Genomic DNA, 1,153,433 nt, shown 5'->3' with positions numbered 1-1,153,433 from the left:
GAGACGCCCAAGGGCAACTGTTCGCGCTCAATCAAATGTCATAAATAAATAAATGTGGCCCAAAGAAACACAGGCCAATATGGTGACACAGTGTCAATATTTTTTGTTTGTGTTTAATGACATGCTAATGCATAATACGTATAATCAAGGCTTACATATATCCACATGGAATTTCATACTTAGATTGATTGTAATGTGTGATTTTTACATTAACAAATAAACATAGTTAGAGTGTGTTGATGTTAAGTTAGCCATAGCCACTCTAAGCCTCTATTTGAAAGGCTCAATTTTAAATGGAATGTTGTGTTTTTGCTTGCTGTGCATAATATTTCTCTCATTTAAGGAGCCAAGTATCACCCGCAAACTTGTTAACCTATATTGTTATTGTTAAGGTCTTTGTGAAGGCATCTATAGTATCTTTTTATTAACTGGACAGTAAATCTCAGGCCCTGCACATGAGAGTTGCCAGTGGAGAAGAAATCCACCTTTAGGCAGTATCTGTGACTATATCTATGATGGCCATGGTACTGAAACCTCATTGTATGAGTCATGATAAGAGGGATTATATCAAGCATTTTGTAAATGTTTCATTTTGATTGGTTCCTTCTATATGAGGACCGTAGAAGTGGATATTCTGTTTTTTAAATGTATATCACTGATTTTAGTTGTTTACTGTTTTCTGGCTACCCTTTGGAGGTGAACTTCCCTTTCTCGCTCTTGAGACCCAATGCTTATTTTATTACTGCTCTAAAAGTTAATCTCCCAAGGAAGCAAATTTATTCTTTGCCTGTTTGGAACCTTTATTTTGTTCTGTCTTAGTGCTTAATTTGAGCCGGTGCTCTCTGGTGCTCAGCACCAACATTTAATTGGCTTCCGGTGCTTGCCACCGGCACCTAATTATCAACACCATACTAAGAACAGTCTACCACATGGTGGCGCTGCTCATCTAATTTAGAGATAAGCAGATTAATAGTTGTTTAGGAATACAATATACATAAAAACATTGCTAACACCTACCTCCCCAGCCATTCCTTTAGCTTTGGGGACCTGGGATCATCTGAACTGTCGCATTTACATGAGAGAGAAATGATTAGTAGTTGTTTTGGCAGCAATGACAAGGGCAATAGGTGGTGCAAGCTAAAGTGGCCTCCTGGTCAGAGCCCTGGCCCTTAATATTTTACATATTAAGCACTGGTCTTAGAGGATTTTTTTGCTGACACCTCATACCTATTACTATTTGCTGACTTTACCCTAAACTTTAGTTCGGCATTAGAGAGTTTAGTTTAGCATTAAGGAGTTTTCCTTCTGGGAAACCAGATCCTTTTACAATTTGCCTACTCAGTTTTTAAATAACTTAGCTTCACATTTGCTCTTTGACCTGTTTGTATTTTATTTCTTTATGCAGTCATCAGGTGATATGCTGTAATCAGGTGATGTTTGAAAATCCGATTGATTTGAGTTTGTAACTTTACCAATTTGGTAACAAAATTTTCATGGTTTGTAAATCTACTTCTTTCCGTCATTATTGTGGGGCAAAATTTGCTTCACTGTCTTGGATATGTGATTAAATTGTTGATGTTAAGCCTCAGTCTGAGACAATGATGCTATAAAGTAATTACTTTATTAGAGTTTCATCCTGCTACTGTAGTGCAGTGCTACTGTGTGTTGTTTTTGATCAAATAGAATAAGCTGTGTGTTTTCAACAGGCGTTGACCTTAGGTCTGCATGTATTACAATAAACGACCGCTCAGATATATGGTCGCTGCAGTGAGTATGGGTCCACCGTTGATATGGGTTGGGTTTCACTATATCAAGAGCAACTATATCAACCTACAAAAATATTGCTACGTCTATGTTGCCCATCACTATAATGTCAAGAGAAATCGATATTTATTTTTCTTAACTCCACATCTACATAAGTAGTGGATGACAAATGTTTGTCATACCATATCGTGACCCTCCCTCCTTTATTACAGCAGGTCGTAGAACTTGTTTGTTTAAACACTTTTGTGCCTTTCAAGTGCAAGTCAATTTAATTCTTACAAATGCATATATTAGAAATATCTATTGTTAATGATCGTGCATTACACAGTTTGAAGAATGCAGTGCATCCACTTTGAATACAAATTTGGAGAGATGTCCTCCTTTACCAGACGACTTTGAGGACTGTCCATATCATATATAATGCTCAGATATGTATTTGTGAGCCAAGTGGAAACACAATGTAGGGACCCCTGCTGGGTCAGAGGATATCAAACCCACCTGAGGCCATCTGCCTTGGCCTAACCCTAGCAGGCCACCATCCCCATGATTATAGCGATTCCTAGGGGGTCTCAAATTGCGATCTACCTCATTAATATTAATGAGGTAGGTTGATTTGCGAACCCCTAGGACTCCTGTTGTAAACTTATCTAGGACCCTAATTAAATATTCCCGATTCATGCCCTTATGTGGTTATAACAAATAATATCCTTATAAAGGCAAAATAATCATACCCATATTTAGTCATAGCCAATGCAGTCCAAATACGGCAAGGCTACTCCCATAGACTCCTAGAAAGTACAACACGTTCTTTAAACAAACCAAGCCTCCAGCATCCCGGGAAATCCCCCTGCATTTGTTTTGATTTGAACAAGAACTCCTGGAGTCCAGAAAGAACTGTAAGTTCTTAGTGACGTCTTATGTCCAACCTTACGTCAAACTCTGCACCTTCCAGGTATAAATATACCAACGTTGCCTTAAGCAAACACACGGTGGTTTGGAGCAGAGTGGCTATCTACTTGCCCGAAGGCCAGCTGATGCGAGAGCCGAAGGAAGCCGACCCTCCCATTGACGCACTGAGAGAGACGCTGTCTTTTCTCCTGCCGAGAAATCCAGCTCCAGTGTTTCCAGTCACCCTCATGAATGCTGGGAAATCGAGTCCTGAGAACGAGATACAAGACCTCCTTCATTCTATAACCAAGGTACGGAGCTGATTAAATCCTTAAGAGAATTATTGATTCAGATTCTTGGCAAAAACTAACTTAACTTAAACTGCGGTTCACTTACTCCTTCCCACGTACTAGGCTTAGGTTAGGTACACCGGGGTAGCCGTATCTTCGAAGCACCAGTTGAGTACGTTTAGTCAATGATTTTATGTATGTATATATTTTATCCATTTTAAGTATCATATGGCTCAGAAACCATATAAATGCTTTTACAGTATTATTTCATAATACTCCTTTTACTGTACACACTTTACTTTATAACAAGTATTGCAATTGTGGCAATTCACTTCTCTTGCACGAGAAAGAGGACTGCTCAATAAATAACAACTTTTATTGAAAACGCCCGTCTCTCTATTTCTCTGCACTCTGGTGAAACTAAGCATGCACGATTGACTGACGAAATAGCTGTCTATTGTTTTCACACGACTCTGGAGATATACTCCTTATTCTGGGGGGAGCAAAGTTGTCATGTTAATGCGGTTGTCAGAAGCCAATCCCTTCTTGTCTATTCAGGGAAGTTAACTCATCCCTGTTTACTCGAGAAAGTTTCTAGGGACCTCTGAGCTAGCTGGCATTCATAATTAAGTTTAACATATTCAGTAGAGACCTAGTCGACCTCAGTCCTACGTCTAAACTATCGTTTATGTTATTCCAATGCGCAGAGCCTATTGGGAATATAGTAACTACACTACATGGCACCCAACGTTTGGTAAGGCGATAATCTAAAGCAAGATACTAGAGTAACTCAGTCGTGCTTTTCACACAGACCCCTTTTTCCGGTAAAAACTCCAATAGACGTCTGGAGTGGGTAAAAGGTTAATATCCGCCGGAACTTAGTAGGATGAGAATCCTATGTATTAGTTTTTGGTTTAGTCAACGTTGAAGGATACAGTGTTCCAAAATATTGTGCACCTAATCTTTGTTTCCTTGAAACTTGCTCTGCAAACAAAAAACTTTCTGTCAGAAACATGGGGGAAAGTGAGGATGAAAGAGAGAAAGCTAGAATAGAAGCTCAACTTTTAGCAGATGACACAAGTCTCCAAAATGATGACCCGAATGTTATTATCATTCCGGTAAATGTAACAAGAACTATAACTCTTAAACTTATAGAAAATGGACTATCACCAAGAGGTGGTACAGTCATATTTGTGGTAGAGGCCCATGAATATCGGCAGACAGAGGTATTCTATTCATGGATACATTTTCCAGCAGCACACGCTGTGACACAAGATTTCCACTATTACAAAATAGAGGAACCTCCAACGGAATACGCTCCTTTCGAGGACGTTGAAATTCCACTAACATACCAAGAGCACCTGCTCTGGTTTAATGGCGCCCTAAAACATCAAAATCACATCACCAGGCTCGGTCCACTAGGTAGACCAGGAGCCACATGGCCGGTTCTAGCAAGCTATACACCACATCCTGACATTTGAAAAATGTCCTGCGAAGAACTTTTTGTTAGGCTAAAAGAATTAACAAAAGCATATGGAGAATTAGTTCAATTAACACTTGACGGTATTGCGATCCGCCAGAAATTGAAAGAAACCTTTTGAACTTGCCAGAATCATAGAAAAATCCTATGAAGAATTAGGTAGAGATAGTTTGGGTGGGAAACCACTAAAACCACAACTAATTGAAAATCCTGAAAAAACCTTTATTAAAAATAATCTCAATACTTCAAAAAAGAAGTGGGAGGGTAACAAACAAACCACTCCCAGAGAAAAACAATTTCAGTCCAGAGGAAGGTCTCCTCAACGGAGAGATAGATCTCCAGAACGAGGAAGCAACGAGGAAGCAAGTCTCCCCACAGGGAGCACTCTGAAAAAAGATACAACCTTAGAGATAGGGATAAATTAAGAAAACCTGACAGATATCAAGATAATGATACTCGTCCCTCTCGATCTTTTCAGACTTCCTCACAGAAATCGGAAAAAAGAGGACGGTCAGAACACAAAGAAGAGCACGTCAAGTCCAAAGACAAGGAACCTGCTCATCAAAGTAAAAAATTACAATTTCCAAAAAAGAAGGTAGCTAGTATTAAAATAAAACATGTCGAGGATTCTGAGGACACAACTGAAAAACGGAGAATGGGCCCAGACAATGCTAGACAGCGCAGCAGAAGCGACCATAGCTCGCAAGATCCTGATGAATCTTCTGGAGACAGTGGACACAAATGAATACATTCAAGTGGAAACTGCAGACACCAGAGTTAACATACCCCATAAATTATATGAAATAACATTACGTATAGAGGGGGACAAAACTAGAAAAATAAGAGGTCTTTTTTGGGAGAACCTATCAAAAGGCTATGAGATCCTTCTAGCAGAGAAAGACTGGCCACCAGAGTTTGTCAGGGAGTGCCCACATGGCGAAGAAATGATTATGTCTGCCTTCTCAAATCACATTCCAATTCATAAGAAACTACACATATGCTAGAAAATGGGCAGTGGCCCAAGCACCTGCATTATATAAAAATCATGTAGGATGGGATGAGGATTCTCCTCACCATAAAATTCAGTTAAAAAATCAACCTACTGCACAAAGGCAGTATCCTGTTAAGCAAGAAGCTAAAAAACAATTCAGGGAGATCCTAGATCAACTTGAATATCAGGGGGTGATTGAAACATGCACCTCACAAATGAACAATCCTTTGTTTCCTGTCTCCAAGCCAGATGATACATATCGTCTAGTTTTGGACTAAAGACACTTAAACTCTTGTTGCAAAACTTTTGCAGTACAAAGCTCAAACAGTGCAGCACTAATGAACAACATAGTGCGCAAAAAATATAAAACGACATTAGATATTTCAAATGGCTTCTTTTGTCAAAACATTGCGCCAGATAGCAGGTATTTGACTGCTTTCTCCTGTATGGGGGCACAACAACAATTCTGTCGACTCCCACAGGGATTCAAGAATAGCCCAGGATCATTCTCAGCCAGGGTAACAGAGTTACTACAAATGTATGATGATGAGGCATTATCCTATGTCGATGACATCTATCTTACAGACGACGACCTGGAGACACACTTGAAAAGAGTGAACACCATCATACTTGGGTTCGCATCTGAAGGGTATAAATTCAACTTTAAAAAGTCACGAATTGCCCACCTTACAGTCCTATTTTTGGGATATGAATTATCAAGTGAAGGCAAAAGCCTAGCAGACAACTTCTTAGAGAAGTGTGCAGTACTCCAAGCTCCAAAAACGCTGAAGAACTTACAATCAATTCTAGGTTTCCTGAATTTCGGAAGAACATACATTCTAAATTATGCACAGAGGGTTAAACCTCTCTATGAATTAATAAAACCTGATTTCAAACCAATTAATTGGACTCAGAAACACACAGAAATTTTAAGAACATTACAAACAGACATGTTAACTAAAACAAAACTGCAAACACGCGCAAATGAACGCAACCTTGTAATCCGAGTCATCCCAGGAAGATGCAGATTCACATACCTGACCTCTAATGAGGGAGAAACGGTACCAATAGCTTATAAATCACACTTGTACACACAAGCTGAAATGAAATTCAGTTCTACTGAAAAAATTCTGACTGCGGTTCAAACTGCTGTAGCAAAAGAAAGAGCCCTCGCACAAGGAAAACGTATAATAATCGTTACACCGATACCTGCCCTAGAAGCGGTAACAAGAGCAAGCATTCCGAATGCTAAAGCTTTGCATCCGAGGTGGATACAGTGGGTTAATTCCCGTGCTGCATCAAACGTAGTATACGAATTCGATCCTAACTTAAAAACACAGGAATTTCTCCAATATGAATATGAATGTAATCTGCCGACCGAAATCCTGCCTCTCGAACATTACGGCTGTATAATATATACAGACGGTTCAGCACAACCCGCAGTTGGGGGTAAACAAGCATACAGTGCTGTGTGCGCGATTGTTAAAGGTCGCTGGCGCTTAGGTAAATTCAGACCGATGGTCACCAAAACTGAATCAATCAGAAACTGTACAGCTCAGCGAGCTGAAATAAGATCTTTAAAGATGGCGCTTGAAAATGCCGATCACGAATTCCCCACACTAATAGTGTGTGATTCGCATTTCTGCGTCCAGTCTTACAATAATGACATGCAGACATGGATCAAAAACGGTTACAAAGATGAGACTGGTGCGACAATAAAAAATAAAAAAACTTTTGGAACAAGTAGTTCTTTTACAGAAAGAACTACAAAAGACTCACGTGATACATACACTGAGTCATCAACATGATGGCGTTCACGTTGCAGGGAATTCATTGGTTAACAGAGCCACAACGGCAGCTGTCAAACCGGCTTCCATAGCTACAAAAAAGCGTACTAAAAAACATATAGACGGTGAAACGCTACTAGCAGTAAAAGCCTCAATGGAAGGCAACTATGCGGCGTTACCTCTAAATTATCCACTCGGAAATAAATACATAATTGATGCAAACTCCGTTCCTTTTGCTCAAATCCCTGGAGTGGGGGACAGAGTAATTCCAAACACGAACCGGAGAGCTTACTTGATTCAAGAAGCACACATCGGAATGGGTCTGAGGCACCAAGAGATCTTGAAATCTCTAATAGAATTACAATCACAATACTGGTGGCCGGGGATGAACTTGCAAATTTACAACTTTGCAACGAATTGTCAGGACTGCAATAGAGATTGCAGTGGTGAACCGGACGAGACACCAGCCCAGATACCTTTATTAGAAAGCATTAGGCAATCTATACGCAAAAATCCAGATGGAAAAAGGAGATCCCATAATTATTAAGACGAGATTCATTTAGATGAGGCCCCAGCGCTCAGCTGACGCCAGAACTGTTATAAAAGATTTGCGAGTCTTTATCGGCACATACGCAATTGGCATGCTACCTTCTGACCAGGGTCCTGCGTTGAGCTCTCGAGCTTACAAGGAGGCCATGACCAGCATGGGCATTGCATTGCGGTACTCTAGTCCATTCCATCCCGAGGGAAATGCGGTAGTGGAGAGAAAAAACCGGGACATAAAGCAATCTATAACGGCGAGGGTATTAGGTTCGGGTGATGGGTGGGTCAAACATCTAACAAGTGTCCAACGTAGTCTTAATAATCTGCCAAGAAATTCTCTAAGAGGTATCACTCCATACGAACTTTTTTTCGGTACTAGAATGATAATCCAGGACTTAGATTGTCAGACTTCAGTGGTGAAAGAAAAATCCTTTGACATCAAAGATCGTTTGGCTGTTTTACAGGACTTAAATGAAACAAGAAGAAGTCTAAGTAACACAAAGCTAAAGCCAACGACCACTGAAGAAAAACCACCTGTCCCAGCAAGACCTGTTTGGATTCCAAAGATTGGGGATCTGGTCAGAGAAAAGATTGCGGTGAAGAAGGAATTTGGGCCTTCTTACAGAAAAGCAGTACCAGTCTTAGCTGTCAGCGGAACAAGATCAGTAGTACTACCGCCCCTTGCTGGTAAAAAGGAGAACAGACTTGTATCAATCGACCTGGTAAAACCACAATCATGTGGCCAATAATAAGTAGTAGGCCCAGTGGACTCCCAAGAAGTAGCAGAAGACCAAACCTTGCTACAATCCAAGAGGTTCAAACTGAGAGACTAATCACATTTGATAAACCTACAGTGAATAAAAAAGGACTATGCAACAAAGCCATGGAACTTGTGCCTCTTGAAACCCAAATTGTAACAGTTCGTCAAGAAACACCAGTCTACAATGATGTAGCCTCTGAACATACATCTCCAAAGATAAATGAAAATCCGGAAGCAATTCCAACAATTGACAGAACTGCATCTGGCTACTTCATCGTTTTCGATTACCTTTCTGATGATCCTTGTGAACATGAAGAAATGCCAGCAACGAAAACTATCAAAGTAAAAATTATAGAACTTTTTCATCAACTCAAAGAAACATATCTGATTTCACCATGGATTGAATTATGCATTGTGTTAGGTGTACTTTTCCTCCTACTCTGGCTCATTTTGATGTTAAGCTTGGGAAAATGTATTGATGGAAAATATAGTACAATGGAAACAGCAAGTCAGAACATCAACTTGGCCCTAAAGCCTCAGAGATCTTCTCACATTGAAAAAAGAGAACTATCATCAGTGAACATCACAGCCAATCCTATACCTGGGGGTGTAGCATGGGACAAAACGGATTACGAAATCTATGGCCCGGTTGAACTCGTGAAATATCCACATCAGTTCAAGGTTTCATTAATTGACTTTGTAACACCAAGTACTTTCTCTGATGATTGGGACTTTGAAAATATTAATAATATGATGTCAGATTTAGAAATGTCAGCAAAATTCACAGAACATGACTATTTGCAGGGTTCATCTAACTATGAAGAAATGTACTGTTTTAACCACTATGGTCATCACTATTTGCATAAATCTGCTAATCCTAGAAATGTTTTTACTTATAATCAATGGGAACATTGCCCAACACCGCCAAAAGGCAGCTCGAAAACATTTTATGAGAAATTTCCATACTTCTCAGGGTTTAACAACACAAATCCAGAAACGTTTTATTACAAAATGTGAAATAAGACAGGAATGAAAAACATGTTGACAAATACTAAATTGATTTATTCTGAAAAATTTTATGAAAAAATGTCTACATTTGGTTTTGAATTTTGGAAAAACAACGTTGAGACAAAAACCATCTGGGGTACAAAAGACTGGCAGGTACAAGGTCTAGAATCATTATTTAGAGCCTGCATGATCCCATAACAGATAATATTCCTAAATGACACCATTCAACAAACAACCTGTCTTGGTTTAGCCAAGATAAAAGACTTTAACAAACCGTCTATTCCAAAGCCCATACCTGATAGTAATAGCACTACAGATGTGGAGATAGACGTTTCCCATATTTTACACCAAAACAGAACAAATCCTGATTGGAAAAAATGGATGATCTGGCCCACAGACACTAATAACTGTCAAGATAGATTCCTGAACAAAACACAGGGGTTCAACCAGACCAGGCCAGACCCAAGATATTCCCAGAGACAACATCCAGGGATAGTTAAAACATACAGTGTAGGGAAACTATGCCTCCAATGGCTACAAAGATCCACACTGCAGGAAATTAAGTAACACTTGACTTTACTTAAAGAAGGTGCTGACTTGCGAGATTTCATATTGGGACCTCGCAAACAGCGTCAAAAACGTTTCATATACGCCGCTATATACGTAGCTTACAACGAGGCTTGGAAAGTAATGCAAATTGAAACTGCTGAAAAAATACGAGAAATTGATCGTATTCATTTGGAAAAATCACTGTCTGTAGTGGACAATGGGTTAACAACTCTGTCCTCCAGAAGTTATTCACTGGACAGCATTGTATCATCTGCTATTGACATAATAGAACAGGATATGCTAATGTTACAACATGGCCAGTCCCAATTACGTTCTATTATACAGCTAGGCTGGACGTTACAAAATCTGCATTCAGGTCACGTGCCATGGCGTCTAATCAACAAAATGTCATTATTTTCTATCTTTAACCTTACTGATAAACAAATCAGTTTGGCACAAAAAGGAGCAGACTATACGATTCTGAGCATTGAAAAATGTGAGAGATTACCATTGACAATGTCAGAGAGACCTGTCATTGAATGGATAATACATGGTACAATTACAATTCCGATAACAACCTTCCAGTTTCAATATTGCCAAAAGTATATACCAGCAGGCCTGTATGAAAGGTTGGGTAAAGGATGCATCAAGTCAACCTGGAAATTACCTTATACACATAAATGTTATAGTGAAGGGAAAAAAGAGGTATTTCTTAGTGGTAATAACTGTAAAAATGCACTAAGCTGTACACTTCTGTGTCAAGGTATTAAATTGCATGGAGCCTGCGAAGGTTCATCAAATAACCTTTCATGTCACCTGCATGGCACTCCTGCAACACAGATAGAGCCTTTTTTCAGAAAGCTTTCCAACGGCAGCTACGTTGTAATAAATGACCGCAGCTGTTGTGGCATGGTGCCAGGATTAGCCTATCTCATGAGCGTTACTTCCAGGGTCATTTGCTGTATGCAAGTATTGTATCCAAACAGCAATCCAGACAAGGAGGCAACATTATGGCCTTCTGTGAATATCTCTTCTATTCGAATTGATACTTTAAGCAGGATGAAGTCTATTCTTTTACAAAAAACTGTGCCATTAACCTCGTCCAAAGAGACGTATGATCTGCAACTTGCAAGGACAGCGGCAGAGATACATACCCTTTTATCGACAAATTGCCCCGTGCATTTTGTAGAAATGTTAAGCCAAATCTTAAACATGTCTGATACCAGTGGCATCACACATGTATTTAAGACCATTTTTTCGGAGCTGTTAGCACCCTTTGAAACAGTTCTGGGCATCTTCCCGAATTTTGTGCATTCTGTATTCGGCGGACTGCCTCTTCTTTTGGGACTCGTAGCAGGAATTTTATTTTTGTTCCTTCTGCTCCGATATGGCAAGTCAAGCCCCAAACAAAACTCAGGCTACAATGGAGGAGACAATCGTGGCTATACGATACCGAGAACGGATCACTAAAGTCCTTGGCTTTGCCCGGCTAAGAGATCTGAGTACTACCTGGTTTCTTTCATTCAGACCAATCTGGCAAGATTGCATCTTACCTGTGCTTCGATGTCTGCTATGCGGAGGAGAATGCATGTTGGACGTCTGTCTTACACTACCATCAGCAGTACCTATGGATATCGATACTTTGCTTGGTTCGGTAACGGATCATGCAACGTGTTGTCCCCAGCGGCTACCTATTCTGATGACGGCATTCGTTGAGACTTCACCATTACAATTAGGTGGCGGTGAAGTACGAGATGAAAGCAGCACCACACAGGTACAACCTTCTGTGAGCATTGCTGATCCAGACATCGATGATAGCAATGACTCTCACATATGCACTATTTCAGCTTTTTCGAACTTTGTCGAACTTTCACCTACTGTTGTAGACGAATTCTTCGCAAGCCTGTCTGATTTGATGTTCTCTCCTAACAACGAGAATAACTTTTAAAAACAACGAGCACACAGCGTCCCTGAACTCTGAATTCGGCCTTCAGTTTTTATAAACAAGAATACTGAAAACAATTGGAACTATTTCTTCCCCTGAAAGCGAAATTATTTTTCCATTTCCAAAATATTTACCTTTTTTCTGGCACACGGTACTCTGCTTAAAGTAAAACTATTTTTAGAGAACAGAACTTCTATATTGAAACTCTAGAGACAATATTTTGCTTCAGCCTCTAGCACATGTACAGTATTGTATAAATATGTGATGAAATGGTCTCAACCTTTTTTTCTGTATTAAGAGCCATTTCATAAATGTAATTTTCGCAATTCATTCAGCAAATATTTATGTATGCATTATCTAAAGGATACCACTGCTTGAAAACCGTACAGTACAAATACTAATTTTTCGGGTATATACCATATATCATTTCAAATGCAATTTATGTATTTTGGGGTGGGTTGGAAAACACATGCATCGTTATATGTTTAGTATTGCTTAGTATTTTAGTAATGATTGACATAATACGTGGAGTGGGTGTTGTAAACGTATTTAGGACCCTAATTAAATATTCCCGATTCATGCCCTTATGTGGTTATAACAAATAATATCCTTATAAAGAAATAAGAATCATACCCATATTTAGTCATAGCCAATGCAGTCCAAAGACTCGGAAAGTACAACGCGTTCTTTAAACAAACCAAGCCTCCAGCAGCCCGGGAAATCCCCCTGCTTTTGTTTTGATTTGAACAAGATATCCTGGAGTCCAGAAAGAACTGTAAGTTCTTAATGACGTCTTATGTCCAACCTTACGTCAAACTCGGCACCTTCCAGGTATAAATATACCAACGTTGCCTTAAGCAAACACACAGTGGTTTGGAGCAGAGCAGCTATCTACTTGCCCGAAGCCCAGCTGATGCGAGAGCCGAAGGAAGCCCACCCTCCCATTGACGCACTGAGAGAGACGCTGTCTTTTCTCCTGCCGAGAAATCCAGCTCCAGTGTTTCCAGTCACCCTCTGGGGTTGCTGGGAAATCGAGTCCTGAGAACGAGATACAAGACCTCCTTCATTATATAACCAAGGTACAGAGCTGATTAAATCCTTAAGAGAATTCTTGATTCAGATTCTTGGCAAAAACTAACTTAACTTAAACTGCAGCTCACTTACTCCTTCCCACGTACTAGGCTTAGGTTAGGTACACCGGGGTAGGCGTATCTTAGAAGTACCAGTTGAGTATGTTTAGTCAATGATTTTATGATATGTATTATATGGCTCAGAAACCATATAAATGATTTTACAGTATTATTTCATAATACTCCTTTTACTGTACGCAATTTACTTTATAACAAGTATTGCAATTGTGACAATTCACTTCTCTTGCTCGAGAAAGAGGACTGCTCAATAAATAACAACTTTTATTGAAAACGCCCGTCTCTCTATTTCTCTGCACTCTGGTGAAACTAAGCATGTACGATTGACTGAGTGAAATAGCTGTCTATTGTTTTCACACGACTCTGGAGATATACTCCTTATTCTGGGGGGAGCAAAGTTGTCATGTTAATGCGGTTGTCAGAAGCTAATCCCTTCTTGTCTATTCAGGCAAGTTAACTCGAGAAAGTTTCTAGTGACCTCTGAGCTAGCTGGCATTCATAATTAAGTTTAACATATTCAGTAGAGACCTAGTCGACCTCAGTCCTACGTCTAAACTATCGTTTATGTTATTCCAATACGCAGAGCCTATTGGGAATATAGGAACTACACTACACTCCAGTTCATTATTATGTCTGTTAATTTAAGATATGTCTTTTTCAGATGGAGGCTTTACTTCAGAGAATGGTGGAATGTGTAAAGAGTTAAGATAGGAAGTCACAATGAGAGATGGAACGTGAACCATAAAGTTAGAAAGATGCAATGCCTAAGGTACTTAAAAAAGGCACTTTGACTCTTCGGCCTGCAGACAGATCTAGAAATACCGAAACTAAGCTTGGTTAATTGGCTTTTCTTATGCAGCCATATTTGTTTGACTTACCTCAATCAGAATAACAAATAAGTTGGTCTATCCAAAAATGATAGGTTGATGACGTGTCGGTTGAGATCCTAAGGGATAACTCGTTTTGTTACTAGCTAAGGCACAGACTGTCTCATTGTTCTACATCAGTAGTTCTTTTAAGATCAGTGTTGCAGCTGTTATTTGACAAATCTGAGGTTCTGTCAGAGGAAGACAATCTGAACAGCTTGATAACAATGAGATATTTTTTAAAATAAATGAATTTTGGAAGAGATTTTCTAGAATGAATAAGAAGCAGTTAAGACCTTCCTGATCATGCTTACCTATTACCGTAGATGTTTATAGAGATGACATAGTTTAAATACCACCAATAAAGCAAACTAATTGTATTCAACTGTCTAAATTATGGATGTTTATCCCAGAGCATCCCTGAGCTCCTTCCACTGCCAAGGGGGAGTATGCAATGCTATCCTGTCCCAGAACAAGTCTTCTCCTTCCCTTTCCTTCCTTCTATTAGCCCCTCACTCCAGCCGCACCCCACACAGAATCCTCTGCTCCCATTCACCACCTGGGCATTCTGTGCTGGTTTTCACCCAGTAAAAGAGGGTCCACACATTTATTCCCCATTGCATAGAGCTTAACTCGTCATTGCACTCTATAGGGAGGTATTTCTGCAGGTTACTAATAATTACAGCTGCAGAGTTTGCTCCCAGACAGCACTGCGCATCTTGTAGCTGGGGCTTTAGGGACATATTTATGAAAAAATCATGCAACGTAGCAAGTCACCTTGCTGAGCTGTTTGATAGGGAAAGGGACGAAATGTGCTGTATCTAACACAATATGGCGCATTCCTGTCCTTTCCTTGCGCTGGCAACCTTTTGGCTGCCTAGCGCCAACGCAGACCCCCTCGAGACGAGGTGCAAGGGTGCATGCATTGCAATCAGGGTTGTCTTTGGGCAGGAAGGGGCACCTTCTTGCACAAAAACAATCCACCGAGGCATTTTCTTCTTTCTATGTGTGCTGCAAAAATAGGAAAAACGAGGAGAAATAAATATATTTCTCCTCGTTACACCTCACCTGGGGAGGCGTAGCATTTTGATGCATTCTCAGGTCTACCTATAATGGTAAATCGGGGAATGTTCCAAAATTCATGGGTGAATGCATGGGAACACCCCCCTCCACCCATAGAACACCCCCATGGGGCAGAGTAACGCATATTTAGTTGTTGCATCACCCTTACTCCCCTTTGCCTGGTGCAAGGGCAATGCAACTACTTGATGAATATGCCCCTCAGTCTCTAGCTCTGTTTTGGGCTTACACTATGGCTTACACTATGATTAGTCACCTACACCTGTCAATCACAGGACTTTTCAATTCCCTCAGTACTGGAATTGAAATAAGCATTGACAAAATCAGTAGTAGTCCGGCCAAAATGTGCTGAATCATTCAAACACAGACGTGCAAAGTGTTTTTTGCGTGTGTTAACACACTACAGCAGACTTCATGGTTTTTCCAATGCTTGTTAGAGCAAGAAGGCCCAATATTAATCCGATTCTTCTGGGAGCATACACTTGTTTTGAAACTGTACTGCACGATTGAAAACAGAGAACATGTTATTTTGCAAGAGAACCAGTCATCATCTTTCTTTTATAGAAATATTGTATTTGTAAATGCATCCCAAAGAGATATATGAAACTACACGGTGAGCCAGAGAACATGCGAACACATGTGCCCAGGAAGATCGTATGCCAGGACTGTCACGAATAACAGCCCCCCGCCTTCTGATGGGCAAGCCAGTGTTTTGCGAAACCAGAGCAAGGCTGAACAATAATACAGTTTTACTAAGCTGTAACTTAGACTACACAGAAAAAAATCTTAGCAGGAAAATGAAACAGATATGAATAGATTTGGGAGTTTAGTATTATTGTGTTGACGATGAGAGGCTCAGAATCAACCTGCCCCTGCCAGAATACAGGTGCAAGAACGCACAATGCATGAAAAGGTTCCCGTGAAGATCAGAGACGAAAAAGGGGTAAATTGAGACCTAAATAAAGCAGTAGAGACGCAAAGGGTGCAGGTGGAAACAACAATACAAGTGAAACTTTAAACTAACATAGAGTTAAAGGTGACACCATGCTAAGAAACCTAATGTATATAAACAAAAAGTACGAAATACAAACAGCAAATAATAAAGAAAACTTCCTGGACTAGTAGAAAGTGAGGGCGGGTCTCATTCAAGTAGATAGAACTGCTGGAAAAATAAAGGACTAAAGGCCATATGTATCAACAAACTCTTTTGCGATTCCTAAATAGCGATTTTTAAGGAATCACTATTTAGGAATCGCAAAATGGTATGTATGAAGAAAATTGTTATCTTCTAGCGATTCCTTAATCTTCCTTATTTGCGAATTCGCATTTTGCGAATTCGCAATTAAGGAATAATTTCCAATGCATTCCTATGGGCCAGGAGGCCCATAGGAATGATTGCGAAATAATTCTCAAATTGCGAATTCGCAATTTGCTAATCGCAATTTGAGAATTATTTCAAGGGTGCAGAGGTGTCTCAAAGACACCTTGCTGCACCCCTGAAATGTACATGTGTGTGCATATGGCGCACATACATGCCCTTTGGGCATGTGTGTGCATCACATGCCACTTTCAAAAATGCCAAATTGTGCATTTTTTGAAGAATTCGCAAGTTACCATCAACTACAAGTTGGTGGTAATTTGCGAATTCTTAACCAAAATTCGCTAGCCAAAAATGCTACATACATAGCATTTAAAGAATCGCAAAATTGCGATTCCCTAAATGCTATGGCAAAATAAGGAATCGCACAACTTTGCAATTCCTTATTTTGGGAATATATCATACATCCCAAAACATGCAAAAAGGCCGTTTGCGATTCGCAAAAGGCTTGATACATATGGCCCTTGGTGATACTACTAGGATAACATCTCCACCAGGTATTATTCTGCAAAGCTAGACAAGTTTAGCGACCAAACAGCCCCATTAATCATTGTACACAAACCAATAGCGAGCAAAAATAAGAGAATAAGAGAACATAACTAACAATAACATATATTAGATAAAGAGCAATCAGGCTTCCATGGGTACCTCAGACTGAAGTCTGCACAAACCAGCACTTGATCAAGCATGGCACGACTGCAAGCTGAGAAGCCAACATGAGTGGTTGGAGAGGTGTGTGGTCACAGTTCTATGGCTGCTGTATGCCTTTTTTTGAGAAGATCTGGGTTTGGTATCTGAGGTCCTTTGAAAGTTCCATCGTTTTGAGAGGACATGTCGCCGCGCCTACATGTATGTGTTAGAAAGGTAACTAATGCCTTATCCACGAACAGCTTATAACCTTTCATATTATATCACTTATAGCATGTTAAATTAAAGCATTCAGAACAAAACTCTTTACATCTCAAATGAGTTCATTTATGAGAACACTGTGCATGGTAGCAGGCCGAATTATAGTTAATATAGTGTGGCTAGTGAGTTGACATCACTGTGTACGGAGGTGCACAAATTATATTACATTTTGAGTGGGCTGAAACTATAACTGTTATTTATGACTTTCACTTTAGAATTTCTAGGGTTTGTGTACAAATAATTAATTAACTTTGCGTAACTTACTTATCCTCAACCTTTGTTTTTTCATTGGATTTCAATGTTTGTTTTTTAAATTAAAATGTGTTTCAAATCTAAGAGTGGAGTTTTGTCAAGGTGTGTGTCATATAGTAGAGTGGAGGAGTGTGTCACAGAGTGGAGTATTGTAGAGTGCTGTGTCATAGAGTGGAGTAGAGTGGAGTGGCATAGAGTGGAGAGGATTATTGTAGAGTTAAGTCGAGTGTGGTAGAGTGGAGTGGCATACAGTAGAGTGGCATAGAGTGGTATACAGTGGAGTGGTGTAGAGTGGAGTAGTGTGCCATAGAGTAGACTGGAGTAAAGTGGCATGGCGTGGCATAGAAGTAGTTGAGTAGAGTGGAGTAGAGAGGAGTGGAGTAGAGTAGAGTGCCATAGAGTAGAGTGTTGTAGAGTGTTGATGAATGAAGTGGCGTGCAGTGCAGTACAATGTGGTAGAATAGAGGGGCGTAGAGTGTCCTTGAATGGACTAGAGTGTCATACAGTGGAGTAAAGTGTAATGGCATAGAGCAGAGTGAGAAAGAGTGAGGTTGCTTAGAGTCTCCTGTGGTAGAGTGTTGTGGCATAGAGTGTTGTGCCGTAAAATGTTGTGGCATTGAGTGTTGTGGCATAAAGTGGAGTAGCGTAGAGTGGAGTGGCATGTCTTAGAGTAGACTGGAGTAGTATAAGGTGAAGTGGCCTGTTGTAGGGCAGAGTAGAGGTGAAGTGACATGTTGTAGAGCAGAGTGGAGGGGTGTGTCAGAGAGTGGCGTTTCATGGGGTCTCTTACAGTGGAGGGGCATAGAATACAGTGGCATGTCGTAGAGTTGAGTCGCATGACGTACAGTGGAGTGTGTGTGCCATAGAGTGGAGTTGCGTGGAGTGTTGTGGAGCGGAGTCTCGTAGATTGGAGTGGCATGTCGTAGAGTGAAGTGGCTTATCATAGAGTGGCGTATGTGTCGTAGAGTAGAGTGGCAGGCTGTAGATTAGAGTGGAGAGGAGTACAGTAGAAGGGCATACATTGGAATAGCAATTGCAGTTTTGTGGTGTAGAGATTTTATTGTACACACATCCAAAAGTTTAAGCAGTTAACAATCATGCAGTGAATGCAAGGCACAAGGTCCCACACATTTTTCTCAAAGGACTGTTTATTCCATTATACTTTCATATAGGATTTTGAACCCATTAAACTACAGATGTGGGAAGAGCGGAATGTTGTTGAGTGGAGTGTCTTTGAGTGGAATGACGTCTAGTGGAGTATTGTGTAGTAGGGTATCATAGGGTATCATAGAGTGGAGTAGAATGTTGTAGAGTGGAGTGGCATGGAGTGTAGTAGAGTGTCATAGAGTAAAGTGTCATACACTGGAGTGTTGTAAGGTGGAAGAGAGTATCATATAGTGCAGTGTCTTAGGTTGGGGTGTCAGAGAGAGGAGTGTCGTGGAATGGTGTAGAGTGGAGTGGAGTAGAGTAGAGTGGAGTAGCAACGAATGGAGTAGAGTGCTGCAGAGTGGAGTAGAGTGTGGTAGAGTGGAGTGGCATAGAGTGTCATAGAGTGGAGTGGTATTGAGTAGTGTAAATTTGGGTGGCGTAGAGTGGAGTAGCGGAGTAAAGTGGATTGATGTGTTATAGAGTAGAGTTGAGTAAAGTGGCTTGTAGTGGCATAGAAGGAGTTGCGTAGAGTGTCCAAGAGTGCCATAGTGTGGAGTAAAGTATTATAGAGTGGAGTGACATGCAGTGCAGTAGAGTGTCATAATGTGGAGTAGAGCAGAGTGGTGCAGAGTGTTGTACAGTGGAGGTAAGCGGAATGCATATAGTTGAGTGGCGTGGAGGGTCATAGAGTGTTGTGACGTAGAGTTTCATGACATAGCGAGTGCAGACAGAGTTTCATGGCTTAGAGAGCCATGACGTAGGCTGTCGTGCCGTAGAGTGGAGTGGCATAGAGTGGAGTGGACATACGTAGAGTGGAGTGAAAAAGAGTGGAGTGGCATAGAGTGCAGTGACATAGAATGTCGTGGTGTGTTGTAGAGTACACTGGAGTGGCAAAGAGTGGAGTTGCATGTTGTAAAGTAAAGTGGAGTAGCCTGTCATATCGTGGAAGAGAGTGTCATGGAGTGTGGTAGAGTGGAGTGGCATAGAGTGTCATAGAGTGGAGTGACATAGGGTGGCATAGAGTAGAGTTTCATAGAGGGGAGACTAGTGTGGAGTAGTGTATCATAGAGTAGAATGGAGTAAAGTGTCATAGAGTAGCACAGATGGAGTTTTATAGAATGGAGTAGAGTGTTGTAGAGTAGAAGTGTGTAGATTATCACATATATCGTATCATACAGTTCCGTGTCATAGAGTGTTGTGGCATAGAGTGTTGTGGCATAAAGAGTGTTCTAGAGTTTTCCTGCCAAATTTCATAAAAATCCATTCAGCTGTTGGGCCGCTGCGCCTTTCTAAAAAGCCTATAGAAAATCCATTGTCTGAAAAACATGTTTGGGATAACCCTTTCTTCTTTACACCCCTTAACTAACCACTACAAAACTTTGATTAACAGCAAGTGTTGAAAAAGAAATAGGAATAGGACAGGTGGGAACGGGACACCCAGAATTTGTTTTTAAAAATGGACAACCGTTCATTTCTTATTCATTGCTCCTTCAAAGAGCACCCCATAAGGCCATGAGAGGGCTATTTACATTCTTTTTTGGGTGATGCCCCTATAAGTGACAGTTACACCACCAATGTCTTTATATTGTGGGGGGCTGCAGAATGTTCTGCAGCCCCCTACCAGCAATAGAAAACGAGTAAGTCTCCTGGGTCATTAAAACTATGCAGGGTCTGATTCACAAAGGTAAACATACACTTTTGTGTACATTTACACTTGCTGTAGTAACTTTACTACTGTTTTTGTATTCACAAACTACACGTGCAATTTTAATACTAGTACAATTACTAGTAGTAAAATTACACTCATTTGTGAAAACCAAAGCTGTAATAAAATTAATACGAAGTGTAAGCTTACTTTTATGAATCAGGCCCGATATGTTGAAAGTACGTTGTTTTGCGCATGATTTTTATTTGTAGTAGCAATGCAAGTAACACTATTATTAAGTAGGAATGGCTTGGGGTGGGTAAATCTGACATTTCTGTAAATATTGACTACAATATATACAACTATCATATTCAACAGTCAGCTAGATTGAGATGCAAATTGAGAAACAAGTTAGTTAGCATAGAATGCAATATACAATACAATGAAATCGTACTTTTAAGTGTCTGCTAACAAAGTGATGAAACTGGAAAAGTAAATACTCACACTTCGAGGTGTAATCAAAAACTAAAAATGATAGCACATGAGAAAAGAGTAGTGCCAGAAGCAAAAATAGATAACAGAATAATGCAAAACATTAATTATCTTAGCAATTGCTAGGCCTTTTGGCCTACAGGAGTTAATAATCACATAAAGCCTAGTTGCAGGTTTTAAAAGTAACCCACTCAATAATTTAAAGATGTTATTATCTGCACAACAAAAGGCACAAAACAGAGGACAGTCCTCCTGTTGGCAATGGGTTCTCCTTTTCAAGGAACTGCGCGAGCATTGTTTTGAATTCTGTGCTTCCCTTTCCGGTTGTTTACAGCAGATTGTTAGGTTTTAGAGTGGCACTAATGATAGTTTAGTTGTCTGTGGTATGGGGTCTGTCATTTTCTGTATTCATCGCACGTCATAGCAGTCTGTCAACTCGTTTTGTCACACGACTTAAAGCAGCGAACTACAGCCATTTAAACGAGAACTACTCTGGCATAGGTGTTTCCTAAATTAAGTGCTTGCAGACAATAGGGCATTTGCCTTGTTTAAAAACATGGTCCACGCAGTCTGGAAGCGTACGTACCTACTTGTTACCTGGCGTGTGGTTTTTGGATAGACTGCAGTATTTTATTTATTTATTTATTTATGAATTTTTATAAAGAGTGGACTTTACCCGAAGGTGTCAGAGCGCTGTACAGTAGAACCAGTTACGTTAAATGAGAGAAATGTTACAAAATAGAACGTACAAAAATAGCAAGACACAGAATCGGACACAGCAGGCAGGAGGAACACAATATCCAACACAGCAAGCAAGGAATGTACAAAAATAAATAAATATTACAAATTCGCAATGGCTAGCGGACTCCCTGGCGGGGTCTGAGAATGAAGGACTTACAGCCAGATTCATCAAGCGAAATGCGCTCGCAAAAGGGCCAGATTCTGAGAATCTGGCCCTTTGCGAGTGCAATTTTTGCATTTGGGATTCATCATACCAAATGCAAAAATCGGTAATAAAGAATTCGCAAATTTGCGAGGATTAGCATTTAAGGAATCTCTATTAGAGAATCCTTAAATGCTATTCATGAAACATTTAAAAATTGCGAATTCACAATTTAGGACCGCTATTTACCACGAGGTCAAACCTCGTGGTAAATAGCGAATACTTTGAAAAATGCATTTAAATGCATTTTTCTAAGTTGCATGTTACACACACACATGTCCTTTGGACATGTGTGTGCACAACATCAGTGTAAGTTCACATTTCAGGGGTGCTACAGGGTGTCCTTTGGACACCCCTGCACCCTTGAAATCGCATCCTTATTTGCGATTAGCAAACTGCTAATCGCAAATAAGGCATAACTCCCCTTGCATTCCTATGGGCCTGTAGGCCCATAGGAATGCATGGGGAGTTATTCCTTATTTGCGATTAGCAATTTGCTAATCGCAAATAAGGAACATGTAGGAATCGCAATTTGTTTTGCAATTCCTACATGAATCCCGTTTTGCAAGTCCTTAATAGCGATTCCTTATGAATCGCTATTAAAGACTCGCAAAACGGGTCTTTGATGAATCTGGCAGTTTGTTCTGAAAATGTCTTTGGTATAGAAGAGATTTGAGGTCCGCTTTGAAGATCCGGATGGAGGTGGTAATACGGAGCGATGGAGGAAGCGAGTTCCAGATTCTCACCGTATTACCTCAATGTTTCCCTTTTGAAGGAGGGGGGCTCAAGCAGAAACTTTTCAGGATTCTGAGAAGGCCTCATGCCTCCAGACAATTTCATTTTATTAGCCAGATAGCGAGGGGAGGAAGAGTGCAAGGCTTTGTGGGTGATGCAAGCCGTTTTGTAAATAGCTCTCGCCTCGATGGGAAGCCATCGGAGAGAAGACAGGATAGGAGTGATTTGGTCACTTTGTTTGGACCCTGAAATGAAGCGAGCTGCTGAATGGAGGACGGATTTGAGGGGTGAGTGGTGAGATTTGGGAAGGCCAGTCAGAAGAGATTTACAATAATCCAGTCTAGAGAGAACTAGCAATTGGAACAAGGTTTTTAGGTCTTTCTCCGGGAAGAACCGACGAATCACCCACAGAAGGCGCAGCTGATAACGTGCGCTCTTGGCAATGGAGTTGATGTGGGACATTAGGTTGAGTCTTATGTCAAGTATGACACCTAGGGATTGAGCGCAGTCGGCAATGATGGGTTTACTGTTGAGTAGATTCAGCTGATCGATCCAGGACTGAACAGGAGGCGGGGAGAGAGAGGTAGATAGGAGGAGGAATTTAGTTTTGGAGGGATTGAGAATTTGTTGGTGAACTAACATCCACTTATGAATAGAGTTGAGAGTAGAGTTGAGTAGTGAGAGATCTTGTGAGGAAGACACCTTGAGGTAGATTTGGGTGTCATCCGCATAGAGATGGTAGTGGATTCCAGATTTGCTTAGGAGGTTCCCTAATGGTTCCAGATAGAGATTAAATAGAGTGGGTGCAAGAATAGAACCTTAAGGGACGCCTTGATCAACCACCAGAGGAGACGAGAGACTGTTCACAATTTTGATTATTTGAGATCTGTACAAGAGGAATGAAGTAAACCATTTAAGCACTGTGCCTTCCACGCCCATTCTCTGTTGAAGAGTGTTGAGGAGGGTGTTGTGATTAACAGTGTCAAACGCTGCAGAGAGGTCAAGAAGAATCAGCAGGCAGGATTCCGCCGAATCGAGTATATGCAGTGCATCATCGATCACTTGAAGCAGGGCGGTTTCAGTGCTGCAATTTTGAATAAAGCAAGATTGGAACACGTCAAGGAGATTATTGTCCTTAATGTGTTGTGAAAGTTGTTTTGCAACACATTTTTCTGTTATTGGAAACAAGCATTAGGAATGCATTAGGGCTCGGGTTTGTTTTAAGTTAGAGATAATGGCATTGTAAATGGCAATGTGTTTTAGGCACTCTGCACTACCACTCTGCACTCTGCACTACCAATCTGCACTCTGCACTCTCAATCTGCACTCTGCACTCTGCACTACCAATCTGCACTCTGCACTACCAATCTGCACTCTGCACTACCAATCTGCACTACCAATCTGCACTCTGCACTACCACTCTGCACTCTGCACTACCACTCTGCACTCTGCACTACCACTCTGCACTACCACTCTGCACTCTGCACTACCACTCTGCACTCTGCACTCTGCACTACCACTCTGCACTACCACTCTGCACTCTGCACTACCAATCTGCACTCTGCACTACCACTCTGCACTCTGCACTACCACTCTGCACTACCACTCTGCACTACGCACTACCACTCTGCACTACGCACTACCACTCTGCACTATGCACTACCACTCTGCACTACCACTCTGCACTACATACTACCACTCTGCACTACGCACTACCACTCTGCACTACCACTCTGCACTACGCACTACCACTCTGCACTACGCACTACCACTCTGCACTACGCACTACCACTCTGCACTCTGCACTACGCACTACCACTCTGCACTACGCACTACCACTCTGCACTCTGCACTACGCACTACCACTCTGCACTACGCACTACCACTCTGCACTACGCACTACCACTCTGCACTATGCACTACCACTCTGCACTACGCACTACCACTCTGCACTACGCACTACCACTCTGCACTACGCACTACCACTCTGCACTACCACTCTGTACTCTGCACTACCACTCTGCACTATGCACTACCACTCTGCACTACGCACTACCACTCTGCACTACGCACTACCACTCTGCATTACGCACTACCACTCTGCACTACGCACTACCACTCTGCACTCTGCACTACCCCTCTGCACTCTGCACTCTGCACTACCACTCTGCACTACGCACTACCACTCTGCACTACGCACTACCACTCTGCACTACGCACTACCACTCTGCACTATGCACTACCACTCTGCACTACGCACTACCACTCTGCACTACGCACTACCACTCTGCACTATGCACTACCACTCTGCACTCTGCACTACCACTCTGCACTACGCACTACCACTCTGCACTACGCACTACCAGTCTGCACTCTGCACTACCACTCTGCACTCTGCACTACCACTCTGCACTACGCACTACCACTCTGCAGTACGCACTACCACTCTGCACTACGCACTACCACTCTGCACTCTGCACTACGCACTACCACTCTGCACTCTGCACTACCACTCTGCACTACGCACTACCACTCTGCACTACGCACTACCACTCTGCACTATGCACTACCCCTCTGCACTACACACTACCACTCTTCACTATGCACTACCACTCTGCACTACGCACTACCACTCTGCACTACGCACTACCACTCTGCACTCTGCACTACCACTCTGCACTACGCACTACCACTCTGCACTACGCACTACCACTCTGCACTCTGCACTACGCACTACCACTCTGCACTACGCACTACCACTCTGCACTACGCACTACCACTCTGCACTATGCACTACCACTCTGCACTACCACTCTGCACTACGCACTACCACTCTGCACTACGCACTACCACTCTGCACTACGCACTACCACTCTGCACTCTGCACTACCACTCTGCACTACGCACTACCACTCTGCACTACGCACTACCACTCTGCACTCTGCACTACGCACTACCACTCTGCACTACGCACTACCACTCTGCACTACGCACTACCACTCTGCACTATGCACTACCACTCTGCACTACCACTCTGCACTACGCACTACCACTCTGCACTACGCACTACCACTCTGCACTACGCACTACCACTCTGCACTCTGCACTATGCACTACCACTCTGCACTACGCACTACCACTCTGCACTACGCACTACCACTCTGCACTCTGCACTACCACTCTGCACTCTGCACTACCACTCTGCACTACGCACTACCACTCTGCACTACGCACTACCACTCTGCACTACGCACTACCACTCTGCACTACCACTCTGCACTACGCACTACCACTCTGCACTCTGCACTATGCACTACCACTCTGCACTACGCACTACCACTCTGCACTACGCACTACCACTCTGCACTACGCATTACCACTCTGCACTCTGCACTACCACTCTGCACTCTGCACTACCACTCTGCACTCTGCACTACCACTCTGCACTACGCACTACCACTCTGCACTACGCACTACCACTCTGCACTACGCACTACCACTCTGCACTACCACTCTGCACTACGCACTACCACTCTGCACTACGCACTACCACTCTGCACTACGCACTACCACTCTGCACTCTGCACTACCACTCTGCACTACCACTCTGCACTCTGCACTACGCACTACCACTCTGCACTATGCACTACCACTCTGCACTCTGCACTACCACTCTGCACTCTGCACTACCACTCTGCACTCTGCACTACGCACTACCACTCTGCACTACGCACTACCACTCTGCACTACGCACTACCACTCTGCACTACGCACTACCACTCTGCACTACGCACTACCACTCTGCAGTACCACTCTGCACTACGCACTACCACTCTGCACTACGCACTACCACTCTGCACTACACACTACCACTCTGCACTACGCACTACCACTCTGCACTACGCACTACCACTCTGCACTCTGCACTACCACTCTGCACTACGCACTACCACTCTGCACTCTGCACTACCACTCTGCACTACCACTCTGCACTACGCACTACCACTCTGCACTCTGCACTACCACTCTGCACTACGCACTACCACTCTGCACTACGCACTACCACTCTGCACTACGCACTACCACTCTGCACTACGCACTACCACTCTGCACTACGCACTACCACTCTGCACTCTGCACTACGCACTACCACTCTGCACTACGCACTACCACTCTGCACTACGCACTACCACTCTGCACTACGCACTACCACTCTGCACTATGCACTACCACTCTGCACTACCACTCTGCACTACGCACTACCACTCTGCACTACGCACTACCACTCTGCACTCTGCACTATGCACTACCACTCTGCACTACGCACTACCACTCTGCACTACGCACTACCACTCTGCACTCTGCACTACCACTCTGCACTCTGCACTACCACTCTGCACTACGTACTACCACTCTGCACTACGCACTACCACTCTGCACTACGCACTACCACTCTGCACTACCACTCTGCACTACGCACTACCACTCTGCACTCTGCACTATGCACTATGCACTACCACTCTGCACTACGCACTACCACTCTGCACTACGCACTACCACTCTGCACTACGCACTACCACTCTGCACTCTGCACTACCACTCTGCACTCTGCACTACCACTCTGCACTCTGCACTACCACTCTGCACTCTGCACTACCACTCTGCACTACGCACTACCACACTGCACTACGCACTACCACTCTGCACTACGCACTACCACTCTGCACTACCACTCTGCACTACGCACTACCACTCTGCACTACGCACTACCACTCTGCACTACGCACTACCACTCTGCACTCTGCACTACCACTCTGCACTACCACTCTGCACTACGCACTACGCACTACCACTCTGCACTGCGCACTACCACTCTGCACTCTGCACTACCACTCTCCACTCTGCACTACCACTCTGCACTCTGCACTACGCACTACCACCCTGCACTACGCACTACCACTCTGCACTACGCACTACCACTCTGCACTACGCACTACCACTCTGCACTACCACTCTGCACTACGCTCTACCACTCTGCACTACGCACTACCACTCTGCACTACACCCTACCACTCTGCACTACGCACTACCACTCTGCACTACGCACTACCACTCTGCACTCTGCACTACGCACTACCACTCTGCACTCTGCACTACCACTCTGCACTACACACTACCACTCTGCACTACGCACTACCACTCTGCACTACCACTCTGCACTACGCACTACCACTCTGCACTACGCACTACCACTCTGCACTACACACTACCACTCTGCACTACGCACTACCACTCTGCACTACGCACTACCACTCTGCACTCTGCACTACCACTCTGCACTACGCACTACCACTCTGCACTCTGCACTACCACTCTGCACTACCACTCTGCACTACGCACTACCACTCTGCACTCTGCACTACCACTCTGCACTACGCACTACCACTCTGCACTACGCACTACCACTCTGCACTACGCACTACCACTCTGCACTACGCACTACCACTCTGCACTACGCACTACCACTCTGCACTACGCACTACCACTCTGCACTATGCACTACCACTCTGCACTCTGCACTACGCACTACCACTCTGCACTCTGCACTATGCACTACCACTCTGCACTACGCACTACCACTCTGCACTCTGCACTACGCACTACCACTCTGCACTCTGCACTACCACTCTGCACTACCACTCTGCACTCTGCACTACCACTCTGCACTCTGCACTACCACTCTGCACTACGCACTACCACTCTGCACTCTGCACTACGCACTACCACTCTGCACTACGCACTACCACTCTGCACTCTGCACTACCACTCTGCACTACGCACTACCACTCTGCACTCTGCACTACCACTCTGCACTACCACTCTGCACTACGCACTACCACTCTGCACTCTGCACTACCACTCTGCACTCTGCACTACCACTCTGCACTATGCACTACCACTCTGCACTATGCACTACCACTCTGCACTACCACTCTGCACTACGCACTACCACTCTGCACTACGCACTACCACTCTGCACTACACACTACCACTCTGCACTACCACTCTGCACTATGCACTACCACTCTGCACTCTGCACTACGCACTACCACTCTGCACTCTGCACTACGCACTACCACTCTGCACTACGCACTACCACTCTGCACTACGCACTACCACTCTGCACTACGCACTACCACTCTGCACTCTGCACTACGCACTACCACTCTGCACTACGCACTACCACTCTGCACTCTGCACTACGCACTACCACTCTGCACTACGCACTACCACTCTGCACTCTGCACTACCACTCTGCACTACGCACTACCACTCTGCACTATGCACTACGCACTACCACTCTGCACTCTGCATTCTGCACTACCACTCTGCACTCTGCACTACGCACTACCACTCTGCACTCTGCACTACGCACTACCACTCTGCACTCTGCACTACCACTCTGCACTACGCACTACCACTCTGCACTACGCACTACCACTCTGCACTCTGCACTATGCACTACCACTCTGCACTACGCACTACCACTCTGCACTCTGCACTACGCACTACCACTCTGCACTACGCACTACCACTCTGCACTCTGCACTACGCACTACCACTCTGCACTCTGCACTACGCACTACTACTCTGCACTACGCACTACCACTCTGCACTACGCACTACCACTCTGCACTCTGCACTACGCACTACCACTCTGCACTACGCACTACCACTCTGCACTCTGCACTACGCACTACCACTCTGCACTACGCACTACCACTCTGCACTACGCACTACCACTCTGCACTACGCACTACGCACTACCACTCTGCACTCTGCACTCTGCACTACCACTCTGCACTCTGCACTACGCACTACCACTCTGCACTCTGCACTACGCACTACCACTCTGCACTCTGCACTACGCACTACCAGTCTGCACTACGCACTACCACTCTGCACTACGCACTACCACTCTGCACTCTGCACACTGCACTACGCACTACCACTCTGCACTACGCACTACCACTCTGCACTACGCACTACCACTCTGCACTCTGCACTACGCACTACCACTCTGCACTCTGCACTACGCACTACCACTCTGCACTCTGCACTCTGCACTACCACTCTGCACTACTCACTACTCTGCACTCACTTTTTAAGATACCTCGCATACAAGCACCCTTGCCTCGCCAATCCGCGTGTCTTCTAAAATAAAAGTGCGCAGTCTTTCAAGATTTCTGAAAAGATATGCGCATGATACATGCAATGCAATGGTGAACGCGCTCGCACCATCTGGATTGCATTACACGGGCACTCTGACAGCTCCTAATTAAGATTAATAAGTCTGCCGTGCGCGAAACCGCCGAAAATATGCCAAATCGGGCACGCGTACATTACATATAGCCTATCACGTCAACGCTACTAAATAGACAGCACAGCGAAGACGAATCACTAGGCAGATGCCATAAAAAACTAAGGAATGTGCCAGCCGCACCCCTTTCTGAATTCTTTTTTTTTTTTAACGCATAAGAGCTCGGAAGCTCCGCCCCCCACTTCGTGGTGGCGTAGGCCCGAGCCCTAAAAAGGGAGATTGGTGATGGGGCCGAAATTATTGAGGATGTTAGCATCTGCGGAGGGTGTTTTTAGAAGGGGGGTAACCTGTCCCGTTTTGAGGACAGCTGGGAGGGATCCTTGACTGAGGAAGAGATTGACTAGCCTGGTCCAATAAGAGAGAGTATTGGTATAGAAATCAATGGCGATGCCACTAGGTATGGGGTCAGAGGAATGGTTGGAGAGTTTGGTTTTGAGGGTGCGTTTGAGGAGGTCATCTTCCGAGATGGAGGCATAGTTCTGCCAAGTGACAAAGGATTTTCGCTCCTCAATGGGTGTGGGGTGGGTGACCTGATCCACCAGTGATTTGATCTTTTCATCAAAGAATATAGCAAATTCAGTTGCTTTCTTTGAAGCATCCTCTAGATTGATGGTTTGGGGAGAACAATTTGGGGTTTTGATGAGGTTGAAAAGTTTTTGGGGTCTGTTTTTAGCTGAATCGAGGAGGGATCTGAAATTAGATGCTTTTGTTTGGAAGATGTAGTTGTGGTAATTGGATCTTGCTGAACGTAAAAGAGAGAGATTGGAGGTAGATGGAGATTGTCTCCAATGCTTCTCCAAGATTCTAAGGTTTTTCCTTTTGTCATAGAGAGCTTTATTGAACCAAAGTGCTGAGGGGGTGGGTGTTTTCCTTTTGCTTTGGAGTTGAGAGACCTTGTCGATTTCGACTGCAGGGATTGAGAGGCAATGGGGGATGGGGGGTGAGATCGTTGACATCGGTGTTAGGGTCTAGACTAGGGAGTGTACGCATATCAGAATCACACAGAGTCTCAAGGTCAATGTTTTTAGTCTTGCAGAACCAGGTAGAAGCCCTTTTAGGTTGGCCGAGAGTTATAATGTGCGAGAGGTGAAAACGGAAGGGAATGAGGAAATGGTCTGACCAGTCTACAGGAATAGGGGGAGCAATGATAAGCTGGTCTGATTTAAAAATAACAAGGTCCAGAATTGAGCCCTTGGTGTGTGTAATTTCAGAAGAGTGTTGGACAAGATCATTAGCTGAGAGAAAGGTTGCAAGTTTGTTCGCAGCCGAGTCTTCCATGGAGCCCAAGTGTAGATTGAAGTCACCTAGGAAGATCTGCCTGTCGCTTTGTGAATATTGGTCACTAATGAAGTCAGTGAGTTCCTCCATGAAGGAAGAGCAGTTACCAGGCAGGTGGTAGATGGCATGGAACCTGAAGGGCGAGCCGTGATGTACTTGAAGTTCTAGGGATAAGCATTCGAAAGTGCGGAAGAGGATGGTGGGAAAGGCTTTAATTTGAAGGGAGTTTCTGAAGATAATCGCAGCGCCTCCCCCTATCTTGTCTGTTCTGTCATTTCTGAGGATAGAGAAGTCGGTAGGTATCAGAATATCAAACAAAGGTTGAGAGGAGTCATTAAACCAGGTCTCAGTGACTAAGAGCATGTCGAGATTGTGTTGGGTGATAGTGTCAGAGATTTCTAGTTTGTGTTTGGTTGCAGATCTGCAGTTGTGGAGCATACACTGTAGTTCTGATGCAACTGTTTTGGTGATGGGAGTGTTTGGGTTGTTAAGGGGGATAGGGATTAGATTCTTGAATGAGGGTGCCCCTTGAGAGGGAGGCTGGTAAGTACTGTTGGAAGAGATAGTCTGAATAGTGAATTGAGCAGAGTTCTTAAGAGAGTTGAGGGGGATTGACTTTGGTAGTCTTGTAGCTAGTCAGTAAGTTGGTGATGTCTGTGCAGGACAGACTGTGGTTGGCTTTATTGGGGCGCGGGAGCAAAGAACTCCTTGGGAGATAATTAGGGGAGGGGGATATCTTAGCATTTAATAGTGAAACGGATGCTTCAAGCTGGGAAATGGAAGAGATGAGAGAATCAAGTTTAGTTTCCAGGGAGTGGTGGGCTGAGCACGGAATGTTGGGTGGCTCAATGATTAAGGGAGGGAGTGGAGAAGGCGAAGGAGGACAGGGGGATGTGGGGGACCGGGTGGAGTGTAGGGGTGTAAGGGTCGAAGGTGGGGAAGTATAAGTAGCGGCTCGTGGAGGGAGTGCTGCGGGGCGGTGAGGCGGGGGAGTGGCAGGGTAGGGGCTAGTAAATTATGGCATGCGGCCGAACAGAGTTAAGTAACTAAATAAATAAACAAATTTTGTTGCGATCGTTGCATCGCATTTGGCAATGCAGCGAACGCAATGTAATTTGTTTTATTTATTTATTTAGTTACTTAACTCTGTTCGAACATATGCCGTAGTTTACTATCCCACACACTGCCCCTCCCCCGCCCCACCGCCCGCAGCACTCGATCCACAAGCCGCTACTGGGATAGAGCGAACCGGGCGGATAGGCAGAGGAGTGCTGCTCAGGGCCAAAGGCCAAGAATGATTGACTCGAGGGGTACCCAGGGCTTTAAGTGGGCCGGGTCAGGCCGTTGTTCAGCAACGGCATCGAACACCCGCAGTTCTTTTTTTTTTTTAAAACCTTTATTGTGCAGTATCATCAAACAATGACGGGCCTACAACCATCCGGCCGGCCTCGACGTCGGTCTAAGCACATTACACAAGTTATACGGTGACTCAGCAGTATATCAATACAAATTAGCAAGCATTCAGAGTTACACTGGAGATCGTCAGACTGCCGAGAAACAGGAGAAATTAAGGTTTATTTTAAAATTTTTAAAGGCGTATTTTAAAGTATAGAAACTAAGAAGGATCAGAAAACCATACAGGCCACCGAGGGCAAGAGTGGGCAATGCCTACCGAAGGATATCTAACGAACAATGAAACATAATCAGATTATCGGCACAAGAACACAAACGGAAGGATAAACAACCACTAAATATATGTCGTGCCGGTCCTTACCCACCCCATACCAAGTCACCACACTGACCCAAAGAAAGAAACAAGAAGATAGAAGAATTAAGAAAAGGAGAAATAAAAAATAAGGCCCATAGAACCTAAAACGGACAAAATAAATCCCCCCCTCCTCACCCCCCACCCTACACACATGCAGAGGCTACGGCCTACCCCCCCCCCCTAACAGTGTGCCTGTCGCCCAAAAAAGAGTACCCGAAATATAGACACAGAAATAGGAAAGAAAGAAAGGAAAAGGAATCATATAACCCGGAGGAGGGCCATACATATGTGCTCCCGGTCTCCCCAGCCACAAGTTTATTCTCCACTCCAAGAGTAAAAGGCAATAACAGCAAGCAACAGTTATAGTAATGAATGGGGAGAGTTATCACATAGTGCGCAGCTGAGGATGTCATAGGGACGTGTCAATCCGAGTCTCCGCCAGCCAAGCAGCCATCAACTGTGAAAGGGAACCATTCAGCCCTGGCCTATTCGTGCGAAGCCCCCTAAACATGGCCCCTGAGGAACGCCCACCCCATCCAACACAAAGGAACAAAATGGCCACGCACGGCAGAGGAGAGGTCTATGAATACAAAATGGACGTTGCCAGTTACCAATGAGTCCATCTTCCCCGACGAACATCACCCCCAGGTTCTCCCGATGACACTCATTCCACAGCAAGGAAAGTGGGGCTCGAAAGGAGGAAGAAGTCACGGGGGTTAACAGCTGCCAAAACATTGTCCGAGCCAACAATGGCGATACCATGAACAAAATCTCAGTCCTCGGCTGAGAGAGATACCCTGCAGCGCCACAGGAACTAGTGGACGGCTGTCCGCAGGCACCAACATAGTTAGGGATAATCCGCTCCCCTCCGCACTCGTGTGAAAACATAGCCGCCCCCTCAAGAACAGGAAAAAGCAAATCGTCGCACCCCTGGGAGCAGTCCAGCCGTAAGCGCCCCAGATTGAACACAATGTCGTCAAGCTTCTCTCCCAGTGCTCGGGAACTATCCCTCCATGCAGATCGTAGGTCCCCAAGAGCAGCAAGAACGGCGCCACAGGATAGCTCAGGCTGTAGTCTCCACATCTCAGCCGTACGAGATAACTCGCACGCCCCATCACACAGCGCATCGATAGGCAGGGTAATGCAATCTGTCCCGCTCAGGGAGCCAGCAAGCGCTTCCACCATTGAGGGAAATTGATGATAAAATGGGGGCGAAGTCGGCACCGGCAAACAGCGATCCAAGTTGTCGATGCCAACAAGGCACTCTTCCAGGGAGCGATCCTCGGTAATAGCCATCTATTCGTTAAAGCAAGGCCGGGGCAAATTCGGGAGTAGTCCGCAAAAACCGGGCGAATTCGAAAATGGGGTCGATACCGCTCACCTCCAGCGTTTCACAAATAAGTGTATTCCCAGTGAGCCCCCAGCCTGTAGATGCACTCCAGTCGCGTGTTGCGAGGAGCCTCACTCCGGCAGAGAAAGTCCGGTTCTTGTCCCCTCCGGCAGTCAAAGAGTCCCAAAGGACCGGCTCCGCCCCGGCCCAGCTGGCCGCTGTTGATCAATTAGCACCCGGCGGTGTTCAGCGGCATAGGTCCCGGCGCCAGGGCTGTGGAGGCCACCAAACAATTTCCCGTATATCTCCGGCTACCAGGCAGGCAGAGACACCGGGAGAACACGAGCGATGACAGCGCGCATTCACCGGCAACCCGCTGCAGCGCAACCTCAGGATGACGATCAGGATTTCAGTGCGGGGCTCGAGGACTAGCGGAGCCTGCCTTCTGCTCCGGTCGCCATCTTGGCTCCTCCCCCCCCGCAGTTCTTAAAAGCAGGTGCTGAGACAGGTCCCTATTGGGCTCTCCATTTTGGCCTCACCCTCAGGATAAAAAAACATCTTAAATCTGCAGCAGTGCAACCCTTCACTGCCTTTGGGGGTAACGTCGAAGAGACTTGTTTTAGTTCTTTCACAGTCTCGTCATTTCAGAACTGAAGCATTTTCAATATTATATACAACAAAGCCATAGTTTTTGCCTATTTATTTTATGCAACTATTGACAAAGCCAATAGTCCTGGATTGTTGTAGGTATAATGCTACTTGTATTATATATCTGGATACAATGACAGACCCAGCAAAATGCCAGTCAGGCGGCACACTATGCCAAGCACAGATTTTTAGCTTAGGTGTTTTTAAGCCATAATTACATCAGCCACGCCCACTATGCGAGACCCCCCCCCCAGTTTTTCAACCCATTTAAAGCCCTTGGGGTAGCTGCTTTGCGAATTCTCCTCATAATGTTCATATGTAGTGTTTACTAAAGGTTAAATAGGCTTATTCCCGTCATTAAGTCATGGAGGCAGTTCCTTGTGTAGTTGTTAATTGCAAGGCTTCTGTGGAAACATAATATCTCTGATCACACGCACCGAGTGATGAAAAAAAATAAGTTGCAACACATTGTACATTGTCATACCTGGCTCCCGCGCGCTCGCCTAGGTCAGGCAGGGCGAGATGCTGGGGGGAGGAGGGAGAGTGGAGGAAGCAGAAAGGGTGGAGTGCCAAGCTTGGCGCAGGCAGTACAAGTGGGAAGAGAATAAAGAAAAAGTTGTGCTCAAATTTTGCTTACGGCAACACAACAACAGGTGATGAAAGAGGAATCCAGAATCCGCCGACCCCAATCTGGAGATGCAGCCCTTACCGCTCACTCTGCAGCGGTGAGTCAGCGGCGTGCGAGCTGATTTTGTTTCTGAACGTGCTTCCAAGCGTACAAATACCGGCTGCACACAGAACTGTACCCGCGTCAACCTTTCATCTGCCCAAAGCCTGATATTGCTGCCTCATCGTGCCCAGGGTAAGCCCCTGCTCATTGCCTGCACACAATATCATTGCTTACTCTGCTCAAAGCCTCGTGCACGTTTGTCCGCCTCGGCGGCCATCGTTAAGTCAGGTCATACAGTCACAGACCCTGCAAATATCACGGCGTCAACCTGGAAACCGGGTAAAAAAGAAAATTCTTGCAACCTGATCACCCACGGATCCTGACACCATTAAGGCACTCTACACACTTGCACCTCTGGCCGCCCACCCCAGAGCACCTTCTGACCCCCAGAGAGAATCAACAAACCACATCTACATGTCAGCATGTCAGTGCCCCCGGAAACCTCTCAGAATGCACAACCAAGCTCATCACAAAATGCACAGCCAGGTCCAACAATGCTAGGCATGTCCTTCCTAAGCCCCAGAACCTCTGGTTCGCACATCCGGCAGTGGCATGGGTCTAAGATGGCAAATCTGGCTAGAAGACTTCGATGACTTCATGAAGGGCTCGCTGGTTACCGACCCTAACCAGCAACTCTTCGCTCTGCGCAATTTGATTGGCAAAGACGTCGGACAGGTTATCAAAAAACTGCCGTCTGCCGCTGACACCTCATATCAAGACATGAGAGAAGTAATGAGCAGGAAACTTGTTGTATATGGAATGAGGACTACACGTAGAGGTAAGCTTATTGTAAAGCTTTATTGCAGCACAGAGAAATAGATCAGCTCCCTGTCTGACCAGAGCTCCAACTGCCAACAGGGCAGAGAAGAGTTCCAGAACTTAGAACACATGGTGAGATCTAGAGCGCTAGCTCAGAAGGGAAGCCAAGCACTGTACAACATATCTCCCCTCCTTGCAAGAGAAGAAAACACATGAACAATGATATGGGAAGCATTAATGAACATAGTCATTCAAATATGCAGGAGGGTGATGGGAGCGAGAGCTCCTTGAACGGACAATAGGTAGGGAAGAGGAAGAAAGAGTAGGAGTACGAGATACAGATGAGGAAGCAGGAGAAGTAGAACCGGCATCCATCAGGGAACTACTATGATGAGTACACAAGGAAGTGGAGGCATCACCACCACCCACCTCCTCCCGACCGGTCGACAAGGGAATGGGAGATGAAGAACAACCAGAAGACAATAAATAACCATTACAACCGTCCCCTTTAGCAGGAGAGGGGTCAACAGAAGAGGAGTCTTTACATTTCTGGTAGAGAGCTACTCTCCGGTAATTCCAACTCTCACCATTGGCCAGTAAGATAAAGTGGGGAAAGACTTTCTTGACTTTGTAGGGACCTCTAAATTTGCCAAGGCCCTTGGTAAATCTACCAGGTTTAACCTTGACTAAGTCACCCACAGAGATGGGCAAGGAAGCACTGTCATGAATAGAGGGAACGTCACTACCAGAATTCAGCCAAGAAGGGGTCAATTTACTCACTGGTGTGCGACCACGCATAAGCTCAAAGGGGGATTTCTCACCAGACTTGTGGGGTGTGGAGCGATAAGCCCAGACCAGATCCTGGACACGCTCGTCAGAGAAACAGCCAGACTCCACAAACATTTGAATCACGCCCTTAACAAGGCGATTCACCCTCTCGCAGAGTCCATTGCCTTGAGGATTATAAAGACTCGTCTTCTGATGTTTAATACCACAATCATTAATAAAGGAAACCATCTTTGAAGAGGTGAGCTGAGTACCATTGTCTGAAATGAGAACAGAGGGGTACCCTTCATTAATAAAAATGCCCTTCAAAAACTTAATGGTAGCATCAGTGGTAATCTCCCTTACAAACTGTACACACAACCACTTTGAAAAACAGTCAACAAGAACAATTGCGAAGCGGTGATCATTGGGAAGTTCGTTCATGGGGCCTATGAAATCAATGCAGACACTATGCCAGGGAGTGTTCTCAAAGAGGATCTTGTGAGTGGACTGGGAGCCCAAAATCTTGAGCCGCTTCTCACCTTCCTTGCAGAAGCTGCACTTTAACACGCAATCTACAGCCTCATTATCGATAGAGGGCCACCAGAAGTTCTGTTTGACACGGCGTTGTGTAAGACTTTGACCTAGATGGCCCTCGTGTGCCAAGTCCAGTATTCTCTTTCTTAACGAACTAGGGGGAACAAAACGATCGCCCCGCATTAGGACATCCTTTCCCTCTAAGGAAAGTTCATCCAATATTTTCAGGAAGGGCCTAACAGAAGGACTGACAGTACTTTCCCTCCTAGAACCACTTGATACCAGACTGATAACAGTCTTCAGTGTCAGATCCTCCTCCATGCCCTTGGACCATTCATCACGGGAAAAAGTACAACCACTAACTGACAAGACATCTTCCATAACAGCAACTGCGAGGTCATCTGACTTGATGTCAAGACTGCGATCAGTGCAAGGCATGGGTAGCCTAGATAGACAATCTGCTTGGATGTTTTTCCACCCATGAATAAATTCGATCTCGCACTGAAAGTCTTGCAAACGAGAAGCTAGTCTCGCTAACCTCGGAGAACCCTTACCAGCACCACCAGGGGCTAGAACGTTTACGAGGGGTTTGTGATCGGTACGTAAAACAAACTTGTAGCCCCACAAATAGGTCCGGAAGTAGCTCGTACCCCAGACCGCGGCGAGAGCCTCACGTTCTATCACTGAGTAGTTTGATTCAGAAGAGGACAAGGGTCTAGATGCGAATGCAATTGTCTTTTCAACACCACCATGCTTCTGTAAAAGAACTGCACCCAGACCAATGGCACTGGCGTCCACCATCAAGATAGAGGACCGAGTAGTGTCAAAAGGAGTGAGAACATTTGCGGATTTGAGCTCTTTTTTGATCAGTTGGAAACAGGACTCATGTTCTGTGGTCCAGCTGAACTTGACACCTTTTTTAAGTAGAGATCTAAGGGAAGCCGTCTTGGACGAGAAATCCCTTACAAATTTCGAGTAGAATTCGATCAAGCCCATAAAGGATCGAAGTTGATCCTTATCGACCGGGGAGGGCGCTAGTTCAATGGCTTCAATAAGATTCTTTTTGGGTTTAATGCCCTCTTCAGACAAACAAAAACCTAAATATTCTATCTCTTTCAATAGGAAGGCACACTTCTCTTTTCTTAAGGTCAAACCAGCCTCGTCTACCCTGAATAATACATCGTGTAAAATTTTGTTGTGTTCCTGTAATGAACTACCATAAATCAAGATATCGTCTTGAAAAAACAATACTTTGTCAAGACCCTTAAAAACTTCAGAAACAAGCCTTTGGAACACACTAGCGGCTGAGACTAATCCAAACGGTAGTCTGGTGAATTGGAATGTGCCTTCGCTGGTAATAAAAGCGGTTAGGTGTTTTGAGCTATCATCAAGACATATTTGATGGTAGGCGTGTTTAAGGTCCAACTTACTAAAAAACTTTGCTCCTCTAAGAGTTGACACTAGTTCGCCTATGTTAGGGAGGGGAAACACATCAGCCACAACGCACTTGTTAAGGGAGCGAAGATCCACACAGAACCTGATCTTGTTGTCTGGTTTCTGCGAGATCACAACAGGCGAAATCCACGGAGACGCCTCTATGGGCTCGATGATGCCTCCTTGGAGCATCTCCTCAAGAGTAGCCTTAACTTCGTTGCGTAGGGCAAAGGGCACTCTTCTTACTTTGTGTTGTACAGGTGAGCTGCCTTCTTTAAGAATTATGCGATGTGAGTATCCAATGAGCTCACCCAGTTGGTCCCTAAACACATTTTTAAATCTGACCAAAATATCCTCCACAGATGAGTTCTCGACAATTGAAACAGGGTTATTGGATCTGGGATCAACTACTATGTGCAGATCATATTGGTGATGACGGCCTAGGATAGCAGGACCATCTGTTGAAATATATATCTTCCCATAAGCTGATCTGCCTTTGAAAGCAATTTCTGTTTCAAAGAAACCCAGCATGTTGATTCTCTCACCTTGATAGCCTGACGGGAAAATATCACACGCTTTCAGAGACCTTTTTCCCCATACCTTTTCCATCAAAGAAGTGGGTATTATGGTCCACTTTGAACCGGTATCAACCATGAGTGTGACTATTTCTCCGTCAATAACAAAATCGTCTTTAAAAGGATTACCTCTCTGGTTGTCACATGCACACACTGTGTCAGTTAAGATTAAGATTTTGTTAATATCACGTCTCAAATCACACTCATCAACAACCGTAACTTTAGAGTTATTCTTATTCCTACACATTTTTGCAAAATGTCCTGTTTTGCCACACCGTAGGCACTCTTTGTTGTTAGCAAAACAAAATTTCCCATCTGAAGAATGAGAAAAGCTACCACATCTTGAACATGTTTTTTGATTGTTCTTGATAAATGGTGTCTGTGGCATATTCTTTTTCTGAAGAATGTAGCCTTTCTTCCTGACAATTGCAATGGCAGTAGCTTCATCATCGCTATTATCGCTAATAGGATTCTTGTGAGAGATTTCAGCCACCTTGGATTCCAATCCACTTTTCTGCAGTTCTCTCATACATTTTTCGCTCTCTTCTACTACTTTGGCCAACTCTATAGCGTCTTTCAATGACGGGTTCTTAGCTGCCCACAAACGTTCTTGTACCTTTCTATTGTTGGCTTGAACTACCAATTGATCTCTTATTAGTTCGTCTGCCATCTGGCCAAAGTTGCACTTAATCGACAATTCTCGTAGTCTTGCCACAAATTCGTCTATACTCTCTTCAGCTAACTGTTTGTTCTTATAAAACTTAAATCTCTGCAATATAAGATTCTCTTCTTTACCAAAGCGAGTTTCAAGTCTTGATATCGCCTCTTTAAATTCATCAAAGTCAGCTTGAGACCCTGCAGGTAGAACTTGTGGAAGGTATCTGAATAAACGTTGCCCCTCTTTACCCAATGTGGTCATTAATAGTGCTTTCTTTCGCTTGGGTGAATAGTCTTCCCCATCCAGGGCTTCGATATAGTTATGGAACATAACTACCCAATCCTCCCAAGGTATGGAGGGGTTTCCTGGCTCTGACAGAAATTGAGGAGGGAGAGCAATATTGATAGATTGTGCCATCTCTTTAAAGAGTTATCAATATATTTACCAAACAAGTAAACCACACAGCAGGGCAAAATCAGGTATATAGTTATTGTTTTTATAATATTGAAGCAATATTGAAGCTTACTAGTTCATCACAGGCGTATCCAACGATGTCAACACAAAGATCTGTGTAGCGATGAACTTCCAGGCTGAAATGTGTGTTGCTACGCAAGCTCTGCACTCCGGCTGCTGGCGAGTGCGCTGCGCTTCAGCATTTGTTGTTGTGTAACTGTGGTTACAAGATCAAGATGGCCGACAGTACGTCAGACGTTTCACGTCGATTGCAGTGTGAGACTGTGCGCAAGGACAGACGCGCTCAGTGTTCTGTGACACAGCGTCGCTAGGAGACTCACCGGCTATGAATGCTGGTTCTGGTGACGCTGTTGAAGTTCCAGGACGTAGGCTGATGACGTGGTTGTCAGTGGCACGTTGCTAGGAAACGTTGATTTCGACGTTAGATGTACGACGTCATTCACTGTGCCACGACTATGAAATCAGCCCAAAAGTCCGCAAATTCTCACCAAATATTCGCCGTCGCTGAGTAGACGATACTTCATGTACACGCTGCAAATCCCATGGGGTTCTTTAGGGAGTTGATGTGCTGTGCTTCTATTTCTCTGGAAACTGATTCAGGCTGCATCATCTAGGAGTGAACAGTGGTCAGACGCTTCTCCAGTCCATCGTCGCCAATTGTTGTATATGGAATGAGGACTACACGTAGAGGTAAGCTTATTGTAAAGCTTTATTGCAGCACAGAGAAATAGATCAGCTCCCTGTCTGACCAGAGCTCCAACTGCCAACAGGGCAGAGAAGAGTTCCAGAACTTAGAACACATGGTGAGATCTAGAGCGCTAGCTCAGAAGGGAAGCCAAGCACTGTACAACAAAACTCCTCCACAAACAAAACCTAGATTACGAACGATACACCTTCAACTTGGCGTCACAAGAAAAGGACGAGCCGACGAGTAACTTCATCAAACGTCTCAAATGGCTAGCTCGATACTACAAATTTGACAACTTCAATTACGGAAGATGCACTTCACTTATGAATTATAGAGGGATGCCAGTCAGAGTCACTATGTTGTCACTTGCTAAAGAAACACTACTCACTCGACGACATCGAAGAGCTGATGTGAATAAATGACCAAGCTGAAGACCATGCAAAAAAGATGGAAGCTGGAAAAACAGAGAAACGCAAACAAGCCTTCCGACTCCACTCTCAAGCAGACTCATGGCGCCAGTCAGACTACAAAAACCCCCTGAAGTCTGCAAGCCAAATCCGCTGTGGGAACAAGAGCGGCAGCATCAGGAAACAACAACTACACTGCTACCACTGTGGTCAAGACTACCCTCGCACGGGCCCATGTCCTGCCATGGGATAACATTGCCACCGCCGTGGAAAAGAAAATCACTTCGAACTGGTGTGCCAAGCGTCCCACAGGGAATCTGCTCCAACGAGACGCACCCCTGGACCTCACCACCATGCGAGAGCAGTATGTGAGAGACGAGACAGGCCGACCAGCTCATCAAGATCCAGTATACGGTCGCAACACACACACTGGTCCTGACACTCGTCATCGAGGGAACCCTCAGCCCTCACTCCCATATCTCAAGACAGCGACGAATACGTATGCATATTAGCAGACCCCGACAGACTAACGAAATACCAAGGCTTTAAATCCAAATGGGAAATCACCCAGCAAAATTCATCCTAGACACCGGAGCATCGCTCAACTACATATGCGTAATAAAATACAAGAAAATGAATCCAAAACCCAAATTACAGAATGCCACTGTACGCGTCTTCACATGGATGTCCAAAAAGACCCTACTCTGTCTGCGAAAGTTTCGCACGTCTCTAGCATACGAGGATAGATGTCCCTGCACAGATTCCCGTCATTGAAGGACCCGAAGTAGCTGACTGTCTCCTCAGCTTGCCCACAGCTGAACACCTAAAACTAGTCGAGATCCTATACAAAGTAGACAACACGCCATACACCATCAGTTAATTCCCGAAGCTATTCGCCAGATTCGGCAAACTAGCCCACTTCAAAGTCGGACTTGGAAATTATTAGGTCTGGGTTCTAACAACTCAGCTGTCAAACAGACCATTTGCTAACTATATACATAGCAGGGGCATTGGGGCTGCCCTTTTCGGTAATCATCTTTCTTTGGCTAGCCTCTTTGAGCCATTGGTGTGAGACTTTGACGAACACATCTTCACTTAATCTAGTGGAGTATCCATCTCTCACTTAATCCTATTGTTTTGGATGTGTCCTTATGCCTCAACCTGAGTAAATTGCATGGAACTACATGATGGGTATTTTAGAAGTATAGCCCTCTCTACTTTCCGATGCTGGCTCCCATCTATGTGAGGCATTATAATGTGCTAGTGCTGCTTTTATTAGTACATTAAACACAGACCTATTGACTTTGCCAATGCTTGCTCATGCTGTGTCCACATAGTTAGATATCATGCTCTGACAAGCTAATCAAACAGTTATGCAGCACTCGTACATAAAGCTTCCTGGTGTTATCACAGTAACGTGGCAGCCATTGTTGAATTAAAATATTAAGCAATAAAGAAAAAAAAATGTAATAAGAATATGTACAATAGAAGATTGCTATAGTTGAAAATAAATGTTACTATGAACATAGAAAGATATGGTCGAGATGAGGAAATACCAGTACTGGTAGTATGTTAGAACATCTGAATGAGCAAATGGCCATAGGAAAAAATCTCCCAAAACTTGAATCATGGCAAAAAATAAACTCAGAATTCAATAATAATTTAATTATTATATAATTATTATATATATATATATGTGTGTATATAAGAATAAGAAAGGTGTGTATGCACCGCAAATTCTTCGTCAATGACACCTTGAAGCAGGCGGTCAGACCGCCTTGGTCTGCTCGTGGATCAGGCAACTTGTAAAACAGACAGCAGTGCAGCTCCCGTGTACCACCCTATGGCGGCTGACTTTCCCCGACCTGGAACCCAGTGGTCGGTGGTCTCAGTGGTCCAGCAAAGCCGATCTAGCCATCTCATAATACGTCAGTCGGACCGCCGAGCTTACCTTGCTCGGACCACAACCGCCGATACAGTGTTCCACAGGACTGCCAAACTCGTAACAAGGCTGTGAGTATTATAAGCACCTTTGAGTTATTAGACAGAATCGTCTGAGCATGACAATTTCTACATAACATAGAAAACTGTGTGCATTAGCTACTAACTTATGTATATTTGGTACTTTTGCTTCAGAAGATGGGTAATCTATAAAGTTTTCACAGCAGTAAGAAGGCTGCAGGTAGTATAATCTTTAGCACCTTCAGACCTTGGTTATTTTAAGCGAATATGATCTTTTCTGACAAGTGTTGCATAGAGTTTACACTGTTCTTACTAGATAATTTGTAATACTCTGTGGTGTATGTTTCATGAGAGTTTCACTGTCTGAAAACAGTGTGGTACAGAGTAACATCTCTCCATAGAGTAAACACTGTTTACAGTACCTACTTTTCTGCTCATATCCTTTATTTCTCTATGTAGGTTCAGTGACTGAGAGGGGTTTGATATAGATAAAAGCTGTCCAGAGTAGAGCATTAATTTTGGAACAGACGTTGAGTATCTTGAGGAACTTAGTATCCTCTGAACAGTTCTATACAGATTGAACATCATGTGCAGTGGGGGTTACCCATCTATCAGCGGTTGATTGTTAATGAGAACTCTACCCATATATCAGCTTGAATGATGTCATCAGTGTTATCATTAATGATGTCATTAGAGCACGTCATGATTGATGTAATATGTGAGCTCATAAGCAGCAAATAGTGGGGCACAAGCTATAGTTTGCTCTGCTAATTATAACTGATGAATATATGTGGTTTTGTTTTAGTTCAAAACATTAATGTTGTCACTGACATATTCATCTAACTATAACATTACTTTCGTTTTTTTCAGTAAAGATAGATATATAGATAGATAGATAGATAAATAGATAGATAGATAGACAACCCTATATACCAAAATATATATCAAATTAATTTTAATAAATTCATACAAATCCAACAAAAATAAAACATTAGAGTAGTATTTGTTTTTACAAATAATTTAAAAATTAAAAGAAAAGAAAAAAGTAAAAATATATTAACAATACAAACTAAGCAATATGAAGTGAATGTGTTGGACTTTGAAGGAATCAGATTTACTATTGTTGCTCCAACATGAGTTACAGTAGCGAAAGTGTTATACTTTGGAGGGGTCACATTTACTATTCTTATTCCAACACAAGGCAAGAGAAACCTTTGGACTTTGAATAGGCTAGATTTGCTATTCCCACTCCAATCTGAACAATGGTGAAATTGTTAGTAAATGGAGTTGTTTCATTTACTATTTCCACTCCACCTTAAGCAAAAGCAGGGAAAACCTTTAAACTTCGGAGGGATTAGGTTTACTATTCCTTTTCCAATTTTACCAACAGTAGGGAAAGTGTTGGGTTTTGGAGGGATTAGATTTAGTATTCCCACGTCAACATAAGCAAAAGCGCGGAAACTGTTTCATTTTGGAGGAGTCCGAATTTTATTCCCACTTCAAAATGAGCAACAGTGGGGAAAATGTTGGACTTTGCAGGAGTCAAATTTACTGTGCCCACTCCAATCTTATAACAGGAGAGAAAGTGTTGGATTTTAGAGGAATTATGTGTACTATTCCAAATCCTAAACCTTTTAAAACAATATATAAACATAAAATATTTAAGCATATAATATATATATATATAACATGTTTACTTTTATTTATCTATAATGAATATATATATATATATATATATATATATACATTCATTATAATAAAAGTACATTTTAATAAAAAATACAAATTTCCTTTTACAAAATAAATAAAAATATATATGTGTGTGTGTGTATTTAATATTAATGCACTTCTCTCCCTACTATCAAAAAACAACAAACAATTAGAATTAATTACAAAAAATTATAAATGAAGCATTAAATTACATTATGCAGTAAAACAATTAGAATTAAGATAAATAATAACATTATTTTTCAGAATGTAATCATTAAATTACAAAAAAATGTAAAACAAGTATTTAACTTACATATTTAGCTATCGGTTAATAATTTAATTAATATAATAAAATGTAAACATAAAAAACATTAATTTATATTCTAAAACTTCCATCCCTAACTACCTATAGGTCCAACAACCCACTACTAAATTAAAGAAATATTATTTAAATAGTGCGAATAAAATTTTGCATCCAAAATTACAGACTATACTTTAATAATTAAAATATGTATTCATAAATCAAATAATGTACATAATTAATTATCAATTAATAATGTAATGTAATTAATATAAAAAAGATTTAAAAATAAATACTAATTATTTATATTTGAAATAACTACACACCCAAGTACCATACACACCCAATCAACTGTTACTACATTTAAAATGACTTATTTCACTTATAACATTTTTAATTTCATATTGAAAATTAAAAACTATACAAAAATATATTTATATATTCACATAATACTAATACCTTATAATAATACATTTACTAATATATTAAACTAATTAAACATAATTGTATACTATATTAACAAAATCAATATTATATATAACAATATTTTAAAAAACAGTATTATTTACCTAAAAACGTATTCTCATCTTCTATAATTTGTCCCAGATTATTTTAAGTTGACAATATTTTTGGCACAATATTCTTGTATCACAATATTTTTACTTCAATATTTTGGTGAAGTAGCCTGCCAGATAGAAGGCTGTTATAAGAGGTGGGCTGGTGGCCCTCACATGAAATTCACAAAGTCAGGTTCAAATGTAGATACAGATGTAGAAAGCTAAAGAGAGTTTAGCCTTACCTGCTGAACCTTTTTCATTTAGCCGAATGGGCGGCTAGTAGTTTGGGGGGCAGACCTTGTGCAAGTGGTCAGCTTGAAGGGCTTTGAGGATGTTAGGGGGCACAGCTCTGCGGTGGTTTGTGCAATGTATCTTGAATTAATTTTTCTAAGGGGTTGGAAGCCCATTCAGAATGTTTAGAGCAGGTGAGGTAGTCAGAGAGCCACAGGTCCTGGAGGAGACAACCTGCATGTTTATTACAACCATGAGGACTAATAACATTTTGTGGGCTAGGAGAGGCAGGGGACGGATCTGCACGGCGAATGGAGGTGGTGAATAGTGTTTATTTGAGACAACTCTATCTTGTCACTGTTAAATAGATGACACATTGTTGACTTCTTGAGATGGTTTGAGTAGTAGCCAGTCGGACAAGAGTTTGATCGGCTTTCTATTGGAATGGAAACTGACCGACGGCGGTTCCATCCGAGGAATTTGGCTTCGACCGCCCATTAGGTGATCGTAAACATCCATTTTTCTAATGCGGCTTGTGCAGCGAAAAGGGCCTCCGCACAACCTGCATTAAGAAAATGGATGTTTACAAACATCCATGCACCGTGAGCAAGGCCTGATGTGGTGCCTGGTATGCGGGATATCGAAGTTTGGGGGCACCTGTTAGCAGATTCCGCAGAGGTATGGGGGCCCACCTAGGGGCCCCCAAAGTACGTTTCCGACAGCCTTTCAATGGCTGTCAGATCATCATTGAAAGTCTGCCTGAAATGTGCATTGTAATCCCTACGCGGTGACTGAGCAAGCACCGCCCCATTGTAGGAGATTTCTTTCCACCCACTGCCACGAAGGGTTCCTTGAGGACATGGAATAGGCAGCGGTCGGTCCCTCCACCCCCTGCCTCAGTCCGCCGCATTGTCGGACTGCATGTACAGATGTTGGTCGGATCGTAACTGACAGGCCGTCGGTTGCGATCGGACTGACATCGTAATCGTCCCCAATATGATAGACAAATCAGATTAAACCGTTTCCTGTATGGGTGGTAACTGGTGATGTTCTGTACAAACAAAACATGTTGCACACTAACCAATACATGTGGGGAAACAATCTTTAATATATATTGTTCAGTCTGTTTCTGCTTGTCCATGTCTTTAAAAAGACCATTCTAAAAATATCAAGCTAAATGAAAAAAGAAACATAGTTATTCAGACTTGGATCATTATAAGTCAATAAAAGCATATTAGAATCAACTTTGGTGTGGTCAGGCCTGAACTGATTTTGGAAAAGGGGGGTGGTGATGGACAGAGTTTCTGAATGATGCAGAATACCCTTACCAAGTCAAGAGATCATGGTTTTAATCCATCACCGTTTTTTAGCTCACTGCACCATCCCAGCTCAGAACCTGGCTATATGCAAATTAATCTGTTCCTGTCCCAGTGCATGATGGGAACAGGGCAAACCAAACTACCAAGCCAATTCTTATACTGGGAAGGAAACAAGCTTCCGGGGACCGGTTTCTGGCATCACAGCCTTCTTCGGCCCGGCTTGCTTGAATCCTGATGGTGCAATGAGCAAGGGACTCACGTCTGAGTATACCCTCCCACACATAGTGTGGATAAAACCAATTTTGGAAAAGGGGGGTGGTGATGGACAGAGTTTCTGAATGATGCAGAATACTCTTACCAAGTCAAGAGATCATGGTTTTAATCCATCACCGTTTTTTAGCTCACTGCACCATCCCAGCTCAGAACCTGGCTATATGCAAATTAGTCTGTTCCTGTCCCAGTGCATGATGGGAACAGGGCAAACCAAACTACCAAGCCAATTCTTATACTGGGAAGGAAACAAGCTTCCGGGGACCGGTTTCTGGCATCACAGCCTTCTTCGGCCCGGCTTGCTTGAATCCTGATGGTGCAATGAGCAAGGGACTCACGTCTGAGTATACCCTCCCACACATAGTGTGGATAAAACCAATTTTGGACTGAACTGATGACTCCCTCCTCATGCCATCTGTCAGGTTTTCCACCACTACCTCACGAGATAGTAAATAAACTGGTCCCCGATGGATCCCTGCCCCCCCACCATACTTCATATGGCCTCAGACAGGGTGAACACCTACTTGGCCCCTCTCCAACACGTTTGTATGTCAGGCACTTTCCCCTCCGTGTGGAAGAAAGCCTGTATCCGACCTATTTTGAAAAAACCTCCAATTGGACCCTGCCGAAGTAAAAAACTACTGACCTATATCCTGTTTTCCACTGGCTGACAAAATTCTGGAAAAATCATTAATCAGGAGTTAACTGGATATCTAGAATCCAATGACCGCCTAGATTCCACACAACATGGTTTCTGACCACGTCACTCAACAGAGTCAGCTTTAGCCATGACCACCGAGGAGATTCGCAAACAGTTGGACAGTGGGAGGAGAGCCATCCTCATACTATTGGACCTTTCAGCAGCATTTGATACTGTGAATCACCAAGTATTAATACAGAGACTGAAGGACATTGGAATCAAGGGGATGTCTCTAAACTTACTCACCTCGTTTCTGACTTCTAGGGAACAGAGGCTGTGCTGGGGTAACCTGACATTTGAGGCATTCTCTCTACCCTGTGGAGTACCGCAAGGATCAGCTTTATCACCGACCCTGTTCAGCATTTACGACACTGTGCTGGCTAGACTGATCAAAGCACACGGTTTCTCAGTGATTTTGTATATCGACGACACTCAGATAGTAATATCTATATCCTCGAGTGTAGAAACAGTGGCAGTGAGGTTTCACAAATGTCCAAAACACATTATTGAGTGGATGCATTTGAATTTTCTCAAACTAAACACTGATAAAACAGAGGTTGTGAAGTTCGGAAAGGGTCCATCAATCTGGAATGAGTCGTGGTGGCCAGCAGAGGCTGGGCAGTGTTCTGAACCTACTGAGCAGACTAGGAACCTAGGAGCCGTGTTTGGCAATCAGTTGAACTTTGCAGGCAAGTGCAATCTCTTCACTTCCTCGTGTTTCTTCCTCCTAAAGGTCCTCCGCAAAATTCTCCCATTCATTCCCCAATATCTTCACTAAGCTGTGCTAATTACACTGATTCTTTCGAGAATCAACTACTGCATTGTGCTCTTTCTAGGAATTAACAAATGCCAATTATTAAAACTCCAATCTCTGCAGAATGCTGCTGCTCGGGTGCTACTCAACATCCCAAAATACCATTCCATTTTCAACAGTATAAGGGAGCTCCATTGGCAGTCCAAAAACGCAGCAAATTTAAAGCTCTTTGTCTGGTGCACAAGGCACTATACGGAGGTGGCGTATTGGACCTACAGCAACATTTTTGCTGGCACATCCCGCGCCAAGACCTCAGATCAGCCGATAAAGGAATAGTCCAGGTCCCAAAAATCCCAAGAGCCAGATGGGGGGGAAGACCCTCTCTTATAGAGCAGCCAAACTCTGGAATTCATTGCCGGTCGAAATTAGGCTACAAGCAAACAGACTCCTGTTCAGTAGAATTTTCAAAACCTGGTTGTTTCCAACTAAGCGAATTTAATCAAGTACACTCTGCAAAGTTACCATGACTCATTACAGCTCCGCGCCACGACGCCTCAGCATTCGTAGCACTTTATAAATGCTTTACTTACTAACTTACTTCAAAGGGTTTACTGAGCTATGAGGGCTATCAGGTATTTTTTGTGTTAAGACGATTCTCATTAAACGTGGGACTGCCAAGTTAAGCAGAAGGTGGATCTCAGGTTGTGAGGCTAAGGTCTGTCTAGGAACAGTATTCTCATTCTGTAAGGTTTCCAGGTGAGTATTCAGCTTAACCTGTCGGCAACAATCCTTTAAGCTAAAATATGCAAAGGTAACAAAAATTCTAGGGCGTCAGTATGTGTTGGTAGGTGGATGAAAAAGTTGGTTCCTCACCTTTTTCTAGTAAGTTTCGAATCTCCGGTGACCCCTTCAGAAGCCGGACCTCTTACCACAGGGATGATGCATCAATTTTAGTTTTGTAGCAAAATTGTCTGTCCCTATAATTAATTCTTCTAGGTGCAATGTTGTGTGATATTGGCGCTACAGACTGGTGCCTGTTATTGTGCAGATGTGTCTTGACGCTGCCTGATTCAGAAGGTGGATAGGTTACAGAAAGATGTCCTCGTGAAGGCAGTGCCAAAGGTTCTAGAAGGAAATGGTCCAATTGCATAAAGAATTATCATCATGAAGTTTCCATATTGCATAAGCTATACACATAGCTGGGCCTTCAGGACCGGAGTTGCCAAGATAGAGTTACAGAAATTCAATTTGTGAAACTTTAGCATTTAGGTTATAGCATATATAACTCGAGCCAACATAAGTGGAGCTTGTGGATTTGAAACATCAAACTGGATTTTGTGGGACTGAAGCATGGATGATTGGAAGAGTGGCACTCAAGCTTGTAGGATGGACTCAGGAGCAAAGAATACAACAGCTCACAGCAGCAGGATGGAACAGTTCCAGATTTCGTTATACACCAGAGGAGCATAAAGACTTGACCAAAAGAGGCAAGTCTAATTCTAGCCTTTTGGGTTTTTACAAATCGTAAAGTAGAGCATAGGCCCTGATCATGAGTTTAGCGGTGTGAGAGCGGACGGCCACGCCGGCGGCCCGCTCCTGCATCACCAAACCCATGTGCCCACTGCCCACCAGATTACGAGTTTCCTCGTGTCTGGCGGGCTTTTTTTGCAGTCCCATGTCAGTGTCCCTGAAAATGGGTACCGCAATCGAAATGCCACAAATAAGTTCCTGCTTTGCAGGAAGTGGGGTGCATGAACACAGACGGGCACAGGCTGGCGTTTCTCGAGTGAATCCGCGACTATGGACGGACGTGTTAGCAGATAAGGAAAACTATAAATAAAGGGGAAATCTTTCCTTCCTTCACCAAGACTTTGTGATGAAGATAGATAGGAAAACGAAGGCATATCGTTTTACAAGTTAAAGATTTTAGAAAGAGAAGTGTTTGAAGATACACACTAAGAAACTGGTATATTGGAAGTCCCCTCGAGAATAGCCCGTACTATATGACTACGTGCATGTTAATTTGGAGCGGAGTGAGAAATTTGGTACTCCGGGAAAAACAACGTGATTCTTTTACCACACTAATTATGGAATATCCTGTTTCCACCTAAAAACAGAAAGGGATTCTGTGGAGGTCCTGAGGAAGGTGGTACAAGCCCACCGAAACGCGCGTCGACCTGGCGTGTGATCCCATATAATACTCTGTGGTTACTCAGTCAGAGTTTGTTTTCTCTGTCAGCCTTCCAGTGAAATGGGAATAGCTGGTTGTTTGAATGTTTGGATGTGAGGGTATGAATGTATGAGTGATGCATGTGATTTAGGTGTGGATATCTTAGGTTCTCATGATTTTGGAAAAATAGTGGTATTGGATAAAATAATACAACTGTATTTTGATGATGAAATAACTGTTTTTATATGTATATAAATTGTTTGAAATAATATAATGACTTAAAGAAATAAGAAATCATGATGTATAAAAAAGAAGAAAAAAGTTTATTAAACCAACAAAAAAAAGTCTTTTGTGATATAACTATGAAAAAATAAATAATATTTGATAAATGCACAGTATACTTGTTGTTAATACATGGTGCAGGACAGGTCATTCCTAGTATGAACCTAGGTTTTTGGTAAAATTGAGATAGCCACAGGGGAAATCTTTATTCAACATGTTGTGCCCTCCTGCAATCATCCCCATGCACATGGGCAACAGGAGGCCCTGTAGGGCCCCCTTGCTTCTGGGCCGCCAGTCTTTACATGGAGGAAAGACCTCTATGACACTGCTAGCAGTCCTGAAACTCATAATATGCATGGCGTTGCACAGCCGCACCACCATCATATTACTGAGGCCCTGGCCGCAGCACCGCCACCAGGAAGCGGTGGTTCCCTGGTGGTGGTTCGACCGCCCAACTTGTAATGGGGATGTCGGATTGCAGGTGCAGCGATGGGGAACATCCTTTTCAACGCAACTTTTACCACACAGTGCCTTTACGACGCAACTATTACAACGCATGTCATTACAACGCATAGCGCTGGGGGGCGCTTTAGGATAGGGAATAGATTTAATTTACTATCCAACACCTTCCCTACTATCCACGGGGACTGGAGTTGGAATAGTAAATTAAACTATTCACTATCCAGCACCCCTTAACGCTATGCGTTGTAACAGCATGCGTTGTAAAAACTGCGATGTAAAGGCATGCGTGGTAAAAGCATGCGTTGTAATGCCATACATCCGCAGCGATGACTGGACTTCAGCGGCCCCACGAGTCTGGCGGGCTGCGGACCGCGGGCCGCAGCCCGTAAGACTCTTAATTAGGCCCATAAGCTGGTAGTCATCATCGATGGGTGAATAGCAGTGCTTCCCAGCACGCAAACCTGCTAGTACAGTGCAACTGACATATTCTGTGATCACATGCAGACCACCAACAATGCCCCAAGAACCACCACACAAGTATTCATTGTATAAAGTGTTCTTTGCTTGACTGCAAAACCTCTGGTCTGAAGCATGAGTGTTCTGTGCAGAAGCTTAAGTGCTCCGGCCAAGACGTGACATCATTCAGCCGGGAACATCTTCACATAACCCATCAGAGACAGCTCCTCTCTCCTTGACATTTGCAAGAAGCTGGAGACCTGTCTTTTCGAGTAATCCCCCAGAGATGGCCTCACACACCTGCTACAAAGCGCCTGGATATGCTAATGGGTGCGGGTGATTAGCACGCTATACATATCATAACATATCCTTATCTTCCACCGTCTGATTCTTTTATAAACTACCCATGCTGCCTTGTCGGTTGTTATGCTATGTATTGCGCAATGCTACCCCTCACAATTAGGCCTGTGCTATATGAATACATAAAATAAATAGACAATTCCAAGGCTCCAGGCTGTTGGACCAGTGGTTTGTGCAGAACGACGAGTGCTCCAGTCTGAAACCCAAGTAAATTGCGAATCATAGTGGGTCTTGTAAGACTTGGAACATGAAAAGAACAAACCCAGACACCAGGGAAAAAAACATAAATTGCAACACGTGTTTACAGACGGCTTATATTTGTATAGTGACGGATTCCAGTGAGATGAGATGAGCATGATAACCATTAAGAATGTTTATGGCTAAGGACTTCTTCAGCACGGTTATCTGAAAAACATGATTTTGAACTCTTTCTCAGATTGCAAGGATACACCGGCCTTCGTCAAATGTGCCATGGTGAATAACGTTTGGGTATGCCTGCTTGTATATTTGCAATGATTCAATATTCAAAAGGTATACAGGTTAAAAAAAGGGACAAAATAGGTAAAACAAACAACCATCTTTTAATTTCTTTAGCAGTATTGCTGAGTTACATTTCACAAATATGCTTATTAATAAATAGGTAAAAGAAACTACCATCTTTTATTTTCTTTAGCAGTATTGCTGATTTACATTTCACAAATATGCTTATTAATGTTTTATTTTATCTAGCACTGTTTAATTTTGCCGTTTTGGGGTTTTTCAGTTTTTTCTTTGCGGTTATTAAATATTAATTAGCGTGCTGGCTTCTACTTGGTACATATCGAAACCATAAACGTTGTGAGTCAGATTCTCTGACATTTGCTGTGGGTGACATTGTCTTCTGTTTACTCATGCCTGGAATTTCTTCCAGTGTGATATTGGGCGTGTACCAGATATGCAATGTGTTGCCCATTATCTCTATTCATGTCTGCTTGAAATCTGTGGGAAAGTCTTCACTTACCCCAAGGACATGTCTATGGGAGGAGGGGAATGTCTGGGAATGGATGTAGACCAGTGGTCTTTAACCTTCTTAATGTTGCCGCCCCCTCTAAATAAAAAAAAAAAATAGAAAACCCTCCGACCCCCCTCAATTATTTCACAATTATTCTGCTAAATTGGCAATGTTTGAATATGTCTAAACATATGTAAACATGGCAGTTAAGCTCTGTTACCCCTTTTTACACATTCTCCCAGTCAGGATATAAATGACAATAGCTGTTAGTGATAGTCCATTACAAGGTGGCTTACTGCGCTCTTGTTTTTAACACTTAAAACAAAGCATGATGTTTCTCTTGATCAGAGACTGGCGCCCCCCTGAGATCACTTAAGAGCCCCCCCGGGGGGCCCACCCCCCTGTTTCAAGACCTCTGATGTAGACTGTTGCACATCTACATGCATGAGATGTGCACGAGTGTTCAATGCACAGTGTTCGAATAACCTTTGCTTGCAAAAATGCAAGAGGGTTGTAACTCAGGTAAACATTCAGGTTGGTAGCAAGTAACAGCATGACACAGAGTACATGCCAATTATTGCCAGGTCCCCTGCTACATTAAGGTGATATTAAGAAGGCGCCTTATGGACTGCCAAAAAGGGGAACAACATTACATATAAAGGACTCAAATATAAAAAAATTCCTAGCGGATGAGGAGCACCACAACAGCAAAATGTAATTTTACCTGTGGTTCAAAATATACTGACTTCAGAGTTGATTAAGGCATATATAGAGCTGCAAAAGAATTGAGTTAATATTATCACTCAAAACTAAGCCAACAGTAGAACAGAAAATAACTCCACCTCAAACCACAGCCAGTGTACACAGATCAGCGAATGTTGCATCTGAGAGAAAGTCCAGTAATATTATTCAGACACAGGATATGTATCAGCACCCTTTACTACGGGCAACTGAGCAACACATTCATTCAAAGTGTGAAAAAAATAGAAAGAAGAAAGGAAAGACAGAAAGGACTTACAGAAAGAAAGAAAATGACATCTTATGTTAAAAAAAATAGTAGAGGTTATCAATACTGTAGCGTAAGTCGGAATGCCACCCAATGACTACTCAAATGCAGGTCCGGTATATGAAGACAACATAAATATCTCATCTATAAATCATGAGCAGAAGAGGAAAAACCATAATCGCAGACCACCAATCGAAGGGGCCTATTAGGATGGCGGCCTAGCGGTGCTGGGACTGGCCGCCAGTGGTGCGGCAGTCCCGCACCAGCAATTAGGATGGCAGCACCATGGTGGCGTTGGCATCCCCCATCCACAACATCGTGGTGGGCGGTGCACACAGCCCTGCCCGCCACAATGCTGTGGCTGCACTGTGTGCATTTGCATGCACAGCGTGGCAGGCACCACGCGGTGCATGCCACATCGTCCATGTAAATGCAGGGGGTATGGTACCCCCCTTGTGCCCTGCCCCACCCCCCCAACATCCAGGGGGCCCGCAACGGGCCCACAACCCAGGAATCCGCATGCCTTTTCGTGGCAGAAAGGCTGCTACCCTTCCTACTACCCATCCTAATGTGGCTGGCAGTTTCTAGCAGACACCGCCACCATATACAACCCCGACCGTGCGTGGAAAGCGGCAGACGGTCTTCTCGTCCGCCGCGGTCCCCCGCCATCAAAATATGGCACCGGGATATGGGAGGCTGGCGGGGGATGAAATAGCGCGGATCGCCACCACCATGCGGGTGGTGGCGATCCGCCCTACATCATAATAGACCCACAAGTGCTTAATTTGTTAAAAAATAAGTGCCAGGGTTCTCATCAGGAGTACATTGCAGCTTGCACACACATTGTCCCTGCCACGCAGTCAATAATAGTAATAGCACAACTACTAACCATTACACTGCTGCAAGTGTGAGACTCCTGACTATTTCAGGCCTCCTAAGCTATGAGAATGTCTTGCGTAGTAGTAATTTTTTATGTATATTGAAGTAATAATTACCTGTTGTTGTGGTCATCTCTAAATTAGCCAGACAGCACCATCCTGTGGCAGACTGTCACAAGCACCGGTGTAGGACACCAGAAACCACCGGCTCAAATTAAGCACTGACCAGACTAGACCTTGTCGGAAATCAAGCAACAGTGATCACTGAGAAATCAAGCAACAGGGATAGCTTCTCTGACAGTGAACACTTGATTGAGATAGGAGTGAAGAGTGACATTCTAAGCTTATGTGGTAGCCAGAGTGGCTCCCTTTGTCCAAATGGGAATGAATACCTCTGCTATATACAACAACATTTTATGTAAACTGTGATATGATGAGGCTTAGACACTGGCACTGAACAAAGGTATGTAGTGTGCCTATCATGGCAGTGTGGTTCTTAGCCATGTATTACAAGTGGATCTGTAATTCCAATATAATAAATAGGGTCTACAATCCCTGTATAAAAGCCAGCCTCTGATAACTTATATTCTGAGGTGGTGGTGGATGTGGTGGTGGTGATGTGGTGGTGGATGTGGTGGTGGTGGATGTGGTGGTTGGTGGTGGTGGACGTGGTGGTGGACGTGGTGGTGGACGTGGTGGTGGACGTGGTGGTGGATGTGGGGGTGGATGTGGTGGTGGATGTGGTGACAACAGGAGACGGTCCCAAAATGCGGGGTGCACACGTGTTTCCCCAACTCAAAAGCCATCAACCTGGATTCGACACGCTAATAAACTAAAGTTTACGTGGTTACAGTATAGCCATTCACTGAACAAATATGCTACAGATTAACACTTCTTCTGAATATAGTTAAAGACGTACATGTCAGTTTGTTGAATACCTCGCTAAGTGAACTGAAACATGTTTTAGAAAAGCACTTTAAAATGCAATGGCACATCCAATTTGAATAAACTCTAATGGACGGGTTGTTTTGTTGGCAGCAAGTTTCTTCAGCTTGAAGAAGGGATGGGGATTAGCACATTTATTTACTACAGCAGTTTTACTTAAAGTATCGGAGAGAGCAACAATACATTGAAGAAATGCGAAACTGAATCCGACAGACTATCGAATTAAGTTCAATGCATGGAAATGCATATTATTATTACACTATGGTGGCCTCTGAACATCAGTATTTAATACTCTATTGCCTGACCACGAGGACAGAACATTTAAATATCCAAAGGGAAGTCTGGCCCTAGCGTTGGGAAGGCAGTTGTTGCCGAGCAGCCCGAAGCTGCAGGAGAAACATTCCAAAAGAGCAGCGCCATCTTAGGAGCAGTTACCAAAGCAGGGGGAGGGGCGCACAGCCGCCCTTGACGGTTTCCATGGCCCTCCTTACAGCGGCTCGGCGAATTGCGATGTGAGGTCACTGCTGTTATGCAAACAGCGCAATTGTACCCGATATTTAACGGAGAAATATTCATATTGACCAGAACTTATTTATTTTGTACAGTAGGTATCGAACTCCACGTTCTATTCTCGCAGGGCAAGTAATTCAGTGGTATTTATCACTACCAATAAATTCTGACTCGGATGTTGCTGCCATTGGTCTCTAAGCCCCGTCCTTTTGCGATTGGGGGGCGTGCTTTGGACTGAGGATGTCACAGAGAAAGAAACGCAAAAAACACGCCCCCCAATCCGAAAAAGACGGGGCTTAGATCGTCATTGGGACCGCTTCTCCAATGGCTGGCCAGCATTTAGGAGGCCAGGCAATGGAGAAGAGGAGCGGGGGTAACCTCGCTACTAAGAGACATTAAGTCTCCCTGGTGAAACTGCGCATGCGCAGCCTACGCCAGTCTCGACCTAAAAACGATTTGGCTCAGATAGTGGTTTATTATGTGTGGCCCAGCCACCAGCCAGGTCAGAGCATACTGCCTGCTGTATTTGGAGATCTTGAGGATCTGTGAACATTCAGAGTCCCCATTGAAGGGGTTGCCCCTTTGCCAAGTGGGTGTCATGTTTGCTGTGCCCGCTCAGCAAAGGTTTTGTTTTCTAAAATCAAATTTCCAAAGAGTGAGTTTGTTTCCAGGAATAATTTCCCTGATGCGTATGGAGTTTTCTCATTGCACATGTAGGCCATTGATTGCTTTCCCTATCCGGGACTGCCATACCGCTCATTCTGGTCCAGCATAGGGAAAAAAGTTACCTCAAAGTGCTGTGAGCCCTGTCCTGCTTAGGGAGTGGTAAACATCACTGTGACCTGAAATACACATTAAAACATATTGTAGAAAAATGTTTGATGACCAAAATAACAACAAGGCAAGTATATTTAACCCCATATATATGTATCTTGATTATATATGTATTGTCCAACTAAGTAGCTGTGGAGTTAACAAAATCTATACTTACCAATGTTAACTGACCTCAACCAAATTGTGGTTCTCAATATTTTCCCTCAATATTCATGTAGCACAATATTCCTGTAGTCGATGTTCTAGTTGATATTCTAATATGCAGCTATAAATGGAGAGCGAACTGCAAGCTTGTGGATTTATGCTGGTGCTCTCGCTCCATAAACTCTGAATGACTCACAAGTTTCTAGCACATTCAGGAACATTGCCTCTTGATTGTCGTATGGCAGCATCAACTGTGGATGCAAAGATTCAGATCAAATTGAAACACTTTTGCTTACATTCCCATGTGCAGTTTAAAATACGATTATCAAAAAGGAGGGAGAAGGAGACTACAGCAAGGTTCGGCCTCCTGAACTGTAAAGTATAACACTAAAATCCATACACGATGGATCCTGTGAACCTAGCAAAAGGAAAGAGAATTTATTAGGTCAACCCAAATTTGGGTGCGCCTTCTTGGAAAAGACAATTCTTTTCTTGAGTCCCCTCACTCACCCAAGGTTGCGCTTAAGTGACATGCTTCATCATTGGGGCCATCCCAAGCATCTACTGCTTGGGGCGTGCTGCGACTTGCGAGGGATACATAGGAGCACTTGATAGTTAAAGACGTACATGTCAGCCTTTTGGGATGTATCATCCCAAAAGTGTATCGCAAATTAGAGAGTCGCAAAATTTGTGATTCTCTATTTTGCGATTCCATTTAAGGAATCGCAAATTGCGATTCCTTAAATGAAATGTATGCAGCGCCTAAGTTGTGAGATTTCTCCTTAACAAATCGCAATTTACCACCAACTTGAAGTTGGTGGTAATTTGCGATTTCTTTGAAAAGTGCACTTTTTGGCATTTTTCAAAGTGCCATGTGGCGCACATGCATGCCCTTAGGACATGTATGTGCGCCACATGCGCCCAAATGCTCTTTTCAAGTTTGTATCAGGGTGTCCTTTGGACACCCTGGCACCCTTGAAATTGCATTCTCAATTTGTGATTCTCAAATTGCGAATCGCAAATTGAGAATGTCTTCCCATTCATTCCTATGGGCCTCCTGGCCCATAGGAATGAATGGGAAGGTATTCCTTAATTGCGATTCGCAATTTACTAATTGCAATTAAGGAATGCCAAGAAATCGCTATTTGCGAATTTTTAAATACATCTCATTTGCAATTCTCAAATAGCGATTCTCAAAAAATCGCTATTTGAGACTCGCAAATGGAGTATTTGATACATATGCCCCCCAGTTCCCAAACATGAGACACAATGGGCCCCAACGGGCCCCAAAGTGCCAGTGGACCCCACCAGCAACCACCAGCTCATATTCAGCTCAGATTGAAACACAGATTTCCAGAAACAAGAAATGATTTGGAAACCATTGTTGGTGACTGTGACATCTGGTAATCCATATAAACAGATTATATCTCGTAATAAGACGTTGGCCAATACAGTAGCAGTAGATAGCATAGATAATGTTATGAAGGGGGGCATCTGACTTCTCAACCATTGCCAGAAATACTGTCGAGGGGTCAGAAAGTGGTCTATGGATAATCTAGACCAAGGACGAGAGGTTGTACGAAATGAGAGAGTAACCCCAAGGATTTTATATAACTAGTTGTGGACTTTTTACCAGTAACACATGGAGTACATTTTTTACGTAATTTTGTAATGTGAAAAATCAAAAATGTCTATTGACTACATCAAACATCCTTTTAACTCCTGGGTGTCCTTCAGCAGGAATATCATGACACCATTTCATCACTATTTCTTGCTGTTGGTTTAGTGAAATCAATAAACACTCATTTCTATGTAAAAGTCTATCTTTTTGTCATCTGAATGCAGGCTCTTTACTCACTCTTTCCTGATGATTGTCACGTTGCTGCAACATTAGCCCTTCCTCAAAAAAGAATGCTTTATTTCTGAGTAGTTGACATGTAAGAGACTACCACTTCTTGAGCTATTGGTTCATCAAGACAAGATAGAGCGTCTGCTATTCCGTGTCTGTTCCAGGACAATAGGTTAACTTAAAGTGAGCAAAAGCAACATCCACCAAGCATGACGGTTGTTGGAACACGTCACACTGGATGAAAAAGCCACAGGTAGTCTGTTTGGCTCCTTATAGGGATGCCTTCAAAGCATGTAAGCATCTTTAATGGCTGGCAGCTCTCCTTTGCAATCATGGGGGTGTTTGTCAAATCCTGAGATGCAGAGAAATCATGTTGCTAACCAGACCCCAGTGGCAGTGCTCTTACCCCCAATTTCCCCTGTAACTACAGCCGAGGCATAGTTTGACTATCAAAGACAGCTATTGACTGGTATGCCTAAGTATTGGAGCAGATGTGAACCTTTTTTTCATGTTCATATTTGTTTTGATCCCGATATGAAGATAACATATTTCTTGGTTACCAAAGCTATAGGAGCAATGTTGGAAGAAAATGAACACAAATTGATGTTACAAATTGGCAAAGGCAAGGGAGTGTTGAACTTCTTTAAGAGACTTTTAAATTAGCCATTGTAATCCAGAGTTGTCCATCTTCAAAACAATGCTGTTAGTGGTGATGGTAATTCCTAATAAGGTGACAGATGAATCTTTGAATACAGATTTTTTATTTGGTGAACAAATGATGTAGGCATAACTAGTTTAAAACCTAAGCTTTAAGTTCCCTCTGTCTACCAAAGTGGGGGGAAAACGGAATGACATAGATTTCTAGCAGCAGCGGCCCATGCAGGTAAGAGCGGTGGGGGGGGGGGGGATTTCGACGGACGATGATGAGGAAAAAATTAAATAAATAATGAATTTTCCCTTGTCGTCTTCCGTCGAAATCCCCCCACCCGGCCCCATCACTCCACTGCCTTACCTGCACTGGCAGTGGCAGATGTCTAGACTTTCTCTAAAAATCTCATTAATGATATGCTGGAAGGCAGCAGGGCCTTTATACAGGTGAAATGGTATTATTATGAATTCATAGCAGCTGAATTTGGAGTTCAAAGCCATCTTTAATTCAGCTCCCTCTTTCATCCTCCCTAAAGCTCCCCATCTTTAATTCAGCTCCCTCTTTCATCCTCCCGAAAGCTCCCCTACGACCCAACGTCTTGAAAAACTTGGCAGTCAGTAGTTGGACCAAGAGAACAGAAATTAGGGGTAGTGGATATCTATTTTTTTCATTCATCCCAATTAATTCACAATAATGCACACAAAAGTGTAAATATCCATTTGGCATGGGGACAAAAAAGATGAGAGATTAAGTGGCATATGACATCTTTGACAAGATTCTCCTGAATGTGTTAGTTATGTTCTATTTCTCCTCGTATCGTGACAGCATATATTCTTCTAGGAGAGATATTATCTCTGGGAACTAGTTCAATGAAAGAATCAAAGTCACTATAAGGAGATAATTCATCAGTTGTTTTCTCATTAAACTTGTCTATGAAGAACTGGTAATGTAGAAGTAGAGTAAAAGGAGAATTGGCGCCTGAAAATTGCAGATTAACCTTAGAAACACATGCAAAAACTGAACTGTCAGCGTGTTTGGGTAGAATGATTCTATGCAATACATAGGTGAAAATATGATAGTATTCTAAGCCCACTCGATGAACTGCTTATGTTTCCATACCCATGTGGTGCATAGTGAAAGAAAGTGCCCTTTTTGGATGGCTCCTCCCCTACTTTTTGCTCTGGATGCTGTGGCTTTAGAACTGAAAGTGCACTGGAACCTGCTAACCAGGCCCCAGTGGCAGTGCTCTTTCCCTCAAAAGATAATGTGAATTGGTACCCCCAATTGGCAAGATACGTTAACCACCCTTGTAAGTACCCAGTAAAAGGTACCAGTGGTACCAAGGGTAAGGGTGTTAAAGGGGTGACCAGGCTGCAGCTCTATTTGTGCCACCCTGAGTAACCTGAGTAAAAGTGAAGCCTGCAGGGCTGCTACTGCAGCCTGCACAAGCAGCTTCTCTGCTTGAAGTACAACTCCGCACACACAATGTGTGACAGTCACCTCACTGCCTTTAGGTATGTAAGTCACCCCTAAGGTAGGACTCCTAAAGCCCAGGAGGTAGAGTGCATTATCTTAATGGTGAAGGCATATATGTACAGACATATATACCTCTACAGTAACCTTGCCATTCACGTTTACAGTAATTGAATGGCAGTCCATAGGTTAACGTGGAGATAGCCAGTTCCACAATGGTACCACCGAATTTAGTAATATTTGGTATCAAACACCATGCTTTTTCACCCCTGACACGGTTCTCAGTCGAGGGTGAGCTGACATGCACCCAGGTGGCATCATTAGAGGTTGCCCACCGAGATACAGAGTTCCCTTGCACCTTGGCTGGCTTACTCAGCCATTTGCTGCCAAGACAGAACTCTGACCTTCTGCTGGTGAGTGCTATCACACCCAGAGTACCTGAGAGCAAGGGCCTGGGCAGGAAGGAGGTCACACCTCCACCCTCCCAGGATGGCTAGTAAATGACCCACAGGGTGGGTGAGACTCAAAGGCTTCATCGCCTCTGATATGTAATTGACTTGTCTCCCAGTGGAGACAAAGCCCCCCACTTCCCCAGACACTCATGTTTGTGAGCAGGTAGGAAATTAGCAATTTATGAGGCGTACATCCCCCAAAGGGTTCTGAAAAGTTTGTTGGCCTACACTCCCTGATGTGGTCATCTCAGGGGTGGATTAACTGCAGGACCAGTAACCTTTCGGCTACTAGTCCTCACACCCCTAAACACCCCCTTCATCTAGGATTATAGGGGCACCCCTGACACCAGAGCTCAAGATCCGCTCTCAAGTAGAAAAGGACAAAGAAAAGGACAAAGAGGCCATGTCTGCACAAGGCAGGGCTCCACGAAGAAGAGGCGTGAAGTACTGCACTGGCTTGGCTACGACTTGTCCAGGGCAAGAGACCAGTTCTAAAAGGAAGGTGAACTTCTCTGAGACCCAAAGACCTCACCGGGACTAGAGGGACTTGTCCCCTACAGTCAGCAGGCGCAAACCGCACTTACCTGATCCAAAGAAGAACTGACCCGGGGCTCCATCGTGGACTGGCCTCAAAGTTACTGGTCAGGTGCCTTTTGGGTAGAGTAGTCCTGAGCCTCAGGGAGTCTCAGCCCTCTGCAGCATTCCCAAAACCTCTGGAAGAAGAGTGACCCAGTCATGAGCAATGTTCCCTCTATTTTCTTTTTCTCTATGAGTCGCAATAAAAGTGCTTTGTGCACTGCAGCTAAGGCTGTGTGCGTTGAAGATAAGCAACAACTTAATATACAAGTATGTGCGGTGTGCAAGCTACCAAAATCAGTGGCATAGTAAGGATACCATGGGCCTTAATGCAAACCAGTAAAAAAAAAAAACACACTCACATACACCTCTGAGTCGATATTAAAAGACACCCATTACTGGGGCGCACAGGACTCCTTGCATCCCGGGGCATCAGCACCACTGCATCTTGTGTCCAAATAATTCTACCTATAATTGCTCTCTATTTGCTATCTCCATGCCACTATTAACTACTGCTCTCACCTTTTTTTTATCTCTGGCCCCTTCCACTTGATCTCCTAGCTTGTCCTTACCACCTTCCTCCCCTTTTTAGCTTTTATTCCCTCCTTGCTCTTCCTTACAATCCCAATGTCCTTTCTCTATTTCTGCTCTGCTCTACTTTGCCCTCATTCTGTCTCCTCTCTTCAATCTATGTCCTACTATTCTTTCTCCCACAAAGTCTCTCTGATCTCCCTGTTATCTCTCATTCCACTGTTACTCTGTCAAATCTATATCTTGACTATGCTTCTCTGTCATCTTGTTCCTCTCCTTGGCTCCGACCTCCTTGTATGCCACTTCTTGGTCTACCTATCCTTTTTAGGTTGTGTTATCATCCTTTCCTTCTTTCTTTCCTTATCTTTTTCCTTTACTTTCTATGTTTCACTCCCCTTTCTTTCTTTTCCTCTCCTTTTCTTGCTTGCTATCTCACTTCCATGTCTCAACCTCTCCATACACGTTTCATTTTCTCTCTACACTCAAATCTCCCCTCTACCTCACACTCTCAAATCGTCCATCTCTCTATTATTTCTGTTCATCCTATTTTTCTACTTTCCTCTCCAGTACCTTTTCTTACTTTCCAATCCCCGTTCTCTTCTAATCCAGAACCTGTCTATAGAGATTTGACATGCTCAATGCCAGACGCAAACCATTTGTATCTCGTGCTTCAGTGGCCCCTTCTCTGTGGCATCTTCATTGCCTTCTGGTTTTGTACAGAAAAGCCATATTTGCTCTGCATTGAGTACCTGTTTAGAGATTTCGATACAGATTTATTAACTCTTTGCGCTGAATTTGCATCACAAAAGTGTCACAAACCCAATACCTAGTGTTGTGGTTAGATTTACTTTCCAATGCAAATCATGATTTGTGTAGTAAAAATGCCCACAGAATTGCAAAGTAGCACTATGCTCTAAATTGTGCTACTTTGCATTGGGGAGGCATACCATAGGTGGTACATGGGCATTCCCATGCAACCACCCATGGGTTTTGAGGCAAATCCTTATCTAATACAATTTATAGACTGCGAATTAGCTAAACAATTATGTCCACTCAAGGCTGGCGTAACAGTGGAGTAACTTTTAAAAGTCTCCATATTTTTTAAAAACTTTGCAAGTATGATGAATTTTACAGCACTCATATAGTGAGAGATGTCTTAATGGATATTTTTTTGTAATGGAAGGATCCCAATCCAGTACAAAAACTATGATTGATAGAATGCTCACATGTTGTTCTAAGGTCAGGCACTGGAATTATAAGATTTTGCATCCGTTGCATTTTCTGAATAAGTATGGAGTTGCCACATGTGTTACATAATCCATCATCTGTTGTATAATTTGCAGATTTAATCTCCAAAAAGTGCTTCTAGTTTGAATAGATACGAGTTACTAAAAAAGGGACTACCCATTTTTCTGTGAAGTGGAAGACCCTTCGCAGAGGTTGACTGGGCACCTTTCTGTTGCTTATCGTTGTATTTGGGTGTTAAATTGGTACTAATGAGGTGAAACATTTGCCCAGTTAGGGCTAGAATGTGTGAAATGTAAAAATAATAAAATAATACTATCACAAAATGTGCAGCATTACGCTGCATAACTTGCCTTTTCTTATCCGCATAATTCAACCCTGCTGCATAATTTGGTCCTCTCTTGACACATAATTCCAGTGGCCCAGACTATGGCAGACAAGCCAACAACTTTACAGGGACATCTGAACCAGGGGTCTGCTCTAGCTCTTAAGAACCCATACACAAGCCTTGAAAATATGTGGCATGTCAATCAGGCAGCACAGATTATGTTAGACTATAGTAGGTTTTCGGAAGCACCTCATCTTGGTACATCAGATTATGTGCAAAGTATTTATTGAAAATGAACTGAGATTCGTTCCTGCTCCCCTACCACCTTCCCCCAGAAGACAATGCTATTAGTGAACTAATAGGCAAGTTATGGGTCATATGTACCCATATGTGGCCGACTTTAAAATTATAGATGGAGCAACTTTGTTTTGTGCAATGCAAAGCCTGAATTCATGTATTTGAAGGTGCCTTCTTTGTGATGATGAATAAAAAGGAGAATCGGTTTAAAAGTATTTGCCTATTAAGATGAAAGTTTAATGTTGTTTAACAGTTCTTTGAGCAACCTCGACTGGAAAGTATTGGAGTTCTTTACTTGAGCATCAAGACTGGAACCTGTTTCCAGGGCCGGCTTTACCGCTGGTGGTGTCATGTGACACTGTTTGTTGGCACCCCCCTATGACCAACTCCGCCACAGATTCCCACACTACCACCCTTTAACAGTGCCCTCAAGTCTCCATAACCACCCTCTCTCTGATGCTTTAAATAGATTTACAGTGCCACTCATGCCAGTGATGGGTGTCAGAGCACTTTACATCACTCACACATTACACAGAGGCAATCAGTCATATGTGTGTAAATAAGTGTATAGGAAATGTTACATAAGACAGATGATTACAAAGTGTACTAGCTACATGTCATCCATACTGGAAAGGCAGCATAATTTAAGAGTGCTTGGTGTGGAGAAGTGCAAACTCAGGATTTAAAATGTGACACCTTGGCTGGGGGTTCCGTTTAACAATAACAATTGTTTTCTACCCAAATAAATCCTTTTTGTAACATTAGGATAATGAAAGACTGTGGCAAAAATCATCACGCTCTAATATATACCTTGCAGTTTGCATGCAGCTCTTTGATAAGTTAATAGCTCGCTGTTCTATTTTAGGATTTGAACTTATAAACAGCAAGTAACTAAAGGATCTCTCTAACAAAAGCAGTAACCTACTAAGCTATCATCATAAATATAGTTCTGTGATTTGCATGGTGAACGACCTTTGCATTAGGCATAGTAACCCTCTGCACTACCTTATGATGAATCAAAATATCCACTAGACAAAACTCCGATCTCACTCCGGGAAAAACATTAATCACTGGAGATATCTTAACATTTATATTGTTGCCTGAAAATTGCTGGTGACCAGAAACGAGACAGCTGGTGCTTTTTAAACTTTAATATACTTTAATATACTTGCCCCTAGGGCTGGCCCTGCAATGTTCCCCCAGTTTTAATATCAGCAGTACTGGCCGTAATGCCGCATCCACACCCTCTGATTGCAGTGTGTCACATATTCACATATGTTTTGTTTCACAATGCCATCTAAGGGCATCTTGTAACATTGTCATTTAATTGATTTACTGGGCCTCCTGGTGCCCCGCTGCCTTGAAAAGGGACGTTTTCATGCTTCCCATTTGTTATGCATTTTCCTCCTCGAGGGAAGAGCACTCTCCAACTGAGTGTCTGGGCGCTGTAAGAAGCATGTCTCCGCGAACACGCGCATAGCCTAGAGGGAACCTAGGTCATGACCTTTTCCGGGACCAAGCCTTGTTGGTGGTCAAGCTGACTACTAGCTTCTTTGCTGAACGCCCCACGTGGAGCAGTTATTGAGGTCTTGCTTCTCAAAGAGATCTTTGTTGTCATGCCTGGTAAAGTCAGCACCCACAGTCCCGTTCAACACCACGGATAGACAGGCACACCTCTAAACCAGAGACACCCAACTAGGTAGCGCTGTTCTACCTGGTGAAAAATGGTCAAGCGGCCCCTCTGGGATTTTCCTTCAAGGGGCTCCTCTGAACTCATCCAGCAAGCACTGTTTTGTCAAGTATTGTTTTTGACGGCTTCTGTTCAGCACCAAGGACAACCAAGTCACCTCTGCACCTGGACTCCCTGGGCAAGGTAAAATTGCTCTGACTGGTGAAGCATGAGTTGTTGACCCGTACAACCTTAACTCTAAGTGGGATCCATTGAATTCACCTTGCAAATGACTGAGTGTCACCTGAGATTTTCCCCATCGACCACAATGGTAAAGTTTGACAGCTCTGCAAAGTGTTGATTTCTTGAACACCATCAAATTGATAATTCCGGTTACCCGCCTTGTATTGACATCGTTTTGGTCTCTAAATGTATATTTGTGAAAAAACGTTATTTTTATAAATTGGTGTCACATTTGTTTTGAGTCGTGTCAATTGCTTATCGTCAATGTAGGTACTGTAAAAGGCTTTACAAATGTTCCGTCTAAGAAGCCTGCCTGCTCTTTGCCACTCTATCAGGTCTGAGAGAAGGACTGCTAGTGTGAATTTGAGGTCCACTTTTGAGTATCATGTCAATATTAAATTGTAAGGCCTCCCAGCCATGCCACATATTATGACCACATTGCTACTCCCAGGATGAGAGAACACCTCTAGTAGACAATAATGTCAAAGCTTAGGGCCTGATTTAGAGGTCGGCAGAAGGGTTACACTGTTACAAATGTGATGGATATCCTGTTCACCGTATTATAAGGGGAATTTTTACCAAGGGCATTTGTAAGACAGCAGACAAGAAAATCAGTCATGTGTGTGCCAGAGTAACCCGTCCATTGAATTCCAAATTAGAATTAGGTGTATTTAGATGCCACAACTAGTAAACATCACCAGATCTTCCATAGCTTGTGTTACATCTCCAGATGTTAGGGGTTTACCATCCAAAGCCGATGGGTTCAGCCTGAGACTTGTCTTTAAGTCCTATAGATTTTTCAGTTGTAAACGTCTTATCCATAAAAGCCCCAGAGGCCCCACACCCAGCAGAGCTGTGGTGTATAGTGGTCTGTCTGGCAAAAATATCAGAAGGGCAAGAAGAAAATGTGCTGCATTGTCAGCAGCAAGGGGTGTTTGACAAAGCTTAAGGTCTGTCTGCTGTTCAGAACCAAGCTATGGAGTTTCCTGCTATCTGTGGACATTGCTTTAAAAAAGCCCCCGGAGAAACACAATATAAACAGAGATTATCTCTGCGGTGTTGGTCCCGTTCTTCAGGAGATAACTTGCTTCACACACTGTCTAACTGCATTGCTTCTTTAGATGGAACAGAAGTGGGAACTGTCTCCTTCACAGAATGTGCTAGCAGATATGTATGATGCAACTCCTTATGTCTTTCTTTGCACTGCACTGACTGCTGCCGGTCAATGTGTAGTATAGATTCTAAAAAGAGTCCCCTCAAGGATAGCAGCAGCTGCTACTTCATAGGTCAAAGTTTCTTTAGCCTGCAACTGTTGGAGTGGGTAATGTAAGTAACCAGGGCTTGTGACCCTTGACCTAAAGCGAGAGGACCAATGGAAGCTGCTTGAGCGGTATGCTGTATTTCAGACATAAAGAGAGACTGTTGCAGAAATCTATTGTAATGACTTAGGAAAGGGCTTTATTTAAAAGGAACAGGTGCTGCCAAAGCTGGAGAGCCTTAGTTCAGAAGGAGTACCTCAGAATGCCACTTTAGATGGGTCTGTCATGAATTGTTGAGTCTGATTCAGAATTCAGAAAAAATAATTTGGGGTCTACAGTCTACTTGTACACTTTTCGGGTGGATGGGTGGGATCAAACCCTTGCCTATGTTTGTCTCAGACGATGTAGCAGGCGGAGTGACTGGAATAGACATCCATCCATCAGAGGAAGGATACAAAGATTGTTATATCCTAAGGGAATGCCTGGGTGCCTGTGTGGATGAGTGGTGACAGTTGGAGATGGGCTGAGCAGCTAGGCAGGCTGCTCCTGGTGGGGCTGGCATAGGAGATATGGGAGCTGGGTTAAGAGCTGTTACATGGCTGATCCTTGTTTGATACCACTTGACATGCATTAACCCCTTCGATGCTCATGACGGAACGGTTCCGTCATGAGCGTCGGTTGAGCTGTGCTCATGACGGAACCGTTCCGTCATGAGCCCATAGGCTCATTAGAACGTTCAGCACAGCGCAGGAATCTGCGCCGCGCTGAAGGTGTTAATAAAGAAGACTTTAAGAACTTACAACCTGGCTACCAGTGTCTTCCTATACAAAGTACAACAAAGATCACAAGGGAAAGCTACAAAGAAACTTGGAAGGTGGGAGATGCTACTTTCCAGGAAATTGACCTTGTCAGGTTGGTGTGCTCTTTCTCAACGAGATAGTGGACGTGCCTTGGTAATAGCACTGATACCCTGTCCTACAAAGGGAAGGGTATCCGTTGACAGGTCCGTATCTGCACACCAGTAGGACCGGCATACTCTCAGAACTATGCAAACATTCATTCATGTGCACAAGCAGGATTCGCTTCATAATCTACAGCCTCCATGATCCTTCAGTGACCAAGGCGAAGGGTGCAGCACTGAAACACTGAGAACTGGGCAAACAGGAAAAAATAAGGAAAGGAATGGGGAAGGTTCCCGGTGATGTAAGAACGTAGGTGTCCATGGATGGTGCTACAGTAAAAGATGTTGGTTTAGATTACATTTTCCTCTCACAGGCTCAGATGATGAGAGGTAAATAAACTCCCTTGTAGCAGTCCAATGGATAATTCTGAGCCTGCAAGGACTAGGGACTATCAAGGAATAGTCCTGGTGAAATAATGGAGGAAGAAAGGACAATCTTACAAAACTATAGGGGTCCTATATGAATGATGAAACAACAAAGGGTAATCGGATGCGAACTAAGCCACAGCAGGCGAAAAACCAGCAACTCGCAATGTTACCATGCAAGGGACTGCAAGGTACATGGCCATCAATACTGTTCTGCCTTCATTGTCCTGGATGTAAAAACAAAGACACAAAGAATAGTAGGTTATGGAATGTTTGTGTTATGTGCTGCATTGGGGTCTTGTAGTGTGTAGGGCGTTGGGAACTCTGTGCTATGATGCTGTTTACGCGGGATTTCTGGTCTATTGTTGTTAATCCAGATCCCAATTCAGGTCGACTAAATCGTTGGTACCTGTCATTGAGTAAAAGGAAATCCACTACTAGGTTAATCAAGAAAGAACTTACGCCACTCTAAAGAACCACTTACCACTGGAAAAGGTTTAAAAGTTTATTATAAAACCAAAGCTATCTGAAGATACAAACATCTCAGAATGAGGTTCAAAAGATATACGGGTATCAAGATAAACATAAATTCCCTAAATGCTCGTAGTCGACAGAATAGAATTACCAAGACCAGCTCAAAGGTCATTAAAGTTGCAAGAATAGCTACGAGTTGCAACTTGAGAGTCATTTACAGAAAGGAAAATACAGGTTAGACTGTCCCTACACTAGACTAAGTGGCATCCCTACTTAACAAGATCTTTACCTAAAAAGGTGTCAGCCGTGGTGACTTCCAAAGAAGATCACACACTTCTCTTAGTCTTCGTTGTAAAATCGATCTCTCCAGTAAAACTATCTGCCTACCCCTCCGCTCTCTTAGGCTCCTCAGACCATCTGCTCTGCCTCCACCCCGGGGTGCTGTCCCTAATACAAAATCACATTTCCAATAGGAACGCCCATAGAGACGCCTCTCACGTGGTGTTGGTTCTGGCGGCAAATTCCATGCTGGTACTCCTCTGGACCCTTCGTTAAAGTTGACCTTGCTTCCCAGGCTCCTCTCGGCTGGTCGATACCCCCCAAGAAATTCCTGAAGCCTCCTCCAGGCCGATGCCAGGCGTCTCTGAACAAAGCCCATTCATCACTTTCCTGATTAAACCCCCTCGCACCTGCAAACAGAAACTTTCTCTGTAGGCCCCAAATTCCGGCCTCCACCATATCTTTAAGTCGTAAACCATGTAACAGGCTCTTCGTTCGTGCTCTGTGCGACCTCTCCTTAACGAGCACATGCAGATCAAAGAAGCGACTTTATCTATTCAGGCCTACTGAAATTACATGAAACGGGCCTCTGCACTCTGCACATTAAATTTCTTTGTTTAAACAGTATTCTAACTAACACACATTACTATAATGTAACACATCTATATAAAACATATATTTCAATTCTATGATTAATAATACTTTGCAGTAGAATGACATTAGAATTCAAGTCACTTAAAAGTGTAGCAGCATCTTTCGTTTCTTGTGAAATGCCATGTGGCCTACACATTTCCATGGTTTGCAGAGTTACATTTCTTTTTCACACAGCCACATAACGTGAGACTCCAACATCATTCTAACATTTCTACAAATCTCTACATTAGTTTTTCACACTGAAATATGTATCCCTATTCTAATTAAACACTCTTATATATTTTCACTCTATAAGTTTGACACTCTTGTGTATTCTATACTAAACTAATACTACGTGCTTGTAAATATGGTGCACTTCTACATTTTTCAGATTTGTGCTCTCTCAATCCCCCCTTTGATGACTTCCAGTAGTCATCATCATCACAACACCCTCTCTGAGGTATTGATTATCAAACTGAAGTCGTTGCAATATTCCCTCGTTTCATCTCCTCTAGAGCCCTCAGACTCCTGTACTGATTCTCCTGCATCGCAGCTAATCTCCTCCCCTGCTCTCGCATGGATCTCTGCAACCTGTTTGCTCTATACCATTTGTACAGTCTCACCAATCCCCACAAAGTGATTACACAAATCACTATTATGATGATAGGTTTCAGTATGTACCAAATGAAACCCTTTCCCAGGTTGGCAAACCAACCTCCAACTTTACCCATTCCTTGACCTACCTTTTCCCACACATTTACCTGCGTCAAATCCTCTGTTTCATGGTGAATTTCAGTAATGTTCCGTATGTACTTCTCTAGAGGTTTTGAATTGTCTGGAATGTAAGTGCAACATTCCTGGACCTTCAAAGCCTTACAGACTCCGCCCTCTTTGGCTAACAGAACGTCTAGAGCAAGTCGATTCTGAAGAACCATTGCCCTTATCGATTGCATCTCTCCCTCCACCAGAATTAAAGATCTAGCAGTACTGGCAGATAATCTATCTACGACTGTTGCCAATCTTCTAATCTTGATGTCATTCAGTATGATTCCCAAAAGAGGAAATGCAGCACCAAATACATCTCCAACTACCTCCTCAGTGCTAACATCTCTTCTTCCTCTAGCTTGAGTTCCTCCCTCTATGATTTCTAAGTCCTTTGCATGGTATATCTTGGGAAAGACAATCGCTAAATAGCATGATCCATACCAATTATCTGGTAGTTTCACATATGCATTTCTTCCACAGACAAAATATACATTTGGGATCACCTGCATTTCCTTCAAGAAGTCTTTGGAATAATACTCTAACTGAAAAGCATGTTCACAACTTACTTCTCCCACAAACACATTTTCGTAATAGGTTTGACCCCTATGTATACACAATTTCCCTTTCTTCTCTCGATCTAAAGCTATTGGACCACTACTACCCTTTCTTTGGTGTGACCTTTCTTCCTCGGTCCAATCTGTTTTCCATTGACCTGAAGATTTCAAAATCTTCTGCCTCCTATATCGAGTATCCACCTGTCCTATAAACTTTTTCTCAATTTCTGACACGGTACAAGTCAAATTATTTCTTCGAGCATGTGAAGTATCTAAAGTTCTCCATGGAAGAAAAAATTTCTGTAACCTGTCTTCACTCTTGTAATAATCCCATTTATTGAGGTGCTTATAATTTGGCACCTCTGGCAACACGGAGTCAAAGTTCGAGAAGTAATACTCGAAACCATCACGTTCATAAAATATGCTCAGCAACAAACTACATGTGATTCCATAAGTTAATGGAAGATGGTGGTACCTAATACCCTCATCTACCGATGCTGGCAATTTCATACAAACGTAGCAATCCTTAGCCTCCATGGCATCCACATATTCATAAAGCAATTTAGCATATGCATTTGATTTAAAACTTCCCTGTGATTCATCTACGTGTAACCTTCGAGTCTCAGCGGCTAGCAAAGCTTTCTCTTTCTCTGTATTGTCCCCCCTTGGACCAACAATGACATGTGTCTGTGTTGGTACTCTCTTTTCTTCTTTTGCCGACTTTGCTTCATTCTCATGTCCCACTACATATGATACAGTAACCACTATCACTATAAGAGAAATCACTACCACTAAAAGTGTGCCTACTATGCATTTTGCCCTGCGGTTCGGGTTGCCAGCCTCCATGATCTCAAGACAGTGTAGTTCTGGTTTTCTTTCACAGTACAAAGTCTCTTTTCTTTGCTTCTCCAGTCTCTCGAACCACACCTGGAAGCTGAGAATCCCCTCCGCAAAACAGTCTCTGAGTTCTGTAGCAATAGACAACCTTAGCCCTTCTCCATCCTCTAAAATGGAAATCCCTAATTTCTTCTTCTTGGCACTAGGTTATCTTCTCAATCTGTATTTACAAAGTTCTTTGCAAGGTCTTTAGCAATCCGGAATTATGCGTGTTCCAACAACTCCCATCACTTGCTCTAATATTTCCAAACGAAGAAGGAATCCCTCAAGTATTGGACACCTTGAACAGCAAACCGGAAATTCAACTGTGTTTAGGATCAAGTCTCTTATTCCGCTCAGGAGAGGAGGATAGACGATGTTGAGTGTCAGCAGCCCTTCGACCTCCACTCCTGGTATCAGCAACTCTACTTCCACAGTTATGATGGGGTCAGTTCTGGTCAGGGTCACTTTCCTCACCCTCCCAGTTCTGCGTGCTTCGGACATCTGCAGCGAGGTAGGTCCACTCAGGAGTAGCGTATCTTCTGCAAGGCACTCGCACCCTCCTTGATCTTCTCGGACCTTCCTGTTCTTGTCCTTGTGCACTTTCTTCTGGATCTGAGTCTTCGGATATAGGAGCAAGAGTTCTCTCTGGAGTTGGCTTTAAGTTCGGCCTCTGTTTTCTTTCGGGCCAACTAACTTCTCCACGTCTTGTTCTCCTATTTCTTGTCCTCACACTCTGTTCTTGATCACTCTGGTACTGGTCTGTGTCTGAGTCGTCGTCACAACAACTTTCCCCTTCTGTGGCAACTTCAGTTTCACTGCCGTCCTGCCTTTCTTCTTCTGGATCTGTGACACTCCCAACTTCTTCAGACACCCCCACAGCTTGACTGATCCCCTCTTGTGATTCTTCTTCCACAACTGGATTTTCGTCTGTGAGAGGAGCTGTTTCTTCAAGGGGTGCTGGAACTCTTCGAGTATAGGAAGCGTGGATCCAATTTGGCAGCCCTCCGCACTTCACGGCAGTGTTCGTCGTTAAGATGATTTGATAGGGTCCTTTCCAGCGCACGTCTAATCAGTTCTTCCGGACGTGCTTCTTCACCACAATCCAGTCACCTGGACACAGGTCGTGGCATTAATCTCTTGAAGGTGGAACTTCTGCGGCCTGTACCTGAGGAGACACAGAATGAATGGCGTCAGACAACCCCTTGCAATAATCCAGGATCAGGTCATCTGTAATGTTCAACAATGCGGTTGTTGGGACAGTTGGAAGTCTCATTGCCCTCCCCATCAACACCTCGTGTGGAGAGAGACCTGTCCTCCTGTCGGGTGTGCTACGCATACTCATAAGGACCAAAGGAAGAGCATCAGGCCAACTTAAGGAAGTTGATGAACATACTTTAGCAATTCGACATTTCAGCGTCCCATATATCTGCTCCACGATACCTGAAGCCTCTGGTCGATAGCTACAATGCAATTTCTGATCAATGTTCAATGCAGAGCAAAGCATCTTCACAACTTCGCTGTTAAAATGTGTTCCTCTGTCCGATTCCAGAGAGGCAGGCACCCCGAAGCGCGGTATCAACTCTCTAAGCAACAACTTTGCTACTGTGAGTGTATCGCACCTGCGTGTAGGGTATGCTTCAACCCATCTGGAAAATATGCATACAACCATCAGAACATACCTAAGGCGGTTGACTTTTGGCATCTCAATAAAATCCAATTGAATTCTGTTGAAAGGCCCCCCAGACCTCCCAATGTGACTCAGTGTAACTGGCGTTCTTTTCCCTATGTTCAACTGCTGACAAGTAACGCATCGCTTACACACTGCTTCTGCTGCAATCCTAAATTTTGGGCAATACCAAGTCTGCCTAAATACCCTTAGCATGGCATCCCTTCCTAAGTGTACTGGACCATGTATCTGTCTTGCCATTGGACTCACTAATTCCTCAGGCAATACTGCCCTTCCATCTGCTGAAACCCAGAAATCCATGTCACTTTTCACACAACCTGCTGTTTCCCATGCCTTTCTCTCAGATTCAGGTACATTTGCTTGCATTACCCTTAAATCCTCCCAGGTGTCAACGGTTTCTAGCATCATGTTCAGTTCTGTCTTTTCCTGAGCCCCATCTATTTCCACCTCCGTGAAAGAATATCCATGCTCCGCACAATAGCGGGCAACTTCGTCTGCATATCTATTTCCTTGTGACACAAAATCTGTATTTTTTGTATGGGCTACACATTTCACAATTGCAATTGCGGCTGGACCCTGTAATGCTTCCAACAACAGCTGCACAAATTCTCCATTTCGAATAGGCGAACCAGAGGAGGTCATGTAACCTCTCTGAGACCACAATTGCCCGAAATCATGAACCACACCGAAACCATATTGGCTATCAGTATATATGGTGACTCTAATTTTATTACCTGCTATACAGGCACGTGTCAATGCAATGATTTCTGCTACCTGTGCGGAGTGTACTCCTTCCAGGCAAGTGGCTTCCACAACTCCAGTAATGGTGCAAACAGCATAAGCTGCTCTCAACCGACCAGTATCGTCTCTTAAACATGAGCCATCAACAAAGAAAATTTCATCGGGGTCAATCAATGGCTCATCCACAATATCTGGTCTGGCTTCGTGCATAGTTCAGTCACATCAAGGCAATCGTGATCTTCACAGTCTTCGCCTTCTATATCATTAGGAAGTGGCATCAGTGTAGCAGGATTCAAAACAGAGCACCTCCTAAGGGTCACGTTTTCCGCAGCAAGAATAACTTGCTCGTAACGCGTGAGCCTACTGTTAGTCAAGTGCTGTGTCTTGGTCCTGGTCATTAACAGTTCCACAGAATGAGGTACATACACCACTAACTGGTGTCCCATCACAATGCTTTCACAACGATCAATGCTGACACCTGTTGCAGCAACGGATTTGAGACATCCGGGCAACGCTGCGGCTACAGGATCTAGAGTAGCCGAAAAGTATGCAACTGGTCTACGGGCATTTCCATGGACTTGCACTAAAACTGACAAAGCACAGCCCTCTCTTTCGCAGCAGTAGAGTGAAAAGGGTTTCTCATAGTCTGGCATCCCCAGAGCCAGAGCACGACACAAGTCATCTCTCAGCTGTAGGAACGCCATCAAGCACTCATTGTCCCATGGTACCGGATCACTCACCTCCTTGTGCGTCAGTTTCTGTAAGGGTTTTGCTTTCAGTGAAAAGTTAGCTATCCACTGTCGGCAATAACCAACCATTCCTAGGAACATCCTGACTTCTCTCTGTGTTGTAGGCGCATTCATTTTCATTATCGCCTCTATCCTGTCTGGTGACACTTTGCGCTTTCCTTTTTCTATCCGATGACCCAAGTACTGTACTTCTGTCAGACAGTACTGTAATTTGTTCGGAGATACCTTGTGTCCGTTTGCAGCTAAATGGTTCAACAAGGCGATGGTGTCTTCCTTGCAAGCTTCTTCTGTTCCTGACGCAACAAGTAGGTCGTCTATATACTGGACCAGAACCGAGTTCTGTGGCAGCACTAGACTTTCAAGGTTCTTTTTCAACAGCTGGTTGAAAATTGATGGGCTATCTGTGAACCCCTGTGGGATTCTACACCATGTTAAGACGCGATTTTCCATTTTAAAAGCGAAAAGATACTGGCTTTCTTCATCTAATGGGATTGAAAAGAAAGCCTGACAAAGATCTATCACTGTGAACCACTCAGCTTGGAATGGTATCTGAAACAGTATCACTGATGGATTCGGTACCACTGGACAACATGAAACAACTATATCATTAATTTTTCGAAGATCCTGAACTATTCTGAACTTCCCACTAGGTTTCTGCAAACCCATAATCGGGGAGTTGCATGGACTACCCACGATTTCCTTCAGAATTCCCTGTTGAATCATAGAATCGATCACAGGTTTTATTCCTGCAATCGTCTCTTGGGACAGTTTGTATTGAGGCGTTCTTGGATAATCGACATTTGGTTTCACCATGATCTTCACTGGCTCTACCCCTTTGACCAATCCTATCTCTTCTCCTGTAAAATCCCATACTTCTGATGATACTGCCTCGCGTAAGTCCCAAGGAAGGTCCTCCACAGTCAGAGTAGGATACAGTTCTATGCATGTTCTTGAATTAGCAACTTTAAAAGTCGCATCATCGTCTGTAGTCTGTACCTCCACTCCCTGAGGTGTGCAGTATATGGTGCAGTTCAATTTGCACAATACGTCCCTTCCTAACAGACACACAGGACTTGAATCACATACTACAAACTGATGTTCATTCATGTAGTTTCCGATTTTCACTGACACTGGGTCCGTCAAAGGGCTAGTCATTCTCTTGTTTGCGACTCCTACCACCTGAATTGTTTCCCCCGACATTGGTAGATCCGGAACCACTGCTGATCTCAAGGTTGATCGAGTAGCTCCGGTATCCACTAAGAATGTTGTGGGACACCCTGCCACTTCAGCCTCAACAAATGGTCCTCTTTGATCCACTTCCAGAACTGCCCCGAGGGTACATTCCTCTTCTTTGCTTACACATTGTCCAGTCAATGGATCAATGTAGTAACATTTTTCCTCATCTATGAAAAGTGGCATTTGTCTAAAGACCTTTCCCCCTGTCGAAATCTTTGGTGGCTGCGGAAACTGATCTCGTGGAGCCGAAGTCCCCCCTTTAGCCACCTTGATTCTTGGCACTGTCACCCCTTGAACTGGAACCTCTTGAACTTCCTCCTCTACCTCTAGTTCTCCGTTTTCAGGGTTATAGGGACACTCGCGTCTCCAATGTCCCACCTGATGACACTGGTGGCACTTTGTCGTTTTCTTCAACGTAGCAATGTCAATTCTAGGTCTCGAGTTTTCCTCACTGTCCTTATTCTGATTACTCGATTTCCGTCCCATTGTCCCCGTCCCCTGCTGCTGCTGTCCGCTCTTTCCAGCTGACTGCATCTGCACCACCATAAGCTTCTCTTTTAGCTTCTTTGCTTTGGAATCTATTTCATCACTGCAGTACCTTGCGTACCTCAAAATCTCATCTAATGGTCTGTTTTGCCAACAAATTAAATGTTGCTGAATCATCAAACAAATATCAGGTCTCAACCCCAAAACGAACTTTGACACAAACTGACCTATATCCTTGGGGTCCATTACATCGAGTCCACTGTATTGGTTGAATGTTTTCAGCAATCTCTCATAAAACTCATGAACTGTCTCCTTGGGTTCCTGTCTTGTTCGATCTATTTTTACCCAATCTATATCTTGTGGTGGGACCTTATCCTTCAGCCAAGTTATTACCCTTTCATATTTCAACATTACAATTTCAGACGGTCCATTTGTAGCAGCATTCCTTTCTGGTTCTACATTTGGCCACTCGACACTAGTCTTGCATGCTGTCCACAAATCTCCTGGGACCACAATGTCAAACAAGGTGTTCAAATCAATCCACAATACCTTTGAGATTTTCACAAACCTTTCTACCTGCTTGTACCACTCAACAGGATTATCCCTCAACTTCGGAAATGAGTTGGTAAATGCAGCCAAATCTCCTCTACTCCAGGGCACATGTACATAGTTCCCATTCGATATTTCTCTCAAAGGAAATGCCTCCATCTGCATTACCCTTCCTTCCGGAGACATCACACTCGTGCTCCGTCTGACAGTACCCCTTTTGGACCACCTCTCTTCCCATTTGTCCAGATCTCTCCACGCTCTTATTCCTGTTATCAGTTCCCTTATGTGTGTTTTTAATCCTGTAGTTCTCTTCTCGTCTAGGTCTTGGTCTGAATACTGCAACCTATGGCTACTCTGTAATGTCTTTGTTCTGGACAAGTCTACCATATACTTGTCTGCCAGTTCAGACAGTTTCTCATGAATTGCTCTTGCCTTTCGGGTAATATCCTTTGCTATAAACAGTAACTCATCTTGTTCGTACAAGTCAATTCTTTCTAAGGCCAACGTCCCATCTATTATCTCGTCCAGATCAGATTTTAAGCTAGTGACATCGAGTCTTTTGGCCTTTACCGCAGCTTTCAGTATGCTAGCTCTAGGGGGTCCATTCACATCTCTCCCATCCCAGCTCCGAGTCCTACGTCTAGGCTCAGGCGAGTTACGGGGAGTCCTCCCATGCTCCCACCCCTCCAGGTCCCATGCAGTTTCGTCTTCTCTGGGTGGATCATGAAACACTCCATTGTGCCTCATAGTCCCTCATTCCCCATCCTGGCTGGTTTCTCTGGGTGCATGGTAAGACATTCCATTACTCCCCCTTTCCTCACAATTTGTCTGTGATCTCTGATCACCCGATGTATGGCGAGATCTTTCACTGTTCCCCCTATTCCAGTGTTGCACGTTCTCCCCAGGTGCGTGATGAGTGCACCTAAACCTATCTCTGTACTCTAGTACCATTTGGTCTCCACCCCTTTCAAAGAGGCGAGACATCTCTCCACACTCCGTGCTTCTAGCATTTCGTTCCTGCAGATCCCTACCATCAATAGGACGTATAACTCCCCTATTCTCTTGACTTTGAACTTCGCGCTCCTGACTGCTTTCGCTAGCCCCACAATGAGATACTGTCCCGTTGCCTCGACTTCCCCACTCAGCCCCTGCTCTTGACCTGTTGGCTGGTGCTTCTGTGGACCCATCCCATTCTCTCAAGTCAGCTCTCAGCTCCTTAAAGGATTTCGGCCGTGGTCCCCTCATGTCCATCAGTCCTCTCTGACCCCCCTGTTCTGCTGTGGGACCCACTGCTGAATCAAATGGGGTGTTCCACGTCACTGGTCCTGGCAATTGCCTCCAGGCATTTGTCGTGTTTTTTCTCCTTTCCATTTCAACTCTCTCTCTGTCTAACCGAATCTGTTCTTCCTCTCTGTCTCTCTCGGGGTTGTAAATCGATACTATAGGACCTATGGTAACGGGTACTTGTAGAGCGTCTGGCAACCCATAAGACTCAACCTTCTCAGTGGTTGGCGTCTTCTGTACCACAAACCTTCCGACTACACTCTGTACTGTACTAGGTTGAGGTGTCTCCTCACCTTTGGTAGGTGTCCAATCCGATACAGGAAGTGGTATATACCCCTCTATGGCAGCCCCACCTTCCCTTGAGAGTCCCCTACTTTCTGTCCCCCCAACGTTCGGAGGCGGTCTATCTATCAGCAATCTATTTATCAAGTTGTCCTCCGACTCGCTCTCCTCATCCTCTTCCATGAGGCTCTTTTCTCCTGCCACCTCTCTCACTGTGTACAACTTATCCACCTCAATAGCCTGTACCCTCCATCTCTTGGCGTCCGCATCCCATTGGGCATCTCGCACTGCCCTTACTGATCGCTTCAACCTTTCTTGGCGCCTGTTCAGATTTCTGTCATGTGCCGCCCTAATCCACGCGTTAAGGGCCTCAAACTGTGTTGGTCTAGGCGAAGGATTCAATGAGGACATAATCGCTTTCAGCCGATGTAACGCCTCTAACCTAAACGTTCCATACTTAGGAAACGTCAGTTCCTCATTCCCTTCCGAAATCTTGCTCCATTCACTAATCCATAGTATAGTATGCAAGCCAACATTCGTTGCCATATAGTAAGCTGGTGTACCCTCTGGCGGTGCCTCTTCCCCGTAATAAGAGTCACTTCTTTTTCTCTTAAAAATCCCTCTCAAACATTTAAAGCACTTCATGTTCAACCTACAGAATTTCTATTTTTCTCCGCGTTTGTTTACTTCCTGATGACAATCCACCAATCTCAGCGCGGTTCTCGCTAACTGGCCTATCAGAGCGCGTCTTCTCGCCAACGTCACACCAACCGCCCTATCACAGCGCGGCTCTAGCCAACGTCACACCAACCGCCCTATCACAGCGCGGCTCTAGTCGACGTCACTCGTCCCCCTTTGCAGCAGTTCCCCTCCTTTCTCAGCTCGTCTCCGCGGTCATGCATGCGTCCCATTCATACTCTGAAAAATGATTACTTCCGTCCAAGCGATCACTTTTCTTGACTGTACGCCCACAGTCTACCTGTAGTTGTCACCTTAACTGACGAAATGTCTTTCCGTTTACGTCCAGACAATCGCCTTCTCTGATAGGTTACTTACACACAGTAACTTTCGACCAGCGTCCGTTACTCACACACTCACTCTTACACTCCCCCTATCACGGTTCTGCGGGGGTCAATGGTACCTCATGACCTCCTTACTCTGGTCGACAACTACTCTGGATGTTCGATACACCCGGACCACTTAAGCTCTATCCCGAACTTAAGATTTTCCACCAGTTCACCGGTTTACCAGTTTACCAGTACCAGGTTGCGCGCGCTCACAACCCTCTCTCAATCACACTACAGGCATTCAACTCCGCAAGACATTACAATACAGATACAACACAAAACACCGCAATCTGTCCACGCATGACCCTTGTTATACTCACTCTCTTCCGACACTGCTGCTTCTCTCGCACTGTCAGCACCTTCTTCGGCACTCGATTCTTCCGCTGCTCATCTCTCGATCTCTAGGGGCCTTGGGATAATCTAACCTAGTCTAGATTACCTTCCTCAAGAAGATAACCATCCTCACTCTGCTACCACCATGTTAAAGCGGGATTTCTGGTCTATTGTTGTTAATCCAGATCCCAATTCAGGTCGACTAAATCGTTGGTACCTGTCATTGAGTAAAAGGCAATCCACTACTAGGTTAATCAAGAAAGAACTTACGCCACTCTAAAGAACCACTTACCACTGGAAAAGGTTTAAAAGTTTATTATAAAACCAAAGCTATCTGAAGATACAAACATCTCAGAATGAGGTTCAAAAGATATACGGGTATCAAGATAAACATAAATTCCCTAAATGCTCGTAGTCGACAGAATAGAATTACCAAGACCAGCTCAAAGGTCATTAAAGTTGCAAGAATAGCTACGAGTTGCAACTTGAGAGTCATTTACAGAAAGGAAAATACAGGTTAGACTGTCCCTACACTAGACTAAGTGGCATCCCTACTTAACAAGATCTTTACCTAAAAAGGTGTCAGCCGTGGTGACTTCCAAAGAAGATCACACACTTCTCTTAGTCTTCGTTGTAAAATCGATCTCTCCAGTAAAACTATCTGCCTACCCCTCCGCTCTCTTAGGCTCCTCAGACCATCTGCTCTGCCTCCACCCCGGGGTGCTGTCCCTAATACAAAATCACATTTCCAATAGGAACGCCCCTAGAGACGCCTCTCACGTGGTGTTGGTTCTGGCGGCAAATTCCATGCTGGTACTCCTCTGGACCCTTCGTTAAAGTTGACCTTGCTTCCCAGGCTCCTCACGGCTGGTCCATACCCCCCAAGAAATTCCTGAAGCCTCCTACAGGCCGGTGCCAGGCGTCTCTGAACAAAGCCCATTCATCACTTTCCTGATTAAACCCCCTCGCACCTGCAAACAGAAACTTTCTCTGTAGGCCCCAAATACCGGCCTCCACCATATCTTTAAGTCGTAAACCATGTAACAGGCTCTTCATTCGTGCTCTGTGCGACCTCTCCTTAACGAGCACATGCAGATCAAAGAAGCGACTTTATCTATTCAGGCCTACTGAAATTACATGAAACGGGCCTCTGCACTCTGCACATTAAATTTCTTTGTTTAAACAGTATTCTAACTAACACACATTACTATAATGTAACACATCTATATAAAACATATATTTCAATTCTATGATTAATAATACTTTGCAGTAGAATGACATTAGAATTCAAGTCACTTAAAAGTGTAGCAGCATCTTTCGTTTCTTGTGAAATGCCATGTGGCCTACACATTTCCATGGTTTGCAGAGTTACATTTCTTTTTCACACAGCCACATAACGTGAGACTCCAACATCATTCTAACATTTCTACAAATCTCTACATTAGTTTTTCACACTGAAATATGTATCCCTATTCTAATTAAACACTCTTATATATTTTCACTCTATAAGTTTGACACTCTTGTGTATTCTATACTAAACTAATACTACGTGCTTGTAAATATGGTGCACTTCTACATTTTTCAGATTTGTGCTCTCTCAATGCCAACTCAATTGCCTGGTAGATTGTTGGGTCATTTCGTTTTATGCGCACTGTTCATCAAATGTTGTATTGAGTATTGAGTTCAATTACGTGAACCCCAATCCAAGATGTCCCTTACTCACATGCGATCACAAGCGATCCTTTCTTCCTGTGCACGTGAGTGAAACGCCAACATGAGATACCCTGCGCCTTAAGATATCCAACGCCATTATAATGCAGGTCCCCAGAGAAACCGGTACCCCAACCCTTGCAGACCGCAGTGACGTTCAAAAGACCATGCAGGTCAACCCGGCCCCTGGTGATGAGTTTGGTCTGTGTGCACACGAGTCACCAACACCAGGGGCGTAACACAGGCCCCCGCAGCCCACGAGGTGCGGGGGGGCCCTAGCTCCAAGGGGCCCCCTCAGCACTGAACTCTGGCCGGGAGAGCTCCTGATTGAGCCCGGAGGGGGCCCCCCTAAGTACCGTGCAGGGAGGCCCCCTCACTTTTCGTTACGCCAGTGACCAACACCATGACAATTTGAGTGGAACTGAAAGTACTGGATTACTGAGATACACGAGGAAGCTGACACCGTCAGCAGCACTGGATGAATTGTACTCCCACTTATCATTCCCCATTTTGTAGGTTACGCATAAATAGCCATACCTATGGCTCAAAAACTAGTGTAAACATCAGGGGGAGGGCAAGGATCATCCTTGGAGTGTCCCTCTCTCTGTTTCTTATTCTTCTCGTTTTTCCTTGCCAGTTTTCACTGGTTTAGTGTACAGGGGCCAAATCATTTTAATGGACCTGGTGCGTATATCCAAGTGTACCAGGCAGTGCCAGGAACAAATATGACGCTTTTTTTTTCTTTAGCCACTGCGTACGCAGTAAACAGCAAAACACGGGATTACAACTGGTCCCCGGAGAGCTCCTAATCCTTCCAGCTCATCACGTTTCAAATAGCAACGGCCACATTAAATATGCAAAGGTTTTTCCACCTGTTCAATTGGAAAGTGGATAAAGTTCATCACAGGACAGCTGTTGCGTTGAAAGTATAACAGGAGATTATGCATCCACTGACATTCAGCTCGTGCTCTAGATAGGCAGGTCAGTGTTACGAGGGGCCAGTGAGGAAAGAAATTAAGCAATTATGTATGAAATTGGCAGTTTGACATCTGTACGCCACGTGACGTAGAGGTCATATCAAAATAGTGCACTTCTGCCAGTGCTTTCCCTTGTTTATACATTACTGTTACACGATGAGATACTGCACTAATGCGTTGATGATCCGAACATATCTGGAGGTTTGTGCTGAATTATGATGTTGTGAGTAGGCCTCTTGGGAGACCTGTAGCCCAACAACATGTCAGGTTTAGGACGATGTCAAAAACTCGGGGGTAAACCAGTGGCTTTAAACTGCATTGCAAAGAGTAATATTGTCAGTATATGTCAAATGAATAGCTGTGATGAGTTCCAGATAGTATAGAAGTCGGCTGTGGTTGTTGGATGTCATTGAGAGTTGTCTGTTATTGTCTAACAAAACTACATGTGAACTTCCAGTGCTGGAAGGAAGTGCAGGCAAGACTCTACTACTGTTTTGTTGTAGAATAACAGCAGGCGCTTCCTTTTCAATAAGGCACACACGAGACATTACAGTGCCGTCCAAAGCTACCCTGGTCCACGCCAAAGGGTCTAGAGGGGGAGGGGTGATGGGTTCACAGTCATCACTGTCTTCAGAAGCATTAAGGAGAGCAAAATAGTCTATAGAGAAGATTCAATACGTGTGATATCAAACATGAAGGAAGTAAAGTACATATCTCTCCTCATTCTCGGCAGGGTAACCCAGCTGCACACGCTTGAAGGGAAAGTTTCAGGAAGACGTTATTGATTCTGAATACTCAGCTTTTGATAGGGCAGTGGAACAGACTTACTGTGGTGTGTTTGGGGAAGACAAACGAGTTCTCGAGTGGAAGCCGCTCATATTAAAGCTGAGTTAAATGAGGATGGTGTGGGTAGGTGAATTTCAAAGTATTTTCATATTTACGGGTTGCACACCTTTCTTTTTCACAAATCTTCCAAATTTCACACGACGCATCATCCTTATAGCGTGCTTATCACTGGTGACGTGCCTAGCCCAAACTGCACGTTTCAAACTAAACAACATCACTTTTGGGGCGACCTTTCACCCCAATTCCAATGGCACTGCCGAAAACTGCATTTGCACTTCTTATTCCAATATTTTCTGTTTTGTCCGGAATAAACGGACAAAACAGAAAATATTGGAATAAGAAGTGCAAATGCAGTTTTCGGCAGTGCCATTGGAATTGGGGTGAAAGGTCGCCCCAAGAGTGAAGGTGAATTTCAAAACCATAATAATTTTCATCAAGCTCTCTCCAATATTGCTGGGATGGAAGTTGCTAAGAAGTTACCTCTTTACCCTTTTATAGATTCTTTATTGTTGGCCCATACACCTTATATTATCCTGTGAACTCTCGGGCTGGTCCTTTTATTGTTACATATATAAAGACAAACACAAAAGTGATAGCCACATCTCGACAGATAAGCATTAATGACAATAATCACAACGAACACAAAAATAAATAATATGCACAATTATTTAAGATCTAATGTAAGAGTATATACCGTTGTCATTTTACAGAATCCAATTGTTTAGCCCCTTCCTCGTTTTACATAGCCCATCAACACTCACTGTAGTCTCATACACCCTTATTTAAATAGTTGTATTGTTATGTATGTGAATATAATAAGAAAATCAATAACCACATCTCATAAACAAATAAACATTATTGATATGGGTCATAGGTAACACACAATGAACAATATGTCTCTCCCAGTTGCAGAATGTATGTTGTATATTGGGACAAAAGTGTTATCAATGGCAATTACAACCATCATTTGACAGAAATGAAGGTAACAAACAAATTTACTCAAGTGTAAAAAAAGGATATGGGGGTGCAGTACAGAGAAGGCAGCATTAAATAACGTATTGAAATAGTGTGTTCTCCAAATAGAAATGAACAACATTGAGGAGATATCTATACATTTAAGTAAAAGAAACTGAAAAAATTATGAACAAACATAAGAACTAAAGGGAGAAAAAAACAGAACAAAGGAAGTGTCCACTGAAAAAAAAATCAAATATATAATCAACTAATATCTGAGAGTGTTCAAGTGTGGTTGATCTCACAAGAACTGTTTTGGAGCATTCTATGCTTAAACCCTACTTTCCCACCTTCTCTGAGTTAAGAAAAATGTGCAGTTATTCCCTCCCACCGCCACCCGAAATGACACACATTCACTATTTTGTGACACTGAACAGGTAAAATATAGAACATTGCAGAATAAGCGAAAACGTAGAGACTATGGGGACATTTCCCGTTAAAAATTACAGACACAAACAGATATTCAATAACATCACATTAAATATAAACAATGTAAAGTACTGCAAGTGGACAAAACATATCAATATCGGTGTGGAAACCACAGTTTACAAAAAAAAGTTTGTTGTTACCTTTTATTGTCTTAGGGGCCCATTAAGATGGCGGGCGGATTGCCCCCGCCAGCCTGGCGGGGGCAAACCACCCGCCATCCTCTCCCGAATCCCCCCTGCCATATTAGTATGGCGAGGGGGACCGCGGCGGACGGAAAGACCGTCCGCCGCTTTTCCGCCCAGGTCGCCTTGCGGCCGGGGCTGAAAAGGAATAATATGGTGGCGGTGTCTATTAGACACCGCCAGGCATATTACGATGGGCCTGGGCAGGTGCCTTTCCGATGTGGCGACGCCGCCACGGAAAGGCATGCGGTCTTCACTTTGGGGAAGGAGGGGTGGGGGGTGCACACGGGGGGTACCCCTGCATTTGCATATACAAATGCAAATGCATACTTAAATTTATGGCATTGTGGCGGGCGGTGCAGAGAGCACCGCCCGCCACAATGTTATAAATGCAGGATGCGGCCGCCTCTGTGGCGGCCGCATCCCAATACCACCCACGGGACCCCCGCCCTTATGGCGGGCGGTCCCTAGTCCCGATAGTGGAATGATCCACTTAGTATTTCAAATATTGCGATGACAATCAAAAGTCTCTTTTAAAACATGTTATGCATAGTGCATTGTCAAACACTACTGACTTCCAGTGAGAATTGTGGTGTGGTTGAGGGGGTCTCTGTCTTCTGCTTGTCAGGGCCTCACCCTTTCCTAGAAATCTGTGCCCACTAGTTGGGTACCTGCCTCAGTTTGAAGAACCCTGTCTTAAAGTGACTTTCAAAATGAGGTCTTATAACAAAAGAGATGCTCACTTAATTCACAAAATTCTGCCTAATGGTAGATTTGAAACGAACTAAGGCAAAACTGTCAGTAGGCGTGGATGCCATTTCGAGTTTTTGCTTGAAATTCTGGAAGCTAAAGCATGAAACAGAATGAGTCAACATGATCATACTCATTTTAATATCCTGCTGATGTAGGACGGAGGTATAATGGCCTAATTACTTACCAGTCTTCTTCATTATACGGAATCCTACCCTTCCTCATGCGATTCCTAACCAATGAGGATGATCCATCCCATAGCGAGGCCCCAAATAGTTGTTAATAACGTTTAATTAACTCATCTCAATTCCCACTGCCCTGTGTGTTGTCAAGCTGGTGTGATGGCTGATGTATTTATTGGGAGTGTAGGAAAATGTCTCTTTTTTGCATGGTCATACCAATTTTATTTTAGCTGTTGCTGCTGGTGTTTTGACTTTGTGCAATAGGTCTCTGCTAACAGGCCCCAGTGCATGTGCTCTGACCCCTAAGACATCTTGAAATTGGCTGTACCCCTAATTGGCATATTTAAATGATCTATAAGTCCATAGCATATGATACAAAAGGTCAACCCTAAATAGGCCATATTGCCCATAAGGATGGGTGCATGGTACTTAAAAGTAGGACATTACCTAAAGCCTCTGTATGCCCATTTGCATGAGTTCCAACAGTCATCTTGCAGCTGAATAGTTCCCTTGATGAGGTTTGAAAACTGCTCCCAGAGCAGGACAAAGGTCTTGGGTGTGTGGGGGAGTGGGGGGTGTCTGTTCCTTTGGCTGGATGATCATCTGAGCTGTGTCCAGGAACCTTATTACCTTTAAAGAGTCCTACCTTGATACTGACAGATGTTAACTTATACCTGGGCAGGGCCCTCCTTTGTTTTCCCAGTTAGCCAGGCACCACTCCCAGAGGGAGAGGAGCTGCCCCAAAACTGGTTTCGAGTGACAACTGAGGAAGGGTTGCTAATTTCCACAGCCACACCCCTGGGGTGGACACACAAACTCTGCACAAGGGTAGAAAGGTTCTGCCATCTTGGTTTTAGGTAGCAAGGGGCACTGTGGAACTGTGTACACTAGGGCATTCAGGAAATATTACAAAAGTGGGCACTTCTTCCCAACAGTTTAGAGAATGACCAGGGAACGTCTACTCAACAGTTTAGAGAGGGCCCAAGAGTCCTCCCCACACACACAAACAGGTACATACATGTGGCACCCACAGTACCCTCCTCAAACACTTTCTGGACATGTGGAAGAACAAAAGAGGACTGGCCCTGCTGTCATTGACATGAATAGTGCCTAGAAGAATTGATCTGTTCTCCATCTTGTAACCAAGATTGCAAGGGTCATAATGCTGACCTTGTGTTAAAGCTACAAAGAGGCAACAAGCTACAAGAGGCCTTTTATGCAACTGCCCAGATGACCAATTTCAACTGGACCTACCCTGGATCCCAGTGCTGGCCTCTGTGCTGGAGTGAGCTGTGACCCTTCAAGTGCTGTCCCAAGGTCCTCAACCCTTGGTTGTTGTCAAAATGTACGCCTCTTATCATCTTTAGAAACCTGGGACTTAAAAACTGTTAGGTTTCAAGAACCTTTGGAAAACAGGGACCAACCTGCCATGCCGATCCAACAAAGGTGCTTTGCCACTGGGCCAAGGATTCAGGTTGTCAGAGCTTTTCCACAGCAGAAAATCCGATTCAGCTACACACAGTAGCCCTGCCCCGTTGGAAGAATCCGAGCTGCAAAAAAGTGATTGAGTCCGAAGGTAAACATCTTCACCCAGCGAAGCTGCCAAAAGTATTCAGTCGGCGAGGGTCGTTCCTTGGGGTGCAAAATTCTAATTTCTCCCATTTGGAGCCTTACCGCCAAATGACAGTGGCTTCACTGGGACCTTATCCAGCAGATATCCAATATCATGGACCCTCTTTGTCCCAGGCTGCTGTTTTTCCCTCTGAGGATTTTTGAATTCCATTTCAGAGGCTAAATCTGAAGGTAAAACTTCCTAATGGATCATACTTGGTGTTCTGTATATGACCCAAGCTCCATCATAGTCAAACATGTGCCTAGATACTAGGCAAACACAACCAGGTAACCGTGGTTGATGCTTAACGCTTTTTGCCAATATTTTTACATTTAAACTTTCAAAATTCATAACTCTGGTGTCCCTTATTGGATATTTGTTGTGTTGCTATTGTTTTGTTTATTAAAAGTTACTCTATTTTTCTAAATTGGTTTGGGATTTTTCTTGTGATGTGTATGAACCGTAGTACTGTAGTGGTACTTTACACACTGTCTTTAGGTTAAGCCTGTCTGCGCTGTGCCATAATTACGAAGGGTTAGTTTATATTATTTAATGGCTTTAGTGGTTCACCCTGACAAGGTTTGTGGTTATTACTTGAGTTGAGTACTCACCCTCTCAACTAATACCCCAAAATCTGAAACGCATCATCACCTGAAGAATCTCACAGGCCTCCATCCTGTCATCCCTGGTTTTTAACCTCTATATGGACTCCTTGGAAGCTATCTTTGCAGACCAAAACAACAAGATCTGCAATAGGCTGAGAACATGCATCGCCCCCTCCTCCTCAAAGTTTCCTCAATCCACAGCATATAGAGACTTAATGCCTGCCGCAAATGCATCCCAACCTGGATGTCAGCACATTACTGGAAGGTAAACTCCTCAAAGACCAAGTTCTTCCTTTTTGTCAATAACGCCAAACATTCCCTCATTCAGACATGGCTATCCAACCTAAACCAAAAAGGATTCACATCCAGTCTCAACTCAAATCTTTCACTCAAAGAACACATTGCCAGGAAGACCAAACAATCTGGTTCAACCTCACTCTTCTAAGTAAGTGACACCTTTGCTCCTAGGTGAAAACATGAAAACGACAATTCAAGCCCTAATACTCTCCACCCCAGGCAGGGGTAATTCCCTGCTCAACAGCGTCCTAGACACCAACCTCTCCCCCTGAAAGGAATCCTCCTTGCAGCAGCACCTTTCACAAGGAACTGGAGAAATCTAATCAGATGACCATTTCACTAAAGCAACTACACTAACTCCCCCTGAAAACTCAGATCATCTTCAAGATCAGCTACTTTACTTATAAAGCCCTGTCCACCAAGACCCTTATCTACCTAGCTAACAATTTCTGCAGTTTTGTGCCGGACAAGTCGCTCCTGCAATGCCAAATTAGAGTCTAAACACTACAGAATAGATAAAACAAGAAAACATGCCTTCTCAGCATATGCACCTAGGATCTGGACCAACATACCCTTGGACATCAGAATGGCACCAACTCTCCTACAATTCAGAACAAAATTGAAAACTCACGACTTCAAGGAAAAGTACTTCAGATAGGCTGACTTCTCATTCTATATAAGAGGGCAAACCTACTTATATTCTTTAGAAAAGTCACTCTGAGTTGTCTAGTGGGGCATCCCTATTTAGTTAAAAGGACCTTCATATACCAGGGTTAAGTGGCAAGCTTCATCATGAGGTCATCACCGAGGATAACTTGTGTACCTGACCTGGGTGGGCTCACCGTTAGAACATACCAGAGTACTTGGTGTGTTTCTTTGGCTGGGCTCTAGGATTAAAATTGAGGCACTCCAGATGAACTTCCATGGTGGCAGGTGATTTTTTAAAGTGGTTGAGCGTAATACCGATCTAGGGCCATATTATGAATACTGCATACTTTCCCTGTTTGTGCCATGGCGCACCTTTCAAAAAGTGCGACAATGCGCCATGTTACAAAATGTGCGCTGCCCTCAGGGCAGCTGCGAACCTACGCTATCCTGGAGGCAGCACATTCGAATGAAATACAGAGCAGCTATTTAAAAGCTGGTCTGTGTTTCACAGAGCAGTTGGCAACCCGCCTGTGCTTTCAAGAGGGAAGAGAGATCCCCTGCAAGCAAGTGCAGTAAGTGACTGCACTCTCCTTCAGAAGGATGTCTGGGGGGGTCCATGGGACCCTCTTTCTCTCCTTAAGAGGGCTGCCTTTAGTAAGTGCACAAAAAGAGCGCTAGCTTTTTGTGGTTCACTTTTAGTGCCCTGTAGGAGAGTGGGGTCTGCAATCCTATGGTCACCCCAAATTTTTGCTTTTTGCTTCACTGGTTTACGACTTTCCCTGGCTGTGGGCCTGCTAATCAGACCCACAGCCTAGCTGTTCTCTCTCTAAATTGACAACAATGTACTTTAGGTGCATGTACCAATTGGTACTGGGCCACCTTATCAGTCCCTGTACAGTATACCTTAGGTATCCAGGGCATAGGTGTACCCAGGGCCTACCAGGGGCTGAAGCATGTATTATGCCACCCCTGGTTGGCCATCTAAAACTGACACAACTGGCTGCACGACAGCTAGGGCAAGGTGGTGTAATCACCCTTTGCTATAGATATAGTATACCTATATCTAACCCTAAAATGGACACATATCCTCCTATCAGTCACTCCCATGGCAGGCCTTAACAATCCTGAAGGCAGAGTGCTTGGAATTATGTGAGATGGTGCTCTGGCATGAGCTGAGCCCGTTTGCAGCTTGCAGAACCAAGTCCTAATAGCTGTTCCATGATAACGCTATACCATATACTCTTAAGTGCATTATCAACCTCGCGGTTGAATGCTAACTCTGGTATAACATTATCAAAACATGTCGAGTAAGGTGTCATACGATTTGGAATACTACCCCCTCGCCAATTCTGGCGACGGGGGTAGCATTCCACCCTTCTAGAGGGACACGACATGTATGTAACTGTGAACCCCGGTTAAAGTTAACTCGAGCCTCAGCATCACAAAATGGATGCTGCCACCACAGACACAAGTCTGACCTCCTGCTGCTGGGAGTCCTTCCAGCGAGGACGGCTTGGACAAAGGGTTTCCTGCTTTGGGAGGTGCTAGCACCACCCCAGACAGGATTTTGTGTATTGGGGAGGATAGGCCTGAAAGGAATGAGACATGCCTGGGGCACACAAGGTGCCCTGTGCATACACCGGTTCAAACCAGTTGCTGGGGCATCCCTGCCCCAGCTCTGGCGGGAAACCGGACAAAGGATAGGGGGTGTAGCCACCCCCCTTCCTGGTCCCACCCAGGGGAGGGACCTAGTCAGTAGTGCAGCCCCCTTTAGGAGAATAAAGGTAGGAGCTGGTCCCATTCCAAATTAGATTATCCTGAACTATTCAACAAGAAGAAACTCTGGCCTTCGACGTTCTGCTCCACAGAAGACTGAAGAATCTCCCTTGTGGACAAGATGTGTCCACCCTGCAACTGCAGGCACCATCAAGCGTCCAGCGGCTTCATTTTGTCGTCTTCCCTCGAGGATCCAGACTTCAGAGCCCGACGAGACCCAGATTCTCAGACCTCTCCGACCTCAACTCACATCTGCAGCAAAGCTGAGACCCGTGGGTGCGACGAGACACGTGGGACCGGCCATCTTGAACGAACCTGCACTTCGCTTCCAGCACAACTCCCGAGGTAAACTCGACCAATTGATTTGGGGACTGAGAAGCCCCAGCCTCGAGTAGCCCCTGCACCGAAGATCAGCCCTCCAGCATCCACGAGATCTGCGTGGGGCCCTTCTGCTTGTTTGCTGCTCGACGTGTTGTCTGGTCACTTGCCGGCTGGCTAGTGGCCTCCTAGACGACGAACCTTTGAATCTTTGCTGCTGGTCTGGTTGCCCCAGACTGGCCCTTGCTCCCTTCCAAAAGAGGGGCACCCCGGACTCTCCTAGTCCGCACCAGACGCTTTCTCCACTCACCGCGTGGGTTGCCTTTGCCAAGGTCTGTTGACACCGATTCCGGATCCAACACCGCCGACAGCGAGAGCCTGCGTGGGACAGCTCGTGCCTCCATCCTGGTCATCGAAGACACCTCCTGGTCCACGTGGCTGCAGAGTCAAGCGTCCACTCTTCACCTGATCGCGACGTTGACATCTGGTTCCTTCCTGGTTCCACTCCAGTCACTGGCTAGTGACTGTGAACATTGTCCCCTCTGCTTTCAGGTCTTCTTCTTCACCGATCCACCCTTGGATCGCACCGGACATCTTCCTCCTGGTCGCCTGCAGCATCTTTTCTTTCAGGCTCCATTGACTTCAACGCGAGAACCCGACACACTTTGGCACCTATGCACCCGCAGCCCGTGGGTGAGGTAACGAGAGCATTTCGGTGCTCAAGGGTAGTCTAACTGTCCTAGTGTTCAATTCCACAGTCTTTGTTGTCCTAACTAGTCAGGATTGTCCGTACTTACCTTTTACTTGAACTGTACTGTCCATAGACGTTGTTACGCATCTCGCGTGTGAGTTCACACTCTGCACACGCGTTCCGTGGGCCTCCTATTACTTACCTGAAGTTAGTGTAGCGTGGTCCCATCGATCCTACAGCCTCTGGACAGCTCCGTTCCTTTTATCGACTCTCACATTCCACTTACTTAGTATATGGTTTGTCGTGCCCCTAGGGCACCATTGTAATTTTGTGCAACTTGTAGTGTTTTTCGTAAGAGATTGTCATGTGCTTAGCCCTCTGACCTCATAAAGAGTTCAGAGGTGTTGTTATTAATAAATATACTGTTTATTTTCATAACAACCTGTGTGGTGTCCTTTCATCTGGTATTTAAGGGGTTATATTGTGGTAAAACAGCTGGCTTCACATGCCAAAAGAGTTTAGCTTAAGACTGCTTTGTCCATGCTACCATTAGGATAGCTGGTCTATAAGGTTGACTTACAACCAATCACCATAAGGGTTGTTTGGACTGATACAAGGTGATCACTAGAACTAGTGAGCATCATATATCAGGCCAACTTCTCACATTGGTGTGCAGCGGTTGAGATTTGAGCTTGCTGTTGTTTTTACCACATATAATCTTGAAATATCATTTGAAAGATCACATAAGGTACCTAGGTACATATAACAAGCTTAGAAATACTCTGAGTTCTACTGAACCAGCTGTTGTAGTAGAAAGGGCCTAGGACACCCTGACTACAACTCTTAGCAAGGGATCAGTAGGAAAACCCATAGTGTAGGTAGGTGCATCACTTACACCTCACTAGAAAGCATGTCTAACCATGGACAGTCCTCAGAGACTCCCCTAGTGGTTAGTGACCCTCCACAGGTCCTTTCCAGATATGCAGCTCTCAGTTTCCAGGAGATGAGACAATTGTGTACCTCCAGGAAATTGAAACAGGGTTCTAACCCTACCACTCCTTTTCTGTTAGGTCTCTTAGAGACATAAGATGCTAGAAGGGCTTCTAACACAGATGGGAGCATGCCAGCCTTAGAAGGTACCCTTGGTGATCCAGATCTCCCTGAAACAGAGAATGTAGAGGAGGAGGAGAAGGAAGAAGGGGACACCTCTGGGGATGAGGCAGACAAAGGTCCTGTGGTAGTCAGCAGACTAACCAGGGCCAACTTAGACCTACATAGGGAAGGATCTGGGGGACCCCCAGTACTGACCCTGAGCAGGCCTAACCATGGAGTTAGAAGAGATAGGTCTCATTCTAGGGACTCCATTGGATCTGTGCACTCTCGTGCCTCTCATGCATCTGCTCGGAGGAGGATGACTTCCCCTCAGAGGAGAGAGCATGAGGCAAAGATGAGGGAAGCTAATCTGAGGATCCAAAGGGAAGAACTTGCCCTTGCCAAAGAGAAGCTTGCCTTTGCTAGGGAGCAACAGCTGAGTGGGGTAGTCCCCACTGGTGGCAGCAATATCCCTAGGGATAGAGACAGGAGTTTTGATAATAGACACCTGAGTAAAATAGTGCCCTCCTATAAGACAGGAGATGATATCCACAAGTGGATAACTGCTTTGGAGAGAGCCTGCAAAGTACAGCAGGTACCTCCAAGTCAGTGGGCAGCTATATTGTGGCTCTCATTTGCAGGTAAAGGTAGAGACAAGCTCCTCACTGTTAGAGATGAGGATGCTTATGATTACCAAGTCTTGAAAACTGCTCTGATTGATGGGTTTGGCTTAACCACTGAACAGTACAGGTTAATGTTCAGGGATACCCAGAAAACTCAGGCTCAAGATTGGACTGACTTTGTTGATTGTGCCACTAAGGCTCTGGAGGGCTGGTTACTGGGAAGTAAAGTTACTGATTACACAGGATTGTATAATCTAATTATGAGAGAGCAAATCTTAAATAATTGTCAGAACTAGTTGTTGCATCAGCACTTGATTGACTCAGATCTGACCTCTCCCCAAGAATTGGGAAAGAAGGCAGACAGATGGGTCAGGACAAGGGTCAAGCAGCAGACCCAGAACCAGGGTGGTGGCCAGAAGAAAGCAGACCAGAAGGGTAATGAGAATAAGCAAAATGACCAGAAGTCTTCAACAGGGCCCCAACAACCTAAGGAGGGTGGGTCCCAAACTTCCCAAAAGAAGAAGAATGATGGTCCTAAGAAACCATGGTGCCAATACTGTAAAAATAAGACTCACTGGTTTAGTGAGTGCACCAAGAAAGGCCAAACTCCTACCACTACTGTCCCTAATACACCTGCACCCCCTAGTACAGTTAGTAGTGGTAGTGTACCTCCCAAGGCTATAGTTGGGTTAACCCTGGGAACTGAGGTGGGTTCTGACTTAGTTAGAATTCCTACTCAGGCAGTTCTTGTTTGTACTGGGGACATGGATATGACCCCTACTGTAAGTCCTAGTACTCTGGGCAAATACAGACAAACGCCTTTAATTAATGGAAAAATGGCTCAGGCCTACAGGGACACATGTGCCAGTGTCACCATGGTGACACCAACATTTGTGGACCCTGACCAGATCATGCTAGGTTCAGATTACCTAGTGACCAATGCTAGCAATGTCACTACCAATCACAGTATGGCAGTTCTTAATTTCTCCTGGGGAGGGGTAACTGGCCTCAAAAGGGTTGTAGTTAGTTCAGACCTCCCAGTAGATTGTCTTTTGGGCCATGATTTGGAATCCTCACTGTGGTCAGATGTGGAGTACAGGACTCATGTAGAAATGCTAGGTCTCTCCTCACATGTCCTTGCTGTGACTAAGTCACAGGCCAAGAAATGCCCAGCTGAACAAGTGCTGGATCCTGGAAGAATGGACCAGACACTACCCAAGAGAAGGAATGGTAGGGTTAAGGCAGAGCCTTCCCCCTGCCTCAGGTTGAGGATCAGCCCTCTCAGGAGGCTGACCCAGAGACCCCAGAAGGAACTGTCCTGGAAGAGCTTGAACCTGATCAGGTTGAGTTTCTTGGGACACGGGGACCTCCAGGGCAGACTTGAGGCAGGCCCAATTAGACTGCTCCTCTCTTGAACCCCTCAGACAGCAGGCTGCTGCTGAGGCTGCAGGGAATGCTACAGGTGCCCATAAGGTATATTGGGAAGATGGACTCCTATACTCTGAGGCAAGAGACCCCAAGCCTGGTGCTACCAGGAGGCTGGTCATCCCCTTGTCTCTTAGAGGTTTCCTTCTCACCTTAGCCCATGAGATTCCCCTTGCAGGTCACTTAGGCCAGAACAAGACTTGGGACAGGCTTGCCCCACACTTTCACTGGCCTCATATGTCTGAAGACACTAAAGAGTTTTGTCGCTCATGTGTCACCTGCCAAGCCAGTGGCAAATCAGGTGGCACAACAAAGGCCCTCCTTATACCACTATCTGTGGTGGGGGTACCCTTTGAAAGAGTGGGGATTGACATTGTTGGACAAATGGACCCCCCAACAAGATTCTGGGCACAGATTTATACTGGTGGTAGTGGATCATGCCACCAGGTATCCAGAAGCTATTCCCCTTAGGACCACTACAGCTCCTGTTGTGGCCAGGGCCCTGCTTGGAGTTTTCTCCAGAGTGGGGTTTCCTAAGGAGGTTGTCTCTGACAGAGGTGCAAACTTCATGTCAGGATACTTGACTGCAATGTGGAACGAATGTGGTGTAAATTATAAATTCACCACACCCTATCACCCACAATGCAATGGGCTTGTTGAGAGATTCAACAAGACCCTCAAAGGGATGATAAAAGGGTTACCTGAAAAGCTTAGGCGAAGATGGGACATCCTTTTACCCTGCTTCCTGTTTGCTTACAGAGAGGTCCCACAGAAGGGGGTTGGTTACAGCCCTTTTGAGCTTCTGTTTGGGCATCCTGTAAGAGGACCCCTATGTCTGGTGAAGGAAGAATGAGAGTTACCTCTCAAAAAGCCTAAACTTGATATAGTGGACTATGTACTTGGTCTCTGCTCCAGGATGGCAGAGTACATGGAGAAGGCATCTAAAAACCTTGAGGCCAGCCAGGAACTTCAAAAAGCTTGGCATGAGCCAAAAGGCTGTCCTAACTGTGTATCATGCAGGACAGAAGGTGTGGGTGTTGGAGCCAGTGGCCCCAGCATCTCCCCAAGACAAATGGTCTGGACCCCATACCATCATTGAGCAAAAGGGAGAGGTCACTTACTTGGTGGACATGGGAACTCCCAGGAGCCCCCACGGGGTGCTTCATGTAAACAGGCTCAAAGCATTTGTCAACAGGGAGGACATGGGCTTGCTCATGGCCACAGATGAGGGGCAGGAGGAAGAGAGGGACCCTCTCCCAGACCTGCTCACTCAGATCCCTGATGATGGGTCAGTAGATGGTGTAGTCTTTTCTGACAGCCTCTCTGAACATCAACAAGAGGATTGTAAACAGGTTCTTCAATCCTTCAGGCAAATGTTTTCACTGACCCCCAGTCAGACAAACTGGTGCACCCATGAGGTGGACACTGGTGACAGTCTGCCTGTCAAGAGTAAAATCTACAGGCAACCTGACCACGTCAGGGACTGCATAAAGAAAGAAGTCCAAAAGATGTTGGAATTGGAGTCATTGAACCCTCAGAGAGCCCTTGGGCTAGTCCTGTAGTTCTAGTGCCTAAACGGCACACCCAAGATGGTAAGAGAGAGGTGAGGTTTTGTGTAGACTACAGGGGTCTCAATGCTGTCACTAAGACAGATGCCCATCCAATACCTAGGGCAGATGAACTGATAGATAAGTTGGCTTCTGCAACTTTCTTAAGTACATTTGACCTAACAGCTGGTTATTGGCAGATCAGGTTAGCTGAGGATGCCAAGGCCAAAACAGCATTTTCTACCCCAGGAGGTCATTACCAATTTGTGGTGATGCCCTTTGGTTTGAAAAATGCACCTGCCACTTTTCAAAGGTTGGTGAGCCAAGTTCTCACCGGGTTGGATGACTTCTGTGCAGCATATCTAGATGATATTGCTGTCTTTAGCTCCACCTGGGAGGATCACCTGATCCACCTGAGGAAAGTTTTGGAGGCCCTGCAAAAGGCAGGCCTCACTATCAAGGCCACCAAGTGCCAGATAGGGCAGAGTCAGGTTGTGTACCTGGGCCACCTTGTGGGTGGAGGCCAGGTTCAACCATTGGAGAGCAAGATACAGGCCATAAAGGACTGGGCTCCTCCAACCACCCAGACACAGGTCAGAGCTTTCTTGGGCCTGTCTGGTTACTATAGGAAGTTTGTCAAAAATTATGGGTCCATTTTGACACCACTTAATGACTTGACAAGCAAGAAAATGCTAAAGAAAGTTCAGTGGACAGTTAGCTGTCAGAAGGCATTTGATGACCTAAAGCAGGCCATGTGTACTGCACCTATTCTCAAGAGTCCTGACTACTCCAAAACCTTCATTGTCCAAACAGATGCATCTGAGTTGGGTGTGGGAGCTGTTCTTTCTCAACGGAATATTGATGGTCATGACCAGCCCATTGCTTTTATAAGCAGAAGGCTGACCCCTAGAGAGAAACGTTGGTCAGCTATTGAGAGGGAGGCCTTTGCTGTGGTTTGGGCCCTGAAGAAGTTGAGGCCATACTTGTTTGGAACTCATTTCAAGATTCAGACCGACCATAAGCCCCTCTTATGGCTAAATCAGATGAAGGGTGAAAACCCCAAACTTCTTAGGTGGTCCATTTCCCTACAGGGGATGGACTTTACAGTGGAGCACAGACCAGGGACTGACCATGGCAATGCAGATGGTCTCTCCAGGTATTTCCACTTAGAACAGGAAGACTCACCTGGTCAAGGTTAGTTTAATGTCCCTAAGTTTGGGGGGGGGGTTATGTAGGAGAGTGGGGTCTGCAATCCTATGGTCACCCCAGATTTTTGCTTTTTGCTTCACTGGTTTACGACTTTCCCTGGCTGTGGGCCTGCTAATCAGACCCACAGCCTAGCTGTTCTCTCTCTAAATTGACAACCATGTACTTTAGGTGCATGTACCAATTGGTACTGGGCCACCTTATCAGTCCATGTACAGTATACCTTAGGTATCCAGGGCATAGGTGTACACAGGGCCTACCAGGGGCTGAAGCATGTATTATGCCACCCCTGGCCGGCCATCTAAAACTGACACAACTGGCTGCACAACAGCTGGGGCAAGGTGGTGTAATCACCCTTTGCTATAGATATAGTATACCTATATCTAACCCTAAAATGGACACATATCCTCCTATCAGTCACTCCTATGGCAGGCCTTAACAATCCTGAAGGCAGAGTGCTTGGAATTATGTGAGATGGTGCTCTGGCATGAGCTGAGCCCGTTTGCAGCTTGCGGAACCAAGCCCTAATAGCTGTTCCATGATAACGCTATACCATATACTCTTAAGTGCATTATCAACCTCGCGGTTGAATGCTAACTCTGGTATAACATTATCAAAACATGTCGAGTAATCTGGAAGAACCATTGCCCGAAATAGAATTGGATATTCAGAGGGTACACCGGGACCCATTTCGCCTTAAATCCGGCAGAGCTAGACCAAGAAAGATCCTGGTGAACTTTCTAACGTATTCATTTAAAGAGAAGATCCTCAATCTAGCCCTGAAAGCTAAGACCCTGAAAGCCTTAGACTTCTCTTTTGATGTTAGGTCTGACCTCTCCAAAACTACGCTAGATAGGCAATGGGAACTAGGCCAACGGATGGAGAAGTTTAGAAGTCTAGGAGCCACCGTCCAAATGCGATTCCCTGCCTTTTTAAGGGTAATGTACAATAATAAAATGTACAACGTTAAGTCCCCTTGTGAAGCTGATGAGCTAGCAGCCACTATTAGCCAACACGCAAACCCTCCAGATCACGTATAAAAAAGAGGAAGAAAAAATGAGTATTTGGGTGGAGATAAAAAAAAAAAATAAAAAAAAAAAAGGGAGACGCAAAATATAGATGAGTGAATAAAATAAAAACTTAAAAAGGAAAAAACTTAAGTAAATAAAAAAAAAAAAATGTTAAAAAAAAACACACAAAAAAAAAACATTAAACTCATCATTACTTATCATTAAAAGAAGTAAAAAAAAAACAAAAAATTAAGAAAAAAAAAAAAAAAAAAAAAAAAAACATTTTGGGGGGCAAATAAACAAGCACATGGATATTAGCACAGGTAAGACCCTCACCCCCGGTAATAATCTAATAGTTAGAAGCCTTGAGCTATTATAAGATTTATTAAGCCTATCTCTAACTCCTAAGATCCCTGCCCAAAAAAAAAAAAAAAAAAAAAAAAAAAAGGGGATGAGAAAGTTGGAAAGGGGGGGAAAAATAAATAAATAATTAACCCTCTTGGTGATCTAAGGGCTATCAGAAGCAATAATAATTAAAAATACATACCAGTACTGATACTAGATAAGAGAATAAAATTAAACTTTTCGCTAAATCGCCACTGCATACATAAGATATAAGACACTAAGCATAGTGACCGATAAAAGCGATAATATGGGCATGAAACAGGAGTTCGTCAGAGACGACAAGCTGGCAACACATCCTGCCAGTGTAAGTTGGGGGGTGTTTTCCAGGGGTGGGAAAGGGGTGGCAAAATATAAAAGTCCTCATAAACTGAACCTTATAACCATGAAGAGTGTCGATCCAATGATGCTTCATAGCTATTGTATGGCCAAGACAGAAAGTGACACAGGAAATGAAAGACAGCTAACCGGCAAAAAGGTATTAGAGTCGAGGGTTGGGAAAATCATGATAAAGAGGCTATTAATTGATGTCAGAAATGAAATTTTTATCCTGGAACGTTAATGGTCTGCGAGTTAGGGCGAGGAGAAATAAAATCTTACAGTATCTTCGAGACTCACCCGCGCAGATCATGGCGATCCAGGAAACGCATCTAAACAAACAAGAGATTACAGACATATTTAAAAAACTCAAATGGGTTGATAAATTTGTGAGTACGGACCATAATGCTAGTATTCGCGGAACTGCCATTATCTTCAAAAAAGCAGCAGGGGCCCAGATTACGGACTGGAAAACAGATGTGAGCGGCAGATGGCTGATAGTTAACGCTCAACTATATTCGAGGGGTTTTACTATTACTAGCTATTATGGACCTAATCAGGACGATCCCTCTTATTTAAATACTTTGCAGAACCACCTCATTTCTTGTGCCGACCCCATAATATGGATGGGCGATTTTAATCTTGTCTTAAATCCAAAACTGGACAAATCTCCCACTTCCAGAGCCATAGCTCACAGCAATATGAGGGATACACTCCTTAGATGCATGTCTAACCTTGGCTTAAATGATCTTTGGAGACAAAGAGCTGGCAAAGCCATGGGAGTCTCTTTTCACAATTATAAATACGGTCATAAATCTAGAATCGACTGTGCCCTTTTTAGCCTTTCTCTCAAAGACCAGATCCAAAATATAACATACTTACCTCTGCATCTTTCAGACCATTCCGCTATCTTTTTCTCGTTAAAACTAAAGCAGAAATCCATTCATTCATCTTGGTCTTTCGATAGAACAATACTATTGGAGGAGGAGGAGAAAGACCATTTGATACAGGAAACTGTCTCCTTCTTAGAGCGGAACATAGGCTCTGCCTCACTGGTCACGGTATGGGAGGCCTGGAAAGCTTTTATAAGGGGCTGCATTACCAGTAGGGCCTCTTACAGGAAAAAGAAATACAGGGAGGAGATCTTACATATAGAGCAAGAACTGACCCGTTTGGAGGCATCAGATCAAGCCCCCTCTGATAACCAAGAGGAGAAAACAGAACTAAAAGTCAAGTTAGATACCCTATTGCAAGGAAGGTTAAACAAAAGATGGCAGGCCAGCAAACTCGCGCATTTTGAATATGGCGAATCAGCTGGTAAATTGCTGGCCTGGAAAATAAAAGCTGACCGGACCAGAAATTTCATCAAAGAAGTGAGGGTGGTTGGGGGAACTATCAGCAGGACAACAGACACAGAAATTGGGGAAGCCTTTAGCGAGTTCTTCCGGAATATCTATACAGAAGAACTCACTGCCAGTCCAGACGATAGGGATGAATGGCTAGATAGTATAACTCTCTCAGAATTGAACAGCTCCCAAAGTGAAAACTTAGATGAAGAAATAACGGAAATAGAAGTTAATAATACTATTAAACAACTAACACAGGGCAAGGCCGCGGGACCAGATGGTCTCCCAGGAGAATTATATAGGGCTCTTAAATCCTCCCTTACTCCAGTCCTTACGACCCTCTTTAACAACATACTAATCAGAGGGGAGACACCACCGAGCTCTTGGGGCGAAGCAAATATAGCTTTAATATTAAAAACAGGTAAAGACCCAACCGAATGTGGATCATATCGTCCAATCTCGCTTCTCAATAATGATTATAAAATCTTTGCGTCAATACTGGCAGCACGACTGGGAGGCGAGATTGGATCGATTATCCACCCCGACCAAAAGGGGTTTATCAGAGGCCGGCAATTAGCCGACTTAACCTATGATTTGGTAGGAGCCGCGGATATTGCCTCAACTTTTGGATTACCCCTGGCAATCATGACACTAGACGCTACCAAAGCGTTTGATAGGGTAAACTGGGAATATCTAAACATAATAATGGGGAAATTCCATCTTGGTCCCAAATTCTGCAGAGCTATTGGACTACTATACAACAACCCTAGAGCATCCCTACTAATAAACGGCACGCAAACAACTCCTTTTAAAATTAGCAGAGGAACAAGGCAGGGGTGTCCCCTATCCCCCCTCCTTTTTAATTTATACGTAGAACCGTTTGCACAGTCCATTAGGGAGGACACCAATATTCCACATTTCATCTTTTCAGGCTGGGAAAAGAAGGTCAGCTTATATGCCGATGATATACTCATCTATACTACCGACCCTGCATTGGCTTTCCCTGCAGTTATAAAGAAGGCGGAGGATTTTGGGAAATTTTCGGGATACGAAATAAATGCCGGGAAAACGGAAATTATGGCTTGGAACATTTCCAATCTCCAACTCCCGATAAAATCCTCAATGAGATATCTGGGAGTTACAATAACTAGAGACCTGGATCATTTGGCTCAAAACAATTTAGCTCGGATCTCCCGCGAATCACAATCTTTGATGAAAGCTTGGTCTTTTCTCCCGATTACCATCTACGGGAGAACCAGCCTAATAAAAATGAGCATTCTCCCGAAATATACTTTTATTTTCAATACTATTCCGTTAAATTTTGACCCCAAACAACTTGCAAAATGCCAACAAAACATTAACTCATTTATTTGGGGATATAAATCCAGCAGACTGGCTTGGAAAAAGCTGAGAAGGAGGAGAGAAAAAGGGGGGCTTGCATTACCAGACCTGGAAAGCTACGCTTGGGCATTCCATCTGACTCATTCCAGGATGTTACTTAAGATCCCCAGGGAAAATGCAAATGGCCTCATGTATAAGGCAATGCTATTGGGTTCGGACCTTCCATTGAATGGCTTCATGTTTAAGTTTGGCCATCAGAAGTTTTTCAAGAAAGTCAGACTAAAGTCATTATTGGGCACTATAAAAGAATGGTCTCAAATTAAGTCCAAGGCCGGGATAGGATACTTATCTAAATATGCACCGATCTGGGATTTACCTGGGCTGTCACCACAAGACTCTACTACAGTTAAAAGGGTCCTTGTCGATGCAGGCATAACACAATGGGGGGATTTGCTGGAGGAAAGATCCTTCATGGACTGGGCTTCATTCAAACTCAGGGTAACATCACCACTAGCGTGGATAGTACATTTACAACTGGCCAGCTGGCTTCGATCTCAAACAAAGAAAAAAGCAATGATGGGTGACTATAGCCCCTTAGAAAATATCTTAGTGGAGAGACCCGCGGGAAGAAAGGAAGTCGCCCTTTTCTACTGGCATATCATAGAGGATGGAGAGAGCGACTCCAATCTCCCGGTAAAACTTTGGGGTGTAGAGGGAGACCCACATATGGAAGACATATGGGAGGAATCTTTTACCCTCCTTTATAAAATCATCAAGCCAGCATGGCTGAGGCGTAATCACCTCTTCACGCTACATCGGGCATATTATTCCCCTAAGCGGCTCTCGAAATTTCAACCCGGGAAATGTTGCAGTAAATGCTCCTACCCAGCAGCCTCAGATCTCCATATGTTCTGGGAATGCCCGAACATTGCCATCTTTTGGCAAGAAATCAGGATAACACTCGAATCCATTCTCAGAACACCTATCCCGTGGTCTTGGCCTTTAATCATTTTTGGCCTAAACAACAGCATCAGGGGATTAGAAAGAAAGTTCTTATTCTATGCTATACTATTAGCAAGAAGAGAAATCTGTAAAAACTGGGCTAATATAAACCCCCCGACACATGCAGAGTGGCTGTCTTCACTATATGTAACATCGAAGATCGACCTAACTAGAACATGTAGCCCCCAATCACTGAGTTTTTGGGACATTCTGATTGAATGGAGAAGGACCAGTTAGACAACCCGGGGTTTTTTTTTTTTTTTTTTTTTTTTCCCCCGGGTCCGATGATTAGGCCTTAAAATCTCCTTGTCCAAAGGGAGGCACCCCAAGCCACACAGTCGTTGGACTATACGCCAAATTGGCACGAAGGGAGAGTGTCCGTCCAAGCTTTGACCGGAGGCATCCAGTTTTGACTCCCTGGGTACTGGGAGCTAATCAATAGGCTCCTCGGTGCTACAGGGGGGGTCGAGTCTTGTGTCTTGTGGCCAGGAGCACATTTGGATCGACTATATGGCTAATGAGGACAAAAGAAAAAAAAAAAAACATGTCGAGTAAGGTGTCATACGATTTGGAATACTACCCCCTCGCCAATTCTGTCGACGGGGGTAGCATTCCACCCTTCTAGAGGGACACGACATGTATGTAACTGTGAACCCCGGTTAAAGTTAACTCGAGCCTCAGCATCACAAAATGGATGCTGCCACCACAGACACAAGTCTGACCTCCTGCTGCTGGGAGTCCTTCCAGCGAGGACGGCTTGGACAAAGGGTTTCCTGCTTTGGGAGGTGCTAGCACCACCCCAGACAGGATTTTGTGTATTGGGGAGGATAGGCCTGAAAGGAATGAGACATGCCTGGGGCACACAAGGTGCCCTGTGCATACACCGGTTCAAACCAGTTGCTGGGGCATCCCTGCCCCAGCTCTGGCGGGAAACCGGACAAAGGATAGGGGGTGTAGCCACCCCCTTTCCTGGTCCCACCCAGGGGCGGGACCTAGTCAGCAGTGCAGCCCCCTTTAGGAGAATAAAGGTAGGAGCTGGTCCCATTAGAAATTAGATTATCCTGAACTATTCAACAAGAAGAAACTCTGGTCTTCGACGTTCTGCTCCACAGAAGACTGAAGAATCTCCCTTGTGGACAAGGAGTGTCCACCCTGCAACTGCAGGCACCATCAAGCGTCCAGCGGCTTCACTTTGTCATCTTCCCTCGAGGATCCAGACTTCAGAGCCCGACGAGACCCGGATTCCCAGACCTCTCCGACCTCAACTCACATCTGCAGCAAAGCTGAGACCCGTGGGTGCGACGAGACACGTAGGACCGGCCATCTTGAACGAACCTGCACTTCGCTTCCAGCACGACTCCTGAGGTAAACTCGGCCAAGTGCTTTGGGGACTGAGAAGCCCCAGCCCCGAGTAGCCCCTGCACTGAAGATCAGCCCTCCAGCATCCACGAGATCTGCGTGGGGCCCTTCTGCTTGTTTGCTGCTCGACGCGTTGTCTGGTCACTTGCCGGCTGGCTAGTGGCCTCCTAGACGACGAACCTTTGAATCTTTGCTGCTGGTCTGGTTGCCCCAGACTGGCCCTTGCTCCCTTCCAAAAGAGGGGCAGCCCGAACTCTCCTAGTCCGCACCAGACGCTTTCTCCACTCACCGCGTGGGTTGCCTTTGCCAAGGCCTGTTGACGCCGATTCCGGATCCAACACCGCCGACAGCGAGAGCCTGCATGGGACAGCTCGTGCCTCCATCCTGGTCGTCGAAGACACCTCCTGGTCCACGTGGCTGCAGAGTCAAGCGTCCACTCTTCACCTGATCGCGACGTCGACATCAGGTTCCTTCCTGGTTCCACTCCAGTCACTGGCTAGTGACTGTGAACATTGTCCCCTCTGCTTTCAGGTCTTCTTCTTCACCGATCCACCCTTGGATCGCACCGGACATCTTCCTCCTGGTCGCCTGCAGCATCTTTTCTTTCAGGCTCCATTGACTTAAACGCGAGAACCCGACACACTTTGGCACCTATGCACCCGCAGCCCGTGGGTGAGGTAACGAGAGCATTTTGGTGCTCAAGGGTAGTCTAACTGTCCTAGTGTCCAATTCCACAGTCGTTGTTGTCCTAACTAGTCAGGATTGTCCGTACTTACCTTTTACTTGAACTGTACTGTCCATAGACGTTGTTACGCATCTCGCGTGTGAGTTCACACTCTGCACACGCGTTCCGTGGGCCTCCTATTACTTACCTGAAGTTAGTGTAGCGTGGTCCCATCGATCCTACAGCCTCTGGACAGCTCCATTCCTTTTATCGACTCTCACATTCCACTTACTTAGTATATGGTTTGTCGTGCCCCTAGGGCACCATTGTAATTTTGTGCAACTTGTAGTGTTTTTCGTAAGAGATTGTCATGTGCTTAGCCCTCTGACCTCATAAAGAGTTCAGAGGTGTTGTTATTAATAAATATACTGTTTATTTTCATAACAACCTGTGTGGTGTCCTTTCATCTGGTATTTAATGGGTTATATTGTGGTAAAACAGCTGGCTTCACATGCCAAAAGAGTTTAGCCTAAGACTGCTTTGTCCATGCTACCATTAGGATAGCTGGTCTATAAGGTTGACTTACAACCAATCACCATAAGGGTTGTTTGGACTGATACAAGGTGATCACTAGAACCAGTGAGCATCATATATCAGGCCAACTTCTCACATGCCCCACCTAAAGGCATGTATGCCTCTGCACCCACGTCCATAAAATGGCACAGGCACAGAGGCAAAGTGATTCACTCATTTGCATGGGGCCACGCCCCCATGCACATAAGGGGACACCTTCTTATGATAGCGCTGGCGCTACATGTGTGCCAGCGCTATCAGTATTACAGAAGGGGTGCACAAGCATTTGCAGCTCCTTCTGTAATATCATTGTGTCCCGGGGACATACAAAGCAGAGGAAAACACCTGTCAAGCCCCTGGGGGCAATGTTTAATACTGTCCTAGGGATTTGCCCCATTTTTTTCATAATTTGCCTCACTCACGCTCACTCCCTCTCAATTTTACTCTCTTCCACCTCATTCACTCTAACTCACATTCTTCCACTTATTCAATCTCACTCACACTCATTTCCACTCACTGTTATACACAAACGTACTCATACTTCCTGGTTTTTATTCTCACTTACTAACACACTTACACACACACACACTCGCTCACTCTGGGTCCTGGTATAATTGCACTTGCTGCACTATTGATATCTACATCCCTAACTCACAACCACTCCCTCTCACAAACTCCAATCACTCATTCAAACACACTCACACTCCTTCACTCACTCCCTAATACTCACTTTCACCTATTCAAAACACACTCACAACTCACTTTCAATCTCATTAAGACTCTCAAACACACACAAACGCATTACTTTCACGGAGTCCCATTCACTCCTAATCACTCACAAAAACATACACATATGCATAGAGAAATATTTTTTTTTTTACTTATATTGCTTACTTATCTGACAACTCGGAGGCAGCAGCAAAGCAGGAATCTGGTGCTGGACATAGCAGCCAGCAAACCATAATTCAACGAGGAACCAGGCAGAACACCAAGAGCAGGTTTGAAAAGGGAAAGGCCCATCTCAGTCCCTCTCCCAATTCTTGACAGGACAGAAACCACAGCCCTATAAGATGCTGGGACAGAGCTGGGGGTCCTGCCCTTTCTGATCTGTGTGGCTTCTCATTGGCCTCAGGGATGAACTGATGTCCGCCCTGACAGCCATATTTTAGCAGATATATTGTGCTGCTTGAGGCACGCGCAGTAACTCTGCAGTTGAACTACACCCCTCAGACTTCAGCAATCCATACATCCAGCCACAGAGTGCTATGTTTTAATAGCACTGTATAGCTAGATCATGCCTCAGACCCCTCGGCCCCCTCCTCCTGTCAAAGGGAATCTGGAGGCATGGCAGAGAGGTCTGACATGCAACCTGTAAGCCCCTTTAGTGTAACAACAATCCACACAATATGTCTGTGTCTGCATTGCCCCTTGGCAGGACTCTTCTCCCCACTAAACAAAAGGTGAATCCCTGGGTACCAACATCTCCCCTGCAATCCTCAGCTGGAGCTCGATGCCCAAACACAGCCTATAATGCTCCACGGTGGTCCTAATGTGATCGAAAGTCCTTGTTTGACCTCTTGTCTTGCCCATGTTGGTACCAAAGGTTGGGTGTTCACTCAGACCACAGTGACAAAAGTATAATGCTATCTTTTGAGTTTCGCAATTGAGTTCAGCAGGAGTAACAAACACCTCTATATATATATATTCCTTAGTGGTGATATTTTGCATGGAACAAAAAACACATGGCGCCAAAATAAATGTGTTAAATACTGTCCTCAAATCTTGTGCGAGAAATCCTGCTCAATCGGCAGACCTCAGCGACATCAATGATACGCCATGACCACCCACACAGCTATTTCTATACTGTATAACACGTGTTCACTATAGAGGGATAGTAAACATACAGGCTAGTCAAAACACGAGTCAGTACAATGTGCTGAGGATATGTTATTAATATAAATTAATATAAAGCTCAAATGTCGAAAATCAACAAAATAGGTAAAAAAATAAAAAAGAGGACTATTCCAAGTCACATAGTGCGGCATAAGTCGAAGATAACCAGTGGTTGATTAAACCACATAGGCCTTAACAGCTGTTTTCACTTTTTCTCGCATATGCTCTATGTATAACAAAACAGCATGACTTCTCAAAATGAATATGCCTGGATCGCCTCCAGGAATCTGCACATGGGACGGAGAAAGCTGCTGGAATTTGGGAGTGTAGTAGAACCGGTCTCTTGTTGCACAGTTTACTCTGGTCGCACTTCCTGATCTGCCCTCTTCCTCCGCTTTTAATATCTGTTGCCTCCTCCCACGCCACATGTGAGGACCGTACACCGTAGGGAGGCCTGGCTGAGTTCAAAGGGAGCTGCGCCTCCTGGAAACATCTACCACAGCTAATGAGTGCACGACAAGGAGAGAAACCATTGAGTTCAGGTCATGCTGGTAGCTGCGGTTATCGCCTTGCGGGGACGCCTGGCAGTGCTAGGGCCAGGAATTGCAGTGCCTGGCATTTTCTGAGATTTCATGTTGAAGCAATTTGGGAAGACTTTAAAACGCCAGATACAACAAAATTTTACAGAAATTAAGCATTTACATTTTTCATATTAATATGCTTTATTTTCAGAAGTATTCTTGCTGCTAACTTTCAGTACCTCCTCCGTGACAATGAAGGTAGTAAACAGACTTCAGCTGTATTGTATTCTGAAATTCTGAGTGCCGTGCCCTTTTAGGTCTTAATCCTTGCACGTGAGTCATTGAGACTTGTAATTTGCTTAGCCATTCTTCTTTTTTTTTTTTTTGTTTTTTTTTTTGGGTTCAACCTGCTTTATTGGAGTAAACAGAGTATGGTACACAGCTTGGTCCGCCTACAACCCGGAGGCTGGCAGCAAAAGTTATGAACAGTACACAGCCCAGTAGCCGGCATCCCGGGGGCCCGGCGGCGTATAGAAAAGACATATATGATGCTGGTTCTGCAGCCCGGGGAGTAGGACAAGCAAGGATAAGCAGCAGTTGAACAGGGTTTTGTAGTCGAGAGATGAAATTCCTCTCCTTTATTTTTGTTTTCAAAACAGGAACCCAAAACTTCCAAACTCAGGTTATAACTACGAGGCCGTATGTGACTGTACTAAAGTGCAAATGATGAGTGGTGCAGCAAGGTGGGTCAGGCAGGCCGCAGCCCATGGCGGAAATGATGTCTGGGACTGCTATCCCAGTGTGGCAGAAGCCTGCAAAGGTGTGTCCTATAGATGCAGAATATAAAACGGGGTGTCATCTAGCAAGAGCGTGAAACGGGCTGTGGATGCAGAAAAAAGAGAACAGTCATGCCCAAAGAGGAGGGGGGGTGTGGGTCAGGCCACGCCTGGGCGGCCTAGTTCATACAGGACGTTGCAGGGGCATGAGAGCGTGTGGGGACGAGGAGAGTCAGATGTCGCAGGAGGTATCAAGGGGCTGCGATCCGGGAGGGATGTCAGCGCGCTGAGGAGGGGGAGGCAGGTCGCCCGAGCGTGCATCGTCGTCCGGGCGCGTGAGCAGATAGTGCATTAGTGGTTCCCAAATATCTCTGGGCCTGCAAGAGAGGGGTACCAATTCGGCAAAAGTGGTGTGTTGATCTTGGCAATATGTCAAATCTGTAAGCCAGTCCTTAAATTTAGGCGCTCTTCCTCTGCCCCAGCGGCAAGCAACGCGTCGCTTGGCTAAGAGCAAGGCGGTGTCAACAAATTTCCGGCACCCTTTAGGCATTTGCATCGTGTATCCGAGTATGGCGACCAAGGGGTCTGCGGGCACCGCCTCACCCACCATCTCCGCAATAGCCTCCACAACCAACTGCCAGTAATGAGCAACCTGAGGACAGTCCCATGCCAGGTGCAGGAAATCAGCATGGTCAGCACGGCAGCGTTCACAGCGGTCGCTGTCAGCCAAACCGAACCTATATTTCCGAGCCGGAGTATAGTATATCCTCTGAAGGAATTTGTAGTGAATAATTTTCAATCTGCTGCTAGCAGATACGCGAGAGGTGAGCGTGCAGCAATATTTCCACTGCTCATCGGTAATGTCGATGGCGAGTTCAGCAGACCAGCGCAACCGAGCACTAGAGTCCGGCTCCGGGGCAGCAATGCGGATTTGGCGGTAAAGACCGGAGACCAAGTGGGTCCCGTCTTGTGACCCCAGCAGGAAGTGCAGTGGCGCTAGGGTCTCAGGTTCATTGGGATAATCAGGTAAGATGTCCCGCATCCCCGCACGTAGCCGAATGTAGTAAAAGAGTTCAAGGGAGGTGTGCGCTTGTGCCTTGAAGAACAGTTCCTTAGTCTTGAAACTACTCTCATGGAACAGGTCGCCCCAACAGGCGATGAGTAATTTGTCACATAGTTGACGGAAACCACGTTCCGACAAGAGAGATAGTTGTGGGTGGTAAGAAAGTGGCAATTTAGGAGAGTAGGGTAACGGGCATGACAGGTGTCTAGCAATGCGGCGCCATGCATCTAATGTGCAGGAAACTGAGGTGTTCGCAGTGGTGACGGACGTCTCAGGACAGTGCAGCAGACCGTTGAGTGGTATAGGGTGTACGATCCAGTCCTCTACCGCTATGTGCGGCATGAAAGGAGTTGGAGCCATCCAATGGTAGGCAAAGTGCGCTTGTGCACATTGGTAGTAAGTTTCAAAATCAGGGACGTCAAAGCCACCTCTATCGTAGGGGAGGGTCAGCGTCGACCATTTTAAGCGGGGGGATTTGCCACCCCAGAAAAGCCTGCGCAGTTCCGTGCGGAGCGTTCTGAAGAAAAAAGCGCCAGGGTAATAGGGGATGTTAAGGAATAGATACAGGAAGCGAGGTAAGATCACCATTTTAATGAGTGAGGCTCTACCCGCCATGGAGAGCGGCAGAGTGATCCATCTGTCCACTGAAGCAGTTAACTTGGTCATGGCTACTCCATAGTTGGCACGTAACGTCTCATCTCTATCGCGAGAGATACGAATCCCCAAATATTTAAGATCATCGCTACACCACTCTAGTGGGTAATCGAGAGGGAAGACATGTACTGCATCAGTGAGGGGAAAAAACTGCGACTTTGCCCAATTGATGTGGACACCCGATACCCCTCCGAACATTATGAATTCTCGAAGCAGGGGATTGAGATGCGTCTCGGGATGTTTAACGTATAATGTGATATCATCAGCATATAGGGACACATCTATTTGCCGTTGCAGACATAGCACTGCTCCCTCTCGGTGTAGCTGCCGTAAACGACAGGCGAGCGGTTCGACCGCGATGGCAAACAGTAGGGGAGAGAGCGGGCATCCCTGCCGGGTGCCTCTAGTAAGTGCAATAGGTAGTGACAGGCGGCCATTGATTAGCACTCTCGCAGTGGGGTCCGTATACAAAAGTCGAACCCAAGAGATAAATAATTTGGGGAAACCCATGCTGGCTAGAACCGAAAACAGGTAAGGCCATTCGATCGAGTCGAATGCCTTAGTGGCATCTAGGAACACGGCTGCGACAGGGATGTCGGGGTGAACCGTGCAAAGCAAGGCAAAGAGGGTGCGAAGATTATGGGACGTAGATCTTCCCGCCACAAAGCCAGACTGATCAGGTAGGACCAGCCTGGTCATGAGCAGCGACAGTCGGGTGGCTAAGACCTTGGCTAGGATCTTGACATCGCAGTTTAGGAGGGATAGTGGTCGGTATGAATCACAGGTGGTGGGGTTTTTATCCGGTTTCAGAAGGGAGGTGATTACCACCTCACGCATAGAGCGGGGAAGTATCCCATCAGCTAGGGATTCCGTGAAGACCTCGCGGAGCACCGGCGCCATTATGTCGACGTAGGTTTTATAAAATTCGGCCGGTAAGCCATCGAGCCCCGGCGCCTTGCCATTCCGAAGGGACATGATGGCCTCTCGGACCTCGTCTAGCTCGATAGGAGCCGCAAGAAACTCCCTGTTCCCATCGCTGAGCCAGCATAATGCCACCTCGTTAAGGTATTCAGCGTATGAGGTGTGTTCCACTGCCGTAGAAGTATATAGTGAAGAGTAGTGTGTTGTGAAGGTGGACAGTATTACTGCCGGGTCCCTGACTATAGTGCCGGTGTCGTCAGTAAGCTCAAGTATAGTGTTGTGCACCCGAGATGGTCGTGTGATTGCAGCGAGCACTTTTCCAGGCCTATCACCCTCACAATATTTCCGAGCCACCCAGTGTTTGCCCCGATATTTCGCCTCCCTGGCTGCCTCCTCTTCAAACTTTGATAGTGTCTCCCTAAAGGTGGCGTGTAAGTGTGGGTCAGAATTTGTGATCATGCGGTGTTCCAGAGCTCGCAGGTTGCGCTCCAGTGCAGCTATGGACTGTAGGATATCACGCAGCACCCCGTGACTCTTGGAGATGCAGAAGCCCCTAATGGTGACCTTAAAAGCCTCCCAGATGTGTTCAACTGATGCTACCGAGCCTTTATTCCTTGGGAAAAAATCTGCTATCTCCTCACCCAACTCAGTGCAGAAGACATTGTCCAAAAGCACATCAGGACGCAGTCGCCACTGAGGACGTGGATCGTCCCACCCAGGAATGCTGAATTGCATAGACACAGGGCTGTGATCGGAAAAGGTTCTAGGCAGGTGTTCTACTCTTATCAACTCTGCAGTAACCTCTCTGTCAACTAGAAAATAGTCGAGACGCGCCCATGTCCCGGTGTATGAGGTAAAGTGTGTCCCTTCCCGCCCCTGGGTATGCAGGTGTCTCCAGGCATCCAAGAGTCCACCCTCCTCCATGATTCCCTCCAATGTCTCCCTAGACTTGGGCTTGTAGGAGCTGACACCATCCGCCCTATCCATGGGGGGCACTAGTGCGAGGTTGAAATCTCCACCCCATACAACATGTCTTGCCCCAACAGCTACAATCCTCCCCCACAACGTAGAATAAAAGGCAGGAGTATCAACGTTCGGTGCGTACATAGATACAAATACATAGACATCACGGCCAACTCTTCCCCACAGTAAAGCATAACGCCCTTCTCTGTCCACCGCCTCTCCGAGACGATGAAAAGGCACTCCGCGGGCAATGAGCACCGCAACCCCCCTTGCATATGTCGAGTATGAGGAAAAAACACGGGCACTAGCCCATTTTGTCGCAAAAGTGGCATCGCCCTGAGCAGGCAGATGCGTCTCCTGCAACATAACAACTTGCACATGATGTCTGTTCAGATAGGCAATTATATTTCTGCATTTCTTAGCATTATTTAGACCCCTGACATTCCACGATACGCATGTCAATCTCGCACTTGCACTCGATACCGCCATAGATACAGCAAGTCTATATGTGAAAACGCCCGAAGGGCCCTAGTGACATAGCCACAGCCATCCCGCCCAAACCCAAGGAAACACCATATCAGCAGATAAAGATACAGTCTGAGCAACAAAAGCCTCGTAAAATCCAACCTCCCCCCACCCACCCCAGCACCCCAAACATGCCAGTAGCCGTGAATCCCACCCTCGTAGTCCCGCCCCAACCTCCCTTCCAACCGCAACAGCAGCAACAAAAAACACAACCATGTAATGGGGAGCACCCAGTAGGGGTAAAGCATAGAGTGCGTACTGCCACCACCTGGTCCTTAGCTCCAGTACTGTACTACCCTCGGTGGAGACTAAGGCCAAGGGAGTGGTCCTTGGCGTACATTACCACTGGGGTGCAGTGTCCATGCATGTCCATCATTCTCTCATCACTCCAGCTACCAAAGTTCCATACGCTGTTGGAGAGACAGCAGGCGTGGCCGGCGTTGTGCACACATCCTGCAAGTACAGTTAGTCATCTTGTTGTTCAGGGGGTACATCAGCATTCTCCAGGTCCTCTGCAGGCACATTCCCGCCCCTGCGCGCTGCACGCACAGATTTCAAAAAATCTTCTGCTTTCTGCGGGTTAGTAAAGAAACGTTGCTTACCCTGATGGGTAACTCGCAGTTTCGCCGGATAGAGGAGGGCATAGTCAATTTGGGCCTCCCGCAGCTTTTTCTTTACGGGCAGAAACGTGCGCCTTTCGTCCTGGACCATCGGTGTAAAATCAGGATATATTGAAAAAGTGACCCCATTATACTGCAGCGATTTCTGAGTGCGGGCCGCCCGGAGGGCCGTGTCGCGATCCCGATAGTTCAATAGCCGTGCTATTATAGGCCTAGGAGGTAAGCCAGGCTGGGGGATTGGCGCCAGTGATCGGTGGGCCCTCTCCACTATGAACTGAGGAGAAAAAACGTCCTCTCCGATGGAACCCCTAAGCAACTTTTCCACGTACAGCTCCATTCTGCCTGTGGCTGTGGATTCCGGCACATTCGTTATGCGTATGTTGTTGCGGCGACTGCGCGCCTCCAAATCTTCGTTCTTCGCCGCTATGACGCGTAGCAAATTGTCCATCCTGGCCAATTGCGACGTATGAGTCGCGGTGGTGTCCGAGTTGTCGGATATCCGCTGCTCCGCAGTCGTAATGCGTTCCTCATGGCGGTCACCCTTGTGCACAAGGGCATCCAACCGAGCCGTTACCCCATCCACTTTTTCCACGACAGTGGCAAAGCCCTGTCGCATCTCTTGGATCAGACTCGTGAGATCCGCCGCAGGGGCCGGGGGTGGGGGGGGGGGGGGGGGGTTGGGTTGTGGAGAAGATGTGCTAGGCCCTGGGTTCATCGGCGTCGATTTAGCGCTTCTGCGAGCATTGTCGAAGCTCAGTTTAGGCTGGCGGTGTTCAGGGCGCCCCATGGTAGCTCCCAGCGACAGTCCACAAACCCGGATGGGCAGTAGCAGGGCAATTCAATGGTCTTGAGAAGGAGTGGTCAGTCGGAAGGGGGCAGGATGGCCCCACCGCAGTGTACTTTAGTAGGGTAGAACAGGAGAGACGTCGGTGAGCTCCGCCGGTCTGCGCCCCCCCAGGCTCCAGAGAAGCGACAGTGGATGTATGAGCAAAGATGCGCAGAGCACTTAGAGGACACTAGTGGCGTAGGGTTGATCGAGGCAAAGCCCAGGCTTCAGGGCCCGTGGCAGTTCCAGTTCAATAGGATCCAGGCCAGCAGGACAGACAGCATCGGCTAGCAGCGAGGAAGAGAGCCCCCCGGGGATCGCCACACAGGGGGGCAATCCAGGGCCCCCACGCATGAGGGAGACACAGCAAGCCCCCGACCCGACAGTATCTCCTGGTGTGGCCACGGTGTAGGGGCCCGCCGGCAGGGAGCACGGTGCAGGGGTAAGTCCCAGCGCGGTGGGGTCAGGCCTCAGACCCTGCAGGTCCGTCAAGATTCGTTGTGCCGGCCAGTTATAGTAGCGAGGCGGGAATCAGTCCGGGCAGGCCGCAGCCCCGTCCAGCATGGGAGGAGCAGCCCCCCCCCAGCACCAACAACAAGGGTCCACCAGCGATGGGGAGGGGGGGGGACGCAGCTCTGGGCAGGGCGGCCAGACGTCTCCTACCTTCGCGGCGATCGCCGCACGTCCTCCCAGTAGGGTCGCAGGTTGTGGCGGCGAGGTGCGGTCTGTAATCTCGTGGCGATCCCCAGGGTCGCGTGGATACAGCAGCCGGTCCGGCGCCTGCCCGAGCTCCAGTGGCAGGGTCGGTCAAACTGCTACCGTCCGTATCTCCGGTTCCGGAGCACGTAGAGCCGCCAAACTTGGAGCGAGCGTGGGGAACGATGCAGGACTTAGGATCCGACCCTTTTGGGGTGATTTAGCACCCTGTGGCGCAGGATCGGTGAAGGATTATGTGCCAAGGAACGGGAGCTGCGCGTCTAGGCAGCCATTCCGTAAGCGCGCCCTCTAGCCATATCTGCTTAGCCATTCTTCTTCATTATCATCATCAAATTATTTTTGGTCGATTAAGATTAACCATACAAAAGTCAACGAAATCAACAATACAATACAAAATTTAGTTGCGGAAAGTTTGGATCTGTAACACCTCCATAGCAACTCCGTTGACCACATTCTGAATATTGCCTCCAGTGGTACAAAAGTGCAATTATACAATTTGGTGCAAATTGCAAACAGTTCAATAAAAGATTCAAATAAAATTATGGTGGGTAAAACATCCATTAAAGCTCAGTTAAAACCATCTTAAGGTTACCCCCAAAAGTACAAAAATACAATACACAGTTTAGTACAAACGGCACAGTTCATAAAAATGCAGACAAATTCTATAGCATCAATTTCAGGGGGTTTTCATCAAGTTGATTGCACACTGTATGAACTTAACCACCACCAGACAGACACATAGGAACAGAGGAGAAAGACTTAATGAATAACAAAGCGGGCCTACACTGTTTAAAGTTAGCTTGCTTAAGTCGAGGTATCAAATTGTGCTTCCTAGAAGAGATATAACATTTACAAAAGATCATAAATTGCAGGGTCGTCTGGGATGAGTGAGAGTTACAGCGGCACGGGGCAAAGTGGGGAATATTGGCCTGGTTAAGTTAAGGCAACCAAATAATATATAGTTTTGAGCCTGAGGCAGGTGATGGCTTGTCAGCATTTTTCGTTTTGTACATGCACTTGCATTAATCTACACTATCAATCAATACACTTGAGGGCTTGAGGAGATGTAAGGACCTGCGTGAGCTAACTCCCCACCAAGTAATGTAACACACAAAACAAGCCACAGATCCAGGTTAGGAGAAGGTTAGTGTGTCATGCAGGGGGGAATTCCCTTTTCAGGATGATTCTCCTCACACACCAGAGGTGTCATGCTTCATCATTGGGGTGCCTCCTCACACGAAAGACTTACAGCCTGATTCATGTAGGCAATAGCGCTCGCAAAAGGGCCAGATTCTGAGAATCTGGCCCTTTGCGAGTGCGATTTTTGCATTTGGTATTCATGATACCAAATGCAAAAATCGCTATTTAAGAATTCGCATATTTGCGTGGAATGGCATTTAAGGAATCTCTAATAGAGATTCCTCAAATGCTATTCATGACACAAAACAAAATAGCGATTTTGGACTTTTGGGGCCGCTATTTACCGAGAGGTCAGACCTGTCGGTAAATAGCAGAAACTCAGAAAAATGCTTTTAAAAGCATTTTTCTAAGTTGCATGTTGCACACACACATGTCCTTTGGACATGTGTGTGCGCAACACCTGTCCAAATGTGCATTTTAGGGGTGCTACAGGGCGTCCTTTGGACACCCCTGGCACCCTTTCAATCGCTATCTTATTTGCGAGTAGCAAATTGCTACTCGCAAATAAGGGATACTCCCCATTCATTCCTATGGGCCTCTTGGCCCATAGGAATGAATGGGGAGTATTTGCGAGTAGCAAATTGCTACTCGCAAATAAAGAACATGTAGGAATCGCTATTTTATTAGCAATTCCTACATGAATGCCGTTTTGCGTGTCCTCAATAGCGAGTCGCTATGATTCGCTATTAGGGACACGCAAAACGGATTGTACATGAATCAGGCTGTTAGTCTTCGTGTGGGTTATAACCCCCTCTCTACGAAGGAGGAGCTCAGGGATGTTTTTATTTGATTAGGCAGGGTGTACTTAACCCCTATGTGAGCCGGTGTGAGTTTGTGGAACAAAAGAGTGCAGTGCTGGGATGTGAAAGTTTAAAACTGGCTACAGGGTTAGCTATATTGTGACTTTATTCAGCTACCCTGTGTCAGGATTAAAATCAGTGAGGAGCTGATGACACAAGTGCCGACATTAGAGACACATGTGTAGCTAGACCAACATGTTTCGGCCAGGAAGACCTAGGTAGTGTTGCGGCCTTCTTCAGGGTCAATTTGTTGAGCTACTGCAGCTATAAAAGTGTGTGTTCGTGAAAAAACTTGAAAAAACACATGAATAAAGCAAACGTTTGATACTGAACCAGTAGTCTGACTATTCAGTATGGACTGCATACAACCTATATTGAAGACATAAAGGCATGTATGTTAGCAGAATGCATAACCAATGTATATATAGCCAAAGTCTCGTATACAATTACTAACCCCCTACATATTACAATTCAGCATTTTTTGAAGCACATATACATTTCAGATCAATGTGTCAAAAAACAACAAAGACGTGTGACTCACCGCAGTGGGTTGTACAGTTCATCCGTCCAGGCATATTAGCCATGTGGTACGTACACCAGAGCCTGCAAAAAGAGGTATATGATGTTTCTTTAAAAAGAAGAAGCCCCAAGCGAGGGTTTAAAAATAGAGCTAAAAAAGCGACTTAAGATCTGTCAGATGACGTTACACTGTCGTTGGGCGTCATAGGTATGGCTGAAGGCGCGAATTGAAGTGCAGGTCAATCAAGAACCAGGCATCTGTCAACCTTAGACATCATGCATAGACCGGTGAGATGGATGTATCAGAGAAAGGAGCACAGTTCAGGGAGCTCATTGATGCGTGGGATTATGGCATAAGGATAATGGTTGCCAAACCTCAGTTGGGTGATGGCCAGCGGGCGCGATATAACACTTGCCAGAATAAGGCAGTGCAGTTGCGTGGAGCACGCTGGGTGAGGTAGCGTGCATGATGAACTCTAGTCGCAGCCTCGCACAAGTGGGTGGGGCGGGCTAATGATCGAATTAAGGAGCCACGTGGTGTGGCGGTCAGCCTTGGTGACATGGTGTGTCACACTGGGCGTGTTCGGTGAGACCAACCTGGCGTAGGTTGTGGGGAAAACTGAGGCAAGAAAGAGCCTACCGGGCAGCCCGCAAAGTGCGGTGCAGTGCCTGGCATGCGGAAAAATTAGAGGAGTGAGTGAGGAGATGCAGTGAGGAATGCGGTGTCTTCTGGGAGACAAATGGCTATGGACACTGGGTGCGGAGTGAAGGCGAGCAGGCATGGAGATGGTCTCCTCAGTAGAGGAGTGTAGCCGGCAAGCAGCAATATGCAAAAGATGCGGGGGTACCGAGGGTGCGGAGACATGGTGCGATATCCGGTGTCTCAGTGGTGAGGCATGCAGTGCTAAAGTACCAGGACCAGCGTGACAGTAGACTAACGGAATCGCATAATCCTCAGTAGAGGAGTGCTAGATGTGGCCCAGCATGGAAAGTACTTACCACAGGGTGTGTGGGTCCTATTCAGTCGAGCACATCCGGGACAGGAAAAAAGTCTTAAGTAGTTTGGTTGCAAGATCTGGTGTATTAGCATTCAAATTTGGTTTGTCTATGACTGTCCAGCTCAGGGAGTCCTGGCCATGTTTCATATCAAAAAAGTGTTTGGTCAACTTGGTCATTTGTTTTGCACATCTAATCGTGCTTTTGTGTTCTAAAATCCTAGTGCATACCTTCCTGGTGGTCATACCAACATACCTCAACCCGTAAGGGCAAATGATAAGGTAGACCACCCGCTCACTGTTGCAGTTAGTGTGTTTCTGTAAGACCCAAGGTCTCGATGTGCCTATGTCAATGCTTTTAGTCATGCTGGTTTGAGCACAGACTGTACAAAACCCACACGGATAATGGCCTTGGTTAGGGGGTAAGTTCCAAAGTGTGTTTTGTCTTGTTGTTTCAGGCACCACCGGTCTTGTGTGGATCAAAGTCTCTTTTAAATTGCGACCTCTTCTGAATGCAAAAAGAGGTTTCTCTAGAGTCAATTGTCCTTTGTTCAAAAATTTCCAATTGCGTGGTATAGATTTATTCACTACATTAGACAAAGAACTGTAGGTGTTGACGCAGACAAGTTTAGATTGTGTTGGTCTAGCAGAGGGTTTTCTAGGAGCCCCTCCCGGTTAGTGTTCAATGCCCGTTTTGCTGATTGTTATGTTATTATGTTATTAAATCTTTTGTATCGCGCTCTGTTACTACAGAGTATCCTGGCGCGGTGAGTTTTAGACAAGGAGAGTGTCAGAACATAGCATAACCAACCCAACTAGAGAGAGGCATTAAACAGATGGGTTTTTAACCCCTTCTTAAAAACAGAGATGGTCGGAGAGGCTCTAAGGTACAGAGGAAGTGCATTCCAGGCTCTGGCGGCTTTAACTGCAATGGACTGGCCTCCCAGTCTGGCATATTTGTATCTAGGCAGGTTGTTTAACCAATTATCGCAGGGTAGTGCCTGTCCAAGAGGTTACATCTGAGTTTCGTTGCATGTATGTTAATCTACACTACACACACACACACACACACACACACACATATATATATATATAGTGATTTTTACGTTATAGTTGACCATAGTTACTGTAGGCCTCAGTTTACATGACTCACGCTAAGCTGAAATGTTCCCTTGTCTGTTCTGCACTTTTTTTCCTTTCATTTCAGTAGCCAATCTTCAACAATACACATTAATTAAAATGTATTGCAATGTTTTAGTTTCTGTGTGAATATTTATGTGTATGTATTCTGTGGATAGTTGAGTAATGAACCTGTGCACCTGCAAGAAGAAGACGCCGAAAGTTCTGTATCATCCTACAACAAGATATCCGTTGATGGTCATGTAGCAGAGACTTTCATTGTGTGCTGGCCTGGAAGAGGGTCGACACTGAGCTATCAAGGAATGTTCTATCCTGATTGGTTCTCTTCATGAGAACTGGAGGGAGTTGCTTTCACTGTAAAGAATTGTATATTTTAATAGTGAACTGCTGAGTTAGTTAGATTGCGATGCCCCTTTACACTCGTTTGAGATTATATGCTCTTCTTTGCTCCTGCCCAAAGAGCTAGACACTTGATTGAATCTTTATTTGAGTCTACCTTTAGAGCTCTACTTGCTGACACCTTCTGCGTGACTTCTCCCCAATGTATCTGACTTCGTAGCTTAGCATTTTAGGGAAATTCCCTTCAGGGGGACATGAAATCACTTGATTTGTTTTATGACCACTTTAAGATTTTTGTCTTTGAAATTGCTATTTTGAATTTAATTATACCAACTGATATATTCATGTATTGACTACTGATTTTCGATGACATCAAATGATTTGAGTTTGCAACTTTACTAATCTGCTAATAAACCTTAATTGTTTCCAAATCTACTATTCTGTGATCATTGTAGGGCTTTATTTGCTTCACTGTCATCGATGTACTTTGATCTGTTTAGTCACGCGTCAGTCAGGGATTAAAAGCCTATCTGCTCGAGTACACCTTATACTTGGGTTTGCACCAAAGATCTGCACGGTGCAAATCTCACTGCAAAATGCCTGAGCTTATATCTATGCTGCATGTTTGTTACCAACATTACCCAGATTAAATAAGGTTCAATACCTGAAGTGGTCTTAGTCAACAGATGCTCACTCACAGTGTATTTCAGAGTTTCCTTCTCTGGTGTTTCTAACCAGTGCATAAAAAAGCCTTAGCAATGTCCTTACAAGAGGAAATGAGAGCCCATGGTTTGCTCTACACCTCAGGCATACTCAGAGTGGAGCAGACCCTTTGTATATAACAAAGCCAGGTGGTCCTACCTCATTTAATATAGTCAGCCAAAACGAATTGATTAAAAGTAGTGCCCTGCTTGACCCAAACTGATATCCATAGCATGAGGGGGCGCAACTTGATGTAGTCAGAGATATAGTCAAGCCCCACGCCTGCATGCCACACATACATCAAGGTGCTGCACGGTGCTGCAAAAGCCTCCTCGGGAACCCACTGTCAATTTTCTGCAGACTTGGATAGTCTTGTATCCCCTACAGCGCTGATCGGTAGGTGGTCATTGAAAAGCTTTTCAAATTGTATACTGTCACCACGTACTTGGATGGGTTGAGCCATAATTTGGAGGCAAAGTTGAATAATGCCTCAACAGTACTAGCAAACTCAGAGGACCTTGCACGTCCAACGGTCTCCAACTTGTCGCAGTATTTAATAAAACCCGCAGATAAGGGAAGGTGGGGAATAGTTCGTACCTAGAATCATTCACAGTTTTACCTTGTTTGAGCCAGATGCCAAAATGTGGGGTTTCAACTGGTTTTTGACAGACCTAATAGCCCATAAACTACAAAAACTGGTCCAACAGTCATGGAGGCCAAGTGGAGGTCTGGCTACAAGCAACACCTCGTCAGCGTAAAGTAGCACTGGTATCGGGCACTTGCCAACTTGAGACAGATCTAAGTTCAGACTAATCAGATATTTTCAAGCCTTTTAATATATAACGAAAACAGAAACAAAGCCATTACGCAGCCCTGCCTCAATCCCTTCGCTATTTTGAATGAGTCTGTGGTTTCACCTCTCGGGCTATATCTCACTCTGGCTGTCACCTCGCTTTGTAGCTGCCTTAAAAAGTGATATTATCATCCTTGGCGACCATATTGGATATAATGTTCCACAATTTTGAGTAGTTCACAAACTCAAAAGCGGAACTTAATTCCATAATTGCCAAGTATATATTGCCCTGCTTGGCCACAGTGTGCTTATTTATCAGAAGGTAGAGGGTAAGGCATTGGTCTAAGGTTACAAGACCTGCTTGAAATCCAAACTGAAGATCTGAAAAAATGAGATTATCCTGAAAACTCACACCTCCAAACGATCAGCCCATTATTTTTGCTGTGGAATGAATACGTGGTAATGGATGCTAACATTTTGGGGCGACTTCTGGCACTATACGGCGTGGGACCAGAACTGAGGTGGTCCACACTTGACTACGCCCTCCAACGCACTGGTCAATAGAGGAGCCCATAGGGATATATTATCTATGAATAATTCTATTGGCACCCCGTCAGACATTCAATAATTCAGAGATAACACCAACTGGAAAATTTTGACATCCAATGTCAACTGTCAGGTGATCCGTCGATAAATGTTGTTTTTCTAGCTTCTCAAAGGTTATTAAAACTTCACCTCTGATGCTCACATCACACACAAGTACACAGGCATGCAGAACGTGGGACCACCATGGCTTGGATTGTTCTGTTACTACACAGTCTACCTTTTCTATTCGCCCGATAAGACTGCTGTTTTCAATCTCAAGTGTTTGGACCACTAGCTTCTGTGTTCTGTTGCTGCGCCTAGGTGCCTCTTATTTTCAAGCTGCAAAAGCATAGATGCTTCGCCACTTAAATGATTTGCCTCTACAGTTTTTTTCTTCATTTGCTTTGCCAAGTTCTTAATTCAAATATTTACAGGCTCACGAATAATATACTCAGCACAAGTATTCGTATTTCAAAAACGTGTCCGTGTACAATAGGTAAAAACAATAACTACGATTTCCTCAGCTCCTGCTGCCTTTCCTGATAGATGAAAGAAAGTTAGCCAACACATGGTCCAACACTGTATGCATCACCTCTAAGCAGCTAACTACACACCTACAAAACCAAGAACATGTATTACTAGTTCCATGAGATGTCATAACATTGTATACATCAGATATTTAACCTCCAACTCATTATAAGCACAAATCCTCTCACGACAAGATGACTTATTTTACTTCACTTATTTTATTTTACCCTTGCCTTAAATGTAGCCTGTCTTATATTACAAATGTTCTATACTGGGTATGTACCACATCATATTTATGGCATATGCAAGCACTAGCTTCAGAGTGATTATTTCACCTCTTTTGTAGATATCTCACAATTTCTAAGAATATTGCCAGATTCTCCTATTCACTTGCTCTCCAAGTTGAATATAATTACAGTCAGCTGCACCTCTTGACAAATGCTCATATTGAGCGCCTCAAAAACACGTTTGGGTTTTTGTGAACCAGGTGTGCTTGAAGTCTAAGACGTTTTAATAATTTATTTCAAGATGTAATTTATTTACAAACTTCATAACATGAGCAAAACAGTTTTGTTATGTGGCCTTGGAATACAATCTGGCCATCACCAAGTTCACTCTTGAAAAAACTCATAAGTGTAGATCAAATCACACAATAACATATATAAATATCCAGAATAATCTCTCTGGCCTGTGCGCAAATGGAGCGATATCATTCTTGGGCAAATCACTGGTCACTCTTAGATGCTTGGAGGAACAGACAACCAAATACCAAACTCTACTCTTCCAATCCATCCCCTACAATCTACAGGTACGTCTTGGCTGTTTTCTGTGCTCGCCAGCAGTAATCCCCATGACCCAGCATGTAGACTACCCGGGCCAGGTCCTATCCAATCATGATGCACATCTCTTAATCCTCAGGAGGCGACTCCCCTTGCCCCTGATCCCCACCTGGAGACTACCGCAAGATTTCCTCGAAGACCCAGTGTTTCTCCATGACCAAGAAAACAGTATCCATGGTTATTTCTCAGCGAACACCCATACAGCATCCTCCAGGATGCTAGAATGGGATACCTTCAAGGTGGTCATCAGAGGGACATGTATCAGACAGATAGCAGGGGTCTGCGTGATGCTAGATCGCAGCCTACTAAAGACAGAGAGCAGGTGGTGTCCCTAAGGCCGCAGACACCAGAGTGGCATCTCCTGCTCAGGTCGCAGAGGCAAAGACGGCATATGATGAAGCATAAGCAGATTTATGAAGATATAACTTCAAAGCGTGCGCGGCAAGAATACACCGGGAGGGGACTTATCTGGTGCACTTTTAGCAAGGCTTGTCCACCAGGACACAGACGTGCGGCCAATCACAGAAATAATCAGCCCCACAGGGATCACGGCCAATCACAAGCAGACATCCTGCAGCCCTTCTGTGACTATTACGCTAAGATATATAGGAGTCCTGGCAGAATTGTCCAGAGCTTGTAGACAGATTCCTTGTTCCCTTAGCCATACCCCCAAATGTTGTCACTGGACAGATCCTCCCTCAACACAGCGATCACATCAAATGATGTGAAACACACAATCCAAGCCCTGGCGCGTCACAAGGCCCCAGGCCTGGACGGCCTGCCCCTAGAATATTATAGCATGTTTTCCACTCTACTGGCGCCTCGCTTGGAAGACATGTGCAGGGCAGCACTGAAGGGGGGGACTCCCGGGTTCGTACATAAATCCCTTCTGGTATCATTCTTAAAGCCAGAACATGGCCCGACACTACAGACCTCCAATCGACCACACTGCTATCAGCAGACTGTAAGATCCTCTGAATGAGATTCTGCCAGACCGATTTACCCAGGTCCTTCCAGCACTGATACACCCAGACCAGTGCAGGTTTGTTCCGGGCAGGAACACCTCCCAAAATAACCGCCGACTGTTCAACGTTCAGGATCAGGTACAGGGCCACTTACCCGTGCTGCTTGCTTGGTCCTGGGCTTGGAGAAAGCCTTTGATACCCTGACATGGCCATACCTTTTCGCAGTACTCCAGCAGACGGGAGAAGGCCCCTCACTGTTAGCATACACGAGGCTACTGTATACGAAGCTCCTATCCCGAATACGCCTGGGCCGTTATATCTCGGCCCCCTCCTAGGTCGAGCGAGGCACACAACAGGGATGCCTGATCTCCCCCCAACTTTTTGCCTTACCAATGGAACCCCTGGCGGTTCGCCTCTGCGGGAGGATGAGGCCTGGGCACTACCCACAGCATGTCCTTGTACACAGATGACCTGTTGCTCTATGTGCGGGACATCACAATGAACCTTCACCCTCTCTGGGCCACACTCACAGATTTCGCAGCCAGGTTAACATTTAACTGGGCGAAATCCACTATTTATCCCTTGAGCCCGGACCTCCCCCAGCGAGAGGTACACAATGGAGACGCCAGGCTCACCTGGAGCTCTCAGGCCCCTCGCTACTTGCGAGTCAGACTCTATCACTCCACTAATGACCTATATGAGGACAACCACCGCAAAGCACTGGCAGGCATACGGGCCATGGTGGGTTTCTAGAAGACCCTACCATTGGCTCCAGTATTCTCAGTAGAATAGCCATAGCGAAGATGATTATAGTGCCCCTGCTTCTATTCCACTTTGCCAACTTACTGGTCATTCCTCTCCGTTCCTTTTTTCAGGGACTAGATTCCCTGCTTAGCTCCCTCATATGGGTTAACGGTCAACAAAGAGTGGCCCTAACCAAAATGATACTGCCGATCGACCGGGGAGGACTGGGGGCTCCCTCCTTTGAGGCGTATTACCTGGCGGCACAGCTCCAGTGGCTACCGCGCTGTACTGTGGGGCGCTATCTAGGGGAAACCAGCTCAGAAGCCGGACCTCTGCAGATGCCGGCACTTCACCAACTACTTCTGCCAGGAGCTCGACTCCACTCGACACACCCAATCCAGGTAACAGTAGCTCGTGCCTGTATGCTTTGGAGTCATCGCATTTCCCACGGAACTCTACTCTACACCCCCTTGCTTCCATTAGTCGGCCTACCCCGGGGCAAAGGATATTACACTGCTCAAGTCATGCAGACCTGGCCGGACCACTCGCTCCTTGAGATGGAGTCCCTGTCTGTGGATGGTCAACTTCTCTCATTCGATCAATTAGCGGAGGAAAGTGGGCTCCCACGAGGACAATTCCTCCTTCACAGACAAATCATCTCAGACTGCACCAACTCTGGGGCCTGTTCGAAGGGGAACCAGCGACACACCCTGTACTTCACACGGCACTACACATGGGCCCTGGACGCCACTTAATTACCTGCTTATACAAAGCCATATGAGAACTCCTGGGGTCATCGTATTCACCCCCCACCCAGTGACCATGAGAACAGAAGTGTGGTGCTGCTGTGGTCTCATCATGAGAGTAGGCGCGAGGGGGATGAGCAGGAGCTCCACAAGATGGAGTGATAATCGGAGGAATAGCGACGTCCACGTAAAGACCAAGAAAGAGCCAGGAATTAAATGTTTGCATTTGTCACCCCGAGTGGCACGGGTATGCTCAGACGTGAGTCCTGTGCTCTTCATGCCACTGGAATCAAGCTATACAGGCTGATGAGGGCTTAAAGCCCGAAACCGGTCCTTGGATGCTTGTTTCCAGTCCAGGGAGGACCTGGCTTGGCAGTTCGGGCTGGACTGTTCCCATGGGGCACAGGGTCAAGACTGATTTGCATATGGCTGGGTTAAAACTGGAATGGCATGGTGAGCAAAAAAACGATGGATTTAGGCCCAGATCTCTGTATTGATGTGAATGTATGACATTGTTCTGCATTCAGTCCATCAACTGTTGTTTTTGCAACTGTCACCCCGAGTGGGACGGGTATGCTCAGACGTGAGTCCTGTGCTCTCCATGCCACTGGAATCAAGCTATCCTGGCTGATGAGGGCTGAAAGCCCGAAATCGGTCCTTGGATGCTTGTTTCCAGTCCAGGGAGGACCTGGCTTGGCAGTTCGGGCTGGACTGTTCCCATGGGGCACAGGGTCAAGACTGATTTGCATATGGCTGGGTTCAAACTGGAATGGCATGGTGAGCAAAAAAACGATGGATTTAGGCCCAGATCTCTGTACTGGTGTGAAGGTATGACATTGTTCTGCATTCAGTCCATCAACTGTTATTTTTGCAGGAATCACATTAAGGTGCACTTGGAACCAACAGGCTGAGAAAAACGTCGATACAAGCTGCCACGAGAGCTCAACACAGCTGGCTGCCTTTCCTGACTCCGTGGTCGGGGATGCCACGATCCCGGGACGAGCACTGGAACTAGACCGTTGAGAGGGGGGGCGGGGCACAACAATTGAAGACTCTAAAGAACCAACTCCACATAATAACTATATAATACTGGAAACAAGGGGGGCGGTTGTGAGGCACTGATCTACAATACATGTCATTACGTTTTTCACAATGCCTGAGCCAAAGATGGTGGCCGCCCCGAAGAGGCCCCTGTGAGTCATTGATGTTACCATGCCTAACCTTAACATGGCGCCCGCCCCTGAAGAGGCTTTGAGTCTGTGATTTCTGGCATTAAAGGGAGCCACACCACGGAGTGGTGCCTGAGAACAGCAAAATGCAACCTTAATCAACTTGAATGAACATCAATTAACTCCTAGATGGCTTCCTATTCCGAGCGCTGGGGCTCAATGATTTGTAGATCGGTCTCAGCTCCCACTATTCATCTCACACTCCAACCCAGCAGTCAGGAACACCGGATGCTTTCGATGGAACTATGATGATGCCCCATGGGTGGATCCAAAAACTGTTTTTACCTACCATGGAGCCCAAGCAACCTTGGCCGATGCCCGGTGGAGCTGTCCTATACAGCTACAGAGGAGTCTGGCCCCTTGGCCGTCACCTGCCCAACTGGTCATCTGACATTCTTTGCATCGTCTCCCCGTTTGTGTCTCCTTCCCTCCCCCTCCTCCTCCCTCTGTTGATCCTTTGATTCAAACTGATGTAACTATGTAACCCATAACTCGCTGATTCAACTGATGTAAATAACAAAACTGTTTGTACCTACCACGGTACCTGAGCAACCTTGGCTGATGCCCGGTGGAGCTGTCCTATGCAGCAAAAGAGGAGTCAACCCCCTTGGCCGTCACCTACCCAGCCAGTCATCTGATATTGTTTTTCCTCGTCTCCTCGTTATGTGTCTCCTTCTCTCCCTCTTCGATGGAACAATGACGACGCCCCTTGGGCGGATACCAAAACTGTTTGTACCCACCGTGGAGACCAAGCAACCTTGGCCGATGCCTGGTGGAACTGTCCTATGCAGCTATAGATGAGTCTGGCCCCTTGGCCGTCACCTACCCAGCTGGTCATCTGCCATTGTTTTTCTCCTGGTCTCCCCATCTATGTCTCTTTCCCTCCCCCTTTGATGGAACTATGACGATGCCCCTTGGTCGGATACCAAAACTGTTCTTACCTACCCCGGAGCCCGAGCTGTCCTACACAGCAATAGAGGAGTCTGGCCCCTTGGCCGTCGCCTACCCAGCCGGTCATCTGACATTGTATTCCTCTTCTCCCCGTTCGTGTCTCCTTCACTCCCCCTCCCTCTGTGATTCTTCGCTTCAAACTGTTGTAACTATGTAACCTGTAACTCGCTGATTCAAATGATATAACTATGTATCCTGTAACTTGCTGATCCTCATGTTATGTTATGTTATGTTACAAATTATTTATACAGCGCACGTACACCCAGGGGTTTCATGGCGCTACTGGAAGCATACCACAATCAGAGGGAGGCTAAGCGAACGCATTTGTAAACAACTGAGTTTTAAGTCGTTTCCTGAACCTGAGTAGGTCTAAACAAGAACGAATCTCCAGAGGAAAAGAATTCTAAAGTCTGGGAGCTAAGTACGCAAACCGTCGTCCACGTTGGCGCTTCCGTTTGCAAGCAGGCGTGTTCAGTAACTGAAGGTGCATTGAACGCAAAGCGCGAGGGGGAGTGTACCTGTTTAAAAGAGTATTGATAAGAATAGGACTCTTACTGTGCAATGACTTGAAAACTAGACAACCCACCTTAAATTCTGTCCTTTGGGATATCAGGAGCCAGTGGAGTTTTTTTAATAATGGTCTGGCCGATTGCCATCTGGGCTGATGAAAGATTAGTCTGGCCGCCTGATTCTGGACCATCTGCAGCCTCTTGATGAGAACATGGGGCAACCCTAAGTAGATTGAATTTGCGTAATCCAGGTGCGATAGTACCAGGGCCAATGTCACCTGAACTAACGCCTCATGGGTAAGCATGCGGATGATTTTCCTTATCTTTCGAAGTTGCAGGAAGCACTTGGATACCACAGAACCTACTTGATTTTTTAGTGATAAGTCATTATCTATGATGACCCCAAGGCTCTTTACTGACATAGAGGGTTCCGGTGAGGGACCAATGTCCGTCGGCCAGTACTGTGGGCCCCAGAGAATCTTGATTTTACCTGTCAAAAGTAGCTCCGTCTTGCTAGGGTTAAGCTTTAAATGATTTCGATCCATTCATTGACGGATGAATAGCATGATGGTCTGGAAAACAGACACTTACCTAGGTGAATTGTCAATCGTTAAAGTGAGCTGAAGGTCATCTGCGTAATTGAAGGTTGTTACATTCATATCCTTCAATTTACTAATCAAGGGAAGGAGATATAAATTGAATAGATGGGGTGAAAGCGATGAGCCTTGTGGGACCCCACATGATACAGATAATTTAGGGGCCGTGTACGGGGCCAGACGTACAGATTGAGTACGGTCTTTGAGAAAAGAACTGATCCATTTTAAGGCCAGTCCCTGAAAACCAGCCTGTCTGACACGGTCCACCAGAATAGTGTGGTCGACCGTGTCAAACGTGGCTGATAGATCTAATAGTACCAGGGCCTGGGGTGTGTCTTCATCAGCCTTCTTATGTAAGTCATCCAATACTGCCAGTATCACAGATTTCGTTGAATGAGCAGGGAGGAAACCCACCTGGTGAGCATCTAAATAACCAGACTGTTCCATAAAATTAGACAAGCATTTTGCCATGTGTGCCTCCAGCACTTTTGCCAGGTAGGGGAGCAAGGATATAGGGCGGTAATTGGATAGGTTGTGAGGATCGGCTCCAGGCTTTTTTAAAAGGGGAACCACAATCCCGTTTTTAAACACCTTAGGAACATATCCCTGAAGTAGAGACTCATGGAGAAGAGTTACAGCAGCAGTTGGTAATGCAGTAAATATGTCCTTCAGTACATAGGACGGACAGCAATCCAGGGGGGAGCCAGATTTCAATTTAGATAATAAGTCCAGGAATCACTAATGGCCTTGTGTAGCGCTCTGATACCTCCGGGTCTAGCCAGTGCTATATAAAACTTTGCAACTAAATAAAAATGAATACTCCACTGAGACACACGTGGGAGGAGAAGTTTGAGCGACCATTACATGACAAAGAATAGGAACATGCCCTCGAGTTCCAAAGAAAGTGTCCTGCAACTCACGGTTCAAAAACATACAATTCTTCATTCTACACTGCGCATACCTAACACAAGCACATCTTCAGCGTTTTTATCCCAGAACACAGTTTCCATGCCCACATTGTCAGGCCCCCAATGCACCATTTCAGCATATGTTCTGGAACTGCCCCACCTTACAACCCTACTGGGGATCAGTCCATAGCACACTATAGGAGGTCACAGGGCTTACTGGCATCAACACATGGGAAGCCTGTGCACTGGGGGCGTTCCGACGCCAGAAACAATGCAAGGTCAAGACACGATTTGCATCGCTGGCCATCCTACTAGCAAAGTGTGGGATCACTTTGCACTGGATCACTTTGCACTGGTGAGCTCCAGCAGGGCCTTCATTGGCGGCCTTGGGTGAAGTGATCGGCAAGTGGGGTGTGGCGGAGGAGACGATCAGGCACGAAGAGGTGTGGAGAGTGCGCCGGTGCCGCATTTCCACAGAATCGGCCACACTTCTTCAGCTCTTCTGACAACAAACGATAGAAGCCCAACCGCCTCTGATGTTGCTGGCCCCCACGGGAGAGCCCAGTGGGGAGCTTTCTGCCAAGGTGCCCAGGCGGCACCCGGAGTTGCAGAGCCCCCCACACACTATGCATGCATGTGCGCCCCCATCGGGCCCCGCAGGGACACATCCGCCACACACGATGCCTGACCCCATAAGTCCCACAGCATAGCCATCAGTACCAAGAACATGCCCGCCCACCCACATGCTTACTCCCATCCACCTAGCCCCAGTTCGATTCCAAGATAGTAAGTAGTTAACCACACTGGCTGTTCCACAAACCGGACATACTACAGGAAGGATAACCTTTTCTGGGGCGAACCAAGTCACACAGCAGCACCCCCAGAGCCTATCTTACTTTCAGTTTACATTCTTGCTGGCATGTAACTATACCTCCAATTCCGTGTCAAGTTCTTTAGCAACATACATGTAATTCTGATGTATAACATTATGTGATGACCCTGTAACATGAAAAATCCAATAAAATGGTTTTAAATAAATAAATATCCTGAATAATTTGATTATTATAAATATAGGGCATTATGAGGGGCACTCCCCCTACAACAATGCTTTGCATAGAAGCCGCCTCTTAATATTTCAACATGTTTTCATGCCATGATAATTGCATTCTACCCATAAAGACTGCATTTTAGACTGTTTTATTGGAGCTTCAAGAAGCACAGACATGGTATTACACCATCCACAATCAATCGTAACATATAGAGAGGCTCTTTCTTTCATCCATTTGTATGAAAGGCCTTTTTTTGCATGATCACCCCAGCATTTTGGACTGATGCTTCCAGTTTTTTCGACGCTGGGCGTGCACTGAGGTCTGCTAACCAGTGTGAGTGTTCTAATCCCTTACAAAGTGAATGTTGAATTTGCTACCCCAATTGTCATACGCTAACTCACTTATAAGTCCCTAGTATGCTACCAGGGGCACCTAGGGCTAGTAATTCAAAGGATCCACGCAGGGCTACAGTACCAATGATGCCACCCTGAGTGTGACAATCTACAAAATGGTGAAGAGACTGAATTCCTGGGTCATAGATGCTCATTTCAACATGGAGTCCTTACAGTAGGTTACCTGGATGGTGGGGACTCAGGTTTGTCTTGCATGAGCAAATTTACAGGGTGCCTACCACCATGTGTCAATTTGGAGACCTCACTAAACGTTTCTCCGGTTCACCTTGTATGGACTTCATTTCCAGTTCACCATCTTGAGGTGGTCTCTTGCTGAGATCTGAAGGTTGTCCAACTGTATGGAGTTACAGGAAATCATGAGGGGTCTGTTGGCATTTATTTATTACCTAATCAAAAAGCATGTGCTGATCTGAACAGACAATATGATGGCCAAAACTTACCAGGAAGGGATAGAGGATTAAGCTATTGCAGCGATTAGTGTATGAGATCTTTCAGTAGGCAGAAAAGTTGGTTTAATCCCTGCTGGTGGTTCATCTATGGAGTCTGGACAATCAGAAGGCCAATCAGCCCAGTTGAGTTCTTCTGATTTCCCTGCACTATTATCGGTCACTGGAGATGTTGCAGACAATTTGTACTCATTAGAGTCCTACAAGACTGGATCTATTGTCCACCAGGGGTAACAGGATGGTGCCCCTTTTCTATGTCAGATTTTGTTTTGTTTCACAATTCTTTATTGGAAGATTACAACTAAACAGTGTATAGGGGAAATGAAGGAAGGGGAACATAAGGTACCACATATGAAACAGCAATACTGTATGACAAAACACAGTGCAAGATGAAACAGAACACTATGTACAGAGTATGTGGTGTTCCCACAAGCAGGAGCCCTTGAAGGACAAGGAAGTGCAATATCAAAGAGGACACGCAGATCCACATCTGTACACAGAATGGTAAGCGGAATAAGGTGAGGGGGCAGAAAAATGTAACATGACAAAAAGTAACGAATACAGGAAAAGTAAACAGGGAGTCCATACCCACATCCACTCGTCCAAGGGAAGCAGGGTGAGGAAAGAGGAGAGAAGGGGGAAAAGAGGAAAAAGATGAGAGAGATGTGTAAAAGGTGGGAGAGGAAAGGAGGGGAAGTAGGCTTGCACCCTTAAGGATCATGACCAGATGGGATCTCAAGGGCAGTGTCAGTGTGATATAAGATCTGGGAACAGGAGCAGTCTCAACTAATAGCTAGTGGGCTTCACCCTGGAATAAGGCGCCCAGGTGAGGAGGAAGGTATCTGTCTTATCTTACAAGTTATAGATGACCAGCTAATAGGAGCCTGTCTGATACATCGTCGAGAGCCATTCATCATAGGGGGAAGGGGGCCAGTGGTGGACAATACAGATCTTAGCCTTGGCGAGAGCCGTATGCAGTAGACGGCCCTGAAGGTGGGATAGGTCCGGGGAGGTCACAAGATCATGTAGAAGGATCAGGGGTAGAGGCATGAGTCACCTGATTGGTAGAGTCTCGTTCAGTGTGGTGCTGACTACCTCCCAAAATGATTGTACCTAGGGGCAATCACAGAGTACGTGAATCAGGTCACAGTGGGCATAGGAGCAGCTGCAGCTGCAGCAATTTGAATGAGGTAACAGGACTGCTGACCACAGTTTTACGGGAGTCCAGTGCCAGTCATGCAGTGACGTAAAGAGACAGATCTTTAATCGTACCTCTTGGGCCCCACGATCCAATGCCTCCAGAAGCTCTGCCCAGTCCACAGGTTCATACTTTGTTTAAAGTCCTCAGACACTGACACACCCATTCACACACCCAGTGAGACTCTCATTCACACACTCACGCACCCACTGACACACTCATGCACTCACTTACACATTCACTCTCAAAGGTTACAGGTTACAATTAGGAAATAAAATGTAAAACCTTATCAATTCACTTTAAAAAACAAAGGTTAAATTGTCATTATAGTTAGGAAATAGAATTTAAAAAAAACTTAGAAATTCACTGAAAAAAAACAAAGGCTACAGGGCCATTATAGTTAGGCTCAAAGTTCATCGTACCAAGCCAGCAGTTACAGTCACCTGAGCTAACTATAACTTACATTCCCCCCCCCCCCATGCACTGCTTATGACCTCACATAATACATCACTCATGACATGGCCAGTGACATTCCATAGGCAAAGAGGTTTTTGTTTTGCTAATAAGTTTGGCGCCGTTTGATAAATCTTCACAAATTTTACAAAACTAGTATGCCCGTCACTTCATTTGCTGTCCGGGAAGTTTCGGGGAGATTCGTCAAGTAGGGGCTGCGAAAAAGGGGGGAGGGTCCCAAATTGTGTTTTCCCCATGCAATATCCAATAGGGACTTTAGACACAATTACACCCTGAACCGCTGAACGTAATTACACCAAATTTGGCCATAAGCTAACTCTTTGTCCAGAAAGAGACCATCTTGTAATTTAGTGTAAATCTGTTCAATATTTTTGGAGTTATTAAGGAAAAAAGACGTATGTATATTTAGGGATGCAGACCCTCCGCGGATCTGACAGATCTCATGGTGAGATCTGATTGGTTGCTACCACATCAACCAAGAAGTGGTGACAGCCATTTGGGATTAGTGGTGGTGGAGTTCCACAGGGACCCTGCCGAGGGCCAAAAACCTTTTTAAACATTTTACTGCAAATTCGCAAAGGATCCACAGGCACATTTTAAAAAAATCTAATGTGGTTACATGCACTTGCTTTATTTGCCCTCTCAGTGGGCCAGGTCTCGGGGGCAATTTCGTTTATATATTAGGGAATGGAGTGCACGTGGCCCCCCTCCCCAGGCAAGTTATGGCGTCGGAGACCCCATCCCCAGGTTTCGGCTCAATTTGAAAATGGGGCCTGGCCATACACAAAAGTGAAGGGGGCTGCACGGGCCCCTCCCGGAGTTATTAATGGTACTGGGGACCCAATCCCCCAGGGTCCACTCCAGCTATTTTCCGGGGTGCCCACCCCAGGACATAGCGGTATCCCTGCTTGCAGTGGTCTAGCAGGAAAACCTGTATTTTCTCTCGCTTGGCGGGAGCAATTTCAAAACTCCCTCCAAGTGAGAGCAAACACTAAGTCCGCTCCAAGCGGGCGGAAGCTGTGAGCAAGCTTTTCATCTGTTTCGGGAGGTGGAAACACATGAAAAATTGTGCCCCTGCCCGGAAGGAGCTGCATTTTTAGCTGCTCTCTGCAGACGGGAGCAATACCGCCTCCCACTGGAGTCAGGGAATTGGCTGCGGGGACATTGGTGCTTCCCCCACAGCCTCCAACAAACATGCAGTGGGTGCCCTGGGTGAGCTTCATGGCACCCAAGAATTACTGCCTAGGACCCAGTGAATGGGGTCCCCGGAACCAATATTGGCCAGGGGAGGGTGCTGCATGCCCCCCCCTTCCCCCTTTATAATAAGACCAGGGCCTTAGAAATGGGGCCCCCGGGGCAGAAATCGGCCCTGGGACAGGGGCTGTGCGGCCCCTCTCCCCAGTTATTATTTAAATAGGCCCTGGGAGATGAAGTCCCCGGGGCCAATATTGTCCCAGGTTGGGGGGCTGTGCACCCCCTTTTAATATGCAGTGGTTGCCCTGGGTTGGCTCCAGGACACCCACCATATACTGGGTGGGCCTCAGGGGATGCGCTCCCAGGGGCCAAAATCGGCCCAGGGAAGGGGACTGCATGTCCCCTTCATCATAAGGCCGGGCCCCGGAGGCGGGGATATCCAGGGCCGAAATCAGTCTGGGGAGGGGCTCCCCATCCCAATTAATCATCAAATAGGTCCAAGGGATGGGGTCCCTGGGGCAGATATTGACCAGAGGAGGGGGGCTGCATGCTTTAATATGCAGTGGGTGCCCTGGGTTGGCTCCATGGCACCCACCATTTACTTGGTGAGCCCCAGGGGATGGGGTCTCCAGGGCCAATATTGGTCCGGGGGACTGTATGCCCCCTTCCCCTTTATATTATGCCCTGGGTGGGCTCCAGGGCACCCACCATTTACTGGGCGGGCCCTGGGGGATGGGTCTCCGGGTCCAAGATAGGCCTGGGGAGGGGTGTTGCGTGCCCCTCCCTTCATAACAAGGCCAGACCCTGGAAGATGGGGTCCCCAGCATGGGGATGAGGCCATGTGGTCCCCCTCCTCAATTATTAACTGACTAGGGCCCAGGGCCAGACAGCTCATCATATCACCTTCTGCCACGGAGTCCGATAAGCTACGTTCATTCTTCTTTACCACACTGTTTGTACCCTGATACCTTAATTTCCTTGATACTCATGCTTTTTGATGCTTGTTGAGTTCCAAGCCTCCTCCAACCCGTTGCGCCTGGCAACTCCATATTGAAGCAGAAGCTGATTAATACTGTGTCTCTCTGTCTCTTGCCCCTCTCCTCCTTTTCCCTTCTGGCTTGCTGCTTGATCTGTGTATCCTCGTTTTGATCGACCGACAAGAAGTAAGAGGAGTGGGATTCTCACAGGAACCACAGCTTTTCCTACAAAGCTTGACCATCTGTGATCTTTTCACTTCTATGTGTTAAAATTGGTGCACATTAAGTTTATATTGCTTATAATAATCAACATGTCTCAATATTTATCATGTTTCATACTGCATTAGCACCTCATAATCAAATGTAGCAGCGATCGACATTGACAATCAACGTTGTTCGATGATATAATTATTTTATGTGAGTCTCTCATCGATCAAATAAAGTGCCAGTTTTAGGAGTTGGTAAGTCTTTTGATATAAGGTAAGGCTTTTAAATCGATTTGTTTCCTCTGAATGATGTTACCAACTGTACCTGTCTCTGTACTGTAAAATAAAAAAGGGTGCCAGGAACAGCAAGTCTCAACAACATTCAATCACCATGAGCCTTACCTTATTGGGTAACACATAGCGACTCTGCAACGGTTTGTAGCCAATGTAGACTAGCTGTACTAGATTTAGAATACACTGTAAAACACCACGAAGATTAAAGAGAGTGAGTGTCATGTGCCGGAAATGGGATAAATGCTTCAGCTTGAACCACCAGCAAAAGTCTTTCCATGAGTCAGAGCAACGCACACCTTGCACCCCAGGAACATCTGGATGAATCAAGGGCTCTATAACAGGCCACGTAGACGTGCTCACAATACCTATTTGCAGGTAATAACATCTGCAGACATAGCAGTGGGTCTGACTTTTTATTTACGGTGAAATTGGATGTGTGTTTACTGATTGATGTGTTGTTTGTGAGTGTATGATTGGGGTGGGTTAATGGGTGTAATTTAAAGAACACTGGGTTTGATGCACTTCCCTCCAATGCACTAAACTTCAGTACATTACAATTAAGTTTGAACTACCCTGCTTTTTAGGCCTCAACTACAGATAGGCGAGAGCTCATGTCATCACACACCATATACATGGAAATACAGAAAATGACTTTTAGACAATCCCTTTCACACTTTGGCTATTGTGGTACAGCTGGCTTTTAGCACTGGCTAACATTGGTGCCCATCAGCGAGGGTATCAGCTCACAGCATTTTGCAAATGTTAACACCCTAAAAAGTAGCCATATACGAATTAGCATTCTTTAATACTGTTATTTTTTTCTTTTTAGGTTGAGCCTAGCTGCAGCGCGCACGCGTTGCTCGCTCTGCGAGGCATGTTGTGATAGAGTAGGCAGTGGAAGCCCCGCCCACTTTCCACCCATATTTTATAATTGGCAGGTGTCATTGTCCTTCGCAAAAGCTGAATTTCGATTCATTAAGAGACTTGTTAGTCCCTCCTGGGTACCGCCCTGTCTCCATTTGTTACCTCCCATAATGACTGGACCGTTTACTTGGCTCGTTACACGGTCTCTGATATTTAGTGGGTGAGCACTATTTTCGTTAGTGGTCTTTCCTTATTTCAGTGCTGCGCTGCTTTATTTAATTAATTTGCAGAGACCTACTGCGTTGCAAATGCTTGTTATATTCTGGTGTTGTGACCCTTAGACAAACTCAGTAAGTCTGCCTTACTTAAAACATCGCCCTTTATATTGTAACATCACATAGTCAGCATGCTGCGCAAGGCAATTGACATCTTACTTTACATAAAACAGACATGGAATTAATTGAAAAAAACAAAGGTTAAAGTGATGTTATAGTTAGCAAGTGTAATAATATATTACTTTACATTTTTTTAAAACCTTAGACATTCCCTGAAAAAATCTAAAGCTTAAAGGGACGTTATAGTTAGCTGAAAATGTCAGTTAAAATGTACCGTTTTAAATTAACAAAGCCACTGAAATCCTCCAGTTATGGTTATCTCAAGCAATCATATCTCATGACCTACCGTAACTAAAACTTGCGCCCTCAACAAGCACTGCTGACAACCTCACATATTAGATCACTCATGGCATGTTTTATGACCTAATTGATAACATGACTGAAACATCTGAAATGACATCATTGATGACAACACTGTGCAAGGTGGAGGTGCACCTTATAGTTACTTTAGGTCACAAGGTACTAAATTAGGGAACATGAAAGACATCACACTATATTCTGATGAAGGCGGGTCAAATTTAAAGGATAATAAAGAACCACAGCAGCAGGGAAGGGACGAACACAAAGAAAACTGTAGTAAAGCTTGTCACAACTTCAGGATCTGATCAAATGATTTTAAAAGAACATTGAGGAAAGCTGCACGGGTAGAAATGAGCCTTGCAGCTAGGCCAGACATCCTCTGGCAGATATCATAATGAAGTACCTGTCACTTCCACCAGCCAGGAGGATCCCTCATCTAGAGGCACAGCAGAGAGAGCCCTCTCGAGTTCTATCAGGTGTTAAGAGACCTGTGTCCTCCTAAGACATTGTACACAAATAAATTGAAAGATGGGCTCTGGGATTGTGTGTCAATCTGTGGCTACCTAATTACAGGTACTTATACTGCAAATTGTTCAATACTTTCATTTTCAGTCTGAAAATATTTGAACACAACAACCAAAATACAAGCTGCCTTTCATAGAACCCTTTACCATTACAAATGTTGCACACATTTTCATGGTGGACTTCATCTTTTCTCCCCACGTATCTCTCTTGTGCTATATGGTAACAGAAAACAGGATAAGGATCTATGCTCTGAAGAGGAGAGACCCTCCCAGGTTCTTTAGAGATGTTGTACAGTGCACTCTTGAGAAATTGAAAATCAGGGGTGGGATCCCTCACAATATATCTGACAATATGACCAGCTTCTGCCTTCTTTTCAGTTCAAAAGGAACATGAGCCCCTCAATAAGGGAAAACATCCATTACAACGCAGGCATTACAACGCAATGCATTTACAACGTGGTCAATAAAACAATGCAGGAACCTTTACAATGCATGCCATTACAACGCATATCCCTCACTGACCAGCACCGTCCCTGAGGTAATCACCCAGCGATGTTCGAATAGTAATTTTCATTTTAATCGAATTTGCGTTGCAATGGCTTACATTGCAATGGCATGCGTTGTAATTGAGGCTGTGTTGTATTGACCCGTTGTAAAGGTATGCGTTGTAAGAGTTTGTATTGTATTGTCATACATTCCTCAATAAGAATCACACAGATAACACCCAAGTGCAGACTATAAGTGAAGGTAATGCCACTGGCTAGATTGTGAATTAGTGAAATGTAGCCTTATGGCTAGAGCGGTCGACTTCAAAGCTGGGGAACCAGGTTCGAGTCTCAGCAACAACGCTCAACATGTTGTGATTCTGGGCAAATCACTTAATCTCCCAGTGCCTAACAAAAATGAATGTGTCCGTCTGTAACGAAACTGGTGCTCATGTAAAGCGCTCTGATACCCGATGTCTGGGGTCTAGTTTGCACTATATAAAACTCTTTAAAAAAATGTAAATCAGTCCTGAACTGGCTGCTCAGCAGGCTAGTTTTACGCCACCATTACCTTGGAGAACATAAAGGGTATACTCCACCCTTCGGTCTAACTGTTGAGACAAGAACTACCCAGACATGGTGAAAATCTCAATTCTTAGCCCTCTCAGATTGTGAGACTCAGTAAAAAACAAGAAAGGTACAGAAGATGCAACCCAACCGTTTCTAAAGTAGTGACAAACAAGCAATCAAGAAGCTGGCTGTGATCACATATGTATTCACAACTATCTGCGGCATGCCCTGAATTCTGCACTGAGTATCACAGAAGAACATCTTCATCAACCATGGGTCTGCCTCATGCCTACACATTTACATCTGGTAATCCTAAAAGTCCCTCTTGACCAACCAAGAACCAATAATGACCTTGAAATAAATTATTCAGTTTGGTCTTGGTAAAATCTGGTTAAGATTATGAGGGTACTAGATATTAACGTTTGTAAAGAGAGTCTCGAATCATCACCACAAAAAAAGCATGGCAGTAGACATCCATGAAACTTATGGACAGCTTTCACCCAGTAGATAAGTGCATAGATCTGAGCTTAGTGCTAACATTCTATCGGACTTAGTATTACAATTCTATGTGTGATTCAGATACTGATCCTCTATTTCTTGAGATATCTTTGCAGTTGGCACACATCTTTAAGTGGATGTACGTCGTTACAACGCATGCTTTTACAACGCATGCCTTTACAATGCAAGTTTTACAACGCAATTCGTTACAACGACTTGCGTTGGGGGGCGCTGGATAGTGAATAGTTTAATTTACTATTCCAACTCCAGTCCCCGTGGATAGTAGGGAAGGTGTTGGATAGTAAATTAAAACTATTCTCTATCCTAGAGCGCCCCCCAGCGCCAGTCGTTGTAAAAGTTGCGTTGTAATGGTTGCGTCATAAAGGTACTTCGTTGTAAAAGTTGCATTGTAAACGCTGTTCCCCCTTTAAGTGCCTGCTGCAGGGTTTTGACCTAATTCAGCTGATGGCACCCAGTGCTTAAGTTGAAAAAACAAATACAATAACTATAACTGCAGAGGCCTAATGTTTTCCTTAGGAGCAAGTATCCATGCTACTGAATAGAGAGGTTGCCTAATAATAAGGCTGCTTTATTTTGATCCCTCTCCATCATCTGCCAACCTAACTTAGTTACATCTTCATTAGAAACCTAGTGCTAGCTGTACTACTGCTTTATTACAAACCGACCGCTGTATGCTCTACTTTTGGGGGACCAAAATAAAGGCTGCTTCCAAATATAACCAGAGACACAATTATTACTTGCAAGAGAGCAACTCACATCAACCCCAGAGGACTTGTGAAATGCTGCATTGGCCATTCGGATAAAAAGCGAACTTTAATTACAAGACAGGCCTAATAAATGGAGCAACTTGGTTCTTTTCAGCTCAGATTCATTTCCTTAAGACATAGGAGGTGTAGAATCAAGGGGGTTGTAGGTGTGCCAGGGTGCAAGGGAGGAGAAGAAATCCAGATTAGCAGGCACATAAATGACAAAGGGAGCCTGAACCAGATATGATTAAGAGGCAGGTCTAGCCTGTGCTCAGATAAAGCTCAGGACAAAACTCAATTTGGAGTTGTACCTTTCCCCTCATAAGACTTTGACCCAAGAGCGTGAAAAGCACAACATGGGGAAAGAAAGAGGAATAGAAAGACAGGATAACAGTGACAAATGGAGAAAGCAGTCTAGAAAAAGAACCTGCAAGAGTGAGATAAAGGGGCAAGTACTATATGGTGGTGAATGGACGGGTGTGAGGTTGAATCGAGACCACCCCGGCTTGGTATTTGGCAAACCTGTATTTCAGGAACACCAGCCCATGGGCTTCCGATAAATATTTAGGTACAGACATTTATTATTTTTACAATAAAGCCCTTCTGCTGACCCCGCTGTAATGAGGAGCCCACTGAACCAGCTGCTTCACTTGAAACTTGTAACTGCCAACTGACCATGATGATGGACGTCTTCTACTAGCCTACTGGGAAAAGGTGGGGACCCATTTGGATGGCTTCCACCAAGGTCACAACTTCCTTCCTACATGAATGCTTTTGGACGTCACTCCTACAGGATAATGCACTGGATCTTGTAGCTGTGCAGCGGGCAGTAGTGGCACAGGCTGCTCAGAAACACAAAAGGCCAAGCCATACGTAAACATTAAAGAGGAGGAGGGTGTGATATGTTCCTGTGGTGGCTGAGTCCATGGAACAGGAAGGCTCCATGTCACGAAGAGATTTAGGTGAACAGCATGTCATAGATACTCGATATCGCTGCGCAACATGATGATTTTCATGGATGTACTGAACACAACTAGAAAAGCTCCTTTCTCAGTAGTGGCTGCTCTCAAGGCAGAGTGGTGGAGTGTGGGGGTTTGAGGTGGGAGGAACGGACGACAAAAATAAAGAAACAAAAGAATGTCCTTATCATCGCCAATCGCCACTCTTCTCCTTTCTGCTGAGGCTCCGAGACTATCCTGCGGCTAATCCCAGTGTTGCTCTCATACATGAGAGAAGAGCTGGGATTGACCTGAGCTGGCTTGTTTTCCGCTTCAAAGGGGTGTGGAAGAGGTGTGGCGCCGCGGCCAGGGCGACTGACGCTGGAATCTGGGGACCACGGTTCGATCCCCGGCTCCGGCGGCAGGTTAGCCCAGCACCATGTGACTCTGGGCAATAGCTTGCTTAATCTTCCCGACGGCCCCCTGCTATTCCCTCCACCCGGCAATGCGTCTTGGGTTGGAGAGATGTCAGTGCGCATGACGGTTTGGCCGTCCTGAGACAGCCGGCCAAACTGTCATGTTAGGCCACTGTCGGAGAGGGCAACGTTCTTCCGCCATACCGAAGGATCCACCACTGTCCTTTCTGTCACATGCAATGTACTATGAGATGGTGGGAGGCACACGAAACAAGAAACTGTACCCCCAAAAGTATATATCTGGAAGTTCAACGTCTGTTAGAAATAATTATATAGCACAGATTCAGTCATTAGTATGGCTTCACAGACCCTTTATGGTTGAATACCTTATTGCCCTGATTTTGAGGATTGTGACATAGACCTCGCAGGTGATATGATCTGTAACTAGTGATTGTAGTGATCGCTGCAACATCAATAGTCAATTTGTGGTTGTGTTGTTATTTACAATACGTATCAACAATGTAATCTTGCTGTCACATGAGCAAGGCCTAGCAAAGGACATACCAGCCATATGGTACACTTCTTCCACTGTGTAGAAATACAACGCTACACTTTCTAAACAAACATTGGGAAGTCTCCAAACTACATTTAACTGCAAAAGAACCCTACTATATTTTGGTGGCTGTTTCTTCTCTTTGTCGAGCATGGTCATTTTCCTTCATTTAGTTTCTAATGTCTCTTAGCATAATCTTAGATCAATACAGGGAACTGCTAATAAAATACATTGGATAGTAATATTATTCACCGAAGACGCATGTGGCACCAGGAAGATGGCGTGCATTTAATAATTGGATAAATATCACATGCTGAGAAACAATTGGATAAACTCGGAATGGCACTGCTTAATCTTCACTTGGACGTGTTAGATTACTCCTACTGGGGTTTTAAAAATAATTGCTCGAGACAGTTCAGACTAGTGTCTGGGGTTCAACTTATATTTAACTCCGAATTATTTTAGATAATATTTAAATCTTTCGGGTAAAAAAAAAACACTTGTCTTATAAAGTTCTTGAAACAGTGACAATATCACAAGCTGAAACCTCCTTTGGTGCTTCCAGGCACCCCGAAATTAACCCAGTTTTTGAATTTCATGTGTAAAATGAGGTACAGGGAACTATAATGTAATGATTGGCCCAGGATCACACAGCGTTGATTACGTGCGGAAGCTGGGATAGAACCATCGCCTTCTCCTTCCACAGTCAGCAATTTTATCACAGACACTCCATACCCTCTCTTGAGAGGGCTGAAGGATTGCAAATGGGCTGGCTAATGTACTCTCTAAATTCATTAAATCATATTACGATTTTTTTGTATTCAAAACACGATAATTGTATTCAATATTAATTACATGCAAAGAGGATGATCTTATTAACTGCCCATGAGTTTACAATTACCAAATGTGACTTCAAGCGACCTAAAGGGACATATTTTGGAAACATTGTTCATACGTGTACAGTGAAAATAATATGTTCAAGACTGAATAGCCTGCTGTAAATAAACAATTAATAAATCATTTCCGATTCTATATGGATTACTTTTGAAGCAATTATTGACTTTTGGAATAAAGGCAGAGTTTTTCAAGAAGTATGTTAATGCACGTGCACTTATTTCATGTTGCATTTTCATTGGAAATTAGATCGTCACAAATGTAAGTCGCACCATTCATTTAAAGTTGGTTGTTCAAGAGTGATTATGTTTTATGTATGCTACTTATCCACTAGAGACTATCTCAATGGATGGCACATCAGAAGCATATTGTCAAGCTTTTCCCCGATCCTTACAACTGGCAAGACAACCAGCAATATTAAAGATGAGATTACCAGTGCATCACCACTAAACTTTGCATTTGTTGACCTAAGTGGGAAGGGTATGCCCAGACGTGGGTCCCTTGCATGCTACATCATCAGATTCAAGCTAGCCTGGTTGATGAGGGGTAAAACCCTGAAAGCAGCCCCAGGATGCTTGTTTCTGGTCCAGGGAGGACCTGGCCTATCAGTTCGGGCTGGACTGTTCCCATGGGGAACAGGGTTAAGACTGATTTGCATATGGCTGGGTCTAAACTGGAATGGAGAGGCGTGCAGAAAAAAATGATGCATTTAACCCAGAACTGGGGGGGGGGGAATGTTTGATTGGTTCGGCATTCCTTCCATCATCTATTCTTTTTGCATTCCCTACTAACCTGGACACTAAGTACTCAGTCTGTCTCCTTGACTCTCCAAGATAGCGTGGGTAAAGCAGTGAAGCCTAGCTCAAAACAGGTGGTGTGATGGCGAGGGACTTTTAACACATAGTTGCAATAAAAATAGAATATTCAACACGAGTCCTTATTATACAAAGTGTCATGGGGGCTCAACTTTAGAGTTCCTGCTGTTTGTGACCCCAGTCACTCTGGTATTGCAAAAGGGACCACAGGCTCATGCGCAGCCCCTTCAGTAATACTGATTGCGCCAGTGCTAAATGTGTGCCAGTGCAACTCCAGGGGCGGCATGACCTCATGTACATGAGGGTGTGGTCCCATGCAAATGAAAAATCTTGTGCTTTTCGTGACAGCACTCGGTTACAGGTGTGAGTGCAGCGGAATAAAGGCCATTAGCAGGTGCACTGAGTGCACCGCTTAGAAGTGGAACAGAATAAGTGTCCGTCCTCGTGGGCGGGGGCTTGGGAGGGGTCAGGAGGACCCCAGGGACCGCAGGTACCCTGATTGCAAGTGGCAGAAGTCACTCAATGCACCTGTCCGCTGGAGAATCTCTGCCCCTCTTTGAAACAGCATGGTTTCTGCTTGCATTGAAATGCAGGCCAGCAGCTTCCATCAGCATGCTCACTTTCCACTAATACGTCCTTTCACTAATGCGCAGTTCAAAGTGCAGGCGCAAGTTTGCAACTGCATTTTAACAACACATTCACTAAAAAAGGGATCAATCTCTCTCGCTCAGTCTTCACCCATGGTTCCATAAGAATTGACAATGTAACTTTGTAAAAGCACAAAACCACTGAAATTCAGCAGTTATAGTTATGCAGCAGTGTTTTATTTGATCCTTGTGGCTAGGAGGGAGATTAGTAAGTTATGGCGCGAGGCGGCTCCTCCAATTTGGAGAACCTGGTGGAACTCTGTGAGATACTTTAGAGACTTAGACCAGAAGGTTAATGTTTATAGAGAAAGAACTGAATTGGGGTTATTCTGGAACCTGTTAGACTCTTTAGGCTCTGATTAGTCTGCTACACAGCATCCAATGATTATACCTCTTGGTCAGCTCATGGTGTGTTTTGCGGGTGGTTCTCACAAGAACATCAACTGAGACTGACCCCCAGCAAAGAGCAGCAGGGGTGGATCAGATTGAGAGGTTGCTCAAGCTACAGAGGTCATATGTAGGGACTGGGTAAAAAGGACACCGGGGAGCCTGAGCATAATAACACATAATAACACATGTCAATGTCTTCCCACGCGCCCACGCCGTGCCATCCTAACAGTACCCCTCCTCAAAGACTTATTGACCGGACCTGGTTTAGTGGGGTGTAAAGTGTGAAACCTTCTGACTAATCTAGCAGCATGGACATTCTCTGCTGGTTCCCAAGATCGGTCCTCAGGTGGGTAGCCCACCCAATCAACGAGAGTTTACCCCTGTGTCTCCGGGAATCCAAGATTGTATGCACCTCATATTCTTCTTCTCCATTAATTTGTAAAGGTGGGGGTTGGACCTCTGGTAATACAGGGGGTATGTATTTCTTAATTAAGGAGCAATGGAAAACAGGGTGTATCTTCATTTGAGGGGGTAATTGTAATTTCAAGGTGACAGGGGTTATTACCTTTTCTATAGGAAAAGGTCCTATGAATCGAGGTTGGAACTTCCTAGACCCTTCCATTCTAAGATTTCTGGTGGATAGCCACACTTTTTCTCCTGTGGTATATGTGGGTTCTATCCTTCTGTGTTTGTCTGCCTGTGCTTTCATGGCTTCTTTTGCTTTACTCAATTCCCCTTTAGCAACCTCCCATACCTCTTTGATCTTTACATGGTGTTCTTCTAGTGCAGGGATGTCCTTCTTGTATTTGTGTAGTACTATGGGTAACATTCTCGGGTGTTGAGCAAAGATAAAAAAGAAGGGAGAGGTGCCAGTAGCGGAGTGTTGCGAATTGTTGTAAGCGAATTCTGCTAATGGAAGAGCCTGAACCCACGTGGATGATAGAGAGGTCAATAAACAACGTAAATATTGTTCAAGGGTCTGATTGGTTCTCTCAGACTGACCGTCTGTTTGCGGATGGTACGCAGTCGAGAGCCTATGATCGGTGTCTAGAATGGAACACATACCTTGCCGAAACTTTGATACAAATTGGGGGTCTCTATCTGATATTATGACGGAGGGCAACCCATGTAGATGTACTTCGTGATCTAGAAAGATGTGAGCCAGTTCTTTGGAGGTAGGTATCTTTTTTAACAGAACAAAATTAGCCATTTTTGATAGCATATCCACCACTACATAGATAGTGTTGTACCCTTGACAATAGGGAAGGTCAGTAATAAAATCCATAGTTATGGAATGCCACGGTGAGGGGGTACGGCTATAGTCTTTAATAACCCTGTAGGTGCACAATGTGAGGCTTTTTGTCTTGCACAAATCGAACAGGACTAAACAAACGTGGCGATATCTTTGGTCATATTTTCCCACCAAAACCAACGTTGACACAAGTTAATGGTTTTACTACTTCCCTAAAGAACTGGTATGACACCACTCCATGATTTGCTGTTGTAGAGCCGGAGTGGGTACATACACTTTATTGTCATGGTAATACAACCCTTCTCTGATAGTGTTTAGAGAGTCCTTTCCCACTCCACCTGAGGGATTGTACTAACTTGGTCTTTTAGTTCATCAATGAACTTCTTATCCTTATCTCCTACACCCAGGATTTTATTTTTGGGAATTATAGGGAGGGGATTCTCTCTCTCCATATCAGTAGGATGTCCTAACCTTGATAATGCATCCGCTTTCCCATGTTGAGGGCCTGGGCGATAGGTGATAAGGAAGTCGTATTCACTGAAGAAAGAAAGCCAGCGCATCTGTCTGGGAGTGAGTGCTCGTGCAGATTTAAAAAACTGTAGATTCTTGTGATCCGAATAAATGGTGATTACGTGCGGAGATCCTAGTAAATGATTTCTCCATTCTTGGAAAGCTAACTTGATAGCTAACAATTCCCTTTCCCAATGGTGTAATTTTGTTCGGCAGGTAACAGGGTCTTGGAAAAATAGGCTATGGGATGCATATGACCGGATTCTGTATCTCTTTGTGACAGTATACCTCCGACAGCATATTGTGAAGCGTCAGCTTCTACAAAGAAAGGTTGCGTATTGTCAGTGTGGTGGATTATGGGCGCTGTGGTAAATTTGTTTTTTAACAAGCAAAAGGCTTGTTCAGCTTCTGCGGACCATACGAAGGGAACTCCTTTCTTTAATAGTTTTGTGATAGGAGTCACCGAATCAGAAAAGTGGTCTATGAAACGTAGATAAAAATTGGCGAAACCTAAGAATGACTGGACTTCTTTAATAGAAGTAGGACTAGGCCATTGGAGCAATGCTTTTACCTTTAGAGGGTCCATTTGAATGCCATTAGGTTTGATGATGAAACCCAGAAAATCTATTTCCTGGGTGTGGAAGGTAATCTTATCCAACTTCGCAAACAACTGGTTTTCTTGGAGTTTCTTCAATATCTTTCTGACATGAATAATATGGTCTTGTTCATTTTGGGAAAAAATAAGATTATCATCAATGTATACAATGACAAAGATGTCTATGTATTCTCTCAGTATGTCATTAATAAAATATTGGAATGCAGCAGGTGCATTGCACAATCCGAAAGGCATGACACAATACTCGTAGAGGCCAAATTTAGTTCTAAATGCCGTCTTCCACTCATCTCCCTGCTTGATTCGGATGAGGTGTTATGCACCTCGGAGATCTATTTTGGTGAATATCTTGGCGCCTTTAATCTGATCAAGAAGAACAGGAATGAGCGGAAGCGGGTTTTTATTTTTTATAGTTACCTTATTTAAGGCTCTATAATCCAAGCACGCTCGGAGACCCCCTTCTCTTTTGTCTATAAAAAACAAAGGAGATGACACTGGGGAGGTAGAGTGTCTGATAAAACCTTTTTGAATCATGTCTTCTAAATAGTTTTTCAAATATTCAGTCTCAGAAGGGGTCAAGGCATAAATACGACTACACGGCAGCTTGGCACCTGGAATTAGATCAATGTGGCAATCGTAACTACGATGGGGTGGTAGTTTTGTTGCTTCTTTTTCACTGAAAACATCATAAAACTCGGCGTATACTTCGGGGACACATGAAGCAGCGGCTGCTGTTTGGACGGCACAATATAAAAGATTGTTTTGTTCACTGGCTTCATGATAGCAATGAAGCATGCAGTACTGGGATTTCAGAGTCACAGTCCTACGGGTCCAGTCTATTTGAGGGTTATGTACCTGCAACCAGGGAACACCCAGTATTGCCCCGAAATTAGGGGCATCAATCAAATCAAATGTGATGTTCTCAGAATGCCCATTACTAAATACAACAACCAAAGGGGGAGTTTGATATGTTATCAAGCTAGAAGACAATTCTGAACCATCCACCGCACGTATAGGTTCTGGATGTTTTTTAGGGATAAAGGAGATTCCTATTCTTTTGGCAAGCTGCATATCAAAAAAATTACCAGTGGCCCCTGAATCCAACAAAATAGACATATTATGTCTACGTTGTTCTAAATAAATTAACGTGATGTTTAAGGTGAAATGTTTTACCATTTTTTTCCTCATGAATTTGTTTATGGAGATTGGTTGGTTGTACATGCCTCAAGAATCGATCTCTCTGTTCTTCAAGCCATCTAGTTTTCCGAGACCAAGGTACCACTAGCTACTGTTTTAGGATTTTTGGGACGTACTGGACACTCTCTAGCGTAATGTCCCCCTTTTCCACAATACAAACAGAGATTGTTTTTTCTTCTTTTATCTTTTTCGTCAGCTGACAAGGGCCCTCTTAATCCCCCAATTTGTATAGGTTCTGAATTGTCTTTTGGTTCTTTTTTCTCGGTGCGTAGCATGACGTATTTGGGTACCCCTATGCGGGCCTTCTCTCCTTTTCTCTCATGTAGTCTATGATCTAGTTTCACAGTTAGTTCTATGAAAGCTGGACAATCTTCTGGGGGATCTACAATTTGCGACAGTAAATCCTTCAATTCATCGCACAATCCCCTGTAAAACAGAGAGGTTCTTTTGTCCTCAGGCCAATGTGTTTCTGCAACTAGTCTGTTAAAACTAGTTATGTATGACAGAAGATCTTTGGATCCTTGTTTGAGATTTAAAAGGGCATTATCGCTGGCTTGCATATATGTATGTTTTGCAAACAAGCTTCTAATTTTTTCTTGGAACAACGGGAAATTATATAATAAAGGGTCATTGTTTTGTACCAGGGAAACTGCCCATTCAGCTGCGTTCCCTACCAAATAGGAAATGATGAAGGCGACTTTAGCCGAATCGCCAGGAAATGCTGTGGCCTTACATAAGAATTGAAGCTGACATTGGTTCATGAAAATGTTGTATTTTGCGCTATCACCTGAGAATCTTTCAGGCATAGCCAACGGAACAGGACTGGGGGTATGAACGGTAACTTGCACAGGAGGTATATTAGCATCCCCTCTAGTCCCCGCGTCTGTAGACGAGGATGGTATGGAAAAACGCACTGGTTGGATATACGTTTTTCTGACATTAGGGATAGTTCCTGTGTCTCTGTATTCTACTGTTTCTGCCGTTTTGAGCTGTACAACTTCGGCTTGTAGTCTCTGGATCCTGTAACCTCCCCACTTCTGTTTGTAGGTTTACTACAGCTGCCGCTAACTCCTCTACGGTGTGGGTTTGTAGTGTGTTATGTAAACCCTAATCTAAGGATACTACATTATCGTCAGGATTCATCTTCGCTCAGGTGAAATGAATATTCGTGGGCTTGGCTTTCTGTCAGGGTTTCAAATGATACAAGCCAGCTTCCACGGGAACGAAGAGGAATCCCCTTAACCTCCAGAAAACAGTACCAAGAATGCAATATTAAACACACTCCTGACAGCTGTTCCCTAAAAGTATGGGGGAAAAACCCAAGGAGTGTCCACCACTCTCCCCATACGAGGGGTTGAATCAATAGGGCGGATGCAGGTATGGCAGGTGTACTCAGTGCTGTAAGAAAACAGGACATGCAATAAAGACCTACACAATATTCAAAGGGCACCCTCTAAATACATTGACATGTGCTTTATACAAAGGTCACTTACCCCAATAAACAGACCCTCCAGGATATCGCGATTTCGCGATTTGCCGCAAAATCTGCACTTTTGTAAAAATGCCGCGATTTTTACAAAAGTGCCTGCGAAATCGGCACTTTTGTAGAAATCGCGGTATTTTTACAAAAGCTAATCCATGCCACTATATCCTGGGGGTCTGACTGAAAGTGGGGTCGGATGATGTCCCCCCAGATCCTCGGAGGTGGGAGGCATGCAGGTGAGGGCCCAGCGCTGCTCGGCTTTTAATCCTGCTCGGAGCTCCGGCCTCGGCTGTGCCTTTGATCTGTGTGTGGAAAAGTAAATTTTGCCATGTTATATGTGCCTACGTGTTCCCCATGTTATGTCATATGTGCATGATCGATATGCATGTATTCCCCTATGATCGATTAAAGACGCAATTACAGTTGTGTCCATCTCTAGTATGCCAGTTCCCAGTTTTCGTGAATACAACGAATATCAGGCCTATGTAAAGCTACGTTGCCACGTTTCACAGTGTGCACGTTAATTCATTGAAAAGTCCCCGTTTCTAGGCCTCAAAAGGGCCCGGACTCAGATTCAGCTCCTGTTTCCTGAACCCTCTCCGAGGAGCGATACAGCCCCCACCTGTATCCCTGACCCTTAGCTTACTTTCATGCCTCACAGTGCCCGGCTCGGCCTGGCTCTGCCTCCTAGTCTGCCAAGAGTATGTTATGTTTCTAGTTATCAGTCCAGCCCTCCTTCTCTGCATTCCTAAGTTACTGAACCGCATCAATAGTTTCCGTCATGGTCTAGCCTTTATGTCTCCATGTAAGAGAAATACTGTATTAATATTCATAGAATATTCCCCGCACACGCACTACATATAGGATTATGTATGCACCAGTCTTAATGTCTGTTAGCCTTTGCTCTGCTAACTTTTGGATTCTATCAACATGTTCTCTAAACACTAGATACTAGATAGGCTTTAGGTACATGTCGCTCTGACTCTCCAGACTTTAGTCTCCTCTTCTAGCGCAGAAGTCATAGCCCCCAGTTCTCCCTAGTAACACGTCATTGTCAGTTTGCGCGCACCACTAGGTTAGAGGTCCCAGCTGCTCAGGTAGCCCCCTCCATGTTTCCGCCCCGTTTATGACATATTCTGTTACGTTTACATCACATGTCTATGTATTCGCCCTGTACACGCCTTCTTGTTGCATCAGTTCTGCCTTATCTTTCGCGACTGCTACAAACTCCGCCTACTGCTACGCCTACTGTATTGAACTCAATGTATTTTGTTTAACTATATATACTAATGTTCTGTTATTAAAAGTTATCCAGTCCTTCCTTCCTGCCCCCGGCAGCTGCCATCCCATTCCCGTACAGGCTGTCCTGTTCTTGTCCTTTATGCTTAATTAAAGCCTGTATACTCTAGCTACCTCGTATCCTGACTCTTATTTATTGAGCTAAACCGTTTATTACTTATAGTCAAAAATAGATCAGGTAATAATTTATTTATTTACCACATAATGGCGCCCGAATAGGGACTTGCCCTTTCCCCACGCGCCGGAGAAGCCACGCAGGCCCCCTGATCCTCTGCAGCCGTGACGGAACCATACCGTGCACGTGCAGATATTTCTGCTTCAAGTATCCCTCAGGCCCACGGAGGAGACGGAGGTTGCGGTCCAGCGTCCAGACGAGGCGGTGGAGGAACGCGGCGAGTCCCGACCAGAGCCCAAGCCGAGAGTCCAAGGTCTGAGGTATCCGGAGGCCCACCTGTAACTGAAGTTCGAAGTTCGGCCGTCCGTCGTCGTAGCAGTCCAGTCCAGTCCGAGGCCTTCCGTTCTTGCTGCCCGGTGAGTACCGTTGCTGGGGTAGTATCTAGACAGGGTCAATTGAATTGTCTCTGGTCCGTGGGTTTGGGTACACAGATCCAACACGAAGTGTCCACTTAGGTGGATGCGGGTCCTGATGTGTCTCTTTACGAGACCGGTAAGTTTCGTACTGTTTTAGCAGTACATCTAGTCATTCTAGTCAGTTCTGTTCTCGAGAAATTCATGTGTTCTGTTTTCAGTATTTCAGGTAGTATTCTGTCCGAACTGTTATTCTAAATGTTATTTTCATGTGTTTTCAATGTCGTGGTATGAATGATTCGTATTACAGTTATTATTGTGTTTATTGTGTATTGTATTGTGTCTAGACTCCAGTTTAGTCATGCCTCTGTTCTCCAAGTTACGTCAGTTAAAAACTAGAAAAGGTCTGCTCGAAGAAGCAGTTCCTGTCCCGCCTAGGGACAGTCCAGGTCATTTCATGTATCAAAAGCATGGCATAAGTGCCATATTATATCTAGATTTATGGGTGGAGTACACCAAACAATTAGAGGAAAAGTATAGATGGCCCGTATCAGGTACGTGGGATGCCGAGTGCATCATGCGAGTAGAAGAGGCATTATGGAAAAAGAAAGCCAGACAGTCCCAGAAAGATGCCATCGAGTTATGGCGCAAAGAATCTCATAGAAGAACAGAGAAAGAAATCAGAAAGTCAGAATTAAGTAGAGAATCCTTAGAAAGAGCCCAAGAAAGGGAATTAATCGAAGTAGGTGAACGAGTTAAAACCGAACAGTCAGACAGACAGAGAAATGCCCTCATAAAGGGTATGTATCCTCTTCTTGCTGAGGGCTTGCCAAAAGCAACCCCGGAAGCACCATGTAATTTTCCGCCGCCATTAGTTCCGATTAAGCTACGTCACAAACCGACCGCAGCTGATATTTTTCTCTCGTCCTATCTGGACGACACAGTCCCAGAATATGCGAATCCTGCTCCGCCAGCTCCCGTAAATAATATAATTCCTGTTCCTCCAGTCACCGGGGCACCTGTTACAGCACCTGTTACGGTACCCCCGGTCCAGCCCGTAATACATGTTCCCGCTACATCGGTCACTCTACCAGCACGAAGAGTATCAGTCGACGATTCCAGTTTAGGGGCCGCGGGAGGAGGTCCTCCTGGTACCCTGCCGCCAAACAAACGTGTAACGTTAGTCGAGTTACATGAACGTGCGTTACAGCGTACGCCCAAACATCAGTCCGTTGCAGATATCAGACGAGCTCTTACCGAATGCTGTTATGATCCAGTCCCAGGCGATGATAGTATGGTTTTATATTCATTGCGTGTAAGACGGGTGACCGAGTATTTGTACACCCTACCGAATATGAAAGAAGATCTAGACAGAATGTATCGCTTCATCCGTACAGGAGAAGATCCAGAAAGTATTGGCGAAATCATGTCTCTCAGGAAAGCTGAGACCCAGCTCATGTTATTAAAGTTTCTAATCAATTGTTTAATAAGGGAACAAGATTATCCGACTAAAGATCTGACCGAAATGAAAGTTCTGACAAGGTGGAGTGATAATATAGCCGAGGGTAGACACAAGACACTCAGTAGTATAGAGAGTATGTACAAGAAAATCCGCAAAGAAATAATAAGGTTACACGACAATCGTAAAGCACAAGTAAACGAGAAAGAAAGTAATTCTGATACTGAAGAAGTAGAAGACGAGAATACCGCCAGAATAGCGTATGTAGCTAAATCTAGATTTCCAGACCGACATTCACGTCCAGAACACCAGAAAGTCTTTCATCTTCCAGCACCAGAACAAGGTTCTCTAGAACAAGTATTTCAAGCTACCGATCACATTCTGAAATCACGAATCGGTTATAGTGAACTCAGTACCATGCATGAACAAGAACTAGCCCGATCAGCAGTCCGATGGATTACTGATACTACCACTTTTCCAGACGAAATAGTGGCACAAATGTTTCTGAAACTGCCCCCAGCCGAGCAGCGACTGGTGGGTATGTATATGATCCAGCACCTCATTACATTATATGAGGGTCAGCATTCTGATCCAGGTCCGTTACATGATATCCTGAACGAGTTACTCCAGTATAAATGGAAAGGTTTAGGTACTGATTTAATTAGTGTCATTCTAGAACAGCGCCACAAATATAGAACGTTTCTGAACCCGCATTTTGTTCACGTCTCGCCTCCAGAAAGTAAACCATTTTACATAGATAGACAGCATCCGTTACGAGAAGTACACCCAGTCAGGACAGCGGATGGTGAAATGCAACGAGTATTTGTTTACACCCCTATCACAAAGATGGAACTCTTAGAGATGAAGAAATTAATTCCCTGTCACGACAAAGATCCAGCAGGGTTCCATCGAGAATTAAAAGACATGCTCCGTATGGGAGAATACACGTATCCAGATATTATTAAAATGTTAAAGGTCCTGTTGCCCGCAGGGGTATATGAAAAACTCAAGGAAAAAGAATGGGAGGTGGGAGAGAAAAAGATCGATTGGGCAGTTCTAGAAGCTGAAGATAAGATACGAGTACCAGGTACCGGTCTTGGAGAGAAATGTAAAGAATTACCAGAGTTATTGATTCAGGTTTTGCCAAGGTTATTAGCCACGAAAAAGGAAGATTGGGATGCAATCTCAGCATGCAAACAGAAACAGGATGAAGATACTAGTGATTTTTATTCTAGATTCGAGAAATGTTTTATCATTAACAGTGGTTTAAAGACAGGTAGCGAGTCATACCCTCATCTTTTTGTTACTAAACTAGTCGAGAACTCAAGTCCACAAGTTAAAAATCGAGTTTTGAAAGTCGAAAGTACTTGGCAAGCTAGTACCCCGTCCCAGATGCTCCAAATGCTCCAGTATCACCAGAATAGAATCAGGGAAGAGCAAGAACACGAAAGAAGACGTATGAAAGACACGAAAATGAAAGTACTAGTTGCACAATCTGTTCCACAAGACAGTCAGAAGAGGGGTCCGAATCAAGCCAGTCATCCTGCAGCTCCCGTTAAAGGGACATGCAATTATTGTAAACAGCCAGGTCATTTTATAAACGAGTGTGCAGTTCTGAAACACAATATAGCTACTGGTAAGACTAAAGAAAGACCACGTCCGCCTAGACAAGAGCAAGTTTCACAGACTTCTCAGCCACAGAATGCACAACAGACAGTTCCAGCACCGCAGCCTATTGCTGCAACACAGCATGTTACACAGCAGATGTACCAGTATGCTCAGTCAGAGTATCCAGAGTATCAACCGTATTCATGAAACAGCCTAGAGAGGGAGGTAGGCTTGCCTCTCATCGAGATACCTGTAGATCAAGAGGGTTCTTATGTACATAGTCAAGTATTGGGGAAAGACAGAAAGTTTTTGATTGATACAGGGGCAAGTAGGACTACTATCAGTCATGACGAGGTTCCAGGGGCTCCGCTCTCAGGCTCTAGAAATGTTTCCCTTGGATTTTCAGGAAAGCCTATTGTAAACGAGATATCAAAGCCAGTTACTCTAGAAGTTGGTCCATTATCCCGAACTACTGATTTGTTACTTACGAAGTCATGTCCAGAAAATTTGTTAGGTATTAAAACATTGAAAGAATTAGGTGCAGTTATTTGCTGTTCCCCAGAGGGAATACGCTTGTTTTTGAGGGATTTTAAAGGTCATTATGTATTACGAGATTTTGATCCAAGATTGTCTAATGTACCACAGCATTTATGGGCGCAAGGTCCAACTGATGTAGGTTTTATGCGAATCACACCCCATCGTGTGACCCTCAAGCAAGGTATAGTCCTGCCACGAATCAGACAGTACAGATTGCCACCCGAGGCTGTAGCAGCCTTATCCAAAATTATTGACGAGCTCATTGCTCAAGGAGTGGTTGTAGAGACTGACTCCAATATATGTAATTCACCTATCATTCCAGTCATGAAACGTACTGATCCAAATGCACCTCCAGTATATCGATTAGTGATTGACCTTCGAGAACTTAATAAATGTATCATACCTCAGTATCCAGTAGTCCCAGATATTTCATCTCTGTTGACAGCTATTGATTCTGAAGCTATATTTTTTACAGTAATAGACCTCAAGAATGCATTTTTCAGTGTTCCGATTCATCCAGATAGCCAGTACCTTTTCGGTTTTTGTTTAAATGGAAGGAGCTATAAATTCACACAAGCTCCTCAAGGTTTCACAGAAAGTCCTAGTATTTACAGTCAAGCACTTAAACGACAACTAGACAATATTCACATGCCAACTGACACTGCCCTGCTCCAGTATGTCGATGATCTACTGATCACAGCCCGTTCTGAGCGTGCTTGCGAGCGAGCGTCACTTACAGTCCTGTATTTCCTAGCCGAGATGGGGCACAAGGTGTCCCCTTCGAAGCTCCAGTTCTGTGTCCAGCAAGTGATCTACTTAGGCCACTTACTGTCCAAGTGGGGTAGGCAGTTGACACCGGACCGTGTCCAGTTGATAGCGAGTCTTCCACAGCCCAAGACACAGAAGGAGGTACGTGCTTTTATTGGCCTTACTTCTTACTGCAGACAATGGATTCCTCAGTATGCATTTCTAGCCAAGCCACTGATACAGTTAACGACACAGGAGGCAGCCGTATCGACTGTTCTCCCTTGGACATCTGAACATACACTTAGTTTTAATGAGTTAAAGAAAGCTTTATGCCAAGCACCTGTTCTAGCTACACCGAACTACAGTAAGCCTTTTACACTTTTTGTCACAGAACGTGATGGTACTGCATTATCTGTTCTCACACAAGATCAAGCCGGACAGTACAAGCCTTGTGCTTATTTTTCGAGCACATTAGATCCAGTAGCCCAGGCTTTGCCTGCGTGCCTCAAGTCAGTTGCAGCCACAGCTCTAGCAATCAGACAAAGTGATTCCATTGTATTAGGACACTCCCTGACAGTACAAGTTCCACACTCCGTGGAAGTTCTTTTAAACCGAACCCAGACTCAGCACTTGACAATTGCACGTTTAACAGGTTATGAACTGACATTGTTCCAGCCACACATAGAAATCAGACGCTGCAACGTTCTGAACCCTGCTACTCTGTTACCGACAGTTACTTCTAATCCTGTCACACATGACTGTGTGGAAGTCATTAACACTATGACTAAGCCAAGACAAGACCTGACAGACATTGCATTACCTGATCCCGACCTGACACTTTATGTGGATGGTTCATGTATGAGAACACGTACAGGAGAACTAGTAGCCGCGTATGCAGTGACTACTGACACCGAGGTTATTGAAACACACCGTATTGACACCCTGTCTGCTCAAGCAGCAGAGCTAGTTGCTCTGACCCAAGCCTGCATACGTGCCAAGAACCTGAAAGTAAACATATATACAGATTCACGTTACGCATTCGGAGTTGTACACGACTTCGGAGTGCTCTGGCAGGAGAGAGGTTTCATGACTTCTCATGGAACCAAGATTCAGCATGGTCTCCTTATTCAAGCTCTGTTAGATGCAATACATTTACCGACAGCTATCGCTATCATGAAGTGCAAAGCACATACGAAAGTTACTGACATTATTTCCCAAGGTAATGATCTAGCAAATCGAACAGCCAAGCTTACAGCTCAGACACCAGACATTCCAGTTAACAAGACACAGACATCCACTCCAGATCCGACTACATGTATGACAGTTAAGGACCCTACACAAGATGTCATAGACATACAGTTACATGCTACTCCTGAGGAAATCAAGAAATGGTCCGAACAAGGAGGGGTCCAGACAGATCAGCGATGGTTGACGAAGGGAAAAGCCACATGGTTTCTCCCCGACTCTATGGTTCAAGTCATTATCAATACCGCACATAGTCCAGCACACCTAGGAGAAAAAGCCATGTTAGACAGTATTCAGAACCTTTGGTTTAACAAGCATTTACGAGCTGCAGCCAAGCAGAAAGTCCGTACTTGTATGATATGTTGTCAATTCAATCCAGGTAAAAGTGTCCCGGTGGAACAAGGTGGATTCCAGCCCCCTGACCACCCTTTTGAAGTCCTCCAGATGGATTATATTCAGATGGAGCGATGTCGAGGTTTCAAATATGTCCTCGTAGTTGTATGCGCTTTGTCCAGGTGGACAGAAGCATATCCAGTTCCAGATTACACAGCCGCGACCACTGCCAAGCAGTTGGTTCGTGAATTCTTCCCCCGTTATGGACTCCCCAGGGTCGTGTATTCTGATAACGGCCAGCCATTCTCATCTGAGCTAATGAAGCATGTTTCCCTCTTGTTAGGGTACCAGTGGAAGTTCCATTGTGTACGCCATCCAGAAGCAGCCGGTCTCGTAGAGAGACATAATCAAACCCTGAAAATCCGTATTGCTAAGATATGTCAAGAGAAAGGTGTAGACTGGCTAGTTGCCCTGCCAGTTGCTTTATTCTTTATGCGCATGGTCGCACACTCCAGATCAGGTCTGTCTCCTTATGAGGTCGTATTCGGCCGCCCCCCAAATATGTGGGGTACACCTAGACCCCGCAGTATTACAGATGTTTCCAGTAATATGTTGACAGATTACCTAGCTTCCTTGATGTCTGCCCTACACTCTTGTCGTTCACAGGTTGCCGCTGCATTTCCAGACAATACTGAAGTGAAACCGCACGAGGTCATTCCCGGTGATCTAGTTCTCGTACGGAATTTTGATCGTTCAAGTCCGCTGGAGCCTCGCTGGAAAGAGCCGAAACTAGTCCTTCTGACCACCCGTACGGCCGTGAAGTTGGAGGGCCGCAAGGGTTGGGTCCATCTGTCGCATGTCAAGAAATTTCATGGACTCCGAAACAAGACTTTTAATGACATTTCTACAGACATTTCCTTTTCCAAAGACTGCCTGAAACAAGACTCTAAATCAGACACTAATTCAAATCCAGAACTGAAAGTTCCTCTGTTAGAGAAAACTCCGCAGCAGGAGTATAAATTAAAACTCCGGTCTAGTAAAATAAGTCAGCCAGTTTAATTGTCTAAGTCCCCCTCGGGTGAAACGGTTAGACAGGTATCTGACATGTATGAGACAGACCCCCATAGTGAGAGAGTTAGTCAAAACTCTATCCGATGTATCGTTTTTCTAAGTTTTCTATTGTTTCTAAGTTTGATGGTTACCTGCACAAGTTATGCATTTCATTTATGTTTTCCGATTTCTCATATAAATACGTTTTCTAATGCTAATGCTAAAGCACACATTTAGTGATCTGCCTCCTCACGAGTTATCCTATCGTCTTGCTATGCGTAATAACACAGTCATTAGGATGTTACACTATTCACACCAGACCAGCAATGCTACCAATTGTTGGGTGTGTGGTCGACTCCCCCCTTTCCAGACACCGAAGGGAGTTCTGCCACTCTTTCCTTATCCGTTTTCACATAATGGTTCGTGTGGAGCATGGTCCATGTTAACGTCATCTTCAAATGATATGTCCCTTCTGAATAGAACATGTTTTCCAGACAAGCAAGGTCTTTCCCATAGAACAGGGTTAGATCTAGAAAATGAAGTTTATAATTTAGGAAATTATTCTTCAAATTTTATGGTTCTGAATGTTCAGTCTGATACTACTCCAGACTTACCTGCTATTTCAGTACTACCAGTCAAAGGCGAATTATGTGTCCGAAATAATGGTTCCGCACATGTAGGACATAGTGATTGTACTACTACTGTCGAGTATAGTGACAGTGGGAAATCTATTTTTAAAGCTTCACGTCATTCTTATTTTGTTTGTGGTCAGACCGCATATGTTCGTCTGCCCCTCGATTGGGATGGAACATGTTACATTGCCTTCCTACTGCCACCAGTTTTTCTAGCCCCATCTGATTATCACAGAAACACACATCTAGTACACGTCAGACATAGAAGGGCGATTGAGTCCCCAATAGTCGATCAAACTGAAACTGCTCTAGAACAGTATACAGATTTCAATAGAGGTTTCTTTTTCTTTATAGGGCCTGTCCAGAATAGTAAGTCAATCCGTAGATTAACCAGAACCCTTGAAGCAGTAGTGAATGAGACTGCTTCTGCTCTAGGTAACTTGACCGAAGAGCAATCTGCTATGAGATTTGTCGTGCTCCAAAATCGTCTCGTTCTTGACGTCATATTGGCCGATAGAGGAGGAGCATGTAGAGTCATCGGATCTAGTTGCTGCATTTTCATTCCTAATAACGCGCCGTCTGTTTATTCAGCTATAACCAGACTTCACAAAATTGCCCATCAGTTACACCAGAATCCAGGCACCTGGACATGGTCCGGTTGGCTCTGGAGTATCTTATCTGCCTGGGGATGGAAAGTATTGTCATTCCTAGGTATTGCAGTAGCGATCATATTCAGTTGCTGCCTCTGTATACAATGTGGCCCAGCGATTTGCGGCATTTGTGCTACCTCTTGTATTCCTAGTCCTAAGTCCCGTTCCAAGACAATTAGAGACGAACAAATGATACTGTATGAAATGATAGATGGTATCATGAATATAGATGTTTCCTGATGGAAACGTAGGGCACAAGGAGGGAATGTGGAAAAGTAAATTTTGCCATGTTATATGTGCCTACGTGTTCCCCATGTTATGTCATATGTGCATGATCGATATGCATGTATTCCCCTATGATCGATTAAAGACGCAATTACAGTTGTGTCCATCTCTAGTATGCCAGTTCCCAGTTTTCGTGAATACAACGAATATCAGGCCTATGTAAAGCTACGTTGCCACGTTTCACAGTGTGCACGTTAATTCATTGAAAAGTCCCCGTTTCTAGGCCTCAAAAGGGCCCGGACTCAGATTCAGCTCCTGTTTCCTGAACCCTCTCCGAGGAGCGATACAGCCCCCACCTGTATCCCTGACCCTTAGCTTACTTTCATGCCTCACAGTGCCCGGCTCGGCCTGGCTCTGCCTCCTAGTCTGCCAAGAGTATGTTATGTTTCTAGTTATCAGTCCAGCCCTCCTTCTCTGCATTCCTAAGTTACTGAACCGCATCAATAGTTTCCGTCATGGTCTAGCCTTTATGTCTCCATGTAAGAGAAATACTGTATTAATATTCATAGAATATTCCCCGCACACGCACTACATATAGGATTATGTATGCACCAGTCTTAATGTCTGTTAGCCTTTGCTCTGCTAACTTTTGGATTCTATCAACATGTTCTCTAAACACTAGATACTAGATAGGCTTTAGGTACATGTCGCTCTGACTCTCCAGACTTTAGTCTCCTCTTCTAGCGCAGAAGTCATAGCCCCCAGTTCTCCCTAGTAACACGTCATTGTCAGTTTGCGCGCACCACTAGGTTAGAGGTCCCAGCTGCTCAGGTAGCCCCCTCCATGTTTCCGCCCCGTTTATGACATATTCTGTTACGTTTACATCACATGTCTATGTATACGCCCTGTACACGCCTTCTTGTTGCATCAGTTCTGCCTTATCTTTCGCGACTGCTACAAACTCCGCCTACTGCTACGCCTACTGTATTGAACTCAATGTATTTTGTTTAACTATATATACTAATGTTCTGTTATTAAAAGTTATCCAGTCCTTCCTTCCTGCCCCCGGCAGCTGCCATCCCATTCCCGTACAGGCTGTCCTGTTCTTGTCCTTTATGCTTAATTAAAGCCTGTATACTCTAGCTACCTCGTATCCTGACTCTTATTTATTGAGCTAAACCGTTTATTACTTATAGTCAAAAATAGATCAGGTAATAATTTATTTATTTACCACATGTGTGTCACGCTGCAGCCCATGCTGGCTCCTGTGGAAGCAACACTTTGTATCTTGTAATTTGATATATTTTTGCAAGGGGCAGCCCGAGCCCCCGGGCATGTGCAGTGTAGTCGTCCCTGTCAGCCGTCCCTTTGGAGATGGGTGGGCATTCATTGTTCTCACCTGGTGTCCTAAGAGCGGTGTTGGGTAAAGCGGTGGCTCGAGTGTTGTGATGTGCGGCAGCACTTCTTTCAAGAGCAGAGCATGCATGCATGCATGACCACTGCATGTGAACATACGTGCTCCTCACTACAAGCTTTCCAGCTTGGAGCTGATCTGTTGAACATTGATTTTGCTCTAACTGGTAAAATACCATCTAGTGAGTCCTATGTAGGCATTTTATTTGCTTTATATTGTGAGTGAGTCAATGATGTTGTTGCTCTCGTTCAGATTTATGACCAACTTTCTACGCACCGGGCTGCCCGCACCGTGTCCCACAACTGTATGTCCACATGTTTAATACCTTTGGACGTTGGGCTCTCAAGCAAAGTGCTTTGGAGAAACACAAATGTCTGTGGGCAACGCAGGACAGCTGAACCACAAGGCTTTTGTTTATGTGCACCCCCTTACACGGCACTCCAGGTGGGCATGCTTAGAAACCTAAAGCCCCACCGAGGGACAGAAAGGCAGGGGGCAGAGCTACCAATACTGCAACAGGTGCAGTGGCACCGACACCCTGGAGTATGAAGGGTGCACTTCAACTACTAGCCCTGCTGGCCCTTTTCCCTTCAAAACCGGCGGAGGTGTGCCAAACGGCCCTTCTTGCATGCACCTCCTATAGGAGGATGAATGGAGACATCCGCCCCTCACGTGAGGCGGGGGTAGTGCCACACCCTGGCAGAATGAATCGTTGGGGACAGCAGACCCCTTCTGGCACAGGAAGGGTAACTGGTGCTCCCAGCAGGGTTCAGCTGGGCTGCAGATGAATTTGTGTGTAAATCATCCTATTCACAGTTTGAATCTTGGCAACTCAGACATCCATCATTCCGAGGTCGGTAAACTGACTCCTATTAAATCAGGCGATATTAACACTCGTTATTTTCAGTGTTTCCCAATGGCTGACGTGTGTTATGAAGCACATATTATATGGAAAGTGGGGACACTTCATAATCAATGCAGGCAATGCAGCGGTTGTGCAATTGGTTAATTCCATTGCCCCTGTCTGTACAAAGTTATGATTTGTAGGAGGGTCCTGGTGGCACTGAATGAAGAGGGTACACACGAAAGCGCAGGAAGAAATGGCACCACAGCGGCCTAGTCCAGGCACATTGAGCTGGCCTAGGCCCTGTGGCAATCATGTTTCCTGTTTATATTTATCTGCGTATATTACGTAGCGCCAAAATGTCCCTGCCCGAGACGCAGGAAGTATATTAAAATACCAAAAAACAGGAGAGGCATTCACAGTACACATATAGCTGCAGAGAACCGAAAGTGCACCGTGCATCACGATGAGGCATAAGTAGGGCCGTGAGCCACAGGGTGTGCATCACAGTGGACTCGGGTGAACTCTGCATTTGACATCTCGCTCGGTCACGCCATCACCTACTCCAGGTCTGGTTCGACAACAAGCAGAGCACGCACTTCAAGAGACCAATGGTGCGGACTGTCCAATGACGTCACGCCCCTGGAATACTTCACCACTTCATTTCCCCACGACCAGCACCAGGATTTGACACGTTGAGAATTCCCAAACCATATCCAGAGATACACTTGAATATCTGTACATGCTTTTCGAGGGAAACAAAGTATCTACATTGTAATTAAACCAAATATACATTGCTTCATGTTGTTAAATAACTAAAAAAGCTAAGATATCTGTGTTTGTTGTAGGAAAAATGGCCAAATAAAATGCCGCAAAATTGCCGCTAAATTTCCATATTTGTGCCGCTAAATTTGCGAATCCATGCAGCTATATCCTGGGGGGTCTGAGTCCAGGTGTTGTCTTAAGAAGAGTCCTTGTTGAAAAGCGTGGTCTGGGAACATATGATGCCAGATCTAATGGAGAAGGACTCAGGAAAGGACACACACACTCACCAAACTTACACAAAAGTAAAGGGAGAGGATTTGAGGTGCACTGGCCGGCTATTCTGGGGGGGGGGCAGAAAGCGGAGTAGCTGCACACTCAAGAGGAGAGTCACCCGGCCCGGGAACTAACTCCAGGCGGAGCGCTCTCTCTCATCAGCGAAGAAACGAACTAAAGAGGAACTCGAATATGCCCGTCAGCAGCAGGGCTTCTAAAACAAGGGAGTAGTTCCTAAATGACCATCCGGTCGAGCGAAATCGCCAGTATGCACAAAACTAGAGTAGCCTTGGTCACAGCAAGAGGAGCTATTCAGCCGAAGAACTCCGAGCACCAAAGGCGGGGCGAAAAAGGTTCCCGGCGAGAGCAAGACGCCACTCTCCGGGCTGGAGGGTTGAAGGGAGAAGAGGGAAACTCCCCGGGGTCAGACAACCCAAGGAGCCTGGTAAATAACTCAGAAAATGAGAGGCGACAGAATCGAAGCAGCGAACTCCATGGACAAAGGCCTCTCGGAATCAGGAAGCAAGGAAGGGGGCGTGGTACCGGAACAGTAAGCCAAGCAATGGCTACGTTCCGACGTGTCCCTTTACGTGGATAAGGGAGCGTCTACAAAGTCTCAGCAGGCGTGAGTATTCAAGCTGTAGGGACTGGGTAAAAAGGACACCGGGGAGCCTGAGCATAATAACACATGTCTATGTCTTCCCACGCGCCCACGCCGTGCCATCCTAACACTCACAACGCACATTTTAAAGTGCTGATGATACAGAATGTGACAGTTCCATAATTGAATAAAATACTTGGCGATTTATGCAATACATTGCAGACTGGACTCTGAACAGTGAAGACTAGAGAAATAGGGAAGAGGCACAGGGTCCAGCTGGTACATGTAAAGTTGAGAGAGGGTGCTGGTTTAGCAAAAATTCCCAAGTGCAAACTGTAACAGGCAACAGAGCAGTGCTTAATTTGAGCCAGAGGATTTTGGTGCTTGGTACCACTGTCTAATTTTGGAATGAACACAACAACAGTTGTTTCATAATTCTATTTACATTAAAAATGACTAATGCATGCCACCCAAGCCATTCTCATTGTTTTGAGGGCCTAAATTATTCCGAATTGTTTTATATATATATATATATATATATATATATATATATATATATATGGATCACTGACTAAATATCGAGGGACAAAATATAGACTACCCAAAATATAGATTCCAAAATATCGACAGACAAAATATCGAATTCCTATCTACAAACAGGTAAGTACCAAAATATCGACCCCAAAATATCGTTTACATATATATATATTATAAAAATATCGAATTTCTTAAAATTAATGTAAAATTAAAAAAATATTAAAAATAAATAACTAAAATATACTTAAAAATACTTAAATTACCATAAAATTATTAAATAACTAATTTAACTTAAAAAAAATAAATATACAATCATATCTGTTAAAAACATATAAATATATATTAACATAATATTAATAAAAAATACACAATATTATTACCGTAGGATGGCGGAGGTGTAAAAATTACTATTCCTACTCCTGGAAGTGCAACAGTAGGGAAAGCGTTGGATAGCGTAGGGGTAAAAATTACTATTCCCATTCCAGAGAGTGCAACAGTAGGGAAAGCGTTGGATAGCGCAGGGGTAAAAATTACTATTCCCACTCCAGAGAGTGCAACAGTAGGGAAAACGTTGGATAGCGTAGGGGTAAAAATTACTATTCCCACTCCAGAGAGTGCAACAGTAGGGAAACCGTTGGATAGCGTAGGGGTAAAAATTACTATTCCCACTCCAGAGAGTGCAACAGTAGGGAAAGCGTTGGATAGCGCAGGGGTAAAAATTACTATTCCCACTCCAGAGAGTGCAACAGTAGGGAAAACGTTGGATAGCGTAGGGGTAAAAATTACTATTCCCACTCCAGAGAGTGCAACAGTAGGGAAAGCGTTGGATAGCGCAGGGGTAAAAATTAGTATTCCCACTCCAGAGAGTGCAACAGTAGGGAAAGCGTTGGATAGCGCAGGGGTAAAAATTACTATTCCCACTCCAGAGAGTGCAACAGTAGGGAAAGCGTTGGATAGCGTAGGGGTAAAAATTACTATTCCCACTCCAGAGAGTGCAACAGTAGGGAAGCGTTGGATAGCGCAGGGGTAAAAATTACTATTCCCACTCCAGAGAGTGCAACAGTAGGGAAAGCGTTGGATAGCGTAGGGGTAAAAATTACTATTCCCACTCCAGAGAGTGCAACAGTAGGGAAAGCGTTGGATAGCGTAGGGGTAAAAATTACTATTCCCACTCCAGAGAGTGCAACAGTAGGGAAAGCGTTGGATAGTGTAGGGGTAAAAATGACTATTCCCACTCCAGAGAGTGCAACAGTAGGGAAAACGTTGGATAGCGTAGGGGTAAAAATTACTATTCCTACTCCAGAGAGTGCAACAGTAGGGAAAGCGTTGGATAGCATAGGGGTACATTTTACTATTCCCACTCTAGTGAAAATAAATTAATATAATTCACATAATTATCAATTAATCAATTAATAAAAATTAATGATCAATTAAGAATTAATTAATTATCAATTAAAACTTAATTAACAATGTGTTCAAAATAAATACCAATCAATTAATTAACATATTTAATTAAATTCCTTCCCACCCTATTCCCCTATAAACCTACAACCCGCTACAGAAAATAAATTAATATTATTCACATAATTATCAATTAATCAATTAATACAAAATAATAATTTAAGAATTAACTAATTACCAATTAAAATTAATTAACAATTCAATCAAAATAAATACCAATTAATTAATTAACATATTTAATTAATTATAATTAAATTACTTCCCACCCTATTCCCCTATAAACCCACAACCCGCTACAGAATTAAATTACACAATAATTAAATAACATAAAATTAATTACTTAAAATAAATTAAATTACACAATAATTAAATAACATAAAATTAATTACTTAAAATAAATTACAAAAATATATACACTTTTCACACATATACTAACATAAAAAACACTTTAAAAAATTCGATATTATTAAAAATTCGATATTTTTAATAAACTATATTATGTACTTCGATATTTTGACTGTCTATATTTTTAAAATCGATATTACATTACTTACCTTCAAAACGATATTTTTGATGTCTATATTCTGTCCATTCGATATTTTGTCCATTCTATATTTTGGACTCGATATTTTGGTTTGTCTATATTTTGAAATCGATATTTTGACCATTTACCATATATATATATATTCCAAAATCTCCGTCCGACGCCATCGCTTCTTCAACTCGTCTCGGTTGAATAAACAAAGGACGAAAAAGCCGAACCCGTTGTGGTGCAAATTTCAGTGCTTTATTTCATTTAAAAAATTAACACCCAGCAAGCCCGCATGCCGCGTTTCGCTTCTGGGCAGAGGCTTGATCACATGATGTGCTGCTGAAACTGATGAGGATACTTATAGAGCATAAAACAAAGGGTGGAGTTAAATAATTAACTTCCTGGCATATAACCCTTCGAAACTGTAAACATATTGCGTCACAACCCTTATCTTTGTTCAGAAGTAAAAATAAAAGGCATAGGGCCAGATGTAGGTAATCCCAGATTACCGATTCGGTATTTAAGAACTGGCAATTGGGATTTAGGTAATTTTTCCGATTTCATTTCCGAATCGGTATGAATCGGTAATTACCGAATCGGTATTGACCGATTCGGTAATTGCCATTCATTCCTATGGGCCTGCAGGCCTATAGGAATGAATGTCAATTACCGAATCGGTCAATACCGATTCGGTAATTAGGGGAAACATTGAAGGGTGGCAGGGTGTCACTTTGACACCCTGTTGCACCCCTCGATTGTGCATGGGTGCACATGTTGCAGACATACATACCCTTAGGGCATGTATGTCTGCAACATGGCACTGTTTAAAAAGCAAAAAAAATGTTTTTTAAAGGATTTTCATTATTTACCACCAACTTCTAGTTGGTGGTAAATAACGAATTCTTAGACCCCGGTAGCACTGATTGCAGTGCTACCTACATGTCAAAATACAGAATCGTACAGAATTTTACCAATTCGGTATTTTACATAATCTGTAAAATTACCGATTCGGTAAAATTACCGGTTCTGTATTTTTACATGCCCCTACATCTCCATCTTCAAATACCGGTCGTTTCCGACCGGTATTTGCCTACCTACATCGGGCCCATAGTGTGTAAAATTCATATAACTTCATTATAGCATTTAAGCATAGCAGCAAAAAATGTGCAAATTACGCAATATAGACGATTAAATAGACTATCATATACAAGTTTAAAATCATCTATATACAAAACAGTTTCTGGGTAAAAATGCCCATGCAACCCAAGTGGGTCTTATATCCTGTTGTTGACTAACATTGTTTATATTGTATATGCACATTATATATTGTCTCTATCAGTAAAAAGACCCCAAAGTGCAAGTGCTGTGCACAATTCTGCTATAAAGTGATTTGTGCAAATATTAAAATCATGGGGAAGGAGGAGGCGGAGGTCAATCCTTTGTCATTGATTATTCAGAGATCATTAATTCTTGCAGCTAAATAAATGGAGAATCCAGTGTCCCTTGCCCTTATGTCAGAAGATAAAATGCCAAGTGACAGTATTGGAAACCTCGACCATGCTGTAGCTTAAAAAAATAAATATGTATATAGATCTTCACTCGCGTTAAGTGGGGTCTTACTGTCCAATTCTAATATATATCTGGTTTCCAGAAGGCGGAATGATGCTTCTTTATTGCCTCCTCTCTTTAAAGGCATGATACAATCTATGACATAGTATTGTAAATGTACAGGATCACTATTGTGTACATTTTCAAAGTGACGGTCTACCGGATATGTTTGGTCTGTTCCCACGATGGCCCTTATGTGTTGCAGTATCCGTTTGTGGGCGGGCAGTCGAATACTCCCCACATACCGCAACCCACACGGACACTGCAACACATAAACTGCATAGTCAGTTTTGCAGGTCAGACGTTTTTTAATGGGTACTGGAGTATCTTTGAATGGGACTGTGTAGTGTGTCTTGCTGCATCCATATTTGCAAGCTTTGCAAATGTTGCATTTCTTAAATCCACTACTCAGAGCCATCCATGTGTTGGAAACAGGTGCCTCAAGACTGTTACTCACTAGTCTATTAGGGATTGAAATCGATTTTAAGGTAAAGGTAATGTCTGGTTTCTTTGTTATATACCAACTTAAGACAGGATTCCCTGTCACCAGGTTCCAATTTTTATAGAAAATCTTTCTAATTTCCTTGTGTTATTTGTCAAATGTTGTAATTACTCTAGGGGAGATTATTGATTTGTTTTCTGTTGTTATTGTGGGTTTGGTTTTAACAATCAGTGCCTCTTCCCTGATTACTGCAGTGGATCGGTTAATTGCCCTCTGGATAATCCTATCCGAACATCCTCGGGACAAGAACCTTTTCTTGCTCTCTTCCTGAGCCACATGACATTCCTGGTCTGTACTGCAAATTCTTCTAATACTTAGCATTTCCCCGAAAGGGATGCTACCTATTAGATGATGGGGGTGTTGACTAGTTGCGTGCAAAACAGTGTTGACCGCAGTTGGCTTTCTGTGTAGCCTAGTAGCCAGACCTGCATTCGTAAAGTATACCTCTGTATCCCAAAACACAACTGATTTTGCATCTATTGTGGATGTGAATTTTAAATTCAAATTGTTATTGTTTAACTGTTCCACAAATCGCTGGGCCTCCTCTCTGGATCCCTGCCATATCAAAAACTGATCATCTATGTATCTGAGATAAATAGGTACATGATTTTGCATACTAGTGAGAAGGTGTCCCCTGAGGACCTGCTCCTCCCAAAGTCCCATGTGCAAACATGCTAGACTTGGGGAAAAGCAGGTCCCCATGGCGACCCCCCTGATCTGCTGATATATCTGGTTGTTAAACAAAAAATTATTTTGTTCCAAGCAGATCTGGATCATAGACAGCAGCATTTTGTTGTGCGATGAGCAATTCATTGTTCGTTTATTTAACTAATGCTGTACTGGTTTTATCCCGTCCCTGTGTTTAATGGATGTATACAACAAGCATACGTCAAGTGTCATGAGCAAACAATTGGATTTCCAAACAACATTGTCCAATTTCCTGATAAAATCTGAGGTATCCTGTACATATGACCACACATTTTTAACCCAATCCTGCAAATAATAATCTATGTATTTTGAAATGTTTTCTGTGGAACTATTGATGGCAGAAATAATAGGACGCCCAGGAGGCATGTCCACACTCTTATGAATCTTTGGGATCAGGTAAAAAGTTGGTATCACTGGATGCTCTTTCCTTAAAAAGCCGAATTCTTCGTTGGATATGAGGTTACCATTTCTCCATGCCCTTAATTTAGAATTTTGATCTTGCCATGCTGTTTTTTTTTTTCACAACAGGTTTATTGATAAAGATGAGCATATGAATTAAGGTGGCATCCCACATTCAGGACGATACCACCAGGCAATGTAATTACAATCACAATATAAATCTGAGCGTTGAAACAATGAATCAATGGAATCAAGGATACACGAAAAGATTAACCCCACCTTCATCTTTTCAATAATCTACCCACCCAACTCCCCGAGCCCTCCCTCAACCCTCCCTAACCCCATACATGTGTGTGTGAACCATGATGACGGAAGCTTTTGACGTGTCAAGTGTGTGTGCGGGAATGGGTTTCGCAGGAGCATATAGGGCTATAGGTCCTCCACTGGTTCCGCCGGGGGGTCCAGTGTCAACCCTCTGTAGTCCGCCCACCTCTTCCATATTTTGAAATGTTTACGAGGGCAACCTCGTGCCTCAAAGATTGGCCTCTCCAGGCCCATACAAAAGTCTAATCCTGCCTTCCATGCATTCAGGGGGGGGGGCTCACGTCCTTCCATGCTCGGGCCATGTCTCTTTTAGCTACCACCAGCCCCAGTAGGAGCAGATGCCGCTTAATGATATTACCACCTACCCCTTCCAGGATGTGTAATAGACCCAGGCGGTGGGTACGGGGGAGGGTCCAGCCCAGCACCTCCGACAGACAGCCCCAAACACCCCTCCAGAAGCCAACTAGTTTGGAGCACGACCACACTGTGTGGAGCAACGTACCCACCTCCGCCCCACATCTCAGACATTCCGGGGACCCAATCAGGCCCGCCCTCCACAGACGCTCTCGGGTATAGTAGGCCCTGTGTAGCACCTTGAACTGTATGAGGCGAAACCGTATCGCTATAGCCGCCCCCCTCGGGGATTCTAATGCCTCCCGCCAATCATCCTCATCTAATGGTCCTACATCGGCCTCCCAGTGCGCCTTCAGCGGAAGAAGAGTGGATGAGCAATGCGTGACCATGGTCTGATAAATGCGTGATACTTTTTTGTCCTCAAGATCGCCCATGAAGACCTTCGCTTCGATCGGGCTGAATTCCGGGAGCGAGTCAAGATTGGCTATACTGGGCATCAGCGCATGTCGGAATTGTAAATATCGAAAGAATTGAGATTGGTGCATATCAAATTCGGTACGAAGGGCCTGAAAGGACTTAAGAGTCGTCCCGGACATCACATGGCCGAGCTGCGAAATGCCTATAGAGTCCCAGCCATCAAAGCCTGATAGCTTAGACAGTTCCGGTAGTAACCCGTTGCGCCATAACGGCGTTTCCGCGGTCAGTCGACCCCACCAGCCCACGCGACGCAGTGCCTGCCGCCATATCGCAAATACAAGTTTAGTGACTCTCGGCAGTGGCCGACGTAGCCGGGATGAGTACAGAATGGTGTGGAGCGAGTGATCACCCATCAGCGCACGTTCCAGGGCATAGGCCGGATCTCCACCGTCACCATACCACCATTCATTTAAAACAAGGAGATGAGCGGCTTGGTAGTACGACTGTATATCCGAGGCGGCTAGGCCCCCACAATATGTGGACAGAAAACAAGTGCGCAGCGCTACCCTGGCAGCACCGCCAGCCCAGAGGAAGCGGCCCAGCACCGAGTTCACCCGCCGAAACCATTGGGGTGGGATAGGATACGGATGGTTCTGTAGTTGGTAGAGTAGGCGCGGTAGTGCAACCATCTTAAAGATAGCTGACCGGCCAAAGATCGATAGGGGCATCCGGGACCAAGTCTTGACATCCGTCTGGACCCGCTCCCAGACGGGCAGTAGGTTACGTTCCCAGGCCGTATCCGCCGAGTTTGATAGAAACACCCCGAGGTATTTCATACCAACTGTGGCCACTTGCAGTTCCGAAGCCCAGGGCTCCGTCACCGTGTCCCCATGTAGTACCCATAAGGTGGATTTACGTAAGTTCAGGTATAAACCTGAAACTTCCCCAAACAATTGCATGACCTCTAGGACACGTGGGCCGGAGCGCTGTAGATCGGTGAGGAAGAAGAGGACATCGTCCGCGTACAATGCAATTCTATCCGATAGGGTGGCATTCCATTCGAAGCCCCGAATCAGCGCATCACTACGGACCCTGGCAGCTAGGGGTTCCATGGCTAAGGCAAATAGATAGGGGGAAAGAGGGCACCCCTGCCTAGTCCCCCGGCCAATGTGGAACGTCTCCGACACCGCCCCAGCGACTCGCACCGAGGCCGTGATGTCCGTATAAAGTAGTTTGACATAGGACCGGAAAATTGGGCCTAGGTTGAGCCACGATAGCAATGTAAATATGTACGACCAGCTGACCGAGTCGAAAGCCTTGTTGATATCGGCCAATAGCAACGCCGCCCGGTCCCCAAAGGCTCCAACAGCGTCTATCGCCGCCTGTGCCCGTCGGATATTATGTCACGTCGCCCTGCGGGGCATGAATCCTGCCTGATCCGAGTGGACCAGACCCGTAATATACGGAGCCAGACGGTTTGCCAGGGCCTTGGCCAATATTTTGGCCTCGATATTGATGAGGGAAATAGGTCTATATGAGTCATGGCTACCCGGGGGTCTACCAGGCTTCTGAAATACCACTATTTCGGCATGGCGCCAATCTGGGGGCAACGCGCCCCGCGCTCTCGCCGCCTCAAGAACTCTGCGATAGTGGGGCCCCAGCTGTACGTGGAATTTCTTAAAAAATTCACACGGGTAGCCATTAGGGCCAGGAGCCTTGCCCGCATTGAGTTGCCCCAGAGCGTCTCCCAGCTCCTCCGCTGTGAGGGGTGCGTCCAAGGCCTTCCTGGCCTCGTCTGACACCTGGGTGGGCGGGAGGTCCGCGAAAAACCGGGCTAAATCGCCCTCAGGCAATCGGTCACATGAGGCGTATTGGGCTTCGAAGTACGTGTCGAAGCTCGCTGCCAACTCGTTAGGGTCAGTCAGTACCTCCCCATTGTCATCTGTGATGCCCGGCAGCACGAGGGGTTGAAAGTTGTGCTGGCATAATCTATGGAGCATGGAGCACGACTTGTCCCCCCATTGATACACCCTACTTCTTGTGGCCAGCCACGCCTGTCTGGCTTCATCCATCAAGAGGGACGCGTACGATTGCTGTGCTTGTAGAAGCAGCCTCAGTCCGACCTCATCGCCACCCTCGCGGCGTTCCCGTTCAAGGGTCTCCACTCGCTCAGCCGCCACCGTGGTCTGTTCCCGGCGCCGCCTACGGGCCTCCGAGCACCATGCAATATCCACCCCACGTACTGTAGGCTTCATCGCTTCCCACACCACTTCTACGTCAGCCCCCTCTATCAGGTTTTCCCGCCAGTAGTGATCTATGGTTTCCCGCAAGTGTTTAGTATAGGCTGGCTGTAGCAGATGCCACGAGGACATCCGCCACCTGAACGGCTGCCGTTTTCGCAGGAGGTCCACGCTATCTGAAACTGGGGAGTGGTCGGATAATCCTCTCGGCAAGATGTCTGCGCTCTTCACCCTACTCAGGCATTCACGAGGTAAAAACACATAATCTAAGCGCGAGAACGACCCATGCACCGCCGAGACATAGGTATATTCACGAGTCGCCGGGTGCATATGTCGCCAAGCATCCACCCATCCCAGCCCCTCACTCATGGCATGCAGTCTGGTGGGTGGAAGGGAAGGGGGAGGAGTTTCAGTCGTCTCTTGGCGCCTCCGGCGATCCACACACCCATCCATTACGTCATTCCAATCTCCCCCAATCACTGCCACCGACCCGGATATATCTTCCCATACAGAAAACAGTCTCTCAGCCAGGGCCCACTGTAGGGGGGGGGGGCGTACACACTCCCAAACACTATAGGTTCCGTGCCCACCATGCCTTTCACAAACAGGTAGCGACCCTGGGGATCCACCCATTGTTTCTCGTGGACGTATGGTATTCTACGGTGTATCAAGATGGCTACTCCCCTGGATCCCCTCGAAAACCCGGCATGGAAAACCTGCTGATACCCAAACCTCTGCAGGCCCAGCGCCTTTGTGCCCATCATATGAGTTTCTTGGAGCAATAACACATCTGCCGCTGCACTCTTACCCCATCGCAACACTGCCCCACGCTTGATTCTGTCCAGTAATCCCCTGACATTCCACGTAATCACCCGCATAGAGTCTTCCGGAAGCCGACGAGTCGAGTCAGCCATAGTCCTTTGGAGTCCACCACACGAGCCCCCCACTCCAGCGCCACCCACCCCACGTCACATGAATCATTAGAACGACACACACATGCAGTGCACCATCCACCCCAGAGAACAGCTCCAACCCCCTAGCCCCACAATCCCCAACATTCCCCAACCCCAACTCAGCAGCCACAACCCTGACCGCCCATCCCCAGCCTCCCCCCACCCTATACCCCAATGAACTATGAGGTACCTGTCGCGGCATGGGTAGTCCCGAGTCCAAAACAGAGGGCTCAGGCCCATCCATACCAATGGATCCCAACATCCCAAAGAGGAACAGTGAACTCACCCCCTCCCCTCAGTGTCCCTCTCACAAACGGGAGAGTGGCAGCCACTATTATGGAGTCCCCGAACCCCACCCCACAACCTCGTCCACGCTCAGTAGACATTAGATGTACTGTCACAAGGCCGCGATACGGCTGAAGACACAGTGGGTCTCAGGCGACCAGGTGCGTCCAGCTAGGATTGGCAGCAGTAATAGCAGAAGAGGGAGCCGAGGCCCCGGAGACTTCAGTGATCCGTGCTAGATTGTTCGGAGTCCTCGGTTCTAACAGTGTTTCGTGCGCCATCGGCCGAGGCTGCGCGCTTGCGTGATTTGGAGCGTTTGGTTCGTCCGTGTCTAGACGTCTGATCTCGCTGTGGCCGAGGCGAGTCCTCAGGGGAGCCTGGATTGAGCCCTGGTTGAGAATGTGGTCTGACCTGCACCGTTTCATCGGTCCATCTAAAAAGGTCCTCCGGCGTATCAAAGAACAGTGTCCGTGACTGGAAGATCACTCTCAGGCGCGCCGGGTACAGCAGGGAATATTGTAGCTTAAGGCCTCTCAACTTTGCCTTTGCTGCCATGAAAGAGTGGCGTTGCTGTTGGACGAGTTTGGTGTAGTCAGGGAAGATCAAGATCTTTTGATTTTCACATAAGAGGGTTTCTTTATTTCTAGCTTCCCTCAGTATGGCGTCCCTGTCGTGGTAGTTCAACAGCCGTGCGATTACCGCCCTAGGCCGCTCGCCCTCAGGTGGTTTCTGCGTCAGGGCGCGGTGCGCCCTTTCAATAACGAAGCATGCAGACAGCGTCCCCGGGGGCATCCATGATTCTAGCCACTGTGTAAGGAACTGTTCCATGCCACCCTTCCCACAGCTCTCTGGAAATCCAAGGAAGCGGAGGTTATTTCGGCGCGCCCGCCCTTCTGCATCCTCCACCCGGAGCGCCGTAACCCGCTGCGCAGTTTCCATCGCCGCCATCCTCTTTTTAAGGTTACTCACGTCGTCCTCCACCACTGACACCCTGGATTCTGCTTCCGTGATCCGTGCCACGGCGTTCCTTAGGTCCTGGCGCAATAGGGTCACATCTGCGCCAACAGCCCCTATCTTGGCATCCAGCATGTCCCGTGACTGGGTTATGGCCGCCATAAGGGCCGCGTTGTCCGGCCCCCACCAGGCCCGGTGAATTTATCGATGGTTACTTGTTTAGCGGTGCTGCTACCCCCCCTGGTCATGATCGCAGAGTTATCAGGGCCACTGGACTGCTGCTGGCCCCTGGGAGGGGGGGAGTCTCAGACAAGTCACTTCGGGTCGGCGTAGTGTTGGGTATAGCACCGGGTGGACCTCAGACACTGCCCCCACGTATGCTGTCCCCCCCAGCCGCCGATGATTGTGGCTCTCAGTGACCGGTAACGCTCCTCCAGTCGGTGCGTGGACCCACAGCGTCTTGCGCCACAGCGTCGATGTCCCTTCTGGTCTGTGGGCCCGGGGGGGGGGGGGGGGGGCCACTACTCACTGTTGCCGTCGGTAGGCCGAATAGTTGCCTCGGCACATTCACCGCCGATCGGGCTCTCCAGGGCGTCCGTCCCTCCTCTATGCTGCCGGCCCCTGACACCGGGCCGCGAAAATCGAGGTCCCGGCTGTGCCCGGGCCACCAGGCCACCTCTGCCGCTCCGGTCCGCCTGTCACGTCTACACTGCCCCAGGGCTCAGCCTGGCCCTGGGAGGATGGGTGCCAGCAGTCTCTCGGCCCCAGGGCAAGCGGGGCGCCGCAGCCGTCTCCTGGCCGCAACCCACTCCTCGGCTGCTCCAAAATCGAGGCCCCGGCTGCTCCGCAGTCCACCAGGCCGCACCTCGCACCCCGCTGCCCAGCTCCGCTCGGGAGCGCGGGATCGCCACCGAACACACCGGATGGTCACTGGCGCCTCTGGTAACTTTAGCCCCGTTTTGGTTGCGGGTCAGTGGCTCGGGGACCAGGATAAGTCGTCGGATCAATGGCGGGCCGGCGGGAGCTCTAGCAGGCTACAACCGCCATCGCCGCTTGCGTAGCCACGCCCCCCTTGCCATGCTGTTTTAATGGCAGAAAGATTGCTTTTTCTATAGCACAGGGGGTCCATCAGTTGATTCTCGGCTTCAGTAATATACATTTGTCTTGGCCACAAAACAATGTTACCGTCTTTGTCGGCTTGCCTAACAATTATATTTTTGTCCGATTCTTTTTTTTAATCAGCTTATTGTAACATTGGTTCCTTTTATTTATGACAGTATGTTTCTTATTAGTGGCAATATAGAGCTTTTTCAAATCCTTTGTGATAAGTTCCTGATACACATCTAGATTATCGTGGGTCATGATTGGTTGAAATGTAGATTTGGGTTTAAATGGAGTTCTACAAGTTACTTTATCTTCCCTTGATAATAACATTGGTACTCCAGTTATTATTTCAGGTTCATTCTGTAGATCCCAAATTTCTTCAAACATAGTTCGATCTCCTGCTTCCAATAAAGATGGACTGTTTGGTGTCTCCATTTGTTTTTTTCTATTTTGTTGTAGGAGAAAGAATTTATTTAGTTTGAGCTTCCTCACCAATCTGTAAGTGTCCATCCTGGTGTCTGCATAATTAAAATTACATGGGGGACAATAGGACAATCCTAAGTCTAGGATTGTTTCATCATTGGTGGTCAGTTGGACATCAGTGAGGTGTATTACTGAGCTGGGGTAGATGTTGGTGCTGGCTTGCGATTCTGTTTGTTCCAGCGTCCCTTTTGCAGCTTTTTCTCGCTGTTTGGCTTTGTTCTTGCGGCATTTCCGCCTTGCATTGCGTTTGTGGTTTGCCCATTGTTGCCTACTCGTCCACCCGCTGGAATTCTTGGTCTTAAAGTATCTCGAAGATCCTGGCATAGGCAACTCACTTCTTGTGCTAGCGAGAGTTTTGTAAACCCCACATTTGATGTATATATATATATATATATATATATATATATTTATATTACCTACTGGTAGTCGTCAGTAGGTAGTTATAGTTACAACCTAGTTTCAATAGGAAAAGCATTTTTTGATTTGCGAATAACTTTGCGTCTTTTGATGAATCTTCGCAAAATTCTACCAAAAAAAGTCTATCCAGGTCAGCTCCTATCCTGAAAGTTTGGGGGTGATTCGTCAAGCGGGGGCTAAGAAAAAAAGGGGGTCCCAAATGCATTTTCCCTTAGTAAATTTCCATAGGAAATTTTGGGACGAGCTACAGCCTGAACTGCTGAATGGAATTACCTCACATTTGTTAGAAAGGTAGTGCTTGGTTCAAAAAGCGACCTTTTTTTTAAAATGGTGTAAATTCATTCAGTAGTTGCTGAGAAATTAGAAAAATAAAGGTTTTGATACCTGGGCGGAGCCTAAGTCCCGTGCACGAGCTTCACTGTGATTGGCTGCCAACACTCCAAACCAGGAAGTGTTGGCAGCCATCTTGTGGCTTGGTAGAAGTGAGTTGCTAGAAAACAGTGAAACAAAGTTAGAAAACAAGAGAAGGGGGCAGGGTAGGAACACCCTGATCCCCTAGGCCTGCTCAGGGGGTCCCAGAAGGATCCCCAGGGCCCAAAAAAGCATTTTTTTTTAATCGGCGCAATTCGCGCTGGGGTCGCGGGTTCCCGTGTTTTATTTTAATGAGACCCCGAGGTGGGCTAGGACCCGGGGGCATTTCTTAAAAAATAATAGCGGGGGCCCGCTGGGGACCCCGCAGTCCCGAGGCTTCACTCATGTTGGAAGGGGGGTTGCGCGGCCCCCCTCCTGGAGCACTCCATGTGCTTATAACTTTGGCATCATTTGATGAATCTTTACGAAATTTTCCAAAAAGTTTCTCTTTTTTGAGCTACTATCTTGAAAGTTATGGGGTGATTGGTAAAGGGGGGGCTAAGAAAAAAAGATTGGTCCGAAAAAGTGTTTTCTCAATGCATTTTCCATAGGAAACTTTAGAGAAGGCTACAGGTCAAACTGCTGAACTGAATTACGCTACATTTGGCAGGGAGAATGGTCTTTGTCCAGAAAGCGCACTTTTATTGAAATGGTGAAAATCCGTTCAGTAATTTTTGAGATATTAAAGAAAAACAGATATATATATCTGGACGGTGCCTAACTCCCGAGTACGAGCTTGCCTCTGATTGGCTGCTAATACTTCAAACTAGAAAGTGTCCTCTGATTGGCTGCTAACACTTCAAATCAGGAAGTGTTAGCAGCCATCTTGTGCCTCGCATCGAGTGAAAATACAAAAGAAAGGTCCCAGAGCTCTGTCTGTGCGAGATACCCCTTTCACACTGCGTCTCCCCACATCAGCAGGTAACGCACCCTCTTCCCCCATCAACAGCATACCTCCAACAACCTTCTTGGGCACGCAAGTCTCCCTCTGCGAACCATTTGTCGGCTCACAGCTCTTCGGGTGCGAGTTCTCGGGCCCGCAGTTGTATGTGTGAAGCCTAGACTGGAAATATACCGCAGGTCTCTCTCTGCGAGATACGCTCTTCACGCTACCTTTCCCTACATTACTGTTCTGCAGATATCCCTTTGGAAGCCGACGGCCTGCACCTTTCCCTATACCATTCGGCCCGCAGGTGTCACTCTGCGAGCTGACCCGCATCTCTCCCTCTGCGAACTGACAGGCCGCGGTTCTCCCTCTATGAGCCAGCCAGTCAGCTCGCAGCTCTTCATCTACGAGCCAGCCCGCCAACTCGCAAGTCTGTGAGAACAGATGCAATGGAGGCAATGATCATGCAGGTCGGACACCCAACACTGCTCCAATATCCCACAGCAGGAGCTCCTTGTGCGCTACCCCCCACCCCCTCACCTCCACCCCCCACAAACAAATGTGACAGTCATGTTAGGGAATCTGGAAAGTAAAAAATTGGGTAATGTTGTACAATTGATGATAAGAAGATGCTTGTGAGGTTGAATAAATAGAATCTTAGTCATGTATGGATTTACATATAAAACATTGTATTAAAACAAAAATACAACAATTAAAACTATGTACATCCATGTCGTATCATCGCTGGACCATTTGTGAATCACAGCCTGCAAGACAAAAAGAAAGATAAGATTGTGCGTCATGCGTCCAGCAAAGGAGAAAGAAAGAAAGAGTGAGAGGGAGGAAGAGAGAGAGAAAGAAAGAGTGTGTGAGAGAGAGGGAGAAAGACAGAGAAAGAGAGAAACAGTGAGAGAGTTAAAGAGAGAAAGTGAGATACAAGGAAATGAGAAAGAGAGAAACAGTGTGAGAGAGAGGAAGAGAGAGAGAGAGGAAGAGAGAGAGAAAGAGTGAGAGGAAGAAAAAGAGTGAGAGAGGAAGAGAGAGAAAGAAGGAATAAGAGAGAGAGAAAGATAGAAAGAGAGAAAGTGTGAGAGAGAAAGGAAGAGGGGAGAGGGAGTGTTGAAACTGGAGAAAATCTTTGCAGCTCACCTTTGTGCCACCGGTGTGTCTCCAACCAGGTGCCGGGATATAGTGCACCCTCAAGTTTAGTCATCTGAAAGATAGTATAGAATTATTAATTGCCGAGTACATACAACTGCATACGCCTACTCCTCTGTTTCTGCAACGCGCACTCAGGCTGCTGCACCCTATCCACTCCCACTGCTCAGAGGTGTCTGTGCGCTCTCGTGCGCCCAGGCTGCTGCTCACTATCCACTCCAACCACCCAGAGGTGACTGCCCCCTGCTGCGGAAAGAAGCCTCTCTGCTCACCTTCCGCCACCGGCGTGTGTGTAAGAGGGTGCACCAAGTGCCGATGCAACCTTCTCAGGCATTGTCAGGGTGGCCACGCATCATCGCAGGTTCTACATGCATTCAGCTGTGGTGGTGTTGGGGGGACGTCGATTCGCGAATCACAGCCTTTTAGATAAAAAGCAATATAAGATTGCGCGTCATGCGTCCATCAAAGGAGAGAGAATGAAAGAATGAGAGGAAGACAGAGAGAAAAGGAAAGAAAGAGTGGGAAGAAGACAGAGAGAAAGAGAGCAACAGTGGGAGTGAGAGGAAGAGAGAGAGAAAAAGAAAGAAAGAGAGGAAGAGAGAGAGAGAAAGAATGAGAGAGAGGAATAGAGAGAGAAAGAGTGAGAGAGAGGGAGAGAGAGAAAGAGTAAGAGAAAGGAAAAGAGAGAGAGAGAGAGAAAGAGTGAGAGTGAGGAAGAGAGAAAGAGTGAGAGAGAGGAAGACAGAGAAAGAGAGAGATACAAGGAAGAGGGAAACAGTGTGATAGAGGAAGCGAGAGAGAAAAAGAGTGAGAGAGAGGAAGAGAGAGAAAGAAAGAATGAGAGAGAGAGGAAGAGACAGAAAGAGAAAAAGTGTGAGAGAGAGAAAGGAAGAGATGGAGAGGGAGTGTTGATACTGGAGAAAATCTTTGCATCTCACCTTTCTGCCACCGGTGTGTCTACAACCACGTACCGTGACACCGTACACCCAGTTTAGTCATCTAAAATATAGTATAGAATTAGTAATTGCAGAGTACATACAACTGCACATGCGTAATTCTCTGTTTCGCCACTGGGCACCCTGGCTGCTACGCCCCATAAACTCCCACTGCCCGGAGGTGACTGCCCGCTGCTGCCAAACAAGCCTCTTTGCTCACCTTACGCCACCGGCGTGTGTCGAAGAGGGTCCACCACGTGCCGAAGCAACCTCCTCACCCATTGTGTACTCGTGGTGAAGCAGAGCTCACAATTCAAGATGAGTGTTGATTGCAGGATGGCCACGCATCATCGCAGACCTGCTATAGAAAAAGCAAGATAAGATTGTGCATCATGCGTCCATCAAAGGAGAGAGAAAGAGAGAGAGAGAGAGAGAGAGAGAGAGAGAAAGAAAGAGTGAGAGGAAGACAGAGAGAAAAAGAAAGAAAGAGTGAGAGGAAGACAGACAGAAAGAGAGAAACAGTGAGAGTGAGAGGAAGAGGAAGAGAGAGAGAAGAAAGAAAGAGTGAGAGGAAGACAGAGAGAAAGAGTGAGAGAGATGAAGAGAGAGAGAAACAGTGAGAGAGAGAGAGAGAGTGTGAGAAAGAGGAAGAGAGAGAAATAGAGAAACAGTGTGAAAGGAAGAGAGAGTGAAAGAGTGTGAAGGAGAGAAAGGAAGAGATGAAGAGGGACAGTGAGTGCCTATGCTGTGGACAAAACTCTCACAGCTCACATTTACACCACCGCTGTGTCTCCAACCACGTGCCGGGACCTAGTGGAGCCCTCAAGCTCCCACATCTGAAACATAGTACAGAATTAGTAATGGTAGAGTATATACGACTGTGCACGCTTAAATCGCTGTGCATCCAGGCTGCTGTACCCCATCCACTCCCGCCACCCAGACGTATTTGCCCGCCGCTGCACACCCAGGCCTCACTGCTCACCTTTTCACGGACAAGGCACCCTCCACATCATGCAGCCGCGCTCCGCAAGCCAACAAGTCTTGCATTTGATGCGGTGTCTTGATTTTTCCATGGCAGAGGACATAATAGTGCACCTATCATCATCAGTCCTTGTAGTGCCACTAACTCAGTGACCAGTGAGGCCACGCAAGTGGTGGTAGGCCCCCCTGTTCCATGGCTCAGGCCTACATGAGGTGTCCGGACCACCGGGACCGGCCATCACAGTGCATGCGGTGGGATTAACTCTAAAATGGCGTAGAGCACGTGCGCCCGGTCTTTTTATTGGTAGGGTCACGTGTCCTGTGACACCTGTGCTGGATGGGTGGGGTGTGGGTGTATACCAGCCATGAGGGATTGGCTGTGGCATACTGACAACTAGACCTGTGACCAGCAGATCACTTCAATGAAAATCTGGACCATGTAGCGTTGTTGTCCTTCCCTGTAAGCGTAAGCAGTGTGGGCTGGCCTGGCGTATGTCAGTCCTGCGTGAGGCTGTGAAGAATGACTCCGGAACTATGGGCGTGGCTCCATCATGAGCAATATGAGGAATCAACTGATGCAGCACTATTGCCAGATTGGGCTAGATTACCAAAATTGGGCTAATTTTTTCCTGGTTGTGTGGTAACATTTTGGTGCGTGCTAGTTGCCAGATTATAAATATATATACAGTACTCCAGCAAAGTAGTATGTCAAAGCGCTTTATTAGACAAATATTTCCTTGGCAGCCTGCTGCAACATCAATTCCAATGCATTGACCGCCTGCTTGACAATGTCCCCGCCCCTCCTTCCTTAAAGTAGCAATATTGGGCTATTTTGGGGTCGTTTTTGTGGGGCTTTGGGCTAGAGAATGCTTTTAAAAAATCAGGTGCTTCCGTCAACCGGGTTGCAAGCGTCAATGTGTCACTCTGTGAGCCAAGTCCCTCAACATGGCCAACATGGAAGGTACGGGGAATCAATGACCCTACATTTATCCATATTTCCACAGATGAAAGATGGTGGAGATGACACATCTCTGTGGATGTGAATGTTTATTCCACATTCAGTGGAGTATTGCAGCTGTAGCAATACAGGGCAATGCAAAGCCCAAATTTCAGTTTTTGGCACATGGAGGGGAGCCAATTAGAGACAAGCTCGTTGTCGGAGTTAGGCTGCACCAACATATGTACTTATACAACCACTCCGCCAATCCGCATGCACTCATAAATTCACTATACACTCTCCTTGCAGTACTCTAATCATCCAGTCTCTAGGTACGTACTTGTACAATGACCGAGACAAAGTTTTCTAACACTGTCAAAGGTAAGTTGGTTGCATACGCTGTCCAGAACACAATGTAATGTGGTAGGGCCCAAGAGCAGCATGTTGCATATATAATGAACACACAGACACAGATAGATAGTGGAACTGGGTACGGGCATGTGCGCTCGATTCCTTTTTATTACCAGGGTCACATGTCCAGTGACGTCTGTGCTGGTTGTGTGTGGGGTGAGTGTAAGCCAGCCCTCCGGGAATGGTTGGTGTTGGCAACAAGTACAACAGTAATCATTGGATGAGACATAGAGATTCAATCATAAAGGGTCAATGATATGTGCTGCACTAAGGTAGGGGCACCAGATGTGAAATAATACACAAAAGATTCTATCGTAAAGGGTCCAAGACTTGTGATACACTGAGGTAGGGGCACCAGATGTGAAATTATACACAAACTATTGTATCATAAAGGGTCCATGAGTTGTGCTGCAATGAGATAGGGGCATTAGAAGCATTGAGCGTGTGTGCAGCCAGCAATGATGCGTGGTCCGGGCGGGCCGCACTGGGAGCAATGTCTCTTGCCTATTGGACTGTGTCATCTGCAATTGCGACTCAATGTGAATTGTGAGCCCTGCTATCCGCAGTGTAGATCGAAGGCAGTAGTCAGCACAGGCATCGAGGAATGATTTTAGTTATAGTTACAAATTATCATTTAAAAAAGCTTTGAAATTCACTGAAAAAAACATAGGTTTCAGGGACATTATAGTTACAAATTGACATTTAAAAAACCTTTGTTATTTCCGCGCAGTCGAGGGTCTTTAAAGGAAGTTGATTTGGGATGGTAGACCTCGTATCGCACTTGCTAAACTGACGCTCCCATGGTATGACGGGGGGATCGCTCTCCCTGATATAAAACGTTACTATTGGGCGTCTCAATTGGGAGCCATCAATCATGCTACGTATGGTCCCGAATTGAACTCCGCCTTTGCAATGGATAGATGGCTGTTACCTGGGGGTAACTACTACAGGGCACTATATTCTAGATCGGTGATCAGGGACTTGTCGGGACCTACCAAGACGGCGGTGCGTCTGTGGCGGGATGCAACTAGTTCGATGGGGTGGAAAGACCTCTTGACTCGGGCGACCCCGCTCTTTGGCTCTAATAAACTGGGTAAACTGTGGAAGACCAAGGGATTTGATAAGTGGGATCTCATCGGTATCAGTAAGGTGGGAGCCCTCTGGGTGAAGGGCCAGATTAAATCGTTTGAATCGCTACAGAAGGAGTATGAACTAGCTGATTCAGAGTACTTCCGTTACGTTCAAGTTCGACATGCTTCGAGGTCGGTTTTTCCAGTGGGGGAGGTAATTCCGGAGTCGTCCCCGCTCGAAGATAGATTGTTAGACGGTCATGTGCCCGATAGTACTATTTCCTTAGTCTATAAAAAACTAATAAATGACAGGTCGGATCTCCTTTTGCATCTTCGTGACTTGTGGACCCGTGATGGCCTTCAACTGGATGACGAGGACTGGCAATCTGCGATCTCCTCTCCCAAGGAGGTTGCGATACCAGCTCGACTCAGACTGGTTCAACTTAAGATTTTTCACAGGGTATATGTCACAGGCCCCCGATTGGTGCACATGGGCTTTTCTGAGGAGGGTTTGTGCAAGCGAGGATGCGGCCAGATGGGGACATTTCTTCATATTATCTGGGAATGTCGTGAGGTTGCCGCCTACTGGAGAGGGGTACATGATGTATTGAAGGAAGTACCGGGGGTTGCCCTCTTACCAGAAGCTAGGCGATGTCTACTGAATGTTTGGGAACCCACGGACTATAACGTAGCCCAGACACAATGGGCGACCCTGGGGGCCATGATCGCCAAGCACGATATAGCTCAATTGTGGGGATCCCAAAAGCCACCTACAGTTGCATTATGGAAGGAAAATATGGACTGGTGCATGTTCCGAGAAAAAACAGTGTATTTGGCCCGGGGTCGGCCCCGGAAATGGTGTAGAATATGGGGACCCTGGAATACCTACCGTGGAGATATTTGTGCACCGCCTATTGCAAATAATACTGATGTTCCACCTTCCCCGTGACCATGCATGCTGACTGCCTATTTGTATGTGTATTGATTTTCCCTGTGTCCTCCCCCCTTCCCCTTCCGTATATGGATTGCTGATTTCATTTGTATTGACTTCTCCTTCCCCGGTTGAATTGACACTGTGTAATATATTCTTTACCTTGCTGTTTTTATATCTTCAATAAAAAGAAATATAAAAAAAAAAAACTTTGAAATTCACTGAAAAAAACATAGGTTTCAGGGACGTCATAGTTAGTTGCACATTTCACTTGAACAAAACCATAGAAATTCCCCCGTTATAGTTAGTTGAGCTAACTATAACTCACGCCCCTGCAATGCACTGCTGATGATGTCACATATTACATCATTCATGACATGGTCAGTGACATCACTAATGACATCTCAAATTACATCACTGATGACATCATCCACTTGAAAATCTGATGCACCTCCTCATACCTTAATAAAACCTTTGATACACCCACTCTAAAATACAGACTACCATTTTCAAAACAATAGAGACACCAATACCAGTTACTACGTATGCACACACTGATTCCTAGGTCTACACACACATCCACTCATTCGCCCACACAGTCACTCATACATGCAGTGACTCATCAATACAACACTATTATAGGCACTCATATACCTATACAAACACACACACCGCCACTCATCCAGATTTACTCACACATCTAGTCAGTCATGCAAAGAATCAACCACACTTTTTTTTTATGTTTGAAAAGCTTTATTCACTCTCTCAACTTTACTGTTCCGGCAACGGAGAGTTTCCCTTCGTTGGAATTATGTCAGACTTAGCACTCCTGCATCCTTTACCATAATCAATAATTCTTTGTAACAGGGGGGAGAGCTAGCCTTCCTGGCCACTCGGCGGGAATGATTCCCATCTGAATTATTGTCACCGCTTTAATCATAGGATTTGTTTATGTTTACTCGAGTACCTTCATTACCTTACATATTGAGTGCATGGTAATTTTCCCAGATTTCCCAGAAGTTATATTTTTAGAAGGCATTCCTTTCCTATCCATTTCATGTGTTTTTATTATCGAGTTTAGCCAATCCCTGTGAATTGGTGGTATTGGTTTGACCCAGTTTAGGCATATCTCCCTTCTTGCTAGTAATATTTTATTTTTATTTTTTTTTTATTGAAGAAAGGCAGAAGGAAACAGTACACAAATCAGGTGCCATATTCAGAATACGATACATAAGGCAGGTGTATGAGGAAATGCAGAGAAATCAGTACATTATCGCAAGACCAACAGGTTACTTTGTAGAACAGGAGAGACAATACTGGCAGTTAGCGCAATAAGACACATTCTGCAAAACCCTTCCACCCCCGAGTAGGATAGAGAAAACCAAAGAAGACACCAAGATAAGCGAGTAAGCACGGGTCAGGATATACGAAACACCTTCTGCAAAAAGGGAAGGAAAAGAAAAAGAAAAAGAAAGGCCATAGAACTAAACTAAGAGAAAATAACAAACCCTCCCCAAACCCCCCACCCTGCACCCCTGCAATGGCTACAGCCTTAACCCACTAGCAGCGTGCCTGTCGCCCCAGAACTTGCCCTAATAGAAGGGAAAAAGAAAGTGGAGGAGGAGAGAACATACAGACCCCCGGTCCCCCTTACCCCCGGCCGGAATCAAACCCCCCCCGATATAAACAGCACAATTTCAAGCAACGATTATCAACCATCGGGGGTATTCGAAAGAAGCACCAGCCTCCCACAACATGATAGTCCAGAAATCCCGCAGCAAATGAAACCCTGCCATAGAACTCAGTCAGTCAAATCAACCTTGGCCACGCCGACATTTTGTACGAACCTTCTCCAAGCGGACCGCCATTTCAAGAAGAAGAGCGAAACGTTCAATAAAGTCAATGTCAATGTAGTCGAAAAGAAGTCAAGGCATCCGCACCCGGAGACCACTAGTCACACTGAGACAACCGTACATCCCAGAATAGTCCCAGGAAAGAGATCGCACCAGCCGAAAGGAAAGGGACGATGAAACACTCCGATGGTCCCCGAGAGACGGAGCTCGACAGAAAGGAACTTCTCTCTCCCCCTCGGGCGGTACCGGCATCGGCCGCGGAGAGCTCACGGGAATCACTGGTACAGTAGCCACTGTGGGGGAACGATCAAGAAACACCAATTCAGGCTGGAGCTCGGGGCACTCAACCACAGGCAAAACCTGCACTGCAGGCAACAAAACTGGTGGAAGACATGTCGACGGGCCGACGTCCGGAATCGAACTACTTGAGACCGTCGTTGCAGTCGGTTTATGGATGATGGCGGCGATCCGCAATTGGAGCGCTTCAATGGCGGCCATGACGGTCGGCCGCGACGGTTCAGTCTCCATTCGTTCCATCCTTCTGGCAAAACACTTAAACAAGTCGTAAACCCCGGAGGACGCCTACTCCGTGGTAACAGACACAAGTGGGGCCGATGGAGACAGTGGGCGCTCACAATCTCACAAGACCAACACCGTCGCCTCCTGCGAGGGCCCGCGCCCGTCGACCCGGAGGGCGCGGAGTCTCCGGGCAACGGACCCCCGACCACGGCAACCGGTGCAACACGCCGTCGTATCGTCGGATACGACCGACCATCAAACCGCCATCCAATCCAAACAGGATATACTCCCCGTCAAGGGGGACCGGACTCGGCCCTTCTCTCACAGCCGATGTTGTTCACTCCCAACCCGGATGAGTCCAAAATCGAGGCCCCGGCTTTCACGCTGGGTGAGGCCGAGAATAGAACACGGCGTATCTTCGTTATTCGGAAAGCTGGAAATCCCGGGATTGCGTCCACGGACTCAGGAGAGCTTCAGCCACACGGGAGTCTGGTGCAGATTCAGGATAGTTAACAGGATTGATGAGCTGCCGGCGGAGGTCGGCGGAGCCGGGAGCTTATGCGGCCATCTTGGTTGCTAGCTAGGCTCCTCCTCCCTTGCTAGTAATATTAATACAAACAACAAATTTTCCTGTTTTCTTGTTAACTTCTCTTTACTAAAATCAGCCTTGGTTTCAATCCCAAAAATAATTAAAGATGTACTTACTTCTAGGTGTTTTCCCAGTACCCGACATATTGTCTTACCAACTTCTTGCCAAAAGGGATCAAGGTGAGGGCAGCCTTGGAACATGTGTAGGTCGTTCGCCTTTTCGAGCCCGCATTTAGGGCAGGACTTTACGCTGGCTCCTTTGAAATTTGACAGTCTTTTTGGGGTCCAATATGCCCGGTGTATTGTGAGTAAGTGGTTTCTTTTCAAGCGGGCTGGTTTGATGGTTGACCAGCATTTTCCTAGTGACCTTTGCCATAAGTTTTGAAGGTCCGGCTGAGATATGTCTTTCTTCCAGACTAATTCTGGGATCAAGAAGTTCTCTTCTCCTTATACATTTCATACGCAAAGTGAGGATAAAAAAAAAAAAGAAAAGCTTTATTGAGAAAATTGTTAACAAGCACAGACATCAACAAGAAAGAACAAAAAATATGTTCAAATAAATATGAAATACAAGCAACGCTGATATCAATAAAAGACACAAACAGCATTTTTGGGAGTTTTTAAAGATGAAGGAAAAAGGGGAAGGGGTGAAGAAAAAGGGGAGGAGAGGAGGGGGAAGGGATTAAAAAATTTATCTAGCAATATATAAATATTGAATAGTAAAACTATGAATAGTGGCATATATACAAATTAAATAAAAATTCAGTACCTAAAGTTCAATGTAAAACATTCTATAACAAAAGAAGCCTGTAAAAGATGACAAGAAGGTAGAGAGTCGAATTCTTCAAGGGGGTTTAAAATTTTCTGAATTGATATGCAGAGATTTAAGGCCAAACGATCCAAATAGGAGGTAAAAGGTAACCAGAAGAGATCAGTGTTACGAATTGGTTTACAGGAGGAGGTAAAGGCAACATCTAGTCTATGGAAATGACATAGAGCAGTGTTTCCCAAACTGTGGTCCGCGGACCCCTAGTGGTCCGTGACACATTCCCATGAGGGCCTCAGGCAGCAGTTTTAAAAGCACTGCAAAGTTCCAAGTATAATTAGAGGTTTTCGAGCAACAATAAAAGTGTCAAGATAACACCAGTGATTAATGTTCTTGCTGGAGAGAGATGAGTTTTGCCCAGTGGCAGCTTGACTTATTTATTGTAGCACAGAGGGTTAATATGTCTCTTGCAAATAAAGTGTACCTGCATTTTTAAAAAACAACTGTGTCTTATCTGCATAGGTCAGTGGGTTACTGCTTTTGTCACAGAGATTCTTTAGTTACTGTGCAGTTTAAAAGTGACAATCGTGATCTAGCACTGTGACGTATAAACTGGTATCCAAAAGATGTTCGCAAACTGCGTGGTACAAGATAGTAACTTATATATTTTTTCCAAGTCTTTCATTATCCTGATGCTGCTAAAAAGGTTTATTTGAATGGAAATAAAGTTTCATTGTTAAAGTCAATGCTAAACACTGTATTATGTCTACCAGTAGGAATGACATGTGAATACTACAACTTGTAGTCGCCTTTGCCTTATGTAACATTTTCTATACACTGGTTTACATGCATGATTCATTATCTCTAAGGGGCACATTTACAAGGAAAGTGACTCAATGAGTGCTGCAAGCCATTTGGCTGCGCCGTACTTAGTCACTTTCAAAGCACAGGGATGCAACATATTTACCACAGTATGTTGCATCTCAGTGCTCTCCCTGCGCTGGTGCACACGCTGCTGTCATGCGCCGGCACAGACACCCGTGCACCATAGTGCAAGGATGTCTGCGTTGTGGGGAGATTGTTTATGTGCAGGTAGGATTCTCTTTCTGTACATAAACAATCACTAGAGGGGATTTCATCTTCCTAAACGAGGAGAAATGAATACATTTCTTCTTGTTGCGCCTCCCTACGCCTCCCTTGAGGAGGTGTAGCATTCAGACGCATTTCCAGATTTACGATTTCTCGTAAATCTGGAAATGTGTCTGGTTTCATGGGTGTTGCGTGGAAACACTCACAGCAAAACCCACGGAACGCACCGTTCACGCAAAGTGCGGCGTGCAAAGGGGCCATATTTACAAGAACAGGAAAAATCACGCAGGGTGGCTTTTCCTGACCTTGTAAATGTGGGGGACTAAAATGCGCAAGCCGAGCGTCACTTTTTGTGATGCACCGGTTGTGCAAAGGGCTTATAAATCTGCCCTATATGTGTGTGTGTTGTGAGGTGCTCTGACATTCTACAATGGTATGAGAGGTGCTATAAAACAAATTAAATACATGTGACAGAGGGACTATGGAGAGATTAGCGGCACTGTTGGAGGGTGAAAATAAGGGAATCATTGAAGAACCCCAACAAAGATTGTTGTATCCCGGTGCATAGTAACGTCATCATTTACTATTCTTTAAAAGCTAATACAAATCAATATATAATGATAAATGTGTTGTAGGATTCACTATTATTTCCTAAACTGTCTTGGGGGGAGAACCTCCCAAAGCCCCCTTTGTAGTGGTTAGACTCACTCACTGCACTTGGTGTGCAGCGAATGGGGACTGGTCTGAAAACATTTGCCAGGGCTGCTTTGGGTTTCCAGTCTGGCCGTGGCAGGAGAAGGAGCCTCGTACTGTGAAATAAAACCCACCATTTAAATAAACCAACCATTTAAAAGTTAGTCACGGAGATGCAGAATCAACCTTCCCAATAAAGTTTTTTGCAGATTCTTTCAATATAAAATACTAAAATCCTTAGTAATTCGACGTTTTGTTTTGTGTGCACACCTGTGGGTTTTTTTTCAAATTAGTGTTTTAATGTTTTTTAATTTAAATCATACAGATTGCTTGGGGGTCCACAGCTTCCAGTGCTGACTCAATGGGGGTCCTCAGGAGCCAAAAGTTTGGGAACCACTGACATAGAGTGTTCCACCAACCTTGTATGGAAATGTTTGTGAGGGACTTCCAATTAGATGAAATATGTTAAAATGCTAGAGCAAGCATGAGGTCAAAAAGGTCATGTGAATGTGTAGGAAGGTCCAAAGAGTCAGAAAGACTACCCAAGAAGAGAAGAGTCATAGAATAAGGAACAGTAAGCGTAAAGATTTGTGTGAGATATGACCAAATTTTGTCCCAGAATCTAGATACAACAGGACAGAGAAAGAAGAGATGAAGAAGGTCAGCATTAGGGGAACCACATGTCCAACAGTTAGAGTCAGAAGAGGGTGAAAAACGTGACAAAGAAAGGGGAGAAAAATAAAGTCGATGATATAGGAAAACAAAGATTGAGTAAGAGAGGCAGAACGAGAAATTTTTAAGGATCTGGACCATAGCTTATCCCAGAGAGCAACAGACCAAGTACAACCGAAGTCCACTTCCCAGGAAAGTTCCAATTTAGTTTTAATACGTTCCGGATTAGGAGAGATGAACCATTTAAAAACAAGAGACGCTTTAGGAAGGGTATTGAGAATTTTAAGGAGAGGAGAACTAGATATAGGTTACGAGGAGGATGGAAGAGAATAGTAAAGGTCAAGAATGACTGCCATGAGAGTGGTGAATTTCTGTAAAAAGGATCGTGGACAATGAAATAAGAGTTGGAATTGGGGAAAGGAACAAGGCAAAGCTCCATCAAAAAGTTGGTTAACCCACATGACGCCTCTTATTCTCCATGCGTTCCAAAAAATGGGTCTGTTATTTAAAAGAATCAATGAGTTATACCAAATGGGGGAATTTAAAAAAGATTCACGTGTATCAGTGTTAGGAGAAACTAGGGGTTTTAAAATAGAAGAAGTGTGTTTGAATAAAGGAAAGGAGGTATGAGGAGATTTGGCAGAGAAGCGTATAACTTCATCAAAGGAAAAGGGCAGCAATAGTGTTCGTTCAATAAGAAGCCAAAGAGGGGCAAAAGGGGAAGGTTCTGATGAAAGCCATCTCGAAGCTTGGCGTAGTGAAAAAGAATTATGATAAAGACGGAAATCCGGAAAATTAACTCCACCATTAGGTTTGGGTTTACGAAGAGCTGCAAGAGAAATTCTAGATTTTTTGTTCTTCCAAAGAAACTTCGAAAGAGATGAGTCAATTTGCTTGAAGTGGATTGTAGGAATATGAACAGGTAACATAGAAAAGATATATATTAGAATAGGAGCTATCATCATCTTAATTGAGTCTAGTCGACCCCACCAGGAAAGAAAAAGAGGATATCAGACAGAGAACGATTTATCAATACGGGACAGAACTGCGGACATATTTAAGTTATTGGAAGAGGGAATATAGTTGGAAATCCCAATACCAAGGTATTTGATCTTTGAGCTGTTCCAAGCAAAGCCAGTAGAAGAAAAAAGATGGGGAAGACAAGTTTTGGTTAAAGGAAGAATTTCGGTCTTATCAGTATTAATCTTATATCCGGAGACCTGTGAAAATAAATCAAATTCAGATAATAAAGGAGGAACAGATACTTCTGAATCAGAAATAAATAAGAGAATATCATCTTCGTATGCAGAAAGTTTCAGTTGATTATCCCCATATGGAAAACCAAGATAGAATGATTGTTACGGATGGAGGACAAAAAGGGTTCAAGCGCTAAAACAAAAAGAAGTGGGGATAAGGGACAACCTTGATGTACACGTCGTTGAAGAGTAAAAGAAAAAGAAACCTGACCATTCACAAGCACCGAAGCTTTGGGTGCTGAGTATAAAATGGAAATAAGGGATATGAATTTGGGACCAATGCCTTGCCATCGTAATGAGGCAAACAAGAAAGACCAATCAACTCGGTCAAAGGCTTTTTCTACATCAACCGAGATAGCGGCTAGTGGAATTGAAAGAGATGAGGCCTTATTCAACACATTAAGAAAAAGGCGAGAATTGTCAGAGGTGAGTCTGCCTTTAACAAAGCCACATTGTTCCTTACCAATGAGGTGTGGTATGAAAGGGTCTAAGCGTAAAGCAAGTAATTTAGCGAATATTTTATTGTCCACATTGACTAAAGAAATCGAACGATGATTTTTACAGAATTGGGGATCACGACCATCTTTAGGAATAAGACAGAGGGTAGCATCTTGAAAGGTACCCTCCGTCTTACCAGATGAGCAAAATTATTGAAAAAGCGTTTAGAGTCTAGGAAGTAAGAGATCAGAAAAGTGTAAATACAACTCAACTGGGAATCCATCAGGACCAGGTGTTTTACCTTTAGTGAGGGATGATAAAGCTATAGAAAGTTCACGTAATGAGATATCAAGATCAAGGTCTGGAAAAGTAAGTTGAGAAGAAGAGGGTGTAGGCAGTCTCTCAAAGTAGGACTGAATAAGAGAAGGAGTAGGAGGAGATTCTGGAGTGTAAAGCTGTTGGTAAAATAATTGAAATTGATCTTGTCCTTGTCTTTATGAAGGAGGGTATTGTCAGAAGAATAAATAGATTCTATAAGAGTATGTTCTTTACGTGACTTGAGATAATTAGCCAAAAGATGCCCCGATTTATTACGACCACCATAATAATGAGCACTACTACGAAGAAGTATCGAAGGCGCATTATCCGTAGTAGATTTATTGAACTCTAATTTTGCTAGTAACAGTTCTGGGGATACAGATTTATCTGAAGAAGTGTAAAATGTATGTTCCAAAGATTTTATATGAGCCATGAGTCTTCCCGCTTCTGGAGATATTGTTTCTTCTTCTTAGATACGAAAATCTATAATGAAGCCTCCCACAGTGGCCCTAAAGGAGTCCCAGAGGGTATGAGGAGGAGTAGTAGGGTCACTATTAAGCAAGAAGACCTCGTTGGTAAAAGAACGAAAAGAGGAAGAGAAATTAGGATCAGTAAGAAGGGAACTATTGAAGCGCCAGCGAGAAGACTTGGGATGTGGCGAGAGTAAGTCAAGGTCTGTTATAATGGGAGCATGGTATGAGATTACTATGGTGTAGCGTGGGGTTAGTGACAGACTGGAGACCTTTCTTGGGTAAACCAGGCTTTATTTTTAACAAAGCTCTTCTACTGCGGGATGTTAGTCTTTCTCTGGCGAAGTGTGCAGGATCCGTGGTGGCAACCCTGTAAGACGCTTTAGGTGCGGGGATTCCTCTTCATCTGTCGGTGGTACGTCCTGTGGTTCCTCCCTCGGGTTCCTCCCTTGGACTCTCGGTGTCATCCAGCCCCAAAAGGGAACCACAAAGGGAACGCCGTCAGTGTACAGTCAGAGTAATATACGCCCTTGGGGAAGCCCGGAGTATAGTGGACACCGCTGAGTAGTGCTTTACAAAGGGGTCTAGTGACGTGTTGTGAGGAAAAGGGTGAACGGAACACGGGGACGGAAGACAGGGGAAGGGAGTCGGGCACAGGATAATGGTAGTAATACAGTTTAGACCGGGTAGGTATACAGGGGGTGGGAAGGTTTGAGGAAAGGCCAGGGATTTGTACACGGGTTATTTACACGGGAGGTTCTTCTTCCCTTCTCCCCACCCAGGTCGCCAAACGTCTCCGTACCTGTGAAAGCCACACTCCTCCCTCGGGAGTGTGGCACGGCGCTTCGCAGGGACGTTGGCCTCCTGGTTTCACTTCTCCGCTTTCCTCGCTCCTCCGCTCTCCACTCGCTTCGCCTCTTCTCGCAACCGCCTCTCGCTGACCACCTCTCTCTTTGCCTTCTTCCTCCGGGGTGACGTTGCACACGGTGTATAGCACTTCCTGCTTTTTGTCCATTCCCGATTCATGGACGTCACACGGGGGTGTGGTTTCGCTATCCTCCTAGTACGCCCAATTAAAGGCGCCCTCTCCCTTTTCAAAGTCGTCGTGGAGTAGTGGCTCGGTGTCCCAGGGTTTCTGAAGGGAAGGAGGGAAGGCAGAGTCAGCGGGGGCAGATTCAGCGACCCACCAGTCCGTCTGGGTATGCTCCCTCCCCATCTCGCTACACTCCTCCCCCCTTGGATTCTCCCGCTCGGGGAGAACAGGTGCCCTGGACAAATAGTCCGCGTTACCGTTCTCTGTCCCTTTCCTATGTCTCACTACGAAGGCAAAAGGTTGTAGAAACAGAAACCATCGTAAGACCCTAGGATTGTGGGATTTGTTTCTTTGCATCCATTGGAGGGGTGCATGATCCGAGTATAGCACAAAGGATCGACCTTCCAGATAATATTGTAGTTTATCAATGGCCCATCTCACGGCCAAACATTCCTTTTCCACAGTGGGGTAGTTCCTCTCTCTGGGATGCAACTTCCTACTTATGAAGAGTATTGGGTGTTCGTTCCCATCCTCCCCTTCTTGTGACAGAACAGCACCTATGCCCACATTGGAAGCGTCCGTAGCCATAGTGAAGGGTTTGCGAAATTCAGGGGGTATCAGAACCGGACTGGAGGTTATTGCTTCTTTTAATCTTTCGAAGGCCATTTTTGCCCCTTCCGGTGGGGGCGACATCAGAGTGTTCTTTACGTTCTTTTTCAGGAGATCTGTAAACGGAGCTGCTGTCTCCGCGAAGTTTACCAGGAATCGCCTATGATACCCGATGAGCCCCAAAAACGCTCTTAATTCCTTTTTGGTGGTGGGGAAGGTGGTGTGGGTTATGGCGTTAACCTTTTCCTCTTGGGGAGCTATGACTCCCTTTACCAGCATAAATCGGAGATACTTAACTTTGGAAAAGGCCGCACGGGATTTTTGGGAGTTTATGTGTAACCCCGCAGTCTGAAGGGCGGTTAGGACTCTGGCTATGTGGTCTAGGTGTTCTTTCCACGTGGTGCTAAATATAACGATATCATCCAAGTACACGGACGAGTATCGCGTGTGTGGAGCTAGGAGTTTGTTCATGAGTCTTTGGAACGTCGCCGGGGCTCCGTGGAGGCCGAAGGGCAGAACAGTAAACTCGAACAGCCCATCATCTGTGGCGAAGGCGGTTTTGCGTCTGTCCTCTTCTCTTAAGGGCACTTACCAGTACCCCTTAGTGAGGTCCAGCATGGTGATATAGCGGGCTTCACCGATTCTCTCTATCAGTTTGTCTACACGAGGTATCGGGAAGGCATCAAAGGACGAATGGCGTTGAGAGCCCTGAAGTCCATACAGAATCTGGTCGACCCATCTGGTTTGGGGACCATAACTATAGGCGACGACCAGTTACTCCTTGATGGCCGTATTACCCCAAGCCTGAGCATATCCCTTACTTCCCTTTTTATGTCTTCCCTTCGGGCTGCCGGTATTCTATATGCCCTCTGCTTCACCATCTTTCCCTCCTCAGTCTCTATGCGATGTTCTGCCATATGTGTTCTACCTGGGGTGTCAGAAAAGAGACCGGAAAAGAGACGTAAAGTACCTAGTAGCTCTTTTCTTTCGGCCTCCGATAGTTCTGGGTTAATGGGCAAGTATTCCAATGTTGAACCCTCTTCTTGTGACGGCAGGCTGAAATGCGTGTCCTTGGGTAAAGGACCGATCCATTTCTTTAGGATGTTGATATGGAAACACTGCTGTCGTGCTGAGGAGATCTGTAGTCTGTATGTGGTTTTACCCAGAGTGTCTATAACCTGATATGGCCCCATCCATTCGCTCTTAAATTTCTGGGCTGATGAGGGGAGTAACACTAGGGCCCAATCACAATTTTCCAGGGTTCTCCACCTTTTTCCCTTGTCAAAATGATATTTTTGTTTTTGCTGGGACCTCTCCAGGTTGGAGTACGCTAGATCTCTTTCATTATCTCCCGGAGAGAACGGGGTTGACGACCGTAAAGAAGCTCAAAGGCGGAATACCCTAGGCTACTCTGTACCTGGGCCCTCAGGACGCACAGGGCCAATGGCAACAATCTATCCCATTCTTTATTCTCTAGGGTTAAAAAAAATTTCAGGGTAGCTTTGAGCGACCTGTTGTAGCGCTCGACAAGCCCGTCTGTCTGCGGGTGATAGGCCGAAGTGCGAATGTGACGGAGGTCAAGCATGTTACAAACCTCTTTCATCATTTTTGATACAAAGGGCGTACCCTGATCCGTCAGGATCTCCCGGGGGAATCCCACCCGCGAAAACAGCTCTACTAGTTTCTCGGCTACATTTTTAGGGTATACAACCTTTACAACGCAACTTTTACAACGCACTACCATTACAACGAAACTTTTACAACGCAAAACCTATTAAAACGCATGCATTTACAACGCAGTCATTACAACGCATGACACTACAACGCACACTACTACAACGCATACCATTACAACGCAGTCATTACAACGCATACCATTACAATGCAAAACTTACCATCCAATACTTACCCTACTGTTGCACCCCCTGGAGTTAGAATAGTAATTTTAACCCCTACACTATCCAACACTTTCCCTACTGGTGCACCCCCTGGAGTTAGAATAGTAATTTTAACCCCTACACTATCCAACACTTACCTTTTATGCAATGTAATGTAATGCGTTGTAATGGTATGCGTTGTAAATGTAGTATGCGTTGTAGCGGAATGCGTTGTAAAGGTAGTTTCTAAGAATTTGTTGTAATGGTATGCGTTGTAATGGTGTGCGTTGTAATGGATGTTGCGGTGTAAAAAATGCGTTGTAAAGGTATGCGTTGTAAAAGTGTGCGTTGTAACGTCATACATCCCATTTTTAGTGGTTGGGGAACTTAGGGCGAAGGCTTCTGGGAACCTGGTGTTGTAGTCTACCACTACCAGAGCGTAAGTGTGTCCCCGTGCTGTACGTGGAAGAGGACCTATCAGGTCCATCCCCACCCTTTCGAAGGGATTCCCAATCACGGGTAGGGGCTGGAGGGGTACCGCAGGAGGTTTGTACATGTTCTTCTTTTGGCACACCTCACATTGTTTGCAATATACCTCTGCCTCTTTATAGATACCCGGCCAAAAGAAGTGCTTCAGAATATTTTGGGTGGTCTTCTCATACCCTGAGTGTCCTGCCGTTAAGTGGGTATGGGCGTAGAAGAGTATTTGCTCTCTGAAAGGTACCAGCACCACTAGCTGTGGGGATTTCTTGGGTTTCCCTTCCCGGTATAGGAGGTCATGTGTGATCAGAAAACGGGGGTACGTAACAGAGGTGGAGGTTTGAGCTACGTGAGCCGATTCCCATGCATTAAGGAGGGTTGGGTCATTGGCTTGTGCAAATTTGAAACTACGATCTAAGACCCAGGGTTCAGACGTTAGATAGGAGTTTTATGGCTTCTTGTCCTTTTCCTGGATTTCTGTTCGGAACATGGAGAGGAAGTCAGGATTGTCTACCCCAATGATTAGGTCCTCCGGGAGGGAGTCCACCACCCCTACTTTAACAGAACAAGGGGTTCTTTCTATTGGGTGGAGGGTTATGTGGGCCACTGGGTACGGCTTCACGTCACCGTGCACACACCGAATATGGACCAGGACCCTGGAATTGGTTTGTGAGGGAAGGACTAGCTCCTTTCGTATGACAGACTGTCTACACCCTGAGTCCAACAGTGCTTTTATGTGTTTCTGATTTACCAATACCCGGACATAGAAGGAAGGCCCCATCTCTGCTGTGTACATCATTGCCTTGGGGATGTATCCGACTTCCATCGGTTCTTCCGTTCCCTTTTTCTTGGGGCACTGTCGAGCAATGTGCCCCCACTCTCCACAATCGAAGCATTGGGGTCCTCTTACAGGTGCTATATCCATCCGTACGATCCTTGGCTTTAGATACTCAGGGCCAGGTTTGCTCTTTCTCTCTGGTTTTGTGGAGGGTGTTGCTTTGGGTCCTTTATCCATGTCCCATGGCAAAGGGCGAGGTTGCGCTCTTGCGTAATTGGAGGCCATTTCTATGGCTTGTGTTACCGTGAGTCCTGAGTGTTGCCTCAGCCACCGTTGTGTCCCAAAAGGTAAGGCCTCCATGAACTGTTCGAGATATATACTCGCCATGATATCGTCTTTGCTGCGGCTTTCGAGCTTCAGCCACTTATCAGCCGCCATCTTAAGGCGTAGAAAGAGAGTCTTGGGATTCTCTCCTGTTAGTCCCTTCTCCTTTCTAAACCTTATTCTGTATCCTTCTGCATCCAGCCCTAAATGATCTAAGATCACATCCTTTATATCTGCATACGGGGTGGCCCCAGCATGGTTGGCCACCTGGTAAGCTGCTTGTGCTTCCCCAGTTAGGAGAGGAGCCAGAAAGAAAGGCCACTTATCCTCCGGCCATCCGCAGGCGCGTGCTGCCCTTTCAAAGTTTGTGAGGAACGCGTCAGGGTCTTCCCCTGGTATGTATTTTTGTAGAGACACCCCTGCCGGATGGGGCGCCATACTTCTTCTCTCCAGAGGTGTAGGGGCGGAGGGATTCTGGACGACTTTCTGTAGCCCTTCTAAGTGGGCGCTAATTGTATTTTTAAACAGAGTCCTATCAGTGTCCGCCGTTGTTATCTGCTGGTTCACAGCCCACTCCAGCTTTTGTTGCCCCTCAATCAGGTGTTGAATTACCTGCTCTATCTCGGTCGACTGGATAGAGGGGCCAGATCCCACTTCTGACACCACTTGTAGCGTGGGGTTAGTGACAGACTGAAGACCTTTCATGGGTAAACCAGGTTTTATTTTTAACAAAGCTCTTCTACTGCGGGATGTTAGTCTTTCTCTGGCGAAGTGTGCAGGATCCGTGGTGGCAACCCTGTAAGACGCTTTAGGTGCGGGGATTCCTCTTCATGTGTCGGTGGTACGTCCTGTGGTTCCTCCCTCGGGTTCCTCCCGTGGACTCTCGGCGTCGTCCAGCCCCAAAAGAGAACCAACAAAGGGAACGCCGTCAGTGTACAGTCAGAGTAATATACGCCCTTGGGGAAGCCCGGAGTGCAGTGGACACCGCTGAGTAGTGCTTTACAAAGGGGTCTAGTGACGTGTTGTGAGGAATAGGGTGAACGGAACACGGGGACGGAAAACAGGGGAAGGGAGTCGGGCACAGGATAATGGTAGTAATACAGTTTAGACCGGGTAGGTATACAGGGGGTGGGAAGGTTTGAGGAAAGGCCAGGGATTTGTACACTGGTTATTTACACGGGAGGTTCTTCTCCCCTTCTCCCCACCCAGGTCGCCAAACGTCTCCGTACCTGTGAAAGCCACACTCCTCCCTCGGGAGTGTGGCACGGCGCTTCGCAGGGACGTAGGCCTTCTGGCTTCACTTTTCCGCTTTCCTCGCTCCTCCGCTCTCCACTCGCTTCGCCTCTTCTCGCAACCGCCTCTCGCTGACCACCTCTCTCTTCGCCTTCTTCCTCCGGGGTGACGTTGCACACGGTGTATAGCACTTCCTGCTTTTTGTCCATTCCCGATTCATGGACGTCACACGGGGGTGTGGTTTCGCTATCCTCCTCGTACGCCCAATTAAAGGCACCCTCTCCCTTTTCAAAGTCGTCGTGGAGTAGCGGCTCGGTGTCCCAGGGTTTCTGAAGGTAAGGAGGGAAGGCAGAGTCAGCGGGGGCCGATTCAGCGACCCACCAGTCCGTCTGGGTATGCTCCCTCCCCACCTCGCTACATATGGGTTCAGTAGAGGAAGACAATAAGTGTTGAGATAGAGAATGAGAGAGAAAAATGTAGTCTAGACGAGAAAAGGATACGTGGGGAGGAGTGAAAAAGGAGTAATCCAAAATATCAGGATGAGAGAGTCACCAAGTGTCAATGAGACATGATTGCAAGATAGTGTCAAGAAATTGTTTGTGAGTTTTGTGAGGTATAAAGCGGACTGTGGATTTACGATCAAGGAACGGATCAGCAATCTGGTTATAATCTCCACCTAAAATAAACAAGTCATCTTTATGCTCGATATATTTTTTCATGATTAAAGGCCAGAAAGAGCAATCAGGTTGTGTGGGGCCATAAACATTAAAAACAGTTAAAGGTATAGAATTAATTAAAAACGTAGCTAATATCCATCTACCATCAGAATCATTTTCTTGCGATAAAACTTTACATTTTAGTTTTTTGTGACATAAAATGACAACACCATTCTTTTTATTAGTAGAAGGTGAAAACAAAACCGTACCCACCCAACTTTTTTTTAATTTAAGGGATTCAGCCTCTGTAAGATGGGTCTCTTGTAAAATGGGTATATCAGGGTTGTAAGAGGCTAGATGGGAAAGGACTCTCTGCAGCTTAATAGGGCTAATAAAACCTTTTACATTCCAGGAGATAACTTTGAATTTTCAAACAGTATAAATATAATAGAAGAAAAAACCACAATATCACATAAAAGTGAAACATTGCCAAAAACTAGGAGAGGAGTAAAGAACATCAAAGAATATAGCAGAATGAGGTAAAGCATAGGAAAAAGATTTTATACCAATATAGGCGTAAGAGAAAAGCAAAAGCAGAGGAAAAGAGAACTTGATCATTGAATAGAAAAATAAAAGAAAGGAAAAAAGGGAAGGAAGAAAGTACAAGAAGAGACAGTGCATATCCAAAAAGGATGACTGAAACCAACATACCTAAGGGGAACATAAAGGACAGTGGGGCAATGGCAACACTCAACAAGACAAGCCTACCAAAGTTGGGAGTCCGAACCGCACCAGGACAAGGGAATGTAGAAAAGGAGCCTTGAGGGAGAAGGGAATATGGACCAACCAAGCTATATGAATAAAACAAAAAGAAACGATTAATACCAGTAAAAAGAAAAATGGGGGAATATGCAACAATACAACATTACAACACAAAAAGATGTCTTATAAACGTATAACGTCTAAGAAAAGCTTAATAGAACTAGATAAGAACAACCAAAGGACCTAAAACTGCAAAACTGATGACTGAGAAGAACATACCTGAAGGGGACAAAACAGGAAGAGTCGGGGAAGTGGTGACATTCAACAAGACAAACCTCCCGAAATCGAGAGTCCGGACCGCATCAGGACAGAAGAATGTCAGATGGGACCCATATAGAATGGGGAATACAAACCAATCTATGTGAGTGAGGAAAAAAGACAATCAACATCAGAGTAGAATATAAGGAGAAGAAGAAGAACACCAGCTCAACATACAGAAGGAAAAAAGAAAAAAGAAAAAAGGGAACATCAATGGAACAATGTGAACTCTACTTGAGTAACATCAAAATGTAAGATTATTTAGTAACAGGAACAAAGAAATGTAGGGACTTTAACATGAATCCTGTAAGGAAAAAAGAAACATTAAATGTTCAGCCATTAGGAGAATTAGTAGTGTCCATGCCATTAGTAGTAAGAATATGGATAAAGTTTCTAAGTTACGCTGGGTCGTGAAAGGTCCATGTTTGGTTTTGGAAGGTAACTTTGAAAAGACATGGGTGAAATAAACCATAACTAGCTCCAAGAGTTCGAAGAGGAGCGCAAATATTCAGGAACTCTCTCTTTCTAGATGCAGTAGCATTGGAAACATCTTGGGACAGAAACACCTTCTAACCCGACCAGGAGATCTGACGTTTAGACCTGGCAGCAGAAAGGACTGAAAGAAGATCTGTAAATCTCAAAAAGAGAAGGATGACACCACAAGGTTTAGCTGGAGCTGTTGATTAGACTGGGACCAAGTCTGTGAGCCCTTTGAATGTTGAGAGAAGTGGTTGATGGCATATCAAGACGTTTTGGAAGAAAGGAAGAGAAGAATGACACTGGGTCATCACCTTCCAAGGATTCTGGCAAACCATAAGGTTATTCTTCCTGTTTCTATTTTTCAAGTCCTCCGCGTGTTGCTGAAGGGTGAGAATGGACTTTTCCAATGAAGAAATTCGCTGAGAATTAACCTGTACCTGTGAAACTTGCTGCTCCACCGAAGTTACTCTACTTTCCATGGTAGACGATTTCTCCTCCAGATATTGCATTTTCTGTTGGTCTCATCCACAAAAGGGCGTAGTGCACGTATTTCCTCTAAAAGTAACTCCATAAAGATGGGAGATGAAGTTTTCTCCGGAGACTGAGGATCATATTTTAAACGCTTAGATGTTGTAGTGGGCGGAGAGGATTTGCTTGAAGTAGATTGTATCGCGGACGGGCGATTAGAAGTAATCCCAGCCATTTGATCTATGTTAGAAGGGGATTCTGAAGTTGGGAAAGATGAAGGAGTCGATGGAACAAAAACAAACTTTGGTTTGCACAGCTTTCCCATAAAACACAGATCCTGAAAAACGTAGAGTAAGCGAAGCACAGTGGTAATGCAGGTAGGTAAAGCGATAACTCTCTGCTTGATAATTAATATGAAGTTATATATGACCATGCAAAGAGGACTGTGGAAAGGGTAATCCTTTAGACGAGCATGTTTGGAAAAACAATAAAATCAATTGTATGCACTCATGTAGCTACTCATCAACCAATACAGCAGCTTACACAGCAACTCATGATTTCAGTAAGACACATTTAATCACTCACTTTTACAGTCAGTATACACCTACTAAATCCTCCATCCACACACTTATACACCCACTAATTCTTCAATACACATTGGCCAATATATTTATAAAACATATTTAAACTTTACAGAAACACACAGTCACTGGATGATGTCATCAGTGATGTCATTTGAGATGTCATCAGTGATGTCACTGACAATGTCATGAATGATGTAATATGTGACGTCATCAGCAGTGCATTGCAGGGGCGTGAGTTATAGTTAGCTCAACTAACTATACCGGACGAATTTCTATGGTTTTGTACAAGTGAAATGTGCAACTAACTATAACATCCCTGAAACCTATGTTTTTTTCAGTGGATTTCAAAGGTTTTTTTAAATGCTAATTTGTAACTATGACGTCCCTGAAACCTATGTTTTTTTCAGTGAATATATATATATATATAGAGTTAATCAAAAATGGGAATGGACACTAGTGTCTACTTAACCATTGGATAAGCTTTGACAACCCTCATAGACAGCCTGGTTCATTCGATGCGGTATATCTTTTTTCCGCCCCGCCAGGTGTCATGGCATAGTCATAGGGTTGTCAAATAACGTCTTCACTCCTGCTGACGCCTTCAAGAAAACCTATTAAGGTGACTAAATAAGAAATGCTATATTAGCCAAATAGGACCCAACACAAGTTGTGTGAGTACCTTATGTATGTTGTTTGTTCTTATTGTCCTGACGAAAGCTCTTCAGACCCGGCTGGGCCAAAAGAGCTGAAACATGTTGACGCATCCATATATACATAGATATAAGGTAATCTAGTTACTCGATTACATTCATATATCGAATTTTTTTAATACAGTGTCAACCCTTTTTTATTAAAATCTTTTCGGTGACACACTGTTTTTAATTGAAACCCTCTTTTCTTTACCCTATCATTTCTGGACACTTCTACCTGAACCAGAGGTAGCCTCGGGTGAGGCAGGCATACCGCACGTTATTTGACAACCCTATGACTATGCCATGACACCTGGCGGGGCGGAAACAAGATATACCGCATCGAATGAACCAGGCTGTCTATGAGGGTTGTCAAAGCTTATCCAATGGTTAAGTAGACACTAGTGTCCATTCCCATTTTTGATTAACTCAGTATTGAACTAGGGGAACCGAATGGACCTTGAATCCTCTTCCCTCCCTTTTGATATAAATATATATATATATATATATATACACACACACACACACACACATACATACACCTTAAATACACTTACCATACAAGTTAAAGATGAGCGAGGGAAAAGGAAACCATAGAAAAGGCACCCGTGGTAAAGGCATATGTTGTAATGCCATACATCAGAGTATCCACTGCATAACCCCATGAGATCCTTATCAGGAAGCCCATAAGGATTACTGGCATGCCCAAAACTGCATTGTTGTCCATAACTGATGATTTGATCATCAAATATTGCAAAAGACTGCTTAATGTGGTGCTGTGTGTCTCACCAGGTCCAGCAAGCGGCGCCAATATCTTCAACATGCTACCTGTCATGGTCTAGAACCTGCAGACTGGGTCCTAGTGGACAATCATGTCTGGATAAATTGCATCCAGCCCTCCTGGAAGGGGCCCTACAAGCTCCTGCTGGTAATGAAACCTGCTGTATATTGTGAAAAAGTGCCCTCTTGGTTCACAAATGACATACTAAGAAAGCAAGAACACTAGAGGAAGGTGGCAAAGACTCCAAGATCCCGAATGTGAGTTTCTCCAGTCAGTGTTCACTGAAAGAAAGGACAAGCCAGGCAGGTGGCCCGATCAAAAGAAAACCAACAAAAGAGGCATGTTAAAACATGTCAATGAAGAAAGCAATGAGGTTTCAGGGGCAGAAGATTGTTCTGATCATCATAGGGGGCGCGTTCTTACTAGCACAATTGGATTGATCCTATTATTGCTGATGCAAATGATCCATCTGTTAACAAACAAAAAGGTCCTCCACCCAAGCAATGCATCAAAAGATAAATGAAAATGATGAAAAAGAAATGCGTTCTCATCGTCAAAATAAGTATTAAGACAACACCTATGTCCAGTTGATCCAAACTTACTACTTGATTATGATTGTGTCAGATGTTGGGCGTGCACTCGAATGGCAGCCTGCTAGGCTGAAGTAGTTAATTATGCACAAATTTAATGTAGAACCAAGAATGAGAAACCAAATAAAAATGAATTTTGCAATGCTTAAAGATGTACAAAGCATGTTGAGTGAAGGGGAGAAATAATTTTTATCTGCATATGAAAATTATACAAGACATATTCTGAATATATGCGAAAAAAGATGTTACGGTTCCATATTGAACCCATTTCGAGGGAAAATGCTTTGCTAAAAATGCATCCAGCTTTGAATTTATGGCATGAAAGGGAAGGAACGCTTTACATAGCCCATAAGGGAAATCTAAAAGTGAAGGTAACAGCCTGCATACTTTTAACATGTCAGCGCAACTTACGTTTTACAATTAGATAAAGAGTTACCAAAAGGTACATCATGTTTGTGGAAAGAATACTTACTTTTCCTTATCAACTGAGTGGGATGGTGCAAGCTATCTAGCTTTAGTATCCTCGTGTATATATCACACTAAATAATTGAGGGGCATTCAAGTTTACCACCAAAGGGTGGTAGCAGGGGAAGAATCTTCAGACATTTGTTTGCAATATTTCCTCCACTAGGTGTTATCTTTAAATGCGGTATAAATAAGGAAGGAAGCTAAATTAACAGAAAGGCTGGCTAATGACATAGCTGCTACTTTATTACTGAAGAAATTATTGCAATGCGTAGCATGATTTTGCAAAACAGCATGGCTTTAGATTTGATTTTAGCAAAGAATGGTGGAGTCTGCGAGATAACAAACATGCAGTGTTGCACTTCAATCTGTGACAATACACAGAACATACAAGACCCTATATTTAATATCTCAAATGTTTCACTGAAAGAGCATGGAATGGGCAAACCAGGATTTTGGGAAAAGATTGGAGACCAGCTAGGGAGTTGCGGGTAGTGAATACTGGGTTGTCTGGGATTGATGGTCATTGTTTCTTACTTCTATTTCTACAAACATGAATAGTACCTAGCTTATGTTTACTGTACTTAAATGTGGGAAGGAACTGTGGCGTTTTCAAAGGTTACAAGAAGGGAACATGCTTTAGGGACGTAGATATAGAGAGGGGATACGAATCCAGAAGGAGGCAGGGCATTTAAATGATATTGAGTAGTAAAAATGTTGGCAAGTACTGCCCAAAGGAGGGGATTGTGTGAGCCTAGACTGCAAATGCAAAAACTAAATCGACTCCATCTTGCCTGCGCCACTTGAATGTCATTGCAACAGCACTAACACACGCTTGAGTTTCAGCTATTCATAATTTAGTTTTTTTTTCCAGAGATCAGGTCTGGAATACCTAGGAAGACAAGGAGGTGAATTGTTGTATTTTCATTTATCATTGATACTACATGTAGCAAACTGACCACTGATGCTCTGTATTGACATGCTATTCTGGTAAAATTACAGAGGAAGCCTTTTTGCAACTTTCAAAGGCTTTTCCTGCTTGTGTCGTTTACAAGTCTTCCAGTTTTTTTTTTGTTTTTTTTTTGTTTTGTAAACCTTTATTGGTATAGACAGGATATACAAATCTGGGCCTACAACCAAACTGGCCGGCCATAATACGTGAAAGCAGTCAAGAAGTCCAGAATGAAGTTACAGAATCAATCATAGAGGAACGTAAGCAATACAATCTTAAAAAGGGGGGAGGAGAGAGGATCCAAACGGCCAGCAAACAGGAGCAAAGAAGGTTATTTTTTATAATAGGGCGATAAGGAGCATGACAGGCTCGGCGACAATATAGAAGAATCCGGATTCCCAAATCAAACCATTGGTAACAGAAAGGCTAAAGGGCAGCCATGCAGGAATGTCAGCACTGTACATATCGGTATAAAAACAGGGCCGTGAACACAAGTCAGTATATAATTAAGAACAACTTTGCATCCCCACCACCCAGTAGCACATCGGAAACAGAACAAAGGGGCCGGAATAACGACAACACCAAGACTAACCCGTCATACTGACCTTGGGAGAGAAGGAAAAAGGGAGGATGGGGGGGGGGGGGGGGGAAGAGGAAAGAAGAGAGGCAAAGGAAAACACAGACTGAAAGAGAAGAATGCCGCGCCTAAACAGGCGCCCGTAGCAAGGAACACATAAAAGAGCGGTAATATCAGCAACGAGGAGGGCATGGGAGTCGCAATGGAAAGCAGCAGAACTACAAAAAGAAGAACAGCGACATTACAGACCCCACCCCAATCATACCACGGAAGGCAAGGACAGACGCGGCACTCCAATAAAGAGATACAAAAGGGCCATAGAACTGAGGAAAATAAAACATCAAATAGGACCCAACCCACCCATCCCACCCAGCACCCCTGCAGTAGGCTACGGCCTACCCTCCAAACAGCGCGCCTGTCGCCCTAAACCAGAACCCGAAATGTAGTAGAGAAAAGAGAGAAGAAGAATATAGAGACAAAAAAGGACATAAAAACAAAAGGAATAAATGGGAGGGAGGAGCAAAAGGGCAGAAACAAATACGGTCAGCCACAGCCCTCCACCCAACCATACGATCATATTACATGTGAACCAGAACGACACAATCTCGAGCGCCAAAAAAACGTACAGGGGGGTCTCCCACAGCACTAGAAACATGAGCAACTTCGCCACAGATCTGTACACCAATAAACCACCGGGAGCCGTGCATCTCACCCCAGTCCCTTCCTAACCACAATTACCACCCACCACAGGACAGTGTGAAGTAAGCAACACAATGCGAGGCAAGCACACAATTGAAAGAGAGTACGAGCAAAACGTAGGCCAGGGAGGGCAATCAATAAGCAAGTGGGCAAAAGTTCAAATAGGCAGTTCAAATGTCTCAGCAATAGCAACAAGGGCAATAATAGACAGGAGTTCAGTCTCGCCGTTAGGAAAAGCGGGGGTTTCCCTGCAAAATAGAAACACAACCTCATCAAGGCAAAAACAGGCAGCGGTCCACCATTGTTCTCAGGCACCCGGGGAGGATCGGATCCCCGCACGACATCCAAGTCCCCAAACTCCAAACATCGGAGAGCAGGATGTTCCAAATCCACCGGCCAGCAAACCCGTCGATGGATAGCGACAGTAACCCTCGTAGCGACCGAGGGAGGCGAGGCAGTGGCATCACTGAGACAGGAGGGGACCATGAAGGAGGGTTCACCCAAGATGGCGGTGGAACGAATCGAGTCTCCCGGAGCACCGGGGGCCAGGGCCGTGCGTAAGGATCGTAAGGCATCAAGAACGTCTCCAATCGTAGGCTCACGCACACACGTCCAGGCCCCCGTGCAGTCCAGCAACCCAAGTCCGTCATCACGAGGAGACCCACAGCACAGATCGTCTGCAGCCATTTTGTGAATTCAGCCTCCTCACCACCCTCCGCGATTCTCGGAACAGTTCGCAAATGTGGGCCTTTACAGATTTCCGGGGGGTCCCAGCAATGGCAGCCTCTGTGAAAAAAGGAGATTCGCCCAAGGCGGGGGGCCGTCTGCAGTATCGCTGGCGCTCCTCTCAAACAGAGTCCGAGGACGAGGGTCCAGGGTCGATGGACGGAGCAGCGGCGGGGGGACCCCTTCACACGATCAGTCCACGGAGCACCGCGCCCCGCACCAGCCTCACGGCCGTCAAGGCGGGCCCGGATCAGGGTCACCGGGATATTCTCACAACGGCTCTCACCAGTGGCGCAGTCTCTCGGCCGGGGCCGACGGTCACCACAACGCCAGGCCAGATCCGATAGGCGAGGCCCCGGTCTCAACACCACGAAGGCCCAGGTCCCTTCGGGGGGCACAACTTCGGAACCGCAGCACGCCGGAGTCTCCAGGCCAAACGGTGAGTAAGAGCGAAACGTTGCGTTGCTATTTCTTCGGAATTGTATTGTCTCTGGGCAGGTTATGCAACAGGATATGCGAGTCAGGCCAGAGGGCTGACGGAGCCGAGCTACAAGGCGACCATTACGCTCGCGAGCTTGGCTCCTCCCCCTTCCATTGTTTATGTAACTAGGGGCCCGATGTAGGTCGGTCGGTAACGGCCGAAAATCGGTATTTTCGGCCGTTACCGATCGGAATAGAGACAACGGGATGTAGGAGGCCGAAATCCGGAGAAATCGGCGATTTTACCGAATCGGAAATTCACCGAGTCGGTAGAATCCCGAATCGGAAAAAAGTAGGAATCGGAAAATTCTCCGATTCGGTAGAATACCTAATCGGAGAATTTTCCGATTCCTACTTTTTTCCGATTCGGGATTCTACCGACTCGGTGAATTTCCGAATCGGTAAAATCGCCGATTCGGTATAAATACCGAATCGGTGATAATCCGATTCGATGCGAAAAGCTGAAGAATGAGATGTAGGTAAGCACTGAAATACCGAATTTGCTTCAAATTCGGTATTTCAGAGTCGGAAATTACCATGGATTGGAATCAGGTGGTAACCAGGTGCAACCTATAAAAAAGGACCCAAAATGCAGTTCTACTTGCAACATGGCAGCTTTCTATGTCATAGCAAGACGGCTACGGCTACAGCAGGAAGGAGAGAGAGAATGGCTGAGACAGGAGCAGGTGTATAGACAGCGTATCACCCTGTGCATGCTGACAGATCCAGAGATCCTACAGAGGTACAGGCTGGAGGCAGAGACCATCAGAGACCTCATTAGGGACCTCCAACCCCTGTTGCAGCACCCCACCCCAAGGGCACACGCAATCCCTGTGCAGGTGCAGGTGCTATGCTGCCTACACCTGCTGGCGTCTGGCAGCTATCAAAGTGTAGTTGCTGTGGCAGGAGGGGTGACCCAGAGCAGCCTGTCAAGGTTCTTCCACAAGTTCCTTGATGCCATGATTCAGAGGATGGACCACTACATTTCCTTCCCTTCCACCCATGCAGAACTGGCACAGACAAAAGCTGAATTCTATCAGATGGCAAGATTCCCCCACATCATTGGCTGCATAGATGGCACACACATTCCGATTTGCCCTCCTGCTGACACGGAATACGTATACCGCAATCGGAAGTCACGGCACACCATAAATGTGCAGGTGATATGCAATGCTAAGTGTGTCATCACTGACCTGGTTGCAAAGTTTCCGGGGAGTACCGACGACTCCTATATCTTCCAGAGTAGCGGAATTTATGCACGGCTGATGGCAGGGGATTTTGGTGAAGGATACCTCCTAGGTAAGACACAGTGTTTGACCCCCATAACCAAAATTGCAGTGTGAAGTACATGTATGCATGTGAGTAATGTTACCCCTTTTCCTTGTATTCTCACCCCCTACCTCAACCCCTCAACACCCAGCCAAAGGAGGTACAACCGTGCCCACAAAAGCACGAGGAATGTAGTGGAAAGGACCTTTGGCATCTGGAAGAGCAGGTTCAGATGTCTGCACAAGAGCGGAGGTGCAAGGCAATATACCCCCATCACCTGCTGCAAGATTATTGCTGTCTGTGCAATGTTGCACAACCTTGTAGTCAGGAAAGGCACTGAGGTTGAGTTATCCGACTACGAGGACCCTGATGATGACAATGCTGTGCCACTACCACAACCTGCTGGACTCCCTGCACCAACTGACGGCAGATACAGGCGTCAGGAGATAACAGACAACTATTTCTGAGTGAGTACAGATGCACAAACAGGTCAATGTATGTTTTAAGAAATGAAATTTAATAATGTTGCATCAACGTTACTGCACTGATGTGCAACAAAAGAAAAGGTAAACAAGAAGTGGTGAACTGTCCATTGTCCGGGTTGCCTCACCCTCACTGCCAGTCTTATTTTTTGCTGCGCTTAGCAGCCCCACTAGGATGAGCCTCACCCCCTTCTGTATGCCCAGCAGCCTCAGCTGAGCGCCTGCTGCTCCGGCGCGGCTCTGACACTGTGCTGGCCGGGCTGCTGCGGCTGCTGCTGTCCCCAGCCTCGCCCAGGACGGGATTCACAACAGTGTTGGAGATCAGTAGTGTCTCCATGGCGGTGGTAATACGGCCCATGCCCCTAGTGACCTCTGACATGTTCTGTGTGAGGCTGGCCTCCATGTTTGCCCCACGTTGGCATAGCTGGGCGGTCGCAGCTGCAAGGCGGTCGAGTGACCTGTTCTGTATACGTGCATCCCTGCGACAACATTGCTCATGGTCATCCATCCTGTTGCAGAGCTGGGTGATGGCAGTGGTCATTCGGCCAATAGATGTTGCAATCTCCTTGTTGCTGTCTACAAAAGTCTTGAAGCCCTGTGCCATTTCCCCCATTTGCAGGTTGTGCAGGCGCAACTGGCGATGGCAGGCCAGGATGGATTTTGCCTGCATTCGCTGAATCTTCACCATACTGCTCTCCAGCCCTGCAAAGACGCTGCCTCCCTGTGCTTGTATTGGACTGCTGGTTGCACGTGGCCTCCGTGGATTTCTGCTGCCCTGCTGTGCGTGCTGGGGTGACGCTGGTGTCACTGGGTCTTGTGCAGGAGCCTGACCCGCCGCTCCCTCCATGATGATTAATGGAGCTACAATTCTCCTCCTGGCAGGGGATGTTGCAGGTGCAGGGTGGCTGTGTGGTGGTGTGATCTCCGGGGAGAATTGCAATGTGGGTGACTGAGACAGTGACAGTCGGGGGGAGTGTGGATGTGTGAGGGAATGTCCAGAGTCCTCCTCATTGCCCAGGGCACTGGTGTTGTCCTCCTCCTGTGCTGCTACACTGGTGCTTGCCACCGCACTGGCTGTTGGTGCTGGAGCTGGTGCTGGAGCTGGTGCTGCTCCCCCGCCTGATGGTGCCCCTAGGTATAAAGAAGCATTTGTCAACTGAGTGCTAATGTGTTCCAGTCACTACTATTAAAGCATTGCACATCTCATTACAAAAACGTCGGTGCAGTATTACTGTTATTTTTCTTATGCTTCTGCAGTGGCATTATTGAGTACTTTTGCTGACTACATTTACCAAGATGCATTGCTCATGTCTGTTGCTAGCAGTACTGGCCTGGGGTTTGGCTGCGCATTGGGTCTATAGGGGAGGTGTCTGGTATGGTGTGTCAAGTTGCGCATGCTTCTTACCTGTAGCTGTAGCTCGGGATGAGCTATCCAGGTCCCCAATTCCCACGACACTCGCCCTCTCAATAGTGGTCGCCACTAGTTCCTCCAGCTGAGTGAGGGGTGGCGCCCGGTTTGTGCCTCCTCCAGTAAGTCCAGCCTGCTTGTGCAGGTCAGCCAGTTTTCGCTTTGTCACGCCACGGATATCGTAAAACCTCTTCTTGAGGTCGTCTTGGCTCCTGTGGGTGACACCAACAGCGTTGACTTTTTCCCCGATGTCTATCCAGAGCTTCCTCTTGGTGCTCTCCGGAACAGTGAGGGACAGCCTTCCATAAAGCTGCCTGTGCACCCTCACCACCTCCTCCACCAAGGTTTGCAGCTCCATGGTGCTAAATTTTGTCTTCCTCTTGCGCTCTGCCTTCTGGCTCTCAGTGCTGGTTGCCATGTCTCACAGGGATCCTGCTAACACTGCTGCTCACTGTGTTTGCTCAGCTCAGGCAGCTTTCCAGAAAGTTCTGATGAGTTGCACCTGCCTGGGTTGCCACTCCCTGTGGGGGAGGGTGCTTCCAGCTCATTGGCTGATGTCTTCAGTGTCAGTTAACCTGCTCGACGAATCGGCATTCTCCGATTCGGTATTTTCCGATTCGGAATATACCGAATATGTTCGGTAAATACCGAATCGGTATGTATTATGCGCTCCTATTGGCCTTTCGGCCCATGGGGCGTATTTCTATTTCCGATTCGGCGTTTACCGAATCGGTAGGATCCGCATTTTTATTTACCGAATCGGACGTGTCCGATCCGGGCTATACCGATTCGGTACTTGGCGAATCGGTACGTATCGACTCACGATACCGATTGCTACCGATTCGGTATTTTTCCGATGAATTTTTTCTACATATCATTTTCCGATTTTGAAATACCGATTCGGTACGGATCGGTATTTTAAAATCGGTAAATGCGTTTTACCTACATCGGGGCCTAGATTTGTCCTTCCGGTAGTGAGACAAAATATCGAAATTAAAATATCGATATACAATAATATCGATGTTTTAATTTCGATGGTATAGAATATCGATGTCCAAAATATCGACAGACAGAATATCGTTTTTTTTAAGGTATGTATGTTACTAATATCGAAAATATCGAAATTTTTACCCCTACGCTATCCAACGCTTTCCCTACTGTTGCACCCTCTGGAGTGGGAATAGTAATTTTTACCCCTACGCTATCCAACGCTTTCCCTACTGTTGCACCCTCTGGAGTGGGAATAGTAATTTTTACCCCTACGCTATCCAACGCTTTCCCTACTGTTGCACCCTCTGGAGTTGGAATAGTATTTTTTACCCCTACGCTATCCAACGCTTTCCCTACTGTTGCACCCTCTGGAGTGGGAATAGTAATTTTTACCCCTTCGCTATCCAACGCTTTCCCTAGTTTTTAATTTATTTTAAATGTATATGTATTAGTTATAATTTTCTAAATATGTTTTAATGTTTTTATTTAATATTTGTAAAATTATATGTATTTTTAAACTATTTTTACAGTATTATTAATACATTTAAAAAAACGATATTTTTACTTTCGATATTTTTGTACTACGATATTAAAATTTCGATATTTTTGTACTTACCTCTATGAAGATATAACTCCGATATTTTTTACTTCGATATTTTTGTATCGATATTTTTGTAGGTAGATATTCTGTCTGTCGATATTATGTCATAGATTCGTACTTCCACCTCTGATGACAATAAGTTACAATAAGACACATTCATATTCATTTAGGGATTAGTGCTAGAATGTTGGCATTAGGTAAAGTTGTATAAGTCTGTATTGTGATTTGTCAGTTCATTGCTACATTTGCTCACCCTATGCTAACTGTGCGATTTTTGTTGACTTCTATTATAGATTTCCCTATAAAAAATATGCATTTTAAAGAACAGCCAGCCTTCTAGTTCCCCGACATCGGAGACTGAACACTTGTTGGTTTGTCTCACGATATGGACTTAGAATAGTGATTGTTCACCCGGATCACAGCGATGAATAGGAAAAAGGTCAAGACTGTGAATGGAAAACCACTGGTGCCTCAGGTAAGGAGACAGTAGGGCAACGTCCGGACGGGTACATCCAAGACGAGGAGTTTTATAATCGCTTCACGTATACCGGATCATCGCTGTGATCCGGGTGAACAATCACCGGTGCACGCGATTGTTCATGTTCTGTCGGTAAGTAGAAAATGTTCATATTCTACTTACCGACAGCCCTGAAGAGTCACTTCCTTACACGGTGTGACGAAACACGTGTCGGCTGGTTTGTCTTCTTGTACTGAACACATTTTGAAATATAAACACATTCCACAAGGAAAGATGATGTTGACATACGTCTCTTATTTATGGACATACTTATGAATATTTGGTTATGACTCCTGAACCTCAATTTACCTAAGACTTGTGCACAGGACTCTGTTTCATTCAATTTGAAATTAGCAGGCCATTGTATGTATCAAATAACAATATATCTCCCTATAATCAGGTTCTTTTCAGTAGAGAATTTTTCAGACCAAAGAGTACTTCATGTCTTTCAAAATATTTTCTCAACACAAGGTCTGTATGGTTGTCGACATATTTTCCGTTCTAGCAGAGTCCCGAGCATCCAACAGCATTGGCTCCTAACGGAATTAATGAAGTTCTAAAAAATAAAAACTCTATAAATTTATCTCATGTGAAGAACTGCTTGCTTATGGGGAAAATGTCTGTTTTGTGAGTTCTTACCATAGTTGAAATAACAATAGGTCAGATAAGACGTTTTGCTTATTGATTGTTCTCTTCCCCTCCTATTGGACCTTAAAGTAAATTGGGGGATACCTTCTCTCACTGAGTCAAAGAGCAAATATAAACACTTCAAATTGTGTTCTGGAGCTGTGTTAATCATCCCTGACTAATAATTAATGTAAATAACGACAGAAAAGACATGTTACAAATGAAAACTGACAATTTTCTATAAAGTCCTAATTAAGTATCACGTAGGTGCTTTTGCAGACTCTTAAAATAATAACAAATGGCATGCATTTTGCTCTTTAAAAGGTGGCAATCCTAAAGGGAGAGAATGCGGTGTTATAGCCAAAACTGCCAACTTTGGACTGCATGAACCAAGTGTGAGACTTGGCGTTGCTCAACATCCTTTGACTCTGGGTAAATCACTTATTCCATTGTGAAAAAAAATATATAAATAAATAAAGGGCCTTGTGTAATGTAACTAGTGCTACAATACTTTTGGGAAGGGCTTTAAGTGGGATGAAAAAACTGGGGGGTCTCTCAAAGAAGCGTGGCTAATGTCATTAAGGGCGTGGCTTACAAACAAATAAGCAAAAATCTGTCCTTAGCATAGTGTGCCGCCTGCCTTGTATTTTGCTGTTTCAGTCATTGCATCCAGATATATGATACAACAAGTTACATCATACCTACAACAAGCCAGGACTATTGGCTTTGTCAATGTCTGTTAGTTGCATAAGATAAATAAGCAGCAACTATGGCTTGTATATAATATTGGAAAAGCTTCCATTTAAAGCCCTGGTGACACCACAACAATGTTGCTGCTCCTGAGTTTCGAAAAGAGAAAGGAAATCCAGAGAGAAAATGACTCTCTTTAAAGGATTTCCCTTTCCCTACAACGCTCACCTGGCTGCGTCATGCTGTAACTACTCCTCTAGTGAGAAGGGAGCAGGGTGAGTATACCCACATTGACGTGCCTGCTGTCACTGCAGTCCGGACAAAAACGGATCGCTTGTGTAAGGGCACAAGGGGTCTTGGGGGGGCGGCCGACCACCGGGAGGCTCCCCCCCCCCGGGCTGTTTGGGAGGGGCGGGGAGTGGGGCTTAGGGACCACTGCGGCAATTTTAGGCTTTGGGCTTTATCTCAGTATAGCCCAAAAGTAGCCCAAAGGCAGCCCAGCGCTTAAATGCGCTGGGTGCCCGCTCCCAGCCACCATTTTGTCATTGGTGACCTGGTGGCTGGGAGTGTAGCGGAGATTGTTTTTGTCAGGTAGTTGGGGCTGTTTGTCAGATAGTCAGTACTTTAGTCGTGTCAGCGTAGGTGTTTGACGTGGGTACACAGGCAGGGTTGTGCAGGTTTTTCCGGGTTTTACAGCGGCGTGTGAGGTGCGTGGGGATAATGTCGGTGGACGACGTGAGGGTCCTTGAAGCGATTCGCCTGCTCAGCGAAGCGCGCAGGCTGGACCTAGTGCTAGGGGACTTGCCCGGGCAATCGCGCCCGGCTCGACAAGCATCGGCCGGAGTATCCGCTGCAGTGGCGGCTTGTCTGTCGCCGAAGCGACCGAAGCTGGTGTCGGCTGTGAAGCGGGGCCGCCCGCTGGGCGGAAGACGGCCCCTCTGCGGCGTGGTGCGGCGAGTCGCGGTGTGGCGTTTACAACGCTGACTTTTGCTGAGGTGAGCCGGGGGGAAAGGGGTGGTGGGCGTTGGAGGGGGGGAGGGCGGGTGGTTGGTGGAAGCGGCGGACTTTGCGCCTGGTGAGCGGCGAGCCGTTTCAGAGCCGGTGGTGGGGGGGAAGGCGGGCGGGGCCCGGGGAGGGAAGCGATCGGCTCCCGCGGCGCTGTCATCGGCTTCGGTAAGTCAGGGCGGGGAGAGGCGGGGAGGGCCGGGGCTGCTGCGGCCCCGGAGTGTGAGAAGGATGGTTGGCAGGAGCGGCAGGGGGAGGAGAGGCTTTGCACATCGGCGGAGGGTGTGCGGAGCGATGCGCAGGGGGGGGTCCCGTTTTGATGGCAGAGGCCCCAGCTTTGGAGGGCGTGGGCTGGCAGGGGGGGGAGGGGCGGGGGGTTGTAATTACGGAGGAGGACCTGGAGGCGATTGGGCAAGTGGGCAGGGGGGCGAGTGGGGCCCTACTGGTGTCCGGGGCCGCCCTGGTTGGGCTGGAGGCACAAGGGGGGGACTTGGTGGGGGGGGCAGAAGAGTGGGTGGGGGATGACGGGGCTTTCCTGGAGGGGGGGGTGGTTGGTGGACCAGGCGGAGGGGGCGAGAGCAGACAGGCTGAGTGAGGAGGCCATGGGGGGGGGGGGGCGGTTAGCCCCCTTTTGTTTTCTTCGCCATCCCCGCACAGGCGGGGGGGATGGGGGTGTGCCTGGTCGCGGGAGGGGGGGTCTGGAGAGGGGCGGTGCGGGGGAGGCGGGGGAGGTGGGAGGGGGGCGGTTTGCTGTCCTCTTAGGGCAGGTCGGGTAGGAGGGCGGTGAGGATGAGCAGGGAGGCCCCCCCCCTCCCTCCATTCCCAGCGCAGGGGCGTATGGTGCGCTTTGGGGGGGCAGATGAGGGCTGGGGGGGCGGGGATAGGGTGGTTTGCGGGGCGATAGGGGCAGCAGGTCAGCTAGTGGTGGTCGTACTCCCAGCACTCCAGTCCAATGTTTTTCCTTTCAGGATAGGGTCCGTGGTACATCGGCAGACTCGGTAGGGCGGTGTACGGCCCAGCGGCGCCACGGAGAAGGGAGGGCGGAGCCTTGCGCGGCACGACCCGTACCGGCGGGGGATCCCGACGCGGCCAGTGCACGAAAGTCCGACTTCCCTGGCCCCAACAACCGGCACGGCCCGACGGGTGGCTGGCACTGTGGATGTTTCTCTTCCCTTCAGGCAGCGCGAGGGGGAGTATCAGCCTTTCAGCTGACGAGCTGAGGTAACGCCCTACGCGCCTGGAGAGGTACCATACCTGAGAACACTTTGGCAGCCTGCACAGCAACCCCTGAAAACCGCCCTACACTCTGCTGATGAAGGACAATAATCCTGAAACACCGGTGTCCAGAGTTGGCCTGCAACCTTGCAATTACACTTCGATTCTTTTGAAAAGCGCACCCGCTTTCAAGAAAACTGCATTATCCATGATGCTCTTGGGGTATACACGCTGGAATGGTGGAGTAGCATGCGACCTACGGACCCTTTATTTAACACGGCTCCCTTGAGCCTTTCAGCTGACGAGCTGAGGTAACGCCCTACGCGCCTGGAGAGGTACCATACCTGAGAACACTTTGGCAGCCTGCACAGCAACCCCTGAAAACCGCCCTACACTCTGCTGATGAAGGACAATAATCCTGAAACACCGGTGTCCAGAGTTGGCCTGCAACCTTGCAATTACACTTCGATTCTTTTGAAAAGCGCACCCGCTTTCAAGAAAACTGCATTATCCATGATGCTCTTGGGGTATACACGCTGGAATGGTGGAGTAGCGTGCGACCTACGGACCCTTTATTTAACACGGCTCCCTTGAGCCTTTCAGCTGACGAGCTGAGGTAACGCCCTACGCGCCTGGAGAGGTACCATACCTGAGAACACTTTGGCAGCCTGCACAGCAACCCCTGAAAACCGCCCTACACTCTGCTGATGAAGGACAATAATCCTGAAACACCGGTGTCCAGAGTTGGCCTGCAACCTTGCAATTACACTTCGATTCTTTTGAAAAGCGCACCCGCTTTCAAGAAAACTGCATTATCCATGATGCTCTTGGGGTATACACGCTGGAATGGTGGAGTAGCGTGCGACCTACGGACCCTTTATTTAACACGGCTCCCTTGAGCCTTTCAGCTGACGAGCTGAGGTAACGCCCTACGCGCCTGGAGAGGTACCATACCTGAGAACACTTTGGCAGCCTGCACAGCAACCCCTGAAAACCGCCCTACACTCTGCTGATGAAGGACAATAATCCTGAAACACCGGTGTCCAGAGTTGGCCTGCAACCTTGCAATTACACTTCGATTCTTTTGAAAAGCGCACCCGCTTTCAAGAAAACTGCATTATCCATGATGCTCTTGGGGTATACACGCTGGAATGGTGGAGTAGCGTGCGACCTACGGACCCTTTATTTAACACGGCTCCCTTGAGCCTTTCAGCTGACGAGCTGAGGTAACGCCCTACGCGCCTGGAGAGGTACCATACCTGAGAACACTTTGGCAGCCTGCACAGCAACCCCTGAAAACCGCCCTACACTCTGCTGATGAAGGACAATAATCCTGAAACACCGGTGTCCAGAGTTGGCCTGCAACCTTGCAATTACACTTCGATTCTTTTGAAAAGCGCACCCGCTTTCAAGAAAACTGCATTATCCATGATGCTCTTGGGGTATACACGCTGGAATGGTGGAGTAGCGTGCGACCTACGGACCCTTTATGGGAGTATCAGCGGGCACAGCTGGCTCCCCCAGGGTCAGTGTTTTCTGCTGGTTGTAGCAATATTGGGTTGAATAAGGCCCGGAATGTCGATTATGTGCAGGAGCCTCTAGAGTTGGAGGAAGTGGTAGTTTTGGATTACGATGAAGACAGCCCAGAGGAAGGGGAATGGAGGGAGGATGAGGAGGGGGGGGACTCCTCATCTGTCTTCTAGTGTGTTACAGGCTATGCAGGTTGGTCAGCCGGCGGCGGCGTTGGGCTCCAGGAGAGAATACGGCCCCGCAGCAAGGGCTCCCCGAACGGCGGACCCACCCGGACGGTTGGCTTGGAGAATGGCGCCAGGGCGAGCATCTGTACTTGATCCAGGTGAGCGTGCTGCTACAAAGGCCAGGCCAAAGATGGTGTCAGTGGGGTCTGGAGGGGACTGTGTTGGGTAGGAGGTGGGTGGTAGGCTCCACAGGGGACAAGGGGTGCGCAAGACAGGTGAGTAGGCTACCCCCGGGCCAGACCAATGATGGTGTCGGTGGGAATTGGAGGTGACTGTGTTGTTGGGGATGAGCTGGGTGGTAAGCTCCAAAGGGGGAAGTATGTCAAGGACCAGGCAGTGGGGACGGGGGGTCAGGCATTGCTGGAATCTAAAGTGGAAACGGGGGTGAATACGGATCCTGAGGTGGCAGGTAAAGAGCCGGTGCCGAGTAAGGAGCTGAAGTTTAAAAGGCTTCCGTATATGGGGGTGACCAAACCGCTGGGGGGTCACCTGATGCTGGCCACGAAGGAGAGGATCGGGAAGGGGGAGTATGTGGAGATCTTAAAGCTGTTGCACAGGGAGGTAAGGTCCAAGGAGGGGTCAAAGGAGGAAGAGTACGAACTGGCAAAAAGACCAAAAGTGCCGCTTACTATTGAAAACTGGACGGCGGCATTTTTAATATATGCTAGTGTATACTGCGAGAAGTTTCCCGAGCGTAGTGTGTCCATATTTAAATATATGGACGTAATCAGGAAAGCGCAGATCACTGGGGGGGGTATGCCTGGGCCCAGTATAACGAGGAGTTTAGAGCCAGGATGGCTTGGGACGAAGAAGCGAAGTGGGGTGAGCTGGGTGCGGATTTGTGGCAGCATACCATGGGGGCGTCTGCTGGGGGTAAGACGTTATTCACAGACAGTGGCTTGCCCTTAGTCTATCGGCCCTTTCCAGGGAAGCCCACCCGGGAAGGGGTGGGGTCTGCAGCTGCCACGCCGGGGGGGATCAGGTCCTTACTGGGAGTTCAATAAGGGAGTGTGCACGCGAGAGTATTGTAGATTCAGGCACGAATGCTCGCAGTGCGGGAGGAAGCACCCTCTGGTCAGATGTTGGGGACTCAGGCCGCAGGGAGGCCAGCAGTGGCCCCAGGCGGGTGGTAATGCAGCAGATCCCCCTCAGCAGGCGCAGGGAAATAGGGGGGGTAAGGGACCTCAAGGGGCTGGGCCAAAAGTCTCCTACGCTGGTTAATCTGGCATCCTTGAGGGGTGCTTTGCGGGACTATGACGATCTGGAAGCAAAGCAGGTACTGTTGGAGGGTTTTGCAGAAGGTTTCCATTTGGGGTATGAGGGGCCTAGGGAGAGGCGATGGGCCAAAAATTTGAAATCGGCATTTGAGCACAAGACAGTGGTACAGGACAAGTTGGATAAGGAAGTTCGTGAAGGCAGGATGGCGGGCCCCTTCCAGGATTGGCCGTTGCAGGACTTGATTGTCTCGCCAATTGGGGTGGTGCCCAAGAAGGAGGTCGGACAGTACAGGCTCATTCAGCACCTATCGTGGCATGAGGGGTTTTCTGTCAATGATTTTATTGATGGGGAAGCAGCCTCAGTGTCTTATTCCTCAGTTGACGTTGCAATGTCACTAGTAATGACCGCGGGCGCAACTGCGGAGATGGTGAAATGCGACGTTAAATCCGCATTTCGCTTGCTTCCCGTACATCTGGACGACTGGAGTCTGTTGGGCATACAGTTTGATGGTCAATGGTACGTGGATAAGGCTTTACCGATGGGCTGTTCAATGTCTTGTGCTTTGTTTGAGTGTTTCAGTACCTTTTTACAGTGGCATTTTACACATCAGACTGGTTTGGGGCTGATTACACACTACTTGGACGACTTCTTTTTTTGTGGGTTCACCGGGCACGGTAGAATGTCAGTGGGCCTTGGACAAATTTCAGGCATTGATGAAGGAGTCGGGGGTGCCTTTAGCTCCGGAGAAGACGATGGAGCCTTTTACTACAATGTCATTCCTGGGCATTGAGCTTGATTCTGTCAGGATGCAGGCGCGCTTGCCGCCGGAAAAGAAAGAGGCCATGCTGAGGTTGCTGGGGGACACGCTGTCTAAGGACAAGGTGACGTTGAGGGACATACAGGTCTTGCTAGGACATCTCAATTTTGCATGCCGGGTGGTTAGAGCAGGGAGGACTTTCTGCAGACGTCTGGGGAGGGCGCTGTCAGGTCACCATTTGCCTCAACATCATGTGCGTTTGTCGGTGGGTGTGAAGGAAGACATGCAAATGTGGAGCGCATTTTTGCGCTCGTTCAATGGTATTCCACTGGTCAGGGATGAGGATTTTCCATGGGATGTTCAGATTTTCTCGGATGCGGCAGGCAGCGATGGTTTTGGAGTCTATTGGCAGGGGAAGTGGTGTGCGCAGAGCTGGCCGGAGTAATGGAAGAATGGTGGTCTGAGCATCGCTTTTTTGGAGTTGTTTCCAGTTTTGGTGGCTTTGACTTTGTGGGGCAAGGAACTGGCACATAAGAGAGTGTTGTTTCGGATTGATAACATGGCGGTGGTGCAGATTATCAACAGCAGTCGGCCAGGGACGAACAGGTGTTGAAGCTGCTGCGGGTGTTTGTGCTTGGTTGTTTGCGGCATGACGTTGCTTTTAAGGCCCTGCATATTCCTGGTGTGGACAATGACATTGTGGATGCTTTGTCTCGTTCACAGTGGGAGAGATTCCGTGGGCTGGCCGAGGAGGCGGACAAGGCACCAACACCAATGCCGGAACATCTGTGGTATGTAGGCAACGTAGGGTTGTACAACTGGTGGTAGGTTTGTTGTCTGTTTCTACTCGCGCGGCGTATGCTTTGGCTTGGGAGCACTTCTTGGCGTCAGGTGCGCGTGCGTAGGAGAGTGGAGGAGTGGAGACGCTCGGAGGATGTGGTACAGTTTTTGCTGGCATTGATGGACAAGGGCCTTTCGAAAGTGACGATTGCTGGGAAGCTAGCCGGTATTGCCTTCATGGGTAAGTTGTTGTGGGGTTATGCCCCATTGGCGTGAGAACTGGGAAGAAGGATGTTGGAAGGTTGGGACAGGGAACGGGGCAGGTCGGCTTTGGTTCGCAGGCCGGTTTCGTGGCAGTTGTTGGCACGGTTGCTGGCGGTTCTTCCTGCGGTGGGCAGGGACAGTTTCGAGGTTTGCCTGTTTTCCACGCTCATGGTTTGGATGTTTTTTGGGGCGTTTAGGGTGTCGGAGTTGTTGGTTTCCAGAGCCAAGGTGGGTTTGTTGTGGCAGGATGTTTTTTTAGCGGAGCAGGGGGTTCACATTTGGCTGACAAGTGCCAAAAACGATCAGAGGTGTTGAGGCAAAGGGATTTGGTTGGAGGCAGTTTCAGCGGGATTCATGTGCCCTTTATGGTGGGCGAGGCGTTGGAAGAGTGTATCTGGTGGTATGGGGAGTGCGCGGGTGTTTCTGCACGCGGATGGGAGCAGTGTGTCGGATTACCAGCTTCGGATGGTGATGCGAAAGGCATTAAAGGAGTTGGGCCTGGATGGGGATCAGTTTGGGACTCATTCTTTCAGGATTGGGGCGGCGACGGAAGCCAGTAACCGAGGGTGGTCCAGGGGGGAGATTATGCGGCTGGGGCGCTGGTCTTCTAACTGTTTCCAGCGCTACGTTCGGAGCAATGCAGATGACGCGCTTGCGACTTCCTCCTCTCCATGATGCTCATATTGTTTTTCTGGTTTCAGGTTCGGTTGCGGGCCCCCATGCCCCGGCTTTGAACATTTGGATCGTTGGGCATTCCTTTGTAAAGTGGGCCCAGGTGCAAGCTCAGGAGTGCTATTTCGGACAGATGCTGAGTTTTAATGCTCGCTTTTTTAACATTGTATGGAGAGGAAAAGGGGGCATGTTGTGGAGGGATTTGGTTCAGTCCTTGAATTCCTGGTTGGTTGGGGGGCAATGTCCGGATGTCTTGCTATTACACCTGGGCAAGAATGACCTGTGTGGGGTGAAGGGGGTGGTGCTGCTGAGAGCTATTAAGAGGGACCTAGCTATGTTGAAGGAGCAGTGGGCGGGTTGCCATGTCTTATGGACGAAATTGGTGCCTCAGAGAGTTTGGAGGGGGCGCGCAATCCTAGAGCGATTGATTGTGCGCGCAAGAAGGTCAACCTGGAGGTTTCTCGTTGTTGCAGGGAGCTGGGTTTTGGTAGGGTTTGTCACAGGGACATCAAGTTTGAGGCGGTGGGATTTTTCAGGGGCGATGGGGTTCATCTGTCCCGGTTGGGGATGGAGCTTTACTTGCTCGAGTTGAGAGAGGTTCTGTCACGGTGCTTGGTGGTACGGGATCACCGCAGGGTGGCCTGAGGTGTTGGGGACAGTTCCGGGTTGCCTTCTTTTAAGACGTTTAAGGTTGTTTCCGGTTTTGGGGGTCAGAAAATGTGGGGTAGTTACCCCCCCCCCCTCTGTCTTTCTGGGTGGCGGGGTTTGGCGGAAGTTTGGCCAGGTTTGGCAGAGTTTTTGGTGGGATGGTTATCAGGGGGTCTTTGACAGGGATTGTTGAGCGGTTTTATGGTTGGGGCATTTACAGTGTTTGGGGGTTAGGAAATGATGAAAAGGCAGGCAGGGGTGTTTGCGTTAATAAAGATGTTGGTTTTATAAGCATATGTATTGTGTTGAAATATGTTATTGTATGTTATTAATGTTGTAATGCTGGGGCGGGGTTCAAAAGACCAGTTAGGGGCGGGGTTAGTACGTTAAAGTTAGTGAGGTTTAGTTTTGTAAGGCATTGCCGAGGTTTATTTATTGTAATGTGCACCTGTTCCAAATAAAGCGGCCTTTTTCACACCTAGAAGTCGTCTGTGGTCTTCTTCCCCCCCACCCCTCCCTCCCAAGGGGGGCTTGGGGGGGGGGGCGGCCGACCACCGGGAGGCTCCCCCCCCCGGGCTGTTTGGGAGGGGGGGGTGGGACTTAGGGACCACTGCGGCCATTGTAGGCTTTGGGCTTTATCTCAGTATAGCCCAAAAGTAGCCCAAAGGCAGCCCAGTGCTTAAATGCGCTGGGCGCCCGCTCCCGGACACCATTTTGTCATTGGTGACCTGGTGGCTGGGAGTGTAGCGGAGAATGTTTTTGTCCCCTCCCTCCCTCCCTCTTTTTCCTTTTTGGGATTGTTTCCCCTTCCTGTGGGGTGGGATTTTCTCTTGGGTTTCTGGGGAGGGGGGGGGGGGGGGGTTGTATTCTTCAGGGATTTTCTGGCCCCTTGCCTTCAGGGGCCGTTTTTGTTGGTTCTGGTGCGCAGGGGGGTTTCTGTATTGTCGCTTGGAGCAGGTGCCTCGTGGTTGGGTTTGCGGGGTTTGGTGGAAGTTTGGCCAGGTTTGGCAGAGTTTTTGGTGGGATGGTTATCAGGGGGTCTTTGACAGGGATTGTTGAGCGGTTTTATGGTTGGGGCATTTACAGTGTTTGGGGGTTAGGAAATGATGAAAAGGCAGGCAGGGGTGTTTGCGTTAATAAAGATGTTGGTTTTATAAGCATATGTATTGTGTTGAATTATGTTATTGTATGTTATTAATGTTGTAATGCTGGGTGCGGGGTTCAAAAGACCAGTTAGGGGCGGGGGAGGGGGGGCCGGGTTAGTACGTTAAAGTTAGTGAGGTTTAGTTTTGTAAGGCATTGCCGAGGTTTATTTATTGTAATGTGCACCTGTTCCAAATAAAGCGGCCTTTTTCACACCTAGAAGTCGTCTGTGGTCTCCCCCCCCCCCCCCACCCCTCCCTCCCAAAACAGAGCCCGATGCACTGGCGTAACGAAAAGTGAGGGGGCCTCCCTGCATGGTACTTAGGTCCCCTCCGGGCTCAATCAGGAGCTCTCCCGGCCACAGTTCAGTGCCGAGGGGGCCCCTTGGAGCTAGGGCCCCCCCCGTACCCTGTGGGCTGCGGGGGCCTGTGTTACGCCCCTGGCCCGATGGAGACCCCTTGCGTGGCCTCCTTTAAAAAACTGCCGGTGCTCAGCAGCGGTGAGACCCTGCCCACTTAAAGCCCTGCTTTTGGGTTAAGCTTGCGCTGTATATTAAAAAAAGTGTGAAACACTTGAGCATTAGCCTAAGGTAAATCATGACCCCTCCCCAGCAAAACACATCAATGGTAAAACATAGCACATAACCAATACCAACATGGCATTAGATTTTGGAACATTAGTCTACTAAGTACTTGTGCTCCATCAGCTCAGCTACCTGCTTTGTCTTGTGAAGAACCGAAGGATGAAAAGAAACCTGCGAGAAACACAAGTCGTTTTAGTGCGATTATATGTCATTTTTCAGTAAATGGGGAGGAACAAAGAGCGCAGAACCTTGGACACCCAGATTGCTTGCAACTATTTTAGGCGTGGCAAGTACTTTTACAAATAATAAACGCATACATTTTAGAACCTCTACGAATATAATGTACATAGGATAATTAATTAAATTAAACACGAGAGATGGTTTGCTATGAACGAGCCCGTATTTCCATTGGCGTTGAACCGGAAGGATTATTCCCCATTCCAGCATGGCCGTCCTATTCAACAAACGTACCATCGATACTGTGGCTGCTTTAAGGCATAAAAAACAGGAATGCCTCACGTAAAGCGTCCTGGAATGAGCTCTCATCCTGAACAGGGAGTCCTCCCGTTCCCAAAATGGCCTCCTCGATTCATGGCGCTGGGATCATAGAGAGTCCTTTCTCTGTGTCCATGCTACAGTAGTAGCATCGGCCCGTAGCGCACTCTCGGGCTCCTCTGCCGGTGGCCTGCGGTATCACCGGAGGCTGCTGGCTGCATTGTGTGTGGCTCCCCGTGCAGCAGCAGGAGCGGCAGCATTGTGCTGAGAGCGCCCAGCCAGCTTTGTGCGCCGGGCGCTGCTCGCGCATCGTTATTCCAGGAGCAGCGTTATCATCATCCGAGGGATTATGGAGTGAGGAGGGACCAGGGCTGAGCCATGCACACGCGGCTCACCATCCCCATCATCATCATCCCAGGGAGGTGCTGCCAGAAGCAACGCGGGGATTGTGCAACATGCAGAGGATGAGATCCCGGTTTCCTGCCACCGAGATTGTGCTCGGAGGACGGGGCGGCAGCATGCGGCTGGCACAGTCTGTGTCCCGGAGAGCCCGCTGCTGACTGCCGCGGGGGATAACGGACGGGGACACTCTCTGGAATACCTTTATTTTTTTTGCATTTTTGGGTGTGTGTGACACGGGAAGGTGGAGCGAATCCTCGCCCTGCTCTGCACGGGGCCCTCCGGCACTATGGGGAATGCAGGGAGCATGGACTCCACCCAGACGGACTTCAGAGCCCACAGCATGCCCCTGAAGCTGCCCATGCCTGACCCCGCCGAGCTGGAGGAGCGGTTCGCCGTAGTGCTGGTGAGTCTCTCGGAGCCGGGCCGCATATGCCCCACAGACCACTGGCACTCACTGGGCGCTGGGCATGGCCTGCGGGTGGGGAAAGGTGGGTCTGGAAAGAGCCTGGGGCTGTGGGGTGAAACATCCTCCTCACCTACAGACTATACTGCTTCTTTCAATTAGGAGACTTTACCACTACTACCCACAGCTAGAGGACTGTACTACTCACCACAGCCGCTACTAATCACAGCTGGGGATCTGTACTACAGCTCACAACCACTACTGCCCACAGCTAAGGGACTGTATTACTCACCACAACTCCTACTGCCCACAGCTAGAGGACTGTACTACTCACCACAGCCGCTATTACTCACAGCTGGGGATCTGTACTACAGCTCACAACCACTACTACTCACAGCTATGGGACTGTACTAATAGCCGGGGGGTTGTACTACTACAGCTCACAACCACTACTAACAGCTGGGGGACTGTACTACTCGCAGCTAGGTAACTTCTACAGCTTACAACCACTGCTACTCCTAGATGCGGGAATGTACTGCTCACATGCAGGGAACTGTATTACTGTCACACAACCAAAGGGATGTAGTATATATAGCTCACTACCACTCTGCTATGGAACTGTACTGCTACTATCCAGGGGACTGTACTACAGCTCACAGCCATTACTACTAAAACCCAGGAGGCTGTACTGCTAATCACGGCCAAAGGACTGTACTCTGACTCAAAGACAAGGGGATGTACACTACTACCCACAGACAGTAGGTTGTGCTGTCACTCCCCACCAGAGAACTGTACTGTTACTTTCAAGCAGCAGTATATACTATTACTCAAAGCCAGGATTTATCATAGCCATAAGACTATACTGTTACCACAAGGGGAGTGTACTCTACTACTCCTCCCACTCACATCCTCTTTTATGAGAGCCGGGAGCTGCAACATTTCACACACTCGTGTGACTGTACTTGTATTCAGAGCCCTGGAGCACTGGCAGAAGCCGCCAGGCTAGTGTACTTCTAGTCACGCCCATAGTTCTTGCAGCCAACTCTTCCCACAACTGGAGCACATCTTCTCACAGCCAGAGCACTTGTTGCAGTTAGAATACAACAGAGCTCTCCCTGCGCCACTTCCCCTAGCAGAAATAAGGAACTGGAAGATGACCAGTTAACCTTTGGGAAGGGCCTTCCCCCCTGCGTGAACACTTGATGCCGAGTCTTTAGTAACTTTTGATCCATTTGAGCTATAATTTTTTTTGGGGGGGGGGGGTTAAAACCTGATATTATGCAGCAGGTGATGGAGTGTGTGTCAAATCCATAATTATGCAGGAAAAGTCGCAGCCGCAAAATTGTATAGTTCCAGTGGCACTGGCTATACTCTTGCTCACATACAGATATTGCTACTGACGACCATTCTACTCACACCAGATACTGTGATCCTGCTCACAGCCAGGGTACTCTACTATTGGTTTATACTATTTCTCACAGCCATGGAACTGTTTGTTTTTACTCTGGTTGTATCCATGGATATTTTACTCACAGCCATGTTATTGTACATTTAAAGCAGCGGGAATTCTGTAGTTATTCTCAACGCAGGAAGGGTACTCTGTTCAAAACCATAAACATTAACCCCTGTATTCAGTAAGGGAGATGCACTTCTTGTCACAGCCGGGACATGAAACGAAGCCTGTTCACACCGAGATCGTATTTTCACTGCCTAAAGGCATTTGAATTTACAGTCGCCGTTTTCCTGCTCGCAGCCATAACGCTTCTTTTTCTTAACCACTGCATTCCCGACAGTCAGAGTACTTCACCTCACACCCGCAGGTTATCTGCCATCTTTTCCCCCCAGGTGCACGCCCCCTTTCACACAAGGTGGATCTCAAACATGGAAGTAGATAGCCATCTGCTGTCTGTCCAGGGCAGGGTTGGTTGCTTTGGGACGGGTTATGGAGCAAAACTCTTGCTAGAACAGATTTTCGATTTTCGGCCAAGAAGGGAGAAAGCAGGGGACCCCCCGCCCCAACCTGGTGTGCAATATGAACATGTGGTCTTGTTCCCTATGTTGATTGGGCACGAGGATGCCTAGGTCCCTCCAAGGCAAGGGTTTCACGAGCCGAGCACATCTTCACATTTCAATCCTATAAAGAACTGTAACCGAGCAATCTGCATCTCATTTGCAGCTCAAAAGGACCATTGTCATTTTAGAACCCCAGTCCGAGCTGCTGGGAAGCATTTGACCCCACACCAGGCAGCGGGGTGGTTTCCAGCCGCCGTGGGCAGAAGGCTTCGAGTTACCTTTCGCGGGGACTGTGTTGGGTTTTGTGTCCGTCTGTGTAGAGCTGCTCGGAGTATTGGTTGCAGGTGTTGCCCCCTTGCTGAGTCCCCATTACCACCAGGGTGGTCTCATAAGCGATGCATTGGAAGCAGTGATTCCAGGGAGAATGCTTACCCAGCCCCTCTTTCTCTGTGTGCAGTAGAGTGTGGGCGAGCTGGGATGGGTGTGGCTGTCTCGAGTTCTACTCCAGTGAAATGTCAGTCACTAACACACTGTTTTGATACTGAATCTGAAAGCATTTTTTTTGGTCACATGTTCTGTTTTCTCAGCTTAACCTCTCTGTTTCTGTTTTTTCTTCTTCTTGGAAACCAGGAGTAGATGATTTTTATCTTGGATGTGTCATTGCCATTCTGAAAGTTGTTGTGTAGTTTCTGTAAGAATAACAGATGTATGTCTAAGAAGTGAAACCGTGACTCGGACAGCTCAGAGGTCCTTTCCCCTGGCCATTCCATTTGTCACCTCATTCCCTGTTAAGTCATTTGTTATCCTTGACAGCAGGCATGACTGTAATTACCTTTTGTACAACAGGAAGAAATGTCTCATCTTGCAGTTTGTTTCCGCGCATGTGGAATAAATGCATGACATCTTTAACAAGTCAAGAAGGTGGCACCCTGTTTACCCAGTAGCCCCATCATCAAAACGTTTATTTTGTAGATATCAAAACGTTGAACTCTGAAACGTGAGTTTTGTTTTTGTTTGTGTGCCTACAAATTCTTACAAGCAAAAACTTTTAATTTATAGAGAAATTGCTGGTTTAAGGAGTCCATACTGGTCGGGCAAAGCGCTTAAGTTTCATAGGGTGAGACTTAAACCTCTTTCTACCCCATGAATTTGAAAAATATGTTCCTTTATTTGTGGGGGCTTCACTTCAGAGATGGTCTCTGTAGAGTTAGTTGCCCCTCCCCCTCCCAAAGTTCCTACACACTTTACTGCTCGCCGTCCCACGGTATTCCGAAAAGCTCTCAAGTTTCCCAAGTCCATGCGTTAAGTATCCCATCCACTCCAGATTTTTGCTCGGTATTCCCGATCTAATGAGATAAACAGGACTGCAAGACTCAGAATGCAATGGACAAATCTATGATTGGACTATCTACCGAGGCATCAACCTGGGAAACTTGAGAACTCTTTTCAGTGGGGTAGTTTCAGTATAGGGGGCTCAGACTTTAGCCTCAGTCACGTCGGTAGGTTTGTGTGCCACTGCTGCAGACATTAATGATTGCTAATAGAGTGACTATGGGGGAGAGGCTTGGACTAGAGAGATATGGGCCACCATGAAGTTCTTTTCTTGACAATAGTGACCAGTATATCTAGACAAGGGGTGTGCGAAATTTGCTTTCGTTTCACGTATATTCTCGCAATTACGGTAATTTGTTTTACTGCGAATGGCGCGTAATTACGCACAGTGGGGTAGTAGCGTAATTTCAGAAGTTTCACATAACAAGCTTATCGGGAAAGTACCAAAATTCACTCACTAATCTAGGCAAATTTGTTTATTTATTTTTTCACTTAGTGGAGGAAGACATCCATACCAGGCTGCTTAGACATCAAAATATGCGGTGTTAAGTCCTTCTTGCTCACACCTTTGGATCACAGTGGTCTGAGGAGGAAAGGTGCTGGGCTGACTTGTGCATTGTTACACAAATAACAACTCTGGCTGTTTCTGTTCGTGTACATTAGTGAAAGCTTGCTGACAGGAGGCTGCTGTCATGGATAAAAGAATGGGAATGCCACCTCTCTGAGTAGCAATACTGCAAAATACATGTGTGTCGGAGGTATAGAATGGTGGCTAAATTGTTTGCTGTGAATGAGGGGAAGGTGGGGTTATAACCAGGGCCACTGGAATTATGCGAAATTTGGCAATTTTGGCATACTTATAGGTTTGCCGCATTTACTACATAATCTAACTTCTGCTGCATAATCTGCAGATTTTTTTTTACAAAGAACGTGTTTCTGCTTCAAACTGTTCAAAAGTTACTAAAAAAGCCACGTGTTGCTGTGCAGTGGAAGCTTGATTGGTCACCTGTCTGTCGCTTATTGCTATACTTGGGTGTTAAACTTGTACTAATATGGTGCAATCAAATGCCCAGACAGTGTTAACAAGTGTACAGTGCACACAAATAATATAACGAAATAATGAAGTAATACTGTCACACAATGTGCTGCATTACGCCGCATAACTTGGCATTTCTTGCCACATTATTTACTCGACCCTGCCGCATAATTAGGCCCCCCCCCCCTTGCTGTCGAATTCCAATGACCCTGGTTATGACCAGGACTTTGCCTTCAACCGAATCGTGTGATCCTGGACAAATTAAATCATCTTTCTCTTCCCCAGTATCTCTAGCTGATAAAACTGGAGAAGTGCATAGAAACAGACTCATTGCTGTTATTTAGGAACTATAAAGAACCGTAAATAGACATGCTGCACTTGTTTCCAACTAGTCCGAATTGTTGCATATATGCTCACAGGAAGATGGCCTGACTAGTCCAAATTACAGTGTGTCGCCCGGGTAGGAGTAAAACTCTGGTCTCTTAATCCACAGTCTACATTTAAATTACATGCGTTTCTAAAGTGGATGAACAGTTTTACAAGAGTGTCATGCATTTGAGATAATTGGTCAGAAAGCAGTTGGTGCCCAGGATAATTCATCCTTTATAAAGAACGCCATACAACTGCGAGTGAAAATAAGCAAACTTGGGTCAGTACATTGATCAATCCTTAATTTATTCTTACTTGTTTACTTGTTGGCCATGTTATGCTTTTGCCCGCAGCGGTTTCCATTCCTTTCTTTAATCATGCGCTTCTGATGTTTTCAAACGGTGGTTGTTGGAGACGGTGCCAGCTCGGATTTCTGTTTGAAAATGTCCCAGAAGCCTCTGGGCTCAACAGATCTGCAAAGGCTGCAGTGGCAGATCTCTAGAAACATGGTGTGCGTGTTCTTCAAAGAAACGCAGGGTACATGTGCCAAGCTGTGGTGGTATTTGGTTGATGGATGCCAAGCTACCGGGTTCACAATTTGCTTTTATGCTCCATTGTTGCTCCTTTAATACAACTTAATTTCTCAGCCACTCTACAGCTGTGCCTCGGCGCTCCCCTGGTCCTCACACACGTGCATTTCCTGGAAATTACACCATCAGGGATGCCTGGGCGGAAGTGGTGTTTCCTGCAAATTGGTTAGTTTATGATGGGGGCAGGGATGGTGTTGTGTGTGCCATTTCCTACTCTGCCGCCTTCGGTTGTTGAGTAATTCAGACAATTCACACATAAAGCTAATGGATCAAGTTCAGAGGAGCTGTCGAGTAATTAAAGTGATCCTGGTGATGGCTGCTCCATAAGCTTCTTGTAGAGCGATTAATTCTGCTTTGAATTTACAAGGCACTCTGTCTACAGTTCTCCTTTGCCTTACAGTTTACTTTTATGGGCATCAGATTGGATATCTATTGATGTAACTACTGAATATTTTTAGTTTGTAATTCCGTGCATCACCAAGGGCATATCTTTTTATTGGAGTGGGGGGGGGGGGGGGGGGGGAGTTAGGGGTAGGGGCTGAGTGTGTAACTTTAACTCTCACGAAAGACTACTTCAGTTGTACTAAAAAATCTATCTATGGGGCAAGCGTTTAGGAATAGCTTAGGAAAGGGCCCCACTTTGAGAACGGTGAAGGGCACACTGAAAGGAAGAACTTATTTTAAGAGTCCTTTATTGCAAATGTGACAGAAAAAACAAGGCTTGAATGCATGGCATTGAATGCTTTATCTCTGCCGTCACGTCAGACGAGGTCATGTACAAAGGAAAAGCAATGCCACAATCGCACCTGGAGGACTTGAGCAATGGCTGGGTGAGGCCAGTTGTAAATTATGTCTGCCTCAGAGGTCCTAACTGGAAGCGTGGGGCGCTGTCCTATTCATAATAGGCTGCAGTATCAGATGTTGACTCCCTACTTCAAGTATATTCAAGTGTCACGGTATCACCTTTGGTATATTGAACTGCGTGAAGCTGTTTCACGCCGTTCCCAGTGGTGAGTAATGGGGTTATCAGTTAAGGCACAATCAGAAGGGCTTGTAGCCTCAGTCTAGGATCCGCAGACCAGAACTGTGTTCCGGTGGAATCAACATTGCTGCCTGTGCTGTGAGTCTTTTCTAGAACAGGAGTTGTACTTGTGGAGTGTGTCACCTCAGGTCACTGCACTGTAATGTAGCAGTGGCTATTAAAATGGTCTACTTTTCTACAGCAGTGCCAACTACCTTTTTCCTGTCACTCCTTACACTAGAAACCCAGAAAATCCCAGAGCGATGTCGGGTATCCCCACTTTGACGAATCTGATTCGCGTGAGCTATGCAGGAGTAAGTTCAGATTGATCTGTCATTTCAGACCGATCATTAGATTACCTGGTTTCTCTGTTCAAGTTGTTAACATTTCTAAGTGTACACGAGTGTATGTATGGCTGCTGTTTTGTCCTTAACACTAAATCATGGGCATTGTGTTTGCAACAACAGGCAAAAGAGATGCCCTTCACTTTTTTGTTAGTGTTTCGGGCTAATAATTAGTTACCAGCACTGGAGTTGCAAGTTCCTAATGCACGGGGCCCAAGCAGTGAACATGTGTGTGATTGAGACTGTTCTTCTTGCCATGCCAAGTAACTCTGTACTCGTGGACTGACTGCTTACACCTATTCAAAGTAGAGGCGTGGTTCGTATCTTATTGTGGAGATCATGCTGTAGACATGTATGGTGGCCAACATGGTTGTTCATGCATGTCCCAAGATGCCCTTCAGAATGTGAAAAGGTGCTTGCACCAACCTCACTGCCTACTTGCACTGAGTAGTGACTTCTCATTGGCTTCGAACATGAAGCTCATCCACACGCAAACAGTTTGTATAATAATCCTTTAGTTACATTTTTAGTGAGAAGGGCCACCGAATTTGTTAGCTTAATATTTCTGCTTAATGATTTAGTCCATTTTTTTGGCAGTGCTGCCATTTTTCATGTCGGGTGTGCACCTTTTGTAATTTAGCTCTGTGGAGAAAGGTATGAACTCATTCTGTCAAACCGCATGTGTCACTCGCGCCAACACCGGCGAGCTGCAAATCGCTTGAATGAGAGCGGTAAGCTTGCTCTAAAAAGACCCTGGCGAGGAGGCTTATTGCCTTGTTCCTGTAGTGTCAGCACTGCTCAGCACACAGCACTACAGTCATTCTTTTTGGATTGGCCAGTTTGACAATATACCGGAATTAAACGACACCATTGAGCATTTGTTGTTTCAGCAGCATGCCTGACTTCACTCTAATTCACTTGATAATTCCTTCATAATGGCGGTGCGGAGCAAAAATGCAAACTGTAGTGGAACTGTGGGATCACGCTGGATGCTTGTTAATTGCCATTATTTGTCATATTCTCACTTAAATCCCAAATGTGCTGGGTCATATTAAGAAAAAAGTGATTTGGCACTTACTGTATACATGACTTCATTATTTGTATTTATTTACATCTCTGCCCCACATACAAAGTGGTTTAGTCCAGCACTCAACAGGATACAGCTAAAACTCCCTGTGCTTTGAATTTAATCGAATTTTTTATTTTTTGTATCAAAAATAGACCCTAAATCCAGATGTTCATATATTGTTCAGTACATTTCGATGCAGACATCTTGACATGGGTTTATCTGACAAGTTGACTGGTTGAATGAAGATATGATACAAAAAATGAGCTCCAGTTAACGAGGAACCTTTGAATATCTATTTTATCATTTTCTGTGGCATCTCTCATTGGTTTTTAACATCATCTTCAACACTGTCCCACCTCACTCCCCTTCCTTGCATCTGCCAACGTCCATGACTACCTGACTCCCCTCCGTTTCATTGACCCGTTTATACTAGTTGTCACTGTAAGCTCAGCTGTCCTTTAGTGCCCATGCCTAGTTGCTCATCCATCACACTTTACTCCTCTTCGCGGTCCCTGCCCTGCACGAGTGCTGTACCATTGTGTGTCCTTCAGTATCTCAAACTGACTCTCGGCATGTAATATGCTCTGTTCCGTCAAGTAGTCTCATGTTGCACCTAGGGTTTGCTTTTTTCCCCACTCTTGTGCTCTGTTCCACCACCTTCATTGTCCAGTCCACACATTTGCACTGTCCTAGCTTCAGTGCTCCTAATAATCCTAGCCCTACTGTCTTACTGTGTTCCCGTATATATTGATGCCACACAGTTCTTCCCTCTCCTACTCCCCATTAAGTGACCTACCCATTAACACTCCTGCGTGTGCTCCACTGTTGTCCAGACAGATCAGTTTCCCTTCAGGGTCCCCTCTCTTCATGCATTGTTTCATCCTTTGTTTACCCATCCCATTCTCCTGTGCTGTTTGCTGTGCTCCCATTCTCACCCACCAGCCTGCCCTGCCCTTGTTCTGTTGGGCAGTGCTGAGAACGCACCCACAGTTCTTCCTTCCAGTATCCTGCTCCCAGAGCTGACTTTCCCCAGTCCCATTCACTGTCTATGATCCTCAGCCCCACCCCATCCACTTACGTTTTTAATCCTGTTTCTCAGCCCGGTCTTTCCCAGCTCCGCTTTCGTGTCCTGTACTACCCAACATCACTGTCCTGTCTCGCGCCATGTCCAAACCTTCACGATCCATCCCTGTCCTCAGCACTGTCCTATCCTGGAACGCTTCGGTGTCCTGTCCACTGCTCAGCACCCTTGCCCCTCCCCCCTTTCTGTAAGTGCAGGAGGTTCATCACTGCTTACATTGCACAGGGTAACCAATAGGGAACAAGGGAGTTGTGACACAAAGACAGCCATCTTGAAAACTAAGCGACTTGGTGGAGTCGTAACGACCCTCTGTCCATTTCACTGTCATGCTTTTAGCTACTTGTGATGAAAGATTGTAGTCTACAATAACCGAGGAATCACTCTGTAGATGTTATTCCAAATATCTTGAGAGTCGCCAGGGATGATATATCATAAAAATTCGATATGATGAGTCATAGTATCTCATATTTGTTGGGTCGCTTACTAGCAAATAGTCAATGGAGGAATAATTCCATTCATACGAAACTCCCAGAGGCGGACCTCTGCTCCAGTGAAAGGTGAACGAGTTGCTCTTTGTTACACCAGCCAGAACACATTGTTAGTGCCTCCAGTGGCTACAGGTTCAAATGGATACAATTGTTTTTCCCTACTACCGGAAACTTTGCAATCAGACTCCGTCCCTTCTTCGCTGCGTGCAGACTGGAAATTTGTATCCATAGAGAAAGTCCGTCTTTTTCTGGAGAGGAGCCTGCTCAGCTAGCATTTCTCTCTATGCCCTTGCATTGCATAATGCTCCTCCCTCATCGAACCTTTTAGCTCTGAATGAAAGGCAAGATTCGACCCTCTGTCTTCTCATTGTCACTTTCAGTCCACACCTAACCTGAATCTGTTATGTTTCTTAAAATTGGGGGAGTTAGATGGGGGGGGGACTAATGCAGAAAGACAGTAGCATCAGCATGTGATCCTCTTAGCTGGTTGATACATTTTGGAGTTTCTGCAGCACCAAAAGGAAGAAGGTGCCACAAACTGTCCCCCCCCCTCTACAAGACTACACGTGGCTTGATCCAAAGAAGGCAAGGACACTTTTGGGGTCAAAAGGCACGATTAGGAGCTATCCCGACCCAGTGTGTGTTGTCGCACAAGGCAGGATAGCACTGGAATGCACATGAGTATTACTTAGAAAGGGACCTGAAGTTGCTGCTGTTGCCTCCAAAATTAGACACGTTGATGATTCTATTCTCATAGGCAAGCCAATGAGTTATGTCTCTGATCTAGACTGCACGCATGCGCTTTCTCAAACAGAGACATGCTGTATTTACATTGTGGGTTTCTGCCCACCCATAGGCTTGCCGTTGACTGGCACCATCTTCGCTCCATTTTGCGTGCTCCCCATTTGTCAAGGGCATGCATACGTCATGCCTCTTCCGTTGTTTAGCCCTCCCATGAGCAAAGGCCAACCACCTCTAAACATACGCAGCAGCCATTATACTGCTTGGTTTCCGGACTACTTGTTCCTCCTCTCCTGAAACCCCCATGAACAATATGTCGCTATGTCTAGCTGGCAGTACAGTCCACCATACCCTCGGCTAAGCAGTATCATAATCTGACTGACTGCTTGTCTCGCACCAGCTCCTAAATTCCCTCAGCGACGGCAACCTAAACATTGTTTCCGTTTCTAAATTGTTTTATGAACATGTCTCAGCGCGTGAAGCTGCATTTGAAACCTATGTTGAGATGCACCATATTTTCCCTTCTGCAGACCACAGAGCCCCACTCCCTAGCCCCCGCCCAAAGCCCTGGCTAGATAATATTATTTTATCTGCACAACGTAAACAGAAGGCTAGATAGCAGAGAGTCAGTGGTGCCAGGGTTGCTGTGCCCCAGCGGCCCCTGAGCAGTGATGCCAGAAGACTCGCCATCCGAGGCTGCTGGGTCTGTGCCACAAGGGAGAACTTTGCTCAGAAACCTGCCGACAACACAGCAAATGTTTCACTTTCTCTTCTGTGGAAGTTAATGTTTGTAATAACCAGTTAGGTGGCATTCTAATAGCCAGACAGCGCACCAGTACCAGTAAGGTGATATTCTGACAACCCAGTGATGTACTGCACGTAACTACTCTCAAGCAGCTGCATATTTTTGTATGGCCGGTCTATTTCATTCAATCACCCAGTGTAACCGTGCAACGCGCGATGTGAAGGTAGGCTTACAAATAGTGTGCAGCGTGGAGTGAGGTTGAGTTATGCCAATAAAGCTGCAGTTAAAACGCAAAAGCAGGTTGGTTTTTTACTAAGAAATCTTTTACAGCCTCAAACTAGACTAAAGCCATCTTTTTTTCAGTGAAAGATAAACTCAGAACTGTAACTCCGCTCAGAATCTCATGGTTTCTAAGGAGAAGTGCAATGCCGTTGCAGATTTTTCAATTGACACCAATTCGGCCATTTCACTGGCTGTCAAGCATTGTATGAGGTTGCCTCCATGGCACGTTTTTTCTTGTTTTATTATAGTGTGTTACAAGTGCCTCAATTTTCTGAAGTGATAGGCTCTGTCAACCGTGTCATTCCAGTTGGGCAAGTTGGTTTCCAGTGGAATGCCCCATGTTTCACCCTTCTGCCTGGACCGGCATTGCCATGCCCGGCAGACTGGCACAAGTAAGACAATTACATTTGCTTCTCTTTTCCCTGCTCGCTCACATAATAAAATCGCACATCTGAAAACTCAGGCAACATAATTATGGAATCCATTACATTCACTAATATCGAGAAACCAAGGCCCAGTCTTATCATCAAGCACAACTCCTTCAAGATGGCTCAGCGAGGTAATGTTTTCTGCAGACAAATGATGGGATCTCCTGGTCAGGAACCCTCACAGCACTAGCTCACTCTTCCGATGTTGGTAAATTGTGGGTAATCAGATTGGGTTACAGTAACACATGTTATATAAAGCGCTTAGAAAAGACGCACACGTGGTATATGGAGCGTTGTGTAAAAATGCTGTTATTCACACGTGGAATTCCCCAAAACGTCCAAAGAATGTGTCCTAACACTGCTTCCTCTTTCTTGGCTTTCTTATTGAAAAATATTTCACCTTGTTTTCTGTTCTGTTCTGTTCTGTTCTGTTATGAGCTGTGCTCCTCTCTCTGACCAGGCATGTAGCCTGTGAGCCAGGTCTGGATTGCTCCGAGGTGGGGGCAGACGGACGGCAGCCAGGCCAGGTCCTGGGTTCCAGGTGCGCTCTGCTTCGCGGGCTGCTTCCCTCTTGCCGCCTCACTGATAATACGGGGTGGCTCCCTAGCAGCATGGCACAATCAACTAAGATAATGGGAGTTTCAAAATTTATTAACGGTGAGGCGTTTTGAAAGACAACGGCGTGTCACAGGCCAATAATTGCTGTACGACATACCCACAACTTTTTGCCCATTAGCTCTTCGGTGTGCGACTTTTAAAATGTTTTAAAATAATTTTGCATTCTCTTTGCTGTAATGGGTGTAATAGAGGGAACGCAGCGAATCCCCAAACCACACCCTCTCTCTTTCCCGCACTCTCCACGTTGTTCAGCGATCCTTCAACAACCCTGAGCAGAAAGCGTACACTGTCATCTTTGCTCCAGATGCCCACTCTTCCCGCCCACACTTTTTAGTTAGACCGCTAAGATTTTGCCGTTACAACTTTGTACAGCTTGGCTGAATTTCTCATCCTCACTGATTAGGTTTTGTCAACCACATCATGTAGGACACTAAGCTTTTTAGAGCTTGGACAAGTGGACCTGTCTGACATGGGCAAAGCTTTGCGGAGTTCTATATTTTTATTGGCCCTGAACTATGCAATGTTTTTCTGTACATTAGGGTACATTGTTCAATGCAGTTGAAGATAGTTTTCGCACTAATCAAACAAAACTAAGATGGAACCGACATTTGCAATGCAATAGGTCTCTAATTTAAGAGAGTTTGAACTGTTGGAATTGTAAATTACAATGCATTTTATTTGTGATTTAATAAAAGACATTGTCATTTACAATGCCAATAGCATAAACGCCTGCAAATGTGAGACCTATTGCATTGAAAATGCTTGTTTTAATTCTAGTCTGCTTTCCCTTTTCTTGGCTGTGTACTTCTTTTACCCGCTCTATTTTGCGCAATTCATCTAATTTCAGCTCCTTCCACCCACTCCTGTTTTCACCATGTCTCATTATGCCATTTATCTCTTGTGGTTGGAGGCTAGTTTCTAGCATTTCTGAATCACCCGTGGTCCCTCTCTCGTTTTGTCAGACGTACTTTGGAAAATAAACCCAAATAACAAGCATTAAGCACTTGCAGATAGGAAGAGTTTATACTTTCATTCAGTGAGGTAAGCAAAGGGCCTTGTGTGGCCCTATGAGCTATGGCACTTGCTTCATACACACAGTCTTAGCAGCTGCACTGTTAAGCCACCAAGGTAATGGGCAACATCGATTAAATAACAAGTATTGGCAAAGCCAACAGGTCGTGGCAATCCCAGAACTATAGGCGTTGGCAATATAAATGCAGTTGTCTACGGCTCTGAGGCTGTTTCTATTAATATAAACAAATGCATTAACATTGCCAACACCTGTAGCTCTCAGATTGCTGAGAAAACCAGTTTGATTTGCCAATGCTTGTTTTTAAAGATATCTCAAGGACAAGCAACCCTGCAAACGAAACTCCTTTACCTCAGAGCCCATATTTTGCACTATTTCATCTCTTCAAAGTAGCTAATCTGGAAATGTTGCTAGAATATGACTTTATATTAAAGAAATGAAAAGACAAGATGCATTTGGCAAAACAGGAACAAGTTGATTTAATTAAATTAAATGCAGCTGCTGGGAGAGAATCGACAGAATGCTTCTGAGGAAAGTCTCTCGGTGTACAAAGTTTGGCTGCATTATATACATTTCGTGAGGTACAATAAAGTATTTTATGCATTCCTAAAAAGCATCTCAGTCATAAGTTAACAAGTGCGGGCATCTGGTGAGGGCACAGATGGCTCTCGATCTCGGAGAGCTAGTGTTGACGAGTGTGTGTGTGTCCAGATGTTCGGCATGAGGAGTGCATGATCACTATGGGTGGTGTGCATGTCGTATCCTGATTGGCTGAGTGTTCCTATCTACATGTGGTTTCTAGCTTTGTGTTATTTTTGGGGAACACAAGCCTTTGGCCAAACTTGTTTTATTGGGGCTAATTTTCTCAGACCTGTTTGTGGTGCAGCTACTTATCTGTGTGATCCATCAGGGTTTTCTCTATGTGCGCATTTGTCTTTCGGTTAAGAGAGACCCCACCTGTGACCTGTCCATCAATAGGCATGGGTCGCATTACCTGCCTGGCCATGTATCTCTGACTTGGGGTTGATGGGCCGGTCACCTAGGGTGAGTCGGACAGCAATGATATGAGTTCATTGGAACTCCTGAAAATAATATGGCAATCACTGGTATTTTTATCGACCTTCTCAACATTGTGCGTACAGCTGTCATAGCGCACATCGACATTGTCTTTACTGATATTGAAGTAGCTCTGCTTGCATAGGTCGTAGCATACTTCCACATTGTTTCTACTGGTAACATTGTCATTCATGCATGGATAATCGCATACATTGATACTGTTACTGCTGGTATCAACACTGTTTTGAGAGCACAGTTTATGACATACTTTGACATTGTATTTGTTGGTATTGCCGTTGTCGGGCCTGCACATATCGTGGTATTCATTGATATATTTACCCATTCTAACAGAATTATAACCACCTTCCCAGGCTGCTTCCCTACTTGCAGTCACCACTAAGTTTTCGCTTGGCCTTTGAAATCTACCTATTCCATTTATGGATAAACCTTGCTAGCCTTCTCTGAAGGACTTTCAAAGCACTTCAAACAGGAGATAACCTATTTTACTCATAACCTCGATTTGTTCTATTTTACTTTACAAGGTGTGTGCTTAGACTTCCTAATTCTTGGGGTGATGTTCTGAATCTTTGGGGCAATCAAATCTAAAGTGGGGGGAATCGCTAGCTTTTCTTAATATGTTACAAATTGATTTGAAGCAGATCATTCATTTCAATGTAAATTACCATAAAAATAGATAACTAGCGCCTTTCCATCCAAGAGACGACAAATTAAATGCATGCAGTTGCAGAGCTGAGCCTTTATTTTTTACTGCCAATGTGGCCTGTGTGGTTAGCCATTGTGTGCACATGCACTGGAGATTCGGTTGCTTTCAGACTTTGCTCACTTGCTGTGACTGCTGCTTAAATACTAAAAAGACCGAACAAAAGCATTTGGCAAGTAGGCCTCCGTCTTCTGCCAGCAGTATCCCAGCTCCGGAAACTCTTGGCTGCCATTTCTGGACCATCATTTCCTTTTGTTTCAAATGATGACGTGAATATGTCTGAAATGGTTTGGAACAGAAGATTAACACACCATCTCTAGTGGCAGCAGCACCCCTTGCATGTCTTTTGCAACAGCGTCCGAGAATCCCACAACTGGGGACATGCGGGCACTTCAGGGGCGTAGCTTGGTCAATAAGATTGTGGAGCGGGGGGGAGGGGGCTTCAGATTTCTCACCAATCACGCTAGGACATCTTGTAGAACACATTATATGAGAAGCAGTGCATGAGGGGGGCTTGAGGAGCAAATTTCTAAGTAAGCTAACAATGCGCTCGAGTTTAAAAATGAGAAGTGGGAACAAATCCTTTGCTAAATGTTCAGCAAGGAGCTGGAATAACATGACTGTCAGGTCTGCATGGCCCAGAGCGGTGTTTCGATTATTCCAGGAAATGTGTGTAAGATAGGCCTTCTTCCGCCCAAAAATCCCATTGACAAGAAACATTGTGTCAAAATGACAGTCGTGAGCAAATATCAACAATGACCATATTAGCAAGTTTGCTGTCCTCTGCATATTCGTTTTCTTACTTTATTTTTGAATCTAGAGGTATCTTGGCAAGATTGGTCTACAGCTCTCTTGTTTTCAGTGAACTCCTAACTCTTTCTGCGAAGTATCTCAGGATATTATCTTAGCAGGCACCAATGGCACACTCCACCACCGGAGCAAGCGGGTGCTTTGCCAGGATGTGGGGAGATGTTTAGTAGTTAGGATGCTCATTTTGGTCAAGGAGCTCTAAACTCTATCCGCGTTCCTCACCTAACCACATTTGTTTTGATCCTGGACAAGTTGCTTCTTCTCCCTTCTTCTCCCAAATCAGCATATCTATAGAAACATTCTAGGTACCTTTATCACCTTTTTAGGTTGAGGCTACCGTCGCACTGCTGTAAGCAGTGGGCGGAGCCGAAATCTTTTGTCTGTAGTATGGGGCCTGAACACGCCCCTCTTCTCCATTGGCTGGCCTTGTAAATGCTGGCCAGCCATTGGAGGAGAGGAGCGTCACTCACTTCAGGGCCCGCCTTGACGCGATTCGGGGGCGTTCCCGTGTGTTTTTTTAAGTCCCGCCCCCCACACCCTATCTTTCGCCGAGGTCCGAGTCTATTCCTCCGGTAATATACCTTTTGCTACCTCTTGTTTTATACTGGCTCTTAGGTAAAGCCCTCCGATGCCCTTGCGTCGAGGTCGTGCTATTTAAAACTGAAAAATATACATTGTTAAAAAATTAACCGTTATACATTACTTGAGATTAACTTTTATCTTTCCAGCGAAAAACAAAGTAACACTATTGCAAGAATGCGATAGCTTCGTTCTGATAAAGGTTTGAGTTTAGCGGGTCTTCTCTCTCTCCGACGTAGAATCTGAAGCAGGCTGTGCAGGCAGTCGCGGGATAGTGATGTCACTTCTGGCGGCGACTGTTAGGTTGCGGAGAGAGGCTTATGAGGAAAACCCATACCTGGCGGGGGGGCTACTTTTTGGGCTATATTTAGACCAGTGTGCGCAATTTACTGGCTGTGGGCTGCGCCGACCACGTTGAGTCCGTGGTGTGCGCCTATCCCATTGGCGCAGAAGGTTCAGGGGCAAATGAGTGCACAGCGCATGCTAACAGTGCTACTCATTGGATTAGGGCCGATCCGACGCCTGCCTGTGAGTACTGTATCACCACCTAACCAGGTAGTATGTGTGCGGGCCGATGGGGGGTCCCCCAGGGCCGTCAATCTTGCAGCGCGGGAAAGCGCTACAAATGACGGCCCTAGGCATCATTTTTTTACCACCGCGCGGTTCCATATAATGCTGGGGGTGATGACGTGACCCGCTCATTTCAGCGCGGTGGACTCAACTCTCTGTCTGACTGCCCTAGGTCATGTCATCTCGTCTCTGCCCTCGTTGACAGTTATGGGCACCTAGACCACCAAGGAGGACGTGTAACTGGCTGCTGCCGCCCACTGGTCACCCGCTGTGACTTAGTCAGCAGGCGGCAGACTTGGTGAGTCCGGACGGTACCCCCTCGACCTCAGGTGAGTCTGGTAACTTTGCGCCACATCCTCCTCCCTCCGCTGCCAGCCTGGCCTGCCTCAGTCGGGAGACGACTCGAGACCGACCGTCAGTGAGTCAGTCACTCACTCGTCGTTGTCGGTCACTCAGACTCAGGCGGCGCCAGCTATAAATACTTTAATTACTGGCTGCCTGCAAGCAGACAAACGTGTAATTCACTACATTGTAAGAATACTCGGTTTTTCTTTTAACGTCCCCCTATCCTAGCTTGTCAACATGGCCAGTGGCCACTGCTCGGGTGTACACATTGTGACCACTTTTTAGGACCTACAACCAAGCAAAGTAATCATAATAAAGCAGCACCAACAAAGGGAACTTTCGTTTGTTTTAATTATATTTTTTTATATTCGAGTTGTAAGAATTGTCTCTCTTGTAAACTATGATAATAAAAAATAGATGCACGTTTACACATAGGTGCGAGCCCGTTCGATCAAGGAAACAAAATGAATGAATCTAAAATTCAAATATGGGACCTTCCATCAAATCTCGTATTTCTTAAGCGGAGCCGAGAAGCAATAAAATTCGAAAACACCAATTAAAGCACCTAGCTGCGCGTCTAAATCACGCATGCTCTTTGCAGTGTTACACAAAAGAATAACTCAATATGAACATAGTGTGCGGAATTTCACTGATGTAAATAACCTGTTTTCAAAAAAGTCTATTCAGTATAGGTTCGAATGACGGCGTAGTTCACTCCAATTAGCTGCAAAACGTATTCTGATCTTGGATGCCTTTTAAGCACTAAACCACGCTAGGGGTCGTGTTCTATTACGTGATCTCGATAATACCCCTTACAGTTAGATGCTAACAGCACAAAACGCTGGTAGTAGAACAATTAGTTGTTTCCGTGGTGTTTATCGCCAAAATAATACATTCGGACCTCTGATCTTCCCAACCTATACGACGAGGCTTTAAAATCTCGGCGGTTTTCCAGCTTACATTGGTTGCAACAGAGCTGCCATTCCTGACCGTAGCCAACACTATGCAACATTAAAGATATCAGCCATGATGTAGTTTCGAATGTAGTTAAAGGCAAAGCAAAATGTACATTTATCAAGAACAGTCTGCTTTCTGTATTTAGTATAGAGTACTGTGCGGAGTGATCCATAGTTGTTGCTGGCTGGGAACAGGAAGGCAGTGCAAGGGAAATACAGAAGGAGGGTGATTAGTAATATTATAGTATAGATGCAGATGTGCAGAGCGTAATATATTTATTTACACCATTGAGTGTGGGGCAGGACCATGTCTCATGAGAATGGAAGCCTCCAGTGAGTTGTAATGGAACTCCCCACACTAAACAATGAAAACAAATAGCGTAGATGGTTTGTGCCGTGCTATGTTTGTCATGTGCATTTGTTTGAACTCATGTATTTACCCAGAAGCAGGACACAAAGGGTGACAACTCCAGACCTATTGTGACAATTGGGAGAGCTGTTTCCTTGTGTAAAGTATTTGTTACGTGCTTTCATCAGGACCACCTTGAAAAGAATAGATACTAGGCACAACACTACCTCTGTATATCATTCTGAAGGAAAAGGTTGTGTAGAACGATTTAATAGAGTTGCAAAGGATTTTTCTCAACTTTTTTTCTTTCAGTCTAAATTGTTTATTGTTTCTGTTTACTGCTCCCTCTAAATTGTACTTTAATAAAGTGATTTCCCTGGGAGTCCGTTTATAAGACCAGCCCTTTTTTTTTATTTCCTTCTTCCAGTCTAGATTGTTAACATCGGTAAATTGCACATAACACTATTTCCGCCTTTCTTAATCTTTGTTTTCTACTATTGTAATCTGAGCAGTGCCTGTTTCACATGACAAAACCACAGTGAGAACTGCTCCTTACAATGAGTAGCATTTCCCAGTTAACTCCCTCCCACGATCTGTATATTGATTAGAATGTATATTTGTCCTTAAAATTGTTTCTGATGACTATTTGTGCATAATTTGCGACTTTCTACTTTGGGCTGGAACTGGTCTGCGTTGGGCTGGATTTGGGCTTATACTTGAGCAACTTTGGGCTTGGGGTGGGTCTCAAAATCTGGCAACACTGGCTGTGATCTGTGGAGCGAAACCCAGGATTTCAGGAGAACCGAAGCCATGCCCAAGTAAGAGATGGAAATCAGGAGAAGGGAGGGTAGGGCAGCCTGGCTGTGCTTAAGGGAAATCCTGATAGTGGGCTTGTTTCATAAGGCGTTTCGTTTGCTAACCGGGCTAGGGGAAACCCACAGGTTACTGTGTACAAGGATTGACACCACCCCAGACAACCACTCCCCATAGCCCCACTCCTGTAACCTTCCGTCACCTCCTTCGGTATGTTCCGAAGGGAGCCCTTAACACCTCACCAAGGTCCCGCCGACTCGCCCAGACTGATGATTTCAGGGACTGACGACTGACTGGGATAGAAGGACACCTATATGATTAAACCTACCAAAGGGGGACTGTCAACCGGTTTTATGTAGCATCAAATACCGTACTTGTCGTTCTACGCGTTAAAAATAGCATATGTTAAAATCGGCTAATTTACATGCTTTACAAACAGCTGAAAGGATAAATGAGCATTTACTATGTGCATATGGACCCCGGCGGCATTCCTGTATATTCAACCAGCACGCACATTTAGGATGAAAGCAGATAAGATTTGAGCAATGAGGAATATATGGTGTGCATCCTGCTACCCTTACAGTGCATTCCTGTATATTCGCCAGGCCCTTGCATGCAGTCCAGCATGGGCTCAAATGCCCCCCCCCCCCCCGGCTCAAGATGGAAGTTGCCGAGCAAACCCAGTCACCCGCTGCCACCCACCCAGGAATGCTACAAACTGGCAATCAAGCTGAAGGCCTGCTAGACAATCAATGTCTCTGCTCAAAAGTACCCATAAAACACGGCTGTGACGAATAGTCTTCCGAGAAGGCATGCCGGTTTCTCAACAATGCGCCGGAGCAGTCACTAACTGGCCAAGAGAGGACTACAGCCTAAAATCGCGGAGCAGGCCTCTGGGATTATACATGTGTGTTTTTGTGCTTCTAAACGTGGTTCGTTTTTTCTTACCACCATTGTTTTCAGTGTATATGTGTTGATTTTTGTGGATGTCAGTAAATGCATGCAGATAAATATTATAGTTGTGTGTGCGTGTAGATATATATATATGATTATTTATATATAATTTATAGCATGGATGGAAGAATGTTAGATATATATGCAGCTTATGTGTAACTTATATTCATGTATACATCTTGTTTATATATATATATATATATATATATATATATATATAGAGACATGAGGGGGGCCTGCATCTTACTTTTAAGCCGGGTCTCAAGGGGGTTAGTGCAGTTTTGATTCCACTAGTTTCTCTCTCTTTCTGCTTGGACAGGCTTTGCTTCAGCCATGGCTAAGGGAATTTGAGAGGATTGATCTAAAAAACTTGATACAGGAAGGGCAGAAATGTTAAAAAAAAAAAAGTAAGGGCCTTTGAGTTATAGTAACATCTGTAAAAAAAAGTTTCAAGTCTTCTGTGTGTCATGCAACTTAATCTCCCCATGTCTAATATAATGAATGTGTCCGTCTGTAACGCAACTGGTGCTCATGTAAAGCGCTCTGATACCTCCGGGTCGAGTTGGCGTTATATAAAACTGCAACAAAACTAATACAAATACGTAAGAAATAGATGTATCGTCCATACTTATGAACAACTCATGCAGTCCTCCACGGCAGTTACAAGTGCCTACTTGCTGCTTTGAATTCCAATTTACTGCAGACTCCTGAAGCTACCGCCCTCTGCTGGAGCTCATCAGACAAGAACACAACATTGCTTGTTTTCATGAAGTAGCAGAGTGCTCCGAGTCAGCCTAATAACAGGCTTTAACAATGGCACTAATTATTGCCTTCCTACAGCGAAAACATGTTGTACTATTCAGCAGAGTACAGAACAGGTGCCACGTATGGATGAGCAGTGCACGCGCCTCCCCTCCACGGGACAGGTGCAGCATAGCGCCACGGGACAGGTGCAGCATAGCGCCACGGGACAGGTGAAGCATAGCGCCACGGGACAGGTGAAGCATAGCGCCACGGGACAGGTGCTGCATAGCGCCACGGGACAGGTGCTGCATAACACCACTGGATAGGTGCAAGATAGCGGCATGGGACAGGTGCAGCATAGCTCCACGGGACAGGTGCAGCATAGCTCCACGGGACAGGTGCAGCATAGCTCCACGGGACAGGTGCAGCATAGCTCCACGGGACAGGTGCAGCATAGCTCCACGGGACAGGTGCAGCATAGCACCACGGGACAGGTGCTGCATAACGCCACTGGATAGGTGCAGCATAGCGGCATGGGACGGGTCCAGCATAGCGCCACGGGACAGGTGCAGCATAGCGCTACGGGACAGGTGCAGCATAGCGCCACAGGAAGGTGCAGCATAGCTCCACGGGACAGGTGCAGTATAGCTCCACGGGACAGGTACAGCATAGCTCCACGGGACAGGTACAGCATAGCTCCACGGGACAGGTACAGCATAGCTCCACGGGACAGGTACAGCATAGCTCCACGGGACAGGTACAGCATAGCTCCACGGGACAGGTGCAGCATAGCACCACGGGACAGGTGCTGCATAACGCCACTGGATAGGTGCAGCATAGCGGCACGGGACGGGTCCAGCATAGCGCCACGGGAAGGTGCAGCATAGCTTCACGGGACAGGTGCAGCATAGCTCCACGGGAGAGGTACAGCATAGCTCCACGGGAGAGGTACAGCATAGCTGCACGGGACAGGTACAGCATAGCTCCACGGGACAGGTGCAGCATAGCTCCATTAGCAGTGAAGATGTGCAGCCCTGGACCAGCAGCGCGAGCATCCCTCCCTCCCAAATACCTATAGCACGGCCTCGGGGGTGGAAAGTTCCATCACACAGCACAAGTCCAGGGCAGGTGGTGGCAGCCAGAGTGCACGTTACCCTCACACGCGCCTAGTGCAGCACAGGATGTAGCAGTGCGACTTCCATACCCGCTCTCTGCCCTGGGGAGAGTGGACAGCCATCTCAGCTTTTTTCTCTCTCTCTGCCTGTCTGTCTATATATTCCACGTTCTTTCACCTTCCCTCCCGCAGTGTGAGAGACCTTTTTATTATGTTTTGGTTTTGGCATTGTTATTTGCAATGTCAATAGCTCAAACTCGCATAAATACACGACCTATTGCATTGCAAATGCAATAGGTCTTGCATTTGCGAGAGATTGAGCTATTGGCATTGTAAATGACAATGCCATTTATTTATCTGTTTTCGAAACCAACACATAATTAAAAAGTTTGTCATTTACAATGCCAATAGCTCTAACTTTTGCAAAGCCGAGACCGTTGCATTGTAAATGCTTGTTATACTCGTCCCTAATCTGATTTGAAATAGCTCGTGCACCCCTACATTTTTTCTGGATTTCAGTAATGTAACCTTATTTTTTTAAGTAGCCAATTTAACAGTGTTCCTTACATTGCTAATATTTTTGTTGTTGTTGCTCTCTCGTGTCAGCTTTTAATTGCGTTTTTGTGGGGACCGGGAAAGCCTGCATATATTTATTTTCTTACTTGCGTTAGAAAATCCATGTTCTATCCAGCTTGCTTCCACTGCCTAATAAACCGTTGAAACGGCATTCCCTCGCGGAAGATGACGTGCAGGCAGGAAGTGGGCGTGCACTCTGCAGCCAGTCAGCATGCCAGAAGCGTTGGGCTACTCTGGCCACTCTGTGTCTTGAAGCACGCTTTTAGCATTGATTCTGCTCGTGCTGTTGAGTATTGGATAATGATGCAATTTACGCAACAGATTCACCGCGAGGTGCTTTTAACGGTTAGCTGGACCACTTAGTGTTACTTACAGTCGTTTACACTTTGACAGTTGTCAGCAATGCCTAGTGGCAGTTTGAGTGTTAATTGTGTAGGAAAGTGTGCTGCGGCCTGGCCCGATGAACTGACTTGTAATCGTAGTGATGGCTTTAAAGATTAAAGTGGCATGTACAGTGCTGAAGTCAGTGAGGTGTTTTTTTTAATCTGTGCGCTCTAGTTTATGTATTAACTACTGCTTCCAAAAGAGGGCTTAGCCTGCATTCGGTTTTGTGTAATTGTGTTAAAAAAGAAATAGACACACGTTTGTGTGCAAAAATGATGCATTCTATATCTGCATGTAATAAAAAGATGAATTTGTTAATTCTCATTATCACACTATTGAGGTAGGGTTAGGCTAATGTGCAATCTATCTACCTAAAAATTCTGTGGATATGTGGTTCCTGTAAAAAGCAAGACCGCCACCCATGTATTGTGTTATGCTTCATCATCAAGTTTTCCATACCCGGATCACCATGTGTGTCCAAGTAGGCTCAACTATTTAATGTGGAGGCAGATTTTTTTTCTTTTGTTATAAATTCGTGTTTCTCGGCTGTTTTAAGTCACTTTGTAATGTATTAAAAACATGAACCTCCCTCGTCATGGTTAACAGGGAACCCCAGGCAAGGTTGTTAGTTTATTTGTTGTTTATTTTTGAAGATGTCACATCCCTTTCCCCTTTTGTATCTGTCTTAGGTGATTTAATTTCTTATTTTTAGTTTGGGGAATAGTTGAAAATGCTCACCGAATAGAGGGAAGCCGCCATTGTTATTTGGCAAACGCTTCCTTCCCTGAGGCTCAAGTCCTTAACATAGCACATCTGTGCAGATGTGCATTTAGTCTGCTTTACCTATCATACTCAATCACATTGAAACCAGTTAAAGAGGCCGGCTGGTGCAGAGCAACCCCACAAGAGTGATTCAGTGGCCGTCCGTTCTCTAATGGTATGCTCTTCCAATGGCGGCCCATATGCCAACCACGTTATTTAGTATTTACTTTGTTCCTTCTTTTTCAGCCCTTTAATATAGGTTCTTATGAAGCACAAATCTAGCTAGGGTGTAGCGGAGTACTGTGCGTAATAGTGTTCGCTTTGGAGTATTTAAAAATGGCTCGCAGAAACCCCTTGATATTAGGTCCGGGAGACTGCGGGGCCAGAGAGATTTCTCATTTTGGTCAGGGTGTTCTTTAAAGTGATGTGTTTTCATTTCCTTTAGACGCGGAGGCTAACAGGATAAGCCTGATGTTTGAAGGCAACTTTGTTCCACATGAGTGGTGCATAGCTTGATGTACCTTATTATCAGCCTTTTGCTTTTTGCATTTTAAGTTTCAGGTCTTGTGATCTGTGACTTCTATTGTTGACTTCTCCTACTGATAGGATTAGCTTTTAGCCAGTTTACGGCTGTGTGCTTGTCGTTTCTGTCTGTTAGCTGTTCTGCAAAGTCTTGATTATTAAGCAAGCCTAGAGGAGTAGGCTCTGCAGTTTTTAGGCTTGTGGCAATAGGGTCATCTTTAGCGCCTAAATATGGTGCATGTTGCGATGAGGAAGAATTTGACCTTCTTTAGGCTCACCTTAAGGTATACCCTATATTCCTTGATGACAATGAGGCACGTTTTCAGTTGGATGACAAACCTTTCACCTATAATTCTGTAACAGTGTACACTTAAATATTCAACTAATTTGTTGGCAACGCTTTGACTTCATAGATACCAGTAATAGGACTGATCCTTGAGCGACACCATGAGTAACTTGAGGTTGTTGGGATATCGTCGATCGACGGGTCCACTTGACAAGATTTCTGTCAAGAAGGCAGGGGAAGTACCGGTGTAGGGTAGTTGTTAAAGCTAATGTGCTCTGCCTGTGTTATGACTTCTAGATTTTGAAGAACAGCATTGAATCAGAAATCACGCAGAATGACATTAATTTTTTTGCATCGGTTAGTGATTTGGAGGGTGTCTTCCACTAGTTTAATATGCTCCTTGTCAGAACATTATTGTGGGGTAAAGGCATACTGGTAGTCATTTTTAGAATGTGCCTTTATTGAATTGATCATCTTGTGCATGACAAGTGGATTTTTGTGGTGATCTTCATGAGGAATCGAAGGTGAGGTGTGGCTGCACAGAAGTGAGATTGTTGGCTGGGAACTTGGTCCTGCCTTCAATAGCAGAAGGATTTGTCCTGTTTTCAGTAAGGTGGAGAATATTTCTTAAATGAATTAGTTGTTGAGTATTTTAATGAAGGATGTGGCTGCTTGTTAGCACTAGGATATCAGTGTGATGGATGGAAGCTTGTCATCTTTATATTTGATGACCATGTGCCTGACTAGGGTGTCAATAAGCTCTGCATTTAAGAGTATCTTGAAGGCTAAGTAGCTTGAGCATGTTGCACGCCGGGGTGCGAGCACATTTTGTGGCCATGTTGTGGCAATATTTTAAAAGAAGAATGTGTCAACTGCATTGTACTTGAATGCTGAGTGAGCAGGGGGGATCGTCTGAAAGTAGACTGAAGCAATGCTTCATGGCTCTGAAGAGGATTCTACTGATATTGGAGTCTGTTTCAGTGGGTTTACTTGTAGTATACCGCTTTTGCTTTGGTGGTGAGGTTTCTGAATCTGGAGTGGGACTTTTCATTCATTTTTTTAAAGATTTTCTAGCAGCTTTGTTTTGCTCCACTTCTTTTCTCATTTGGTAGGTGATTTCTTTGGGGCACACCAGGAGCGAAGGACTTCGATTTAAGTAGATTGTAGCATCGGTGTGGGGGGAGGAGGTGGAGGGTGATGTCCTAAATATTAATCTTGGCTTATAGGGTGAGGTGGAATTGGTGCAGGAGGGTTGTTCCTTTTCTGTGGATTGAGCTGTTAGCAGAGTGATAAGGAGTGTTCCAATTGGAAAGTGGTCGGTGGGTGGGAATTTCGAGATCTGGTACTCATTGTATATCATAGGTGCACAAATCTAGTGTTAATATCTGTGATCCTACTCGGTCGTACTCAATGGCTAGAAAAAGCAAAGTCAGTAACATGAGGAGAGATTCACACTCATTGGGATAGGAAGGACCTACTTAAATGATGTTGGTGAAAACTTAGCAAATCTAAGCAGATAAATGTTTGGGGGCAAGCACACAGAGAACAAGAGTTAGAAACCGCTTTCTAAAGAAGATGCAGGCAAGGGGAGGAAGGAAGCTCAAGGTTGCAGGGCTTGAGTAAAAACAACTATGAGACAAGGCTAAGAACAAATCGGCGTGTGTTGCAGTAGACAGTCACGATACTAGTCCACTATTGGAACTACCAGCAGTGGTGGAAAAACCCATCAATAGGCAAAGAGACATTGTGTGGAACCCAAGAATAGAGCTGCATGTTATGTTGTGCACTAGCCTGGACCCTAACATCTGCAAGGGTGGGCTCTTTGGCATTTCTTGAAAGGTCCATAGATGCAATTGACCGAAAGCTTCTTCATATGAATTTTAATTCAGCATTCTTATGTTAACACATTCAGATGGAGGCCAGTTATATTGTTGGGCATGTTGTTGTGAATCCCAGGGTGTTGCTTTCAGTATAGGTTTATACTGTAGAATAGAGCCTACACAGTGACTTTCGTGGATTTCTGATATAATTGTGTCTCAAATGCAAACATTTCTAAAGGGCTGCATATTAATTTACGGCCTAGTATGTCTGGAGTGCATGACATATAGTGTTGTGTTGCACATGTATCTAACTTTTCCAAATATATATGTTCTGCATTATGTCTTAAATGCAGTTAAAGGTGGTTGAGGATTTTGGGAGTTGTTACAGAATTCTGTTTTACATTTGCTGATGAAAATCTGTGAATGGAATTTTAAGATTGTGTTGTACTTTAAAGTTTTCTTTGGGTCAGCACTTTGCTGTTATTTTGGCAAGAGCGTGATGCAATCTATAAGTAACAAGTTATGATGCCTGATGTGTTAGTGGCTCGTTTAAGGGTTGTCTTGGAACATTTATTATTTAGAAAATAGATTCAACCAAATTATTACACAGCATGTATAGCACAAACAAAAGTGCCCTTCTCCACTTTAATTGCTAGTATTTTCAAATCCAGTACAGCCTTAATAAACACACCAGGCTTGTCGAGGAACCTCAATCGCCAACATTTGTTTTGTAACTTTTTATTATTGAGTTTACATCTGTGGATACACGTATCCCCTCAATTACAAGCAGTGTGAAAAACAGCGAAATGCTCTCCTTATGGCTATTTAATAAAAAGAATGAAACAATTCTATGAAAGAATGAAATCAGAATGACAAAACATGCATTACACCCCTCACTTATTCTCAAACACACTAACTGAAATAGTCATCCAATCCTCTGGCAGAGTGACAGCGATGCTTCAAAGAGGTATAGGTCCTATGAAGCTATGTGTCATTATATGTCATTACATGTGTTTGAGAAGCTGTCTTGAGAAAGTAGTTCCAATTGAGGCTTCATTTGCTTTTATTCAGTTTCCGTATTCCCACTCGTCACTTGGGCCTTGCCTCTGGTTACAGTATTGTGATGGTTATCCATGTCATTGTGTTAAGGTTGTATCTATCGGCCCTAGGGCTATCAGAAATCTGCGTGGAAAAATGTTAGTGCCCATTCTGTGCCATGCAGGGTATATTCAGAGAACAACAAAGGGCAGTGTACTTTTGTGGACTTGGCTCTTTGAATAAGCCTGTGCCTTTGGCCACATAATCCAGAGCTGCCATGATATCTGTTCCACCACCCCGGTTTGGATCTTCGTCAGCTCACAGAAACACTTTAATTTCTTTGTGTAGGCCAACCTCCTTCTCACAAAAAATATTTTAGCACAGTGGCTCTATTCTTCCACTCTTCCACGGCATGCAAATTCTTCCCATTAGAAACGTTACAGTTGTTCTCTTTAAGTTTATATAGCAATTGCCACTTTTGACCTATATTTGAGTTCAATGCAAACATGATCATTTTCGCCTTTCTCTATTATTCAATTTATATCTTCGCTTAAAATATCAAAAGATTACACTGGCCCGCATTCCACTATTGTGTTTCTTGACCCACCTCTCCAAAATGTAGAGGCAGCTTCACATTCCTGTAAGTAGTCTCACTCAGTTTTGTGCTTACTGTTCTTTCCTTTCTAACCCCATTACCTGAAAGTGCACATTTAATAACTAGTGGCTTTAAAGAATTTAACTCCCTATGCTGCTGTGCAGTTTTTGTGCTGTTAGTTTAGTTTTTAGCATACGAACCTCTTTTCAAGATCGTTTTTGCTTCCTATCTTGACCTAAGAAAAATTCTCATAATACCTGTTACACAGGTTTCAAATTCTTTTTTTTTTTTATCAAAGTGCATGGAATACAAAAAAAATCAATACAAAATCTACAGAAACCTAGACAGTACATACTTGGAGCTTTTGATGACGGAGTACAGTTTAACCCTGACCACTTCATAATTCTCCTTACATTTTTCTATGTTGAATGTCCTAATCTTTCTCAAATTTGTAATGATGTCTACTCCCAAATAAGCTATCCCTTAATGTGATGATTAAATTCCCCAACTTAAAGATGTCCGTTGTAACACCGTCACAATAGTAGGCATCTGTGATGTTTGTGTTGAGTTTAGGTGAAAGTGTGAGACTTTACAGTATTGATAAGGTATAATGAGAGCAAACCCAATTGAAATATAGAATTCTCCGTGTAACAATGGTATATTATCGGCAGACCACAACGATTTGCACCCTCCCCCCATCTAGTCCCCTTTCTTAAATGTGTTTTCACAATATATTGTGAATGGGCTCAAGCACCATATTTATAGCAGAGAAAGTGGACATTCTTGTTTTCTGTCTCTTAGCAAATCTCCTTATATACCACTGCATTATTAGCTGAGGGTAGGGCTTTAGAATCCGCATATAAGCAGGCAATGTTGTTTTTCTAAATCTTTTGGCAAATCAAGGGCTTTGGAGCGAAAAACAAAAATATTAGCTCTGGGAATTTCTATGCTAATTATTCTGTTTTCAATATTTCCAGTGTACAAAATCTATTTGGAACTAGTGACTATGTTTTGGTATCATTTGTGTGAGATCAAGGCTGAAAAGCACTATCCACATATAAAGGGTTTTGTTTTAACCCGATTTAGGCAAAAGAGTAATCTGAACCAACTCCCACGTTTAATCCCCACATTTTGAAACAAACTGATTAGATGTGTTGACCCTTTACATCTACAAATTATAGTTTCTGTGAAAGTAGTGCTCAATACCGTCCTAATGAAATTCAACTCAATCCCTTTGATACTCGGACCTACTCAAACTCAGTCAAATCTCTTTTCTGACTTTATTAAACTATCCTAACCCCCACAACATACCCTTTGTTTGTAAAGGCAAGAGACTTTGGTCAGAGCTGAATATTTTCACTAATTTTAAACATTGTAGGTTTGGAACAGCGTTTTACAGTTTTTTTCTAACATATTATTCTAAAATTGTACAGGGGATCCTGTTGTTCTAATGGACCACATGTTCCATATGGGTACAGAGATGTTATTAAAGCATCTGTCAGACAACCCCAGTCTAGTGGTATTTCTGACATTAACACAATATAACTTACAACTGGAATGTTTTGAAAGTAGAAATATGTTTCCAGTAATAGCTATCAGTTTTTGAGGATGGGGTGAGGACTGGGATGCTAATAAGGATGTAACAATGATTTTAATTTTCAGGTTCAAAGGCCATTGGTGAAATTATTCCAGTTCTTTCACACCAAGGGAGAATTAAGTATATTGAGCAGTACACAGGTTCTCATTTTTAGGTCTCGCTCCTAGCGTTGCAGTGTGCAGCAGTGCTCGCGTAGTGAGAGACCTCATGTAGGGTCTTCTGAAAGCTGACCACACGCTTGTGCGTGTGCTTTTGTTTATTTATTTATTTATTTATAACGTTTTATATGGTCATCAGCTGCTATTGGCTTTGGAGTGCGTCTTTGTAAAAAAGACAACACGCCATTGGTGAAAAACGTGTGCATGTCCCAGCTTCTTTAGACCGGTAATCGCCCATGTCCCATTGGTGTCTGTTACGCGCAGCAGCGGCATCTGAGACCTAATAATAAACATGTGATTCTAATTAGCGTGCATTCGCTTTGCTGCCGCGCTCCCTCGCCCCGCTCCTCTGTGGACAGCATTGGTTTCTATTCCCGCCCTGCTCCTCTAAGGTGTGCGCGCACTACGAGTTTCGATTGCGTGCTTGTTTAATCAGTAGACATTTAAAACCGGAGTAATGCCAAAATGCTTTTCGCTGAGGATGGCGTTACACAATCAACAGACAAAGTTATTTCATAGATATACAGCATTTATTCAAACTAACCTATAAAACAAGCCTCCAGACACAATCGCATGTTTCTCACTGTTTGCCAACCTTATTTCTGCAGCACTCACCTGAAGGGATTCCACAACCCCTCAATTGTGTTAGACCTGCCTGTTTACCAGCAGTGCCGTCAGGGGTGCATGGAAAGACACGCAGCGTTGTTATCTGCAGCCAGCGTTGGTGGATGTCTCAGCAAAAGAATGCGTGGAATTCTGCATGTGCACGCGCTCAAGTGAAGGGCGCTTTACTCAGTACAGCCATGTTAGCATCAATTTCCATCCGAGCAGTTAGCAGACGAACACGGCGAACTCTGTAGCTCCGATTATGAGTTGTACAGTGCTGCGAGGTGTAAAATGCACAACCCACCCCATGCACTTACAAGGCAAACTCCTTTGCAAACATGTGAGGAAATAGAAATACAATGTATAGTACCACACAGAATTACCTGTTCTGAAGGTTTTTACACACAAAGATATGTACCTACAACTTAGAAGGTGATAAGCTTGTGCAAGGGACCTGATATGAGGCAGGGCGGGTGGAAAGAGGGCTGTCAGCGCCTGCAGAATATAGCTGCGGCCTCCGTGATAGCCGCACTCTGGAGCACTGCTACTAGGGCGCGTGCAGCGGTGGGAGGGGAGTAGGACCCTCGAAGATTGGCACACTCCCAGGTGACGTACTGGAGTATGGCGCCCAGTCGGCACCCTGTGCTGACCTCTCGTATCAGTGTGGCATGCTGTGACTGGCACTGCCCACGCCACTGTTCCATTCTATGCCATTGCAATCTCTGGCGTTTCTGTACCACTCCCTCCCACCACAGTTCTTTATGGCTTTTTACTTAACAAGAGCCCGCGTGAAGTGATGGGGCCTTCTCTGGGAGAGAACCGGGGATGGCCACCGTGGCCCTACGACATTTCCAACCACAAACGTAGCCTATGTCTGTGCAATGGCCATTCTCCAGTACCCCAAATTCCTGATCCGCTCTGCTTATTTTGTCATTACCGCTTCCTTTCCATAGCCATATTTTATGGCCTTGTTTCCTGTTGGCAGCTGTATGTGACCACAAACAGCAATTATCTGCCATAGGAAGCATGCACGGCGTAGAAAACGGCTGCATTTGATCCAAGGCACAAGTCCTAAATGAGCATTTGCAATGCAATAGGTCTCGCATTTGTTAAAGTTAGAGCTGTTGGCGTTGAAAATTAAAATGTTTCTTACTTGTGTTTTTTTTTGTTGCAGTGGAGTATTTACATATGCATAGCTTTATTGCCATTGGTATAAAATAGTGAAAGTTAAAAGCATTGTAATTTTTAACGCCAACAGCTCTAGCTTTAACAAATGCAAGACCTATTGCATTGCAAATGCTTGTTACACATGTCAAGGGCACCCTTAAGGTAAGACAACTTTGGGTGAGGACATAGCATCCACAGAGGGTGCCCATGGCTTATAAATATTCTTCAACATTGATAGAATGTGTGTGCAAACATTTAGGGGCTATGAGGATGGTAGACATGTTATCCTAGAACTGTCTCGCCGCACAATATTGCTGAAGTGTGTTTTGTATCTGACTGTAAAATCATTGGAAGAATATTGTGTCTGTATCGGCCACCGAAAACCTACAACATCCCCACTGCTGGGCTCTAGGTGTAGGGACTTTTACAAGGAATAGCTTTCATTGTTATTTTTCTTAACTTTCCCTGTTTGTCTTTTTTTCTGTTGTATGACATCATTATGATCTTACTATTGTCAGTATTGGTACATCATGTACTGCTGCATACACCATTCACAATTAAAATAAGAAATTCACACTCCTTAAATTTCTATCCATTTAATTTAAAGCGCCCCTTTTCAAAACAAAAATGCCTAAAAGATTAACAAGGCAATATAAGGGAGTTCTGAAGTTCACAATTCTTCTTTCACTGGGACGTTTATAAGCTGTTAGCCTAAATTTTCTGCATGACTGTACAAGGCACTTCAGCGAGTCTCCATTTTTTTCTTTTTACATCAATTAAAGGATTAAAAGGCTGTGAAATTAGGTAAACCTAAGTACCAGGAAACAAATGCATTGGCAAATCCAGTAGGTCTGGTTTGCTCTCTGAGTCCTGGCTAAAACGTTTAGAAACAGCCTGCTGCAATGAAATGGCAAAACAATATTTTCTGTACACAGTGCATCTGAGAGATGCAGCAAGTGTGATGTTATAGTGCCCTTTCGGGATATCAAGTAGTCCATCATCCACTGTAATTCATGCACTCCATAGAAGGAAGAATGATGCATCAAACTGCCAATAGCGTGAGGTGATAGAGAAATACTCCTGAGGTATCAGTCAAACCATATCCTGTATTTTAAAGAGGTAGGTCATGTATAAAGCGGAACTGTCAAGCCTGTCTTAAATTATGCCCTTGAGTTGATGCCAGCAGATTATGCAGCATACCCCAACCAAAATCACCAGACAATGCGTCAACGAATTAACACAGCTTCCGTGTTAACTTATTTCTACAAACTAAGGCCCTTGGGGAGACTTTTATATTTTCATAGTTCCTTTGGTTGTGCGGATCTACGGCTAAAATGGCTGCCCTGACAGAGCGAGCTGTTGTTTTACTTTCCCATACAAAGCAAACATCTAGTGACGAGGATTACAGTTAATATTTGCAGCACAATGTTGATTTGGTCGGTAATTTAAAGCATCAGTTACAGCTTGTGATGCTGTTTTCGAGAGGAGCATTTGTTTTCCCAGGTCGGCCATCTTTGTTCTGGCCCTAGGCCATTGTAATGCCAAGAAGGAGCCTTGTGCTTCATAAATTCGCACCTTTTCTGAAGGTCTCTGATGACTGTTGCCTCGAGGGGAGTGTGTGTGGGGGGGATGGGGTCCTACATCCTAAAGCTGTACTCTGATTTGTGAAATATCCCTGCGACACCAGCCCACACCGTTGGTCGTCTCCCCGACGAACGTGACAGCGATAAATAGATTAAGAAAAAACTGACGCGCATCCATCGCCCGGAGCCCCGAAGCCCTTACACATCCTTGCTCTGCTAATAATGACCTGCTACGTCGCTCATTACCACTGCAGCCGGAATTCCTTTTCACCCGACGTCGAAGTCATTACCGGGCTGCGGAGAGCCTCATAGGAACTGACATGTTGTTAGAAAAAAATGAGCAGCAATCTCCAGGCCCATTATTCTAGGGTTTTGTTGGAAACGGGAGACTTCCCTTTTATCGCCTGCGAAGAGTTGTGGTCTGTGAATAGACGCAGGTAATCCAAGCTGCAGGGAGCCGAAGAGAATGAAAAGCTTGATCCTACTTTGTGAAAAATAACCAGCCTGCAAGCTTATAATTTTTTTCTTTTGCGTTCTGCTTTATAGTCACGCGGTAGCTGTTTCCCCCCTGAGGGGTGGTTTCCTGATATGATGCTGACGTCAGATGCATTCAAGGGAAATGTCGTCATTAAAGGAAGTATCAGCCCGGTTTGAATGAGGTATAAACATACACAAAAATCATGCTTGTTATTGTATACATGGGAAAACGCAAGCCCACCTTGAACACTAATAGTGCACCAAAAATTCAGAAACTGCAGAATGAACTACGGACTCATGTGTTTATGATAAATATTTCTGCCATTTGATGACGTGTGCATTGAAATGTCAGTGTGAGATTTTTGTAAGCTTCTTCAGATGGTTAAATATTTTGATAAAAAAAAAAGGTATGGGCTCATCGCGTGTATGTGTCCTCATGGGCCCTAACACCAAACGCTATGCCAGACATACTCTATATTCCATGGTGGCCGCAGCCATGTAAAATGTAACATGAAAGGTGCATTTATAGAGTGCAAGTTCACTCCTGAGGGGTAGCTTGGTGCTATTGGAAGATTCTGGTCATTTATGGTCACCCAACTCAGTGCTCAGACTTTCATCATCATCATCATCTTCTGCCTCCATTCTTGCATACCCTAAGTATTGTAACAACAGAAATACCATTATCTAATTTAATGGTGCTCGATTCAAACTTGTGACTTTCACATCACAACCGGCGTGAACCGTGACCATTTAGAATACTCAACCCTCTCTCTGGCATAGGCAACAAACACATTTACCTCTTTTAAGCTAATTTTCGGCCTAGCAGCTAGGGAAGATTGGTACTATTAGATGCTGATTTAGGGGGTGATTATGACAGAACTTTATTACATTTTAGCTCTGAGAACCTCAGGTGAAAGCTGCCTACGCCGTAAGCATTGTGCAATGAATTCTTGCTAATCTCCGTCTGTCTTTGTTTCCAGTGAACTCCTACCTCTCATATCCGATTTCCTTGAGTCATCACTCATTTTAAAGCACTTGAATGGTAAAGGTGCAATTTGCGAAATAATTATGTCCTGTGGAGGCGGGGACCCAAAGGAAAAGATTACCTCTGCGCCAGGAGTGAAGAGTAGATTGAAAGCAATCTCATGATATGATGTGGCGCTAAAGCTCATAGGTGCCCGATATGTGATAATTCATCACCTGGCCTCAGAGTACCAGGGACACGGAGAGACGCATGTGCTTGCGACACCTAGGAACATCTATGGTGCATGCTCATATTTGTCAGGGGCCATTCACTGAATTCATCATAATGGTTTTCATCAATAACACATAAAAATCCAGGCCAGCCAGGGCCCTATATCAACCCGGTAGTCTCTTAAAGCACACAAAAAGTCTTACATTAAGAATACTTTGTGCTCCGAGGATCTGGGACAGCAACCCTATCGACATCAGCCCCAACAGTCCTACAATTAAGAAAAAAACCTGACGGCACACCTCTTCCAAAAGTATACCATTGACCTTCTGCCACTGATTTTGTTCCCCAGGGGGCATGCTCCCTGTTCAGTGCCACCTTGCTCTTGAGCTAGGTTCCTGCTCTTGAGATATCAACACGTGTGTATATATACATACAACTATATTTATCAAAAAGGAAGTTTCCATGAAAATCCGACAAATCTCATAAGAAGATGATTACATTGAAAAACAATATTAACATTTTTTTCTGCCTTTCTAATGTGGTACGAACAACTCCTATTGCATCTTCGAGTTTCTGAGCTACATTTGTCATGCTGAATGAAATGGTAGTGTGACTTGTGCCATATGCCAATAAAGAGAATTCCTCAGGTGCCTTACGGGCATATGGCAGAAGGCTACGGCTCCCACTTGTAGTCCCTTGTGGTTGCTTTGGCTATGAATTCTCCTGAGAGCCTCACAGTCCACATTTGCTATGCCATTCGTATTGCCCGTAGCCTTCCTGGAAATGGACAATATTCTGATATGTAAAAGTGACCATTTACTCCAGGAAATGGACAATATTCTGATATGTGAAAGTGTCCGTCTACTCCAGGGCCCTTATAATGCCCAATGCTTTAGCCTGCAGACCTAGGGTTCATCTCAGGTCTTGCAGCTGTTTCGACCTCTCATTACTCTTTCATATTTTGCTTGTGCATCAAAAATGTGGCGGTGAGAGGATGATCTGAAAGTTTTTCACATGACCGTGTCATTGATGATGTTGCCTTTTTACTGGTACGCCAGTTGTGCTGCACACTGCCTTTTAATGTATTTGTGATCTACTCTTGTTGGTGCAGGTTAATAAACACTATCACAATTTAATCAGATCAAACATTTAAAACAGTCTGTTAAGATCCTCTAATAGGAGACGTATTCCATAATTCTGCTAGGTAGGGTAACCTGATATTACAAAAGGAAAATAAAATTGTGTTAATCAAGCCTTTCCCAGAATTGGATTGTTTTGATGCAAATTAAAACGCATCAAATCGATAAAACTCTGTGCTTCAAAATTCCAAAAATCAATCTCTACTGTGGACTCCACTAATGATAAACCACTTTGCATACCTGTCCCATTCATAATTTAATTATAACTTTATTCTTCAAAAGTATGATCTATCCCAATACTTGATGCCTCAATTTGTGTCTGTCCATCCATTGCCACCCGCTCTGCAACTACAGCCTTGTGCATTCTCGGCACCTTCTTCAGACAACCAAATTGGCCATTTGTTCTCATGTCCTGCTTTGTACAGCATAGCTCCTCTACGTAATATCGTCACCTCACAGTACAAAGGTTTGTTGCCATGTTAGTACACTCTAAAAGTTTCTGTCATTTGGACGTCTGCATTATGTCTTGTCATGCTATTTTCAGTTTATCCAGTCATCCGTGTCAAGATATGGCACGCATGAATCTTATTGACGTAAAGTGTTGCGCGACCGGTGTCACACACAAAAGGATCTTTATCTGCTAGGCCATGGGTATCCATCTTCCCAGTCAGCTAGATACCGCCATAGTAATGTGCTGCCTGCTCACATTATGGAGAAGAATAAAAGTGGCCCAAATAATCTGATTTTGCAATAATATTCATCTGGCCTGTTTTCAGAGGTCTCCATAATTAGCACAGATTTGATAAATAATGCATGAAGGTTGGTTGCTGTTTGAGGACATTAGTATTTCAACAAATACTTAAGTAATGTTACTCTTTTGAAGTTTGTTAAACCAACTGTATTGGGCTGGGTTATCTAGGAAGGTTGAGGAACATGATTGTTCCAAAATTGTAAACAACGTTTATCAAGAGCCGCATATTCTAAAGTATAAGAATATTTAAAAGCAGTGGTTTTGTTTTTTGTTGGGCAATGTAACACCCGAACAGTTGGTTAACTCCCATCACCCATTTGGGATAAGCCATAATCTGAGCTGCACTTGCCCTAGTTACTGCTAGATACGTACATAACCGCGGCCTACCAGCTTCTCAGAGTGTTGTGCTATAGGCTACTAGTAAAGCCGTTATGCCTCCTACAGTAAGTTTCATAGCGCTGAGTCTTGGTTGGACCAGCCAGGTGACATCTTGAGATATCTACGGTGTGTTTTTACACTATGTCTGCTCTTACCTCTGTGGCTTGATCCCAAAGTGCATTCCGAGCGATTAGAGACCATGTAAGACATGGCTGTTTAACAGCTATTTTCGGAGGAGTTGTGGACATTTGGGTTTACCAGTAGTATCCTGTTCTCAAAATTTCCTTTTGGCGCTTGGGTATTATTGCTTGTTGAAGACAGAGGCTTAAGTGTGCTAGGCAGGGCTAGCCTGGTGAATAAAGACAAACCTAGAAAATGTCTTAATACTAGCTCCCATGTTGTACCAAGCGGACAAACATGGTGAGTAAACCTAAACCATTATAAGAGAGTTTAGTGAGGTTGTCACGCCAATTATATATTTTTTAAATTGGACCAACTAATTAATTTTATTGAACAGTGTTTTAGATATATCGGCTAAGAAGCAGTAGATTTTGTCTGAAGAGAAATAAGTAATCCTAATGCTTCACAATATGGCACTGTATTCCGGAGCTATGATTCTCTGCAGCAGCAAATCATGGAGACTTGCTTGGATTTTACTATTGACACTGTATAACAGCAGTCTCCATCCTTTTAGCTACTGATATTATTAGTCTTGTGAAAGTGATCACATGAAACCAGATGACATTAGTGGCCACCATATGCAAGATTACTTACAGTGATCACCTCAGTGCATCAGGCAGGCTTGCCGTCAGCGATGTAGAAAAAGGCTTTATCAATGTGAAATGTCTCTAACTGGGTAATGCATAACAGGCACAGCTGCACTTCCCCTGGCACCAAAGAAGTAATAAGAGTAATGAGTCTCTCGATGCCACATAATTTATTATTTAAATTAATGTTTAAAGTATTTTTGTAATTCAGCTATTTTCCTTCAGACATCGGCTTATGATTTCTGAAAATACACACATTTTTGTTTCGAGTAAATGCTTTTCCATTTTGGTATTGATATATTAATTAAAATTTTGGAGACTTGGCTGCACTTGGCGAGACTTACAGATAACTGGAGAACTACTGGTAGCTCATAAGCTACTCGTTCGAGAAGCCTGCTGTAGAACCGTATGCTGGGATTTGTTGAAAGCTGTTGACTGTAGACATAATACTACTCGTACATTACTTTTGAGGTTTTCACCTTCTTGTGTCTCTTGATAGTGCTCGTCTTAGACATACTAAGCTTGAATGATCTCTATGATTTTTGCAGTGGATAAAAGATAGATCCCACGCTCACTCATGCAGCAAACATTGATTGCTCAAATTGTGCATCTGAGTCTACGACTTCAACCAAAAACATAAAGATTGTGACAGTCAGTAAGAAAATACAGCGTGTACTATTCCACTAAAAAAGAAACAGTACCCATGATCAGATTTTCATATTTTGTGGTAGACCACCGGACAAGTAACAAGAATACCTAGTGAGTCCCTAAATCAAAAGAAGCCCCTCCTTAATTCAATCACCACAATTGATTGCCGGGTACCAAATCCTCCCTGTTTTAGTTTTAGATCTAAATCCTCTACTTATATTTTATTATGAATGGTACATATTATTTCCCATAACGCAATAGTGTTACTGACAAATGCGATACTTAGCTGCCACCCATATGCATTTCTATTTTCTTGGTATGACCCTCGAGAAACTATTATTTTGAGGTAGGTATGTAACTCTAAGAAGACTGCTAAAGAAGGCTATGTCAGTTTTTTGCTCGATTTGATGAGTTTCACTGATACCAGGGAGCACCGCTATATCCTCTTGTGGGTTGAAGTTTAGTGTTGAATGTGGAGAGCTTACTGATGCCCTCAGGTGTTACAGATACTAGCACAAAAATAATGAGGACACATGCGCTGCTTAGATACCGATTGCAACACAGACTGGTATCTAATAGGAAACATGGCAGCCATTTTGAAATGGAGCTGTCTGCTAAGGTAGGAAATCCGCAGAGCGTTCTTATTTTCCATTCAAAGATTAGACTATGAAGCACCCCAGCTCAGCTTTTTATTGAATCCTGCAGAAAAAGACATGCAGAACATGGCTTTGTGCCTTGACAACTTGCCTAGAAAACAAGCGGGAACCCCGGCCAGCAGCCACATTGTTACCCATGTGAACGCGAAGGCTGCTACTTGATAGAGAGATATATGGACCATGCTTTGTAAATGGTTCCTCTCTTTCTGTGTCAGTGGGGGAAAGCTAGAATAAATGGGGCTTGCTGACCTTTCCGGGTTCTAGCTGTGGTATTGTACTTTCTCATAAAAGTCAATAAAAAGACTGTCCGCATTGAGAAAAACTGCTGTTGAGAATGAATGTTTTTGTTTTATGTACAGTATTCCTAAGTGCAAAATACTGTTGGACAGCAGTGCATCTTTCAAAGATACTATTCTACAGAGTGGTAAAACCTTCAAGGGTGGAAATAATATATTTATTAAATCATTTTCTGTAGTTTTTGTGGCCTGTGCCCCCGATACCCGATCATGTCGGAGACTTTGCATTTCTGTCGAGAACCAACCTTTTTATGAATCATGCTACTTCTGCTTAGTGTTCGCGCTAAAGTGTGATTTTTTTTTTTTTTTTTTTTTATATATATTTTTATTTTTTTTAACAGTAAGACAAGAGTAGGCATTACAAACTTCAGGCGTCCAACAATACAATGCGGGAAAGAGACAGGCGGGGGATTATGCATACAGGAATCATCATAAGGAACCCACGTTGAATCACGACTATACACAACAATTAGGAGAAATAAACAGTCTAAGATACGATCGAAAACAACCCCGCCACATCCTTCCCCATACGCAACGATACAGGATAATTAAGGCTAGTATAGACACCCGGGCAAGAAAGGATCCGTGAAGAATAAACAGCCCACTTCTCGTAAAAGGAGAAAAGGAAAGACAAAAGGGCCATAGAACAAAACAAAGGAAAAACAAAAAACGCCTCCCCTAACCCCCCACCCTACACCCCTGCAATGGCTACGGCCTAACCCACTAGCAGCGTGTCTGTCGCCCAAGAGCTACCCTAAAAGAAGGGAAAGAGAGAAAAAGTGGAGGAGGAGAAACCAAACACACTCCCGGTCTCCCGTGCCCCCCGCCAACAGCGACCACCCCAGACGCAATAAAGCCAACATTTCAGCAAAATATTCAAACCAGTCGGGGGAGTATAGTCAATGGCCACCCAACTCCCGTTACACTATAGGCACAACCCCGGCACTGCTGAAAACTATAATATCGGATCGAAGCAGTAAAATTCAGCCCTGGCCAGTACGATCTTCCTTAAGAGTCTCCTTCCCTCGAGCCGCCATCTTGAGAAAAAAGGCAAAGCGTCCATGAGAGTTCTCAGCAATGCAGTAGAGTCGAGTACAGGATAAATGTTCACGAATAAGACAATGAAATGCCTCCAGGAACAGCACATGTCCCAAAAAGTCACTGAGGAACTTGTTATCACACTGGAGAGCGTCCATAGATGTAGCATGAGGAAACAGAATCGAACAGGAGACGCTGGCATTAAACACAGGCTTGAGGGTCGGTGATTCGGAACCGCCAGGGCTCAGGAAAGCCGGTATCGGCACAGGGACCTCGAGTCCAGACATTCGATGCCCCGCTGGCACTACAGCCCGCGGAGAACTCAGCAGAGGGTCGACCTCCGGTTCCAGGATACCGTCCACTTTCACGATCAGTGTCCGGAACACAGCGCTAGTACGTAAATGGAGCGCCTCAATGGCGGCCATGACGGCCCGCAGCGATGGCGTGCCTTCCAGCCGCTCCGTCCCCTCTCAGTAGGCGGCAGAGCCGGATTTGAACCCCGGAGGCCGGCTACTCCGGGGTAACAGGCCACGCAAGTCAAATGTCAAACAGTGGGCGCTCCTCGTATAGCAGAACACACCTTTGCCGTCAGCGAGGGCCCCGTCCCGTCGGCCCCGGGAGGTCAGCAAGGTCTTCGGGCACCAGACCCACACCACGGCATCCGGTGGAACACGTTGGTGTGTCCTCGGTGTAGATCGATCATAGGACCGTCACCAAAAAGCAGCAATTCACGGCACACTTCGGGAGACCGGGCTCAGTCCACGTCATCACGGCCGTTGTTGATCACTTCCAGACCGGATAGGTTAGAAATCGAGGTCCCGGCTTCCACACGATGTTAGGCCGAAAATGGAGACACGGCATATCTTCGTCGACCGATGAGGTAGAAAACTCGGGATTGCACCGGTAGAAGCAGCAAAACTTCATAAACAAGGGGATCAGGTGTGAAGTCAGGATTGAAGGCAGGATATTCGAGCTGCTGGCGGAGGTCGGCAGAGCCGGGAGCTTACGCAGCCATCTTGGTTGCTAGCGTAGCTCCTCCTAAAGTGTGATTTTTGATAGATGCTGGACAAAAATAAAGTTTGGGTTTAGTGAACACCATTTTTATGTGTAATGTATTTTTACTTGGCCATCACTTGTAATCATTTTATTTCACAATGCAGTAGCACATGGCCTCTCTGATAAAAGCTTTGAGACCTATATTAAATAGAATATCTCAATCAGGCCCCCCTTAAGATGCTGGTATCTGGTTTGACCATAATGAATCCTTCACCTACGAGAGCGTTTTATTACATTCTTATCCTGGTAGGCACCACCTTGTGTTTAACTGACTTTCCAAGTCAGTGAGTCAGTGCTGCCCAATATTTGACATTTGGCTTGCTGAAGGCCATTTATATAATGGAAGGTAACCCATCCCACAGTAAGCAATGTTCTCACACCCCATTGCCACTCACTCTCAAGACCCTTTGTAGGTCGTGCCTCGAGGCAGCATAAACGCGCTGCGAGGTATGCTTTCTTGAGTTAGCAATTTGAAGCTCTGCCCACTCTCTGCCAATATTGTTCATTGGCATGTGTTGTTGCCCTTCATAAATAAATGCTGGCTTCTGATTCCTTAATGGGCTTGTTAGTAACTCCATAGTACCGCCTTGTCTTCATTTGAAACCTTCCATGACGACTGGCCCTTTTACTTCTGTTGCGACACAGTATGTTTTATTTAATCTATAAGCACTATTTTGTTTAATGGGTCCTTACATTCAGTGCACCATGCACGTTTTCACTTTCCAAGCTACCGGGACAATGGCGGCCGCTTGTTTGCAATGAAATAGGTCTCGCATTCAGGAAAGTTTGAGCTTAAACTCTTATAAATGCGAGACCTATTACATTGCAAATGCTTCTTTGAATCAACCTTGGCCCTGAAAGGTGAGTGAATGGTAAGGAAAAAATGCAAAACTGAATTTGGCAGTGATGTGATGGAGATCACCATCGCAAAGTGGTTGTTCTTTGTGCATTCAGCAGCTTCTGCAAGGAATGGTCTCCCAGACAACATTGATTGTGCTATCTCAAGCCGATGACAGCCAATTTGACTTTCTTCATCTATGGACAAAAGTTGTTTTGTACAAAGTTATATTAAAACCGGTTAAACGTCATGGCGAGTGGAGGGACACGAGGCAAAGGACCAGTAAAGCAGATTTATCGTGGGTGTGTTCTTTTAAATATTTTGTGCGTTTAAAAAAAAAACAAAAAAACTTTCTGTTACGATTTCACACGGTAATCTTTTCACAGTTGGAGACCTTTCTAGGTATGACATGACAATTCAGCTGTCTGCAAGATCTCTTGTTGCTAATCCTTTAAAATACATATTGAATGTACTTTGGCCTCGCCCATAAGAGTGTTACTGTCTGAACTCATGCTATTGGTGGTTTGGTGCATCATTTACCTCCTACAAAGCTATTGCATTGCAACGTACAATGGTCAATTTAAGGCTAAAAAAACACTGAACATCACACATTCTTTATTTCTTACGTGCAATGCATATAGAAAGCAATAGCTTTTTTCCTTATTTTTTTTCACTGCAGCAGGCTTTTATTTGGCGTTTCAGTTAGAGCACCACATGTAAAGCTGACCTATTGGCTTTGCCAATGCTTATTACAAAGATATTATTTTACCTCTTCTCCCACACGTTGCCCAATCTCCCCGAAGGTAGGAGTGCATCTCTGCTGACTGATGTGAGGGGCGTAGGGAGTACAGATGTCGCTGTTTGTCATGACATTAACGTCCTTGTTGGAGAGGCAGATTGTGGAGATGCCACACTATTCGTAAGGGTGGCGGCCACAAGGGTACGTGATTATAGTCTTATCATGAAGAGCCAGCCAAAAAACTCTCCTCTGGTATTGACTGCTTAGAGAAGGGAAAAGGCAAACCTAAAATCTAATGGACTAAAAAAGAATCTTCATTTGTGAGATGCAGATGAAGGTAGTAGGGGCTGTATTTAGCCATCAGAAAAATAGACATCATAGGCAATGCATGAGAGGGAGAAACCACCAAGAGAACAGCAGGATGTAGAGGTTGGTGGAAAAACCCTCCACTTCATGATAGGAAAGTGGAAAAAAACCGAAACTGACAGAAGTGGCTTCTGTTAGGAGGGGATTTCCTGTTGTGCCTACAAGGAAGCCTTCTTATTGGTTTCTCTTACCTTTTATTCGGTTTTATTTACAGAAAAGGACTAACACAGCATTTCTGTATAAGCGACTGTTATTTTTTTGCTAAAACAAATAGCATTTGTGGACAGGGCCAATATAAAATCCAAAACTACGTTTTGAAAATGTAACAAATTAATTTACAATGAAATGTTTTTGAGAAGTAATTACTTTGAAAATGCTGTTGACTGTATTTTTGTTTAATTTGATGCAAGTTAATGTAACCGGGAAAATATATATCCTTTAAAACATTCCGCTCTGCTGTTATGCAGCGATCTCTTGAGTTGTAGGCTGCCCCTGGGGAAAGCACCAGGAACCCACACCCTTCACTCCCTTGATCTAGCTCAAAGGGCGTACTTTCCATTTCATTTGTCAGACATATGAAGTGTAGTTTGTGACATTGTGCTTGATGGTGTCAGAGTGGCTCATCTCACTAGTTCCTACAACCAGTATAGAGAGGACGGTGGCAGCACACGTGTTCCATTAGCTGCAATCTACGTCACATGAGAACATTTCAAAAGCGGGAGTACTACTAGCCTCTTCTTTTTCAGTCGAGAATCCTGCCCTGGTGGAAGGATGCATTTGTTAATGGGAGTGCCCATGTGACTAGTAGTAGCTCTGAAGGCCAAAACCCATATCTCACCTCGAGCTCAGGGACAATGGAAGGTGCATATCATTGGAAAAGGATACCTCTCCACTCCAACATTGCCTCAACTATCTTATTCATGTCATTCAATTTGAATTATGTTATGTCTTGTTGGGGCCCACTAGGAATACTATTGTATTCACTCTATTGCAGGACCATAGCTCACATCCATAACACACCCAGTTATTCCCTAAATCTTGCAGTCCTACTGGAGTGTGATTGTCAAGGATTTGTTTTTGACTCTGTGGATATCAAAGCTCTAAACAAGGGACCTATCTCAGCCATCTAAGCCTGTTCCTGAGATACCCCCCTTCACAACTTCCCTTCATTAAAGGATTCCTGCCACAGTTTGTGAGCCGGGTGCAATGGCGTGCCACAACCCACAAGATACCGAAAAATAGGTGGGAATATTTTAAAGGGTGTACCCGCATAGGATGGTTTTCCTTCATCCTGAAACACACAAACTTTTTTTAGGTTATGCTAGTTCTCCAGGGATATATTACATTATGCACATTGAATACTATATTACATTATGCACATTGTGTATTTTGCCTTTCATCTGTATGAGGATGTTGCAAAGAGGGCTACCAACCACAGTTCTACTCTCACAACCCCCACTAAGGAGGATTGTTAAATATTTTGTGACTCGCATAGTTCCCCACTCCCTTCACAATCGCAAAGCTAGATACAACAAACACCTACAGATATCCCATTGAAAAATGGGATTTACAAATGTTTTTTGCTTCCGTTAGCACCAAAACAACATCGTGGAGGGTGCTGTGTACCTACTTTGTGTGTGGATCCCACAATGTAATGCAGTAATACAGGCACATATGTGTAATAGAAAATTGAATCAATAAAGACAAGCACTTGCTGTCAAACCAAAATAAGAAGTGTTGGATTTTTTCAGCATTTCGGAAATTATAACAAAAAATATTTACGTCCGACACAACTGCGGTCTACAATGGATCCTAATTTCTCCTTTAGCAAATCTATCCTTTCTCATAAATGCCATTGTGTGTCCGTTTTATTGCGTTGTATTCGGGAATACACAATGTGGTGATGTTTTGAATTCTACATTTTTGCTTGTTCAGGCGCTATTTTTGGTAAGAAGCAAAGCTGATTTGTTTTTTTTTTTGCCACAGATTTAATCTAATGCACGTTCAGGGAGTTGGCGCATCATCGGTCAACAGTAGTTATTTTTGTAATGTTTTCCTAGGAGTAGAAAAGCACAGGATAAGCAGTGCCTACCATCCCTAGCATTCCATTGTCTAATCATTCTAGTACTTTCTGGCAGTTCTGTAGGAGTCTAGCTTGGAAGTGATTTAAACACTGCAGATGTCAAGGTGCCACTAATCTTTCTCCAAGGGCGCAGTGGAGGCCGCTGTGACACATGTGGCCCCCAGCTCTCCAAGGGGCCCCAACCTCTTTAAGGGAGCCCCTTTCAGCCCAGAACCATGAGTGTCTGTGAGCTATAGGGGACTCTGTGGCCTCTCATCACATTTTGCAGAAGGGCCTAATAATTTTGCGTTATTCCATTGCCCTGCCCCACAGATGTTTGGATGGCATTCTGCGTTCTATCCTAGTTTTTGTAGCCAGGGTTGGCTTTTGCGTGTGTGGTTGGTTGACCTCCATCAGGCTCCACTACCGCCCGCAGCTGGTCTGTTCACATGGTCTTGACCCAGTGCCTGAGTGACAGGTTATGGAGAGATGACCTCATTGAGCAAGGTGAGGCTCTGCTTTTTTTTATTTTTACAACTTCCTCTAGCAAAGGCTGCGTCCAAAAAAGTTTCCTAGATATTTATTACCAAGTTGAGACTTATTTTGAAATTTTCGGATTCAAAGCAGGCACATTTTCACCATTATTGTTTCTAATGTACAGAAAAAATGTGCATCGTCTTCTGATTTTCTTGGCTGGGGGTTAGTTGGATGTTGGTCCGAGGAGCAAGGTTTTTTTTTTTTACTGCCTGTGAGGTGGTGTGGTTGGGTGACTGCCATGGATCCTGCTGACGAATGCCGCCAACAGCTGGCCGGGTCACCTGGTCCTGCGCCAGTGCTGGCACGACCAGTTTTGGAGGCATGAGCGCATGTTCCACACTGCTTTCTGTTTTGCTGCTGCCTCTAAAAAAGGGTGCTTGTTTTTTTCAATTCTTTTCAATTTAAGACTTTGACAGTCTCGATTAAAAGTATGCGCATTTTCCTCATTATAGCCTTTTCTGGTACAAAAATAATTCTGACAGTGAAATTGAATCAATAGACGTTTTGTTAACTTGTTTTGAAATGATCGCACAAAAGTAATAAATATACAGCGATCAGAGAAAGAAAGGGCTATCATATGGCACTCATGAACGAGTTTCGAAATTGAGGTACAATGAATCGTGCTTGAGTATGCTACAGGGTTTGCCTTTATTGACCTGAATTAAATCCCATCGGTGAACTTCAGAGAAATTTGGAGATTTCCTGAGGAGGTGTTGCCTCTGAATAACATGTAAAACTGTGTGATAAGGACTTCTTTTGATTGCTGCTCATAGTTCTAGTTTACAAAGACCCGGGGCGAAGTCAGCTGGTGATCACTGGGGATAATTGAAAGCTACTCGGATTGTCTCAAATTTCCTTTGTGTTCATCTTTCGTGATATGACTTCATAGGCCATATTGGTCTGGCTGATCGGAGAAGCAGAGTATGTGTGATGTAGTCTAAGCATTGGTAAAGCCAATTCGTCTCCATTAGGCATGATCTACTGGCTTTTTCAGTAGTTTTTTTGCCATGTGTAGCAGCTTGGTGCCTGTGCAGCATGGTTGCAAGGGAAAAAAGGCCAATGACTTGGCAAGGGTTGGTGACGTCATAGCACTTAATTTACAGCCATGCTGCACAGCAGCCTCGCTGCTGTACAAAATGGCATATAAAAACATTGACAAAGCCCATAGATCCTGCATAGGTGCGACCTCTTGGCGTTGCCAGTGCTTGTTTAGTTCTTGCACTAGTAGCATTTGGTCTCCTGTTGCCCTTAAAATTTCAGCAGGTCTGATTTTCCCCTGAATTTTCTTTATTTGCATAAATCTCTCCCTAAAAAGATGATTGCAGATTTCACTAACATTTAACATTAGGAGAATAGTTGCAACTATTGAACAGTAGACACAATTATCTTTCTTACAACGTTGATAGTTCCCTTTTTTTCCTCATGTTATCTTATTCCAAACCTCCATATGATTCAGGTTTTTTTTGTCTCCATGTTTCTTCAGTCTTTTGCAATGTGCTTGAACCTGCTAGTACACGATTTTAGAATGAGTCAGGTTACTTCTGCAGCTAAAGCTATTTGCCAATTCCTGGCTGGTTTTGATTTTTTTTTAAAATAGGAAAAAAACCATAGCAAAGATGTTGCATATTGTGATTTGTATGCATAGGTGGTTGAATGTTAACTACCATTTCATAGTGCGCAGCTACCAGTACTGTGGCATTGTGGTACCCTAACTGTCTGGAGAGATTGCAGGCATATTTGCATGGTTGGCCAGAGAACTAATTGATTGTAGTCTGAAGAGTTGGGTGTGGTGCTGAGCTCCTGACATGCCATCAGATCGTGTTGCAGTAATATTGATGTTGTTGGTATGTGTATAAATGTTTATATACGTATGTTAGAGAAAATAGGGCATGTTTCATGCAGTTTTAATTCAAAGTGTCTGATGGCATAATCCTAGCACTGTCGGAGATGTCGGTCATCCTCATTAAAGGAATGATCCAGTGAATGAAGTCACAGTACAAGGGGCGATCCGATGAATGACGTCTCAGTACAAGGGGTGATCCGATGAATGACGTCACAGTACGTCTCATAATCCAAGTAGAATTCATCAAACAAAGCAACATCTAGACGTTATTGTTGATAGTAAGGGATGCAAGACTGGGTAAACAACTGCTTTTCTCTTCACTTGATGGCCCCTTTAAGATGACGGTGCAGTCGTAGGGAGTAGATAATGCCACCGTATGTAGGTCTGTGGATTGCCACAGATGAGGGGAAAGCACGACTCGAGAAGAATCCACAGAGTCATCAGAGCCATCACTAGATGCATCTGTGTGGTCCTCCCAGAAGAAGTGAAAGGCTCCCCTCTGTAGGAGCCTTTTGTCAAAAGGTTAAGGGTTGTGAGCAGAAGCAATGGACCTTCCTCTTGGGAAACTGCTATCAGATGTAAAACACAAGAAAGGCATTGGCTTCTGTGCTCCTACATTGTCAGTTAAAGGATGTATTTTATCAGAATTTGCTTAACATAACCAAACAAGAGTGACGGAATGGGTGACTGTGGGAGGGCGGCATTCTGAACTGTAACATTAAGTAATGAGGTCTGCCTGAAAGGTGTGTTCCCTGCCAAGCTGTCCTTCTTTCCTGCTTATGTTTATAAAAGGTTTCCAAAATTGAACACCAAATGACACCAGTGAGTAAGGGAGTGCATCTTGTGGGCTTGCCTCCCTCAAAGCCTCTCCGCCGACCACTCAACGAACAATTAAGAGCAGTTAGTTGGAAACTGAGAGAAGAGAGGATGTAGCCTTACGGCTAGAGGGGTGGACCTTGAAGCTGGGGAACCGGGTTCGAGTCTCGGCATCGATGCTCAACATCCTGTGATTCTGGGAAAATCACTTAATCTCCCCGTGCTTAACAAAAATGAATGTGTTCGTCTGCAACGAAACTGGTATTCATGTAATGCACTCTGATACCTGATATCTTTGGGTCTAGTTCCCGCTATATAAAACTCTAAATACATAAATAGACTAAAGGGCTGTGGCTTTAGGATGTTTCTAATGGATTTTTTTCTCAGTTTTTGTGAGAAATAACCCAGAAAGCTGAGCCCTTCACACTAGAGGGTGGTAGAGTTTGAAGTCTATATTTAGGTTGGTTTTTAGAAGAAATAGTCTTTAAGATGACACTTGACCGCCCAGTGCAGACAGTTTTAATCTGTCCGACCCCTTTTCCTGTGTTGCCATTAAATCTAAACATGGTATTATTAAAATAGTTCCCTAAATCATGGATATCCATTATTTGCTGGCTTTTCCTTGCCAGAGAGATGTTTTCACTTTACTGTAACCTGGTAGTATTGGTGTAGTTCTGAATGAAGCAAACCACAACACATGGAGTTCACCTATTTCATCCATTCGGAAAAATAACTATGGGAACATTAAGGATTTGAGAACTGTGGCAGGTGTAGGATTGTTTTCCTGAAGATGAATGTGGAAATCCTAGATCTTGTGGTGACTACAAAGTTAGAGTTGCGTCCATATTAAGATGTCACATGTTTCCTTTACTGGTCACAATAAGTTGTGACTGTGCACTGAGACATAGAGATCTGTCTGCAGAAATTCACACTTCTGCTGAATAAACATGGTGTTCTTCTACCTGTGCCCATATAGGTCATAAGCTATGCTGATCCCAGTTAATTGTGTTTGAAGATTCAAGTAGTGGGTGTGCCTACATCTTCCTTTGTGATTGGCTTGGGTGTGAATAAGGCCTTCATAAGGTGCTTAGTATATAAGAGACTTAAAGAGCTAAGGCCTTAGTTAGAGTTGAGTGGTAATGGAGAATCTTTTGGAGTTGAGAAGGAAGAGTCGAATCATAGTTCTGTACTCTGAAACCTAGAGGATTGGCCTCCCATTTTGATACTGTAATGAAGCTCAGTCAAGCCAGATGACTACTGTATGTGCAACTGCAGTGGAGAAGTGTGGCTCACTGGTTAGAGGAGGCAGACCCGGGCTGAGATCAGACCCGGGACCAGGGTTCAATTCCCGACGCGGCAGGGTCTTGAGCCCAAAATGTCCACAAACTCGGTAATTCTCGCTTCGGTGCCTACTCGAATCACAGGTTCACACTCTGCAACTCTGGGTAATAGCTTGCTTAATCTCCACTACGGCCCCCCGCGGCGGGATGCCTGGCTTTCACCTTGGGGATACCCAGTAGGGGCTATCTCACAGGGAAAAACCAGGACGGGTTCCCAATGCAAAGCGCTTTGAGACCTGGCGGTGATATTGCGCTATATAAAAACCCATCCATCCAACTGATACCTGGTCATGGGACGTGCAAGGCAGGAGAGAGACGTATGTGATTCCTGACAGCATGAGTGAATCACAGGGGTCTGTAGGGCCCTGGCAGTTTAATAAAAATACTTAAGTGAAATGGTGTCAATGAAGTGATAGTGAATGGTGGTACAAAGCATGGTACAGCAGGATGCTTGTCAGGGTTAGACGGCTGTTGTTCGAAAATATGAAGTTGTGAAGAAAACCATGTCATAAAGGATACAATGATTAGGGGGTGATGTTGTTGTCTAAAGATTTAAGAATCTGAATGAGATAAACCGAATACTGCAGAGACGCACAACTTTGCAACTTTGAAGATGGTGAGACATCTGAATGACACCCATTTGCTTGCCATCTCTCCTATCACCTTTATTCCTGACTTGATATTTCTCCTAAGATATGTTCGATACATTCATGTTCGTTAAGGGCAGATACCAATTATTGGGTTGAGAACTCCTTTGACTGGCTTGGTGGAGTTAGCTCTTTCTGTACGCGGAGTGCATGAAAAGACACATTTCCATGCTCAGACAGGACATCCTGCCTATCTCAAGCTGAAATAAGTGTAAAAACAAAGTCTGGTCTTATCAGTTCATGAAGCCAGTACAGTAATGCAATACGTCAGTCGTACCCGAAGCAATACAAAATGTCAAACCACATTTTGAATAGGATTCATCCAAAATGAATCTTGTTACTTAAAACAAAAACACAGCATCAAATTGAAGAACTAAACGAGATGTACCTCCATCATGAATTGAAGAGACAGAAAAGTCAATATTTTCCTTCATCACTTTATTTATAGCAAAGGTAATGTTTATTTTATTGTAGTGCATATGCAGGTCTAGTCACTGATAAATTCTGAGCTAGTGTAGATACAGATTTAGATTATAAGAGCTTGAATACTTGGAACAATACATTTACGAAATCTAGATGTGCTTCGTAAGTGCCTCCTCCAGGCTGGACGCTGTGTTTCAGAGTGTTTAGATTTCAACAGCATTGCCTTTGTGCATGTCCATCGAATATTTTCACTCCCCATATATGAACTTTTCATTGGTTGTTGTTAATGTTGGCATTGGGAAACTTTCTGATAATTTGTGACTCCTTGCTTGAGACAAAGGGGGTAAACCAGCTTCTACAAGATCTGAGGGTAGCACTGTGTTGAACTATCTAGTCCTTACGATACAGATCATGTATGCTGCTGGATAATAAGTGACACTATTTCTTATGCCCCAGGGGGTACAGGATCATGTGTGTACTAGCATATTAAAGAACACTAGCCTCAGGCAGTAGGGCTTATGAGATCCTGTGTGTACCTGCCTATTAAATAACACTGTCGTCAAGCCACAGGTGTTTAAGATCACATGTGTTATCAGATATTTACTGACCTTGTTGTCTTCATGTCACAGAGTGTATAAGATCATGTATGTAGCAGGACATTATGCTGGGGTATCAAACCATACTGACTGGATCCCAAGATTGGCACACTTGTCCTGCCCAAACATAGGGAGAGCTGTTTACTGGATGAAATATGTTGGCATTGTGTGAGTGTATATTAGCGTGGTGACACAAAAATCAAGCATTTGGCCTATGCTGTACATCACTGCAGTACATGGAGCAGGGCACTGGATAACTAGCATCTCCTATCTGTTCGACTCCCTGTGCGGCAACTCCCTGTGCGGCAACAAGACTAGCTTCAACTTCTAACATGTTCAAGGTAACCTCTTCTGTATCCATGGTCTTCAAAATCATATGTGCAACAAAGTCCCGACTTAACAGAAAAGGCTGTGGTAATAAGAGAATACACTTTATTCACTAAGAAAATTCTCAAACTAAGACTGATTAATATCCAAGATTAGTAAAAATCATTTAACTTTAGAATTCCAATCACACTGAACATAATGTTAAAACTAGACCGTTGCATCACCTTACCCTAGTCCCTCCCTGCATGGATAGTGTCTAGCTAAAATTTCAAAACTGACACAAGGCATCTCTGGCCCCGTAATCCATGACCTTATTAATATATTTCCCTCAAAGCAGGGTTGTTAGCATTGTCATTAAAAATAGAGTGTCCTCTACATCTTGAAGACAATTCTAACTGGACGTATTGATCAAACTGGTATCAAACGCACCCCTTGTAGCAACATGCTTGGAAATAAAGAACAGCTAAGAAATGTTCTTGAAATCCAGTCATAGTATATGATAGGTAGTCCATCAGAGGAAATACCGTATGGAATTAGTTCAAGCCTGCAACAGAGAATACAAGACATCCAAGGAATAAGGCGAGAGAAAACTCTCAACCTCTGTAATCTTTCAGCAGTCTTTAGATCAGTGGTTGCAGCACAATTTTAAGATGCATTAAAAAGTGGAGATAGAAGTGACACCCCGCCTCCCCACGTCAATGTTTTCTTTATTTCTTCTCGAAATAATCACTTCAGCTACGTACCATGATCTCAGTTTACTCGGTAACCACTTCATTTCCGCTATGTTCAAGCTCTGTCTCAGACCTGTAACCTCGATCATAAATACATTTATAACTATCACAGAAGATGTGCAAATCTGTTATGCAGTAAAGCTGTAAAACAGCAAATTTCCCAAAAGCATGCAGGGTGTTTGCAAGAATCATCAGATTGGATACATTAAATGTCTGTTCAATAATATGAATTAAACCAGATTGGCAGATTGTCGGTGAATAGGTACTATAGCTTTAACAGCGTTGCCCACATTTGCTGTCAAGAAATCAACCCAAATCCAAACCTAGTCAACAAATTTCTGGATTTCGGCATCATCTTTGACCATCTACTCCTTCTGGGTGCGCTGTTGCAGGCTATGAACAGGTGTAAACTGTGGGAAGCTGTGTCGGACTGTTTTGGTTGGTACTCTGGCAGACACAGAGGGAGCTGGGGTGGGCACATACGTGGTGGCAGTAGGGTGAGTAACTGCAGTGTGTGGTGGGACAGGACCTTTGCTTCCTGGAGCTGCACCGCGGTGCACATGCATGTGTAGGGCACAAGGAGAGTTGCAAACTGGTTCTGGTTACCTGAAGTAAATTAAAACCACTAATTTCCAGATTGTGTCAAGGCCTTTGGATAGAAAAAACATAAATCTAATGACCGGTAGTAACCAGAAGCATGCCATTGGGGCTCATATAGTTGATTAGAAGCACAGTAGCGTTCTTGATTTTCAGATCTCTAACTATTTGCAAAGTGTTATGTGACTGAATCCGCTAAGAATGCCACTCGGAGGGAAAACCTTCAATACCTCTAATTAGTCATTTCTCACAAACTTGTGTTTCATGTGTTTTGAGATTGCTAACTTTAACATTTAATACCTTAGTGCTTTTATAACCGTATTTGTAATTATTGATGGGCAATAGTGTCGTTGTTGAGGTCTGCAGTGTTTTTTTTGTTTGTTTTTTATAGGTTTGCTGTTTTACAAGGGGTAAGGGTGTGAAGAAAAGAACACCCTACACAAGCCCTAAACAATTGACCGACAGATTACAAATTAAACTGAACCAAGGCAATGTCTAACCCTAACGGGACTGTTTTCGCCTTCATTGTTCCCTTTGGTTAAACTCGCATGCAAGATATTATTTAGATATCGGAATCTGTGGCCACGAGAGCTTCCATTGCCAAAATATGAACGTTGCAACAGTAACGCGGTCTCAAACAGGCTCTGGCTTCCGATAGTATGATTTCAACACTGGACTTGCCTAAACACATTCGAAATCAAAGCTGCGTTTGGTTTCCGTGATGAGAGAGCAGCGCCTCCGCGGCCTGTCGGCGGAGGCCTGCTGGTGCCGAATGCTGAGCAGCGGCTGCCTGTGTCTGCACGCAGCGCGAGCCCCTGAGACCCGGGCATGCCGGCGCGCGTGGACCCCGTTGCCATGGAGCTCCGTCACGAGCTGGCAGAAGCCACAGACGCCGAGGCAAAGGCCCGCGCGCCCAGTGGAAGCCGAGACCGGTTTCTGCCAGGATGTATGTCTCAATTAAAAAGGCTGCCGCCTTGGATTCTTCAGCCGGATTTAAGCATTACTCGGCTTTGCAAGCATATTACTTCACCGGCGGTAGAAACTCTATACGTGACGCTTCTCGAACTTGAAGCCCCCGGCGAGATTTCACTTATTATGAAGTGATAATAAAGTATTAATGATGAAAATAAAATGTGATGGCATCGAGTGACTGGAGACTTGAGACTCGTGTTTATATTTTGCCTGGATTTCAGCTTGTACAGTAACACGAGAGTTGGACTCCTTGCTACTGACCCTCAAGCACATAATGAGAGAAAATACATCCTGTAGGGATTTTTGGCTTAAGTCTGTCGGGGCAGGGTGGTCATTTTATACCCGCACACCTGCACTTAAAGACTTTCTCAAAAACGTTTGTGCAGGTGGGAGCGAGCTTGCTTTCTTGCAGAATAGATTTATGAAAGCGACAGATGAGTAGCGCCATTTTCCCCTCCAGTTCCCTCTCCCCACCTCACTTCCGTCTCCCTCTGTCTGCACATTGGCTCAGCAAAGGGCGCCTTGAGCCCTGATGCAAGCCAAGAAATTGGGCCCCCTATTCCCTTGGCCAAAATGGCTCGCCCCTCAGTTACCAAGGCCCGGTGCCACTGCACCTGCTGCACTGTTGATAGCTACGCCTATGACAACGTCTCTACTTCTCTCTTTTACTGTATACTAAGCCGTAATCGTGTTCTTGGGTTTTACTAATCGTTTCGGTTTGACTTTTCTCTGTCCAGCCTAAGCTATCTGCTTCCACACAATCTTTTGTGTTCTTCTGTAATGTCAGAGTCAAGGGGTCTGGTGGGGATTATTCCCTTTTGTGGGGATATGAACCGGGAGACCTGTCTTTGGTTCATCCCTTCACTGTATTTTTTTAGGGGCACCTGAGAACCCTTGATAATTAAACATGGCAGTGCTGACCCTTCTACTGAGGTGGCGACGGCAGAGTAAGTTTGCTCCATTTATGACATGGTGTTTAGCCATGGGGGCACTTTGTCTATGGATAGACTATTGTCTTGTCCCAATTTTCCCCATCTCACCTCAGGGCAAAGTTGCATAAGGCTAAGATTATCGTAATTCTTGACATACCCATGGGCTGTTCCGCCTTGTAGTGAAATAGCATTTCAATGCTGGTGAGAATTGGGCAATACATTCATATGATAAGAGACTTTGAGGCCAGGGTGATATAATTTGAATACACATATTTGCCTTTGGTGATTAATAAACGGATGTGAACAGCTCACAACAGTAATGCCCTTTTAGTAATGTTCTCCTAGTGTATTTGCACTAGATATAAACCTTACTCCTTTTGTTTCTATGCAATGTGAGTTATAGCTTAAAAGCAGTTTCCTCACAGGCGAATGTTTACATTGGGACTATTAACAGATCCAATGTTAAGTATTTCCACATTGAGTCTGGAAAGCTTTTCAAGTACATGTGTCATTACGTGGTATGCGTCAACGCGCTTCTCCGCCAGAGTGCACGTACAGAGCGCCAGGCTGTGTGCGGCTTGCCAGACTGACAGGAGGAGCTAGACAGCAGTAGATGCCAAGCAAACGAAACCAAACCATAACAACCTTACAGTAAGATTGTGTGAAGAAATAGAGATGCCTTTAATTCGTGCCAGACCGAAGTACTTGAACCGCCATGTTCGCCTACCAATGTAGACCGGTGGATTTAGTATCCCAGAGACCACAAAATGTGTAAGATGCACTGGCATCAGCAAGTATCGTGAAGGCAATGCCCACTTACCCGGCTTATGGATGCTAGGAGCATCCATGCTGCCACAATAGTTAAGGTTAGGCAAGCGTCTACACCAAACTCTTACTAAATCTCAAATCATTATAGAACTAGCTTGCTTGTACACAGTGCTTAATATTAAAATTCACAATTTTTTAGCAATGTGAATAACGTTGCTCAATTTGCCAATCTCGGAAGAATGGAAGTCTGAGTTGTCCTTGCAGGATCCAAGGGCATGACCAGCAGAAATGCATGGTGAGCATCCAATCATTCCATTCTCCTGTCAGCTTAACCTCCTCTTCGCACACGCACCCTTCCAAGCATCAACCCAGGCCCACCGTGAAGGTAAACACCTTCCTGCAACACCTCGCTCCCACTCGCCCAAGTGGGAGGGAGGCGCGAGGCACAGAAAACGGACAACTTGCTGTGTGAAAAGGGGCACTTTAATGAAAAGGTGTAGATCACAAAGTTTCCTGGCAATCCGCATTACAAAACTAAAACCTCGCTATACATCCAGTGAACTAGCCGCAGGCCCCACCCCTATGGCACCCTCCCCAATAAACCCACCTTGCAGCTAACTCATTTAACTGTATTACATTACATTCCAACATTTCCAACTTTCTATTCTCCCTATGTCCTATGACTGTATGTATGAACCTGTAAGTAACCAAATGTCTTAAACTGAACCTTGAACTACCTGCCCACCCTATTCTTGCACATGCTTCCCCAGCTGGCAATGCCAAACAACTTCTGCCAACTCCTGGCAAGCTTTTAATGCACTCAAAGCACCTGTTTCAAGCGACAACATACACAACTATGCACCTGTGCACCTGTCTCAACAACAGAGCTCCTATCTTAAAAGACCATCAAATAAAGGGATGGGCTGTCGTGGATGAGAGCCGCAGATAAGCTCCCTGCCACCAGGTCACCTGAACCTAAAATGGTGGCAGGAAGCCCTACGTAGCCCTTTAAATATAGTTTGGTCTATAATTGGGCTACATATGTAGCCCAAAATGAAATGGCAGTCACTGGACTGCACCACTCTCCCAATCTGCCGGGGGGGGGGGGGCGGGCAGGAGGGGGGGGCAGACTTCCCACTGGTCAGCTGCACCCCAAACCCCCCTTGGAAGGGAGGGTCGCAGCACAGAAAACTGACCACTTGCTGTGTGAAAAAGGCTGCTTTATTGAAACATGTGCACATCACGAATTTTCTTGTCAAAGCACCTTACAGAACTAAAACCTCACTATATATCCAGTGAACAAGTCCCTGGCCCCACACCACAGTCCCCCCTCCCAACATACCCACCCTGCAGATTACTCACATACCTGTATTGCATTTTAACATTTCCAACTTTCGATTCCCACTATGTCCTAAGACTGTATGTATGAACCTGTAAGTAACCAAGTGTTTTGAACTGAACCTTGAACTATCTGCCTACCATCCCCTTGCACATGGTTCTCAAACTGGCACCGCCAACTAACTTCTGCCAACTCCTGGCAAAGTTTTCATGACCCTGCCACCCAGAACAAGGGAGGTTGGGAACCAACCCCTCTTTTCTCTTCCCCGCCTCTTTTCTGTGTGGTGGCTGACCCAATCGCCTAACGTCTAATATTCAAAGCCTTAGTCAACACTTCTCTAATCTCCAATAAGTAGAAGTCAATGCCCATCCGAGACAAATGTACCCCATCTTTCCTGAAAGAACTCTGGTATCTCAAATTTAATGTCCGAATTACTAATCTGACCGAAACTGATCTCCCTACAAAAACGTGACCTCTCCATATTGAACTCCCTACAAGCCCTATCTGTCGCAGCCGGCTAGGACGTCCCTCTCCAAGACCACTGTGACACAAACTCTGTCCATAAAACATAACGCCCTTCCCAATGTTTTTAATTTCCAACAAGTACCTTTTCATTTTCCTCAACAACACAACCCCTTTCTCTTTTGACTAAATCATTCTCCCAGAGGTGAAGAAGCAACGCACCTGGGCACCTTTCCCCCACCATTATGCCATTCAATGTAGGTCCCTCCAAAGCTTTCCCCCCCTTTCCCCTCTACGTTGCAATAAAAAGATGGTAATAGAAATGTAAATTAGACCCCAAACCCTTCTGGTGAGCCTGAATAGCTGCCCAATTGATGAATGAATAGACGACCACCCAAATATCCACTTCCTCAGCCACTGGGTCTGCTACCGTACCTAGAAAGAAAGAAGTTAGCAGTAATCAATTCACCATTCTGCACCCGCCGGGCAGCCTTCATCCTTCTAGAATCCGCACATAGCGGCTGTAGCACTCAGACGACCAGTGACCCAGGTGCTTGATATCTTCGCGTGCCAACCTCTATTTCTTGCTTCCAACGCTGCCCCAATATGAAGAGAGTGCGTGCCGTAATCTGCCGCCTGCCCTCCCAGCCGAACCAATGTCTTTCGTAACAACACTAGCAGTTGATAGGCTGTTATTTCTCTGCCGTTGTTGTGCTGAAAAACCAGACCAAAATCTGCTTTACAACAAGACGCCCAGCACTCACCCCATGCTACTTGCCATGGGCCTGGTGAACCCACTATGCGTAAGATGACCCTCTTCCCCTCCGCTCTTTGGTCAGTTTAGGAGTGGCTAAGCCCGTCCTCTTACCAACGTCCTCCCACCTAATTCCACCGTACCCATAGCCCCAACAATTACAACACTCTGAAAGCCCCAAAAGAGATCCACACCACAAGTATTGAAAATAGGAAAGTCTCTGCCGCGTCATACCTCAGGCAATTGCGGCAACATTTTGTCATGGAAGTGCAAAGACAAGGGCTTTCTAGCCCCCCCAATCTGGCCCTGCCCCCAGCACAGCCTTCCAGTATTATGCGTCCCAACTTGCCTGGTGATGGAGGGTATCCCACTAACTGCTTTCCCATAAAGGCCTGTCCGGCCAATTTTCCAGCAATGGTAACCCGTGATAAACCATTGTCTATTAGGTCCAATATATATTGGATCACATTATCCACCCGTAAACTGCCTTCCTCCTGGCGCTGCATCCCAGATGCTAGGAATTCCTTCCATGTCTGAACATATGCACGCTGCGTGGATTCTGCAAGGGACCTTGCCACCAGTTGTACCATCTTGCAGACCACAACTTCTTTTGCATGTGCACCTGGCCTCTGTCTGCTTCATAGGCTAACCCACGGAATCTCCCCCCACTGTGAACAAGACAAAGCATCCACAATGTTATTGTCCACCCGGGCAGGTGCTGCAGCCTGAAAGAGATGTCATACTGCAAGCCGCCACACCACAAAAACCTGCCGGAGCTTCAGGACCTGCGTGTCCATAGCGGACTATTTGTTCTCCGCCTCAACTACAGACATGTTGTTGACTTGAAAGAGGGCTTTCCTGTGTGCTAGTTCTGCGCTCCATAATGTCACTGCTATGACCAAAGGGAGCAATTCCAAGAAGGCTATACAACTGCCCCGTTGCTCCACTGTGCTGGCCATGGCTATGCAGACCATCTACTCTGCCAGTAGAGTCCATAACCCAGCACACCTGGTGCATTCGAAAACGTTTACCCGTTCCAGTCCACATCCTCCCTCCTTCCCAAAGGAATGCTGTTGAAACAGTCCTAAAAAACACACCACACTCGAAGGTCCTTTTTGCCTCCTGCTGAAAGCCTGAAATGCTGATGGGGCAGTGAAAACCCAGATAACGCCCGCCCCAACCTCCTGCAGAACGTCCTTCCTGCCTGAACCACTCTGCGCACGAAGTTGAGGTGACCCACCAGGACCTGAATCTCCCTCACTTTCACCTTTTCCCTTTCCAGGATGCCATTTAACACTGTCAGCATTTTCTTTTTTCTCCTGTCCTCCATCTGTTTGGAATTAATCTCAATGCCCAAGAACGAAAACACTCTTTGCGGACCCACTTTTATTTCTGCACCAATGGCGCCCCTAGTTCACCCTTGAGTTTTTGCAACCTTGCCAGGAGAGTCCGACAGTCGCCAAACTGGTGCCCCCACAGTAAAGAAATCATGCAAATAGTAGGTTACCAGCTGATGGTCCGTATGCCATGTAAACAGCCTTAGCAAAAATGAGCTGAAACACTCATGAAATGGAGCATCCCATTGGTAAAACTTTATCCACATACCACTTTCATTCGAATTGTAAACCCAATAGCTGGAAATCAGGGTGCACTGGAAGCAACCAAAAAGCTGACTTCACATCGCATTTGGCCATCAACTCTCCCAGGCCTGCCGTCACCACCAGTGACATGGCCACATCTACCGGAGAGTAGGATACAGAAGTCACTTCTACCTCAATTAAATTGTTCACTGACCCTCCTTCCGGCCAGGACAAATGCTGCATCAAACTAAATTGGCTCCTTTATTTCTTTGGTACCACTCCAATTGGTGACACTATTAGGTCTGCCATTGGCCAAACATGAAAGGGTCCTGCCATCCTCCCCTCCGAGACCTCTTTTGGCAATTTTTCTCGCACCGCTTGTCTGAGCTTCATTGCTGATCTCAAATTGTCCACCTGCCTCCACATCTGTTGACCCCCGTACTCCAAGCAAAAACTCCATGAAACGCCTTCCATAACAACTTTGCCTCTTCTGATCACCCGTAAATCCCTAGCCAATACTTCACCCTCTCAAGGTTAACCAGAGTACGAGTTTTTGCACCAGATCCCTGGGCCCGCCCCGGGACCTGAGAATTGTTGCTGATGCCCTCTTTGGCTACCCCCATACTGCTGCCACTGTCCGGCACCTTAGCCTTGGTACCCACTCTCTGCAACATAACAATTACCGAGGGGGTGTCGTTCTGCACATTTTGAGCACTCGTGGCGGTACCTGCTAAACTCTCAAGTGCCCATTCCATTGTTAAAATCCCAGCAGGTGCCCCCATCCCAGGTTGTGCCTTTGGTGCCCCCTATCCCTCCTGGGTTGGGACGTCCCTGCAAGGGGCGATACACTATAGGCAGGCCACTCGCTGTGAAGAAGGTCTTTCGGAGTCCCCCCCACCCCCCACCCCCTGGTTTGCTACCATGGATCAGAATCCAGTTCACCCACATTTGTTCTTGTGGACCCTAGCCAGACGCGCCCTAAATTCTTCATCATACTGGGCCCAGGCATATCTCCCACCCGTGAGTTGGGCTTTACATACTACATCAATGTACTGAAAGATGGCTACATATCGCTACGGGTATTTACCGCAGTATACACTGGCATAAATCAGAAATGCTGCGGTCCAATTCTCTATTTTGAGGGGTACTTTCAACCGCTTTGCCAACTCGTATTCCTCCTCTTTAAAAACCCTTTTTAGAGCGCACCTCTCTGTGGAGGAGTTTAAGCATCTCCATGTACTCCTCCCAAACAAAAGTGCTCTTTTCTAGCTATTATAAGGTGATCCCCCCCCAGTGGTTTAGTCACGCCCATATAGGGTAACTTTTTTTAATGTAAGCTCCTTGCTTTCGGTCCCCACCTTCTTATCACTTGCCTCTTCCTACTGCCTGCTCCCGTGCCCGCTCCCACCTCTTTTTGCTTGTGCCGCTGCACTGCCCCTGGGCTCTGTCCTGCTTCTCAGTGACCACACCCACATCTGTCACAATCCTTTCCTTACACAGCCTTTCCTCCTCCCCTCACGGCAAGCCGATTGTGCCCATGCCTGTGGATACGATCTTTGGTGTCCCTAATGCGTCCTTGCTCTTACCTGGCGCCAAGGTCGGTGCCTGTGCTGTTGCAGTACTCATCAGTGGCTCTCCTCCTCCGAGCTCCTATGTGGGTGTTCTTTGTGCACCTGCAACACACTGGACACTTGGTTAGTGGACCCCATCCCCTACCACCTTCTGGCTACTCATCCTGAACCTTCCCTTTCTCCCGGCTATCCTCCTCCTAGTCCAATATTGTGACCCCTATTGGGTCCTTCACATTGCCCCATCTAGGGCCAGCCCCATCTCCCGCTGAAAAGCCGATCCAATGGTCATAGCCTTAGAATGACATGCGGTACCGGAGGGGGGTGGCTGAATTAACCTGTCCCTGCCACTCGGCTAATACTACTTGCCAGTCTGCCATCTCACGTGCACCAGAGGCTGTCCGAGACTTACCAGCTGCGGGGTCCCTCTAAATTACGCAAGAACTTAAGCACAATTTTCTAACAATCACGCATTTACATGGATTTCCCATCTAGGCCCACATTTAGGAAGCCTGTTGCTATTATGGAGCTTTGTACCACAGCAGCATGGTTGCACTATAAGCATCACATAAGGTCATCTGTACGGTATTCTGCTGTATGTTGTTATTCTTGTGCATCTCACTTCATGTGTTCTTAGCACAAGCAGGGCAAAACCACTATGTCTGAATCAAAACTTTGCTCGAATACACTGTGATCCTGACACTAGTGCAGTATACGCCTCTTTTTAGGGTGCTCTAATTCAGTATATCAGAGAGGGTAAGGGCCAGTATTTTGGCTATGTTTTAGAGTACTTTCAGGGAGTAGTCATGACTTAGCAGGTTTTCACTTAAGGTAATGTAATCAATCAACATCTCCCCCTTCTTAAGTGTCATTTTTGATTGGCTAATGTTCTTCTAAAGTTTTAGTGACTTTCTGAAGTTCAGCGGGTGCATTTTGTTACAGCCTAATCGTGTATAATTTGCACATTACCACGTTTCCACATTTCGCTCATTAGGAATCCTATTAACCAATCATTGATGGGTTATGTCTCACTTATGCTACAAAGAGACTCCTTGTCCCGGAAGAGATGAGTGCCTTCATTTTTGACAGCCGAGGACCTCCAGGAAGCAAGAGGTGATTTAGTATCAGTCAGTGTACCACCAAACAAATGACAAGCCTGCTGGTGAGATGGCTTACCGAATTAAAAGCTCACTGCTGGCATCTGTAATGTGCTGATCACTAGTCTGAAACCTGGAAATGCAGACGTCGCCTTTCATCCTTCTGAGATTAATAAATGTAGTACCATTATACTGGGTAATACCAATACATGTTATTGACAACAATCTGGGCAGAAGTATGAGATGAAGAGCTATTTAAAAAAGCCAACATGGAATGACACCCATGCTTGAACATTGACAATATCAACAAAGAATATGCCTGCTGCAGGGAAAACCAATTAAAAGGATTGCCTTGTGTATACAGTGGATAAGATAAAGCATTAAATCTGCAATGGCAGAGTGTACTTTTCAGATGTAAAACAGTCACTTTCATTTCCCCGAAGGTGGAAGGAAGGATACTACAAACAGCCAAAACAAGGAAGACAAGACTGGAATACTGCTGGTGACCATTGCCAATATATTGACAAAGTGTGAAAACTTTGGCTGGAGGTTCCGAAGACAAAGAAGCTCATGGCTGAAGGAATTTGAAGCAAAGTCCCATGAAGTGTCTCTAACATACAAAATGGCGAAAGTGGCATTACATAGCAACCCTACTCACCATGAATTACGTATATGTAAATACACATGCAACTTAGCACATTATAGTCTGTATCATCCACTCACACACAAAATGTATGAGTCGTAACTATTGAGGTGGTCCGTAAATTGATTGTGGACAATTGGCATGTTAAACCATTCGAACCTTCAGGTTAAAATACAGATAAACTGAATTTCTGTTTTTAGAACACAGGGTTTGTGTTTTTTGGCTTGGAAATTGGCCCATCTACTTCAGGGCCACAAGTTCTAGCTGCAGTAGATAACATTGTCCAGTCCCTGTTAAGTTCAGGTTTGCATGTTTGATTATTTTTCCAGGTCGAACTATTGCATGCATAGGTGCTGCTTATGTAAAAGGCTGAACAATGCCAATGTAGAATAAGCTTTGGCAAAGCTTTTGGCAGTTTAGGACCTATTGGCTTTAGCAACATTTTTGGCAGTTTAGGACCTATTGGCTTTAGCAATGCATTTTGGAAAATGCTGTACAACATCGTCAAGATTCCGTGCAGCATGCCAAAACAGAATTTGAGGTGAAGCTGCACATTTTGTGAGAAAGGTTGGGTTTATTGTATTTCAAAGCATTTGTCCCCAAATTAGTCTCCAGGTAAGGACAGCTATGGGGATGATATTTTAATTGTAGTGCTTCAAAATCAAGCAAATCCCTTGTTCTATTGTAAGTCTAACTGTACAACTGCTATGGCACTTGTGAAAGTGAGGATTGGTTCCAGATGTCTGGAATGTTGACTGACTCCAAACATTATCCCAGTGTTCAAATGAGGTGAGACGTGAGTTTAGTTGCAGGATGGTAACAGACAGATTTATTTTCCAGATGCAATGTGCTTTTTATTTTTTTGCTATGAGTCGCAGAGCCTGTGATCTTTGCCTTCTGTTTTTTGCAGCGATTGCAGTATTCTAAAATGTATTCCCAATTGGCAATTAAGTTCAGACTGAGCTTGTGCCTGGGTTTGCAATTTTCTTGCAAACTTTTGTAACTTAAACTTAGAAAAAGGGAATGTGTTGTCCATCTTCATTTTTCTAAACCACTGCCTCGGGTTAATTGGACTTAGTCCAATAAACTGTATGTACCAGTAGCCTTTCATCATTTCATTTTTTTTCATTTTGTGGTAATGTATATCGTGGTGTTTTTTTTTTGTTTTTTTTTTAAGCAAAGTCTCCCTTTTTAGGTCGAGCTGGCGTTGGAGCGCGAAGCGCTCCCGCCAGCGAGACTATAGTCACCTTCCTCCCTGTCAAGGGAGTAACAGCTGTGAACGAGCCCGATACAGACCTGGGCACGAGCCGACCCAGGTCTGTGAACGCGCTTCAAGGTTGAGCAGCTTGTGCACGTTTGTTGGACGTCAGGCGCTGCAAGCCCACCAGACCAATTATCCCAGCAGGAGTCTCCACTTCCTCAGGCGCCGCAACAATTATCACAGCATGAGACCCACTTATCACAGCATGTCAACAGGCGCCCCAGGCTGCTGGAGCACTCAACTATAATTAATGTGCAGTTGAGTGCTCCAGCAGCGTGGGGCGGCTCTCTGCATGCTGTGATAATTATATCTTTGGTGCCTCATGCTGTGATAATTAGGGCGGCATGCTCTATTTGCAGCACTGAACATTTTCAAAGAAGGCCAAGCAGTGACATTCATTGGAGACACTCACCCTCACGCCCTCACCCCTCACCCCTCACACACCTCCTCACCCTCACACCCTCACCCTCACCTTCACACCCCCTCACACACACCCTCACATACCCTTACCAGCACAGCAAAACACAACACAACACAACACAGCAAAACACAACACAACACAACACAGCACAGCAAAACACAACACAGTACAGCACAGCAAAACACAGCACAACACAGCACAGCAAAACACAGCACAACACAACACAGCACAGCACAGCAAAACACAACACAGCACAGCAAAACACAGCACAGCACAACACAACACAGCAAAGCACAGCACAGGACAGCACAGCACAGCAAAACACAGCAAAACACAGCAAAGCACAGCACAGGACAGCACAGCAAAACACAGCAAAACACAGCAAAGCACAGCACAGCAAAACACAACACAGCAAAACACAACACAGCAAAACACAGCACAGCACAACACAGCACAGCACAACACAGCACAGCAAAACACAGCACAGCAAAGCACAGCACAACACAACACAGCACAGCACAGCAAAACACAGCACAGCACAACACAGCACAGCACAACACAGCACAGCACAACACAGCACAGCACAACACAGCACAGCACAGCACAGCAAAACACAGCAAAACACAGCAAAACACAGCAAAGCACAGCACAGCAAAACACAGCACAGCACAGCACAGCACAGCACAGCAAAACACAGCACAGCACAGCAAAACACAGCACAGCAAAACACAGCACAGCAAAACACAGCACAGCAAAACACAGCACAGCAAAACACAGCACAGCAAAACACAGCACAGCACAGCAAAACACAGCACAGCAAAACACAGCAAAGCACAGCAAAGCACAGCACAGCAAAACACAGCACAGCACACCACAGCACAGCAAAACACAGCACAGCACAGCAAAACACAGCACAGCAAAACACAGCACAGCAAAACACAGCACAGCAAAGCACAGCACAGCACAGCACAGCACAGCAAAGCACAGCAAAACACAGCACAGCAAAACACAGCACAGCAAAACACAGCACAGCAAAGCACAGCAAAGCACAGCACAGCAAAACACAGCACAGCAAAACAGCACAGCAAAACACAGCACAGCACAACCAAGCACAGCCAAGCACAGCACAGCCAAGCACAGCACAGCCAAGCACAGCACAGCCAAGCACAGCACAACCAAGCACAGCACAACCAAGCACAGCACAACCAAGCACAGCACAACCAAGCACAGCATAACCAAGCACAGCATAACCAAGCACAGCATAACCAAGCACAGCATAACCAAGCATAGCAAAACATAGCATAACAAAACACAACAAAACATAGCATAACAAAACATAGCATAGCATAACAAAACACAGCATAGCATAACAAAACACAACATAGCATTGCATAACAAAACAGAACATAGCATAACAAAACACAACATAGCATAGCATAACAAAACACAACATATCATAGGATAGCAAAACTAAACGGAGCATAGCATAACAAAACAAAGCATAGGATAGCCTAACAAAACATAGCCTAACAAAACATGGCATAACAAAACATGGCATAACAAAACATATAATAGCATAGCAAAACATAGCCTAACAAAACATGGCACAGCACAACACAGCACAGCACAACACAGCACAGCACAACACAGCACAGCACAGCACAGCAAAACACAGCAAAACACAGCAAAACACAGCAAAGCACAGCACAGCAAAACACAGCATAGCACAGCACAGCACAGCACAGCAAAACACAGCACAGCACAGCAAAACACAGCACAGCAAAACACAGCACAGCAAAACACAGCACAGCAAAACACAGCACAGCAAAACACAGCACAGCAAAACACAGCACAGCAAAACACAGCACAGCACAGCAAAACACAGCACAGCACAGCAAAACACAGCAAAGCACAGCAAAACACAGCAAAGCACAGCAAAGCACAGCACAGCAAAACACAGCACAGCACACCACAGCACAGCAAAACACAGCACAGCACAGCAAAACACAGCACAGCAAAACACAGCACAGCAAAACACAGCACAGCAAAGCACAGCACAGCAAAGCACAGCACAGCAAAGCACAGCAAAACACAGCACAGCAAAACACAGCACAGCAAAACACAGCACAGCAAAACAGCACAGCACAGCCAAGCACAGCACAGCCAAGCACAGCACAGCCAAGCACAGCACAGCCAAGCACAGCACAGCCAAGCACAGCACAACCAAGCACAGCACAACCAAGCACAGCACAACCAAGCACAGCACAACCAAGCACAGCATAACCAAGCACAGCATAACCAAGCACAGCATAACCAAGCATAGCAAAACATAGCATAACAAAAAATAGCATAACAAAACACAACAAAACATAGCATAACAAAACATAGCATAGCATAACAAAACACAGCATAGCATAACAAAACACAACATAGCATTGCATAACAAAACACAACATAGCATAACAAAACACAACATAGCATAGCATAACAAAACACAACATATCATAGGATAGCAAAACTAAACGGAGCATAGCATAACAAAACAAAGCATAGGATAGCCTAACAAAACATAGCCTAACAAAACATGGCATAACAAAACATGGCATAACAAAACATATAATAGCATAGCAAAACATAGCATATCAAACACAACAAAACATAGCATAGCAAAACAAAGCATAGCATAGCAAAACATAGCATAGCATAACAAAGCATAACAAAGCATAGCATAACAAAACATAGTATAGCATAACAAAACATAGCCTAACAAAACATAGCCTAACAAAACATGGCATAACAAAACATATAATAGCATAGCAAAACATAGCATATCAAACACAACAAAACATAGCATAGCAAAACAAAGCATAGCATAGCAAAACATAGCATAGCATAACAAAGCATAACAAAGCATAGCATAACAAAACATAGTATAGCATAACAAAACATAGCATAACAAAACATAGCATAACAAAACATAGCATAGCATAACAAAACACAACATAGCATAGCATAACAAAACACAACATAGCATAGGATAGCAAAACTAAACAGAGCATAGCATAACAAAACAAAGCATAGGATAGCCTAACAAAACATAGCCTAACAAAACATGGCATAACAAAACATGGCATAACAAAACATGGCATAACAAAACATGGCATAACAAAACATGGCATAACAAAACATGGCATAACAAAACATAGCATAGCAAAACATATAATAGCATAGCAAAACATAGCATATCAAACACAACAAAACATAGCATAGCAAAACAAAGCATAGCATAGCAAAACATAGCATAGCATAACAAAGCATAGCATAACAAAACATAGCATAGCATAACAAAACATAGCATAACAAAACATAGCATAACAAAACATAGCATAACAAAACATAGCATAGCAAAACAAAGCATAGCATAGCAAAACACAACACAACACAACATAGCATAGCATAACAAAGCATAGCATAACAAACACAACAAAGCATTGCATAGCATAACAAAACAAAGCATAGAATAGCAAAACAATACATTGCATAGCATAACAAAACATAGCATAACATAACAAAACATAGCATAGCATAACAAAACAAAACATATCATAGCCTAGCAAAACATAACATACCAAACACAACAAAACATAGCATAACATAACATAGAAAAACAAAGCATAACACACACAACCACACACAACCACACACACACAACCACGCACACATAACCACAACCACACACACAACCACGACCACACACAACCACACACACAACTATCTATCTATCGCCCTCACTCTGTCTATCTATCGCCCTCACTCTATCTATCTATCGGCCTCACTCTATCTAATCGCCCTCACTCTATCTATCTCTCGGCCTCACTCTATCTAATCGCCCTCACTCTATCTATCTATCGCCCTCACTCTATCTAATCGCCCTCACTCTATCTATCTCTCGGCCTCACTCTATCTAATCGCCCTCACTCTATCTATCTATCGCCCTCACTCTATCTATCGCCCTCACTCTATCTATCGCCCTCACTCTATCTATCGCCCTCACTCTATCTATCGCCCTCACTCTATCTATCGCCCTCACTCTATCTATCGCCCTCACTCTATCTATCTATCGCCCTCACTCTATCTATCTATCTATCGCCCTCACTCTATCTATCTATCTATCTATCTATCGCCCTCACGCTATCTATCTATCGCCCTCACTCTATCTATCTATCGCCCTCACTCTATCTATCTATCGCCCTCACTCTATCTATCTATCGCCCTCACTCTATCTATCTATCGCCCTCACTCTATCTATCTATCGCCCTAACTCTATCTATCTATCTATCGCCCTCACTCTATCTATCTATCTATCGCCCTCACTCTATCTAATCGCCCTCACTCTATCTATCTAATCGCCCTCACTCTATCTATCGCCCTCATTCTATCTATTTATTTAGATACTGATCGCCATCACTCTATCTATCTGTCTAGCTGTCGTGTATTTCTATAGGTTCTGAATCGATCCCCCTATTCCTGACCCTATTCTGGTTAAACTACCTAGCTAGTTAACTAACAGTCAGCCCATGAGGCAAGAAATCCCCCATGATGCAGATACCGTTATCTGACGCAGTCACACTACGGCACAGGAACGTGTTATCTGATTAGGTCATAACGCTTGAGATCTAATTAGACAAGCGACATTCCTCCAGCCCCTGATAAGGCATACGACGTTCTCATAACAAATCAAACCTATGACAACCTGGATAATCCGTGCGGCCATTGTTTTGATTTCACAGAGAACTTTAGTAAAGAATGTGCTAACGAGCAAGTCGTATGACATCTTTATTGACGTACCTATGTCCATCCTTACGTCAATCCCGGCACCTTTAAGGTATAAATATTGCCGACCTTGCCCTATGCAAACACACGCGTGGTGACAAGACGGAGCAGCCATACTTGCCGAAGCCGAGAGCAGAAGCAGACCCCGCAGGCAGCAGCCCCGCCTTCCTGACGCGCTGAGAGACGCGCTGCTATCTCAAGCCGAGAGACCCAGCACCGGCGTTTCTGGGCAGCCCTCGCAGGCAGCCTGGAATATCGAGAGCAGAGAAAGAGATACCATTCCTCATTCATCCTAAATTCCAGGTACAGAACTGAATAACCCCTCCTAGAGAATTCTTTAGTTATTCACTTGGCAAAAACAAACTTAACTTAAACTGTAACTTTCTATTCCCGCCCACGCATTAGACTTAGGTCAGGTACACGGGGTAGGCGTATTTAGAAACACCAGTTGAGTACGTTTAGTCAAATGTATATGTGTATGTAAATATATTTTAATTATTTTAAAGCATCATATGGCTCAGAAACCATATCAATGTTTTTACAGTATTATTTTATACTATTGCTTTTAATGTATGCACTTTACTTAACTATAAGTATTGCAATAATATCGATCCATTTCTCTTGTACGAGAAAAGAGACTGATCAATAAATAACATCTTTTATTGAACACGCCCGTCTCTTCCTTTTCTCTACATTCTGATGAGACTAAGAATGCACGTACTGACTGAGTAAAATAATTGCCTTGTGCTCACACGACTCTTGAGATTGACTCTTGATTAGGGGAGAGCAAAGTTGTCATGTTCTATGGTTGTCAGAAACTAAATCCCTTCTTGTCTAATCAGGGGAGTTAATCCTTCCTTGAACATTCGAGAAAGTTTCTAGCGAACTCTGAGCTTAGCTGGCAAACCCAAAAATTAAGTCTAGTATCGACAGTAGTAGACCTAGTTAACGTCTGGTCTAGGCCTTTACTATCGTAGGTACTATTCCAATGCGCAGAGCCTATTGGGAAAATAGGAGCTACACTACATAGCTATCTATCGCCCTCACTCCTATCTATCTATCTATCTATCTATCTCGCTCACTCAATCTCTCTATCGCCCTCTATCTATCGCCCTCCCTCTATCTATCTATCGCCCTCACTCTATCTATCTATCCCACTCACTCTATCTATCGCATCACCACAGCATCACTCAGCACCACCACAGCATCACTAAGGGGCACAACAACATCACTATGCGCTACCACAGGATCATTGAATGCCACAGCATCACTAGTCGCCACCACAACATCTCTCAGCCCCACCACAGCATCAATCTGTGCAACCATTTACCAACAACTGGGTCAAATATGATCTCTCAATGTTTCAAGCTTTATTACAAATGTCACAAAAAGAGGTTAGTATTTCACTTCTGTTCTTGGATTTTTGTCACAATAAAATACACTGAACATATTCTTCACAAGTTATTTACAAAAGTTTAAGCTATTGCCATTATAAATTACAATAACTTTTATTTAAGTATTAATTATTCAAAAAATTCAAAGCCATTGTTATTTGTAATATCAATACATCTAAGTCACGTGAATACAACACATATTGCATTACAAATGCTATAGGTGTCACAAGTTATAACTATTGGCATTGTAAATGACAAAGCTATTATTTTTGCTATTTTCAAAACCAACACATATATAAAAAATGTGTCATTTACAATACCAATAGCTCAAACTTTCCTAATGCGAGACCTTATGCATTGCAAATGCTTGTTATATTACTTTCCTTTTGGCCCCTAACAATAAGATAGAGCAGCTTTCTTAGAAAATAAAAAAAATGATGGGTGGAATGTTTTAATTAATAACAATCACTGGTAATTGCTTGAGCCACATTCCAGTCTCTTGTTTTTTGCCTTCTATGCCTCTCTAAGCCGAGACCAGCTATATGAATTAAGACTTGGTCTCGCTCCATTAAGAACAGTTGGTTGTGAACTACTAGGCCAGGTCCACTCCAGACAAGAACACAAGCAACTCTATATAGATTTCGGTGTATTTGGGGCTCCTAATGGATTTACAGCCTGAGTCCAGTGGCACAGTGAGCACAGGACAAGCATTCCACCCATCCCGTTCTTAGGTCGAGCTTGGCCAGCCCAGTGCATGCACTGTCCAGAGAGGCATGCTGTATTAGAGTACGCACTTGTAGCTCCCGCCCATACTTTTCATTGGTTTGTCTTTTTGTCCTTTGTAAATACTGGCTTCTAAGTGGGTAATCGACTTGTTAGTCCCTCCTTAGTAACGCCTTGCCTTCATTTGTAACCTCCCATGGCGACTGGCCCTTTTACTTCTGTTGCGATACAGTATGATTTATTTAGTCTGTAAGCACTATTTTCTTTAATGGGTTTTTCCCTACTGCAGGCATAATGTGCTTTCCTTACATTCCGGGCACCATGCGCACTTTAACTTTCCAAGCAGCTGGTTCAATGGTGGCTGCTTCTTTGCAATGCCATAGGTCTCGCATTCAGGAGAGTTTGAGCCATTGGCATTGTAAATGACAATAGCTTAAACTCTCGCAAATGCGAGACCTATTGCTGACAAATATTTTTTTGGGTTGTTTCCAAGTGCCACATGCCACGCTTGCACTTAATAGAGGCCACACCCCTTTCTTTATATGCTGCTCTTCTAAAGAATGGGGCGTGGCCTCTATCAAGTGCAATTGCGACATTGGACGCTTGGAAACCAACTATATTTGAAATTCAATAGGTCTCGCATTTGCGAGAATTTAAGCTACTGACATTTCTAGTGCCAATAGCTCTAAGTCTCGTAATTGCGGACCTATTGCATTTCAAATGCTTGTTCATATTCATATATATTACTAAGTGAGATGCCTTTGGGTGCAACTGATATGCCCAGTCATGGGTCCTGTGCTCACTGTGCCATTGGACTCTTACTTGCATTTCACTTATGAAGCCCAATTAGGACCAAACCCGTGTGACGTGGCTTGTGTTCCCTTCTGGGGGGGGGGGGTGTTGACCATGCTTTTGGATCTAGACTATTCCTGTTGGAGCAGGACCCAGTTGGAATGGTTGAGGCTGGTCTCTGTCTACAGTGGCATAGTCAAAAAATAGAAGTGTAATACAGCCTAATTACCAGTTATTGAAGTATATTTAAGCATAAAACCTATCACTTATTTTGTTTCCACGCATGACGCTGCCAACCACATGCTTTTATGGTGACTGCTACATTGTTTACATTCATATTTTTTTAAGGTTGAGATTATGCTTGTGTGCACCTTTTGTGCATTTAATTTACGGCTGTGTCAGATTTATTGGTAGCCCCCTCTCCTCACACACCACATGAGAGCAGCAGATTGCTCGATTTTATTTGCCACGGTTTGGTTGGTCGTGCACCTTTTCGCCATCGTGGTCTTCATTTCTGAAAGTCGTCTAGCGTGGCGATAGAGCATTGTTCATTTGTCTCAACGACGAACCGTGCCCAAGTTGCTCTCAATGCGGCCAGCTGTTCTGCCGCACATGCCTCACGTTGCGTCATGCGACACGGCCTTCTGCTGGCGGAGGGTTCTTGCCACCACTGGGCCTGGTTCACGTAATCTTTTTTTCCTTGATTAGCTCGACTGCCAGCCTGTGATCCTGAGCGGACCCGCAGGACAGGGGCTCGCTGCGGGTTCTCCCTCTGGCCATGGGCCAGGCGCCCTCATTTGATATTAGCCTGATTCTGTTCCTGACATCAGGCTAATCCTTTTATTTTCTCCTCACTGAGAAGATCGGCCATCCCAGGATTCATTGCGACGCCTATAGAAAACGAAATCCCTATGGCTTCTAAATATTCAAAGGTGAAGTGACAGCGTTTCACAGCCCTCGCGTCCTTTTGTAAGAACAGTAAGGAACTGGCAGTGTTTCAAATGCAGAATGTTGTTCAGTGTTTCACGCTGAAAAGAAATGTTTTTGTGTGTGTTTTTTTTTATAGTAAGAACCAAGCGTTGCTTTTATTTTTCTCATGGTAATGTGATGTCAACAAAAAGTTCAAGATACAGAGCCACTCTTGTTTTGTGAATAATGCAGATTTAATTCTATCCCTTTCACTTCCCATCCTTGTAAACCAGGCGACCTCTGACCCAGAAACGTGTAATAACGATTCTATGGTATAACTAAACTGTGAATTTACTCATCGAAATATAATGATCTTTCACGGCTCTCCGTCACGCGGGAGAGTCGTGTATTTTAGAGTGGGTGGCCATGTCAGTGCAGCTTAAATCCGTGGGAAGTTAGAGTGTGATTTGTTTGGCCCAGAAGGAAATCATTAAATTGCTGGATAGTTCACTGCCACAAAGGCCATTAGGACTAGGTCAGGTCCATCTGACATGACACTGACTCTGTGACAGAGCTATTATAATCGCCCTATGTCTATACTGTGCTCCAGGCTCACACCAGTACCTGAAAATTCCCTTCATTGGCATAATTGTGTTGTTCTTTGGTCTAGTGTCTAGCGCTAAGAAGCCCACCAGTGAAAATTGTGCTGTATAAAATCATCATATATCATATTTCATGCAACAATGTGGTCAATTACTCATTATTCTTGATATGCAAGCTCACCTTTGAATTAGGAAAATGATTATGAAGGGATTGTCAGGCAAACTCAAGGCTATCAAAAAGAGTTTGAACTGACTTCAGGAGCATTATTGGATATCGATTTGTCCCTGACCTTCACAGATTAACCAATCACAAGGATTTGGAGTCGATTCAAAGATGGTACCTTATATATTGTGGCAGACATTTTCCATTCGTTCAACCCTTTTGACTTATCACCTCTCACATGATACGAGTTACGGCTATTGAAAGGCATACTGAGGGAGGCTCCTTATGTCTTGATCAAAGCCCCATGACCAACAGGCTAGAAAAGGATGGGCAGAAACATTTCGACCAATTTAAAGTGATGAGGATGGTTCCATAATTCCCCACATTTCCCAACATGTTAGTTTTTTTTATCCTATACTAGTGAACTCCTAAATCTATAAAGTAATCAAATGTCATCAGATAGAATTGCAATAAGTAATAGACGAGGATAGGCTATACACAACCAAATTCATTCAAAACGTACGTCAAAGAGCTGTGGATGAGCCAACCAATCAACTGGTTTGCTGGCAAGAAGTGCCCCCTATAAGGAGGCATGTCACCTAGTGAAGGCCTGCGTGCCTTTTAATTAATTCCCGAGTTAAGAATTCATAAAGTTCCAGCTCATATCGTAAGATAATATTCCTCTGTAGGAACAGAACAGTTATAAGACTAGGTTGGGTATTTTGGGAGGAAGAACTGTACAGTCCTTGTTAATAAAACCTTCTCCCATTTTTTGTTTTAGTTGCAGGTGAATCACAGCAATATTTGTAAGAGCTAGGAAATATGATTTATCATTCAAGTGCCTAGAGATAGGTCCGTTTATGGTGTGTGCTATACAAGTAGTAATAATGTACAAGATGGTGATTTGATGCAGCTGCTGAAAGAGAAAAGTATGTAATCTTCAGATCTCAGTTTGACCTCTTGTCTGGGCCAACTCTCTCTATCATCCTTCTGGGGTTGATAAAAGAGAATGCTTTACCTTGGTATCAATTGTGCCTTTTATTAGCACTCTCAGATAATTTCTTATGTAATGTGCACTGTATAATCTCGATTAATATTATGAGTATTATATGCATACAGAGGATGCAAAGTTGGCGACTGATATTGAGTTTTTCTGCTGCGACAAGAAATTGAGACCCACGGTTGGACGTATTTCTTGTAGATGTCACTGGAATTCAGCTATTGTAATATTGCTATATTATGCAAGCTTACTCGTAATCTAAATTGTATTTGGTGTATATGTAATAATGTGATGTTCTGATCAGCTCTCGCATTGTTCGGTGGTCCGAGGGAGGGACATTATATCAAAAACTCTTACAGTCTGAGATGAATACTTATATATATAAGAAGATACTTATATAAGCACCACTGTTAACATGTCGCCTACTACCTCATATATGTTTGTTGTTACAATGGCTATTATAATGTCAATCGGTAATTTTGTAATCTTGTCTATGTTAAGCGCTCTGATACCCACGGGTCTTGTCCGCGCTATATAAAACTCTAAATAAATAAATAAATAAATGAATAAAACCTGCATCTGGCCTTGTAATAAAGTTGTTTTTCTACACTAACAGGAGCCAACTGTATATTCATAAGTACATTTGTTAACTTTATAAATAAAGTGCCGAAGAGACTTAAATCTGCAAGCAGGTTATTTTATTTATTAATGACATTTACCGGAATCAGGTGGCTAACACCTTTATAGATCCTTTAACATAGAACCGGATATTTAATTTTGTTATTGTACATTTTTAGTTATTAACCCCTTCCGTGCGGCCGCGATTCCCCCCCCGTGTGCGGCCGCGGAACGAACAGGGCGGGGCCGTGACAAACCCCAGCCGTCATCCGCACACGAGCACCGTGGAGCGTGACGGCTGGGGTTCGTCACCAGCATGGAAGGGGTTAAGAAATTCTTGTCACATAGTGTGTGATCTTAATTATTTAATTAAATAATTGTACCCACAAAAAGTGACTGGGAATAAACATATACGCACCCTTTGGGTTAGACCACTTCTGACAGTAGTCTGCATGAGAATCATTTAGACTCTGGTCCCATCTATTACAGCACGGGCAGTGGGTCAGCCCAGGTTAGCCGTTGGCTCCATTGTCCTGACAGTGACTGCATTTTTACCTGATCACATGTACATGTGATTCCGTTCCAGGACTGGGTTTTCTTTAGCACTTTACAGTTCCCAAGACGCTGCTAGCAGGCTGCTGGTTTCATCTACAGTGTGTTGTCACATGCACCCACTGCCTATTAACCAGGTGCCCATCATAGGATGGAACTGTCCACAGTGTATCATTGTTTGCCATTCCAAGGTTGCCACGATTTTGGTTCTAAACATTGCGACCATGCTGCAACTTCACACAATGTATGTACAATACAACTGCAAGTCAGCCATCACCTGGTTGGCTGAATTGCAGTTATTTCAAGCATTTACCTGTTGTTGTTTTTTCAAGCATATGCCTGCTGTGTTTAGCTTCATCATTCATCCTTTTCTACTTGTATTCCTTTAATTTAGCCTGCACATGTTGGGTCTGTGCCTGGGTGTAAGTGTCAATTCAGGAATGCATCTGTGGGTGGATGAATGGATGGATGCATGCATGAGGTCAAGGATGAGTGATAGTAAATTATCATAAATGCACTCCGCGTGCCCAAACCCATCAATGACTGAATAGACCCTTTCATTTATAAACTATATCTGTTGGAATTGGCAATGTGCGTTTTCATTTTTGGAATATACCCATACCATTAATTGGAGTTTATTTTTGGATTAAATCGATTTTTATTAGTCTTTCTAGCAGAAAACAATAACATTTAACACAACTGCTTGCCTACATCACAAGGCCAGCGAGGTAATTGGAGTTTTTAAAAGGATTTTTTATGATTGTAGTAATGTTAACAAAAAACATTCGCCAGTGCTTTTTCGAGGTCTGTGATTATATAGTTTAAAATTACTTGGAAGGCGCCTGTACTGTGGCCTTCATTGCATAGGATGTGGCCTTGAAGCCTGCAATGCACCCACCCTTCTGACCCCAGATTTGGGAGACCTCTGGCAATGCATTTTTGGCAGAGGCTTAGGTGCTAAAATCTGCAAGGCACAGTGTTTGGCAGTGCCCAGTTGGCTCTGGGAGCAGGAATTGGCCTCCGAAATTGCCAGTCACCCTCCCACAGAGCCGACAGGTTACAGACAGAGTCTGTGCCAGGCAGACTCGGGTGGCACGATTGTACACCCATGCCCCAGAACCTCCTGCGTGTAGCCTTTGGAGTGCTCAGCAGGCTTTGTGCTTGAGCGTGACTTTCGGTCTCGCCCTTCAAGACTTGCACCCACTCTCTGCAAAGCCTTCTGGTCACAGTTCTCAAAGTGAAGATTTTTTATATAACTACATTTTAAATGTGGTGAAGTTTGTATATAGAAGAAATCAGATATGTAAAAGTATCATAAGATGGTTGAAAATGGTTTGTTGTCAAAATGATCCATGCATAGGAAGTCCTGTTTTGGAACTGCTGTTAAAGGAAAAAAAGATAGCTGGCAAGTGACGGATTGTTTTGGGGGTTAGCAAGCATTTCATTTGAGCCCTGTTGCATTACTGACCCTTGTTAATCCCACTGCAGTAGGCCCAGCTTCCTTGATTATTACTTTCAGATGATTTAAAATGGATCTGATAGAATTGGTTGTACAAGTAAGCCGCCTTAGCTCCAGATTAGCGTGGAGCGTGTCTGCAGGCTGCTACCAATTAAACCTCCTAACACGTCTTACACCCATTAGAGGGATATAAATGGAAATAACAGGTACCTCGGATGCTGTGATAACCTAGCAACAGGGAATCCTGTTGGTGTGTGTGTGTTTTCGCTCACACCTCAGTACTACGGAAAGTTCAAATGGGTGGATATCTCACACAGACAAGAATAGTTCCAAACTGGTTCCTAAATCATCTTCATACTCTGCAGTTGCACCCTCGAACTGTACATTCCTAGAGTATTGTACATTTATAGAGGCGGCAGGGTCTGCGTAGAGGTATGAGGCCGTAGGCCATGTACTTTTACAGGCCCACAGTACTCCAAGATGATTTGCAGTATCTTCTTAATTTACAGTTTGGGGATATTTCATGACTTATAATATATGGGCATGTTGCTACCCATGTAGACTTTTCTTTCACATTTGCTGGCTAGTGTGTGAGCTGAGTTAAGTGATTGGCTATAAACCCTGTTTTGAGTGAAGATGGTTCTCAAGTGCTGAAACACCGTTTTTGGCTCGGGAATTGGGAAGAGTTTTTTTTTTTTTCTTTTCTCCATGTTTGTGGTGCAGAAAAACTGTGTTTAGATCGTTTTGCACCATTTTTCCTTGCAGCTTTGGAAGGAAGGAAGACAACCATCCCCAGTCATTGTCCGACACAGAAATATTGTGACATAATTTCTTATAATAAATAGTTATCTTGGAGTAATGTAATTTTCATGCTATAGATCGCTCAGGCATTGCAAAGTGTTGGGTCATAAGAAAAAAAACGTGCACTGTTTTAGAGGGAAATGCGTAGGTCCCACATATTATAATTGTAATGTTCTTGGCGTGAATATGTCTTTGTGTAAATTCACACCAAAGCGCAGTCTTACAATCTGTATGCAATGGGTTCTCTTATCATATCTTTTTAAAAGTGCGCAGGGAATCCCTACCCCATTCCTGCCCGGTATATGTGTTTGAGGCAAAATCATTGAAGAGAGGCTAGACCATTTAATGCCACTAAAAAAGTGACAGCTAGTGGGTCCTGCAGGGGGCAGGGTTTAGATCCAATAGGGTATATGGATCTTTTAAAAAGTGAATAACATGAAGTTATTTGTCCCCGATTCCCAATCCCCTAATAGTGGCCAGTAAAAAACCATAAATGAAGAGAGTAGCCCTTTAACTAGAAGTGTGGATGGAGCACCGGAAGGACAGGAGTTCTGTTTCAATTAGCCAGATATCCACATCTTTGGAAACTCTGTAATAAAAATATATTTTTTTAATGAGATCAAGGTTTGTTCTTGCAGAATGCAAATTCCTCATGATGAAAATTAAGAGCTTCCATTTTTAGTCTGGGCTGGGAGATATCCAGATGTGACGAGAAGCTTTCAAGAAAAAGAAACCTGGAAATGCAGAACCCTCGTCATGGATCTGAGCATGACAGAAAGTTGTCATTGGAACCCTGGAGTGTGATTCGGGTTTATATTTAACAAGTCTATGGTATGCTGAGCATTTAGATCTGTATTGGATAAAGGGGAGGTCGCTATGCCTGGGGATTGGGGAACGTTACTGCCTCTCTGATTAATTCCCAGATGTAACCAGCGGGACCTCCTGCCTGTGGAATATTCTTGCAAGTGAGAGTCCCTGACATTCAATTAAAGTTTATTAGCATCGAGTCCCCACCCTCCCCTCCCTACAGTGCCGTAACTTACACTGCGTCAATATTAATGTGCTGGTGGCATGAGGGCAACTCTCGACATTGCCCACACATTGACCCACTTTGGTGGGTTTAAATGTAAGAGGGTGTTTTCAGGGTTACCAGCGTGCCTCCCCAATACCTCTGTCTATTTATGGGGTCATGGGGAGTCTTGCATATTTTTGAGACTGGAGATGAAAGAGAACACTACTCCCGCCCACCCTGATATTTGCAACTAGCGCCTCGGAGTTCTGGCCGCAAATAGCCAGAGAGATTAAAGACACCTCTGTGCTCATTTCTTTTCATTGTTTCCGTAACGGCGTGAGATTAGGGCATTACAGCAGCTGACCTTATATCTACTGTAATTTAACTCATATGAATAGTGTTTAAATATGCAGATGCGTGCACAAGGCGCTATTTGTAAAGTGGTCAAGTGTAATCTCAGCCATGGTACCAAAGTATCCAGGTGGTCTGATTAATGGGGAGCATGTTGTTTGGTGGGGTCTATAAAGCGCACTGCATATATTTGCAAGGGCTCTTGTTGTTTCTCTTTTTAATGTGTAGATTTTGGTTACCAATTTGGCTACTGTTTTTTTAGGTCTGGGTTTTGACAGCACATTTGTAAACCTGTTGCTAACAGTATACATTAAGTGGCTTTTGGACCCGCCCCTTTCTGGTATTGACTTTCTCTGAGCAGCCTCTTTCAGTCGTCGTCATCACATCTTGTCTGAGTCCAGTGGAGGAGTATTCATCTCCTATCTAATGCTAGAGACTATCTTTGTTCCTCCTTCCAGTGCTTGCATTGAACTACATGCAGGACTTCTTGAAGAGTATTCTGTCCACTTTTGCCGGCTCTAGAGCGTCCTATGTTGCACTTATATTGGCCTTGCCAATCCTTGTTTAAGTTTGTGTTTCGTTTGGTGTCCTTTTACACGTTTACAATTGAAAAGATGTGAGTGGTGTGTTAATGCTTTTATTCCCTGGAGAGTAGACATCGGTGTCCGCTGGTATTTAACGGCAGTAGTGGACGAGGCGGGGGGGGGGGGGGGGGGAGGTAAATGAATAAAGAAAAAAAAAACCTTACCGGTCTGCCGCAGCCGCCTCCTCTCCCTCTTCGCCCGCTTCCAGGGCAGGAAGCACCCGGCTCCCAGCCTCCCGATAGCCAATCATAACGCTGCAATGCAGTGTTGTGGTTGGTCTGAGCGCTGTGGATAGGTGCTCAGCCAAAGAATGGGAGGCTGGGCACGTTCTCCATGCAGGCTATAATGCAGCCTGCATGGAGAACATGCTAAGTGCGCATGACGGTTTGACCGGCCCAAGAACGCTGGCCAAAGTACCCTGTGCCCTTGGAGCGGGCAAACCACTCCTCCCCTGCCCTGCTCTGTGAGCAGAACAGCCCCATCCCTAACCAGCTGAGCAAGGGCAAAAATAAAATAACCATGAGTTATCATTTTATGTTTTCCTCTTTGACCTGCTCATTGGTGCGACACTCCACCGCCTTAGCGGAGGAGCTGCCACTGGTAGATATGGAAGTTGAGCATTTCCCAAGGAACTGTAAAAATGTAAAGTTATCGAGCTGGGTTCAGAGGTTGCGGGCCCTCAAGTCTTCAAATCAGCACTTTTGTTAAAATGAGAATCCAAATGATTTCCAAATCAGAAGTGCTTCCTCTGTGCACTGGTGTCTGGAAGTCATTCTTTCTATTGGAGAAGTCAGTTAGCGTTTTGTCTAGCTAGCCCTATGAAACTTATACCTAACGACTTCAGAGAGCACACAATTTTATCCAGTATTCTATTTGAAAAGTGTTACAATTTGTTTCCAATGATTGATGCCAAGACTTGGCGCCAGATTATAGCTTTTCTCCATGAAGCGACCTGCTGATGCTTCCAGAGCCCGCTGCTGTTATTCAAACAATGTATTTTTCGGTCCTGTGCTGAGGGAGCCCGGCACGTAGGTCACGCTTGTCCGTATCAAGAACAAGCCTCCCAAGTAAATGCTGAAGTGCATTTCTGGTCTCACTGTGGACTTTGGTGCCGGAATTTCTGAAGTTAACACGTGGAGCAACCAGTGGTGGTCCCTCAACTAAGGCAAAGGCGCATCGCCCCATTGCACTCGGAGCAGTGTAAAACGAAAAAAAACATAATAGGATTTATTATTTTATTTTTACTATTTTGCTGCTAGGTTAGGGTGGGGTTGGACTCCGGTAACATCGCGGGAGGAGAAGTGGTTGCTGCACTTTAAGTGCAAATGACAGTTTGGCCGGCCATCTTGGGCCGGCCAAACAGTCATGCATACTTGGCATGTTCTCGAAAAGAATGTAACGCACAACCTGGATGGAGAAATTGCACAGGCTGTCAATCCCCGTTTGAGAGCTGATTCACGGCGTTCAAACCAATCATGACGCCGCTGTCATTGTGACGGCAGTGTCGGGATTGGCTTTGGGGAGCCTGGGTGCCTCCGGTAGGGAGGAGAACAGCAAAGACAAAGAAGAGGCTGGTGATTGGCGATGAGCAGATACGTTTATTTTTATTTTTAATTTTTTCCCTACCAGCCACTGCTGGGAACAACACTCCAATTCACTGTAATTCAGATTAACAAACGTTTTATACTGGGATTGCATCATCCTGCGCAAAATCTTTTTTCATTTTTTTATTTACTTAGCGTAAAACTTGGTCTGCGCTGAAAAGTTGCCTAAAAGTAACTCAAAGCAGCATCAAGCACTACAAGATCTGCTAACTTAAAAAAAAATTGCTCTGTGAGGAGGGGGCGGGCATTGTGCTGAGAAGTATCTAAGGTGCACTTTTCCCCTACCCCCAAACCCTATCCTCCAAAAAAATTTAAAAAAAGGTTGCCGAGCCTGGTGCTGATGGACTGGGATGGTTTCAACCCTTTAATAGACGTTGGAAGTTCAAAGCCTCCGAACATAAGCTTGAAATCTACTGTGGTTTTCAGCTTGGTTTCCCTGCCACCATGTGATAGTGGCTTCTCACCGTGAGAAGGGAGCCGATATTGTGCGTCACATGGTGGCACCGTGTGAGTTGGCAGGTCTCGAGTTCCCTGGGTGGGGATATGGGCATATCCATGGTTTTTGATGAAAAACCTAGTCAGCAGTAGCAGATGGGTTTTGCACCAACAAATACCCTCATTCGAAAGTAGGGGTTAAAAAGGGGAAACATCCTAACTTTTCCCATTTTGCATGTTTGTTGCACAGTACAGCACACATTGCAAGTGGGGAACGTTTTAGAGTTTGTATAGGTATAGTACTTTGTACTGGAAGGGCGCCCTTTCAGGGCAAAACCGATGCTAGACTCACGCGGACACACTTATCCTATACCACAAAGGTGTGTGCCTTGCACTTGCCAGCTTAATTATGCACCAGCATTAGGGAGAGAGCAGGATTGTGCCATATCTTTGTAGTGTTTTTGTGCTCTCTCTCACACAGCACAGCAGATATGGGTCCTTCACTGTGTTGTGTTAAAGTTATGTTAATTTGGACCTCCCTCCCTGTATTATTCAGGGTCCCTGGGAAGCCAATGCTGTTTTCAGAGTGAATACTCAAGTTTTTTCTTTGTGGCCCTTGAATGTCCTTCCGTTTTTCCCTATGCACAGATTGAATACAGGGCTTGCGAAAGATATTACTGTTGGCTGCCTATCATATTTTCACCCCATGCATTTGTTTCTTTTTTTTGTCATACCAGTCTTCCTTATTTTAGGACACTTAGCGTGAGGCCCGACATTTGTTTCAATATTTAAATAGCAGAGCAGTACTTCGATCACCCTCTGGTGTTTTTTATTTTCTCGATTGACAGTCGAAGGCCTCAATTCATCTCCTTTATTAATACATGATTCAGTAGTGGAACAGCCCCGTACCCTTTGGCCAAACTCAAACTTGCCTTGGGTTAACACTATATTGTTTTAGAAAAAAAACATTTTAGGGGTCCCCTGCAAATGTGGATATTGTTGCCTCCCAATAGGGTACGACTGGACGGGGCATTTTGAGACTTAATTTTCCCAGGCTAGGGCTCTGCTTTTAGAGCTGGAAGGCTGCTACTCCTCAACCACTCTCCATTGGTCCTTTCTATCGCTGGCTCCTGCAGTGGGCGACCGGTTCGAACATTTTTGCCAAGCCGGATTTTTTTTTCCCCCAAGTCCAGCAGGAGGATGACAAGTGAGTACCAAAACATGGGCGGTGGTAACTGTGCGGACTCCTTTCCTGCTTTAAACTGTGAATGCAGCTGTTGTATTCATGACCAATTATACGGTCTATGAATGAATGCTATGACAAAGTCTATGCCTTCTCAATGAAAGGTTTGCATATTTTTGGAGAGTGCATCTTTCGCTGACTCTATTTCTCTCGCTTGCTCATTTCATTCTTGCCCTCGTTGTTTGTGATTACAATTGGGATATCATTGTTTTAACCTCTTTTGTCATTTTATTACAACAATGGAAACATAAGCATCCACGTTTATGCACTGTTACAGGTTCATTAATTGTGCAGATGCATCCGTGTGTAACAAGCCTTTTCTACGACGCCCCATCATGTGTGCCCCCTCTGCCATTGGCCCCTCGGCAATATCTCTGTCCTCCATAATCTCTGAGGGGGACTGAGCCAATAGGTGTGCGTTGTTTCCCTAGCCCCTGACCCCTCTATATAGACTTGTGTTTCTGAGGCTGTTGAAGGACCCTTAGTAAACATTGTTTGGGCGATGCCTCCTTCTGGATTTCTTTAACCCCCTTCAGTAATTGCGATATCATTGAAAGAATCAACAGCAAGAGGCGTCTGCCTTTTAAAAATCGAGATCTCTTGCCTATACTCTTTTTAGTTTTTCAAGATGTTTGCTACCGGAGTTTGAAAAGTCTCTGAAAGCAGTGCCAATTTAATTTGCTTTTTACGAGGGCATATGTTTGAAGCCAGCAGTGACGAGACGAGACTTACTTGAGTGTGCCCCCCCCCCTCCCCCCCCGAAGGGCACAGCCTGGGACATGATGTGGATCCAGTCTCCAGGGAAGAGATTGCAAGCTGTTTCTTCTGCCAAGTAAAAGTGCCAGCAAGGTCATCATTATTTTCTGAGACGAGGACAAAACCTTGAAGCTGGTAAATACGTTTCAGCTGGCTACATCGGCCTTCTTCACAGCCCTGACGCACAGGATACGTGGGAGTTAAGGTTGTATCTTGAGAACAGATTTTAGACTCCGTAAAAGGTCACGAGGAGACGGATTCACAGGCCACTTAAAAAAACTATTGACAACTAGAACTCTACTTGTCGATTTTTCACTCGTGTGGAGGTGATTTACAACTTTAATGCAATCAGCAAAATCTTGTGTACAGTATTGTTGAGTACTCTTTCAGCACCACAGTTAGTGAGGCAGGTTGTCCAATACATAGATTATTCACTTGAGTGAGTTTAGGTCGAAAGAGAACGTGCACATTTCGTTTACCTCCTCTCTATACGTGAAAATATGTCCCCCCTGGTTCTCCTCCCTGAGCATGGGTCTTCACTTTTGTCTTTCCCACACTGAGAATCTCACCTTAAGTGGCAGATTGCAGTTTGCTCCCATCTGCTACTTCTTCAGGCTGATTTGCGGTCGATAAAGTTCCTCAGAATAGGTGAAAAAATGCCTCTGTCTCTTATGCCTAGTGACAATCTCTGGGGTCTAAAGTTCCTTTCGAGAGATACATTGCATCAGAATCCAGCTCATCACATGAAACCATAACGGGAAACATCATTAACAACGAAGGCAGTACTACGCGTAACGTTTACAACGAGGCACTTACCACGTAAACGTCTTTCCAACGCGTATGCCTTCAACGATCGTATTTACCACGAAAAAAAAAACCGAAGGATTAAAAAGGGGGGTTGGGGGGGGTCTCCCCCCCCATAAAAAAACGATCCCGCCGTGCCGAAAAAAACAGTGTCATAAGAGAGGAAGCGGAATAAACTTCCGCTTCCTCTTTATGACGTAAGAACGACGTGGCAAAGAAGATGAGGGGAAAACGAATTCCGTGGTAACGCATGCGTGGAAAAGGCATGCGTTGCAACGGAATTCGTGGTAACAACATATAACCAACCATAACACCCTTTTCTACGGTGGGGAGCTGGAAACACATCACACGAAGTAGCCCATTTTTGGATTTTAGGTATCTGTAGATTTGGTGAGAGGAATGTTAGTGATGTAATAGTGACTGCCCCACCCAAAATTGTCAGCACTGACCACATCTGTGCACTAGACTGGGTTGCCAGCAGTAAAGTGAAAAAACACTATCAATTTGTAATGGAACTACGTTCATAATACATTACAGGCATAGCTTCAATTCCTGTGGCACGAAGTTAATAATAGGAGTAATACATTTATTCAACTCAAATAGCTTTACATTTATTAAAACCTTTTTAACAATTTTTCTTCAAACATCAGCTAATGAGTTCTGACAATACACGTTTTTTTCTCAAAAACATGCTTTTTAGGTCGAGCATAGACCGCGCATGCGCTGTCTCCCGAGAAATGGTATATCTGCCCTTTCCGCTTGCCCATCACTTTTCATTGGTTCTTCTGTGTGCCCTTCTAAATCCCTTACTTTTGAGTGGTTAATCGTGGCCATTGTCCCTCTTTTGCTGTGTCGTCTCCTGCCATGGCAACTGGCTCTGTTAGATGTCTCATTTCACTCTGTCCATTTCAATTCATTTTGTGCACAATTGGTTTATTTTTGATTGCCTCGGCCTGTGTTCTCGGGATGTTGTTCGTTGGCTTTCCGAAGCAAACTTGCACAGCTCCTGTTTACAACCAGTGTTACTGCTTTCCCCACCCACCAACCGTTGGTCCATGTGCTGCCACCTTCGCACCACCCCATATCCCGTCCTTGTTAATAAATAATTGTTGTCATTTTTTTCCGTTGTTGGGCTTCTTTTAGGAGGATTTGACTTTTTCGGCTTGTTTTTGAAGGGAGTTATGCATGTTTTTTTTTTTATTTATTTGAATTCAAGGTGGTCGGGGCAAAGCCGGACAACGATACAGCGCCTGGGCCTGAGAACTGCAAGGCCTTTGTTCTGCGATGCTACTGTCTCGGGCTGGTAGGAAGATTCTTTCACAGCTTTAGTGTAACAGGACTCCAGCTCTTCGCTGGCATGTGTGCGGCTATCCACCGCTGAGAGCCACGCCGCCTTTAGGCGCATCATTTGCTCATCACCTCTTGCGTCCTCCTCAGTCTCTGCCTTCCGAGAACCTCTGCTCCAGGCTAGGTTCCACCCACCGCCGTTGCTGCAGAGTTCCACTTCTGTGTCTAGGCCGGTTGATCTTCTACAACCCCGTCGTGCTGGTGTCGCCTTCAAGCACAAGGCATCCTGATGCAGGCCCAGATGTGCTATCCAGATGCTAAGAGGTAAGGAGAGAGCTTGTGATTCAGAGGATCCGCTTCAAACACCATGATGGAAATATGCACGGTGCTGGCAGCATCTAGAAGGACCCCCTTATTTTGTTGTGTCTGGCGTAAAACATATAAAAACAACACTCAGTTCTAATATTCGGTCACTTAGTTGTACACAGTGATGTACTACAAGCAGGCACCACTATAAAACATCAATTGCGAGGTGCTGCTTTTTCCACATAAGTAGACAATTTGCATATTTGCCATATCATCCATCAACAGATGCACAATTTGCAGAGTTTAACCAAAACCTTTATTTGTAGCTGAAACGGTTCAATAACTGTTGATGCTAATGGGGTGCAGTGCTGCACAAGACATTGGTCATCTTTAAATATCGATTGCTTTGGTCTGACATTGGAGCAGATGACAGGGTTGTCCTCGTAGGGTAAACGCCCCCCTTTAATGGACTGGAGGAAGGCCTTTTTTCTTAAGCAGGAACCAAAAACCTTTCTTATTTAAATGTAGGTCAAAGAGGGCAGTTAGAATGATTCCCCTCTTGTCACAATTTTTCTTGTGTTACTATTAATCCGCTCTAGAGCAGATACATCGTAATAAGATGTTTTTTTGCAGTTTCGAGAAACAACTAATGAGGCCACATCCCTTGGCATTTCTCTGAACAAGTGGGAGAAAGACTATAAGCCCCTTTTGTTTTCCATGCACTTGGAGAATTGTGGTAATGATTTATCCATAAGCCATCGGTGTGGTCGCCCTCTGTTGCTTCCAGCTACCCTTTCTCTAGGAACATCAATCCTATTTTCTGGCTGACTAGACACATTTGATGTGTGAACTTCTAGTGCGCTTACTGCCCACCCATTGCTTACTGTTGGTTGGCTGTGTCACTCTCATTTGCTTGCTTATTATTTGATGGCATGCCTTCCTTTTTCTGTCTGTCCCTCCCCTGGAGCTAGCCCCTTTATTATCATTGACTGACTTGTATCCTACTTCTGCTCATATTTAGGAAAGTAGTTTTTACGTTTTCATGCTGCAGTCCATGAGAGTGTCTGTGTTTTCAAGCTCTCTCCCTTGTGTGCTGCATACCATTCTCAAATACCTACGCTCTTCCGGGGTGTGTTGCTCCCCAACCTTCCCAGCTGGTCTCTAAAATCCCTGCAACTGGAATGTTTCCTGCGATATGGCTGAAGAGCAGACTTTAAGGGTTGCTTTTGTTTTATTTCCTGTGTTGCTCAGGCTATAGCACACAAAGGTTAATATGGCTCTGGGGAAGGGCCAAATGCTACACTCAATCAGCTGGCTTCAAAGGCAAAAGGTGTACTTACAATGACTCGTCTCCTGGAGGCCCCTGTCATTCTGGGCTACTCCACAAGACCAATGACTGAATCCTGTGGAATGAAAAATGAGGTCTTAACAAACTTTTGCTTTTTCAATCAGACAGTTCTTTATTCCTTTAAAATTCTCTTCAGATTTACCCAAGTAAAAAGTATTTGAAACAACAAACTAAGCCATTTATAAAGATTGAAAACATTGAATTGAATGCACACTTTTGAGGCATCATAAGTTAATGTTTGCTATTCCTCAAGTATTTTGAAATATTTTTTTCTTTTACTCTATTTTAAACAATACTTTACAGACAAACATTGATAAAGCCAACAGCTTGGCACTCACATAATAAAAGTGAGACCTATTGGCTTTACTAGTGCTTATTATTTCCACTGTAGACGCTTCTCTTAAGTCAAAGTTATTTCTTTCACTAGTGTCTGCTATCTGAGCTTTCTCCATCTAGAGCAGAATTTCATTGTTTGGTTTGCAACGTTGTTCAACTTAATTTCTCTTGTCTGCAACTCCACATTTAAGGCCAATTGTTTGTGTATGGACTCGGGTTTTGCACTTTATGGTCTCAAGCCCTTTAGCTAGTTATTTTGCATTTCTTTCCAAGACCTACACTGATTGTTGGTTTTTAGCAAGTTTCTGTTTACACGGTCTCTCCTTCACCCTGCAGACATACCTTTATTGTAAGTTATTTTGGATGGAATGAAATTATATGTTTTCAGCCACCTGTAAGGAACAAACATAAGGTTACTAGATGACTCCGTTACCGTGGTTAAAATGCTCCTGTGCTTATCTTTTACAAATGCTTGCTTTCTAGTGTATTAGTTCAGGTGGGCAAACCACAGTGAATCAGCAGCAGTACAACTCCCAGAATGCATTAGGCTGTTAAATGAAAACCAAGTACTGGGGCACCTCATGCTTTTTGTCATGGAGTCATAAGGATAGCTTTAAATGACAAGTTCCACATCCAATAAAAATATATATTACTGACACAGAAAGACATCAACCTCCATCACCTCTTGTCGCAATATTACTGGACCTTACTTCGACATCAGCACTGCTCCATAGGAATTGCTCTCTCTACTCCATCTTTGCTGTTGACAGATTATCGCTCATCTCCTTTCCTCTTAGCCAATCACAAGTCTTCGGCCACCCTCCTCTTCCTCACTGTCCGTCCTGACCATGTGCCTGACACTTTCATGTGTCTGGGTCACCTTCTTCTCTGGTTAGCACTGCAAGTAAAATCACACACAGCAGTGGTCATCTGGTGTCAAGGTAATGTGCACACCTCCGCGTGCCAAATAGCCAGGTTGTTAGTTGGCGTGTGTCAATAATGGATAGATAAGTTATTGTGCAACCTAGAAATCCAAAGAGTGAGTCAGCAGTCATGGGTGAGTCACAGAGGTTAATGTGTAAAGTTAGAGGTCACACTCCCAGGCAGTCAGTCAGGCAGTCACAGCCCCAGTCAGTTAAGGCAGAAAGTAAAATCGATCTGAAAGGTGGAGCCGACAATGATATGTTTCTACAGAAGCCCTCACAAGTAACACAGACTACAAACAAACGAGAATACTATCGCCAGCCTTTAAACTCTGTTCCTTTCCTAAATGACAACACACGAGAGGGAGAAAAAAAATTGTGAATGCAAAAAACGTAGGCAGTTGACTGATGCGTCAGACACCCCAGTGAATACATAATTGCCTTCCTTAACGTTTGCCAGAAAAATCGAATTTCAGATCTTAAACGTTCACTGCTCCTAATCGAATAGGTTGTTGTGAAACACAAATAAACTTAAAGAGCCAAGGGAGTTCGATCAGACTACTTCTACTATTTCATATGTTGCTCAAAAATGTGTTGTGTCCTGGCCATGCCCCTCCCCCCCTCCCCCTGTACTCTGCCATGTTTTCCTAACCGTTTCACAATGGCTCTTTTCTGCCGTTTTTATGCTCCTGGCTACCAAATGATGTTATCACTTGTTTAAAAAAAATTGCCTTTACCAACAGACTCTTGTCTTTCCGTCTTTTCCTTGTATTCATACCATGGATCAATGTGTGCCCCTTCTGCTGTTTGACCCCACCACCCCCCTCCTACCTCCCCCACAAGAACGTCAAGTTTCATATAAGCCCAGAACGACCATTTCTAAAAGTGCAATCTTTTTTCTGGCCCTTAGCTAGTGGCATACATCTACCTAGATATTATCCTTTCAAAGTTAATCAGAAAATAAGTTTTGCCCACTTTTCTCCTACTAACATTATTTGCACTGTTCTTTATTTTTTTTACACTTTGTTTTATAACTTTATTTTCATTCAGACATTACTTTGTAACTACTACGTGAATAGATGTGCTGCCACCTTCTCGAGTGTTACACATGTTCACTTCCCGCTCGGTGAGATGTGATCACACATAGCTCGAGCCCACCTCAGGTGCTACATGATCTCCTAGTGAAGTGCCAAAATAGCATAACAAGTCTGGGTTCATGCTTGCGAGACATAAAATGAATAAGTACATATATTGATTCACTGTTTCTCTTCAATTGTAGGACACGTGCGGTCTCAATTGAATTAACCTTTTAAATTCCGCACTTTACTGACTAACGGTGACATGACAATTACTATGTTGCACAAAGCATCTTGATTAGTTTTAATGAGCTTAGTTTGCGAGACAAATAATTTAGTGATAGATTCCAATTACTGTGAAAAATTATTAAACATGTCAATCAAGTTTCAGCGGTTCTCGCATTCAAACCGATGATACTGAATTATTTTAGCCTCCTCCCCCGAGCTTCAAGAGGTTAGTGAAGGTTTTCCTCGATGTACGTGACGAAGGGAAGTGGGAAACGAGCGATTTAATTTCAGATGTAAGTAAAATTGAACATTTCATTTCAGTCACCGGATTCCAGACAAGTTATGAGAGCTTGTTTTGGCTTTTCTTGATCGACTGACACTTGCAGAACTTAAATGAGGGCATCTCAACTTTTCGGGCGAGCTCAAGAAGGCAGAAAAAGCTGCTTTAAGTCCAGTCGTCAAACACTTGCACCAAGTTAAGTCAATGGCTCTTATACTGTGTGGTGAATGCTGTGTATGACCTAGTACAGTGGTTCTTAACCTTTTCACTTCTGTGGACCACCACTTAATCTTTACTGGAATCCGGAAACCCCCGTGAATCAATCTTGAAATCCAAGAATCCCCCGGAGTCATTTTTAGAATCTGGGGACTGGGGCCTAAACAATTTTAATGATTTCAAATGCAAAACAATACACCAAATTACAGAAACAAGCATTCATCAAACAAATACACAATGATTAAATATCTTATTTAATTCACAAAAGTAAAAAATCAAATTTTAATGGGAAGGTTGGATCTTGTTCGGTTACAATGCATTTGCAAAGGACATTTGTGCTGTGGGAAAGGCCTGGTAGGCAGTGTCACCTGGCACTGTGGTTTCATGCATTCTTGGATCTAGTTGAATCGTGTGGTGTGGTTTTGACTTAAACAGCTCAGTTTTTGATGCTGCTGGTGATGTTGCTTGAGTGTGACCTGCCTATTATGTAGAATGCAAAACTCTCCAAATAGGATAGGCAGCAACCAGCTTAAGCTTGCTGGGTTGAGCAGTGATCATGTGCTCTTGTTCTACTGTCTGCTCCATCAATTCATTTATTTAGTGAGGCCTGTAACCCTAAGGAGTTTAGAGAGTGCTATTACAACATTGTTGGACTAAGCAAGCCTGTGTCCCCTGATATCCAGGTTTCTAATGCCCAATAGCTTGCATCCCATGACTTGCAAAAGGTGTTTATTGAGATGCCATTTCTAATGCTGCATGGGTTACTGCAAGTCAGGCTGCAGGTTCTGGCCAGGGTTCACAACATCCACCTTCTGATTTACTGCTGAAATAGATGCCTTCCAGGTTTTACTTGACAACCCTGCTGAGTCTGATAATCTGGGCGTTCATGCTCTTTGATACACAATGGATGCTCTTGGTTAAAAGAGTTGGATCTCTCTCACTTTGATCATTGACAGGCAGTTGTTTATTTATATATTTGAGAGTTGTGTGGAGAGACGCTGGCCAACTTGTGTAGCATTCAGAGGAAATACAAGGAACAACGAGTAGCCTCTTCATCTCCTTGAACCTTTTCATCCTGCTCCTGTGGAACGTCCTGCTCTTATCCATTTTATCAGTTGGTTGATAAAGGTCACCCAAGTCTTATCAGACCAGAGCAGGTGTATTTTATCTATATTTGTTTAAAACAAATGTAGGAGAGGTAAGAATGATTTCTTCTTTGGTTTATTTGAAGTAAATATATCAATTCAGAAAAACATTCACAACTTTTTGGTTAGTAACTTAGAAGTTTTTTTTTTCACATAAGATAAAAGAATTTGGAAGTGAGATATGCAAGTACATCTTTAATGTTAACACTCGTACAGTTATATCTTGCTCAAAATGTACAACCTCTAGAAATGTTTATGCATGGTAAAAGTGGAGTAGCAAGTGGCCTTTTTCTCCTGCAAGGTCTCCTTCTCTAACACTTTAGCAAACTCTTCTTCTCTAACACTTTAGCAAACTCTTCTGCCTGCCAGAGTTTAGTAGACCGTTTCTACCTCTAGGCCCCAAAACGTTCACTAAAGTTAGCTGTTACCAATACTAGGAAGAGTATTCGCCTTTTGACCAGGAACTCCATTGGACAAAGTACAAGTTTATGCCGTTCCAACATAAAGTCTGTCTGAAATACAGATGTTTGTCTTGAAATATGTTTTCAATAGCTTTTTGAAAACCAAAATGTCAGTACAGTTACTAAAAAGAACCAACCATTGAGCAAAGCTGAGTTGTGCCTTGTTTCGGATGCGTATGGTTCAGATGTCTCCCCTCATCACATGCGATTTCCCTTCTGGTGCATGGGCAGTTGGGAATAAACTGTTTAGATCCAGTTGACTGCATCTGTCTCCGTAGCGTACCGGGCTGGTGAATTCAGGCACTCGCGTTCCAATCCAAGAGAAGGTATACACGCACAGTCTATTCACTTTCCATAATGCGTTGTGACAGATTTAGGCTCTTGGCACATGGTGTCTGTTAGTCTGGAGAGTTTTTCATCGGCTTAATCGAATTGACGCTGTAGTGTATAAACATTGAGCCCGACAATATTTTGGTGTAGCGCTAATGGAGTCTCTGCATGATTCATCTCAAAAGCAAAAGGGCCTTCCGCTACAAGCTTCGGATAAGGAAGGCAAGATTTAATTTAATGTCTACGATTAGTGCAGAGAAATGGACCAACATTGGACGTGAGTGCCCTTAGCCTGCAATAATAGTTTCTGATCAAGAGACCTGATATTTCTTAGCACTGTAAGTAACCCACTCTAATGTACTCATTTAATAACTACAAAAGGATAAAGGGCCCAGCCTTCCCTGCTCACGTGCCAACCTGTGGCCTTCCGGTACCAACCGATGCATCAAGTCCTTGATACGTCCTACCAGCTGGCAGGAAACCTGGGTTAGACCTCAGATTGCACCGTGCTAGATACCCACATGGGTACACAAATAAGGGAGTGCTGAAAGCAGATGTGCTGCACAGCTGTTTTCCTTCTCACCCTCTGCTTGGCGAACATACAGGTGTTCATACAGATGAAGTAAAACCTGGAAGGGAACTAATAGCAGACGATTTTCAAATGCAGAACCCAATGTATAAGGACAATATTTTTCCTGAAACCGGTTGGCTACTGCTTTGAATCTAGCAAGCGGAATTCATCTATTTGATATTTTATTTTAAATATATGTAGGCTGTGGTTTAGAAGACCGGACCCTGATTACAATCAGTGGCGGCTGCTGCTTAACAGGGTTGGTGGGATGAAAGGGGGAGATAAAAAAAAGAATCCCCTTACCTGCAGGCCGTCCGCCCCCCTTGGTCCTCTTCGATCGTGGACACGCAGGAAGCACACAGACTGCCTTAAGGGATTGGTCTGAGTGCTGTGGTTTGGGCGCTCCTGTGCATGTTCTTCATCCAAGCTGTGCAATACAGCCGGTGGAGAACATGCAAAATGCGCATGACTGTTTGGCCAGCCAAACCATCAAGTGCACTTAGAGAGTGCTCACCACTTCTCCCCCAGCCCCTGCTCTGGCCAGCTCAGCCCCACGCCTAAGCCAGAAAAATAAAATGGTTATAACATTGCATTATCATTTTATTTTTCCTTTTCAACTGCTCACAGAACAGTGGGGCGACACTCCTCTGCCTTAGCGAAGGAGCAGCCGCTGATTGCAATTGTACCTAAATAGTCGCCATCAAGATGCTACATGCTAGAATAAATACAGCAAAGGAATTGTTAGCTTAAATATTACTGCTTGTTGACAGGAGTCTTGCATCGCAATGGAAGTATGTTAAGTGCCCTTAAGTGATCAGCAAAAAAAGTGATTTTGCACTGTACAGTGGTGCAGATATTTTACGAACTGGTAAATGTTAACTGCAAATTGTATTCCACCATTACGTAGAAAAACATTTAGAGCGGCAAAGTGATGTTGCTAGTATGATTAGAGTTAAGGTTAAAATATAGACTCGTTGTCGGTTGCTTACACTGTAAACAAATGGACTAATCATAGTGAAGTTCTGAACATAGGTTATTTGTGCCTTTGCCTTTCTATGTCAAAATGTTAAAGGGGGAACTCCCAAACTCAGGAAACATAGAATTGCTACCTCATCAGGATCTATTTTTACATTTCTCAAGTCCATGGAATAGAAATGTGCAGCAGAATGTAGCTGCTCAGTAGCCAAGTCCCCAGCTCATATATATTTTCTTCACTATAGAGGAAGATGCCTTCATACAGGAGGACTAGAACACTTCACAACAATTAAATCAAATTATGACAGGAGTCTAGTCGGGGCTGGGGCTACTGCAAGGCAATTCCAGGTGCCTGCTAGGGCGCCACCACCTAGGAGTGCACCTTGAAACATCAATTGCCGCCCCATGGCCATCCATGTGAGTGGGAAGAAAAATGCCACCAGGGCATCAAGAATCCACTTGTCCTGAATTTTCATTAGGATTTTGGTTTCATGTAAAAGCTGGTAGTTCTGTGCATTACAAAGACGTGTAGAGTTTGACACGAAATCTATATAAATTCGTTCTGTCACAAAAAAGGGGAAACGTTGTAGGTTCCTTTTGACATCTGACCCTTGTTGGGAGGAAATCAGGACAGTTGGGGAGATGAAGGTAAAGATGGGTGGAACATTAGCTATGGATGCAAAAATCCACAAAGGCTACTGGGAAGTCAAGCTTCAAGACAGCCGCAATCCCTCTGATACTTTTAGCAGGAATCACTTCCATAATCTTGCGCAGGTGGATTAGAATCTAGGAGAGTAGATGGAGGAGGATGCCTTCCAGGGTACAAGACTGAGTAATGGTCTAGAAGAGTGGACGAGGAAGTCGGAACTTGCTTCACAGGTTGGTACTCATGAAAACTGTGGCCGCTACTCTGCGTTGTGTAGACGTCATTTTTGATATGTTATGAGATTTTGTTAAGTACGTGGTTGCCGAGGCTTCATGGCACAACAGAATACTAACACAACCTGAAGCCGATCTTAAATAAAGAAAACTATTGATTAAAATGGAACTTTTCAATTTTTTTCCTGAACGAAGTGAAAGAGAGAAACACATTGAAACAGAGACGAATTACAAGGTAGATTTTACTGGAACAGAAAGTGTTTGTGCCTTTAAAGACCTAAAGATGGGCAGCACTGAGGAAGGAACATATTGAAAGTCCATTTTCTAAATTTAATAAATGTTCATGGAACTCTGTTATTTTCCAATAATCGGTATCGGCAAAATGTTTACTTCTGAGGAAAGGCTACATCCGACTAGGCCATCTCCAGTAGCTCATCGAAGCCTTGAACAGGCATTGCTACCAACAGTGGTTTGCTGATCCTGTGTACATCTTGTTCCAATGGTGGCTTGTCACATTCTGCTTCTGGAGAAGTGTGGCTCACTGGTTAGAGGAGGCAGACCTGGAAGCAGAGGTCAGCCCGGGACCAGGGTTCAATTCCCGGCTCGGCGGGGTCTTGAGTCCTCGAAAATTCTCGCTCCGGTGCCTACTCGATTCACGGGTTCACACTCTGCGACTCTGGGCAATAGCTTGCTTAATCTCCACAACGGCCCCACGCGGCGGGATGCCTGGCTTTCACCTTGCGGATACCCTGCCGGGGTTATCTCACAGGGGAATACCAGGACGGGTTCCCTAAGCAAGCGCTTAGAAACCGCTTGGTGATTTGCGCTATATAAATTCCTGTACATTTACATTTACATTTGTGTAGAACTGAGTAACTAGAATATGACCGGGAGTTTAGAGTCACTTACAACTGATGGAAGTTAAAGATCCTTCAATAACTGGACTTAGATACCACTATACATATCTGTATGTTGACTACAGCAAATCACAGTGCACTCAATCACGTGACTGAGCACATTTGCACGTCAGTGGATGGCGGGACAGGGGTAGTGGGATACTTATGTTTTCACAGTATACAGTGGTGGTGCATTAAATTACCGATCATTTATGTAGTAGGTGACTATTAATTTTTTTTTTTTTTTTTTTCACAACAGATTTTATTGAATAGTCAAGCAAGGCAATTAATGTGGCACCCACAGTCAGGAGAAACCACTAAGCATTTGGATACATTATATATAGCAGGATCCGAATCCGAACTAGACTCATTTCAAAACACATTAATTTGGAACTACCCCCCACCCCGTCCCTACCCCAACTTCCCACCACCCTCAACCAATCCCACCCCGCAGTCCCTCCCTAACCCCGTGCACATGCGAAAAGGTAACAGCGTTAAGTGAGTATAGAGTAGTCGGTATGGCGCAAGACACTGGCCCACACAATGGGGGAGGCCTAGGGTTCTTCCTCGGGTTCAACTGGAGGGTCCAGTGGCAAGTCCCTATAATCAGCCCATCTTTTCCATATCTTAAAGTGCTTGCGGGGGCATCCACGCGCTTCAAAGATCGGGCGCTCCAGACCCATACAAAAATCTAAGCCTGCTTTCCATACACACAGAGGAGGGGCCCGTTCGTTCTTCCAAGCCTGTGCCAGGTCTCTCTTGGCTAGTACCAGCCCCAATAGCAGTAGGTGGCGCTTATAACTATTCCCCCCCACTCCCTCAAGAATATGAAGCAAACCTAATCGATGGGTGCGGGGCAGGTCCCAACGTAGCACTTCAGACAAGCAACTCCACACACCGCTCCAAAAGCCAGCAATTCTAGGACACAACCACACCGTATGAAGCAGTGAGCCCACTTCCATCCCACAACGCAGGCATTCCGGCGATTCAATTAGTCCAGCTTTCCAGAGGCGCTCACGGGTAAAATAAGCCCTGTGGAGAATTTTAAATTGGATAAACCTGAGCCTCATCGCGATGGCAGTCCCTCGTGGGGACTCCAGGGCCTCTCGCCAATCGTCTTCGTCCATGGGACCAACATCCGCCTCCCAGGCCGTCCGCAGGGGAAGAAGGTCGGAGGCGCAGTGAGTGACCATCGTTTGGTATATTCGGGACACTTTTTTGTCTCCGAGATCCCCCATGAACAACTTCGCTTCAATAGGGCTAAATTCAGGGAGCGATTCTAAGTCGGCAATGTATGGTGCGAGCGCGTGCCGAAGCTGCAGATAACGGAAAAACGGAGTCCGCGGTAAGTGGAATTCCGCACTAAGGTCCTGGAACGACTTAAAAACAGCTCCAGACATCACATCGCCCAGTGACGAGATCCCGATCACGTCCCAGCCACCGAAGCCCGACAAGGAGGCCAGCGCAGGCAGTCTACCGTTACGCCACAGCGGTGTTTCCGCAGTCAGCTTACCCCACCAGCCCATGCGTCGCAACGCCTGACGCCAAACAAGGAAAACAGTCTTCGTGACACTGGGCAATTCCCGCCGCAGCCGGGCAGAGTAAAGGAGCATGTGGAGAGTGTTGTCGCCCATCAGTGCGCGTTCTAAAGCATATGCCGGGTCACCCCTATCACCGTACCACCAGTCATTAAGGATGAGCAGGTGAGCTGCTTGATAGTAAGACATGAGGTCCGAGGTGGCAAGTCCTCCACAGTACGTAGATAGGAAACACGTACGCAACGCCACCCTGGCAGAACCCCCAGCCCATAGGAACCGCCCCAAGACCGAATTCACCTGCCGAAACCACGAGGCCGGGACCGAATGGGGATAGTTTTGCAGCTGGTACAGAATGCGCGGAAGCGCCACCATCTTGAAGATGGCGGACCGGCCAAAGATATTAAGAGGCATCCGGGACCAAGTTTTCACGTCGGCCCGCACCCGCTCCCAAACCGGCAGTACAGAGCGTTCCCACGTGAGGGTCGCCGACTCGGACAGGAACACCCCCAGGTAGTGCATGCCATCGGTCGCCACCCGTAGGTCCAGCGTCCAGGGGTCCGATACTGCACCACCGCCCAGGACCCACAGGGTGGATTTACCTAGGTTCAGGTATAGGCCCGAGACTTCGCCAAAGACCCGCATTATTTCCAATACTCGCGGCCCGGAGCGACGCAGGTCTGTAAGGAAGAAAAGGACGTCATCAGCGTACAACGCAATTCTATCGGAGAGGCCCTGGGGCCACACAAATCCTCGCATCTGCGCATCTATACGTACCCAGGCGGCCAACGGCTCCATAGCAAGGGCAAAGAGATACGGGGACAGAGGGCATCCCTGTCGGGTTCCCCGGCCAATATGGAAGGTCTCTGACACCGCCCCGGCAACACGCACAGCGGCCGTGATATCCGTATAAAGCAGCCTAACATAGGATAGAAAAATAGGGCCCAGGTTGAGACGGGGCAGGAGTGCGAACAGATATGTCCAGCCTACCGAGTCGAACGCTTTATTAATATCAGCAAGCAACAAAGCAGCCCGCTCGCCCGTGGCCCCCATAGCCTCCATCGCGGCCCACGCACGCCGAATATTGTGGCGTGTAGCCCTGCCAGGCATAAAGCCCGATTGATCGGGGTGTACTAGTTCCGATATATACGGAAGCAACCGATTCGCCAGGGCCTTGGCCAGTATTTTGGCTTCTATGTTAAGTAATGAGATGGGGCGATATGAGTCATGCCTAGGCTGTCCTGTTTTCAGTTTCTATTTTTGGTAAATTCTGGTGGGGTTTTTTCAGTGTTTTCAATATCTTAAAAAACAGTTGTTATCAGTGGTTACACATTTTTACGCCACTAAAAACAACAGAAAAAGTGTTTTTCCGGTGTTTATGGAACATTTTGCTTTTATCATTGCTTGTTTCTGCACTGAAAGAACATGTTATGTAGACAGTGTACGTATAGTGTAGATGAGGTCCAAAGAGATTTTTGCAAAGTAATCTTATTGTAGTACACCATACAATACTTCTTCAGTGAGTCTTTGGTCATGTGCGCTCGCGCTTTCCTTCCCATGTAAACTTCTGTGAAAAGGCCCTCTTAGCATTCATAGCCCCTTGGGTGAGAACCGTCAGCTAAGGGGCACAGTTTGGATGACTCTTTCTTTGATGCCACATAAAGCACAAAATTATAAATATTTGCGTTTTAGTTCCTGGGCATAAGAGAACAGTGCACCAGAATGGACTAAAAAGTCAATAGCATCCCTCATTAACTCTGAAGATTGTAAAGAAGCTTTCAGCATACCATCTAACAAGTGGCTAGGATCTCCGACAGGGAATCCCTTCAGCTCGGGTATCAATTTTGACAGGTCATCACACAATTTGTTTTATATACGGAGCTGAATCACTACAAATACAAACCATATATCAGGTGGTCGGCGGTTCTCCATCAATGCAGCAACCTTGTGGAATTCCCTACCGCTTAAGCTCCGAGCGGAACCTAGCCTTCTTCGTTTTCGAAAGCTCCTAAAAACATTTCTGTTCCCTCAGGGCCTTTAACTCTTTTTCTTTTCCTCATTAGTATGGGTGTTTGCAGCGCTGGGACGCTCCCGGGTAACCACGCGCTTTATAAATCTGCATCCAATCCAATATCACTCCAATCTTTGTTGAACTTGGAAAGAACCTTTTTTGCAGAGCATAACAAGTGACACTGCGTTCCATGTTTTCCAAAAGTCTGGTGCCACATTTTCACCACTATCCCATATGCTTGGTGATATATATACTTGTCACTATACCTTAGCTTTAATGTTTAAAGCCTGAGGTGTTGGCAATTCCCCTACTATCAATACTGACCCACTAGAAACTATGGTCTCATGTATTAAGGGTTTTTACCCATTCTCTGTGGGCAAATGTGATGACACATATTAGGAAAGATTTTTATGAAACTAGCCATTTTACCTATCAGTGAAAGAATCAAATTCAGCCAAAATATCAAATGTGAGTTTGATATGTCCTGATTCTCTACAGTTTATAAAATAGTTAAACTAAACCTAAAACATGAAACTAAACCCTGCATCTTTAGACCAAAGGCCATAAAACTGAAAAAAGTAAAAGGAAGAAGAAACAATATTTTAGTGGCATCCCTAAAGAACAAAACTCAAGCAGAATAATGTTAGCCAGTCTTTCTTACTGCTAGCTTGTATAACAAAGTTACGTTTTATTGACCCCTTCAGTAAGAACAAAATGACTCTTTCACTTTCTTTTTCCTTTCTTTGAATGACATTTAGTTTGTGGTTGTGCAGGTGTTTTTTCAGTGTTTATATGTTTTCACCAGTGAGGGCTATTTTTCTTTCAGTGGGGTTTTATCAGTTATTATAGGTTTAAACCTAAAACCCCACAGCCTAGTCATGCCTATCAGGGGGCCTACCCGGTTTCGGGAAAACCACTATCTCAGCATGACGCCAATCAGGCGGCAACCTGCCCTGAGTACGCGCCGCTTCAAGCGCACGCCGAAAGTGGGGCCCTAATTGCGTATGAAATTATTTATAAAATTCACAGGGGTAACCGCTCGGCCCGGGGGCCTTACCTGCGATAAGCTGTCCCAGGGCTTCCCCAAGTTCCTCCGCCGTGAGAGGAGCATCCAGGGATTTCCTGGCCTCATCAGACACCGCTTTAGGGGGTAGGTCATCAATGAATTTAGCCACTTCCTCTCCCGATAAGCTATCACACGGAGCATATTGCGTTTCAAAGTAGGTGGCAAAGCTCGCTGCCAGGCCGACAGGGTCCGTAATAACCGCTCCATCCTCAGCAAGAAGGCCGGGCAGTGTGTCGGGTTTAATGCTATACTGGCACAGTCTATAGAGCATAGAGCCCGACTTGTCACCCCACTGATAAATCCGGCTCCGCGTGGCCAGCCACGCCTGTTTGGCCTCGTCCAGTAGGACTGACGCGTAGGATCGCTGTGCCTGGAGAAGTAGCCGTACACCAATCTCATCTCCTCCGCCCCGACTCTGCCGCTCCAGCGTCTCCACCAGTGCCGCAGCCGCCACGATCGCCTCACGACGCCCACGGCGAGCCGCAGTGGTCTAAGCAATATCCACCCCTCGCACCGTGGGCTTCAAAGCCTCCCACACCACTACTGCGTCAATGTCCTCAACAAGGTTCTCCCGCCAGTAATGATAAATGACCTCCCGGAGGTGCTTAACATAACTAGGTTGCTGAAGATGCCACAAGGACATTCTCCATCTAAAGGGCTGGCGTTTCCTAACGAGTTCTACGTCAATCGATACTGGGGAATGATCAGACAGTCCCCTCGGCAAAATCTCCACCGCACGCACCCTACACATGCACACCCGGGGAACAAACACGTAGTCCAGGCGGGAAAAGGAACCATGCACAGCAGACACAAACGTATATTCGCGCGCAGCAGGGTGCATATGTCGCCAAGCATCAATCCAGCCCATTCCATCACACATCGCTCGCAGCCTAGTAGAGGGAGGGGAGGGGGGGCAAGGGGGGTTCAGCCCGCCCAGCTCCCGGCACCCCCTGCGGTCCATACATACGTCCATCACCTCGTTCCAGTCACCCCCGACCACCGCCAGGGACTCCGGGATATCCCCCCACACCTGGAACAGTCTCTCAGCTAGGGCCCACTGCAGGGGGGGGGGCATAGACACTCCCAAGGACCACGGGCTCCGTACCCACCCTGCCTTTGACAAACAAATAACGACCCTGCGGGTCAGCCCACATCTTTTCGTGTACATACGCCACCCTACGATGGATTAGAACAGCCACCCCTCTGGACCCCCTGGTAAAGCCAGCATGGTATACCTGCTGATAGCCCAATCGCTGCAGGCTGAGCGCCTTCGACCCCATCATATGAGTCTCCTGAAGCAGAAGCACATCTGCAGCGGCTCTTTTCCCCCAGCGCAAGACAGCCCCACGTTTCACTTTGTCTAACATCCCCCTTACATTCCACGTAACCACTCGTAGAGACTCCACTGGAAGTCCGTGTACAGTATCAGCCATAGTCAGATGGAGTCCACCAGGAAGGCCCCCCGTGTCCACACCACCCACCACTCAAAAACATCCGCATCCTCCTAGAAAGCATGTGCATCTCCCCCCTACCACCCCAGAACTTAGAAACTTCAGGGACAGCAACTGCCGTTCCTTCCTTTACTGTCCATTCCCCCAACCCCCCCCTACACCTCACAGAGCTATGAAGCATCTGTCGCGGCATGGGCAGTTCCAAGCCCAAAACAGAGGGCCCAAGACCTACCATGCCAATGGATCCCAACACCCTTAAACCCATTGTCGCAAACCCCCCCCCCCCCAAAAACCAACTCCTACAAGGGTAGGAGAGGGACAGCCCCCAATCGGCTGTACCCGAGCCTGTTTCCACCACCCCACTCAACTCATCGAACACAGTCTTGAGAATACTCTGAGGCATCAGGGAGGCGTCCAGTTCGCCGGGCCGCCGCCCTTACTTCTCCCCTCCCCGGGAGCCACACCATCAAACCAGGAGCACAGAGTACCTGAAAGTAGCAATGTCACTTCCCAGAAAGGTCCGAATCTTTGGTTCTGCTGCCTCCCTGTGCACCAGAGGCAGAGGCCGACCGCTTTCGTGATCTAGATCTCCGGTGCCTCTTACCCTTGGACGGTTGATCACTGCATTCCGGCGAGGAACCCCTCGAGGACCCCGGATTCAGTCCCGGCTGGGCATGTGGCCTGAGCGCCACCGTTTCATCCGTCCAGCGAAACAAATCTTCCGGAGAATCAAAAAACAACGTTTTGGACTGGAAAATTACTCTCAGACGAGCAGGGTACAGCAGGGAGTATTGGAGACCCAGACCACGGAGCTTCGCCTTGGCATTCATGAAGGACTGTCGCCTCTGCTGCACGAGTTTGGTATAGTCAGGGAATACCATGATCTTGTGGTTTTCATATAGGATGGCATCCTTGGACCTTGCCTCTCTCAGGATAACGTCGCGGTCATGGTAGTTCAACAGTCTAGCAATCACTGCCCTGGGCCACTCCCCCTCCGGCGGCCTCTGGGTCAAGGCGCGATGTGCGCATTCAATGACGAAGCATGTGGACAGGATCCCCGGAGGAAGCCAGCTCAGCAGCCACTGAGTAAGGAACTGTTCCATGTTCCCCTTCTCACAGCGCTCCGGAAAACCAACAAATCGGAGGTTGTTGCGGCGGGCGCGACCTTCTGCATCCTCAGCCCTAAGCGCCAGATTCTTCTGCACCGATTCCACCACCGCCAGTCGTTTCTTCAAGGACCCAACATCGTCCTCCACCACAGAGATTCTGGATTCCGCCTCGGTGATCCGAGCCACAGCGTTCCGTAGGTCTTGGCGTATCAGGGTAACATCCGCGCCCACCGCGCCGATTTTGGCGTCAAGCATATCCCTGGACTGGGTGATGGCGGCCATGAGCGCGGTATTGTCTGGTGGGGGTGGTTGTTGTTGACCCCCACCCGACGGGCCCGGACCTCCAGTCGGTCCCGTGAATTTGTCGATGGTCGGCTGCTTGGCTTGGCCGCCGACCCCTCCTCGGGTCATGATCGCAACCTGCCCGCGGGCCACCAACAGTCAACACATGCGTGGCAGTATGGGGTCTCCCACGTCCTCCGTATAGCCCAATGGGGACCCCTCCAGCCGATCACGTCCCACCACCAGATGCGTGCACCCGGACACCCCTCTATGGTCGCAGTTCAGGAGATGCAGAGCAGGCCTCGGGAGTCACCCCCACTCCACCTGTGGCCCGTAAGTCTGTTAGCGCAGTGAATGGGCTCGTTTCGCCCTCTTTGCACCTGTAGGCCTGCCACCACTACCAGCAATGTCTGGGGGTCCAGATGGGGGTACTCACGATGTGCCGCCCGCCACAGGGTCCGCCAACCGCTGCACCGCTGTGAAATGGTCCTCGAATGCAGAGAAGCCGTGGTGGGGCGTCCTCCAGTCCCGGGATCGGCAACCGCCCACTGCAAGCCCCGGGCGGGAGCCGCGAAACTCAAGGCCCCCGGCTCCGCCGGTCCCGCTAGGCCCCAGCAGCCAGTGGAGCGAGCCTCGCTCCTCCGATGTTATGGCGCCGTGGCCGGGCAGACTGTATCTGCCCTCTCCTGTCCCGCCGGGTCAATTCAGCGCTGGAGAAGCGGCAAGGCGGCCGCGCCACTCAGGTGCCTCCCGGACGGGGAGCGCCAAAATCCAGGTCCCGGCTTCCGACTGCGCACTAGGCCGCACTCTGCTCCCTGCCTCCCCGCCGTGACCAAAGCGCCAGAATCGCCGACGACCGCACCGGAAGATGTCCGGTGCTCTCAGCGGTAATCGCCTCACTTGGGGAGCGTCGTAGAGGCTCGGGGACAGGATAACTGGACGGATATGTCACGGGCAAGCGGGAGCTCTAAGAAGCTGCGACCGCCATTGCCGCTCTCGTAGCCACGCCCCATTAATTTCTGTTTTAATGCTGCATTTGTTTGACTCTAGCTGCAAATAGTGTAATTTTCAGCTGTGCGATGTGTAGCAGTGTATTGTAAAGTACAGTACAGCAGGCCTAGAGTCCCAGTGGGTAGAATGACAATGATGCTGTGTTTGATGTCCTGCGCTTTACACACAAGACTGATTGTATATGCATGCCACTGGTCTGAGGGTGACGATACACTTCCAGGCACCCTACATGCTTCTCTCCTTTCATCTAAGTATTTCTCATTGGTAACGTCCTTTTTTCAAATGCAATATATGTAAGGCCCAGAGTTAGAATAGCAGTAAACCATAAACATTATCATTGCATTCTCGAGTGAATGTAGATGTGTAAATCTTTATTTTAACTTTTCTCAAACTGCAAGAGTCTGCTGTACACCTTGCATAGTAATTTGAGATGGTCTTTACCAAGACTTTTTCTTGAATGAAAGACTTGTGTATTTCCGTAGGAAACTATTCATCGTACTGCCTTGCACATAGTACATTCTTCCTTCTTTTAGGTTATTTTTTTTTTTTAGAATTCTTTTTATTCTTTTAGGTTCTTATTCACAAAAGGTCATCCATTTGCTCCCATAGGTTTCTGACCACGTGTGGACTAAATTTCTAGTTTTTTGAGAATTTACAAAAGTAGAAAGGTCTGATATTCACAAGTTCTAAGCATTCATTTTTATGACCATGTGTGAGCGTTTCTACTTCCGTAAAATTACATAGCATAGAATTTTGGAGGTGTTGCCTTTTCATTCACCTCTGGAAATGTATTTAATGTTGCTCTGGGCAGAAGTACACATTCAACCATTTTCATGGTGGGGTTAAGCTGTGGAAAACTTTAAGGATGCACACAACCAGGTATGCTTGTGGTATTCCCTAACTTTCTAGGGTGTTCCTTCCCTGGGACGCCCATTCTGTGCCCTGGGGAGTACATTTACTTTCACAAAAAATATTTGCAAGTAAACCAGTGTACAAGTACAGCTTCATGTTGCTGAAATTACACGCACAAATAGCTTTGTCACTCGGGTTGTTCCTTTCTACTACAAAGAATGGTTGCAGAAAAAGCATTCATTGCTTGGATCCGACACCTCACCAGCGTTATTGACAGCAATGCAGTTCTATTATATTGAAAATAACTTGATTTTGTGATTACCTCCAAAAAAGTATCTTCCATGCAGGAAATATTCAAAAGATGAGAAACCCTGTGCAGGGTCAGGTAGAACGTGTGGAATGTTAGGCGAATGTTTGGATTTTGTTTTGCATTTTGCACCATAATATCCAGTTGCCAAAAATGTTCTCCGTTTTAGAAAAATAAATACAGACCCTCTAACAGGGCCGAATAGGATTGTCTTTCACAAAGGAACATTCATGTGTTAAGAGGAAAAACATGGCTGTAGGGCGAGTACAGAACACTTAAACATTCTGCTCTTGGTGGTGAACTTGTGACCCCGGCTGGCTACACAGCGCTCAGGGTACCGCTGCTTGGAAGGGATCATGCGATGAAGACAGCCTCGAGTTTGAATCACTTCTCTTCTCTTCAAGCCCAATTACCTATCACAGACCTGTTGATATTAAAAGCAGCAGGGCGGGTCCTAATGGTGTGTGGAGGAAAGAAGTTCTAAAAAAAAAAATGTGAATTCATCTCCAAGGCAAAAATGTGGTCTTCGTTTGAACTGCTTTTTGTTCCACTCTACACCACTTACATCTCTCCCAAGAATACTCTTGCAGCCAAGACGAAAATTATTTTTTGAAACCAGCTGTAGTCCGTTTTGGCCCGAAAGGGTTAAATTAACCAGGGTCGAGAAACAAACGTAAAGGTCAGTCACGCCAGGAACCAGCTCCCAATGAATGCCTTCTGTGCCGAGCACAGGCCTCCCCTCTGAATCGAGCATTGTGTCCGCCTGGGCGAGGACACTGGTGGAGATCACACGGCCTTTGTTCCCTGGCAAGAATAAGATCATCCGACAGATGCATTTGTGGAATTTTCATGCCCATATTTGGGGAGCTGCATTTTCACCCGCATTGTTTCCAGCGCCGCCTTGGTGACCACATAGGTTGTTGCCTTCAGCTTTCCTATATTCTTTGCGAATAAGCAGCTATTCTCTTACAATGAGCTAGTATGTTTGTTCCTGCTTGTTGGGTGGACAATGATACTTGTGTGGTTTACTATTTTCTAGGTTTTCTTTCTATCATACACAACTGACTTTTTTGTCAAAAAATGTGGTGCGCCTAGAAGCTAGACCCTTGCCTTTGCTGCGCATTTAAAATGTTAATAATAAAAGAAATAACAGAAGACAGTTTGCAAGCGCATCTGTTCTCTTCAAGGCTCCATTGCATTATATGTGAGTGAAAAATTCCAGTTTATTGGTAGCAAGGTGATCCAACATAAGCTTTTAGCGTTGATCCATGAAGGCATGCACAGTACAGCTCCATAGCTCGTCCAATGGGAAATTCTGACACTATCTTACTACAAGGACACAATGGTTTGCTATTATTTACAAGTTAGTAGATACAATGTTCTGCGAAAGTGGGGTTTGTGATGTCAAGGGATATGGATATGTTTACTTGACATAGCCAAAGCACATAGCAACCTGGATTTTTAAATCGAGCCAGATTACCTGAACAAATGCACACATGACAACCAGAGTAAGGATACATATACAAAGCTGTACGTCGGTATATCCGCTCCCAAGGCTTTTAACGCCTCACCTCCAGTCTTTGGAGGTGAGGTCAATATCGTGGAAAATCAATCAATACTTACTATCTCGCATTGGATGAATGGTAATTACTGTGCATAGACAAAACCACATTTGAAATCCTTATTCTGGGTGAAGCACCCCCATGCGACTGTCCTGTTGGCTTATCGTAATTGCTTATTGTTTCTCAAAGTGAAAAAAAAACACATGCCTCATTTTATTAACCGATTTCTCCTTTGCTTACCAGGTCAATGAAATGGTTACAGATATCTAGTTTCGTTTTGTTTTTACAGACGTAGAACAACCCTCCACTTCTTTAGTAATAACATCTAGTGGAACTAATCAGATCCCTGGTAATAGTGCCCATTAATGATGTCAACATCATCTTCAAAGGTTCTTCCCAATAAACTCATTGGCATGATGCAAAGAGTGAATAATCAGGCAACCAGGCTTTACCTCAGTCACTGGATACAGAACCCCCATACTAAATGTTTGCTTATCCCTATAGCACAAAGTGGCTGGATGATACATCTAAGAATGTAGATGCTGTTTTGGTTGTAGGAAAGGCTGGTTTCCAAAGCTGTACACAAACCAGACCCAAATAAAGTACTGATGCAGTCACATACTATGTAAACACTCTGTTGACTTAAGTCTTGTGTTCAAACTTTGCAGTTGCGTGCCTCCAAAAACGGATCCAGGAGGTAAGCAGAAGCTTGTGTTGGCATGTTACCTGTAGATCCTGTCCCTTCCCGGACAGCATGTAGGAGAAACATGGCCTGACCAGGGTATTGAACAGGTGCTGTGTCATGCAATGTGGGAGCTTCCTCTTCGAAGCATAATAAATAGAGCCCACCCTTGGAGAATATGCTGTTTTTAGCACTTCTGTTCTCTTTACCACATTACAGCTCACATGTTTAATAGACGTAAAACGTGCTTTGCATAACTAAATTCAGGAATAGTTTATAAATGTTATTGTATTTTATATTGAGCTTGTTCAATAAAAAGAAATTAAAAAAAAATCCAACCCGTATCACTCTGGTTTCCACAGACATTGTTATTAATAATTTTCCCCAAGCCGAACATTCGCCCTGGTCTGGTGGCATCAGGCTTATTGCATTATTAATGTGAACTGGTGTCAGTTGTATAGGTGAGAAGAGAACTAGTGAGTAGCATTGGTATTGAATCACATTTGTGAGTTCAGGATATAGATGAGGGTAGTCTGCAGTCGGTGTCAAAGACAGCTGAGCGGTCCAGCATTATCAGAAGGCAAGGGCCATCTTCATCTGTGGTCAGAAGAGCGTCATCGGATACGTTTACCAGATTCCTCTAAGTGCTGATTACTAAAACAATAAGTGCAAGAGCCAAAGTTTCAGTATTTCCCATCACTCTGCCTTCAGTGTTGCCAAATCCCAATATTTTCAAATACCAAGGCTGCAGGGCCTTGATTCAACCGCAAGACTCTTTCTTCCACCAGCCAACAATTCCTGCCTCTTTATCTCACTCTTTCAGTTCCATTTTTGACGCTGCTTTCTCCATTTGTTGTTGTTTTCCAATCTTTCCAGTGTTTCTGACTTTCTCTTGCGCTTGGAAAAGGTTTGATGAAAAATACGTCCTGGCCCCCCGAAAGGAGAGCTGTTGCCTACCACTTCTACCCAGTGGCATAAACAAGACACTTCTGTTCCTTATGACCTGTTGACTATGTATGATCCATTGACCTAGAGCCCTGCCTCCATTACTTGCTTCTTGTGGGCCTTGATCCCTTTTCAAGTATTTGACATCTGTTTGATACGTTCCCACCCAAAGTCTTTAATGGTGTGTACACATAGGGCTTTAATTCTACCATCATGCTATCCTCTAGCCTGGATCCATCAACTGTCATTTGCAAATATTAATGTTGGTTAAGTTATTTTGTGCAGTTGGTAATTTGGAGCTTCTTGCGGTGATCTGTGAGCTTAATTTTTATGCACCGGACTGTGCTTCAGACTAAAAATATTATTGAATGTTTGATTGTCTTCAGTTCGTAGAGTGCTTTATATGCACCGAATTTAACTGCAAAATGTTGCAAATAAATTGCACCCTCTACCTTTCAATAACCGTTTAAATGATAATCCTCTTTACCTTGCAGATTTAACAGCATATTAGCACCGAATTGAGCTGCTTTCTGTGGGGAATTAAGTTTCGCATCTCATTAAATGATGAGTCGATTAAATTGAAGAAATGCTGATTGCCGTAAAAGTCCTTCGCTTGCCCTTTCTTGGTCCATGCATGCACTGTCCTCCATGGATCATGCACTTGGTGCAGAGGTTGGTGTTTTGTTTCCTCATCAGAAAGTGGAAGGAAACCGTAAATCTGTCTCATCAGCAAACCAGTTGTGATTTCTTTTAACTTCAGTCGATATCCCATGTGCATTCCGGTGGCGTATGCGTGGCTTTGCAGTACCAGGAGTTCTTTCCTTGTACTCCACTGAGGCCTCCTTTGGTAATGATAATATATTAAAGCCTGGGTGCCCCAGCGTAGGTCCACCTGGGCTAAACTCGTGGCATGTTTTCAGAATGTCCACATCGAACAGCTTTACATAAAATTATTCTTGTTGGGTACATGAGTATCTGTATCGGGTATCTGAAGTTGGGCACGGCTGTTTTGGTCCCACATTGAACAAGGATGATGTAACAGAAATTTCTGGACCGTTATGGTTGATGCAGCATGATGTTTTAAAGCGTTGGACTGATAATGGAATTTCTGGTGCCTACTGTAGTGTTGGGCTGGAGACGTTCTAGTGTCTCAGCAGGCACATGTTGTACCAGCCAGTCCCTCCTGGGCTGGCCACACTCGCACCCATCCAACACAGGAGTGACGTGGGCCTGCTAATAAAAGGGCCCAAGTGCGCGTGGCCAGTTAACAAACCATACCCACGCTGTCTGTGTGAATCATTTTAGTAGCATGTGGGCCTGGCCCACAACTCTACACCCACTTAGCATAGTGGCTTTGTGACACACTCCTCCCACGGATAAATAAGTTATAACTAATGTGCCTAGAGGCAGTCTAGCACCAGGGTGGTCGGCGTCCCCCCACTTATTTTACCGGGGGGACACCGTCCCCCCTGCCAAACAGCTGGACTTCACTCTTTGGCCTCTCTGGGAGGAGGAGCTCGGAGCTCACAGCACGCTGCTCACGCGCTGACTTCTCAGATGCAATCGCGTCTAAGGGGTGAGCGAGGGGAGGCAATGAGCCTGATGGTGCAAGCCACCTTTCGCGACGTCACTTCCTGTCATGACGTCACTTCCGGTGACAGCGTCCCCCCATTTCTTTTTTTAGGACTTGTGCCCTGTCTAGCACCACTTGCTATTGTGATCTCGCCAGTTGACCAGCCCCGGCATGTTTTAGAGAGAATGAGACCGAAAAGTATCCGACCTATCTATCTATACAGGTTAGGTTGCATTATCCTATGCATCAATGGTTTCTTTGGCCTGTGAACGAGCAGATCTGCCATCGACAGTGCGGACTGCGCAGTCTCTTGTTTCCATAGGTCCTTACCCTCTGCTCGCCCTATTGCCTTCTCTTGGCTTCCAGGCGCTCCCTCTCTGCAGACCGCCTGGCTGCCTTCCCGCTTCATAAGATCATCCTCCTGCCTTTGATTTATTGGGAATGTTTCCGTTTTCTTAGCAAGAAGCGCAGGAAGGAAGTGCAGCTCTAAAATAACAATGTGTTCATACTCGGAGACAAGGGAAAGCTTCTGTCCTGTTGTCGACGTCGAAGAGGACGGTGTTTGAATTCGGAAGACCGGGGCAACGCTGAAAGGAGCCAGCTGTCTGTTTCCGCAGGCAGCGAGATGGGATGGTTGCCTTGGAGCCTTGGAAACCTCTGGGACCACACTGCCTTCCTTGTATTGGGAAGTGCTTCAGATCTCCGTGAAACGTACCCATAGTTTAGTTAAGTGTTACACTGCCGTCATACGTCATACGTAGACAGCGCATGGGCTGTGGCGATGAAAGAGCAGGTGCATCATGGGAATAAGATGTGTCTGTGTCATGGGAATAAGATGTGTCGCGGTAAGAGGTTCCTTCTCTATGGGCCCACGCCAAGAACAATTGTAATGTGTTTAAATGAGCAAGGAAGAAGTACAGAAATAAATGAGAATTTGTATTCCCTGAGGTTAAGCACTGAATTCTGTCACGGCGTGGCGGGGGAACCAAAAGCAGCCCCGGCAGAAACGCCCAAACCAGCCCTGCCCTGGCAGTCTCCATGCACAATCTGCCTTTCCATCCATTCTCCCTCCCCTCTCTCTTTTTCTTCCCCTCTCTCTCTCCCTCTACCTGTCTCTCTTCCCATCCCCCTCTCTCACTTCCCCTCCCCCTCTTTCACTTCTCCTCCCTCTCTCCCACTTCCCCTCCCCCTCTCTCCCACTCTCTCGATGTCTCCTCGCCTCGGGGAACTGGGAACAGTGACGGAGGCACCAGTGGCTGCCCTGGGTGCTTAAAAGTGGGTTCCAAGGGCTCCAGCCCTTGGCCTGTGGAAGAAACGGCCTATCCGGACCTGCATTTCAGCCACTCGGCCCCACAGCAGGATGGTCTTGTCTATCCCCCTGCTGCATGGAAATGACCTCGATTTGTAGTGCCTGGCACGTGCATGAGAGCGACTAAACAGCATGCATGCTTCACTACTACCAACTGGTTATTTGAGTTCAGGGATTGATGCGAGATCTGATTTCGCCATCTGTGATGGTTTGCCTCAGGTTATTTCTCTTTTGCGGGCTGGCTTCAGACAGCTGTCGCTAGCTACTTGAAAGGCGTCTTGTCATTAGTTCATCGAAAAAATGCAATAAGAAGCAGTACAGAAAGAGAGTGGGCTTTGGGCCAACCCATTTCAGCCACGTTTGTTTTCATGGTTTGTCATTTCTTGGATGAGCTAGCTATCAAGGTCATGGCAATTCGTGGATGGTTTTATTGTCCAATGGTGTTCCCATAATGTTAGACTTGATACTTGGATGCCCAGACCTCTCATAGAGATGCCATGTTATTCATCAGTTGCACTTGCACATTTGTTTCCTGTCATTATAACATGTTCGCTCTATATCTTTTGCAATCTTCATCTTTTGGCACCCTTTCATTTCATATTTCTTTGAAATAAAGAAGAGTACAGCTTCCATACTGTTGTAGCTCATGATATAGCATCATTGTGGGATTTTATTTCTGGGACACCTGGGAGTGACACACAGTCACCCAACTCTTCCCAAGCACTCCCACTGACTAAAAAACAGACCCATTGGCTTTGCCAGTGCTTGTTCTCTTTGCATTGCCTTACACAGCACATAGACCTTGCTTGACAGTCTTTTTTCCCAGTCCAATTCTTCTGACCAGCACAATGTTATCTTTGTTTACCTTACTAGTAGAGTCTTGCTTTCGTTCCCCACCTAGAGAAGCACAACTTGTCTCTTGTCTGCACTTTTCCGCCCTCAGGGAGACCCTAGTCTCCCACCTGCTGTCCCAAGGATGTACTAGGTCTTGAGTCCTTGGGGAAGACCAGATATCTCCCCCACCTTCCACAGCAATGAAAACCATCATAAAGTTTCTGCAGGCACCATTGATGCCGCTTCAATCAATCAAGTGTCTTGTTGAGCACGACTACTCACCCGTAAGGGTCTCAAGGTGCTGCGGGAGGGGCACTGCTGATCCATCAATTATACAGCTCAGTGTAAAGCCAGCAGCGTGGTCAGTCGATGTTTGACTGGATTGAAACGACTGTCGCACTCATTCCAACCCCGTAGATGGTACCTCAGGCCCATCCTGCACCTGAAGCCTGAGCAGGACGGGGAACATTGAAACTGATTGGAGGTCCATTTTGTGGCTTGCAAATATTCCCTTTATGATGCTATAGTCTCAGATACTTACCACTGACCTGAGAACAGTTGCACTTTCTCCCTAGAGTTTTGATTTTACTAGCCTGGTGGTGAAACGTTTTACGACATTTTAGTCATATGTAAGCAAAGCTAGCCACAGAAATCTAACAGATCTTTCATTGCTCCAAAAGCAGGACATGAGTGTAGTGCATAAAAAAGTACACTACTTGGAACCAAAGGTTTCTTCACGTGAATGAACTTGGGTGTCCCTTCCTTTTAGGATTATATTGAATATTCCTTGTGCTATTGCAGAATGAGCAAGCCGGTGCTGCATGCTCGCACTTTTAGCAGGCACGTGAAAGACCAAGTAGCATGCCTGCACAAGTGCACCACTGTTACTCGTTTGTGCAGAACTTGATTGGGGCATACAAAGTCTAGCAGTTCTGTGGCCTGTTTGGTAAGGCAACAGGCAAGAATATGCGATTGATTCTGCCCAGCACAGCCGGTGCTAGGCAGCTAGGAGCTCTTGTGCAAGGAAATCTCGAGATTTCCCTCAGTCGCTGAACAAGAGTTGATGTGGGTGGAGGAAGGTATGGTCTAGTAACGAAGTTGGTGAAACCAGTCCAACCAAGCGTATTTTTTACCATGTCTCTCCCGTTCTATCACATGTGTGATCATGCACCTAGAATCCTCCTGTGACAGATTTAGGCGTGCTTAAATATAAACTAAAGGCCTCAATATAAATACATGAAAATGAAGTGAAAAACTAACTTTATTCGACACTGTTAGTTTTGCTGTACGATTGAGAGATGCATTTTATTTTAGTTAAAGGAATATTATGTATTTGACAACATACCGCAGTGTCCTATTTGATAAAAGTCTCTATGGCTATTAGGAAGCGTTACGAGTAAAATATGCTGATAATGACTGGTATCATGTTGTTTAAATTGATTACTGTATTCAAAACTCTATATTGCTCGAATCTTATGACATTTTTACTCTTTTATTGTGACTGTTTTTTTATAAATTGTTATACATTTTATTGTTAAACCTTTAGGGTTCGGTGAACCGAAATCAAGTTCCTCTTGATCTTACTCTTGACAATACATCACAAATACATTAGCTAAAAATACAAACAACAATGTGACTGTGTATTTAATACAATTAGGTCAATGGAGAAACTGTGAATGAGATAACGAGGCTCCAATACAATAGAAATACAGTACAGCTCACAGTGCAATTTTAATATATACCTCAATGGGTGACATTGCAATAAATGAATATAGCACGTCCTCTCCGCAGCAGGTTCCCGTGAAGCAAACTGGTATTGAAACTCAAGTGTGTGTGTTCGTTCACAAGTGTTCAACGGCCCCTCTGGTAGGCAGAAGCTGAATGTAGGCTGGTAGGGCTGGGACATCTCAGTTTGACATAAAGAACAGTGGGTGCCAAAGATTCACGTAAAGACAAACTAACTTTTCTATAGTAGATCTGCCGCCACGTACAGAAAGCAATAAGAGCAAGCACTCATATATTTGACTGCAATTCAATTACTGTAGACATTGAGTGTCCGATGTGGAGAACTCTCCGCCACTGGTATGAGCATATATTTAACTTAAGAAAAAAATTACTAAGAGTGTTTATTTTTGTGCGTGTGTGTATGTATGTATGTATGTATGTATGTATGTATGTATATATATATATATATATATATATATATATATATATATATATATATATATATTCAAAATTATCTGCTTCCGTAAAAGAGATGAGGGAACACAGCGGGGCTTGTGAACAGCATTTATTCAGTATGGCATGACGCGTTTCGGCGATTTGCCTCTTCAGATGCCTCAGGTACAGGAAGTCCGTAAGTTGCTCATTTAAAGGTTGGCCCAACCCCCTGAAGTAGTGTAGGCCACGCCCCACCCGCATCACACTCAGAAACACTCGTGCTATTCAGTGTTCGCCATTAGGAAGACTGCAACATCCAGCATGCAGTTTGTTCGTTTATGTGGTGAGTGTCTCTGTCAGCTCTTGTTTTCAATGGCTTCTAGTAAGTGGCTGATTGGCAATGCGATGGGGTTAAACTCCTGTACTGTGCTGGACCACAAACGCCGTCCAAAGCCCACACTTCCAACCACTTAGTCCCCATATGCAGCGCGTCTGGAGACGCCGGTATTCGTGACCACGTCTGTCCATATGTAATGGATTGTCAGTCGACAACAGAGACGCCGCTTCTGGGGATTCAGTGGCGATCCAGGCTTCTGCCACTACACCTTGGAACGTGAAGGAAGGGTCCCCAGTGCGTGGTTGTGGCTCCACGCTAAACATTCAAAATTATCTGCTTCCGTATATATATATATATATATATTATATATATTTACTCCGAATCACCTCTCATACAAAGAAGTTCACCTGGACACTCAGTGCTTGCTAATAATCCTTTTTTCGACAAGAGAAAAGTCACTACGCGTTTCACCATTACGGCTTGATCAAGCCGTAATGGTGAAACGCGTAGTGACTTTTCTCTTGTCGAAATAAAGGATTATTAGCAAGCGCTGAGTGTCCAGGTGAACTTCTTTGTATGAGAGGTGATTCGGAGTAAATATTGAGGTCTGCCGGTGACCTGACCTGGACCGCTCGTGACAGCTGCAACGCTCGTACTGGCATCGGTGGAGTGTTTTATATTTATTTATATATATATATATATATATATATATATATATATATATATATATATATATATATACATGTGTATATATATATATACATGTGTGTATATATATATATATATATATATTCACTGAAAAAAACATAGGTTTTAGGTGTGATCAAGAGCACTTGAGGCTTGAAACGCGTCTTCGTTGAGAGGTTGTAGGAAATAAAACTTTGCCTAACCTGAAGCCGTGGGGTCCGTCTCTTCATTTCGCCGTCCAGGAGGTTGTGAAGATTGAGATATATATATATATATATATATATATATATATATATATATATATATATATATATATATATATTCGGTACTCCGCAGTTTCGCCCCGCTCCAGAATAACTTGCCAAGGCACACCAGAAAAACCCACGGACACGGACCACAGAAGCCTTTTCTTCAATTTATTTCAGTGCGGTATGTCAAAGACGTTTCGGCTCCACGAGCCTTGTTCACCTATATATAAATATATTCACTCAAAAAACATAGTAATGTCATCAGTGATGTCATTTGAGATGTCAACAGTGATGCCATCAGTGATGTCACTGACCATGTCATGAATGATGTAATATGTGACATCATCAGCAGTGGATTGCGTGCGCGCGAGTTATAGTTAGTACAACTAACTATAACGGAGGAATTTCAGTGGTTTTGTACGAGTGAAATGTCCAACTAACTATAACACCCCCAAAACCTTTTTTTTCAGTGAATTTGTAAAGTTTTTTAAATGCTAATTCCTAACTATAGCATGTCTGAAACCTATGTTTTTTTCAGTGCATTTTAAAGGTTTTGTAAATGACAATTTTTAAATGTATTAATTCAATTATTTTTTTATACTGATTTACTATTTTTTTTAACTATTTATTTTTAGATATTTTATTTTCTAAATTCCATTATAATTACATTATACATTACGTTACAAAATCTTTCTCAGAATGAATTACTATAGTTTAAATACTTTGCAAATAGGCAATAGACTTTTAAGTAGAGTAGTTACAGTTGTTGCAATGGGCAAGACAATTTCAAACACAATGCAACATTGAGCTGAATGGGAATTTCTAGTTAAATGCAATTAGTTACTTTATGGGTTACTTTTCTAACCACAGGACTGGATCCTAGAATCAGTCCTGGGACATCTCCTGTAAACAGTCGAGTAGAAGTGTTTTGGTTACAGTAGTGATTTTTAAGGAATATTATTCTATTATAAAAGTTGAAACTTAGAAACTTTTTCACATAGAATCACCAATGTTATCCTATGGGAGGAAATTCACTTAGCAAGTAAGTAGTCTTATCGTTGCTTTTTCTTACTCAGTGGTGGATCCTGGATCCAGCACTGGTGCATCTCCTGTAAACAGTTGAAAGAATGCGTTTAAGTCATGCAGGCGATTTTTTAGAAATATTTGTAGTTTGTGAAAATAGACACGTAGAAACTTTTCTGGTGAAAACCAGACAATGGATTCCTATGGAAGGAAATACAAGTTACTGGTAAGTATGGTTAGAATTACTTTTCAGGGTCAGTGCTGGGCTAACGGATGCAGCATTGGGTTCTCTCCTGATAACAGGTGAGTAAATCACACAGGGCGTGTTTGCAGACATGTCACCTAAGGACCGCCCCCTTTCTTCACCATTGTGCGAACGCGCCCTGTGGTGAGTTTTAAGTTGAGGAATTAATTCCTCTTCAATCTTGAGAGTCCCTAGGGGCCAACTAGCCCACCAGGTACCTCCAGTGAGCGCCACAGAGCTGCGTTGCAGAGAGGTGTAAAAAGGGGCGTGGCCTCTGAACACCTCACTGCAACGCAGCTCCCTGGCCCCCGCTTGACGAATCACCGTGAAACTTTCAGGATAGGAGCGGACCGTAGCTGGCCAAAAGTTTTGAACATTTCGCGAACATTCGTCAACCGGCGCCAAAGTTATTCTAAATGGGTGCATGCCAAATCTAAGGCACCTATGCTAAAAATAAAAAAGTCACTTATCTTGCTCTTGCTTGCTGCATGACACGTCCGTCTCGCTCCGGTGTTCTCCTCTCCAGCCTCCAGCGTGGGCCCCAGCCAATTCCCTTAACCAATCCTGGTGCTGCTCTCATGCTGTTGACGAGCATGATAGAGACACCAGTATTGGAGGGAGCAGCCACCCTCAGCACTCTCAAGGGCACTGGAAGACTTTGCTTGCTCTCAACCTAACTGTCTAACATACCTGGATTAGAGAAGTTTAAAGTGTGCATGTCTGGCTGGCCGTTGCAAGCCAGTCGGTCAAAGTGACAGGCGCACTTTAAACTTGTGTGCAGGCAGCCCACCAACACTCCTCCCTGCTGCTGCCCCTCAGCAGCCCTGCCTTGTCCTGCCACTCAGTTCAGGACGGATGAAAAATACAATGGTAATAAGTTAACTTTATTACCATTTTATTTATCATCTCTGGGGCCTTTCTGGGGCATTTTAGTTGTGGGGCGATGCTCCTCCGCTCTAATGAAGCAGCCTCTCTTGTCAATTAGTCCAAGAGGACCCAGTCTGTTTGCTGCAGTGTTTCAACTTCGTAGATTGCTCTGCAAGGTCATCATCAGGACAGAAAATGATGTAGGACATTGACTTGTAACCTGATGCATGAATTCACGTTTTCTACAACAGGGTGGTGTTTTAGTGCTACTTGTGCGCTCTGAGGAACTAGCTGACAAGTGCACGACTGGACTTTTCCTACTGTGCCTAAAATCGCTCCTATTCTTTAGCATTACATTGCCACTGTGTGACACACGGGGCAGTTGACTTGGCACAGTTAAGAGGCATTTTCTACTAGTCACTGTTTGTTCTGGGACAGTTTACTTATTTGCACATGTTGCCCTCAGTTACCGGGTTAAACGCATTCTCTGAGAGTCGGTGCTTAAAGAGTGAAGCTTATATGCGAAATTCCCTGGCTATCTGTCCATGTCTTACTGCATAGCTTTGAAGAACCCCTCATTGTGACTTGGGTCGGGCTCTCTCTGGACCGCCGAACATTCCTCTTGTCTCGTGCGTTTCAGTGTAGGGATGGCTCTGGACCCACCTGTCCATGCAGGTGGAGGAGAGTGGCACTTCTGGTAAAAGCAGGACTTTGTGATTGGTGGACATTCAAAAACCAGCACCAATGAGCACTGAGCTACTACGGTGAGACACAGGCACATGGTGTAAAGGATACAGGCGGCGGCTGGTCACTGCCCATTGAATTGAATGACCAGTCACAGAAAGGACCCTGTTGTGCTTTCCTGGCCTGCTGAGACCCAGCTACACATTATGCAATCTGCAGCTGGAGGCTATTTTACGGTTGTATGTTCTTACAACGCATTCCGTTGCAACGCATGCCTTTACCACCCATGCGTTACAACGGAATGTTTTTTTTACGCATAACCTTTTCTTCGTTTTCTTCCGTGGTGACGTCGGACGTCGTTAAGAGGAAGCGGAAGTTCCTTTCCGTTTCCTCTTAAACAACGCTGTTTTCTTGCACATCTCGACGTTTCTTCTGGTGAGGTTTTTTTATCCCCCCTTTTTTTTATTAACCCTTTACCACACATGCCCTTACTACGTACCTCGTAGTAAAGGTATGCGTGGTAAAGGCTTTCGTAGTAACCACGCATGCGTTGTAATGCATGCGTGGTTAAGGTATTCGTGGAAACGGCCGCGTTGTAGTGGCCGTTTCCCCTATTTTACTTGTCCATGTTTAAATGGTTTTTATAGCAGATTAGCAACATGATGTTTGGGAGAATTTTACAAACAGTTCCACACGTTGGGAACACACCACAGTGGTGATGGTTCTATCCAGTTTATATACACATTCTTCACTCGGTCAGCTAGCCGCAAATTTTGCACCTAGTGCGTTCTGTGGCGGAATCATGGCCAGGAATGAAAATACCTTTTAATTGATTCGAGGACTGTGTAGTGAAGTTCTGTTCGCTTCCACTGCTTTTTAGACGTGTACTTACTGTAAGCCTTAATAAATGGTTTGAGAGCATGTACCGTAGTCACGAGAGCCTCCCATGAAGCCAGGTACAGTACAGAGCACTCCATCTGCCTGGACAGACCTCCACGTGTCTTGTTTACAACGTTCTTCATAGCGGGTGACTGGGCCTGCCAAGACCCTATCCTGTTTCTGGCTCGGGTCACCTCGAGGCCTCTGCATTGTTTGTTTGGTTTATAGGCCTTTAAAGGGGAAGTCCATGCCTTAGTCGAAAGTATTGGCCAGAAGATTGGAAACTTTTTTTTATTTTTTATACCTAATCACTTTTTATTTCTTATACAGGGGTAGCAGAAAAGAGGTAGAAACATATTTGAACTACGTTAGGCAAGGACCTTTTTGTGGTGGAGATAAATGGTATTTTACAGCCAGTGCTACTTAATTACATCAATGTTTTTTTTGCACGAAAAAGGAAGTCATTTTCGTTGGAGCCTGGAAATGAAAAAAAAAAGTTAATTGCAGATCATTTATTATACACTTTAAATGATTTTGCAGCAGTGGACTGTGCATCCCATCCTGAAATGGCTGCTGCAAGAACTTTTCCTCTTGAAGTAATTAATCACATCTCTTGGATTCTCGGTAGAAACTCTAGAATTGCAGAGCTGAAAGGGATACTGAAAGAAAAGGGTCCCTTGTCCAATTGGATTCCATTATTTAATTAATTTCTTGGTTCATGAAGTTTTTGCAAATCCCAAATGGCAACAGATACAAATGTGTTTACGTTTAAAACCAGTTTACAAGATTTTTTACAATGCTTATATCTTAAAATTAACTGAACCTATTTACACTATACTAACAAAAGCCCATTTTCTGAGTAAAATTCTACTGTTATGCCAAGTTTGGTGCATCTCCGTCAGTGGTTTGGGCTGCAAGCTTGAGGAAATTTCCCTGTGGAGACTAAAGTGGAAAAACGCATCCTGCTTTCACCCTCCCAATCTAACTTTCTCTCCCTGGAAGGATTTGCCCAAAAACATGCTCGCTGAACCATAGCTGACTTTGCCAAGTGATTGTCAAATTTCCTGTAAATCCCTCCTCTGGGTTGAAAGGTATAAGCAAATTTAAAAAAATGCCTTTTCTGTGGAAAGCTTAGTGGCACCGTAACCATACAGTGGCTCTTAATATATGTGATGAGCGCGACCTGACCGCCGTAACAAAATTGGAATTGGAATGGGATTTGTATAGCGCGTGGCTAGCCGGGGGCGTCCCAGCGCTGAGCCTCCAGAGGTTAGGTAGAAAACATGTGTGACCTAGGGGAAGAGCCAAGTTTTCAGGAGCTTACGGAATTTTAATAGGTTGGATTCGCTACGGATATCGATGGGGAGGGAGTTCCAGAGCTTGGAAGCATTGTAAGAGAAGAGGCCTCCCCCTGACCGCGCCTTCTTGATTCTGGGAGTATTTGCTAAATAGAGGTGGTCAGACTGTAGCTTTCAGTTGGGTTTATATGGTGTAACCAGGGCTCTTAGAATTGCCGGACCCTTAACCTGGAGAATTTTGTGTGTCATTCAGAGGGACTCCAAATGTATTATCTCCCTAATTGGGAGCCAGTGGAGGGAGCTTAAGGCGGGTTTGGCTAAGCACCGATTTTTTTTGTGCCTGTGAGCAGTCTGGCTGCCGAATTCTGAACAACTTGAAGTTTGTGTGTTTTAGGAGCTCCAAGATAGAGGGCGTTGCTGTAATCCAATCTGGAGAGGGTGAGACCCTGAATGAGGAGTTTTCTGAAATGAGGAGGAAGTAGGGTGAGGATTTTCCGCGTGGTACGTAGCAGGCCAAAGCAGACTCCTGCAGTTTTCCTTGCGTGGGTTTGGAAAGTAAGGTCCTGGTCGAGCCAGATACCCAATCTTTTTATTTCTTTTTTTGGAGAGGGAGATGGACCCATACAGGTCGGCCACATGGAATTAGGGGTGAATTTTGATTGCCCAACACCAGAAGCTCCGTTTTATCGCCGTCATGTTTAAGGAGAGATCTGTTCATCCAGCCGAAGATTTCTTTCAGACAGGAGCATACATTTTCGGGGGAGTGTTCGGTCTGATTTAGTGAGACGACAAGTTGGGTGTTGTTTGCGTACGTGACCAATTTAATTCCGAAAGGGGCTACAATTTCCTCCAGTGTAAGTGTAAGAATTTTAATTACACATATGAGAAATTTACAAATAGAAGACAACCTTATCTAGACTTGAAACTTGGATCCGTGGTCAAAAAATGCCTTTGTACGTGTTAGGCATTCATACATGCGGCTTCTGCAGTTTGAGGGGGTCACATATTAATACTGTTGATAAGAATAGACAGTGTCACTTTTGTAATTCTTCTTCTGAAACTATAGACCATATACTTTGTCTGTGTCCTCCTCTGCAGGATTTGATGAGCAAGTACTTGAAATCACTCTTTTGAGAAAGGAGTATAAAAACACTCAAAGATGCAACAACATATTGGTTTGATGGAAGCTCAAACAAGATAATTGGGTGTACAACCAAATTTCTTTCATTGGTGTGGTTGCGCCTAAAGGACTGGCAGAAAGAAATGTGTCCGACTATGGCAAATGTAAACATTTTAATTAATGATATTCGTCTTTCACTTAAGAGTTTTCTTTTATTTGATGAAAGATAATGATAATTCCGTTTAATTTCCTCGTTATTTATTTGGTGGTTTCTTTTCACTTTTTATTGCATTGTATTGATTTTTTTAATTGAAATTAGGCAATAAACATTCACTTATATATTTATGTCTAAATATAAATACATTGAGGAACAAAAGAACAGCAGTATTTATTAAGTTGTTGTATTTGAAAGAGTTACAAAAATATGATAACAGAGCAGCAGAGACAAGGGCGAAACAGGAGTTCCTCTACTACTGTTAATCTGCGAGGATTTTGTGTTGATGTATCATGAATTTCTTTTGACATGCTAAGTTCTGACAGCAACTCCTTTGCAGGCAAAAGTGTTTAAAAAATGTGAAACTCCTCAACTCAGCAATAATTTGGAGAACCATGACTGTCTGAGAGACAGATAGGCTACAGTCTGGCCTGTGCACAGGGACAGTCGTGATGGATGTCTTTGAACAGCTGCTGCCAGCTCTATACAGGATATGGCAGTGATTGTGGTGATGCTGAACTGTTTGTGGATTTTGACGTGAATGAGCAGAGCATTCTAGTCATGGGATGGAAGGAGTAAGCTGGATTGATACTTTTTTCAGATTTAACTGCAAAATCTACTTGAGTAGGCCAGGGCAAGTTTAAGGCTCATTTGACAAAGGTCATCCATCTGTGTGTCCGGTGGGGGTCACTATTGTCACTTCTCTAAGCCCTACCTAATTGACTTTGACACAGCATTTCATAAAATCTCTTTGCAGATCAAGTATCTGACTTTTGAGCTAGCTGAGTTGTGGAATGCATTGCTTGGATTTAGTAGACAAGGCCCATGATGGGTACAGTCAGAAAGCGGTTACAGTCGCTTTTGCTCATCCATTAAGTGAATTGAATAGGATGCCAGTTGGTTTGAGTACTTTGCCAATAACATGACTGAATACGAGAGAAATTCAGCTTTGTTAATAAACCGTTTCATAAATTAATACTACTTTTATTCCCAATGTTCCTATTTGTGATAATTGGAAAAAGTGAAGACTGGCACAAGTTCAAATATTTGGGCATTAGGGCTCGGCTAATAGGCCTACTGAATAGTATAAATCCACTGCAGTTTTCAGAACGACTAGCACATTTTCCACTGAAGCTCACTACACGTGAATTCACCTTGCAGATTTTGATTAAGGATATCCTGAAAGTCTTTGACGAGAGCCTAGCATTCATTGAGTCGACGACCATAGCCCTATTCTAGATGTGAAACAAAGCCTGAGATCCACAGCCTGGCAGATCTAAACTTGGAGAGACCCATTATAGCCAAATGGGTGCTGTGGCATAGTATCTAGAATTATGTGGCACAGAGCACTTATTTCGGTGATGGGGGTTGAAACGTTATGCTACATAACAATTTAAGCTAGCATGTCTTTGCCATGAAAATCCACGTTATTTAAATATTTATAAAGCTTATTTGTAATGACGAGAGTGGTAAGATATGCACTTTTTAAGGGGTAAAAAGATGCATTCGAGGACGTTAAAATAAGTAGGTATACCTTCATCGTCTTCCTAAATATTACAATACTATCCCTTTATCCAGTCATCCAGAAGGCACTTGCAGTTTGAGCGCTATTCTTCAATCGCCCATATTTTTACTATATTACCCTCTTTAATGTTTATTGTTATTTTAATTACCATTAAATCATAGACTGTTAAGAATTGGTGTGTTTACTTTGGTCTTTTCTGCAAAAAGTCACAATTTGAAAGGTGAATCGTTTAAAAGTACCCTCCATAAGTCTTTGATATTATGCTTCAGGTGGTTTGAAACTTTTAATATCAGTCATTAAATAATTGTTTTGGTGAAAATATCCAAATATGTAACAAATGCTGGATTATGGGAATATCCCTTAAACCCTGTATTAGCCATGCCCACAGAACTGCATAGTTCAAGTGAATGTATACCAAAGGCTTCAAGTTCTGAATTGTTTTTATAAAGTGGAACTTTAAAAAAATGTATTTTAAATAAAAGAAAAAGTTGAGTCAGCGGTGGGTATGCTAGTTAGTAACACATGGACACAACAAGTGTTAATTTTGACAATTGATCTTTACAGACTATTGAAATGTTTTCAAGACTATTGACATATTCATTTAAGCGAATTCTGTGTATGAAAAATGATAGGCGTAACTGAAGTTCTACTTTTTCATTTTTCTTTGAGGCTTTGCTGCCAAGTGACATTTTGGTGCCTTGCATGACAAAGTGAAAATGCCCACTAGATTGCAAGAGCGTCGGATGCAAGTGGAACAGTTTTACATATTTTGGCCCTTAGTCTGGCCTTAGGATAAGACCACCCTTAGTCTAGCCCAAGACCATCCTTGAAAGCTAGTGGCTCAGGTCAGTTGCCATGTGTTAAGTCACTAGGCCCAGGTAATCAAGTGTTCTGTATACAACCCCCATCTGCTGCATTTATATCTGGTTATTGTTGGTTGTAAATTAGAACTTGGGCAATGCAGTTTATTGGGCTCTGTTATTTCCTGCTGCAGGTATCCTTGCTGTAGTGTCCATAGATGGATGCAGAAGGGCATGTGGGCTTCACCATTTATGACCTAGATTTAGGGTGTCCTTTATAGTGACAGACAGACGAGGATGTGGACTCGGATGAAATATGCTCATATTTACCAGCAATGGACTATCTTTCAATATGAAATCATCAATATTAAATGAGTGCTCAGCGGAGAATAATTGAATTTTTAGGTAGCTCTCTGAAGTTCGATGGTTTCGTTTTGGCCTCTGATATTTAGAGGAATTGTTAAATAAAACTAAAGATCTTAAAACCAAACAATCTTTTTTTTTTTTTTTCAATTAAAAGGAAGGGGATGCGAGGATTTCCAAGAGTTACTAACCGCATTGCGACTGGCATGCACCTAAAAAAATTTTTTGTAATAAAATAGTATATCCAGTAAGAAGAATACTTTATTTCCACAAGAAGAGGTGTAATGACATGTAGAACTCATTCCACGTTTGCGTATTCGCAAATAGTTCTAGATAATAAAGTGAAGGTCAGCATATGCGAGTATCTGCTTTTGGAAGAGACACCAAGTTTGTCAATGTTCTAAAGTAGAGTGATGGAGATGTGTGTTAGCCAACATGTGAGGGAGACCACCACCCACAACCAGACATGCCTTGCGCCTCCCTGCGCTTGCTAATGCTTCGCATTGTGATCTAGTTGCACTCCGTATGCTCCTAATTTAAAGTATCATTCATGGATGAACAGCGGATCCAACCAGTGCAGAGGAGAAGAGACCCGCCAGGTTCGGTGGATGTTACTGCTTGCGAGCTGTATTAAAAAAATAAAGTTTAGTAAGTACAACCATAGGAGGGATTTGGCAGCCTTCAGAGCTTCCTGTGTTGTTGATTGTTTCCCGGAAACTCTGGCAGAAGGCTAAATGTAGACCCTCTGTGACCTTCACCACTGCGGAAGGTAAATCAATTCTGGCAGCTTGTTTTCCAAATTATATCCGGAGGATCCTCTGTGCAACCGATTTAACAGAACTAATTAAAGATGCATCTTCCCATGGATTTCTCTTTTAACAATGAGAGGATTGTGGTGCATGCATGTGGTTTAAACCAGAGTCTTAATCTTGACTGAGAAAGAGTGAAGGCAAACAGTAAAGTGAACAAGCATTTGCAATGCAATTGGTCTCGCCTTGGGGACATTATATGTATTTAGCTATGCAGCACATTAGCCTGGGTGCTGAAACATCTACTGTTCTTTAACATGGATGGAAAATAAGCACCAAACTGCGTGACACGCCAGGTGTGGGAACACATGGAGATACATATTGCCTTTCAGTAGGAAATGGTATAGTCCAAAGCTCTGTTTGTAATATAAATTCAGGGCCTTCAGTGTTCATATCACTGAAAATACAAGATTTGAAAAAAAATATTATTGTCTACGAGTGCTTGTGGAGGCAATTTCTATGGACTGGAATCTAGAGAATGCTAAAGTGATTATGGTATTTTACTGACCTCCGCTGGTCATTTTCTATCAAAGTTAAATGGAGGCAGTTGCCAGAAACATTACAAAAAGGAAAGTCCCTCAGCAGAAGGCAATTGTGGTATTTTACTGACCTCTGCTGGTCGTTTTTCATCCAGACAGTTATATATAGGCAGTTGAACAGAAAAAAAAGTCCCTACGCGGAAGCAGACAAGTCCTAGGGCTGATCTCCAGAGCCCACAAAGTACATATACATAAGTATATACTAAAGTATATACTAAAGTATATACAAGAGGTCTAGAATGCTCGACCTAAAAAGGGGCATTTGACCGTGGAAACTTAAATGGAACATCATTTCAAAAAATTATTGTTTTGCAGTTGGTGTAGCAGTAAATATACATTCACCATGATAATCTATATAGACACCTTCCCTGCAGCTTTTTTAAAAACTTTTTTACTTTTTTAGCTGTTTTGATATCCTCATGCAATAATAAAATAAATAGATAAATAAAAATACATACATAAGTAGAGTGGCTTCTTGTTAGCCCTCTTTATTCATTGGTCTTTACAATTGTAATTCATATTTTGCTCCCGCTCACTGCAGCATTAGGGTAATGGGTCAATGGTATTTCAAGCCATTGGCTCTATAGCACAGTGAGTGGTGACATTATTGCCTGATTACATTTGCACATCCACCTAAAACAAGTGCATTTAAGTAACCAGGCTTGGTGGACCAATACTTTAATTTGCCTATTGTGTTTTTTGTTTCCAATCATCATCATCATTATCCTTTTTATTTTTTTGTCAACCGTTTGAATTGATATAACCCGATCGTACAGCTCAAATACAAAGTCTTCAGTAACTTTCCTTTGTGCCAATACAACAAAAAGTCTGTTCATATACCTGTTTTAAATTACACCTCCCTGCTATGGAGCACCTGAACTCTTCTGTCGAAATCATATATATTTTTTTTAATTTAACACTTTTATTTCAAGCACATAGCTAACATATTTAAGCAGCGGCATGTTTTCTTTTTTTCTTTTTCTTTTTATTTGTGTGGCAATAAAAAATAAAAAAGAGCCAATTGCACATTCTTGCAAACACCAGACCTATTGCCCGTTTTCAAGGGATTTTGCCATGGATTCAAAGAATAAACAAAGTATTTGTCAGATGGAATTGCTACGCCGATGTAATATACTTTATTGAATTAAACCTTTTTGTCGCGTATGCAAATTGTCAACAAGAACCCCAATGGATAAAGATGATAAAATAAATACTTAGGAAGATCGCCTGCAAAGAAGCTCAGACAATTCGCACAATGCAAACTAGAAGCTCTTTTATCATATTGGAATTCCTGTCATGCCAACCTCAAATCTGAGCTCTTGAGGCAAAGATCCCCACTTTCACTGGCTTAATGCAGAAAGAAGGGCACATTTATTCTGAAGTCAACCAGCCCTGGAAACCGCAGTAATGCTTTTGTATTCCGAGTTTTACATGCAATTAAAAAAATGGGCGAATGTTCTGAATGGCTTTCTAATTAATTAATTAAAGTGACAAAATACAAAGAATTTTTAAAGCCGGTTGGGTAAGCTGGGGTTGTTATCGCTAGAGCTGAGTGTGTTCTGCATGACTGCTGCAAAATGCATGCTTAATTGTTGTTTAGGGATTAATTGTTCCTTCCATATGCTAGTCCTTATCTTTTGATTGGGCAATAGACTACTCTTTTGCCATATTACGTACTACTAACTGCCTTTTCAGAAATACAGTCGATGGCAGCTAAAACACACATTTAATTGTGTTCCTGCGGCACAGATGGCTGGTCTGAGATCTTGTTCATTGAAATACAACTTTGTAATTGGAAGCACCTACTTGGTATAAATTAGACTGGGGTTGATTGTTTAGAATTTCTTTCATGAAAATGTATCCAAAGTGCCCAAAAAATCATGCAAAATTACACGAAACAACTGCTTCAACATTTTGCATTCTGTTTTGGCACAAAATGTGTCCTTGTGCCCATTTGTGATATGACAACACAATTGAGACCACAAACATAGCTCAAAATTGCTCGTGGCGGGAACAAGAGTTGCTTGGCTTCAGTTTGTTGGAATTCTGGCAATGCCCCTGTGTTATGTTTTTTACTTGAAGTCTCAGTTGTGAGATGTGACATAGTGGTCTAGTCTCCGGCATTTGGCGTAACAATTGAAATGCAAAATGCTGGAAACTATTTGAGATTACAACGGCATAAACTGAGTTTCTCCCGGGCCTACTGTAGATGCTCCAGACAGCCAAGCACACGTTGGGCTTAGCGTTGGAAGTCAATGTGTCTAGTCTTGACATCATGCACTGAGGTTTCTGAGATGACTTGATCTTCCAAGGTCATCACCCTTCATTCATGGTATGGGTACCCTTTGAAGTCCTTATAGCTTGCAAAAAACACATCTCTTCATATGATTTTCTTGAATTGCGTGAATGAGAGCAGCCCTACTGAACTAATCCATGACAACCATGCAAGATTATGCTAATTCGTCTTCAGTGCCAATAGAACACGTGTCCATTTTAATTCAGCTCAATATTTATTAAAAAACTTTCAAAAGTTGATTCTATCTCAACTCCTCTTACCGCATACGAAAAGACAACGAGCACTCAGAGAGGTGTCCTTCGTCCCATAACCGTTTACTATGTCATTTCTGTGTAACTGGGACACAGGAAATATTCTTCTGCTAATGTTTATTGGACTTTCTCAATCATAATAATTGTCCCACTGGAGGTTAATGTCTGTTTGTTCACGACTTTCGCCTTCATGGTGATGATTTACAAATTTGGTGATATGGGCTTGTGAACTTCATTACCATAAAATTCTACAAATGTACGATTCTTCCTATATGTTCTTAATTCAGTGCCTTTAGTATTATTTTTGGGGCAGGTTTCTTTAGCACAAAATAACAACACCAAACGAGTCACTTTAAAATGTTGTGGGAGGAACACAACACTGTAGGAATAGAAGTTTGGATGGATGTGCCCAGCGAGTGGTTTGAAAGCTTGGATTGAAAGTAAGGTCTGGGACAGAAAATAGACTGGACTCACCAATAAGCAAAAATGAAGTACATCCAGTAAAACTGCAATAACAAGCATACATACACAATTCTGGACACAAATTCGAGCAACAAGTGGGTTCCTTTTTTACAGAAGTCAAGGACACAGATAAACAATGCCAGTGTGCATGCTCTCTGATGTCATTGTAAGGAATTAAAACTAATATTCTAACTAGCGAAATTAGCAGCTCAACAGAAAAGATCTGTGTTGGATTACAGAGCAATGTGCAGTTTATTACAGGCAATCGTTCCTCCAGTTAAAGTTTGGCTGGCTCAGATACAGTAAGTGCGCTGTGACAGGCTGTGCGGATGTGGTCTGCATGCAGCAGGCTGCTAGGAACTCTGTAACAAGGGCTGTACGGATCTCAGTTATTGAGTGATATGCCTTGATGCGAGATTCAGGAAATGAACGCTGTGGTCTTAATTATTTCCTTGAAAAGCGTCCTCTGCCTATGTGGATGGAATGCAGAGCAGCCTTCCGCAGAGATGCCTTAATCTGCATATTGACCGAAAATAAGTTAGGTAGGAAATTCTGTGTGCAGGCAGCTACATTAAGAGATCTGTACGTGTGGATCGATGGTGGTGTGTTGTGCTTGTGAGCGAGAGCAGCTCTTGCTAGGCTTGAAGGCCCGCAGGAGGCGTTGGATGCCGTCGGAGTGGGGCATGGTCTGATGGCTGGTGGAGAGCAGGCCTTTGAACTGGATGGGCCCGGATTACACTTCCTGCCACTGCCTATAGCTAGCTTTTAATGAGATGTCTTCTAGGCTGAGGTACCAGCTCGTCTGTACTCCACATGCCTTCAGGAAAGGCTGCTGACATGTATCATAAATACCAAAAGTAGGCGAAGGATTTCGTGATAAAATACTTGTACGGTTTCACTTATTCATATCGTTTTGATGGAGGCGAGATAAGGTCAGGACGAGCACCTCCACTCATTTTTCAATAATCTGCTCTTTAGTTTACGGCAAGCAAGCTTTGGAGTTAGCCAGTGTGCTTTGGTGCAACGTGGTTTGGGGGACATTTGTGGTTGAGGAGCATTGACAAGGCTTCACATCCTGGAGTCAAGTAAATTGGAAAGTCTGTGAATAGATTATAGAGAGCAGCTTTTTGTTAGTACCCTTCAGTTGAAGTTTTCCTTACACACTAAAAATTATTATTTTTTTAAACCGTTTTCAGGTGCACTCCTCTCCGTTGCAGTTTTCTGTACTACGCACTCCACTGAGCTCGCAGAAAACTCCGCTCCTCGTAGTTTAAATATAACAAAAATTGAGAAATCAATGCACCATATTAAAAGAAAAAACGGTATAATTTTAATGTATGTAATGCACTGATTCTTATAAATACACACAAAATCCTTTTAGGCCCTGTTGAAGTTCCTTTAAGGGATGAAACGCATTGGCCGGGTCTGTCAAGAAATTATGTTTGGGATTGAATAAAGGACTTGTATGTGTACTTCAACGTTCTATGATTAATTTTTAAAGAAAAGGAAAACAAGACTACATTTATAAAGACTCCCTCCATTTTTAAAAACATTTGCTTACAGTTTCTATTGGCATGACAGCTCCCAGATATCTCTCGCCATGAAATCTAGTACAGGTTGCTGTTTGGGCAAAAGTGTGTAATTTGTGCCATTGTCAAAAATATCTAAAATGTTCTCAAGTAAGTTTCAGGGCAGTTTACTTTTTCACTAACTTGGCCCGCTTCATTTCAAAGTGGTTGCCAGGTGAATAAATACATTTTTATTTCGCTTGTTGGCGTACTTTTGAAGGAGCTATTTCCGTAATGCAGTTTAGTTTGTCGCCGTGCACAGATGCCACGCCTAATGCAGTTGGGTATCTGATGAATTGTTACAAATCACTCTCAGATTTTACCTATGGTGCACATAGGCAAGGTGAGGTGAAAGGGTCACCTGGCCTGCTTCACGTAGAAGAGTAGCCCACCATTGTGGAGTGCAAAGGGAAGCGAGAGAGTCGCGTCAAAGGTTGGTTTTGGGGTCACTATCCTGTAGTCGTTCCCATAACCAATAGACTTGTGAAGAGTGTGATGCCATATTTAGGAGAGGCTACCTTTACATTAAAATTCTGAGAGTTGGGCATTGGATATCTTAGTGTTTAACGGTCACCCACTATAGAACAATGTGTGTGTGTGTGTTTGTTTGTTTTTCCTTCTGTTGTCGACCTGCGTAATTCCTCCATGTTTACGACTGTTGAAAGCTCACTTTGTCTCTATGTGCCGCATTTTAATCTGTTGTAATCAGTTGGTTCTTAGCAATTGTTTCTATCAGCACGAGACAATTTACTAATTACTCTGAGTGACTGCCTAATTGATTGACACGCTTAGACCTGAGCAGCAGCATGGGCAGGACTGTTAATAGAATCTTATTCGGGACGCCTGTGGCCTTGAAGAAACTATAGTGCATTAAAGTCCGGTCTGCTTTTTGTGACACTACTTGTAAAGGAAGCAGGTGTGAAAACAAAGGCAGTGCTATTCTGGTGCCCGCCATTACATTGGTTCTGCACATGTCCCGTTTTCAGACCAAACAGGTGTCAAAGTGGAGCTGGCGCTTGTTTTAGCTCTCACAATTTATTACAGCTTTGCTTAAAACTTATTTTTACACCGAGTAGGTAGGTTTCTTGACTGTGGCAGTTTCCTGAGCCTTGGCATATCTCGATGGTATCTCTCCCAACACACTTTCAGGAACATTCACATCTCACTCGGATTTCTTTCTTTGGCTGCCAGATGTTCTCCACCACTGTTCCTAGACCATGGAATTAATATCCACAAAAAGCTTTATGCACAGTAAAACAAAGTAAAATGTCCATGTGCCATCTTGCTATACCTTGCCCCCTGTTTGTTTCTCTTCCATGTTTCCATTACTATGGTCACTTTTTAAATAACAGTAAACCCTGCAGCATCTTAAGCAGATGTGGTGTTTCTGTTCTCGGGGCATGTAGGGACATTTTCCATTGTTTTGAAGCCAAAACCCTACGTTTTGGGGGCAGCAGATACCAGTGGCAGCTCCTCGGCTATTGCAGAGGAGCGTCGCAACCCCCCCCCATGCCAACATCCTCAAAAACTTGGAAACACCCCCCATTAAATCGGGGTTTTAATTTTCTTCTAAGTGTGCTGAGTTTTGGGGCGAGGCCAGGGAATGACAAACACTGAGTGGGTGTGGTATGCACTGCCCTCAGTGCGCATGTGGGTCTGGCCGGTCATCTCAGGATGGCCAAACTGACATGTGCACTGAAGCGCTCTCCAACCTGAACTGCATTGCCGGGTTGGAGAGAGCAGGCACGGGCTTCTAGTCTCACTGGGAGCGCAAATTGTGGGCGCTCAGGCCAGTCCTGGCGCTGCTCTCATACTACATGAAAGCAGTTTCAGGTTTGGCCGCAGCGGATTCTGTAAGCCTGTCTGCAGAATGGCGTGATGCGGCTGGCTGAAGGTAAGTTCTTATTTTTTTTTTATTCCTTGTAGTCTGTCCAAATCCAACCCCACCCGCCCGGCCCCACTCTACCCTGGCACCAGCCACCGCTGTCAGAAGCTTGGTTAGCAGGCCTTCCTGTAGAATGAGATAGCTAGGAATGCTACTCAGGAGTTTAATGCAGAGATCCACAGAGGATAATTATCACTTTGTATATCCCTTTATCGTCCGGACCCTTCTGCTCCTATTATAATATTTTTATTGTTTTATGTTGGTGAGGTATTTGTTAATAACTTCTTCTCTCTTCTGTGGGAGCATCTGTCCTTTTAAGGCGGTACTTCATATATGGCGTTTCAGAGACACAGAAATGTTAGTGGCAGATTGATAGCTAGGAAGCTGTTTATCGATTTCATGATTTCTGTCGCAGATACGTAGTAGAAATGGTTCAGTCTGCAGTGTTCAGTCTACAAGCTTCTCAGTGACTTACTCACTCCATACTCCCTAGTGTCTAGCCGCCCCCGAGGCTGATCTAGGAACCCTGAATTTGATGTGTGGCTGGTAATGGAGCAACACCTTGCAGATATGAGCGGGTGCCTGCTACTGTCTCTATTTAAATCTTTGTGGGTGGCATCAGAGGTTTTCCTTGTACAGATGATTTGACATCAAGATGTAATCCATTGAACAAATAATTCAATGGCGGAGTTAAGTGAATTTAAGTAAATAATTGATAATTGAGTGTTATATCCTGTCCCAATTTTTTTTTTCACAGCAGCTAATATAGAAGCAGGTTATATTTTGAACCGTCAAATAAAAGCACTGCTTGTGTACAGTCTACTTATGCCAGCTCATTCGTTTTCGTATTTAGGTATTGTATATTTATAGAATGCTGAATGCACAGAACTTAGTAAAATTTTTTTAAATAGCACCATTTACACACGGGCATGAAAGAGGCCATCAGAACGTGTTTAATTGGAGACCCGATTTCCCAGGTATACTTGGAAACAGGTTGTGTGTGGCGTAGCCCTTCTCAAGCGCAATGGTGTGGTGCAGAGTAGAGTGCATTGGCATAGAGTGCAGTGTTGCAGAGTAGGGTGGCATAGAGTGGAGTGGTGAAGAGTACAGCGGTACATAGTAGAGTAGTGTGGGGTAGAGTGCATTGGCATAGATTAGAGTGGTGTAGAGTGGAGTGGTGCAGATAAGAATGCAGTGATGCACTGTGGAGTGGAGTGGCTTAGTGTGGAGTACAGTGGAGTGGTGTAGAGTGGAGTAGGGTAACGTGGAGTATGCTTGGTATGGTAGTGTACTGCCATTACAGACAACACATCTTCAATTGAAATGACCATTTCCACATAAATCCTCTCACTTTGAGGTTAGAGTTATAAAAATAAACACAAGCTCATTGGAAGACAAAGCCTGACATTTGATCTGTCTTTCAATGCAAAGCAAATGTGACAGGATAAGAACAAGCTTTAAAGGCCTGTTTACCGCATTCTTCCACAAAACCACTATCTGTAAACACAGTTGTGCAAAGGTAGGGACTAACTAGAGCTGGACAGCCGAAAACAAGTAAAGCCAGCAAATAGAGAGCCAGAAAATGTGAGTTACAAACCACAAAGCCAATGGTAAGGAGTGGGCAGAATGCCTTCCTAGGTCAACTTGTCTTATTGTCCCCAAGATGTCTTTAGGAAACAGGCTGTGACCCTAAAAACTGCATGTCCTCTGATGTTTCATTCCATTTGTATTTCTGTGAATTGGCCACATCCTATTCCATTGCCCATAATACCTCCTTTATTTAGAAAATGATAATTAATTGCAATCTATCAATAGTCTAATCCTTCTCTACATTGCCCATTTACCCTACCAATCATTCACACTAACATACCCCTGAATCTCCAGCTAGATATCACATCTAACTGGTAATTCCACCACAAAATACATAGAAGGATGTACTTTGAAAACACAAATCTTACCAAAATAAACAAAATCCTAAATTAATTACTAACCTTGCCTTCCTGAGTAGCATGCTACTTGGAATAAAATGCTTTTATGCCTTCACAGGGGTAGAAAGGGCTATAAAATACTATTACAATATGCCACTAAAATGTTTTAAAATACGAAATATAGGTGAAGTAACATCAAAACGTCATTAACTCCATAGGAGCTTCGTAAATATACCTCCCCAGTGCTGCGCTGTCCATTATCCAGTGCTGAAATGGACGTCCAACGGTCGCACGCAGCACTGGGGAGGTAGTGCCCGTGACGACCGTTGGCCGACGGCAGCACTTAAAGGGTTAAACCCATATGGCAATAGCACTGAATAGATGATAATCACAGGTAAATAGCAAAAGTGACTAAGCTGTTCCTAAAGGGAAAACAGAGAGGAGAAAACGGTCACGGGGGTGATAGGGATAGTGCTCGATGGAGGACTACCCTGGGTATCCAATTTGTTGGATATAATGGCCTCACACACCCTTGCGAGTGTCATGCTTCATCATCGGCAATGCTCCTCGTTGGGCAGGCGGTGCAATGTCCAACGGGCTCATCTCAAAGAGGGGCTCTTTAGCGGAGATCTTTTATCCAACTGCCTATGGGTGAAGTGTGGGTGAGGGGCCAGGTGGAAGTGGATAGTGTGAGTGAGGATAAAATGTGGCACAAGGTACCAGAGATCAATTTATTCTGGTGGTCCTCTGCCACAAGTAAAAACTAGAGGTAGTCTGTAATCGCTAGTACTTAGGTTTCCAAGTCACGATACAAGACTAGCGTGCAATTAGTGTGGTCAACATGTTTCTCGCCTTGGCACGTTGGCCGCGATTCTTCAGGACCTAATCAAAAACTTACTACCGGACCGGTAGCAACGGGTAGGCACAACGGGCGCTGTCCAAGGCAGATTGAACCATAACTCTATATGGTTCCCCCTTGATGTCAAACCTACCGGGTACTGTTGACATCTGCACACTTTAAACATTAGGCAGAAGCAGTGCCGTTCCGGTAGTACAACTAATGAGTTTTAATAATAACTGATACTTTGATAGGTCATGTCTTTGTGATAGAAGTTTTTGATTAGGTCCTGAAGAATCGCGGTCAACGCGCCACTTCCTCCTGGCCCCTCACCCACACTTCACCCATAGGCAGTTGGATAAAAGATCTCCGCTAAAGAGCCCCTCTTTGAGGTGAGCCCGTTGGACATTGCACCGCCTACCCAACGAGGAGCATTGCCGATGATGAAGCATGACACTCGCAAGGGTGTGTGAGGCCATTATATCCAACAAATTGGATACCCAGGGTAGTCCTTCATCGAGCACTATCCCTATCACCCCCGTGACCGTTTTCTCCTCTCTGTTTTCCCTTTAGGAACAGCTCAGTCACTTTTGCTATTTATTGTCTTTGGGGCTCTGACTGTGGCTGGACCTCCCATTCTCACGTTTCAGTGAATGGCAATTTGAGCCCTAGTGGATCAGAACCTGACCCACCACCTTCCCTTACTTTTGATACACAATAATCACAGGTACCCAGATAAAATATGGAAAATATGGAACACGTGTCGGCTGCATTTTTGGGCAGAGAATGCTGAAGTTTCCAAGACCGTACCTTAGTTGCTTGTCCAGGTTTTTTTTAATTGTTTGGCTTTCTGGGATTTGGGTACGACAAACCCCAGAATGGAAAGAAAAAACTTGTACTGGGTATACTAATTCTGTATGGAGCTAGAAAACTTCATGGGATATGCAGCAGGTGGGCTGGGCTCTGTGAGCCTATGATGAAATAACTTCATGCGGCCTCTTCAGTGGTCAAAAAACAGCTCAGTAGAAAGTAGAGGTCTAAGCAACAGCACGCTTGAAGTTGTGGCACTTTCCCTTCTCATCAGGCCTGCGTTCTAGCCTGGTTTGAGCAAGCACTCACCATGATCTTAAAGTTGCAACCTGGCCGTTCTATGTTTTTTTAACTGGCCTGGACTAGGATTTTTTTGAACATGCCAGTAAAGAAATAAAATGGAAAAGCAGTGAAATATAGTAGTTTTCCATTTTGAAATGCAAACCTAATAAAGCAATCTCATGAATGACTAGGGAGCTTCCTAAAAAAATGTATAAATGATTACAGCAGACATCAGGGATAAGTCATTTTACAAAAGAATACTGAGAAATGATCCATCTACCAGCCCGTGGCCCTTCCAAAAGGAGCAAAACACAAATCGAGATGCATTTTGTTCCTAAGAAAGATGGCAAACCTAGCTTACCTCTTAAGTCCGTGCATCTCCTTCGTGAAGCGTGTGACTTGAGGACCCAAACGCAAAAGGCTAGAAGCAGGGGAGATCAAACAGACACAAACACAAGACAAAAGCAAGCGAGAGGATATGTGAAAGTGGATGAGGGAGAAGCGAACCAGTGAATGAAAATGAGAGAAGCATGCCATGAGAAGAAAGAGCGAGAGAAAAGTAATCCATAGAGCGACAGAGAGAAGAAGCAAGTGAGGGGTGAGGTAGACGAGCCAGTCAAGGCTCGAGGCCGGTGTCTGGCTGTGATCAGTCCGAGGTCCACTGAGAGTCCCGAGCCTAGTCTAGTAGATCCCAGGACCAAAATGCACACGAGTCACTTCTCTCTCCATGCCTAAAAAAACAAGAAAAAAGCGCAAGTGCTTTAAGGAGAGCGCAGCAGGCTAAGGGAGTAGGAGGGTGGAAAAACAGTACCTCAATCAAGTCAGGAGCAGTGGACGGGCATGGATTAGTATTAACTAATCAGTGCTTGGCCCCTGCTCCACAGAAATGACTGGAAATGTACGTTTCGCCTGCAATGCCCATTTAAGGAGCCTGCACAGAAGAGTGACGCTCAAGCGCACAAATGGTGAGCATGGGCGAGCTTCAAGCTCTTTACTGTGTACAACAGTGTCTCGCAAGCGAGAAGCTAGCACATGCACTCGCAACCCTAAAGCTAAAGGCAGAAAGAGCTGGACCTCAGTGGAAAGGCACTCAGTCCTCAAACGAGGTAAGTGAGGTGGCCAGCTCCGTGCTGACATCCTGCCGATCGGAGTAATCCCATGGGGCAGATTTCTGGAGTTCAATCTCAAGGCTTTGTTAAATGGCTTTTCTGTTTGGGTTGCCTTCAAACAGTTCCACATTATATTGCCAGAATCGTTGGCTTGTCACGGATGAGAGATTATAGTGTTAATCGACCCCACTGTCTTGTATCAGCTCAATATTATGTGACGCAGTACTTTTTAATGCTCATTGAAGTAAATCACTGCAGTTTCATTGCTTCATCGGGAACTGGAGTTTACGGGCCGACGTGATGAATGGTAGCCTGCAAGAGGGCATGTTTAATCCATTTTCTAGAATTCTGTTAGTGTAATTAGGTCGAAGTTATTATTTTTAAAAGAGACACAAATAAATAACATGCTATAAATGAGGCTTTGTGTTAGTTATTGCTTGTGTTCAGAATTGTCTCATGCTAAAGTTCTGCTCGCTCCAGTATTCCAGTCTCCGTGGGGATGCCTGTGTTCAGGCAGTTAGAGACTGAGGGCTGGAGAGCTGGCAGCATCTGTTGGTGGTGCTACTTGGAATAAACTTACCTGCAAACCTACACAGTGTTTGTCTCATTTAAGACTTAGCACAAGCCTGACTTCATGTAAACTACTCCTTCGCATAGCAAAGATATTAAACCTGTCCGATCCGTATTTTTATGTTAAGTAATTTCTTTTTTGCAATATGTGTATTTAGGGGCATTCCAATTTGGATTTCGTTCACGTGCAGCATGTGTTTACCTCAAGAATCGCCATAAAAACTATGATTGCCTGTCTATAGGTAAAAACTATCCCGACACAACAGACTCCGTACCGATCGCTCTGAGATTTCTTTAGTGCGCATGCGTGTGTTTTACACTTGGCCTCTGACAGCTGGGCCTTCGTAATGGAGATGAGATCCTGGCTGCTGAGGTCGTAAAATGTACAATCGGGCCATACCATTTATATAAATGGATGTAGCTTTAGCCCTTGCCCTTTAGTCACGGCCGCATCGAGATGAATTCCTCATTAAATAGGATGTGACTGAGCCGGTCAACCATGCAGTACTTATTGCACGTTTGTGGCTGTGGAAATGTCTCCTGACTGCATTTCCATACGTTTTTCTTTTTGCCTCACCAACAATAAAGGACAAAGGCCTATATGTTCTATTGTATTTTCCAATAGAAAGAGAATGGGTAGAGGTGAGCCAGCCAAAAAATTAACAGGGAGAGCTAAGCCAGAGCCGAGCCAAGGGGCTGGCTCCAATCTTAGAGCCATTAACCCCTTCCACGCTCATGACGAGCTCGTCATGAGTTACGCCTGTCGTACGCTCATGACGAGCTCAGCTCGTCATGAACCGCGGCTTTTCGCAAAAGTCAGCGCACAGCGGGAAAACCCGCAGCGCGCATGGGGTTAAAGAGCCGAGCCCTGAACATATTTTCTTTGTAAATCATAAAATAAACTACGTACAATATGGTAAGGCTCTTCCAATGTTTTAAAGTGTATTTACTTAGCAATATACAAACTACAAATCTGGCGCTCCGATAGGGTAATGGCGCTCCTAGGCAATGCGCAGAAATTATTTGCTTATATCGTAGTATGAGTGCAGTGCAAAGGGGTAGGGAGACCACCCCTCTCCCCAAACCGTGGTAAACCACTGACACAACAGCCCCCTGCACACACTAGAAGTATGCAAAACAAGTTAATGACAGTGTAAGAACAATCTTGATCCACTGCTTGATTGTGTATCTTGATTTATTGTTCCTCTTGTGAGCCATCTCAATCAAAGCCTTAGCCAACGTGTTTCGTCGTGTTCCACTGCTGTAAACAGTGACTTCTTCAGGGCTACACTCATATTTCAGATCCTTAGTTTCGGTTGTACTTTCGTCCCGAAGGAGATCCAAAAATGGTAGTTTTAAGACACGTAGATCATGCACTTACACCGGAACAGAGAGAGGCATATATCAGGCACTAGGAATATTACAAATGGTCTATTACAAATTGTCTACATGTCGTAAACTTGCGATTTTTTTTCTGTGCACTGCCCCTATGGACTACCTACTGTCGAAGTGAATCAATGGTTAGTGTGTAACAAAAAAAAAATGAAGGCCGCTACTTAGCAAAATAGAAAATGAAATTGCCCTTTACTGAGCTAGAAAAGTAGGGTCCATGAATGAGCATTTGCACCACCATCTGACGGAACCCTTCCCTAGGGGGTGTGTCTCTTTCATGGGGATTGGGACAGCACTGCCAGATTATAATGTGCAAGAGTTTATGCTGACCTTTGCTGTGCTCCTACATGTCACCGCCAACAAACCCAAAGTAACTTAGGATCTAAAATTGTATAGTCTAACACCATTTACTGTCCAAGAGTACCTTCTGTTTATATAGTGTTAGGTGGATCTACTCCTTGGTATCCTGCCCCTATTTCAGTGAGATATGGCTGATATATGTGACCTTGATATAGTGACTTGAAACTGTGATAGAATAAAAAATGGTACAAAACACAGTGTTAGTAAGCCTTGGAGTGGCAAAAGCAGGTGAGCGCAACTTGTCAGAAACATTCATAAACATGGATGACTATGGGTTCATTTTAAAGAGTTGTTACCCGCTGGGCCCGACACAGCCAGGAGTACACACAGTAGTTTAAGGTATGGACTGCCTTTTGGACAGTCAAATTCAGTAACTTTCAATGAGCAGTGGTGATTGCCCGTCTGAATTTGTAGTAGAGGGCTGAAAGTTGCATGTGTTTTCGGGCTTCAGATGCATGAGTGGAACCTCAACTTGTTGCTTGAGGAGGTGAGGTTGAGGGGGTGAGATCAGATGATAGCAGGACACATGGAAAATAGCAGTGCCGTGTAAATCATCCTTTGCGGTGCATCTATGGTCTCCTGCACTTAGCTAAATCACTTTTCCGTTACTCATCTGCTTACTCAACTCTGCACCCTCAATCTACCCTTGATCCACCGGAATAGGAGTAGAAACAAAATGATTGAGTGGCAGAAGACATTACAAAGATGTCATCATCTGCCTGGCCATGTGCAGTACGTGGTGAGCTGCATCTTGAGGTAGGTTTAAGAAGAATGATGTTGGTTTGGGGCAGATCTTAAATATGTGGTGGAGAGCTAATTAAATGTATACACTAGCATTAAGCTGCCTCCACTGGGCACAGAGAAAGTGATATCCTTCCTGTGCACAACACTTGTGGGGATCCCTCGCTTCCAAAGCTCCTTCTCTGTGTGCAGGTTTCCCACAGATGTCTCTAGCACCGACATCTGTATTTGGGAATGGGGTTTTAGGTTAGGCCTAGGCTACCACCTGTAGCACTGACTGGCAACCCAGCTGGTTTCAGTTTGCTCTGTTTGTCCTGGAGCTTTGCAGTTAGTGATGCAGATGGAGATATACTCATTTGCTGAAGCTAGCTGTGGGTGAGAGACAGTTCCTTCCACACTCTGGGTGGCTGGCTCAGCACCCTCTCTCCTCTGAGTGAGCTGAATTTGCTACAAATATTATGTTGCACTGTGTTATATTGTGTTGTGTTATGTAAATTTGAGGAGTGTGCTATCACCCGGGACGGTATCGTAGCACTGAGCAAGAGTGAGTTGAATCACACCTAGGGCCTACTGGGACTACTTAAAAAGTCAGGTCTCCAGCTTCTTGTGGAATTCAGGAAGTGAGGAGAAGGCTCTTATGTGTAGTGGCAGGCCATTCTATGCTGAAGGATCGACGTTGGAGAAGGCTCAACTGCTGGATCTGGTTTTCCGTATGTGTGGGATTTGTGCAAGGAAGAGCTCTGACAAGCCGAGGTATCTGGAAGGGGAAAGCAGATGCGATTGTTGGGGCATGCTGGGCCAGTGGTATGTAGTGCCTTGAAAGTGTGAATGAGGAGTTTCAATTGTGCTAGTTTGGGAATGGCGAACCAGTGGAGCTCCTTCAGGTGTGGTGTGCTGCGAGTGCGGCGTGGGAGGTTAAGAGTGATTCTTGCCTCTGTGTTCTGAATGCTCTTCAGCCTTCTGGTGATTTTTTTTTTTGTTGATTCTGGAATACATGGTGTTCCTGTAGTCCAGCTTGCTTGTCACCAGGGTGTATGTAACAGTTTTCAGGGTACTGATATGGAGCCAACTGAAAATCTTCCTCAGCCTCTTCAGTGTATGGAAGCATGAGGTGGTGATAGCATTGACTTCTGAGGTTTGCTGTTGATTATAAGCCCGAGGTTCTTGGAGTGATTTGATTTGATTTGATTTGGACTTATAGAGCGCATGGCTGCCCTGGAGCGTCCCAGTGGTGTGTCAGTCCAAGCTCCGTTGGCTACCAGATGGAGTCCCATAGTGAAGTGTGTTCTTCCCAAAGATCAGAATTTTGTTCTTGTTGGTGTTTAGCTTTACATAGTTGGTCTTCACCTAGAGGGCGATTTCAATCTACAGGCATTGAACTTGATCTGTGTACTTGGTGTCTCGTTTGTGTTGGAGGGAATGAGTTGTGTCTAGGCGAGGAGGTTGATGTTGTGAGAGCAGATGGCGCATGCTAGAGGGATCATGTCTGCGTTGAAGAGGGCCGGGTTAGGGAGGAGCCTTGCAGAACTCTGCAGATGAAGTCATGAGTGCCTGGGGGGGTACGGTGCCAGGCTGAAAGACTGGATCCTTCCAGTCAGGAAGGAGCAGGTCCATCGGAGTGTGTGTCCTTGGATTCCAATGTCATGCAGGCGTTGGATGAGGATAGGGTGGGAGACTCTTTCAAATGCTGCGGAGAGGTCCAGGAGGATGAAGACTGCTGTGTTTCCTATGTTCAGAGTCATGCAGATGTCATCCATGGCAGTGAGAAGGGTAGTTTCCATACTCTGGTTGGGTCTGAAACCAGATTGAGTGGTGCCGAGGAGTTGGTGATCATTGAGGTATTCAGTGAGGTGTCTGGAAAAGATTTTCTCAAAGACTTTGGCAGGCAGTGGTATCAGGGAGATAGGCCTGAAGTTGTCAAACATTGAAGGGACGGCGGAAGTTTTGTTCAGGATTAGTAGGGCAGTTGATTTTTCCAAGCATCTGAAAAGGTTGTCGAAGAGGTGAAGGCATTCAGAATGGGTGTGAGCATGGTGCTGATGGGTGGCAGTCCTCGAGTAGGTACGGTGGGGACAGGGGTTCGATGAGGCCCTGAATAAATGGACTTTGTGGCAATGGCAGTTTCTTCTCGGTGATGACAGGCCATGTGGTTCGCATTGGTTCTTTGGATAAGATCCGATGGTGTTTGGTGAGGTCTGTCGGACCCGGATGTGGGCTGAAGTTGCTGTAGATGACTGTTATTTTTTTGCGGAAGAATTGAAAGTATTGCAGAAGTCTTGTGAGGGGTGATCGAGTTGGAGGCGGCCAATTGTGAGATGAAATCTATCACTACGGCAAAGATCTTTTTGCTACTGGTACTGCTGGCATATATGCGGACTGCTAGAGTGGCACATTTGGTGGTAGCATCTTAGGATGGATTTGAACGTGCTTTTATCTACATTGTCTGGCTCATTCTCCATTTGAGTCTAATTGTGTCCAGTAGCGTTTCATCAGTCTGAGTTCCTCTGTGTGCCAACTGGTCTGGGTTCTGGATCTTGTTGTATTGCTGTGTTTGAGGGGGGCATCTTGGGAAGGCCCTTGCCAGAAAATAGCTTTTTTGAATCTCCCATTTTGAGGAAGCACTGGTGGAAGGAAGTTCAATGGCTGTGATTGGTATACTATTTACATATTGCTATTCCTTTCCCTTCCAGGATCCTAGCCTTTCCCTGAAACCGGACTCGGGCAATATTGTGCATTTTCCTGTGTATACTGGCAAGGCTGAAGCAGAGCGGGTAAAAATAATTTCCTGCAATCTCTGGACTCCTAGATTTCGCTCTGACCCGTGAGTCACAGGAGTACTGCCGCTCGTGTGTGGATTCTGAGTCAGGGTGGAATTATTGTACAAACTCTGAAAATGTGCCACTGCCCTCCATGATGTTTCCTTATGAATGAATCAAGCTGTACGGCTGAGGAGGTATGATGAGGAGAGGCTGCTGCGTGTTCCTGTTTGATGCTTTGTGAGTCACAAAGCAGATGGGCTTCAGCTTAAATTAAGGTAGTTTCCATGAAATCTAAAGTGAGTGTGTCGCTCGTGGTTTTTTCCATGTATGATATTTTCTTAAGCTACTGCTGACCCTCCGCCCTTCAGCCTCATGCTGTGCCTTCTATATCTATAATCCCTCTCAATAAAGGTCTTCTTTTTTGTTCCACGCTCCCCTCAGCCCTTCTATATGCTCTTTTAAAAAGTCACAGCACTCACTGCTGAAGGTACACGGAGAGCCTAAAGTGCCTTTCCGCTTCACAGTGTGCACTTTGCAACCCTTAACGAATCTCAAAGGAAGGGGCGGGTTGTAGAGGAGACCTCCCAACCCTTTGCGACTCGAGCTGCTAATTACTCAATGAAAGGGGTGGCATTTATTCGCGGAGAGGAAGCTGCCCCCCAGCAGCCACTTGGTTCATCTGGGCTTTGACCTTAGGAGAGCAGACGGCGGGCCACAGGACTGCTCACTGCACCCCTCGCTGTCTGTCACAGAATACCAGCTTTCATCTTTCGAAGGCCGGCCCAGGCCCTCGAAGGAAACAATGTTGGTATTCCATGAATGAGTGCACGGGAGGAGGCCAGAGGTCCCTGTCAGGCCCTCAGCCCTGCATTGGCAGGTATTTCCAAAGAAGCCTCAAAACACATCCTTCCTTCTGAATATTAAGGAGATTGACGTTTTTGCAACTCCTCGTGAATGGTAATTCTGCGATGTGATTGATTGATTTGTACACGAGTCGCAGCGTAAAACTCGGGTATGCTGGCAAAGCAGGCCCTATGCAAAAAATACCAATTGCTTTGCGACCCCTCTTAGTGCATCAGGCCTTGGGTCCCTGTCTTCAACTTAAGTAGAAGGAGAGGAATTGGGTGTGTGTTACATCCTGCCATGCACCCGCCTGGGGGAGACTGCTTTGGAGTAACTTAGGAAAGGAGCACATACTTTGTGGTTGGAAGAGCGATGCCAGCCCTGAAGCATACAAAATCTGTAAAGAGCCCCTCAGAAATCCCTCAACTGGAACCCAGAGAAACCGCCCGCTAAATAAAATAAAATTGAAAAAATAAACCCTGCCTTTAATCTCTATCCCTCCACTGGTGCAGGGTCTCCTAGACCATATGTACCTAGAGGTTTCATGGATTAGATACTAACCTGTAAAGTTTTCCAGCGAGCAAAACAACATGGCCGCTGGGAGTGTGTGTTCACCATGCAGCGTTGGAGGTTACTTTCTCCTCAGCAAATCAAAAGAAATAAAAAACCCTATGAGAACGAACTGTTTTTATAGTGCGTCACCTCGTGCTGCTCCCTCTTAATCCCTCTGGCCACTTAAGTGCTCTTGCCTACTTCCGACATGCCTTCCTCCCCCCACTCTGAAAATCATGGCCTCTCGCTTACTTCCCTGCCATGTCCTCGAACCCCCCCGTAACCCCCCCACCTTTGCAACATACAGCCTGGCACCTTCGACCCTCTTTCACCTCCCTCTCCCCTTCTCTTCTCTTGACACATTGGGAAAAAAAAGTTTTAAAAAGGCCACATTACAGTAGCAAGGATGTTCAAAGGTACATATGTCTTGATATTGAAACAAACTGCATCACGACCATTCCTCTGTGTGCCATCACACTTACTAGTGATGTCCCACATGAGCAATGGAGTGTACCAAACGGGCAGCCCTGTACTGGCGTATAGTGCATAGGTTTGGATGTGTGCCCACAGTCTTCATATTGTGAGGGACAGTCAGACCCCCCAGAATATTGCGGCATGGATCAGCAAATTTAGCCACAAAGATATGGAAATTTAGCGGCACAAATATGGAAATTAAGTGGCATTTTTGCGGCACTTTATTTTACTCATAATCATTCATTTACAGCTTTAAAACAATGGAATCTGTTTTAGCAGAGGATTGTACTTTGAAATAGGCCCTAATGTGATGTCATTTCCTGTGATGTCCAATCCACTACCCTTAGCATTCTAGTGAATTGATGCCCCTGCTCTAGTTGGCCATGTTACCCCCTCACCTTCCATGTCAAATGTGCCTGTATTTAAAATATATCTTGATGCGTTGAGACACCCCATACTCTCATTTATTAAAGCAACTTCTGAATTGGAAAGGTTTATTAAAAAGGGCTTTCTATTTTAGCTTTTACTTATATTGTTAGCAAGAAATACATATACTTTTGAAAGAAAATATTAGTAGCCTTTTCCTGACAATGTCTGACATACTCTCTAATATATTTTAAGGAGTGCTTTTTAAATGTAGAATACAATTCAATAAACTATGAATAACATATTTTATAATTGTATTTATATAGCGTTTACTACCCCTAATGAGGCGTTTAAGGAGCCTTTAATAGAAGTTAGCTCTTTTCTACTGCGTCATTTTGTATACCTTCATGAGTAGTATTCAGACCTACAAAACGACGAACAGCCATGTCAAAAGCTTTTATTTTTAGTCTTTAGTCCCGTGTCACAGGTTCAGGAGATGTTGTGGCAAATAACTAAAACCATTAGTTAAGTCAATAGATGCCAAATGTGAGAATTATTGCCTTTGCCAATGCTTTTTGGATGTGCCTGCCATGCACTTTTGTGACTGAGGCTCTTACTCTTCATACAAGTTGAAAAAGGCTCAATTACAACAGTTTTGAATCTAAAATAAAAATCTATTTATTTGCAGATTAAAAACAGGTCTGTAAGCTGATAAAAGCTAGAACCAGTCAGAACAAATATGGGGTTTGGATGCACAGTACATTGTAATTAAACAAGGAAAGCCAGCATTAAAATTTTTTATTTTACTTTTATTTTTATTTTTTTTAGCTAATTTAGCAGGTTTTTTGCGATGTTTTGAACTGGCGCATGTGATGGGGCAAATATTTACCTCATATTTTGTGCTATATGTAAAAAACTAATAAACAAACTGGTGTATCAAGATTTACTTGACACGTTTAAAGCTTTCAATAGACGAAAGTGAAGTGAACTCCTTTTAGTATTTTCTTGCTTACCTAGGAAGTATAGTTGCAGACTGTGTCTGCAGCACATGAAACCCAAAAGATGTTTGGGGTAGCAACTAGTTATTATCCTCCTTGTATAAACCACACCAATAATACAGAATTAATTCGTTGCATGTTTGCCAAAGTTCAACACACAATGTAATATGCCACAAAGCAAAACTTTTCTTAAATCTCTTTAAGATTCAGGCAGCAAATATGGTACGAGTTGTATTCCACTACTGTGCACTTTATTGCCGTAGAGGTATTGGAATGATCATTTTGATGGACTTCTTGGCTTTTGTAATCCTCTAGGATCAGTTTAGTGTAATCTTGGTAAAGTCTTCTGTGTTGAAAACATTAATGGAAATATTTCATGTCTCACTGATCCACCCTCTTGTATGAGTAACTCAGTTGCAGGGACGGATATAGATTTTTGCTGAATCACCAGATGAGTGAGGAACACCTCTGCTTCCACATGCGGATTAAGAACTCAACGCTTTTCCTTAAAATCTGAGCAACATTACCTTCTTCAGGACAAGGTAAATATGTGTTGCTGGTGAAGGTAACTTTTAGTATCTAATGCATTTTCACTTTAGATACTGGACTTTGCTAAATGTGCGCTTAATTGCGGCATTTTTACAAAAGTGCCGATTTCGCGGCAACCCGCGAAATCCTAGAGGGTCTGTAAAGTGTATATACTGTGCTAGGTGCTGCTGTGTTTAAGCATGAGGGTGAAACGATGTATCCACTGTAGTGTTGTTGTTCATACAGGCTGTAGTCCTTTCTCACTGCAGTCTGAGGGCCTTCCCCATGGTTGCGTGCTGCATAACCTTTAAATATTCCTGCTAAAGCATGTGTGTAACCTGGAAATGTTCATGCTACCTTGTCGTGGATTAAGGAGACTCCTCTATGCACTGAATCTAGGTCATTGTCCTTTTTTTAGTGTGCATAAGCAGAACACTCCAACCAAGTCAACACAATGTTCTAAATTACAAGGTCGGAACAGTGGGCACTGTTTATTGCCAGCCCAGATGACACAGACAGCAGGGTCACTTATATGCACTAACAATGTTTGTGCATGACATTCATGGTGGATATTATCATTTGAATGGCGTTGCAATGTAAATGCATTTTTGTATTTTCGCAAAAACTTTACCTAAATACAAAAAGATCCTGTTCGGCTATCCAGTTGCATAGAGCGGAATCAGAGGGCCTGTTTTTCACGGTTTCCTCACCCGTGCTGCAGTATATAAAACGTAAAGATTTAATTCTCCATCAAGACTGCAAAATTGAGTCAATTCTCTGTCCCAGGCCCCAGCATCACCACTGTAAAGAGAACTTTTAAAGTTTGTCGCGAGAGTGGAGAATTGGAATGTCGCAATTAAGCTCCACATTCAGGAGATACCTTGGCTTGAAAGTGATGTCCAGTGGAGCCTACCTAGTGGGAACCTGAAAGTAAACAGTACCGAGTTTGAGTGTCCGCGCTGTCCCTACCCCGCTCTCCATTGTAGTTCAGTCTGCCTGTAAACTTTGACCAGGAACCGACCTCGCGCTGGGTTTCTTCCTTTAACCTTGTGCTTCCTTACACAGCAGATGTGCCATTGCTGTGCCACATGACATGCAAACAGAAAAGAGATCCGGCCTTCAGTTTGAATCAAACTTTGCCGCTCCTCACCTAGGTTTAAATAGTTTGCGTTCTTTGGCAATTGGTAAGTTGTTCCTGGCAATATTGGGTCTACAACAAATGGAGGTTTAGTACAGCCAGATTGAAGCTTGTAAAATGCTGAAATACCTGGCGATCCCCCTTATGTTCCTTAAATAATCGAACAATCTCTGACGAGAGCTGCAGGGCTAAAATACAAATTCTCTTCAGACTGATTACTGTGCATAATGTCTGAATAAGTGTTTCACTTGTATCACTGCACAAGACCAAATTACAATCACTGCAAACATAGCAATGTTATCTTCTATTTTGCCTTTGGGTCTTAGATTCCTTTTCATTGACTCGTGTCCAGTGCAGTGATGCTGCTCAAAGGTTTCACATGGCACTTCAAAGTCCTGCTTCCCCGTACCTAGTTTACCTGACCTCCCCTCATCCCATCAAAGCTATCTCTCCATCCGCTTGGTCAGAAGAGGGTGATCCTTACCAGCCCCTTCCTAGGCACCTGGTTGGTAAGACGATGGTAGTGCAGTCTATCCTATGCCTGGCCATCACTGCTGGTCCTCCTGCAGAATTGTGCAACTCTGCCATCCTGCAATGAATAACTGGTGTGTTATATTTTGATTTTGTTCAGTGGACAGTGTTCGACTCTCTCAGGAAAACGACAGTAAAAGAGAAAATCTGAGCAGAATTCTGGCCAGTAGAGAGTTTGATCCACAGCAATGTCCTGGCATCAGATCTGAAAGTGATGAAATGTTTTTATTTTCAGTCCGGTGTGCCCTAGCAGCAAAGAGCGTAGAAGCTTAGAACCGATTCACAGACTTTAAGACTGAAAGGAGGTTAAAAGCTGGCATAGGATGGCCAGGAAACAGTGCATAGTCGAGAACGTTGGCCTCTGGAATTTATAGGCAAACTGTTAAGGGAAACAACTAAAAATCGAAAGGAGTTTTTTTTTTGTGGAGCTGACTGTCTCTTTTTTCTAAAGCTTCACAATGTCTGGGTTAGTTTGGGCCCAGTCCTTTCATGGAGAGGTGTAAGGCAAAGGTTGAAGCTTCATCTTGGCAAAGAGGGGTGATCACTCTGATTATTGTACTTTCATAAAACAAAGTTGAGAACGTCCCCTGTGTATGCATCCATCAGCAGGGCTGCTGCACTGCTTGAGTTTTCTGGGGCTGCACGGTCAAGGCTTGCTTTGGCACAGCAGAGAACTGTAACACAACGTGAATTGTTGCTATGTTCTTGTGTGCCTCACTTCCACTGTCGCGTGTTACAGGTTTGACCATGCAAAATGATAGAACTTTGTGAGATCTTTGAATAGTATGTTGCAGATTTTAATCTTTCATGCGTGTGACACCTTATCGAAGAACTCTGTGACACGGTGTGGTTGAACGCCAGGAAGAGAGCTCAACTTGCAATCCTCTTTGAAAAGAAATCATCAGGCTCAAAAGAGGAGTAAGGCACAAGTGACCTGTAATTTCGGTCCGGCCCCAGGAATCCTGCTCAAATAAGGGCACAGCAGCTGGCATTCCAACCCCCAGTCTCCTCCCCCCGTAGATAATGCTAGATAATGCTAGATGATGCTAGATAATTCCCAGCTGACAAAAGCAACATCCTAAGGCAGGTTAGACCTCAGACACCAGCCCAAATCACCCTTTGAAAATATTACACTGGCACTTTTTCCTTCAGCAATGCCTTGGATGGCAGACAGTGAGACAGGTGCATAAAATAATGAGCTGGCGTTGACTACCAATGAGCTGGCTACTTGCTGGCTACTCCTGTTCGCTCCCTCTGGCAGTCAGGAAGGCAGCGACAGAGAAAGAGAGACGGACACTAGAGAGAGGTGAGAAGGACCAGAAGGTTCCCACACAAACTGATTAAGAAGATATAAAATGCAAAAGGACCTTCTTGAGCACTAGTTCTCGTGCCGCTTTCAAGGGAGCAATAGTGTGCGGGGTCCACTGTAAGAATTAGGGAGCAGCCAGGGGGTGTCGTGAAAAGAAGAGGTACAGCAGAATGGAGCCTTACTGGACAGACTATAAGAAACTTTACAATGGCTTGAATTGGGATGTCTAGGTTCTAGTGCTTTTTTCGGGAATTCCTTACTGTCTCGTCTGTCCCTCTTAGCTTCACAAGCTGACGTGACAAGCAGCGTAAAGTCTTTAGGTATATATATTTAATATATTTGCATCGGCACATGTTGTCCTACTGTGTCTATTCTGAAGATTTTTATTGCGGGCAAACACCCATTGACCAAGCTCCCGCGAAATAACAAGAGTTGACATTTAGCTGGGCAAAATGACCGCGTTCTCGCATAATAAGACCAGTTAATAAATATTGGAGCCGGCAACGGAAGCTCCTAGTCCTAATTGCCCATCAGCCCCGAGAACGACCATCCTCCACACAGGGACGTTGTTTATCTGAACACTATTCACAAGAGAGCAGGGCCGGGCGAGGGAAGCTTGTGCTGTCAGCTCGCGTCTCTACCTCATATCGTGCAATTGGTCCGCACTCTTGAAAGGCGGGCGCCCCTGCCTCAGTCAATGTTTGATGAGTCGGCACTCTTGAAAGTTGGGCGTCTCTATCTCACTGAATGTGCGATGAATCGGCAGTCTTGAAAGTTGGGCGTCTCTACCTCACTGAGCGTGCAATGAATCGGCAATCTTGAAAGTTGGGCCTCTCTACGTCACTGAATGTGCGATGAATCGGCAGTCTTGAAAGTTGGGCGTCTCTACCTCACTGAATTTGTGATGAATCGGCAGTGTTGAAAGTTGGGCGTCTCTACCTCACTGAATGTGCGATGAATCGGCAGTCTTGAAAGGCGGACTGCAGGTATTCCACTGAATACTGTGTGGCTGTGTACTGCAGACATCAGTCCTCTCTCCTTGGCTGCTGCTGATTTAAGTCTAAGTAGTCCATGTTTATTTGCTCAGGGTTCCCTCCAGCAAGCATGTCTCCATGTTCATGGGGAGGGAGTGTCTGCCTCCTACCTCCGGAGATTTTCTGTTTTTCATGCTCTAACACAGGGATCTCCAACCTTTTCTGTAATCCGTTACTTATGTTCAATGAAAATCATCCCTAGCTACTAATACTAGTGATGTAAAAGTGAACACCCTGTCCAAGAGGGTCAGCAGTGATCACATCAGTGCATTAGACAGGGTTTGCAGCAGTAATGTAAACTAGCATCTGCAATGCAATAGGTCTCGCATTTGCACAAGTTTGAGCTATTGGCAATGTAAATGACAATGCCTTTTATTTATGTTTTGGTTTTTAAAACTTAAATAAAAGGCATTGTCATTTAAATGTAAATGTAAATGTGCTGGACTTGTAAAGCGCACAGCTGCCCGTGAGCGTCCCGGCGCTTGCTTAGGGAACCCGTCCTGGTATTCCTCTGTGAGAAACCCCAGCAGGGTGTCCACAAGGTGAAAGCCAGGCATCCCGCCGCGAGGGGCCGTACAATCCCATAGCTTAAACTCTTGCAAATGCGAGACCTAGTGCAACTTAAATGCTTGTTTAAAAGTGGGGGGGGGGGGTTGCAAACAGAAGGTAGCAGAAGGATCACAGACTGGGAGGGTGTGGGGAAGGAAATCTGAGGGTGTGGGGAAACCAAAATTATGACGCGCTGGGGAAGTGGCACGGAGGGCATAGGGAAGCAAACAGTAGACCGAGCAATGTGGCGGGCAGTGGGAGAAAAGCAAATTAGCGAGAACAATGTTAAGCTGCGGGTGAAAGCACACCCATTACATGTTATCAAAGCCGAGGAGCAAAGCGCAGTGAGCTGCCACTTTGGAACTGGAGAACTGCTCAGTAAAGCGCTCCAATACCTTCTGGTCAGGTTTGCACTTTCAGTTGTGGGAGAGTGTGTCCAACGAGACATTTGCAGCCAAAGAGTTTCTTTCTTTTTTGGATCCATTTCACAAAGGAACAAATTGAGAATAGAGGGTAAGAGCCCTTTGTTAATGTCATGGTTTTTAGCAAGTGAAAGGAGGAGCAAACCTAAAGCATATTCATGTTTAACATAGATGTTTGTTCAGAAACTAAATACACCAGAGCTAGTGGAATTTACATCACGTACCTTTTAACTCCCTAAAGGAATTTCTGAGTTGCCCCCTTCTGTCTCCCATAGCCACTGAAGAGCTCCCCATTTGCTACGAGTTCAAAAAGCCGGTGGTCACAACTGCGCATGTGAGACCCTCCTGCTCAAAGAGAAACTCATTAAAGAAAATAGTTCTTACAGACTAAAGAAGACGTACCATGTAACAACCAAAGTAAAAGGGCGAGCCTTCATGGAAGGTTACAAATAAAGAAAAGGCGGTACTAAGGAGGGACTAACAAGCCTAATAACAAATCAGAAGCGAGCATTTACGTGGGACAATGACACAAGCCACTGACCAATATGGGTGGAGAGTGGGCAAGGCGTCAAGTACATACTCCAATACAGCATGTCTTGCAGAGCAGCGCATGTGCTGCCCAGTCTCGAACTTAAACGGCTCTGAGAATCGGAACTGAAATGTTACATGGGTAGTGCATACAAAATATAGCTGCAATCCCCCTGGCACCAAGGTGTACATCTCCCGAACTCAAATAATCACTTTAAGCACATTTTGAAAATGCAGCTGTTTTTCTACAGGCATCAGCTTATGAGTTATAAAAATACACACATTTTTGTCTTGAATACATTCTTTTTAATTTTGGTATACATATAGTAATTCAACTAAGCTAAAGCTTGGATAGTCGTAGGATGGGCTGCACACAAGAAAGCTACTCACATGTATCTGGAGAGTTACTCGTTGGAAACACCTGCTCGGACACATTTTGCGCAATGAAAAGAAGAATTCGCTTTTGAAATTCAAAATAATGATTTTCTGTAACACTTAGATTTTTCTTGACTGAGAAACCAGGTTCCACGTTTTCGACATTTAGGGTAATTTTAATTTTTCTCGTATGTGAGAACGAAAGGTTGCCCCAGTACCGAGGGTTTGCAGGACTTCGTCATCACCCACCACAGTGTTGTGGACATCTAGAAGCCCACCATAATTTGAGATTGCTGTTTGCATAGTATATTCAATTTATGATTGGCTTCCACACGCTGTTTCTGTTTCCTTCAAATATGTGGTGTGTACTTAAAGCCTTCAGTGCATCTGTAGGTGAGTTTCGGCTACTCTGGAGGAGAGGTTAGTTGTTGCTGCAAATGTATATCCACTGTAAGTTAAAGAATATATATTTGTCAGGAGTAGTGCAAGGTTCATCAGGGCTACTGTCAAAAATGCATTTTATGGCCATGGGTTCTCTTCCAGCACCCTCCAGCAAGAAAGTCCTATTCAGAATTCTCATCTCCGGTGCTCTGCTCTTTGTTGGGGTCCAGGTGGGGGCACTGTATGGCCTTACCTCACCTTATTGATACACTGCCCTTGAGTTTGCCTACACACTGCTTTAAAAAGGCGGTCCGATACATGTTTCACGATCCTAATTGGGGGATTCGCAAGAGGATGCACCAGAAGTGACAGGGGTAATGTAGAAAGTTAGGAAGGCATCTGCCTGTTTCATGAGACTTCAGCATTTTGAGCCTGAGGTCATTATCAAGAGTGTGATTTTATTATTTTAATTTTTTTATTTTTTTAGTTCGGATGATTGAAAATGTTTTTTTTCCTTGTTCATCCATTGGTGTGAAAAAGTGCACCAATCCGTTTTACAGACAGTGTGAAGAAATACTTGCCTTGTGTATTAAAAAGAAATCAAAGTGCCATGCACAGTTCATTGCATGCTACAAAATACTTCACCCCTTTCTATCCCTTTCTATATTTCAGCATCTTTTTCTACGACCTCTATTACTGCTTTCACTACTTTACTCCCTCTCGTGCTTTCCGTCTCATGTACGTCCCCTCTCTCTACCACTGTAGCAGCTGCCTCTCCCTGTCCGCCATTTTCCATCTCTGTCTTTCCTCTACCCACTGTCTGATTCCTCTACTCCCGCCTTCTCTCCCTCAGTAAAGCTGAATGTCTCTTCCCAAGATGCCCTGTTTCAGGGGTATGTCGGAGGTGGTGGGGGGGGGGGGGGGTTCAAAGGTAAGGTAAATAAGGATAAAATGATAAAATTGAAATGCGGACAATACCCAGAACGCTATTTTTGATTTTCAGTTGCAGCCAGAGCGCCGTTTGGGAACCGGGATTTAGGTGCGATTGCAAACATCTGGCAATGGCACCCACAATACCAAGCCCTGTGTGCAAATGTGTGATTTTATCATGTTTACCTGTCTTCATTCAGAGGGTCAGCCTTATTTTACCTTCACTTGGTATGCGAGGTTATTGAGGTAGCGGATGGCTGGCTAGCCTGTGGGTTTTACGTAAAGTATCGTTGCAAGGCAGGCAGCGTTTCTAAACCCAGATGACAGAACGACTGGCTTACTACTGGTTATTTACTTTTGGCAGCAGCTCCTCCCTTCAGCAGCTGCTCCCTATATCTAAAAACCTCTGCCATTTAATTTCAAGAGCCAGCCACTGCTCTTCTAGAGTGAGGGGGTGCGATGTTTACTTCCTGTCTCTGCACTGACATGACTGTAATTAGGGTGTATCCCCGGTAGTGATAGATTTTAATGACCGTACAGTCGTTGGAGGCGGAATTATGTGCCTGTTGGCATTGTACGATTTCTGAACTGAAACGTCACTTCATTATTTAGGCTCATGATTCTTTTATGTAGCTGATGTTTTTGAGGTGTTTGTTATTACATTCTTACTTTCTATATTGACCTTTGTTGATTAATACAAACGGATTAAAACATATATGTACAGAGAGCCTTTGAATAATGAGTTTTTTTCATTGGCAACGTAAAAGCAAATTCTTCTATTGTTTGTTTATTACGCAATTATGTCTGTACAGTGTTGTATAATGTGGTTGTCTGTAGTCTTAGTCCTTTCTTAGTGTTCTCTCATTCTCTGTCTACCACAATGCCTATGTATGTTCTTACTTCCTCCTAAGAATTCTACTAGTGTCAGTTGATGGTCTGGTCAGCTGGCGAGGTTGTGTGCTCAGCTGTATCCTACAATAAACCTACCTGAAATCAACTAGAAGTATCCTGTCATCCCTTACCAAGATATTTACAACATACAGTCAGAACTGTATCATTTGGTACACATTTCTAAGAAAGTCGTAGTGTTGTGGTCAGTCACAGCTGACCTCTACACCCCCAATGTGCCCCCTGCCCCATCCCATTCTTAGGGCCATCTTCCCATTGGACTTCTCTTGACATGGCAGTGTATACATTTCCAGAGTTTAGTTCAAAAGCAAACAGTTGAGCACAAAAAAGGTTAATGCCACCAGTTAATGATAAATGATAGCCTTTGTATGAATCATATGATGCAGGACACCCACTGTATTAAACAAACAAAATATTGTTATCATTGAAACTTAACCCCTCTTTTTGAACTTTGCATTTTATGTCTACCAGAAAAAAAGCCATGCGTGTTATACCGTTTTTCCTCTTTTTATGTTCCACTACTGCAAAAATAAGGAGTGACATTGCTTAATCAACTTTTTTCACCAGCCTGGCAGTGACCATGGCTTCTTGCTTAGCAGATGTGTAAGTTATTGTCAAACCCCTCTAGACTCGAACTTTAAGTACCAATCATACACCCGCTGCTCAATGAACAAAAATAGCCCACTCACAGACAGATACCTTAACACAATACGAGCTCCATTTGAACATATGTTGACTCAAGCTCCAGGAAGACTAACTGCTTTACCCAGCAGATTCTTAAAATCTTCCTTTTTACTCCCATGGTTATGTCAAGTCCACAGGCCTCAAAAAACCTGTAGGATATCAGAAACATCTTGCAATCTTCAAGCCATGTTGTGTGGTCGTCGCATAGCGAGCTTTTGTACTGCAAGTTGGTGTCAACCACTGTTTACAGACCTTCACAAAACAACAGCTACAGACCAGACTAGACTAACTCTGATCACAAATGAATTTCTTTGAACTGTGTACATGTGACTGGATGTATTAGATCTCTGTAAAGTGTCTCTAAGAGTGTGTGTGCCACTGAGAACTGTTGCAGGCTCAAATAATTATTCGATGTGGGTAAACAGCCGCTACTGGGACTGGGGTTGGTTTTAGGTCGAGCTTGGGCAGCGCACGTGCTGCTTTGCGAGGCATGATGTATTCGAGTTTGGACTTGAAGCTCCGCCCACTCCCCGCCCATATTTTTCATGGGCTTGTGTCATTGTCCTTTGTAAATTATAGCCTCCCATTTATTAATAGGCTTGTTAGACCCTCCTTAGTACCTCCTTGTTTTCATTTGTAACCTCCCATGTTGACTGGTCCTTTTACTTCTGTTGTTGCATGGTATGTCTCATTTAGTCTGTAAGCACTATTTTCTTCAATGCGTTTCTCCTAATGCAGGCATGACGTACTTTCCTGCAATTTTCAGGGCGCCATGCACGCTTTCACTTTCCAATTAGCCCGGGACAATGGTGACCGAGGGTTCGCATTTACAAGAGTTTGAGCTATTGGCATTGTAAATGACAATGCCTTTTATTTATGTGTTAATTATCACAACAGATAAATAAAAGGCATTGTCATGTACAATGCCAATTGCTTAAAGTCTTGCAAATGCGAGACCGATTGCATTGCAAATGCTTGTTGAAATAAGCAATTAAGAAAAGAGCAGCTTTAGAGAACTAAAACCGTAACAATGTGATACTTCTGTTCTCCTCTAATTCTAAGAAGGTTATAGAAGTTCCTGTAAAATTACATAATACACCCTAAAATAACCTTTGTGGGGGGACCTAAGCTGGATTCACACGCTGTGCATTAATGTGCCATCTGGTGCTTTGATCCGCAAAACATTTATTTTAGGTATCAATCATAGACTGGGTCAATGTGGCCACATTTTTCAGATACCTCTTTCTAACATAAGTGCAGAAGAGCCCAATACTTTGAATTGTTAAGCAACTGATGTTTGTCATTATTGCCTTAAAGTCGCGTGTTGTGTTGCCTCATTAAGTTTCCCATAATAATATTGTTCGTGTTATTCTTCTAGGTGGTATGCAAACCAACATCAAATGAAAATACTTAGTTTGTATTACTTCTCTTTCAAACTTTTCAAATAGTTTTTAATAGTTTTTTTTTTGTTTGGTCCGAGATCGTCAAATGTGTTTTATTTTGGTTGCACTTTATCAACTCATTTTTTGAGTATAAGGTGTTACAGTAAATTATTTTCCTTGTCTTGTGTTGCCTCTTTGCCATCCCTCACTATGCGCTTCTGTCAGCTGGAAGGTTAAACTTATTTACTTGGAATTTCAAATAATTTGCCTTTTTAGACTCCACTTTGTAGGTTCCCTGTGGTTAATAATTACAGGTCACTAACCCGAATCTGAACCTCTATGAATAGGACCCGTTGTCTTAGGAAATTGCCATGGTGCCCATGAAAAATTACCAATGTTTCCTTTGGGTTTCCCAAGCCTCAGACTCCAGGCAGTCATGTTTGTATAGCCTGCCAAATGTATACAGAAAGCGAAGTGGGTTTGAGAAAAGCAGCAGTATGAGATGTTTACCGGGGAATATCATGTTGGCTTTTCTTGGCTTTGCTTTCTCTGTAGCTTGTGGGACTTATGGCCCTTTTCTGCTTTTATCCTTAACTGACTTTGTTTCGTACATTTAATTTTTAAAGAAAGTATGGAATTGAACATTACTTTTTACACCTGCATTTTATGAACTCTCTTGTCAATCCTCATTCAGAGCCTTTTCAGGGCATTCCATCAGTTTCAAACGATAACTCTCCCCAGGGCCGGCTTTAGCGATGGTGGCGCCCGGTGCGACAGTCACCTTTGGCGCCCACATGTCCCATGACCGCCTCCTCGGATTCTCTCCCTACCACCTGCAAAAGTGCTGCTCCTCGCTCCTATCATAAGATATAGCTAAACAAAGCGCCTCCCTTGGGTAACAGCGCCCCATTCCACAGGTCAGCACCCAGTGCGGCCGCACCAGTCGCACTGCCCTAAAGCCGGCCCTGGCTCTCCCCACATCTTTGGTGCACCCTCACCCCCATATTGTGGATGCGAGATTGGAGGCCACACTTCAGCTGTTGGTAGGCTGGTGGCCTTTCGACGAGGCTTTGTCCTCCAACCCATCCTGCTCAGATGGTGCCTGAAATTGAGGATTTGTTTATCATGCTTTTAGTGATATTTACTTGTATTAATCTTGTGTTATACTCTGGTATTGGTATTTGTGTAGAGCACTTCTAATGTTGGAATGTGGTGGCGTGTATTGGTAGGTGGGTCTCAATACATCTGTTAGAAATCTATTCATCTTGAAGCAAAGGCTGTAGAGTGGGATATTGGAATATTGATGCCAAGCGGTCTAAATCCATTTTTGTAGCCAACTGCCGCTCCATTGTTTTCAGTGGAGCTGTCTTAACGGCAGTGCTAATACTTTTTAGGTCGAGCTTGGGCAGCGCATGTGTTGCTCTGCATAGCATGCTGTATTGGAGTATGGACTTAAAGCCCTGCCCACTCTCCGCCCATATTTGTTATAGGCTTGTGTCAATGTCCTTCGTAAATGCTGGGTTCTGATTTGTTAATAGACTTATTAGTCCCTCCTTAGTACCGCCTTGTCTTCATTTGTAACCTATCAAAACCAAAAGGATACTGTTCCTAGGGCGCACAGAGTCGCCCAAAAAGAATTAAATAGAGTGAAAAAAATAATATCCCAGGTTGAGAAAATCCCACTGATAAGGGAAAAGCCCATACTTGTATCATGTTGCCCTCACACACCCCGAAGGATGTCATGCTTCATCATTGGGCGTTTTGCTCCTCGTAGGGCCGGCGCTGCTATTTAGTTCTTTTTGGGCTAGTCTTTGCGCCCTAGGAACAGTGTCCTTTTAGTTTTGATCGATTGTAATAAGGAGCATGGACACTGGACCATAATTGGCTCATTGGTCCGTCCCATCCCCCCTCTCTTTTTGTTGACATATTCATTTGTAACCTCCCATGTGGACTAGCCCTTTTACTTCGGTTGTTTCATGGTGCCTCATATTTAATCTGTAAGCACTATTTAATTTGATGCATTTCTCCTTATGTAGCCACTGCATGCTTTCCTGCAACATTCAGCGTGCCATGTGCGCTTTCACGGAGTGCTTTTACCAAAAAAAAGCATTTGTTTGTCAACTTGGCAAACAAATGCTTTTTTCTGGTAAAAGCACCCCATACCATGCTTTCACTTTAATAGCAGCCACGGACATTCCTTTAGACACAGCTCGTCTAAAGAAAGGGGTGTGGCCTCTATTAACATGAAAGCACAGCATGGGCGCTTGTAAACAACAAGCATTTGCAATGCAATAGGTCTCGTATTTTAGAAACTTTGACCTATTTGTATTGTAAATGACAATGCCTTTCATTACTGCAGGTTTTTTAACCCCTTCGCTGCGGCCGGCGGCTATTCCGCCGCAGTGCTAGGGGGAGGGGGGCCGCGCGGCGCTCTCATGCTCGTGACTGAACCGCTCCGTCACGAGCCTCGGGCGCGCTGTGCTTGTGACGGAGCGGTTCCGTCACGGCCCCGCCCGCTCAATGGAACGTCCAGCGCAGGCGTGAAATCAGCGCCGAGCGGGTCAGCATGGGGGGGGTTAAACACATAAATAAAAGGCATTGTCATTTACAATGCCAAGAGCTCAAAATTTTGCAATTGCGAAAACTATTGCTTGCAAATGCTGGCTAAAAATGGGCCTGTGGCAGTATGAGACAAAGAAGACACTTTAGTCGCCAACTGACTAGCCAAAAGTAGAATGCATTTATTTCCATGCCTTCTGTTATTTTCATTAAATGATGGAGCGGTGACTCACTGAGACTGCGCCACTTCCTAACAGTGGACTCCACAGCTGTTATCATTTTTCTGGATGATGCAATATAAAAGTTGAATGTGTTCGTTTTTACGTGAACAGCATCCTTGGTTACTGCAAAGTCGCAGAACGCGGTGTACTGCAGGTGTCTGCCTTTCCTGAGGCTGCACATGTTTTAGTGTTGGTAACTCGAGCCTCCTTGGAGGCTGCTAAGGAATGTGAGTGGAATCTATGCTCACTTATTTCAGTATGAACTTGGATTGTGGTTACGTTCATGGCACCATATCAGGAACCTTTGTGATACCGCAGTGGGATTATTTGTGATCAGAAGAAGCCATGCTTGAAAATTGAGTTCAGGAACCCTTTTCTTTCGTTTGATTGGACCAGCCCACTCTACGCCACTCAACTGATCCGTTTGGTAGATCTGTTCTTCTAGAAGCAATCTAAGAAGGCTCTCCAAAGGTGCCTGCGAGGCATGGGGTGTGTTTGATGCCACATGTTTGTACCTGTCCCAAAAACTGAGAATTCACCATTTCTCTCTCTCTCATTGACGGTAATCTACTGTTCTGCTGGACTCCGCCTCAGTTGCCTGGCACTGGGGACCTCCGTCTAGCTTCATGCCTCCAGACAGTAGTTCTATTTCACTCCTTCCCCTGAAGAGTGGGGGTGAGGCTTGGAAATGCACCCACTAGTGCAAAGTTAACATAATCAATTCTCAATTGCCATCTCGAGTCTTATTTCTTTTTTAGAGCTGTGTTGCAGATACAAGGCCTCAAAACTTGAGGATGTCCCTGTTCAGATATGAGTTCTGGTGAAGTTATTGTGGATTAACCCCAGACAGATCAGGTTTCTGTATTAACTATTGCAAAGGTCACCAGTCCATCTTGTGCTTCCTCTGCCTTCAGGATCTCTTTCCTAATCCGCTCTAGTCCATGCGCTGGATTACTTTATAGGCGTTCTGCTGGTGTCCAGACTAACCAGCGTTCTTTTTCAGCTGCATGAATATTTTTCTTTGAATTCTCATTAAACCAAGTATTGCATGCAAAACATCCTTATACTCTGTTTAGAACAGTGGAAGGCGACTATAGCGGATCCCTACCAGGTTTTCTGAATAAAGTATACAAAAATACGCGCTGGATGGATTAGTTGAATTAACCTCAGCCACTGTTAATTACTCAGGCCACATCCTAGCCCATCATTATTTTTCCCACCGTGTCACCTCAGTTTGAACCCAGCTATATCCAAATCAGTCTTGACCCTGCTGCAAACGGAGCAGTCCAGCTCGAATTGCCAAGCCAGGCCCTCCCTGAACAGTAACACAAGCAACTCCGGGCCTTGTTATGGGCTCATCAGCTGGGTACAACTTGCTTCCAGTGACAGTGTGCACGGTACCCACATCTGGGTATACCCGTCCCACTTAGGGCGACATACTGCAGTTTACAAAAAGTGATGGATGGAATGCTTGAATTAATCTTAGCCACTGGTAATCATTCTGGGCCGCATTCCACTCCATCTTTATTTTGCACGTTTTCAGCATAGCAGATTATGTAAATGAGTTCCATACAGATTCATTGTAAACAAAAAAGGAGTGTATCTGAGGAGTCTAAAAATCTGGCCTGGATTCGGCACTGCTGGATCTACATTAACCATCTCTGGCAGTCTATTGGAAGAGTGTGATCTGTTTTGCTGTTCAGTACAAATTCCCAGGATTCATGAAGCTATGCTCATCTCTTTATTGGACTGTCAACAAATGTTTAGCTCATGACAATTGAGAACGTCGAATGTGCTGCATTCGTGCTTCTGATGCTGCCTCCGTTTGGTTTCTTAAATTTGCTTGCGAGCAGTTCTGTGAACTCTCATTTCTGAAGGAGCCTGATGAACTGTTCCATCGAATTACCATCACGAGGGATTTATGTAATTCATCAAATCAGAAAAGCTGACGGTTCATTTAACAGAGAGCTTCATTTCAGCACTTCTCAAGAAATCTAATATTATTGTCATTTTTTTTTTAATGGTTCCTACCGAAATGATCAATTTCCCCTCTGGTATGCTGCGACGCATTTTGACTCAAGAGTTATGGTATACTTTATCACGGCTCAAACATTTGCCCAAGGCCCATATCCACCTTATCATTTTGTGGTGGTACCGGTATCCGCGCCCCTATATCTTTCATGTGATTTAGTGAACCTCGATCTTTACATTCATTTTCTGGTATTATAAGCCCTACCCAGTCATCCATGCCTATTTTTTATCCATCCTTTTTTTGTCTTCTACCTCGCCATCATCTTACCAGCTAGCCGCGATAGCCCTTTCTGTAATTCCTTTACTTTATTCTCTGATGTTCTCACTTCCGCCTTTCCTTACAGCTTCCTGTTTTATAGTTTGGGCCTTTAATACCCCTTCTACATTTCCTGATATATTCTTTTGTCCCTCACTGATGCCCTCTTTAAGCAGATGCCTGTTCTCCTGTCTCTGTGATTGGTCCAGTACTTCCATCTCATTAGTCACACCACCTCAGTGTCAAAATATTACCTGTATCACAGCTGTACTAATGTAAAATCAATGTTTAAGTCCATTCTTTTAGGGCACACCACAAACTAGTAGTGCATAAAATGCTCGGTCTTATTGTACCAAACTCTGGCATTCATTTTCGTTATTCTTGTAAAATAAACATCTGAGTCAGGTCTGTCTAGAACTGAGGGTATACATGGCGGAAGGGCACATCCTAAAAAAGAAGTGGGGGGACCAACCGGGTTAGGCAGTATGTTATGTTATTGGTTTTTATTGTGCGCACAGCTACTCCAGCTAAGGAGCGTCCTGGCGCATTTGACAAGGAAGTGCATAAAAAACATAACACAGCTAAAAGAGAGAACCAGGGAGGACCACTCTAAAGTACATAACACAGGCTAGGGGTTAGAGACTAAAACAGGAATGTTTTCAAGGCTTTCCTAAAAGCCATAAGATCCTCGAACAGGCGCAATTCCACCGGGAGAGAGTTCCAGGCTGATGCCGCCTTTACACCAAAGGAGCGGCCGCCCATGCGGCAAAGCCTGTATCTGGGGACTACAACCAGGGCCTGGCCCTGGGAGCGAAGAGTGCGAGTAGGGACATAAAGGGAAAGAGAGACAGACAAGATTTCAGGGCCTATGCCTCTCAAGATCTTAAAAGCCAGGCAGAGTACCTTGAAAAGAATACGCTTCCTTATTAGGAGCCAGTGTAGGGAGCGAAGAACATTCGCCACCGAGCAGAATTTAGGGAGGCCGACAATCGCCCTGGCTGCGGCGTTTTGTACCCGTTGTAATCGAGTAAGCTCAGCCTGATTGGCCCCGGCGAGAAGAGAACTCGCGTAATCCAGGCGAGAGATGACAGTGGCCTGGATTACTAACTGTCTGGTTGGGGCATCAAAGTACTTAAGAACAGGTCTTAAGCCTCTCAACAGACCAAAGCAACAAGCCGCTGTTCTTTTAGTATGTCCTACGAAAGTCAGACCCGAGTCTATCCACACTCCCAGATTTTTCAGCTCCAAAACCGGCGCCGGGGATGGTCCCAGCTCAGATGGGCACCATTGGTCACCCCAGAGTTCCGCTCCCCTACCGACAACCATAACTTCTGTTTTAGTGGCATTCAGCTGGAGACAGTACCCTGTCAACCAGCTAGCCACCGCCTTCAATCTATCCTGAAACCTGGGGGCATCTACTTCCGCATCCCCGCTGAGAGTAACCGCCAGCTGTGTGTCGTCGGCATATGAGACCAATGTTAGGCCCCACTGCCTAGCGACATCAGCTAGCGGTCTCAGTATGCAAGTGAAATCATGACAGGTGCCATCACAGCACACGATTTCATGATGCTTGACATTACATGTGACACCACAGGAAGTAACCTCACTGAAAGTGACATCAGATATTAAGACCTCATACATATGTTTATCAGGTATATCATGAGTACATTTTAAGCGCATTATGAGATTTAACAAATGAGATTTTGGGTTGTGCCTAAAAAGTGGCGCTATCCCGATGCAAAATCGGAGCCTCAACTAATGCATGTATTTTTTTAAACATTGCCACAAAGAAATTGGCAACTTTATTATTATTTTTTTATTATTATTAGAGTTTTATATAGCGCTGGCTAGACCCGGAGGTATCAGAGCGCTTTACATAAGGTTCCACAAAGTTAGAAAATTACATATGTTACAAGTTGCATCAGTTACTAGAAAAACATTTAACGAACGTAGAAGACGAGACCAGTGGAGCTTAGGAGGGAAAGGGTGTAGGGTAAAGGGGTAGGAGGGAAATAGGATGAAGAGACGAAGGAGAGTCTGCCCAAAGTCCGGCTGGGTAGGTGACGGCCAAGGGGGAAGTCCACTGCCCATCTCCTCTGTAGCTATCAGGTAGCTCTGCCGTGGTTATTAGATGTACACACTGGCCAGGGCTTGCAGTGTTTACCCAGGGCCATGTGCCCCCACTTGCATTTCACAACACTCCTTGGAGGGGAAAGGGGGGTTCTCTTGTTCCTGCCTGGGTTGCAACAAGGAGAATCATGGCAGTAGATCTGTTCTGCTTAATTGGTTGCAAAGTCTACATTTTGAAATATTTGATTGGGTTAAGGCATCTGCTGTGAAGGTGCCCAGTAAATCTCAGGGAACAGTAATAATGGTGAGATAACTCTGGTGGTTAATGCACTTGTTGGAGAGATCAGTGTTTTGTACAGTCCCTGAGTTGAATCAAAGTAGTACAGAAGGTAAATGTGTCTCCTGCAAAGCACATCATCTAACACGCAGATAAGATTTTAATTTTATGTAGATAGTAAAGTGGGTTACTGCTTTTAACACAAGGATCCTTTTGTTACCTGCAGTTAATAAATTGTAATCCTTCTAAAAGACCACAGTGAGGTATGAAGGACATGTGACACATTGTAACCCTCATTGATGTAACTCATCTTGTACATTGATTTACACATGTACATGATTTATTGTCGATGTATGTTTATGTTGCGTAACGAGCTCTGACACCCTACATTGGGTTGCATAGTGCTATAAAAGAAATAAAATAGGGCTTTTGAAATCGTTATTTGTGTAAATACTGGAACAGACCAACACACCTGACATTCTTACAGTGCTTGCATCTATTATATACATACAGGGACTGAACAAAGGCAAAAGCTGCCTCTCCTACTTACTTGTGAAGAGATAAAAAGCTGTGTGCCTTTATTTCCCCTCCATGACATTTACATTTAAGTGTGAGGTTCCAGGCCGCCTCCAGTCAGGGTATTCAAACAAAAGGAGGCCTGATGGCCCCTTAACTTCAGCCCAGCTGGACGTGAAAAAAGCTCCCTCGTTGCCTGTACATTGCTGCTGGGAATCCAAAGCAGACAACGTGCAGGCGCTGCTGAACGTGTCCCGGTGTCTGAAAATTACACCGGGACAAGTTCAACATATGTCTGTGGGGCCCAACTTCTTGGCAGGGGGACGGTGTCCACCCTGTGAAAAGAGTGGGTAGACGCAGTGTACCTCGTGTACCCCCGACTTGTGCCCTGCATGGCAGGCTATACTCTGAGCCCAACCCACCAAGCTGCTGTGCCCTCTATTGTGACCTGATTACTTTTAAGCCAAACAGTTTAACAATCCAATCTAACCTACTCTGATTTTTACCCAGAATTTATTAGTTCTCTTTTTTAAGGACCAATATTGCTCATTTACAACTACCTAGACGCGACAAAAGGCTGCGACAGACAAGGCAAGGCTTGGCGCTATCTATCTACCAGATTCACAAAAATTCAACAGTAGGTGCACTGTTTGTGTCTTCCGTGGAACCAGCATTCTATCAGGCCAACCAGTGCTTCCTTAGTCTTTGAACCAGGACGAGCAGTAGTGCTCTACATTAGTCTAGATGGCCTGGATTCATTTTGATTGTATTTATAGTAGATACATTTACATGCAATTAATCCAAGGGGTCTCGTTTACATAGGTGTTAACAATAAAATGTGGCATTGATCAGTCCTTCCTGGGACCACGCTGGACATCTCTGGGCAAGGAGCTGTCTCAAAAGCAAGTTCTTATCTATAGCGGTCCATACTAGCAGTCTGGATACAGTAAAATGCTCCAGAAACACATTGTGCAAGGCAGCATTCTCTTAAAAGTTCATTCACTACAAAATGCCTCACGGTTGTTGCCCAGAATATGTGTGGGGAAGTACATTTGAGAAGGAAACACGTCTAAATATAAATTGATGTAAACAACCATGGGGCCTAACAGGCTGCAGGCAAAGGATGAAAATGTAATGTGAAGAGGCCTAATCTAGACCTGAAAAAAGACCAAGTGAGAGCCAACATCTTAGGGACAATAATTGATTTTAAAAGGATAATGGAAAATACAACACATTACACAATCCACCTTTGTATGAGTACATGAAAAGGCTGGCTTATTTAGTGACCTCCGCTCAGGAGCGTAACTTCCATTGGTGCAGCAGGCGCAGTAGCACCAGGCACCGAGACCCTGATAATTGCTGTATTTTATTTTTCAAACCGCAGTCAGGGAGGAGCCCGGGGAAGGCATGTCCTTTTTTTCACTAGGGGCCCATGACACACTGGCTTCAGTGCTATCCCATGAAGTGTGTGCTAAATGTGGCATAAGGGAGAGGGCATGGTCATCTGACACTTGCTCAAATGATCGTCTTTACACAATTATGTTGTGTTTTTTTGTTTTTATATAGCGTTGCCAATCGTCGTTACATAAGCGCTTTGTCCTCTTGATGGAGTTTCCAGGGAGCCCTGTTGACTGCATGGATCATAGTTGCTGAATAGGAAATTCTGGAAGGTGCCTCTGAAGGAGTCTCTGAGGCAAGCTTCTGGGGGGAGCTCATGGATGGTACCTCAGAAGATGAGGAATTAAAGAGTCTTCCAGAAGATGTTTTATGCAGGGACAAAATTCCAAAACAGCAGCTCCTGGCGCGTTTTGCTGGAGGGTTCTTCCTTTTGAATGGCCGAGGTTCCCGAATACGATTGTCTGAAGTTTTTCTTGACTTTGTATGGCATCCATGGGTCTAAGGATAGGAGTATCTGGTGATGTCTTGTGTGCTTGAAAGGATTTCCTGAGCTAAAGTGTCTTGAGATTCTTCATGCAGAACAGGAGCATCCAACGGTATTTTCTGATGGTTTAGTCCCTGTGCAGGAATAGTTTTCTAGAAAAAGCGTCAAACGTCTCCTAGAAAGGATTTTCTATGCCTAGAGATGGAGGTCTGGAGCATGGAAGAGTTTTCCTTCAAGATATCTTCTATGTACAGGAATAGGCCTCCAGAATAAGAGTGGCACAGGGTCTTCTAAAGATTTCTTCTAAATGCTGGGATGGGTCTCCAGCATAAGACTCCTGAAGGAGTCGTTTGTGCCCATTGACGAGTTTCTGCTATGGAAGTGTCCAGAGGTTCTGTCTGATGATGTCTTCTGTGCCTTGGGTTAGGATCCAGTATAGGTGCATCTAGAGATGATTCCTGAAGGTATCACCTGTCCGCAGGAATAGGTTTTTGGAATAAAAAGTTGTGTCCTGTGTAGGGTGGATTTACTGAACGTGCGTCTTTGGATATTCCTCCTGAAGGGGGATGGTTTAATACTGTTCGCGTAGTTGAAGCCTTGTGTTTAGATAGCATAGTAAAATAGGCTCCTGCAGCTGAGATCAACATGCATTTCTCAATCAAAAGCGGGGTTCCCTCTGCCTTTTATCTTTGAGGTCTTTGACTGGTTATTATTAGCACCTGTTTGGAAAACTTTGTAGGGCAGAATCTTCTGAGTTTGAGAAAATATATTTTGTTTTAAACTAAATGTCTATCCAAGTGGTACCCTAGCTTATGGCAGCAATGTAAGACATATTGACATTCATGCATCCTGCAGGTCAGTTGATGTAACAGTTTGCTTTCAACCAGCCCTCTTCATCCATTGGCCTGTTGTGTCATCCACATTTTTCTCCCTCGCACTCCAGCATACAGTAAGGGACAGTGGGTCAGCCCACTTCAGTCGCTGGCTGACTTCACTGTGAGTGAAGGAATTCTGCCCTTTCACAAGAAACATATCCGCATGTCCAGTATTTCCCTTAAGTGCCAGGAGCTACTGTGCCAATGTATGCTTTTTGTGGCCCAAAAATAATTTTTGTGCTGTTTTGATTTCAATGTTTTTTTAATGCTAACAAGGGCTTTGCAGCACCCACGACAATAACTTTTTATAAAAACCATGGCAAAACAAGCACTGATGAAGCCGAAAGGCTGGCAGCTAACACCACAACAATTGGCTTTGCCAAGGCTTGTTTTACTAAAGGATTTTAAACTGGTTACATAGTTGGTGCAAGCATTGAGAAGGTGATAACCCCGTCATACTCAGTTTTTACTGGATCAGTGTTGTAGCATGTGAGTTGAACTTTGTTTTTCCAGGGCTCGTAACTCTTTGCAAAGTGGTTTTTTTTATTGTTTTATTTTTTTATTAATTACCTGCACACTTTCAACTGCAGTTTTAGATACATGACTCTTCAGCTCTGTTTTCACTGTTAGTTGCTAGGGAAACAAAGGTTTACCAAAAAAAGTGGAATGTGATGTTAGTGAAGCCTGGCATCATTCCTTGATGTAGGAATTTAGGTACACATTTCCTTCTCATAATCTTGTTAAACTACTGATTGTTGGGTAAGTTGGCATGGCTTTGAGACCAAAATATGATATTATTTTGTCCAGTTAAGAATACAATTGCCTGAAGGAATGTAGCTGGTCTGAAAACCGTAGTGTCCTCAAGCAGTTGTTGTATGGTTGAAGTTGCGTGAATGGTAGCGCTACCACATGACTCCAGGTCTCGTGGTACCACACGTTCCACTTCTGGTCATTCATTTCAGGTAGACGGAGGAGGGTAGGTTGAGGGAGAATGTCCTGCGCTGATCACTTGTCCCATACATACGCCTGGACCCTCTGTCTAACCTAAGTGGCAATTCATTCTCAATCTTCGGGTGGAATTTGCTCCCTGCATCAAATCAGGTGCCGTATCGTAATTTACAAGTGGCCACCCTTCCATTTAGCGGGTGACTCACTGACTAATATAGGGTATGAGTGTATCATCTTCGGTCCTGATAAAATGCCATTTGACCCGCCTGGCAGACTAAGGCATGAAACATGTTGACCCCACCTTATCACCTTAATTGATAGCTATTATGGTACATTGTTACTAGAAGATAGCTCCTTTGTTTTAATTTAGGCAAGGTACCTGTACCCCATAAAACTCTCCTTAGTTTACCTTAGGCTATTTTATCCACACCCTTATCACCACCCTATCTTGTACACGAGTCCCTCTCATGCACTCAACTAACGGCTATGACTGATCAAAAGATCTCTGATAAAGAGCCCCCAGGCCTGTCAGGCATTGCAGCGACGGCTTGACGAGGAGCGCCCAATGATGACGCATGACACTCTACCAGGTGTGTAAGGGCATTAAGATCTGATCTTCCGGATCCCCTGGGATTCCAGTGGTCAGCCTTTCAATTCCACCTGTCTGCGGACTTTCCCACTTATGAGGATCTAATCCCCCTGATAATTTTGATACAGCATTTATTTCATCGACCATTCTAGTGTTGTATTTTATTCTACATTCTTCGATTGAAGTGAACCTTGACTACAACTTCCAAGACTGCATCTTTTAAATTAAAACCCAGTGTTGGTAAATGTAGCTCCCAGTGACACGTGGCTGTCCGATAATCCTAATCACAACTCATGGTCACACTGGTCACACTGCTGACAAGTATGGGCACTTCGTTCTCTTCATGTGGGTTGAACTGACCTTTTTCTGTCCTTGTCCTACTTACAACCCAATAAAAAGAATCTTGCTTTCCGCTACAGTGACACTTGCTGGCCAACATTCTAGGCAGACACCTAAAGGTATTGGCGGCTATGCTTTCATAATAAAAACATACACATCTGTGCATGCAGTAGGACTTTGGGTCAGCCCTCTTCATCCATTGGTCGGTGTCATTCACATGTTGCTTTCGTCTACCACACCATACACAATAGGGTAGTAATTCAGCCCACTTCATCTGTCATGCAGTCAGAGTGAAGGCATCTTGCCTGCTTACACTTGTACAGCTACTAAAAAACAGAAGTATACCAGCACTGGCTGGTGTCTGGACTGCTCGGGCCACAGCTTTTCTTATATATGTATATATTTTTTTAATGTTTGCCAACCTTTTAGCACAGTACATATTTTACAAAGGACCTTTTGCCAATGCTTGTTGTATGTCTGCCAATTAGAATGCCATTCTTACTATGTTTCCTCTTACGGATGACATATTATCTTATTGCTGTTTTTGCAAATTACACTGGCAGCTTCACTGCTGTCGTTAGTGTGTGTGTGGGCATACAGTGTGTACAGGTGGGTTGGTGGTGACACATGATCAGCAGAAACCTTTTGTCAATGAATACATCTTTCCATGCTTTTTGATTCTTTGATTTGCAGTGGCATGTCACAATAAAGGGGTCTGCCACGACATGCGCAAGAGGTAAGCATGAGGTAACTGCACGCTGATGGTGTGGGTGTTCTGCCTCACTAGAACTTTGTTTGGAATATGAAACCCCTGTCCTTGCAAGAGGGATGCTAAACCAGCATTTTAGAAAATTGGTCTGCCGCGTGTGATGCTATCCATCCACCGTCCATTTCTTGGCTTTCAGCGTCTCTTCATCCATATTTAATGTTGCATCGTCTGCAGAATGTGTTTGTTTTGTGAAGGGTTGACATCTGCACTGCGTTGAAAATTCCATCTTGTGTTGCGTGGTATAAAAGCAGAAGTAAGATCTGCAAGTTAGAGGTGCCAGCTCAAATGTCAGGGCAGCAGTAGAGCCACCGAGGATATTAAAAGGTGCAGTCCTGACCACAGCTAATGCCATCGCTTTAAAAGGCACCGCTGTGCATATCTACTCCATAGGGACGCTTGCAGTTAGCTGCCTACTATACTGAACCGTTTCTCTGTCAAAACACTGGTGTTTGGCCAACTGCCAAGTTCTTGAGAGTGTGGAAATGATCCAAAGGTGGGAGGGGAGCGGGGGTGGGGGAGCTTGCATTTGTTAACACTTAACACACCAGCCTTAAGCTGGCTACTCAGTGGGGTGCAGCTGTATTATGTCCGTTTTTGTGTGGGAACGATTATGGCTCTACAAATTGAAATGTGGAAGTCCTATTAGTCTAATGGACGAGCTGCTTATAGTAACCAGAATGGCGTCATAGAGCATGTGCATCTCTAAAATGTGTTAGTGTTGATGCTCTAGTAGAAAAACTTGTGAAAAGCTGACAAAAGGAAGCGGTGTTAAATGACCACTGCGAAGTGATGCGCAAATCTTGTGTGTGCATCATTTTCTGTTATCTATGTAATCTTTAGGTCGAATATTGTTTGTCTGTAATTAACTCTGTTTTAGGGTTTTTGGTGGTTCTCCCTGTGTAGGAATTCCTCCTGTAGTTAGTTATACGTCCAGTGAGTTAAGTGGCCTGCTGCTCTCAGTGCCCAATTGTGTAAGAGGCGGCTCAGACTTTCATTTTTCCAAGGCGGATAAATGGAGTCTTTGAATTGGATTATACTAACTCCTGGTATATACAGCGCTTTGAGGCAGGAAAACGGAGGTGGTACGCACTATATAATATACAGGTCTTCTTATCTTACCTTCCCAGTTCTTACTGATACCTCTTAGCTAATATCTATTTTTGGTAGCTTTTTAGGTAGTCAAGAGTGACTTTAAGATACAGATCTGGCACCGCCAACAAATCCTGGTGGCATTGCCTTCGCCAAATATGAACATCTGCTATGAAAGAAGTGTATTTTACTAGAATGCAAACATTTAGAAATAACTTTCAACAGAACCGCTTAATGTGAATGAACACCGTTGGTCCGACTGCATAAGTAGATTTATTCCGCATAGCGGCATGCTCCCTACAGGCCTCCTTTTTGCATTTCAATAAAACGTCTAGATTGCTGGACTTTACCACAAATCCTGGAATACGCCTCAGAAGTCCGAGTAAATGGGTGCAGCAGGAATGCAGTCCGTTTCTGGCAGCCTGGATTTTCCATGTGGATCGCCTTCACCGGAAGCAGATGTGTGCAGTGAAAGAGCAGCGCGCCTCAAGCAGGCACGCAGCAGGCCTGGCTTTTCAGGGAGACCACTGTAGGGACAGTGAATAGAGCACTAGTGTTCAAGCCCCCCCCCCCTCACCCCCCTGATGACTCATTCCTGGACCCCATGGAGAGGCAGCTGTGGGTCACCATATTCAGAAAGGATTTTTAGAGCTGTGCATGTGTGGATGTGGAACACTTGCACAGTGCGCTTGTTACGCAATAAATGTAATGTAAAGCGAAGTAACTGCCAAAGAATACGTTTTAGGGCCCCAATGTTTGCTTTGATATGGTCCTATTTGCTGCAGAGTTGCTTTCTGGCAGCTTAGTCCATCGTATCCAGATGAAGGCCCCTAACCTTGTTGGAGATACAACTTAGCTTGTGTTGCTGGTGAAACAAGATAATCCTGCGTACAAACAGTCTCATCACATGTACCCACGAAATGCAGATGCAGCTGATTTTGATAAGGAGAGGGGGTCAGATATGTTTATCTGGCACTGACGTTTCGGCACGTGGAGTTTCTTTTCTTTGTCTGGCCTGCTGCTTGCTGCGAGTGGGTGTACTGATGACTGGACAGCTTTGTAGAGCCCTTGATGACAGACATTGGGTGAGGTCCACAAATAGCGCTTCAAGAGAACAGCGCTTCAGGAGTACTCACTCCTACCTGACCTGCATTTGAGCCGTCTGACGTAGTTGACACACTTGGCATTAGCCCCGCAGCTGTGCGCCTAATTCCATGTTGTAGACTTGAAAATCCATGTAAACCACCTGCATCCCTACAAGGAACCTCCGTGTTTACACTGGTGACCTCATTCGCACCTCATTCTCTACAATGCTGGTATGCAGGCTGGAGTGATCTCCAGTGCCAGATTATTCTAACTAGAGAGGGTCTCTCAAAATGTTTATAAATCTGGAATTAATCCAGCGCTTTGAAGAGTGCCAGCCAACCATTTAGAGACTCAAATTAATATTTTGTGCATAGTAGACCCACTCGTTTATTTGAAGGTGCTCGGCTGGTGTATTTCAGCATAAGTGAACATTATTCAAGGTTTAGTCTCACTAAATGGTCTGAAATGATGGGTTTAAGAAATGTCTTGTTATGTCTAGTCCAAATTAATTGTACTCACTAAAGCAAGTGAGTGAGGAGTTTTTTTTACTCGTCTTGTGTGTGCTCCACACTGTGAATTGTGTAAAAGCATACTCTGCTGCCGGGTAAAGTCTACTGATGCACACTATTTTGTCTCTGTCTTTGAAATATTTAACATCAGTCGTTTTGAGATTTAGCTGCTCTCTGTTTTGGAAGTATTCAGGTAATCTAAGTGCCAGTGCACACCAGAAATGAACAGTGTCTTCTAATGGTCTCTTATAGCTAAGCATAACCTTCAGGGCGTGATCCCATTAACCTCGAAATATTTATAAATCCATCCTCATCAGTAAAGCTGAGGAGTATATGCGAACATTCAAGTTTGTATAAAATAATATCATGGTGAAGCAAACCAATTAGTGGTGGTAGTGGAAGGCATGGGACCCAGTACTCAGGAATTTTTATATATTGCTTTTTTTTTAGGTCTTGCCAACTGATTGCTCTAATGGTTCACTAGACTCATGTTTTATACAGGCATAATATTAAAAATACATATCTACTTGACATCCAGGGGCTTTTGGTGAGTCCTCTTCATCATTGGTCTGTTCAGGTGTCATTCACATTTTGTTTTTGGCCTGTTACAGTATGGGGCACTTGATCAGCCCAAGTCAGCCAGTGGTTCTCATTACTGTGAGTGCTCACACGTTGCTTGTGCACATCGGTCTAAAATTTAGGTCACTTCAGTGCCAGGGTTGGTAGGTAAATCTCTTCTTCCATTTCATGTTTTTGTACATTTATTTTTGCCATTGCACATTTTTTTATTTATTTGTTTTGCAAATATGTATATGCATGTCAGTCACATTTAGATGGCAGTGTTGTTACTTCTTTATTACTTTTGCACTTTTTATTACTTTTACGCTTTCAAGGTCTGTTGCATATATTTGCACACACTTCAACCAAATAGGCTTGTCAAGGCCTGTCATATTGGCTTGACAGTTTATTTGGGTATGGCATAGTGTAACCTCTCTGTTCTCTGCCTTTGGCAACTTGTTAATTAGACGAGACGTTCTGCAGGTCCTTAAATGGCTACTGTTTGGTTATCTGGTGAGGGGTAACAGGTATGCTTTGTATACAATGCTTTGTTACGGTTGACGAGATGGGTGAGTTTTAAAAAAAAATCAAAGATGGCTGGCAAAGTATCTCTCACTTTGCATAATTTTTAGGCCGTCCTGGGCAGTGCAGGCGCTGCTCTGCAAGGCATGCTGAATTAAGGTTGGGACTTGAAGCTCCGCCCACTCTCCGTTCATATTTTTCATTGGCTTGTGCCATTGTTCACTGTAAACTGTGGCTGTTCATTGGTCAATAGGCCTCCTTAGCACCGCTTTGCCTCATTTTCTAACCTCCTATGGCGACATCCCCTGTTACCTATGTTGTTACTCAGTAGTCTTTAATTACATCCTCTGAGCACTATTTTCTCAAATAGCTTTGTCCTGCCTGCAGCACACTCTCTCTGAACATTTTTAAAAAAAAATGTATAGCACATGCACTAAACGCATTTGCAATACAATAGATCTCGCATTTTAGAGAGTTTAAGCTATTGGCATTGTAAATGACAATACCTTTTATTTATCTGTTTTAAAAAATACACATAGATAAAGGGCATTGTCATTTACAATGCCAATAGCTCAAACTCTCGTAAATGTGATACCTAATGCATTGCAAATGCTTGTTTTGAAACTGCAGCCAGTGGCCATTGTTCCTTGTTCTCCAATTCTAAAATGGCTGCCTGCTAGATACTTGCAACCTCCACAGTATCTCCAGCTGCTCCATTGCAATCTCCTCCATTCCACATTCAAATGCCGCTCTTATTTTCAATCTCTATTTCTATTGGATAGGGACGCTTAATTGACTGGATGAGGGTGGGGCACCTATGAAGGAGTGATATCATTGAACACAACCATCAGTGCTTTCTATCATTTTCAAAAATAAACAGAACAAAAACTTGTTTGTAGTTATTATTTATGAGAATCCATGAAATCGGTAAAAACTGTTGATTTTAACTGTAGTTTAATAAGGTGCTTTGTTTTTAACGATTTTTTATAGGCATAATGTTTGGATATCATTTTCACCAATAAAAAAAACCGACTTAAAGTCTCCAGTGAAAAAGGCTTGCTGCACACAGATGCTGATCAAGTAACTGACTGGTGGCCGTTATTATTGAGAGGGGCTCATGGCCTGTAATTTGTTTATTGAATGCAGGGCACTTATGCGCACGTACTTCATGCCGCTGGTACACAGTGGTGTAATGATCCCAGCCCGAGGCTGATGAAAGGCCGCCATTTTTCATTGGATTTTTATGGACGGGGCCTGAGTTTAATTCAAATGCCATTGTAAGTGTGATAGAAAGGAGCTGTGCAAATAAAAAATTATTTATGATCTTAGGGAACATAAGAACTGCTTTCTCGTTTAGTTCAAGACTCCACGTTTTACCTGTTAAACCTTTCACCTCATCCAATGGGCATCTTCGATAAACAGTTCATAATATGGGTCTGGCTAGTGATTTTGTTGAGCGCGTTTCAAGCTGGAACACTGTCGTCTGTGATATGGGAACAAGTGTGTTATTGTGGAAAAACGGTATACTCGGTAGGTGATAGTGATATCCTGGTTCCATATCCGTGTATGACCTGTTTTACAAATACAAGTGTGATATTTGGGTTATATATGCTTTAATACCAGGCAGGCGCAGCAAGGATGCCGGAGCCCAGGCCTTAAGGCCATCCTTTACTGCCATGGGACCTGATAGTCCCAAGAACTAGCAGCCTTTTCTTTGCTGTTTGTTATTTTTTTCTATTAATTTGATGCACAAGTTGGGAGCAGGGATTCAGGTTTTTGTCTGAGGCAGAATACTTTAATTTCTTACCAGTTTGAATGTTGCTACCTACTTCCAATCTTGCAGATAAGGGATATGAGGTTCAGAAAAACGTCGATTTTCCCAGAATCCGGTTTTATCAGCTGCCGTTTAATCAATAAATCAAGTCTTCATGGAGATTAAATAACTGGTAGCCTAAAAGGTGTTTCACCTACTACCAGTACATCAAGTAACTTTTGGCCTCTGTACCCGCTAGTTTTCAAGAAGGACCGACCGGTATGATTTTCATCTTGAAATGCCAAGGGGTGGTTATGGACAGCAAGATTTCGAATAGACTCCCAACAGACACAAAATATGATAGTTGTACAGTCTTAATGAATAAATGTAGGTATGTAGGTTCCTTGCATACCAAACAAGACCCATGCAATAGATTACTTTGAAGTAATCCTCGCATTTCAGCAAACAACTTGAAATGTGGAGACTTTGGGAGAGGAGTTGGCCTAACGGCTAGGGCGGTCACCCACGAATCTGGTGAACTGGGTTCGAGTCTCGGGAACGACGCTGAACATCCTGTGATTCTGGGCAAATCGCGTAATCTCCCCATGCCTAACAAAAAACAAGCATTGGAAATGCAATAGGTCTCGCAGCATTAGAGTTAGTGCATTTAGAATTGTTTATGGGTTTTTTGTTGTAAATCTTTTGCATTTTTATTTTTTGTAGCCAATGCTAAAGAATTACAAATCAAAAAAGCAATAAACATTTGTAAAAGCTTTAACTAAAAATCCTGTGAGACCTATTGCACTGTGTGAGGGTGAGGTGTTGAGGGTGAGTGAGGGTGGGGGTGAGTGAGGAGTTGAGTGTGAGTGAGGTGTTGAGGGTGAGTGAGGTGTTGAGGGTGAGTGAGAGTGAGTGAGGGTGAGGGTGAGGGAGGGTTATTGTGAGTTAGGGTGAGGGGTTGAGGGTGGGTGAGGGTGAGGTGTTGAGGGTGAGTGAGGATGAGTGAGGGTGAGTGAGGGGTTGAGGGTGAGTGAGGGTGAGTGAGGGTGAGTGAGGGTGAGTGAGGGTGAGTGAGAGTGAGTGAGAGTGAGTGAGTGTGAGTGAGGGTGTGTGAGGGTGAGGGTGTGTGAGGGTGAGGGGGTGTGAGGGTGAGGGGGTGTGAGGGTGAGGGGGTGTGAGGGTGTGTGAGGGTGAGGGGGTGTGAGGGTGTGAGGGTGAGGGGGTGTGAGGGTGAGGGGGTGTGAGGGTGAGGGGGTGTGAGGTTGTGTGAGGGTGAGGTGAGGGGGTGTGTGAGGGTGAGGGTGTGTGTGAGGGTGAGGGGGTGTGAAGGTCAGGGGGAGTGAGGGTGAGGGGGTGTGAGGGTTAGGGTGTGAGGCTGAGGGTGTGAAGGTGGGTGAGGGTGAGGGGGTGTGAGCACCTGCTATCATCTCGTATTAAAATTGCATGCTAGAGCATAGTGCACATTCAAAAATCACACAAGCTACTGAAAATACCTCGACAAAATACATCTCAGTGTAAAGGTTGAGGGTGTTTTCTATGCGGATAATGGTAACTCACAAAGTAAAGTTCCACTATGGACCTGACAAAGTGGCTGTCACACTTCCAACACTTAGAATGGAAAATGTTCACCCAACTTAATTCGCCCCCTCCAACGCTAATAAGCCGCGCAACTTATCAGATGTTATTTGGCAAGTAAGAATTCATCCCAATTCATATGTTGCCCTTCAAAATTATTACCAGTGACTTACCAGTTAGTTAAACGTCGCAAATCAAAGGGGAGCTGCAATATTTACTGAATGGTTGAGCAGCAGAAGACTGTCAAAATCTTGGCACAGTTCTACTACAACCCCTCTATAAAGATGCAAATAAGTCAGCGCCTACGTTTTACCACCTTTTTTCCCGCTGAAACACAATAGGTAAACTTTGCTCGCGGCTTTGCTAGGTAGATTGCAAACAGAGATAGAGCATCGGAATGCGGCGCTCCATTTTAGGCAGGTTTTTACACAACACTTACCCGGTGCGAGAGCAAATGTTTAGGCAGTGAGAGTGTGTGGGGGTCGAAATCTCCCAGGATGCCAAGGGACCTCTGATTGACATGCCTCATAAGTTTGTGTAATTACCGGCGTGACTAAGATGGCTTCAGCACAGCTTGTTTAGCATTATGGGAAATATCTCAAATGGTGGATTCTGTATGAAGCAGTTAACAGCCGTAGAACTCTAGCAGACAGAGGAACAATGGAGCAGAGCTGTGAAAGAAACCAGTCAAGCGGAAGGAGCTAGTAAGGCCCCGCGCCATGTGTGTGGCCACTGGTCGTTTCTCACAGGATGTGCCTCTGTGACGAGGAACGTGTGGGGTCCGAGTGGACAAATCAAAGCTGCCCCCACCAGCGAGGGGTTATGAGAGGACCTCATAAGACTCGAGATTAAAGTCCTAACTGAAGGAACGGCGACCTTCCGGGAAGAGTGAAGAGGCGGGAGATGTGCCCGCGAGCCAGCACTGATCCCAAACAGGCCCCCGGACCTCGCGAGCCGCTGCAGGGCCCGGGAACAGGAGACCCAAACAAAGGAAAGCCAAGTAGAGCCGAGAGGAACACAACGTCTCAGCGTGGGGAGCGCAACTGCGAAGAGCAACCTGAAGGGTGTAGCGGGAGGAGAGTAGGAGGAGGAGAGTAGGGGAGGCACGGCCTAGCGGCCGTGCAATCAAGAAGTGAGGGGGCGGGAGAGTAGGCAAGGCAGGCGGCTGGGGGGAGGGGGGAGGAGAAATGCGACGCGACATGGCAGGCAGAGGAGGGGGCGGAGCGGGGGTGTGGGAGGAGTGCGGGAACAGACAGAGTAGGAGGAGGAGAGTAGGGGAGGCACGGCCTAGCGGCCGTGCAATCAAGAAGTGAGGGGGCGGGAGAGTAGGCAAGGCAGGCGGCTGGGGGCATGTGCACGCGCTTTTAAGCTCAATGCGCATGCGCATTGAGCTTAAAAGTCACGGGCACTGCAAGGAATCGCCACGATTCCTTGCAAGTTGGATAAAGAGTGGATGAGCCCCTATAGTCTCGCTTGCTCGATGCGCATGCGCATCGACAGGCGAGACCTAATGAGTGTGTCCTCATGTAACGCAACTGGTTCTATGTAAAGCTCTCTGATACCTTCGGGTCAAGTTTGAGCTATATAAAACTCTGTAAAATTATAATGGGGAAAAAATAAACTGCAAATCCCCACATGCTAAATGTTACTGGCTTAAAAAAAAAAGACTAACTGAAAGACACCCTCATGGGAAACCGATAAAAAGCTTTGGGTGGGGATATTTTAGCCACATGGAGTGTGTGGGGGACTAGAATTTGAGAGTGGAGGCGGGACAATGAGGAGAGAGCAAGAAAGCATACACCCAAGGAATGTGGAACATGAAAAGCAAAACAAGAAAGTAGTTCTCTGACTGTATGTAATGGAAGGATGCAAGTCTTCCAGTCAAAAGGGTGGTAAAGAAGCTATGCTCCATTGGGTGGGGCAAAACAAGACGAGAAAGTAAAGTCTTTGCATAAGAAGCAAGCAAATGTGATTACGCAACGGCTTGACCCAAAGCCCATTGTAAGTGTTGTTATTGTGCACATTCCATCCATGGACAAAAGACAGCCAGCTGTCTGTAGGTGAGACATAAAAATGTGGCATCTGTATATGTTTACTGACGTTATGTTGTCACATACCGGTGCTATTGCGTTACAAAGTGCAGCCCAGCCCCAAGTTTTAATTTTTGCGTGTCAAGTATCTGTTTAGATGATTCTGAAAACTAGTAGTTGTGATGAATGGATTCTGTGTTGTCTGTGGTTGGATTGAAAGTGGTGTCCTCTTACGCTAGAGAATTTCTCGCTTCCATTTGGTGTTCATATGTTCTTTGTTCTTACTGCCACTGCTGGACAATTATAACGGTTTTCTTAATATCTTTGACCACAAAGTACGTAGAATCACTACATTATACCCTATGTGCAGTGGAGCTAATGGCCTCCGTCAATGCACTCCAGTTAGTCATAGAATAAAAATGAAATATTTTAGGAAGGATCTGGAGAGTGTGATTGCTTCAGCTAGTTTCAAGCATGAATGTTTAATTTATCTGGTGTTAGGCTCTGGTTTATGTCAATAACAAGACGTTGAACCAGAAAAGAGATAACCCCCTTGACCAGACAATATGTTGTCAATACGCAATAATTAACAATACATCAAATTATTAAATTCCCTATTCAATTCGTACAATCAAATAGTATTTTATTAAAAAATTAGATTAAAACTTAAAAAACATGACATCACAATTATGACAAATAAACACTTTAAAATACAATTCATATAATACAGAGGGACATTGATCAGCTCAAATTACAAATACCGTTATGACCTGCATAACACAAACAACAACATATGTAAGACACAACGCCTTGTCATTTACTATTGCACACCGTGTGGAACTAACACTTTAAAACACAGCTAGTGATACATTGCTCTTATCTGTATCTACACGTCTATGTTGGTCCTTAGATTGTGCCTGCAGAAGAGTTGACGCGTTTCAATGTTTTAGACTTATATTCCCATCTTTATCAAGACACAATGATTATGTTCTCTCAAATGCCAATCCTGGTTTCACTCCCCTCAAATGTTGGGTTTTATGCGTTTGCCTATTCTTCACTTTCAGTCACTCTTCTTTATATATACGTGGCAGTTCCTCAAACGTTAATGGATTCAAAACGTCCTCCTGCCCATCGTTTGTTTTTGAACACCGATTTTTTTTTTTTGTGGTCCGTAGATCCAACGTGTATTTTATTCAAACACTGCGCTCCCCTCGGGTCTTAATCCCGTTGTAGTGATGGCCCCCGTGTTATACTTTAAAAGTTGTTTAACCGCATCAGCGCTAGCGGTTTTCCCACTGTGCGCTGACTTTTTAAAAATACCGCGTTACATGACGAGCTGAGCTCGTCATGAGCGTGCGAGCGGTGCAACTCATGACGAGCTCAGCTCGCCATGAGCGTGGAAGGGGTTAAACTATGGTGGACCGTCGAGGCTTTCAATCCTCTTATTTGATGTGCAGCCTCTAATTTCCCGCGCGTTCTACCGTGGATTCATTCGAGTGTCGTCTTTTGCAGTATCCAAAACAGACACACAGCTTAATTAGATAACTCCATAAATTAGGTTTCTACCCTTCTTCCCTCTCATGCAAAACTTGAACATATAGCCCTTTTAACAAGAGACTAGGTTGGAGAGAGGAGAATCTAATTTTCTTTGTCCCTGATGCTTCATAAACTATAAATTACTTTGAGGTTGAGCTCCTTCTGTTCTGGTGCAACATGCCAGGCCTCTGGGCATTCTCATGTTTAGAATACAGCTGCCGAACAGGAGCCGGGAGCAAGTAGCGGCATAAGTTAATATAATTGCAACAAATTCTATAGAAAAATACATTATCACTTCCCTATAATACGTTGCAGTGTTTAGGACCATTACAAACTAATGGGGTAACCCAAAATCAGGGGCGTAGAATGGGGGGTGCGGTGGGTGCGGGCCGCCCCGGGTGTCATCACTGAGGAGTGTGACAAAATGGCAAAAATATGTGTTTTAAACACATACTTTTGCCATTTTGTCAAGTCGGGGGTGACCAGATATTTTCCGCACCGGATACCACCTGGCCTTGCTACGCCACTGCCCAAAACACGTCAAAGGACCATGGGTACAGTGTAGTAAGAACAAGAAGACTTCCTGACGTCCCCCTTTGGGGTAGCCAAAGAGGTTGTGACTCTAGACATTAATTGGCTAAGTCACTGAAAAATTAATTCACATAATTGTTACACATGAAAGAACCAAACTTTCATCAAGGCACACCAGTGAAAAAGACACATTAGCTGTATTCTGTAGACACAAAAGAAGGGAAAATTCAAAGAGAAACATTTGGAGAACATAGTAACATCATTCTACCCAATGGACAAGAGAAACAGTTGGAGAACATAGGATCATCATTTTACAAATGGACATTATGTAAAATGATGATACTGTATTTTCCATCTGTTTCTCTTTGAATTGTCCCTTCTCCTACTCACTTCACATATGAGCACTTTTTCTTCTCACTCTTTTCTAGAGCAACCGCATATTTATATATCTTCAAATGTCTTATTGACTATGCTATTTTCATAATAAGAGAATATAAATAAGATTGTGTCTATAGTATACAGCTATTATGCATTTTCTCTGGTGTGCCTTGATGAACGTTTGGTTCTTTCCTGTGTAACAATTATGTGAATTAATTTTTCAGTGACCCAGCTAATTAATTTCTAGAGTCACAACCTGTTTAGGACAGCAGCTAATATTTGGAAATACATGTAAGGAAAGGTGGAATGTGTTTCCTCAGAGGACGTGTGCATCTTATCTTTCCCAATAAATAAAAGTATGTTACACTTGCATCGTCTCCACTCTCCATCGACTGGCACATTCACATGATCTTCTTTCAACAAGTAGTGTTGCTTTTTACAACATGTAATCCTTTTTCTCATAATCAACAATCTCCTGGAAAATAGGCCTTATTGAATGTCGCCATAATGGCACTGCCTGGAAATCCTGCCAGTGCACTGAAAAACACAAGCACTGCCCAAGCCGGTAGGCTGCACCTATGGGTCCTATTGCCTTTGCCAATCGTTTTGAGCCGTGCTGTCCAGTATTTCTGATGCTGTGCAGCATGGTGAAATAAGAAAAATAAGCCCATTACAAGTCGGCGGGTGCCTTCAAAATGACACCAGTAATTTGATTGTTTTAATGAATTGAATTGGATTGGTAAATATATATGTTTGGGCTTTAAAGTAGCGAGGGAGGGAGCAACATGGAGAGCACTAGGTGCGGGAGAAGCAAGGCGGGGGGGGGGTGGACACAAGACTGAGAGCTGGGTTGGGGAGAAGAATCAATGGACTAGAGAGGGAGGGCGTGAAAGAGAAGTGACAGGTGAGAAAGCAATGTAGACCAGGCAGGGGAGAAGTACATGGGCGAACATGCAAAGAAGAAGGACAAGATGGCGAGCGCAAAATAGAGGGTGAGGTGAGAGGCACACAAGCGATAGGCAACACAGTGCGGGGTAATTGAAGTGCACAAGAAAGAAATAGATGGAAAACACATGTACACTCAGGAAGTTCTTAACCTAAAAGAAAAATATTTGAAAAGCAGGTAGACGAAGCATAGAAACCAGCCAATCGAGATGTTAAAGAGGCTATTCTTCTTGGGAGGGGACAAACACAAGATTGACAAGCTGGGCTATGAATAGAAAATAGGCAAATGAGTGACAGGAAAGCCAAGCAATGGTAACTAATGGGTGGGCTCCAAGCCCGTATATGTTCTTGGTAAGCTCACAGTATGTCTCACAACTGAAAGTGGAAGTTATGTCCAGTAGGCTTGATCTCATGACTAATATTCCCCAGACCAGTCTAATCTAATCCGAGGACAATTGGTAGCACTGTGTGTGCCTACCTAGGACTTCATGATTCTGTTTTTACCCCAGATACTCTTCAGGTCATGGCTTGCCGTAAACTGTGCTAAAAGTAAAATTAGTTTGGGTTTGCTTGTCTGCTTCACTATTTCTCAAGCGTACATCTTGCGCTGTGAGTTGAGGTTCTTCAGTTTTACTTCTGAACTGGACTTAAAAAATTATAATGTATTGGATACGGCATAGAAAAATCACAGTTGTGTGTTTGCGATTCCTGGGTCTGCATTGTAAATTGTGGCTGGTATAAAACCTTTTACTGAGCTAAATTTGGGGTGTCTGCCTCACACAACTAGGAATATTTTTAACAAAAACATTTTAATTACTTTCCTTTAACAAGTTACACTTGCATTTAACATGTTTTATCTCCATTCTTCTTTAAGTTGCTTTTAAAGTCTTACAAGAGCCATAATCTTTTTCACTTTACTTTAAAAGTATACATATATAGTCACATTATTTTAAACCTATATGCAAGTTATTTTTTTCTATATAGTTTGCTTTCCTCCTTTGAGTCCTATCCAGGGACCACCACTATATATTTACAGATGTCGCTAATGCCTTCTTTTGCAATAATATTTTTTTTGTTCACGAAAGTGGCAGCTGGTGAACTGTAAAACAAGTCTGGTGCTAATAGCCTCCAAAAACAGACTAAAAGGTCATAGATATTAAAGGTATTGTAAATAGCCATGGCACACCATTTCACACAGCCTGATATTTTTCAGAATGTTTTTAGCACTTTTTCCCACTTTTTCATTTTATTTCCTTTCAGTTTTCCATTTTGGTCCTTATAAGCAGATTCTCAGTCCCGTATTATGCATGAGAATCTATTTGAGAGAGCCAGGATGATAAACGCAAGTGATACACACATCTTTCTTTGACTGCAGAGCTTGACAATTCTCACAGACTCCTACAACAGCACTGACACTTTGGTTGCACGGGCCTTACCGTTTCAGACAATAGAGAGGTTACATAATCTTATGGACTCCTACATCAAACAGCTGTAGTAATATTATTGTAAAAAAATGTCTGGATAAAATGATGATGTGCCTCCACATGAGTCATGAAATAACAATCATAGCAGCAAGTACTCATGGCTCCAAGCAAACCACATCAGCAGTATGTTTTCTAACACCAATATGAGTTAGCACTGAACTATCCACTCAGTTATATTTGGAACTGCAATCATTTTGCCCCACACATCAGCTTGCCAGTTTCTGAACATGCACACGTGTACGACCTTTTCATGCTGGATAAATAAACCCAATTCCCTTCAATAAAATATTGTAATGAGCATAAAAAATACCAATTAGATTCCAAAATGCCAGATTTCATTTACATAAATGCACATTTGGTTCCAAAATATTAGCTATCTATTCATATTAATCAAATACTCATATTGTACATGGGTATTCTGCTTTACATACACACTTATCAACTTCACGTGCAAGGGAAGCTTATCAGTTTGCGATGAATTTCCACCATTATGAATGAGACGGACATATTTATGTCGGTAATGATCACAGTATACTAAAGATGCACACCATTGTGCTAGAGTCAGTATTATTCCAATGATATCCACAATAAGAAAGGGATCCCTAGCTTTATGTGAGGGTTGGACAGCATTGTGCACAGGATGCCTAGAGTATGCGAAGAATGGCTACTGTGATGCCACGGCAACAATGTGCCATGGATGGCCTCTAACTGCCAATGGTACTCCGCTATGATGGGGAGGGTCGGCATTTTGCAAGGAGTGGACATTATAATTCAGAGGATGACCACCCTGTGACCACTGTTTGGTAGAATTGGCATTCATGCCAGGGATGGGCACTGTTATCCTAAGGATGATGAAGATAGGTTAGGACTGGCCTCTGTTAAGTTATGGCGGCCCATAATGCCACAAATACGCTTCCTTATGACTGAGGTCTCCGCTTGTCATGATAGGCCCTAGATGCTAAGCGGGGGGTGCTCTTGAAAGCAGAATGGACACCACACCAGGCGCATTCGCTCGCACCCAGACACACTTAAGTACCACTTTCTATACAATAGGGACCTTATTTTTCTTACACATACATGCCCCATCCGCCAGACCCAGTAAGTGCCAGCGTGGGGCTTACAAAGCGGGCACCACTGGCCCATCGCACATGCTTGGCTTGAATTTCCTCTTGTATGTCTGAAGATGTTGGGCTGCCTCCAGGAGGCTGGCCACATAAGTCCAGAGTGCTGGCTATTATTTCTGGTATCTTGTGATGACTGTCTGCCGTTCTCGCATTGGCCTTAGTCATTTGAATGTGCACATTTTAGCTACATGTCTTCCCATCCGAAGTACTGTTTATCCCCGTTGTCGGTGCCTTGTATCCAAACAGACCTTCTCATGAAATAGTGCTTCAAAACGCCCTGCCTCATGCCCACTCTTGGTACATTTTGCCAGTTTTCCCTCCAGTCTCCTCCAGACGTGCTGAATACCCTGGCATGCTCACTTAGTGAGGCTCAGATCACTTTTGGTTTTCACCTGCAGCACCTCATGTTATCTTCATATCCCATTCTTTGCCTACGATGTATTTTCACATTAATGATTTGTGGATATGAATCAGGCTTTTATTATTTTAATCTTGGAGGATCCTAGTGTCTCCGCCCTCTTCCTGTGCTATTTGTCCAGCAAGATCGGTAACAGGATGTAGCCTTACGGCTAGAGCGTCGACCTGGAAGCTGGGGAACGGGGTTCAAGTCTCGGCAACGACACTCCACATCCTGTGATTCTGGGCAAATCACTTTATCTCCCCGTGCCTAACAAAAATGAATGTGTCCATCTGTAACGAAACCAAACTGGTGCTCTGTAGAGCGCTCTGATACCCGATGTCTCGCTATATAAAACTCTTTATAGAGGTAGACTTAAAGCTGTATTCAAAACCTCCAAACGTCTGGTAAGTCGACATAAGACTGCAGAAAAACGCTGCGCTATCTTAGTGATGAAAGAATGTAAATGTATAGGCATTTATATAGCGCACTACTTACCCGTAGGGTCCCAAGGCGCTTCGACCGCTGCGAAACCCTTCCTGGCTTCCCTGAGAGATGGTCCCTTAATGGGTATCTCCAGGGTGAGACCAGGCATCCCCGGCGGTCTGGTGGGGCCGTTAGTGAAGATGAGGCAAGCTAATGCCCAGAGTTGCCGAGTGTGAACGCTGATCAGAGTGGGCACCGAGGCGAGAGAATTATCGAAAGGTCCAGAAACCTGCCGCGCCGGGAATCGAACCCTGGTCCCGGGCCGTCCTCTGCTCTCGGGTCTGCCGCCTCTAACCAGTGAGCCACACTACTTCACATGTGTGCTATAGAAATAAGTGACTGTATACTGTACCTTGTAAATACCTCAATAAAAGTACTGGGAAAAAAAGAAATAACATAGCATATTCTATTCACCGCCAGAGGGGTCTCCATGCATGGCTTCTACAAGGGATGGGGTCTGTTAAATCACTCTGCCCCCTTTAGCCACCTCCCTCCTCCCCTAAGCCGCGAGGACAATTTAGCTACGAAGTCAGGAAAGCAAACAGAGCTGTGAACAAGCAGATGCCGTGAAAAGCCTATAAAACTGCAGTTGTGGAGAAAAAAACGAAAGTGCCTCATCTGCCGAGGGTTACCCGAACCTCTCATGAGCTAAGTGATAAAAGGTTTCCTGTTTCAGAGACGCACTGTACCTGTCTGACTCGCAAGGTCATTTGGGAACGTTTATATGCCAATTGGCTGCATCAGATAACACTGCGCAAAAAAACAAACAAAAAAAAGAACACAGGTTGAAATCCGCTATGGAAACCTTTTCTTAGCCCTGCTAACCATCTGGAGGTGACCGATTTTGGTATGCGCGTTTTCCAAGGCTAGTTGCCACGAGTGGTACCTGGCACCATCATGGTATATATCAAAATGGCGGGTTCACACCTGCTTTTCTCTTGCATTCAGCCTTTGCCAGCTTTTTACCTTCTTATATGGTGACACGTCTCATTTCCAGTATTTTAACGCCGGGATGCAAACATCTTTGGGTATTAAAGCAGAGCAGATAAAAAACATAAAATGAACATATTAAAAGTTAGTCTTCACAGTCCTTGTACTGTGGAGATTGCTGTTGATAACGTCGGATGCACAAATGAACGGGGCAGCAATTGTGAAGGATTCGTGTTAGCAGAAAGGTCAAACAAGCATTTGCATAGCCAATAGATCCGGCTTGCATTTTGAGCCCTGGCTAAGCTAAATTAAAAAAGCATACTGCAATGGAAAACATGGCAAAAAATGCTTGGTTTCTGTATTCAGTGCATCAATTAATTAATAATTCGATGGTGTGTACTTTTTAGATGTAAAATACGTATTGATACATTGTAATGCAAGCACTACATAGGAAGTGGGATAGAACACAAAACGATCAATAGCATGAAGGGGGCTCACTCTGTGAATACGTAAAAAAAATGGTTACAATAGGTCAAGCTAACAATGTAGCTGAGTGAAGGGAGAACTGTAAGAGGAAAAAAAGCAAGAGGAAATGAGAGAAAATCAAGTAGTGAGCAGATCAGATATACTGCAACATGGATACCAATCAAGTGACAGTTTAGAGTCCGCAGAAGAGAAGGGAATATGAAAACAGTGAATTAAGATAAAGACATAAACAGTGCATGTAATCCATATAAACAGTGACGAAACGGGCAGTGTGTAGGAGTTAGTAACAATGTAAACCAATAATTGGAAAACCAGCAACTCTCTCTAGTGTATCCCGGCCATTTCTTCAATTATTACCTTCTATGACAAGTGATCCAAAGTTGTAGAACTCTGGGACTAATTGTGTGGCAGTAATCCACAGACGGAAGGGGACAGATTTAGGTCCACCATGGTGTATGTTGTAACCAACATGCCCTGAAACCAAGTAGACCTGTGCACACTTTATCCCTTTCCTTTTTAGTCCTCGGCCCTCTATTGTTAGAAACCCCGCAGCTTTTGAACGCGTTCTTCCTTCTGTGTTACTTGTCCGTGGTGGGTGATGGGAGTACTTGCCAAGGGAAGGAATATAAGATGGAAAAGACAAGGGACATGGTCATCTTTAGGTCGAGCAGACGTACTCTCAATGCGTGAGCATTGAGAGTGTCTGTCTCGACAACTATTGTTGCCGCTTTTTGGGAATGTGGACACCTATCTGGCACGAGCGTTTCCCTTGCAGTTTTCACCGCGGGAGCGCGCGCGTCTGCCCCGCGCATGCGCAGAGTAACTCACAGCCATTTTTTTTTTTTTTTTTTTTTTTTTCAGCCCCGAACCGAATCAGGTATCAGAGCGCTTTACATATAGGCAGCCCCCACCCCTCTGCATGCACGCACACACAGGCGAGCGCATGCACACACATACAGGCACACGGCACACAGACACTCGCTCACACACACACCCCCCTCCCCCACAGTCACACACACGCACGCACACACACACACACACACACAGCCCGCCACTCGCGCGCGCGCACACATGCTCCCCCTCGCCCCGCTCAGCAACCCACTCACCGGCTTCCTTCGTGCGGCGGCTCTCCTCAGCTGCAGGGCCCGGCAGCAGGACTCTTCTTCCCTCCTTCGGCACCGGGGCGCAGGGTAGGCTCCTGCCTGCTCCGGTGCTCCCCTCCAAACACGGCTCCAATCGCGGCTCTTCCGGTTGTCGCGCCAGCCTGCCTGACTTCCTGGTCGCAGGCCGGCAGAGTGACGGCGGTGATTTGCGGTACTTATTTATTTAGTTATTTATGCATTTTTATTAGCGCGGACTTTACCCGAAGGCGGTATTAATTTATTTATGTATTTATGCATTTTTTTTGTACTAATCAGTATGTATGGATCGTGACTTTAATTTTGTAAGATTCACCAGATAACAATGATGTGTCAGAGCGTTTGACTTTGACAATGCTTGTTTGTTTACTCACTGCCTCCTTCAGCAGCGCCTTGGTTTTGTCTGGGCTGATTCCTCGCCAGCTGTTCAGCATCCAGGCAGACATTTGGGGCAGACAGTCTCTAGCCAGCGAGGCCGGAGAAGCCATTAAGCGTAATTCTCTTAATTGGGTTTGTGCATGACACACAATGTGCACCTTTGCAACGGGTCCATTGAAACTGAATACATTCTAAAGCAATCACGAGAAGACACAAAGTAACCCGCCATTATGAAGCAACCCCAAACCGGCTTAGAACTGTAAGGAGCCTTTCCATGCCCCCAGAGCGCTTAAACAATAATACATTGAATAATAAAAAAAATAACGCTGTATTCTTTGTCGGAACCAACAGTTCAGCCTAACAAAATTCCTACAAGATTGCAGACAGGCAGAAATACAGCTGTAGGTGGTTGGACAATTGCACTAACTCCCTAGGGGGTACTTTGCATGCAACTTTATCTTGAAAACAAAACAGCAGCCACAGAGCTCCCAAGATTCCGAGTTTGTGATTTTATAATGGGATACACCAAACTACAGGTCCCAGAATGCAAAGCAATAACCTGGACTGCATGGGAATTCGAGAGTTCTGCATACATTCTCTGCCCCCCCCCCCCCGCTCCCCATGTGCACCATATTGTTTGTGCATATTTAGAGCCAACAATCTTGACACAGCCTTGATTTTAGTTTTTCTCCAAGACCAGAACAGTATAGCTCACCACATGCAGTGAGTCATGTGTGACTGAGCAGAATCAGGTTTTTCGGCCAACAGCAGTGAGCACGGTGGGACTTTTGGGCCTATGGTTGTAAAGGGTATGTTAAACATGTGTAATACTGTTGACCGAAACATAACAGTTCTGATATGACGCGTGTTTGTTTCTTATAATACCCCTAACTACAAGAAACACCAAGAATTGCCACGCAAACATCCAACAACATAGTTGCCAAGTTTCCTAGGTGTGACTAGTTACTTAAATACCAAGACACAAACCTCACATGAACAATGTGTTTCCAAAACGTTTCAGCAGTAATCCTGTTTTTATTTGGACAATGTCAGTCTGTGCCATTTAAATTTGAATGCTGTTTACTTTTTTAAGAATCAACAAACCTCACGTGAACGGTGCGGTCTCAAAACGCATTGGCGCTAATCGAGTTTCAGAAATTGTGAGGAACTTTATAGTTAATGCTGTGTCTGTTGATATATTTTGCTTTCTACATTTTAATTAGGTTCCCTGTTTTTTATATCCAGTATATAAGTATATTGCTCTCTCATTACACTGCCCCCTCACACACTGTGCCCCCTCACACACTGCCCCCCTCACACACTGTGCCCCCTCACACACTGTGCCCCCTCACACACTGTGCCCCCTCACACACTGTTCCTCCTCACACACTGTGCCCCCTCACACACTGCCCACTCACACACTGCCCACTTACACACTGCCCACTTACACACTGCCCACTCACACACTGCCCACTCACTGCGCACTCACACATTGTGCACTCACACTAGTTTAGGCCACACACACACACTGTACCCTCACACACCCCGCACCCTCACACACTGCCCCCACGCACTGCCCCCACACACACTGCCCCCACACACACTGCCCCCTCAGACACTGCCCCCTCAGACACTGCCCCCTCAGACACTGCCCCCACACACACTGCCCCCTCAGACAGACTACTCACATACTGCCCCCTCACGCACTGCCCCCTCACACAGACACAACCCCCCTACACACACAAACTGTAAATAAATGTAAATGTATGAAACTTATATAGCGCAGGACTTACCCTGGGGCATCTCCGCGCTTGCTTAGGGAACCCGTCCTGGTATTCCCCTGTGAGAAACCCCGGCAGGGTATCCACAAGGTGAAAGCCAGGCATCCCGCCACGAGGGGCCGATGTGGAGATTAAGCAAGCTATTGCCCAGAGTCGCAGAGTGTGACCCCGTGAGTCGAGTAGGCACCGGAGCGAGAATTGTCGAGACCGTGGAATTTATGAGCCCGAGACCCGCCGAGGCGGGGAATCGAACCCTGGTCCAGGGTCGATCTCAGATGCCGGGTCTGCCGCCTCTAACCACTGAGCCACACTTCTCCACAACAACAAACACACAACCACGCACGCAAAACCCCACACACACGCAAACCCCGCCCACACACACGCAAAACCCCCACACACGCAAACCCCCCACACACACACGCAAAACCCCCCACACACATGCACACACACACACAACCCCACACACACACAACCCCACACACACACAACCCCACACACACAACCCCACACACACAACCCCACACACACAACCCCACACACACAACCCCACACACACAACCCCACACACACAACCCCACACGCGCACAACCCCACACGCGCACACAACCCCACACGCGCACACAACCCCACACGCGCACACAACGCCACACACGCACACAACCCCACACACAACCCCACACACGCACACAACCCCACACACGCACACAACCCCACACACGCACACAACCCCACACACGCACACAACCCCACACACGCACACAACCCCACACACGCACACAACCCCACACACGCACACAACCCCACACACGCACACAACCCCACACACGCACACAACCCCACACGCACACAACCCCACACGCACACAACCCCACACGCACACAACCGCACACGAACCACACACGCACACAACCACACACGCACACAACCACACACGCACACAACCACACACGCACACACGCACACATGCACACAACCACACACGCACACAACCACACATGCACACAACCACACACGCACACAACCACACACACACACAACCACACACGCACACACACACACACGCACACGCACACACCCACACACAAACACACACACACAACCACAACCAGACACAATCACACACCAGGATAGCAAAACATAGCATAGCAAAACAAAACATAGCATGGCATAACAAACATAGCATTGCATAACAAAACAAAACCTAGCATAACAAAGCATAGTTTAACAAAACACAACAAAACATAGAATAACAAAACATAGCATAGAATAACAAAGCATAGCATAGCAAAACATAATAAAACAGCACCACTCAGCACCACTCAGCACCACCACAGCATCACTCCGCACCACCACAGCATCACTCCGCACCACCACAGCATCACTCCGCACCACTCAGCACCACCACAGCATCACTCAGCACCACACTCGGCGCCACCCCTGCATCACTCGGCGCCACCCCAGCATCGCTCAGGGCCACCCCAGCATCACCCAGCGCCACCCCAGCATCACCCAGCGCCACCCCAGCGCCACTCAGCGCCACTCCAGCATCACCACATCATCACTCAGCGCTACCCCAGCATCACTCAGCACCTACACATTATCAATCAGCACCACCACAGCAGCACCCCCACACACCACCACACACCACCACAGCATCACTCAGCACCACTCGGCACCACCACATTATCACTCAGCACCATCACAGCACCACTCAGCACCACCACAGCACCACCACATTATCACTCAGCACCACTCTGCAGCACCACAGCACCACTCTGCAGCACCACAGCACCACTCTGCAGCACCACAGCACCACTCTGCAGCACCACAGCAACACTCTGCAGCACAACAGCATCACTCTGCAGCACCACAGCATCACTCTGCAGCACCACAGCATCACTCTGCAGCACCACAGCATCACTCTGCAGCACCACAGCATCACTCTTCAGCACCACAGCATCACTCTGCAGCACCACAGCAGCATCACTCTGCAGCACCACAGCATCACTCTGCAGCACCACAGCATCACTCTGCAGCACCACAGCATCACTCTGCAGCACCACAGCATCACTCTGCAGCACCACAGCATCACTCTGCAGCACCACAGCATCACTCTGCAGCACCACAGCATCACTCTGCAGCACCACAGCATCACTCTGCAGCACCACAGCATCACTCTGCAGCACCACAGCATCACTCTGCAGCACCACAGCATCACTCTGCAGCACCACAGCATCACTCTTCAGCACCACAGCAGCATCACTCTGCAGCACCACAGCATCACCCTGCAGCACCACAGCATCACTCAGCATCACTCAGCGCCACTCCAGCACCACCACATTATCACTCAGCACCACCACAGCGCCACTCCAGCACCACTCGGCACCACCGAATTATCACTCAGCACCACCACAGCGCCACCACAGCGCCACCACAGCGCCACCACAGCGCCACCCAGCACCACCACATTATCACTCAGCACCACCACATTATCACTCCGCACCACCACATTCTCACTCAGCACCACCACATTCTCACTCAGCACCACCACATTCTCACTCAGCACCACCACAGCATTACTCTGCAGCACCACAGCATTACTCTGCAGCACCACAGCATTACTCTGCAGCACCACAGCATCACTCAGCGCCACTCCAGCACCACCACATTATCACTCAGCACCACCACATTATCACTCAGCACCACCACATTATCACTCAGCACCACCACATTATCACTCCGCACCACCACATTATCACTCCGCACCACCACATTATCACTCGGCACCACCACATTCTCACTCAGCACCACCACATTCTCACTCAGCACCACCACATTATCACTCTGCAGCACCACAGCATTACTCTGCAGCACCACAGCATCACTCAGCGCCACTCCAGCACCACTCAGCACCACCACATTATCACTCCGCACCACCACAGCACCACCACAGCGCCACTCGGCACCACTCAGCACCACTCAGCCCCACCACAGCACCACCACATTATCACTCCGCACCACCACATTATCACTCCGCACCACCACAGCATCGCTCTGCAGCACCACAGCATCGCTCTGCAGTACCACAGCATCGCTCTGCAGCACCACAGCATCGCTCTGCAGCACCACAGCATCACTCAGCGCAACCCCAGCATCACTTAGCGCCACCACATCACCATCCGCGCCATCACAGCATCAATCTGTGCAACCATTTAACAACAACTGGTTCAAATATGTTCTCTCAATGTTTCACGCTTTAATACAAATGTCACAAAAAGATGGTAATATTTCACCTCTGTTCTTGGATTTTCATCACAATAAAATACACTGAACATAATCTTCACAAAAGTTATTTACAAAGTTTAAGCTATTTCCATTATAAATTACAATCACTTTTATTTAAGTATTAATTATTTAAAAAAATTAAAAGCCATTGTTATTTGTAATATCAATACATCTAAGTCACGTAAATACAAAACATGTTGCATTACAAATGCTATAGGTGTCACATTTGTGAAAGTTATAACTATTGGCATTGTAAATGACAAAGCTATTAATTTAGCTATTTTGAAAACCAACACATAAATAAAAGAATTGTCATTTACAAGACCAATAGCTCAAACTTTCATAATGCGAGACCTATTGCATTGCAAATGCTTGTTTTTTTCTGCTGCTTTACCTGTGAGATATACCCCCAACTCGCAGCCATTCCTCCCGACTAGTCGAGGTCTGGGTCATAGCTGTTCTCTGTGCTTGGATATATCCGCTCTGCATGTTGATTGTTTAGAATAATCATGCGGCATCGAGGAACATGTAAATTACTGTCCCAGTGACACCTTCACAAGAAGAGTAGGACACTACTGTTTCATTATTGCTAATGTAGAGACTTCTCCTCCTCCCCTCACAATCTTAGTTTCTGGTAGCGCACAATGAATATATCCCTTTATCATGTTTCTTGTTTGTTTTGAATAGAGGTCCTGGGAGACTAGCTTGTGCACCTCCTGAAGCACACGTGCAGGCCCCAGTGGCCTAAATTCATAAAAATAAATGATTTCAACCCAGAAGCCCTAACAGGCCAGTCCGCTGGACAGAAATCCTTGTGCTCTTTCACAGCCGCCTATGGCTTACATTTAAGCATGAGTGAAGAATAAACTTGTTTGAGAAGGAGATCAGTTTACACTCGGAGCAGGCTGATGCGTCACCTGAATACTATTCAGGTGCTGCTCCTTAGTGAGACCCCAGTATATTTTGGGGCTTGTAGTCTTTCAAAATGCATCCCGTTAATTTTCGTATCGAGGTGTTGATCCTCAAGAGACTCAGTATATTTTGGTACTCTCAGACTTGCTCATATCATCAGTTTTAATATTGAGGTTGTCCCCTGTGAGACTGTAGTAAATTCTGGTACATGCAGGTTTTTACATCAATCCTTAGTATTTTTCTAAATTTTCAAGTCCATGCTAGATTGCATCTAAGAAATGTTTTTGTGAATTTTTCAAAGTGGGGAATCCTGGAAAATCTACTAAAGGGAATAATAATTCTATACTCAGGTCACCGGATTCGGGTTAAGCAGGGAGACAATATAAGAGTGACAAAAAAGTCTGTATAAATAAAGGATTATAACTGGTTCTGTATTAGCATCACTTCTATTTAATGTATATGTGATGGACTTCGAAAAAATATCAAATTAAATGGCTGTGCATTATGCTCCATCCCGTATGTTGAAGCACAGCACTCCTAGAATTTAGCAGAATTGGGTTCCAGTATCCCTTAAATAATTTAAGCTCACATTGCATAGCCAACAAACTAGAGATTAATCATATCAAAACGAAAGTAGTACCATTTTGGAGGAAATCAGAGCTGTGGAATTTATTGTAATCTAGGAGGAGAAGTGTTTCATCAACTCTGAAATATATGGTGTTTGGAAGTAGAATTTATTGGTTAAGGGTTTCTCAGGTCACAGTTGCAAGCTATCAAAAACGCAACTATAAAATGTGCCTTTCTAACATTATCCAGGAATCTTGATTGGTCCACATCAACACCACTTTTGACAGTAATTCAGGCAAAATATTTACCATCACTAAGCCATGAGGCAGGAGCTTTGTCCGGTAAAATGAACACCCGGCTAAACGAAGGGCAGAGCCAGCTATTCAGAACCATATTTTGTTTTCCACAATCGACCAGCCATGCCGAAGATCACTTAAAGTTCACATTACAGACCAATATCTTGCCACAAGCGGAGCTCTACTAAGGTATTGGTTTCAAGTGAATCGACCAGATGGCATTCCATAAAAAATATCCCCAGTAAAGAATTAAACATCTTGCATAGCAACACACCCTGACATTATTTAATAAATTCCATCCTGCGAGATCTAAAAATGGCATCACACTAGGAGTTGGAATTTTCATGTATTTCCTTCAAGTGTCTATTAAGAAAGCGTATAACTAGCAAATCTTGCGAAAAGGACCATGGATCGTTTAACAAAAGACCTCATTCATTTTGGTGCAGAAATGTTATGGCAATACAAAGGCCTGACCCCATAACGACCTTGTCCTATCTTGGTCTCTTGTCAACAATATCAAAGATTGTCTGATTTCCCTCAAAGTAAATCTTGAAAATATGAAATGCAGATCACAATATGTTTCTATAACTGTTTAAAAGAGAATCTAGTGCATGCCCTTTGTTGTTGCCTCTTTTTCATTACACAACGCAAATTGTTACTCGCTCCAACGCGATGATTCTTGGGCGTAAGGAACTGTAATGAAGTAGTAGTAGCTTGTTTTAATAATACAGAGCGCACTTTTATTAATAACTTTGTGCAGTATTTTATTTAGTCCAAAAAGTTTGGTGTTAGAACGCGAACTTTTGTGATCCTTTAATGGTAAATGAATTATTAGAGTGATATATCATTGTATAGAAAATAGATGTTTTGAAAGGAATCCTATCCGAGAGAAAGACCAAATCACACTGAAACACAAATTTATTATGGGGGAAGTAATGTCTAATGTTTTTTTCTGTGCAACAGTCTTATTTTAAACAGTATTGTTTTATTTTGTTTCTACTATTACATTGTATGTATACTTTTAGTTAACAATAAAATCATTCATTCTACAGTCCGCTATCTTCAGAGGAGTTCAGCCTTTGAGCAGGCTCTCTCTTTTGAATGCTTTACAGGATAAAGGTCATATATCTTATTTCAAAAGCATTTGAAAACCACGTTAATCGAAAACAATTCTCGAAATGATCTCTCCTAAAGAAGCATTGCGAGTTCCTATTATCTTCTTCTTCCCTGTGCTAATGGAACATTCCAGTGCACCATGCTCTGAGTTTGTCACGGTTCACGTGCTCTCAATTAAGAGAACATACGAGAGTTTTGTAGACCTTCTGGGCAAAGGGCCCTTTATTCTGTGCTCATCCGTGAGCTGTCTTAAGCCTTACAGGGTGTTCTATGGTCACGCTTCAAGATTCTTGCTTCTTGCAGAAATTTGCTGAAATTGCAGTCACAAGATCATTTCTTAATGGGGCAATCTGCTAAAACGTCATCCCTCCCTTTCACCTGCTGCCAAACCATTGTTTTTAAAAATACTTTGGCATTCTACTTCATTAACTTTTCCTCTTCAGTCTGCAGCTTGATCTGTTCTTTGAAAATTCGTTTTCATAACTCTCCAGGGCATGGCCTGCAACTTGCAGGTGCCACGTAAGGAATCCTACAATATCATGGAATAAGTCCTTATATATCCTGTATTAAAAACAGATGCCTGCTAATCTATCTGCCATGAACTATGTCTCAGTTAATGCATTCTACTGAATAACATGATCCCTTTGTCAAGTAAGAAAAGAACCCAAAATTGTCAAGTTCAGGGTGAATATGGTATTGCCTGCTAAATTTATATAAAGAATTATGAGTTTTGAAGGTGAGCGTCATGTCGGTTTCTAGCTGTATATGTATGTGGTTAAGTGAAACTTGCTAAAGTTCCCAGGTTGCAAGGTGATGCAGGATGTGAATCTGTGCCAAGCCTATCTTTTTTTTAAAAATACAAATGTTTTTAAAGTGTACACCACAGTGAAAACAACAGTGGTGACTTAGATTGAATGTAAGTATAGATGTCTATGGAGGTGGTATTTGTACAGCACAAACCTAGTCCATTTAGGACCAGCTTCACCATCCCAGGCATGAGGGAACATCATGAGCTAGTGAGCAGTATAAGAAGCTCTGCTAAAGTTTAAAGATATATTGCCGAATATACATGTACAGCCTTCCATGGCTTCCTTCCTCCATGTCCATATCACTTCATTGTACCCTGGATGTTCTCAGACCAATTGAAAGTTTCATCAGTTGTGTTTATTTACAATAGGAACCACGTGCTGGGAAATTTTCAACGGGCAATTGCATTATCTGTTGTTGGATGTTTTCGTATGTTTAAATGATTCATACATTCAAATGTCAATCTTATTGTATCACTAAAGACACACACACACACACACACCCAAAAGGTAAAGGGACGTTATAGTTAGTTGAAAATGTCAGTTAAAACATACAGTTTTAAACAAACAAAAACACTGAATTTCCGGTTGTTTTTCCCAGTCCGGCCCTGAACAACTAGTAGTAAAAAACAAAATTTATTTAGACAATAGTCTATAAACCATACACAAGACCATGGATCCACTTTAGCAATGGAAATTTTACATCATAATTCATTTTAATATTCTATATACATTTAAAACCATAAAAACACTAAATTGACATTCTCCGTATTTTAAAATCTTAATGTTTTAAAATTTCCCAACTTCTTTGGATGCCTCCGTTACAGCTTCTCTTGTTGGTTTCAAAAATTTCCCCAACGCAATTGTTATATCTAAAAACGACATTTCTGTAAGGAGAGCAACCGCCTCCGATCGTGAGTTCACCTTGTATTTTAAAAATATTGGACGTAAAAACATTTTTCGCACTGTTAAAATCAATGTACAGTCCAATAGTATATGTAAAATGTCATTATTTACACCTAGGCCACATTTACTAATACCATCAGGTTGGATCAGGGCTACTTTTAATTTACTATCGATCATCCATGGGTTTAAGCCTACCCGAACCTTCATAATTTCGTACCTTAACCATTTACTGGGTAGCACATCCAAGTATGGAAACCGGACCTCCTTTTCCCAGTCATTCCTTACCCAGTTCACTGATTTTTTTAGCTTCAGGTACTCCAGGTCTTGTGATCTAGAATGTTCGTGCCCTCGGTCCCTAATCATTTTCTTAGTAAAAACTAAATCCAATGATGGTTGTTCGAGGGTCAACTTTAATTGCGCAGTTACTAGCTGAAGCGTTTTCCTCACTTCCCGTGCCCAATATAAGCTACTTGCTTGTATTTCCTTTCTGCACCAAATTGACACCTTCTGTTCATCACCGGGCATCTGGCGGTTCCAAAATCTTAGCAATGACATTTGTGGCTTTACCTCCCATGCTGAACAACTATATATATATCTTAAATAACTATAACTCCTGCCCTAAAGTAACTATTGCTTGTGCCCCTACCATGCACTGTGTTAGCAATGATGTCGTAGAATATTTCATGAGTGATGTAATTTGAGAGGTAATTAACAGTGCATGGCCAGGACAGGAGTTCTAGTTACATGAAATAACTATAACTTGTGAATTTCAGTGGTTTTGGTCATTTGAAACAGTATGTTTTAACTAACATTTTCACCTGACTTTATTTTCCCTTTACCTTTTTTTGTTGTTGTAAATTTTTAAGGTTTTTTGTAATGTGAAGTAAGATATTATTACAATTCCTAACTATAACGTCGCTTTAACCTTTGGGTTTTTAGTGAATGTCTATATATTTTTAAACACAAAGGAAAATGTTCATTGCTGCATGGGGTTGGGTGCAGGGCCTGGCCTGCGGCCCAACTTTGCACCCAACTCCCGTTGGCAGGCCAGGCCAGGCCCTACACCCAACCCCTGTGGGTGCCGGAAAGCAGCACGCGGGTTTGGGTGCAGGGCCTGGCTGTAGCCAAGCCCTGCGCCCAACCCCCGTGAGCTACCGCCACCCCACGCCGGGCACAGCTGACTATGTCCTGTAACAATATAACAGGCGTCCCATCTCTCCGTGCCTCATTGGGTGCTGGGGACCCCATCCCCGAGGGCCCTATATATTTTAAGGGGGGCACATGGTCCCCCTCCCTGAGCCTTTTTAGGCCCTGTGGACTCCATTCTCCAGGGCTGTTTTTTTTAATTTTCAAACCAAACCTTCCATATATCTATATATTTTTCTATCTCAATTTCTCAAAAAATACTGAACAGGATTTACACCAAAAGTCACAATCTGCGCACCGAGATCTAGCTTCCTGCCAAATTTGGTGTCATTCCGATGAGCAGTTTTTGCTATAGCCCTGCCTGAAGAAGTCTATGAAAAATGTGTGGATGTTTGGCGTTTTCAGACCCCCCTTTTTTTCACAGCCCCTGCTTGACAGATCACCAATAAACGTTCCATGCACAAACTAGTCAAAAAGTAGCACCAAAGTAATGCCAAAGTTATTAGCAACTCAAAAAGCGCTTTTCCTATGGAACAGCTGCCCTAAATATACCTACCCAGTGACGACCGTCATTAGGTAATTATTTATATATATATCAGTTGATCAGTTAAAACAAATATTGGCAAAGGCATTAGGCCTAGCTAGCCTTTTCAGTTATAAGTTAGACTTAATTTGCCAATGCTTGCTTTTTTACTGATCCCATATTACAATGCTGGTGGTGGTAATAGTGGAGGTGGTGATAATTCCAGTGTACAGTAATTAGTACTAAGTGTCATAGTTGTTATAGTGATATGTATTGAATGCATGTATGACATAAAGATTTGAATGTGTGATGCCTGAGGGGTCCTTTCTAGGTGTGCAGTAGTCCTGCATGAATTCCAATGCATGCACTCTATAGGAGTCTGCATGATAAATCAGACCATCAGAAGCATTCAGTAGAAGAGAAACACCACCCTGGAGTGAAGTCAAACCCCACTCACTCCATATATAGTTTAAAGGATTGGCAACATTGCTTAATTTGGGCCGGTGGGGGGCACCACCGCTTACTTTGGGGACACGCACCTATTTATTTTAATTATTAAACTTATACCGAGATCAAGAGAGGAAAAATAAAAGAAATAGAAAGACGGAGGAAGAGAAAGACCTAAACACTGTCACAAAGGTAGGAAGCAAGAACCTGCAGAAGTGAGATCAAGGCGATGGTTAGTCTGTTAGCTAATTAATTAATTAAAGATGAATGAGTTGGATTTAGGAATACACAGCCTTGGAATTCCGTGTGCACACATTTAATTGCACCAGCCACTGTTTCAGAGCATAGCTTTAAGCACCGGCAGCATTTCATTTACAAATTAAGCACTTTAGCAGGACCTAGAAAAGGTGTAAATAACTGATTTTGTGTTTTGTGTCTGGATCCTTCCTATTTCTGGGCCTGGCTGGCATCCTTTTAGCTGCAGGCAGCCAAACGGTTCAGCCACTCACAGAAATCGTGTTTAGTGCAACGTGCCCTGCGGTAGGAACCCCGCTGGACGGGATTTCAAAGGGAGCCTCGGCCAAGGTGACGCTCATTACTTCTGTGTTAGAAGGCGGCTGTTGCATCATCATAAACACTGACAGGCTGGATGTGTTAGAGCTTTGATTTATGTGGAAAGAGCACACTCTGTGGTTTAGTTTTAAGTTGCAGTACTCCGCTCAATTATTTCTTAACAGACCCTTCTTTTTAAAAACCAATTAAAATGGCAAACTCACTTATGTTTATGTTTTCAGTTGGTCAGTTGGATCTGTTGTGTGTCTATTAGTGTGTTTGCACATCTGCTAATTCGGTTTTCTGCGGTGATGTTTCCAAGTAGGCTTTTGATGGCAAAGGGCATTCTTTTTACACAGAGTGAACCTGCCCAGTACTGCCACCAGGGCTCGAGTCAGGGTACCACGCGGGTGGACGCCGTCCCCCCTGCCAAACAGCTGGACTTCACTCTTTGGCCTCTCTGGGACGAGGAGCTCGGCACCTTTTGTGACGTCACTTCCTGTCTTGAAGTCACTTCCGGTGACAGCTTCCCCCACTTCTTTTTTTAGGACTTGTGCCCTGACTACCACTGGTTGCTCTACTGGTGTGCACGGTCTACTTCTACCACCATCGGCCGAGACTGACTTTTTCAGATCATGCCATGCCAATGGTGTGATCCTCTAATAAAACCATCATCCCAGTGGTGGTTGACAGTTGATGGATATTTTGTTCTCTTTCAATAACAATATTAATGCTTGTATCGGCTTTCCATCATTCGACGTATTTGGCAATGCCTTTTGTCTGTTTAGCCTTGCGAGAGAGGTTGGGGGCGTAGAAGCTGTGGTATATATGATAACACAACCTACCACCTTACTCCAACCCTATTGTTGATTTTACAGGTGCAAGCTTATTTAGTACCGGCTGTTACGTGGCAGAAGTGGTGGGGATGTGTTTAAAGAAAAAACTGTGAAAAAAACAAACATTTTACTTAGCTTTCCGGCGGCCGCCTCTCCTCCATCCTTCTGTCCACTACGCAGGAAACAGGAAGCACCCAGGCTCCCAGACTCCCCTAGCCAATCACTATGCTGCTCGCACCAACTTGACAGCAGCATTGTGATTGGTCTGAGCAATGTGGTTCAGCGCTCAGACAGGTGTGTTGGAAGACTGTGTTCTCTACCCAGGCTGTGCAATACAGCCCGGTGGAAAACCTGGTAAGCTAAGGCTGGCCAAACCGTCGTGCACTTAGAAAGTGCCTACCACTCCTCCCCCTGCTGTGTGGGTAGAACTGCACCTACAGAGTCACTAGGGGGAAATAAAATTATATTAACATGATTTTATTATCATTTTATTTTCTTGTAGGGCGACGCTCCTCTGCCTCAGTGGAGGAGCTGCCCGTGGGCTTCTCTGTAAGTATCCCCATCTCCTTAAAAGCCAGTCTGTCTATGTTGTTAATGGTTCCCCTCCTCTGCTACCCTATCACAGCAGACCAGTTAGGCAGGAGCCCATGTTGAGCTTCCGGCGCCTGGAATGACTTGTTCCTGGCTGATCTCTCAGCGACGAATTCAACCTTTCACGACATGGACCCCCTCGAAATAATTGTGTGGTCACGGATTACTACTGCCTGGAATTCTGTACGGTATTTCCTATCATAAGGGGTTAACCCTCTCCTTTACCGCATGCTCTGAGGCTTACCCGTGGGAGAGTGAGGCCTGGGAGGGAGGCCTACGGGACTTTACTAGCAGTAAAATCGGGTCTGGTGTTAATGGATGTAGGAAAACCTGGTGCGGATCAGGAGGAGCGGTAGCCCACCAGGGCACACAGCTCCGTCAGACTCTTCATCACACCTTCTCGGGCACACAGCTGGACTGCGCCTATGCTTAACGTTGAGGGACAAAAGCCGCAGCCAGGGCACAAGTCCTAAAAAAAGAAGTGGGGGGACGCTGTCACCGGAAGTGACGTCACGACAGGACGTGATGTCACGAAAGGTGGCTTACACCATGGGGCTCATTGCCTCCTCTTGCTCACCCCTTAGATGCGATTGTATCTGAGAAGCCAGCGCGTGAGCAGCGTTCTGCGAGCTCCGATCTCGTCCCAGAGAGAGGCCAAAGAGTGAAGTCCAGCTGTTTGGCAGGGGGGACGGCGCCACCTGGTAAAATAAGTGGGGGGACGCCGTCCACCCGCGTTGTACCCCGACTCGAGCCCTGGGCCCGCAGCGCGTCTTAGTGTGAGGGTGTGAGGTCTGCCCAACCCACTTAATTCTCTACCGCAGGCCTGAACCCATTTTGGATCCGGCTTGAAAAACCTGGGACCCGAGAGCTGTGAGCACTGGACTTTAAGTAAAGACGCACACTTGACATATTACCCCCAGGCCAAGTCCGGGGCCTCTGGTGCACGAGGGCGCGGCGCTTGGCCTCTCCCCTGGCCTGATAATGTCCAGCCCGCCCGGCGCTCGGGGGCTGTTGGTGTTTTTAATGCTGTTGCAATGTTGTGAAGGAACAGTGGGTGTGAAGAGCTGGCTGGGAGTTGGTGAGATCATGCGCACTAATGAAAGCGGCCTGTTGTTTCCCTGTGACCTCTTCTGTGCAGCTTTGAGTAACTGCACTACGCGGCCTCCTCCTCCTCCAGCTGCTCTGGAGAGGTTTCAGTGCTGTCATGTTTTGTTGTGACAGAATGTTTTTCTCGGCCCGGGACTCCCTTGGATTTGTTAGTCACGTCATGACTTCCAAGCTATATATTCTTAGGGTTTACCCGTGTCATGCAAGAGGAACAAAATTGGAAGGTCACACGGCCGCAAAATCATGTAACACACAAACAAATAAGTCGAAGAAGTAAACCCCTTCCCCCTGTCAATAAAGTTTGAATTACTTTTTAGGCTAGTCATGGTGGGAGATGCCTGGGGCTAATGGTCACAACCCCCTTTAACAAAAAAACCAACAACAAAAAAGTTTTCGAGCTGTGGCTTTTTAACCTCAAAAAACTTACAGATTGTAAAAACAACTCGATGTCTTCCCTCTGGGAATAATGACACGGACTCCCTTTTACGGGATTAGTCGGAGAAGTGACACTTCCTACCTCCCACACCTTTGTAATATTTGTAAAAATAGCGCGGTGTCTGCCAAACCAGACGTTTGCCTCTGCATTTTATTTTTAAACTAAAGTTCGTAAAAACATTGTTTCAAATGCCAAGAATATGCTTTTTAATCTGCACATGGAATAACGGTTTCCCTAGGGGTCAATTTTTTATCTTACACTTCTCTATTGCATTTGCCTGAACAGATCAGATACATAGCAGTTATTGAATTGTAGTAGTGTTTTTTCTTATTTCCCGTACTTATTGCCTTTACCACTGATAGGTGAGTCGGTGCACATTGGTGTGTTTCTAATTCCACCTTTTGCTCCTGATGATTTGATGTGGTTGTGTCTTTGTAAAATGTATTGAGAAATGTATTGTGTTCTCCAATCAGTGGTTTTGTGTCACTAGTCATGTAACCAGTGAGACCCCTGAATGTTAAGTCGTGTGCGCACCTCTTGACTTTTAATCGGACACTAACAATCCGTGCAGTTTTTTTTTTCACAAGTCTGGCTTTAGCTAAGATGCCATGGTTTTAATAGAAATATTTGTATGTATGTTTAATATGCTTACTTATGCGGCTTTCAGCCAGCCCTCTTCATCAATTGGTCTGTTATTGTGTCATTCACACTTTTCTTCTACCCACTACACCATACAGCTTGTGGAAGTCAGTGAGCACCCTTCAGCCATTGGCTGGCTTCACTTTGAGTTACGGCATTCTGAATTTACACATTAAGCACATCCTTGCTAAAGTAGTTGTTTTTGGACTGCTATGGTATTGTGTGTTTTTTGAGACAAAAACATTTCTGCGTTTTAGCAATGATAGATAGATAGATATGTATTTATTTATTTATTTTAGACTGATGGTAGTCCAGCAGCTTCCCCAACAATAAAGTTATGTAAAAACAGACCGGTAATGACAAAGTCAAAAGACTGGCAGTTATTCCAGACTTTTGACTTTGGCAGTCCTTGTTTCAAATAAGATTTGACTCCCACGAGTAATGACTGTGAGGAAACTCAGGTGTGCACGCTGTAGCTGCTCTAATCACAGTAGTAACATCCGACTCCTCAAAAATAATTATACTAACTAAGAATATTTGGGTTTGGCCCATTTTGAGGTTTGATGGTGATTGAGTGCTTCGAATGAGTGACCATATTCTTCATTGACAGATGGAGGAGTGACTTCACCTGCACTAAAAATGTACCCACCCAAAACATGTGCAGTTTTATACAAAATATTTGACATGTTTCTAATTTTTGCAAAACCCCTTCTGGCTGGTGTAAAAAATGCAAACGTTGATGCAGGAACACTCATTCGGAGAGATTGGGGGGAAAAGAAACGTTATTGTCAGAAAGAGACATCTGATCCGGAGTTTTGACAAAAGCGTTGTGAGGTTTCAGATATGGAAATTCTTCAAGTGACTTGTAATTGCAGTTGGAAAATTCAGGATGATGCAAAGGGCGTTTTTCCCTCTATGGAAACTGCTCACACTCAAAAATGTCCGTTTAAGTATGTAGTAGAAGGAAGAGGCTAGATAAAAGTATTGAAATTGCTGTTTCTCCTCTGGACTGCAGCACAAAGCTAGAAGAATAGAGTTAGGTCACGTTTTGTGTAGCTGTTACTCCAAGTTGTGTTTGTAATATTTTGTTGTTGTTTCATTTTCATATCTTTGAAATGGTTCCCATCTCATTGCTTTGTTAATAATTTATTTTGGTATTTTGTAACATGCTGAGTGACACAGTAAATTTGGATCATTAGTTTATACAGAATAGTAAACAGAAATAAGAAAGCAGATCAGGAGAGAACTGCTGTTGACACTCTGTGACCATGATAGCCTAAATTGATCCGTTTTGAGTAGTTCGCTGAAACAAGGGTTAGCTTGATCCTGATTTGAAGCCAGGAGATTCATGAAGAGGTTTTTTTTTGTGGATTTTGAGTGAAGTGATTTAAGAGGGATGTTGGAGGGAATTGGGGTGCACCGGATGACCGGTCACAAAATGTACTCTTTCTGCTGCTGATGAGTAAGAGGGTGGCCAGTCAAAACGAGTATTTTTGTATGGGATAGCAATCGGGAGGCAAATGAAACCAAATGGAAAAGCCAAGTATGATATAAAGGCAAGGACGTCATAAGGGGTTGGCATAGAGGGCATATTTACTCCGTCCCTCACTTTATCAGGCTCCACACTCCAGCTGCAAAATGTATTTATAGACTTCCAATTAAGCCAACCTGTGTTATTTTTTTAATGAAGAGTCCACTAAAACAGTGATACCAGTAGATGATTTTAGGTGGTATAACTGTTGTATTTACCCTTTGCACTGAAAAGTTGCCTTTTTTATGCTTAAAAGCAAGTTGATGTGGGCCCCACAAAAACGTGCCACACATGTGTAAGCATGTTTAATTCCTTTTCTTCTCATCTGATCCATGACTGACTGGTCAACAGTCACCCATTTAGGTAGGCGGAATGGAGACACTGGATCAATCGTGACCTTCATCATCTTCAACCTGGTGCCAAACACCCATGTTGGGCATGATGAACCATTGACACTTCTCTATGGCGTGCTAATGCTGTGCTTCCTTTTCTCTAACAAACAAATGTTCAATGATAGAAGAAACAGCAAACAATAACTGAGCAATGGCAAAGCGGGTGGAGAAGCACATGAGAGATTATAAAGCAACATGAAGCTAGTAGGAGAGACTCACACGGGTAAGAGAGAGCAACAGAGAGCGCTGTGGGAGAGGAGCACATAGATGACCGGGAGCAACATGGAACTTGGGGGGGGAGAAGCACATGGCCAAGAGAGAGCAGCACGCTGGAGACAGCTGAAGAACACTTGCACGCTAATGTAGAGCTTAAGTAAAAAGAAAAAAGTAGTTCCCTAAAAGTAGCTATGCTCCAGGGGAGGGACGAACACAAGATGGACAACACAAGCCTTCAAATAAGAAGCAAGCAAAAGGAAGTAACTGAAAAGCCAAGCAGTTGCAAGCAATAGCGGGTTTTAAGTCCACTCTAAGTTCAGGTTAAGATGACAGCAGATATTTTTTAGGTCGACACTACCAGATAGTGCTGGCTGTCCAGTTGCAAAAGAAGAGACGATGAGTTGCTGCGCTCAAAGCCCACTAAGATGCCTGGGCACTTTATTCCCGCACTAAGAGGTTTTCTCACGTTGGAAAGCGCAGAATGTTCATTTATAGGACAATGCTTGCTGTTGGAATGTATCTGGGGAGTCAATGTATTTTTATCTCGACTGCATCTTCATTTGTTCGAAAACAGCTCAGATTGGGGCCAGAGCGCGCGCAGCTTGTCCTCGTGAGTGGAGGACGTGGGGCCGGCGGGTCAGGCACTGGTATTTGGAGGCAGCAGGCTGCTGTTGCTTTCATTTCCTCCTCACTGTGCTGAGGCTCGCGCTGGTACACGTCGTTGACCTCTCTGGCCATGCGTTTCACGCGTCTGTCCAACTGAGGTGCTGACCTGATGTAAAAAGATGTCATGTTAACATACATTGTTATTTTAATGGACCCTTTAGTCTGCTACCACGACATAAATCTGTGCCAGGAAAATAGGTTTAGATAAGTATAAAATAGTATCTCACTGTAGCAGCCTGAAGGAATCATGTTTGCACAACGCTAGATACCTCTAGACAAGATGAAAGGCATGGACTTGTGCTTGCATTATTTATATGACTTATATATTTGTTAAATACTTAAGAAATCAGTGTGACCAGCCTCAGTCAGTGGGTCATTTCCCAGTGTTCTAGGATGGAAGGAGGGCAAACCATTTTGTACCGCTGAGCTTAGGTAAGCTTCATGGGCCTCCAACAAAATGAGGTACAACAAGTGGCAGTGCGCGCTCGCCAACAGGTGCTGCCCTTTGATTTCCCCCACATAGCCTCATCGTTCAGGTGATGCAGTTCTCGTTCAGTTCAGGCATGACCATGTTGGCTTCAGATTCCTGTGGTTCTTGTGCAGGATGTCTTCCTTGTGTCGTCCTTTGCGCAATCCTCTCATCCTCCAGGTCAAGCCTGCTGCCCTCAAGTTGTGCAGCAACAGTGGTTCTCTAGGAAACAACAACACGTGATCCTGATATCTTTTCCAGCTGGGGATGATGCAGAGCGTCTTCAGAAATCAGAAGAACAAAATGCAGCCTGCTGGCTGTATAGCATCAGCATTTATCTGAAAGTGGGGACACTGACTGGAAGTCTGGGTTAGCAGGATCACATACCACGTTCAACAAGCCAAAGAGTGCTTCTAGACAGTGGAGAGGAGGCAGCTGCGCAAAATGTGCACTGGAGAGACACAATGCAGGCACCCCGAGCTTGGACTCACTCTTCTGTCACTCAGAGGCTCTCGGCATAAACCAGAGGTGCAGGCACATATGGCAACAGGGTTGCATATTGGTGCAGGCAGCGATCAGGCATGCCGAGCAAGGGTAAAGTATCACGATTTAGAAAGAATTAAAGACTCACTTCTTTAAAGAACACTACATCACAATGCATTAACTGTGCCGAACCCAGCTACCCCTCCTATCTCTCATTGAATTTCTTTGACCCTGTGCAGCACTTCACTGCCTTTTGATTAGGTTTACTTTATAGAAATACCATGTACATAAATCTTAGGACACTGGGGCCCAGAGAGACACGCAGGTTCCACATACATGATGCCACTAACCGACATCGTCTGCACCCACGGACTCAACATCATCTTGTAGGCCGACGACACTCAGCTCATCCTCTCCTTCACAGAAGACCCCACCACCACAAGATCTAACTTCTGGAACACCATGTTCAATGTTGCCAATTGGATGAGGTCCAGCTGCTTGCAGCTGAACCTAGACAAAACAGAGGTGCTCATCTTCGGAAACACAACCTCACCATGGGATGACACCTGACATCTTGCATGACGACGACACTCAGCTCATCTTCTCCTTCGCAGAAGACCCCACCACCACCAGATCCAACTTCTGGAACACCATGTTCAACGTCGCCAATTGGATGAGGTCCAACTGCTTGCAGCTGAACTCAGACAAAACAGAGGTGCTCATCTTCGGAAACAAAACCTCACCATGGGACGACAACGGATGGCCCGACGCTCTACACCCGACGCCAACCCCCTCACACCACGCATGTAGCTTCGGCATAGTCCTGGACAGCCAACTCACCATGAAGCAACAGGTCAACGCTGTATCCCCCTGCTTTCACACCCTCTGCATGCTCCGCAAGATTTGTCTCCACTAGAAAAACTGTCACCCAAGCCCTCGTCTCCAGTTGTCTTGACTACAGCAATGCACTCCACGCTGGAACCGCCAAACAGCTCCTTAAATGCCTCCAGATCATTCAGAATATCGCAGTCACTCATCCTCAACCTCCTCAAAAGAACCAGCACCACCCCACATCTCAGAACCCTCCAATGGCTTCCAGTCCACAAGAGATGTCTCTTCAAGCTTCTGACTCGCAGCTACAAAGCCCTCCGCAACATTGGACCTGCCTTTATCAACCACCGCCTGACGTTCCACCAACCCACAAGGGAGCTTCGCTACGCCTGCCTCGCCCTGCTAAACACCCCCTGCATCCTTTGGAGCCGCAGCAGAGGTCGTTCCTTTTTCTACATCTTTGCCAAGTTCTGTAACGACCTCCACCAGTGAACCTCCCTTTCATTCGCTGACTTCAGGAAGGGGCTCAAGACATGGCTGTTCGACTAAAGCATTCTGAACCTCCGCGCTTGGATACCCCCGGGGTGATAAGCCGTGCTTGACAAGTACATCCTGATTGATTGAGAGGTTAGTTCTTTGTTACAAGTCGTTGTTTGCACTGCATGTAGATTGCAATCCAGAATCCTGATATGGATGAAACCTTTCCATTGTTTTTAAGGCACATGAATCCAGGACTGTTCCAGGGACTCCCAAGAAGGAATGACCATCTCCTTCGGGTAGAGAAACATTCTTATGTGCTCTGTTCCACATGCAGTCTCTATACAGAGCACACACAAGTGCAGCGAGAGAACACCCTTAAGAGGGGAAGTGAATGCTCTTATATTTTACGTGTGGACTAAAGCTCTCCCAACGGTCAGTAAGTAGGTGGAAGGAGAATGCTGAAGGAGTAATGAATACAAATACATATATATTTTTTTTTACCTCACTATATATTTCACAATTATGTAGAAAAACTGTGCAATACTACGAGAGATCCGAATGCCTGTCACTTGTTTGCTAATCAGGGAATTGATTGTAGATGTTTTTAATAGAAGACTTGAAGCGGCAAAAACAGGCAGTGGGTGGATACGACGTGCCAATATGGGTAATTGGTGGTTGGCACAGCACGACCTTTGTCTAAGTTTACATTATTATATCACTGCCTATTACAGTACCACAGTACACTTTAAGATCTCAGCTGTGACAAAGAGCCCGGATGTTACATCACAGAAGAGGGGAGAGTGCACGAACTTCCTGAGCCTCAGGGAGAGTTGTGCAGGTAAAGTACATTAAGGACGGTTGCACAGCACTGCGCGCTTGCTGAACAGACCGCACTTGTTTGAATGTAGAAAGTTTAATGGAAGATGTTGTTTGTACCCAGATTAACACTCGCAGATGAGAAATTGTAAGCTGTTGTTCCCACAGATATCACAATAAAAAAACACACATAATTAAGTCTAAATATGAGGGTGTTTACCTGAGTTCAAGGGTGAGTCTCTGCCTATGCAACAAACTACTGCAAGCTGGTTTTAGTACAGCTCCTTGAAATTGATAGATTTACATCTCATTTGATCTTAATTGACTGGGGAAAAAAAATAATTATCTTGAATTTTCCTTTTTATGGTAAGTAAAAAAGGCTAAAAACATCCATCCAACTTTGAAGGAATGGAAGGTGCACCAGGAAAAGTGTCCAAACACTAATAAGGAAGTCCTTTGAGTTTCTTTTATTCTTTATAGTAAAACATGCAGTCAAACATCAGCCAACGCGTTTAGTTATTTACAAAAATACTTCTTCAGGGCAGTAGTGGTAATTAGCAGCGGTCCTGTCGAGATTTAATCAACGAGGTATAATAACCTAGTCATTACTGGAAACCCCTCAGTAAGAGTTCCAGAGCATAAATGGCAGTTACAGCGGTCAGTATTGATAGTTAACAGTGGTCCTGTCGAAATCAAATTGCAGAGGTATAATAATCGAATCACAACTGGAAACCCTTCAGTAAAAGTTCCAAACTCTCTTCTGAGGGGTGATGAATGGCAAAGGTGAGTCAGTAGGGGACTGGCCTAACTCATCACACATGCACCTGGGAAACCTATCCTCTATACTTTCAGTTCCTGCCCCAGACCACAACTGACTCACCTTTGCCATTCATCACCCCTCAGAAGATAGTTTGGGCTGGAATCGATCTACTGGAACCATGACTGTGGGGCCTCCAGATGGGATTCCCTGTGATACCACCAATATAGACCATTGTAACTGCCACTTATTCTCTGGAACTTTTACTGAAGGGTTTCCAGTTGTGACAATCTATTGTCAGGATTCCAGTGGAGGCTAACTGCGGCGGACTTCGGAAGTGTTATGCACAGGACATTTACATTTATTGAACGGGGTTTGAGGTGCTGAACTAAGGGTCAGCCGCAGTTTTTTTGAGTTTGTAATGAACATCCATCTGATTGGTGGCCCTTCAAACTTGGTCTTGCTCCTACTCCCAAACTGGTTGTAAAAATATGTAGGTGTCCACCTTGATCAAGCACCCACTGTGAAAGAACAGTTACTACTACTACCGGTACATGCTTTCATACGTTGCAGCTACTACAGAAAGTTTCCCCACTTCCACATTCGGTGAGGAGAACGCTAGTCGAAGTACTGGTCATTGACCGCTTGGATTACTGCAGCGCTCTCTTGGCTTCCATTAATGAGAGCGTCTTAAAGAAATTGCAAGTTGTCCAGAACACTGCAGCACGTCTCGTTCACAATCTTTCATCTAGGATGCCTCTGCCCCCCTTTTGCATGTACTTCGTAGGCTGCCTGTGCGCAGGACGACCATCTTTAAGGTTTGCGGCCTGACTCACAAGTCCTTGCATGGCAAAGCGCCAAGTTACCTTTCTTCAAAGCTTGTTCACTATCACCCTTCCAGGACCTTAAGATCCAGTGATAAAGCTTTGGTTTCAGTACATTGTATCACTAAATACCGCGCAGGTGGTAGATCCTTTTTCTACTTGGCCCCGCCACTCTGGAACAAGCTCCCATTTCACATATGGCACTGGGCAGACCATTACAAATTCAGAAAACGTTTCAAAACATCATTATTTCTGACTTAATTAATCTGCTCCTCTGCCTACAAGCTAGTTGCGCCAAGATGCATCACTTGTGGTGATTCGTGCGCATTATAAATTATATTAACATAACATATAAACATTTTAACAACATTTATGATTGATTTCTGATTGATCGCCTAGGATAACTCAACCTTGGTGAAATCGGAAAGTCAGGACATTCGTGAGCTTATCACAGGTCATACGTATCCTGTGGTGCTTTGTGCAAGCCCTGACGAAGTTCCCGTGGCACTAGGGGAACGAAAAGCGTTGGCTGTGCCGGTTTTATGAAAAAAATCTACATGAATAAAGAGAAGAACTTTTGAAAAAATACTCTCCATCCAATTGACTCTTATTAGAGTGCACCTTCCATTTTTGCGGACATATATTTAGAAGTGTAGTCCTGTGGGGGATTGGAACTTAAAGGACTAAAGTCAAAAGGTATAATATTTGGCCAGGACAAACCTGTTTGGTGCATACGACCCACTTTTTTTGCGCTCAGCATCAAATGGTGCCTCGGTCTTGGTCTATCATAACCATTGACTATCATTGACAATTTATTCTTCTTGGCGCTGTTCCTATTTAAAACTTTAATTATTTATATCTACAGTTCCCCTTATTGGATTTTTGTCATTTGGGTGTTAGTTTGTTCATTAATGTTTACTCTATTTTTATAATTCAGTTTAAGATTTTCACTTTATTATTGTTTTGATACTGCATTTATATGTTACACCTTGCACTAAGTTAAGGCTGTTTGTTCTGTCGATAACTAACGGGGATTTGAGTGCCGGTTAATTTAGTGACTTTGAGGATTCAGCCGTGACAAGGTATGTGATTATTTCTTGAGATGTGTATTCTCTCACCCAAAATAATCTAGTGTCTTAGACACTACCTTTAATCTCTCATCTCCGAAACCCTCATATGGAGAATACATGAAACTTGGCATGACAAAATAAGCCAGCCTTGTTTTTTTCAGATCATTTTGTGAAGGTTGGTTGTATTGCGCCAAAGTTGCACACAAACCAAAAATTGCCTTTTCAGGGGAAACTCTGACCTAACCATAACTACAGATTATCTGTCGCTGACTCTGTTTTATATTGCTCCCAACAGTCCAAACTGGAGATCTGGATACACAAAACTATCCAAGCCGACACTACCCTACTAAAATGTCAAGAAAGCTGGCAAAATCATTGACTTGTCACAAGAAAGTGCTCGATTACTAATACAGACTCACCTGAATACGTATGGTTTAAGGTGAACTATGCTATTTTCAGGTGCATTCATATTTAGTTACAGAGAACTCAGTGATTCGAATTATAAATACTCATAGATTATAAAGTGAGACCTTCAGGTATTTACTCTCTTTAAAAATAATTAAATCGGGAATTACTTTTTTTCTGCATAACCAAATCAATTTGTTCCAAACCTCAAATAGCAGGAAGCAAAATATTCTCTGTTGGAAACCTCATCTGGGGCTCTGTACTTCCATATTAAAACTTTGAGTGAGGGAAATTATTTTTCACGTTCGATTTTCAGGCTTCTACGCTTTACCATAATACGAAAAATAACCCTATTGTAGGATATTAATTCGTGTACTTCCGATGGCGACAGCTTGCATTTAATTTGGGCGCAAATGTGCTCCCAGGAGCCAACACAATGCGCAGGCTTTATATATGTATATATAAATAACCCACTGAAAGCCCAGCCACTGAAAATGCTGCTTTGCAGAAGGAATGTTTGTTAAATGGACTCGTTTAAATTTAAAAAGCATTGAGTGTTTCTAGGGAATACATGGAAAGGAAGGCCTGTTTGGGTTTGTTTTGTCAAGTTTGGAGCGGGTCACGGGTAGAACTTTAACTTGAGAACAAGTGCGTTGTGTTGGCCTTCCTCCAATTACGTACTTTTTTCTTGGAGTGAAATCTCTCGTTTTTGTGGCGAGCAGAGAGGGTTCACATGCGGAACAGCTTGAGTGGGAGGGCAGAGTTCAGCCAGCTGGGGGCAGGGGTCACGTCCCACGTGCAGACCGCCCTGCCTCACCCCACGGCCGAGCGGTCGCTGGATGCGCAAGGAAACCCTCCACAAGCGCGGAGGAATTCGGAGAATAGTTGACTCCCACGAAGGAGCGCGCGGGCCCTCTGGCCTGGAAGTTGGAAATCTGCGGTCACAAGTAAAGACTGCTGCACGTGGTCTCACATCAGGAGGGTTGTTCTCGGCTTGTTTACTTCAGCAGAAGCGCTCCTGACTGCAGCGCTCTCAAGTATGCGAAGTCCATGGGTGGGTAGCTCATCCAGTCCAGGTTTTGTTTTGCGTTCAGGGCTTTGTAGTCCTGATAGTATAGGAAATACGGGGCTAGATCTCCCAGAATGCAATTCAAACGACTGGACGAGCTACTCACGCATGGACCTGGACAATTTGAGGTCTTGAGTGGTGTGGCATGTTTTTTTATTTTAAACAACAGTTTTTATGATGTCAATTGTCATATACAATGCAGAGCTCTGTAACCAAGAGACAGACTGCCACATGTTACACATAACATATAGCGTTGACTTTTAATATATACATTATGCAAAAACTGAAATAATAAAGAAACAAACCTCCGCCTCCCCCCTAGCTTTGCATCACACAGATAATAGCACAGATTCTCCTGCACATAAAGAAACATTATCCGCAGGACCTAAGAGGTCCAGAACCACAACTCCTGCCACACTTAACCCTCAGCTGCCACGTCCCTCACAGCAGGGAACTCTAGGTCCAAACCCCGATACATCGCCCACCTCTTCCAGATCTTAAAATGCTTCAACGGGCACCCTCGTGCCTTAAAGATAGGAACCTCCGTGGTGTGGCATGTTTGAAGGGTACATATCTTCTGTTATGATTGCTTCATAGTGAATGCATTTAAATTTTTTACCAAGTATTTATAACACTTTTACCATTACAATATTTTGAAGTATAATTATGAACAAAGCAAGCACAGCATTCTGTATGTTAGGCTACCTGTGGCAATAACTTGGATGATGCAATTTCGTATAATTCTCATCTAAACAGAGTATGCCTCAACTCCATCAAGGCGGTAAGAAAAATCCCACACTAAATAAGCAACTGTGGATTACGATTCATGGGCCTAGTTTTGAGGTCCCTAAATTTTGCCTTGTTGACTTTTGTCCCACAGCACTGAAGTTACTAGTACCAGGGGAATAGTTAATGGGGATTACAGCTGGAACTGTCAGGTGCGCCTGAGAAATTAAGAAGCACCCGGGAATCATTCATTCGTGGTTTTATTTCCTTTCCCTTTGGCGCTCTACCTGGAGATTTTGGCTACTTTACACATCCAAGGGTCCCTGCATGCAACTTACCTGGACTGCTGTTACAGGCCGCAGCAGACATTAAAAAGGATATTGGAGTCAACGCCTTTACAATAATTCTGTGAAGGTTACATACATGACAACTCCTCAAAAGGCCTTCCTTGCATTTGTAGATATACTGTACTGCATAACCCCGGGTTACTAATCTGCAAACTCTCCATTCAGAGGGACACCACATGTTGTCAAACAACCAGATCATCTCCATCTCTTTCCTCATCTTCTTGGACTGGTGTGAACATGCACTGTGATTTTTTTATTTTCCCCCATCAAAACCGTCTTCATTTGGCCCCAACTCTTCTGCATGTATAGAAGGACCAACATATCTTAGCATCTAGAGCCAAAGTCATAACGTTGAAAGCTTTTTTTATTTAAATCACTGTATCCTCCTTTTTAGGTCTCGCCTGAGCTAGCGCATGCGCTGCCCTGGCGAGACATTTAGTGAGTCGGCTTTAAAAAGCCGACCACAGCTTTTTGTGTGACCTAGAGCGTGCGCTTACGTTCACAGTTATGAGCAGAGGCGCCATCTGGTTTTCCTCTCTCGTCATGGCTCATTAAATGCATTGCTCGCGGGCACCCTTCCAGCCCGCGATCACTTTCACTTTGACGGCCCGCGCTCGCCTTGCTCCACCTCTCCGTCTTGCTCGCGCTTCTTGTTTTCTATTGCCAGCACTCTAGCTCTCAGACTCTCCCTTTCTCTGGCACCTCTTTCTCCCTCTATGTCGCTCCGCCCTTGGTGTCTGTCCCTCTCTGCCCCTTCCCCATCTCTTTCTCCCCTTTTCTCTCTCTGCATGTGTCGTATGCCATCAGAGCGCTGCATGTGTCAACTGTGTCTGAGTACCACATGTCTCACCATCCGAGCGCTGCATGCATCTACCAGCACTGCATGTCTCGCCATCAGAGCGCTGCATGCATCTACCAGCACTGCATGTCTCCCCATCAGAGCGCTGCATGCATCTACTAGCACTGCATGTCTCCCCTTCAGAGATCTGCATGCATCTATCTGCGCTACATGGCTTCTGCCTTCAGAGGGCTACCCGAGTCTCTCGCTGTCAGAGCTGTGCATGCGTGTCTCACTAAACTGCTGCATGTGTTGTGTGCATGCTGCATGTGTCGTGTGCCATCAGAGCACTGCATGTTTTTCGCCCTCAGAGCCCTGCTAGTGTCTTGCTGTCAGAGCTATGCTGTCTGTCAGGGTACTGTTCGTCTCTCAGAGTCGGAGCTGTGCTGTTTATTGTAACATCAGAGCGCTGCATTTGTCCCGCTCATCAGAACGCAGCCTGGATCTTGTGGCATGCAAGCGCTGCCTGAGTTGCGTTCCATACAAGTGCTACATGCGGCTCTGGCAGTCTGCGCTTTACATGTGGGTCACGTGCTACATGAGTCTGCTCGCGCTTCTTGTTTTCTCTTGCCAGCTCTCTAGCTCTCAGACTCTCCCTTTCTCTGGCGCCTCTTTCTCCCTCTGTCGCTCCCCCCTTGGTGTCTGTCCCTCTCTGCCTCTTCCCCATCTCTTTCTCCCCTTTTCTCTCTCTGCATGTGTCCTATGCCATCAGAGCGCTGCATGTGTCAACCGTGTCTGAGCACTACATGTCTCACCATCTGAGCGATGCATGCATCTACCAGCACGGCATGTCTCACCATCAGAGCCCTGCATGCATCTAACAGCACTGCATGTCTCCCTATCAGAGCGCTGCATGCATCTACCAGTACTGCATGTCTCACCAACAGAGCGCTGCATGCATGTACCAGCACTGTATGTCTCCCCATCAGAGCGCTGCATGCATCCATCAGCGCTGCATGTCTCACCATCAGATGTAATGTAATGTAAAAAGAACTTATAAAGCGCAACTAACACCTAGCGGTTTCTTGGCGCTAAAGCATAAAGAAAACAAACAATCCGTGGGGCAGGAGGCGTTAATTGTAGGCATTACGGAACAGGTGAGTTTTTAGAAGGGACCTAAAGTGGGTGTGGGGGGAGGCTCGTTTTAGGCCTAAAGGGAGGGCGTTCCAAAAGGACGGGGCGAGGACAGAGAACCTCAGTCCTCCCTGTTTTTTGCGTTTGAAGGTCGGGGTCTGGAGTAAAGCCAGATGGGAGGAACGAAGATTGCGAGAAGGGATGTATGGATGCAGTAGTGAAGAAATAAACGAAGGACCTGTGCCAGCAAGGGACTTGAAAATAATGCAGCCCAGTTTGAACTTGCACCGCTCAGAAACAGGGAGCCAGTGGAGGGTTTTTAAAAAAGGGCGTACGTGTTGGTGTTTGGGCTGATGATGAATGAGCTGTGCGGCCTGGTTCTGGACAAGTTGTAGCCTCTTTAGTTGGTATGCCGGTATGCCAACATAAAGGGAGTTGGCATAGTCTATCCTAGAGATGACTAAAGCCAGTAGAACCAGGGTGAGGGCCTCGGTGGTCAGAAAGCGGGCAAACTTTCGAATTTTTCTCAGCTGAAAGAAGCTGGAGGAAACTACCGCGTTAATCTGGGATTTCATCGTGAGGTCATTACTAATAATGACCCCAAGGCTTTTTACTGAACTGACAGAGTTTGGGGGGGGCAGCCTTGTGGGCCAAAAGGTGGATTTCCAGGGGTTGGCTGCACCCCCAACAAGCACCAGCTCTGTCTTGTCGGGGTTGAGCTTCAGATGATTCGCCCCCATCCAGTCGCTGATATGACAGAGGGTGGTTTGAAAGTTATCGATGGATTGGTCCGTAGAGTTGATGTCGAAGACCAGCTGGATGTCATCCGCGTAGTTAAACGCGGTGACACAGCTACCTCGTAGGGACCGAATAAGGGGGGTGAGTTATAAATTAAAAAGAAGAGGGGATAAAGAGGAGCCCTGCGGGACGCCGCAGGTTAGCTCGACCTCCTCCGCAGAAAACTGGGAGAGCAGAACCGCCTGACGGCGGTTGCTCAGGAAGGAGCGGACCCAGTCCAGGGCAGTGCCCTGGATGGCGGCCTCCCTGACACGGCCGACCAGAATGTCATGGTCGACTGTATCAAAGGCGGCCGACAGATCCAGGAGCACCAGGACCTGGCTGATGTTGGAGTCCGCTCCTCTCTGCAGTTCCTCCATAACTTTAAGTATAACAGATTCAGTAGAATGATTGGGTCTAAAGCCGGCCTGTTGGGAGTCGAGGAAGTGAGAGTCTTCAATAAAGGTACTCAGGATGTTAGTCACGTGGGACTCAAGGACTTTGCTGAGGTATGGGAGGAGGGAGATGGGACGGTAGTTGCTCATAATCGTAGGGTCTGCTGTAGGTTTTTTGAGAATGGGCATAACCTCGGCGCTTTTGAATGATCCGGGGACAGTGCCAGAAGAGAGAGAATTGTTCAACAGTGCCAGAGGGGGGGGAGGGCAGGCTATAAAAGCCTCACGGAGGATCAAAGGAGGGCAACAGTCAGTAGGGGATCCGGAGGCAACCTTCTTAAGGAGGGTAGGAAGCTCTGTCTCCGAAATTGGAGGAATCTGGGTCAGCTGCATGGGGTTGGGAGAAGGCGAGGAGAAGTCGGACCCAAGGGGGTGAGGCGGGACTGAGGATAGAATACTGTTTTTGATATTGACTATCTTCTCGACGAAGAAAAGATTTAGGGAGTCACAGAGTGCGCGAGAGGGGAGAGGTTTAGCGGTAACCCTGTCTGGGTTTGACAGCTCCTCTACGATAGAGAAAATGTCTTTGGTTTTGGTGGCAGAGTCAGCAATCTTGTTTGAAAAATAGGTGGTCTTAGCTTGTAGGACCGCTGTTTTATAATCTTTGAGCAGGGTAGTGAAGCGTAGTTGCATGTCTGGGGCGTAGCTACGTCGCCACTGGCGCTCGGCTTGCCTAAGGCCCAGCTTCAGGGCTTTGAGGTCTTCTGTGAACCACTTTTGGGCGTCGTGCAGGCGTTTAAGTTTAATCTGTCTGAGTGGGGCCACGATGTCGCTGGCTGACTCCAGCCAGTGTGTGAGGGCAGAAGCTTGGGTATCGATGGAGCCCAGATTAGAGGGGGTGGAGGTTCTAAGTACGGTAACAAATTTGCTGAGATCGGCCTAGTTCCAGTTCCGGGACGAGAGGTTGCCTTCCAGAGGTCTACCAACACTGCATGTCTCACCATCAGAGTGCTGCATGCGTCTATCAGCGCTGCATGGCTTCTGCCTTCTGAGGGCTACCCCAGTCTCTCGCTGTCAGAGCAGTGCATGCGTGTCTCACTAAACTGCTGCATGTGTCGTGTGCACGCTGCATGTGTCGTGTGCCATCAGAGCACTGCATGTTTTTCACCCCCAAAGCCCTGCTAGTTTCTTGCTGTCAGAGCTATGCTTTGACTTTCAGGGTGCTGTTTGTCTCTCGGAGTCGGAGCAGTGCTGTTTATTGTGACATCAGAGCCCTGCATTTGTCCCGCTCCATCAGAACGCTGACTGGATCTTGTGGCAAGCAAGAACTGCCTGAGTTGCGTTCCATACAAGCGCTACATGTGTTTCTGGCAGTCTGCGCTTTGCATGTGTGTCACGGGATACATGAGTCACCTGCGTCAATTGTCTGCTTAACTCAATAAGCTGTGATACTGCGTTAAGGGGATGGGTCTTACACGTCTGTTGCATTTCTAATTCTGGCAATTTACCTACCTAGTTTTCGTAGCACTAGTGTCTCTCATGCAAGAGTTATGTTGAAAACCAGCATTGGCAAAGTCATTTGGGACCAAATGACTTTGGCAATGGATTTTATTGATGCTGCACAGCATGGCTAAAGAGTAAACAAAACCAGCATTTGCATAAACGATAGGTCTCGCTTTTGGGACATAATAAGTGTTTAGTTATGCAGCACAATGTCCTTGGTGCTACAACATCAACTGTTGCATGGCTAAACATTTATAAGGTCCCAAAGGCGAGACCTATTGGCTATGCCAGTGCTTGTTAGCTTAGCAAAACAGTCTTTTATTATACCCAAATGATATCAATTGAGAGCCACTTGACTCATGAATGCCTAAAAATCAGCAGTGACAATGATGGCTACAGCAAAAGTCTTTATAACAGGAAACCATTCCAACATAACAGCACTTACAGGCCAAATCAGACTGCTTGACTAAAATGACCTATTCCTCCCTTATTTCTATTTCAGAATTTCTAAATTTGAATCTAGCCTCCAAGTTCAAGGTCATTTTGCCACCAGTCGAACGTACACTGTTATTAAGACCCCACATTCTATCTAGTTGTGTTCCTCTGTTTCTCCTGATGACATTATTAAGGTGAATCAAACATTCTCTAGACGTGACCTATCCCTATTGGCACTAAATGAACCTTTGGCACCTTATCCCAATTAAGGTTCCTAAAGCATATGGGTGCAGTCCTAGAATCGATCCACTCTTTAGATACTGAGCACTCGTAGTGAATCTTTGCAGGTGAACTGCAATTTTTTCTCTTCTCTGGAGCTCCAGATGGTTTAATATGTAGGGCATCACTAACTGCCTGTCAGTTATCTCCAGCTGGATATCCCTTGATAAACTTTATTGATTTACTTTTTTCCAAGCAGCACTTCTCAGATTCCACTCTCTGGGAAATCCATTATCATACCTCAATCGGCTCCTATGCCATTCTATTCCGATTCACGTGAACAACTCTTCAAAAACTGTCTCGTTCCTTCTAAAAGTCTTCATTCGACTTTTTTCCCCCAGATTAAGCCCCTCCTATTTTTAATTACCTAACCAATTCCCAGAGAGAACCATATCACGCCCACTCTCCACAGATGCTGACATAAACTACAACTCTCACCCTTGACCTATGGAAACATGTCGGATTTGTTTTTCAGCTCTTAAATTTTCTTCCTGCACAACTGTGGTCTTCTTACATAGGCCTATGTGCAGCCAAGGATACTGTACATGAAACAACACTCCTCCCCAATAGTCCTCTACCTGATTGGGGCATGAAACGTTTTCCAAAATTGCATGATCTAATCAAGGGTGGAATTTATTTCTTAAGAAAATCACATAGATCTGTGGAAAACAATGACCTTCACTTAACCACCGTCTCTGGTGCAGTGGCCGATGGGCAGCGTGTTTCAGGGACGGGCTCATACCTTGGTGCAGTGCCATGGAGCTGGTGGCCTGCAGAGACGGGCTCAAGGTGTGCATCTGTTTCTGAAGCCTGATGCCTGCGGTTCCAGAGATGGGCAAAGTGGGATGGACAGTGGCTGGCTGTGCTCCTCACCACATGGAAGTGGGCCTGGAGGTGAGGAAGCAGGAGCTGTCGCTGCTTCCACCTTCCGAGTTAATTTGCTTTGTAAGGGAAGCTTGCACTGCTGCTGCTCGTGCTTTGCATCTGTTCTGTTAACCCCTTGGCCGTGGCGGTAATTCCGCCGCGGCGCTGGGGGGGAGGGGGGAGGCGGGCGCCGCCGCCATGCTGGTGGCGGAACCACTCCGTCACCAGCCACGGGTGGGCTGTGCTAATGATGAAGTGGTTCCGTTACGGCCCCGCCTGCCTCATAAAACGCAGCGCGCAGGTGCGAAATCAACACCGCGCAGGCGCGGCGGCCGGGCCGTGATGGAACCACTCCGTCATTAGCACAGCCCACCCGTGGCTGGTGACTGAGTGGTTCAGTCACCAGCATGGAAGGGGGACTATACTTTAGCTGTACAAGGACCAAAGCAACTGGCATTGTCAGTGTTTGTTTTAATTCCTTTTAGCCTTTAGGAGCAGAACAGATGATGTATTCCGTAGAAACCTGAACTTGATTTTTGTCAAATATTCACCGTACTTCACGCTGACCTGCGCTTTATTTCCCCCAAATCAATGATTTGCTTTATTTACAAACCCACCGAGGCTTTTTGCCTAGCCCTGCATTAATCACCGGTATGGGTCCAAGGCTGTTTGAAGTGGAACAGATGCTCCCCCAGCTGGTTACCGTGGCGGCCACCGTGCCTTTGTGTGTTTTGTGAATCATTACGTTTTATACCATGGATGAAAAGTCGGGCCGAGGGCGGTTAGTTTTAAACAACCTAAATACAACCGAAGGTAGTAAATACATGAGTGCCGCTGTAAACTCTCCCTTTCTCCCTGTTTGACTCTCATAGCGAGAGAGGGGTGTCGTCACTTTGCGATTTTAAAATATTTTATATTATTCCATCTTTATCTATGAAAAGGGAGGGGCTGCATTTTGCGGTAGAGCAAAACGTGTGCAAAGAAATACCCTTGGAAACAAGCGCCCTCTGCTGTGAATTAGTGCACATGGTTTATGCCAGTGCTGTTTAGGTCTGGTTAGAAGCAATAAAGTCTTGTCTATATTTATTAGTTTTTTCAGATATACTCAGAGAAGGCTTTGGCTCCACCCATATGGAGAAGTACTCTCTCATTCCTGTCAATCGGCTGTTTGTTGCATCATTTATTTTTTCAGCAAGAGCTTCTATTGGAAAGCACGAAGGACTATTTTACATCTGCAAAGTACGAGCAGTCAGTCATCACACTGATTCTTACATTCAACTATGTATCTTTTATATGCATTCTATATAATAAGCCATCGTTTCTTGGTGCTTTGTTTCCAGCACTGGCAAAGCCAACAGGGAAGGCCTTAAAATGATAAACAGCATTTGTGCACGCAACACCTACAAACAGCATTTGTGAATGGCTGTTTGTACATGTGTTCGCACATTAAAGCTAGACCTATTGGGTTTGCCAGTGCTTCTTTATTTTGGGGATCCCTCTTTACTCTGCATTTTGCAGTTCTCAGCAGGTTGGGGCCTTGCAGGGTTGTAGAGAAAGGTTCATACTACCCTAAGATTATATGTGGTATGTTCTCTATTCCTGCGAGCGGCAGTCTGCTTCAAAGCTCTTGCATAGCTGTGGGGCTGTTATCAATAAAAGTCCTTGGTGTGTTTTTCTTGCTACCGTTTTATTAACCGTAGGCTACTGTTCCTTTTCAATAATATATATATATATATGTATCTCGTAGAGTGTAAATTTAGCTGGCGACAACAGAGCACTATACAGTTGGATATTAAGGAACTGTACACAATTAACCACAATAGTGTGAAGGTGGGAGGACCCAACCAGCGCTTGCTTGGTGCTCTTGAAACAAGTATTATTCTTATTGTTGAGGTTGATATTATTTCACATTATATTCACAAAGAAAAAGAGTGAGTGTCCATTTTTATGTCTGAGTTTTGAAATCACAGATGTCAAACAGACCCATAGCTAACAAAATACATAGAGTGGACTTTGGGTCCACCCTTTTCAACCATTGGCTTTGGGGCACACCAGTAGGTGAGGGGGGGGAAGCAGAGACACTGACAACCAGAAGTGTGTGAAAAAGGCCGCTTTATTGGAATCAGGTGCACATATAACACATCCCCCTTGGCCTGTGCCGAACAAAACTACTGCTCACTAAATACAAACTGCCTAACAGCCCCCCACCCCCACCCCTAAATGTAAACCCGAACATTGCAACAGTAATACAACAACATACGCTCATCAACCTGCCCCTCTACTAAATGCCCCTAATAACCTCCATGACCCCAACCCCCGCTACCATACAGTCCCAGGCCTCCAGCAACACCACCCTATCTCCTTAGGACAGCGCCACTCGAAAGTCGTTTACGACTTTCGACCCCCCCCCTAGGACTCCTGTCTCCTGGGATACCTGACCACCCCCAGGGCCCCATCTAAAGCCTCCTTCAGCTGCACTACATACAGCTCCATGCCATACCTGGACAGGTGAACCCCATCCTCCCGGAAAAAATAGTTTGCCCCATAGCACAACTCCGGGTGCTCCATCCTCCCCACCCCCTCCCTGGCGCAGAATGCACGCATCTCGCGATTGATCTTCCTACGTGCCCTATCTATGGCCCCTGGGCGCTCAGCTCCCCTCCACACCCGCCTGGGAATAAGCTCCGACCATATGACATGGCAGCCCGCCCATTGCCTCCTGATTTCCTGCAGGTCCTGCTTCATTTGTTTGAGTAGCGCCAACCCCTTGCACTGCACCAAATCGTTCTCGCCCAGGTGAATTACCACCACATCCGGGCACACCCCCCCTCTCACCAGTGTGTTCAACAACGGCAATAACTCATGCCAACGCCTACCCCCTTTCCCCCTCCAATGACATCTGTACAACCCCGCATCCAATCCCAAATTGAGCGCCTGATGCCTGTCCCACTCCGCTCGTTCTGCCCTCTTGACGAACGAATGTCCCACAATATACAAATTCAGGACAGCCACTTCCGGCCCCGCCACAGCACCTGCAAAGACACATATATGAAAATCGGGAATCATTGCGACAACGAACCATCCGCCTCCCTCAACCGCACATACGTCCTGTAACAGTCCGACTTCCACCGACCCAGCCTCTGTATCTCTTCCTTACCCCAACCCCTCCGTGCTGCCTCCGTCGCCGCCCCGATCCGAAAAGAATGCGTCCCGAACGCCAGGGGATCCTCCCCCATGAACCGCAGGGCACGCCGCAGAACCCACAACGCTTGCGACGCCGTCACTCCGCCCCCCCCACCCCGACCAAAAACCTCCCCCTCCTTCTCGCCACCTTCAGCCATCAACCTCCTGCCCCACACCGCCGGGCACACCCCCTCCCTGTCGCCCGGCCCCAGCACCACCCAAGTACCAACCCCCCGCTGGTCCGTCTTCGAGCGTCTCAAACACACCGCCACCTCCTGGGCCCGAACCTCCACATCCCCCCACAACACCCCCCGCCTCCCCTTCGCGCCCAGCAATTCCGACACTCGAAAAGCCCCAAAGAAAAGCCATGACATCAAGGTAGAGAAACGCACCGTCTCGCCCACATCCCTGCACACCTCTGGGAGCGCGCCAATCACTCCTGCCAACAAGACTACCGTGATGGGACGGCGCAGCCGCACCTTCGCCCCCCGTTCCCTCGCCCACCCCTCCAGCAGCCTGGTTCCCAGCTCCCCTGCCGACGGAGGGTAACCCCACCACATCTTCCCCATGAACGCCACCGCCGACAACTTGCCCGCAATCGACACCTGCGACAAGCCTCTGTCCATGAGCGCCAGCATGAATCTTACCACCTGTTCCTCGCGCTGCCACCTGTCCCCGCGCCGCACTGCACCTGACTGCAGGAATTCCTCCCATGCCAGCTCGTACGCCTTCCACGTAGACACTGCTACCGACGTCTTCACCAACTGAAAGACCCGGCCTCGCCCACCGACCACAGTTCCTCCGGCACCGGCGTCCTGACTTCCTCCGCCGCCGTGGCTAGCCCATGGAACCTCTCCCACTGTGAACGAGACAAGGCATCAGCAATGTCATTGTCCGCTCCGGGAACGTGGCGCGCCTGAAACAGTATGTCATTCTCCAAGCAACGCAAGACAAACACCCGCATCAATTTCAGCACCTGCGGATCCCGAGCCGACTGCCTGTTTACTACCTGCACGACGGCCATGTTGTCCACTCGAAAAAGCACCCTCTTGTGCGCCAACGCCCCTGCCCACACCGTGACCGCCACCACCAAAGGGAACAACTCCAGGAACGCAATGCTCCTCCCGCCCGCCTGCCAATGGTCGGGCCACTGCTCCGCACACCATTTTCCCTCCCAGTACAGCCCGAAACCTCCGACGCCCGCCGCATCCGAGTACATGGTGACCTCCCACTCCCAGTCCTCCGCCGGCGCCATCGGCACACCATTGAAACGCTCCAAGAAAGCCCGCCACATGCGCAGGTCCTCCTTCATCCCCGCCGAGAGGCGCACATGGTGATGTGGCAACGGCAAACCCGACAACGCCAAACCCAGACGCCGGCAAAACGTTCGGCCCGCCCGCACCACGCGGCACGCAAAATTCAAATGTCCCAACAACACCTGCACGTCCCGCACCGTCACCTTCCTCCTTGCCAACATGCCATCAACCAAAGCCAACATTGCCACCCTTTTGTCTTCCGGCAGGCGTGCTTCCATGGCGACCGAGTCGAGCTCGATACCGAGAAAGGACAACACCGTACTGGGACCGCACGTCTTCTCTGGCGCCAAGGGAACCCCAAATTCCCCCATCAACCCGGCCAAACCATCCAGCAGCCGCTGACAGTCCGCCGCACCGGGTCGCCCCACCAGGAAGAAATCATCCAGATAGTGCGTCACTGACTCCGAGCCTGTGCGCCTGGAAAAAACCCACTGAATGAATGAGCTGAACCGCTCAAACAGTGCGCATGAAATGGAACACCCCATCGGCAGCGCCTTATCCACAAAGATGAGACCTTGAAACTGGATCCCCAGCAACTGGTAATCCGCCGGGTGCACCGGAAGGAGTCGGAAGGCCGACTTGATGTCGCATTTCGCCAACAGCGCGCCCCGTCCCGCCACCACAACCAGACGCGCCACGTCCACCGACGAGTAAGTCACAGACGCCAACTCCGCCGAAATGTACGCATTGACCGACTCCCCCTCCGGCCAGGACAAGTGCTGTATCAGTCGGAACTGCCCTTCCTCCTTCTTAGGCACCACCCCGATGGGGGAAATGATCAAGCCTGGCAGCGGCGGCGCCGTGAAGGGGCCCGCCATCCGCCCCTCCCTGACCTCCCTGAACAGTTTCTCTCTCACCATGCCCTTGTGCGCGTTCACCGATTTTAGATTGTCCGCCCAGCGAGCAATCCGGGGGCCTTTGTACCCCAGCCGAAAACCCTCCCGGAAACCCCGGCGCAGCACTGCAGCATCCTCCGCCCGCGGATACGCCGCCAACCAGGGCTCCATCCGCTCGATCCTAACCGGCGTACAAGCCTTTTCCCAGAGCCCCGGCTCCCCCCCCTCTACCCCCTCCCCTCCCCCCGCCTGGTCCCCCTCTGGCAAAACCACCTCCCTGCGCGGGCAGCTGCCCTGGTGGGCCCCCGGGGCCCCAACACCGCAGCACCGGATGGTTCCGTCCGCATGAAGAGCACTCATGCCGGAAACGGCATGCCGCCCGCCCGCAGGCACCCCTATTAAAATCCCAGCAGGCCCCGACCGCGGCCTGGCTGCCAGAGGCACCCTGTCCCACCCCCCCCACGGGTGGGGCGCGCCGCAAAGGGGGGGACGCCAGCGGCAAACCGCTGGCCGTGTAAATGGTGCGGCCAAACTTGGCCCCTCCCATCGTCTGCTGGTATAGATCCGAATCTAGCTCCCCCCACTGTGCCTCCGGGTCCCCCGCCATGCGCGCCCGAAACTCCTCATCGTAGTGCGACCAAGCGTACCCGCCGTAAGTCACCTGCGCCCTCCGCACCACGTCCATGTATTTAAACAGCGCAACGCACCTGTCCGGGAATTTCTCGCAATACACGCTCGCGTAAATGAGGAACGCTGCTGACCAATTGTCCAGCGTCAGGGGGACCTTTGGGCGCCTTGCCAACTCCTGCTCCTCCTCCTTTGACCCCTCCTTTGATGTCAATTCTCTGTGTAGCAGCTTCAAAATATCAATGTACTCCCCCTTCCAAATCTTTTCCTTCGTTGCTGCGGAAAGGTGGGCCCCTAGCGGCTTGGTCAACCCCATGTACGGCATCTTCCGCACCGGAATCACACAACTCTCCTTGCTTCCCCCCGCCGCCTCCTTTCCGCCCGACGCCTTGTCACCCGCCGCCTCGGCCCCGCCACCCGCGCTCGGCGCAGCCCCGCCCGGCACCGCGCCGTCCGTACCGACTCCCGCGTCCTGTACATACCGTCCCCGCACCAGCCGCCACCCATCCTCCCCATCGCCCCCAGACCCCACTGACACCTGCACACAACGCCTCTTAGCGCTCCCCGCGCCGTCACCTGTCTTACCTGGCGTCAAGGTCGGCGTCCTTGCTGGATCCCGCCGCCTAACCAGTTGAGCCGAGGGGGCCGTCACTCTGGGTGCTTCCTGCCTTGCTGGCACCTGAAATACACTTCCAACACCGTTACCAGCCCCCCATCCTCCCGAATCTCCCCCTCTTCCTCAGACTCACCATCCGCCGGCTCCACACCACCCCGGCCCCCCACCTGAGGTTCCAGCCGGCTCAGACCCGCTCTCTCACGACACACCCGCATCAAATCCATCAAGTCCACACTCTCCCTCCTATGCACCACACTCGCAGGCAACTCAGAGATAGTCGTGTCCATCCTTACTCCCCCACCCCCGGCGGCCGTAGAGACCCATCGGGGAGGGGCCTGCGGAGACGCGTCTCGCCTCCATTCACCAAGTCCCTGAGCCAGGTCCCTCGCTGGAGCTCGGCCGTCCGCACCAAACAGAGCCGGCCCATCCACTCGGTGGGTGGGAGCCGCATGCTGCTCCCCCGAGCGCCTTACCAACAGCTCCTGCCAAGGAAAAAAGGTGGAGTCCAGCATGCCAGGGTAAAAACAACCACCCTCGCCCCCCCATGCGCTGCCCCCTCCGCCAAACCCCCACCCCATCGCCGCACCCCTCCCCCACCCCGCCGAATGACCACCGCGCCGCGACGGTACCCCCCCTCCTCCCAGCTCCCAACCTCCCTCCCCCGCCCATCCCCCTGGACCGCCCCACCCCCCGGAACCCCAACCAGGCCCCGCCCCCCCTCCTCGCCCCACTCCCCCTGCCTCCCCCCAGACCGCGCCACTGCCCCCTGCCCCCCCCCCAAAACTCGCCTCAAGCCCGCCCGGACCCCCCGCCCTTCTCCTACCCCCGACTCGCCCCCGCCTCTCCCACCTGCCCACCCCGACCCACCCCGCTCGCCAGTCGAGCCGCCGCCTCCGCGCACGCCCCCCAGCGCCTCCGACCCACCCTGCCCCCCCATCCGGCCCGTCTCCCCCCCCCCCCGGCCCCGCTGCCCAGGCGATGCCCGCCCCCTCGCCCCTGCCCCCCCTTACTCCGCCGAGGACCCACTCCAGTCCAGCTCCGTGTCTCCCCCCCCCACCCCGCACCCCTTCATCCTCCAAATCCGTCTCGTCTATGAGCAGCGGCGAAACCGCCCCCCCCAGCCCTCCCGCCACCAGCCCCCCCTGCTCCCCGCTGCCACTGGGACCCACCCCCCCCCCCCGAGGGCCCCGCCGCACTCTCATCCCCCCGCCCCCCCACCATTGCCCCCACCCTCCCCAGGCAGAACTACCCGGTCCCCTCCCCCCTCCCCCACACCCCCCAGGCCACCCGGCCCTGCCTCAACCACTGCCACTACCTCTTCGCGGCCCCCCCCCACCTCTCCCTCTCCCCCTGCCACAAATACCAAGGGCCTCTTCCGCCCCGTTTGCCGGGCCTTCCGAGCCCCTCCCTTCGCCTTGCGCGGAGCCTTTTCCGCCGCCCGGCCGCCCCCCTTCGCACCCCCGCCCCCCCTCCCGCCCCGCTGAGCCGCCCGTGATCTCGGCGGGTCGCACGCCGCCACAGCTGCTGCGGCGCCGATGGCAGCGCGCCGCCGCGGCCTTACCTTGAGGTCGGGCCGCACTATGTCCATGCGGCCCGCCTCCGTCAAAAGCCTCAGCGCCTTCAGCACACGCGGGTCCGTGTAGTCCGCCATCGCGACACAGCAACGCCCCCTACCGCTGACACAGCGCACCGACCAGCTCACTGCCTGCACACCCTACACGTCAGGCCACGCTCGACAAACGGCTTGGAAACACCGCGCACCGCCGCCACAAAGCACCGCTAGGCCTCAAACCCTGCCACAAAAATGCCTAGGACCTGGCTGCTGTGTCACCGCACCACAAACAGTGTGCGGTGACACAAAATGGCCGGTTTTGTAATCCCCCAGCCCAAAAGAAGCCCAAAACCGCCCAACCAGCCCAAAGACGCCGCTACGGCGAGCCCCTTGTGTCAAGCTTCCCCCCCCCCCTCCCCCGGTGCCCCAAACTTCCCCGGGGGGGCGAGCCTCCCGTTGGTCGGCCACCCCCCCGTTGGTCGGCCACCCCCCAAATCCCCATTCTTCAGCCAGCCTCACTCCGCTATTGGCTTGAGACTACGCCAATCATGTCTTGGCTCATTTCTCACCAAATGCTGCTATTGCCTGTTTGAGTGTATCTATACACTTTCTTTTAAGTGCTTCATTAAATTCCATGAGGGAGTACTTTACAGCTTAAGCCCTCTCTTTCGGTTTCTTCGAGTTCTTCTCATGTGTCTCCGATGTGCAATGCTGCAAGTGGCAGCACATGAATGCCAGACCTGTTGCCATTGCAAATGCATATTTTCCTACTTGTCATTTCTTAAACAAGATCCTGTAAGTGTCATGACACCTTATTTTCTTCACTTAACCAAATTTACTGGAGCAGAGATTCTTCCCACATTGTGCCTAACCAAGCAGGTGTTAAGGGATCATTCTGACTTGAAGTGGGAACCAGTGCGGATCACTCGTGGTGGAAGTGGTGTGGTTCTTCATTCTTTCCCAAGTCTGGCTGCACATGTAGAAGACACTTTAGAGGGGACAGGAAAGCAAACTGCGTAAGGCGAGCAGCCCCGTGCCTCTGGATCCCTTTACTTTTGGATCCACTGTTCAGGGGCCTCCTATATACCACTACCATGCCGCATTAGCAAGGACTGGCTGCAGAAGGCTGCAGCCCAGAAACTGGCGGGAAGATCTGTTGCACAAAATGTTTGACACTTGTAAGTGTTACACTTTATGGTGCACAATGGAATTAGCCATGGCTAACAGATTTTTCTCCTCTATGCACAAAATACCTCTGACACCCTGTCACCTAGCATGACCCGCAACTAAATGACCAGGACTTAAAGTTAATTTCCATATTTCTTATCTCTTGTACTGACAAAAACATCTCTTTGCTGGGGATCCCTGGGACTGTCGATTCAGAAGTCTTGAAAATTGTTTGGTGGTAGTCAGATCGAGTTGGTCATCTTTCTTTTCGCTCTTTCCACAGTCTAGACTGACTCCAAATGTGGGCTGTTTGGTTATTGCCTGGTAACCTGCTGTGTTAAGGTGCTGAATGTTAATGTGTGTTGTGGCAGTCTGTCGAACGGTTCTCCAACATCATATGCTGTTTCTTTATAATAGTAATCTTCAACTCCTCCCCATTAGTAGTTGTCATCTTGTTGTCACAAATAATCTAACAGCAGGCAAGGCATCACCCAGTAGGTAAGAAGAGACGAAAGATTTGGATTCAGGAGGTAATGCTTGTTGATTCTAATGTAGTAAAGAGAAAAGGACAACCCAATAAACACTTGTGAACTTCTGTCCCAATATAAACTGAGGTACATGGCATACACGGGGATCAGTTTAAATCTTTGTAAGAGTTATTTTTATTTTTTATAGTTTTCACGTGTCTAAATAGTTAGACATATTGAATGAATTAGTTGATCAATAAATGTTTGAACAAAGGGATTTACAACAATAGGCATACATATACAAGAACATTTAACCAATTAGCTGTAAACAAAAGCAAAATAAATCAAAATGTGGTAGATTCACTCGAAGTGATCATACTCTAGTTATGCATGGAGGATAGACGTATCCATCAGTTCGAATTGCATACAACATGCGACTGATCATCCGCTCTTGTTGAAAAGTAGTTTATGGAATCAAGCTAATGAAATTAAAATTCTTTCACAGTTGTTTTAATTGGAACAAGAAGCAGATACACCATTGACGTTTCGGTCGAAAATAACGAATAAACGAGCCCATTCATTGTGGAGAGTATAGATGGTTGACCCCTAAATGAAGCCAAATGACTATGGAACATGTGGATCACTCTGTTGACTGTATGGGGTAGATTAATTTAAGCGAAAGCGAACACTGACCTGTGACTTTAATTAATAAGAAAAATTACTCTTGTGCATGCTTTGGAACAACAACTGTGTTGCTGTAACAACAGCAACATCTGAATGCCTGAGCTGTTGCTGCAGCAGTTTATCAATTTGATTGTTACACAAAACAAAATAGTAATGCTCCAAACCAGCACCACACCTAACGAGGTGCTGGGGTAAACGGTCTTCCACCTGCGTTGCTGTCAAAGTTTGCTCCCTCTTTTGAGTCAAATAGCTTTTCAAATGTTCCATTTCTGCCACTTTGCATAAGTTCTTCCCAACATTTGCAAAGGTCTTTTGACTCCTTACAACACTGTAAGATGGCTTCCACAGCCGCCATGTAGTTTGCAGTTACAACCGATCACTATTGTGTGAAGCCCTTTATGCCGGTCTTCTGTAATTAGTTGGTTTGCTGTACTGTGGAATATAGCTAATTTCCCAACAATGCCAAGTCTATGTATCAAGGAACAGACACAAGTTTTTGCTTATCTTGTCACAATCTTCATGTAAATGAATAGGCCACACTGGGCGAGTGTCACAGTGGTTCTGAAAAACACCCTTTAAAGGTAAAGGAAAGAAAGTGAGCAAGATTTAGATTCACTAAAGAACGAACATTGAAAGTCTGGGGTTAGTGTGGATGCAAAAGCCACAGTATAAAAAGTGGTTCCAAGTGAGAAAGATTCTGTACAAGTTGAACACATTTTCTCCAGATTGCTGTTCCGTTCTTTATTACTGTCACACAATATTGCCATCACACGAAAACCACTATTATGTCTGCCAAAAAGCTAAATACACTTTTTTAATGGCATTTTACAAGGGCACTTCACCCACTTGGGATTGTTGAGATAACATGAAGTTAGTATTTTGTTAAAGTATTTGAAAAGGAAAAGTTTTTTTTAATCTTGTTCTTTTTCTTGGCACTGTTTGTTGAAAAGTGAAACCGTGGTCTGAGTGTGCGTTTTATTATACCAATGGTGATCAAACCTTTTAATGCAGCGCCCTCCCCATATAAAAATAAGCATCTGCAATGCAGTAGGTCTCACATTTACGCGAGTTTGAGCTATTGGCATTGTAAATGGCAATGCTTTTTAGGTGTCTTTGAATAGCGTTAATGGCCTCAGTGAAATGTTATATCAATTAAATAGCGATATTTAGCCCTTGTGCACTCCCAGGGTATGTTCATATAAATATTTTACTTTATTCTCAATCTGTATATGTCCTACGGGATTAAAATGAAAATATGTGCAAGCACAACCCTTAATATACTTGTGCTTTTTTATTGAAGATTATTAGAGGATGAATTGAAGAATTAAAAAAACAACCCTCAAATATGGTGTTCTTTTACTGCTTGGGGCCCAGAGTACGTTGGTTTTTGTCTTGTGAATAATGGGTCATTTAGAATAGAGTGGAATCGTCAAATCTGTTAAAAAGTGATATAAGTGACGGAATTGATAGTAGGTTTGCGATACTTTCCTTGCAGACTTGTACACATACGAGAGTGATAGTGAGGTGGGGCCAAATTGCACTTATCAAGTCTCCAGGGAGCTGAAGCCACATTAATCTCTGGCTTGTTTATTTTGCTTCACAAGTCACCTGCAATTTGGAAAACACTATTTTGTGTACAGTTTATTTTTATTTTCTCAATAAGTGGATACAATTTGGGCTTGATGTAGCCTAACACATATTCAGAAATTAAGCTATAATTGAACTACCGAGGGTAATGTCTGCACGGCTAAACACTTATAAGGTCAAAAAGGCAAGACCTATTAGCTATGCCAATGTTTGGTGTTTATGTTTTAATTTTTAAAACATAAATAAAAGGCATTGCCATTTACAATGCCAATAGCTCCAACTCTTGCAATTGTGAGACCTATTGCACTCCAAATGCTTGAAGGCATCGCTGAGTTGCCTCCTTCCATCTCTCATGGCCCCTGAAGAGCTCCTTGTTTGCTACGTGTTAAATAAACAAGCCAGTGGTCACAACTGCACACGAGAGACCCTCCTGCTGTAAGAGAAACTCATTATAGAAAATAGTTCTTACAGACTAAAGAAGATGTACCATGTAACAACCGAAGTAAAAGGGCCAGTCTTCATGGGAGGTTACAAATGAAGACAAGGCGGTACTAAGGACGGACTAACAAGCCTAATAACAAATCAGATACCAGCCTTTACGAAGGACAAGGACACAAGCCAGTGACAAATACGGGTGGAGAGTGGGTGGGGCTTCAAGTACATATTCCAATACAGCATGGCTCGCAGCGCATGCGCTGCCCCGGCTCGACCTAATAAATCATTAGGACCCCTCCAGGATAACAAACATGATTTCTCATAATTGTTCTAAAAAATGGCATCTCTAAACATATTTGGCAATTTAACCCCTTCCATGCGTCGGACAGCCGGTGGCCGTCCGACGTCACGGTGGGCGTGTGCGGAGGACGGCCGGGGGCCGTCCGAACCACGCCCACGTCGTAAATCACCCGCACCGCTGCGGAATTTTCGCCGCGGTCAAGGGGTTAAACATTACATTTGTGATTATAAATGCAATCTAATACTTGATTGCCAACATGTTTGTGGCAGCCTGGACACCCTAAAAGTGTAAAAGTACCCGCAAGGCGAACCTTTAATATAAATAGGGGTAGAAACTTTCAAGGTTAATTTGTGCCCCTGACGTCTTACACCTAATTCCAACTAGTATAGGAGGGCAAACGTTATTATTGAAGACCCAGAGAGGCTCACTTGCATTTTACCTTTTCACTAAAACTATGCTGTGTTTATGCCCTGTGTTTGTTTCCTAGGCACATCATAAATGCTCCTCTTAGCTAGAGTTTGGTGCCCCCTTGAGATCAAAACAGACCCTACGTTTGAATACCTCTGTATTAAACCCTGGTGGGCTTTGGATATAGTGCTTTTGAGTTACTAATGGTCGGTGTTTACCAGATTACTCTGTATCACTAAGGGGCAACCTTTCCAATCTTGAACTTTTATTTCACAAATCATTTTTTCAGGTGTGATGGTTCATATAGCTCAATTGAACTGAATAAAGACTGAAAACTCCTCAGACGTGTTAAAACAAAGATGAGTTCTGAAAGTAAAGTGTCCCAGTGACATGCAGTTAACTAGTAACTCTAGTGGTGGGTCACATGTATAGTCCCTTATTGAGCGAGCTGGTAAGGTCATACTTAACTCTTAGGGTGTCCACATCGCCTGAGTTGTGCCAGCACACCAGCCTTTGGAGCCTTAAGCTTCCAGACCCCTACGACCTGTGATGTGCCACCACTCCAGCCTAAATAGTGTAACCTTGCCCCGGCCCACCAAAAGGATTGTGTCACAACACAATCCTAAGGAACAATCCTAAGGAATGTGAAGTTTGGCACGACTCAACCTGAGCCTCACCAACACACAATCCATGGGAACCTCAAGCACACAGAGGCCAGCTACCAAGACTGGGTCCAGCACACCAGCCATGGGCGTCTAAAGCTCCCCACAACGCACAGCTGAGCAGTACCACCACCACATCAGACTTCCCTGCCTGAGCAGGGCCACCACACCAGCCGAAGGAATGCCAAGCTTACCGCATCCCCCCACCTTAGTTGAGCCACCAATCGGGCATAGGAAGTCTGAAGTTCACAGGCACACCTGGGAGGGGCCACCCCATCATCCTAATGAGTTCAAAGCATGCTACATCCCATCAGCAGAGAGGTACCACCACACCAGCCTGAGTGTCAAGCTTGCCATGGACCACTACCTCAGCTGTGCCACTGTTCCAGCCCAAGGAGGTTAAACTTGCCATGTCCCACTACCAAGCTTTTCCAACACACTTGTGATGGTCGTCTCTACCCCTTCACCTTAAGAACATACCACTCTTGGGTGACAAGAAGAGCCCTGTGGTAACATTGTCAAGGCATTTCATGCCAGCTCTCACAATTGATATTAATGTGACTCTTTTGCACAAACCCCATCACTCTTTTTTTGGACCAAGGGTCTATTTTGGGCCTGGCTTTTCTAGACTTGTACATGGTGGAGAATTCAACCCAGCCTCTCCTGATGGCCCCTAGAAGAGCGTGGGCCTCGAGAAAACCATCCTTCCAGTCCTCCCACCTATCAGAAGAAAGTATGTCTTCCATAGCAGGTTTTCGTGCCTGGAGGTTTGGGGTGGGGCAAGAACCCCTCCTTGTGCCATTAAAGTCTATAACCCAGTTGGTTCCTGGGGAGGCCAAAGTAGTTCACAGTGGTTATGTGACGCCCGGACCTTAATCCACTTTTCTGTCATTGCCTGGATAGCGCATATTTCTGCGGCACATTCTCGGTTTTATTTTTAACTCTCCAGCACAGTAATCTTTGGACCATCTCCCAACTCTTCTTAGTTTTCCATCTGCTACTGTAATTAAATTAGGTTCTGGCTCTTAGCGTCAGGGATGTAAATCATACGAAGCGGAAACCTCACCTATATTACTTGGCGGCTTGAAGTGGGCGCCAGTCCGTTTCCACGGCCGTACTTTTGAGAACCAGCACTTCAGTGCCAGGTCAGGGCCTATAAATCCACTGGAGAGCCTCGTAAACGGGTGGCCGAGTGCCAGGGTACAAGAAGCGTTAAGTGCCTTAATGCACATGCAAACACACTTTGGTCGCTAGTTACTTGTTTGCTTTAAGCAGGAAACGTTATGTGCCCTAGTACTACTCGGTGTTTGTGTAGTTAATCACTAAAACCACTGCAAATGTTATCCTTTCAACTTTTGCTATGCTTAGTGGGGCTTTCATTTGACATGTGTTTTTTTTTTTACATACCCAGCATAGGTCCCATTTCCTAAAATGCAACAGCCAAACATCCGGATATCTGAGGATGGTGCAACTTTGGTCCTTCCAATCTAAACTCGTTTATCTGCTGGTACTGCTTCATGCTGCCTCGTGCTTTTCATGTGCCTTCAGCAGATGCCCAGTAGGTTTTAAAAGCCTATTGGCTACTTGTTCATTCGTCTTGAGAATGTATCCTCTGCTTTCTATTACTTGCAGTGGCGTCACAAGTCTGCCATGGGCCCTATTAGTGCAATCCATGGAGATGGGCCCTCTGACAGTTGGTTGGGCAGTAGAATATAAAAACTATTAGGGTTCAGTGGGAACCGGTGCCACTGCACATGCTACAAAGTTGGTCGCTATCTCCATGTTTACTGGGGGTATTTTCACCTTTTCTACCGTTTAAACTCGTGATCCATGGATGTTTGAACTACCCACCCAGCCACCTTCTGTCCTCCACCCTAGAACACGCTGCAGCTGAGAAAGAGGTGAGTGCCCCAGTCCTGAGGAAAATCACAACAAAATGCACCACTCACTTCTTCGCAATACTCTGTGCACCTGCACCCCTTCTTTCAGCCTCAAAGCACATGAAGGTAGTTGGGCTTGCTGAGCTACAGCCGCATTAGTCTTTATTCATATTATCATCGGTGGCTTCACATTATTTCACTCACCGTGGGGTGTCTTTTGGTACACAGGTATAACAGTGAGCATCATCTGCAAGGTGTTTTGATGTGCATGTTTTTCAAGAGCAGGTTCCAGCTTATCTATTTCCATTATGGCAGAGTTCTTCTTCTTCCAACAACCCCTGCATTCTGCAGGAGTTGGTGGTTGAGCACAGCTCTTGTAGCATGCTTCTACTTTCCTTCAGTTCGGTATGTGGAGCATATATGAACAGCCAAATAACTTATTAGCTGATAACGCTGAAACAAGATGCTAGTATGGAATTGCTTGCCAGCCTTCTTGAGAGACGAGACCTCTTTTCTCTCTTTCGGTAAGGTCTTAAAGACCTGCCTGTTTTAATCTAGCTCTCTGTGTTTTCCCTCTTTCTCTCCCTACCCTTGCCCAACACCGGGAAATCCCTTGGGGTAGCTGTGCGCCCTACAAATTCTGGAAATGAAATAAATAGTAGCACAAGCTTAGACAAAGCCAATAGGCCGCATGCATGAGACAAATTGGCATTGCCAATGTTTTTAGCTATGGTGTACAAGGGGTCTCCAAACTGGTCCTGGAGGGTCAGATCCATGCCAGATTTTTAAAATAACTACATGTATCTCAATGGGGATATTCAAAAAATCTGGCGTGGATCCGGCCATGAAGTTCATGGCAACTGTGCAGCACGATTACATAAAAAAAGGACGTGATGACTCAACAATTGTGTAATTTTGTAGGCCTGTGTATGTATACAAAACGCATGCACTTGCCTACAGATGAACAAAGGCAATATTTTTCTTTTTATCAGCCAATCCAAGATAGATGGTAACTAAACAGAGAAAAGAAGGGCAAAAGATTTATTTTTTAGTTCAATAGAGCTTTTGCAAAAAAAAATTAAGACTGATAAGTACTTTGGGGAGGAAATAGTTGGGGAGCAACACAGCAGGTTGGAGTGGCAATATTAGAGAAAGTACATGGGGCATACTGTGAAACAAGGGCAAAAGAGAGCAATGTGGATAGATGAGGCAAGCACGTAGGTGAAAGAGAGCAAAATGAGTCTGGGGGGGGCGAAGCACATGAGCAAGAGGAGCAATATGGAAGGGTGAAGAAAAGCACATTAGGGAGACAACTGAGAAACACATGCAGTCTCATGGAGTGCTCAACCATAAAGAAAACAAGTATTGGCATAGCCATTAGGCTCGCTTTTGGGACCTTATAAGTGTTTAGCCATGCAACAGTTTGTTGTTGCACCAAGGATATTATGCTGCATAACTAAATACTTATAAGTCCCAAAAGCGAGACCAATTGGCTATGCCAATGCTTGTTTGAATAAGGTGGGAATTGTGATGGGCCGCGATTGTATGTGGAAATTATGTAAATTAATGTCCCTAATCTATTGACAGACTATGGGCCCAATTCAGGAAAAAAATAGACTGGCATTTTACGAATTTGCATGGGTACGGATCCCCAAACTCTTCCAAAGGCATGCCTGCTTTTACGGTTTTCTGTGATTTCCAACATTGTGGAGGCATTTCTGCGCCATGATTGTAAGTAGTGTACATATATGCCCATGGGGCAATCTCTACACGTGTGCGCTAGCACTTTTTCTTATAAATGCCCCTGCTGCCCTGAGTGCTAGGATTTTTAAGTTCCTTTTCATCCCTGGCTGGAATATTATTTATTCCCACCATTCACAGGAGTAAATCTTAGACCATTTTCACAATAATAATGGGACTGAAATCTGTTTGTGACTACCCACTAACTCAGCATTTTGTGGGTGTGCACTTTACACCCCTAGTGGAGTATTTACTCATTTCTCATAACTGTTTATTTGCCATTAAGGGGTGGGTCATGATCATGTTTTGTGTGCACTCTTCTAATCCAACACCTGTTGTACGTCACTTGGTGTCTGCTGATTGTCTGATGGTGCCAGAGGCAAAGACTGAATGAATTAATGAACCATCACTCTTAGTGGCTGTTGCTTGTCTAAGCGACTGCTGCTTTCGATTGTGTCAGAAGCAAAGACTGAATGAATTAATGAAGGCACCTGTAATGTACTGCAGCACAGACTGAATTGCTTCTGGGCGCTTCCACGTCGAGGAGGCGGCAGGTTATTAAGGTGCATTTTCATTGTCCTTCTGAAGCCAGTTAACTGGCTTGGTGCAGAGACCGTGTATGCGGCACGTGACACACTCGGGGATCCCTGCCTGCGAGGTGTATATTGGAGCATCGACTAGACCTCATCTGGCGCAAGGAATGTTTGTAGAAAGGCTGTTACACAACAAATATAAACAACAGCAACGAGGTGTGGAGTAATGGATGAGCTGTACTACAATCTGAGCGAGGATCAGAAGGCGGTGAAGGCGAAGTACTCACCCATGGCGAAGAAACACGAGTGTGAGAAGGCGGTTGTTGTGGGGGAGAAGAGCTTATGGAGGAAACAGATAGGCGTGAAGGGGTTTCAGTTTAGTTGGGAAATGAGTGGAGGATCTGAGCGACCAGTCACGGGACGGAAAAAGTGAAAGCACGGGTGCACGCACGCGCGATGGCAAGCACATGAGTGGTGCAGCAAAAGTAATCGCGCTCCAGATGGCGCCTCGGGCACTGAAAGCTGGCGGCTATGCGTGTGCGTGAACGCAAGCGCTAGGCCAGCCAAAGCAGCTTGTGGCAGCACTTTTTAAAGCCCCCACAAAAGGGCCCATTATGATGTCGGGCGGATTGCCTCCGCCGGCCTGGCGGAGGCAATCCGCCCGACACCAATGCCTGGATCCCCCCCGCCATATTAGGATGGCGGGGGGACAGCGGCGTACGGAAAGACCGTCCGCCGCTTTACCGCCGCGGTCGCCTTGCGACCGCGGCGGTGATGGAATAATATGGTGGCGGTGTCCAATGGACACCGCCAGCCATATTACGATGGCTAAAATCAGGGGCCTTTCCGCGGCGGCAATGCCGCCACGGAAAGGCAGGCGGTGATTGATGCGGGGGCCCCCTGTGGGCCCCCAGAGTGACGGCCAAAGGGGGGTGGCACACGGGGGGGGTACCTGTAATACACCCCTGCATTTACATAATCGCAGCGGCAGGCACCGCGCAGTGCCTGCCGCTTCGATTATGCAAATGCGTGCATTTGTTTTTGACATTGTGGCGGGCGGTGCAGTGAGCACCGCCCGCCACAATGTTAACTTGAGGAATGCGCCCGCCACTGTGGCGGGCGCATCCTAATGCCAATGTCGGGACCCCCGCCCTTTAGGCGGCCGGTCCCGATCTCCGTTAGGGTGGCGGGCGGATCCTAATGGACCCCTAAATGTGTCTCCGAGCAGCGCAGGCGCTCGCTCAGGCGAGACCTAAAAATTAGTTCCCCGAAATAGCAGGGGAAGCATAGAAGCCAGCCAATCAAAAAAAATGTAAATAGTCTGTGTTCCATGGAAAGGACAAACACAAGATGGGCAGGCTTACCAAGGAAAACCATCCTATAGAATGAAAAATATTAATAGTGACGCCACCCAATGGTAATCAATGGGTGGGCTGCAAGCCGCTGTATATTCTTGGTAAGCCGGCAATGGGTCTTTCACAACTGGACAGTATACTTTGTCTGGTAGGCTTGAGGTAAACAACCCATTTACAATGCCAATAGCTTATACTCTTGAAAATGCGAGACCTATTGCATTGCAAATATTTTTTGTGTCAAAGAAAGTTGACAAAAAGTAAACAAAAAAATTAAATAAATAAGCGCGCTCGTTATACTTAAAGCGGACCGCGCTCCTAAATAAAGAAAGAAAGAAACGCAGCCGCTATAGTTAAAGCGGACCGCCGTTAGTAATTAAAATAAAGGAGGGCGGCGGGCTGCAACGGAGTGGGTGGAATAGGGGCAAATCATTGAACAAAATAGTGCTCACAGCTATAAAGCAGACCATATAATAAGACAAGTAAAAGGTCCAGTCATTATGGGAGGTTAAAAATGCAGACAAGGGGATACCAATAAGGGGCCTATTCAGGAATGAAAAGCAACAATTTCGCAAGTATGGTAAAAGGAGCCAATTGAAAAGATGGGTGGGACATGCGCGGAGCTTCAAGTCCCTACCTCAATACAGTATGCCTCGCAGAAAATTTCATCCTTCCGGGACACTGGAATTACGCAGCAGGGGAAGGCCAAATTAAGTGTCAGGTTTGAATGAATTGTGACAAGAAAAGGCTAATTATGTGGCTTAATGCAACTTATTTTGTCATACTATTACTTAATTATTTTGTTATTTTTACACTTGTTAGCACTATCTGGGCATTGGTTGCATCTCATTAGTACCAGTTGAACACCCAAATATAGCAATAAGCAACAGAAAGGTGACCAGTCAACCTTTGCAAACGGCCTTCCCCAACACGGCGACACGTGTCGATGCATTTTTAGTAACTTTTGAACTGTTTGAGCTAGAAAAAAAACTTTATTTGTTAAAATCTGGAGGTTATGCAGCAAATGAAGGGTAATATTGTAAAGCTATAATTATGCATGAAATGCCTCAGTTTCATAATTCCAGTGGCCCATGTATTTGATTATGACATTAAAGGATGTGGGGGCTGTAGTTGTTGATGCGCCACTACACAACCCACCAAGCACAGATTTACCCTTTTCATTCTTTGGCCACATCATGTGGTAACCTTCTGCTATAACGAATTATTTGCGAACTGTGTGTAGATCAAGCTGTGAATGTGATTTTGAGAAGGCATGGCCCTTTCAAACTGTGTGGGTATTATGTGATTTTTTTTCTTTTTTGGGGTAACGTTTAGTCACTTCTGTGGAGTGAGAGTGTATTTGAACTTACTGTGAGACTGGCCAGTTTGTGTCATTTTGCTGCAAAGTGTACAGTAAGGATTGGATGAGGCATCTCCCGTCTTGTGTTCCTCTCGTCTTTGTGCTACGTTACACTTTGTATCAGGTCTCAAAGAGCTCATCATTGTCCGTCTAGGCCTCTTCTACTGTGCTGCCCACCTCTATTTTTTATTATCCTTGGCTTACGCATTCCCTTTCCTATCGCTGTCTGATTCCCTATCCCTCCCACGCCATATTCTGTATTATTCCCCCTTTTCCTTTCACCCCTGCCCTGCCGCAAGTAGTGCACTGGAACATCTCCGTTAGACTGACATACTTGTCAACTTGAAGAACAATCTCCCCATGTGAGGACGGGCAGGGCCTTGTACCGAGAAGTACCTACCAGGCACTTTTGAACCCCACCCACCCCAAAGTCCCCTCCCCTTCCCACCCCAAAACAAAACCAGTTTGGTGAGGCTGGTACCGATGTCCCGGGGTGTTTTCACATCCCTTAATAGTCTTCGGCAGTTCATAACCTCGGAAAACGAGCTGGAAAACCACTATTTACCGTGTGATATAGGCTCCTCGCTGGGAGACCGTGTGATGGGAGCCGATATTGTGTGTCACATGGTTGCACCCTGTGAGTTTGTAGGTATGGAAAGGAGTCATACGCACTTCACCCAGTACTGTTTGGTAAGATCAGCGTTCTAATGAGTTTCGCAGTGACCTATTGTACTTACAAATTAGACATGATAGTGCATTTCTGTGTAATGTTTCCTATATAACGAAGTGCGACCAGCCATAATATAGTGGATTGGTGTGGGGGGGATTACGCTGGGGTTGTTTGTACTGTCTGGATTTCGAGACCCTGACCTAAACAGTTTGCCTATGTTTAGAAACACGCCAGCGCCTAAAACCATTCACCACAGCACAGTTTTCAGCTTCTGTCTGCATTCTTCTACTTGTGACAAGTCAAGTTGGCTCCCAATCATGGAACTGTGTGCCAGGCTGAAAAAAATACGGTACCAGTTCATCTGGTACAGCAATTGTAGAATGAATAAAAAAAGACAGCGGCAGATTTAGTCTGCTTTAAAAATAGGTGTTTGGGTCAAACATGCGATTTCTGTCCAGGGACAATTCATAAATCATCAAATGGAATTTTCAGATGATGTGAAACAGGAAAGTTGGACTTGTCACAAAACCCGAGACATGACGCATCTACTATAGGAAATGCAGGATGGAAAGGGGCCTGTGGATTTATGGCACATTGTTGCGCCATCTGGCCCTAGACTGTATTTGCAGCAACCTGGTTAGTTGGCTGTTTCTTTGTGAATGCCAGGTCTGTGTTGCATCATCTTTCAAGCTAAGCCATTACATCATTTTATACAGCACTCCTGGCTCACAATATTACATTATATTATAAGGCACAGTCCACATTGTTGATTAAAATATATCTGCACACCGTTTATCCTGTATTTAGGATCTAAACACACTTCGACTCTTTATGTAGGCTTGCTACTTACAACAGTTTAATTGCCCTAACTGTTCTTGTCAGATAATTATTTTTCCAGTCAAGAAAACAGCGATCAGACTGGTCCCTCTTATAAACAGGACACGTTTCAAAGATATACTAGGCACAGTAACTTACCTTATGCAGTTTCTGACCATACGTTGGTGGTCCCTGTCGTGCCTTAAACCAGTTGACAGCCAAGTATTAACACATCTTGCTCTTTTCACCTAAAGTTATGATTAACCTCCTCCTGTTCAGGAAATCCTTCAAACCCCTTCTATGTGACTAAAACACAATCACACAGCTTTGGTTCGTTGTTTAGTCCCTTTAATTATTCGGCACCAGGACACCTTTTAGGTAAGTTGCATTTACGAAAGCTGATAACCTAAAATAAAATGTTACCTTAACATTGTCCAGGATAGAGAAATCAGTACTGGCTGCCTTCATTGTAACAGCCCTGCATTATAGAAGGTGTGTGTTATTTCAGTTTGTGGTTAACAGATGTTGCACCCCGTCAGCAGTGAAGAGGTGGGTTTCTGTCTTAATTAGAATGGAGCTTTGCTGCATCCATGTAGCAGCTCTCGTGACGCACTACTTCTAATAGGTATTTTAATTCATTCCTCACCCACATTGATTGGTAACATCAGATGCACCTTGACCAGGACACATTGGCTCATCCTATCGTGAGTAGCAGCTCCCAGGAAGCACTGCTTGTACATCCGCTACCTCTAAATGGCCCTTTTGCTTTACCTGGTGTCTACTCGAGAAGGACTATCATTACTTTTGATACTTCGTGGCATTCTGTTGTCATTATTAACACATGTCCTGTCTATTTTGGTCATTCCAGTTTTGAAGTCACGGGAGGCCATGTTGCCTGGTTGCATTAGGTTAGACCCTTCCATTTTAGATCCAAGTCTCAACATTCAAGGGTTCTATGTCACTAAATTGACAGAAAATACATGCTGCCCTTATTGGATAAGGAGGAACAGAGGATTGCTTAGGATACTTGTAGGCCAGATACCTCTATGACGAAGCAGGAAGAAAGAGTTTCGTTTCAATACTGTTATGTTATGTGAAAGCTCTTGCATAGCACACATACACCAATTTGGTTTCTTGGCGCTGATCTAGGATACGCTGGAGCCCTATTGATTTATCATATGCAGTCATAAGCTTAGGAGAATAACCATGTCTTGAGGAGCCTTCTGAATATTCTAAACTTCTTGGCAGGTTCTGTGTGACACTGAGACTTCACCCATCATGGGAACGTCATCATGTCACTTTAATGAATTTGGATCAGCTGTTTTATTTTTTAGTAGTGTACATAAAATGGATAGGGCTCTGAAATTTAAGATTCCAAAATTTGATTCACATGGTGTTGTTTTTCAAGATTGGTAAATTTGGAAGGGAGGGGGGGGGGAATCATGAATACAGTCTAAAATAAGAGCTCGATTTTAGGATTGCTGAAGCCCTTTTCTGGTGGTCCCACAGCACTGTGAACCAAGTGGATGTAAAACTTGAGCTCTTATTGTTGGTGTATACATGCAAATCCACTTCACATTGTTTAGGTCAAAAGGTGGCTTTAACTTTCTGGTTTGAACATTCAGGAGCTTTGAGAATACATCTTTTTTTCCAGAATCTTCTTGATCAGCCTGCTTAAAAGCAGTTTCTCAGTGCTAGAAGCAAGTTAGATTCATTACCACACGCTAATTTCGAAAGAAGCATTTAATCAGTTGAGTCTTGCAAAACAAAGCAAGTCTAAATTTGTTTTAAGGAAAAAAAATCTGCATCTGTGGCCAAAAAACCCTGAAAGAATTTTAGGTATTATACAAAGAATATAAATTTAGAGAGACATTAAAAAAAGGTCTGGATTGTAATCACGTGTCCTACTGTAAAACCCACGAGGTTTGTTTATATTAAAAGAAAATGATAGGATTGCTTCTAGCGTTTTTTGCTGAAGCAACTAGTTCAAAAATCAGATAAACTCATCTAATTCTAGTCTAGTCATTCTATGCCTTCAGCCGACCAGAAAGTTGCACGGAATCATTTTGTGACAGCTCTTGGCTACACAATCGAATTATGTCCTCGCTAAGTTTACAGTTTCAGGTTTGTTGTTGTTTGTGGTGAAGGAGTCGTATATGGAAAAGAAACACGAGCAACCACGATTGGAAACCGCAGTCTGCTATGTCAGTTGTGGCATTAAGGCTCACAGACTACAAATCTTCCTTATGGGAATATTCAGTTTCGTGTCCATTGGAAATCAATATTTTATCATAAGCCTCCTCTATACGTGGAAACCATCAATAACTTTAAGTTATGGTGAAAACCTACTTGGCTAGATTTAATGACACCCAAAATTCCAGTAGCACAGCAGTTTTCTGTGTGAGTGGATCTGATTATAGGGCAAGTGATTGGCGTTTAGGGTGAAGTTTCCTGCTAAAGAAGGTGAACATCACAAACTCGCTAACTTGTGGCGGACACTGTCCTACACTGCATATCAATAGATAGTAACTCCTGTCAGTGGCAGGAATAAGTAACTCCTGTCAGTGGCAGGAATAAGGCCACATCAGAGTAGGAATGTGGAGGAAACAGCCAAGGTACAGGTAGGGGTTTCTCCAAGGGGATTTTGTTTTTCCCCTGCAAAGAATCCCAAAAAAGTGAAAGGTGCAAATTTACAACTGCGACATTTCCACGTGCGCACGTGAAGCCTTCTGGAGATCTACGCCGATCACGTTCTCGTCTTTAGTGGGATGCAAGATTAGTGGTACGGTTTGAGAGAGTCCATGACTTTAATGATGCATGCATTCACACAGTCACATACCTGCCAGAGCAGCTGGTGTGTAACGTGTTGAATTGTAACAAGGGAGGACCAAAGAATGTGGCAGGATAGCCTTAATCATGTGCCAAGAAAAAGTCAAGTATGCAGGCGTAATACGGTATATTTTATAGCCGACTTATTTTACCATGTTATCGCTATTACCTATTTTAACACTGCATGGGCAAAGTTTTTATATCCGTAATATCAATTTAGCACTTAAACACAGCAGTTACAAAATTGAAGACGACCAGTTATTCTTCGAAAAGAGCCCGACACTGGGTAGCAATATATGTGGCAGCGTTTTTAGTAACTTTTGATCCGTTTAGCCTAGGAATATTTTATTGTTAACATCTGCAGATTATGCTGCAGGTGATAGATGATGTCGCAAATCTCTCATCGTGCAGAAAATGCAGTGGGCACAGAATCGCATATTTCCTGTAGTCCTGAATATTGGCAGAGAACATTGAAACGTTAGCTATGCAATCTGCTGAACAGCCTATGATGTGATGGTGCAGTCTAACTGCTTCTTTACCTTCGTTATTCGACATAACAACACTGGATACACAACAAACTCCTGGGTATTTTCAAAAGCGGTTCTGCTGAAATGTTAACATGCAGTATCCCAGAATTTCTTTTCTGCTGGAATCATTCAATAGTAAAAATGCTTGACTTTAAAGGACTACAAAGACCTGCTCTTAAATCACTCAGCCCATGTCAACGTAATCTTGTAAAGAAGGTCCAGAATAAATGCATGTTCTTTTTAGTTCCTGGGTTTTTAATAATCACACCTTAAAAAAAAACACAGGGTACTGGGAAGCAGTAGAGAAACCTCCAGACAAACTGCGAGCTATGCAGAATCATTGAGCATTTAATAGCTTAGGTCACTTAATGATGAAACAAGTAGTTGGAAAGAGGTTCAGAGCTTCCCGTGCAGGCCAGTACCTCTAAATTGAGGCCAGTAGGGTTTTAAAGAGTCAGTTGCATGTTACAACCTACTGGTATAGAAACAAGGCGGCGGGGCCTGTGAGCACTTCTGAAACTTCTCACGCTGCAGGGGTATCAAACCTTGTATTTACAACCATCACTAGATACCTGGCCCTCGAACTGTTGATGGAGCAAAGGAGGACGGTACTAGGCCTAGCCCTGAAGGCAGTTCCAGAAGCCAGCAGCTAAGGGTGACCATTTCACATGTAATTATGAGCAGTGTCTACATTCCTGAAATTTTCACCAACAAATCTTTGCTATCAGATGTAGCAATCTAAGTAGTTCAATTCAAGCAATCCAAGACTACTACACCCAGCATCCATTAGGCGGACAAACAGATGCCAAGACTGGAAACTGAATCCATCAACAACAACAACTTTATTCCGCAATTTTCTCCAGCAAAGGTCATAAAAGCAAACACTGATTTAAAAATATAGGATTAACGTTAAATAACACGTTGTGTGTAAACAAAAGCTATTACATGCAATGAACATTATGATTTTTAACATCTCATGCATCTAAAAGAATAAAACCAAATGTAACCCACGAGGTAACGGACAGGTGGAGTACATTGCAACATTATTTAAAGTGCTTTTTGGCTGGTCCTCCACATAGCATGCAGGAAGCACGAGACCACACATTGCCTGGTATCAGACCTTATAATTATCAGTTTCTCTGAATTCTGTAACTCCAATGTTTCGACAGAGCGGTGCAACCCATTTATTTTTTATACATGATAAGTAAGGCCAAAAAAAAAACTTGTTCTATTGTTTCAATCCATGTGAAACAGAATGGCCAATGACCATTTCTAGGGTTGGTTGCGTGCCCCAAGCTGGCTGTTAACGAGGCAAGCGGCAGGGCTCCATATCTAAATTGCAGGTGGGGGTTCCTGGCATTATTGGGCTCTATTTCATTCAGGAACTACTCTATCTCAAACCTGTCTTTTAGCACAAGAACGGACACCGTCAGGGGGGCCATGTTTGACTGGAGTTGCAGTGAGCCCATTTGGGGTAGCCAATACACAATCTTTATCCGAGCTTTAGGAATCACACTTGCCTCTTCTGGAGCGGCCCACAGGCTCTTGAGCCCAATATTTACGAGGGTTGGCCTGACATGCCTAACCCACGGGAGAGCATCAGCTCCTGACAGGCGTAGGACCTCGGTCAACCCCTATTGATAAGGACTCAAGTCCTGGGTTGCCCAAATACTCCAACAGGACAAAAGAGGACGTAATCTAGCTAGAAACATTTTTATTGGCAAGCCTGTCAGTTGCCGCATAAAGAGGTTTTCTGCGGCAACCAAAGAAGGTGCCTTTCTGTGTCTCCAAAGATCAACGCTTACAAAGCAGATCCTATTGCCTGATAGTTGTAAATCTGTAGGGCTCTCAAAATGGGATGATCATGGGAGGCCTTAGATATCCATTATAATAATCCCCCTGAGGTTTGCTCTAATTTTAATCGACACCTTGCAATGTCGGTCTACCAGATAAAATGCTCATTCAAAATGTATTTATTTATTGAGTTTTGTAAAGCCCGCGCTCAACCCGAAAGTATAAGAGCGCTTTACAGAGTTAGCATAGCAGCCGTTACATGAGTTACATATGGAGAAAGTAAAAATACATAGTAACAGTATATAAAAAAAGGTATACAATAGACCGCAGTATATGGGGATAATGGCGTGAACCAGACCTGGAGGTATCGGAGAGCTTTATAGAGTTAACATAGCAGCAATTACACAAGACACATATGGAGTAAATAAAAATACATAGCAGTATGTACGAGAGGTATGTGCTTGATAGTAGGCTGTGTGGATGATATAGTTCTGAGGTAATTATGGTAGGGCGTTCCAAAGATGGAGACGGGAGAGGCACAGTTTTTCCCAGAGTTAGTGCTGCTCTGACTTATTTAGAGACTGTGGGGTAAGGGTGCCCAAATATTCAAAAGTGTGGACTCCCTCTATGGGGGGCCCTCTCAGCATGGGATTTTGGCAGGTGGACTAGAAAGGGATGAAAACCATATATTTTGTTACTTCAATATTAATATCTAAACCCTTTACCTTGCAGAAACTATCAAACCTGTCAAGAACGTTTTGCAATCCCATAGGTGAATTTGAGAGAAGCACATTGTCATCAGCAAACACCGGGGCAGGAACCCTGATGTTTGCCAGACAGGGCGTGTCAGACTCGGTATGATCCCGGTACGCTACCAGATCGTTTATAAGTAGTGAAAATAAAATGGGTGCGAGGACGCACCCCTGCCTAACTCCCCTATTGACTGGGAATCAATTTATTTCCCCATCTGCCCACATCTATAACTTGGTCGAAATTACTATCTTGGAATATTATAATCCGGTTCAATAAGTAGAGCGGAACCCCCCTATCAGCTAATATTTGCCATAACTTAGGCCGGGGAATGAGGGTAAATGCTGACCTAAGTTCAACCAACACCACATACAAACGACTGTCTCCTAGCTGTACAATCTACCAGTACAATAACTGGAGGCGGAGGACCTGATCAAGTGTGCTTATACGCTCTGTAAAGCCTACTTGCAGAAAGGTCAGTATATCTGAGGCAGTCATCCAATCTTGCACTCTACTCAAGATGACCATCGCAAAGAGCTTTTGGGCACTATCAATTCAGTTTTAAGGCCTGTACTTACAGAGAAGATCTCTGGATCCCTTTTTAAAGATAGGGACATTCTCTGCATCAGCATAGGTAAAAGAAATGGGAGCCCCTTTCTGTATGGCCTTAAAGAGTGTGGCAAAATAAACAGTCTAGCCAGCAATCTCATCCAGGTAAAGGTCCCCAGGGACCGTATCTAACATTGGAGCTTTATGTCGCATGAATTTATTGATGGCTTGCCTAATTTCCCCTAATCCAAAGCCTATGTCTTCTTGCAGGCCACTTAGCAAGGGTGCTGAGGAGATTTCTGGTCCATCAGGGCTAGCCGAATTTTCATCACTGGCGGCCTGCTCAAGATCTTCACTCCGCCCCTCAGGGAAGTATAAATTAGAAAAAGCCCATTCTGTCATCGTGATGTGATTTCAACGAGGATGAACCCTTCACAGGAGCCAGTGGAGATAATATTCCAAAAAAGGTGTGAGTCTCCTTTTTTGGCTGCTACCAGCCTACCCTCTCATTTCTCAATTTCCAACTCTCTCTTTGCTGCCCGTATGGCATTTATGGAGGCTGCTCTAGCTGCTTGAATTAATAATCTATCGTTTAATTTAATAGCACCCATTAGTGCCTCTCGGGCCTCATTACACGCTGTATTCTACCAAGAGGAAGCACTGCGTCTCCTAGCTAATCGACTAACCTCTACAAACAAGTGATGTCTCCATTTCTGGAACATTTGAATGTGAATTTAACTAAAGTCGGCAAGGCAGCACCATACTCCATACGAAAGTTTAATAATTGGCATTTGCTCCACTATCCAATCAGCAATCACTTTATAGACTTCAGCAACAGATTCCCTGGAGTGCGCTAACGCACTCCATTTGACACTCTGTCTATTGGAGGACAGGGTTAACCTTCTGTCGAAGGGCTCATTATAGTTTGGCTGCACTACAGAAATGAAACTCCTCAATTCTAAAGCTAGCACATTGTAATCGCTATACTGATCGGGTAGGACCACCAGATCTATTTATTTGGGCCATAGTCGGACATAGAGTAGAAAATAGTCAATAAGACGTGTGCTCTGTGGTCTATTGAATGTATGTTTGCCATCTTTCTCCGACCTTGACCTGCCATTTCAGGCTCTTAGTACCTGGTTCAGCACAAGGGAATTGAGTTGTATAGCCAGAGGAGAACTTTTTTATAGGGTAGATAGCTAATGCAGGTATAAGCCATAATTGATCATCCTCATTAGATTGGAGCTTAATGTGAGCATCAAGGCACTTGAACTGACAGTTTGGCACCCCATAATCTTAAAGGCCTCTGCCGAGAGTTTATCCAGATGGGCGGAGACATGTGAATTACTCCAGACTCATGTTGTTAAAGTTTATTGTAGGCCCTCTGCAAATAAATGTAACATGTAGCTGTGCCCGGTGAAGTCAGATTAATACACAACAGATCAGGAGAATCCAACTTGATTTCCTTAATGCTACACATGGTAGTTGTTTTGACCCAAATTGAAATATCTCCACTGACCTACTTCTCCCCAATGAAATAGCCTCCTAGCTGAATGACCTGAATCCTGAATGATGTTAAGGGCTAATGGACAAGGTTTCTTTGAATAAACATATGTCATATTTTTCTATGACGGGGCACCACTCGGGGCAAGACAACTTGGACAGTAGCCCTGCTACATTCAAGAAGACCAATTTGATGGTCGGAATAGAATGAGCCTTATCCGCACGGGTACTCTCACCATCAGCGATGGTAAGTAGAACTAGCCCTTCCATGCACACATTCTCCTTATTAATATCATTGGATAGGACAATCCCTACTCCAGTCTGAGACACACTTTCACTATCAACATCACGGATGGGACAAGCTCAACTCAGTCTAGACACCTACTCGTACAGTTGGCTGCTTGAGATGGACCAGGCCCTACCCCATCATGTCAATCAATGTCTGCCAGTACTTCAATGTGATTATAGGTCGAACTCCCGCTTTTTAAAACATTATTCGATCTCAGGGCTATGGTCTCGATAGCCCTATGGTGCACCCACATACTTTCCCGAATGGCTCGAATACTAGGCTTAAAAAAGTAGCCCAGGGACAAAAAATATTGCTGTTATCCAGGTGATCTAAAATTAACTATGATATAATCCCCTTACCTTTCCTTGGGTCCCACAACTAGCCAGCCCATCCTCCTTTTCAGCAAGATGTTACTTGCCACGGCCAGTGGAAAATTTCAATGGTGACCCAACCAGTTCAGAGTCTTATTGAACAAATCAGCCTGGGACTCTCTTTGATCCAGGGTCATTGGGGTTCACCAGAAAGAATTGCCACATAAGGGCACAACGCTGGGGGTAGATTAATGACTGGCTTTAGTGACAATTTTGTGGGACCTCTCCAGCCATCACCATGCAATTCCTGGGATTAATATGGTGGCTTTATCCTCTGTTTGTAAATGACTGTTAGACTTGGAAGTACAGCAATCTCTATTTTGCTTGGGGTCCATAGTATTAGAGTCCAGCCTTGGCAAATCAGGCGAGGTCTGGGAATTAAAGACACCAATGGGCCGGGGTGGTACCTTGCTGAATTGATTCGGTGTGCTACATGACCCTCCTTCTCACCTGTGCTTGTAACAGAGTACCTGCTAAGGACCTGGGCCCATGATTCCCACGTATGTTTCAAATCTACAGTGTGCACTCAATGGCATACAACCTAAGTAGTTTTGGTGATAGTTCCACCTGCAAAAGTATCCAAGCAGCCCTCAATCAAACTCCTTACTCCCAAAGATTCAAACAAATAATGCAACAGCGGCGGAGTTGCTGTTTCCACTGGCCGCGCCTTGGTAAGTTGCTTCGAGTGCTTTCCCGATGCAGGTTGGAGCGGGCTATCGGGTGGGTGAGGCGTAGCAGTTAAGTCAGATGGACCTAGGCCCTGTGCCGTTAAAAGTGATGATGTACAGCCTTAGCGTGCTTATGGGAAGAACAGATGAGGAAGAGGGGACCGGAGAAATGCTTGTAGGATCCGTCCCAGTGGAGGAACAAAGGGAAAGTCTGCATTCTGCTAGGTCAGTTTCATTACTTATCCTCAGCCTATCTATTGAAGTGGCGTTAGCTAGTGGCGTAGTTTTCTCTTCACCAGTTTAGGTATAATTCTCTCAGGCCAAGCGTAAACTAAACCACTTGTAGAAGTGGGCAAGTGAAGGAGAAGGGCTGCGAAAATAAAAGCCAAAGAGAGGTAGCTCGGCCCAGCCTCCTCTGGGCTCCAGTGGGTGTGGACGGGCCCGCCTTTGGTCTGGGCTTTACCTGGGCACGGCACATGCAGCGGGATAAGGGCATGCACTGTATAGCGCTTCCAGCAGGTGCTGGTAATATCAGTGGGCCGCCTTCTGGGGCCGTGAGCACTCTGGTGCTTGAAGTCCATCTGCCCCTTAAGCAGGGATGAGAGTCCTGCGGTGTATGTATAATGACATGGAGTGAGGTGGCCACCCTGCCGCAGCTATTTCCTAGAGAACTGTTATGGGGCTGCACCAAACCAGCCTTTTCCTGCATAAACATTACCGTTTTTTTTACATTGCGCTGTGGGATCCATGATCATAGTTTTAGAAAGTTCTTATTGATGTGCCATTGTCTCTTAAATCGGATTTCATTGCAGTGTATACCAAGCAGGGGCTTGCCCTCGCTGTTTACCACCTCTGGGTGGTTGCAGAAGCTGTTTTCATTAAGATCACGTTACTATTTATATGAAACCATTTGCTGGCGGTGGTTTGTGTTTTGCAGCCAAAGGGGATGCCGGCTACTTAGCAGACTGTTGGTGCCGTTTTTATTATTATTTTGATCCTGTTGGCTCTGTCTCCATTGTGATTAATTTACATTTAAAGCGTCATTGACTGCTCTTTGCCAATGTGTGAAGACAGGCTGTGATTATTCAAGCATTCTTCACTTCGTTGTGTTTTTTAGGTCTGGCTTGATAATGCCGCTGTCTTTATCACTATAGTTAACTAATTCTTTCAAATATACTAAGAGTGGACATTGACTCCACCCATATGCGTAAATCTCTTATCACCCCAAGCGATTCCTTGTGCATCATTCCACCTTCTAGGAAGTGCCTCCATTGGAATACCCAGAATATTTTACATCTAAAAAGTACACTTCAGTATCACAGTTTCACTTTCAATTCTTTACCTCCTTTATACATTAAAGACAGAAAGTAATCATATGTTCTACTCCCTCCCAACACTCCCCCAGCACTGGCAAAGCCAATGTGTCTGGCCTTAACATTGTAAACCGTATTTATGCATGTAACGCATGCAAACAAGTTTGTGAGTGCCTTTGTTGGCTTGCATTAGCATATTAAATCCAGACCTGCTGATTTTGCCAATACTTATAATTTAATTCATGAAAACATTTAACTTGCAAACATTTTAACTTGCATTTACAGCCCTATAGAGGACTGTAAATGCAAGTTAAAATTGTGTCTCAGTGTTCACACATTAAAATAGATTTCTCTGTAAGGAAACAAAGGTGTCCGGGTGGAGATTCTAGCTAGTGCTTTAGGCCCCTATATTTTAGCAAATAATCCGCTTTGATTCTTTGGAGGAACACAATCTTGCATCTCCAAAATAATGAATGACCCTAACATGAACTGTAATGGTTTTCCTTTTGCACCTTATGTTGTAGGCTGCTTTGCACATTGCACTATGTGAGCCTCATTAGCTAATTTAAACATGTCCATAGTTTTGTGCTTTATTGTGAAGCTTAGATTGATTATGAAACATTAAATACAATTCACTCCCCAGCACACATCATCTTTCAATACGGTTCCCTATTGTAACCAAACCAAACAGATAATAATTTTATCACACAGTGTGAATTGTAAACGTTTCGTCTTTTCTTTTTCAAGTTTTTTTCTTGTAGGCTTTCACATCAGCTCTCAACAGCCAACATGTGTTTCGTTGCGTTTGTGGTGTTGTCCCGCGACTTCATCAAGGCTAGATCATCCAGATAGTCAATCTTTGAAATGTGGTGATAATTTCGTATCCCTTAAAATGCAGTATCGAGGTCTCTCCGTTTTACGTTTCGACGACTCACGCCGTCCACCGAGTACGGCAACTCTTGAAAAAGAAAAGACGAAACGTTTACAATTCACACTGTGTGATAAAATTATTATCTGTTTGGTTTGGTTACAATAGGGAAACCATATTAAAAGTTGACGTGTGCTGGGGACTGAATTGTATTTTGTGTGAAGCTGAGGCTTTGATTTGTGGAGTTTGGTGGTTCTCCATACCCTGCAGTACCATCTGAATAAATCGTCAGATCCTAAACTAGCTGTGTGACTCTACCCAGTGGCGCCATACACCTATACTTAATACCACGTTTCGGAGCATTGATTATGATGAAACATTGTAGTTTTTTGTTGGCTACTTTGCACATTGCACTTTACATGATGTTTATTAGCTAATCTAAATATGCGTATAGTTTGTGCCTTATCATGATATTTAGAAATGGGATCAAACCTCATGGTCTCTTAAGGTGAATTTAATTGTTTTCAGCAGTTGAAGTTTGCACACTGACCGATGATTGAAGCGTGAAGAAGGTAGATGAGAAGCAATACTCAAGATCATCAAATTTCAGAGCCTAGAAAGTAACATTCATTCAACAGTCGATTTGCAGGTTTCGTAGTATGTCTTTATTTAACACAAGCTCTGTGTGCAGTTGTTTCTACATTGAGGCAATGTTCCCAGAAGATGAGGGTCCAGAAAGAATCCAAAGAGCATAAGCAAGCACAAGGCATGGTCAACTCTCTCAGTCCTGTATGGTACAGGGAGTTGCATAGAAGGATATGACCGGTGCATGCATTGTTATGTTATGTTAAAAATTGATAACGTGTGAAACTACCCCGAAGGCCGCCCTGCTGCTAACATGGAATGGGGGTTTGGGGGTTAGGGAATGCAGGATTAAGAAGGGCGCAGTGAAAGCTATATGAATATTTACACGGCAGAGAGGTCCGCATTTTTTTGCAGAGGTGCGCTTGTTGATGAAGATTTCTTGGTTAGCTCACTAAGCAGCATCGGTGCGATATTTTGTTGAGGGTGGTAATGCATAAAAACCGCTGTCCCTTTGCATCAGTGCCATCAGAAGCAATAACAGAACCCAAGAGCCTTACATAGGCAGACAGACCGGGGAGAGTCTTTGTACTGTGAAAGAATTCGCAAAGTTCATGACCAAGTAAAATCCGCAACCTTATAGTCGACATGAAAATGCACGGGCTAGATGATATGGTGTTTATTGCAAATATACTTACTTTTTTGAAGGGATCTATGGGGCGTGTTGCATATCTCACTTGTACGCGAATTCTGCAAAATGCTACCTTTCGGGCAAAGTCTGTAGTTAAACTTGGTTTGGAAGGAATTTCTACTGCAAAAATTGCTAATTTACATAATAATTCTATGAAGATACCTGGAAAATGTACATAGTGTGCTGCAAATTCAATAAACCATGATTAAAAATGTCCACACATGAGTCACCTACAAAAACACTCAGATACACAAACGGTACCTGCATTACTAAACTGGCTGAATCGAATTAAATTAAATTTACGCTTTTTTTTCTTTTAGCAACTGAATATTTTATTTAAATAAACATATCCTGCAATCACACATAACATTTCCTTCATATAAAAAAATTAATAGTGTAGTACAATAGGAGGTTACATGGATCTATCTTTCAGATAAAAGCAGATAAACCATGACTTTAACAGCATTCTAAAAGGGCGGCTTATGAAAAGGAAAAGCTTTCACCAAGTTATTCCTGATGAATATAAAGAGGGCAAGTGAGCGCACAGACTGATTCTAGCCGAGCACAAATCCAAGTAGTCTGTGTTAATCTAATCCCCTCGTTTGGTTTCCTCACCATGGCCTCAGAATGACCTCTGTCCCCTTGAGTGACAGGAGAGGAGCGGGGTCAAGAGCGTGGCACTGGCAGTTTTCTGAGGCTGTCTTGGAACCTTTTGCCACTGAAAAATTGGCGTTGCAGAAGCTTACCTCTTTATCAAAGGCAAGCAAGGAGGGCCTGTAAAGGCATGGGCACTTCCCCGTCCTCGCCATTTTAAAGTGCCATGTAGGCTTTTCTTCTGTTTTTAAGGTTTGCATATGAACTTGTCACACGTCGTGAACATTTGGATTCGGTTCTGTACTTTTGTATATATTTTCTTTATGCCGAAAGACAGCAGGCAAAGCTTGCCCCCAATACTGTAGTATTGTATTGTATTTTAATTGCATTTATATAGCGCTTACTACCCCTGACGAGGTATCGAAGCGCTTTCTCGGCGAGTAGAATGCTACACCGGAACCCATAAAGGATTAGTGCTGAGTTAGTATAGTGAAATATGAAAGTAATTTGAGTGGTTAATAGGTTAGTCAGTTATTTGGATTCAAAAGGATAGCAGAGGGAAAAAGTGTTGCATTTATATAGCGCTTGTTACCCCTGATGGGGTGTTAAAGCGCTTTTTCGGCGAGTAGTACTCTACTCCGGAACCCATAAAGGATGTAGGGGCATATCCGGCCTCAAAAAATCATAACATTGTTACTAGGCCTGCAGGTCTAGTGACTTAAATAATCTGTGCGACCTAGTTGGAATGCTCTTGATCCATACACAGTTTTCAAAGGATGTTTTTTGTGGGCAAATATTTTGATTCACTGAGCCGCCATTTTCTTCATTATCACATATCTGAGCACCTTCAAATATGGGAAATAAGCATGACTGCTCTACGAAAAAACGATTTTGTTTGACTTAATAGACCAAACTTTTGCTCCTTCTATAATTCAAATCTAGCCACATATAGGATTCACATGACCCCTGACTTGCCTCTTACCCCCAGATTCTTCAAAGTCCTGTTTTGCGAGTCCTTAATAGCGAATTTTAAGGATTCGCTATTAAAGACTCGCAAAACGGGATGCATGTAGGAATCGCAATATTTTTTGCGATTTCTACTGATTCCTTATTTGCGATTCGCTAATTGCTAATCGCAAATAAGGTATGGCTTTCCCATTCATTCCTATGGGCCTCAAGGCCCATAGGAATGAATGGGGAGTCATTCTTTATTTGCGATTAGCAATTAGCGAATCGCAAATAAGGAAGCAATTTCAAGGGTGCCAGGGTGTCCAAAGGACACCCTGTTGCACCCCTGAAATGGTAATGTTGACTGGTGTTGCGCACACACATGTCCCAAGGACATGTGTGTGTGTAACATACAACTTAGAAAAATGCACTAAAGTGCATTTTTCTAAGTTTTTGCTATTTACCACGTAGTTCGATTTCGCGGTAAATAACAGCCCCAGATTGCGAATTCGCAATATAGGAATGGGTCATGCATTGCATTTAAGGAATCGCAAATTGCGATTCCTTAAATGCAAATAATCGCAATTTAGCGATTTCTACAATTGCGATTTTTGCATTTGGGATGATGCCTCCCAAATGCAAAAATACCGCTCGCAAAGGGCCAGATTCTCAGAATCTGGCCCTTTGCGAGCGGATTTTTGTTTGATGAATCTGGCCCTTAGTTCTTTAACAGCATTGTCATCAGGGCGGGGGTTTAATGTTCCTCAATTCATGTTTAAAAACTATCACAGATTTTACATTGAATTGGCCACAAAATTTCCTCCTACTGACGTGCTTTTACTGATAAAATTATATAGTGTACATACAATGTTGGGAAATCCAATTTCTGCAAATATGTGTCATGTGCACATCACCAAGTAAAGTGTTCTGAATTGTTTTGCTCCAATTTAAGTCTTTATTTGCATCACACTTTTTATTTACAAAAAAAATGTGCTTTCATAATTCTTGATATATTTTGAAATAAGTGTACTATCCACATACAGGCTTACTTTAAATGTTATGTGTTTGAAAAAAACTGACATCTCCAGACAGCTCATTTGACAAAAACCCCTAGCTGTAGTAAGGCAAAGAAAAATAAACTCCATTTTCCGAGCAGCAATTAGTAAAAAGACAAACTGACATTTGACCTCTTCCTTGAACAGACTGCAAATGTATCAAGATAAAAACAATTTTTAATGGCATCTTTATTGCTCATTCACTTTTGAATGAACAGAACACCTGTTCCTTCCCAGCTTACCTTCAGTGGCCAGATTGGACAAGTAAGTTCTTAAAATAGCTCAACCATATAAAATCTGACTTGACATTGCGAGTGTGCATGTAGATTTTTCGAGGCCTGCATATTGCTCATGAAGGTATGCCCTCACTTGTGGCAAAGTGCACCCTGCCTTAGGGCTGTGAGACCTGCTAGAGAGGTGACTTGCCTATGCCACAGGCAGTGGTTTGTCAGCATGGCACACCAGGATGTGTGCAATGTCAACTCTTTAGTTTTAGCATCACCAAAACAAACAGGCAGCAATGGCAGTGAGTATGTGTTTGGTAGGGGGTCTCTGAGAGTGTCACAATACATGCTGCAGAATTTAGAGACTCTCTCAGGTCATTTCCAGAAGCAAGTATGTATGTACTTTAAAGAGGCACTGAGGGCGAGACAATGTTTCTTCACACAAGCAGTAATTACCATGCAGCAACAAGTCAAGCCTTGGAGTTATTAGTACTGTAATGATCGCGGTTATAAATGCGTGTTGCTTTAATTAATACTGGTGTGTCACTTGTTTCCAAAGAGAGTATATGCCAAGCCTTTTAGCGTGAAATGTTTGCAGCAAACGGTGTACACGTTATGTCTCAGGTTCAAATGTACCTTTTGACTGCTTTATCTAAAAGCTGGCATAACTCACTGATGGAAGAACAGTGTGTGAGTTAGTTATTAGTGCAGTCTATGGGTGAAAGCTGAGTCAGGTTTCCAAAGCGTCTGTGAATGAATACACATAGGTGGAGGAGTTAATGTTTCGGCTTAGAGAATCCGTGAGAAAGGAAGTCCTTCAGCACGCTGAAGTTCCCAACTCAAAAATTGTGCCCTATGATCTGTTCTTCTGTGTACCAAAGCATAGCTACCTAGAAATAGCTGCTCTTTTGTCTTCTGAAGCATAGACACCTATTTATCTGTGATTTGGAATGCGCAATTACTGACCATTGGTCTTAGCTTTTGAGTCGCAAATATCAGTCTGTTGTTTTTGATAACAATGTCCTATTCTACTATTTTTGCATAAACCAACAAATTCTTTTGTTTTTCATTTTGGAGTTCAAATTATAGGAAAGCCCTATTGTTGATTATATATTAAAGTGTGAACAGAATCATAAGTATGTGCATTTTATATATATGTTCTACAGGGACCCAGAATTGTTTTCAGGAGCCTGCCAAATGCTAGGGTCGCCCAGTATTGATTCCACTTCGAGCCTCTTGCAAGTTACTTTTTCATCCCTACCTTTCCCCTAACTATGGGGCCTATTAGGATGGCAGATGGACCAGCGTCCGTCCGCCACCCCCGAGGTGGAGGGACCGTCCGCAGGGGCAGCGGCGGTCCCTCTGGTGCAATTAGGATGTGACCGCCACCCTGGCGGTCACATCCCGTATCTTTAACCTTGCGGCGGGTGCTGCTTGAAGCAGCACCCGCCGCAACGTTAAAAATGCATGTTTTACATTTACATGCACAAAGCGGCAGGCACCGTTTTGTGCCTGCCGCTTTGTGCACGTAAATGCTGGGGGGTACCATAGGTACCCCTCATGTGCACCCCCCCACCCCCCCCCGACACCCTGGGTGCCCGCAACGGGCCCCCAAAGACCACATGCTTTTCCGCTGTGGAAATGCATGTTTCAATGCACATCGTAATTTGGCTGACGGTGTCTTGCAAACACCGCCACCAAATAGCCCTCCACACCCCGCGGATCAGCGGCGGACGGACCTGCTGTCCGCCGCTGGTCCCACTGCAATCCCACCGCCATCCTAATCTGGCGGTGGGTGTTTTCTGTGGCCGCGGCGGTGAATCCGCATCCTCCAGGCCGGCGGTGGCTTCTGCCGGCCCGGAGGATGCGGATTCACCGCCATCCTAATCGGCCCCTAAATGTTCTCCTATTCAACCTCCTTTGAGCCGTTTATCTATTAATCCCGTTTTCTCTGGGTCAAAGACTGCTAATGAACAATAAGTCCCGAACCCCAAAAATGAGAGCTTGTGCTGACCAAATTAAACCATGGCCCAAATGAATCACTGCACTGAATACCTCTCCTGAGATGTACAGGTGATAAGTGTAGAACATTTTAGGGCTGACACACGCTTTAAATGTTTGCCTGAATACATACGGTTTAGTGGGGTGATGCTCAAGCTCCTAACTGTAAATCTGGTTAGTGTACTACAAATGTATATATTCGGGCGCTTAACTGTAAATTAGGGTAATGTGCTGCAAAAATAGTTGATACTGAAAGTGTTGGTTATATTTTAAATGCCGCCATTGCACAAGGGCTGTCTGCAGTGTGGGCTTAGTCATGACTAGTTTCTTAAGTTGTTTGACCTACTTATCCAATCAACGTGTTTGGACGAACGCTCACAAGTGGAAAAGCACTTTTCTTCCCCTTTACAGTGATTCAGACACTTGTGCCTATGAAAATCCTTGCAACGCAAGGACCGCTGGAGCATGAGGAACTGTGCAACTCATTGTAGAAATGCCTGAATATTGCAATGTGGAAGAAGTCAATGCATTGTAAGTCGAACATTGGGCGCAGGGCATTACATTGAACCAGATATTGTTATGTTTGGTGATATCTGTTCGCAGTTCGCTAGATCCCATTACCTATGGGTAGGTTGTTCTTTACTCTGGTGGGTCATGGAGAAGAGGCAAAAGCTTAATAGGCAGTTTTGGTTACTCTGTAGAATTTTAAAATACTACTGTTGTTGATTCAGTAAATTTAGGAACAAAAACACGTTTCTAAGATTTTGAGCGAATCATTAAGCAAAGCAATGTAGAATTTGTGTTGTCTACATTGTGTGCCGCTTTAATTTGAACAGGAGATTCATGTTTTGCTCTTGTTACGTAGACAAGTGTTTGTCAAAGGTAATTGGACATCAGATACTATTTTCTATATCTTGTTTCTCGCCTGCTTCTTCGTGGACACATCTCAGGCATTGTAGGTTGGGGTGATCTGTATACTGCACCAGAAATACTTGATTTTATAGCTTTTGACATCTTAAATGTTGTCCTAAACTGAAAATAATTGCACTCTGGTCAACATTTGATGGTGATCGAAGTGCCTGAGTTAAATTTGGGTGGTAATTTTCACCTTTCCCAACATTTTGGGGGAAATTCTAAATATAAAGGATATGTCACAAATGGTTTCCTACAATTTGGTAATATTTTGGTTGTGTAAATTTGTCTGCTGTCTGCTCTTCAAATTTATAATTTCTCCCTGAAAATCAAAGGATTTACTTTACCACCCAACTCTAAATCTCACCCATATTCTTGACATTTTCTTTTGCTTGCTGTGTTTTTTTACTCTGTCTTTTGTTGTTAAATTTAATTAGAAGAAGTCAATGTTGCTTCTGTTTCATGTTTTGTGATTTTGTGATTTTAAAAAATGTGTGTGAACTTGAAGAATCTACAAGTATGTTTTGCTAAATAATATAAAACATATTTTTTTCTTATAGAATGCTATGAATCTGCCACCCGACAAAGCAAGATTACTACGCCAATACGACAATGAAAAGAAATGGGAACTTATCTGTGATCAGGTAATCTAGAATGTCTGTAAAAGAACTAGGTCAAAGTCTGTGGTGTTGTTTGTTAGCCACATACACTTCTAATGAGATTAAAAAGTACTAGAACTACTAATTTTAGATCCACTGCTATTCTCTATGTTAAGATAATTTCCCTCACTGTGCTAACATGTGCATCACAACATGTTAAAATGTGCATGCCAAGCTTTTGAAGTTACACACTTTGATATTTCAAGATATTAAAACAAATCCTACTCTATCATTTGCTGGACATCATCCTGACCGCAAAATAAGTGCCACATTGAAAAACCTTGATCAGGTGTTGTTTTCCAAAAGTACCTGTTCCCTGATGTGCCATTCCACAAAGATCCCTTTACCTCCGAAGATCCACCTCTGAGATGATCTTGACCTATGTTGATTATCAGTATATTTGCTAATAGGCTATGCAAGTCCTCCGAAGCCACCAATTTTCAAAATGTTGATCTTCTTGCAGTTGTTCTCTATTTCCCTAGCTGGGTGTGCTTTTGCTAAAAAGCTGAAATGTAGGATTTTGTGACGAGGACTCTGGACTCCAGAGATGTTCTTGAATTGTATAGAGGACTAGAACACGTTTACACCTGTGTTGGGGCCTCATCAGTTTGGGTCTAGTCAATTTACAGTGACAGTTTAGACTCTTGTGTTTAGAGATCTTTACAGCATAACTTTGTCTTCTGCCCAAATTTTCAGTAAGCGTCAAATTTATGACATCAGCCGTATATGTATATGAAGCTCATTTGGCCATCTTGTTTTGCACTGTTGCTTTGTCTTGAGTAGATTTCAACTTTCTCACATTCTGTTGGGCACTTCTTCACATACTTTTCATAGAATGTTGTTTTGGTTTCAAGTTTTTAATGTGAGTGAAGAAAAAAGTTACTTGCCGATTAGCAATGCTTATGTGATTACTACACTGTAAGAATCCATCCGACTCAAAAATACCACATGTTTAGATTCTAGGCCAAAGTGTTGGTGCTATTGGAGACATGGCATTCGTCGTCAACATGTTATAATATGGTGGCGGGAAGGCGTGGCCATATACAGTGCTGCTTTTTTTTTGCACAAATGTTTTTCAATATGTCTTTGGTCATGTCACAGGAAAGAAGTGCATTCATGGTGTTGAACACGAAGAGAACTAATTACAGAGAAGAATGTTTATATCTGAATATTGGTGAGGAGTTGAGCTTTCTCTCTTTTAATTCTTTTGGCAGTCAGTATGGGAAGCACGTCTGGGTATACTCTTCACACTTAGGGTGCCGTCATCAGGAAAACAAAAAAAGGATGAGTGCAATTCTTGAATTAATATAATTCCCTCGTAATTGCCTGCAGCTGCATCCCAGTCCATTGTTTTGGGGGTATTTTACCCACAAATTCATCTAATTCAGGAACCGGCCGTATGCAAATTAGCCTAGCTCCTCCTCCAATAGGAGCAGTTGAGTCGAACTGCCAAGCTAGGTTTCCTCTGAACAGGGACACCAGCAATCCGAGACTGGTTCAGCCTATTTTGGCCTTGCAAGTAGGGTGCAGCTTAAGTCCAGTGGCACATTGAGCATGAAGCCAACGTCCAGTCTTACCTGTTACACTTGGGGCGTCATACTGAGAAAAATAAATAAGTGATTAGTGGAATGCTTAAATTAATTGCAGTTCACTGTCCATAGGTTTTAGCCCACGATGCCTCCTCGTGCTAGGACCAGTTGTATGGAAATCATCCCCAGTCCTTCTTCAAAGAGAACATCTCAGCCTGAACTGGACTTGTATCTGCACAATGGTGCATTACCAGGCATTGCCCAGAGGGTGAAGGCACAGTTGGGTTTAAAATCTATATCTGCAGGACAGGTGTCTGTGTTCTGAGCATGTGCTGGCTAAAGGGCGCTCTACATTAAGCGGCACTGGAGCACAGAACCTTCATTTCTTGTGCTGCAGTATCCTGCCAATATGTTGTTGGGTTTGTTGGCCGGGTGGAGGGTTCTTCTAAGTCTGTTATTTACTGGTCGTTGTTCATACCAATTTATACCTCAAAAAGAAAAGCAAATAGTGGGCAACTACACCAGATAACCAAGTCTTTTACCTAGTCTTTAACCGCATGCGTGCGGGCGGAATTCCGCCCGTACGCTGGGTTTTGCGAAACCGCACTTTACGTGACGAGCTGGGCTCGTCATGAGCGTGCGAGGAGGCTACGCCATGACGAGCCCAGCTCGTCATGAGCGTCGAAGGGGTTAACAAATTAAAGGCGAAACTTGAGAATTTTGGAATGAATCTCACCAAATTTCTGACGCAACTCTATTTGGCAGCATTTTTCACCTAAGCCCTTTGGAATGTACAGATTACTTTTTTCCGCTGGAAATCAATTTGTAATTGTGATCAAAATGTATTGATTCAGGATTCACTAATCACTACACCTTGCTGTATGGACGCTTACAACCCACCGTATTCACTGGCGAACTACCGGATGAGTCCTAAATGCTGTATTAACTGCTCAAGACTTTTCTGTCTTCTTGAAACTTTAAGGAGTTTTTTGCATTCAAGTATTCAGAATGCAACGTGTGACTAGAGCGCTTCACAAAACACACAAGATGATGGACGGAATGTTGCACAAGACGGCTGATAGCCAGAAACCGGTCCTAGGATGCTTGATTCCGGTCCAGGGAAGGCATGGCTTGGCAGTTCGGGCTGGACTGTTCCCATGAGGCACAGGTTCAAGACTGATTTACATATGGCCATGTCTGAACTGGGGTGGCTTGGTGAGCAAAATAACGATGGTTTAAACCCAGATCTGTGACTAGGGGTGAATGTTCTGCAATTGTGCAACATTCCGTCCATCATCTTGTGTGTTTTACTAGAGCGCTTCATTACAGCCTGTCACCTATCTTGTACTCCCACTTTCTACACTGAAAGGTTTAATGTATCGCTTTACAGTCCTCTCATCCTAAATAAATGAACCCACAGAAACTCTCTTCGAACTGTCGATGTTATGTAGACAGACAGAGAAGCACAACCATACCTTGTTTATGATGGCTGCCATAAATATCAAAAAGTAATTTTCCACCCTGTAATCATTTCTCCGACAGGCTGTACCTTGAAGTCACTTGCCTCAAGCAGCCCACTGCTAGAAGTTACCATACAGTCGTAGTGTGCAGCACTCGCCATATATTATTCGATTTAACTGGCAAAGTTCGCCACATAGAAATATTTTGCACACAATGGGCAAGTGTGGGCGTTGTCCTGTTGCTGTGTCACAAATCTGACATTTTTATTTTGAGAACAGGCCGGGAGATTCTCCTCCGATACGATCAAATACCTATGTGACACTCCTCGATAGGCCAGGTGAAAGCGGCCACGTTTTTGGAAAATCTTAAGGTTCGGCATCCACAGGAAAGAATTCATCGCCCAGTTTCTCTTTGTCTCTGTAGAAGGGGATTTCTTGCTTCTCTTGGCTTGAAACAGTTGACTGAGAATAGACTTGTTCAATCTTCAAAAGTGAAAGCTAGCACTCTCCTAGGATGCATTCGCAGTGTCCAATTTCACCCCCTACCCTTTTCTGCCCACTCGAGCCTTATGCGGTGTATGAGGTCTAACGCTTGAAAAATACCTACCAGTGACTTGGAAGTGCATAACGTTATTGAAGAAGTCACCGATGGCAAAATGAGCATTAATTAGGGGGTTGCTTTTAAAAATCTGAACGTTCAGGGAGTGGGAAAGAGCGGTCGCACATTGTTGTGTCGTCGAGTGATGTTTACTCAGACTCTGGGCAGACAGGCCTTCACTGGCACCCACCCTCAAGAGACACAACAGCTGAAGTACCCCACAGTTCTAGAATCTTATCTACCCCGCTTGTATGAAGGCTCTATGGGACACCGAGTGCTCGCACGGGCTGATGAAATTTGTGGATGTACATAGCGCGACATATCACCCATCAGGGTATCCAGGCGCTGTCCATGGGTTGAGGAGATAAAGTGATTTGCCCAGAAACACATGATGTTGAGCCGACGCCGAGACTCGAGCACGGATCCCTAGCTCCAGAGTCGGAGCTCTGGCCACTGGACCACATCCTGCTAAATAGCTCTTGAAAATCAACAATCATATCGTTGTGCATTGTGGTCCTAACGAATTGAATACCTCAGATAATTTTTTGGGTCATGCCTGAAAATAGTTATTATGTATGTGTGTGTATATGTGTGTATATATGTATATATATATATATAATGCGCTATGGAGAATGATGTCTCTCATAGGGACTTAAATGTTTTTTTATTCTTCAATGTAGATGAATGTGGAAACTATACAAGTCATTCCTGATGGAAACTTCTAACTGCAGACTCCTCACCTTTATATTATTCCCCGGTGGCAGTCTGGGCTGTAGATTTTTCAACAATGCACCCCTTGTGTCGGTCAGTAGAGCAATGCTGCTCCATGGTGATTTCTCACTGCCCTGGAAGTGATGGAGTGTAGCCTCATATAAACACAACTCCCACGAACTCGTATACTCTGCCTTTAACATGGATCGGTTTTCTTAAAATCTGTATTGCCATATTCATTCAAATAAATGAGGACTTTACAACAAGATTACAAACAGACGATAACGATTCCACTGGTTTATACACTTTCGTGCATTCGTTCTTCAAAAGAATCCGTTGCTAGTTGCGGAAAAGTCGCGTTTGAATCTTGAATTCTAATCGAAGGCACGTAGGTAATGGAGAGTAGGAGGTATTTTTTAAACAGATAAACAATACAGGACGAGGAACGGTTAAGGCATATTCACTTGTGGGATTGGGAGGAGATACCAACCATGTGGAGATGTTGCCTATATACGGGGTTTAGCCATAAGTCATGTTGGGAGAGAGTGTAGCTTAACGGCTAGGGCGGCCGACTTTGAAGCTGGAGAACCAGGTTTGAGTATGGCGGAAGGCTCAAACATCCTGTGATTTTTGGGCAAATCGCTTAATCTTCCTGTGCCTAAAAATGAATGTGTCCGTTTGTAATCCAACTGGTGCCCTAGATAAAACTGCAACCAAAAAAAATGTGGCATGCACCTTTCAGTCGAAGAGTGTAGGGGAGTTCAGAGACAGTTAGTCCCAAGCTTTTTACCTAAGAAGGGTTGCATGGGATAAGGATGGCAGAACAGCTTTCAGAAAATGCCCACATTTCAGGTCACAGGTTGCAAAATGAACCGAGATAGGGTAAGCAAATATATTAAGCGTAGAAACACAGTCATTGCTAGGCGGTAGCATGATCAAATCACGCAGAAGTTATCAGGGGGTGTCTACAGATTGGCCAGGGACAAACAAATAGAGACAATAATCAATCTAAATCATTTCCCATTCCCTTGGTAGAGTGTTTCGCAAGTATCCAGCTATCGTTCTATGCAGGACTTTACTTTCTGCTTTCACCCATTTGAGAATGGTCTGCTACCAGGCCATGACGAAGGGCTGGTAGGTGGATTTCCATCGCAAGCGAGCAATAGGGCTAGGACTAAGAACCGAGATACTACTTTGTTATTCCTCTCTCATCTCAATAGGTCTAGATCGCAGGACTCCCAGGCGCTCAGGGAGGGCACCCCTCACTCTCTGTTACTGAGTTGCCTTGACTTCTTGTCAAATGCCGCAAAGGATGGACAATTCCACATCATGTTGTAAAAGTCTGCTCTCGGGGCAGCACAATCTGGCCATGAGGGGTTAGCATCAGGGAAGATTTTGTTTGTTTGTTTTTTAGGAAGAAAGAAAGCTGTAAATTGAAAGTACAATTGTATTAACTTGAATCTAGTATTCTGCAAGACTGTGTGCGGATATTCAAGTGCTTTGTCTCACTCCCGGTCATTGGGTGTTCTCTCCAATTCAGCCTCCCATGTGCCGCATAAACTTCGTAAGGAAATAAATGTGTGATTTTGAAAAGCTTTGTTTAGCCATGTAATACATTTCCTCCCTGGCCCAATTGCACATAATGTTTGTATAAATGTGTGCGTCTGGTTTTGTATTGTGAATACTCCAATTGGATCTAAGTATAAAGACCATGAGTGAAGAGCTGACCCTTATGTATTGTTCTCTGAGAAATTGGAAAGGTAGTAACTGACAATTTTGCAATAAGTTGCCCAAGATTGTGACGCAAACGCTCTCCTAATGAAGATCTTTCGCCTTAAAGCAACTATGATGTTTGGGGAGGCCTAGCAGTGGTGTTATTGTGGCATATGGTATGAGGTGTTTGGTGAGGGCCAAACTATTGGCCATTCATCTCTGTACCACGTATACCATGCAGGGAATTTATGTTTAGGCCTGATGCCAGGGAGTATCATCCTATGAAATTCAGTTGGGGTCATAGGGTGGTCAAGTGCACTTCTTGTTTCCCTCAGCAACAGGTCAGAAAGTCAGCGGGATAACCTTTGGTGTTGCACCACCAACTAATAATGTACTCTGTGGGGACAATTACCCCATATGATGTCTCCCAGAAGAGTGTACAAACCATGAAATAACTGTTTGATTAGGAGTACTGGGGTATCTGGGAAATGATACAGGAGGCAAGGCAGAATTACCATCTTCAGTACTGCAAAGTTCCCCATAGCGGAGAGAGGAAGTGGTTCCTAGAATATTCCTTGTGACAAAAGGGAGTTCACAGCGCTAAAAAAAGGTTACTGGTACAATAAGCCATTTTCAGAGTGTTATGTGTAAATGCCAAAATATTGGAAAGAAGAACCCTCCCATCTAACTAGGCCAATTCTTTGTTGGTTTTCTGATGACACCAAGTTTGTTCTAGACAAAGCCTTAAGCACAAGAAAATCAGGCGGATCCTGCTACTCAAAGTCACAAGAATGTAACTCAAATGGTCTGTCATCTTCTGAATCCAAGACAGTGCTGCATTAGGTTCAGGCGCCTTAAATTTCCCAGGCCATCATGGACTCTATTGTAGATATAGGCCTTTTAGTAGGCTATGCTGCAGACGCTACCTTCTCCCTCCAGACCACCTTCAGGCCCAGGGAGCAGCATGGTCCACTCAGTTGGACCTCTGCCACCCAGTCCATCTCCAGTTCTGACTGCAACCTCAGGACCCATTCCTGTGCCCATACCAAAGCCAGTCCTAAGTTACTAACGCTACAGCTCGGTATTTCAGGTTATTGTCCCCGGACAGACAATTCTGTCAGCAGTATAGAACGTTTAGGGCTGTTCCAGTGGCCTAGCTTACCTGCAGCATCAACACGAACAATGCTTTTGGCCACCAGGAGATTGACTTCTTGAATAAAGATAGTAACGTGGTCCACCAAAAATTGCTCTGGTGTGATGGAATAACAGGAGGGAACAAAATTAATGTATGCTATTGCCCTTTTGAACAATATATAGAATGACGCAGATCTCTTGCCAGGGGATAAATATTGCATTACTGAGGAGCTCAGGCCACCACCAAATGGGAGGCCTCTGGGGTACCTATGCCCTGGGTACATGGGTACCATACACAAGGGACTTATAAGGTTACCCCTGTATCCAATCTGGGGTGTACCTAAGTACTGAACAACACAATTTAGGGAGAAAGCACATAGACTGGGGTCCTGATAAGCAGGATCCTAGTCAGTCTAGTCAAAATAAAGTTTAGCACCAAGTAAACAGTGGGGGTAACCATGCTAGAAGGATCCTACCTTCCAACAACACGAGATCATCATGTAGATGATCCTCTCCTTGTAGGGTTTACAGGAACAAGCAAGGCAAGGCTGTGCGAAGGTGCATCTCTTTCAACTTAGAACAAATCTGCTATGGACTGGATAAGAAAGAAGCCTTAGAAGGCCTGCAGGCTCATTCTCCCAGGGCCATGGCCACACAACCGCTTTAGCAAGGGCAGCGCCATTTAAAAACAATTGCTATTGGGCTTTGGTACACATGTTCACAAAATGCTATTACCGTGACATCCCGCTTAGACTGAAAGGCCATTTTGCTTGTTGGTTCCTCGCACGACTTCCTAATCCACTCCAGAGATCCTTCATCATTGGGAGTTACTGCTAAGATCTCTTCTGAAAGTGGTTGGAAGTATCCATCAGAAGGACAGGCTACTTGCCTTTGGTAAATCTCTATCCAACTGCAGGTTTCTCACTGACCCCCGAACCCCCTGTTGTGTGGAGTGGACTTCTGTACATCATAAGGTCCCTAGGTCGATTTTGGCACACAGTCACAAAGAATTTGCTCAAAGCGATCAAAGTTGGAGGGTGCAGAAAGAAACATTGAGAAACAGAAGTCAACATGCAGGAATAGTGCTCATACGCTGCCCCACTCTGTTATTTCCGAGGTGGTGTTATGTCACTACAGAGCTATATGGTGCCAACTGCTGACATGGGGTGAGCATTACTGGACAATCTACAGATCCATTTGGAAATATTTTAATGGCGAGGAATCTGTGGTTAGAAACTGTATCAACTAGAAAGAGTGTTACCAAAGTTAAGTACCTTGTGTATGATCTAATGAGGCCATGCCATTCCTTCTGCAGGTCGGTCTCAGCATAACCCCTTATTGGAGCCTGTCTAACACAGCAGACAGCATAGTCCCATCACAAAGTTATTGTGTTTATGTATCACCGCTCAGTCACTGAAGTATACGTGAGATGCAGTATCCCCAGCATTCATCTGTTGTCCTGAGAACTAATTGTGCAGTTCTTTTTTTCTGGTAACAGCACTCCCAGTGGATGTTAGTCTATGGCTCCCTAGCACAATATATTTGGGTAAGTCACAGAATTCCAATATATGAATGTAGGGTTCATGTAGAGTTTTATTTGTTACTTAACATCCTACCGTCTTGCGATGTTCATCTTGCACAGCTCAGACACATGGTAGCATAACATAAGAAAACTCTGTTGAGAAAGGTATATAACTTCCTGTAAGAGAATGCATGCCTTCTGTCCCAAAACTTGTTCATATGTGTACTTGCATGCATTCCCCTTTGTAGTAGTTTCTTAGTTCTTTCAATTTAGGGCCTCCACGGCTATCTCTTTCTTTAAATGTATCAATCACTCAATCAGGGTTTTATAAAGCCGGCTACTCATCCTTTAGGGTCTCAAGGGGCGGTGGGGGGGAGGGGTGCAGCTCCAGATCAGTCGAAGAGCCAGGTCTTGAGGCTCTTCCTGAAAATGTGCAGAGTAGGGGAGCATCTGATGTGGACTGCAAGTCTTTGCTGCAATGCAGGAGAAGGCTCTTTCGCCTGCTTTGGTTCTGCGGATGCATGGGGTCTCTGCCAGGGTGAGGCCGGCAGAGCGGAGGTTCCTTTTGGGTACGTGGAAGAGTACTCTCTCGTTGAGGTATTTAGGTCAGATGTTGTGGAGGGATTTGTAGGCGTGGGGGAATAGCTTGAAGGTTACTCTTCTCGACGGAGAGCCAGTGGAGATCTCGTAGGTGCTGGGCCTTGTGCTCGTGTCGTGGGGTTCGAGGACGAATCTGGCTGCGGTGTTCTGGATGATTTGGAGCTTGCGTAGCAGGGTTCTGTTGATTCCGGCATAGAGGGTGTTGCCGTAGTCCAGTCTGCTGGTTATGAGTGCGTGGGTGATGGTCTTTCTGCAATCGTGGTGATCCACTTGAAGGTCTTACGGAGGATGCAGAGGGAGTTTAAGCAGGTGGAGGCGATGGCGTTGATCTGGCAGGTCATGGTGAGGGAGAAGTCTAGGATGATGCCGAGGTTTCGGGCGTGGTTTGTTGGAGTGAGTGGGTTTCCGAGGGCCAAAGGCCACCAGGTGATGTCCCAGGCGGTGAAGGAGGGCCCGTGGACAAGGACCTCTGTCTTCTCCGAGTTGAGCTTCAGGTAGCTGTTGTTCATTCAGGCTGCGATGGCCTTCATTCCTTCCTGGAAACAGAGTCTGGTGTCTTCTGGGTTTTCCTTGAGGGAGAGGATGAGCTGGGTGTCGTCGGCGTAGGATACTATGCTGAGCCCATGCTGTCTGACGATGGTGTCAAGGGGGGCCATGTAGATGTTGAAGAGCGTGGGGCTGAGCGAGGATCCGTGGGGTACTCCAAAGTTGATCTCTGTGGGTTCGGAGAGGTAGAGTGGGAGTCTGTTCCTTTGTGTTCTGCCGGAGAGAAAGGAGCAGATCCAGTTGAGGGCTGTTCCTCGTATACCGGCATTGTGGAGTCTGGCAGCGAGAGTGCGGTGTGAGGCGGTGTCGAAGGCTGTGGAGAGGTCTAGTAGGATGAAGGCTGCAGTGTGGCCCTGGTCGAGTAGTATGCTGATGTTATCGATGGCTGCAAGGAGGGCGGTCTCGGTGCTGTGGTTGCTGCGAAATCCGGACTGGGAGGAGTCGATGAAGGTGGTCAGCTGGGCGTTGATGAATCTCTCAGTGACTTTGGCTGTGAAGGGAAGGAGAGAGATGGACCAGTAGTTTTTCGGGCCTGTTGGGTCGGCCAAGTGTTTCTTGAGGAGGAGCTTCACCTCTGCCTGCTCCCAGTCATCGCGGAAGATGCTGGATTCAATGGAGGCGTTAATGGTCCGGCCTATTTTGGGTGTTATGGTGGAAGCGGCTCTGTGGTAGATGTGCGGTGGGCAGGAGTCCGTGGGGGCTCCTGAGTAGGTGTTCTTCATGGTCGTGGCGGTGTCTTCGGTGGTAGCAGGTTTCCAGATGGTAATGGTGGGCTGGTTGTTGGTGGTGGAGAGGGGGGTGGTGTCTGGAGTCTGTTCGCTTGCGGGCCTTGATTTTCAGGTGGAAGTAGGAGCTGGGCTTGTTGCAGTGGTCCTGGGATGGTGTGAAGTCTGTTGCTTCGCTGGGAGGTTTGGTGAACTGCTGTATGACGTTGAAATGTTCTTTTGCGTTACTGGCATTGGTGTGGACTATGTTCTTGATAAAGGTCCGCTTGGTGGCTCTTATGCTCTGGTGGTATTCAGTCATGGCGTTCCTGTAGGTGTTCTGGCCTTCTGTGGTTTTCCTGTTGCTCCAGAGTTTCTCGAAGCATCTGTAGGAGCGCCTGGCTTCTTGGAGGTATGTGGTGTTGTTTGTGGGAGTTGTTTGACGGGGTCTGCCCTCAGCCTTCCCAATCAGCCCACAACCTGGGTCTGCTGCTAGACTGCACTCTTTCGTTCGAAAGGCAAGTTAGTAGAACGATCTCTACTTGCTGTGGCGCTATCAGAATCCTGAGGAAAATCACCCACTACCTCTCCCCTGAGTCCAGGAAGCAGGTTGCGATGGCCCTCGTCGCATCAAGGCTGGACTATTGCAATGCACTGTATCTAGACATAAATAAAAAGTTGGTCCACTGCCTTCAGATTGTGCAGAACGCTATGGCCAGGTTCGTCGCGGACGCCCCTAGATGGGTCTCTGCCACCCTAACCAGGAAAAACTTGCCCTGGCTTCCAATGCAGTCCAGGATCAATTTTAAGGTCCTGTGTCTCACCTACGGCGCCCTTCATGGACTTGGCGCTGAAGACATCAGGTCTCTTTTATCCATGTATGCCCCTAGCAGAGCCTTACGCTCCTCCAATAAAAAACTGTTAATCGTCCCCCGAGTTGCTAAAGCCAGATGGGGTGGGAGGTCGTTCTCATCCCTTGCTCCAAAATTGTGGAACACGCTTCCCGCTGAGCTAAGAGGGCAAACATTGCTCTCTCTTTTTCGTAAGCAACTAAAAACCTGGCTCTTTGTAGAAGCGTACGTGTAGCTCTGCATTTTTCCACTTTACAAGCAGCTGTACCATCTTTTTAGCACCTTGATGCCCTTGGGCTTAGTTGCGCTCGATAAATCCCCCTTCATTCATTCATTAATTCGGGTGGCGGAGGGGTGCGGACTTGTCTGCGCAGCTAGAGATCCAGCGGTGTAGTTCTTTTGCTGCGGAGTTGGCGTCTGTTGTGGCGGAGGGAGGAGTCATGGAGAAGGGTGGTGTTGAGGTGTTCCTCTATGTTCTTACTCCAGTTTCTTCGTGGTGGGCACAGGGAGGTTTTGGGTGTGGTGGTGTTGTTGAATGTGAAGTGTACACAGTGGTGTTCTATCCAGAGGGGCTGCATGGTGTGGCTGAACTGGATGTTTGTCCCTCCTGTGAAGATGGGGTCGAGGGTGTGTCCGGCTCTGTGAGTGGGGGTAGTGACGAGCTGCTTCAGTCAGCGATTGGTTAGGTTGTCTAGGAGGGTTGTGTGGTCGGGGTCGCTGCGGTTGTCAAGGTGGAAGTTCAGGTCTCCGATGAGAATGTAATACATGGAGGCGATGCCGTGGGGTGCGACGAGGTCAGCAATGGTGGTGGCTGAAGAGGCGCGAGGCCTGGGGGGACCGGTCTGGATCTGGAAGTGCTCTGTGTTGGAGAGGGGGTCGCTCGTGCTGTGAGTCGGAGGGAGCTCTTGTGTGCGATGGTGACCTCTCCTCCTGGGCGGTGGGGGCGGTTCTTTATTTGGATCTGGATCTTGTATCCGTCGGGGATGGGTGGTGGCGATGTGGGGGCGGAGGTAGCGTTGGTCCATGTTTCCGTGAAGAAGCCGACGTTTGGCGAGAGGGTGTCGAGCAGGTCCCAGATCTCCATGGCGTGCCTGTGTAGGGAGCACACGTTGAGGATAATGCACGTCAGGGCTTCGGTGGTGCGGGCGTCCGGCGTCGATTCTGCGGTCGTGGGGGACTGTTGATGGTGAAGGATTGTCGGCAGGAGAACTGGCCATGGGTGATGTTCTGCGTTGATCTCTGGCAATTGTTGTTTCTTCCGGGGTTGAGTGCGAGCAAACATTTTTTATTTTGTTTTGCAATTCATTGATAGCAATTTGAGTGATCTGGTTGCTTTGATATTAAATACACATTAACTCAGCTATTGTACCACCCAACAGAACCAATTAAAGTGACAGAGGGCAGCAACATTTATTTTCCAATTCCCAGCATAGCATAACCAAGCATAGCAAAGATGGCATTCCCTGATTAAGGGGCAGGGTTTTGGTTCTTCTTATGCACAGGAGGAGTGCTCAGGAAATTGCTTCGTATTGTTTTTTTGACTTTGGGAACTCTTATGGATCTGTTGCACCCCAAGGCAGCTTTCTGGTTGCAAAGCAATATTGGGGACATGCTGAAAGCTTCCCTAGGAATGCATTCCACCCATTGATTACCATTGGCTTTAAGTTTTGTAACCCACATTTTCTTGCTTTCTGTTTGCTGGCTTATTTGTTTTATGCTATTCAGCATGTCTGTGTCTCTCCTATGGAGCACAGCCGATTCCCACCTCTCTGATGGTCTCCTTGTATTTTTCCACACGTGCTCACTGTCCAGGAACTCTTATTTTTCTTTTTCATGAGGCACTCTTGGAGAGTATATGTGTTTTCAGTTGTCTCCTGTATGCTGGTTCACAGCAGTAACGTGCTGTATTTCTTTAAATATGTTTCCTGCCTTCTGTCTTTCTGCTTGACGGATTCCACTTATCTCTGCTAGTACATCAATCTTGCCTGGCTGTGAGGAACAAAGCTTCATTCACAGGCTTGTTTATGTTGGTCAGTCCTCTTCATTAATGGCATAACTTAAACAATCCTGTTCCACAATTTCACACTGATACCGTAGACGCTGGAAGTATGGTAGTGGGGGGTGCTGAAGCACCCCCCAAAAAACCATACTGGAACTTAGAAGTAAATGAGCAATAAACAGGCCTTTGTATTTTGTCACTTTTGCTTTGGAAAGACAGAGGTCAAATGTTAGGTTCTGTTTCCCAGGGAGCTTGGTGTTTCTGATTGTAAAGTAGGAGGATTTATGTGACAATCCTGCTTGGTACTGAGGATGTGAAAGGAAAGACTTAAGCATGTTATTTTTTTTTAAAGCACACAACAAAATTTAAATGGCAGTAAATGAACTTTACGAATATTTCATTATATAGCAGAATTAGGAAAGCACAAATGAAACATTTGTTGTAGTTCTGATGTATGGGGGAAATCAATATTTCAATACGATCAAAACTAGTCAATATGCTAGGTGGTGCAGATTTCCACACATTATCATGTTATTGTTTGTACGCTGCATAATTTTATTAGTAAAACTACATGCCTGCGAATGAAAATGGTTGTTTTCATTGAAAATGTGTTGTCTGTAATCACAGTGCGCTACCACACCATGCATACTCCACTGTATGACACACTGTGCCACTCTATGCTACTCTATGCCACTCCACGCTACTCTATGCCACTCCACTGGACTCCACTCTGTGCCACTGTCCTCCACTCTGACACTCCACTATACCATATGCTACTTTGGCACTCCACTCAACTGCACTTGAATCTACAACACTCTATGCCACTCCAATCTACAACACTGTACTCTTTTCTATGCCATTCCACACTACACCACTTCACTCTGCCACTCCATTCTACACCAGTCCACTCTACTATACTCCACGCTAACACACTCTACCCCAGTCCACTCTACCCTACCCAATTCCACTCTACCCTACCCCATTCTACAACACTATACCCCACCCCACTCTACGACACTCTACCCCACCCCACTCTGCAACACTCTTCTCCACTCTGACACTCCAAGACACTCCAATCTGAAACTCTACACTACTTCACTCAACTCCATGCCACTTTACTCCACGCTGGCGCTCTACTCCACTCCATGATACTGCACTACTCTCTACCTTACTCCACTTTACTTCACCTACATCACTCTACGACACTCTACTCCATGCCAGTAGCCGCCACTCCATGCTACTCCACTCAACTCTACTCCATGATACCCCACCCCACTCTTCCACACACTAAAAGCCACTGGACTCTGCAATAGTCCACCTCACTCCACTCTACGCCACTACTCCACTCTATGCCACTCTACTCCACTCTTTTTCACTCCTCTCTACACCACCCATGCCACTCCACTCTCTGACACTCTATGACTCTCCATCCATGACGCTCCATGCTAGTGTACAACATGGCTAAAACATATTGGTAAAGAGAATAACTCGTGCATAGACTAGACCAAATTGGCTTTGCCAATGCTTTTTCATCTTGGATCTTGTTTTGAGGCCACTTGGAATGTGCTTGCTCCCCCATTTGTTTCGTTGAGTATCTTATTTTTTTGCCGCTCTCCTAGTCTTTTGCTGCCTCCTCCCTATGCCATGACCTGTCGGTGCCTTTGTCTCATTTAGCTTGAGGAACTTCCAGGAGCCAAAGGGGTATGGAGCCTTCCTACACACATGCATGCATGTGCTGTTTTCAAACACACACGCATGCACTGTTCAAGCATACACACACTCCTACTGGAAGGCTTGTTTGTGCACAGACACACATGCTGGAAGCCAAACACCTGGCAATGGGCAACCACACCAATCATCAGGTATTGCAGGTTAGTCTGACACAGTTTAAGAATATCCCCGCATGGTCCAAGATATGTTACACATGTAAACTAAGTTTAGAGTAGACGTCAGTTAATTAAGACTTTTTGTTGCAAATATGTGTCTTTGTGATGCAGATAACTCTGTTCCTCCACCAGGCTCACTGCACCAATGTTGAAAGATATCTGCCCTTCTTCACATGCACATATAAATGATATGACTGTAATGCAGAGTAGCTGTGCCGTGATTGGTTTTACACCACCTCCTTGGTTTACTTTAACTGCGCAGGATTGGTAGAACTGAGCTGACGTCAGTACAGTTTCTCCTGTGTATCCTGCCTTTGCTGAGACCTCGAGACCAATATTGTGCAGGACTCTTGTTAAAGAGGTGGTGCAGATCCGCCCCTTCCCAGCATGTCAGCCTCACAGCCAGTCAGCTGACCAGTAACCATCACAGTAGGATCCATCCAGTGCTCATCTCTACTAACCCCCATGAAACAGCACACAGGTAGCGGCATCTCCATGCCTTCTGTGCACTATCAGTGTATTAGGCTGGGATTCTAAGTGAGGTATGTTAGAGAGCTATGTGTAAAGATAGTAAGGTGCAGAACAGTAGGCAGTGATGAAAGGACTAACAATAAGGCCCAAAGGGCCTGTCATTACCCTAAATTATATTTTCCAACTTTTCCAACTCCACATATTCCAGAATGTTCCGCAGTGCAATGTAGGCCGGCCGCTATTTTGGATTTCAGAAATGTAGGTAAACGCAATTGTACTTGGGATAATAATGACATGCAAGTTTACGTTTTTTTGTTTGGGGAAATAACCAGATAAAGCCATGTAAGCAGGGGAACCGATTTACACTTTGGGTAGTTTCTTCCACAACCTAAAGAAATATGGTAGCTGTAATCCTGGTTAATTTACACAGATGAAACTCAACCGAAGCATCGAATAATGATTTATAAAAAGAAAGTTCAGACCTGGAAACATATGGGTCTATTTACATATCTGCTTGAGCATACTGTTATAGGTTTTTTCACATTATTAAACACTTCCAGAGGTAGGCCTGAAAAGCTTCACATAAAAGGATTCCTCACGGGGGAAATGGAGCCCCATATGCAAATGACTACATTATTGGTGCCCATGGGGAAAACAGTTTCCACCGTGAAGAAAGCCATTCCTAAACTCCCACCAAAAATGGGGAGGATCTGTCTCCCTTCCTAACCTGGAAGCGGAACAAAGGGGAGCCTTCGGCTGGAGTAAATCTCTGAACACTTAGAAGATGGGAAAAGGTCAGATCAGTGTTTGAGAATGGCCACAAACATTAATCTTCAGACCTGCCAACTCACACGGTGCCACCGTGTGTCACACTATTTTTGGTCCCTTCACAGGGTCACTCGGTGAGAATACAAAATCACTTGGTGGCATCAAAAACGAGCTGAAAACTACTGTAAACAATGGACATGGTCAGTGACTGGCTGCCGCCCCCTCCCTATGACCACACCAACCCACGGACACATGAACATGAAACATGGTTATCTTTGGAAGGCGGGGGGTCGCAAGACCCCCCGGCCGTATTTATTAAGATATAAAACAATACATTTTTAATTGCACGATAATCAGTTTATACAAAATTAGCAGGACATTAGATACATGATTGTCAACAGGTGTGAGAGACTATCCTTAACAAAACTCTAATACAGATTGTTTCCTAACCGAATCTAACATCCTCATCTGAATTTTGTATACTAACATTTCTGGCCATATGGCAAGGTCGCTAGCCAGTGTCAGGACCTACTAGCTGCGCCTCACCACAAGATGTGCGCATGCGCAGCCGGGCCCGGTAATTACCCGGTCCACGCCGTGAACTCCATTTACCCACTTAAGGAGGGCCCTTACTCAGCGCCATCTGTCGACGTCATAAGTATGCGCGCGCAGGGTGGCTACCAGCCTAAGGAAAGCGTGACTCCTCCCACCCGCGCCCCTTTGAAGCACCAGTTACCTTGCCCCTGAAGTTCTAGGAGGGGCCAATGGCCCCTCCCCATGGGCGGGAACCTCCATTGGATGATGCCCGCCCCCTCAGACCTTAAAATAGCTGCTCACCGGTCATGACTTTACCGCATGCCCCATACCTAATAAATGTTATATGTGCTTGTATAGCGCGCAGCTGCCCCAGCAAAGGGGCGTCCCGGCGCTTATTGTATGAAAGGGTACAGAGGATAGGAAGTAGAAGGGGAGGGTGATGTTAACAGAAGAGGTGTGTTTTTATTGCTTTCCTAAAGGTCAATAGATTTTGTATCCCTCGGATCTGGTCTGGGAGGCCGTTCCAGAGTTTGGCGGCCAGGTATTTGAAGGAACGACCACCCATCCTGGATAGTTTGATACGAGGAACCGTTGCGAGATTTTGGCCCTTCTGAGCGTAGGGCGCGCCGAGGGACGTAGGTTGACAAGAGTGGGCAAAGCATGGGGGGGGAGGCCGTTTTTAGGATTTTAAAAGCTAGGCATAGCGTTTTGAAGTATATCCTTTTCTCCATTGGGAGCCAGTGGAGCTTGATAAGGACGCTAGCCACAGACGTGTGGCGAGGGAGACCTACCAGAGCCCTGGCGGCAGCGTTCTGGACTCGCTGGAGTCTAGCTTTTTCTGCAACGTTCGTTCCTAGCAAAAGGGAGCTGGCGTAGTCCAGCCTGGAGAGGATGGCTGCTTGGACTATCGTCTGACGGGTTTGGTTGTCAAAGAATCCCAGGATGAGCCTAAGGTTCCGTAAAATGCCGAAGCAGGTTGCTGCCACTTTTTTAGTATGGTGAGTAAATTTGAGGGCAGAGTCTACCCATACTCCTAGGTTTTTGACACAGTCTTTGGGCTCAGGTGGTTGTCCCAGGTTTTCTGGCCACCAGTTGTTCCCCCAAGTGTTTGTCTTTTTTCCCACCAACAACACCTCTGTTTTACCGGCGTTGAGCTGGAGGTAGTTTGCTGTCATCCATTCTGTGATGTCAATGAGGGTTTGTTGGAATTTTGGGCGCTGTGACCACTTTCATCGTTTAATGCCACCACCAGCTGCGTATCATCAGCGTAGGATACAAGAGACATTCCGTGTCTCCTGGCTACCTCTGCCAGGGGCTGGACATACACATTGAACAGGGTGGGGCTAAGAGCTGACCCCTGGGGTACGCCCTGTTCTATGGGACATTCCCTGGAGAGGTAGGGGGGTGGAGACTCGAAATGATCGGCCAGAAAGAAAGTCTCTAAACCAATCAAGAGCGAGTCCTGATATCCCGACCTCTTTTAGCCTGAACAGCAAAACTTCGTGTGACACCGTGTCGAAGGCAGCACTGAGATCAAGTAGAATCAGTGCTGCCGTTCCACCAGAATCTAAAATGGTGCGGAGGTGTTCTGTCACACTTAGTAGGGCTGTCTCAGTGCTATGTCCCGCCCGGAAGCCATGTTGTGACCAATCTAAGATGTTATTAGATGACAAGTATTTGGCCAGGATGGTATTTACATGGGCTTCTGCTACTTTGGCTGGCCATGGTAGGAGGGATATAGGTCTAAAGTTTTCGGCAATGTTAGAGTCCAGCGTAGGTTTTTTGATGATTGGTGATATCCAGGCTTGTTTCCATTTGGAAGGGATTATAGCTGTAGAGAAAGATTTGTTAATGATGTCTCTCAGGGGGCCTAGGACAGTCATGTCAGCTTCTCTGAAGGTTTCAGGTTTGAGAGGGTCTGCCGGTGAGCCAGACTTGATTTTATTACAGATTTTAGTAAAATCTTCTAAGCTTAGGGCCGGGATGTTAGCGAGGTTGGGTCTGCTGGGGTCATTGGATGGGATGAGGTCAGAGGTGGAGGGAAAGGTGATATAAATTTTCCGAATTTTTTCTAAGAAAAAAGAGGCCATGTTATCGCATAATGCAGATGAGGTGTTAGGATTAGCCACTGTTTTTTAGCACTGAGTTCTTTAAGAATTTTAAAAATAGTTTTAGAGGCATTATGACTGTTCTTAATCTTAGTGGTGTAGTAGGCTGCCCTGGTCCTGCATATGTTACGGTGGTAAGTTTTTTGCGATTGTGTGTACAGAGTTTTAGGGGCGGGGTCATAGTTTTTCCTCCAGCATCTTTCGGCTTTCTTGCACTCTTTTTTTAGTGCGGAGAGTTCCTTGTTGTACCAGGGACTGGAATCGTGGGCGCGAGCTTTGATCCATTTAGGTGGGATAAGGGTGTCTAGGGCTTGGTTAATCCAATCGCAAAATTTGTCGTATTCATGATCGGGATCTCCGCTAGGTGGGGGGGGATGGGTAGTGAGGAGTGCATGGAAGTCCTCTATATGGAGCTTTCTCCAGGGTCTTTTTCGAACCTGCTGAGTGGGCTTAGTAAACAGGATGTTCTTGGGTTGTATGATCTTACAACGAACTCCGTTGTAACGCATGCCTTTACCACGCATGCGTTACAACGGAATACTATTTTCACGCTTTTCCTTCGCCACGTTTTTTCCGTTGTGACGTCATAAATGGAAAAAAAAACGGCCGTTTCCTTCCCCTGCGCCGCCGATTTCCTGCACATCTCCTCTAAAGGTTAGTGGTTTATTTTTTGGGGGGCAAGCCCCCCCAACCCCCCCTTTTTAATTTTTACCCTTTACCACACATGCCTTTACTACGTACATCGTAGTAAAAGTATGCGTGGTAAAAGCTGTCGTTGTAACCACGCATGCGTTGTAATGCATGCGTGGTTATGGTTTTCGTTGAAACGGCCTCGTTGTAATGGCCGTTTCCCATGTTCTTGCAGGGTATTAACATAGTTACTAGACAGTGGTCAGTCCAGGTCATAGGGCTGGGCGTTTCGACCTGCGCATTAATTATGTTCGTAAAAATGGGGTCCAGGAGATGGCCGCCAATATGGTTAGGGCCCTGTATAAGTTGGTCTAGTTGAAGGGCCTCCAGATCAGCTAGTAGAGTATTGATCTTTGAGTCTCCCTTACAGTCGAAGTGGATGTTCAAATCTCCAATAATGGTGAAGTTGGCAGTTTCAGTGATCTGTGAGCATAGGTACTCGAGGAGTGAGTTAGTGAATTTAACATCCGTTCCTGGTGGCCTATATATCAGGAGTCCTACCATGCTAAGCTGGGGATTGATTTTGATGTTATAGCGTGCACACTCGCTATCTTTAATATCTGCTTTAGATAGCTGGCACGTAAGATGAGATCTGGTCATTATGGCAATTCCACCACCTCTGGAGTTTCTATTGACAGTGTCCATGTCATCTTGAAGCCACGTCTCGGTGAGAAAAAGAATGTCGAGGGCATGGTTAGTGACTAGATCGTGGATTTCGGCGTGATGTTTCGACATAGATCGAACATTCAACTGACCAATTTTAATCACTGAGGGCTTGGCAACGGTATGGGATGTTTGTCGATCTGGATTTGTAAGAGAGAACCCACATAAGCAAGCTTGGGGCACATTTGTGTTGGCCAGGTTGAAGTTGGAGCATCCTTGCTTGGGATGATGTAGTTTAAGTAGCTCTAGTTTAGAATACATTATCTTACCGTTTTGGAAAGTTTCAGGGTGTCTGGCGTCTGGCGCTTCCTCAGCGCTGACGGGCGCGCCAACGACGCGCCCGCTGCGCTCGTCCGCTGCGCTTCCGAGGTACGCACATGATTTATAGTGGCGGGTGGTAGATGTAGGGGGTGTGGCCTCACGAAGGGGGGCGTGGCCTCGAAGAACGCCGGGAATAGCGGCAGCGCTGAACTCCGCTGCACAGCCTGAGCAGGTGAGACAATGCCCAGAGTCAAAGTGCCAGGAGGGGGAGTGGAAGGAATAGTCCACAAAGTTAAGTGACTCTCAAAGTTGAAAAGATATTTAAAAGTTACACAAACACAGCTCCCGGCTTTCCGCCTCAGGAGACCTTACATACATCAGCCGGCGCTAGTATTCAGCGCCTTAAGTATGTTCGGCGGTGGGCGTGGCCTAAATAAGGGGGCGTGGCCTCACAAAGGGGGCGTGGCCTCGAAGAACGCCGGGAATGGCGGCAGCGCTGAACTCCGCTGCACAGCCTGAGCAGGTGAGACAATGCCCAGAGTCAAAGTGCCAGGAGGGGGAGTGGGGAGAATAGTCCACAAAGTTAAGTGACTCTCAAAGTTTAAAAGATATTTAAAAGTTACACAAACACAGCTCCCGGCTTTCCGCCTCAGGAGACCTTACATACATACATAAATACGACGACCTATGGGAAAAATTCTAAAGGACAACTACCCTAAGTAAACCATCACGCATAACACCGTAAAGCTACACAAAGGGAAAAAAGGCCTAAATACCATTGCAACCAATAACATATTATAATACCATTAACTTAAACGGGGAAAAAAGGCCTAACAGAAAGCATCACAAGCAAAATACACCAACAAAACAGTTTTCTACGCATGGAAAAATTGCCTAACAAACATCACAGCAAATTACCGACTGAATCAGACTAATAATGCATACAACACCGCATTGTTCCAGGGATGGTGGGTGGGAAAACAAGAAGCCCGAGCGCGGGGCACCAGCGTGTGGGGGAGCGTCCAGGCAACAAGGAGTCCCCTGGGCGCTCCCCGCTTCTTTATCCTCAAGGGGGCCCGGGGTGGGGGGGCGGCACCCCCCCCCTCCCAGCCCCTCCTGCAGCCCGCCCCCCTGACCCGGATGTCGCTTAACGCCATCCGGGTCAGGGAGGGCGCCAACCAATCGGTGGTAGGGCGCGCCCCATAGGGCATGCCCCACCACCGAGAGGTACCGAGGGAGGGGGGCGGTCGCCGTACCGCCATGCGGGCGGGGGGGGCCAAGAGCCCCTCCTTTTCACATGGTCAGTGACTGGCTGCCGCCCCCTCCCTATGACCACACCAACCCACGGACACATCATGAACATGAAACATGGTTATCTTTGGAAGGCGGGGGTCGCAAGACCCCCCGGCCGTATTTATTAATATATAAAACAATAAATTTTTAATTGCACGATAATCAGTTTATACAAAATTAGCAGGACATTAGATACATGATTGTCAACAGGTGTGAGAGACTATCCTTAACAAAACTCTAATACAGATTGTTTCCTAACCGAATCTAACATCCTCATTTGAATTTTGTATACTAACATTTCTGGCCATATGGCAAGGTCGCTAACCGGTGTCAGGTCCTACTAGCTGCGCCTCACCACAAGATGTGCGCATGCGCAGCCGGGCCCGGTAATTACCCGGTCCACGCCGTGAACTCCATTTACCCACTTAAGGAGGGCCCTTACTCAGCGCCATCTGTCGACGTCATAAGTATGTGCGCGCGGGGTGGCTACCAGCCTAAGGAAAGCGTGACTCCTCCCACCCGCGCCCCTTTGAAGCACCAGTTACCTTGCCCCAAAAGTTCTAGGAGGGGCCAATGGCCCCTCCCCCTGGTCGGGAACCTCCATTGGATGATGCCCGCCCCCTCAGACCTTAAAATAGCTGCTCACCGGTCATGACCTTACCGCCACAGGCCAGCATTGTTAACCGACGATCTGGCCTCCCCCATCCTAGACCTAAACCAGGACCGACTTACGTAGCAAATCCCTCTAACCAGGCCCAGAGATTATTAGACCACATGATGTTCCCTGCCTCAGTGAAGTGTACCCCGTCCCCCAGGTAATACTGCTTGCCCCAGATACATCCATGTGGAATCGTCTGCAACCGGGGGGCTCGGAATAGTTTGTCCAACTGCGTGTTGATCCTCTTTACCGAGTGATTCAACGCCCTGACAGAGTCCCCCCCCCTCGCCACTGCCACAGAGGGATAAGTTGCGACCAAACTACTGTGCAGCCCGGGCAAATCCTAGCCACCCACCCTGCAGTGGAAATGATCTCCTCAATAAGGATGCGCCTCCCTAGTTTGGCCAAATCATTTTCCCCCAGGTGAAGTATCACCACTGACGGGGGGCGGGCTGCTGGGCTAAGAGTCCCTGGAGGAAGCTCCTAAACTGGCTGAGGCACAGGCCCCCTCTTCCGAAAAATGAGATATGAAACTCCTTCTGCGCCGCCCTGTTCCTACGGTCTCCTGAAAGAAAAACATGTTCAGCACGCCTCACATAAGAGTGGCCCACAATCCAAGTCACCAATTTCCTGTGCTCTTCGTGCCGCTTGTGCTACGATGGTGTAGATCGTTGACGCCCGGCGGTGAGTTCCTCCCCTGCGTCACAGGTTTGAGAAACTGCAAAAAAACAGAAACACACCAGGCGTGAGCACCATCCTGTCACAACATGTCAATTCGTACATATCTTTTGTAACATTCAGACGACCATCTCCCTATTCTCTTCACATTCTCAACTGGGAGACCCCTTGCTACTGCTTCAGTTGCTGCCCCAATCCTAAAGGAGTGAGTGCCAAATTCCCTGGGATCACAACCCGCCTGTCTGACCGTCAGCTCCAAGACTCGCCTAAACTGGTCAATGGTGTACCATCGGCGTGACACAACAGTGCACCCCCGTCGTGCCCTCTCGCTGCCTGTGGAGGAACTCCACGTGAGAAACCGGGCAGCAAGGGTTGGCCCGGGCCCGGTGGAGCACTATGGTGTGACCCCGAGATTCCTGGTCAGTTTTCGATCTCTGAATTGTCACCCACATAGTATCCTCTCTGATCTTTACACAGGTCCACTGTAGGCCGCCCAACTTATCTCCTTTTGACCCTGCAACTAATTCCCCAATTCTCAGAGCCCCATAGAAAGCCAGGGAAAATGCAGCCTTAAACAGAAGTACCTCCCACTCGGAGCTACAGACACTGTGAAGCGCCCCCAATAAGGCTGTCAGCCTGGCTAGCCCGATGGGCCTTCTCCCATCTGGAGAATGACCTTGCAGACGGCGCCAACCCCTCAAAGCCTTGCGCACCATAAAGGTGTTAGTAGGATCCCGCATGTCCTTAGCCTGCGCAAAGAAGGAGACCGCCGCCCTATGTCTGCTCGCCGCCGCCACTGAGCGCCCTTCCCTGTGCATCGATTCTAAGTAGGCCGCAAAGCTGTCCTCATGTGCCCACCTAACCTCCCATTCCAGCCCCAAGAAAGCCCGGTAAGACAAAAACGCCCCTTCGTAAGCTGTCTTGGTCCTGGGGGCTAAGCTAGCAACCACGAGGTCCTGTAATCTGGCGCACCAATCTGCCAAAGTACTGCCGGGAAGTGCGCTGGCGAGGGATCTGCTGCACGAAGATGTTCCCTGAAAACCTGCATTTTAAAGCGAGAAAGGTAATCAGCTGCATTGTTGAGGATTCCTGGGACATGCTTGGCTCTAAAAACCACATTCCATTTTAAGCACTGTAACACAATTTCCTTTATCAGGCGCAGTATGAAGGGACAGCGTGCCCCCTGTTGATTTATACATTCCACAACTGTCAAGTTATCCGACCAGAACACCACTGATTGATTACATAGGTGTTCCGGCCAGACCTTCAAGGCCACCCATATTGGGAAGAGTTCCAGGAAGCCAATATTGGCAGTCGGACCCATGCTTTCCATTCCTCCGGCCACCGCTGAGCGACCCACTTGGTCCCCAAGATGGTGCCGAAGCCCACACTACCAGCAGCGTCTGTCCATAAACCCAACTCTGCTGATGTGGCGGGAGGACCGGACCACACTACCCTGCCATTAAAATCCTCCAGGAATGCCATCCATATATGCATATCCTGGCGAACCTCAGATGACAACCTTGTGCGGTGATGTTTCTCCCGTAGTCCCTTCATAGCTTGGGCAATGGAGCGTGAGAATGGGCGTGCCATTGGGATGACCCGCAGGGCAAAGTTCAGTTGGCCCACCACTTCCTGCAGCTGTTGCAATGACACCTTGTCTTTGCGTAGGCATTGACGAAGAGCTGCTCTAAACTTAGACACTTTGTCCCTGGGCAACCTGAAGCATCCCACCACTGAATCAATCGCTATACCAAGGAATTCCAGGCAAGTGGACGGGCCGACCGTCTTCCCTGGCGCCAGCGGGAACCCAAAAGCCCGCATGAGCACGCAAAATTCCTGCAATGCCCAGGCACACTCCTGAGAGCCCGCCGCACCTAAGAAAAGGAAATCGTCTAGGTAATGCATGACCTGCTGGTGGCCCGTCGCCTGTCTCATAACCCATTCTAGAAATGAGCTGAACGTCTCAAAGTAAGCACATGATATGGAACAGCCCATGGACATGCATTTGTCCATGTAAAACTTGCCTTCGAAATTGAAACCCAGGAGGTGGTGATCCAACGGATGGACTGGGAGGAGACGGAAAGCAGATTCTATGTCGGACTTTGCCATCAGTGCCCCTGGCCCAAGAGCCCGCAATAAATCAACAGCCTGGTCAAATGAGGCATATTTTACACTACAAATACCTTCATCAATCGCATCGTTCAAGGATGCTCCTCTTGGTGCCGACAGGTTGTGAATCAGTCTAAACTCGCCTCTCTCTTTTTTGGGTACTACTTCCAGCGGCGAGAACACAAAATTGGGGACAGGCACCTCCTGGAAAGGGCCAGCTATCCTGCCCAGCGACAGTTCCTTGCTAATCTTAGCACCCACCACATCAGGATTATGCTTTACTGACAGTTGGTTCCTGCAATGTGCGCTACCTGTGTACCCCACCGCTGGGATCCTAAAACCTTGTGAGAAACCTTCCTGAAGTAGAGTGGCCGCTGTGTGGTCCGGGTATCGATTCAACCATGGGATCATTGCTAAAACGTCTATTGGCGTGGGGGGGGCCCGACTCGTCTGCACTACTCTGGCTTCCCCCTTCCCCTCTGACCGTGGTTTCCTTGCTTGGACCTGCAAGTTGTCACGGGGTGGGAAGGGTGACCACAGACTGCACATGCATGTCTAAATCTACAGGTGCCCTGGGCCCTTGTGCAGGAGCGCTTATTAAAGTCCCAGCATACCCCTTTCTTCTCTGACCCCCCCCCCCCATTCTTCACCGGGACCTCACTCCCCTGGGCTGACCGAAAGGGCTGTTGGGGTCTAGCGGAGAACACCCTGACTGCACTGGTGGCCTGGGATGGGGCTGTGTCCCCTGAGAACTGCTTATGCCAAGACATAGAGTCCACCCTGTCCCATGCCAGTGACGCGTCAAATTCCTTGGCTTTCCTGAAATTAACATCACACTCCTTCCACGCATCCCCAGTGTATTGGTCGCTCCACCCCACAATCCTGCTCTGGTAGCAAGCCATTGCTGCCTGCACATTAGGGGGGCATTCGGCCGTGATAGCCGTAAGGACGGAAAAGGCCCTGATCCAATTCTTCAAAGTCTCATCTACCCTGAACTTGGAGCACTGTGCCCTCCATTCACTCGGATGCATCCATTCCTTCAGTAGCTTGGCCTGCTCCATTTCCCTATTGTCTAGCAACAAAGAAAAAATGTAAACCTATTTCCCCGCCCAAATCAACTCCTTCACTGCCTGGGACACATGTTGTGCCAAATTTTCACTCCTGGATGGCACTGAGCCGTCCCCCAGAAGAGGCAGCGCCACCTCCTTACCATTAACGGGCACCTGGGCCGGTAGACCACCATCTCCATTCGGTTGGGCGGGACTGGAACCTGTAAGTGAAGAAGATGAGGGCACCGCAGTACTGTCAGGCGCCGTTGCAGCTTTAATCTTTTCTACCAACTTCGCCGCTTCTGCCGCATGATCTGATGAGGCAGGAAACACACCCCCCATTTGCAGCCAAGGCAATAAGGCAGCTATCTGAGATACCAACTCAACGGGGACCGGGTCCAGGTTACCAGCTGGCACATCTGGGACCCCAGGGGGCATGTTCGGTGGTACTGGCGTGGTAGGCAAGGGAGCGGATGTCGGCGGCACACTCGAGACTGGTATCGGTACCACGGGCGGGGGGGTAGGCCCCGCAGGAGGGGGTGCCGGCGGCATGGCAGGAACCGGTGCCGGCAGAGGTGCAAGAGGAACCGGTATCGAAGGTACGGGCATACTCGGGACCGGAACTAGAGGTACGGGGGCTGGGGCACTGTACCTCGGCTTCTTGGCCCTAGATCTCTGTGGTGGGGTAACGAAATCCCCCCTCGGCAAGGGTGCCGCTCTCTGCCGCATGGGCCTGCCTGATGTGCCTGGGGGATCAGCAAACCTCTCATTCATGCGAGCCTCCAATTCATCAACTTTCCCCAACCTCTTATTAATTTCGCTCATCTCACGCATCATGGCGTGCATCATAACCTCCATGCTGGGCCCTCCTTTACTACCTTTTGGCCCCGGCATGTTTGCCCACCCCTGCCCTACACTCCTAGTGTTACAACTCAGGTGACCGTGTGCTTTGTACCTTCACCAAATGGAGGATGCACAGGGGGCTATTAGCACCATGCAACTGCAACCTCAACGCCCCGGCTTCTCCGGTTTGTCCGGGGTGAGTAAACTCTAACGTAGACCCACCCGGCGGCTACTAGAAGCTATGAAATGCCAGCCCCCCGCTCTCCTCTTACCGAACGAATCCTGCGCCCTTCCACAGCCGATATCGTGTTTGTGACAACGTCCGCCGCTCCCCCCTCTGGGCTCGCCGTGCACTCTCTGCTGACAAACTGTAGTGTATTGCCTGGAATAGAAAAAGTATTAATATCCAGAAGTAGCACTCAAACATTTGCTGCGAACCGCAATCAATACCACACTTAAATGGGGGCTCGAACCCTTGCTGCCCACCCCCAGTCCGACCCTTGCTGTTTAAAACCGTACAGACTAGCACAGGACTGTAATTTATCAGTTCAAAACAATCTTTTTATCCCCTCCAAATAACGAAAATTAGAGGAAAATTCACATATAGCATGGCGAAATTGTTTGTATGCCCAAACCTGGCTGTTTAATTAAACTAATCCAGAGCACCACTTGTAATTACAAACACATTGCTAAAACAATTTACTCTCACTCAGGTCTCCCCTCCAGGCCCTGCCCTAGTCGACCCTGCTTCGCCCCACCACAAGAACACCGATCTCGAGGGCTGCCTGGCCCGACCAGTTTGCCCGCCCGTGTATGGAGCAGGAAAAGGCGGGGGTTAATCGCGCAATCTGAGGCCAAGCAAAATGCCCAATTCGGGGTAGAGAGTTTTATCTTTCTTTTTGCCTGCCGACCGGCATACACACGAGCGGCAGCAGCAGGTAAACCAGACCGCGCTGCTCGTCACCGCCCGCACACGCCCCGAGAAATACCTTGTCAGACGCCGGGACACGCACGGATGCGACACTTTTCTTTTTGTTTTTAAAAGACACCCCTTTTCCTTTGGTGCGCAAATGTTCCACCGGAGCCTCTCCCTGGACGATTGATGGACGATCCGCCGAGATCCGGACACCGCTCCTGCACCGCGCCTGCTCCTCAACTGCCTAAAAGATAAACAGAAAGATTAAAAAAAACAAGAAGCCCCGAGCGCGGGGCACCAGCGTGTGGGGGAGCATCCAGGCAACAAGGAGTCCCCTGGGCGCTCCCCGCTTCTTTATCCTCAAGGGGGCCAGGGGGGGGGGGGGGGGGCACGCCCTCCGCTCCCTCCCAGCCCCTCCTGCAGCCCGCCCCCCTGACCCGGATGTCGCTTAACGCCATCCGGGTCAGGGAGGGCGCCACCCAATCGGTGGTAGGGCGCGCCCCATAGGGCACGCCCCACCACCGAGAGGTACCGAGGGAGGGGGGCGGTCGCCGCACCGCCATGCGGGCGGGGGGGGGCCAAGAGCCCCCCCTTTTCATTTCTGCTCGTTTTTCACTGCAGTAAGCAGCGGATAACCATTAAGAAGTGTGAAAACAAGTGAGGATATGGTGTAAGCCTCCATGACCCACAGTATTTTGGGCAGGGGGTCTGGGGCTGGGTGCCTCTTAGGTACCTCTCGGCACGAGGCCTGTCCTTCCAAGGCCCCACCCCCTGCTCTCACCGTGAAATTCATTTGTAAGTTGGTAGGTATGCATCTTTGTAGGCATTCCCACATTTCCAAGGCAAACCACACCATGAAACGTCTATTTCTACTCTTTAAGAAATATTTACTACTGCAAATGTCTTAGCACACATTCCAAAGAAGTCCAAAGTAGTAAATGCATTTACGATCACCAGGCATGCCTTCGTGTATATGAGGTTTTTGAGGCTGTAAACTTGCGCTAATGGACAAAAATGCCTGTGTCAATAGAATCCATAGTTCTGACAACATGGTGTGATCAGGCAACCTTGACCATACTTTAGAGAGTTAATCAATTTGCTTTATTTTGAACAAAGAATATAGTTAAACAACCATTTTCACAATTGAATACCTCTACACTGTTATATTTTTGTCACGGATGGTGAGGATGCTTGCAACACAGATGCCAATGTCGTACCCCTCAAGTATTGGTGTGTATTCTGAATAAAGCTTACACAGCTGTGTTGCACACGTTCTGTGTATGTAAGGGAAGCTTGCACCTCCTTGGTCAATGTGGTATGTTCTCTGCAATACTGAAGCTTGAAAAAAGCATTTCACTGTAAAAAAAAAATGAAAACATTGAATTTGCCTCTAGTCTCGTTTATCGTCTTTCCTCTGGTGAAGTGAATCTATTCCTGCAGAATTCGCTGTAAACACTAAACTAGTACTAAGGTGGGCCTCAACTGGCAGAAGCTCGACCATATGCACAGGCTGTTGAGAGGCTAAAGGCAGGGGAGGGGTTGGCCCTAGTAGTGAGCACTGTGGTTACTGACTGCATCTAGATGGGCAAAACAAAGGTGTGGTTATGTTTGTTTGAAAAATGACGGGACTAGGTGTAGACTTGTGTTCAAAACAGTTGGGAGGTGTTTTGAATGGTGCCTGCTCCTCTTCTTCCTCTGTGCCATATATGCCGGCGGCCATATGATCTGGAAATGGCTCTCCTAAATGTAGTTGAGCTTATATAGCGCACAGCTACCCGCAGTGGGTGTCCCGGCGCTTGCTTAGGGAACCCTTCCTGGTATTCCCCTGTGAGATAGCAGGGTATCCACAAGGTGAAAGTCAGGCATCCCGCCGCGAGGGGCCGTTGTGGAGATTAAGCAAGCTATTGCCCAGAGTCGCAGAGTGTGAACCCGTGAGTCGAGGAGGCACCGGGGCGAGAATTATCAAGTCCATGGAATATTTAGTCCAAGACCCGCCGTGGCGGGGAATTGAACCCTGGTCCAGGACCGATCTCAGCTTCCGGGTCTGCTGCCTCTAACCCCTGAGCCACACTTCTCCACGACAGTTCTATATCCAGTGAGCACATGCAAAACGTGTAGCACCCAGGAGGGTAGCTGTTCCTAAAGAAATGACAAAATACAGGAAGGAAATTACAACTTTATACTTGGGGGGGAGGGGGGATGGGGGGGAATGGGGGGAATGGGGGGATGTTTCATTAATAAAAAGGGATCAGGGCCGGACTGGCCGTAGCGGGCACCGGGCAATACCCCGGTGCGCCGCACTGGTGTGGGCCGGTTTTGGGCCTCTGGGAGCCGATTTTGTTACATGGCCTTAAAATCGGCCCTGTAACAAAATCGGATGAAAACGGGCCCTGGCAAAGAGCCCGTCACCACCCCCTTTTGTACCGCTTTGGCCGCCATAAGTGTAGCAGGGTATGCTCAGACGTGAGTCCCTTGCTCACTTTGCAACTGGATTCAAGCAAGCCGGGCTGAAGACGGCTGCAATGCCAGTAACCGGTCCTCGGAAGCTTGTTTCCGGTCCAGGGAAGGCATGGCTTGGAAGTTCGGGCTGGACTGTTCCCACGAGGCACATGGTCAGGCTGATTTGCATATGGCCATGTCTGAACCGGGGTGGCAGAGTGGGCTAAAGAACGGTGATGGATTAAACCCAGATCTTTTGACTGGGTGTGGGTGTTTGATTGGTTTAGATGCTCCGTCCATCACCACCCCCTTGGCCGAGCACTTTGCCAGGGCCGGTTTTGGTTCCCAGTCAGGCCCTGCAAGTGATGCCCTTATACACCTGCGAAGGGGTCATGCTTCATCATTGGGCGTTTAGCTCCTCGTTCGGGAATACCCCACGGGCCCCGCGAGCGGGCTCTTTAGCTTATATTTTTAAAAGTAAAACGCCGTATAGGTGAGTGCAAGTGTTTTTCCTTCCTGTATTTTGTTATTTCTGTAGGAACAGCTACCCTCTTGTGTGCTACATGATTTGTTCTTGGGAGCAAGGGTACTGGACCTTTCAGCTCCCCGTCCCCCATCTTTAGTAGTTTGAGCACATTTAAAACTTGCCAGCTATGAATGGGGTAGCAGCAAGCAGGCTCTTACCACCTCCCTGTGCTCGGGCCCCTCTCGCTCCTGTCAGAGGCCCGTCTCTCTGATCCTGTGAGAGAGGGTAGAAGGGCCTGAGATGACCGGAGACTCGCTCAGGACGGTTCCCTGTGGGGCAGCAGCTTGTGTGTTGTTTTGCCATCTGCACTGCCCCACTGAACTTATGTAAGCTGCTGAAAAGTAAGTTGTTTTGCTGAGTTCCTTCAGGATATTTCTTCTGTGTCATCTGTCCCTAGAGCTTTGACCACTAGACACCTTTTTGTGGGCACGTGCTTCGAAGCAGCACTGCAGGATTAAGAAGAGAACCAAATAAAATACAACATAGCCTTTATTTATTTTTTTACTATCCACTTCAGTGCAGTGCTTTGTGCTGGAAAGTGAAAGCCATGCATCGCACAGCGAGATGTTTTTAGGTTTTGCCTAGCGAAAGCTGCGCTCTGCGCAGCTTTTCGCGCAGGCGAAATCCTGTTGAGAACTGTAGGGTGCTTTGGGTCGGCCCTCGTCATTGATTGGCTGGCTCCGTAAACGGAGCCTTGCCATTGGACGAGGGGCCTGTCCGTCAATGCCGGACCAGACACGGGGGCGTTCCTGACATTCTTTCCCTTTTGCCGGTCACGCGACGCCGGGAACGCCCCCGAGTCTGTTCCGGCATTGCCGGCACCTCCCTTGCTCTACTGTCATCACCACAACACTGCGCCCATTTTATCCCAAGCTAAACACTCGGAGAGGCGCAGTGACCGGGTCTTTGAAGGCCGCTCTCCCAATGAAAACAAGTTTTCTCTCCGAGTCAGCACGAGCAGGAAGACGAGCAGCGCGCCTCCCAGCTGGCCTCTCGCATCAGCATCCAGAGCTGCCCTGCGCGGTGTGTAGCTTCAGTGGAGCTTCAGAGTGCAGAGTGGAGCTTCAGAGTGGAGCTTCAGAGTGGAGCTTCAGAGTGGAGCTTCAGAGTGGAGCTTCAGAGTGCAGCTTCAGAGTGGAGCTTCAGAGTGCAGAGTGGAGCTTCAGAGTGCAGATTCAGAGTGGAGCTTCAGAGTGCAGAGTGGAGCTTCAGAGTGCAGATTCAGAGTGGAGCTTCAGAGTGCAGAGTGGAGCTTCAGAGTGGAGCTTCAGAGTGCAGAGTGGAGCTTCAGAGTGGAGCTTCAGAGTGCAGAGTGGAGCTTCAGAGTGGAGCTTCAGAGTGCAGAGTGGAGCTTCAGAGTGGAGCTTCAGAGTGGAGCTTCAGAGTGGAGCTTCAGAGTGGAGCTTCAGAGTGGAGCTTCAGAGTGGAGCTTCAGAGTGCAGATTCAGAGTGGAGCTTCAGAGTGCAGAGTGGAGCTTCAGAGTGGAGCTTCAGAGTGCAGAGTGGAGCTTCAGAGTGGAGCTTCAGAGTGCAGAGTGGAGCTTCAGAGTGGAGCTTCAGAGTGGAGCTTCAGAGTGGAGCTTCAGAGTGGAGCTTCAGAGTGGAGCTTCAGAGTGGAGCTTCAGAGTGGAGCTTCAGAGTGGAGCTTCAGAGTGGAGCTTCAGAGTGGAGCTTCAGAGTGGAGCTTCAGAGTGGAGCTTCAGAGTGGAGCTTCAGAGTGCAGAGTGGAGCTTCAGAGTGCAGAGTGGAGCTTCAGAGTGCAGAGTGGAGCTTCAGAGTGGAGCTTCAGAGTGCAGAGTGGAGCTTCAGAGTGGAGCTTCAGAGTGCAGAGTGGAGCTTCAGAGTGCAGAGTGGAGCTTCAGAGTGCAGAGTGGAGCTTCAGAGTGGAGCTTCAGAGTGCAGAGTGGAGCTTCAGAGTGCAGAGTGGAGCTTCAGAGTGGAGCTTCAGAGTGCAGAGTGGAGCTTCAGAGTGCAGAGTGGAGCTTCAGAGTGCAGAGTGGAGCTTCAGAGTGGAGCTTCAGAGTGCAGAGTGGAGCTTCAGAGTGGAGCTTCAGAGTGCAGAGTGGAGCTTCAGAGTGGAGCTTCAGAGTGCAGAGTGGAGCTTCAGAGTGGAGCTTCAGAGTGCAGAGTGGAGCTTCAGAGTGCAGAGTGGAGCTTCAGAGTGCAGAGTGGAGCTTCAGAGTGGAGCTTCAGAGTGCAGAGTGGAGCTTCAGAGTGCAGAGTGGAGCTTCAGAGTGGAGCTTCAGAGTGCAGAGTGGAGCTTCAGAGTGGAGCTTCAGAGTGCAGAGTGGAGCTTCAGAGTGGAGCTTCAGAGTGCAGAGTGGAGCTTCAGAGTGGAGCTTCAGAGTGCAGAGTGGAGCTTCAGAGTGGAGCTTCAGAGTGGAGCTTCAGAGTGGAGCTTCAGAGTGCAGAGTGGAGCTTCAGAGTGCAGAGTGGAGCTTCAGAGTGCAGAGTGGAGCTTCAGAGTGCAGATTCAGAGTGGAGCTTCAGAGTGCAGAGTGGAGCTTCAGAGTGCAGAGTGGAGCTTCAGAGTGCAGAGTGGAGCTTCAGAGTGCAGATTCAGAGTGGAGCTTCAGAGTGCAGAGTGGAGCTTCAGAGTGGAGCTTCAGAGTGCAGAGTGGAGCTTCAGAGTGGAGCTTCAGAGTGCAGAGTGGAGCTTCAGAGTGGAGCTTCAGAGTGCAGAGTGGAGCTTCAGAGTGGAGCTTCAGAGTGGAGCTTCAGAGTGGAGCTTCAGAGTGGAGCTTCAGAGTGGAGCTTCAGAGTGGAGCTTCAGAGTGGAGCTTCAGAGTGGAGCTTCAGAGTGGAGCTTCAGAGTGGAGCTTCAGAGTGGAGCTTCAGAGTGGAGCTTCAGAGTGGAGCTTCAGAGTGGAGCTTCAGAGTGGAGCTTCAGAGTGGAGCTTCAGAGTGGAGCTTCAGAGTGGAGCTTCAGAGTGGAGCTTCAGAGTGGAGCTTCAGAGTGGAGCTTCAGAGTGGAGCTTCAGAGTGGAGCTTCAGAGTGGAGCTTCAGAGTGCAGAGTGGAGCTTCAGAGTGCAGAGTGGAGCTTCAGAGTGCAGAGTGGAGCTTCAGAGTGCAGAGTGGAGCTTCAGAGTGGAGCTTCAGAGTGGAGCTTCAGAGTGGAGCTTCAGAGTGCAGAGTGGAGCTTCAGAGTGCAGCTTCAGAGTGGAGCTTCAGAGTGGAGCTTCAGAGTGGAGCTTCAGAGTGGAGCTTCAGAGTGGAGCTTCAGAGTGGAGCTTCAGAGTGGAGCTTCAGAGTGGAGCTTCAGAGTGGAGCTTCAGAGTGCAGAGTGGAGCTTCAGAGTGGAGCTTCAGAGTGCAGAGTGGAGCTTCAGAGTGGAGCTTCAGAGTGGAGCTTCAGAGTGGAGCTTCAGAGTGGAGCTTCAGAGTGGAGCTTCAGAGTGGAGCTGCAGAGTGCAGAGTGGAGCTTCAGAGTGCAGAGTGGAGCTTCAGAGTGGAGCTTCAGAGTGGAGCTTCAGAGTGGAGCTTCAGAGTGCAGAGTGGAGCTTCAGAGTGCAGAGTGGAGCTTCAGAGTGCAGAGTGGAGCTTCAGAGTGCAGAGTGGAGCTTCAGAGTGCAGAGTGGAGCTTCAGAGTGCAGAGTGGAGCTTCAGAGTGGAGCTTCAGAGTGCAGAGTGGAGCTTCAGAGTGGAGCTTCAGAGTGGAGCTTCAGAGTGCAGAGTGGAGCTTCAGAGTGGAGCTTCAGAGTGCAGAGTGGAGCTTCAGAGTGGAGCTTCAGAGTGGAGCTTCAGAGTGCAGAGTGGAGCTTCAGAGTGGAGCTTCAGAGTGGAGCTTCAGAGTGCAGAGTGGAGCTTCAGAGTGGAGCTTCAGAGTGGAGCTTCAGAGTGGAGCTTCAGAGTGGAGCTTCAGAGTGGAGCTTCAGAGTGGAGCTTCAGAGTGGAGCTTCAGAGTGGAGCTTCAGAGTGCAGAGTGGAGCTTCAGAGTGGAGCTTCAGAGTGCAGAGTGGAGCTTCAGAGTGGAGCTTCAGAGTGCAGAGTGGAGCTTCAGAGTGCAGAGTGGAGCTTCAGAGTGGAGCTTCAGAGTGGAGCTTCAGAGTGGAGCTTCAGAGTGGAGCTTCAGAGTGGAGCTTCAGAGTGGAGCTTCAGAGTGGAGCTTCAGAGTGGAGCTTCAGAGTGGAGCTTCAGAGTGGAGCTTCAGAGTGGAGCTTCAGAGTGGAGCTTCAGAGTGGAGCTTCAGAGTGGAGCTTCAGAGTGCAGAGTGGAGCTGCAGATTCAGAGTGGAGCTGCAGAGTGGAGCTTCAGAGTGGAGCATCAGAGTGCAGATTCGAGCTTCAGAGTGCAGAGTGGAGCTTCAGAGTGCAGAGTGGAGCTTCAGAGTGCAGAGTGGAGCTTCAGAGTGCAGATTCAGAGTGGAGCTTCAGAGTGCAGAGTGGAGCTTCAGAGTGCAGATTCAGAGTGGAGCTTCAGAGTGCAGAGTGGAGCTTCAGAGTGGAGCTTCAGAGTGCAGAGTGGAGCTTCAGAGTGCAGAGTGGAGCTTCAGAGTGGAGCTTCAGAGTGCAGAGTGGAGCTTCAGAGTGCAGAGTGGAGCTTCAGAGTGCAGAGTGGAGCTTCAGAGTGGAGCTTCAGAGTGCAGAGTGGAGCTTCAGAGTGGAGCTTCAGAGTGGAGCTTCAGAGTGGAGCTTCAGAGTGGAGCTTCAGAGTGGAGCTTCAGAGTGGAGCTTCAGAGTGGAGCTTCAGAGTGGAGCTTCAGAGTGGAGCTTCAGAGTGGAGCTTCAGAGTGGAGCATCAGAGTGGAGCATCAGAGTGGAGCATCAGAGTGGAGCATCAGAGTGGAGCATCAGAGTGGAGCTTCAGAGTGGAGCTTCAGAGTGGAGCTTCAGAGTGGAGCTTCAGAGTGGAGCTTCAGAGTGGAGCTTCAGAGTGGAGCATCAGAGTGCAGAGTGGAGCTTCAGAGTGCAGATTCAGAGTGGAGCTTCAGAGTGCAGAGTGGAGCTTCAGAGTGCAGAGTGGAGCTTCAGAGTGCAGATTCAGAGTGGAGCTTCAGAGTGCAGAGTGGAGCTTCAGAGTGCAGAGTGGAGCTTCAGAGTGCAGATTCAGAGTGCAGATTCAGAGTGCAGAGTGGAGCTTCAGAGTGGAGCTTCAGAGTGGAGCTTCAGAGTGGAGCTTCAGAGTGGAGCTTCAGAGTGGAGCTTCAGAGTGGAGCTTCAGAGTGGAGCTTCAGAGTGGAGCTTCAGAGTGGAGCTTCAGAGTGGAGCTTCAGAGTGGAGCTTCAGAGTGGAGCTTCAGAGTGGAGCTTCAGAGTGCAGAGTGGAGCTTCAGAGTGCAGAGTGGAGCTTCAGAGTGCAGATTCAGAGTGCAGATTCAGAGTGCAGATTCAGAGTGGAGCTTCAGAGTGCAGATTCAGAGTGGAGCTTCAGAGTGGAGCTTCAGAGTGGAGCTTCAGAGTGGAGCTTCAGAGTGGAGCTTCAGAGTGGAGCTTCAGAGTGGAGCTTCAGAGTGGAGCTTCAGAGTGGAGCTTCAGAGTGGAGCTTCAGAGTGGAGCTTCAGAGTGGAGCTTCAGAGTGGAGCTTCAGAGTGGAGCTTCAGAGTGGAGCTTCAGAGTGGAGCTTCAGAGTGGAGCTTCAGAGTGGAGCTTCAGAGTGGAGCTTCAGAGTGGAGCTTCAGAGTGGAGCTTCAGAGTGGAGCTTCAGAGTGGAGCTTCAGAGTGGAGCTTCAGAGTGGAGCTTCAGAGTGCAGAGTGGAGCTTCAGAGTGGAGCTTCAGAGTGGAGCTTCAGAGTGGAGCTTCAGAGTGCAGAGTGGAGCTTCAGAGTGGAGCTTCAGAGTGCAGAGTGGAGCTTCAGAGTGGAGCTTCAGAGTGGAGCTTCAGAGTGGAGCTTCAGAGTGGAGCTTCAGAGTGGAGCTTCAGAGTGGAGCTTCAGAGTGGAGCTTCAGAGTGGAGCTTCAGAGTGGAGCTTCAGAGTGGAGCTTCAGAGTGGAGCTTCAGAGTGGAGCTTCAGAGTGGAGCTTCAGAGTGGAGCTTCAGAGTGGAGCTTCAGAGTGGAGCTTCAGAGTGGAGCTTCAGAGTGGAGCTTCAGAGTGGAGCTTCAGAGTGGAGATTCAGAGTGGAGCTTCAGAGTGGAGCTTCAGAGTGGAGCTTCAGAGTGGAGATTCAGAGTGGAGCTTCAGAGTGCAGAGTGGAGCTGCAGATTCAGAGTGGAGCTGCAGAGTGCAGATTCAGAGTGCAGAGTGGAGCTTCAGAGTGCAGATTCAGAGTGCAGAGTGGAGCTTCAGAGTGCAGAGTGGAGCTTCAGAGTGCAGAGTGGAGCTTCAGAGTGGAGCTTCAGAGTGCAGAGTGGAGCTTCAGAGTGCAGAGTGGAGCTTCAGAGTGGAGCTTCAGAGTGCAGAGTGGAGCTTCAGAGTGCAGAGTGGAGCTTCAGAGTGGAGCTTCAGAGTGCAGAGTGGAGCTTCAGAGTGCAGAGTGGAGCTTCAGAGTGCAGAGTGGAGCTTCAGAGTGCAGAGTGGAGCTTCAGAGTGCAGAGTGGAGCTTCAGAGTGCAGAGTGGAGCTTCAGAGTGCAGAGTGGAGCTTCAGAGTGGAGCTTCAGAGTGGAGCTTCAGAGTGGAGCTTCAGAGTGGAGCTTCAGAGTGGAGCTTCAGAGTGGAGCTTCAGAGTGGAGCTTCAGAGTGGAGCTTCAGAGTGGAGCTTCAGAGTGGAGCTTCAGAGTGGAGCTTCAGAGTGCAGAGTGGAGCTTCAGAGTGCAGAGTGGAGCTTCAGAGTGCAGATTCAGAGTGGAGCTTCAGAGTGCAGAGTGGAGCTTCAGAGTGCAGATTCAGAGTGCAGAGTGGAGCTTCAGAGTGCAGATTCAGAGTGCAGAGTGGAGCTTCAGAGTGCAGATTCAGAGTGGAGCTTCAGAGTGCAGAGTGGAGCTTCAGAGTGCAGATTCAGAGTGGAGCTTCAGAGTGCAGAGTGGAGCTTCAGAGTGCAGAGTGGAGCTTCAGAGTGCAGAGTGGAGCTTCAGAGTGCAGATTCAGAGTGCAGGGTGGAGCTTCAGAGTGGAGCTTCAGAGTGGAGCTTCAGAGTGGAGCTTCAGAGTGGAGCTTCAGAGTGGAGCTTCAGAGTGGAGCTTCAGAGTGGAGCTTCAGAGTGGAGCTTCAGAGTGCAGATTCAGAGTGGAGCTTCAGAGTGCAGAGTGGAGCTTCAGAGTGCAGATTCAGAGTGGAGCTTCAGAGTGCAGATTCAGAGTGGAGCTTCAGAGTGCAGATTCAGAGTGCAGCTTCAGAGTGCAGATTCAGAGTGGAGCTTCAGAGTGGAGCTTCAGAGTGGAGCTTCAGAGTGGAGCTTCAGAGTGGAGCTTCAGAGTGGAGCTTCAGAGTGGAGCTTCAGAGTGGAGCTTCAGAGTGGAGCTTCAGAGTGGAGCTTCAGAGTGGAGCTTCAGAGTGGAGCTTCAGAGTGGAGCTTCAGAGTGGAGCTTCAGAGTGGAGCTTCAGAGTGGAGCTTCAGAGTGGAGCTTCAGAGTGGAGCTTCAGAGTGGAGCTTCAGAGTGCAGCTTCAGAGTGCAGCTTCAGAGTGCAGCTTCAGAGTGGAGCTTCAGAGTGGAGCTTCAGAGTGCAGAGTGGAGCTTCAGAGTGCAGATTCAGAGTGGAGCTTCAGAGTGCAGAGTGGAGCTTCAGAGTGGAGCTTCAGAGTGCAGAGTGGAGCTTCAGAGTGGAGCTTCAGAGTGCAGAGTGGAGCTTCAGAGTGGAGCTTCAGAGTGGAGCTTCAGAGTGGAGCTTCAGAGTGGAGCTTCAGAGTGGAGCTTCAGAGTGGAGCTTCAGAGTGGAGCTTCAGAGTGGAGCTTCAGAGTGGAGCTTCAGAGTGGAGCTTCAGAGTGGAGCTTCAGAGTGGAGCTTCAGAGTGGAGCTTCAGAGTGCAGCTTCAGAGTGGAGCTTCAGAGTGCAGAGTGGAGCTGCAGATTCAGAGTGGAGCTGCAGAGTGCAGAGTGGAGCTGCAGATTCAGAGTGGAGCTGCAGAGTGCAGATTCAGAGTGCAGAGTGGAGCTTCAGAGTGCAGATTCAGAGTGGAGCATCAGAGTGCAGAGTGGAGCTTCAGAGTGCAGATTCAGAGTGGAGCTTCAGAGTGCAGAGTGGAGCTTCAGAGTGCAGAGTGGAGCTTCAGAGTGCAGATTCAGAGTGCAGATTCAGAGTGCAGATTCAGAGTGCAGATTCAGAGTGGAGCTTCAGAGTGCAGATTCAGAGTGCAGATTCAGAGTGGAGCTTCAGAGTGCAGATTCAGAGTGCAGATTCAGAGTGGAGCTTCAGAGTGCAGATTCAGAGTGGAGCTTCAGAGTGCAGATTCAGAGTGCAGATTCAGAGTGGAGCATCAGAGTGGAGCATCAGAGTGGAGCATCAGAGTGGAGCATCAGAGTGGAGCATCAGAGTGGAGCATCAGAGTGGAGCATCAGAGTGGAGCATCAGAGTGGAGCATCAGAGTGGAGCATCAGAGTGGAGCTTCAGAGTGGAGCTTCAGAGTGGAGCTTCAGAGTGGAGCTTCAGAGTGGAGCTTCAGAGTGGAGCTTCAGAGTGGAGCTTCAGAGTGGAGCTTCAGAGTGCAGAGTGGAGCTTCAGAGTGGAGCTTCAGAGTGCAGAGTGGAGCTTCAGAGTGCAGAGTGGAGCTTCAGAGTGCAGCTTCAGAGTGCAGAGTGGAGCTTCAGAGTGCAGAGTGGAGCTTCAGAGTGCAGAGTGGAGCTTCAGAGTGCAGAGTGGAGCTTCAGAGTGCAGCTTCAGAGTGTCAAGAGCAATGCCAATAGCTCTAACTTTAACAAAGGCAAAACCATTGCATTGTAAATGCTTGTTTGTTGTTGTTGTAAATGGCGCAAACTCGACCCGAAGGGATTGGGGCGCTTTACATGACCAGTTGCGTTACAGACAGACATTCATTTGTTAGGCACGGGGAGATTGAGTGATTTGCACAGGACCACAAGATAACATAACATAACATGTGTATAGCGCACGTGCACCCGGAGGTATCTTGGCGCTGAATACCAGATGTTTATTGTTACCCTGCTCATTATTGTTACCCTGCTCAATGGTACTCATTTTATCGACCTCCGATGGAGGAAAGGCTGAGTGGACCCGCTGGGATTTGAACTTGTGACCATGAGGTCAAACACAGGCCCCTGATGTGGACGCATTAGTCCACTGAGCCACCAGACCAGGCTCCCCAGCTTCGAGGTAGACACTCTAGTTGTTAGGACAGATGTGGTTGTGTTGGCAGCCATTCTTTTCTGACGTTGCTATATAATTTGCAATTGTAGTGTTTACCATTAGGGTATGAAAACTGAATCCTAAAACACGTGTGTTTCAACCATCTTTTTTTTAAAAATTATTGACATCCAAAAATACCTTATAAGGTCTGTTTGAATGTCACTAGGTTAAAGGCGTTTATGAAAACACCGAGTGTGTTTTTTTTGTTCGGAGCATAGTCCTGCACACTGTAATTGCAAATTCCACTTAAGTGTTTCATTTGCTGTCTCAGTGCAGTTTCCAGAAGCAAAGAAAAACACGCACTGTAAATTGCGGTGTAAACCTCAGTGGAACATATTTACTCACTTTTTAAAGAGATGACTGGCAAATTGGCTGGGAGGGTGGTAACTTTTAAATCCTGCTGCCCGGTGCCAAGGATGCGGTCATGGCAAGCCTTGTTAAATGTAACCGTTTTTTAAGGGGAGCGAAATAATCGGTGCCAAACGTCTCTATCACACATTGTATAAGGCTAAAAGGTGGCAGCACACAGAGGGCTTGTGTTAGTCTGGGAACAATGGGAGGATTGTGTTTCGTGGGACCCGTTGCATCTCATTTGCATTCAGCATGGCGACAACTGAAATTCAAGGTTAGACAGTGTGACTGAGCAAGGAAGCAGACGTATCCCTAAGGTGATGGGTAGTCACGTGGTCTCCTCCCAAAGTGTATATTATTGGGCTAGGACCCAACGGTGTCCTTTATATATCTCTTCCTAGGATGTGGATACATATTCATATAATGGGGTAGCAGCTTTGATAGGGTACTTATGAAATAATGCATACTTCAGCATCTGCCCAGTGAGCTTGACTCTTCCAGGGGGCTAGGAGAGCTCGGAGTTCCCACTAGATCTCTCTGCTGGAAAAACTTGTGACGAATTAGGATCAAGTGGTGCACTTTATAGTAGTATTTCCTAAAGAAATAGGCCAAAAAGAAATATGCTTTACAGGTACTTTAAATAACCCGAGCATGCATTTTGCATGATACCGTGTAATTTTTCAAAGTATGTTAAGTATCTCACTTTAGTTAATAAAGTTGCCGCTTCTAAGTAGAATTTGATTGAGATTCTAGTAGGAAGAGGCAGGATGGAAAAATGAGACACCATACAGGTCTATAAATTCCAAGTCACAAACAGTGAAGTTGTCCCTGGGGTCAGATCGGGCTTGTAAATGCAGGTGTCAGAACTACCATTCATCTTACAGAGATCCCACAGGCTCAGTCAGACATGAGGTATACAGTAACGGCAGATTATGCCTTCTATACAAGTGCTGATTGATAACAACTGAAGTATACAATCTATTTGACCGTAAAAACCACTCCGGCATCTTCAGTAAAACTAATTCTGCTTGTAAATGTCTCGAAATACGTTTTCACTCCCATATGCCAGTCTTTTGTGTAACAAATTATCTCATTTTGTTCTCAAATACCAACTGAAAATATCAGCATATCGTTTTTAGAAAAGGTTTTGATCATATTGCTGTTTTCATTTAGTTTTCTTTTTGAGCTATTGACAAAGAAAATGCAGTTTCCACGCAGATTCCTTTACCACGCATGCCTTTACAACACATAGTAAGTATATGTAAGGAAAGTATATAGCCTTCCATATCCCCCAGGTAAAGGCATGCGTGGTTAAAGTAAAAATACTTGCCTGCGTGGTAAAGACTTTGTGTGGTAAAAAATGCGTTATAAAGGCTGTTTCACACATCGGAGGATTACACGCTGGATACAGACAGGGACTTATCAAGATCCAGGGCGTTTGCCTATTTTACGTCCACACTCCGACACAGATTTGGGTCACCTTCCATTACTTTTTTCTCTGGTTACTTGTGAGCCTTATTTGGACTCATATTTGAGGACTTATCACTTACCATAGAACATCATTACTCCCGACTTAAGTGGACGAGTTGGATATTGACAATCCTTTGGCAACTTGAGCAACGTCAGGCTGTCATGGCAAGTGCCTCTTCAAAATGGAACAATATTTCACTTTTCTTTCCCGAAACCGACACATTTAAAAACATCCAAGCCTTGAAAAAGTCACTGTGTGAGGAAACACGTGTCGGCTGTCATCAATGTATTGAAAACTGGATGAGAATGACCTGTGGAATAAGATTTTACGGAGAAATATTCAAATTACTTTTTTGTACATTAAAAAAAACTTCTTTTTTCAGGACAAATCCTTACTGTTTGGATTTTATTTGTTTCTTGAACACTTTGAATGGAGGGCTGTGGTATTTCTTTCTGCGCTATAAATGCTGTCTCTCTCCCATGAGATGTATCTCCTTTTTAGGTCGAGCATAGGCAGTGTGCATGCGCTGTCTGCAAGCCCTGTTGTTATTATTATTATTTATTATTAAAGGGGCTTTTAAAGCGCCTGGTGACGCCTCCCGGCGTGTCCCCGCGCTGTGGAGAGAGAGTCTAGAAGGCCGAGACCCAGAAATGCAGGCAGTTAGAGGGTGAAAAGATATGTTTTCAACAGTTTCCTAAAAGAGGCCTCATTTTTAGGTTTCGACTGCAAAAAGCTGCGCAAGCAGCTTTTGCGCAGGAGAAATCTTATGAGAACTGTAGTGTGGCTTTGGGTCGGCCCTCGTCATTCATTGGCTGGCTCCATAAATGGAGCCTAGCCATTGGACGAGGGGCCTGTCCATCAATGCCGGACCAGACACGGGGGCGTTCCCGAGATTCTTTGCCTTTTGCCGACGTCACGCGACGCCGGGAACGCCCCCAGAGTCTGTTCCGGCATTGCCGGCACCTCCCTTGCTGCTCGGGACGGGTCTCCTTATTTGTTCCTAGCTGCCCCTCTCCCGCCTCCCTCGTCCTCTCCCGCCCCCCTCCCGCCGTTCGTGTACTCTCCCGCCTCCCTCGTCCTCTCCCGCCCCCCTCCCGCCGTTCGTGTACTCTCCCGCCCCCCTCGTTCTCTCCCGCCCCCCTCCCGCCGTTCGTGTACTCTCCCGCCCCTCCCGGGTTCAACCACGGCATTAGGAACATCTCCGCCCCCTCCCGTGTTGCTGAGTGTCTTTTTCCTCCGTATACGGGGCCGCGGATGAAACCGTGGAGACTGCCGGCAGGCGGAGGCACCGAGGCCCGAGATGGAGGGCTCGAAAAGTGCCTGGCAGCCATTGGAGTGGAGGAGCACCGCTGCGGGGCGTCGGCCGTTGCTCTGAGACCAGACGTCCTGCGAATCCTGAGACAGCGCTGCTGGGAGGCACGAGAGGCAGGGCAGCTGGGCGTGATAGCTGAGCTGTGTCATGTGGACGAGGAGCGCGGCAATTTCTGCACGAATCCTATAATCTTCTCTCTGAATATTTATGCTCTGTGGCAGCCTCTAAGCTGTCCTTTGCATCTTTATGTTAGGCCCCCCCCCTCTTTCCCCCCACACACACACATCATCCTGGCTTCGCCTCCATGCTTTCAAACGGGGCCAACGTGTCGAAAGCGAAATAAATGTTTGTTTGTGAATGTTTATCAAAGATTAGCATAAATTTGTCCTCATTTGACCACGACCACTCTTCTCTCGCGCCGAGTGAGTATTTTTTGTGCGTGGAGTGGTTACTTTCAAGTACTCATCGTGAAGATCACGGAAAAGCGACTGCTGCCAAAACATGGGGGTGGAAGCGACTGTGAGTAGTGTTTTTACGCCGAGCATCACTGGGAGGATATCATATGCGATTTAAAAAGGGCCATGGCTATGTATGTCTGCATAAAGACGAGCACACCTGTAAAATATGGATTATGTTGTAGCAGTTGTGCATTGATTTATAGCTTGCCCTTCACATGCATTTTCCATTTTTTTTGGCATTACTGACCAGTAGGTTTATTAATTTTGAACTCGCCTTTGAAAAATAATTTTGCATTTGGCAAGATAACTTGTAGCTCTTCTGTAATATAACTTATTAAAATGAACTAATCAGTGTTGAGGTCCGTGTTTAATCACCAGGTCAAGTCTTCACATTTAACCCGGGTTAAATCAGCCTTTCATCCTTCACGAGTCTCAACAACGAATCCTATTGATTAACAGCTATATCTGCCATGCACAGCGCTGTGCAAACTCTATCAAAGTAAATGTAATTACAGAGAGCATCTATGAGGAGCTCAGGGGCATCATATCCGGTCCCTACAACAATCTTTGGCTTGTGTGTTCCACGAGCTCCTGTGCATTGAGTTACTTGAGAAACGTGTGCGTTACACACTGCAGGCATCTGCAAGGCGCTTTGTGTGCACTGCGACCCTTGGATGTTTTTCTGACGTGCACAGTCAACATCATTGTAGCCACTGCTTAAGTCTGGTGCCCACTTATTACAAGTGGATACATATAGTCATATTCCCGTCATGCACCTGACCATGGTCAGTTACACATTTTAGTCAGCCTTGTACCCTTTCCATTAAAAGCTAGGCGAGTTGACTCATATTTCAGCGTGCCAGTGAATGTTTCAAAGACTCTTGGAATCCAGCAGACATTATTTGCATATGCATTTTTTGTGGTAATGATATATTAAACTGGCCTCTATTTTGGTGGTAGATGTAGGTGGCAAACACATTGCAGGGGCGTGTCCTTTCTGTGTACGGGGTTGGCAGTTTCCTTGGGCTGCACGCCATCAGTAATGCTGCTTCCCTACCATATCACATCTGCTCGGCCGCCTCCCAGGAGGAGACATGCAGAGCCGTGCATTCAGCAAAGCCCCATTAGCCCCTGTTTTCTGCACATCTTGTAAAAGGAGCCAGACCTCGGGGGGCTTGGAGGCCTATTCGTCTGAAATGCCCAAGTCAGATGTGAAGGACGGGTTTCAGGAATCCCTTGGCCTTGGGGCACACATTTTTTTGAAAAGGAGGCTTCTTAATTAATATTAAAAAATGCAGGGATTTGGTGTTGCTGAAGAAAGAGTTTTTTAAATCACAGATATAGAACATTTGCCCATCTGTGCATGTTTCCCATGCCTCTTAATATCGTAAATCCAATTATTACATATGAAAGTAATTGTTTCTATCTCGTTGTTTAAAAAAAAAAAAAAAATCTATCTATCCGTACTTCCACTCTTAATTGTAAATGGCCAGGATGTTTGATCAATTTACTGTACTAAAAAAGGTACTGCAGCTATCTAAGCATGCATGCTTGGCTTCAGTGACATTGTTTTGCGGCTTTTTGCGGCGATGTCGGCATAATTGTTGGCAGGTATAAAGCCTCTAAATTAATGTTAGCTTTACGACTAATGCATGTGCCCAGTAGCAGCAACCAACACGGTGCTGAATCTCAACATCGTACTTCTGTCGCTACCAGTTTTGTAAAAAATGAATCATTTTAACTCTGCATTCTGTGAAAGGTGGTTTCTACTAGGATAAGTTTTGGTACTGTCACATGACTGATAAAGCCAATGTTTTACATTTGCCAGTAATTACGCTTAGCATATTGACTTGTAGATTGCAGTACCCTAGTGTATACAAATCCCAGATGAAAATTCCCCAGTTTGTTTACGAACTTTGCCACACAACAGTAATCTATCTATTAGAAACAAAACACTTTGCCACTCTTATTTTCTCCACTCTGATTTTTAGGTCGAGCCTAGACAGCTTGCAAGCGGCGTGTAGCTCTAGGTGTATGTGTGTCTCTAGGTGTGTGTGTGTGGAGCTCTGTGTGTGTGGATCTGAGTGTGTGTGGCTCAGGATGTGTGTGTGTGCGTGTGGCTCTGTGTGTGTATGTCTTTGTGTGGCTCTGGGTGTGTGTATGTGGCTCTAGGTGTGTATGTGTGTGTGGCTCTGTATGTGTGTGTATATGTGTGTGTAACTCTGGGTGTATGTATAACTCTATGTGTGTGACTCTGGGTATGTATGTGTAGCTCTGTGTGTGCATCTGGGTGTGTTTGTAATCAGTGTGTATGTGTGTGGCTCTGGCTATATATGTGTAGCTCAAAGTGTGTATGTGTGTGTGGCTCTGGGGTGGTGTGTGGCTCTGGGGTGGTGAGTGTGTGGCTCTGGGGTGGTGTGTGTGTAGCTCTGGGAGGAGTGTGTGGCTTTGGGGGGGTGTGGCTCTAAGTGTGCATGTGTGACTAGGGAGTGCAGAGTGACTAGGGAGTGCAGAGTGACTAGGGAGTGACTAAGGAGTGACTAAGGAGTGCTAGGAAATGACTAGAGAGTGCTAGGGAGTGCACAATGCTAAGAGGCGCGGAGGGACTAGGGAAGCTAGGGAGTGCACAATGCTAAGAGGTGCGGAGGGACTAGGGAAGCTAGGGAGTGCACAATGCTAAGAGGTGCGGAGGGACTAGGGAAGCTAGGAAGTGCACAGTGCTAGGGAGTGCTATGGAGTTCTAGAGACTCCAGAGATTAAGCTAATAACAATGTAAGTGACAATGCCATTTATTTATCTGTTTTCAAAACCAACACATAAATAAAAATGTTGTCATTAACAATGCCAATAGCTCAAACTTTTCCAAAGGCGAAACCATTGCATTGAAAATGCTTGTTTTCAAGTCTGATGGAAGTAGGGAGGGTGTTCCATTTTCTGGCAGCAAGGGTGCGAAAGGACTTACCTCCCATCCTAGCTTTCTTAGGGAGCGATGTTTTAAGCAACCCCATTCCCTTGGAGCGGAGAGATCTATTAGGCTCATATGGTAGGGCTAGGTCGGACATATATGAGGGGTCTTTTTGATGGATTATCCTATGGCACCATAGGAGTGCTTTGAATAATATCCTCTTGCCGATAGGCAACCAGTGGAGGGAAGCCAGGGAGGGTTTGGAGGGAGCTCTACGAGGAAGTCTTAGCACTAGGCGTGCGGCTGAATTTTGCAGAACTTGTAGTTTTCTGACGTTTTTGTCAGATGTGCCCAGCAACAGCACATTGCCATAATCTATTCGGGAGGTAATCAGTGCCTGAGTCATGGTGCGCCTGGAGTTCAGGGGGAGCAGGTCCAGGGTGCGATTAAGAGTTTTCATGACTCCAAAGCACTTACCTACTGTTTTTTTTACATGGCTGTCATAAGAAAGCTTGTTGTCTATCCAGACACCCAAGTTCTTGGCCTCCTGATTAGGTGTTGGTGGAGGTCCTAGACAGGTAGGCCACCAGTCTTTTGTCCACATTGTGTCTTTTCCTCCTATTATGAGTACCTCAGTTTTTGTGCCATTTAACTTGAGGCAATTTTCGTTCATCCAAGCTGCAAGCTCGCTCATGCAAGATTTAAAATTATCAGCCTCAGAGGAGGGAGCTTGAGATAGAGAAATCAGAAGTTGAGTATCGTTGGCGTAAGAGACAAGCTCTACGCCGAACGATTGAACAACCTCTGCCAGTGGAGCCATGTACAGGTTGAACAGGGTGGGGCTCAGGGCAGAGCCCTGAGGTACCCCCTGTCCCAGTGTCATGCTGTCTGAGAGGAAGGTCCCTCTTTGGACCTGGAAGCTTCTGTTGGTGAGGAAGGCTTTCAGCCATCCCAGAGCCTCTTTGGTGACCCCCGCCCGGTTTAGACACTGTAGCAAGATGGAATGTGCTACAGTGTCAAACGCGGCGCTGAGGTCAAGCATGATAAGGGCCATGGTATTGCCCTCATCGGCTCCTTCCCGCAGGGTTTCAGTAGCTCTCAGGAGAGCTGTTTCTGTGGAGAAGCTTGATCTGAAGCCTGACTGTGATGGGTGAAAGGCATTTTGGGCTTCAAGATGGGCCATGAGTTGGACATTGACTATTTTCTCCGCTAATTTAGCTACATAAGGTAGCAGGGAGATAGGACGTAAATTCTCCAATATATCCTGACTCATATTAGGTTTTTTTTTTATGGGGAGCACTATGGCTTTCTTCCAGTCTGCGGGTAGACAAGCAGTTGAAAAGGATAGTTGAAGTATGTGTCTGAAGTGGGGCTCTAAGACCGAGAGACTGGCTGCTAGGATTTTAGGAGGCGCGGGATCTCGTGGCGAACCGGATTTGATGCTCTTGCAGGTAGACACTAGTATATCAGCAGAGGGAACGAGAAAGGTACACAGATGGAATTGTGTACGTATGTAGTCTTGACTCTCAACAAAATCAGTACCAGGTATTATGTTGTTAGAAAAGCTAGCATATATGTTCGTGATTTTGCCAGAGAAATATTTAGCAATTTTATTGCAAGTTTCCACTGAATCAGTATGGGAGGTAGGACTGGAATTGATTATTGATATTTCCTTGAATATCTGGAAGAGCCCCTTCGAGGAGTTTTCAGCTTCCAGAATCCGGTTATTGTAGTGGGAGGCTTTGGACGCGCGTATCATTTTATTATATTCTTTTTGTGCTGCTTTATACCGGGCTTTAATTTCAGGGCAAAAGTTATGGCGCCATTCTCTTTCAAGCTTTTTACATGCAGTTTTGGCAACCTGAAGTTCCTGACTGAACCAAGGGGCCGTTTTATTTTTTCTCGTGGCATTGGTTACAGTGCGATTAGGGGCAGTGACGTCCAGAGCTTTCGTGATGCATATTTGTAAGTGTTCATATGCTGTCTCACATTCCAGTCCTTTCGGAGGCCCAGCATCTTGGAGGATTTTTATGAAAGAGTCTATGGAAAATTCTTTCCATTTCCTACGTTTGTAGTGCTGTGACCTTTGTTTGTAATGCTCCATTCCATCTAGTTGTAGTAGTATAGGGATAACAAAGTGATCAGACCAGGGGACTGGCTGGGGAGATAGGGTCTGAACTCCCTTCCAGTTCCCAAATACCGGGTCTAATAAATGTCCTTGTTGGTGTGACGGTTCGATGTTTTTTAACTCTAGTTGTAGGGAAAGTAGCTCAGATACAATGTCTGCCGCCTCCTTATCTAGGGAGTCCTCAAAATGGACATTGAGATCACCTAATACTAATAAATGAGTTTTCCTAAGTGCTAGATGGGTTAAGGCTTCCATAAGAGTAGGAGTAAAATCATAGAACCTTCCAGGGGGACGGTACATGAGAATACCAGAGAAAGAGTGGTTAGGTCCCGTGGTGATAGTGAAAGAGCCAGCTTCACTGTGGTCAACCAAAATAGGGGAGAGGGTGCATTCTATAGGAGCTTTAGTAGCAATGGCAATGCCACCGCCTCTGCCATCCTTTCTATCCAATCTAGAAAGGGAATAGCCAGGTGGTAGGGCCTGAATGATGTCAGGATCCGAATATTCATCCAGCCATGTTTCCGTAAGAAACAGGATATTGATATTCTCATCTTCAAGTAGATGAAATATTTCTATACGGTGTTTTCGCATAGATCTGCAATTAAGCAGAGCTGCTTTTACTGTGATTATCGCACTGTTAGGCACCACATTATTATCTGGAGCAAATGTGCATACATTACAGTTCTTTATTGATAGGGCATTCATGGAATGTTTACAGCGTAAGGGAGTGTGGAGCTGAAGTTCTAACAGTTCCTGTCTACCATACCTTATGATAATGGGTGTAGGAGAGCCAGGGGTAGTGGCCCCGCGCCCCGTCCGGCCGCGGACGGGCGCAGACGGGCTAGACTTTGGCTCGACTTCGGCGCGCTTCCGGCGCGCCCGCTGTACGCGTCCGCTGCGCGGTCGCGGTCCCACACACATTTATAGGGGGAGGGCCAGCTGGAGCGCTGACCTGCCGCCCTGAGCCCGGAAGTGCTGGGCTCCTCCTCCACCCTCCGCTACAAACGCCCACAATGGACGCGGCGGACCGGGGCGGGAGTCAATGCGTGCTACACCAGGAAACGTTACTCAGCCCCAGGTGGGTCACAATACAGTTATTTTAAAAAGTATTCAGAGGAATATACAAACATTTAGTAAAATTATAATCAGTCGCTAGATTTTTAAAACGCTATTGTTATCTCCGCTAACGGCTTTTGGCATGCCCATGAATTGCCATTTGTTCATTGTTGTGCCATTTAGAAATACAGGGTTTTTATTGGTACATTGGGTCGGATTCTCCTGTCTTTGCGTGCTTCGGTCACGCCCTGGTGATTTCACTCATTTTTTTTTATTTATTTTATTAGTTTCAAAGACCTTTATTATACCATCACAAAGTAACACTGCATGGTGCCAACAACCTCTCGGGCCGGCTGCATTCACTGTTGTCCCCTTGCAAAACCCTTGTCAAACACAGCACAATTGCCGACATCCCGGAGGCTCGGTGTCGTATAATCCTAGTAGTTGACGTTCCCAGATCATTGCGTGATATATACACTTTCAAAGGTCTCCGAAGTTTTCATGTGTCCAACATTAAACCATAACATGAGCAAGGGGGGGGAATCCGTTCCTCCTTTACTTGTGGAAGGTATCCAGCTGTAATCACACCAATATCCAGTATGCATATAGAAGCGCTGATTCACATGGCAGATGTATCTGCATAATTTAAAAATAAAGAGAGCTACATCATGTTTACGGGCTTCGTTAGTGATCATTAGCATATACCATAATTACTAATCCAGACAGCCAGCAATCCCATTCATTCAGTCGTCAAGGTACATATTTCAACATCACGCAAAGTTCTGTAGTAGTACAAGTCAAGAGTAGTTAGCTACCCCTCCTACCCATCCATGGTGCTGCACACATCGTCTCGGATTCCACTCTAGCCCTACTGCTTACCGGTTGTGTGTCAGCATATACTGTATGTTGATCCTGGCAATAAATCAGATCATCCAACCAGTCTTTAAATTTCGGAGCTCGCCCTCTCCCCCATCTGCACGCCACTCTGCGCTTTGCCATCAATAATGCAACATCCAAAAACTTCCTTATTGATTTAGGCAATTGCATAGTGTATCCCAATAGCATAGTGAGCGGATCTTTATCAATTGTCTCGTTAACCATCTCCTGGAGCGCCAAGTGTACCTCTGTCCAGTAGCTAAATACAACTGGGCATTCCCATGCTAAATGCAGAAAACCCACCACGTCCGATCCACAACGTGCACATCTGGCATTGTCCGCTAATCGGAATCTCCGCTTTTTCTCCGGCGTATAATACATCCTCTGCAGGAACTTATATTGGATCATTTTCAGTCTAGAGCTGGGCAAAATATTAGCCGTCAATCCACAACAGTATTTCCACTGTGCCTCAGTTATTTCCCTGCCAATATCTGTACTCCAGTGTTGGAGTGCCCTACCCCCGTCACCATCACTCTGCCCGCGAATATTACGGTACAGGTGCGAAACCAGATGTCGGCCACCCGCAGAGACAAGCATAGCCTGTAGAGATAGCACCATTTCAGGTTCATCCGGGAATCGTGGTAGGACACTTCGCAGTCCCTGTCTCAACCTAACGTAATATAAAAAGTTCTGGTGGTGTATGCGAATGGCCCTGAAAAAACTGATCACATGTTTTGAATTTGCCATCTATGAATAAATTACCCCAGGTGTATACTTTCAGTTTATAGCATAGTGCGTGGAATCCTCCTTCCTGCAACAGAGATAGCCCCGGATGATACACAAGAGTCATGCTTAGCGCATATAAATAATCCACCGGCAGCATATTAAGAATGCGGTGCCACGCATCTATCGTGCAGGTTACCGTAGTGGCCTGAGTCTCTATAACGCTGGTCGGGCCATAAATAATACCCTTAAGGGGAAGAGGTCGGGCTATCCAATCCTCCACAGCCAGTTGTGGCATGAACGATGTGGGAGCGAACCAGTGATAAGCATATTGTGCCTGAGCACTCAAATAATATATTAGGAAATCAGGGACATCAAATCCCCCACTAACATAAGGTTGGGTAATGACCGACCACGCCACCCTTGGCTGCTTGCCTCCCCAAAATAATCGCAACAGTTCCGACCGCAACGATTTAAAGAAGAAGGCTCCCGGATAATATGGTATGTTTTGGAACAGGTATAGGAAACGAGGCAGGACCACCATCTTGATCAGCGAGGCCCTGCCGCCCAAGGACAACGGCAATGATATCCATCGGGAAACATCATCCGTCAGTTTAGTGATGGCAGTGCCATAATTCAGTCGTATCGTATCCTCCTTTACAAGCGATACCTGAATACCTAAATAGCGAAAGTCTGAGTCACACCACTCAAGCGGGTAATCCAGCGAGAAATGAGAAACGGCAGGTGTCAGGGGGAAAAAAAGGGACTTCCTCCAATTGTGTATGCCAGATAATTGACCAAATACCAGGAATTCTCGGAGCAGCGAGTTTAGATTTGTCTGCGGATCCACCACATATAACGTCAGCATAAAGCGATATATCAATCTGCCGCTGAAAACATTTAAAAGCGCTTTGTTTGTGTAGCTGCCTGATGCGACAAGCCAGGGGTTCAATCGCTATCGCGAATAGCAACGGTGACAGCGGACACCCTTGCCTGGTCCCCTGGACATCAATATTGAAGGCGAAAGCTCACCATTAATCAGTATTCTCGCCGCCGGATCAGTATACAGGAGCCGTATCCAGGCCATAAATATTTTCGGGAATCCCATTCTGGCTAAAATTGCGAAAAGGTAGCTCCATTCAACCGATTCAAATGCTTTCGTAGCATCAAGAAATACAGCCGCCACAGGTAGGTCTGGCGCTATCGTTTGAATTAGTGAAAAAAGGGTGCGCAAATTGTGATTAGTGGATCTACCGGGAATAAACCCCGCCTGGTCAGGAAGTACTATCGTGGTCATAAGCAAGTCATAAGCAACGAGAGTCTAGTCGCCAGAACCTTCGCCAATATCTTAGCGTCACAATTTATAAGAGAAAGCGGTCTGTACGAATCGCATTCCGCGGGCTCTTTCCCGGACTTCAAAAGTGACGTAATCACTACCTCCTTCATTGATCCAGGCAATACTCCCACCTCCAATGACTCTTCAAAGACCTCCTTCAATACCGGGGCCATTATATCAATGTAGCTTTTATAAAATTCGGCCGGCAGGCCATCCGAACCCATCGCCTTACCATTACTGAGGGACATAATAGCGTCCCGGATTTCATCAATTTCGAGTGGAGCGCCTAGAAACTGTCGGCGTCGCTGAGCCAGCACAACGCTACATCGTCTAAGAATCCATCAACCCTTACTTCACCAGTGCGCTGCGTAGTGTATAATCTTTCATAATGTGCGGTAAACATGTTCAGTATGCCCGTCGTATCTTGGCATGACCCACCCTCTGGTGTGTGCAATTCAGGAATATGTGTGTTACCCCTTGGATGTCTGGTAATTTCTGTTAGGGCTCGACCCGGCCTTTCCCCCTCGCAATAGCGCCTTGCCTGCCAATATTTGCCTCTAAACTTGGTTCCTCTGGCCACCTCCTCCTTGTATTGTGTGAGCTTGTCCCTAAAGTCCTTGTGTATAGGCCCCATCGATTCCCCAGTCATTCTGGCCTCCAGGTCTTTCAGTTCACGCTCCAGCTTAGAAATAGTGCCCCTAATATCTCGCAACACCCCAAAACCCTTTGAGATGCAGAATCCCTCAATTGTCACTTTGAACGCTTCCCATATGGTGTCTACGTTCTCAACCGAACCCCTGTTTCGAGGAAAAAAATCTGCAATCTCCTCACCCAGTTCTGTTTTGAACACAGTATCCAGAAGCATCGTGGGCTGCATGCGCCACGCGGGTCTCTCCTTACCATAACCAGGGATAGCAATCTGGACCAGGACTGGACAATGGTCCGAGTAAGTTCTCGGTAAATGAGCAACCTTGCCCAAGTCAAGTGCCAGTCCCCGAGAGAGGAGACAGTAGTCAAGTCTAGCCCAGGAATCAGCATGTGTCATAAAATGTGTCCCCTTGCGAAGCCCAGCATGCACAAACCGCCAGCTATCTATCAATGCACCTTCCCTAATTATACCTTGTAATGCATCCCTAGCATGTCTGTTATATTGATCAATCAATCAATCAATCATAGACATTTATAGAGCGCACTACTTACCCGGAGGGTCTCAAGGCGCTTTGGGGGGTGGGGGGTGCTGCTACTGCTCGAACAGCCAGGTCTTGAGCTTCTTCCTGAAGGAGAGGTGGTCTTGGGTCAGGCGCAGGTCGGGAGGGAGGGAGTTCCAGGTCTTGGCGGCCAAGTAGGAGAAGGACCTTCCTCCTGTTGTCGTTCTTCGGATGCGGGGGACGGCGGCGAGGGCGTGACTGGTTGATCGGAGATGGCGTTTGGGAGCGTAGAAGTTGATGCGGTTGTTGAGGTAGCTCAGGCCTTGATCGTGTAGGGCTTTGTGTGCGTGGGTGAGGAGACGGAAGGTGATTCTCTTGTTGATGGGGAGCCAATGCAGGTCTCTCAGATGTCCGGAGATGTGGCTGTGTCGTGGGATGTCGAGGATGAGTCTGGCTGAGGTGTTCTGGATCCGCTGGAGTCTCTTCTGGAGCTTGGCGGTGGTTCCGGCGTAGAGGGCGTTGCCGTAGTCCAGTCGGCTGGTGACAAGGGCCTGGGTGACCGTCTTCCTGGTCTCGGTGGGGATCCACCGGAAGATCTTCCGTAGCATGCGCAGGATGTTGAAGCACGACGAGGAGACGGCGTTGACTTGTCTGGTCATGGAGAGGGAGGAGTCCAGGATGAAGCCCAGGTTGCGTGCGTGGTCTATTGGTTTGGGAGCGGTGCCCAGGGCGGGGGGACACCAGGAGTCGTCCCAGGCGGAGGGCGAGGAGCCCAGGATGAGGACTTCCGTCTTGTCCGAGTTCAGTTTCAGGCGGCTGGTCGTCATCCACTCGGCTACGTCTTTCATCCCTTCGTGAAGGTTGGCTCTGGCGGCGGCGGGGTCGTTGGTCAGGGAGAGGATCAGCTGGGTGTCGTCAGCGTAGGAGATGATGTTGAGGTTGTGTTGGTGTGCGATGGCGGGAGGCCGCGAGGGGGCTCATGTAGACGTTGAAGAGGGTGGGGCTCAGCGAGGATCCTTGAGGGACGCCGCAGATGACTTCGGTGGCCTCTGACTTGTACGGTGGTAGGCGGACTCTCTGTGTTCTTCTGTCGAGGAAGGAGATGATCCATTCCAGTGCCTTTTCCTGGATTCCGACGTTGCTGAGGCGCTGCACAAGGGTGCGGTGGCAGACAGTGTCGAATGCCGCGGAGAGGTCTAGGAGGATGAGGGCCGCTGTTTCTCCGTTGTCCATCAGGGCTCGGATGTCATCGGTGGCAGCGATGAGGGCGGTCTCGGTGCTGTGGTTGGCTCGGAAGCCAGACTGTGAGGGGTCGAGGGATCCATTCGTCTCGAGGAAGGCGGCCAGCTGTTTGTTGACGGTCTTCTCGATGACTTTGGCTGGAAACGGGAGGGGCGAGATGGGGCGGTAATTCTTGAGTTCGGTGGGGTCCGCTGTTGGTTTCTTTAGTAGAGCGCTGAGTTCGGCATGCTTCCAGCTCTCCGGGAAGGTGGCGGTGTCGAAGGAGGTGTTGATGATGTCCCGCAGGTGGGGTGCGATGACAGCGTCGGCCTTGTTGAAGACGTGGTGAGGGCAGGGGTCGGTCGGAGATCCGGAGTGGATGGAGTTCATCGTGCGGACGGTGTCTTCGGTGCTGATTGGAGTCCAGGCGCGGAGGGTGGTGGTGGGGGGCGGTGGTTCGGTCGTGGCGTGCGTCGGTTGAGTGCTGAAGCTGTTGTGTATGTCCGCGATCTTGTTGTGGAAGTAGGAGGCGAGGGAGTTGCAGAGATCTTGCGATGGGGTGATGTCGTTGCTTCCGGCGTTGGGGTTGTTGTTGAAGAGTTCCTTGCAGTTGTGTGCGTTGTTGTCCAGCCGGTCCTTGAATGCAGTTTTCTTGGTGGCGCGGATCAGTTGGTGGTGTTTCCGGGTGGCGAGCTTGAGGGTGGTCATGTTGTCCGGTGTTGGCTCCCTTCTCCAGGCTTTCTCGAGGGCTCGGCAGTTCTTCTTGGAGCTCGTGAGTTCGTCGGTGAACCATGGGGCCTTCTTGCTGCCGGGTCTGCTGGGCGGGGTCCTCAGTGGGACGAGTTCGTCCGCGCAGTTGCTGATCCACTTCGTGAGGTTGTCGGCGGCCCGGCTGGGGTTCGCTGAGCTGGTGGGAGGGTGCTGGCTCAGGGAAGCGGCGAGCTGGTCGGCTGTGATCTTGTTCCAGCTTCTTCGAGCAACCTGTTGCTGGTGGTGGTGGATCGTCGTTCTTCTGAAGGTGAAGTGGACGCAGCTGTGGTCCGTCCAGTGGAGTCCAGTGGCGTGGCTGAAGGCGATGTCTTTGCTGGATGAGAAGACGGCGTCGAGTGTGTGTCCGGCGAGGTGGGTGGGGGTGGACACCAGCTGCTTGAGTCCGAGGTTGGCGAGGTTGTCGAGCAGGGTGGTGGTGTTGCGGTCGTTGTTGTTCTCCAGGTGGAAGTTGATGTCCCCCAGGAGGATGTAGTCAGCGAAGGGGAGGGCATGCGGGCTGACGAAGTCGGCGATGTCCTCACTGAATTGTGTGCGTGGTCCCGGGGGTCGGTAGATCAGGGTGCCTCTGAGGGTGGTCTTCGGGTCGGTGTGGATCTGGAAGTGTAGGTGTTCGGCGGTAGTCAGGGTGTCGTCGGTGTTGGTCGTGATGTGGATGGTGTCCCTGTGGATGATGGCGATGCCTCCTCCAGTCTGGTTGACGCGATCTCTCCGGGTGATCTTGTATCCCTCTGGGATGGCGATGGCGATGTCGGGCGCTGAGGAGTCGTTCATCCAGGTTTCCGTGAGGAAGGCGACGTCAGGGGCTGTGGTGTCGAGGAGGTTCCAGAGTTCGATGGCGTGTCTGTGGACGGAGCGGGTGTTGAGCAGGATGCACTTGAGGTGGTTGCTGCTGGTGTTCGGCTTGGCGGGTGCTGGTGCAGGGCAGGTCCGGATGCAGGTGAACTTGCAGGCGTGGCAGCTGAAGGGTCCGTGGGTGCGTCTCGGGGTGGCTCGGTAGCATCCCCGGACTCGGCCGGTGTTGAGTGCGTTGAGGGTGGCGGCGGTGTACGTCCGGCGGGTGGGCTGGGGTCCTCGGGGGCCAGGGGTTCGAGCGCTGGGCGCGGTCCAGGCGCGGACGGGCGCAGACGGGCTTACCTTTGGCGTGCCTTCGGCGCGCTTAGGGCGCGCCCGCTGCGCGTGCACGCTGCGCGTTGGCCACTCTGCCATATGAGGAGAGTGGGGGGGCGGAGCGAGGGAGGGGCCGCTGGGAGGGGGAGCGGGGTGGCGAATGGGGATGGCGAGCGAGGGAAGGGGGCGGGGCCGCAGGGGGGCAGCGGCGAGGGGGTGGCGGGAAACGCGGCCGGGGCTGGTCGAGGAGGGGGGAGCACTGGGGGCTAGGGAGAAACGGCAGGGAAAGAAAAGCAAAACGGCAGCGAGGCAAGCAGGTGGCAGGGGGCACAGGAGCTCCGCGGACCAAGCGGATCCGGCGGTCAGGCCCAGCCAAGGGCACAGCTGGTGGCAGGAGGCACTGGAGATCCGTGGAAGCGGATCTGGCAGAGATGCGCAGGGCACAGGGCACAGCTCAGGGCAGAGGCGGCACCAGGGGCCGGGCTCACTCACGGGGAGTGTGCTCGGGGGGTGACCTGCCCGGAGGGACAGTGGTCACTGCACCTCACTGGCCACAGAGGCCTCTAAGTAGTCTCGTGGGAGGGAGGGGCCGCTGGGAGGGGGAGCGGGGTGGCGAATGGGGATGGCGAGCGAGGGAAGGGGGCGGGGCCGCAGGGGGGCAGCGGCGAGGGGGTGGCGGGAAACGTGGCCGGGGCTGGTCGAGGAGTGGGGAGCACTGGGGGCTAGGGAGAAACGGCGGGGAAAGAAAAGCAAAACGGCGGCGAGGCAAGCAGGTGGCAGGGGGCACAGGAGCTCCGCGGACCAAGCGGATCCGGCGGTCAGGCCCAGCCAAGGGCACAGCTGGTGGCAGGAGGCACTGGAGATCCGCAGAGATGCGCAGGGCACAGGGCACAGCTCAGGGCAGAGGCGGCACCAGGGGCCGGGCTCACTCACGGGGAGTGTGCTCGGGGGGTGACCTGCCCGGATGACAACCATCAGATCTATCTAGTCCTGGCACCATAGCTACATTAAAATCCCCACCCCAGATAATGTGCATCGAACCTGTGTTCACTATCTTACCCCATAAAGTCGTAAAGAATTCAGGTGTATCAACATTAGGTGCGTAGCAATTTACTATTGTGACCGTGTCAGTGCCAAGTCTGCCCCACAATAAAACAAATCTCCCCTCCAGGTCAACTATTTCTCCCAGTTTCACAAATTGCACCGATTTTTTAATTAGTACCGCCGTGCCTCTGGCATACGCAGAGTACGACGAAAAACTTCTCACATCCGCCCACTTGCATGCAAACGTGTGAGTAGAGCGAGGGCGCAGATGCGTTTTCTGTAATAACACAATTTGCACATGGTGCCGTTCCAGATATGCAACCACATTCCTTCCTTTCCTAGCATCATTCAATCCTCGAATATTCCAAGACAATACTGTTATCTTTACATCACGCTCAGTACCCGTCATTATCCTGCCAATCTATACAATTCGCCTGCAAAATATTTCTGAGTAGCTCTCTCTCCGTATGAATCCGCACCTCTGAAGCAGCGAATATTTTTCTCATATACAACAATCATACCTGAATATGTGTAACAATGATCAATTGATCCTCCCCGTCTACCTTCCCCCATAGAAAAGCTCGCCCTCCCCCGCTGCCCACCAACTGGCTTACTCCCCTCGATTGGGCTGCACATCCTCAACACATCTTGCCCCTTCCCCCACCCACTGAAGCATCCCCAACTCTCCAGCATCCCCATCCCACCCACCGACCATTGGAAACGGTATTTCTTCCCCTCCCTCCAGCATCCGCAGTTTGCTAAGACGTGGCATTTCAGAATTTAGCAGTCCATCACACCCTTCACACGTCTGCTCAAAGCCCGGAGTCTCATCCTAACCCCAACTAGGCACCCCCAACCATACCTCATCCCCATCCTCCTCCCCATTCAACAAAAGACATAACAACCCATCCTGTCGTTCAATAAGTCTGCAATGCCCGCACCCCAGACTTCTATACTGGTGTAGGTGTAATGCAGTGATATCAGTTCAGTCTGGTAGTGCATGTCGCATAGCAGTACTCGACAGACCTGACCCCACCCTCAACCCACTGAAGCATCCCCAACGTGCCAGAATCCCCACCCCTCCAACCCTCCCAATCATGTAGTAAATACCCCAACATCCATACCGTAACAAACATAACCATTGGGGTATACCCACACGGGGTCATCTGAGGAATGCACATATCCACCCCGCACACCACATCCTCCACACTGCATGACCGCAAGCGGGTACAGCGTAAAGTAGGGGGTGGGGAGTGGTGCCTGGAATACGTTACCACCAGTAGTCCAATATCCATCCAAGGTATCGTCGAACAGTTGTATCATCAGTCCATGATAGAGGCAGTCCTGAGGGCGTCCTCGCGCCCTCCAGTATTACAGTACAGTACTGCAGCATCCACCAGCGCAACGTTACTCATCTTCTTCTAGTAAGTGTTCGCCGCACTGTCCCTCATCTCCATTTTGTCGACGTCCAGATCTCTCCCGTCTCAGACCCTTCAAAAAATCCTCCACTTGCTGCGGATTCGTGAAAAAATGTTGTTTAGGCTGGTGGGTTACCCTCAGCTTTGCAGGGTATAGGAGTGCATAGTCTATTTGTAAGGTATGAAGTTTTTTCTTAACATCCAAAAACTTACGCCTCTGCTCCTGTACTATGGGCGTAAAATCTGGATAGATGGAAAAACTGACTCCATCACATGACAAGTTTTGATTGGTGCGTGCAGCTAGTAATGCAGTATCCCGATCTCGGTAATTGAGAAGCCTTGCAATGATGGGCCGTGGCGGCGCCCCCGGTTTAGGCCGCGGACCAAGTGAGCGGTGCGCTCTTTCAACTATGAACTGTTTGGAGAACGCTTCAGTCCCAATTGCAGCCAGCAGTATCTTCTCTACGTACTCTTCCATGCGCCCACTCCACTGTTGGTGGATTCTGGTACACCTATGACGCGGATGTTGCGTCGGCTGCGGGCCTCCAACTCCTCATTTTTCGCGGCAATGACTCTGAGGACATTATCCATTCTCGAGAGCTGGGTGGCATGCGAGGCCGTCGTGTCATCATTGTCAGAGATACGCCTTTCAGCCTCGGTGATTCGCTCCTCGTGTACATCCATTTTCTGTGCAATTGCGTCCATTCTAGACGATATGCGATCGACTTTATCAACTATTGTAGCGAACCCCTGCCTCATTTCCTGCATAAGTAGCTGTATGTCAGACGTGGAAGATCCAGCCCCCGCCCCCGCTCCAGTGTCAGCCGGACTTTGCGCAACCATCTCGTCCGGTGTTTTTAGCAATCCCTTTTTGGAAGTCGTGGCATCAAAGGACAGTTCAGGCTGCCAATTGTCCAGTTTGCCCATTGTGGGTCTCCCGCAGGATCTTGTAGCAGTTGGCGAAGGTCGTTGCAAGCGTTCTTCTCCGGAGTGGCAGGAAGCCCTACTCATATGCACAGAGCAGGTCTTCGGGACGTCTCTACCAATATTGGACAAGGGTCTACCAGACAGTGCAAGCAGATGCAACCCCTCAGTAAGGAGTGGGATCACCTCCCACGAATGCCAGCAACCAATGTTAACCGTCCTTTAGTTCCTGATGTGTAGAACGCTCCCAGCAATAGCGCGAGTAAAAGGAAGGAGCACTTACTTCATACAGTGCCCAACTGACAACATCAAATAGTGCCGGTGGGTGTATCCCGTCTGAAGCGCCTCGCACCGTAGTCCAGACGAGTAGTAGCACAATTCAGGGGTCATGAAGCAATATATGTAATTTTACTGCCTATTGATATCAATGCCTTGAACAGTGTCTCTCTCTGTGCTTACAGCTAGTCCTCACTTGTTATTGATGGGCAAAGCGAAATCGTAGTACAAGAGGTACACAGCTTCCTATCCTACTTGGTGCGCCATTGCTGTTTCCCACCTGTGTAATGTCCCTGCCACGATACCAGCCGTTCAGGCAGTGCCTCAGGTCTTGTGCACGCACATGCATCATGCCTCTCTCAATCATGTCATCAGGCGTGCAGTAGGGCCGATTCTCGCGTGGGTCACAGCCGCTCCCACCAGCCCAGTACAGCGTGAGGCACCGCCACGCAGTTCTCCCGCTATGGGACCCGGGCGACCACTTGTCCCGTCCCGGCGGCGATGACACAGTCCCACTTTAATTGAGCGCCTGATCACCGAACAGCAGCGCTAAAACGGGACGTGTAGAGGGAAGTCGTGTTTCTCCCAGGCCAGCCCGCCCAGACAGGTATTACAAGCTCCAGCAGGTATCGTTGAAGGGGGGGGCCCCACTCTCCCGTTCGTGAGCCCCAGCGTCCGCCACCCCAACTCACCGGTGTCAATCGCACTCCGCTATGCTCCCCGTCTGTCCGCTCCGCCTTGATCCGTATGCCTCAACACCTTTCTCCGGCCAGCTCAATTAGACCGTTGCCGCTCGTCTGCCAAATGTCCAGATGCTTGATGGGTGGGTCCGCTGGTGCTGGCAGTGCTAGGCACAATGGACGTGTCGTCAAGAATTGTCGCAGCGTATCCGCCGAGGAATGCAGGGGCTATTCCTGTGTCCCATCGTTTGAGGCCTGCATGCCTCGTGGTCCGCCGCGGCGTAGCGTATTTACTAGCCCCAAGCAGCGCGAACAGGCAGGGTCCAGCGCAGCTCCCGGTCTCACACTTCCTTGCCGATATCTTCGGGTTGCAAGGTCAGATCGCGTCCAAATCTTCACCGAGTCTGCAGACCAGTACCATCAACAGCCGTGCATTATTTGTATAGGTTTTGACCGTGGTGGAAAAGGATAATTATAGGATCATCAGTCCAGGGAGCAGGAGCCTCACTACAGTGCGGCCATTCTGCGTTCTCGCCCTCTAGCGCCCCTGATTTCACTCATTGTTTGCTTGCGTTGGCCATCCCAATACGTCCACGGTTCCTCCTGGTCATCCTGATCTGCCTGTTTATTTTGTAGGCTATCAATATCGTTTTAGGCTTTCAGGCTGTTTCACAGAGCGGTGCACAGTTCGGCACCTGCAAAGTGGCAATTTCTGTCCATTAGCTGTTGAGCTATACCAATATCTCTGACTCAAATAAATGCGAGACCTATTGCATTTCTAATGCTTATTGTATCTGGTTACTCTCCCTACCAACATGTACACATGCACCAACACACACACACTCACTCACTCTCTCTCTCTCTCTCTCTCTCTCTCTCTCTCTCTCTCTCTCTCTCTCTCTCTCTCTTTCTCTCATGTATGAACTGACACAGGCTCACACAAACCTACACTGTTCCCCCCACACTCTCAACCCCAGTGTGTATAATTGATTTCTACTTCCCCACACTCACTCAGTCTGGAGATTGTGATATCTTTGGTGTCAGTGGTAGGTAGTTCCATGCCTAATTTGTAAAATGGATTAGTTCAGGTCCCGAAGATTTTCTTAAGAGCCCACCGCAGGCACAGGTGTAGGAGAAGAGTGTAAACAAAAATACGGTTGTGTCTCTGTCCAAAAGTCTGTAGTTATGGATTGGTATGCATCATAACCAGGGCCACTGAAATGATGCGATGATCGTGTGGCTGCGACATTATTTTCATAATTATCGATTTGCCACATAGTCCATCACCTGCTGCATAATCTGCAGATTTTTTTTTTGAGAACACATTTTTTATTGAGAGATTGCACAGATAAAGCAGCCCCTCGCACACCGAGGATAATCTGCAGATTTTAACAAAAAAAATTGTTTCTTGCTCAAACGTTTCAAAAGTTACTGAAAACGCAGTGACACATGTTGCTATACAATGGAAGGTCCTTTGAAAAGATTGATTGGCTACCTTTCTGTTCCGTATTGCAATATATGACTGTTAAAATGGTACTAATGAGGTACAGCCAAAGCCCAGGCAGTGTTTACAACCCTAAAAATGTCAAAATGATCAAGTATTACTATCACAAAATGTGCCACATTGCACCGCCTAATTTGCCTTTTCTTGCAGTATAATGTTCTCAACCCAGCCGCATAATTGAACCTTTCCCAGGCACATTATTCAAGTGACCTTGATCATAGCCATTAAAGCACATTGAACAAAGCCAGAGAAAGTGTGCAGCCATGAAGGGTGCTGCCCTTCTTCTGTGTCCTTTTCTGCTTTTCTCTCTATTGCCCTGGTTTCAAAGTCTGATGATGAAAAGATAAGTGCTGCTGCCGTAAATAAGTGCTAGTACCCACAACCTTCATACATTAAGCACTGACTACCTGTCCTGTGACTGCTGGTGCATGCTCAGACTGGCATTGGAATAGGGTTGTGGAATCTCCCTGTTGCACATCAACCAATGCCTGCAGTTCTTGCCCCTCCTGCTGAGCTCAGACACTTGCAACACTTACCCGAGGCCAGTGGTTACCTGTGTTGTTAGTATCTCTGGCACAGCCAGTGAAAATCTCTTCAGTTACTTACAAGTAGACAGCACCTGTGTGTACCTTCAACTTTGGCCCCGACTCGCATTATTATGTGTGTGTTTGCATGAATTGGCAGTTGACTGTGTCACCGCCCATGCCATTTGTTTTGCCTCTTTTCCGGAGCATTACGTTTCTCACTCGCAATACCTTAACAGGTCCGGACACATCATCCAGGTCTTAGTTACAGTAGGAATGAGAGTAGAAGTGGCCTAACAGCCAGAGCTGCTGACCGTGCAACTGGGGAGGTCCCAGTCTCAGCCTCCTCTTAACATCCTGTGTTTCTGGGGAATCGCTGCTCTCCCTCTGCCTAAAAATGTGTAATGTAATCTGGTGCTCAAGAAAAATTGTGCTCTCGCCGTTCGACAAGCTTGTGTATGTAAAACTGCAAAAAAAAGTGATTTACTTGGATGGTGGGTACACCTGCCCTTATAGTCCTGTGTCCTGTTTCAGACCAGCGTCAGAGGTCGAGATGTGATATCCTTACAGTTTCCTCCCACCTTTTGGCTTTATCGCTCCATTATTATTTGATTTACACTGTCCTCTAAAGTTATCCAGTCGCATCTTATCAAATTCAAAGCGATGAGTCCTTCTACACTTTCGAGTAATGGTCAGTCGTGACATTGTTGCTTGCCCTTTCCTAGTTAATGTGATTTAGTGAAGTTGTCCTGTAATGGCGGTTCAGTTTGAACATAAGTGTAACTGTTAATCCTGATTCTAAGGTACAACGATCACAAAACAGTAAGTTACTTAGGTACTATGATCATAAAACAGTAAGTTACTTAGAATATTGTGTGGTAAATGGATACTTGTGTACATTACTTTTCCATATGTCAATAAGCAACTTTTGTTATCTTACAGGAACGGTTTCAGGTGAAGAATCCACCACACACGTATATCCAGAAATTAAAGGGTTACCTCGATCCTGCAGTAACTAGGAAGGTAAGATGTGCGTTGTTTCTCTTGGTGTTTTTAATACTTTCTCGTACTCCATCTGTGCATTGATGGTTCACGGTAGCTTCCCTTCCCCAATACTTTAAAAGAGTAAACCATCTGGAGTGCCTATGGACAGCCCTAAGGTTGTCTGTGCCAAAAAGAGAAGCTATAGATCTTATGGTGCAACATATAAAGGCATAACAAATCGCGTATAATTCGTCTTTAGTTGTTACAAACAGTTGAAATGCTTCGTCTTACTCCATAGGACATGCTTGAAATCAAACAGCAACATATCCAGGAAAGAGGGAATCGGCATGTGTACTGCACTCTTTTACTTACATAACCCTTTGTATCAACTTCCGGAGTGCATCTGTACTCGTATCCTGTGCAGATGTTTTTAACAGCTTTTTTTTTAGCAAGGCGAGAGGAAACCAGCAGATCATGTTTCTGACAGCTTCTCTTATCCCTACGACTTAAACAATCAGTGCTTTTTTTGTCCCACTGTTTGTGGTTGCTGAATGCTGTTTGCCTCATTTCCTGTATTCTCTTGACTGTCCAAGGGCACCAGATAATGACTGTCTCGTCCAAGTACAAAAATAAGTACAGTATAAGAGATGTAATATGCTCCCGCTGGTTTTTCATTGACGTGTCCTTCATAGTCTTCTACTAATGTTTAATATAAATATGTATATAGTTCAGCCAGTATGTCACTGTTGGAAAAGCACTGAGAAGAGATTTATATTTGCCAGCTTCTATTCATATTATTGTTCATTATATTGGCAAAATATGACTGCACTGCACAATGGGTGTGTTATTAAAGCCCCATAATGATGTTGCACAGGGCCTACTTGTGCTTAAAGACATCATGCTTATAAGGTAATTGTACTGAGCAACCTAGGTGTGAACACATTTGTATTCCATACTCCACTGACCAAGCATATGGAACCCTGCTTAGGAAAAGTAATCAGACTTTCTCAATCAGGTCTTTCTGGTATCAGCAGTAAAAATGTAAATAGAAAAAGAGAACCAACGCACAAAGTATTTCCTTTGTCCGCCCTACCTAGTGGCAGCTAGACATATACAAGAACTGATAATAATCCACAGTGTTTTGGCTCCACCTCTGCATTATGGTGAAACTGGCCTTACGCACCCAACTTGTCTACTGTAATGCTGCTTTGCTGTGAATGAAGGTCTTCTCACTATTATTGTGAGGCTAGTGGCGTTAACATCACCATTCATTAGAATTGATAGCACATCAGTGAGCTGGCTAGAATTTCTATTTTGGGCATAGCACCTTTTTTTTAATTTCAAGCATTGCCTTACTTTAGCTCCAATACAATGCCTTTGCTTTCAAAGGGTATATTTAGTGCTTTAAAATGGTCAAAAGCCCTACCTTTATCAAATTCTGATCACATATCTATACACAGTTAGTAGTGTAGCAGTTTCTTGAATATTTAGAAGAGGAGAAGAGTAGACATTCAGAGCCATTAATGATAGTTTTTTGCGCACATACAGTAAACTTAAGTAAGACAAATATCAGTTTGTAAAGGCACATTTAAAGTTCTGAGTCACACAGTCGTGACCAGTGAAATTTTACAGGCGCTATTGGTGTGCTTTTTATGAGCAATTACAGCCATTTTGACTAGAATAGTTGTGATGGTCACTAGCTAGTAAACTTAATTGACAATTTATTTCTCGAATATTTAAAAATGTATGGCTAAGTCGTGATGTAAAGGTATTTAATGTTAATCAATAAACATGTAAAGCTTTCTAATTTTTTTTAACAATAATTCAGCTACAGTGAAAATCAGATCTTTTCCAAATACTGCAAAAAGTAAAACTTACTAAACTACCACAACTCAACTGTGTTAGAGTTTAAGTAAATAGGGGAAAATGCACCAATTTCAATCCAATAGGAGCAAATCAAGGGTGCCACAAAATAAATAAACACAGTGCTATGTGAAAAAATAGGTATTACATGGAACTAAAATCCAAATGTCAATATTGTGTGAAAAAACATGAGGCGAATAGAAGTTACATAGAAGTTAAAAAAACAAAAAAAAAACCTACTATTTCAAGAAAATTAAAAGGGTCTGGAAATTACCGAAAGTTGTGTTCGTTTTAGGGAACTTGCAGATCGAAAACAAACAATGTTTCCTTTACAAAGTTAATTATGTCACAAGAAGAGGACAAGTGTGCTCTGATAAATGTCAGTGGGGAAACAAATATTGTGACTCTTCGGGAGTTATACACATTAAATCCCATGCAGTTTATATAGCAGACTAATCCACAAATGAAGCAGCAGAGAGGTATTTCAGGTATATGTTTTGCCTTAATAAATGTTTTGCCTTAATAAAAATGCTAACTAATAGGAAATCGCCAAACCAAGTGAAGTGTTTGCAAATTATGTGGTAGTCTTTGATCTTTACCAAATTCAATAAATTAGCAAGATGTTTCTTCACTGCACCAAGAGAGACGTTAAGGTATTAAGATTGTTTGTGACCCAGGTAGTTTTCCCGTTAGCCTTATGTGATCAATATTGGGGAAATAATCCAAAAGGGTACAGAGTTTCTATTTTGCTAGCCTCATTCCAATGCTTTCTGGTGTAAAATGATGCGGAATTGCCCTGGGTCTTTCTGTGTCAGTTCCTTTTCTCCTAATCCTAGTAATCATATGTTAACACCACCCGACCTAGGGTTAGGCCTAGACTCCTTTTGGTTGAGCCCCTGCTCATGCATCAGTCCTAGACTACCCTTTTCCGCCCACTCCTTGCTCTCCCGTTTCCATGCTATACCTAACATTTTCTTTCAGACCATGCTGAACTTCATCAGGGATTTCAATCATTTGTGCTCCTCTGTACATGTCCTCACATACGGTCCTTTCACTTGATGCTATTTTAATTAATTATTACAGCAACTCAATCCTCTATAAGGGGTGTGGTCAGAGGATTTCTCACCCCAGACACCTGGATCCGTGTCCACGTATAACCCTGGTCGTCAACCTGTCCATTCACAATCTTTGCTTTATAGTATGTATTATTTTCACTTCTCATTAGTTAAAGACATTCGCAGTCTCTTATTGAGGTTTTTACCAAGTGCCTCTTCCATTCATTTTAGGTGTCATATTACTTGAACTTTGAAAACAGAGGTATCCTACAGCTGAGTATATTAAGATGAGCTAATTAAGAAGAATGATTTATTTTTGCATTCTGAATCTTCACATGTACATAAACTTATTTTTCATGCATCAGTGTCACACAGAAAAAGATAGCCAAATTATGCGCGACAGGCTGGCAAATTTCATTGTCCCGCTTTTCCTCTGCAACAGGGAAATACCTTTTTTATGAAAAACATTACATTTTTGATTTTTTTGTTTCACATCTGCAGTTTAATTGTAATGTGCAGTAAGTGAATGAAACAATTGGGGTTAATATGGTGGAATTTCTGCAGTCAAAATGTAGAGTTAGAGGTTGGGTTGTGTGTGTTCATGTGAGGGCCTATCTTCAGAAGTCCGAAAGAACCCCCAAGCCCAGGTGAAACTCCATATAAGTCGACGGCATGCATGTGAGTACTGCAGGACATCTTTCTCTGCTGTTGACTGCCGAAAGTACTCAATAGTGCGGCTGAAAATCGCAGAATAATAGGTGGAAATGTGCTCCTAAAGTAGGAGTAATCCTACAGCAGCAAAGTCCTAACTTTTTTCCGTGCCTAGGAAGTCTGGACGTTAAAAGTTAGAAAACATTTATTTAGTGTTGTGGCAGAATGTTGGTGCTTTGTGAAAAGTTTATTTTGGGCTAGGCAGTGCGTTAAACGCGCATAAAGCAATATACAAACAGATACGGTTAAAACTCAGAGAAAATGAAGCTATACATTAATTGTATAAGTTAAAATTCGTGATTAAAGAAACATTGGAGAAAAAAAATCATTCTTTTTCTTAAGACCACACATTTCCGTTAAAATCTAACTAAAAATACAGGGACACAAATCATCCTTGTAAAAAATAATGCATCTGATCATTCAGTTTAAGACTGCTGCCATTTATTGTTTCTCATGGAAATAAGCCCAAAAATGGGTTTCTCGTAAGCCATGCTTCCAGTAAGAAACAAGTGATAGAAAATACTAGCAGTCTTACAGATATAAAAGGCAACTAAGCAGTTTAGAACTACCGTGTTTCTGTAAGCTGGAGCAAATCATTTAATTTACCTAAGATCATTTTACAAAGTATTTTTTAATTGGTATTGATGAAGCTTACTGGTCGATATTGAGCAGGGTCACACTGTTTGCCTTTTTAAAAGACAGGTAAAATGTGTGCCTCAAACCGGGTAAAAGGAATAGGGGCTTCTATTGCAGTAGTGTTTGTAATCCGTTGTTTATATGGACCACTTGTTAGATTTATTGCTTTAAGTTATAGGACCAGGATTATTCTATTACATCTTTCCTATTTAATGACCTGTCCAGTTCCCTGGGGTGAAACTAGCAAATTCTGAGTATTGGACTCAAAGTACAAGCCTTCATTCAGATCATCAGAGTTGTACTCCTGAATTAGTATCTTAAGTAGTTTTCTGTGGACATGAAACTACCAATTTTCAAGGTGTGATGGGTATGGTGTTCAGGATTTTCAGAGATAAAGGTAAGATTAAAAGAAAGGGAAGGCATCTCCCTAAAGTTGAGACCAATTGCGTTGACAATAGGAAGAAAAATAAAGTGACAGTGGGCCTTTTCAGGAGAATATGGAGGATATGTGGAATGAGGCCGCTGCAACTTTGTGCCGGATGAAGAGTAGAAGTAAGGTAGTAGGAGATTTTAATTATGTGTCATTAATAGGTTGAATAGATTGCAGAAAAGCCTGGTGTTATAAGTAAAGACATTAGATAGGTTGAGGCAAGAGGTGACAAGTACAGCAAACAATGATTATGGCTGTATGTCAGCAGCACTGGTTCAAGGTTATCAGAGCCCCTGGCAAAATTATATCATACCATTAGGATCCCCCTCTCTCCGAGTTATTTGCAAATTTGCATTCTCATGTTTCTGTTTGGATAGAGGCTGTAAGACAGGTGGTACCGTGGCTTTAATGAAGTGATAAGCATGTGTCGGATGTGAATGCGATTGGTTGTAAAACAGTAGCTAATGTGGGTTTGTAGAGCACAAACCTGCTATAAGGCAAAATAGTGTAGTAGAAAGGGTAGATTTAATTGAGAAGATCGGGTTGGAGGGGGTGAACTGTAGGTGATATGGTTAAGGTGGGTCAAAGGAGGGCTAAAAGCTAGCCATGTGCCAGAAGTTGTATTGAGGGTTTTTGGGCTGCAGATGAGAATGTGACATGGAGGGACTTGTGTGGTGAAGTGAGAAAAAAGTAATCTGTTCTGTCTTTAAAAAGGTTTCCTTTTCAGTGCTACATTCTCATGTTGCATGACTTTACAGAAAGGTAGTCGGGAATGCTAATTGATATTCAGAGCGGAGAGAGGCCGGAAATCGAGATAATAAACTAGATTGACTCTGCAGTGTGAAGACTTTTAGCATCGTTGTATGATGTGGTCAACTAATTGGTGGCAGTTAATTAACTGAAACTCCGAGATGTTGGCATTGAAACGGAGGGCACTATCAATTTTGGTGTTTTTTCATAGACTCACTTCTGTTTATATCAGACGTGGACATCAGTCTACTGCACATTGTGTAATGTTGGTGTAGCATACTATATACTGTACTGTATATGTACTATGTTTTGACCTATTGATAATTACTTTGGCCACACTGGCCAAAATAATATGTTAAAATATAACACTGAATGGCTTGTGTTTTGGAAAGTTGATTAAAATGGTAATATAGCCGGAAAATGAAGTACTGTCATATCTCAAAGTTAAAATACATTATTTTTCATTCATAAGTCCACATTCAAAATTGACTTTACAGTGGCAGAATACCTGCTCTGATATTTACATATGTACATTAGTGATAACATTGCATTGACAAAATGCACTATGAGGTAAAATTGGTTGTGCACTAAAATGGCAATAATTTTACAGTAGGTGAAGACTTGCTCTTATATTAGTTACTCAGCACCAGCAATAATACTACAGAACTTGAAAATGGGATCCAGTTTTAATGTAATTGACAACTAGCTGATATAAAATAGTGACTATACCACAGCATTAATATTCTAATAGTAATAGCTAGATGTGTACTATCACTGTGGGTTAAATAGCTGTGCTACCACACTGGTTGGGCATTTACTAAGTGTTACAGTGCGTAACCCTATTATTACAGTGGCTACACTATATCTCCACTATTACAATTGATGCGCCCTAGCTCTGATATTAAAGTTCCTGCACACTGGCTTTACTGTTGTAATGACTAAACAATAGCTCTAATAGTAGTGACTGAACAATAGCTCTAATAAACAGTAGAAACGTGCTTGCTCTGATGTTGTTAAAATGACTGAAATTGTTCTCCAATATTACAGCAGTTGAGGGATAATTTTATATTAAAATGTGTGAAAACTGGCTCTAATGCTGCAGATATTGAACGTAGTTCTCATATTTAGTCACTGAAATAAAGCTGTAATACCATAAATACTGTTACTAATCTCTAATAAAGCAGTAGATGAGAATTTGCTCCATTAAAGCAGATACTCCACCATTTTACGTCCTTGCTACACACAACGACTAACTCTGCCACAGATAAGACTTGTTATCTGGTCTTACCATTACTAAACATTCGCTCCAGTATTAGAGTGGACTTGAATTAACTACAATATTAAAGTGATGAGCAATATCTCTAGTATAGAAGTTATTCAGAATTAACTCTTAATGAAGTAATGGAAAATATGTGTTACATTACAGTGGCCAAGATTTACCTCTAACAGTGAAGTAACTGGGCTATACTACTAGTTTTACAGTGGCTTAGAAGAAACTTGGGAGTAATTATTTATGGTGTTTTAATGCTATAGTTGAGGAATTAGCTCCATCCTTGAGGTGACTAGGAAATCTCTGCTACTGTGGTGGCTGATAATTTGTTCTAATAGTACAGTGTCTTGGAATTCACTATAATATTGCAGTATATGGGCATGTGCTCAAAAATGGCACTGGCTTATAATTTGCTTTAAGATTAACCTAGCTCTTATGTTATGATGGCTGTGAATGTTCTTCAGTGTCAAATTGGCAAAGCATTACAGAATTAGCTCTGAAATGAACCCTCAGAGAATTGGATTTACTATTACTGTGAAAGAAGGCCTTCCCTCAATATACCCTCCACCCTTTCTTATGTTACTGTTGTACACTCTAGCTCTCAGGCCTTTCTTGCATGCAAGTGTAACACGCTGTGCATAGGAATCTCAGTACATTTTAAGAAGTGCGAATTGTAATTCACTAGATGCATTTGCTTGAAAATGGAGATAATTCTTTTTTTTGTTTTGTTAATGTGGAGTTTGTTATGCACCTACAAATGTCACTTTAATGGGGAGCTGTGGCTTCTATCGGCTCGTTTGCCACCAAGAAAATACTAATGTATGTCCTTTAAAAATAAATAATAAGGTCAAGTATTTCAGTTTAGAGCTATTCTTTGTGCTTCAGATCAACCTCTGTTGTCTTACAAAACTTGTTTATGTTGCAACAAGCCCCCGGGGTCTGTCACAGTTAAAAAAACATAATTAGATAATATTTAAAGTGCTTTTTTCTTTAAAATATATTTGCCAATGGCTTGCTATATGACTCACATTCTACCCTCAAAGTACCTCATTCTACCCTCAAAGTACCTCCAGCAACAATTTGCCATTTTCCTTTGAAAATTGATTGACTTGTTGGATCATGCACTGATGACAAAAATGTTAACAATGCTAGTTTCTCTTTTTATTTGACACAGATAATGGTGGCTTTTTGTTTTTTTCTCCAAAGGAACTAACTTTTACACATGTTTTTATTGCTGCGTAAAAAGACCTGGCTGAGCATCAATGTGCAGGTGATAGCAGACGTATGTCTTCAATTTGGTTGCTGGAATGTTGGGATTGGTGTTTCTGTCATCACTGTTGGATTGTTATATTGGCTTTCATTTCCAGTCTAATAGCCACATGTGGGATCCCTTGTGCACCAACTAACAAAAGGATAATAATGTATTGAAATTAGTGTTGGGGACTGCGTCCACACTATTGCTTTCTAAGGAAAGAGTCCTAAATACCAATTAGGAGAGTTATTTCCCTCCTTCCTTAGTTTTGGCTAGTGTGGCTAGTAATGGCTTTTCACTAAGCTTAAGTAATATGTCCACATAATGTGTACTCGTGCTATTCATTAATTATAACTTCTTATTTATTTAATAAGAGCATTCATTACAAATTTTTATATTCACATATTCTGCAGCTTTATTTAGAGGAAGTGGCTTAGCTAACTTTGTTAATCCACACATGTTTTAAATCATTGCTTTATTTGGACCTGCAGTGAACATTTCCTTCCTTAAAATGTATTACAAACCCGAGCATTAAATGTTGATTATATTAAAATTAGACTTGTTTATTTACAATGAACTAAAATGACTAGGAAGAGTGGAAATACATTACCTGTCTTGCTTCAATATTGACAGTTTTTCATAGAAATTTTGCTTTATCCGTTAATTATTGTGCATACTGTGCAGAAATTGCTTATATCTTATGAATTATGGTTTTAATCCAATAAAAGGCCTAGAACTGTCACTGTTATGCCTGTTGCCTTATGCAACCTAATAAGTTTAAAATCGTCAGCTCCAATCTTTGTCCTTTGTATAACTCTTCAAATGCCTGTGTTTGTTTGTATCAATACATTTATATATGTGTATATCTGTGTCTAGCCTAGCACCACCTAAGTTTCTCAGTAGTTTGTTAGTTTTTGTTACCTTGTATAAAACACTTCCCTTGACAAAGTAGTAATGATGTTAGTGCTAGTATGTGTGGCCTCGTGTTCCAAAATATATGTATGGTCATGTGTTTTAATAAGTACACATTTTTCTATGATGTATTGACAGCTAATTATTGAAGATCAAGAAATTTATCTTTTCTCTTTATGTAAAATAACCCCCGAACATTTTGTGTGCAATCGGACGCCCGTTGTTAGTATAACATTGCAGAGACTAGATGCAACACTGTCTTCTCTTAAACCCGACCTTCTGAGCAATATAAAAATATTTTTAAAAATCCATTTTCTTTCTAGAAACAAATAAACAAGCAGGCCCACTTTTTAAGTTAGTTTATTCAATTAACATTTTCCTGCCTAGAAAAAGTAGTTGTCATGCTAATGTAGCAAAATTAAACACAATGGATAAAAAGTACATAAAAAGTAACTTGTATTGAAAGACTACCACAACCATCTCAAGGTTTTCTGACACATAAAACTATCAAATTTCAGCTCTTTGTTATGCTAGAAGTAATCCGCAATGGTATTTTGCCCCATAGCACCCAGTTTCCTAGAATGTGTAGCTAAAATAAAACAAGTTAATAAATATTTTTAATTAGTCTTTAGGAAAGTACTTTTTAATTTAAGTGTCTTTGGCATTGTTTAATCTACACATTATTTTGCAAAGCATGCGCATGCATGGATGTTTGATCTTGTAAAGTTTCATGCAGATTTGTAAAGGGAGGCAGAATTAATTGGGTATTCCCGAAAGTATTTTCCATTGAAATTCCCTCTTGAGAGAAGGACAATGCAACAAACGCCAGTTAAATTTGTTTTGTGAATTGGAATAAATGCACGTAGTATTTTTTTACAGAATGTCCCTAAAATGTTTTAACAATATATTGACAGTTGGGTTTTGAACCAATTCACAAACTTCAATTTTAATCTAACCTGTAATGTGAATTCCCGAGGCATTTTTCGTCTGTTTCCCATTTCACCACTTATGCATTGACTATCCCATTGCACTCAGAGCTCACTGCTCTGAGGGCAGGGCTAGTGGGTGCCGGCTATGTCCACGGGCCAATCGCTAGTCCCAGTTTCTTTATGGGCACAGCCCGTCATGTACAGTCTCCCCCCAAATATTAATCCAGAAAAATAAAGCTGCTGCGAGAAAATATGGAACGAAACACCTCTCTCTTCCTCAAATGTTCATTAAATAATGTAGTTAAATAGCAAATTCTTTTAAACAAATGCAAGTTGCAGACCATATTTTCATTAGTAAGACAAAAAAACAGGCCTGTCAATTTACTAATTCATCCCAGATAATATATTTCATGGTCATAATTGGCATCGCAAGAATCTTAAGGATCCAGTCATTGGCCTTCCGGTTGATTAGTTAAATGGCCTCAAAACTCATCAATACATCATTATAGGACTGTAGTGCACATTTACCCATTGTTTCATATGTCCATGCAAGTACATGTGGAACAGATATATAGGTTTCATCGCTGGACTTGTGCCACTGATGAGCATGCTTTGGCGGCACGTGGCAATGGTCAAATTGAACGGCCAAGTTCCACCGGGGGAAGCATTCCATTTCAGATACAAAATGTAACACTCGTCTTATCTCCACAGAACTTGGTCCTGACAACTCTGTCAGTCATATATATAAGAGACCGGTCTTGGCTCCAACAAACCTGAAACTCAATGCTACGGTACTGTGTTCACATCAAAAAGGATGATCTTACACAAGGACCGCTGGTGTAGCATACAAGCAGCTGACCATGAATAATGTGAACGCTTGGAGTAAAAATGATGTTGGCTGTAATTTTTGTACTCTGGAGGTGTGTAAAGGTCAGCATGCATCCTAATTCTTGTTTTGGAGTGCTGTTAGCCTAGCCAAGTTGTACCCATCAGATGCAAATAAAGCCAGTCGAGCATCTATATCTTCTGCTGCTTTCTGCTCTTATAACCAACACTCCACTATGAGAAATCAAGACTCCATCTCAGATCACTCTTAACTCCAAGCAAAAGATGGAATGTGATGCAGGCACCGGTGTTCCTAATGAGAACAAAGGTTACTGTCACATGTTCGGTTTTCTCCAAAATGAGCAGAATCTTCACAGTACAATGTTGTGCTTGCAGCGTTACAAAAATGGACACCCCCTTTGTTGTGTATGATAATGTTCTCGTCTAAAATGCCAAAAGATTGGAACATGCAGTGTTGATGGCGCCACCCAAACTCACCGCAGGTCAGTTCCTTTTGATGCCAACTTTTAAAATCACAGTGCTGTGTCTTCAGACCTAAAAGAGCCACTTCTTTCTTCCATTTCAATTACCATTAAGCAGTCATTGATCATGACATGATCTGCTTAGGCACATGTGTATTTGTGAGCTTTTTTAAGTATGGCTGAAAGGTATATAAAAATAGCACATACTTTTCCTCGAGTAGCAGAAAATTGGGCTTGCCCTTGAAAGAAAAATATTTTTTGCCTTCAATTTCATTTTACTCTCTTGTAGTATTGTGTAAATGCAGATCTTCCCTAGCTACGTTTTTTGAAGGAATCTTACAATTAGAATTAGGACCTGGAGACTTATATTATGCATTGTGTAGCTTTACTACTCTTGTGTAGTAATAAAGGAACCCAATAGCCCCTCATCTGGTGGCACAAGTGGTTAACTGCAGTACAGTTCTGCTTCTTTATTTGTTGGTCCTTACCGGAAGTGGGCCTAAAATAGGCGACGAAAACCATTGGTGAATACTGCAGTCCTCCCACTCGAAAGCAGCATCCCCGTTGACCACTGTAAAGCGAGGAGGCCAACGCACACGTCACGGGGATGTGCCCATAATTCACAGAGATATTGGTCTCTTTCATTTATATATTCTGGATGTTCCCCCAAAATAGCTACAAATATTTTGAATATGTGCACGCTTGTGCACAGCACATGCAGCTACCTGCCCTGTTCTCTTAGACCATTGGCTAGGGTTTTCCATCCTCGTATTTCTTTCAGGTCGGTGTTGCTTCCGGGGTAATTGAGAAGGGAGCTAGGCTCCCAGTTAGGAGAGATTCCCATCACCTTCTTAAGAGTAGTATTGAACAAGCGACTAAACTCTGTCAGGTGTGACTGCACAAGTAGTAATCACGTGCATCTTCTCTGCCTTAATGTGTTCTAGGTTCAGTCAGCAGGGGACCTCAGCTTGAAACAGAAATAACGCCCTTAAGAGTGGAGTTCAAGAAGGCCCTGGTAACCCTGGGGAGACCACAATCATTACTGCTTGTTCTTCCGCACAGGCCCCACAGCCCCGTCCAATGAGAAGAGTATACGTGGGGTTAAGCCTGGGTCGGATTGGGACAACAAATAAGCCCCTCCCTCCACCCCCATTAGTGAAGTAGATGGCAACAAAATTGTAATATCAGTGAAATCAGCAGCCATATACTGGCCCACAACTGCTAAGAAACCTGCCCACATACTGGCCTATCAGACCAGCCCGTTGGACACCACCTGACTGTCCTGTACACCAGTCCAGCCCTGTGCTAAGCTTCTTCTGATGATCATCCTATTCCTGTGATTATCATCTCCAAGAGATGAATTAAAACAACAACCCCTGTCGTCAGATATGTTAGTAACCCAATCGCTGTCTAAACGTCTGGTCTCTGGAACAGCAACTGCTGCCCAGTGTCTCTCAAAAGGGAAACGCCCCTTTATGTGTTTAGTTCTATGATTGGTCGCCTCCCTGTGTGTCTCTCCAGACTGGAAAGAGCAAGCAGGAAGAGGTGGGACGATTGCAGCTCAACCTTGACACAAGGAAGCGCAAATAAGCTGAAGTTATTTCAAAAGAGTGAAAACTCCTCTCGAGTGGCTTCAAGTATTTCCAGAAACAGGTCATTTTATTTAGCCAAATCAATTCTGCTTCTCGCAGAGTCTCTTATGACAGACCATTCAATTAAGTCTCCACCAGGTTGTTAGTCTTTACATCGCACGCTAATACATCAGAAGTGCATTGCATCATTCTCTGTACATCGAGAGTACTTTCACATTGGGAGTCTTTGCATAAATGTACTAGTGCTTAAATCCCACATTTATAAGTGTCTATACATATGTAGAAGATATATAAATATGTGTGTATATGTGCTTTTCTTATATATACATACACCTTCTTTTTTACAAATATGTATATTTTTCATTTTCAACAATTTTTTCTTTTTATAAATTGTAACCATATCTTACATCTATTTTTAAAGTCATTTTTTAAAGATTGTTCTTTATAAAATTAATGTACATTAATATATATATTTGTATTGCATGCATGCACTCAAATTATTTTCACTTTAATATTTTTCATGTAACGTATTTAAGTATAATCTGTTTTAAATGCACCTGATTTCTTCTTTATTCGATATACATGTAACCACACATTTATATACACACACAAACATCTATATATATTGTAAAAGACTAAATAGATTTAAAATATTTTAGACTTACAAGTACTTACCTTCAATCTAATGACTTCCAATATAAAGGTTAAAAAAACCTGCCTGTGATGTAAAAATCCTGATGCAATGACTCCTAATGTAAAAACTGCATTGTAAAGATAGAATACCGTTTACCAGGAACCGGTTGAATTGTCACATGGTTTTCCTGTCTGAAAAACAGATTTATCTGGAATTAGCAGGGATGCTGACCCATTAAAAGTTGCATCCCATCAGACATCCTCATAAACGTCTGCCTTTCAGAGAGCAGGGAGGGTCACTGATGCGCCCAATCGTCTACCTACTCTTCCATCACAACTCCACATGGACTCACCCTTACATGACCCACACTGATGTAGACCTGCAATACTTACCACATCAGAATCTCTTACTACACTTACAACAGTAGAAGCATGTCAAAATATTTCAGGCCGTGAGCCCTCAAAGTCGGACCAATAAGAATAGCATGAAGACCTTTATACAGCATAGATGGTTTTGAAGCCATTGGATTAGGAGTTCCAAATCTATGGTTAACATTGCCAGCTACCTGCTTAAGGCATACGACAGCACACTCTGGCAATTGCTAACACTCTACATGAATACACATAGAAGCACACTTCGCCTTGCCCACTAATTTCCAGCACCACATCACACTACAGTGAACCACAAATGCCAGTTTGATGGCCATAGAATGATCACCCCAAAAAATACCACTAAACCGTAGGACAACACACTCGTCCTCCCCCACGAACCATCAACAAGCACATAAGCATGACACATCCCTCATCTCTGCATACAAACACACAGGTTAGCAGTAAGTTTTACGACCAGCCTCCATGCAGAATTCTAGTGTAACCCAGAAGTTTAGCAGTCCAAGGTCTCAAGGAGAAATCACTAAAAACAAAGGCTCTGCCCACAGGCTGCGAAGTCACGAATAGTCACATTATGATAAACCTGACCACTCGTCGCCAAGCGATAAAATTGCCTGAATTTTTATAACCATTGTGCACGTTAATTTGCAAGTGCTCCAAGAGTCATATGAAATCCTCTTTAATGTGCCATCCAGTGTAGAGAATTAACCCGTTCTCGGAGACAAATTCAGCTTCACTAACAATCCTCAATAGGCACTCAATAATGTTTGATGATATCAGCTTGGCTTTTGAATTCTAGTGTGACATCATTAACCGAATAGCCCCTTTCATATCCGTACAAGCATTTAAAGAGCAATACATGGAATAGAGTTCCTGAAAACGGACAAAGAAGGCAGTACATTCAAAGTTTCTAATATCCAAGGACTATGTCTCCAGGTGATTGGTTGTTCATAGAATGTTTAGTTCTGGTCTTCTGGCACCCATCTTTTCTGCAAGAAGAGTGTTAAAGTAAGAAAATGCTTAATATTAACCTCTGTGCCTTCACATAAAATCTAGATGCATGTATGTATCCCTCACGTGAACATGACATTGATCACACGCATACGATATTGTCACGATATAGGCAAATCTTTCACCATTTGCACATCCCCATTGCATTATTACCATTGCATCGTTTGCCATTTTTTAAGTTACCATTGTAATACCATAGTGTAATGTGCAGTTTGTCTGTCTATATAAATGAATCCGCACTTTAAGTGAAACAGTTGTTTTCTATTTTTTATTTTTTTATAAATACAAAAATAGAAATTCAGAAGACGGGTCCAAGAATCCACGCAAGTACTGCGAGAACTGGAAATTTCATTAAGAACAAATCACATTGGGTAAGAACTGTTATAATTAAAACAATATTGAGTTATGAATCTAAGAAACAAAAACGTCTACATTTCCGGCACTGTGCATGCTGTCGTCATTATGGAGTAACACTCCAGCGAGTGAGGGTACACCTCTTTGGTGGGGTGGAGAGTTGGCGCAGGGGAATGAACTGATGTGGGTACCCTGAACAAGTGTATTATGACCCATAGGTATGCCCTAAGAAATGTATCAAAATTGGAAACCTCGAAGGGACACTTTGGCATGAACTGAGATGTTAATGGGAGCCCTAAAGCTTCTGTGACATAGTAAAGAGTTGACCATATGGTGCAAAATGTTCTATCCCTCTTTTTACCTGTATGGATGAGAGGAAGCAGCCATTATTTATTGCTCTGCTGGCTGACACTTAGAATATTTGTTTATAAGTTATGTTGTCATCGATTATTTTTTAAAACAAGTAAACATAATTAGCATGCGCCCCTCTTTGCATCTGCGGAGTTAGGAGGGAATCCTGGGTCACCCTCCCAACCAACAGGCCAGAGAAGAACCTGACATGACTGGACTGAGTGTTGGAAAGGTGGCACAAACTTCTCCACGGTAGTGAATTACAGTATTGTTTATCAACTTGATAGAGCGCGCGAGGTCACCCAACCAATAATTTCGCCGCTTCCGGCCCATATATTTCAATTCACCATATACATTGACCGGGTGACTTCACGGGCTGCTACCAATTTGTGTGAATTCCCTACTGTTATTACTCAGCGTACCCGACTTACCATCCACCGACACGGGTACCTATGACCACAATGGATCAGGGAGCTAGCTGTAAAAGGAAAGGTAGCAAAATACAACTCAAAATGACATTCAATACTTTGTAAAATGACCACGGACAACTGGAAGTTTTAAAATCTTTATCTAAAGTTCGTTTTCTGAAATCATGACATTCACAAGAATAAGACAATCAATAATCAAGATAATGAAAAGTACATAACTATAGAGAAATAAAGTCAGGGTAATCATGGAAATGCTAATATGAGATGCAACGGGGAATGCTATGCATTTAGGGAAAAAGTTCTTTGGACAGTTTAAGTAAGGACGTTCTAGACCATATCAGAAAATGACAAACTGCAATGCAAAATATGATTTCTAACAGGTAGGGTAACTTGGGAACACGTTATGAAAATATGCAATGACTTTACGTTTCAATAATTTCGGCAAAAGCATGGAAAATTAACATATGCAAAGGTGTGTCTTTATTGAAGCAAAAGACAGAAAAATAGAAAGGTGCAAGTTTAAAGGATTTCAGAGCAATATTTACCTAGACTGGTGTGGAAACCAAACCCTGGCCACGGGTCAGTTAAGGACAGGAAACCCTCAAGGAAGGATACCCCTCAATGGACAGCAGGTGCAGAATGGACACCCAGGACAGGACAGGAAACCCTCAGATTAGGAATCAGGACAGGACCTCAGGACAGGAACCCCTCAGGACAGGACCGCACCCGCAGTTTGGAAGCAACGCCTGCGCTCCACCCTCTCTGCAGCTATCGATCAAGACCCCGATTGGGTCAGCGAACTCCCAGCCAAGTGCTCCGCCAGCACTTTAAGGTTCAGTAAAACCTTAGTCTATGGTCAATTTCGGACAAAGTACACCGCAGTGCTCTGTATCTTCAGTCACCTATTGAGTGCGTTGGGTCAGTGACAGGTCAGCTAAACCAGACAAGTCGGACAATTTCCCTAGGTGAACCCAGGGTAGATATACAGTTTGGGGACGGTGTACCACCCCCCAATGTTGCAAAGTGTCAGAATCCCTCAATTTGGATTGGTCCTAAGATAGGATTTGGGTAACACACCAATCAGAACACACTATTTGGATGCCTACTTTGCATCTCTGGGTACCGCCTAGCGAGATTGGGGTTCTCATGAGAAAGTCCAGGGAAATACAATGACAATTTAACATTGTTTCAGAATAGGGACACATGACTCCGTCCTGCTGAGTTCGCAGGTCAGTTTCTCAGGAGCATCTTGCCCATCCCTGCCAGCTGGCTGAGTTCCACCAGCCAAGGTTGACTGCTCCCCAGGCGGACGGTCCTGCGCAGAAAGGACCTCCAAGATGGCTTTCGGCTCAGTCAGACCCCCATTTCCCGCGGTACATGAAAAGTAAGCGAGAACAAATTAATACATAGAAATAACGATATGAAAACACATCATTGGTTTTGTACTTTCAACTTATCACTATAAAAATATACTATGCAGTCTAAATGTTAGCTACGTATACACAGGCACAAGAGCAACTGCACGAGCAGTACCACGTTATTGCCAAAGCTATGTATTACGCATGCGCAACTATTTCCCTCCAAACCTGCAAACACGTCAGGACACGTGAGTGTGACTGACGCATGCGCTGAAGCTATTTCAAAGCAGCGGCCATTTTATGGACTCGAATTAATCGTATTAGAAATACACATATGCAAGCTTCATTTACCTCGTTCAAACATGAAATAAAGGTTAGTAAGACGTACAAATTATTACTTGGTTACACATGAGCGAGGTTCATGACAAAAGCAAGTCGCAAATGCGAAGCTTTGCTTCATCAATCCCCTCTTTGATGATATTTACTATCATCACAAAATAAAATGGAACCAGATGCCAACTTCTCACACTTTATACAGCTCTATCTCTTCCAACAAGCGGTTCAGCTTTTCTTTCTAATTTTTGGTAGGGTGAGAATTTTTCACCCTTTTGTATATCTGATTATTTATTTCCTCCAGTTCAAGCTCATCCACACTTCGTTTCACTCCTCTCGCATTCACTTGATGCTTTCTGGTGTGCTTACGGCATTTGCAACAGACAAATATGAAGAATAGGATAAGACCTATAATTCCAATTGGCATCAGTACCTTAAACAATAAGCTTTTACCTAAGCTAGCAAGCCAATGACCTACATTTGAGAGACCATCTACCAGTCTCTTCCAGGCACTGTCAACCTCGAGTGGTTTAAGTTCCCTTTCCAAATTAGTAATGTTTTTCACGTATCTTTTGAGCTGTACACTTTTGTCCGGAATATAAGTGCAACAATGTTGCGCCTTCAACATTCGGCAGACTCCGCCCTCTTTCGCTAATAAGGTGTCAAGAGCAAGTCTGTTCTGTAAAACCATTGATCTGATCGCAACCATTTCGGTATTGACCAGCAGAAATCCATGAGCTGTGTCAGTAGACAACACATCCACTATAGTGGACAATTTGCAAATTCTGTGAGTGTTCAGAACCACTCCCACTCCAGGTATCAGTGCACTGAAAATACTACCCATTATTTCACCTACGCTTTCTCTTTTACTACGCACTAAGCCATTAGTATTTTCACTGCTTCCAGCAACTCCATTCACATGGTATATTTTCGGGAAGACAATGCCAAAATAGCAGCTTCCATACCAGTGATCCGGCAATTTGAAATAAGCCTTGTCCCCACAAATATAATAAATTCCAGGAAACACCGGCTCTGACCCATTTTTGAAACCCCAACCTCCAATTACCTTGTAATTATGTTCGCATTCACTGGAACCAATGAAAATGTTATTATAATAGCTAGTCTTCTCGCGGTGAAGACATAGCTTGCCTTTCTTTTCAAAATCCAGCAACAGAGCAGGACCCGCCCCACCAGTTGAGGTGCCCTCCATGTTCTCTGCCCATCTTGGCCTTTTCTGTCTTTCGTCATCTGCCTTTCTTTGTATTTTTACTCTCCTTTTCTCTGCCATGTTCAAGAACATCTTTTCCTGCTCACGCAAAGAACAAGTCAAGTTATCTCTGTGTGCGTCACCTATGTCGATATTACCTATAGTCCGAAAGTATTCGCCCATATAGCGAGTAACGTCACTTTTGGTATGTACAGGATTCAAGTTCCCACGTATAGGAAGTTCAGAAAAGATCACGTCATTGTTAGAGTAATAGTACTGTAACGGTCCTCTTTTGTAAAATAAACTGGCTAAAATGCTACAGGAGATTCCATACGTCAGGGGCAGGTGATGGTATGTCACGCCTTCAGCTACAGAGATAGGTAGCTTCATGCAGACATAGCAATCTTCAATTTCCATAGTCTCTACTTTTTGTATTAACAAGTTTGCGAAAACATTTAAGTGTGTCCTGTTCTTAACTCCATGATAATGTAGTCCTCCCTCATCTGATGCTTCTAAGTCTTGTTTTGTTTGTTTCAGTGCTCTCTCATGTCTTGCTACAGTCTGTGTTGTCAGCTCCTCACTGTCAGTATTTACAATTTCAGTAGGGTAAATATTAGTATTTTTGCTCACTGCAAAGGGAATGAACACTGTTAGTCCTATCCAAACTAATATCAGTATAACTATGCTACATACACATACCTTGCAGCATGTTTTGCAACAACTGCGACTAGGTCTACCATTCACGCTTGAATCAGACATTTTGGCTCAGAAGAAGTTTCTCGACCCCTCTTTGTGTCTTCACACAAGTAGCTTACTTTGTGCAAATTCACGGTGGCTCGTCTTCTTCTTCGGCAGAGTACTCAGGGACGGGTTCTCCGTCGCTTTCGTCAGTTATATCAAGATCTTCAAATTCTTCCAAAACGAGCGTCCATTCAGGTGACTTGTACTTTTTGTTTTGTCTCTTTATTCGATCACTCCTTCTTTTGGAGGTACCTTCTTGTTGCTCAGCTATGCGAGCACTTCTCCTTTCTTCTGCACGTTTTTCTTCCACCGTTTTTATCCTTAGCCTCAATTTCTTGACAAATCCAGGCTCAATGTGCTTTCTTTTCTTAAGTCTTTTAGTTGGCACTTGGACTTCGTTTTCTTCTCTTGCCCTCTTGTTTCCATTAGTCGGTGGCAATTCTGTTTCAGTTTCTTCCTCTTCAATCTGACTAGTTCCAGGGCTAGCATCTATTTCTTCTGCCTGGTTACTAATCTGGCCTTGTTCAGGACAGTTTTGTGTTTCTTTTTCAAATGTCTCTGTTTCTGTTTCCTGAACACGTTCTTCTAATCCTATCTGATCCTGTTCAAGCACTTCGATCTCTGGATTTTCTTCTGCTCGAACTATTACGCTATGTCTAGTCTGTCCCTTCTCGACATCAGGAGTCAGTGGAGGAGTATCAATCACTTGTTCTGTCCCTGTCTGACCGTCTCCTTCCTCAGTTTTGATGTGAATCTCAAGATCCTGAGGTTCTTCGCCTGTGCCTTGCTTTTCCTCTCTAGTCCACTCTCTACCTTCCCAAAGTCGCTCTCTTGTTCGAATGGGGTCTTCGGTGAGATCAATCAATGGTATCCACTCCTCTGGCCATATGCTCGGCAGCTCGTCTTCAGCTACTTCTGGCTCAACTTCTTGGACCCCCTCAGCAGGCTGGACTCTTGGTAGTTCGTCATCAACTACTCCTGGACCACCGTCTGTTGATCCCGCAGCTTGACTGGTACTGGGCTGTACGTCGTCAGCTACTTCGGGTCTGGCTCCTGCAGAGTCCTCTGCTGGACGCCCTTCTTCTTCAGGCTCTTCGTCTGGTAATACCTTCTTGGCGTGGCTGGCGTGTATCCAATGTGGAACCCCTGCACACTTTACTGCTGTGGTTGTTACCAGGATCACCTGACGCTTCTGTCCCCACCTTGGCTCCAGGCAGCTCTTCCGAGTATGCTTCTTTATCTTGACCCAGTCCCCCGGGACCAGTTTGTGGAGAGGAGTCGTTGGATTGAGGATGGCGTCTTCTCCGATCTGGCGAGAGATAGAACGCACTTGGTCACCTAATCTCTTGCAGTATTCAAGCACCAAATCATCAGTAATACTCAACAGTTTGCTTCCTGGTACCCATGCTTGTCTCATCACTCTTCCCATCAGGATTTCATGGGGGCTCAGGCCTGTCTTGCGGTCAGGAACACTTCGGAGTCCCATCAGGACCAAGGGCAGGGCCTTCACCCAGGTCATGCCAGATGCATCACACAGTTTTGCTAGTCTGTTTTTGATAGTTCCATTTATTTGTTCCACTATTCCAGAAGCCTCTGGACGGTCCGCACAGTGAAGCTTTTGTGTGATTCCAAAGGCCTTACAGAGTTCGTCGATTACATCATTCTGAAAATGTCGACCTCTATCTGATTCAATAGTGACTGGAACCCCGAACCTAGGTATCAGTTCTTTCAGTAAACACTTAGCTACTGTCAGTGCGTCATTTTGGGGAGTAGGGAAAGCTTCCACCCACTTCGAAAATAGGCAGACCATGACAAGGACATATCGCTTCCCTTCACAACGTGGCATGGTGATGAAATCAACTTGTATTCTCACAAAGGGACCCCCTGACCTCCCAATTTTTCCCAGTTCCACCGCAGTTCTTTTGCCTGCGTTCATCCTTTGACATGGCAGGCACCTCTGGCAGAGGGACTCTGCTACTTTCCTGAACTTTTTACTGTACCAAGTCTGTTGGAACACTAGAATCATGGCGTCCCTACCAATGTGTGATCCTTCATGTATCAATCTCGCCATTGTGCCAAGTAAGTGTCTAGGTAACACAGGCATACCAGTTGGGCCCAAGATGACACCATCCACACGTCTTGGTCTACACCCGTCTTCCTTCCACTTCTCTCTCTCTTGCCAAGGTGCCGCCTGCTGCCACTCTTTCACTTCATCCCATGTAGGCACTTCTTCAAACACTTGAAGTTGGCAGCTGGTTCCGGGCCCCCCTCGTTTTGGATTTATGATATATCGATCTCTGGCGCACCATTGGGCCACTCGATCAGCAAAATCATTTCCCAGTGATACAGTGTCCATGCCCTTCTTATGAGCAACACATTTTACCACTGCCAGTTCCTTTGGTAACTGGATTGCCTCTAAAAGGTCTTGAACAACTTTTCCATTTCGAATAGGGGTACCTGATGAAGTCAGGAACTCCCTCTGTAGCCACAACTGGCCAAAGTCATGCACAACTCCATAACAGTACTGACTGTCAGTATACACTGTTATGCGTATGTTTTTCCCAATTTTGCAAGCTTTTATCATAGCGATCAATTCGGCTACTTGTGCAGACTTTACGTCAAATAGATAACCTGCTTCTTCAATTTTGGTTAAGGAGACTACCGCATAGGCAGCACTCAGGCCTCCTTGTTCATGTCTTAGACATGAACCATCCACAAACAATTCCTTGTCATGTACAGGCAAAGGTGTTTCTTTAATGTCTGGGCGTGGTTTGGTGCTGAATTCTGTTAAATCAATACAATTATGCTCATCATCCACCCCATCTTTCATATCCATTGGATCGGGGAGCAAAGTGGCGGGGTTCAGAATACTGCACCTGACAATGTTTACATTTGCAGCACCCACAAGAATTCTCTCGTATTTAGTCAGCCGACTAGGGGTGAGATACTGAGTCTTCGTCCTGGTCAGTAAAATTACCACTCCATGTGGAACATACACAGTTACAGGATGTCCCATGACAATGGAATCACTCTGCTCTAAACTTGCGCAGGTAGCAGCTACTGCTTTCAGACATCCTGGTAATCCAGCAGCCACTGGATCCAGGGTGGCAGAGAAATATGCCACAGGCCTTCTGGTCGTACCATGTTCTTGTGTCAGGACTGACAATGCACAGTTATCACGAGTGTCGCAGAACAGGGCAAATTCCTTGGTATCGTCTAGCATTCCCAACGCAGGGGCTGTACACAGACAATCTCGCAGTTTGGTGAAGGCTGTTAAGCTTTCATCATCCCATTGTACAATATCCGGTGTTCCTCTCTTGGTCATTTTTATCAAGGGCCTAGCTAGGACTGCAAATCCCAGAATCCATTGCCTGCAGTATCCTATCACTCCCAGGAACATTCTGATCTCTTTCTGAGTACGGGGTAACTGCATCTTTTGAATTATTCTCACCCTTTCTGATGTTACTTTCCTGACACCTTTCTCTATCTGGTGCCGCAGATATTTCACTGATTTTGCACAGAACTGTAATTTGTCAGGGGCCACTTTATGTCCCTTCTCACTCAGGTGATTCAGTAGGGCAATGGTGTCAATCACACAATCCCTATGACTTTTAGACGCCACCAAGAGGTCGTCAATGTATTGCACTAGGACAGAGTTTCCAGGTAAGACCAAAGTTTCCAAACATTTTTTCAAGATCTGATTAAAGATAGAGGGGCTCTCTGTGTACCCTTGGGGGACCCTGTTCCAGACATACACGTGACCATTGAAGGCAAATGAGAAAAGAAATTTGCTGTCTGGATGCAAGGGAATGGAAAAGAATGCATGACACAGGTCTATCACAGTGAACCACTCAGCATCCCAGGGAATCTGGTACAGAATCACTGCTGGGTTTGGGACAATAGGGCAGCAAGGAACCACTATTTTGTTTACTTTTCTTAGGTCCTGCACTACTCTGTACTTGCCACTAGGCTTCTTGATGCCCATAATCGGTGAGTTACATGGGCTACTCATTACTTCCTGTATGATGTTTACTTCTAGCAATTTCTGTATTTCCAGGGTAACACCTGCTCTCACTTCTGCATTCATTCTGTAGGGTTTAGTATTGGGGTATACAACATTGTCCTTTATTGCTATCTGTATAGGGTCCACGTTTTTCATTAACCCTACATCTTTCCCAGTAAAGTCCCATACCTCTGGCTTCACTGCTTCTTGGGAGTTCTTTGGGCAAATCCTGCATGGTCATTCGTTTAATTTCTGAGTCAGGTCTGATTAACATTAATTTATAAATGCCATCTTCATCTGGGGTCTGAATTTCAACACCCTTTGGTGTGCAAAAGATGGTACAGTTCATTTTGCACAGCAAATCACGTCCCAGTAAGTTCACTGGACTGGTGTCACAAACGACAAATCTATGCATTTCTTTAAAGTTTCCAATTGAGATCTCCATGGGCTTGGTAACAGGAGTACTAATCAATTGATTAGATACACCCACTACTTGGATGGCTTCTCCCGAGAGGGGTAGGTTTGGAACGTCCACTGTTCTCACAGTAGAACGGGTAGCGCCAGTGTCCAACAGAAAAGTGACATCATTTCCGTCAACCTTTCCTTCAATGTATGGTCCGGACTGGTCTACCGGCAAGGAGGCGCCAAGTACGCCCTCCTCGTCCTCCCCTCTCAGGCCCCGTCAGTACTGGTCATCACAAAGGAAGGTATCGTTTAACAAATACTGTGAAGTTGCTGCATTTCTGTTCTCATTGCTTTCCCAGACTTCTATCTCATCACCCTCTGTGGATTTTCCCTTATATACTTGCTTTGGAGCTCGGGGCACCTGAATCGTTTTTACCTGTGGTTGAGTCTTTCTTGGTCTTTCTTTCTGCGTCTGTGGCGTTAAATCAGGTGTTTTGGGGTTATCATCTGCCAAATAAGGACACTCGTTTCGCCAGTGTCCAATTTCTCCGCACTGATGGCAGGGAAATTTCTTCATAGCCTCTTCCCTGCTCATTTTGGGCCGGGGCTTACCTCCTCCCCCACCCCCAGGACCTTGGTTCTGAGTTTTTTTGGCCATATTACTCAACTGTTTTTCCTGCTGTTCTGCGAGCTTCACTTGAGCCCACATAACCTTCTCTTTGAGAGCCTTTTTCTTTTCTGCCATCTCGTCCTCGCAGTACTTTGCATACCGTAGGACCTCGTCTATCTTTTTGGACTGCCAACCAATTTTGTTATCTTTTATCCACTGACAAATTTCAGGCCTTAAACCATTTACAAACCTGTAAATAAAATGCGTCATATCCTTCATCTCGATGTTATCTATACCACTGTATGTTTTAAACACCTGCAACAGCCTTTCATAATAGGAGTGCACTGTCTCGTCTCTTTCCTGCGTCGTTCTATCTATCCTGGTCCAATCTGTTTCCTTTGCGGGCACCTTATTTTTCAAATGCTGAATTACTTGTTCATATTTTTTCATCACTTCAATCGACGGTTCCCCTGTGTTAGAGTCCCTCGGGTACTCCTCACTAGGCCAGGCTATGGCTATTTTACACTCGGTCCATTGATCTACCGGGACCACAATATCGAAAAACCCATCCAGGTCTTTCCACAGGCATTTTTGCACCTTTACGAACCTTTCCACCTGCCGGTACCAGTCAACTGGCTTTTCGCGCAATTTCGGGAAATCGTTAGTAAAGGACACAATATCCTGTCTGGACCATGGAACGTGCACATACCTCCCACCTGGTACTTCACGCATGGGGCATAACGTTTCGGGCTTGTCTACTTCTCTCAAAGCGAACTCAGGGGTCGCTTGTCTGGATCGAGCCTCATCTTTCTTTCGTGCCCACCTGTTTTTCCATTTTTCCACATCTCCCCACTTTTGCAGGATTGCTAGCAACTCTTTAATCTGCAACTTTTTCCCTGACACATTCAGGTTCTCTATATCCTTGTCTGAGAAATCAGCTCTGTAAGGTTTTTGCAAGGGCTTGGACCTTGAAATATCTACCCCCATACTAGCTGCAGTGTCTGTCAGCTTTTCGTGGAGCACTCGGGTACTTCTGGTAAGGCTTTTACACATAAACAGCAACTCTTCTTCAGAGTAGGTATTTAATCTGTCTAATCCCACATTTCCTGCCATTAGTTCCTCTATTTCTACCCTCAGTTTGTAGAGGTCTAAAGGTTTCGTTTGCGGAGTCTGTTTTTCTAATTCCCGACTCCAATTTTCAATTTCTTCCGGAGTTACCAGAGAGACACTCCTAGTACCTGACGTTGATTCTAATTTAATTTCTTTCGCATTAAAAGCATTATGCCTCTTCTGCACTCCCTTCCCGGTCTGTTTGTTTGGCAGGTCCAAGAACACAACTTCAGACTCGCACTCACTGGACTGATCATCTATTATTATGGGTTCCTGCCTTGGTGGGGCCATGATTGGAGTAATAACTGGAGGGTTTAGACTTCCCTGATTATTCCCATATAACGGAACCACTGGTCCAATGGTTACCGGGATAGTCAAAGCCTCAGGACTGGTATTTAACTGGGAGATTTTCTGAATTATTTCTGTTCTCTGTTTAACTAGGGCCTCTTGCTCCCTTTCATCCAGTACCCTTCCTAATGTTCTGTCAGGTATTGTCTGTGGGGTCAGGTGAGGGGTAAAACTCGGGGCAGTAGGATGCGTTTCACTTGGTCCTCCACCATAATTTGGTTTTGGGAACAAAGTTCCCGTGCCAAATGACCTGCGCTCTTCCTCATATGGAGGCTGTAAAAAGGGCATTCCTGAACTTGATGGTTTTTCTTCATTTTCATAAAGAGGTCGGGGGAAAAAGACCCTCTCGCGGGAATATTTTTCCTCCGGGCTCACGGGCACTCTAGGATATATATCTCTTACCTCCGCTGGTCTGGGATTCTCAAAATAGGGCGGTATCTGACAACCTCCCCCCCCTACTTAGGGATCTGTCCTCCTCCTTAATAGATGGACGCTGGGGATTTTCTCCTGCACTGGAAGGTCGGGCTCCCTCATTATAAGGGGGCGGGCTTCGCGTAAAAATGTCATCTAATAATTCATCGTCTGACTCCCCAAGAGCCCCCCAGTGCTTACATTTTTCTGTCTTTTTCTCTCCCGCAGAAGTGTGACATGCTGGCATCATGGGAAACAGACACTCAACAATCATGCTCTGTCTCCACTGTTTCATCTTTTTATCCCTGGTCTCTTGTTTCAGCCTTGGGTACCACTTGGTCAGACCTTTGTCCATTCGGGGTTTCTCTCTTTCGAAAGCCTCAATCTCCCATTCCTCTAATGCCTCATACTGCGTTAGTCTCGGTCTGGGATGCAATTCATTCATTCGGGTTCTCAAATTAAATAAAATCCTACCATTGAAAGTACCGTCTAACGGAAAAGCCAATATTCCGTCATCTTTTGTGTACTTTACCCAATTTTCCAACCACACACAGGTATTGTACCCTCGATCAAACATCATGAAAGAGGCGGGAGTATTGGGTGGTGGAACAATAACGCCCTCTCTGGATTTAATCGGTTTGTCCGTTTTGAAGTAATTCTTTACCTTATTTACAAGGGACATTTTTCTCTTAGTTCCGTACATAATATCGTATCTATTGGCTTTCCACTGATCCCTTTCAAACCCTTGGTTTCTTGGATCGGGTCTAGTCTCTGGAGAATACGAGTGCCACATACGATTTCTACGCTTAACTTTGTTTACAAAGTTACCTCCAATCAGAACGCGTCTTTAAATTCCGTGCGACCAATGGGGTGCACGCGTTCAAATATTTTCGACCAATGGGTGCGCGGCCCCTTCGTGAGACAGTCCTCACGCTCCGGCGCTCACCCCTCCTTCACAATTCCAGCCCCGCTACCCGCCCGCTGTTTCTACCAATCCCAGCGCGGCACGGAGTGACGTCAGAGACGCTTCGCGACTGACTCCCTCCCTTCACAAGGTAACGGAAACTTTCTTTCTTTCTAAAAGTGCTCAGTGCTTAGTTATTTTACAACGAATACACATTCGCCACAGTGCTCAAGTGTCTAGACAGAGAAAGAGTTATTTTACTGCAAGTAAACTACTTCCATTTACTTTTCACACGCTACGGGTAGATCTCTTCCGCCTACCCTTCACTTTAGCATCAGTGAACCTGTTACTCCCCTAAACTCATCCACTTCTCCGGGATATATCCGAGTCTAAGGTTTCCCAGCGGACCCCTCTGCTTTCACCCAAGCTCCGATGAACCTGCTACTCTTCCGATGTGACCCTTACTAGGTTACGCCACTATTGGAATTTTGCCAATGAACCTCGTTACTAACATCTATTCACACACGTATTCAGAAAAAACCCTAGTTAGTGCTTCCCGGTTGTACCTAACCTGCACCTAACTTTCCTTGAACCTGCGACCTCAAGGCAAATGGATTCTATTCTCCACTTTGCCATTCAATTCCCCGGGGAGTTCTGACAACATTGAACGAGACGGTTTACAAATGCATGGATTAATACATATAACAATATAAGAACAAGAATAACAATGATAAAACAATTCATAAATTTCAAAAGCAACCTTTCAAGAGAGTGATCCGTTCCCTCGGAATGGCCGCTCTTATAGCAGCATTAATATACTAGCAGCTACCGACTTGACTAGTCTAACTAATCCTGCCTCACCTTTAACTAGTCCCTAACCATACCTCTGCTACCAGAAAAACTGATAGAGCGCGCGAGGTCACCCAACCAATAATTTCGCCGCTTCCGGCCCATATATTTCAATTCACCATATACATTGACCGGGTGACTTCACGGGCTGCTACCAATTTGGGTGAATTCCCTACTGTTATTACTCAGCGTACCCGACTTACCATCCACCGACACGGGTACCTATGACCACAATGGATCAGGGAGCTAGCTGTAAAAGGAAAGGCAGCAAAATACAACTCAAAATGACATTCAATACTTTGTAAAATGACCATGGACAACTGGAAGTTTTAAAATCTTTATCTAAAGTTCGTTTTCTGAAATCATGAGATTTACAAGAATAAGACAATCAATAATCAAGATAATGAAAAGTACATAACTATAGAGAAATAAAGTCAGGGTAATCATGGAAATGCTAATATGAGATGCAACGGGGAATGCTATGCATTTAGGGAAAAAGTTCTTTGGACAGTTTAAGTAAGGACGTTCTAGACCATATCAGAAAATGACAAACTGCAATGCAAAATATGATTTCTAACAGGTAGGGTAACTTGGGAACACGTTATGAAAATATGCAATGACTTTACGTTTCAATAATTTCGGCAAAAGCATGGAAAATTAACATATGCAAAGGTGTGTCTTTATTGAAGCAAAAGACAGAAAAATAGAAAGGTGCAAGTTTAAAGGATTTCAGAGCAATATTTACCTAGACTGGTGTGGAAACCAAACCCTGGCCACGGGTCAGTTAAGGACAGGAAACCCTCAAGGATGGATACCCCTCAATGGACAGCAGGTGCAGAATGGACACCCAGGACAGGACAGGAAACCCTCAGATTAGGAATCAGGACAGGACCTCAGGACAGGAACCCCTCAGGACAGGACCGCACCCGCAGTTTGGAAGCAACGCCTGCGCTCCACCCTCTCTGCAGCTATCGATCAAGACCCCGATTGGGTCAGCGAACTCCCAGCCAAGTGCTCCGCCAGCACTTTAAGGTTCAGTAAAACCTTAGTCTATGGTCAATTTCGGACAAAGTACTCCGCAGTGCTCTGTATCTTCAGTCACCTATTGAGTGCGTTGGGTCAGTGACAGGTCAGCTAAACCAGACAAGTCGGACAATTTCCCTAGGTGAACCCAGGGTAGATATACAGTTTGGGGACGGTGTACCACCCCCCAATGTTGCAAAGTGTCAGAATCCCTCAATTTGGATTGGTCCTAAGATAGGATTTGGGTAACACACCAATCAGAACACACTATTTGGATGCCTACTTTGCATCTCTGGGTACCGCCTAGCGAGATTGGGGTTCTCATGAGAAAGTCCAGGGAAATACAATGACAATTTAACATTGTTTGAGAATAGGGACACATGACTCCGTCCTGCTGAGTTCGCAGGTCAGTTTCTCAGGAGCATCTTGCCCATCCCTGCCAGCTGGCTGAGTTCCACCAGCCAAGGTTGACTTCTCCCCAGGCGGACGGTCCTGCGCAGAAAGGACCTCCAAGATGGCTTTCGGCTCAGTCAGACCCCCATTTCCCGCGGTACATGAAAAGTAAGCGAGAACAAATTAATACATAGAAATAACGATATGAAAACACATCATTGGTTTTGTACTTTCAACTTATCACTATAAAAATATACTATTCAGTCTAAATGTTAGCTACATATACACAGGCACAAGAGCAACTGCACGAGCAGTACCACGTTATTGCCAAAGCTATGTATTACGCATGCGCAACTATTTCCCTCCAAACCTGCAAACACGTCAGGACACGTGAGTGTGACTGACGCATGCGCTGAAGCTATTTCAAAGCAGCGGCCATTTTATGGACTCGAATTAATCGTATTAGAAATACACATATGCAAGCTTCATTTACCTCGTTCAAACATGAAATAAAGGTTAGTAAGACGTACAAATTATTACTTGGTTACACATGAGCGAGGTTCATGACAAAAGCAAGTCGTAAATGCGAAGCTTTGCTTCATCAAACTGATTGTTGTAGTTTTCTCTTAATTGCAAGTAAAAGGTGATGATATTAGTATGGGTACACTAGTTTTCTCAAGCCGCCCAAACATCCTCTGTAAATCACTACAAATCCTAGCCCGTGCTCTCCATGTTAACTCGCTCTTCCTTGCATCAGGCTGATTGCAAGACAGTCTGGGTGCAAACATGTGTTTATTGTGCATTTGTCGGTCATTTTAGTGCTGTCACGAACTTTGCTGTTGTCCAAAACATGTTTACTGTTAAGCCGACCTTTTAATTTAAAAATAGGGTGTGTCCAGCTGCGTTGAAACGTTTCTGGCTCCTTTGCCAGATGTTCTTTATGAGCCAGCTGCAGAGTCCTCACAGGACGTAGTCAGATATCTGCTCCTTCTTTCGTGTTAACTGACGAAGGGCCCAGTCCCTTGAATTGGCCGTCATAGAGGCTGTGGTTTATGAACCTAAGGGAAACTCCCATGCAAAACAAAAATGATGTCTTATCCTAGGTCCTGGAGAAAAAACAGTAATTACAGGCACTTGAAGGGAGTAGAAGTGTTTCACAGGGTTCCACCTTCATTCCCTCGGCCCTGCTTGCCCTGTTTATCTCCCTCCAGATGCTTTCTCTGTGCATCAAGTGCGCTAAAGGAAACCAAACATAACACAAAATGTACCTTTTACCAACTCCCCTTCAGTTAAGTAAAATAGTACTTGATGTGCTGCCACACTCTTGCACTTCCAGCATGGCTCACACCCACCCAGATACTTACTGTTCTGCCAACTGCTCCCTCATTACGTTCCCCAAACCTCCACCATCTAAAGAATATTTATGTTTCTCTCACCCGCTGAGCCACCAGAAAGATACCTTCTGTCTTGCCAATCCTCTCCCACCTCCTATGTCTCCCTCAACAAAAGTAATTATCCTAGGGCAAGCCATTGGGTTTTGCATTGGCAGTAGACCTGTTAGGTTTTCCAGTGCTGGCTGCTTTAGCTGATGTTTATTTAAATTTTCCCATTCCAATATGGCTCACGTATTTAAAGCAACAACTCGGACATCTAGGAACAGTAAAGAATGAAATGGTGTGGCAAAGTGGCCATCCTGGAATGCTCTTTGTTGTAAAGTTAGTGTACCCGTGCATGGATGGCCGTCATGTGATACTTTTTGTAACAAAGTTTTAGAACAAGCATTCAAAGATGGGCCCAACTGTAGTCCATTTGCTTGCCTATGCACGGTTGGCCATCTTGTAATGCGTTTTGTAAATACGTTTCGCAAAAACATTCATAGAAGGATGTCCATGCGTCTGCATACATGTGCATGCACAGACGTCCATCTTGGATTGGTTTTGAAAGGCCACTTGCAAGATGATGTCCACTAACAGTCGCTGCAGGGATTCAGCAGCACACTGTGCAGGGAGCTTGCAAAAATGAGAAAAATCCATAAGTTTAAGAAAGTTGAACAGACTTAGCCCCCCATGCCAGTCCTCTCCCACCCACCTGCCTCATGACTCTCCCTCAATAAAAAGATACATCCCTAGTTGTGCAAATATGTGCAGTGAGAAAACGAAGTGTACAATGTGCTGTCTGGTACTGTCCAAATTAAGGTATAAGAAATACCCTAAAAAAAGACCTCCTATTTTCCACTCCTGTTAGCCCAGAGTAGGAAGTAAATGAGGCATGTGCCACAGAAGTGATGAGCAACAGTGTAACCTCACAGCAATGGAAAGTAACCATAAGAGCTCACTGCTGCCTTCTACATGGACAAGACTGCCACTCCCAAACTTTAGTGGTACATGGGTGACAACCTTCTTGTGCTCTTTTATTTATTTATTTATTTATTTATTTATTCAAAGTTTTATATAGCGCGAACAAGATCTTTACAGATATCAGAGCGCTTCACAGAGACAGGAGTAGGGGCAACAGGACTGAACAGAACTAATGGGAGCAGTATAATAGTCACTAACATACTAGGATAACAGTAATGTACAGAAAACATACCAATATACAATCAGGTAGCAAGTAATATAAGACGGCGCAAAGTCATTGATCCCGCTACAATAGAGTTCAGGTAAACTTTGGATGTAGGGATGGCTTATACCAATTTCTTAGGATAGAGAGAACAAGGGGTAGGGGCAACAGGAGGGTGATTCAACAAACTAAGGTGTATCATATAGTGGTCGGTAGTAGGAGAGTAGCATAAAAGTGTCACAATCAAGTAAGAATATAGTGCCAAGAGACAATCAGGCAGTCAATAATACAAAGCGATGCAGAGGCTCTGATCCAACACCTATAAAGTTCAGGTGATCTTGGCCATAAGGATGGTTTTCACCTCTTTCTTGAAGAATGCAGTGGAGGAGATAAGCCTGGTTTCAGGAGGGAGCGCATTCCAGATCCTGGGTGCCATTCCTGAGAAGGAGCGCTTGTATGTTTTTTCCTTCCGGAATCTACGAGGTTTCAGGAGTAGATTTTTTGTACTTCTATTGGATCTCGAACCTCCTGATATAGACAGCTTTTGAATGAGGTAGTTGGGTGCCTTGTGGTGCACGGCCGAGTGTGTCATAACTGCAATTTTTAGCTGTATTCTGGCTTCAAAAGGCAGCCATTTTAGAGATTTTAAGTCTGGGGATATATGCGAATGTTTTCTAGAGCCAGTAATGAGTCTCGCGGCAGCGTTCAGGGAGGCTCTTAGGGGTGCTGTTGTGGATAGCGGGAGTCCGCTGAGGGCCACAATTCCATAGTCTATGCGCGGGATGACTAAAGCTTGTACAGCAGTGTGGAAGTCCTTGGCTGGGAGGAAGGGTTTAAGTTTCCTCAGTGTGTTGATTTGGAAATTAGCTCCTTTTGTTGCTTTGCTAACGTGCTGTTGCATGTTGAGCTTGGCGTCGAGTGTGATGCCTAGGGATTTCACAGAATCCACGATGGTAGGTTGGACATTGAGTGCTGTTAGGTTATTGAGCCAGGTTTGGGTGGTGGTAATTTTCGCCGGGGGTGAGATGAGTAGGAACTCAGTTTTCAGAGCATTTAGTTTGAGGTGATTGTTGGCCAACCAAGATTGAGTGTTACTAAGTGTGGAGTTCAGAAGTTTGATATCTTCCGGGGATCGTAGCTTTAGGTAAAGTTGTGTGTCATCGGCGTACATATGGAATTGAACATTGGATGCTTGGAGCAAGGTGGCGAGCGGTTCCATGACGAGGTTGAACAGTGTGGGGGAGAGGGAAGATCCTTGTGGGACACCTAGATCTGCTGGCACAGGTGTAGATAGCACATTGTCGATCTTGAACTTCTGAGACCGGTTATGAAGGAAGGAAGTAAACCATTTGAGAACAGTTCCCGATAGACCCATTCTAGTGCTTAGCAGCTCCAGTAAGTTCTCATGTTTGACCGTGTCAAATGCTGAAGAGAGGTCAAGAAGGATGAGGAGGCAGGACTCATTGCGATCAAGGATTTGGAGTGCGTCATCAATTATGTGCGTCATAGCCGTTTCCGTGCTATGTTTCGCTCGGAAGCCTGATTGATGAGGGTTGAGAAGGTCAAATTGGTCAATGTGTTTTGTTAGTTGGAGTTGGACACATTTTTCCAGCAGTTTGGACAGGGTGGGGATATTGGTGATAGGGCGGTAATTGTTCAGGTCAGACGGGTCAGCTGTAGATTTCTTGAGTATAGGCGTGACTTGCCCCACCTTGAGGGAGTCTGGGATGAGACCTTGTTGAAGGGAGCTGTTGATGATTTTGGTCCAAAGTGGGAGGAGCAGGGGGATGAAGTCTTTTACAGCATTAGCAGGTAGGGGGTCTATGAGGTGATTAGAGGGCTTCAAGGTGCCGAGCAGTTTGTGTATTGCTTCTTCCGAGTAGGTGTCGAAGGACAACCATGATGCATTATTTTTAGGTTGAGTGTTAGACATTCTGGTGTGGCTGGGGAATCGGCTTACATCCATGATGAGGTCCTTTCTTATGTTGTCGGTCTTTAGCTTAAAGAAAGCAGAAAAGGCTTCACAGTGTGGGGTATCGCTTGTTGCGCTGTTTGATTGTAAGGGTTGTGTCTTTGTTTGAGTTTTGATTAGTTCGAACAGCTTTTTTGGCCTGTTTTTTGCTTGGTCCAGCTGGCGGCTAAAGAAGTCAGACTTTGCGCGCTTTATCTTCCTAAAGTAGGCATTTCTCTTGTTCTTAAGCCTTTTGAGATGCAGTGATGAGGGGTCAGATCTCCAGGTGCGCTCTGCCATTCGCATAGCACGCCTGTCATCATTGAGCCTGCCGTCATACCAAGGGTTAGAGATCTTGGTGGAGACTCTCTTCAGTTGCAATGGGGCGGCTTCGTTGACTATTGAATTCATAGAGTCAAGGTAGTGATCGGTCAGTGATTGAACATCCGAGGCTCCTGAAGGGGGGAGGAGGAGACTGCCGATGTGGGGAGGCAGGGAATTGGGGTTAAGATTCTTCATGTCCCTTTTCCAGGTCTTGGATTTGGTAGGTTGAGCCGGGTTAAGTTTAACTTTTTCATTGATAAAGAAGGTGATAATGTGATGGTCTGACCAGTCACAGGGTTGGATCGCCTCCAGCTGGGTAGAATCCTCTTTGGCGATGATGAGATCGAGTATCGAGCCTTTGTCGTGTGTTGGTCTATCGCATATTTGGGTGAGGTCAAGCGCATTAAGGAAAGTTTTGAGACTATTCACCACTGCGTCTTTCTAGTCGTTCCAGTGGAGATTAAAGTCGCCCAGGTAGACTTGGGTGGTCTGCCGACCGGCATTGGATGTGATCGTGTCCATGAGTTGTTGAGTGAATGTGAGGTTGTCACCAGGCGGGTGATAGATGAGATGTAAAGCACAAACTTGTTTGCCCTCGCTGGTGATATCGAGGCAGAGGAGTTCACAGGAAGTAAGGGAGGGGGAGGTGGCTTTAGTAACGGAGAGGTTGCTCCTAAAAATGCATGCAATTCCTCCGCCCGTCTTGCCAGGTCTGTCCAGTCTAATGATGTGATAATTGGGGGGGACAAGTATGTCCATTATCGGTGTAGAGGCTTCCGTTAGCCACGTTTCAGTCAGAATGGCAAGGTCCAGATCCATTGTTGTGACGAGATCAGCGATGTCGGAGGAGTGTCTCTGGGCCGATCTGCAATTGAGTAGGATGCATTTGAGTTTGGGAGTGAGAAGGGTGGTCGAGCCTTCTAGAGAGAGGGCGACTTTTCTGAGGTTGTTAGGGATGGAACCTCTGTTGCTTAGGGTTGTGTGCCTCAGGGGATTTGTGAGAATTGTGGGTATGGGGATGTGTGTGATGGATATGTGTTTTACCGGACCTGGGCCATAAGAGCGAAGGAGGGAGCATAAGTCGCGGTCTGACAGGGAGTTGAGGACACGACGGGGGCGGTGGGAGTTATCGCGAGCGGGGATAGTCGGCCAGCGCGGGGATTGTTGTTCGTACACTAGTCCTCTTCCTCACGGACGTCAGCCACACCCATTTCACAGAAGTTACAGCCTCCACTATGGCCCCTTACTAGGTAATTCTGCACTTGGGGGCTCAAACACGTAAGTAGGTGAAAACTCTGACTGCATTGTATGAGTGTGCAAGAGAAATATGGTGGCTCCCCCAGATGCAAACGTAGCAAGCAAATCATAGCTCTCTTATCCCACATTCTAAAGGTGTGCAAGGAACCCCAAGTCACTTAAGCACCCTCAGATTGGAATCTCTCAAGTTCAGAGATTAGCAAGCCCTCAGTCAGTTCTTCTCTGGTTTAATTTGAAACTCTCCCACCAGAACTTAAACCTTCTCCTCCTTCTTGGCTGTCATTGCCATTCCCCGCTCCCACCAATTGTTGCGTAGTCCCCTTCCTCTTATCACTACTGTTTTGGTTCAATCGCCTTGCATTGCTTGGCCTATCTGATTTTCTTTCTACAGATATTAGGAACTGTTCGCCTGGTAGCCACTTTTGTTCCCTGTAAAGTGCTTCTGTGACTCTCAGACACTGAATAAAACTTTCAGATGTTTACAAAATAAATATATGACGGAAGGATCAGCTTCAGGTTCATATTTATAAACAAAATACACGGTTCTCTTGTAAACACAGCTGCTAAAAACCTACTTCATTGTAGGAGACTGCAGTATTCTAGAGAACCCAAGACCAACATATATAATGCCTAAAGAATTCCCTTTCCCTCCACAAAGAAAGAAGATGGTCTGATTTGGTCCGAATTGGACAGACCATCAGCACCTTTGTGCAAGGGTTTCCACGTAGATGCTTTAGGACCTGGCCAAGCTGTAGCCAAAGCCTAGCTTGGAGCCCTATTGTAAATGTCATCCTGTCACATGGCGGCGTATGAATGTCTGTTGGGCCTGTGGACAAAGGGCTGATTTCCACCACACATCAGAAAAATGCACAGAACCTTTGTGAAGATACTGACAACCATAAGGCAGATCTAAGCTGGCTGTAGCTGACCTGCTGCTTTCAGAAGTACTACCACATGCCTCATCAGAAATAATTATTTTCACTTGGATTTCACTGTTGGGTTTGGAAATAAGTGTGTACACATTTCGCATTACTCATCGGCAGAAAATATATGTTCTATAGTATGTGACGAATCCGTGTTAACAAAATTTAATTGTTCAGAAATGAATGGATCACATGTGGCTTTGGGCAACCTTTCAAATATTATTTTATGGAAGATGTTCCCAGGGTTCCTAGATAGGCTTCTCTTATGTGGGGTATATCAAAACACATTAGATATTTTATGTGTAGCAGTCTCGTATAGATAAGGGCGGGCATTATGTTGCCTGGGTGTTAGGGTATGTGTGACTTATTTTACATCACGATACCACCTGAAGCGCTGACCCCAAGGGGGGAATTGTACTGGACAGGGTAGAGTGAGAGGGCCTCCTGATCCCTGAAGCAGTAATGGCACTGCAGAGCTGAGAAAGGATGATGAAAAACCATTCCTCGGACAACTCACTCATGCAACGTGCATGGATATCGTCTTCAATGGAACCCACCATGCCTTCTCAAAACATAACAGCAGGATAGCAAGATGACAAGTAACCTAGAACTCACAGCAAGAGTTTTTGGGCAAAAAAGCTGCCTAATCCTTGACATTGAAAGGAATGACAGACCACATCACTCTAAAGTAGTCCTTTGAAGGGTTAACAATCAGATTGTTTAACTATACCACTTCCCTGTTTACATCTTCTTTGACATATTTCACTCCAGTGAACGTAAAGGAACTGAGAACTTAACGGTCATAAGTAAAAACAGCGGCATGGTTTTGTTTTTAGAAGTTGAATTTCAAAATGGCAATCAAAAATTGTGAATTAAAAAAGCGCTAATCATAGATTTTCCTGTTATTTTCATAACTGCCTTGTAAGTACATTGAGCCTAAGCATTTGGGTCCTGTAGCTCAGTAAATAATTTTTGCAAATATCAGTCATTTCTACATTTCAAAAGACACTGAGAGACGGTCGATATCACTTGAAGTGAGATGCTCACTAAGCTACGAAAATATCCCCTGGATGTATCTTTGAAAAGCACACATATCTCTCATTCCTTAACGGCCACTACTCCTATTTCAACATCATTCAGGAGCATGCACAAGCTGCAGGCCTTAGAGAAAGCCTCAGTAAATAGGTGTATTTTATATTGGTCCTCTACCATAATGGCCACTGAACTAATGCATTCACTTGGATCCCATTGTAACATATTCCCATGGTCACACACTATGATCACATCAGTGCTAATCATCTCCTGCATTGGAGAACAGCCATAACAACGCAGGGATTACCCCGCACCGCCATTACAACGCGGGGATTACAACGAAAGTCGTTACAATGACTTTCGCTGGAGGGCGCTTTTGGATAGGGAATAGTTTAATTTTCTATCCAACACCTTCCTTACTGTCAACGTGGGCTGGAGTTGGAATAGAAAATTAAACTATTCCACTATCCAGCGCCCTCCAGCGAAAGTCGTTGTAACGACTTTCGTTGTAATCCCCGCGTTGTAATGGCATGTGGCGTAAAAGCCCGCGTTGTATTGACATACAACCCTCCTGCCTTACTACCAGTCTGGCTTCAGGTCATGCTGCAGCACGGAGACTACCACCTTCCACATCATACACAATGTCTGTCATCTGAGAGAGGTCTAAAAGAAGAGGGCAGTCTCTCTCCACACCCTACTATGCACACCAATCATTACTGAGAGGTGTCTCAGCGGAGAGGCCAGTCCCTACACACACCCTACTATGCACACCCATCATCTGAGAGAGAGGTGTGAAAGGAGAGGCCAGTCACGCCCTACTACACGCACCCATCAGTGAGAGAGTAATTACACCTCAAAAAAAGATTGCTGGTGACCTGTCCTGATATAAGAGTTACAATAACTGGGCAATTATCCAATTACTATTTAATATTTATCGGTTTAATACTCCCACACATTTTTTTTACAATTTCAAACTGTAAACCATATACTGTATTGTACAAAAAAAAAATCATGTCATTTGAGATGTTATAAGTGATGTCATAAACGATGTCATAGAACATGTCATGAGTGATGTAATATGTGAGGTCATGAGCAGTGCATGGTGGGGCGCAAGTTATACTTAGCCCTACTAACTATAACTTGTGAATTTCTCAGGTTCTTTTTTTAGTTCAAATCGTTAATGTTCACACTGATAGATTAAACTAACTATAACATTACTTTAACCTTTTGGTTTTTTCAGTAAATATATATATATATATATATATATATATATATCAAATAGTGCGATAAATCCAGCTCAAGAGATGACATATTCTTGACTTCTGTGGTCCGCATAACTACTCTGGCAGTTTTCACAGCAGTTTAATATTAAATGACAGATGGGGGCAAGATAGTTTTTCAAGTAATAGTTGGAAAATTTATTTAATTAGATTTAAATACTTCTTATAACTCAACACCTGTTAAAATTGTATGTCTTTCTGGTAACACTTGTTTAGCGGCATAAACAGTATGAATGAAGTCATGACGTAAAGCAACGTGAACGAAGTCGCTTCATCAAGTCTTAGAACATCGTTAACTTGAGAAGTGATATGATAAACCTGCATGTATATTTAACACTTTAAGCTGAAGGTATTCCATACAGGTTTAGGCAACCACAAAATGTGGTATTGAAAACAGGGAACGGCAAACGTATTGGTTGTAGTAGCAGCAGTGCAAGTAACGCGGTCCATTCCGGCTCATTAAGACAGGTAGGCATAGGCAGTCACCAAGCAAAACGCTGATATCTGTGTCTTAGCTCCACCAGGGGCATGACACAGGCCCTTGCAGCCCCTTCAGTGCACGGGGCCCTCCAACCCATCAGTGGGCCCAAATTCAGCGCAATATAATGAATAGATGTCAGACATGGGAGCCCTTCTTCATATTCTGAAGGTGAGTTCCATCATTTAGCGTTGTGCCAGTAAGCCCCACAGCCTGAACAACTGGCAAGCGAATCCAGAGCCTACGCAGTGACATGTTGAGTCAACCAATCCAAAGTCAGCAAACTTCCCCAGCCCTTTGAGTTTGTTAGTGCTTACCTGATTTGTTGTGAGGGATTAGACTGCACAGCCTCTGGCCATGCTTGCCATAACCATGGGGTAAAAGGTGTTTGTCAAAGGGGTGATTGCTGACACACGACCCAACTGAATCCAGTCCTGTAACAAAATGCAGCGAAGAAAGCTTTATGCACAAAAATATTCTAAGAATCATAATTACAATCTGCAATAAAGAGGACCTGTGCTATAGAGAAACGGTAAGAGGCCCTGAATAGTGCATTATGTCGTCCGTTGTTATGTGCCACCACTTCTACTGTCAGGAATTTCCCCTAAACCGGTCCAAATGATTAAACTGTTGTATTCGGGGCTTTCTTTTCACACGGTGTGTTTTGCAATAGTCGCCAAAAAATCCTAGAGAACATTGTGGACTTCATTCATTACAGTCCGCAGTCAGACTTAAGTTCCAACGACCTCCTTGTAAAACGCGAACTGTCCCCTGCAAGAGCAAGAATTACATTTCATTTAAATGCATTTGCTTCTTTCCCCGCATTAGCTTAAAACGATGTGGGAATTTGTCCTTTTTCCAGCTCAGATTTTTTTCTCGTCGCTTTCCACGCCCTCGTGCGCCTTGCATTTGCTCTCTCTTTCCCTTTACTCACTAACGAGAGTAAGAAACGTATTCTTCTTCTGGAGCTGGGCCGCGGAGATGTTTTGCATCATCTGTAGTCTCCCGAGCAACCGGCCACATCCAGGAGAGGAGGCCTCGGGGCCGCGGGTGGATCCGGGGCCTCTCGTGGGCCTGCGCGCCGCCGCGGCCAAGCCATGTGCGCCGCGAGGACTGGGCCTGCTTTGTTCCTGTGGGAAAGATTGTAAACGCGACACTCCGCCGGTGGATTACTTTCGGAAATATCGCAGCGTCAGCGTTCAACCACATTAGTGTGTGGTATTATAGCACCGACATAACCGTTTATCGACACGTTTGCTGCCCTCTGCTCTCTGTAAAAATAAATACATTAAAAAAAAAGTCAAGTACTTTAAAAGCTCATTTGGAATATATTGCGACGACCATGTGTTTTTGGCATGGATGGTTGTGGATTGTTTGCTCAGAATGGTGGCAAATGTTGCTACAAATAGCTTGAAAAAACCAAGCCAGGGTTACCTTAAAACATATATTTTTTTTATTGTTAGAAAAATTAGGAAAATCACACAGCTGTCACGACATATTTTCTTGAAGGTATATCTTTATGTTGCATCGCTTTTCATTTCGTTTTGTTTCATTTTAGGCTTTGACGAAGTTCTATGACTTCGTCTACAGCCTCTTGTAGTTACTTTGTAGTAACCTGGTTAGTTCAACACAACACGCTCCTTAATAGTACTGTAAGTGTTAGTATTTTACAGCAAGGCTGTGTTACTCATTAGTTGAGGTTGCATGGTCTCAGCAGGTTTTGAACTTGTGGTCGCTGGGTGCGCTTTCCTAACTGACCTTGTTAAAAAATATTATAAAAACTAGTTTTTATATACCACACTTTGAATTTTCTCACTGTGGTCTATAATGGGTGCAACAATGACCTTCTGTTAAAGATTCTTATTTCACTGACCTTGGAGGATGGAGGGCTGAGACATTCTAACTTGTGGCCTGCAGCTTGCTAGTGGGTCAACGGCAGGCGTCTAACTCACTGATAATAATGTGAGGGTGTGGGGGGTTCCCACACCAAATCCAAGCGGTGCTCCTGGATGGGTGTTAAGGGTAACACCCATCCAGGAGCACCGCTTGGATTTGGTGTGGGAACCCCCCACACCCTCACGTTACTATTGTTTAAATTTCTATCCCTTACTTGCCAGAGTATTCCCTTGCGGCGCCCAGAAACGTCACACCACTTCTAGGACTACTTACCTCATAAATCACGCATTTAAAATCACGGAGTGCCACACCACCGACCTTTTTAGGTCGAGCCTGTCCCATTCCGCAGGAATGGATAGGATCGAATTAAAGTGCTCGATCGGCTAGTGAAACCACTGGCGTTTCTTCACAGTGCATGTGAGGTCACGTGGCCACAAAGCGGGTCACGTGACCACACAAGCACGCGCATCTCCCTAATCTGCCTGCCTCCCCTCGCTCGCATTCACGCCCCAGGCTCTCCCACCCCCATCCGGCTTCCCGGCTTCCCTCCTCACTCGCTCGCATTCACTCCCCAGGCTCTCCCACCCCCATCCGGCTTCCCTCCTCGCTCGCTCGCATTCACTCCCCAGGCTCTCCCACCCCCATCCGGCTTCCCTCCTCGCTCGCTCGCATTCACTCCCCAGGCTCTGCCACCCCCATCCGGCTTCCCGGCTTCCCTCCTCGCTCGCTCGCATTCACGCCCCAGGCCCGAGGACCTTCGTTTTTTTTCCCGGAGAAATGAAACAAGGCGCTTTTGTCATTTAAGCTTACAACTAAGAGCTGCTCTAAGGATCGAGGCTCGACACCAGCTGCAAAATCTTGCCATCACTCTTATGTCGGACTAACAAAAGCGATGACACGGTTTACACGGCCACATGGCAGTGTCGCATTGAGATCCATGCACAGCCCATGGGCCTCCCACCAGAGCATGAGAAACCCACACGTGTCCCTTCGCTCTGACTATACCCGCACGTGCTCCCCATGTAGCGCGCTCTGCCCTGGTAACCCCTGAAACAATGCCACGCTCGGGTGGCTCCCTCGCCATCTTGATTTATTCTATCCTCTCGCAGCTTCCTGTCCAGACTGCTTTATCTGGGTGGGTAAGGGAAGGGGCTGGTCGGAGCATGTGTCGCCTCAACGCCAGGCAAGCTCCAACAAGGCACAGCCTCAGATGCGAAACAGCACAGAACGTGAATAAATATACATGTCCAGCAGAAGGTATGCACACCGTAATGTAGCCCAGCAAATAATTTATTTTTACAAATATCACTTACTTTAAATCTCGAAGTTTTTCAACCGTAGTTATTTTAATAACACTGTGATGATGAAAAGCTTACCCAACAACGCTTTAAAAACACAAAAATAAATAAATGCTTTTATTTGAAGATGCAATTTACAGATTGACCAAAGTTCTGTAAAACGGATGCACAGCCGACCACACTATCTTACGGGCGCAAATTTAAATCTCTCATCCAACTGTAGCCCTCTCAAAGTACGTGAATGCAAACCACCATAATCTCTATATTTCAAAACAAGCGTATATTGTACGACCCGTACAAATGTGCTTTATACATCAAATAAATCACGTTAGTGCCACTCGGTTGCAGGAAACTGACATTTCAAATAACTACAGTAAAAAAATAAAAAAAATGTTTAAAAAAAAATTCTCAACTGCAGTACTTAGTAGAAAATAAATATTTCCTGTTTTGAATGAATCCTACAATTTCATATTCACTCTCATTCAGTCAGGTACCGTGAAAGGAAACAATTTCCTTTTATCACTGCTCAACAAAGGATTGCAACTAATTCTATATGAACATAGATCTGAGCAAACACAATCATTGCCCGTTGCAAAGTATTACATGCAGATCTACCCAAGATATCCACTGACAAGATATACAGACCTGCTGCAAAACATAACAAGCATTGGCATAGCCAATAGGTCTCGCTTGTGGGACCTTATAAGTATTTAGTTACAAGGATATTGTGCTGCAAAACAAAATACTTATAAGGTCCCACAAGCGAGACCTATTGGCTATGCCAATGCTTGTTTGTCTAACTCACTGAGCCATGCTGCTGATTTCCAAGATCAGTGTGCAACAGTGGTTAACAGTGCATTTGCATTGAACGTAAGAAGCTGTACTGGGGAATTTGAACAGTGGGAAGTAGAAATAGGACATAAGGCAGAGAATGTTTTTTTTGTCGTGGTTGTCTGTTAGGCATTTGTCAGGTAAAGCAAGCATTTTTTGGCATCTGAGTGTCAAAAGGTGGAATACATGGAAGATGAAACTTGATCTGTGCATCGAGTTTGCGAGATACATCATCGACCCCATAAAAAGTGACCTACTCTTATATCGTAAGCATGATATACTCTCCTGAACTATAGTCCAGAGAAGTGTAGCTTCTCTATTATTAACACAGACATGATATTTCAGAATCAGTGTTATTGTCACAATACATATGTCTGTCGATATTTAAACAGTAATTCTGTGCAATAACGCCTGTTTCCGAAAGAAGTGCAGTAGGAGGAGAGTTAATGGAGGTGATCAATTAATAAGAAAGAAAGGGAAGAATGATAAAATGGAGCCATCCAGCCGTAAACAAAACTGCCATTTTGAGGAGATGTGAGATTATCGAAGACGATTGCTATCAAGATGGGAAGATGGGTGGCTGAGTTCCTAATTAATCGTTGTGTTCCACAGAGTGCCAGAGTGGGCAAAATAGAACATATACAATCGTTGTTTTTTGTAATGAGAGAGTGTATGGGCTTTTATACTTATCAGATTATTGAGTAACCTGCTTAAGAGACAGCAGTGCATCTATAAAAATTGGTAAGATGTGTCGTTTTATGTTCCGTTTGGCAGAGAGGGCGCAACTCAAATTGGAAGGCTGCTGAATCCTTCTGGTGCAGGAGTAAATAAGCCCTCTAGAACCTTCCCATCTCCACCCCCTCAGCTTGCCTGGAAGAAAAATCCCTGCTAGTGGCTTTATGCTGTTTGTCCTAAGAGTGATGATTTCCTTCACGTTTCTTGCGAGAACAGAAAATGACTGCGCTTCATAAATGACCCCTTAAAGCGATACAAGATTCCATACCATGTAGTAGGTTTTCTCCTGCCTCCACCCATCTGGCAGTTTCTCCGACAAGATAACCTTGGGCTTCTTTAGGTACAAATTCAGAATCGACTGGACAAGGTTTCTCTAAATAAGGGACAAGATGTTTTTAAGATATTTTCTCGTTATCAAAAGGAATGGAACCTATCTCATTTCCGGAGGACTGAACCTCTGTGCAACAGAAAAGTTCAAACTGGTTACTTTGGTACAGATCTAGGGTGCCATGAACTAGTTCAAATTAAATTCTCCTTGGATCAGAAAGATTCATGCTTCCACACACTGTTTCATCTCTGTCCCAGGAAGTACATCTAGCTGGTCGTTGAAGTCTAGCTTAGGACTTCCCAATCACCCACTTGTGCGCCGAAGAATATTTACCCAAAGCATGGCAGCCTTCGCCATACATCGGAGAGTCCATGGAGTGTCCCTGCAGTGTTAAGTTGATGGGACTCTAACCCTCTGTTCATTTGTCTTGATAGTTAGACTGTTGTGCTTCATAGACACGATCATCTTGCTCTTTCTTCAGGGGTAATGAAAGCTGCTAGAAAGCACCACCAACAGATACAAAATTGAGAAAGGATGCTCTTTTGGTCCATTTGTAAGGCCTGTTTATGTCCACTGCTCACGATGTTATCATTCCTCTCGTTTCAATGAACGTCAATCAAACTGTACCATTGTGCTCTTTCTCCATCCATGAGTTGACTTGATGGGCCATTGGTAAAAGGTTCCCAGCTCACCTGGAAAAAGTAAATCTTGTTGTAGATGAATCCACTCCCTGATATGATTATGTCCATGAATTCTAAGCGTTAGTATCCTTGAAGTTTGTTACACTGTAGAACAGTACTTCAGCAAGCTCGTTATTTTTTTATTTGTTCTTTTCTTCATAGATTGGTTTTACGTAATGACTTAAAAACCTACTGTGTGTTGTATTTCTTACTCTGCAATTCTTTTTTGTGTGCTTGACTGGTAGGCACTTCTTGAAGTTACCTCTCAATAATTGTGCTATTGGGGTTACTCCTTAGCCCTCAAAGGCCTACATGCTGTTTATAGGTGCCTCAGTGAGAAATCTTTACATTTGAATCAACAGAAGTCACTTGCTGCAATAAGTTATTTTGATAGTGTCATATACATGTTTTTTGGAATACTTATGGGTGTTCCTTTGTATATTAATAAAAGTTCATAATTGAGTGTTATTTCTGATCTCTTCAGGTACATTAAATGTTAACATTCAATATGAATATTACCGTATTGTTCATTGTATTGTGAACCAAACATTAATCATAATTTTAAGGTTTCTTTACTTAATTCTGTGTGCTGTTTGGCTCAGTTTCAAGTTCAGCAAAACAAAAATTGTATCCAGTTAATCACGGACAAATGTTAATATCTCCAGTACGGTTCTATATCTATTTTCTTTATGGTCCGTTAAAGAAAGTAAGACCATATAGAGACCGATAAATATGTGTGACAATGATTGAGGTCAAATAACATCTGTACGGAAGAAAACACTGGGTAGAGTGACCAAGACCCTCAGATTATTACAGGCATTGTTTCCAGTCTTGGATTTTGTGTGGTAGCCTGATGCATTCTACGTCTTATAGTCTTGCTTTGATTTCATTGAGGTCATCGTACTAAACCCCTGAAATCAATGATTTGTAGGCAATAGGTTCAGGACTGGAGACAGTCCTTAATGACTGGGATTGAGATAGGCAGAGCACTCTAACAATCAATGTAGCACATCGCGGCAGTCGTAATTTTGGAAATAAAAATTACTTTGAGTCTAGACTGAATGATAGGGAATTACGTAACTACAGGATGAGGGATGCAAGAAAGAAGGACCAGTGCACAGAGCTTTAACTTCTGCTGCCTTTAGAGGCAATCTGCCATGCCCCTGCTGGTGGCTCCCTCTGAAGTCGCCTAGTTTGGCCATTCATTAGACTTGACCCTGAGAAATAATCCGAAAATCGCAGCTTTATTTCATTGTGACTATTCCGACTTTACGGATTGATTCGGGGTGGAGTTGGTGTTGCCAGGTAGGACCAAGGTAAGACATTGAGTGGTGTCCTGACTCCAGCGGCCTGTGGTCTATTTTTACGCCCAGCTTCTTGCACAGTCCATATAACCCTCTTTCGTTTGACATCAAGTTAGATAGTTGTACTCTGGCCTCTTTGAATCTGCAACAAAGAAAAATCTGTTCAAACCGCAAGGATCATTTTCACGATGGATATTTTAAAATTATATTTCCATCTACAGTGCCGCTGTTATTTGAAATGCCAGGCAAAGGAGTTCGTTTGTTTTTTGTTCCATTCTGGTATGAAGAAATGAAAGGAATTTCTCCCCCTGGCCAACATTTTCAATAAAATCGGCACTTCTTTGGTTACTTTGGTCATAAAAACATTGTAAAATACTGAATTTTTTTAAATGAGCGCCCCCCCTTTTAGGCGCATAATCGATGATATGATTCACATAGACATTGTTAAATGAAAACTCTACTATAATTATTAATTATAAAAGTAATGAAAAAGGGCATATGTTGGAACATGTGTTCAAGCGTTGTATTACAGTTACAGGACAAGTATGAACTGAAATACACAAACAGGACAACCACAGAATAAATGCAGTCTAACATTAATAGGAGATTTATTGTCTGTAAAACATTTTGGGCGTGTTTGACCTGCTGTATACACGTGTGCTGCAGTGTTATTGCAAAAGCTAATACCTAAAGGCCCAAAAGAAGGCATGTTTTCCGATTTTTAAAAGGCTGAAGTGACTGATATGGTGTGTTTTTTTCGAACAGCTGGGTGAGGGAGTTCTTGAATGAAGAAAACAAAGGCCTGGATATTTTGGTGGAGTACCTGTCATTCGCGCAGTATGCCGTCACGTAAGTACCCCTGGTTGTGCATCACCCATGCAGCGGGTACAACACTGTCATGAAATGCCACATAATGGCTGCTGGTTTTATGTTCCATGTTTTCTCTGTGTATGGTTTGCCTCCTATGTCTGCTAGCCCCTTCTGGTTATTTTAGAACCGCCTGCGTCTTTTGCATTCTATACATTTGGGGGAAAGAGAGAGACACACCTAGTTTGCATAGATGGTAAAGTATATTAGCTGCAAGATATCAAATTGTATATATTGGTATTTATATAATGCAAGACTATCTAGAAAGTAGTCTGCTGTATATAGCAGAAAAAAAGTCCACAGTCCAGGCTCTTATAACTTCGCGCCTATGGCATTGTGTTGCATCTAGGACCGATTCAAGACCTCCTTGAAAAGACTCTAACCACATCCCGAGGCATGCCTCTGCCTCATCCCAGCCTCGAGACCTTCATTGGTCGCTTTTAGAGAAACGCATAGTTATGTACAAAAGTCTGCAGGCTGTTGTTTCCAAAAGGACAGGGCTGCACACCAAGTTGTAGTTATCAGGAACACTGTAAGGATTTTCAGGGGCATGGGACAAAATGTTTTACCGGTTGAGGCGCTCCCTCTTCCATTACGACAATGCCACTTTCGGGCTTGTTATTGTGATTCGTCACCACCGAATGGTGGTGGCTAAGGCCGCTGTTTTACCTCTCCAGGTTTGTGATATCACAGAAGTCTACTGTAGCTTTATGCAATCTGAGGTTGCAAAAATGAAAGTATGTTATCCAGTTTAATACCGCTGACATGCCTAGTCACACTTAAATGAAGGCTGTTATTGTGTAAAAAAAATAATCTCATCTTCACACCTCAGTGCATTAAGGTAACCAGGCAAGTGTGTGGCCTGTTTGTATTAAGTTCCTCCTCCCTGGAACTGACAGGCTTTTGTGAGAGAGAGCTACAGACTCTTTGTGAGCTTGTCAAAAACTGACTGCCCCTGAAGTGTTTCATTATGCGTTGTTAACGCAGCCCAGCTCTGCCAGTGAGAGTTGTTAAGACGTAAACCAGGAAGTAATGTAACATCAGAACAAAACTGGTGTGACGGCAATTCTGTCCGGGTACCTGTTCTTATCAACCTTAAACACCTCCCAAAATGTCGGTCACTCTTTATTATTTTCTGAGAACATCAGTACACGTGTAATGTTACTGATCAAGAATAAACTTTACACCTAAAACAGTTATTATGTTGATTAATCGTGTACTACGGACTGATGAGATCTACCCTAGTAAATAATGTATGTCCTTCAGCCAATATCACTTGCTGTGTCAACTATGATTTAATAGTTTGTGCACCATCTTAGTTTTTTTCTCTGTACATGTTAATATTCTATTACTTTTGTCATTGGAAATTGTTCAAGCGCTGTGAGCACCGTGGTTGGTCTCAAGGGAGCTATTTCTATTTCAGTGGAAGAGGCAAGTTTTAATCAGACCTTTCCTCTAAACCACATTTCTTCATATCTACCAATCCAACTAATAGCAGCCAATCAGCGGTACTTTTTAGGTTTTGCCTCTTGTTGAAATACCTCTTGTGGGCCATACCAAAAACTTATAGTGGACCTCAAGCCGGCCCATTGATTACCATTGGTTGCCTTTCTTAACACTCATTTGCTCCTTAAAAGATGGCTTTCTTTCCTCTTCCTATGTTTTTCCCTCCATTGGAGCATAGCTTCTTAACCATCCTTTCAATTTGATAATTTGTATCCTTCCGCTGTTCACATTCAGGAAACTACCTGTTTCTTTCTCATTCAGCACGCTATGAGAGTGCGTGTCTTTTCTTGCTTTCTCCCTCGTGTGCTCGTTCCCACCTCAAATGCATGCCAGCTCTGTTTTTTCTCCGTCCCCCAACCCCAGCTCGTCCATTTTTTCTCCAAACTTCTCATTTAGCTTTTTCCCCCCTCCCCTTATTGCCTGAGGATCCTGCGTTGCTTGCCTGTCGCTTCCCATTGTTGCCCCACGCCTTGAATTCCCACATCCCACCTGCTCCTCCCCACCCATCATTTTTTTCAGGGCCCGGCAGGTGCAGGGCTGCTCTGCCCACCCTTGTCCTAAGTTTGGCTTCTCCCTACCCATTCCTCTGTTGTTCCCACACCTCTCCAATCGGAAATCTTTTAAAAAATGTTTTATTCAGTTTTTTGGGTCCGCTAGATGCCACTCGCCACCCAAGCCACTCTCTGTTAAATAAGCAATTTCGGGTAGATTTCATTTTTTTTAAATTTACCACTCCAAGTCGCAGGCACCATCTATTTATGACACACAAATATCAATAAGATGCTGCACATTATAGTGTTATGATGTGTGCACATAATCACACTATTTGTTCATTCTTTTTGTAGCCTGTGTTGTATAGCATCAGAAAATTATGATTCTTTTTGCTGGTGCTGCCCAGCATCATCAAAAAGAGGGCCAAAGCCAATAGATCACAAAGGCAAGACTTATTGGCGTAGCCAAAGCTAGTTTACAAGAGTATCTGTAGCCACAGATGTTATGGAGGGAAGGAGTTTGGAGACTTCAATCCGCTATAACTAAACTCCACTTCGTCTGGATGTATTCTCTTTTTCACATAGTGTTTGACAATTCCTGAGAATGTCACTGGCATTATGATTACGTAAAATGCCCTTTTGTTTCTGGGTTTAGATAGTACAGCTGTTTAAACAAGCCTATTGATTATAATATATGCAGTGTGTTTTGGGTCCGCCCCTTTCAGTCATTGACTTTCTTCGAACTTCCTCTTTCAGCCATTGCCTACAACTTTCCCTGCTGCTGCTGGCTTTCCCCGATAATCCCTATAATCTGGATTATTTTCTATTTTTTATTTGCAATTAACACTCAATGAGCTCGCGCACAAAATGGCCTCTGTTATATTTTGCTTACACGCACTGAGGTTCTGGGAAAACGTGACCTTCCCAAGTTTAATATGCATGTGACTTACTCGCGCTATTCTGGGTTTGGGGTGAAAGGTCATATTTTTATTAACACTTAAAGGCACACACCTCTCTCCTGCCTTTTTTCTTTTACCGTACATAAATATACATGTGCACGAGTCCTAACCCTGAACCCCACTAGCCAGGCACTGATGCGTGGAATTACTTCAGACGCACTTCCCGTGGCTTCTAAAGGCGCCCAGTGTCCAGAGAAACAAAAGTACTTCAACATATGGCTCGCTGGTTTCCATAGTATGTTTTATTGTTTGCTAAGTACAAAGTTGTGCAGAATCACTTTTGATCTGAAATAGCCCCAGGGCAAGACGCCATTACATGAAGTCAGCTTTCCTTGATGCCAAGAAGCAGAGTGCATTGGCGGTAGATGTGCTGTGCCAGGAGCCTGAAGACGCAGACTTAGAGTGAGAGCGCGCCCTTTTTATTCTTATATTTTTTTTCTCTGCCGATAAATGTTCTCAGCTAGACAGCCTCTCTCGCTGTTGCTTTTGGTACACACTCTGCAAACATATAATGAGGATATCTTTCAAATAGTGCACAGTTCAGAGGAAGTAGGGAACAGCGCGGCCTATTGGCCGACTGAGTATGTTTAGGTCTCGTCCTTTACCATTGCGAAGCAATGGGAAATGGGGGAGAATTATAGTGCTTGATCGGCTAGTGAAACCACTGGCGTTTCTTCACAGTGCATGTGAGGGCACGTGGCCACAAAGCGGGTCACGTGACCACACAAGCACGAGCATCTCCCTAATCCGCCTGCCCCCACCAGGCTCGCATTCCCGCCCCCTCACCAGGCCGCACATCTGCCTGCCACACTTCTCCTCCCCTCGCACGCATTCCGCTGCCCCTCCTTTCTCCCCCCGCCAGAAGCCTCGCAAAATCACCCCTCCTGCTCTACCTCCAAATAACGCCTCTCAGTCGTCTTCAGCGCCTTCTCTCTTGCTTCCCTCCCTCTTCCACCCTATCCCATTGCCAGGGCTCCCGCAGTCTTTTTTGTCTCCTCTCTCTCGCTGTATGTCCCCTCTCCCTCTTCTTGCTTTCTTGCCTTGTTTTTTACGCTCTCCTCCTCTCCTGTCGGACCATGCCTCCCTCCTCTCCTTCCGTACCGCAACCTCTCGTCCTTTTCAGCCCCACTCCTCCACTCTGTTTTCCTAAACCTTCCCTGCTCAGCTTTCTTCTCTCTTTCTTCCCGTCTCCGCTTCCCCCACCAGCTTCTCCTGTTCGTAAACAAGCTCGGCACACACAACTCAACTGCCCCGGACTGGCGCGAAGTAACGCACAGCATTGCTTCAAGTTACTTCCTTCTCAAACTCCCGTGGGCATGTTGGCAGCCAGGCCGTGTCTCACATTTCTCCCCCTGCTTTCACTTTTTTTTTTCCGCTCTCCTCCTCTCCTGTCGGACCATACCTCCCTCCTCTCCTTCCGTACCGCAACCTCTCGTCCTTTTCAGCCCCACTCCTCCACTCTTTTTCCCTAAACCCTCCCTGCTCAGTTTTCTTCTCTCTTTATCCCCTTCTCTGCTTCCCCCACCAGCTTCACCTGTTCGTAAGCAAGCTCGGCACACACAACTCAGCTGCACCGGACTGGAGCGAAGTAACGCACAGCATTGCTTCAAGTTACTTCCTTTTCAAACTCCCGTGGGCATGATGCAAAAGTGCGCAAAGCCACCCAAGCAACCCTTAGCAATAAAACCTACACTGTCTCAGAGTGCTTTGAAGTGGCCATCAGGCACCACAACAGCACTATATACAACGAACAATATTGGCCATTATCTCTGTCCAACGCTCCCATCATTTTCACTATGTCATTAAGATGCTACTGTACTGTTTTCACTCATGTTGTTATTTTAATACTCTTCGCATGTCTAATTTGATTAAAGATGGGCGCATCATCTCTGAAGTCATTTGCACAATTTGTTTAGCAAACTGCATTTCGTGAATGGGCCGTCTGCACTCCAGCCATCTGGTCTCTCCTTCCCTCCCTCCTTCATGCACTCCTTTTTCAACGAGTGCATGAGGTCTCGTGAACGCGCTTCAATTCGCCCGAGCTGCCTGCCTCCACATCAAAGCCATCTGTTGCTTTGCGCTCGGCCTCAGGCCGGCATTTCTCCTCCCCTAATTATTCACTGCATGGCCGGCCGGCCGGCACATCAAAGGCTGCTGCTCCCCATGCGTCTCGTCAGCCCCCCATTAAACAGCACAAGCGTCAATCCTGGTTTCCTCTATGCAGCGCTTCTTCCCCTCAACATGCCATGTTGACCAGACCACCAAAACCTTTCACCACTGCCTCCTCTCCTTATTTATTTGGGAGTGATGCCACAAATTATATTTTTAGGGCTCGTCCTTTCCTATTAAGCGCAAACTCGACCAACGTAATTGGAGTGCTTTACTTGTCCTAAAATGCCGTGTTGTCTGTCCCTCGAGCTTGCCGTTTTTTTTCTCCGGGTATCCTCCCTTGTTATAGTAGTGTAGCCACGTGTCTCTTCTTTAAGCAACTTCCGGGCCCAGGCTTTACCCCCGTCCCCATGACATGCTGGAATTCAACATGGTGCCACTTACTGGTTCAACTTTATTTATTTTCTCCCCATTTTCCCCCGTTTGTACTCATCTTTTTTGCGATTCCCACTGTCCATTCCAGTTTATCCCTTCTTCTCTGTTCGTCTCACAGTCTTTCTTCCTTTCTGCCTTATCAAGCATCCATCCTGGTTCCCTAACAACCATCAATGGGAGACTCCGTCTTTTTATACTCTTCTCTCTCCGCCGTGGGCTTGGTCTCTCGTCTCTCTGTCCCTCCTTTCATCCTATGCTCTGTCCCCTCATAGTCTTCCTCTGTCCGTGGCGGGCTCGATCTCTCCTCTCCCTGTTTCCTCCCTTCATCACATCCGTTATCTTCTCATACTCTTCCTCTCTCCATAGCGCCCTCTGTCTCTCAGCTTCCTATCCTTCCTTTCATCACATGCTCAACCATCAACGGGAGACTCCGTCTTTTTATACTCTTCTCTCTCCGACATGGGCTTGGTCTCTCGTCTCCCTGTCCCTCCTTTCATCCTATACTCTGTCCCCTCATAGTCTTCCTCTGTCCGTGGCGGGCTCGATCTCTCCTCTCCCCGTTTCCTCCCTTCATCACATGCGCTATCTTCTCGTACTCTTCCTCTCTCCAAAGCGCACTCTGTCTCTCAGCTTCCAATCCCTCCTTTCATCACATGCTCTGTCTCCTCGTACTCTTCCTCTCTCCGTCATGGGATCTGTCTCCTCTCTCCCTGTCTCCTCCTTTCATCACATGCTCTATCTTCTCATACTCTTCCTCTGTCCATAGCGCCCTCTGTCTCTCGTCCCTCATGTTCACGAGCTGTCCGTCGTGTCGCTCTCTGTCCATCCACTCCTCGCAGGATCTGTAATGCCTGGCTGTATAGCGCCTAGATAGCTCGAGCTATATTAGTGGCTCTCCACACCTACACACATTGTAGAAGGGTGAAGTGCGGGGGGTCTGCGGCTCAGTGATGAGCCTAATGCATGTAGCAGACTGCGGGAGGGGTGGGTCACGTGACAGGCAGATAGGGGTTCCAGTGTGTAATTCTGCAAGGTGCTACAGAGCCAGTCCTCATCAGTTGTCCAGACTGACTGCTGCGAACCGTCAGTAGGCTGGTGGGGCTTTTGGTATTGTAAATAACAATGCCTTTTCATTTTTGTAAAGTAAACATTGATCAGCGTGAAGGGAACTATCATAGCAATTTATTTTTTGTTGCATTCTATGGGGGATTACAGGAAGTATAGAATCTTTTTGCATTTTTCTCCCTGTTCACAACTTATTTTTTTCTTTTGGTTTCCGATTTTCATTAGGATGATTGTGATATATTTGGAGCAGATTACTAACTGCTTTTTGGTGTATTTAATTGTGTACTACAGATCAAAATTGTAATCTTCATGCATGCATCCATACTATCATTTCATCTGACAACACAAGACAACAAGGATGTATACGGTTTATGGGAAGTGTGATGGTTTTGACTTTGTATGATAAGCTATAAAATACCTTCTGCCATACATTAAAAGGGTATTAAAAGTCACCTCTGAGTTTCATGCTCTTATAAAGGAACTTGGCCTTCCGTATCGCTCATATGCACAGAATATGCCTGAAACAAATGTCTGTATAAAAATTATAAATTATGGACAATACTAATTAGATTTTAGGTAGCTTTTTCAACACACTTCTGCTGTTTCTATGCCTTGTAAGAAAGTTACTACCAAAACCAGTTTAATGGTACTAAACTCACTGACCTCAGAAGGATGAAAGGCTAAATTGGCCTTACCAGGATTCAAAAGTGTAAACTGCTTGCTATCTACAAGTCATGAATGGACATCTAGGGACACACAAGCATACGTTTCATTTTTGCACACCATAATTTCACAAGTTTTTTTGTCCCTATGGTCCAAAGTTGAAAATGCATTGAAAATTCAATAGGTCTCGCTTTTGATTAAGTTAAAGCGATTTGCTTTGCTAATGGTATTGTATAGCAAAGCAAATGGCTTTAACTTAATTAAAGGCGAGACCTATTGCATTTTCAATGCTTGTTTTAGCAATGCATTCAAAGGCGGCGGCAAGGTATTTCCTGTCGGTTATTCCAATGAGTGTTTATGGGAGACCATTTCCACCCCTGAAGGTTGACCTCTAGCCGTTGGCTCAGCTGCCAGCATCTTACTGACCAACGGTCTAGGCAGTGGTATAGCTGTCAGTAGTGCAGCATGTGCTGTGGCACCAGGGCCAGGAGTAGTTAGCGGCCCTTTTGTTCTGATAACAATTTTTTTTTGTCCAGTTTCCTTGCCTGCGTTCAGGCCAGTGGTGCCTTTACTACGTCACTGGGTGAGGGGGAAAACACAGTCAGACAAGGCCCACACAGCTGGGGTCTTTCCATATCCATTAGATGGGCGTCGTTGCTTTCAGTTTGGTAGTTACCCTTACCCTGCTGGTAACACCACATGTCACAGGAGGCTCTTCCTTCATTGTGTGCTGCGCCTCGGACCCTAACCCACTTTGCCCCCAAAGTTGGCCTAACAGCTAGGGCGGTCGTCCTTCAATCTGGGTAACTGGGATCGAGTCTCGGCATTGACGCTGAACATCCTGTGATTCTGGGCAAACCACTTAATCTCCCCGTGCCCAACAAAAATGAGTGTCTCCTCATGTAATGCAGCTGGCGCTATGTAAAGCACTATGATACCCGATTCGGGTCAAGTTTGCGCTAAATAAAACTCTGTGGAAAAAAAAAAAATCTGACCGAAATGGAAACTGTACCGCAACCAACCTTCTGTTTTGCTTCAGAAGCTGGCGCTATGAGTAGCACCCAGCGGGCTGGGGTGGGGGAAGTGTATCTAAGGCCAGAGCCCCTCCAGTGAAAGTTAATGCCCCCGGCACTCCTCCAAACTGATTTACAATTCGCTTTAGCTGACTAGGCCTTTATGCAACTAAGCTCATGTGTTATGTTCATGGCCCCTCTACATACAAACCCTGAAGTCCGCAATGGAATGACACCTGAAACACTGCATTTATTTACCATGTCTTAAACAAGGCTCGAATGTGAATTGCTCTCTACTGTAATATTTTTTTTAAACTGTACATTAATTGTGCTAAGTGAAGCACTGCTTCGCATAGCACAAATAATCCAGTACTCATATCAACAAATGGGGTACTCAGGCCAACAAACAAAGACTGATTTTTATAGTAACTTGTAAAAGTGATTTTCATATTGTCCCCAGTATGTTAGAACTATCACTGTGATGGTTGGTGTGTTTCGGTGTGCACACCAGCTCCAGCCTAGAACATAAGGGGAAATTACTTTTGGGGTTATTTTGGTTAGGTGCATTTGTAAAGAAGGTTCCACCGTCTGCCTTGCTCTAGCTTGTCCCCAGTATGTGTTCACGTAGAGGGGCAACTCACTTTTAGCTCATTAACTCTTTTATAGATAGTAGTTGAATTTTTGGCAAGGGTAGATGTAGTGCAGCCAGAGGTGCAAGTCTCCTTCCCAGAAATTGTTCTCTTCTCCTTTTCATCTGCTCCATGCTCCTACAGCCGTCCCACTTTTTGGTAGTGTTCATTCAGTTCCTGTATTAAACTCCTAAATTGATAAAATGCGACACGACGACAAGCAGCATAATTTAAATAAATACTTTCACTCAGTAAAGGTAACAGTGTAAAGGATAGCTGGACAAGTATAGCCAGATTCAGCATATCAATGACTTGATATGTGTGCTATAGTACTGCCCCTAAATATTCAAGCTGTGAAATTGCATCCTTATGTACATGACCTGGCTGTACACTGAGGTCTTCCCTAAGTGCATGAGCTGTGAAACTACCTCCTCATGCAAGGTCTTATAGGGACGTTCAATGTACCAGTAAGGCTTGAAGCAAATTTCTGCATGTTTTAGGAGCAGAGCACATACACTGTGAAAGCCGTTCCCCAGTGTTAGAGTTCATGATTCCCATAAAGAGCGTCCTCAACAAATGAAAAAAACATGGGGTAACCACTCGAAAAGGGGTCACTCTGCAATATGAATGCAAGTGTCAAGCTGTACGAGGGAATTTGTATGTAGCTTGTATGAACAACTGTAGTGTAGTTCCTATATTCCCAATAGGCTCTGGGCATTGGAATAATATATTCAGCAGTGTAGACGTAGGACTGAGGTCGACTAGGTCTCTACTGACTATATTAGACTTAAGTTTTTGCCAGCTAGCTCAGAGGTCACTAGAAACTTTCTCGAATAAGCGAGGAGGAGTTTAACCTCCCTGGATAGACAAGAAGGGATTAGCTTCTGACAACCATATTACATGACAACTTTGCTCCCTCAGAATAAGAGTGTATCTCTAGAGTCGTGTGAAAACAATAGACAGCTATTTCACTCAGTCAAGTGTGCGTACTTAGTTTCACCAGAGTGCAGAGAAAAGAGAGACGGGCGTTTTCAATACAAGGTGTAATTTATTGAGCAGTCTTCTTCCTCATACAAGAGAAATGAATTGCCACAATTGCAATACTCATAGTAAAGTAAAGTGCGTACAGTAAAAGGAGGATTATAAAATAATACTGTAAAAGCATTGATATGGTTTCTTAGCCATATGATACTTTAAAATAGATAATATATATATACATATATACATTGACTAACGAACTCAACTGGTGCTTCTAAATACGCCTACCCCGGTGTATCTGACCTAAGCCTAATACGTGGGAAGGAGTAAGTAATTAGCAGTTTAAGTTAAGTTCGTTTTTGCCAAGAATCTAACTCAAGAATTCTCTTTAAGGGTTTAGTCAGCTCCGTACCTGGGTATTAGAAAGCAGGAGGTCTTGTATCTCTCTCTCAGGACTCGATATCCCAGTAACCCGCGAAGGTATCTGGAAACACCGGAGCTGGATTCCTCGGCAAGAGAAAAGACAGCGTCTTTCTCAGTGCGTCAAAGAGGAGGGGCAGCGTCCGTGGGCTCTCGCATCAGCTGGGCTCTCCGGCAAGTAGATAGCTGCTCCCAATACCACCACCGTGTGTTTGCTTAAGGCAACGTTGGTATATTTATACCGGAAAGGTGCCGGGTTTGACGTAAGGTTGGACATAAGACGTCAATAAAGATGTCACTAAGAACAGTGCTTTACAGGAGTTCTAGGATGAAATCAAAACAAAAGCAAGGGGGATTTCCCAGGTTGCTGGAGGTTTGGATTTGTTTAGAGAACTTGTTGTGCTTTCTAGGGGGCCGGGGAAGTAGCCTTGCTTAATGAGACAGCATGTGCTACGACTGAATATGGATAGGATTATTATGCCGTTGTATGGATAGTATTGATTATAACCGGACAAGGGCATAAAATAGGAATATCGATTTAGGCTCCTAGATAAAAACACAATACCGACTCCACGATCTAATGTCCATCATTACTAAAACTAAGCAATAGTAAACATATAAAAGTGCATGTGTATTTCAACCCACCCCAAAATACATTTTTAGCATTTGAGACGGTGCATAGATATACCCGAAAATTGATTATAGGTACTGTACGCTATTCAAGCAGTGTAATCATTCAGTAAAAAGGATGCATATATATAGCAGTATGAATGATTTGAGAAATTTACACGTGAAATGGCTCTTAATACAGAAAAAAAAGTTGAGACCATTCCATCACATATAAATACAGTCGCTGTAAATGTGCTAGAGGCTGAGGTAATAAATTGTCTCTAGAGTTCCTAAAAATAGAAGCTTTGTTCTCTAAGAATAGTTCTACTTCAAGCAGAGTACATGTGCCAGAAAAAAGGTAAATATTTTGGAATTGAAGAAAAAATAATTTCGCTTTCAGGGGAGAGAAAAAAAATATATAGTTCCAAATATGTTCAGTAGCTTTTGTTTATCAAAGCCGAAGGCCGAATTCAGAGTTCAGGGAACGCTGTGTACTAGTTTGCTTAAAAGTTATTCTTTTGTTCCGGGGAAAACATCATTTCAGACAGACTCGCAAAAAAGTTGTCTACGGCTTCAGGTGAAAGTTCGATTAAGTTCGAAAATGCAGCAACTGTACAGTCGTGAGAATGATTGCTATCATCGATGTCAGGATCAGCAATGCTCACAGAAGGTCGTACCTGGGTGATGTTGCTCTCATCTCGTACTTCACTACTCTTTATTCGCAGTGGTGAAGTCTCAACGAATGCCGTCATCAGAATGGGTAACCGCTGGGGACAACACGATGCATGAGCCGTTACAGGACTTAGCAAAGTATCTGTATCCATTGGTACTGCTGATGGTAGTGTAAGACAGACGTCCAACACGCATTCTTCTCCGCATAGCATACATCAAAGCACAGGTAAGATGCAATTCTGCCAGATGGGTCTGAATGAAAGAAACCAGGTCATATTCAGATCTCTTAGCCGGGCTAATCCAAGGACTTTAGTTATGCGGTCCCGATAGCGTATAGCTAGGATCGTTTCTTCCATTGTTGCTGGAGTTTTGTCTGCGACTTGGTTTGCCATATCGAAGCAGAAGTAACAAAAATAAAATGCCTGCTACGAGTCCCAACAGAAGTGGTAGGCCGCCAAAGGCAGAATGGACAAAATTAGGAAAAATGCCCAGAACTATTTGGAAGGGTGTTAACAGTCCCGAAAAAATTGTCTTAAATATATGTGGGATACCGCTGGTATCAGACATATTTAGGATTTGGCTTAGCATTTCTGCGAAATGCAGGGGGCAATTTGTTGATAAAAGTGTATGTATCACTGCCATTGTCCTTGCAACTTGCAGATCATACGTTTCTTTTGATGACGTTAAGGGCACAGTTGTCTGTAAAAGAACAGACTTCATTCTGCTTAAAGTATCAATTCGAATAGAAGAGATATTCAAAAAGGGCCAAATCTTCGTCTCCATGTCTGGAGTGCTGTTTGGATACAATACTTCCATACAGCAAGTGACCATGGAACTAACGCTCACGAGATAAGCTTTTCCTGGCACCATGCCACAACATCTGTGGTCCACTATTAGAATGTAACTCTCGTTAGAAAGTAGTCTAAAGAATGGCTCTATTCGAGTTGCAGGTGTGCCATGCTGGTGACATGAAAGGTTATTTGAAGTCCCCTCACAGGCCCCATGCAGGTCTATACTTTGACACAGAAGTATACCGCTTAGTGATTGTTTACAATTTTTTCCACTAAGAAATACATTCTGTTTCTTTTCACTATAACATGTGTGTGTGTAAGGTAATTTCCATGATGACTTAATGTACCCTTTACCCAACCTTTCATACTGGCCTGCTGGTATATACTCTTGACAGAATTTAAATTGGAAAGTTGTTATCGGAATTGTTATTATTCCATGTATTATCCATTCAATGACAGGTCTTTCTGACATTGTCAATGGTAATCTCTCAAGTTTTTCAATGCTCAGAATTGTATACTCTGCTCCTTTCTGTGCCAAGCTGATTTGTGTATCAGTAAGGTTAAAGATAGAGAATAAGGACGTTGTGTTGATTAAACGCCAGGGCACGTAGCCTGAACGCAGATTTTGCAACGTCCAGCCAAGCTGTACAATAGAACGCAATTGGGACTGACCGTGTTGTAACATTAGTAAGTCCTGCTCTATTATATCAATAGCAGATGATACAATACTGTCCAGTGAATATATTCTGGAAGACATTCATTAACCCATTGTCCACAACAGAGAGTGATTTTTCCAAATTGATACGGTCAATTTCCCGTATTTTTTCTGCTGTTTCAATTTGCGTTTCTTTTCAGGCTTCATTGTAAGCCGCGTATATACCGGCCGCTATGAAACGTTTTTGACGCTGTTTGCGCGGTCCCATTATGAAATCACGCAAGTCAGCACCGTCTTTAAGTAAAGTCAAGTGTTGCTTAATTTCTGCCAGTGTGGATGTGTGTAGCCATTCGAGGCAGCGTTTTCCTACACTGTATGTTGTAACTATCCCTGTATGTTGTCTCTGGGAGTATCTAGGGTCTGGCCTGGTCAATTTGAACCCCTGTAATTTGTTCAGGAATCTATCTTGACAGCTGTTTGTGTCTATGGGCCAGATCAACCATTTTTTCCAATCAGGATGTGTTCTGTTTTGGTTAAAAATATAGGATACGTCTATCTCAACATCTGTAGTGCTATTACTGTCAGGTGTTGGCTTTGGAATAGGCGGTTTGTTTAAGTCTTTAATTTTGGCTAGGACAAGACAGGTTGTCTGTTGAATGGTGTCATTCAAGAATATAATTTGTTCTGGGATCATGCAGGCTCTAAATAATGATTCTAAACCTTGGACCTGCCAATCTTTGGTACCCTAGATGGTTTTTGTTTCAATGTTGTTTTTCCAGAAATCAAAACCAAATGTAGTCATTTTTTCATAAAATGCTTCTGAATAGATTAATTTAGTGTTTGTCAGCATTGTTTTCATTCCTGTCTTATTTAACATTTTAAAATAAAACGTTTCTGCTTCACTTGTGTTAAACCCTGAAAAGTATGGGAATTTATCGTAAAATGTTTTCGAACTGCCTTTTGGTGGAGTTGCACAATGTTCCCATTGATTATAATTAAAAACATTTCTAGGTTGAGCAGATTTATGCAAATAATGATGTGCAAAATGGTTGTAGCAGTACATTTCTTCATATTTCGATGAACCCTGCAAATAATCATGTTCTTTAAATTTTGCTGACATAACTAAATCTGACATCATATCATTAATACTTTCAAAGTCCCAATCATCAGAAAATGTGCTCGGTTTTACAAAGTCACTTAATGAAACCTTAAACTGGTGTGGATACTTCAAGAGCTCGACCGGGCCATAGATTTCATAATCTGTTTTGTCCCAAGCTACCCCACCGGGTATTGGATTGGCTGTGACATTCACTGATGATAGTTCTCTTTTCTCGATGTGAGATGACTTGTGTGGCTTTAGGACCAAGTTGATGTTCTGACTTGCTGTGTCCATTGTACTATATTTTCCTTCAATAAAATTTCCCAAACAGAGAACCATGATGAGCCAAAGCAGGAGGAAAAGTACACCTAACACAATCCAAAATTCAATCCATGGAGAAATCAGATAGGTTTCTTTGAGTTGATGAAAGAGTTCTGTTACTTTGTCTTTAAAAGTTTTTGTTGTTGGCTGTTCTTCAGGCTAGCTTGGATCCTCAGAAAAGTCATCGAAATTGATGAAGTAGCCAGATGCAGTTCTATCAATTGTTGGAATCGCTTCAGGATTTTTATTTGCTTTTGCATGTTTTGTTTCATTAGCATAGTCTGAGGCTACATTGTTGTAGACTGGTGTTTCTTGACGAACTGTTGAAATTTGGGTTTCAAGAGGCACAAGTTCCATGGCATTGTTGCATAGTCCTTTTTTATTCACTGCAGGTTTATCAAATGTGATTAGTCTCTCAGTTTGAACCTCTTGTATTGTAGCAAGTTTTGGTGTTCTGCTACATCTTGGGAGTCCACTGGGCCTACTACTTATTATTGGCCACATGATTGTGGTTTTACTAAGTCGATGGATACAACTCGGTTCTCCTTTTTACCAGCAAGGGGCGGTAGTACAACTGATCTTGTTCCACTGACAGCTAAGACAGGTACTACTTTTCTGTAAGAAGGCCCAAATTCCTTCTTCACCGCGATCTTCTCTCTGACTAGATCCCCAATCTTTGGAATCCAGACAGGCCTTGCTGGACAGGTGGTTTTTCTTCAGTGGCTGTTGGCTGCTGTTTTAGCTTTATGTTGCTCAGGTCTTTTCTTGTTTCATTTAAGTCCTGTAAAATAGCCAAACGATCTTTGATATCAAAGCATTTTTCTTCTACCACTGAAGTCTGACTATCTAAGTCCTGAATATGCATTCTAGTACCGAACAATAGTTTGTACGGGCTGAAACCTTTTAGAGAATTTCTTGGCAGGTTATTAAGACTACGTTGGACACTTGTTAAATGTTGGACCCACCCATCACCCGAACCTAATACCCTCGCCGTTATAGATTGCTTTATGTCTCGGTTTTTTCTTTCCACAATCCCATTTCCCTCAGGATGGAAGGGACAAGAGTACCGCAATGCAATGCCCATGCTGGTCATGGCCTCCTTATAAGCTCGAGAGCTAAAAGCAGGACCCTGGTCAGAATGTAGCATGCCAATTGCGTATGTGCCGATATAGACTCGCAAATCTTTTATAACAGTTCTGGCGTCAGCCGAGCGCTGGGGCCACATCCAAATGAATCTCGTGCAGGAATCCACTGAGACCATGATATATTTATAGTTGCAATCCCTTTGTAAGGGACCACAGTGGTCCAGGTAAACACACGCTAATGGTTTATCCGAGATTAGAAGGGGCGTCTGTGCTGGACGTTTCACTGTTGATACTTTCATTCTTTGGCATATCTTGCATTCTAGAACATAGTTCCTAGTCTGTTTTCTCATACGTGGCCACCAATATCTCTGTTTTAATAACGATATTGTGGCAGAAACGCCAGCATGTGCAGAAGCCAGCCCTTCGTGTGCCGCTGTAATTAGTCCTAACCTGTGTTCCATGTTTGGAATTGCCCTATCCCCCACTCCAGGGATTCGAGCAAATGGAACATTATTTCCATCAGTTATGTATGAGTACTTTACTGGAAAGCCTTTCGGGAGTGATTTTATATCATCTTTTACCGTAGCACTGACAGCTTGCATTATATCGCTGTCTATTTTTGTTTTTGACCGGGTGATAGGAGCTACGGAAGCCGTTTGCACAGCTGCCTTCGCGGCTTCATCAGCCAATGAATTCCCCGCAACGTGAACGCCATCACGTTGATGACTCAGTGTATGTATCACGTGAGTCTTTTGTAGTTCTTTCTGTAAAAGAACTACTTGTTCCCAAAGCGTTTTATGCTTGATTGTGCCACCTTTTGCATCTTTGAAACCATTTTGAACCCAGTTCTGCAAGTATTCATTATAAGACTGAACGCAGTAATATGAATCGCACACTATTAGTGTGGGGAATTCGCGATCGGTATTTTCAAGCGCCATCTTAAATGCTAGTAGTTCAGCTCGCTGAGCTGTACAATCTCCTAGAGATTTTAGTGACCAATGGTCTAAATTTTCGTTTTAGTGACCAATGGTCTAAATTTTCCTTCGTGCCAACGACCTTTAACAATCGCGCACGCAGCACTGTAAGCTTGTTTACCGCCAACTGCGGGTTGTGCTGATCCGTCTGTATATATTATACAGCCGTAGTGTTCTAGAGGCAGGATTTCGGTCGGCAGAGGACATTCATATTCGTATTGTAGAAATTTTGTGTTTTCAAATTACCATCAAATTCGTATACTAAGTCTGTTGCAGCAAGAGAATTAACCCATTGTATCCATCTCAGATGTAGTGCTTTAGCATTTGGAATGCTTGCTTTTGTTACCGCTTCTAGGGCTGGTATTGGTGTAACGATTATTATTCGTTTACCTTGTGCTAGGGCTCTTTCTTTTGCTACAGCAGTCTGAACCGCAGTTAGAATTTTTTCAGTTGAACTGAATTTCATTTCAACTTTTGTGTACAAATGTGATTTGTAAGCTATTGGTACCGTTTCTCCCTCATTAGAGGTCAGGTACGTGAATCCGCATCTTCCTGGGATGACTCGGATTACAAGGTTGCGTGTGTTATCGCAAGTTTGCAATTTTGTTTTAACTAACATGTCTGTTTGCAATGATCTCAACATTTCTGTGTGTTTTTGAGTCCAATTGATTGGTTTGAAATCAGGTTTTATTAATTCATAGAGAGGTTTAACCCTCTCTGCGTAATTTAGAATGTATGTTCTTCCGAAATTCAGGAAACCTAGTATTGATTGTAAGTTCTTCAGCGTTTTTGGTGCTTGGAGTACAGCACACTTCTCTAAGAAATTGTCTGCTAGGCTTTTGCCTTCACTTGATAATTCATATCCTAAAATCAGGACTGTTAGATGGGCAATTCGTGACTTTTTAAAGTTGAATTTGTAACCCTCTGCAGCAAACCCAAGTATTATGGTGTTTACTCTTTTCAAGTGAGTATCCAAGTCATCATCTGTGAGATAGATGTCATCGACATAAGATAATGCCTCATCATCATATATTTGTAGTAACTCTGTTACTCTTGCTGAGATTAATCCTGGGCTATTCTTGAATCCCTGTGGGAGTCGACAGAATTTTTTTTGTGACCCCATTATTGAGAAAGCGATCAAGTACCTGCTTTCAGGTGCTGTGTTCTGACAAAAGAATCCATTAGAGATGTCCAATGTCGTTTTGTATTTTTTGCGCACGATGTTATTCATTAGTGCTGCACTGTGTGAGTTTTGTACTGCAAATGTTTTGCAACACGAGTTAAGGTGTCTGTAGTCCAAAACTAGATGATATGAATCGTCTGGCTTGGAGACAGGAAACGAAGGATTGTTCATTTTTGAGGTGCATGTTTCAATCACCCCCTGGTATTCAAGTTGATCTAAGATCTCCCTGACTTTCTTTTTAGCCTCTTGCTTAATTGGGTACTGCCTTTGTGCAGTTGGTTGACATTTTAACTGGATTTTGTGGGGAGGAGAGTCCTCATCCCATCCTACATGATTTGTATATAATGCAGGAGCTTGGGCTACTGCCCATTTTCTTGCATATGTATATTTTCTATGAATTGGAATATGATTTGAGAAGGCAGGCATAATCATTTCTTTGCCATAACTCTGGTGGCCAGTCTTTCTCAGCTAAAAGGATGTCATAGCCTTTGGAAAGGTTATCCAAAAATAGACCCCTTACTTTCCTAGTCTTATCTCCCTCTATACGTAATGTTATTTCATATATTTTATGAGGTTTGCTAACTCTGGTATCTGCAGTTTCCACCTGAATGTATTCATTCGTGTCCACTATCTCCAGATGATTCATCAGGATCTTGCGAGCTATGGTTGGTTCTGCTGCGCTGTCTAGCATTGTCTGGGCCCACTCTCCGTTTTTCAGTTGTGTCCTCAGTATCCTCGGCATGTTTAACTATTTTAATACTGGCTACCTTCTTTCTTGGAAATTGTAACTTTTTACTTTGTTGAGCAGGTTCCTTGTCTTTGGACTTGGCGTGCTCTTCCCTGTGTTCTGACCGTCCTCTTCTTTCTGATTTCTGCGAGGAAGTCTGAAAAGATCGAGAGGGACTTGTATCAATATCTTGATATCTATCAGGTTTCTTTAGATTATCCCTATTTCTAAGGTTGTATCTTTTCTCAGAGGGCTGCCTCTGGGGAGACTTGTGTCCTTGGTCCGGAGATCTTTCTCTCTGCCGAGGAGACCTTCCTCTGGACTGGAATCTTTTTTCTTTGGGAGTGGATTGTTTATTTCCATCCCAGCTCTTTTTTGGAGTGTTTAGATTATTTTTAATAAATATTTTTTCAGGATTTTCAGTTAGTTGGGGCTTTACTGGTTTCCCACCCAAACTATCTCTACCTAGTTCTTCATAGGATTTTTCTATGATTCTGGCAAGTTCAATTGGTTGGTCTGCTATATCTGTTTCTTTTAATTTCTGGAGGTAAGTTATATCCTCCGTTGCCAATTGAACTAACTCTCTATATACCTTTGTTAATTCTTTTATTTTAACTAAGAGTTCTTCGCTTGACATTCTATCAATGTCTGGATGTGGTGTGTAGCTGGCTAGAACCGGCCACGTTGCTCCTGGTCTACCTAATGGACCGAGCCTGGTGATGTGATTATTATGTTTTAGGGCGCCTTTAAACCAGAGCAGGTGCTCTTGGTATTTTAATGGGATTTCCACCTCCTCGAAAGGAGTGTACTCATCCGGAGGTTCCTCTATTTTGTAATAGTGGAATTCGTGTGTGACAGCGTTTGCTGCTGGAAAGTTTATCCATGTGTAGAATACCTCTGTCTGCCGATATTCATGGGCCTCAATTACGAATACGACTATTCCACCTCTCGGTGTTAGTCCATTTTCTATAAGTTTAAGAGTTATAGTTTTTCTTATGTTGACCGGAATGAGTATGGCATTCGGTTCATTCTGTAGGAGACTTGTGTCATCCTCTAGGAGTCGAGCTGCTATTCTAGCTGCCTCCCTTTCTTCTTCATTTTCTGACATTTTTATTGACAGAAAGGTTTTTGTTGCAGATCAAGTTTCAAGGAAACAAAGATTAGGTGCACAATATTTTGGAACACTGTATCCTTCAACGTTGACTTAACCAAAAACTATACATAGAAATCTCTTCCTACTAAGTTCCGGCGGATTTTAACCTTTTACCCACTCCAGACGTCTTTTGGAGTATTTACGGGAAAAGGGGTCTGTGTGAAAAAGCACGACTGAGTTACTCTAACGTCTTGCGTTAGATTTATCGCCTTACCAAACGTTGGGCGCCATGTAGTGTAGTTCCTATATTCCCAATAGGCTCTGCGCATTGGAATAATATATTCAGCAGTGTAGACGTAGGACTGAGGTCGACTAGGTCTCTACTGACTATATTAGACTTAAGTTTTGCCAGCTAGCTCAGAGGTCACTAGAAACTTTCTCGAATAAACGAGGAGGAGTTTAACCTCCCTGGATAGACAAGAAGGGATTAGCTTCTGACAACCATATAACATGACAACTTTGCTCCCTCAGAATAAGAGTGTATCTCTAGAGTTGTGTGAAAACAATAGACAGCTATTTCACTCAGTCAAGTGTGCGTACTTAGTTTCACCAGAGTGCAGAGAAAAGAGAGACGGGCGTTTTCAATAAAAGGTGTAATTTATTGAGCAGTCTTCTTCCTCATACAAGAGAAATGAATTGCCACGATTGCAATACTCATAGTAAAGTAAAGTGCGTACAGTAAAAGGAGGATTATAAAATATTACTGTAAAAGCATTGATATGGTTTCTTAGCCATATGATACTTTAAAATAGATAAAACATATATACATTGACTAACGTACTCAACTGGTGCTTCTAAATACGCCTACCCCGGTGTACCTGACCTAAGCCTAATACGTGGGAAGGAGTAAGTAATTAGCAGTTTAAGTTAAGTTTGTTTTTGCCAAGAATCTAACTCAAGAATTCTCTTTAAGGGTTTAGTCAGCTCCGTACCTGGGTATTAGAAAGCAGGAGGTCTTGTATCTCTCTCTCAGGACTCGATATCCCAGTAACCCGCGAAGGTATCTGGAAACACCGGAGCTGGATTTCTCAGCAAGAGAAAAGACACCGTCTTTCTCAGTGCGTCAAAGAGGAGGGGCAGCGTCCGTGGGCTCTCGCATCAGCTGGGCTCTCCGGCAAGTAGATAGCTGCTCCCAATACCACCACCGTGTGTTTGCTTAAGGCAACGTTGGTATATTTATACCTGAAAGGTGCCGGGTTTGACGTAAGGTTGGACATAAGACGTCAATAAAGATGTCACTAAGAACTGGCCGTTCTTACAGTGCTTTACAGGAGTTCTAGGATGAAATCAAAACAAAAGCAAGGGGGATTTCCCAGGTTGCTGGAGGTTTGGATTTGTTTAGAGAACTCGTTGTGCTTTCTAGGGGGCCGGGGAAGTAGCCTTGCTTAATGTGACAGCATGTGCTACGACTGAATATGGATATGATTATTATGCCGTTGTATGGATAGTATTGATTATAACCGGACAAGGGCATAAAATAGGAATATCGATTTAGGCTCCTAGATAAAAACACAATACAACAAACTCAGACAACTGGGTGTCATGGTATTAATATTATGTATGGTGTAACTCGTACTGGCTTTAATGTCCTCAACATCACTTACTTATGGTTCACACACATCTTCATTCCTAGTTGGCTATGTGGCAAGGAGGCTAAGCCACCTCCCAAAGAAATTAAGTTAAAAAACTGTGAATTTTGTCTGCAGATGTTCTCAATGGTAGTGTTACCATCTAGGATTGGGATCATTTTTACAGGCAGATGGCAAGCGGCCTGAGTTTCTCATGAGATAATCCTGCAGTTTCCAAGTCTGCGAACAGAGCTGCGTGAGACTTCGGCATAGCCTTTACATTCTAGCTTCCCCTGTTACATAACTTCTTCCCTAAGTAAGTAGGCCATCAGATAAATCACATTTGGTCTATTCAAATGACGCTTGCACTCAGTGCATTTTCTTTAGAGGATAATAACTTCTCATGACCTGACCTGTAAATGGTACCGGTAATGCCAGTTGAGAAACAAAAGTGGAAAATATATACTAGGGGCTAAAAGCGTCCATGTCTGGCAGTTGCCAGGAGCTGAAGCTCAAATGTGTCGAAAAATATCTCATTGGTACAATCAAGTACGTAAGAAAAGGCACACTTTCTCTTCATTTTATTATTATTTTTTTTATAGTGCACACTAGACCGGTCAATGGATTGACGCACTCCTTGGTAGTTGTTTTTGACCACCCCTATAAGAAATTGTTGACTACTAGGTGCAATCATTCTGCATCCTGCAGAAAGGAGCTCCTCCAAGTGAAAGAGCTGCTCATTCTGGACCACTTCCTTTTTTTGCCTCTCTGCACCTAGATTCTATTTAAGATTTACTAATCTCAGATCTGGAGATAGGAATTTACCTCGAAAAGTAGTTCTTCCTTGTGTTCCAAAGTGCAGCATCTTGGTCCTCTGTCTCGTGGATGCAATGACAGCTCAATGTCCTGGAGAGTCAGAATAAGGGAAGATGCTCTCTTACCTGAAGGTTGTTGTGATGGGCTGTGCTGAATCTTTCAGATTCTAAAAAGGACCTTTGTATTCCTAGTGGCAATGGATTGGAAGAATCGTTCTTCTAGAACTGTGGTATGTTTGTGTGAATTCACCTGATTATCAATAAAGGCTTTGGATGGCACCAGCGATGGCTACTTGGCTAATGTGGCCCTCCAATCACAATAAGATTGGCAAACTCTCAAAATGTGTTGCATGCGCACACATTCTGTTCTACACTGACACAGTTATTGTTACATATACACTACGTATCCCCCTTTGTGCCATCTACAGTGGGAACAATATGCAGCAGTAGAGGTTCATCCTATGGCTTGGGATTGAGTGGAGAGGAAATGTACAAGAGGGATTGTTGACTGAGGCTGCTTCAGTATACATTTTCCCTGCCTACACCAGATGCGCTATATATAATCCCTGTTGAATAATTCTATACTGAGATGGGCACTCAATTGGCACTCGCTTAAGTCTGTGATCAGTACAAGTTCATAATAGGAATGTTGAGGCCAGCAAATGCTGTCAGTCACTCTCCTTCCATTATTCCTTGCTTATAAACAGCGAACGAGGTAAAATTCTGTCATTTCTCCACACCTATATTGAATTGTAGGAAGGCGAACCGAGCTCAAGCCAAAGGTATTGCGCCGGCTGGGCTCTGAGGCCTGTTTGAAGAACGAACCACATACTAGTCTTTCGGTGGCTTGGCTCGTGCTTTCATTTTGGCACACTCAAAGCTCAAGAGCTCTGCATATGATGTTGCTGGGTTGCCTGCCTCTAGGTTGAAATTCATGTCCAAATGGAGGGATGAATGGGACTTTAACAATGCCCGATAGTCATCATCGTTTAAGTATTGACCTTGTACAAATCGGCAGACATTTATATGTGCATATTTAAATATATGTCCATATTTTTAAATGTTTGGAAGTAATATTTATAGTCCCACACTAAACAGTGTACTACCACGTATAGAAAAATATAGAGTTGATAAATGCTGTTCTGTAAATTAAACGTATTAAAACATATGCAAAAGACCCAAACATATTGAAGACCTAAATGTTTGCTTTACGATTCAATACATGGAAGGAATGCAAAATGAATGTATAAAATTTATATTCATATGCTTGTGCATATTTCTTGGCACTCAGGTCAGGTTGACTTGTTAGACACATTCTGATGGGAAAAAATAAAGCGAATGCACACATCAGTTCTTAATTCATTAAAGGAGAATTGAGGTGGAGCAGCCTAGTGTGTATGCGTAAATCTTTCAAAATTATTTCCACACACCGTTAGTGTTTCCTTTTCATATTCTCCTTTTGGCCACAGCTGGTTGCCAAAACTAGTAGTACCATATTGCAGATGAAAAAAAAACCTTAGTAATTGGATGAAAGGTATCAAGGCGGCGAGAACGAGTCAAGATACAAAGTGAAATGATGCACACGTCAGTTTGTCACAGATCTCTAATTTTTAGTATTTCTTCTGTTTCCTTTCAGTTTTGACTTTGAATGCTTGGAGAATAATATGGAAAACTCATTGGATAAATCGAAACCCTGGAGTAGATCCATTGAAGACCTGCATAGAGGAACTAATTTACCATCCCCCGTTGGCAACAGCATATCCCGCTCCAGCAGGCATTCCACGCTGCGGTAAGGGACATTTTGCATGTGCACTCATCATTACACCTACATGAGGGGTTATTCTCCACAGTCTCCAGTTTGTAGTGATACCCCATTGGCTCAATCTTTTCCTGTGAATGCAAAATAATACCAACTCATCATAATACTGAGCTGTTTACTACGCCAAGAATGTGAAAACCTGTCCGTTTTCCATTTTATAGGACTACAGTGACAACGTATTACAGTGCTAGATTTCAATGTGTGGGTTTCAACCATGGAAACAATTACTTATGCATTGGTTCAACATTTCCTCGATTATGCAATGAATTCATTTTCCTGCTTATATTTTTGGATTTGTGGGCTATGCTTAAACGAGAATGGAAAATGTGCCTTAACCAAGCAAAGATGAACAGGAAAAGGGTAGGAAAAAATATGAGAACATATGTAATACTTCCCCTTTCGTTAAAAAAAATCTTTTAATGAACCAACTCAAGTGTGATATAGTAAATCACTGAAATATACTTCTATTGCAGTGTGTACTTGGTAGCTTACTAAGACCCTGATCTACAAATGTAGTTTTGGCCATAAAACTGTGTTTAAGGCTAAAAATACTTCGGTTTACGTCTGCTATCAATCCACAAAAAGATTCTTGGCAGACAAAAATTGATGTACTACTGCTGATTTTATTTCCACGAGGGCGGAGTACTTGGCAGAACTAAACCTCATGCTATTTTTGAGATATGGGTGTTACAAGGCGTGGCTTGTCTTGTAAGTTTACGAACGCCCACAAACATGTTTGTGGGCGTTTACATACTCAAATCTGAACCCTTCCCACCCGAGAAATGATTGTAAATTTACTCCAATGAAAGGCAGAGCAACTCACCTTCCAGGATTACAAAAACGGGCTCACATTTAGGTTTGGTGTCAGTATAAGGGAAGGTTTTTTTCACAGGGACGCATCTCCCTGTGGGAATAGAAAAAATGTACTTTTGCACTTTGTGCTTCATTCCCACTGTGCTTAAATCTATGCTATGTACATTTCTGCACAAGGGAAATAGGATTTTTGGGAGATGTCATAACATTCAACATAGTATTGTAATACATTGTTTACCCAAGGTACCGGATGACTTCTGGGTTCCCTTGTTATGTAGAAACATTCCAAATAGTATTTCAGAAAACCTGCACCCCGTACCAGTCTGCACCCATTTGTAAACATACTTTTATTGAAGCAGATGACCACTTTATTCTTGAATAGGGTCCAGATTACTTAAGATGTAACCACTTAATAGTTATCAATAGTCACATGTATACCAACCATCATGTGGTGCTTGCCACAGTATAAATCACTCCTTACTTTTTTATATAATTACTATTAAAACAGCTTCTAAGTAATTGTTAAATTCTCCATGGAAGTTGTGTGGTATCTCATCTTTAACACATTCACGTTATCTGTCCATGTCATCGCCATTTCTTTGTATTCTTTTCGCACCAGTGACAACTAGTAGTGCTTATCTCCTGACTGTTCCACAACCCCAGCGTAATACATTATCTCCTTCTTAAGAAGCCCATAGTCACCCGTATCTCCTCATCAGATAAAATATATACTTTATTCTCTCATGCCTAGTACACCGGCCTTTACACATCTTGTCACTTTCCACTAATCTTTACCATATTTTGGTCCATTTGCCAGAAATTACCTGTTTATTTTGGATTTGTGAGATTAATAAACACTATAAATTAATTAATTTATGTTATCTGATAGAGACTTCAAGCTGCAAATTCCTTACCATAGAATTATCCCCAGACGTCAGATTGGATCCAGAATTTTGGTGGTTGCAGTTCATCTGCGAAGATCAGGGGTGACAGTCTTCCCCAATCTCAACGACTGTCTCTTGAAGGTGGGCTCACCCCAAGCTGTTGTCTCCCACCTCCAGACTATGGTGGACCTCCTGCATTTTCTGGGTTTTGCTATCAACGTGCTGAAGTCACACTTTACTCCCTTTCAGACGCTCCCTTTCATGAGAGCTGTTCTGGACAGTTGCATTTTCTGGCCTATCCTTCCAAACAGCGAGTCCAGGAAATACATGCTACAATACAGACGTTTCAGCCTTTTTCCTGCATTTCGGTGAGACTTACGCTGCCGCTGCTGTGCCTCATGGCCTCTTGCATCCTGTTTGTGACACATGCCAGCTGCGAGATGAATGCTTTGAAATGGGACCTGAAGTTCCAGTGGGAGCAGCATCAGGGATATCTCGTCGGTGTGGTCCAGATCTTAGAGGGAACTACAAAAGATCTGCAGTGGTGGTTAACGAACCACGATTGGGTCAGTGGCAGACCACTCTCCCTTTCCCAACCAGATCTGACAGTGGTGACAGATGTCACTCCTGGAATGGGGTGGCCATCTGGGAGAGACGACGATCAGAGGCCCATGGTCACTGGCAGAATCCAAACTCCACATCAACCTTCTGCAGCTCCAGGCCATCTGGCTGATAATAAAAGCCTTATTATCCTCCATCAAGGGAAGGCTAGTGCAGGTGTTCACGGACAGCATCAGTGCCATGTGGTATTACAACAAACAGGGCGGGGTGGGGTCATGGACCCTTTGTCAAGAGGCCCTGCATCTCTGGACATGGCTAGAATGTCTGTGCATTTCCCTGGTGGTTCAACACCGGTGGGGTCTCTGAATGCCAGGGTGAACTAACTCAGCCTAAGATTTCATGCGGATCACAAATGGTGTCTCCATCCAGAGGTGGTACAAAGGTCTTTTTTCAGCAGTGGGGAGAACCTTGGTTAGATCTGTTCACCACCGTCAAGAACGTTCAATGTCAACAGTTCTGCGCACTGGAGTTTCCAAAGCAGCTCTCGCTCTGAGACGCTTTTCGTCTCGAGTGGAGCACAGGCCTTTTGTACACCTTTCCACCTATACCACTCCTGCCCACATTTTTCAAGAAGATCGGGAACGACCGGGCCCAAGTCATCCTTGTGGCTTCGAACTGGGCTCAGAGAGTTTGGTATCCTGAACTGTTAAGCATGGCCATCGGTCCTCCAATCAGGTTGCCCCTTCGGGAGGATCTTCTGTCAAAGCAGTAGAGAAGGGTCCCCCACCCAAACCTGTCAATGCTCTACCTTCTTGCATGGACATTGAGCGGCAACAGTTGACCGCTTTCGACCTACCACCTGAAGTCTGTAGTGTTATTCTGGCAGCCAGGCATCCCGCCACCAAAACTGTATACGCCTGCCGTTGGGGCAAGTTTGTGACATAGTGTGCAAAAAAGAAGGTAGAACCCTTTCTGCTCCCTTTTGTCAGGTTCTTCTCTTTATTATTTCCCTTGCCCGGCAAGACTCTGCTCCGGGCACCTTAAAAAGTTACCTTTCTGCTTTCTCAGCCATTCTGCAGTTGCCTAACCAGCCATCCCTCTTCAAATCCTCTATTGTGCAGAGGGTCTTGAAAGGTTTGCAACATTTGTTTTCTCCTTCTCCCTTTAGAATGCTTCAGTGGGACCTTAATCTTGTCCTGACGTTCCTGATGTGTGCTCCCTTTGAGCACTTGCTCATATGTCCACTCAGGCTCCTTACCATCAAGATACGAGAATCAAAAAGGGCCTTGACTCCTTACTCAGAAAGGCTGAGTCCAACTATAATTATAAATCAAAAACAAAAGCCACTACTGAGACTTAATTCCAAAACCACTGGAGTTTCAACAAAAGGGTGTTTCGATTCAAGCAAAAACAACCTATTTATAATTTCAATCAAATTTATTCTTTTTCATGCAAATGTCACTTTTCTTATAACAGCACCTAAGTTATTGTGCATGGAAAATACAGAATACAAAAAGCATACAATGATATATACAATATATACAAACATTTAAGAAAACGATTTCAAACACACTTGGCCATACATTCATACACCATTCATTCACAACAATAGAACTAGTGATATTAGAAAACACTACGTCCAAGCAACGGAAAGCAATTCAGTCCAAAATATTTCTTTTCATATTTTTTGCAAAATTATTATAGATGATATTTTCACAAGATGTCTTGTGACCCAAATTAAATGCAAAAAAAGAGATTGGCCAGATGCTGGACGTAAACAAAGTGGTCGACGCGTTTCAAACCCCTATAATTAAGGTGGGGTTCTCCTCAGGACCAGGTAGGTTCTGAAACAATAGAAATATCGGGATTTAGCGCATATGTCTAGAGCATAAACAACTGCCACTTAAGAAGGGATCGACTCCCTGTGCTCAGCTGAGGCTTCCTACCTTATATCAAGATAAGGAACATGGTCAATGGTAGATACTGGAGAATTCAGTCGTTGTATTTTCCAAGAGGATGTTATGACAGCAGCTGTGCAGAGAAACAACAAACGTGACAACATTTACTCTTGTGTCACACTATCGCATTCAAACATTACTACAATGTGCCTGTAACGAGCTGATGCGGGGAGCTGTCGAACTTACCCGCTCCGCTTCAGTTCTGTGTATGCTGCTTAATGATGAGTCTTCAGGGCGTGGGCTCCTATTCTATAACTGTAGGACGACAAACGTGTTAGCTGTGTGGCGCTTTAAGGCTGGCATCGTAGTTTAGCTGCAAGGCAGTGCAACGTACCAGTGCAAAACGGCGAGCGCGGTCCTGCTCCTTAGGCGGTTTCCATGTTAGACACGCCAGTATTCCTCAGATGGAGGCGTGGCCACCACAGTTCCTGGATATCCACCTCTGTGCAGGATTTCTGGGATATGTAGTTCAAAAGGTAGTTTCTGCAAAACAGAAAAGTGAAACCCGGACTGGACTCGGCAATGAAAAATTCGGCAATGAAAAGTTACACAGTGGGCTTATAGATTTCGGAAATTTCATTTAGCCCCCGTGTGGCAGTGTTAAATTTCATTATTAGCATTGCCTCGCGTTGGGACAATTGGGCATCAATGTCCCCTCCTCTGGGTTTTTTTTCGATTTTAGACAAAACTGTCCAGCGCAAGTCTGAATTTTCATGGTTGCACTTAGCCCAGTGGTTAACTAGTGGGGCGTTTTCGACTTTCCTACGGATACGTGATTTGTGTTGCGTAATCCTGTTTCTGATTTCCTGTGAGGTTTTTCCTATGTAGACTAGAGGACATGGGCACACGATTGCATAGACGACGTTTTTTGATTTGCAATTAGTGAAGGTGTCATGTTTCCAATGGATATTGTCAAATGAAAATACAGAGTCCTCAATAGTCTCCCCACAACAAGTACAAGTGCCGCACTTGTGGTGTCCTTTAGGTGGAGGTAATCCGAATAGACTTTGTAGTGTGGGAGCCTTAATAGTGGGTAAAGCCACCCTCACCACATAATTAGCCACACTTTTGTCCTTTTTGTATGCAAATAACGGTGGAACAGAGAAATCTTCGTGCAGATTTTTTAGCAGGTGCCAGTTTGCTGTGATCAGCTTTCTGTGTAAGTTAGTTGCAGGACAAAAAGTGGTCACACAGACCATTCTTTTGACGTCCGGCTTCGTTCTTTTTTCAAGCAGAGTCTCACGAGGGGTCCACCATGCTCGTTTGAGCGAGTTTTTCAATAGCTTTTTAGGGTACCCTCTCTGCATGAGTCGATGTTTCAATTGCTCTGCGTGTCTAAAATACTCTTCCTTATTGGAGCAATTTCTGTGAATTCTCAGAAATTGCCCGAACGGCAGGTTTTGTTTCAGGCTCCGAGGGTGATTGCTAGAAAAATGCAACGCCTTATTCCTGTCAGAAGGCTTTCGAAACAGTGTTGTACTTAAACCTCCATTAAAAGGTTCTACCTTAACGTCCAGGAAGTTGATGGATTCATTAGATGACGTCACTGAAAACTGAATATCAGTCGTCCTTGAATTCAGCCAGCTCACGAATAGTCCAAGGTCTTCTTGTTCTCCTGTCCAGACCATGAACACATCATCAATATATCTCATATAATGAGAAATGTTGCTGCTGTAAGGGTTAGTTTGGTAAATGAATTTCTCCTCAAAAAGTCCCATGAACATGATGGCTAGCTCTGGGGCAAAGGGGCAACCCATCGCCACCCCCTTGATTTGGTAGAAGAATTCAGCGTCGAACGTAAAGAAGTTTTTTTGCAGGGCAAACCGTGCAAGGTCAAGTATAAAGTTGGTGGGCACTCTGACCGGTCTCACCCTTTTCTCCTTACCATCAAGATGGCATCCTCGTGGCAATAACATCTGCCTGGAGAATCAGTGAACTTCAGGCTTTGTCATCCAAGCCTCCATACCTAAATATATACCCGGAAAAGCTGGTTCTACGGAGAAGAGCCTCTTTCTACCGAAAGTCGTAATACCCTTTCATGTACGCCAGTCCATCACTCTGCCTACTTTTTATGCACCACCACATCCCTTTTCTGGAAGAGGAGCGACTTCACTGGCTGGAACCAAAAATAGCATTGTCATTCTACTGCCCGCACATGAGAGTTCCTGTGGACAAGCAACTCTTCTCGGGGTATGTTGGAGCAAAGAAGGGAAAGGTCATGCAGTAGCGGACCATCTCCTGATGGATTGTGCTATGCATTCAAATCTGCTATGCATTGACCAAGAAGGAACCCCTGAGAGCTTGCATGCGCATTCCACCAGAGCCAAGGCTTAGACCACTGTGTTAGCACGCGGAGTTCTGTCCTGGACATCTGCCAGGCAGCAGCATGGGCTTCTTTGCACTCGTTCACAAAGGTTTGTTGGGATGGACAATTTGCCTGTTAGGTCCTGCTGGACTTTTTGGGATGTAATTGTTTAGCAGATCCACCTCCGGGGAGGTCTTGCTTGGGTATCTATTCTAAGGTAAGGAATCTGTGGCTAGAATGCTCTATCAGATGAATAAGTTACTTACCTTCAGGAATGCCTTATCTGGTAGAGACTCTATCTAGCCACCGATTCCTTTCCGACCCACCCATCCTCCCCGCGAATTTCAAGGGCCAGGGCTTTCCTCTTTCACAGCCTTAGTTTTCCACACCAGTGGTCCATGTTATTCATGGCTCTGCGCTCCTGGCGTGGAAAGACAGAAAAAGAAACTGACATCAGAGGACTGGTGGTGGCGACTATATAGGCAATGTGCATGCCCCTTGGAGACGATTGACAGCTCCTACTGGCGGGCAGGGATACTGCTCATGAAAAAATGTCCCTATCTACTCATGGGGATAATTCTAAGGTAAGAAATCTGCGGCTAGATAGTCTCTACCAGTTAAGGCATTTCCGAAGGTAAGTAACTTGTTCTATTTTTAATCAAGTGATTGATGGCACCGAACATTGTCTCTGTACAACTAAATACAGATTAAAAGTGCACATAAAAGTAGACACTCAACCTCTTTCAGGGTCTTCCTAGAATGTATTAAGTTAAATAGAAATCACATTCTAAGTGCACACGATTTATTATATAGCACAACCATAGTTTATTAAATAGCAATTCTCACACCGACCCTTGGTCATCATGAATACCCTGACAATTCAGCTCCTTTCAACACTTGCTTATTATGAAAACAGTAAATGCTCAATTCAAGTACAAAAGGTTAAGCAACAAAAACCCACTTCTTCAGAAGCAGGACAGATTCTTCCTACAAATTAAGTTAATAAAAAACAATCTAAAGTGAACTTCTTACTACTCAAATAATGGTCTTAGCCCTTCCAGATGATTATGAAAGATGATGCGTAAAGTCTCAGGATCGAGAGAGATGTGAATTCTCTAATGTTGAAATGGTACTGAGAAAGATTAGATTAGTCCTCTAGGCTTTGTTGAGCATCGAAATCCTAATTATGGATACTCTTATGCGTGCATCTGTTTTTGGTTTTGCTGCCATCAAAGTTGATCACGAATGTATGCCCTGTGAACGCTCCACAGGTACACATCAGACTCCTTTTCTGACTGAGGAACAGGGTGCCACTCATACATTCAGAATCTGTCACCTGCTTTCACGCACATTTACGTTTGTTATTTGTAAATATCTATTAAAATGGATTATTTCAAGAAAAAAAACGAATTCTTAAATGTGTGTTCGTGTATTAATTGACCTGATTCCAAACATCCAACAAAAATCTCTAGCTGTATGTGTTACTTGAGTACTCATGTTTTCAAAGGAGTGTTGCTTTTTTATGTACTGCTTACTACACTTTCCTGACAATTCGAATTACTTTAAGAATTACAACTAGTTAACTTATTGCAGATCCCAATCTCAAAAGGATGTTGTTTTCTTGAGTTTGTGTCAGAGACCTTGTGGGATCGAGCGAAGGTATAGATTGATTCTGTGGCAGATCTCAGGAAGTATGTTTTATTTTATGTGAACCCGAAGAAACCCGCTGTAATATGTTAGACAATTGAAACATGAATTCATGTCAAGCAGACCAATGGATAAAGAGTGCCGAGCACCTTTATGTATGTCTATACATGTATTTTATATTTAATGGTTTAAAATAAAAATAGGATTACGTTGGTAAGACTGCTAATCCTAAAACTGTGTCTGGCCAGACAACAGAAAGGATAGTGTTATAGGGTTTATTATTCACCAATAATCTACATTTGTTTAGAGCCCTCTCAAAGCACAGTCTCACACTCAGACTTCTGTACACGCTACCTCGAACAAGGGTTGGTGCTTAGCTGGTAGACTTAAACACTGGAAGGATTTTGCATCAGTGCAATTGCCTAACTGAAATATTGGCACTACTCAACCTTCCAAAATGCCAACTTCTCCCAATTAAGGCCTGTAACTTAATCACACCAGACTGTTTTTTTTAATGATTCAACAGTATTTAAAAGACCAAGATGGTTATGTGTGGGTTGTGGTTAGTTTGTAAGTCTTTCCAGGCATGCGCTTTCTTACGTAAAAGAACCGTGATTAAAGTTGGTTATATGTCACTGATCTTTTTTTAGGCACGCCGCATCCATGCTGCTGGTGTATTAGTCACTCCGAGTTTGCCACTGTGTCTTGAAGTTTAAGTCCTTTACGTCCCTTGCATCTCCATGGGGTTTTGTGATACTTCTGCTCTCTACCACTCCTATGACTAACTTGTCTGAATCCCTCGGTTGTGGTCACTCCCCACTTTTTCCTGGCTTACAGTGGCTTTGGTTTCCTGTGCTTTGCATCCAGCATCTTTTCCCACCCACTCTGGGTTAATGCCCTCTCCTTTCATCTTCTTCGGGCTTCTCCCATTAACTGCCCTGAATTTCTACTTACGTCTCGCACATACAGCTCTCTTGGCTGCCAACCACCCTTAAATCAAATCTAAAAACACTTTCTTCTTACGAGAAAGAATAATGTCCCAAATCCGAGCAACAAAACTATGAATTTTTGTTATGGTTTTGTTCTCTACCTAGTTGGTACCGTCATTTCCACACCTTCAGTTTCATAGTAGTGAATGACTCTGAAGGCAGTGCGAGTAAATAGACTGTACCACCATCACTGTTGTTAATTTTGTTTCAGCACTTTGTTTAACGAGTGATGTCGATTGTTGCATTTGGGTACTCTCAGACGAATTCAGATAACAGTTGCTGAGGAGCTCTATGTGTGTCATGCCTTTCCCACTCCCGATGAAGATGTGGCATCGGAAAGGAAGGAAATTCCATCTGTAGATGGAAGATCTACAGAACCACACTTTCTTGTGGACACATAGTAAGCTCCAGTTAATATGCAACCAAGTGGTCGGCACTATCAAGAATCAGTGAAGTGTTTACCTCCCCTGGCTTCTAGGAGACCCCTCAGGTTTCTGACTGTGGTATCACATTAGAGAATAATTGCCAAAACATAGGATGCATGTTCAGCTTTAAAGTGTGGCTATTTGAGTTAATGTGCATTGTCCAAAGTAGAAATGCTGCACTGAGGTTACAGAATTTTGTATGCAACGCTTTTTTATTGCAATGTTTAGTTAAAGAAACGTGGATATAGTGAGAAAAATAGAGCTTTACATCGTAAACGACACACCCCATTGGCTAAGCCAGTAGTTTGAGCTTTTCTATAGTGACAAAGATTTTTCTAGCTTACTAACAGGTAGAAGGTGGTCTGCAGTAAAGCAGGCATACCCCAGAAAGAGAAAAGGTGCAACACGAGTGCCCGTGCACAAACACAAATATAGTACAGTGCAATCAGTAACACAAGATTATTTACACATTCACGTAGGACATGTACTGCATCAAAAGCAGAGGCAGTACAAGCTTTATCTATACGCCCACCCATGCACACTCAATGTAACTTAACCATTTCACTAACAGGCACACACACGATAGCCCCAGCACAACTCAAAAAACTATACTTGACACACGCACAATCACTCCCACCACTAAACAAGCATTGGCAAAGCCTATAGGTCTTGATTTTGCTAGCGTTTGAGCTATCAGTGTTGTAAATGACAGTGTCTTTAATCCGTATGTTTTGGGGTGGCGTGGATGTTGTGATGTGGAGTTGAATTATGTGGGTTGTATTGGAATTGTGTGGCGTGGAATTGTGTGTGGAGTGGTTTGTGTATTGGAATTATGTGGCATGGGGTGCAGTGTAATTGTGTGGATAGTAATTATGTGGTTTTGAGAGTACTAGAATTATGGGGAGAGGGATTGTGTGCCATGGAGTGTAACTTTGTGGAATTTTTTGGGGGAGTGGTATGTGGTGGAGTTTAATTTTGTGGTGTGCTATTGAATTTTGTGGCATGATGTTGAATTCTGTAGTGTGGATTGGATGTATGTGGTATGTTGTGTAATTGTGTTGTTGAGGTGTATGTGGTGTGTTGTTGAATTAAGTGTTGTGGAATGTAAATATGTGGAGTTTAATTGTGTGAAGTGGAACTGGTATAACAGTGTGAGTCAGCCATGTCACAATAATGGATATTAACTTGCCCGTGGCATTTTGAAAGATGGCATACGGCCATTACACTTAAAACCACCTGATCCTGTTGGCCAATCACATTATGGGACGTTGAGGCACATACCCCCCCTTCCCTACCGATGGTTAGTGGCACCAAAATGTATCCACACCGCAGGGGGCAAACCCCTGGAATAAGGCAAGGTTCTAAAAGTTAGCTTAGCTAGCCTAGGCAGAGCAATTTATAAACAGCACACTACTAAAAGTATTTTACTTATTGATTTCCGATCATTGATTTATTAGCTGATGCACTACATTATAGCTTTAAATGGCAGACACCATCACTCATTTTGTATCCCAGTGATGTTGTGATTTTCCTAACGTCAGCTTAAATACCCGGATATTGTGAAATAAACTAGTACTCTGAGTTTCAAACCTGAACAAGTAATTTAGGACTGAGAGCCTTGAGTAAAAACAGGACTCTGAGCCAGCTCGCATTATTGATCGGCTAAAGTCCTGGCAGATGCCACATCCCACACATCCATGCATAATTTACTGCTGGATTCTTTTTGCAGTTTTGTATAGCGCGAACTCGACCCGAAGGTATTGGAGCGCTTTATAGGAGCACCAGTTATTACACAAGGACACGTTCATTTTTAGTAGGCACTGGGACATTAAGTGAATCGCCCAAAGTCATAGGATGTTGAGCTGACGCTGAGACTGGAGCTCTAAAGTCAGCCGGACTGGCCGTTACACCACCACCTCTCCACTAAGGGAATGGATTGCTTGTTACAACTGTACTAGAAATTTCTCCAGGCACCAAGTCTCCCTTTCCTGCTATGCTATGGGCTAGCATTGATGAATGTGAAGTGGGTAAACAAAAAGTATAAATATGTACAAACAATAGCCTAGCAAGGCAACCATGGGTTTTGATGCGAACAGGGCAAATATGTCCCTGCATGTGACCCTACACTTCCCATCTGTCTTCAGTTTATCAATGTTTTTTATATTTTTCTCCCTCCTTTCACCCTTTTCTGCCCCTTGTTATTTCTTTCTCTGGGTTAAAGCTGATGATGAAAGAAAAAAAATCCCAGTCATGTGGCTGACTCTCTTCCAAACCTAGTGGCTTTTAACAGAGGCTGGCATGTTTAGAAATGTTGGGGCTGGTTTTATGCTGAAACCTTAGCATATGATATAAATCTCATCCGCTTTGTTTTAAAAGGATGGCAAATATACTGGAGGCAGCTATCCATTACAAGTCTACTCTGTTACTGTACCTTTCTATGAACTTGTCGACATCCCGGCATCCCCACCGCCCCAAACTCGCATATGTGGCATCACCGCAGTGAGCAAAACAAGGGATATTTGTATGCAACGAAGCTTGCATAGAAGGAAAAGCCTACCTATCCTTCTAGGTATGTGCGCCCTAAGAAGACCGCCTCTTTTAAATGGTTTGTATGCCCTTTGACAGTACAAGCAACTAAGAATTCCTAGACAGCGAAGAAGACATTTTTGCATGACGCTGCCTGTTAGACACCACCTTTATCGGATGTGGCTTTTATGTTCCTGCATACCTTTTAGTAAACATCGGAAAAAGTCATAGAATAGATACAATACTTTTCTCGACCCATCCTGTACATCAAATTACCTTAGCCATTTTCTCTGACTGTTTGGGATAAAGGCCACTTTTCTTTACCAAAAGCCTAGATGTTTTTCACCTTATTATTACACAGCTGAATTTTCTTGCTGTGCTCAGTTGTTGAACTTTAGCACAATTCTGGGCAAAGACAAAACATAACATAAGCTTGATGCTCCTTCTATAACACGGGACCAGCCTGAAAAGACATTTGATTCCCCACCTACCTGCGGTAGTGTGCTACATGCACCAACATGGAAAACATTTAACTGACACTCAAGAACAAAAATCATTGCAAATGAAGAAAATCTGTTCATATTTTTTGGTGAAGGTATTTAAAATTGTGTTGCCATAGCTAATTCCAAACAAGGCTACTAATTTACACCAAAGGACAAGGAGTAGAAAGTTAACTGAAACAACTCAGTTATCGCAGGCACAAAAGTACGCACCGTTTTAGGTCTACGTTTTTTTCCCAGGAGAGTCAAATTTGAAGCAGAGGTGTGCGCCAGGAGCTCTTTCGCGGTCCAATATCAACTTCCCACTTTAAAAGCACTACCTGGGCTCCTTTTGCCTGAACCTGCAAGCAGGACTTACTTTTGAGGACCTGGCTGACTACATTTTGCATCCTTACATTTCCAGCGGATTCTTTGCGAATAAATACACGATTCATTAGACACTCCAAAAAGGTCTTAAAGGTCAAGGGGAATTTCAATCAGATAAAGAACAAACTCTTAAGCTTTGGCAATCAGGTAACTGAAGTCATGTGTTGTTGCATTCAAAATATTGTCATTAAAAATCGAAAGTAACAAACATTTTTTCGCTCGGCCAGAAAATACAAGCAAAATAATGAGTTTGTAAAGAGGAGCCATTAGGGTAAAATTATGACAAACCGCTAAAAGACCATTGTGCTTTTTGCAAATAATGTGCCATCAATGTTATGTGCAGGAAAAAATACAGTTCATGGTACTGCAGAGGGTCGAAAAACGTAGTCTGTTGGTGCCACTGAAAGATTCTCAATTAGTCGTACTGTAGGTTCACCTGCTGTGCTAGCTAAACAACTGCCATCAAATGGTAATTTTCCTGAACCGCACATAAGCCTAAACAAGGTGTCAAATAAACAAGAACACTGTGCTGCCTCTATCAAAGCCATTGATCCCCCGTCCTGCACTCTCTTCAGTGGGTTACTCAGCAGAGCCACGCACTCACCCCCATAGTAAACTCGAGCATGACCCACGGAACACTTGCACATAAAGTAAAAAACACCCACCATCTGGTAAACCATCAAACGATGTCACATACACATGCACAAAGTTACTCCCCTTGTAAAGACCTGAAGCTAGTTTCCATTCAACGTGTCCAATATCTTGTTAATAACCACATCTCCAAGCCACGTCTGCCCCAAACCTTGGCGCCCAGACACCAATTGAACGCATCCAAAAAAAAAACAAATACTGGCAGGTTTATAACCTGCCTAAAATGTGTTTTATCATTCAGCTGAAGAGCGCAAGTGTAAATAAACAGCGGCTTCTCAGTACGGATGCACCTACTATTTATAGCCAATCAGCTTTAAGCTGAGGGAAACAGTAATTGCATCCCTGTTTTGAAGTCGGAGGCCGGAGAAACTAAAAACGCGTTTAATCACTCCGGCAAGACCCTAAGGATGGGAGCAGTTATAGGCGTGCTATGTTGAGTGAAAGGAGGGGACAGGAGCAAAGATGCAACAATAACATACGGGCAAAGCTGAACACTCACCCGCAACGTAACACGAGCAGGAAAGAAAGAAAAAACAGTCCCCCAAACAACAGATAAACAACCGAAGCGCAAAGATACAGTACTTGGTACCTGCTCAGTGGGAGTAACCAGAAAGACAAAAAGAGGGATAAAGAGAAGGATTAGCCACTAGCAAGTAAGGATTCTTAAATTTCACTGAAACAAACAAATGAAAAGCAGTGGGCGGGCTTTAAGCCCACAAAGAAGATACAACAGGTCTCGAAAGCTTGACCTAAAAAGAGATAACTGAGGCAACAGCAGGACAAGAGTACTTGCACAGCACCGGCTGCAGCCATGCATGCTTCCTCAGACAGTGCACAGCAATACCATGGCAAGATTCTCTCACAACCTCTCATTGATAGAGTGTAGGCACAAAACATTCAGCCACAGTGCATGTCACCCCCACACAAAGTGTACAGCATCAAAACTAAGTAATCTTCACTCACCTGACATGCAAATCATCAGCACTCAAGCTACTCACGCATGCAAACACACACTCCCACACACTTTCTCACTCTTCTTGTGCAGTGCAAGAAGTGGAATTAAGTTTTGCGTGCACATAAATAGTGTATAATAATGCATAATGGTGTATGTTGGGTCAGCCCACTTGAACTATTGACTCTTGCGCTGAGTGACGGCATTTAATCTAATCACATACACACTTCTGCCTTAAAAGAAGTGCATTTCAGTACCCCAACTTGTGGGCCAATACTTTACTTTGCTGAGGGTTTTTTTTTTCCTTTCATTTTTTTCCTTTCATTTTTTTCCTTTCATTTTTTTCCTTTTATTTTCTTTTTCATTTTTGTATGTTTTACCTATGTCTTTACATCACGGAAATACAAAGGTAGCATTACCGTTTCTTAGCGCCAATAACAATCATATATTAATGAAATGTGCAATATTTTTTGGCCATGTCTTTATTGGTTCCACAACATATAACAATAACATCGGCCTGTCCGGTACCCAACCCGGCGATAGGGACATACACAGTGGAGTCCCAATAGTGCATATGTCTCACATCTTCAACCTAGTACTTAACAATATATTTAGATTGCAAACCACCATTGCACAAACTTAGTATACTATAGATGTAGTCCGACGGTCTTATAGGGGGTTTCCAAAGCAGGGGGGCAACCACTAAACAGACACTAGTTTCCTGTTTCCAACTCGACTATTGAACGGCCGTTGTTGCGTGTGGGTGGATACATAAAGGAAACCACTACAGTGAGGAAATGAGCGTGCATTGTGCGTTGTATTGCCATGTCCTGGACTATGCATCCACAAATATTGGGGGGTCTATATGCTGTCAATTGCATTGCAAATGACTTTAGTGCCCATAATGGGACACAAACCAGTTCTTAAAGGCCCATAGCCAGTAGACCTTTAATTGAGCAATAGTAGATTACATAGTGGGAGGTTTTCAGGGGGACACTCAAGGTGGTCACGTCATCCTTCGCTTCCAGTTAATAAGATGTGCATTTAATCTAAAATGGATTCAATATCTCTTGTAAATACACCTGCCTAGTCTTAAGCATCCATATTGTTCTATTAAAATTATATGGAGTCGTTATTTTATTTAATGTGTATTGCACACATAGGGGCAACCCGTTTCTGTAGCATGATTTTTTTTGTGATGTATGGTTACAACAAAAAATGAAATAAAATCTGTTTAACTGTCATACAAGCTTGTCTCACTGCCAGACTTATTGGCTTTGCCAGTGCTGGTTTATGAATAGTGTAGGTCCCAGAAAGGAGAAAACAAAGTTCTGAATTTGTGCAGATCTGCTTCAAATGAGTGCCAATATAGTTCTCCTGTGGCTCCTTTCTTAAAAGGAGCTGCAGGAAATAAGACTTCTGAACAATGTGGCTCATTTTGCGACCTAGCTCTATGTGGGGTTGAAGGGCATGCCCAGTGCGGTTACCAGCCCCTCCCCTGCCTTGCTTCTAATATGAGTAGAGCACATCAAAGATGGAAGGGGCGGCATTGAGTTATGTGGCTAGTAGTGAGTGGAATCAAATCACTACCAAATTAAAATGTCATCATCCTTTAACCTCAGTTTGTTTAAAAAAAATTTTTTTATATATATTCACTGAAAAAAACTATGTTAAAGTATGTCATAGCTAAGTGAAATGTTCAGTAACAATGTAATGTTTAAAACTCTAAAAACCACTGAAATGCACCAGTTATAGTTATCTCAAATAACTGTAACTTGTGCCCTAAGATAACTATAACTTGCGCCCCCGCCATACACAGTTTTCTCATCAATAATTTCATTGCAAATGTTGAAGTGATATTATCAATGTTGTCATAAAAGATGTCATGAGTGATGTAATGTGTGTGGCAATTAGTGCATGGCAAAGGCGCGAGTTACAGGTAACCTAGGGCATGAGTGGACCAACACCCCGCATGCAGCCAACCCCTGTGCAGAGTCTTAAGTAGTGCACAGCAGCGAGTTGGCCACAGGGCCTAGCCTGTAGCAAGGCCCTGCGGCCAACCCCTGCATGCAACTTACCCCATCCCCTAAGGCCGTATATATTTTAAAGGAGAGGAGGGTCACGTGAACCCCCCTCCCAAGCCTCATTAGGCCCTGGGGATCCTATACCCAAGGCCGTATTTATGTTAAAGGGGGGAGGGTGCTGCATTGCCCCCCTCCTTGAGCCTTATTAGGCCCTGGGGACTCCATCCCTCAGGTCTACTTCTAAAATATAAAGGGGACCCCCCTCCCCCAGGGCTGTTTTTGTAAATTTAAGGGCAGTGGACCACGTGGCCTCCTCCCCGAGCCTTGTGAGGCCCTGGAGGCCCCATCCCTCAGGGCCACTTCTGAAATGAAAGAATAGTGCAGCACCCCCTCCTAGAGCCCTTAGCGAACCCATCCCCTTGGGCTCTTATTAGTTAAAGGTGGGTGCCCTAGTGCCCACTCAGAGCACCCACTGTATACTCGTTGGGGGCCGCAGGGAGAACCCCAAGGCCCCTACCACCCCAGCCAGCTCCCCACATGCAGCGGGAGTCGGCATTGCTCCCACCCACAGAGAACAGCTCCTAATGCTCCCTCCAGGGGAGCAATGTTTTGATCTGTTTCCCTGCCCACATCAGTGCGGGTAGGTAAACAGATCAAGTCTTTCAAAGGTCCTGCCTGCTGAGAGCATACTTTGTGTTTTTAAGAATTTAGTGGCCCTGGGGGATGGAATCACTGAGGCCGAACTCAGCCTGGGGTGGGAGGCGTCATGCGCCCCAGTCCTATGATGGCTGCCACCACTTTCTTATTGTGGTGGCTGCCAATCATATCTCAGCAGGAGATCTGTCTGGTTACGCGAAGGCTCAGACCTACTGAAACTATTGAACGGATTTACACCAAATCAGAAAAAGCACTCTTTCTGGACCAATATCTAGCTTTCTGACAAATATTAATGTTAATCTGTTCGGCATTTTAGGCTGTGGCGTGCTTAAAGTTCCTATTGAAACGTTAGTGGGGAAAACATGTTTCATGACCCTCTTTTTCTCAGCTGCCGCTTGACGGATCACCCCGAAACTTTCCATGCGCAAACTAGTCATAAAGTAGCACTTTTTGGTAAAGTTCAGTGAAAATTCGTCAAATGGTGTCAAAGTTATTTGCAAAACAATAAATGCATTTCCTATGGAAACACAATCCTAACTAGAACTACCTAGTGGCAATCGCCACTGGGTAATATATAGTAATATATTACCTACTGGTGGTAGCCAGTAGGCAGTTATAGTTGGGACCTAATTTCTATTAAAAAGCTGTTTTTGACATGCTCATATCTTTGACGCTGGTTTGTGAATCTTTACAACATTTTCCAAAGTGATACGCCGCTCAGTTGAGCTGCTGTGTGGAAAGTTTCAGGGTGGAAGCGGGGGCTGAGAAAAAGGGGGGGGAGGTCTTAAAACACGTTTTCCCCATGTTAATTCCCATTGATATTTTTTTTGCCGTGCCTGCAGCCCGAACTGCTGGACGGAATTACACCAAATTTGGCAGAAAGCAAACTTTTGGACCGCAGATCGTGCTTTTTAGGTCGAGGCTAGCGCAGCTCGCATACGCTGCTCTAGGAAATCGGCCTCTTGGATTCACTTCAGCTTTTGTAGAAGCTTGTGCATGTGGTGCTCACACGCTATTGGCCTTTACGTCTGGCTTTAGCACGCAATTGGCCAAAGGCGTGTGGATGTCCCAGCTTTTTGGGAAATGTTTACTCCCAGAGCGTTATACTCTCGGGAGCCAGCAGCGGTGCGCAGGGGCCATCTGTTTTCGCTCAGGTTTCCGTGCTGCTCGACTTTGCCGCTTTCATTAGAAGGCACGTCCCCTCCACAAGACTGCACGTCACTTTCGTGGCCGAACTTGTTTTAATCCTGCGATGAATACTTTCAAATGGCACCTCGTTCTTTTCTTCAATGAGTGTGCGTTTTCTCTTTTATCAGGAGCTAAAAGTTATTTAAACGGATGGCTGCCTGGACGTGAACAGAACTTAAGCTCATCAGAGTGCACACTGAGTTTGCAAGTTAACCCACCTTCAAGCTGTCTCGCAGCATACTATGTTGGTTTCCCTTTAAATTCTGGCCCACATAAAGCACCTTAGTCTGACGGGGAGATATGACACGCTTCGCTTGAAAAGGAATTTGAAAACAATACCTTTCCTGAGGAGCCAGGTGTTTTATACATTATTGAGGGGCCAACTTTGCAATTAGTAACAGCAGACCTGCTGAACTGCCCCGGACCCCTGCATCCCCAACCCCCGCCACCCACAGGAAAAATTCCCGCCTTTCATCGTAGGGCCTCTCTTGGAACCCCGCATTTGACATGGTATCTCCTCACTGCCCTGGATGAGCAGCAAGGGTGTGTCCCGCCCCAGGGGGTCTCAGAGGTGCATTGTGGTCTGTGTGTGCTAACTGGGTAACGCAATACACATGGTCCTGCTGCTGCCCCGGGGCTTCCATTCATGAGCAAGCTTTCTCCAACCCCTGCTGTGCTTTTAACCCTGATCTGCCATTGGGTTGGGGGTCCCCCCCACCCATTTTCGGTTTCTGCCAACCAGACACTGTTTTAGCCAAGCCGGAATAACATCTCTCCAATCTCTCCATGTGCGGTCGGTAGTGAATAGGCCGGGGCACCAAAATAAGCTGCCTATCCGACAGCTGATAGAAAAGAGTGGCCTTCTTTTGCAGATTGGGCAGTTCTATCTTGCACAGACACGCAGCTTAGGTTTGTACAGACTCACTGCAAGGTCTTTTGCGAGCTATGAACGGCTATGCATTTGGGGTCACAACTGGAAAGTGGTCATTATTCGACTGTAAATATAAGTGAAATGTTGGCCTGGGCCCTCTAAAGGTATCCGTTGTGAAATATCCCTTACACTACAGGGATGCCAAAGGGGGGAATCTGTCTCAAGGGAATGGGCACAGTCAGTGCTGCCTACTGTGAAACTGGGAAACCAGGTTAGAGCTTCGTCTTCCTCTCAACATCCTGTGATTCTGGGCAAATCACTAATCTCCCCAGCCAAAATCAAAAGAAAATAAATGTGACCTTGTGTAATGTAACTGGTGCTCATGTAGAGCTCAGGTTTGCGCAGCCAAGGCAGAGGGACTGCAGTTTGCAGTACCTTTATGCAAAGATCTTCAAAATGAAAAACGTCATAAGTTCTTTTTTTAAGTTCAAATCGTTTTTATTAAAGAAATTAAGGACTGACGATACATAATACAAACAAGGAAATACAAATAAAATCAAGTAATTCAATGAAGACAGAATAAAACCATTGCGACCTGAGTGAGGCTGACTAGACGACATTGAGTAAGATCATATAAACACTGTTTTGAATCACAGTTATGACACTAATGCATCTGCAAAGCCATTGTAACATTAGACTTGAGCGAATGATCGCAGTGTGGTGGACCGGGAAAAAGGAAAAGAAGAAGAAGAAGAAAGAGGGAGAAGAAAACCAAGAATAAGAGAACAATAGCTATCAAGGGTTATACAAAGAGTCGTAACAGTGACAGTTGTTATATAAATACATAAGTCATGTGCCCTGCTTGATAAAACAGATACGAGGTTACAGCTTACAGATTGTGGGTTGACAACAGCCAATGAAGGTTCAAGGTGTCTCGAAACAGAGCTCAGAGGAGTCAAGTGCTTTCCATAGTTTATTGTGCGATTTACGCCACGGTGAAGTGTGGAGTGTTTCATTGTCTGCACCTCTTAGTGAGAATAGCCATTCCTGCCATATATTAAACGAGACTTCCTTAAAACTCTTCCACTTAGACAGTATAAGATCCGCTAGGAATCGATCATGATCATTCCTTAATGATGGGTCTATGGCTCCAAGTAAAACTTATGCAAACTCTCTAGTTGGGCAGTGCTGGAAGGTTTTTTGCATATAGCTATACATTTTGTCCCAAAAGGACTGCAATAATGAACAATGGAATAGCATGTGAGCCAGGTCACCTGTCTCGGACTTACAATTCCAGCATAGTGGGCTGTCAATAAGCTTGAGCTTAAAGAGTCTCTCTGGGGTCCAATACGATCTATTTATAAGCATTAGCTTAGTCTGAGAGAGTATCTGTGAAATTTTATTGGAGAAAGGGGACAGATATATCTTCTCCCAATCAAATAAAATATTGGAGGAGTTATGTTCATTTTCCCAGGCTACTTCACATCTTCTGTGGTTCTTATGGGAATTAGGTAAGAGGGTTTTGTATATCTTAGACACCATGTGACCCATTTTCATGAGCTGGGACAATTTACTGCATATAGAAGGATCGAGTGGAGAGATGGCACGGGCAGATATTAAGGATTTGAGTCGTAGGAACCTGTATTGGCCAACCTAGTCTCCTTATGGCATAATTCACATTTTAAGGTCGATGGTAAGACCCTCTTCTGGGATCACTGGTCACAGAGAGGGAGGAATCTAGTCAAAGATCTATTTACGGGCACTTCGCCTTTACCTTTCTCCACTATACAAGGCCAATTCGGCCTTCAACCTATTGACCTAAAACGTCATAAGTTCTAAAGTTCCCTTAGACCTGCACAAACGTTGTAAAAAAATGGGCAACTTTGCACACTGTCAGTATTGGGTAATGAGCACAGCTCAAAGAAAAGACGGACTGCTTGTGCCTGGCAATGTTATCTGAGCCTAAGAAGATGCTACAATCTTTTTGTCCAAATGTCCATGTGCTGCTCTTATAAATAAGTGCTTATACTGTTTTGAAAATATAATTATAACTTCACAGTGATCAATGAGAATTAATAGTTTGTGTTAAACTTTGTCTGGGTTCTAAACCCTCATCACGTCTCAAAATAAGCTCAAAGAGCTCAATTCCTCCTCACTAGCCCTCGGGAGGCAAGGTCCAAACAAGAATACGTGGCACCCAAGACCAGTGCAAGAGTCATGACGAGCCAGGTACCAGCAGGGATTCACAGATCACTGTCCAGTAACCATAGTGCCCTTGGAATAGGTGGCAAGACCTGAAAATAGGTTATGAATGTTTTCACCCGAAAAGACTTCATTGGCAGCATCTTCTCTCTCTCCATACCCCGCAACCCACCAAATAGCAAAATATGTGTCAGGGCCTGCATGGGTCCCATTCCCAGTGTTTCTGAACCAGACAGCCAACAATTACAAATGTGTGCCGATAACAGAGAACTACCTCAGACAGTCTGATGTAGCACGCAACTGTCGAAATGAAACTAGCCTTTTACCTTGATCTATTACAATCTTGGGACAAGCCAGGTCACATCGACCAGGACTAACCATTAGGCCTACCCACCACTAAGGGTGTACAAAATCACATTTTATCAGCCGGAGACTAGTCCACAAAAAATTTAAATGTCTACATTTTCCACTCGAACCAGTCACCTACTGGTACCTCACAAGACTCTTTTACCCAAGGTGTGAACTCACTTAAAAGAAAAAAATCTTAAATTGTGCTGGAGTAATTGCATTTTTTCCTAGGCCTACCCAAAATAACAACACATAAACAAAATAAACCTCCGCAGCCAGAAACAATGATTTAGATAGACATGAATGTCCTTTAGATAAACTCCACCACAATTGTTGAATCGGGTCCCATTGCTTGTTTTATTCCATTTGATTAACATAGAAATCAGCAGCAGCCGACGTACGTTTCACCCCCTGGGCTTTCTCACGGCTGCAAAAACATGGATGTATGACGTTACAACGCATACTTTTACATCGCAGTTTTTACAACGCATACCATTACAACGCATAGCGCTTTGGGGTGCTGGATAGTGAATAGTTTAATTTACTATTCCAACTCCATTTCCCGTGGACACTAGGGAAGGTTATTGGATAGTAAATTAACCTATTCCCTATACTAGAGCGCCCCCCAGAGCAATGCGTTGTAATAGTTTGCGTTGTAATGACCGCGTTGTAATGGTAGTGCGTTGTAAAAGTTTCGTTGTAAAGGTTGTTTACCCAAAAACATATATACAAATTGTTTGTATGCTGCGTTATATTATACAATTTATTAAGCATGCAACACAAATAAATACCCTTACGTTGTTTTATAAACACAGCAAGGTAATCAGGAAAAAGGAGAGACAAGAATGTGCATCATAGTCAGCCCAACAGCAAAGGTCCATGAAGGAATTCACATCTCATGATGCCCCAAATCAACATAGTGACAGAAGAGATCCGAAGTGTTCTACCAACAAACGTCGCATTAAGTTTATTAGATTTAAAGCGAAGAACACACCCTGTATTAGATTATACTCAAGGTGAATTAAAAGACGACGCTTAAACGAAATTGGTTATAGTTAATAGAGAAGATTTGTCTAGTACTATCTATATGCAAACCACCACCTATTGTGAACCCAGGCCACACGGCTGTGGATGGAAAAAGTGCACTGCTTCATGTGTCCGGCACAAACTGTTATACAGTTTGTGCGGTGAAGCTTTTATATTACATAATAAACCCCATTGTGAAGTGCTCCAACCATTTTTTGGGGCATCTCCGAATACGGGTGGACATTTCACACCTCTTATTGGTAAGCTTCTTTGGTGGCTGTGACAGAGAGCAAGCATATAGACTTATAGTTCCCCTTCTGTGTTTTTTTTAACAAACATGTATTTTACTTGTAGGAATAATGACGACCTGTTGCGCGTAATTGGAGTTCTATGACTGGAGACATGAAATTGATCTCAGTATATTGACTCCAAGGTGAGGTATCTTGCCACTGGCCCGCTTTTTAATGGAATGGCCGGACACATAAAGCTGTGCACTTTTTCCATCCACAGCCGTGTGGCCTGGGTTCACAATAGGTGGTGGTTTGCATATAGATAGTACTAGACACATCTTCTCTATTAACTATAACCAATTTCGTACATGCGTCGTCTTTTAATTCACTTTGAGTATAATCTAACACAGGGTGTGTTCTTCTTCGCTTAAAATCTAATAAACTTCATGTGACGTTTGTGGGTAGAACACTTCGGATCTATTCTGTCACTATATTGATTTGCGGCATCATGAGGTGTGAATTCCTTCATGGACCTTTGGTGTTGGGCTGACTATGATGCACATTCGTGAATTGAAAGTACCTTTTGAGAGTACAAAGATAGTTATGATAGAAGCTTCCACAAAGTTTGGCTTCAGTCTTGATATCTCCCTTAACATTTTTTGGCCATGCTGGTGTCAGTCAGTCACAGAGAAGGAGATTAGTGGTGTAATTGTTAATTGCACACTCCCCATGTAAACACATTGCGGGGTCACTTATCTGCCCCAGCCCCTGAGCTCCTGCCTTCTTACCTGCAACAGCAGAAAGTGCTTAAAACGGGCCACAGGGCAAATGATTGTGTAGTCAAGTTGAGGCAGGGGGTGATGCTTTCCACGTTTTGAGATGTTACAAGCTTGTGCAGTAATAGTTATATTTGATAGGAAATGTTCATAATAATTCAGACCTAATTCCAGGGTTTACCAATACCTGAAATTGGAATGTTCGACACCCAGTTGCCATTTAAGACTGGAGGGAAAGGGCATTCATTCTGTCAGGCATAATTATTTTCACTTTAGGGCCGCATGACCAACTATTCAAAGGATGTACAGGATAGGGTTAAAATACAGCAACTGCTATCTCAGATATAGGCCCACTCTGGAGGAATGTTGAGAGATTTTAGGGGATTAGCGCAGTAGAACAGCTATGAGTGGTTCAAGGGAATGAGAGCACCTGAAGCCGGCAGAGACTTCCTTGGGGAATAAATCCTCCAGCAGCCTGTGAGGCCTGCGTGAGCATACTTTGGAGGTTCCAGGTCACCAGCATCTTGTGAAGAGGGTTGAGAAGATCAGGGTGACCCTGAGGCCGCGGGAGAGACCTTAGAGGATTAGTTCATCTGGTAGCTATGCAGAGAGGTCAGGGGCTCAGAGCCACTGGGAGCCTGTAGAAAGGTCCTGGTGACTAAGAGCCTCTGGAAGTCAGCAAGAGGCAGATGAAGAGGTATCAGCCAATCACAGCCACAGGATACCTATGCGGAGGTCCAAAGGGATGGATCGGAGGCACAAGATACAATGAAGCAGTCTAGGAGGAGTCAGAGCCATCTGAAGCCTACAGAGGATGAGAACCTCTGGAGGATTGTGAATATGGCTAAGAAGATCAGAGCGACCAGAAGGCCTGTGGAGGGGTCTCTCGTGATGAGGGCGACCAGAAGGCCTGTGGTGAGTCTCCGAGGATCACAGCATGAGATAGATGTGCAGAGGTCTAAAGGGATGAGAAGCTCCTAAAGCCTACAGAGAGCTCCAGCAGGATAAGAACCTCTGGAGGGATGTGAGGTCTGTGAATATGCCTTAGGACATCACCGTGACCAGGAGCCCGTGGAGAAGGCTAGAATATCAGAGCGACAAGGAGACCTCTGGAGAGGTCTTACATGATCCGGCGACCAGGAGGCCTGCGGTGAGTCTCCGAGGATCAGAGACATGAGATAGCTGTGCAGAGGACTAAAGGGATCAGAACTGCCTGTAGCCCACTAAGCGGTCCAGGGGCATAGGAACCCTATGGAAGTGTCTGAATATGTAGGATCGGGGGCACCTCAAGAACTTAGGGGATCAGTGCTATCCAAGGCCTGTGAAAAGGTCTAAAAAGATAATACCCAGCGAAAGCTTAAATAATGCAGACCACGTCCAACAAACATCTGAGCACTGTACCTATCCTTCTCAATCCAAATAACTGACTAATATCCACCACTCAAATTACTTTCATATTTGAATATACTAATTCAACACTAATCCTTCTTGGGTTCCGGATTAGCATGCTACTCACCGAAAAAGCGCTTCGACAACTCGTCAGGGGTAGTAAGCGCTATATAAATTCAATTACAATACAATACCCTCTGAGAAAAACAAGAGATGCAGTGTGCAGTCAGTGTGGTTAAAGAGTCCTAGGACCTTATTACGAGTTTGGCGCAGCTGCGCCAAACCCGCGCATGGACCACTGACGGTATTACAAGTTGTACAAGTACAAGTCTTACAACGGTCTGAGGTCCTTTGACCTATCCCATGGCGGTGCCTTGAAAACAGGCACTGCGATGGGAATGGCCAAAAGTTCCAGCAAGGCATATGGAGGTCACCCTCCATGTCCTGCTGGAACTGGGAGGGGAATACACACAGGGAGTCAGTCACATGTTGTGCCCCCTGAATGTATCCCCATTGCAGGGTAATTCTTAATCAGCTGCTTAACTGAAGATTGGTTTCTCAAATATAGGGGTAGACAGGTAAAACGCTAATGAAAGACTCCGATGGGTAAGGGTACATTGTACCCAGTTTATCTAATAACTAACGACAAAGGAAACTAAAATACATGGGTAAATTGTAGGTAGATAGTTTAGTAAAGAAAGTTACAGGCTCCTGAAAGTTAGATGTAAGCCTTAGCCACGTAGCCTACTAATGAAATGTTAGATATGTAGCCTAGTAATGAAATGTTGGAGGAAGCCACCCCATTTAGTTTTCTAATCAATAAAGAACCCCCATAAACTGTAGGGGTTTGTTATATACAAGTAATCAATGTGGCTTCGAGCTAGTTTGACTGATAAAATGTAGGCGTACTTTTATAGGAGGCAGTTTATTAATGAAAAATGTAATCTAATAAAATGTTGAGGTGTGGTATTGTTAGATTAGTTATTAATGAAAGACACTGGCTCGTAAAATGTATGAGTATGCTTTAGTCTGATAATTTACTAAGAAAATACGCTGTCTCTTAAAATGTAGGACAACGTCTTAGCTTGATAATGCGCTAATTAGAAAGATCGACTCCTAAAATGTAGATGTAAATCATACTCCGGTAATAAACTTACAAACGTGTTAGGCTTCTAAAATGGAGGGATAGGTCCTAGTCCAGTTATTTATTGATTAACGACACAGGATTCTAAAATGTATAGATATGTTGTAGAAAAATAATCTAGTCATCAGAGTGGCTGGCTCCTTAGAGATAAGGTGTAAGGAAGCCATAACCAGGAGATATAGTAATGAAAGACAATCTCGTGAGATCACGGAGGAAATCATAGCCATTGTAATATACTTGTGGCCTGGTAAAGTGTGCGTGGCCAGAAGATCAGCTGGAAAATGGGTGAATCCGTTTCTGTAACTTGACAGCGTTGATTGCTAGAGCTTTCTGAAATACAGCATTTCAGGCAGGTGGCTGCATAGAGGGTTTGACTCGTTACTAAGACAAAAGCGAGTTTCACCATACATTTGTAACGAGTGATGCATAAATCTATGGCACACATCCTGTGACAGAGGAGTATTGCTCACGGCGTGTTATCATGATGGTGCGTACACTGAAGCTCGCCTATCGAGGTCACTTCTTAACATGTCTGGAGCGCGCCCAGCCCCTTCACGAGTAGGCGCCAAAGCCGGCGCTGCAGTAGTAATGACTCGATGGCAGCAGATATGTTTGTCATAGTAGTGGCATGTGGTCTGCGGCTTTCCTCACCCTGCCCCAGTCCCGTGAGTCACTCTGTCATCAAGGTGAAGACAGGAAGCCGCGCAGAGAGCGAGGCATGGGTACCGGAAGTGCGGCTCTAATCACAGCGAGGGAGTGCTGGCATGCTGCCACCTGAAGGTGTGAAATGTGCATCGCTGCGCGCCGGAGATTAATGCTGGCATTAAACCTAGACATATTCCATTGCTTGTGTTTTGCCGTCACAGGCTTGTTTGTGGCACGCGGAGCATAAAGAGCCTTCGTGTAATTACTTTGTCATTTTATTTTTGTACATTCCCATCTCTTTTTGTGAAACCTCTCCTCTGTATTTCACCATTCCCTCTTTTCTTTCCCCCTCTTTTTTTCTCTCACCACATCTGTGTATGTTACATATATAGGTGAATTTGGTCCGGTAAAAAGTACTATTACATGCACATCTTCACACATATTACTGCAGTTAAAAGATACATTTTCACGCAGTATACCTCATGTGCTCGCTGCCTCAGGGAATGCGTGTTATAATCAGGGCTTTTAAGTGGGGTGAAAAAACTGAGGGGGCTCTAGGGGCGTGGACATTGTAATTAAGTGGGTGACTTAAAAACACGTAAACTAAAAATCTGTGCTTAGCACAGTGGGCCGTCTGACTTGTATTTTGCTGATTCTGTCATTGTATGCAGATATGATACAAGAAGTAACATTATACCACCTACTACAAGTCAGGACTATTGACTTTGTCAATGGTTGTTAGTTGCATGAGATAGATAAGCTGCAACGATGGCTTGTTATATATAATATTGAAACAGCTTCCACTTAAAGCCCTGGTGACACCACGACAGTGTTGCTGCTCGTAAGTTTCAAAAAGAGAAGGGATATCCAGAGAGAAAATGACTAAGGATTTCCATTCCCCCTACAGCGCTCACCTGGCATGACGTCATGCCGTAACCTACACGTGTGAGAAGTGAGCAGTGTGAGCAGTGCACACTACTGGGAAGTAAGTAAGCAGTGCGAGCATGCACCCATCGATGTGCCCCTGTCACTGCAGTCCAGAAAAGAATGGACCGACCACCTGTGCCAGGGAACATAACAGAGCTATAGGGACCCGTTTCGAGGCCCCCTGTCAAAAACTGCCGCTGCTTAGCACCGGTGAGACCCGGCACACTTAAAGCCCTGGTTATAATCGTAATTAACACCTAATAGCCCTAGTCAGTATGCTGATTTCACCCTTATGTCATGATTCTGCATGAACTCATTCTGTTAAAACTGACCAGTATTACCAATCCCTCGAAGGTCCAGGTTGACGTAAAGCACAAGTAGCATGTATTAAAGACAAACCCCGTGCAGAGCTGCCTGAACGGAATATCACCGCATTATGCGCGTTGAATCCAGCAAATCGTGGTTCTTTTTCGTGACTGCAAGGAAACCGTTTCTATGCAGCAATTATGGCAGTTTTGTGCAATGAGCATGTTTGTTAAGCACCTGTGGTGCAATTACAGAGCTGTTATTCTTCACGGAAAACCCTGCAATTTTCTTTTTTACTCCCCGGGGGCGCAGCCGCTGTAAATACCGGTGGTACTGGGATGAATGGGCAAAATGGAGCCCTGCTGGCCCACCCTCTCTGTCTGGCAGCCTGAGCTGACATTTCAACGCGCCTTTCAGGCTCGCGGCTTGACAGGGGAGAAATGGGTAGGATCGTTGCTTCAGGGAGGTTTGAGGGAGGCCTGGGGTGTCACACACCCCCTAATACATGTATTCTGTATTAAATCGTTAGGTACAGGTGCTTTAAGTCGGGTATGGTGAGATGTTTGACAGATTTCACTTAGAATTTTTACATGGAGATAAAACCCCGCACACACTCGTCTTTTATTTAATTTATTTAAACGGTTTTATATAGCGCTGGCTAGACCCAAGGGTATCAGAGCGCTTTACAGGGGATGCGAGTGAAAACACTATGCAGTAGTACATTCGTACAAAAAGGAAAAGCAAACTATATGAGCAAAATGTAAAGAACAATAGATACATAGACAAGGAAATAAGAAGTAACATTTAGTCCATAACCGGACATTGGATATCTGTGCCAGCGTGGTTGGCCAGGGGACGTGGGGAGAAGGTATGGGGATAGGGTGGAGCCGGGGAGGGAGAAGGGGGAGGAGATGGCATGAAGGAGTACGCAGTGAATATATGATGGCTGGTAGGAAGATGGAGGTATATGTGAAGAAGAGAGGAGGGGGTAGGTCAGGCATAATGCGGTGAGAAACAACACCATAATGGGCAGGATGTGAGACCACTGTAAGATGCCCGCACTAAGGACCCCAGTATTTGAGGAGAAGGTGTCGCTTGAGGTCTCTTTTGAAGCTGAAGTATGAAGGGTTGCAACGTAGATCTTTGGGGAGAGAGTATCGGATTGTAGGCGCATTACTGGAGAAAGAGCGTGATTGGGTAGATTTCGTATTAACCAAGGGAGGAACCAGTATAAGAGCATTGGTGCTCCTCATTTAAAAGGTCTTAAAAAATGGTTATTTAGCAAAATAGTGAGTTTTAAGTACTCCTCACAATCCGCACTCGTCTCCTTTCCTACTGGCTCCTTAAGCCCCTCTCGTGCTGCATTTCTCACATAATGTATTTCAACCACTGTTATTGTTGGGTATTCGAAAGCCACCCCACCACCCCCTTAATTTTACTGAACAAGCTGCGCCCCTGAAGATGGGGTCACTGATGCAGGTACTAGTGTGGAGACTCGAGCAGCCAGTCGGTTTAGGTAATGCCCATAGGAGAAACACAAGCGTGATGTTTACAGTCCGCTTAGCAGTACGGAGGACACCCGCAAACTGCTGCTGTCACTGTGCAGTCCATAACTCTATGTATTCCTTGCCTACAGTCAGGTAAACCAGTTCATAAGCATGTAGTTGCGGTAGCACTCTCAGTGAATGTTGTTTATACCACCTCCTCTAGCTTCCTCAACACGCTCCTTCTACAGAAAATAATCGATGTTAACTGCTCCCCTTAATGCTTGTGTAAGGCCTGCCCTCTCCTCTTCTACTTCCTGTAGTATCCCAAACAACACAACTTTCAGTGGATAGAGACTAGGCCAGGGAGTGAGGGAACAATGATAAAGAAAACCTGGCTCAGAGTAAGTAAGCTTACCTAAGTAATGGCTGAGTTTTATTGTAAGTCAGTAGTTTGAAAGATAGGCCATAGAAAAAAAAGTTGTGAAGCTTTAGCTGGATGTTGGAGGGAATTTAGCAATTTTGAACTGGCAATAAATGACTCGTTATGGCACTTAAGGGTCCATACTTAACATTGGCCAGAGCTACATAAGGAACAGACCTATGGGACTTTCCACGTCAATGTCTACCTTGCATAAAGAGGGCAGTGATGCCAGGATACAGAGCCAGGATGTCAATCCATAGAGACGTCATCATAAACTGATCCTGGAAAGAGGGATAAATCATGTTGTTCACTAGAAGTGAAACATACCTTGTGATCATTCACCAAACACCACATCTTCTCCTTTTACTTTTCTTTGAAATTAATTGAAGCAAATATAAGTTGATCCTCGGAGAGCATATGCATTTTTGCATTTTGTGTTTTTGAATTCCTGTAACGGACAGTGTTTTTTATTTTTAACCGATATATGGAGGAGGTTTCTGTGTCTACAAATGTATTAAAATATGAGGGTGTTGCTGTTATAGAATGACGGTCATTGCAAATGAGAGGACTCTGTTGTTTGGAATTTAGAATCAATTTATCCACAGTTGTGGGGATGTTTACAGAAATTACAGGTATAGCAAATATGTTATGTGGTTTTGAGCACCCGGTGAAAACCATTGTCTGCAATTTTGCAATGTGTTATACAAAGAATAGCTGTTTGTGATCCCCAAAAGCTGATCTTTGCATTGCTCACCTGTTTCTAGTAAAATGTATAACACATTTACGGAATACATTCTCTAAATAAACATAGCGTCTAAACTTCACTCTTTCAGCATTGTAAAGTTTTGTGTATCATATCATAACTTAGGTTGTTGCAGATAGTTCTGTGCTCACAAGCATTATCTTTTCTCCGCAGATACAGCACGCTGCCCAGCAGAAGAACACTTAAAAATTCCAGATTAGTCAGTAAGAAGGATGATGTCCATGTATGCATCATGTGTTTGCGGGCCATAATGAACTATCAGGTATTTATATTGTCTGAACATAAATAATTTGTTTTAGCCAACACTATCTAAGTCAGAAAAACATTGACATCCCCTTTGTTAGGATTGTTGCATAGGTTTGGCTTGTAAAATCAATCGCCAAGCCACAGAGTGCAGGTAAGCGGATTAGCAGAGTTCTCAGACTCTCAGCATTTTTTTTGAAACGCTAGCTTAATAAATCAATCCTTCACAAGTGATGCAAATTTTTTGCAACAGTGTGCTTTATTTTTTCATCGTGTACCGCAGTGGCATCTAGGCTAACAGAAGCCATGCTTATGCTTGCGCATTACTTGACTCTTGGTTCAACCTTCACATTATCACATCCTCACTTCTATTTCCCATTTTTGTGGTCCATTCAATTCACGACTAGTGGGCCTTTCACCACATGGTTTCAAGGACATCAAAGTATGTAGCACATCTCTCAGGTGCTTACTTATGCCTGTTGAGTACGCATGTCGCTGTTAATTTCCTGTCAGGATTTGTATACAAGACCACTGCAGATATTGTCACCTTTACTATTATTTCCATCTGTTGTTGAGGACTGTTTACTTAATGATGTGTCCAGTTTTGTCTTTCTCAGCACCTGAAGGTCGTTCTTTGTGTGCTAAGGTTCTTTCATCTACACAACAGCCTAGGTTTACTTTATTTATTGAATTCATAAAGTTCCTTTATCCAAAGGGCTTTTTTGATGCTTTTCCTTGATCATGCATATGCCTCAGTTAAAAGTATTTTGTATGTACGGTTTGTGGACAGTCCTTCCCCATGACTTCACCTGCCCTGGGCTGCCACCATTATTGATGGCAGCTCACTTTATGTAGATTCCTAGATGTATTAGTCAAAGTCCCCTTGTAACAGATGCACAGTTTTGGCACATTCTCCTGGAGCTGTGGAGTTAGTTCTTAAGTAATATATTCTGCCTCTACGTACAAGGTAAACAATGGCCTGCAGTACCTGAAATGATGTAAACCTAGTTTCAGGCTTTTAGCTTAGCGCCTTCATGGCATGTCTGGCCTACAACGATACTGTAGGAGGACAAGTCAGGTTCACAATACTCCACATCCAGTGCTTTATAATTAAGGCTGTCAGTTTTCCATTTTTATTGACTTTCACAGATAAATACAGTCAGATAACAATGTGTTTTCCTGTCTGTATTTATTTTTTAAAGCGGAAAAATGCTGAAAGTTGTGCTTTTTGTGGGCGACTCTCCATGCTGGTTTTCGTGATTTCCAAGACAACAGCTGAGCGGATAGATAGCAGGGGAAGTTAAAAGCCGGTTGAGATTTCCCTGAATGCAGTCGTGTGTTAACATATATTTGTATTATAATGATGATATTTACCTGTAGGTATAGTGTTTTGCTATATTTGGCTGCTGAATTTGCTAAAATGCGACAGGCAGCAAAGTATGGGTGCATGTTTATCAGTTAAATAAATGTGGAAATATACTATTTTAAGACTCCATATATTCACAAAACACGAAATAAATATTGATAAATACCAATAAGGTGGCATAAAAAGAAATATGGGTAAATACAGACATAAGAAAAAAATACCATAAAACCAGAAGACCTATTTATAATTAATTCTCGACAAATACTATTCTAATTTTTAGGAGCTAAAACATGAAATTCTATAGTGCCCTTGCCACCCTTATGTTCATTTATCTTGCCAAAGTCTTTATAGAAATCAAGTCACTACTCCTCCACAGTGATGATGACAAATGTGTACTGCTCAATTTTCCCTGACGTTGAAAAGCTTAAAACATGAGCTTGATGGTACCCTGTAGCAAGACACGTGAGCTGCATTTGGATGATGTAGGCATGCATAGTATCACTTGGCTATTATGTATGCGTTTGAAAAGTTATTTGGGCCCAATAATGAGCAGGTCTGGGGGTAAAGCTCAAAGGAGAGCTCCTTGCAGATCAGGGAAGAAGGCAATCCTTGGGAAGGGCTATGGTTACAGGACAAGTAATCATTACAAGTCATATTTGTCCCACCACAAACAGAAAGTAACTATAATTACATAAGAAACACTGAGTCCTTTGATATTTTTGCTCCAAAAGCCCGTTCATTATTGGTACAGAAGACAGACTAGCCCATTTAATCAAAGGGAATCTGGAAATTATATAAAACGGTTACGATTAGGGCTGCAATCACTTTATTATACTGTATGCTGTCTTTAAGAATCTGTCTTGTTCAGTTATGTTTTTATGAAAGATTCATAACTATAGTACGTTTTCTTGGTTTTGTTTTTAGTATGGCTTCAATATGGTCATGTCTCATCTTCATGCTGTCAATGAAATTGCACTAAGTTTAAACAACAAAAACCCCAGGTAAGTATTTTTTTCTACAGACCTGAGAATAAATGAAGGTCGTTGTAGTCTGAAATCTTAATGACATGTTGCATATTTTCCATCAACAAAAATTAGTATAGGTTTCTTGTGTATTTATGCTATTAATAAAGCTGTTGACTAGTTGGTTTTCATTGTAGGGTGATGTTACAGTGATCATGTTGTTTCAGATGGTGATCATCTACGATTTATAGAGTGCAACCAATTCTGCCTTGATGTTTCCCATCATAAAGAGACACCAAAACATTTGTGATGAGACACTTTTTCTGGCCTGTGATTATTTTTTTTATCCTGGCTTAATTACTCTATCACTAGCACAACTAGTCCACACTAATAGCACAAAACATAATAAACCTGTTTTAAAACCACTATCTTACACAGGATATTTTAAAGTGTCTGTGGACTCACAAAGGACTCCTAGATTAAAGAGGGCATGTAAATATTGCTAGATTATTTGCAGCAGTTTGCAGATCAATTATTAGGCCATCATTTCTTCCTTTTATGGTGCTCAACAAAAGTGATAAAAAGAAGCTGAAGGGATCTAACCCACATTTCATCAAAACTGTTAGATATGAATTATAGTCTGTGTGATAAGGAGTAACCAGATGCCTTCCCTGTTCTGAGGAGCTCGGTCTACACTGCGGTGGCAAAAATCAAACTAACCAGAGTGTATCTGTTGCTTTTCTTTGTATGTGGGTGAGCTGCTGCAGTTGGATAGATTTTTTGGTCTGTGGTTGTACTGATTTGCGCATGAGCATCGTGGAAAGCACGTAGCTGTTTACTGCAGCCCTTAGGGTAAGGTAGCAGTATGTAATAAGGAGTAGTCTCAAACATTCCCACCACAACTTTTGATGTAAACATGAATTTCCATCTTTGTCTCATTCACGGACCAGTTCAGAAATGTAAAAAGGTCTTTGCAAAGAAAGAAGCCTATCAGGCACTTTCACAGCGGACCTCTGTGTCGAGGTAGGTGGGGGAAGATCTGCTGGCCCCGATATGGATGTCTTCTAAACATTTCCACCCCGCTGAAGACTCCACGGATAATGTCTGAATTGGTTTGGCAAAATATTGGGCGAATGGTCAAATGTTATGCAGCGTATATAATCAACTCTTATAATGTGGCCCCACACTGGTATTGCATCTGGGGCTGTATCATGAACTCACCCGCTCTCTGTGCGCAGACACTGACTGCAGCTGTGCCCGTTTTTCAGGAAATCCTACTATGTACCACACATGTACCAACTTGGTAACTGCACAAGTTAATGTATGTGGGTCAGACATCGTAGCTTGGAAAAGAGAGCGGCAACCGACATCAGTGCTTGCGCTAACTCATGGAATTACTAAGCTAGTGCTTGCACTGGAGAATTTGCCGTGTCTTCACAAATGGGTACACAGTCGCAGCCCAGGTTCTTAGATTGGCCCTTGTTGTCAAGAATGCGGTTAGACTGGTGCAAAGGTCTGCCAATTCATCCACAGTGAGAGATACAGTGTCTGACTCATGCTGGTGAAGTCAGGGTCAGCTGGGCACCTTCTCCCAAATTCCCAAATATTAAATAATTCCAGGAAGGAGTTCACTAGCCGGTCTAATAGCCTAGCACATGTAGATTTATTGTTAAACCCAAGTCCACATTGTAACAAAATCTCTTGTCGTGATATAGTAATTTGAATGCTGGCAGAATGAATGTAGCATGTTATTTAAGTCCCAAATACAGGCTGCTTCCTCTGTTGCTTGATCTACAGTCTGGCCCTTCTTGCATTTTGGGAGGTGTTTTTAATTTTGCTCTTTCCTATTGCCCCAAACCTCAGTTATTTAGATATGACACGGCAAGTGAATGTACATCGGGAATGTCCTGGGTTGTATTAGAAGAGATGAAATGAGTGAATGACAAATTATAAGGCTAACGTAGCGCACTGCTACACAACCATCTTTAGGTTGTCTCCTAGAATGTGGTGGTCTTGGATGCTTTTTCCCGTTTGTTTACATTTCTTTGGTCTCCTTTGTCATCGGCTCCCTTTGTTCTCTCTTTAATTTCATTATATGATTTTCTTTTTTCGTCTTTGCTATTACTACACCTCCTTTTCTCATGATGTCTACTATGTAAATTCTAAAACTAAGTCAATGATCTGGGACAGTCACATTCGTGTGTGATTCAAACCAACCTTCACTACTAGGAAATACAGCCCCTCTGTCAGCCTTGGTGTCCGTCTTTCTCCATTTTTAATATGACTTGTTTATTAAGTTATGTTGTGTGTCGCATTTAAGAAGAAAATTAACAAACATATTAATTGAAAAAGATGAGAAGAAATGGTCACCTGGATTTTGAGTACTGTGACTGTTGCGAAGTAAGTCTTATGTGGCACTACAATCCTCATTCCTAAATAGTGTTTTTCTTTCCTGGCTATGATTTCTTAATCTGTGTCTCTGTACATATAGACAGGAGAGGTTAAGGTGAGTGTGTTGTTAGCCAAGGATAATATAAAAAGTATTTGGCCCTAGGTCACAGAGAATTGTGCTCACATAAGTTCAACACAGATGTGCAAAGAAAGCGCAAAATCCTAATTCTGCTTTTCAGAGTCTGTTTTGGTGGAATTCAGGCATTGTGATGGGATGGCTTCCTTTGCATGTTTATGACTGGGGACGTTTTTGTGCCCATTTCTAGGTGAGCATCCTCAAATTCTGAGTTTTCTGATAGTTCCCATTGCAGTTTACCAAATTGGAAATGCATACCAATGTACTATTATGAGAGGCAACATAGGGTGTTTTTTCATCATGAAAATGGGAAGTGAACACTTTCATGTTTTATAGGGCCGTATATGAAGTATTTTCTCTGTGTGGGGCAATGTTTTCCCCGTGCAGAAAGCAAATTATAGGATAATGCTCATTATGAAAAACACTTAAACATGCAGATTGTTCAGCTTGTTAAAAAGAAGCCTGTATGTGTAAATGTTACTCATTGCATTATTCCAGGAATCATATGGCTGTCATACGTTTCCTGGAATACACCTGGGATTCTTTGTCTAGCCCTAAAAACTGGAAATTTTCCTCACACATGGGAATGATCCAAAGGGAAGAGATTTTCAACTTTTTCACTTTTATGTTTCTGAATTGAGTCCATAGCTAAAAAAAAAAAAAATCAATGAGTTAATGCTCTGGTGAGGCTAACAAAATATAGGTACATGTATGCATGTGTGTGTCCCCACACACACATTGTTGAATATGCACGCTTGTCTGCAAAAGAATGAATGTGGCTGTTCAGAAGCTGCTCAATGGAAGCCTCAATGACCGCCCTCCCCGCCGTCATCCATCTTGGAGCGCAGGCGGCATCGCGCGCATCACATGGCAGACATTGATTCTAGTGTTTTTTCTTTCTCCACAGAACAAAAGCCCTGGTTCTGGAGCTCCTGGCGGCGGTGTGTCTTGTCCGAGGAGGGCACGAAATCATTCTATCTGCGTTTGATAACTTTAAGGAGGTAGGATACCTATGTGGCTGAGTTCATGCCTTGCGGTCTCATTGATGCAGGCGGCGGGAGCCATGAAGGGACATTCTTGAGATATAACCATGACATGTTTCTTTCCAGAATGAAGAGTTGTGTTATCAAATGTTCTCAAAGTGAAACATTGAAACAAGACGAGGCTTTAGGATCTGTTTGAATGGGTAATCTTTCTGAGTCACTGTTTGTGGCAAGTTTTATTTGTAAGCAGAACAGAATGCTATGTGCCTGTGTGTCATTTTGTTTGTCCGCTTGTGAAAGTCTGTGCACAATCATAATACCATAGGGTGTCCTGAGTCCCCGATCGTAGACCGCGCATTGATAGCAGAGGACATCGGGTGGCGGAAGCTGTTACTGAATTTTAAGGAGTAGTTTATACGTTTGAGTGAATACATGATTTTGGTTATGGGCAGAATTGATCATGGAAAATAAGCTGAGTTTATATCTGCATTGCCCTGGTTCGCACCAGTCTTGAACGGTCTGTCGGAATGGTTTGAGGTGTGTGATCTTGTGCTTTGGTTCTCTAACAGTTGAAGATACTGTTTGAGGCTCCAAAGAGGTGTAGGTGAACAGAGAGTGGGAAGCCCTAGTTTCTGATTTCACCTGACTGGCAACAAGGCACATTGCTCTGCAGTGTTTAGCTGCGATTGAGAGCAAGAGCATTTGGCAGATTTGGTGTTGCATTTATGGAGAGGGTGTTACTACTTTCGGTTTACCATTTTTGGTTAGTGGGTTCAACCAGCCTGTAGCATTCTTGCTCAAAAAGTTGTAATTATGGTTATCTCACGCCAGCATATTACCGTGGATCTGAATAATTCAGGTTGATTTTGTTTGTTTTACTTTTTTTTTTACCCAGGGCTAATTTTAGAACAGGCTAATAATAAGGGTCTTGTGTGTGGTGGATACTGTTCTTGCTTGTGTTATATCAACATTTGGGAGAAATGTGACAAAAGGCAGATTCCAGGTAATGGAACACTTACATTGAGGTTGATGAGACACTGGACAGGCGATTGATTGAACAGTGGGGGTTCGGCCAGTAGAGTTAGTTTCAGTGATCTACAAAAAGGAACAGCAGAAATTGTATGACCATTAAACTGTATTCCATCAAATGAGGGAAAACATTAAAAAATGCAGCCAGTTAAGCGGAATGAAGCAACTGAAATTAAGCGGAGGTCACCATGGCGAGGAAGGCGTGGCAAAGTGTGGCTAAGGAGGTTTCAGGATGACTTGGTCAAGATTGGATGAATCGTTATGAATGAGGGGTGAGATTTAATAAGAGTGAGTAATTCAAATTGAAGATGAATTCAGTTGATGCAAATGAGGAATTATAAGCAATGAAAGTTAAATAATCTTGGTTTCGGGCCATGGAGCATGTGTATGCAAGGGACTAGCATGATAAGTAGATGTACATTCTGGTGATATGCATTAGACAAATTCTTGTTTATTTACCTACTTCCATTTACACGGCACTGAGCATGTTGCCAACTTTCTGGTTTAAATTTGCGTCATGTGTGGCGGCCGTGTGTGAGTGGAAGCACGACAAAAAGAAAGGGTTCATTTTACTTGGGTTGTGATAGGGTGTAGAGGGCTGTATGGTAGTATTTTAGATTAGAATGGGGAATGGTAAATAATAAGTGATTAATAAACACCGGCTGTGCCCCCTGTGTCAAGGACGGTAAGAGTCTGGACACGACTAGATGCGAGTCTCACAGCTGGTGCCAATGAATTGACTTTTCCTGTGATGCTGTTCAGCAGCTGCTGGGTTGCCTTCAATCGTGTTATGAAAAGCATATGGTTTAGTGTTCTTTTAATGATGGTAAATGGAATTCCCTGGCACGGAGCCCAGTACCCCAAGGACACTTCCCCCACTAAACATGCCCACTTAAAGTGAAGAAGTTATCCACCTTGATAATGACTGAGAACCACACAGAATCTGGATACTATAGATCCCTGCCCTTGATGGATACAGACTAAAACATCTATGCTAAGATTGTGGCATGTAGAGTTAAGAACACTTAGGACACATTGACCCACCAGGATACTTGCAAAATCCTGCCAGGGATGGCTATCAAGCTAAACATGTGCAGGCCCCCCTCTGTCGCTGATGGACACCTCTGGCGCACCTCAGGTGGTTTCCTCACTACACGTAGTAATGCTGCCCCGCCAGAGTTACTGCTTTTTATGTTACATAACAGCAACAATGATTTGTACAGCGCTCTTTAACTCTCTTCTAGGGTCTCTTGGCGCAAGTTAGGTGGAACCTCTAAGCCAAAAGCAATAATGATGAGAAATGCAAGTTTTTCCTGCATTTGAAATAAAGGTGGTTTTCTATTTTTCGGTGAGTTGGTTGGCCAAGGTCCAACCTTTAATGTATTTCGCTGATATGGTTGTTTTGGGCTGCATCTACGAGAGTGCCCGTCAACGACATACTGTCCAGTTACGTAGAGACAGCCAGTATGGCGGTGCAGCCTGAGACCACCCCTGGCCTGTATTTGCTTTGATTGTTGAAATCCTGGCCACCTTTTTGCTAAATGAACGCACGGAGAGAGGGGCGCCAAATCTGGGGCTTGAGGTGCTCCATTTTGTTATATGTTGTTGTTGATATGTTACTACACACATTTCACCGTGCTGTTGTTTACCACTCCTGTTGGATGATGGCGCTCAGAGTCGTGGACAGGTTGAGTCCTGGGACACCCCTAGCTAGCACTGAAGACCTTGACGGTATTGGACACCCTGGCTTCTTATGACAACATCAAGAAGGAAACATTCATAGATCTTAAGCATTAAAAGCCTGGTCTTTGTTACAAAGTGTACCTGGTTTCTGACTGAAGTGCATTATATACAGCTTTTTTATGTTGTATCGCCAGCATTTGTATAGCGCACTACTTCCGTTTCTGCAGCCTCAAAGCGCACTCGGGATTATATGTGCCCCGTCTGCATGTCGGAGGCTTTTTCTTATAACTGAATCATGTGTAGCGCGATGTCATTGTACCTGGTGAGTCACAAGCGCTGGTAGACATTTCTAACCATAAGAAGCAACATACAGACTAAAGCACAACTGTGCCCAACAGCAGTGTTTCTTTATACTTATTCATGGTGCAAGCTGTCTCGGTGCCTCTACAGGGGTGTCTAGTGCCTTTGTAACTGGTACAAGCTTTTTAAAGGCTTATAGTGCAATCTGTTTTTATTGACAAAATGGAACTGTAACAAACTTTGAGGGAAGTGAGGATTGTTGAAACTGATTTTTTTTTTCTCCGAAAAACGAGATTTTGTGCTCTTTTTTGTGAAACTAGAAAATTGATCAATACTATCTCATATTCGATACCAAGAAATGGAAATTGTCTGGAAAGTAGCAACAGAAAAATATTCACTTTAAAATCTAATTCTCTGTGTAAAAATCGAACCAGTTCCTGTCCATCATTTGGAAAGTACCAGAGAATCCGGATGTATTGAGAGCAGCATTTAAAGGGCCTTGCAGCGCGTGCCCGTCAGCTGTAACTTATTGGACTCAACATGGCTGCGTTGTTTACATTCCAGCGTAAGCCACCTGAGTGACGGGCTGGGGAGATCTGCAGTATCACGGGGCAAGCACGGCTGCATAGCCCGCCGGAGATTAGCAGCGCGCGGCAGCTGCGCCCCCCTCTACCCCTGCACCGGGTCCGAAGGGAGGAATGCAAACAAACCAGTCAGCACAAGTGGCAGCAGCTAAGAATACCAGCAGACTCTTGCTGGCGTCCTCAGCCGACACCAGGTGCCCACTCGGACTATACGGGAGCCCCCCCCCCCTTCCATTGTGCTTTCAAAGATGGAGGCTTGGATGGACAGAACCAAGTTTTCACTTAGGCATAGATGCATCAAGCTAATCACCGCTCGCAAGGAGGCAGATTCTCAGAATCTGCCAGGGGGGCAGATTCTCAGAATCTGCCCCTTACCGACCGGTATTTTTGCATTTGGGATGCATCATCCCAAATGCAAAAATCGCAATTAAAGAAATCGCAAAATTGCGATTACTTAAATTGCTATTGCATTTAAGGAATCTCAAATTGAGATTCCTTAAATGCAATGCATTAAAGTTAAAAAATTAGCCATTTCGCTAATAGAGGGAGCAAATTACCATGAAGTTGAACTTCATGGTAATTTGCAAAAACTTTGAAAAATGCACTAAAGTGCATTTTTCAAAGTTCCATTTTACACACAAACATGCCCTTAGGGCACGTGTGTGTGCAAGATGTACCCATATGCAGATTTCAGGGGTGCAACAGGGCACCCTTGAAATTGCAATCTCAATTTGCGATTCTCTAATTGAGAATCGCAAATTGAGATTGTCTTCCTATTCATTCCTATGGGGAATGAATGGGGAGGTATTGGCGAGTCGCAATTAAGGCATTTTGAGAAATCGCTATTTTTTAAGCGAGTTCTTCATGCATTGCATTTTGCTATTCCTTATTAGCGAATCCTTATTTTTCGCTAATAAGGAATCGCAAAATGGATGCTTGCTGAATCTATAGGTTAGAACTGGTCGAGCTGTGATCTGGAATATAGCAATTTACCAAGAAGTAAAAGGATTGCAAATGTTATGGGATCTGCAGGAGCTTCAGAGTCCAGTGGGCGAGCCTATCTTCCATTTCCCTGTATGTATGTACAGGAATTTATATAGCGCAAATCACCGAGCGGTTTCTAAGCGCTTGCTTAGGGAACCCGTCCTGGTATTCCCCTGTGAGATAACCCCGGCAGGGTATCCGCAAGGTGAAAGCCAGGCATCCCGCCACGAGGGGCCGTTGTGGAGATTAAGCAAGCTATTGCCCAGAGTCGCAGAGTGTGAACCCGTGAATTGAGTAGGCACCGTAGCGAGAATTGTCGAGTCCATGGACATTTTAGGACTCAAGACCCCGCCGAACCGGGAATTGAACCCTGATCCCGGGCTGACCTCTCCTTCCAGGTCTGCCTCCTCTAACCAGTGAGCCACACTTCTCCACACTCTTCCCTGGTGGTGGTAATGTTCCCCGACTACAGATTAGGGATGGTCCACAGGAGCTGCAAATATTGTGGTGTGGTTAAAGGTCTTTATGGTTTTTAGTTGGTAAGGTGTCACTTGGAAGGTTCTTCTGCGGCTTGAACCCCTGAATGGATGGGCGAGTGCTTCTCCTAGCCCTGCGGTGAGTTCCTAGTGTGACAGAAAAGTGCTGCCGTCTGCCAGTCACAGGTAGAGTGTAACCAGTCTGCAGTGCTTGTTCTGTCGTCCCTCTACCCAGGAAGTGGCAGTAGTCCATCCATCTTTTGGTATGTGCTGGATCCAGCCAAGGAAGGAAAGCCAGGGTCGGCATATGCTCCTGGCTTGGCCTTCAGTAGCCGTGCCTCTGCCCTTCATATTGCCCCTCTCAGGGGTCACGAAGGCAAGGATTAGAGAAAGGAAGTAGGTCTCCAAGAGCCGGTTCTGGTGGAATAATGAATCCTGTGCAGAAATGTGTATGTTGACTGCCTAGTCACAGGTTCAAATTATAGCTGGTTCACTCAGGCATTCAATCTTCCAAGGTCAATACAAAAAGGAACCATGGAGTTAGGTAACAGTAAACATACATTATATATTGTTAGTGCCCGGAGACTGGTGGAGGGTGAAGAGATACTCTACAAATATAGCTACTAAGAGATATCGCCGTTTAGTGACTAGTTCTCACTCCTTTCTCTTCACCTAGCCATGCTGAAGGCAACCGGAAGCCATTGTGGCACAGAAACTGAAAACTGTGCGGTCAGTGCGATGGTGAGGATGGGGCAGTGTCTGAGGGTGCGCGGCCTCACTCCACCTACCCCGGGCGTTTAGGTAGCTCAACACCATTACATTGATTTGAGCATGCAGTAGATAGTTGTTGGTCATGTCCGGAATGGGCGAGACATTTTCTGTTCGGTAAAGACCAAGTGCGGGGATGAGCAGGGCCGGCTTTAGGGCAGTGCGACTGGTGCAGCCGCACTTGGCGCTGACCTGTGGAGGGGGCACCAAACTCAAGGGGAGGCGCTCTGTTTAGCAATAGCTTATGATTGGAGAGATGAGGCACACTTTTGATCAGTGGTAGTGAGAGGATCTGAGGAGGCCGTCATGGGGTGTGGGGGCACCAAAACTTATAGTCGCACCGGGTGCCACCAGCGCTAAAGCCAGCCCTGGGTAGGAACGCGCCCCAGGAGCTAGGAGGGCAAGTGGATGAGTGCCCCAGTTAACTTGACTCTGGAAATCCTTTCAGATGCTCAGTGCTGATGGTCTTGGTTTCTTTTTGGTCACTGTTAGATCCCAGCCTTACCTTTGCACACCCTTGTGCAGGCCCCAATAATCCCCTGTGGCCCAGTTTATTTAGTGACATTTTAAAGAAATAAATAGAACTGGGAACGAGGCGCTATTCTGCGTAGACAAGCTTCTAGGTAAGTGGAGCCTGCCTGCAGCCGAAGGCCTAAACAAGCAGCAGCTGTCCCTGGATCAACACTGCGAGCCGGCCCGCCTGGCCTGCGTGCAGAACATGGTTCTTAAAATATTAAATCTAACCCTAGTTTTGCGCCTAACACCGCTGCCACTTGTATCCTTGTTTTCTGTGCTCGTATGAAACTCCTTATTTGTAGCATCGAGATGTTTGTAAGCTGAAAAATAGTTTGTGATTTAAATGTAATGTTATTTTTGTGGATGTCCTCGTTGCGGATAAAAAAGTTTTGTGATAAAAAAAAATATTTCATTATATTTTTGGGGCTGGAAAGTTGACCGTGCTGCATTTAGGGATCTGAAAAGCTCATATAAAGTCGGAAAATACCATTCACTTTGTAAAAATCTTGGCGCTGAGTAACAGATGTTTGCTACCCAACTTGACTGTACTCGCTTTATCAAGCTCGGCAGGATGAAAGGCTGAATACACCTGTCCAGTTTCAGACCTGTGCCCATGAGGTCCGTCACTGATTCCTGCAGAGGATTCATTATTCCACTGAGCCACCAAAGTTGAACCCAGAGCCAAATAAAACTGCACAAATGCACAGTTTTGTTTGTAGCCATTCACTGTGGTTTACGATTTCATACTTTTGGTCATTTGGATATGCCCATAGCAGCATTTAGGAGTGCAAGTCAGAATTGCACTCGTAAATGAGTATAGTCATGAAAAGTAACGTCAGTACCATGTAATAATGTGCGTGAGTAAATCTCACGGTTATGTTGTGGGCACAGCAAGGGTCGGGCACCTGCAAATGGCGATGAACTCATACTTAGACGTTTGTGGGCGTTCGCAAAACTTTTTGCAGCAGATATTTTTGGGGGCATTTATTTCATCATATGCATCCGTTTTCAGAGTGGAAATGGTCGTAACACTTCCAAATGGTAAATGTTTACATTTATCTGACCCTCGAAAACGATCCCCACCAGAGAAGAGGACAATACCCGTTATCTCCGTGCTTAATTTGCAGAAGCATAAATGCCAGGGCCCAAAGTTTTTCCAGAGCCTGCCGCTGCCAAATGTTGGGGGTGCTGAATTCCAAGGCTGTCCAGCTCCTCTTTTATCCATCCCCCACACACTTCGCCCCCACGATTAAATCTTGCATGTTTTATACCCCCTGCTCCCTGCTTTTGTGACTGTTTTCATTACACTTTCTTAAACTTATTTTCCACTTCTCTGCCTTTTTCTCTTGTTCTGAGTCAGTCTGATGATGAAAATTAAGTCTGGGTTCCGAAAAATGAGCGCCGGTGGGTCCCACCTGCAGCCCGCGGAGCATATTAAACACTACTGTAACATCCGTCAAAACATGAGCTTCAAAAACTATAATGCACAAAATGGTCAACAAATATTCAAACCCAAAAATAGGCATGTAGATCGAATTCCTGGGCTCTCGGTTCAACTCACTGGCGTTCCACTACTTCCCTTTATTAATGATTGGGGTAACGTGCTGGTTTTCATTTTACATTTCTCCAGTATTTGGAACAACATGTGACATTGTTCAAGCGTGGCCACAGCCCTGCATTCAGAAATGGTGAGCTCCAAGGGCACCCCAAAAGTTTCTATAAGGTAACAAACGCGAAGAGATGGCCTGCCTACAAGAAGCGCCCGGGATAGAGTGTCCAGCTTTTGAAAAGATATCCAGGGATTTTCCTGAGACTAGTGGGCAGGTGTGGCTGAATTTCCTCCCGTCCTAGGCTCACGTTCTCAGTAATGGCATTTTCGAGAGTCGACATTGAAAAACATATATAAAAGTAATTTCCATGTTTCGCTGGTCATTATTTAGAAACAGCTGTTGTTGACTGGTGTCGAGTGGCGCATTTTAAGAGAATACAATATATTTCCTAACTATTCTAGACTTGTGGCCACGCTGTAAACGATAGCATCCCTGATCCTGTTGGGGTACTGCGGACAGGCAGACATTTCGAAAGTTGGGATAAGATAAGTCCTTTAATCGTGTGTCCTGAGACGCCTCCTGTGTAATTCAAGGACCCACACTCAAGTACAGGAACAGCTGTCTGGGTGACGAAAGGCTGCATCAGCACCAGTGTTCCTGCAGACACATCTTCCACAAAGCTGCAGGAGTTTAGAGCAGATGCTGGGATCAGGGCACCTTTACACACGTTTGTGCAAATGTGTGCAGAATTGCACAAACAGTTGATATTGCAGAAATGTTCCATTTCTTATCACCCTTGGAACACATGAATAGGTGGGTTGTGCAGTGCAGCTCATCCGCAATAGTGCCGACCCCTAAATGAATCGGTCAGCAGCCGGCTCTATGATCAGCCATTTAAGTACCAGATTGAATATCTTTTGGTTCTTTTTAGTTCAGGCTTGACAACCTCAGCTGTTGCCAGACATTATGTGATCAACACTACCAGGAGAGGGTCTATGGCTCCTCCCACGTGTGGGTAGCAGTGTTTACACAATTTTATTTATTTATTTATTTTATTTTATTTTGAAAGTTTTATATAGCGCGAACAAGATCTTTGCAGATATCGGAGCGCTTTACAGAGAAAAAAAAACAAGGGGTAGGAAAACAAGAGAGTGATTAACAGACTTTTGAGCACAGAATAGTTGTAGGTAATAAATGAGTAGCAAAATAGGGTAGGTACATGAAGGAGCATAGTCAATCAGATAAACAAATAGTACAAATAGACAATCAGATAAACAAATAGTACAAATAGACAATCAGACAAACAAATAGTACAAATAGGTGCAGAGTCTCAAATAGATCCAAAGTAAAAGTTCAGGTGAATTTAGCCATGAGGATAGCTTTTACTTCTTTCTTAAAAAATGCAGTGGAGGAGATAAGCCTGGTTTCTGGAGGGAGTGTATTCCAGATCCTGGGTGCCATTCCTGAAAAGGAGCGTTTATATGTTTTTTCCTTCCGGAATCTTCGAGGTTTCAGAAGAAGATTTTTTGTGCTTCTAGTGGATTGGGCAGACAATGTTTGTTCTTCTGAAAGAGTGCTTGCATTGTATGAATGATTTGACAAAAGTGCTTTGAAACAGCCATTAGGAGTGTTAAGCAATTTAAACTAAATTGAAGGTTAGGCTATGAGCAGCATTTTTTTATTTAAATGACCTTCATCGTATCTTTGGAAAGATATTTAAAAGGATGCAATAGGAACCAAGCGACTTCCGTTAATAACAAACCCGCTGCGAGTCCTTGATTCAGTGCTGAGTGCAAAATGATAATAGTTGTACTATGACAAGTCGTTTTGGCTTCGGCTTATGATGCTCTCCAGTAGCAATGAGATTAGCGAAGAAGAAGCGTAGCAGACCGCGGTGACTGCCAATCCCTCCGTTTAATAATACCTGACAGGGCGGCTAAGGTTGGATTACCCTTTAATGAATACGTTAATGATGAACGTGTTCTGAGGCCCTCTCTAAATAAAATGTCCTCCAGTGTGCAGAAACGCATTACTCATGTGGCCTACGATTGGAGGCTATGTGGCGGCGAGCTGCTTGCTGCGCACACCAATAAAGGTAGCTAGAAAGCTAAAAGGCAGGGAAGTGGTTAGGCTGATGAGATGTCCAGCGATGAGCACAGCCTGCCACAGGAGTATTACAGTAGGTCAGTTTCCTCCATTTGGGAATGACCACTTAGCACAAGACCATAGGAATTCTTTGTGAGCCTCTCCGTCTGAAATTCAAGTTGACAAAGATTTTTATTCGAAATACTTCCTGACAGATAGATAGATTTTTGGAACTAAGGGCCAATTCACTAGTCAGAGGTATGCCCCTGATAAACCCTACACACCCCTTTTAACCCCTCCTTCTTTCTTACACCCTCACTTCCTCTGCCACCTCTCCCCAGGGTAAATCTTAAAAGCTTCCTAATTTCTAGTTATTCACAATGAATTCCAAGAATACTCTGAGGAACAAGTTCTAACAGCCACAGAGGAGGACCCTACTGCGTAACTAAACTGCGGCCTCCTCACTGTCATGGAATTGAAAGAAGGGCACATAGTGAGTAGAAAGGATCATTAATGGTTGTCATTGCCAAGCAGCATATGAACAGCATATGAGGCCTTAGTGTCCTCCGTAACATGGCCATAGCTGCCAGAAGGTACGCTTGACGTTACCGTTCCTCCTGCATGTTGCTGTTCCGAATTTTAACCCATTCCGTGCTCCTGTCGGCCGAGAGGGAGCACTACCTGGCTGGTGCTGCGAATTACCGTTGTCTGACGCAGCCCCGCCCCTTTGTTCGAACGTTCCGCACTGGTGCGGAACGTTCGAAGCAGCTATGTGGTTAAGACAAATCCGAAAGGCTAGAATGTAGACAAGCGAATTAGTGTCCACATTCCAAGCTTTCAGATTGACTGGGGCAATCCCCGAATTCCGTTGAAGATGTTATAGAATAGATTGTTTTCAGCGAAACATTGTAAAGAATCATCAACCATTTTTGAAGACCCGAAGAATCATCTAAAGTTTGTGTAAAACTATAAACCTGTAAACATGTCATGCCCCAACTCTCTCTACTTGTTTCCATTGTATGTATACACTTTTCCTCTAAATTCGTTATCTCAGTGTCATAATAAATACGCTATGTGAAAGCAAAATAGTGACCAAGATATTGGAATATAATTGGAGTACAAAACAGTCTCCTCATATTTTATATGTGAAATAATTTATTTTTTAAACTAATGAATTAAATAGTGCCAAAATAAAATTCATGTGTTAAATACAAAACTCCAGGTATCCATATTTAAAATGCAAGAGCAAACTATCTTTGGAGTACATTTGTCCAGCATACTTCCTGTCTGAAGCATTTACTGGAGTTAGAACTCAAAAATATTTTTGAACTTGAATGCACAAAACTTGCACTTTAAAGAGGAGGCAGTGGTTATCACTGCAGTTCTGCCATTTTAAGGTCTTGGCCGAGACAACGCATACACGGTCACTTGCAAACATTTTTTTACCTAAAATAAGTATCAAAAAAGGCTTGGAGATCACCCAATATTTACCATTGGTTGGCCCCATCTTCTCTTATTTGCTGGCTCCTGATTGGTCGAACTCTGGACGGCGGCTCCGCCAGAGCCTGGAGGAAGTGATTTGCATCGGTACGCTACCCTGATATCAAGATATCCTTACGATCTGCTGCGGTGACCGGTATGAATCCCTAATTCTAGGCCGCAGTGTTTGAACTGTATTCCCAGGAGTGGCATCCCTGACCATTTCCATCCGTCTCGCGGATTGCTGTTTCAAATTCTTGATAAGGGCCGACCTGGAGTTGTATCCTTCCATCTTGGAGTTTGAACTATATTTAGGGCAATCGGCCTTTTTCCCCACGTCTGATTATCAGGTGTGCTGTCCCACACCACTTGTCCATCCTCACGATGATGATGGTGTAGCTCCCTATGGGGCCAGACACCAAAACGAGCGTTGGCGTTGTAACTGTTGTGGGTAGCTGGATTGTTCCTACCCCTACCCTTTGGATGATCACTGTGAACCTGTCATCCGATCATCATGTGGCAGTTTTACCATTCTGATGCACTTGTTGATGTGATGTTAATGTGTTATGTTGGATGAATGATGATGAGATCTGGAATGTATGATTGCATGACTGTGGTATTTGAATGTGATGTGTGGGACATGGCTATTGTATTAATCTTATATTAAATATTGCTTTTGTTATGTATTTATCCTGCAAAAAGTTGATAATGTCTTTTGCAAATATGAAAATAAAAAATGACTATCTATTTTGATTAAATAATTCCATTGTTGGATTATTTTGATATCTGTCCTGGTCCGCTCAGGTGTGTGTTTGTTAGTATCAGGACTCTCTTCTAGGGCCTCGTTGAAACTTTTGGGCAGGTAATTCCTTGTTGTTGGTTGTTCTTATCTCCCCTGCTATACCTGCCTGTATCTTTTCAGGGGTCCCCCTTCTTATTAGTTGTTAAGTCTGCATGTCCTGCTTCACTTTCTCTTTGTGCGTTTGCTCCTTCCCTGAAGCATAGACCTAGTACAGAACAATTTTTTTTAACAGCTTCCTTCTGCTGTTTGTGCTCAGATTGAGGTACTTTTTTTTCTTGAGGTGTTTTCTCGGGCGTTGTTGCTTCCCCCGTTATTGCTTGTTCCTCCTCCTTTGTTTCTTGTTTGCATTGGTTGCATGGTCCTCTCTTCCTCCTCTCCCCAATTTCCCATTGTAGCTAGCTCCTTCACCCCTTTTTGCTGTTGCTTACCCCTTGCTATTGCCATGTCCCCCCATCCTCATCATTGCTTGTCCCCTCATCCTCATCATTGCTTGTCCCCTCTGCCACTCCCCCGTTGCTGCCTTCCCCATTGTTATTTTTCCCCTGATCCTCCTGAAAAAGTGCTATGACGTGGCCAGCGCTGGCTGCAACATATCACATTTTTCCTTACTTTTAATCCTGCTGAACTGCAGTCACGTTGCTGTACACAATGGAAGATACATTGACAAAGCCAATAGATCTTGCATAGGCGAGACCTATAGGCTTAGCCCATGCTTATGTTTCTTGATTGCCTGACACTCTTGTGCACAGCCCTTCACCCGTAACCAGGGTTTTGCAGTGTACCATGAGCCGCTTTTAAAGCTCAGCATCAATGGTGAATTAAATCAATCCGGGGGCTGTAAATGAGGAGGCTCAGACTGTAGGGTGCATATCAGCTGTTTGGTCCCGTGCCTGAAGATGGAATACCTCAAAAGCATTCCTTTGTGTTCCTCCGCATTGCCAAAATATAATTAGCCAATATTATCAAAGAGAGGGCGGTAACGCTTCTCCGGAAGCTAAATCAGAGGCTTGAGACTGATGCATTGTCACAGCTCTTGACAGAATGTAGCTTTAGGGTGCGGGTATGTAGAACACATCTCTCTAATAATCTTTGCATCCAGTGTGTGTGCAATATTAGATTTGGGTTGGCGAATAATAATCCGTAGTAATGTGAACTAGGTATAGAAGGATACTTTTGGTACTAACGTATGAACTCAAAAAGTTCAAATCAGGAGTCAATGGATTCAATGAGCACGTTTCATGCTGGCAGTTGGTGTATCAGCCAACATTGAACTCAAACCTACTGGCTTTGTCAGTGCTTGTTTGTCAAGTAAGCTGAGTTCACGCTTGGGAATAAATCAGATGAGGGCCGAGCATCATCTGTGGAGGGCTCCTGAGAAGAAAATGGTCCCTTTTCCAGAGCATAGCTTATACAAATCCATCGGTGAGAGTTGAACAGCTACTGTCCAGAATAGCTGACTGGGCGTTATCCCTGGCGCACGAGGAGGCTGATATTGACCGTCATGCCGAGGGGAGCCGATTGTTGGAGCCGCGGTGTCTCTTACTTTCTATTTCAGTCCAGTAGCAATTCTGCCCAATGGGGCACATTCCTGGAGCTGCAGCTGTGCTTAAAGTGCTAGGGGGGTTTAACAGCTGACCACAAGAACAGGTCATGAAAATCTCGGATTGTATAAACAGCTGAGAAATGTATGTCAATCAGTAGTGGAAGCATCTTTGTCTGTGTGGATACCTTTACATTCCTAAATCTCTAGTCCGTTGAGTGCAGTTTGTGAAAAGAATCGAGCTCAGACAAACAGAGGTCCTATATAATATTTAGTATTTTTTTTAAGTTTTATTGAATATGATGCGAGGAATGTTGTAGATGATTTTAACATTCAGTGGGTAGCACGACCCATAGCATTGACCCATAGCCTTGGAAATAAATTGTTAATTCTGAACTGTTCCTGGAAATGGTATTGGGGCCATATTGTATGCCTATCTTTGTTTTCTTGTGGCATTCTATCCTGTGAACCCCAGCTGATATCAGTGCTGATATGGTAGGTATTTGCATTTGTACGCCACAGTCATTGTGCTTTTGGTAGTCCGGAGTGAATTGTTAAAAGGTTCCGGACTGCAGGCAGCAGTCCAAATTACCCTTGATGATGTGTTATGGGCTTCGTTCTGGTGCATCGCGTGGGTTGTGGTTTGTCCCATTCGTTGAGCGATGGGTATTTGAATCAATGTGTTACTCTTTGCCATGTCTTCCAGGTTGTCTCTAAGTAATTTGTTCCTCAGCGGAAATTGGTTTGCAGTGGTTTCTTCTTTGTATTTAGAAAAATATCAGATGTAGCTGAGCTTGCTCTCTCTCCTGGAGATCACATCCTCAATTTAAATGTTCCCAAATATTTTGATTCTAAATACGCAATCTACCCTAAAAGGTTCATCAAGGATTGTGATGTTTGTTGCTGTCAGAACGATGTCCATGACCATGTGAGTCAGGCTAAGGGTTGTTGAGTTGAGCTAATTGCCAGGGCCATCTTCCTATTAAAATGATTTACTTTTCTGCTTTGGTGGTTCCTATACTTTTCTGCCTTGGTGGTTCCTATCGAAGCATTAGTCGTCGCATCCGCCTGCATGCGGGCTTCTTCCTTTCTATGCACGCAGGGCAGCTTAAAGACCTAGGAGAAGCACTCAGAAGAGCCAAGGATGGAATACCTGGTTAATGTTTCTGAGCTGATGCTGATGAGAGTACAGATGTTTCTTTCCACCTGCTAGTGCCACTTTGTGTAGAAGACTCCTGGGTAAATAAATCCTGTCACCCAGTTGGGCACAGGGGAAGGGTTGTTCCTCTTCAAGGCTCTAATCCACATAGAAACTGTTATTGGAGTTATGAGGTAGTGAAAAGACCAGCTGCCTCCTCCCACTGGTGGAGTGGAGTGGGGGAACACATGCAACTCAGATTTGTTACTCTGTGGGGACCATTAGTAGGACCTGTTGATGCTAACGCCATAATTTAGTAACGAGAAGCTGAAAAACTGCAGTTAGAAACCATACTCGCCAGACTCTCAATTAGCTTTGATATATTTAGATCTAATATGTGTTACTGTTTTGTATTCCTGAAAGTACATAAGCACGTTTTGGGAAAGCTCATATTTTATAATCTAAAATACATGAGGAAAACATCTTGTTTATGCAGAATGCTGGTGATTTTTCAAAATCGTAAAAATGTTTGACATTTTAAATATGATGCTGTATCTGCATATACAGTACTTTTATTCACAAGAATGTTTGTTTGATGTCATTTAACTATTAATTTATTTATTTCCCTTATATTTAAATTATAAATCTCAATATCATTTTGTTTAATTGCAACATTCATAAATAGATTAAAAAAATGTTTTTAAAAGGCCTTAAAATCTTTCATCGTGCCTGGGTATTCCACGTATGCCCTTCCACTTCTGGAGCATAGATTGAGTCCAGGTGCTGCAAAGGCAGTGCCGACCCTCAGCACGCCTGATGAGCAGGTATATATCCGTGCAGCAGTACTGGCATTGTGCAAACTAGTGTGGGAAGCTCGAAAGTGTTGGCAGTGTACACGCTTGTTTGTGATATGCAAGTTGCTAGTAACCTTGCCTATCTAATGCTTTTTTTTAACCTCTTGTTGGAAGTCATTTTAGGGTTTTGCTGCTTAGAGGTACCAAGTGGTCACGGTGGTGCCTGACCACATTGTACATCTACTTCGTTTGAAGAAATTGGTTAGGAATATGGAGTTTTTTAAACGGCAGAGCCAGGCCTAGAACCGCAGAAGGCTCTTGCCTACTTGAGCTGACGGCTGCATCGTAAGCATACAGTAGTACTTTCCTATGTTCAACCACAAATTGTACCGTAGGCCAAGGGTAATGCTTAGGTACTATACAAACCTACATGAGAATCTTAAGAAATTTTCATTGTAAGCAATAGTTGTAAATTGTCCTCATTAGTCCTAATAGTTTGCAGCTATAAAAATGCAGTGTAAGGAGTATAAATGCTCTATTCAGAAATCAGGGTGGATCATCTGAATGGCTTCCTGAGAGCATTGGATACAGTTTGGTCCATTGATCTGTGTACACATTTGCCAATAGTAATTCAGGCCTCATTGATTTCATATCAGATTTGCTTTGTGGCCCTGGGTCTGTGATGAATGAGTAAAGGCTCCTGTGCTCTCCCACTGGGCTATTTCACGGCACGTAGTGCTTACACGCAGGTTATCAATATTTTATTCATTGGAAGGTCTCTCGAAAACATTTACCAACAGAGAGCGGCAGAAAGTAAGCTGATCTTCGGTAAAGGGTGGTTTCATGAAGTGCTCTAAGTGGCTCAGAGTTCACTTCCAGGGCCATCCTTTGTGGAGTATAATGGTCCCTTGACATGAGAAATGGGTCTGGCTGAATCACTCTTCAGTGATCAGGCCTCAGCACACTGCCCGCCTGTTCCCCAGGCCCTTCCAAACCGTGTGGTTCAAGCCATTGCCAGTCGAGGTCACATTAAATACTATTTCCCCTCAGCTGAGTGCCTGAAAAGAAAAAGATTCCTGAAGCAAATGTAAAAGGCATACATTCAGTAACTGACCCATATGGAAACTGGAAATTATTTGGGAATTATTCTCTCAGTTTCAGGCATTAGAAAGCACTGCAGATTTGCTTGAAGCAACATTGAGACTTCGCCGTAGCTATTAAGTGGCGAAGCATATTCCATTGTAGAATGGATAGAAGGATATTTTGGTGATAAATCTCTCACTACACACCTTTTCTGCTGCCTTCTGCATTCATATAAAGCAGTTATTCGGAGCCGTTGCCAGTATTGTTACTTCACGGTCCCTCCAGAGGTGTGTGCATGCTTCATAAACGCCATTCATGGAACAAAGGGCCATTAATATTGTGGTGTTGCTGGAGCCTGGAATATTGCTGCTACTGTAGACAAGCATCCGAGGATGCCCATGTCCACCTTCATGGGGATAGGGCTGGAAGTGTGGGCTGAGTGGCCACTTTTGAACCAGGGAAAAGAACGATTTGCGTGTCGGTGGTTGTAAAGCAGAAACGGGCTGAAACAGTGGAACAAATGCCCTTGTTAGGATTAATTCAGACATTCAGTCAGTCGAATTTCATATTTCTGCTTAAGACATGGACCTGGTTAGGGCTTTGTCACACTAGAGCACGCGGGAGCTTTCAGGAGGATTGAAGTGATCTAAGAGCGATTAGCACATGCAATGACTTTGCAGATCTTCAGTTATGTATACCACATCTACTCAAATAATAGTATTTGCATCCACAGTGACCATCCCATTCGTAGGTTCTGTGCTATTTTTGTGCTCATGTCCATCTGTGTCTTGGGTGGTATGCAAGTTATTAGCTTGAAGCTAGGTGCTCTGTTATGTGACCTATCCAGGGTGGGCTATATTCACATCTCATCCGATCTCTTTGTTGTCCAATTTCACTACTTACAACGGTTACAAAGGGTTAGTCTCTTTAAGGTAATCCATCCTTTGCCTCTCGCCCTAGGGTCATTCCTTGAAATGGTGCTTTATCTGTTGGGCCTTTTAGCTTTCTGTGATGTTTAGCCATAGGTAACACAAGGCCTTCGAAGGATGACATCTCTTTCAGAAAGCCTACTGGGCTGATGAGTGCAAGGTCACCTTTGACAGGGTAGTACATAGTCAAGCACTAGGGAGAAGGAGTTCAGTCCTAAATTTCTCATATTATGTTTCTTATTTGCAACACGTACATGTACTCTGAATAACATCCAAGCCTACTGTTAGATCCTACATTGTTCTCTTGTCCTGTGAGCTCAGTCCCTCTTTTACCTATTTCTCAAAACAAGGTAGGCCATTTCTGCAAGAGACCCATTGCTTATGGCGCTGAGTTTCAAAGTAGGGCCGACTTCTCTCCAGCCATGTTTTTTAGTCGTTGGACCTCCTCCACATCCAGGCAGTCCTTGGTCTCCGTACAGGCCATGGCTCTCTCATCTCAGGGCCACAGTGAATTAAGATGGCCGCGCCATGTCCCTTCCCTTCAGATACTTTCTCCGGACACCGTGCATGACCATCATGTTATATTCTGCAAAACAACAGAGAGATTGGCACCACATGGGCAGAAAGGGCCGTGTTTCATTGAACACCCAAAGAAATTCCAAAAGCGTGAGTACAAAGATAACCAATCGGGCAAATATATCTTTTGAACGTGAGGTGCATTGCGCATGTGAATGTCATTCTATACAGCATGTGCATATGTGTGCTAATGGTTTTGGCAGGACCGCTTTCAATAGTATCATGAGGTAGTATGGAGAAACATTAGTGGAGATTGACACGTTTAGTGGAAACCTAAACCCTCCTAAAGCCTCCACATTTTGCACATGTGATTCATTATTAATTTTTTTTTTATAGAAGACTTTAAAAGGAGCAGAAATACATCTTAAAGCAAAGTTAATATTACCTGTAATTGAACTTTTGGAAAGCAACTTACTTTTTTTTCAATGGCACCTGCGTCTCCGCCTGGAAAAATACTTATATCATTTACTTGAATCTAAAATTGAAGTTTAACCCCAAGCCTCCTTCCACACCTGAATCCAATAAAAGTTAAATGGCATTTTCACCCTTATAGAAGAGTTTCCTATATGAATATTTCAGCAGGGAAGACTTTAGCTTACAGTGTTCCCTTCATAACCGGGCTCAGCTCAGGGACAGTAGTGCGACCTTGTGTCATTCCTTCTTCCCAGTGCAAAGCATTCTATGGGTTTGGAGAGTCTTCCCAAGCTTGATGCACACCTTTGCTGTGCGTGGTTCAGCCTCTCACTGTGTATTTTAAAGAAACAGTGTTTTCGGTGCACAGCGCTTACGGCTATATAGAACTCTGGTTATAATTCTTTTGATGGGCCTTTTTCTAAGAAAGAGGACTGGGAATAAGATAATAAACCATGCACATACAGAAGACTAACTTTGAGTAGGAGACCAGCGGAGTCTGAATATGGGTTTCTACTGCAGCCAGCACCGTTTTATGTTGCTGCTGTTGAGTATACCTTGATATTAGGTTTTTTTCTCACATACCCAGCTAATACCATATCCATCTACTCTTCGGTGAGTCAGTGTAACTATAAAAGGAAATTCGGAAACATCACGCCATAGGAGCATGCCCAGCTATTAATAAGTTGGACAAGTTTTCTATCTGATGTTAGTCCATGTTCCACTAATCTATTTTAGTGTCATAGTAGCACGTGCCTCTTTTCGACTATGACCAACAAGGCAATACGTGGGCAATTTAATCTTCCAGGATCTCCATCCATATATTCTTCTAATGTTTACAGCTCATTAGATGAATACATTTGGACTATTGACAGAGAGGAGTTGACATTTCTGTACAACCAAGTCATTTTCCTGCTAGGGACCTGTGGTGGGAGATGTTAAGTTTAGGCACCGTAAAATGGTGTATGTCAAACCTTTTGGATAGTGACAAGGAGGTACTTCCAGAATACGATAAGTTCATCAGTTGTTTCCAATTTGAGGAGCATTGTTAAGCAAAAAGCACAGATGTTAGTGCAGCCCAATATATTTTAAATTTACCTAGTGCAGTGATTGCACTTAAGTGTTCTTCTCCCACTTAGCAATGCCACCAATTGTATATCTCACATGATACCATTTAATTTCTAGCAGACCAACATATCTCAAATAATAGGAAGGGAATAGCTTATTTTTCCATTGCTTCATTTTGAGCCTTTCGCCCAGGGTAATCTTGCTAATGAGTTTATATACCTGCTTCCGTTTTGCATTTGGAATTACTTTGCCCTACCAGCGTAACTATAAAGACTCTCTCAGTTTAAGTATATTTTAATCAGAATAGCCTCATTTTTATGTAGCGAAAATTTTCGTGGAGAGGAGGTTCAAACTATTTAAAAATATCACACATTGGTAAGGTATATTCTTGATATTCCTTATTCATTACAACGGATGCAATTACTCAAAATGTCCCTTACATGAAAGCAGATGTTGAATTTGAGGTCAAATCAGGCACCAACTATTCTTTACCATACTCGGCCTTGCATGGATTTTGCAAACTCTTTCCTCATGTACAAATATTTGCTTAATTTAAGTTTTTGTCTTTTATACCATCCTCACTCACGTTTCCTTGGAAAGACATCTCTTCAATCCTAAACATCCGCCTGCAACACTTTGCTAGCTAGCCAAATGTGCACTTGAGTCAGCAGAAGGTTTGCATCAGATGTCAAGTTTAATATCACGAATATTATTTTGGTAACCTCCCCCGCCAGCTCACCCTTCCTGTGAAAATGTAATTGATGTAGAGTTCTCAAAGCCAAATTGCTTCTCAGTTGGCAGAAACACACATTTTTTTCTCTCCAGTGGTTGGCCTTGTAGCATGGATGAACTCTCATCCACTGTCTGGTTGCTGCTGGATCTTAAGCTGACATTAATTGAGTTCCGGTTTGTTTTTTCTTATTTGCTCGCTATCTCAGCCTTTCTACCTGCAGTGGTTTTCAGGTTTGGACTTTTTTGATCAGTCTCCAGACTAGGACAGCTTATTTCTTTCACTTGCACTGATGTGCCTAATCAGATGTTGAGGAGTTAGGAGTTTGGCAGCTTCGCCTCTGCTTTTATTTCAAACCAGTCCAAAAAAGCTTTTGTCGATCTCTGACTCATCAGTGAAGTAAAACGAGTTGTAATTTAGATGGGAGAATAAAAGGTGTTCAACTTAGTAGGTAACCAGGAATTGACTTGGAAAAATCAACATTTATTTTATCCTTATTGCTGTCGAATATCAACCACCATTTTTTTGGGTTCTCTGTGGGTCAGTTCCCCGCCCGGGCACAGGGACTCGTATACCGCACTCCCCATGTAATCGTCAGTGGCAGAGAACAACCCCAGTCCTGAGCATCAAACCAACACGCGGCAATTTGTATTGCACTATGGTTTTGTTGTACTTGCCTTGTATCTCTTGCCTTCAGCTCCAGGATTCCAGCTTGCAATGCTATGGTGGACCTTCATACAAACTGGTGTGGCTCGTGCCACCCACTGCATCTGTTTTCTTAAGGAACTGTTGCATATGTCCAATACAGTACAATGCAAACTTATTGAGCCTACAGCGGCTTCTGAAGAGATGTCCCAGCGCTAGCCGCGGGTGACCGATAAAAAGCAAAACAATAAGATTACAAGGCAAATTGAACAAGAAATGTCTTCACATTTTTTCAAGAAATGGATTCGGCTAGAGCTAACGGAGAACTAGCAGGAGGGAATTCGAGAGCCTTGCCATTAGATGCACAAAAGATCTTCCACCTGTCCTAGCATTGCAAAACCGGGGAAGGTGAAGAATTGGATCACCAGGATCTAATTTTAGAATAGGCCTCGAGTCTCTTCCTTAGGTAGAGGGGATCTTTACGTTCCAGAGCTCTGTAGGCAAAGGTAAGAGGCTTGAATTGAATCCGGTTAATAATGGGCTGCCAGAAGTAGTTGATGGTATGGTGACACAGATAAATATGCCGAAATCTTCAAAAGTAGTCGAGCCACTGCGTTTTGAATAATCTGAAGGCACGGAGTCACATACACCAGAAGGTCCAATTATAAGCTGTTGGCATAGTCCAAGCTTGAAGTCATCAAAGAGTGAGCAATACCCTCTACTCCGAAACAGGTGGTTTACTTTTCTTTGATTGAGAAAGATGCAAATGTGCTGGTTTCAGAAGTGAAAGTTCTGGTACTTAGCTGTTTTACCACTAATCTGTGCCACACAGGCCCAAGAAAAGCACTCAAGGAAAAAACCAGGCCAAGTGAAGCCATCATAAAAAGAAAGCAAAAACAATCATTGGCAAAGCCAGTAGATGTGGCCTCAATGCGAACACTGAAACCATAAACATTCATGAATTTTATTTGCATGCTGTTATATCCTGAATGTATTTATTATAATTAAGTGTCCCGTTAGCCATGTTCCTTGCGCCGCCCTTTGTTTTACATTTCCTAGCATGCACACCACTCAAGCTGGAGTTTAGTGGTGCGATGGTTCAAAGAGGTAGCTGCATGTCATAGTGCGAATAAAGAAGACTTACCTCTCTGCGTGCGTCTACCATTTCTCATAACCACAGCTTTGTATTATCTTTAATACACTGGTCATGTGGAGAGTCAATTGAGTTCTTAGGGAGAATTTGGCCTGGGAAAGAACAAATTGCTTTAACTGGGAGGAGTTTCTTAGGTTAGTTATGGCTGTGTCGGATTACACCTCACAGTACTACTGAGAGTAGTCTGTTTAAGCTACTTAAAGGTTAAGAGACTATTTCTTAGTTGTGTCCATGGTGGTTTAACAAGCAGACAACAAAAACAGAAGAAGTTCGATAAGTAGAATCCAGGTTTCAGATATTGCAGTGGGAGATTGAGTCAGAATCATAAAGAAAGGATGTGCTAAGCATGGCAAACCATTGAAGTTGTTTTTTTTTTTATATTTCTTTTTATTAATTTAAAGCAAAAAAAATAAACAGACATATCGGGTGCCATACATACATCCAATAATGACTGGGTGAATTGGTACAAAAAACAGGATAGACGTAGAGCGACAAATATACTCGAGAGGCTCGCACAATTAAGTACAAAACAAAATGTGCATCAGTATAATCGGTTAACAGTTTAGTTGCGGGTCCTCAATACCTTCCCTCCCATAAAATCGAAACGGCAGGAGAATCATGGCAACCAGATATTAGAGGTTAAGGATCAAAGTCAGGATATTTCGCCAATATTACGAGTCAAGGAAAGACTGAGAAAAAAAAAAGGGAGAAAAAACCATATGGGCGAAAACAATAAACCCATCCCCCCACCCTGCACCCCTGCAAACGGCTATCGCCTAACCCCCAGTAGCAGCGTGCCTGTCGCCCCAACTAACAAGGTTCTAAAAGAAGAATCTACCGAAGTAGAGAAGAGAAGTGGAGGAGGGCATGTTCGTACAGGCTCCCGGTCGCCCCTCCCCCCGCCAGAACCATGGATCCCCAAAGTGAAGTCAAGAAATCTATCAGATAGCAAATATGTATCTCAACAAGGGGATCTTCAAACACCACCCAGCCTTACTATTGCATAAGTTTAGCAGATCCCATGCCCATCGATACTTGAGTCAAACCCAGTCCTTCGATCTCATCCTTGCCCCACCCGATCAGACACATGAGTACCCTCCGGATAAACCACCTCTTCCACAGGACAGTCCGAGTATGAAAAGACTGTGATAGAACTCAATGCAAGACAAAGTAGTAGAACGATAGTGCCGTGAACATCGTCAGGTCCAGAGACTCCCTTCCCCGTTATGAACTCCCAGCGTTGAATCGTCCGCCATCTTAGCGGCTCAGATGCATAGGGAAGTGGCGCAGTTTCATTCCGATAACAATTCTCGTCAAAAGGTTCTGGAGTGGGAACATCAATTAGTCCTTCCATAGTCGGCAACGATCGTAGGTTAAACAATCCCTTGGTGGCATCAAGCTTGTGTATATTGTCAAACACTGGTCAAAGGCTCCGATACCTCACACGATAGGGGGTCTATTTCCTTCATCAGAGTGGCCATATTGGGTGTCTCGGTTGTCGCTGTTTCTTGTAGTGGAGTAGGGTCCGGTCCAATTCGTTCCATCTCAGCCAAGCGCGCCATCATCGTCTGAATGCGGTCGTCAACGTACACATGAATTGATTCAATGGCTGCCAACACAGTTCGTAGCGACGGATCACCCACATTCCGTTCCACCGCTCTTCGATCGGTGTCCATCATGATCGCTTCTTCCGGCAGGCTCGATGTCTCAGAGAGGGACGGGCGATTAGGGAACGGTCGATTGCAGAGGGAGACTTATCGGTTGTTTCGATGATATCGTAGGGCCGCCAACGCTGGCGGAGATCCAAACCCAGCGAACACCAGCAGGCCCGTTACCGGGTCACCGGGAAGGGCCCCCGTCCACAGCTGTAAGCGTTGATTTGTCACCCCTCCTCCGACTTTCAGCAAGGCAGCCAACCATCATCACATCAATCCGAAAAAGCGAGGAAAATTTTTTCTTTCCCCCACTTCGGGAGACCGGACCCAATGACACCACCACAGCTGATGTTGTTGAACTGAAATGGGCCAGTACTCGAGACCCCGGCTTCTGGGCAAATCTAGGCCGCAAACTTCCACTCGACATATCTTCGTCAGCCGAGCAATTAGAGATCTCGGGAAAGCACCATTAATCTCACGGCAGGTTCATACACACTGTGGCTGGGTGCAAGAACAGGATAAATATCAGGATATTCCGGCGGGAGTGAGAGGTCGGCGGAGCCGGGAGCCTATGCGGCCATCTTGGTTGCTAGCGAGGCTCCTCCTCCATTGAAGTTTGTTAAAGTTAATCCACCAAGTGTTGTCACGCAAGATGCTTCAGTTTGAAATTTGAGAAGAGTATAGCAATGCAAGCAAATTAAGAATATCATTTATAGAGTATGTGATGAGCCACAGGGACAATGTGTGTTCAATTTGCGGAATAACATACTGATTCTACTTGTGTGGATTTTGGGGTCTCAGATTTTGGAAGTACACACATGAACAATTTGGCATAGTTAACTTGTCGGAGATACCCTCATCCGATTCATTGCTGAAACCACCAGAGGGAACCTTTGCTTTTATAGTAAAAAGTAATGCCTTTAATGGGATGCCTTCATTAAAACTTACATTATTTTAGTAATTCTATTTTCAATCAAAGTAATAAATGTGTTAGTGATATATCTTTTGCTTTATATTCTTTTTTATGTAGCCTTGGAAAATTCTGTTAGCACACCTTTCTTTTACCTCCGATATGCTTAAGAGTAATTGTCTTAAGGTTTAATTTAATTATCATATATATCTTTGAAGGGAAGGGATGTGTTATGTCCTGTATGTACTTATTATAATTATGTGCCCCACACGCCATGTCCTGTGTGTCTTTCTTGGTTTTACCCTTCGTAACATGGTTGCAGTGTTGATGGCACATACCGTGAGTTAACATACTCGAGGTAAACATTTGAGCAGTTTCTGGACCTAGCGGCTCTGTATAGCCCTGTGTAAATGCATGTTTCTCAATGCACTGCTGTCCCTTTTTGGCAGAATCTTTTAATTGCAAGACTCATGGGAAAGGTGTAACGAGTAAAACTTTGGAGAAACCTGTCATACTTATGAGACTTTTAGCAGGATTCGAAAGGTGGTAGTTAGGCAGAAAATGGCATTGCTCTCAGAGGACCCGTAGACTGAGGCCTGCTTTTGTTTGAAAGCCTAGATGTCCCTTGGGAGTTGCAGGGGGACTTCTGTTGCTTTCTCCAGGCCACAACACATATCCATACCTTGTCAGGCACCCGATTAGACTGTGCATTATTTGAAGGACAGGGTGTGGTTACTCCAGCACCCAGGTGCTACCACTACGCCAAAGTGTCAAGAGGGATTTTGGGTCAGTATTAGACCCAGTTGAAATTGTACATATACTAGCAGAATACCTACATTTAGTGCTTTGTGGAATTTGGGAACATTTCTTGAAATTTTATAACACAACTTTAATAAGTAAGTGTGTTCCTTACATAAAGCTAGTGGGAGACAGGTTTGCGGGTAAAATGTCCCCTAGCAGTGTGTATGAAAAGCATACTGGGTTAAGTCATTTAAGATAAGCAGTGCAGTTACCCTATTAGGTTGTAATAACACTGTATACGTCTCATATTATAATTTAAAAGGAATTAATAAATTATCTCCCACCACCCTGGCTCCCTCTACCTGCATGTCTGTAAATACCCGCACTCCTTATCGAATATTGTTAACCCTAATCACACTTTATACCATACTGACATATTATAATGTTACATTTATTTATTTATTTATAAAGTTTTATATAGCGCGGACTTGACCCAAGATGGTTATCAGAGCGCTTTACATTTAGGATCGTTGCATTACAAGTTACATCAGATAAACACTGTTACAGTAATTCGAAGGATATTGGAACAAAAACGCCTTCAGAGTCTCCTGCCCTGACAGTTCTAAGTAACATTCAGCACGTTGAAGTGTATGACTGGTTAATACTTAAATAATTTCGAACAATAGATCTTGCTCACCAGAAACAAAGCTGCATCCACAGGCAGTATTTGAGCTGCTTAATCCTGCTTGGTCAGGTGAGGTACTTTGCTTTAACAGGATATTTTGTATTTAGTGTGTTTGGTGTTGGGATGTCAGCTTTTTTATCCATAAATATGACCTTAAGCTTCTTTCTGTCAACAGTCTGAATTGGGAGGAGGCCATCTTCCTTTGAGCTTCATGGTTTCACTTCTTATTAATTCTTGGGTGGTCCAAGCTGGAGAGCCTGTGTCTTGTTCAGTTATATACACATAGCAGAGTTTAATCTGCGGCGAATGCACACTGATGAGTCCACTTAGCGCGTGTTTAAACTCTCTCTCAAACAGATTTAGCAGGTGTTTAACATGTAAGGGGTGGGCCTGACTTGAATGCTGTTTTGGACACAAGCCTAGGAATGAGTTTGCCAAAAGGTTGATCTTAGTTCAAACTCCGTAACATGATATCGAGTGGTATCCTTGAAGGACAAGACTTCCATCGGCTACTGCCAAAGTACGAACCAGACAACCACCGGCATGCAGTGTCAAGCTACCACTGAGACATTCTTGGAGAACTTGCAAGATGAAGTCCTTCTCCTAATAAGACACAGTTGTTTCTGGAAGTAAACAGTGTGACTGGCAAATCCATAGACATTACAGTGGAGTGTGCCGAGTGTGTGTTTGCGTGAGCGGCAGAGCCGGTCTGTGACCATGATGGAATTTGAACACTTGGGAAGGTTTATGTGCAATGTTTGTGCTTCGACTCAGTTGAAAGCCTTCTTAGCTCTTTCTGTTTGCTCAGTGCTGCCTGACAGCGTTGTTCTTTTGCTCCCCAGGTTTGCGCTGAGAAGCAGCGCTTTGAAAAATTGATGGAGCACTTCAGGAATGAGGACAATAACATCGACTTCATGGTAAGCAATGCTCAGCGGAGTGTGTGACAAACAGCAGTCACATTGATTTCCCCTCTAATAAACGTGATGTATATGGTCTTTATTTTTCTTCAAGAGTGAAAGAACCCCACAGTTGAAAGTAAATGGCTAGAATGTGTGTCATTATCACATTGCTTTTTGTGGGTAGGCTGGAAGTCCTTATTTCTTACCCCTAAGTAAGCAACAATGCCTTTGCTTGCACTGTATGTCACTGAATTCATTTTAACCAAGCTGGATTAGCGGATGAGTATTTAGTGTTATTATATTTTTGACCTTCAATGCACTATGCCTGTCGTGGATGAGGCATCTAAAAAGAGTCTGAGAACTTTAGAAAATGTATAATACAGTGTACATGTTTCTGCTCTGTTAAAAGGAGCAACATAGAGTCTAAGAAGCAGCATCTCTTTAAGGAATGGGCTCAGTGCTGGGAATATTGACAGGGAACCCACTCAAACAACCCACAGTCTGTTCTCCGCATGGACCTAACCAGGGGTGTAACACAGGCCCCCGCAGCCCACGCGGTGCGGTGGGGCCCCTAGCTCCAAGGGCCCCCTCGGCACTGAACTCTGGGCGGGACAGCTCCTGATTGAGCCCGGAGGGGACCCCCTTAAGTACCGTTCAGGGAGGCCCCCTCACTTTTCGTTACGCCAGTGGACCTAACCATTGACTTTAGATAGTCACCTGGTTCACTGCCAGTGAACACCAATAGAACAGATCCTTTGATACCTATGTTGCAAGTGGAAAGTTCAGTGCCTCTAATATGAGCTGGAGGCAGATCCCCTTGTAGCCATTTTCATTATGTGTGGGGTTATCATGCTTCAGATCCCAACTCTACCTTGATGTCTTAAAGGCAACTTAAAAATGCACAACTCAAGAACAAAGTCGTGCTTAATGCGTAGTGAAGTAAGTGAAGTCATTCAACGCCTAAAAATTATCCATCTGGCTTGACTACCTGTACACGTGTGCCCAAGGGATCCTCCTTTCTTCCTCCTGATAGGGAGTCTAGGAACAATTTGTTTGTCTTTTTGGTCCAGAGTTTTTCCTCGCACGTTTTAATGAATAATTAACTTTTAATCATCGAATTATCGAGTTTTCAGTTCAGCTTCTTTCTCCGTACCATACTTTAACTAATATATGGCCCTGCAAGGAGTTTTCAGACAAGATCACCGGATTAAGATGTTCCTGAACCCTGACAGATAGAGAAAAACCCTCCAAAGGTAGTCACACAGTGATGTCTTCCACTGCCACCAAATATTACTCTGTGTTGGCTAATCCAATTCAATACAGCATATATGCAACAATAATCGAGTAGCTCGGCTCTGGACATTGACCTAACCCATACACTATTTAAAAGCATCACAAATTGTTTCACGTTGTTCAGGCCTTTCCATCAGCCAGCACATTTATCCACATATGTTATCACCAAATTACATTTTTCCAAATGTCCTCCCATTGTCTACAGCCTCATTGCTTCATGTGCATTATAGACTCTATTATATAGTTTCTGAAATTTTTGACCGAATAATCATAGGGTGATTCGTTGTCCTGATTTCTTTTGTTTATTTGTTTTTTTTTACACTGGACTACCCTAGCAAAAACAATCTATTCTAGATGAAAGAAGGACTGTGACATCTGGAGGCACTTGTAAAATACAAACCAAGGTTTTAATGATGGCAGGGTACATAAATTGTACAAGGATGTTATCAGTTCCCAGGAGCTATCTCCTTAAGTTCTGTCTTGGAAAACGAGCAAAGTCTATACCAGTGCCATTGACATTTCGTGATTTCCTCACCTGCTAGCTTAATGATGACACCTGGCTACCAGCGCACAGTAGTAACACTAACAGATCTATTAGACGCAAGTTAGGGCAGCCTCGTAAGTAGTATTACGAATTTGCTCAGTACGAAAATCTCTTTGAACTTTGGACCATGTTTCTCACCCCAGAGGGATGTTGCTGGGGTCTTGCCTCCTTCTCTGCATAGCAAGAAGTTCTTCTCATAATTGCTGTGGTGCTTCACACATGCAAGTGCAAGGGGTGACAACCATCCATACAGTGTGTACCATCATTTCACAGATAACACAACTTGTTGAAAAGACATAACCTAGGTCTTGCCTTTTAGTTACACAAGTTTGACTTTCCAACCTCCAGCTGTCGCAGGAGCACAGGACCCCACTAGAATCGCCTGACCTGCAAATTGCTCTGAGCTTTTTTTTTTTCTACTCCTTATTGGTCATTTTAAAAGGCTGGTTCTCCTAGTTCTAGAACATAGAATTCTCTCATTGTGCAGCACTCGTGAATCTAACACACACAGTTTCGCAGCGTCTTACTGGAATATGTTCCAAAATGAAGGTGAGAAAAACCTTTGATGTCCTTCGCTGCCTTATTTGTTGGAAGTCCATCGATTTCAGGTCAAAGTTGTTGTTAAGCCCCATTTGTCTCCTTTGTCTTTCAGTTAGAGATACTATGGTGGGCTTTCTATTTTCAGTTTTGAAGCTGCAAATCTTTCAGACCTAGTTGAGAAAAATCAAAATCTGATATAAACAAACCCAAAGCCCCTTCTTTGTTCCAGGTTCTCAAGCCAGTGCTGAAAGCAAATGTGCCCGTCTGTTTACATAATAAGTTTTTTATGACAAACTTTATGTTATCTTTTAAACCAAAATATTGCTTTATCTGTTCTTATCTCACGTGACTTCTGTAGAAAAGTGATTCCATGAGTTAAACATGAAAAGGTGAGAATTAAAGTTGGAAGGGATATTTTTTTTCTTACCTTTGGTGGTGAAAAGCATAGATCTTAACCTTCTGAGTCGATTCACAATAATTTTTCTGTGAGTAGATATGATATCTATCTTACGTGCTTCGAAATTTGCACAAGTAAATCACACGAATTGAACGAAAAATCTTTGTGATAGCCAGAACCAATGCAGTGACATCTTGTCTCCCTCCATACCACCTCTATGCGAGACAATCCTGTGGCATGTAGGAGCAATCTAGGCTCGCTAGCGGTGACGCCCTTGGTGTGATAGAACCTATCTGGGTATTGTTCGGTTTTTGAAAGAAGTCTGAAGAGGGCATGTGGGATGGAGGTGGAAAGCCTAATACTGAAAAGGGCTGATATATTCACAGTAACCTTAGCAATAGTAATTGTATCTGATTACCAACCAATTCAACCAATAGTTTTAAATACAATTAATACTTTATTTGTGCAAACAGTTACCGTGGTTTTCAAATGTTACATTTGTATTTTGGGATCCAGCATTTACGGTCATTTTGCTGAATCATCTGTTTCCCTCCCATCTTTTCTCAATGGTTTGCTTATTTGGTTGTCTTTCAGGTGGCGTGCATGCAGTTCATCAACATTGTCGTCCATTCTGTTGAAGATATGAATTTTCGAGTTCATCTGCAATTTGAATTTACAAAACTAGGACTGGATGAGTATTTGGATGTGAGTATCTTTTAATTTCAATCCCCTTTCCTTCAATAGGTGAGCATTTTCTTTATCATGCTTCTTTGTTGACCACATCTTAGAACTTCAGAATCACAATGTTTCACTATTGTTAACTGAAAGAGCCGAACCGGTGGATGATTTCAGACTAGGTCTCAAAACCCAAACTGATATCATCAAACAAAGGAACATTCTAAAATGCCTTTTATTGGTGAGTGCTATCAACATTGGGCTGGTTAAAGATCATTCTTTTTCTCTACACTGGATGGCCTCTTAACGATGCTGAGTTTGGAGATGCATAATAAAAGTGTGCCTTTCGTAGTGCAAGTATTTCATGGTAGGTGTGGTGCTGAGCTTCCAGAGCTCCATTCTAGCGTTAGTGTGATAAGATAGGTGTAGTATGGAGCCCCTTTGTGTATATTATACCTGTGCCAGGAGTGTTTAGGATACAGGTGTGTACAACAGAGGCCACTGGAGCGCTTGAAATACCACCCGCCTTTTCCCGGTCCTTTTGTAGCATGGTAGGTAGAGTGGTGCAGAGGCCCAGCGCAGTAGCGCACTATAACGTCAGCAGACTTGCTTCTACAGGCTAGTATCTTGAATTTACCCTACTTCGACACAACTGGTAACCTTTTTTTAAATTAATGACATTTAACTGAATTTAGTGTACTTTAGATTAGGGTTAACGTGAAGATTAGGACAAGGTTTATTTAGTTTAGGTTTGGCATAGAATATGGCCTTTTTTATTTTCTACAGGGTTATTGTTAGATTAGGGCTACAGTAAGGCAAGTTAAAAAAATAGAAGTAAATCTGATTCAGGGTTAGATTAGGCCTACTCATAGCTGTTTTGAGAGCTGATGATGATGGTAGTTTGGACTGTTAACCGCATGCGTGCGGCGGCTATTTTTGCGCTACGCGGCTTTTTGAAAAAAGCCGCGTTACATGACGAGCTGAGCTCGTCATCAGCGTGCGAGCGGCACAACTCATGACGAGCTCAGCTCGTCATGAGCGCCGAAGGGGTTAATCAATCAGGGTTTTTTTAAGGCGCACTACTCAACTGCGAGGGTCTTAAGTCGCTGGGATGTCAACATAGTTGTGATTTGAGTATACGGAAGATAACATCAAAGTAATGGCTTAGCTAGGTGAAATTATTGAAGTGATGGTATTTCACAGTAATGGTCGTTGAGGTAATGGTACCTATGACATAAACATTGTCATAAGTATTTTCTGGCACTGGCAGTGTCATGGTTGGTTTGATGCAAACCAAGTGTGCATTAAATATAAAATTTTCTTTTGTGGCACAAGCGCAGTACACAGTATGGTAATGGTGGCACACAGCCAATGGTTCGCGTTGCACGCTCAGATGTTTATTCTTTTCCTAGTTTATGCTTAGAAGTAAAGGTGTGACACATAGACCGCAGTACCTATAACACGCCCTTTGCTTTATTACCATGTGTAGCCTGGATGGTGCAGTTAATAAATAACCTACCATTTCCCCTTCCTGCTGCAGGTGTAATGTAATGCTATTGGATTGCTACTGAATACTCAGTATTTATGGAAAGCGCTGTGTCCTACTTGATTCCTAGTGCAGGTGTTTGGTGTGTGTGATGTCTCGGCTACTCTTCAACAGAAAACAACAGTTCCGAAAATGTACTTCTAAGACCTATTGCAGACGTTAGTAAAATCCATGGGTGGTTGATGAGTGGTCCATGTGCTGATGCGCTGTGTGCATTGATTTTATTAACTCCAGTGATCTATATGGCACGTAACTACATTCAAGTCGATATAAAAGCCCACCAGAATATTTTGTACCTTTCCTGTTTCAAGATCCAGAAGTCTGCAATGGATTGTTTGTCTGCATAACTCACTATTGTACCTGTTTCTGACTTTTAGAAGCTGAAACACACGGAGAGCGACAAGCTGCAAGTCCAGATTCAGGCATACTTGGACAACGTGTTTGACGTGGGCGCACTGCTTGAAGATGCTGAAACCAAGAATGCGGCACTGGAAAGAGTTGAAGAACTGGAAGAAAATATTTCTCATGTAATTTCATATCAGAAAGTTTTTTGCTATTGCTTAACTATTGCCAAAGTCTTGTGGGCAATCCAAGCTTGCCCAGCTCTGACAGACACTGCAGCCTGCTTACTTAAAGCGAGAGGAACTTCACTTTTAATATCCTGTGTAGACCCCTTGATGGGTGTGGGGGCTGCCAACAAAAGCATCTAGATGGGTGGCAGGTGCCTGGTTGAAACTCTTTTCCTGACCCTTAGAGCCTAACCACCAAAGCTGAAAATATCATTGTCAAAAGATGGCGGTGTTAGGAGCTTTTCGGCTTTCTCTCTATGTATTTGGCGTTTTGGAAGCATTTTAACCCTCACATGACCTATTTCTGGCGATGCTTAGGAACTTACTTTTAATCGAAGAAAACACTTCCTGTTCCAAAGAGAGGCTGAAGCGTGACCAATAAGCAAGCCTGCTCTCCACCCTTGTCAGCAGGTCATGAAAAGGACCCTCACCTTCATCTTCCTAGCACGTAAATGCAGGTAGACCCTAGCATGTAAATGCAGGTAGACGGGCCCGGTGTTTGAGCACTTTTTAACAAGCACAGACTTATTTAACAAAATACTTTACAATAGTCGTCACACATGAGATTTGTTAGATTGGTTATGAAATTTCATCCCTGACCTCAACCCTTCATCACTGACGTGCTCTATAAAAACTAGAGAGAACCTTTCCTTTGCACATTGTGTAACCAGGAAGTATTGTGTTTCTTAAAAATAATCCCATTTATGCACTGTATTTTCAAGTGCCAATTTAAAACCCATTTGCCAGATTTCTCCTTCTACCTAATCTACTAAAATAGTCCTGTAGGAGTGGGGACATTGAGAGGAAGTATTGTTCATGATCCAAGGTCTATGGTAAGGGCACCAAAACCATGCATTTAGCTTCCAAAATCTATTGTGTCCCCCGCGGGGTTGGTGCAGGGCAACCTGAGTTTAACCCCTTCGATGCTGGTGACGGAACCGTTCCGTCACCAGTCACGGCTGAGCTGTGCTGATGACGGGACGGTTCCGTCACGACCACGCCCTGTTCTGGAATGTCCAGCACAGGTGCGGAATCGGCGCCGCGGTCAAGGTGTTAAATTGAGTTTAGGCTCCGGGTTAGTTTATAAGGGAAGTTAGATCCAGTGCCAGTGTGCCCAGTTGGTAAAGGCTTAGGTGCGTGATCTCAGGTAGTGCCCTTTCCCATCTTTAATGCAGTTTTTTTTTTTTATTCAAACAACTGCTAAAACGGTGCATTTCAGATAGTTTTTGTTCTGCAGTTCCAAGGCATGTACTTGAAAATCTGCTGCTAAGCTCTGCGTTCTTTGTCAAGTCGGAAGACCATTTGGCAACCGGGAAATCAGGGTTAAAATATCGGCTTCCTCGCTTAACCAAATTGTTTGAGATTATTCAGATCTAGTTATTTCACCCAGTCTCATGTTCCTAGGTTGAAAGCACCTTTAAGTAATTCAGTTAAAGAGTTTGCACTTTTTAAAACCTTTTTGTCTATTGTTTAGTAGGCAATAGTGTTTCTCTATCTTCTACAACAATATTGGTCAAAAGTAGGGGACACAAAAAAAACTCTCGGCTCACTGTTCTCTCGGGGCATCGTCATTAGGGCGGGGGAGGAACCCATGAATGTTTCTAAGTTTCAATTTCAATAAATGTTACTCCATGAAGTGATTTTACGTACTAAATTAAATCACCTCCAAATGTTGAAGAAACACCTTCACATTTTAAAATCCCTACCATAATTTTACAGAGCGCGTTTTTGAATAATTTGTGTGCTAGCTATTTTGATAGCTCTGCTATCACATTGGCTCAGAGGACCAAACTGAGCCACTGACTTAGCTCCCCCTATGAATTTGCTGGTTTGCCTCCCTCCACTTCCGCATGACAAGGCGAAGCACTTCTGCCCCCTGAAACTGCACGAGGTGAGTTCTATGCACTCATGATATTAAATTAATGCCATTAGCAATGTGGCAGTGGTAAGATATCTGCCATCTTCAAATGTCAGAGTTTAGCCCTGCCACCAAAAAGTCGCATTTCGTGAATGAAGGAGAAAACCGAACTCGTATGGAAGGTGTTCCTTCAGGACTAAATGCTACAAATTCTCCAGCAGCAAATCTAATCCTCAGGATTATTTGGTGGTAGTTCATATATTAAATTGTCTGATTATGTATTGACACTAATAAGTCCCTGGTTAAGTTAAACCTCTGCATGACTACAGTTTGAAAAAGTAGCTATGTAGCACAATATCACATATTGCAAAGATCCTTTTCTTTGCATCGGTCAGTATTTTTAGTTTTTTACAGAAAGAAAAATCTGTGTTAATATTTTGACAAAGTAAACAAAACAACAAATCTTACAACGATTCTTCCAGTTGCAAAATAACACCGACCATTGTAAGAAGAATGGTAAAATCGCACACCATTGCCATATATGGTAAGAAGCCAAATAGCACCGCCCTGAAAATTAACAGCACATGAACAGTTTACGTAACCCTGCCCTTGGTGTTCCCCATGATTGGTAAAACACGTTGTACTGATTTTATTTTAGTACAAGTCCAGATGCTTTCATTTATCAGGCGGTGTCATAGAACGCCATAATGCAAGATGTGTAATACTGTTTCCATACACAGTGAGCCTTTTTTATAATTTTCAAAACAATAAGCAACCATCACACAAGCCCTGTGTCTGGCAAGCACCCTGAAACAATTCAGTTATGCGTTGCTCGCTATACAAAGCCTATGAATACATTAATCTAGTAATGGCTGCGAACAAGATGCGTGTTCATTTTCCAATGCCAAACTCATGCATGTTGAAAACCGAGGTTTGCTCTATGGTTTTAATAATTTTCAAATAGTCGTGCATTCTGGGAATTGCAGGACAAAAAGCATGCTTTAAGTGCCCTTGCTTTATTTTTGTGCAGTACTCATAGCTGTTATGGTTGAAGAATGAGTGTGGATTCTCTTTAGAAGCAGTAATTATAATTTCTATGGGGATCATGTACTGCCTGGAATCAGTTTAAAAGTGGGATATTGCAAAGATCTCAAAATACTATTCTGACCATTGTGCCAAGGTAGGATTGATCCCACGCGATCTGCTAAGTTCACAGTTTAACTGACCAGCTTTAGGGGGGTATATGGTGGCTTAACCCTGCTGGTGGGTGGTTCTGAGGGACTTGGATCAAAGACAATCTCTTTGAAAACTATTACCGTATTATGGAGCAACTTGGTTGGCTGGTGTCTAGAATATTAACAGAGCCCATTAGAGTAAGTTTCTTTGGAAATGCAGGCAGTCTATTTGTGTCTGATTTCTGCCTCCCAGATGCATACGTTTCTATGGAAATCTCGACATTTGCCAGGCGAGTCTTCTTCTTAGAGGTACTTGGATTGGGAGTGGGTACCACAGTGGGTTGCTGGGTGTGGTAGGGTTGGTCGGTGCGGGTGGGCTACATAGACTCCTGCGCATTGTATGTTCCCTCGGATCTGGGAGGTGGAGAGATGTGGGCTAGGCTTTGCTTGTGCCCACAACCTCTGTCGGGAAGTCCCTCAGATTTAGCAGGTTTTGGATCACACTCAATTAAACTGGATGTTGTGCTGTTGGGCCTGGCAATTTTAGGACTAGTAACATCGAATCTCTGGTGACCGGGTGCTGCAGTAAACCAAACCAAGAGCATTAAAAATAATGCAAACTATTAATACAATGGTCCCTAGATGTGAAATGAGTGTATGCACTGGTGTCCGTATGATCAATACAATTGTGTGTATACATTTTGTCAACATTCATGCTTCTCAGTTGTGATCTACGCTATACATACAGTAAGCACAATCACTAGGTGGGCGATGGTTTTTCCTTTTCTCTTTAAGTCATATACTACTAATAAAGACAAGAGACACCTGGGGAATCACTGTTTGACCTTTGCAAAGGTTTGTGGTCCAGCATTGTGATGATTTGAAACAATATGATTTGTAATACAATAAAAACACTATCTAATATATGCAGTAGTGTGTAACAATATATATGATTAATCTTAGTACAGATGGTGCAGCTCTCAAAACCATTTGTACCGTATAAAAATTCAATGATTTAAATCACTATCAGTTGTGGCACACTATGTATGCTGGAATTGCGATACCCATGCTGGGCATTTCACTCCGACAAGCTTGTAATCGGTGACTGATCCTGAATAATTTAGAGTTTGACCATGAGCCATTTAGATGTTACTATGAGAGGACCCTACTTTTAATTACACTGATAAAACAAATAATAAATGGAATAAACAATGTAATAATATGATTGTCAGCTCTACCTCGCGATTCTTTATTTTGACCACACATACCCCCATTACATCTGTCTGGATCCAGTCACTGCCTGTCACATTTTGACCCATAGTCACTTTAATCTGCATGTTATGATCACACTGGAGATACAGCGGATAACCATTGGTGGATGACTTGCTAGTGTGTTATGACTCTTACAGAACTTTTTTCATGATTTTAGCTATCTGAAAAGCTGTTGGACACGGAAAATGAGGCCATGTCAAAAATTGTGGAACTGGAAAAACAGCTTATGCAGAGGAACAAGGAACTGGAAGTTGTCAGGGTGAGTTTGACTCATAAGGGAACATGGTTGTACACCAGAGTCACTTTTTTATTTTCTACCATACCAAGAATATATTTGCAGATTGAACACTTCTCAATTTGTGTGGCATGCCAAAAAGATCGCCACTTATTTAAAAGGATTGGTGGAGATCATATTGCCCAATTGTGTATTAGAGTTGCACACTACTTCTCAACATATACTATTACACCCTTCATGAGATTATTGTCCATGTACTACGCCAACATCTTCACGGTCAAGGGGTGTGCAACTACATTTTGAGAAAAGGGAATTTAATTATAAGAGTTTTGCTGAATTTGTATTTAATTTTATGCAAACATTTAGCTGCCACTACAAGAATTGAGTATATCCTGGAGTAAACCAGAAATAGCTACATGTGTATCACACTTATATGAAGGTAACATCATTCAGTATGTTGAGGGCCTGCTGTATAGATGTGCGCTTAACTTGCGGGTAACAGGTTGAAATTCTTATAGCCGTCACAGCCTTTTATCTTTGCTCCACCTAATTAAATTAGTACCATTGAGTTAATTACGCATACTATTTAGAGTCAAAGACATTGTAGCATTACATGAGCACCAGTTTCAGTTTGATAGGAGGTACGATGAAATTTGGCTACATCAGTCACCATTATTTTCCATAGGTGACTAGCTATATATTGTCTTTATCAGCAGAGTAAAAATACGTCCTCTGGTTACCTGAAGTCATGTGCAGTTACTCAAAATCTTGACCTGTAGATGGCAAACTATAGATAACAAACTTAAGGCCTCATTACTGCTGGCCCACTAATCATAATTCAGGCACAAACTCCAGTTGACATCCAAAGCAGAACTCTGAGATTTGTGGTTATTATCTCATATCTGAAATATTTCCTTTTGAAAAACATTGCTGCAATGTGTAGGGGAAACATTGCCTGAAGAGTCCAAACATGCACATATCAGAAGCGTAAACTGAGCATAATATACTTAATTCCTGGCCGAAACAGTATTTTATACCATCATCCATAGGAGGGACTGCATATGTTGTACTGTAATGTGTTTTCAGTTGTCATCTTCACGGATGCTCTCTTCTGCAGGAAGTTTACAAAGATGCAAACACCCAAGTTCACACCCTTCGAAAAATGGTGAAGGAGAAGGAAGAGGCTATTCAAAGGCAGTCAACGCTGGAGAAAAAGATCCATGAACTTGAGAAACAAGGGAGCATTAAGATTCAAAAGAAAGGGGACGGCGACATCTCAATTCTGCCTGTTTCATCATCTGCATCTGGGTCTTCGGGCTCGGATGCTGCAGGTGGTGGTTCTTTGGGATCTGCTTCTGGAGATGTATGTTCTGCAGGGCTGCCACCACCTCCACCACCAATGTGTCAAGGATCTGACGCAAGTAAGAAATGTAAAGTCTCTCACTCAGATAGAAAACTAGTGACATGGTATGGTGTACCGAAAAAAGATTGTTCAGATATTAGGCAATCCAGCCTATTTGTTTATTTTTTATTTTTTGTAAAGACAACATGTTCTTACAGAATTATTAAGGCAACTTACACATATATATTTAATTTATTTAAGTAAAGTTTTTATGAAGCTTGGACCTATATAGTTTGGGGGTTTGAACAGTAAGTTAACAATACATAACATTTGCAAGTGATACTTAAGCATGCTCAACTCAATATAATAAAACACCTGTGCTGGTCCTAGCCTGCTTCCTGATAAAGATGCAATAGCAAATTCCGCATCTAGAGCAGTAAAAAAATGGTCGGCTTGGTCTTGTAGAAAAACAAGATTTTTCTTGACTTTCCTGTCTTCCAGAGCGCATCCATTATGAGTTTCTTTGATGAATCTTGAGATCTAAGCCCTTTTTAGGTCTCACCTGAGCCAGCGCATGCGGTGAAAGACATTTAGTTAGTGGGTTTTTTAAAGTGCTACCATAGTCTTTTCCTGGCCTCAAGCTTGCGGTTACGCGGGCGTGCACGCGCGCAGCCGCCATCTGTCTTTCCTCCGTCATGGCTCATAAAGCCTTACAGCGCTCTCCCAAGCGCGTCGCTCTGCCCCTCCCCCACCACAGAGCGTGTCTCTGCGATAACTTTCGCTTTCACGGCCGCGCGGCCAATGCTTGTATTATTTTGCCTCTGAGAGCGGAGGTCAGCTGCAGTTCTTGGGGCACGTGAAGAGCTTTGAAATAAGCAGCCTTCTTTCACCTGCTCTGCAGGGAAGTGTTGTGTGCTACCCAATCTTATCTCCTCGCTTGCCGCGGGAGTGCCTGAGAAGCGTCAAGTCCTCCTATGGATTAAACATCATAAACTTCCTCTGATCTCTTCCAAGACTCACTAACTTCTCTTGCCACACGGTATGGAGCGAGTCTGTGAAAAGCCTGTGCTTCATCGGCTCTGTGGGCTTCAGTGCTTGTATTATTTCTCCTGGCTTCAATGCTTGTATTATTTCGCCTCTGAGAGCGGAGGTCAGCTGCAGTTCTTGGGGCACGTGAAGAGCTTTCAAATAAGCAGCCTCCTTTCACCTGCTCTGCAGGGAAGCGTTGTGTGCTGCCCAATCTTGTCTCCTCTCTTGCCGCGGGAGCGCCTGAGATGTGTCAAGTCCTCCTACGGATTAAACATCATAAACTTCCATGGATCTCTTCCAAGACTCGCTAACTGCTCTTGCCACACGGTATGGAGCGAGTCTGTGAAAAGCCAGTGCTTCATCGGCTCTGTGGGCTTCCAGATGCGCACATTTATTAGGTAGTAGGTGTGCAGAGCTACATGTGGCAGTGCCTGTTCACACCATAACAAAACATTTTCTGCTAGCGAGAAAGAGCCTTGCTACAGCTCTTTTTTGGGATATTTGTAATATTTCCCATCTTTGGTTACTTGAACCTCTGTTTCTTTGTCTTCTTAATGCCTGTTCGGGTGCATTGTGCATTTCAGACTCAACAGAGTTTAAACGCTGAACGGACCTGCTCTAACTAAACACTTCTATATATCTTATCCTTGGTTTACCGCCACAAGGCATTTTGTGGTTCTGGAAATGAAGTTGTGAAATTTTCCTCCAAACTGCATCAGAAAAGCCGTTGCGCAACTCTGAAATATTGGCTGTTCGGAGTTGTTCTGGGCTATGGGTGTGCAGATGGCCCCATAAACAAGCATTGGCATAGCCAATAGGTCTCGCAATGGGGACCTTATAACTGTTTAGCCATGTAACAGTTAATGTTGTTGCACAAAGGATATTGTGCTGCATAACTAAATACTTATAAGGTCCAGAAAGCGAGACCTATTGGCTATGCCAATGCTTGTTAACTTTATATTATGAAACTCCTCATGCAAATAGACTTTCAGAAGTCACTGATCCGGGTGGTGGTAGGACGGGCAGACCACCAGACTATTATATATGTCTTACCTGAAAATGTGGTAGAAACTACAAATTACTTCAGCCTAGTTTATTTTATTTATTTATTTTATTTTATTTTGAAAGTTTTATATAGCGTGGACAAGATCCTTGCAGATATCAGAGCGCTTTACAGAGAGAAGTACATGAGGAAGCATAGTCAGACAGATAAATCAATAGGTCAAACAGTACAGATAGGTGGCTAAAAAGCCAAACACGTGAGTAATAAAACAATTAATACAAATAATCAAAAAGTGTCAAACATGTAGCACATATTGGTGCAGAGTACTAACAGTGTTCGAGATAGTAGTTCAGGTGTATTTAGCCATGAGGACACTCAGCAATAACAAATCTTGCTGTCATTGACATTTAAGGTGAGATTGTAATGAAAGTGTATGACGGGCAAAATTTATGATGTAGTTATATAAACTGAAGACCTCATTCATAAGCTTTTCTACTACTCGCTGTTGAACTGGGCTATTGCCCAAAGAAGTGGTCTTTAACTATTGATTTTCAGAAGCTTGATCAGCAGACTTTTACTCTTGTAAAAGTAGCCTAGTACTACAAATAATCTGCCTGTGTGGTAGGGGTTCCAAAGCACTTTACTGACAGGCAAAAGTAGTGGGAATAAGACTAGTATATGGTAGAGGTGGCACTGTAGAAGCCAGTGAAAAACTACACAATCATAAGGTTGGGAATATTTCTATTCATCTTGCAGATTGCTTTCTACCGTGTAAATGCAAGTAAAATTACTCTGTAAAGGCATGAAAAAGTTCCTTTCTGGGGTGTGATGGGGAAGTGGACACCATGATATTTTATGCGGGTGTAGGGTAACTGGTTATTGGCGGAGAACAGAGTTTCCATGGGAAGAATAAAAATCTAAGCAAAAAAATGTTGAAAAGCACTTTTCTGCTAGCCATGCTCATGCACATTGTCTGTTTTGTAGTCGTTCCTCAAGGGTGCACATGGAGAAATTGGAGTACGCATGGAAAATTATGACTTGCTTCGACTTTTATGTATGCTCTTGGGGCTCTTTGTAAGCACCCAACACTCTACACAAATAATATGCAGAAATCTGCGATTCATAGGTTTCTAATATTAGTACAAAATCTTTGTGACTTATACCCGTAATCTGTGAAAGCTGATGAAGAGGGATGGGTTGTGGATTAGTATATGTGGGTCTGGGTTTATGTATGAATTCAATGCATTCAAAGTGAAGTAGAATGATATCAATATATGTTTGTTCTCTGATAGCTGATAATGTATATTTTCGTTGCTAGTGCTTAATGGACCAATGTCCGAAACCATGCCGCCACCTCCACCTCCTCCTCCACCGCCACCTCCTCCTCCACCGCCGGCCCCTCCGCTTCCAGGTCCAGCTGCAGAAGCAGCACCAACTGCACCAACGCCCCCACCCCCACCGCCACCACCACCTGGTGCTCCGCCTCTTCCAGGAACATTCTCCCCAACAGTCATCTTCAACTCAGGGCTAGCAGGTAAGACCCCCAGAGCATTCTTCCTTTCCTCTACCATGTAGTTCTCACTGTGTTTGTTACAGCATCAAGGATTTATACTTTCATTTCCTTCACAAGTGAGGTTGGTATCATTTGCAATGAAAGTATTTCATGTGATCTACTCAAGCAAGATATAGGCTGCCACAGTTGTGTGTAGTATGACTTTGCTTGATGCAAAACAATAAATAATACAGCCTGCCCAGTTTATACAAATGGTATAAATGGTCTATATTTACCTATAGAAGGTAACCTGTTTCCTCCCCTATATAAGAATACATTTTATACAATGTGGAACACCAGGATTATTCTCCGACTAGGGTGTGAAGGTCCCAACGTAATCACAAAATGGTAAGTCAATGTATTAAGATATATTTTCATGTCTGAGACGTCTATAGTTATACCGCACTCTTTTGTTTTATGATTTCCGGTTTCATACCTTCAGAATCTTCCAGCAACTTTGGATGTTTCACCTATTTTCAGGATATACATTTAATGCAGTCTTCCTTTTGTGCTCAGTACTGCTTCTTCTGACCAAACAAATGCATTTATCACTGTTATTATATTTTGTGCGCTGTTCTTACCTTACGCTCATTGCTCTGACTCCCTCCCCGGTCCACCACAGCTCGTTCGTGCTGTTTGTGTGGAGGGAGCGTCATTGTTTAAACCAGCAGGGGGGATTCCTACCCACTTCCTGACGGGGCACACTAGAGCGGCCATTGTGGCAGGGTGACGCTCTAGTGGTTGTTGAGCCCTAGACTATTTCTTGGCAGCATGGCGCCGTCTGCGCCCGTCCGCGGCCAGATGGTGGCCGGGCCAGAGACGCTGTCCGTTCCAGCATTGTTACTAGGTACACTTACAACCACTCAGAGATGATCTCTCTTAGGTCCCCTCCATACCCATGCCCGCCCATCTTGAATCTCGGAGACACTAGGGTAGATTACACATGTCTGCACTGTGGGTTCTCCATAAATGGGGCTAGTCCTCATAGATGCAATGTACCCGACTTTACAACACCCCCTGCCCCTCTGAAGGCGACACTTAATGCCGGGCACATCAACTGCAGGTCTTTGGTCAAACATGCATTGGATATTTGCCAATCTATTACTGATAATAACTGGGATCTGTTATTTCTGACAGACGTGGCTTAGGGAGGACACCAATCCTGCTCTGTCTTTAGCCATCCCTGATGGCTATGGCATTGTTTGTGCTAACAGGCAGAATGGGAAATTGCGGGAGGGGCATTATTTATAAAACTAAATGGGAGATCACAGCATCTCCCTTTGAGCTAGTGGACTCTATGGAGGGGCTATCTTTTTGCATCCGGCTCTCTGCAACTACCTCCTGCTCTGGTCTTCTACTCTATAGACCACCGAGCTCTAGCGTTAATTAAATTGCGAGGCTCGCTGACTATGTTGCGCAAGCCAGTATACGCTACGCTAACTTCACTATCTTAGGGGACCTGAATCTACATGTGGATGATATCTCATGCCCACACAACTCTAATTTTATTGCCACTCTACCAGGATATAACATGACTCAACATGTCTCTGCTCCAGCTCTAAAGCAGGCCATATCTTGGACCTGATCTGTTGTCATTTGCCTGACATCACAGTACGTGCTCCTCTACCTGTGATATGGTCGGATCATTTCCTGATCCCTTTTCAGTCCATGTTGCCCAGCCCAAAGAAAGCTACCTCTATTCCTAAAGAATTTAGAAGGAATTGGAATAATATCACATTGGATCCAATAACGCAATTTACAAAGGACTCTAAGCCCGTCCCCTATAATGATCTTGAGGTCTGCATTTCGCACTTGAATAAGTGGGTTGTGGGGCACCTGAGGCCCTTGCGCCGTTGAAAGTAATGAAATCCCCTAGGTCCTCTCCCTCCGCACCATGGTTTTCGGAGGAGCTTAGACAAAAAAAAAGCGGAATGCAAAATACTAGAATGCAGTTGGAGGCTGACGTATTCTGCAGAAAGCAAGACAGGCTATCGGGCAGCTCTTAAAGAATACCTTAGAATGCTTATTAAAACAACTGAGATTTTTCAGCGGAGAGAATTGATAATGCTAAAAGTGCTTTACCGATCCTTTAGCCCTTACCCACACTCACCACCCCTGACAGAGTCTATGCAACAAACTCTTGAGTTTTTTGAGGAAAAAAATGCTGTGATAAACGCATCATTTCCTGAATCAGGGGAAGAATCCCAGATTCCTATTGATCCTGGCCCTGGGTAGGCCCCCAGTTCAGTCCTCTCGGAGTTTGCAAAAGTATGAAAGGAAGTCTCTCTCCTGGAACTGCAAAAATGCAAATCTGGCTCCCCGAGTGACCCCATGCCAGCTAAACAATATAAAGCTCTGGCGGGGTTCCTCAACCCGCACCTGATCCCCATCTGGAATTCATCACTCGAATTGGGAATCTATCCGATGGCCTGGAAACATGCCTTTCTCCAGCCAATCCTATAAAAAAAGTTAATGCGGATCCGGAAGTTTCTGGTAACTACAGACCCATCTCTCTACTGCCCGCCCTGCGAAGGTCTTGGAAAAGCTAGCTTATCAACAACTGGCCGGCTTTATTGAGTCTAATGACCTTCTTCATGAGTCTCAATCCGGCTTTCGGGCCGGTTATAGCACGGAATCAGCATTAATTGAAATGGCTGATTCGATACGCTGGGCGGTAGATGGAGGTTTAAAGGCGGTGTTAGTGCTGCTAGACTTGTCTGCAGCATTTGACACCGTCTCACACTCTATCCTCCTGAATAGACTTAAGGCCATAGGAATTCAGGGCACGGTTCTGACCTGGATAACGTTCTTTCTCTCAGACCGCAAACCGGTCCGGACTCACCCTTTTACGTCCCCAGTTAAACCTCTTAAATGGGGAGTGCCACAGGGCTCTGCCCTGAGCCCGCTTCTTTTTAATGTCTACTCAACCCCGCTTGCGGGGATGATCTCTAAAACTGGGATCAAAATTATATCTTATGCTGATGATACCCAGCTGCTATTTACTTTTAAGGCGGTATCTGTCACCACTTTTGATTCCCTCAAGACGTGTCTTAAGAACATTGCGTCCTGGATGGACCGCAATTTCTTGAAACTTAACACTGATAAGACCGCAATCTTATCTTATTTTTTAATCAACTCTCCCCTCTTTCCTCCAATCTGTGGTGGCCTGAGGAACTGGGCATGGCAACACTTCCCAAAGAATTGGTCAGGAATCTGGGTGTCAAATGGGACAAACATCTATCCCTTGGAGTGCAGGTGCAAACAGTCGCAGCCGCCTGTTTTGGAAAAATCAAAACCATCAGGAAATGTATTAATTACCTGCCTAACTCTACACGCAAAACGGTAGTCCATGCACTAATAACCTCTCATTTGGACTACGCGAATGGATTATACCTGGGCCTTTCCCTGGGATTGATCCGCAGACTGCAGACAGTACAAAACGCTTCTGCTGCTTAGTCTGTGGTGCTCCTCTCAGACAACATATCTCCCCCTTTCTGCGTCAACTCCATTGGCTTCCTATCGCTAAGCAAATCGAATTCAAGGCCCTGACACTTGCATTTCGGGCGTGTAAAGGGCTAGGGCCAGTCTATCTCAGAAGGAGACTTTGCCCTTATGCTCAGACCAGAACTCTATGGTCCAACACCCAATGCCGGCTGATTACACCCAGATTAAAAAAAGTCAGATCTGGTGGCGAATCATTTGAGGTGGGTGCCACTCAATGTTGGATCAAACTTCCCATGCACCTGCGCCTCATTCAGTCGGAACCCTTGTTTCGTATATCCCTTACAACTTGGTTATTTGGTCGTCAGGACTAGTCTAGCTTGGTCAGTTGCCCTCCTCACTGTCTGTGATAGCGCCGGGACACCCCGTTGGGGTAGCTGTGCGCTTAACAAATGCCTATTTATTATCATTATTACCCACCTCCTGACAAAATAATATATTCCCGGAAGAAAAATGCAAATTTTCACAGTTCAAACTCCTTTTGAAACCCTTAACGTGTTTTTGCTGCTGGGCACCGACTTTGTATATTAATTATAAACATATCTTTTTATGATCTAACTGTGTGTATCTGTTTTACTACATGCATAAGAGACCAGAATATTTGTTTTCCAAACCATTGTTGTCCCCACCCATTTAACTGGCCAAATACATTAATCAAATCTGCGCCCTAATAGCTAGTAAGAAATAAGATGCCTGACGTTATGTAAATGTGTCAGACATTCTATTTCTTACTTAGCTATTTGGTCTCCGATTTGATTAATATCATTGGTTAGTTAAATGGGTGAGGGACCGGCACAGAACTTCAGATTTGCTTAGGTCTATTGACATTTTCTATAGTCTTTAATAAAAATGACTGACGTTTGCACGGAATTGTGAAAATAGATATCCAGTAGATTGTTTTTTCCAGGTTTTAGAGGGTGAATAAGGATACTTTGAATTAAAAACATGTTTTACTTTTTGTTCATGAGCTTTCTAGAAAGCAGTGCTTTGCATAGTCGTGCTATCTTGTGTTGGGTCCGGAGTTGTGCAAGTTGTTGTTCTTCGAAGAAGTCTTTCAAGTCACATGGTCGAGTAACTCCTTCTCTCGGTGGTAAAGCACATGGGCGTCTAGTCCATTGTTAGATTGTCTATTCTTCACCGTCTTATGCAGACGTATGTGCCTCTGCTTCGTTTTACCACTCCATGTCAGTTTGGTTCTTCGGTTTTTTTCGCTATCTTCAACAGTATTTTTTTCGTTTGCACTTCACCATCTTCGCATCCTACAAAAACTCCTTTGGTTTGACTCAGTTTGACTGAGTCCTCATTGGAGCAACGCCCTTTGGCACATACATTCCACGTTTTTACCAGGCTTCCCAAAAATCCTCCACTGGTAATGGAAGGCACGCCATTTCAGTTCTGCCCTCGTTGTCATGCAATGATTCCTCACATAGATCAAAACTCGGTGTGCAACTTGTGCTTGACCCTGAGCTCAACAAAGCAGTCTGCGCCATGTGCAAGTCATTCCGCTCCAAAAAGACTCTTAGCGATCAAAGCGTTCATTTCTTCAAGAGAGCCTACAGAGCCACCGACGACACTCCTCACCTATTCAGTGAGGAGCATGCCCAGGAGGAGCCATTGTCTGACGAGGGGGCCTTCTCCATTGATTAAAGTTCAAGCTCCGAGCTTGAAGGTGACATCTCAGCAGCCTGTGAGTACGACTCCCCCTGCTCATGTCCACTAGTCAAATCCTGCCAAAAAACATTCAACACTTCTGGTCTCAGAATCCCAAGTCCCTGTGCCACCACTACTGTCTATCCATGGTCAGCACCGAAAAACCACTCCGGACTCCCCGACTTCGGGCTGGGCGCCGAAAGCACATGTGAAGCTGAAACCACCTACTTTGGCTTCATCAGACCGAGACCAGTAACAAGCATTGGGCCGATCTTCGGTGCCGAACCGGCAGTTGACATCATCCACCTCGACACAGAGTGCACATTTCTCCTCGAAGCCGAAAGCTTCAGAGCTGAAGCTGTAGAAATCTGAGCTCCAAGCCCGGTCCCAAACCACAGGTGTAGCCAATCCTGCATAAGTTGCTGGAAAATTGGACACACGCCAGAAAAAGATTAATATCCAGGTGGATACCGATGAATACTGGCCACAGTTTCCGCTCCTCCACCACCTAAAAATAAGCTTACCTTTGAAGAGGCTTTAGACATGCCAGTCCCTCCTAAGAGGAAGACTATGGACATGGCTACCATCCATCCACCTGTTACACCTCCCATGCAAACTCCACCCCCTCCACCACTATCACTCTCTCCTTCATCACCAACTCCTACAGGAGAGCTACTAGATGACTCACCACAAGGGTATCCATAGTCTGATACTGGGGGGGGGGGAAATGACCCCTCGGACACCTATGTCATGGATCCCCCTGCTGACACGTATCCTGATCTTTATCCTGCGTGCCCTTCTACTGAAGATGCTATGTACCTCTTACCAGGAGGTTGTAGCAAAGGCTGCTGCACTTCATAATGTGGAGCTCCATAAAGAGCCTTTAGAAGATGACTTTCTCTTCAAGACACTTTCCATCACACATATAGCTATCTAATAACTGCCCATGTTAAAAGGCTTGTTTAGGCATACTGATGACATATTTAAAGACATTAGGGTCGGAGCTGTAATGCCTAGGATAGATAAAAAGAAATACAAACCTGCATCCTGTTTACGTTAAAGGACAGTTACTGCCGGCCTCCCTAGTTACCACCACAGCACGCAAGCGTGCCAACTCTGACCACTGGAGAGACCCCGCCTCCTGACAAGGAGAGTGAAAGAATAGATACTGCGCAGAAAAGAGTTGCAGCTGAGGCTGCCAACCATTGGTGTATTGCCAACTCGCTAGCTATCCTTGCATGCAATGACCATGACTACTGGGATAAAATGGAAGATCTACTCCAATATCTCCTTGAGGAACATAAAAACTCAGCCATAGTTAATTTCTGAGGGAAACATTACCTCTAAACTGTGCACAATAGATGCTGCGGACACCGCAGCCAGAGGAGTATTTTACTTCAGTAACATGCTTGGCTTGGAATCCCTGGGTTTAAACCGGAGGTTCGACAAGCCGTGTTAAACATGCCCTCCTTTTGATCTTCAGGTGGACTCCACATTAGAAAAGATAAAAAAGGGTACTGAACAGGCGAATGCTAATGGATCTCTACAAACACATGTGACCTGTGCTTTTTTTAATCTCCCAGGTTACTGAGGAGCCACAAAATCCACCTCTTCTGAGGCCTCCACCTCCCAATAAAAACAGTAAGGTCAGGGCTCCTACTCTAAAGGCTTTTATTGTGGCTCCTATAGAGGTAAACGCACCAGAGGTAGAGGTAAGGGTGCCTCCCCCATGGAGCAACACCCTTCGCCAAGCAGTGACTGCTCCTCCCCCGGCCCACCGATATCACATAACATCTGTCAGAATTAATATTTTCCTACCAACATGGCATTCCACCACATCAGACAAGTGGGTGTTAGCCATTATCCAACATGGCTGTTGTCTGGAGCTCATTATCACACCACCCAACATTCCACCTCGCATTCACATGAGCAGCAAACATTACTCAAACAAGAAGTTCAAGCTCTTCTCCTCAAAGGTGCTATACAGCCTGTCTCTCTTCAACATGGGGGTTCAGGGGTATACTCTATGTACTTCTTAATCCCCAAAAAGGTTGGGGCTGTAAGGCCATTCTTTGATCTCAAGCCCGTAAACAAATACATCCTATCAGAACACTTCCATATGGTTACCTTACAGGATGTCATTCCGCTTCTTCAACAGGGAGACTTTATGGCAACACTACAGCTAAAGGGCGCTTACTTCCACATACCAATGCACTAAGCTCATCTCAGATACTTAAGATTTGTCATAGTGGGCAAACATTACCAGTTCACGGTTCTGTCATTCGGCGTAACCACCGCACCTCGAGTGTTCACCAAATGCCAAGCAGTGGTCAGAGCGCATCTGCACAAACAAAATGGCCACTTATTCCCTTACCTATCCAGACCTCTTAACCAAGCAGGAGTCAACCTCGAAACAGGAGGACGACCTCGCATCAACTCGAAAGGAGACTTCTCCCCCTGTTTGTGAGGGGTTGAGCGATAGGCCCACACAAGCTCCTGAACTCGCTCATTAGAAAAACACCCACTCGCAACAAACATTTGAATCACACCCTTCACTAATCGATTCACTCTCTCACACAAACCGTTGCTCTGTGGATTGTAAAGACACGTACGATGATGTTCAATACCACACTCACGCACAAAGGAAGCCATTTTCGCAGAAGTTAATTGCGTGCCGTTGTCAGTAATCAGCACAGACGGAAAGCCTTCATCCACAAAGACACCCTTTAGAAAACTGATAGTGGAATCAGTAGTAATCTCCAGCGAATCACCAAAAATCAGGATATCATCCTGAAAGTATATTACTTTGTCTAAATTCTTAAACACTTCCGTAACCATTCTCTGAAACACGCTTGCAGCTGAAATCAGCCCAAACGGTAATCTTGTGAATTGAAAGGTTCCTTCACTAGTAATGAAGGCTGTCAGATGTTTTGAGCCTTCTTCCAGACGAATCTGGTGATATGCATGTTTCAAATCCAACTTGCTGAAAAATTTCGCCCCCTTGAGTGTGGAAACCAATTCACCAATATTTGGCAACGGAAACACGTCAGCCACAACACACTTGTTCAAAGAGCGTAGATCCACACAGAACCTAATTTTATTATCAGGTTTTTGCGAAATTACCACAGGGGAAATCCATGGAGAAACTTCCACGGGCTCTATAATACCCCCTTGCAGCATTTCCTCCAGAACGGATTTTACTTCTTTTCGCAAAGCAAAAGGCACCCTTCTAGCCTTGTGCTGAACGGGAATACTACCCTCTTTCAACATAATTCTATGTGAATACCCTTGCAATTCGCCTAACTGTTCCCTGAAAACATGATTATAACTAGTAAGTATATCATCTACGGTAAAATTGTCTACAACTGAAACAGGTTCGTCCGCTCTTGGATTCACAACAATGTGCAAGTCATATTGATGTGAACGTCCCAAAATGGCAGGACCATCTACAGACACATAAACCTTACCCCAAGTAGACCTGTTCTTAAAGACAATTCTTCCTTCAAAGTATCCAAGGAGGTCAATTTTTTCACCCTGGTAACCAGAGGGAAAAATGTCACAGACCTCTAGACACCTTTCACCCCACACATCGTTTAACAAAGACGCAGGGATGATGGTCCACTTTGAACCAGTGTCAACCATCAGGTTGATACACTTGTCATCAATCACAAAATCAGCTTTAGGAATCCGCTCTCTTTTCTCAAGGCAGGAACACACTGAATCACACAAAACGAGAATTTTGTTCACATCTCGTTTAAGTTCACCATACTCGTTCACAACAGTTACTCTTGAGTTAGTTTTGTTTTTACACATCTTCGCAAAATGACCTAATTTGCCACACCGCAGGCACTCTTTATTATTAGCAAAACAAAACTTCGCTTCAGACGTATGTGAATAGCTACCACATCTGGAACACATCTTTGACTGTCACTTACTAAAGGGCTGTTGAGAAATATTTTTCTTCTGCAGAACATAACCTTTTTTTCTCACAATAGCAATAGCAGCCGCTTCGCTATCACTATTTATACCCTTGTGTGAGACTTCTGCAACTTTTGGGTCTAAACCACTCTTTTGTAGTTCTTTCATACATTTCTCACTCTCTTCAACAACTTTGGCTAACTCAATCGCCACTTTTAAAGTGGGGTTTTAGCAGCCCACAAACGTTCTTGTATTTTGCGATTGTTAGCCTGTACAATAAGTTGATCTCTAATGAGCTCATCTGACATTTGCCCAAAGTTACACTTCACAGATAACTCACGCAAACGCGCAACAAAATCGTCAATACTTTCATCCTCAAGTTGCTTGTTCTTGTAAAATTTGTATCTTTGCAGAACCAGATTCTCCTCCTTCCCGAATCTAGTCTCAAGTCTTGTAACCGCCTCTTTAAACTCATCCAGAGGAGACTGTGAACCAGTGGGTAAAACCTGCGGTAAAAATGTAAACAAACGCTGTCCTTCCTTCCCTAAAGTTGTCATAAGAAGAGCCTTTTTCCTTTTTGGCGAAAAATCTTCTCCATCTAAAGCTTCTATATAGTTGTTGAACATTACAATCCAATCCTCCCAGGCAGTGGATGGATTCCCAGGTTCACTTAATTGAGGAGGAAGAGCTACATTGACAGGCTGTGCCATAGTTATAATTCCACTAAGCAGTAATGTCTGAGTGAGAAGAGAAACATTTATTTTTATTTTTTGTGCACTTTAAAGCTGAATGACGAGTCTCTCACTCCTGGATAGTTCGATAACAAAGTAGAAGACACTACTTAAGCGCTTGCATCAAAGCACAGACACTTTTCTAATCAAAGTGCTAATGACAAAGTAGCGAAAATTTTCACTTTCCACGGAAGGATAACAACACCAAGAAGGAAAATTCTGCCCTAAAAGTCCGTTTTTCTCTTCTTTCGGGTGCCGCTCGACAACAAAATTCGCAGGAAGCTCCTTACTGTTGATGCCTGTCACGCAGGATTCACTGGGGAAACAGAACACTGTTCTTCTGTAAAATTGACGCCGCTGCAGGTTCTAAATCTCAAGCGATGGCCAGAAACATCCACAAGCCAAGTCGCCAAATGATGTAGGTAAGAATGATGATCCAACGCGTTGTTAGATGACATAAAGTAGATTTATTGCAGCACAGAGATAAACAGGTCTGTCACCCATCCGGCCAGCGCTCTAACTGCCACTCCATGGAACATCCAGAGGCATCATAGCTAGAACCTACAGACAATCCAAAGTATTAACATAGAAGAAAGGCTAAGCACTATACAACACAAACCTGTTGAAGGGGTGGCCTTTTCTTGACCCTGCTCCCCACATCTCACAACAGATGCATCCCAGACGGGATGGGGTGCTCACCTTCAAGACCTCACAGTGCAGTGCCCATGGGATGCCAAACACCAGTCTCTCCACATCAACTAACTGAAGCTTTAAGCTGATCATCTAGCATTGAAAGCATTCCTACCTCACCTTACTCACAAGTTTGTCCTAGTTCATACGGACAATAGGACAGCCATGTATTACCTACAAAAAGAAGCAACGGGGGGCATGGTCTACGCAACTCACAGCTGTCTCAGATCATCTGGAGCAGGACTCTACATGACAACATTCACCTGTTAGTGGAATACCTTCCGGGAACAGACAACAGCTTTGCAGACCTGCTCAGCAGGATGCAGGAACAAAGTCCATGATTGGTAGCTCCACCCACAAGTCCTACTCAACTTCTAAAAGTGGGTGTTCCCTCAACTAGACTTTTCGTCAGCAGAAAAAGCAAAATGCCCAAACTTAGCCTCAAGGTACCCTCACCCACTATCCAAGGGCAATGCAATATGGATGAGTTGGTCAAAGATATTTGCCTACGCTTTTCCACCTCTTCCATTTCTGGTTCAGAAGCTCAGGTAGACTTCTCCAAACGTGATCCTAGTAGCTCCCACCTGGGCTCATCCACCTTTGTTCACAACATTACTAGACCTTTTTAGTAGTTTCACACGAGAAGCTCCCCAACAGACCCGACCTTCTCACTCAAAATCAGACAAATCAGACACCCAGATCCCAAAATTGTCAACCTAGAAATCTGGCTCCTGAGGTCATAGAGTTTGGTTATCTTAAATTACCAGCATAATGTATGGACATTCTTAAGGAAGCACGTAGACTTAATACTAGGATCTGCTATGCAGCAAAATGGAAACATTTTGTTTGGTACTGCCACTCAAAGCAAATTGGCCCTTTCATAGCTACAGTATAAAACATTATCTGCTATCTACTTCAATTACAGAAGGCTGATTTAACATTAACTTCTATACGCTTGATTTAACTGCTGTGGCAGCCTATCTCCAAAATAAACAACACCATTCGCTCTTCAAAATCCCAGTCATCAAAGCTTTTATGGAAGGGCTTAAATGCGTTATTCCACCCAGGATTCCTCCTGCACCTTCATGGAACCTTAATGTAGTACTCACAAGACTCATTGGTCCTCCTTTTGAACCCCTATACTCGTGCCCTCTTTAATTCCTATCTTGGGAAATATTAGTGAGCTCCAGGCTCTAACCTTAAAAGAACCATACTGCCAAATACACAAAGACAAGGTGGTTCTCCACACCAACCCTAAATTCCAACCTAAGTTGTTCTCAATTTCACTTCAACCAATCCATTGAACTGACCTGATTGTGTTGTGGAAAGAGCTCTTCAGACATTAGATGTCAACAGAGCACTTATGTTCTACATTGAATGAACTAAAATTTTCAGAAAGTCTAAGCAACATTTTGTTGCTTTTCCCGACCCCTCAAAGGCAAACCTATATCCAAATCTGGCATAGCCAGATGGATAGTAAAATGCATTCAGACTTGCTATGCGAAGGCCAAAAGACCTTTACCTGTTCCTCCCAGAGCAGACTCTACTTGCAAAAAGGGAGCAACCATGGCCTTTTAAGAAAATATTCCCTTTACTGACATATGTAAAGTATCTAGATGTCCACACCACACACTTTCTCCAAGCATTATTGTGTGGATGTTTTAACAAGCCATTGTAGGACAGGCAGTGGTACATACCCGTTTCTAAACCACGGTAACACCCACAGGTTAGCCACCGCTTATAAGGAGGAACTGCCTTACTGTCTATGCAAAGCATGTGCATCTACGGTTACACATGCAATCGAACGGAATAGGTTACTGACCCTGTAAGCATCTATTGGAGGCATGTAGTGCTTTGTATTAACATGCACCCACCCTCCTTCACGGACACCTGGGCCAATCCAGTTCCTTACACTCACTAGTTTTCAATATTTATACATTTAGCATAGTCATCACATTACTTATACATACTTTACACTCCTTTCTCACCCACCTGTGGCAAAGCAATCTACCAATAGAGTTGATGCCCATGTGCATTACCACAGAGAAAAGTCACGCTAACTCGTGAGTTGAAAGACTTCTTTGAAGAAAAACAACTTGCACAACTCCGGACCCAACACTAGATGGCAGTAGTATTCAGAGTATGTGAATCTACAGCACTACATGCCACGAACCGATGCTTTACAGGGTAAGTTACATATTCCCTTCTGAACATTTGAAATATGTCAATAGAATCTCAAATACTGAGGTATGGAGTGATGCATATTGATTAGAATTTAAAAAATTGACTTTCCACTAATAATTGTCATTGCCTCATAAGTAAGGATATCCCACGTTGGTAATGTTCTGCATTATATAAAGTTCCAGTTGGCAACGTAAATGTTTACTCTTTTTAATCTAGTCCTACTCTGTTTATTTCAGTTTTCTGCACTTTCACAGTCTTATCTTTATAACTGAACTCTGCACGCATCCTATGTGACTCTTTAGCATAACATGGTCATAATCCATAACGCAGCAGTGGTGCGCCTCCCTGCCACGCCCCTCTGACACTGTGAACACGTCCTTATTAGCACTGCCCTTGTTATGGTCACATGTTTTCCTTATATTTAGCAGGACATTGAAAATGCCAGTTACTTACAAATTTGCTGGCTGATATTTCCTTTATCGTCAAGTTTGATGTTCTAGTCTGAATTTCTAGGATCTTTAGACCGGGACGTGATGCAGGTTACTGGAAATTTACATTGATTAGAGAAGGATGTGTGGTTTTCTTATAAAATATCACAATTAAAAATATGCTCAAAACACATTAAGCATATTTGCAATGCGCTTAAACATGTGGAATGTTGCAAAACCTTACCTGTAATACACAAGTAATTTAAACATGTTTACGGTACACTAATAAGTTTTCAGATGCATATTTAGAACAGAATGTCCCGCTCGTGTTCTGAGTTATGAAATAAATCTTTGTAATCCCTTTGCACCTTGCATACTTTGCTGTCGTTTTAGTTTCACGGAGTTCTTTGGACAAATAGTCCAATATTACCTGTGCCCTTACCGTTTCTAACTCTAGCGTATACCAGCGAAACAGTGCATCTGCACATATGTAGTCGGAATGCCATTTTGTTTTCTTTAGTCCACTCAAGTTGCTGTTATGTCCACCTCAAATGACTACCTGGGAAATGCAAACAGCTTTGTAATCGTTTTTCTCTCCTGTGAAACTGGTAGACTGCGGATTGGTTTTGAAAAGAGTCTTTGCTTAATACCACTAAGTCTTCTGCTGTTTACATGTCTTTAAATTGTGTTTTTTTTAATTTATGTGAACCCGAAAAAAATGTAAATCACTTTTTAATGGGTTGGGTGCCTCTGCTGGTTTCACATACAATACGTTTTTTAATATTACCAATATGACCGATAGTCGTATACTGCCAAGTGTTGTTGCTGGCATACCTCTGTTTGGACTTCATTTAAATCTACAATGCGTTTATAAGATTATCTGTAACCTAATCATTGGACCTCCCAAAAGTGTGATTAAGAGCAATCTGTTAAACTGTCATTCTCAATAACACAAAAAAGACAAATTGACCTCCTTCCACTCTCTCCAGTATCCCACTGGGCACCAACTGACCCACCCACTGACTTGGACGTGTGAAAATTGCATTGTGACTTATTGACAGTGTTTGTGTTATATTAACCTTGAGTATTCCTTGGAAATGAACAGTGAGTTTATCACTGCTTTTCCCGACTATCAATAGTTCAATATCGTGTCTGCTGTTAATATTTTATTTACACGAACACTAGTTAACTAAAGTCGATATAGCTGAGTGTAAGTATAATAGACCACAGAAACGAACATGTAAAGGTTATGGGTGAAATAGCTTCAGTTGAGCATTGGTTTACAGATTGAGTGGTGGTATACAGACTTTGTTGTGTAATGGGTAACTGGAGCAGGAATACATAAGTAATGGAATTGAAGACTTTTAAAAACACACAAAATATTTTTACCCTATACATTGGAGTAGGATGCAATTTTGACGCGTTTTGTGGCCTTTCTCTTTTTTCATAATAGCTCAAAAAAGGAACTCCTACTAACTATGAACTTTTTGCTATTTACTTTTTTGTATACTGGCTGTTGCAACCTATATGTTTTTCTATTGGCAAGACCAAACTTACTCCTTGGAAGATTGTTATGCTAAAAGGGTATCTACAGTGGTACAATGTGTATAGTTAAAATGTATTACTGAATAAGCAGTCACTATGGCAACTACATATTATATGCTTGGCTTAGTTTTAGCTGCTCAAGCGTGCTTATAAGTTTGTGAACTTTATATAGGGTTGACTTGTGGTCTAACATTTTTTCCGCCAAATAGCTTAAAAAAGAAACAACCCTTTACTAAAGTTTGTTGTTCTCTTTCTCTATGGAATAAGGAGTCTTAAAAGTCAAGACAGTGTGTTGGTATCACCTTTTTGAAAAGTGTGTGATATATCACTCTTGCTGCGATTATTGCTGAGTCTCTTTGTGATCTTTGGATTATTATCTAAGTTTTTTCTGCTAAGCTAACCTCTGACTTCTTTCTCATTTTGTTCTGCTTCCTCAAAGATGGACCAATCAAGCTTTTCTGTAGGTTTCTTTTTCCTGCCTTTCTTACGTGCACCCATTTCATGTAATTTTCCATGTGGATTTACACCTCGTGCTATTTTCAGTGCAAACGCAAAATTTAGTCTGAAGAAATAAGCACCCTCTCAAGCCCACGTTGAAAGCAGTCTTCCGATCCATTCTATCAGGAGAGTTCTTCATCCTATACCTCTGTTCTCTCCATCACCTCCCTTCATTTCCAGACTGCAACTTTCAATGGCCCACACTTTTCCATGATTCTAAAAGGTGGTATATGGCGTATGAGTCCAAAGGAATATGAAGGTTTGCAAGAGGTATTAATCCGGCACTGCTGCCACCCCCTGCTTCTTAAAGAGATTGAGTCTTACTGTGGTAAAGAGAAGTGACTGTGGCATTGAAGTGAGCAACTATGTAGTAGGCCTAGATGAGAATGTCATCCGGTGCCTAAATGCTGGTAAATGTGCTTACATGAAGGGGTACAGTTCAGTAGAATCTGTGCACTTCTCTTTCAAATCCCTACAATTGTCTACATTTACCTCTGGGCTCATGTCTTAATTTGAAATCATCTTACTTGTCTAAAGTTAACTCAATGAAAAACGTAACTACAATATTTTTGTCTTGACCAACTTAAATGCTGTTGCAGGAACAATCACATACACAAAAGGTTGTTCACTGATTTGCTTGACAGAAGGTTTGCACTGAAAATACTTCATTAGCTCCACTGTTTTTTGCTGTCATTGCATGGATTTTCCTTGTGTTTTGCTGGGCACGTTGCATGCATATTTTTGTGTCTGTTTTATTGTACTTCATTTAAGATGTAAATGGTGTTTATAGACGCCATAAAGCTTAGAACATTCCATTGAGCTCATTTTACCATTCGATCCCGAGTGATATTTGGACATTGCTAACATTTAGTATGAGATCCCAGTGACACACATCAGGCTCGTTGGCTGTGCAGCAGTTATCCCAGTACTAACCTCGTTGCCTTCAAGATTGTCCCACTCTGAAAATGGTAAAGGTCCAGGACAGACTACCCCCCATTGGACTATCATATAATATGCCCATGCATTGCATTCATTGGGCATGGAGAAGGGAAGCATATGTTCACTTGGAATTACTAGAACTTCTTAAATACTGAGGTCATGTAAGTAAAATAACACATCCAGTTTTTGGTTGTCTCCACTGATTAGTGTGCTAGCGGCTTCAGTTCTGGCCTTGGAGAATATTAATCCCCTCGCATAGTATATACACGTCACTTTGAAACCAATCTCCTGGAAGAAGCCAGCACTTTAGTGGCTGTTTCAACTTCATAAGGGCCTAAATAAATTCTCACAAAGTGTCTGTATTTGTTTCAAGAAGTAATTTGACAGCATTTTAGTTGAAATATTGTTTTTTAGTTTTTCATGTTACTAAAGCACAGATACATTGTGTTACAAGTTAGAGGTTTCTTTAACATTATTTATAAATATCACAGGCATACTGTCTCTGCTTATGTTTGAGTTACCAGCACTCTTAAGAAGACTCTCTTCCATTTCTATTTTGTGGCTTTACACCGGGCTCTTCGAACCTTTTATGGATTTCATTATTTTTGCCCATGACCCTTTTTTCTCTAACATCTTTATTAGTTCTGCATGTTCAACTTATAACTGAATAAAAAAAAGTGTAGCGCACATTATACTTGTACGTCTTCACGAACATTCCAATGTTTATGATGTACAAATCTTCTTTAAAGGGCTGCATGTTGGGGCAGCAATAAAAGTATATTGCATAATGGTAGCCTCCAGTCTTGTAATGAAATTGTCGAAATGTAGTCTCAAACCTGGTACAGACCCTTTCTCATTGTCATAAGCAGTACAAGGAGATTGGGCTGTTCCCATGTATAAACCCTACCACAAACCTCACCCCTCCCCCGTAGCTTTTTCATGCTCCGCACTTGGTTGACTAGATGTATTCCTATATTATGTTATGTTAAGCTTTTATAAAAACCTCTAAACCCTTAGATCTTCTTGGCTCAGTGTACTGCAGTAACCTGTCTTCACATGAAACGTACCTGAATGACATTTCTAAACTGAACTATTTGGATGGTCCTTATTCATTTTCAAAACCTTTATTCTATTTTAAGGAAAATAATAAAAACGCATTAACAAAATGCATCATACATAAAACAATATAAGGGTGGTCATATTGTTAGCACAGGGAGAACTTTTGCAGGAAAGTAGGTCAAAGTCTTGGACTGCTTTTATTGGCAGCATGATCAATAAACAGTGACCATAAATGTATGTGTTTATGGAAGTCATTGTAAATTCGACGAATATTTATTTTTTCGTTGTGAGCGTTAACCATAACCTTCCCTCGCAGACTGTTGGGTCTAGACACTCTTGTTTCCTTCTACGTTTATCGACAGTGATTATGGCAGAAAAGATTCACATTTGTTAGTGCATCCTTGCGCTTTCTGTGGACATGTTGAAATATGTTACCTTATGTTGATAAAGGTGAAGGATACTAGTGTGACCTTCACAGACAACACTAGCCTGTGTCTGACCTTGCAAGCATGGAGTACCAAGCAATGATAAGTTATTTTTATCCCAGCTCGTTCAAGAAGGAGTTCTGATATTTTTCAGGAGACCATCACTGTTAACCTAGAGATAACTAGATCATCCTAATAAAAGAAAATATAGCTTTTTGGCCCCTGGGAAGGTTGAGACCCAGTGAGATAATGTGGTCCAGTGGCAACTCTTCATTCACAACCACTTAATTGAGCTGTGTCTCAGGCTAGACAGCTTCTCTAGAAATCTTACAACTCATGCAGGAGCATATGTACTCTGCAGAGGGCTTGACTGTAGTTCAGGCATGGGGATGTAAGAGAGGTTGGGCTTCATGCCTCGTGTGTCCATCCTCTTTGTTGTTTTCATCTTGTTTCTGTCGTGTCCTTTCTCCGCAAGGACTTTTGCGGCTGCTGGAATGGTAGTGAATAAATCTTAGGTTGCACAAAGCGCAGAAAGTGCCTGCAGCAGTGCTAGTGTGCTTCAATTCTGTAGAAAGAAGAGCTGAAGTGCCGGAGCAGGTTGCTTATAGCTTCGGTGTCGGCTTTAATCATAGGTTGCTTAGATCAGTCTACTCAGAGGCGCCATGTTTTCACTTCCTAGAGTGTCCCACTGTGTGGTTAAATGAAATATTTTCCTCTTGGCGGGAAACAATAGTTCCTCTCATAGCTCATCGGAGCGCATCGTGCAGTTGGTTCAGTGTGAGATGCAAGAATGTCACAGCTATCTCGAGCATGTATGAGTGTTTGCTTTATGGGGATTGGATAACCTCCCTCATTGCCTCTTAAATTAGTCGACACCGTTTAAAGAATCTTCGCACAGCGCCTCAGAGCACACTAGAATGATAACTATAAGAGGACCATCGCTAGCTTCTAGAACCACTCACGATTAGTACCATCGCAGTGGAAAACGTTTTTTTTGTTGTTTTTTTTAGAAATTGATTTTTTTTATTTATGAATCATTTTACAACTGAAATTCTGGGAATTCAAATACAACATCTTTACCAGTCAGCTTCTGGAAATCGTAAGGAGAGTTTAGCACGGTTGCAAGGCCTCATTTACGGAAACCCTGTTGGCTGGAGTACCAAGAACATATGCAAAATGGCGGCACCTCTCTGATGGTGCTTGTCAGTAATACGGATCCCACCAGGGCAACAGTGCCATTTACTGGTAAGCCTCCAGCAATAGAAACTACTACTCATTTGAGTAATGTTACTCCATGGTGGCTTGTGCCGATGACTGGCTCTTGAAATGCACTGGTTAAGCACAGACACTCCTTGCAGTTGGTTAATATGGCCCCATCCGAATAAGGGCTGCATTTTGTGCCCACGTGTCTACAAGTCCAGGGCCGCAATGAGGAGGATGGGATTAGTTGTACGGTGGTTGATGGTCAAGCTGTAGAAAACTAAGAGCCTCCCTGAGCGTGCACAGGTAGTCCTAGTCAGGAGCTTTCGACTCCTAATGTCAAACACAAGGTGCAAGTTCGAGTATACAAGTTACCACGGACGAGCGCCCATTTTGGAGCGTCAGTACTTTCCAATAATAGCCCCAAAACAATTCTACAGACAGAGACAGCACATCAGGAAACCACTTTTATCCACAACAATTGACGTGTCCGTGAGCCTGTGAAAGTTCATTAAAATGGAAGGAAAGCAAAAGCAAAGTGGTTCGGATTTTAAAAAGGGGCAGCCATTTTCAGCCCAGTGCAATAGATGTTGACAGCATAAATATGTGGCTCGTGTTTGCTGTGCCCTCCAGTCTCTGCTCGCATTTCAAGTTCAGCTATCGATCTGTAAGGTCGTGTGCTTTTATCAAACAGGTTGTTTGTTCAAAGCTTTTGAACAATGCTGCGTTTCCAGTCCGTCTTGAGAACAGGGTCACACATCCGTTAGAGCTCCATCCATTTACAGTGCACACAATGACAATACGCGTCATAAAGACGCTGTTTTTGCAGCCAGTCGATTTGTCTGCCTTTTCTTCCAAATGTCTCTCTTTCTTGTTTTTACCTCAAGCTGCCATTGCTCTTGCACTGACTTAGCCTCAGCAGTTTGTTTCATGCCAGTTAACACTCAACACATTATATCCATCTGTTTCGTCTCTCTCAGAGCTCAGAGGAACATGGGGTCATCTCACTACCCAGAGTCCCTCAGAAGCGAATACCTAAGTTGTGCTGCCTCTTACTTCATTGATCTCGATCCATATAATTAAGGGTCTCGTCTTTTACCGATTTGTATAAAGAATATAAACCGAAAAATATTTTCATGGATGTACCTAATTTTAAAAATGGAAATATACAGAAATGTGCTCTATCTCATTATCCCTCTGTGCTGTCAGTCATGATCAGAAGGCAGCTACCTGTCAATACTAACACCATAGTAAGTTTTAAAGAGATGCTTTCCTAGTGATGCTTAAATAGCTGTAGATGCCATGTGCGTTAGAACTACAATGTGTGAGTTCACATTTATTGTTTAAAGTAATGTGGAAATGAACCAGTTGCAACTTATTTCTCTCATCGATCTAAAAAAACGAAATGGTTCATTACTAATAAACAGAGAAACAATAAATATAAATACTGGCGCAGATTTGAAAAGAACACATGACAGTGTGAACCATAACTATGATCTCTGAATGCCACGCTGTTAATTTCCACCAAAGACGCCCTCGCTCCGCAGATGTTTTTCTTTTAAAACTGCCCCAATGATTTGGCTCTTGTAGCCTAGCTTTGCTTACGGACAAACTGGATCACAATGGAATAGCAAAGTAAATCACTGTTGAAAAAACTGCATTAATCAAGCAGTGCACTATTGGTTCATTAGAGTATTGCAGCAAATAACACGAGCCAGGCTCCAGCTGTCACAGCCATTGGTCCACAGCTCCCCATTTTCCACACTAAACTTGTGCTTGGTCATTTGCACCCATGGGTCACATCTGTGCAGCCGAAGCTCTTGGGAGATGCTGCCAAGCAGACCGTACTACAAGTAAGTCCATCATAAGCGTTATAACTTAAAAGCAGGACAGTGTGGTAACCTGAACCCTTACAAGTTGTGTTGGATTCCTCCAGCTGCCTAGCTTACACATAGTGGCCGTTTTGCTGTGTAAGCAGGACCAGAAAATACCATATTCTTGGGTTGGAAAAACCTCAGAAAATACCTCATTCTTGGTTTGGAAAAGCCTCAGAAAATACCTCATTCTTGGTTTGGAAAAGCCTCCGAAAATACCTCATTCTTGATTTGGAAAAGCCTCAGAAAATACCCCATTCTTGGGTTGGAAAAGCCACAGAAAATACCTCATTCTTGAGTTGAAAAAGCCTCGGAAAATACTTCTTTCTTAAGTTGGAAAAGCCTGCTTTTCATACTCCCCAATCCCCCCCCCCCACCCCTTTCCCCCCTTTGGCACTGACATCCTTCTTCATAGTCATCTTTCCTCAATCACATGCTATGTTTTATGTCTGGACCACAACTGGAAAGTTAATACATGGTTACCTGGAGTCTGCCCTCTGCATAGAAAATAGTGTCCATTGTCCCATGTCGCAAAAGGTGGTGCTACTGTCTTTGGTAGCACCATTCTGCACGTCTTTACGTAAATAGATGTCTCTTACTTTTTCATGGTGGTTCTTATTACTAAAAGTATCTTGGGTGTCGCACAAGGGCACCCTGGTTCTCGCCATGGCCTGTACCAAGCGGACCGCCCGAAAGTCCACTAAAGGGAAAGCACCTCTCCATCAGCTGGCTCCTAAAATAAGCCTACTCAGATTTGAACTGTTCTAACCCTGGGTATATTTTTATATTTTAATATTTAAAGACACATTTCACCAGTAATTACAGCCCTCCTATTGCACTTAAGTGGGCCTATGTCCGTCTAAATTTCTTCTCCTTTGAGGTGTATGTACCTGCATTGCGTGTCCACTAACAACAACAAACATGCCTGAAAAGATGGGTTGCACATTTTCTTAATTTTTATAATGTTTTGCATGTGGTCTCAACATGTGGTTTTAGCTCGTGCTGAGAGCTTCACTTATTGGTGTCTGCATGGTATGGAGCACATTGAGTGGGACCATAAGGATTCCGAGTCTTTGCATGGTTTTGTGAAGAAAAAACACCTGATCAAAAGGATTTGTTAATTTTTTGCCCAAGAGCCATCAGTAACTAAATCTCAAAAGATAAAACATGTTCTTGTAAACGAAAGCAGCTGTTTCTTATTTGCATGCATCCCTGTTCATTTCTTTAAATGTCACCTGATGTATTGCTACTTCCAGCCTCCTTCTGAGCTCACAGCAATTCTGAAATCGGGGACAGTGTTTGCTTCCGATTTCAGTTGCGTGCCCCACTTAAGTTGAGCATTGACCTGGGGTTTTTCCCTGCGCAGAGTCCTACAAGCTTTACCTGGAAGTATGTGAGCAAGAAACTCCCATTGGAAACATCAAAAACCTAGTTTTATCAGTAAAACTGAACAACATTTTATGCCCCAATGCAGAACAGGCAATCACTTGGGGGTAATATTGCATCTTGCCGGAACCGTATGTTCCGTGGAAGGGTTTAGCGACCAAAATTCATGCCAACCTCTACTAAGGCCAAGCCTCCCTTCAAAGTTTGTTGTTTTAATGGTCCAGATATTTTTCACTTGCAGTTTATAATTTTCTTCTGTCGATTGTCCTTAGCGGTGAAGATCAAGAAACCTATCAAAACGAAGTTCCGCATGCCTGTCTTCAATTGGGTCGCTCTGAAGCCCAATCAGATCAATGGGACGGTCTTCAACGAGATTGACGACGAAAGGATTTTGGAGGTAATGAATGTATCACATATCAGGTGATAGTTATACTGATTTACGATTAATATTAAACAGAACAACCTGTACTTTGACCACGAGCCTCTGTCCTTTAAAGAACTGTGGTCCGCTTGTAATTTATTACTGTACAGAGAATGTTTCTCGAACCACTTTTCTGAGCAGGTGTTTGCATTGTCTCAGTTCACTAAACTACAACAACCAGTCGAAAGCAATGATAATGTTGTATTAACTTATTCGGTGTGGGTTGGTGCACCCCTCTGCACAGCAGTGTAATGCCACCATGCTAGGCCCTTCATTTTATTCCTTGGGGATGACATGGCTTTGAGGAAGGGCTTGTAATCCCTTTTTGTTTGGGACACCTTTAGCTGAAGCGTCTGCAGCTCTTAATACAGCAGTTTCATCTTCTAGAACTGCCAAAAGTCCATGAGTATTAACTGGCCTTTCTGAGAATGCATTTCTCACTGACCATCCACTGACCATTGTGGAGCTCTTCGAGTTTGTTTCACTAGAGGCTCGTGTTTATTGTTTCATCCCCATCTTCTGCCACCTTGTTAGTGTGCTTCATCAAATCAAATTTTATTCGGAAATACCCTTCCCTGACCTTTAAGGGGGTAATTACGATGGCACCAGGAGTGGGACCGCCCAACAAGTGGTCGGCATTCCCATCCTTCAAATTAGGATGCAACCTCTGTGTAGGCGATCGGAAACATCCCTTTATCTATTGCGGCTTGTGCTGCGGCCCGGAAAACCACTGCATCACAAGGCACAATATAAAAAAAGGGATGTTTTTAAACATCCATGCACCGTGTGCCAGGCACCATGTGGTTCCTGGGGCACAGGTGCATGGATGTTTGGTTGGGCTCCTCATGTGCCCCCCTGGCCACATCACAGAGGCCTATGGGGCGGGTCCCTTCTAGGTGGTCAGACCGCCATGAAAAGAATGTTGGAAACTGACATCCTAATCCCTACATCTGTGCCTACGCAGGCACAACCTCCATTGTAGGGAATTAGGCACAGACTGCTGCCCTGACTGGCTCCTTGAGCCTGGCGGAGGTCTTACCCCCGCACAAATTGGTCTGACCGCCGGTATCGTAATCCGGCGGTCAGACCAATACACTGGATGTCGGGCGTACCGCCCCCAACGGCCTGTCGGTGGCGGTCTGCCCGACATTGTACTCGGGCCCCAAGGGTGTTGCCTAACTGGTAATAGCGCTCCTTTATTTATGTACCCCTTAGCACATTGTACGGCTTTAAGCCTTTCAGCTCTCATTTCCCTACTATTACGCCCTCATTACAAGTGGCCTCTTAGTTCTGATGTGGGGGTAACTATCGGAATTGGAGATCTGTACAAGCACTATGGGTCTCTTTACTTTTACCTTTTGGAATTCGACTGCTGAAAACAACCTAAATCTGTGTGTGAAAGTTGGGAAGAAGATGGGGAATTGCCTGGGAAATTGGACCTGGGATTTCAGAATCCCTTGGTAAGTCCTCATTTGTAATTGGATGCATTTTCCTCACCCCGGAGTTACTGGTAGCCCCCAAATCAGTAACTCCAATGGACAAATCCAGCCAATTTATCGGGCCATTCATATGGGTGTCTTGCGAGGGAGAAGGTTACTTTGAAGAGTCTCTGTTCACTTCTGTTCCAAAATATGTTGGGACGCCACTAGTTACCGGCACTGTGAGAGCTTAACTAAAGCATATGAAATTCGTAGCCAAAATCCTGCTCTTTCCCTCTCAATCAGCTGCCCTAATAACATAATAAGAAATTCGGATTGGATAATTGGCCGGACCCGGAACATGCAAAAGGTAATGGCGGGGATGGAGCAAGGCCATGTGCACAACAGTTCGAACCATATGTCCTCATGAACTTCTAAAACATAACTCTAATAATTACCAAACAAAGCAGGGATATTTGGAACCTGAGGTGGAGCCTGAGGTATGAAGTAGAGAAAACCCTGTTGTGGGTAGCGCCTGTTGCCGCAGGGTTTGGATGTGGCATTTAGCCCCTCTGTAGGATCTGAAAAATACACAGGACACACACATGGGATCTACAAGGGTCCCAGGACACCCATACAAGTTCTGTTCTTTTCAGAATTCCTGTGGGATGCATTAAGAGCACTGTAGCTTAAGTTAGTCTACAAAGTCAGTACCAAACTGTTGGCAGAATATATGTTTATTGGCTGATATTAGAAATCAGTAAAAAAGCAAATCTGTAGTTAAAAAAAAAAAAATGAAATGTCAAACAAAAGTTAAAGTAATCAAGTTCAGAAGACCAGTTTTTGATACATGACATGGTACTTGTGAATGCCCTTTACAGTGCTTATATGTATTAGTTAAAATTCTGAATTTCGCACTGCTGATTTAAAAAATTCTTCTGAGCTCAGATCTTGAAATTCAGCTTCATCGATGCCACATTTATAAGGAGTAAGCGCAATTTCCAAATATGTTACAGTACTTTAAAACTGTATTTCCCCACCATTGTTGCTGCATGGCGGTGAATGCAATGACACAGCGACCTTTCAAACCTGACCCTCTGCACTTATTTACCTGACTCTTCAATGCCGCATAACTGAATTGATGAAATGCAATTGAAAGAGCCCGCCATCTGCAACTGTGTTAAACTTGCTTTTGTATCGTAGGATCTAAATGTGGATGAATTTGAAGAAATATTTAAGACAAAGGCCCAAGGTGCAGCCATTGATGTTACATCAAGCAAACAAAAAGTAACACCTAAAGGATGCAATAAAATTACATTACTTGAAGCAAACCGAGCCAAAAACCTCGCCATCACATTGAGGAAAGCAGGGAAGACATCCGAAGAGATATGCAAGGCGATTCAGACGTAAGTAGGGGTCACTGCTGGATGACAAGCATTTAATGTATACACGAGATTTCTATGAAGTGAAAATGAATTCTGTACTTTTGTAAATATATAATTAGGGCCACTGGGTTACCAACATTATGTGGCAAGAATATGAGCATAATACACTGCATTCTGTGGCAATCAGTTCAAAATGTTGTCTTTTTAACATGCATTAGTGCTGTCTTAAATTGAGGGATTGGCCTCATTAGTACCAGTTTTAGCACCGGACCAGAGCAGTCGGCAACTACAAGGTGATCAGTTAGCCTTTGTAAAGTATCTGCCCCTATGCTGTCCTTTAACTTTTGATCCTTTTCAGCTAGAAACACTTTTTTTCTTGAAATCTTAAAATTATGCAGCAGATGGATTATGTGGCAAGTGTGTTACATCCATAATTTTGTGGGGAAAAAACAGGCAGCAGAATCACATAATTGCAGCAGCCCTCGGTATAATCAATGAAATACTTCTAGAAGATTCAAGAAAACACATGGAATTAATGTAATTACCTATTCTTTCATAACGCAAAGATTTGTCTTGTGGGTACGTGCTAAGGTAAATCATACATAGTGCTACCATTTGTTGACCCTTAGATTTCATTTAACTTTATTTGTATAATAAATTTATATATATGGACTTTCAGTCAGCCCTCGTCTGTTTTTTTTTGTTTAAATCTGTTTTATTGATTTTATAGTTTTACGAAGGTGACAGTCTTATACAATGCCTCTACCGACAATAAAGACGTATGGAATAATGATTGTATATCTGCTGTCCATCAATGCGATACAAAGTTTGGTATCAATTATACATTTTATAGCATGCATGTCTACTGTATCTTAACAGTTTCTCCATTGAAAACGCATTTACATCATCCATCTTCCAGCCATCGTTGCACATTATGCAGAGCTACAGATGGATACAGTTGAGTGGAAATGGAACAATTGTTTTGCTCTGTAAGAGTCCTTCCAGCTCTGTCATATTGGGTCTATGAACAGATGAAACAACAAAAACAATAACAGTGACCTGCCCATTCTATCTGTTCCCCCCTGTCCTCGCACATGCTTACATGTCATCTATTGGCTTGTTGCGGCATTCACATTTTTATTCGGCCCACTACAGCATAAGCACCTCACAGTGACTCGGCCCACTTCAGCCATCAGCTAACTTCACTGTGAATGACGGCATTCGGCTCTTTCACAAGGATCAAAGTGGTTCCGTTCACTGCCGGGGTCTAAGATGGCAATGTGTGCTTTTTGAAGCCCAAAAAATGTATTTTAGTTTTCAGACATTTTTGTAAATCGATATTGGCGAGGGTCCCTCAGCCCCTAACAAAGTTTAAAATAAATAAAAAAAACTATGACAAAACAAAGGAAACACTGTCAAAGCCCAAAGGCTTTGCCAATACTTGTTTTTAATTACGTGTGCTTTACAAGATACAGTGCCAAGTTAAATGTTATCAACCCATGTTGTTCTGACCAATTATGAAGAACATTCTAAGCGTATATCTTTAATATGACAGATGAAAATCTTGAAATTTTTGAGACTTCTGATTTTTTTATTTACATTTTCTATTTGGAATAATGAACAAATGTGTGCTTGTTACGAAGTAGAACGCCAAAAAGGAGGGTTGACCGGTTATTTAGCACTGTTGTAACTTACACGAGCACACTATTGACACATTTCTGTAATGCAGGTCATTATTTTCAAAATCAACAAAATAATCAACAGGAATGTCCCTTCGGATAGCTACTTCTTTAACCCTATGCATTAGTTACCATTATTTTAGTCGCTGTTGAATGCACATATTTGCTTTTTCAAATAAACTGCATCGAACAATCCTAAATGCTGTGCTCCAATCTCAATGCCGACGTCCTTTGCCTTCCAGGTTTGACCTGAAGACATTACCAGTGGACTTTGTTGAATGTTTGATGAGGTTCCTGCCCACAGAGAATGAAGTGAAAGTCCTGCGGATGTATGAGCGGGAGAGGAAGCCCCTGGAGAACCTGTCGGACGAAGACCGCTTCATGCTGCAGTTCAGTAAGATTGAGAGGCTGATGCAGAAGATGACCATCATGGCGTTCATTGGCAACTTTGCAGAAAGCATTCAGATGCTAACTCCAGTAAGTGACTGTGACCGGAAGCAGGTCAGCCTAGTATTAGGAGTCATTCTTTACGGAAGTCGGTTGTTTTTCATACTAGTCCATATTTCAGAAAGATTTTTTTACTCTATGGAGAAAATGGATTGAGGAACAATTGCCAAGTATCTCTGACACACTTTTTTTTTAATAGAAATCATTTTGTGTGAGTATGTAATGCAGAAATTTAACTATGAATTCGTAGTCCATGAAAAATTACTTTTATAAAAAAAGGAAGGAAACTGATTTTGCCCTTTTTTTGTAACTTATTTATTAATTTAAATTTAGCTAAATATTTAACAGAGTTGAACCGATTATACTTGGAGCTCAATCCCATCTTTCACGTTTGAAAAATTAAAATGTTGTTTCTCATTTTCATCTTATACAAGCTCGGTGAAAATTAAGTTAAATCTGTTGCACTAATTCTTTGGCCTGGTACAGATACCGTTTGCACAATACCCTATCACACAAGGAGCAAAAGTGGCGCAAGTGGATTTTCCCTGTTTTTTTTTTTTTTTTTTTTTTGCATCACTCCAAAGCCTATTTAACACAGCCTCTAGTATTATGGCTATGACCTTTGTAAATGCTGTTTTGCATAAGTCCAGAATCAATTACATTTCTAAAATTGTTGCCATAAAAGGCAAATGTGAAATGGGCTAATGCTACTTTTCCAGAAAATATAGGCTATAAATTATGCATAATGAGCATTCTAAATGAAGCCCTAGCAATAGTGCCATAACCTTAGACTAGTATTCAATAATTTGGCTGATTGTGTGCATCTCTCGTAATTTCTCTCTCTCTTGTCATTTACTTGTTATCCTCTTTGTATCAGTATCACACTATACTTGCAAGACCCCGTCTCTGTATTCTGTATCCAGGGTTATTGTAATAGAAGTATCCCCACCGTCACTTGTGTATGTGTAGTGTGGCACACACTAAAAGGGATTTATTTTTGTGGCTACTTTTTGATAAGTTTGAGGCAAATATCAGCATAAGATAGTCACTGCTGCACCTCCCCCAGTGTTGAATTTCCTGCACTAAATAACCTGCTTGAGTCATTCTTATTTTGAATCACTAAGGGAAGGGAATCCCTTTCCAATGACACCCACAATATTTTGATTGTCCATGACATTTTTGTTAGGTTTTGCTTAAGTGCACAGATGCCTCTGTCACTTTCTTTAAAATGTACTTAGAGAGGGCTTTGGGTCCACCCAGAGGAGTATTACTTTCTCACCTCATGCTGTTGGCTAATTGGTGTATCATTTCTCCTTTCAGGAAGTTGTTCCAATGGAATGTATGAGGAACTATTTTATATCTGAAAACAATCATCACACTGTTTGTCATATTCAATTGTATATCTCCTTAATGCATTCCTTTCAGAAAGCAATACTTTATGTGCTTTTTCTCAGCATTGGCAAAGCTAATAGGGCTGGCTTTAATGTGAAGAAAATCTCTTGTGCATGCTACTCCGATAAAAAGTATTTGTCAATGCCTGTATTAAAGTGTTTGCACATTAACCCCTTGTGTGCTTCGGATGGCCGCCGGCTGTCCGACGTCACGGTGGGCGTGTGCTGACGACGGCCGGGGGGCCATCCGAATCCTACCTACTCAATAAAACCCCCACAAAGCGCGAAAATTTGCGCAGAGCGAAAGGGGCTACAGCTAGACATATTGGCTTTGTTTTCATCAGTTGGTGGGTCACTGAAAAGCTAAACTTCTATTTTCCTTTTTGATTAAGCTGGTTCTGTGTTCTGACCTTTTTCTCTTTTTTCCTGTTGACTCTTGGGCTCGCGCCGGGACACTCTTGAGTAGCTGTGCGTGTTATAAATCCCGATAACATAACATTTTGTGGTTGCAGCCCACAGTCTGTCCACTTGGTTTCCTTTCTCATTTTCATCTCCTATCCGTCCCTTCCAGTACTGCCTCGTCCACTGCCCCCCAATCGTGGTCCCAGTTTTTCCCCCCAATAGAGTTGGTTGGAAAGATTCCTTCATGTGCTCTGTTTCTCTGTTTTTTGTTCCCCACCTTCCCACACTCTGCAACACAATGTTAGGGAGAGGATATGGCCTCATGGCTAGAGGGTCCAGGCTTGGGAACCCGGTTTGAGGTGGCAGGGACGCTCAACATCCTGTGATTCTGGGCATATCTCGTGCCAATCAAAAAAATAAATTTGTCCTTCTGTAATGCAAGTAGTGCTCATGTAAAGCGCTCTGATACCTTAGGGTCAAGTTTGCGCTATATAAAACAAAAAAACAAAAAAAAATGTCGTCTTTGCCCCACAGTGCACGGCCCCCACTCCAAAAGCACTTTCGCCCCTCCCTTTGGAACTGCTTATGAGGAAAGTCGCTGAGATTCATTTCCAGTGACTTAATCACCAGCACAAAACTGGCTGTGGCAGACTGGCCTTAGATGCATTTAAAATTCATGGAATCCATTAAAATGTTGTAATGCTTTTGTTCCTAAGATTAGAAGCTCTGCCGTGTTGGCAGGAGGCTTGCCACCAATTATTTCAGTCTAAGTAGAGCCCTAACCCACCAATATATCACCATTTTAAGTGCTCGAAGGGCCCCAATTGTGAATGTGATCAGGGTTTAATTTAACAGGCTTTCAATTTACTGAACTGTTACCAATCTGTGGTACGCAGTAGGCCCTCCTCTATGAAGTGTTTTGTCAGCCGTTCCAATAGTTTATTTCCATCTTGAAATTGGCCTAATTGGAGATTTTGCTGGCGGCGTCAGTTGAGCAGTTTCTGACCACGTTTACGTGCTACTGGTAACTGTTCTCCAGTTTAATGTTTCCTATAGTTAGTGCCATTTTCTTAAATATTTAAACAACCGAGCACTATGTTATTGGTAAGGACGCCAATCAGAGTGTCCAAATGATGACCGTCAATCTTAGCTTCTCCATTCCAAGTGTGGGAAACTAGTGCCACCTTGTGGACATTATTAGAATACCGTTAATGGTTTGTAAAATGAAGTTCAGTGCTCGGTCAATTCTTTCACGAGCCAGGCAGTGGTGATTCTTCCCTGACTGCGTGGCCGGAGTTGTGCCACTGACTTGCATTTTAGTGACTGAACATATTTTTTTTTTTTGTGTTCAAATCTTTTTTTTATTAAGCAATAACAAAATTGAGGGCAACAATAAAACATCGTTATTCATACAAACATGTTGGAGTGGTGCCGAAATCAGTCATGGGTCAAAACATATAAAATGATAATGAATAAAGAATAAAAAATAAAGTATAACATCGTACCAAATAAGACAATAATCACTATACCGTTCCAATAAAGAAGAAGTGATAACAATTTAAAAAACAATAACAATCAGCATCGCATTATTACTATTGCATATAATTCCGTAGAAGCCCGCCATCTATAGCTAGGCATGAAATGTCATGCAGTAACTCGTCATCCCTGCACATTACGTCTCTGGTTATTATGCTCATTCTGTGCAGAAGTTACCCCATGGAATAACTAAGTATTAAGTTTGTCGGACAGTACCTTATGGTGGGTCGAAGGTGAAGGAGGAGGAAGCCTGGTCTAAGGAGGACCACAACTTGTTGTTGCTGACCTGCCATGGTGATGTGTGTAGAGCAGGGTTGTCAGTGCCCCTGATGCAGGACAGCCATTCCCTCCAGGCATTGAAAGAGACCTCTGTCGCTGCTTTCCAGTTGCATAGGATCACCTTGCACGCCAATGTTAGTAAGAGGTCTAGAAGCTGGCGGTCATGGTCTCCCTTTAATGTCGGGTCTATGGCTCCCAGGATGATATAAGTGAATTCCCTTGTAGGATGTATGTCAAATATGTGTCCAATATAATAAAATATCTTGGACCAATACGTGTGAAGTAAGGGGCAATTAAATAACATGTGTGGGAGATCACCAACATCCGAAGAGCAGTTCCAGCATGTCGGTGTATCTCGTAGGCCAGCCTTATGTAGTCTCTGTGGGGTCCAGAATGTCCTGTTGAGTATCATGTACTTAGTCTGCGACAGTATCGGTGAAACCTTGTGTGTGAGTGCCGATGCATGTATCCTGGTCCAGTCTATGTCTATACCAGTGTTGTTTGTTTCTGCCTCCCATTTGAACTCATTACGCCTCATTGATTTGTTAGGTGATGGTGCAAGTAGTTTATATATTTTTGAGACGAAATGTCCGGATGATTGTAAGTGCGGAAGCATAGACGTTAGCCACGGTGTCGCGGGCTTGAAAGTTCGTATGGACATAGCCGATTTTATCTTCAAGAAAGCGTAGAAGTCAATCGGTAATAGGGAGTGCCTAGCTTGTAGAGTCGAGAAGGGCAATGGCATATTATTCTCAGAGATCTGAGATCACGTTAATACCGTTATCAGACCAGTGGTCCCATATGGGGGCCGCGCCATTAATCTTAATCAATGGGTTGCGCCATAAGGATGCAGAGGTTGATTTGTGGAATTGCAGACCAGTCTTGTGGATCTGATCTAATCGCAAAAGTGCTCTCTTGGTATTGAGCATGATGTATTTAGAGTGCGTAAGGTGTGAGAGGTCCATTGTAAGTACTGCAGAAAGCGGGGCCTTGCCTATAATGGATTTCTCAATATCAATCCATAGAGGCGTATATTTAGGGTCTTCAGCAAACCAGGAAGCGCCCTGCTTGCAGAGAAAGGCGGCTTGGTAATTTCTGAAGTTGGGTAAACCTATACCGCCTTTTAGTTTTGGAAGTTGTAATTTTTTTATGGCAATTCTCGGTTTCTTCCCTTTCCACAGGAAGTCCGTGAATGTCTTCTCTATTTTATGCAGGACATCCTCTGTGAAGGTCATGGGGAGCATGCATGCCATATAGTTAACTAGGGGGCTAATCATCATCTTTAACGTCTCCGCTCTACCCCACCATGAGAGGAATTTCGGCGACCAACTATCTAACAGTTTTTGTATTTTCTTATAGAGTATATCTTCATTGATTTTTAAGGTGGTAATCAAATCCCTCTCAAATTCCATACCTAAATATTTAAAACTTTTCGGCTGCCAGGTAAGTCCGGAGTCACCCAATATATCTTTGTTACTCAGGTTGTTTAGTAATTTCACTTCTGTTTTATCCTCGTTTAGGGAGTATCCGGATACACACGAAAATTCTTCAATTGTAGTGAGCAAGGCGGGTATAGCTTTATCAGCCTTCTCACTCAGGACCAGTACGTCATCGGCGTAGGCCGTGAGTTAGATTGTGCAGTCTGTGAATGGAATCCCAGCAATGTCCGGGTTTTCCCTTATATAGTACAGGAAGGGTTCGATTGCCAGAAGGAACAAGGACGGGGACAAGGGGCAACCTTGCCTAGTACCTTGCTCCAGGTTAAAAGGGGAGGAAAAAGCACCACCGGCTCTCACTCTAGCGGAGGGACAGGCATAGAGGGACATGACTAATTTAGTAAATAGGGGACCCAGGTCGAATTTATGTAATACCGCGTTCAGGTATGTCCAGTTCACTTTGTCGAACGCTTTCTCAGCGTCTAGTGTAATCGCCACAGTGGGTGTGGATAAAAGCCTCGCCTTTTCAATAACGTGAGCCAGAATTCTAGTGTTATCACTCGACAACCTGTTTTTCAGGAATCCCGCTTGCGATGGATGTATTAGGGACGGCAAAACCTTCTGGATGCGTCTAGCTAGAATCGAGGCCAGGAGCTTGCAATCTAAGTTTATCAGCGAAATGGGCCTGTAGTTTTTAGGGAGTTTAGAGTCCTTGCCCTCTTTGGGTATTACTGCAATTACTGCTTCGGCCATGGTGCCTTTAACCTCTCCCGTGGTACTAATTTCCTGAAAGACCTCTAATAGTGGAGTTGCAAGAACATGAGCAAAGGTCTTATAAAATGGTGCTGTATAGCCATCTGGGCCAGTGGCTTTCCCCTTTTTGAGGGATTTGATCGCGGCAATAACCTCTGATTCAGATAGCGGTTCGTTTAGGGAGTCCTTTTCTATGGGCGTAAGTGTTGGAAGTGTACAGTTTGAGAGATACCTCTCCATTTTTTCTTTGTCAACGTGTATGTTTCTGGCATAAAGTTTCTCATAGAATCCTTTGAAGATGTTCGCGATTTTATTGGGATCAGAGCTAGGAGTGCCATTCTCATCTATCAGAGAAGTAATGGCATTTTTTTGGATTTTAAATTTGAGATATGCCGCAAGCCCTTTCCCTGCTTTGTTAGAATCACAAATTTTAAAACGTTTCCTCCTATCTAGCCAGATGCCTGCCTTCTCACTTATAAGTTTGTTATAGGTGTATTTACGGTTGGACAGTTCAGTTAGAGTCTCAGGGTTTCTATCATGCAAGTATTTGCGCTGGAGTTGTGAGATGTCTTCTTCTAACTTTAGCAAGGCCGCGGTGCGGTTCTTGTTAATTGCAGAGGAAATTTTTATAATTAATCCCCGTATGGTGGATTTTAGCGCCTCCCACCGAATGGTGTCTGAAGTGTCCCCTTTTTTGTTTGTCAATAAGAAATCTGTAATGGCGTTGTCAATGGTTTCTTTGTGTTTTGTGTCGTTGAGAATTGTCATTAAATCTCCACATGGACTGACGAGTAGTCGGCTTAACATTAGATAGTGAGAGAAATGCAGGAATGATCAGAGACTAATCTGGGAGCAATGTCCGAGTCTTCAACTCTGGCCACTGCGTTTTTAGATATGAGTATGTAGTCAATTCTCGAAAACGAGTCATGAGGTGGGGAATAAAAAGAATAGTCTCTACCATCAGGATGTAACAATCGCCATGTGTCTATCATATGAAACCTATTGCATAGTGTCATGAACGCCAAGTGGGCCTTACCTGGGCGAAAGAAACATTTGGAGTCTCTATCTATTATCGGGTCAAACGGAAGATTGAAGTCGCCCGCCAGGACATGAACTGCCGTGTCTGGAATGGAGTTGATCTGTTTCGTGAGGCCCAGCCAGAAAGACGGGTCATGTGCATTAGGGGCATATATTGTCGTGATGCAGAACTCAGTATCATCTTTGAGTAGTTTCGCTGAAACCCATCTGCCCTTCGTGTCTGTAGTGGAGGAGATCAGCTCCACGTTTGCAGATTTTGCTGTGAGCATCACCACCCCATTTTTCTTAGAAATTGCTTCAGAGCCTATTACCTCAGTGTAGTGTTTGTTGCGTAGTGTGTGAAATTGCTTCGTGTCCAATTTAGTCTCCTGCAACAGGGCTATGTCTCCACATTGCCTACGTAAATAATCAAGTATCTTCTGGCGTTTAACTGGTTGGTTAAGACCTTTCACATTCAAGGACAATATTTTCAGGCTGGCTATAGTGGTTGTCCCTATTGGAGTATCTATAACAGGAGCCATCAATTATATAAGGTCTGATATTGTCTCATAACACATTGATATGCATAGGACTTAGATCGTAAAGAGAACATTAGACATTTGTCAGTATCGGCAGTAGCATACCTTGCATTGACTGCAGGGCTAGCACTATATGCACAATATGCAGGAAGTTGAAGGATAGAATGCAAGCTTCGGAATGCAGTGTAATGCGGTGGATGCAAAGTAGGATGCAAGATGTGATGCAGAGTAGACAAAACAAAACAGAACAAAGTACAAAATGTGAAATCAAACCCACCCCTCCCCTCTACCAACCTCCCTCCACCCTCCTCCCTCACCCACAGCCCACCCCTCCCTCCCCAATAGTAGAAAAGAAACATGGCGACTCGGGAATGACGACCTCGAAACCGCCTCCGTACAGCCTATTCATAACTATTAATCCTTGGGGCTGCAACCCCAGATTATTGAAAAAGTGAAACAGGTATGAAGGCATCGAGAAACAGCAATGCAGTAACATTGAACTCCGCAAAAAGCCATCACATTAATTGTGTATGCGGGAACTAAGCACACCAGAATAACAGTTTAAGTCCCACATAGTAAGGCTATAGCGTAATGCATTATTTTAAGGCATAGGAGTATTATTGTGGTATCCTAGACAAGAGGGTGTACAAGAATGCACAAGAAACTCGCAGAGCAGAACAGAACATAATAGGTCGTCGACTGGGCATATTTTAACGACCAATGAACAAATCTATTCGTGGCAAGTAGCCATGTACCACATTCGGCCAAAGACAGTCTTGCTCAGTTTTGGCCAGAGTAGGTGCATTATGCGGAGTTAGGAGCAGTAGATTAACAGCACCGTTAGACAAAAGAAACTCATCCTAGGCCTGATGAAGAGGCTCCCTGTTGAGTTGAGGGGGAGACCTCCATGTTGCCATCTCCCTGGCCGGAGAGGTGTTGTCGCAGTTTTCGCGGGTCAGAGAACACATGAGTCACGCCTTGTACTGTTACTTTAAACTTTGTCGGACCTATAAAGCCATACATGTAGCCAAGTGTCTTCAGCTGTGGTCTTAATGCAAGGAATGCTTTCCTGATGTCCATAGTCTCCTTACTAAAGTCCTGTGAGATGAAGATTTTATGGCCTTTCCATAGCACATGGTTATGCTTGCGGACGAAGGTGAGTATTTGCTCTGTGTGTTGGTATCTTAGTGGTTTGCATACAATCGCTCTCGGACCCTTCTGCTCTTTGGTAATTCGTCCCGGTACTCTATGAGCTCTATCGAACTCCAGTGGTTGGGTGAAGGTTAGATTTGTGGCCTGTGTGAACCACTGCTCAAGGAAGGGTATGCAAGAGCCATGGGATTCCTCTGATTTCTCTGGCATGCCAAAAATTCTCAGGTTCCCCCTTCTGTTTCTATCTTCCAATTCAGCAACTTTCCTCACAAGATGGTCCGAACACAAGGAGAGATTCTTGATGGCTCCACATGTTTTATTCTCAAGGTCTTCCAATTTACTTATCCTGTTCTCAGACTCCGTTAATCTCGTATTAATGACTTTGATGTCCTGGCGGATTGCAGCAACATCCTCTTTGGTGGATTTGGCTAAGTCCCTGACTTCTTCCAGTCTGCTCAGTATTGTGTCCATAGCTTCTGCCATTACCTTATTTCCTTTGACTGGCGTCGGTGGGTCAGATTTCAGGCGCTTTGAATTTTTACCATTTTCCTTATCACCCATTGTTAATTTGTTTACTGCAATTTGGCTTCGTTTAGCCGTCTGCTATCACTGCTCGTCACCGAGTTCACCTAGGACGCAGTTGTTGATCTGTATCTGTTCTGGTAATGATTCGATGTTCACCAACCTCACCAACCTCACAGCACTAAGACTGAATTGCCTTAAGACAATGCAGGGCAGCACACTATATCCTCTCTTGGCTTATTCTGGTGGTTATGAGTAGTGAACAGCGATTTATTAATGAGGAGTATGCATATATCACCAGCATGGTAGTAGCAGACCGCCCCATGTACACTCATTTACATTAGCCGCCATTTTGTACATTGCGTGTTACTCCTTGTAAATATCAGATGCAAATGGCTGCTATAGAGGTTCAACCAGCACTATTCACAGCATTATAGTGTTTAACTACACAGAGGTGTTACAGGTCACAGTCTCAAAGCCGTAATGTGATTGGCTCAGTAGGTCCTCTTAATTGTCCCAGTAAAGCCCCGTAATTACTCCAGCCAGTTCAATGCAGTACTGTTATTTCAACAATTAAATGCAGTTCTGTTATTCAAACACAGTCCAGTCTCTATGGGCGTTTACAACTGTGTAATCGATTGCAGCGTTATGCTCGGGAAATGTGCATGTACACAGCGATCAGGGTGCAGGGTAATTCAAGTGCGGTTTTAGATGTGCGAGGGAGCCGCCATTTTCGATTGTAATTCCTCGCGCCGATTTCCACACAATTGCACATTTATCAGCGCCTCATCTGTGAGGTCCGTCTACTCACGGTACAGGTGCTGCAGCTCGCCGGTCCGTAGTTGTGTTTCCGCTTGTGTGGCATTCCCTTCAGCGCGTTGTGGTTCGGCCGGAGCTTCGGGAGATCGCGTGGACGTTTCCCGGAGGCGGGCTGCAGGTTTCCCCGGTCAGGGTAAAACGGCAATTTAAACCCGTTTCCTTGGACGAATTTGCCTCAGACTTCCCTCATCGCTGGGTCCAAGCTCCGACAGGCAGGCACTCGTTCTTGGCCAAAAGTGGAGTCGGATTGCAGCTCTTTCGGCATACTTAATTACGGCCGCATGGAGGAGGAAAAAGTTACGCCGCCATTTCTCCGGCGTCCAAGCCACGCCCCGACTGAACATATTTTTGACAGATTTGTTCAAGTATCGCCGATGTCCGCTTTGGGTTTCGCTGCTTCATGCCTTTACAGTGGGCTGGTCTCGTATTTTCTGCTGTAGTCGCCTGCACTGCTCTGTTCTTGCAACGTTTGTTCGCACGTTGGTGATCATTCTCTCTGAGACTGCTCCAGTGACTGAATGAATAGTCAAAGCACCTTGTTAATTTGTAGTGTCCCACGTTCAGTGTCCTTTGATAGGGAAAAAGCCTTGTTCTCTTGTACGTACCCCCCAATTTAGGAGGAGAGCTCCTACTCTGGCTGATTGTCAAAACCGCAGCAATGCTCCAGCAGGATGTAGCATATGTGTAACTTTACATTTAGTTGAGTTTCACAGTGGTACCGAACCTACACTGTACCACATTGCCACAGTACATACCTTCAGTACCTTGACTTATCAAACAAAACATCTTCTTGCCGAGCTTACTCTGCTGCTCTGGATGGCAACAGTTTTACCAGTATGTGAAAGCTTCTCTTGAGTAGAGATTTCCACCACCTTCCTCATGTAAGTAGGGGGCTCCTCCGTTGGAGCGGAGGAGAGTCGCCCCACTTAAATGCCGCCCAACAGCCTCCCCCAGTTGAAAAATAAAATGGTAATTTATTACCATTTTATTTTTCATCGTCCCATCCTGAAAGAAGCGCAAGGACAGGGCGGGGCCTGCTGAGTGACAGCAGGGAGTGGTGGGCAGAGGGCTGCCTTTGCACTGTTTATAGTGTGCATGTCTCTTTGACTATGTTATAATAAATGGGTCCACCCACTAGTACTGGGACCTGGGTAATCAATGATATATGAGGAGGGGTCCCAGATGGAACAAATTAAAACACAAAAATCAACAATTTGACAAAATTCACTTCATCAATATGAATTTCAAAGAATGTTATTTAATATACATCCTTCTTTGAAAACTAATTACCAAGTTTTTTACAATAATATAATTTAAAGCATTTCATGATAAGCCCAGAGAAAAGCGTGAAGGGGGGAGTGAAGGAAGGAAATTTGTGCAACATAGGTTCAAATTAGTCATAGAGAAATAACATAGTATGCGGTCTCATCAGTATTTGCACATGTAGTACCACATTAGACATTTACACATTGTCATGTATCAACTCATAAAATAAAACAATCCTATCCTGTTAATGGCTGGCACAGTCACAAATGAACAGTTTGCCAACAGGTAAGAGCAGATAACAGTATGTCGACGTTTCGACCCCAGTTGAGCAGGCGACGGTATCAGACGGAGCCATTAGAATCATCGTGCTTCGTGTAGGTGCCCTTGTATACTACCCCCACACCCCACTATCACCCGTCCTGAGGAAGACCCCGCTGTAGGGCAATAGCGTCGCCTGCTCAACTGGGGTCGAAACGTCGACATACTGTTATCTGCTCTTACCTGTTGGCAAACTGTTCATTTGTGACTGTGCCAGCCATTAACAGGATAGGATTGTTTTATTTTATGAGTTGATACATGACAATTTCCTTCCTTCACTCCCCCCTTCACGCTTTTCTCTGGGCTTATCATGAAATGCTTTAAATTATATTATTGTAAAAAACTTGGTAATTAGTTTTCAAATGAAGGATGTATATTAAATAACATTCTTTGAAATTCATATTGATGAAGTGAATTTTGTCAAATTGTTGATTTTTGTGTTTTAATTTGTTCCATCTGGGACCCCTCCTCATATATCACTGTCTCTTTGACTAGCCATCTTGGGATTGCCAGCCAGACATGCAACCTAGCTGTCTTAAGACCGCTGGGTTGAGAGTAAATGCAGGCCTCCAGTGTGTATGGAGCACCGACTATGGCTGCTCCCTCCAATCATGGCGCTGCTCACATGCTGTATCATGTGAGCAGCGCCAGGATTGGACAGGGGAGTTTGCTCATAACCCCACGCAGCCCCGCACTCTGGAAAGAAGAGGACCAGAGAGCAGGACGTGTAAGGTAGGTGTTTCTTTTTTTAATTGTATTTGCCAGTGCTCCCGCCTCCCCTCTTCCCGTAGAAGCCAGCCGCCACTGCATGTAAGTAGAAAACAGAAGGAAGGTCAAAGGAAGAGAAGAAAGATGGATTCCTTCTGAAAAAACCTCACACATGCCAGTACGTTCAAGGTAGCAAATGGGAAACAACCTTTACAACGAAGGCTTAATCATGCATGGCTTCACAATAAAGGCTGTATGACGCAAGCCTTTAAAAATCTACCAAAGATAGACAACAGGCAATAATGAAGTGCGCATAGACAGAGCCTGGGCCTCTCCTTTGATTACAAGCTGCAGATCTATGATCTCAGAACAAAGAGTCCTCGTTAAGCTAAATGAAAAGGCCCTTTAAGGACCAGCATCTGTGAGATGTGACCCAGAGGAATGGCAAACCGTCAAAGTCCACATCCCTGTGGACAGGTCTGCTCCCTAAAGGAAGAGAGTGAGTGATTTTGGTACATGAACTAATCCGGTACTCTGTCGAACTCCGTCATCCCACACTGTGAGGTGTCTCACATGACCCCCAGAGTCCCTGCATTCCACCTGGACACCCACAAAAATGATGCTCACTCAAGTAAGCACTTTGTATGACTCTTCTCTTTGCTGGTGCCTACCTTGCTATCAGCGTTAGGAATGAGCATACCGGGAAAGCTTGGACCGGCGGACACTGCTTTTATTTTCAGTCCCAGCCACAAGATAATTCTGATCCAGTTCATAGGAAATGATGGGCACTTAAGATAATGCACCGTTTGTCCTGCCTTTAATTTTTTTAGATTGTTTGATTGTGTGATACTGGCTCATGTCTTCTGCTGCAGAGTGAGGTGTGTCACAAATCTAGGACTCTATCAAAATAACTGATTCATAATTTTCAGCATAGTTACGGATGAGCAAAATATCCAGACCATCATATCTAAATATGCAAACACTAGGTCAGACAGGCAGACACTTATTTATTGAATGTTTAAAAATAATCCTAAAAGTGCAAAGACACTACAACTCTTATGTATAACAAGCAATACAATTATAAAAGTACAAAAAGAATAATCAGCAGAATGCATCCTAAGAAGTGTTAAAAGCCTGGATTAAATAATAAGGATTTAAGATCTCTTATAGATAATATTAAGAAGCTCTCATACATTGGGTCATTTGTAAATTATTGCAAAAATAACTGGAGAAGTTTTTCCATTTTTGGTATTGCTGATGTATTTTGTCTGTATGGAAATTGCTGATTAGGGCTGTTTCAGCTGCTTGACACACTTAGTCACAAAGCTTAAACTCAGTAAAACAAATTAAAAAAGCTTGAAGTGAAAATTAAAAGGAACACGAAACCATATAGCTGTTCATCCTAATATATTTTGCGTACCTGTTTTCAGTCATAATCTACATCTACCATAACTGAGGTTTTAGTTGAGGTTTATGTATTTATTTTGTTATGCTGAGGCAAATACGTCACCTCCCAGCTACTTGAGGACAAATCTCTTTTGTGTTGACACCAGTGGATTAGGGTTAATGTCAAAACTGGATGAATGAGAGATAGAAAGTCCAACTAGCAGTCACAGCCGCAAAAGAGTTTGATCAAGAGAAGATATGGTACCAATATGTGGCTCTATTGCACATGACCACGATGAGCGATCAGGCTTATTGGAACAGATCTGCTTTCGCTAGTCTTCTAGAATTCGCCTGGTATACTGCAGTGGTCGAACACACAAGCCTATACCATGAAGGATCAGACAACAGTATCTGTACAATGTGTTTCTCAGTCCGAGAGTCCTAGTTGGTGGATAGCCATAGGACAGCTTCTGTGTCACTCACCAGTATATTGTGTACGGCAGAGGATTTTACGTTTCTTTATATTCTACGCCCAAAGTCACTAAAGCATGAATGAGGCTAATTGTGTGTGCATTTGATTTCTAATATTCAAACACGGTATGTCCCGCCAGTTCTTTGTTCGAGTCAACTGGTGATTTTGTAGAGATTCCTGGGTCATTTCTTAAAGTCGCGTGGACATGGTGTGACTGCGAATCAGTAGAATTCAACCTCATCATTCTTTGCTTTTGTGTGGAGTCACATTTGTAGCATGCACAGTTTGAAGTTAGATCCTTAAGACCATTGTATTTGGTAAGTTGGTGAAAGTTAGCTTTGAGTTAAAGATCACACCCAGTTTGTTAACTTTTTGAGCAAGCTGGAAGCCTGATCCAAGGCTTGCTAGGATGGCGGCATTATGTCCTTAGAGCAATCCTCGGCGTGCCTCCATCTTGGGTTGGTCTTGGCAGAGGTGGTTTTCAGTCTTCTAGTGGTAGATGTTGTCCATGCAGCACATTGAGATGTTCCCCAGGATCCCTGTGTAGATCTGGGTATAGTTAGGGCTGATTCCAACGCGGTTGCTCTACCTTACAATTTGTTTTTTAAAAAGCCTGTTGCCTCTAAAAAGATACAGTGCAATGTCTTCAAATTCTTGCATGTAAATGTCAACTTTGCATCCATATGCAAAGTCATTATTTGTTACCTTCATTAATAGTTACACATTTCACATGGCTGCATTTCTGAATATATATATATGACTGCATTTTCCCTTGATTCATTGTTTTCTTCTGTTCGTTTGCAGCAACTTCATGCCATAATAGCTGCATCTGTTTCGATAAAATCATCTCAAAAACTCAAGAAGATCTTAGAGGTAAGCAGCAGTTTCTTTCCAAGAATGTTATTGCGTTGTATACAACAACATTCCTCCTAAAGCACAATATGTGCAGACGCTGGTTGAAAAAAACGATACATCAGTGTTTCAAGAACTATTATTCGGTAATGTTTCAGTGTCATGTTTCATCCTTTACTCTTTCAGATAATCTTGGCCCTGGGTAACTACATGAACAGCAGTAAAAGAGGTGCAGTTTACGGCTTTAAACTACAAAGTTTAGATCTGGTAAGTGAAAAGGACCAAAAACACAAACATCAGTAAGAGAAACAAAGAGTATTTTAAGAAACGTGCTTCTGCAATATAGAGGGAACAACATTTGTGAATTCATTTGCAGAAATTGGTTGTGGTCTAACAAGAGGTCAGCATATTAAAACCCTTAGAGAGTAACGTTTAAATCAATAAAAAAATGAGTTTTATTTTATGTGCTAAGATTTCAAGCTGCTTCTGTCTGCAAATCTAGTATGCTTTTCGAAAGCCCATTGAACATGAATTGGTTGGATTACTTGTAAAGCGGCATTTAACTACATAATGTTTAGAATTCGACTCAAACTAACCTATCTGCATACTACGTACCTTTGAGTATTCAATCAGTTCATCTTTTATAAATAAAGCTCACAGAAGAGCAAAGCGTTTTACATTTCTTGTGAAATGGCTTATTGTAAAATCCTAACATTAAAGTGGTCAGGCAATGTTCACTATTGTTTGATCTTTTTTGTATGCAATAATTTCTCAGTTTCATACTGTTACTGTAGTGTGTGTATGTTGCACAACCTGAATATTATTTTTCTCTAAGCCATTCGGAATCCTCAGAAGGATTTGTGAAAGTCAATGGGTGTCGAGAGAACCTATTACCCCTGAAAAGGTTCTTACTTTGACTTTAGCAGGCGTTCTAATGCTGAAGCGTATCTTTGTGATCTTAAAAAGCTTGTGTCACTAATATCGACCTGTGAAGCATTCCAAGGACTATGCAACAGATACATTTCCTATGCTGCTCGTAGAGATAGGATACAAGAACGTTAAGGACACAAAATGTTTCTTGGAAAAATATAGACTGCATTGTTCACATAGGTGTCAGTGTGGATATAGCGTAAAAACTTCCTGCGACGTAAGCCACTATTGTAGTGTGAGCCTCTATTGTATCTCAAATGTGTATCGTAAACTACAATGCTTCTGCGCTTGCACATTTTCCAGCACTACAGCTCCTACCTGCAAAGTCACAGCCTTCACCTAGGTCCTCTGTGCTTCCTGCTAGAGTCATCACGCGCAAAATAAAAAACCTCAATATGAAATTATCCCAGTTGATTACTCAGTCTTTTCCATTTAGTTAGCAGAGAATGCTGTAGACCTTCAGTTGAGCAGCCAAGAAGTTTCCAGTGAATCTAGATAGCCATATTGCAGTCACCAAATGTAGCCAACCAACAGGGCTATCGGCCCATTTGAAATGGCGACATAACCCTACATGTACCTCAGAGACAGAGTTAATGCGTGAGCATTCTTGATTTAAAAGAAAATCAGATGACTAATGCTTATTATAGTGACCTACAAAACCGAATACAACAGAGACTTTTTTTTAGAAATCCGCTCATTTAGAAATTAGGGACTAACATGTCAGGTTCCACATTAATGCGCAGAGATTGTTTTCATACTCCTTTTAATAAGTTGCCTGGTACTTGATCACGAACGATACTTCGCTCATTAAACTTAATCCACTTTTTGGAGAATGACAGTAGACTTATTTTGCCGCATAGAAGACGAGGATTTTTTTGCTTGCTATGATGGCCTTACTCCACATTGAGATCATGTTCAACAAATACTCATCCAGTGTGTAAATAATGCCCTTTTGAAAGCAGCACAGGGACATGTATGTGCTCACAAGGGCACTTCCCTGAACTCTGAAAGGGATTTACTTTACATGATGGAAATTATAGTTATTTTAAACAAATGTCACCCTGTCCATGGATTACTAATATGTGCAAGATGTTTCAGTGTAGTCCATAACATGGAACCCTGCTTCCTTGTATTGGGAAGACCTTAAATGACATTTATTTACAGGTCAGCCAGGTACTGCGGCGAGCACTTGCCGACTTCAGTGTCTGCTTAAGTGGGTGTTTGAACCGCTAGTTCTCTCTTGATGGTTTGGATTGGCTGTAGTTAGTAAACTCTTAGACTATTCAGTTAATTGGTTAGAAGGAACTTTGTTTGTAATTAGCATTTTTACTTTTTTTAAATTGAGACATTTTTTAAAGAGTACGAAAACGTGCAGGACAGACTCCACAACTGTTGGACTTGGCCCTCTTGGCAGGGTCATCCCTGAACTTTTTGCCTTCCTCCAATATTCTCTCTGACCTGTTTTTGTTGGGTTAATGACTCTGGGTACTTTACCACTGCTGACCAGTGCTAAAGTGCATATGCTCTCCCTGGGCAAAATGTATATGTGATTGATTTCCATGATTGGTTCATTGGATTTTCTGTCAGTCCCCAGTAGAGTGCACCAGGAGTGCCAGGGCTTGTGAATGCCAATACTGCTAGTGGACCTGCAGCACTAGTTGCGCCACCCACAGAAGCAGCCTTTTAAAATGTGTCTAGGGTCTGCCATTGCAGAACCTGCGTGCAGTCTGGACTGTCATGCTGACTGAGCAAGTGCACACACTTGCCAGCCTCTAAACCTTCCCTTAACTTCATATTAGTCACCCCTATGGTAGGCCCAAGGGCAGGGTGCATTGTAAGTGTAAGGTAGGACATGCCCTGATGTGTGTGGCATGTCCTAATAGTGAATTACAGCCAAATTCGTTTTGCACTATTGTAAGGCTACCTGTTCTCTTAGGCCAAGATGGGCTGCTGGAATTATTACACTCTAGAATTCCAGCAGGCTCAGGGAACATGGTAGAAAATAAAGTTTAGTATGCCTGAACTCAGAATAATAAAATATTTCTTTTAGTAAAGTTTATTTTAATATCCTGTGTATGCAAATGCTACTTTTAGAAAGTTAGCATTTGCTTGCCGAACCATTTCAGCCCGCCTCTGCCTCTGCTAGGATGTGTATCTGACTGTCTGGGTTATGTGAGTGACAGGCTGGGGGATGATAGGTGTTGAATGCCAGGATTACACCTTGGTGGGAGGTGGGAGTGCCCCTGGACTCTGAATAGGGCTGTGGTCTGCCACCACAATGCTGGCTCTGCCCCCTGGGGAGCGACTGATGACTCAGCCGAACACCTGGCCCAGGAAGGGCGAAGCACTGTCCAGAAGGTACTCCTGGCTGCCCCTGTCCACACAATGCTGGCTCCACCTCCTGTGGAGCGTCTGATGTGCCTGCCCCTCACACTGAAAGAAGAAACCAGAGTACACCCACAAAGTGCTCAGAGACTGAAAGAAGTTATACAAACGCCCCCCTGGCCTGTAAGAACAAAGAAAATGCTGTATAAAAGTAGGAGCCCTGCTCCTTGTAAATCAGAATCCTGTTTCCCACAAAGAACCTCTGCCCAACTAGAAGGAGAAGAAGACGCTGGAAGGACTGGCCTGCTGCTTGCCTTGCTGAGAAAGGAGAGGAGAAGACTTTGAAAAGACTTTGCAGACTTGTGCTTTGAAACATTTTCCAAGGGCTTGTCTGAGCTTGCCCCCTGACCTGAACCCCAGGACTAGTGGGTTCTTGGTGCCTTTGCTCGTCCTGAACCTCGAGCCGTGTGTGCATCCCGCTGGAGTAAGACTGCGCCCCTCATCGCCCCCTCCTAGGGCTGTGGCACTCGGGAGCTTGCCTGCCTCTTTCCCCGTGAGAGCCTCGCTCCGTTTGGAGTCTCTCTCTGCCCCCGGGCTAGGCTGCCTGCTCCTCTGCCCCCGCCTGTCATTTGGAGCGCGCTGAAGCGCCCTCGCCCCTCCCGCCGGAATTTCTCTAAAGATCGTGATTTACGCCGGGTTAACAGCTGCACGGGCCGTGCCCTGTGACCCCCGCTTCGCTATCTCAGAGTCTTGACAGGCCGCGCCGCCCCCGTTGTGGAGACCCCCGCACCGCCGTGCTAGGGGTCGTGGGCCGCGCCTGCCTGAGCGCACACACCCGCTGACGTCAGGATCCGAAGGCGCCCCTTCATCAACCGAGTTCCACTACCTGTGCACGACTCGCACAAAGAAATCGCAACGTTCCTCAAAGACTCTTGTAACGGGCTCGGGGCCCGCAACGTGTTATTTCCCCGTCATCGAGGCTGTGCGCATCAGAGTGCCGGAGGACGAAGCCTACGCTCCCACTAGAGTCCTTGCGGGTGAGTGGGAGTCGAGCGCATCACTTCCGTCCTCCAATCTTGGACCCCTAGCCCCCTGACAGGCGCCCTGCTCATCAGAACCCTCCCGCAGTACGAGCCGCACCGTTAAGCCCTGCTCGCACCAAGCTCTGTCCTCGCTACGTTCCGAGCCGCTGGGAAGGGCCGTACGTGGCGTAGGCTTGCTTACACCCGATGCGTGAGCCGCGGTAGGGTCCGGGTCTATTTCATCGAGGGGAGCGAGCGAACTGCTGCAAAGCGCACCGGAGGCCTAAGACTGGTCTGAAGTTCCCCGAACTTGCCCGAGAAGTAAGATTAAAGAACTGGAACTGAGAGAACTGTTTTGAAAGCGAATTGACAAGAAACCCTTTTAATTTTGAACTGTAACTAAGAGAAGCTTGCCCAATTACAATCTTGTGGCCTATCCTAAGAAAACGTTATAAATGGTCTTGTGATAAATACTTGCCTGCATATATATTTTTACATAAAGAAGACGTATTTTATATACCCACAGCCTGGTGTCCATTTGAGGGGGGATTGGTATTTTTACTGTGTGTGTGATTACAAATGCTTAACTAAATAACGCCTGGAGAATAGCCTTGGCTGCTCACGCCACGCACCTAGAGGATGAGCAAGGGTAATTCTAAGGGGTCATCCTTCGCCCTGACTTAGAGGAGAGGGTCCCTGCTTGTCACAAGTGAATACTTGCGCCACCCCGAGACCCCCAATTCTAACAACAACCATAAAGTGTTTTTGACACCATGTAAGTAAAAACACCCAAAAGCTTTGTATTGTACCAATCTCATAGAAGTAACTTGCTGTCGCTGACATTATATTTTTCTAGAATTAATGTGCACCTCAGATGCCTGGAACCAAAATGCCTGCAAAACTGACATAGTTGCAGGCATTGCTTCCAACTTTTCATTCTTGTAAACTCTTAAGATTTAGTTGTGCAAACAAATCACCAGCTGATGAAAATTTGAAGCACACTCATCTTTGGCAGAACGTGATTGCATGTAACATGTGCTTAATTTACTGCTTCATACGTTTGTCACACTTGTGCCCTTTGTAAGTGCTTGGGCAGATGGTACATTGAGGCCATTATAGGCAGCTGCCTTACAGCACCAATAGAAATTGCCTTGAAGGGTACCAGATCGCAGTAAAGGACCCCAGGAATGGCTTTGTTGCTAGGGTATAGTGAACGCCCTTAAAGGTAAAACATCTTTTCAGCTGGGGCTTTGAAAAAACTTTCCCCAGAACACTCCAACAATTTTAATATGCAAAAAAATCTTTACAGACCCAGAGAAACATCTCCCCTTCCAGTGAGTCCTTTTTAGACAAGGCACGATAGTGCCTGTGTCTGTACACCCTATTGTTTCAGTTCTTTCAACAATACAGAGTTAGCTTAGGCTCCACCCGGAGGAGTATGATCACCTCGCCTTGTGCTGTTGGCGGTATGGTGTATTATTCCACTGTCTAGGAGACATTTCCACTAGAATGCATGAGGGAATATTTTACATCTGTAAACTACACACAGTCATCATGCTGTTTGCCACATTCCGTTCTTTATTTCCAACGTGCATTCTGTATCGAAACTAATCCTTTACCTTGCTTTTCTCAGCATGTGCAAAGCCAGCATGCAGACTTTATTATCATGAACAGAATCTGTGCACGCAGCACAGGAAAACAGCACTTGTGTGCTGTGGTTACATGTGTTGGCACTTGAAAACCAGAGCTATCGGATTAGCCAATGCTTGTTTTATGTGCAGTCAGAGTGGAGACGCCACGAGGAAGATGTAAAGGACTGCCACAAAGTGAATTTGAAAGTATAATCACTCCATATGCTTTCACTGTGGTGTCAAACCCCTCTGCAGGCCCCTTCTCAGCCTTCTGTTGCCTGTTGTACAATGAAGAGGGCCAGGAACTAAGGGTCTGATTACGAGTTTGGCCAGTGGTGGCATCTCGGCCAGCAGTAAAAGAAAGGAAAAATACAATTATAATAACGCAATGTTATTATCATTTCATTCTTCCCTGCTGCAGCTGCATGAGGGCGGGCTGCTCTGCTGACAGAGCAGGGTAGGAGTGGCAGGCACACTAAAGTGTGCATCATGCTTTGACCAGTCCTCTTGGGCTGACCAAAGTGTCATGCGCACTTCAGCATATTCTCCATGCAGGCTACACTACAACCTTCATGGAGAACATGTCCAGGCCCCCAGTTCCTGTCTGAGCGCCGAACCACGGTGATCAGACCAATCACAACGCTGCGTTGTGATTGGCTCAGGGCAGCCTACCTGCTTCCTGTTCGGCAGAGGAGAGACTATGTGAGACAAGTTAAGTGAATTTATTATTTTCTTTATTTTCTTTTTTTTACAATGTCTCCTTACACCCTCGCCCCTTCCCCTCACCACCCCATATCCGCGCTGGCTGCCACTGAATTTGGTACAGTTGTGCCGGCTCTCCACCAGCACAGCTGTGCCAAACCTGCCCAAGGACCGCCCACCGTATTACGAGTTTGACTAGTGTATGGCGGACGGTCCTTGCCTTTCGCATGACGGTGCCGGAAAAACAGGCACCGCAGTGTGAACGACAAAGAAGGTCCAGCCTGATTGGCGGTAACGTCCATGCCATCCTTGAACTTTAGGGGTATACAGACAGAATGGCGGGGGCTATGGGGGCCCTGTAGGGCCCCTTTGTTACTCCACCGCCAGCCTTTTCATAGCCGGGCTCCTGCCATGAAATGGCTGGCAGTGGCGGAACTTGTAGTATGCTCAACAGGACAGCGCCAGTTCTGCTGAGCATCTTACATTGTGGCGCGTATCTGCCACCGCCAGGGAACGACTGTTCCCTGGCACAGCTGGTGGTCCTCCTGCCGCAACGACTTTCAGGGTCGTAATGCGGCAGACAGTGGACCACCGCAATACTCTGAATCAGGCCCTAAGGCAAAAAATATAATTACGATTATCAAAATCCCTTTTCTTGTTTTTTTTTCCTGTTTTGGTTGTGCCAGGATCGCCACACAGCTTTGTTTATTTTTGTTGTTAATGTTATTGCTACTATTTCATCTATATAGCATTTTTTAGAGACCGGATTCTGTTAAAATATGTCCACTTTGCCACGTGTAAGTTTGCTTACATTCTAACACTGCTGCATCCCCATTCCTACCTCTTGTTCGCAGCTTTTAGAAACGAAGTCAACGGACAGAAAGCAAACGTTGTTGCACTACATATCAAACGTTGTGCGAGAGAAGTACCAGCAGGTGTCGCTCTTTTACAATGAACTCCATTACGTCGAGAAGGCTGCAGCAGGTACGCATTCCTAAGTATTAACACCATATTTTTGGAGACAGTCACTATATTTGGACTGTGGAATACGACAATGCATTAGTAGGTTCATAGGTCTCCAGCCCTTCGCTGGGGTCATTCTCAGACCATTTCGAATGGAAAAAAAAGTTGGCGAGGTGGTGAAATGCCTCAAAGAATACATGTTAGTGGCTGTTCGCAAACCCCCAAGGTAAACCACGTCCACTTCTCACTCCTTGAGCGGATTCTTTTTGCTGAGGCTTTCTCTGCTCTTATGACGGAGAAATCTGCAGTACTGAATGCATTTATGCAATCCAGTATTTATCTGTTTATTCGTGGCAGGCGTAAAAGTATATTTTTCGCCGTTAACTTATGTTTATGTCTAAATTTACATCTGAATAAAACACAGAATGGTGGACTGGAAAACGATTGCCCTTGCTCTGTATTGAAGGTTTGGGTGCCCGGTGAGCAGCTCTTGTATAGTATGTTTAAAGCCTGGTGAAAATCTATTGCCTGTATGTACTGCACACATGACACGTGCCAAACTCTTTACTCAGATCTACAGACGTGTATAGTAGGCACAGGGCTTGGCTGCGAGTATGTATAGAAAGAAGAATAAGTACATACAGAACTCATGAGGGCAGCTAGAGACTTTGCCTCGTGTTTAAGAACAACAAAGAAAAGGGAGCTGTGTAGAGTTGGTGTGCATTCTGAACACATAAATATTGAGAATGCACGAGCAGAGTGACAAAAAAGACACTTTTGATGAATACAAAATGAAAATGTGTGGCAAAAACAATATTTAGGCTAGTATGCAATTAGAAGAACAGCAAATGGGCAGTGCCTTTTATACCGGACATATGTCTAACAGAGATGTACGTAAAACACCTGTGTACCCACCCCAGTTTTTTTCTAAAAAAATAAATAGACTAAATACTTGCGTATGTGTTAATATGTGGATTTGTCTGTCTATTTAACGTGGTCTGTTTCATTTTACCGCGATTGCAAGGTTAATAATAAGAACCACATTTCAGCAAATCAAATATTTAGGTTGTGCATGTGGTGCTTTGAGTAGTATGTTGATGCTTTGCACGGTTTCATTTTCTTTCAGTCTCTCTCGAGAATGTCCTTTTGGATGTAAAGGAGCTCCAGCGAGGAATGGACCTTACGAAGCGAGAATACACTATGCATGACCATAATGTTATGTTGAAGGAGTTCATTCACAGTAATGAAGGAAAACTAAAGAAATTGCAAGATGATGCAAAAATATCTCAGGTATTCTTCTTGTTCCAAAGTTTTGGCACAGCAGGTAATCGTTTTTTAACAGAAAAACATCATGCAGAGAATCATAGCCATATAGCAATTATAGGTGGCTGATTGTGCTTATGTATACTGCCGCTAGTACCCGAGAGAAGGGAGCACCCTTTAATAAAGAAATGGTGGAGGCTAGGGTATCCTGAGTGTCAAAGGCGTTGTTTCAGTGTGATAAAGTTCTACAAAGGAGGGATTATTATCCCGCCCTGTATGTATTGTTATACATGGTTCATACTGTTCCCTGGTGTTCCAAAGGCCACCTTTACCCCCAAAGTCTGCCAGGAGATACTTGCATCCCATCAGCTTTTCACATGGCACTTTCCTTTCCTCTGTGTTCCACCAGTCCCTTCTCAGTCCCGGTAAGGCACTCCCTCTGCTTGTTACAAGGCCCCAATGTGGCTAATACCCCTCTGTAAAGCTTTCGATTCAAGGCAAATGCAAAGATGTCTCACAAACTCGTTAATCGAGGGATAGCAGAAGTGTGGGACTGAGCTTAAGGTTCATGTTATAGTTCAGTATGTTACAGTCACATAGCATCAAACATAACCTAGTTTGAAAGTTAAGTGGTGAATTTTTAAAAGTGATTAGATTGTTACATCAGTTAAATGCATGGTCATGCACATTTCCTAACATTAATTTGATTGAGACGTGCTTGGAGTCCTCTCTCTCCTTTACAGCGGAGTCATTAATTTGCCAGACACAGCTTATAACTCCCCAGAACACAGGGTACGTAATTCACAGTGTGGTTCTACCCCAGAGCGCCATCTTCACACCTAACCTAGTGCCGCTAATTTGAAGTTCTCATAGTCCAACTTCTTATTTCCTAAGGTAAACACCTTACAGAGGAAGGATAGAGGTGCTGGGTCAGCTGGGCCTCTCCTTTCAATTGATAGTCTGCACTTTTTGCTTTTTCATTATTTGATCCGACTGTCATTCTACAGCCCATAACATGTCCTGAAATGTCTCTCTTCCTCTTTTTTAATCTCTTTCGCTCTTTCTCAGACACTCTTAATCAAGCTCCCCCACACACCTTTCCGCCTCCTCCAACTCACCATACCACTTCACTTCTCGGGGTTGAAAACCAGTACCATACTTCTGATGGTTAAGGTATCCATGATCATAACATCTGTTTTTTCTTGAGTGCTATTTTTTGGGGAGGATTTCCTGTTCCACTCATCTTCTTTAAACCTGAGACTAGGAGCCCTCTGATGATGGTGTTTTGCTTGTCTTTCAAGTCTATTCAGTCGGAATTGAGGTTTGCATTGGGTCTATGATGGCGAACATTAGTCTCAGGAATTACTATGTTAAGAAGGCTATGAAGTATAGTTCATGTTCTACACGATAAGATGTACACATCGAGTGCAATGCAGCCTTCAGAAATGGAGTAATGCGATCACATAGAAAATAGATTTGAACTTTGATGCAGTAATATCATTTAAATTGCAAATTTAAGATGAGGAGTCGTTGAGCGTGAACAATTCAGTGCTGCGATTGGGAAGAAACTTGATCAAATATAGTTTATAGAAATTCATTTGAATGGTGTCTTTCTTTTTCCGCTTTTAGTATCCCTACGCCTTACAAGGGATCTTGATGAGTTGATTAAATCCAGTCCCTATAGGAGTAGTTATCTGGAACTGTGCCAGGAAATACAGTTTCTCCGCATAATTGAAAATTTGACACATTTTCTACTTTTTTGCTCTAGAACTATATATGCCTTTTACTACTCTTGTTGAATCATTAGAAGATTACAGTAAACATACTAAAATAGAAGATACATATCTACTATATTCCTTTTTTTTAGAATCGCAATCCCCTTGCATTAGATAGTATCAATACCCTTGCATTAGATAGTATTGATTAGAAATGAGTGCTTATCTGTACATGAACCTAAGGTCATTTTACAAGCCAAGATAAAACTAGTATGGAAGGAATACTGTAGAAGGTACGCACATAAAGGGAAAAGAGGACCAAAGAAGAATTAGTGTCCACATATACAATGTTTCAAAAGTTTTGTAATTGATTATAAGTGTTCCCTAATAATGTTTGAGTCGTTTTGTGGAGAAATCTTAGTAAAAATAAAAGGTGCACTGCATGCTGTATATCAGCCTCCGCGTTGTTGCCACGAGGTGGTTGAAGGTTGCATATCTCAAGCCTCTATTTACCAATAAAAGCTGAGGAGAAGAATAAAGAGTGAGCCCATACATCTAGAAACTGTTTGAAAGGAAGATATAGACTATAGGCAGCTGACACAAACACGGAAAACCAAGCCCATACTTAAGCTGGAGAATGGGTATTATTGCCTATTTCCACTTACAGCGACTTTCTGAAGATTAAAATTCAGCAACCAATTCAAGAGGTGTTTTTTAATGTAATTGCTATGATTCTCTAAAGACAGGACCTGATAATGGAATTGTTGTTTTACAGGATGCCTTTGACGATGCAGTGAAATATTTTGGTGAAAATCCAAAGACCACTCCTCCATCAGTATTCTTCCCTGTGTTCGTCCGATTTGTGAAAGCGTACAAGGTAAACACAAGCATTTGTCTTCACTACATTTCCAAGTGTTCGAGAACTTAGCCCATGCATCCCTTTGTTTTCTTTTGCATCTGGTATGTTTGGTTTTTGTGGCCGAACCCTGGAAGAGACTGGTAGTTATTTGCCTGCTCATGAGGCATTAGTTGATACGACCATGGTACCCCCCGACGCTACCATTAAAGAGTGAAATTGTGCTAACTTTTGTCAGGTCATTGTTGAGTTATTAACAATGTCAACAATAACTTCTTCCCACGCCTCTCGCCTCGGTGAAAACAGGTGAATATGTTACCTATTAGTATATTACCATCCTCTCTTCACTTTCCCTTTGATAGGAGCATGCAATTGCTGTGGGATTTAAAGATAAGTGTGTGTGTGTGTGAGAGAGATTCGGGTTTACTATTGCTTACATGGCAGCTGCTCCATGACAACAAAGAAAAAAACAAATATTGCGATTGATGAATTTTTTTTTAATTAGAAGCACTCATTTATAAGCACAATAAGTGTGCAAATTATAATCCATTATTTTAGTAGGAAATAGCACAAGACCGCTTAAAGTCAGTCTCCAACAACACAACTATAACACAATGCATACCTAATGCCAACAAAACAGTTTTACTGTAGACCGCACCTAAAACACTTCATACAAAAAGCGCGTCGTTTGTGGTTATCACTGTCAGGGCCTCCTTACTGCTCTTAATCACAAGACCCCACACAATATACAGTGTGGCCTTCATAGAAAGCGCAAACAAATAGACAAGTTCATTCTCTCTTTTCCCCATGCTCCCGGGTACAGCAAGGCAATTCCCTGCAGCCGCGTTGGACACTATAAGCAGAGTATCAGGACTCTCTCAGATTTTCTGTACATTTTTTTTTCTTTTTATAGCACATTAACTACCATAGGATTTCCTCTCTTATCTCCAATTTGTGAACATTAAAGAGTTTAAAATTCCACACGCTCAAATATAACATAAGCCTTTAGAGATCCTTATTGCATGCATTTGAAAACTGTTATATTTCGAACAGAGAACTTGACAAAAACAAGACTGCCCGTGCCAATGGAGGATGCTGTCTGCATTTTTCTGAAATATACAGGAAATGTGACAGTTAAATGTTGAAACAAAGGCATTTAAAGGTTTGTAGACTTGATGAAGTTGGAATACATTGGGCAGAAGGAATTTATAAGAAGTACAAAGGGGAACAGTGCTTAGGAATAGTGGTCGGGTTCCATCTGTTTTTTTTTTTGGGGGGGGGGAGATAATGGATTGTGACTACCATTTCTATAAATCTTCCTTTAAAACATTTTTTTTCCCAACAACAGATTTTTGTACTCTGTGCAAAGCTAATGTTAAATAATATGTACTGTTGTACATAACGTTTGGTATGGTTGCCAAAACAAATATGTTTGAAGTTAAACAATCGCTAGTTTTTCGAAATCAAACGTTAGTTACGGGACTTTGACGTTTAAAGGCAGCCCAATGGGAGGCATTTAATTTTACCCTTGTTACATTATCTGTTAAGCCATTGTACACTGCAGCTAGCAAAGTGTCCCAGGGCCTAATGGTGTGCTTCTGCACATGATGAAAGTAACAGACTGTGAAAGATTAACAGCCTTCACTGGGCCTCACATACAAAGATGTTTTGCGACCGCAAAGTCAGAGAGTCTCAAAAACACAAGGCTTACGACTGCAAAACAACTTTTTAAATGTATCAAAGCCCTTTTACGAATCGGAATGGCTTGTCTGACTCGTAAAGCTTTTGCGATACTTTGTTTCACAAATTTGAGGGGGCTTGGAAAAGGCATCCTGCTCCTGTTTGTGGTTCACAGTGGAATCGATCAGTGATCTGTGTAGTAACTTCGTTAAAGGATGAGGACAGTGGTAATCCAGAAGTATCCTCTTCAATATCAACTCCACTGCAGTAACGTAACAGCTCCAGGTACATGACAAAAATTAGTATAACACGTGGAACATGGAATGTAACATATTCTAAAGTAAAGGTTCTGCATGTGAAACAACATTGAATTCTAAATACCACCAATACTGCAGTCTGCGCCCACAGTTGCAAAGCATATATTAGTTACCGACCCCTGAGTTGGGACAGTAACGGATTCATGAGAAGGACACCGTCTAAATGGACCTGATTGCCCTTAAAAATTAGTTTCAGTGGCTGCCCGAAGAGTGCTACCACCTCTGTGTTCCCTAAATGATTTTTTTTTTTAAAGCTGTCCTTGTCTCATGGTCTCCTTGCTCATTTTTTAAAATGTTTGTTTTTAGTATTTTTTTATTTGGAGATCCGGGCATCGAATACTTACAGGTGCTACATAGACTTATAAACAATTGAAGAATAGTTTTGATTATATTATTAGGCAGTTAAGACTGACTTAAATGAGAACCAAAATTAAAGTTGTTCGATGTTGTTCAATAACGAAGCAACTGTACCTGATAATCTTCTATGTCCATTTTCTCCCTTAACCTTAAGAATAGATATATATTCCACACAGTAATCACAATTTCAATATTAAGTCTGTCATGTAAGCATCTTTCATTTTCCATCACTTATTCACACTGTAAAGGGCAGCTAGCAAACATAAGTACTATATCAGGATCCTTAAGTCCACTTAGTTGCGGTATACTGAATTTGGATTGCAAATCATCAAATGCTCGAAATACACCACCTGAAAAGAGTTGGCTGACCGTCATAAGGCTCTTTCTGTAAAATTTAATGTAAATACAGTCGTGAAAGACAGAAGGAAAAAAGGTGTTACTCCATAGTTGTAAATATATAAATTGATGAACGTGATTTTATAACTTTTACACCGCTCGTTCCATATTTCTTAGCATCTTGAATTGTCTTAACCTCACATTGTACAAATAATTGGGATCTATATGTCTAGAACGGAACGATTTATACCTGTACCCTGGGGCAATTCGTTTTTAAGCTGATTTTTGTTGAGTTCATTTTTTGTTTAAAGACAGTGAATACACTGTCTCATGGCGGCCCAGAAGAATATTTTAAAATCAGGTAAGGCTAGCCGCCCTTTTGCTGAGGTAGCTTAATAAATACAATGGATAGTCTCACTCTCTGATACCCCCGTTATGAACCTGCCTGTGGCTAAGTCTAATCACATAAAGAAAGTATTTGAGACAAAAGATATAAAAAGAGAGACTGTGTGAAGAATATAAATTTTCACAAAGTTACATCAGTCAGTTAGACTGGGGCTGAAGACACTGAAAACACCTGTCCCCCTCCCGCCCCCCACCCCGACACTCACTCGGATGCAATGCAGGTGGTTCAGAAGCCAAAGCCCCAGTGTTGAGGGTCCCCACTGGAAGAACACGAAGCGGTGGGCCTGAGGATGGGCCGCGCAGGGTCGTGACTGCCGTGTGCATTCCTGTGAAGCGGGCACCCCTGCATTGGGGTAAATAGCATGTAACAGGCTGGCCTCAGAGGGCCCACTATGAACTAAGAGCTGGCGCCTTTGAGGTGGATCTGGGCCTCTGGGGCTGTGGGCCAGAGTTGCGTCCTCACTAGAGTACGGAGGCTGGGCGCGTCCATGAGCAAAGTGCTCCTGAGTCACTGAGGATGTCCTCCCTGCCTAGAGGCATAGCACACCTGCTAGGCACCAACACCAGACCTATGGGGGCAGCGAGGCGGCACCCGTGCAGCACCATAGTCCATGATGATGTAATCGATACAGTGGTTACCTAAGCCCATTGGGCAGGGCCGTGAATAGCAGACCTTGGCCACCTGCATGGTGTAAGCTACCAGTGAGGCCACTACACTACCGGGATGAATACCTGCAACAGGCCTGACGAACTTCCCGAGAACTGGGGGGGGCTGTCACTGGAACCCCAACAAAGCAGGTGAGGTCAACTGGTGCCCCGGGGTGTCTATGAGAGTGCCGACAGCAGGTGAGATGAGAGGCTGGGGAGTCTCTGCAATACTGATATCGGCAAGCGGGAGCAAGTCCCACTTTGAAAGCATAAGGGACGCATCCCTGTGCAAATGTACCACTTTCCTGCCACCCCCAAGGTGACATACACTACCCAGAGGGGACAGGGACCTGTAAGCTTCACACAAGACATATTGGGCCAGAGTGTACTGCCCAGAATCACTGGGCCTTCAACGTGGGATGTAACCGAGACACTGAGTGGAGGGACAATCCACAGAGTTGTTACTGGAGGACTGGATCACAAACGCTCTGAAGCCATGAAAACTCTCTAAGCTGTTCACGATAGAACCTGCCCACCAGGCAGCGTGCGCCCATGCCCAAGCCTGGAGCACCGCCCATGCCATTATTACAAGGCTTTTTAATTACAGGGACCCCAACGCACTATTGCAACATGTTCGGGTGCGTGAAGCTCCACAATACGAGGGGAGAAATATTATGAGCTTCCCGGATTAAAATGTAAGGTGCAGAATCTATGAAAGGAATTTATGGCAACTAAAAGACAGCGGGACCTAGACCTTTAGTACAGCCTAATGTTCCCTGCAAAATCTAGGGTGCAACACAATGGAAAGGTCATCTTTTTTGTTACCCCAGGGGAAGACAATGTCTGGCTAGACACACTGGGAAGAGCAAAACAGAAGCCACCCCTGAGTCACATAATTAATGGTAGGTGTGTCTGCTGCTGGTCAACACATTTGTGTAGGACCTCTATAGGCTCAGAGGCCCAGACCGGAGCCCGCCAACCCCAGAGGATCGTGGTCTACCTGGACGGAACGTTGGTGGACTCAAACTGTATGCCAGATTCTTGTGAATCATTCAGACTCCACAGAGGAGATCATGATTGCTTGAGTGACAGCACAGACCTGGGCTTGTGAGAGCAGAGGAGGAGACTGAGGTGCTCTGGTGAGGGGTGCACTGCCCTGGACTATGGGGCAAGGTCCCTACACCGAGGATTGACAAACGGCCAAGCTGCATATAATTACTCCAGGTCAATACGGACTAAAGGAGCCTGCAGATCTGCAGCTACATGGGGGTCTTCTGTAGTATATACTTATGACCTCTGCCATCGGACACACTGTTGTGTTGGTGGTGAATGCTATTGCTTTTGTGCCTCTGTTGATGGGGGGGAGATGCTTTTTATGTGATGCCTAGTTCAATGTGATTGCAACCTTTGGATGTAAGCTGGCGGGCAGCAAAGGAGGACTGCCGTCCCATTGGGCGGCTTAGGTGCCATTGGTGTTGCTGCACCAGTAAATCCTGGACCCTCAGCACAATGCTATTGGGGAGGTTGAGGCTTTGGCCTCCGAGAGGTGAATGGGGCAGTGGGTGCTGAGTCTTTGCCCGGTGTTGTGGTGTGGTGTTGTTTGGACACACTACCTCTGAGTGGGAGGGTATTCATGGGATTCCTGTTGATGTTTAAGCTGGGGTTCATTGTTTTAGGATTTCTCTACAATGCGCGAGGAAGGTTGCTGGATGTAAGACTAGAGTGGATGAGGGGAGTGAGGAGGCAGGTAGAGGGGTTTCCGGGTTGAAGGATATGTTACTTAGGATGGATCAGACCTGGAAGTTGCTGATGTGGAAAGTGCTTGGGGCTCGTTCAGCACATTTAGAGGCGACTGGTGTATTCGTACCTGCGGAGATTGGGGTCTCGGTGGCCGCCTTGCAGGAAACGTACACCTGGGGGGACTGCCTCAGCCAGTTGCGCAGAAGATGGAGGGGACAGAAATTCATGACCTTCTATTCCAGTTATGTCAGGGGGCACTAATCTGGGTGGCACCCTGGATGCCTTTTTGGGCCATGGGGGTGGCAATTGATGCGGAGTAGTAGGTACGTCATTTTATCGGGTATGTTAGTTCTGTAGTAGGGGATCTCTGTGTATAATCATAATCTAGTGAATAGTCCCGCCCATGTGCGTGGACCCCGGAGCAATCAAAAATAATCTCTTACAGTGTCGAAAAATGCAGAACTGCACAGACACATAAGAGAGAATTTAAAGACAGAAAATGCAGCCTAAAAAGGCTACACTGTCCAGTACTTCAACTAGAAATTCCACCACAAAAATCCACAAAACAGCAAAGCCTGTACAGATTTCCCTTGCTTTAACAGCAAAATCCCTCAGGAATGATAGAGAGAAGAACCTGGACAGACAAGCCCCATAGGCTGCCATTATGTGGCTCATAACAGGATACTGTGCCTTTAAGAGAACTTTCCAGAACTTCACAGTATCCCAGAATGCCCTGCAGGTCCCAGTTACTTTCAGTTCTTTTTTCCTGCTCCTGCAAGCAGGACCCTGGAGCATTGAGCTCTCCCTTTTAAGGGTTTATTGGTGTTTTTTCACTGTAAATTCGATTTGAGTACTTTCTAAGTACTTTTAGGCTTTTCTTCTTGGTGTTGGGCACCCTTTTGATGTCAAATATGCCTGCATTATTTGACAAATGCCCGGAGTGCTCCAGGAAGAAGGCAAAGTCAGATTCCCATGAGGTGTGTATCCTCTGCCTTCCCTCTTCCCATGTCCCTGAGGAGTGTGAGATTTGCCAGGGCTTCTCTGGCAGGACCCTGAAGTAAAGAAAGAAGATCAGGCTTCAGGGACTCGAGGAAAGAAGGCTGAAGGCGCAAGGGTGGTCTGGAGGGGATGCATCTGCCCATGCTGAGGCCTCTGGGGGGCTCCCCAGGGGCAGGAAGTCCAGCAAACGCCCACATTCTCCGTCTGGATCAGTGGCACTGACCACGATGTCGAGAGGGAGGTCCACGGCCAGCTCCCGGTCTCCCCAGGGCTCTGGGTCGAGAAAACGTCGCCCGTCGACGTCAAGGGACTTACACCGGCCGCCGTCGAACCCAGTGACCATTTCTTCGTCGTCGTCTTCGACGTCGAGTGATCGGCGTCGACGGGCCCGGCGTCGGCGCTCGCCTTCGAGGCGACACCGCCGATCGCCGTCGACGGACAGGACATCGTCGTCGTCGAGGGGATCCTCGTCGTCGAGACCGCCGTCGAAGCGGAAGAGGTCGCCGTTGAGGCAGAAGAGATCGCCGGCGAGGAAGAGGTCGCCGTCGAGGTCGCCGTCGAGGCGGTCGAGGTCGAGGTCGCCGTCGAGGCGGTCGAGGTCGCCGGCGAGGCACAAGAGGTCGCCGGCGAGGCACAAGAGATCGCCGTCGAGACATAAAGGATCGTCGTCGAGGGGGTCGGGCTCGGCGTCGAGGCATGGAGGCCGTTCGACGCCGAAGCGTAGTAGAAGGTCGACGCCGAAGGGGCGCTCGACGTCGAGGGACCGGCGTTCGACGCCTGGTCACCGTTCTTCGGCGTCGAGGGGTCGTGCTGACAGACCTAGGACTGTGGGGGGGCTCCCCTCAGTCCGGTAAGGAGGTTTATACCCCGAAGAGGGCTGCCACCTCCTCCTCCGTTGCCAGGAGTTCTACCTCCGAGGGCTCCAACCCCTCCTCCGTTGCCTCCTCGGCCTCCACTTCCAACGGGACCTAGGACCCCTGTGCCAAGGTCTGTCTCGTTTCCCAGGCTTCCGACTCCTCCCAAGAAGACTCCTAAGTCTAAGGAACCGCCCAAGCCCAGGACGTCCGCCCCGGGGAGACCGGCGAACGCCCCAGACCTCGGAGGTCAAGGTCGCGCTCCAGGCGGAGAGACAGATCGAGGAGCAGACACAGGTCCTCCACCAGATCTAGGCATCGCCATAGGAGGCATAGGTCCAGATCCCGTACGGCATCATCTAGGACCCGTTCCTATTCGCCTACCCTATCGGATTCTCCGGAGACTAGGGTTTCCCCTGTCGACGACATTGGCACGTTCCAGGAGGTGCTCCTGAGAGGGGCTGCGAAGTTGGGTATCACGGTGACGGCTCCTACACCTACGACGTCCGTGATATTCGAGACGCTTCACAAGAAACACCTGTCCCGTCCTCTTATGCCGTTGGTCCCAGGACTGGTCGAACCGGCGGAAGCGCTGTTCCTTACGCCGGCGGTGGTAAAGGCGGCTCCCTCAAGACTCCTGAAAAAGTACCGAGCGGCTGATTCGGACCCGGCCTTCCTGCGTGTGGACCCGGTGCCCGACTCGGTGATTGTGACGGCGACCAGGAAGCTGCATTCTACCTCCCCGTCCTCCACAGTGCCGCCGGATAAAGAGAGCCGCTGGATTGATTCGGCTGGTAGGAAAGCCTGTGGGACTTCTTCCACCACTACGAAAGCCTCCAGCGATATCCTAGAGAGCTGGACTACGGCCGGGGTGGAGTCCATGGGCGACCTATATGCGGATGGGGCTCTGCTTACATTTGCGGAACTGTCGGAGGGCACGGGTCTGCCGGCGGGGCAATTCCTGCTTCACGCGTCCATACTGCGAGCATACACGGAGTCCTGGGGGGATGTCCTGGATGAGCCACCGATTCACCACCTAATTCAGTACCTGCATGTTATGGGCAACGGCTCCCACGTCACCCACTGGCTGGCGCAGGCACTCCTAATACACACACAAAGATCCACACGACCGATTAGAGACAAATGGGCAGCCCAACGCGGGAGGGATTGGACGGATAAGGAATGGAACCTGGTTCTGGCCAGCCCTGTGAATGTCCCGCGCAGCCCCCGCTTCCGGATTATTCAGTTGTACATACTGCACCAGGCATATTTGTCACCAGATAGGATCAACAGATATTTCATGACCAACACTGCCGCCTGTCCTAGATGTGACCTGCTGGGCGCGGATATCTTACACATGCTCTGGCATTGTCCCTCTCTAGATACATACTGGGGAGAGGTGACATCTCTCCTGTCACATAGCACGGGCCGGGGTTGCCCCACACGTGGGAGGCTTGTATTCTTGGGTTATACAAAAGAACCAAACTCAATAAGACGCAGGCTAGGTTCTGGGATCTGGGCCTAATTACAGCCAAAAGACTGCTCACTAAACACTGGAAAAGAAGGGAACCGCCATTCCCCAAACACTGGTATGCATCCTTCACCAATTGGGCTAGAGCGGAAAGCACGGCACTACACCGGGAGGAGATAGCGGGCTTAAGGCAGTTCCCGATAGCCCAACTCTGGGACGAAATACTGAGGTCCCTCCAGGAGAAGGGCACGGCCAGAGGGCTCACTTAGAGACCGCTACGAGTAGGATAGCACTGATGGGGTAGCAGTGACGACGACACGGGCACAGGCTGTTTCCACGCTACCACGACACTCGCCAACCGGGGGTGCTGGAGATGAGGCGCCAGAGGCTCGCTGGCAGCCTGCCCCCCCCACCGGACACACTAGGCGGCGGCTGTGCCATACGTCTGACATGCTGGCTCCAGACACGGGCGACCACCCACTCGTAATCGCATTAATCCACACTGGATTGACACACACACCCGGTTCCTCTCCGCGGCATCGCTCCCGCAGGTACACTCTCCCTTCCCACTCCCCATCCCACACATATCCCCATGTTCATTGTATCGGACTCTGGTTCCCAAGCGTAGCTATGACCTCCTTACACGCCACACCAAGAAGATACACCTGGACTCTTGTCCGGCCGTGAGACCGGACACGAGTGACGTCCCCCGAGAACACAGCGTGGCTATACTGTTCATCCGTTAGGCGCTACGCGCACTCTGTTGACAGCCCGAGGGGCCCCACTGTTATCAAAGGCTGTCGCACATTCTGATGGAGGCAGACTGAGCGCATGCACTGCAGACCCCTGCTTCACTGCCGCCCTAATAGGGACTGACGCTCAGTTTTAGTGGGTTTTAGTGTCATGGATGCTGGCAAAACACGCGCTAGAGCAGCTACAAATTGGGACATACCAATGAGAACTGATCTGTTTTTGTTTGCGGAGTTAAACAGTTTACTTATAAGAAAAAATTAAAAATGAGACGTCATTTGCATACATAACTGCACAGTGAGCACATGTGATATGTAAACTGTACTTAAAGCCTCCTTCACTGAGGGTACAACGGACGGCACGATGCATTTCTATCTGCACCCCCTTCTCCCCTAATCACATTGCAATGTTGCAGCCGGCCCGCAGGGTTATAGGCTAAGCTATATGTACTGCCATCTTGAATAATAAATAAACGTCTTTCTAAAAATAAAAAATAAAAAATGAAAGCCTCCAGCGATTCGGCTTTGCTAGGGAGGTACAACCGTGCGCTATGGGACTCCCTGGAACAGTTTGCGGGCCTTGTGCCACGCGACAGGAGGGAGGACTTCCTGGAGATTGTCTCGGAAGGGATGCTGGTTTCCAACCAGGCCATCAGTGCCGCTGCGGACATAGCGCTGTTGGCAGCACATGGTTACTGTCACGGGGTCAACCAGCGCCGCCATGCTTGGCTCAGGCTTACGTCACTCAAGCCTGAGGCGCAACAGCGGGTGGCCAATCTGCCGTTTTCCGGTGCAGCACTCTTCGGAAAACATGCCAACGACGAAATGGCCCGGATGAAGGCCGAGGCTGAAACCCTGACGGCTGTGGGTCTGGAGAAACCCAAGGACAAGAAGCCTTACCGCCAGTTCCAACGGTGGTTCGGCTCGCAGGGGAAGGGAAGAGGACCGTCTTCTGGACAACAGCAGCAGCAACAACAGCAGTAGTTCCGAAGACCCTTCCAAAAACGTCAGAGGGGTAGAGGTGGACAGCAGTCCTCTACCGCGACCAAAGGCCCGGCCGGGTCTCGCCCCTGAGTGGTTACTTCCCCTTCATCCGTTACCCGCTCCGGTGGGGGGAAGCGTTCAATTTTTTCTGGCAGAGTGGAGAAAAATTACTCAGGACAAGTGGGTGCTGAATATTGTTTGCAATGGATACAGTCTTCGGTTCATCAGCCCTCCTCCATCGATTCCTCCGGTCAGCTCGCAGTATCAGCTGCGCGAGCTCCAGGTGGAGGCCGATATCCTGTTAAGGAAAAGGGCGATAGAAGATGTACCTCTGTCTCAAAGGGGAAGAGGTCTGTACTCCCGGTTCTTTCTGGTCCGCAAGAAGGACAAGAACAAGTTCAGGCCCATTTTAGACTTGCGACAGGCAAACAAGTGGATTCGCAGAGAAAAGTTTTGCATGCTGTCTTTGCATCAGATTTATCCTCAGTTGCAACGGGGAGACTGGCTATGTGCCATAGACCTACAGGATGCATACTTCCATGTGCCCATGCACACAAACACAGGAAGTTCCTGCGATTTCAAGTCGGCACCAATCACTATCAGTACACGGTACTTCAGTTCGGGCTGAAGTCTGCGCCCAGGACGTTCTCGAAGTGCATGGCAGTGGTAGCGGCACACCTGAGGAAGAACAAGGTGTTTGTCTACCCGTACATGGACGATTGGTTGATCAAGGCCTCCTCCTTCTCGGAAGCTCAGGCACACTTCCAAAAGACGTGCGTTCTGTTGAACAAGCTGGGGTTGCACATCAACATGTCCAAGTCTGTTCCGACTCCGGTCCAGTGCATTCAGTACTTGGGAGCCTCCATCAATACGCTGTCAGCAAGCGTGTCTCCTTCGGAGGAGCGACGATTATCCCTCCTTCGGAGGGCTCAGGCTCTCATGTCCACTCCATCTACGACAGTAAGGACGGTGTCTTCTCTACTGGGATCGATGGCCTCTTGTATCTTCCTGATGCCACATGCGTGGCTGCACATGAGACCGCTGCAGGAGTGTTTAGAAGATCAGTGGGACCAGAGGAGAGGTTCTTGGGACGACAGAATACGACTGTCTCTGCATGCTCTTCAGTCTCTGAAGTGGTGGTGTTCAGCGGAGAATCTCCTCAGAGGGGTTCCCTTCCACAAGGACATTCCCACACAGACTATCGTGACGGATGCTTCTCTCCAGGGATGGGAGCGCACTCCGGAGACTTACAGATTCAAGGGACGTGGTCCCCGACGGAGTCCACGTACCACATCAATTTCCTGGAACTCAGGGCTGTTCACTTAGCGCTGAAGGCTTTACACCCGTCCTTCCGGACCAACTCTCTGCTTGTACAGACGGACAATACGACTACGATGTATTACCTCAACAAGCAGGGGGGCTCGAGATCCCGCACTCTGTCGCAGGAGGCGCAGGCGATCTGGCACTGGCTTCTGGCCCGAGGACTGTCGATAACGGCCTCTCATCTGCCAGGTGTGCAGAATGTTCAGGCAGACGAGCTGAGCAGACTGATCCAGGAAAACCACGAATGGGTCATAAACGACGAAGTACTAGGAGAAGTCTTCGCAAGGTGGGGAACTCCAGACGTAGATCTGTTCGCCACCGCTGAAAACAGCAAATGCCGAAACTTCGCCTCCAGGTGCTACCAGCCAGGGACGCTGGGGAACGCGTTATGGATCAACTGGTCGAACAGCTTTCTGTACGCTTTTCCACCCATTCCCCTGATCCCGACGGTTCTCATCAAGCTGTCCCAATCCAGGGCGAGGATGATTCCGATTGCCCCGGAATGGCCCAGACAGTGGTGGTTCACGGACCTGCTTCACCGGTCTCTCCTGCCTCACATGAAGCTGCCGTGCAGGCCGGACCTTCTTACGAAGTTCGGGGGGCGTATGGTGCACCCCAACCTCTCGTCGTTGAGTTTGGCGGCATGGCTCCTGAAATAGTGCAATATGGCCATCTGAATCTCCCAGAGGATTGTATGGACATACTGAAGGAGGCTAAGCGGCCTTCCACTAGGACTTCTTATGCTTACAAGTGGAAGAGGTTTTGCATCTGGTGCAAGTCTAAGAACTATGACCCTACGACATGCAAGGAGGATGTCATCCTTCCATATCTGCTACATCTGGCGCAGGCTGGCCATAATGTTCATTCCATTAAGGTTCATCTGGCTGCTTTGACTGCCTACAGGAAATGCCCTTCACAGACTTCCTTCTTCCAGATCCCTGTGATCAAAGATTTTCTAGAAGGCTTGAAGAAAGTATTCCCTCCTGTCAGGCTTCCTTCGCCTTCATGGGACTTGAATGTGGTGCTGTCCAGGTTGATGAAGGAGCCTTTTGAACCTATTCATAAGGCTTCGTTGCAGCACCTGTCCTGGAAGGCGGCGTTCCTCGTGGCCATTACATCGGCCTGCAGGGTGAGTGAAATTCAGGCGTTGTGTTGCCACGAACCTTATACTGTATTTCATGCTGCTAAGGTTGTTATGCGTACTCACCCTAAATTTCTTCCCAAGGTTATTTCTGATTTTCATATCAACCAGACTATAACTTTACCTACGTTCTTTCAGAATCCTTCATCTCCAGCGGAAAGGTCCTTACATTCCCTGGATGTTAGGAGGGTGCTGAAATTTTATCTGGATAAAACCAAAGATATTCGTAGGTCAGACCAATTGTTCATCAATTATGGATCGGTCAGGACGGGTCTTGCTACCTCTAAACAGTCCATCTCGAGATGGATTGTGTCCTGCATACAATTGTGTTACCAACAAGCTAAGAAGACCTTAGGGGGAAAACCTAAGGCTCATTCCACCAGGGGCAAAGCCGCCACAACGGCTTTGCTTCGTAACGTGCCAATTGCTGAAATCTGCAAGGCGGCCACTTGGAAGTCGGTCCATACCTTTGCTAAGCATTACTGCCTGGACTCTGATGCCAGGGCAGACGCTCAGGTTGGGCAGGCTTCGCTGCGAAATCTGTTCGCACAATAGTGGTGTTATTTCTCGTTGCTCCACCGCCGCTTGGTGTGGGGATGGGCTTGCCATTCTATTCACTAGATTATGACTATACACAGAGATCCCCTTCTACAGAAGGAGTAGTTTCTGTCCTGTAACTCCAGTTCTGTAGTAGGGGTATCTCTGTTATAGTCATAAGCGCCCGCCCTCCTCCCCGGTGGAGAGAGATATTCATGTACGGAATGCTACAGGTCTGGCGTATTACGCCTTCAAAAAGAACTGAAAGTAACTGGAACCTGCAGGGCATTCTGGGATACTGTGAAGTTCTGGAAAGTTCTCTTAAAGGCACAGTATCCTGTTCTGAGCCACATAATGGCAGCCTATGGGGCTTGTCTGTCCAGGTCTCTCCTCTCTATCATTCCTGAGGGATTTTGCTGTTAAAGCAAGGGAAATCTGTACAGGCTTTGCTGTTTTGTGGATTTTTGTGGTGGAATTTCTGGACAGTGTAGCCTTTTTAGGCTGCATTATCTGTCTTTAAATTCTCTCTTAAGTGTCTGTGCAGTTCTGCATTTTTCGACACTGTAAGAGATTATTTTTGATTGCTCCGGGGTCCACGCACATGGGCGGGACTATTCACTAGATTATGACTATAACAGAGATACCCCTACTACAGAACTGGAGTTACAGGAAAGAAACTACTCCATGTCAAGGCTCTCTTCCTGATAAATGTCTATGCCCCTAAAGTGGATGTGGCTGAGTTTTATGGCAATATGATGAGGGCAGCAACTGACAGCGCTCTGGATGTTATGCTGGATCGTTGCCTCCCAGGGTGGATACAAAACCAGCTATGACCGGGGCATTCCAGGAAGGCATGAGGGGACTTGCCGTACAGGATGCATAACCAGCAAAGCCACTCCTATTCTGGTTTTACCTCAGCGACTGGGACATATAGTTGTCTCCATTAGTGCCTGATGTCTGGTAGCTTAGTCCAGGACGTAGTTACTATTTATATACTTGGCACGCTACTTGTCAGATCATTCTCCTTTATTGGTTTCATAAAAAACGGGTTGAAGGGCCCCCAGGGTGCCTCTTTGATGGTTGAGTGTGGAGGCCTTTGCGGACCCAGTCTTTGTGGTCATCTCTGTGGTATTAGATCATTATTTTGACGAAAACATGCGAGCACATATGCAAGGGCCACAGAGTGGGATGCTATGAAAGTGGTCCTGTAGGGGGAGTGCATGAAGACGCTGTATGGGATAAAAATGCAACTCCGGCGTATGCTGCATGTGCAGGAAACGAGGATGGTGCACTGGAGGACTGTGGCTGCAGAGCTACAGAAGGTGGGGAAATGTAAGGAATTCAAAAGCGAGCTACTGGAGACTTGGGATCGGTTGGAAAAATGTGTGCACACCAACTATAGACTGCGTCTGTATGCAGAGGGATAGGGCGGGCAAGGTGTTAGCTATGCTTCTATGTAGTGAATCCCAGAGGACACCTGTGGAGGGGCGTGATGCACAGGGCAGGGAGGTGCGCTTCCAGCAGGATATCAGAGAAGTATTTGCAATGTATCTGCAGGTGGTATATGCAGCGCTGGACAATGGCACCTGATCATTAGGGAAGGACTACCTGACTAACCTGTAAATGGCCAGTCTACCTTTGGAGGGCAAAAGACAGTGACATCCATGTGCTAGATTCCTTAATTTCTAGATATACAGCAACATCAGTTAGATGCTCATCCATTTTTACGGGCTTATAATTCAGAATATGTGTGTGTACAATGTATGCCCTAAAACTACTCCAAAATGAAATGCCTCTACTTCAGTCTGGGAAATCGCACTAGTAGCCGCTACAAAGTATTCTGCCATGTTGTTGGCAAAGGCAGTGATCTTAACTTCTACCACATTAAGCTCAAGGGGAACTATATATATATATTCAGCATTGTTTGATCTATGTAGGGTTCTAAATAAATTGTGACCAGCAGTGGAGACATAGGTTAGATGTGACATGCACCTCTGTTGATTGAAAAAACATCAGCGATCTCTCCAGAAAGAGGTACTCTTGCACCAGGGTTTTTATAAAGTACCATAACCCTATTTAGAAATGTCTCTCCAAATCCAGTCATTCTCATGATAGCCCATAAAAACTGCACTGGAAATGTATTGAATGCCCTTTCGGCGTCTAAGAGCTTACTTATATAAAGTATTGGTGGTATTGAACAATGAAATTGCCATTTTTGTATGAATAGTAGTACTGCCCAAGTTTAAAGCTTTGTATCTGTGGACTGGCAAGAGTTTCACTAATAAAAGCAAGACTGGTAGCTAAGTTTTTAGCATATATTTTGGCATCAGTATTGATTAACAGTCTGTGTCCTCTCTCATCAGTAGGTTTCCTTTTTGTTTTTTAGGTATATTGCAGTGATGGTATAGTGTCATGTAGTTGGTATACCAAATCCTTGATCAATCCAAGAAATTATTTGTAGGAGAATAGGAGCTACCAAGTCTAGAAGTCTGTAGTCTAGAAATGTCTTATGGAATTCAAGGAGAATAGTATCCCAGTTCCCATGTGGTAAAGATGTTGTAGGTAATCTGACGTCTGCCAATGAAATTTTGTCATCTAGCAAATTAATCTGTGATTTATTTAGCGGGTGTATATTAACTAGTTTTAGATATGACTGTATTGCATGTGGAGATCATGCTTAGTCTACACTATATAATTATTGGTAGAAGACCAGGAATTGATTATGTCTTAGGTTGAAAAATTGCATGTCCCTCATTATCCCTGGTGCAAGATATCATAGTTTATTCTGCTTTTCTTTGATTTTGTAGGCCAAGACTTTACCAATAGGTTCATCATATTAGCATTTCATCCCCTTTCTAGCTTTGTAGGCTATTGCAGCCTTTTCACAAAGCGACCAACCAGTTTTACTCGTACATTGAGCTACTTGCGTAAAAGTAGATCTGGGTTTGAAATGAATCTGGCATGTTCGGTTTCTAATTTTTGTCAATCTACATATGCTTCTTCCTCCCTCTGACTTATTTAGATTGGCTATAAACTTGTGATCACCCTAACAAATGATTTGAGTTCCTAAAATATACGTATAGGAGCAGTTTCCATATTTGTAGGGAAAAACTCCTGTAAGGAGTTTGACATACCCATTTTATACTCTGGATCCAAGAGTAAAGAGCGTTCAAACATCCATCTCCTGGGTCTATCATTCTACGACTTATCCTTAATAGTTAAACAAATGGTCTACCTTCACTTTAGGGCACATTTTGATAATAATAAAAGGGGTATTTTCTGTGATGGTAGTGCTTTATCTATTCTAGTGTGGTCTTTATGAACAGCGGAGTAATAATAGCCTGGATGGTATTTTTTTCTGAATTCACCAGACCTCAAGGAGACCAAACATCCTCATCAAATTCTGTATTTCAAAATGGGCTTTAGATATCAAGGGGAGTAGGTCTTCTGCTTATTTGTGGAGTCTGTCTTCTCGCCTGGACCTCGTCCCGAACGGTCGCTCCCCCACGCTCCCTGGCTCCAGCTCGCTATCACTGCTACAGTGCTCACAGCTGAATTCACTTCATTGGAGCACTCGTGATTGGTATCGTAGCTCTGCTGCTGCTAAAACTTGTGCGTGTTATTGCTGTAAAATTCATAGCGCTTTGTGCAGCATTGAGATTGGGTAGCGCTTTCATTAAATAGCATTGCATTGGGAATTATACTGTGGAATTGCAGCAGTGTTGACTGAATAGCGCTCTCACTGTTTGGTGCATTTATTCATTTTGGGCTTTGTGCTAAGTTTCGTTTTCAATCCCTCCCACCATTTTGTTGTTGTGCTTTCCCCTGGCCCGCCTCCCCGCGACCGCCTCCCACCTGACCCTCCCATGCTCCGCCCCCCTACACTACCCTTTTAAGTCAGATGTCCCATCGCGCAGCGTCCACGCGCTGCGGCCGCGCCGAAGGTGCGCCAAAGGTAAGCCCGTCTACGCCCGTCCGCGCCAAGACCGCGCCCAGCGCCAGACCCCCTGGCCCCCGTACTACCCACCCTACCCGCATTACCTACGCCGCCTCCACCCTCTTAGCCCTTAACCCCGGCCGACTCCCCAACTGCGCCCAAGCCGCTCCTGGACACACCCATGGACCCTTCACATGCAACTCCTGCAAGTATGACGGCACCAAGACCAACTCCCCACCCACTAACACCAAACAGAGACCTGACACCAACCACCTTAAATGCATCCTGCTCAACACCCGCTCAGTCCACAGACACGCCATCGACCTCTGGAACCTACTAGACACCATTTCTCCGGACATCGCCTTCCTAACAGAAACATGGATGAACGCCTCCTCAGCCCCAGACATCACCATTGCCATCCCGGAAGACTACAAGATCATCCGGAAAGACCGCGCCAAGCAAAGAGGAGGAGGCATCGCCATCGTCCATAAGAACTCCATCCGCATCTCAACCAGCTCAGACGTCAACCTCGCTAGTGCCGAGCACCTTCACTTCCAGATCCACACCGACCCCAAGACCACACTCAGAGGCACCCTCCTCTACAGGCCACCAGGACCCCGTGCACAATTCAGTGAAGACATCACTGACTTTATCACCCCACACGCCCTCCCCTCCGAGGACTACATTCTATTGGGAGACCTCAATTTTCACCTGGAAAAAAGCAACGACAGCAACACCATCGCCCTTCTGGACAATCTCGCCAACCTCGGCCTCAAACAACTTGTCAACTCCCCCACTCACCACGCAGGCCACACACTCGACCCTATCTTCACCTCCAGCAAACATATCTCCTTCAGTCGCACCACAGCTCTCCATTGGACGGACCACAGTTGCGTTCACTTTATCTACAAAAAGACCTCAACCCACAACCATCCTCAACCTACTCTGCGAAGAAACTGGAACAAAATCACCTTCGACCAGATCTCCTCATCGCTTCTTCAAAACCCCCCTGCCCATTCTTCGAACCCCAACCAAGCAGCCATTAACCTCACTCAATGGCTAACCAACAGCGCCGACAACCTAGCTCCCCTGAAAAAACGTCAAATCAAAATAGGCAGCAAAAACGCCCCCTGGTTCAACGATGATCTTAAGAAATCCAAGAAACTCTGTCGCTCCCTTGAGAAGGCCTGGAAAAAAGACCCAAACACCAGCACCAAGGACGCCTTCAAAAACGCCATCCGCATACACCACCAACTGATCCGGACTGCCAAGAAAGCCGCTTTCAAAGACCGACTTGACAACAACGCCCACAACAGCAAAGAATTATTCAACATCGTCAAAGAGTTTACCAACCCCAATGCCAACTCCAACGACATCACCCCCTCTCAAGCCCTTTGCGACTCCCTAGCTTAGTTCTTTCACGACAAAATCGCAGACATCCACAACAGCTTCAACAACCAACCCGGAGACCAACCCACCCAACCTTCTGCCGTACCGTCACCCCCCCTGAGCATCCTTAATGACTGGAACACAATCTCCACTGAGGACACCATCCGCCTGATGAACTCCATCCACTCAGGATCCCCCACAGACCCATGCCCTCACCACATCTTCAACAAAGCAGACTCCATCATTGCACCACACCTCCGAGATGTCATCAACTGCTCCCTCAACTCCGCCACCTTCCCGGACAGCTGGAAACACGCCGAACTCAGCGCCCTTCTAAAAAAAAACACAGCTGACCCCACCGAACTCAAAAACTACCGCCCCATCTCGCTCCTTCCATTCCCGGCCAAGGTCATCGAGAAAGCTGTCAACAACCAGCTCGCCGCCTTCCTCGAAACAACAAATCCCTCGACTCCTCTCAGTCCGGCTTCCGAGCCAAACACAGCACTGAGACCGCACTCATCGCAGCAACAGACGACATACGAACTCTTCTGGACAATGGAGACACAGTCGCCCTCATCCTCCTCGACCTCTCCGCAGCCTTCGACACAGTCTGTCATAGCACCCTGCTACAACGCCTCAGAAACATCGGAATCCAAGGAAAAGCACTGGAATGGATCACCTCGTTCCTTTCCGGAAGAACCCAGAGAGTCCGCCTCCCACCATTCAAATCTGAGGACACTGAAGTCATTTGCGGCGTGCCACAGGGATCCTCACTCAGTCCTACCCTCTTCAACGTATACATGAGCCCCCTCGCGGCCATCGCCCGCCAACATAACTTCAACATCATCTCCTACGCTGATGACACTCAACTGATCCTCTCACTCACCAAAGACCCTAACACCGCCAAAACCAACCTACATAAAGGAATGAGAGAAGTAGCCGAGTGGATGAAGCAGAGCCGTCTGAAACTGAATTCCGACAAAACAGAAGTCCTTACCTTAGGCACCTCCCCCTCCGCCTGGGACGACTCGTGGTGGCCAGAGTCCCTTGGAAAAGCACCCATCGCGACAGACCACGCACGGAACCTGGGCGTCATTCTGGACTCCTCACTCTCGATGACCAGACAAGTCAACACCGTTTCATCATCCTGCTTCAACATTCTTCGCATGCTCAAAAAAACATTTCGCTGGATCCCCACCGAAACTAGAAAAACGGTCACCCACGCACTGGTGACAAGCCGCCTGGACTACGGAAACACCTTATATGCCGGTACCACCGCAAAACTTCAGAAAAAAACTCCAACGCATCCAGAACGCATCAGCCAGACTCATACTAGACATCCCGCGTAAAGACCACATTTCTGGGCACCTGAAAAACCTCCACTGGCTCCCCGTCAATAAGAGGATAACTTTCCGCCTCCTCACCCACGCACACAAAGCACTTTACGAACTTGGACCCGAATGCCTCAACACACGACTTTCCTTCTACACCCCATCCCGCCTGCTACGCTCCTCCCACCAAGCCCTTGCTGCTGTACCTCGCATCAACAAAACCACCATGGGAGGAAGATCCTTCTCCTACCTGGCGGCAAAAACCTGGAACTCACTTCCCATTCACCTTCGCCTCACTCAGAACCACCTAACATTCAGAAAGCAACTTAAAACCTGGATATTCGACAAGTAATTCCCCACCCTTCTCCAAGCGCCTTGAGACCCTATGGGTATGTAGCGCGCTATATAAATTAACTGAATTGAATTGAATTGTCTTGTAGTTTGTCACACTATTGAAATCCTCTACAACAGCCATCTCTCCCGACCAGGCTGTGAAGTCTAAACCAAGTGTATAAAACAGCTGGAGTCTTCCAAATTAGTGCCGTACACAGCACATCTGCTGTTTAATGCATAATCCATCTCTGATTGGCAATGACTCTTCTCCCGAATTGGTAAGTGGCCATTCAGATCACTTTCTCATGGGCAGGACTCTAACATAATATGGCCACTCTGCGAATAGATACTTGTTGGGTTGTTTTTACAACTAAACTATAATCTATCTGTCGGAAAACAGCTCTTTCTTTATATGTACAGTTTCTATATCCACATGACGAGGAACATGCAGTTTGTATATCATGACCTCTACCTTGACCATCTGGCATTTTATAGGGGTATTTAAACTATGCACATTTCAACACATTAACTTAAAAAATATCATGTATCTTCTGATTTGCTCATTGCTTTTGCCCTTCTCTCCCTTTTTTGCTATAAACCTTTGGATTTAGAGTGGAATCCAGCCCAGCCCACTAGCCATGACTTGTATCACTATCCCATCCCCAAACATAATCCTAATTATGTTATCAGATGAACAAGATAGCAGTTTGTCCGCCCCGCCAGTAAGTCAGCCCTAGCAATAAACATTATCCTTGGATTATTGTCCCAATTTCCCAGTTATAGATATTAGTTCATCAATATCACTGGTGCCACTCCCACATATTTTCTTTTAAGTGCCATCTTTCTGCTTTCACTATCTCAAAATATCGACAGTTTTCCCCTTGCAAGGGCAAAGGCAAGTATTTTCCATGCCCCTAAATCTTCAATCTGGCGGGCTTCTATAAATAAACCTGTGCCCTGGTTGCTTTGATCTTATGCTACTAATATCCTCGGACAGATGACAGAAATCAGAGTGAATGAAAAATGACATAGTGATCACAGAGATTGGTGTACTTCATCAAGATTGCTTGATGAAGCAGAATCTTTACAATATTGATCAAAATAGGTCTAGATCTGGTGTCTAAAGATGAATTGGATTAATTGTTCATATGAAGAGGGATCCAATGGGCACATTGAATTTGACAATCAAAATCCCAAAGTCCCAACAAATCAATGATGTACTGCTAGGGTTCACTCCCATCCGACCCCTCCAGAATGTCCAGTATGCCGAGATTATTCCATCTCTCACTGTTCTTCAACATTCCATTGAACTCCCTGAACTTGGTGCTTATGTCCACGAACAGTCACATCTCCATTTCGACTATGCGTTTTCAAGCTCAGTCATTCGCTCTGTTAGAGTGTGAATGTTGTTACCAGTGATTTCAACTATAGATTATGTCCTCAAATTATCAGCCTTCACCACTGTATAATGTGGTGGAGTCTCTTTTATGTTCATCTGGATCAACTGAAAGATAACTCCCAGGGATGGTTCTTCCAGTGATGCCTCATTGCAGTTTCTCCCAGAATCCTCCAATCTTTCCAGATGTATTAACTCCTGAGTGGGCGTTAGCTCGTTCTCACATTCGATCGTTGAGGAAGTTGACTTATCTGATTCTGTTGTAACCGTTTTTTCATTAAGCTTTTCACTTCTGCCATTCAACGTATCTGCGTTGTTTTTACTGCAAGTATTCAGAGGATTTTGTCCCGTTACATTAGACTTGGCATGTGGTCTGAGGCCTTGCCTATCCTTAACATGGCCTTCTTATTTATACGTTACGATGTCTGTGTGGAGCGGCACTGTCAATAGTCTCACTTAGCCCCTCCCCCCTTTTCCAATATGGGCACACACTCCTTTGAAAACAAAAACAAATGTCTCCCATTTGGGAAAGCAAATGCTAGGATGGAGTTCTGCTGTCCCTTGCAGGCCTCCATCCCTGCCTTTGTAGCCAGTCACAGGGGCTGGTAAAATTGCAAACTGTCTAATATTTACTAGGCAGGTCATTTTACAAAACCCTACACCCATGACCCTCTGTAAATCTACAATTTGGGATGTAACATATCAGTACATAAGTCTCATCGCAGATTGTATCCCATTCGCAAACCAATAAGCGTGTATGTTGCACATCCCCAGTTTGTGATTGGAAAGAATACATCATGAGCATAGTTCAGTTGGGATCAATGTTCACCACCCCACACTCCACCTAAAGCAATGTTCCCTTTGTTTGATGATTTTTGTTACTGAAACATTAATTGGGTGTTTAGAAGCAACTTTATATTTTCACTCTTGAACAAACTGCCTAAGATAAGTGAAAAGAGGCACTTTTGTAATAGTTACATTTTACTTGCCTCAAACTAGCCATCCAATGTTCCCTAAACTTCCTGTGAGGATGTCCTTCGTTGATTAAAGAGGAAGTGATCGGAGTGCAAGAGAGTGATCACTTAAAAGGATGAGGTTCGACGATAGTGACATCACTCCTAGTCATCTAATTGTGCATTGTTCATTGGTCCATTTGACACGGTTTTCAGCCAGGTGTAGGCAAGAAATCATCTGACAAAGTCAATCTGTTTACAACAGCTCTTCTTCAAGTCTCTTATCTTTTATATCTTATTAGTACCTACTAAGAGTACCACATGTTACTGTCTAAATCTACTTTATCCAGCTAACAATATTTTAAAATCAATGTCATTTTTTTTAATTCACCCGCAGCAAGCAGAAGAGGAGAATGACTTAAGGAAAAAGCAAGAGCTAGCACTTATGGAAAAACTTCTAGAACAAGAAGCTTTGATGGAGCAGCAGGACCAAAAGGTTTGTAACCCCATGATATTAAATACAAGTGTGGGCACAGAAGAGAATGTGCTAAGAATGGACGCACATTTAGAGACAAGAGTGGCCAGTAGAAACCTGTCCATCTTGCCATCTGGTGCTGCTACTATTACATATGAACTGATTGTTTCTGTGCTAGGCGCCTTTGTGTCGCTTATGAAAATAATAAGAAATCAAGCTGAGGATTTGTTTAACGCTAGGTATTCCTGTCATTAACACTCTCCTTTTCTCTGTTTATTACACACTGGCTTCACAATGTAGCACATCTCACAGGTCATATTGTATGCCACCTAACTAAAAGCACACACAGCACTCTTTGGAAATTGCAGACTTGCTAACTTCTATTATTCCTGCACTTACTCGGTGTCCTATACTTTGATGTGCTATATCATCATGGCTTTGTAAAAGTGCACCCTGTGGAACAACATAGCCCTCCCAGTCAAGGTACCAATGACAAAACTAAATGAGTAGCCACTTTAACAGGGCAGTCAATGTCACATCTATTAATAAAACTGAAACTACAGCGTGGAAGAGACTTCCACTCAGAGTTAAAAAAATGTCTGCCACCTTGACATGGATATCATTTTAGACCATTGTTAGGCCCTGTTAATGAGTTCTCAGTCAGCTGTCTGGGGTGTACGTAGATACTGTACAAGATGTGAAGTCTAAAAGTTGAAAGGTAGCAATAAAAAATAGCAGCATTAGCTGATAGTGACTTACAATAGTGCCATAAGACAAGTGACTTTAAAACAATCTCCAAATAATATAGGCAATCCTCTGGCTCATAGATTCAATGTGATGTACATTCATGCAACAGCATAAACAAACCCCACAAATGTCTGGCGCCTACCTTCACACACAGATGTTACAGGAGAACCCGTAACTTTGACATAATATTTATGAGTGAGGCAATTTTCAAATTTTGGGGGTCTTGGTATGCTTTTGAGGGCAGGAGCTGCCAAAAGTCTGGTCCAGATAGATCATTTCAAAGTTACTGTTAAGTTTTTTTTCTTCTTAAATCCACTTCGCCTCAGTCCCCCTTCCAGACAATAAGCATTTCTTGTTCAATCCTCTTTGGAAGGACCAGGGCCTGATTCACAAAAGTAACTTACAGTTTTGATATGTTTACACTTTGGAGTAAGTTTACTACTTTCGATATTCATAAACACCCAAATGTAGATAGACTACAAATTTGTAAGTTACATGTCTCCACCCATAAGTACTGAAATTAGATTACTCTTGTGTGAGTGGGTGATGTCACTCCCTATAGCCCTCCTGACCCTCTAAACCACTCCCTGACCGTTCCTAAACCCCTCATACGTCTCCTCCCTAATTCCATCCCCTTTTGTTGGAAGACTGCCCATTCTTAAAGCCACTCCCCTGTGTTCCTCCTACATTCACTACTAAAACCTATAGTCACGTGTGTGGAGACCTCACAGTCTGGTTGGGGAACTATGCAAACATAAGTATAGATAATGCGGAGGGGTAAAACTGTGCACATAGTTTGTGAATTGCAATTGGTAGTATGTTTTGTAGTGCCAAACGTACTACTAAGGGGAGATTTTGATTCAGGTCTTCGGTCTCTCCGAGGAATCCAGAAGTGAAGCAACAGAAGAGCTATAGATGGATTCATGGATCTTAGACATCTCTAACCAAAATGTCAGACCATGGAGAATAATCGCCAATGCCATACACGCAAGCTGCAGTTTGTAGGGGATTTAATAAGGAGCGATGCCCTCAAAGTAGGAATAGTTATGACTAAAAGAGAAAACTACATTTCACAGAAAGGAGATCCACAAACAAAATACATCAGGATCCTAAGGCATGGAAAAATACCAACCTATCGTGTAACATAGGATTCTCAGACAGAGGCAAAGTATATAAATGGAGATATTTTCAGTATAATTTGTGACCCTGTTAACAGACGGAGGTTAAGAGGATTATAGAGATTTTCTTGCTATTTCAGCGCAGATGGTGCTGTGACCGAATGCCCGGACCTCGCACCATACCCAGTATTCATAGTAACCTTAATGCTAAAATTTATAGACACAAATACAGTACCCTAAGAGTCACTGAAAATGATAATTTGATCATCACTAGGGCTAGGGTGCCTCTGGAGCCCAGATTAGCCTCAGCAATATTCAAATAAAACTGATGACATTCTGTTGCATGAGAGGTTGTGGAGTAACGGCTAGAGTTGCCGACTTTGGGGCTGCGGAACCAGGTACGGATCTCTACGTCGGTTCAACATCCTGTGATTATGGACAAATCACTTAATCTCCCCATGTCTACCAAACATTAATGTGTCCTTGTGTAAGGTAACTGGTGCTCATTTAAAGCACTGCAATATCTTCGGGTCAAGTTTGTGAAATATAAAAAAAACTGCAACAAAAATAGCTATGCTAATTACATTGATGCAATCCCTCCTTACCATCTGTACTTCGTAAAGGTTAAGAAGAGAAATATTTCTTGCATCCATGAGAAATCTTGTTGAAATGTAATGAAACCGAGCTGTGACCTAAACAGTGGCGACACATATATGCTTGTAAGAGCAGAGAAAAAATGCATGTAGACCAACAGTGAGGGTCTCTTTCTAGTTATGGTATATCATCTAGAATAGATTACCCCACTGAAATGTCCTGAGCCTGGTCAGGTTCCACATATGAAAGGAGTGGTACCAGAAAGTGGGATTTCAAATTCCTTTAACACTTCATTGACATGAATTGATGTTGTATTGTACTGTCAACATTTCCTTCATTCAATTTAAACTGTCCAAATATTTCAAGAAATTACTTAACTATCCTGCATTGCACAGATGGGCCATGCTATAGAATACCTGGTTCTATTGATTATTTTATCCTGCCTAATTTAGCTCTTTTTTTTTCCATTTCAGTCTCCTCATAAAACGAAAAGGCAGCAGCAAGAATTAATCTCAGAGTTGCGAAGGCGGCAAGTCAAGGACAGCAGACATGTCTATGAGGGAAAAGATGGTGCTATTGAAGACATCATAACTGGTAAATAAAGTTTACTTCTGTGTGTTAGTGAACAAGATGGCACCTAAGACATCCTGGCCTTGTTGAGTTGTCTGGTACCGAACGAGCACATTCTGGGTAAGGGCTTTATAGGAACTGTTCAATGATTTTATTAAAGGGCACTAATGCATTAAAACTGCACTACAAATATTCATTAGTTGCACAACACTGAAAACCGTTTGCACAACATTACTCATAATATATTTTAAAAGAGCAACACAAAAAAAGTTGTCTGCTCTTCTAGCACAGAACCCTTTCAATACTCTCTGCAGAACCTTTAGCGACATGACGTGGGGGCAGGGTGACATACCTTTTAAAGCCCCCACACTCCTTTTCACCAGGCTCACAGATGCAGTGCCCCTACATACACAGGCTACACAGACACCCATAGAGCGCTCTTGTTATGGAATGCATTTCCCCATTCCGTAAATGATTAGGGAGATGTTTATTTGACATAATTACATCATCCGCCCACCGCTAGTAATTAGCTCCAGGTGCATGAACTTCAGCCACATTCTAATGAGAGGTTCTCCATCGGTGTAGCCTAATATATGCACCCTCTTATCTGGAACATGATATCTCGTTCATGGAAATAGCACACTTTAATGATGGCTTGAAAACCAGTTCTAAGTTGAATAGCTTTATTTAAAAAAAACTTTGTTTACATTTTTGGAATTGGGCCTCATGATATGTTGATGTGCTTTCCATTGGTACTTGGCTACTTCAAATCTACATGGGATTGTTACCACCCTTAATCCCGACACTTATGTCATTGGAGAACTCTGACCAAAATTACATTCCCTTCGATTGCAAACACAACATTTTTGTGTAGCCGGTTTGCTCATATGCACATAGCGGACAGGCATGGGTGCACTGCAAAAATGCTTTATTTGCGACACACTATATTTTTTCAAATTACATTTTCTTTTAATGGTACGGCAGTTTATTGATTTTATAGTCTGAACATGCAAAATACTTCAAAACACATGGACAACACGTTTAAAGTGCTATACAATAGAACAAATAATGTTCCTTTGGACAGTTGGTATTTTATGCACCGAGTGTATGCCCCTTGAATATGCTTTACTCTTTCTTTGTTTTAATACACATGGGGCCCGACTAGCAGATATGTTGCTATGCTTTACACATATTTCACTCATGACTTACTCCTTCTAGGAGAAAGTGATGAGTATGCCGAACTAACACCTGCTCACAGAAAAATCTTTATGAATCACACCTTTGATGTTTTAGCAGCTATACCAGGACGTTAAGTGATGAATGCTATATTAGAAGTCTGAAGGGGAAAAGTAAACGCTGCACTGCATTATGCATGTAATGCTCACCACTCATTGGAAGCTTTGCTGAATTATCTCATCAACTTGCCAGTAACATTTGAAATCTTTTTTTATTTAGAGTAGACTAATAAGTAACTTTATCCAGGGCCCATTCAGAAAGGTTAAATCCTTATGAGACATAACTTGAAACTTTTATTTTAAGCATAATTATGTATAACATATAACAGACTAATGCTTTTCACTTGTTGGCATTAGATAATCTTGTGTTGCAATCATGGTGGCTTTAAATATATTCTAATGAATTATGTAATGGGTGGATCAATATAGACACTGAAGTTTGTATTCCTGTAGAGTAGCACATCTAGGAACATGACACCCATAGTCATATCAGAATCAACTAATCTTTTGGTTCTCATTGTATATCATGAAAGAAATTTGTACACCGATGTGTACACCTTTAACACATTATTTTTAAAATCAATGCATAAAGAATGATAATTATACTAGTGTGGTAATAATATTCCACTTTTATTTCTTGGCAACATTTCCGAAGGACCAGTTTTGCACAGAACCCTCTCTCTGGTATGTTTGGAGAGAGGCACTCAGTAACACTTAACCTTCTTGAGTTTCAAGAAATCATTGATAACTGGTGACAAAAGATTTCAGAACGGTTTGGACTGTGTGTATATTTTTGTAAATTTCTTATATGCAGAATATCAGGGCTGAGATGCTTAAAAGACGCATTTAAAAATTTTTGAATTCTACAAATATGAATTGTGAATGTTTTCTTCATTATGTAACTCATTTATAGTTGAGAATTCTAATTATGTAGCCAAAGTCTAAATTACCTCAAATAACTTTGGAATGAAACAATTATGTTTGTGTATATTTAGTTTTAGACTTACCACACAAAATAAAAAAGATGGTTTAAAAATGCGGGTGTCTTAGTTAATAAAATGTGTTTTGTAATTCAATACCCATTTGGATCCATCCACATAACAACTATTAATGAGATATACCTGGCTACAGTTGTGTAGTACATAAACAGAAAGGCAATTTGATTAGAAAGTACTTTACATATTTCCAAATTGATTAATAGTTCCAACATCAGCCACAGGTTTCTGTTGTGCAAGGCACTAAAGATGTTTAAAGCCAGTCCAGGATGTCATTTACTGAGCACTAACAGTATACTAATGCTATAGATCTCTGCTTCTTACTGTATTCTGTTTGTCTTGTTTGGCTGTTATTTTCCATGCAGTGCTGAAGACAGTGCCCTTTACAGCTCGAACAGCCAAGCGTGGCTCACGATTTTTCTGCGATCCTGTTCTCACTGAGGAATTCCATTACTAAAATATTACACTTTCACACCAGATGTTCTTAAAAGGTTGCTATAGGTTTTGAAATATTTCTCCATTGTGTGTGGATAACAAACAGGGCCCATGGATTTGATTGGATAGTAATGCCTGCTGTCCACTTGGAGTTGTATTACATTGGTCTGGTCATCTCATTGCATGTTGTGATTTTCTCTCAACTTTGTTTTCCTTATCAACCTTCTGCATGAGACATTTGGCCATTCCTACATTTTAGGGGTACAGTAAATCTTTGTACAAGATGGCATAGAACTTCAGGTGCTGAGGTCACAGACTACCACAATATATGCTGAGAAATTATTACATGTCGACCATTATTGTTAAGTGAATAGGGGCAACAGTTATGCAGTGGTTGGCATATATGTGACAGTTCACTTGGCCATTCTATGCCACCTTGACTGTGCACTAAAAATAGATTGCTATTTCTGTGGATAGCCCATGCATGAGTAATCCAGGTTTACATTTTGGAAATGTGTATGAAATGCATGGTGAAAACACCCACCTGGTGGGCTTTCAGTACATGGGCTTTACCTTTTCTTTTCCCCTGCACAAGTAATCACTCATTTCCCCCTTGTCTGGGTGACTGAAAATCCACTTACTTTTCAAGATTTTAACTGCATATTGCATGTCTACATGTGCATGCAAGATTCAAATAGATACTCCATATTTAGTTATCGTATTCGGTTTCATCTGCACCTTATTGGGTTTCCAGTTCCATGTCAAAGTGAATTAAATATTGGTTAAATCATTGCATCATAGATACTTACATTAAAAGATTAGTAAACCTATTGACTGATTATGCTTACTTAGTTATTAAAAGATTCAGTGCATAATCTCTAAAGGCCCTCATGACATGTGGCCTAGCTCCAATTCTTGCAATCGGTGATAAAGCACCAGGCATTCTTACGGCCGGTGGTATTGGTAATACCAGGGTATTTTAAATCAATCCCCTCTAAGTGCATATGGAATGGGGCACAGCATGTGGAATCGAAGGCTACTGCACTGATTTTCATATGTAATTCCAAAATTGGGGGCTTTTTTCAAGGAACAAAATCCTCCTGGTATAAACTGAGATTATTTCACAGAAAACACCTCATGTGGTATTACCAATGGAGTTTAATACCATTTTAGCTACAATCTCATGTTTCCTACCCAAAACCGGTCATCTAATGACTTATGAGGGGATGGGGTTAGCGTATTCAGTTTATAGGAAAGCACTCTGTCTGATAAAATGGGTTACTCACTAATGTTTGGGTAAGGGAAAATAGTTAGCTGTGTAATTAATACGCGTGGATCAAAATTAATGGTCTGATTTACCTTGCTGCAACACATCATGTAGTAAGATGTTGAGTTATGTTTTACCTATTTGGTGAAGGAGCCAAAAATAGATTACTTTTCAGTCAGTAAAATTATTTGAGATGGTAAAAATTGCCCTGGAACTGGATAACAACTTAAACCATTTTAACCCAAAAAGAATGCCAATACTGTTGCCTTAGGTAAAGAAACACAAATTTACAAAGACAACAGTGTTTTTATTTGATCTTTGATAACCATATTTAGGAATGCTTCTTTATTTTATATCATGAAAAAATGCTGAATAATCTTTCTATTTAATTGCTGTATTAATGATCTTTCTGGAGCCAACCTTCAAAGCAGCTTGCGACTTTGTTAGTGGATGAACAGGGTGGCCATCTTGTCCTTTCTTTTCTGTCTAACCTTCTCTTAAAGTCTTGACCTCTGCTCCATCTTGCTCTACTGGCTAACATGCCTTTCGGGATCGCAAAACACTGAGTTACGTTTCTCTTCATTTCCATCCCGTTTTTTTATTTAACCATCATTTTGTGTTTTCTCCTGTTTAGCCTTAAAGAAGAATAATATCACTAAATTTCCAAATGTTCACTCGAGGGTAAGGATTTCTTCTAGCACACCGGTGGTGGAGGATACACAGAGCTGGCAAGCATCACTTTTTACTTAGCTTCCTCCTCTCTCAGTATGCCAGATCAGTTGCAGCTACTATAGCTAAAAGTAATACTGGTGAAGGATCTGAAATACATCACTTGGAAAATGCTTAAAATGCACATTTCCTGTATGAATAACTCATAACCTTGTAAAGGTATTATGAAGAGATGCCCTGCTATTTTGCCAAACCTCTAATTAATAATACAGTATCGATTTGACTTTACAAATTAGTAGGATGTCGGGATCTATAGGTAAATGCACCTTTACTGCTGGTCCATGTTTGTGTTTGATGGTTTGTTAAAAATAAATGTTGAACGTTTAAGGGCTTGGAAGTTGCCAGATCCTGCTGTTTGCCTTCACGAGTGTGATTTCATGTCAGTGGCTGGTGTTGCTCATGTAAACAGTTGCTTTACGAGAGTGGTAGCGTCAAAGCTAGCTTTTTGACGCTTGTGGTTGCAATTTTTTTCCCCAAGATTCTGTGAGTGATAATGAGTCATGTAGATTTCTTGCGTTCCTTTTCCAAAGTTGCCTCGTAACATTTGCTGTGGCTTCTGACTTTTGAGCAGATGAAAAATCATATTGGACTAGCAATAAAGGGTTGAAGGGCAAAATCACCCAAATTAGATTTATCACACTATTGGTGATCAGGATGGCTTAAAGATGGGCACTAGGAAGATAAGTAATTGTTTTAAAACCTGTAAATGCTAATCCTGAAGACTAAAAACACTATTTAACACAAAGCAGACGCTTTGCTTCAAGATGATTCAATAAAACATAAAGGTTGTAACAGTTCACTGTTAAATATTTTAACAATTTTACAGAAATACCATATATTCAAGATATCACCAGTATTACCTTTATTTTGGGCTCAAATTAAAGGGTGCTAAATAATTTGTATCTGATAAGTCTTTGATTTCAAATACTTTTTGTCTGTTCTTTATTCACAAGCTGCTTTGGTTGGTTGCCAGAAGGACTTTTTCTTGTCTATAGCCAGACTACAGTTGATTCTGCTACTTACTATTTCCTGTTTATCCTTTTAGATCTTCGAAGCCAGCCGTACAGAAGAGCCGATGCGGTGAGACGAAGCGTCCGAAAGCGCTTTGATGATCAGAACTTGCGCTTTTTTAATGGTGCTGAAATGCCCATGTGAGGTAGCGTCCTTTGTGCAGCAGAGGGCTAGCCACGATTGATGATACAGCTTGGGACCTGCATTGTGTGTTACACAGTAACTCCAGCCCTGGATGTGAATGGTTTCCTTTGAATTGCACGATCCCTCAGACATATTGCATAGGAACATAAACACGATGGGCTCTTCACTCAAACATGAAAACCTTTCATCTATAGATAACAAGTGCCTAAAACTGAAATACCTGCTCAAATAAATCAAAGCAATAGGACTTGATTTGACTGGGTATGTTTTTACACCAATACATTCAGTATTTTTAACCAAAATGTAAAATACATGTGTTCTCTTTTTTGTTACATGCAATTCTATTGCTTGGTCTTTAAAGGCCACCAACCATTGGCTTCCGGATATTTTGTAAATAATATAATTCTCATACGCCGAGGACTTGACAAGTTGTCAAATGCACCATCATACCGTCTGCTAAGGAGAGTCAACTGCACTTCATGCTCTGTACATAAGGGCTTGGAGTATGTGTGAAGGAAGCAATTGAAATGACACTGTACCTTTTAACAATACTTAACCCCCAAATGAATTCTAAAATAGGACATTACAGAGTGTAATTCAGTGATCAGATGTTTTAATGTAAATGAAGGGCCAATCTTCGTTGAGGCTGATTATTTTTAATTGCTGATTTGTAATGTTGGAGGAGGTATGAGGGACAGTTAAAGGATGTAAATGCGAAGTCTGCACGGACAAAGATTGTTGTATTTATTCATTCGTACTACATTTTTACCATCTCAGTTTTCAGTATTAGTTTGCCTGTGGACCACTATTGACTTATTAGAGCAGCTATTAGCACAATAATACTGACTCATGCCCTATCCTAATAAGGCTTTGAAATAGCCGTAAGATGACAAGTTCCAACAATGTTGTGCAAGCATTCTACCATAAAAATAAGAAATCACCTTGTGTTTGACAGATAAGGTGAAATGACCTCCAGTTATTTTTGTCTAAAAATGCTCAATTACAATGAACTACAATGTAGTTTGTATGAAGAGTTTTAACATTTCAAAGTGAGTTCATTTGTATATGATGTGAACTCTGTGATATATTTCATGGCTACCTATTCTAAATGAAGATGTAGGTCATTCCAGTCTCTCAGTGGCTTGTTATCCTACTACAGTAGGGCACTGAATCTATTCCAGTCAAAAATTGAACTCTAGCAGCTCAATTTCTATTTTCAGTAGTTACATTCTGCTTGCAACTTGCCTTCTTTGATAGCATTGCACCAATATGTTCATTGTATAATGTATTGTATAGTATTTAACCCCTGAATCTCTTTGCCCATATGTTGTGCTCATGTGAACCACTGGTGGAGGTCCTATTTTCTGTGGATAACGTGTAGTTATATGATAATCTCTTTTTAAATGTACAGATATTTTGCTACAAAATTGGTGCCGCTTTTTATGGTTTTTACACTCCTCTTTAATTCCCACTTTAACCCGTGGGTAATACTGTAAATATTGTTTAAAATGCAATGCCTGTGCTATACAATCTGAATGTTATTTTAACTTATAGTTTTGTTTTTATATTTAACTCAATGAACAGTTTCTGGATCAAACTTAATACTCAGACCTTTGCTTACTTCTATACAAACAATGTACTTTAAAACTGCCGAATTTTACCACATTAACACAAATGTGTACATGCACAAGGGAACATGCCAGTGTTAAGTCTTGCACATTCAGCTTTTAAGAGAAATATACATCTACCTAATTGTTTATTTCACCACAGTCCTTTGTCCTACCAACTGAGCTGTTGAAGGCTCTAATATACATCTACCTAACGTAGTGTAAACTTTATTATTGGTTGTATGACTGAGAGACACCAATGAAAATCACCATTTTAAGAATCAATGTAGAACAAAAATTTATTTTTAATGTACAGAAAGTCTTTAATATCGGCATGTTCTCTCTGATGAATATATTGTAATAAACCTTTTTCTTAGCAATATTAGAAGTGTTTTATAAAAGCAGTTCATGTTACTTTTCTGGTCTGTTCATGTCATATGATCAAATAAACTATTTACACTACTACATTGTTGTACTTTTTGAAGAAGAGTAACTTATTAAACTTTGTTTCGGGAGCTGCTGCTTACAAGTTGTATGTGACATGTTTCCAGAAAACACAGAAACATAAAAAAGTGTGCAACAAAATAGCCGTTTGGCCCCACTCCAGCAGAACAGCATCAATGTCTCAGGTGGGTAAAGTGTTTTTTAAATACATTACTGTCTCTCTGGTCTGCCATTGAATTATTGAGCTTTGCAGATGTAAATTCCACAGATCATTTGTTACATCACAATTTCAGGTTTGAGTATCCTAAATTCTGATGCAGCAATGCATTATATTCAGTGTAGGTATGATAGTTTTACTCACATTCCGCTTCTAAATAGCGTCTGAAAAATATTTTGCTCTGTTTGGAGCGCAACATAATGGAACCGTGCCAGTTTGTAAAAGAAAAAAAGAGCAGTCATGTTCATAATTTAAAAAAATAACCTATCTAGGCAGGAATAATTTATTATTTATTTATTAATTTAACTTATAAAGTGCACTATCACCAAAAAGGCATCCTGGCGCTGATGGCTCAAAATAAGAAAAGGAAATAAATAGTGCGTCGGAGCCGACAGCCAACGAAGTTTTAGGAAACAACCAGGTTTTGAGTCACTGACTTGAAAAGTACTACACAATGTTACTTTGTTACTAGGGGTGGATGAACAAGAGCAGAAGTTTGCAAACTTCACAAAAATTAAAAAGGGCACAGAAATTACATGAAATTTACATAAAAAATTAAGGGAGGTATGTCTGAGAGAAAAAGAAACCCATCTCTTCGCCTATTCCACCAAGAAACAAACAAATCAAAGCAAAAATATCAGTGTTTTTAAAATCTATATTTCCACATAGCGTTAAACCAGGGGGTCTCCAACAAGTACATCAGGAGCTACTAGTATTTCATTAGTAACTCGACGTAGCTCTCAGTGGTGCTGCCAAACTCAATACCTCATTCAGAGAGACTGTGCATATTAAAGAAGGCAGCACTGCTCATCTCAAGTGACAGCCAACCAAACCAATGACAGGGCCTCGTGATAACAATCATACAATCACTGTGTCGGTCTACGGGGTCTGCCGCATAATAATCTGTCTCCTTTCTGAATCTAGCTAAGTCACAAAGAGATTGGACATGTTGTAGGTCCTACTCTATCATTTAGATAATATGTGAAAAGCGGCCCATGAAGGAAAAGGGGCAGCATTAACATGAACAATAACCAGTGCTGACCCACTGCAGTGCTGGACTGCAGGAGCCAGAGTGAAAAGATGTTAGTTAGATGCATATTTATCCCAAAACCTGAGGTGAGCAGGTTATGGATCCAGAACGGAGGCAATTAAAAGCCTAATTTGCATGAATTAATGTATGTGTGCGTGTGTGTGTAAGTGTGCACATTTATGTGTGTGGTTAAGTCCTTTGTGCCAGAGACCGTGTGATTCTTTGGCTGTTACTTCATTAGTTATGTGGAGGCTTTTAATAATAAATGTTTTCCTAGCATTTCTGATGGTAACCTCGTCTGAAATGCGTGGGTGATCACTGATAAACCTGCTTAGGATGTTAATAGTGTCATTACACATATGTGGTCACTATTTTAAATTGATATGATTTGCCAGTAGCTCCTTAAGCAAAAGTAGCTCTCACTAATGAAAAGTTTGGCGACACCTGGTATATACAAATTGGAACCATTCTAATGGTATTTATTTGATTGACGGTTTATGGATGAATCACTGGAATAATGTAATAAGATAAAAAATATGTTACCTTCTAGTTAGAAAACTGGCTGTTATTACATCAACCCTGCATGCTTCATTAATGGTTTTATAAATTACGATGTCAATTAAGGATTCCACTTGATTGGTGGGGATAACATAAATAAAACATTGCCTAAATATAAGCGTGTATGAAACTGTTATCATAGCATCGGCCCTTAATTTGGCAGTGCTTTAACATTTACCAAAGAGAAATGCATTTGTTCTGAAAGTCAGCCACAAAACCAGAGTGCACCCTGCCTTCCCACAGACCTGTAGAACTGTATTTCACCACATGAACAGGTACTGGTTCTGGGTCGGTAGATTATCACTGGGTTCAGAGGGGTGGAGTGGTGAGTAGATTATCATGTGAACATTAAAATGTTTACTAAACGGTATGGCAATGGATTTTTGCCATTTTTGAATTATTTTGTTATTTACAGGATACAGTACCCCAGGGCTTACAAAATTATGATTTTGCAAGTCTCTGAGGTGCCCCATGACTACATAAAGGAACAAGGCTGAAGGTCATGGAACTCCAAGGTGACTTAAATGATCCTTTTAATGTATGGCACATGGTAATTTGAAGAATAAAATCAGAATCTGTAGTGCGAGGGTTCGACACCAAAAAGCATTGTTATTTGTTTAAAAAAAGAGAGAGAAACCCCCAGAACAGACCACACCAGGAAGACTATGGATGCAACCGTCTTTAAGTTGATCAGAGGATAAAAATTTTAGGCATCATCAACTTAAATTGAATTGTGTGCCATGGATCCTAATTCAAGCAAGGACATTGGGCCGTCCATCCCCTGGTTTGGTAGAAAAAAGCCACTAATTGAGGTAGTGTTGCCTTTCAAACCCCTGTGCTCTGTTGGCACTGCATACTGATAGCTACACCCCTAATAATAATTCTCTAATATACTCCTCCAAAACGACATACCAAAACATTTATGGCTCAGGATATTTTTTTAGGTCTCGCCTAGGCAGCGCTTGCGCTGTCTCTTCGAGACATGCTCTATTCAGGTATGGACTTGAAGCTTCGCCCATTTTTTCAAATGGCTCCTGTTACTGTCCTTTCAAAATGGTTGCTTTTGATTCGTCAATAGGCTTAGTTAGTCCCTCCTTAGTACTCTTTTCTAGTTTGTATTACAGATTGTGAGCACTATTTTATTAAAGGACTTTCTCGTACCCGCTGTTGCAGACAGGACATGCCTCCTGCAACCATTTTCTTTTTCTTTAACCCAGCCTTGTTTTACCAAACGCTTACAACAAACAGCATGTGACGGGAGGGGCTATGTGTAAATAAAAAAAACTGTCTTTCACAACGCGCCAGGCTGCGCTTTATCATTAACATGGCACCCTCTTTACTTGAATATAAATGGGTGCCGTGCATTATCATGGTGCTGCTTGATTTAGTTTAATATGCACTGGCTCTATACTTGGTCACGGCGCCCTCTTAATTTAATATGCACGGGCCCTGTGCATAATGTTGTTGCAGGGCACCGGTTTGATCATTATTTGTTTTTTCTTTAGAAATCATCAAACTTGGCACTCCCAGTGCCCCATCTGAGGGAGGGCCCGGCACCACTGTTTTAATAAATGAAAATAATAAGTGAGCCTGCTTTTTTGTTTGTTTCACAATGATTGCCACCACACCACGCGCAGTACATTACACAGGCGCCCACTTTCATTAACAACACGTGGGCCCACTTTTTCTATATATTAAATCGTCATTGCGCTGCCTCCATTCTTCTCGGAAGCATTGTGCGCAAGCAAAAGGAGTAACATAATGATTGCCAAGGTTGTTCTGTGAGCGTACAGTGGATACTTGCCAGGGCAAACACGCATTGTGGGACGACTTGGGATGGAGCGGTGCGCACAGAGTAAAAGATTGAGAGGGGCATGAATGGGCCAAAATGGCGAATACTGTGCAGGTGAGAGGGTGTAGGTGTGTAAAGGATCCATCGAGGGGCTGGCGAAATGATGCAGGAAGTAGAAGACTTCGGGAGCAGAGATATCTGGATGCACGGAGTACAGAGCAAAAAGTAGCAACACATGGCCTCCCCACCTCCCTGTTGTTTGCAGCTCTAGTTCTCACTGTGCTGTGCACTCAGCGACTATTGTGGCCAGATTTCATTTTCCACACTGCATTGCAAACTGCAAGCAGCTGTCCCAATGGCGCATTTCTCTTCTTCGTTCGAGCCTGCTGGACAGCACCAGCTGTCTGACTGAAAAACACCTATTGTCAGATTACCAAAAACTTTCAAAGCCCACCAGTTGCTTATCACCAGTTGGCTTTTTCACACTCATCTGCTTTTTACTCAATAGCTTGCCTTGCCCTTTCTCAAAAGCATAACTTCTTTTGCTTGTGTCCTTCCACTGCTAACTTTTAGGGAGCTACTTTTTAAAGCCCCATGATAGCGCATTTCTTTAGTTGTCTCATGCTCATCTCTCAGTGGTCTGTATTTTGCTCTCCCATCTGTGTGCTCTCATAATGCTGTTGCTTTCTCGCCTAATCTTTCCCCTGCGCATTGTGTTGCTCTCCATTGTGCTCCGTGTTGCTCTCCCCCTCTTGTGTGCATCTGTCCCTTTCACCCATGTGCTTATCTGGCAGTGCTCCCTGTTCTACCCCTTGTGTGCTTTCCTTTCTGACCCATACCTTCCTCCATTGCACAGCAGCCCCAAAGTCCTCTTTTATAACTCTTCATGTATACATAACATAACTAATCGCTTGCTCACTATTTTTTTAATTATTAATTTAAGACCCTTTTCGGATTAGTACATTAAACTAGCAATCTGAAAGAGACCCGTTAGTGGTAGATTCCTTACCTTAGAATATCCCCAGGCGGTCAGACTGGATCCAGAAAGCTTTTATCAGCAGTACCCCTGCGTGCCGATAGGTGTTGTCGTACGGCTCTGCGTGCATCGTATTCACCGAGATGACGTCACTGGAGGTACTTAGACGCGCCCACGTGCACTGACGTCAGTTCTTTCTTTTTCCACGCAAGCAAGCGCAGATCTGGAGAGAGCGGTACCCCGTCACTTGTTGAAGTATTTATTGGTTATAATTTGTGAGTACATTGTACCCCTGGTGCAAAGGGATGCCCGGTTTCAAGCTTTGCGAGGCTTTTCTGTGCTCGATGTCGCAGACGGACCCGCACCGTGAGTGTCTCTTCTGCCTGAGGCGTGACCGCGACACAGAGTCGTGCTTCCACTGCTGGGCCACGGCCCCGAAAACTTTGCGGGAGCGGTCCCGAAAGCGGCTGGAGGCCCGGGAGTCGGCCCCACGTCGTTCCAGGCCCTGGTCCCGCAGGAAGTCGAGGTCAAGGCCTGATCGCAGAGCAAGCACCTTCATTCAAAGTCTTGGCACTCGGAGTCAGGTAACGCGAAGCACAAAAAGTCAAAGAAGCGTCGCCGCTCTTCGTCCTCCCCTCGCCGGTCACAGGATGCTGCTGCGGGGCAGGTGGTACCGCCCCTGCGTCTCCGACAGAGCCTGAGCAGTTACCGTTGTATTACCCACCTTTTCCGGGTCCATCGGCGCCTCCGGACGAATTGCAAGAGTTTGTGTCTGCAATGGCACGTATCTTTGGCCCATGCGGACCCTTCGGCACGACTTCGGCGCTCGCGAACCTCACTGTTCCGTGTTCCTCAACGTCGCTGGCTCCGGCCCAGATGTCGTCAACGCCCAGAGTCCTTAAAGGCTCTGGCCGTGGCTCCCCGTTCTTGCTGGTTGACCCCGTACGGCCGCCACCGACATAGACGTTGCGGGCGGCAGCGGCCGACGCCGGTGTCGACTTCCTTTCCAAAGTCGGCACGGTGCCGGAGGGATGTCTCTCAAAACCGATGGTTGATTTTTACCCTTTGATTCACCCACGCCCTCGTCATCTTCTGGAGGAAGGTGAGAATTGGGTAGGGTTTGAAGATCCTCTCGCAGCACAGTGCAAGTCTGTCCCCGACTGGGATGAGGATGCGGAGGCCGGTGGCCCGGATTACACTCCGGCGCCTGGTTCACCATCCCCTTCAGCTACTATGGAGGAGAGTGGTACCTTTTCCACGCTGCTACTTAGGGTGGCCGAGGATCTTAACCTCGAGCTCCCTACAGTGGCTGTCAGGACCAACCTACTGACAGAAGTGCTTCGGCCAGCTTCTTCTACAGAACCGCTGTTGCCGTTTAATGATGCACTTACTGATGTGCTTCTGGGCACTTGGTCCAGGCCCAACACAGGGGCCCCTGTGGACAAGGGTGTGGGCCGACGCCATCACCTGGCCCCAGGCGACCCTGCCTTCCTCATCCAGCACCCTACACCTGAGAGTTTGGTGGTTCAAACCTCGACGTCCCCGAGTGCATTCCCTTCTGCTCCGCCGGACAAGGAATCCAAGAAGCTGGAGAAGTTTGGGAAGAAGATTTATTCTTCCGCAAGTTCCGCATTGCGGTCTGTGAACACTGCCTGTCTCTTGGGCTGCTATACCCATTCTGTATGGGATGCGGTTGAGCAGGTGCTGCCTCAGTGTCCATAGGGGCCCAGACCGTTCTCTCCTGTACTCTTACAGACGGGAGAGATGTGGCCAAGTTCACTATACGTTGTGGTCTTGATACCGCTGATTCTCTGGGCAGGGCGATTTCCACAACTGTGGCGCTACACCGTCATGCCTGGTTGAGGACGACTGGTTTTTCTGCGGATGTCCAGAATACTTTGATGCACATGCCCTTCTATGGCACTCGCCTTTTTGGTGATAAAGCGGATTCCACATTGGAGCGCTTCAAAGACTCTCGAGCCACGGCCAAGTCCTTATGCCTTTCGGCCACACGTACTCCTTACGCTTTTAACTTTTGTTCCTTTCATAGCTCCGGTAGGGGGGTCCAAACACGTTCATTTCAGAACAGTCCTGCTCAGCAACAGTGCCAGCACAGCCATGGACGTGGGACTCGCAGAGGCGGGTCACAGGGCCAGTGTGCTAGTCAGTCCAACAACACCCCCGCTGCCAGTGCCTCCACACCTTTCTAGTCCGATTTTTCAGGCCCACCCAGACGCCAGTGGGTGGCAGGATTCATCATCCCCTCCTCCACTGGTGCACAGTACATCAGACAGGTGGGTCTGGAAAGTGTTCAAAGGGGCTACCCTCCCCCTTTGAGTCTACCCCCCAGCTATGCCACCGCAGTTCCACCGCATGTTGGGGGATCGTTTGGCTTTTCTCCAGCAGGAAGTTACGGCCCTCTTGGCCAAGGGGGCCATCGAGCACGTTCTGACGCCAGAAGTAGGTTGTGGTTGTTACTCCCACTACTTCTTGGTTCCGAAGAAGTACAAGGGCCTACGTCCTATTTTAGACCTTCAGAGCGTAAATCGATTCCTCCGGAAGGAGAATTTCAAGATGCTCACTCTTCTCTGCTCTCGACCCACAAGATTGGATGGTGGCACTGGACCTGCAGGATGCTTATCTTCATATTCCCATCCTGTCGGTCCATCGGCGTTACCTGCGATTCATGGTGGGCCAGGAGCATTTTCAGTTCACCATGCTCCCCTTTGGCCTTATCAGCACCCCTCAGGTGTTCACAAAAGTGATGGCGGTGGTCGCAGCTCATCTGCGCAGATCAGGGGTTTCAGTCTTGCCCTATCTCGACGACTGGTTGTTCAAGGTGGCCTCGCCCCAGAGCGTCATCTCCCACCTCCAGACTGCGACTGACCTCCTGCATTTGCTGTGGTTCTCCATCAACGTGCCGACGTCGCACCTGATTCCCTCCCAGAAGCTCCTGTTCATCGGAGCGGTTCTAGACACTGCGCAGTTTTCGGGTTTATCCTTACGAACAGCAAGTCCAGGACATTCGAGCTATGATCTTTCAGCCCTTGTCCTGGGTTTCGGTCAGGATGACCTTGAGGCTGCTGGAACTCATGGCCTCCTCAATCCTGCTAACCAACCATGCCAGGTGGCATATGCGGGCTCTGCAGTGGGACCTGAAGTTCCAGTGGGCACCGCATCGGGGGAACCTGTCTGACTACGTCCAGATCTCGGAGGGCACTGTTCAGCAATTGCAGTGGTGGCTCACGAATCAACATTGGGTCAGCTGCAGATCCCTCTCCCTTCCCCAACCGGAGCACACAGTGGTGACAGGTGCGTCTCTTCTAGGATGGGGTGGCCACATGGGAGAGGCAGAGATCAGAGGCCTCTGGTCTCCGGCGGAGTCCTGGCTCCATATCAACCTTCTGGAGCTTCGGGCAATCCTTCTTGCACTGAAGGCATTCCTTCCCTCTGTCAGGGGGAAGGTGTGCAGGTGTTCACGGACAACACCACCGCCATGTGGTATTGCGACAAACAGGGTAGGGTCGTGGACCCTATGTCAGGAGGCTCTGCGCCTCTGGACATGGCTGGAACGTCACGGCATTTCCTTGACTGTTCAACACCTGGCGGGTTCTTTGAATGCCAGGGCAGACTAACTCAGCTGCCGGTGTCTGATGGATCACGAATGGCGTCTTCACTTGGAGGTGGTATAAGGTCTCTTTCAACAGTGGGGAGAGCCTTGGTTAGATCTATTTGCCACAAAAGAGAATGCGCAATGTCTGCAGTTCTGCGCTTTGGAATGTCCAAGGAGGCACTCGCTCGGTGATGCTTTTCATCGTGTGTGGAGCTGCGGTCTGTTGTACGCCTTTCCGCCTATACCTCTTCTACCCAGAGTGCTGAAGAAAATCCGGCGCGACCAGGCCCAAATCATCCTTTTGGCTCCGGACTGGGCCCGAAGATTTTGGTATCCTGAGCTACTTAGTATGAGCCTAGATCTCCCGACCCGACTGCCTCTACGGGAGGATCTTCTGTCGCAGCAGCACGGGACAGTTCTCCACCCAAACCTGTCAAGCCTCCACCTACATGCGTGGAGATTGAGCGGCGACAGTTGATTCCATTTTACTTGCCTCCCGAAGTCTGTGATGTCATTCTGGCAGCCAGGCGTCCCTCCACTAAATCAGTATACACCTGCAGGTGGAACAGCCAAGACTGTGGATCCACTTTCTGTCCCTCTTTCTGAGGACCTATTGTTCCTTCTTTCTCTGGCCCAGCAGGGCTCTGCTCTGGGCACTATCGAGGGCTATCTTTTTGCCATTTCAGCCTTTCTGAGAGTTCCAGATCAGCCTTCTCTTTTCAAGTCCCCTGTTGTACAGAGATTCTTAAAAGGCATTACGCATAGGTTCCCTCCTGTTCCTTTCATAATGCCTCAGTGGGACTTGAATCTTGTTTTAACTTATCTCATGTGCACTACCTTTGATCCGCTTCACAATTGTCCTTTACGTCTTCTGACTTTGAACACTGCCTTCCTGGTGGCTATCACCTTTGCCAGGTGAGTGAGTGAGCTTCAGGCTCTTTCTTGTAAGCCTCCTTTTCTGTCGGTTCATCCGGACAAGCTTGTGCTTCGCACCCATCCTTCCTTCTTGCCATAGGTTGTCACTGCCTTCCACATCGGGCAGACTATCACCTTGCCCACTTTCTTTCCGCCTCCGCACCCTTCCAGAGAGGAAGAGAGGCTCCACCGTCTGTACCCAAAACATGCGCTCTCCTTTTACCTGAACCGCACACAAGCATTCCGGGTGGATGGCCAGCTCTTTGTTGGCTACGCAAGCGCAGGGAAAGGCTGGGATGTTCACAAGAGGACTATCTCCTTCTGGGTCGTCTTGTGTATCAAGGGCTGTTATTCTATGGCTAAAAAGGAACCTCCCGTGGGGCTGCGTGCCCATTCTACCAGGGCGACAGCAGCTACTACTGCATTGGAACGTGGTGTCCCCCTGCAAGACATCTGTCAGGCTGCCAGGTGGGCTTTGCTGCACACTTTTACAAAGCATTATTGCCTTAACAATCAAGTTTGGAGAGATGGCTTCTTTGGCCGTTCTGTTCTCCGTGACTTTCTGGGGTAATCTTCTTCGCAGACCCACCACCGGGGGTTGGTATTGCTGGGGTATCTATTCTAAGGTAAGGAATCCATCACTAACGTGTCTCTTTCAGATGCACAAGTTACTACTTGTGTAACGTTATATCTGTAAGAGACATTAGTTAGTGATAGATTCCTTACCGCCCAACCCATCCTCTCCGTTCTGCGAACTGATTTCTAGGGTTAAGGTCATACTTTCGGGCCTTAGTTTCTATGCACCAATGGTCAGTATCTTGCATGGCTCTGCTTTCCTGGCGCGGAAAGTTGTGTACAGAACTGACGTCAGCGCGCGTGGGCGCGTCGAAGTAGCTCCAGTGACGTCATCTCGGCGAATATGACGTCATCTCGGCGAATATGACACCAACGACGCACGCTGAGCCGTACGACACCTATCGACGCGCAGGGGTACTGCTGACGAAAGCTTTCCAGATCCAGTCTGACGTCTGGGGATATCCTAAGGTAAGGAATCTATCACTAACTAATGTCTCTTACAGATATATTGTTACACAAGTAGTAACTTGTGCTTTGCAATGCAATAGGTCTCGCATTTGTTAAAGTTAGAGCTGTTGGCGTTGAAAATGACAACGTGTTTTACTTTTGTTTTTTTATTTGCGGTGGAGTAATTATATTTGCATTGCACTGTTGCCATTGGTTAAAAAAAACAAAAGTAAAAAAACTATTTTTTTCAATGCCAACAGCTCTAACTTTAACAAATGCAAGACCTATTGCATTCCAAATGCTTGTTCTCTAAATGTACTCATTGTTACTGTGAGCCAAATAGACGAACCATATACAAGCATGTGTACAATACCCTATAATCGACTTCAGGATGGACGGCCTGAAAGATAAAATCAAAGTATGATGCAGAAAGGAAAAAGTATCTGTGTTCTCTCGTGCCGCATAGTCTGCTGATTTTCTTCTGATAACGTGATTCAATATTTCTTGTTCAGCTTTAATCGTTTACCTGAGAGGAACTATCATCCTGGATATATTGGACCCTATTCACAAAGGTAAATGTTGTTATACACATATATTAACAAACAAATGTAAAAAAAATTTCAGCCTACCAGTAATTCACAAAGTGATTCTGGGCCGGTAAAAATTATTTTGCTGGGGCATAAATCTCCGCCATGAGTGAGGAAATCTCCACAAATGTAAATCCCACCCAAGGAGCAGGAAATGAACATTGCAAAGCATGGTTTCACTTCGAAAGTTTGTGCATTCCCAAACTCCATGGAAAAAACCTTTTTCACTGTGGAGAAAAAACTTGCATTTGCACAGGGTGATCCTATTCTTGCTGAACACCTAACAGCAAGACTAGAAGCCTGCTTGGAAAGTCACATGACCATTCTGGGAGGACGCCTGAAAACCTGCGCCTGGTGCAGCTTTCCAGGTGTACGCCTGGGAATATTTCTGAATAAAAGAAAATAGGAAAAATATGTTCAGACACAGATGTCAGTCTGTATGTTTCCTACCTTTTTTTTATTGAATCAGGCCCATGTTGTTCATTCCTGCAGAAGTGCTCTGAATGGTTCATGCCGCACATGCCTTTAAGCTCATTTGTCGTTTGGGGGGCAGAGCTTAGCCAAGCAGCGAAATGGCCGCTCAATAGAGGGGCTCCGCTGGCCGAACGCATAATCCTAACTAATCCTCTATCACCAGCAACTGCGGCTAAAATTAATTGCTAGCCAGTGTTCACACAGTGGGTGGCCCCCTCTGCGAAGTGAAAATTGAGGTGGCACCTGTGTTGCAGTGAAGTGGAAGAAACTGGGCCTGCCTGGTCCGTAAGGTGCGGGGCTCGAGAGACGCAGGGCTGAGTCCGCATGATAACCCGTAGGGAAACGCAGAACAGCGCTGTCTGACGTGTCGACTCCGGTGGAGAGCGATAAAAACTAAGACGAAAGAAAGGAGAAAGAAGAAGAGGAGAGATAGGCAAGAGTTAGAGTAGGAGCAGTGTCTGCAGAGAGGCACTTGGGTAGGGGGTGGGTGTGGTATCCTTCTATGTGTTTACATATGCATCTTAACCTTAGTAGAATGTTAGTCATAGAATCTGATGATGTAGTTATATGATGGTTCTAATATGATCAAGACTGTGTCAGTTGCTGCCTGCCTATCTCTGCTGTGGATGTGATCCTTTCTTCCTCTGAAAAGAATAAAACAACTTGTTTACCAATCTTCAATTGAGAAGTACTTCTTCACATTGGCGACGAGGACGGGATCTAGATGAAGGTTCCCTACTACCAACAACTTTATCCTTTTAAAGGAATTTTGAATTAACTGAAAAGTTCACAGAAAAGGATCTCAACACCAAGCCTCAACTCAAGGTACTAATTTTTGGTACATATATTGACTCCAAAGCCCAGCAGCATAAAAAAAAAAAAAAAAAAACTTGGAAATTTTACACTTTATTTGGCTTTATTTAATGCATTTACCTGAGGCTTGATACAATCTATCTGCTCTTCGTGTAATTTAAAAATAGCAGACTTCTTCAAAGTTTGCACACATTTGAATTACTTTGGCGCAATCTTATGCTTGACTTTATACATTCAAAATGCTTGTTTACCTATAAGCTGAAGCGCTAATTCACTGACTCTTTTACTAACGCGCTGGACTGTTTATACGATTAAAGTGTGGTGCCTGCCGTGTGTAGCGCTCGATACGACTGAAGTGCTGAATTGAGGCGTTTGCTGTATATAGTGCCTGTCCACCGTATCAAGACAATCTGTCCCCTTAACACACGTACAGTTTGAATGTTCACTTAAGGCATCTGCATAACAACTGTTTCAAAAATAAATACCGGCATCTGCGCGCCTTCACGCTCCATGACCGGCATGCCCTTCTCTCTGTGACACGCAATGACGCTCATGGATGCGTACGTTACCGACGTTTCAAACAACACTATGCTCTTCTCTCCGTGACACGCAGTTTCAAGCAACGCTGAGTCTCATTCGTTGCCCTTCACGGACGCTTCAGACAACACTGCGTCTGACATCACAGTGGGTCTTCTTGCTTAGCAACGTTTACTTTCCTTGACAACAGGATCGTCGAGTATTTTCTTCAGCGACGCTTGAAGTCTCCTTGCGTGACAGCACTTCTTATCCTTGACAACTGGATTTCAGCGGCGCTTCCCTTCGTGAGCGGTTTGTTCATCAGTACTTTCTCATTTAATTTTTAAGAGCGAAAAATAAAGAGGTAATAACATTTTATTCAACAACCTTTTCTAAAATAGCGTTGATGTAATCAACTTTGACTTCTACTGTTTGGGACTCAAAGACTTCTACTGAACAAGTGTTGCTGAATCTTAGTCCTAGGAGATCTTATCTGCGCTGACACACTCAGCTTCTTCCATGTGTGCAGTTGAACTTTACTTCTAAGAAATACATTTTTTCATGATATTAACCATTTCCTTTTACAGTCTGTATTAATAACGTTTTATTTACAGGTTATGTTTATATTTAATATTTAAGTCACAGATTATTCTCATACTTAATATTTGCTTTATTGTTATTTCATCTTTGATATTGATACATCATCTTGAGACGTCATCACATTGAGACGTCATTTGGTTTTGCAAAGTATACTGATTTCTCATTTAATTTCATATATTTCATTTAATTACTAAAGTTATGCAAAACGTTACAGCTGCCCCCTTTTTCCTTTCAAAACCAGGGGATCCACCTATTCGCTGGTCTAAATGGAAAAAGGTATTTTTAAACTATGCGAGAGTATGTGGCACTTCTCTTTCTGCAGAAAGGAAGTCTGCACTTCTAATGCACTGCTTAGGCTCTGAGGGGCAAGAAGTATTTGAGCATTTGCCTGAGTTAACTACTGAAGAAGCTAATAATTTAAATGAATTTGAGGTTAACATTAAAAAACTGGATAAACACTATTTGCCAAAGGTGAGTACCATCTTAGAAAGGTACCACTTTGGTAGACGCATGCAGAAAGAGGAAGAGTCTATTGAGACTTATGTCACGGCTTTACGGAAGTTAGCTGCCACTTGTAAATTCGAAGGTACCTTAGAGGAAAGATTGCGTGATCAATTCATGCTAGGATGTTGTTTAGAAAAAATTAAGGATGAATTGTGGCAAAAAGATGATCCTAACTTAGATGAAGTTATTGCTATAACCAAAAGACTAGAGCACTCGGATGCGTGTGTGAAAGTTTTTAAGAAAGAAAAGGAGATCTCTGAAGAAAAGGTCTTGGTGGTTAATAAGAATAAGTCTATAGAGAGATCAGACCTGAGATCAACAACTAGATTTTCTAAGAAAGTATCCAATACACCTTCTTCTTCTCATAGTTCTTCAAGAACCTCTGCCAATTCAAAGTTAAAATGTTTTCGTTGTAATGCCTTAGATCATTTAGCCAATGATAAGTCATGCCCTGCCTTGTCCTTTAAATGCAATAACTGTGGTAAAGTAGGGCATTACTCAAAGGCTTGCAGGTCTCAGGTGATCAAAAAGAAAAAACAAGTGAAAGAGGTATTGGTCGATGATGACTCTGACTCTGATTTAGATGAGTTACATTGTGGTGAAATTTCTGTATTTGACGAAGACTTTGATCCTGATTCGAATGAACTACACTGTGGTGAGATATCATTGTCTGATGGAAAAAAATGTAAGGGTGCTGTTGATGTTGTACGCATTGATAATTGTGAAGTCAAGATGTTATTTGACTCTGGGGCAAAAATTACTTTAATACCTGAAGCTTTCTTTGATGAGAAACTTTTTGGGAAGGTAAAAATTTTTAAACCCGACATAAGACCTTTGGCCTATGGGAGAAAACCTATAAAAATTGTGGGTTACTTCATTGGTCAAATTGATTACAAGGGACGGCTCACTGCAGGTAAAATTTACATCTCATGCAGGGGTGACAGCATCTTAAGTTGGTTTCATCAGGCGGTCTTGCATCTCGCTTTACTTCCTGGGGAAAACCCTTGCATTGTTTTAAGAGATATAGGTCCTCACTCTAGTGACAATTATCCTTTCTTAAAGGATGTGACTCCTTGTACATCTGGCTGTAATGAGGTATCTGTTCAAAAAACCTCTGGTTTGAATAAGTGTGAGGGATCTTTTCCTGATTGGCGAAGACTATTTGAAGGTGTCTTTAGCGACAAACTTGGTTGTCTTTCCGGTTATGTTCATAACATTATCTTAAAAACAAATGCGGTCCCTGTAGCATGTAAGGTACGTAACGTTCCTTTGGCAATGCAGGAACCAATGCGGCTAGAGTTGGAAAAGCTTTTGAATGATGGTATTATTGTAAAAACTGAGGCAAGTGAATGGGTTTCGCCTGTTGTTTTAGCTCGTAAACCCTCAGGAGAAATTCGTTTTTGTGTTGACCTTAGGGCTCTAAATAGAGAGGTCGTGGCAGGTAAATACCCTCTTCCTAATATTAATACCATGTTAATTCAACTGGGAGATGCCTGCATGTTCTCCACTCTGGACTTGAGAGCGGCGTACCATCAGGTGAGGATTGATGAGACTTCCATGGGTTTCACTACCTTCATCACACCTTTAGGAACATTTAAGTTTACTCGCCTACCTTTTGGCTTAATATCTGCCGCCTTTGTTTTTCAGCGGGTAATGGAGGATGTATTGAAAGGCATTACGGGAGTCAAAATTTATCAGGATGATGTACTTGTTGTTGGGTCATCGCAAAGTGAGCATGATTTGAGGGTTAGATCTGTTCTGGAACGGTTTGAAGACAGAGGTTTGACTTTGAAGGAAAACAAGTGTAGATTTAATTTGACTGAAATTGACTATTTAGGTCACTGTTTGACTCCTGATGGTGTGAAACCTAAAGACAAGTTAGTGAAGACCATACATAGCTTGCCTACGCCAAAGTCTAGAGAAGAGTTAGTTACCTTTTTAGGTATGGCAGAGTATTATAATAAATTTGTGCCACACTTTGCCAATAAAACTTCTAACATGAGAGCTTTGTTAAAAAAAGGGATAACATTTTCTTGGTCTCAGACTTGTCAAGAAGAGTATGAACTTGTTAAACAGGATTTGAGTCTAGCGCCCTCATTACAAAGTTTCGATGTTGATAATAATTCAATGTTGGTCACAGATGCCAGTTCCCGGGGGTTAGGAGCTGTGCTCAAACAAATGAGGGATGGGAAAGAGATTACCATCTTGTTCTTGTCGAGATCTTTAGTTGGTCCAGAATTGATGTATTAGGTGATTGAAAAGGAGGCGCTTTGCATTTATTGGGCCATCAGGAAACTGAAGAAGTTCTTGTGGGGTAATTCTTTTGTAGTTCACACTGATCATAAGCCACTGAAGGAGGTCTTTTATAAAAAAGGATTGGATGCCATTTCCTCACGTATTTGTAAATGGGTTATTGCCCTTCAAGAATTTGAATTTGAAGTGAAGTACTTACCTGGGGTGAATAATAAAGTTGCTGATTGTCTCTCTAGATTGGTTAAGGAACAAAATGACCAGAATGTTGAATCATCTGAAGATTCGTGGGAGATTGATGAGTTTAAAGTGTGTGAGATTGTGGATGGCATTGTCCAAGAGTGTGATTGGAGAGATGCCGTATGTACAGACTCTGAGTTACAGGAAATTTGTAATTTGGTGAGTAATGGCTGGCCATGTCTGAAGAATCTGAGAGATAGCGCCAAGAAATATTGGAACGTCAAGGATGAGTTGTCCTTAAAGGATGGTTTGTTGTGGAGAGGTACAAGGCTTATTCCGCCTTCTTTGATAAGAAAGAAAATTCTTCTCTTGGCCCACCAAGGACATCAAGGTATATCCAAAACTAAGGAAAGGATACGATTACATTTTTGGTGGCCAGGTATTGACCTTCTGGTAGAACGGATGATTCGTAATTGTGTTGAATGTAACTCCTCTGACAAGGTTTGTAAGACAAGGACACAATTTATGGTTATTAGAGATATGCCTGTACGTTGTTGGCAGGATGTTGCTTTGGACATCCTAGGTCCCATTTCTTCAGGGAACACACAACGGTATGTCTTGGTCATGATAGACATGTTCTCACGTTGGCCAGAAATAAAAGTCACCCGAAATATTGAGACCAAAGATGTTGTAAAATCTTTACGTGATGTTTTCAGTAGGGAGGGGTTTCCTGAAACTATCCTTACTGATAATGGGGTACAGTTGGTATCAAAAGAGATGGAAGATTTTTTGGCTAGTAAAGCCGTTAAACACAAGCGTTGTTCACTTTACCATCCGGAATGCAACGGTATGGTGGAAAGGTTCAACCGCGTCCTTAAGGAATCCATTCAGATTTCAAAAGACCAGGGTTCAGATTGGAAGGATAACCTTATAGAGAGAGTCATGGTTTATAGAATTACGTCACATTCCTCCACAAGGGAGATACCTTTTGTACTTTTTCGTGGTCGCACTCCAAACACTTCCTTATTTCAGACTTGGATGAGAAATCTGGGTGTGGAATCAAGTACTCTTAACAAGGACCCTGTTCTATTAAAACAAAAGGTGAAATCCGAACTGAGAAAGGAGAATTTCGATAGCAGACATGCTGTCACTTTCACCAAGGTACGTGTTGGGGATCAGGTGAGAGTTCGTCTTCCACTTAGATCTTCAGGGCCAAAGTTTTCTTCTCCTTTTGTTGTCTCAAAATTATTTCGCAATGCTGTTAAGTTAAATGATGGAAGAATTTGGAATTTGAATCGTATTGCTCTCTTTTCAGGTCCAATTGGGAAGCTTGCTACGAACAACAATTTGGTCAAGAAATGTGTGCACCTTAAATCTGATGTTGTGTCTGATGCTCCTATCAGGAAAAGCACGCGTTTATGTCGTGTCCCTACTGCTCTAAATGATTATATTTTGAAATAGTTTTTTTTTTCTCTTTTTACTGTGTTTTTTTTGTGTTTCAGGGGAAGGTGTGTGGTATCCTTCTCTGTGTTTACATATGCATCTTAACCTTAGTAGAATGTTAGTCATAGAATCTGATGATGTAGTTATATGATGGTTCTAATATGATCAAGACTGTGTCAGTTGCTGCCTGCCTATCACTGCTGTGGATGAGATCCTTTCTTCCTCTGAAAAGAATAAAACAACTTGTTTACCAATCTTCAATTGAGAAGTACTTCTTCACAGTGGGGTATGGGGAGGTGGGAGAAACAAGGGATGGTAGTGGCAGCTACAGCTACTTTAGGGACATGTTTGAAATCATTTAAACCAGATATTACCACTTTTCATTGATGGTGTCTTTAAGTGTGTACTTAGGGAGTTAATTGCACCTCTGTTGAACTGAACCCATTCCCACCAGGTACGGGAGGAGAGTTTGGATGAGTCCTTCCACTTGGAGAGGATAACTTTGAGGCCAATTGAAACCATAATGTCCCATAAAAGGTGGTCTTCTTTGCTCAGCGCATGTTATGTCTTGGGGGTAGATTCCAAGTGTAATGGAGTCTAGCCTAGGAGTTCAATTTGTGTGAAGAATTTGTGATACTGTATTGCTAATATACCACCAGAACTACTTAGTGAAGATACATTCCAATAGCATGTGCCTCAAGTCTCCTGCTTCTTTCTCGCTGCTCCTGCAAGTGTCAGAGGATCTAAGAGCGTGTTTACATAGTTTTGCCGGAGTCCAGTGGGCCATATAAGCAAACCAATAGCAACATTTGCGCAAGTGATGGGATAATATTGTTAGAAGTGAGGCTCTCTCATATGGATGGCCAGTCTAGAGTCTCCTCCTGGGTGCAGTGTGAGTCTGAAGGTAAAGATTCACTGTTATCTTGTATTGATTTGAAGAGAGAGGATTTTGTAAGGGGGAGAGGAGAGAATATAGTTTGGACGCTATGTGTACAGCTTTGGTATATGATTTTAGAGTGTTAGGCAGATCGAGAGGAACTGGATTTGTGTTTGGGTATGAGTGACTTATTCTTCAGGAAGTGGAAAAAGTCTAGGTAATTTAGATCAAAATTAGCTTTGAGTTTGGAGAAAGATATAGGCTTGGAGGGAGGACTGCATCTTTTATCAAGAGTATGCCTTTTTGTGCCCACTCCTCTATAAACAAAGTTTTTCCTTCTAATTTCAGGTTGTCATTATGCCACAGGGAAGCTAGGTGTGGGTATCACATTTTATTAGATTGTTTGTTGTTGACTTTGCGCAGGGCCTGTACTGTGCTTGCAGAGTGGTCACTTTTTATTTTCTTAATAGTCATAAGGGATTTAACAAATTGTGGTTTAATGAGATCTTTTTCAATAGTGAGCCATGAGGGGGGAGGAGCTGACAAAAGGTAGAAACCGCTGGCTTCCCTGTTTCGCGAGGAAAGCGTGTTGGTATCTCCTGTAGTCTGGTAGATTTAGGCCACCAGGATCTATAGGTAGCCTTAGTTTCTTCAGTGCAATTTTAGGATTTCTGGAACACCATAAGAACTCACTAAGCATCGCATCTCTTTTTGTGAAGGGAGTTTCTGAAAGGTATATATATATATGGGGGATTAAAAAATTAATTAGGGGAGTGATCATCATTGTCATGCATTCTATTCTTCCCCACCAAGTGATGAATCTAGTACCACTTATCTATTCTGTCTTTAATTTTGTCTAGTTTAATTTTTTCGTTGAGGTCAATAGTTTTTTCTTAACTTTTTGGGCGAACAAGATTCCCGGAGATTTTATATTATCACGGGCCCATTTGAGGCTGTAAATGCTGATAAGAGAGCTGTTCCAATGCACATACAGTGGAAGTACCTCTGTTTTATGCTTGTTGAGACAGTATCTTGAGATCTCAGAGTACTCATTGATAGTTGATATGAAGGAGAGCGGATTTGCTTGGGTGGTAAAGAGGAGTATGTTGTCTGCGTAGGCATCCAGTTTCTGCGGTCCTGCAGAGATGGGGATGAGGAGATTCTCTCTAATTGGAGTGAGCTGAGGTTCTAACATTAATAGGAATAGTAGGGGGGAGAGAGGGCACCCTGTCTGGTGCCTTGTTGAAGGTTAAAGGAGTTGGATAAGGTACCATTGATGCTTATTCTAGCTCTTGTTTCTGTATATAAAGCGAAAATCCTAGATACGGAGGGGCCTTGGTTGAAGGCGGTCAGGGTGGCATGGAGGAAGGCCCACAAATCCTTATCAAAGGCCTTCTCCACATCCAGTGCTATCGCACAGGTGGGGTAATCGAGATGGTGGGCTTTTTCAATAGTATGACTGAATAGTCGGATGTTATCTGCTCTGAACTGCCCTTTGATGATGAAGCTGGATTGTGAGGGGTGTATTATATTTTTTGATGATGGAATCAAGCTTGAGTGTCAGGATTATTGCATATATTTTGTGATATTTATTAGGAAGTTGGGGCAGTAGTTTTTGGGGTTGGGTGGGTCTTTCCCTTATTTGGGTTTAACTGTTCGACTTTCCTCAGTGGTAGATCCCTCAATTCCACCTGTTGAGAAGTAGTGGGCAAATAGATCTTTAGGGGAGTGATTAGCGACGCTGTCAGGTTTGGTAGAAGGAACCTGGAACGCCGTCTAGGCATGGAGCCTTTCTGGCTTTTATTTTTTTAGTTGTTATGATTTTATCGCGAGAGATAGGATTTTCTAATGAGTGTTTTTTAGTTCATCTAACTTGGTATTGTTAATTTTGTTGAGGTATTCTAGGCAGGTTTCATAGGAAGTAATGTTACTTTTGGAGTTCAGGGTACGATAGAAATGTTAAAATGTGTACAGAATCCTTTTCTCATTCGTTGAAGGGATGCTGTGTTAGATATGGAAGCTATTCTCATTTTTCTGATCGTTCTGTTTTAGATAAGAAGCTAGAATTCTGCCTCCTTTGTTGCATCCGCAGAAGTTGATGCCATTATATCTTTGTACTATTAGTTGGGCTTTGTTACTTAAAATCTTACGGTATTCATATTTTAACGTGATTAATAGGTTTAATTGGGTTTTGTCTCTGGATTGCTTAGGGTCTCTTTTCAATCTTTTTGTACTGAGTTCCAGTTGGTCTAGGGCTTTATTATCTAGTTTATTTTTCCATGTCATGAGTTAAATCATATGCTCCCGGGTGGTGCATTTCAGAGCATTCCACACGATTTGGGCTTTAGGGATGGAGAATTTGTTCAAGTCTATGTATTGGTAGATTTCTTTTCTGATTACTTCTTTAAAAGTAAGGTCCTAAGTAAGCAGGTCGTTCATCCGCCATATTTTGGTATTTGATTTGGTGCAAGATGTGTCGTATAGGAGGAAAATACAGGCGTGATTTGAAACTCAAATTGGTTTAATGGTGAGGGAAGATGTGGCTGGGATGTGCTTTTCATCAGCAAGGATATAATCTATTCGGAAGAAAGATTGTGGGAGTGGAAGAACGATCAGTCCTTGCCGTGGGGTTTAAGTATCTCCATCTATCTTTAGGTTTGAGAGTTGCACATATTTAGCATCTGTTTGTGAGACTTGTTGGTTTGAAAGGGCAGCTGGATTTCTATTCAGGATGCAGTCCCATGGAAAGTTGTTGTGTCCAAAGTCGGATCATTAGGGGCTGAGCAAGCCAAGTACCAAAGTGTATTGAAGGAGGAGGTTTGCTTATCAAAATATACAGTCTTGGGAGAACTGGGGTGTAAACCATGATACTAAACGAGTTAACTGAGGGTTGTCCAATAGTGTCCTGATTGTCAGACAGTGTGTTGACTAGTAATGTGCAAGTTAACTGAGAGTTGTCCAATAGTGTCAAACAGCGTTCTAAGTGATACGCGAGGTGTGAGCCAACAACATTCCCTTAATATAAAATAATCATAAAAACATTTTGCATCAACTCGTAGTAAGACCGAAGTGAGGCCAATCTAAGTCAGAACCTTCAGGGCTGCACAGGTCAAGTAACCCAGAGTATTGAAGGTGGTAGTTTGCACATCAAAATATGCAGCCTTGGGAGAACTGGGGTGTAAACCATGTTGTTAAGAGTTAACTGAGGGTTGTACAATAGTGTCTTGGTAGTTAAAATAACATTATAACCATAAAAAACATTTTCCATCAAACTTGTAGTAAGACCGAAGTGAAGCTGATCTAAGGTCTAAAAATCAAGATCAACTGTGAAGAATGGTTGTTATTAGTTAGTAAGTTTGTGCTTAGTAAGCTGTAGAAGGCGTTATCCATATGTTAGTGTAACATGCATGATGCATCATTGAGGGCTTGTAATCCATCTTGGGATTATGGCTCCTCAGATAGATTTAGGCATACATTTGTTAGTAGCAAACAATAAATTTGTACGACCAATTCAAGAAATTAAACTAGGGGGAGTAAACATCCCGTAATACTTCAAGTTTTCAGGCAATTCCACGAGGAGGAAGAGGCGCTAAGGAGATAAGAGTGTACCATTTGAGTGGATTGTTGGTTATTGCTAATTAGTGGGTATTAGTAGGGAAGCCTGGTTACAGGGCATTCCAGCAGGACATTAGGAGCACATTTTCAGATCTCGATTGTCTGCAATGTAGAAGTTCAGGTCTTTAGGCTCTTCAAACATAGTGTTTTTTCCATAACGGTTATCTTTAGTCGCAAAGCACCAATGAAGGAAAATTGTATTGCTAAATTTTTAAGAGCTTGACGTTGGGATAAGAACACTTTCCTATTTTTGACAGTGTCTTTAGAATAGTCTTGGGAAATCCAGATGGACAAGCCTTGCCATTTGATTTTTCTGTACCTTCTTTATCTTTGTAAGGATAGTCTTGGTGTCTATATTTCACTCTTTTATCCCTCCACTATCTTTTTCAATCGAAACTAACAGACTAACATGTTCACTTCTCAAATTCCATATTAAACTATACTAATATACTACCCAAATAACTGAATAACATATCCACTACTCAAATTACTTCATTTTTTTTTTTACTATACTAATTTTCAACAGTAATCCTTAATGGGTTCCGGAGTGGTGTGCTACTCGCCAGAAAAGCGATTCAACACCCATCAGGGGTAACAAGTGGTATATGAATGCACATCTTTCTTCCCCTTTTATCCCTCTGCTATCCTTCTTGTGAGAAGTTGGCCTGGTATATGATGTTCACTATTCTAGTGAGCACCTTGCACCAGTCCAAACAACCCTTATGGTGATGGTTGTAAAGTCAACCTTATAGAATAGCTATCCTAGTGGTAGCATGGACAAAAGCAATCTTAGGCTAAACTCAAGAGGGCATGTGAAGCCAGCTGTTTTACCATATGCAATCCCTTTAATACCAAATGAAAGGACACCACACAGGTTATATATTCAAAATATATATGTATTTATTTCTAAAACAATCCTCTGAACTCTTTATGAGGGCAGAGGCACAAGCGCATAACAAGTAACTTAATATAACATACAATAAGTTGCACAAATATGGATAGGCCCTGGTAGCCCGCTAAACCATATACTAAAATAGTGGTATAAGAACCACGTCACGAACAATGGTAAGGCCTAGGGCCTTGAGAATCGCTGGGGCTACACTGGACTAACAGTTGTTAGGGAGCAGGAGGCCCACGGGATGCGTGTGCAGTGTCTAATTGTGCACACATAGAAGTCAATGGGTGCGTAAAGTTTAGAAGTTAAAGAATTAGGAGTCTTCCGACTGGACTAGAAGCTAACCACTTAAAACTAGGACACTAGGAGAGTTAATCTTCACAGGAGTACCGCAGTACTCGCGTTACCTCACCCACAGGAAGCGGGTGCATAGGTCCCAAAGTGTGTCGGGTTTATTCGTGGAGTTCCATGGAGCCTTGGAGAAAAGATGCTGCAGGCGACCAGGAGAGAAGCAGTCCGGTTGGATCCAAGGGTGGATCGATGATGAAGAGTACCTGAAAGCAGAGGGGACATAGTCTGGGTCATTAGCCAGTGACCAGGAAGGAACCAGGAAGGAACCAAGCGATGTCGGGAAGCAATCGGGTGATGTCGTGAAGCTTGTCTCTGCAGCCACGTGGACCAGGAGGTGTCGACGATGACCAGGAGCTGGATACGGACTGTCCCATGAAGGCTCTCGCTGTCGGCGGTGTCGGTTCTCGATTCGGAGTCATCAGGCCTTGGCAAATGCAACCCACGCAGGAATCAAAGATGGCTTCTTACTCAGGCCAGCAAGGACTGAGGGACTTCTCCTTTACAGGGAAGCAAGGGCCAGTCTGGAGCAACCAGACCAGCGGTTTAGATTTTGGGTTTCGTCATCACAGAGACCACTAGCCAATGGGCAAGTGACCGGACAGACGCGTTGAGCAGGAAAATGCAAAAGGGCCCCACGCAGCACTCGGTGAGTGTGGAGAGGTGATCTTCAGTGCAGTTGGTGCTCGGGGCTGGGGTTTCTCAATCCCAATGCACAACTTCGAGGGTGCCTCATAAGTTGCACGGAAAGCAATTCGCTGGCTTTCCAAGATGGCCGGTCCCACGTCTCTCGTCGCCTCCACGGGTCTCAGCTTTGCTGTGGATCGGACTGTTGGATGTCTGGAAGTCTGGGTCTTGTCAGGCTCTGTGTTCGAGCTCCGGCGGGAGCAACGACAAAGCAAACCGTTGAGCGCTTGATGGTGCCTGCTTGCACAGGGTGGTCACTCCTTGACCACAAGGGAGATTCTTCAGTCTTCTACGTCGAGTAGGATGTCGAAGGTCCAGAGTTTCGTATCAGAGTTTGTCAGGATATATCTAAAATCTTGGGACTCAGCTCCTACCTATATACCAAATCTAGGGGCTGGTTTACCTGCTAGGTCCCTCCTATGGGTGGGGCCCAGGAAGGGGGTGGTTACACCTCTTTCCCTTTGTCCAGTTTCACGCCAGAGCTGGGGCTGGAGTGCCCCAGCACCGGTTTGAACTGGCCTATGCATGGGACACCTTGTGTGCCCCAGGCAGTGTCTCCTTTCATTCAGCCCTCCCTGCCCCAATACACCATAGCCTGTCTGGGTGGTGCTAGCACCTCCCTGTGACAGGAAACCTATTGTCCAAGCCTCCCTCGCTGGAAGGACTCCCAGCAGCAGGAGGTCAGACTTGTGTCTGTGGCAGCAGCATCCATTTTGTGATGCTGGGGCTCTGGTTAACTTTAACCAGGATTAATGAAAGTAACATGTCTTCTCCCTCTAGAAGGGTGAAATGCTACCCCCGTCGCCCGGACTGGCGAGGGGGTAGTATTCCAAAGCGTATGACACCTTACACGACATGTTTTGATAAAGCCAAACCAAAGTTAGCATCTGACCGCGAGGTACATAATGCACTTAAGAGTATATGGTATGGCAATATCCTAGAACAGCTATAAGGACATGGTTCTGAAAGCTGCAGACAGGCTCAGCTCATGCTAGAGCACCATCTCACATAAAACCAAGCACTCTGCCTTCAGGATTGTTAAGGCCTGCCATAGGAGTGACTTTTAGGTGTATATGTGTCCAGATATAAGGTTAGACATAGGAATACTATATCTAAGCAAGGGGTGATTACACGACCTTGCCCCAGCTGAGTGATCATCCAGTTGTGTCAGTTTGGATGGCCAGCCAGGGGTGGCAAAAGATATGCTGCAGCCCCTGGTAGGCATTGGGTGCACCTATGCCCTGGGTACCTATAGTACACTATACAGGGGCTCATAAGGTGACCCAATATCCAATTAGGTATGTACCTAAGGTACATGGAGTCCATTTTATAGAGAGAGCAGATAGCCTGGGGCCCTGATTAGCAGGATCCCAGGCCAACTAAGTCGAAAACCAGCTAAACACAAGCCAACAAATCTGGGGTAACCATAATCCGGTATCCACCTTCCTACACTTCTCACTCCAAGTAACTGACTAATATCCACCACTGAAATTACTTCATATTTCCCCATATTAATTCACCACTAATCCTTTGTAGACTTCCTGAATAGCGTGCGTCAACAAGCGCTATATAAATACAAACCTTTGTCCTCCTCTATCCTTCTGCTATCATTCCAAATCCAAATAACTGACTAACCTATCCACCACTTAAAATGTACTTGCATGTTTCACTATACTAATTCAACACTAATCCTCTATGGGTCCCGGAGTAGCGTGCTACTTGCCGAAAAAGCGCTTTGACGCCTCGTCAGGGGTAGTAAGCGCTATATAAATGCAATTACAATACAATATCGGAGCAGTCTGAAGAAGAGAGCTCTTGACTCTTTGCTGTTTTTGGGTCTGTATGTGGGAACTCTGTGCGTGCAGGTTATTTCAAACTTTTTGGAGAAGTTTAAAGCCAAGAACTTGGGGGATCCTTTTTTTCTATGAATGTTGCACTGGAAGGGGCCTCGCTTTTCTGTACCCTCTGGGAGCCTAAGATGCGAAGGTTGTCAATTCTATTTTTGTCCTCCAACTCCGTGATGCTTCTTTCCAACCAGGCCAATCTCGCAGTGTTGGTTGATAAAATCTTAGTAGAGTTATGCTTATGGTCTTCCAAGAGGTTTATACGTGATTCCATTTCAGAAACTCTACCACCCTATGAAAGCATTTCCTGTTTTAAGGATGTAAGATTCTTTGGGTTTTCTTCGGCAACAAACCGATTTCAAATTTAAAGTTTAAGTTCTACAGATCCCCTCACAATCCTTCACCAGTTGGAAATCCAGGTATCTGGGTTCACCCATAATGTTTAATCTATACCTAGAGATGCTGGAGTCCATGTCAGTGACTTGCATCTATATTTGCTCCTAGGAAATTGAATACTTTGCTAGGAAGCCAGGAGTTTGTTGTGTTCTACTGCGTGATACTGGTGTGACTGAATTTATCTCCAAGTTAATTTTAGTTTTCAATCTAGTCACCACTGCTATTTTAAGTAACAGAGCTGCAGATTGTGCAATTTGACTAGCTATTGAATTACCGTTTGCGCGTATTTCCTCACTCTGGAGGCATGCGCTGAATATATCGAAGAGAAGTTGTCTTTTGAAAGCACCAATACATACGCAAACCTGCTCATCTTCTTCGCCTTCTCTAGTCTTTGTAATGATTTGGCTCCCAATGCTTTAATTCTGCTTTGTAATCTTGTACACAGGAAGATGGGTCTAGATTAGAACAATCAGTGTGGGAACTAATGCTTCTTTTTTTACAAGGCTGGAAGCAGTGCAATTATTTCTGCTGTCTATTCAGATGAACCTTGAAGAGGTTTTATATGAATGCGCTTAATGAGAACTCTTTATCATCAATTGTCCTCTCCGCTGCTGGCTACTGAGAGCAGGTCGAATAAAATGCTGTTGGGGGTCTTTATAAGCGTCATATGTCAAACTGCCTGTTGAGTTTGAAGAAACTCACTTCTTCCACGTTAGAGCAAAAACAAACTATGTTTGAACTCGCCCAAGTCACAGCCCATTCTACCCATTTAATTTGTAGGAGTTTGAAATTGGCTATGCCAGCATTTGTCAATGTTTCTAGTGTTATCGGTGATAGAATAAAAATCTGTTGCTCTATGCTGGGGTTTGTACTGCTGTCAGATGTTTACTCAGCTGGAGCAAGGCACGCCAGCTACTGACCAACTGTAAGTTATACGCCATGTGCTCCTGAATATAATTATACGCCATGGGCTCCTGAATATAAGTGTAAGTTATATGCCATGGGCTGCTGAATATAAGTGTAAGTTATACGCCATGGGCTACTGAATATAAGTGTAAGTTATACGCCATGGGCTACTGAATATAAGTGTAAGTTATACGCCATGGGTTACTGAATAGAAGTGTAAGTTATACGCCATGGGCTGCTAAATATAAGTATAAGTTACACACCATGGGCTACTAAATATATGTGTTAGTTATACACATGGGCTACTGAATAGAAGTGTAAGTTATATGCGGAAGGAGCAGTTTTTTGGTAAATAAGACCTGCTTGAATTAAACTTTGTTTGTGTGAAATCATTAACAGGAGTTGTGAAATTAACAGAGAAAATATTAGCATGGAGTATTTGGGAAGAGAAAAGTGCAGGTAAATGACAAATGGTTTCTGTGGGCCACAAATGATTTCTGCATGAGAGACAGCAGAGAAATAATGTTAGTGGTTTTGTTTTTCATGTGCAACATGAATGAAACAAGTTGACAAAAATTGTTTTATACGAGTAACATGAATTACATAGAATAATCGTTGAAAATTATTGTGTTCATATTAGAAGAATATGAAGACTAAAATGAATTAATGAAATGGAGCTTTTTATGTGAACAAATAACTGAATCTGTTTATTTCTCCTAGAGAAACTGCACACTTTACAGAGGCCTCAAACCAATGTTATGATTTAATTTGCTTTTTAACGTAGGCTGGCTGTTGCAGAGAAATGTATTTGTCCTTCATTATGATTATTGTGTTCTTTCTTTTCTGCGGCTACGTGGTTGGGGTATCGAACGGAACTTCCTACTGTCTGGGGATACGTTTAGTTTTGTGGATAACCACTCTAGAAAATGTTGCAAATCGTCTAAACATGTGTCCGAGTCTAGGAAGAGGAATATCGTGGTTTCCTCCGCTGAAGGATGAAGATGGCGCACGTGGCTCTTAACAAAGAACTCTTGAGAGTGAGGTGCGACGGAAGTGGTGTGACTGAGCACACTATGTTCTTGAACCAATGATAACTGTGAATTCCTTGGACTTTGTAACTAATTTATGGATGGACTTTAACATTTAGGGTAGAAATATTTGTGTTAGAATTCTCTCTGTGTGCAGTGTAGCTTGGCAGACATGAGGAGGGTCAGCATCTTCATGTGAGCTGAGAGCTGTTAGCTTAAGTTCTTCTATGGCTGAAGCTGGCTGATCCTGACTCTTTAACTTTGCTCCTCGTATCTTTGTGAAGTTGCCCCAGCTTTCCCTTCCGGCCGGAGGGTTAGCTATTCAGACTATTAGCACGCTGTGCAATAATATTTTCTTAGGTACGCATGATAATCTGTTTGCATTGAATTAGTTAAAATGCTATTTTGTCTCTCTTCCTATCCACTCACTCATGCTCGTCTGAATGAAATGTTATTGTGAATTACTTTCTTGTATGATGATCTAAATTTCGCAGCTGTGACTTTGTATGACCATTTACTTTCCTTACAAAGAATTCGATAAAGCTAAGTGATTGGTAAAACTGAGTCAGTCATTTATTGATGATTATGATTAAGGTGATTTGTACATATAATGTTTAGAATAGAATGAAGAATATTCCCTTTGTTGTAGGTCCTCATAACGGGGTTAAATCCGTCTTAACAGTTGTCAGTCCCTGATAACTCGCAAAAGGTTCATCAGAGGACCAGTTATAGGTATGGGCCAAATTTAGGTTGTTCATGAGAGAAGTGTTAATTATTTGGTGACGTGTGATGAATATATGTTCCCCCACGTTTCCACTGCATCAATACCATGGGCTACTGAATATAAGTGTAAGTTGTACGCCATGGGCTACTGAATATAAGTGTAAGTTGTACGCCATGGGCTACTGAATATAAGTGTAAGTTATACACCATCGTCTACTGAATATAAGTGTAAGTTATACGCCATGGGCTACCGAATATAAGTGTAAGTTATACACCATGGGCTACCAAATATAACTAAGTTATATGCCATGGTGCGTGGTCTGACTTTCATTGTACATACATGAAACTGGCCGACTGATTCAGAATTCTTTTGATTAATAAATAATGACTGACTGATTCAGTACTCTTTTGATTATTAAATAAGGAGCTATTACCTACCTGTAGAAATCAGTTTATAAATTTAGTGTTGCAGAGTCACATGCTCTGCATACTCCAACCATCAAGTATGATGCTTGGATCTTTAGAATGCTTTTCCAAAGGAGTAGTGTTGCCCTCCCGCTAGAAGGTGTCCATGAAAAATGTCAGCGGCGTATTTCTTTCCTTATGCTTGCATCTAGAGGGGGCGAATGTATATGCACAGGACCAAAAGCAGCAAATTGATTGTTGCAGGTAAGTAGCTTTATGTGTTTGCAACATGTACTGCTTTAGCTGAAAGACTTCATAGCATTACCCAGATCCCCTAATGTGGAGGTTTGCGAGCATAACCTGAAGACGTTTGGAGCAATGATTTAAATAAGGCTGGTCTGAAGAGCAGAGTACGGTCCACATAGTACATGACAGATCCTCACACATCTAAAGTGGATAGTGCTTTTTCCGCTAGTGACCGTACCTGAAGGAAAAAAATGAAGGTACTCTTTAAAGACCATCCATGAAGGTCTTAATGATTGGAGTTTTCAATATGGACAGATGATGTGTATTTTTTAGGTGTGCACCAGTTGATGCTAGATGAACGTGTACGCAATTATAAACTAGCTGTTTTCTGAAGGAATAGCTGATGGTAGACCATGTTTTGGATAGTCGTTGCTAAGGGCCGGATGTTGTTGTTAGTACAGTAAATTACAAATCGTTTCCATTTTGTTTCCTAACATGCACCTGTAGTAGGTGTCCAAGCTTCTTTAAAAATTTGAAAAGCCTTCTTCTGGTAGCTGCAAATATTTCAATTCTAGGATCTATGGTGGCAGACTACAAGACTGAGTGATTGGTTGGGATGCAATAACTGACCTTGAGGTAGACTAAACAACCCTGGGCAGGGATGTAGCTTTCTGTGTGTGCGAATGGATCGCTCCAGTAGTAGTTTCATTGTTGGTTCGCCTATGCTGAGGGAATAAGAAATGGCATCATAGGCATTTGACACATTTTTCACATTACATACAAAATCAGTGGCAGAGTGGGACTCAAATAAGCAAATAGCCCTGGTCAACTTATCCAAAGGGCATTGTCCAGCGTCCATGGGTGTGAGTACCAGGACGTGATGTTTTTGCATTCTTGCATTTTGTGTGTAGCAAACATGTACACAGTTCAAGTCCTACACAAATTCAAAGTATTAGTTGAGAACTTGGGAGTTTAATCTTCCGTTTTTGAGATTGGTGATGTGCTCTGTTTAGGATAGCAGCAAAGTGTTGTACACCCCGGAAGATGCTCTGCTAAACAGTGTTTTGGTTGCAGACAGCCAAATGGCAAACTGGTTTGGCAAGCTTGGACAATTGTAGAGATTGTGTGCCACCGTGTTTTATTTATGTAATGCATTAGAATCACTGTATTGTGAAGTTTGAGAAGAAGAGCTCCCTGTATCACTTTGAACTCCAGCACTTTGAGGTGGAGGATGCATTCATACAGTGACCCGTAATGGCAAGACATGACTGTAGAGGACACATGAGTAAATTGCACGAGGGAGCAGAGCAATACATGACACCATCATTCCTGATAATTTCATTAACATTTTCGTTTTCAGAGGACTAAACGTCTGAGTTAAGGAAAATGTCATCACTGTCTCAATTGTGGGGTGAGCCTGCATTGAGTATCTTAGATAAACACAAACAGCATGGCTTGAATCAGTCACGCACTGTTCACCTGGTGTGTGTACACCTCTTTAAGGTTACAGAAATGTAATGAACACAATTTTTGCAGTTTATCCAATTGTATTTCACCTCATACTGTTGTCATATAAACGATTGTTTCACATCAATGTACGTAACATTTTGCAAATCATTGAAGAGCTATATTACTAGTTACATTTGTATATATGCACAACATCAATTTCATTTCAACAATACATATGTGCAATCAACATCTTTTTCATTGTTGGCGCCCAATGCATTTCGGAACCATTCTGGTTCCTTCTTCAGGGGCTGATCTTTCAATGGAGTATAGAAAGCTCAATGGTCACTATATGTCGATTTCTGATGTCCAATCAACATCTTTTTCATTGTTGGCGCCCAATGCATTTCGGAACCATTCTGGTTCCTTCTTCAGGGGCTGATCTTTCAATGGAGTATAGAAAGCTCAATGGTCACTATATGTCGATGTCTGATGTCCAATCCACATCTTTTTCATTGTTGGCGCCCAATGCATTTCGGAACCATTCTGGTTCCTTCTTCAGGGGATGATCTACACATAAAATATGATATATATTGTTAGTGCCCATGGTGTGCTCAGAACTAATTGACTGTTGCCTGTAAACTGTGTGTAATGTCATACCTTTCAATGGAGTATAGAAAGCTCAATGGTCACTATATGTCGATGTCTGAAAATAAACCAAAGGCATCTGTAAAAAACATCATGACTAGGAAAATGAGCTCACAAAACATGCATCGTAAGAAAAACGTTCATAAAAGCCTACCCCGTCTTTCATGCTCAGTAAATCTCAAAACTGTGAAAGAGAACCAATAATACTGGTAAGAACTCACTGTCTCGCCAAATAAAATAAAGGTATCTAAGTGTACACCTAGCTCGATGTGCCATACCTGAAATCCAACAATGAATTGCTGCTCCTAAAACGAAATTCCAAACAGGAAAGAAAGGTACCGATGTCAATAAACACCTGAAAAAAGCGTATCGCTGCCTCAAAACTCCACCACCATGTCTCAAAAGCATACCTGGTTAACGAGTACTATAAACACGTAATGTTACCCCCAACGTCGGTGCGGGTGAGTATCTCCCACAAATGCATATGGTGCATGAATTGTCTCCTTTACCAGCCAGTCAACCGCGTATGGAAACACGTAGATTTGGCTGTGCCGTAAATGCACGCCATTAGTGCTAGACTTATGGAGTTGTAGTGACCGCAAAAGGTAGAACCTTTAATGGGGAATCTGTTCCTCTTACCTCACACCTGAGGTACTGGTTATGAGCCTTGTGTATTGGGATGCTGAAGTATGCATCCTTGAGATGAAGAGTACCAATGTAATGCCCTGCTTTAGAAACCAGATGATATTCCACTGAGCTGCCCTTGGAAGTGGTTGTATGTGATGTTGTAGTTGAGTGCTTTCAGACCCTAGAATGGCTGCAATGTTCTGTTCTTTTTGAGGATGAGAAAATACAGAGTACACTCCTTAACTTCCATTTGTTTGCCAGAAATCTCTCCAGTCACCCTTTAATAGGAGTGCTTGAAACTCTAATATTAACCTCATGAGCGCTACCGCGTATTCCCGCTGTGCGCTAAAAAAAAAAAAAGGCTTGTTTATGACAAAGCCAGCTCGTCATCCGCGCAGCGCAGGTAACGCTGATGACGAGCTGGCTTTGTCATCAGCACCGAACGGGTTAATAGTTCACAGTGATCCTTGCTGATTTTGTGAGACTGGGGATGGTGATTTGGAAGGGTGGTATGAAATTTCAAGTAAAAGCCATGGGCAGTAGTTTATAACACCCACTGATCTAAGGTGAGGCCTACTTTGGAGGGTAGAAGTGTGGGGAGAGGAAAGTATAATCCAGCCTCCATCAAACGGCTTTCTGTGGTCAGGGAGATTAAGAGGAAGGTCATTGTTTGCTGGTAAACTTGCGTCTACCTTGGGCAGTGCTGGAGTTGGCCAGCCATTGCCGGGAAAAGCTCCTTGGGAATACTGGCTGCCTAGTGGGTGCAGTGCAGTGCTGCCCCCTAACTACAGAGCATACTCTAGTGGACCCAGGTCATGTCCTGTCATTGCTCTGAGATCTGGGTGAAGTCAGTGGTGGCTACATCTGTTGAAATAGTCCATGTATAAATACATATACAGCCTTAGTGGAATATGGCGGGCTGCGAGGCATTGACTGGAGGCCACGATGGGTAGAGACAGAGCTGGTTAACCACTCGACTCGACATAGAGTACTATGCACCATTACAGTGTAAGTTCCATTTGGGAGAATGGGCCAACTGGTAGAAACTATAATTGATCTAAACAGCTTAATAATCTCAATGGAACGTATCTAGCTCAATTTTAAAAGATTTTAAAGGAACCATGGCAGTGCACCGAATCTGAAATAATAAGGAATCATACTGCCCTGGATATTTGATTTACACAATAAGATAAGATACGTCCTGTATTTTGATAAATAGGACTCCAATAGAGGGAACCAGGAGTTTATAAAAACGGGTATATTGACCCTGTCAACCCAATTCTCGTCTTAACAAAGCTGATAAGGGGTGTGTTGACCTTCTTTTGGCAGGGGGTGGTGGTCAACTGCCGGAGAAGATGGCCGCACACTAACACCGGCTCCAGCTCCAATTCCCTAAAACCCCTATAAATCCATCCATGATACGTGGGAGATAAGCCACACTAGAATCGCATCTAGGTTGCAGACATCCAAAGCGGCAATCGGCCAGGAAACGACAGGTCTGACGTGTGTCTGGAACCCGTGGAGAGCTGCGGCCTTGATGCAGTGGCAAGTGCAGTCTCGGGTAATAAGGCGGCCGTGGGGAGAGCCGAGAGTGAGGCCTGTGGAGAGATAACCCAGACGACGATGGACTTCTGATGATCGCGGCTGCCCTGAGCTGCAGCAGTTGGTAAGGTCTTGCGGCTGCGATCTGAGTGGAGAGGAAGGAGGAGATTATCTGCGATGAGCCATTGAGAGACTCTGTGCAGTGAGCAGAGAAAATTGGCACTGCTGGCGACTCCTGACCGAGATGGCAGGTCCTTGCTGGGCCAGATCCCGCAGAGGCCCGGATCTGGAAGGTAGGTAGGCCACGAGCCAATGATGATGCACTGCTGGAGGGAATTACTTATAAGGGAGAGAGAGCCATAGAGACTTAATTGAGGGCCGCATGATCAGGATCCCTCCGCGAGGTTGAGATCCCTGTCGGAGCTGTGGTGCCCTGGGCGGGGCTCACTCGGTCCCTGCCACTGAGTAATCGGTCCGATTCGTCGGCGTAGATCACAGTGAACAATGCATAATACTTTCGGTGACCACGTAGCCCAGACGGAGGCTACCTAGGTCTGTGAGTCGGTGGACCGGGTTGCCCAGCAGCATCTGGGCTGGATAAATCAATCAAACACATTTATAGAGCGCGCTACTCACCCGCAAGGGTCTCAAGGCGCTGGAAGGGGGGGGGTTGCTGCTACTGCTCGAAGAGCCAGGTCTTGAGTTGCTTCCTGAAGGAGAGATGGTCCTGGGTCAGCCGTAGGTGGGTGGGGAGGGAGTTCCATGTCTTGGCCGCCAGGTAGGAGAAGGATCTTCCTCCGGTGGTGGTTCTGCGAATCCGTGGGACGGTGGCGAGGCTGGTGGATCGGAGCTGTCGGGTGGGTGTGTAGAACGTGAGGCGGCTGTTGAGGTATATGGGGCCCATGTCGTGGAGAGCTTTGTGAGCGTGGTTGAGGAGCCTGAACATGATCCTTTTGCTGACGGGGAGCCAGTGTAGGTCTCTCAGGTGGGCAGAGATGTGGCTGTGTCAGGGGATGTCCAGGATGAGTCGCGCCGAAGCGTTCTGTATGCGCTGGAGTCTTTTCTGTAGTTTGGCTGTGGTTCCAGCGTAGAGGGCGTTCCCGTAGTCCTGTCGGCTGGTGGCGAGGGCCGGGGTGACAGTCTTTCTGGTTTCGGTGGGGATCCACCGGAAAATCTTTCGGAGCATGCGCAGGGTGTTGAAACATGATGACGAGACGGCGTTGACTTGCTTGGTCATCGTGAGGGAGGAGTCCAGGATGAAACCCAGGTTGCGTGCGTGGTCTGTGGGCCTGGGGCGGTGCCCAGAGCAGGGGGCCACCAGGAGTCGTCCCAGGCGGAATGGGATGGTCCGAGGATGAGGACTTCCGTATTGTCCGAGTTCAATTTCAGGCGTCATCCGTCCTGGAGGCTGGCTCTGGCGGTGGTGGGGTCGTTGGTGAGGGAGAGGATCAGCTGGGTGTCGCCAGCGTAGGAAATGATGTTTAGGTTGTGTTGGCGTGCGATGGCTGCGAGTGGGCTCATGTAGACGTTGAAGAGGGTGGCGCTGAGCGAGGAGCCTTGAGGTACGCCACAGATGATCTTGGTGGCCGCTGAGCGGAAGGGAGGTAGTGTTGTAATTCTATATAGGACCCTAATTCGATATTCCTGATTTATGCCCTTATGTGGTTATAATAGATAATATCCTTATAAAGGCATAAGAATCATATCCATATTTAGTCATAGCCCATGCTGTCCAAATTAAGCAAGGCTACTTCCCCAGACTCCTAGAAAGTACAACGAGTTCTGTAAACAAACCAAACCTCCAGCAACCTGGGAATTCCCCATGGCTTTTGTTTTGATTTGTCCTAGAACTCCTGTGAGCACTGTAAGAACGGCCAGTTCTTAGTGACATCTTTATTGACGTCTTATGTCCAACCTTACGTCAAAACCGGCACCTTTCAGGTATAAATATACCAATGTTGCCTTAAGCAAACACACGGTGGTTTGGAGCAGAGCGGCTATCTACTTGCCCGAGAGCCTAGCTGATGCGAGAGCCCGCGGACGCCGCCCCTCCCCTTTGACGCACTGAGAGAGACGCTGTCTTTTCTCCTGCCGAGAAATCCAGCTCCGGTGTTCTCAGCCCCCCTTGCGGGTTGCTGGGATATCGAGTCCTGAGAAAGAGATACCAGAACTCCTGCTTTCTATTACCCAGGTACGGAGCTGACTAAACCCTTAAAGAGGATTCTTGACTCAGATTCTTGGCAAACCCAACTTAACTTAAACTGCTACTTACTTACTCCTTCCCACGTATTAGGCTTAGGTCAGGTACACCGGGGTAGGCGTATTTAGAAGCACCAGTTGAGTACGTTAGTCAATGTATATTTGTATGTATATATTTTATCCATTTTAAAGTATCATATGGCTAAGAAACCATATCAATTCTTTTACAGTATTATTTTATAATACTCGGTTTACTGTACGCACTTTACTTTATGCTAAGTATTGCAATTGTGGCAATTCATTTTTCATGCATGAGAAAGAAGACTGCTCAATAAATAACACCTTTTATTGAAAACGCCCGTCTCTCTGTTCTCTGCACTCTGGTGAAACGAAGTATGCACGATTGACTGAGTAAAATAACTGTCTATTGTTTTCACATGACTCTAGAGATACACTCTTATTCTGAGGGAGCAAAGTTGTCATGTTTATGGTTGTCAGAAGCTAATCCCTTCTTGTTTATCCAGGGAAGTTAAACTCCTCTTTGTTTACTCGAGAAAGTTTCTAGTGACCTCTGAGCTAGCTGGCAAAACTAATTAAGTCTAATATAGTCAGTAGAGACCTAGTCGACCTCAGTCCTACGTCTAAACTGCTGTTTATATTATTCCAATGCGCAGAGCCTATTGGGTTTATAGGAACTACACTACATGGCGCCCAACATTTGGTAAGGCGATAATCTAACGCAAGACACTAGAGTAACTCAGTCGTGCTTTTTCACACACAACCCTTTTTCCCGTAAATATTCCAAAAGACGTCTGGAGTGGGTAAAAGGTTAAAATCCGCCGGAACTTATTAGGATGAGAATCCTATGTATAGTTTTTGGTTTAGTCAACGTTGAAGGATACAGTGTTCCAAAATATTGTGCACCTAATCTTTGTTTCCTTGAAACTTGATCTGCAAGAAAAAAGGTTTCTGTCAGTTAAATGCCTGAAGGAGACGAAGAAAGAGATGCTACAGCGTCTCATCAGTTGTTGGATGACACAAATATCCAACAGAATGACCCGGATGCTATATACATTCCGGCAAATATAAGAAGAACTATAACTATTAAACTTATAGAAAACGGACTGACATCACGAGGTGGTAGTCATATTCGTGGTAGAGGCCCATGAAAATCGGCAGACAGAGGTATTCTATTCATGGATACACTTTCCAGCAGCAAATGCTGTGACACACGACTTCCACTATTACAAAATAGAGGAACCTCCGGATGAATACACTCCTTTCGAGGAGATTGAAATCCCATTAAATTACCAAGAGCACCTGCTCTGGTTTAAAGGCGCCCTAAAACATAAAAATCACATCACCAGGCTCGGTCCACTAGGTAGACCAGAAGCAACGTGGCCGGTTCTAGCCAGCTACACACCACATCCAGACATTGGAAAAATGACAAGTAAAGAACTTTTAGTTAAAATAAAAGAATTAACACAGGCATATAGAGAATTGGTTCAATTGGCAATGGAGGATATAACATACCTCCAGAAATTAAAAGAAACAGATATAGCAGACCAACCATTTGAACTTGCCAGAATCATAGAAAAATCCTATGAAGAACTAGGTAGAGGTAGTTTGGGTGGGAAACCAGTAAAACCCCAACTAACTGAAAATCCTGAAAAAATATTTATTAAAAATAATCTAAATACTCCAAAAAAGAGTTGGGATGGAAATAAACAATCCACTCCCAAAGAAAAACTATTCCAGTCCAGAGGAAGGTCTCCTCAACGGAGAGAAAGATCTCCTGACCGAGGTGACAAGTCTCCCCAGAGGGAGCTCTCTGAGAAAAGATACAACCTTAGAGATAGGGATAAATGAAGAAAACCTGATAGATATCAAGATATTGATACACGTCCCTCTCGATCTTTTCAGACTTCCTCACAGAAATCGGAAAGAAGAGGACGGTCAGAACACAAGGAAGAGCACGTCAAGTCCAAAGACAAGGAACCTGCTCATCAAAGTAAAAAATTACAATTTCCAAGAAAGAAGGTAGCCAGTATTAAAATAATTAAACATGCCGAGGATACTGAGGACACAACTGAAAAACGGAGAGTGGGCCCAGACAATGCTAGACAGCGCAGCAGAAGTGACCATAGCTCGCAAGATCTTGATGAATCTTCTGGAGACAGTGGACACGAATGAATACATTCAGGTGGAAACTGCAGATACCAGAGTTAGCAAACCTCATAAAATATACAAAATAACATTGCGTATAGAGGGAGACAAGACTAGGAAATTAAGGGGTCTCTTTTGGGATAACCTTTCGAAAGGCTATGACATCCTTTTAGCTGAAAAAGACTGGCCACCAGAGTTTGTCAGGGAGTGCCCTCATGGCGAAGAAATGATTATGCCTGCCTTCTCAAATCATATTTCAATTCATAGAAAATATACATATGCAAGGAAATGGGCAGTTGCCCAAGCTCCTGCATTATATAAAAATCATGTAGGATGGGATGAGGACTCTACTCCACACAAAACCCAGTTAAAATGTCAACCCACTGCACGAAGGCAGTACCCAATTAAACAAGAAGCTAAAAAACAAGTCAGGGAGATCTTAGATCAACTTGAATATCAGGGGGTGATTGAAACATGCACCTCACAAATGAACAATCCTTTGTTTCCTGTCTCCAAGCCAGACAAATCATATCGTCTAGTTTTGGACTACAGACACCTTAACTCATGTTGCAAAACATTTGCAGTACAAAACTCACACAGTGCAGCACTAATGAATAACATCGTGCGCAAAAAATACAAAACGACATTAGACATCTCAAATGGATTCTTTTGTCAAAACATTGCACCTGAGAGCAGGTATTTGACCGCGTTCTCAATAATGGGGTCGCAAAAACACTTCTGTCGACTCCCACAGGGAATCAAGAATAGCCCAGGATTATTCTCAGCAAGAGTAACAGAGTTACTACAAATATATGATGATGAGGCATTATCCTATGTCGATGATATCTATCTCACAGATGATGACCTGGATACTCACTTGAAAAGAGTAAACACCATAATACTTGTGTTCGCAGCTGAGGGTTACAAATTCAACTGTAAAAAGTCACGAATTGGCCATCTAACTGTCCTATTTTTAGGATATGAATTATCAAGTGAAGGCAAGAGCCTAGCAGACAACTTCTTAGAGAAGTGTGCTGTACTCCAGGCACCAAAAACGCTGAAGAACTTACAATCAATACTAGGTTTCCTGAATTTCGCAAGAACATACATTCTAAATTATGCAGAGGGTTAAACCTCTCTATGAATTAATAAAACCTGATTTCAAACCAATCAATTGGACTAAAAAACATACAGAAATATTAAGATCATTGCAAACAGACATGTTAGCTAAAACTAAATTGCAAACTCGCGAAAACACACGCAACTTTGTAATCCGAGTCATCCCAGGAAGATGCGGATTCACGTACCTGACCTCTAATGAGGGAGAAACTGCACCAATAGCTTACAAATCACACTTGTACATACAAGCTGAAATGAAATTCAGTCGTACTGAAAAAATTCTAATAGCGGTTCAAACTGCTGTAGCAAAAGAAAGAGCCCAAGCCCAAGGCAGAAGGATAACTGTTTTAACAGCAGAATCATCCTTTGAGGCATTAACAAGCCCACACAATTTGACTGCCGTGGCATTAGATCCAAAATGGATACAATGGGAAAATTCTCTTGCTGCAGAAAACGTGAAATACTATTTTGACCCGGAATTGAAAAAATTAAAAAATCTAAAATATGAATTAGAATATCCTCTGCCAATCGAAATTCTGCCTCTACAACATTACGCCTGTATAATATATACAGATGGATCAGCACAACCCGCAGTTGGGGGTAAGCAAGCTTACAGTGCTGCGTGCGCGGTTGTTAAATGCCGGTGGCACGAAGGAAAATTGAGACCACTGTTAACTATGACTCAATCTGTAAAAGATAGTTCGGCTCAACAAACTGAACTACTAGCTTCAAAGATGGCGCACGATATTGCCGATCGCGAATTCCCCGCACTAATAGTGTGCGATTCGCATTACTGCGTCAAATCTTACAATAATGACTTGCAGAACTGGGTTCAAAATGATTACAAAGATGACACAGGTGCCACAATAAAGCATAAAAAGCTTTGGGAACAGGTAGTTCTTTTGCAGAAAGAACTACAAAAGACTCACGTGATACATACACTGAGTCATCAACGTGATGGCGTTCACGTTGCAGGGAATTCATTGGCTCGCAGAGCCACAGTGGAAGCAGCTCAACCGGCTTCCGTAGCCACAAAAAAGCGGTCAGAAAAATACATAGACGGGGAAACAATGCTGGTGGTAAAAACGTCTTTGCAAAGCAACTGTGCAGCATTACCTGTTAACTATCCACTCAATTATACATACATAATTGACGCAAACTCCGTTCCTTTTGCTCGAATTCCTGGAGTGGGGGATAGAGTAATTCCAAACACGAAACGGAGAGTCTTCTTGATTCAAGAAGCACATATGGGAGAGGGTCTAATGCACCAAGAGATCTTGAAATCTCTTAAAGAATTACAATCAGAATACTGGTGGCCGGGGATGAGCCTGCAAAACTACAAATTTGCAATGGGCTGTCCAAACTGCAACAGAGATCGCAGTGGCGAACCGACCGGAGTATTGCCAGGACCCTTCTTTTAGAAAGCATAAGGCTATCTATACGCAGAAATCCAGTAGGAGAAATGCGTCCCATTTATGTTTAAGACTAGATTCACTTAAAATGTAGACACCAGCGCTCGGCTGACGCCAGAACTGTTATAAAAGATTTGTGAGTCCTTATCGGCACATACGCAATTGGCATGCTACATTCTGACCAAGGTCCTGCTTTTAGCTCTCGAGCTTATAAGGAGGCCATGACCAGCATGGGCATTGCATTGCGGTACTCTTGTCCATTCCATCCTGAGGGAAATGCGGTAGTGGAAAGAAAAAACCGGGACATAAAGCAATCTATAACGGCGAGGGTATTAGGTTCAGGTGATGGGTGGGTCCAACATTTCACAAGTGTCCAACGTAGTCTTAATAATCTGCCAAGAAATTCTCTAAAAGGTCTGTCCGTACGAACTATTGTTCGGTACTAGAATGCATATTCAGGACCTTGATAGTCAGACTTCAGTGGTAGAAGAAAAATGCTTTGATATCAAAGACCGTTTGGCTGTTTTACAGGACTTAAATGAAACAAGACGAAACCTGAGCAACGTAAAGTTAAAACAACAGCCAACAGCCACTGAAGAAAAACCACTTGTCCCAGCAAGACCTGTCTGGATTCCAAAGATTGGGGATCTGGTCAGAGAGAAGATCGCGGTGAAGAAGGAATTTGGGCCTTCTTACAGAAAAGCAGTACCTGTCTTAGCTGTCAGCGGAACAAGATCAGTAGTACTACCGCCCCTTGCTGGTAAAAAGGAGAACCGAGTTGTATCCATCGACCTGGTAAAACCACAATCATGTGGCCAATAATAAGTAGTAGGCCCAGTGGACTCCCAAGAAATAGCAGTACACCAACATTTGCTACAATACAAGAGGTTCAAACTGAGAGACTAATCACATTCGATAAACCTGCAGTGAATAAAAAAGGACTATGCAACAAAGCCATGGAACTTGTGCCTCTTGAAACCCAAATTGCAACAGTTCATCAAGAAACACCAGTCTACAACGATGTAGCCTCAGACTATGCTAATGAAACATCGAAAAATCCAAAAGCAAATGAAAATCCGGAAGCAATTCCAACAATTGACAGAACTGCATCTGGCTACTTCATCAATTTCGATGACTTTTCTGAAGATCCAAGCGAACCTGAAGAAACGCCAGCAACAAAAACTTTCAAAGATAAAGTAACTGAACTCTTTCATCAACTCATAGAAACCTATCTGATTTCTCCATTCATTGAATTTTGGATTGTGTTAGGTGTACTTTTCCTCCTGCTTTGGCTCATCATGGTTCTTTGTTTGGGAAAATTCATTGAAGGAAAATATAGTACAATGGACACAGCAAGTCAGAACATCAACTTGGTCCTAAAGCCTCACAAGTCATCTCACATCGAGAAAAGAGAACTATCATCAGTGAACGTTACAGCCAATCCAATACCCGGCGGGGTAGCATGGGACAGAACTGACTTTGACATTTTTGGCCCGATTGAGCTCTTGAAATATCCACACCAGTTTAAGGTTTCATTAAGTGACTTTGTAAAACCAAATACTTTTTCTGATGATTGGGACTTTGAAAATATAAATAATATGATGTCAGATTTAGTAATGTCAGCAAAATTTACAGAACATGATTACTTACAGGGTTCATCAAATTATGAAGAAATGTACTGTTATAATCACTTTGGCCATCACTATTTGCATAAATCTGCTCAACCTAGAAATGTTTTGAGTTATAATCAATGGGAACATTGTGCAACTCCACCTAAAAGCAGTTCAAAAACATTCTATGAGAAATTCCCATACTTCTCAGGGTTTAACACAAGTGATGCAGAAACGTTTTATTTTAAAATGTTAAATAAGACAGGAATGAAAACAATGTTGACAAATACTAAATTGATTTATTCTGAAACATTTTATGAAAAAATGATTACATTCGGTTTTGATTTCTGGAAAAACAACATTGAAACATAAACCATCTGGGGTACAAAAGAATGGCAGGTACAAGGCCTAGAAGCATTATTTAGAGCCTGCATGATCCCAGAACGAATAATCTTGAATGACACCATTCAACAGACAACCTGTCTTGGCCTAGCCAAAATTAAAGACTTAAACAAACCGTCTATTCCAAAGCCCATACCTGATAGTAATAGCACTACTGATATGGAGATAGACGTATCCCATATTTTATACCAAAACAGAACACATCCTGATTGGAAGAAATGGCTGATCTGGCCCACAGACACAAATAACTGTCAAGATAGATTCCTGAACAAAATACAGGGGTTCAAAATGGACAGGCCAGACCCAAGATACTCCCAGAGACAACATCCAGGGATAGTTACAATATACAGTGTAGGGAAACTCTGCCTCGAATGGCTACAGAAATCCACACTGGCTGAAATTACGCAACACTTGACTTTACTTAAAGACGGTGCTGACTTGCGGGATTTCATTCTGGGACCACGCAAACAGCGTCAAAAACGTTTCATAGCGGCCGGTATATACGCTGCGTACAACGAAGCTTGGAAAGTAATGTAAATTGAAACAGCAGAAAAAATACGAGAAATTGATCGTATTAATTTGGAAAAATCACTTTCTGTTGTGGACAATGGGTTAACGACTCTGTCCTCCAGAATATATTCACTGGACAGTATTGTATCATCTGCTATTGATATAATAGAGCAGGACTTACTAATGTTACAACATGGTCAGTCCCAATTACGTTCTATTGTACAGCTTGGCTGGACGTTGCAAAATCTGCGTTCAGGCTACGTGCCATGGCGTTTAATCAACGTAACGTCATTATTCTCTATCTTTAAACTTACTGATAAACAAATCAGTTTGGCACAAAAAGGAGCAGACTATACGATTCTGAGCATTGAAAAACTTGAGAGATTACCATTGACAATGTCAGAAAGACCTGTCATTGAATGGATAATACACAGAATAATCACAATTCCGATAACAACTTTCCAATTCAAATACTGCCAAGAGTATATCCCAGCGGGCCAGTATGAAAGGTTGGGTAAAGGGTACATCAAGTCAACATGGCATTTACCTTATACACACACATGTTACAGTGAAAAGAAAAAGAATGTATTTCTTAGTGGTAAAAATTGTAAAAGATCACTAAGCGGTACACTTCTGTGTCAAGGTATTAACTTGCATGGGGCCTGTGAAGGGTCTTCAAATAACCTCTCATGTCACCTGCACGGTACACCTGCAACACAGATAGAGCCATTCTTTAGACAACTCTCTAACGGGAGCTATATTCTAATAAATGACCACAGCTGTTGTGGCATGGTGCCAGGGAAAGCCTATCTCGTAAGCGTTAGTTCCATGGTCACTTGCTGTATGCAAGTATTGTATCCAAACAGCAATCCAGATATGGAGGCGGCAATATGGCCTCGTTTGAATATCTCTTCTATTCGAATTGATACTTTAAGCAGAATGAAGTCTATTCTTTTACAGACGACTGTGCCTTTGACCTCGTCCAGAGAAACGTATGTTCTGTAGTAGGGGATCTCTGTGTATAGTCATAATCTAGTGAATAGTCCCGCCCATGTGCGTGGACCCCGGAGCAATCAAAAATAATCTCTTAGAGTGTCGAAAAATGCATAAATGCACAGACACTTAAGAGAGAATTTAAAGACAAATAATGCAGCCTAAAAAGGCTACACTGTCCGGTACTTCAACTAGAAATTCCACCAATAAAACCCACAAAACAGCAAAGCCTGTACAGATTTCCCTTGCTTAAACAGCAAAAACCCTCTGGAATGATAGAGAGGAGGACCTGGACAGACAAGCCCCATAGGCTGCCATTATGTGGCTCAGAACAGGATACTGTGCCTTGAAGAGAACTTTCCAGAACTTCACAGTATCCCAGAATGCACTGCAGGTCCCAATTACTTTCAGTTCTTTTTTCCGGCTCCTGCAAGCAGGACCCTGGAGCATTGAGCTCTCCCTTTTCAAGGGCTTATTGGTGTTTTTTCACTTAAATATCGATTTGAGTACTTTCTAAGTACTTTTGGGCTTTTCTTCTTGGTTTTTGCACTCTTTTGATGTCAAATATGCCTTCTTTATTTGACAAATGCCCGGAGTGCTCCAGGAAGATGGCTAAGTCAGACCCTCATGAGGTGTGTATCCTCTGCCTGCCCTCTTCCCATGTTCCAGAGGAGTGTGAGATCTGTAAAGGCTTCTCTGGCAGGACCCTGAAGGACAGGATGAAGATCAGACTTCAGGGCCTCGAGGAAAGGAGGCTGAAGGCGCAAGGTGGGTCTGGAGGGGCTTCATCTGCCCATGCTGAGGCCTCTGGGGGGCTCCCCAGGGGCAGGAAGTCCAGCAAACGTCCACAGTCTCCGTCTGGGTCGGTAGCACTGACCACGACATCGAGAGGAAGGTCCACGGCCAGCTCCCGGTCTCCCCAGGGCTCTGGGTCGAGAAAACGTCGCCCGTCGACGTCGAGGGACTTACACAGGCCGCCGTCGAACCCAGTGACGATTTCATCGTCGTCGTCTTCGGCGTCGACGTCGAGTGATCGGCGTCGACGGGCCCGGCGTCGGCGCTCGCCGTCGAGGCGACACCGCCGATCGCCGGCATCGAACAGGACATCGTCGTCGTCGAGGGGATCCTCGCCGTCGAAGCGGAAAAGATCGGCGTCGAGGCGGAAGAGATCTCCGGCGAAGAAGAAGTCGACGTCGAGGCGGTCGAGGTCGCCGTCGAGGCGGACGAGATCGCCGTCGAGGAGGTCGAAGAGGTCGCCGTCGAGGCGGTCGAGGTCGCCGTCGAGGCTCAAGCGATCGCCGTCGAGACATAAAGGCTCGTCGTCGAGATGGTCGGGGTCGACGTCGAGGCATAGAAGCCGTTCGACGCCGAAGCATGGAAGACGGTCGACGCCGAAGGGGCGTTCGACGTCGAGGGACCTGCGCTCGATGTCTGACCATCATTCTTCGACGTCGAGGGGTCGTACTACCAGGCCTAGGACTGTGGGGGGCTCCCCTCAGTCTGGGAAGGATGGCGGGTCACCGGGATCGGTGTACTCGGAGGTGTACACTCCGAAGAAGTCTGTTACTCCTCCTCCTTCTCCTCCGTTGCCAAGAGGTCCACATCCGAGGGCTCCAACCCCTCCTCCGTTGCCTCCTCTGCCTCAGCTTCCAACAGGACCACAGACCCCTGTGCCTGTCAAGCCTCCTCCGGTTCCACCGAGGTCGGTCTCGTTGCCCAGGCTTCCGACACCTCCCAAGAAGACTCCGAAGTCTAAAGAACCACCTAAGCCCAAGACATCCGCCCCGGGGAAACCGGCAGAACGTCCCAGGCCCAGGAGATAGAGTTCTCGCTCCGGGAGGAGAAACAGATCAAGGAGCAGACACAGGTCCTCCACTAGATCCAGACATCGCCATAGGAGGCATAGGTCCAGGTCCCGTTCGACCTCTAGGACCCGTTCCTATTCATCTACTTTGTCGGACTCCCCGGAGACTAGGGTGTCTCCGTCGATGACATCGGTACATTCCAGGAGGTTCTCCTGAGGGGGGCTGCGAAGCTGGGTATCACGGTGACGGCTCCTACACCTACGACGTCCGTGATATTCGAGACTTTGCACAAGAAGCACCTGTCTCGCCCTCTACTGCCGTTGGTGCCGGGGCTGGTTGAGCCTGCGGAAGAGCTCTTTCTTACGCCTGCGGTGGTAAAAGCCGCTTCCTCCAGACTTCTGAAGAAGTACAGGTCACCTGACTCGGACCCGGCCTTCCTACGGATGGATCCAGTGCCGGATTCGGTGATAGTGACGGCGGCCAGGAAGCTGCACTCTACCTCCCCGTCCTCCACCGTGCCTCCGGATAAGGAGAGCCGCTGGATTGATTCAGCTGGAAGGAAGGCGTGTGGGACTTCTTCCACGACTATGAAGGCTTCCAGCGACTCGGCGTTACTGGGGCGGTACGACCGTGCGCTGTGGGATTCCATGGAACAGTTTGCGGACCTTGTCCCGCGTGAAAGGAAAGAGGACTTCATGGAAATCGTCAAAGAAGGGATGCTGGTCTCGAACCAGGCCATCAGCGACGCGGCGGATATTTCCCTGTTGGCCGCACATGGATACTGCCACGGTATCAATCAGCGCCGCCATGCTTGGCTTAGGCTTACGTCGCTCAAGCCTGAAGCGCAACAGCGAGTGGCCAATCTGCCGTTTTCCGGTGAGACTCTATTCGGAAAACATGCAGACGACGAAATGGCCAGGATGAAGGCCGAGGCTGAAACCCTGACGGCTGTGGGCTTGGAGAAGCCCAAAGACAAGAAACCCTACTGCCAGTTCCAACGACAGTTCGGCTCGCAGGGGAAAGGAAGAGGACAGTCTTCTGGGCAACAGCAGCAGCAACAACAGCAGCAGTTCAGGAGACCCTTCCAAAAACGGCAGAGGGGTAGAGGTGGACAGCAGTCCTCTACCGCGAACAAGGGCCCGGCCGGGTCTCGACCCTGAGCGGTTACTTCCCCTTCATCCGTTACCCGCTCCGGTGGGGGGGAAGCGTTCAATTTTTTCTGGCAGAGTGGAGAAAAATTACTCGGGACAAGTGGGTGCTGAATATTGTTTGCAATGGATACAGTCTTCGGTTCATCAGCCCTCCTCCATCGATTCCTCCGGTCAGCTCGCAGTATCAGCTGCGCGAGCTCCAGGCGGAGGCCGATATCCTGTTAAGGAAAAGGGCGATAGAAGATGTACCTCTGTCTCAAAGAGGAAGAGGTCTGTACTCCTGGTTCTTTCTAGTCCGCAAGAAGGACAAGAACTAGTTCAGGCCCATTCTGGACTTGCGACAGGCAAACAAGTGGATTCGCAGAGAAAAATTCCGCATGCTGTCGTTGCATCAGATTTATCCTCAGCTGCAACAGGGGGACTGGCTTTGCGCCATAGACCTACAGGATGCATACTTCCATGTGCCCATTGCACACAAACACAGGAAGTTCCTGCGATTTCAAGTCGGCACCAATCACTATCAGTACACGGTACTTCTGTTCGGGCTGAAGTCTGCGCCCAGGACGTTCTCGAAGTGCATGGCAGTGGTAGCGGCACACCTAAGGAAGAACAAGGTGTTTGTCTACCCGTACCTGGACGATTGGTTGATCAAGGCCTCCTCATTCTCGGAAGCTCAAGCACACTTCCGGAAGACGTGCGTTCTATTGAACAAGCTGGGGTTGCACATCAACATGTCCAAGTCTGTCCCGACTCCGGTCCAGTGCATCCAGTACTTGGGAGCCTCCATCAATACGCTGTCAGCAAGCGTGTCTCCTTCGGAGGAGCGACGATTATCACTCCTTCGGAAGGCTCAGGCTCTGATGACCACTCCATCTACGACAGTGAGGACGGTGTCTTCTCTACTGGGATCGATGGCCTCTTGTATCTTCCTGACGCCACATGCGTGGCTGCACATGAGACCGCTGCAGGAGTGCTTGGAGGGTCAGTGGGACCAGAGGAGAGGATCTTGGGAAGACAAAATACGACTGTCTCTACATGCGCTTCAGTCTCTGAAGTGGTGGTGTTCAGCGGAAAATCTCCTCAAAGGGGTTCCCTTCCACAAGGACATTCCCACACAGACTATCGTGACGGATGCTTCTCTCCAGGGATGGGGAGCGCACTCCGGAGACCTACAGATTCAAGGGACGTGGTCCCCGACGGAGTCCACGTACCACATCAATTTCCTGGAACTCAGAGCTGTTCACTTGGCACTGAAGGCTTTTCACCCGTCCTTCCAGACCAACTCTCTGCTTGTACAGACGGACAATACGACCACGATGTATTACCTCAACAAGCAGGGGGCCTCGAGATCGCGCACTCTGTCGCAGGAGGCGCAGGCGATCTGGCACTGGCTTCTGGCCCGAGGACTCTCGATAACGGCCACTCATCTGCCAGGTGTGCAGAATGTTCAGGCAGACGAGCTGAGCAGACTGATTCAGGAAAACCACGAATGGGTCATAAACGACGAAGTACTAGGAGAGGTCTTCGCAAGGTGGGGAACTCCAGACGTAGATCTGTTCGCCATCGCCGAAAACAGCAAATGCCGAGACTTCGCCTCCAGGTACTACCAACCAGGGACGCTGGGGAACGCGTTATGGATCGACTGGTCGAACAGCTTTCTGTACGCTTTTCCACCCATTCCCCTGATTCCGACGCTTCTCATCAAGCTGTCCCAATCCAGGGCGAGGATGATTCTGATTGCCCCGGAATGGCCCAGACAGTGGTGGTTCACGGACCTGCTTTACCGGTCTCTCCTTCCTCACGTGAAGCTGCTGTGCAGGCCGGACCTTCTCATGGTGCACCCCAACCTCTCGTCTTTGAGTTTGGCGGCATGGCTCCTGAAATTGTGCAATATGGCCATCTGAATCTGCCAGAGGATTGTATGGACATACTGAAGGAGGCTAAGCGACCTTCCACTAGAACTTCTTATGCTTACAAGTGGAAGAGGTTTTGCATCTGGTGCAAGTCTAAGAACTATGACCCTACGGCATGCAAGGAGGATGTCATCCTTCCATATCTGCTACATCTGGCGCAGTCTGGCCTTAATGTCAATTCCATTAAGGTTCATCTGGCTGCTTTGACTCCCTACAGGAAATGCCCTTCACAGACTTCCTTCTTCCAGATCCCTGTGATCAAAGATTTTCTGGAAGGCTTGAAGAAAGTATTCCCTCCTGTCAGGCTTCCTTCGCATTCATGGGACTTGAATGTGGTGCTGTCCAGATTGATGAAGGAGCCTTTTAAACCTATTCATAAGGCTTCGTTGCAGCACCTGTCCTGGAAGGCGGCGTTCCTCGTGGCCATTACATCGGCCCGCCGGGTGAGTGAAATTCAGGCGTTGTGTTGCCAAGAACCTTACACTGTGTTTCATGCTGCTAAGGTTGTTATGCGTACTCACCCTAAGTTTCTTCCCAAGGTTATTTCTGATTTTCATATCAACCAGACGATAACTTTACCTACGTTCTTTCAGAATCCTTCATCTCCAGCGGAAAGGTCTTTGCATTCCCTGGATGTTAGGAGGGTGCTGAAATTTTATCTGGATAAAACCAAAGATATTCGTAGGTCAGACCAATTGTTCATCAATTATGGATCAGTCAGGACGGGTCTTGCTACCTCTAAACAGTCCATCTCGAGGTGGATTGTGTCCTGCATACAATTGTGTTACCAAAAAGCTAATAAGACCTTAGGGGGCAAACCTAAGGCTCATTCCACCAGGGGTAAAGCTGCCACGACAGCTTTGCTTTGTAACGTGCCTATTTCTGAAATCTGCAAGGCAGCCACTTGGAAGTCGGTTCATACCTTTGCTAAGCATTACTGCCTGGACACTGATGCCAGGGCAGACGCTCAGGTTGGGCAGGCTTCGCTGCGAAATCTGTTCGCACAATAGTGGTGTTATTTCTCGTTCTCCACCGCCGCTTTGGTTGGGGATGGGCTTGCCATTCTATTCACTAGATTATGACTATACACAGAGATCCCCTACTACAGAAGGAGTAGTTTCTGTCCTGTAACTCCAGTTCTGAAGTAGGGGTATCTCTGTTATAGTCATAAGCGCCCGCCCTCCTCCCCGGTGGAGAGAGATATTCATGTACGGAATGCTACAGGTCTGGCGTGTTACGCCTTCAAAAAGAACTGAAAGTAATTGGGACCTGCAGTGCATTCTGGGATACTGTGAAGTTCTGGAAAGTTCTCTTAAAGGCACAGTATCCTGTTCTGAGCCACATAATGGCAGCCTATGTTTTGTGGATTTTATTGGTGGAATTTCTAGTTGAAGTACTGGACAGTGTAGCCTTTTTAGGCTGCATTATCTGTCTTTAAATTCTCTCTTAAGTGTCTGTGCATTTATGCATTTTTCGACACTCTAAGAGATTATTTTTGATTGCTCCGGGGTCCACGCACATGGGCGGGACTATTCACTAGATTATGCCTATAACAGAGATACCCCTACTACAGAACTGGAGTTACAGGACAGAAACTACTCCATCTGCAAGTTGCAAGGACAACGGCAGAGATACATAGCCTTTTATCAACAAATTTCCCCGTGCATTTCGTAGAAATACTGAGCCAAATCCTAAATATGTCAGATACCAGTGGCATCGCACATGTATTTAAGACAATTTTTTTGGGACTGTTAGCACCCTTTGAAACAGTTATGGGCTTTTTCCCAATTTTGTCCATTCTGTCTTTGGTGGCCTACCTCTAATTTTGGGACTCGTAGCAGGAATTTTATTTTTGATTCTTCTGCTCCGATATGGCAAGCCAAGTCGCAGACAAGACTCCAGCAACGATGGAAGAAACGATCCTAGCAGTACGCTATCGGAACCGCATAACTAAAGTCCTCGGATTAGCCTGGCTAAGAGATCTGAATATGACCTGGTTTCTTTCATTCAGACCCATCTGGCAAAATTGCATCTTACCTGTGCTTCGATGTATGCTATGCGGATAAGAATGCGTGTTGGACATCTGTCTTGCACTACCATCAGCAGTACCAATGGATACAGATACCTTGCTAGGTCCGGTAACGACTCATGCATCGTGTTGTCCCCAGCGGCTACCTATTCTGATGACGGCATTCGTTGAGACTTCACCACTACGAGTATGTGGCAGTGAAGTACGAGATGAGAGCAGCATCACCCAGGTACAACCTTCAGTGAGCATTGCTGATCCTGACATCGATGATAGCAATCATTCTCACGACTGCACTGTTGCAGCATTTTCAAACTTGGTCGAACTTTCACCTGATGTCGTAGACCAATTTTTTACGAGTTTGTCTGAAATGATGTTCTCCCCTGAACGGAAAGAATAACTTTCTAAAAACAAACGAGCACACAGCGTTCCCTGAACTCTGAATTCGGCCTTCAGCTTTGATAAACAAAAGCTACTGAAAACATTTGGAACTATTTTTTCCCCTGAAAGCGAAATTATTTTTCTCCACTTCCAAAATATTTACCTTTTTTTGGCACATGTACTCTGTTTAAAGTAAAACTATTCTTAGAGAACAGAGCTTCTATTTTAGGGACTCTAGAGACAATATTTTACCTCAGCCTCTAGCACATGTACAGAATTTGTATTATTATGTGATGGAATGGTCTCGACCTTCTCTTCTGTATTAAGAGCCATTTCATGTGTAATTTTCGCAAATCATTCAGCTGATATATATATGCATTTTTTAACTGAATGATACCTCTGCTTGAAAAGCGTACAGTACTAATACTCATTTTCGTGTATTTACCATATACCATTTCAAATGCGAATTATGTATTTTTGGGTGGGTTGGAAAACACATGCACCATTATATGTTTACTATTGCTTAGTTTTAAGTAATGAGGGACATTAGATCGTGGAGTGGGTGTTGTAATTCTATCTAGGACCCTAATTCGATATTCCTGATTTATGCCCTTATGTGGTTATAATAAATAATATCCTTATAAAGGCATAAGAATCATATCCATATTCAGTCATAGCCCATGCTGTCCAAATTAAGCAAGGCTACTTCCCCAGACTCCTAGAAAGTACAACGAGTTCTGTAAACAAACCAAACCTCCAGCAACCTGGGAATTTCCCATGACTTTTGTTTTGATTTGTCCTAGAACTCCTGTGAACACTGTAAGAACGGCCAGTTCTTAGTGACATCTTTATTGACGTCTTATGTCCAACCTTACGTCAAACCCGGCACCTTTCAGGTTTAAATATACCAATGTTGCCTTAAGCAAACACACAGTGGTTTGGAGCAGAGCGGCTATCTACTTGCCCGAGAGCCCAGCTGATGCGAGAGCCCGCGGACACCGCCCCTCCCCTTTGAGGCACTGAGAGAGACGCTGTCTTTTCTCCTGCCGAGAAATCCAGCTCCGGTGTTCTCAGCCGCCCTTGCGGGTTGCTGGGATATCGAGTCCTGAGAAAGAGATACCAGACCTCCTGCTTTCTATTACCCAAGGTATGGAGCTGACTAAACCCTTAAAGAGAATTCTTGACTCAGATTCTTGGCAAAACCAACTTAACTTAAACTGCTACTTACTTACTCCTTCCCACGTATTAGGCTTAGGTCAGGTGGGGGTAGGCGTATTTAGAAGCACCAGTTGAGTACGTTAGTCAATGTATATTTGTATGTATATATTTTATCCATTTTAAAGTATCATATGACTAAGAAACCATATCAATGCTTTTACATTATTATTTTATAGAACTCGTTTTACTGTACGCACTTTACTTTATACTAAGTATTGCAATTGTGGCAATTTATTTCTCTTGCATGAGAAAGAAGATTGCTCAATAAATAACACCTTTTATTGAAAACGCCTGTCTCTCTGTTCTCTGCACTCTGGTGAAACTAAGTATGCACGATTGACTGAGTAAAATAACTGTCTATTGTTTTCACACAACTCTAGAGATACACTCTTATTCTGAGGGAGCAAAGTTGTCATGTTTATGGTTGTCAGAAGCTAATCCCTTCTTGTATATCCAGGGAAGTTAAACTCCTCCTTGTTTACTCGAGAGAGTTTCTAGTGACCTCTGAGCTAGCTGGCAAAACTAATTAAGTCTAATATAGTCAGTAGAGACCTAGTCGACCTCAGTCCTACGTCTAAACTGCTGTTTATATTATTCCAATGCGCAGAGCCTATTAGGAATATAGGAACTACACTACAGTAGGCGGACTCTCTGAGTTCTGTTGGAGAGGAAGGAGGTGATCCATTCCAGGGCCATTCCTTGGATCACGGCGTGGTGGAGGTGGTTTGTTAGGGTGCGGTGGCAGACTGTGTCGAATGCGGCTGATAATTCGAGGAGGATGAGGGCAGTAGTTTCCCCATTGTCGAGCAGGGACCTGATGTCATCGGTGGCTGCGATGTCATCGGTGACTGCGATGAGGGCAGTGGTGCTGTGGTTTGCTCGGAATCCGGACTGTGATGGGTCGAGGGAGCAGTTTGGCTCGAGGAAGGCGGTTAGCTGCTTGTTGACGGTCTTCTTGATGACTTTATTGGGGAAAGGGAGGAGCGAGATGGGGCGAAAGTTCTTGAGGTCCGTGGGGTCGGCGGTGGGTTTCTTTAGGAGGGCGCTGACCTCCGCATGCTTCCAGCTCTCCGGACAGGTGGCAGATGCGAAGGAGTTGTTAATGGTGTTCCGCAGTTGGGGTGCGATGATGGAGTCGGCTTTGTTAAAGATGTGGTCGTGGACAGGGGTCGGCTGGGGAGCCGGAGTGGAAGATGTTCATCACGTGGGTAGTGTCTTCAGTGCTGACGGGGGTCCAGGCACAGAGGGTGGTGGTGGGGGCGGTGGTTGGGTGCGTGGTCTGGGCGCCGAAGCTGTTGTGTATGTCGGTGATCTTGCGGTGGAAGAACGAGGCGAGTGCGTCGCGGAGGTCTTGCGAGGGCGCAATGTCGTTTTTGCTGGTGCTGGGTTTGGAGAGCTCTTTAACGATGCTGAAGAGTTCCTTGCTGTTGTGGGAGTTGTTGTCTAGTCGTTCTCTGAATGCTGTCCTTTTGGTGGTGCGGATCAGCTGGTGGTGTTTGCGAATGGTGTTCTTGAGGGCTGTCATGTTTTCTGTTGACTGGTCGTGGCGCCAGGCTTTCTCGAGGGTACGGCAGGATTTCTTGGAATCTTTGAGGTCATTGGTGAACCACGAGGTTTTCTTGCTGCCGGGTCTGCTGGGAGGATTCTTCAGTGGTGCAAGGGCATCGGCGCAGTTGGTGAGCCACTGTGTGAGGTTACGGGCTGCTTCGTTGGAGTCCGTAGTGTTGGCGGGAGGATTTTGTCTCAAGGAAGTGGTGAGCTGGTCAGTGGTAATCTTGCTCCAGCATCTTCGGGGAGCCTGTTGCGGGTGATGGTGGGTCGTGGTTTTCCTGAAGTTGAAGTGGATGCAGCTGTGATCTGTCCAGTGTGGTCTGGTGGAATGGCTGAAGGAGATGTGGTTGCTGGAGGAGAAGACTGGGTTAAGCGTGTGGCCGGTGTAGTGGGTGGGGGTGGTCACTAGTTGCTTGAGTCCGAGGTTGGCGAGGTTGTCTAGCAGGGTGGTGGTGTTGTTGTCATTGTTGTTTTCCAGGTGGAAGTTGAGATACCCTAGGAGGATGTAGTCTGAGGAGGTGAGGAAAAGCGGGCTGATGAAGTCTGCGACGGCTTCGCTGAATTGTGTGCGTGATCCCGGGGGTCTGTAGATGAGAGTACCTTTGAGGGTGGTTTTGGGGTCGGTGTGTATCTGGAAGTGAAGGTGCTCGGCGGCGGTGAGAGTGTCGTCGGCGTTGGTTGTGATGCGGATGGTGTTTCTGTAGACAATGGCGATGCCTCCTCCAGTTTGGTTGACACGGTCCCTCCGGTTGATCTTGTAGCTGTTCGGGATGGCTATGGCGATGTCGGGGGCTGAGGAGGGGTTCATCCAGGTTTCTGTGAGGAAGGCGACGTCCGGCGCTGTTGTGTTGAGGAGGTTCCAGAGTTCGATGGCGTGCTTGTGGACTGAGCGGGTGTTGACCAGGATACACTTGAGGTGGTTGTTGCTGGTGCCTCGTCTGGCAGGTGTGGTGCAGGTTCGGAGGCAGGTGAATTTGCAGGCTTGGCAGGTGAAGGGTCCGTGGGTGCGTTTCGGGGTGGCTTGGTGGCAGGCGGGGGTCCGGCCGGTGTTGATTGCGTGGAGGGTGGCGGCGTTGTAACTCAGTCAGGTGAGCTGGCATCGTCGAGGGCCAGGGGTCATGGCGCTGGGCGCGGTCCGGGCGCAGACGGGCGCAGACTGGCTTGCCTTTGGCGCACCTTCGGCGCGCCAGCAGCACGCCCACTGCGCGCGGCCTCCATATGAGGGGGAGAGGGAGGGAGTAGCAGCTGGGAGGCGGGAGCAGGGCGGGGAATGGGAAGCGAGGGGGCGGGGCCGTGTGGGACGCGAGCGGCGGAAAAAGTGGCACAGAAGGCAAGAGGGGGCGGGGGGAGAACAGGCATAGCGGGCACACAAATGAAAACAAGGGTCAAGTGGAGCAGTAGGCGAAAAGAAAACACAGTCAACAGTAGGCAAAAAACGAAAACAGGGAAGATGACACGCAGTCAAACAGACCAGTCTGCAGGGAGGCAGCAGATAGCACGGAGCAGCAGCAGCGGCACACAGGGGGTCTGCGTAGTGGCAGAGAGAGCGACCTGCCTGGTCACAGGGTCAAGGGTCGCTCCTCTCACCACCGCGCGGCCTCCATATGAGGGGGAGAGGGAGGGAGGAGCAGCTGGGAGGCGCAGCTGGGAGGCGGGAGCAGGGTGGCAAATGGGAAGCGAGGGGGGCGGGGCAGCGTGGGACGCGAGCGGCGGGAAAAGTGGCGCAGAAGGCAAGAGGGGGCTGGGGGGGAGAACAGGCATAGCGGGCACACAAATGAAAACAAGGGGCAAGTGGAGCAGTAGGCGAAACGAAAACACAGTCAACAGTAGGCAAAAAACGAAAACAGGGAAGAAGATGACACGCAGTCAAACAGACCAGTCTGCAGGGAGGCAGCAGATAGCACGGAGCAGCAGCAGCGGTACACAGGGGGTCTGCGCGGTGGCAGAGGGAGCGACCTGCCTGACATGGCATATATGGTTCGTGTGTAGTGGTACCAGGGGCGCCGTACACCAGATATTGCTGAATGGTTGGGGGGCCAGATAATTGCCTTGAACTCATTCTCCCACTGGCGACGATGGTGAACCTATATTTAACCCAGCGGTGACCAAAGCAGCACATACGGGGATTGCTCGGTGATCAGGAGAGGGGGTAATCCCAGAGGGGTAAGCCTACAGGCCGGTAGGATAGCTTTCCCGGGCAGGCAGTGGTGAGGCCCCTGGACCCCTTCCCCCCCATACAGAGTTGCATGATCGGCACAACCTGTACTGTCTCTGCCATGTCCGGGAGCAAGGGAGGTCGCGGCTCACACCAACCCAAACTAGACAAGATCGCATGCCTCAAAACCTAAGAAGGAACAAGTGTGCAACTCAACACTGTGCAGGAAGTACAACGCACGCCTATGGAACAAAGTGCCCCCACCTTACAAGACACATTAACAGCGGTCACTGAGGTACGTGTGTCACTTAAATCACGCTTTGACTCGGTATGTACTGAAATCTCCCTTATCCATGCCCATTTCAAGAAAATGGAAGACCAAGTGAAAGGAGTGGAGGAGGTGACTCAAGGTCTTGCTACCAACATGAGGGCCCTCGAAAAACAAGTTCAAGTACTGCAAGCTACCAGCAAGGCCCTAGCAGACCAACTAGATGACTATGAAGGCAGGGCCAGAAGAAATAACGTCAGAATCCTTGAGGTGCCCAAAAGAGCCTAGGGCTACGCCACCGACTAGTTTGTGGAGGAATTAATTATTAAGCGATTACAGCCCAAAAATCTCTCCAAATATTTATCCATAGAAAGGGTGCACTGCATATCAGAGGGCAATCCCAAACTGGGGCAACAGCCCAGACCAATATTGGCATGAGTTTTCAATTTCCGCGATAGAGATGTGATCGTACAAACTGCCTGTTGTGCCCCGCCCCTCAAAATGGACAACAGCCATCATTATGTTTTCCCCAGGCTTCACCATGAAGGTACAAAGATAACGAAGAAGCTTTCTCTGAGTTGAGAAAGCCCTGAGAGAAAAAGTTCTAACCTATGCAATGCTGTTCCCGGCAAAACTCAGGGTGGAGTCCGAGGGTAAGACGTGGTTCTTCACTGTGACATAGGCAGCTTGGGAGTGGCTGGATGGATGGCAACAGGTGGGAGGACCAAACAATCCAGACCGACGCAAGAGACGAAAGGGAAGGAACGAAACCACAACAGCCAATTGTGTTCTATGGCAATGCCTCAGAAGACACAATTGGCTGTTGAGTATCGAAGATCCAGTTAAACACCCAAATGTATGTTCTTTTAAGGTATTTAGTCTGCATCTCAGCCTCATGAGTTCTTTTTGAAGGCTGGTTTCATGGGGCTAGATGGATATAATGCTTTTCCCTCTTCTTGGTGCAATGTCCCACACAAGTCAGCATGGGTCTTTAATGAAAGCTCGTGCATGTCTTCATCTCCAGAATTAATGTTAGCAAATTTGTACAAACAATTTTACGGTTAACTTTTGAGTCAGATTTTGCTTGAAGGCATTCTGGGATCCATGGAATTTCATTATGTTCCTCACGTAGGGCTTCCACTAGAGTTCTTTATCTTGGATGCCCTGTCATATAATTTCTTTAAGGGATCCTGTGGGAGCATCCTAGAGCTTTGCATAGTAGCTCAAGAATCGGGCTTTCAGCATATGCAATTGTTTACAAAGGCAAAATTCGTCCTGTATTTGGGACCACGGTACAGGGTCAGGCAGGTTGACATCTATAACGTCTTGTTTGGGCTTTGCCCAGTCATGTGGAAGTGTGGTCTTTAAATATCAATGAGCCGTAGCTGAGACCTGGCATAAATTTTGCATTAATTACTTTGCAGATGCCAGTGAGGTGTGGACCGCGCTTTTTTTGTGCCAATTTTATAAAGCTCATTGTCATGGACAAGGCGGTTTCTTTTAGGCTTGAAAGCTGTGTTACATGAGAATTACGCTGGTTGAAGTAAATGCTTAGATATTTAAGGGTCTGCACTTGTTCCAGGATCACATTGTGCACAGAGAATTCAAATTTGGAGGCGTGGTTGTTTTTAGCTCCGCATACCTGGATTTTTGTTTTGCCGTAATTAACTGTGAGTTTGTTTTCTTCGCAATAGTGTGTGAGCGTATCCAAGGATCGTTGAAGCCCTACTGCTGTATGATTGAATAACAGTGTATCATCTGTGTACTGAAGCCAGTGAATGTTTGAGCCAGCGAATTTTGGAGGACAGACATGGACGGACACCAGCTCTTTATTTATGTCCGCCAGGTATTGAAGGAACAGATGTGGGACTAGGATGCATCCTTGTTTTACACCTGAGTTAGTCCAGATCTTATGGGTTGTGACTCTGTTGGTTGTGATTTTCACCTTTACCCAAAGCCTGGTGTATAGGCTTCTAATGGCTCTCTATAGATTTTCTTCAATTCCCCAGATGGACAACTTCTGCCAGAGTCTCCGTCTGTCCACTTTATCAAATGCGGTGGTAAAGACGATGGTTGAGACATAAAGCGGAGGATCCTTTTTGAGGTTAGCGACTTTGATCAGAAAGGTGAAAATGATCAGGTTCTCCTCTGTGCCATGACCTCGCCAGAAACCGGCCTAAGTGATAGGTATTAGGGCCTTGGTGTTGGACCATTCCTCTAGCTCCTTGTTCAGGATCTTTGCAAAGCATACGCCCTCAATATTGAGGAGGGCAATAAACCTAAAGTTGGCTGGATTGTTACTTGTGTCTTTTTTGTGGATTGCAGTTAATATGGTCCCTCTCCAGATGTCCGCCACTTCATTCCTCCAAATGCAGTTTTTGAGAAGCAGGCTTAGCAGGGCAGCACTGGTAGGGATTTGAATATGCATGTGGGCAGGCCATTTGGTACCAGGGCCCCTGCTGCTCGGAAAGAGGCCAGCATACATGTGATGGAGTCTTTGCAGGTCAATGGCTCCCCCATTGCTCCAGGTTTTTCATCCGGCAAGGGGTCAGGGCCTAGTCCTCCTTCAGCAGTATTGTACAGCTTGGAGATTTAGTCCATCCACTTGGCGGCCAAAATGGTAGGCAGAACCTTTGAATTATTTTCGCTCAATCTGTTCTAGATTAGTCTCCAAACTTTTGCGAACTTTTTTGTTTTCAAGGCCTCGTAGAGCTCGATCTACACAGTTTCTTCATTGTTCCAGGCAATTTCTCATACTTTAGTTCCGTAGGCCTTCCTTGCCTTCCGGATTTCCTCCCCACTTATGGGAGTGGCTCTGTTTTAGGAGCTGTTCTCAGGAGCTTGTTCAGTTCTCGCTTGAGAGTTCTCAGCGTCTGGATGAGAATTTCAATTTGCGGGCTTCGTGCCATGCGATCCTTTTCGATTCGTTTTTCAATTAACTTTGCCAGGAATTACAACAAATATATGGGCGATAGAGATGACTTTCAAGCCCCTTGATGTAGGGCTTCTCTCAGCTCATCCTTGTTTGCGGCTGAGGGAGTTGTTGACTATTTTACTCTTTGAAGCCCACTAATGCCCTTTTTCAGTGCCAATTGTTTAGATTTGTGGAAGGCCAGAAGTAGCCACGGGGAGAGTACAAGTAAACCCTGCATGGTCGCTGGTCAGTGTGTGCTTGACTTGGAAGTTATTTACCTGTGTAAAATGCATTATGCACGCATGTAGTTACAAATAGAGCATTGTGACAGATACCACATTATTAACAGGGTAGATTGCAAAGGTGGAATACCAGGCTAGACAGCATCAAATGGCAAGAACTAACTATAAGTGGCCTCGCAAGCACAGCCACATCTTAACCACCTACCCCTCCTCACTATTCACACAAGCTCATGTGCTGTGCCCCTAAGACTCAACCACCCTCCAGTCATGGGTGCCTGAGCTCTAACCCAATCTTGAAAGGAACCCTAAATATCGCGGGGGCTGGATGCCGTCGACATAAGCTCCCAGAACGTATTGAGCTGCTCCTGGCAGTGTGTAATGTAGGCAATCCAGGCCTTTGTCTGTGGAACTCCCACCCTCCCCCAAGACTTGGCTACCCACCTCTTCGCCAGCAGAAGCAGCATTGCCAGGAGGCGGCGAGACTCAACAGGGATATCTTTCATTTATCCTAAGATGCCCAACAAGGGCGTCGGCTCCAGCCTAAGGTCTAGTATCTCATTGATTAGCGCAAAGATATCCTCCCAATATTTTGCCAGTCTAGGACAGTGCCAAGCCATGTGTAAAAAAGGGGCTTGTAGCGGATTACATCGCCAACATTTGGTGTCTTCTCGAAGGCCCATGAGTAGAAGCTGTGCGGGAGTCCTGCTAGTACCTATACAGGGATTTAAGGTAAAGTAAACAAAGCTTGTAATTTGAGTAAAACATTTCAAAGTGCCCGCAGCAAAATTTCCATTGATTGTCAGTCCGTGGCGTGAGTAAATTTTCCTTCCAGCCCTCAGCAGACTTGTGTATGGCTACGGGATAAGACAATTGCCTGGCATTGTACAGTCATGTGATTAATCTATGCTGAGAGGTATGTGTCAGTGTCCCTTCTAGTGCGGTCAACGTAAGTGGAGACGCAGGGAAGGAGCAATGCATCTTCCGCCAAGTAACGCAAATCCTGTAGTATAGGAGCAGGTCAAAAAAAAATGAGGATATAAATCTGCAAAGCTCTTCCATCCTAAACTTTCAGTTCTCATTACCTCTCTTACCGCTGGCATCTGAGGGTTGTATGCCAAGGGGGCAGAAATAACTGACACAGGTCATGTTTAGACTGAATGCATAGATTGTCCCAGGCCCATCTTAGCGTTTCTGTGGTATCTACTTTGTTTTGTGGTCTTTAAAATTTGGAAAACACTGCCAAGGGCACCGGTGCAGATCTGTCCATCTCAACAGCTATGTGGTGTTGAAATGGGGTAGGAATTACCCACTGATGCAGGAACTGAGCCTGCGCACAATAGGCATACAATAAGATATATGGCGCTCCCAGTCCCCCCCTGACTTAGAGGCATAGTCAGGAGCTCCTAGGAAATGCGTGCCTGTTTGCCGGCCCAGACCAGGTTAATCATCAGGGATATGAGTTTTTGTAGGAATGCCTGGGTGGGAATTATGGGAATATTGACAAAGAGATATAAAAATGTGGGCAGCACAACCATTTTAGCTATGACTATTCTGCCTGCCAGAGAAAGAGGCAAACAAGCCCAAACTTCCATTTTACCCACAAGCCAGCTCACTGTGCGTCCGAAGTTCATCACCCATAACTCCTGCACATCTCGACTCAGCCAAACACCCAGGTATTTGACCGGACCGTCAGCCCATTTGAGTGGATAGTCCAGCGGGTACGGAGACGTACCATCTGTCAGAGAAAAAATAGTTGATTTTGACCAATTTATCTGGATACCTGAGAGTCCCCCAAATCTGGTTAGTTCACAGAGGATAGGTAGAATATTATTAATGGGGTCCATGAATTAAAGCGTGATATCATCCACATAAAGTGAGATAGGCAATCCTCTAGTCGAAAACCGCACCCCCCTTGGCATGGTGTTGCCGGATTCAAGCTACCAATGGCACCATTGCAATGGCAAAGAGGAGTGGGGAAAGAGGACATCCATGTCTGGCACCCCTTGTTATAGGACAATTCTCTGATATGAGACCGTTGACATTTAGCTGGCCTGTAGGATTAGAATATAGACTCCTGATTTGAGCCATGAATGCCAGGCTAAGCCCCATACGAGGCAAGATACCGAAGGGATAAGGCCATTCTAGCGAGGCGAATGCCTTAGTTGCTTCCAACAAAATTGCTACTGTGACAGTCTGGGGGTCTAAGTAATGAAGTAGCGCAAAGAAGGTCCTTAAATTATGTGCTGTTGACCTACCTGGTATAAAACCAGATTGGTCTGGCCTCGCGATCAAGGGGAGAAGGGGTTGTAGCCTCTGGGCGATTCATTCAGCCAAAACTTTATTATCTAAATTAATTAGGGATAACGGGCGGTAGGATTCCCAGATTGTTGGGTTCTTGTCAGGTTTCAGTAATGTCAGAATTACGGCCTCACGCATTGAAGGCGGGAGGAGGCCAGTTTCCAATGTCTCTTGATAAACCTCAAGCAGCCGTGGGGCCAATAGGTCACTGTATGCCTTGTAAAATTAGGCTGGCAGGCCATCCAAGGCCAGAGCTTTGATATTTGAGAGGCTATTTATTACTTGCTTTATATCCTCAACAGTGTAGGGTTCATCTAAATACTCTCTATGTGCTTGCTAAGCCAGAGCTTCTCTAATGAATCAAGGTAGGTTTTCAGTTCCTCTTGTGAATTGGGAATTGTGGATGTGTATAAATTGGTGTAGAACTCAACTAGGTGGTCCTGTATGTGTTGTGAGCCTCAGATTGGGTTGACCGCCTCGTCTTTGAGTTCAGTGAAGATATTGGCGGTTCTCAGAGAGTGGAGCATGCCCACCACTGTTCTGCCCAGCTTATCTACCTCCCTGTTTCGTCTAGCTGTGCTATATTTCCCCATAAACTTGACTACTCTGTTTGCTTCATCCGTATATTCGGATGGTGTAAGAAAATGGCTCTGTATATACTGCACCAAAGTAAAGTTCAGTGTGCACAGAGTCCACAGTCCCCAGAGGTATGGCAGAGGCTAAAGTTAGATATAGCCTTATTCTCTAAAGTGGTAGCTTGGTCAAGGCAGCATCAGAGGTCAGTGTAAAGCATTTGTTGTACACACTAAGTCAGCAAATGGTCGCACACACTCAAGAACGGAACTCTAGGCCAATTGTTTCGTATATAAAAATATATAGTTACTTTATTTTAGAACCACAGTAGGTATCATAAATACTTTCTCAGAGTGAGATGTTGCAATTGAAAACTTTCAAATAGCAGTTGACTTTTAAATGCAATAGTTACAGGTGTTGCATATTGCAACACAAGTTAACCACACAATAACATTGAGCTCAATAGGAGTTTTTAAGTAAATGCAATACAATTACTTTACGTAGGTTTTTCTTACTCCGGGCTGGATCCTGGATTAAGCCCTGGTACATTTCCTGTAAACAGTTGAAAGAAATCGTTTTTGTTACACAGGCGATTTTTAGGGAATATTTATAAGATTTGAAAATCGACACTTGAAGAATTTCTGGTGAAAATGAGGTACTGGGTTTTTAAGAACCGGCACAGAACCGGTAACCCAGCGGTGCCAGGGGATCAACACACCAGAGACCTCGGGTTCTCCTGAGTCAGACCTACAGAAACTTCAGAGTCTTCCAGGTGAAGTCAAAGATTCGTTTATTGGCTGCAACCAAGGTGACAGGGTCCTAGAAGTACGATACAAGTATATTCAGGAGACTGCACACTTTCACAAAGTCAGGCTTCTCTTCTTATACCTAATATTCAGCCTTGAGCAATACATTCCTTGGATTCGTGGTATTTCATTTATGTTTACTGTTTACAAAAGAAAAGCAGAGTCATGATGACATGTACATATTTCACGTCGTGCTGCTCATAACAAATCATCCGGCAAGGCTCAACATTTCATCAGATATCGCTGGACCCCTAATAAAAACGGTCACCTCCCCATCATAAAGCAAGTGAAGGAAGGAGTGGAGAAAGATGTGAGCGAGATATGGCAGGTGTGCGTGCTGAAATGGTTTTATGGCTGGTTGGGCTTAGATGCTATCTTGCTCGGCCACTGGGAGGGAACTGACCTAACGAGCTCGGCCTGGGGCAATGGTTCTAACTTGTACTGGGGTCAGAGAGAAGTCGATTAAGGAGTATGTGTCCTTGTGGAATCAAATTCAACTGGATTAAGGCCTATGTAGAGGGCAACATGCAGCTAAGGGTTTAGAAGGTAAATGACGATTTCGAGGTGAAATCGTCACTCGAATATGCCGAAAAATACATGTACTTGATGTACTCGTCATTCTCGGTCTTTTGATACCAAATTCGTCCTATTTCGACGAAGTTTTTATTCTCGAGTCCGGTACTATTATATGAATCCAGATTTTTTTCAGAACCACAGACCCTCCTTTTGCCCTTACATAGGCAATTAATCTATCCTCATGTTAATCTGAGTCCAGATCTATATTCCTAAAGTCATTGAGATGTTGCTGCAACATCATTCTAGTGCTGAGCTCATGTCTTGACACAGGCTTCCTTACACATGATGTAGCACAGAGGCCACATATTGCAGGAGCACACTGTATGCATAGACAGAACAGGAAAAGAATGGCTAAGACCATCCCAATGACCATCAGAATTTTCCATCCCCAGGCAGATATCAGTCCCCAGAACCATCCCATTAATGACCAATCTCCTTTATCCACATGAATATATTCGGAAATCTTATGTAGTTTGGAGATGGCCCCGTACACTGTTGGAGCATTATCTGGAATAAAAATGCAACAACTGGACTGGATCAATTTGCATACTCCACCCCGGTCCGCAAGTATTACATCCAAAGCGACCCGGTTCTGAAGGGTCATCAGTCGATCCGACTGGAGCTCAGCAGTCAGGTTACTAAGGGCACCAGCAGTTTCAATCACGGTGGATTCAACTACCCTTGTCAATTGCCTTATGTTTCTGCTGTTAACCATGGCTCCCCAGAACGGCAGAACACCCATTGCAAAGTCACCAAATTCTTGACCCGCAGTGTCTTCTTTACTCAAAACACCTCGAACTACCCTTGTCCGATGGTAATCCGCCGCTGCTGTGTAGGTGGGAGGTAACAGGAATGAAACAAAACATGAGCCCGAGAAGTCAGGGGGCAACCATGTATAGGCTCTATCATGGCAGATAAAATAAGTACCCTTTGCGGCTAAAAAGGCAGGGGAAGTCTGAGATCCAAAAACATACGTTTCTGTACAGACACTCTTCCCTAGCTGAGCTCTGGGATTCTTACCAATACCTTGCAGACACAGGTGACCTTGATGGGGTACGATCCAGATTGGGGACGATCTCTTGGCTTGCTGTTTCTCACTTACTGTAGTGCCATATCCGGTCACATTCCAACCTACATATGCAAGTATCTCATCATCCGGGGTATCTTCGTAAGAAGTTACTACCTTGATCATGTCAACTATACCCTTGACTAGGGCGCTAGTCTTGAGGTTGTCTTTTACCGAACGTAGGGGTTGGATTTCTCGTGCATATATGAACATTGTCCTATATGTCCATACTGACCCATTGCGACTAAATGGTAGGACCAAATAGGGGATACCTCTATCCGTGGTGTGGGGCATGAGACCACACACTCAACAGTTGGTTGTGTTCATCACAAGTTGGTGTTGGTGTAATAGCTGAACGAAGGAGTTATTAATGAACTCTAATCTCCTATTTGATTCGTGGTCAGGCAAAGAGTGGAAAGAATGAGAGGAAACAGTAGGGGGAGGTATGGGTGATGTAGTGGGCGTGAATATCACATGGAAAGAGAATAAAACATAGCTTATAAAAAAGACCATTACGCTAAATAGCATAAAAATACACATCATTATAAAAATTCTCTTCCTCATTGTTTCCAAAAGTCTCTGCTTAAAGTTCATTTGTTTGGCAGTTCTCTCCACATCAGGAAACTCCATCCTCTCTAAGGTGCTGCCCGCGGTGGTAGGTTGTTTCTGCTAAAGGATGCTTCCGTCAGTCTAGGGTGGCTCCCTTGGACCAACTGGAACCAGCGACCTATCGTCGTCAGCTGCACCCAAAAGTCTTTAATCAACCGCGACCCTAGCAGCGGAACCCGGATGGCGGTTCGAAAAAAACAAAAATAAGCAAGTTACCTAGATGGGAGAATCTGCACTTTCAAAAATAGGATTTTGGGAAAAAACTTATTTTTTTATTAGTCCACAGGTTTTTCTCTCGGATCATAAAATAAATCATTTTTACTTTAGTCTGTTTTTCTCGGTCGTAAATTGTAGCGTCTTTTCCCGGGTACTGTCTGGTCCGGAAATAGTAGCTCAGGTTCCACAGAGTTCAATTGTTCTGATGGCGGCGTAGTTTCTTGAAAAATGTTCCCACTTTCACAATCACGTTTAGCTTCTTTTACGCGTTCATCAGTTGTGCGCTTTGAGTCAGTGCCTCCTGTTCGGACCCATTGGTCATGTGGCAGAGGGAAAGGTATTTTCTTACAATGGATCCCGTGGACCCAATTGGCCTTCCCCTCCACTCTAACAGTCGACCTTGTAGACAGGAGGACGAGGTGTGGCCCGGTCCATCTGGGCTGGTCGTTTCTTGTCCTCTGGAAATTCCTGACCAGCACCCAGGAACCGGGGTCAATGGAGTGACCCGGTGTCTCAGAGACCGGAGGCAAGGTGTTGTGGACCTGTTGATATAAAACACGCAATTTAGCCGTCAATTCATACAAATAGTCAAGCAAAATGGGGTGTTGCAGCTCGCTAAACTTCGTGGGCCTAGGCACTCCCCATATGTTGGCTGGCCGACCAAAGATTATTTCATAGGGGCTGAGTTTCATTCGCGAATGCACAGTCATTCTGGTGGATAGGAGTGCTAAGGGTAGAGCGTCAGGCCATTTAAGACCTGTGCTCGCTTGGATTTTGGCCAATTTAAGTTTGAGCGTGCCATTGTAACATTCCACTAATCCAGCTGATTGGGGGTGATTTGCAGCGTGGAACTTCTGCCTAATGCCTAGCCCTTCACACACTCTTTTCATCACACAACCCACTAATTCACTTCCGTTGTCCGACCAGACCATTCTAGGCATTCCGAACCTGGGGAAGAACTCTTTCACAAGGGCTTTCGCTGTGGACAAGGCAGTATTGTCCCTTAGGGGATAGGCTTCTACCCACCTTGAGAAGGCACAAACAACCACGAGCACATATTTTAAGTTGTTGCACCTCTCCATGTGTATGAAATCTAGCTGCAAAACCTCGAACGGATACGTAGGAGGAGCAAAATGACCAGCTGGAGTTGGGGTTCCCCTACCAGGATTGTGCTTCAGACATACCATGCAATTCTTGACAACATTCTCTGCACACTTGGGAATCCCTGAATTCTTCCACACTGGGGCCAACAACTCGCAAATCCCTTTCGCGCTGATATGGGCCATCCCATGAGCCATTGTAACCACTGCAGGCACATATGCATCGGGTAACAACCATCTCTGTTGCTCTGTCGATTCAATCCAACAACCATTTGCATCCATTCTCCCTGTACTTTCTCTCCACATGCTTAACTCTTTCTCCGTGGCCTCAGCTTGGATGGACTTCACACTTTCTATCGTGTCTTCACATATTCCAACATCACCAGTCCATCTTTCTGGGCTCGCAACATACATTCGGCTCATCATATTCTTTGCCGTATCCTTAGCAGTTTCATCAGCAAATGCATTTCCACGACCAACATCATCAATCACTTTCTTGTGTGCACTACATTTTACGATCGCTACTTTCAGGGGCAACGTCAGTGATTCAAGAAGCTCATTCACCAACTGACCATGCTGAATCTTAGCTCCATGCGAAGTCAAGAACCCACGTTCTCTCCACAATCGTCCAAAACTGTGAGCCACTCCAAAAGCATACTGACTGTCGGTATAGACAGTCACTCTCATTCCTTTGGATAACACACATGCTCTCGTTAATGCCACGAGTTCAGCGGCTTGAGCTGAACCATGTGGTATTCGCGCGGTTTCAACGATGGTGTGCAAAGTTGTGACAGCATATGCTGTAGTCACGTTACCATTTGGGAGTTTAAAGCATGAACCATCCACCCATAATGTACCATCACATTCAGCAAGAGGAGTGTCGAATAAATCAACTCTTCCTTTTGTCTCTTCCTCCGTTCTGAGGAAACAATCGTGCTGTTCTGAAGCATCCGATTCCTCAGCAATTGGTAACAATGTGGCTATGTTCAGGGTACTGCACCTTTTGATGTGCACATGGCTCGCTAGTAGCGTCAATTCATAACTGGACAGTCGAGCACTAGTTAAGTGCTGTGTCTTGGTCCTATTTAACAATGTGTCTACTGCATGCGGGACCATCACGATTAGTGTATTATTCATTACTAGACCTGCAGACTGTCGAATAGAAACAGCTGCTGCTGCTGTGGCCCTTAAACAACTTGGCAATGCTCGTGCTACCGGATCCAAAGTTGACGAAAAATAGGCGCATGGCCGCTGTCTATCTCCGTATAACTGAGTCAGCACGGACAATGCACAACCCTCCTTCTCGTGGACATATAATGTGAAAGGTTTACTGTAGTTGGGGTTACCTAACACAGGGGCCGAACATAATGCTGTGCGTAATTCGAGAAAACTTTTCTGACACTCATCAGACCAAGGAATGGGATTGGGTGTATTTGTACACGTTAGTGCCAATAAGGGTTTGGCTAATAACGAAAAATTTGGAATCCACTGTCTACAGTACGATGTAATGCCCAAGAAAGCGCGTACTTCTCTCTGCGTTCTTGGCACATTTAATTTTGCTATTGCCTGAATTCTTTCTGGGGTCAGTTTCCTTCCCTCCTTCGATAAGAGATGACCTAAGTAGGTCACTTCTTGTCGGCAATATTGGAGCTTGGAAAGTGACACCTTGTGATGTAGATCACATAGATGACGCAGTAGTGCCAACGTGGCCATTTTACATATTTTCTCAGTATCCGCAGCTATGAGCAAATCGTCCACGTACTGTACGAGAGTGGAACCTTTGGGCAAAACCATTGCGTCGAGCTGACTTTTCAGAGCTTGACTGTATATTGAGGGGCTTTCACAGTAGCCTTGAGGAGCGCGTTTAAAGCGGAAACTGCGACCACCTAAACTAAAGGAAAAAATATCCCTGCTTTCCTCAGCAATCGGGATACTGAAGAAAGCATTCTTCAGGTCAATCACCGAAAACCAGGATGCAGAGGCTGGAATCATAGTCAATAATGTTGTAATGTCGGGGACAACTGGGAATTGTGGCACCACTATCTTATTTACTTCCCTAAGATCAATCACAAATCTATACACAGGTGGCTGAGAAGGGTCAGTTCGTTTTAAAACAGGCAGAACAGGACTATTGCAAACATTTCCTCGTGTTTCTTCAATCACGTCTTTCTCAATCAACTCGTAAACAATCGCTAGCAAAGCTTTTTCGCCCTCATTGGATATTCTGTATTGGGGAATTCGTGGCATTTTGACTTCGACTTCAATGTTACAACATATGGTGGAATTTCTAAAAGACCTACATCATTCGGACCAGTTGCCCAAAGAATATCCGGAAGGAGTGCCAATTCTGCTGGAAGCGTATTTCTCGACAAATACATGGGAGAAACCACTTTCTTACCTAAAGTCAGTTGTACTCCTGAGGGAGAACAGTACAAAGTCGCATACAATCTTTTTAGCAAATCTAATCCTAGCAAATTTTCACCACAACCTGTTGTCAAAATAAGGGGTGCTTCGAATTCACAAGGACCAACAGAAAGAGATAAAGGGTCAGAAATCGGATTTCTAACCGGGGCGCCAGAAAAACCTACGGAAACGTTCATTTCGCCAGACAAAGGTGCGCCAGGGAGTTTGGAGTGCATAATAGAACTCTTTGTAGCACCAGTATCCAACAGAAAAGGTTCTGACACACCCGATGTAATCACCTCAACGTAAGGTCCACTCTGATCTACTGGAACTGAAACAACTCCCTTTCCTTGTCTAAGGCTGTCCTAGCAATCATTATTCTCCCACTGCTCATTTTCTGTGTAATACTCATCAACGTAGTATTGAGCTGTCCTGTCAGATACGTTATTTTGCTGGTCAAACCTGTTCATAGAGTTTTGTGGTGGAAGGGGACGTGCGTCCTGAGGGGTGTTTCCACGCCCTCTACCTCTAGGCGCTTGCTGACTACCACGACCTCTTACGCCAGAAAATTCATTTGTACGTTGCGGCAGGGCAGGACAGTCATATTTGTAATGACCCTCTTGTTTGCAGTATAAACACTGGTTGGGACCTACGCGGTTTTGATTGTAATCGAATCTCTGCTGATGGAGCGAGATAGAAAACAAAATTTTGTTTAAACTCGCAAAGTCACATTTCCATAACATGAATAAAATTATTAATGATTTGTGATATGTCGTGCTAATACAACCTAGATTAAACTTTACACGTGGGGGGACTAACATGTGTGCTCATAAACGTGCATAAATGTTGCATCTTTTTGTTCGTGCAAAATAATAAAATAATTTATTGTTTTCGTTTTTGTCATTACTAACTGCTGCAAACTTAAATAAGCATGTGCTTGTTTTGCTTTTCCTTGTCTGTGTGATGTCATTTCTACTATTCTAGGTGCATATGGGTCTCATTGATAAACGGAGACTGGTAAATATAAATGCTGCTTTATTTGTTTGCAATGGCTAGGTAACATTTTGATTAATAGGGTGGGTTAATTAATTAGTAAACCATGGGGTGGATACAGAAAATACTTTATTTCTTACATTAATACTTTTCTTGTGTTTGTTTTATACTAGAAATCATAAGTTGCCTGCTTTTGAGGCCTAGCTATTTGAGCCGCAAAATAAAAGCTGATCTGTAATTCTGCAGAAAGTCACGAGACGCCCATTCTGAATTAAAACGTTTATTGAAGCTGCATTCACAAAGCAAAAACTGATGAGCTGACATCATTCTGTCGGACATGGCCAAGGTCGAAAGTGAACTTTTTGTCAGTCCTTAACTTGGCATCCGCGGAAGTTGCACTGAAAGACTGTGGAAGCTGCGACGATGACTTAATACAAAGTTGCAATCGAAGGAAGCCTCTGGCTTCACGTGGAAGAGACAATGGTCTTTGTAAGACATGATTTTGTGGAACTTTTTAAGAATCGGGTGACATGTCACTTGTCACTCTCAACCAATGGGACGTCGAGTATTTCTGAAAACTTTCCTTTGCTAGTTTAGTTAGCGTAGAAAGGTATAAAAAGTCATGCCCTTAGGGTTGGGCTGGCTGCTGCTTTCTGACTTTCCGATGAGGGTGATGTGCTGTTGGACTTTGCGTGGAGCACGTAAGAATCCTCAAAGATCTTTACTTTAATTTCTGTCTATTTAGCTCAGTTAGGGAAATAGGTTTTAGAAATGCTAAACTTTATATTATTTCTTTAAATTTGATTCAATTGCTTAAATTGTGAATTTCTATATTTCTTACCATCATGCTTGCTTTATTGCAAATAAATTTCATTTATAAAACTTACATCTTATATACTATAATTTAGAAAATAAAATCTTACTTTTGACAAACAAGCTGGTCTTGATTATTTAGAAGTATAGGTTACCTTTAGCTAGATCACGTCGCCTATGGTGGTCGTTTAAATGGTTGGGTTTTATCCTAATGATAATATTCTTTCTGCAAATGTATAAAAATGTATATATTGTGTAGATAATGTGTATATAGATTTATTCTGACCACCTGATTCAGTAGGCCCAAAATATATCAGGTTCATAAATGGGTCCATGTTTAGTATAGAATTTTGTTTATAGGTTATGAAGTTGGGTAGCGTAGTTTATGATATATTTTCTATAGCCCGCTGGATCAATTATCTGGTAGCAGAAATTGATGGTTGCTAAGAGGTAACCAAGGTAATATGTTGGTTGCTAAGGGTTACGTCATGGTATGGAAATAGGATCGATGTTTTAACACTTGTTAAGTTCGTTTTTCGTGCCTATCTGTAAACTATACCGGTATAGATTGTGTGGCGAGAAATTAGTCACGCAAGCCATCTGTTCAGTTTGTAGTGATATCGCCGAGTATCACAAGAGGTATCGCCGTGTACCATAGTGTTGTCGCCGAGCAGCACAGTTTTAGGGCTAGATCTGAATCTTGTATAGTGAGGATTTTCTAAGAAATCAAAGCAGCATGAGAATAGGGACAAAGCGCCTTCCATAAAACTCACTGTGATGAGAGTATTAGTTATATCCGAGCTTGAGTGAAGGGTAAAATTAACGTCGGTGCATGATTATCTATAAACAGGTTAGAGTCCTGTACGGGTACATGTTTCATATCTATAAACAGGTGAGAGCCCTGTACGGATAACGTCGTTATTTTTGCTAACGGTGCATGAATTCTATAAACAGGTGAGAGTCCTGTACGGATTTCATGTGTGTTTGAATTTAGGGAACTTTCCGTGTAAAAGTGCGAATTTGAATTGTATTTTATGTTCAAGTGGAACTCTTAGAACTTTCACTTCGCGGTGGGTTCAGAGCAAAGCGAGTTCATAATTATACGTGTTAGAAGGGTGGGGTAAGGTTACTCTACTGACAAATGAATATTATCCTTAGTGTGAATAGCGCCGTCTATTCCGAAGTGTGGATACTTGAATGTGTGTAAAACTATCCTAACTAGTGAAACGAACAGATGTTGTCTTTATAGTCATTGTTAAGAATTAATTTACACTGAAAAGTGTCCTTAAAATGGCGCTGTGAAAAGATTTTGTGAAGGAGGGGTAAGCGCCAGGAGTGAGAAGCGAGAAACCGCAGCTGCTGTGTACGTCACAGAGCCGCGCTGGGATTGGGTGACCTACGTCACAAGCTGTATTCTGATTGGCTCCTGAGTCTCTGACGGCCTGTGAGCTGATTGGTCTTTAGGAAAATCTCCAAATTTATTGGTTGAGCTGAAAAGTGACGCAGCTCAACTACCATTGGCCTGTTGGTGTGTTTCGCGCACGGATTGGTTGTTTTGCAAAACATCCCGGAAATATTTTACGAACGAATTTGTGAATTAAATTTAACTCTTAAAAATGAGTTATCATTTTAAATATGCTGAGAAAAAGACAACATTATTTCAGAAATTTAAGAATTTATTTTCACCTGATAAGAAAATCGAAACGCGAGGTGGTAAACTACTTCATAAGTATAAAACACCTGCAGCGTACATGGAAGGTGAATACGGATATCATACTGTCTTATGGTTCGACAGTTGGAAACGTTATACTAAAAACGATGGTGTTTTGGCTTGGCCTGATGATGGTTCATTTAATGTAAGAGTTTTAAGAAACTTACGAGAAAAATTGAATGCTCTTGTTCCAAAACCGAGACCAACTCAATTTGAAGCTTTAGTTGAGTGGGAAGATGAGATGTATCAGTTACAAAGAGAAGCTAGTGGAATTAAAAGACCTTCTAAAAATCCATCATGGAAAAGAGAAACTCATGAAGATAGATTGCGAATGTGGAGACAGGGAAACATGAGTGAAGGATTGTATTTAATTCATGAAATGGTAATGGGTTCTCCTACAGGGAAATCTATGGAAAGTGAATCTGAGGATGCAGTTATGGAAGAAATATATACAACTGCTAGAAAGAAACAGCCTAATCAGCCTTTGAGACCTCCTAGATCATGGTCTACTCCGGTGGTTTCTACTGAAACTTCACCGAGTGCACCTCCAATTAGCGAAGCTCCTAAACTTTATCCAAATAATAGTGAAATCACTGAAACTCCTAGAAGATCAGAATTTGAGAATGCTCGAAATGAAGGTAGACATTTTTCAATGACTCCAAGAGCAAGGGAACCTCCAAAAGATTATGCAAGAGAGACAAGAAATGTTGATGATATCGATTATAATGAATATTTAAGGTCTAAAGAAGAATTAATTAAAAGAATGACAAAAGGCATGGAAGCTGTCACAGTTCCAGTAACAATAGGTCCTGTTCAGCCTGTATTTGATCAAAGAGATACAAACAAAAATGGATTAACTATTCCTTTAAATACAGAAATTCAAAAACCTGCTGAAAAATTTTATTCAGACTTGACTGAATTAAACACTTCTAGATCGAGAATGCCTGATTTAACCTTTAATGAGGATTTATCTCCAAAAACACCTATGGGTGCTATGTCAGATGTAGGAAGTCCTGAAGTCAGGGTAACCACACCAAAACTTGATGTGGCCAAATTAAAAGCGAATATAGAAGAATTAATAATTGGAACAATTGGCCCAGATAGTTTAAATTACTATCGGGATGATGAACTACTGTTCATTTGCAAAAGCATTCAGTGGAAAACGAAAAATAAATATGATCAATTAGAGGATTTAGCTGCAGAACTCGAAATCGATGTAAGTAAACAAAAGAATTTTGCAAAGCATTATAGATTAGATTTTTCAGAAAGTGACATTGAGAGTTTGAACTCAATGGGAAGAATAGTTCACATTAAAGATTTGATTGTCTATATCAAAAAGTTAGGAGAACTGAACAAATGGAGAGTGAAATGGACCAAAAGAAAGGAAGATGAAAGATTGGAAAAATTGTCAAAACAATTTCCAATGAGAGAAGTTGCAGGTGGAGGATATGTTCATGTCCCATGGTCAAGACAGGACATTCTGTTATTCACAAATGACTTTCCAAAATTAAGAGAGAAACCTGTTGAGTGGTACAGGCAAGTCGATAGATTTATCAAAGTGTCAAAAGTTCTGTGGATTGATTTAGATGGATTTTTTGACATTGTAGTCCCATCTGATCTTTGGACAGAATGTAAAATATCTATTAGTTGGCCAAAAGCAGAACCTGAAAGAATTAAAGAAACAGGTGCCCCAAATCCACTTGTAATGGATTTTTACGAGAAAGTAATTGTTTGGATGAAAAACAAAATTCCACCCAAAGAAGTTGATTGGGTTAAAATAGAAAGAACAGAACAGGAAACAAAAGAATCAGTTCATTCTTTTTATGAAAGACTATTGTTAATCTTTAAACAATACAGTGGTTATGAAAAATTAGATGAAAAAGACATGAGTCATTTTATCTATAGATTTGTTTATGGACTAAAACCTGAAATTGGAGAAATGATCAGAACTAGTATTGTCGGATGGCAAGCACTATCTGTAGATGATATTCTAAGAAAAGCAAAATATTGTAGCGATGAATTAGAAGTAAAACAGAAGAAGCTGAAGGAGAAAGCCATGTGGGCTCAGGTAAAAGTGGCTGAGCAACAGATTGCCAGCATGGGAAACAAGAACACTAATTTTGTTCAAACTGGAAATACAAACCAAATACAAGGAAAGTTTAAAGGTAATAATAATTTCCCAAAGAAATTTAGCCCAAAGATAGAAGAGCTGAAACAAAGATTACCTTGTTTTAATTGTGGCGAAATTGGACATTGGAGGGACGAGTGTCCTCATCCTCCTAGAAACTCAAAGAATCCCTTATTGAATCCACAGATGCAGAATGGTGTTAACCTGCAGCAACAGCTACAGATGCAACAGGGGTTAAATGAATTTAATATTCAGCGACAGTTACAACAACAGCAACAACAACAGGTGAATAATCGTCAAGACCAATTGCCACAACCACCTTTTCCGAATTGTGGGGGAGTTCAAAAATATAATCCAAACGTGGGATTTCAGGGATGTGAACAGGTAATAAAACCACAAAAACAGCAAAAGCAGCAAAAGGTTCAAATGCAAAATGCTTCACAACAATTTTTATTAACAGAAAGTCAAGACAGTGATTCTGATGATTATTGCTGACGGTGCCCGAGAGAGGAGGAAGAGTGTGTTGTTGGAGCCACTCTTGAGGTTGACCAGTCTGGTCCTTATGTAAACGGGAAAGTTAATGATGTAGACATCACTTTTCTAGTGGACACTGGTGCTACCCGTTCTACTGTTAGATCAGTGGAAATTGAAAACCTACCTCTCTCTGGGGATACCATCCAAGTCGTGGGAGTAAGTAATCAGCAAATTAAAACAGACTTAACTGATCCAGTACCAGTTGAAATTGGAAATTACAGAGATAAACACAGATTCGTGGTTTGTAATAGTAGTCCAGTAAATCTATTAGGCAGAGACATCCTATGTAAAATGAATTGCAGAATATATTGTTCTCCTGAAGGAGTTGAATTACAAACAATGGAGGAAGATGGTTTGTACAGAATGACAATGATGATGATAGAAGCAGAAGAAACAAAATTGTTTCCTGCATTTGAAGAAAAGGATTTACCTGAAGAGCTAAAAGAAACAGTGAAATCTGAAATATGGGATTTTACTGGAAATGAGATGGGTCTAATGAAAAATGTAGATCCTGTAAAAATTGCATTGAAACAGGGAATAGAATTTCCAAACACTCGGCAAGATGGCGGCCTAGACGCTAGGCTGACTGCAGCACTCTACTGAGCTCCGAGGATTAATTGAAACGCTCTGCGGAGGGTTCTACATGGAGCGCAAGAAATGCTAACACGATATCAGAGAGAGGGGCTGAAGCAGGAGAGGTAAAAGTCACCACAGCAGAGGAGGAGGAGAAGGTTGTCGATATCCTCACTAGTTAATAGCGGAGAAACCCTGAGCGTCATGAAAAGAAAGCTTCCAGCTGAATTGTAACTGACATTTCTGAATGGAAAGCTGTGAACGAGATACAGTTGAAAGATACAGTGGCAAAATCTAGCTGGAATTCTGGGCGCCGTGAAAAGGAAAAGCGCCGCTTGCTGAAATGAAATGCAACTGATACTTTTTAGCGTGAGCAGGAAAGTTCTTCACTCCGTGAAAAGGAAAGCGCCGTCTTATAACTTATAATTGACACCTTTTGCAGCTTCCTTTCGTAGATACAGTGCGAGCTGGAAGCTCTAGTGGGAAAGTGAGAAAGCTCCCGGCGCTGTGGACAAAAAGCCGCCTGCTGAAATGAAATGTAACTGATACTCTACAGCCCAAAGTGTGATACATTTGAAGGATACAGTTGCAAGATCTAGTGGGAACTCTGGCCGCCGTGAAAAGGGAAAGCGCCGCTGGATGCAAGTTGGTAGCTGTAGCGGGAAAGCGCGCGACGCCGTGAGAAGGAAAGCGCCGATGTCTAACTCACAATTGACACTTCAATAGTAAGATACTGTTGCAGCTTCCTTTGGTAAAACACATTAATAATGAGATACTGCTACAACGTACTGAACACTTTCAAGCGCTGCGGAATACCCGACACACTCACCCTTTGGTGGAACCCGGCTCCTATGCGCGGTGGCGTTTCCAGGGAAACAGTGTGTACACAGACAGCAGCAGCAGCTCTACGGAAGCCGAGTCAGCTCCAGGAATTAACGTGGCAAAACGCCAGCTCCTCTCTGGGCGGTTCTCCTTGGTGTTTGGGGAAGGTTTTGCGAAGCGAGACGCGAGGGGGGAAAGACACAGAGATGCCGCCGCCAAAAAATGCTACAGCTGCAGCCACCAGAGCCAGGATTGCAAAAGCGGCGAGGGTGTTGCGAAAGGAGGCAGAGAGACAGCAACGAGAAGGGCTGATGGAGGATGAAGACCAGCTACAGGTAAAGATGGCAAAATCTAAAAAACAAGCAATTGCAACTGACTCTCCCTCGGGGTCATCAAGACAGGAAATCTTAGCGACCCGTAGAAGAATAAACAGCGTAGGAGGGAAAACTGTGCACGACTTAATGTTTAGAAAGACCCCAAATCAGAATAATTCGCAACTAGAGACTGATCTTGAAACCGAGACTGTATTTACTCCAATACTGAATGGGGGTCAGAGTCTTACAATTGAGGGACAGCAGATTGCCACTTCTGACCCTGAGGAGGGAACATCCAATACTCTTACTAACCCTGAAAATCCTGAAAATTCTGAGAATATAGCAATTAATGACGCTCAGAATGTGGAGATTCCCAATATAATAAGTATTACAAATGACGAGGTTCTAAAAATTAACTTAACTGACCAGCCTAAAGTAATAATATTGGAGGAAGAAAAACAGGTTGAAGCTGACCGGACAGTGTCACTCTCGGGGCCTGGAGGTAATATTCCAGAAATACGAAATGAACTGACTAGTTCTCTGCCTGAGGAGTCTCTTCCTATAATAAATAACAACCGGATTGCTCCTAACGTAATAGTGACAACTCCAGCTCTAGGCAAAACAACTGCTACTGCGGAGGAGATATCTAGTGCACCAAGTGCAAGCAAAGAGATCAATGAACCGACTTTAAATAACACTTTACAATTGCTCACACAACCGGGACAGGTGCAAGATGGGGAAAAAGACCTCACGGAGTTCTATTCTTTTTCCGATGAGACTGAAGAGGCTGGAGCTGACAATTTAGGAGAATGGTCTGAGAGCTATGAATTGTCTGAAGATGAATCAGAAATAAATATATACTCCTCAGAAGACAGTTTTGATGAGGGGAGACAGATATCAAACACTGTGAAAACTAAGACCAAAGGCAATACAAAACCTATGTTAAAGAAAGTAACAGTCGGCCAACTGGAATATAATAAGGCTCCTGCATCAGACACCCCAGGTGATTCAGAAGTAACCCCCTCTGCACTAGAGACCATCCTCCAGGCTATAGCAGCCCACAGAGAAGAGACGGCCCAGGATAGCAAAAGATCTCGTATAGCTTTCCGCAAGATGCAGGGGGCTGTAAAGAAATTATCCAAGACATGCACAAGGATTGGAGAGCGGGTAACTGAGATGGAACAAAGGGTAATGGCAGCAGAGAAAGATTCTTCCGAAAACTGTGAGAAAATTAAATTACAGGAAGCAGAGCTGGTGGATATCAAATGGAAGCTCGAGGAATTTGAAAATAGGCAACGCCGCAATAATCTTCGAATTCTGGGAATTCCAGAGAAAGTTGAGGGAGAGAACATACGAGCTTTCATTATTAAACTTTTTAGCGAAGCAATGCCTGAACTACAGAGTTGGAATTGGGAAGCTGAAATCCAAAGGGTACATCGTTTCCCTTTTAATCTTCCACCGAAACCAGGACCATATCCAAGAGCCGTTCTAGTGTACTTTGGTAATTTTTTACTAAGGCAGGCGATAGCGGATAAAGCAAGACCAGACCGAAAGATAGCTTGTAATGGTTTTTCTTTCTTTGTGAGACCTGACTTTTGTCATGCAACCGTCGAAAGACGATGGAGGTTGCGAATGCTTATTAAATCATTTCAAGAGAAAGGTGCTCAGGCCTATTTGAACAACCCGGCGACTCTCAAGGTTGTCCATCATGGGCAGACTAAGTTTTTTCAGTCAGAGATAAAGGCAAAAACATATTTAGATGAGATGTCGTAGAATATAGTTCATCTGGACTATAACACTTGAACAATTGATAGGGAGAATGTCTCCATCTTCATGCTCTGACATGCTCTGACATTATTTTCTTTTTTTTTTTTTTTTTTTTTTTGACGGGTGAATTAAAGACGCTTCTCCTAGGGGAGATGGTATATAAAGTAGGAAATGTTTAATTCTAAGGATGTATGATATAGACTGTATATAAGGGTTTTCTTTGTTTTTTGAGAAATAATATGATATAATATGATATACTTTAATGTGATGTAGAATCCTCGTAAGAATACTTAGTTTTATTTCTTTTCTTTATGTTACACTGGTAGCTCAGTAGAAGTGCAGCAACTTCATCACACAGACTCTGGGTGAGTCTGAAAGCCTCAGCAAGAAGGGAGGAAGCGGAGAAGGGGTGGGTAAGAGGGAGGGACGACACGGAGGGAGAGGGGGAGGGAAGGGGAAAATGGAAAAAAGGGGGAAAAAATCAGGCATAATAGCAGGAATAGAGTTAATTTTGGAAAACACAAAGCAGGGTTTGTATATGAAGTATGATTTGAGCAACACTAATCAACAAAGCTACCATATCGATAATGGGTAAACTTAATATACAAACCTGGAATATAGGAGGATTACTGACGGGAGATAAAAGAATGCGACTTGAAGAATTATTAAAACTATACCCCGTAGACATTTTATGTCTACAGGAAACCCATATTCCATGGAACAAGAGAGCATTATTAAGACTGAGGGGATACCATCTGATAGTAGCTTCAACTCAAACGACCAATATAAGGGGGGTTGCAATATTGGCCAAGAGTTGTTATGGACAAGGAATACGCTGCGCATCAGATCCATACGGAAGATGGGCAATTGCCAAATTAGCTAACGGTATTACGATATGTACTGTTTATGGATCCAACCAGGATGATCCTACAACTTTTGAAAAATTGGAAACCGAATTAGCCATTTGGCAAGGGCCATTCATTTTTTGCGGTGATCTGAACATTTCCTTAATACCATCCTTGCCGTCGCAGGCAACTGGATTAAAATATAGTGGTCGGAAACCAAAGGTTTATCAGGCTATTAGTAATTTAATTGGTAGCCTAGGGCTGACTGATATTTGGATGCAAAATAACCCAACAGACTCTGGCTACACGTACTACTCACATCCCCATCAAAAATATGTACGGATAGATTACATTTTTACATCAAAAGATTTAACTCCCTCTTCGCAAATAAAGAAACTTCCGAAAACATTATCGGATCATAACCCCTTAGTATTATCAATTAATTACCAAACTAATTATAGTCAAAAAACTACATGGTCCTTCGATAGGAAATTACTATGCAACCAAGAATATATTGATTTTATTAAAGCTTGGACTGAAGAATTTTTTAGCATGAATCGATTTAGTGCTTCAAGGAATACTGTTTGGGATACTTACAAAGCTGCTCTAAGGGGGGAAACTATTAGGTACCAAGCTAAAATTAGAAATGGGGAGAAACAAGAATTTGGAGTGAAAATAACTACTCTAGCTAAAGCTGAAGAAGAGCATATCAGAAAAATCAGGTTAAGACAAGATTTAAGCCAGGTGATGACGCAGATAGCTATACTAAAGTCAGACTTAAACTCTAAACTCAGTCAGAAGGCTGCTGAGACATATCAATCACATAGGAAACAAGTGTATGAAAGCGGAGAGAAAGTGGGCAGACAGCTGGCACTTAGTACGCGCCAGAAGATCACAAAAAGGGATATAGCTACTGTAATAGAAAACGGACAGACATTTACTCATCCAGCTGGAATCAATTCCCAGTTTCAAGGGTATTACCAGAAATTATACACAGAGGATATTAATAAATCAGATAAAGAAATAGAAGCTTTTTTAAATAATTTTCTCAGCAACTCCGAGGCTATAGAAACACTGGACACTGATTCAAGGGAGGACCTTGAAAAAGAAATAACAATTGCAGAAGTAAGGACCGCATTATCATTGTTAGCCTCTGGTAAAGCAGCAGGCCCAGATAAAATACCGATTGAGCTATTTAAGATACTTAGCAATCAGCTATTACCGATCCTACATGATCTGTTTATTGGAATACAATACAATGGTGTACCTCCAACTTCCTGGGAGGAAGCTAATATAATTGTCTTTCCAAAAAAGGGAAAATCCCCAGAGCTCCTTACATCATATCGCCCTATATCCCTTATTAATTCGGACTCTAAATTATACGCAAAAGTCTTAGCACTCAGGCTCAGTGGGGTCATAGAACAGCTCGCTTCCCCATGGCAACATGGTTTTATCCCTGGAAAGGGAACCACTGAACACATCCGCAGGGCAATTGCTTTATTTGACGTCATGACAGCTAAGGGGGAGCGAATGTCTATGATTTTACTGGATGCTGAGAAAGCTTTCGATCGTGTTACCTGGAAATTTCTATGGGAAGTTATGGCACGCAATAATTTTGGCCCCAAATTTATTAACTCAATAAAATCAATGTATCACCGCCCCAAAGCGAAAGTCCTCGCGGCCGGATTATTCTCTGAATCTATTGATATAACAAGAGGTACTAGGCAGGGCTGTCCATGCTCACCCCTGTTATTTGCTTTATATATCAACCCTCTTATTCTGAAATTATTAGAGAGCACTATTATTAAACCAATTGTTAGTTATCAGCTTGAAACGAAAGTACTGGCATATGCTGATGATATCGCGATAGTCACATCTGATCCTACAGAAGCTATTCAGGAAATAGAGGTAATTACGTCGGAATTTGGGACTTACTCTGGGTATTCTCTTAACAAAGGAAAGACGATTATAATAAGCACACCCGACACAGTTTGTATTGATCCTCGAAGAGTTGAAAAAGCTACTTATTTGGGTATTGAACTTTGCGGAAACACTAAAATAATATCACAAATTAACTTTGATCCATTACTGAAAAAAATTGAGAACGACTTTAAAAGGATCAATAGCCTTCATCTGTCTATAATAGGGAGAGTTAATTATGTTAAAATGAACACGTTACCCAGATGTCTCTATTTATTTAGAGCAATACCGCTAGCTATTAAAAAGGAGGTTTTAGCAGCGATTAACTCACTTATATCTAAGTTTGTGTGGCAGAATGGAAAAATAAGGAGGTCTATTGAACTATTGTCTTTGCCTATCGAGAAAGGGGGTCTTACTATACCTAATATGGAACTATATTATTGGGCAGCACAACTAAAACAACTTATGCCATTACTTAGAGGCTACAGTGAACAGAATTTGGAGGGGCATGTCGAAATACCGTCAATATATGAACTTATAGTTGGACGGGAGGCAAATAGCTTGTTACTCCGAAAAACTGAGACAAGAAATTATAAAGCTTTTAAAGGGGAAATTATGATCAATGTTTGGAAAATTTGGTGTCAAATTGCTAAATATAGTAAAGTTGGGAAAATTAATCGTTATACACCACTTCTCTATACTAATTTTATTCAGGTACGGGATTCAACCGTTTTTTTGAAACATTGGGCAAAGATAGGAATTAAGACAATTGGTGATTTTCTAATAAAAGACTACGACACAACTTTTTTGGATTTAAAAATTAAATATAATTTACCGAATGGGGATTTTTTGAAGTTCGCACAAATATTTGCCACACTAAAAGCCAAGGAATCACTAATCTGCTTAGATAAGTATGAAATTATGGATGTAATTTTTAGGGAAAATATTAGAATTGGAACTTTATATAATACTCTTCTAAGTATGAAGAAAGATGATCTCGATAAAACGGAAAAAAAGTGGTCTTTAAAATTGAATAACCCTAATGTGGATTTAGACCAGGTGTTAAATATGAGTCAAAAGTTATTGATGGCAAGTAATCTTAAGGCACAATTGTACAAAACCATTTTTGACCTTTACTTCACTCCCGTTAAACTATTCACATGGGGTAAACGAGACAATGATTTATGCCCAAGGTGTACTCAAGGACCGGCAACTCTTACTCATATGATGTATACTTGTCCTAGCTTGACATTAGTGAAAACTATGATAAAATCCTTTTGGGAGGAAATTTTTGGACACATAATTCCAGTATCGGAAACCCTATTTCTTTTTGGTTATGACCTTACCTTAAAACTAGAAAAAGCTGAAGAAAGATTAGTTTTTATTGGCATGGCTGTTTTCAGGATAATCCTATCTGCGAGATGGAAAGACGCAGAGCCCCCTAGCTTTCAGATGTGGTTAGCACGCCTTTTGGCAGTGTATAGATATGAATCTGCAATATTTAAAACAAGAGGGATACGATCCAAACTGCGAGGAGATGCGCTTTGGTGCCCAATAACTGATTGGAAAAATAACTTCGCCCCTGGTGGTATTGGGTGATTATTGACCATATTTATAATTGATTTAGAATGTGTTTATATTATTGTATAATGTATAATTATCTTAAATTGTATTTATGTTGATTACAAACCCTGCAATTCATTTATTTATAACACTGTATTATTTGAGTGAAATTTGAATTGATGTACTGTTGTAATGATGTCCCACTTATTATGCCTGAATAAAAAAAAATAATTAAAAAAAAAAAAAAAAAAAAAAAAAAAAGAATTTCCAAACACTCCACAGTATAAAATGAAAACAGAAACAATTGAAGGTATTACACCTATAATTGAAAAGTTAATCAAGCAAGGTGTATTAAAAGAAATGAAGAGTAGCTCTTGTAATTCACCAATTATGGGAGTTAAAAAGGCAAACGGAACATTTAGGATCGTACAAGATTTGAGAAAGGTTAATCAAATTGTCATTCCATGTTGTCCTGTGGTTCCAAATCCAGCAGTAATTCTATTTCAGATTCCACATGATGCTGAATGGTACTCAGTCATTGACCTTTGCAATGCATTCTTTACTGTTCCCTTACACCCAGACAGTTATGAAATCTTTGCTTTCAGATTCCAAGGTAAGACCCTTGGATGGACAAGAATCCCTCAGGGCTATACAGAAAGTCCTTCAATCTTTAACGAACTGTTAAAAAGATCATTAGAAGATTTAGACTTACCAGGTAGGTCTACGATGGTGCAGTATATTGATGATTTGTTAATAGCTGCAAAGACAAGAGAAAATTGTGTAACAGACACAATAATTCTGTTAAATCGCCTTGCAGAAGAAGGACATAAAGTGTCCCCAGCAAAACTACAGTTTTGCAAACAAGAAGTAAAATATCTTGGTCACAGAATTGCAAAGGGAAAAAGACAAGTAACAATAGAGAGAATAAAAATGATTCAAGCAATGTTACCGCCAAGAACACAAAGACAGGTCAGAATGTTCTTGGGAATGGTAGGTTACTGTCGACAATGGATAAGTGGATTTTCAGTAATTGCAAAACCACTACAAAGACTAACCAAATCAGATGTAAAAGATCCAATCATTCTCAATGATGCTGAGATGGAATCTTTTGAGAACCTGAAAAAGAGCTTATGCCAAGCTCCTGCTTTGGGTATGCCAAATTATGAGAAAGATTTTGAACTGTATTGCAGTGAGAGAGAAGGATGTGCATTATCTGTGTTAATTCAGAGACATGGAAATCTAAAGAAACCTATTGCATACTTCTCTGCAGTACTTGATCCAATTGTAAAAGCATTACCAGGTTGTTTGAAAGCAGTCGCAGCTACAAGTATTAGCCTTGAACAAAGTGAAGGAATCATTATGGGATTTCCTGTGAAAGTTTTTGTGCCTCATTCAGTTGAAATATTACTGACAAGAGGTAAGACTCAACATTTAACAAGTAGCAGATTGACAAAGTATGAGAAAATCATACTGGGAGCAGATAATGTTTCGATTTCAAGATGTCTGAATCTGAATCCTTCTACATTACTGCCTGATTCTGAAATTGTTGATGACATTGAGACAGAACATGAATGTTTGGATGTCATGGAATTCTGCACAAAACCAAGAAAAGACATCAAAGACAGACCTTTGCCTGAATCGGATTTTGTCTACTTTGTAGATGGCTCATGCTTAAGATCCGAAGGTGGTGTCTTGAAAGCTTCATACTCAGTTTGTACAGTCGAAGATGTTGAAGAAGCATCATGTCTTGAAGGAGTTCGTTCAGCACAAGTGGCTGAATTGATTGCTTTAATTCGTGCATGTGAAATATCAAAAGATATAAGAGTTACCATCATTACTGATAGTCAGTATGGGTACGGAGTTGTGCATGATTATGGACAACTCTGGTCACAGAGAGGATACATGACATCAACAGGATCACCAATTAAAAATGCAGTTTTCATTAGAAGATTAATTGAGGCAATACAATTGCCAAAAGAAATTGCCATAGTCAAGTGTGCAGCGCACACTAGAGGAACTGATTATATTTCCAAAGGAAATGCCTTCGCAGACGAGACAGCAAAGTACTGCGCAAGGAAAAATTATTCTTACAATCGGAATAGAAGTACAGAAACTGATTCAAATTCATTAATGCTAACAACTGTTGTAGAAACATGGAATGAGATTAGAGATTTACAAAACGAAGCAGATGATGAAGAAAAAGACCTATGGTTAAGATCAGATTGTAGACCACGTGATGAAGATGGAGTGTGGGTTTACAAAGATGGCAGAGTAGTTTTACCAAATTGCATGATTTCTGATATGGCCAGATTATATCATGGTCCTGCACATTTAGGAAGAGATTCAATGGTCAGACTTTTCAGAGAAACATGGTTCAATACGAAATTTAGAACCATTGCAGAATCTTTTTGTCAAAGGTGTTTGTCATGCCAACAAATGAATCCAAACAGAAAATCAGTGGTGGGGACAGGAATAATTGGTCGAGAGGGTGGTCCCTTTACCAGGTTACAAATAGATTTCATTGAAATGCCTTTACACAACTGTTTGAAATATGTACTTGTAATTGTATGCTTATTCTCAAGGTGGGTAGAGGCTTTCCCTACACGACATTGTGATTCAATTACAGTAGCAAAACTAATGCTCAGAGAAATCATCCCAAGGTACGGTTTTCCAGTCACTATTGAGAGTGATGGAGGAAGCCATTTTGATAACAAACTGTTGAAGTTAATTTGTGAAGCTATGAGCATTGAGCAGAAAATACACTGTGCATACAGACCAGAGGCATCAGGTGTAGTTGAACAAATAAATGGAACTATCAAAAATAGAATTGGAAAAATGTGTCTAGAGACAGGAGTTAAGTGGACTGATGCTCTTCCACTTGTTTTGATGTCATTAAGAAGTACACCAGATAAAAAGACAGGTCTGAGTCCTCATGAAATTTTAATGGGAAGAGTTATGAGGCAAGCCTTTGTACCTGTAGGTAAACTGTTGAGCATAAATGACAGTGCAATTTTGGATTACTGTAAAAGGTTATCTGATATGGTAACTTCTGTGTCTAATCAGGTGGGAACTGAAGCTCAATCAAATGACAAAGTTTTGACACATGATCTGAGACCTGGAGACTGGGTCAGAACGAAAGTACATCGGAGGAGGAATTGTCTATCTCCTAGATGGCAGAAACCTAGGCAGGTAATCTTGATCACTACTAATGCTGTAAAGTGCAGAGGATTGAAGCGCTGGATTCATCCAAGTCATACTATTCCAATACCAACTCCTGAGAATTCTGATGTTGAAAGTGATACCACAGATGATTCTGATTCTGAAGCAGAAGACAGAACAGAAAGTGAAATAATTCCAGATTCTGAAGATCGACAAGAAAGTCGACATCTGGAAATTGTACCAGTGAATGGAAATCTGACAAGAAAAGACTTAGAAATAATTGAAATAGATTCTGAAGGTGAAGAGAATCTGTTAAAAGGAAAGATAACTGAGGATTCGGTTGTCTATATTGAAGACAAAGAAGCTGAACCAAAAGAAGTTTCAGACCAGGAGAGTATCGAAAGGCAGAGAACAAGCTCTGAAGTAAGGAACAAAAATCCGAAATCTGGGAAGCTAGAGGTAATTGAAGAAGAGGAGGAGAACGAATTACCGAGTACCAGTGATGGAAGACAAAGTGAAGTTCCTGAAGGAGTGAAATTGCCGAATAGAGAAGTTCCTGAGTCAATTGAAATTTCAGACTACGAAACTGAAGAAAGTGACGTGGAAGGTGGAAGTGAAAACGGAAAGAAAAGGACTTGGAAGTCAGAATCAAATAATTCTGAACCAAAGAAGAAGTACGTGAGAAAAGCAGACTACTGGCCTGGTGGAAGATTGAGAGTGAGATTGATTAAAAAGCCAATAGAACAAGTTGAAGAAATAAGTAGTCAAAAGAGTCCAGGAAAAGAAGTTGGAGTTGGAAGAAAAATAGAAGTGATATCGAGAAAAGGGAAGAGAATAATTAAACCAAACCAGAAATACAAGTCTCCTGAGTGGACTTACTTGGTAATTCCACCTGTTATAGACATATATGATAGTAGTGAAGAAGAAAACGAAATCCAAGAAATTAGTGACAATGATTGAAGTACAAAATTATTAATTTGGCAAAAGGCTGAAGAAATCCTGTTAGTTGACACAAGGTCGAAGAAAAACTGTTTAGTAGAAGAAAACTTATGTATGACATAAGGTCGAAGAAATCTTGTTTAGGGTTATAAAAGAAAAATATATTTTAAAAGGGGGGTGTATATAAATTTTAAAATTTATTTTTATTTTTGAGGCTAAAACTAACCTAAAAATGCCTTACGTTAAGGAGAGCACTTCAAGATGTTCTGTTTTTAAAAGATGCTGTAAGATGACTCTGGTGTGTCTGCTCATTTTAGTTCTGCTCTGGTTGGTACTAGCTGTGATTATACCTTTAGAAATGAATAGAGAATTACACAAAGTTAACATAACAAGCAAAGCTCTGGTTAGCCAAACTAAACATAGTACATCTGCAAAAGTAATTGATCATCAGCCTAACATTCATCAAGATAAATCAATAGGTGATTTTTCAAGCAATACATTCACAAAGCTTTTGAGTGAATATGTAAAGGTGATGGATGCAAAGGACTGTTATGTATGCGTTAAATTACCCGCTTCTGTTTCTGAGGGAGTAACATATAATATGCTTCCTCTCACTTATGCTGTTACCTGTAGTGTATTAACTAGTTTATTTTATCAAACTGGTCGTTTAGAATATTACTATTCAAATTATGATGAGATTTTTGCTAATGTTAAAATTGATAATGCTTTAAATAAGCATAAGAAAGCTAAACAAATGAGAGAATATTTCCTTGTTACTAACGAACTCACTTATGAGTATGCTTACAAGAATAATCTAACATGTAAATTAAGTGCTGAAGGAAAGAAATTTTTGAATATGGTTGAGGAGAGAAGAGCAATTTATAAGAGAAATGAATTAGTCAAACAGACTAAGTCATCGTTCTGGCAAAAAGAGGATGAGAAATTAAATGGCAAAATGCTTGAAAATATTGCAATTCACATAGACAAACCTGTTAGTGGAAAACTTTGCATTAGAAGAGATAATACACTTTTTGATAATTATTTTGTAGGTGCAAGTAACTGTGAAGATACTTATCAGATTATGGGAGGTTGGGGATTTAAAGGGGGAAAAGATCCTATCTTTCCTGGAATTTATTTTGTTTGTGGTGACAAAGCTTACTATAACCTTCCAGACCATTGGTATGGAACTTGTTATGTGGGAATTGTTTTTCCTAAAGTGTTTCATGTTGACAGAGATTCAGAAGGATTGTTTAAAATTCATAATTATGTAAATAGAGCTAAAAGAGAAACTTTTACTGAAGTTCTGGGAGATATTTTTCAAGCTGTAATACCTTTTGTTGGTATAACCCTAAATGCAGGGAGAATCAGAAAATTGTCCACTATAGTTGATAGATTATCAACTGACACTGCTGATGGATTTCAATTAGTGAATGTTGAAGTTATTGCTATTAGATCCATGGTAATTCAAGATCGTCTTGCTTTAGACATTCTCCTAGCAAAAGAGGGAGGAGTCTGTGGCATTTTACATGTCCAACATTGCTGTACATATATACCGGATGAAAGTAAAAATATTGAAATGTATATTAAGAATATTACACAAATGCATTCAGAGATAATTCCTTTAGAAGAAGAAGATTTTACTGGGAAACTTTCAAAAAGGTTTCAAGCAATTAAAAACTGGTTTCATAATATCGGAAGTTCAATTCTTGGCAAGATTCTGGCACCTTTGATTATAATAGTATTCATTTTTATTTTGACTAAAGTAGGTTGTTTGTTACATAAAAGAAAGAAACACTTGAAGGAAAAGAAGAGAATCTATAAACTCAGAAAAGAAGAGGAAAGGGAGATCGAGTTACAGGAGTTACATAGAGAGCGTCATGTTAATTGCAAAGATTATGCTGAAACAGACTTTTAGGTTTACTAATACAAATGAATTTGAATCGATTTCTTAAAAATTTAATTTACCAAAATTTTGAGTGCTGGTGTGGTGATTTGTTAATCACCAGATGAGGGAGTTGATGGAGCGAGATAGAAAACAAAATTTTGTTTAAACTCGCAAAGTCACATTTCCATAACATGAATAAAATTATTAATGATTTGTGATATGTCGTGCTAATACAACCTAGATTAAACTTTACACGTGGGGGGACTAACATGTGTGCTCATAAACGTGCATAAATGTTGCATCTTTTTGTTCGTGCAAAATAATAAAATAATTTATTGTTTTCGTTTTTGTCATTACTAACTGCTGCAAACTTAAATAAGCATGTGCTTGTTTTGCTTTTCCTTGTCTGTGTGATGTCATTTCTACTATTCTAGGTGCATATGGGTCTCATTGATAAACGGAGACTGGTAAATATAAATGCTGCTTTATTTGTTTGCAATGGCTAGGTAACATTTTGATTAATAGGGTGGGTTAATTAATTAGTAAACCATGGGGTGGATACAGAAAATACTTTATTTCTTACATTAATACTTTTCTTGTGTTTGTTTTATACTAGAAATCATAAGTTGCCTGCTTTTGAGGCCTAGCTATTTGAGCCGCAAAATAAAAGCTGATCTGTAATTCTGCAGAAAGTCACGAGACGCCCATTCTGAATTAAAACGTTTATTGAAGCTGCATTCACAAAGCAAAAACTGATGAGCTGACATCATTCTGTCGGACATGGCCAAGGTCGAAAGTGAACTTTTTGTCAGTCCTTAACTTGGCATCCGCGGAAGTTGCACTGAAAGACTGTGGAAGCTGCGACGATGACTTAATACAAAGTTGCAATCGAAGGAAGCCTCTGGCTTCACGTGGAAGAGACAATGGTCTTTGTAAGACATGATTTTGTGGAACTTTTTAAGAATCGGGTGACATGTCACTTGTCACTCTCAACCAATGGGACGTCGAGTATTTCTGAAAACTTTCCTTTGCTAGTTTAGTTAGCGTAGAAAGGTATAAAAAGTCATGCCCTTAGGGTTGGGCTGGCTGCTGCTTTCTGACTTTCCGATGAGGGTGATGTGCTGTTGGACTTTGCGTGGAGCACGTAAGAATCCTCAAAGATCTTTACTTTAATTTCTGTCTATTTAGCTCAGTTAGGGAAATAGGTTTTAGAAATGCTAAACTTTATATTATTTCTTTAAATTTGATTCAATTGCTTAAATTGTGAATTTCTATATTTCTTACCATCATGCTTGCTTTATTGCAAATAAATTTCATTTATAAAACTTACATCTTATATACTATAATTTAGAAAATAAAATCTTACTTTTGACAAACAAGCTGGTCTTGATTATTTAGAAGTATAGGTTACCTTTAGCTAGATCACGTCGCCTATGGTGGTCGTTTAAATGGTTGGGTTTTATCCTAATGATAATATTCTTTCTGCAAATGTATAAAAATGTATATATTGTGTAGATAATGTGTATATAGATTTATTCTGACCACCTGATTCAGTAGGCCCAAAATATATCAGGTTCATAAATGGGTCCATGTTTAGTATAGAATTTTGTTTATAGGTTATGAAGTTGGGTAGCGTAGTTTATGATATATTTTCTATAGCCCGCTGGATCACTGCAAGTTCCTCTGAGGCTGCTGAAAAGTGTTCTGGTAGTGATTCGGACCATTATTATTTTTATTACCACCACCACGTGGAGGATAGGTTTGCTGTAGCAAAACCTTCGTTTTCAGTTCTCTAGTTTTCTTCTCTACTTTATCTTTCTCATCCTTGTCTCTATTCTCGTAGTACTGTGCAGTAGCTAATATCTGGGCTGAAGATGAGACTGCCCAAGAACTTTCCGAATCTTTTAATTTCCTACACAAATCTGGAAGCAGATTGTGGACAAATTTATCGACAAACAATCTCTGGCCACCTTCTGTGGTCATATCTTGACCGCTGTGGTCAATGAATGTTTCTTCAAATCTGGTGAAGAAATCTGAAACAGTTTCTTCTTTCTTTTGCTTGCATGCAGATAACTTATCCCAATTTACGCGTATTGCAGGCATTATCGTTTTCATGTAATCTACTATTCTACCAGGTAGTTCCGCTATCAGAGGCTCAGGCTTGGCACCACCAACTTGTCGTGCATCTGCAGCAGTAATATTAGCCCACGTGTCACCTAATTCCTGGTCATGATCTACATGACGAATTTTTCCCCATAAAGGCTGTGGAACAACGTTCCCGAATAACATATCGATATCGGCCAAATTCATTATACATGATCCAGCAGTTTGCGACAATTCTTCATAGTACCCTGCAGGATTTTTACGCGGATCTGGTAGTGTTTGTTTGAGTGCTAAAACTTCAGCTCGCTTCCATGGAACATGTACCCATACGCGGTGAAAGTGGGGCAGGACAGGTGGGACAGCTGTCGCGTCACCCTCTCTCCACTGTGGGGGAACTTCTCTCATAGGGTATTGTCGTGCCTTTTTCCTACTAGATGCACTAGATTCCGATGGTGACCCAGAACTACTTCCCTTACTTCGATATGATAATAGCATTTCAACTGCTTCTTCCACATCGGGACCTACAATCATACCCAGACTAAACTTAAACCTTATACGACACATCTCTTGTGGGAGGCAATCCTGATCATTGTCTTCTAAATCCTCGCAAAGAAAAACACACATCTGTTCGAACACATATCTCTGTCGCTGTTTCCCATTGATGGAAAACTTCCATGACAGACTGTAAATCATATTTTGCAGTGTCCATGACCCATTTCCGAGCTAAACTATTCAGGGAATCTCTCTCTTGATAATCGGGCAGTTGACTTCGCAACTGTCTTCTTCCTATGTTAGGGGTCGTAGCAGGCGACCCGAAAAGGGGTAAAAGAAGATTAGTAACAGTGCTGGCCATTTTCTGCCGAAGGGAAGGTGAAACGGAAGAACAAACAGATGAAAAAACGGGGTGAGATAAGGCGGGTGCAGAGATGGCAGAAGAGGTATGAGGAATAATAGATGTGGTACTAGGCAAAATCATAGAAGGGGCATTAGGAGATGTAGAAAGTACAGTAGGCAAAATCGTAGAAGACATAGATGAAGCAGAAGTGGTCGGTGGCCCTGGAGGAGGCTGCACCGAAGAAGTAGGAGCCAGCTGAAGAACAGCTGGTGAGTGCTGTGGAAGAGCCAGAGGCGCAGTCTGTGCAACTAAAGGTTGCGGGGGTGCTGTAGCATTCTGCGCATAGGGGGGTGGCGAAGTTAATAATTGCGACATTAATTGGTCTTTTTCACGCTCTTTTGCTGTCCCTTGCTGAAGAGACGGCAAAACTGGATAGCACTTATCTATTGCCATTTTACGTTGCCTGTGCAATTGCTCATTTATCTGCTCTTCCTCATTATCTTTAAACTGCACGGCAGCTTGCATTTCTGAAAGTCCCCCTTCTCTCTTATTTTTCTTAGCCAATTTAATTTCTTTTTGTTTGGCTTCTTTGCGCCATGTGCGGAAAGAGTCAAACATCGCCGGCCGGGCTTTCTTTTTGAAGAGTTTAACTTCAAGGTTGTCTAAGATTTCAGAATCAAAGCTACCATATTGGGGCCATTTTAAAACACCATCTTTCCTAGTGTATTTAATCCATACCTCGTTGTAAACGATGGGGCCTACCCCATGTTTAACGTACAGCTCGTAAGTCGGAGTTCCAACTGGAGGAACCGGACATGAGTCCTCCAATCGGGAGTCCCTATTATTACTACCAAGACAAAACCAATTCCCGAGTCTAAGACTAGGCATCCTTTCTCTCTAGTCTAGTTCCAAAACTTCAAAGGAGTTATCGATTACGATATTGCTCGTGAAAACACGAGTCCTTCGGTTATGGTGCTTGCAAGAACCAATAAAAACCTTTATGTATCTCCAAGATACCACAAAGTAAGTCCAACTAAGGACTTGGAGACGCTCCACTTATACTTAACTGAAAAATATCGATGGCTTCACCAGAAGACTCGTCTCAGCGTTTCGCTCTACCGAAAATTTCAAGGGTCCAACATCAGGGCGATAGCCAGGGCAGCAGTCATTGTAGCCGTCGAGAAGCGGGGAACCTCGCAGTAAAGACCTTCGGACCACGTCGACATGCAGGGGTCGATGAGGTGGTGGGCCCTCCTCCGGAATTTTCACACGAAGCTCCTCACGATCTTCAGGCTGATTGGTACCACTGGAATCGCCCCAAACGCTGGGCGCCAAATGAGGTACTGGGTTTTTAAGAACCGGCACAGAACCGGTAACCCAGCGGTGCCAGGGGATCAACACACCAGAGACCTCGGGTTCTCCTGAGTCAGACCTACAGAAACTTCAGAGTCTTCCAGGTGAAGTCAAAGATTCGTTTATTGGCTGCAACCAAGGTGACAGGGTCCTAGAAGTACGATACAAGTATATTCAGGAGACTGCACACTTTCACAAAGTCAGGCTTCTCTTCTTATACCTAATATTCAGCCTTGAGCAATACATTCCTTGGATTCGTGGTATTTCATTTATGGTTACTGTTTACAAAAGAAAAGCAGAGTCATGATGACATGTACATATTTCACGTCGTGCTGCTCATAACAAATCATCCGGCAAGGCTCAACATTTCATCAGATATCGCTGGACCCCTAATAAAAACGGTCACCTCCCCATCATAAAGCAAGTGAAGGAAGGAGTGGAGAAAGATGTGAGCGAGATATGGCAGGTGTGCGTGCTGAAATGGTTTTATGGCTGGTTGGGCTTAGATGCTATCTTGCTCGGCCACTGGGAGGGAACTGACCTAACGAGCTCGGCCTGGGGCAATGGTTCTAACTTGTACTGGGGTCAGAGAGAAGTCGATTAAGGAGTATGTGTCCTTGTGGAATCAAATTCAACTGGATTAAGGCCTATGTAGAGGGCAACATGCAGCTAAGGGTTTAGAAGGTAAATGACGATTTCGAGGTGAAATCGTCACTCGAATATGCCGAAAAATACATGTACTTGATGTACTCGTCATTCTCGGTCTTTTGATACCAAATTCGTCCTATTTCGACGAAGTTTTTATTCTCGAGTCCGGTACTATTATATGAATCCAGATTTTTTTCAGAACCACAAAAACCAGGCAATGTATTCCTATAGAGGAAAATTGGGTTAACAGTATATCACAGTTATAATTGCTTTTCAGGTTCAGGGCCGGGCTCAGAGATACAGCACTGGGATCTCTCCTGATTGCAGGTGAGTAATTTCGTTTTTGATGCTCGGACGATTTTTAAGGAATATTTCAAAGTTGTGAAAATCGACACTTAGAAGAATTTCCAAGTGAAACCAGCCAATGTTGCCCTATGGAGAAAATCAAGTTATCGGTCTTTGGGTTAGTACTCGACTGGTAGAGTTAAGGTTCTGAGGGTAGACTCAGGGGTCTCCCAGGGTCAAGTAAGTACAGTTGTTACACCCTCAGCGGCACAGGGGCAGCCGGGTGCAGAGACAGTAGACCCAATGTTATTCTATGGAGGATAGGGGGCATTCAATTGGTGGCTGCTAGCAGGCAGGCCACACGGCTGTGGAAGCTGAGCTCCTGGTCACTTACACAGGGCAAGTGGGGAAGTAGAGTAGGGTAGATACTGCACTCCCAGTGGCACTCGGGCGGCTAGGAGCAAGGTGCTTTTGGGCCTTCGAGCGCCCAATGTTATTCAATGGGACAGCTGGAAGTTGAACAAAGGCTGCAGGCTCGGGGACGGAGATTCTTCAGGTGCAACCACCACTTTGAGAGGTAAGTTGGGATCTTGGAGGATAGATACCCAGAAGTTGGGCACGGGGGCTGTGGGTCGCCGGGTGCAGGGGTGTCTTTTGACATCAGGAAATCTTACCCTCAGCTGGTCGCGGTTGGAGGGGTCCCTTGTTGTGAGGCTGCAGGGTTGTCAGGAGCATCGAGGAGGGTCCTTGGACACTGGCTTTCAGGTCACAATCGCTGGGGGGACTTCCTCATGGTCTTTGTCCACTCTGGCACAGGCCGGGCTTGGCGGGTGCAGAGTGTGCTGGATGCACGGTTCCTGACTGGCACCAGGGGTGTTGCTTGTTTGAGCAGAACCACTGCTCATGGGAGTCCCAGTCTCTAGATGAGCAAGGCAGGCAGCTCCTCCGGGGTTTTCGAGGTTGCTGTCCGCAGGAGATGCCGGGGTTTAGCAGGAGCAGGTTCAAGGATCAACAGTCCGGTAGTGCTGGGGCCAAGTCAGTTGGTGTTGTCCTCTTGTTAGCAGCTGTACGGCAGGTCTTCTTCTTCTTCTTGGTCTTCTTTTTTGTTTCGGAAACGAGATCTGAGGAAGGAAGGGTCAGGGTGCCCCTAAATACTAAATTTAGGGGCGTTACAGGTAGGGTAAGGGCAGGGACCAATGGGTTTCTTTCCTGGGGTGAGTACACCACCTATCCTGCTCCTCTCCTGTGGGGGGGCAGGACCCTATCTCTGATTGGGCAGGGCTCCCCATCCTCAAGATGGCGGGCGCCCGGAGTTGTGCTTCACCTTGCCTCTCCCACCTGAGGGTTGGGGTTGGCAGAGCCTGGCACACCCCCTTTCCTCACCTAGGGTTTCCCGCCTGTCTTCCCGCCAGAGTGTGGGTCAGAACCGGTGGGGGCCAGCTTCTGAGTACAGCAATTGGCCTGGAGAAGCTCACAAAAGGCGGCATGCCTTTGAAGCTTCCCCTGCCCATCCTGGGGAGGAGGCTTGGCACCTTGTCCCAGGATGTGAATTGTTTCAGGCCCCCAAGAGCGGCATGCTCTCGACCCAGGGGTCCAGAAACATGCCTGGTGGTGGCAGCCTCAGTAGCCACGCAGTCAGGATACTGGGAGTTGGTCAGGTTTCAGGGGCCATCTCTAAGATGCCCTCTGTAGTGCATTTTACATTAAATCCTACACTGGCATCAGTGTGGGTTTAATGTGCTGAGACGTTTGATACCAAACTTCTCAGTCTTCAGTGTAGCCAATATGGTGCTGTGGAGTTCGTAATGACTACCTCCCAGCACCATATACTCTTAATGGCATCACTGCACTTATAGTGCCCAGGAATGGCCCTGGGGGCTCATGCACCTGTGCCCACAGCACTGGCAAAGTGCACCCAGCTAGAGGGGTGACTGAGGTATGCCAGGGCAGTGTGTTTCTGGGCATGGCACACAGGGAGGTGTGCCATGTCGACTCTCTGTTTAGTTCTGCACCAAGACACTCAGCCTGCCAAGGCAGTGTGTGTGTGTCAGGGTACAGGGCCCCTAAGGGTGGCACAATAAATGCTACAGCCTTCAGGTGTCTTCTCTGGTCACCTAGGGTACCATTTACCAGGGGCTTACCTGTGGCCAGAGATGCCAATTTGTTTTAGGTTTCAATACAGTTTTAGGGAAGGAACATAGGCCCTGGGTACCTGATTGGCAGGAACCCAGGGCACACTCAGTCAAAGTACATCAGCAATTCAGCGAAAAGTGGGGGCATACCATCCAAGAAAGATAGCACTTTCTCACAGATAGTAGCACTCTAAATGATACTAGGTGGCCCCCATCGCCGGAATTAAAAAAGTCCTTCTCTGTGTCTTTAAGTTGAGATTCTAGAGCCATTGTCTAATGGACTTCAAACACCTGACTGCTTAGCAATGCAGCAGCCACTGATAACCACCTTAAATGCTTCCCAGAGTGTCCCTGCCTATTTAACTGATCCCTCATTGTCCGTGAAATAAGCACTTATGTCTTGTCTAATCTCCTTGAGGAAGACTTGATTCAGTAGGGCCATATTAGGGAGCCTCCAAGTGAAGGAGCGCTGTTATGGCGCGGGGAGATCCAACTGCAATAATCATTGGGCGTGATCTGAGAGAGTCCGTGGCAGAAGGAAAACCTCCAAGGTCCAAACATAAAATTTCCCAAGAGACCATCCAGACGTCCAGCCTTGACCAGGCATTGTGTAACATATGACCCCTCCCTCTTGTCTGGATATCTATGTTTCCATATATCCACCAGATCATTAGTATATAGAAGGGGGTGTAGAGTAGCGCGGGTGCATGGGTGCAACCTATGAGACGTTCCCTCTCTATCTAGGGAGTCATTTTGAATAGCATAAAAAAAACCCTCCCCAGATAACTGTGTCACAGTCCAAGCCTGCAATGTGTGCCCATATTGTATGGAAAAACTTGGGGTCATCCGTATTTGGACCATATATTGCTGCAAGTATGACCTCCGTATCGCATAGAAAACCTCTAAAGAGCACAAGTCACCCTTCAGTGTCAAGGTGAGTATACGTAGGCTTCTAGTTCAACCCTCTGCGTAGCAATATAGCCACCCCACGTGCATAGTTAGAGTATCCAGTGAAGTACACCTCCCCCCATGACCATGCCGAGGGGCGGAGGAATTAGATAGATGAGTCTCTTGTAAGAAGCAGCAGTCAATCTTGTGCCATATTAAATATGCTTGAATTAGTCTGCCTTTCCTTTGATCGCTCAGGCCTCGGACATTCCATGTTAAGAATTTCAGAGCTGTCATTTTACATAAGTGTGGTGTAACCAAAGCGTGATTAGGAATATGTGTGTATCTGAAAGGAAGACGGCACTCTGTAAGTTATTAGAGCTTCCTTTAATTCATCCAATGCATAGCAGTCCCGGCAGCAACTGCCGTCCGAGCAGTCTTCCATTCTACTGCACGAGCATTCCTAACAATGTCAGTACCACGCACAGATCCTCGCGGACCCTCGCATGGCAACAGTACCTGTCCCAACACATCCCCCTCCCTCCACTTAAACCAAAAAGATCCCCACCCAATACTTAGCAGAAAATACAATGCAGTAGTAATGCAATATTAAATGACAACCTAAAAGAAGGAAAAAACAAAAATAATCATTGAATATGTAACAAAATCACGATATTTGATGGGAGTGGATCTGATTCTTGAAGAACTCCGACGAAGAACAACATTGTTATTTGATGCAGACACACTTGGACTGATAGTCTTGGTAGGAAGAATCGAATCTTGAGAGATTACACCAAATTTATATTTTACAAATTCAACCTTAGACTTGGGCACAATGGAAATAAAGGATTTGTTCCAAATTTTCCCATTCTCCAGCACAACAACATGATCTTTCACTTCCTTGACCCGGACAGGGGCAGAAAATCGAGAATGACCCTTGCGCACAAGGATAGGTTTCTTGATTCTTAGCCAGTCACCTTGACACACAGGAGACATGCTGCTGCTGCCATGTGCATATTTGGCCTGAGCTGCAGCCCTGACATCAGCTACTTTCCCTATTGTATCTACATCAACCTCCTTCCTCAACATCCAATCCTTATTGAGTGTAGAACCTGCTACTCTACCCCTGAGCAAAGTAAAAGTTGATATACCTGTACTAGCATGAGGTGTAACTCTCATAGCCCACAGCATGTCAAAAATCACTTGTTTCCAGTGAAGACCATTGATGGAAGCTAATTGTAATTGATCTTTAATCACACGGTTCAGGCGTTCAACTAGACCGTTGCTACGAGGATGATAGAGAGAAGTGAGAGTATGTTTAATCCCATGCATTCTAAAAAATTCTTGCATCTCGGCAGAAACCAACTGAGTACCATTTCAGATACTAATTCCTCCGGAATTCCTTCCCGAAGAAAAATATCCTTGAAAAAATTGATCACAGTGGCAGAATTAATTCCTTCCACAAATCTAACTTCTGGCCATTTTGACATGTAATCAATTAAAACTAAAGCATATTTGGGAGTACTGCCTATATCATTGAATGTTATAAAACAAGGGGTAACCCAATTATAGTCAAAGGACCTGGGTATCAAGTATTATAGTCAACAATTGGTCCTAGACATCAAATCAGCATATACAATATAATGATACAGTTCAATCAGTCACTTTTTTTCATTATTGAATTAAATCCACTATGATTCATATAAATCAGAACATGACAGATACAGTAGTCCAAAATATCAATTAGTACAAAAAATACACATGAAACCAAGCAAATATGTCTCACCAAAATCCGAGAGACTTACTCATTTAATATATATTTTTTGAAAATATCAAATGTATACAAATATTTACAAACAGGGTTCACTATCAATAAGGGTGCACAGAAAAGAGTGAAAGTAAGTGCTCGTGTAAAGTGACCAAGATGGTCAGTGTAGGAAGAATTGAATTATTTAAAAACAACCATAGATGAGCCTGTCCTAGACAATTATAGCTCGCAAAAAATGTAATTCTTTCTTACTGGCACGTGATTGAATAGTCCTCCGTATTCCTGAGTTGGCACAGGAGACAACGGGAAAGGGAGGAGGGGAAGGGGACCGAGAAACGTTGGTACAGGCTCCACAGAAAGGGAAATGTCGACGTTTCGACCCAAAACAAAATACTGGGTGACTAGGTTCCTCAGGGGCGGGTCTTCATCAGGACGAGGGAAGGAAGGGGAGGGGGGATGTGCACGTCTGTATAATGACCCCAATATCAACCTGTAACAACAAATAGATATTTGGACTAAATATCTCCAAGTACTGTCATGAAAGTTATAACATAACCAAGGACAAAACGGCACTCACCCTTAATTGGTGTGCCACATGAGCGATGTTAGTCCGCACCCAGACAATTTGCCAATGTGCTAGATTGAGCACTGGAAGAAGAAACAACAAAGTAGCCATTAATGCTACTAATGTCACATGCAATAATCATTTCACACCCACTTCTTTGGTTACACATGTCAATTTGCCAAATAAACACCCTGGGAAATGTCGCCATATAGGTGTAGACTCCTAATTTAGATATCGGCAAACACATCCATTAATAACGAACAATCTCAATATTGTTCATCCCTACTTATCGACTTAAGTTTCAGTATCGTCATGCACCAGGTCAAAATTGGCTCACCAAATGATTTCTAAGAAACGAAAGGGTTTCTCAACAGCATTAGTCTGTAGTGGAAACAGCGGATTTAAGTAAACGTGAACACTCACCAACACGCCGTCCCTTGCAACAGTTCTCAGTCTTCAATACCAAATCACTACATAGAAAAGGGGACAGGATAATTCGATTACAAACAACCTCCCTATCCAGAACGGGCATTCGTTGATTAAATAAATAAATATAATTGGGCCATAAATCCTAATTCTCGTACCTTTCATTAGTTTCCCAAAACGCCAAACAAGTATGCCTCAGTTCACAACCTGTAACGGCTCCGAGCCGCCTCAATAGAAAGCGGAAGCCCCGTACGTTACAGGGCTGTAAAATCGCCTAGCAACCGAGACGTGCCGCGTCATAATTGCCAAAACAACGCCCCTCGAGCGTCAACGTGGTTACCTAGCAGCCGCCAAAGCGTCTTCAATGGCGGATAAAGGCTTATTCCGTCAACGAAGACGAAAAGCCTAAATTGCAGACCACCACTGAGTGTCTTGATGATATCATGGACGCCCAGAGTAAATACATCATTCTCATCACAAATTTAAAAACAATAAGGTTTGGAATTTAAAAACGTGATTAAGATGAAAGGAAAATGTGACAAATCAACAACTACAAACATATTCAACAGTAATAATCAAAAATAATGTGTCATTCAATACTCCTATCGACAGTAGTATAAATACATAGCCAGTTTAGTCTACATTCAATAGTGATATTATTCATACAGTCAATTCTTCGTTACTCAAATGTATATTATATAACTAATAGAGTCATAATATTCATTGTTTACCACGAAGACACATTCTGAATAATGTTACGTAGGTACCAGTAAAGACAGAGTCTTAATCAGATCAACCATTGTATAGTGTAGCCATTTGTCTTATTGTCTCTTCATACTCATTGAGCCCTCTATTAACAGTATCAAAAGTGTGCATCCATTTGCACTCTCGTACTTTTAAGGTATTCGCAAAGTTGCCCCCCCCTGACATTCAGTGTGACCTTCTCCAGAACCCACCATCTCAAACTTTCAGGCGAGTGAGCAAATTTTACAAAACGTTCTACTAGTGGGGCTCCCTGCACCCTGCAGCGAATTCTGCTACAGTGCTGCAGGATCCTCATTTTTACCTTTTGTACAGTCTGTCCTATGTACCAAAAACCACATGGACAAGTAATTACATATACCACCCCAACCGAATTGCAATTGGTATGATGCCTCATAGTGTGCGTATAGTTGTTATAAGTACACTGTTTTAACTCCTCTGTTAATGGGCACGCTTTACATGTACCACATTCGTGGTGGCCCAGTACCGGTGGAATATTCCAGAGAGTGGTCTGGGCCTCCCTGCTCTTGCTCGGTAATAATGATTGCACCACATAGTCCTTAATGCTTCTTCCCTTTTTGAATGCATGCATGGGTGGGTCTGGGATCCCTATATCATCAGCCACTAAATGCCAGTGGCTGTTAATGACTTTTTTAATGTCACTACTCCTGGTATTAAACGTAGTCACACAAGTCATTCTTTCATTCACCTCAGTATTTTTTGCCCTGGGTTCTAGCAGGAATTCCCTGTGGCAGAACCAAGCCTTGGTTCTGTTCTGATTTATATGAATCATAGTGGATTTAATTCAATAATGAAAAAAAGTGACTGATTGAACTGTATCATTATATTGTATATGCTGATTTGATATCTAGGACCAATTGTTGACTATAATATATCATTGAATGGACCAGCCACATTGAATGCTAATTTACAACACGGTGATTCCTTTACTGAAATGGGAGTGGTAGCAGAAGGACACGTGACCTGAGTTTTGTCACTCAAAACACAAACACCACAATCACGAACACAGTGTTCAATGGCCCTATCAACACCTGGTCACCAAAAATCTTCTCATACTCTCCGTTTCATAGCATCAATTTCCAAATGACCTACATGAGCCAAATCCAAAACTGTTTTGCATAGTGATTTTGGAAAAACTAATAAACCACCCTTGCGCAAAATTCCATCCACCAACGACAGTTCATCACTAATTCTTTTGAAAGGGACTAACTCAGAGGCAAGAACTTTATCATTAGGCCATCCTTGAGTTAAAAAAATCAATTACCCTACACAAATCTACATCCTCAGAAACAGCAAGCTTCCAATCAGCTTCAGATAGAGCAGCACCAGTATCAGTTACAGTACTAACAGCACACACCATCTCCAAATGATCACATACCTGTTCTGAGACATCATGGGAAATAGGTAACCTAGACACACAATCGGCTATACAATTCCTTACACCAGGTACGTACTCTAAACGGTAATTGAACTCACTAAGTATGTACTGCCATTTGGCAATTCGAGGTTTAGCTCTACCACCCCCTTTAGTTGTGAAGAGGTCCACCAAGGGTTTGTGATCGGTTTTGAGAAGAAAGTGATTCCCCCACAAGAAATTCCTAAAGTATTGCACACCCCACCATAAAGCCAAGGCTTCTTTCTCAATCGTAGAATAGGTTCCCTCAGCACCACGGAGTGTTTTGGAAGCAAACGCGATAATTTCTTCCCTGTTGTCAGATCTCTTCTGCAACAAAACAGCCCCTAGAGCTACATTACTGGCATCAGTGATGACAATACATTGATCATTAATGTTAAACAGTTTAAGTGGACGTGCTTGCACAATCACATCTTTCAACGATCTAAAATCATTAGCACACTGTTCAGACCAAACATATTTCATGTTTTTCTTGAGAAGATTACGCAAACACATAGTTCTGTCAGAAAATATTGGAACAAATTTTGCGTAATATTCGACCAACCCCAAGCAGGAGCGTAGCTGGTCTTTATTTTGAGGTTCAGGTGCATTTTGAATGGCATCAAGAAGTTTCATTTTAGGTTCCACTCCCTTATCTGAAATGTGATGGCCCAAATAGTCTACCCCATCCCTAAGAAATGTACATTCATCCTTTCTTAAAGTTAGACCACTAGACTTTACAATATCTAACACAGTCTTGACTCTGACATTATGTTCATGTACAGTTTTGTCGTATATAAGAATGTCGTCCTGAAAGAACACGACTCCTGCAGTGTCTTTGAATAAATTGCCCATGAGATGTTGGAACACTGCAGAAGCCGACGCCAAACCGAACGACATTATTAAATAACGGAACGCACCTTCAGGAGTCACAAATGACGTGAGGTGCCTAGAATCTTTGCATAGCTCAATTTGGTGGTATCCTGAAGATATGTCAAGAGAAGAAAAATACTTGGCACCTTCTAAGGAAGACAGCATCTCACTGATATTAGGCAAAGGTTGTCGATCTATCCATATACAAGAATTCAAATTGTGCAAATCCACACACATCCTAAGCGATTTATCAGCCTTACGTGCCAAAACTATGGGAGAAAGCCAATCAGAACCCTCGATTGGTTCAATCACACCCAGGGCACATAATCTCTCGAGCTCAAGTTTCAATTCACCACGCATACTTATTGGTACCTTACGTACTTTGACATTGACATTGATCAGAGTAAAAGGGGAACCAGAATCTGCAAGAAATTTGATGTCAGAATCATTTAGACAGATGGAGCACACAGGGGATTTCCTCCTCTGAGATTCATCAATAGACGCTATTTCTATGACACCCTCAGATTCCATAGAAGAAGTAGATAATATCAACAATTCATAACATGTGTCATCATCATTATACTCTATATTATGATCTTCTATGTTCTTTACAATGTATGACTGTCTCTTCAGTGCCAGAGATGCTTTGCACATGCGTGCTAGATGCCCTTTTTTCCCACACTTGAAGCAAGACTGATTTATGGCGAAACAAAACTTAAAATTTCCCATATGCGATCTGCTACCACAATGATAACACAACAGTCCTTGACTATCGTTTCTTGATCGGGTGACTGACGTAGGAGAAGTTCGAGGAACATTCGTGTTGACAGCTTTGGGTATCTTTTCAGACTTGGTACTGACTAGATTAACTTCAGTTGGCGAAGAAGATGACATGGAAGATGATGTAGACTCACTTAACTCCTTCATGCAAAACTGAGAATGTTCAACAGTTTTAGTTAAAGTCAGAGCAGTTTCTAAATCCGGATCATCAGAAGACAAAAGTCTTTCTCGAACTTTCCTGTCACAAGAACGTTCAATAAGTTGATCTCGAATGATTTCATCTCTAAACTCTTTGTAGTTGCAATTTACAGCTAAAATTCTCAAAGCTGCAACAAAGTCGTCAATAGATTCACCAGGCATCTGTGACCGTTGTAAAAATGTATGCCATTTTAACACAATATTGCGTTTAGGATTAAATCTTTTGTCAAGAGTTTTTTTAAGTGAAGCATACTCGTCAATAACTTGTGAATCACCATTATCACTTGTGCTTGTATTTACTCTCACCTCTTCGAGAGGCAATGTCTCCAAAATAGATCTACCTTCAGCACCCAAATTATACACCAGTAATGCTTTTTTCTTGTTAGAAGTAAAAGTATCACCGTCAATTGCTTCAATATAGGCTTCAAATGTGGACTTCCATTGTTTCCATAACATGGGAGGAGGACCGGGTGACTGTAGAAAGGGAGGTGGTGTTACTACTTTTTCCATTTGCGTGGGTGAGTTGCTGCCCGTAAAAAATATAAAAATCCTGCAAATAAGCTTCACAAACTTTCATATACGCAAACTTCTTTAAAAATGAAAAAAACGTCTTTCTTTTTAATTGTTCAACAGTACACAGTTCACAGTGAGCAAGTCTCCAATATGTTTTGTACACAGTGAACTGAAAACGCGGTATAAAACACGCGTTCACAAACCATAAGAAATCGTCTCCTTAAAGTGAGTGCTTCACACTGGAGATTGTTTTCAATTGAGCGCCATGCCAACGCATGTAAATGATTACGTCAACACGCTCAGACGCGAGGCTCTGTGAAAGCTCGCGCGCCAGTGTAGACGGAGACAAGAGATGTTGCAGCCTCGCGCACATGGTAAGACAAGAAACAAAGTAATTAAAATAAAATCCTCACCAAGAAAGATCCATTTGAAGAATACACCGCATGAATATGCCAGTAACACTCGGCACACAGCGGTTAGCGTACGTCAGCACTAGTGAGGCTTTCAAGCTTCACTTGACGCAGCAGTTGCCTCGAAGTGGAGGAATGTCACCACCATGACGTCCAGCAACACACCTTGGGAGCAGCTAACACCGGACAGTCCTTGTCGCAAGTGAAAGGAAGATGGCACTCTGTAAGTTATTAGAGCTTCCTTTAATTCATCCAATGCGTAGCAGTCCCGGCAGCAACTGCCGTCCGAGCATTCTTCCATTCTACTGCACGAGCATTCCTAACAATGTCAGTACCACGCACAGATCCTCGCAGACCCTCGCGTGGCAACAGTACCTATCCAAACAGTATCCCTTCCAGCAACTCCAAAGCAGCCCATATAACTCATCAGGTAATTTACATACAATGTGTAGTAACAAGATTGTACCCTGCTGTACTGTACCCTTAACTCCCACAACCCACCCACACCAACCCCCCAATTAGGTGGAGCAATAGTGACCCATACCCCACCCCACCCTGCAAACAACCCCCCAACTTAGACATTCAAAATGGTAATGGGGAATCTCCCTGGAGGCGAGGTATCTCTGGCGTACATCCTGGTCGGTGACCAGGTTGATGAGCATGTTAATGAGAGAGCGATTAAAACAATTTAAAGCATGTTTACATTGACAACAGACATTTCAACTTGTAGTGAGCCCAATAGGGCACCTCAGGTTTAACTTAGTTCGCATTGGCAGTCTCACTTTGAGAGCCCAACTAAGCACTTTGGGCCGGACCAGACAAAGAAACCATCAGAGCAGTCACTGTTACTGAGTGTGCCCTCTGTATGCCCTGGAGTTTTCATCTGGCGTTTACTCCCAGCAGCGTGTTTGGCGTGGTTTAGGGCCGATATAGCATCTGTGAAGTGATGGTTGCCTTTGTGGTGTACTTTAAGCTTCGCCGGGTACATCAAAGCATATGTGATGCCTGCCTGTCGGAGGATGCGCTTGACGGGCTAAATTCTCTTCTCGCCACTTGAACTGCCGGCGTGAAGTCGGGGAAGAAAGAGTTCTGGTTGCCCTAATGCATTATCTGGCACATTTCTCTTGCCGATCGGAGGACGGCATCTCTGTCTCGATAACTCAATATCCAGGCCAGAATAGGTTGCAGAGTACCTCCCACTGGGGGGTATCGCGGCCAGTGACCTATGGGCTCTCTCCACAATAAACAAGTCCTCCACCCTGCCCATGGCTGTAGTTTCCGGAATGCCAGTAATTCATATGTTATTTCGGTGGGACCTGGCTTCCAAGTCTTCATTTTTGGCCTTAATTACGTCCAGCACTTTTTCCATGTTCAATAGCCGTTCTCCTGACTCTCTCTGGAACTCATGTGCCTCGGAGACCCTATTTTCCAATTTGTCAATGCGTACTTCGTGGGTATCAACTTGTTTTTTTGATCTGGTCCAGCCTATCCGTTAGTTTATCTATTTTGGTATCAATTGTTTTGAGGCTTGATTGCACCGCTAGCAAGATGGATCACAGATCTTCATTGCCCCCTGCTGCACTCTCCCTATGTTCTATCTCGGGATCAGTCTCTGAGTCAGTCTGCCTAGTCAGCCTTTTATTTTTGAACAGCAGTTTAGTTTGTTTTGCATCTGTCTTCCCCATTTTCTCACTAAGCTACCCCACCCAAAAGTGTAAGATCAAAGAAGGGGGGTCCCAAAAAACACTGTCTCTGTGATTGTGCTGAGCGGCCACAGATCTAAAACCTCCCCATGATGCACTCCTGCCCTCGAAGTTGCAGCTGGACACTGTAAGCGGCTCACTACATGGGACCATATCTTGTATCTCCTAAGCGGATCACTTTCCCCTCACATATTGTGTCCTCAGAAGTGAGGGATTGCCTCACTGGAAACTCCAAGCTCTCTGCATGTGGCACCAACCCCTGCTGCGCGACCAGGAGTGTCCTAATGTCCCACTCCGGGAGATGTAATCACCAGTGTGGGGTGTCACCGTCACATATGGTGGTCTCCGGTTCATGTAACTGGCTTGCAGGATCCGATAGCGCCTCAGAAGAGCGGCCTGACTGTTGGCGAACAGCCTTCTCGCCCCACTCTCAATTTAAACTCGACATGGCTAGTACGTAGTGTATTACAGGGCTTCCTCGCCCAAGAGAGATCACCACTCACACTCCTGGACCCGGGGCTTCCCCAGCGCGATATGGGCATTCACCTACCCGGGCAATCTTCTTCTGTCAAGGCTGTAAGCATACACCCCTGGCTGGGTTTGTAGGTGCTCACCCAATAACATCCCGCCGCAGGTTTCGCAGCCGTTTTCTGCTTGGGTCACTGCACGGCCAGAGGCATCTCCTGCTCTAGTTGCCTAGACCGGCCTGCAGCAGCAGCAATGGGGGGGCCTGTAGGGCAAAGGGAACAGCACCCCCACAGACCTCCGCCGCAGGCCTCATCCGGCTCAGCCTCCAACGGTCGCACCGTCCAGCACCCTATCTCCAAATGGGGCACAATCTTCTCCCAGCACAGGGGGCGATCAGGTACGAGTGCTGTGTCACATCAACACTCCCAGTTACCATCGGATTTTTAACAGATATTGTCCCAGTCAGCAGAGCCTACTGCAAGAGCGGCCATGTTGCAGCTCGGCTAGGCAACACCCCCATCTTAACAGGGTTTTTAATCTCCAGGAACTACCCCATCTGGAATTGTGTTTGTTTGCTTCGCCAATTCTCACTATCACGCTCGCCGCCATGATAGAACCTTGTTTGGCCTGTCTCTATAGACGTCTCTACGCAGAGTTTAGCACTATAGAGACAGTTACTGTGAGAAGTTGGCCTGGCATATGCTGTCCACTATTCTAGTGTGCACCTTGCACAAGTTCAAACAACCCTTATTGATGATAGGTTTAAAGACAACCTTTATTGAAAGCTGTCCTAGGGGTTGCTATGGAGAGCAGCCTTCATGCGAAGTCTTGAAGGAGTGTAAAGCAGCTTGGTTTACCAGATTATAACCTTTTGAATGTCTAAATGAAAGGAGAACCATACAAGGTGTATACATTAAATATATGTATTTATTACTAAACACTCTCAAGTAATCTCTTTATGAGATTACAGAGCAAAGTACACAATTTAAGTGCAATAGAACTTCAGGAAATAGCACAATATACGTTGAGACCTAGGGGCGTACCAAACCATACATTGATAAAGTGGTATAAGAACCACAACTTGACTAGACACAAGGCCTAGAGCCTGTAGAATTGCTGGGACCACAAGGAACCACCCAAGGAAGTGACACAGGGGACCTAAGGGGACGCGTGCAGTGTGAGAACACAGCAGTGACACGCCGTTAGCTTCTATGGGGAAAGTCGCGGTTGGCAATTGAAAGATAAAGGACACTTAGGAGAGTATTTGAGCATACCCCTTTAGACTTAAAGGGTTCTAGGGCCAAACCCCACGGGAGTACAACCCCAACTCGAGTACTCTGGTGCACTCACAGGAGCACCAGAGTACTCGAGTTACCTCACCCTGGTAAGCCGGGTGCATAGGTGTCTTTTGATGTCGGGAATCGTCGTTGATTTCAATGGCGATCGGCTGCAAAGTACTGCTGCCGTAGAAGTGGAAAGTGTCCGGTGTGATCCAAGCCTGGATTGAAGATGAGAGAAACCTGAAAGCAGAGGGGACAGAGTCTGGGTCACTTGCCAGTGACCAGGGGCACGATAGAAGAATGCCCACCGATGTCGGATGATTTCAGGTTGAAGAGGTGAAGCTTGACTCTGCAGCCACGAGGACCAGGAGGCGTCGATGATGACCAGGAGCTGGATTCGAGCTGTCCCACAAAAGATGTCCAGTGCTACGACGTCGGTGACCGGATTGGGCCCAACAAGCCTTGGTAACTGCAACCCATGCAGAAAGAGAAGAAATGCTTCGGTGTGGACCAGCATGGTCCGGGGGACTCACCAAGTGGTGGAGAGTCAGGGCACGTCTGGAGCAACCAGGAAAGCCCAAGGAAAGTCAAAGTTGACTTCTCGGGGAACCTACCAGTCAACGGACTAGGGATCACAAAGGTATCTCGAGCGAAAACACAAAGGGCCGGCTCAAGGAACACTCGTGGAGTGTACGCCAGCAATCTTCAGTGGAAAAGGTGCTCGGGTTTAAGCTACAAGTAACCCACTGCACATCCTCAAGGAACGTCGAGAAGCTGATGCACTTGCAAGTGCGCACGGTGTCCAAGGGTTCCGGTTCCAGGGTACCCACAAAGGCTGCGGGTCTCTGGTTTGCTAGGGACTCAGGGCGGCCTCAAGGAAGTCTGGAAACCCACCACCTCGGTTGCACATACTTCGGGGTCCAGCGGGATCTTTGGATTTGCAAACCGATCAGATGCGTCTTTGGTGCCTGCCAAGCAAGGGAGTAACTGCTTTACTCCAAGGGAGATTCTTCAGTCATCCAGCGTCGTGCAGATCATCGAAGTTCCAGGATTCAGTATCAGAGTTTCGTGCAGGTGTAATCTAAAGTCCTATAGTCAGGGGTTCTGTTCTTATACCCAAGGAAGGGGTTGGACATACTCTGGGGACCCACCTATGAGAGGGTTTGGAAAGAGGAGTGGCTACACCCATTTCTTTTGTCCATTTTTGCTCTAGAGCAGGGGCTGGTAGCCCTTGCAATCGGTTTGAACTGGGCTATGCACAGGGACACCAAATGTGCCCCCAGTGCAGACGTCAAAGCACTCTTGGAGTGCACCCACCCAGCCCCAATACACTAAAGCCTGTCTGGGAGGTGGTGACACCTCCCTGTGATGTGACAGGAAACCTATTGTCCAGGCCTCCCCTGCTGGAGTTTCGTCCAGTAGCAGGAGGTCTGACTCGTGTCTGTGGCTGCAGCATCCATTTTGTGATGCCAGGACTCTTTTAAACTGGTACCCGGTATACCGGTGTGTACAAGTCTCTCCCTCTAGAAGGGTGGAATTCTACCGCCGCTGCCAGAACTGGCGGGGGGTAGGATTCCAAAGTGTTTGACACCAAACACAACATGTTTCCTTGCAGCCATTCCAAAGTTAGCATTTACCGCAAAGTTTTAATGTGCTTAAGAGTATATGGTCTGACTGCATCACAGAAAAGCCCCAGAGAATAGGTTCCAAAGGCTGCAGAGGGGTCCTGCTCATGCATGGGCACCCTCTCACACAAAACCCAGCACCCTGCCTTCAGGATTGATAAGGCCTGCTATAGGGGTGACTGATAGGTTTATATGTGTAGTGATACAAGATAGATATAGGGAACCTATATCTAAGTAAGGGGTGCATACACCACCTTACACAGGCTGCAGTAGCAGACCTGTGGTGTTATTTTGGAAAGCTTCCCAGAGGTGGCATAATACATGCTTCAGCCCCTGGTAGGCCTCTGGGTTACCTATGCCCTCGGTACCTAAGATACCATATACTGGGGACTCATAAGGGTACCCCAGTAACCAAACTGGAGTGTACCTAAAGTACTTGGAATCAATTTAGAGAGGAAGCAGCTAGCATGGGGTCCAGGATAGCAGGGCCCCAGCCAGACTAAAGTCGAAAAACAGTGAAACACCAGCAAAAAGTGGGGGTAAACATAAGAAGCAGATCCTACTCTCCTACAGTTACCAGCGGGACCACTGGGAGTTAAAGGCCACTACAACTGAGAATAGTTTGAGAGTCATAGTTACTCCTGCCAACCTTAGGAGAGTCATAGTTACTCTCGCCGTTTACCCATGCTTCATTAAATTTCTTCACTTTGACATTCAGAGCACTGGGCAGAAATCACATCGCGTCAACACCCGTCTCGGGCCTTCTCGATGCGTTGTTTTAATTAAACAGAGGGATCCCCCTGGTATGCACCAGTTCTAAGGCAGCTGCTAGGCACCGGCCGAGCCAGAACGCTGGCCCGCACCCCCGGGGAGGAGGCACGGGGAGAGGCAACCACTGCAGCTAGGGTGATCCACAGGAAGGGCCTGGCTCGTGTCCAGAGTCGGCGCCTCTTTGGAGGGCGGCGCCTCGTCCAGCCCCTTTTGCGCCCCAGCCCGACTGACCCAGCCTTTAGAGCCAATCCTTATCCTAAAGTTATGGATCTGCCTTGCCAACTTCCCTTACCTACATTGTTACAACATTCCAGAGGCTGTTCACCTTGGAGACCTGCTGCGGATATGGGTACGGCCCGGCCCGATATTTATACCATCTCCCCTGGATTTTCAAGGACAATCGAGAGCTCACCGAATGGCGCCGGAACCTCAATGCTTTCAAAGGCTTGGACTCCTCTCTCTGGGTGAACCCATTCCAGGCCCCCCTGCCCTTGACAAAGAAAAGAGAACTCTCTCCGGGGCTCCCGCTGACTTCTCCAGGATCATTTGCATTACCGCACTTGGCGCTGTGGGGGCCCCCGTCTCCGCCACTCCGGGTTGGGGGATCTGAACCCGACTCCCTTTCAATCAGCCAAGGGAAACGGAGGCCATTGCCCGTTCCTTCCAAACTCTCGCCCATCTCTTAGGACCGACGGACCCATGTTCAACTGCTGTTTACATGGAACCCTTCTCCACTTCGGCCTTCAAAGTTCTTGTTTGAATATTTGCTACTACCACTAAGATCTGCACCTTTGGCAGCTCCAGTTGGGCCCTCGCCCTGGGGCTTCCATGCACATCGCTGTGGCCCTCCTACTCATCGCAGCTTAGCCCCTGCGGCTCTCAGCGACGGCCGGGTATTGGCCCGATGCTCCAGCGCCATCCATTTTCAGGGCTAGTTGATTCAGCAGGTGAGTTGTAACACACTCCTTAGTGTATTCCGACTTCCATGGCCACCGTCCTACTGTCTATATCAACCAACACCTTTTCTGGGGTCTGATGAGCTTCGGCATTGGGTGCCTTAACCCGGCATTCCGTTCATCCCACAGCGCCAGTTCTGCTTACCAAAAGTGGCCCACTTGGCACTCGCATTCCATGCCTGGCTACACAGGAGCGGGCCCGGCTTCCTACCCATTTAAAGTTTTAGAATAGGTTGAGATGGTTTCAGCCCTAAGACCTCTAATCATTCGCTTTACCAGATAAAACTGGGGGCTTCAAGCGCAGCTATCCTGAGGGAACTTCGGAGGGAACCAGCTACTAGATGGTACGATTAGTCTTTCGCCCCTATACTCAGGTCAGATGATCGATTTGCACGCCAGGACCACTATGGATCTCCACGAGTTTCCTCTGGCTCCCACCTGCCCAGGCATAGTTCACCCTCTTTCGGGTTCTATCACGCATGCTCATGCTCCACCGCCCCGCTGGAGCAGGTGAGATGGACCGGTGGTGCGCCCGCTGCAGGAAGCGTGGCGAGATCCCACCTCAGCCGGTGCGCGCTGGCCCTCACCTTGATTGTGCCACAGGGTTTTGCTTGGCCCTCCGACTGGTAGACTCCTTGGTCCTCGTTTCAAGACAGGTCGGGTGGGTAACTAACATCGCCGCAGATCCCTGGCGCCTGGCGTGGGCCTCACCACCCGGCAGTGCAACGCGGTTGGGGCGCACTGAGTAGGGCCTTTTGGGAGGGGGTGGTCCTAGCCTGGGGAAGCACTGCTATTCAGTTTCCCCCACCATGGTAGGGGTCGTGCCGGGTGAGCATGGGTTCTGTCTCGGGAGGGCCCACCGCTGTGCCCCTTCCAGGGACACGCTATGCCAGCCGGGGTGCACAAGGGCAGGGCCGGGCCCTGTGCCCAGGAGGGTTTCTGGCTGGCGCCGCCCGTCGCTCGGGCTGCTCCACCGTTAATGATTCTTCTGTAGATTCACCTACGGAAACCTTGTTATGGCTTTTACTTCCTCTAGTTAGTCAAGTTTGATCATCTTCTCGGCGCTCCACCAGGGCTGTTGCCGACCCCAGCGGGGCCAATCCGAGGACCTTACTAAACCATCCAATCGGTAGTAGCGACGGGCGGTGTGTACAAAGGGCAGGGACTTAATCAACGCGAGCTTATGACCCGCACTTACTGGGAATTCCTCGTTCATGGGAAATAATTGCAATCCCCAATCCCTACCATGAATGGGCTTCAGTGGGTTACCCATACCTGTCGGCGAAGGGTGGACACACGCTGATCCGTTCAGTGTAGTGTGCGTGCAGCCCCGTACATCTAAGGGCATCACAGACCTGTTATTGCTCGATCTCCTGTGGCTGAACGCCACTTGTTCCTCTAAGATGTTGGACGCCGACCGCTGGGTGTCTCGTAACTAGTTAGCATGGAAGAGTCTTGTTCGTTATCAGAATTAACCAGACAACTCGCTCCACCAACTAAGAACGGGCATGCATCACCACCCACAGAATCGAGAAAGAGCTATCAATCTGTCAATCCTTTCCGTGTCTAGGCGAGGTTTCCCATGTTGAGTCAAATTAAGCAGCAGGCTCCACTCCTGGTGGTGCTCTTCCGTCAATTCCTTTAAGTTTCAGCTTTGCAACCATTCTCCCCCTAGAACCCAAAGACTTTGGCTTCCCGGAAGGTGGTTGGGGAGTCATGGGAATAACGCTGCCGGATCGCTAGTCGGCATCATTTATGGTCGGAACTACGACGGTATCTGGTCGTCTTCAAACCTCCGACTTTCCTTCTTGATTAATAAAACATTCTTGGCAAATGCTTTTGCTTTGTTTAGTCTTGCCCCATCCCAAAATGTCACCTGTAGCGGCACAATACAAATTCCCCTGGCTGTCCCTCTTAATCATGGCTCCAGTTCCGAAGTCCAACAAAATAGAACCAGAGTCCTTTTCCATTATTCCTAGTTGGAGTATTCTGGCAACCGGCCTGCTTTGAACACTTCAATTTTTTCAAAGTAAACACTTCGGACCCCCAGGACACTCAGTCAAGCTCATCAAGGGGGCACCAAGAGGCTGGGGCTGGGACAGGCAGTAGCTCGCCTCGCGGTGGACTGCCAGCTCAATCCCAAGATCCAACTACGAGCTTTCAAACTGCAGTAACTTTAATATACGCTATTGGAGCTGGAATTACCGCAGCTGCTGGCACCAGACTTGCCCTCCAATGAGTCCTCGTTAAAGGATTTTAAGTGTACTCATTCCATTTACAGGGCCTTAAAAGAGTCCTGTATTGTTATTTTTCGTCACTTACTCCCCAAGTCGGGAGTGGGTAATTTGCGCGCATTCAGCCTTCCTTGGGAGTGGTATCCATTTCTCAGGCTCCCTCTCTGTAATACTCTGATTCCCCGTTACCCTTGGTCACCATGGTAGGCACAGAAAGTACCATTGAAAGTTGATAGGGCAGACATCCGAATGTATCATCACCGTCATGGGGACCTGCGATCGGCCCGAGGTTATCTAGAGTCACCAAAGCGGCCAGGAGAGCCCGGATTGGTCTTGGTCTGACCAATGAAGAAAACACCTCAGACTCCATGACTGCATAAAGCGAGCACACAACAGAATCTGCGCCCAGAAAGCACACTCAACAAACAGACCTGTTGGAAGCTCATCATCACTGGCTTGAGGTCCAATTCTTGACCCTGCAAGATTCTTCAACATGCGCTGTTGAACTGCCACACGCGCTTCAGTGTTAAGGTAAGGGTGCTTGACGAGAAAAATTCAAAAATAATAATAACAGCTTTGTTCTTCTCAGGATTTCTCAGGTTGGCAACCCTTCCCCATGCGCCATACCTCGCTGTACAGTCCACATGACAAGGGTCACACAGTGCAATAAAAGTTGGGCCGCCCATGCAACATGCCACAGCAAGGTCCCCCACCCGCAAAACTTTAATGAAAGTGGCAAAAACAAACAGTTCTTGAAATAAATAGTAGACTCCACGTTGGGACAAACCAGGTTATGATGAAGACTGTAATGCCCTTTGCAGCACACCACACAGATACTTTGCCATTGACTCAATCCGGTCCCACAACTAAGTGCCCTGGCATAAGCTCTCCTCCACAGTGACTCCGAGGTCATGATTGACACAGTCCAACACTGATGGCACTGCAGCACAATGACGCTCCTCTTGTGTGCTATTGACACTCCCAGCACAGGCAACATGATACAGCAGACAAATTCTCACAACCTGGCTGCCAGGGGAACCTTAGATGAACACTGGAAATGACACAACTCCAAAGTTCCTGAGAGAATATAAAATGTTTCAGCATGCCCTGGCTGTTAGGCTGTCCGGCGGGTTAGGACACTGGTGGGGCTAGAGGGCATACTCTCTTTCTCAGCACTACAAGTTTTCATGGATCATTAACATTTCTTCTTTCAGTAGATTTGTCAGTTTTTTTCAAGTAGTTTCAGTTCTGATAATTTCTTCTCTGCGTTCAGTTTCACACATAGATCTTTTTCAAAATCGTTGCCAAAATATGTAGTAAATAAATGATGGTTCAATTCCATGTAAGGTCTGCAAGTATATTTATTCAGGATAAGATGGTAGGATATCAAGCAGATCCCCACCAGGAGCAGCCTTCCTGTTGCTCAGCCCATCCACCAACTGAGTCACACACTCACCAACATTCCATTCACCAACATTCTGTCACCACAGTCACACTGGCTGAGCAGCAGGTATAACAGGTCTTGATCTGATTAATACATACATCCCGGGAGGTCAGTGCTCGTCGGCATGTATTAGCTCTAGAATTACCACAGTTATCCAAGTAATAGATGGAGCAATCAAAGGAACCATAACTGATTTAATGAGCCATTCGCAGTTTCACTGTACCGGCCGTGTGAGTCTTTGAGACCAGCATATGCTACTGGCAGGATCAACCAGGTAGCTGCACCTGCTGACTGAGTGGGTTCGGGACCCGCGTCCCGTCCCCGACTGACACCTTTGCACACCTCTCTCGGGAGCCAGATGGGGGGAAAAGAGCACGCCCGCCTGGGTAGGAGGGCTCACTGGTGGTGGACAGGTGCAGTCGCCCAAGCACAGACGGGCACAGCCGTCTCCCCAGAAGGGAGAGGCGGGCTGAGACGCAGCCTGAGGGAGATGCAGGGGTGCCAGCCTGGAGCGGCAGCACCCCACGGAACAGTCGTTCTGGGCTGCTGCAGAAATGTGCTGGGCAGAGCGGGGTGACTACGTGGCGTGCGAGGTCTTGAGGAAAGTCAGGAAAATGGTCAGGCGATTTAGTCGATGTTTCTTAAGTAATTTTGCCCGGCGTTAAACGCCTCTAATACCATACGAAGTTTATCAAATAAAGAGGCAGGCGCTGGAGACAGGAAGACAGGAAACAAGTTTTATTCCGACGGAGCAGAACACATCAGATCGGACAACAAGGTATCGTCTCGAGGTGCTCTCTAACAGCCTCTCTGAGGCCTGGCCTATTATACACTGGTTTACGACATGTGACCGCTCTTTATTACAATAAAGACATTGTGAAGTAATGGAAAAAAGACATCCCCGGTAACCCCCCAGTTCCGGCTCATTCCAACACGTGGCTACAGTAGAGGTCCTCACCCCCCATACAATAGGAGGGGGCTATCACGCAGCTGAGTGTTCCGCCGATTCCTTTGGAATGTGTGCGCCTGATCGAATCTCAGGGGGTGGGGAGGTCATGATCAATAGTAGCTCCTTTGAAGAGGGGCGAGTGCATACAGTAGTGGGCAATAAACTGTATCCTCAGGCTTAAGGGATGACCAGCGGTCCGTGCAGACAATCGGGCTCAGAGGAAGGGGTCATCAAAGGAGAGATATTCATGAAAGGAAGGATCGGTGTGGACAATCGAGCGTAGAAGGGTTTATCGAAAGAGGGGTATTCATGGAAGGAAAGGAGGTGTTGGTCAGGCGCGGGGTGTGATTCCCAGAGACAGAGTCATGCGGAAAGGGAGGGTTCATGACTTGTGCATGTGAGAGCGGGGGCAGCCAGGGTGCATGGGGGATGCTTGCAGGGTCAGGGAAGTGCGCTGATGATCGATCGTGAACAGGGAGACCATGGTACCTAAAATGGCTGTCGTGCATGTTCATACGTGAGTCTGAAGAATGGGCAAGATGGCGCAGATGATGTTCAGTTCACGAACTAAAATTCCACAGTCCTCCCTTTTAACATGTCTCGCCAGCTTGTCAATTCGGATCTATCCCCATAAGACCACGTATTTCTATCTCATAGAGGGGACTCATGTGCTCAGTTCTAAAGTCCAAAGTCTTAGGGCACATACAGTTAGAAATGAGTGAACACAAAGGTGGCAAACATTGAATACCTAAGCAACACCCACACAGTACCACAACTGGTATCAGTATAAACGTAAAAAACCTCCATCCCCAGTCCTTCAAAGTGTCCCAAAACCAGCTTCCAAGCGACCATCCTTCTTGCTCCTGGTGAACCTCGGAGGATAGTCTGTGGAGGTGTTCGATTGCTTTGTAGACTGAAGGCGAGTTATCTGGCACGTAGGTGCAACAGCTGGAGCCGATGATGCGGCATGCTCCTCCACGGTCGGCCAGAACCACATCTAGAACAAGGCGGTTTTGAAGAGCCACCAGGCGGACTGCCTGAAGCTCAGCCATGTTGTTAGCGAGGATGCCAGCCGTGATGTTAATGGTTGTTTCTACTGCCTGAGTCAGGTGTCGGATAGCGCGGCTATTTGCCATTGGGCCCCACAGAGGAACAAGTCCCTTCACCGCATCCAGGAACTGTGCTCGGGTGGAGTCGGCTTGTCCAATGTCTCCGGCGCGCTTTTGCCGGTGATGGTAGGCTGGGGCCACATACGTGGGGGGAAGAATGAAGGCGACGTAGCACGTACCCCTCCAACCTTTCGGAAGCCAAGTGTAAGCTTTGATGCCACAAACAAAGTACATATTCGGAGAAGCAACAAAGGAGGGGGGGTCAACTGAGACCAATGTTCTGGTGATGTGGCAGGAACTGTGACCCACCAGCTGTGTTCCCTGGCCTTCGAGGCACACGAGACCTGTGACATTGATGACAGACAAGGCCACAGTCAGAGTGGCAGCCGTTCGCTTCCGCAGGTGGGAGAAGGTGGGTCTAGCTGGATTGTGGAGCACTTGCATTTCAACTCGTTCTTTGGCAGGGATGTTCATATGGAAGGAGGAACCTGAGGTCACAGGACAAAAGGGGGCAGACGTCCTTCCTGTTTTGTTCAGCCAGAACACATAGTAGAAGTGTGACACTGTTTGATCAGAAGCGGCGTTGTCCTTGTGGCTTTCCTGCAAGAGGATCAACCAGGCGAGGCAGGAGCCGTGAACTGAGAAAGGAGAAGGGATGAAGGGGATGGAGTGTCCAGTGGCATGCGGGAGCAACCCGCAGACCCAGCAGTTCGTGGCATTTGCAGCAAGGTTGTGCTGGTGCAATAATTGCACGAAGGAATTGTTCCAGAACTCCTTACGCCTTTCTCGGAGCTGAGGCGAAAGGGAGATCAGGTGATGCTCTTTCATGGTGGTTGGCTGTGTAGTAGTCAGCAATATCTGATGAGCGGGTGTGCTGTCCTCCAAGATCCAGAAGGAAGTCATGAGGAGGAGGCAAAGGAGGAAGAGAATGAAGAAGGCGATTGTCTTTGATTTGTGCAAATTTTCAGCCTTTGGGTTCCTGTAGTGGGTATTTCCGTTTGCGTCCTTCTTATCTGGCGCTTCCATCATCTTCTTATCTGGCGCTTCCATCATCTTCAAGGTGCTCGGTAGTGGGCAGAACCACAGACTTTGTTTAGCTTCTCTCCGGGTAACCCTTGGTTGTTTTAGGCCACCGTTCTGAGATTTTAACTTAGTCCGTGGTCTACTTAGCCGAAGCTCCCTCCTTTCGACGCAGGAAATACCCTTCCCGGGATGGCACAGTGGGATCAGAGAAGTTTGCAAGTTCAAGTGCCTCGGTATCAGGATAGCAGTTCAGTGATGGCCGGTCTTTGTTCAGGAGCTCTTCTTGGGTGTCGACGTTTTCTGTCGTGGCCAGGGTCGAGGAGACCTTCTTGCAGTGGTGGGCGTGCAGCCAGTGCCTTTTTCCCTCTACTCGAAGAGCCTCCGAGTGGTGATCAGTACTTGCCAGGGGCCCGTCCACCGGGGTTCCAGACTCTTTGCCCGTTGAAAATTCCGGACTAAAACATAATCTCCCGGTTGGATATCGTGACCGGGACCCCTGGAAGCATCGGGGATGGCCTGCTGCACCTGTTGATGAATGACAGACAACGTTTTAGTTAACTTGTATAAATAATCTGACAGCAGGACGTCGGGGACGTCGTGAATGGATGTTGGTTTGGGGGCAGTCCAGAGGTTCATTGGTCACCCAAACACAACCTCGTAGGGGGTCAAGTGGTGCTTAGTGGGAGTGGAGCGCATCGATAGCAATGCCAGTGGGAGGGCATCTGGCCATTTAAGTCCTGTGGTGGCCACTATTTTTGACAGTTTCAGTTTCAGTGTAGCATTGTGTCGCTCAACTAGGCCAGCGGATTGGGGGTGGAAGACCGCATGGAACCTCTGCTTTACCCCCAGCCCCTTCAAGATTAGTTGGATAACTTCAGCTATGAAGTGGGGGCCATTGTCGCTCCATAAAATTCGACAAAGGCCGTAGCGAGGGAAAAACTCTTTCAGTAGTACTTTGGCAGTAGTCATGGCAGTGTTATCACGGGTTGGATAGGCTTCCACCCATTTGCTGAAGGCGCATACAATGACTAATACGTACTTCAAGCCTTGGCATCTCTCCAGCTGGATGTAATCCATCTGGAGGACCTCAAAGGGGTGGTCGGGGATCCCAAACCCTCCCCGGGGTACCACAGTTCCTTTCCCGGGGTTGTGTTGTAGGCAGATAAGACATTGCTGGACCAGGCGTTTGGCTGAGTCGGGGATTTTGTTGTTGTGCCAGACTTTGGAAATGAGTTCAATCATGGGGGCAGAACCTATGTGCGCAAGGGAGTGTGCCATAGTCAGTATGGGAATCAAGTATGAGGCAGGCAGCAACCATTTGTTAGTGTCTTTTGTCCGCCAGCAGCCTTCATCGTCCTTCAGACCCACCCGTGCCCATTCAGTCAGTTCGTGAGGTGTGCTGGCCGACTGGATGTCCCTAATCGTTTCCCTAGCGTCAGTCCATTTTTCCGCTTGTGACCTGGTCACATATATGCGTGTCATTGTCCTATTCTCAGCTGTGGTTCGGGCAGTGATGTCGGCCAGTGTGTTTCCCTGTCCAACGAAGTCCGTCACCTTCTTGTGTGCCTGGCATTTGATCACTGCTAATCGTTTGGGGAGGAGAACTGCTTCAATCAGGGCGGAGACTAGATCTCCGTGAAGGATGGGCGTGCCGTGGGACGTCAGGAATCCCCTTTCCCTCCACAAGAGCCCAAAATGATGAACCACCCCGAAGGCATACTGGCTGTCCGTGTAAATGTTCGCCGTGGTTCCTGCTGCTATGATACATGCTCGTGTGAGGGCAATTAGCTCTGCCGCCTGTGCGGATCGTTGCGTGATGCGGGCTGTTTCAACTACTGTTCGGGCTGTCGGCACCGCATAGGCAGCTGAAGTGGTGCCGTCTGGGAGTATGATACAAGAGCCGTCTACCCATAGCTCTCCATCAGGGTCTGTAAAAGCAATGTCTCGGAGGTCAATTCTACTCCTGGTCTGTTCGTCCGTGAGGGTCACACAGTCGTGTATAGGGGGCACATCGGGGTCATTTTCAGGCAAGGGCAACAGTGTAGCAGGATTCAAAGTTGTGCATCTCTTCAGAGTGATGTGGGGTGCAAGTAGAGTCAATTCGTACCCCGTCAGTCGTGCACTAGTCAGGTGTTGGGTCTTGGTCTGGTTCAAAAGGGTGTCAACTGCATGGGGTACTAACACTGTGAGAGAGTTCGAAAGTACAATTCCCTCACTCTGACGGATAGAGACAGCAGCGGCGGCTACTGCTCGAAGGCAGGCAGGTAAAGCTCTGGCGACTGGGTCAAGAGTGGCAGAGAAGTAGGCACAAGGGCGTTGTTTGGAGCCGATGGGCTGAGTTAGAACAGACAATGCGTATCCCTCCCTTTCGTGAGTGAAGAGGGAGAAGGGCTTGGAGTAATCTGGTGTCCCTAGGACGGGGGCTGAGCAAAGGGCATCCCGCAACTCCTTAAAGGACGCTTGGCATTCGGGGGTCCAAGGGAGTGGGAAGGAAACATCTTTGGCCAACAGGGAAAGTAGGGGCTTTATAATGAGACTGAAATTTGGTAACCATTGTCGGCAAAAAGAGGTAAGGCCCACCAATGAACGGACTTGCTTCTGTGTTTTTGGGATGGGGGTGTCTAGGATGGTTTGGATTCGGTCGGGCGTAAGTTTCCTCCCTTCTTTGGACAGGAGATGGCCTAGGTATGTCACTTGAGGCTGGCAGAACTGCAGTTTCTTTTTGCAGACTTTGTGGCCATTCTCCGCAAGAAAGTGCAAGAGTTGGATAGTGGCCGTGATTGCAAGTGGAGTGGTGTCGGCCGCCAAAAGGATATCATCGACATATTGGATCAACACCACTCCATCTGGTAGCTGGACGGCGTCCAGCTGTCTTTTGAGAGCCTGGCTGTAAATGCTGGGACTTTCAGTGTAGCCCTGGGGAGCTCTACAAAATCAGTACGAACGGTTTTTTAAAGTGAAGCCGAAGAGATAACGGCTGTCTGGATGGATGGGGATAGAGAAAAATGCATTCTTGAGATCAATAACGGTGAAGGTGATGGCAGTGGACGGGATGAGGGTCAGAATGGTGGTGATGTCTGAGACTACGGGGTACTGTGGCACCACCACTTTGTTGACTTCTCGCAGGTCGATGATGAAGCGGTACGCTTTCTCATCTCCCTCACCTTGCTTCTTAACAATGGGTAGGATAGGGCTGTTGCAGACATTACTAACCACTTCCTCTACCACTCCTGCATCTACCAGGGACTGAATAATCGCTACCAATGCCTTCTCGCCTTCAGGCGATATCCGGTACTGTGGGAGTTTCGGGAGTATTGCGTCTGGTCGAACAGTTATGTGCACAGGGTCGATCATCATTCGTCCTACATCCGAGTCGTTTCTGGCCCATAGGTACAGGGGTAGGGTGTCGAGCAAGGTTAGGTCAGCATCAGTTATAGAGTACATATGTCGTGTAGGGCGGGATCTGGACATGCTCGGGTTGTCGTACAGGATGACTCGGACTCCATCTGGGGAACACCTAATAGTAGCTCGGAAATGTTTTAGTAAATCAATACCCATAATGGCGTCAGGAGAGTTGGTGGAGAGCAGAAATGTTGTGTCAGTGGGGTTGTTTCCTAGGACAAAGGAGATAGGTACAGACAGGGGATTAGTGGAGGGCGTTCCATCGAAACCTATCGATGTAATGTGTGAGCCAGACAAGGGTGCCCTTGGAATCAGTCGCTTTGATAATACACTACGTGTCGCTCCAGTGTCTACCAAGAATGGAGACTTTGTACCAAGGACCTTAGCGGTGACGTAAGGACCTTGCTGGTCAACACAGAGCTCGACTGGATCCCTCCCTTGCCCCTGGCAGCCCTATGCGAAGTCGGGAGTGTTCTCACTGTCAGATAGTTGGTACTGGTTCTGTCGGGGACGGTCAAATGTGTTCGATCTTCCTGGTCTGTCGCTGTTGGTGTCGTTTGTGTACCCCCGTCCCTGTTCTCTAGTCCTGGGGCCATTCGTCATGTCCCTCGTTTCTTTATTTTTAATTAGTTCCAGAAGAGCCGGACATTGAGACTTCCAATGCCCGAATCCTTTGCAAAATGCACACTGATTATCTTCTATGTCCCTTCGTCCAGAGTAGGGAGTGGGCGTGCGGTCCTTTGGGGGTGGATTTCTAGGGGCGATCGATTGGTAGCTCCTCCTGTGTAGTTCTTTCCCGACTGGCACCCCTTGTATCTGGGCTATCATCACCCTTTCTTTCAAATCTTTCTTCTTTCTCTCGGTTGCCCTATCATTCTCATTCTTTTGGTGTTCGTAGTACTGAGCCATTTGGAGGATAGCGGCGGGTTTGGAGGCCCCCCAACTACTCTCGCTCGTTTGTAACTTTTCGGAAACCTCTCGTGACAGACCCTTTACGTAGTTTTGCACAAATAGGTGTTGTCCGGTTGCGGTGGTCATGTCTTGGCCACTGTAGTCGGAGAACACCGTTTCAAATCGGGAAAAGTATTCTGATACGTCTTCCTGGGGTTTCTGACGGCAAGCCGTGACTATTGACCAATCTACCTTTTTCTCTCGGATCAAGGTTTTTAGCTTCTGAACTATTTTGTCCGGAAGTTCCAGTATATCTTTTATTGGTTTCCTTCCGGGCTCTCGTCGTCTATCTAGCTCACTGAGTTGATTCCAGGTATGTCCGAACAGATCTGTGTGTTCGGCTTTCCGGATTTGCTTCCACACGTCAGCCGGCAGACATAACCCGAAAAACAAATCACTGTCTGCTAGAGTCATTATCGTTGAGCCCAAGGCTGTGCCTAATTCGGTGTAAAATGCTGTCGGGTTCTTCCTTAAATCAGGCAGGGTTTGCCTAAAGGTTAAAATATCTTGTCGATCCCATGGTTGGTAAACCCAATTGTACACAACCCTTCCTTTTGCATCTGCGTGGTTGATATCGTCGTTTGTTCCCTGACCTCTTGGGGGAACCCAGTAGGGGGCGGCTTCTCTGATAGGCATCATAGTGTTGGCTACTTCTAATGGGGACTCAGCCGTTTCAGGGACTGTGATCTTAACCTCTGGTTTCTGTTCCGTGAGGTGGCGGAAGACTTCAAGCGTTTGCATGAAGAGGTCCGTCACATCGCGCTCAGTCCCATCTCCAACATCGACCTTTCTATATAGAGCCGTCAGCTTAGCAGGACCCTTATTTTGATACCTATCCTCATATGCGTTCAGGGTGTGGTAGCTGAACTGTAAAATGAAATGCCGTCTGTGGCTACCGGCATGTGAATTGTGCATATCCATCGTATATTCTTCGCTCTCTTTCCGTTCTACCAGTGTCTTTGCTATCTTGTCAATCCCATCCCGCTCGTCTTTGCTCAACCTATTTGGTCTGGCTGTTAGCTGCTTGCTAGTCTCGAGTTCATCTGATGTTGTTACCAATGTGGCTGGTGCGAAGGCCATAAGAGCCGGGGCAATAGCGCTAGAGTCACCCTCGCCCGTACTCAGAACTGGTAGGTGCTGTGCCAGAGGCTGGCAGGGGGCATAAGGAGGGGGCATGTAGATAATCGGAGGACCTAGCAGTAACTCGTTGTTTGCCCGTTGTTTGGAGGGCATCTCCGGGTAGAGCGTAGAGGGGGTCCTAACAGGGCATTGGCCTGTCGACCCTGATTCTTGCGTTTGTCTAACTTCCTCTCTCCTTCTTATTTCTTTATCTAGTTCCTTAGCGGCCAGGTGGGCTGCCTTTCGTAACTCTTTCCCTATTCTTGCTTCTTCTCTTTTCCTTCGTTGCGCCACATGCCGATACTATCGAGCATGGTGGGTGTTGTCTTATTTATTCTAACAGCTGCTTCTAGCGCTTTTATTTTATGATCATCAAAGGAACCTATCAGTGGCCACTGACTTTCGGGGTCCTTTTTTGTATATTTATGCCATAACTTACTATAAGCTATAGCGACTAGTCCTTGCTTAGTGAACATGTCCTTATTAGGGGTGCCCTCCAATGGAGCTGGATGGTTCATCTCTAATAAGCGGTCCGGGTTGTACCAACTACCAATAAGTGGGGAGAAGACAGGCATGACAGATTACAACGGGGGACAAAGGTCCGCACTACCTATCTCTCACTGTTTGCAAAGACTAGACAGAATATGGCTATTCTACGTTATTTGCAAGCAGAGAACCTCAAAAGAACTATACTGCAAACAATCTATGTTCGGACAATCAATCAGTGGGGAGAAAAATAGGTACGGCAGATTACAATGGGGGACAAAAGTCCGCGTTACCTACCCTTCACTATCCGCAAAGGGAGATAGAATATTCCTATTCCTCCCCGTTTGTAGGCAGCGAATATCTCAAAGAGCGACAATGCAAATACTAGTATTTCAATCAATCAAACAATCAATCAATTCGCAATTAGTCGTGTGTCACGACCTTACCCGGACCGCATGGACAGTTTCTCGTCTTCCGCTTCCAGCGCCCGATCCTCCTCTACTCTCTGCTGCTACCGCGGCACTCCTGATGGTTCCCAGTCAGGACCGTAGATCACTCGGGAGAGGTCTGCTTGGAACCAGTGAAGTTCGGATGATCGGCTGTCAGACGAGGGTCTATAGGACAGGAGCTCTCCCGATCGTTGCAGTCGTTCACTCTGTCGTCGGGACCTCTCCCACTGGATCCACGTGTCGCTGATGGGCCCCACACTTGGGACGCCAATTGAGGAAAGTCAGGAAAATGGTCAGGCGATTTAGTCGATGTTTCTTAAGTAATTTTGCCCGGCGTTAAACGCCTCTAATACCATACGAAGTTTATCAAATAAAGAGGCAGGCGCTGGAGACAGGAAGACAGGAAACAAGTTTTATTCCGACGGAGCAGAACACATCAGATCGGACAACAAGGTATCGTCTCGAGGTGCTCTCTAACAGCCTCTCTGAGGCCTGGCCTTTTATACACTGGTTTACGACATGTGACCGCTCTTTATTACAATAAAGACATTGTGAAGTAATGGAAAAAAGACATCCCCGGTAACCCCCCAGTTCCGGCTCATTCCAACACGTGGCTACAGTAGAGGTCCTCACCCCCATACAATAGGAGGGGGCTATCACGCAGCTGAGTGTTCCGCCGATTCCTTTGGAATGTGTGCGCCTGATCGAATCTCAGGGGGTGGGGAGGTCATGATCAATAGTAGCTCCTTTGAAGAGGGGCGAGTGCATACAGTAGTGGGCAATAAACTGTATCCTCAGGCTTAAGGGATGACCAGCGGTCCGTGCAGACAATCGGGCTCAGAGGAAAGGGTCATCAAAGGAGAGATATTCATGAAAGGAAGGATCGGTGTGGACAATCGAGCGTAGAAGGGTTTATCGAAAGAGGGGTATTCATGGAAGGAAAGGAGGTGTTGGTCAGGCGCGGGGTGTGATTCCCAGAGACAGTCATGCGGAAAGGGAGGGTTCATGACTTGTGCATGTGAGAGCGGGGGCAGCCAGGGTGCATGGGGGATGCTTGCAGGGTCAGGGAAGTACGCTGATGATCGATCGTGAACAGGGAGACCATGGTACCTAAAATGGCTGTCGTGCATGTTCATACGTGAGTCTGAAGAATGGGCAAGATGGCGCAGATGATGTCGAGCCTGCCGGGCGGCAGCATCTGGGACCAGGCGCCACACGACCCCTTCAGCTCGAACAACTGGGTGGCGCAAGCTGCCGGGCCGCTCGGCCTTTGCTCTGCTGGGTTTGGGAAAGGGCCTCCGCCAGGCAGTAGGGCCCTCAAGTCGGACGGTCTATGTGGGGTGGAAGTTCTTTGCTTAAAACAGCAAAGGCTGGCCAAGCAGTCCATACCTAAATGGACCAAGTGTGCCCAATTGATCGGAGTGCGCAGGACCTACCAGGGCCTCCCTCGGAAGCCCGCCCTGCACGAGGGATGCCGGATTTGTGTCCCTGCCCACTCCCGGGGCAGGCAGGCTCTGAGGAAAGGCCCATCAGGAAGGGATGGGAGGCAGGAACGGACCCGGGCCCCTGTCTCGGAATCGCCGGACCTCACGGAGGTCAGACTAAAGTTCTCCCTAGTAATCCAGAGGAAAAATATCCCCCTTTCTTGCAATCCGTGCACACCGAATGACGGAGGGAACCCAAGGCGTGAATGTGCCTGACCTCCTGGAGCCCTCCATGGGATCAGGGATTCAAATGAGCCCTCATCGGGACATCCAGGGCAGCCAGCCATCTGGTTACCCCAATGGAAAGCATTGCACATGACCAGATGGCCGAGGAAATAGGTGCGACCAGCTGGCCGAGGGAAAAGGTGCGACCAGATGGCTGGGCCAGAAGGGCGGCCATCTGGTCGCTCTTTGCCTTAACCAAATGGCGACTGGGTGCTGCGGCATGGGGGGCGGAGGCCCATGGCCCGAGCTGGGCCTCAGCCATGGGGCTGCGAGGGGGAGCCGATGGGCCTTCCGACCTAGGGCCCATGGACACCTTGATAAGCAGGCGAAGTGGGGGTGGTCTACGCAGGACCAACGGACCCCCGTCCTGAGCCCTTGGAGGAGCGGCAGGCTGGAGGATGGGGCGCAGGGTCAGAGGGCCCGACCCGGGGCCTGGTGGGGCCCCTGGACCCCTCAGGGGATCCCAGGCCCGGACGCTCAGAGGAAACCTCCGCAGGACCCTGTCCCGGGCACTCTGCCATCCAGCCGGCCCAAGGACAGAGCTCGGGGTGGGGAGGGCGCTCTCCCCAGGGCCAACAGTGGCTTAGTTTGGAGCTCCTGAACTGAGTCGAGCAGGGGAAGGCTCCCCGGGCTCGACGGAACCCCGTCTCGGGCCTTTGGCAAAGCAGCAGGCTGGGGGACAAGGCCCAGGGCTGGAGCACCTGACCCTGGGCCCAGCGGGCCCCTGGACCCCTTCAGGGCTCCCAGGCCCAGAGGCGCAGGGGAAGCCTCCGCAGACCCGCGGTACCCAATCCCAGGCACCCTGCTACACGGCAGGCCCAAGGACGGAGCTCTGGGTGGGGAGGCTGCCCTCCTGTAATTTTGGATTAGTTTAAGGTTCTTGCCTGGGTCATTTTTGAAAACTGATGCATGCCAAAAGGGTGGTATAATTTAGGAACATTCTGAAGTCATAGTTCAAGAGACATTTTTTGCCACCTACGGTTCTAAATGTGGAGCTCACTTACTGTGACCAACAGCAAACAAATTAGCGCAGGGTTCACAGAGGCTATGCTGTTCCCTGGTTTATGTGTTGGCTTGGAACGACGGGTATTACCTGCTCATCCCTCTGACTGATGAGGGGAAGTGCCTACTAAGGTATGGATGCCCTAGGTGGAGGATGTGGGTGATGGATAAGGAAAGAGGCCTTCTGGCACTTTCCATCCAGAAGTGTTCAGCTGTGATGGAAGATGGACGTGTGAGCACACTAATGATTTGCTTTTTGAAGAGGGATGTCTTGGCGCACTCTTTGTGGGCATGGAATTCCCCGTTTCCTTTTGCCAGAGTTGGTTCTCTCCCCTGATGCTAGTTGCTCTAGCTGTGAAGGTTTTCAGGAGTAAAGAGCTCTTTCTGTGCATTTTTAAGTGTCCAGTTGCTACCAGGCACTTCACAGGAAAGCCCTTGCTTCTGAGAGTGCTGTGTGCTGCAAGATATTTACTGAGATTGCTTACTAGTCACTGTAGATTGGAGCTGCAATGTATTGGACCGTCCTGCCCAGCCTATTTGGTGCTTGAAATCCGGATTCTGCGCGCAGCACAAGGTGCCCTGCGCCTCCTCCCTCCCCCAACCCCTCCAGAGGTGTTGGTCATCAAGTACCGGGTGAGGGTGGGGGGTACGAGCACACTGGCCTTGGCTAAGTTGTGTGTACTACTCCTGAATCTTGGGTCCCGGGGTCGAGTAGCAGACTGAGCTGAGGCAAACAGCAGGATGGCTGAGGAGATGAGTGGTGCTGACCCCTTTACCGAGCAAGATGGAAAGGCAGTCACTGAGGTGGTGGTCGCTGGTTGATCTGGGGGGGGGCGTAAAAACTTAGAAGTGCTGCCCCACTATAAACTACAGATGTGGGAGAGCTTGCTCGGACACAAGCCGCATCCAGCCTGGCTGGGTGCTTCCACGTGCACGGGGAGCTCTCAGTCTCGGGGAGCAACTCAAGTCAATAGGCCTTTAGGCCAGATGCAGGGCTCTCAGCTCAACCAGCATGCTTTCCCAGCACACCCCCGCACTGCACCCACACCGCCTTGCTGTTTCCTTCTTAATTATGTGAGGCGGTAAGTGACAAGGAGTGCCAGAAGGAGGAGGGTCCTAAACAGGTTGCTGGTGGGCAGGTAGGAGCACCCTTGTAGGCCTTCTACCTTGGAAGTCCACGTTGTAGAGAGACATCCGGGCTCTCCCCTACAAACTATCGATGCATGCACTCCTCAGGGCGGGCTCGACCCTAGGAGATAAATAAACGGTGCAAGACCGCTCTGGGTCTTCCCGCCAGCACTTAACATGTGGCTGTGTATTGTTTTAAGTGCTGCGTAGGCCCAGACACCTGGAGCCCCACCGAGCTACATTGGCGACAAGGCCGGTTGGACTCCGTGCCCAGCAACACCTCCGGCGTGTGCCCATGACGCTCTGGTGCCCGAGAAACTGTGCAGCAGCCCTCGCAACCCCCTTTTATCGGCTGCCTCAGGCCGAGGGCCTGTCTTCCTGTGCCTGCCTACTTGTACCTGCCTCTGTGCGCCCGGTGACTCCTCCTGCCGAGGCCGTCACAGGGTTGATTGTGCCTCAGCCCGTGGGGAGCCCACCCCCACCGGGACGACTCGCCCTGCCCAGCCAGGCGGTGCAGCCCGAGGCCGCTTCGGCACCTGCCAGCACGCTCCTGGTGCCCAGGAAGGAGCGTGCTCAAGACAGCTGCTCGTGTCCACGTGATCCCTGATAGTTGATTGCCGGTGAGTCTGAGGGGCCCTGGGGGAGTGCTCCTTAGGCGTGCTGTGCGCGCGAAGGCCCATCAACATGCTTCACTGCCTAGGGGAGACCTAAGAAATAAAAAAAGGAAATGAGGAAGGAACACCAACACACGCGAGGGCCCACCACCACAGCCCCACTGCAGAGAGCCCCATGGTAGAGTGTGATGCATCATCCAGAGGCTGCCACAATTGATGAGTCTGGAAAGAACATGAAACACCTACAAAAGCCCAGCCAGTCTGGAGCACCACGGACCCACCATTCACGCAGGGTCACAGTGATCAAGGACTGCCCAGCAAGGCCAGCCACATGCCCACACGGAAGCACTAAGTCTCACAGAGAGAAGACTGCTCCACAGCACCTACAGCACCTACACGCACACGTGCCAGCAACATGAGCACACCGGCCGCTGCAGGCCCAGCCGGCCAGCAAGCCAGTGTGGCCAAACCTCGCAGAGAGGACAATGCCGTGCCTCCGGGTCACAGTCACAAGGTCGTCTCCCCACTGCTGCCTTTCAGTGAGATTGCTGACCCCGCCACGGTGGCCCCACAATAGGAGGCATGGATCGGACGTCTGAACCACTACTTCAGGGGTACCAGGGAGACAGATGGCACTGTAAAACGGTTGTTGCTCATATACTACAGCGGCGCAGAGATCTACGATCTCTTTGAGACATTGCCCAACACGGGGAATGAAGACGACTATAAAGCACGGTCGCCGCACTCAGCCAGCACTTCGACCCTCAACTGAACACGGACTTCGAGCATTTTAAGTTCAGGCTGGTGTCGCAGTCTGCAGGCATGTGCGCCTTCACGGACCAGAGGGAAGAAATACGCGGCCAAGTCATCCAGGGATGCCGCCCAGCGCTGCTACGGAAACTGATCCTTCGGCAACCAGGGATCTCTCTTTTTTTTGTTTAACTTTGTTTTAATTGATTTTACAACAATTTGTAGTTTACAGTGTATTATTATCTCTTCTGTATTCAGTTCACATTTTTAATACAAGACAGAACATGGTGTTCTAGAAATAGATCACGCATATACTACCTGCACATCAACCAATTTAAACTAACAAGGGATCTCTCTTGACAAGACCCTCATCCTAGCCAGTCCCACAAACTCTCAGATGCACGGGTGGGCGAAATGGAAGACGCCCTGCATAGAAATGCTACAGCGCCACAGGCACTGAGGTACACGCCCATTAAGGAAGAAAGAGTCGAGGCCATACAACAGCGCCCAAGTACTGCTCGCCCAGCGCCGCGACAGTCCACGAGTAGGGCATGCAGCAACTGTGGCGTGGAACACCCACCAACGGCAGTGTGCGGAGCAAAAGGGAAGACATGCTCCCACTGTGGCAAGGTGAATCATTTCGCCAAGGTGTGCAGAAGCAGCGGGACTCAACAAACCTACAACAGGCCTCGAGGAAGGACTCAACGGCTATGCCAGGTGTCACTCGACGACCCACAATCGCTGGATGACGATTCTGCAAGTGGGCGCTGCCTCCTGTTCGAAGAATATGATGAGGTGTTTGTCGTATCTTTCATCAGCAGGTCAGACAAACACCGAAGACTGCCGCCGATGTGCTCTGTCCTGGTAGGAGGGTCTGTAGTCCAGGCGCTCATTGATACAGGCGCATTGGTCAATGTCATGAACAGTATGAGCAGCTGTCACCACGGCCCCCTCTCACCTGCTAAGGCCCGGATCTACACCTATGGAGGTACGCACCCTCTGCCCCACAGAAGGGTAATCGAGGCTGAGGTCACCAGCGACAAACATGTCACGAGGGCCCGATTCCACATCATGGAAGGGAGGAAAGCCACCCTCCGCAGAAGACCTCGGGTTGGTCTTTTTCGCTCACCAGATCCAGGACTCCCACGCTGTTGCCATCTTGCACGACATCTTGGCACTGTTCACAGGGCTTGGCAAGCTCAAAGGGAAGCAGTTCAAGTTCCACATCGACCCCACAGTGAGGCTGACTGCCCTGAGACACCGGCGGGTGCCATTCAACCTTTGCCCACAAGTAGAGGCAGAATTGAAGAAACTCGAAGACCTCAACGTCATTGAAAAGGTGTCAGGCCCCATCCCGTGGGTGTCCCTGTTGGGCGTTGCCCCAGGACAAAACAGTCGGGAGCCATACGGCTTTGTGTGGACAAGAGACTCCCAAACCTAGCAGCCAAGAGGGAATGTCACCTTACCCCCACCATGGATGACATTGTGGTGGACAAGAACGGAGCCAAATGGTTCTCCAAACTGGACCTAAATGCTGGGTTCCACCAACTGGAACTGGAGCCTGAGAGCAGGTACATCACCACGTCGGCCTCAGGAGGTACAAGAGACTGAGCTTCGGGGTGTCGCCTTCAGCCGAGGTCTTCCAAAACACCATCCAGGAAGCACTGTACGGCCTGCAGGGCGTCATCAATCTGAGTGATGACATCTTGGTGTTCTCGAACACCTTGGAAGAACACCACACTCCCCTCCGGGCCACCCCCCATCGACTGGAAGTCTGGGGACTGACCCTCCATAGGGTCAAGTGTTCCTTTTACCAGGAATCAGTCGACTTCTTCGGGTACATTTTTACCAGAGAGTGGCTACGGGTGGATCCCAAGAAAGCAATGGCCATCTGGGTGACAAGCACCCTGAAAACTCCCACCGAAGTAAGCAGCTTCCTCGGCATGGCCACTTACTGTCTGTGGCAGGTTCATTCCGTACCTGGCCTCTCCATCGGAGCCACTCCGCGCCTTTATCCATAGTGACCGTTAGTGGGAATGGACCATAGCTGCCAACACAGCATTCAACACCATCAAAACAGCTCTCATGGATAAAACGGTAATGGCCTACTTTCACCCGGGGCAACGCACAGAGTTGGTGGTAGATGCCAGCCCAGTAGGCCTAGGAGCAGTCCTCCTACAGGAATACGACCAGGAGATGTGGAAACCAGTCGCCTACGCCAGCCAGGCATTATCCAACACCAAGACCAAATACGTCCAGATCGAGAGGAAAGCCCTGGCAATAAAGCGGGTCTGTCAACACTTTCATCTCTATCTGTATGGGCAAGAGTTTCTGGTGGTAACTGATCACAAGCCGCTGCTCCCACTCTTCACAGGGTCATCGAGACTGGAGCTTCCAAGAATCGAAAGGTGGGCTGTACAGCTGCAGGCATACAACTTCAAGGTTGTGTTCTGTCCGGGAGCACACAACCCGGCCAACTACCTCTCACGGCACCCCGAGTCTCTGACCGTTCAAAGTTCACCTCCGGACGTAGCATACTTGAAAACATTCATGAAGATGGTCTCATACGAGTCATGCCCCAAAGCCATGATGTTGGAGGAGATCGGCAGAGTGACGGCAGACGATGAGACACTGGCCAGAGTGAAAAGTACCCTGCTGAACATCGGATGGTCCCACTTCCTAGACGGGGCCCAGTCACTGCGAGCGGAAGATAGCCATGCACGAAGACAACTCTGGCAGATCCGCCATGAATTGAGTGAAGGAGAACAGGGAGTTGTCCTGAGGGGCAATTTTATTGTAATCCCGAAAGCCCTGCAAGACAGAAATATCCAGCTGGCGCATGAGGGCAATCAGGGAATGGCTAAAGCCAAAATTTGCTTCCCTGCTATGGATACGAGGGTGGAAGACATGGTGCGGCAGTGTCACTCGTGCACCATCACAGACAGTGATCCAGCACCGGCGCCCGTCATCACAGAGGAGACAAGCGTACTTCCATGGTCCAAGATCAGTATCGACTTCGAGAGATTCGCTGATGGTCGCAACACCCTGGTGCTCGTCGATTCCTTCTCGAAGTTTCCAGTCGTAGAGGTGGTGGCTTCGATGGCGTGCACGCATGTTTGGAAGGTCCTGGACAAGACTTTCGCCCTCCTGGGCCTGCCAGATGAAATTTGCTCAGAAACTATCTGGAAAGCAGAGCGATTCATCACAGGAAGATCACCCCTATGTGGCCGCAAGCCAACAGGGAGGTAGAACGGTTCATGGGAACCCTCAACCGAGCTTTGCGCATCGCTGTAGATATGGGAGAGGATGCTGAGACGGTGCTCAACCAATTCCTAGATGCATACTGGCAGACGCCCCACAGCACCACCCGGTGTGCCCCACCTCATTTTCTTTTCATGAGAGCTCTGCGAGACAGCATTCCGACAGATCCGGTATGGAAAGCCACGGATGTGGACAGGGTAGCTACCCAAGCGAGGAGGACGGTAACCAACCAGAAGGCCAGTGCCACCATAGGAGCAAAAGATCCACAGCTAAAAGTGGGAGATTGCATGGTGGTTAGAGACAGACAACCCGGCTGGAAGTTTCGGGCACCCTACGAGCCGAAAGAGTGGACCATCGCCAAGATTCATGGAACCATGGTCACGATCCAATGAGGACAGCAAGTTGTCACCCGAAATGTGTCAAGATCTAAGAGGACCCATGGGTGGAGCACTGACTTGGAAGAGGCGGTTGACACAGACGTGCCTCTGACCCATACCCCATTGGCTCACAAGGGCCTGTGACCTCCCCGCCAAGGAGCTCGCAAGCAGAGAGAGAAGAGACCACACCTGCTGCTGAAAGACTTAGCCAGGACAGTGTTACTGTATAACCCCCAAACACCCCAGCGGACGCAGTGGCCAGTTCCAACTCCCTGAGCCAGAAGTATGGTCTCCGGCTGAACCCTGTGCCAAGTCAGAAGCTGAAAGACTTAATGTGTACATCCCCAAAAGACATGCAATCAATGATGGACAAGTACTAAAGAAAAGGAGGGATGTAGAGAGCCATCCAAGCTCTCCCCTACAAAGTATCCATGCATGCACTCCTCGGGACGGGCTCGACCCGAGGAGATAAATAAATGGTGCAAGACTGCTCGGGGTCTGCCCGCCAACACTTAACTTAACGTGTGGCTGTGTATTCTTTTAAGCGCTGCCTAGACCCAGACACCCGGAACCCCGCCACGCTACACACGTTAGGCTTGTGCAGCGCTTCACCTTGGTTGGAGCTTTGGCTGCGGCAGCTCTTGCCTCTGAGTTATGCCGGGCCAAGTCTGCCAGAGCTCCAGGCCAGCCACTGCCACTTGGCCACTTCTCATGCCACTCGCTCCTCCTCGCTACACTGCAGTGACTCTCACCTCATGCCACGAGGAGCTCTGCCAACCAGGATTCTACTTCTTGTATGCTGATTCAGTTTCTGTGTCCCCAGAGCAGAGGGATATATTGGCTGCCCTATGAGTAAGGAAGAAATCAAGACAGTAGTAGACAACACGAAAGCCAAATCTCCTGGTGGGGATGATCATTACCAGCAGAACAAGGGCCTTATTGCAGGCAGACTGCTGGCAGTATATAATGAAGCTTGCCAAGCTAGAGTTTTGCCTGCCTCGATGAGGGAAGCACAGATCGTTCTTATGCCCAAGTCAGACTAAGAAAGTTTCTTTATATCGCTTATTATCTACGCTCCATGCAGATGTTAAAATCCTATGTAAGGTCCTGGTAAATCGTTGTTTTGATGCTCTTTTATTTCTCGTGAATAAGCACACATTTTTATTTCTTATTTTTATTTTAAAGGTTTTATATAGCGCTGGCTGGGCCCAAGGGTATCCGAGCGCTTTACAATGGTCACATGAGTATATATGAAGATAAATATAAAATGAGATATCATAAAATAAGATATCAAAAAAATACAATGAGGTAGGAAACAAATCCAATAAAAGAATAGATGACAGTGCCATTTATACAATCTGGTTAACAACAAAGTGCGAAATTCAACAGCAAAATCAAGAGAAGAGAGGCTTGTGGTAGATAAAGGGGGTAAAGAGAAGAGGGGGCAGGATGTAAGAATGGTGAGAGTCTGTGATGGGGGTTAGGGTAAAAAAATCCCAAACAAATCAAGTGGCTCAGGAAGGGCCTATGAGAGGGAATAGTGAGATAGAGGGAGAAGAAAAGAAGGAGGGGTTGCACCGGAGTTCTTTAGGGAGTGCATTCCAGATGGTGGGCGCATTTCTGGAGAAGGAACGTGATTGAGGGGTTTCTTGTTTAACAGAGGAGGGACAAGCACAAGTGTGTTTGAGCTCACCAATGTTGTTTCATATCACATAGGAGCACTCTCCATAATATATGCTGGCGGACGCATGTACTCTACATGGTGGACACGATGGATGACCATTAGGCACTAACCTTGTACTATCTTGAGGAGACCTTTGACTGTGTCTGCTGGACCTATATGTCGGAAGTCCTGCAGGCAATGGGCCTTAGACAGGCTTATATTAATTAATTTCCAAAAGACAGCCAACAGTGGTGTTTCTGAACTGCACCAGTCAAATATCCCAATCTTACAGTTCTCTTATGCCCACTCCTGGAGTTCTGGCTGCCCACAAAACTCAATCCTTGGTAAATGTTTTCACAATATTAGGAGGGCAACCTAATTTCCCTGTTCCCATTGAACTTTCCAATTAGAATTGCATGTATCTGTAATCACTCTTTTGTTTTCTGTTTTCAATTACTTTCCATATCTCATTCTTCAATTAATTTCCATACGTTGGTGTCTTTTTCAATAAAGTTCTTTTTTATTAAGTATCCAATTCCATCACACTTAAAACAGACCCATCCAACGAGTTTCATCCTTTATGGGGACTTCATCAGGGCAATTTAATTCATCCTCCTTCTCAAAATTCTTCTTTTCCATTTATTCCCTGCTTAAATGTCTGGGATCCTTTCGAGCAGCCTTTCGATGTGAGTCCTAGTTCTATCCGATTGAACTCAAATGAGTCCAGTTGTTATATGCCAGACCACTGGCCTGGAACTGAACAGACTGCATAATCTCTGACCAAAAGTGGAGAAGTGTGGCTCAGTGGTTAGAGGCGGCAGACCCGGAAGCTGAGATCGGCCGTGGACCAGGGTTCGATTCCCCACCTCGGCGGGTCTCGGGCTCTAAAATTCCACGGACTCGATAATTCTCGCTCCGGTGCCTACTCGAATCACGGGGACACACTCTGCGACTCTGGGCAATAGCTTGCTTAAACTCCACTACGGCCCCTCGCGGCGGGATGCCTGGCTTTCACCTTGTGGATACCCTGCCGGGGTATCTCATAGGGGAATACCAGGACGGGTTCCCTAAGCAAGCGCTTAGATACCGTGTCGGTGATTTGCGCTATATAAATACATGTACATTTACATTTACATTTTGGAACGGAATGAGGGACGAAACGGGTTACTGGTGGACTTGATATGTGCAGACAAATGGAGCACAGTCGAATTTGACGCATTGAAGCGTGAATGGGAAAAGTGAGGATTGGAAATCACTGTTATGGACCTGTACTATATGGCAGCCCACTTACAGAATGCTATCCACTAGCTTGATGAAGGGGACAACTGGGAGAAAAGGTTACTTGACTGCACATATGGATGGGAGCCAATGCTAAACCGTCTGATGAAGAGCCGGGAAATCCCTCAACATGCAATCCAATATGTTTGTCACACATGGGATAGAGCAATTACAATGATCCTCAAACGACTACCCTTTGCTCTGGAACTATGTCAGTAGACAGGCAGAAAAGGGGTTGCTGCTTAACCCTAGCTGCATTACAGGGGTGGCTCCTCCATGTGGGTGGAGGAGCGTCGCCCCACTGCTTTCTCGCAGCAGAAACATAAAATGGTATTATAAACACCATTTTATGTTTCTGCTTCTCGCACTGCAAGAAAGCAGAAATGTTTGGTTAGGGGTGGGCGGGTCTGCTCAGGGGAGGAGAGGCTAGCCCAATGCTGCGGGCTCCGACTGTTTGGTCGGCCCTCTGGGTCCTACCAAACCAGTCATGCACACGCTCCCTTTTCTCCAAGTAGGCTGCATGTAGCCTACATGGAGAAAATAGCCTCCCCCTAGACGCCTTTGTGGTCGGCATCCTGACCAATCACAAGGCGGCCATTGCAGCGTTATGATTGACGTATTTTTTATTATTTAAACCCCCCTTCCCTCACAACTATTCCTCCATGTTATCTGGTACTGCCCAGCCATATATGCCTGTTGGGTGGCAATAGCTTAAATAATAGTCAAATAAGTAAAAGGTGGCACAACTCCCACACTAAAACAGTACATATTGGACATCCTTCCAAAGGTAGGGGAAAGGAAGCGCATGAAGAAAAGGTTTTTCAGGTTGGGCATCATCCTGCCAAGAGGCATATTGCAATACATTGGACAGAGGGCCTCCCAGGGAGGCCTGGGTCTGTGACATGCTAGAATGGGAAGCGGCAGAAGAGTCACAAATGAAAAGGGTTTGACATGATGAAATGTTACCAGATGATTTGGTTGTGTGGGCCGAGATGATACAAGCCATTTCTAATCCACTGGGAACCAGACACTCATGAGTTTGGAGAGGCAGCAGAAAACTAGAACTTGGCTTTTCCAACTGATCATGATGGAAACTCAGAAGACAGGGATGCATATGGTATAAAAGGCAGTCCATAAACTGTGTAAGAGCTTCACCATGATAGAAGTGTCAAATGCCAACTGTATGTAGACAACACACCAATGTAGGCTTTTAAGGCACTTTGATTGTGAATCTTCTTTGTTATGTTGTAGGGAAAGATGAGCTGGTATCTGGGAACCTGACCTGTTTTGGACATGTTGAGTTTGTAAGGGATGTATCACTGCTGGGCCCGGGGTAACCTAATTCATTGATGTCACTGTATTGTCCATTGAATTGTATGTAGCCTAGCCATTGTGCAATAACCTGTATGTCTTTCTTGTTGTAAAATCCCAAAAAATAAGACTTGCCTCAAGGTTGTGTACGACTAATCCAAGACACATCTGATGCTAGCTACTGTTGGTGATAATGTTGTACCCCTTCACTATCTCTTTTGGATTTTGCACCATGCCACTGTGTTGTGGCCACCATTGCTACACACGCCCCTCCAGCACCAATCTTCTTTCTCCCTTTGTCCGGAGTTAGGGTATCTTCTTTACTTTACATTAGGACCTTTTTGCTGGGCAACTAAAGTATAAGCTGTCTTAAACTACTTTTCCACCCAGGGCCCAGGAAGAATTCTGTTCAGTGCTTTGGCATCACTTCCAGCATTGGTAAAAACTGGGTGCTCCTTTCTATTTTGGAAAGAGTCTCTATGAAGAAATCCTACTCCTCATCTTCTTCTACATGCAGTGAAACATTGTGTGTGCTGCTGCCGCTCTCACTATAACTGCATGGTCCACTGAGGTGTCCCCAGGCTGGAAGCCTTGATGGGGTGTGACTCTAAAGCAGAGTCATCTTGAGTATCCACAATGTAATCCTGTCAAGAGTTTGTCTAGTGTTCGGTGGGCCATGAACTGTAATATGTAGGCAATGCATCTAAAGAGGTTTTGTTGTGTGAACCAGAATAGACAAGGTGTAGAGACATTTGCAGTGGTGGAGTTGATGTGATGCCTGTTTTCCTCTTCTTTGGAATATGCAACAACGTAAATTCATTCAATATGGCCTCCTCAGTGGTGAGATTGCACTTCTAATGTGTGGGGTCTCCAACCTTATCACCAATAAGAGCTACTTATGTTCAATGGTAATCATCCACAGCTACCAATATTTAGTATAGTAAACACATCAAACCAGGTTACATTAGTGACCACACTATGCATGTTTACAAGCAGTAAACATGTCCAGGCATAGTTGCCAGCAGAAATGTAAAATAGGCCTTGTCCATTTGGGATGCCTTGTCATGGTTAATACATAACAGCCATAGCTGCAGTGGTCCTGACCCCAAGGTAATAATGTTAATAATACATCTGCCCAATGTCAAATGAATTATCAGTCAATAGCAGATTTATATTTATTTAGGAAATTATACCATTTTTCACCTAACATTAGCTAATGAGTTATACAAATTACACATGTTTGCCTCAAATACACTCTTTTCAATCTTGGTAGAAATCTATTAATTGATTCAAGCAAACGTTTTTGATTTATTAGGCCTGACTGCACACAAGAGAGCTACTTAAAGTCAGCTGGAGAGCTACCAGTAGCTCACAAGCTACTGTTTGAAGAAGCTGGCTGGTCTGAAGGGAGCGTGAAACACTATGGCCCATTTTAGGTTCTATATAAACATGTTGATTGCCTTTGGTAATACTCAATCTAGTGGATACTCTAACCACAGATACTTCACATTTTGAATCTTCCCAGGTGCCAGACTGGATGTGGAAACTTTTCCAACAATAGAGCCTAAGAGAGACCAAACTGTGCCATTGAACTTTGTGGCAGCTCCATCACATCCCCAGAAGTGCTAGTGCTAAGTCACATATAGGCACCACCCCAATAGTTTGTTCAACCATTCCTTCTGGCCCATCGGACATAGAGCAAATGTCAAATTGGAATGTCAACAGTGAATAATCTCTAAATTGGAACCTTATGAACTACCAGAGTGCATTTCACAGAATGGAGAGAAAAGCGGGCAGTGAGGAAGCTTTGGTTAGATAGAGTAGCACCCAGGGGAGCATACCAATGGTAAAGTAACTTGTTCTTCTGATTGTTACTTCTAATGTCAGATATGTCACTAAGTGGATGGATACCAAAGCAACATTATCCCGGGAGTGGTGGATCTGAGAAGTGGATTACACCAGTAGGTCCTAAGGTGCAAATTGACCCTCTGTGTGGACCTGAGACTCATTATAGAAGTGTCTGGTGCAGGTATAGAAAGGCACCAATGTAGACGCGTGGCAGATGTCCTGCACCAAAACACCACTAACAATAGCCATAGTTGCAGCTTTCAACCTGGTGGAACGGGCATTGAAGCTCCCAGGTAGATTTTTAGCCTTAGCTCAGCATCGCTCAATGTAAAGGACAATCAACCCTGATAAAGTCTGTTTCTAGACTTTCTTTCCACTGGTGAACGTGACAAAGAGTTGGTTGTCCACTTGGTGCTCGTTAGTCCTGTGAATGTAGAAACTAAGGGGCCAATTTCAATGTCGGATGGACCTGAGTCCATCTGACATCGATCTGTAAATGGAACCGACCAACCTCCTGTCGGCGGTTTCAAACCAGCAATTAGGATGCAACGGAATACTGGTTGGTCGCACTTCTATTCATTACAATGGAAGCATGCATTCCGACTGGACTGCATGCTCTCTTTGTTAAGAGCTGAGGTGCAGTGCATCACTGCACCCGGTGGCAGGCACTTAAAGGTGCCTGCCACCGGGTGCTGGGATGCACAATAGGTGCCCCCTTGGCCACCATCCATACGCCTTGCACCCATGGGGGCCCTGCTAGGCTCCCCCAAAATCTGATTTCAACAGCCTCTCCGTGTCAGAAAGGCCGGCACAGAAATGCTGTAGGAATCTGCCATCATATTACATTGGGATTACTGGCCCCTTTCTGAATGGCAGACGGGCTCTCTGAGCCCATCGGAAACCATTCAGAAAGCCCATTCAGATTAGTTTCTGACCGACCACATCCTAATGGGTCGGTCAGAAAGGAATCCGACCGGGAAATTACGATGTGGTCGGAACGGCTCCGACCCATCGAATTCGCCCCCTTGGTCTTACCATCCAAATGGTTAAGTCTCAGGGAATTGACAGGGATTGTGTTGGACTGCCCCATATGAAAAGGGAGTACCACTTTTAGAAGAAATTATGTCAGTCTGAAGAATAAACTTGTTGAGGAAAAAGGTAGGATATGGTGACACAACTGATTAATGCCTGTAATTCACTGACATGAAGTGCATTAGTGGTGACAAGCAGAAAACCTGTTTTGAGGGTGAAAAGGCCTAGGGTGCAACTGTGTATAGGCTCAAATGGCAGGCTCATCAAAAGAGTAATGCATGAATTAAGATCCCAATGCAGCATAATAAGAGGCAAAAGGGAAACACATAAGAAAGAGGGATGACCAAAACAAACAAAGAACGGACAAAAAAGGACCAATAAGTAACCCCAGCAAAGCCTTTCTGAGCTATAAATAAAATAAAAGAATATCATACAGTTTAGCTTGAAGTGAGTCCCCTGTCTGCCCTCGTGCCATGTAACAAATTTAGACCAACAGCCAGGAAAGATTTGCTCTGTGTAAATGCTGTGATCCATGAGCTACTAAAATCACATTCTCCATCTTCGGAGGGAATTCATATCCAAGCAGTTGGTTTGCCCAGTCTCCAAGCACAAAGATATAGTTTGTCAAGATTTGGGTGCAGTACTCTGCCCTTCCCAAGAGCCAGCCAAAGTAGAGGGCAGAAACTCAGATCCAGAAGGTTGAAGTAGCTAACTAACCAAACCCAATCTAGTGCTATCAACATGAGCTGTGCCCGGTTCTTCCTGACTTTCTTTGAGACCTGTGGAATAAGAAGCAGAGGCAGAAACATAAAATCAATCAATCAGAATTCATCAAACGAGGCTAATCACTCAGTAGGGTATCCAGGTGCTTGCAGGTCCCGAAGACTTATTCGAACAGCCAGGTCTTGAGGGCCATTCGGAATTCTGGAAGTGAGGTGATGGTCCGGGGGCAGGTGGGAGGCTGTTCCAGGTCTTTGTTGCAATGTGGGAGAAGGAGCGCCCCCCACTTCTGCTTCGGTAGATGCAGGGAGTATGGGCAAGTAAAAGGGAGGCGGAGCATTGCCTTCTCGATGGTTAGTGAAAGTTCAGGCGTTGGGTATTGCATGAGGGTCCTGGTTGTGTAGAGCCTTGTGTGCATTGGTCAGGAGCTTGAATTGGCATCTCTTCTGTACGGGGAGCCAGTGGAGTTTCCTGAGGTGGGGTGTGATGTGGGTTTATTGGGGAAGGCTTAGGATGAGCGGCATTCTGTATGATCTGAAGTCTTTGTAGGAGGTGTGTGGCGATTCCTACGTAGAGGGTGTTATCGTAGTTTAGTCGACTGATGATGAGGGCCTGTGTCAAAGAGGCCGAAATAGTACCAATGCTGTAAAGCTTTCCTATTGACTCTGAAGGAGAGATCAATAGGGGAGAAAAGGCTGAACTTTGAGCGTTCTTGGGAGGAGCAAACAGATCTACTGAAGGCAGCCTCTGAGCCACCTCTGGGAGTAGATGCATCATGTGATGGGCAAGATTATGCTTCTGAATTTGTCGACCCTGATATGCCGTGAGCCTGCTGGATGGCTGACCTTCATGACCAGCTCCTGCCACGTTCTCAAAGCCTCTACACAGAAGGTAAGGGAGTATACTCCATGATGCTTGTTGCAGTGACACATGGCAGTTGTGTTGTCCATTAGGTAGAATAGCCTTGAAGACTATTCATACAGAAGCTGCTTCACCAGAGATCAGAGGCCGCAGAGCTACATATAATTCTGGAGGTTGACAGAAGCCAGCATCAGTATGGTGAAAGGGGGAGTAATGTATCTACCACTTATCTTTGTTGTGGGGAACATGTTCTAGCTCCTGAACAGAGTCAGAACTGGATCCCATCCTCCAATAGTACATATGCAGAGGCAGGCGAACAGTAGGGGGATCATTCAAAGTTAAAGGTTGCGCTTTTATTTCTTGGGTTGAGATCTGGCTGAAGTCATTCAGGATCTAGTTTGAATGGGGGCATTTCCTGTAAGTGGCACCTCTGGAGCAAAGTCTGGCACTGCTGGTCTCACTACTGGTGGGGCATGTGCAAATTAGGAAAATCAAACTGGAGGCCCTGACAAGAAGCTTGTAGGAATTCCAGTGGGACCAAGAATGACCTGGACTAGATTCAAGATTCAAAAGTACTTTATTCGGTTAAAAAGAGAAAATAACCATAAAAGTAGCATGTAAGGTGCAATTTACAAAAGGTCGAGTAAGTATTTTTCCTTTAAAATCACAAGATAAGCAAAACAACAAAATTAAATCCATATCAACAATATTAAATTCATATACACAATAAAAGATCAATCCATTTGCATTGATTTACGACATTTAAAAGCCAATTTTAAAAATTCTGCAATAGAGGCAACCATGAAAACAGTATCCATTTTCTGGCACTCTATAAACGCTAGGCGGCATCTGTAAACATTTAGATCTTTAAGAATAGGAATGATAAGTTTCTTTCGAAGGAAGGTATAAAATTTACAAAAGAATAAAATATGTATATCCGATTGTTGGGAAACATCATCGCATGGACAGAAACATAAGTCCTTCAACCAACAATTCATCACGGGGAATGATAATGTCCTAAAAACTATATTCAATCTAAATCGGGTCAAAAGGTACCGTTCATGATTAGACATATACAGTGAAAGATATGGCTGCAAATTCTCTCCACATATAATATCCTGGTGGGCAGAGACAGTCTTTTTCCTTGCCTCCGTTATATTTCTCTTTTCCTTGAGGTAGGTCATGCACAAGTATTTCAAATCGCTTCTAGATATACATTCCATTGATTGTGGATCCTCAAAGTATTGGGGGCAATTTATTTTTTCAAGAAAGTCTCTGACATAGCCTATCCATTTGTAATCCCTGACATTGTCCAATACCATGATATCCTTAAAAATGGCACGATTAACCACACATTCTTCATTTGTCCAGACCCTATGCCAAAGAAGAACTGGCTGAATTCTAATAATGTCGGTGACATAAGATATTCCCAATTCAACATGGCATATCATTGTTGCAGTACTTTGGGGTACAGACAATATGTAACATAAAAACTTATTTTCCAGGGTTTGAATTGGGGTGATATTTGAATAACCCCATAATCCTGCCCCGTAGATGGCTACAGATATACAAGTTGCATTATAAACGGTTAAAATCTCTTTTATGGGTTTTTTACCTAATTTCTTCATAAAACATTTTAGGGCCATAATAGTCTTAGAGAATAACAGAGATCTGGCATGAATTGCTGTTGTCCATGAGCCGCTTTCATGAAACAGTATCCCTAGATAAGGGAAGGTGGGGGTCCTTTCTAAGGGATTGGAGTTCACAAAAATTTGCTTCACATGCTTGTTTGTTCTGGACCCGCAGTACATAGATAAAGTTTTGGAACAATTGATTCTCAAATCTAAATCAAGCATAAAGGTGTTAAAGGCTGTAACCAAACTCTGTAAAGCCATTGGGGTTCGCGCCATTAGGACAGCATCATCGGCGTACATCAGTGCAGGGACAGGCCTACCTCTCACCATAGGCATGTCCCTGCCCTCCTGCACGAGATGCTTTTCCATTCCATTTATGTACAACAAAAATAGGAAGGGGGCTAAGACGCACCCTTGGCGCACACCCCGACCAATCCCAAATTGTCTACTGCACTCACCATTTTTCCCAAATCTGACACTGGCAGTGGCCCCAGAATAAAGCTCTCTCAGAAAACATATAATGGCATTGTCTACTCCCAAGTCAGCCATAATTGACCATAACTTAATGTGTGACACACAGTCAAAGGCTGATGATAAATCAACAAATGTGAGGTATAGACGTTGTTTTTTGACCTTTATATACTTCTGCTGCAAGGTAAAAAGGTTCAAGCCTTGCTCTATAGTCCCTAGGCCCTTTTGGAACCCAAATTGAAAGTCACTTAACACCCCAGTTTCATTGGCCCAGCTTTGTAGTTTAGCTAAAATCACTCTTCCCAAGATTTTTATAGAAGAGTCCAATAGGGAGATTGGCCTATAGCATGTACAATTAAGCCTGTCCCCTTTCTTAAATATTGGGACTATTGTTGATGTAAACCAGGTGGGTATTGGGCTGTTTGCCAAGACGGCATTAAAGAGCTGAACTAACAGTGGCCCCCATAATTCGATGTTAGCCTTATAGAGGTCAGCTGGTATACCGTCTGGTCCCGCTGCTTTGCCTCCCTTGGTCGCCTTTAAGCTTGCTATAACTTCGGGAAGGGTTACAGTCAGGGTTCTAGACGTGTCTAGATTTGGCAGCCCCATCTCCTGGCCTACTTCCGAGGTTAGTTCCACAGCCATATAAAGGGAGGAAAAATGGGCCACCCACTCATCTTCTGAGATGGCAATTTCCATGCGTGCTTTTTGTTCATGTAGGAGGGGGGTGTTAATAACCCTCCAAAAAGCAGCCGGGTCCTTCGATTTTGATGCATCGCATAGGTTGTCCCATGCCTCCCTTTTTATCGAGGTCTTCCTCTCCCTTAATGCTAGGTTATAGTCCTTTCTTGCAATTCTAATTTGATTTACGTCCTTTGGTCTATTATGAATTGCATATCTAAGCTTTGTTAAGGCTCTAGTGCACTTCCTATCAAACCATTTCCTATTGGACTTTAGGGAATTTTTCCTATTAACCCACAGTGCTTCCTTAATTTTACTAGAAATAATGCTAAAGTGGGTTATTATTTCACGTTTCTCTGCATGTTCATCTAAACAGATGGAGAAGCTACTCATGCAGTTAGTCAGTATTTTTTGCAGAAAATCATCTGGGACCAATCTGCTCCATTTAAGGTTATAACCATTTTGAGCACCCACCCTTACATCCTGGACCATTTGGTTCTGACATTCTCTAATGTTCGCTACGGTAAATAAATTTTCCATTTTTAATACCTGTGGCAGATGATCACTCAATGGTAAATCCATGATATTTGCTCTAATCAATCTGTTTGCAGAGCTAAATGTGCATAAGCTAAAATCGATGATGGTTGAGGCCCCCCGCCCAACAAAGGTTGGGGCAAACATCGTTGTGTGGTGTGCTAATTCATTTACAAAGCCGAGGTTAAGGTTAAAAATCATTTCATTCAGTAAGTCGCCTAGTAGGGTGTGTTCAAAATGCGTCAAATTGACGTCTTGTTCCAGCATTAGACCACAAATACCCTTTTGGCCCTTTTTGCAGAGAGTACAATTAAAATCACCCCCCCATAATAACATAACTTCCGCCCTCTTACTCTTATCAAATTCATTTTGCATTTCTAGGGCTAGTGTATCAAGTACAACCTTAATCATGCTATCTGAACAGTTATTATAGAAATTAAAAAGAACCATCTTTAGACCCTTCCTTGTGTATATCACAATTTTTTGGTAATAGCTGGATCCAGGGGAAAAAACTATTTTATCATATACTAAAAGATTAGATATGTATACAATCAACCCCCCCTTGGGTCTTCCGTATACACCGCCCACCGCAGGGGTAAAATATGTCTTGTAGCCATTAAGGTGTATCGGCGTGGTAGCCCAAGTTTCTTGAAGGGCTAATATTCCCACGTCGGAAATAGCCTCATCCCAACTTGGATTAGTAATCTTTTGTTTTAACCCAGCCACGTTCCAAAATAATACCGTACAGGAATCTTTATCCACAGAAGACACATCTACAGTATCCCCTAGCCTGTTGGCCTGGCTCTCTTTTATGAGCTCATTCCCCCCCTGTATTTCTATGGTTTCCTCATCCCCCAAACAGCTTATGGGATCTAAGACTGCGAGTTTAATAGGTAACCGATCATCTACCTTAATCTTGGGGAGTCAGTCCACTGCATCCAAGCAGTCAAACCGATTATAACATGGGAAAAACGGGGGAATTTGGGCATTACCTATCCATCTTGAATCGTAACCCTGTGGGTGAAAATAAGGAGGCCTGCCTTTGTGTTTAACAATATTCCAGCCATCATCATGCCTCCCATTCCGCAGTGTATTGTGGTAATTATTATCAGGGAACTGGCCAGTATTACCACCATGGCGTCGATTTTCCCTGGTCCAGCTCCACCTATTATCCGGCTGTTCACCCTCCGGGTAAAAATAGGATAATGGCCTGGCCACAACTGACAAACCGTAATTTCTTGGAGGCCTTGATGTAATAAATTCTGCGGTGCGGGGATTCTCAAAAGTTATTACCACACAGTCACCTTGTGACCTTTTTTTATTATTATTGTACCCCACCCAGGGAGCCCTTTCAACCATAAGGATATTGCTTTTGAAGGCCGGGGGGAGAGGATAGTTATCATTTAACCAATGTATTGTTTTATTTACTAGTCCCCCATTATTTTCATGTGATTTATCAGCAGATTGGGGTACTCCAGTAAGAACCACAACATATGTTGAGGCTTCTGGTGGTAAATGTATATTTCTACGTGTCTCCCTCTTTTCTTCATTAACTTTCTCCTTAGAAGTTTGCATGGGTGGCGCTGTTTGGTCAATTACGGTGAGATTTTTAGGTGTTGGTATAACTTTTGGAGGTGGGTTAGTAGTGAGTTTTGGAGGTGAAGTAGAGATAGTTATTAAAGATAGATTGGTATTACCATCACTTTTTGCGGTTGTGGGTGGTCTATTTGTAGTTGATTTCTTTTCAGGAACTTTGTTGTTCAGATTAAAGCTAGGGGCGCTAATATCTTTATGGATATTAGACAAAATTCTTTCCAGACAGCGTAGCCTGACCTCGATAGGTTCTAAAAGAGTTTTCAGCATAGCATAGATGTTATTATTATCCATGCTTAGGCTACTACTGTCCTCATCCCCTTCAGCTTGATTATCAACTACCCCGCTTTGTTCCAGGATCTCCTCCAAGCTACTATCCAAGATGGTTTCATCTGGGAGACTTAGGGTTATACCCACACTTACACGTGGCCCACCTACGGTGTCATTCATAATGGGGTGAGCATCTAAATTGGTGCTCACATTCAAAGGAGTTGGAGGCAACTGAATAGGGGCATGAACTTTGCTAGGCTGGGCTTTTTTCCCATTTCGGGTAGTCATTTTAATGGGCTGTTGTTTAGTAATCTTTTGTTTAGGGATAGCCCCCTCCTTCCTCCCCCTTTCATTTAGGGTACTAACTGTCTGTTCGTTCTCTGTTACGGTCAGCCCGTTTTCCAGCAACAAGGAAAGATTTGGGGTTGCCTCCAAGCCTTCCTGCGATGCTGGTAAATCACGACCCTGGTCCTTATGTACCATTACAATTGTTTTTAGATCGGATGCGCTGTTTGGTGTCCGAGCATGTGCAATGTGACCCAAAGAAGAACGCTTTGCCCTGGCTAAATCTTGGGACACCCTTCTGTCCATCAGTACGATCCCTTCATCAATAAGCGCATTCGTGCGTACAATAAAATCGTCCAAGGTACCAGTTAGTTTCTTTGCCCCCGCAGCTGCCATGCTTCTGGTCTCTGGATGGTTCATGACAAGACCTCTAAATGAACCACTATACAAGAGATGATATTAACGCCCAATACCCAGGATTAATCGCTGTGCAAGGAGGGGCTCAAGGACTCGCAGGGATATACAATAACAAATTTAGCCAACTTACGCTTTTACAGTCTCGATGTCCTTTGGCTAATAGCAAACGCACAGGGTATCTGGCCCAGGCCAGGCTCCTCGGGCCTCTGAGGGCCTAAGAGGGCCCGCCCTTTGCCCGGGCTTAGCCCCGGGCGTCCCGCTCGCGTCCCGCGTAGCTGGTCCTGGCCGCTTTTATCGTCCTCCTCTGGCGCCCTCGCGGTGTCACTGCGCGCGCCGCCGCGTAGGCTGCCGGGATTCGTAGTCCCGGAGCGGCGGCGCGTCCCAAATGGTGGAAAGATGACTCTTGGCGGTGGCGGCGTGGACAGGGGTACCGGTCAAGTTGCGGCGTCGTCTCAGGTAAGTTTTATGGCGTTCCCAATGCTCCGCCGGACCTGGCCGCTTTTATCGTCCTCCTCTGGCGCCCTCGCGGTGTCACTGCGCGCGCCGCCGCGTAGGCTGCCGGGATTCGTAGTCCCGGAGCGGCGGCGCGTCCCAAATGGTGGAAAGATGACTCTTGGCGGTGGCGGCGTGGACAGGGGTACCGGTCAAGCTGCGGCGTCGTCTCAGGTAAGTTTTATGGCGTTCCCCTGCCTTCCTAAAGACTTCTTTCTGCTGTGGAGACGATGACGTGTGGGTGATAGAGGTTGGAGCCCACGCACCCTAAAAGTCACGTCCAGGATGGATGGTACCAACAGAGCAAGAGCTTTTGAGTGGGAACGGCACGAAGTGAGTCAAGTCTTGCTTGGCTTTCTAATGCTTACCACAAGACTTGTCTTTTGGGGTTTTTTTTTTATGTCAAGGATGGGTATCGGGACTGGATCTGATCCCTTGAAAAGGGTCAGCTCGCTTCTTATACTCGGTACTAGAACTTGTCTTTGCACTCCCTAATGGCCTTAGAATGCATCATGCAGCATTTGTTACACATCTTTGAATCGTGTCTGGAGCCAAAACATGAAAGGCATGTGGATCTGTCAAACACACCTGTTTACTATATTTGCGGCATGGCTAAAACCCTGTAGTATGTGGGTGTGTGATTTCCCTGTAGTTTGTGAGTTTTTGCAAAATTTATAAAAATACTGATATGGTTTAAAGCAGAGCTCTGGATGCATGGAAGGAAGCTGAAAAGGAGCCACTGACACCAGTCCACAGGGATGGCACCTAGATGTGGTTCTGTCTCATTTCTGAAGACAGGATCATGCTGCTACAGAGTCTGATAATGCTGCCTGCTGTTGCACAGGAGCTATTGCAAATTTCCAGATTCAGTCTGGTACCTGGGAGCATTCAAAAGGTAAGGAATCTGAGGTTAGAGATAAACTTCAGAAAAATTAGCCACTGCCTTGCTTGGTGCTGTGGATGGTCGCATTGTCCTACTTTTGTTCCTGTATCCTCGCCATTGAAGACTTACTCAGCATTGAAGCAGACTTTGCCATTGAAGCCCTCTCTGAATCCTCTTAGCTCCAAGAGTTCTGGTCTCAGGATTTGTCAGGTATCTGGGTCTCCTTTGCCATCAAGCAGTTTCAACCATAATGGGTGGGCCTCCTTCTGGGTTTGATCCCTGGATAGATAATCTTTACCTTGTATATAGGATTTTTTAAGGTTAAGGGTGTTGTGACAGGTCCTAACTGTCAGTACCTAAACTCTAGATGTAGCCAAAGTTTGAGTTGCTGAAAGTATTCATCTCTGGAGGTGCTTCGTTAGACACAGAAATTGGGTTTTAGTCCTGTATACCAGATTGCCTGGATGAACAAGTTACTTCCCCTGGGTAATGCTCTTTCTGGTAGATACTTTGTGGATTCAGAAGTTTTACAGCAATCCTCCTGCACACTGCTAGGTGGAGTTGTATAGGTTAGCGTTAACCTAGGTCTGCCCCTGAAGTGACAGAGCACACCAAAATATATGGGCAACATCCCTGTGCACCAATGTCAGTTTTTTACTCGACTCTTTCTGCGGATACGGAGCACAAAACAATCGGAGGTACCAGTGTGCAGATCACTAATTTGTGACTTTTTAGATGACAGAAGGAGACCAATCCACAGAACAGGGAGGTGGGAGGGCAGTGAAGAATCTGCAGTTCATTAGAGTATTGTGAGAAGCTGGCCTGGTATATGATGTCCACTAATGCAAGTGGGCACCTTGCACCAGTCCAGACAACCATTGTGGTAATTTAAAAGGTCTTAGACAACCTTAGGAAGCTCTCTAAGTGGTAGCCATGGAGAGCAGTCTGCAGGCTTAGTCCAGAAGGAGTGTAAGGTTAGGTTAGGTTGATTGGTAGAGCGCACAGCTGCCCCAGCAAAGGGGTGTCCCGGAGCTAAAAGCAATAAAGGCTGCTAACAGCAAAGAGCCCATCGAGGTGAGCGAAAAGAGGCCCGAAGGCCAAAGAGCAACAAAGACAGACAGAGGGCATGGACTAACCAAACCTAGAGAGATGGGAAAAGATGAGTTTTCAGTGCTTTCCGAAATGTCAAGTAGTTATCTAAACTCCGGATGTGAACAGGAAGAGCATTCCACAGTTTAGCTGCCAGAGTGCGAAAAGAGCGCCCACTGGCGCGAGCCCTCCTGACCCGGGGGACAACTGCGGATGTGTTGGCCTGCTGAGCGCAAGTGACAGTAGGAGCGTAGGCGGAGAGCAGCCCAGCCAGAATGCCAGGAGCAGGGGAGTTCAGGATCCTGAACGCAAAGCAGAGAGACTTGAACTCCACCCGCTTTGCCACTGGCAGCCAGTGAAGCTGATGAATGGCGGTGGAGGTAGGGCATAGTCTAGGCAGGCCCAGAAGAGTTCTGGCAGCCACATTTTGGACTCTCTGCAAGGCAGCTTGTTTTACCAGAATGCAATCTTATAGTATAGATTAAGTGAAAAAGAATCATACCAAGTATTTATAAAAATAGGTATTTATTATATAACACTCTCCAGCACATAGAAATATCTCCTACCCAGAGATATGCACAATGCACAGAACACTTTAGCGAAGAAACACAGTGTATAGCACGAAATACACAGTGGCCCTAGGGTGGGACCAAACCATATACTAAAAAAGTGGTATAAGAACCACGACTCTGGTCAAGACAATGATGAGAAGACGTAGAAGTGCTGGGGACCCAAGTAACTACCCAAGGTGAGTAGATAGGGACCCCACGGAGAGCGTGTGCAATGTGGGAACACGACCCTGTACTCCGTACAATTCTACGTGTAAGTCGTGGTTGGATTTTTAAAGATTTAGGACCCTTCCCAGTGGACCCTGAAGAAACCCTGTGGAAGACAGAAGGTTGGAAAGCCACCCCACCCGTGGATACCCTAGTAGCCACGTTACCTACACCAGGGAAGCTTGGTGCACACGTGTGAAGTTGTGTTCCAAACCACCTTCAAACCCAGTGAAGGACTTCAGGAAAGTGCTGCTGCTGGAGAAAGTGTCCGGTGGAATCAGACGAGAAGTACCTGCAAGCAGAGGGGACAGAGTCTGTTACTCAGGGGGGACCAGGAGACATGGAAGACAAATGCCCTCTGATGTTGGGTGTTGCAGGAGAGTTGACGAGGACCTTGACTGCAGCTATGAGGACCAGGCGATGCTGAGGGAGACCAAGAGCCATGTATGAGCTGTCCCATTAAAGATGTCGAGTGCTGAGGGGTCGGTGTCCGGTGGGAGCCCCAACAAGTTTGGCAAATGCAACCAATGCAGGAGTTGAAGAACGAGCAACATTGGAACCAGCAAGGTCCAGGGGACTCCCCAAAAGCAGGGGAGTCAGGGCAGGCCCTGAGCAAATAGGGAGACCAAGAGAAGCAAAGATGACCCTCAAATAGACCCAGAGGCCGGATTCGTGAGAGGACCTCAAGCAGCTCACCAAAGGATGCAGGCCACGATGTACAAGATGCGGTGTGGCTGAAGTTTCCAGTCACAGGAGCCTAAAGAACTTCTAGGAAAGATGTCAACAAGCCTTTGCAACTGCAAGTTACTGCAGTGCAAACGGGTCCAGTTATTGCAACTCCCACAACAATTATTGGCCTCAAACTTGGTAAGAGGGCAGGCCTGGCTTCAGGAACTGTGAAAAACTATGAGCTGTGTTGCAGAACCTTTCGGAGTTTGGAGGTGCTCAGAATCAGCAGACCGGTCGACTTAGTTGCGGTGCCAACAAATGGAGGGGAGTGACTCCTTCACTCCAATGGTGATTTCTTCAGGGGTCTTTGATGCTTCACATGCCTTGGAAAGTTCCTGTATGATACACAGGCACAGACGAGGCAGCAGCCTGGAAGGGAGAAGAAGTCAGCCCCAAACGTACTCCAGCTATGTCCAGAGTGCCCAGACGGTAGAAGAGCAGTGGTGTCTGATCTGACTCTTATCAAGCGATGAATCTAGGGACCTACACTCAGGTACGTCCCTAAGTACCCTAGGGAAAGGGTTGGGAAGATTCAGGGGACCCTCCTAAGGGAGGGTCTGGGCAGGGGGGAGGTTACTCCCATGTCCTTTGTCCAGTTTCGCGCCAGAGCGGGAACCAATGGCTCCCGAGGCTGATTTGAACTGGACTATGCACAGGGACACCACATGTGCCCTCCATGCAGACTGAGTGGTGCTGGCAGGCGCACCCACCCCATCCCAATACACTAAATCCTGTCTTGGAGGTGGTCACACCTCCCTGTGACAGGATGCCTATTGTTCTGCCTTCCCCTGCTTGAGCTTGGCTCAGCAGCAGTAGGGCAGAATCTTGTCTCTGATCGGCAGCAACCATTTTGTGCTGTCTGGGTCAAGAAAGCTGGTACCGGGAACACTGAGAGCCTAACAGAAGGCTCTTCCAGTGCTTGGAATCATACCTCCCACACCATTTATGGTTGGGAGGTAAAATTCCAACATGTTTGATACCAAACATGATAGGATTCGTTGCAGCCAGTTTCAAGATGGTCATCGCGTAATTACGCGGTGCCCCTCTATTTTTTTGTCAAATCTGTTTATTGTTATTTCAAACAAAGGTTCACAGTGCATTAGATATTTCAACAGTGTCATCTCAGTAATTGGGCATGTTAAATACACAATCAGTGACATCATAACAAACAAATAAGGAATGCTATGTCACGGGCGTGATAGGTGAAAAGGATAACCGCCCATTACTGGCACAGGCGCATATTGCCGGGGCAGCCGCCCCAAATTAGGTCCATGACTGTCCATGCGCTAAGCTTGCTGGCATTAGCAATATTGGGGGTGGATCAACCCATCACCCGACTTATGCATAAACATGGCTTTACTACAACAACAGTGGATAATCAAGAAACGGGGGGCGTGGCCAGCAGCCGACGATGGCGGCAGCTTAGAGGGCAAGCTCCGGAGTTGAAGCGGCCTCTTTGTTAATCCGGCTATTAATCCGTCTCAGATCTGTCACAGACGGACAGGTGCTGAAGCCCGGGACCGGGCGGCGCAATCCGGGATCGGCGGATTCCTGATCCGAAGGCGAGAAGAGAAGTTGGTGCACCGACCGGCAAGGCCGCTGAAGAGATCGTGAGCCGGGGAGCTGATTGAGGCGGCGGGCGGACAGGAAGTGCGGAGATCCGGGAGAGGCTGCACCGGAAGTATCCGCTCGGGTCCGAGGACCCGTACTGCCAAGGTGTTCCCAGTCGGGGCCGCCGCCGGAGACACAACCGGACGAGAAGGGACCACCTGTGGGGCTTGCCTGACCCACCCGGCTGAATCGTAGCAGCAGAGGTGTCCTGATCGGAGGTGAGACCCGGGGACCCGGAGGACCTGAAGGCGGAGTAAGCCGCGGTGTGGAACGGACACTGCTCTGGCCCGCAAGGGCTGCACACCGGTACGTGGCCCCGCTGGAGAGAGGAGGGGCAGAGGAGAGAAGGCTTGCCGGGGGGGGGGCGCGAGGGAGAAGAGACTCGCGCTGCTGCCCGAAAACATTTCACAATTCTGGCGCCTGACCGCAGCACGCTGCCCTTCGGACCTGGACCTGGTCTACTGGAGCCTTACAGCTCGTTAGGTCCGAGGGAGCGCAGCTGTGCCCTTCATCTGGCTAACAGGAATTTCACCGCGCTTGGCATGACATGGGCTGTGGTGCACCCCCCCGCATAGCGTGAGTGCACTTGGTGACGTCGCAGCGCTACATGAGGAGACACACTTAGACCTGCTGAGTCTACCCCCCACGTGGTGGTTTCTGAGTGGAGGGGGCGAACTGACCTGCATACCCGGAGGGCTCACCGTTTCTTGTCGCCCTGCTCTAGTGGGGGCATCACCCACCCTGGCTCGACGGAACTGTGACTGTGCTGGGACGTCACACACCACTCCAGAGTGATTTACGTGGGGGTGATCTCCCTTTCGCCTGCGGGTCTGAGGGGATTCTGTCCGCCGAGACCGTTCCCAGAACGCCAGGCCGGAGGTCGCTACAAAAATGGCCGGGAAGGGGTCGAAGGGTGCGGCCGCACAGGCCCGGTTGGAAAGATATGCCTATGACAGGGCCCCCTCCTCTTCGCCGGATGCGAAATCGTTGCAGGGCAAGACGATGGAGTCGGCGGGGGGCAAGAAGGCGACCATAGACGACGTCATGAAGGCCCTGGCGCAGGTGCAGATGACGGTGGGCACGATATCGACCGATATCACACTACTGAGGGCGGATCTCCATAAAATTTCCGAGAAAGTGCAATCGATGGAAGTTGTCACTAAATCTTTGGTGGATGATGTTTCGGAGCTGCAAATCAACATGGAGCGGATCGCGAAAGAGAACAAGGTCTTACGTGATAAGCTGGACGATCAGGAGGGACGCTCCAGGCGGAATAACATTCGTATTATTGGGGTTCCGGAGTCGGAGGGAACGGGGGCCATGGACCTCTACGTCGAGGAGCTGATTAAACAACAATTGCGATCGAAGGGTCTCTCGAACTTTTTCTCTGTGGAGAGGGCACACAGTGTGCCGGGAGGCCGCCCGAAACAAGGAGCGAACCCACGGCCGGTCATAGCGCGCCTCTTCAATTTTAGAGACAGGGATGCGATCTTACAAGCGGCGCGGAAATCTCCACCGGTTCGCATCCACAACTCCGTGCTGGCATTTTTTCCGGACTATACGGCAGAGGTGGCGCGGAGGAGGAGGACCTTTTTTGAGGTGAAAAAAGAACTCAGGGCCAGAGAACTACCTTACTCAATGCTCTTTCCAGCCAAGCTCAGGGTGGTGGCGGACGATAAAACGTGGTTTTTCGACACTCCGGAATCGGCACAGGACTGGCTGGAGGGATGGAGAACAGCAGCGAGGCCGCGTCGATCCGATCGGCCGACCGGACACAGACACGGAGAGGCTCACCAAGGCTCCCAAACGTCAGGAGAAGAAACAAGTCAGCGCTCACCTTCGCACGGAATTCAGGAAGCGGACGATGAGGCAGTAGAATGATCTCAACCAACTGCAATTAGGAGTCACTTGTACCGCTGCCCGGGCGTGCCGCCCTGGACACTGGGCGGAGGGCCTCCGTGAATGAGGAGGGAGGCCGCTGACTCCGGAGGGTCCTTCACCCCAGCGCGCAAGTACTATGTTTTGGGGGGGGTTCAGGCACTCTGCTGAGTTGGGGGGGCGGGCAGTTTGGAGTCCGTTAAGCAGGGGGGCAGGGAGGGGGGGCGTTGGGAGAGGGGGGGGTTTGCGTTTTGAGTATTGCAAAGTTGGTATGGATAAGATGTATAAGACTAGTTTGCATCACATAGCAGGTTTTAGGTACAACGATCGAGCTCAGGCATGGCTACACGATATTGCATCCACGCACGGCACCTATGGCACACACAACGCGGTCTGAGTTGGGGAGGGAGGGTCAGGAGTTGAAGCGGGTGGCACCATTGACAGTTATGTCCTGGAATGTACGGGGCTTAGGGGACAGGATCAAGCGGGGACTGGTTTTACAAGGTATTAGGAGGTTTAATGCGGCCTTGGTCCTATTGCAAGAGACACACTTAACGGGCACAACTACGCGAGCCTTGGATAGGAAGGGATACAGTATGATCGCCCATTCTGAATTCACGAAGGGATCCCGTGGCACAGGAATCCTTATGCACCGTTCCTCAGGGTTCATTGTCCGCTCCACAAAAACAGACACACAGGGACGCTTTGCAGCTGCCCATGGTCAGTGGGAAGGGAGGCCGCTGAACGTGGTCTCGGTCTATGTTCCACCGGCGCTGCATGCAGTAGCTCTCCCTGACCTGGGGCGATTTTTGTTGGATTTACCGGAGGGAGATCTTGTTCTGGGGGGGGATTTCAACACTGTGGCACACAGCGCATATGATAGATGTCCGATACGTACTCACTCACCCGGGCCCTCACGCCTACATGGTTTCCTAGAGGCACAGGGTTTGGTGGACCTATGGAGACACTTACACCCTGAGGACAGGCAGTACACTTACCACTCGGCGGTCCATGACAGTCTGTCACGGATTGACTACTTTTTGACTCTGGGACACGGCCTCCTCACTATCGAGGACGTACAAATTCGACCCAGGGGTATCTCGGACCACTCTCCACTGACACTGACTCTCTCCAATCCGGAAAGGACGAGGAGACGTATCTTCCCGATATACCCGGGATACCTTCAAGTACCACAGATATCCAAAACACTGAAGGAAAGGACTAGGTCATACTTTAGCGATAAATGAGGGGACGGTTGAGTCTCCTTCAGTTCTATGGGAGGCATACAAAACGGTCCTTCGAGGGTTAGCTATTTCAGCGATTGCACGACACAAACACACACAAAAACAGGAACTTTTAGGCCTTGAAAACAAATTGGACGTGGCCACCAGAGATCATGAGACTGATCCGACGTCGACGACACGACATGCACTCCAACTATGCCAGCGGACTCACTATAATCATGTGCGAAGAGGGGTGGTGCACGCAATAACGTCCACGCAGCAAAGATTGTATGATGTGGGCGATAAGGCAGGTAGACTCCTAGCCTGGTTAGACAGGAAGAGGGAGGGACAGAGGGCCATTTTGCATTTGAAAGACCATGCGGGAGTGTTGCAGTCCCACCCTTCACAGATAGTTGAGCTACTAGCGGACCATTTTCAGGCGGTATACACCCCCGATACTGAGGTGACTCGTGAGATGGCAGTGACGTCCCTTGTGGACGTACCCACTCGCGTCTTGCCACAGCCCAGCGTCGACGACCTAGAAGGGGACATAACTGCTGAAGAGATTCAAATAGCTATAACAGCGTTACACCCAGGGAAGGCTGCAGGACCTAACGGTATTCCGATAGAATGGTACAAGGTGATGTCGGAACAGCTCTCTACGCCCTTGTGTAACATGTTTCGGGATAGCCTGGAGCAGGGTCAGCTGCCACCCGACCAGCGTGCGGCGACTATAGTGACAATCCCAAAACCCGGCAAGCCGCCGGAAGAATGCGGCTCATACCGCCCAATCTCCCTCCTCAACGCCGAGAACAAAATCTTAGCTAAACTACTGGCAAATAGGTTACTGCCGCATTTGGTGCATTTAATACACCCGGACCAGTCAGGCTTTATGCCACATAGGAGCACGGCACTGAACCTCAGGCGACTGCATGGGGTGATGGCACGGGCTCCACTGTTGACGGAACAGGCGGCAATCCTCTCACTGGACGCCAAAATGGCATTTGACATGGTGGAGTGGCAATACCTTTTCGCAGTTTTGGAACATATGGGTTTTAGCCCGAAATTCATATCTTGGATTAAGCTATTATACCAAAACCCGACGGCACGAGTGACGGCAAATGGCCGTATCTCCAGAGAGGTATCGTTGGGGAGGGGTACGAGGCAGGGTTGCCCGCTCTCGCCGCTGCTGTTCGCTTTGGTCCTAGAGCCCTTAGCCACTGTCATTAGGACTACTCGGCTGTTGAGGGGTGTGCGATGGGGGGAGGACTGGGAAGACAGAGTCTCCTTATACGCAGACGACATGTTAATTTACCTGATGGATCTACCAACGGGGATACCTGCGTTGCTGGCAGTGTGTGAGAGGCACGGGCTGGCCTCGGGTTACAAAATAAACTGGGCGAAATCAGTGCTCTATATGTTACACGGCGCGCCACCGGCACTACCCATTGACTGTCCGTTGTTGGTGAGCGATGTTTCTTTCAAGTATCTGGGGATCCATATTACGCGATGCCACGATACCTTTTTAGAAATGAACTTACAGCCATTGCTAAGGAGACTAAGAACGGACGTGGGGCACTGGAAGAATCTCCCCCTGACCTTACTAGGCAGGGCGGCGTTGTATAAAATGATGGCGCTGCCCCGCTTTCTTTACGTCCTAGAAAACACCCCGGTGGCGGTTCCGCCACCGTTCTTTAAGCGTGTCTCGGCACTGCTGTCAAACCTCATATGGGGAGACAAGCCGGCGAGAGTAGCACATCTAAAAATGGTCAGGGATTGGTATGGTGGGGGGATCGCTCTCCCCAATCTGGAACTGTACTACTGGGCGGCACACCTTAAGGTGATCAACCAATGGATACATGGACCGCATGATGACCCGGCCTTCCTGGCGGATAGGCAGCAATTAGGCACTGCCACCCTTTTAGCTCCACTTTATAATAAGGGGATGATTAGGAAACTGAGAGGCCCCACTAAGCATACCGTAGCATTATGGCATAGAGCCCAAACGCGAATGAAGTGGGGAGGGGTGATTACGTGCATGACGCCTTTATGGGATTCCAAAGTCTTTGGCAATCTGAGGAGTAGCAAGGGCTTTGACCAGTGGGACGCCATAGGAATTTCCACGGTTGGGGACTTGTGGACAAGGGAGGGAGTGGTACCATTTGAGACCCTCAGGGTACAATACGAAATGAGAGTTACGGAGACGTACCGTTACATTCAGGTCCGACACGCATTGCTGGCAGCGCTGGAGCCTGGGAGGACGGTCCCGGAGTCAGCACCGTTAGAGGATCGGCTTCTGACAGACTTTATGGAAAGTAAGGCCACCTCCCTCACTTATCGTAAATTAATCAATAATATGCCAGACCCGCTACGAAAACTGAAAGTCACCTGGGAGGAGGAGCTGGGCGAACTGAATGAGGAGGAGTGGAATGCCGCGTTAGCGTCACCCAGGGAGGCGGGCATATCGACAAGATTTCGGTTGGTGCAGTTTAAAATACTGCACCGAGTCTATTACACACGTGTTCTGCTACATAAGATTCACAGAGCTGATCACCCACACTGTCTGAGACAATGCGGAACGCTGGGTACACTGTTTCACACTTTGTGGGAATGCCCTGAAATCATGGCTTATTGGCGGAGAATAACACGCACAATGGCTCAGGTATCACAGGTCCCCATCACACCTGACCCCAAAATTTGCCTGCTAAATATATGGGGCCCGACCGACCTGGCGACATACGGGAAGCAATGGGTAATAGTAGGCATGATGCTGGCGAAGAGAGATATAGCGCAGAAATGGGGGGCACGGGAAACACCTACCCTAACGCAATGGTGCAGAAATATGGACTTGGCGATGTTAACGGAGAGAGCGGTGTATCAACAAAGGTGTAACCCACGTAAATGGAATAAAATTTGGCTCCCATGGAACCCTTATAGGGGTGATATTTGTGCGCCTTTGCCGGAAGGTGAAGACATAGATAGCAAGGGGGAGGACGAAGACCTGGAGTGAGGGGGGGGAAATCGAGAGGGACGGACCTTGGGGTGGGCCTGCGATGTCCTGGAGTGTGAGATTGAAAAGACCACAGACCGAATGGACCGCAATGTGTTGCCTTTATAAAGGAAATTTGAAGTTATTTTTAGGGAGGATGCATATGATGGTCATTGCCGTATAACCAACTATTTTTCTTTCAGTTACTCGTTAAGATATTATAATAAAAAATTGCAATGTCGAAGTATTGTGGCTGAATGTTGAGGCCACACATAAGAATGTGTATACATGTGACCGAGTTTTTCAATATGCAACAATAAAAATATTAAAAAAAAAAAAAAAAGAAACAGGAAAAGGAAGAAAACAATGACGGCATAATTAACAACCCTGGCACATGATGATTCTCTACCCCCCTCCCCCACCCTCCGCCGATTTCCCCCTCCCTCCCCCCGTCACACGCACACATTCAAGTTACACTTGGGCCTACACCTAAGATCAACATGACCCCAGAAGATGAAGACAGCAGCAACCGCCTACTGAACCAGGAGAAGAGCCCACGGTGCACCAGAGTCTTAGAGGGCGCCACTTAGCTCTCCATAGCTCCCGTGTCTCCAACCTCTCCAGGCGACTGCAAGATGTTTAGCATGCGCTCCCAACGCTCCACCATTGGTTCTTTACGGAGCCCCACTGTCTCCTCCCTTCGTATGGCCATCCATTCCGCCCGAGCCCATGCCTGCAAGGAGGAGGTCCACGCCTGTACACTTGGGGGGTCGCTCGCCTTCCAACGCCTCGTAAGGAGGCGCGTAGCCAACACCATCCCCAGGTCCAAAAAAACGGGAAGACGCTCTGTCTTTGGGCGGCCTCTTAAATTGATGCAGCAACTCGCCTATTGCACTCCAGTAGGGGCCCAACCTGGGGCAATGCCATAGAAGGAGAAGAATCTCTGCGTCTAGCTCCCCGCATCTGGGGCAAGATGCATCTGCGCGGTGGAAGTATCTATTAATGAGCGCAGGCGTGAGGTAGGCCCTATGAACAACATAAAGTTGTATCTGACGGACGCGTAGATTTCTGGGATTGCTTTTAAGGAGTCTCTCTCATTCATTATCGGAGAGTTGCCGGCCCAAATCTCGCTCCCATTTGCCCCTGAGCGGAGCCAAGCTGTGTGTGTCCTTAACGACCCGGCAAACCAACGGATCAGATGCTTGCCCCTCCCCATGACATGCAGGTACTGCATGGTCAAGTGCTGTTCAGGCTCCAAGGTCACGTCTCCCCACCGGGCAGCCATTTTTGCCACTATGGAGTGATGCAGCAGGAACCCCCAGGAGGAAGCCCGTCTTCGAGGACCAGCGTCTCATACGCCACCAACGCACTGTCTTGAAAGCGGTCACCCAACATCTGGATGTCCGCTTCTCCCCAGTGTGCCAACATAGGGCGCGTGAGGACCCCTTCGCCCCCCAGAAATCCCTCCAAGGGTACCGACGGCGCGTACGGATGCACCCGTCGGGTAAGAAAGAGGGCTCTGTGAAAGCATTTATACACCACCACCAGCAGCAGCGGAGTGGGCCTCGCAGGGGCCCCCAGAGGGTGGAGTACGGCGGCTCAACTGTGGCCGTATCATCTCTACCTCTATCTGCCAGCCAGCGGGCAATCCATTGGAGCTGCACGGCCAGGTAATAATGTTCAAAACAGGTAGCAGCTAGCCCACCCCCATCGGTCGGCAGGAACAGCTTTGCCAGCGCCAGGCGATGACGGGACGTGCCCCAAATGAAGTCCCGCAGTGTCGCGTTAAGCGACGAAAAGAAGGAGGCCGGGACATAGAGGGGCAAATTGGCAAAGTGGTATATGCGGTGCCCCTCTATATAGTATATGGCTGCTTCACTGACAACCTGGTAGAATGGACTCCGTAGGCTGCAGGGGTGTCCTGCTCATCAAGGGCACCCTCTTGCTTAGAACCAAGCACCTTGACTTCAGGATTGCAAAGATCTGCTATAGGGGTGACTTATAGGTTTTAAGTGCAGTGACCATAGATGTAGGAAACCTACATATTTAATAAGTGGTGCTAGCACCAGCTTACATGGGCTGCAATGGCAGGCCTGTAGTTCCGTTTTGAATGGTCTACCATGGGTGGCACAATGCATGCTTGAGCCCATGGGGGCCCTTTGGGGTACCTATGCCCTGGGTACCTTAGTACCATATACTAGGGACTTATATGGGCACCCCAGTATCCAATCTGGGATGTACCTAAGTACTTGTCACAACAATTTAAGGGAGAAAGCAGAGAGACTGGGGTTCTGCTTAGTCGGATCCCAGTCAGACTAGTCAAAAACAGTTTAGCACCAGGCAAAAAAGTGGGGGTAACCATGTAGAAGGATCCTACCTTCCTGCAAGTATCTGCCAGAAAGAGCATTTCTAAAGGTCAGTTATTTGTGCTTTTGATGGATTCTTCGAACCACAGATTCATCACCTTTAGAATAGATACAAAAACAGTGTCTCCCACGGTGGAGTGTCTGCAGAAAGCGCTCAAACCAAAAATGTCTGCAGGACTGAACTAGCAAAATGCCCTTTCCGTTGGACCCGACAGTCAATGCAGTAGTACTTTATGAATGTGTGCACTGGCGCCCATTTCGTGGCCTAACAATTGTCAAGGGCAGGCATTCTGGCTGTCATCACAGTGGGATCAGCCTTTGCCCTGGTAGAATGAACTCTCAATCCTTCTAGAGATTGCTTCTTGGTCAGTATGTAGTAGGTCCTAATGCAGAAGACTATTCTCTGTGACAGAGTCCTCACTGGAGCTCACTCAAGTGGCAAGTGAGGTGATCGCATTGAGCAAGTGGTAGTGTTGAAACAAGTCTCCTTAAATTACAGTGACCACCTAAGTATTGGATCACATAAGACCCCTATGTTTTGTGCTGAAACCAAGATTACGTCTGATTATACAGAACAAATTCATCAGCCTGTCCTGAAGAAGGAAAAAGTTGGAATTTCCCACCGAAACATGCCTCAACGTTTTTAGATGTACACCATTGACAGTCTATGAAACAAACAAAACTTAATTACCTCTTGTGGGGGCAATGACTTACTTTTGCGTAGCAGATACTTTTCTTTAATGGATTATGAATTTTCTGATAATCTATTATGAAAGGTAGACAACCTGGTGCTGCAGCCAACTTGAGAGACACAGTGCTTCATAGTACAGGACCTCAAACCTCACTTCACCCAGCCTGTTATAGTGCCACATGGTGGTTGTGTTGTCTACCAGAACCTGCACTGGCTTTCCCTTCATGGGTGGCAGGAAGGCCTTCCACGCTAAGTTAATGGCAGGCAGGCAGCTCCAACAGATTTATGTGGAGCAGTTTTCTGGCAGAGACATGAGTCTTCTGATGTTCATTACTTCTAGATGTCCTCATCAGCCCAGCAAAGACTCTTCTGTCGCCATCTGTAAGCTCTCAGTCGGTAAGAGAGGGGGTGGTCTGCTACTGATTAAGTTGTGGTCTTGCAGCTACCATTGCAGCTACCATTGCAGATCTTGTGCGGTCTCTTCTGAAACTGAAACCTGGATGACATTCCAACAGGTTTCCTTGGTGCTGGGCCTGCTAAGCCTTCAGGTCCCACTGCAGGGCCAGAATATGCCACCTGTCACATGGGACAACTGGATGCTTGAGGCCATCAGGCCCAAAAGCCTCCGAGTTGCTCCCACTGAGATCCAGAACAGAGACTGAAACATCAGGTTCATAGCCCAAATTCCCTGGACTTGTTAGGCAAGAGGAAAGGCTGTGAACTGCACCATGTCCAGGAGAGCTCCTATAAAAGGAAACATCTGAGAAGGAGTCAGGTGTGACTTTGGCTCATTAAGAACCCAAAAGATGTCAGAAAGTTGGCTGTGGTCTGGAGGTGGTCTACGACTGACTGTGGCGAGCCCGCCTTCAGCATCCAGTCATCAAGGTAGGGGAATAGTAATATCCCCAACCGCCAAAGATGTACAGTGACCACTGTGATTACTTTCATGAACACTCTGGGTGCGCTGGTAATACCGAGCAGGAGCACAACAATAGAAATGCTCCTGGTCGACACTGACAAGCAGGTAAAGTCTGCAGGACTGTAGAACTGGCACATGAAATTAAGCATCCTGCAGGTTCAAGGCAACCATCCAGCCACCTGTCTCAAGGGCAGTTAGAATGTGGGGCAGAGGGAGCATTTATAATTTGTCTTTCCACAGGAGGGCATTCAGAGGGAGAAGATCTAAAATAGTACAAAGGATTCTGTCATTCTTTGGCACAAGGAAATAGCAGCAGTAACAGTACGTCCCTACTTCTGGGCCCGTACAGAACCTCTCTGGTCACAAGGCCCTTGGAACCAGTGGTACCTTTCACAAGGAACTTGCATGCGGGCCACCGTTGTGCCAATTGTGGAAAAAAAGGTACAGTTTTGAGAAAGAACACAGATACTAGGAATCTGATTGGCCGGGACCCAGTGCACATTCAGTCAAAGTGCATCCGATATCAGGCAAAAACTGGGTGGTAACCATGCAAAAAGAGCACTTTCCTACACCATGTGAGCAAATCCCAACACTATGAAATCTACTCCAGCCAAGTGAGTTATAAGGTCATCATCTGTCAAGTATATGTCATCGACATAGGACAATGCCTGGTAACCTGGACTGAAAACAACCCTGGGCTGGTTTCATACTCCTGTGGTAAAAAAACAAATTTGCTTTTGAGACCCGATTGCGCTGAATGCGGACAAGAATCTGCTTTCAGGAATTTGAAATGTCTAATGTGGTTTTATATTTTTTCCCCATTGTTATTCATAAATGCCGCACTGTACACGTTTTGTACTACGAATGTATGAGTAGCTAAGTTCAAGTGTCTGTAAGCTAAAACTAGACAATATGACATGTCTGGCTTTGTTACTGGAAAAAAAAGATTATTCATAGGGGAGGTGAAACTTTCAATTACACCTTGGTATTTAAGTTGTAGGAGTATCTCTCTAACTGTGTTTTTTAGCCTAATTTTTAATGGGGTATTGTCTTTGAGGTTGTTGGATCGACCTCACTGGTATAACGTGATAAGGGGAACCGTCATCCCACTGCACATGATTGAGGTACAACGCAGGAGCTCCCACTAAAGCCCACTTCATAGCATATGCATTTTTAACTGCCTCCGGGATGATGTCTGAGAAGAGAGGCAATATTACGACCTCTCTCTCTGGGAAATTCATCCCAAATTCTGGTGACCAATTATTTTCGGCCAAGAGAATATAGTAACTGAATGACAAGTTCTTCCAAAAGAGAAAATTAATGTATCTTTGTATGTCCCCCTCAAGTTGGAGTTGCATCTTGTATAATCGATCTCATTTCCAGTGTTTCCACCTGGATATAGTCACTCAGTCCTAAGGCTCCAGCGAACTTTTGTGACTTCTGCTGTGCTGTCCAGCATGGTCACTCCCCGTTCAGAAGCAGTGTACCAATATCTATGGCATGCTTGACTTAAAGTCCAGCTACCTTCTTTTTTTTTAATTTAGGCTTGGACTGTTTAGTTTTATCTTCCTTTTTTATTATTAGGTCAGAAGAGCATTGCAAGTCCTTCTGTTTCGCGTACTCCTCTGATCTACGCTCTGATCATCCAACTCTCTCCGAGCATTTTTCGGATGATTCCTGAAAGGAGTGAGATGAATGTATATCAGTATCCTGTTACCTGTCAGCCATTTTAATATTATCATGGTTACACATGTTATAGCATTTTTCATTGGGCTCCTGTTGAGGGGATCTGCCCCGCGATTTAGTTTTTTCTTTGTTTCTTACTATCCCACTTTTCTTAGAAGAGTTTGATACCTGCTTCGAGTTATCCTTTTCAGAATTACTCTTACTTTGTGGTTTACTAAGTCTGGCGTCCAAAATATCTCCATCTATTGTTGCATAGGTTTCTTCGAACAATTTAGGTAATTCACACTCCTGTTCTCCCAGATCCAAATTCGTGAGTCATTGTAGTTAAGCCAACGCTGCTGCTTTCCCTTTAATGTTACTTAACATAATAGCGGATACTGCAGCAAAGTTGCCCATCAGTTTCGTCCTAAAATCCAGGGCAGGAGCTGCCCCTTACTCATTTTGCATCTGTTTAAGCACCTCAGGCAAACCAGCTAATTAGTGTGCTCTGTGTGTTCTGGTATACTGCAGCAAAAACTGTACCCCAAGTGTCGCCGCCCTCCACAGGGGGAGTCATCCCCATCTGCCAGCATATTGTGAGAATTCTGTGTTTTACCTAAGGTCCCATATGGGAAACATTGCTTGCAGCTGGCTTCTTTTCTTTGCAATCCAGAACGAAATTTCCTCTAATCTGACGGGAATTTTACCCATGACTGCATTGATTGTTGTGGATTAACTCCAGGTGTAGCCAATTGCGGTTGTGCAGCCCTTACAGGATTTATTGTCATTTTTCGCATGACAAATTGTTTTAAACACCTATGGGCCAGATGTACGGCCATTTTTTGCTGCTGCATATGGGAAATCAGACCATTTGCGACCGCAAAATAGGTCTGCCCTGTTTACAAACCTTATTTGGGCCAAAGGCGACCCTCCTTATAGCGACTCGCACTTAAATGTAAGATTGTTTTGCAGCCACAATTCACTCACAGTTTACCACCCATTTCAAATGGGTGGTAAGCCACTCGTAAATGGAAAGGGGTCATGAAGGGACCCCTTCCCCTTTGTGACTGGCATTGAAAATAGTTTTAAGAGCATGCAGTGGTCCCATGGATCACTGCCTACACTTTAAAAAAATTCAACCGTAATGTTTCATTTTTTAAATGCATCCTGTTTTCCTTTAAGGAATAAAAACTGCTTTATTTAAAAAGCAGTCCTAGACATGGTGGTCTGCTGACCCCAGCAGGACACCATCTCTGGGAGTACTAGGCATTCCTAATGGGGTTGCAAATTGTACCTGGCTCATGAATATTAATGAGAGAAGCAATTTGTGACCCCATTAGGAATCGCAAACAGTGTCTGAGACACTGTTGGGCATTCCTATTTGTGAGTTGCAAATTGCGAGTTGCAAAACACAATTTGCGACTCGCAAATTGGTAGGGTCGTACATCAGGCCCTATATGTTTTAACCAAATCTTCATATTTCATATGTAGATCTGGAGCTGTCAGATTGGTACTATATGGATGAGGTGTGTAATCTGCGGAGACTGGCATTGTTGCTCCCTCACTGCTAAGGGGACCCAGTCTAACATTATTGTTTGTATATGGTAGGGCGCCTTCGAACCAATTTTGATGTTCTTGGTAAATTAGTGGTATTTCTAGTGCTTCGATAGCTGTGTAGTTGTTAGGAACTGTATCTGCCTTATATGTATGAAAAAGTCTTGTAGTTATTAACTGCTAGGAATGTAACCCATGAACAGAATACCTCTGTCTTAAATGCTTCATGGGCCTTAATCACAAAGGTAACGTCACAACTCATCTGGGATAGTCCACGCTGTAACAGCATTTGTGTAACCGCATGTCTGCAGTTAGCTGGTATGTTAATTGCTGGTTCATCCTTAGAAATTTGAATATCTGGAAACAGGTAGGGTACCTCTACGGGCGATCCTTTGAAAGGTTCAAGCTTGAACAACCTACAGCCAATACATACGGTTTATCTAATCAGCTGGGGAGCATTTTTTTCCTAATACCAAGGATGCCTCCTCCTAGTAGGTGAGTAGGGATCTTTAGAAAGACCAAACGAAACTACTCAGGCGATCCATTAAATAGGAACCCAAGCTAGTAAATTGGCGGAGCCATGTCGTATGACTTGCATTTTCCCAAGTAAAACTGTGTGTTTGTTGGACAACATAACCATCAAAACTGTGCACAACTGATTCCACGCACACCGTCCGGATATGTTGGCTGAAGTCCTGCTAGCTCACAGTACACTGCCTGCACCCCTAAACATACAGGGTAACAAATGGATGTGCAACCTCAGAGAATGACAACCCTGATCCCCCAAATGGTAACCGATGTAGAATCTTAGCTTAGTTGCTCATGCATACCCAAATAGATACACAAGAAATACACAGTACAGCGTTTCAATATTTACTGAAGCATTGTGATTTTTAGTAAAATACTTTCACTGCAATAATCAATAGAAGGACACAGAATAATGTGATTAAGATTAGGAGAATGGTGAAAAAGATAATCAGTTCAAACATATTGCCTATGACAAAGAATGTATGCTAGCATACAAGTACTGTAAACTGTTGTATTTCTACCTAGCGCATCCTAACATATCATGTCTAGGTTGTTTGAATTGCCAAATCCCTTCTGGGCGATCTAACCCCCGATACCTATGGGTTAGTGTCGTCAAGCTGCCCGTCTTGTTTTTAGAGTTGGAAAGCATCCATCGCATGAGGTAAACAGGAAGCAGATGAGCTTGAATTCTGCATTTAACAACCTCTCAGTGCCAACGAAATGCTCCTTCGTCTAAACAAAGGCTTGATGTCTATATATAGTAGAATGCTCCATAATATTATGCCGAAGCCCCTGACAGGCTGCTACTGTTTATTCTATTGTGATAGCTGTGTCACCGAGCGGCCAAAACAAATAACATCTTGTGTGATGAACTTAGCCCTTGTACAGAATGTCCAAAGCGTTCTGATAGAGTGCCTATAAAGTGTAATGAAAACTGAGTTACAAGATTATGATCCGGTATGTGCATGCAAATTAATGTGCGTCAAATGTCAGCGTGAATAGGGCTAGAAGGCAACTTAAGAATGTGAGCATATAAAATGGTGTTTTTTAACCCGGCCTAATGTATCCACATGACAGGGTTGAATTGTCATGTTCACTCCTAATGATCTCTACATAGTGTGCTGTGACCCGCATGCTTACTGGAGGCAGTAGCATACCACAACTATGAGGGTAGGTCTTTGAGTTGACCAAACAGCAATCCATGACACAGGCCTATGTCATGACACACACATATTCCATGTTCACCTATGGGACTATACCAGCATTAGTGATCCACACAACAGTACATTTGAGTACTTGAGCCAGGGGTGCACAACTTTTACCACACAGGGGACATTTCCTACACAGATCCCCAAGTGCACCAGCTTTAAATTGTGTATGTCCACCAGTATTTGGGCGTCAATTTTGACAAAAAAGCTTCACACATTACCCATCCCTGTCTTCCTAATGTGATGTGATGATTGGCAAACATCTCCCTTGTCTTATTTTTCTTACAAATGCCACACACTGCTACTTCAACTGTTAATTATGTTTTGATACCTGCCTTTGAGCCTACTTGCATTGCTGTGCAATGCACGGTAAATGCGTATTGTATCAAATGTGGGCAAATGTAATATTTACATCAATCAGCCCCAGAAAAGTGTTACATGTGTGCTGTTTTGTGGATCCCTAAAGCTGCATGAATGTATTTTTTCCAATTGATATTTTGACATCCACACCTGGGACTAGGCCTTTGGCCATGACAGATGTCTAACAGGATCTGTGATGGTATCTGGTGCAACATATGTACCAGCAAAGTGCTGTCCCTCTGGATGCTAGTCCATATGTGAAACACACATCAACTTGAAGAATGCCTCAGGGACGGACTTATCCTGGATGTTATAGGCCTATATCCCTCTTGGACTCTGCCATTAAGATCCTAGGCAGAGTCCTGTTAACCAAGCTGAGGGAGAGTATGGAGAACTGTGGTGGGCTGGCTAACATTCAATATGGGTTTTGGGATAAGAGGGGGACAATGGAGCAGTGCTCAAATTTGCACCTCCTGATCGCCAAGTACACGGTGGCCAAGGAGGGGTCCTTATTCCTAGCGTTTATGGACCTCTCCTCGGCCTTCGACCTGGTGAACAGGTCAAAGTTGTGGGCCTCCCTATTGAGGATTGGGATAGATGGGGTCCTAGTTAGGTTCATGGCCTCCCTTCACCAGGACCTATCCGCTATGGTCAGGGTTACCAGGGAGGGAAGATGCAGTCCCCCGTTCAAGTCCGTGCGTGGGGTACGGCAGGGCTGCATACTGGCCCCCTTACTGTTTACTATATACATTAACGGATTGGGGAGCCACCTTGAGGAGACAGAGAGGGATGTCCCGCATGTAGGAGAAGCTAAGATTCCTGCTCTCCTATACGCGGATGACGCAGTCCTCATTGCCCGCACTGGCAATGGACTGCAGAATTTGTTGCACGCATTTGGCGCCTTCATGGATGATTTGGACATGAAGGTTAATGCTGGCAAATCCCACACGATGGTGATCGGAGCCCGTAGACGCAAAGGGAAGCCAAAAACATTTAGGTGTAAGGGTCAAGTAGTTTCTAGAACGGCAACCTTCCCATACCTGGGGGTGCTCTTTGACGAGAGGGGTTTGTGGGGCCCCCAGGTGAGGGTAAAAAGCCTATCAGTGGCCAGGTCAGCGGGGGCCCTCATGGCCTTCTCAAAAATATTGGGGGCCAGGCCAATGGAGGCCCTTCTGAAGGTCTATAGCACTAAATGCATCCCTGTTGCTATGTACGGTGCTCCAATTTGGGGATATGTTCAGCTAGAGTCCATACAGAGGGCAAAAAATAGGTTTTTACGCTCACTACTGACAGTCCCTACTTCTACCCCAACATATTCCATTCATGCGGAGGTGGGATTGGACTATATCACAGACAGGCTTAGTTTGGCCCCGTTGATCTTTTGGCTAAGGACATGGCTCAACAAGGAGTTATCTCTGAATCATTTAATCATGGAGGATGTCATGTCCTTAGATCACTATAAAAAGATCCCCTGGCTGGATTACCTGAGGAAGTCCTTTGAGCAAATAGGGAGATTGGAACTTTTTTAATTTCCCTCATGCATTAGCAACATGGATGTAGCTTTAGTTAAGAGGCAGTTTCTGACCCTGGCCAGACTAGCTCGTGAGGAAAAAGAACTGCAGAAGCCGATGGTGAGGTCTCATTACATCTCAACTAATTCCATCTCTATGGAACCTTACCTCCGCATTGTCACTAAACCTTTACACAGATTTCTTTTGACCAAATTTAGATTTAATTTGATTCATTATTATTTGGGTAATTATCAATCCTGGGCAAGACCAGAGTCAGCCCCCCCCTGTTCCTGTGACAATTTTTCAACCCAGGACACTATGCATTTTGTTATGTTCTGCTCATTATTTTCAGTTCCCCGTAATAAATATTTGTTACCAATGCTGAGGGAGGCTGGCTTCACACAAGTCAGACCGGCACTTCTCTATCTTCTGTCCATGACTAACATTCGTACCATGTATTGCATGGGAAATTACTTGGCAGCAGCTTCACGTATCAAATTGAGCCATGATACATCAGCTAGCATTCAATGACTGTTCACCTCCCGAGGCCCACAATGACATTCTGCCCCGCACTTTGCCTTTTGCACAATTGCCCTCATTAATTGTTTTGTTGAACGAACTTATAAATACTTTCGAAAATGTTTTTATCAATTTTACAAAAACCAATGTATTTGAAGCTATTTCTGTAAAGGTATCATCGTATATTAATGTGTATGAAATGTCTGTCTTTTTATGATTTTACCAAAAATCGAATAAAAGTATCTTGACTGACTGACTGACTGACTGACTTATTGGGAAATTTGTCATTGATCATACACTGAGTGCCACATTTCATGCTTTGATGTAGCAAAATACGAAAAACTGTTGACTTGCTACGTAGATTTGTTTTGAGCTGGAGATACGCCCCTATGTTTATCAATAGCTAATGGATACAAATCACACATGTTGAGGCCTACATGTAGTTGACAAGATGATATTGATTATATAGGTAGATTGACATTCACACATACACCACACAATGGATGAGTAGAAAATAAATATTTTTGGATGAGAAGTTAATATGGTTTCTGTCATTATTCACCTCATGTAAATTTTAATTGTTATAAAAAAGTGCAACAATTTGGTCTCATCCCCGCCGACCTGCCACTGAGTAGACAATCTCTCCCTCAGAGCCTCTTCAGGATCATAGTCCAATGGAACAGTGCTCCTTACTCATATAATGTTAGTTTGCACACCATGAAGTGGAATAGAGCAGTCTGCCAACTGACTTCTCGAGCCACCTGAAGCATGACTTCAGAGTCCCAAACATGCTCTACACCACATTGTGGGTTTTGGACCGAGCTGTGTTGTACTTCTTCTGCCCATCTGTCTGTGGATTAGTGAATGGGGTCCTCGGCCATTGCTGCAGACATGGTCACCTAAAAATAGACAACATCACAAGTCAATTTTTGTATTCTTTGTACTTTAATGTAGCTGCTTATTAATCATTTGTCTGAGGCATTATGAAATACATTTTCATTTAATTGACACTGATATGTTTTTGTTATTGTTGAGCATTGCTTTACACATGCTTGTTGCTACACATTTGATTATTTTCATATATTGTACAGCATGTAAGGGATGCCACACATCAACATGAGAGTTCATGTGTTTAGACATGATATAGGCAAGATAAACAAAGTTGTCTTTTTGTACCTGCTAAGTGTAAACTGTGGTCTATGTGTGTAAAATGTCTCCACATTTAAATAGGAGTCTTTTGTAGTCATATAGAGATCTTTGAGTTGGAATAGTGACAGTAAGTTTGACATTCCCAAATTAATTTGACATAATTTCAAATATGATGTGCTTGGTTGCTTACATGGTATGCCAAATCATTACATTGTTTCTTATGAATTTGCATGTCCAATTGCTTATTTAAAGCTTCCATTGTTTGTCTTCGAACATGGATATTTCAGTTTCAAATGATCATCCTTCAGGTATTGCTTTCACTATGGCAAGTTGTCCGAATGTGTTTAGACTAACCTATAGTAATAGAAAAGTGTCCCTTTTCTGTATGTGGCCAAATTATGTTTGGAAGCCTGACTTGGTCCAGCAGACATGTACAGTAAAGTTTAAATCAGAAAAGGTATGTATGTGTAATTCTACTGTGAAGAAGATATTCTTATTGGTCTTGATTGATACACCATTTTTTTGATCATTGGTATGTAGATTTGTGTGTGGTAATTACACTGTGAGACTCATCATTACTATACAACCTCGGTTTGTTCCTAGAGTATGACTTCTGTGTTAGCCTATGTAAGCAATGTGTGACAATAACGTTGATTAATTGAGATGCAGTAAATGTAGGCAACGTGTACTCATCTAATATGTTGATGGAGAATGTCAATGTGCCTTATTATGAATGTGGAAAATGTGAATTTGAATGTTGTCATGGCGGGTATATACCTGCCATCTGTTCTTTTAGTGTGACCTATGTACCCAGAGTACATATTTGTTCCATTATTTGACCAAACACTTGAAGTGCATGACAGTCATTGATATTTGATGGTCCGTTCAAATTTGTGGTCCTAAGAAAATGATCAGCCAACAGATAATTTAAACAGATAATTTGGATGTGAAAGTTTTGCCAACACCATTTGGTATCAAGAGAATTACATATATTCCCACCTTGATACACCATAGCGCACACAAACCTCACAAATTGAGGTTCTTCCTTTTATGTTGGCTCCTAAACAGTTGTGGGGCCCCTGGTTTGTCATTTGCTTTCAATTCAATCACACTACTTTTGAATCTGTCAGCTCTCACAATATTACAGGTCACAACACCTAGCATTGTGTGTTTTTACATGCTACTTTCTATTTTGAATCTGTGAGGTAATCACACATTGGCACATCATTGGCTACATGCCTATGTGACTTATTACCACTTGGTGCACATCACACATTCAAAACACAAACACACAGAAGGGTATTCAGTCAGTCATTCATTTCAATGTAGGTAAACTATTGGCTAGTCTGCTTTCCTTTCCAATGAGGAGGCCATTCCTGTAACAGCCTTTCTCGAACCGCTCATTGATGAGACTATGGCGGAAAATGTAGGCATTATAGGCCCTTCCAGGGTATTTAGCCAGACTGTTGATGAAAAGTCCCTGATGGTTCACAATTGCCTGGACATTTATTGAATAATGATGTTTCCGGTTACTGTTTAGGTGTACAGTGACTGCAGGAGTCACAAATTGCAGATTTGTGCAATCTATGGCACCAAGCATATGGGAGAATCCTGCAATATTGTGCAATACTGTAGAACACTTGCTTGTTCTCCAATTGCTGTTGATTCGTTTCGGGGGAGAGTGGGTACTGTGGGGTCAGTTTCATTATGTCATCCAACACAGATGGGAGAAAGGCAGCTAATGCTCCATGTGATATACCTGCCAATCGTGCCATTGTAGTTTGGAATGCTCAAAGGCCAAAATGTGTTGCAAAGCCATCAATTTGACATGTGTTGGAATGGAATGGATCCTTGTAGTTGCTGTCTGGGGACTTGACCTATCTTCTCCAGCAAGCCCATGATGGACTCCCTCTTCAATCTGTAAAACTGTTGACGACCTCTTCTTCCCTGAGGTCAACGAGAGATATGCGTTGGCAGGAAATTCATTCCTTCTTCCTTCGCTGCCTACGTAGTGGTGGTCTTCTAGCTACTCGTAGTTGCAGTATGACGACCTCGATGGCGTACTTGGGTTTCCCAAACTGTTCTGTGATGTTGAGGATTTTAAACTACTGCCACTGCCTCATTTCCTATGCCTGCTTTCCTGATACGCAGCAATTCTGATGCATTTTTAGCTTTGAGTTGCCCTACTCCATGATGCATGATACAGTGCAGTATTCATAAATACCACAGCAATACTTTGGAGTTGGATTTTGCGACAGAATGCCTCCGCTGCATATATTATTTACAATGTGACACAGCTGGATTCAGTGCAGCTTTTGCCCCACGCAAACCTTAACTGCTTGTGCTGGTCATGCGTCAAACTACGTGACGCGAGGCACTCATAAATATGTCCCTCACTGGGAGGGAACACGTAAACCTTTCAAAAATGCACAACTAGTTGCAGTCCAAATAGGGAAGTATGACAAGGCAGACACATGAAAGAAGACAGGACTGTGAAATGGCCCTTAACTGCAGCCACTGCCAGGCACTGCTGACTCAGGAACAATGCAAATTGTAAGACATCATAAAATCAGGATATAAAGGGGTTGACGCCTTCCAACTGGCACCACTTGAACAAACTTAGCAGCGTGGCTATATGGATATAGTAGCAGCCTGCCTGGAGGGCAAGATGTCACCAGGAAGGCAAAATGTTAACTGGAGCTGCTCACTTTCCATGCATGCAGTCACAGTGTCTGAGGATTGGAGTGGAGGACCTGACCATCCTGCTGTGAGAGCAGGTCTCCTCTGCACAGGAAAGCAAGGTGTAGCTGAATGCTGAGTGTCAACACGTTGACGGGCCAGGTCCTCCTCGTCAAGTATAGGGTGACCAGAATCAGCTGTGCCCGATCCTCCTGAACAAGTTTTGTCAGAAGTAGGATCACTGGAAATGCATAGGCCGCAAGACAAGTCAAACCTGAAGGTACTCCCCAGGAAAACATTTAGAGGAAATTGCATGGCACTTTATTGTCTGGGTGAATCTTAATCCGAGGATGATCATCCCTATGAGGTGTGGTTCCCACTAATGGGGAATATTTATAAAAAAACATTCTGAGCGCGGAGGTGCGCCGAATTTGTCAGTGTCACGCTCCGACATTTTCAAAACGCAAGAATGCGCCGTATTCACAAGATTACGGTGTACCCCGGTGTTTCCCCTAGCACTGGTGCAGAAAGCTGCCTAGCGCTAGGGCAGGTACCCTGCTGCCATGTTGCAAGCATGCCAACCCTGCAGGGACGATTGTTTAAGTGCACATAAACAATCAATAATGGCGATTTGCTCTTTCCATGTTTGCTGCATTCAGCAAAAAACAAGGAGAAATTAATAACTTCTCCTCGTATCGCCATTCTAATGCCTGGTAGTCATTGGCGTTTGGTTTTGGCGCTGGGGCACATGGGAAATGGCGCTATGCCACAGGATCATCAAAAAAGTGACACTCCCTTGGCGACAGGGTCTTGTACATATGCCCCATGGTCTTCCAGTGACAGGTGAGAAACCGCATCCACCCTCACATTGAGTGAGCATGCTACGTGAACCACTACAAGGAAGAAAAAAAAACATCACTGTACCCAATTCTGCAGCTGAATGACAGGGTATACAACCCCACATTACCCTTCCAGTTGATATAATGGACTGTGGTAGTGTTTGACAGACTCTGGATATTGCTCTAGGACTTGAAAGGGGTGAAATGTCTTCAGGGCAAGGCACATCCCTAGCAGCTCCACCACGTTTATGTTCAGGCACTGCTCTGAAACAGATTAAAAGGTCCTCGATTGTCATATTGTCTAGATGAGCACTCCATTGTAGCCTGAGCCTGTGGAGGGCTTAAGGTGCCACCCATTTGATGATAAGAGAGATCCATTCTCCAGAGCAGATTGTGATGTGTCTACCAACCGGGAACTCTTCACCTCAGCCAAGAGAATTTCTTGGTGTTGCTACTACTGCCACCTCACACACCATTGGAGGGTTCTCACATGCCATCTGGAGTGAGGTACTAACAGGATTCACAAGGTCATGAAGCCTAACTGGGGCAGAACCACAATCTGAGCTTAATTTAGATACATCATATTTATCACCTGAATATCCTTGATCCTGAGGAGGAGGAAAGGCTTTTATAAGGGTTGTGTTCAGCATTGCCCTAATAAAAGTCAGCCAATCTGTGGGAGTGAATTAAGGCATCTGGCATCTGGATGTTGATATCAAATTCCAGTTTGTGTGTGGGGGGCGTGGCCAGGATGGCCAGCATGGCGATGCCCTAAAACACGAGCTCCGCCATGAGCCAATGTAATCCTCCATACTTCTGACACGTCGGCTGCTGCTTTTTAATTCACCTCTCCAGGTCCTTACAGGGAGTGCTTCTTGCGACTTTTGAGGCATCCAACGGCCACCGAGCGGCTCAGCACCCAGCAGCTGCAGAGGTGAGGGGTGCAGCCTGGGACGCAGTGGTGGGCCGGCCCAGAGGTGACTGGACAGTGAGGTGCAGAGGGAGTGTGTGTGGGCATCATTGACATAGCTACTTACAAATAATAACTTCTTCACCCTACCCTATCCGTTGTGGTCTCCCTTCCTTTGTCCCCCTACCCTATGTGATTTATCTCACTGTTTTTATTGTACCTGTCAATGATTTCCAGCTGAGACATTGTTGTATAATGCCCTCTACTACAGCATCTCTTCACACCTGCTACATAAGAGGCAAACTATCCAACACACCACTGCCAGACTATTAGTCAGCCTACCTTGTGGCACGCACATCACACGTCACCCCAGAAAAGACATTGCCTTTCCACTCAGACACTCTGGCATTTCAACATGCTCAGCCACACCTACACAGCACAATACTTCCAGGGACCCACCTAGCTGACACACCATATATGCTTCCACCAACCAATCATGAACCTCCACTCTGCATCATTTACACTCACCAACACCCCGCATATCCAAATGAGCAAGACAGGCGGTAGAGTGTTCTCCTGCATGGTAGGCTACATCTGAGGCAACCTATCCCAGCATATAAGGTCAGTTTCGTCAAATATAGATTTGTACTAAAAACTCTTACACCTGGCTCTTTGAGTGTTACTACTTGGAGTGCATGCACCTATTCCACACCTGAATTCCCTCAGGGGTGACACATTGACACTCTACAAAGTCACATTAACTGATTTTACAGTACAGTACACTTTGGCTACCTAGTCCCAACGCAAGCACAATTGCGTTATGGTGCAAGGGAACCTGCAATGGCTTGTTTCCAAGGTCCATGCATGATGTACTGCTCCAGTCCAGTTTTTCTACTTTGTATTCTGGAACTTGTAGCCCTGCTTTGTGAAGGGATAAATGACACTGCAAGCTCCAGTACTGTAAGGAAATACCTTGACTGGGGCAGCACATCACACATGGACCAGGGACACTTGGCAGGGCTTGGCTGGTAAAAACTTGGAACTGCCCAAGGAAAGGACAGGTATGTCAAGGATGAGTTAACATGTGAGGCATTCCTGTCCTTTCCTTTAGTGCAGCAAAGTGTGTTACTGCGGTTCCCTGCATGACAGTTTGAGATCTACATAGATATATAGGTCCTAGCTTTCAATCACCCTGTAGTTCTTGCTGGTTTTCTACTTCAGCACTGTCCTGCCCTTCCACTCCAGCTACCAACTCTTTTGGAATGAGGGATATACCACTGCTCCTCCTATGGATCCAACTCCTCCTGGACATCAGGTCCTCCTCCGGTCCTCATGGTTGCCTTAAGGTTCCTGGCCAGTTTTTCTTTGGTCTTGCGCTTGTAATCGAGCCACCTCTTCATGCACTTTGTATGTGTTAAACCATTTATTTTGTCCGCTATGGTTTGCCAAATGGCCTCCTTCCTCCCAAATGGTAATTTTGAAGTGACAAATAGTAGATGTTCATTTTTTGTCACCTCGCTTATTAATATCCGATTCTCCTTCTCATTGAAGTTAGGCTTCCTCAGGGCTGATGTGACATCTTCTGCGTTGGTGGAATATATGACGTTATTCTGCAAACTTTAATCCCGCATACCATGACTCCACATTTATTACAACGCATGAGCCATTACTCCGCAGTACCATCACTCCTCAATCTTTTACCCCGCATATAACTTTACCATGCATGCCTTTACAACGCAAAGGCATGTGTGGTGAAGTTATAAACTTAGTAAATGTACTTACCACATATATAAGCGTGGCTCAGTGGTTAGAGGCGGCAGACCCGGAAGCTGAGATCAGCCGTGGACCAGGGTTCGATTCCCCGCCTCGGCGGGTCTCGGGCTTAAAAATTCCACGGACTCGACAATTCTCGCTCCGGTGCCTACTCGACTCACGGGGTCACACTCTGCGACTCTGGGCAATAGCTTGCTTAATCTCCACTACGGCCCCTCGCGGCGGGATGCCTGGCTTTCACCTTGTGAATACCCTGCCGGGGTATCTCACAGGGGAATACCAGGACGGGTTCCCTAAGCAAGCGCCTTGAGACCCCTGGGTGATTAGTGCGCTATATAAATCGAAATACATTTACATTTACATATATACTTAATAATGCATATGTATATAAATATATATATATTTTACATTTATAATTTTTTACAAATATTTTTTGAATATATATATATATATATATATATATATAATATTTTTTAAATTACTCTTGTCACCCTAAAAACTAATTCCACCCTGCTCCTTTAAAATACCCCAGCACCCCAAAATCATAACCCACCCTTACTCCTTGAAATACCCCAGCACCCTTAAACACTAACCCATCCTGACCCTAGAAATACCCCTGTACCCCAAAACCTAGTCCTGAACCCTAAATTACCCCTGTACACCTAACCCCAAACCTACCCCTGAACCCTAAAAATACCCCTGTACCCCAAAACCAAAACCTAGCCCTGAACCCTAAATTACCCCTGTACCCCTAACCCCAAACCTACCCCTGAACCCTAAAAATACCCCTGTACCCCAAAACCCAAACCTAGCCCTGAACCCTAAAAACACCCCTGTACTCCAAAACTCAAACCTAGCCCTGAACCCTAAAAATACCCCTGTACCCCAAAACTCAAACCATAGCCATGAACCCTAAAAATACCCCTATACCCCAGAACCCAAACCTAGCCCTGTACCCTAAAAATACCCCTGTACCCCAAAACCCAAACCTAGCCCTGAACCCTAAAAACACCCCTGTACTCCAAAACTCAAACCTAGCCCTGAACCCTAAAAATACCCCTGTACCCCAAAACTCAAACCATAGCCATGAACCCTAAAAATACCCCTATACCCCAGAACCCAAACCTAGCCCTGTACCCTAAAAATACCCCTGTACCCCAAAACCCAAACCTAGCCCTGAACCCTAAAAACACCCCTGTACTCCAAAACTCAAACCTAGCCCTGAACCCTAAAAATACCCCTGTACCCCCAAACTCAAACCTAGCCATGAACCCTAAAAATACCCCTATACCCCAGAACCCAAACCTATCCCTGTACCCTAAAAATACCCCTGTACCCCAAAACCCAAACCTAGCCCTGAAGCCTAAAAATACCCCTGTACCCCAATACCCAAACCTATCCCTTAACCCTTAAATACCCCTGTACCCCATAACCCAAATCCACCCTTAAAATACCCCTGAACCCCTACAATATATACCCCAACACCCCCAAACTAAAACCATATACTTACCTTAAACTTAAATTTTAAAAACATGCTTTTACCATTCATGCATTTACAACGAATTTCGTTGTAAAAGCATGCGGGGTAAAAGCGTATAAGCATATAAAATGTAATGGTATGCGTTATAATAGTATTGCGGAGTAATGGTACTTGCGTTGTAATGGTATGAGGAGTGAAGGTATGCGGAGTGAGGGTGTTTTACCGTGTTTGTGCCCTCCTGGTTCCCTGAGGCTCCTTCCATACTTCCCTGTATTGAGCAATATTGCTGTGTTGATTGCATCACCTTTTCAAATGCTCCCGAGAGGCAAAGCACTCCAGCATGGCTCAATGCTGATTTGCAGCTCATAGAGGTGCTTTGCGACACGCAAATCAGCTTCCCGTCCTGCAGGGAGCTCTGGCATTTGAGCACCTTGCTCCATTCACGACACAATTGCGTCACAATTCGTGACACATATTTGGCCCTTGCGCCAGGGTGTTCCATCTGATAAATATGGTGCATTCATGCGGCAAGAAAATGCTGCAACAGTCTGATTTTTCTGACGCAATGCTGAGTTGCGCGGTGTTGCGTCAGTGTTGATAAATATGGGCGATATTGTCAAAGGACAAACAGTTCGTCTGAATTGTGATCAGGTGTCTCAAGCAAATCGAACCCAGCAGTGGGCAGGTGCTTGGAGTGAATGCAAACAACAACAAATAGCCTTTACAGTGGCAGTTGAACCTCATTTTTGAACCTTAAAGGATACAACTTTCACTACGCTGACACTGGGCTGGGCTGCCTGAACCACCCTGCTGGAGTGGGAGGTACAGCAAAGAACAGCACTATTCAGCGTTCCTCCCTCACCTGCTGCACAAGATGGAGCTTTCACCACTCTAAGGCTGGGCTGTCTAGACTACAAGGACCACACTGCCCTGCTACTAGTTGGAGGCGCAATGGGCGATGCTACTTAGCGTACTTACCTTAATAGCTGCTCGGGGCGCGGGTGCTCTGGCAAAGACTGGGCCATCTGCACCTGTCAGAGCCCAGAAGAGGCTGGGCTGGGCCGCCCCTTTTGGTCCAAATATTTGGCAGGTAATTAAAGAGTTCTACTTTTAACAGGGATAAAAGAAAAGTAATGAAACCTACAGAGAGTAGATCATGGCCATAACAGAGCTCTATAGCAAACGTTTTAACCAATGTGATGAGGGCTATCAATAGGGAGATCAATAAAGTGGAGGAGAGGCTGGAAGGCATCCAGAAATCAGTTTACAAACTACATGGCATGCAAGGGGCTACCATACAGGAGGGAAATAGGTGTCCAGAGTTGGCCAGGAATACGTGCCCGAAAACAAAATGTGGGCAATTCATGAATGTGAAAAGATCCCCTGTTAATTATCCAAGCTCCCCCCTCACCATCCATGGATAATGCCCCACCTGCTAGAAAGAAAAATATAAAAAAAAAGTGGGGGTGGGGGGCATGTTTCATCACAAGTGGCAAGAAAGAGAGGAACTGTATCTTCAATGGCTCTGCAGGAAGGAGCCAATAGTAAAGTTGCTTGGAAGGAGGATCTATAGCCTAATATAACTGAGAAAGTTAACAGACATATCTTCTCACTTATGGAGAATGTTATTTTTATTTGGACAAACTGAACAACAGATGAAGGTCTGTGGAAACTATGATCTCAAGATGCCAAGAGTAATTGAGAAGATTAATGGAAATTCCTTATCCCTGCTAATGAATACAGGTACAAATAAAAATATCAATGGAACAGCAACTGATCTAATCCCATAAACCGACTGCACTAATAGCCCACGATAACAGGAAGAATACTATAGCTCCAATTGGTAGTGCCAACGTAGGCAGTGGGGTCAGGAGGACGCGGTTGTCTGTTAACAAGGATGTAATAACAGATTGTATGATCAATTGTAACTGTCCATATGACACCTTGGTTAGATTTGACTTGTCTCCATGATCAATTTATATTCTTGATATCTTTAATATGGGAGAAAGAAATAGATTTACAGCTTTAAATGCGACTGGCAATGGCAATATTGAGTGACTAGGTAAAACTAATTTGATACAGGGAGTGGGGGTCGAAAAGTGGGATACACCCAGGGTCTTCGATGACTTCAGAACACATGGTGCAGGTAGTAGTGTAGGTGTTTCTTCAAATAAGAGCACGGGGGAATCAATAGTAGCACATAAACGCCCATTAGTGTGCTTAAGAAAGGAGGATTATCCTCTAACACATTAGGAATATGGAGGCACCAGCGAGCCAGGTCCATTTGATCAAGATTGTGTTTTGGAATGTAGAAGGTCTCAGGTCAAAACTTGGTAACGCAGACTGGGTAGCCTTTGTAGAGGAACTTTCCATTGTGTGATTATAGGAGACATGGGCCACGGCAAGTTTATATTTAAATGAGTATTTGATGTACCATACCCCAAGCAGAACCCTTCAGAGGAGGGAAAGGGAGGTTTGCGTAGTTTTACTCTCACTAGGTTACAGGAACAAGTGCTCTTTTTTTTGTAAAAGTAGATTTTATTAGTTTGCAAAATAGGGTGTGAGGAAACATACAAAAAGGCGGCAAAGTTACAGCGATATAGGCAGGAGCTCTTAAGGGCCTCAGGAGCCACCTTGAAAGTCATTCGCAACAACAAAGTAAATGACATTACTAGGAGAGTTCCAGCCAGCAGGCGCCACTTAATGTCCTGTCGTATGCTCCTCGAGGAGGGGAAGCTGCCTACGGAGTGTCACAAGGCATATGCAGGCGTAGAAAGTCCATCCTCCTCGCTGCAGTGCCGCATTACCGAAACCAAACCCCCCCCCAACTCCCCCCCCACCCTCCCGTCCCCAAGGCCCCCCCCCCCTCCCCCCCCCCCCGGGTGGTAGCGCTAATCTGTATCACGTCACACACTACACACTCAGCATTCGTGCGGTCAGACTTGGAAGAGGTGAAGTGCCCTAAGGGCTGGTGGACAGACAGCCGACGGCAGACCCTTCGACAAAAATCTAACCAAGGGTCCCCAGCGGAACATAAAGTTCTTAAAATTGCCCATAAAGATGTCCGCCATTCTCTCCATGCTCAGCAGCCTCCACAACTTTGCATGCCATAATGATACCGCTGGAGCCATCGGTTTCTTCCAAGCCGCAGCCAGCGTTAACTTAGCTGCCCCCAAGCACAGCCACATAATACGTTTATCTGCGGTCGTCTGGTGATCCAACAGCGGGTCTCGAAGACCCAGTACCACAAAGGATAGCGAATCCGGGATCGGGTACCCCAACATATCCTTGATGTGAGATAGGATTTCGGCCCAGAACGGCCTAACAATCGGACAGTCCCACCAGATGTGACTAAAGTCACCCAGCAGACCGCAGCCCCTCCAGCAGCAATCCGTGGTCGCCGGGAATATGCGATGAAGTTTTGAGGGGTAGAGATACCAGTCAAACATGGTTTTGAAGTGGGCATCTCGCAAGTCCGCCGAGTGGTTGTGGGACTGAATGTCCCGCCAGAGAGCCTTCCATTCCGTCTCCGCAATATCCCTACCCAACTGCTTCTCCCAGAGGTCCATGTAGCGAGGACGAGGAGAGATAACAGTATCAAGCAAAAGTTTATATAAGAAGGAGATCGTTCCCTTCATCGTGGCAGTCCGCAGCAAGAAGGCTTCGAACTGCGAGGGAGGTCTTGTCGCGGCTTCTCTCAGCCCAGGCGAAGTTGCCCAGTGGATCAGTTGGCCATACCGATATCGTTCCTCGGGTGGTAGGCCGTAATCCCGCATGCAATTCGTAAAGGTGAGGGGCTCCCTACCATGAAAGAGATGCGTAAGGGCCCTACAGCCTCCCTCCCGCCATGGCCGGAAGGGTCCCTACAGGAGTGCCGGCGGGAAAGCCGGATTGAAGTGTAAAGGGGTGAAGGGGGAGGGGAACGTCGTCCAGCGGTCGTCCCCCGTTACCGTGTCCCATACTTTTAGGACTGTGCTTGTGGGGGTGCTGATGTATGCATTCCTAGGCCTATCGGGTTTGGGCTTCCATGCCAGGTCCCAAATCGTCCGCCCTGCCACACTTCTATCCATGTGCAGCCAGTGTTTTTCGGATTCTCGCTGGGACCATTCCACCAAGACCCTTAGCTGCGCTGCCTTATAGTACAGTTGCAGGTCCGGGAGGCCCACTCCCCCCCTCTCTCTCGGGCTCCGCAGAACCGCGTAAGAGAGATGCGCTCTCCCGCCTTGCCAGATGAATTTCAGGAGGAGGGTCTTCAGTCGTCGGAAGAAATCCACCTCTATCGGTATTGGGAGGGCCTGGAAGAGGTACAGGAATCGCGGAAGGAGAACCATTTTGATGGCGTGGATCCGACCCAGCCAAGTTATGTATTTCGGCTTCCACTTGTTCAATTCCCCCCGCACCGCTTGTAATGTGGACGGAAAGTTCGCTGCGAAAAGGGAGCCCACAGAAGGTGTCAGGTGAACTCCCAAATATAGCAGAGAGGTCGTCACCCACAACAATGGCGTAATTGACCGCAGGCCCTCGACCTCCGCCGGCGGGAGCGTCAGGTTTAGGATATAGGACTTATCAAAATTAACTTTGAAGCCAGCTACAGCTTCATATTCAGACAGCAGAGTTTGTATGTGCGGTAGGGAGTGTGCCGGGTCCCCAACTGAGAGGAGCACATCATCTGCGAAAAGGGAGATTTTATGTTGCTCCCCCGAGAAGGGGAGGCCCTGTATCTGTTCCCGTTCCCGCAGCGCGATAGCTAGGGGCTCAATACTTAAGGCAAAGAGCAGCGGCGAGAGGGGGCAACCCTGTCTTGTACCCCTGGTGTGCACAAAATTAGCGGATCGATGACCGTTTACCATCACCCTGGAGCAAGGGTTGCTATAATTCGCGCGTAGCATGGTGAGAAATTGGTGCGAGAAACCAAAGGCCTCCAAAGTGCGGAACAGGAAAGACCAGTCCCCTCGATCGAAGGCCTTCTCCGCATCCAACCCCACCAACACCGCTGGGAGGCGAAACCTCGTGGCTTTCTCAATGAGGTGAATCACCCTCCGTAAGTTATTGTGTGTTTGACGCCCTTTGATAAAGCCAGATTGGTCCGGGTGGATTATGGTCGGCATCAGATCTCGAAGTCTGCGCGCAAGGATTGCGGAATACAACTTGGCATCCACGTTGAGAAGCGCTATCGGTCTGTAGGACGAGCAGCAGGACGGTTCCTTCCCTGGTTTAGGGATTACCGAAATCTTAGCCTCAGCCATAGATATCGAAGACCGTCCTGAGGTAGCCATTTCGTTAAAGAGGGGTATTAAGAACTCGCAAAACTCCGTAGCAAAAGATTTATAAAAGAGCGCCGTGTAGCCATCCAGCCCAGGAGCCTTGTGAAGCTTAAGTTCCCCGATGGCCTCCAGCACCTCCTCCCAAGAGAGAGGGGCCGCTAGTAACTCGTTCCATTCTTTCGACACCTTTGGTATGGGGAGGTCCGCTAAGAATCGATCCTGCGCCGCCTGATCCAGGGAGTCACCCCTGTATAGCGCTTCATAGAACCGTCCAAAAATGCGTGCCTTGTCAGCATCGCTGTGGTGAAGCGTACCGGAGGGGTCCTTGATGCCACCCACATATTCCTTTTCCCGTTTATCACGCAGTTGACGCGCCAGATGGTTACCTATCTTGTTACCCTGAGAATAGGAAGTGCGTCGCAGCCGGAGTAGCGTAAGCTCAGCACGGTTAGTATAGTGCGCCTTCAGTTTACCCCGAACCGCTGTCAATGGTCTCAGAGTGAGCCTAGATGGATTGGCCTTGTGGGCCTGCTCCAATGCGGTCAGCTCCGCTTCGAGGTCCTCCCGCTCCTTCCTCCGCAACCGATTAAGGTTGGCGTTGAGGTGTAGGCATGTGCCCCTTATGGAGGCCTTACATGCATCCCAGGTATTAAAGAGGGAAGTATCGGAGACCGGATTGAGGGTGTGACACTCCCTCAGAGCCTTACGCAATTCCCTACAGGAGGTATCATCCCGTACGAGTGCCGGCGGGAAATACCAATTCTTCACGCCATCTCCCTCGGAAGGCCAGAGAAGCGTCAGAACCAATAAGCTGTGATCCGAGACAGAAAGGGGGAAAACACTGGCCGCCTGAAGATCCCCTCGTAGCGCCTGGCTCGTAAAAATATGGTCAAGTCTAGAGTAGGAGTGATGGACATGGGAGAAAAACGTGTAGTCGCGGGATTGGGGATGTAGGGCCCTCCAGCTGTCAAGCAAGCCTAGGTCATTAATCAATTCTTGAGTCTCCAATGAAAACACCCCCGCTCCCGCCCTCTGCACCCGCGAGCTATCTATAGCCCCATCCCACACCATATTAAAGTCACCCATCAGCACTACCAATCCTTCAACAAAGTCCCCCGCTCTATCCAACAGGTCTCGGAGGAAGGGATTTTGCCCCGAGTTGGGGACATACACCACCACAAAAGTACACTTCACCCCACCAAGCATCCCTTTAACCATGAGCCACCTCCCGTCCCTGTCACCGCTAATCCCCAGAGGCTGGAAATGTAATGAAGCTCGAAAGAGAAGCGCTACACCCCTATGTTTGGTGGAGGCGGAAGCCCTATAAATCAGTGGGAAGTGCCTATGATGCAGCCGAAGCTCGTCCTTACGTGCTAGGTGTGTTTCTTGGAGCCCCACCACATCCAAATTGTGATCAGCAATGTATTTCCAAATCTTTTGTCGTTTCTGTGGGGAGTTAAGACCTTTGACGTTCCACGTCCCTATACTAAGCGGCATACTGGGATACCATCACCCACCACCAGCCAACCAACGCTAACATCACCCTACCCCACCCCCCTCCAAGAAGCTCCTCCTCGCAGTCCACCTGACCCCCCGTCACCACTGCTCCATAGAACCTAGAAGTCTCGGGAGTGGGCCCCAGGTCATCCATAGGAGTACACTCCACCAAAATGGCCAAATCTCGGTCAAACACGTCATTTAGGAACCCCAAGAGGGCAGCCACAGAAGTGAAAAAGCACAACACACAATCATACCAGGCGCCACCACCCCCCACACCCCCCAACCCTTTCCCAACCAGACCCCCCCAACAGTCCCCACGACCCACCTCCCACCCCAAACCCCAGAGCAAAAATAAACATAGATACTTCACAGATTCAACGAAGCGTCCCAGAACAGTGCAGCGCACCATGAAGTCACTGGGAGGGGGGTGAAAGACCTCAAGAGGGTCTCCCAGGGCCTCGGTCCGGGGTGTCTTCTCACAAAGTACTTGCGTACCCACGGAACCAAAGAACGCGGGCCCCTCCGGCCCCGTAAGGCCCGCAGCCCTCAAGTCAGGCCGCTCCAGAGCTCTGCTGCGAAGACGTCAACGTTGCCGAGGCAACGGAGGCTACTGCGTCCCCTCTTTCCTGTAGGCTGGTTGCTCGATCCGGCCGCCCACGATCCGGTGCCGACCCCACTCTGTGCCATGAGGAGGATCGGTGTCGCCGCCTTGGTGAAGGGCTGCCTACCCTCGAAGCTGGAGAATCATCCCCGATGCCCAGAAGATCTTTCGCCACCTGCAACGAGCGTATCGGCGCCAATTTACTCTGCCAGCGGAAGACTATGCGGAATGGATTGCCCCACGAGTAGGTGATGTTGTGGGCACGTAGAAATGCCGTGACTGGCCTGAACTCCCGCCACTTCTGAAGGGTCGTCGCTGCTAGATCTTGATAGAGTTGCGGGCGATGGTCACGGAACTGCAGAGAGGGAGCGTCACGTGCCTTCCTAAGGATTTGTTCCTTGAGCTGAAAATCATGTACACACACCAGGATATCCGGTGGCGGACCTCCACCCCTACGTGGCAGCCCAACTCTGTGGACCCGATCCAGTCAAATCTCATGTACCTCCTCGTCGTCCAAAATCTGGCGGAAGAGGTCCTGGACGTAGCCGCGGAGGTCCCCTGCTTCTCCATCGCATGGTACCGCTCGTATGCGAATGTTGTTTCTCCTAGAGCGATTCTCTAAGTCCTCCGCATGGGCCTGCAGGTCCAGGTTCTGTTCCGTGAGTCTCAGCACATCTTGCTGCAACTGGTGGATGTCATTTGCCATGCTGAGATCGTGGTCCTCTAGTGTGGCTACTCTTTCTCCCACAGCGTCCACGTCCCTCCGCACCTCCCGAAGATCAGAAGTCAATTGCGCTCGGAGGTCCGAGATATCTTCTTTGATGGACTTGAAAAGGTCGGTCATAAATGCTTTAGTGGCCGGCGCCTCGTCATCGGAGCATTTAGGAGAGGAGCTTGGGCCAGGGGAAGCTGGTTGCTGAGTGCTCTTTGATTGTCCATCCCTCACGGTCTTCCCCTTGCGTTGAGCGTTAGCCATCGCGATCTCCTCCAAGTGTCTTGTAGGCCACCACGATCCGTACCCCTCCGCCACCAATAAGATCCACTCAAGGGCTCGAGAGGGTACCCCCACCGGGGTCCCAGGGTTCGCGGCACAGGCTCAGGTCGTAGCACAGGCAGTAGGAGTCACTTCCAGTAGAGGGTGTCTCAGCCGCCCCTGCTCAGCCCCTACGGCCAGGGAGAACGCAGCGGTGCAGATTCAGCACAGAGGAAGATAAGCGGGCAGGAGCCCCACAGGCCGCGATGCTGGTATGGGCACAGCGAGTCCAGGCACAATCCTCGATGGCTACCCGACCCAGCCCGCGCTTCGACCTTGTCCGCTCCCCCGACTCACCAGTGCCTCAGGCCCCTCGCCTAGGGGGGATGGGGCGAAGAACCAGCAATGGCGGGGCCTTCTCAGGCGGCGACTGGCTGGGCCTGTCACAGCAGCGCACGAAGGTATTCCTCACCCGGTCTCCAGGCAGCCGATGCAGCCGTCGCAGACCTCCACTGCCCAATCCAGCTCCCCCTCGCAGTGCCCTGGGTTCGGGATCTGCCCGTCGTCGCCCGCCCAGGCGCCACCTCTCGCTAGTGCCGCCACATGGTCCGGTCCTCGTCCCTGTCCGCTGTCCGCCGCTTCCACTGTCACCAAGCAGGCGCACTCTCACCTGAGTGCAATGCTATCGCTCAGTCCAGGGGTCCGCCATGTTGTACGGGTCCAAGGGGCAGTGCCGAGCGGTCCCCCCGCTAGGCCTCAGAACGCGGCCTCGAGTGGAAGGGCAGCCGCCCTCAGCTCCGGGCACTCGCCGGCAAGAGGCTCCACCCCCGCCGGGGAGGCTCGGGGAACCAGCGCCAATCTGGCGTCCTCCCGCTGCAGCTCGGTTCCGGCGGCTCCCACCTCACTGTCCCGGTGAGCCCACCAACTTCTGCCGCTCAGGGAGTCCCGAGTCGCCCTCGTGTGCCCTCCTCTCTGGACCGCTCCGGGCCCGGCAACCGCCTCCGACTCCGGAGCCACTTGGACGACTCTCGTGTCCCCGGGACGCTCACCGCCGACGGCTAACACTCCGTAGTAGTGCCTAGGCGACCAGGTGGCAGAAATAACTCTCTGGAGCTGTGCTACACAAAGCTTTGCAGGGCCCGGGGCCGGAGAGGACCTGAGACACGTCCTACTCCGCCGCCATCTTGGCCACGCCCCCCAAGTGCTCTTTTTAATTATCCAACCTCCACCATACTATTGAATAATGAGGTTCTAACCTTCATGGCGAGTTTTATCTTTTATAGTTAGCTATTACAATAATCTTTATAATTACAGTAGACGAGGGGTAACAGATGAATTAGAGAGGTATGTCACAAAGAATGCAGAGATGTACACTGGGGTGGGGATTTCAATCCTCTCCATTTTACGCTTCATGCAAAAACGGTCTGTAGCTACATTGATTCATTAGAGAAAGGGAAAACACATCTTTTCCATTACCCTCTACACACCTTGAACCAATTGATGTAACTTGTAATTGACGTACCTTCTGTAACAATGTGTAACTTGTAACCCGTGTAACTCTCCTCGTGTAAAGCGCTCTGATACCTCCAGGTCTAGCCAGCGCTATATAAAACTCAAGTAAATAAATACATGGTAATTATGGAGAACCAATCAACAGATGTCTATGGAGTCATAATATGTTTTTTACAAACGAAGTATGCAATCCACCAGTACATTTCATTCCCACCTTCACAGGAAGGGAACCGGGTTCCATAACAGACTTTATTTTGGTCACATAGAATCTCAGGCAATACTAGGCTGACTATAAAACTCACTCACATTGTGAGTGACCATCATCCCCATAGTATCATTTTGAAAATGGGAAGTGAGGAGGGTTGTGTTGACCCAACAGATAAGACATCAAGGTATCGAGGAACAATGGCCCTGTGCTGATATGGAACAAGATCAACCCTGAGGTTTTCCAGACAATACTGAGTGCTTCAATATTTGTATGGATGAGGAGGCTGATGAGCTACAGATTAAGAGGGCATTTGTGGAAATGCCACAAAACATTTAAAAAAGGTTTAACAGATAAACCCATGTCTGGCCAATTACAGTACTGTAGCTAGCTTGACAAGAAATATTCCCAAGCCGGATTTGAGATCTAGGCCCAGGTATAATCCATTGGTCATAAAGATGAGGGCGGGGGTATAATGTAGCGCAGGCATCTAGGAAGGGAGAAACCGAGGCCTAGGATGATTTACTGGTGACAAGTGAAATGAGGGACAAAACTGCATTTTGGCGGATAATTAATCAACCATATTTTAGGCACCCAGAGGCTAAGGTGTTAAATATGGTTGCTTCACCTCAGGACTGGATCAGTCATTTTAGTATCCTATTTTTTGCTGGACTCCCTTGTTAAAGTGGCAGGCAGAATTCTCCTTTCAAGGTTAGAATCTTGGGCAGAGGAACACAAGATACTCTCAAATACAATGTGGATTCCAGAGGGGCCTTGGAACAGAGAAAACGCGGTTTAAATCTAAGTCTCATTATTGATATGTACATGGTGACAAAACCCATATAAATTGCCCACTTTTTATGTGCCTGTTAAGTGCATTCAATTGTGTTAACCATTATAAATTATAGTGCCTGATGAAGGCCTTAGGTGTGGACGTAGCTATTGTCTCCCCGCTAAAAGAGATATATTCACATACTGCTAAGGTGTTATAAGGGAGAAATGGGGAATGCACAGAGGCCTTTAGTGTGAACAAGGGGGGTCAGACAGGGCTGTGTATTGGCCACTTTTCTTAATATATAGTTTTTTATATTATATAGTTTCGAGACGGTGTTCTGGATGCTTGCCATGATCGGCGACAGATTGGTACCACCCTGTTCATGTCCTACATGCAGTTCGGGCTGGCAATTCGGGCTGGACTGTTCCCATGAGGCACTGGGTCAAGGCTGATTTGCATATGGCCATGTCTGAACTGGGGGGGTGTGGAGTGCAAAAAAAACGATGGATTTAGGCACAGATCTCTGTACTGGGGTGAATGTATGACATTGTTCTGCATTCTGTCCATCAACTGTTGTTTTTGCTATATGCAGATGAAGCAGTATTAATGATGTGTACAACCAATGCCCTGCAGTAGGTGCTGATTAGTTTCCACAACTTTAACTCAAATGTAGATGAAACTGAATCTCTCTAAGTTCTTTATCATGGGTTGGGACTCAGCTAGGCCTAAACATTGTTCCATCTTTCTGAATAACATTAAATTAAGTGTGATATCCTCACTTGCGCTTTTTGGGTTCCTGTTTGACTCCAAGGGTAACTGGAATCCGCTGGTAACAGCATGTCGATTTCAATGAGAAATACGTTTTGGCAGGGTTTAGGTTCTTGAGGAAACTAGGGGAAAATATTAAGAGATGATCCAGATATATAAGGCCAAATGTGTTCGTATGCCCACTTATGGGGCAGGCTATTTAGATGTCAGAAAATTACTTTCTGAGATTACTGGCAATTCCCAACTCCATTTCTTCTTATGTTATCCCCCAGGAGGTGGGGATGAGTTTCCAGGAAAACAGCATTGACCTACGAGACTTTTTATTATGGCATAAGTTGACGAATCCTCCTTCGATGAATTAACTATCCAAGTCTCTCGATCACTGCACTTGGCTCATGAAATCTCTTGGCAGAGATATAGTAAGTCATTGTGCGATAGAATGTGCAGGTCTGATTTTTTTGACGAGCCTGAGCAGTTAAAACATATAAGTCAATGCCATTTAAAGCAGCTATGTTTTCTTCTTTTGGAAGGGGAAAGGCTTTTTTTTCAAATAAAAATAAAGTTGTAACCCAGAACGGTATTTTACACTAGGGAATCCTATACACTGCTGGATTACAGCTATATTTGGTCTGGGTTACCAAAGGTTTTGGTTGACCCATTTAAGACTAAAATATCATTCGTAGAAATGCCTTATTCACCAGGCAGAACAAATTGTCTCATATTCATACGTGTTGCCCATGTGAAGGGCTCCCACCTCAAGGCTCCACACAATATTGCAAAGAAGCAGGCTCATTAAGCTGTTGATGTTAAAGCACACATTTAGGGTATTGCAGCCTTAGCCTTTTTAATTTTTTTACAATTGCATTATGTTGATATTTTTTTACACAGGTAGCTTAACAGGCCTAGCATATTTGTAAATGTTTAGGGGAACTTTAAAACTTTTTAGGTAGATGAATTTCATATTTACTTTTATTGGTGTATATAGTTTGACATTTTCATATGTGTGTCCTGATAATTATTGACCCACATCTGTTTTTATTTTTTATTTTTAACGATTTTATGTATGGATATATAACTGTGGTCTTAGGTCATTGATATACTTTTATGGTTTTCATTTAAGTTTACTGAATAAAGTTGAATTGATTGACTGACTTGGGGGTCAGCATTCCTCGTGTTAACACAATAGGTTACCAGTACAATTTCTAGTATCTAGAAGGTTGAAGAGGAACAATAAATGGAGTATATCCTCCCTTTCGACTATATCTCACAAAAGATACTCCAATGAACGCATCTCTGGTCAAGATTGGCGCTATGTTACCTTTATCCAAGTACAGGAACTCAACAAAAGAGGGACCTACAACTAAAGGGAGCCTCTAAAATGAAAGGTTATGCTAATCACAACCGCGAAAGGTTATGCTAACCATAACCGTGTGTTAAGGGAAAAGCGCCTTTTGTTTTTAATTACCCTCACACACACTAGTGGTGTCATGCTTCATCATCGGGTCACCCCGACCCCTAGAAGTCGGGGTGGGCTTAACCACAGTGTTGGGAGCTCTTCAGAAAGATGAAGGAAGGGGGGCTTAAAGATTATAAGACCTTTCACGTTTGTGATTAGCATAACCTTTCGTTTTAGAGGCTCCCTTTAGTTGTAGGTCCCTCTTTTGTTGAGTTCCTGTACTTGGATACAGGTAACATACCACCAATCTTGACCAGAGGTCAGCATTCCTCAACAAGCCCCGAGATTGAGTCTCTGAGGAGGAACCTGAGAGTGCGAGCCTCCATAATGAACAAGTTATCTACCTTCAGTAAGGCGTTAACTGGTAGAAAATATCTAGCAGGTGATACCTTACCATAGAATATTCCATAGGTGCCGGACTAGATCTGGAAAATCTTGAGTAGTACCTCTGTGTGTTGTAGGCTCTACGTCAGCCACACCAGCAGTGACATGCATGGTGCCTATATAGGTAGCATACTGACATCAGTTTATTTTCTTGACTATTTCTTCATGAGAAGCACAGACCACCATTCGATGGCTGATCTACCAGTGTGTAGAAAGTCGGCCTACATGGACCTTTTTAGGTAGAAGAACCGGTTTGCAGAACAGGGAGGATGGGAAGGTCAGTAGGGAATCTAGATGAGTCTCCACCAGATAAGGCATGCCGAAGGTAAGTAAATTGGTCATCTAATAAGAGACTTTTGACCGTAGATTCCTTACCTTAGAATAGATACCAAAGCAATATCTCCCTGGAGGTGGGTCTGTGAATTGTCTCAGAACAAAAAGTCCAGGAGGACTGAACCTCAATGTCAATGCAGTAGTGTTTTGTAAATGTGAGCAGGGATGCCCATGTAGCCTGGCAGTCGGCAATGGACACCACCAAATCTATTGGCAGAGACATGATTCGATCTGTTGCTCTTTGCAGACTAGATTGGTTGTGGGAGTCGAAATTCCCCAATAATATTCGGGAAAGTTTGAAAGATATGACCTTTGACGGTGTGGGTTTATTTGACAGCCAGGCAGAATCATCGGTACAGCGCAGGGCCGGACTGGGAAACAAAACCGGCCCTGGCAAAGTGCTCGGCCGGCCCCCCCTCCTCCCCCTGGGGGAGGGAGGGGATGCCACCAAGCTCTTTACCAGGGCCGCTTTTCCGCCGAATTTGTTACAGGGCCGATTTTGCAGCTTTGCTGCAAAAACGGCCCTGTCACAAAAACGGCCCCCAGGGGTCCAAAAACGGCCCCCACCCTTGCGGCCGACCGGGGAATTGCCCGGTGCCCGCAACGGCCAGTCCGGGCCTGGTACAGCGCCTCATGGCTCGTCACTTGTAGTATGGCCATTTCAGGTCTTTTCCTTCTCTATTATAAGACCACGGTCGTGGATATTTAGGTTTAGGGATTTCAATCTTGCCTCTGCTGTTGTTGCACTCTGTGTTGTTGAAGTATAAAGCACTACTTCTTTCTTATTGCGAGAGTGCATGACTCCGATTTGACTATTTTAATCTCCGGATTGTCTTTGCAGCTGTGTAGCTGGTTTGTTCTTTTATTTTACTCTGACAAGGAGCTTAGTCTCAAGAGTTCATACCCTTTTTTGGGTATATGTCTTACTCTATGTGGAGTATTGGTTTGCTATTATATAGCTTTTCAGGTGTGCTTCTTACGTAGTCTATTTGTTTGATATTAAATAATTTTCTCTGCGTACTGTGTCTTGTGTTTGCATCTCTCGGCTATACAGCTTAGTCATTTTTGGACTCCATTATATGCTCTTTTAAGGGGTAATGTTGTGAGCTAATAGCCGTTCTTTTCCTTGCGATACCCTTTTTGGGATTCTGTTTCATTTACACTCCCCTCTGTGTTTTTCGTAGCCAGGGTAATCAGTGCAGTTCGTTTTCTCTTCTTGAGTGGAATGTACATTTATTTTAAGTCCTCCATTTTTGAAGAGTTGTTCAGAGTTTATGGTTGTATTCTTTGGAAAACACAAGTTAGTGACTTCCTCCTTTGGGAGAGGGTATGGGTAATTACTTTGTTCAAAATTGGAACATGGCGGTGTGGCTGTGTCTAAAGCTGTCTGATAGGCTGTGTCTTTAACAGTTTAGGCTGGTTGCAGTTGTGCATTACAGGGTAGGAGGTGTTTAGGCTTTATAGAAAGCTTTCTTGTTATTCTCCTACAATGGTTCTTTCATGTTATTTCTGTCTGAAGGTTAGATATTACTTGTCTTCTTGAGGTATGTACCTAATTTGCTCTGTATTTAACAGTCCTTGAGGAATCATGGCTTTTGCTTCTTGAAGAAGTGTAAATGATATATATGTCCTTGTCAGACTTACGATCACATGTTATTTTGCATCACAAGTATGGTTGTATGTGCTTGTTGCTGGCAAGGATTCATTTTTGTGTATGGTTTCTTTTTAATGTTTCGATTTTTCTTTATGATGTATTTTGGTACTGCACTAATAGGTGTGATTCCTTTTTCAGTAATATTGCAAAGTGATTTGGGATTGATTTCTCAGTTCTGTTTAGCTATATGTATGCAGAGTATACATGAGTGTGGGCATCTGTTACACATGTTTGGTCTTCAATATTTATACAAAAAAAAGAGAACCGAAAGAGGTTTTAATATGAGATGTGGTTGCTTCTCTTTTCTTGTAAACCTTGGTGTCTTGAGTGTGTCGACGACTCGAAGTCATGTTCAGACTGTCGGCCCATGGAACTGAAGGCCATGTGGGGGCAAGCTTTGTAGATCCTTGCGGCCTGGCAGTAGACATTGGCCAGCGAAATTCCCTAGTTGGTCGGGCCACTCAGAGTCTCTGGTGCCACTGAAAAAAAAAAAAAATATATATATATATATAAACACGAAACTCAGCTGATCCCAAGCCTCGATGTCGGCGGGCTCACGGCAGTGGTAGCCACCCCCTTAACATTCACACGCTGAACCGGCGTATTCTCTCCTTCGTTCTGGTAAAGAATTACAACGGAGCCGTGGCCACTATTCTTAAAGTGCAGATTTATTGCTGACACAACGTCCTACGCGTTTCGGAGTGATTCTACTCCTTCATCACGGGCAAGGTTTGTGCGTTTCAATGTGTATAATAAAGTGAATACTATGTCACGTGATAGACAACATAAACAAAAATACTTCGCCTCCCAACAATTTACAGTTTTTAGGTGTATTTTTACATGTATACATTTCATATTGTGACTATTTACATCGTGCTTCTCAAGGCTGTGAATTAAATTCATTTATAACAACTGCTTGCAATTTTAGGTTGTAAATTAAGTAAAGGCAAAATAATGACTCAACATAAACTAGTGCTTTCGCTCTAAATTATTAGTTGACAATATAATCTATATATTGCCACTCCATTATAATTGAATTCAAAATTATTGCCACATTGGGGTAGGTGTAGGATTCGAACCTCCAGTCTCAAAAGACAAAACGTCTCCATGAATCCTTGATCATGTGAGCTATGCACGTTAGGCATATTTAGTGCGTGAAAGAAAGATCTTAATCATTGCACCTGAATTTCGCATGGTATGCCGTATTGCCCAAGTGGGCCATGGTAAATGGCAGAAATAAGCCGTGATCACACACAGTTCATATGTTCAAAGTCTTGCCCAAGTGGGCATTTTACAGTTGCTGGATATTGAATAATGCCCCAATGGGACTAGATATCATCTCAAACAAAATTTTGAATGTCAAATGAATCAACCAGAATTATGCCCCAGTGGGCTACAGCAGTCTCGGATATCAGCCACGGTCCATCACCAATTAATTCTTAAGTATACATCTGAAACACCTTGGAAGATAATAAAGGCAAAGTCCTATTAAAATCTTCATAACCAAAGAAGCGTATTATGAAGAAAACACACAAAATCTTAAAAACATCTAGCAAGACTTTGAACATATGAACTGTGTGTGATCACGGCTTATTTCTGCCATTTACCATGGCCCACTCGGGCAATACGGCATACCATGCGAAATTCAGGTGCAATGATTAAGATCTTTCTTTCACGCACTAAATATGCCTAACGTGCATAGCTCACAAGATTAAGGATTCATGGAGATATTTTGTCTTTTGAGACTGGAGGTTCGAATCCTACACCTACCCCAATGTGGCAATAATTTTGAATTCTATGTCAGGACCGGAGGCTTCAGATTATGCTATATTCTTCCTTCGCTTTATTAGAATATTGCACACAGCAGCTCAGGAAACTAAAAAGTACAACCATGCTCAAAGGAACAAAGAGCATCAAAAAACCACTTGTATGAACCAAAAAACTACAAGTCCCATGATATCAGTCCTGGTCATCCAACGTAGTCCTTCCACTATGTCCGCTACCAGGGTAGAAAGCCAGTCCTTCCCTCGACTTCCTCCTCTTTCTTCGCTGCTCACGCAGCCAGTTAAGTGCTCTTACCATTTTTCTCGTGTATTTGAATGTCTCTGTGATTATTTCATTGCGCGTTGTTTCAGCGCTTGTTGGGGGCTTGCCGCGGCGTCTTGCCTTTCAGAGCCCCCGACCGCGGGAGCGTTTCTCCGCTCCTTTCGCGGTCTTTCCCAGTTTGTTGTTGCGGTGCGGTAGACGCCCGCCAGAGGGCGCCCACACGTCTCGCTGGCTCCTCGGCGCTCTCCTCACTCTGGGAGACGCGCGGAGGAGTCAGTCAGCGCCGGAGCCTTGCCCTCGCCACCCCTTCACGCCCGGTAGACCCGGGTCGGTATTCTGCCCCATTTTATGATTATGACGCCCTGTTAAGGGTCTGTACAGCGGCCTGGACCGCGTTAAACGCCGGAAGGCGAGATTTGCACTGCTGTTGCCTCTTGTGTGGTGAACGCGCTGTGGGGGTGGTATAGACCCAGTCCAGAGTGAGGGTCTGCGCGTTGGGGGTCGCAGTGCAGCCCCTATTGCCAGGTTCTTGGCCCATAACTAGATTGCAGCCCTAGGGACTGCCCATATTCTGCCCTCAGACGCCCCGTGGGGTTGGCAGTTGCTCACCCTCCTTTGTTGGATTTGCATGGCTGGAATGGAGGAAGAGAATTATTTTGAGGACTCTAACCCCTCTTTTCAGGACGATGAATTTTACCAAGCGGTTGACAATTCTATTTACCGCTGCGTGACTGATATAGTGGGGCCCATGGAGGACCGCCTGTCAGCACGTATTGTTGAGGAGTGCCAGAAGTTAGCGTCTGCCCATTTACAGGGTCCGCCTGCCCTCCCGGGTCCCTCGGGTGAGGGCCCTCCGGCCCCTAAGATGCCACGTAGGGAAAGTGCTCCGTTGGGGGCACAGGGGGTGGACAAGGATGCGTTCGAGCGCCTTAGGGATGCCTTCCTGGCTAACGCGTCTAATGCCTCCCCTGCGCCGCTCACGGGCCCTGACCCTTCATTGGACGTAGGGACTGCTCCCCCGTCTCCGGTGCTGTCTTCCCCTGATACGGACGACGATGGCGAATCTGTGCGCTCGTGGCGCCCCTCGAGCTCGGCTGTGGTCTTACCGCGGGATGGTTCGGGCATGTTGGACCCGGATGAGTTGGTGCATCCGAGGTCTGCGGCTTGGACACCGGGTGAGACCGTGGCAAAGTTTGTAGCGGGTCGCCTGCGCAAGCCCTTGGAGAAAGAGGCTAGGGGTTGTCTGCGTGGTGAGTGTCCGAGACCCTCTCTGGAGGGTAAGGTAGCCCTGACCCCAGAGTTAGATGCGAAAATGGCCACCTTTTTGGCCAAGTTTATGAAAGACCCGCGCAAAGGCATTGACCGCTCCTGGCGGTCATGCCAGGATAAGCTCCTTGACGCGGTCGGGCCCGCCACGAAAATTCTGGACATGGCGGAGGAGGCGAAAGCCAATGGTACCGTCATTTCCCCTGAGGTTTTGTCTAACTGGGCCCAGAGGGTGATAATTTTCCTTGGAAACGCTAACTGCGCCCTTTCCACTGAACGTAGACGTTCCCTCCTCATCAAACTGGATCCCAAGTTAGGGGACTTGGCTTCGTCTGAAGCAGGTGTGGTGGCCCAAGGTGGTCTTTTTGGGAGCCCTTCATCAGAGAATTAGGTAAATTTGTCTCTACCTTTACCTCGTTGGACAAGGCGCAGTCCACCATTAAACGCGTCTTTCACCAGCGTTTTTCTGGAGGGGCCGGTCGCGGAAGGGGCCGCGCGCCCGGCCGAGGGCAGAATGCCAATAACAGAGGTCAAGGCTCCGGCAGAGGACAGTACCAGACCTCTGCCAACTTCAACAATTTCTATCCCACCAGAGGACAACGCTTTGGCGGCAGAGGCTTCCGCAAGAACCCTGGACCCAACAATACCAATGTTGAGTGTCCTTTCTTTGGACCAGGTTCCCATAGGGGGGAGGCTGGCAACCTTTTACGAGGAGTGGGCATCGCTCACTGCCGACGCATGGGTCTTACAAACCGTCCGTGGTTTTCACATCGAGTTCTACGATCAACCTTTTCAAGAGGTTTTGCCTCGACCGATTGTGTTTTCGGAACCCGACGCGCTTTTGATCGACGGAGAGGTTCAGGACTTGCTCCGCAAGGGAGCCATCTGTCGATCAACGCGCCACCCCGCTGGTTTCATCAGCAATGTGTTCCTGGTGGACAAGACGGATGGCGGCAAACGCCCGGTGATCAACCTCAAAGAGTTCAATGGGTGGTTGGTCTACCGGCATTTCAAGATGGAGGGGATCCACCTCCTTCGGGACGTGCTTCTCCCTCTGGATTGGATGGTTCGGTTGGACCTCAAGGATGCCTACTTGGTCATTCCTATCCACCCTCCACACCGTCGTTTTCTGCAGTTCTGTTGGAAGGGCGCAGTGTTCGAATTCACCGCCCTCCCGTTCGGACTTTCCTCAGCTCCGTGGTGCTTCACAAAAGTGCTGCACCCGGTGGTGGAATACCTGCGAGGTCAGGGTATTCGAATGTTGGTGTATTTAGACGACCTTCTTTTGATGGGCCAGTGTCCAGTGGTCCTGGCGGGTCAGCTTCGGCAGACCGTCTCCCTACTACAGCGGTTGGGGTTCGTGATCAACGGCCCCAAGTCTGCTTTGGTTCCCTCTCAGAAACTTACCTTTCTAGGCTTCGTTATAGACTCAATCGAGGCTACGCTCAGTCTTCCCTCCAGGAAAACAGCCAAGATCAGACATTTGCTTCGACAGACGATCGCAAAAGATCGGACTTCGTTGCGTCACATTGCCAGGGTGGTGGGCCTCCTGTCGTCCTCCATCCAGGCGATCTTCCCGGGGCCGTTACACTACAGGGCGCTTCAACGCCTCAAGGCCCACCATCTGAGACGGGGTATGTCCTACGACCAGATGGTGCCCCTTACGGAGGAAGTGAAAGAGGAAATGTCTTGGTGGCTCACGCACATGGAGGCGTGGAATGGGCGTGCGATCTTCGGATCGGTCCCGGATTTGGTCATCGAATCCGACGCCAGCCGATCGGGCTGGGGCGCCCGATGCGGGGATTTCTCCACCGGCGGCGCCTGGTCTTCCGACGAACAACAGTTACATATCAACTGTTTGGAGCTCCTGGCGGGGTCCTTTGCGGTCCGTTGCTGGACCAAGGACTCGGCGACAGCCTGTGTCCTCCTGAAAATGGACAACGTCTCGGCGGTACGCTACGTGAACCATCTGGGAGGTCCGCGCTCTCGGGCGCTAGCGGATTTGGCCAAAACTTTTTGGGACTATTGTCTCTCCCGGCACATTTCGGTGACGGCGGAATACCTACCGGGCCGAGTCAACCAGGTGGCGGATTGGCACTCCCGACACTTGAGGGATTCCAGCCAGTGGATGTTGGATCCCCGTGTGTTTCAGTGGCTCGCCGACCTGTGGGGTCCTTTTACGGTGGACCTGTTTGCGTCCCGCCTGGATCACCAACTACCACGGTTTTACAGTTGGCGACCAGACCCTCTAGCGGAGGCCACGGATGCCTTCCTGCAAGATTGGAGCCGGGACCGGCCTTATGCCTTCCCCCCTTTTTCGATGGTGGTCCGGGCGGCAGCACAGCTGCGCCGCCAGGGGGCGGACTTGGTGTTGATCACGCCACTTTGGAGATCGCAAGTTTGGTTTCCGGTTCTTCTGGAACTTTCTTGGGATTTTCCAATCCTACTCCCCCAGTTTCCTCACCTCCTGCTGAATCCGAGTCAGGAACCGCATCCTCTCATCACTCGGAGCTCGCTCCGCCTCATGGCGTGGAGGCTTTCCGGGGCCGTTGGTCGCTCCCAGGCCTTTCGGGATCGGCTCAGGGCCTCCTGTCAAAAGCCTGGGCTGACAGCACGACAAAGCGGTATAAATCCGCTTGGCTTCGGTGGATGCGTTGGTGTCTTCGAAGGGACCTGGATCCCCTGGTCGCGGGCCTCGTTCCCATTTTAAATTTCTTAGCTGAATTGGCGACGAAAGGTCTGGCTTATAGAACGATCAACGCTATGCGTTCTGCGATTTCTGCGGGTCACCAACCGGTGGAGAATTCCCCGGTGGGGGAGCACCCCTTTGTGTGTAGACTCTTGCGAGGTATTCGCCTGACGTTGCCTCCGGAGCCCAGGTATTCGGTTCTTTGGGATGTCAACGTGGTCTTGAATTTGTTTCTGTCCTGGCCGGCTAATCGTTACTTGTCATTGAAAGAGATTTCGGCGAAATTAGCCATGCTTCTATGCCTGGTATCTTGCAGGCGGGTTTCGGATGTACGCGCATTGGATGTTTCCGCGCGTGTTTTTTCTCCGGATGGAGTTACTTTCACGGTGGGGCGTCGCACGAAAACCGCAACGCGATCTATTTCGTACCCGGCTTTTGTGGACACCCCGAAGTTATGTGTTGTGCATTGCTTGAAAGCTTATGAGGACATTACCTTAGACATTCGCCCGGCGGGCGAGCGACAATTACTGATTGCCTTGCGTAAACCACACAAAGCAGTCTCCTCCCCCACTATTGCAAGGTGGGTGCGCTGGGTCATGCAAGAGGCAGGCATTGATACGAAACTTTTTGGGGCTCACTCGGCCAGGGGGGCCATGGCCTCGAAGGCTTTTTCAGTGGGAGCTCGTTTGGAGGATCTCATGCGTGCAGCGGATTGGTCCTCGGATTCCACGTTTAAGAGGTTCTATTTCAAACCGGTAGTGGACCTAGCCCAGTTGGTGGTGAGTAAGCTTTGAACTAGCATAATCTGAAGCCTCCGGTCCTGACATAGAATCGAAATTTGCCTAGCTTATGTAACGGTAAGTTTCAATTCTATTAAGGACACGGAGGCGAGGATTATCCCACCCAGCTGACCCTCCATAGTCGGGACCCACCCGTATGGCAGTAAGTAAAGCGTTTTTCGGACTGTTCTACATTGTAGTTCTGTTGTGCCAGTCTTACGATGCTCCTCTGTTCGCATGTTATGGCAACGGGTTTACGCTGTTGTTTTTCTGCTAGGAAACGATGGCGTCAAACAGGACCAGTGAGTGAGGGGTGTGATCTGCGCGAAGAAAGAGGAGGAAGTCGAGGGAAGGACTGGCTTTCTACCCTGGTAGCGGACATAGTGGAAGGACTACGTTGGATGACCAGGACTGATATCATGGGACTTGTAGTTTTTTGGTTCATACAAGTGGTTTTTTGATGCTCTTTGTTCCTTTGAGCATGGTTGTACTTTTTAGTTTCCTGAGCTGCTGTGTGCAATATTCTAATAAAGCGAAGGAAGAATATAGCATAATCCTCGCCTCCGTGTCCTTAATAGAATTGAAACTTACCGTTACATAAGCTAGGCAAATTTCGATTCAATTATAATGGAGTGGCAATATATAGATTATATTGTCAACTAATAATTTAGAGCGAAAGCACTAGTTTATGTTGAGTCATTATTTTGCCTTTACTTAATTTACAACCTAAAATTGCAAGCAGTTGTTATAAATGAATTTAATTCACAGCCTTGAGCAGCACGATGTAAATAGTCACAATATGAAATGTATACATGTAAAAATACACCTAAAAACTGTAAATTGTTGGGAGGCGAAGTATTTTGTTTATGTTGTCTATCACGTGACATAGTATTCACTTTATTATACACATTGAAACGCACAAACCTTGCCCGTGATGAAGGAGTAGAATCACTCCGAAACGCGTAGGACGTTGTGTCGCAATAAATCTGCACTTTAAGAATAGTGGCCACGGCTCCGTTGTAATTCTTTACCAGAACGAAGGAGAGAATACGCCGGTTCAGCGTGTGAATATATATATATATATATATATATATATATATATATATATATATATATATACACACACACAAACACATCTTTGCGGCAAAACTTTATACAGCTGGCATAACTGACAAATACCTATGAGACTGAAATCCGTCTGGTGTCATTTTTAACTTCTTTACAGTGCATTATGTGATCTTTGGACATTTTGTTCAAACCAAATTCTTTATACCAGGGAGTTATTATTGTTCAGTTTTTGTGTTGATGATCGTTCATCTTGGTAAAATGGGAATGCGTTCTGAAGGGGATATTCTCAAGAACGTGTGATAACTACAGCAAAGTTAGCCTAACGCAACTCTCCATATCGCAGTCAATAGCGGGAAAAGAACGCGTCAAATGTCCCCGAAAAACTCAACGTGATGCTGTGAAAATGCGAAACAGGAATGCAAAAAAAGTTGCGATGAGGCCCATCACGATACAAAATGCAGCGAAAATCAGCGACAGGCCAGCAAATCCCATGCGTCATGCGGGAAACTGCACTATAACAGCTACAAAGAGCACACACCAAACACAATTCCAACGCGAATCCCACAAGCCCCACAGACCACCAGCAAGGAACCTCGGGGTCTGGGAAGGCCAAGGATAAGAGAAAGACGGGGTGCAGTCCGCAGCCGAACTAGATCAGCATCACAGAGGTGACAGAACACTACCATCAACTGACCCACAATTAGACTAACGTGAATGCAGTCCGAGTGTCGAGGTCAATGGAGGAGGCCAAGATGCGCTGGCATGATGTGAAAAGCCAAACCAAGCACAAACCTCCTGCCAACAGGAATGCAGCAATGGCGACAGGAGGTGGGAGTCCTGCGCTACAGGATGAGTTGAAGGAAATGTAGGCCACAGTAATCAGTGTGGAGACGGTGCAAGGAGTTGGGAGGACGGACACAGCTCGAGAGGACCTGACACAACATCAACAGGGTGAGTAACAACCAGGGACAAGGGGAGATGGTCACAATGACACACATGCACAACGATGTGTAGCACCCTGCAGACCCACAATGACCCAGGATCATGTTCCTGATCCCCGTGGCACACTGCACACACACACATAGCAATCACAGCACATCCAACGACAATGTGGTACAAGGTGCAACACCGGCACTGCAGAACAGGGGACACAACTGGGTCCGCCCATGCTCAGAAACAGGCCGATCACATCCAACAGAGCAGGAAACTGTGAGATTGAAATGTACCTGGTTGCTCACCGCTTCTGCTATCAGGCTCACTGCAGCTTTCTGAATCACGGCCGGGCTTGGCTCCGCCCCTAATTTTACCGGGCTCACTGCAGCAGCATTTGCTCCAGCTTCCTGATTCACTGCCGGGCTTGGCTCCGCCCCCAACTGCACGATCGACCGGCCGGGCTTGGCTCCGCCGGTCTGGTAAAAGACCACAGTACCCAGGATCCCTCCTTGCAAAAAGCTGACGCCACCATCGAGCGCGCCAGGAAGCACTTAAAGCAGCGTCAGGTGTGGAGTCCCTGTTGCTCACTGCTTCTGCTATCAGGCTCACTGCAGCTTCCTGAATCACGGCCGGGCTTGGCTCCGCCCCTAATTTTACCGGGCTCACTGCAGCAGCATTTGCTCCAGCTTCCTGATTCACGGCCGGGCTTGGCTCCGCCCCAACTGCACGATCGACCAGCCGGGCTTGGCTCGGCCGGTCTGGTAAAAGACCACAGTACCCAGGATCCCTCCTTGCAAAACGCTGACGCCACCATCGAGCGCGCTAGGAGGCGCTTAAAGCAGCGTCAGGTCCCTCGTCCCGCGAGGACGCGCGCGGGATGTGCCGGACGAAGCCCGGACAAAGGGCGGACAGTCTGTGACAGTCCCTGACTGGCCGTAACTGGGCTGGGCCAGGACCCCTGTCCGTTATTGTTGTGGCCCTACCTCGTTGCCCCTCAAGTAAGATTCATTCTCGACATCATATCTATGAAGACTCTGTTAATTCATTCAATTGGTGAACGCTTTTTGCTTACTTGGCTTTGGGGGTGATACTCCTAGTTGACTAATAACCAATTGCATTAAATACGTCTAAACAAAGGTCTTTATCTGTTCCAAACACTATAGATAATTATCTGGTTCAGGTGGTGAGTAAAATAAACACCACTAGACGGATATCACTGGGCTTGAGCTCACCCCCTGTCAACTCTCTTCTTGATCCTACTATGTTAGAAGTTCCGATACAGGTACATAGTAGTGATATTTCAGTTACCGAGATAAGCCCGAATGCTAATCTTGATTTGAATATGTCCTCTGCTGTTAACATAGTCAATGACCCAGGTGACCAGTCAAACGTAATAGAAGACGTAATAGAAGACGATCCCCCTTCCCCTGTGTCTGTGCCTGCGACTAGAGCTATTAGAACATGTAGAAAGGGTCAGAGTAAACGGGGTGGGTTACGCTCTAGTAGGAAAAGAACAGTATCTTTACCTAAAGCCCCAGTTATAGCAGAGGTGATCGGGGAACAAGGAGAGAGGGAGATATTAGGTGAAGAACTGATTAATAAGCTAGTGAGTATGTTTGAATCCAAGATGAAATCTATAATCAAACCATTGGTAACAAAAATTGACCTATTATCATCAGAAGTAGTTAGATTAGGTGGACTGATAAACAAGCCAGTTGAGGAGGTGGGTAATATTTCTACTTTAGTTAAAAATAGACTTGTATCATCGATAGACACTTCTAGGGGTGGGATAGGGGTAATGATGATGTGATTCCAGCGATCCCAGTTCCGCCGCCCACTCAGCAGCCAGTAGATAATGGTGCCCGGGTAATAGGCAGTAAAGATTTACCACCAAATTCTATAGGGGTCGATGTAAACCAAGGCCCGGTTCAACTCATTGTAGAGGCTTCTCCTCTTGTTCTGGTATTGGCCAATGTACCTCCCTTAAAACCTGGTCAAGCAGAGCCTACCTCTTCTTTGATTAGCAAAGCATACCACTGGCTATGTAATAATATATCGATAACTCAGAGTGGTAAACAACAGCTAGCAGGGGAAATCACCATGGCAAGAAGGGTGGAGTGGATAGGGAACAGCGCGAAAAAACTAAAAGGAGATTGCGTAGTACTGCATTTCCTAAACCCTGAAGTTCTTCCCGAGCTCTTAAGATGTATATTTCCCCCGCAACATAGGAGTGCCGAGATTGTTCCTCTAACCTTGGATTTTTTCTATAGAAGAGGGAGTACAGTGAATCCAAGTATTCTAAAGACAAAATGGAACTCTGTTAGAAATAACTGGGGTAGGGCGACACAACCTAGTGAATGGGGAATCAGTGTCGAAAATAGATATGCGGCACTGTCAGACCTAAATGAGTGCGACTGACTTGAGATGGAAGGTAGTGGTGAATCCAATGATCTGGCTGAGTTAAACATTGTTTATACTACTGTTGCTGAGGTTTTTGGTTTTTCTAACACTACCGGTGTGTCCCGAAGAGGTTTAACAGGCAAGATAATTCCTCTAGCTAATAGTAAGAAGAATGAATCCCCTAAGCCCCCGTCTAATTCCATTACAAAACCTGAGCTTGATGCACGTGTTGTTGTTCCCAAAGTGGGTTTTAGCATTGAGAATACTTCAGTAAGAATAGATGTTACTGATGCTATTAGCCATGAAGGTATGCTGGCTGGAACTGAATGGGAATTACTTGAAGGAAATGCCGCAAATTCGTCAATGATAGTCTTGGAGGTAAACACACATTACAACGCATTTTTTACAACGCACTACCATTACAACGGAACTTTTACAACGCAAATACTATTACAACGCATTTATTTACAACGCATGTTTTTACAACGCAGGTACTTTTACAACGCATACCATTACAACGTAAGTATAGGTAAGTATATAATTATATTTAAAATGTTATATGTTAGGTTTTTTTTAAAGGGGTATTTTTAGGGTTCAGGGTCATTTTTGGGTTTATGGGTAAAGGGGTATTTTTAGGGTTTAGGGTCAGTTTTGGGTTTTTGGGTAAAGGGGTATTTTTAGGGTTCAGGGTCAGTTTTGGGTTTTTGGGTAAAAGGGTATTTTTAGGGTTCAGGGTCAGTTTTGAGTTTTTGGGTAAAGGGGTATTTTTAGGGTTCAGGGTCAGTTTTGGGTTTTTGGGTAAAGGGGTATTTTTAGGGTTCATGGTCAGTTTTCAGTTTTTGGGTAAAGGGGTATTTTTAGGGTTTAGGGTCAGTTTTCAGTTTTTGGGTAAAGGGGTATTTTTAGGGTTCAGGGTCAGTTTTCAGTTTTTGGGTAAAGGGGTATTTTTAGGGTTTAGGGTCAGTTTTCAGTTTTTGGGTAAAGGGGTATTTTTAGGGTTCAGGGTCAGTTTTCAGTTTTTGGGTAAAGGGGTATTTTTTGGGTTTAGGGTCAGTTTTCAGTTTTTGGGTAAAGGGGTATTTTTAGGGTTCAGGGTCAGTTTTCAGTTTTTGGGTAAAGGGGTATTTTTAGGGTATAGGGTCAGTTTTCAGTTTTTGGGTAAAGGGGTATTTTTAGGGTTCAGGGTCAGTTTTCAGTTTTTGGGTAAAGGGGTATTTTTAGGGTTCAGGGTCAGTTTTCAGTTTTTGGGTAAAGGGGTATTTTTAGGGTTTAGGGTCAGTTTTCAGTTTTTGGGCAAAGGGGTATTTTTAGGGTTCAGGGTCAGTTTTCAGTTTTTGGGTAAAGGGGTATTTTTAGGGTTTAGGGTCAGTTTTCAGTTTTTGGGTAAAGGGGTATTTTTTGGGTTCAGGGTCAGTTTTGGGTTTTTGGGTAAAAGGGTATTTTTAGGGTTCATGGTCAGTTTTGGGTTTTTGGGTAAAGGGGTATTTTTAGGGTTCAGGGTCAGTTTTGGGAATTTTAGATAAAGGGGTACAAGAAAAAAATAAAATAAAAATAAATATAAATTAAATTAATTAAATAAAATTAAATTAAATTAAAATAAATACAATTACATTAAATAAAAATAATTTTAAATAATATACAATTAAAAAAATTATATATACTTACCAATACTTACGTTGTAATGGTATGCGTTGTAAAGGTACCTGCGTTGTAAAAAAATGCGTTGTAAATACATGCGTTGTAATAGTATTTGCGTTGTAAAAGTCCCGTTGTAACGGTATGCGTTGTAAAAGTATGCGTTTTAACGTCATATATCCGTCTTGGATGGTAATGAGGACATTGTGGGGAAATTCCTCTCATGGAACATTGCAGGACTGGGTTCTAAGTTGGACTCTGGAGAGTGGCTTCAATTTATTAACTCCTTTGACCTATGCATATTCCAGGAGACCTGGTCATGTGAACCAACTTTTGCCGAGGGATATTTGAACTACTTTGTACCAGCTTTAAAAGGCATAAGAGGAAGACCAATGGGCGGTCTAGCCATCTGGGTTCGACAGACATTAAAAGTGGATGTCAAAGTAAAAGAAACTAGCCATAGTGACATTCAACTAATCACATTAAAATCTGATATTTTGGGAACAATAGACATCTACAATGTATATGTGAGGGGTTCTAGGGGTGGGAGGTCTGAGGTTTTGGCGGCCTTGGGCTCCCTACTTGATACTTATTCCCAAGACAATCATATTGTCATTGCAGGTGACTTTAACAGATCATTTGAACCCTTAGACGTAGATGATGATTTCTTGGGAGATGAAGAGGATAGGCACTGGGGAGTTCCAAAATTAGAGCTGAAACCAGTTGTGCGCTGGACTGAGGATGTGATTAGTATGAATGCCTTATGTTTTGAGAAGGGTTTAAGAGCATTAAATGGAAGGACATCAAGTGACAAAAACGGGTCCATGACATTTGATAATGGGCGGCATAAGAGCAGAATAGATTATGTACTTTGTAGTGTGCAACTATGGCCTATGTTATGTGACATGGAGGTTGTGTGGAGGAGCGAGAGTGATCACAATCCTCTGTGTATAAAGCATAAATGGTGGTCACTATCTAATAGGACTAGCAGCTCTACTGCCCTTGCTCTACCCTTAATTGTCCCTACTAACGATATGCGTAGGCTGAGATGGATAAATGTTGAAAATAACCAACAAGCCATGCACAACATCAAAGTCGAAGCTGATAAAGCGATATCTGCCATGGAACATATTAAACCTTCCAGTACTGAGCAGAGTGGTGTGGTTGCAATCCACGATACTCTTTTCTCAGTAATTAAAAAACATTTTTTAAAACCCGCAAATGGCAAAAGAGCTCCAAAGAATGCAAAATGGTATAATGCCCATTGTAGAGATGCACGCAATGCCCTAGGTACTGCTCTAAAGGGTAGGGATTCAATGGCTATTCAATCCGCTAGAAAGGAATACAAAGCCAGTATAGCGAATGCTAAGAAAGCCTGGGACGAGTATCACTGGTCCGAATTAAAAAGAGCTAGTGATAAGAAAGACTCTAGCCTGTTCTGGAGCATTGTCAAATGGGGTGGAGATAGGAATCCTGAACCCCCAAATAACAATGTCCCGGAAGAAGAGTGGGTAACATTTTTTAGAGCTCAGTATGCTGAGACTAAACAGATTACAACCATAGTGGATATAAAATATACCTACTTTAAAGATAATCTTTTCAGTCCACAAGAAATCCTGGTGGCTTTGAATACTGTGAATAGCGGGCGGGCACCAGGCATGGATGGGGTCCCTGCTGATGTCTTTATTAACGATAAAGTCCGATGGTGTAAATATATTTGCCTCCTCGTCAATAATATTGCTGGAGGTGCAGAGATACCAATATCCTGGCAGGGAGCAATAATTATACCAGTATTTAAGAAAGGCGATCGATCCCAGCCCGCCAATTATAGGCCGATTAGCCTTATTGATACTATTCAAAGGATTATAGGGCGTGTAATTGTGAATAGGCTTCTTGACTCGGCTGAGGATAACAATGCGCTGTCACAGTTTCAAGCGGGATTCCGTAGGTCCACAAGTACTGTGGATCAGGTTTTCCGCTTCAACTTACTGCAATGGAAGACCGTGGTGCTGGGCGGAGGTAGCCTATATGCGGCTTTTGTCGACTTGCGGGCTGCCTTCGACCTAGTGCCACGGTCGAAGTTGTGGTCTGTTCTTAAGAACCTGGGTGTTCCTGATGATCTATTGTCCCTGATAATGCGGCTTCATGAATCAACATTTGCTAAAATTCAGTGGGGGGGTCAGGGCTTGGAGACAGCGGACTTCCCGGTAGAGCAGGGCGTTCGGCAAGGCTGCTCAATTGCCCCTACTCTATTTACATTGTTTATTAATGGTGTTGTACCCCGCATGATATCAGCAGAGTTGGATGCCCCTATGCTAGCTGGCACTAAAATTCCAATTTTAATGTTCGCGGACGATACGCTTATTTTATCAAAAACTCCGAGCGGTCTCCAGCGAGCATTGGCTATCTTTGACCTGTTTTGTGGTGAGCATGGCCTGGAGGACAATGTGACCAAAATGAAACTTATGATTTTTAATCCCCATCCTAGTTTTACGTCAAAAATTATTATGAATGGGCGGCCTTTAGAAGTGGTGAACATTTTTACTTATCTTGGTATTCATATCTCAAATAAGAACGGCTGGACCAAGCATATAGATATAGCAACACTGAGGCATAGACAAATATCAGGTGCTATTAGTTCCGAGCATAGAAAGTCCCTGACGAAACCTATAAAACCTGCTTTGCAGGTATATGAGGCAAAGGCTCTTGGTTCTGCATTATACGGTGCTGAACTATGGGGTTTCGAGAAGGTGGCTGCTTTACAAATCTCGGAAAATACGTTTTTACGCTCTATAACTGGTGTCCCGAAAAGTTCTCCCTTGTTGCCCCTCAGATACGACTTGGGTAGAAAAGCAGTTGCAGACTTGATCAAACTACGACCAATCCTGTACTGGAGAAGGCTCTGGACTACGCCTGAGCTTTCTCATTATGCTGAGGGGTTTTTAGATATCATCAAAGTGGATATATTCCACAAAAACAGGTGGCTTAATTCCCTGAAAGTAAGTTTGGATGAGCTTGGAATGAGTTCACTTTGGTCAAATCCAGCTGGAACAACGTTCCCTACTAAAAGCGCTCTAAAATAAATTTATTGGGAAAAGGTAGCCTCCCGGTGTTGGAGTAGCACTAGTCTAGGATCTATGACTGAAGGATTCTTAGAGGCTAAGTTGTACCCTTCCCTGGAACCCTATTCGGATAGTATAACTAGGCCTGGTGACCGAAAACTTCTATTCCAATTGAGAGTAGGTTCTCTACCTCTCAGATCTTTGACAGCCAAATGGGAAGGTGACCCGAATGTTAGCTGCCCAGTTTGTGGTTCCGCAAATGAAACCATGGGCCATTTTTTATTCGCTTGCACAGCCTACTTGGATCCAAGACGTGTATGGCTAAAACCGATGTGCAAGAATTTAGGGACTACCAGTAGCTCAGTTGCCTTGCGTATTATATGCACCAGTAGTGAGATATGGATATTAATAGCAACTGCCAAATATCTTGGATGGGCATGGTCGATCAGACAGAGACTGCTAGCCATTTGACTATTCCCTGTCTGGGTATGTTGTATGGTTAATAGACAGAGACTGCTAGTCTTTTTACTATTCTCTGCCTAGTCAAACTGCCCATATAATTTATCCATGTCTTTTTTCTAGAAATGTGTTAGTAATGGGTGTTTTATAACTTTCTTAAATGTATTTTTAATGTATATTTATTGATGTATGATATCTCTAAATTTTGATTCGTACATTGAGTCACAAATTGTAAACAATATGCCTTATTCTTTTATTGTAATTGTATTGATTGTATTTTTTAAACTATTCTTGCTTCTATGAGTGAAATCTCGAATAAAGCATATTTTGACTTTGACTTGAAATGTACGTGTACAACCTCTCATCCGTCAAGTAGTCCAAATGTCCACTGTCCCGCATCAAATTGTCAGCACCTCCCAAAAAGTCACAATGTACATTGTCATACAGTCTGCATGTCAACAAGAACAATGCGCCAACATACATGCCAACACAATGTCATCTCCCCTTCACATTGCAGAGGGACAAACAACACCTCCAGAAGAGCAGGCCAGCCAACTCATCACGGATGCTGGAGACGACTACCACACCTTCGACACTGATGCCCTAAACAGCTCCTGGACATCTTAGGCAACCCACCCCCAGGAGCAGGGTAGCCAAGCTACATAGATGAAATCTCAGCCCCTGCACAGTCCACACAGCAGGAAGCACCCGCCACCACGGCTAGCTCCCAGCACTCCACCGAGGCACACATTGCATTCAGAAGCCAGGTGTCTGAATGCCAAAAGGAGGTGGCCAAACAGGTGCGAGTGGAGTCAGAGCTCATGGAAGCCAAACTACATCACATACAGGGTGTCTAAGTCCCATTAGGGACCACCTACACCCCACAAAGGGGACCAACACTGCGACAGAGACACATGCATTTGCACATTTCCTGTACTGAACCACGCCCAGAGCCCCGGAATTACCATTGACACACCCACACTGAACCGCCGTACGATGGCCCAGTCTATTTCCCTTACGTATTGAGGGGCTGACGATAAAAAGCTACATGTCCAAGGTCGTACCCGCTGCCAGTGGGGGCATGGTTGCGTCCGCTGTACACAGCACCATGTAATGTTGTAGGGCCCTGGGGCCCGAATGCATACATTATGACCACACGGACACACTTATATAGTTGGTGGAACTAGCTACAGGCACATGCGCAAGGCCCCTTTATTGGCAGGGTCACATGTACAGTGACGCCTGTGCTGGATGTGTGTGGGGTGAGTGTAAGCCAGCCCTCACGGAGTGGTTGGTGCTGGCAACAACTACAACAGTGAAAACTATTAAAACGGAAACAGAAAACACCAGCATTACCGAGACAACAGCGGAGCATCATGTTGGTAGCCGGCGCAAGTACAGAGGTCAGCCAAAATGCAAACAGAAGTGTCGGTGAGTTGCAGTACACTGAGGTTGGGGCACTAGAGCTGAGCGCGTTCATGTGAAATAAATGTCTAGGATTGTGTCCCTTTGGGATATTCCTGATGCAGCTGCAGTGGTGGGTGTCACACCTGCATCATCGTCCCAGGTCTCCCACACTACCTGATGTGACATTGCTGCGTGAGCTTTCCACAGCACATAACCAAAACATAAATGGACGATGAGTCGTGGTGCACTGAGTTAGTGGCACCTGGAGTGCTGAGCAGGGTATCAGACAGAAGATGGCATCCACGACAGGTGTGAGCAACTCCTTTGGTCTGCCAGTTCGGCGTTTTGACTCTGGCAGTTGGCGTATGGAGGTGGTTTTGGCGGTGGTGGTGTGTGCCTCCTGTGGTGATGCGACATCCGGGCCGGTCAGGACTCGATTTGATGTGTGAGCCCTGGTGGATCCCAGTTGAGGCCGGAGGCAGCGGACAGTGCAGGGCCACAGACACATGGCGTTGATGACCCAAGGGCATCGTCTCAGAGGCCATCTAATATCTCAGAAGACAGGGTCCCTGACTTGAGCTGCACAGAGTTAGTGGCCCCGTATGCACTGAAGTTGGCACAGGCACACCGCCACGGGACGGTGACTTGTGGTGCACTGAGGTAGGGCCACGCGGACTGAGCAGGTCCTCGTCGATGTCCAGGGGAATGTTGCAGAGGGGTGCGGGGGACAGTGGAAGGTGTCCTCCAGGGCATGATGCAGAGGGCAGAAGCCATCCTGAAGTGGCAAATTGAGTGGAATGCTACTGCCTTGTTACTACCACCAAGTCTGTATCAGCTACAGGAGGATGAAGACAACCCCCAGTCTATAGACTCAGACGTCACCAAAGTTCAACCAGAGAGTGTCCTTGAATGTCGGGAAACAGACTCAGTGGCACCTGGGCTGAGAGGGGATGCAAGATTTAAAGTCTGCATTGCCATGTGTACTCGGCCATTTCATAATCAAGACTCCGTTCCAAATGTGTGACCTGCTCGAGCTTAGTGTGGCCCGAGAGCAGTAGTCTGTGTGGGCCCATAGACACGTGTGGTTGTAATGCTATGAACAGACTTGGTGGCACCACACCGAAGGGAGTATAGTGACATAAAATCAGCCATAAATAATGTTCTCTGCTATAGTGTAATCCAGATTCAGTTCCACATGTGTGACCTACTACTCTGCTCTGTATGCCGGTAGAGTATGTAAACGAGAAAGGAGTACTGCGGGCCTTGCTCGCGGAGGCCGTGATGGTTGTAGCAGGTTGCCAGGGTCACGGGCCCCAGGCTTGGAGCTTGCACCGGCATGTGGTGGGCCCTCTTCGACACATGCCTGTGTCGGCAGGTGAGCATTGAGGCCTGGCTGCGCAGGGGTGGGCAAAACGGGTTCGGGGACCAGCGGCCTGAGGTGCAGCAGGCGCACAGGATCGCAGGCAGCACCGCTCAGGGCGACGGCCTCATGGCGGGGTGAGAGGCGCCGCCCTTGCAGAGTTGTTGTGCATTCCGAAAGAGAACCACGCCCAGAGCAATGTGCTTTTTATTCACACCCCTACCCTGGTCTGGCAAACGCTCATGCTTACAGGGGGGGGGAGCTTCCACGTGCTGGGGTGACATGGTTGCGTCCACTGCCCATTAAACTCCAAACACTAGTGGTGTATGTCGACATGGATATGTGTTTGGTCTGCATGCTGCAGTCGGTTCAGCACATCCACGGCACACTTGGCATGTGTACATTCTCATTCATGGGCCACTTGCCTCCTTCACACGTGCCTGGTCCCCACCTCTCCCCACAATCTGCGAATGTGTGGCTGAGGTGCCGTGCCGTGTGCATTCCCACAGTTGTGAGTTCCATGATTGTGGAGTTGAGGTGTGTTCATTTGGTACTTGCCAACGAGCAGTGCATTTCCTTAGGTGCCATTCTGGGAGTACTGGTTGATGATGGACTGTCAGAAGATGTAGGAATCATGCACACTGCCTGGGTGGTTGGCGTCGACATTGGTGAAGGGTCCCCGGTGGTCCACTATTGCCTGCACATTGATAGAATATGTGTGCTTTCTGTTGCCGTTATTGTGTGCAGTGTTGCCAGGGGGCACAAGTAGGACACGTGTGCAGTCAATTGCCCCCAACACGTGTGGGAAGCCAGGTTATGGGCTAGACGCCTTACTTGGTCTCCAGCTGTTCCGGCGCAGTGTGAGGGAAGTATAGATAGTGGGGTACCAAGGTGATGATGTCATCCACAACCATTGTGAGGAACTTGGATTGGGCTGGCTGTGAGATTACTCCGACTCTGGCAGTTGTTGGTTTGAAGGTACCAGAAGCCAACACATGCAGCACGGCCAGCAGCTTTGTCTGAGGTGGGATGTTGGTTGTCCGCTGTGTTGGTACCGTCAGCCTGTGGGCAATGGTGGTCAGGATGCGGAGGATGGTTGTCCCTTTGAGCCTGTAGTGAGCAATGACATTCTCTGGTGTGACTATGTCATTACTGAGCCATACACAGAGGTGCTGCTGAAAAATTCCGGATCCAATCTGACCCCTGGGGAGAATTCAAAAGTTATGGAATCTGCGGCTAGACTGTGTCTCTACCAGATATTACGTTACCGAGAGTAAGTAACCTGTACATCAATGGCAAAGTCAGGCTAGCAGTGCACAATTGCTCTATCAGTCTGTAGTGGCAGACTGGGTGACTCAGTTTCCTTTAAGACCCCCAGGGTAGCACAACCAGTGCTGAAAGCCCTGGGGCACCCCTCTAATTTACATGCACTGGGTAACATATACTAGGGACTTGCAGGTAAGTGAGCCATTTCCAATTGGGTATAGCCGATTTGACATACCTTTTAGAGTCAAGACACTGGTAATGTAATGTAATGTAAATGTAAATGTGCTGGATTTGTAAAGCGCACGGCTGCCCGTGAGCGTCCCGGCGCTTGCTTAGGGAACCCGTCCTGGTATTCCCCTGTGAGAAACCCCGGCAGGGTGTCCACAAGGTGAAAGCCAGGCATCCCGCCGCGAGGTCTGGTTAGCAGGCCTCTGTGCACTCTCAGTTCAAAAAACTTGGGGCGACCATACAAAAAGAGGCATTGCCTTACAACCCTTTTTGAGCTTTAGCTCCCAGTGTGCCTTAGGGATGTCCCCTAAGAAACCTGTGGGTTTGAACCCTGTGGAGCCTGTCACAGCCAGATGTGAGTGACAGACCCCCCCCCTGCCCTCCTCCAACTGGTTTGCTTGCAGTGTTTGGAGCTGGTGCCACAACTCCAAGGCCGGCCAAGACTGCTGTGCAATTAACCTCAAGGCAGTCCAAGAGCGTGCCTTGAAGCACATGCTTGCTTAACACCAGATGACTCTGCTCCAGTTCGCTTGGACTGTCCGGGGATCGCTCTCGGAGTTGCTTCAGTAAGTCGTCAAAATCTTTGAGTAAGCCCCACAAAAAGAAGGTAGCCAAGATGTCAAAGCAGAATTCACTGCTTCGGTCCAAGTCATCAGACGAGGCGCTGGAACGATGCCACAAGTCTAGGCCCCGCTCTCACTCTGCCCCCATGGAGTCTGGGGCCACATGTCCCTGAATTTGCTTGAGTGACCCTCGGTAAAGGGAAAGAATGCTAGGAGGCAATGCGTCTCATCTTTGGACAAGCTGACCCTTCTGAAGTACCTTCAGCCAAATGGGTTTGGATGGTGCCCAACTGGATTTCTGCTGGCGAGTTCCCCCCCAGTGCCAGTCAACCCCATTTGATCTGGCTCGGTATCTAGACCAACTCTGGTCAACAATCCACAACCTTTTCCGGCGTTCGGTCCAGTCGTGCCTTTCCCAGCACTGCTGATCCCATAGTTATTTCAAATTCCAATATGGTGCTGTAATGTTGTTTGACGTAGACTTCGGCTCCGACTGGGCCAAAGCCTGTCAGGTTGGGGATAGTGCCTCCTTTTTCTGACAGGCCCTGTTTGAAATATACTTGAGGTGAATCAGAGAATCTCAATGGTTATACTGACACTCTTGAGGAACCCCTGGCCTAAGATAACTGGTATGAAGAACTGGCTGATGCCAGTGGTATGGACACCTGACCAGGCACTGGCCTGGTCTCTCCTCCTAATGTGGCTATGGAAGAAGGGGCTTCCTTTGCCATTGTGGTGCAGAAAGCAGCTGAGGTTGTGGACCTTGTGCTACCCTCGGGGGAGATCAAAACCATTGTCTTGCCGGAGATGCTTCAACCCAGGCTATCCCATACAGCACCTCTCCTCCACTTTAATGAAGCATTCACAGATGTTCTGCTCAGGGCCTGAACAACGCTCTGCACAGGCACTCCAGTTCACACGACAATGGCCCACCTTCCAGCTCCTGGGGATCCATCGTTCCTTACCCAGCACCCCACCATGAGAGCCTGGTTGTCTAAGTCTCCACATCCAGAGTTAACCCTGGCACGTCACCTACCACTAAACTAGATGAGTGAGGAGAAAGAGTGCTGGTCCTTCTCGCCTTGACACATATAGCCAAGAACAAGCTAACTACCATATCATTCAACTAGCATCCAGTGTTTATATAGTAGTCTCTCAGGAAAAAAAAACAAGTTTTTTTTTTCTTTCATTTTTTAAAAGAATCCTCAACCACCAACTTAGTTGGTGTCATGCTTCATCATCGGGTTCTCACCTGGGAGGCCAAAAGCCTCCTAGGTGTGCTGCAGCGCCTGTTTTTATTAACAAAATGAATTTGTTGACTGATATATATTAAAAATGCTTCCAGGGATGCCCTTTTTGAATAAGGATGCATTTAATCGTGAGTTCCTGGTGCAGGATTAAAAACAATAGTGGATGTAAGCGAGAAAAGTGATCTCACACCCAGGAATGTTTAAGCCAACACGTGTGTAAGTTGGCTTTCTTCAGGACCAGAGCTGCCAAGGCCGGTAGCAACCCTGAACAGGTGCAATGAAAACCACACTCCTTAAGGTGTGCGTAGATTGAGGTGTATTCGTATCTTACGATTTACTTACGAAGTGGAATGTCTAAAAGAAAGAGAGACATACAACATAGTTTACAACAGCTTTTATTTACAGTGGATGCACAAGTTACTACTTGTGTAACGATATATCTGTAAGAGACATTAGTTAGTATTAGATTCCTTACCTTAGAATATCCCCAGGCGTCAGACTGGATCCGGAAATTTTTGCGTAGCAGTACCCTTGCGCGTCGGTAGGCGTCGTCTGCGGCTCCGCGTCCGTCGTCGGCGTCGTGATGACGTTGTCGGAGTACTTAGACGCCGCCTCCGCGTGCTGACGTCAGTTCTTAGACACAGCCTTTCCGCGCTAGAAACGCAGAGCCATGTTAAAAACCAACACTGGTGCCATTGAAACTAGGGCCCTGAAAGGGGACAACCCTAACCCTAGATATTGGTTCGCAGAACGGGGAGGATGGGTGGGTCGGTAACACAAGTAGTAACTTGTGCATCTGAAAGAGACACGTTAGTATTAGATTCCTTACATTAGAATAGATACCCCAGCAATACCAACCCCGGTGGTGGGTCTGCGGACTAATAATCACACCAGAAAGTCCTGGAGGACGGAACGGCCAAAGAAGCCATCCCTCCGGACTTGGCTGTCCAGGCAGTAGTGTCTTGCAAACGTGTGCAGCGATGCCCACGTAGCCGCCTGACAGATGTCTTGTAAGGGCACACCCCTGCCCAGGGCAGTGGTAGTCGCCGTGGCTCGGGTAGAATGAGCCCGCAATCCAGCAGGAGGCTCCTTCCGAGCCAAGGAGTAGCATGCCTGGATACACAGAATGATCCACCGGGAGATGGTCCTCCTGTGCACCGCTTTCCCCTTCTTCGCGCCCACGTAACCAACAAAGAGTTGGTCATCCACCCAGAACTAGCGTGTGCGATCCAAGTAGAATGAGAGCGCACGTTTTGGGTCCAGACGGTGGAGCCGCTCTTCCTCTTTAGAGGGATGCGGTGGCGGGAAGAAGGTTGGCAAGGTGATAGACTGCCCGATGTGGAAGGCCGTGACAACCTTGGGCAGGAAAGAAGGTTTGGTACGCAGCACCACTTTGTCCGGATGGACAGAAAGGAAAGGTGGAGTACAAGAAAGGGCCTGGAGCTCACTCACTCTCCTGGCAGAGGTGATGGCAACCAGGAAAGCAGTCTTCAGAGTGAGAAGGCGAAGAGGACAGTTGTGAAGTGGCTCAAAGGGAGCGCACATCAGAAATGTAAGAACCAGGTTCAAGTCCCACTGAGGCATCACAAACGGAACAGGAGGAAACGTGTGTGTGATGCCCTTAAGAAATCTATTAACAATAGGGGACTTGAACAAAGAACGTTGATCAGGCAGCCTGAGAAAGGCTGAAAGGGCAGAAAGGTAGCCATTGATAGTGCCCAGAGCAGAGCCCTGCTGGGCAAGAGAAAGAAGGAAGAGAAGGACCTCAGAAAGAGGGGCATTGGGGGGATCCACAGCCTTTGCTGTGCACCATGCCACAAATCTGTTCCACCTGCAGGCGTATACCGACTTCGTGGAGGGACGCCTGGCTGCCAGAATGATGTTACAAACTTCAGGAGGCAAGTCAAATGGCCTCAACTGTCGCCGCTCAATCTCTAAGCATGGAGGTGGAGACTGGACAGGTTCGGGTGGAGGACCGTCCCCTGCTGCTGCGACAGAAGGTCCTCCTGAAGAGGCAGACGAACCGGGGGATCGACTGACATACTGAGTAGCTCTGGATACCAGTACCTTCGTGCCCAGTCTGGAGCCACAAGGATGACTTGGGCCCGGTCGCGCTTGATCTTCTTCAGCACTCTGGGCAGAAGTGGTATAGGCGGAAAGGCGTACAACAGACCGCAACTCCACTCGCGACGAAAAGCGTCTCCGAGCGAGTGCCGCCTTGGAAATTCCAACGCGCAGAACTGATGACATTGCGCGTTCTCTTCGGTGGCGAATAGATCTAACCAAGGCTCTCCCCATTGCTGAAAGAGGCCTTGCGCCACGTCCGAGTTCAGACGCCATTCGTGATCCATCATGCACAGACGGCTGAGCTCGTCCGCCCTGGCGTTCAGAGAACCTGCCAGGTGTTGAGCCACCAGGGTCACGCCCTGGCGTTCCAGCCATAGCCAAAGGTGAAGAGCCTCTTGACAAAGGATCCACGACCCCACCCTTGTTTGTTGCAGTACCACATGGCGGTGGTGTTGTCCATGAATACCTGCACTACACTCCCCCGGACAGAGGGGAGGAATTCCTTCAGTGCCAGACGAATCGCCCGGAGCTCCAACAGGTTGATGTGGAGCCGGGTCTCCGCCGGAGACTAGAGGCCTCTGATCTCCGCCTCTCCCATGTGGCCTCCGCAGCCCTGGAGGGACGCGTCCGTCAGAACTACGTGCTCCGGTTGGGGAAGGGAGAGGGATCTGCCGCTGACCCAATCGCGGTCCGTAAGCCACCACTGCAGCTGTCTCGCAGTGCCCTCCGAGATCAGGACGTGGTCTGATAGGTTGCCCTGATGCTGGGCCCACTGAAACTTCAGGTCCCACTGCAGAGCCCGCATCCGCCACCTGGCGTGATGCACCAGTAGGATGCAGGAGGCCATCAGCCCCAGAAGCCGCAGCGTCAACCTGACCGAAACCCGGGATAACGGCTGAAAGATGGGAATCAGAGCCTGAATATCCCGGACCCGCTGTTCGGGCGGATAAACCCGAAACCGCACCGAGTCCAGAACCGCTCCGATGAAGAGGAGCTTCTGAGAGGGGCACAGGTGTGACTTCGGCACATTGATGGAGAACCCCAGCTGGTGCAGGAGGTCTGCCGTTGTCTGGAGGTGGCTGACGACTGACTTGGGGCGAGCCCGCCTTCAACAACCAGTCGTCGAGGTAGGGGAAGACTGAAACCCCTAACCTGCGCAGATGAGCTGCGACCACCGCCATCACCTTTGTGAACACCCGTGGGGCGCTGGTAAGGCCGAAGGGGAGCACGGTAAATTGAAAGTGCTCGTGGCCCACCATGAACCGCAGGTAGCGCCGGTGGGCAGGCAGGACGGGGATATGAAAGTAAGCGTCCTGCAAGTCCAACGCTACCATCCAGTCTCCTGGGTCCAGGGCAGCCAGAACCTGAGCCAGTGTCAGCATCTTGAACTTCTCCTTCCGGAGGAAGCCGTTGACGTTCCTTAGGTCCAAGATAGGGCGTAGGCCCCCTTGGCCCTTCTTGGGTACCAGAAAGTAGTGGGAGTAGCAACCACACCCTACTTCTGGCCCAGGAACGCGCTCGATGGCCCCCTTGGCCAAGAGGGCCGTAACTTCCTCCTGCAGAAGTCGCAAATGATCCCCCGATACACGGTGGTTCTGCGCTGGCATGGCTGGAGGAGTCGCCTCGAAGGGGAGGGAGTAGCCCCTTCGGACGATTTGCAGCACCCACCTGTCCGATGTGACAGTGCGCCAGTGGAGGTGGTGATGGCGAACCCTGCCCCCCACTGGCGTCACATGGGCCTGAAAGCACGGACTAGGAGGGTTTTGAGGCGGATGCTGCGGGGGAAGGTGTGGACTGACCTCGCCGCTTCCCCCGACCGCCCAGACGGCGGTTCCCACGGCCGCCACCGCGTTGGGTATTGCCCTGCGGTGCGTGGCTGGCGGCGCGTTTGGGCGCACCCCTTCCGTGGCCACGAAAGGAGTGAAAGGCAGCCGATTGCTGGCGCTGGCCCGAGAGGCCCAAGGACTTGGCCGTAGCCCTGGAGTCCTTAAAGCGCTCAAGCGCATGGTCTGCCTTGTCGCCAAAGAGGCGACGGCCATCGAACGGCATGTCCATGAGCGTGCTCTGGACATCTGCCGAGAAGTTGGCGGACCTCACCCAGGCGTGGCGTCTGACCGCCACCGTCGTTGCCATCGCTCTACCTAGCGAGTCGGTGGTATCCAGCCCACACCTGATGGAATACTTGGCTGCATCCCGGCCCTCCACAAGGGCTTGGCCGAGTTTGGCCCGTACCTCCAACGGACACTCTGGCAGCACTTCCGTGACATTATCCCACACAGAGTGGGTGTAACGTCCCAAGAGGCAGGCGGTGTTGGAAGACCGCAGGCCTAGACTAAGGGATGAGAAGATCTTCTTCCCATACTGGTCATACCTCTTGGATTCCCTGTCCGGTGGGGCCGACGGGAATGCGGTCTGGGAATTGGAGGCCTGGATGACCAGGCTCTCGGGGGTAGGGTGGGAGGACAGGAAACATGGGTCACCCGGGGCTGGGCAGTGGCGTCTGGCCACGTTCCTATCTACGGGCGAACCCGTAGCGGGCTTGGACCAAGTGCCCAGAAGAACGTCGGTCAAGGCCTCATTAAAGGGCAGCAGAGGCTCGGCCGAGCTTGACTGTGGTTTAAGGACCTCAGTGAGGAGGTTAGTCCTCACGGCCGCGACAGGGAGCTCAAGGCCCAAGGCCTTGGCAGCCCTCATCAGCACCACACTATATGTTGCCCCCTCCTCCGAAGCCACGGTAGGAGGGGAGACAAACCCAGTGTCTGGAGAGGTGTCCAGGCCACTGGCCTCCCCAAGGTCTCCTGTCCAGTCCTCATGAGACTGACACTCCCTGGTCAGAGGGTCCTCAGACCCCTCCCAGTCCTCTTCATCACCCATCTCCTGAAACTCAGGGTTCTCAGCTAATGGGGCCTGTTCATAGAAGTGAAACTCCCCAAACGACGTCTGGAGCGCGCCCATCGGGGCCGTCCCAGCGCCGGAACAGGAACGAAGGTGGAACCGGGGACGGCGCCGCCCGAGGACGGCGCCGGAGGCGATACCTGAGGGTCCGACGCTGGGGAGGTCGTAAGGTCCACCGGCGACGAACCAGATCCCGAAGGAGGTCCAGCGGCGTCCTGCGGCGCCGGGCCCGAAGGCGCTGGAACAACTGAACCCCTCGGCGCCGGCGGTGTCGGGAAAACGGGAACCTGCGGCGCGGGGCCCGAAGGCGTCGGCGGCGCCGGGGCTGAAGCACCTGACGGCGTCGGGGCAGATTCCCCCGACCCGCTAGGGGTCCCAGACGGGTCCGCTGGGCCCGAAGGCGCTGCGGAGCCCGTCGGAGGAGAGAGTTTCCTCATGGCCATGAGGAAGCGCTCGATATCCTCCGGCATTGCGTTGAGCCCAGGGACCGTAGGGTATGGGGCTGGACGCGGCGCCCGCGACTCAAGCGGAGCCGCGTGGGTGGTGTCACCCGAACCCCCGGCCGCATCGCGCGAGCGTCGGGGGGAGTCCGAGGAGCGATGATGCCGCTTGGACTTCTTGTGCCGCTTACCTGACGACGACTTCGACCCGGAGGAGTGCGGCCTACCCTCGGAACTGTGGTGGCTCCGAGCCCGCGACCTGTCCATCGACCTCCCATGGGATCGGAACCTCTCGCGGCGCGGGGCCGACTGCCGGAGTTCGAGCCGCCTGCGGGACCGCTCCCGTCTGGCCTTCGAAGAGAGGGCCCGGCAGTCGGAGCAGGCCTTGTCGTCGTGGTCGACGCCGAGACAAGATAAACACACACGGTAAGGATCCGTGACCGACATCAGGCGGTCACAGTCATCGCAGTGCTTAAATCCAGGCATCCCTACGGCACCGTCGGAGTCGATAGACTTCGAGAACAATCAAAAGTGATCAAAAAGTTAGTCAAAAAATGACTAGGGTTACTGCTTTTTCCAGATCTGCGCTTGCTAGCGCGGAAAAAAGAAGAACTGACGTCAGCACGCGGAGGCGGCGTCTAAGTACTCCGACGACGTCATCACGGCGCCCACGACGCCGACGACGGACGCGGAGCCGCAGACAACGCCTACCGACACGCAAGGGTACTGCTACGCAAAAATTTCCGGATTCAGTCTGACGCCTGGGGATATTCTAAGGTAAGGAATCTAATACTAACGTGTCTCTTTCAGATGCAGAGTTTTTGCGCAGTATGCGTTGTGTGTACCACCATCCTCATGCAACTAGCTAGAGGTTTTTTTGCAGCCAGGCACGCCTGCTGAGTTTATAGCTGCATGCGATAGTTTTTTCACATTCACGAAAAATGTGTGAGATAAAAGATCAGTGCGTCTGAATTACTATAGTGAAATCCAATTGTATTTCTCAAGCGTGATCATGATCAAATTACATCAGTGCTCATGCAAGTCATGTGTGATTCATAGTGAGTGCAAGCATACATTAAGAGGTAGAACTACACAATCATCCATCACAGTCTCACAATCAGACAAAAAATCGTGAGTTCTATATATACACACCAAACTTATGGGTTTATTTTTTCGGTTGTTGTATATGGCTTTGATGGAAAATCTTTGTGTCCATCTATACTAATTCACCCTTTTATATACAACGTATCGAGCAGGCAGGGATAAGTGACACCTACTATAGTTGCAATAAACTTTATGCAACATTGATCCCAGTGGGAGGCAGTGCCTGTTGTCACACTCTGGGGGGAAATGGTAAGAGCCAGCATATAATCTGGTAATCATCCTAGCCGATTTAAGAGTGTTTCAGTCAATCAATCAAACAAAATAAGTTTTATTCGATTTAAAACAATTAAATCATAAAAGTGCAATGTATAAAAGTAGACATATCTTACACGTCCATTAACATGCTAAATCTGAAGATAGTCATACTAGATAAAAGTAAACATCATTGATTAAGATTACATTGTTTTTCTGCTCCTGATCATGCCCTTCATGTAGTTAGTCAAATGAGGAAGAAATACATAATCTTCTAAAAGTTGTAGTTTAAAAAAAGCAGGACGACATTCGCTCAAGTCTAGCTCCTTTAATATTGGCAGAATCCATCTTTTCCGTAGTAAAGTATAAAATTTACAGAAAAACAGGGTATGTATAATGGACTGGGTGGATGTATCATCACATAGGCAGGGGCATACAAAACTAGACCTGTCATTCATGTTTGGTAATGATGTCAAATCGATAAAAATAGCCTGAGCGAAACCTAGGCAACAACATGATGTCATAGCCTCCCTTTATGATTGTTAGATATGGTTGCACCCTGGGTGTATTAGTAGCAATTGATTCTTTCTAACAGTTGGTTTAATTATGTTAGGAGAGAATCGAACAGTCTCCAGATGATCCACACAAGCAATCTTTAGGGATTTCCTTGAAATTAAGGTGATGCTGGCCGGGTTGGAAAAGTATTCTGGGCATCCCAGGTCGGCAATTAAGTTTTTGACATAATTAAGCTATGGAATGCGAGACACCCGTTGCAACTTGACATAGTCATTTATCATATCACAATTAAGACCAGTGGTTGCGCCAGACCATATCTTGTACCATAGTCGGACAGGCTGTATTTTAATTAAATCTGTTCTATACGGAAGTCCAAGTTCCGCATGGCACATATATGTCGCTGTACTATTGGGGACCGCTAATAAGTATCTCACCGAAACATTCTCGACTAGCTGTAGAGATTGTACATCAGCGAAACCCCAAATTCCAGCTCAATACATGGCCGTTGAGATACATTTGGCTTTATAGATTTTTATCAGATCAATATTAGGTTGTTTATCCAATTTTCTGGCGAAATTCACCAATGCTGCCGTAGCTTTTATGAATACCAATTTTCTTGATGTTATGGCTTTTGCCCAAGAGCCCCTTTTTTCTAAGACAGTTCCCAAATATAAGAAGCAATTGGCAAATTCAACCTTATTGTTATTGATAAAAAAAAATTCCAGGCATTTTACACTGTTGTTACCACACTTCATAACATAAGTTTTAGTGGTATTTACATGAAGATCTAAGTTCGACATAAAAGTTGCAAAGCTAGAAACGACTCTCTGCAATCCTATCTATGTGCGAGATAGTAAAACGGCATCGTCAGTGTATAATAATGCTGCAATTGGATGATTGCCAATGCAGGGTGAGTCCTGGCATTCCCTAGACAATACTGTGCCTAATCTATTTATATACAGGGTAAAAAGAAAGGGGCTAGCACACACCCCTGCCTTATCCTCTTCCTGACAAGGAATTTGTAACTACGCTTGCCTGTGCTTCCATATCGGACCCTGGCCTGTGTGTCTTGATTAAATCGCCTTAGGAAATTGACAAGTTGGATTTCCACACCTGGGCCCTCTAAGATGTTCCAGAGTTTGAGGTGGCTAACGCCGTCGAATGCCAAACTCAAATTGACAAATGCCAGAAAAAGGTTCTGGCTTTTAGCTTGCTTATATTTGCCCCAAATTAGATAAAAATGTAGGCCTTGTTCGATAGAGCCTAATCCTTGACGGAATCCATATTGCAGTTCCGTAATTACACCCATATCCTCAGCCCATGTCTGCAATCTATTTAATACAATTCGCCCAGCTAATTTCACAAAAGAATACAGAAGTGAAATTGGTTTGTAGCATACCTGATCGTTACGATCACCCTTTTTAAAGATAGGTACATGAATTGACTCTGACCAAGTGGGAATAAATCCCTGCTTACAACAGGCTTTTAAAACAGACGTCAGTAGAGGGCCCCAGAGGGAAGGATTGGATTTATATAAATCCAATGGAACTCCTTCAGGGCCAGGGGCTTTGCCTCCCGCACTTGCAAGTATAACTTCATCCACAGTAAAATCAATGTCAATTGGGAGAAAATTCACTGGCTGATCTCCCGAGAAGTATCTTTATCACTTTCACTATATAATTTTTAGTAGTGAGTCACCCATTGATTCTCGCTGATACTTATCTCAGTGCTGGATAGGTTAATATGAGTCAGAAAGGGGGTGTTTCCAGATTTCCAGAAGCCTGTGTTATCCTTTAGTTCAAAGGCTATTTGGAGGGCTCACCATGCTTCTGATCTAATGGCCTCCTTACCCACTTTAAGTGCAAATCCATCTGCCTTTCTGGCCATCTTGATTTCAGATTTGTCTCTAGGTAGTTTATGTGATGCATTTTTCAGTGCCGCAAGGGCTTTGGAACAGTTTGTATCAAACCAGCCGGTATTGTTAATATGTGGTTTATTGTGTTTTACTAATAAGTTCCTCTTTATCTCCGATGATATACGCAAGAAGGAATTAAACATATCATGGACTGCAGCAGTTTCATCAAGACAGACTGCGAGATCAAGTTCGCTGTGGGTTAGAAGTGTCTTAATTGATGCCAATGGGTCCATTCCGGTCCACTAAATCAAAAATCTATTAAGGTTTTTCAGGGCAATGGCCTGTACTAGGTGTACTGATTGGCCTTTTATATTTAAGGCATTGGAAGGAAGATCAATAATGACACTAATAGGGAAATGGTCACTAAAAGCGACAGTGTGAGTTTTAAAGTTATGTATTCTGCTTGCATATCTATTGGGTTCTAATACGTAATAATAGAACACAACCCTTGTCCGTTAAAGGTACAACTTAACGGTATTGCAGGCGAACATAGTTTGTTACCAAAACCCTTATCAGCGTAGTATTTAATGGTATTTAATTGGTCCCCAAAAGGAGAATGTAAGAAGCTCTTCAACATCGTGAAGGAACTCTTCAACCCCAGCTCCAACACCAACGACATCCCGCCGTCGCAAGCCCTGTGTGACTCCCTCGCCACCTTCTTCCACCGCAAGATAGCAGACATCCATGACCGCTTTAACACCCAGACAGCCCCAACAGACAGCAATACAACAGACCCTCCCACACCATCGACTACGACCCCCTGCTAGCCTGGACCAGCATGAGCAACGATGACACCATCAAGACCATGCACACAATCCACTCCCGCTCTCCGTCTAACCGATTTCCGAACCACGTCTTCAACAGTGCAAGCAGCTCCATCGCACCCCACCTGCGCAACGTCATCAATCTCTCCCTCGAGACCGCGACCTTCACCGAGATCTGGAAACACGCAGAGATCAACGCCCTAATCAAAAAAACCTAAGGCAGACCCAAGAGACATCAAGAACTGCCGGCCCATCTCTCTGCCCCCCTTCCCGGCCAAGGTCATCGGGAAAACCGTCAACAGACACCTACCCCGATGCCTCAAAGAAAACAGAATCCTGGACCCTTCCCAGTCAGGGTTCCGCAGCAACCACAGCACCGAGATGCCCTCATCGCTGCCTCTGACGACATCAGGACCCTGCTGGACAACGGCGAGACCGCAGCACTCCTCCTCCTAGACCTCTCTGCCACCTTCGACACCGTCTGCCACTGCACACTACGCCACCGCCTCAGGGATCCGAGACAAGGCTCTGGATTGGACCACCTCCTTCCTCTCCGGCAGAACCCAGAGCGTCCGCCTCCCCCCCCATTCCGTTCCAAAGCCTCAGAGATCATCTGCGGCATACCCCAGGGATCCTCCCTCAGCCCAACGCTGTTCAACATTTAAATGTAAATGTAGTTGAGCTTATATAGCGCACAGCTACCCGCAGTGGGTTTCCCGGCGCTTGCTTAGGGAACCCTTCCTGGTATTCCCCTGTGAGATAGCAGGGTATCCACAAGGTGAAAGTCAGGCATCCCACCGCGAGGGGCCGTTGTGGAGATTAAGCAAGCTATTGCCCAGAGTCGCAGATTGTGAACCCGTGAGTCGAGGAGGCACCGGGGTGAGAATTATCGAGTCCGTGGATTATTTTTTTTTTTTTAGCCCAAGACCCGCCGAGGCGGGGAATTGAACCCTGGTCCAGGACCGATCTCAGCTTCCGGGTCTGCTGCCTCTAACCCCTGAGCCACACTTCTCTCTTACATGGCCCCGCTCGCACACGTAGCTCGACAACCGACCTCAACATAATCTCCTACGCCGATGACACTCAGCTGATCCTCTCCCTCACCAAGGACCCCATCACCGCCAAAGCCAACCTCCACGAAGGCCGTCGCGGACTGGATGAAGACCAGCTGTCTGGAGCTAACTCGGACAAGACAAAGGTACTCATCCTCGGCTCCAACCCTTCAGCAAGGGACGACTCCTGGTGGCCGACGGCACTGGGGGCAGCCTCGACATCCACCGACCACGCACGCAACCTGGGAATCATCCTTGACTCAACGCTCTCAATGACCAAGCAAGTCAACGCTGTCTCCTCCTCCTGCTTCAACACCCTCCTCATGCTCCGCAAGATCTACAGATGGATCCCGACAGATATAAGAAAGACAGTCACCCAGGCCCTCGTCAGCAGACTCGACTACGGAAACGCCCTCTATGCTGGAGCCCTGACCAAGCTCATCAAACGACTACAACGCATCCAAAATGCCTCGGCACGACTGATCCTCAACGTACCACGCCACGGCCACATCACCCCCCACCTGAGAAACCTGCACTGGCTCCCCGTCAACAAAAGGATATCCTTCAAGCTCCTCACCCACACACACAAGGCACTCCACAAGACCGGCCCAGCCTACCTCAACAGACTGCTCTCCTTCTACATCCCCAACCGCCAGCTACGCTCCGCCGACCTCACACTCACCACCGCCCTGCGCATCCGAAGAAAAAACACCGGTGGGAGATCCTTCTCCCACCTCGCCGCCAAGACATGGAACACCCTCCCACTGAGCCTACGACAGACACAAGACCTGCTGAACTTCAGGAGCATACTCAAGACCTGGCTGTTCGATCAGTAGCGCCCCCCCCCCCAACGCGGGTATGTAGTGTAGTGATTGATTGACATGTTTAGAACTGCAACTGTTCTTGGCGTCACCTGTAAAGCGCTCTGATAACCTTCGGGATCTAGTTTGCGCTATATAAAACTTTATAAATAAATAAAAAATAAAAAAATATGCAGCAAGCTGTCTACCCAGGTTTCCTGAAAGCATAATAAGTCCACAGCTTCTACAAAGTCTATCCACGCGGAGTTAGAGAGTTTTGCAAGCGGGCCTGCCACATTCCAAAATAATACTTTGCATGATGATGTCCTTCCCTGACATTGATTGTTAGGTACAGTACTAAGTTTACCCGAGTCTCAACTAGTATGGTGATCTGCAAGTAACTTAGATTTTTAGCAAGGAACAGGGATGTTTGTGTCATTTATTAGGTTTATATCGGCAAAAGGGAGTTCCATCGGGTCCTGTGGGGTCAATTCAGGTGTAATATTGTGCTTCACCCCCACCCAAGAGTGTTTCAGTCTTCTAAGGTCCTCCCCCATGCACACTTACTTTAACAAGGTCTTCTCCCTGCTTTTTCACCTGTTGCGGCCCTAAGCGAGATCACGGCGATGTAGTGCTCCCAGCCACAGCATTCCAAATAGTCATGTTGTCGTTTCCGTGATTCCACGTACTCGTACGAAGTGACGTCACAATGTGAGGGTGCCTATTTTCATTGGGCAGCATTGACAGGCCCCTTAGCTTTGTTAACCCATCGTGAGCCTGGAAGTACAATGAAGCCAGCACACCATGTCAATTCTGCTAGTTTTTTTGTGGGTGTGAAATTAGACAGGGAATGTTGGTTGTGACCTGTATTGCTAGCCCAAAAGGTATGTGCAGGCTAGCATGTGTTAGTATAAAAGTAATTGTACATACAGAGATAGTGACTAGTCTTGTGGCAATCTCCTCACCTAGAAGGGTAAAGGCCCCAGTCTGCATGGTGAGGTTTCCCTGCATTTTGGAGATCATACATATACAGAAAAAAGAATAGATTAACATATGGTGATGGCGTTCCATGGTATGTCATCATTTAATCCAGCTGGAGAGCGGTTGTTGCCTGGGTGTCCTGGTTGACTAGCGTTGGAAAACTGGGGGCTGCCGGTTGACCTGAGAGGGGCTCTTGATCTAGATCTTGATCTATTTCGCTCTGGTACTTCCTGCGCTTGGTGTCCACAGAATCTGACATGAGAGCCCTAGCCTTTCTGGGCATTATCGTGGTCTTCCCCACCATTCTGCCTAGTCTGAGATCGGTTGAGCGTCCAGCTGGGAGGGCAATGGTTGGTCTCTGGTTGCTGCTGATTTCTGTTGGCAACAGGAGGGGAGTACCTGAGGCACACTAGATGCGTTGCTCTAGTCAGTGCACTCAGCCTATAGGCCCTTGCTGCTCTGCTCTGCTTAGGTGGCTGGGGACAGGTTAAGGATGGAGGTGTAGCTCTGCTGCTAGCCAGTCCAAGGCAAAAAAACATCAGCAGGGCAGTAGAGCATAGATTTAGGCTTAGACTTGGGATTTAGCTGAGAGCGGGGGTGGGGGGGCAGGCGGGATGAATACAGGATGACAGTGGCAATGGAAATCCACAAGGCCTCATTAACTTGTGGTAGCATTATAATGCTAGCCGAATTGCAAGTGGGGTCTAAGGTGGAGCTGGGACACTCCGCATACACCACACAGCACCTCATACCCCCTTGCGCCCTTAGGAGGCCTTGGCTCGGAGACCTGGTGAACACCATTTGGCAACCCCCCCCCCCCCCGCACCAGCCACCTCCCTACTGCTGTCCAGGTCCAGCTGAGGATGCAGGTCCCACTGCGGGTCCTCTGCAGGGCTGGAACATGGTGGGGTAAGAGCAGGGGTGATGTGGATGATGTGATGATGACTGTTTTGGCAGCGGTGAAGCGAGTGCAGCCACACAGGAACGCCTGCAAGTTGCACCCAAACTATCTGGGCCGCCTCAGTGGGTTACCAGGGGCCAGTCTCCGCAGCAGCCAGCTACAGCCACCGCACTAGCTTGGGGGAAGCTCAGGTTTCATGAGAAGGTAGAAACACGAAGGTGGAGCGGGTGCTGTGCGCAAGGCCCTGGATGCAGACAGCACCACACCAAGCCCCTCACCTCAGCAGTGACGCCAGGTTCAGTCCGATCTTGCCTCGTATGCAGAAGAGACCATTCATGTGAGCCTACCAAGTCCTAGGGCAGAGTGCGACATATACCATGGGCAGCACATGAGTTTTACATGTTCTCACAGTAAACACACAAAACTACCGTTTTACTGTGAAACGACATGGTCGCCCATTAGCAAGTACAGGATTACCCGCTGACACCTCAGCGGTGTTAACTACTCAATGGTGCGACCATAGTGGGCACTCCAAGATATCAACAACTCATTGCATTAAACTAGACTTGCATCTCAAGTCAAAATTAATGTAACATGTTGTGGTATGCAGCTTTTACAAAGTTGCCACTTTGTTGCCTTTAAAATTCCTGTGGCTTTCCAGGCACACATGAAGTCTGTTTCATGAGACTGATTCCTGCCCTCCTGGAGAGATGTGGCAATAATTTTCATGAAAAACCAGGAGGAATTGTAGGCCAAGGAGGTGTTACATTCCTTCTGCAGAAAGCCACTTAAGCGTTCGCCCCAAAAGGTAGGTTTCAAAGGAGAGAAAACTTTGAAGAGTAGATATGTTACACTAGGGAGGAGGGCTGCCCCTTTGTTTAGGCAGACAGGCTGGCAAGGGAGCAGTGTGGGGGAAACCAGTTAGTTGACAAAGCAGTTTCAACCTGAGGTAGCCACAAAACAGGGTGGGCTAGTGGGGTCTGAGCAATGAGAAAGGGGTTTCACCATCATGAGAGTGGGCAGAATGGTGCATGCTGGGATGCCACACTCTACAGGAAGTAGTCCCCAGGTGGAAGGGAAGCTGGTAGCCTATTGGCTACCAACCACATTTTGCCCCGGGGGCATTTCTCCCAGCATAAAGAGGGCAATCCTGGCATCCGGACCCCCAATCTCCACCACTTGGAAGGACTGCCCTGCCGCACCAAAAGACCAGCAAAAAGAGGTTGCACCGAAGAGGACTACATCTGCTGGCTAGTGAAGGAAGGGACTTTGCCTGCCGTATCCTACTCAAAGGAGAAGCTGTCTCCAGAGCCCAGCAAAGACAAAAGACTCCAAGGGTCAGCTGAGTGGTCTCCTGTTCGCAGCACAGGGACATAACAGCTGAAGAAGCCTGCTGGGGCAAGTTGGTAACCCAAAGTCTTCAAGCTGTTACTTCCTCTGCTGTGCAGCTGCAAATACCATGACATGACACACAAAGTTGCAGCAGAGTTCACTGAGCCTGGGAGCGCTGTTGGAGTGCTGCTGGAACCCTCAGAAAGCAAGTCATTGGCCTAGGAAAGATTGGCATCTGACCCAGACACCGTGGACTGGAATTGGGCCAGACTGGAGAGGACAGAGGAATTCACTGCAGGAAGACCCTCGTTGACCACGTCGCATCCACATTATCTTCAACTTTTTTCATCCCTTGCATCAATATCATTTTATAGGAATCGATTGCAACACAGATAAAGGGCTTGAAGACTGGTTCTCTGTTGTGGTAACTGTTTCCAAGGACCTTGCTGGTCCCAGTGACTGGTTCCCTGCTGGAGTTGGTCACCCAAATTAAATCTACCCAACTGCATTGACACTTAGAACATTTTTCGAGAAAACTTGGGTGACAAATTCGTTGAATTTGTCTAGGCTTCTTTGCAGTTTGGCAAAAATGCTTTGATTTGTTATTACTTGTAAAATCCATATCTCCAGAACTCTCCAGTGTATCGTTTTCATTGTAGTGTCTAAATTCTTCTAAAAATCAAGTCTACTTTCTTAAATTGGTATCTTGATTGTTGTCAATTTCTTCAGCAATTGTTTTGGTGCCGTTATTGATTTATTTTGTATTTCATATAGTCCGAGCACTCAATATAGATATAGCGGTCCCGATTGCGACCAATAGAAACCATCATAAACGAATGCATGAAGAACAATATAAAACAGTGGGCAGTAAACGTTCTCTGTACTTACAAAAATATCTGTGACTGACCAAATACGTCAAGTTACCTTTTATCATAAAAAGACTCAAGAGTTCAAAGTTTAGCTCGCCTCAGTAGGTTAAAGAGATAGGAAACCCTGGAAGAGACTGTGTAGATCCCAATGTGTATCAATTCAGGAAGTCATTAAGGAGCCCTTGGATTATAACGTAATGATGAATCAGTACACAGACAAATTAGTTGATTCTTTGGAAAGTGTTATGGTAGGAATTTACCAATTAGGAAGATCTTCACCTCCTTCTTGAATTTTGAATGGAATAGTATTCTTCTAATGTTTGTTGGTAGTGAGTCCCAGATTCAGGGTGCTGTGCCTGAGAAAGCTCTGTTGTATGTTTTCTTATTCTGGAAGATCGGAGGTTTCAGCACAAGATCTTTTGCGCTCCGGAAATCATCACTTTCTGAGCAAGGTATGCCAGTTTTTGAGTGTAGCGCCTTATGTGTGATATAGACCAGTTTGAGTTGTACTCTGGCTTCGCATGGTAGCAGTTCAAGCTTTTATGTGCAGAGAGATGTGATCAAATTTTCTAGATCCAATTATGAGTCTTGAGGCTGCATTGAGACAGGCTTTTAGCAGAGATGTTGAGATCTTGGGCAGGCCAGATAGAGTTGTACAGCCAAATAAGATCCTCGAGATGACCAACGCCTGAACTGCCATTTTGAGGTCTTATGTTTCTAGGAATGGTTTCAGTTTTCTAAGACAAATCAGGTGCTATGGGGCTTTTTCAGCCAAGAAGTTGATGTGGTTTCGCATCTTCAGGTTCTTGTCCAATGTGATTCCCAGGGATTTGGCAGAGTCCACTAAGATCGGGGTGCAGTTAAAAGCGGTGATCAGTTTGGTCCATTCTTTTATTTCAGAAGAGATTGGGGGGATTAATAAGAATTCCGTTTTTTGCTCATTTAGTATAAGCCGATTACTTGTTAGCCATTAAATGGTCATCTTTAGCACTTCGTTCATTGACTTGATCTCCTCCAGTGACAAGACTAATGTAAATCTATGCATCATCAGCATACATATGAAAAAAGATGTTGGCATGTCACAGTCTTTCAGCCAGAAGTTCCATGTAGAGGTTAAAGAGAGTTGAGGAAAGAGTTGATCCTTGTGGTACACCAATCGTAATAGGAGACAGCGATGATAGCTTTTGATTTACTAAAAATCTTTGCGATCTGTTCTCCAAGAAAGATTTAAACCATTCCAGGACAGTTCCCGACAGTCCCATCCTGCTTCCAAGTTGATCTAGCAATTTATCATGGTTTACGGTGTCAAACGCAGATGAAAGGGGAAGAAGAATTAAGAGACAAGCTTTATCTTGGTCTAGAGCTTGCAAGGAGTCATCCACTATATAAAGCATTGTAGTTTCTGTACTATGGTCTGGTCCGAAACCTGATTGGCAGCCGTCCAGAAGATTACATTTAGAGATATGTTGGCACCGTTGTTGATGTACACATTTTTCTAGCACTTTCGCTAATAAGGGAATGTTGGATACTGGCCTGAAATTATTTGGGTCAGCAGCGTTTGATGTCGGTTTTTTTATGATGGGGATAACTTGCCCAGTTTTTAGGCAGTCTGGTATGGAGCCTTGCGACAAAGAGGCATTGATTATCAGAGTCAAGATGGGTATGACAAATGGCTTGGTTGTAGTCGAGAATTTAGAAGGGAGAGGATCATTGAAGTGGTTATATGGCTTTGTAGATGAGAGCATTTTAGAGATGTCGTTGTCATAACTTGAAGGAAGACCATTGAGCTTCACTTTTGGGTAATGCTTGGAGTGAATGTGAAAGTTCATCGATTTGTAAAGCTGACAGGGAGGGTAGGTTGATAGCCGCTGCTATAAGCTCACTTCTCAATGAATTGATTTTGTCTGTGAAGAAGGACGAACATTCCTCACAGTATATTAGGGGTTTTGTTGCTTCTTTAGAGGATTTGGCCAATTGATTCGACTGCAGCTTTACCATTTCAAAGAGTTTACGTGGTCTATTTTGAGCGTTATCCAGTTCTAATCCAAATAAAACTTATTTTTTTGATATGAGAATGCTTTTGTTGTATGTGTTTCTTGGTAGTTTTAGTTGGGGAGATGATGGGTGCTGTCTCCATTTCCGTTCGGTTACTCAACTTTCTCCTTTCCTCATTCAGGGACCTCCTAAACCAAGGATTTTTGTCTCTATCTGTGATTCTTTTCAGTTTTAGAGGAGCAACTGAATCGATTGTCTGACATCTTTACGTTGTAGTGGTCCTTAAGTTCGCTGACAATTGTAATGTTAGAGGGTGGAGAAGATCGTTCTCGCAACACACAGCCATTTCCTCATAGTTTTGGCTGTTTGTATCTCTAATCCAACTCTTTGGTTTGACAAATTGTGTAGTTCTTTCCTCTATAACTCCAATAATTTGGTAGGTAATAGAATGGTGGTCTGACCAATCACATGGAGAGATCGCGATTATATTGACTGTCTTTTCCTTTGAGATGATCCAGTCTAGAGTAGATCCTTTGCAGTGAGTTGGGAGTGCAGGCTGGGGTGAGATTTTGGACAGCTAGGAATTCTTTAAAGACATTAACCTGGCTATCAATAAGATCCTCCTAATGTAGATTTAAGTCCCCCAGGAATAAATCATTGGATTAGGGGGGAAGAGTTTGCAGTGATGATTTCCATTAGGTTGTCTATGAAGGTGTGGTTCCTGGAGGTTGGTAAAAAGTGTGTAAAATGCATGGAAGATTCGCTTTGTTTCTTATGGAAAGAGCGAGATATTTGCAGGAGTCAAATGTATCCAAGTTTAATTGCGTAATGACGAGATCGGAGAGATGAATGACATTTCGGTGAGCCAAGATTCCATTAGGACAGCCACGTCAATTTCTTGGTTTAAAATGAGATCGACGATGTCGGAGGCATGCTTTACTGCTGATTGGCAGTTAAGTAGAAGACATAGGAGCGGTTTCAAGGAGTTCTCAGGATTTGAGTCCTGATTGGAGGAGGTTGAATGCTTTACACTATTTCCTCTGTTTAAGCCTTGCTGCTCAGTGCCACAGCTACCCCAGGTTGAACAGAGGGTTTGAAAGACAACACCCACAGGACCTAAAGAGCTTGGTAAGTGTATTGCACAATCACACAAAATAATACAGCCCATTTCCTCACAGTCAACACCAATGTTTTGGACTGATGCTGCTGGTGTTTTGACTCAAGCAGGGACTGAGGTCAGGTTGGCAGGCCTTAGTGCACTTTCAAACTGTGTAGTTTTGTTGTATTTGACCAATTTGGCATAAGCTAACGTACTGCGAGTTTCTAGTATACGGTACTCAGGAACAGTAAGTTAGAGGGTCTCCCCAGAGACTGCAGCACTCATAGTGCCACTACGGGTGTGACCAGAGTACAACATGGCTCCTAGTTTGCAGACTGGAAGGGCAATTTTGAACTAACTCCACTTTGCCATTTAAATTCATGGCAAAGCCAAGTCTTTCTTTTTAATGTACATGTCACCCCTAAAGAAGGCCTAGTGAGCCCTAAGGCAGGGTACTGTATAATCTAAAGTGGAACATGTTTTTACATGTTTCAACAGTAAAAACCCACAATTGTCATTTTTACTGTGGAAAAGGCTAGTAGCCCCAATGGCGAGTGCAGAGTGGCAGGCAGCCACCGAAGCCCTGCTAAGGACTACTCAAATCGATACTGTAAGGTATAAAACAACATTACATTAAGCCAGACTTGATGCTCAAGTTGAAATTAATGTAACTTGTTGCAGTGTACAACTTTTATAAAGTTACCAATTTATTGCAGTTAATCCCCTGTGCCCGTCCAAGGCTGCACACAGGTTTTCTCCTTGAGACAGCTTTCTGCCCTCCAGGAGAGATGTGCAAATGACTACCAGGAAAGACAGCAGCTGCTTGCTTGGGAGAGAGGTGTGAATTCTACCTGGCAGGTAGCAACACAGATATTTGCCCAAAGGGCGAGCTTCATAGGTGAAGTCGCCTTTGAAATGCAAATTGGGAACACTTGGGAGAGGAACTGGCCTATTGTTTAGGTAAACAGGCTGGCACTCGGAAAGGAAATGCCAGTTGCCAAACCAGTTTTCCAGAGGAGTGTAGCCCTTTTGATAGCCACACCTCTGGGTTAGACTAGGGAGTGCTGGACTCAAAGACAGGGGTTCTGCCATGTTGGAAGAGGGGAGAAAGGTCCATCCTGGGATAGGCAGATGCCACACGTCGCAGGAAGTGGTCATCAGGAGGCAGGGAAACTCGTAGCCCATTCGCCATCAACCACATCCTACCCAGTGGGCATTTTCTGAGGATAAAAATGGCACTCCTGGCACCCACAACTCAGAACTGAAGAAGAGGACCAAAGGACTGCTCTGTTCCACCATGGAACCAGCAAAGAGGTTGCACTGGTCTGGACTACACCTGCTGAACCTGATGGGTTCACCTGCTGAACCTGAAGCCTGCGCGTTGAGAAGTCTCCAGAGCTCAGTCGAAGCAAGAGACTCCAAGGGTCAGTTAGCTGACCTACTATTTGCATCACAGGACCACAACACTTGAATAAGCCTGATGGGCGAGTTGGTACCCCAAATCATTGAGCCGCCGCTTCTAGTCGCCATGCAGCACCATGAGGCCCCAATTCTCAAAGTTGCACCCAAGTCTGCTAGGCCTGGGAGACCTTCAGAGTGCAGCTTGGTCGCCCAGATGATGAGTTATCGCCCAAGGAAGGATTCCGCTGTGATCACTATATCTGCGACTGGCAGCTTAATGGCGACTGGACTTCTGCCAAGAACAAGAGAACTCTAAGGGATGTCGACCCCTGTGGCCAGGACCGCCTCACCAAGTTTATCGACTGAGGAGTACCCGCAGAAACACCCCCATCAGTCGCATCCACAGAATCTATATCCCCTGCATCAGAACTACTTCCATAGAAACTTGTAGCAAAGGGATAAAAGTGTTTTTAACATCTTGAAGATTGCTTTTCCTCAGGGTTAACTCTCTGTGGTTATACCGAGCGTAATGTAAGACCGGGCACTATTACTATATTTAGCACGCAGATAGTGGCACGTGTAATCAGCACTGAATGTGTCCACGCTGTATGATGGACGTATGCGCTTATATCTCTGAGAACATACGAGTGCTTCGTAGTCAGGGTGGGCGCTGCTCAGCCGACTACATACGAGTACGTCTGGCCTCTGATTTCGTGGTGGCACCGAGCGTAATGTTAGACTGGGTAATACTACAGTATCTAGCACGCAGATAGTGGCACGTGCAATCAGAACTGAATGTGCCCACGCTGTTTGATGGACGCATGCGCTTATATCTCTGAGAACATATGAGTGCTTCTGGCCTCTGATTTCGTTATTGAACCGAGCGCAATGTAAGACTGGGCAACCCTACAATAATCAACACACAGACAGTGGCACTTGTAATCAGAATCGAATATGCCCACGCTGTATGATGGACGTGTGTGCTTATGTCTCTGATACCCTAATAAGAATATGGCAATCACTCTATAGAGGCAGTTGATAATATGAATTTGCCTACATACCTGCATATCAGCTTGAACTGGATGATTGTATAAGACCAACATTATAGGGTGATACTAGTAGTGTGAGATCTCATGCGCTTAGAAAAATCAATTCACCAATGAAACATTTAGACATTTGGGGTGCCCTGACAACTCTGGAAATTCGTGCCTTTGTCTCCCCTGTAGCCATTAAACCCCTATTGGCTCTCTCCCTTGAAGTCACACCTACCGGGTACTGTTGATACCTGTACTCCTTGACCTGTAGGTGAGTATCTAAGGAATCCCAGTGGGTTTAATAAGTAGACACCCTGAATAATAACTGCTGCTATCATGTTTTAATTTATTTTATTTTTAGTTTTATTAATTTAATTTTATTTATTTTATTTTCAATTGTTGATAGAGATGACTTGTGATACATGTGAATCTAGTGGATAATTACTGGTCACTGCTCACAGAATGCCACAGACACAGAGTCACTTCTCTTCAAGCAATCACAGTGTGCTCACGGTCAAGAATGGGTAACTGTTGTCCTTGTATTTTGGTAACTCTTCCTTTTGTCTCCTCTAGGCAAGAACGGTTACACCCAGGTAGTACAACAGTTAAAATTGATGTTTATAGGTTGACACTTTTAGGTCTTTCCTTGTGATAGATGTACAATTATATTAGGTCCTGAAGAATCGCAGCATAATTGCAGAAGCGAGAAACATGTTGACCTCACGGAACGCTGTGTAGTCCTAGATCGTGATACAGAACCTAATTTCTGGCGATCATAGGCCACCCACTGGTTTTACTTATAGTATGGGAACCACCAGAATAAATTGCTCTCCGGTATCCCTTGCTATATTTTAACACACCCACCTACACTATTCACTTCTTACCTGGCCCCTCACTTGCACTTCACCCACAGGCTGTTGAAAAAAGGTCTCCGATAAAGAGCCCCTCTTAGAGGTGAGCCCGTTGGACATTGCACCGCCTGTCCAACGAGGAGCAACGGCCGATGATGAAGCATGACACTCACAAGAGTGTGTGAGGCCATTCATTCCAACTAATGGGATGCCCAGGGTAGCCCTCCACCGAGCACTACCCCCTTATCAATCTTCTTCCCTTCTTGACCATATTACTCTTCTCCTAGGAACAACTGAGTCCCCTTCTTGTCAATCATTAACTCTCTGTGGACCTTGTTGGTCCCCATGACTGGCTCTCTGCTGGGGTTAGTGGCCGAAAGTAACTGCATTTATACTTTTTTAGAATTTATTTCAAGAGAAACTTGTGTCAAATTCATTGAATTTGCCAGTGCCGTTTTGCGGTTAAGTAAAAAAGTGCATATTTCCTATCTCTTTTATGTGCTGTATCTCTGAAACCCACCGGAGGATCTTTTTTGTTGTGGTGTTTAAAAATACTGTCTATTTTTCTACATTGGTGTTCGATTTCTTGAGTGTCTCATATATTTCTTCAAGTGTTTAGGCGCTGTTCAAATGCTTTACATTTGTTCCTTTGTGTAAGCCTTACTGGTCAGTGCGACAGCTACCCAGATTTGTGCTAGAGGATTTAACAAACAAAACCTTCTTGCCCTAAAGGAGTGGTAAGTGTATTGCACAGTGCGGTCTTACAACCACACCATATGATACACCCGATTTCATAGCAAGCGTTGACAAAAATGAAAAAAAAATGAAAAAAATTAATAAATGAGGTAGCAGTCAGATCTGCGCTGATGGTACAGAAAGTAAAGAACTAATGTCATTGCACTGGAGCGGCGCCTATTTTGGCACTGCACTTGTCACATACAGCGTAGGCAAGGCCTCCAACACTGAGCTGATTGGCGCCACCTACCAGCATGCATAGATACTGCTCAAGATGTTTCAGATCTAATCTGATGCCTGAGGAATATTCTAAGATCAGAAATCTGGAGCTAGAAGTCACTATCGGACTCTTCAATAACCCTGCATTACCTTGCAACCTTATTCAGATAAAACGCTTACCCATTGTGTTCCTACCTCCTCTTCTCAATTAATTTGCACATTTAAAGATCCTGACTGCAGTGCCAGCTAACCAATTTTTTTTATAGTTATCAGTTGGGTTGGTCTATCTGAATCAAATTTTTATCTTACAGTTGGTAAAACCATATCAGGCAATATGTGCTGTGTAGTCGTCAACAGAGGGAAGCAGAGGGGAAGAGGGGGCAGTGGTGGACACACTAGGGGACATATTAACAAGCCAGTTGTGTTGCTCTTGCACCACGCAATGTTGTGCAATGGCAACACAAAAATGAGATATAAGAAGCCACACAAGGCTGCCTTGAGTGTCTTCATATATCTCGACTAAAGCAACACAGATTGCCAGGGAGGCGTTCCATGGTATTGCGTGGGTGTTCCCACGCAACATCCATGGATTTTGAGATTTACCAGATGTGGTAGACGCCAACAACCTATGCCTTCGCAGGTGAGGCGTAACTAGGAGAAATGGTCTTTTTACTATATGTGCTGCATAAGGGAAATGCCAAAAGGGATTATTTTTGAGCAGGAAACAATCCACCTTAAAACACAGGCACCCTTATACCATGGTGCAAAGATCCCTGCACTGGCACTAGGCAGCCAAAACGAGCCAGTGCTGGGTAAGAGGCAGGAATGCACCATATTCTTTTAAATATGGCACATTCCTGCCCTCTTCCTGTCATGCAGTGCAAACAGCAAGGTGACTTCCTGTGCTGCATTGCATGACATATCTCATGAATCTGGCCATAGATGCTGAAAAAGTAGGACTCTGTCTCCTGGACTTTTACCATATTTAACTGCTAAGACCCTTTTGGCTTGAGAATTGCTATTACACACGGATATGGTAGCCAGAGAGGTCAATTGGATGTATACCTCTGGCATGGTACTAGGCAAGATTCCCCCTTCCCTGCTTTATATTGTGATGGAAACACTGAGTCATGAACAGGCCAAAAATAAACAACTTGGGCACTAATGGTAGGTCAGAGTGGAGTTACTTATCTTACTCTATGCTGACAATGTCCACCTGTATATCTCAGTGACCTAAGTATATTCTTTTCAAGGGCACTATTTTAATAAAGTGTCAACCTTTAAGGGGAATTTGGTCAAGTATGACGTTTTTCCATTGGGCCCACTCATCAAATCCCCTTAATGTACGATATTCAACCTCAAAGGGCTTCTGAAGCTTTAATTTTTTGAGGATTATCATTTAGAACGATCTGTTCGCTATTTCTATTAATCGAATGGCTACTGTTTGTTTGTCACCTAGACTGATTCATGGGTAAGGCTTCCCATCTACTCCAGCTCAGATTGTCTAATTATCTTACGTCTGAGTTTCTCAACACTCTTATATTCTCTGCATTGACTTTTTCTAAAGATGCAATTTCCCGCTTCATCAGATGCTATGGGAAGGATTTCTTTGGATACTAATAGCTTGTAAACCTGGATGTATGCCAGGCCTCTGTCGCCAGTTCCTTACTGCACTGCTTTAACGTGTACTTTGAAGACCCCCTAAGAGCTCTCTCGTGTATTAATGGTTATGAAGAAAAAGTAAACCGACAGACGGGTGTGTGGGGGCTCTCCTTTCCACTGACCACTAACTTTATGGGTTTTACTCCAGTAAAAAAAAAATACCCTTAGTGCACAGCAGGAAGTCCTACAGCCATGCCTGTAATGGCACGTTATTAGTGCATTTATAGTGAGCTTAACATAAGTGAGGGTATCCAGGCGCTCTGTAGCCAGTGTGTGAGGCCAACCCTGAAGGACCTACTTGAAAAACCAAGACAGCTTCCTCCGAAAGTCAAGATAAGAGTAGGAGGCCTTGACGTGTTGGGGGAAGGTCAATCTGACTTTAGGAGCCAGGTATGAGAAGGCACAGCCTCCTGCTCTGCTTTCGTGTGTGTATGCATGGTGTGTGTGCTAATGAGTGACTGCCCTAGCTGAGGTGTCTGGAAAGCTGGTGGAAATTAATGCAGAGTATTCAGGTAGGCGGGCTAGTGTTGTGGAGAGCTTTGTAGGTGTGGATGAGGAGTTTGAATTTGTACACTTGTGTATCAGGAGCCAGTGGAGTTCCCTAAGGTGTGATATGAAGTGGGTTTGGCATAGGTGGTTAAGGACTGGTCTGGTCTGGTGGTGCGTTTTGGACGGTCTGCAGTCTCCTTGTGTGCTGGTTGATTATACCTGTGTACACGGTGTTCCAATAGTCTAGTCTTCTGGTGATGAGGGCTTGGGTGTTCGTTCTCATTGTGTTGTCTGGTGCACACTTGATGATTTTCTTCAGCATCCTTAGGGTGTTGAAGCAGGATGAGACCATTGAGTTGACTTGGGCAGCCATGTCCAGTTTGTTGCCTATGATGATTGAGAGGTTTCTTCCATACAAGCAAGGTATGGAGGTGGGTTCAAGGTCTGTGGGCCACCATGTGTAGTTCCATGGCAAGGCATTTTTCAACAGGACCACCACTTTGGTCTTGGGTGATTTCAGTTTGAGGCAATTGGATTTCATCCAGGTGGCCACTTTTATCTTGCATGTGGTGAACAGGTTCCTGGTGTCAGGTGTTTTGTCCAACAGGGACAATATTAGTTGCGGGTCATCAGCATCTGTGAGGATGTTTATGTTATGAACCTATTTGACTTCCGCCTGAGTAATACTGTAGATGCTGAAGACTTTTTGTTTGAGCAGGGAGCCTTGCGGGACACCACAGATTAGTCCTGCTTCAGAAAAGGAGGGGGCATGTTGAAGGTTCGGGTTCTTCCAGTGAGGAAGGAGCAGATCCATTAGAGGGTGTGTCCCTGAATGCATGCTTTGTGGAGTTCTCGGATTAGAATGGGTTGGGTGAAGGTGTTGAAGGCTGCTGATGGGTCTAGAAGGGTGAGGGCTGTGGTTTACAGCCTGTTGAGGATCACGGATTGTTATCTGTGGATGCTATGAGAGCAGTTTCCATGCTGTGGTTGGGTCTAAATCCTGACTAACCGGTGTAGAGAAGCTGGTGCATGGCATGGTGGTCGCAAAGGCGTTTGTTGATGCCTCGTTCACATAGTGCTGTATATTGCTGCGGTGTTAAACAAGCAGTAAATAGGACATGGGGAAACCCAATATACCCTTGCAGGTTTGGGACGTGTAACAATGAGTAGGTAAGGATGCCAACAAGGGATTTACTTAAGAAAATTCAAATAAACACCAATCACTTTAATTAATCTGTTGTCAAGCCCGGCAGTGGTGGCTGACTCACGAACATTCAACCTTAACCCCTTCGATGCTGATGACGAGCTGAGCTCGTCATGTAACTCGGGTTTTTGAAAAATCCAGCGCACAGCGGAAAATTGAGCTTATTTATACTTAAAAGGAATCAGACAAAGAGCAATTTAAACACGGGTTTGTAACTTCACAAATGTAAATATTTAATACAAACAAATGGATAGGGTACAGAAAATACCTACATACAACAGACCGAGGTAAAGCAATTTTGTACAGACATCATAACCTCAGAATCCAGTATGTAAACATCAATTTCAAATTTTTATATAGTGGAACATGAGTCTGACACATCAAAGAACCATCCCAGAGAAACAAAATATTGTGGAAATAGATGCATTAGTCAACGTTTCTGTCTCTATGGCCAATTAGTCAGTTGGACCATTCAGGACGATGAATTAAAAGTTAAATATTTGACCCTTATATCTGGTTAAGCTATGTACATTTCTAGACCAGCGGAATCCTAGTCTAATAGACGATTCCCATAAAGCGCTAATGCCGGACAAGTAATCAAAACATTCCAAGCTTATTGAGGATTTCATAAACAGCAATTCAAAGGATTAGCTGTAGAGATTGACTCGCTGCCGTCGAGCAGTATATTTATTGGCGTTGCTTCCAGCACTGTCCATTGTAGCCACATACGCCGTAAGGGTCAGATATAAGGATCTAATATTTAACTTTTAATTCATCGTCCTGAAGATTGTCCAACGGACTAATCAGCCACAGAGATCGAAACGTCGACTAATGCATCTATTTCCACAATATTTTGTTACTCTAGGATTTTTCTTTGATGTGTCAGACTCATGTTCACTATATAGAAAATTTGGAATAGATGTTTACATACTGGATTCTGAGGTTATAATGTCGGTACAAAATTGATTTACCTTGGTCTGTTTTAAGTAGGTATTTTCTGCACCCTATCTATTTGTATTAAATATTTATATTCGTGAAACTACACACACCTGTGTTTAAATTGCTCTTTGTATGATTCCTTCTAGGTATAAATAAGCTGAATTTAAGTTTGAATGTTCGTGAGTCAGCAACCAATGCAGGGTTTGACAACAGATTAACTCAAGTGATGGGTGTTTATTTGAATTGTCTTAAACAAGCAGCACTCATTCCTGCATTGTCTAATTGTGCAAAAAAGAAACAAGTTGATCTAATAAGGCATTTAATTGGGAAGTCTGCACTTGAGGAGCCACATTACCAGTGTTGATAATGATGCAGGGAGTACACTAGTTTCCAGTGTAATTTGAAGATACTGAGTGAGCGCCTTTCAGTTAATTCTTTCCGTGTGGCCTTTCAGGTGAAATTCGATGCAGACTTCGTGGTACAGCTCCAATGAACAGCCCACTTATTTCATTTAACCTAGTGCAGTGTCTCTTGCTCTGCGGCTACTTTCATCCGTTAATGTAACAGTGTGACTGTCTGTTCATGTCCAGATTAAACTCTCCCCATGCCGGAGCGTCATCCGCTGATACACTTACTGCCGCTTAATCCACAGTAATATTTAATTGTCCTGATGATGAACTAATGAGTTACGGGATCAAAATGCTTTCAACACATAGGGTTAACAGAATGATTAACTGTTCAAAGAAATCCATGCCCATTAACTAGGAATTTCTGGTCGTTTTACCTAGATTTGTTGTTACTGCTTTTGAATATACACATTTTCTATTTGACAATATATTGCTGTCATTGCAGAGTACCCTTGGCTACATTTATTAAGTGATTGAAGGCACATTGAAAGTGCTTTGTGAAATGTATACATTGGCAGAGATTACACTTATTTCCGCAATGGATTCTCTTTGGAGATAAATGTGTTAATCTCATTAAACTGTTAATAATTTGTCAATAATACCACTGCAAGCTACTTATGGTATACGAAGGCCCCTGGCTTCTAACTGGGAGGCTCCTGTTTCTGTTACACCGGACTGGTCCTAGCCCTTTATTCTGCCGCTCAGTGAGTAGCCCTTGGCCCTTTCTGCTCACAAGAAGTCACACCATCCTGTGGGGAGCTGCAGTGGTCATCCTGGTGCTTTTTGATATCCATGTGGCTCCACTTTTCTTTCCCTTCAATGATTCACGAGGTACATGTTCACTCTTATGCTGACAACACAGGGAAGGGGTACCCATTTGATTAGTGTCTACATCACACAGTCCCAAAATAGGTGTTTTGTTGTCTATCCTACTTTTTAAGATACTTAGTCATTCTCCTTTTGTGACCCACCGCTACTTTTTGTTGATTTATTAACAACACAGGTATACATCAGGTTTTCCAGCAATATTGAACTCATCACCTATCCACACTAGAAAGGGTGGAAGCTTGGATGGCCAAGAAGAGTCTCAACCTAATAAGACAGAGGTGAGTTTGTAAGGGGCAATAGGTAGATACAATCTACTATTATTTCCAAGCACAAGCACTCTGGGATAAAATGTGACTCCTGCTTGAAATGTCAAACATGTTGGAGTTATCATGGATGCATACATGACCCTAGCTCTCCTGATTAGCACAACAGTAAGCAGCAGTCATTTCACAACCCTCCCTCCCTCCCTCCCTCCAGTCTTTAAAATACATGAAAAATCGTAATTAGGGTCTCCGTCTCAAATCAAACTTCGTTTGGGATGTTGCAGTATCAGGATTCCTATCAGAATATTGTTCTAAAACACATTGGTAGAAGTGGTTAATGAACTACAGGCGGTCATTTTATTGGACCGGTCTGCAGCCTTTGACGTAATTTTTCGTGAAGAGCTCTCAAATAATATGCATGGGATTTGTGTCAGAGGCTCAGCTTGAAACTGGATAACTTCCTATTTATGAAATAGGATACAGTTTCTGGGTGTTTGTGGACCTGTTTTATGGTCTGCTGGGTCCGTTTTTTACTGTTTGTTTCCCCAATATTAAAACAAATATTGCCTGCAGTAAGCTCAAATCCATACAGCTTTCCACAACTTGCAAACCACTTATACAACATGTCTTTACGTGTTTAAAGCTGCCTCAATTTGCAAACATGGGCCACTTTAACTATCTAATTCACTCATCAGGGTACTTCTATTCTGGTGCTGGCGCCCATTTCCGTCCGACCCTGCTGTCTAACAGAATAAGTTAAACGAAACTCAAGTGCTTTCTCTCAGAAGTAGCAAAATGGATACAAGACAAAGCCCTCAAAGTTAATACGGACACAACTGAAGTCTTGGTTTTGGGATATTTCAACACGGTTTGGTGGGGCAGCTGGTGGCCTTAAACCGTGGCATAACACCTATTTCCAGCCCCACTGTTAGAAACCTGGGCTTCCACATCACTGAAGTTCCCACCCTCTTACATCAAATCAATAATACAACTTCCACCTCTTTTCTTATTTTACTAATGCAGGACAAATGTATTTTTTCCCATTAAAATGTTGTTAGTGTTACATGCACTCAACTCCATTTGTGATTACTGTTACAGTTTGTAAATGGATTATATAAAACATGATCACAAAACTTCAATTGCTTCAAAGCACTGCAGTTCGTATGATTTTTGGGCTTGGCAATCAGCCATGTTATTCGGAGAAGTCAATCATACTGTCTCCATGTAAAATGAAATAATTTAATAATTTTATTAAAAACTCGTGCAAACACACACAATGTGCAGTTAAAAAAATTGGTCCCCTTTAGCTGCAAGAAAAATTATACATCCCTAACGCACAAGTTCTGTAACAATATATCTGTAAGAGACAGTACTAGTGATAGATTTCGTACCTTATAATTACCCCCAGGAAGGTGGCGTTGTGCGGCTCTACGTTCGTCATTGGAGTCGTGGTTGCCGGGATGACGTCTTGGCAGCTACTTAGTTGCCGCCCTCGCACACGGACATCAGTTCTGTACACGACTTTTCGCACCAGGAACACAGAGCCATGCAAGACACTGACCACTGTGCCTTGAAACTAGGGCCCTGAAAGGGATGACCTTAACCCTAGAAATCATTTCGCAGAATGGGGAGGATCGGTGGGGCGGTAACGAATCTATCACTACTAATGTCTCTTACAGATATATTGTTACAGAAGGTAAGTAACTTGTGAATTTGAAAGAGACACATAGTGATAGATTCCTTACCTTAGAATAGATACCCCAGCAATACCAACCCTGGTGCTGGGTCTGCAAACCAAGATCACAGCAGAAAGACCTGGAGAACAGAATGCCAAAGAAGCAGTCTCTCTGGACTTGGCTGTCCAGGCAGTAATGCTTGGTAAACGTGTGCAGCAAAGCCCACGTAGCTGCCTGGCAGATGTCATACAAGGAAACTCCCCTTCCGAAAGCAGTAGTGGCTGCTGTCGCCCTGGTAGAATGGGCGCATCACCCCACCGGAGGCACTTTTTTTAGCCAAAGAATAACAAGCCTTTATGCACAGAACAACCCACCGAGAGATGGTGCGCTTGTGCACACCCGACCTTTCTTGGCGCCCACGTAGCCAACAAAGAGCTGGTCATCTACCCGGAACTGTTGAGTATGGTTCAGATAGAATGAGAGTGCACGTTTTGTGTCTAGACGGTGGAGCCTCTCTTCCTTTTTTAAGGGATGCGGAAAGAAAGTGGGGAAAGTGATGGTCTGTCCGATGTGAAAGACAGCGACAACATTTGGCAGAAAAGATGGTCAGGTCCTTAGAGAAAAGGAAGTTTAGAAGAAAGATTCTGGAGCTCACTCACTCTTCTGACAGAGGTGATGGCAACCAGGAAAGCAGTCTTTAAAGTGAGAAGACTAAGAGGACAGTTGTGAAGTGGCTCAAAGGGAGCCCACATCAGATATGTCAAAACCAGGTTCAAGTCCCACTGAGGCCTTATGAAAAGAACAGGAGGGAAAAGATGAGTAATGCCTTTTAAGAATCTACTTACAACAGGGAACTTGAAAAGAGATGGCTGATCTGGAAGCCGTAAGAAGGCTGAAATGGTAGAGAGATCGCCCTTGATAGTGCCCAGAGCAGAGCCCTGCTGGGCCAAAGAAAGTAGGAAGAAGGAACTCTGAAAGAGGGGCAGAAAGGGGATCCACAGCCATTTGCTGTGCACCATGCCACAAACGTATACCACCTGCAGGCGTATACCGCTTTAGTGGCGGGCCGCCTGGCCGGCAAGATTACATTACAACCTTCGGGAGGCAGGTCAAAAGACGTCAACTACTGCCGCCGCTCACTCTCCACACAAGGAGGTGGAGGCTGGACAGGTTCTGGTGGAGGACCGTCCTCTGGTGCTGCGACAGAAGATCCTCCCGAAGAGGTAGTCGGACCGGGGAATTGATAGCCATGCTGAGTAGCTTGGGATACCACACTCTTCGAGCCCAGTCCAGAGCCACAAGACTGACTTGAGCCCGGTCGCGCTTGATTTTCTTCATCACTCTGGGTAGAAGTGGTATAGGCGGGAAGGCGTATTGTAGATCGCAACTCCACTCGTGACGGAAAGTGTTGCCAGGTGAGTGCCACCTTGGAAATTCCAACAAGCAGAACGGATGACATTGCGTGTTCTCTTCGGTGGTGAATAGATCTAACCAAGGCTCCCCCCCACTGCTGAAAGAGACCTTGCACCACGTTCAAGTTCAGATGCCGATCGTGATTCATCTTGCACCGGCGGCTGAGTTCGCCCGCCCTGGCGTTCAGAGAACCTGACAGGTGTTGAACCACCGGGGAAACGCCCTGGTGTTCTAGCCAAGTCCAAAGGCGCTGAGCCTCCTGACTGGTTGCAGTACCACATGGCAGTGGTGTTGTCCGTGAACACCTGCACCACTCTTCCCTGGACAGAGGGAAGGAATGCCTTCAGTGCAAGCCGGATCGCCCGAAGCTCGATGTGGAGCCGGGACTCCGCCGGAGACCAGAGTCCTCTGATCTCCGCCTCTCCCATGTGGCAGCCCCATCCCAGGAGGGATGCGTCCATCACAACTGTATTCTCCGGATGGAAAACGAAGAGGGATCTGCCATTGACCCAATCGCGATTCATGAGCCACCACTGCAATTGTCGTGCAGTGCCCTCCGAGATCTAGACGTGATCGGACAGGTTGCCCTGATGCTGCGCCCACTTGAACTTCAGGTCCCACTGCAGAGCCCGCATATGTCATCTGGCATGATCCACTAGCAGGATGCAGGAGGCCATCAGGCCCAGGAGCCGGAGAGTCATCCTGGCCGAAACCCGGTATAGAGGCTGAAAAATCCGAATCATAGCCTGAATATCCTGGACTCGCTGCTCGGGAGGATAAACCCGAAACTGGAACCACTCTGATGAAGAGGAGCTTCTGAGAGGGAATCAGGTGTGACTTCGGCACATTTATGGAGAACCCCCGCAAATGCAGGAGAACGGCCGTAGTCTGGATGTGGGAGACCACTGCCTGGGGTGAGCCCGCCTTCAACAACCAGTTGTCGAGATAGGGGAAGACTGGAACCCCTGATCTATGCAGATGAGTTGCGACCACCGCCATCACTTTCATGAACACCCGAGGGGCGCTGGTAAGGCCGAAGGGGAGTATGGTAAACAAAGTGCTCGTGGCCTACTGTGAACCGCAGGTAAAACCGGTGTGCTGCAGGACGGGGATGTAGAAATATGCGTCCTACGCTACCATCCAGTCTCCAGGGTCGCGGGCAGACAAGACCTGAGCTAGCGTCACCATCTTAAACTTTCCGGTCCGGAGGAATTAGTTGACACTCCTGATGTCCAATATAGGACGCAGGCACTTGTGCTTCTTGGGGACCAGAAAGTAGTGGGAATAACAACCATGACCTACTTCTGGTCCAGGAACGCGCTTGATGGCCCACTGCCAAGAGGGCTGTGACTTCCTGCTAAAGAAGCGCAAGACTGTCCCCCGACATGCGGTGGTATTGAGGTGGCATGGCTGGATAGTTAGTCTCGAAGGGGAGGGAGTAGCCCCTTCTGACTATTTGCAGCACCCAGGTGATGTTGCGCCAGTGGGGAAGATGATGGCGAATCCTGCCGCCCACTGGCGAATCCTGCCGCCCACTGGCGTCTGATGGGCCTGAAAGTTCGGACTAGGAAGGCTTGGAAGTAGATGCTGCGGGGGTGGAGGTGGACTGACCCGCCCGCTGGCCCCCAGAACCGCCTCGGCGGTTCCAACATCAGTGCTGAGGTTGTTGCTGCGCAGGCCTGTGGCTCTGAAATGAACGTGTTGGGGCACCCCTTCTGTGGCCACGAAAGGAGTGAAAAGCAGAAGGCGGAGGAGAGCGAGAGGGCGGAGGAGAGCGAGAGGCCGACAGGCCCAAGGACTTGGCCGTAGCCTGTGAGTCCTTTAAGCGCTCCAACACACTGTCTGCCTTATTGCCGAAAAGGTGAATGCCATCAAACAGCATGTCCATCAGAGTGTTCTGGACGTCCCCAGAGAAGCCAGTTGTCCTCAGCCAGGCGTGGCTCCGAATCGCCACCGTCGTGGAAATCGCCCTGCCCTGCAAGTCGGCGGTATCAAGCCCACAACGAATGGTTAACTTAGCTACGTTTCTCCCAGCTGCTACAGCTTGGGAGAGTACTGTCCTGGCCTCCCTTCGGACAGTTGGGCAGAACCTGCGCAACCGTGTCCCACACAGAGTCGGAATAACTGCCCAAGGGGCGTGCAGTGTTCACCGACTGCAGCCCTAAGCTAGCAGATAAAAACAGCTTCTTGCCAAACAGCTTCTTGCCAAGCTGCTTTAGCTTCTTGGATTTCCTATCCGGAGGTGCGGAAGGGAACGCGCTCTGCGAAGCAGAGGCTTGGACAACCAAGCTCTCAGCAGTGGGGTGTTGGGAGAGAAAGATGGGGTCAGCCGGAGCCGGGGGATGGTGTTGGGCCACATTCCTGTAAACAGGAGCCCCTGTGTTGGGCCTGGACCAAGAGCCCCAAAAAACATCAGAGAGTGTGTCATTAAAAGGCAGCAAGGGCTTCGAAGAGGTTGCCGCCGGCTGAAGCACTTCTGTCAGGAGGTTAGTCCTACGCAACACCACTGCGTAACTAACTCCCGCCGTAGCCATGGTAGAAGGAGACAGCATGCCAAGGTCAGGTGAGGTGTCAAGACAACTGGCAACCCCACAAGTCCTCTGCCCAGTCCGGATCATAGTCACACTGTTGTGCAAGAGGGTCCGCAGACCCCTACAAGTCCTCCCCTTTCTCCGAAGTGTGTGAAACAGGCTGAAAATAAGGAGGACAGACATAGGGGTAAAAAGACCCCATCGGCGTCGGAATCTTCGAGTCGGGGTTGAAACTGGGGCCAACGTTGGCTGTAGCACCGGAAGTCGGAGGTGGTGCAGAGGAGGAGTAGACACTGGTAGAGTTGTTATGAGGTCAACCGGTGTCGCCCTGGATCCGGGCCCGGATCCAGGGGGGTCCTGCGGTGCTGAAGCAGACGGCAGCACTAGGGGCCAAAGCAGCCAGTGATGGATGGGCAGGACCCACAGTCAGGCCCGCGGGGCCCGTAGACACACCGGCGGGAACAGACAGCTCAAAGAGTCAGGCTATGGCAGCAAGAAACTCTTGCACCTGAGCAGGCGTCACCGACGGACCCGGAAAGGGCGGGTAGGCAGGCGGCGACGTCGCAGCACCCTCAGCCGCAACAGGCGAGGGGAAGTCGAAGAGCAACGACGCTTCTTCTACTTCTTCTTGGAATGCTTTGACTTACCAGACCCAGAGCTTAAATCCAGAGGAACGATGGTGATGCAACCGGTCCCTCGACCTCCCATGGGACCAGGACCTTGAGCGGCACGGAGCCGACTGCCAGCAATTTTCGGAACCGCTTGTGCAAAGTCTTCGGCGCCATGGCCCGGCAGTAGGGGGCACGACTTGTGGTCGCGCCCCAGACAGTAGAGACACACGCGGTGGGGGTCTGTCATCGATTTCATGCTGTGACACAGTCTCCACAGTTCTTAAAGCCGGGCATCCCTACGACACTAGGAGTCGATCGACTCAAAAGAATTGAGACAAAAGGGCTCGAAAAACTCAGTCAAAAAGTGACTGGGGGTACTTGCTCTTCCCGGATCTGCACTTGCTGGCGCAGAAAAAGAAAGAACTGATGTCAGCGCGCGAGGGCGGCTTCTAAGTAGCTGCTGCAACGTCATACCATCGACCACGACGCCAACGACGGACGCGGAGCGGCACAAAGTCACCCTATGATGCGCAGGGGTATTGCTGACAAAAACTTTCCGGATCTAGTCTGACGCCTGGGGGTAATTCTAAGGTAAGGAATCCATCACTACGTGTTTCTTTCAGATTGACTCCTTCACTCGGGTACTCATAACTATCTAATTATATCACAGTTCAATGGGTCTTTCATTACCTGTGGCTTAACAGCTAGGGCGCTGACCTTGAAGCAGGGTCGCCTCTGGCGGGAGGCTCAAACATCCTATGAGTCTGGGCAAATCACTTAATCTCCCTCTGCCTAAAAAATGAATGTGTTCTTCTGTAATGCAACTGGTGCTCATGTAAAGCGCTCTGATAACTTAGGGGTCGAGTTCGCGCTGTATAAAACTCTCCAAGAAAACCCCCCTTGGATTTCAACACTGGAATGCCCTCCTCTGCGGACGACTTAACTGTCAAAACACCTTCAATTTAGAGAACTACTGAAAATTTTAAAGTTGTTTGACTAAACCAAAACCCTAGTAAACTGATTTGTGTTTCATTTGGTTAGGTCCAGGACATTTTGCGAGGTAATGCAGCGTTTTATAGATCGTCATTTATATCAGCTAATTTCAACACATCTGTAGCATATATGTTGGGCACAGAAATGCTCAAATTTCCCAAGGAATTGGACTTAGGGGCTGTATATATTCAATAATGTTGCAGGATAAAAGTAAAAAAGGCAGCATTTACGTGAGATCAAACCATGGTGCTTACCAAGGTAATTATAAGGAGGTGGCAATTTTACCTGTGGGAAGAAAAATATTCAGTAGAGGACACCACACTTGAATCTTTGCAGTTTAATATGGAGAAAGTCAATATTATAATGAGGCCTGTCCGATTCTGTATTCCTCAAAATATCCAGATTGCAAAGGGATAGCTTGATCAAATATCATGGTCCATGTTCTAGGCTCAGACAAACAAATATATATAGCTTTTTTCTAGGCATATCTGTCCCTACTACAATGATTATTCAATCACTTGTGTGCTATTATATTCTGATATTTATAGCACAGTTTGAAGTTTTGTTAAAGTGAGGCAACTTCAAAGACTCCATAATAGGGGGAAAAGTAGAAGCAAAATATATTTTCATGAATTGTCTTCTCAAGAAAATGGCTTCTGGAGATGCAGGCTGAGTCAACAGGCTTTCATATCTCAGGTGACATCAGTAGTCCTACCTAAGTTAAGAGTTCATTAGAGTCCAAGTCTGGCAACTGGAGAACATGATATAAACACAATTGTATTTTTTGAGGGATCATCAAAACACTGGGAATAAATGGAACTGTTCTGTTCCTTTTACTTATATTATTTTCAACTATATGCATCTCAAGTGATCTAACATTTCAAATTGGTGACCTATATTGGTTTGCCAATACAATAGCACGTGCCTCAAACAAATGCCATTTAATGTCACTAAATACTTATGTGTAATGACTAAGTCCAAGTTGAAAACTTAAGTTTGCTCTCTTCCACAATCCAAAGTACTTGTATTAAGCACACCTACAATCAATAGTGATACACAATGTATATTAATAGGTGGACATATTTCCATGTCAGAGGTACAAACTGAAACGGTGAACGTTCAAAGAAGACCAAAATCAAGGGCCCCTGGTTTGCTTATACTACCAAAACACAGCACAACAATTCAATTGTGCTGAAAAGGGAACTAAAATGTTAAGTTTGTAATTCTGCTTAAATAATCATTTACATATTTAAAAAGCCCGTCCCTTAATTTATCCTGCAGACAACTAATTCATCTTTTCTTTGCCCAGCTGAGAAGAAATCTTATGGCTCAATTAAAATAAAAGCAATCCATGCTGAATGGCTGAGCTTTTTATAGAAAGTCTGAATATTGCTGAAAATGTCAAATGAATACTAGAACAAGCTAGAAGACAAGTTTTTAATATTTGATAAAATATACAAAAATAGTCCAATTGGCAAAGTTTGTGTACCATGGTGATTTGACTCCACTGAGCAAAAACGTATGTCACAAGGGTAAAACTTAAAAAGAACATCGAAATAAAACTGAATTTTAAAGCGAAGAGCAATCCTCAACTTACGAAAAATATTGAAGCCAACATTGATTTTCTGACAAATATACTGCAATGGTCATCTAAAATGTGGCAGATCCTGAAAAATGTTCTTAAGGCAACTTTTTAAAATAAAACGTACAATTGGATTTAAATTTTATTCACATCTCAGAACAGATGCTCAAATAATGCCTTAACAATAGCCACTTCATTTACAAAAGCAGCAGCTATGTTAAAACCCAGTGTTATTTCAATTAAACTTATTAGAAACAATAAGTATTCAAAATCAGGTTATTTTTTATTACATTTCAGTAAACGGTTGGTTTTTAATTTATTGATCATCATCCAGTTGCTCTAATAGGGTCCTCCTTCGTTTTTCTAATTCTCCTTCACTCAGCTCACTCCCAGACGTATCCCAATTACCCTGTAAGGAAACGCAAGCAGCGATAATTACAAGTCCCAACATTTCCTTTTTCAACTGTTTCATAGCTCACTACCATTCATGCCATAGTTTCTCACCTTTGTGCATTCTGAAGTTTATGACAGCAATGTGTTCAATAAGAACTCAAGACAGAAATAAGAAAAATATGCAATTGCACGAACAAGGTAAAAAAAATCCACTTTTTCTGGGACCATAATCGCAGGCATGAATACTGAAAAGCAGCTGTTAAACAAAAACACACATACGCAAACAATTTTTAAATAGTTGTTAGCTCATTTTCCACAAACGTAGTGGAAACTTTAATTTAACAAAGTTTCAATTACACACAGCTTGCAAATGTTGAGAAAAAAATCTGAATGGCTGGTTGCCAAGGATAAAGGTTTATTACAAATGGAAGTGAAGATTCAGAAAACAATACAAACAGTAAATGCGACCATGGCTGGTGCTCACATTCAAAGATTTAATGTATAGCAAAACAGAGGACCCAACAGTGGCTACTTACCAGGACCCATTGGTTCCCCTGATTACTCTCTCTAAACTAATATCTTGAATATTATATTGTAAGCAAAATCACAATTAAAAAGTGTAAAAAGAGACACAAGGAACAGGATCATAATGCAGTATTGCGGTCAGTTGCTCTTAGCATACCTCACAGATTGTACTAAATTAGAAAGGTAACAAAAAGTCATTTATAAAACTAACTAACTATGACAGCCATCAGCTAATGGCCATTATCAATGCCAAAGAAAACAATTATTTTGTTCTTATGCCGTTATGTACCATCCGTGGGGTTCGGATAGTAAATACAAACTAGCTTAATGCAAGATTAAAGAGAGTTACTTAACTTCGGTAATTACCCTGCTGGTGGATACTCTATTTCCTTGCAGATTCCTCGTCTTTTTAATATCCCAATAGTAGGATAAGTGCCCCTTTTTTGACATAGTCACTCTCACATTTTGCCTGGTATCTAAATCAATGTTGACAGACGTGCACTGGGTTCCTGCTATCCTGGTCCCAGTGCCAGGTCTCTTTCCCTAAAACTATATGAATCCAGCAACTGTCAAAACCTTTAGTTCCTCCTGTAAGTCCCTAATAAATGGCACCACCCAAAGAGACCCTTCAGCATAAACATGCAAACTGCAATTGCAGGCTGCGTGCCATGGTGCAAAGAAAAGTGAAAACATGACATGGCAGTCATCCCTGTGTGCCAAGCCTGCAGACACTGCAAGCAGTATTGATAAGCCACTCCCTACAGCAGGCTTTACAGAATGAACCCAATGTGCACTATACCACATGTGTAGGCATATCTGCATGAGCAAATATGCCCATGTGATATCTAAGTCGATTCTTAGATAGCACAAGTGAACAGGGAAGCCATTTTAAGTACTTGTTCTGGACACTTAAAAAATGAATTCTCCCAGCTACATGATGGCTGCACTGATATCTTTGGTGTTTGGTATAAAACACCTTGCATTAACAAACCCACACTGATTCCAGTGGTGGACCCGTTAATAATGCATGTACTAGGAGGGCACCTTAGAGGTGCCCCTGAAAACTTACCAGCCTCTCATGTGCTGGCTGCCTGGTGTTGAAGCACTAGTTACTTACCTTCGGTAATGATATATCTGTAAGAAACAGTAGTTAGTGTTAGATTCCTTACCTTAGAATATCCCCAGGCATCAGACTGGATCCGGAAAGTTTTCGTCAGCAGTACCCTTGCGCGTCGGTAGGCGTCGTCTGCGGCTCCGCGTCCATCGTCGGTGTGATCGCCGGGATGACGTTGGAGTACTTAGACGCCGCCCTCGCGTGCCGACGTCAGTTCTGTGCACAGCTTTCTGCGCCAGGAACGCAGAGCCATGCAAGAAACAGACACTGGTGCCATGAAACTAGGGCCCTCAAAGGGAGATACCTTAACCCTAGATATCGGTTCTCAGAATGGAGAGGATGGGTGGGGCGGTAAGGAATCTAACACTAACTACTGTTTCTTGCAGATATATCGTTACCGAAGGTAAGTAACTTGTGCATTTGAAAGAAACAGGTTAGTGTTAGATTCCTTACCTTTGAATAGATACCCCAGCAATACCAACCCCAGTGGTGGGTCTGCGAACCAAGATCACACCAGAGAGTCCTGGAGAACGTAACGACCGAAAAAGCCATCTCTCCGGACTTGGCTGTCCAGGCAGTAGTGCTTAGCAAACGTGTGCAGCAAGGCCCACGTAGCTGCCCGACAGATGTCCTGCAAGAGGACTCCCCGACCCAGGACAGTAATAGCCGCCGTGGCCCGAGTGGAATGGGCGCGCAGCCACACAGGAGGCTCCTTTTTCGCCAAGGAATAACAGACCTTGATGCACAAAACGACCCACCGAGAGATGGTGCGCTTGTGCACCGCACGTCCCTTCTTAGCGCCTATGTAACCAACAAAGAGCTGGTCGTCGACCCGGAACTGGCGTGTGCGGTCTAGATAAAAGGAGAGCGCACGTTTTGGGTTCAGACGGTGGAGCCTCTTCTTCTTTCGAGGGATGCAGAGGCAGAAAGAAGGTGGGCAAGGTGATGGACTCCCCGATGTGAAAGGCTGTAACCACCTTGGGCAGGAAAGAAGGACGAATCCTCAGAAAAAAATGTTGTCCAGATGGACAGAGAAGAAAGGAGACTTAGAAGATAGAGCCTGGAGCTCACTCACTCTCCTGGCAGAGGTGATGGCAACCAGGAAAGAGGTTTTAAGAGTCAAAAGACGAAGAGGACAGTTAGGAAGTGGCTCAAAGGAAGCGCACATCAGATACGTCAGAACAAGATTCAAGTCCCACCGAGGCATCACGAAGGGAACAGGAGGAAACATGTGCGTGATGCCTTTCAAGAATCTATTTACAACAGGGGACTTGAAAAGAGAAATCTGATCAGGAAGCCTTAAGAAGGCTGAAATGGCCGAGAGATGGCCATTGATAGTGCTCAGAGCAGAGCCCTGCTGGGCAAGAGAAAGAAGGAAGAGGAGAACCTCTGAAAGGGGGGCAGAAAGTGGATCCACAGCGTTTGCTGTGCACCATGCCACAAATTTGTTCCACCTGCAGGCGTATACCGTTTTTGTGGAGGGACGCCTGGCTGCCAGAATTCCATCACAGACTTCAGGAGGCAAGTCAAATGGCCTAAACTGTCGCCGCTCAATCTCCACGCATATAGGTGGAGACTGGACAGGTTCGGGTGGAGGACCGTCGCCTGCTGCTGCGACAGAAGGCCCTCCAGAAGAGGCAGACAAATTGGGGGATCGCCTGACAAGCTGAGTAGCTCGGGATACCAGTGTCTTTGTGCCTAGTCCGGAGCCACAAGGATGACATGGGCCCGGTCTCGCCTGATCTTCTTCAGTACTCTGGGCAGAAGTGGTATAGGCGGAAAGGCGTACAACAGACCAGAGCTCCACTCGCGACAAAAAGCGTCGCCGAGCGAGTGCCGCCTTGGAAATTCCAACGCGCAGAACTGATGACAATGCGCATTCTCGTTGGTGGCGAATAGATCTAACCAAGGCTCTCCCCACTGCCGAAAGAGACCTTGCGCCACGTCCGAGTTCAGACGCCATTCGTGATCCATCATGCACTGGCGGCTGAGTTTGTCTGCCCTGGCGTTCAGGGAACCTGCCAGGTGTTGAACCACCAGGGTGAAGTCCTGGTGTTCCAGCCATGTCCAGAGGTGCAGAGCCTCCTGACAAAGGGTCCACGACCCCACCCCGCCCTGTTTTTGCAGTACCAGATGGCGGTGGTGTTGTCCATGAACACCTGCACTACACTTCCCCAGACAGACGGAAGGAATGCCTTCAGTGCAAGCCGGATCGCCCGCAGCTCCAGAAGGTTGATATGGAGCCGGGACTCCGCCGGAGACCAGAGGCCTCTGATCTCCGCCTCTCCCATGTGGCCCCCCCATCCCAGGAGGGACGCATCCGTCACTAATACATGCTCCGGTTGGGGAAGGGAGAGGGATCTGCTGCTGACCAAATAGCGGTCGATGAGCCACCACTGCAACTGTCTTGCAGTGCCTTCCGAGATCAGGACGTGGTCGGACAGGTTGCCCTGATGCTGTGCCCACTGAAACTTCAGGTCCCACTGCAGAGCCCGTATCCGCCACCTGGTGTGATGCACCAGCAGAATGCAGGAGGCCATCAGCCCCAGGAGCCACAGAGTCAACCTGACCAAGATTCGGGATAAAGGTTGAAAGATCGGAATCAGAGCCTGAATATCCCGAACCCGCTGCTCGGGAGGATAAACCCAAAACTGCGCCGAGTCCAGAACCGCTCCGATGAAGAGGAGCTTCTGAGAGGGGAACAGGTGTGACTGACTCCCTGCGAGTGCAGGAGATCGGCTGTAGTCTGGAGGTGGGAGACGACTTCAACAACCAGTCGTCGAGATAGTGGAAGACTGAAACCTCTGATCTGCGCAGAGGCGCTGCGACCACCGCCATCACTTTCGTGAACAACCGAGGGGCACTGGTGAGGCCAAAGGGGAGCATGGTAAACTGAAGTTGCTCGCGGCCTACCGCGAACCGCAGGTAGCGCCGGTGAGCCGGCAGGACGGGGATGTTGAAATATGCGTCCTGCAAGTCCAACGCTACCATCCAGTCTCCAGGGTCCAGGGCAGCCAGGACCTGAGCTAAAGTCAGCATCTGAACTTCTCCTTCTGGAGGAAGCCGTTGACGCGCCAGAGGTCCAAGATAGGGCGTAGGCCTCCGTTGCCCTTCTTGGGTCCCAGAAAGTAGTGGGAGTAGCAACCACGTCCTACTTCTGGCCCAGGAACGCGCTACATGGCCCCCAAGAGGGCCATAACTTCCTCCTGCAGAAATTGCAAGTGATCCCAGACATGCGGTGGTACTCCGGTGGCATGGCTGGAGGGGTCGCCTTGAAGGGGAGGGAGTAGCCCCTTCGGACGATTTGCAGCACTCACCTGTCTGAAGTGATAGTACGCCAGTAGAGGAGGTGATTGCGGACCCTGCCCCCCACTGGCGTCGAATGGGCCTGAAAGCTTGGACTAGGAAGGCTTTGAGGCAGATGTTGCAGGAGTGGATGTGGACCGACCGAGCCTCTGTCCCCCTGCACCGCCAAGGCAGTTCCCACTTCCGCAACTGCGTTGAGGTTGGTTCTGTGGCCTGTGGCTGGACGAATCTGTGGGGGCGCCCCTTCCTTGGCCACGAAAGGGGCGAAAAGCAGAAGTTTGCTGGCGCTGGCCCGATAGGCCCAAGCACTTGGTTGTAGCCCTGGCGTCCTTGAAACGCTCAAGCGCACTGTCTGCTTTGTCGCCAAAAAAGCGACGGACATTGGAGGGCATGTCCATGAGCGTGGACTGGACATCCCCTGAAAAATTGGCGGACCTCAGCCAGGCGTGGCGACGGATCGACACCATCGTGGAAATCGCTCTGTCCTGCGAGTCCGTGGTATCAAGTCCACATCTGACTGAATGGCGTGCTGCATCCTGCCCCTCAGCAAGTGCTTGGGCGAGCCGTGCCTGGGCCTCCTCCGGACACTGGGGCAGCACGTCCACAACCGTGTCCCACAAGGAGTGGGAGTAATGGCCCAAAAGGCAAGCGGTGTTGATAGACCGCAACCCCAAACTCAGTGAGGAGAACAATTTCTTCCCAAACTGTTCAAACCTTTTGGATTCCCGATCTGGAGGAGCAGTCGGGAACGCGATCTGAGACGTAGAGGCCTGGATCACCAGGCTCTCAGGGGTGTGGTGAACGGACAGAAAGCAGGGGTCGCCCGGAGCCGTCGTCGGGCCATGTTCCGATCCACAGGGGGCACTGTGGAGGGCTTGGACCAAGTGCCCATCAGAACGTCCTTGAGAGCTTCATAGGCTCCGAAGGGCTTACTGGCGGTTGAAGCACCTCGGTGAGGAGATTAGTCCTGCGCAACACCATGCCATAGGAGCACCCTAGGAGCGATGAATCAAGTGTCAGGCGAAGTATCCAGACCACTGGCCTCCCCCAGCCTTTCTGCCCAGTCCTGACTTAACTGGCACTATTGTGCCAGAGTGTCCTCAGACCCCTCCCAGTCTTCCCCCTTCATCCGTGTCCTGAAAAACAGGCGGAAATGACGGAGCCGGGTCATACGTGAATTGCTCACCCACTGACGCCGGACCCGGACAGAAACCGGGGACGGCATCGTGCGAAGACAGCGCCGGGAGTGACATCATCAGGGTCGGCGCCAGCGGAGGGAGTCGTGAGGTCAACTGGCGTCGACCGGGATCCAGGCCTGGATCCCACGGGGCCCTGCGCCGTCGGGACCGACGTCGATGCCGCCAGCCCGCTAGGGCCCCTAGTCGGGTCTACGGTGCCTGAAGGCGCGCCGGCAGGCCTCGGCGGAGGGAAGTGAGTCCTCATGGCCACGAGGAAGTCACGTATCTCCTCCAGCGTCGCATGCAGTCCAGGGACCGGAGGGTATGAGACCGGATGCGACGCCCGTGGCTCCGGCAGAGCCGCGCGGGTGGTGTTACCCGAACCCTCAGCCGAGTCGCATGGCCAGCGAGGGGAGTCAGAAGAGCGATGTCGCTTCTTCGACTTCTTCTTCCTCGACTTACCGGAGGACTTCGAGCCAGACGAGCGTCGATGGCTGCGGCTCCGCGACCGGTCCCTCGACTTCCTCCTCGACCGGGACCTCGAGCGGCGCGGAGCCGACTGCCAGATCTCGAGGAGCTTGCGGGACCGCTCCCGCCTAGCCTTCGAGGTCAAGGCCCGGCAGTCGGGGAACGACTTGTCATCGTGGTCGGCCCCGAGGCAGTAGAGACACCGGCGGTGGGGGTCGGTCACCGAAATCAGGCGGTGACAGGCTTGAATCCATGCATCCCAACCGGCACCAGGAGTCGATATCGACTCGAAAAGAATAGCCAAAAAAAGGCCAAAAAGTTAGTCAAAAAATGACTAGGGTACTAGCTCTTCCCAGATCTGCGCTTGCTGGTGCGGAAAAAAGAAGAACTGATGTCAGCGCACGAGGGTGGGGTCTAAGTACTCCGACTACGTCATCCCGGCGATCACGACGCCGACGACGGACGCAGAGCCGCAGACGACACCTACCGATGCGCAAGGGTACTGCTGACGAAAACTTTCCGGATCCAGTCTGACGCCTGGGGATATTCGCAGGTAAGGAATCTAACACTAACCTGTTTCTTTCAGATGAGCCTGCCACCATAGACCGGTTTCTGACCCCCTGCAAGTGAGAGCCTATGCTCTTCAAGGGCAGAAACAATGCCTGCTCTGGCTGGAGGAGTAGTCACCTCTTCCAAGCAGAATGGCTAAGTAATCAGCATTTTAAGGCAGGAGGCTCCAAAGGCCTCTGCCGCCTTTGATATGTGACCAAGGCTTCCCATACAAGGGAAATGCCAACCCCCTACCCAGGGCCCATTTGGCACCAGGAAAGGTGGGAAATTAGATATGCAGGGATGTGCGGTGCACTACAATGCCAGTCACACACCTAAGGTGAGCTGCCTGATTAGCCCCCTTTAGGAAAATTCCACCATCTTAGCGATAGCAGCATAAGGAACTATAAGATAGGGTTATACTCACTTCTCTCAGGAAGTAGTCATGTGGGGGGTGTACTGACCCCAAAGGTAAGTAGCCCATTGACTACTACGCTTCACTCCCTTTAACAAGCATAAATCTAGTATTTAGGTAAGTATCTGGCAAAAGGAAAGCAGATGATGACCAAAGAAAAAAAGGAGGATACTGAAGAGCCATGAAGAGCAAGAACTGAGGAGCAGCAACTGCTTTGGTGTCTACCCTGCCGGCCTACCTGCTGCCTCTGATAAATGCTGCGAAGACTACTCATCCTGCAGCAGCTCTGCCTTCAAATTTCTGGAAGGACTGCCAGCACTTAAAGAAGCAACCAGCATCTCTCGTGGATATACTTGACTGTGAACTGCAGGTCCCCAAAGGAACCATGAGGACTCTGGACCGTTGAAACCTGACCTGAAAGCACCACTGCACCTGTGGCCCCCATCCTGAGTCGAAGTGGGCCAACGGTGCAAATGAGGTCCTGAGTCGGACCCCTCCTTGGGTTTGCCAAGACTGGACTTCCAGTTGCCGCCTGAAGCCTCTTTGTGCAGGCCCCTCAACTGTGACTCCTGCAGCACGAACCACTGCACCTTAACACCACAGTCCAAGGATAAGTGCACTAACTGTGTCCCCAAGTGCTCTAGCATCTCACGGACCGAGCCTCCCTGTGGGTTCAACCGGATTGCTCCCCACACTCCCTCCAGTCCCAGCATGCAGCCTTTTTTTCACAGGACAGCCGCCAATTGAAACCAGCAGGGTACCAGACGTTTTAACACACCTCTGCACCCGGCCGCCCCAGTGCTGCCTGAGGTGACCTGTTGGTGCTGCCTTGGACCTGGCCCCATATTCACCTTGACACCAGAAGATTGATCCTGTAAGTCACTGTTAAGTACCCGTATGCAGCATATACGTTTTTCCCCATAGGATAACATTACTGCATTAGAGACAATACAAGTGTAACTACCTGTATTCTTCAAAACTGCTATCTTAAACAAGCATTGAAAATGCAATAGGTCTCGCAATGGTTTGATTTAGAGCTATTGCCATTGTAAATATTAATGTATATGTAGGGGACGTGAAAGGCAAGGACAACGAAGCATAAAACGTAAACACTCATATAAAGACTAGTTTTGGTTCCCAAAAGAAGAAGCTTACCTCATAAATGGTGATGTCCTTGTGAAAAGGATTTTTCTTTATAAACAGGCACTGCTGGGAGGGTGGCATACATTCCTACACTTCTAGGTACCCAAGGGCGGTGGTTATTTCGTGGCTGCTACTGGGTTATTCTCTCTTCCAAATGATCATACTCCAAGGCAAGAACTTCACCCATTAAACATTTTAAAAAACGGTTGCTCAGTAAGATGAATGCTCACTGCTTCGACATTCACAATCTACCAGTCACAAGTTCGAATAACGACAAGGCCGCCTCACCTATCGGAGGTGGGAACAGCGCGTCCTTGCTTCTACCTCTATACTGCGTATGCCGCATTATGCATCACAGGACGCCTGCCCAGGCCTGATCTCCATTCAGAACTGCTAATTAAACTGTCCAGTCTTGGGGTGTCTTTCACGGCACATTTCACTTCTGACAGTAAGTACACCGTGGACTTCAGCAGCCGATGCAAGGCACCATCTCCCAGTTGGAAAGATCCCGGCAGGTAGCGGGGTTACTCGGCTGTTAAGAAAACGGTACAGCGGCAGTATCCCCCCTCCGGTAAAAGTGAAACTGCAGTTGCGCCTTTTTGCAGCATATGGCTGACCATAAACTAACAATCAGTGTGTATATGTTATAAAACACACGTTCTTCACGCGACCCTCTGAAGGTCGAGCAGATAACAGATCCACTGACTGCAAGATCGGTTTGTGTATTGTTGTCACTCCTAGATAAACTAAGTGAAACAAAAAAGTAACGGATGGGCGGTAGGTGGCCGCTGCTGTCCTCTGGGCAGTGGGAAAACGCAATGCTTCATCTTTAATTGGCATGGCACCGCGCGAGGGCAGAGCCAACGGGTAGCCGCGAACAGCTCTTACAAACACACCATCGCCCTGTTTACTGGGGGAATGCCACGCTTTAACGCCACCCGAAAACGCAGTTGTCTGAAAGCAACAATATTCGCGGTAGGCCACTCGTTCCACAGTACAGTGGCTGACGCTACTCTGATCTAGCAACATCTTAAAACAAGCTGTCAAATTGAACAAGGAAGCAGCGGTTCACACGGCCCTTCCCTGCTGCTACTGCTGTCTGGGCCAAAACAAGGTGGAAGAGACCAGGATTAGTGACTTGACAAGAATTAAAGAACGATGAACCGACTTCGAGACTGCTGACGTCATGCAGGATCCCCGGGAGCTTCCTAGATGATCTGGAGCCCACGGGGGAGGGAGGGTAAGTGAAACGCCCGCCATGCACGCGCTGTGCTGAAACGCTGAGGGAGGGAAAGTGCGTGCTGTGCTGAAACGCCGGGAGCCCTACGTGTGCACATCAGCTGTCCGGGCAAGTGTACGTCTCCTGTCCTCCTTCGGACGCAAAACCCACAACAATAGACCTCGCCAAGGCGAGCAGCGCATGCGCTGCGTCGCTAGGCGAGACCTAAAAAGTACGTACCCAATGCACAAGTTACTACTTGTGTAACGATATATCTGTAAGAGACATTAGTTAGTGATAGATTCCTTACCTTAGAATATCCCCAGGCATCAGACTGGATCCGGAAATTTTTGCGTAGCAATACCCCTGCGCGTCGGTAGGCGTCGTCCGCGGCTCCGCGTCAGTCGTCGGCGTTAGCGCCGGAATGACGTCGGAGTACTTAGACGCCGCCCATGCGCGCTGACGTCAGTTCCGATACACAGCTTTTCCGCGCCAGATACGCAGAGCCATGATAGAACCAACACTGGTGCCAGAAACTAGGGCCCTGAAAGGGGATGACCTTAACCCTAGATATCGGTTCGCAGAACGGGGAGGATGGGTGGGTCGGTAAGGAATCTATCACTAACTAATGTCTCTTACAGATATATCGTTACTACTTTACACAAGTAGTAACTTGTGCATCTGAAAGAGACACGTTAGTGATAGATTATTTACCTTAGAATAGATACCCCAGCAATACCAACCCCGGTGGTGGGTCTGCGAACCAATAATCACACCAGAAAGTCCTGGAGGACGGAACGGCCAAAGAAGCCATCCCTCCGGACTTGACTGTCCAGGCAGTAGTGTCGTGCGAACGTGTGCAACGAGGCCCACGTAGCTGCCTGGCAAATGTCCTGCAAGGGCACTCCCGGCCCAGGGCAGTTGTAGTCGCCGTGGCCCGAGTGGAATGAGCTCTCAATCCAACAGGGGGCTCCTTCTTAGCCATGGAGTAACATGCCTGGATACACAAGATGATCCACCGGGAGATGGTCCGCTTGTGTACCGCCTTCCCCTTCTTAGCGCCCACGTAACCAACAAAGAGTTGGTCATCCACCCGGAACTGGCGTGTGCGATCCAAGTAAAATGAGAGCGCACGTTTTGGGTCCAGACGGTGGAGCCGCTCTTTCTCTTTAGAGGGATGCGGAGGCGTAAAGAAGGTTGGCAAGGTGATGGACTGCCCGATGTGGAAGGCTGAGACAACCTTGGGCAGGAAAGATGGCTTGGTACGCAACACAACCTTGTCCGGATGGACAGAAAGGAAAGGTGGAGTACAAGAAAGGGCCTGGAGCTCACTCACTCTCCTGGCAGAGGTGATGGCAACCAGGAAAGCAGTCTTCAGAGTCAGAAGGCGAAGAGGACAGTTGTGAAGTGGCTCAAAGGGAGCGCACATCAGGAAAGTAAGAACAAGGTTCAAGTCCCACTGGGGCATCATGAAGGGACCAGGAGGGAACATGTGCGTGATGCCCTTAAGAAATCTATTTACAATAGGGGACTTGAACAGAGAAGGCTGATCAGGCAGCCTCAAGAAGGCAGAAAGGGCAGAAAGGTAGCCCTTGACAGTGCCCAGAGCAGAGCCCTGCTGGGCAAGAGATAGAAGAAAGAGGAGAACCTCAGAAAGGGGGGCAGAGAGTGGGTCCACAGCCTTTGCTGTGCACCATGCCACAAATCTGTTCCACCTGCAGGCGTATACCGACTTTGTGGAGGGACGCCTGGCTGCCAGAATGACATTACAGACTTCAGGAGGCAAGTCAAATGGCCTCAACTGTCGCCGCTCAATCTCCAAGCTTGTAGGTGGAGACTGGACAGGTTCGGGTGGAGGACCGTCCCCTGCTGCTGCGACAGAAGTTCCTTCCGAAGAGGCAGACGAATCGGGAATCGACTGACATGCCGAGTAGCTCGGGATACCAGTATCTTTGTGCCCAGTCCGGAGCCACAAGGATAACCTGGGCCCGGTCGTGCCTGATCTTCTTCAGCACTCTGGGCAGAAGTGGTATAGGCGGAAAGGCGTACAATAGACCGCAACTCCACTCGCGACGAAAAGCGTCTCCGAGCGAGCGCCGCCTTGGAAATTCCAACGCGCAGAACTGATGACATTGCGCGTTCTCTTCGGTGGCTAATAGATCTAACCAAGGCTCTCCCCACTGCTGAAAGAGGCCTTGCGCCACGTCCGAGCTCAGACGCCATTCGTGATCCATCATGCACCGACGGCTGAGTTCGTCCGCCCTGGCGTTCAGAGAACCTGCCAGGTGTTGAACCACCAGGGTCACGCCCGGATGTTCCAGCCACTGCCAGAGGCGCAGAGCCTCCTGGCATAGGGTCCACGACCCCACCCCGCCCTGTTTGTTGCAGTACCACATGGCGGTGGTGTTGTCCGTGAACACCTGCACTACACTCCCCCGGACAGAGGGGAGGAATGCCTTCAGTGCTAGACTAATCGCCCGTAACTCCAACAGGTTGATGTGGAGCCGGGCCTCCGCCGGAGACCAGAACCCTGTGATCGCCGCCTCTCCCATGTGGCCACCCCAGCCCTGGAGGGACGCTTCCGTCACAACCACGTGCTCCGGGTGGGGTAGGGGGAGGGATCTGCCACTGACCCAATCGCGGCCCGTGAGCCACCACTGCAACTGTCTTGCAGTGCCCTCCGAGATCAAGACATGGTCGGACAAGTTGCCCTGATGCTGGGCCCACTGAAACTTCAGGTCCCACTGCAGAGCCCGCATCCGCCACCGGGCGTGACGCACCAGAAGGATGCAGGAGGCCATCAGTCCAGAAGCCGCAGTGTCAACCTGACCGAGACTCAGGATAAAGGCTGGAAGATTGGAATCAGAGCCTGAATATCCCGAACCCGCTGTTCGGGAGGGTAAACCCAAAACTGCGCCGAGTCCAGAACCGCTCCGATGAAGAGGAGCGTCTGAGAGGGACACAGGTGCGACTTCGGCACATTGATGGAGAACCCCAGCCGGTGCAGGAGATCCGCCGTAGTCTGGAGGTGGCTGACTACTGTCTGGGGCGAGCCCGCCTTCAACAACCAGTCGTCGAGGTAGGGGAAGACTGACACCCCTAACCTGCGCAGATGAGCTGCGACCACCGCCATCACCTTCGTGAACACCCGTGGGGCGCTGGTAAGGCCGAAGGGGAGCACGGTAAACTGAAAATGCTCGTGGCCTACCGTGAACCGCAGGTAACGCCGGTGGGCCGGCAGGACGGGGATGTGAAACTAAGTGTCCTGCAAGTGCAACGCTACCATCCAGTCTCCGGGGTCCAGGGCAGCTAAGACCTGAGCCAAAGTCAGCATCTTGAACTTCTCTTGTCGGAGGAAGCCGTCGACGTTCCGTAGATCCAAGATAGGGCGCAGGCCCCCCTTGCCCTTCTTGGGCACCAAAAAGTAGTGGGAGTAACATCCACACCCTACTTCTGGCCCAGGAACGCGCTCGATGGCCCCCTTGGCCAAGAGGGCCGTGACTTACTCTTGCAGAAGTTGCAAGTGATCCCCCGACACGCGGTGGAATTGCGGTGGCATGGCTGGAGGGGACGCCTCGAAGGGGAGGGAGTAGCCCCTTCGGATGATTTGCAGCACCCACCTGTCAAACGTGACAGTGCGCCAGTGGGAGTGGTGATGGCGAACCCTGCCTCCCACAGGCGTCACATGGGCCTGGAAACTCTGAAGGTTTTGAGGCAGGTGCTGCGGAGGGAGGTGTGGACTGGCCTCGCCGCTGACCCCGACCGCCGCCACGGCGGTTTCCACGGCCGCCACCGTGCTGCTGGTTATTCTGCGGTGCGTGGCTGGCAGCACGTGTGGGGACGCCCCTTCCGTGGCCACGAAAGGAGCGAAAGGCACCAGATTGCTGGCGCGTGGCCGAAAGGCCTAAGGACTTGGCCGTAGCCCTTGAGTCCTTAAAGCTTGTTGATGCAAGTCCCTGTCCACTCATACCTGGACTTTCAACACAATAGAACTCTTTTCTGTATATTATATAAAGAGCCAGCTTTCTCCACCAAGTGACAGACTGGATCAGGAAACCTATCCATAGCTCCTCACAGTGGTAGGTGGCACTGACTCTGACTCTATTCTGGAAATAATGCCACAGTTACTTTACTCGAGCCACAAAACACACCTGGTGTCAGTTCTCCATCCATTTCTTGCATGGCAAGACTAGCATGATGAGAATGGCATAAAATCTGATAAGGTACAGTACAAGAAGCTAACCGGAGCCTTAATTATTAATGAATAGTCATCCTTCACAATGGGGAGGTGTGTGGGACTGGTGAGGAATATGCAGGAAGAGAGAATATCCAGCAGAAAGATAGTTATCGAAGGTAAGTAACTTTCTACTGATAGATACTTCTACCTTCAGATCCCTTATCTTTCAAATAGATTCCCAAGCAGTACCCTTTTGAGGTGGTGGGTCTAGAGGATGGTCAGACTAGAAAATATTGGGGGACTCAATTTGCGAAATAACCACCCCTTCGCCCTATTGAGTCAAAGCAGTAATGCTTGACTAAGGTCTGAATGAAAGCCCGTGTCGCCTCATTGCAGAGCTCAGCCATGGGAACGCCCCTGGCCAATGCAGTGGAAGCCTTTCCTAAGATGGAATGGACCTGGATTCTCTCTAGTGACTTCTGATTTGCAAAGGCATATCACGTTTTGATACATCTAATTAGCCAGTGGGACAAAGCCCACTTCTGGACTGCTTCATCCTTCTTACAACTTTTATAGCCTAAAGAACAAGTTACCTTCGGTAACGCCTTATCTGGTAGAGACTATCTAGCTGCAGATTACTTACCATAGATTTATCCTAGGTGTCGAACTAGATCTGGAAACGTTACATGAGCAGTACTCCTGTGCGCCAGTAGGTGGTGTCGTTTGGCTCACCTTTACGTCATCTGCACCGTAAGTGGCGTGCACGGGGTCTATATAGGCACCAACCCAGTGCACTGATGTCCGTTTTTTTTCGTGACTTTCCATGCTCGGAGTAAGGAGCCAAGAAGAACACCAACAACCAGTGTGAAAACTAGGACCCTGTAAGGGGAAAGACTCTGATCCTAGAACTCTGTTCCTAGAGCTGGGAGGATGGGTGGGTCAGGTAAGGAATCTGCGGCTGGATAGATTCCCTACCAGATAAAGCGTTACCGAAGGTAAGTAGCTTGATCATCTGATAGAGACGTTTAGCCCCAGATTCCTTACCTTAGATTAGATAGCCAAGCAATACCCCCTTGGAGGTTGGTCTGCGATACGATTTCACACTAGAAAGTCCTGCAGGACCAAACTGGCAAAGTGCCCATCCCTATAGACTGGTCTGTCCAAGCAGCAGTGATAGGTGAACGTGTGCAGGTAAGCCCACGTTGCTTCCTGGCAGATGTCCAGGGCCAAAACTTTGCATGCTAACACAGTGATCGCAGTTTTACCTCTGGTGGAACGAGCATGCAAACCTTCCGGGGGTTGCATCTTGGTCAATGCATAGCAGATTTTAATGCATGCCTGATCCATCGGGAGATGGTCTGCTTCTGCCCATTCTTGGCTCAGACATTCCCCTCCAAGAATTAGCCTTTTCAACTGCATCGCTTTCGTGCTGGCATGGTACTAAGACCATGTTCTTTTTGGGTCCAGTCAATGCTCCTCTTCCTTAGATAGATGCAGCAGAGTATAAAAGATAGGCAGGTTGATGGACTGGCCTACATGAGAGGGAGTGATAACTTTCAGCAGAAAGCAAGCTTTAGTGAGAAGAACCAGCTCATCTGGAAAGATGATTAGGTATGGAGGCTTGGATGAAAAAGCCTGAAGCTCACCAAATCTGGGCAATGTTATCACCACTAGGAAGTCCGTCTTGATGGTAAGGAGCCCGAGAGGACAGTTCTGGAGCGGCTAAAAGGGAGCACACATCAAAAATGTAAGAAGAAGATTACTGAGGCATGATAGGGGTGGAAAAATATTGTGGAGACCTTACAAAAAACTATTTACAACAAGGTACTTTAATAGGGATGGCTGATCTGGCAACGGTAGAAAGGCAGAGATGGCAGAAAGATAACCCTTCTATGAACCAATGCAGAGCCCTGCTGGGTCAGGGTAATACACAGAGGTAATTGGGAAAGGGATGCAGTTAAAGGGTCAACCTGTTTGGCTGTACATCATACCACAAGCTTGTTTCAACGGCCGGTATACCGTCCTGGAGAGACACTGGGCTGCCATGTTAACATTGCAGACTTTGGGCATAAGGTCGAAAGTTGTAAACTGTTGTAGGAAAGTGCCCCTACATCAAGGAAAAGTTGCATCAGAATTTGGTAGACCTAGGTTCAATTTCTCCCTAAAAATTAGGAAAGAAGGAGGACAACTGAGTCAAGACAAGGGTAACCAATACAACCACTGGAGGTGACCAAACAAAAGGGGTTACAAACCTGCCCCAGGGGAAAGAGGGTGAGAAACCCAAAGGTAAAATACAAGAGTCTTCCAAAGGACCCCAAATCCTCGTCAGGGGGTGGCCCCAAGAACTCTTCCCATCCCACTGGTGGGAACAAGGGGAAACATGTTGATCCTACCGGCCTGGTGTTTCCAATGTAACAAGGGACACTAAACTGGAGATTCTCCCTGTCTCAACAAACCGGCCCCTAGTCCCTCTCCAGTTTCTACCTGTGTGGCCAATCTACAGATGGGATCAACAGTGTACCCAGAGCAAATCAGGGCTCACACAGACTATTTAAGCCTCTGAAGGGGAGGGAGGGTTAGCAACTTTGGCTGTCTGCCTGCCCCGACCTAATTTAAAGAAATACCTTAATGAATGGGACAAAGATAGAAGCCCTGAGGGATACAGGTGCCAGTGTCTCCATGATGGGAGATACACTGGTTTCCTCAGAGCAATACCTAACTGGAAAGACCTATCCAGTTACCAATGCTGAGACTGTCACCACTAACCATGCTGTGGCGACAGGGGGCGGGGCGGGCGGGGCCTGTGTTGCTGGCCTGAAAAACTCACAGATGCCTGTATGCTTGGAAATAATCTGGAGACCTCAGCAGAGTTAGTTGTTTGAAATGTCTGTTCTCTGAAATATATATATATATTTTTTAACAACTCTTTTTTACAGCCGCAGTCCTCCAATCCCTGGGGGTACTGCAATCAAGTCAATACATCATCAATTATGATCAGTATAACATATATCGATATCCCAAAATTCCCTCCCCAGCCCTCCACCCACCCGTCTCCCACCTACCGTATCTGAGATATATTTTGAGTTGCACCACTCTTCCCTCTTTGGGACATTCACCAGATTTCTGTGACAACCTGTACATTCTAAACTACCAGATGCCTGACAATCGCCATTTTAGATACTCGTGGAGTGATCTCATTTGTAACCCTGCATGGGGTGTTAGCGGTATGCAAGTGGCCATCTTGCACATAAGTTTCACCACTGCCCTTACTATTAGATTGCCCCTGCAGGTAAAGGCAAGATTGCTTTGTCAGTGCCATAATTCTCTTGCCAACTGCGAAGGCATTTGACTCAATGGATTTTAGCACTGCTTGCAAAAGTTCTCACCACTCAAGTACAGTGATTTCTTCAGGAGGAAGAAAAACTAAAATCTGTTACATTTTCTCTATGACTGTGCATGCTCTCCTGGCAATACCTGAACGATTTTGCTTATATTAGCCAGTCATCCAGATAATGATAGGCATGCATGCCGTCTCCTGATGTGTGCCACAACTACACCAAGACACTTTGTGCAAGCCCTGGAACAAAGGCCAGGGCTGCACTTGACCCTGAACTGGTACTGTACCTTCTTCATCACGCACCACAGGAATCTCTTGTTTCTCGTTTGTCAGCACATTCAGGTTTGCGGCCTTAAGGTCTATGGTTGCCATGCAGTCCCCTTTCTGCAGACTCGCGATTACCTCCTGCATGAGTCCATTTTTAAATGCTGTGTCTTACTGAAACACAGTTGTCTAGGATGGGTCAGAGTCTCTAGTCTCGTTTTTGTACTAGGAAATCTTTTGAGCACATTTGTTGGTTGCGATTGTCTTTCATTCCTGAAATCCTAGGATCTTGCCCACAACTGGTGTTCCATCGTGAGCAAGTCACTTGTTTGAATGCCCTGCTCCTTGCAGAGAAGCACCTCTCTCTCTGGCTCTTCTTTGAAAGGGCAGCATTGGTATACTGAGGAACTGCCACTTTGATGGCACACTTTGAGGGATGGGTTGCTGCATGAAGCTTGCATGGAGAGTGAAAGGATGCAATCCACCTCTAGCCGGCAAATTTCTCTTTAGTACTTCCTTGCTCAAAAAGGCTTTCTTAACTGTAAGGCACCCATCACTTTTGCTGTTATTACGGTATTTCATTATATGCAATTAATCATCCAAAGCAGGCCCAAAAAGGTTTTTGGTCGTGAAAGACACATTTAATACTGCTGCCTGCACTTCCTGCTTGTAGAGACTCTCAAACATGGATGTCTTCTTAGGGTAATACCTGTATATATTTGTCTGCTGGCTATATCCACTGCATTCAGTAAAGATTTTTTAGCAAGTGTCAGCATTGATCTTGCCCTTCTGGTTGACCGTCTTTGCCTGCTTCTTGTACTGCTCTGTTGCCTGCTTCTTATACTGCTCGGAAAAGTGTTGCATTCACTCCTCTACCTCATCTCATTCTTGATGGCCGTTCCTGTTGAACAACGCATAAGAGTTGGGAATGCTGGGAACAATGGTATTTCTTTTGCGATGGCAGTAGGGTCTCCAGGAAAAAACAGGACCCCACCTGTTCTACCTGTAATTGCACCACATAGGTATCTCCTGTCATTTTAACCAGGGTGTTGTAAAGCACAATGTCCTAGAGGTGCGAAGGTAGGGGAGAGGTCTGTGTCCACTTCTTTAGGGGAGTTGGTCTATGTCTTCCTAACCCCTCTTCTGCTGGCTCCACAACAAACAAAAGCCTCTCAAACTATCTCCGGGGTTCCCTTCTCAATACTTTTTTTGATTTTCCTCCTCTTCTAGAGGTTCAGACATCACTGGAAGCTACAGCTCGTGTGTTCTAACTCCACGTCCTTCGCCCTCCAAGGTTTCAAAGGGATATGTAACTCCACTAGGTTGTCACTGAAGTCCTTCCTCTTTATGAGGGCCTCCATTTTGGCCTTATATCTGCATGTCTACCCCTAAACGCTTAGAGCTTTCTTTACGCATTAAGACCTTCCTCTCCAGAACTGAGGGCTCCTTTTCTACAGGCGGTTTGCCCCACCTGCACTCCCAAACCCCTTTTGGGGTAAAGGCCTTTTCTGAGGGTTTACTGCCACAGGTGTCTTTTGACCTTGACCAGTTAGGGCATTTGTGCTTGCCCTCCAAAACTGCTAGTTTCAGTGTCTGGTAATCCTTTAAGGCCTTAAGAGTCCAAATGCTTTGGCCATCTGGGGTACGCATCTGACTATGTCTGTTAAAATAAGACTGACCCACAAAGACTTGTTCTTAACAGGGGATTTTAAGAAAGTGCCTAAAGGTAAGCCCTATAGCTGAACAATTATTCTGAGGGTCCTATGGCATACTTAAAACCAATATATGCTAACCAGACATCAAGAGCTCCCTCCAAAAGATGCAAAAGCCCACCAGATGCATTTACCTTCTGGACAAGGACTCTGTGATTACTGTAGTGAAGCCTCTTAAAAAGATATAAGGCCTTTTTCATAGGGATAAAAGGGACTAGAAGATCACTAGTAGTGGGCCAGCTCTTATGTTGCTTTTCTCATTATAGTCTTGGAAGTGGATTTACCCCACTAACTTAAACCGCTTCTACTTCCCCACTACATTTTGGTCAGTAGGAAATGGACATAATACCAAATGGTTGATGCAGCCCCAAAAAGAAAGGGGGGTGAGGTTTGGAGTAAGAGGACTGCAAGAGAATTAAAAACTGAACCACTAAATGGCGGAATGATGCACAACATTTGAATCCAGAGAAAATTTATGCTGCAAAACCTCCTTACTGCCGCCAGCTTTCTGGATTCTCTGGTCAGCCAACTGAGCAGCAAGGATCACTGATTTAGATTGGTGCAGGGAGACCTCCGCACTACAAACATTTTGAGGCAGAAATGAGCAGAAAGAATGTCCGATCTCCTGGCTTGTCTGCATGGTCTACTCATAGTTCAGTTTATAGCTAGCGCAGTAGTCTCTCTCTCTAACCATAGTTCCCATTTAATAAATCCCTGATGGCAAACTGAGGTGGAAGCAGATTTGAGAACCTTTGGGAGGATGTTAAAACTAAATTCCACAGAGGGGAGGGACAAATTAGCTGCAGTTTTCAAGTGTGGAATGATGCCATCTCTACCAGGGCCAGGCCTGGGGTAGGTCAGTGTCTATACCTGGTGAAGTATAAAGACCACTGGTATTATGTAGTGCAATGTAGTTGGCTGAGTTGGAGGTAGGGGCTGACAGTATGAATGCTGCCTCACTGCTGTCATTCATGTCCTGCTGCCTTTTGGGCATGTGAAGCACATACAAATCTGATCCGAAGATGTGCATAGTTTGCCAATAACGTAGGCAGGAACCAGCATTTTTCTGCATCTTTCTTTAAGCAACTTTAGGGCATTCTTTCTGACTGTAATGCTTTGACAGTGGCATGCCCCGAGGGGAAGTAGTTTGTAGTGGAGGCGGGTCATGCCAGCAGAGAGAATTTAGAGAAAATTATTTTCCTCTGAAAAGAAATGCTGAAGTAAAGAGTTTTGAGGTGAGACACCACAGATGCACTTGGAAAGGCACAGAAGGAAATGAACTGACAGGATGCTTGGGTGGGAAATACGTGGCTTCAGAGAGGTCACAGTGATCTTTCTTCTGGTGTCAACATGAAGCCAGTACCACTTACTGGGGCAGGAGATCTAGGTCAGAAATTTAAGGATTCAGTCTGCCACCCAGAATGTGAGGAATCTACAGGTAAAAGTAAGCCTCTCAAGATAGTGTCCATAGGAAGCATCTAGCTATACAGAGTATTCCACATATGTCTTGCTAAATGAGAGGGATTATCTGTCCAGTTCCAGAGATTTTACAACAATTATTAACAGCACACTTTGAAGCTGATTTTTCTTTGATACTAATAAACAGTATTAGCAGTTAAAAAAGTTGGGCGCTTTACTCTATCAGCCTTAGGGTGTAGCCACACAGCCTTAATTGTCATGTACTTGTCCTCTTCTAGCAAGAGACAAGACCAAAGCACTATAGTGACAATTTCACTTGTCAAGAAAAAGCACGACTGCATTTGGGACCCTGAGGTTCACTGTTGGCATACGTGGTGAAGGATAAGATAAAGTGAAATGGTAAAAATTGAGCCTTGATGCTACTAATGCACTTAACATTATCAGATTGGAAACAAGAGAATACAAATAGGGCTCTAATCTTAGGTGGTAAAAACAGACTTGTAAAATTGCAATCAATTTGTTTGGAATCCAGTTTGCATTCCAACCCTGAATGATTCAGGTCAACAGCTCTAAATGAAGGCTAGAAAGGTCTGTCATGAAGAACCCCACAGATAGAAATCCTTATGTACTGCCATTTAGATTCACCTTGCACTAACACATTCAGACAGGCATCCACAAAAGTGGTCAGATATGAAGGAAATCCAGGGCATTAGCCACTTCAGCCAGAGGGGCTAGGTAAAGGTTCAACAGGAGGTGTGATATAGCAAAACTCAGAGGGGGCCTGCAGGCCAAGAAACCTAGCTCCGATTCAAGAGGAGACAAAGCCACAGTCTGAAAGTAAATTGCCAAACGAGTCAACAGATATCACCAGTTTAAGAGGTTGATTGCTTTAAGCACCAACAGGTCCAGAAGGACAAGCCTTTGCACACCATTACAAGTGGCCATGTGCAGCTCTCCAAGCACACTAATAATCGCAGACTCTGTACCAGTTCAACAACTTTGTCTTGAACAATATTTGGAAAAATTGTGACATTTCTTGGCTCTTCAAGCTAAAATGAGGTTTTCCTACAGGGCAGACAAACTCATCAGCACTAAATATACCTATTAACCCTTGTATGGTTCTTTAAATGTTGCACCATGGCAAACATAATGAGACCCTGCTAGTTGCCTTTTTTACTTGTAATAATGGTAAGGATCAAAACAATGGAAACTCTGTATATATTCCACTAGCCACATTGAGCGAATCAAGTGAGTAAGACAGAAAAGCTTCACTATGAATAGGACATGTGCATGGTGGTTATATACTCAGCCAGGACGTTTCTGAAATAATTTTGTAAAGGAAAAATGATTAAGGATCTAGGGTATGCTCAAGTTTATAATTTCAGCTTTTAGGACACTTGCAGTATTGCCTTAGAAGAATTGTGCACCTGAACGTCTGGCGCTTTAAATTTTTCTAAATGAACACTTTTTTTTTACTGTTGGTACTGCTCTTTCTGGTGGATACTGTAAGAAAGTCCCCGTTTTTGACTTGGTCAAACCCACTTTTTGCCTGGTACCTGATGCAATTTTGACAGAAGTCCACTGGGATCCTGCTATCCAGGTCTCCAGTGCCAGATCTCTTCTCCTAAACACAGTACAATTGTTACCCAAACTGGCCATACCTTTAGCATCACTGTAAGTTCCTATATGGTACTATATGGTACCCCGGGTATCCAGGCCCTACTAAAGAGGGCCCCCCAAGGGCTGCAGCATGTATTGTGCCAGCCTATGGGACCCCTCATCTAACTCATCAAACACAACTTGGCACAAATCCCTGTGTGCCATGCCTGCAGACACTGCATGTAGTATAGGTAAGCCACTCCTAAAGCAGGCTATACAGCCCTAAGGCAGGGTGCACTATACTATATATGTAGGCATATCTGCATGATTAAATATGCCACTGTGATGTCTAGGTCCATTCTTGGCTATCACAAGTGAACAGGGAAGCCATTTTTTTAAGTACATGTTCCGAACATTGGTAAAAATGAGTTCTCCAGCTACATGATGGTTGCATTGGAATCTATGTTGTTTGGTATCAAAAAATTAATAAACCTCCCAGCCTCTAGTGTGCTGGCTGGCTGACTGGTGTTGACCAGCCTGGCACCACAGACAGGTTTCTGAACCCTTGCAGGTGAGTGCCTACGCTCTCTAACAGCAGGGACAATGCTTGCTCTGACTGGAGGCGTTATCACCTCCTCCAAGCAGGATGGATAAATAATCAGCACATCAAGGCAGGAGGATTCAAAGGCCTCTGCCACCTTTGATAATTGACCATGGCTTCCCCAAGAACAACGGAAATGCCACGACTGGTAGGAAATTAGATATGCAGGGAGGCGTGGTGCACTATCAGGCCAGTCACACCCCTAAGGTGAGCTGCCTGATATGCTCCCTTTAGTAGAATACCATCTTTGTGATAGCAGAATTAGGAACTCTAGGACAGGGTTATGCCCACTTCCCACGGGAATTGGTCATACAGCCGGTGTAGTGACCCCAAGGGTAAGTAGCCCATTGTCTCCAACCCTTCATGCCCCTTAACGCCCTAAATCTAGTATTTAGGTGCGCCCCTGGTACCAGGAAGGCAGATTCTGTTGGCCTCAGAAGGACGACACCGAAGAGACGTGAAGAGCAAGAACTGAGGAGCAGCACATGATTTGGCACCAACCCAGCTGGCCTGCCTGTTGACCCCAAAATTTGCACCAAAGACTTTCTATGCAGCTGCTCGGCTTCCAAACGCCTGGGAGGACTGCCAGCATTTCAAAGAGAAAACAGCATCTCCCGTATAGTAGCGGAGCTACATCCCTGCAGGTACCCAAGAAGAACTGTGAGGAATCTGGACCACTGAAAACCCAACATCGAAAACCACCACTGCCAGCCTTCCAGCCGGATTCAAATTGGGCCAACAAGGTCCTTGGATCCTCCAGAGCGGAACTCCTGCCTTGGGTTTGCTCACACTGGACTACCAGTTGCCGATTGCAGCCTCTTTGTGCAGGCCGCCTCAATCACGAGCGTCTCCCGCAGCATGGACCAGATGCCTAAAAGCAACACTGCACCAGAGCACCGCAGCCCGAGGAGAAATGGATAGATGGTGTCCCTATGTGCCCGAGCATCTCATGGACTGAGCTTGCACCCTCTTCTTCCCAGGACCGCTTCCCATTGAAACTAACGGGCACCCAACACCGAAAAGCACCTCTGCACCCAGACGCCTGAGAGCCTACAACAAATGTCTAACACTGCTCCTTTATAAGCCTAAGGCTGCTAGACCACACTACCACAAAAAGAGCGTCTTGGGAATGTTAAAGCACACCCTTTTACACTCAAAAGGGATACCTGGACTCTACACAATATACTTATTTTACATATATTATACAAAGAGCAAGCTGCCTACAGATACCCAAACCGCAGCTTCCTGTCCTTAGAATACCTCAAGGTACCATACTTAATCTAGAAACTTTTCAGCACTGCTCTAGCGTACTGCTAGGTAGCACCATCTGCCTCAGTTAGCTATGTACCACCCCTGGAAGTGACAGCGCAGAGTTGCATATAAGCGCTATCCCTCTGTGCTGATGTAACTTTCTTATCTTTTCCCTTTCCACTTCCTCAGATGCAGTGTGTGAAGAAATGTTGTTACCATTGTGCTAAATACTAATTTAAAGCCTTTATACGCGTTAAAAAGAGGCCACTACACAGAACATGGAAGTGAAATGGTATGGAGAGTATCCACCAGAAAGAACTTTACCAACAGAGAACATCTTGTTCTTCTGATAGATACTTTCAACTGTGGATTCCTCTCCGTAAAATAGATGCCAAAGCAGGACTTTCCAAGTTTGGAGAGACTATGGAGTGGATTCAGACAAGAACATCCTAGAGGATAGAATGCTCTTTCAGCAGATTCCCACTTCATGAACATATGCACCGATGCCTATGTCACAGCCTCGTAGATGTCAAGGACAGGGACTCTGCTATCTAATGCAGAGATAGTAGCCCTAGCAGAATGGGGTTTCAGACGTTTCAGAGGCTGCATAGCAGATCTTGTTGCAGAGGACAGTCCACCTTGATAGGGTCCCACTTTTGCACAGTCTTCCCTTTCTTCGCCTCAGAGAACCCTACAAAAAGCTGATAGTTCACACGGTGTTCCTTGGTACAATCAACAGAAAAGATTAAGGCCTTTTTAGGGTCCAGCCAATGAAACAGCTCCTCTTTTGAGGGATTAGAGAAAGCAAAGTACGTTGACAGAGTCAAGGATTTAAACAGTCACAACTGTTGGCAAGAATGCAGTCCGAGCCCTTATCACCAACTAGTCTTGGAAAAAGGTGGTGTTTGGATCCACCAAATCAGTGAGCAAATCAAAAGCACTTCGTTACCACCGCTCAATCTCCACACATGTAGTGCAGATTAGGACCCTCATCAAGTGGTAGCCTGAGGGGTGGACAGATCGTCATGCCTAGAAGCTCCAGACACTTCACACTCCTGGCCCAAATTGGAGCCACTAGGATGATTTGGGCCTGGTCATTCCTGATCTTTTTCAGGACTCTAGGTATTGCAGCAGGGGCAGGAAGGCGTACAGGAGTTATGCGTTTCATTCCAGTCAGATTGCATCTCCAAATCAGTGGTCATGCTCAATACATCCGTTCTGGGAATCAGAATCAGGACTCTGACAGGTGGGTTTGAGATCAGGAAAATGTCCTAGTGCTCCAAACAACCCTCAAATTGTAGAATATATAAAACTCTGTAAAAAAAAAAAAAAAAAAAAAAAAAAAAAAAACTCTTGGCACAGGAACCCACTCCACCCGGCTTGCTGCAATAAACATGGCAGTGGTGTTGTCTTTGAGAACCTGCACCAGCCTCCAGTTGGATGGCAAGAAGGCATTCAAAACCAGGCCAATGGCCAGCAGCTCCAACAGATTGATGTGGAGCTGGGCAGCTGTTGGAGACCAGAATCCTGTAAAGTGTCTCCCATAGATAACGTCTCTAGCCCTGCATGAACATGTACCTTCACTACCATCGGCTATGCATGGGAAACAAAGAGACCTGCTGCTGGACTAAGTGCATTTGAGCAGCCACAGCAGAAGATGGTGAGCTGTCTTCTTCCAAATGTTGAACACATCTGTCAGATTTCATTGATGCTCGGCCTATTGGAACTTAAGGTTCCATTGCAAAGCCTGCAAATGCCACATGGCGAAGCTGACAAAGAGGATTCAGGGGACTGAGAGGTCAAGAAGCCTTAGAGCTGCTCTTACCATGATCCAAGACTGAGGCTGAAATATCGGGATTATAGCGCGACTGTCCTGGACTCAGCGTAGATTGAGGGCCCTGAAATGCACTGTGGCCAAAAATGCTCACATGAATAGGAGCCTTGTGAAGGAGTCAGGTGACACTTCAGCTCATTGATGGTGAACCCTACCTATGTCAGGTGGTTTGCCGTCGTCTGGAGGTGGTCAATGACTAACTGTAGCAAGCCTGCCTTCAACTGCCAGTCGTCGAGGTAGGGTAAGACTGGTACTCATGACTTCTGAGGGAGGGTAGTAGTTACCACCAAACTCTCATAAATATTAGAGGTGTGCTGGGGAGGCTGAAGGGGACCACAGTAAACTGAAAATACTCTTGGCTTACCCTATACCGCAAATAACATCTGTGGGACTGCAAGATGAATTGATCAAAGTATGTGCCCTGCAGGTCCAAGGATACCATACAGTCACCCAGGTGCAGAGCAGATAGGATCTGAAAGACCATGAGAAATACTGAATTATCTTCCAGCAGGAAGGAATTCGTAGCCTGAGAACCCCAACCTCCTTTATAACAACGAAATAGATCCCCAGAAAACGTACCTAAGCAGGTGAAGCAGTCTTCAGTCAGTTCAGATAAGATATTTTCTTTAGGGCTCTCCTGTGGAAGCGGTCCTTTTGCAAGGGATGCAGGTTGCTGTGGATGCGATACAGTCAAGGGGGGTCTTGTGGTCCACGAAGGGAGCGAAGTAGTCCTGGTTACAAGGTTGATGTCTATCGAAGTCTTCTCAGTGCTGGTCGAAGTCCTGGTCACAGGGCCATGTCTATTGAAGTCACCTCGGTGCTAGCAGAAGACTACCAGTCGCCTTGTATTGGTCAATAACTCGTCCTCTGGAGGTCACAGCTGCACTCAGAGGACACTGCTGGGTTTGACAAACAGTTGCAACTTTGTGCGTCAGGTCTTGGTCCCTGGTGCTGCATGGCCTTGGTTGTCAGCTGGATGAATATTCTGGGCTGCCAACTAGACCCCAGAACGCTTTTCAGCTGCTGTGTCCCTGTGCTGTAAACAGGAGGCCAACTCACTGACCCTTGGAGACTCGGCTTAGGCTGGGATCTAGAGATGAGTTCTCTCCAAGCAGCACACAGCAGACACAGTCCCTCTGCTTTGGTAGCCACTAGGTTCAGAAGGTGCAGTCCCTGCCAATGCAGTCACTCTGCCGATTTACAGTGCAGTAGGGTAGTCCTTCTGTCTTTTTACCAGTCCAGTTGAGATCTGAGTTCTGGGAGAAAGTGATGCCCTATTTATGCTGAAAATGCCCTCAGGGTAGAATGCGGTTGGAAGCCAATGGGCTACCAAATTCCCTCCCTCCTGATGACCACTTCTTGGGAAGTGTAGCATCTGGCTATGTCAAGATGCACCATTCTGCCTATTACCAACATGGCCCAAAAAAAACCCAAAAAAACCTTCCTCTGTGTCCAGAGCTCCCTAGCCCAACGCAGAGGTATGTCAAACAAGGGGGCTACACGCCACTGGAAAACTGATTTGACAATTGGCTTTCCCTAGCGCCAGCCTGTCTGTCTATAAAATAGTGCGCTTCTCTCCCAAATCTTCCTCATTTGACTTTAATGGTGGTTTTGCCTTTGAATCTCTCCTTTTGGTCTAACACTTGCGTGGCTTCCTGCTTGGGGAGGCAACACCTCCTCCAGTGGCAGGCCTCTATTGTTATCTTTCCTGGTAGTTGTTAGCACGTCTCCCCAGGAGGGCAGAAAGCTTTCTGCAGAACAGACCCAGAGTACAACAGTAACAGGGCACTGAAAACATTAGGCTACTAAAGTAGCAACTTCAAGTTGCACTTGGCACACCAGTGACATTAAATTCGATTTGACCATTAAAATGGATTTTATGCACCGATTATTTTATCCCTTACAGCACTAACTTTAGTAGTCTCATTCCGAAGTTAGGAGGGCTGAGGTGTCGGCCTAAAACTCTGTACTTGCTAATAGCCTTTCCACAGTAAAAACAATTTAGAAATGTAACTGCTGGAACATGTAAAAGTACATGCACCACTTTTTAATATACAGCGGCCTGAGTTAGGGCTTCTTAGGCCCACCATAGAGGTGACTTACATATATTTAACAAGCATTGGCATAGCCAATAGGTCTTGCCTTTGGGACCTTATAAGTGTTTAGCAATGCAGCACATTATCACCCACCGGGCAGATTTCTGCAATGGAACTAGTACTTCTGTAAAGTGCTTTGACACCTTTATTAGTGCAACATAATGCAGTAAATACAAAGGAATGAAAGGAGAAGTGAGTGCAGATTTCTGAGGTGGGGGAGCGAAAAAAAGGTACTCTGTAGAGTTACACTGTGCCTACCTGCTGTAGATGTTTGTTTTTTCTCCACAACAGTTCGGGTAAAATGCTGATTGCTAACGTTCTTCTGTTTTGTTTAACCAGAAGCATGATCAATCGGTCAACATATGGCTAAGCATCACAATGTAGCTATTTACTGAAACCCCACGAGGATCGTTCCCTTCCTCCCCAAGACATGAGTGGTCTTTAAGGAGCTTTATCTACTGTAGCAGCTGCTTGTTGCCTTTTAGGGTAGGCTTGTTGGCCGAGGCCTGCTCATTAGACGGTGCTGACGATTCCGCTGAAAAGTAAGGTGTCACTGTAATTGATTTCGTTTCTGTTCCTTTGTGTTTTAGAGAAAATGAAAGCGCACTCTTTGGAGGTGGGGTGGAGGGGACGCGCCTTCTAATGAAAGTGACAATGTCTGGAAATTAAACCAGACCCAAAACAGATGGCAGCCTGCGAGCCGCCGCTGCTGGTTCCTATTATAAAATGCCAGTATCAAATCAGTACCAAATCAGAAAGTGAGCACAGTATAGAAAATCAGGAGCCAAATTGAAAGGAGGCAAATGTGAGTTATCCCAGTGTGCAAGTGAAGGCTGGGCTGGAGTATTCTGCATCTTGGTGCTGAGTAACAGATGTTTATTGCCAACCAAATGAATGTTAATTAGTCCGTCAGCCTCTAGTAGGATGAAAGGCTGAGCAGACGCGCTGGGGTTTGAACCTGCGCTGCGGTTGTGAGATCAAACATAAGATTAATAGGGTGTTTGCTTAAAGTTAAGATTGCATTATATAATGCCAGTACCAAATCAGAAAGCAAGCACAGCAGAGAAGATCAGGAGCAGAGTGTGTAAGCAGAGGCCTCGCTACCTTTGTCTCGGCCGCTACTGTCAAAACACGATTCTGCTGCCTTCCTCCTTCTACAAGTCAACAGCAATGGGCCTAGCATGGCAGCGAATGCACACGTTTCTCATTGCAAACAGAGCATTAGCAGGGCTGTGCGTCTGCCTGTGGCATGTGAAGGGAGGGTTGGTTAAAAAGAATGGCGCAAGAGAAGCGGGGGAGAGAGACCACAGCAGCCCAGCGAACGTGCTAATTAAAAACAGATAGGGACATGACCCCGAACAGATGGTGCCCCTGCTCGTAACTGCAAGCCATAGGCCGTGGGCGGATACATTTCATGGGAAAGGAGGGACATGCACCCGCCTTTGCCCAATTGAGTGCTGTCTTTTTAGAAAGACACACGCCAAAATGACTAGAACAAAATGCTAAAAAAAAAAAAACACACGCACGAGCATGCGAAAAGTCCAGAGTAATTCCAAGAGGTCGTTTTCCTTGAGCAGCGCATGCGCGCGGCGCTAGGCTCGACCTAAAGGGGGGGGTTGGGCTTTGCCATTACTTAAATAGCAAAGTTGAGTTAGCAGTTTAAAACTGCCCCTCGAGTATGCTCCAGTCTGCAGTGGCAGACTGGGAGCCATTTTTCAACCATGTCCCACCTCAGGATGGCACAGCAAGTGCTGCAGTCCCTGGGGGACACACCAACCTACAGGTCCAGAGTACCACTGGCGCCATATACTAGGGCCTTTACTTACAAGTAAGTTATATGCCAATAGGGGACATGTCAATAAAACATGCACCATTTTAAGGGTCAGAGTACAAGCACTGTGCCTTGTTTAACAGGGCCCAGGGCATTTCAGAGCCATTACACCAGTACCTACTAGTGAAAATAGGGACAAAAAGTGGGGGTAAACCTGCAAAAAGCCTGTTTCCTTACAGCCATATTGAACAATTTCTAAGATCCATATGTCGGACTTGATGGAATGTCCCCTTTGGAGGAAATTAGGGATCCTGCCCCCCCACTCCATGGGCAGGCATCACCAAGGACAAAGTAAAGTGATTTAGTGGCTGTAGCAGGGATGGAAGAGGAATAGATGGACGGATGCGCTTGCTGACCTGTGCATTGCATGCCAGACCCATGTTCACTGCCTCAAAAAGAGTGGGGTGACTGCTTGAGTGAGCGATTGAAATCTTTTTTCTGCAGTCATGGAAAGTTCTGAAACTTGCTGGGGAGGGGCATTTTTTCCTAGCACACTAGAATTAGTTTAAAGAGCCATCGAAAACCCCACAAGATTGGAAGTGGAGCCCTGAATCAGAGTCGGAAGGCATGCACGGAAGGGAACTGATGTGAATGCAGCGGTGGTGCATATATGCAGCTCCATTCTGTCACTTATGGCGTGGTATTAAGCCAGTGAGGAGCGGCATGGCGCCACCTACTGGCACTTAGAAGCTTTGCTGGAAAGAGTTTTAAGTCTAATCACAAGTTCAGCAGCTGATCTTTTGGGATGTTTAGAGGCACAATGAATGTTCAACTTAATTTTTAGTCTACTTCAAGAGGGATCAGTGAAAAGGTTTAACCAAAGCATCAAGAAACAATATGCAAGGTAGTTGAGTGGTCTAACCTCTCACTTAATGTTGAAGATCTCTCTTTTACTAAGTGGCCATACAAACAGCCTTCTGAATTTTAAAAAACACAATTAAAAAGCTTGATGAATAAACTACTCTTGCTTCAAACTCTGCACTTTACCAGTTGTCTACTGGCAGTGGGGTAAGACCAGAGAGCCGAAGTCACTCATAGTGAACAAAATAGCCTATTAAAAAAACAAAGCACTTTACTCTTAAACACTGATTTTTACTATTCAAAGTGAACTGTTTATCATATGGACATTCTTTTATGGACACACTGGGTTTTGATCAGAGTGTATGGAGTATTTGGCCCAGTAGGACTTTAAAAATGTGGAGTGGGTTATTTTGTTTACTTTCTGGGTTCTGGACTTTATCATCAAGGTCTATCAAATACACTTTTATTTGCATTAGAAGTTGGCCGATGGGACATCTTCCTTTTTTCCACAGAGCAATATTTGGAGAGACTTAAAAAAAATAATCCTAGTTGTGATGCCATCAGCTTTAGGGTTTCCCCAACGGAAATAAATTGAATAAGCATGATGAAACCCATAACTAGCACATGGGAGGATTTAGGTTTTCATGGCTAAAGGGTGCATTTACTCTACTTATGTCAACACACTAGTGTCTTGCTTTATAGACTTTACTTCAGTTAATTGCTAGCTTTATCCAAATTAATTGTGTTAGCCTCTTATTTTGGTGCATGACCTTCAGTGTGACCTCAAAGGGACCAAATACTTTTACCATAATTTACAGCTGATGTGCTAAATTTTATTCTTTCTGGCAGCACAGAGATCAGAAACATTTAAAGGGAGCCATCCAAAATAATACGGATGAATGTAGATAGCTGCAATGCAGCAGGAGCAGTTGCTACCTTAGGCGGTCTGGCAAAAGAATCTCATACTAGACACCATTCAATCAAGTGTTCAAGAGATGCATAGCTTCTTAAGGAAACCAATCATCTTTTTTTAGTACAAAGGAATCCTCTATACAACATTTGAACCCAAATCATTGGATCTTGCCTTCCAAGTATGAAATTCTTCAGTTAACCGGTGGTAAACCATCATGCTAGAACAAAACACAGAAAATTAACAATTATGCAACGCAATAGTGATGTTCACTGGAATTTCTCAAAAATCAAATGCTCTTTCATGCTATCATTTACTTTGAGGAAGCTACAAGTGTAAAACCTCAAGGCACATGAAGCTGCATTCTGAATGTTAAAAAAGTGGCTTCTGAATGCAAAATGGAGAAACCAAACTTCATACCTTATAATATCATTAATTCTGGCTTGCCACGCGTTAAGTACCTGGAGTGGAAGAGGTGCCACTTAGGAGCTTTATGCCTGCTTAATTCACGAGTTACCGGGTGAAAGTTCGAGAAGAAAAAACATGGGGACAACAAGGAGACTATGTTTGCTGACATCTGTCTCAAAAGACCAAGTAGCAAAATGATCACAATGCAGGCCTTTCTCGGTAAGGCAAACATACACAGATTACCATTTTAATCTGTTCTACACAATAAGGTTCCCCTTTAAGGGAACGAAATTGTCAATATCCATCTGACATTTTAAAACGCTCTTAAAAGAAACAAAACTCTGGCATAGCACGGCTCTATTTGAAAGTTAGATTTCATTCACTGGCAGCCATGAAAAGGGCAAAGTGAGAAATTTACAGCATTTATACCATCTGCTACCACCCTTTTCCCTCCTGAGGCGGAAGCCGGGAGGTCTCCCTTCTTTCCTTTGCACATTTTTATTTGTGTGTGTTGACTTGCTTGCTCAGTCATTTTAATTGTGTGCAGTCCAGGTTCGCGCTTCGCGCTTGACTAATAAGCGTTTGCTGCCTGTTAGAGACTTCCGAGCGCTCTTTGGCGCTTCGTCTGCTCCCTTCCCCTTGCCTGGGTTTTCAGACCGCCCTCGGCCGAGTATTGACGCCGAGGGCTGGGATCTGATTTTGGCCGCCATCTTGGGGGTAGGACTCGCCGCCCTCGCGCTCTAGTAGCGCTATAAAAGGGAAATTTGTCATTTGCTCAGGGATTACCATCTGCTACCACCCTTTTCCCTCCTGAGGCGGAAGCCGGGAGGTCTCCCTTCTTTCCTTTGCACATTTTTATTTGTGTGTGTTGACTTGCTTGCTCAGTCATTTTAATTGTGTGCAGTCCAGGTTCGCGCTTGACTAATAAGCGTTTGCTGCCTGTTAGAGACTTCCCAGCGCTTCGTCTGCTCCCTTCCCCTTGCCTGGGTTTTCAGACCGCCCTCGGCCGAGTATTGACGCCGAGGGCTGGGATCTGATTTTGGCCGCCATCTTGGGGGTAGGACTAGCCGCCCTTGCGCTCTAGTAGCGCTATATAAAGCTCACCTTTTCTTCCGCGTAGCGGACGCGTATTGCGGACGCACCGGAGTCGCGCCAGAGTCCTGCCCGTCTGCGCCCGTCAGCGTCCCGGAGGTGTACGGCGTGGCAGGATCTCTTAGTCCCCTTTTTTCTATACCCCTGGATTATGTTATCCTACTCATCCCCGGAGCTCCACTCCTTGCGCACTGTTGACGTGTCTTGCCACTCAGTCTTTCCTGGTCGCCATAGGGGTAAGCATAAATGCCCAGGCTGTAATGAACAAGTTACTTACCTTCGGTAACGATATATCTGTAAGAAACAGTAGTTAGTATTAGATTCCTTACCTTAGAATATCCCCAGGCGTCAGTCTGGATCCGGAAACTTTTGCATAGCAGTACCCCTGCGCGTCGGTAGGCGTCGTCTGCAGGCGTCCCCTGCGGCTCCGCGTCGTCGGCGTCGTGCGCCGTGATGACGTCGCTGGAGTATATAGACGCCGCCTCCGCGCGCTGACGTCAGTTCTTTGCACACAGCTTTTCCGCGCCAGAACACGCAGAGCCATGTGAGAACTAACACTGGTGCCATTTGAAACTAGGGCCCTGAAAGGGATGTCCTTAACCCTAGGTATCAGTTCGCAGAACGGGGAGGATGGGTGGGGCGGTAAGGAATCTAATACTAACTACTGTTTCTTACAGATATATCGTTACCGAAGGTAAGTAACTTGTTCATCTGAAAGAAACAGGTTAGTATTAGATTCCTTACCTTAGAATAGATACCCCAGCAATACCAACCCCGGTGGTGGGTCTGCGAACCAATACAACCTACACCAGAAAGTCCTGGAGGACCGAACGGCCAAAGAAGCCATCCCTCCGGACTTGACTGTCCAGGCAGTAGTGCCTCGCAAAGGTGTGCAGCGAGGCCCACGTGGCCGCCTGGCAAATGTCCTGCAAAGGGACTCCCCGGCCCAGGGCAGTAGTAGCCGCCGTGGCCCGAGTGGAATGGGCCCTCAGCCCAACAGGAGGCTCCTTCCGAGCCAAAGAGTAGCATGCTTTGATGCACAGGACGACCCACTGAGAGATGGTCCGCTTCTGTACCGCCCTTCCCTTCTTCTCACCCACGTAGCCAACAAACAGTTGGTCATCCACCCGGAACTGGCGTGTGCGATCCATGTAAAATGAAAGCGCACGTTTTGGGTCCAGACGATGGAGCCGCTCTTCATCCTTCGAAGGATGCGGAGGCGGGAAGAAGGAGGGCAAGGTGATGGACTGCCCAATGTGAAAAGCAGAGACTACCTTGGGCAGGAAAGAAGGTCTAGTCCGAAGAACCACCTTATCAGGATGAACAGACAAGAAAGGAGGTTTAACAGAAAGAGCCTGGAGCTCACTCACTCTCCTGGCAGAGGTGATAGCCACCAGGAAGGCCGTCTTTAAAGTGAGAAGACGGAGAGGACAGGAATGAAGAGGCTCAAAGGGAGCGCACATCAGGAAAGTCAGAACCAGGTTCAAGTCCCACTGAGGCATCACGAACGGAGTTGGGGGATACATGTGCGTGATGCCCTTCAAGAATCGTAACACAATAGGCGACTTGAATAAAGATGGCTGATCAGGTAGCCTCAAGAAGGCGGAAAGGGCAGAAAGATAGCCCTTGATAGTGCCCAGAGCAGAGCCCTGCTGGGCAAGGGAAAGGAGGAAGAGGAGAACCTCAGACAGAGGGGCAGAAAGGGGATCCACAGCCTTTGCTGTGCACCATGCCACAAATCTGTTCCACCGGCAGGCGTATACCGACTTTGTGGAGGGACGCCTGGCTGCCAGAATTACATCACAGACTTCAGGAGGCAAGTCAAATGGCCTCAACTGCCGCCGCTCAATCTCCAAGCATGGAGGTGGAGACTGGACAGGTTCGGGTGGAGGACCGTCCCCTGCTGCTGCGACAGAAGGTCCTCCTGAAGGGGCAGGCGGATCGAGGGACCGACTGTCATGCTGAGTAGCTCGGGATACCAGTATCTTCGAGCCCAGTCCGGGGCCACAAGGATAACTTGGGCCCGGTCGCGCCTGATCTTCTTCAGCACTCTGGGCAGAAGTGGTATAGGCGGAAAGGCGTACAACAGACCGCAACTCCACTCGCGCCGAAAGGCGTCGCCGAGCGAGTGCCGTCTTGGAAACTCCAACGCGCAGAACTGATGACATTGCGCGTTCTCTTCTGTGGCGAATAGATCTAACCAAGGCTCTCCCCATTGCTGAAAGAGGCCTCTCGCCACGTCCGAGTTCAGACGCCATTCGTGATCCACCGAGCACCGACGGCTGAGTTCGTCCGCCCTGGCGTTCAGAGAACCTGCCAGGTGTTGAACCGTCAGAGTCACGCCCTGACGTTCCAGCCATTGCCAGAGACGCAGAGCCTCCTGGCAAAGGGTCCACGACCCCACACCGCCCTGTTTGTTGCAGTACCACATGGCGGTGGTGTTGTCCGTGAACACCTGCACTACACTCCCGTTGACAAAGGGGAGGAATGCCTTCAGTGCTAGGCGAATCGCCCGCAGCTCCAACAGGTTGATATGGAGCCGGGACTCCGCCGGAGACCAGATGCCTCTGATCTCCGCCTCTCCCAAGTGGCCACCCCAGCCCTGGAGGGACGCGTCCGTCACAACCACGTGCTCCGGTTGGGGAAGGGAGAGGGATCTGCCTCTGACCCAATCGCGGTCCGTAAGCCACCACTGCAACTGTCTCGCAGTGCCCTCCGAGATCAGGACATGGTCGGATAGGTTGCCCTGATGCTGGGCCCACTGAAACTTCAGGTCCCACTGCAGAGCCCGCATCCGCCACCTGGCGTGATGCACCAGTAGGATGCAGGAGGCCATCAGCCCCAGAAGCCGCAGCGTCAACCTGACCGAAACCCGGAATAACGGCTGAAAGATGGGAATCAGAGCCTGAATATCCCGGACCCGCCGTTCCGGGGGATAAACCCGAAACTGCGCCGAGTCGAGAACCGCTCCGATGAAAAGGAGCTTTTGAGAGGGACACAGGTGTGATTTCGGCACATTGATGGAAAACCCCAGCTCGTGCAGGAGGTCTGCCGTCATCTGAAGGTGGTGGACGACTGTCTGGGGCGAGCCCGCCTTCAACAACCAGTCGTCGAGGTAGGGGAAGACTGAAACCCCTAACCGGCGCAGATGAGCTGCGACCACCGCCATCACTTTCGTGAACACCCGTGGGGCGCTGGTAAGGCCGAATGGGAGCACGATAAACTGAAAGTGCTCCTGGCCTACCGTGAACCGCAGGTAACGCCGGTGGGCCGGCAGGACGGGGATGTGAAAATACGCATCCTGCAAGTCCAACGCTACCATCCAGTCTTGAGGGTCTAGAGCAGCCAAGACCTGAGCCAAAGTCAACATCTTGAACTTCTCCTTCCGGAGGAAGCCGTTGACGTTCCGTAGGTCCAAGATAGGACGGAGGCCTCCTTTGTCCTTCTTGGGCACCAGAAAGTAGTGGGAGTAGCAACCACACCCTACTTCTGGCCCAGGAACGCGCTCGATGGCCCCCTTGGCCAAGAGGGCCGTAACTTCCTCCTGCAGAAGTGTCAAGTGGTCCCCCGACACACGGTGGTTCTGCGGTGGCATGGCTGGAGGAGTGGACTCGAAGGGGAGGGCGTAGCCCCTTCGAACGAGCTGCAGCACCCACCTGTCCGATGTTATCGCGCGCCAGCGGGAGTGGTGATGGCGAACCCTGCCACCCACTGGCGTCACGTGAGCCCGAAAGCTCGGACTAGGAAGGCTTGGATGCAGCAGCGGGGGGAGGCGTGGACTGACCTCGCCGCTGGCCTCTACCGCCACCATGGCGGAAACCACGGCCGCCACCGCGCTGGGGAGCTTTCTGCGGCGCGTGGCTGGCAGCACGTGTGGGACCGCCCCTCCCTTGGCCACGAAAGGGGCGAAACGAACCCGTCTGCTGGCGCTGGGTCGAAAGACCCAAGGACTTGGCCGTGACCCTGGAGTCCTTGAAGCGCTCCAGCGCGTGGTCCGCTTTGTCACCAAACAGGCGACTGCCATCAAATGGCATGTCCATGAGTGTATTTTGGACGTCTGGCGAGAAGTTGGCAGATCTCAGCCAAGCATGGCGACGAATCGCCACCGTCGTGGACATAGCCCGTCCCAGCGAGTCGGTCGTGTCCAGACCACAACGGATCGAGTACCGCGCCGCATCCCGGCCTTCAACCAAGGCCCGGGTGAGCTTGTCCCGCACTTCCTGGGGGCATTGCGGCAAACACTCCTCGACCGTATCCCACAGGGAGTGGGTGTAGCGGCCCAAGAGGCACGCGGTATTACAAGACCGCAGTCCAGCGCTTAAAGAGGAAAAGACCTTTTTACCAAATTGGTCATACCGCTTTGATTCCCGATCGGGCGGAGCCGACGGGAACGCGGACTGTGAAGTGGAGGCCTGGATCACCAGACTCTCCGGGGAGGGATGGGTGGATAGGAAGGCAGGGTTGTCCGAGCACGGACGGTGACGCCTGGCAACGTTCCGGTCAACCGGTGCACCGGAAGCGGGCCTGGACCAGGTGCCCAAAAGGACATCCGTCAGGGCCTCATTAAACGGCAGCAGAGGCTCCTGGGGGCATGACTGCGGTTTAAACACTTCGGTCAGAATGTTCGGCTTGACCTTCGCGACAGGGAGCTCAAGGCTCAAGGCCTTGGCAGCCCTCATCAGGACCACCGAATAGGCAGCACCTGCCTCAGACGCCACAGGGGTCGGGGAGACAAACCCAGGGTTGGGCGACTCGTCCAGACCACTGGCATCACCCAGATCACCTACCCAGTCCACATCATACTGGCAGGCACGGGATAAAGGGTCCTCAGACCCCTCCCAACCCTCTCCATACTCGTCCTCATCGCCGTATTCTGGATCGACGATATAGACCTCGGGGTCAATGGGCCCCATCGGCGCCGGATCCGGCGTCGGACGACGCCGGTCCGACTCCGCGTCAGGAGTCAGAGGGGGAATGGGGGTGGCGCCGCGTGGCGTCGGCGCCGGGGACCCGACGCCGGCCGGAACCGACGGCGGAGTCGCTGCACCGCGCGGAGGCGGTACCACGGGTTGGCCCAAAGGAACCGACGCCGGAGAGGCCGGTAGACCAGCCGGCGACGAACCTGAGGGGCCCAGTGGCGCCGGGGCCGGAGCCACCGGCGGCGGCGAGGCAGGAGCACCCGAACCGCTCGGGCCCCCAGACGGGACCGACGGGCCCGCAGGCGCCGTAGGCCCCGCCGGAGGAGACCTCACCCTCATAGCTATGAGGAAGGCCTCGATCTCCTCACGCGACGCGCCTTCCCCAGGGACCGACGGGTATGGGGCAGACAGCGTCGGCGACCCACGCGGGACCGCGTGGGTGGGGCCACCCGAGCCCCCGGCCGCATCACGCGGGCGTCGGGGGGAGTCGGGGGTACGATGACGACGCCCCGACTTCTTACGCTTACCTGACGAACCGGAGGAATGGTGGCGACTCCCGGAGCGCTCATGGCGGCTCCGCGATCGTTCCTTCGACCGCTCCCTCGACCTCCGACCGGACCGGGACCGCTCTCGACGCGGGGCCGACACACGGAGCTCGAGAAGCTTGCGGGACCGCTCCCGCCTAGCTTTACCAGTCAAGGCCCGACAGTCGACGCAGGACTCCACGTCGTGGTCCGCGCCCAGACACCGGAGGCAGAGTCGATGGTGGTCGGTGACCAACATCAGGCGGTCGCACTCGTCGCAACCCTTGAAACCGGGCATCCTACCGCACCGTAGAAGATTAAGTAGTTAACAAGAAACTTGGTCAAAAGACCGGAGTACTGCTCTTCGGATCTGCGCTAACTGGCGCGGAAAAAAGAAGAACTGACGTCAGCGCGCGGAGGCGGCGTCTATATACTCCAGCGACGTCATCACGGCGCACGACGCCGACGACGCGGAGCCGCAGGGGACGCCTGCAGACGACGCCTACCGACGCGCAGGGGTACTGCTACGCAGAAGTTTCCGGATCCAGACTGACGCCTGGGGATATTCTAAGGTAAGGAATCTAATACTAACCTGTTTCTTTCAGATTGGCATCTTACTAGCGTACCTCCCTCCACATTCCACACGAAGGAGCAAAGCATCAAACATCTTTGTTTACTCCTTAACACCAGGTCTATGCATAGACATGCCCTGGAGATTTTTGACCTCCTTTCCACGGACAAACCTACCTGTCTTATGCTTACTGAGACATGGCTCAATGAGTCCTCTCACCCAGACATTGTTGCTGCTATCCCCCCTGAGTACAACATCTTCAGACAAGATAGAGATAAGGGTAGAGGGGGAGGAGTGGCTCTCGTGGTGAAAAAAACATCGACGTGTTCGATCATTCACACGGAGACCATCACGGGCGCCGAATCCCTTGCCTTCTCCATATCTCTATCCCCACAACAATCTGTCAAGGGGGTTCTAGTATATAGACCCCCGGGACCCGCGGGATGCTTCTTTGAGGATCTCCAGCAAGTCATGTCTGCACTAGTCCTGAGATCTGAGCGGTGTCTACTGGCGGGAGATTTTAACTTCCACATGGAAGATTGTTGCGATCAGGATACCATTAAGATGCTTGATGTTACGTCTGCCTTGGGCTTGCTCCCCTATCTCTCTGGCCCGACCCACGACAAAGGTCATACCTTAGACCAGGTCTTCTCCACTTCACCAATTGAGGTCACTGCTCTGCTGCCGGTATTATGGTCCGATCATCGACTAGCTCACTTCCAAATATTTGGCAATGAGAAGCAAGCAATGACTGCTATGAGACAGCAGGGAAGTAATTTCAGGGCTTATCATCGGGTGACCCCAGATCTGTTAGCCCAGGCCCTGGTGAACCATCCTGTGTCCTACACTGGTGATCTGGACAATGACCTTGAAACCTTACAGACCTGGCTCTCAGCCAGATTGAATGAGCTTGCCCCTTCACAGCCCCCCCGATCTGCCAGCAAACGGGCCTCGGCTCCTTGGTTCACTGTGGAGCTGGCCCACTCTCGCAGACAATGTAAAGTCGCCGAACGGACATGGAGAGCCCAATATGATGCCGAGGCAAAACTGACTTATAGATCTATGATTAAATCCTATCATAGACTAGTTCTACAGGGAAAGAAATGCTACTTCGCTAAAAGAATCGAGGAAGCAGCAAACTCCTGTAAGGAGATCTTCTCAATCGTAAGGGAATTCACTACCCTGCGATCGAACTTAGCACAGGAAGTACCGGCTGAGACTTGGGCTGATACTATTGCCAATTTTTTTTACCACCAAAATTAGGCAGATACAGGATTCTTTTCCCTCGAGACCGATAGTTGATCTTTCGACGTTGTCGGAAGAGCTAGCCCATCTGCCCTCTTCTGGCCCTGTCCTGGCGGACTTTCCGCCGCTCACGATATCTTCATCACTAGCACTTATGAGGAATCTTAAATCTGGTTCGCCACGTGACCCCTGCCCGGCTAAATTCTTAGCTAAAATGGCAGACGTTGTCAACCCCCTAGCCAATCCCATTTTGAATCTTTCCTTGAATCAGGGAGTCCTATCTCATTCCTGGAAACAGGCCATGGTTATCCCCCTTCTTAAAAAGCGTAGCCTTGCCCCTGAAGTCCCGGCCAATTATAGGCCTATCTCGCTCCTTCCAGCACTCACTAAAATCTTGGAGAAACATGTTCATAGCGTGCTCTCCAACTTCTTGGAGTCCAATGAGCTGTTGCATGCGTCTCAGTCGGGTTTCGACCTAACCTGAGTACGGAGACAGCGCTCTTGGAGGTTTCAGAGATTGTGAAGGAGTCGCTGGATGCCGGAGGCAGGGTGATGTTAGTTATGTTAGACCTGTCGGCGGCTTTTGACACCGTCCCCCATGAGGATCTCCTCATTAGACTGCATGATATCGGTCTGAGGGGGACGGTGCTCAGGTGGTTTCGTTCCTTTCTGGACAACCGTCGACAAACGGTCTGGGCCTCCCCTGGATCTGCCGAAATGTCGCCTTTGGGAGTTGCAGTTCCTCAGGGCTCAGTACTGAGCCTTACTCTATTTAACATCTTTATGACCCCTCTGGCGGCATTGGTGGAGTCCTATGGGGCCCAGATCGTTTCCTATGCTGACGACACCCAGCTTCTCTTCACCTGCCGGAAGAGCGAAGAATTCGATGGTGAAAGTATCCGTGAGTGCCTTGGGGCTGTTTTTAACTGGTTCCAACTAAACAGCCTCAAGTGCAACTCGGATAAATCCGAGATACTTTTCTTTGGATGCCCATCGGAACCGGACTGGCATGGTTGGTGGCCTGCCGACATGTTCCCTCCAGCTCATTCCTCGGAGTCGGCTAAGAACCTGGGAATTAAAATTGATAATGGGCTTACGCTCAAATCCCAGGTGCTGACCCTCACAGGAACATGCTTTGGTATCCTCAGAATGCTCCGAAAGTTTTTTCCGTTGCTCTCTGAGGAACATCGGAGAATAACGGTTCAGGCCCTCATTGGATCCAGACTGGATTACGCTAATATCCTGTATCTGGGTCTTCCGGAGTACCTCTTACAACGTATGCAGGTGGCTCAGAATGCAGCTGCACGAGCCATTTTTGGCCTGCATCGTCGAACCAGTACTTCGAATTTGCTGCAAATCTTACACTGGCTCCCCATCCGGAAGAGGATAATATTTAAAGCCATGACACTAGCTCATAAAGCCTTACATGCTACGGGGGCTCAATACCTACAAAAGAGGCTTGCTTTTTACCTCCCGGCACGATCTTTAAGATCAGAGTCACTGGCACTCGCAGTAGTCCCCCGTATAAAGAAAGTCCGTATTGGAGGACGTTCTTTCAGGCTGCTGGCCCCCCAGTTGTGGAATTCTCTACCTCTGTCTTTGCGGTCCACATCCAACTTACTCGCTTTTAGGAAGGGTTTAAAGACCTGGCTCTTTACTGGCTAGAGTTTCTTTTTAATTTTATCCTTCTGTTCTGCTCTCTCTTCTGTTGTTATGTTTTACCTGTCTCCTCCCTGGGTCTGGAGTATAAAGCGCCGGGACACTCCTTTGGAGTAGCCGCGCGCTATAGAAGACCCATAATAACATAACATAACATAACATGCTATTAGTGACCATGAAACTAACAGATGTTTTCATCCTGTGAATGCATCCAGAGAGTTCTGAATGAAATGAAGGAATGCATTTGGGCTCGTGTACATAATAGCACAGAATACAGGTATCAGTTTAACTCACAGATATATTATAATTCACTGAACCATCACAGATTGACTATTTATATAGCCAATCTGAGAAGACTCAGTGAATTATAACTTACACCCTAGCCGAGTTACGGTCTGAACCCGAAAAGTCAACTGTCGCTGTCTGGTTCTAGTTAGGGGTAAAAAAACGCCATAAGGATTACAATAAGAAAAATAGGCAATGAGCACCTTGAAACTGCTGGTTCATGGAGAATTGCCACACTGTTTAAAGAAGAGAAGGATTTTTGGTAGCTCAAGTGTAAGCACCGTAAGCGGCAAATGGGACTACAAATGCTTCCACAAAAAAGCCCTGGAGTTGCCGCACTGTACCAACCCAATTTAAAGTTTACCTTCAATTCATAGATCGCATGGCATAGTCAGTTTCCCCATTCTCCCAGGATCACCATCAGTTTAAAGCATAGCTCTCCCAGTAGCAAATTGGTGGGGATCATGGCAGAATGGCGAAACAGACTGTGCCACACTAGCAGTGAACAGAAGACAGTGTTTAGATTGAGTTGGTACTAAAGTGCTGCAACTCTAAGCCTTTTTTTAGAAGCATTTGTAGTTCCATTTACCTCTTATGCTGCTTATACCTGCGGTACTCAGGAGAAATCAGATCAGTATTACTTTGATCCACATGTCTAATGGTGCACGATGAAAAGGACGACAAATAACTTTCTGAAAGATTTGGATGTCACCATGACAACCTATGCAACCATTAAGGACTGAACTGAAAGTAGCCAAATCCCTTTTATTATGAATGAGAATATAATTCAGGATTCATTCAGGGTAAATCTATATTCGTTATGTTCTGAAGTCACTACCAGCTGTTGTTAAAACTGTAAATCCTCTTGCACACAATGTGTGCCGTCAACCAATAAAGCACTCTATCCCGTAAAGGTCTATGGGGGCAATATCTTTTCTGTGTTCTGTTGCAGTGCTGCAAATGTGCGTAGACGTACCTCACTATGTTCTTCTGCAAGGCTTGTACTCTAATCTGGCCATCTGCTGGAATCAACCATTGGGGGATGCCCGTGCAACTCAAGTCCTAGACAGGCAGGAAACTGCTTCATGCAGGTCCTTGGCAACACATGGGCAGCATGACATTGGATTGCAAGTGTGCATGTTAAAGAGGTGTAGCAGTGGGAAGAAGTTGGAGACGGAGTAGTTTCTGTCCTGTAACTCCAGTTCTGTAGTAGGGGTATCTCTGTTATAGTCATAATCTAGTGAATAGTCCCGCCCATATGCGAGGACCCCGGCAATCAAAAATAATCTCTTAAGTTGTCAGAAAATTGCAGAACTGCAAAGACACTTAAGAGAGAATTTAAAGACAAATAATGCAGCCTATATCCACAGGCTACACTGTCCAGTACTTCAAATAGAAATTCCACCAAAAATCCACAAACAGCAAAGCCTGTCCAGATTTCCCTTGCTTTAACAGCAAAAACCCTCTGGAATGATAGAGAGGAAGGCATGGACAGACAAGCCCCATAGGCTGCCATTATGTGGCTTAAATAGGATACTGTGCCTTTAAGATAACTTTCCAGAACTTCTCCTAGTATCCCAGAATGCACAGCAGGTCCCTCTTACTTTCAGTTCTTTTTGAAGGCGTAACACGCCAGACCTGTAGCATTCCTTTCATGAACATCTCTCTCCACCGGGGAGGCGGGAGGGCGCTTATGACTATAACAGAGATACCCCTACTACAGAACTGGAGTTACAGGACAGAAACTACTCCTTCTGTAGTAGGGGATCTCTGTGTATAGTCATAATCTAGTGAATAGAATGGCAAGCCCATCCCGACACCAAAGCGGCGGTGGAGAAAAGAGAAATAACACCACTATTGTGCGAACAGATTTCGCAGCGAAGCCTGCCCAACTTGAGCGTCTGCCCTGTCATCAGTGTCCAGGCAGTAATGCTTAGCAAAGGTATGGACCGACTTCTAAGTGGCCGCCTTGCAGATTTCTGCAATTGGAACATTACGGAGCAGAGCTGTCGTGACAGCTTTGCCCCTGGTGGAATGAGCCTTAGGTTTACCCCCTAAGGTCTTATTAGCTTTTTGGTAACACAATTGTATGCAGGACACAATCCACCTAGAGATAGACTGCTTAGAGGTCGCAAGACCCGTCCTGACCGATCCATAATTAATAAACAATTGGTCTGACCTACGAATATCTTTGGTTTTATCCAGATAAAATTTCAACACCCTCCTAACATCCAGGGAATGCAACGACCTCTCCCGCTGGAGATGAAGGGTTCTGAAAAAACGTAGGCAAAGTTATGGTCTGGTTGACATGAAAATCAGAAATAACCTTGGGAAGAAATTTAGGGTGAGTACGCATAACAACCTTAGCAGCATGAAATACAGTATAAGGTTCTTGGCAACACAACGCCTGAATCTCACTCACCCTGCGGGCCGATGTAATGGCCACGAGGAACGCCGCCTTCCACGACAGGTGCTGCAACGAAGCCTTATGAATAGGTTCAAAAGGCTCCTTCATCAATCTGGACAGCACCACATTCAATTCCCATGAAGGCAAAGGAAGCCTGACAGGAGGGAACACTTTCTTCAAGCCTTCCAGAAAGTCTTTGATCACAGGGATCTGGAAAAAGGAAGTCTGTGAAGGGCATTTCCTGTAGGCAGTCAATGCAGCGAGATGAACCTTAATGGAATGGACATTAAGGCCAGACTGCGCCAACTGTAGAAGATAAGGAAGGATGACATCTTCCTTACATGTCGTTGGATCATAGTTCTTGGACTTGCACCAGATACAAAATCTCTTCCACTTGTACGCATAAGAAGTCCTAGTGGAAGGTCTCTTAGACTCCTTCAGTATGTCCATACAATCTGCAGGGAGATTCAAATGGCCATATTGCACTATCTCAGGAGCCATGCTGCCAAACTCAAAGACGAGAGGTTGGGGTGCAACATCTGCCCCCCGAACTTCGTGAGAAGGTCCGGCCTGCACGGCAGCCGCATGTGAGGAAGGAGAGACCGGTGAAGCAGGTCCGTGAACCACCACTGTCTGGGCCATTCCGGGGCAATCAGTATCATCCGTGCCCTGGACTGGGACAGCTTGATGAGAAACGTCGGAATCAGGGGAATGGGTGGAAAAGCGTACAGAAAGCTGTTCGACCAGTTGATCCATAACGCATTCCCCAGCGTCCCCGGCTGGTAGTACCTGGAGGTGAAGTCTCGGCATTTGCTGTTTTCAGCGGTGGCTAACAGATCTACGTCTGGAGTCCCCCCCCTTGCGAAGACTTCTAGTACTTCGTCGTTTATGACCCATTCGTGGTTTTCCTGAATCAGTCTGCTCAGTGCGTCTGCCTGAACATTCTGCACACCTGGTAGATGGGTAGCCGTTATCGTCAGTTCTCTGGCCAGAAGCCAGTGCCAGATCGCCTGTGCTTCCTGCGACAGGGTGCGCGATCTCGAGCCCCCCTGCTTGTTGAGGTAATACATTGTGGTCGTATTGTCCGTCTGTACAAGTAGGGAGTTGGTCTGGAAGGACGGAAGAAAGGCCTTCAGCGCCAAGTGAACAGCTCTGAGTTCCAGGAAATTGATGTGGTACGTGGACTCCGTCTGTGACCACGTCCCCATAATCTGTAAGTTTCCGGAGTGCGCCCCCCAACCGTGGAGAGACGCATCCGTCACAATAGTCTGAGTGGGAATGTCCTTGTGGAATGGAATCCCTCAGGAGATTCTCCGCTGAACACCACCACTTCAGAGACTGAAGAGCCTGCAGAGACAGTCGTATCCGGTCGTCCCAAGATCCTTTCCTCTGATCCCACTGGTCCTCCAAGCACTCTTGCAACGGTCTCATGTGCAGTCATGCATGAGGCGTTAGGAAGATACACGAGGCCATCTATCCCAGTAGAGAAGACACCGTCCTCACTGTTGTAGATGGAGTGGTCATAAGAGCCTGAGCCTTCCGAAGCAGTGATAATCGTCGCTCCTCCGAAGGAGACATGCTTGCTGACAGCGTATTGATGGGGCTCCCAAGTACTGTATGCACTGGACCGGAGTCGGGACCGACTTGGACATGTTGATGTGCAACCCCAGCTTGTTCAGTAGAACGCACGTCTTCTGGAAGTGAGCTTGCGCTTCCGAGAAGGAGGAGGCCTTGATCAACCAATCGTCCAGGTACGGGTAGACAAACACCTTGTTCTTTCTCAGGTGCGGAGCTACCACCGCCATGCACTTGGAGAATGTTCTCGGCGCAGACTGTAGTCCGAATGGCAGTACTGTGTATTGATAATGATTGGCGCAGACTTGGAATCGCAGGAACTTCCTGTGTTTGCGTGCAATGGGCATATGGAAGTATGCATCCTGGAGGTCTATGGTACACAGCCAGTCTCCCCGTTGCAGCTGAGGATAAATCTGATGCAACGACAGCATGCAAAACTTTTCTCTGCAAATCCACTTGTTTGCCTGTCGCAAATCCAGAATGGGCCTGAACTCGTTCTTGTCCTTTTTTCGAACCAGAAAGAACCGGGAGTACAGACCTCTTCCTCTTTGAGACCGAGGTACGTCTTCTATCGCCCTTTTCCTTAACAGGATATCTGCCTCTGCCTGGAGCTCGTGCAGCTGAAACTGCGAGCTGACCGGCGGGATTGATGGAGGCGGGCTGGTGAACCGAAGACTGTATCCATTGCAAACAATATTCAGCACCCACTTTTCCGGAGTAATTTTTCTCCACTCTGCCAGAAAAGATTGAATGCTTCCCCCCACCGGAGTGGGTAACAGTTGCAGGGGAAGTAAGCACTCAGGGCCTAGACCCGGCCTGGCCTTTAGTCGCTGTTGCCGACTGGTGGCCGCCTCTACCTCTCTGGCGCTTCTGGAACGGTCTTCTGAACTGCTGCTGCTTTTGTTGCTGCTGCTGTTGTCCTGAAGACTGGCCACGCCCTCTGCCTTGGCCACCGAACTGCCGTTGGAACGGGCGGTACGACTTCTTGGTCTCCTTGGGTTTTTCCAAACCCACCGCCGTGAGTGTTTCGGCCTCCGCCTTCATGCGGGCCATTTCATCATCCGCTTGTTTTCCGAATAGGGTTTCGCCAGAGAATGGTAGATTAACAACCCTTTGTTGTGCGTCCGGTTTTAGGGACGTGAGGCGGAGCCAGGCGTGTCTTCGCTGGTTAATCCCATGGCAGAAACCATGCGCCGCCAGCAGGGAAGAGTCGGCTGCAGCACTGATGACCTGATTTGCCACCAACATCCCCTCATTCAACACATCCTGGAAGTCTTCTCGCTTGTCACGTGGCAGATGTTCCACAAACTGTTGTAGGGATTCCCAGAGGGCTCGGTCATACAGTCCCAACAAGGCTGTGGCACTAGCGGCCTTCATGGAAGTCGCTGACGTCCCACAAACCTTTCTCCCAGACGAATCCAGCCACCTAGATTCCTTATCTGGTGGAATTGTGGAGGATGGAGTGGTGGCATGCTGTTTACGAGCTGCCGTCACAATCACCGAATCTGGAGGGGGCTCCACCCTTAGAAAGGCCGGATCAGATTCCGGGGCCCGGTATTTTTTCTGCAGTCTCGAGGGTGCCGCCTTAGTCACCGCCGGGGTGAGAAAAAGGTCCATGGCTGGTTCTTCCAGGCCCGGTACCAGTGGTAGTAACGGCCGAGACAAATGTTTCTGGTGCAGCGTCTCGAAGATCACCGATGTCTTGGGCGTGGGCACCGTCAAAGCAATGCCCAACTTCGCTGCACCTCGTAAAAGTACGTTCTGGAAAGACACCAGATCATCAAATCGGTGACACCCTCGTTTCTGGCGAATCCGACAAGGTCGGAGAATAGTCCCTGGTCCCTGAAGACCTTGTCCGGGAACGAGATCTGTGCCTCCTGTGGCGTCGTCTCGACCGTGTGGATGACCTGTTGCGCGATCGTTCCCTCCTCCTGGAACGAGAGCGCAATCTCCCAGTACGTGGGCGCTCCACCGGTTTCCGTGGGGGCGTCTGCCGTGGCCTATCCTGGGGTTTAGGTTTTGGAGTCCCCTTAGGCGGTGTAGGAAGCGGAGGCAGTGACACCGATCTCGGTGGTAGGACAGGAGGTACCTCCGGCCGAGGAGCGGGCCCCTGAGGTGGGACCGGTGGAGGAGGTTGCCCCGCAGGAGGTAGTGGAGGTAGCGGCGGATTGGTGGGAGGAGCCTCCTTAGGAGGAGGATTGTTAGGCCGAGGTGGTGTATAGACCACCGAGTACCCGAGACCCTCCAGAATGTGAGCGACGCCTCCGGCGTCCTTCACCAGATCCAGCGTGACTTTTCGCGCCAGAATCCCTTCTGCGCCGCTATGGGGAGGTGGAACTCCTCGGGGACGCCGATCTCTTTTTGCTCGACCTCGAGCGTCGTTTTTCAGGCGTCGAACGTCGACTCCGGCGTCGAACGCAGTCTCGATGTCGAGTGCTTCTTCCTCGACGTCGACCGTCGCCACCTCGACGACGAACGGTCAGTCCTCGATGACGAGCGTCGACTTTTCCTCCGCGTCGACAGTTTTCTCGCGGTCCTCGACGTCGAGGATCCCCTAGACGGCGACCGTCTGCTCGGCGGTGTCGCTTCGACGGCGAGCGCCGGTGCCTGTCGGTCCTTCTTCGACGTCGATGGCTCGACGCCGACGACGAAGACGCCGTCGGCGGTGACTTCGACGGCGGCCTACCCAGGCCTCTCGACGTTGACCGTCCACGCTGTCTCGACCCAGAGCCCCGGGGAGAAGGGGAACACACCGTCGTCATCCCTCTCGACGTCGCCGTTGATGCGATCGACGTCGACGGAGACCGGGATCTTTTGCTGGGCTTCCTGCCTCTGGGGAGCCCCCCAGAGGCCTCAGCAGGGGCAGAGGGAGCCTTCCCAGCCTGCCCAGACCCACCTGCAGTCGCCTCTCTTCCATGCCTTGAAACCTAATCTTCAGCCTGTCCCTCAGGGTCCTTGTAGAAAAGGTCTGGCAGATGTCACAATCTTCAGGGACATGTGCTTCAGGGAGGCAGAGTATGCAGACGTCGTGTGGATCAGTCTTGGCCTTCTTCCTTCCACATGCTGGGCACTTGTCGAAGAGAGCAGGCATTTTAGAGCCCTAAAAAGCCTGAACAAATACACAGAAGTGAAGGGAAACACCAAGTACACAATTGAAAACACTTTCAAAGCTAAAAGTGCACAAAAATCCAATAAACCCTTGAAAAAGGGAGAGCTCAATGCACCAGGGTCTTGTTAGCAGGAGCCGGGAAAAAGAACTGAAAGTAAGAGGGACCTGCTGGCATTCTGGGATACTGGGAGAAGTTCTGGAAAGTTCTCTTAAAGGCACAGTATCCTATTTAAGCCACATAATGGCAGCCTATGGGGCTTTTCTGTCCATGCCTTCCTCTCTATCATTCCAGAGGGTTTTTGCTGTTAAGGCAAGGGAAATCTGGACAGGCTTTGCTGTTTGTGGATTTTTGGTGGAATTTCTATTTGAAGTACTGGACAGTGTAGCCTGTGGATATAGGCTGCATTATTTGTCTTTAAATTCTCTCTTAAGTGTCTTTGCAGTGCTGCAATTTTCTGACAATTTAAGAGATTATTTTTTGATTGCCGGGGTCCTCGCACATGGGCGGGACTATTCACTAGATTATGACTATACACAGAGATCCCCTACTACAGAACTCCACTTCTACTTTCTACCCACAGAATGTGTAGCAACTAGACATTCAGTTTGCAGTAGGGGATGGTGAACTTAAAGTGGTGGGGAGCAAATCGTCTCACAAAACTGCACTAATTAAGCCCAACTTCTCCTAGGGAGCCTTGGAGGGAAAGAAAAAGGACTAAGTGGGTCGTTTCTTGACAATTTTCAAATGAACTAGCCAAACAGCTACATGTTTTATTGCCACATGGCTTTTGGGGTGAAGCCTTCTCACAAGAAATCTTTGCAAACATGGAGGAATAAGTATGCATTTCTAAACACAATTTCCTTAACATGTTTTTAGTCTTAGAGGCTGTTCAAATAATCTGGTTAAGCAATTTGTGATCACATCCTATAATGTTTAAGGCCATTGTACTAATTCTCTTAACTTCTACCATCCCCTTAGTGAACTCTTTTCCACTCCATGATTAAGAATCTAACTGAAAGAATAAACAACAAAATAAGCGCTACAGATTTCAGTCCGGAGATTTCAGCGCAATACCAAAGATTAGGCAGATCTCAAAGGCTTGGATACAGGAGCTTAGATTACAGAGCTTTAAGTAGTAGATGTATCCACTGTGCTTCACCAATCTAGCAAGCAGGAATTATAAGCCTTAAAATGCTTAGACAGACTATGAAACATTTCTTTACAGGTAACAAAAAAATAAAAGCCATAGCATTACGTTCCTCATGACACTCTGCCATTAATAATTGTTTATTGTGCGTGGTTGATAAAAAAATGTACAATTTTAACAAATGCATACGAAATAAAAAAAGTTTTAAATCATAGGAAAAGCACGCAAAAATTACAGCGTTACAGTAAGTCGTGGCATTTTATAAGCACATAAGTTTGATGAGAGAGCAGTCCTATGTGACCTTCAAGCTTGTGGCAATTTACTGGACTGTGGGCCTGTGTCTTTGAAGACCAGGTGCAACGTGCAAGAATTCGCCTGCTTTTATCAACTGTTTTCGAACTATGTCAAATTACTAATAATGGATCAAAGTGCGAGTGCAAAACCCAGATAATAGCAGCAAGTTATAACAATCAAACTGAGTTCTGCGGGAGTAGCAAAACATCTCAGTGAAATAAAACAGCCAGGATAATGTAAATATTTTGCAAGCAAATAAAACGATAATCAGATTAAAAGGTGACTAAGACAGGGAGACATCTAAATCTGCAGCAAAGTGCTACATGATAGCAGCAGATCGAGTGAAAGGTGTGATCTCACAACTTTACATAACACAGAAATCAATGACACTTATTAGGGTGCACAAAGTCAGTCAATGGCAGCAATTCTTCGAATAAGAGATACTATCTGACAGAAGAACAAGTTACTTACCTACGGTAACGATATATCTGTAAGAAAGATTAGTTAGTTATAGATTCCTTACCTTAGAGTGCCCCCAGGCGTCAGACTGGATCGGGAAAGTTTTTTCGTCAGCAGTACCTCTCTGCATGTCGGAAGGTGGCGTTGGTTGGCTCTGCGTCTGTCGCTGGTGTTGTGGTCGTCGGGATGACGTCGCAGTAGCTACTTAGACACCACTCTCGCACGCTGACATCAGTCTTATACATGACTTTCGGTGCTGGAAATGCAGAGCCATGCAAGACACTGACCACTGGTGCACAAAACTAGGGCCCAGACAGGATAACCTTAACCCTAGAAATCAGTTTGCAGAACGGGGAGGATGGGTGGGGAGGTAAGGAATCTATAACTAACTAATGTTTCTTAAAGATATATCGTTCCGAAGGCAAGTAACTTGTTCATCTGAAAGAAACACATTAGTTATAGATACTTTACCTTAGAATAGATACCCCAACAATACCAACCCCGGTGGTGGGTCTGCGAATCAAGATCATACCAGAAAGTCCTGGAGAACAGAACAGCCAAAGATGCTGTCTCTCCGGACTTGGCTGTTCAGACAGTAATGTTTCGTAAACATGTGCAGTGATGCCCACGTAGCTGCCTGACAGATGTCATGTAGAGGAACTCCTCTCCCCAAGGCCTTAGTGGCTGCAGTCGCCCTGGTGGAATGGGCGTGTAGCCCAACTGGAGGCTCCATTATAGCCAGACAATACTATACACAAAACCACTCATTGAGAAATGGTTCGCTTGTGTACGGCCCAACCTCTCTTGGCGTCCTTGTAGCTAACAAAGAGTTGGTCATCCACCTGACACAGTTTTGTGTGATCCAGATAAAAAAGAACGCGCATGTTTTGGGTTCAGACGGTGATGCCTCTCCTCCTCTTTCGAAGGATTCGGAGGCGGAATGAAGGTGGGCAAAGTGATGGTCTGCCCGATGTGAAAGGCAGTGACAACCTTAGGAAGAAAGGATGGACGAGTCCGGTGAACCACCTTGTCCGGCTTGACAGACAAGATAGGAGGCTTGGAGGAAAGAGCCAGGCGCTCACTCATTCTTCTGGTAGATGTGATGGCTACCAGAAATGTAGTCTTAAGCATCAGAAGCCTTAAAGGACAGTTGTGAAGCGGCTCAAAGGGAGCACACATTAAATAGTTTAAGACTAGATTCAAGTCCCACTGAGACATAACAAAGGGAATAGGAGAACAAAGATGAGTTATGCCTTTCAAGAAATGATTAACCACCGGGGACATGAAAAAAGAGAAGGCTGATCTGGAAGCCGAAGGAAGGCAGAGATGGCCGAAAGATAGCCTTTGATAGTGCTCAGAGCAGAGCCCTTCCGGGCCAAAGAAAGAAGGAGCAAGAGAACTTCAGAAACAGGGGCAGAAAGGGGATCCACAGCCTTTGCTGTGCACCATGCCACAAACTTGTTCCACCGGCAGGCGTATACCGTCTTAGTGGAGGGACGCCTGGCTGCGAAGATTACATCGCAAACTTCGGGAGGCAGGTCAAAAGACGTCCACTGCCGCCGCTCAATCTCCACGCAAGAAGGTAGAGGTTGGACAGGTTCGGGTGGAGGCTGGACAGGTTCGGGTGGAGGCTGGAGAGGTTCGGGTGGAGGACCGTCCCCTGCAGCTGTGACAGAAGATCCTCCCGAAGAGGTTGTCTGATCGGGGGATCGATAGCCATGTTGAGCAGCTCGGGATACCAGGCTCTACGTGCCCCATCCGGAGCCACAAGAATGACTTGGGCATGGTCGTGCCTGATATTCGAGCACTCTGGGCAGAAGTGGTATAGGCGGAAAGGTGTACAATAGACCGCAACTCCACTCGCGTAGAAAAGCGTTGCATAGTGAGTGCCACCTTGGAAATTCCAACGAGCAGAATTGCTGACATTGTGCATTCTCTTTGGTGGCATATCGATCTAACCAAGACTCTCCCCACTGTCAAAAGAGACCTTGCAACACCTCTGAGTGAAGACGCCATTCGTGATCCATCATGCACCTGAGTTTGTCCGTCCTGGCGTCCAAGGAACCTGCCAGGTGTGGAACGACCAGGGGTATGCCCTGATGTTCCAGAAATGTCCAGAGGCGAAGGGCCTCCTCACATAGGGTCCACGACCTCACCCCGCCCTGTTTGTTGCAGTACCACATGGCGGTGGTGTTGTCCGTCAACACCTGCACTACTCTTCTCTGGACAGAGGGAAGGAATGCCTTCAGTGCCAGATGAATCGCCCGAAGCTCCAGAAGGTTGATGTGAAGCCCAGACTCCGCCGGAGACCAGAGGCCACTCATCTCATCCTCTCCGATGTGGCCCTCCCAGTCCCAGAAGGCATGCGTCAGTCACCACTGCATGCTCTGGTTGGGGAAGGGAGAGGGATCTGCCGTTGACCCAATCCTGCTTTGTGAGCCACCACTGCAACTGTCGAGCAGTGCCCTCTGAGACCTGGACGCAATAGGAAAGATTCTCCATATGCTGCACCTAGTGGAACTTTAGGTCCCACTGCAGAGCCCGCATATGCCACCTGGCATGGTCGACCAGCAGGATGCAGGAGGCCATGAGACTCAGCAGCCTCAGGGTCATCCGGACCGAAACCCAGGATAGAGGCTGAAAGATCAGAATCATAGCCCGAATATCCCGGACTCGCTGTTTGGGAGGATAAACCCGAAACCATGTCATGTCCAGAACCGCTCCGATGAAGAGGAGCTTCTGAGAGGGAATCATGTGTGACTTCGGCACATTGATGGAGAACCCCAGCGAATGCAAGAGGTCGGCCGTGGTCTGGAGGTGGGAGACAACTGCCTGGGGGCGAGCCTGCCTTCAACAGCCAGTCGTCTAAATAGGGGAAGGCTGGAACTCCTGATCTGCGCAGATGAGCTGCGACCACAGCCATCACTTTTGTGAACACCTGAGGGGCACTGGTAAGGTCAAAGGGGGGCATGGTAAACAGAAAATGCTTGTGGCCTACCGTGAATCGCAGGTGACGCCGGTGGGCCGGCAGTATGGGGATGTGAAAATAAGCATCCATCAAGTCCAACGCTACCATCCAGCCTCCAGGGTCGAGGGCAGACAAGACCTGAGCGTCAACATCTTGAACTTCTCCTTAAGGAGTAAGCGGCTGACGTTCCAGAGATCCAAGATAGGACGCAGGCCCTTGTCCTTGGGTGCCAGAAAGAAGTGGGAATATGAACTACGACCTACTTCTGGGGCAGGAACGCACTCGATGGCTCCCGTGGCCAAGAGAGCCAAAACATCCTGTTGGAAAAGTGCCAGGTGATCCTCCGACATGCGGTGGTATTGAGGTGGCATGGCTGGAGGGGTTGCCTTGAAGGGGAGGGGTAAGCCTCAAAGGGGAGGGGGTAGCCCCTTCGGACTATTTGCAAAACAAACCTGTCCGACGTGATGATGCGCCAGTGGGGGAGGTGATGGCGAATCCTGCCGCCCACTGGCGTTTGATGGGCCTGAAAGGTTGGACTAGGAGGGTTTGGAGGCTGCTGCAGAGAGGGTGGGGGTGGGGGGTTGGTGGACTGGCACGCCTGTTGGCCCCTGAACCATGTGGTGGTTCCCCGTCCCAGGCTGTACAAAGGTTGAGAAACCTGCTGCGGCCTGTGGGTCTGGGCGGGACGTAGTGGGGCACCCCTTCCGTAGCCACGAAAGGGGCGAAAAGCAGACTGCGCAGGGCGGCTGGAGAGGCCCAAGGACTTGCCATAGCCTGTGAGTCCTATAAACGCTCTAGAGCGTTGTCCGCGATGTCGCCAAAAAGGCGACGCCCATCAAAGGGCATGTCCATCAAGGTGTTCTGGAAATTGCCTTGCCTAGAGAGTCGGTGGTATCTAGTCAACAACGGATGGTAAACTTAGCTGCATCCCTACCGGCGGAGACAGCCTGGGAAGAGCACTGTCCGGGCCTCCTCCGAACACTGAGGCAGCACCTGCGCAACCGTATCCCACACAGAGTGGGAATAACGGCCCAATAGACATGCAGTGTTTACAGACTGCATTCCCAAGCTGGCGAAAGAGAAAATGTTCTTCCTAAGATGGTCCAGCTTCTTGGATTCCCTTTCTGGTGTAGCGGAGGGGAATGCGCTCTTGGAAGTGGAGGTATGGATCACAAAGCTCTCCGGGATGGGGTGTTAAGAGAGGAAAGTGGGGTCACCCGGAGCTGGGCGGTGGCCTCGGGCAATCATCCTATCCACGCCCCCCCCGTGTTGGGTCTGGACCACGTACCCAAAAGGACCTCGGTAAGGGCCTCATTATACTGCAGCAGGAGCTCGGAAGAGCTTGCTGCTGGCTGAAGCACATCTGTCAAGAGGTTAGTCCTGACTGCCAACTGTAAGAAGCTTCAGGTTGAGGGCCTCGGCCGGCCTACGCAACACCACTGCGTATGACGCTCCCTCCATCGTAGCCACGGTAGGAGGAGACAACATGCCAAGGTCAGGAGACGTGTCAAGACCGTTGGCATCCCCAGTTCCTCTCTCCTGTCCAGCTCAGATTCCATCTGATCAGTTAAAGTGTCACCTGACCCCCTCCCAGTCCTCCTCCTCATCCTCAGGTTGCCAATCTGGCCGAAAAGGGACCCCAGGAGAGGACAGGGGCACAAAAACCCCACTCGGTGACGCCAGTCGGGCTCCGGGTCCACATCGGGATGGAGGCCTGTGTGTCAAGCTGACGGGTTGTTGCTCGCTCTAATCTAGTTTTTAAAAATTGTCACTTTGAAAACTGTTACTTTGACTGTGTTTTTAAAATTGTACTCGCGCTAGAAATCGATCGAATCACTTGCTGCCCTCTTGCCGCTCCAGACACCACCCCGAGGCCTCAGCCAATCGGCCGCAAGGGGGGAGGAGATTGAAGCGGTGCCTAAGTTTAAATGCACACAACATTGCGGGAGCGCAGCGGACGCGCGCAGCGGGCGCGCCAAAGGCAAGCCCGTCTGCGCCCGTCCGCGCTCTGACGGGCCCAGGGACCAGGCACCATGGCCATTTTTTTTAAAAATACTCCTCTGAGGACCTTCGATCCTTCTCCAAACAGCACTTACCTCTTGATGTGGCCGCCTGTAACCGCATAAGGACCAATGGAATTTTCCATACACATAGCCCCCTCCCTGCCCCTACCTGCACTCCTTATCATTCCCTTACCCCTTACCTAACCACTGCTAAACACTCTGTTCTTCGCATCATGTACCTCAACACACGTTCCTTAGTCAAACATCAGCTTGATATTTTTTTACTGCTCTCAGTAAACAAACCAGATATACTTCTGCTTACTGAAACCTGGTTGTCCCAGTATTCTATCCCTGATGTCTTAGCCGCCCTACCCCAGGACTACTATGTACTGCAGGCTAACAGATCCTCAGGTAGGCCTGGTGGTGGAGTCACCGCTATTATACGCAAACATCATAAATTTACTTCTGTATCTCCTCTGGCCCTGCCGGTGGTGGAGAATATAATTATTAAACTCTACTCCAGTTCTGGAGCTTTTATTTTTGTTTTGCTTTATCGACCTCCCCAGCCCATGCCTAATTTCCCTATCTCCTCATGTGAACAGCTGGCTAATCTTGCCATGAATTTCACTAACATTTTACTCATAGGCGAACTGAACTATTGGTTCAATGACGCCTTAGGTGGGCCTCACGCCTTCATTCTGCCACCCACATAAAAGGCCACTAATCTCACACTGACAGAACTGTCCATCTTCCCAAGCATATGATCAGACCACCACTTAATACAATTTAATGTCATAATGCTTCCCAAGTCTAAGATCGTCACATCTGGGAGCGGAGTGACTAGAAAGTGGAGGGCTTTAGATAAACAATCTTTCGCGGACATACTAGCCAGTTCAGTACCCACCTTCAACTCAGATGTCAACGCTATGGAAGCCAATATCTCTACTTGGCTACTCTCGGCCTGTAATATTCACGCCCCACTTACTAAGTTCACCCGTGCTCGTCATTCTGACTCCCAAAAATGGTTTTCTGCTGAGCGAAGAAAACAGAAACTTGAGCTCCCCCAAAAAGAAAGAAAATGGAGATCACGCTATTCCCCGTAAGACAAACACCAGTTCCCATTAGCCTGTAAAGAATATAAAACTGCCATTCTGGAAGCTAAAGCAGCCTACTTTTCACAAAGAATATTAGACTCCCAGAAAAAGTCGAAGGAAATCTTCTCAATAGTTAACAACCTATGTAACTCTGAGAGGACCCTTCCCGAACAGACACCCACTCAAGACCTATGCAATTCCCTGAACAACTTTTTCCTGGAGAAGATAGATCTCTACCATCAAAGCCAGCATCCCCATCACATTGCTTAGGGAATCCCTGGATAACCTGATAATTAATGTATCCACTCTGGATTATTTTCCCACCATCTGCCCTTATTGACTCGTGTCAAATCCGGCTCCCCTAACGACTGCTGCCACCCCATATCATAAGAGACGTCCTTTCTTATCTACCTCACAGCATGTTACCCTTTCTTAATGAGTCACTCACGCAGGGCAGGGTCCCCTCTGCTTTTAAGAATGCTATAGTTGTCCCCCTACTCAAAAAACAGGGGGCTGACCCTGTGAATCCCTCTAATTATCAGCCCATCTCTCTCCTCCCTTTCCTGGCTAAGATCTTAGAGGGTCATGTGACTAAGAGCCTATCAACTTCATAGAACAGACAGAATACTTGGAGCCGCACCAGGCAGGCTTTCGGTCTGCCCACTTTACTGAGGCTGTGATTCTGGCTATGCTGGATACTATGAGAGCCAATGCCGACAAAGGTGACTCTCAGGCGTTAGTGCTATTAGACCTGTCGGCCGCTTTCGACACGGTCGACCACAAACTCTTATTGGACCGTATCGAACAGGCCAGCATTCTGGGAGCTGCCTACAACTGGATCAAATCCTTCCTTGAGGGTAGAACCCAAGCTGTTTGTCTCGCCTCCTTCACTGCTCCTAAGCTTGCGACTTCATCCGGAGTCCCACAGGGCTCGTCCCTTTCCCCACTCCTATTCAACCTTTATCTCCGGCCTCTGATTCATTCCTTAAAAAATATGAAGGTTACCACTTTCAACTATGCGGATGACCTCCAGTTGGTATTTACCCTGGATAGTTCTTCTGATTCTATCCTTCAATTTCAAACTACCATGCTCCACATTCAGAGCTGGATGGACCTAAACCATCTGAAATTCAACCCTGGCAAGACTGAATTAATCTTGCCTGGGAAGAGCGAATTTTCCTGGGGCCCTCACTATTGGCCAGTGGAACTGGGTCCCTCCCCTGCCCCCTCTACTTCGGTAAAAAGTCTTGGGGTCATCATAAACGCTGACCTCTCTCTCAGAGTACAAGTGGGGGCAGTGGTCTCGTCGCACAAGTTACTACTTGTGTAACGATATATCTGTAAGAGACATTCGTTAGTGATAGATTCCTTACCTTAGAATATCCCCAGGCGTCAGACTGGATCCGGAAATTTTTGCGTAGCAGTACCCTTGCGCGTCGGTAGGCGTCGTCTAAGGCTACGCGTCCGTCGTCGTGATGACGTTGTCGGAATACTTAGACGCCGCCTCCGCGTGCTGACGTCAGTTCTTAGACACAGCTTTTCCGCGCCAGAAACGCAGAGCCATGTTAAAAACTAACACTGGTGCTATTGAAACTAGGGCCCTGAAGGGGAGGACCTTAACCCTAGATATCGGTTCGCAGAACGGGGAGGATGGGTGGGTCGTTAAGGAATCTATCACTAACTAATGTCTCTTACAGATATATAGTTACACAAGTAGTAACTTGTGCATCTGAAAGAGACACGTTAGTGATAGATTCCTTACCTTAGAATAGATACCCCAGCAATACCAACCCCGGTGGTGGGTCTGCAAACCAATAATCACACCAGAAAATCCTGGAGGACGGAACGGCCAAAGAAGCCATCCCTCCGGACTTGACTGTCCAGGCAATAGTGTCTTGCAAACGTGTGCAGCGAGGCCCACGTAGCTGCCTGGCAAATGTCCTGCAAGGGCACTCACCGTCCCAGGGCAGTTGTAGTCGCCGTGGCCTGAGTGGAAGGCGCCCTCAATCCAACAGGGGGCTCCTTTTTAGCCAAGGAGTAACATGCCTGGATACACAAGACGATCCACTGAGAGATGGCCCGCTTGTGCACCGCCTTTCCCTTCTTGGTCATCCACCCGGAACTGGCGTGTGCGATCCAGATAGTAAGAGAGCGCACGTTTTGGGTCCAGACGGTGGAGCCTCTCTTCCTCTTTCGAGGGATGCGGAGGCGGAAAGAAGGTGAGCAAGGTGATGGACTGCCCGATGTGGAAGGCTGTGACTACCTTGGGCAGGAAAGAGGGCCTTGTCCGCAACACAACCTTGTCCGGATGGACAGAAAGGAAAGGAGGTTTGGAAGAAAGAGCCTGGAGCACACTCACTCTCCTGGCAGAGGTGATGGCACCCAGGAAAGCAGTCTTCAGAGTAAGAAGGCGGAGAGGACAATTATGAAGTGGCTCAAAGGGAGCGCACATCAGGTAAGTAAGTACAAGGTTCAGGCCCCACGGGGGCATCACGAATGGAACAGGAGGGAACATGTGTGTGATGCCCATCAGAAAACGAGTTACAATAGGGGACTTGAACAAAGAAGGTTGATCAGGCAGCCTTATAAAGGCTGAAAGGGCAGAAAGGTAGCCCTTGATAGTGCCCAGAGCAGAGCCCTGCTGGGCAAGAGAAAGAAGGAAGAGAAGAACCCCAGACAGAGGGGCAGAAAGTGGATCCACAGCCTTTGCTGTGCACCATGCCACAAACTTATTCCACCTGCAGGCGTATACCGATTTTGTGGAGGGACGCCTGGCTGCCAGAATGACATTACAGACTTCAGGAGGCAAGTCAAATGGCCTCAACTGTCGCTGCTCAATCTCCAAGCATGGAGGTGGAGACTGGACAGGTTCGGGTGAAGGACCGTTCCCTGCTGCTGCGACAGAAGGTCCTCCTGAAGAGGCAGACGAACCGGAGGATCGACTGACATACTGAGTAGCTCGGGATACCAGTACCTTCATGCCCAGTCCGGAGCCACAAGGATGACTTGGGCCCGGTCGCGGCTGATTTTCAGCACTCTGGGCAGAAGTGGTATAGGCGGAAAGGCGGACAATAGACCGCAACGCCTCTCGCGACGAAAAGCGTTTCCGAGCGAGTGCCGCCTTGGAAATTCCAACGCGCAGAACTGATGAGAATGCGTTCTCTTCGGTGGCGAATAGATCTAACCAAGGCTCTCCCCACTGCTGAAAGAGGCCTTGCGCCACGTCCGAGCTCAGACGCCATTCATGATCCATCATGCACCGACGGCTGAGTTCGTCCGCCCTGGCGTTCAGAGAACCTGCCAGGTGTTGAACCACCAGGGTCACACCCTGATGTTCCAGCCACAGTCAGAGGCGCAGAGCCTCCTGGCAAAGGGTCCACGACCCCACCCCGCCCTGTTTGTTGCAGTACCACGAGACCCGGGATAAAGGCCGAAAGAGTGGAATCAGAGCCTGAATATCCCGGACCCGCTGTTCAGGAGGATAACCCCGAAACTGCGCCGAGTCGAGAACCGCTCCGATGAAAAGGAGCTTTTGAGAGGGACACAGGTGTGATTTCGGCACATTGATGGAAAACCCCAGCTCGTGCAGGAGGTCCGCCGTCATCTGAAGGTGGTGGACGACTGTTTGGGGCGAGCCCGCCTTCAACAACCAGTCGTCGAGGTAGGGGAAGACTGAAACCCCTAACCGGCGCAGATGAGCTGCGACCACCGCCATCACTTTCGTGAACACCCGTGGGGCGCTGGTAAGGCCGAATGGGAGCACGATAAACTGAAAGTGCTCGTGGCCTACCGTGAACCGCAGGTAACGCCGGTGGGCCGGCAGGACGGGGATGTGAAAATACGCATCCTGCAAGTCCAACGCTACCATCCACTCTTGTGGGTCTAGAGCAGCCAAGACCTGAGCCAAAGTCAACATCTTGAACTTCTCCTTCCGGAGGAAGCTGTTGACGTTCCGTAGGTCCAAGATAGGACGCAGGCCTCCTTTGTCCTTCGTGGGCACCAGAAAGTAGTGGGAGTAGCAACCACACCCTACTTCTGGCCCAGGAACGCGCTCGATGGCCCCCTTGGCCAAGAGGGCCGTAACTTCCTCCTGCAGAAGTGCCAAGTGGTCCCCCGACACACGGTGGTTCTGCGGTGGCATGGCTGGAGGAGTGGACTCGAAGGGGAGGGAGTAGCCCCTTCGGATGAGCTGCAGCACCCACCTGTCCGATGTAATCGCGCGCCAGCGGGAGTGGTGATGGCGAACCCTGCCACCCACTGGCGTCACGTGAGCCCGAAAGCTCGGACTAGGAAGGCTTGGATGCAGCAGCGGGGGGAGGTGTGGACTGACCTCGCCGCTGCCCTCTACCGCCACCACGGCGGAAACCACGGCCGCCACCGCGCTGGGGAGCGTTCAGCGGCGCATGGCTGGCAGCACGTGTGGGACCGCCCCTCCCTTGGCCACGAAAGGGGCGAAACGAACCCGTCTGCTGGCGCTGGGTCGAAAGACCCAAGGACTTGGCCGTGACCCTGGAGTCCTTGAAGCGCTCCAGCGCGTGGTCCGCCTTGTCACCAAACAGGCGACTGCCATCAAATGGCATGTCCATGAGGGCATTTTGGACGTCTGGCGAGAAGTTGGCAGATCTCAGCCAAGCATGGCGACGAATCGCCACCGTCGTGGACATAGCCCGTCCCAGCGAGTCGGTCGTGTCAAGACCACACCGGATCGAGTACCGCGCCGCATCCCGGCCTTCAACCAAGGCCCGGGTGAGCTTGTCCCGCACTTCCTGGGGGCATTGCGGCAAACACTCTTCGACCGTATCCCACAGGGAGTGGGTGTAGCGGCCCAAGAGGCACGCGGTATTACAAGACCGCAGTCCAGCGCTCAAAGAGGAAAAGACCTTTTTACCAAATTGGTCATACCGCTTTGATTCCCGATCGGGCGGAGCCGACGGGAATGCGGACTGTGAAGTGGAGGCCTGGATCACCAGACTCTCCGGGGAGGGATGGGTGGATAGGAAGGCAGGGTTGTCCGAGCACGGACGGTGACGCCTGGCAACATTCCGGTCAACCGGTGCACCGGAAGCGGGCCTGGACCAGGTGCCCAAAAGGACATCCGTCAGGGCCTCATTAAACGGCAGCAGAGGCTCCTGAGGGCATGACTGCGGTTTAAACACTTCGGTCAGAATGTTCGGTTTGACCTTCGCAACGGGGAGCTCAAGGCCTTGGCAGCCCTCATCAGGACCACCGAATAGGCAGCCCCTGCTTCAGACGCCACAGGGGTCGGGGAGACAAACCCAGGGTTGGGCGACTCGTCCAGACCACTGGCATCACCCAGATCACCTACCCAGTCCACATCATACTGGCAGGCACGGGATAAAGGGTCCTCAGACCCCTCCCAACCCTCTCCATACTCGTCCTCATCGCCGTATTCTGGATCGACGATATAGACTTCGGGGTCAATGGGCCCCATCGGCGCCGGATCCGGCGTCGGACGACGCCGGTCCGACTCCGCGTCAGGAGTCAGAGGGGGAATGGGGGTGGCGCCGCGTGGCGTCGGGGACCTGACGCCGGCCGGAACCGACGGCGGAGTCGCTGCACCGCGCGGAGGCGGTACCACGGGTTGGCCCAAAGGAACCGACGCCGGAGAGGCCGGTAGACCAGCTGGCGACGAACCTGAGGGGCCCAGCGGCGCCGGGGCCGGAGCCACCGGCGGCGTCGGAGCAGGAGCACCCGAACCGCTCGGGCCCCCAGACGGGACCGACGGGCCCGCAGGCGCCGTAGGCCTCGCCGGAGGAGACCTCGCCCTCATGGCCTGGAGGAACTCCTCGATCTCCTCGCGCGACGCGCCTTCCCCAGGGACCGACGGGTATGGGGCAGTCGGCGACCCACGCGGGGCCGCGGGGGTGGGGCCACCCGAGCCCCCGGCCGCATCACGCGGGCGTCGGGGGGAGTCGGGGGTGCGATGACGACGCCCCGACTTCTTACGCTTACCTGACGAACCGGAGGAATGGTGGCGACTCCCGGAGCGCTCATGGCGGCTCCGCGATCGTTCCCTCGACCGCTCCCTCGACCTCCGACCGGACCGGGACCGCTCTCGACGCGGGGCCGACACTCGGAGCTCGAGAAGCTTGCGGGACCGCTCCCGCCTAGCTTTCCCAGTCAAGGCCCGACAGTCGACACAGGACTCCACGTCGTGGTCCGCGCCCAGACACCGGAGGCAGAGTCGATGGTGGTCGGTGACCGACATCAGGCGGTCGCACTCGTCGCAACTCTTGAAACCGGGCATCCTACCGGCACCGTAGAAGATTAATTAGTTAACAAAACACTTGGTCAAAAGACCGGAGTACTGCTCTTCGGATCTGCGCTAACTGGCGCGGAAAAAAGAAGAACTGACGTCAGCGCGCGGAGGCGGCGTCTATATACTCCAGCGACGTCATCACGGCGTACGACGCCGACGACGCGGAGCCGCAGGGGACGCCTGCAGACGACGCCTACCGACGCGCAGGGGTACTGCTACGCAAAAGTTTCCGGATCCAGACTGACGCCTGGGGATATTCTAAGGTAAGGAATCTAATACTAACCTGTTTCTTTCAGATCGCCCTCACGGCGGTTCCCACAGCCGCCACCGCGTTGGATGTTAGTCTGCAGCGCGTGGCTGGCAGCACGTGTGGGGGCGCCCCTTCCTTGGCCACGAAAGGAGCGAGAGGCCCAAGGACCTGGCCGTAGCCCTGGAGTCCTTAAAGCGCTCAAGCGCATGGTCTACCTTGCCGCCAAAAAGGCGACACCCATCAAACTGCATGTTCATGAGTGTATTCTGGACATCGGCCGTGAAGTTGGCGGACCTCAACCAGGCGTGGCGACGAATCGCCACCGTCATTGCCATCGCTCTGCCCAGTGAGTCGGTGGTATACAGCCCACACCGGATAGAATACCGAGCCACATCTCGGCCCTCCACAAGGGCTTGGCCGAGTTTAGCCCGCACCTCCAACGAGTATTCTGGCAGCACATCCGCGAGCGTATCCCACAGAGAGTGGGTGTAGTGGCCCAAGAGGCAGGCGGTGTTGGAAGACAGCAGTCCCAGCATTAGGGAGGAGAATACCTTCTTGCCGTACTGCTCATACCTATTGGATTCCCTGTCAGTCGGAGCCGACAGAAATGCCGTCTGGGAATTGGAGGCCTGGATAACCAGGCTCTCAGGGGTGGGGTGGGTGGACAGGAAACAAGGGTCGCCCGGGGCCGGGCGGTGGCGTCTGGCCACGTTCCTATCTACAGGTAAACCTGTAGCTGGCCTGGACAAGTGCCCAAAAGAACGTCGGTCAAGGCCTCATTAAACAGCAACAGAGGCTCAGCTGAGCTGGACTGCGAAGGACCTCAGAGAGGAGGTTAGTCCTCACGGCCGGACTGGGAACTCAAGGCCCAAGGCCTTGGCCGCCCGAGTCAACACCACACTGTAGGTTGCCCCCTCCTCCGTAGCCATGGTAGGAGGTGAGACAAAACCAGTGTCTGGCGAGGTGTCCAGACCACTGGCATCCCCAAGTCCACCTGTCCAGTCCTCCTGGGACTTACACTCACGTGTCAGAGGGTCCTCAGACCCCTCCCAATTCTCCTAATCACCCATCTCCTGATACTGAGGGGCGTCAAATGATGGGGCCGGTTCATTGAAGTAAAACATCGGGGACGGCGCCACCCGAAGACGGCGCCGGAGGAGACACCTGATGGACCGGCACCGGTGAGGTTGTCAGGTCAACCGGCGACGATCTGGACCCAGAAGCGGATCCAGCAGGGCCCTGCGGCGCCGAGCCCGAAGGCCCCGGCGGCGTTGGGGCCGAAGCGTCCGGATCTGCGCTTGCTGGCACGGAAAAAAGAAGAACTGACGTCAGCACGCGGAGGCAACGTCTAAGTACTCCGACGACGTCATCACGGCGTCCACAACGGACGCGATGCCTACCAAAGCGCAAGGGTACTGCTACGCAAAAATTTCCGGATCCAGTCCAACGCCTGGGCGGACCCTCTAAGGTAAGGAATCTATCACTAACGTGTCTCTTTCAGATTAAATCACTTTATAAGTTTGTCAATCCTTAGAAACTGACTGTCCACCGGTATTAAGAACTACATAAAAGTGAAGTAGCTGTGGTCAAAGTGCTGCAAAGGCAGGTTACATAGCTCTGTCCCCGAATCCGTCCCCGATTGTTTAAACTCGGCTGCGTGGTGTTCCAGGCCAGGACTGGCCTGGCCCCCCTATTCATATCATCGGCCATCAAGGCCTATGTCCCTGGCAGAGACCTCCGATCCTCAGCCCAACTCCTCCTAGTTGTGCCCCGCTTCCGGAAAAAGAAACAGGGTGGCTCGAAATTTTCCTTTCTTGCCCCCTTGTTTTGGAACTCTCTCCCTTTTTACCTTAGGTCCCTCACTGATTATTCCGCTTTCCGCAAAGCCTTGAAGACCTTTCTATTCCCTCAGACTCTTCCTTAGGTTTTGTCCAGTTTCCAGCCGCTGCCTCAGTGACTGTCCCCGCTCAGTGGGCTGCCTTCGACTTTAGCGCCAAGAAACCGTTTAGGTGTATGTCGCGCTTAATAAATATTTTAAACTTAAACTTAAACTCTGTGCAACTTTAGCCTACAAAGAAGCCACCCCCTGTGCACCAAATATTCTAGGTTTGGAAAGGAAGTGATAGTGCAATCTTTGCTTCTCTTCCTTTGTGACTAGGAGAGGTCTGTCTTATGCAGGATAGCTGTGCTGCTGAGGACCCGCACTGCCTCAAGTTTGCCATCCCTGCTGCATACTGCTGTGTTTATCGGCGTTTTAACAATTCTCTGCACTGATAGTTTTTGAAGACTGTTAGTTTTAAAACAAAACTCGACTGTAGCTATTTTATTGATGAAACTCTGAGTGAAGTCTGCAGGGGTTAACCATACTTATTGCTTCCAGGTTTGCGACAGTAACAGAAACCCACTGAGCTAACTTGAAACTTGAAACCTAGGACTTCTCCCCCCTCGCCTTATTTTTTACAGATTTTTCTTTACAAATGTTTAATGTGTAACGATGACAACATTGTGGGGAAAAAATCCTTCACCACAATTAGGGGTTAGAGTTCGAATTTATTACGGTTTTGCGATAGTCTCAAAATGCTCCTGATTTTAAAAATGATAACATTCCTGTGTAATTCGCATTCTTTATATGGACCATTTGTTTACAGTATTTGGACTTTGCAAACCCAGTCCCAGGGTCAACAGTGCACTTCACAAACAACACAGACAATTTAGAGTCTTTGAAAACAAGGAAGGCAGTGAAAGTGACTGCGCTGTGTTTTATTAGTAACATGATCCACAAGAAAAAGGGAGGAAGGCAGCTGCTGGAATATTTATTTTATATGATGCCGCAGTAAAAACCCCATTGTCATTTTCACTGTGGAAAGGCTAGTAGCCCCATTGTCAAGTACAGAGTTAAAAACTGGCATCTCAGCCCTGCTAACATCTGATTTGGACTACTAAGGTTTATACTGTTTAAGTTATAGACTGGGGCGTGGGCACTTCTAACACCTAAACTTCTAACACCTAAACACCTAAACACTTAATTTTTTGTTCCTTCTTTTATGTTAACATATTTAGTCACTAGCCTTGATGAAGTAATAGCATTAGCTGACACTACAGGGGGAGGTGGGAGGAAGTCTTGGTTCCTACCGCAGGCGCTGCCTTGTTAGCGGCAGCAGTAGGTAAGGGGGGGGTGGTGGGGGCTGATCTTCGCAGTTTGGGGTGGGTGTGGGAGTTGGGGGAAGGTGGAGGGTGGGTTGGGGAAGAAAGGAAAAAAAACATTTTCAACCTGGTAGAAAAGCTTGATGAGAGTTTTATATTAGTAAAATATAATTTTTTGGAACTATATATAGTAATGCTGAATATTAACGTCACTTTTTACATCAAAGATGCATAATATTAGATGCCTGGCATGGACTGTTTCAGGGCTGAACAACAAACGCAAGAGGTATTTAGTTGCTGAAGAACTAAGATTGTACAATCCTCATTTGGTATTTCTGTCAGAAACCCATATTATAGATAAAGAAAAAAAACTGTTAAGTCAACTGGGCTTTGAGATGATAATTAATTCTGCAGTTGCGTCCCCTATTAGAGGGGTTGCCATACTAAAAGACAAATGGTTTAAGGCAGAAATAACGAAAACACAGGGTGATAAATGGGGGAGGTGGGCAATTGCCCAACTTTGTTTCAATAACGTGAAGTTTGTAGTATGTGTTGTATATGGACCTAATAAAGAAGATCCTAGAATATTTGAACAACTAAGCATAGCACTATTAGATTGGGAGGGAGAACTAATAATTATGGGTGATTTTAACTGTATTTTGAACTACCAGACGGATACAACACGTCCGGGTAATTACAAACGAATGCCCAAAACTAGAACATCTATCCTAGATCTATGTAAACTGCATAATGTTAGAGATGTATGGAGTTCGCTATACCCAAACTCTCCAGGCTATACATTTTATTCAGCCCCCCATAGGCTATGTTCACGTCTAGATATGGCTTTCATATCAGACACTCTGATGAGATCCACAAATATGGTAATACACCCACGTATCACATCTGATCATAATCCCATTATGATTGAGTTTACTATGTTCTTGAAACGTAACCCTCCAAGAGCTTTTACTTTCCCCAGGCATTTAATATCGGATATGACTTTCATCTCACAATTAAAACAACATATAACAGACTTCTTGACCTTTAATAGAAATACTGCCTCATGCTTAACAGTGTGGGATACTTGTAAAGCCAGTATCCGAGGGTTTACACAAACCTTTGTTTTGAAACAGAATTATGAAAGACGCAAACATAACTTAACCTTGACTTCTGATATTATAGCCGAGGAGAAAAAGCTTGTAAAAGCCCTAAGAGATAATCTTTCAACTTTGGATATCAGCGCAAACCTCAGTCAGCTAAAATGTAAAACCAAAGAAACTCTATTAAAGAAAAGGAGTGTACAAATCCATAAATATAAATTTTCACAATATGAGGGCGGTGACAAAATTGGAAAAATTCTAGCATTTAAAGTAGCAGAGGACAGAGCAGAGTCTATGATTTCCCAGATTGTGGGAGTAGATAACAAGAGATACAATCAAACAGATGATATAATTCAACAATTTGCCAAATATTATGAAATTTTGTATACACCAGAGAATATGCCCAACGACTATATAATTGAGAACTACTTAAAAGAAAATTTGAAGAACAAGATAACAAGAAATGAAACAGAGGAGCTGGCCTTAGATATAACTAACGAAGAACTAAAGGAGGCTATAAAATCACTGCCATTAGGAAAATCTGCTGGCGAGGATACCATCCCTCTAGAAATTTACAAATCGTGCTCGGATGAGCTAATACCCTTTCTTTTAGAGGTAATTACTCATATTGGCAGAACTGGGTCAGCTCCCCACTCCTGGAATAAAGCCAAAATCATTTTTTTTCATAAAAAGGGTAAACCTAAAGAGGAGATTGGCTCATATAGACCAATCTCCTTAATTAACGTTGACGCAAAGATTTTCGCAAAGTGTTTGGCCAGAAGATTAGCACCATTAATGCCTAAAATTGTAAATACGCAGCAACACGGGTTTATAATAGGGAGGGATACATCAGCCCATATCAACACGGCAATATCCGCGTTCGATATAGCAGAAGCAGAGGCCACCCCCCTAGCTATGATAATGTTTGACGCTGAAAAGGCGTTTGATCGGGTGGGGTGGGACTACCTATGGCACGTAATGGGATTAATGGGGTTTTGTGGAAAATGTCTAAATGGGATTCGGGCACTCTATGACAACCCTATAGCATATACTAGCTATGGCGGTCTCACGTCACATTGTTTTCCAATCAAGAGGGGCACACGTCAAGGGTGTCCCCTATCACCTTTATTATTTTCCCTTTCATTAGAACCGTTTCTAAAAGCTTTGGATAATCAGGTTGGAATAAGACCCTTTAAGACAAACAGTCAAAGCTTAAAAATCACTGCGTACGCAGATGATATCGCTATATACTCGATCGAAACATCTGACTCTTTAAGAGCTATCAATCTTGAAGCATTCAAATTTGGCAATGTATCAGGTTATAAATTAAATACCCACAAAACCCAAATAATAGCTAATTTTGCTCCCCCACAACCTGTGTCTGAAATATGTAAGATTGCGACATATCTTGGAATTAAAATTACCTCAAATATCAAAGAACTTAATACCATTAACTATAAAAAGTCTAACGAAAACTACTACTATGAACTTAAAAAAATGGCACCGACTTCCATTAAATCTAATCGGCAGAATAAATCTGATCAAAATGAAAATCATACCTAAATATTTATATCTATTTATATCAATTCCTTTGGCACAGAATAGTCTTTTTTTCAAACAATTAGATAGGATCTTCTGCAACTTTATATGGGGGTATAAGAAAGCTAGGAGGTCATTAAAGATGTTGAAAAATCAAATAGGAACAGGTGGTCTCAATTTTCCCGCCATGAAATCATACTTTTGGGCTTCTTTTATAAGACGTATTCGATCACTACTAAATGCAGAAGACCTACTTTTCTATCATCATTTATTACTAAAGGGAGATGCTAAACAATTCTTTCTTCGAGCTACAGATCCTAACTTCTACAAAAGGGTTAAATTTAAGACTGTGCGAGACTTAGTAAGAATTTGGAAGGACATACTTGGTCACTGTAAAACCACTATATTCCATTCACAATTAATTCTGTGGGGCAATCCTGGGCTGCCCAATATTTTTAACGATGGGGAATTTCGTAGGTGGCAACTGAAAGGAATTATGGTCTTGGGCGACTTATATAATTCTCAAGGCATACTGGATTTTCCTACTTTACAGCAACTGTATGGCCTATCTGATATACATAGATTTAAATATATGCAAATATATGGCTTTTTAGTGCGGAAGAATAGAATTAGCACCTTGTCGAGCGGGGGCGTTTGGGACCTCTTAAACTCTAAAAAAGAGAAATCAGTAATTAGCTTGGCATATAAATTCTTTATAGGTTTAAGATCTGACGACAACGATATACTAGCCAATAAATGGAATTTAAAACTCGGAACTAATTTAACAGGCAAACAAATAAGTAAATCCTACTCTAATATTCATGATCATGTAAGATCATCTAGCTTACGACTACAACAATATAAAACCATATACATGCTATACTATACCCCAGAAATGTTTTCTAAATGGTCCTCTAACAACATCTCGAGAGAAAAAACTAAATGCCCGAAATGCGACGAGCATGCGGCAGATCTAATTCACATGCTGTTTTCATGCCCGAAATTAGGGAAATTCTGGGAAGTGGGAAAAATCCTAACCACAAAAAATATTCTTAGTTCATTAATAACAGCACCCATGATAATATTAGGCCCACACCTGACAAGTCAACCACATTATATACTGCTATCAATTTTATTTTCCTGTGCCAAATTAACTTTAGCCAGGGCCTGGATCAACCCCAACCCACCCAACGCTTTGGAATGGTGGTACCTGGTTAATGAAATTAAAACTATGGAATGTACGCTGGCAGAACTTAGGGGTTCCCGATCGCTTAAGAAATTTGAGAAAATCTGGGGGAATCTAGAAATGAATTGATATACCTAAGATTATTATATGTCTTTCTGTGTTTTTTTTTATGTTTGTATGCTTAGCTACTTTAATTGACAAATGGAAACAACGGATTAATTCATTCTTTATTTTGTATCTGCTTGATAAATTGAAAATATGTTGAATGTTTTGTAGTCTTATACCAGGTGAAAATGAAATAAAAAAATAAAAAAAAGAACTACATAAAAGTGAAGTAGCTGTGGTCAAAGTGCTGCAAAGGCAGGTTACATAGCTCTGTGCAACTTTAGCCTACAAAGAAGCCACCCCCTGTGCACCAAATATTCTAGGTTTGGAAAGGATGTGATAGTGCAATCTTTGCTTCTCTTCCTTTGTGACTAGGAGAGGTCTGTCTTATGCAGGATAGCTGTGCTGCTGAGGACCCGCACTGCCTCAAGTTTGCCATCCCTGCTGCATACTGCTGTGCCTATCGGCGTTTTAACAATTCTCTGCACTGCTAGTTTTTGAAGACTGTTAGTTTTAAAACAAAACTCGACTGTAGCTATTTTATTGATCTTTTAAGGATGAAACTCTGAGTGAAGTCTGCAGGGGTGAACCATACTTATTGCTTCCAGGTTTCCGACAGTAACAGAAACCCACTGAGCTAACTTGAAACTTGAAACCTAGGACTTCTCCCCCCTCGCCCTATTTTTTACAGATTTTTCTTAACAAATGTTTAATGTGTAATGATGACAACATTGTGGGAAAAAAATCCTTCACCACAATTAGGGGTTAGAGTTCGAATTTATTACGGTTTTGCAATAGTCTCAAAATGCTCCTGATTTTAAAAATGATAACATTCCTGTGTAATTCGCATTCTTTATATGGACCATTTGTTTACAGTATTTGGACTTTGCAAACCCAGTCCCAGGGTCAACAGTGCACTTCACATACAACACAGACAATTTAGAGTCTTTGAAAACAAGGAAGGCAGTGAAAGTGACTGCGCTGTGTTTTATTAGTAACATGATCCACAAGAAAAAGGGAGGAAGGCAGCTGCTGGAATATTTATTTTATATGATGCCGCAGTAAAAGCCCCATTGTCATTTTCACTGTGGAAAGGCTAGTAGCCCCATTGTCAAGTACAGAGTTAAAAACTGGCATCTCAGCCCTGCTAACATCTGATTTGGACTACTAAGGTTTATACTGTTTGGTATCGAAAGAATCCGTGCATTAAATCAGATTTAATGGTTAAATAGAACGCAATGCCACTAATGGTCACTTTAGTTGCCTAGGTTTCTAGTGCCCGCTCACTGGTGTACATGGGGCTTGTCCTGCAGACAGCTTTATGCCCTCCTTGGGAGACGTGCTAACGACTCACAGGAAAGGACACAATAGGGACCTACAAGGGAGAGAGGAGCTACCTTCCTCCTGCAGGAAGCCACACAGGTGGTAGCCCAAAAAGGGAGCCACAAAGGAGAAGCCTCATTTGAAGGGCAATTGGATAACACTCAGGAGAGGGTCACTTTACTGTTTAGGCAGACAGGCTGGTACTGGCCAAGGAGCAGAGTGTTGAGAGACAGGTGTCGTCATGTTAGGAGTGGGCAGAATGGTGCATCCTGATGCCACACTTCCCAGAAATTGGTCATCCGGAGGGAGTGAACCTGGTATCCCATTAGCTACCAACTGCATCATACCCTGAGGGCATTTTCTGAAGATAAATAGGGCACCCAGAACTCAACTGACTTGGAAGAAGTGTAAGAAAGTTCTCTCTTTTTGTATTGTTGCCCCACTTTTTTTGTGCTAAACTACTGATGTACTTTGACTGAGTGTGCTCTGGGCTCCTGCCAAACAGGTACCCAGGGCCTATGTTCTTTCCCTAAATCTGCATTTAAAAAAAAACCAATTGTCATTCTCTGGCCACAGGTCAGCCCCTTGTAAATGGTACCAGAGGTACCAAGGGCACTGTGGCCAGGGAAGGCCTCTAAGGGCTGCAGCACTTATTGTGCCACCTTTAGAGGCCTTGTACCAACACACCTACTTTGCAGGCTGCATGTTTTGGGGCAGAACAAAGTGAAGAGTCAACAGGGTACACATACCTGTGTGCCATGCGTACAACCCACTGCTCTGGCATAGTCAGCCACCCCTCTTAGCTGGATGCACTATACCAGTGGTGAGGGTACAGGTGCATGAGCCTTGTACCCCTACAGTGTCTAAGCCAACTCTTAGACATTGTAAGTGCAGTAATGCCATTAAGAGTATATGGTGCTGGGAGTTTGTCAGTACGAACTCCACTGTACTATAATGCAAACTTTTTCGATCTGCGGCTCCCTTGACCCATTGGCTGTTGCCCGTGGCTCCCCACTGTTACATATTTTGGAGGGTGGGTTGGATGTAAGCACGGTCTCTGGAGTACTTGTATTTTTCTCCCTGAAAATAATTGGGATGATCTGATGAAGGTATTTTAATCATATACACAGGGCGTTTCGTATTACTAGGGCGGCCCCTCTAATAAATTATTCCTAGTTACACTTTTTTGCCCATGCCTTTATTAGAGTACCCTCTCAAACATTTTTATCGTACTAACAGTGCTATATAGCACCCCTATGCATGCAGGCCCCATTGCCAAAGTGTTTCTGAGCTTGAAGAATATTTGCATGCACTTCCATCTCTACCCATGTGATAAGTGCCAACACACCTGCCTCAGCAGGGTGACTCATGATTTTTTAAACCACGTAAAGCTTTATTTTTGCGGTCTCCTCCCTAAAATTGCCTCCAAATCAATGCAAGTAAAATAAATTCCTCAGATTTTGTTATTTTTTTTAAAGTCCCTCTTTCTTGCTTCCTAATGTTGGCATTATGCAGTAAATGGTGTTTTACTTCCCTGTGCTCAAGGAGAGAGCAGGCTTGTCAGAAATGTGTGTGTACTGAAAGTACCTATGATTTAAGTGCAAATGTCAATACTTGATAAAACTTAGGGGCCGATTATGGATGTCGGTCGTAAAGGCTCTAAACAGGATTTGGAACCTATGTTTCCAACGGAATCAGATACATTTCTGACCGACCGATTACGATGCAAGGAACCCGTTCGGGCTGTCCGATTCGTTCAGATTCAGAATTCGCACAGCTAGAGTCATTCGGAGCTGAAGCGTACAGCTCTATGGATTCGGTTTTATGACTGACCGATTAATATTCGGACAGCTGTCGGATTCTGACTTTGGAGGCGTGTAGCAGGCTCCCTCTTCACCCATAGGCCTCCGGATGGGGCCCATGGGGGTACCCAAGGGACCCCTCTTTCTAACTAGGCACAGTATGGCAGGCACCATGAGGTGCCCGCCACAAGGTGCAAGGTTTTCCCCCAACCACCGCTTTTTTCAATAGGAGTCCGTGTTCTTATTCGCAACACAGGCTTCCGTTGGAGTCAATGCGAGTCCGACCGAACGATGTTCAGAAGCAACGCAATCGGTCGGACTCGCAGAACCAGATTCGGTCAGAAACAATTCCGGAACCGATTAATTGGAAGAGTTTTCAATCATCATCGTAATTGTCCACTTAGTGTGTTTAACAGACAGGACAACTGTACTTTCCTGATAACTTGCTTTTGTGTAAAATGGATTTGGAAAAAAAAAAAAAACTATTATCGAGTGTAACAAAATAAATCAGGCATCTTCCACTTACTTTGGGAGTGTTGGAACGTGGGATCCAGTGAAATATGGAGGTCATCTCCCTGAACATGCCATCAATTAGACACTACATTTACAGCTTTAGGCATGTCACTTACAAATCATAATCGTCATACGTTAAAGTCTAATTAGTTTAACTGAAGCCAACAGACCCTTCAACATTAACTGCATTAAAGTGCTTGGTGCGCAGCTCCCCTGGCTAGGTTTGACGGCTCTCCAGGGAGCCACGGTGCACAGTATGGGAACCACTGCTGTAATGGCTTAACTGAAAACTGGGAAGTTTGGTATCAAACTTCTCAGCACATTAAGCCCACACTGATACTAGTGTGGGCTTTAATGAAAAATGCACACAGAGGTCATCTTAGAGATGCCCCCTGAGAAACGACCCAACACTAGTGTCCAGGCGGAGTGGCTGCTCACCAGCTGTCACCACCAGACATGTTTCTGGACCCCTGAGTCGAGGGAATGATGCTCTCGGGGGTCTCAAACAATGCACATCCTGGGACGAGGCACCAAGCCTCCTCCCCCAGGATGGGCAAGGCCCACAAAGGAGAAGCTTCAAAGGCTTGCCACCTTTGTGAGCTTCCCCATGCCTTTTGCTGCTTCCAGCAACTGGCCCTCACTGGTTCTGACCCCCACTTTGGGCGGGAGAATCAGTGGAAAAACCAAGTGAGGAAGGGAGGTGTGACCATCTTTGCCAACCCCACCCAACAGATGGGGGAGGCGAGGTGAAGCACAACTTTTCAGTCCCCGCCGTCTTGCAGATGGGGGGGGACCAAGCCAACCAAAGAGAGGCATATGCCCCCTCCCATTGGAGGGTGGCATAATAGGGGGTGTACCCACCCCTAAAAAGGAACCCATTGGTCCCAGCCTTTACTTACCTGTAACACCCCTAAATATAGTATTTAGGGGCACCCCTGAACCTTGCCTCCTCAGACAAGAACAGACTAAGAAGAAGAAGGACCGAAGAAGTCGTGCCAAAGCTAAGAAGAGGAGGAGGCCCACTGACTTGGCCTCAGCCCTACCAGCCTGTCCCCACCTCGAACTTGCAGAAGTGAAATCCCGGTGTGGCCTGCAGCCAGCAACCTCAAGAACCCCAAGGACCTGCCCTGAGTTCCACAGAATTTGCTCACCCACAGACTCTGGCTCCGGCCAAGTCAGCGAGCCTGCACCACTCTGCACCCAAGGCCTGAGTTCGAGTGGTCCAACTCGCTGGGAGATTTGAGGCGGTCTCTGTGGCAATCCTGACCTGAGATCTGGTGATCTCTGACCTGCCTCAAATCTCCCAGCGAAGACTGCAGCCTCTTTCTGGAGGATCCCCCCCGACCGGAGCTGGTAAGGAAAATCCGACTCCTAAGGACACCCCTACACCCGAATTACCACGGCCTTGGGTGGCCCAACCGACGATGTCCCTGCATCCCCAGGCATCCCAACTTACATCTTGAACCGGCTTTTACCTCCAGAAGATCTTCGTCCTCGAGCCTGCAGTCTTTGTTGAAACTGGAGAATTCGGATTGAAATCAACAGGGCACCCAACACCAAACCAGCACCCAGCCACCCCTGCGCTGCGGCGGGTGTACTTTGGGTGCTAAAACAGATCCCCCTTTGCCATGAGCTAAACCCCAGGAGCTTTGCTCCCACAACCTTATGGCCTGCTCATGAGCAGCCACCAACTGGAGTCCCCCCATCCATCATTGGATAACATTGGGCCTCAGCACTCTGCACCCGGCTGCCCTAGTGCCGCTGAGGGTGTAACACACGTGCATCCTTGACCCTGGGGGAAACTTGGTTCTAACTCTAGAATACCAACTCCCACAACAAAGTCCTTACCTGTTAACCGATAACTTCATTTCTCTCCATAGGAATACATTGACTGTTTTTCCTTGAAAAATGTTCCAAGCGTGGAGTTGGTTTTGTATAGAACTTTAAAAACTGCAAAGAACAAAAAATTGTTTACTTACCTTTTCTCTAGGAAATGTCCCAGTGTGATATTTAGGTGTATCACACTGAATAGAAAACATAATCCGAAAAGTAATCTGAAAAGTAATTCAAAATAATCTAACAGTAATTTCCACAGTATTCAAATCATTTACAAACCTGTAACAAAGTCATTTTCATTCAGCGTGCTTGTATTGTTCAACCTGCCGTGAAAATGATCAAATACACCACTTACCTGTGCAAGGCTTGCTTGGTTCTAGGAAATAAATACAACTAAATAATATTTTTATACAAATCAAAGTGGTCTGATAAAGCCTTACTGCTCGCCCACACTAACGGAAAGAGCGAGTAAGGTGCCATCTACTTTTACCTCTGCCTACTTTTGGGGCTCCACTGGACTCTGTGCACACTAAACCTCATTTTGGTATAGCATATAACGAGCCAGCTTCCTACAAGAAGGACCAAAGGAGGATGGCCCTGCAGCATGGAGGGAGTAGCAAAGAGAGGCTGCATCAATGAGGACTGTGCCTGCAGTGTCCAGCTCAAGGAGAAGCTGTCTCCAGAGGCCAGTCAAGTCAAGATAACTCCAAGGGCCAGCTAACTGGCCTCATATTCCCAGGATAGGGACACAATAGCTGAAGAAGCCTGCTGGGGCAAGCTGGTAGCCCAAAGTCTTCTAGCCGCAACCACATCTGCCGTGCAGCACAAGACCTGACGCAGAGTTGCATTTCAGTTCGCCGAGCCAGAGAGAAATGTTGGAGAATTGCTAGGACCTTCAGAAGGTGAGTTATCGACCCAGGAAGGATTGGCCTCTGACCGCAACAATAGACTATGGCCAGACTGATGGGACATTGAGCCTGTAACCAGGATCCTTCTAACCATCTTTATAGACTGGGAAATGCCTGCAGGATGACTCCAGTCGATTGCATCGCATCCACAGCATCCTTAGACCATCTTCAGCATCCTTTGCCCCTTGCATCAGGACCACACACAAAGACCTGCATTGTTTTCGGAACCTCTTCGAAACCGCTGCTGCTTGGCGCATTCTCATTGTAGGCCTTTGCATCCCTTGACAACGCCAGCCTCGACTACGGACTCCCCACTACAACGCTTTTGAACCACTGCATCGCCCCGGCTGCGTGATGCATCCTAGACATCGGACTTTGCACCGTTACCTTGCCTCACCTTTGAACCGATGCATCACCTAGGCTGCGGGACATCTCCAACACAAATCCTCGCAGTGCTCCACAAATCAGAATTCAAAGTACTTTCCTCAGAGGGCCTCACTGGATCCCTGTAGCCGGTGCATGTTCCAAGACGTAACTTGTGACTTTGTTCCAGTCCGGCACAACCACATAGCAGTTGACGCTTTACGTTTTTTGGCGCTATTTTTACTGAAATCTTCGAAATTGCATATCTCTGGTTCTACAAAATGGTCTTGTTTTATTTATTAAAAATAACTATTTTCAAAATCTGGTGTGGGATACTTGTATGGGGTATTACTATTTGAAGTGTTTGCACAAATATTTTACACATCGCCTTTAGATTAAGCAGGACTGCTCTGTGCCAAGCTACCACAGGGTTGAGCACAGGTTAATTTAGGTTTGGCTTCTGCCTCAACCTGGCTACGCCTAGCGGTTCTCTCACACGACTGAGCGATGGGAGTGGTGGGATGAGGGAGAGCAGTGTTTACATTTCTTGTGCTTAATGTTTGTTTTTTACTTCTTCGACTAACTTGAGTTTTGTAACAGTTGAGAGATCAGCCTTTGGAATGCATGTGCGGCCTTGACTGAGAGACCAGGCCTTCTGTGACTTGTGTCAGCATTCCGCAACAGCAAGTTTGGCTTCATGTTCTCAGATGGCCTGAAGGTTAATTTCCACGCAGCAGTCACTTGACACCAAGTTGTGTTTGGAGCAGAGACATCAGAGGCAGACGTCTCCGGTGTCTATTAAAGAGATTTGACGGTTACAGACCCTGCACAGTTTACACCTGGGGACTTTCAGAGAGGACGTGCTCAGACTGTACTGGGAACGTTTTAGGGATAGAAATGTTTTCAGACAAAATTAAATGAAGTCTGGAACGGCGCAGGAAGGTGCAAAAACAAGGAACTGATGACAGTACACAGAGGTGATGTGGAATAGTGGACCGACATCACAACTGGGCCAGGACAGATCAGATGTGGAGCTGCATGGTGCACCTACCGAAGCACAAGGGAATTCCTCTTGAAAATTCTCCAGATCGAGTCTGGAGCCCGAGGGTATTCAAAAGGTGAGGAATCTGCAGATAGAAGTCTCTATTACAATTGCTAAGCAAACAACTACAAGACTATAAGGTCAAGGACCTATAGAGAAGCTTTGCCAGGACTTCAAGAGTGGTAACTGCAAACACAACAATGATGGACAGAATGTGGATCAATGTCACACATTCACCCCAGTCCAAAGATCTGGGCCCAAATCCATCGTTTTTCCACTCCACAGCACCCTGGGTTAGACAATGGCGATATGCAAATCAGCGCTGACCCTGTGCCCCATGGGAACAGTCCAGTCCGAACTACAAAAGCCATGTCCTTCCCAGAACGGAAACAAGCATCCGAGGACCGGCCCGGTTTCGAGGTAACACCTCTCTTCAGCCCGGCTAGCTTGATTCCAGTGGTGTGGAGTGCCTGGGACTCACGTCTGAGCATCCCCAGTACACTTAGAGCGGTAACTGCAAACACAACAATGATGGACAGAATGTGGATCAATGTCACACATTCACCCCAGTCCAAAGATCTGGGCCCAAATCCATCGTTTTTCCACTCCACACCACCCTGGGTTAGACAATGGCGATATGCAAATCAGCGCTGACCCTGTGCCCCATGGGAACAGTCCAGTCCGAACTACAAAATGCCAGAAACCGGTCCCCGGAAGCTTGTTTCCTTTCCAGTGAAGAATTGGCTTGGTAGTTTGGTCTGCCCTGTTCCCATGATGCACTGGGCCAGGGACAGACTAATTTGCATATAGCCAGGTTCTGAACTGGGATGGTGCAGTGAGCTAAAAAACGGTGATGGATCAAGCCCTGATCTGTTGACTGGGTAGGAGTGTTCTGATTAACTCAGATACTCTGTCCATCACCACCCCCTTTTGAAATTATTTTGGCCACCACTAGTGTGGAAGGGTATGCTCAGACGTGAGTCCCTTGCTCACTGCACCATCAGGATTCAAGCAAGCCGGGCCGAAGAAGGCTGTAATGCCAGAAACCGGTACCCGGAAGCTTGTTTCCTTTCCAGTGAAGAATTGGCTTGGTAGTTTGGTCTGCCCTGTTCCCATGATGCACTGGGCCAGGGACAGACTAATTTGCATATAGCCAGGTTCTGAACTGGGATGGTGCAGTGAGCTAAAAAACGGTGATGGATCAAGCCCTGATCTGTTGACTGGGTAGGAGTGTTCTGATTAACTCAGATACTCTGTCCATCACCACCCCCTTTTGAAATTATTTTGGCCACCACAAGTGTGGAAGGGTATGCTCAGACGTGAGTCCCTTGCTCACTGCACCATCAGGATTCAAGCAAGCCGGGCCGAAGAAGGCTGTAATGCCAGAAACCGGTCCCCGGAAGCTTGTTTCCTTTCCAGTGAAGAATTGGCTTGGTAGTTTGGTCTGCCCTGTTCCCATGATGCACTGGGCCAGGGACAGACTAATTTGCATATAGCCAGGTTCTGAACTGGGATGGTGCAGTGAGCTAAAAAACGGTGATGGATCAAGCCCTGATCTGTTGACTGGGTAGGAGTGTTCTGATTAACTCAGATACTCTGTCCATCACCACCCCCTTTTGAAATTATTTAGGACTTCAAAAGTGGCAAGATGGCAACCTCCCAAAAGTGCCAGACACTCCAGGGGAGCCAATATCCGCTCAGGTGCAGACGAACAAGTTACTTACTTTCGGTAACGCTTTTTCCGGTGGATACAGTATCTGCCTGTGGATTCCTCACCTTTTGAATACACCCTGCGCCAGCATTCCGCAGAAATTATTTTCCTAGCTCTCCCACGTCGACCAGGACGTCATAATAGCACGGCTCCGCTCGCGACTCTGTATAACGTCAGAGCCATAAGAAGACCTAGTCGGCGTGCTGACGTCAGTTCCACCCATTTTTCCCATGCCCTTAAGGCAAAAGGGCAGACCAACAACATTTCCACACGTATACACAGTATACAAAATATATATACAAATGCAAGTACACATAGCATAACCAATAATAGCATGGAAAATGGCCAACAAACAAAGCATTTTCCAGTATCAAACCGTAAGCATGCAAAAGACAGATTAAAAACATTCATGTCAAACAGTTATAGCATTATTCGGTAGAAACAGGTGGACAACGGGGAGGCAGGTGGTTATGAAGGTGGAATCCGACTGCATGGTTACCCCCACTTTTTACCTGGTGTTTTGATGGTTTTTTACTTCGTTTGGCTGGGATCCTGCTATCCAGGGTCCCAGCCTATCTGTTTCCCTCTCTAAACTGAGTACATGTACATTAGGTACACTCCAAATTGGTTACTGGGTTACCTTTGTGAGTCCCTACATAACTACAGGAGATTTGAACAATGATGGCTGGTCTGGCAAACAAATAAAAGCAGACAAGTAACCTTTAACTGTAGCCACAGCACAACCCTCCTGGGCCAAGGAAAGAGAAAAACTCAGTACATCAGACAAACGAGCCTTTAACCTCTTCGAGGCTCATGACGAGCTGAGCTCGTCATGAGCCACGGCGCTCCGGTGCTCATGACGAGCTAAGCTCGTCATGAGCCGTGGAACGCTCAGGTGCGGGGAGAATTCCCCTCCTGTGCTGAGCGTTCCACGGGAGGTAATGCACCTGTGACGAGCTGAGCTCGTCATGAGCACCGGAGCACCGGAGCTCATGACGAGCTTAGCTCGTCATGAGCATGGGGGTGCTGTGTGCGCCACCCCTCCCCCCCAGCGCAGCGGGGGAATAACCCCCGCAGCGAAGGGGTTAAAGGATCAATGGACCTCTCTCTACACCATTTTACACATTTGGACCACCTGGAGGAATACACAGATTTGGTAGAGTGTCTCCTGGATGATAAAATAACATCCACCACATCCGGTGGGAGAGAGAAAAAACTCAGGTCTCCCCGTTCAATCTCCAGGCATGAAGGTGCTGGAGGTGGGGGTGTAGAACCTGTCCCTGCGATTGCGAGAGGAGTTCTGCCCTGAAAGGGAGACAGAGCGGTGGATGCGATGAGAGGAAGAAGATCGGTGTACCACACCCTTCTTGGCCAATCCGGAGTGATCAATATGACTTGGGCCCGGTTTTGACGAATCTTCCTCAGAACCCGAGGAATGAAGGGTATGGGAGGAAACACGTAAAGGAGTTGCGAGCTCCAATCCAATTGAAACACGTCGCCCAGCGCTCCAGCATCGGATACTGGAGACTGCAGAACAACAGACAGTGAGTGTTCTCATGAGTGGCAAACCGGTCCAACCGGGGAGACCCCCCACATCTCAAAGATGTTATGTACCACCTCCGGATGAAGCCGCCACTCGTGATCGGCCGAGTAATGCTGACTGAGACTGCCCACACAAACATTCAGCACACAGGCTAGATGATTTGCAAACGCACAAATCTGATGACCCGGAGCCCAGGACCAGAGTCGCAGAGCCTCTCGGCAGAGACGATACAGCTCTACCCCTCCTTGTTTGTTGATGTACCACATCGCGGTAGTGTTGTCTGTCAGGACCTGAACTGACTGACCGCAGAAGGAAGGAAAGTCTTTAGTGCCAAACTTATCGCCCGCAATTCCAGAAGATTGATGTGAAGCAACCTTTCCTCTGGAGACCAAAGATCCTTGACCTCCAGACGAGCACCCAACCCTAGAGTGGAGGCATCCGTGATCACTGTGGACACCGGCGCAGAAGGCTGAAAGGACCTCCCTTGAGACAGGTTGCCCTGCACACTCCACCAAGTCAACTCCGTTGCAGCGTCTCTGGAGATTCTGACCTTCTCCCAGAGATCTCCGTTGTGTCGGCACCACTGCCTGCGGAGGCACCACTGGAGTGCCCTCATGTGCCAGCGTGCATGGCTGACCAACAGTATGCAGGAAGCAAACAGACTGAGCAGGTGAAGGACCTTCGGGACTGGAAAAACCGCTCCATGGTAAAACAAAGGAATCATCTCCTGAATGTCGAGAATTCTTTGTGGAGGCGGGAATGCCAGACATACAGTAGTGCCAGTATTGCCCCTATTAACAGGCTGCGCTGAGAAGGCACCAGGTGAGATTTGGGTACACTTATCAAGAAACCCTTGTTGAACAACAGTTGCGTTGTTGCTTGCAAATGACGCAACACCTTCTCCTGAGACTTAGCTTTTAACAGCCAGTCATCCAAATAGGGGAAAACAGGAACCCCATACCTTCTGAGATGTGCCGCTACCACCGCCATCACCTTTGTGAAGACTCAAGGTGCAGTAGTCAGACCGAACGGGAGGACCGTGAACTGGTAGTGCTGCGACCCTACCCTGAACCGGAGATACCTCAGATGAGACTTCAGGATGGAAAGATGAAAATACCCATCCTGCAAATCGATGGACACCATCCAGTCTTCCCGTTGCAGCACGGAAGAACCTGAGCCAAGGTCAACATTTTGAACTTTTCCTGCCTGAGGTAAAGATTCAATACCTGAGGTCCTGGATGGACCTCAACTGACCGTCAAGAAGGTATCAGGAAATACCAGGAGTAGCATCACTGACCCCTTTCCTGCTCCGGAACCACCTCTACTGCACCTCTCTTCAGCAAGGCAAGAACCTCCTGCTGCAAAAGTAGCAAATGGTCCTTTGCACACCAATCCAGGTGAGGAGTGTAAGGAGGAGGAAACTCTAGAAAAGGGAGGGAGTACACATTCTCTACAAGATTCAAAACCCAATGGTCTGAAATAACAGATTTCGAATCTTGTAGAAAATGGGACAACCGGCCCCCTACAGGACCAACATGCTCTAAGATGGGTGATCTAGAGCTGCTTTCCTGTTGCACCAGTGGTGGGGGGAGGAGAAGAGGAGGAGGACTGCTGCCGAGCAGCTCCTCGACGACGGCCTCTATTTTTACCCCTGTACAACTTGTACAAAGGATTCTGCTGGCGGGCAAGAAAGGAAGCCGCCCTTCCAAATCCTCAATACCGCTAGTAGCCATACCCTCTAGACTGAGTCTGAAGGCCAAGAGATCTTGCAGTTGCCCTTCTATCTTTAAAGCGCTGCAAAGAGTCAGCCTTTGTACCAAACAGCCTTGAACCATCAAAAGGCAAATCCAGCAAAGTTGCTTGAACATCTGGCGAAAAACCAGATGATCTGACCCAAGTTTGTCTCCTTGTCGCAATAGAAGAACCCATTACTCGGGCCACCGAGTCAGCAGTGTCCAAACCCGACTGGATAACCGGACAGGTAGCCGTCTGAGAGTCTGAAACAGCCTCAAGAAAATTAACCCGATCATCCTCAGGAACTTTGGTGGCCAACTGTTTTACAGAGTCCATGGCGGCATGGATATACCTTCCAAGTAAACCGGTAGCGTTAGTAGATTTCAATGCCATACTTGCAGAGGAAAACACTTTTTTAGCTGCCTGCTCCATCTTCTTAGAATCCCTATCCCGCGGGGTGGTAGGGAAGGAACCAGATGACTGTTTGGAGCAAGAAGCTTGAACCACCAAGCTTTCAGGAGATGGGTGAGCAGACAGAATCGAGGTTGTTTGCGGAGAAGGTGAAGGCGACAGACACAAAGTCCTGTCTCCGGCGCTGCTGAACTGGCGAAGCAGACTTCGAAGCCTTGCCCTTCTAAGAGCGACGTTGAGTACTGTGTCTCTTCTTCGACTTCTTGTGCTTCCTAGATCTTGAAGTGTATGAGGTCGACGACTTTGAGGGTTTATGACCCCTCTTTAGCTATGAAGAGTTTCACTTCACGCTCTTTTGAAGCCTTGGGATTCATCTTTCTGCAGCACAAACACCCTTCGAAGCCGTGGTCGGAAGACAGACACCAAAGGAAATCATCATGGGATTAGTCATCGACATATAACCACCGCACTCCCTGCAGGGCTTGAATCCAGACTTTTTTGAAGTAGCCATATCTCAAGAATACTCAAAGAAACAAAGTAAATCACTAAGAAAATGGAGAGTCCTAGAAAAAAACTGTTACGCGTCAACTGCGTGGGAAAAAGGGAACCAGCAAGGTTTTCTTATGACTCCAATGACGTCATACGGAGTTGCGAGCGGAGCCGTGCTATTATGACGTTCTTGTTGACTTAGGAGAGCTAGGAAAAGAAATTTCCGCGGAATGCTGGCGCAGGGGGCATTCAAAAGATGAGGAATCCACAGGCAGATGTAACCATCAGAACAGAGCTTACCCCAGGTCTATAGACACTCTTCCACTGGTCGGAACGAGATCCTAATTTCACAACATTTATAACAGCTCTAGTTCTATAAATACGGTCAAACAACCCAAAAAAAATATAATACATTTAAGTTGCTGTTGGCCAGACTCTAAATCACAGTTTTTAGCTGTGATTATTCAAAATCTATAGGTCCACTAACAACTCTTTACTGGCAATGGCCAATTGAGACACTGGGTGTCTCATTCTTGAAACTTATGGCAACTTAGCTGTGGGAGTCATCTAGATCCACCACGCCACCCTATAGTAGTTTGGAACAGATGTTTTCCTTACTGGACTGCTCATTCCACTCACTGCCCAGTGCATTGGAACCACCAACACACAGAACCCAGAGTAACATAGGTTGGGTGCAAAACCCTGTATCAGGCATCCCATTTTATTTTAGTAAACCAGACTGGGATCCTTCCACTTTGAGAGTGCAATTCTAGAATTGATGGTTTTGTAACTATTTGTAGGAAACCTTACCACATAGGCTCAAAAGAACAAGCTTTTTACTTTTAGTAACAATCTTTCTGGTGGATACTCTATCTGCAGATTCCTCACCTTCTGATGGTACATTGGCACCAAACTTGATCTAGTAATTTTACAATACTTCGGGTTCCTCATCCATTTTTCCAAGCCCTTGGAGGCAGAGACAAGGCCAGAAGTAATCTAACTGTGGTTATGCAGTGCAAAAATATAATTTGCAACCATATTCTTTGTCCAAAGAACGTCAAGCATCAATATAGACCTATAATTAAAAAATGCTCTTTCTCCAAATTCTGGACTCACTGCTCCACCTGACTAGTACTAGTCCCAAGAACAATGCCTCTTGGCACACCTTTACACCCCTCAGTGAAAATGACATCTCTTCTAGCGATCAAACCTTCCAACCATTTAAATGACCCTCTACCTCCTCCCATATTCAAAGAAATTAAAGCTGCCATCCTACCCATTTGAGCAAAGATTGTTAACGCTTCATTACTGCAACGCATGATACCCGAATGCCTAAAAGCAGCGTAAGCATCCGCCCATTCTAAAAAAAACAAATGCAGACTGTTCTGATCTGAATAAGTTCTGTCCTATCTCCAACATGCCCACACTGGGGAAACTTTTATAAAATTGTGTGCAATCTCAACTCTGTGCTCACATTGAAAAATTCCAACAGTTGGCTCAACATCACTCAGGCTTTCGGCGAGGCCACAGCACAGAATCCGCACTCACTCACATCTTGGATGACATTTTAAAGTTGCTAGACCAAAATGAATCCTGCCTCCCTATTCTCATTGACCTATCTTGTGCCTTCAACACTGTTAACCACAGCAAATTACTTTCCATGCTAGAACACCGGATGGGTCTATCAGGTGTGGTATGCAATGGTTCTGTTCTTTTCTCCACAACAGATCTCTAAGTGAATCAATCCCTATCTCAGCTATCACCAGTCTGGATGGGGGTTCCACACGGGTCCGCCCTTTCACCCATACTCTTTAATCTATTCCTGGAACCTTTAGCTAATGCCCTGATCTCAGCGAACATTCTCTTTCACATGTAGGCAGATGACACCCAACTTTATTTGAAAGTCTTCTCCCCGTAAGACTTCATTTCACTCAACTCCATCTTGATGATCACTCACAACTGGCTCACTTAATACTACCTCATGCTCAACACCTCCAAAACAGAAATCATTCTCATTGCTCCCCTTAACCATGACCCCAAGATTGACCTCTGGATGCATCATCTTTCAGCCTTAAACTGCTTCCCCCACATTATTGAGTATGCTAAATCTCTAGGAATCACCCTAGACAGGCACCTGAACATGCAGAAACATTAGCAGGCACCTGAACATGCAGAAACATTAGCAATGCAACCAAGGGTGCTAAACACCAAATGAGGCTACTAAGGAACCTCAAACCTTTCCTCCCACACAAAGACTTCAAAAAGGGCGGTTCACGCTTTAGTATTGCCAAGGCTAGACTCTGGTAGTTCCACGCTTTGCAGTCTCCCCAACAAAGTTTGGTTCCTCTTACGGCTTCCATTAATGCCACAGCCAGATTGATTAATGGTACAAAAACATGATCACATATCCCCAGCCATAAAATCCCTAAACTGGTTACCTTATGAAGCTAGAATACCACGAAAGATTGCTTGTTTGACTCACAAAACACTGCACCTTAAGACCCCCCCCCCCATCTATCTGGCTCAAAAATGTAAACTATCAGGGGGTGGCTGTCCATCTCAAAGTGCAAATTCACTGCTCCTAAAACTTCAAATCTTCTACAAAATAGAACCAGTAAGAGAACATGGCCCTGAAGTTTGGAATTCCCTTCCACCGGAAGTCCACAGAATCCCATCCACCACTTCCTTAAAAAAGTGAACGAAATCCTAATGCTGAAGTTCCTGCCCTAAAGTCCTGGTTCAGCTGCTTTAATACTGCTCTCTTCTCCGATGCTATGACGGACCATTACACAGTTATACCTCTGGGTTTAACAGTGTGAACAGGCCACTACACAACTTTGTATGTTATTTATGGAAGGTTTATCTCCCATTACCTGGTCGTTCTCTTTTACATTTGTGTAATCCTGTGATTAACAGTGTTGGCAGGCTAGGATCTTACTGGTGCCGTGTACATTGCCTACTCTTCTCTATTACTGGATCTTTCCAGTCTTGTTTTTAAATGCTCTGAATCATGCTGTTATGCTCTCGTCTTAACCCTATTTGTAACAATTGTGCTTGTCCCACTTTGGTATCCTACCTACCTCAACTGTGAAGCACTGATACCCTACTGGGTCTTGTTCGCGCTATGCAAAACTTTATAAATAAATAAAATAAATAAATATTAATGTAGTAACTACAACCACTCAACAGAAAGGGGAGGTTGGTGGAATTGGTAAGGAAACTGCAGTCCAGTAGTTCATCCATCAGATACAGCAATGGACGAGTTACTTCCCTTCGGTAACAATGTATCTGGTAGAGACACAGTCTAGCCGCAGATTCCTTAACTTAGAATATCCCCAGGCGTCAGACTGGATCCGGAAAACTTTCCACAGCAGCACATCTGCGTGCCGGCGCGGCGCCGCACGGCTCGGCCGGACATCGTCCACGGACGTGTAGTCAGCGGAGCCATATATGCCCCTCCAGGCGCGCTGATGTCAGTTTTCGTTGGAGAAACTTTTCCGTGCCACAACACGGAGCCAACACCAAAAAATGTGAGAATACAGGAACAGTGCGAAAAAATAAAATAATGAAAAAATAAAAATAAATTGAATGGTGAAAAACAGCACCATAAATGACAGTGCCTGGCACTGTATCTTGAAAAATTAGCTAAGGGGAAGAGCACAGCACCGCTCTGAGAAGCAACTCCGCAAAAGTGAAGGCCAAACCTCCCTTGGAGGCAGATGAAGACGTGAAAAACGCCATGGCAGATGACAATATATATAACTGAAGGACAACAAGTACGGAACACAGGAGCAAATACAATTCACCAGAAGACGTCACCCGATAGAGATGACGTATCCCCAATAAGAGACCTATAGAATGTGGCAGAGTCAAAATATTTCAAACCAATGGACCGCAGGGGATGTAAGAGACCCCAAGACGATGGAGAAGGGGAGAGCAGGGGGTGGGAAAACATGAGTAGATCCCACAATGGACAACCCAGGGCATAGGGTTGGAAGGAAACATGACACATCAGCATACCGCCCAATCACAAGAATGGGCGGAGTAGAGCAATGAAACAGAACAAAGCATTGTGTGTCTGAGTGAAGTGAAAAATGTCACCCCGCAAGCCACCCGGAAGGAGGCGAATGTAGAAAGCCCAACCTGAAAAGGTCCTCGCAGAACAGGGAGGATGGGCGGGCCTTATGGAAGTACGGCTAGACGGTTTCTACCAGATACATCCTTACCGAAGGGAAGTAACTCGTCCATCTGATAGAGACATCTAGCTGCAGATTCCTTAACTTAGAATAGATACCAAAGCCATACCCATAGAGGAGGCGGGTCTGCGACTGATCCCCATCAAGTTCCTGAGAGAACTTAACAGTCAACAAGGTGACAACACATGGTGGGAACCACAAGCCAGCGCAGCCACACCAGACCATGAAGCTCAGAAAAGAGCGGAAAACATTGGGAGGCAAAGGCACCACAAGCCGTCAAAGAACAGCCTGAAAACCCACGTATGTATACCGGGTGAGAAAAAGAAAACATATGCCAGGTATGTCGGTATGAAAGGGAGAGTTCATGACTTCCCAAAGAAGTGGAAGTGAATCTAGGGTCCGATGGATCCGCAGGATCTGGCGTGCTGACCGTAAGTAAAACCCAGAGAGATGACAACTGGTATGGCAGAGTCAGAGCATACCGGTCCAGTATGCACAATAGTGGAAATAGCACTGTTGAAACCTGCACCACCCAAAATACGTGGGGCAGCATTGGCAGGATGCCAATCCATGGCCGGAAAAGTGCCGCTAGTACTAGAAACAGAAAATACACCAGTACATAGTCGCTCTGTCACAGGACATGTGAAAGAGCTGACGGCAACCAACAGAAGAATGATAGTCAAGTGGAAGACACATAAGCATACTGTGTGGACGCTAGAACCACACGAAGTATAGCAAAAACCCTGCTGTAGGGTAACATGAGCAGCCCAGATGCGAGAGACGCTATAGCAAGAAGGCAACCGGCAAAAAGGGGTACCAGGCAAGCTGGACACCGACATAGGCGCTCGTAGCAGGAGCAGACCGGGTCGAGGACCATGGACCTTGTCTTCACAACTTTGCTGTGTAGGAGAACAGAGTAGAAACAGAGTAAGAAGAAATACGCGCAAAAATATAGCGTAACACAAAGACTAGGGTACGCAAAAAGAACCACAGTCATCTGGAAGCAGAAATGGACAGGATATGTCCAGACCCGTAAGCAACATCAGCCCGCCCGCGAGGAGCTGTCCCCGGCAAGACAGATGAGGAGCTGGAGCCAGACACGATAGTGGAAACAGTAAGGACCAACCATATGGCCCAGGGACCCAAGAAGCGAGTATCCTGAAGAGAACACGCCCCTTGAGAGTGTTACAGCAGAAACCCAAAACAGAAGTGTGGAAAACACCTGTGCAGAAGCAGCAGGGAATGGGGAGAAACTCCTGTTGGTAAAGTGCCCAGAAATCAAGAGCACAAGGCAATGTACAGCAGAGACGTGGATGTCGAATACGCCACCTTCAAAAAACAAGCCCAATAAGGGTGGAAGGACGAGAAACTGTTACCCAACCGTAGAGGGGAAGGTAGAACCAGCACCACAGAAGAGGAAGAAACAACGTAAACACCCTATGAGAGCAATCATACCAAGGTCCACTTCCAGTTTGCTTCAACAGTAAGAAGCGTGCCGCACAGCGGCTTTTTTCCCTGGTGCAAAATGATGACAGGGCGTCAGCCGTGAAAGAACTGCGCCTGCATTGAACAGAACAAGGGCCCCAAGGGACAGTTGCCAGCAAAAGAAGAGCATCCATCATGGACAGGAGGAGCACTGTGATGCTAAAAAACGCCCCTGTGAATGGCAGGCGAGGCAGAGGCCGCACGGTAACGAACCCATACAGAGGCTTCGAAGAACTACAGACAACTGGAGCCAACTGTAACTGAAAGTGCAATAGAGCGATGCTAACGTTTTGATCGCAGAACATGAGAAAAAGAGGACAGCCTGACCCACAGAAGGATGTCTGTGAGGAAGACTCCATAGGAGCGTACCAAGCCTAAGGCAGCTACCAAATAGCCAGCAAATACCCCACATAGGGTAAGTCTCAACCCATGCGAGGGGAGTCCTCTTGGGCAAAGCACACATTCCGAGGACTGAAAGGAAGGCAGAACCAGCCATCCGGCTGTACTGTACAAATACTGAGATGGCGGAACAACTGCCTACTCTATCCGGGCACTATGTAAAGAACCCAGGATATTTAAAAAAAATGAAACCAATAAGGCAACCTCGCATATACAGAAGAAAGCGATACCATAAGGCAGAAAGTCTTGCCGCAAGAGTCACGATAGTCCAGACATGAGGCGGGAGACCGTTGAATCAGCGTGGCTGCCAAAAAGGTTCACGCCGGGGGCGTGGCCGGCGATCTACCAAGATGGCCGCGATCTAGTGAGGCTCCGAGGGTGAGGCGGTAGCCCAGCATTAATCCGGACAGTTATCCTGCTCCAGAGTACCCCAGACGACAGGACCTAGTAGCGGAGGTGACTCGACGCACATCGGCCCCACTCCGAGCTTGCTACGACATTGGAGCCCGGAGCTGCGTTGTGCGCGAGCTCGCGGCCTACCCCCGCGCCAGAAGCACCGGCCTAAATTTGGAAGGACTACCGGAGGAGCGCCACTGACTGTCCTCGAGTGGAGGCGCGAGGCGGAGCTGGGACGTCAGGAGGCGGGTGAGTGGTGTCCCGCCTGCCCACCCCTCCCCCACCTGGCTTCGCCCCTCCGGCAAGCGCAGGAGCAGGTTCGCTGATCCCCCTCCGCCGGAAGGCCTGTGACCTAGAGGCCGAGGGACCGCTGTTGGCTCCGGGACCAGCCACGACCAGACCCGCGCCCTCGGCGTCCCGCTGAGGCGCGCAACAGCAGTGAGAACTCCTGCTCCTGCATCGGCTGTTGGTGCCCACGCCTGTTTGAGGGCCCCCCCTGATAAGGAGTGCCGGACGCCTAGAGCCTAATCGACCACTGACGGAGCCTGGGACTGGTGTCCCCGAGGGGCGCCTTGACGACGTGTGAGAAGAGGGGGACGACTAGTGACGCAGCTGGGCAGGCGAACAGCGGGCGTTCACTGTCCTAGGCCTGGTTTCCTTGATTGACGATTCGGCCCATACAACTGTGTACCCTTTCACCTACTCCAGTGTGACCCGAGGCAGCACCCCTCACTGACCCATAATGAGCGGCAGGGGTAATCGTGGGACCCAGCAGAGCAAGTTAGATAAATTTGCCTACGCCAAGGACTTTCCCCCGCTGGCGGAGCAAAAAAGAACCAGCGCTAAGGGCGCGGAGGGCGGCGCAGTCCCAGCCATAACACTGGAGGACATCATGGCGGCCCTGACTCAGGTACAAACCACGGTGGGGTCAATCTCGACGGATGTCACACTTTTGCGGGCGGACCTACAAAAGATGTCGTCAAGAGTTTCGGCAGTGGAACAGGTCACTACGACCCTTACCTCAGACACTGCGTCGCTGCTAAAAAGGGTGGCGCAATTGGAGGATGACAATAAATTCCTGGCAGACAAGATGGACGACCAGGAAGGGCGCTCCAGGCGCAATAATATTCGCCTTATTGGTCGGCCAGAATCGGAAGGGGGGCCTGCCATGGACCTGTATGTGGAAGACCTCGTGAGGAATGTGCTGCAACCAAAAGGCCTCTCCAAGTTCTTCTCGGTGGAGCGGGCGCACAGGGTCCCGGGGGGGGCGTCCCCGCACCGGGGCGCGACCGAGACTTGTAATGGCGCGCATATTCAACTTTCAGGGATCGCGATGCCATCCTACAAACGGGGAGGATTGCGCCGCCCATACGGATTCAGAACTCGGAAGTTTTAATTTTCCCAGACTACACGACGGCGGTGGCGGCGAAACGGAGAAGCTTCATAGAGGTGAAAAAAACATTGAGATCTCGTGAGTTGCCGTACTCCATGCTCTTCCCGGCTCGTCTCAGGGTGGTGGCTGATGAAAAAACCTGGTTCTTTGATACGCCGGAGATGCGCTCGAGGGATGGAGACCGGTGGAAGGCTCTGGCAGACAGAACAGTCGGCACAGAAGGCAAGGACAGACCGACGAACCTGACCTGAACGGACAAGAGGGGAAGGCCGAGACCGACCCGGCTGCAGACTCTGGGGAATGACTCCTGCTGCCTTCAGGGAAGTACCTCTACCTTTTTGACTGTGAACTGTAGCCGGTGAACTGAACTTTATCTTACTGGTGTTCACCTTCCTTACTATGCTACTGAAACTTTACAAATGAGCTGGGACTCTGGAACTGTTAGGGGCTATTTGGTCCTCCTTGGACTTTCACCCCCCCTATGCTCTTGTAAGCAACGTTGTTTCTTGACTGGGATCGTAAGCACTCTGCTGAGTTGGGGTGGCGGGCAGTTTGGAGTCCGCGAAGCAGGGAGGCAGGGAGGGGGGAGGGAAGGGGGGAATGTTTTTTGTTGTTCGTAATGTTTTATGTTACTGCGATACACCGAACTACACTGAGCGGCATGCTGTTTGGAACCACAGAAACGGATACTTGTCTAATTAGCACACTGATCCAAGATGATGGGGGTTGACACTCACAGAGTTCCGCGGGGCGGAGAGGCTAGTATGACTCCATCCCTATCGATCCTCTCCTGGAATGTCCGGGGCCTTGGTGACAAAATCAAGCGGGGTCTGGTCCTGAAAAGCATTAAAAGGGAGGGGGCTGCAGTGATCCTCCTACAGGAGACGCACCTCACTGGCACGGCCACAAAAGCCATGGACAGATGGGGTTTTAAGATGATGGCCCACTCCGAGTTCACCTCTGGGTCCAGGGGAGTCGGCGTTCTGGTGAAAAAACAATTCCCCCTACTCATACAGTCTGCTAGGTCGGACACGGCGGGTAGATTTGCCGCTATACACGCACAGTGGGAGGGAAAACCCGTTAACATCGTCTCCGTCTACATTCCACCGGCCTTACAGGCGATAGCCCTAACAGATCTTAGCGCTTTCATACTAGGACTCCCTGAGGGAGATCTGCTTCTCGGGGGAGATTTTAATCTGGTAGCTGATAGCCTGATGGATAGGGTCCCCCCGAAATTAGCTCCAGCTGGCACAACACGATTGGGGGGCTTCCTGACTGCTATGGGACTGGAAGACCTTTGGAGGAAATACAACCCCCAGGACCGACAGTACACATATCACTCCAGCGTCCATAATACTCTCACCAGGCTTGACTACTTTCTTAGCTCACCGGGTGGTCCAAGGTAGAAATAAGGCCACGAGGTATTTCAGATCACTCACCACTGCTACTTACTTACACGCACACGCACCACCAACCCACACGGCATCGGATTTATCCAATCCGCGCTGCATACCTCCACAATTCTAAGGTCAAGAGGGAGCTGAGGGTGGGGACCAAACAGTACTTCCGAGACAACACTGGCTCGGTGTCCTCCGCTGCCACTCTGTGGGAGGCCTACAAAACAGTGCTTAGGGGGCGTGCAATAGTTTCCATTACAACGCTTAAGCGGGAGGGGCAAGCGGAACTGTTAGCTCTGGAAACGGCAGTGACTGGGGCAGAGACGAGGCATGCGGCGGACCCAAACCCCACTACAGCGCGCACTTTACAACTAGCACAACATCGTCATAAAACACACCTGACAGAGGAAGTCAAGCTGCAACTGTCTGCCACGCGACACAAAATTTACGAGATGGGCGACAAGGCAGGCAAGTTGCTGGCTTGGCTGGACAGACGAGACAGATGGATAGCACAACTGACATTAGAGGGAGGTGACCCCATTAGAGACCCCAGTGCAATAGTACACGCGCTAGCTCATCACTACGAAACGGTGTACGCGTCAGCATCCACGATCTCGGAGGATGAGGCGTACACCTACATTAAAGATCTCAAAATGCCAGCCCTAACAGAAGAGGATTCAGAAAAGGAGGGTGGTGATGAACAGAGTGTCTGAATTAAGCAGACCACTCTTACCCAGTCCAAAGATCAGGGCTTGATCCATCACCGTTATTTAGCTCACTGCCCCATCTCAGCTCAGAACCTGGCTATATGCAAATTAGTCTGTCCCTGGCCCAGTGCATCATGGGAACAGGGCAGACCAAACTACCAAGCCAATTCTTCACCAGAAAGGAGACAAGCTTCCGGGGACCGGTTTCTGCCATTTCAGGCGTCGTCGGCCCGGCTTGCTTGAATCCTGATGGAGCAGTGAGCAAGGGACTCATGTCTGAGTATACCCTTCCACGCATATGGTGGACAAAATGATTCAGAAAAGGGGGGTGGTGATGAACAGAGTGTCTGAATTAAGCAGACCACTCTTACCCAGTCCAAAGATCAGGGCTTGATCCATCACCGTTATTTAGCTCACTGCCCCATCCCAGCTCAGAACCTGGCTATATGCAAATTAGTCTGTCCCTGGCCCAGTGCATCATGGGAACAGGGCAGACCAAACTACCAAGCCAATTCTTCACCAGAAAGGAGACAAGCTTCCGGGGACCGGTTTCTGCCATTTCAGGCGTCGTCGGCCCGGCTTGCTTGAATCCTGATGGAGCAGTGAGCAAGGGACTCATGTCTGAGTATACCCTTCCACGCTTATGGTGGACAAAATGATTCAGAAAAGGGGGGTGGTGATGAACAGAGTGTCTGAATTAAGCAGACCACTCTTACCCAGTCCAAAGATCAGGGCTTGATCCAGGACCATCATCTGAGCTGGGATGGTGCAGTGAGCTAAAAAACGGTGATGGATCAAGCCCTGATCTTTGGACTGGGTAAGAGTGGTCTGCTTAATTCAGGCACTCTGTTCATCACCACCCCCTTTTCTGAATCATTTTGTCCACCATAAGTGTGGAAGGGTATACTCAGATGTGAGTCCCTTGCTCATTGCACCATCAGGATTCAAGCAAGCCGGGCCGACGATGCCTGAAATGGCAGAAACCGGTCCCCGGAAACTTGTTTCCTTCCCAGTACAAGAATTGGCTTGGTAGTTTGGTTTGCCCTGTTCCCATCATGCACTGGGACAGGAACAGACTAATTTGCGTATAGCCAAGTTCTGAGCTGGGATGGTGCAGTGAGCTAAAAAACGGTGATGGATCAAGCCCTGATCTTTGGACTGGGTAAGAGTGGTCTGCTTAATTCAGGCACTCTGTTCATCACCACGCCCTTTTCTGAATCATTTTGTCCACCATAAGCGTGGAAGGGTATACTCAGATGTGAGTCCCTTGCTCATTGCACCATCAGGATTCAAGCAAGCCGGGCCGACGATGCCTGAAATGGCAGAAACCGGTCCCCGGAAACTTGTTTCCTTCCCAGTACAAGAATTGACTTGGTAGTTTGGTTTGCCCTGTTCCCATCATGCACTGGGACAGGAACAGACTAATTTGCATATAGCCAAGTTCTGAGCTGGGATGGTGCAGTGAGCTAAAAAACGGTGATGGATCAAGCCCTGATCTTTGGACTGGGTAAGAGTGGTCTGCTTAATTCAGGCACTCTGTTCATCACCACCCCCTTTTCTAGCAGAAGAGGAGGCTCAGGCCTTAGACGCAGACTTAACGACCGATGAGGTACAACTGGCGATTAAAGCCCTGCGTACGGGTAAGGCACTGGGACCCAATGGAATACCAGTTGACTTACACAAGCAACAGGCGGACACGCTAGCACCGCACTTGCTACGTATGTTCACGGAAAGCTTGGAGGCAGGGGAACTTCCGTTAGATCAACGCACGGCCACAATTGTGGCTATCTTAAAACCAGGGAAACCGGCTGACCGGTGTACGTCATACCGCTAAATCTCCCTCATTAACGCCGAGGCTAAAATACTCGCGAAACTGTTGGCGCAGCGCCTCACGTCCCATCTGCCCAAACTCATACATAAAGACCAGTCCAGCTTTATGCCGGGCAGGAACACGGCGCTCAATTTGCGGAGAGTACACGGTGCACTTGCGCGCGCGAAGTACCTATTAGAACCCGCGGTGATACTATCCCTTGATGCACATATGGCGTTCGACACGGTCCACTGGCCCTTTCTATTTGCAGTACTACGTCACTTTGGTTTTGGCCCGAAGTCCTGCTCCTGGATCCGTCTGCTCTATGCAATGCCAATGGTGCATGTAGCCGCCAATGGCCACATCTCGGCAGACTTTCCATTGTTTAGAGGCACGCGCCAGGGCTGCCCACTGTCCCCATTACTGTTTGCCATGGTCCTTGAACCTCTGGCCCAATGGATAAGGTGGGAGCCCACGATCCGTGGTATCCGCTGGACGGACGACTGGGAAGATAAAATATCCCTTTACGCCGACGATGTTCTGATATATCTCACCTCTCCCAAGCGCTCGATTAACACCTTATTAGATGTTTGCACGGCATACGGACAAGCTTCCGGTTATTCGATCAACTGGTCCAAGTCCACCATGTACATACTGCGCGGTCCCGCACCGTGCTTGCCGGACACCTGCCCGCTGCGGATCTCTGCTGACGGGTTTAAATACCTAGGGATCCACATCACAGCTGACCCTGCCGTTTTCTATACACACAACCTACAGCCCCCTCTTGACCGCCTCAAACGTGACATCCGACACTGGGAATCGCTACC

At 45.5% G+C, this 1,153,433-nt stretch overlaps 2 protein-coding genes and 2 pseudogenes across 13 annotated transcripts in view; 1 reads left to right on the top strand and 3 right to left on the bottom strand.

Annotated features, from left to right (window-relative positions):
• The first annotated feature begins 230,390 nt into the window (after positions 1 to 230,390).
• FMNL2 (formin like 2) lies at positions 230,391 to 799,453 on the top strand. 9 transcript variants are annotated; one of them, XR_013608766.1, is made up of 29 exons: positions 230,730 to 231,003; positions 496,439 to 496,522; positions 561,151 to 561,231; positions 569,154 to 569,177; positions 576,228 to 576,304; positions 608,403 to 608,486; positions 632,061 to 632,213; positions 663,378 to 663,486; positions 665,758 to 665,834; positions 669,230 to 669,323; positions 696,462 to 696,536; positions 699,887 to 699,997; positions 701,891 to 702,040; positions 706,545 to 706,646; positions 707,740 to 708,043; positions 711,315 to 711,530; positions 733,849 to 733,973; positions 736,619 to 736,821; positions 738,722 to 738,956; positions 753,727 to 753,795; positions 753,961 to 754,041; positions 761,239 to 761,368; positions 762,474 to 762,637; positions 765,101 to 765,202; positions 788,459 to 788,557; positions 791,469 to 791,589; positions 794,161 to 794,286; positions 796,132 to 796,178; positions 797,272 to 797,353. XR_013608766.1 is itself a non-coding variant. In XM_078681738.1 (28 exons), exons 1-28 carry the CDS (start codon positions 230,887 to 230,889, stop codon positions 797,308 to 797,310), a joined length of 3,273 nt encoding a protein of 1,090 aa, XP_078537864.1. In that variant the 5' UTR covers positions 230,730 to 230,886; the 3' UTR covers positions 797,311 to 799,453. The 9 variants fall into 9 exon arrangements, 7 of the variants coding, with proteins under 7 accessions (XP_078537865.1, XP_078537866.1, XP_078537863.1 ...); XR_013608767.1 differs by lacking the exon at positions 569,154 to 569,177 and having other exon boundaries at positions 230,416 to 231,003; positions 797,272 to 799,453; XM_078681738.1 differs by lacking the exon at positions 794,161 to 794,286 and having other exon boundaries at positions 797,272 to 799,453.
• A 111,459-nt stretch (positions 799,454 to 910,912) lies between these two features.
• LOC144825577 (28S ribosomal RNA) lies at positions 910,913 to 912,200 on the bottom strand (annotated as a pseudogene).
• A 337-nt stretch (positions 912,201 to 912,537) lies between these two features.
• LOC144825434 (18S ribosomal RNA) lies at positions 912,538 to 915,515 on the bottom strand (annotated as a pseudogene).
• Positions 915,516 to 1,055,483: 139,968 nt separating this feature from the next.
• PRPF40A (pre-mRNA processing factor 40A) overlaps positions 1,055,484 to 1,153,433 on the bottom strand; it is an 879,874-nt gene continuing 781,924 nt past the window's right edge. For all 4 annotated transcript variants that reach the window (XM_078681728.1, XM_078681731.1, XM_078681729.1 and 1 more), the window contains one exon: positions 1,055,484 to 1,056,051. In XM_078681728.1, coding sequence (XP_078537854.1) covers positions 1,055,959 to 1,056,051 — 93 coding nt within the window. In that variant the 3' untranslated portion in view covers positions 1,055,484 to 1,055,958. The remainder of the gene's footprint in view (positions 1,056,052 to 1,153,433) is intronic.

Source organism: Lissotriton helveticus, chromosome 3_1, assembly GCF_964261635.1.
Source record: "Lissotriton helveticus chromosome 3_1, aLisHel1.1, whole genome shotgun sequence".
Lineage (NCBI taxonomy): Eukaryota > Metazoa > Chordata > Amphibia > Caudata > Salamandridae > Lissotriton > Lissotriton helveticus.
This window is presented reverse-complemented; position numbering and strand designations above follow the sequence as displayed.

Excerpts from the sequence above, each read along its gene's own strand:
- FMNL2 (XM_078681733.1), top strand. The coding sequence starts at position 230,887 with ATGGGGAATGCAGGGAGCATGGACTCCACCCAGACGGACTTCAGAGCC. Across the intron at positions 231,004-496,438 it reads AGCGGTTCGCCGTAGTGCTG|AATGCTATGAATCTGCCACC; the intron begins GTGAGTCTCTCG and ends TTTTTCTTATAG. Across the intron at positions 569,178-576,227 it reads GGCTGAGCATCAATGTGCAG|AAATTCAGAAGACGGGTCCA; the intron begins GTGATAGCAGAC and ends ATACAAAAATAG.